The sequence below is a fragment of the Rhinatrema bivittatum genome, chromosome 7, assembly GCF_901001135.1.
Source record: "Rhinatrema bivittatum chromosome 7, aRhiBiv1.1, whole genome shotgun sequence".
Classification (NCBI taxonomy): Eukaryota; Metazoa; Chordata; class Amphibia; order Gymnophiona; family Rhinatrematidae; genus Rhinatrema; species Rhinatrema bivittatum.
This window is the reverse complement of record NC_042621.1, coordinates 169,682,751-170,836,183: the sequence shown is the minus strand read 5'-3', so window position 1 is coordinate 170,836,183 and position 1,153,433 is coordinate 169,682,751. Positions and strand designations below refer to the sequence as shown.

General features: G+C 44.0%; 3 protein-coding genes and 3 long non-coding RNA genes across 11 annotated transcripts; 4 read left to right on the top strand and 2 right to left on the bottom strand.

Annotated features, from left to right (window-relative positions):
- Nucleotides 1-222,351: 222,351 nt before the first annotated feature.
- On the bottom strand, nt 222,352-691,373 carry DLG5 (discs large MAGUK scaffold protein 5). Of its 2 annotated transcripts, XM_029609514.1 has the most exons (33): nt 691,291-691,373; nt 669,542-669,610; nt 651,353-651,521; nt 627,383-627,526; nt 565,379-565,562; nt 554,046-554,302; nt 542,367-542,679; nt 493,594-493,824; nt 478,852-479,036; nt 457,279-457,404; nt 455,579-455,711; nt 441,295-441,422; nt 399,840-400,015; nt 392,609-392,712; nt 375,516-375,608; nt 373,379-374,371; nt 355,456-355,585; nt 347,099-347,243; nt 340,210-340,331; nt 339,409-339,498; nt 333,624-333,792; nt 311,776-311,938; nt 310,806-310,939; nt 294,511-294,675; nt 276,018-276,201; nt 272,117-272,265; nt 267,136-267,306; nt 266,004-266,200; nt 258,319-258,462; nt 256,102-256,229; nt 247,587-247,696; nt 244,215-244,324; nt 222,352-225,430 (listed from the first exon to the last, which is right to left on the bottom strand). In XM_029609514.1, the coding sequence occupies exons 1-33, from the start codon at nt 691,313-691,315 to the stop codon at nt 225,327-225,329; spliced, it is 5,745 nt and encodes a 1,914-aa protein (XP_029465374.1). In that variant the 5' UTR covers nt 691,316-691,373; the 3' UTR covers nt 222,352-225,326. The 2 variants fall into 2 exon arrangements, with proteins under 2 accessions (XP_029465374.1, XP_029465375.1); XM_029609515.1 differs by lacking the exon at nt 493,594-493,824.
- On the top strand, nt 552,990-562,657 carry LOC115095585. Its single transcript, XR_003857823.1, has 3 exons — nt 552,990-553,129; nt 554,633-554,834; nt 561,168-562,657. It is a non-coding gene; the product is annotated as an uncharacterized LOC115095585 (long non-coding RNA).
- Nucleotides 628,700-632,230, top strand: LOC115095584. Its single transcript, XR_003857822.1, has 2 exons — nt 628,700-628,773; nt 631,982-632,230. It is a non-coding gene; the product is annotated as an uncharacterized LOC115095584 (long non-coding RNA).
- Nucleotides 691,374-739,883: 48,510 nt separating the features above from the next.
- POLR3A (RNA polymerase III subunit A) lies at nt 739,884-962,763 on the bottom strand. 3 transcript variants are annotated; one of them, XM_029609509.1, is made up of 32 exons: nt 962,225-962,761; nt 954,983-955,118; nt 939,937-940,074; nt 929,693-929,864; nt 929,143-929,297; nt 927,944-928,183; nt 916,229-916,391; nt 903,591-903,727; nt 885,047-885,150; nt 871,107-871,248; nt 870,569-870,709; nt 858,120-858,189; nt 856,624-856,751; nt 848,880-849,018; nt 848,004-848,168; nt 847,323-847,495; nt 838,139-838,250; nt 826,512-826,630; nt 819,072-819,209; nt 807,849-808,019; nt 796,128-796,241; nt 794,133-794,168; nt 781,087-781,173; nt 780,894-780,976; nt 772,846-773,016; nt 768,398-768,491; nt 765,161-765,253; nt 764,593-764,757; nt 762,800-762,964; nt 761,772-761,903; nt 754,358-754,490; nt 739,884-742,443 (listed from the first exon to the last, which is right to left on the bottom strand). In XM_029609509.1, the coding sequence occupies exons 1-32, from the start codon at nt 962,266-962,268 to the stop codon at nt 742,295-742,297; spliced, it is 4,209 nt and encodes a 1,402-aa protein (XP_029465369.1). In that variant the 5' UTR covers nt 962,269-962,761; the 3' UTR covers nt 739,884-742,294. The 3 variants fall into 3 exon arrangements, with proteins under 3 accessions (XP_029465369.1, XP_029465370.1, XP_029465371.1); XM_029609510.1 differs by lacking the exon at nt 794,133-794,168 and having other exon boundaries at nt 962,225-962,760; XM_029609511.1 differs by lacking the exons at nt 739,884-742,443; nt 754,358-754,490 and adding an exon at nt 754,840-754,997 and having other exon boundaries at nt 962,225-962,763.
- Nucleotides 962,764-962,962: 199 nt separating this feature from the next.
- RPS24 (ribosomal protein S24) lies at nt 962,963-1,000,040 on the top strand. Of its 2 annotated transcripts, XM_029609513.1 has the most exons (6): nt 962,963-963,100; nt 978,975-979,040; nt 979,258-979,467; nt 986,272-986,382; nt 995,994-996,011; nt 999,744-1,000,040. In XM_029609513.1, exons 1-5 carry the CDS (start codon nt 963,098-963,100, stop codon nt 995,997-995,999), a joined length of 396 nt encoding a protein of 131 aa, XP_029465373.1. In that variant the 5' UTR covers nt 962,963-963,097; the 3' UTR covers nt 996,000-996,011; nt 999,744-1,000,040. The 2 variants fall into 2 exon arrangements, with proteins under 2 accessions (XP_029465373.1, XP_029465372.1); XM_029609512.1 differs by lacking the exon at nt 995,994-996,011 and having other exon boundaries at nt 962,964-963,100; nt 999,744-999,829.
- A 48,794-nt stretch (nt 1,000,041-1,048,834) lies between these two features.
- LOC115096143 lies at nt 1,048,835-1,149,931 on the top strand. Of its 2 annotated transcripts, none has more exons than XR_003857996.1 (4): nt 1,048,835-1,048,916; nt 1,140,210-1,140,300; nt 1,142,323-1,142,709; nt 1,148,302-1,149,931. It is a non-coding gene; the product is annotated as an uncharacterized LOC115096143 (long non-coding RNA). The 2 variants fall into 2 exon arrangements; XR_003857995.1 differs by lacking the exon at nt 1,048,835-1,048,916 and adding an exon at nt 1,139,241-1,139,395.
- Nucleotides 1,149,932-1,153,433: the final 3,502 nt, after the last annotated feature.

Sequence of the window (1,153,433 nt, the reverse complement as noted above, 5' to 3'; positions counted from 1 at the left end):
AGATCTTGGAGCTGATTTAAATAAGATCATATATAGGGCCTCTTATACTAAGAAGCAAGGGAAGGGGAAAGATATAGATTGCTAACCCAGCTACAACGCTGGGTTAGTCTGTTCCACAGACCTTCTCAGCAACCATCTCTCTAATGAATTATCTCAACTTGATCTCTCCAACGCTTCTACAGCCATATCTTCATGGTGCAACATCACCAATAAAATCGCTGATCTAACCTGTCCTTCAATCACCAAAGTAGTACAACCTTTGCCTGACAACAGGAAACCCTGGTTCACCACTGAACTGAAGCTGCTTAAACAAGAACTAAGAAATAAAGAACACACATGGAGAAAAAACCCATCCCCCACAACATTAGCTGTATACAAAACCACTCTCAATGCCTACAGGATCAACATTCTTAAAACAAAGAGAGATTTTTTCTCTAAAAAAATACATCATTTCATCTTTGATTCGAAAGCACTCTTCTCCTACGTTTCTGCCCTCACTAAACCATCCCCTCCTACCATCCCAGATGATCAAGCTCTCAACAAAGCCTCCGAACTAGCTGATTACTTCAAGGAAAAAATTGATAAATTGACTGTCTCTTTCTCTTCATCTAGTTCTTCTCCTCCATCTCCACCCAATACTCCACCTAAACTAAATACGACTCTAGAAACTTTCGAAACCACATCAGCTCTTGAGATTGAAAATATTCTCAAGAAAATGAAACCATCCTCTCATCCCTTAGACACAATTCCAAACAACCTCCTCATCGCTATAAGGAATACCATTTCAAAGCCAATTGCCGATATCATTAATTGCTCTCTTTCCCAAGGTCTAGTTCCTGACCAACTTAAACTAGCAATTCTTAAACCTCTTCTTAAAAAACCGAATCTTCCGGCCACAGATCCAGCTAACTTCCGCCCAATAGCCAATTTGCCAATGATCGCCAAAATTATGGAAAAGATAGTCAATAGACAACTATCAGAGTACCTTGAAGAAAACTACATTCTTGCACCTTCCCAGTACGGTTTTCGTAAATCGTTAAGCACTGAATCCCTACTTATCTCTCTCACCGACAATATTCTAACTAATATGGATAAAAAACAACCTCACCTCCTTATTCTTTTAGATCTCTCTGCGGCCTTTGACACTGTCAACCATTCATCTTTATTACAAGGTCTGATAGACATAGGCATTAAGGGAACAGTACTCAGCTGGTTCAAGTCCTTCCTGGTTAATAGACAATTCAAGGTAAAGATAAACAACAAAGAATCACACCCGGTCCCAGCAAATCAAGGAGTCCCTCAAGGTTCCTCCCTCTCTCCAACCCTTTTCAACATTTACCTTCTCCCTCTCTGTCGACTTCTTAAAAATCTAAACCTAACACACTACATTTACGCGGATGACATCCAAATTCTCATCCCAATCTCAGAATCCCTACACAAAACCTTGATTCACTGGAATAATTGCTTGCAACTAATCAATCCTCTTCTATCCAGTCTCAGCCTCATTCTCAACAACAACAAAACAGAGATCTTAATTATCAATCATGACGTTAATAACAATCTAATATACCCAGCTGTCCCACTCAATTCTACCACTCCTACAATTAATCACTCACCATATGTACGTGATTTAGGCGTCATGATAGATAATCAGCTTAACTTCAAAAAATTTATAAGCACCACCACTAAAGACTGTTTCTATAAACTTCTTGTCCTGAGAAAATTGAAACCACTTCTCCACTTCAATGATTTTCGGATGGTTCTACAAGCCATTATACTAACAAAAATTGACTATTGCAACTCGCTCCTGTTTGGCCTACCAACCTCATCCATCAAACCCCTCCAGATGATTCAAAACTCTGCAGCTAGAATCCTTACCAATACGAATAAAAGAGACCACATAACCCCCATACTAAAACTCCTCCACTGGCTGCCTATTAAGCAAAGGATTCTCTATAAAGTATACACAGCAATTCATAAATCTATTTACAACATATCCCCACTCCACTTAAGCACCCAACTACGTTTTCACTCTTCAACTAGACCTATCAGAGGAGCTTATAAAGGCACACTCTATGTTCCTTCAACAATATCCTTACATCAGAAACGTACCATTTCTTTAGCAGGACCCGTCCAATGGAACATGCTCCCACCAGACATCCGCCTTGAGATCTGCTTCGCGTCCTTCAAAAAGAAAATTAAAACCTGGCTGTTTAGCCAAGCTTTTCCAGAACTTTGATTATTTTTTACCTCCAGCTATCAAGATTTTCTCACCATCGCAATCCCTTTTGCAGATCACATTTATCTTAGACAATTACGCCTTATTTTATGATTTGATTTCTCAGAGACTTTACAACTTTATCAGTGTTATTATTCGAATCTGTTTTCAATGTTTTCCAAGTTCTATAACCTTGTTATATGTACCGCCTCTTGGCATAATTTTTATGTTTCAATGTAAACCGATGTGATCTGTATTTTAATACAGGAACACCGGTATATAAAAATCTAAAAATAAATAAATAAATAAATATAGATTGCTAACCCAGCTACAACGCTTAGAATGTTTACATATGAGTGACAATAGCCAACTACAGTCGAGGCAGAAAATACAGTAGTTATGGGACAGGATAGCTGCGCTCGATTTGGCCCTAATTGCACACCAACTTGAACAAGCGCAACAGTGGTTTTTCAAAGGAAGGAATAAGGCAGGGAAATACTTAGCATAAACCATTAAATGCAGACAAGCGCAAGCCACTATTCCAAAGATAAAAGGCGCAGAAGGTGAATTATTAACAGATAACACGCCATCCGACACAGGTTCCATCAACTCTATGCCCAGTTGTATAGCATGGACCCAACCATCAAGGAGGGGAAAATAGATGACTACTTGGCAGATATTTCTCTACCAGAACTGATAACTCCCCAATGTCAATTTCTAGATAAGGATATCACTATAGGAGAAATATAGGAAGCCATTAAGTCCTTAAAACCAGATAAATCGCCTTGATTCTACAAACAATATGCTACATTGTTAGCACCAGTGCTTTTGGAATTTTTTAACTCTCTCAGAATGGGGAGAAATCTGTTGACTCAGGCTAATACAGCAGGGATTACCATACTAGCGAAACCAGGGAGGGACCCCCACTGAATGCGGTTCCTTTAGGCCAATTTCTCTCCTGAATATAGATGTCAAGTTACTAGCAAAAATTCCAAGCAGGGTTCTTTCCTGGAAGAACGGCGGCAGATAATGTCCACAAAATTTTGGACAACATCTGGTATATGAAAAAATATAATATGCCTATCCTAGTGCTATCTATCGATGCCAAAAAGGTGTTTGATATAGTGCATTGGCCCTATCACTTTAGAACCTTGGAGCGGATGGGATTTGGGGACCCTTTTCTTAAATGGATCCGCCAGCTGTATACAGCCCCTAAGGCATGTCTCAAGATCAATGGAGGCTATTTGCCTACTTTTACAGTAAGGAGGGAGACTAGGCAGGGATGACCACTGTCTCCATTGCTATTCGCTCTATTCCTAGAACCCTTGTGATTAAGTTTAGGCGTGAAATTGACATTACAGGGATCTCCTTGGGACAGATTATATTAAAAACTTCACTATTCACTGATGTCATCTTAATCATGCTTACTAACCCTGAATTCTCACTTACGAACTTAACTCAAGAAATAGAGATATTTAGTGGGAGTCTCGGGATTCGTGTCAACTGGGAGAATTCCAAGATTCTTAACCTTAATATTCCAACCAGGGAGGCCAAACGCATTCAGAGACTTTTCCAATATAAATGGGCGAAAACACAAATCAAATGTTTAGGGGTGCAGATTAGCGCTACCCAAGATCTGTTTCTCATAAACTATGTTCCCCTATGGAATAAATTGACTAAAGATATGGAGGACTGGAGCCACTACCATATCTCATGAATGGGCCGAATGGTGGTGTTAAAAATGATATTACTCCCCAAACTCCTGTATCTTTTTCAGACACTACCTACCAAAATCCCACATTCACAATTAAACATATGGCAGAGAAAATGCATGACCTTTATCTGAGTGGGACGGAGACCACGAGTTGCTCGGCAGGTCTTATTCCAATCTAAGGCTCAAAGGGGGGCTCAATGTCCCAGAGATTACTAGGTATTACTGGGCGGCCCAGTTTAAAATGTTAGTAGATTGGCATAAAACTACAAATTTGGATTCCTTACATTTGAACCTCAATAGAAGAGAGGCTCCTCCATTTTGGGGGGCGTATAGCTATATGAAGCACAATTGTCTTTTTGAAATGTTGTTAGTTTCTCATGACTGGAACAATTTCTCATTGTATATGGTTCAATATATATTCTGTTATGCTTAGTAAAAACTTTAAATTAAAAAAAATAAAATCATATATATTTTAATAGGTGTATACTGTGTAATTTTGTTATGCTGAGTTTTACATTATATAATTATTTATTTACAATCATTTGTAAATCACTTATAAAGAGAACCTCCTACTAAGCAGGATATAATTTAAACATAAAACATAAAATCGCAATAAAATGTATAACATAATATATAGACAAATTTATATTAAAATAAATGTGCCTTTAATCATTTATAAAAGTTTTATAATCTACCCTAGCTCACAGTTCAAAGGTCAACTCATTCCAAAGAGTTGCAAAAGTTACTGATAATGCTTTCTTCCTGGTCACTTGCAGACAATAATCTAAATAAGATGGCACACTAAGCAGATATTTACCTGAGGATCTCAAACTATGACCTGGTTCTTAAAAAAACTAACATTATTTATTTATAAAATTCGCTGATTTGCCATTCTCAGCAAGGAACAAAAGTACATCCATAAAACTCTCAGACATAAAACAATATACAAGCAGGCCTGGCGTCACCAGGTGTGCAAACTGTGCAATTGCACAGGGCGGCACACCCAGTGGAGTGGTGTCAGGAGCAGGGAGAAGCCCATGCTACTGCCGGTGGACCCAATTCCACCAACAGCAGAAGAGGAGGAGGCTCATGGTGTCGCCGGTGGACCCGATCCCACTGGTGTTGGAAGAAGAGGAGGCCCCATGATGCTACCGGTGGACCCGATCCCACTGGTGGCAGAAGCAGGAAGCCATAGCAGAATTTTGGGGAGTCGCGAAATGAGAATACAGGAAGTGCTAGCACCGTGAGTGTTGAATTACCTCGGGTCCAGCACAGAAAGAGAAGCTGCAGAACAGATGCTCTCCACACAGAAGGAACAGGCTGATGGCAGCAGCAGTGATGAGTGTGTGTGTCTGTATGTGTCAATGGGAAGCTGCCTAGAATGAGTGGGTGTGTGAATGGGAGGCTGCCTGGGATGTGTGTGTGTGTGTGTGTGTGTGTGTGTATGTGTGTGTGTGTGTGAATAGTAGCCTGCTTGGGTTGGGTGTGAATGGGAGCCTGCCTGGGTTGCATATGTGTATATGTGTGTGTGAATGGGACCCTGCCTGGGATGGGTGTATGTGTGTGAATGGGAGCCTGCCTGGGGTGTGTGTGTGTGTGTGTGTGTGTGTGTGTGCACATGCATGCATGGGAGCCTTCCTGGGATGAACAGGGGTGTGTGTGTGAGAATGGGAGCCTGCCTGGGATTTGGGTGGATGTGAATGGGATCCTGCCTGGGGTGTGTGGGTGTAAATGGGAGCTTGTCGGGGGGGTATGGGTGAAAGAGAGACAAAAAGAGAGAGAATGGGAGGTGCTTGGGTTCTGTGTGTGTGTGTGTCAGAGAGAGAGAATGGGCTATAAATGAAGATGAGGGCCTGTGGCTGCTTGTAGATCCCAACCAAAGAAGAGCTGGAGATTGTGTGTGTGTGTGTGTGTGTGTGTATGTGTGTGTGTGTGTGTGTAAGTGTAAGTGTATAAGAAAGAGAAGAGAAAGTTCAGGATGACTGGAAATCAAGAGTTCCCAGGTATGGAGAGCGTGAATTTTTAAAATCCTTTTTAGTTTTATTTTTCCAATGTTATTTGTTGTGTCTGCTGTTTTGAAATATTTTACTGGTGTTTGGGACATTTAAAAAAACTTATATATGAGTTTTTAATTATTTGATCTTTTATTCATCAGCTTTTTAAAAAATAATTTTAGTATGATTTTAGTATTATGATTCTGTATTGATTTTATTTCTTGATTTTATTGTTTGATGTTTGAGGAATGGTGATCTGTTTTTCATTGTTGCACTGCATAGAGTATCTGACTTCTTGTGGTTTCCAGTTCAGTTTTTGTCTGGTCGTTTGTATTTTTTCTTATGGTTGCTCTATTCTGTATTTGGTGAGGGTCTGTTTATGTTCTGCATGTGTGACTCAGGTAAGGTATTTCCTCTGCATGTGTGACTCAGGTTAGGTATTTCCTTATAGGAAGTGTATTAGTGTATTCGGGCCTTCAGAGATCAAGCCCACACTCAACACACATCACAATAGGCCTAATACCATATGGGTTCCAAATGTCTTTTTTGCAGGGATTTCTGGTTGGCATCACAGCAGTGTATGTAAATATAATGTAAGTGATATTTTTACCTCAGAATACTGTATGATATGTTTCATGTAAATATAAATGCATAGCTCTTAACTATGTGTGCAGAATGGGGCAGGGGGGCACATTGTGCAAGGCTATAAGGTTTGTCCTTGCACCAGCCATTGGTTTGGGGGAGGGGGGTATCAGTTTTTAAAGTTTGTATCACTGAAGGGAGCTGGGGTTTTTTTGGTGGACCCGGGATAGAGAATGAATGAACCGGGGGGGGGGGGGGGGGCAGCACAGTACTTGTTTGACAGGGCAGCAAAAAATCTAGCAATGACTCTGTATACAAGTACATGTCTTGACAGCTAATCTCAGCCCACTCCTTGCCCCAACCCCAATGAGCCAACCTGAAACAAACCCCAAAGACTCAGAAGAGAAACAGAGAAAAAAAAATCATATTATCCAATACCGCAAACCAGGGGAAACAAATGGGTCTTCACAAGCTTCCTAAATTTTAGAAAATCATTTCCCTTTCTTAACTTCACTGGGAGATCATTTCAGAGACTTGGTCCTGCTACTGCAAAGGTTTGTTCACATGAGATGAATAGAGTAGAAGAGATAACTAGGGAACAATTATTTACTCTTTCAGATAGCACTAGGACCCGGGGATACTCCTTTAAGTTAAGAAGGCAGATTTAAAACCAACTGTGGAAAGTATTTTTTTCATTCAACAATAAATGAAGCTGTGGAATTCATTGCCGGAGGATGTGGTCAAGTTAACTAGCATAGCTGGGATTAAAATGTGTTTCGACTAGTTCATGGATGAAAAATCCATAAATACTTATTAACTTGGTGACTCAGGGAGACCCTCCACTTGACATAGGGAGTGAACAGAAAAAAACTTCAATCTACTTTTAGAGACTGGTCACTATCAGAGACAGAATGCTGTGCTCATTGGACCTTTGGTCTGACTCAGCATGGCATTTCTTATCATTTTGTATCTTGATTAACAAAACTATAAACTGTTTAGTATTGAACGCTATAATTTAATAGCCAGAAAATTAATCAGAAAGGATAATAAAATAACATCCTATCTTGCACATAAAATATGAGCTTGGCTCCACTGTACTTCTCCTTAAAATCCCTCTGGTTCTAAATCCAGTCTGTCCTCTGTTTTTCAAAACCAGAAGGAAGTTACTCTCTAACTTTTCTCCAGACTTTCCAGCAGCTTTCCATGTAAGGCCAGGGAGAAACCCATGAGAGGTGGATGCAAAGACAAATCAGTCAGTGTACATGTTATATTTGAAGAAAAGATTTGCATTTTGAATACTTTAAATCTGTGAACATTTGCATAATTCTGAACTCATCCAAGAAAATCAGATACAATCCAAGTCAAAGAGGATTATCTGAATAAGTTAGAATCAAATATTTACAAATCCATACTTTGAGGTTCAGTCATCTTTATGAAATCTTGATATCAGAAATCTAAGCCTGAAGACTGCAAAGGGTTAAGAACTGTATACAGGAGCACCTCATTGCACCAGCAGGGAATCAGTGCTACAGAGGGGGTTAAATACCTCGGCCAAAGAGGGCAGGTTCCTGCTGGACCAATGAGCCTTTAGCTAGGTGAAGTCAGCTGCAGAAAAATCAGATAATTCTACCAGAACCATATCAAACACCAGGTAGCTCTACCTGTGGCTCTTTTGGAAGGATGCCTGTTACCTCATCAAAAGGCTCTTGGTTCAAGGTCAGCTATACCTGGTACAGAGTCAGGCCTGCCTACTATATAAAGTTTTTCTCTATGGGGGCTGCATGGCCCAAAACAAGGGCTAAATCAGGACTTTCATAAATGTAGATCTAAATCAGCAATAGTTAGTCTAGTTACATGGAGAAATACATACAATGTTTCTGCCATTTTATTTCTGAAGACCTACCAATTCAAATACAGTACTCATTTTCTCATTCCCATCCAACAAGGTCATATTTCTTTCCACTGATGAGCACATTTCAATGCTCATGAGTTAGCTGCAGCAAGATTATGCACTGTGCAGGGACCATCCTCAAGCAATAAGCAGGTGAAAAGGTAGTCTACGACTCATCATAATCAGAGATATGGCAGAGTAATGGCAACTATTCACCTGCCAACTTGAGTACAAAGACAATTCAGAGCCTTCTAGGTGGTCCATTCTTCCTTCTGCCCCTGTAGACAACTGTCCAGTCACTCTGATACCTACTGCTAATCCCAGCTGCAAGATCGCCAATTCACACGTGCCACTTAAATGATTGACCAACCAATTCATCCAAACACCTGCTGACTTATTTACGTGGATGATCTAGAAATAGTGGGTACTTGCCAGGTTCTTATGGCCTGGATTGGCCACTGTTGGAAACAGGATGCTGGGCTTGATGGACCCTTGGTCTGACCCAGTATGGCATGTTCTTAAGTTCTTAAACAGGAGACTTTGCCAACATTGAGCACATGTAGTTGTACAAGTCAGGCCGACTGACAACTATATCGATAACCAACTTCAACCAAATCCAAATAAGACACAGATCAGCACCTTCCACCAGTGTAATTGCAGTGCAAATAATGAACTAAATATTTACTGGAATGGCATACATCTGATTCAATGTGTGAATCCAGTATACTTTGGAATGACCTTGGATCGCACACTTTCCTTGAAGATTCACCTAGAAAAAAAAACATGTAAGGTCTGCACCTGAAATAAAATTATCTGTAAGCTTACAAGCTCCCACAGCTACAGTTAGAACCTCTGTGCTTGTCCTAGGTTACTCCAGTGCTGAGTACGATTATCCCGTAAGGGAGCAATCTGCCCATGCAACCCTGGTGCTGAATGACAAATGACAAATTATCACAGGCTGCCTTAAACAAACTAACCTCAATAGTTTCTACATACTTGTTGTAATAGTGCCACCAGACATCCAAAGAGTCCTTGAGAGCCCAACAATGAGGAAGCAGCAAACAGAAGACACACTGTGGCAAAAACACATCTAAAGTCAAACTGGAAGTTCCTCACCACAACAGAGATAACTGATTCCATCTCTTTCACTGCCTGCAAGGATATATACAAAAAAGAGTAGTGCCAATACACATCCTGAAGGTCAACCACTCCATTGTAGGCATAATTTCCTACCTTTTCTTACAAGTTCAACACAGAAGTGATGGTTTTTGATAAGTAATTGAAGCCTGTAAGCTTACAGAATACAGACTAGTTGGTAGTCTTTTGTCTTGTCATAGAACTTCCAATTCAGCATTCAGTGTTTCATAGTATCCTTTGTGGTACTTGAGAAAAAACTTTTCTCGGCACTTTGCAATATAATGTTGGCATAGCATGCCAACCAGATGGCCTTAGAAATTCTCATGTAGAGCCAGACTTAAGATTTGGCACCCATATAAAGAGTGCTACCGTAGCACCTCTATCACATTGCACCAGCACATGGCTCTAAAGCAAGCAAGAACAGGCTCTTCTTTAGCCCAGCTAGTCTGTTGCCTAGTCTTAAATTTAGGTCTGGTCTCTTGGGGTGGGAATATATAATTCTTTTCTGAAACATCTATGTCTAAAAATGCTTATGCCTATTAGTTGGGGGGGGGGGGGTGTATCTATGTGTGGGAAGGATGGGGAAAGGAGTTGTATGTGAGTTTCTTCAGGACAGAACTCATTCAAAGCAAATTATCACATTCATCGCAAGCAGCGGATCAGTTAGCATGGTAACTATAATTTTGTTATAACAGAAAAATCTGTCTGTAAAATCATTTTTCATTTTCGCCACATAGTGAGGTTATCGCTGCCCTAGGGTTTCGGTGACAGCACTCTCTTTTTTACCGCTTTTCCACTTTCTTGTAATTAATTCAGTCTGCATATTTTCCACATGAAAATGATGAATCATTTTGGATGCGCTGGCCCTATTTTCACCAGCCATTCTGATGCTGCTAAATTACAAGAACCAACAGTGTGACAACTGGAGCATTCTGAGACTCCTTCCATGCCTGGAGCCAAGATACATATGATGTTAAGCAAGAAAGATGTCATAAATGTTATATTATCCAGCAAGTACAGATACCAACAACCAAAAAGGGAAACAAAATGCTAATTTTCTTAATACAGAGTAGAAAAATTAAGTTAAATGGGTTGAACTGTATCACAAATGCAAAATCATCACACATTGTTTATCTAATTGTATATATTATAAGATATCCTGGCATAAATCATGACATTAAATCAACACGAGGTAGAATAAACAAACCAGCATAAATATAACAATAACCAAAAAGGTAGACAGAAATACCTATGTAATAAAAATCTCAGAAATCAAAAACATGCATTATGAATATGAAAACAGTTCAATGCCATTTTAAAGCCTGCAAACCTTGGAGAAGTAATGTACAAAAATGTTGAAGAATAAATATTATAGTATCATACAATCTGTAGAGTGAAATATCACTAAATTAATTTTTACATTCTAATCATCTACCATAACACATTAATATAGCTTTAAATATTAATAGAAATTTATCATTATTCAAGAAAATAAATTTAAAATGATTGGACTAAGTCATGGGTCACTTAGGGAAGACAAGGCCATAGTGGAGAGACTAAATTAATTCTTTGATTCGGTCTTTACTGAGGAAGATGTAAAGAAGACACCCATGCCAGAAATGATATTTAAAGGTGATGATGGAGAGGAAATGAAACAAATCTCAGTAAATCTGGAAGATGTAATAGGACAAATTAATAAACTAAAGAGTAGCAAATTACCTGGACCAGATAATATTCATCCCAGATTGTTGAAAACTAAAAAATGAAATTGAGGACCTTCTATGAGTAATTTGTAAATTATCTTTAAAATTATTATGGTATCTGAAGATTGGAGGGTTGCCAACATAAAACTAATTTTTAAAAATGGTTCCGGGGTAGTCCAGGAAACTACAGACCAGTGATCCTGTCATCAGTGCCAGGCAAAATGATAACTATCACAAAGAACAACATTTCTGAACATATAGATAATCATAGTTTAATGGGATAAAGACAACATGAATTGAGCCAAAGGAAGTCTTGTCTCAAACAATCTGCTACATTTTTTTTGAAGATGCAAATAAACATGTGGATAAAGATGTGCCAATTGTTATAGTGAATCTGGATTTTCAAAATCATTTGAATCAGAATCTCATGAGAGATTTCTGAGGAAACTAAAAAGTCATGGGATATTCTGGATTAGGAACTGATTAAAAGATAGAAAACAGAAAGTAGGGCTAAATAGTACATTTTCTCAAAGGAGAAAGATAAATAGTGGTGCGCCCCAGGGATCTGTTCTGGGACCACTTCTTTTTAACATATTTATAAATGACCTAGATATGGGAACAAGTGAGTTGATCAGATGAAACAAAATTATTCAAAGTTGTTTTGGACCCTACTTGCGCACTTTCCACACTTCTCTGAGAGTCCAGGAACCCCTGTGGGGGAAGCTCAGCTCCAAGGCCCTTTCACATTGTCTACACCCCAATCTCTCTCTCGCCTTAGTTTGTAAACAGCACTATCTCTTCTCTTGGAAAGCCATAATAACTACACTGAAAACTGTATGGGTTCCAAATCAATTTTACTGATAGGTTGTAAAAGTGAATGGATGACTTTTTATAACTCCTTAGTAATTTAGTCCTCAACTTATCTCATGGGAATGGGGGACAATTTTTCTTAATGGATTGCTAACAACACAAGTCCCAGTGTTTATTCTTTCCCAGTAGTCTTCAACATTCTTTACTCCTATTTGGCACCTGATTACACCTCTTTTCTCTGATGATTCTCCCTGAGTCCATACAGAATTCTTACACAATACCTGATACTTAATATATTCACTCCAATGAATTCTAAAAGGTGATTGGTCCTTTCATTGACATGTGACAATGGAGGGACCAACCAGCTGCTAGAAAGGGAACAACCCAGCCAGAAGAGGTAAGGTCTTCTCTGGCTGGTGTTCCTGGGTGAGAGCGGGGAGAAGGGGAGTTCCAGAAGTGGGGAGTAATATCTCTTACAGTGAGAGTGAGGGGGAGAAGGAGATAAGAGAGAGGGTGAACTGACTCTGGATCATGGATCCCGCTTGATGTTTTTTAAGGTAAGAGGGAGGAGCTTCTGCATTGTTGAGGAGGGGAGGGAGGGAGAGAATGTTGCGTCCGTTGGTGCTAGACGGCTTCGCCCAGTTTGCCTCACCTTATTCACAGCTCCTCCCGCTTACATAGGAAAGATGGCTACCACCCGTCTATAAGCCGACCTCTCCGGCATCCCCGGAATGGCTATGATGCAGCCTCCCTCCATGCTCCTCCCAGGTACCTACTAGGGTGCGCGCGCACCACCCACGTTTTTATTCCAACCTTGGAGCAAACCTCGGGGGCATTCCCCTTTGCTGATGTCACGCCATCCGGGTATATAACCTATTCTAATTTCCTAGCTCGTTCAGTTAGCAAGGACTTGAATCCGTTCCTGTCTACGCTACTCTGCCACTTCCATGCTGCCGCTGGAAGCTTACTCTCTACCCTTCAGGGTAACTGCTAACCTGGGTACCCGCTCCTCGGGGGCCCTCTGCTTTATTTCAGGTGCCTTACAGGGAACAGGTACTCGCTCCTCGAGGGCCTGCTCTCCCTGCCTCACTGCCTGCACTTCCTTCTACAATCTGGTGGAATCGCATATCTACAGCAAACACCTAGTCTACCTCTTCCATAGTACTTCCTTGCTGGGAAACCTACTTTGGAACCTCCTAAGACCAACAGGGTGAGAAGGGCTTCCTCTGCCGAGGTCCCTGAGACTGCAACTACCAGACTGCCTCACTACTGCCACCTCTGGTGGTACTCTTCAAGCTGTATAATAAAGAACTAACTGTGTTGTGCGCTCTGAGTCTAGCCTAGTACTGTGGCTCCTCACGGGGCTCCTCCCTGTGGGCGTGGTCATCTGCCACAGTACCCAAGGATCCACCCAAACACCGCTCAACCATAACAGAGAAAAAGGGATGACTTGCCAGCCAGGCCACACTATATCCACTCAGAGGGGTTAGTGGCTATCAGGCCAATCAGAAGGTGTCAAACTTGTTTTGATTTGTTTTGGTGTAAATTAGCATGTAAATTTGGTGTAAATTAGGAGTAAAGAAAAAGCACATTTTTTCAGTTTAGTGTGCTTTTTTAATCCTGGTCTATTTCCATGTTATTACCTTCCTGCATCCTACGGGGACAGCAAATTTTAATGCATGGTCGTGCTAAAATCTAACTCCAATTTTAGTATGCATTGGACCCCTGTCTCCTTTCTTCCTACTATTTATTTATATTATATAACGTATTACCCTGTCCCCAGGAGGTAGTGCATGCAAATAAATCTCATACATATTCATTAGGGATATTCTGAAAACCCGACAGCACTCTGACTTAGAAAATCTAACTAAAAACTATGTTTCAAGATGGTGGCAGGGTTTTACAAAGGCTTTGAACACATCATCTGTGTCTCCTACATGGGGAAGCAAAACCCAAACTTTTAGCTATCTAATTTCTCTGTACCTCCCCAGAAATTTGATTCATGCCTTCTGATAAGGAATCCAACAGTTCTTTACAGTTGTTAAGCTGTGGGAAATTCCAAGAGGGCCATGCAAGACTAGGAGACTAGGCATGAAAATAGCAGATGCACTTTAATGTAGACAAATGCAAAATAATGCACTAAAGAAAGATCAAACTAAATTATAGTTGTACAATGCAAGGTTCCACATGTAACTCCTAGGTGGGATGGCTCTCTTGAACTGCACCTAGGGGCACATAGGAAAAGAGATGGACCCTATCTGCTTTCAGTTTCTCCATGGATAGCATTACACATGTGGCGCACCAACTGGGTCTGGCCACTAGATTCCACTATCCCTGTCTTTAGAAAACACTTAGAAAAGGAGCCACTAGGGGTGCTCTCGCACGGTGCACAAGATGGCAGCCTGAGTCTAAAGCTCTGCAAGCCCTCGCTCCTATTTCTTGGAAAACTCAGCGGTTTGGATGTTTCTCTTTTTCAAACTGAATCTCCCGATCTTCTCAACTTATGGCCGCCTCAAAACTGGGGAAAATCGAAGCTGCTTTTGCAGCGGCTGCTGGCACGAAGCAATCTAAGCAAGATCCTCCATCACCAGATAAGGCCCCGCAATCGAAAAACATGGCATCGGCTGAGCTGGTGTTAACGGAGTTAAATCAACTTAGATTTAATTCAATTCAATATTGAAACTACCACCACTGTTCGCAGTGATTTACAGTCTCTCACTGCTCGCATGGATGGTTTTCAAACGCTCTCGATGATGCTGAAATGCGGGTCTCCTCCCTCCTTATTTCCACTGCACCATTACCTCAATTAACAAAAGAGGTGGAACAGTTGAAGTAGGATATAGAAGATCTCTCTAACAGGAATCGCCGTAATAATATCAGAATCTTAAGGATACCAGAGGGAGCTGAAGGTAATGACCTCTTACAGTTTCTCCCGCAAATGGTCCCTTCTAGTTTACAGCTCAGATTTGACCACCCCTTTGAAATAGAAAGGGCCCATAGGATACCATCGCGACCTCTTAAAAACTCCAGGTATCCTAAGCCTATTATTTTTAAGGTGCTGAGATATCCTCAAGCTTCTTTTATTTTTGCAGTGGCCAGAAGCAAGGCGCCTCTTGCCTTTCAAGGACATTCTATCCTTTTTGTCCCTGATTTAGCAAAGACTACAGCGGCAAACCGTAAGGCCCTCCTGGCATTAAGACCCCGCTTTAGGGGCCTGCTATACTCAGCGCAAATGCGGGTCACCTACAACAACCAAACTAAATTGTTCCAAAATCTGAAGGAACTAGAGGAGTTCTTGCTTTCTTCTGAACCAACTGCATCCATGATCACTTGATTACTAGGAGGAGTTTACTAACATTTTTCCTGGACATAACTGGACCTTAGATGGGTTTTTTTCTCTCTGCATCCCTCATTTTGTTCTCCAATTCGGAGTTTGAGAGACCCTGTCACTATGCGGTCTTACATTCTGTGATGTCTTTTTTACACTAGGGAGATTTTCATCTCCACATTCTGCCATTGGGAAAGCCCCAATTGTGTACTTTTCTCCTTAACCAAAATCAGGTATTTTATATTTTGTTTTCCTTTCTCATACTGGTCAGTTAAAATTTCTTCAAGGAGTGAGGGGCCTGGGACGCCTTTTTGGGCCACCCTAGCAATGCTCCTTAATCTCGTTTTTTTTCATATGAGATGTTTCTTGGTTTTCTCTTTTACCTCTTTCTCCACTCTCCGGAACTCAGACTTTTTTTTCCCTTTTTTTCACAATACAGATCCTTCTCCTGCTTTTTCTCAGTAGCCAATTTCTCATGGAGGGCAAGCTCAGCCAAAATGAGGACTTGTGTTTTTCCTTTTCCTCATGACATCCAACATCGCTTCATTCAAGATTGTATCCTTAAATATCAATGGTTTCTCGCACTCTATTAAACGCAAAAAGGTTCTCAATTATTTACACACTCTACATGCGGACATTGCCCTCATACAGGAGATGCATCTTTCTCCTTCTGAAACCCTCAAGCTTCAGCAGCATTGAGTTGAACACATTTTTTTCAGTCCAGCAGTGCACAAAAAAAAGAGGCACAGCCATTCTGATTCATAAAACTTAAATGCTACGGTATCGCATCACTCAGCTGATATGGACGGCAGATGGAACATCATACAACTTTCCATCCACAATGAACCTTTCACCATTCTCAACCTTTATGCACCAAACGTGGACAATCCGGACTTTTTCCAAGATGTATTTACATGACTACTGGAATTGGATTCTTCTCAAAGCATTTTTGGAGGAGACTTTAATCAACCTTTAGACCCAGTCTTAGATTAAAAAAAAATGGAAGCTCGTCTGATTATCTCCAAATCTACTCATGCCTTACAGCATTTTATTACTACGATTGGGCTCTCAGACCCTTGGTGCTTATTAAATCCCAAAGGGAAAGACTATACCTTTTATTCACCGCCACATTCTTCACACATTGACTTCTTTTTAACGTCCAATTCTATAATTCCTAAAATTGCTTCAGCAACAATTTTCCCTATCCTCATATCGGATCATGCAGCTATCACCTTTATCTGCCACCTCACCCACTCAATTAGCATTAATAGACACTGGCGATTTAACCCAACGCTTCTGGTAGATTCCAAATTTACCACCATGATCGAACAAAAGGTTGCGGAGTACTTTCAATTTAACTCCACCACTGATATATCGGCTAATTCCCTATGGGACGCTTTCAAAGCCACAATACGGGGAAAATAATCAGTTATTCAATTCGGCAACATAAACCTCACAAAGAAGAATTGCATACTTTCCAACAAACCGTCGCTTCTCTCGAGCAGGAGCACATTAAATCTCCCTCATCCTCTTCTCTGTCTGCATTGGTCAAAGCTCGCTATCAATATAACCAACTTTTTAGTACTCAAGTTCATCTCCATACTTTTTACTCTAAAGCGCAATATTATGCTGGCAACAACAAATGCGGTCATCTACTATCCTCTTATCTTAAAAAGAAGTCTGAGAAAAAACGCATTGTTAAGACCTTGTCTCCTTCAAATGAGATACTGACTAAAGAGGCCGACATTCTGCAAGCATTTTGAGACTTTTATGCTACTTTATACAAGTCAGAGGTTTCTCTCTCACACACATCGTTGCAAGTTTTTTTCTCAACCATAGATCATCCTACCTTGACACTTGAACAGATGACTGCGTTGGACGCACCGATTTCCTCGGGGGAAATTGCAACTGCTATTGCTTCTCTTGCCCCTAAAAAAGCACCTGGACCTGACGGCTTCACCTCAGACTTTTATCAGGCATTCAAGAAGATCCTGGTTTCTCATTTACATTCCTACTTTTCTTCATTTCTTTCTCAAAATGTTTATCCTTCTTCCTTCACACAAGCTTGCATAGTTGTACTTCCAAAGCCAGATAGAGATGAGACACACTCTGCTAATTATAGACCAATTTCTTTACTAAATACTGACTATAAAATATTCACTAAAATATTAGCTAATAGACTCTCCCGAGTCTTAGGATTGTTGATTAATACGGATCAATCTGGATTCATCAAACACTGCCTTATAGCCAATAACACCCATCTCTTTTTGCATGTTCAACAGGCTGTTTTTTCCACCCCGACTCCAGCAGTTGCAGTTTCTTTGGATGCGGAAAAAGCTTTTGACTGAGTTGAATGGCCTTTTCTATTTGCTACCCTCCAATGGTATGGCCTCGGTCTGAATTTTCAAGCTTGGATACAATTTTTATACACTTCTCCCACTGCTTTTCTCTATATTAATCAACAGGCATCCCAGTCTTTCCAATTATATAGGGGCACCCGTCAAGGTTGCCTCCTTTCCCCGCTCCTCTTTAACCTGGCTTTGGAACCTTTGCTCTCAGCTATTCGACAAAATACTACAATTCAAGGAATTAAAATTGGCCTCGAAACCTTTAAATTGTCTGCCTTTGCTGATGATGTCCTTCTGTTCCTAGGTGATCCTTCCCAGTCACTTCCGCATTTATTTGACCTTATCTCAGCTTATTCTTCCTTCTCTGGATATAAGATTAACTGGCATAAAACTGAGCTCCTTCCCTTGAATTATTCTGCATCTATAATTGATCTCACACAATATCCTATTCAGAAAGTGGCACATGGATTGAAATACCTAGGGATCAAATTTTTCACAGATCCTGAGGTAACGATAGCCCAAGGGGAATCCAATATTTTACAGAACTTGAAAGACCTAATTTTAAAATGGTCACCCCTGTATCTCACCTGGTGGGGCAGATTGGACACTATAAAAATGGTTCTTGCACCCAAAATTACATATACTCTTTCTATGCTACCCATTTTGTTCTCTTCAGAATTCTATAAGAAAGTAGATAGACTGCTAGTTAAATTTCTTTGGCACAATAAAGTGCCTCGAATTGCTTTCTCTAAATTAAAAGCTGCCAGGAATGATGGAGGAGTTAATTTTCCTTATTTTTATGCTTACCATCAGGCCTTTATTCTGTAGCAAGGATATCATTATTTTAGTATGGATCAGTTTCACACAGAACAGCCCCGCTGGATATCCATAGAACAAAATTGCATAGCCCCTTTTCCACAGTATTGTTTTCCAGGTATGACTCTTTCATCTAGGATTTCTGCTAATCCCATACTAAGATCCTTACACAGAGCCTTTACAGAACTGGATTCGCTTAAACCTGCTCACACTCCCTCTTGGTGCATGTCTAATCTTGCTCCTTTCTGGCGCAACCCCTTAATTATGATTGGAGGTCATCCTCTTCATTGGCCATTATGGCAGAAAAGGAATATTTGGCTATTATCCTCTGTTTTCCTATCTGGCAACTATATGTCCTTTAATCAAATGAAAGCTTGCTTCGATTTACCTGTTTCTCAGTTTTATGCCTGGTTACAACTGTGGACTGCTTTGCAAGGTCCTGTCCTCCTTCACTCTTTTCTGGATAAGTCCCCATAACTTTTGATGTTTTATCAAGAATATGGGAACAAAGGTCATCTTGCCTCTTGCCTTTACAAACTTATTAAAAGTTTTTCCATTCGGCTCCCCTCGCAGTCTCTGCAGCCGGTATGGTCTTTAGACCTTGGTTTGGACCCTACTGCTTCTATCTGGAAATATATATGGATGACATCTGTTCGCATCTCGTTCTCTTCCAGTTTGTCACAAACTTCCTTTTTCATTATGCATAGAGTATCTGAACCCCTTGGAATCTCCACAGGGCAGGTCTTATATCCACCAATGCTTGCTGGTCCTGTTCAGCCACTAAGGCTATGTTGAACCATATGCTTTTTTCTTGCCCGTTTGTGAATATCTTCTGGTGACAGATATGGGTTATAATTTCCTTGATTTTAGGGTTAAATCAGCCCCTTACTTATTCCATAATAATATTAAAAGGAATTGACCCATCCCTCCAGCTTCCACTATCTCATCACAAATTACTGGATTTTTTTCTTAACCATTGGCCAACATAATATAATGTCCAACTGGAAGTGTAGCAAGTTGCTATCTGAACATTTATGGTGGAATACGGTATGTTTATATACTAAATATAAGAGAGCAATGGTGATTAAATTTGGTAGGCTTAATAAATGGATACAAGTGTGGAAACCATTAGACACCCATATAGATTCATCATAATAAATCTGCTATCAATGGCGGCACTTGCTCCCTCCACTACTGCAATGCTCATCTATGCATATAACTTCCCTTTTATTTCTTTTCTCTCTTTCTTTTCTCTCATCTCTTTCATTTTCTCCTCCGGTTTTCTCTCCACTCTTTTTTCTTAGCTCTTCCCTTCTATCTCGCTTTTTTCCTCCATCTCTAGTTACATGCAATGTAATAACAGATTGTAATCATGTACCTATGTACTTGTTGCTTGTCCTATTATTTCTTTCTGTAAGTTGTAAAACCTTAATAAAAATATTTCAACTAAAAAAAAAAGAAAGGGAGCCTGGGATAACATTAAGTACTACTGGACTCCTTTTGTTTCTTGCATTCTTCCAAAAACTTTTCCAAATGCTCTGGATCATAGTAAATTGGTTAATATAAGAGAGTATATACTCCGTATTCTGTAAGTTATGTTTTATTTTATTATGTTATTTCTTTTGCTCAATTAGGCTCCCCATTTTGTTTGGTAACAGGAAACGGGGGGGATATAAGGATTTATTTATGTTTTGAATTATTGAAGATTATATGAGGTAACCCTGATCCTCAAAGAATATTCAATTGGAATGTTGAATATATGTAATAAATGAATCTTGTTTGTAGATTTGCAAAAAGTTCATAAATAAAGAATTAATAAAAAAAAAAGAAAGAAAGAAAGAAAGGGAGCCATCCATACCCTTCAGACCCTCCCACCTGTAGATTCTGATTGGATGACTCAGTGTTATTTAGTCCAGCCATTTTAAGACTCATGGGATTCAGTTAGAGAGAGCAGCTGCAGAGACAACATGTATTTTGTCCACACTCTGGTGGGGCCTCCCAGCCTTGCCTAAAGGAGGAGGTTTGTTTTAGAAGAGATACCTCACCATGCACTCCCTGCAAAAGGGTCCTTCTTATAATTTACAGTGAGATGGACTTTTAAGGCCTGTTACCCCTTCAGGGGACCAAAGACTTGTGAGCCTACTCAAATCCCTAGATAGGCAAGCACTAGTGATGTATCCTGCTGCGAGAGACGGTGAAGGCAGAAAAGATTTCCAGATTAAGACAAAGTATTTTTTGGGGATTTTAAGATTAGTGGGGATGTTTTTGGATCCCCCTTCCCCACTGGGATTTCAGTGCAGGATTAATAGCCTGGTCCCCAGATTTTTCCACAAGAGAAATCACCAGAGATAACAGCTGAGGAATAAAATAACAGCACAACCAAAGAAAGAAAGTATAAGAAAAGGAGATCCCATCCAGATTTCCACCTAAGGAATCAGGGCAGGCTGGGTGTCCATAGGAAAGAAGATCTCTAAAGGTAGGATTTCTGCAGTTAAAAGAGAATTCTCTCACTAGGATTCCACGGGACAGCCGCTGGGAGAGTAAGTGCTTTTAAAATCACCCTGGGCTCTTCCCAGAGATCTGTAATAAGGACACCTCCCTACACTAAAAGGAAACCTTGTAATTACAGTCAGATATACACTCATTATTTTGAACAATGGACTTTAATTTTAATTTATTAATCAATAAACTTTATTTTAACACCCAGTCCTGGTCCTGTCTAATTATTTCTACAGCCTCTCAACTCATGATTAGCACTTAAATTACAGCAACACATTGGCGACCTTTCATTATCTGGGCCATAAGCAAGAGCTTCCCCCATAAAAAGAGTCCCCCTCCCCCCCCCCCCCCCGAAAGGGATTAAGAGGGGGACGTGGGAGTGAATGGTTAGTGGGAGCAGCTCCAGAAGGTATAAATAAGATTGTGTGCCCTTGGGACTTAAAACATCCCACTAAAGGTTACACACATATGTGTTCCAGGGCTCCCTGTGGGGAGAGGCTTAGCTTCAAGGCCCTTTTGCATTAAACACAGTACAAGCCCTTTTTCCTTCTCTGTAAACAATACCGATAACAATTAACAATCACAGTCTTTTGAATCCCACAATCACACTAAGAAGCAATGTGGTTTCCATCTTCTTTACTGATAGTGCTTAGATGAATGAAGAATATTTACAGCACTCACATCAAATTTCAATTAAAGTCAATGAACAAATAAGGATAAAGAAAGATTAATACATTTGTGACCTCACTCTTCTAGTAAAATCACCGATTTTCTCTCTGGAAGCCAATTCCTTAACACTTGTGATCCTTCTCTTTCCAGTTACTCATATTAAAAAGTCAAAGAGCAAAATAGTCCACTATAAGCTCCTCGACCGTCCATACCCCCTCTAGGCCCAATCACGCCTGATCTGGACAGCCCACTTGTTTTGAAAATACTCTTTTGTTGATGCATTAGTTCTTTGAACTCATGCATTACTCATGTTTTTGCCCATCAACACAGTTTTCTGTTAACTGTATATCCCAAGTTACACTACCCCTTTTTTAGCCATTCCCTATATTTATTCACATTATTTTGACGAGTTATTGTTGTCTATGTAATATTTATTTATGTTCTTATGTTCAGAAACTCTGTTTATTGTAACGCCTTAACCGCGACAGTTTTGTTCTATGGAAACCAACCTGATTTGATACTTGTATTGAGAAGGTCGGTATATAAAAATCCTAAATAAATAAATAAATAAATAAATAAATAAATAAATAAATAAATTAAAGATAGTTCAATCCTCCTTCTACTCCCAAATTTATCACACATTTCCCCATTGTAGAATGTTTAGAATAAAGTCCCAGTAAATTATCAGAACGTAATTTACCAATTATCTTACCTTTCCTGAAGTCTTCTTAAATATTTTAGATCTCCTTATGACAGTACCAGTGGGCACTAGCCTCTCCAGTGCAGCTCACTTGAGTCAGCAGTGAACATAGCTCTCAAAAACCTTTGGCTCCTTCCCTGTAGCAAGGTACAGGACTCCACTTCTCAGATGTAACTTTCACTCGTCAAGGCTCTTCCTAGGGGAAAAATGCCTCTTCCCAAAAGAATGGAAACTGATTCCCTGGTACCAAAAGCACTCAGGTCTAAGTGGAAAAATAATAGTATTTTACATAAAGGGGATAAACAAACCAGAGATAGGAAAGGTGGAAAAACTTCCTTGCCTCACAACTGAGAAGAAGATAGCACAAAAGATAGGTCATTTAAAGTGCATCGGGTCACTAACAGGTCTATCTTCTGGAGGAGTGATATAACTCTGACAGAATCTTCCTACCCCTGATTTAATCACACCAGGGTTGCCTCAATCATTTGTGAACAGTTCACACAAGAGTCTCACAAGGGAAATCTCCAAGAATGGATAAAAAAAAAAAAAAACAATTAGGAGGAGGTCAGATTTACAGGCTGATCCACAAAGGGAAAAACAGACAAGCCTTCTGTAATAAGTTAATAAAACAAAGGACAGGAGACAGAAAGCTCCTGCATTCAGGAAACCCAACTAAAAATCCCACAACCTAAAATGGTGCCTAGTGGTGAAAAAGGTTAAGTCACCCATGGGTGACTCTCTCTAAGCCTCCCCAACAAGTTAGTATGTTCATTCTGGTACAGATTCCTTACACACAATTGGAGTAATCTCTCAGGAAAAGGATCTATGTGTCATCATGGATAATAAGTTGAAAACCTGTGCTCAGTGTGCGGCGGCAGCCAAGAAAGCAAATAAAATGCTAGAAATTATTAGGAAAGGAATGTAGATTTAAAAAGAGAATATCATAATGGCTCTAAATCACTCTAGGGTGTAACCACATCTTGACTATATTGTGTAATTCTGATCACCACATCTCGAAAGAGATATAGCGGAATTAAAAAGAAAGGTACAGAGAAGGGCAACCAAAATGATAAAGGAGATGGATCAATTTCCCTAAGAGAAAAAGCTAAAGAGGTTAAGGGTTTTCATTTGGAGAACAGATGACTGAGGGGGAGATATGATAAAGGTCTATAAAATAATGAGTGGAATGAAACGGGTAAATGCAAATCGGTTGTTTACTCTTTCAAAAAGACTAGGGGACAAGCAATGAAGTTACTAAGCAAAAGTAAAAAGTAAAAAGTCATGGGATAGGTGGCAATGTCCTTTCGTGGATGACAAACTGGCTAAAAGACAGGAAACAGAGAGTAGAATTAAATGGACAATTTTCTCAGTGGAAGGGAGTGGGCAGTGGAGTGCCTCAGGGATCTGTACGGGGACCCTTACTTTTCAATATATTTATAAATGATCTGGAAAGAAATACGACGAGTGAGGTAATCAAATTTGCAGATGATACAAAATTGTTCAGAGTAGTTAAATCACAATCAGAGTGTGATAAAGAGGCTAGAAAATTGGGCATCTAAATGGCAGATGAAATTTAATGTGGACAAGTGCAAGGTGATGCATATAGGGAAAAATAACCCATGCTATAGTTACACAATGTTAGGTTCCATATTAGGTGCTACTACCCAAGAAAGAGATCTAGGCGTCATAGTGGATAACACATTGAAATCGTTGGTTCAGTGTGCTACGGCAGTCAAAAAAGCAAACAGAATGTTGGGAATTATTAGAAAGGGAATGGTGAATAAAGTGGAAAATGTCATAATGCCACTGTATTGCTCCATGGTGAGACCACACCTTGAATATTGTGTACAATTCTGGTCGCTGCATCTCAAAAAAGATATAATTGTGATGGTGAAGGTACAGAGAAGGGCTACCAAAATGATAAGGGGAATGGAACAGCTCCCCTATGAGGAAAGACTAAAGAGGTTAGGACTTTTCAGCTTGGAGAAGAGACGGCTGAGGGGGGATATGATAGAGGTGTTTAAAATCATGAGAGGTCTAGAATGGGTAGATGTGAATCAGATTTTTACTCTTTTGGATAATAGAAAGACTAGGGGGCACTCCATGAAGTTAGCATGTGGCACATTTAAAACTAATCGGAGAAAGTTCTTTTTCACTCAACGCACAATTAAACTCTGGAATTTGATGCCAGAGGATGTGGTTAGTGCAGTTAGTATAGCTGTGTTTAAAAAAGGATTGGATAAGTTCTTGGAGGAGAAGTCCATTACCTGCTATTAAGTTCACTTAGAGAATAGCCACTGCCATTAGCAATGGTTACATGGAATAGACTTAGTTTTTGGGTACTTGCCAGGTTCTTGTGGCCTGGATTGGCCACTGTTGGAAACAGGTTGCTGGGCTTGATGGACCCTTTGTCTGTCCCAGTATGGCATGTTCTTAAGTTCTTATGTTCTTAAGCAGTACATTTATAACAAATAGTAGAAAATATGTTTTTACTGAACACATAATTAAGCTCTGGAATTCATTGCCAGACAATGTGGTGAAAGTGTTTGTGTAGCTGGGTTTAAAAAAGGTTTGGACAAGTTCCTGGAGGAAAAGTCCATAAACCACTTTTAAGGTTGACTTGGGATTAGCAGTATGGAATCCATTTACCTTTTGGGATTGTGCCAGATACTCGTGACCTGGATCAGCTACTGTTGAAAACAGGATACTAGGCTTCATGGACCTTTGGTTTGACCCTGTATGGCAAATGTGTTCTTTAGTTTCCAAAGCATTCTGACTGCATGAGTTACATCAGTACAAACAGAAGTCAGTGTTCGCATATTACTATAGAACTTTTGCATATAAATCTTCAGAATGCCATCAGGGTCAGCTCACTAATCTTAGCTGCCTCCCCAACTCACTGATTTGATTTATTCATTTCTACCCCACCTTCCAAATAGCAGTTTATCCAAGGTGGCATGCAACAACTAAAATACATAATAATAAATAGATTTAAAATAAAAAACAAATCAGTGTTCCTGAAACTGGTGTTTTGGCATCTTAATGCTTCTTCCAGGGACTTCAAATTCTTAGGCAAGATTCTACAGCATTGCAAGACTTGGCATAATTTGGGCTATAGCTGAGTAGCAAAGCAACATAGGAGCAAACACATAGGATTGCAGAAAAGGGAGTTTAAGGTGATACTGCAGATACCTTTAGCTATATCTCTAAAAGGTTAAGTATGTCTTTAAAACAGACTTTCAATAGTCAAAGTGATAACTACTGATTGTAATCAGAAAGGAAAGAAATCTCAACAAAAGTACCCATGATGACTGGAAGATGCCATACACCAAGCCCATCATTGCTGTTGCTTTTTCTCTACTTGCATCTCTGGGACATAAGTGCCATACTGGGTTAGACCAAGGGTCCATCTAGCCCAATATTCTATCTCAGACCATGGCTAATCCAGATCTCTAGGAAGTACCTAGCAGATCCTAAGGAGTAGATCCATTTCATGTTACCCACTGCCAGAGATAAGCAGTGGCTTCCTTTAAGTCTATCTGGCTAATAATTGTATGTGGACTTTTCTTCCAGGAACTTGTCCAAGCCTCTTTTAAATTCAGCTATGTTAGATGTTTTAATCCCATCCTTTGGTAGCAATTCCACTGTTAACTGTTAGTTGCTTTAAATCTGATACCAGTTAGTTTCATGCAATATCCCCAAGTCTTTGTATTCTTTGAAAGAGTAAATAACTAGTCACTCTTTCAAATAACTTTGTCAGAGTAAATAACTAGTCACTTCCACCCCAGTCTTGATTTCACAAACCTTTATCATATCCCCTCTGTCACCTCCAAGCTGAATAGCCCAAACCTGTTTTGCTTTTCTTCATAAGGGAATGGTTCCATTCCATCTATCATTTGTTGCCCATCTCTGTACTTTTCTGGTTCCTCTGTATCTATTTTGATATGAGGCACCTAGAATTGCATGTAATACTTGAGGTGCAGTTGCACCATAGATCACTGCAGAGGCATTATAATATTGTTTTGTTCTCCAGTTTTTTGCAAATAGTTCCTAACCTTTTTTATTTGCTTTTTTGGCAGCTGTCAACACTGAGATGAGGATTTCAACATATTGTTCACAGTAGCTTCAAGATCCTTTCTTTGCTGAAGCTGGTTATCCTCCTGTACAGCATGCTTCCACACAGGTTCTGATCTCAGTTTGCTGGAAATTAACGGGTACGTTCCAGTCAATGAGTGTCAGCCTACAGACAATATCCAATGTGGTGAAATCCCTCACGAAGCAGGCAATGGAGTTGCAGAAGGAGATGGACAAACTGAGGCGCATCTGGGAAGATGAAGGCTTTATTGACAGATTATACAGGGACACCTCAATGCCCATGAAGAAGAGAAAGCTGGTGAGGACGACAGAGGAAGCAGAGGAGAAGGAATACTGTGCATCCCATTTATTTATGTATTTCTTGGATCATGTTCAGTATAGAAGGTCTTCTTAAAAAAGAGGGGATACACCTCTCAAGAAATGGAAAGAATATCTTTGCTCGTAGTCTTATCACCCTAGTGAGGATGATGTAACAGAGTGGTCTCCCTGAATCAGATCTACAGGAAAGCAAATCACTCTCTTTTCCCCAGAGATGAGTCAGGACACACATGTACCCTTCTATTCTATTTACAGTTAAAAGTTCATTTATCACTGTTTCCTTTTACATGGAGTCTATACTTCCAGATTCTGCTTTATAACAAGCTATCATTTAGAGTTACTAGTATCTTCTTTACAATTTATCTTCTCTAAAGAGAATGCACTTCACAACTTATGACCCTACTAGTCGGCAAAGCATGTCAAACAGGCAGCTAAGGCTAATAACATAGGCTAACTGGGCCCCTATCACAGTAAACAAGTCTTAGCACCTTCAATCCGCCAAACATCCAGCATCACAGCATCTGGCTGCCTCTCAGTTTTTCACGTTCATGACTCAGCCTTAAGAATGTTCCTAGGCCATTTTTGCTTTCCTGTAGCCATTTAGCTTTTTACTGGAGCTGAAGCTTTCTCAATAGACTTCAGGTGGTCAATTGCCTATAATTGGGTTAATTGTTCAATCTTCCTAAGAACTACATCTCCCAGAAGGCTCCTGTACACCTATTTTCTCACAACAGTTTTAAACTAAGCTCATTAGGGGGATATTGACAAAAGTCCACAGGTAAGAAAGACATATAAAAAACATAATGAAATTGTAGGAATGGAAAACATACAGAATGTTCTATATTAGCAGGTGACTACACTGAAGCAGTAGTAAATTGGAAGGTACTTAAATTATCAGATGAAAACTGCAAATTTGTGACTTAGAGCATTGGTACTGGTCAGGTGATAGTGGGGAGGATTACTGCTTTATAGCAAGAAGCAGATAGGAAATAAAAGAGAGGGAGGTAATATGGAAAGTCATACATACAAATACTTGCAGTCTATCCAACAAACTCTCAGATTAAAATTTTGATAGAAAACCGAGCAAGAGAGTATTAACTTTTGAGAGCGGAAAGGTTGGAGTTGGAGGAGTGAGAATAATGAAGTTGGAGAGGAACAATTCTAGACCTCTCCTGGCCTAGGCAACAGGAAAAAAAGAAGAGAGAGATTTTTGAAGAGAGTTTGTTTTTGGAACTGTTTCCATTCAAAAAAGAAGGCCCGGCCCAGCCCAGCCCGCCCCCCAAGACTGAGGGGATTAGGATAGATGGCAATCCCCACCAGTTGAAGCAGAGATTGCACCAGTCCTAGAGAAGAGAAGAGATTTGAAAAGAAGCACTTTGTTTTGGGACTTTAGCACTTGAAAACCAGGATTATTGATATCCATCAGAGAGACTGAGATCTGACCCACTCTTTGGTCACCCACTAGTGTGGGCATTCCAAGTGTTCCTAACCCATCGGGATACTGGCTCAGAAAAAGATTAAGGCGAGCCCAGAGACTTGTGGACTCTGGCTGCTGTAAGAAGATTCATGGAATTTGATTTTTGAATTGGACTTTAAAGTGTGTTTTTGTTACAGTAAACTTATATTTTGAACACCAATCCAAGAGTTCTAAGAATCTAAGATTTGCCATACTGGGTCAAACCAAAGGTCCATCAAGCCCAGTACCCTGTTTCCAACAGTACCTGGCAGGATCCCAAGGGGTAGATAGATTCCATGCTGCTTATCCCAGGGATAAGAAGTGGATAACTGCAACTCCACCTTAATAAAGGTTTATGGACTTTTCCTACAGAAACTTATCCAAAACCTTTTTTTAAAATGCAGCTACACTAATAGCTTTCACTACATCTTCTGGCAATGAATTCCAGAGTTTAATTATGTGTTGAAACAATTTTTTTTCCTTTATTAGTTTTAAGTGTATCCCCTAGTAGCTTCATTGTGTGTTACCTGGTCTTTATAGTTTTTGAAAGTGTAAACAACTGATTCAAGTTTATTTATTCCACTCCAGCCATGATTTTATAGACCTCTATATCTCCCCTCAGCTGTCTCTTCTCCAAGCTGAAAATTCCTAACCTCTTTAGCCTTTCCTCTTAGAGGAATCAATCCGTTCACGTTATCATTTTGGTTGCCCTTCTCTGTACCGTTTCTAATTCTGCTATATCTTTTTTTAGATGTGGTCATTCTGTAGCCCCACTAGCAGGGCATAAGCCTTTGAGCAGATAGACCCTAAGTTCTACACCTGTCAAATGTTTTTATGGCAGTGCTTCTCAACCTACTCCGCAGGGCATACCTAACTACTCAGATTTTCAGGATATCTGCTGTGAATGTGCATGAGATAGATTTGCATACAATGGAATCAATGTATACAAATCTATCTCATACATATTCATTGCGGATATCTTGAAAAACGGACTGGCTAGGAATGCTCCAAGGTCTGGGTTGAGAAGCACTGCTTTCTGGGCAGACTAGATACAGCCCATATGGCAGGTTTTCCAAATGTGTCCTGGGGACCCCACAGCCAGTTGGGTTTACATGCATGGAATTGCAGGAGATAAATTTGCATACCATGGAAACTCAGTTTATGCAAATGTATCTCATGTATATTCATTTTTCATTTTTTTTAATCTAGATTTTTATATTCTGCTTTTCACACTTTTTTCAGCATTTCAAAGCAGATTGCATTCAGGTACTGTAGATATTTCTGGAAATCCTGAAAACTAGACTTGCTGTGGGGTCCCCAGGACAGGTTTAGGAAGCTCTGCCATATAGTCTCTCTCTGCCTTCATGTTTCTTTGTATGGTGAAATTCAGAAAGCTTCTGCAGCAAAATGCATGCTAATCACCTAGGCCTCCATTCTATAGAATGCTTGAGTGGCATAAATGGCCAAGTATCTAGCAGTATCCATCCCACAGTTTCTTTTTTCTTTCTGAAAATAAAAGATATTCACACTGGCAAGGTGATAGTCTGTCCAGTGACGTGTACTCTGTACAGAATGGGGCGGATTTTAAGAGCCCTGCTCGCGTAAATCCGCCCGGATTTACGCGAGCAGGGCCCTGCGCGCCGGTAAGCCTATTTTACATAGGCCTACCGGCGCGCGCAGACCCCGGGACTCGCGTACGTCCCGGGGTTTTCGGGGGGGGGGGGTGCCGGGGGCGTGTCGGGGGCGGGCCCGGTCGTCGCGGCGTTTCGGGGGCGTGTCGGGAGCGTTTTGGGGGCGGGTACGGAGGCGTGGCTACGGCCCGGGGCGGTCCGGGGGCGTGGCCGCGCCCTCCGTACCCGCCCCCAGGTCGCGGCCCGGCGCGCAGGAGGCCCGCTGGCGCGCGGGGATTTACGTCTCCCTCCGGGAGGCGTAAATCCCCCGACAAAGGTAAGGGGGGGGTTTAGACAGGGCCGGGCGGGTGGGTTAGGTAGGGGAAGGGAGGGGAAGGTGAGGGGAGGGCAAAGGAAAGTTCCCTCCGAGGCCGCTCCGATTTCGGAGCGGCCTTGGAGGGAACGGGTTAGGCAGCGCGGCTCGGCGCGCGCCGGCTATACAAAGGGGTAGATTTTCAGAGCCCTGCTCGCCTAAATCCGCCCAAAACCGGGCGGATTTAGGCGAGCAGGGCCCTGCGCGCCGGGAAGCCTATTTTACATAGGCCTCCCGGCGCGCGCAGAGCCCCGGGACTCGCGTAAGTCCCGGGGTTCTCGGAGGGGGGCGTGTCGGGGCGTGTCGGGGGGCGGGCCCGGTCGTCGCGGCGTTCCGGGGGCGTGTCGGCAGCGTTTTGGGGGCGGGTACGGGGCGTGGCTACGGCCCGGGGGCGTGGCCGCGCCCTCCGTACCCGCCCCCAGGTTGCGGCCCGGCGCGCAGCAGGCCCGCTGGCGCGCGGAGATTTACGTCTCCCTCCGGGAGGCGTAAATCCCCCGACAAAGGTAAGGGGGGGGTGTAGACAGGGCCGGGCGGGTGGGTTAGGTAGGGGAAGGGAGGGGAAGGTGAGGGGAGGGCAAAGGAAAGTTCCCTCCAAGGCCGCTCCGATTTCGGAGCGGCCTTGGAGGGAACGGGGGGAGGCAGCGCGGCTCGGCGCGCGCAGGCTATACGAAATCGATAGCCTTGCGCGCGCCGATCCAGGATTTTAGTGGATACGCGCGGCTCCGCGCGTATCTACTAAAATCCAGCGTACTTTTGCTTGAGTCTGATGCGCAAGCAAAAGTAGGCTGATCGCGCTTCTTTTAAAATCTACCCCAAAATCAATAGCCTTGCGCGCGCCGATCCAGGGATTTTAGTGGATACGCGCGGCTCCGCGCGTATCTACTAAAATCCAGCGTACTTTTGCTTGAGTCTGATGCGCAAGCAAAAGTAGGCTGATCGCGCTTCTTTTAAAATCTACCCCAATATGTCTGCCCACCTCTGAATTTTAAGGCACAGCAGCATAATTCTGCCTTTTAATGTTTTCAATATAAGCAAGACGAATGTAAACATCATGACTATATCTATATTTTAGTGGTGTTTTCTGCACTTTTAAATGAAATGGGGAATGGAACAGCTCCCCTATGAGGAAAGACTAAAGAGGTTAGGACTTTTCATCTTGGAGAAGAGACGGCTGAGGGGGGATATGATAGAGGTGTTTAAAATTATGAGAGGTCTAGAACAGGTAGATGTGAATCGGTTATTTACTCTTTCGGATAGTAGAAAGACTAGGGGGCATTCCATGAAGTTAGCATGTGGCACATTTAAAACTAATCGGAGAAAGTTCTTTTTTACTCAACGCACAATTAAACTCTGGAATTTGTTGCCAGAGGATATGGTTAGTGCAGTTAGTATAGCTGTGTTTAAAAAAGGATTGGATAAGTTCTTGGAGGAGAAATCCATTACCTGCTATTAGGTTCACTTAGGAAATAGCCACTGTCATTAGCAATGGTTACATGGAATAGACTTAGCTTTTGGGTACTTGCCAGGTTCTTATGGCCTGGATTGGCCACTGTTGGAAACAGGATGCTGGGCTTGATGAACCCTTGGGTCTGACCCAGTATGGCATTTTCTTATGTTCTTAAATTAACCCCTCATCTCATTTTGTCATAGTGGGGTATTTGTGAAATACAAGGTTTGCTCACCTTCTAGATATTTTTCTTTCTTTTTTTTTTTTTTTTGAGATGAGAAAAAAATATGTAAAGTGTGAGGACCAAAGAGATTATTTAAGAGACTCTCTTGCAAGCTCAATACATGCAAATGGCATTGCAATCAGAGAAACACAAAAATGTGATATAAAGAAAGTAACAAAAGAGACAACAGGGTCTTTTATGCACTGAAAGATTGTCCAGTCTACTGTTATTAGAAAAATATTTGAAAGGAAATCTAATGACATCAAACAAATATGTCAATGAACCCTTGCAAGGGGTCTTCGTAAGAAATCAACTAAAAACAAGAGTGGAAGCCTAAAGCTGTAGCACAAGAGTCGGCAACACCAGTCTGGTTTTCAGGACTTCCACAATGAGCTGTTTTCAGGACTTCCACCAGAGCTGTTTGTGACAATCCAGGACCATAGTTGCCTGCCCCTGATATATAGGGCAAATTTCACAGGGGTCTTGCTGGCTAAGAGATTACATCACCAAAAGACAAAAGAAAGAACAAATGGCAAACAAATTATCAAATAAGTTCTATCACAAAGTCACCTCAAATCAAACTATGAAAAGGGGCTAAATCTCTATATAAATTATACGGATTAACTAAGTCTTAACTAATGTTACCAAAATTAATGTGCGGAAAATAATTTGCTCTAGTAGTATGGTTTGGATACACATCTTGAATGTCTAAGTCACTGGAGTGTTTTCTGACCCAATATGATTGTTTTCAAAAAGGCTGTCATGGCAGGAACTTATTTTTGGATTGTTTGGGTCTTTTTCACTCTAATTCAATTTCAATTTATTTTTCAAAACTCTTTTTCCTAATATGTTTATTTTGCTTTTTGTAAACATTAGTTAAGATGTGGTTAATCAGTATCATTTATATGGAATCTTCTGCCTTTGCAGTATATTTAAATGTTTGCATGTATATTTTCTTATTATACTGCCACCTGGTGTCATTTGTGATGTTATTCAGCTCAGATTCTCTGCATGTTGTAGAGCTAAACCTCCTTATTGCTTATTGTTTAAATGTTGCTGAGCTTCTGCTCCTGTTGGTTCCCCCTCTATGTTTTCTTGCTTCTTCCTATTGGTCTTTTGCCCTTTTGAATCCTTGGGAGTCCCTTACTTCCTGCTGAAAGTTCAGTTTGGAAATGGCCCTTGACAATCTTGCAGCTCTTCAGAATTCTCTGCAGGCTCCGAGAAGCATCACTCTTTTCACCTTGCTCACCACTGCTGGTTTCTGCTATCTACTGGCAATCTCAACCTCCTCTGTGGCTGCAGGCATCTACCTTTGGACTGAGCTCTCAGCATTCCTCATCATAACTGTATCAGTTCTGCTGGCTGTGCAATTATCTTTCATACCATGCCATTTGCAGTGAGTGTCAAATTGTTTATCATTCAATAAATGTTTTTGGTATTAAGATCTGAGTTCTTTCTGACTATGTAAGCTAAAAAAAGAAAGAGATCTTCAAGAACGAGATTTAACTCTCTGTATTAGGCTCCCAAGCTAGGACATCGGAAGCTGATGAAAAAATATAGAGGTTTATTCCTTTTTTCATATGCCTTGTGTTATGGCCTTATTGCAGGTGTTAGGGCCCTAACGCCCACAATAACGCCATAATGCATGCGATATTTATTGAAACACGTGGCGCAAATACAAAATTTTTTAAATGTATTCAAAGGGGCAGGATTGGGGAGGAGTTTGGGAGGGATCAATGAAAATGAGGGGCATTATCGCACCGTGCGATAGCATAACGCACGCTATCGCATGTTTTTAACACCAGAAATAATGACACCTTTTTTCCTGGCGTTAAGCTGTGCGATATGCCCAAAGCAGAATTTGCGATAAAAATTAGAAATTCCATTTTGGGCATTTCCAGGTAGGGAGAAGGGTGGTCTAAGGTTTTGGGGCCAGTTTTACATGTCCAGTGAGACAAACAGCACAGTACACATTAGTAAAGATTTAACATGATTTGGCATAAGGAAAGTTGCACAAAGATGAGATTTCTACAATGTTCTTTCGCCCTAGCGTGATGGACTCTCTTCCAGGGTACTATCAAGATAGGGTGAGAGAACACTGTAGAAATCTCATCTTTGTGCAACTTTCCTTATGCCAAATCATGTTAAATCTTTACTGATGTGTACTGTGCTGTTTATAAGTCCCAATGGACATGTAAAACTGGCCCCAAAGCCCTAGACCACCACCAAAACCTCACCTCAAGTTACTAGCTGGTTCTCCTATAGTGATATAAAGAGTTGACTACTATAAGAGCCTTATAAAGAGTCTCTCTATCTCTCCCCAGCCCAAAAGTGAGAAATGCCTATCATAAAAATTATCACATTTTGATGAATCTAGGCTTAGTTTGTGGCTCAGAATTCGGCCTGCTAGATGGAAAGGTTTAAAAACTGCCCCAAACAGAGTGATTAATGTAGCCAGTGACTGTTTTGGGATGAAGAGGGACTGTGTCAGGGGAGTAAACTGTGCATAAAAAATACTCATTAAAACACCCTGTGTTCCCACACCTATTCTAACCCCAGCTACAGATATAGCAGATACAAAGTACTTTTGTAACCTGAGTAAGCTGTTGCAAATTTTCAAAGAAAATCTACCCAGCTAGTTTCTTTTTGACCAGGTACTAAAGTACCTGTGTAGGTAGTTTAGCCAAAATTGCTCCCAAAAATGTTAAAAGAGATTTCACCACCCGTAAAAGAAGGGATTTTTTTTTTCAAAAAGTGGTAAAATTATGGAACATTTTGCCAGCAAAATTAGTCAGGACAGCAAACCTAAATCAGTTCAAAAGTAAATTGGTCAAGATTTTAGATGGAAAAGATATTAGTGAGTAGGCCATGCTAGGGTATCATAATATCCTTAAAATTGCTGGATTATCTTCAAATGTGGGGGTCAGGAAGGGACAGTTTTCCAGTGCTATAAAACTGGCTCCAGATGCACAGCACTTTTCTGCCTTCCCTTGGGTTGCCATGCAGAAAGCTGTTTGGAAATCAAAAGGTGGTGGGAATTGATGGTTCTCTGGTCTTCTTTCATCCTATCAGGCCCGCTCTCCCGGCACGCACAGGTCACTCTCCTGTGCGCACAATTCAGAAAAAAAAATTATTCAAATTAGGGCCCGCGGTAAAAAGAGGCGCTAGCCAACGCTCAATTTTTCTAGCACCGGTTCTCAAACCCACTGACAGCCACGGGTTCGGAAAACGGACACCAGCAAAATTGAACATCCGGTTTTCAACTCAATAGCCATGGGCCAATTTAAAAAAAAATTTTTTTTTAATTATTTCTAACTTTTGGGACCTCCGACTTAATAACGCCATGATATTAAGTCGGAATGTGCACAGAAAAGCAGTTTTTACTGCTTTTCTGTGCACTTTCCCAGTGCCAGCAGAAATTAACGCCTACCTTTGGGTAGGCGCTAATTTCTGAAAGTAAAATGTGCGGCTTGGCTGCACATTTTAGTTAGTGAATCGTGTGGGAATAACTAATAGGGCCATCAACATGCATTTGCATGTTGCGGGTGCTATTAGTTTCGGGGGGTTGGACGCGCGTTTTTGACACACTGTTACCCCTTACTGAATAAGCGGTAAAGCTAGCGCATCGAAAACACGTGTCCAAACGCGGGATAACAGTGCGCTCCACCAGAGCGCACTGTACTGTATCGGCCTGTAACAAACAAATAGAAGAGACTACCTGTGCTACAGATGGGGTTAAAAAAAAAAAAAAAGAAATGACCAGGAAAACCAGCTTCACAACATCAAATGCACCTAAGCCGTGCCAGGTAAGCTTTCTTGATTACTATTAAAGAGGTACTTTGGGGGTTGATTCACCCAATTTAAGGCCAATAAAGAGTGTGAGATAGCAAAGAACTTCAGTGCTGGGAAACATTGTGGAAACTGTTATAAAGAATAAAATCACAAAACATTTAGATAGACATGGTTTGATGGGGCACAGCCAGCATGGATTTACCCAAGGGAAATCTTGCCTCACAAATCTCCTACATTTTTTTGAAGGGGTTAATAAACATGTGGATAAAGATGAACCAGTAGATGTGGTGTATTTGGATTTTCAGAAGGCATTCGACAAAGTCCTGCATGAGAGGCTTCTAAAAAAAACTAAAAAGTCATGGGATAGGAAGTAATGTCCTTTTGTGGGTTGCAAGTTGGTTAAAAGACAGGAAACAGAGAGAGGATGTGATTACAGCAGTTGGTATAACTGGGTTTAAAAAACGTTTGGATAAGTTACTAGAAGATAAATCCATAAACTGCTATGATGGTTATTAATAAGCAATAGTAGCTTGTGATCTGTCTAATGTTTGGGTACTTACCAGGTACTTGTGACTTGGATTGGCCACTGTTGGAAACAGGATGCTGGGCTTGATGGACTTTTGGTCTGACCCAGTATGGCAATTTCTTATGTTCTTATGTTATGTTCTTATGAAAAGACTGGCAAACAATTTAAAGAATACTATTACAGATGAAGAAGAGGTTACATCACAGATCAAATAGAAAACTGGGCAATAATGGCTGTATAATGAAGCATTTTGGGCTCCAAGCCATGGAATGCATTAGCCTTCTCATTTTCTCTGCATGAACCTGATTATCCCTTTTCAGATATAGAAACTCATCCTAGGGACGTCACGTCAGTCTCCTACAGAAACAGGCAGGGAAACCGCACTGATCATACACAGTCTGCAATTTCAATATGCCAAAAATGCCAGCTTACATGTCCATCTCCATACCTTCCCTTTCGCATACTCTGTAAAATATGTATTTACCTTGGCTCCACAGAAATCAAATGGAGTAAACCCCAGCACTCACATACATAGGGAAACAACGTTTATTACAGTCAGAAAACAACCCGCCATTGCCTAAGCAATTGGCAGTGCATGAGAAACTAATTCTTATCATTGCTAGAACTTGACCACATGGTATGCAGTGCTGACTTACATGCAAGGCCACCAGGTGTCCAAATGTAACAAAAACCTGTGTTCACATCTGTACAATCTGTGATCTCCATTCTTCATTCACAGCTGTCCTCTCTAAGAAGGGACAATATTCATAGGACACTAATGCGTACATTTTTCCCTTACACACAGCTTGCAATCATCAAGCCCTGCAAAAGGAGCAGGAGGAAACTACAGAATCAAAATTAAAAAAAAAAAATGTAAAACATAGTTCGGTCTCCAGTAAAAACTCAGTGGATTTTCAGAGGATCACCTCTTGTCTAGGAAGATCACTAGCTTAAATCCAACTCCAGTCAGTAGTGGCCAAAAATCTTTGCTATCTAAAAGCCATTCCATGGCGTAGTGAAAGGCTGGTGATCTTAGTCCAGTACCCAGACAATATTACACCATCACAATCTGCGACTACTATTGTCAGTCTCAGCAGAGATGGCAAAGATTGCTCAAGCATGGACATTAAAGCCCCCTTTCAACCTCTGATTTGATCCCACCAGAGTAGGGTTGAGGCACTTTGGCAGGGCAGTGTATGGAAGTCTGCGCTGCCACTGCTATAAGTATGAAAAGAACTGCCCAGTACTATTACTTGCATTTCTAAAGTGCTACTGGATATATACAGTGCTGTCTGTATAAAGGATACACGTAAGGGAAGTACCTGTTTCATGGAGCTGACAGTCAAGACAAACATGCATGACTAGCAAGAGTGTGTGGGAAGTGTATTTAGTGTCAAGAAGTACTCAGGATATAAATGCAGCTTCAAACAAGGTGAATTGTTAAGAACTTTGGTTTACACTGGACAAAATATCACCAAATGAAACAATAAAAACATTTTTTTATAAAAAGTTTGTACATGCAATTTTAATGGGTACCAAAGCACAATTCCCCTAAAGAGAAAGTAACCCCAAAATATGTGCACAAAATGCACATGGACAAAGGCTTTTAGAAAAGCATCATATAAAGATGTTATAGCACTACCAAGAATGGCTACCAAGATATATAAATCATATCACTCAGTTCCCAAGTTTATCATTTTTATTAGCAAAACAACTTTCAAAGAACAAAATACTTCACTAAATGATGTCCCACTATCGGCCATGTTTTGATACTCCCATGCTTGCCTCTAGGGAATCTGAAACAGGAGCTTACATACATACCAGATGAAGTAGAGGGAGTAGTGGAGCAGAGCATGATAATTAGCTAAAAAACACTTTTAAAAAATCATGGGTGATTCTTTTCCTTTTGGTAATTTCATGTAAAGTATGAACTTTTGTTAGGAACATCTGTGTGCCCAATGCAATAAACCTTTGAGCATCAGAAATGCACATTTCTCCTTAGTGCACCCTTTTTGTATGCCGCTCCACTTTCTTTCTCATTTAAATATTGCTTTCGGCACACAGGGGATGTAGATAGATGCACGTGCATTAGGAAAACAGGTGCTCAATATGAGCACCAGGTTTTTTTTGCTCGCGTCTTATTGTATTGACCTGGAAGAAGGGAGAAACTACAACACCCATCATACCTAGCAGCAGGGAATCAGATAGGAGCTCTGAGATTAGGACCTCAGGGAAATGGGATACCCTAGATCCCATCCTCACAAGCAAAGGTAGGATGATAAAGGGAGGAAGGAAATGTGGTTTCCTAGTTTGGAATTACTATATAGGAGAAGCTGGAGGAGAACATATAACTAGTTTCAACCTGAGAGACTTCCAAAAGCAGAAGCTGTACTAAGATAAGCCCATAGGACATTTGTCTTATGGAAGTAATGCTGTCAAAGTGAGACAGCTGAGCACAAATTGCTTCACACTAAGTTATAAACTAGCAGAGGTAGCCAAGTGGGCCTGTAATGTGGGGGAGGGGACACTGTGAATTGCTGGAGAGGTTTTGCTGTTTGAACTAATTGCTCAGGAGATGAATTGATGCTGCCACATCAGAGGAAGGGCAGCACTGCTTAGGTTGGTGCTGAATGAACTATTTTAAAGGACTGAGCTAAGCTACACAAATAAGCAGGGTGACGAGAAAAATAAGGTCTAGAGCTGTATTGCTGGGATATTGGTGTCACACCTGGAAGTGAGATGGAACTGACAGAGATTTTTCATCCACAGCATAACCAAAGGTTTCACATGTTCTACTTCCAAAAAAATGCATAAAAAGTCTTCCAAAAAACAAAAAGGTGAATGTAACTGACCTCTAAAAAGAGCTCTTTTTTTTTTTAAGTGACTCTTTAGATTTTGATATCTAAACACAAGATATTTTTAACTCAGATGCATGGAATTATTTTACTTCCAAACCTTAGAAACAAACTGAACTCCTGCCACGATCTGGCCAACTTGCTGAGTTGCCTCACCTATCCCTGCTTTTTCTGACGCTGACACTGAGCACCGGAGGGAATCAGGAAGGGGGTGCACTGATGCTAGGACAGGTGGCATCCATAACCTTCCATGCAGTAGCTTCTTAAAAATGATCTCTTCCAGTTTTGTTTTACAACTTGAAGGACAATAGTGAGTTATTACTTACATGAACACAGCATTGTTTAGACAAATAAAAAAGATAAGATTATAATTTTTAATATTAGTATAGGAAAACAAGAGGCAGGAAGACATATAACAAAATTTAATAAAATGTTAATATTTTCTTGTATTCTTCAATACAATAAATGATAAAATAAAAGCAAGGCTATTAATCTGCATCTCTCAAACATTTTTATGCTATGCCTAAAAAAGGTCTAAAGTTGTTAAAACTGTTTTCAACCATAAACCTCACAATATTGCAAATTAAGATGTTCAGTACTGGGTACCTCTTATGAGTGTTGCCATCCCCAGATATGACACAAGGAGAATATGATATGAAAGTAAGACTAGGTGGTCCTGAATGTCAAACCTGCAGTGGTAACACACTTATACAATAAGAGAAAACTGGCACAAAACACATTCTTATTAAAAAGTGGCTACAAATTTCATATTTCTAAGTATTATATAACAAGATAGTTTTTCCCTGTGCCATGTTGAAAACAAATCTCCCCCTCTGTTCCCACAAGCTCAAAGCAGAATGGTCCAACTGTGAATCCACTGCTGTCAGTGACACTGGATGACATTGCACCACGGAAAGACGGAAGGGATTGTATCAAACACTGCAGAACTTTGATTGGCTGAACATTTACTAGTGCTTGACAATACTTTGAACTGACCTCCAATGTGACATGTATGCTCGGGTGCTTCTAAAACCACATGCAGACCTCAAAAAGGGATGCCAATATGATGGGCTTGTTTGTAATAATATTTCAAACAGCTCAATCAATGCCACCAGTGTTAAGGGGATAGCATGCATGAGTAGCTTATTTTAATACACATTCTTGGATATGTCTAAAATTACTAGCATAGGTATACTTTTTTGAAGGCTCTATATAGGATATTTCTCCATAAGCAGGTGCCCACTGGAGGATGTCTAATCAGACACGTTGCAAATTATTGCTGCCATTCACTTCCTCCTGCGCTACCCACTGCTTTGGTGCCTCCTGTTGCTTCCCATTAGTACCAGAAAAACAGCACAAATATAACTAAGAAACCTCACAAACATGCAAATGTCCATCTCCAAAGAAGCATGCTTCAGCTTCCAAAACTCTGTTATGGTCATGCATGCAAAAAGGGAATCACAATATATTAAGAAATCCTGCCTATTCTGTCACAGATGTTATTTCTTGCCATTAATTATTCGTTTGTCATGCTGCTAAGGTAATAATGATTTAATATGATGCTGTAACACTGACTGGTGCTTTCCTCCAAATGCTCAATAAAAGTATTATATCATAAAAATAGTGATTATTATGCTAGTTGTGCTAATGTATTCAGATGTTCCTAAGTAATGCAGGTATATTAATCCTTCACTGTGTTACCTGTTCAACACAAGAGAAAGCACTTCTACTAAATCTATTAACCATATACTGTTTCCTCTGCAAAACCACTCACGAATTAGCTCTATTTAGATGACCACACATTGGGCTGTTAAGGCAAGTGAGAGAAGAAAGAATAGCTCCATGTCAGAGCAACCTAGCAACTAATGTCTAAAAAGGTGTCAGTGGGGTGGGGGAGGAGTTATCTTTGTGCCAGGAATAACTGATCCAGATGTTAATTTACAATCCAAAGAATTTGAAAAGGGAAGGGGAGAAACCCCTGCTATACAGCTGCCAAGCTATTTGTCAAAACCCTAATTACTAGCCTCTCTCTGCAAGACTTTCTGTTCCATGTCTATTTTCCCTTGCAGGGCTTTGGTTAAAATCCTATCTAGAATTGTTTTAGATCGTTGTTTGATAACATACATTTTTAATTCATTCCTGATGAGATAGTAAGTTTCTAGTTTAATTCGTACCACTTCCTGGTACGAATTAAACTGATTTGGGGACTCTGGACTGATCCTTAGGCAGCAGCTGACATTCTGACACATGCAAAGCACGACATTCTGATGCATGTAGACTATGACAAGGTGATATGTGTACAGCATGACATGCTGATACCTGGGGAGCATGAATACAGCAGAGCTACAGAGAGAGCAGGGGTTCCCCTTTACGAATGGGGTGTGGCTGTAATAAACGGCACACACCTAATAATCCAAAGTGTAAAACTTTAATACAAATAAACACAATAAAAATAAATGGTGTAAAAATCCCAAGGAATTCAGGTATAAAGCCAAAAGAACTCAGAAACAAGCAAGTTAATATTTTGAAGAATTCGATTAGTCCTGTTACCAATACCATATGCCCGAGCAGGCTAGTGCAGAGGCTGCAGAAAGTGCCATGAGTAAGAGCCTGCCCTCTGCAAAGCAAGGCTTTCCAGGGGGCTCCATTAAGGGCTATAACACCTCGCATATACAGTGGCCAACCAGCTCATGTAAAAATGAGAGCCATGTCATTCATAAAGTATGTTTACATCGAAAAAGCATTTTTCAGATCTAAAATTAAACGAGCAGTTCAGAAAAGGTCAACCGAGAGAGTGTCAGAATTGTATTATTATTATTATTATTCATTTATAGTCCGCTTTTAAGCCACTTCAAAGCAGATTACATTCAGGAACTGAGCTGTAAAATAAACGGAAGTAGAAATGCGATTTTGCTTAATTGTTTTTAACATCAAAACTTCCCTGACCTCCCAAAATACAAGGATTAAGTAACCTTGGTTCTGCATTTATTTCAAATACCATGGCAAATGGGCATGTACATTAATTTTAGGCACAAATTCTGGTTAACTTTTCCCTTAAGTTTCTACAGTGCTTGCAGTGTTTGGAAACCACAAATGTTTAAATGGATTACTTTGTGATAGAATAATCCAAACTGCTAACAAACTAGCTAGCTAATGGCACTGAATATCTGCCATGTATCTTACATGCAGGAATTAGTAAACTGGCACCTGAGCTGTACAGTGTAAGAATGGGCAGTGGAGAGCAAGGGTTACCTTGTTTTTGACCCCGCAGTGACAGCAGACGGTCCACATGTATTTGAGGGTCCTCCAAAGAAGGATAATGAAGAGGCCCCCGAAGAACGTGACCATAGAAGAGGCAAGGAAAGCCCACCACATGCGCTGCCCCTGGCTGTCACAAGGCACCTCCATAGTCACTGGGATGATGAGGGCATCCACCTTGGGCAGGTGCACATTGGAGGGCTCTGAGTTCGGATTGTTATTATTGATAGTACTCATGATAATAATGTTGCCGATGCCTTCTGATCTGTTGCCTTTTGCCATTGCTAACAGCAGCACCCATGAGCTGTGCCGAGCTCCTGCCAGTGCCCACCAACCCTCTCACCAGCCATATTGCTGGAAAGCCTGGCCCTTCTCCGGGAGTTATTCCACGTCTTCCTCGTTATTTGCAATATGTTCTTGCCTTTCTTTCCCCTCCCCCACTGGATTGTTCTCTGTCCCCACAATCCCCTTATTTTTGCATTCAGATGCCCCTCTCCTCCTCCAGCAACCTCCAAAATAAAAACAGGTTCAGATCTCCAGGAGCAAATCCCTCTGTCAAGTCCGGATATCTCCTCCTAGGCACCAGCTCCAGCCATCTGTGGGAGGAAGGATTCAAACAGGCATTTGATAATTACATTAAAATTCGCAGTTGCTGGGGAAACAGACACCAGATCTTTTGCCCGCTCTATTTTTATTTTTTTTGAGGAGAGTGTAATATTTCTTTGGTATCTTTTTTTGTTAACTACCCAAATTTGCAGCGCCTCTGGCTTCATTGATTCCTCAGCACCCCTGAGCACTGCCAGATCCCATTCTCATCCTCCAGTCTCCGGCTCCGATGTGCCCAGGCAGCTGCCTGCCCACCACCCCTATCACAGCGTTTTCTTCACGCCTCTCCCCCACCACTCCTCTCTCCCGGAGCCTCCTGCAGCTCTGGCTTATTCCCGGCCGTGATCACGCTGGGCTCTGGTCATTACTTCCTTCTTCACCTGCATGCATTAAATCAGTAGACAATCTATATGTCTTCTTTTTTTTTTTTTTTTTAAATTGGCATAGGTTTCATTTCCAGCATGCCTCGCGACGATCGTGGAGCTGTCGCTCGGGTGTGCGCGTGTTTTGGACTGGGATGTGTCTCTCTTTTCGTCTCCCTTTTCTGGTGCGAGTCGTCCTCTTCCTCTCGCGAAGCCTTTGCCTGTGCTGCCGTCTGTCTGATCCAGGGCCAGCTAATCCCTGCTGTTCCTGCCGTCTCTTCCTCCGCCTCCTCCTCCTTCTCAGACACCGTCAGATCGCCTTCCAAGGGGGGATGAGGAGGGCCGAGGGAGGACGAGGGAGGGCAAAGATCCTAGCCCTCCCCTGAGCACTAGCCTGTCTAGTGGGTGGGATGGCAGATCAGCACGCACACACCTGAAGGAATCAGGGAGTTCGGCTGTGTTGATGCCGAGTTCCCCTCCCCTCCCGCCCTGTGGCTACGTTTTACATCGGTGGTCTCTTTGGTTGCTGATTGCGTTCCGAGCGGGGCAACAAACTCTGTCTGAGCAGACCGGGAAAGCCAGCCGCAGAGCTGTGCAGGAGAATGGCACAGAGCTGGTTTAAGCCTAGCTAGAGCGTGCACACCATCCCCTCGAGTGCCGTCCTTGCCTTAGTGGGGAATAAGAGGCTTAGTAGGCAGCAGGAGGCGAGCTAAGCTCAAGCCAGCAAGCTCACTCACAATGATCAGAACAGGGGGATCTGCTGCTCAAAAACCAGCAAGTCCCGCCTTGAGCACGGCCACTGCCAGGAAGGGAGCCACCTGATGCGTGCTGCTGCCGGCCCGGAGATGCCGGCAGATAAGTGGCTTTCCTGGCCCTTTGAGCCCAGAGGGGAAGGAAGCTGCTGTAGCTGAGGGCAGTGGGATGTGGTGAATAGTGCTGGGCAGTGAAAGGGAGGCCCAGGGGCTGGACTACAGTGGAGACACACGGGGTGGGGGGTTAGGGGCCAGGACAAACTGCTGCTGATCCTGTTTATCTCTGGGCATTCGGGTTCTGGTCAGGTGGCAGGATACCACATATTTGGCTGCTATAGTTTCTCTTTCTCCTGTTTTCCCCAGGATTATATAAGGCTTTTTTTCCTCATTCTTTTTTTTAGGAAGTATTTGATTTTTTTTTTCTGTTTGTTTTTGAGAAATGAGCATCTGATATCTTTGCATTTTTTACACAACAGGAGAACATATATTTCTGTTGCTGTTTCTCCTGAATTGCATCGCATGCAGGGTCTGGCTTCTTGGAGTTTCTTTTCTCCCGTGTGGGAGCAGGTGGGGAGGGGCTGGAGCAAACGCATCTGCACGTCTTTATGATCCTAGGACTCACCTGCGGGTTCAGTAGGGGAAGAGGAAGCAGACACACTGTGCTCAGGGAGAGGAGGTAAATGCTGAAAGAAGGGTGAGAGGGAGTTAATGTTGCAGTCTCCAACCGCAGCTGGCATTTCCCTAAAGTAGATGTATTTCTCATTACTCCTAGAGATAGCAATGGTTTTCCCTAGTCTTCCGGGTTAATAATGATTTATAATTTATATATTTGTATACCTGTTTTGTTTTGGGGGCTTTTTTTTGGGGGGGTGGGGGGATGTGGCTACCCTTTCGGCAGAGTTACAAAGCAGCAACTACAAGCAACATTTCAGCTGTTGCCGAGGATAAAGAAACAAAAAAAGAATCAGTACTACAAGGCTGTGAGCACCACATCAGCAGTGCCCTGCAGTTTTGGGGGGGCTAGAGTTTCATCATCATTGCCCTGAGATAAAGGCAACAACGTATCAGTAGAGTACTGCAGAAATGTTGCAATAAAATACTCACAATGAGAGCCAGAAAGCAGCACTGGATCCTTATGAGAGAGGCTGCTAATAGGGCAGGAGACATACTACAAAGCTTTTTAGGGATGTGAATCGTTTTAGGACGATTAAAATTATCGTCCGATAATTTTAATATCGTCTTAAACCGTTATGGAACACAATACAATACAGATTCTAACGATTTATCGTTATAAATCGTTAGAATCGTGAGCCGGCACACTAAAACCCCTAAAACCCACCCCGACCCTTTAAATTAAATCCCCCCCCCCCCCGAACCCCCCCCCCCCAATAACTTAAATAACCTGCGGGTCCAGCGGCGGTCCGGAACGGCAGCGGTCCGGAACGGGCTCCTGCTCCTGAATCTTGTCGTCTTCAGCCGGCGCCATTTTCCAAAATGGCGCCGAAAAATGGCGGCGGCCATAGACGAAAAAGATTGGACGGCAGGAGGTCCTTCCGGACCCCCGCTGGACTTTTGGCAAGTCTCGTGGGGGTCAGGAGGCCCCCCACAAGCTGGCCAAAAGTTCCTGGAGGTCCAGCGGGGGTCAGGGAGCGATTTCCCGCCGCGAATCGTTTTCGTACGGAAAATGGCGCCGGCAGGAGATCGACTGCAGGAGGTCGTTCAGCGAGGGTTCCGGCGCCTCGCTGAACGACCTCCTGCAGTCGATCTCCTGCCGGCGCCATTTTCCGTACGAAAACGATTCGCGGCGGGAAATCGCTCCCTGACCCCCGCTGGACCTCCAGGAACTTTTGGCCAGCTTGTGGGGGGCCTCCTGACCCCCACGAGACTTGCCAAAAGTCCAGCCGGGGTCCGGAAGGACCTCCTGCCGTCCAATCTTTTTCGTCTATGGCCGCCGCCATTTTTCGGCGCCATTTTGGAAAATGGCGCCGGCTGAAGACGACAAGATTCAGGAGCAGGAGCCCGTTCCGGACCGCTGCCGTTCCGGACCGCCGCTGGACCCGCAGGTTATTTAAGTTATTTGGGGGGGGTTCGGGAGGGTGGGGGATTTAATTTAAAGGGTCGGGGGTGGGTTTTAGGGGGTTTTAATGTGCCGGTTTTTTGATTTTTCGATTTTTAACGACCCGCAGGTTATTTAAGTTATTTGGGGGGGGTTCGGGAGGGTGGGGGATTTAATTTAAAGGGTCGGGGGTGGGTTTTAGGGGGTTTTAATGTGCCGGTTTTTCGATTTTTTCGATTTTTTAACGACCCGCAGGTTATTTAAGTTATTTGGGGGGGTTCGGGAGGGTGGGGGATTTAATTTAAAGGGTCGGGGGTGGGTTTTAGGGGGTTTTTAATGTGCCGATTTTTCGATTTTTAACGATTTTTAACGATTTTTCACGATATTTTACCCCCCCAAACGGCAACAATACGATTCCCTCCCCCTCCCAGCCGAAATCGATCGTTAAGACGATCGAGGACACGATTCACATCCCTAAAGCTTTTGCCCTGGGAGTTATGGCTGTTTAACACATTGGTGGTGGGGGGGGGGGGAGGGGGGGTCTGTCGATGCTAGTTTGAGGTGGTCATCTGGAGGTTTTGTACTATGCTAAAAAAGAACAAAAACCAGAAAATGATTTCATTGGTTGTGGCTAGTGCAGGCCCTGGTATAATTCTTATTAGATTAATAATATGCAGCATGAAAATGAACATTCTTTGTTTTTTGGAAAAAAAAAATTCACTCCTTCTGTTTTCAGTGGCAGAGATCTGTACTGGAAAAATATAAAATGCATCTTGTCTGAGCACTGTTACCTGATTTCTTAGTACAAAGTTTTTGTGAAGTATCTTGTGAGCAGTGTAATAGTGGTCCTTGTCTGCATGCTCGGAGAGGCTGAACTTGCTGGGTTTCTTTTCTCTCTTATTTTACAAGATCCCTGCCCATTACCTTTTCTCCCCAATCTTTTCATATTCAGTCCTCCCTCTCAAACTCTGGGGCACCAGTAGCTGAGTGGTATTTTCCATGTTTTGCTAACCAACTGGAGGGTGGGACATTTTTTATGTGAACCCCTACAGGGTGACCCGCCGAGGACTTCTAGGCTGACGTCGGCTTTCATCCTCGTAGCTCAAAGGATTCCTGTCACAGTGAGCGCGGGGAAGTCTGTTCACACGACAGCCTGTCAGTTCATTTCTTTCCTGGGGTTTGTAGTCGTGTGGATTTCGCTGACTTTAAGCATTTCTGCTAGAAGAAGGAGGGGGTGGGAAGGCAGCGCAAATGCATTGGCCCCCGGGTACCGGAAACCCTCGCTACACCTCTGATCCCGGACAGAGGAAGACGCACCTGAGAGGGGCAACGGAAATGCAAGACTCGCGGGAAGCAAGCGAAGCAGAGCCAGGCGCCAGCCGAGCAACAACTGCACGAGCCTCACTGCTCCAACAAGTCCGAAGTCCGACCTTCGCTTTAGCTTTGGGGGAGGGGTCTACACGGTATATATTTAATTTGCCTGATCTGCATATATGAGGCAGCAGGAAGGGAGTGGAGGAGAGAGAGAGAGGCAAGACCCCAGAGCTGGGTGGGGAGAAGCGCCCTTGCGGGATCCGGCAGTGGATTTAATGAATGCCATGACGTGCTGGCTGTCTCACGTCTGTCATCTCTTCCCGCTCTTTCTAGCCCCTTTGGCTAATGCGATTTATTTTTTATACTGATGGGGGGAGAGTGTGGGTTTTTGTTTTTTTCCATCATCTCCCCTCTTTACGGCAGCCCTTAGTGACAGGAATACAGATGTGCTAGAGAGAATGAGATTGATGCGCCCAACCCTATCTATGCTGCTTCCAGCCAAAGCCATTGCATGGGGGGGGGGGAGGGGGGGGCAGGACAAGCTTTATCCTTTGAATGTATTATTTGCTGCCCCACACACAGCTCCCCCCGCACACAGTCGTCCACAGCTGAGCACCTTGCAGAGGAATCAGTTGATCAGTAGGTGCAGATCGCTGCCATTGTAATACTAATAGAATGGGGAGACAGGCAGAGGAAGAACATTGTTTTCAACCTGGCGACTAAAGGTAAAGTTGCTGCTGGTTGGAAGCGAGACACACACAAGCCTGACCTTCAGGTGCAGGAGACCATGACTGAAGCAGAAGATGAGAGCTAGAGGAGGAATAGGGAATTGTGTATTTTTTTTCCTTGATTACAAGTGCACGCTGTGTCCCCCCACAACAGAGGGTCCACACTCCACCCGCAACCAGAGGAAATTTGGTTTTTCCTTTAAGCCGAGTGCATCCATTCCCAAATGTACCCGAGATTAGTCATGAGAATAATTTATTACAGAAGCAAAAGTAAAAAAAAAAAAAAAAAAGTGCAAAAAGGCCCACAAGTCAGTCTGGTTGCCTAATTGAAATAGCTTGTTGCCTAAGACTATAATCTCCTGTACCTTGGGAAGGAAACAAATATTGTGCAAGCAAATAACTGTGAATGTTTTGTTTTTTTTAATCATGGACCTTTTGCTAATCCATAAATTTAGTACTTGGCTGGGGGATAAATCATCCAGCACTTTTTGTTTTTAAAAAGTTTATGCTATATTTTGTCCCTTCTCCTAGAGACTGACAATGACAGACTTGAACAAAAGTTTGTCATATTCCACAGCTGTGCAAGCAAGTAGACTTGCAAAGTTTATGCACATTTTTGCCCAGAACTTAAAATTGGCCTTTTTGAATCAAGTCTCCAGGTATAATGTGCGATTGTAGATCTAAGTTAGGCAAAGTTGCCTGTGACTCAGCGCTTAAAATTTAAAATGGTGATACTTTTGTTAAAAGCACTATAAGAAGATGCACCAGAATATCTTTGCAAGTTATTTACAAAATATGTTCCCTCGCGAGCTGTGTGCTCTGCATCACAACAGTTACGTGAAATACCTCGTATCCCACATGTACATCTTCAAGAGACTCGGAATCGTGCATCAACTGTTATTGGACGCTCCTCGTGGAACAAATTACCAGAGGATTTTAGGTTGAATGCAGATTTGAACATTTTTTGAAAAAGTTGAAGGCAACATTATTTAAAACTTCTGACAGTCGAGAAATGTATCAAAATCTGCTCTGGCTCGTTATAACTGGCATTAGTGCCAAGGTGCTATTACCATATAATTAAGCAGATTGATACTCTGTATTTCCAGGGAGGACAGTATGTTCTTTGCCATGCAGAGAAACCCCTTTCAAGGAAAAATTAAAAAAAAAAAACCAAAACAAAATGGAGGCAATTTGTATAGAAGATGAAACGGATGCAGATGTTAAAATAACTACAGCTGGTCAGGAAAAGACTTATATGAGGGCTCCGAAGAATACAGATTGGCAGTGGGTACGGCGGGGGGATTCAGCTGCTACCTCTGCCGTCTGCTGCAGATCTGTTTTTCAAAGCGACGCTGGCAAAACCTTCCAGTGCATATCCCATGGCGTCAGACTGCAAGCTCTCATGGATAACACTAGGCTGGCCAGCTTGTTTCCTTCCCTTTCTTGGTCACATAGTTGAAAAGTCTTTGAGCACTGGGGTCTGTTTTCTCACAAGAGCATAAGCAGGATTATTAAGTGTAAAGAAAGCCTAGAAAAACATCACAAATAACAAACAGGAGAGCACACATCTCAACTATATGCTCTTTTGTAACAGATGCTGGGGGAAGAGCTTCAGATGCAGGCACCTGATGTTGCTACCCTGCTAAATGGGAAGATTTTTTTTCCAGATCTTTACATCTCTAGGAGGAAGAGGAGTCCATATATATTACGGTCAGAACTGGGGGATAAAAATTACTCTTCATGTTTCAAAACAGCACATTGGACTCTATTGACTTTGCTTAGGGCTGAAGCTCTTCTTCCAGCTGACACAGGTAACACATCCAGTGTTAAAAATAAAAAGGAGGATTTGCTTTGATCATTCTTTGTCTTTCACTCCCCCCCCCCCCCCCCCATTTTACAATGCAGACCCATCACTAGCAGAATGTGGGGAAAATAAGCAAAGCCTCCAAACAAGGGATATAGGGCAAGTTTCTGTAGTTTGTTCTAGAAATGTTTTCTATAATGCCTTATTTTACTTTTTTTTAGGCATGAATGTGAGGAAAGATTCTTTTTCTGGGATTCCATATGGTCCTAGAATTCTCCATCGATGATACTTGTTTGCATGATTAGTGTTACGCCGGTTGGCCATAGGCCCGCAGCCAACCTTGCTCACCTCCCTGCCAGGGGCAGCTCTCACCTTCACAGTGGGACGGCTGAACTGTTTGCAGCGCGTCCCTCCTCTTCGCGGCTTTTCCCGCAGATGCCGAGCCTGGACCCGCAGCAAGAATGCCGCCACTGTGCTTTACTCTGCCTCTGGACCTCCCTAGGCACGCATGCTCGCCGCCAGGAAATGTTTTAAAGGGCCCAGGGTGGGAACCCTGGGCCGGCCTTGGTTGATGATGTCACTCTTGGGGGACTATAAAGTTCCTCCCCCACTCTACATGGACGACTTGGCAATGAATCTTCTCTTTGCTGAATCCTCCCACCTTCTTCGGACTTCTAATCCAGACTTCCTGCTTCCTTGGCGTGAGACTTCCTTGGGTATCCACTCCTCGAGGGCCCTTTCCTTGTCTCTGGCTATCCACTCCTCGGTGGGCCCAACACCTCGGACATCCTGCCGTACCATCTACTGGGGACCCCTCTTTGGTGTACTCCGCTCTGCAGACCATTGCCATGCCATCTACTGAGGACCTCTCTTTGGTGTACCCCACTCTGTGGACCACTGCTGTGCCATCTACTAAGGACCCCTCATTGCTGTATCACACTCTGCGGACCATTACCATACCACCAACTGAGGAACCTCTAGGTCTTTGCGACCTTTTACCTCACTCCCTTTGCCCCAGGGAGTGCTGTACTACTTCTGAGCTGAGACTCGAGGACTCCTGAGCTGTACCTACATCAGCCCCCTATGCTGACGCCCTCTGGCTCCAATCCCTGGGGCCATCTTCACCATCTCTCTCTGTCCTCTCCATCTACACTCTCTTTCTCTGGCCAACCTCTGTTGTGCTTCACATTTCAGAGCTGAGACCTCACCTCCCGACGGTGAGGCTCACAGGGCTCCTCCCTGTGGGCGTGCTATCTCTCACCTCGGCCCAGGGACCCACACACGTATAATTCCTAACAGATTGCCAAGTCCATGGACCTGGCACCCGTCTCTGTGATCCAGGCCATCCCTGGCCTGGCCCAGCGCATTGCAGAACAGCAGAAGATTTTGGAGACTTTGGCTACCTCCATTGACCGCGTGAATTCTCGCCTGGACTCTCACCCGGCGGATTTGACGGTGCTCAAGTCCGTCCCTGGTCTTATCCAGAAACTCCAGGACCTCCAGTCAACCTTGGAACTGGTAGTGGCAGACGTTAACCATCTTGCCATCCATCAAGACCTCCTGTCCCAACTTAAACCTCTGCGTCCGGCAACTCCCACGCTAGCTTCAGACCCAGATCAACTGGTTATTCCACTACCGGCACCACCGCGCTATTTGGGTGTCCCCAAGCGGTGTCGAGGATATTTAAACCAATGCCACATGCATTTCGCCCTTCAACCAGCGTTTTTTCCAAATGACTCGATTAAACGACCTTTATTCTCTCCCTTCTGGATGGCAATGTTATGATTCTGCACTTACCTCCGCAGTGCAGAAACCGTGGACTTTAATCTTCAGTGCGGCTTGGAGCCACGCCTATCGGGACCCTCTTGCAGCAGGGAGTGCCTCCAACGCTCTCTTCAGCTTCACGGCCTGGAGGCCACAGTCCCCAGGCTTTCCTGGTGGCTGGAGCCACCCTCAATGCCTCCAGCAGCGGCAGAAGCCGCTGCTGACATCGGGGCCTGTGTAGAGGCCCGGCTTCTCCCTGCACTGCTCCTGCAGCTTGGCTGCTGGCCATGGTTCTGCATAACTTCCTGCTTCCTGTCTCCTAGGGCATGGGCCACGCCTCCTTCACTGATTTAAAGGGCCAGCCTCCTGGCCCCACCTGGACTCCTCCCAGGGCGTCTCCTGATCTTCAGTCCTGATCTTCAGCTTCCAGTCTTTAGTGCTTTCGCAAGGAGTTAGTTCATCTCAAGGACTTCTTGTCTTTACTCCTGCTAGTATTTCCTGTTCTTCATATTCCTGGTCTCTTCCTGATGTTTCGTGGTTTTCCTAATGTCTCGTGGTCTTCCTGTGATGTTCCAGCTCCTCGAGTCCTCCAGATGTCCATCGCGAGGGTAAATCTGTTTCGTCCGGTTCCTGTTCTTGGACATTGGAGCCTTGGTCAGTTGGGTTCCTTCCTGATGCCTCGTCTCTGGTTCTGCTTCCTGGACCCTTGGTTCCTCATGGCTACCTTCTCTGGCATGTCATGTCGTGTCTAGTCACCTCGTGGCATGGGCCAGCCTTCTCATCTCACAGCACTAGCCTCCAGAGGGTCATCTTCACTTCGAAGCCAAGTTTCGTCTTGGTCCCATGTTTCATGCCTTAAGCCAAGAATCACCTTGGCCCCCTTCCCTTTGCTCGAAGCCAAGTTTCATCTTGGCCCCTTACCCTGGAATTTGTCTCAGCCCTTGAATGTTCTGGTGGCTGCACCATCCATGCCTAAGACTCTGATTGAACCTGTGCCATTCCAGCATGGTCCGTGACCAGCCATGGGCGGCTGTGTAGGGAGAGCCTTGGTACAGGCTTCTACTGAATCTTCGCCATGTTCCGGCTTCAACTACCATGTATTCCTCTGGAGTCTCTTCGCACTCAAGCGTGGTCCGCGACCAGTCCATGGGTTGTGTAGGGCATGCTGCATTGCAGCCTCAAACCAGTACTTGTTCCTAAAACCTTGATCCTGAGTCTTCATGCTCAAGCTTTTCATCTGAGTCTTCACGCCCCAAGTCTCCTATCTCAGCCTTCATGTTTCAGAGCCTTTGTCTGCCCTCGTCTCCTGTCTGGCCTGCTGCCATTGCCGTTCCCAGTGGCAGGTCTGAAAGGGCTTAGAGTAGTCGGAGGACCATTCAGAGACCAACCAAGGGTGGTTGGTCTCACTGAGGTATGCAGGTCGGCAGGGGCCTGGGCTTGGTCTCGACCCAGACACGGAATTGTCTCACCAGCTTCGGTGTTTCCCTGGAGCTCCTCTCTGGGTTCACCGAGGTCCAAGGGCACACATCTCCTATTCTCGTGCAGCAGCTGCTCATGGCATCTCTTGCTCTGTCTAGCCAAAGCCTGCATGTGCATAACAGAGGGCTAAGGTCTCTCAAGGCCCCCTTTTCTGTAACAGATTCTGTAACAGGCAAGGCCTTGGCTTGGGCCTCTCCCTTGTGGGAGCACTCCAATCCCTTGTTCTCCAATCTACCACACTTTGTCTCAACTTTCAAACAAGTCTTCGAGGAACCCGGCAGACTGCCCACCATGGGTTATGATCTCCTTCGTTTGCGACAAGGCTCTCGCTCCCTTAATGATTACGCCATCGAATTCCGAACCTTGGCCATGGAGTTAAACTGGCAGGAGAACAGCCTTCACGCCATGTTTCTAGAGGACTTAGCCCCCCAAATCAAGGACGAACTCACAGCAAAAGAACTTCCTGCTTCCCTCGATGGGCTTATCGATCTGACGGGGAAGATTGACCGAAGACTTCAAGAGCAGGCCCAGGAGAACCGTGCTACCCAGCGGGTATACACCAAGGTTCCTCTCTCCCTAGCTAATGACCATCTGTTGTCACTTGAAGAACCGATGCAACTGGGCCGTGCTCACCTCTTGGCAGCTGAGAGCACCAGTTGGGGCTTTGCGCTTATTGTGGTTATTCTTCACACTCTTGGTCTCAATGCCCTGAAAGGAAGAAGGTGAATCCTCATTGAGAGACCGCAGAAACCATAACCCTTGGTTTTACTTCCCTTTTGCCCCTGTTCCTATTGCCCACCTGCCTGTAACTACCCTCCACTTGCGTTTATACTGAAGCCCTTGAGGACTCTGGTGCCGGGGGAAACTTTATTCAACAGGACCTCGTGGACCAATATCAATTTCCCATATGTCCAGTGACTCCTCCTGTGGTCCTCTCTTCGGTACACGGGAACTTCCTCCCTGGGAAGGTCACATGGGCCACATGACCCTTTCTTTGAGAATAAGACCGGACCACTCCGAGCCCATTTCATTCTACATCCTTCCTACAGCCATAAGTCCAGTAATTCTGGGCCTGCCATGGCTACAGAAGCATCAGCCACAATTCAACTGGTCTTCGCTTGATCTGATCCAGTGGGGGCCACAGTGTTCAGAGACCTGTATAGAACCCAAAAGACCTTCTCAGTCTTTAATGGTGGCTACCATCCTTCCTAAACCCCTTCTTCCCGGCAAGAGATCCCAAGAGACTCAGACCAGGTCTGGTTCTCTCTGGGAGAACATCTTGAAGGCTATTTTCGCCCAGCTAAAGGAGCAGTTGGCGCACGAAATGTCCGAACATGAAGCCCTCGTAAGGAGGCACAATCAAGCCACAAAAGGCTTTATATCCTTGCTGTCCTACAAGGAGCAGGAGATCCAGAAGTTACACATCCTCTTGCGATGTGAGAACGGAGGTGAGCACCCCTCTGCGCCTCTTTCGACGCCCTCGGGATCCCCAGTTTCCCATCGGGATCATCATGATGCGTTCATACCTCTGTGCGTCACAGAACTTTTGACCTTGAACTCGCAAGATCTGGAAAACAATTGGCGTCCTGGCTACTCTACCCTCTTGGGGAGGGCCTTGAGGAGGGGGTACTTTACGCCGGTCAGCTCGCAGCCAACCTTGCTCACCTCCCTGCTGGGGGCAACTCTCAGCTTCACAGCAGGACGGCGGAACTGTTTGCAGTGCGTCCCTCCTCTTCGCAGCTTTTCCCGCGAACGCCAAGCCTCGACCCGTGCTTTACTCTGCCTCTGGACTTCCCTAGGCATTCGTACACTGCCAGGAAATATTTTAAAGGGCCCAGGGTGGAACTCTGGGCTGGCCTTGGTTGATGATGTCACTCCTGGGAGACTATAAAGTTCCTCCCCCGCTCTACATGGACGACTTGGCAATGAGTCTTCTCTTTGCTGAATCTTCCCACTTTCTTCAGACTTCTATTCCAGACTTCCTGCTTCCTTGGCGTGAGACTCCCTTGGGTACCCGCTCCTCGGGGGCCCTTTCCTTGTCTCTGGCTATCTGCTCCTCAGAGGGCCCAATGCCTCGGACTATTGCTTCCCTGCTCCTCGGGACTTCCTGCTGTACCATCTACTGGGGACCCCTCTTCGGTGTACCCCGCTCTGCGGACCATTGCCGTGCCATCTACTGAGAACCCCTCTTCGGTGTACTCTGCGGACCATTACCATACCACCTACTGAGGACCCCTCTTCGGTGTACTCTGCGGACCATTACCATACCACCTACTGAAGAACCTCTAGGTCTTTGCGACCTTTTACCTCACTCCCTATGGCCCAGGGAGTGTTGTACCACTTCTGAGCTGAGACTTGAGGACTCCTGAGCTGTACCTACATCAGCCCCTTATGCTGACGCCCTCTGGCTCCAATCCCTGGGGCCATCTTCCCCAGCTTTCTCTGTCCTCTCCGTCTACACTCTCTTTCTCTCTCAAACCTCTGTTGTGCTTCACATTTCAGAGCTGAGATCTTACCTCCCGATGGTGAGGCTCGCGGGGCTCCTCCCCGTGGGCGGTGCCATCTCTCACCTAGGCCCAGGGGCCCACACACGTATAAATCCTAACAATTAGAGGGCCATGCAGTATTTTCTATGTTTTTGCATATTGCTGAAAACAAGATAAATTAATTTGCAATACGGCAAACAAAATGATAGTGAATATTCATTAAGGATATCATAAAAACCAGAGCTGTTGTAGTCATCAGGAACCAGAATTGGGAAACCCTGCACCAGATTAGAGATTGGAAGCTAATTCTGCCCAGAGAGGTAGTTTTTCTCCTGGAATAGTTAATCAGTAATTAGCATCAGATTAAATATGTGGGAATGTCATTTTGGAATCAATTTTAGGGTTATGTTTGATAGCAAATGGAAACTTTCAGATTTAATTTGGGGGTTCCATATTGTGAACAGAACAGGGAACATAGCCAGATTAACAAATCCAAAACTTAGAAAAATTTTATGGTGATCCTGTTTGGATATACCCTGACCTGTCTCGTCAGACACAGGTCAGGAGAAAACAATTCTTAGCAATGAAAAACGAAGTTGAAACTAAAGGAGGGAAAATGTTAATTAGATTCCCATGTAAATGTGAAATAACTCACCAAAACCAGAAATATATTTTCTTTGATATTTCCCAACTGAGAGTTTATTTGGACTCGCAGACCTAAGAAGCTTTAGTCTTGGATTAGAGGCAAGATAGATAGAAAGCGCTACCTTATTTTTTCAATTGTATATTGAGTTAAATTACTCATTTCCTGGTCCACTAAGTTTTCTTATTAACCCCTAGTGGATTACTTATTGTCTTAAGATGATACATTTAAAAATTCTCCACATGTAATTGCTTTATATGTGATATGTTTATTACTGTATCTAAGCTGAAATTTCTATGTAATATTGAAATGCATAAATTAAAAATAAAAAAAAAAACAAATCCAAAACTGAATGCTGGAGTAAGAACTCCAGAAGTGGAAGAGTTTGCATGTGAAAACAGTCTCAAATAGATCAGAGAACCATTGTAGTAACCTTTCAATCAAACTCTGTGCAAGACATAACACAGATACATGAATATGGATAAAGAATCCAGGAGGGAACACATAGAAGGATAGTTAAAAACAGGAGAATGTTGGCCAGAATGTAAATAGGGAAAAAATATAGCAGAGTGAAAAATAATATTTAAGGATAAGACCAAAAGAGAAGCAATAGAGTTAATGCAGATGAAACTAACAAGTACTGATGAATTAAGCATTTTCAGTTATTTCTATAATTTTGGCAGAATTTAAAGCAATTAGTAACTATCATTAAATCAGATCCATCACAAGAAAACAAGAAGACTTACCAACATGCCTGCTGACCATTTCCCTGCCTCCGAACATCGGCCTTCCTGGTTGGGGAACTAGATGGATGCCATGGCTGATGTCATTTAAAGGTGCTTGGTCCCCTCTTCAAAAGGCTGTGCCCGGTGAATGGAATTGGGGAACGAGGAGAATGTTTACTGTAGGGATTATATAAGCATCAAGCTGCTTTCTTGATTCTGCCCTCTTCTCCCCTCCCTGAGAAAACTAGCTGTGCACAGAAATGTACACTTATTTTACCTTATATATGTGAGTCAATCAATCCAGGAACATACACTCATTTGTCTCAAAATAGAGATTTGTTGTAAGGTTACCAGAACAAACACTAATAACTTAGCAATCTTAGGGCCAGATTCATTAAGGCTTTTCTTCCATTTTGTGTCTATGGGAAAAACCCTTAGTGAATCAGGTATTTAGAAATGTATAATGAATAGGGATGTGAATCGTGTGATCGATCGTCTTAACGATCGATTTTGGCTGGGTGGGGGGGAGGGAAATCTGATCGTCATGTTTTTGGTTTTTTTTAAATCGTAAAAAATCGTAAATTGGGGGAGGCGGGAAAACCGGCACACCAAAACAACCCTAAAACCCACCCCGACCCTTTAAAACAAATCCCCCACCCTCCCGAACCCCCCCAAAATGTTTTAAATTACCTGGGGTCCAGTGGGGGGGTCCCAGCGTGATCTCCCGCAATCTCCCGTGATCTCCCGCTCTCGGGCCACGGCTGCGTTAATAGAAATGGCGCTGGTGGCCCTTTGCCCTTACCATATGACAGGGCAAAGGTAGCGCCGGCGCCATTTTGAATATTGGCAATACGGCGCGAGTGCAGGAGGTCGCTCCCGGACCCCTGCTGGACTTTTGGCAAGTCTTGGGGGGGTCAGGAGGCCCCCCCAAGCTGGACAAACATCCCTGGGGGTCCAGTGGGGGTCCGGGAGCGATCTCCTGCACGCGTGACGTCGGGTGTCAGGAACCAAAATGGCGCCGGCGCTACCTTTGCCCTGTCATATGGTAAGGGCAAAGGGCCACCGGCGCCATTTCTATTAATGCAGCCGTGGCCCAAGAGCGGGAGACCACGGGAGATCATGCTGGGACCCCCCCCCCCCAACACACACACACACACTGGACCCCAGGTAATTTAAAACATTTTGGGGGGGTTCGGGAGGGTGGGGGATTTGTTTTAAAGGGTCGGGGTGGGTTTTAGGGTGCCGGTTTTCCCGCCCTCCCCCCTCCCCCGATTTACGATTTTTTGACGATAAATCGGGGGAATTGTTATTGTATCGCGGCTCTAACGATTTTTGACGATTTAAAATATATCTGACGATTGTTTTAAATCTTCAAAAAACGATTCACATCCCTAATAATGAATCATTAAGCAAAGAATGTACTTATGGTGAATAGCTCAATAGGTATGAATAAGTTCCTCTTATCTGGAACTTGCTTATAATTTATAAACACTTTTGAACTGACCAGACCCCAGGCATGAACAGGAACTAAACCACAGTCTCACCACTTTTTAAAATGAATGGTCTCTGAGCTGTGAGTGAAGCTGGAAGTCCAGAATGTTGTCTGTCATTGTGAAGCAGGATGGAGTCTCCACACCTGGTAGAAGGGCAGAGAGGACTCCTCTAGCAACTTCAGCAGAACCAGGCAAGTTCAACTCTGGCTAACGCAGCAGGGCTTGAGACGCTCCTCCAAGCAATGCTCTAGCACAGTGGTTCTCAAACTTTTCCCCATCGTGACACACCTGACAGACCACGCTCACATGTGGGACACACTGCTCATTACAATTTATGGCAGAAATAAAAAATAAGGTCCAGTATTATTTTTATTGTTATTTTTATTGTTTTATTGTTAAGAATGACACAAGGAAAAGATACATATTGTATCTGAACAGAAATTGCATAAACAATAAACATCCCACACCTAAACAGCACCAATTTCCAGCACTTAACAGTAACCACCTTACCTAAGAAAAGGCAACACTGAAAATATTACACCAGGCCCTAAGACAACAATACGTCTCCTATTAGGAAAACGGACCAAGTCAGGCTGCTATAGAGCCTGACTACATGTCTGCAGAAAACCTCACCTGAATCACATGTGCTGACCCTCACCTAACAAAGAATAAAGAGACCAAAACGCATAACTAGAAGCATGCAGACAAAAACTGAATTGGAAACCGCAACAAGCCAGAGTCTCTGTATGCAGTGCAACAAAGGAAAAAAAGAAACATTACCCATCCTTATAAAACAAATCAAGAAATATAAAATCAGTAGCAGTAAAACCATACTAACAAAAAGAACAGATTATTTCAAAACAGCGGATGAATGGAATATCCAATAATTAAAAACTCATATCAAAAATTTCTAGATACCAAGAAAATATTTTAAAATAGCAGACACAAAGACCCAGTAATGAAAAATAATAAGGATACAAAAAATGTTTTGCTCTGAATACCTGGAAACGTTTGATATCCAGGTGCCCTGAGATTGTTTTGAATTAGCAGGAGGAGGGATGGTTTGCATGCAACTTTCTCCTCTCTCTCTCTCTCTCTCACACTGTTAGGGCAGTGGACCCTTGGGCCGGCTGAGACAGATGGTGTTGCAAGGACAGGAGCCAGAAGTCAGAAGCCAAAGACAAAACCAGAGACAGAAGCTGAAGCCGGAGTCGATGGACGAAGCAGGGTCAGGAGTCAGAAGCCGAAGACAATCAGGAACCAGGAAATGCAACTAGAGACTCTAATAAGAGTGAACCTCATTGCAAGGCGAGGTTTAGGCCAGGCTGCAGGGTTTAAATACCCTACAGCGTCTGACGTCATCCAAGGGCGTCTTTTCCCTTTTCCCGTGCTGGCCCCTTTAAAGTTCAAGTGCGCGCGCCTAGGGCATTGGGTTGGTGGCATCTCCCTCGGGAAGGGAGAGCCGCGGCAAGAGCCTGGTCGGGCCTAGATGGCCGAAGAGGAGTTTGTGCAGGGGGGGGGGGGGGCCGGCCCCAAGGTAGGTGGAGGGACTGGGGCACAGCCCGGGCCCAAAACAGTACCCCCTCTCCTATGCCCCCTTCCCGGGGGTCTGGGCTTAGCAGAATGATCCACATGGAACTGATGGAGGAGATCCTTGTCCAGTATGTTGGAGGCTGGCTCCCAGGAATTCTCCTCAGGTCCGTAACCTTCCCAAGAGAGGAGGTACTCCCAGCGTCTGAGGTGGAACCACACATCCAGTACCTCTTTAACTTGATAGACCATATCCTCGTGTGTTTCGGGTGTGACCGGTGCAGGGTTTTTCCTATGGAAGTAGGACAGAACCAGTGGCTTCAGCAGGGAGACGTGGAAGACGTTGTGTATCCTGAGCGTAGGTGGACGGCGGAGGCGGTAGGAAACTGCTCCTACTTGTTCCATGATGGGGAACGGGCCATTGTACCTTGGAGCCAGGCGCATTGAAGGAAGTCACAAGCGAAGGTGTTTGGTGCTCAGCCACACCTTATCCCCGGGAAGAAATGACGGAGCAGGACGTTGTAGGCGGTTGGCATACTTCTTCGCGATGACCGCAGTGCGTCGAAGCTTCTCCCAAATGGACCTCCATAGGTGATGCAACTGTTGGGCCATGAGTTGGGCACTACCAATGGCAATGGCAAGGGAGGTTGAAGCCATTTTCCATACACTGTATAGAAGGGAGAACTGCCGGTGGCAGAGCGTTTGTGGTGTTTATACGAAAACTCCGCCCATGGGAGTAGGGCCACCCAATCATTCTGTAAATCTCCCACGAAGGACCGGAGGAAAGTCTTCAACGTCTGGTTCATGCGTTCCACTTGGCCATTAGCTTGGGGGTGGAAGGCAGTCGTGAGGTCTAGCTGGACCCCAAACTTTTTACAGAGCACCCTCCAATATTTCGCCATGAATTGAGAGCCCCTATCTGAGGTGATGTGTCAAGGAAGTCCATGAAGGTGAAAGATGTGGCGGGTAAACAGGTTCACAAGCTCAGGTGCTGAGGGCAACTTAGCGAGAGGAACAAAGTGAGCCATCTTGAAGAACCTGTCAATCGTAACCCAGACCACCATCTTCCCCTCTGAAGCGGGCAGATCAACAATGAAGTCCATGGATAAGTGGGTCCACGGCTCAGTGGGGATAGGCAGTGGCTGAAGTAGACCCCAGGGGCAGCCGGTAGGAGTCTTCAGTTGGGCACAGGTCGGACAGCAGCTGACATAGAGCCGGATGTCCTTCTTAAACTGGGGCCACCAGTAGAACTCGGAGAGTAATTCCTGGGTTCTGGCTACCCCTGGGTGACCTGCGGTCAGGGAGTCATGAGCCCAAGAGAGTACCTTCTTCCGGAGGAGGACTGGTACTACCGTCTTTCCCATAGGAACCACGTTGGATGCCGCGAGGAGCACCTTGGCCGGGTCGAGTATGTGGCGGATTAGGAGTGCCCTCCGACTCTGCTGTACGGGAAAGGGCATCCGCCCGGATGTTCTTGGCTGCTGGCTGTAGCGGAGGAGGAAGTCGAAGTGGCTAAAAAAGAGGGAGCACCGAGCCTGTCGGGGGTTGAGATGCTGGGTGCGACATAAACATTCTAGGTTCTTGTGGTCTGTATACACGATCACTGGATGCTGGGCCCCCTCCAACCACTGGCGCCATTCTTCGAAGGCCATTTTGATAGCCAGAGATTCCTTGTCTCCTATGCCATCATTTTTTTCTGCAGGTGAGAATTTCTGGGAAAAGTAGGAACATGGCAAGGATTTGCCGTTGCTGGATATTTGACTCAGGACGGCTCCGACAGCCATGTCGGAGGTGTCAACTTCTACAATGAACTAACGTTGGGGGTCCGGGTGATGGAGACAAGTGTCCTGAAGGAAGGCTGTCTTCAGCTCTTGGAACGCTCGTAGCGCCGCTGCATCGGCCCCCTTCTTGGTGAGAGCGGTAAGTGGTGCCACCATCGAGGAGTAGTGTGGTATAAATTGTCGGTAGAAATTGGCAAAACCGAGGAAGTGTTGAAGCGCTTTGATCCCCATAGGTTGAGGCCAATCCTTGATGGCCGTCACCTTCTCAGGGTCCATATGGAAACCTGTGGAGGACACGATATACCCCAAGAAGGGTAAGGACTCTTGCTCAAATTGACACTTTTCCATCTTAACGAAGAGTTGATTATCCCGAATTTTCTGCATTACCCTGCGGACATCTCGGCGGTGTGTGTCCAAGTCCTTTAAATATATCAGCACGTCATCCAGGTAGACAATGACCGACATATGTAACATGTCCCGTAGTACCTCATTCATGAGGTTCTGAAAAACCGCAGGAGCGTTGCAGATGCCAAAGGGCATGACCAGGTATTCGTAGGGGCCATCCCTTGTGTTGAATGCGGTGTTCCACTCGTTGCCCGGCCGAATCCTCACCAGGTTATACGCGCCATGAAGATCCAAATTCGTGAACACCTTGGCTCCTTGTAGTCGGTCCAGAAGTTCCGGAATCAAGGGCAATGGGTATCGGTTAGAGATGTGAATCGTGTCCTCGATCGTCTTAACGATCGATTTCGGCTGGGAGGGGGAGGGAATCGTATTGTTGCCGTTTGGGTGTGTAAACTATCGTGAAAATCGTTACAATCGTGAGCCGGCACACTAAAACCCCCTAAAACCCACATCCGACCCTTTAAATTAAATCCCCCACCCTCCCGAACCCCCCCCCCCCATGCTTTAAATTACCCGGGGATCCAGCGGTGGTCCAGAACGGCGGCGGTCCGAAACGGCCCCCTCAATTGAATCCTGTTGTCTTCAGCCGGCGCCATTTTGCAAAATGGCCGCCGCAAAATGGCGGCGGCCATAGACAAAAACGATTCGACGCAGGAGGTCGTTCCGGACCCCCGCTGGACTTTTGGCAAGTCTTGTGGGGGTCAGGAGGCCCCCCCAAGCTGGCCAAAAGTTTCTGGGAGTCCAGCGGGGTTCAGGAAGCGATTTCTTGCCGCGAATCGTTTTCCGGACCGCCGCCGTTCTGGACCACCGCTGGATCCCCAGGTAATTTAAAGCATTTGGGGGGGGTTCGGGAGGGTGGGGGATTTAATTTAAAGGGTCGGGGGTGGGTTTTAGGGGGTTTTAGTGTGCCGGTTTTCCTGCCCTCCCCCTTCCCCCGATTTACGATTTTTTAACGATAAATCCGGGGAATTGGTATTGTATCGTGGCCCTAACGATTTTTGACGATTTAAAATATATCGGACAATATTTTAAATCGTCAAAAAACGATTCACATCCCTAGTATCGGTCACGTCGGGTAATACTGTTCAGGCCGGGATAATCTATACAGGGTCGGAGGGACCCGTCCTTCTTAGAAGAAGAACCCGGCTCCAGCCAGGGAATTGGATGGTCGAATGAACCCTCAGTCCAGATTCTCCTAGATATACGCGGACATGGCTCGCGTCTCTGGAAGTAACAACAGGTAGACCCGTCCTCGTGGCAGCATGGTGTCCGGGATCAAGTTGATAGCACAGTCAAAAGGTCGGTGCTCGGGAGGAGCTCAGCTTTCTCCTTCGAGAAGACATCTTGGTAGTCTTGATAGTGAGATGGCAGTGCTAAAGGAGCGGTCAGGAGAGGTATCGAAGGTCGCAGAACAGCGGTCAGACAGGAGTCGAAGCACGATGAACCCCAGGACGCCACCTGGAGAGAATCCCAGCAGATTAACGGAGAGTGCTTCCGCAACCAGGGTAGTCCCAAGATGACCGGATGCATGGATTTTTCCAAGATGAGGAACGAGATCTCTTCCACGTGCAGGAGGCCCGTACGTAGCGTGAGGGGCTTGGTACAAGTGGAGATAGTCCCTGGAAGAGGGGTCCCATGAATGGAAGACACCTGGACAGGAGATCTTTGGGGTTGGACCCCAATCTGGAGGAGTTGGACTAAATCCTTGAGGATAAAATTGCCCCCAGCTCCGGAGTCGATCAAGGCTAGGGTATCAAAGACTCCCTTGGGAAGACGTATGATCACTGGAACAGTACATGGGGAGGCTGAAGTGGTGTTACCTAGGGTTAGCTCCCCGACAATCCCTAGGTCCAGGCGTTTCCCGGCCGCTCACCACACTGAGCAAGGAAGTGGCCCTTGCCGCCACAATACAGGCATAGACCTTGGGACCGGCATCTTCTCTCTTCCTGAGAGATCGGACCTCAGCCCAACTGCATGGGTTCCAAGTCTTGACTTCCTGGAGAGGCCGAAGAAGAGGGTACTGGTCAGGAAAATGGGGTTCCCGAACCTCTGAGCAGACCTCCCCTCCTGGAAGCGGCATTGGATGCGTCGGTCTACGCGACCCGCCAGGTCGATAAGGCTATTCAGGTCATCCGGGATGTCCCTGCCCGCTAGCTCATCTTGGAGTCTTGGGGAAAGACCCTCCAGGAATATGCCGTGAAGGCTGTCATTCCCCCAGTTCAGCTCAGCTGCTAGTGTCTGGAATTCTGTGGCATACTCGAACAGAGGCCAGTTGCCCTGATGCAGCTGAAGTAACTCTGAGATGGCGGTGGGCCTGCGAGAGGGCTCATCAAAAACCTGCTGGAAGGCTGCGACAAATTGCTCTAGGTTAGCTAGGCAGGAGTCTTGACGCTCCCATAGGGATGAGGCCCACGCTAGAGGTTTCCCGTCCAATAACGTGATAATGTAATTGGTTTTAATCCGATCCATGGGAAATTGCACAGGTAGTAGATCGAACCTTATGAAACACTGATTAAGAAATCCTCGGCATAACTTGGTGTCCCCAGAGTACCGTGTGGGTGCCGGTAGTTGTGTGGGTGTGGACGGTCCGACGTCTGCCACAGCTACGGGGACCGGGGGGCTGAGTTCAGCGGCTCTGTCAATCCGATTTGCTAATCTCTAGAGATGTGAATCAGAACCGGAATCGGTTCGGATTCCGGTTCCGATTCACATCGTGGGTTTTTTTTCGTCCGGCCCGATCGCGGTTTTGTTTATCAGCTGTGCCCGAGCCGATAAACAAAAAAACCCACCCCGACCCTTTAAAACTAATCCCTTAGCTTCCCCCACCCTCCTGACCCCCCAAAAAACATTTTACAGGTAACTGGTGGTCCAGTGGGGGTCCCGGGAGTGATCCGTGCTATTGGCCGGCCCCTGTCACATGGAGGGAGCACTGGATGGCTGGCACCATCTTTAAAAATGGCACCGGCCCTCAGGCTCTGGAACAGCGATCCCACAATGGCTGTGCTGTAGTGAAGAGAAACTGAGATAGTGAGTACAATGAAGTATATGCAGCGTTCTGGAATAGAGCCTCGTTGGTTGAGTACTTACACAGCAGTTTCTCTCGGTAGGAATCACAGGAGCTGGAATAGAGGCAGGCCCTCGAGGAGCGAGTACCTGGTTCCAGGGAATAGCTCTGAGAGAAGTAGATGGTAACTCACTGATGGTGTAGGCAGCGGTATCTTCCAGGCAGAAGTGAAGTCCAGGCAGCGAGTCCGGGAACATGGGCCCTCGAGGAGCGAGTACCAGTTCCAGACAGCGACCTGAAAGAGAAGAGAGAGGCCCCCGAGGAGCGGGTACCCCAAATAGAGTAACTCCAATAATGGAGAGGCAGAGTAGCTAGGTACGGAGAGCGAATCCCATCTGTAAGGAATCCCTGACCTTACTAACTCGATTAGCTAGCAGTAGTGTAAGCTTTTGTATCCGGGATGCGTGATGTCATCACAGGGGGACGCCCCTGAGGTTTGTGCCAAAGAAAGTATTTGAAGCAGGGCCACGTGGCGCGCACGCCCTAAGGCAGCTGGACAGCATGGTGGGAGGCAGCGCCCAAGCCGTACCGGGGACGCCAGTGAGGATGGCAGTCAGACGCCGCAGCAGCCAAACATCCGTCAACCGTGGGAGGAGTCGCCAGAGAGGTAAGGAGGGCAGAGTGGAGATGTCGGTCAGAGACAGTCGTAACAGTACCTCCCTTCAAAGGGCAGTCTCCTCTGCGGGTACCAGGTTTAGGTTTTGAAGGATGCTCGAGATGAAATTGATGGAGCATCTCTTTATCAAGGATGTTAGCCTGAGGCTCCCAAGAGTTTTCTTCGGGGCTGAAACCCTCCCAAGAAAGGAGGTATTCAAGTGTTTTGCCTCATCTTCGGACATCAAGAATCTCTTTGACTTTGAATTCTAGGTCATCTTCTGTGTTGATGGCAGGTGGTTCCTGAGTCTTGGAAGAGAATTCACTGAGTATGAGAGGTTTCAAGAGTGAAACGTGAAAAGCGTTGTGGATGTTTAGTCCGGGTGATAACTTCAGACTGTAGGTGATGTTGCCAAGACGTCGGAGGATTGGAAATGGTCCAACGTAGCGAGGAGAGAAGCAAGTGGAGGGTAACTTCAGTCTGAGATGTTTGGTAGATAACCAGACTTTGTCTCCGGGATTAAAGACCGGTGCTTGAGAATGGTGAGCATCATAGAACTTCTTAGCGCAGTCACTCGCTTTAACTAGCATATCTTTCGTCTTAGTCCACAGGTTATGGATTTCATCAGCAGTAGATTGAGCTGCTGGGGACGTCACTGAGAGCTTCAGTGGAAGTGGCGGTGTTGGAGACCGTCCATATACCACTTCAAAAGGTGTTGATCCAGTTGATGTTGCTGGATGAGAGTTGATTGCGAATTCAGCCCAAGGTAACAGTTTGGCCCAGTTATTCTGAAGGCAACTCACGTAGGCTCAAATGAACTGTTTTAAGGTTCTATTCATCCGTTCTGTTTTGCCATTTGATTGCGGATGATAGACTGAAGTGTAGTCTAGAGAGATGTCGAATAACTTGCACAAGGCCCTCCAGAATCTTGCCGTGAATTGAGATCCTCAGTTTGAGACAATGTGTTTTGGTAGGCCGTGAAGGCGAAAAATGTGTGATATGAAGAGCTTCGCAAGCTCCAAGGCTGAAGGTAAGCCAGGCAGCGCCACAAAATGGGCCATCTTGCTGAAGCGATCGACTGTTACCCAGATGAAATTCATTCCTCCAGAAGGGGGTAAATCAACTATAAAATCAGTAATGATGTGTGACCAGGGCTGTTCCAGAACTGGCAGTGGTTGCAGCAAACCCCACGGTTGGCCAGAAGCAGGTTTGTGTTTGGCACAGTTGGTACAGGATGCCACATAGGATAGGGAATCCTTCTTGATAGTAGACCACCAATAAAACTTCTGGATCTTGAGCAGGGTACGGCGTTGACCAGGATGGCCAGCCAGTTTGGAATCGTGCACCCAAAAGAGCACTTTCTTCCTGAGGTGTTTAGGCATGATGGTCTTACCAGTGGGCACAGCATGACTTTCTTCGGGTCAATTATGTGCTGAAGTTCTTCAGGCACATCCTCTGAGAGAAAGGAGTGTGACAGTGCATCAGCTCTGGTATTTCTGTCTCCGGGGTGATATTTAAGCACAAAGTCAAAACGATTGAAGAATAAGGACCATCTAGCTTGTCTGTGGTTAAGATGTTGCGCATGGCGGAGATACTCTAGATTTTTGTGGTCCATGAATATGGTTATTTGATGTTGAGCGCCTTCGAGCCAAGGCTGCCATTCCTTGAATGCAAGCTTTATTGCCAAGAGCTCTTTATCGCCGATCCCATAGTTCTTCTCTGCCGGGAAGAAACGTTGTGAGAAGAAAGAGCAGGGACGTAAAGCTTTAGAGTCTCCCATCTGGCTCAATAAAGCCCCCACGCCAACATCTGAAGCGTCATCTTCTACGATAAAGGGCTTGTTGGGGTCAGGATGCCGCAAGCATGGTTCCATGGAAAAGGCAGTCATTAGTTTCTCAAACGTTGAAATGGCCTCCGCAGACCATTTTGAAGCATTGGCACCCTTGCGGGTCATTGCGGTCAAGGGTACTGTCAAAGAAGAGTAATTCTTTATAAAGCTTCTATAATAGTTGGTAAACCCCAGGAATCGTCTCAGGGCCTTCAGGCTGGTAGGTTGGGACCAATTTTTGATACTCTCGAGGTTTTGAGGGTCCATCTGGAAGCCAGCTTTAGATACGATATAGCCAAGAAAAGGCACTGAGTCTTTATGAAATTCGCACTTGGAGAGTTTGGCGTAGAGCCGGTGTTCATGGAGTCGGCATAGTACTTGTTTGACATCCTCTAGATGAGTGGGCAAATCCTGGGAAAATATCAGGATATCATCCAGGTATACCACGACACTCTTGTACAGCATGTCCCGCAGGATGTCGTTCATCATGTTCTGAAATATAACGGGTGCGTTGCACAGGCCGAAGGGCATATCTAAGTACTCAAAATGGCCGTCTTGAGTGTTGAAGGTTGTTTTCCATTCGTCACCACTACGAATGCAAACTAAGTTGTAGGCCCCCTTCAGGTCAAGTTTTGAGAATATTTTGGCCCCCTGAAGCCAGTCAAACAGCTCTGAGATTAAAGGCAGGGGGTAGCGGTCTTTAATCGTGTCCTCGTTCAGACCTTGGTAATCGATACAAGGACGTAGGGTACCATCTTTCTTCCCCACAAAGAAGAAGCCTGCACCGGCTGGAGACTTCGATGGTCTAATAAACCCCTACTGTAAATTCTCCTCGATGTATTCGGACATCGCCTTGTTCTCAATCGTTGAGAGTGGATAGACACATTCTTTAGGAGGTTCAGTATTGGGTTTCAGTCTTATGGCACAGTCATAAGACCTATGCGGAGGAAGGATGTCAGCAGCTTCTTTGGAAAACACATCACTAAAGGATGCGTATTGGGGCGGCAGTCCCGGCATCACTGGAGTAGTAGGCATGCAGATGACAGGAGCAATCTCCTTAAGGCACTTCCCATGACAACCTGGGCCCCAGCGAGAGAGTTCCAAGGATGCCCAGTCAAATTGGGGTTGGTGCGACTGCAACCAGGGTAACCCCAGGATGATAGGGTGCATGGCCTTCTCTAACACAAAGAAGGGGATTGATTCAATATGGAGAGCTCCGGTGCGGAGAGTTACCGGTACAGTTTGGCAAGTCACGTCACCTGGTAAGGGCTCTCCATGGATGGAGGATAGGAGTAGTGGAACCTTCAAAGTGACAAGGGGAATCCTCAGATGTTCTCTATGCCTACTCATTCTAGACCTCTCATGATTTTAAAGATCTCTATCATATCCCCCCTCGGCTGTCTCTTCTCCAAGCTGAATAGCCCTAACCTCTTTACTCTTTCCTCATAGGGGAACAGTTCCATCCCCTTTATCATTTTGGTTGCCCTTCTCTGTATCTTCTCCATCGCAACTCTATCTTTCTTGAGATGTGGCGACCAGAATTCTACACAGTATTCAAGGTGCGGTCTCACTATGGAGCGATACAAAGGCATTATGACATCCACCGTTTTATTCACCATTCTTTCCTAATAATTTCTAATATTCTGTTTGCTTTTTTTGACTGCCACAGCACACTGAGCCGACGATTTCAAAGTATTATCCACTATGATGCCTAGATCTCTTTCCTGGGTGGTAGCTCCTAATATGGAACCTAACATTGTGTAACTATAGCATGGGTTATTTTTCCCTATATGCATCACTTTTCACTTATTCACATTAAATTTCATCTGCCATTTGGATGCCCAATTTTCCAGTCTCACAAGGTCCTCCTGTAATTTATCACAATCTGCTTGTGATTTAACTACTCTGAATAATTTTGTATCATCTGCAAATTTGATTACTTCACTCGTCGTATTCCTTTCCAAATCATTTATAAATATATTGAAAAGCACGAGTCCTAGTACAGATCCTTGAGGCACTCCACTGTATACCCTTTTCCACTGACAACATTGTCCATTTAATCCTACTCCCTGTTTTTAACCAGTTTGTAATCAATGAAAGGATATCGCTACCTATCCCATGACTTTTTATGACTTTTTACTTTTCTTAGAAATCCCTTGACTTTTTACTTTTCTTCTATCATGATATACTGCCTTTCATCTGTGCTCAGTCTCAATCAGCAGAGAGCAGTCCTCTGTTTCCTGATCTAGCCCCTCACCTCCCAGACAGCTAGCAACAAATGGATGTGGAGGAGGCAGGGCCAGTTCTATGATAAGGCAGGTTGAAGCGGTGGCCTCAGGCAGCAGAATTTTGAAGCAGCAAAAATTGTCCCTCCAAAACACTACTACTGCAGCTGCCTCCTCACCCTGCCTCATGATAGAACCACCCCTGCATTTTCTACCTAGTCATCCTCTACATGCTGCTTCTGATCCAGCTTTTTATTGCCTAATTGTATTCTCCTGCACCTTTGTTTTGGCTCAAAATGGGTGATCAAACCCACATAAGAGCATTCATTACTTCTTCGAGCCTGAACGGTTTTATTGCTCAGGAAGCCAGCAGCGTTAGTCAGACCCGATGATCCCATGGCCCAGTACCCTTCTCTGGCTCCTGTTCGGTCTGAACCTTCATCCTTTGTTGCTTCTATTTAAATTGTCTTTTGTAAATAAAGTTTGTAAAATAATAAAAAATGGTTGATGCGTAAGTGGAGGAAAGGTCATCTGCTGCTGAGGGGTGGGAAAAAGTTGAGGGGAAGCTGGAGGGTCGGTGAGCCAGAGCACAGAAGTTTTATTCCTGTGAGCCAGGTGCAGCTGGCTGTTTCCCCCCTTTTGCTTTTGGTTTATTTTATTTCATTATTTTTTTAATTATTCCCCATTTGCCAGAATCTTCCATTCTCCCCGAAGTCGGAAAAATGTCGAAGCAGCCACAACCTCAATCTGGTGAAGAAAATCTTCTCAGGAGGCTTCGGTGGCGTCTGCCTGGTCTTCATCGGCCACTCCTGGACACCATCAAGGTGAGAAGCCGGAACCCATGCCCTCTTCCTCTGTCCCCCTACCCTTTCACCCACTCCAGTAGCTGCAGTAGCTCCCCAGTCCTCCACAGGTAAGGAGAATGGGAGAATTTGTTTTTATCCTTGTTAGTTTTAATTATTGGATGTGATGTATCTGCAGTTGTTAAATATTTTATTAGTGTTTGGTAATATTTTAAACATTTTTATATGTGTTTTTAATTGGCTGAATTTATCTGCAGATTTGACTTTCTTTTTATTGGTATGTTTAATGTTTATATTTCTTGATTGTGTTTGCTTTGCTTACAGAGTTGGGCTTCTTGTGATTTCCAGTTCAGTTTTTATCTGCACATTTCAATTTATATTTTATGATCTCTTTATTCTATATTTGGAGAGAGTCTGTCTGTGTTCTGCTTGTGTGACTGAGGCTTTAGGTATTCTGTTAGCATGTAGTTTCTGTGTAGGGATTTTCAACAACCTGGCTTTAATCTGTTTTCCTAATAGGAGGTGTATTGGTGTTAAGGGCCTAATGCTATATTTGAAGTATGGCTTTTTCATAGGTTGAGTGCTGGCAGTTATGATATAGAAGGCTTACTGTATTGGAATTGTAGTTCAGTTTATTCTTGGCTTTCTGTGGGCCAAGTCCACACTCAGTGCACTTTACCATAGGCCTAATACCATATGGGATCCAGTAAACTGCCTTGATTACTATGAGAAAGGTAGTTTATTAAGCCTATTAAACTATTAATATTGAAAATGTGCTTTTTTGTGCAGTGTATGCCTATATAATATGTTTTTGTAAGTGATATTTTTACTTCAGAAGATTGTACTTTGAATGTCTATTTTCCTTATGTGATCTGTCCTTTTAGGTTGGGGAAATTAATAAATTTTAAAATGGAAAAGAATGCATAAGTTTTAATTATGTGGGGAGAGGAGAGAAGGTGGAATGAAAGGCTGTAAAGTTTATTTAGTAGGGATGTGAATCGTGTGCCTGATCGTCTTAACGATCGGGTTCGGCTGGAGGGAGAAAAAAATCTGATCGGTGGAGATGTGAATCGGAATCGGTTCCGATTCACATCGTTAATTTTTTTTTAGTGGGGCCCGACCCTTTAAAATTGACCCCTTACCTTCCCCCACCCTCCCGAACTCCCCCAAAACGTTTTACGAGTACCTGGTGGTCCAGTGGGGGCGCGAGGACCGATCTCCCGCTCTCGGGCCATCTGCGCCATTTTGGCTGCCACTCAAAAATGGCGCCGATGGCCCGATAAAAAAAAAAACCCACCGACCTTTTAAAAATGACCCTTTAGCTTCCCCCACCCTCCTGATCCCCCCAAAACATTTTAAAATTACCTGGTGGTCCAGTGGTGGTCCCGGGAGCGATCTCCCGTTCTCGGGCCTTCGGCTGCCACTCATAAAGATGGCGCCGATGGCCCTTTGCCCTTACCATGTGACAGAGTATCCGTGCCATTGGCCGGCCCCTGTCACATGGTAGGAGCACTGGATGGCCGGCGCCATCTTTAAAGATGGCGGCGGCCCAGACAGCCGACGACTTGGCAACGAGTTCATCTTGATGAATCTGCCTACTCTCGCTTCAGCGTTTGTACTTTGTTCTGGTTCCTGCTTCCGTGGTGTAAGACTATTGGGTACCCGCTCCTCGGGGGCCCTTTCCCATCTCTTGGCTATCCGCTCCTTGGAGGGCCTTTCACCTGGACTTCTGCCGGCCTCGCTTCCCGAGGCTTTCTACGGAACTATTCCTTGTCTTCAATCGCTGTGAGTGACCACGCTGTGGACCTCTGCTGTGATATCTACTTTAGAATCCTCTCCGGTGTACCCCACTCTGCGGACCATTGCCGTGATATCATTAGAGGAGCCCTCTCCAGGTCTACCCCGCTCTGCGGACCAGTGCCGTGATATCGCTAGAGGAGCCCTCGCTGGTGTACCCCGCTCTGCAGACCACTACCGTGATTTCCCACCGGAAATGGTACACAAGAGGAAGCCTCTTGTGTACCATCTCTAAGGACCCCGTGTAACTTCAGTGACTGTAACTATTACCCGGCACTCCCGCTCCTCGGGTAGTGCCGCATCTATTGCCTGACTCCAGTCATCCGAGCTGAGTCTGACATCCTTATCTGCGCTGTCGCTCCATGGCCCACCTCCGGGGGTCACCTTCTCCTTCTCTACCTCTGCTGTATACCATCCCACAGCCGAAACTCCGCCTCCCAACAGTGAGGTTCAGCGGGGCTCCTCCCGTGGATGGTACCATCTCTCACCTCAGCCAAAGGGCCCACATACTTACAAATCCTAACAGATTGCCAAGTCCATGGACCCGGCACAGATCCCGGCCTTCCAGGCCATCCCTGGCCTGGCCTGGCCCAGTGAATTTCAGAGCAGCAGAAAGTTTTGGAGAGCTTGGCTAATGCCATAAATATTTTAAATAACCGGCTGGACACTGCCTCGACGTCTGCCAAGCTGAGCACAGCTCCACAGATGCCTCCATTTCGGCCACCTGTGCCCCTGCCGGCACCTCCTCATTTTTCAGGTGACCCCTTGTCCTGTAGAGGCTTCTTGAATCAGTGCAACATGCACTTTTCCTTACAACCTGCATACTTCCCTGACGTAGCTACCAAGACAACATACATACTATCCCTTCTGGAAGGACGGGCATTGGCCTGGGCGTCACCCCTGTGGGAGCAAGCGGACCCAATCCTTCTCTATCTGCCGGGCTTCCTTGCCCTCTTCCGGACCATCTTTGATGATCCTGCTCGTAAGGCTATCACCGGTTCATAAGAGCATAAGAACATGCCATACTGGGTCAGACCAAGGGTCCATCAAGCCCAGCATCCTGTTTCCAACAGTGGCCAATTCAGGCCATAAGAACCTGGCAAGTACCCAAAAACTAAGTCTATTCCATGTTACCGTTGCTAGTAATAGCAGTGGTTATTTTCTAAATCAACTTAATTAATAGCAGGTAATGGACTTCTCCTCCAAGAACTTATCCAATCCTTTTTTAAACACAGCTATACTAACTGCACTAACCACATCTTCTGGCAACAAATTCCAGAGTTTAATTGTGCGTTGAGTGAAAAAGAACTTTCTTCAATTAGTTTTAAATGTGCCACATGCTAACTTCATGGAGTGCCCCCTAGTCTTTCTATTATCCGAAAGAGTAAAAAACCGATTCACATCCACCCGTTCTAGACCTCTCATGATCTTAAACACTTCTATCATATCCCCCCTCAGCCGTCTCTTCTCCAAGCTGAAAAGTCCTAACCTCTTTAGTCTTTCCTCATAGGGGAGCTGTTCCATTCCCCTTATCATTTTGGTAGCCCTTTTCTGTACCTTCTCCATCGCAATTATATCTTTTTTGAGATACGGCGACCAGAATTGTACACAGTATTCAAGATGCAGTCTCACCATGGAGCGATACAGAGGCATTATGACATTTTCTGTTTTATTCACCATTCCCTTTCTAATAATTCCCAGCATTTTGTTTGCTTTTTTGACTGCTGCAGCACACTGAACCGACAATTTCAATGCGTTATCCACTATGGCGCCTAGATCTCTTTCTTGGGTAGTAGCACCTAATATGGAACCTAACATTGTGTAACTATAGCATGGGTTATTTTTCCCTATATGCATCACCTTGCACTTGTCCACATTAAATTTCATCTGCCATTTTGATGCCCAATTTTCCAGCCTCACAAGGTCTTCCTGCAATTTATCACAATCTGTTTGTGATTTAACTATTCTGAACAATTTTGTATCATCTGCAAATTTGATTATTTATTTATTTATTTATTTATTTATTTATTTAAGGGTTTTTTATATACCGGGGCATGTTAAAAACATCACCTCGGTTCACAGTGTAACATAACATAGCAACAGGCTTTACAATAATTTATAGTAGGAGGAAACATTGAGGCAACTAATTCAACTTGAAAGGTGGTTACATGTTCACATATTTAAATATATTCACATAACTATATTCACAATAACTATATTTACATTTTAATTATTCACATGGTGCCAGGGAATATATGCGGTTAGATCAGGTGGTAGGAGGGTGAGGGTGGAGGGTTGGAGGGTGAGAGGGGAGGAGGATGAGGGAGGGTTGGAGGAATGGGAATGGGAATGGATGAGGATAATGGATGTTGAGTTCAAGAGGGCGTGTCAGTCAGGGAGGGGCGTGAGGGTAGGGTGTGTATCTATGGGAGTAGACGGTTAGTCAGGGTATGCTAGTTTGAAGAGCCAGGTTTTAAGATTCTGTTTAAATTTTTTATGGCAGGGTTCTTGGCGTAGGTGGGGTGGCATATTGTTCCAATGGGAAGTGCCTGCTATAATGAATGATCTATCTCTGATTGTGGCATGTTTGATGACTTTGGGGGAAGGAGTCAGGAGTTTGGCTTGGTGCTGTTTTCTAGTTGGTCTGGTTGTGTTGTGGAGATGGAGATGTTCAGGGAACCAGTGCATGTCTTGGTTGTGAATGGCTTTGTGTATGAGGGTGAGGGATTTATAGATTATCCTGGAGGTTACTGGGAGCCAGTGCAGGGATTGAAGAACTGGGGTGATGTGGTCATGACGGTGAGTGTTTGTGAGAATGCGGGCGGCAGCATTCTGTAGGAGCTGCAACGGTTGAAGGGTATTTTTTGGGAGGCCTAGGAGGATAGCGTTGCAGTAGTCCAGTTTGGATAGGATCATGGCCTGCAGTACTGTTCGGAAGTCAGAAGTGTGTAGTAGTGGTTTAATTCTCTTCAAGGTGTGGAGCTTGAAGAATCCGCTCTTAATAGTGTTAGATATGAATTTTTTAAGGTTAAAATGGTTGTCTATCCATATGCCAAGGCTGCGGACAAATTGGGTGGGTGGGCAGCCTGGTGGTGAGAGGGAAGAAAGGCTTAGTGTGGGAATGTTGGGGGGAGAGAGGATGAGTAGTTCGGTTTTGTTGGTGTTGAGTGCCAGAAAGTTGTCAGTGAGTAATTTGTTTATTTCAGATAGAGCAGATTTCCAAGTCTTCATTGCGTTAGTGAAAGAGTCAGTTATGGGTATGAGTATCTGTACGTCGTCTGCATAAATGAAGTGCTGGAAGCCCAGCTTGGAGAGCAGTAGGCAGAGGGGTATGAGGTAGATGTTAAAAAGGGTTGAGGAGTAGGGATGTGAATCGTTTTAGGACGATTAAAATTATCGTCCGATAATTTTAATATCGTCTTAAACCGTTATGGAACACAATACAATAGAGATTCTAACGATTTATCGTTATAAATCGTTAGAATCGTGAGCCGGCACACTAAAACCCCCTAAAACCCACCCCCGACCCTTTAAATTAAATCCCCCACCCTCCCGAACCCCCCCCAAATGAGTTAAATAACCTGCGGGTCCAGCGGCGGTCCGGAACGGCAGCGGTCCGGAACGGGCTCCTGCTCCTGAATCTTGTTGTCTTCAGCCGGCGCCATTTTCCAAAATGGCGCCGAAAAATGGCGGCGGCCATAGACGAACACGATTGGACGGCAGGAGGTCCTTCCGGACCCCCACTGGACTTTTGGCAAGTCTCGTGGGGGTCAGGAGGCCCCCCACAAGCTGGCCAAAAGTTCCTGGAGGTCCAGCGGGGGTCAGGGAGCGATTTCCCGCCGCGAATCGTTTTCGTACGGAAAATGGCGCCGGCAGGAGATCGACTGCAGGAGGTTGTTCAGCGAGGCGCCGGAACCCTCGCTGAATGACCTCCTGCAGTCGATCTCCTGCTGGCGCCATTTTCCGTACGAAAACGATTCGCGGCGGGAAATCGCTCCCTGACCCCCGCTGGACCTCCAGGAACTTTTGGCCAGCTTGTGGGGGGCCTCCTGACCCCCACAAGACTTGCCAAAAGTCCAGCGGGGGTCCGGAAGGACCTCCTGCCGTCCAATCGTGTTCGTCTATGGCCGCCGCCATTTTTCGGCGCCATTTTGGAAAATGGCGCCGGCTGAAGACAACAAGATTCAGGAGCAGGAGCCCGTTCCGGACCGCTGCCGTTCCGGACCGCCGCTGGACCCGCAGGTTATTTAACTCATTTGGGGGGGGTTCGGGAGGGTGGGGGATTTAATTTAAAGGGTCGGGGGTGGGTTTTAGGGGGTTTTAATGTGCCGGTTTTGCGATTTTAGATTTTTAGATTTTTCACGATTTTTCACGATTTTTCACGATATTTTACCCCCCCAAACGGCAACAATACGATTCCCTCCCCCTCCCAGCCAAAATCGATCGTTAAGACGATCGAGGACACGATTCACATCCCTATTGAGGAGAGGGATGAGCCTTGTGGTACTCCTTGTGATAGCTTGACAGGTTTGGATTCATTGCAACCGATTTTTACACTATAGCTCCTGTCGTGTAGGTAAGACTGGAACCAGAGAAGGGCATTGTCCGTGACGCCAATTTCCTTGAGACGTTGAATGAGTATGTTGTGATTAACTGTGTCGAATGCCGCCGATATATCTAGTAGTGCGAGTATGTGGGACTGTCCTTTGTCCAGAGCTTTGAGTATGGATTCTGAGAGGGAGATAAGTAGGGTTTCTGTGCTATGGTGTTTACGGAAACCAAACTGGGATGATGAGAGAATATTGTGGTCTTCTATGTATTCTGTTAGTTGTCTATTAATTATTTTTTCGAGTATTTTGGAGAGTAACGGGAGGTTTGACACTGGGCGATAGTTTGCTGGATCATTGTTGTCTAAGTCTGGTTTTTTGAGGATGGGTTTTATAATGGCTTGCTTTAGTTCAATTGGGACCTGGCCCAGTGTGATAGATTTGTTCAGGACATTTACGATGTGTTTGGCAATTGGGGTCGGGTTTGTGAGTAATGTTTTGGTGGGCAGGTTGTCTGAGGGATGATAGGCGGGTCTGAGTTTTTTGATGGTGGTTTCAATTTCTAGTGCAGATGTGTTTTCGAAATTTGAGAGGGTGGTGTTTGAGGTTTGTGAGGGTGGATGTAGTTGTGTGATAGGATCGTAGTGGTTAGTGGGGGTGTTGTTGGGAGTTGTTATGTTTGGGAGGCTGGGGTGAGGTGAGAAACGAGCCATAATGGTCTGTACCTTGGTGTGGAAGTATGATGCTAATTTTTCACATTTTGTATCATCGTCCTGGTCATTGTTATGTCTGTCCGGTGCTGTGATAAGGCTGTTTACATATTGGAAGAGGGCTTGTGGGTTGAATTGGAACTGGTGGATTCTTGTGGCATAGAAGTCTTTCTTTGCTTTTTCGGTGGCTTTTCGGTAGGTGTTTAGAAGGGCGCGAAACTGTGCTAGGATGGTGGGTATTTGATTCCTCCGCCAGGATTTTTCAATTTTACGGAGGTCGAGTTTCATGGCTTTAAGTTCATTTGTATACCAGGGTTTCTTATTATTTTTGTTTGCTTTGATTTCTTTGGTGTGGGATGGGCAGAGTCTATCAGCTATGTTTGTGGTGATTTGAAACCATGAGGATATGGCTGTGTTTGCGTCAGTGAGGTCTATGTTGGGGAGTTCTTTTGAAAGGGCCTCAAAGATGTCTTCAGTCTTGCCTTGTTTGCGATATGTTATTGTTTTTTTGGGTTGCGAAGGGGGGGGGGGTGTCTCTGATTGTGCATCGTGTATCTATTCGGAAGTGGTCTGACCAGGGGATGGGTGTGCATCTGGGTTGGTCAGTGTGGATTGAGGAGTTGGTAAAGATGAGGTCGAGAGTATGTCCGGCCTTGTGCGTGGGATCTGAGACATTTTGTTTGAAACCGAGTGCAGTCATGGCTGTCAAGATAGCTTCACAAGAAGGGGAAAGGGGGTCACGGTCTACATGAATATTTAGGTCTCCCATAATTATGGCAGGCTTGGTATTGTTTATGTTTACCTCACTCATCGTATTTCTTTCCAGATCATTTATAAATATATTGAAATGGGTCCCAATACAGATCCCTGAGGTAGAAAGGACAAATCAGACCTTGAAGCAGTTTCTCCAGGCATATATAAACTCACGACAAAATGACTGGTCCGAGTTACTACCTTGGGCTGAGTTTGCCCTCAATTCTCATCTCTCTGCATCCACAGGGTCTTCACCTTTCCAAGCGGTATATGGACGTCAGCCTCTGTCACCACTTCCACTACCTCTGACAGTGGCTCGCCTGCAGCACAAGCCACCGCCCAAGAGTTGCATCAACTCTGGGATGACACTAAATGACTTCTACAACAAGCTGCCCAGAAGTCCAAGAAATGCTATGATACCCATCATCGAGCAGCTCCTCAATTCAGTCCTGGTAATAAAGTACTCTATTTATTCGTCTGAAACTACCTTCAGTCCGATTCACTCCCAGATATATCAGGCCATTTCCCGTACTTCGTTGTCTGGGCCCAGTTACGTACAGCCTTCGCCTGCCCACATCACTCAAGATTCATAACGCCTTCCACGTCTCATTACTTAAGCCTCTCATTTTATCCGAATTTTCCAAAAAGCCGCCTGAACCTCAACCTAAATGTTCTAATCCTACAGTCTTGAACAGGCAATAAAATATTTAAAGTATAATACGGTCCCTATTTTTTATTTACTCTTTAACACAGTCCAAATTTCTTTTGTCCACACTTGCTCCATGGTCCTTACTCTCTTGCTGCCTATCCCTAGTTAAAACATACCAGTGTTTGTACATGAATAATATTATATATATCCAAGTGTTTCCATGACTGTCTATGTTATCTACAGTAAAATGTTTATGATTCACAACAATGTTAATATCATATGGGAGACAGAGTTATAAAAGGCTTCTATGAGATAGCTTCCTCACAAATTTGACCAGGCTATCAATTCGATTCACGTGGATTTAGTGCCTTCTAGGTCTCAGTATGTTATCAAGAGTAACAGTAAACATTACTACACTCTAATCATGCAGGGGTTGTGACCACAGAATATTAGAGATAAATGTGGTGACCAGGTGCCTCATGAGGCCCATACATCAAAACAGAACCATCTATATATTTGCATAAGTGGATGTACTCAGAAAGAAGGAGTTCTCCCAGGTAGTTTTGAAAGTCACTGGCTTTTGGGAAAGCATGGTTTTGAGTGAGAATTGTTCTTTGTAAAAGCAATGCTTTTCCTAATGGAGATATTCTCTGGATTTTGTGTTTTATGGGCAGTAGTAGATTATGCACATGATTCTTCCAATCCTAGACACACTTCTCCAGCTCTTTTCCCATTTTCCTTAATCCCCTTCATGATAATTTGTTCTGTATTTGCCTATAGATGTCAGTGATTCCTGTCTTATGAGAGATGGCATGAGGAATGTTGCCTCTGTATTGCTAATGAATATATGCAGTCTATATGATGACAATATTATGTTAGTTATGCTTTTCCCTTCAGAAGGGAATGTAGGCAATGTAAAAATCCTATGAGAATAAAGTCATAATTACTTTTTTATCTCATTCATAAAATTAACATGGCAAGATGAACCGAAAATGGTTTCTTTAATTGGCATTTGTAAAACAATAATTTATAGTTTTTAAAATCTTCACTTTCCCATTGATTAATATGGCTTTACATGGGTCATTCCATATTTTAAAAATGTTAACATGGGGACATGTAACGGAGGTGCTGGGTGATAGGTACAGTCACTGAAGAATACACGGGGTCCATAGAGATGGTACACAAGAGAGTTCCTTGGTGGGAGATCACGATAGTGGTCCGCAGAGTGGGGTACACCAGAGAGGATTCCAACGTAGATATCACAGTGGAGGTCCACAGCGTGGTCACTAACAGCGACTGAAGACAAGGAGTAGTTCCGTAGAAAGCCTCGGGAAGCAAGGCCAGCAAGAGTCCGGGTGAAAGGCCCTCCGAGGAACGGATAGCCAAGAGACGGGGAAGGGCCCCCAAGGAGTGGATACCCGATAGTCTCACACCACGGAAGCAGGAACGGGAACAAACGCTGAAGTGAGAGTAGGCAGATTCAGCAAGATGAACTTGTTGCCAAGTCATTGGCTGTCTGGGCTGGTGAGCTTAAATATCGAAGATGAGTGATGTCATCTGATGGGGTCGCCCCCGAGGTTCCCGCCATGACGTGGTTAAAGCAGGTTGGGGAGCGCGCACACACGCGTCTAAGGAACCCCGAGGGTAAGATTGCGGTCGGCAGCGTCCATGCTGCTCAGGTGGGCCTGGGAATGGAGGCCGGAAGGCTGGCGGTAGCTGGCAGAGGCCGCGAGTTCGCCCAACAGAGCCAAAGCAGTAAAAAAAAAGAGGTGAGCAGCAGAGGTCACAGCCATCTGTGGCAGCGGAGCATAACAGTACCCCCCTTCTTAGGGCCCCCCCCCCGGGGGGGTTTGGGTTTTCTTGGGTAAGAAGTATGAAACTGCTAGATCAGTTCTTTATCAAGAATACTGGCTGCAGGCTCCCAGCTATTCTCTTCAGGCCCAAAGCCCTCCCATGAGATCAGATATTCCTATCGTTTTTCTCGTTTCCATATATCCAGGACGTATTGTACTTGATATGTGATGTCCTAATCCGATGCCAGAGGTTGAGGTTCAGGCGGCTTTTTGGAAAATTCGGATAAAATGAGAGGCTTAAGTAATGAGACGTGGAAGGCGTTATGAATCTTGAGTGATGTGGAATAGCCACTGCTATTAATTGCATCAGTAGCATGGGTTCTTCTTAGTGTTTGGGTAATTGCCAGGTTCTTGTGGCCTGGTTTTTGGCCTCTGTTGGAAACAGGATGCTGGGCTTGATGGACCCTTGGTCTGTCCCAGCATGGCAATTTCTTATGTTCTTATGTTCATTTCCTACACACTAAATCACTGTATTAGTCTTTGCATAAGGAGAGAGTGGCGTGAGAAGGAGTGGGAAGGAAGACCATGAAAATGCAGCCATGAGGATAATGAATTAACTTATTAACTTTATAATTCATTTTGTCAATTTTCATTTATATTTCAAACAAAAAGAGTTATCATGAAATCAATATGATTATCAACCAGGTCAAGACCATGTTTTATTATAACACAGCAGTTTCCAACTTATAAAATTTGATTCTATGTACTGCTCCCTTTATGTTCAAAATAAGCTGGATATCAATTTCTTGTAAATGCCAATTATATAAAGTGTAATGTGTTTGTCTTTCAATAAAGGAATCTGAAACCTTTCAGTACACTACCAAACAAGGGCAAACATGGGAACTCTTTGAATTTGGTTATTCATTAATCTGCTTATAGTTTCAGTCCTGTACCAGTGAGTAAATGCCCATGACCCCAAAATGGCAATCATAGCTAGCATTGCCCTGGGAGATCCTATACTTGTCTGATCTCAGAAACTAATTAGTTGCATTAAAAAATAAGATACACCATGCTGAATCAGATCAAAGGTTCATTAAGCCCGGCATCCTGTCTTCAACAGGTGCCAAATCTGGGCCATAAATATATTGCTAGCAGGAGCAAGCAGCCTAATGTCTGGAGAGGCAAATGCAGGCTGATGACAATGAAAGTAGGAACACTGAATGTCTTCCGCCTATGCTAACCCCCTTCTCCTCAGGTTGAGTCCTCAAGCGTTGCTGGCCAGCAAGGCATGAGGAATGGGGGTAGTCCTGATACCAGCAAGGAGCTTGAAGCTTGGAACAGAGAGGTCATCTACAGCACACTAGGAAACCAAGAGCAGGAAGAAGATCAGGCAGGAACACTGAAAATAGAAACCATAGACAAAGAAGTCTTCTGGATTCAGATAACAAGGACATAGCCAGAGTACAAGAACCAGGAGGTAGGACCAAGCTCTGTCAACTGACTGAGGGATGGCCTGAGTATAAACATATGTCTAGCCAGGAAATAAGATGGTCACTGGGGATAAATGAGGGACATAAAGCTGGGAGGAGTGGATAGATAGTCCAAGCAGCTCATAGTGCCACCTACTGGCTGGAGGTGAAGTTGGCAATGTGTCCTCAAACTGAGCAGATCCTAAAGAACAGATCCATTCCTTTTTGCTCACTCTCAGGCTGGCTTTCTCAAATCTACCTACTAATAATGGTTTATGGACTTTTTACTCCAGGAACTTCTCCAAACCTCTTTTAAACCCATCTATGCTAGATGCATTGAACATGTTCTATAGAAACAAATTTCATAGGGGATCCAAGATGGCTGCGCTAGTGAGACGCACCTGAAAGTGTTCCTTGGGTCCTTGCGAGAAATCAGCATGCTGCATACCGGTAGGAAGCGGAGAGCCAAAGAAAGAGATTTACAGCAACCTACCTTAATTACGGGCCCAATGGACTCTCATGTGCGGTGAGGAATGAAGACTCTTGGAGCTGGCTCTCTGGTGAACTTACGGGAGGAAGCTGAACCCGGTGTTCCCCTTGAGCTGCAAACATCTCTTTCCCTGGAAGAACGGTGTGCCCTAGCCAATCCAGCCAAGGCTAGATCCTTGGGCTTACCCAGGGAGTTAGTGTCGCTGGAAAGAAGTGGCGAGGTTGGAACCCGGGGATTGGGGGTGAATGCCCCATTAGAGCCCTCTACCATCGTGGGACTTGTTGAAGAGATTTCCTCATCTGAAGTTCAGCAACAAAATGAAGGTAACCAGTGGGATTGATTTTCATTTAGTAGAGCTTGAGAGACCTACACAGATCACTCTTGAAGCAATTTGGGACGCAATACATTCTTTAAAACAAATATTGCCACACAATTGTAACCAGTCCAGTAGTTAAATCCTTGAATGGCTTGGAGGGCTGGGTGAAGAACACAGAATTGGAGATCAAAAATAATCGGGAAGAATGTGAGAATTTGAAAAAAGAAGTTTTTGCCATTAATGATATGCATTATTCCATTTTGAAGGAGAATCTGAGTATAAAATATAAAATGGAGTCAATGGAAAATCAGGCTCGGGCTAAAAATATATGATTTATTAATTTTCCAAAGGACTCTCTAATTTCACTGAAGGATATGTGGAAGAGATATTTGTTAGAAATTCTTAAAATTCCGGAACAGACTTTTCCACTCATATCAAGAATTTATTACATTTCATCTTTTAAAAAGGGTACAGAGGAACAATGCGGTGGCCAGATTTTTACATCATTGGAATCACAACTGGATGTCACAAATATTATTGAACAATGCAGAAGAATATGGTCTCTCCAGCCACACTTAGGGGCAGATTTTAAAACCTGCGCATGGGCGCAGATTTGTTTGCGCAACCCGGCGCGAACAAATCTACGCCTGATTTTATAACATGCGTGTGAAGCCGCGTGCATGTTATAAAATCCAGGGTCAGTGCGCACAGGGGGGTGCTCAATTGTGCAACCTGCATGCGCTGAGCTGTGCAGTCTGCCTCCATTCCCTCCGAGGCCGCTCCAAAATTGGAGCATCCTCGGAGGGAACTTTCCTTCCGCTCCACAGCACCAGCCATCCAGTGCTCCTACCATGTGACAGGGTCCAGCCAATGGCACGGATACCCTGTCACATGGTAAGGGCAAAGGGCCATTGGCGCCATTTTGATTAGTGGCAGCCGACGGCCCGGGAGCGGGAGATCACTCCAGGGACCCCCACTGGACCACCAGGTACCTGTAAAATGTTTTTGGGGCGGTCGGGAGGGTGGGGGAAGCTAAGGGATTAGTTTTAAAGGGTCGGGGTGGGTTTAGGGGTTATTTTTGTGTGCTGTTTTTCCCGCCCTCCTCCAAAACGATAAGAGAACTCCCACGATCAATATCGTGGGGTTTTCCTATCGTTTTGGGGGAGCCCCAGATTTCTGACGATTTTGAAAATATCGTCTAATATTTTCAATCGTCCGAAGCCCGATTCACATCCCTACTTAGCAGTGCTTGGAAAGTGACCTCTTTGAAAAGGAAGAAAACCTTTAAAAAAAAAAAGCTAATAGATGGGTTAGATAAGAGTTTCCTTTGCCATATCCATGCTGGCTCTTTCCCACTGGGCCATATATGTTCAAATGTTCAATAATTTTTTAACATTAGCTTCTACCATTTTTCCAGGCATCAATGTCAGGATCACAGGTCTATAGTTTCTTGTACCACCCCTGGAACCATTTTGAATATTAGTGTCACATTGGTACCCTTCAATCTTCAGGTACAGTGGCTGTTTTTAATGATTGCAAATTACTAGTGACAAGTCTATAATTTTATGTTTGAGTTCTTTCAGAACTCTGGGATGAATACTACCTAATCCTGATGATTTGTACTCTTTAGTTTATCAGTTTGCTCTATTACATCTTTCAGTTTCACAGTAACTTGTTTCAGTTCCTCTAAATTATCACCATCAAAGGTGATGGGTATCTTCTCAGTATCCTCTTCAGTAAAGACTAAAGCAGGGTGAGAGAGAGCAGGAGGGTGTGAGAGAGAGAGCATGGGAGGTAAGAGAGCAGGGAGATGTTTGATTGTGGGTTTAAGAGAGAGGGAACGTATATGAGGGGAGAGGTGTGGGGAGGGGAGGATAAGAGAGAGCAGGAGGGTGGGAGAGAGAGCATGGGAGGTAAGAGAGCAAGGGGATGCTTGAGTGTGGGTTTCAGAGAGAGGGAACGTATGTGAGGGGAGGGGTGTGGGGGAGAGGAGGGTGAGAGAGAGCAGGAGGGTGTGAGAGAGAGCATGGGAGGTAAGAGGGGGGATGCTTGAGTGTGGGTTTCAGAAAGAGCCTATATGAGGGGAGGGGGGTGTGAGGAGGGGAGGGTGAGAGAGAGCAGGAAGGTGGGAGAGAGAGCATGGGAGGTAAGGGGGGATGCTTGAGTGTTGGTTTCAGAGAGAGGGAGTGTATATGAGGGGAGAGGTGTGGGGGAGGGGAGGATGAGCGAGAGCAGGAGGGTGGGAGAGAGAGCATGGGAGGTAAGAGAGCAGGGGGATTCTTGAGTGTGAGTTTCAGAAAGAGGGAAGAAGGTGTGGGGGAGGGGAGGGTGAGAGAGAGCAGGAGGGTGTGAGAGAGAGCTTGGGAGAGAGCAGGAGGGTGTGAGAGAGAGCATGGGAGGTAAGAGGGGGATGCTTGAGTGTGGGTTTCAGAGAGAGGAAGCCTATATGAGGAGATTGTGAAGGGGGTGTGTATGTGTGTGAGAGATTGGGAGCTTGTGTGTATGAAAAAGGGATCATGTGTATGTGAGGGTGCTAACTTCTGTGAAGGGATTGTATGAGACAGAGCCTGTGTGAAGGGATGCATAAGAGAGAGACATAGATAGCCTGTGTGAGTGTTGCGGCCGTCGCTGCCCTCGTCTCCACTACGCCCACTTTACCTCTTTGGCGACTCCCTCTTTGCCTGTTGGAAGTTTGGCTGCTGCAGCGTCATTGTGCCATTCTCCTCCGGCGTCCCCAGACCGGCTAGACGCCGCACTCCGCCATGTTTCCCAGCAGCTTAAGGGCGCGCATGTGGTGCGGCCCCGACTCAAGTACCAGCAGTGGCGCGAACCTCAGGGGCGTCCCCCTGAGGTGATGTCATCTCCACCGGATATTTAAGGTCTCTGAAATTGCTAACTAATCGAGTTAGCAAGGGTTACTCTACCTAAACTACTCTGCCTCTACGGACTTACCAGGGGTGCCTGCTCCTCGGGGGCCTCGCTTTCTCTTTGCTTTTCAGATCGCAGTCTGGAACCGGTGCTCGCTCCTCAAGGGCCCTCATACTCGGACTTGCTATTGAATACTACTTCTGCCTGGAAGTCATCGCTGCCTACTACACCAGTGAGTTACCATCTCTCTCTCAGAACGTTCCCTGGAACCAGGTACTCACTCCTCAAGGGCCTATCCTTTCCAACTCCTGGGTTGCCTCCATGAAACCATTGTGTGAGTGTTACCATCAAGGACCTGCTCCTGAACTCTGCATACTCACCATATTCAGTTTCTCTACAGCTCAGTTATCCAGGGATCGCTGTTCCGGTATCTGAGGGACTACATTCCAGCTCACTACTGCCACCTCTGGTGGTTCCATATACTGTCTAATAAAAGAACTAATGTGTGTCTGTCTCCATATTCTGAGTCTGACCGGTGGGGTCCCTCTCGGGATCTTCCCTCAGGGGCGTGGTCATCTTCTACCGGCCCAAGGATCCACCCCCAACTACCTCGTACACTAACAGTGAGGATGTATGTGTGAGAGAGAAAGGGAGCTTGTGTGGGTGTGTATGCAAGAAAGAGGGCCCTGTATGAGGGGATATGTGTGTGCAAGAGAGTGAGGGAGCCTGTATGAGGGTGTGTGTATGTATATTAGAGAGAGGGAGCATGTGTGTGAGAGAGAGGGAGGGACAGAGGGAGCTTGTGTGAGGGGCAGTACTGAGAACAGGGTCAAACTCTGGGACTGGCAGAGTGGAAGGGGTTGAGCCTAAGGTGGAGGGGAGAGAAATTGGCAGGTGGAGGAGTTGGGGCCTGAGAGGGCAACGTGGCCAGTGGAGTAGGGAGAGCGAGTGGAAGGGACACTCTTACAGTGAATTTCTAGGGAAATTCTGCTCAAAATATTTAAAATTCTGCATCTTTAAGCAATCACTTTTTTTCTGTATTAATTTAAAATGTAATTACTTAAAGACTGTCATGTAAATTGTGTTATTTTTGACCAATATAAAGGGTGCAGAAGTTTGCAGAATATCAAGTTTTTGTGCGCAGAATTCCCCCAGGAGTAGAAAATGTAAACAGCCCTACAAAGTTGTTTGTAATTATCCTAAATAATAAGCATGCATGCAAAACTGTACTATATATTAACCTGTGATGAAAAAATACCCTAATAAAGTTAACAAATTGTCTTATCATGTAAAATGGGTCTAGGGCATGGATCCCCTTCCCGCAATGGTAACAGAAGAAGATGGCAGATGATATGAGTATAAGAGACCCCGATGTTGGTATTCACCTGCTGCCATTCCTTCTGTTTACCTTTGGTGATAACACCTACCTGTCCAAGGCTTCTCCCACAGTTTGGGATGAAGAGTAGGGATAAGTATGAATAATTTTAAATGAAAATGAATAATTCAGACAAGTTACCAGATTTAAAATAAGTTTATTTTACAGTTTCTTTTAAGCTGGCAACAAGGACATTCTCAGTATCAAACAATTTACTCTATCTACTATGTTATATTAATCCCTTAACTATGCTTTTCTGATTAACATTTTTCGCTCTAAAGCTAAAACAATGTACTTTATTTTTTTCCTAGGTCAAAACAGCAAAGTTTCACAGTATAGCCAGATAAGTTACTTTCAGGCGATACAGTAAATAAAATTAGGGCCCAGGGTAAAAATATTTAAATTAGGGCCCGCGGTAAAAAGAGACGCTAGGGACAATAGCGCGTCCATAGCGCCTCTTTTTGGACAGGAGCGGCGGCTCTCAGCGGGTTTGACAGCCGACGCTCAATTTTGCCGGCATTGGTTCTCTAGCCCGCTGACAGCCACGGGTTGGGAAACCGGACGCCGGCAAAATTGAGCATCTGGTTTTCAACCTGCGAGCCATGGGCTGATTTTAAATTGTTTTTTTTTTAACTTTTGGGACCTCCGACTTAATATCACCATGATATTAAGTCGGAGGGTGTACAGAAAAGCAGTTTTTACTGCTTTTCTGTGCACTTCCCCAGCGCTGGCAGAAATTAACGCCTACCTATGGGTAGGAGCTAATTTCTGAAAGTAAAATGTGCGGCTTGGCTGCACATTTTACTTTCTGTATAACGCGGGAATGACTAATAGGGCCATCAACATGCACTCCGTACTATATCGGCCTGTTTGTTATCATATATATCATATATGATATATGATATATATGATATATATATGATATATATATATGATATATATATGTTTGTTATCTAGTAAATATTATTCTCTGTCTCAGTGCATGCTTATTTGAATATGATTCTTGTCTCAATGTTCTCTGTCATTTTTTTCTTTCAGGTTTTCTGCTAGTTCAAGAGTCTTGTTCAGGTAAGTAGAAGGTTTTATTGTCTGCCCTTCTAGGTTGCATTGAAATCAATTTGTATATTTTCTATAATGTTTGGCAGGTTGCAGGAGGAACCCATGACCGACATTTACCCCAATGCCAACAGAACCCCTGCTCACCTGGAATGTTGCCATCTGTCTCAGCACACGCACGCATGCCAGGACACATTATGAAGACCCTATGATGGAAAACAGCTCCGGGCACTCTCCGATTACGGCAGGCCACTCGGGTCATTTAAACTCCATGGGATCCCTCACTCAGTGCCTCAGTAACAGGTCTTCCTGCCTAGCACTGCGTGTTGCTTCTCCTGTGTCTCTCTTGCTCCTTATTCTTGTGCCTTGTTGTCTTGCCTTGCTCTTAACCTCGTTGACTTCCTTGCTGTCTTGCCTCTGTTGCCCTGCCTTGTCTGTCTGCCTTGCTATAGTCCTCCATGTCCAGTCCTATCTGTCTCGACCTGCTTCCCAGAACTGACATCTGCCTTGGACTTGGACCACTCTCTTGCCTGCTACCTGCCTCTGAGCATTGCTTTGGACATGGACCACTCTCTTACCTGCTGCCTGCTACTGACCCTTGCTCTGGACCTGTATTATGCTATGCTCACTACCTGCCCCAAACCTTGGCCTGTACCCAGTGACTCCCCACCTGCTGCCTGCCCTGACCTCAGCTTGGTCCCAGACGCTCTCCTTGTCTTTACGCTGTAGGACCCTCACCTAAGTCATGCCAGCCCCTGGAACTCAAAGGAAAGGGGTTGGTACAGGTGGAGTCCTAGCTCTGACCCAGCCCAGGGTGTGTCTGCCAGCTGTCGACATGGGCCTGGTAGATTTGCCTACTAGGCTGTGCCTACCATGCCACAGCCCAAGAATCCACTTCCCTTATACTCTCTAAGTGTACTTTTTCATGTTGCTGGCAGTGTAGTGAATGTAAATGGTAGCTTATGGTAACTCGAAGCTTGAGAATGCAGGGCGCCAACTTCGGAGTCCTTTTGGATACTGTCCTCGAATTTATCCTCTTTTTTTTTTTTTACCTATTATGATACCTTTAACCAACTCAATAAAAGAAACTGGCTACTCGGACCTGAAACTCTTCCAAAATTCAATAAGTATGCTGCTGTGTTTCTGCACTCCTAAGTGAATTTGTGTAGCTAACTACAAGAAAACAAAATAAAAAGTGGGAGCTAACTTTCAAACAAATGAGTGTAGTATATGGCCTCTGGCAGATCTACGCAAATATTTTATAACACCGCAATTAATATGCACATGTTTTATAAAATACACGTATCTCTGCCCTGAAACATATGCGCATATCTAGGCTTACACATGAATATATGCAATGCATTGAAACCATGTATATCAATGCATTGAACATGTGTACTTTTCCTATTTTTAAAATATACGCACATATATTTTATGCACAAAAGTAAAGTAGGACTTATTTTCCTAAATCAGCCAATTTTAAAGCATGCGCTCATAAATTAAATCAATTTCCTAATTAGTCCACCTTTTTGCCCATTCCATCTCCAGGGCATTAAAGCCTTCCTGGATCTTCATCCTAAATTTGCCCCAGTTCACACAGATTTCCCACCCAGTCAGTACTACACAACACGTTTAATATTACTTATGCCAGATAATTAGCAGGTATAAAAATACATGAGTAAGTTGGCAAATGCAGACCCGTGTGTGTCTATTAATATTGCAATTTACATGCATAAGTGCTAGCCCTTCCTGGGAACATTCTTAGACCACTCCTTTTTTACTGACAGAAAATACCATAGGCTAATACATCGGCCTCTATGTAGCTTATACCATTTGTTAACAAAGCAGTATTGTTTAATTTTCTTTTGAGTTCTATTTACTGACTTGTCCCCACACCAGTAGTTTTGGATTGGGAATGTAGTTAAATTGCAACCTAATAGATTATTTACAGTATTTATAAAGAGAGCTTTGCCTCTTTACTAAATATTTTCCCCTCTGGCCAGCTTTGGGAGAGGTTTGGCATTTTTGATACCTCGCTGGTGATATGCCCATCCCCTTTTTGCGATGAGTCTTGCTCCCTTTATATTCTTAGGTGAGCATGCTCAGAGATTCAGAAGGAATGAAAGCTTGAAGAGATTAGGAGGTCATGGAGACCCTTCTAGGTTGGAGAAGAAAGACAGGAAGTTTTTGGTGGCTCTCTGCTCACCCGTGAAATGCTGTTGAGAGTTCTTTTTGGAGATTTTGTTTATAGTTTTGACCAGTTCCTGACACAAAGAGCCAGTTTTCTCCCTTTATTGGAAGGGCTGGAGGTTGATAGTGGTTGCATTCCCATGACCAGTCAACAGTGGGTGGAAAATGCTGGAAGCTGCTGTTTCTGAAAAAGAACTTGTAACATGATGAAAGATGGATTTTTATTTTTATTTTTTTCTATTCTAGCACATGCTAGAGGAAGAAGAAAATTTTCCCAGCCTTTTTGGAGAAGGTTTTTGCCTGGATGCTAGTTCAAACGAAGGTAGAGGAGCTATTATTTTATTCTATTTATTTATTTAGATTTTTATATTATGCTTTTTGGCACTTCAAAGCAGATTACATTCAGGTACTGTAGATATTTCCCTATCCCAAGGGCTTACAATCTAACTTTGTACCTGAGGCAATGGAGGGTAAAGTGACTTGCCCTATTAGACTATGCACCATGGGTAAAGAAACTGTCACTTTTGTGATTAAGTACATCTTTTAAGTTAAACACTACAGCTAATTCCTTGTCATACTTCTGGAGTGATTGCTTCATCCAGAGGACTCTTCTACCAGCGAGTACAAACTTAACTGTGAGTTTGACTTGGGTGAGCGATTCACTGTGATACAGATCCCAGCTACTGCACCTAGGATCCCAGAGGTGTATACCTCCTCCCCACTGGTGAACTCCGGCACCCAGAACCAAAGTTCTGTTGAAAATTGCCCTTCACAAGACCTGTGTTTGATTCCTGGGCTAGGTCTTCTGCTCCCTGAGCTAGCCAAGGATGCTTCAGAGGAAGCATCTTAAATTCATTCATAGCCATTTGGAGGAGGGAGTCTTAAATATTGTACAACAGCAATACCTAGTGGCCATACTTAAGACACATAATTGCAGGGTTCCAGGAGCCACCCTGCAATGTACCTCATGGCCAAGGACTGTCACTGTAATGACTTGGCTAAGTAACAAGGAAGATAAGAAATAGAGGAAAAATCTTCAAGCTGTTCTTACTGTACTGTTAATTCTGCAATGACAGAATTAACAATACAGTAATAACTAGACAACCACACAGTTGGGTCCATCTGGCAGGCTATGTACTCCTCAAGATGTCCGGGATGGTGAGGGTGGGATGCTATCTGGAAAGGAGAGGAGGATCTAGGAGACTGGGTGTTCAGGCAACAGCAATGCTAGTATTGGTAGCTATTTAGATTACCACAAAACTTTGTAGTCAGGCATTGCGAGGGAAGTGTTCTGGGGTGAACTAAATAGGAAATCTTGCAGTCATGCTCTGTGGCTGGCAACTGAGATATATCCTTGGCAATGTGAATAGGACTAACCGGTCAGACTGGATGGGCCAGTTGCTTCTTTTCTGCTGCATTGTTTTGTGAATAAAGGCTCATGGCACTGTAGCCCATCAGAGGAAAGTTTCAATTGAGCTGGAAGCCCATGAGAGCGAAGGAAATTGCTGTCCTCCCTCTGTCCCCCCTCCCCCAAAAAAGAAGAAATATATCTAAGAGTAACAGTGGTCCTATCAGCACACTTTATTCTGTTGTTGCCCTGTCTTTGTTACAGGCTCAACTAGACAGTTTGTGATTATTACTTTTTTTTAAAGTAAGGAGGTTACGTACATAAGAACATAGGAACTGCCATACTGGGTCAGACCAAGGATCCATCAAGCATAATATCCTGTTTACAACAAGTACCTGGCAGGATCCCAAATAGTACATAGATTCCATGCTGCTTAAACCCAGGAATAAGCAGTGGCTTCACTCGTCTACCTGGTTAAAAACGATTTATGGGCTTTTCCTCCAGGAACTTGCCCAAACCTTTTTTAAACCCAGCAATGTTAACTGCCATTACCACATCATCCAGCAATGAATTCCAGAGCTTAATTGTGTTTTGAGTAAAAAAGTGTTTTCTCAGATTTGTTTTATATGTGCTACTTAATAACTCGTAGTGTGTCCCCCAATTCAAGAGTGCTCAAACCATGACCGGGAGCCTCCCCAGTCAGTCATGTTTTCAAGATATCTCTAATGAATATGAATGAGATTTATTTGAATGCACTACCTCCTATGTATGCAAATATTTCTCATGCATATTTATTAGGGATATCTTGAAAACCCGACTGGTTCAAGTGGCCCGAAGACCAGTCTGAGCACCCTGCCCTAGTCTTTTTATTATTTAAGAGAGTAAACAACTGATTCACATTTACCCATTCCACTCCAGTCATAATTTTAAACTCTATCATGCCTCTCTTCAACCATCTTTTCTCCAAGCTGAAGAGACTTAACCTCTTTAGCATTTCCTCATTGGGGAACCATTCTATATTCCCTTTATCATTTTGTCGCTCTTCTCTGAACCTTTCCAGTTCCACTATATTATGTTTGTGATGTGACAACCAGAATTGCACACAGTACTTTAGATGCAGTCACACCATGGAGCAATGCAGAGGTATTATGATATTCTCCATTTTATTTTCTAGTCCTTTTCTAATAATTACTAACATTTAGTTTGCTTTTTTAACATCACTACACATTGAACTGAAGATTTCAATTTATTGTCCACTATGATGCCTAGATCTTCTATCTATTATTATCTATTACTGCCCCCGAGTATCCCCTTTTCTTCATTCGAGCCCTCTCAATGGCCAAACCGTAAGAGAGAATTGAGCTGGATTCTCGTGGAGGATGGGACCTTGACGCAGCAGGTCCCTGTGAGGGGGCAGGGGTAGGGGATCCCCCGCCAGTAGTCTTCTTATGTCTGCGTACCAGGGTCTTCTTGGCCAGTCCAGGGCCACCAGAAGAACTAGGCCTCTGTGCCGCTGTGCCGCTGAATCCTGTGTATAATGGCGCCCAACAGGGGCCATGGGGGAAAAGCATATCGCAGGATCCCCTGAGGCCATGGTTGAACCAGGGCGTCTATCCCGTGAGATAGAGGATCTCGTCTGCGACTGAAGTATCTGGGACTGGAGCATTGGACCTGTCCACTAGTAGGTCCATGCCCGGAGTCCCCCACTGATCCATGATCATCTGGAAGGCCGTGGCTGATAGCTGCCATTCCCCCGGGTTTAGGCTTTCTCTGCTGAGGAAGTCTGCCGTGGTGTTGTCCTTCCCGGCGATGTGGACGGCGGAAATGTCCTGGAGATTTGCTTCTGCCCAAACCATCAGTAGGGCTATTTCTAGGGATACCTGTCGGCTTCTGGTTCCGCCCTGTCGGTTGATATATGCCACTGTGGTGGCATTGTCCGACATCACTCTAACTGCCTTGTTTCGAAGTCTGTAGGCAAATCTCAGGCAGGCTAACCTGACTGCCCGTGCCTCTAGTCGGTTGATGTTCCACCCCGACTCTTCTTTGCTCCACCGCCCTTGGGCGGTTAGCTCTTCGCAGTGTGCTCCCCAGCCGCTCAGGCTGGCATCTGTAGTGAGCAGGGTCCAGGTTGGGGGGGACATCTTTGACCCCCGGCTCATGTGGCCGGGCTGCAGCCACCACCGTAATTGATTCCGTACTCTGGACGGTAGAGGTAGATGCACGGTGTAGTTCTGTAATCGTGGGCTCCACCGAGAGAGGAGGGCGCATTGTAACGGTCTCATATGAGCCCGTGCCCATGGCACTACTTCCAGAGTGGATGCCATTAGGCCGAGGACCTGTAGATAATCCCAAGCTGTGGGTCGAGTAGAGCGCAGCAGAGCCTGCAAATGACTCCGGAGTTTTGATCTCCTCTTGGAGGTCAGACTGACTTTGTCTCTCTGGGTGTCGAGTCAGACTCCTAGATATTCCAGCGACTTCGAAGGCTGTAGGGAACTCTTGTTCACGTTGACTACCCATCCTAGGCTTTCCAGAAGAGATAACTCTGTTGGTTGCCCGGTGGCTCTCCTCCGGAGTCTTTGCCCGGATCAGCTAATCGTCTAGGTAGGGATGGACAAGAATTCCTTCTCTCCTGAGCAACGCCGCTACCATTACTATTACCTTGGTAAAGGTTCACGGTGCGGTGGCTAACCTGAAGGGTAACGCCCGGAACTGAAAGTGTTGTTGCAGGACTTTGAAGCGTAAGTAGCGCTGGTGATCCCGATGAATTGGGATATGCAGGTAGGCCTCTGATAGATCCAGGGATGTGAGATACTCCCCTGGCTGTATTGCGCTTCGGACTGACTGCAGGGTTTCCATGCGAAATCTTGGGACCCGTAAGTGCCGGTTGACTGACTTGAGGTCCAGGACAGGCCTGAAGATGCCCCCCTTTTTGGGTATGATAAAATAAATGGAGTAATGACCAGATTTTATTTCCCATGCAGGCACTGGGATTATGGCTGGTAGGGACAGGAGCCTCCGCAGAGTAGCTTCCAGTGCCGCCCTCTTGAGGGGTGGACAAGAAGATTCCACAAACTTGTCCGGAGGGGGATGAAGGAAGTCCAGGTAGTACCCTTCAGGGATGATATCGAGGACCCACTGGTCCGAAGTAATCTCGACCCATCTGCGGTAGAATAGGGTTAGCCTGCCTCCTATGGCTTCTTCCCCCAGATGGGTCGGCTGATTCTCATTGTGGGGTGCGGCCGGGACCCGAACCCGAGCCGGTTCCCCTCTTGTTGTGCCTGGTCCGAAAGGACTGGTTCCTGGTCTGAGAACGAGGTGCCTGGTAGCGAGTCCTGTAGGGGTTGAAGCGCTGAGAGCCTCTACCTCTGGATGGCCTGGGAGGAGGGCGCTGATTCCTCCTTGACCTGTCTTCTGGTAGACAGGGTAATGGAGAGGCACCCCACTTGTTAGCCAGGTTATCGAGGTCGCTGCCAAACAGGAGAGATCCCTTGAAGGGCATTCTTGTAAGACGTGCCTTGGAGGAGGAGTCGGCCGACCAATTTCGTAGCCAAAGCTGACTCCTGGCTGCCACTGAGGATGACACTCCCTTGGCCGCCGTACGAACTAAGTCGGAGGCAGCGTCAGTAAGGAACGAGAGAGCTGATTCCATTTCTTCTCCCGGGGTGTTGTTCCTGGCTTGTGATAAACAGGAACGCGTCACCACAGAGCAGCAGGTCGCAATTCGCAGGACATGGCTGCCACCTCAAAGGCTTGTTTCAGAATGGCGTCCAAGTGCCGGTCATGTACATCCTTGAGGGCCGTCCTTCCTTCCACTGGAATGGTGGTGCGCTTCACAATTGCGCAGACTATGGCGTCTACCTTGGGGCAATGGGAATATGCCCTTATCACTATGCGCCTGTCAGCGTGCATTTATCAATGCTATCAACGTGCGCCTATCAACGTGCGCCTATGGACGCTATCAACGGGCGCCTCTATCTCCTTGATGTTCCTTCCCCAAAGGTCACTAGTTTTCACACAACTCGCGAATGCTCTTTCTCTTGAGCAGGCCACAATTTCTGGAATTCTTTACTTCTAGAAATTCAGCAGTGTGAAACTGTTATAAAACATTTAGGTCTCTCCTCAAAACTTTTGAGTTTAAATCAAGCTATTTTTAATGATTTTACTTGATTGTTTTTGTTTATAATGAGTATATTTTAGTTAATATATTCTTTGTTCTTTTATCGTGTATGTCATTATTATCGCCTAGACCTTTTTGCGATTAGGCGATTCATAAATTTAAATACATCTAAATCTAAATCTAGATTCTTAACCTTTGCAGCTGCACCTTTATAGTTTTTTCTAATTATTTTATCAGCCTTCCTTTTGAAAGTTAAGTGAAAAAGCAGTAGTTTTCTTAATATACCCCCCTCTAGCTATTAAGTCAAATTTGATCACATTATGATCACTGTTGCCAAGTGGCCCCACTACCATTACCTCTTGTACCAAATCCTGCATTCCACTAAGAATTGGATCTAAAATAACTTCCTTCTCATTAGTTTGTGGACCAGCTGCTCCATGAAACAGTCTTTTATTTCATCTAGAAACTTTATCTCTTTAGCATGTCCTGATGTGACATTTACTCAGTCAATAATGGAGTAATTGAAATCTTCCAATATTAACTTTGCTGCCAAATCTGTTAGCTCCCCTTATTTCTGTTAGCATTCATCATCCGTCTGTTTATTCTGGCCAGGTGTATAGTAATATACACCCACCACTTTACTCTTCCCCACCACACATGGAATTTTATCTATACAGATTGCACAGTACCTTTAGTCTCCTGCAGGATCTTTATCCTATTTGACTCTATGCCATCCCTAACATAAAGCACCACCTCCCTATCAATTTGATCCACCCTATCATTGCAATATGATTTGTACCTTGGCATTGCACTGTCCATTAGTCATCCTTCTTTCATCAGGACTCTGAGATACCAATGTAAGGAAGGCTTTGCTTCTTTACTAGATTTTTTTAGCCCTTTTCCCATCTGCTGGAAGAGTTTTGAATTTTTAGATCCTCCCCAGTTGGTGGCCATTCCCCCTTGTTTTGGGATTGCATGAGCTCCCCTTTATAAGCTGGGTAGAGCACAAGGAAGGTGTGGTTGGAGATGGTTTTTGTTGGAAGTGGGAGCTATTATTCTGTGTGCATCCCAGCAGACCCCCTGGTCTGCATCAGTGAGATGCACCAGAAGATTTCTGAGCATTTTGACTTTTGAGAGAGCTGGGTTTTTGTTTTGTTTTTTATGACCTGCTCCCAGTTCAGAAAGGAACCCTCCCAGCCTGAGTGGTCAGGATTTGGTGCTGTTGGCCTTGCTGCCAGTCAAGGTGGAGTCTGCAGTTGTCCAGGGTGCTACTTTGTCCTGCGTCCAGCAAATGTGGGGACTGTAGTGACCTATAAAGAAAAGAAGACCTTAGTTTTGCAGAAGTTTCTTTTTTCATCTTTTGAAGGAGGGAGTTCGTTTTCTACCACCAGCTCCCTGCCTACATTTGGAGAGAAGAGTTTTTTCTTTCCCAACACTGGGGGAAAATGACTTGAACACTGCAACCCTGATTAAGAGGCTGACCTGAATAGAGACTGTACTACTGTAGTGCTTGGAGTTGCCATCCTGTTTCTTCTTTTTGATGATTTTTCTATTCTTGTTGGGACTATATTCTTAAGTTACAGTAAACTATTTTTTGTTGACCACCACTCCAAGCTTCTGCCTGCTCTTTTACACCTCAAGAACCTGCCTACTGAACTGAGAGATCTGCCTTTGTGGGTACAAATGGGAGAGAGACTGTTTGGTTGTGAAAGACCATACAAGGTACCTACCCCAGGAGTTTAAGGCCCTGGAGGCTTGTCCTCCTCCTCGCCGGTTGAAACCCGGCCCTCTTGCTGGCTTATTGAAGTGTGTGGACAGTATGCGAGAAAGATAGGAGTAATCCAGGAGACTGTGGCCCCAGGAACCTCTGCTGTGACCCCTCCATTAAGCACCTCAAAACCAAGAGGGGGTTACACCAATTATGTCTACCTATTGAACAGATGGCTCTGCTTATCTCTCTTGGATATTTACCTGAATTGTTTAGATACACTTACAGCCTGAATGGGGTGCTGGTGACAATATCAGGGACATAGTAGACTGTAGGTGAAATGTTCAAGCTGTGAGACATATTACATAATCTCCCACCTGGACTATTGCAACTCCCTGTACATTAGTCTTCCAAAAAAGCTGAACCACCATCTACAGAATGTGCAATATGCTGCAGCACGGTGCCTGCTCAATACTAATATATTTGCACAGATTACCACTCTGCTCAAGACTCTACACTGGCTCCCAATCTCTTATCACATCATTTTCAAGGTCATAGTCCTGGCTTTCAAAGCACTTAAGGGATAGTCTCCCTCCTACCTGAAAGGTCATTTCTCGCTATACAACCTCTCCAATCCTCTATGCACTGTCTCACACTCAATTGGTAGTTCTGCCCCACCCCCCCCCCCCAGGGAAATGCAGCTTGCCAACAACACAAGGGAGAGAACTTTTACAGGAACAGCCCCACCCCTCTAGAATTCATTACCCCTGAACATCTGACTTGCATCTGACCTCCTCACCTTCAGAAAGAGGCTAAAATCATGGCTGCTCATTGAAGCATTCAGACCTTAACTCCATTGTCCACCAGTTACAACCCCTTTTGAGACACTCGGTTCCTCACACCACCTCACTCCCAACTTCCCACCTCTGGTCACTTTCCGGGTTACTTAAGCAATAACTTTCCTCTCCAATTCTCTCCACCTTATTCTGCCCACCTGCCACATCACCCAGTCTCAAACTACTTCACAGTAGTCTGACAATCCAGTTCTTTGCTTACGTCACATATAAACCCATTGTTTTGTCTAAAATATGATTAGGATGTTCATATTTTAAAATTGCTGCTCAGTACACTATTTGTAACTCATGTCTGTACAGTTCTCCGGTATAGTTTTCCTGTATTGTGTCTGTAACACGCTTTGAAAACTTTTCCTGCTGGAAGATCATGTAACAAATAAACAATGATGATGATGATGATTTTATTGTAAGGACATGGATCAAGGAATCAATCTTCATAAAAATAAGATTTTTCCAGTCTCTGGATACAGGCTGGAAAGCTTTGACAGTCCATCAAGTAGGGGCCGCTTTTAAGTTTGGGTTCAAATGTCAATCCATTTTCCAGGGCTGTCATGGGTCCTATCAGTTAGTCATACCACCCTTGGTTAGTTTAGGCAGTAAGCCCCACTTTCAACCATAACGGGTCATGTTTAATCATCGGTCCTGAATAGTCTTTAAATTTTCTTTCTTCTTTATTAAATTCACTTTTTTTATCGTTTTTTGTTCATTTATAGTAAAATATTTTTAACGGAGTAAAGAGCGGACTTGCCTTATTTGTGAGTGAAGGCACTATCCTGGAAGCGTGGAGGCGCTCCGCACAAATAAGGCAAGTCCGCTCTTTACTCCGTTAAAAATATTTTACTATAAATGAACAAAAAACGATAAAAAAAGTGAATTTAATAAAGAAGAAAGAAAATTTAAAGACTATTCAGGACCGATGATTAAACATGACCCGTTATGGTTGAAAGTGGGGCTTACTGCCTAAACTAACCAAGGGTGGTATGATGGTCCACATCGTGAGATAAATTCTTAAGCACACGAAATTTCAAATTTGTTTGCAACGTGTTTTGTGAGATAAGTGTGGTTCGTTGCACATTTTCTATTAACTGTTTCTGTATAGTGGTCCTATCAGTTAGTCCAATTTTGTCTTTGGGCTCCACTTTCTGACAGTGTTCTCCAATAATTCAGCAAATCAGTAAAAGGCACTCAGCCTTTCCTTCCTCAGAGTTCAGCTCTTCAGGATACAAAAGCAGTTTGTACAGGCTCTTACAGTTGGCATTCAGCAGCATTACAAAAAGAAAATGTGACCACCCCTTCAGTTTGTCAGTAGATGGCCCTAGGTCTCTTACTACCTGGACTGGTAATAGCATGGGATTTTCCATTCTCTTTTAGTCCCTCCACTGAGCTGACTTTGATTGGATCTCCCAGGGGCATAGGACGGAGTCAGAGAAGTATAGAGTGTAGTTTTCTGTTTTGAGTTAGGTTTGGAGGAGTAAGGAGTGTATTTTTTTTCTCCCTGCTGAGTTGAGCCCACTAACCTAGCTTGATATTTTTATTGCATTTAGAGGAAGATCCCTTCTTAGTACACTCCCTGTCTGAGAGGGTCTGCTTCCCTCTTTGTAGAGAGTGAATGTTTTGTAGCTTTTGATAAGTTTTTTTTATTCGGGGAACACCCTTGCCTTGGGAAAGGAGCAGCCCCTTCTAATCCTGACAGCAGGGGCTGGAGACCAGTGAGCACCCCCCTCTACTCCCTAGATGAAGGAAGGACCAGTGACAGCACTACCCAGCATGAGATATTTTGGATAGATGCTTTTGGATTTTTCCCCTTTTTCATGTGGTTTTTTTCCCACCCTTCAGCACAACTTGGTGAAGGAGATAGAGAGCTGTGAGCTGAACTGGAACATCTGGCCTCTCTCCCTGAGAGGTCCTTCAAGGTTGTACCATCAAGCCTTGGGAGACTCCCAATCGGATCTCTACCCCAAAGCAATCAGGGCACAGGCTATAGGCTTCAGACTGAACTTTGGACTCAGGTAGGATCTTTTTGTGGCATGGGGTTCCCCCCTAGGATTCCCCCTCTACTGGGCTATGGCACAGATGAGTGGGCAATGGCACGTTCCCTCCCAGGAGCTGGCAAGATGGACACCAGCATCCCAGCAGACACTCTGTGTAAAGAGTTCAACTGTACAGTTTCATTGGCTGAACGTTTGTGGGACAGTGATTGACCTTTTGGAAATGATCAGTAAATATGATTTGAACATCCAGTCTGAGCCCAGCCTGTCTGTCCTTGAAGAGAACACCACCCCAGAAAAGGGACTCCCCATCACCTGGGGCCACAGAGGTTTTCCTCTTCCCCCACAGAAAGAGCTCACTCCCTGGGAAGTTCAGGAAGGAGGGGAAGCATGGCAAGAGCAGCCCCGACTTATAAATGCTTTTATGACCAGAGGGGACCCAGCAAAGGGTTACAAAAATAAAACAATAAAGCAAAGTAACAGCACACAAACTTACAAAGGCTGTTCTAGTGATGAAACCCCAGGAGCATGTCTCTAATCCACTCTGATAATTCCCCCTGACTGTTAGAGCTCGCCCACTTTCTTTTCCTCTAAAGACAACTGGTTCTCCCTGCAGCAAGCTCAGATTTGTAGTTTTTGGTTGTCACTTTTAAACATTTTCCCCTGACAAACTCTGACGATATACTAAAGTGATATACTAAAGTATATCTGACGATATACTAAAGTGATTTTCCTATTTTGTGTCTATGGGAAAAATACTTAGTACATCTGGCCCCTAAATGTTGAGTCCATTCAGTCCACTACAATAATATTATACTTTCTTAATACTACATTTCTTCATTTTCTATATTCCTGTTTATGTTCCCATTATACTTAGTAGCTTCCCTATGATTCGGCCATATTTTTAAGGTTACCTGATTTGGAGTGTGATAAGGATAAGTCAAGAAGGATTTGTTTTGTGCTTGACAAAGGAGTTGTGGGTGTTATTACCAATATATGTCAGCACTTCTGGAGATTGTCACATACCTTTTTAAATATGACCTAAGGAATTTCATATTTTCTAATTAGAGACAAAAATGTCAGAACCTGTGAGTCACTCAATCTCATTCATAAAATATATTTCTTAAAATGTGCCACTAGATGCTTAGACTAAAAGATGCATTTACAGGAATATGTTTGATGTGGTTTCATATTATTTTATTTATGATAGTGTCCCCTTGATCCTATGGTCTCCACAATATATATAAATGTATGTGCCATTTGCAATGTTATAAATAGGCAGGCATTGCAATTAATAGGCGAGACAATGTTTATTTTAAGACTAGGGTCTTCAGAGAAGTGTTCTGCCAAGTTAGTTAAAACAGCAGTGTGGTAACTTGAGAGATCGTGTACTCTATCCTTTTTGTTGATCCAATAAAAGGTATGACAGCTTACCAACATTCCAGTCGAACTACAAAACAACATCCAGCACAGAAGTGATTTCTACTGACTAAGAAGTGCGTAATGCCCCCTTTTTGTCAAGGGGCACCTTCGGCAGCTGCAGGGGTGGAAACACCCCTTTGCAGCCCTGGAACAGTTTAGAAAAAACCAGACTTTAACTAGTTAGGCATCAGCAAATGCTGGGAGGCCCAAGAGGAGACTTTTAGTTCACTAAGAAACAAAAAACAGGTCCACAGTCCAAATATTGTTCCAAAGCAAATGTTTGTAGGGAAAAGAAAACAAACAAAACCCCAAAGTCTAGCAAAAGCAGGCAGATTGCAGTCTAGAAAACTACTTGAAAAGAATCCTTCTAAAAAAAAAAAGCTTCACCACAGTTTCAAAAGCTTCCCAGTTACTCACAGCAATAGTCCTTCGTTCTGTTCCAGACACGTTGAAGGAAAAACGCTCCTGTGTTTCCTCCTCTCTCTCTCTTTTTCTAACTATGGCTTCCCTAGGAAGAACTGGTGTCCCCTTGGACCTTGGGGGTCCTTATTCTCCCAGCTGGCCCACAGTCAGTACTGGTAGGAACTTCTAAATTTCTCCAGCACTCTCAACACACACCCTGGCATCTTGGCTCATGAGAGCCACAGCTCATCTTCAATCTGCGCCTCGGTAAATCCATCCAACATAGCAACTCCTCCCACCTTTTATAACTTCCTTCCAACCCATCCCCTTTTGGGAGGACTCTCTGTCACTCTCCACTTCAATCACACCTCCAAAAATCTCCCACCTCTGGAAAGTTCTTAATATTATTAATAATAATAATAATAATAATAATAACATATACACCACTACACCCTATATTTTTTCTTTCTAGTGGCCAAAAGGGGGCCACAAGTGCAATACTAATCATAGTTATAGAGCCCTGGAATGTCTTATTGCACATCTGGAATGACTCGTGTGGCAACCCTTTGGGATCACCACTAGATGCTCCCAGTCCCCAACCTTTGAACTAGGAGAAGGACTTAGGCAGTAGAAGGAAGATTGCCCCATTTTCACAACACCTCTTCCACGGAGGCTGCTGGAGTGATCAGCCTCCCTGCTTGTATAAATGTATAGTCTGGAGTTATGTGGAAGTAGGAGCTTTTTATTGTTTGAAATTTTTCTGCTCCAGGGACCAGGCTTATGAAGAATTGCTGCAGTAAAGTTTTCTTTGGACACCCAGCTTGAGTGTTTGGAGTATTTTGTTGGCACTCGCATCCCTCCACACATACAATGAACGCCCCAGAAGAGAGATAGTCATCCCCTCAGCTTGAACGAGTATTCCTCCCCTAATGGAAAAATCCTAACCCCAGGGCTCAGGGACTGGTAGTGGAGTTAGTCCTGGGACCCTATGTGACCCCGACCTTTCAGGATAGCCACTGGAAGAGGGGCTATATTAAATTAGAAAGAAAAAGCTGTAAAATACTGGATTTTATTGGAACAGCCATGTGATCACCATTTACCACACTTTCAATACTCCATTTCAATTCAGAGTACAGACTATAAGTAAATTAAAGTGTAACCCTTTTCTTGAACGTGGTATGTTTTTCCAGGTCACACAAAAAAAGAATTTTTAAATTGGGGCTGTCTTTCTTGCTACATCCCCAGCAAGATGATAGCATACCCACATAGCTGGACGAGGCAGTGTCCCAGTCAAGAGTAGATGGTATCTCCAGGCAGGAAGGCCCTACAAGGAGCGGATAGCCAGAACGCAACAAGGCCCCCAAGGAGCGGGTACCTAACACGTTCAAGTCCCAGAGACAGGAACAAGTTCAGAGTAGGGATGTGAATCGTTTTTTGACGATTTAAAAAAAATCGTCAGATATTTTTTTAAATCGTCAAAAATCGTTAGAGTCGCGATACAATAGAAATTCCCCCGATTTATCGTGAAAAATCATAAATCGGGGGAGGGCAGGAAAACCGGCACACCAAAACAACCCCTAAACCCACCCCGACCCTTTAAAACAAATCCCCCACCCTCCCGAACCCCCCCAAAATGTTTTAAATAACCTGGTGGTCCAGTGGGGGGGTGGGGTCCCGGCGTGATCTCCCGCTCTCGGGCCATCGGCGCCATTTTGGCTGCCACTAATATAAATGGCGCCGATGGCCCGATAAAAAAAAACCCACCCGACCCTTTAAAATGACCCCCTTAGCCTCCCCCCCCCCCCCCCCCACACTTTTTAAAATTACCTGGTGGTCCAGCAGAGGCGCAGGGAGCGATCTCCCGCTCTCGGGCCATCGGCTGCCACTAATAAAAATGGCGCCAATGGCCCTTTGCCCTTACCATGTGACAGGGTATCCATGCAATTGGCCAGCCCCTGTCACATGGTAGGAGCACTGGATGGCCGGCGCTGGACCCCCAGGGACTTTTGGCTAGCTTGGGGGGGCCTCCTGACCCCCACAAGACTTGCCAAAAGTCCAGTGGGGGTCTGGGAGCGACCTCCTGCACTCGGGCCTTATTGCCAGTATTCAAAATGGTGCCCACGCTACCTTTGCCCTCACTATGTCACAGGGGCCTATGGCCGGCCCCTGTGACATAGTGAGGGCAAAGGCTAGCGGCTGCCAGTACTGAAAATGGCACCAGCGCTAGCCTTTGCCCTCACTATGTCACAGGGGCCGACCGTCGGCCCCTATGACATAGTGAGGGCAAAGGTAGCGCCGGCGCCATTTTGAATACTGGCAATACGACCCGAGTGCAGGAGGTCGCTCCCGGACCCCCGCTGGACTTTTGGCAAGCCTTATGGGGGTCAGGAGCCCCCCCCAAGCTGGACAAAAGTCCCTGGGGGTCCAGCGGGGGTCCGGGAGCGATCTCCTGCACTCAGGCCGTATTGCCAGTATTCAAAATGGCGCCAGCGCTACCTTTGCCCTGTGTCATGGTAAGGGCAAAGGGCCATCGGCGCCATTTTTATTAACGCAGCCGATGACCTGAGAGCTGCGTTAATATGCTCCCCGCGCTCCCGCTGGAGAACCAGGTAATTTTAAAACCTTTTTTGGGGGTTCGGGAGGGTGGGGGAGGGTTTTTTGATTATCAGATCGGGCGCAGCCGATAATCAAAACTCAAATCAGGCTGGGTGATAAAAATTTTAAGATTTGGATCGGAACCGGAACCGATCAGATTCCGGTTCCGATTCACATCTCTAGTTCAGAGTAGCGATAGCGAAGCATCTCCAAGTGGAGTGGAATTCAGCAGGAATGAAGACCTTGCTAACTCGTAGGAAGCATAGCCGGATAGCTTAAATACACTGGCGGGTGACGTCATGCGGAGGGGATGCCCCCGAGGTTCCCGCCATGACATGTTTAAGAAGGGGCCTGGTGCGCGTGCGCATGCCCTAGGTAATCCCCGATTCAAGATGGCGGACGGGATCGCCCACACTGTCCCGGGAACGCCGAGGAAGGTGGTATTTGCAAGCGGAGGTCGCCATTCTTCCAAGAATCCCTGGTGCAGGGGGAAAAGGAGGTGAGCATCAGAGGTCGCAGCCATCTGCGAACAATGGGTGCAGCACTACCAAATTAACCTTGGGAGTCAGTATGGTGTAAAATTCATGTGCTTGTCGAAGGCTCACTACTAGACACCATTACCTTTTACCCTGCAATTGCTATTGTTGTTGGCCTTGGGCCCTCCCAGATGAGAAAGATCTGGTGGACTTATCTTCAGCTGGTAAATCCAGGCCTCCCCCCCCCCCCCCCAAATTGTAGATGTAGGGTTGCTCATAAAGCCCCTATAGCCTTGCCGCTTCCAAAGCCCTAGGAGACAGTTTGCTCATGGCCGATGTTTTTTACAGGTTTGGAAAACTCCTCCCTTGGATTTAACTGGGTCTGCGCTTTCAACTGATTGGCCAAGATAGAGGGATGACATCGCCGCTAGATTCACAGCTTCTACCACCACTTCGGGGTCTTCCCTATGTTGAAACTGAGGGTCGCTCCAGCATCACCAATTGCTCCTATGACAGCCATTGGGCTTGTCTGTTCTCCAGAAGAGAGTCTCCTGCTGTTTGTTCACTCTTTCTTCTAGCCAGCATTACCACTGCTGCCTTCCTAGTATTCTACCAGCAGATTTGTTCTGCTCATCATTACACAGCCAGCAGCTGAAATGCACTCCCAGTTGAGGGGCCTTCCTTCCACTCCACGGTCACTCTGGGCCCCGTTCCAACTTTCATGAACAACGGCTAGTTACACCAGTAGCAGTTGACATTCACTGCCTGTGATTGCTGGCACGCTCTGCAGTCCACGTACTCCACAGCCAAAATGGAGCCACACCCTGACAGGGACATCTGCAGGCCTCCCCAATTCTGGACTGGACGGGCTAATCCCATTAGACCAAATGCAAAGCCCAGTCTGCTGATGGGTAGCAGGGTGACACTTACCCACCGATCTGTAGTCACTCGGACAGTTGCACTATCATCTGCCGGATGAGGCGGACTAATCCCACTGGAGCTCGCCTGCTGCATTACAGTCTTTTCACCCATGGCACAATTTTGCTGTAGTACCGCTGCTGGTAGTTTGCCTTGTTTTAGGTGCTTCACAGTTAATGATGGTTCATTTGCTGTTAATTTGTCCACATGCTTGACTTTTACTGGGTTCGATGCTTTGGGGTTGCCCATTGCGAATCTTGGGTCGACATGCACTGCTCTATCCGATCACCATAACCTGCACATGCATTTCTCATGCTGAAGGTGACATAGCAAACATGCTGCCGGTTTTATACTGTCTCATTGGTGATATATCATGCATGTTGAACATCATACGCATGGCAATCATTTCCTTCTTGTCTTCATGCCCTTTCCTTCCCGCCAAACCTAGAACGTGGGAATGAGCAGCATTTTTGTAAGTTTTGTGAATTTTCTCTGAACTTCACATTAGTACTGTACAATTGCCAAACATCACATTTAACATTGCAAACAGTTGGTTGTACATCTCCACCATCTTCAAGCCCCATGTTGAGTGCCATTTTATATAACCCTTTTTTTTGAAAGTGGTATGTTCTTCCAGGGCACACAAAAAAATAATTTTTAAATTGGGGTTGTCTTTCTTGCCATGACCCCTCCTGCTGGTGGTACCCAGAGGTGAGTAATTTCTGTGGGGAGAAGTTACTGCTTGTGGCCCAGGTTATGAGATATCTCCTTTGCAAGTATGTACCTGTTTTTTTGAAATGGTACTGACTTGAGGCTTCTCTGGGACAAAAGGAACAGGATGTAGCTCTGGGTGTAATAATAATAGAAGTTTACTGATTTTGTCAAAGGTAGTCACACAGTCCATGTAAAATGAATGAATTTACAGATGAGCTGCCTTTTCTCTCTGTGCATGTGCTGGTGACTCGGGTTCCTGAGTAATTCCTAACTCTCCTGAACTGAGAGTGTGACAGGCCCAGTCTCTGAGGTAATCCTATTCTGCACCTGGTCCCCTTTAAAAATATACAATCGACTTGAGTCCACCAGTTGATCTGAAAAGGTTCCTAGTCTGCGCCTGTGACCCAGGGGGGAGATCCTGTGGAGGGTCTTCAAATCTGCTCTTCTTTCTCCTTTCTTGCTATATTGGACCTCTCAAAAGGAAAGGTCTCAACTGACAAAGATCAGGCACACTGCCCACTCTCCAGCTGAGAGGAGGGGTGACAAAAATACCTCCATGCAACAAAAAGAGAACGCTTTTACTGAATGTCTAAAACTTGCTGGGATAACACTGTCACTGCAACGCTTCTCTGTTCCAAAAGGGCACTGGCAAATCTTCAATGACCTGGATTCAGGAAATAGCCCTCACCAGGAGTCCAGTCCACCAGTCTCGCAAGGTCCTTTTGCAATTTCTCACAATCTACTAGTGATCTGAAACTTTGAACAATTTTGTATCATCATCTCCTACATCACTCCCTTTTCCAGTTCATAAATATATTGAAAAGCACCGGTCCTAGTACAAATCCCAGCACACTCCACTTTTTACCTTTCTCCATTGAGAGAAATGACCATTCCGTCCTACTCTCTTTTCTTTAGAACCAGTTACCAATCTACAATAGCACAATGCTTCCTATCCCATGACATTTTTAATTTCCTGCTGAGATTCTCATGAGGGACTGTCAAATGCCTTCTGAAAATCCCGTTTTCACTACATCAGCTCACTCACCCTTGTCCACATGTTTGTTAACCCCTTCAAAAAAGTCTGACAGGTTTGTAAGACAAGACTTTCCTTTGCTAAATCCATGATGGCTCTGCCCCATTAGTCTATGTCTATCCAGATGGCCAGTAATTATGTTTTTCAGAATAACTTCTACCATTTCATTGTACAACAGTGACAGCTACGTGAGGTACTAAAGCAGCCATGGTCTGTGGCTCCTTACCAAGGCTTGTCAATATGATGGTTGAGTTATAATAAGAAAGGAAAGGGAAGAGTGAATAAAGATGGTAGAGTCCTAGGTAGCTGAGAATTAAGGCTTACAGCGCCTGTAGGGGCCAGGTCCAATTGGGCTGAAAACCCAGTGGAACAGAAGTAAGCTGCTGGACCCAAAATAGAAAAAAAAAAAAGAAATTTTGCATTCAATGGACACATTTGTTTTATAAAGACATGAAGTCATTGGGCAAACTGTAGAGGATTAAGATAGCCATAAATATGGAGAGTAAAACAAGCTCCAGCACTTTGCCTGATGAGTCTCAGTAAGAAATTCTGCCAGCAGCCTTCCTCTGTATTCTGAATTAACCTGAGCACCAGGTTTTGCCCGAATCAGTTTGGCATTGAACCACTGTGGCCATGTAGACAAGACAGTGCTGGTTGTCCTGTATGCACAATGCACCGATTTTTGTATTGTAACAGCTTCATTGTTTCAGTTTCATTTCTTTCCCAGAGTTTTGAAAGAAACATGACAGAATTTGAGTCTGAATTAGCATTTATGATCAGCATATCTATATTTTACCTGGGCTACTTACATATGTAATAGATTCTTGCTCTGTGGCATCTGAGTCAGGAGAAATGAGTGTCTGTGTAAATATGCGAGGTGCTTCCTCTACCATATATGTGTGTGTAAAGAGTTTTGCATTGGTGTGTGAACAGAAGGCACTGAAACTTGATGTTACACAGAGAGTAATTTTTAGAAGTGGGCAAGTCAGGTTGGACTCATGCCCAGCTCAGCCCTGGAGCCAGACTCTGGCTCTGCTCTGAATCAATTTTATTATAGCTGGAGAATGAAAAGACAAAGACACAGAGGAGGACAGCATGATGAGAACGGCCCTGGGAGAAGGAGGGATAAACAAGGAAAGTGAGGCAAGAGAGGGAAGGGTGAGACGAAAAGAGAGAGAAAGGAAAGGGTAGGTGGAAAAGATGAGGAGAGGGCAAGAGATGAGAGCATACCCAGCAAGATGAACCAAAAATCTACAGCAGCTTTTCAAATACTGTTCCAGCGCTTTGCCAACTGCACTTGAGTCAGGGAAATCAGATGAATTCTCAGGCAGCGAAAATGCCAGAGGCTCTGGTAAACTGAAAGAGACTGAGAGGATATGGGAGGAAAAGGAAAAAAGGAACGAGGGGAGAGAGAGAGAGAGACAAAGAACTGAAAAGACAGTAAAATAGTGAAAGAGAACAGTGGAGAGAGAACTGAAATGCAGAAAGAAAAGAAATGAAGTTTGGAAAGCTGTTTATTTTATGTCCACACAAATACATTTAAGTTACTAATTAATGCAGTGTGATACTTCTTTATAAGATAATTATTATACAAATAAGAATAATAGGGCTGGCGAGAATAGAGGAGTTAGGTGAAGGAGCCTGCAGAAACTGCGCCTCTTTGCTGCACTCTTTGGGAATCCTCCAGCTGGTCCATACCCACAGCTGGAGTCGGAGAAACGCGGATATATCATGATGGCATAGAAGGGAAAATATTATGAGGCAGAGAGTCAACAGCACAAGGCAGGAGATAAAGTTGTTCAGTTTCTATCTGGTCTCTCTCATTTTTTTTCTTCAACTCAGCATTGCTGTTTCTATGCCTTTCTTCCTCTTCTTGTTCTGCCAAACCCTGTCCTTTCTATTTTCTCACCAGCCAATCCAATCAATATCATTTAGGAATAAACATGAATTACATTGGAGGTAATCATGTCTTCGCGAAAACAGATATTACTAAACCTGTCTAGTAAACATACTGAATGTTCTATTGCACTAAACAGAATACACCTGTTAGGGAGTTTACAGAAAACTCCCTCAGACTACCTTAAAGACTGGGCACAGCTGTCTCGTCCGGTCCTCCTTAAAATCCAAACCCACAGGGAATCCTGGGTGAATGGAGGAGCCCCTCACCTGAGTTTAAGAACTTAGGGCCTGGAAGGTTTAGAGAGGCCCCAGGGAGCAGGCAGAGACCCACCGTAGTCTAAGACCTGGGACCTTATTACCTGAAGCTAAGGTGAGCTGTATTGTTTTGATTTTACTTTTTCAAAGTAAATAAAGTGCACCCAAGGAACAGCCAGAAGCTGCCTCCTTATTTCTCTGGCTGTTCCGTGGGTCCACCATTCACCCAGTTGTAGATAACTGGGTGGCTGGTGGACGTGAGGACCACCTGGTAACTTGCCTGCCTGGTGCAAAGGTGGCGGACCTCACCTAGATAGGATTATAGACAGTGCTAGGGAGGAGCCAGCTGTCATGGTACATGTGGGCACCAACGACGTAGAAAAATGTGGGAACGAGGTTCTTGGAGCCAAATTTAGGATTTTAGGTTGAAATGCTCCATGTTCCAAGTGCAGGTTCCCAGAGGCAGGCAGGGCTCCAGAGACTCAATACGTGGATCAGACAATAGTGCAGGGAAGAAGGATTCAGTTTTGTAAGGAACTGGGCAACCTCTTGATGAAGGGGGAGACTTTTCTGAAAGGATGGCTCTACCTTAACCAGAGTGGAACCAGGATGCTGGGACTAACTTTTAAAAAGAAGATAGAGTAGCTTTTAAACTAGAAGAAGGGGGAAAGCCGACAGTTACTCAACAGTGCATGGTTGGAGGAATGTATCTTTGAAGGATACTAATGAAACAGGAGAGTTAGGGCATCCCAACAGAGAGATTTCAATAAAAGCAAATGTCATCTAATTGCCTAAAAGAAAAGAATCACCTAAGCTAAAGAATTCCAAATCATCCCTATCAACTGAAAAGCAGGTTGTTAATACAAACAAACAATGGACTTTGAAATATCTGTATGCCAATGCCAGAAGTCTAAGAAGTAAGATGGGAGAGTTAGAGTGTATAGCAGTGAATGGTGAGATAGACATAATTGGCATCTCAAAGACTTGGTGGGAGGAGGATACCAATGGGACAGTGCTATAATCAGGGTACAAATTATATTGCAATGATAGGGAGGATCAACTTGGTGGGGGTGTGGCACTTTATGTCCAGGAGGGTACAGAGTCCAACAGGATAAAGATCATACAAAAGACTAAATGCTCAGTAGAATCTATATGGGTAGAAATCCCATGTGTGTTGGGAAAGAGTATAGTGATAGGTGTATACTTCCGTCCACCTGGCCAAAATGGTCACACAGATGATGAAATGCTAAGAGAAATCAGGGAAGCTAACCAGTTTGGCAGTGGAGTAATAATGGGAGATTTCAATTACCTCAATATTGACTGGGTAAATGTAACATCAGGACATGCTAGAGACATAAAGTTCCTGGATAGAATAAATGACTGCTTCATGGAGCAACTGGTTCAGGAACCAACGAGAGAGGGAGCTATTTTAGATTTAATTCTTAGTGGAATGCAGGATTTAGTGAGAGATGTAACAGTGGTGGGGCCACTTGGCAATAGTGATCATAACATGATCAAATTTGAACTAATGACTGGAAAGGGGACAATTTGTAAATCTACAGCTACATTTTCAAAAGGGAAACTTTGATAAAATGAGGAAAATACAAAAAACTGAAAGGTGTAGTTGCAAAGGTTAAAAGCGTACAACAGGTATGGGCATTGTTTAAAAATACAATTTTAGAAGTGCAGTCCAGATGTATTCCATGCATTAAGAAAGGTGGAAAGAAAGGTGGAAAGATTACTGGCATGGTTAAAAGGTGAGGTGAAAGAGATTATTTTAGCCAAAAAAAAAATCCTTCAAAAATTTGAAGAAGGATGCATCTGAAGAAAATAGGAAAAAGCATAAGCAATGTAAAAAGTGTAAAACATTGATAAGGCAGGCTAAGAGAGAATTTGAAATGAAGTTGGACGTAGAGGCAAAAACATATATCCAAAGCAAGAAAACTGTGAGGGAGTTGGTTGGACCATTGGTTGACCGAGGGGTTAAAGGGGCTCTTATGGAAGTTAAGGCCATTGCAGAAAGACTGAATGAATTCTTTGCTTCCATGTTTACTAATGAGGAGATGGTTTTCAAGGGTGATGAGTCAGATGAACTGAACCAAATCACTGTGAACCTGGAAAACGTAGTAGGCCAGATTGACAAACTAAAGAGCAGCAAATCACCTGGACCAGATGATATGCATCCCATGGTTCTGAAGGAACTAAAAAATGAAATTTGAGATCTATTAGTTAACATTTGTAACCTACCATTAAAATCATCCATTGTACCTGAAGACTGGAGGGTGGCCAATGTAACCCCAATATTTAAAAACAGGGGTGATCCAGGAAACTATAGACCAGTGAGCCTGACTTCAGTGCCAGGAAAAATACTGGAAACTATTCTGAAGATCAAAATCACAGAGCATATAGAAAAACATGGTTTAATGGAACACAGTCAGCATGGATTTACCCAAGGGAAGTCTTACCTCACAAATCTGCTTCATTTTTTTGAAGAGGTTAATAAACATGTGGATAAACGTGAACCAGTAGATGAGGTGTATTTGGATTTTCAGAAGGTGTTTGACAAAGTCCCTCATGAAAGGCTTCTATGAAAACTAAAAAGTCATGGGATAGGAGGCGATGTCGTTTTATGGATTACAAACTGGTGAACGGTCAGGAAACAGAGAGTAGGATTAAATGGTCAATTTTCTCAGTGGAAAAGGGTAAACAGTGGAGTAGCTCAGGTATCTGTACTTGGCCCAGTGATTTTCAATATATTTATAAATGATCTGGAAAGGAATACGATGAGTGAGATCATCACATTTGCAGATGATACAAAATTATTCAGAGTAGTTAAATCACAAGCGGATTGTGATAAATTGCAGGAGGACCTTATGAGACTGGAAGATTGGGCATCCAAATGGCAGATGAAATTTAATGTGGCAACTGCAAGGTGTTGCATATAGGGAAAAATAACTCATGCTTAAGTTACATGATGTTAGGTTTCATATTAGGAGTTACCACCCAGGAAAAAGATCTAGACATTATAGTGGATAATACATTGAAATTGTCAGCGTGGTGTACTGTGGCAGTCAAAAAAGGAAACAGAATGCTAGGCATTATTAGAAAGGGAATGGTAGATAAAATGGAAAATGTCATAATGCCTCTGTATCACACAATGGTGAGACCGCACCTTGAGTATTTTGTACAATTCTAGTCATCGCATCTCAAAAAAGATATAGTTGCATTGGAGAAGATACAAAGAAGGGTGACCAATATGATAAAGGGGATGGAATAGCTCCCCTATGAGAAAAGGCTAAAGAGATTAGGGCTGTTCAGCTTGGAGAAGTCATGGCTGAGGGGGGATATGATAGAGGTCTTTAAAATCATGAGAGGTCTAGAACTGATAAATGTGAATCGGTTATTTACTCTTTCGGATTATAGTAGGACTAGGGGGCACTCCATGAAGTTAGCAAGTAGCACATTTAAAACTAATCGGAGAAAATTATTTTTTACTCACAATTAAGCTCTGGAATTTGTTGCCAGGGGATTTGGTAAGTGCAGACAATGTAGCTGAGTTTAAAAAAGGTTTGGATAAGTTATTGGAGGAAAAGTCCATTAACTGCTATTAGTCAGGGAATAGCCACTGCTATTACTGGCATCAGTAGCATGGGATCTACTTAGTGTTTGGGTACTTGCCAGGTATTTAAAGCTTGGATTGGCCACTGTTGGAAAAAGGATGCTGGTCTTGATGGACCCTTGGTCTGACCCAATTTGTTATGTTCTTAAGTCTCCTTCAGACTGTATGTTACCTTTTAAATATACTGACATTTGAAGCAGGGGATTCAGTAACGGGCGGATTTTCAAAGCCCTGCTCGCGTAAATCCGCCTGGATTTACGCGAGCAGGGCCTTGCGCGCCGGCACGCCTATTTTCCATAGGCCGCCGGCGTGCGCAGAACCCCGGGACGCGCGTAGGTCCCGGGGTTTTCGGAAGGGGGTGTGTCGGGGGCGTGCCAGGGGCGTGTCAGGGCGGGGCCGAATGACGCGGCGTTTTGGGGGTGGGGTGTGGCATTTCGGGGGCGGGCCCGGTGGCGTGGTTTCGGGCCGGGGCGTTCCGGGGGCGTGGCCGCGCCCTCCGGAACCGCCCCCGGGTCCGGTCTCGGTGCGCCAGCAGCCCGCTGGCGCGTGTGGATTTACATCTCCCTCCGGGAGGCGTAAATCCATGGATAAAGGTAGGGGGGGGGTTTAGATAGGGCCGGGGGGGTGGGTTAGGTAGAGGAAGGGAGGGGAAGGTGAGGGGAGGGCGAAAGAGCGTTCTCTCCGAGGCCGCTCCGATTTCGGAGCGGCCTCGGAGGGAATGGAGGCAGGCTGCGCGGCTCGGCGCGCGCCGGCTGCCCAAAATCGGCAGCCTTGCGCGCGCCGATCCAGGATTTTAGAAGATACGCGCGGCTACGCACGTATCTTATAAAATCCAGCGTGCTTATGTTTGCGCCTGCTGCACAAACAAAAGTACGCGATCGTGCAGTTTTTCAAAATCTACCCCTAAATGCACAACATTCCTTCCCCCCCCCCCCAGCATAATCACATTATTTTCCCTCACTCCCTCTACCCACACTCCCTGGCATATTAAGTATTGTATTCTTTTGCAAATGAAAGAATCACAACAAAATATATTTAGCTTTCTTTAATTTAATTCTTTAATCACATAAAACAAACTCCAGGTCCTTTTCTCCCGTCTTCCCATCATCATCTTAGGTCCTCCCCTTTCCTCAGCTCCATCCTAGGCCTTTTCCTAATAACAGATTTTACATGAAAAACGATATTCATACTACTACCTTCTAAGGTAAAAATATCACGGATATTACATTATATTGTATATTATATTATTATATCACATATTATATTTATATGCACTGCTGTGGTGTCAACCAGAAAACCTTGCAAAAAAGTAAAAAAGACACTAGGAACCCATATAGTATTAGGCCTATTGTAATACAGGTTGGGTGTGGGCTTGGTCCTCAGAAAGCCACGACTAAACTGAGCTACAATTACAGTATATTAAATCTCCCATACTGAAACAGCACTAACTGCCGCCCTCAGTCCTACCTATGAAAAAGCAACACTACAAAAATTATATCAGGCCCTAAGTCACCAAAACACCATCTATTAGGAAAACAGAACAAGCCAGGCCGATATAGATCCCTACATAAAAACTACACACGTTCAAAATGCCTCACCTTGACCACGCATGCAAAATGCAGACCCTCACCAAATACAGAATAGAGATACTATAAAAGAGTTAATAAGCACACTCTCTCTAACGTGTTCATTCTCTCTTGGATGAATTCTTTCAGGCTCACAGACATGCTCTCTCACACACACTCACACACATGCTCACAACTCCAGAACATAATACATCCTTGTACTAGGAGGGGAAGAATGGAAAACAGAACAAGTGAGATAAAAACTGAACTGGAAAACCTAAAAAGCCAGACTCTGCCAGCAGTGTAATACCAAAGAAATAAAAAGAAATGCATTTCTCCTGTATTGTACACAATAGAAATATTCAGATTCACATTTCCCAAAAATGACAGAAAACAAATTCTTCCCACTCAGAGAAACAGAAGCAAGAGCAACTACAGCTCATCCCTTCCTAACCCTCCCCCTCCTAGTCCCCAGCAATTGAGTCCCTCTCCCCCTCCTAGTCCCCAGCAGTCTCTGTGAACCAGGAATCACTCCCCTCCTCAAGTCTCAAACCTAGCAGACAACATGACTATCACTGACTGACAGTTCAGACTCAAATACCAGGGATACTAACAGAAAGACATTCACTTGCAGACACAGTAGCCTCTTCCCCTTCTTTGCACAGGTGCAGGCCGTGTAGCTCTTTGATGGTCCTGCACTTCCAGATTCTGACACTTCTGTTTCAGCTTTTTACATGGGGTAAGAAGCAGGACCTTTCTCAAGCTGAAGCAAAGTCCCGCTTTCTGCTTCTTCCTGCAGTGCTCTGAATGACAGCCTACCCTTCAATAATAGGCCTGGGCCACCACCTACCTCCACAATTGGCCCCACCACGATGAGGCAGCCACTTGCTCCACAGCTCTGCTCCTTCTTATTGGCTCCCTCTATGGCTGCTGCAATCAGGGTCCAATGTTGCTGCTGCAGGCTGTCTTTTCCAATGGCCACCAGTAAATAAGAGCACACCAGATGAATAAAAAGGCAAAAAAAAAAAAAAAGGGTAGTTTAGGGCAGGGGTTTCACTGAATTCCCTCAAAGCCCTGACTGCACACCATTGCCTACCTGTATCCCCTTTTCTGCCCCTGAGTGCTGTTCCCATTATGGCTGTTTCCATCCTGCCTTCCTTCTCTCTGACCCCCACTATGGCCATACTGCTCCCTCAAGGTACCTTTTTCCTTCACTGCCAGGCCAGCAGGATAGCCAGAGCACATATAGCAGTGGCCAGAAATGCTCCTTGGGGTTATCACCCTGCTTGCTCCTTTCTTTGGTCACTGGTGAGATGGGCTTTGCTGGGGGCCTTCCAGGCCTCTCTTTTCTTCGGTTGACAGCTGACTGAGCCTCTCCCTCCCCTCTGCTGCCTCCCACAGGTATGCCAAGGTGTGCAACTGCATGGTTTCCATAACTGGTAGCACTGGGCCTGCTGCTGGGAGTGAGAGGGCTAGTATTAGGTTTGTACTGATAGTTTTACTCATGTTATTTAAATGTATTTACCTCACTTATGTTGACATAAGTCAGGGGATTTTCTGATATGCACGTGGTAATGAAATAAGTAGTTATGCCAATTAGTCCACCAGTTCACCCAGTCCATCTTCAGCTCGTAAAGACCCTCCTGGCTCTTCAACCTGAAGTCCCCCATTTCATCCAGACCCCTACCCAGTCATTTTTTCATTTTTAAGATGTTTGCAATCACTTACACCAGATAATGACCAGGTATAAATATACACAGGTAAAAGAATTGCACGTGTACTTTTGCAGGTTGTAAAATAGCAACTTACATAAATGTTGGCCCCTGCCCGGAATGCCCTTGGCCCGCCCCTTTTTGCACATGCAAATTTGCTCACAGAACCTGATTAACATGTGCATGTTGCAATGTTTAAAATAGCTCATAGCTGTGTATATGCTATTGTAACAAAAAGGACAAATGAACCCCCAAAATTTAAAATGAATAAATTACCTGATGAGGACCCATATTCTGTCTCATCAGCTGGCTCTGAGGTCAAAAGTCTGAGAAACAAGCTGGCAGAAATACTGGCCAATACAGGGCAGGTGAGGCAGCCCCAGAATTTGTTGTGTGGTGGGAGGTGACAGAGAGAATTTGGAAAATTTAAAGATTATTGATACAAGTGATTTCAGTTTGAACACATTTTTATGGTTCAGTCCAGTTTTTCTATAAGGGGCCTTAAGTAGACCAGCACTGCACAGAATTCCAAACAGCATAGAACACTCAGGAGGGGAGCTGTAGAACCCCCCTAATGGAGTAAGGAGAACATGTGCCTTGATTGAAGAAAAGATTTTTAAACCAATAGAAACATCTTACATTTTTATTTATGTGCCAGTTAGGTGCCTAAAGGGTTAAGCTTAACAAAACTGACAGACACAAACTCCAACTCAGCAGGAAGAAGGATGCTAAGTGAGAAATTCAGATCTTACATTAACAGATGTTTAAACTAAAGAATGGAGGTGGCAGAAGATGGCCTTTAAAATTGTCTTGTCACCCCCAAGCAATACAAACACTACAGGACATGGAAGGTGAAAATAACAAAATCATTCAACTAAAAAAAAAAAACAGAAAAGGTTCCTAGGAAGTGCAACATAGCAAGGGAGAAAAATTGGAAAGCTACAAATGCTCGTAGTTTGGGCAATAAAATCCCAGACCTGCAGGCCTTAATTGTGGAGGCGGACTTGGACGCTGTTGTTGTCACGGAGACATGGTTCATGGATTCTCATGACTGGGATATGGCCATACCAGGCTATAACTTGTTAACGAAGGACAGAAAGGACAAAAAAGGGGGAGGAGTAGTGCTTTAAGTAAAAAATAATATCCAAGCAACTGAACTACAAGGAAAGTGGGGTAGAGAAGAAACATCATGGGCCATCCTCAAAAAAGATGATGGTGCATCCATTTTTATTGGAGTGGTGTACAGGCCTCTGACTCAAATGGAAGAACTAGACAGAGATCTGATCAAAGACATTAAAAAGGTGGGAAAGAAGGGGGAAGTGTTGATTGTTGGTGACTTTAATCTGCCGGACGTGGACTGGAGAATCCCTTCTGCAAAACCTAACAGAGATAGCGGATGCCCTGCAAGGGGCTCTGTTCAAACAAATGGTAATGGAACCCATGAGGGAGGGAGTTATACTTGACTTAGTGGTCACTAATGGAGATAATGGGGCGGATTTTCAGAGCCCTGCTCGCCTAAATCCGCCCAAATCCGGGCGGATTTAGGCGAGCAGGGCCCTGCGCGCCGGTGAGCCTATTTTACATAGGCCTACCGGCGTGCGCAGAGCCCCGGGACTCGCGTAAGTCCCGGGGTTTTCGGAGGGGGGCGTGTCGGGGGCGTGTCAGGGGCGGGACCGAGCGCAGCGGCATTTTCGGGGCGTGTCGGCAGCGTTTGGGGGGCGGGTATGGGGCGTGGCTACGGCCCGGGGCGGTCCGGGGGCGTGGCCGCGCCCTCCGTACCCGCCCCCAGGTCGCGTCCCGGCGTGCAAGAGGCCCGCTGGCGCGCGGGGATTTACGCCTCCCAGAGGGAGGCGTAAATCCCCCGACAAAGGTAAGGGGGGGGCTTAGACAGGGCCGGGTGGGTGGGTTAGGTAGGGGAAGGGAGGGGAAGGTGACGGCAAAAGGAAGTTCCCTCCGAGGCCGCTCCGATTTCGGAGCGGCCTCGGAGGGAACGGGGGTAGGCTGCGCAGCTCGGCGCGCGCCGGCTATACAAAATCAATAGCCTTGCGCGCGCCGATCCAGGTTTTTAGCAGATACGCGCGGCTCCGCGCGTAACTACTAAAATCCAGCTTACTTTTGCTTGCGCCTGATGCGCCAGCAAAAGTAGGCCAATTCGCGCTATTTGAAAATCTACCCCACTGTCTCTAATGTCTGGCTGGGTTCCCACCACAGCACCAGTGATCATCAAACGGTATGGTTTGATATCAGAAATAGGATATGGAGAAGTCACAGGAAGACCCAAGTTTTGCAGTTCAAAAATACAGACTTTGCCGAAGTGGGGAAATTCTTGGATGTGGAACTTGAAGACTGGAAGAAAATGGGAGAGGAGGAACAACAGTGGGCCAAACTAAAAGGAGCAATTACAAAAGCAAAAATCTATATGTTAGAAAAGTAAACAAAGGTAAAAGAAATAAGAAATCAATCTGGTTCACAAAGGAGGTGGCTGAAGTAATAAAAGCAAAAGAAGCAGTGTTCAAGAAATATAAAGGATCCCAAAATGTGGAACACAGAGAGGATTATCTGGCGAAACTGAGGGAGACGAAAAAAGTAATTCAGAAAGCAAAAAGTCAGGTGGAGGAAAGGATTGCCAAGGAGGTAAAGCGAGGTGACAAAACATTTTCAGATACATCAGAAAAAGGAGAAAGGTCCAAAGTGGTATAGTGAAATTGAAAGGTGATAAGGATCAATGTGTGGAGAGAGATGAAGAAATGGCGGAAATATTAAACAAATACTTCAGTTCAGTGTTCACTAAGGAAGACCCTGGAGAAGGACCTTTGCTAGTTAACAAATCTGTGGAAGGGGTCGGAGTAGGCGAAATTCCATTTACGAAAGAGAATGTATGGGAAGAGGTAGGAAAACTGTAAGTGGACCAAGCCATGGGGCCTGCTGAGGTTCATCCCAGAATACTGAGGGAGCTCAGAGATGTGGTAGTTCAATAGATCCCTAGAAAATGGTGTGGTGCCTAATGACTGGAGAAGAGTGGTGGTGGTCCTGCTTCCCAAGAGTGGGAGCAGAGAAGAGGCTGGAAACTACATGCCAGTTAGCATCACCTCAGTGGTGGGAAAATTATTGGAGTCTCTGGTTAGGCCCAGGCACCAATGTTGCACTCTAACCTAGGTTCAGGCCCTTGCTTTAGGTCTTGGCCTATTCCATAGGCCTGGGCCTAGGTGTGATGGATTAATTTTGTTTTCAAAATGAAACATGATTTTCAATCATTAAACTTTGATAATGAAATGAAACGAAATTTCATCTAATTTCCTATTTCATTTCTCCCAAATGCCTATCCCTATTGGTGAGCACCAGATCGGGTATCACATCCTCCCTTCATGGGCTCCATTACAGTTTATTTGAGCAGAGCCCCTTGATGAGCATCCACTATCTCTCTACTTCTTGTAGGTTCCACAGAAAGGATAATCCAATCCACATCTGGCAGACTAAAATCGCCAATGATCAACAGTTCACCCTTTTTTCCCACTTTTTGGATGTCTTCGATCAGATCACTGACCAATTCTTTTGTTTAAGTCGGAGGCCTGTAGACCACAACAGTGTAAATGGAAGCACCAGCTTCTTTTTTTTTTTAGGACAGCCCATAATGCTTCTTCCCTACTCATGTCCCTTGAATTTCAGCCATTTGGATATGTTTTGACATAAAGGGCTACTACTACCCCTTTTCTGTTCTCTCTGTCCTTCCTTAACAAGTTATAGCCCGGGATGGCTGTATCCCAATCACGAGTCTCAGTGAACTATGTCTTCATAACAGCAACAATGTTGAAGTCCACCTTCAGTTCTGAGATTTTTTTGCCAAGTCTATGAGCATTTGTGATCATAGCTTTCCAACTTTTCTCCCTTGGTTTGCTGCTCTTTTTAGTTACCTTTTTTGCTTTTTTGAGTTGAATGATTTTATTTTCACCTCCCATTTCCTGTATTGCCTCCCATCCTTTTCTTTAGATGCCTAATGTATAATTTGAATTTCTTGTTTAGCATTCTCTTTCCTGCCACAGACAAATGTATGCCATCCTTACCATATAACTTTTCATTGCTCCATATACGACTCCAGATTCCAATGTGTCCCAAACGAATTTCTTTACACCATGTTTTGCCATGAATTGAAATTATATATATGGCATAGCCTCTTCTTTTTTCGGCTCTTCAATACAAATGACAGCGTCTGCTGGGGTTGCACCAGACTTAATTAACTTCTGCTCATGCACCCCTCTGTATGGTGCCATTTTTATTTACAGCATTGCCATACATCAAAATGGCGCCATCTGCTGGGGTGAATGCACTGGAATTAATTAACTCCGGCATGACCCTAGCAGACACGTCATTTGGCATTGAAGAGCCAAAGAAATAAGAAGACCTGAAGTGGAGCTCCCAAGCCTAAGCTCTGAGAGGCAAGTGCCTGATCTTGGGCTGAAGCTCAGGCATCAGGGCCCGGCCTGGGTCCGGGCCTAGACCTCTGTGTCGGGAACCCGGCCTCTGGGTCAACCTATAAGACAAAAAACCTCAAAACCATCTTTCCCATGCATTTTCTCATTCTGCAGGGACTTAATAGCTAGTACAACATCTCCTACTGAAATTGGCACATCTAAACATAGAGTATCTTCTGAAGCAAGCCAAGGGTGCTAGACCGATGACAAAAATTCCCTGATGTTTCTATCCATTTACCTTCTTGGGCAGTGAATAAATGTTAATAGACATTTTTAAAAATACCTGCTATACCCTGTGATGACACAAACACCTCTTCCCCACATTTAATAGCTTTAACATCCATATTAACCCTTTTCCCTCTGAGCTGGAAGGCTAAAAGTCTGCCTGGCTTATTGCTATGCTCAAAGTATGAAGCTTTTGTAACCTTCATCAAATAACTTATACATTCATTTAATAGACTATTATACTGAGCTCAGAGCATATTTAAGTCTCTAAGAAGTACCTCATCTTTCCTACACTTATTATCCAACTCCTTCCTTGTGGAAGTTCCTGCAATTTTATGTCTCTCATTTTCTTCTTATAAGAAACCAGAGAAATGAATTTACCCCATAAAGTGGACTTACTATCCTCCCTAAAAGTTTTAACATTGTTTAGGCAGATTATTAAACTTTATATATTCCTCCCATTCTTTGACAATAGTTTGACTCATTCAATAAAGGATTATAATTCAATTTCCATTTCACAGAGGGTTGTTTAACAGAAAAATCACACAATATTGTTAACTTCACTGGTACATGATCTGATAGCACCATCGACTCAATTGTACAATCTTGTATCCTCCACTCATCCTCTTTACCCATCCACCATGTCTATTCTAGTTATATGAGTTATGAAGAACTGAGTTAAAGGTAATATCATGCCTCCCAGGATGATGCTTCCTCCATAAATCACTAAACCCCAGCTCTTGCAAGCTCCAGGATAGAAATGTAGATATTCCCTGCCCCCTAGACCCTACAGGCACTTTACCACTTCAATTGGATACCACATTCAGAATGGAGTCACTAGGGTTTGTCATCAACCTCCCAAAGTCCCATCTCGGCCCGTCACCTCAACTGGATTTCATAGGTGCTCTGATAGGCACGGCTCAGACCAAGTTCCTGCCTTGTCAAAGGGCTGTCACTTTGACAACCATCACAGCAGAAGTTCAGCAGAGCTATCAGGTGTCAGTCTGGCACAGATTGAGGCTGTTGGGTCATATGGCCATGTCACTCCTTTGGCACGATTACACATGCACAGAGCCCAATTTACCCTGAGGTCGCAGTAGTCCCAGGCCACTCAGAACCTCCAGGATAGTATCTAAGTCACCCTGTTTCTCCGGGACTCATCGGCCTGATGGCAGGTATTTTCAAATCTGGAATGGGGAATCTCTTTTCCAAATTCTCCTACCCAAATTGTCCTAACCATGGATGGGTCCATCCTGGGCTGGGGAGCTTATATAGATGGGCTCAGCACCTAGGGTCTCTGGTCTGCTCAGAAAAGTTGTTGTCAAATCAACTTCCTGGAGATTCAGGTGATCTGGTATGTGCTATGGGCTTTCAGAGATCAGCTGTCCAACAGTTGTCCTGATCCAAATCGACAACCAGGTAGCTGAATGGTATGTCAACAAGCAGGGACGTACATAATCATATATCCTGTGTCAAGAAGAGGTCAAGATCCGGTCATGGGTCTTGTCCCACGGGATGTGTTCAGGGCCATATACCTGGCCGGGACAGAGAACATGGTAGCGGACAGTCTGAGTCATGCCTTCAGACCCCACAAATGAACCCTGGTCCAAGGGGGTAGTGAATTGGATATTCTGCTTCTGGGGGAGCCTGGAAGTATATCTATTCATGTCTCCTTGCAACAGAAAGGTGCCTCAGTTTTGCTCCCTGTTCAGGTCAGACAGCAAACCAACCTCAAACACCCTTGCCCATCATTGGGGCAAGGGTCTTCTGTACATGTATCTTATGATTCCCTTAGTGGTGAAAACTCTCTTGAAAATTTTGTAAGGACAAGGGAACTATGATCCTCATAACCCCTTATTGACTGAGACAGATCTGGTTTTCATTCCTTTGGGAGTTGTCCATCCAGAGACTGATCAGTCTGCGGACTTACCAAGATTTCATCACACAAGATCAAGGCAAGTTGTGGCATCCCAACATCCAGATCCTGTCATTCAAGGCTGGATATTGAGAAGTTAATTCTGCAACCACTCGATCTTTCAGAGGATGTGTCTCAGGTCCTAGTGGCTTCTAGAAAGCCCTATGGAGTGAAGTGCAGGAGGTTTTCCATGGGGTGTGAGAAGGTCCTAGATCCATTCTCCTGTTGCACACAAAAACTGCTTGATTACTTTCTACACCTATCAGAAGCTATCTTAAAAACCAACGCGGTACAGTCCATCTCAGTTTAATTGGCGCATACCACCAGGGTGTAGATGGTACGCCCATTTCTGTACAGCCTATAGTTGTAAGAGTCAAGCAGGACCTGCTTCAATTGAAGTCTTCCCTAAGGTCTCCAGCTGTGTCTTGGGACCTCAACGTGGTGTTAGCGCAGATGATGAAAGCTTCTTTTGAGCCACTGCACATTTGTGACTGTACCTGACATGGAAGGTCATATTTTTGGTGGTAGTCACCTCAGTGTGCAGAGTCAGAGATCTCCAGGCTTTAGAGACTTATCCATCTTTCACTAAGTTTTATCATGACAGGGTGGTCTTACATATGCACCCTAAGTCCCTGCCTAAGGTGCTGAAGGACTTACATCTTAATCAGTCCATCATCCTGCCAACATTCTTTCCCAGGACCCATTTGCACCAAGGCGAACGAGCACTGCACAGTTTGGACTGCAAGTGAGCCTAAGCCTTCTATCTTGAGTGGACAGAAGCCCATAGTCAGTCCACCCAACTTTTTATTTCTTTTGATAGGAATAGGTTGGGTGTTGCTGTTGCCAGACACTATCCAATTGGCTAGCAGATTGCTTCTCCTTCTGTTATGCCCAGGTGGGACTGCATTTTGGGAGTCATGCCAAGGCTCATTCTGTTAGAGCCATGGCAGCATCAGTGGCCCACTTGTGAACAGTTCACATGGAGGAGATCTGCAAGGCTGCAATGTGGAGTTCTTTCTACACATTCACATCTCATTAATTACTGTCTGGATAGGGATGGCCAACGTGACAGTAGGTTTAGACAGTCTGTCCTTTGGAATCTGAGGTGTAGAACTGAATTCTCCCTGTCTAGGGCCCATTGTTTGGGTTCAGGCTGTCTCCACCCTCTGTCATCAGCAGCTGTTGTTTTTGTGACCATTGGCACAGGTTGAGTGTCTGTTGGTCCCCTTTTTGTGTTGGGGAGCAACCTGTAACTTGGGATTCACCCATGTGTGAGGACTATCATTCTACTTGTCCTCAGAGAAAGCAGAGATGCTTATCTGAAACAGGTATTTTCCAAGGACAGCAGGATGTTAGTCCTCACAAAACCCATCTGCCACCCCTTGGAGGTAGGTTTCTCCTAATTTTTTTATTTATATATAATTCTATAAGACTGGAAAGGGACCCTGCATGGATGCGTGGTATAGGGCATGCTAGGCATGCTCAGTGTGCCAAGTCAAAGTACTAGAAACTTTGACATACATTTTCCGTGTCAGGGCTCCATCTGCTGATGTCACCTGTGTGTGAGGACTAACATCCTGCTGTCCTTGGAGAAAATCTGTTACAGATAAGCAACTCTGCTTTAGCTGGGTAAGCGAGTTGAAAGTGCAATCCTTTTTCATTTTACCTCCATAAAGGCTGCACGTTTTTACATAGTTTCACCACTGTAGTCCGTAAAAATATAAATTCTGATACCCCAGGCATTCCAACTCTCTTGATTGATGCAGGATACATTTCTTTGTTTGAAAAGAGTGAAGCTTGACCAACAATGTGCCCGTTCTGCTACCATCGCCACATATGCTTCCTGCAACTCTGGGCACATGATCCACCAGAAAATCAGGCGCATTATCAGCAGGCCTTAATACCACCTCCAGGAACATTTTAATAAAGGCAAATTTCAGCACCTTGCTCTCTCTCTGCAACACCCAGCACACATATATTAAGATCCACCACTTTAACTTTTAAATCAGAAATCTGTTCCCGTAATACAGCGAGCAAATTAGCAGCTCCAGATTCCCAGTCCTCCATTGTCAATACACGCTGTTCAAGCTCTTCAACCCTAGGAGAGAGCTTATCGATTTTGTCATTTACTTCTGACATCATCTCCTTAATCGTTTGTAAGTCTACGGAGAGCTCACTGCAAAGGGCTCTAATCTCTTTTAAAATCTGAGAGGTTCAGCTTCTGCCCCTCTGGTGGCTGACACCTTACCACTCGTCATGGTCTCCACACAAGCAGCAGCTGATTCACATGAGCTGTCCAACTCTTTGTAATAGTTATTTGGCCAGATTTTTCGCCAAAATTTCACATTTTCCGAGTGCTCATAGTAAATTGCTATTGAAGTAAATCACTTTGTGAGAACACAGGAGAAAGAGAGGTCTAAATTATGAGAAGTGAGTTGGGGAACCAATGGAGCTTCAAAGAAAGCAGCTGCCACCATTTGCACCCACGAGCACCTTCCCATACCTTTGGACTCTGATTTGTTTTTCCTGCCATCAGTTTTAGTAAAAACTTTATTCTGAACAACAGTTTTTGGAAAAAAGAATGACGTTTAGTGTGACTGACTGACAGAAGAGACTCCAAGAGAGAGCCAAGATAATAAGGGCTTTGAAAAGACTCCTCCCCAGTTACAGGAACCCCGGGAGGTCATGGGCCCTCCATGGTCCACAACCCTCCCCTTTGCCCAAGAGCTGACAGGGGCTATACACAATATTCAGTCACTATTCACCTCCCAGGGGCCAAGATCACGTTACTGAATTGACCCCTAACATTTGCCTTTTAGTTTCCATTATATATTGTGCCCTTCTCACACTGATATCTGCAAAATATGACAATAGACTAAGCAGATACATGGGAAGATGATTTTTATAAGCGGGTATTACAGCCATAATACTAATAGGTTCACCTTTAGAGAAAAACTAAGAAAAAAATGCATTAAGGCGAAAGAAGAAAGGAAAGCAACCAGTAATCAGCCCTCAGCATGAGGCCAGAAAATTAAACAGGCAAGTTGTTAATTTTAGGAATCTAGCTACCATACCTGCTGCTTTAAATTCCCTGAGCAGTTGACAATGCCTGAGACAAAGACGAAAATTAACCTCTAAAAAGAACTAGAGCCAGGAAAAGGTGACAGATGGGGAGGATGTCTATTAACATACATGCACGAAAAAAGAATTCTAATCTTTGCAAATTGTGTTATTAGACAAAAGAACTCCTGCATGCCCAAAGAACAAGTTACAAAGCTAAAATATTACCTGCAAATAATTACAAATAAACATATTTTACTGCTTCATGCAAAATGTCAAGAACTTTAGATGCATTTTAAAGGCAAGCTTCTGGGTTTTAGATGGCTAAGCTGCAGAAAATATTTAATAAAAAATAAATATGCCTAGGGAGAATTTTCGAACATGGGAAGCATTCATTGAACTGCTACACCCTATGCCATTTCACCTGGAAAACAGAAATTTATTGATCACAAGGGAAATGATACATTGCACCCTATGCACAAGATGGGAATGGTATTTCATTTTACAATAAAAACAATATCTGCCACTACAGAATGTTATCTGACGAAACAACATCGAATTGTTTTGAAAAGTGAAACTCAACAGCTTCTAAAATACAAAGTTTTCACAACAGTAGCGGTAGATTTACACAACTACTTTTAGCTTTTTGCCCTTCCTCAGAAAGGGACCTATGTGCTCCGTAAAGCTCACGTAATATACCAGTTTTGGTTTTTGTGGGGTTCTTTTCATTGGGTTAATTACTATCTCAGCCTATAAGGAATATGGTTTTCCAGCGGTAGATGTAGGATTTCCTGGGCCCTACAGCCAGATTTTAGAACTGGGTTTCCCTATGTCCCTAATCATGTTCTCTACCCACATTGGGCTGATTCGCTAAAGCTTTTCTCTCATTCTATATTGATGAGAAAAATATATGACGATAACTTTTAAACAGCCGAACGGGTTTACATTTACGTGCGTATGGTGGCTCACACAAATGGCCTGGCCATTTTATAACATACATGCGTACATACACACGTTATAAAATAGACTGTATGCACGTACATGTGCGTGCAATTTTATATGGACATGCATGCACATGCTGCCTCTACCGCGTAAGCGGGGGGATTTTGCTAGCCATGCGTTTCCCCACTTCTTTCCCAGTTTGCCCCAGTAAATGATAGGACCTCCCTTTTATCATATTAACCTCGGCCCTTCAAACCCCTGTGACTAGTCCTGATTTTTTTATTTTAAAATTCACAAGTCATCTATAGTAGAAGTAAAGTTTTACAGTGAGGGACCCTGGTGCGCAGTTGTGTGTGTAAATACTTACGTGCATACTTCAGGTTACAGACCTGGAATGCCCATGTCCCACCCCCGCCCCGTGACTTTCCGATTTGTGTGCGCACTGGGAGATGCACATGTACTCGGGCACCTCTTAAAAACCGTGCGGAACGCGCTAGTGTGAGATACTCACGTGTCTCCTGGCTTTGGCTCACGTAGGGCTTTCAAAATCCACCTTTAAGTGCATATATCGGACACATGGTTGCAGATACCAAAAAAGGGATTACATTAGTGAGCAACAGCACCAGTCCTAGCTACTATCCATTTGCACATTTTTCATATACGTTCATAATTAGATTCTTAAAGATATCAAATATGCACATTTTTCAGTGTAATTCCTATTAAGCATATTTTTCATATAGATCAAGAATACTCTTTTCAGATCCAAGGAAATGGATCTCTTGAGTGGCTGAAAGCCTCATTTGGCTGTCAGAATGCCAGCAAATGTATTGTACATTAAATTGAAAAGGCCTAAAATCCTAAACATGCTTTGAAATATACATAAGAAAAGGATTCTGATTGTGCCAGGCTCTGTGGCAGGTATGATTCTTGCTATATTTTTGTGATTTTTAGCCTCAATCTCCTGGTCCTTGCCCCTGCTTTGAAAATAAAATGTGCTTCTTTCGCAGCCTCCCTCCGCTCCCCTTAGAAACCTTTTTCACCCTTGACAATTTCATTTTGTCAAGGAACTTCAAGATTTTGCAGCCAGAAAGGCCCAAATAAAAGGTGAGTAAATGTAAAATGTATTCACTCTTTAGAGAGATTTATAAATTGTTAAAAATAATTTATGAATATGAAAGATGCATGAACAGAAGATGGGGTTTGAATCCTTGACAACTGCCACTCCTTGTAACCTTGGGCAAGTCACTTCACCCTCCATTGCCTCAGATAGATTGTAAGCCCTCTGGGAACAGGGAAGCACCTACTGCTCCTGTACTCATCATGAGCTACCAATGAAAAGGTGTAAGCTAAATCTAAATAAAATAAAGCAGGCACTACTGCTCACAAGTTTCCAGCTTGTCCTAACTTCAACCCCTTTTTGTGTCTGTATGTATGGGGAAAGACCTTGATGAATTAGGCTCTGACTTCAGTTTGAACCCTTGAGGTACGGTAATACTAGTGGTCAATTATTAAACATAACGTATAGCTCTGGCCGCTCTAAGGGGGTCCTAAGATGAGATCCATAAGGGTTCTTTCCATGGGTGGAGGAGCTGCAGGCAGACACATTACGCTTCAAAGCACTTCATGCAAATCAATTCACTATCAAAGCTGTATGCTCCTAAGGATAACTTTCCTCAGGAATAAATTCATGAACAAGTATGATGCAGTAAATATACATACAGATATGGAGCATTCATTCTTTATCATTAAATGCATAATATTCAAACAAAATCATCTTTTCGGATGTAAAAAATTAAACAGTTTTGGCCAGTGTAGCTAGTTCAGAAATGGAATGGCAGGGTCACCACTTCCGGTAGCAGCCCTGAAGGGTAATTCTTCCTTATCATGTGTAAGGAGGTCACAGTTTCAGTAATACGAGAGTAGTTCCAAATCTCAAAGTCTCTTAGGCTGATGCAATATCGGGTGCTAAGGTCAGCACACCACTGAACGCGAGGTTGGAAGCACGTCTTGGATGCGCTAGACTTACGCCCAATGCAATACTGGGATTAGTGTATCCAAAATACACGTCCAACCCAGCGCGTAGCTAATAGCGCTCATCACATGTAAATGCCATGTTGATGAGGCTATTAGCTAGCACACCCGATGTAAAAGTTACTGCACACTGGATGCACATGTTTTTATGCTCAAAAATTAACGCCAGCCCTGGAGCTGGCGTTACGTTTTGAGGCACCCTAAGCCATCCACAGAACAGCAGAAAATACTTCTTTTTCTGTGTTGCCTCCAACTTAATATTGTTGCAATACTAAGCAAGAGGAACCACAAAAGCAGCAAAAAAAAAAAAAGGTCAGGTTAGGAAAAGAGACTCTCAATTTATGAGTGCCCATTTTCCTAATCTGTGGCTGTGCACGGGTTAGAAAAACAGACGCTCGTAAAATCAAGCGTCCATTTTTTTAACCTGTGCACAGCCACATCTCCTGGGTGCTCAAAGCCATAGACGTGCTAGGGACACACAATTTATCCCTAGTGTGTCCTTTTTAGCACGGCGGCTCATTTGCCTATTACATTGAGTGCCCAGGAGAGGTGATTGAGTGCTTGTTAAAAAAAAAAAAAAAAAAGTGCATCCAGTTTGGACGCATGTTATTAGCGTGTCTGTATTGCATCTGCCTGTCTGTCAGCAAATTGGAGCATTAGGATACTGAGGAGGAATAGTAACATCAAAATAAGGGTCCTTTTCCTGCCACCAGCCCCTGGGAGTGCTAGGGCTCTAAGGCTGGGTGCACCTGGGCTGCAAAGTGGTACAACCCCAAAGGGAGTGGAGTGTGTTTGTGTTATTATTGAGAGTCTACTTTCATTACAAATTCAATGAAACAATGAAATCGAAGTGTATGAGAAGAAGCTGGTTAAGGAGCTGGTGCTTAATCAGAAAAGCAGCAATCCTCTCTGAGGAAAAAAAGGAGACTGTCTGCTTATGGTCTCTGAAGAAGCCTCTATCTATAGAAAAAGAAAGTCGGAGGGGTCCCAGAAGGCCTGGAGGATCTTGCAAAAATAATTGAACTGTAACCTGCTACTATTTTTTTGTATCTTTTATTTTTTGTAGACTAATACTGCATCAATTTTCAGTAAATGTATTTATTTTTTTGACAACCAACTTTTGGTCTAGACGTCTGATTATTTGAGGATTGGTTGAGCTTGCTGACAGAGTGCTGGGAGAGTAGATGAGGGATCCAAGAGATCCATAGATGTAGGGCTATGAAGCTAGTCTTCTCCCTGCCCAACACATGCCCAGAAGGATGGGATCTCGAATGCCAGCCCCTACTCACTGAGATTCCCTGATTTCTTTCTTCAACTCCACTTCTCGATTTCCCCTGTTAATGCTCTTGGAATTCCCTTCTTAATCGCCTATGGTCTCAGTGCCCTGAATATGCCCAATCTCGTCTGATCTCAGAAGCCAAGCAGGGTTAGTCCTGTTAGTACTTGGATAGGGCAATTAAGGGAATTCCAAGAGCATTAAGAGGGGAAATTGAGATATACTAGGATTATTAAGATGTATTATTAAGCATATATATCCTATTGTGAAAAGAGGGTTGTTGTACTTGTTTTATGTGATTAAAGGTTTTACATGCAATGTGTGCGATGGATGAATGGTGTGAGTGGTTGGAATGAGATTTTATTGAGGGTTGTATATGGTGTATTATGTAGATTATAAACTGTAAAAGTTTTTGTAAAAATCTTGTATGAAATTAATATTATAATTAAAATTGGAATTGGAATGTGTAAAAGCTTTCTCTTTGTGCTTATATATAGTTGATTGTGAGATTGCACAATTTTATCCTTCATAGATTTTGTACTTTTTAGATTACCTTAGACATTCCTGCACCGATTGAGGAGGATTTTGTAACAAACCAATAACTTTTAATACTGTGGATCAAGAGTTGTGCCATTTTCACATATTGTTCATCAGTAGAGAATTGTTTTGGATACTATCACAGTGACTCCAGTCGTTTATTTGGCGCACTCCCAGTACACATTGGGACAGACTTACACTGGTTACCCCAGAAACAATGGAATAGACACAAGGAGCCACCCCTAGCACTTGGGGCCTTGGGAATACTCTCTCCCCACAGGATCCAGGCCCTGAAATCAAGAAACCTTGCAAAGTTAGACTTGGAAGGTTCCTGCCCAAAAAAGAGTACAACAAATTCTTTTATGGCCTCATCGGGTAGTAATCAGCATCCAGGGATGGGGTTATAATCGCAACAGCAGAGGAGAAGGTATGTGGCTTCTGTCCCAGCCCAGAGGAGGCTTCAAGGATGGGGATAGGTGAGGGGCATCAAGTGGATGCTTTCTGTGCTGGAAAGGCTTGAATGAGTGGTGAACTCCTCCTCCTCCTCCTCAGACTCTCCTGTGAAAAGCGAGCAATGTGTGGGCAAAGTGTTAAGATGTAATGAAATGCTTAGAAAGCAGGAGGTGGTAATATGCTGTACATGAGGAGTCTACATGGGTGGCTATTGGGGGGGGGGGTGTGGTAAGGGGATATGAATGTGCTGTGAGTATGATTTGGACAGGAGAAACTAACTAGTAGGCTAAAATGCAGCAGTTATGAGGCTAGCAATAACATCACAGTGTTGTGCCTAGTGGGTGGTGCCTGTGTATGAACAATATCAGGATGGGTGTCAGAGATAACTTTGTATGTGTGGTAATGATTAGGCTGGTCTGGAATGTGAGCTAGTAGAAGTGAGGAACCAGTGTCACCAGGCAGATAGTGATATAAGTCCCAGTAGAATAGAAGATAAATCTGTGAATTGGACAGTGGCTGTGTCACAGCTGTAAGCCCTTGGGCTATGGCATGGTTGACACAGCCTAACAGGCAAACCTGCTAGACCCATGCCGACAGCTGGCAGACATGCCCTTGCTGGGGACTAGAGCTGGAGCTTCACCTGTATTAGCCTCGTTTCCCATAGGTTGAGTCTTTGGATTTCAGGGGCTGGCAGGGCTTAGGCAAGTGCCCCTTAAGGAGTGGTCAGAGAGACTCCAGGTCCAGGCCAAAGGGCAGGCAGTGAGCAGATGATATATGGGTCTAGGCCAAGAGACAGGGCAGGTGGCAAGGAGATGAAGTCAGAATCCAAGGCAGAGGTCAGAACCAGAAAATCAGACCAAGACAGACAAGACACTGAGGGACAGCACAGGGCAAAGCAAAACAAGACTTCAAGGACCAGGACAAGGTGGGCAGACAGGGCAAGGCCACAGACAAGGCAAGAAAAGATAGCAGGATAATGAGGCAGGCACAGGGACAGCAAGACAAGGCAAAAGAACAGAGAGACAAAGCACAGGGAGAAGCAACATATACTGCAAGGCAGGAGGACCTATTGCTGAGGCATCTGTAGTAGCACAGCTGGGGCTTAAGTACCCAGCCATGTGATGTCATCACTTGGCACTGGCAAGGAGATTCCTTCAAGAGAGTGGTGCACCTAGGAAGAGCTAGGAGGGGAAGCAGTATCTATGGTGTGCTGGCTGGGTTGTGGTGTCCTGCACCACAGCAGTAAGTGTGGCCAGTTGTGGGCTAATCCCATGGCCGGCCAAAATATTACAGTACCCCCCTCATAAGCCCCCTTTCCCAGACTTCAAGTCTTGGGCTTCTGGGGAAAGCACAGATGAAATTATTTCATGAGTCGGGGGGTTTGAACATTAGACTCCCATATGTTCTCTTCAGGGCCAAACCCCTTCCAAAAGATGAAGTATTGAAGTTGGCTCTGAATTCTCCTGGAGTCAAGGATTTCCTGGACTTCATATTCAATGTCCTCCTGTGATGTTACCTCATTTGGTTTAGGAGGTAGTCATGAAGGCCATGACAACAGTAGGGGCTTGAGTAGTGAAACATGGAACATATTGTGAACCTTGAGGGTCGGTGAAAGCTACAACTGAAAAGCTACTGGTCCTATCTGGCAAATGATGGGAAAAAGTCCAAAGAAGCATGGAGAGAATTTAGTAGGAGTTCTGAGCCATAGGTTGTGGGTACTTAACCATAGCAAGACCCCTGGTATGGGGGGGGGGGGGGGGTGCTGCCTGGTGCCTCTTGTCAGCTTGTTTTTTGTATTTACCTGTGGCCACTGTAAGGAGTTGGTGGGTCTTTTGCCATAGCTCCTTGAGATATTGGCACATGATATCGACTATGGGTCATAGGCCCATCACTAGAATGGGAATCTGCATCTGAGGTTGTCTGCCAAACACAATTTGAAATGGAGAGGATCCCAGAGGAGCTTCCCACATGGTTGTTGTGACAGAATTCTGTCCATGGGAGGAGGGAGGTCCTGTCATTTGTTGACATATGTTCTCAGGAAACCCTTAAGGATTTGATTGGTTCTCTCCATATGTCCAATACTCTGTAGGTGTAAGCGAGCCATGAATTGTACTCCATGGTCAGAGAGGATGTGCTCCAGTAACCTATGGAATCTAAAGATATGTTAAAAAAAAAAAAAAGACAAGCCAATTATGGTGCAGATGGAAGTCCAGGAAGTGGCATGAAGTAAGTCATCTTGGAGAACTGGTCCACCACTACCCAAATAGAAATACAGCCATTAACGAGAGATAAGTCTGTGACAAAATCCATTGCCACATGGGGCCAGAGTTTCTCAGGGGCCGGCAATGGCTATAACAGCTCCCAAGGGAAGCATGGGAACTCTTCTGAATAACACAATTGAGACAGGATTCCACATAGTGCTGTACATCTTGCTTTACTTGAAGCTACCAATAGTGGCAAAGAAGCAGTTCCAAGTTCCTGGCAACTCCCAGGTGGCTTTCTAGGCAGAAATCATGGGCCCATTTCAGAACTTTTTTTCACAGGCATTTTGGAACCACTGTCTTCCCTGGTGGAACAGGCACTGCCACTGCAACCACGATCGATGATGTGCGAGGAGATTTCTGGGAGTCCTCGGTTTTCACAGGATCGGGAAAAAGCATCATACCTTGGTTTTTCTCTGCCAGCCGGTACCTGAGCTCAAAATCAAAGTGGATTTAGGCACTGGTCCTGTGGAAGATATTCCAGAATCTTATGGTCCATGAAGATTGTGATTGGATGTCTAGCCCCCTCCAGGAAATGGCCCCATGGGTGTGAACTTCTTGAAAAAGAAAAATTATGGCATACAGGCCCCTTGATTATTGTGTTCAGTGAGGACAGCTTCTATCCCAATGGCAGAGGCATCTACCTCCACAATGAAGGGTCTTGAGGGATCCGGATGTTGGAGACAGGAATCTTGAAGAAATGCCTGCCTGAGGAGATGGCAGGCTTGTGCTGCTTCTTTGGACTAATGTCTGGTGTCAGTGCCTTTTTAGGTAAGATTGGTAAGCGGGGCCACCAGGGAGAAGTATTGGTGCACAAACTATCTATAGAATTGGCAAAGCTGAAAAATGTTTGCAGTGCTTTGAATCTAATGGGCTGGGGCCAGTCTTGAATAGCCTTTTCTTTCTCCGGGTTCATATGTAAACCATGCCGAGAGATGATGTAACCCAGGAAGGGTAGGTCATCCTGCTCGAAAGTGCATTTTTCAAGTTTGGCATGTAAGCGGTTCTTCTGGAGCCTCCAGGATGGAAGAGAAGATGAGAATGTCATCCAGATAGATTATGAAGTGGGAATATAGAAAGTCCCTGAATATCTTATTGATTGTTTTTTGGAAGATAGCAGAAGCATTGTACAGGCCAAATGGCATGACCAGATACTCATACTAGCTGTCAGGGGTATTAAAGGACATCTTCCATTTGTCTCTTTCCTGTATTCAAATAAGATTATAGACTCCTCTAAGGTCCAGTTTAGTTAAGATTTGTGCTGCATGCAAGTGGTTGAATAGTTCCATGATGAAGAGTATAGAAACATATTTTCAGGTTACGGTGTGGGGGCCTCTATAATTTATGTACGTCCGAGGAGAGCCATCTTTCTTGCCCACATAAAATAATCTGGCCCTTGCTGGAAATGAGGAAGGGTGGATGAAGTCACGCTCCAGGTTTTCCTGAATGTAGGTGGACATGGCCTTGGTTTAGGGCCTGAGAGTGGATAAAGCCTGCCCCTAGGGGGCATCTTACTAGAGAGCAGGTAAATTTGACAGTCATAAGATCTATGAGGTGGCAGAATCTCTGCTTGCTGCTTACTGAAAACATCCGCAAACTCTGCGTATGTGGCAGGAAGGTCCAGGAAATCTGGAATTTGTGTCCAAGCTAGGGTGACCAGTGGGAGGATCCAGGAGAAACAAACAGTGTTCTTGGCAGGAAGGTCCCCATTGGGCAATCTGGAACCCCTCCCCCCAATCTATTGAGGGATTTTGAAGCATGAGCCAGGGCAATCCAAGAATGATGGAATTGATGGCCTGTGGAAGAACGTAGAAGGAGATACTCTTCTGGTGCAAAAGTCCCATCTGGAATGTAATAGGACTGGTAGCCACAGATAAGCAGCAAGGAAGAGGTCAACCATATTCCAAAGAGATGGTCACTGCTTTGTCCAAAGATACTCTTGGGAGATTGTGTTGGCGGACCAAAGCTGCATCTATAAAGTTGCCATCAGCTACGGAGTACAAAAAGGCCTCAGTTAGCACTTCAGTATCTTGGAAGAAAAGGTGAACTGGCACCAGTAGCTGTGGACAGGATGAAGGCCAGCCTAGGTTTGCCTTTCCAACCAACCCTAGGCTATGATATTTCCCATCTTTTCTGGGTAACTGGTGGCCAAGTGCCCCTGGGTTGCACAATAGAGGAAAACTTTGAGTCACACACACCTCTATTTCTCTTTTTCAGAGATGTGGGCTCTCACAAGTTGCATGGGCTCTTCCAAGTTGAAACCAGTGTGTCTATTGTGGTGACCTAAGGCTGCTGGAACTTGGGTGCCAGTTGGAATTGCCAATGGGACACCTCCCTCTCTCAGGCTTGCTCCTGGAACCGGAGGTCCACCTGTATGTCAGGACAATGAGGTCCTCTAATGTGGGCAGCAAATCACAGCCTGCCAGCTCATCTTTTGTACACTCTGCCAGGCCTTGCCAAAAGATGACAGGCTGTCTTTACCCCAACAGAGTTAAGAAGCCAGATTGTGGAATTGAATAGCATAGTCTCTCACAGTGCAACTACCATGCCAGATGCAGAGCAGCTTCAGAGTTGTAAACGAGATCCAACCAGGCTCGTTGAAAAGCTTCCAGAACTGGCAGAGGAAGTTTCTCATCAAGGGATCATCCTGCTTGACCTAGATAGCCCCAAGGAGCCACCTAAGTCCTGCCGACCACCAGAATCCAAGGGCTCAACTTGCAGTGGAAGCAGCTGGTATAGGTGAAGCTCTGGTTGGTTCCACCTGCGGGCTTCTCTGCCAGCTGCTGGTGTGTGCCTAGCAGGTTTACTTGTTAGGCTGCATCAATTACACTGCAGTTGCAAGGGCCTGCTGTCTCCATTGGTATTACAGACAAGGCCCACAGAGCTGTAATGAAAAACCCCATGAAAACTGGGAAGAGTAGTAGGTAGAATTCCTTTGTACGCCTTGTGAGCAGTACAGGGAAATTAGATTTATTGAAAGAGTCTGGCATGACTTCTATGAAGGATCTAATAAACCTAAAATGCGAGAGCGATTGAGAGAGGGGACACAAACACAAAGGACAAAAATGAAAGTGAAGGGCATAAATAGAGAAAGGAGGGCAGAATAGTAAGCAACATATGAGGAGTGGGGGCATCTCATTTAGATGAAGGTGCTCGAAATGGCAGGAAATGGGGCTGGTCCTGGGGCTCGGCTGTAGCCCACTACTTCGTGATCCATAAAATTCAAGTTAAGAGTCCAAGGTCTCCTAATCTCCTGTGATTCTGCGGCCACAGGAAGGACTGCAAAATCTGCCCCCTACCCACGGAAAGGGCAGGTCCCTGCAGAATTGCCATGGGAGAGCAGGGTTCCAGGACCTGTCTGCTAAGGATACCGCTGCTGCCGCCGCAGTGCCTCTCCTTGGTCTGATGCTGCTTCCCTGGTGCGACCCCTGCATGGGTTTTGATCATGCAGCAGGAGGAGGAGGAGGAGAAGGAGAGTGGCAGCACATTGAGCTGTCTGCTCCTCTCTCTCTGCTGGCCAGGCTTGACTGCTGCTTTCAGTCCTGGGGGTGTACGATGTCCCATGGTTGAAAGCAGCAATCGGGCCCAGCTGACAAAGGAGGAGGAGCGCGTGGCCCGATGTGCTTCCACCCTCCTCCTCCTCGCAGTGACCAGCCTTGGGGTGGGGGTGGGGGAAGAGAAGGACCAAGGGAGAGTTACAGAGGCTGGAGTTGGGGGGGAAAGGGAGAAATAAGATAAAGAGGTATGGGGGCGATTTTTGTGAAATGGAGAGAGGCTGGGGGATAAGGGGGATGGGTGTGTGAGAAAAGGGAAGCGGCTGGGGGGAGGATAAAGGAAAGAGGAGATGGGGGAAGTGGGATCAGGGCTGGAGGAGAGGTGTGTGATTAGGGGAGATGGAGATTGTATGACAAAGGACTGGGGGGGATGGAGGGTGTGTGATAAGAGTGTGAGTGTGAGTGTGTGTGTATGTGAGAGTGTGTGAGTGTGTGAGAGTGTGTGAGTGTGAGTGTGAGTGTGTGAGTGTGTGTGTGTGAGTGTGAGTGTGTGAGTGTGTGTGAGTGTGTGTGTGTGTGTGTGTGTGTGTGTGTGTGATAAAAGAATTGGAGGAAGAGAGAGAATGAAAATTTCCCCAAAAGCTATGTGGGAGATAGAGGGAAATAAATGAAATAAAATGAAGTTAGGCAATAGAAGAGGAGCAAGGGGGAAAATGGAGAGAAATATAAATGGCATAACAAAGTGGAGTGGCCATGTCGCTGGATGAGAACATTTGGAAAAAGTAGGGGGGGGGGGGGGATTATAAATAGTGACATGTTATAAAGAAGGTGGAGGAGGGACCTGAGAGGGAGGGGAGGTAGACGAGGTGGAGCAGTAAAAGCAGCACCCATACACATCTGGGAACTTCTGTGACTTGTGGTCACCCTGAGATTGAGTTGATTAGCCAGAGGTGGGGAGATGGGTGGGTGTTGGGTGGGGGGAGTACATATCCACTTGCTCTCCTCTTACTTCCCCAACACACATTCTCTCTCTACCATCTCTTACTCTCTCTTTCAGGGATGACCCCCCTAACACTCTCCTCCTCTTTCCTGAAACCTGATCCAGTATGTTCTCCTTCTCCCTCTCTGACCTCAGTTTCCTCTCCCTGGCTAGGCAAGGTATACAGAGCTCCTAAAAGGAATCTCACTCAGCAGAGAACAGTTCCTTGCTTCCTGCTGCAGCCTCTCCCCTCCCAGGCAGGGAACCGGAGAAGAAGGGGTGAGGCTGAGGCTGGAGCAGACAAACCAGAGAACAATCACTTTGCTCCTCATTACAGTCCCTCCCCTCCTGTTATTTTTTGCCCCACCCTGTCAGCCTGCAAGGACCAGCAGGGGAGAGGCCAGCGCCCCACCCAGAGATTGTCAAGGTGTCTTTGGAGACCCTGATATTTAATTTAAATCCTTGAGTCTGGGTAAGTCCTGGAGAGCTCCTAAATTAACACTTAAATAGAGCTGCAGGACTGCCACCCACCGCTGAGAGGATTTACTCCAGCTTCAAGCACACAAGCTGCTTAAAGGAAATTCCTGGGAATTTAGCAAAATAATTTTTGAATTCCTAATCAGGGGAAGAATTTGGTGGCATATGTGGCAGGTCACTGGAGGCCACTCTCACAATGTGACACAAATATTGTTGTATATTAAGTAACAAATATCATGGAAAGCAAGCAAAATATAATTTTCTCAATAACCCAAGCTCGCATTATTTCCAGATGCACAACAACTTAACGTGCTTTCTGGATCTGTCAGAATCAAGTGCAGAGGGTATGCATTTTTGTCTCATAAGGACATGCTTTTTTTCTATGTGCATTTAAAGTTTAAAAACAAATGACCCTTTCTGAATTATTGCACTGTACTATTACAGTTGCCTAGACAACTCTGCTAAAATGTCCGCTCTTTGAATTACTCATTACAAGCATAAAAGAGTTTCCGAGAGACATTGTTAAAGTTGAATGGAGTGCAAAATAAAGTAGGAAGTAAATTCTCCAGCATTTTCTTAATGTCATTTCACTCAGGAGAAATTATTTCTCTTTCTTCTGTGCTTCAGTTCTGCAATAATCTCTCTCTAGCTCAGTGCTTATTGTGATCCAGTTAATGGATAAGGAAAAGACATTTTCTGCTTTATCAATGATGCTTTAAGGCTTTCTGTTTGAAGGAACAGGTTTTATTTTCATGTAAATTCCTCATGATGGACATGTTCCTAGGCTACTCTGAGACCCATTATCTCATTAATGGATTCCCTTGGGAGGGGAGGGCATGGTGGTCACACTTTCTCTTTAAAAGAACTTAGGATAGCATATGTCATATATATGAGATCTGATTTGCTTTATAACAGCCATTCAAAGATCTATTAGGGTCATAACAAATGAAGAGTTGAGTGGATTTCCTAAGATCCTTGGGTCTGTCTATGTAAAAGGAGAGCCTTTTTACTATCCAAGGTGTGTAGGGTTATATCAGCCTTCTGTGCATGTTGCCTAGGAAGGAAAATTGGAACTAGAACAGACTGATTTAAATGAAAATTGGACTATTTTTTAATACATTTAGAACGCATACATCAAATTACCCTATTGAAGAATATGGAGGGTAATTTACAATAGTGTGTACGTCAGCACATACACACAGAAGTGGATGCAGTGAAAGTTACACCTGTGTTTCATAAACTGTGAGGCAGGAGTCACACAGATAATAAAATACCATGTATCTCTACCCCAAAAGTAAATATGTATGTTTCAGTATATGTACTTTAAGTTCAGGGATCCACATGGTTTGTCCGCCTATTTTATAAAAATAGGTGCACGTATTTACACAGGAAATAATTGTAAGCTATACAATTACAGCTGAATTTTCAAAGGCGTTACAGATGAAAAAGTAACATACTAATGTAGCAATTTTCAAAAACCATTTACCGTTGTAAGTGCACCTAACATGGATAAATCCTATGGACAATTCAATGGCATACATTGTAGCAGTTTTTGAAAGCCCACTTATAGGGGTTAAATTGCATTTACATGTGTAAAATCCAATTTTAAGCATGGAAATGCTTTTGAAAATCAGGCCCCAAAGTCCTTATCCTCAGTTTATGCACGGAGGCAAGTATTTTATAAAGTATGCACATACTTCACTTATGAAATAGTATTTTGTGCATATAGTTGTAAGCACTAAGTCACCAAGACCTTGATCACTGAACCCAGACCTCCTCCTAAAACTGCAAGCAACAGAAAAATGCAATTTGCATTCTGTGACTTGAATAGCAGGCGTAAAAGCATGTGTGTAAGCATAAACTGTTTGCAAAATTCTTGTGTGTACATCTGAACATCTTTGAAAATTCCTCTTTTGTACTCGCAAGCACATACGTGCAACATTGTAAGTATGCAAATACATCTGACCTCTGAAAATTCAGACCCCGCTCATAAAGGCTATGTATGCACATACTGGTGGATTTTAAAAGCACTGCATGTGCCAAAGCCAGTCTCAGCCTGGCACGCGGATTTTAAAAACCGCGTGATAACGCGTGTAACTCCTGCTACACGCTCAAAATAAAACGTTGAAAAAGGGGCGTGGTGAGGTTGGGGCATGGGCGGGCCGAGTCTGTACCGTGAAGTCTGCGTGTAAGTATTTACATGCACAAGTGCTCGCTGGGGGTCCCCTGACGCGTAACGTTACTTCTGCTACGGATGGCGTGCAAGTAATGAAATATCAAAAACTAGGCTAGTCAGCAGGATTTTAAGGATCGGGCTAAAAGGGAGGCAAGTTAGCTAGGAAGTTTAGGAAGTACTCTCCTTTACTGGGGTGAACTGGGAACAAACTGGGGAAACAGGTAATTGCGCGGCCGCTCGCATCTACTAAAATTCCCCAACTTATGTGCTTGAGTCAGCATTTGCGCGCACATCAATATAAAGTTGTGCGTACATGAACGCACGTAGACCCAATTTTATCTCGCGCGCAAGTATACACTCATATGTTATAAAATTGCCGCGTCCATGTGCGTAATCCGGCAAACACTCACACGTGTCCCCTCATGTGGGGCTTAAATTTGACCTCTTACAGTATATGCACAAATCTCGTTGTCACTACTTGGGGTTCAAATCATACTTCCACCTCTGCTTTAGCTTCTGAGAATGAATTAGCTCAGCAGGAGTAACATAAGCTTTGCATCACTTCTTTGAGTTTCAACAGCTTTCCCTCAATCACCCGATCAAACTCTGTGTTACCCTGTTCCCTGGTTCCCAAACACAGTCTTTCTTTCCCAAAGTTCTGGATAACCCTCTCTGGCCGTTTCAGATAATCGCCACAGGCCTGTTACAGCGTCTCTCTTTCTCTGGGTATGGTAATAATCCAGAACTGTAAGCATGGCTGTGCACAGCTGCGCAACGCCTCTTGCAGCTGCTCCCTTCCTTCCACTGCAGAAATTATAACAAGTTCACAGCACAGCTCTTAGTAGCTGCACTTTGTTCCCCGCTGCTGCAGTCATAGAAAGTTCAAAGCACAGTTCCGGGTATCTGCACTTTACTCCCAGCCACCATTTCTAGCAAGGCACTTTCTGGCACCCAGGCATTTGTAAACACTGGCCACGTTCCAGCTCTCCCAAACTGTTCATTCAAACTCGGTGCACTACACATACCCAGACAGATTTTCTCATAGCTGCTGGAAGAGATCCGCCTTCCTCTCGCTTTCTGGCTTTTGAAAAAAAACATGGCCCTGAATCTTCCACCCATCCTACTGTTAGAAACCCCGTCCTTAGAGCCCCGTGATTCCTCTGACTCCTTTGTCTTCTGGGATTCATAGTTTCTCTGTTTATAACTTTCCCTGGGAGCCTCTTGCCTTTGACTTCTACCACCTCCTCTCCATATTCTACTCTTCTCCTCCCTCAGAGAACATGATGGGAAGTATATACCATCATACCCATTTAATTCTTTGAAAATTCACCTGTTTGTTTGTATATGGTGGGTAAAACATTTACTGAAAATAACAACATAGATTCTATGAGTCAGTTTAAGTAAAATTAGTTACATCTTTTATAAAAATCAGTAGAACATTTTGTGGCAAGCTCTGCACATATCCCTTGTAGGAGTGAAAGAGTTAAAACTGAAATCATAAGTGAAAAATAACTGAAGAGCAGAGATGGAGCCAACCAGGATAAAATCATGCTGAAAGGCCAAAAAGAACCTTCAGTGAAAGCCAACAGAGTGTAAATCAATTATCTCAGCACTGAAACATCTTTGGTCAATGTGACATGTGCATTTTAGTCTCTGAGAACATTCTAAGATGTTCTAATAATATGGTTGCTATAGCTGCCAGTTTTCACAATAACAGTTGCCATTTTGTAGCAAAAGTATATAAAACTTGATCAGCGTGAGAGAGAAAAAGGCTGTTATGTTATTGTGCTTTATGGGAAGCTTGACTCAATGGCCTTTAAGTTAAACAGTTAATTATGATATGTAGTCACCATCTTAAAAGACTGCAGAATATTAGAAGATGCCCGCAGATGTTAACCATTTTTATTATGTACACCAGCATCTACTTAGGTGGAACAGCATAGCAAGACAAGATAAAAGACAGAATAAGAACCAAGGCAGTATCTAGTACAGAACCTGAACCTTCCATGCAACTACTGTGCTCCTGCTGCATACATAATACCCCTCTTCCTAGGTGATGTAATCATACAGTTGCAAGGATCACCCAAATTGCACCAAGGTCTGGGCAGGTCTCTGTGCTCAACTGGTAGTTCTGAAGGCTGTACATTAGTTTCAATCCCTAATGAGCCAAGATCATGATCCTCACATGGAGGTGGCTCAGCTGGTGTGAGCATGTCTGAAAATAAAAGAGGGATGGTGCCTCTGGTTACGGCAATACACTCAGCATTAGGAACTTCCATAGCTTCATGAGGCACTCCGGTGCTGGAGGATGAGCAGCCTCTCAGTTGATCAATGTAGTAACATCAGATCTGTCCATCAGTGTTCTGGACTTCACATGACAGAGATCCAGTGGACTTGATAATGGAAGCAGGGACAAACTTTGATCTATCTACATAACCTGTAGCAAACACAAAATCTTATTGTGTAATTGAACACAAGATAGATGAGCCCAGAGAGGAGTCTAGGTCCTGTTTCTTCTTGAGTTGTAATTCCATAGTGAGGTCAGGATTGAGACAGTCTAAGCAAGTCTTCAGGTGGTGTCCTATAAGCAGCTCTGCTGGACTAACCCCCATAGATATACAAGGTATCATATGTTTTGAGATGAAGAATTAGGCAAGCCTAGTAGAGTCATTTCCTTTGATGATTCTCTTTAGTGCATTTTTGTTGACTGTATCATCCACTCTGCTAGGTCATTTGCCTGGGATCAGCAAGGAGCAATGGAGACAGCCTTAATATAAAGACCTTCAGGTTATCATATAAGAAAGTAGACTCCTTGTCTTACACAATTGAATTGGGTAGCCCATGATTTTCAAATGATTGTAAGTCTTGTAATTGTTGCAATAAATATTTGTGAGGATACTGAGATCATCTCAAGCTACTTCCAATAAAAATCTATCACATTAAGGATGTTCTTCCCTTTATAGTTAGTATGAATCCTGAACCATGATTACTAAGTCACTTCCTAAAGGAAAGTGGGACTTTTGGCAGATTGTGTCTAGACATGTGGCATGTGTTGTACTCTTGACATCTTTTTCTGTCAACATAAGAACTTAAGAACATAAGAAATTGCCATGCTGGGTCAGACCAAGGATCCATCAAGCCCAGCATCCTGTTTCCAACAGAGGCCAAAACCAGGCCACAAGAACCTGGCAATTACCCAAACACTAAGAAGAACCCATGCTACTGATGCAATTAATAGCAGTGGCTATTCCCTAAGTATAATTGATTAATAGCCATTAATGGACTTCTCCTCCAAGAACTTATCCAAACCTTTTTTGAATCCAGCTACACTAACTGCACTAACCACATTCTCTGGCAACAAATTCCAGAGCTTTATTTTGCGTTGAGTGAAAAAGAATTTTCTCAGATTAGTCTTAAATGTGCTACTTGCTAACTTCATGGCATGCCCCCTAGTCCTTCTATTATTCGAAAGTGTAAATAACAGAGTCACATCTACTCTTAAAGACCTCTATCATATCCCCCCTCAGCCGTCTCTTCTCCAAGCTGAAAAGTCCTAACCTCTTTAGTCTTTCCTCATAGGGGAGCTCTTCCATTCCCCCTTATCATTTGGTAGCCCTTCTCTGCACCTTCTCCATCGCAATAATAGAGCTATAATAGAGCAATAATAAAGCTATTGCTCAAGACTATGGTTCTGGTACCATTCCTGTTAGTCCACTTGAACTTAGTGTAATCTCAGTCTGTTTGTTATAACAACTAATTTCTGCCACCCTTGAGCACTTGGCCTTGGAGGGCAATCGAGTTATTGTTCAAGTTGCTAGTACCATCTTTGCACAGTTTGCTACAAACAACTAAGTTCTGGTTCTGTTTGTTAAATAACCTAATTTTGTATCTCATGGGCACTGGCCTTGGAGGGCATTTTGAGTTATTCAAGATTCTGGTTCTGATAGTGATCTGTTTTCCATTCTGATCTATTGTAATCTGCTTTGAGACCAATCTTAGAAAATAGAGACATTCCTTATGGGCTGATAATTATCAAGTAGGCAGCATGAACTATCTGAACTCCTCAGTCTGTTTACCACTTGACCATCCTCCCATCCCCAGTTCAGGACAGCCTAGAGGGGAGCATCAGGCAATCATTTTCTCAGGCTTTTATACTAATGTATAGTCATAGACACTCAGCATGATACTCCAGTGCTTGTTTGAGTATCATGCTGTTTTGCTTGTTTTATGTTTTATAACTCTCTTTTTTTTTCAATATGGGGGTAATTTTCAAAGGAGTTACGCGCATAAATGTAACTACTATTGTAGCAATTTTCAAAAGCCATTTACTCATGTAAATTGCACTTATGCGAATAAATCCTATGGACGATTCAATGGCATATATTGTAGCAATTTTCAAAAGCCCACTTACTCGAGTAAAGTGCATTTACATGCGTAAAACCCAGATTTACGCATGTAAATGCTTTTGAAAATCCGCCCCTATATCTTTATTGAGGAATAAACGAATACAAACTGTCATCAATTTTTTCCAAGCACAATGGTAGTCCCACAAATTTTTCCATTTATTCCCCTCCCCCCATAGTCCAGGTTCCCAGGGATATCCACCTCTCCATTTCAATTTTGAAGATATAAAATATAAGAGTATGTAATAAATTTTAATAAAGCGAATTTGTAATGCATCCATGGTGACAAGACAAGGAGTGTAAGCTTGTCTATGAAGAATATTCCCACTAGAGACCTGTGGTCAGTACAGATTTCAAAGTTTGTGGATCTATTAACCCTAGCTACCAAAGCAAACACCATGCTATTAATCTAAGCTTAATTCAGATGATAAGATATGAGAGCAGTAGGTAATAAGTGTCTCTGTGACATCTGGCAAAGCATGGTTCAGCATAGCTCCAACACCATTTGATGAGGCATTACAGGTGACTATGAGAGGCTTATTTATTTATTTAAAATGTTTATATTCTGCTTTTAACCAGTTAACAGTGCTAAACATATGAATAAACATACGATAGAAGTTTGAGCATTCTCAGTTCTTTAGAAATTGGTTCAGGGGCAAAATGGATTGCCTTTACCTTGTCTTTTCCACTGGATGAATTTCTAAAGTCTCAAAGTGATAGCGTAAAAATGTGACACTGTGGTAGTTCCCATTTCACATTTATTTTTCTTCACTTGAATGCCTAACTTTTCAAATTGGCGTAGGATTTCCCTAAGCCATCAAAAGAGTTCATTGGCCGATGTTCCCATGATGAAGACATGCTCAAAATAAGGTGCAACACCTGGAATTTCAGCCAATAATGTTTCTGTGAAGCATGGAAAGATGCCTAGTGCAAGAGAGATTCCGAATTGGAGATGTTTGACTTGGAAAGCTCATCAGTGAGCAAGGATTGTCAGGGTATTCACAACTTCTTCATCTGCAATCAGTTGCTTGTAGGCTTGTGTAAGGTCAAGTTTTGCAAAGCTTTTCCCCGTGTTATTCCAGTGAGGGGAATTTACTCTTTATTCATTATCAATAATTGCCTTTATTGAATAAAGATACATTTCTAAATTTATTAAAATCTTTGAAAAGTAATACTGTATATTTAGAAATGTGGCGAGGTTACAAGCATAATATTTAGAAACCTTTTTTTAAAGGAATGTGCCTATCATGCATGGGTGGGGCCATAAAAGAATGTGTTTCTCTTCGGGGCTGGAGCCGTTCATCGGCTAACTCCCTCACAAGCTCTCTTACTCCCAGGGCTGGATCTTGTGTAGGGAGGGGGAAAGATTTACTTTCAGCGCTCAGTGTGACAGGGATGTCCTTTTTACACATTTCCTTTTCATTCTCCCTTCTCCCCCCCCCCCCCCCCCTTGTCCTCATGGTGGATGCAGTGAGTGCAAAAGAAATACTCTGGAGTCACTGAGTTAGTGTCCAGAATTAAAGACTTTACTGTTCAAACACTGATGATGGATAGCACAATAACTTAAACTACAGCACCACAGAATTCTCTTGTTTTCTTTTCTTACAGTCTCTTTACCTCTATCTGTGCAGGATTCATATTCCAGGGCCAAGGAAACATCCACTCTCCAGGGCTTGGTTAAGTGGAGTTCCCAGGTGGGCAGGGCCTCTTTAGCTTGGTTAAAAAAAAAATAAAATAAAAGAACCTTCCACTCTGATAAAAATGGTAAAGAATTTACGACACAGATGGTAAACCTTCTCCCTTTATCCCCAGGGAGATGAAAATACCAGATGGGTGTCCCCAGTGATTTGTGATTCCCCTTACTCACGGTTGGCAGATCTTTTGGATTACTTTGGTTCTTACACAGTCTCTTTATTTCTTCTTTCCGGATCCCTGATGGGAGGAATCCCCTTGAAGCAAGCAGCTCTCTTTGCTTCAGATAGGAAGGAAGGGCAGCCAAAACTTCCTCCTGGATCTCGAAATCAAAGTCTTTTCCCTTAACTGGATTTAAAACCGGAGTTCCTCCCTGCTGCAGGTAACTGACACCTCCTTTCTTGTGAAGGGTATGTAGGGCACTAACCTGCAAGGCCCCAGACACAGGGCTCCCCGTGCCTTGAGCCTAGATGGGTGTACATGCGCTCACAAGGCTCCTACCACTTAAAATCTTAAACCCGCAAAATATACATAGATGGAAAATCCTAATCAGTCAGAGAGTGGACTGTATAAGGAAACCCCTCCTGACCCTGGTCAGTATCCCCAGGCAAGGCTTGCCTGGCTCCTCTGACTGGGCCTGAAAACAATTTAATCAAAACTCCTAACTCTGAGCAAACCGTAAGGGACTGCTATACAGAGACTCTGTCCAGAGCTGCTATATAGACTCTCAAGGGGGATGGCCATTCCAGACCCCTCAAAGGGAGGAGCTTATACTAACTGAACTAAAGGTTCACTCGGGCCTTAATAGTAACAGGAATATACTTTAGAAATTTGACAGCATTTTTATAAGAGAAATACACTTTTAGAAATTTGGCCGGGTCTAAGGAGGAATAAATTGGAGGAATTTAGCAGGATCTTTTGAGGAGTACACTGAATTCCAGCTATTCCTATATATATAGCTATACCTGTCTTTCATGTATCAGCATATCTTGCATCTGATAACTTAAAATACAATTCAGCAAAAGATCCAAAAGTGGCCATGCTGTTAAATATAGCTGGCAGTGGGAAGATCTTCAAATGTACATCTGTCATCTTTTGTTGTAAGATTTTCTTTTTCAAAGCCTGCCCTGTTTCGTTCCTTCTTTATGTAAGCCCCACATCCTTTTGGTTGAGGAGGGCCACACAGTTCCCAGGATGCTATCAACGCCCCAGACCTCTGATTCCCTCTGCTATCACAGTGCTCCAGTAGTTCCTGGGATGCCGGGGCAAAGCAGCGGGGAGGAGGTCTAAGCCTCCGGGGCTCTTGGTGCGGTGGTGATTGTTTCACATCAGGAACTCAGTTTCATCCATTTCTCAGTCACTGACCAAAATACTCACTGTAACAGGGTTCACTTGGAAGAGCAGGCACCTAAAACCCAGAGGGAGGCAACAGTGATGTTCAACAAAAGGAATTAACTTTACTATAAAAAATAAAATCCAGATCAATATTGCAAAAGTCATAATTGGTAAAAAAAAAAAATTACAAAAGCCATAGCCTCTTTATCCATTGTGAAAACTTCTCTAGCTCTGTTTCCTCTTACTGAATCAGTGTTCAATACTCCTTCCTGTAGAGGGTAGGAAAATCTTCTTTTACCAGCATGTAACAGAGGGAGAACTCCCCCCCCCCCCCCCCAAAAAAAAAAAAAATCTCTGTCTCCAAACTGTTATACAATTGATTTTCAAGATTCAGATATATCTATCTGCACTATATACTGGTTGCAGGATAGATTCGCTGGAACTCCAGCCCTTCAGACAAGGGGGAGAAACAGCCCTTCTGTAGGAAGTGGTCAAAAATTCAATACTTTCAAAACTTCTCAAAGACTGCCACTGGTCATCCATGAGGCCTACAAAAATACCTCAAAAACTCCTTCCTCTCAACTTTCAACCCAAGAGGATCTTCCCTGAGCATGCACAGCCAACACTTCATGTACCCAAAGAAAAGGGATGGCCCAGAAAAGGAGGAGGCCATTTCAATGCAAACCCTCCAAAAGGAGGGCAGGGAAACAATATTTAATGATGGTTGTGAAGCCATGCACTTTCTTCTCTTCACCACTATTAATTGTGTATTAAGAGGTGGTGCTGTATTTTTTCTCATATTCTTAACAATTCGTACTATGCTCACCTGGGAGCTTTTGATTTCTTGTCACCCAGGGCCGGTGGAAGCAATAGGCGAACTAGGCAATCGCCTAGGGTGCCTAGCATTAGGGGGCGCCGAGCCGTTGGTGCCCGATAAGAAGGCTCAAACGGCCGCCGAAGATCAGCAGGGCCGTGGTGGACCTCAAGTCACCACGGCCTGAAAAAAAAAAGGTCGCTCTAAGCCTGCAAATACTCCTCCTCCTTCCTGCCCCCGCGGCCCCGGAAGAGAAATGTTGCCGGAGCCGCGCGCGCAGGAAGAAGGAGGAGCATCAGCCGCGTGCCGGAAGGAGGAGGAGCATCAGCCACATGCAGAAGAGGAGCAGCGCTTACGGGCCGCCGTGAATCTCACATTGCGGGTGGCCCGAGAAGACCAGGGCCGCTGCAGAGCCCATCTTGCGGCAACCCATGAAGAGGAGGCCCAGAGGTGAGAGAGAGGCTGAGGGTCTGTAGAGGGTGTGTGTGTGCGTGTATGAGATGAGTTGAGAGATTGTGTGTGAGAGTGAGTTGAGAGACTGTGTGTGGGAGTGAGGACCTGAATGTTTGCAGAGACAGCATGTGAGAGCCTCTGTGTGTGTGAGTCAGACAGCATTTGCCAGTGAGAGACTGTGTGTATGAATGATTGTATGAGAGAGAGCATGTGACAGTGAGAGCCTGTGCTTGAGCAAGACAGCATGTGGGAGTGAGAGAGAGCCTGGGTGTGTGAGAGTCAGACAGCATGTGCCGGTGGCGCCAACAAAAGTACACCAGATTTTATAAGATACGCACGTAGCCGCACGTATCTTATAAAATCCGGGGTCGGCACGCGCAAGGCTGCGCAAAATTGGCAGCCTGCGCACGCTGAGCCGTGCAGCCTGCCTCCGTTCCCTCTGTGGCCGCTCCGAAATCGGAGCAGCCTCAGAGGGAACTTTCCTTCTGCATCCCCCCACCTTCCCCTCCCTTTCCCTATCTACCCCACCCCCCAGCCCTACCTAAATCCCCCCCCCCCCCCTACCTTTGTTAAGAACATAAGAAATTGCCATGCTGGGTCAGACCAAGGGTCCATCAAGCCCAGCATCCTGTTTCCAACAGAGGCCAAAACCAGGCCACATGAACCTGGCAATAACCCAAACACTAAGAAGATCCCATGCTACTGATTAAATTAATAGCAGTGGCTATTCCCTAAGTAAAATTGATTAATAGCCATTAATGGACTTCTCCTCCAAGAACTTATCCAAACCTTTTTTGAACCCAGCTACACTAACTGCACTAACCACATCCTCTGGCAACAAATTCCAGAGCTTTATTGTGCGTTGAGTGAAAAATAATTTTCTCCAATTAGTCTTAAATGTGCTACTTGCTAACTTCATGGAATGCCCCCTAGTCCTTCTATTATTCGAAAGTGAAAATAACCGAGTCACAACTACTCGTTCAAGACCTCTCATGATCTTAAAGACCTCTATCATATCCCCCCTCAGCCGTCTCTTCTCCAAGCTGAACAGCCCTAATCTCTTCAGCCTTTCCTCCTAGGGAAGCTGTTCCATCTCCTTTATCATTTTGGTTGCCCTTCTCTGTACCTTCTCCATCGCAATTATATCTTTTTTGAGATGCGGCGACCAGAATTGTACACAGTATTCAAGGTGTGGTCTCACCATGGAGCGATATAGAGGCATTATGACATTTTCCGTTCTATTAACCATTCCCTTCCTAATAATTCCTAACATTCCATTTGCTTTTTTGACTGCTGCAGCACACTGAGCTGACGATTTTAAAGTATTATCCACTATGATGCCTAGATCTTTTTCCTGGGTGGTAGCTCCTAATATGGAACCTAACATCGTGTAACTACAGCAACGGTTATTTTTCCCTATATGCAACACCTTGCACTTGTCCACATTAAATTTCATCTGCCATTTGGATGCCCAATCTTCCAGTCTTGCAAGGTCCTCCTGCAATGATTCACAGTCTGCTTGTGATTTAACTACTCTGAATAATTTTGTATCATCTGCAAATTTGATAACCTCACTCGTCGTATTCCTTTCCAGATCATTTATATATGTATTGAAAAGCACCGGTCCAAGTACAGATCCCCGAGGCACTCCACTGTTTACCCTTTTCCACTGAGAAAATTGACCATTTAATCCTACTCTCTGTTTCCTGTCTTTTAACCAGCTTGTAATCCACGAAAGGACCTCGCCTCCTATCCCATGACTTTTTAGTTTTCGTAGAAGCCTCTCATGAGGGACTTTGTCAAACGCCTTCTGAAAATCCAAATACACTACATCTACCGGTTCACCTTTATCCACATGTTTATTAACCCCTTCAAAAAAATGAAGCAGATTTGTTAGGCAAGACTTCCCTTGGGTAAATCCATGTTGACTATGTTCCATTAAATCATGTCTTTCTATATGCTTTACAATTTTGTTCTTGAGAATAGTTTCCACTATTTTTCCCAGCACTGAAGTCAGGCTCACTGGTCTATAGTTACCTGGATCACCCCTGGAGCCTTTTTTAAATATTGGGGTTACATTGGCCACCCTCCAGTCTTCAGGTACAATGGATGATTTTAATGATAGGTTACAAATTTTAACTAATGGATCAGAAATTTCATTTTTGAGTTCCTTCAGGACCCTAGGATGCATACCATCCGGTCCAGGTGATTTGCTACTCTTTAGTTTGTCAATCTGGCCTACTACATCTTCCAGATTCACAGTGATTTCGTTCAGTTCGTCTAACTCATCACCCCTGAAAACCATCTCCAGAACTGGTATCTCCTCAACATCCTCATTTGTAAACACGGAGGCAAAGAATTCATTTAGTCTTTCTGCAATGGCCTTATCTTCCCTAAGAGCCCCTTTAACCCCTCTGTCATCTAATGGTCCAACAGACTCCCTCACAGGTTTCTTGCTTTGGATATATTTTAAAAAGTTTTTATTATGAGTTTTTGCCTCTATGGCCAATTTCATTTCAAATTCTCTCTTCGCCTGTCATATCAATGTTTTACACTTAGCTTGACAATGCTAAAATAGCCTCTTTCACCTCACCTTTTAACCATGATGGTAATCGTTTTTCCTTCCTTCCATCTTTCTTAATGTGCGGAATACATATGGACTGCGCCTCTAGGATTGTATTTTTAAACAAGTCCATGCCTGTTGAACACTTTTAACCTTTGTTGGGCAAGTTACGCCTGCTTGAAGCAGGCGTAACTTGCCTGCTCCGCCTCGGCATCCCCTGGCACAGGCTGCAGTGCCAGGGTACTTGGGACCGCCCTCCCGGCTCGCCCCCGAACCGCCGCCATGCCCCCGGACCCGCCCCGGTCCCCCCCTGATCCCGGACACGCCCCCTGGACACGCCCCCTCCCACCCCTTTTACGAAGCCCCGGGACTTACGCACGTCCCGCAGCTTTGCACACGCCGGCGGCCTATGCAAAATAGGCGCGCGCAGGGCTTTTAAGATCTAGCCCTGTGTGTATGAATGATTGTATAAGAGAGAGCATGTGAGAATGAGAGCCTGTGTGTGTGTGAGAGAGAGAGAGAAAGCATGTGAGAATAAGAACCTGACTGTGATTTTGAGGGAAGCAGATGGAGAGAAAAGAAATAGAAAAAAAAGACAATATAAAAGGCTTTCATGTGGGTGGCTAGCCTGTGCGCACAGCCTTAATGACTATACTTATTGCGCTTTGAGGATCATTGCTGGAGCAGAGGTCCTGGGGAACCACACATAATTTGGAGATTTGCCGGGTGGAGGAAGCGCGTGGAGCAGCATGGCATCAGCTCTGAATCAGTACCTAGGAGTAGCGGCTCACCAAATCTGCCTCTCTGTTTGACCTGATCAAAAAAGAACTCCATAAATTTATAAAGAAAGTTCCCTATGAAGCAACTACATCTAGCTTTATGTAGACTGGCTCTCCATTTGGTATAAATCTGAATACGGATTCTGGAATCTAAGCATTATAGACAAAAAAAGCCAGAATATTTGTCTTCCTTCAACACTCAAATTACTGATTAGTTGAAATTCTTAAAATTAAGGCACTTTGATTCCAAATAACTTATACAAACTGATGAAATACCAAAAATTAGCATAACATGCATCGATGGCCAGAGCTCCCTGTCTTTACAAAATTGCTGAAAAATACATATAGTAAAGCAAGTAGTCTTCTTGAAAATTGGACTCGGGGGAGAAAGGGAGGAGACTCAGTGCCGGAGAGAGAAATACCTTTCGCTTCTATTTCCTGCACCTTAAACGAGCTTTGATATCGGAGCTTAAACGAGCTTTGATATCGGAGATGAGGACCCGGTTCGAGGGCGGAACCCGGAAGTGATGTCAGCAGGAGGCGTCCCACGGGACTGATAAAAGCAAGCGCCCTGCGGCGCTCAGATGGGAGAAAGGGAGGAGACTGAGTGCCGGAGAGAGAAATACCTTTCGCTTCTATTTCCTGCAGCTTAAAAGAGCTTTGATATCGGAGGTGAGGACCCGGTTCGAGGGCGGAACCCGGAAGTGACATCAGCGGGAGGCGTCCCATGGGACTGATAAAAGCAAGTACCCTGCGGCGCGCAGCCAAAGCCACACGCCAAAGGGGCACGCCCCTTCTAAAGAAAATATTATGGGCAGAAAATGTAAGTCAAAAAATTATACTTAATCTCCTATCTCTCCACAGTCAAAAAGGATTGGACCAATGGACTCCCACATAACAAGAGTGAGGAAGTCCATTCAGGGGGGGATGGCAGAGGGGAACTCCTCTTTAGGAGCACCTCTGACCCCCCATGTCCAAACAACATTCTTCCCTAAATCCTACTATGGAAGATGCAGTGGTTGAAGGTAGTAATATTGTTCCCCAAGTTGATGGAAACCACACTGTGATAAGAGTGGTTGACACCACTGGGGGCAATATACAAGTAGGTGTAGATAATATGGGAAGTGAGACTACCACAAGAAATAATATTGTTCCATGTCCATCAGTCCTTGATTTGGGAAGCATGGTAGAAGAAAATTTGTCTGAACCTGAAAACGTATCAATGTTAGACTTGTGGAGGTTGGTAATGAATATAGAAAAGAAATTGCCAGGCATTGTTTCTAAAGTTCATACGTATTCAGTAGAGACAAGGCAGAAACTAGTGGACCTAGATGATAGAACTGATAAAGTGGAGCAGGCATTGGCAAGCTTGAATCCTATGGTAAAAAACTTGCAAGCAACCAATGTATCCTTCATAAAAGATAATTTGGTATTACATACTAGAATGGAATTAATAGAAAATGAAATGAGATCTCATAATTTACGAATATTAAATTTTCCAATATCTAGATTGATGTCAGATTACGAACTTTTCAAGAAATATGTAGTTAAAATTCTTTCCTATGAAAATCAGAATATTCCAGTGATTTCTAAAATGTATTATTTACCCCAAAGGAAAACGTCTCAAGTTGTTGAAGGAGGTGTTGACACACTAGGGAGTCCTGGAATGTCAACTTTCCTGGAGGATTCATTGGACAATATAGCATCCCGAGCTACCTTGCTGGTTACCTTTTTGTTAAAAAAAGATAAGGATCTATTTTTCAGTAGATACTTTCAAAATAAAACCTTTGATTTTTGTGGTCAAAAAATTCAGGTTTTTCCTGATGTTTCTCGGGCCACACAAGCAAGGCGGAAACAATTCCTGTCTTTAAAGCAAGCAGTCTTGGATATAGGTGCTACATACTTTTTAAAGTTTCCGTGTAAGTGTCAAATTACTTACGAAACAAATTCATTTTCTTTGATCCTTGACAACTTCAGCGTTTCATAAGGGATAAGACTCATAATTCTTAGATAGGCTATAGGAGTAGGATGTGATAATAAAATGGCAAGCACTTATGTTCTTTTTTCTTTTTCTCCCCTAGACGTGGGCTAGATCAGATATTTTTAGTTATTGTAATAGTTACGTATTGAAATATCTGTATACATGATTATATCATTTTGTTATAAATGTTATAATTGATAAACATAAAAGAAAAAAAAAAGAAAATTGGACTCTAAGGGAACCAAAAGTATCATTCCTTGCCCACAGTATTATTGTGCCTTAGGGTCCACAAATGTAGTACATAAAGTTCCAGGCTTCACGATCCAGGCGAGCAGTTAGAGAACTGAATTGTAAATTAGTTTAATTCTAAATTGTGTGCCTGCTCTTAAGTGTCATTATAATAGCATAGTGCTGTGTACCTGCCTAACTTGGGGCTGATCTAGAGCTAATGTATAATGAGCAGAGCCTTTGATTTGTTTCCCCTTTGCCCTCATGGTATGGAGAAGAGGCAAGCACTGTATTAGACCCACAGTTTTCTCCCAACTTGCCATGTATAATCCTGCAGTGTGATCACATTATGTCTCTGTTTTTAAGAAGCATGTATTATGTTTTTATTTAGCATGTCCTTTCTTTTACCATTATATGTTACTTAAAGCTTTCATTTGTGTTGTTTTATGAATATAAACTGCTTAGTAATGTTCATAAGCGGTCTAGAAATTGTTTAAATAAATAAATGTGAGATGGCAGGACTGGAAGTCTCAGGGAGTGAGAAAACGAGAAAGATACGGGAGCCAGTCTCACAAAAAGATTTCCAGTGGACAAGAAAGCAGTATATAATGGATGTGAGTTATCAACATACACCAGTCAAGAGAGAGAAACTTTGGGATGTTACATTATATTTGTATACCACCTTCCTTAGACATAGTCCTACCCAAAGCAGTTCACAAAACATCACAATAATACAATAAATATCAATACATTATAAATAATACATAAAAAATATAAACACAACAAAGTACAGTAAGGCAGGATAGGGTTACTTTCCCATTCAATCCAACCAATAAGAGTTTGCATACTGGAAATTTTCATTATGTTTCACTGGGGGTGGGGTGCTTTTTGTGTCATACATTTTATTTAGTTACATGTCCCATTTTTAGTGCATGCTATTTGGCAATAGCACACTCTAAAATGTTTTAGTGCACACTATTAGCAGCATGCACTAAAAACTGGCCACCAGCCCTGCTCTCTCCCTCCAATCCCTCCACTGACCACATGTGCTTCAAAACTTTGTAAAAATGTCCCATCGAGCTTGCCCCATCCCTCTGCATCTTAACACATCTGTAAGGTCCATAGGGGTCCCCAGTTGCTCCTCCCCTGCTAATACCGCACTTCAACATGATGCCAGTCAAGCTGAAATCGACGTTATTTTGAAGCATGGCCATACTTCAAAATGATACCTTCTGGGGTTTGCTCCTGCCCCCTTTGGATGGGGTAATATGTTGAGGGGATTATGAAGAAGGATAAGACCAAGCCTGGCAAGGGGGCTTTTAAAAAAAAAATATATTTTTTTTTTTTTTCATACTTAATTGGAGGGTAGAGAGGTTTTGTAAACTAAGCAAATATAAAAACAAATTAAATGTCGTTCATTTAATTAACTAAAATAAAATGAACAGGAAATATTTTTTTTTAAATGAAAGCACATCCCTAATAATCACATCTGATAAATTTAAGATGGCAACACAGTGTAACAAGGCAGTGGCCAAAGCCAGAGGAATGCTAAAGTGCCCAGGAAGAGGTAGACCAAGGAGAAAAAGAGATGAAAATGCCTTTGTACAACCACAAGATGCTGTTGAGACCTCATCTGAAGTAGTGTGTGAAATTCTGATGTTCCTACCTTCAACAGTAGAAGCAGTCCAAAGAATTCCTACCAAAATGGTGCCGCATCTACCGACATCTCGAAGAAATGAAGCTAAACTTCCCAAAGGTGGCACGCAAGAAATATCTGATTGAAATTCTGCATTTTTCAGAAAACAATATTCCCATATTTAGTAGAGTTTACTTTCTTTCTTCTAATTCACAAAGATCTCAGAATTCTCCTATTTTCATAAGCATGTCTAATTTCCTTGAAGACTCTAATGTTGAAGTTTCCGAGTCAGATTTAAGTAATGTTGTGAGGATGTATTTATGTAATTTGAATGTTAACGTTTTGGGACAGTTAGAATTTTTCCTGATTTAGCTGGAACCACCTAAGAAAGAAGAAAAAGGTTTCTGGCTACCAGATCTGATGTTTTGGATTGGGTACCTCTTTTTTTTTTTTTTTTTTTTAAAGGTACCCCTGTAAATGTCATATTAAATATAATCGAGATTACTATGTTGTTTTTGCCCGTGAGCAGTTACATTTGGCTTTAAATTCCAAAAGTCATAAGAACATAAGAAGTTGTTATACTGGGTCAGACCAAGGGTCCATCAAGCCCAGCATCCTGTTTCCAACAGTAGACAATCCAGGTTACAAGTACCTGGCAAGTAATCCAAACACTAAGTAGATCCAATGCTAATGATGCCAGTAATTAGGAATGTGAATCGTTTTTCTGACGATTGAAAATATCGAATGATATTTTCAAACTCATCAAGTATCAGGGGGATCCTCGAAAGCGATAGGAAAACCCCACAAAATTTTCATGGGGTTCTCTTATCGTTTTGGGGGGGGGGGGGGCGGGAAGAAAGGGCACACAAAAACAACCCCCAAATCCACCCCGACCCTGTAAATCTCATTATTTAGAATCCCCCCCCCCCCCCCATAGCTTTTCTAAAGTACCTGGTGGTCCAGTGGGGGTCCCAGGAGCGATCTCCCGCTCTCGGGCCGTCGGCTGCCACTAATCAAAATGGCGCCAATGGCCCTTTGCCCTTACCATGTGACAGGGGCTATCGGTGCCATTGGCCGGGCTGTCACATGGTAGGAGCAATGGCCCAGCGTGCGTAACCCCCCGGCACACGTAGGGCTTTAAAAATCTGCCCCTCAGTCAACTTGATTAATAGCAGTTAATGGACTTCTCCAAGAACTTATCCAAATCTTTTTTTAAACCCAGCTACACTAACTGCCCTAACCACATCCTCTGGCAACAAATTCCTGAGCTTCATTGTATATTCAGTGAAAAAGAATTTTCTCCAATTAGTTTTAAACGTGCTATTTGCTAACTTTATGGAATACACCCTAGTCCTTCTACTATCCGAGTAAATAATTGATTCACATTTAACCATTTTAGACCTCTCATGACTTTATAGACCTCAATCATATAACCCCCTCAGTGGTCTCTTCTCCAAGCTGAACAGCCCTAACCTCTTTAGCCTTTCCTCATGGGGTTGCCATTCCATCCCCTTTATCATTTTTATCGCCCTTCTCTGTACTTTCTCCAGAGCAACTATATCTTTCAGATGCAGCGACCAGAACTGTACACAGTACTCAAGGTGAGGTCTCACCATGGAGCGAGACAGAGGCATTAAGACATTTTCTGTTTTATTCACCAATCCCTTCCCAATAATTCCTAACATTGTGTTGGCTCTTTTGACTGCTGCAGCACACTGAGCTGACAATTTTAAAGTATTATCCACTATGATTCCTAGATCTTTTTCCTGGGTGGTAGCTCCTAATATGGAACCTAACATCATGTAGCTCAACATGGGTTATTTTTCCCTATATGCATCACCTTGCACGTGTCCACATTAAATTTCATCTGCCATTTGGATGCCCAATTTTCCAATCTTGCAAGGTCCTCCTGCAATTTAGCACAATCCACTTTTGATTTAACTACTCTGAATAATTTGGTATCATCTGCAAATTTTATTACCTCACTCATCGTATTCCTTTCCAGATCATTTATAAATATATTGAAAAGCACCGGTCCAAGTACAAGTCCTTGAGGCACTCCACTGTTTATATTTTTCCACTGTGAAAACTGACCATTTAATCCTACTCTCTGTTTCCTGTCTTTAACTTGTTTGTAATCCACAAAATGACATCACCTCCTATCCCATGACTTTTTAGTTTTCTTAGAAGACTTTCATGAGGGACTTTGTCAAATGCCTTCTGTAAATCCAAATACACTACATCTACTGGTTCACGTTTATCCACATGTTTATTAACTCCTTCAAGAAAAATGAAGCAGAGTCATGATACAAGAGTTCCCTTGGGTTAAATCCATGCTGTCTGAGTTCCATTAAACCATGTCTTTCTATATGCTCTATGATTTTGATCTTTAGAATAGTTTCCACTGTTGTAACCCAGATGGAGCCTTCAGGAGATAAATAGAAATTTAATACAAGTATAAATTATGTAATTGCAATTTCTATATTTGTTTTTACGTCTTATATCTCCCTATTTTCTGGCGTTCTCTCTTTTTGTTCCTTACTTTTGATGTGATAAGGGGAATAAATATTTTCTCATTTATATTGATTTACCAGTCTGTGTTTTTCTTTTCTTTTTCCTTCCTCTCAGAATGTTTTCTACAGAGTTTGTTCATTGATCAACTTTGTAAAATGTTTTTATGATTATTTATTAATAATTTTACAAAGAAATGAGACTAAGGAACATAAATACAGTGAGTTTCATTAAACTTGGATAGCAAACTCGAATGGCAGAGCCCAAAATAGAATTCATTGCTTCCCCCATTGAGATTTAAATGGAAAACAAATGAACAAATCAAATAAATGCATGAAATTTTGGGACCTAAGCCAAATGAACCAATATAACTAACTGAACAAAAAATGTTCTCCTTATACATTCCTACCTCCCGGTGGAGATGGTTCAGGGAAAAACCATGGGCTAAATGCAGAGGATCATTAGCTACAGAAAGATGAGGAAAAACCAGAGATCTACTGGGGTTTACAGCTTTGTATCAGAAAATAAATTGGGCTGACTGGATGAGCCCTACAATCCTTATCTGCTGTCATAATCTATTTTTCTGTTTCCATGTCTTCCAAATGTCTGTTTAAGACATATACAAAGAGAGGGGGGAAACAAACATTACCTCAGCTGAATGATCTTGCTAGAATTTTCCTGGTTTTATTTTGGTTGGATTTCCTTTGGGTGCTGCGCAGGACTAACTTGCTATCTGGTTTGTTCTTTTACTGTGGAAACTGTACTGGACTTGACAGAATGCAGCTATTGGTCGAGACCGAATAGTTCTATGTCATGATGGGGATGCGTATGACTATAGTACAATGTTATTTTGTTCTTTTCCAGTCAATTTTCAGTTATGAGCTTTTGTATTTGAGAACACCTTTTGCTCTCCCTGTCCTTGTTACCTGAGCAGAAGAAACATTAAACTTAGTTAGCCTCTTTCTGATTAAGGTAGTGAGATTCAAATAATCTCCCTGGTTCTCTGACTATAAAAAATTCTGGATATTGAGGTTTTCTCTATGTTTTTTTTTAGATAAAGAGAGAACCAATGATCTCAATTTGCAGCAAACTATGGTAAAACATGGCTGCAAGTCTGTGGCCTTCCAATGAAAATGTGAGAAATCTCTCATCCAGTTCTAATGCAACGCTGGGTTCTCAGTGTAAGATTGAGTCAGTACAAAATCTTCCTCATGCTCTGCTCTAAAAGGATGCAAATGTTACATTGCAATCAGTAGAGCTCCTCTGCTTCTTGCAACCAGAGTAAAGTACAGGCTCCGCTTTGTAAGTTTGTACACAGTTTTGCAGTTTGCTGGAGCCAGGGTATTCCTCGTCCTTCTAATTTGAGATAAGAGTAGGCAATGTACAGTTCTTGTGGACACCAATCTGCTCAGGTTTTCAGAATATCCCTAATGAATATTCATGAGCATACCTGGCAACTTTCAATTTACAGTCCCCCTGAGATTTTCATTTATTAGTAAGGGGGGATGTGAGGGAACTGGTCGGATGGTATGCGCACAAGCATTCTCCTCTTTCATGCACATCTACTCTAACACACTCACCTGTTCACTCTTGCTTTCTCACACACATTCATGCTCATTTTCACACACATACTCACATTTTTCTCATTCTCCCCCATCAAACACATGCCTCCTCAATACGATTCCTCTTATACATGCATGCCCCTTCAAATACACTCCCTTCAACCATACACACCCTCACATACAGTCCCTCCCCTCATACACATGCCTACTCACAAATTCCTTCCACACACACTTGTCCACTCACATACACTCCCCTCCCTCCTACACACATACACCGCTCAAATACACTTCCTCTCCCCACACTCACTATCTCTCCCCACCCCAAAACCACCAGTGACAGCAACCTCTTCCTAAGGGCCTCTGCGGACAATGGGACTACTTCTTTCAGCCATGTTATATCCTGCTTCCACTTCTGCCGTGGGCCAATGGGACTGCCTCCTTCTTCCTGCCACCTTGGGCCAATTGGAGGCCACGTCCCTTCTTCCTTTCCACGCAGGCAGGAAGAAGGGAGGATGCATGCGATTGACCTGTGCAGGTCAATCAGATGCCTTCCCATCTGTGTGGTGGACCGCACAGGCTGCTTCACTAGCAGCAGCAGGGCACACAGAGTTTTCAGGTATTGACCTGGAGACCTGGCAATTTCAGGTCAAATTCAAGAGTTCAAAGGTATGTTTCTTGCGATACATTTTTTTACAACGCTGCTTCATCTCATGCATTTTCATTAGGGATATCCCGAACATAATTTGGAACTTACAGAATACAAGACATGCCAAATAAATAAATAAATAATTGGGTGAATTGGCATACATGAGGACTGGAAGTTGCATATCCCTTATATGGCAGGTATGGCCACGTCCAGCCCTCAAGAGCCAAAAGCAGGTCTTGTATTCAGGAGATCCAGAATGAATAAGCATGGGATATATCTGCATACAATGCAGACAGTGCATGCAAATGTATCTCATGCATATTCGTTATGGATATCCTGAAACCAGGTCTGCTTGTGGCTCTTAAGGGCTGGATTTGACTATTCCTATCATATGTTAAAGATAAAAGCAGAGAAAGCATGCAGAGGCATGATGTTGGTAATGTTTTCCAAAATACATTTGTAGAAATGATGGCTTATTTGTGGGTGTGGGGTGTGGTAGTGGGAGGCTTTGTATATCATGGGGAAATAGGTGGGGTAAGGTGCATGTGGGGTTGGGTGAAATTGTATGTATGGATAGTGGATGTGCAAGTTGATATGAGATGTGCATGCTGGGGGTAAAAAGCTTTGGGATCAATTTTCGGAAACACGTGCGCGCGTTCCCAGCACGTTGCCGCACGCATGTAATAAAATACGATTCCCATGCACACATGCGCGCCAGATTTTAATGTCCACATGTGCAGGCAAATGGCCCTTCCCTCATGCAGCGGGGGGAATTTTTGAAAAATACACACGGCGATGCGATCGGCCAGTTCCCAGTTCCCTACACCCTCCCTACTCTGCCTCCCTTTTCCTCTCTCCTCCCCAACCCCTAAAACCCCTTTCCTTACCTTTTTTTCTTTATTTCAGAAATTATTTCATCCGGCCTCTACCCCACCCCACCCCTTTTTGATGCGCGTACTGGGGATACCCACGTGACTGGGCCATTTCTAAAATGCACTCGGCACACGCAGGGCCCAGCCACATGGGTATCCCCCAGTTTTTACACGTGCCAGACTTTTAAAATTTGGGCGTTTGTGTAGCATAGGGGTGTGTGGAGATTTCTGAGGAATGGATGTGTGGGGTGTGTGTTTTGGGGTGGATAGGAGGTTGAGTGGGTAGAAAAGCTTATGGAAGGGGTATGGGGTTATGGCAGTGGGTTTGTAGATAGTGGATGTGGTTGGCTTATTTGGTGCGGAGGTTACTTAACCAATATGCCTTGATACAACTCCATCACTGCTCTCTGCTTCAACGGCAGGGAGAAAAGGTGAACTGGATTTAGACAGAACCAATGAGGCCCTGACCTGTACAGCTTTGGGAAACAAATAAGCATGGGGGTAACTTGCTGATGCAGTTGTTACTACCCTTAATCAATAAGCCTGATAATTTTGATGCAACTCCAATATTTCTCTCTGCTTCCACAGCAAGGGGTAAAGGGGAACTGGATTTAGACAGCAACCAATGAGAGCCCTGACTTTTACGGTCTGAGAAACTGATAAGCATGGGGGTAACCTGCACGGCAGATAGTACTTATAGGCTTGCTGGGCAGCCTGAATGGCCCATTTGGTCCTTTTCTACCATCATTTCTATGTTTCTATATTTAAAATATTTGTATGCTATGCTATCCTGTATCCTCGGTGGCTTACATGGGAAAACAATCATAAAAGAGAACATAAGCTAAAATGGTCCATATACAAAAAAGACAATCATATATTAAGTTATTGTCTAGATTTCCAGTGAAGAGTAGTTACTATACTTTTTAACCATACTAAGGGCCCCATTTAATAACCATAACAGATTGGGAGAAAAGCCTTAGTAATTTCAGGTCTAATACAAAGCAAGCACTGGTTATTATAAAATTTCATTTCTTCTTAATAAATGGCTTGTCCGAATGGATGGGCCACTGTTTCCTGAATGTTGTGCCACTTTCCTGCTTCCTTAAACCTAGTGGTATTGGTTCCATAGTTGTGGGCCTGCTACTGAAAGTAATTTGTCATGAATTTCTGAATCTCTAATCAATTTGTGGCTTGGAATGTCCAATAGACATTGGCTCTCAGATCTTAGGCTCCGAGGTGGTCGATAAATGTTCAAGAGAGTACTGATACAGAATGGAGCAGCATCATTCATAGCATTAAATAACATGCATAAGATTTTATACTTAATGCTCAATGGGGAGCCAATGTGAGTACAGAGAATACGTTCGAATCGATAGGTGCCAGTTAATATTTTCACAGCTAAATTTTGGGTTATTTGTAATGATTTTAAAATATAATGTGGTATATCACTAAGTACAAGGAGCTACAAAAGTTGATGCTTGTTACCACAAAAGCCTGAAGAATGATATGGAAATCTATAAGATCTAGATAGGGTGGTTGTGAGACAGTATGTGTATTTGTGGGTGGAAGTTGTACATGTGTGGGTGTTGTGTGTAAATTAGATGTGTGTGGAGGTTTTGAGTGCATGAGAGTATCTGGAGGGTATAGGTTTGTAGGTGTATGTATTCAATCTTAAAGCTAACATTTTGCTAAAATCTTACAATCCATTGACCAGATTTTAAATGCCCTGCTCACGTAAACCGAGGTGATGTGCATTACGTTCCGCGGAATATAAAAAACTATAAATAAATAAAATAAATAAATAAATCCGGCCGGATTTCCGCGCGCAGGGCGCCAGCGCCCCTATTTTGCATAGGCCGCCGGCGCGCGCAGAGCCCTGGGATGCGCGTAAGTCCCGGGGCTTCGTAAAAGGGGCGTGACGGGGGCGTTCCGAAAATGACGCGGTGTTTCGGGGGCGTGACACGGTGTTTCGGGGGCGGGCCTGGGGGCGTGGCACTGGCCCGGGTGCGTGGTCGAGGCCTCCGGACCAGCCCCCGGGTCAGGTGATGGCACGCCAGCAGCCGTAAATTTGCCAACAAAGGTAAGGAGGGGGTTTAGATAGGGCCGGGGGGGGTGGGTTAGGTAGGGGAAGGGAGGGAAAAGGTGGGGGGAGGGTGAAGGAAAGTTCCCTCTGAGGCCGCTCCGAAATCGTATCTGGAGGGTAACCCGAAATCGGAGCGGCCTCGGAGGGAACAGGCAGCGCGCGCAGGTTGCACAAATGTGCACCCCCTTGCGCGCGCCGACCCCAGATTTTATAAGATATGCGCGGCTACGCGCATATCTTATAAAATCCAGCATACTTTTGTTCGCGCCTGGTATGCGTTCGCGCTAAATTATAAAATCTACCCCCATATGTATAAGTGAATGGGTCTGTAATAAGTTACAAGGTCAGAATTTTTTCAGGATTTTGCAGTAAAGTAATTATAGTCTTCACAAAGGAGTCTACGGATCTACCAGAATCAATAAACATTCTGAACCATCAACCCTGAAAATACCTGATAAAAATTCTAGCGAAAACATGTCTTCTCATGGGGCTTTACTAGGATATATAGACGTTATCACCACTTGAAACTCCTCTAATCTGATGTCTTCCTTCAATTTACATGAGCTAGTAGGATGAGTCAGATTACTTGAAAATTTAATGAAGAGGAGAGAATATCAGAAGTATAAAGCTCTTCATAGTAATTACTAAATTGTTGCAATATGTCTTGATTCTTATATATATGTGTACCATCCTTAGTCCACATAAATTATTTTCCTTTATTTCCTACTCTTGACCACATTTATTATCACCAGCATAATATTTAGTATTGTACAAGAAAATTAGGGATCCTACCTGTAAGCTAAGAACAGAATTATATTTATAATTTAATTACTGTAACTGTAATAATAAAGCATTATCCTTTGCATATGTTGCAATTCCAAATGTTTCATTTCCTGATGCAGTATTACCAGATCCTTATGTCTTTGTTTAGATTTACTTGCTGAATAATTAATAAAAACTCCTCTAAACTGTAGTCCTAAATGCATCCCACCAGGAAGCTACAGAAACCTTCTCAAGGTTATTAAATGTAAAGTACTCCCTGAATAGTCTACTTAAATTCTTTCTCCTTTTAATAAATGTGAATTAAACTGCCAGTTCAGCTTTTTGACTAGGTTATCTGGAACTAAAACACTAAGAGTAACAGCAGCATGATCTGATATAACCATATTATTCATTTTCAAATGTAACAGGGATGGCAATAAAATGCTGGAAATCCAAAAACAATCAGTGCTTGGGAATGACTGATATGGGGTGAGCAGAACGTATCATCTTTTCCCATCAGATGCTGTAACCTCCAAAGAACCACAGCACTAAATCTTTCAAAAGTCGAGTGCAACAATACTCCAGGCTTTGTTTGCCTTGCTTTAAATTTCAATTTATTGTCCAAGAGGAGATCTAAAGGTAAATTAAAATCTCCACCCGTAACAATGGGAATATTACCTAGATCTGTTAAGATCACTAATTAAAAAAAAAATCTCATAGGTCTATCATTGGAGCATAGATATTACAAAAGGTCATTCTGAGGTCCATATTCAGTTGCTGTGTAGCTGTGCTACTTACCCGGTTATGTATAACCAGGCTAACTAGCAGGGTATATTCAGAGGCATGGTTGTACCGCTGAATATACCTGGCTATGTTAAAGTTAGCCGGTTATGTATGTATGATTATTGGAGTTAGCTGGTTAACTTAGGCAGCTAACTCCGTTCCTCCCCAAAATGCCTACTGCTACTCCTGTCTTATCTGGCTAAGGGCTGAATATACCTAGGTAAGCCATTTAGATGGATAACTATTACATTATCTGTCGAAATGGCTTTAGACATCTTGATCTATTGGACCTCTGCATTCTTTGTCAGATTCTTGAGACACAAGATTTAGAACCAAAAATCTGTTAAATAAAATTGCCACCCCATTTTTGTTTCCCAAAGTAGGGGAACCATCACAAAACCACATTCTGACAACTTTAAAAACTCTTTATAATTTTTGAAAGTTTACACCCCATGCCGTACTTTAAGACCTCAGGAAAAAGAAATCTATTAGATGTTCCATCTGTTAAACTTTTTTGTCTATGTGAAACTCGTGAACATACCTTCTCCATGGCCGGCCCTGAATTGTGGAACAGAGTGCCTGATGGTATTAGGTCTAAGTCATGTATAAAATCTTTTAGAAAAAGGTAAAGGCTTATCTATTTAAACATGCCTTTAATGAGGAATAGCTGATCAGGCACCTAACAGAGTCTAGTATCTATGTAATTCTTGTGCCAAAATTCCATTTGTATATAGTCGTAGGTATTTATGTGTAGTAGGTCTGAGTTGTGCATAAAATCTTGAATAAAAGGTAAAGTCTTAATTATTTAAACAGGTTTTATAAGAAATAGCCGACTGTTTCAGTTTTTTTTTATTATTCTTCTAGCAGATTTTTTTTTATATTGCGCAGGTTTTCTGTATATTTAGTAGAATAATATTCTATTACTTAGGCACAGGTATTTCCCTAAGCAATTGACTGATTTACTGACTTAATTGTATTGATCCAACTAGTTCATATTAACATGCCCTGTTTATGCATTTTTTTTACATTGACTTTTAACCAATCGCTTTATTATGTTTTAATTTTAAATTTTTATCATACATTGTTGTTTCTATATGTGCTGTTTTCATGGCTGTTTTATGTGCTTGTTTTAATGGTTGTTTTATATGCATATATTTCTATCTTATTATCAGGCCGATACAGAAAAACCCACGGGAGAGACAGCGAACGCCCGCTCTCCTGAGGCGCGCCCAGGCCACTCTCCTGGGTGCGCGATTCAGTAAAAAAAAAAAAATGTAAATGAGGGCCTGCGGTAAAAGGAAGCGGCAGCTGTCAGCGGGTTTGAAAGCCGACGCTTAATTTTTCCGTTGTCGAACCCGCTGACAGCCACGGGTTCGGAAAATGGATCCCGGCAAAATTAAGCGTCCATCTTCCAACCCGCGGGCAGATTTTAAATTTTTTTTTACTTTTGGGGCCTCCGACTTAATATCGCTATGACATTAAGTCGGAGGGTGTACAGAAAAGCAGTTTTTTCTGCTTTTCTGTACACCCTCCCAGTGCCGGCCGAAATTAACGCCAGCCTTTGGCAGGCGTTAATTTCTGAAATTTAAATGTGCGGCTTGGCTGCACATTTTACTTTCTGGATTTCAGGTATTGTTGATAAATAAATCAGTTCTGTTTTATTAGTATTTAGTTTTAGTCTGTTATGAGATAGCCAAGTTTTTATTGTTGATAGGTATAGTTGTAACAGGGAAAATGTTTTTGACCAGGATTCAGTGAATGGAATTATGAATTGAATATCGTCTGCGTAAATTTTGAAGTATAAATTCAGTCCTGTTAAGAGGGGACATAGTGGTAGAAGGTAGATGTTAAATAATAAAGCGGAGAGCGATGAGCCTTGGGGTACACCTGTTTTAGTTGTGTACCAGTCTGATTTATATTTACCCATGGAGATTCTTTGTGGACGGTTTGAGATGAATGATGAGAACCAATGTAGAACTGAACCAGTAATGCCAATTTGAGATAGGTTATCTAGCAGAATATTGTGATTGAGAGTATCAAATGCTGCCGATATATCGAGTAGCACTAATATGTAGTTTGTATTTGCATCGAAGCCTCTCAGGATCGTGTCAAAAGATGAAATTAATAGTGACTCTGTGCTATGACCTTTTCTGAAGCCGTGTTGATTATTGTGGAGAATGTTGTTTTCTTCAATGTATTCAGAGACTTGATGCAGTACGACTGATTCCAGTATTTTTGCGATAGAGGTTAAGGTGGCAACAGGTCGGTAATTGGTAAGGTCCAAAGGATCATGATTTTTCTTCTTTGGGATTGGTAGTACTGATGTTTTTTTGAGATCTTTTGGAACGAATCCCTGAACCAGGGAGGCGTTAACTATATTTGCTATAGAAGGGGCAATCTGGTCCTTTATGTTCCTAAGTACGTAACCAGGGCAGGCGTTAAATGGGCCATTCGAAGGTTTTGATTTGGTTAATATTTTGGTAATTGTATTATGATTGATTGGTTGAAATTCTGATAATGTGCAGTCTAATTGTAGTGATTTTGAAGATGGTAATGGTAAAGAATCAAATTCAGATGAAATATCTTCTGTCTTTTTCGTAAAGAATTTAGCAATTTGATTGCATAGATCTTCTGAGGTGACTGATGAAGTCATATCTGGCAGAGTAGTTAGATCTTTTACAATTGAGAACAATATTCTGGGGTTTCCATGTGCTTCCTTTATTTTTGATGTGTAAAATACTTTTTTTGTTTTGATCATTTCTTTTTTATATTTTTGCAAGTGAGTATAGTATTCCTGCTTTCGGCACGGCAATGGGTTTTTTCTCCATCTACGTTCTAAGTTACGTAATTTACGTTTGTAGCTTTTTAATGTTGAGGTGTACCAGTCTACTGATTTTTTCTTACGTTGTTTCTGAATTTTTAATGGTGCTATTATATTTAATTGATCGGTTATGTTTTCATTCCAATATGACAGCATACTAGTAACTTCGGTGTGTGGATTTTGGTTTAGTATTGGTATGGTGATGTTTGTCTGATAGGAGTTCAGAATTAATTTTGTTGCAACGTATTATGGTATTCTCTTCTGTTGTATTGACTGAGATGTTACTGTTTTTTATTGTATGAGACCCTGTGGTTTTTATCAAGAAGTGATCTGACCATGGTACGGGAGTAATGTCTGTTTGAAATGAGAAAAATGATGGATTAAAATATATTTGATCTAATGTATTGCCTAGTTTGTGTGTAGGATCAGTTATTAATGTTTCTAAGTTTAGGCCAGCCATGGCATCTGATAAGTTTATTAGTGTCGAATTTTGTTGTGGCTTGTTATAATGTAAATTGAAATCACCGGCTATTACAAAGATTTACACCTCCTTCATAGCAGAATTAACTTTGTGTTGAAATATACCTGGGTGTGTGGTGCAGAAAGTAAGATGACTGTTGGTATTTGCTGCACTGTAAATAAAGCACTTGGAGAGAAGCCTTGATTGCTGATGTTTGTGCCACATCACCATTAAACTGGCTCTTGAGGACTGAAATGTCGATCCCCATTTCTGACGCTTTAGCTGAGTTGCCTTTTAATATCTCTTTAACCTACAGCAGTTAAGACATAACCGCCTGAAGGGAGATAGTCTTTCACAATCACCATTTATGTTGGAGTCAGCAGCTCTTGTTTTACATGTTTTGCTCCTTGCTGGATACCCAACGACAAATCTCCTTTGGCTGATTTATTTGAAACTTCTTACCTTATCAGCCCTGACATGTACCTCTTGGATATAAATAATATCAATAACTGTCCTGCATGGGTCGGGTGGCCTGAATCACAACCTCTCACAATCAAAGTGATTCAAACAAGCACTGCTGAGACAAGCCCCCAACCTCCCAACCCAGCCATGTACTCCATAACACAAAATAAACCTTGAGTCACTTGTCAGTCAACAGTTAGGCAAATGTGGCCTAATGGCCCCTGCCCTCCTCTCCTCTCCCTTCCTCCACCTCACCTCACCCCACCCCAACCTTACATACCCACACACCAGCTTTGGGATCACTGTATGTTTATATGGAAATCCCGGCAGCTTTCAGCTAAAGGTATCCAGCGAACTTAGCCAGATACAGCTGAAAATTGGCTAAGTTAGCCGGATAACTGTATTCCACCCTGGAATATCCCTAGAATTCCTTTTTATAAAAATTCATCTAAAATTTAGCTGGATATATGCTCCCAATATTCAAAAGTTGGCATTTACACCTGGATAACATGTGAGTTATCTGGTTAAAATCCTTTGAATATTGACACCATTAGTTTATTTATTTAAAATCATTTATTAATTGCTTTCCAGAAGAATCTTCCAAAGTGATTTACAACATAGATTTAAAATAATCAAAATAATAATCACAATAAACAAAATTAAAACATCATAAAATATTTAAACATAAATCTTAAAAACTATAATAATCCAGAAGAGCTTAACTATTCTGAACTATATAACATCAAAAAATTCAAAGACAGGGCCAGTTACCAGTCTACATCTTATCATTGCCATCATAATTAAACCTCTAATCATTAAAGGCCACTGTCATAAGCCATGTTTTCAGGTCTTAATGAAATTTTAAACCATCCTTCTCTTCCTTTAAACTCAAAGGAAGTGAGTGCCATAAAGGTGAGATTCCTGCCACAATTGAGCAATTTTGCAATCACTTCTTTCAAAAAGCTTTAATACTCGGCAATTCAAGAGAGTAACCTTTTTTTGATCACAAATTCCTGTTAGTCTCATACTATTTTAATTTCCCTTTCAGATGTGGAGCACAAGGCCCATTCAAGGATTTAATGGCCAGCAATAGTACATTTGCAGAGCATGTTCATAGGGATTCAATGTAGGCCAAACAGCGGCTTAGCAGGGGTTCTTCTAGTGCTTCCAGTTATTATACGAGTCATGGTAATTTAATTACCTGTAACATGCATAACAAATGTACCAGTAATCCCATGAGCAGCGCTCTACAGCAATCTAAATGAGATAAAATAAGTGCATAAACCACAGTTTTCAAAGAATTCCAGTCCAAAAATGGCCTGAGCTGTCTTATCATTTTTACTTTTAAATACATATTCAGGCCTATGCAACATCATGCACTGAGCCTAGAGCACAGGTTAATGAGCACTTGGATGCGCGTTTTGGATGCTCTAGGCTAACACCCAATGCAATAAGGGGATTAGCATGTCCAAAACGTGCTCCTAATCAGCACGTAGCAAATAGTGCTCATCACATGTAAATGCATGTAGATGAGGCTAATAGCTATTACCCCAATGTATAAAATAGTTTTAACACAGAAAATTTAATGCCAGCCCCATGGCTGGCATTAAGCTTTTACACACTCCAAGCTGTCTGAAAAATGCCCCATAAAGCCACAAAAAAGTCCTAAATACTGCTTTTCTGTGGTTCCTCTTACTTAATATCAGGAAGCAGCATAAAAAAAAAATCTTGCCGGCAGTCAGGTTAGGAAAACGGATGCCCATTAATTGAGCGTCAGTTTTCCTAACCCATGGCTGTGAGCGGGTTAGAAAAGCATCTTTTTTCCTAACCGTTGCACAGCCACATCTCCTGGGCGCCTGATGCCATGGACATGCTAGGGACGTGCAATTTATCCCTAGCGTGTCCATTTTAGAGTGGCGGCTCATTTGCCTATTGCATTGAGTGCCCAGGAGAGGTGATTGTGCACACATTTTAAAATCCGGCCCAGAGTGATTTACCACATCAAAAGCACTAGAGAGATCCAAAAGGATCAAAATCCGGCCCAGAGTGATTTACCACATCAAAAGCACTAGAGAGATCCAAAAGGATCAAAATAGCATTTTCTCCTTTATTTAGCCTAGGAAGAATTTCATCCACTAATGCGATCATCAAAGTTTCAGTGCTACATCCTCTTCTGAAGCCTGCCTGAGCTGGATCTAGAATTTCCTCCTTTTCCATAAAGGTTGAAATTTGTCTCATCACTACCTTCTCTTTGAAGTAGGATGATAGTTGTTACATAACCTAGGGTCCAAACCCATCTTCTTCAGAAGAGGAGTTACCACAGCTGTTTTACAATTTCCTGGTATCTTTCCATTCTCTAAGGAACAATTAATAACCTGTTGCAAAAAAATTTTTTAATTGTCAGGGCAGCCTTTAGTCAGCCATGAAGGACAGGGGTCCAAAGGATAATTAGAAGGCTTGATCTGAGACAGACATTGTTTCAGTTCTATCAGAGAGATAGATTCAAATTCTTTCATGAAGACATGAGGCTTAATCTCCTAATGCATAGCTGAGCCATCACTCTTTTCCCACAAAATCTGATTGACATTAATTATATTACCCTTTAAATCAATATCATCCTTATTCTCTATCCCTTCCTCAGGTCCCACCAAATTAAATTCTAAACTCTTAATTACTGGAGCCTTTGATCTTTTCAACCCCCCTATTCAATTACTTCTTTGAACACTGGAGAATCAACACTGGATCTATCTTCCTGCTTTAGAATAAGAAAAATATTCATTCCTTTTGTAATATTGTAGCCTTACTGTTTGACTACAAATTCAGTTTTACTAGTGATTTATCTGTTTGTAGCTTTCCTTAATTGCTAAAGTAATTAATGCTGACCTTGAAAACCTAATCTATCCTAATTAGTTTCTCTATCTGTCCCACGCCAAACCTATTTTTCTCATTACAGATGTTTAGAAAGCAAAGAGAGTTTGCTTAAAATGGCCCACTCAAATCCCACCTAAAATCCCACATTTTTTAGGTAAACTTAAAATCTTAAAACTAGTTCTCTCTAATCATTGCCTTGTTGTTTTTAAGCAAGTTCTATAATATTGAAATGTAGAAATGGGATGGAGGAAAAAAGACCATACAGGCCTGTCTAGTCTACCTATCCACACCAAGTGCTCAGCTCTACAATCCTTAGCACTTCCTCAGAAACACCCTGGTGCACATCACATGCTTTCTTGAATTCAGATACAGTCCTTGACTTTATCACTTCCTGAAACCTCTTGTTTGTCTTACCTGTGTGTCTTGACCAAACTGCAAGCTCCACAGAGCAGAGACTCTCCCCTCTATGTGTTTGTACAGTACTGTTTACATCTAGTGGCACTATATAAATGTTTAAATGTACTAGTAACAGTAATGGTTGTTAGGCATCTTATTGAAATGTTATCTAATTTACTCTCTTATATGGAAGAGTAGCAGGCTGCAAACTGGAGAAGACAGGGTTCAAATTCCACTTCTACTTAATGCTCCTTGTGATCTTGGGCAAGTCAATTCACCCTTCATTGCTTTAGGTACAAACTTAAGGTAGGCAAATACCTACTGTATCTGAATGCAACTCAAGTTGAGCTTGTGTTTGAAAAGGCAAATGATTAAATCTAAAATCGAAATGTACCCTGAGAGGTAGCACAGATGTCACAATCCCCAAATCCTGGTCCTGATCCTCATGGCTCAGTCAATGCGAGGTTCCTTTACAGTTAGCACAGTCATTACCCTTAGGGAATAGGGGTGAGACAACTGTATTAAAGCTGACACATTGTCATCCCTGGAGTACAAGGTAACATGTTAACTATGTGAGATATAAAGAGAGTTGGACATTCTGCACTACACAACCAAACTTGGTATCGACACAATTGAAATGTGTGCATCATTTCCAAAGCACATCACCCTTATTTCTAGGCTAAAAGGTTTCTCTCTTTCTTGCAGTTAAATGCTTAATAACTTTTTCTTCTAATACTGAATCATCAGAGGGCAGAGAGCTCTCAAATGTGGCTTCTTCAGAAGCAGGAAGCTTTTTTTCCTTCTTTTGAGAACAATCTCACTGATTATAGTCAGCAGGGGCAAGGGAATTTTAAGCATGGTTCTCAAAGAGCCCACAATACAATTTGAGCCAGCAGGATTGCTAGGAGCTTTCTAAAGACATTTTAATGACAATACAATCAGGGTAGAAGGTGAACTGAGGAATGACTCACAGTCGCAAACACTTCTGCTTTCTGTGGTGGTATGACTGAATGTTGCACACAGCTAATCACTCTATGGCCTATAAAAAGCTTGATGTGTATTCATGGCAACCAAACTTCAGTTAAGGAGGATAATAAAACCATCTTGGGAACAGTGACTCCTAGGATGCTGTAAGAATACAGTCTGCTGATCTCTGTAGAGTTCCAGAATCCTATTAATTTGTTGATATAATGTTACTTATAATAACAAACAGATTAATTCAGGGTTTCCCAAATTATGAGTCAGGACCCTAAATGGGGTCAAAAACCCTTCAGCTAGGGTCACAAGTGACTCAAGCACCTGCGCTCTTCAGGTGCCAGCAGCAGCTGCATTAATAGCGGAAGTCAGTATGGGGCCTATGAGCCAGCTTGCACTCACAGGCCCTGGAGTGGCACTGCTCTTGCATGAGTTTCTGTGGTAATGTAAACTCCCGGCATGAGGAGGGATCAGGGCTGCTGCAGGATATGTGAGCTTGTATTGGCTCACAGGCCCAGACTGACTTTCATTACTAATGCTGTTGCCGCTTACAGATCACCATTGGGCTTGGGACCAGCCATGAGGGGAGTGGGCTGAGTGTGCATAGATTGGTGGAAATTGCCACTGCTCTTCTCTCCTCACCCACTACTGAACCTACCCAGAAAAAAAAATGTTGCCTCTGTCATCAGCCTGTTATTTCTTCCTACAGTTGTAATCAATCTTAGCCCATGGATCATAGGAAAATGTTGCTGTTGACGCTGGCCACAGGGATGTTTGGAGAAGGGGCTGTTTGAAGGGAAGGATCAGATGGAAGGGATTGGTTGTGGAAGGTGTGAGAAAGGAAATGACATGAGGTCAACTGAGGAACCAAGGGGTGAGAGAAGATGAGCTGGGGAGGTGTGACAAAAGGTTTGGAAGAGAGGAGGTGAGAGGGAAAGATTGAAAAAAGATCAGTTTGGGGATTAGAAAAAGGCTTGGGATGAGGGATGATCAACTCAGGAGATGAAAAAAGGGCTGGAGGGACTGAGAAAGAGGAGATGTGCTGAGGAGGAGAGAGGAGCCTGGGAGATGTAAGAAAGGGGGTAGAGGTTGAGAGAGGGGCTCCACTGGAGAGGAGGAGGTTAAGATAGGAGAGAGTGGAGGTTGTGAGGATTGACTGGAGAGGATGAAGGTTAAAGAAGGGATCAACTAAAGTATGGGGAGGGTGAGCGTGAAGAAATTGTTAGAGGAGGAACACACCTCTGCTGATTTGTTTTGGTTGTCCTCTGGGGTCATGCAAATTTTCAAATGCTAAAATTGGGTCACATTGTCTAAATGTTTAGGAAGCCCTAGTTTAATTTTTTCCTAAGAAAAGTTACAATAATCAATAACTGTGTTTGAAAAATATCAATTTAAAGCAAATTTAGAACATTATCAAAAATAAGAAGTATATCTAAAAATATAAACAAACCATTAAAATTAAGACCATCAACAAAGATAAGAACATAAATAAAGGAGCATTGAATAGTAAAAAATCTAGAACTAATCTTAATTTGATTTCCAGCGCTATAATGGCCGGATTTGTTTTTAAAAAACCCGTTCGTAAAAAACAGGGGTTACGCACGTGACTGGGTCTTGCGTGCGCTGACCTGAAACATCACGCACCAGCTGGCTGCCGGCGCGTGCAAGTTACTTCAGGTTGGGCCAGACGTAACTTGCGAAATAAAAGGTAAAAAAAAAAAGGAGCTTAGAGGATGGGGAGGAGAGGGGAAGGGGAAGGGAGGTTAGGGTAGGGGGTAGGAAAGTTTCCTCCCATTCCGCTCCTTAATTGAAGCAGACTGGGAAGGAACTGGGGAAGGCCCCGATGTGTTGCTGCGTGAAAATTGCCAAATTCGACCCCCCTTTATGTGTGCTGCCCTCGATTTTATAACATGCACGCACCAGCGCGCAAATGTTATAAAATTGCGCGTCCATGTTTGCACGTGCGTATTTTTTTAAAATCTACTCCAAGCCTACTAAAGTAAATCTTATGTTTTTATCTGGAGTCTAAAAATAGCTCATGGTCTTTTGTAAGACATGCTTCCCTGGGCCAAAATGGCAGAGAAATGGGGTGAAACAGGAAAAAGCCTGTTTCCAAGTCTTCACAAGTTCTACTTCTTTCAGCAAGGGAGATGACAGAAAGTTCTTGTGAATCGATCTTAGGGAGCAAAATAGTGCATAAGTAGCCAGCTGGTTGTTAAGCTAACATGGCTCTTACCCATTCAGTGCTTTCAAAATGGGGTTAGCATTTTAAACTTCAACTGATAAAAGGGTAAGCTCTTCAGTACCGTGGATATCTGATCCCTAATCCTAGAACCAAATGCTTTAGCTACAACAGTTTGGATAAGCTGCAATCTTCATATGGCATTTAGCAGAAGACCCATATATAGGATATTGCAATAATCAATTCATGAGGAGGTCCATATTCAGTCACTGTCTGGACAACAGTACCACCACTGAATATAGCCGGTTATCTTAAAGTTAGCTGGCTAATTTTATCTGGCTAACTTTACGACAGGTCTAAGAGCTGACCAGACTTAGCCAGATAATTTCTTCGTCTAACTCTGAATATCAGAATTAGCTGAGTAACTTATCTGTCTAACTCAACTCCTCCCTCTTACACCTCCAGAATGCTCATAACTTATCCGGCTAAATTCTAGCCAGCTAGCTAATTAGCTGTCTACAATTTATCTGGATACGTCCCTAAATCTTCATTTAGCTGGGTAACTTCTGAGATATCTGGCTAAATGATTTGGAATATGACCTCCAGATGACCAAAGCACGTATTAGTCTTGCTGAGTCTAATATTAGTCTTGAAATTAGTCTCCAATTGGCAAATACGATGTAGCTGAAAGAAGGCATTATCAGAAACAGCAGTGTGAGCCTCCATACTCAGTCTGGAATCTCATACAATTCCCAAATTCTAGACTTGGGGGTTAGATTTTAAAAGGTGCGCGTGGGAGTAGATTTGTTCGTGCATCCCGGTGCGAACAAATCTCCCTATTTTATAATATGTGTGCGCTGCCACGCGCATGTTATAAAATACAGAGTCGGTGCGCGCAAGGCTGCGCAAAATCGGCAGCCTGTGCACGCCGAGCCGCACAGCCATCCTCCATTCCCTCCGAGGCCGCTCAGAAATCAGAGCGGCCTTGGAGGGAACTTTCCTTCCAGCCCCCCCACCTTCCCTCTCCCTTCCCCTATCTAACCCACCCCCCAGCCCTAACTAATTCCCCCCCCCCACCTTTATTTTACAAGTTATGCCTGCCTGAGGCTGCGACCACGCCCCCAGAACACCCCTGGGCCGGAACCACACCTGTGGCCCCGCCCCTGGAATGCCCCCCAATGGCGCGCCGGCCATAACACGCCCCCGACACGCATCCCGGGGCTTGTGCTCGGCGCACACAGGGGGTATAAGGGGCAGCTTTTCAGGGGTTACGAGCGTATCTTACGCTCATAACCCTTTGAAAATCTGCCCCTTGATCTTTAACAGATTACCATCAAAACATTTATTTATTTAATTTCTTTAGTAAAACTTCTTACTTGCCTGCACATTATTACACTTCAGTGAGCGATTTACAAATTAAAAATGAGAACAATTAAAAACACAAAAAATAAAAATACACACAACACTAAAAGGATGAAATACCCATCAGAAGACCACATTAAACCATCTACTAATGCCACTAAAACTCTTTCCGTACTATGGCCCAGCCCAAAACCAGATTGGTGTTGATCTAATAACAAGAGTCATCCATGAAGTTACAAATTTGTGAGACCACCACTCACTCGGTTAATTTTGCAAAAAAAAAAAAAAAAAAGGTATATTTGAAACCAGTCTATAATGACCAAGGTTATTTGGGTCTAACGAAGGCTTCTTAAACAAGGATAGACCACTTTCCCGCTTTCTTATGAGACTCTGGGAACCTACCCTTACTTAAGGACACAATTTATGAATGATTCAGTTCTGCAAGCCATCTTTTGTGGCTTTAACGAGTCGAGATGGACAAGTATCAACTGAACAGTATGATGAATTTATATCTGCAAGAATTTTAATAGCTTCATTGGCATTAACAAATTGGAAACTGCTCTGCAAGGGCTATGGAAGAACAGTGGAGCATAGAATCAATAGCATTGAACTACAATGATTAATTTTGTCCTTGATCCTTGCAAAATGTTTAGCAAAACCTTCACAACCTTGCATAGAGGATTGTATGTTGGGATGCAGAGTATTTTGTTTTAGATAGGCTTTCTACTATCTGAAATAATTCCTATGTAGAACTGTTTGTTAAGGAAATCTTAGTAGAGAAATAATTCACCTGTGTTCATCACAGCTTTATCGGAAACAAAGCAGGATTTCTTGCACTGACATTGTCATCTTTCCCTTTTCACCTCATGAATTGCATCAAAGAACCAGCCTCAGATATAATTTCATAGAAGCAAGTAAATCAGTAATTCTATACAAATCAGAATTCCATGTATCAGGAAGAGCTTCAACTGAGAGACCCTCCAGTTCCAATGAATAAGCTGTTAAAGCACTTAGAAAACTTCTTCAGTTTTATTCCAGGGATTAACATTGGATATCTCTAGCATTGAGGTCAACCACATGGATATTAAAATCTCCAAGCACCAATATACTGTTTTCTATTCATATTTCAGAGAAAAAGCTTCAAAGCAATAGTATTTATTTATTTTAAATTTCTTATATTCCACCATCTATTCTAAGCATCTATTATGCATCTATTCTAAGCATCTAAGATACTATGCATCTATTCTAAGCAAATATTATGCTACCAGTTTTAATTGATACGTTATTATTTACCTGTTTCTTGCACTTCTCTCACTTTTCTATCATGTAATCCGTTACACTAGTTATTGTTCTCTGTACTCCCATTCCCTGCCCCTGTTCATTGTATTTTCTACCTATTGTTTGATGTAAACAGACATGATGTACCCTCTAATGTCAGTATAGAAAAGCCGCTAAATAAATAAATAAATAAAGCAGATTACAAAGCAACATATACATCATTAAACACTGAAACATAACAAATAGCAAAACAAAAAACTTCAACAACCAAATTAAACAATGAATATAAAATAAAATGTCACTAGCTGCATCAAACAGCATGAGTAAAATCCAACAAATCGTAAGAAAAAGCCTGTTTAAAAAAAATAAATGAATTTAAATGATTTTCACTGTAAAACATCTAAGCTTTTACTAAGCAGCATGTGGATGAATAGTTGGTTGCAGTAAATTAACAAAAAAGTTAGTGTTATGCTAGGTAACAAAATTATAGCAGAAAAATAGATCAGACCAGATGTTTAAAGAATGGAGCTAAAGAAGATAAATACGAACATGACTGCTGTCTTTAGGATCCCTTGTATGACCTGACCACACAATATGCTTTGGAGCTGGTGATCTCCCACCCCCAGTTCTGTGTTGCTGCTGCTGTTATAATAGGGAAGCCTGTGGCTTCTGAAAGGCATTACTAGGCTCTGATAGAGAGCACAAATGCACATGGAAAGAACTTGCAGATGCCTGATCTCTTACCATGTTGGGAACTCTCTGTAGATTGCAGCTGTTTGAGAATAAGAGAGATATGCATGCTAAGCTTCAGTGTTTTCTGCGGAGGCATATCACCTGTGAATTTAAGAATGTCATGAAATTTGTACTCCTTTCTGAGGACATGCTACAGTAAAGTGTTTTAACAGTTCAACAAGCAACACACAAATCAAACTTTGATCTGACCTGATCCATACTTGAGCTCTAAGGAGAAGCAGCAGCAAATTCATAATAGGATGCTGAAAGCTTTTAGCATGATGCCTGATGAAAAGATAGAAGTTTTCTAAATTCAAAATAATGTCTTTTCCTCTCCTTTTTTTTTTTTAATTCCAGAGGGAAAATCCTCTAGTGTTGTTTCATATGTTTGAGTCCATTACAGCAAAGATTTAATTTAATTACAAACGTGAAATATTTTGAGTTTCTTATTACAATGTTCACCCATTGCTAGTGGGATAATGATGACCAAATTACTGGAAATACAGCATCAGTTATTTAATTATACACAGGGAAGACATAACAGCTGGGTGCCCATTTGTACAATTCTAGTTTCTTGCTTGGCAGCATTGCTCAAAAAAAATGCAGTTAGATTATTTTCTTTTCTTTTTTTTTTTTAAGTTAATTTAGCATTTGTGAAGGATGCCAGACTGACAGCACTGGAAACTGAAGTTTTCCATTTATCCGCTGAACAGGTACAGCACTAGCAAAAGCAGCGCAAAGTTCCCCACAATGCCTGGCCAATCTGCCTCAGCCATTTCTAGGAGCACCATTGATCATTGATGCCTCTCCTGGGACTGACACCATGTTCCCAATTAGGGCCAAAACATGCTTATTTTTAAGTGATTAGATATCTGTCTACTGTGATCTTGACTGACTACCACCCACTTTGCATGGGCCACCAAATAACTTCCAGATGGTAATGATTTTGGCAGCTATAGACCTACGGTTGAACTACTGAGCTAGATGTGAAAATGCTTGGTAAACTCATGCAGTTCCTCTGAGTCATCCAGTCAGGATGAAAGTAGAACAAAAAAAAAATGATGATATCCTCTCTCTCCTCCTAATCTCTTGCCCTCTTCTACAGCCCTTTCAGTCCTCCATCCTTCTCCATCCATCTTCCACTCTTTCCATCTCTTCTATACCTTTCTTTCTTCCATTATCTATTCAGTTCTCTCCTTTTTTCCACACTATTTCATCCCTTGACCTTTTTTTTCTTCCCTCTCATTTTTCTCATTTCCTCTCTACCTTCCTACCTATCTTCTGGGTTATTCTTCTCTTCCCCTCTCCCATGATCCTCCTCTTACCTATAGTCACCCTGATCCCCTTGTAGTGGCTGAAATGGGGCAGCAAGAAATGCCTGAACCAGGGTAATGGCCCATACCGCCCCACTTCCAGCTATTCATTCAGTCTTCCTGAAGTAAGGCAATAGTTTCAATTCCAATTCCAATGTAATCGGTATTTTCTGTCACTCTGTTGTTACATACTCTGATTATTGGTAACATATTTCAGAGTGAGCTCCATTTTTTCTTGTGTGGTGAGATTTGAGCAGGGGAAATAGCAGTCAGAAGGGATCATAGAGGGGATTCTCTTAAGCTTGTGATCACTTTCCAGCTCAGGCCTTCTATCCACACAACTCCCTCTTGGATGGGGCATATAAAATGTGAGAGAGTCTGGCACCTGAGCAAGCCAAGTGCTGGTCTCTTGAGAGGATTCGAAAAGCAATGTGGGTCAAGCAGATGGTATAATGGATCCACGCCCAGAGGCGAGTAGGGTGGATAGAAGGCCTGAGCTGGAAAGTGATCACAAGCTTAAGAGAATCCCCTCTATGATCCCTTCTGACTGCTATTTCCCCTGCTCAAATCTCACTGCACAAGAAAAAATGGAGCTCACTCTGAAATATGTTACCAATAATCAGCGTATGTAACAACAGCGTGACAGAAAATACCGATTACATCGGGGTACATGGTTGCACGGCTAGGCTGTGGGGGTTACAAATCAGATAGAAAGGCCAACATATTGAATCCTTAGTTTTAATTATATATACCTTCCTCTGGATTAGAAGAACTTCTTGCAAATACTTTTCCCTACTCTTCTCGCCAGTATTTCAAAGTACACTCAGTGGAAACAATTCTCACACTCTCCAACCACTCATTCCCCTCTCTCTCTCAAAAGACTATGCTTCTCACAAACTTAATACAAATTTCTCCCACCCTAAGTGCTTCATTACTAAATCACTGTACACTTAGTGGTTCTCTTCATGCTCCATAGAAACTCTGTAACCCTTCAGAAGTTTCTTGTGCCCCATTTCAGCAAAAGCATAGGACATCCTCAGTGTCCCGTCTCTCACCCTTCCGTTTCTTCCTCACTTTACCTTCTTCCCATGGACTGTGGGATCTCCAGACTTCACGCCACTTCCAGGCCTCAGGTCATGTCCCCAACTTCTTCCCCTTGAGAAGAAGGCCCTTGCAGGGCCCTTTCTGAAGAGAAGCCACCCTAGGCGAAACCAGTCCCCTGTTGTTTTCTCTCCAACTCCTCCTGCCAAATCATCAGCCTAGCACTTTATTCTGCATGACCAATCCATCTACAGAACTTCTCTCTCATCCTTCTTAGAGGAGAAACATATTCCACACACAAGCACTTAGCCACTCTTCCCACACTGAATACAGTGTGCATACATTGTGTAATTTAACCAGAAGGGATGCCATCTAGTGGTCATACAGAATACCACACCTTCCACAGAAAGGTAGCAGTACTAGACAGTTGCTGCTATTATAGCTGGGATTCAATGCCAAGAAGTGCAAAAGCATGCATCTGGGATGTGGTAATCCAAAAGAGTTGTATGTGATTGGAGGGGGGGGGGGGGGTGAAAGACTGATGTGCATGGACCAAGAGAGAGATCCTGGGTTAATAATGTCTGGGGATCTGAAGATGGCAAAGTAATGTGACAAGGTAATAGCTCAAGCCAGAAGAATGCTGGGCTGCATAGAGAGAGGAATAACCAGCAAGAAAAAGGAGGTGATAATGCCCTTGTACAGGTCCTTGGTGAGGCCTCAACTGGGGTATTGGGTTCAGTTCTGAAGCCCGCATCTCAAAAAGGATAGAAACAAGATGGAGGCAGACCAGAGAAGGGCGACAAAAATGGCATGGGGTCTGGTATCGGAAAACCTTTGAGGAGAGGCTGAAGGATCTAAATAGGTATACCATGAAAGAGGTGGTGCAGGGGAGATTATGATACAGACCTTCAGATATCTAAAAGGTTTCAATAATGTATGAACTTCGAACCTTTTTTGTTGTGGAAAAAAACAATAAAACGAGGGGTCACTAAATGAAACTCCAGAAACTCAGAACCAGCCTCAGGAAATATTTCTTCACAGAGAGGGTGGTGGATGCCTTGAATGCCCTTTCGGAGGAGATCGTGAATAAGAAAACAGGCAAAGAATTCAAAAGGGCATGGGATAAACACTGTGGATCTCTAAAAGCTAGAGGACAGAAATGAGATAAGCATGCATGGGGCTAACTTTCTGGTACAGTGGTTAATATCCTTAGCAGAAGGAGATTACTACCCTTCGCCAATATGCTTTGATGCTTTTAATGCAACTCCAACATTGCTCCCTGCTTAGATGGCAGGAGGAAAATAGGAATTGGATTCAGGCGACAACCAAGGACTCCGACTTCCATGGTCTGGGATACTGATTCGCAGACAAAAAGGAAAAAGCACAGGACTGCTTTTATGGCCAAATCCTAAAGGAAACAAAGAAAGCATGCATGGGGGTAACTTGTGGTGGTTACTACCCTTAATCAATGTGGTGGTTACTACCCTTAATCAATAAGCCTTGATACTATGATGCAGCTCCAACATTGCTCTCTGCTTCAATGACAGGGCAAAAGGAGAATTGGATTCGGACAGCAACCAACGAGGGTCCTGTCTTTTATGGTCTGGGGAACTGACAAGCATGGGGTAACCTGCACAGAGCAGGAGTTACTATCCTTAACAGAAGGCATGGGATTATGAACCTTAACCAATAACTTTTGATGCTTTTGACGCAACTGCAACTTTGCTTTCTGCTTCAGAGATGGGGGTTGGAAGGAAAGAGGAATTTAGATTCAGAGACAATCAACATGAGCCATGACTTTTTTTTTTTTTTACAGTCTGGGGTACTGATGCACAGACATTAAGGAAAAAACATAGGACTGTTTCTACAGCCAAGTACATAAGAAAAGCACATCAAGCAGCACTGACTGATACATGGAGGTAAACTGCATGCGCAGCACATACTGCTATGGGAAGCTTGCTGGGCAGACTGGGTGGATCATTGGTCCTTTTCTGCCATCATTTCTATGTTTTCTGCATGTTTAACTGAAGTGGGGTATTCTTCTTTAAAAAAAAAAAAAAAGAATGAGAAGGGGAGCAGCAGAGTAATTGTTTGCATAGGGCAGCAAAAATGCTAGCACCAGCCCTGCAGAGAGTAGTACACTACACTAACACACCTACAATACATTGATCTCACACACAGGGGAAGATCTGGATGGAGACCTCTGACTCACTCTGCTGGTAGGGTCACCTGTTGAGGCCACAATTACCATTTTACTAAAGAACAAGGGGCAGATTTTTGGGGTCGTGTTCTTGTGTTTTCCCAATATTTACTATTGCAAAGAGGATATTTGGCCATTATTTGGTGTGATATCAAAATCTCAAAAAAATATTCAGAAGGGACTCACCCCAAAAACATTGTTCTAGTGCATATGTGAAAGAGTCTATATATGAGGCTTGTTTACTAACATGCATTAAAGAACACTTTAAACACAGTATTTACTAAAAAAATTTAAAACTTTCAGTAAATCCCACATCAACATGGTTTACCATTGCCAGTAATGCATTTATGTTTCCAGCATTATCAATGTGACTAAAGGACCAGCTGTACCCCAAGTGACCCATCCCCAGTCTGCTTAAAGGGGCTTCCCACCCCCAAGGACTGACTCCTACCTCAGGATAAAGAAAAGTTCCTGTCCCAAAGATCATCTCCCAACTCCAAGTGGTGAAAGGGGCTCCCTTCCCTCCACCATCAGATTCCCCTACCCCTTGCCTTACCCTATCTAGGGCAGGAAAAGCTAGTTTGGGGCAGGAGAGGTCTCCATGCCCCCTTGCTCTGTTTAGTCAGCAGATGAAAATGGTACCAGCTGGTCTGACTGTTCTTTTTCTCTACCTTCTTGTTCATCCCACAAGGATAGTGTGACGACAGCAATGCCGGTCTCCCTGCTTTGGCAAATCCTGCAGTTGCAAATTGGAACCTCTTGCTAATAACCTTCTTAACCTTGTTCATGCTGGAATGTATAAGGCTAGTAAATATTTTATACTGATATTATCCTTTTTACCCAAGCACAGAACAAGTATAAAATGAGCCCTCTTCGTATCCTCTGCCCCTAAGCATGAAAACTAAAGCTAGGCTACATTTTGCAGATCCGCACAGTTTCTCTGACTGGCTGTTCCTTCCTTTTGAAAATACACAATGGACATGCACAATTTTCCTTTGTCAAGAAAAAGTGCAATGAAAGCCCCAGTAGACTCTATTTTAAGTGAGAGGTCATCTCCCTGATTCACTCATTTAACAAACGACAAATTCGTATACTATGATTGTCTGTTCTCCTCTGGCATATGCAATAGGATTGCCAACTGGCTCCAGATATTCAGGACAGGTTAATCTGGTTCTGGTTTTATCCCACTGTGTGCAAAGACTTGTAAAGTTGATTTCCCTATGGAAGTCTTTAAGAAAAGCAAAACTACAAAAGCCTGTGATGGCAGAAGAGCAAAACAGGACCAAATCAAGCTACCTTAAAAATCTGAAGTCAGTTGGCAAACCTAACATGCAGTACCATCGCCCTGCAACAGAGTGTCTTAATGCTAAGGCATATACACCAGAAAATTCATTCTTATTTAAATTTTCTTGGATTTGTTGAAATAAAATAAAGACTGTTATGACCGACGGTCGCAGACGGCTGCGACCGATGCAGCTCACTTCATGCACTGCTCAGCTCTCATCTCCGGGCCTACTTGCGGCTGAGGCTAGCCGCTACCGCTGCATTCCTCCGCGTTCTCAGGACTTCTCATGGCGTCCTGGACGCCGCCGCCAACCACGATGGCTCCGGGACTTCCTAGGCATGCGCACGCGCCACCAACCTCTCCTTTGAAGACCCAAGGGCGGGAACCTCAGGGCATCCCCGGCTGATGACATCACCAGGCTGGGATTCTTAAGCATCGCCTTCACCCCTTGCTAGCTGACTTGGCAACGAGTTCCTTCTCTATGGATACCTGCTCCTGGCTTCTCGGACCCGTGGTTCCCGTATCGGCTCTACCGGCCTCTGCTTGGGTACCCGCTCCTTGGGGGCTCTACGGCGCTCTTGTGTGAGACCTGTTTCCTGGCTTTCCCCGCTCCTCGGGTTAGCCCTGCGCCTCCCAGAACTCCTGTCTACTGGCCTCCCTGCTCTCCAGGGTCGCCCCTTGGAACCACCTGCCGCTTGGAGTTTGGACCCGCGCTTCCCCGCTCCTCAGGGCAGTGCCTTCGTTTTACACCAGAGACCGTGCCTGTGCTTCAGTTCCATTTCAGTGACTCTACTCGGCACCCCTGCTCCTCGGGGCAGTGCCTTCGTTTTACACCAGAGACTGTGCCTGTGCTTCAGTTCCATTTCAGTGACTCTACTCGGCACCCCTGCTCCTCGGGGTAATGCTCTCGTTTCTCTGCCTGAGATTCCATCATGCGCAGCCCTGCTCCCTGGGGTTGCTTTCGTCACTACTGCAGAGATTCACCCGGGCTTCCCCACTCCGCGGGTTGGCCTACGTCATCGCACCAGAGCCTCTCTTGTTGCGCAGCCCTGCCCCCTCCGGGCATTATCCGCTGCGGACCTCCAGATGTTCCTGTCTCGCGCTCCCCACTCCTTGGGGCCTGCCCAGCGCTTCTCTCTCGGAGGTTTCTGCTCTGGTACATGCCTCTCCAATCCGGTGAGTATTCTGTAGGTTCTCCCAGAACTCTGTCTCTTACCCTGCTCCTCAGGATCCCCCACAATACTCCCTTTACTGCACCTACGACCACATTGTTGACCTCACCTCCCGAGGGTGGGGATCTGTGGGGGCTCCTCCCCACAGGTGGTACCAACCCTCACCTCGGGCCAAGGGCCCATGAACCCACGAATCCTAACAAAAGACGTTTTTGAAATCTTTTATTGGCTCTTGTCTGCAACAGCAAAAGGTACTGAGAAATACAGTAGTTGGACAAGGATAATAGGACATTTCTGATATAGTAACAGATATACAAACAATATAGAATTCAATGGATTGCTTATACTGACATGGTAGTCAGAGGTGCTTTTGCTAAGCATTGTGCAACAGTGAACTAGTATCCCCAAAACACTATTGTCCTCAAACACTGTCACTATCTGCACAATATATTACTTCCAGGACTGTTTTAAGCCAGTAGCAATTAAAAGGTTTATTATAGGCTTTATTAATGGACTGTTTCACAGCCAAGATCCATTAGCTCAATTATTCTTTCCAGAAGTCATCTGTGCTTAGTGCAGCCTGCAACCATTGCGTCAGCAATAACGCATATTGGTACTTTTATTATTTATAGCCCTAGCTAAGTGACTGTGGAGGTTTATATTGGCTGCTCCTTCCCAAAAGACATAGTATGTCTCAATATATCTTCAGAACAGTGAAGAGAACAATAAGCCTTTCAAGTCCACAGATGTTCTGTAAAGTGTGATAAAATGGTAAGATTTGTCCAAAGAGGTACAATAAGAAAAAGAGACATAGGCGTGTGTGCGTTGGCTTCCATATCATTCTGGGTTTACTCCATATTTTAAATTCTGCACCTCGATGTTTGGGGCTCCTTGTAGGAGCCCCTATTGGCAAGCAGGGTTGGGGCAAATCAGACTGTATGGGGCCTCTTAAAACCTCCTACTTGGCTCGATCACCCCCTCCTGCTGGCAAGAGGGGCAGTGCTTCATACCTGCATTTGCCTCCTCTTCTGCCAGCTTTACTATGAATGGGTGGGGCTGGTGGGTCCTGCAAGACTAAAGGGCTCTGTTCTGTTCAAACTTCATAGTGAAGCTGGCAGAGAAGAACATAAGAATTCGCCATGCTGGGTCAGACCAGGGGTCCATCAAGCCCAGCATCCTGTTTCCAACAGAGGCCAAACCAGGCCACAAGAACCTGGCAAGCACCCAAACACTAAGAAAGCAGGTGCAGGTAAGAAAGATTGCTCTCCTCCTCTCCAGTAAAAGGGAAGAAGAGGTGCAGGCTTGCAGCATAGCAAGCATGGACTTTGCCATAGGCAGCACAGAGGTAGGGTCTGGCAGAAACCGGTGAGGCACAGAGCCCCATGTGGTTGCCTCAATTCACCCTCCCTGCCCCTCAAGCCAGCTGTATTAGCATGGTTGATGCAAGGGTTGCTACTGTCCTAGTACAAACGAAAATTTGCCACCCTTCACCCTAGCCAACTTTCCCAATGAGCTCTTATTCTTGCCTCCCACCCCAGAAACGTTTGTGAAATAGCAGGGAAATATGGAAATGACAGAGCAGACAGAAGTATTGATGACATTGTACTACATGTTAAGGATTCCGGAGAGTCCAGCATGGATACAGATTCTTCAGGAAACTAACTGCACTCTGGAATCTCTATGGCTAGAAATGCTATGCACAAAGGGGAGGAGCACAGGAGTGAGTGTTTACTACTTTCCACCTGATCAAGATAGTGAAATGCCAACAAGAGATCAGACAGGCTACTAAACACAGAAACCATAGTAGAAAATTTCAAGTATCTCAATATTGCTTGTGTGAATGTCTCAATAGGGCATGTCAGAGAGGTTAAGTTTCTAGACACCATACATGACTGCTTCATGGAGCAATTGGTCCTAGAACTAATGAGAAGGGAGACTAACTTTAGATCTAATTTTCATTGGAATGCAGATTTGGTGCAAGGGGTTATAGTGGAGTCACTTGGCAGTAGTGATGCAATCAAATCTCAGATAATCACTGGAGGAAAAATAATAGAACTACTGCACTAGCAACTTTAAAAAGGGAGACAATGATATAATAAAGAAACTAGTTAAAAGAACAGTAAAATGAGCTGTTACAAGAGTTAAAAGTCTGCATGAGGCTTGCAGACTGTTTAAACATAACTTTTTAGAATGGATTTAAAAAATCCAATAATATATGTCATTATTCTACCCAGCCATATTCATCACAAGTTGTAACAGTAATATTATTCATTTGAATAAAAATTATGCATGCTGCACTTCAGATATCCTTTTACCCCATTAACCTCTTCCCCCTCAATCACACATCATCCATTCTAGTGCACTTCACACCCATCCTTAACTTTGAAAACTAGATATTTCATTTGCAACATCACAAATACCAAATTACATTTTAATAATCTGCTATGCTTTTATTCCTCTTGGTAACATAGTCCTTTTAAAACATCTTGATCCCCCCCTTATAACAGTATATAAATAAAGGGACGCCAGGCATTTGGTACCTTGATGCCCCTGTGGCAGTCTAGAAATAAAGGGATGCCAATACTTTAGATCCTAATCCAATATTCACTTTTTCCATATATAATAAATTCAGTATTAGTTGTTGCCATATTTCTTTCATGGGCACTTTTTCATTCACCCATAAATACACACTTTCTAGCTATAAATATAGAAAAGTTAAGCAATCTTATCACCTATGGCCATACCTTTTCCTCCAAAGGCCTTCTGTGCAGAGGAGGCTCTAGAATGATGGGGTCATGGGATGAAGGTGAAAGGGAGTAGACTCAGGAGTAATCTAAGGAAATATTTCATTACATAGAAAGTGGTAGATGCATAAAAAAGCCTCCGCATTGAAGTGGTGGCGACAAGGACAGTATCAAGTTTTGAAAGTATGGGATAAGCACAGAGAATCTCTGAAGGAGTTCTCGGGATTGTAAAACTGAGTACCTTGTGTAGATGGGCAGCCCAAGTAGGCCATATGGTCTTTTACTGCTGTTACCTTTCTGTATTTCTATTAGGGATGTGCATTCGTCTGCGATGAAATAGGAAATAGAGACGATATTTCTCGATTTCCTCTCTTCTCCAATCCCTAGATGGTTTTTATGAATGTTTTTATTGGAAGCCGCTTAGGACATGAGATAATGGAAGGGTTGGGGCGGGTTTCGGATATCGTTTCGGGGGCAGCCAAATTAAAATCGGCCCGAACTGCAGGAAAACGAAAATTCCCATGATGGGCCAATAACGAAGGCCGAACAAAAAGGTTCGGCCGAATCACATCTCTAATTTCTATGTATAAGGTTTTAACTTATAGCTGTTTATTTACTTATTTACAAATGTATAGGAGCATTATTTCAAAACGGCAGATGAGTGGAATATCCAATAATTAAAAACTCATATCAAAAATTTCTAGATACCAATAAAATATTTCAAAATAGCAGACACACAGACCCAGTAATGAAAAATAATAAGGATACAAAAAATGTTTTGCTCTGCATACCTGGGAATGTTTGATACCCAGGTGCCCTGAGATTGTTTTGAATTAGCAGGAGGAGGGATGGTTTGCTTGCAACTTTCTCTTCTCTCTCTCTCTCTCTCACACTGGTTCTCAATCGCTCACATATACACATGCTTTTTCTTTCTCACTTATATAGGCTCTTAATTACACATTTACACACATGCTGTCTATCTTTTCAGGCTTACACACACAGGCTTTCAATCACACACATACATGCTGTCCTTTTCTTTCACACACACACTCTCTTTCACATATACAGGCTTTCAATAATTCACATACATGCTCTCTCACACACACACACACACACACACACTCATTCACTCACTCTCCCCACTTCCCTCAAACTAGCGGCAGCAGCAGCAGCAGCCTCCTCCACTTCTAACCCTAAAGGCAGCAGTAACCTACTTCATTTTCAGCCCTCACGGAGCAAGGAGTCCCATTGGCCGTGGAGGTTGATGTTGTTCTTTGTTTTTCTCCAAGCTGCGCTGCTCATTCCTCAGGCGGCACCTCTCTTCTCTTCTTCCCGTGCATGCTCCTGCTGTTCACCACTTCCGGGCTGGGGGGGGGGGGGCGGGAAGAAGAAAGCATGCCGGTGCCGCTGACTCCAGCTGTCCTGCTGTGTTCCGCCTGGGCTTTCAGCGTTTTAAGCCCGGGTGGAGGACCTATCTTGCTCGGGTAGGGGGAGCAGCTGGGTCAGCAGGGGACCGGGAAGTGAAACAAGACACCTGCATGTGCTTGGCGACACACCGGTTGAGAACCACTGCCCTAGATCATAAGTCAGCCCAGCGTTGACTGTTGTCTGAATCCAATTCCTCTTTTTCCCCCGCTATTGAATTGCATGGTTAAGGATTGGAACTGCCACTACTCCTTCAGGTGTGTCCACTCTTTTGCAGATCTTAGTATCATCCACAAATAGACAAACGTTATCATCTATCCCTTATGCAATGTTGTTTACAAAGATATGGAACAAAACCGATCCCTGTGGCACTCTATTTAACCCGTTCTCTCTTCAGAGTAGGTTCCATTTACCATTACTCATTGTCTCCTGTCAGTCAACCAGTTTGTGATGCACTTTGCCACCTTGACGCTGACCCCCAAGATTCCTATTTTATTCAGAAGCCTCTTATACAGGACCATATCTAAAGCTTTGTTGAAATCCAAGTAAATCAAATTGAGCGCTCTTCCTCAATCCAATTCTCTAGTCTCTCAATCAAACAAATCTATCAGATTTGTCTGACACTACCTTCCTCTGGTGATTCCATGCTGTCTCGGGTCCAGCAACCCCTGGATTGTAGATAGCTCCCTATCTTATCTTTCAGCAGAGTCTCCATTAATTTTCCCACCACCGAGGTGAGGCTAACCAGCCTGTAGTTTCTAGTCTCCTCTCTATCATTCTTGTAAGGCAGGAGCACCACCTCTCTTCTCCAATCCCTAGATGTCTTTTATGTTTTTATTGGAAGCCAATTAGGACATGGGATAATCTGTTCTTTTTGTTAGTATGGTTTTACTGCTACTGATTTTATATTTCTTGATTTGTTTTGAGGACTGGTGAAGTTTCTTTTTTCCTTTGTTGCACTGCATACAGAGACTCTGGCTTGTTGCAGTTTCCAATTCAGTTTTTGTCTGCATCCTTCTAGTTATGCATTTTGGTCTCTTTATTCTTTGTTAGGTGAGGGTCAGCACATGTGATTCACGTGAGGTTTTCTGCTGGCGTGTAGTTTCTGTGTAGAGCTCTATAGCAGCCTGACTTGGTCTGTTTTCCTAATAGGAGATGTATTGGTGTCTTAAAGCCTGGTGTAATATTTTCAGTGTTGCCTTTTCTTAGGTAAGGTGGTTACTGTTAAGTGCTGGAAATTGGTGCTGTTTTGGTGTGGGATGTTTACTGTTTATGCAATTTCTGTTCAGACAGAATATGTATCTTTTCCTTGTGTCATTCTTAACAATAAAAATAATACTGGACCTTTATTTTTTATTTCCGCCGTAAATTGTAGTGAGCAGTGTGTCACACATGTGAGCATGGTCTGTCAGGTGTGTCACGATGGGAAAAAGGTTGAGAACCACTGATCTAGAGTACTGATATGCAGACATTTGGGGGGAAAGCACAGGACTACTTCTAGGGCCAAGTCCAAAGGAAAGCACATTCAAGCAGCATTGTCTGAATTATCAAGGCTGCTCACCCCATGAATATGCTGTTAATGGTAATTTTATTATTGGTTTGGCAGTTGCTTAGTTTTGACTGTAAATATTAATACCCTTAGCACATAAGGCTTGGGGGTAAACCTGCATGAAGCAGCAGTTACTACCATAAGAAAATTGCTCAGCAGAATGGATGGATCATTTGGTCTTTTTCTGCTGTTATTTCTAGGGATGTGCAATCGTTTTAAATGAAATAGACAATTGCAACAAAATTATCTATTTCATCTGGTTTCCGAGCACTGCAAAATTAAATAAAAATGCAGAATTTTCGTAAAATTTGGTATTTCATTTTAGTGCGCACTAACAGAACTTAGTGTGCGCTAACTGAAAATCTGATGTGTTAGGAGTTAGCAGTCTGCTAGGGAATTAGCAATCTGTAGTTATTTAGGAGAGTTGTGGGTGGATCCTTGGACCTGTGGCAGATGACCACGCCCCCGGGGGAAGATCCCGAGAGGGACCACAGGTCAGGCTCAGAATTAGGAGACAGACACACACTAGTTCTTTTATTAGACAGTATACTGAACCACCAGAGGTGGCAGTAGTGAGCTGGAATGCCCGGCTGGACTGTAGTCCCTCAGATACTGGAACAGTGATCCCTGGAGGCTAAGCTGTATAGAAACTGAAATATAGTAAGTAGGCAGGGTATGCAGAGTTCATTTACCGAACCTGATGGTAACACAATGTCTCATAGAAGCCCAGGAGCTGGAATGTATAGGCCCTCAAGGAACAAGTACCTGGTTCCAGGGAAAGCTCTGAAAGAGCAATGGTAACTCACTGATGTAGTTGGCAGTGATGACTTCCAGGCAGAAGAGAATACGGAGCAAGTCTGGGAACGAGGGCCCTCGAGGAGCGAGTACCAGTTCCAGACTGTCACCTGAAAAACAAAGGAGAGAGCAAGGCCCCTGAAGAGCGGGTACCCCTGGTAAGTCCAAGGAGGCAGAGTAGCTTAGGTAGGGTAACCCGAACCCTTGCTAACTCAATCTGTTAGCAAATTCTAAGACCTTATATATCCATCGCGGGGGATGTCATCACAGGGGGACGCCCCTGAGGTTCGCGATAATGCCGGTAACTTCAGTCGGGGCCGTGCCACGCGTGCGCCCCTAGGCCTCCAGGAAACATGGCGGGTTGCAGCGTCTAGCCGGTCCGGGGACGCCGGAGGACTTCGGCAGAAGGACGCCACAGCAGCCAATCTTCTCGCGGGTGAAGAGGGAGGCGCAAAGAGGTAAGGAGGGCGGAGAGAGGATGTTGAGAACCGACGGACACAACAAAATCTTAATAATAAATTAAAAAGTGTCAATTGGGAGAGCAATTCATTAGCTAGAGGTATGGTGCTGTATTCCCACTGGCTGTCTCCTTAGTTACTTGTTTGTGTTGCCAAGGTTGCAAAGTGGTGTTTGTGGGGGGGGGATGGCCAGTGTCTGGTAACAAGTGTAAACAAACAAGTAATGTACTAATAGCATCAAGTTCTAGTCAGCAAAAGCATGTAATGCAAATGCATATTTTGAATTTGCAAATCCCTTCATATTTTAGGAAAGGAGCCCTGGCATTTTGGGATATGCATACTTTGAGAAGGTGAGTATCTGGGGTGACTGTATGGGGTGACAGGTGGGAGAGAGAGACTGGTTGGGGTAGTGATTGGTGAGAGAAAGGCAAACCAATCTGTGTGTAGGGGTGACTGGTGAGAGGGGGAAGTGACTGGGGTGACTGAATGGATTGACAAGTGAAGAGAGACTGATTGAGGTGGTGACTTGTGAGAGGCAGCCTGGTATGTATGGGGGTGACTGGTGAGAGCGGGAGTGACTGGGTTGACTGTATGGGGCAACAGACTGGTTGGGGTGGTAACTGGTGAGAGAGGCACCCTGATGTCTTTGTGTGGAGGGAGGGTGAGTGGTGCATGACTGGGATGACAGGTCGCATCCCACACATACCAGGCTGCCTTTCACTCAGTCATCAGCCCAACCAGTCTCTCTCCTACCTGTCAACCCATGCAGTGACTCCAGTCACTTCCCCTCTCACCAGTCTCTCTCACACACACACAAACCACCAGGCTGCTTCTTTCTCACCAGTCACCACTCCAACCAGTCTCTCTCCCAACTGTCAGCTCATAGTCACCTCAGTCACTTCCTCTCCCACCCCCACTAGGCTGCTTCTTACCAGTCACTACCCCAACCAGTTGCTCTCCCATCTATCAGTACATACAGTCACCCCAGTCACTTGCCCCCTCATCAGTCTCTCACACACAAACACATACACACACATACCAGTTTGCCTTTTTCTCACTAGCCACCACTCCAACCAGTCTCTCTCTTACTTGTCACCCCATGCATTCACTAGAATAACTCACCCTCTCATCTGTTACACCCCCCCCCCTCCCATAAACTAGGGGAATTCAAAGTATGCATATCCCAAAATGCTAGGGCCTTTTTCCTAAATACAAAGGGATTGGTGAAATCAAAATATGCATTTGCAATAAATGCTTTTGCTGACTAGAACTTGATAGTATTATTAAATCATTTGTTTGTTCACACTCATTACCAAGCACTGGCTATCCCCCCCCCCCCCCCCCAAACACCACCTTGCGACCTTGGCGAGACAAAAAATTAAGGAGACAGCTAATGGAAATGCAAAACCATACCTCTAGCTAACAAACTGATCCCCAATTGACACTTATTAATTTATCGCTAAGATTAGGGAAACCTGAAATAAACACTCTTCAAATCATTTTAAAAATCAAATCAGACAATATGAAAATTACATGAAAAAAAAATCCCACACTCCTAGTCATTACCAAGCTATGTTATATAAACAACCATGAACAAAGAAAATTTACTTACAATAAACCACAATAACTTTAACAATCAGTCTGACCTAAATGAACTTATAAACATAAGCATTGATTGCCAAAATGATATTTCAGACCAAATAAAATGGCTGTTTTAATAGATGGCAGATGAAATTTAATGTGGATAAGTGCAAGGTGATGCATATAGAGAAAAATAACCCATGCTATAGTTACACAATGTTAGGTTCCATATTAGGTGCTACAACCCAAGAAAGGGATCTAGGCGTCATAGTGGATAACACATTGAAATCGTCGGTTCAGTGTGCTGCGGCAGTCAAAAAAGCAAACAGAATGTTGGGAATTATTAGAAAGGGAATGGTGAATACAATGGAAAAAGTCATAATGCCTCTGTATCGCTCCATGGTGAGACCGCACCTTGAATACTGTGTACAATTCTGGTCGCCGCATCTCAAAAAAGATATAATTGCGATGGAGAAGGTACAGAGAAGGGCTACCAAAATGATAAGGAGAAATGGAACAACTCCCCTATGAGGAAAGACTAAAGAGGTTAGGACTTTTCAGCTTGGAGAAGAGACGCTGAGAGGGGATATGATAGAGGTGTTTAAAATCATGAGAGTTCTAGAACGGGTAGATGTGAATCGGTTATTTACTTTTTCAGATAATAGAAAGACTAGGGGGCACTCCATGAAGTTAGCATGGGGCACATTTAAAACTAATCAGAGAAAGTTCTTTTTCACTCAATGCACAATTAAACTCTGGAATTTGTTGCCAGAGGATGTGGTTAGTGCAGTTAGTATAGCTGTGTTTAAAAAAGGATTGGATAAGTTCTTGGAGGAGAAGTCCATTACCTGCTATTAAGTTCACTTAGAGAATAGCCACTGCCATTAGCAATGGTAACATGGAATTGACTTAGTTTTTGGGTACTTGCCAGGTTCTTATGGCCTGGATTGGCCACTGTTGGAAACAGGATGCTGGGCTTGATGGACCCTTGGTCTGACCCAGTATGACATTTTCTTATGTTCTTATGTTGTTTTTTGAAGGTTTTCCTGCAGGCCTGTTTACGTAGGGTTAAAGACATTTGATTTCACAATATCACTCCTGCCACCAAAAGACAATCTCCCTCTTGATTCTGAAAATCTAACATCTATGGTTGAGAACATCAATTAAACATTGTCCCACTGACCTCAAACCCCTCCCTGAATGATGGATTTTAAGTGCATTTTGAATCATGGTGCATCACTCATCACTTAGTGCATTTTGAATCATGGTGAGAATTTTATAGTGTATCCAAAACTCAACCAGTAAGCAGTGTAAGAAGTTCAAATCAGGAATAATGCGATTGTATTTCATGGTCCCTGTCAAGATCCTAGCAGCAGAATTTTGAATCATCTGCAAAGCCTTTACAATATATTGAGTTAGGCCCAAATATAAAGAGTCACAGTATATTTTAAACAATTCATCAGCATTTGTTACAATATTTAATATTATTACATTAATTGAACGATACATACAGAGACAGTAGAAGTTATTTTTCTTTTGATAGTCTATTGTGCCAAATTTAAGGTTTTTATGCTTTTCAAGGCTCTATATGCATTTTCTTGTGGGTTTGAGAGCATAAAAAAGAGATCCCCTTCTTGGAAAGAGGTTAGAAAGAGCGTTCTCCTACTTTATATATATCTCTTTTGTGGAACACTCTTCCCAGAAAAACTTTCTCCCTGACAAATGATTTTCAGAGGTTTAAGTATTTGGTTAAAAGTGTGTGAATTGGTTTCAAGCCTCAATTCCTGTGGCATGGTGTTCCAAATAGATGGAAAGTGAAAGTGTTTGTTCATGAATGGAGATGAGGTGTGCTAGTTTTGGTGATGGAATTGGTAGAGATCCTTTGCTGGATGACCTAGTGATTCTTTGTGGGATCTGGAAGTGAAGGGAAGCATTAAGCCACCCTACTTTTTGTTTATAGAGTGTTTTATGAATTAAAGTTAGGGACTTAAATAATATTCTATATGATATCGAGAGCCAATGAAGATCTTTTAAAATGGGTGTAATGTGTTCATGTTTTCATGTGTTTGTAAGTACCTCTGGCAGTGGCGTTTTGTAGGAATTGAAGAGGTCTGAGTGTGGATGCTGGAAGTCCTAACAATAAAGTATTGCAGTAGTCAATTTTGGGAAAAATTTGTGCCTATAGCACTGTTCTGAAATCTGCTTGATGGAAAAGGGGTCTTGCTTTTTTTAAAACTTGTAATTTATAATAACAGTCTTTGATGGTCGTACTTATAAATTTAAAATAGTAGACTTTTCAATAAACATTTAGAGGACCACATTCAGACACCGTCTGGATAGCAAGGTTTATCTGGTTAATTATGGAGGTATATTAGCCGGCTATCTTAAAGTTAACCGGTTAATCATAGCTGGCTACATTTAGGTTACATTATGTGTCATAGTTCTATGGTGTTTTTGAGATATGTTTTACCAATGTCATTTATTAAGTTATTTATTATATTGCTGATGTTTATAGTGATTGTATTATACAAAATTGTTTAAATATTATCTTGTTCCCTTTGTTCACTTCGGTGGCTAAGTTATACCTTTTGTAAATAAATATGGTATCAGAGTAGTACACATTATTAGTAGCCATTCAATTATGCAAAAGATTTCACAGGTACAGAGTCTTAGATATATATATTAAGGTTTTTACTACATTAGTTATAGAAACCAAAGAGAAAAATGTTAAACCTAAGAAAATAAGTAATAGATAAAGTGTTTAGAAGATAGGGATGTGAATCGTTTTTAGCGCTCTGCAGAAAATTTTGGGCGCTCTGCAGAAAATTTTGTTTTCTTACGGCTCGGTTTTTTTTTCAGCATTTTTCGACGAAGTGCATTAGTGTGCACTAATGGGCCTTACTGCGCACTAACAACCAGTTAGTGGGCACTATCACAGCATTAGTGCCCACAATACACCGACTGAGATAGTGCACACTAGCTAGATGTTAATGCGCATAAAGGCTCATTAGTGCATACTAACATGTCAGTTAGTGTGAACTAATAAGAACATAAGAACATAAGAAATTGCCATGCTGGGTCAGACCAAGGGTCCATCAAGCCCAGCATCCTGTTTCCAACAGATGCCAAAACCAGGCCACAAGAACCTGGCAATTACCCAAACACTAAGAAGATCCCATGCTACTGATGCAATCAATAGCAGTGGCTATTCCCTAAGTAAAATTGATTAATAGCCATTAATGGACTTCTCCTCCAAGAACTTATCCAAACCTTTTTTGAACCCAGCTACACTAACTGCACTAATCACATCCTCTGGCAACAAATTCCAGAGCTTTATTGTGTGTTGAGTGAAAAAGACTTTTCTCCGATTAGTCTTAAATGTGCTACTTGCTAACTTCATGGAATGTCCCCTAGTCCTTCTATTATTCGAAAGTGAAAATAACCAAGTCACATCTACTCGTTCAAGACCTCTCATGATCTTAAAGACTTCTATCATATCCCCCCTCAGCCGTCTCTTCTCCAAGCTGAACAGCCCTAAACTCTTCAGCCTTTCCTCATAGGGAAGCTGTTCCATCCCCTTTATCATTTTGGTTGCCCTTCTCTGTACCTTCTCCATCGCAACTATATCTTTTTTGAGATGTGGCGACCAGAACTGTACACAGTATTCAAGGTGTGGTCTTACCATGGAGCGATATAGAGGCATTATGACATTTTCCGTTCTATTAACCATTCCCTTCCTAATAATTCCTAACATTCTATTTGCTTTTTTGACTGCTGCAGCACACTGAGCCGACGATTTTAAAGTATTATCCACTATGATGCCTAGATCTTTTTCCTGGGTGGTAGCTCCTAATATGGAACCCGACATCGTGCAACTACAGCAATGGTTATTTTTCCCTATATGCAACACCTTGCACTTGTCCACATTAAATTTCATCTGCCATTTGGATGCCCAATCTTCAAGTCTTGCAAGGTCCTCCTGTAATGTATCACAGTCTGCTTGTGATTTAACTACTCTGAATAATTTTGTATCATCCACAAATTTGATAACCTCACTAGTCGTATTCCTTTCCAGATCATTTATATATATATTGAAAAGCACCGGTCCAAGTACAGATCCCTGAGGCACTCCACTGTTTACCCTTTTCCACTGAGAAAATTGACCATTTAATCCTACTCTCTGTTTCCTGTCTTTTAACCAGCTTGTAATCCACGAAAGGACATCGACTCCTATCCCATGACTTTTTAGTTTTCATAGAAGCCTCTCATGAGGGACTTTGTCAAACACCTTCTGAAAATCCAAATACACTACATCTACTGGTTCACCTTTATCCACATGTTTATTAACCCCTTCAAAAAAATGAAGCAGATTTGTTAGGCAAGACTTCCCTTGGGTAAATCCATGTTGACTATGTTCCATTAAATCATGTCTTTCTATATGCTCTACAATTTTGATCTTGAGAATAGTTTCCACTATTTTTCCCGGCACTGAAGTCAGGCTCACTGGTCTATAGTTACCCGGATCATCCCTGGAGCCTTTTTTAAATATTGGGGTTACATTGGCCACCCTCCAGTCTTCAGGTACAATGGATGATTTTAATGATAGGTTACAAATTTTAACTAATAGATCAAAAATTTCATTTTTTAGTTCCTTCAGAACCCTAGGATGCATACCATCCAGTCCAGGTGATTTGCTACTCTTTAGTTTGTCAATCTGGCCTACTACATCTTCCAGGTTCACAGTGATTTCGTTTAGTTCGTCTGACGCATCACCCCTGAAAACCATCTCCGGAACTGGTATCTCCCCAACATCCTCATTAGTAAACACGGAGGCAAAGAATTCATTTAGTCTTTCTGCAATGGCCTTATATTCCCTAAGAGCCCCTTTAACCCCTCTGTCATCTAATGGTCCAACCGACTCCCTCACAGGTTTCTTGCTTTGGATATATTTAAAAAAGTTTTTATTATGAGTTTTTGCCTCTATGGCCAATTTCATTTCAAATTCTCTCTTCGCCTGTCTTATCAATGTTATACACTTAGCTTGACAATGCTTATGTTAATAGAACTTACAGCGCACTAAGGGGCGGATTTTCAGAGCCCTGCTCGCCTAAATCCGCCCAAATCCGGGCGAATTTAGGCGAGCAGGGCCCTGCGCGCCGGTAAGCCTATTTTACATAGGCCTACCGGCGCGCGCTGAGCCCGGGACTCGCGTAAGTCCCGGGGTTTTCGGAGGGGGCGTGTCGGGGGGGGTGTCGGGGGCGGGCCCGAACCGCGCGGCGTTTTCGGGGCGTGTCGGGAGCGTTCCGGGGCGTGGCCACGCCCTCCGGACCCGCCCCCAGATCGCGTCCCGGCGCGCTAGCGGCCCGCGCCCCCAGATCGCGTCCCGGCGCGCTAGCGGCCCGCTGGCGCGCGGGGATTTACTTCTCCCTCCGGGAGGCATAAATCCCCCAACAAAGGTAAGGGGGGGGGTTTAGACAGGGCCGGGCGGGTGGGTTAGGTAGGGGAAGGGAGGGGAAGGTGAGGGGAGGGCAAAAGAAAGTTCCCTCCGAGGCCGCTCCGATTTCGGAGCTGCCTCGGAGGGAACGGGGGCAGGCTGCGCGGCTTGGCGCGCGCCGGCTATACGAAATCAATAGCCTTGCGCGCGCCGATCCCGGATTTCAGCGGCTACGCGCGTATCTACTGAAATCCAGCGTACTTTTTTTGCGCCTGGAGCGCCAACAAAAGTACGCCTATTCGCGGTTTTTGAAAATCTACCCCTAAGTATGTAGTAGTGCGCTGTAACTGTTAGTGCGCACTAAAAAACTGCAACTTAAAAATTAAAAAGTATCAATTCAGAGGAGTTCGTTAGCTAGAAAGACAGGGTGCACTAACGGAGTTACTGCGCTGTAACGGATATGCAGTGCGCAGTAACTCTATTAGTGCGCACTAACAAGAAATACCAATGTTTACTGAATTTTCGGCAAAATACACTTCGGTTTTCAGGGCTAATGACCAATCACGAATTAGACAATACTGTTGATATTTTCTAATTCATGAAAAATGAATGCATATCCCTAATAGAAGACTACCATAAAACCAAGAGCACCTGGGATATGCTGTTTTAAGAGAACTAATGAAGAGCTGCAATAAGACACTAACCTGCTCTTCAAATCTTCATTGATTCTCCTGCATCTTTAGTTTTCCAGCTATTACCTCAGGAGATGTGGGATTTTAATTGTCTAATTTTTAGAGATAGGTTGGTCTATCTCAAAGTTTGAACAAGTTTCTGGGATCTTAGAGACATGTATGAACTATGTATAAGGAAGGGCATGATTAAACTTATTTGCATTTAGAAGTTGCTACCATCAATTCTAGTGCAGTGCATATGGTCCATGATTGCACAAGCTTTCACAAAGTCTTTGAAGAATCGCACATGACAAGTATGCAGGAAAATAATCTGTTGTCTTGAGCCAGAGAGTCAGTAGAATTTTAAGAATAAATTTAATTGAGGGTGAGAGGAGATTGAAAATGGTCAGGAATGCAAGAAGAACAGGGCCGACACGCCATGTGTGGGGAGGACCCCCGTTAACATGGCGGTCGCCCGGGGTCCTTACCTTCCCTGTCTCTTCCTCCCGCACTGCTCATATCATCTGCTCATATCATCTGGGAAGGACATTTTAATGTGGTTAGAATTTCTAAAAAAGTTTAACGGGATCTCAATCTGGCAGGACGACGCGTCGTCAAACCATGATCTCGATATGTACACTGATGCTTCAGGGGGTTGGGGATTCGGTGCATATTGTCAGGGAGCATGGTGCACAGCCCCATGGCCAGATGAGAATAGTCATTAAAAACATAACGTTCTTGGAGTTGTTCCCAATACTGGTAGCATTCGCAATATGGGAGGATAAATTGCGGGACAAACAAATAGTCTTTTGGTCCGATAATCAGGCGGTGGTGGCAGTTATTAATAAACAAGCTGCAAGATGTCCACAGGTATCGGAGTTACTAAGAGAAGTTATACTGCAAAGTTTGAGAGCAAATATGAGCATCAGAGCTAAGCTCGTACCTGGGGTGCGTAACCGAATTGCAGTCTCACTGTCCAGGGCTAAGTGGGATCTCTTTCACCAACAGGTACTGGAGGTGGAAGAGGAGGGAACACCAATCCCAGACCACTTATGGCAGATTGGAGCAGTACCGAATGGGTTTTACTGAAGGCTTCGGTTCCTCCAGCAACATGGAAAGTGTATTGCAGGGGCTTCGACAGAGTGAGGGATTTCCTACAGGAGCAAGGATGGGAAGGGGGACCAGTGGAGAGCAAAATGATAGTGAAATTTGTCGCATAGGCAAAAGAGACGGGGATTTCTAGAAGGGCAATCATGAATCAGTTGGCAGGATTTTCATTCTTTGCAAAGGCACAGGGACTGGGAGATCCAATGAACAATTTTATGGTCAAGAAGATGCTGGCTGGTTGGGCAAGGAGTAGCAAGCAAGAAGGAGATAGAAGGCGACCTGTAACACATGGGATATTGGTTCGATTATGGCATGCAGTCCCACAGAGCTGCAAGGATGAGTTCGAAATAGCGTTATTTAGAACAGCCTTTAGCATAGCATTTTTTGCGGCCCTGAGAGTGAGCGAGTTGGTCGCTGCATCCAAAAAGGATAAAGGACAAAATGGGATATTGCTAAAAAACGTTCTAACACATAATCACAGCGTTAGTTTAACAGTACATAGGTCAAAGACCGACCAAGAGGAAAAAGGAGCAGAGATCAGATTAGCTGGGGTGGAATCTCAACTCACCTGCCCAATAAAGAATATTCTCCATTTCCTTAGGATAAGACCAAAAGGGGGCACTCATTTCTTGGTGCACGCAGACAGGGTCCCATTGACAAAATTCCAGTTCACAGCTGTCCTTCGCATGACGCTCAATAGTATTGGTTTAGATGCCAAGGAATACGGCACGCATTCCTTTGGGACAGGAGCGGCCACAAGTGCAGCGCAAGCGGGCCTGCCTATGGATGCCATACGCCGGACTGGCAGATGGAAATCCTCAGCGGCCAAATTGTATGTAAGGCCAGAGTTGGGTACTCTGAGTGAAAATTGCTATCAATTATTCAATAATTAATTTACCCACAGGTCCGGGAGGTGGACGGAAAACTGTATGGGTCATAGGACATTCATTTGTACACTGGGCAGCCAAGAGGGCGCATGAGAGACCATACGGGACACATCTGGGATTAGCACCGCGGGATATAAAACTGATATGGATGGGAAAACAAAGTATGCGCTGGGAACAATTAATATCAGAGATGAGGAATAAGTTGAGCAAACTGCAGAAGCCGCATGCCATGGTGATACACCTGGGTGGGAACGATTTAGGGGAATATTTGAGTAAGCAATTGACTGGAACAATAAAAAAGGATTTAGTGACACTTATGGAAATGGTACTGGGAACAGAGATGATATGGTCGGACATCATCCCGCGCATCAAATGGCAGGGCTCCAAGCTGTGGGAAAGGGGACGAAAGAAATTAAATAGGCAGGTAGGATTATGGATGCAAGGGATGGGGGGGAAGAGCCACAAAACATGAGTGGGCAGACGAACCATGCCCTGGACTTTACAGAGCGGATAGGATACATCTATTAGAAATTGGGTATGACTTATTCAATAACGCCATACAGGAGGCAATAGAATCCCTATGGGGTGGCGGTACAGTTGGGTACAGTGGGGGCCGCAGCAGTGGTGTTTTTTGGGGGGCCTGGGACAAGTGAAACACTATCCCAGGCTGGTGGCGGGGTACCCGAGTCGAGGGCCTACATGGCCATAGAGGATATGGTGAGTAAAAATGGAGGTCCTCGAAGGACGGAATAGTAAGGGAGGTGGGCGGCCCTGGGAGGAGGGCACCCCAGCTTTGAGACACGGTGGGGGGCCGGATGACGTTGGCGGACTGGCTTACCAGAGTGGACGCTGGAACGAAGCCCAGGAATGATGACGTTTGAATACACACCAGAGGACGACTCCGGTTTCGGTTGATGTTATTTTAAAGATTAATAAAAGCTGCAGCCTGTTTTTACTAAGAAACAAGTGTGTGGTTGTCAATTTGTGGTTGAACGGGTGATCATGTGACGGGGAAGCAGGAGGGACTCATGGTGCAAGGTGCCTATGTTAATGTTATTTTTGCTGCAGCTGCTGAGTCCAATATAAAAAAAAAAAAAAAAAGACCCTGCTCTTACCCCATGGTTACTGTCCTATCTTTACTAATATATAATTACACAAAGGGTATATTAAATACAACTCTCTATAATCTTGTCATAAAATTACACAAATTCAGAGAGCCAAATTAAATATATTAAACATGCAAAATATATTAAACATGCAAAATTTATTTAAATCCACCAGCAACCTATATAAATTTATTTAAATCCACCAGCAACCTATATAGACAATAAAAGCTAAGCTAACACACTCACACATTCATACCAACACATTAAAAAATATGTTCGTTTGTAATCTAACTGAAGGATTTTCGTTTGTAATCTAACTGAAGGATTTTCGATATCTGTCTGACCACTTTGTGGCTAAGTATTATTTTTTGATGAACATCTGTGGGTCACCAGCCGGTTGAAAGATTCAAATTTAGTTGCTTTAATATTATGCACTTTAATGGTTTATAAATTTATTAATAATAAAAAATGCTTTTTGGAGTGTGGGGGGGTAGACATGAGACAATAGATGATTAAAAACCTTTTTAAGCTCACAGGCTGATTACTGCCTGCGGCCCATTGCGGGCGAGAGACAGCGGATTAAGATATTCTCCGTGAGCAAAAGCCTATGATATTGTCTCTAGTCTAGTTTTTGATATATGGTATTGGTAAATAGTCTAAACACTATTTCCCTCTCTAGAGTGTTACACTTTGTTGTGTGAGTAACTAATTGAGAGGTGTTTGCTTCTGTTTAGTGATTAAATCTTTAAGTAATTACATTTTAAATTAATACAGAAAAAAGTTATTACTTAGATATGCAGAATTTTAAATATTTTGAGCAGAATTTCCCGATAAATTCACTGTAAGAGTGTCCTTCCACTCGCTCTTCCTAGTCCCCTGGCCACTTTGCCCTATCAGACCCCAACTCCTCCACCTGCCAGTATCTCCCCCTCCACCTCTATGTTCAACCAGGGCCGGTGCAAGGGTATTAGGCACCCTAAGCAAACCTTACAGTCTGGCGCCCCCTCCCCATACACAATTTTAAATTATGCATTTATAACATATTTTACATGAAAAATGACATTCTGAGGTAAAATTAATATTCAAGTTATTGTGATAATTTCATACACTGTTGTGATGTCAACAAGAAAACTTTGCATCTTGGAATTTATATGGCATCAAACCTATTGTTATATATTTCGGCATGGTCCTCCCGTATCAACATTATACTATTTGCCAACACTCAAAGAATAACAACCCCACCTATGAAAAAGAATACCACAAATATTACATTAGAATCTAAAATATCAATACACCTCCTATCAGGAAATCAGAACAGGCCAAGCTACTACAGATCCCTACAGAGAAACCACATGCTAAAAGAATGCTTCATCTCAGTCTTTGCATGCAGAACACAAACCCTCACCAAATACAGAATAAAGTCACAAAAAGTATAAAAAGAAATGTGCAGACAAAAACTGAACTGTAAAACGCATCACGCCAGACTCTATATAGTGTATCAATGGAAAAACAAAAATTTCACCATTCCTCATGAAACAAATCAATAAAATCAAGATATATAAATCATTAATCATAATTATAAAATCATACAAATAAAATAATTTCAAAACATCTGATGAACAGAATATCCAATAATTAAAGACTCATGCAAATTTTGAAAGCTTTACCAAACACCAATAAAATATTTCAAACAGCAGACACATCACATACTACCCAATAATTAAAATGGAAGTCAATCAAGAAAAATTAATTTAAAAAGCCACCTTTACTTACCCTCTCCAACAGTTCTCCTACTCCTTTCCCTTGCAGGCCATACCAGAAGCAGCAGTAGCTGATGAAGCTGTCCTCATAGTCCTCGTCCTTAGGGACCACAACCAGTCTCTTCTCTCTCACATACACACACAAAAGTCACTCCCTCAGGACCAGTTTCTGTCTCTCACACACCAATCATCTCCCCAACCAGTCTCTCTCTCACACACAAGCACACACATACCAGTCATCTCCCTGATCAGTCTCTCTCACACATACACATGTCACCTCTCTGGCCAGTCTCTCTCAATTACACAATGCTCTTGCTCTCTCTTACTTACACACAAACTCTCAATCACACACATGCCCTCTCTCACAACCACAAGCCAGCCAAAAACATGCTCCATCCCTCTCGCACACACACATTGACACACACAAGCACCCTCCCTGACTCATATACACCACACATACAGACGCACCCTCCCTGTCTCACATACATATTACACTCTCACAGAAGCACCTTGCTTTCAGACTTGCATGATTTTTCACTTTTAATAAAAGTGAAAGTGATGCTCCCAACCCTTAAATAAGAAAACCACATTCCTATTAGAAAGCAAAATGACACCCTTCCTTCAGGTTCTGTCCTCCCAAGAGACAGCCACCCACACCATATAGCTTCTCTTGTTTTATGCTTTCAGGCAATAAAGCAAGTATCTTTCTTCAAACTATCAGTCGTATGATTATTCATGTGGGAGATATGGAACAGAAAGACATCCTTAGTCAGCTTCCCTTTTAAACGGGAAGATTCCAGTCTTAGTCATTTAAAAATATACATTTTCTAAAGGTTTAAAAAAAAAAAAAAAAAAAGCAAAACCGTTTCGGATTGTAACTATTCTAGTCTTCATGCTTAAATTATGCTTAAAAAAAACAAACAAACCCAAACACCACCTGGCATCAGTATCTTAAATTTGTGATTTTGCTGAGATGAACATTTTAAATACTTTATTTTTTTTTTGCTTTAGTATTTGTCTCTACCCACTTTAAGTTAAATTTTATTTTCCAGAAGAGGGATGCTTAAAATTCAGTAAATTTCATCTTTCATCCAACTTTTCATAAGTTGCGCTACCAGCACAAAAGTTGAGGTATATGTATTATCACATTTCATTTTTTTAAACTGGGAGATTCCTTTCTCACATACACACTACATACACCCACACACAAGCTCCATTCCTTTCTCACATACACACTACATAGACACACACACACACCCACACACAAGCACCATTCCTTTCTCATATACACATCACATACACCCACACAGAAACACACACACACAAAGAAGATTGGCACAGCCGGAGTCTTCGGCCACGTGATCAGCTAGACCAGCCTACCGGGGGAAGCCCGATCCCCCGATAGGCCAACTGCCCCTGGCGCCGGTGGCCTTCAGCTTCTACCATGTGACAGGGGCTACCAGTGCCATTGGTTGGCCTCTGTCACATGGTAGGGGCTAAAGTCACCGGCGCCATTTTGGTTAGTGGCAGCCGAGGCCCCGGGAGCTGTAGATCGCTCCCGGGCCCTCTGCTGGACCACCAGGGGGGCGTCGGGAGGGTGGCACTGGAGGGGGAGGCAGGTCGAGTCGGGGGCTGGCATAATTTTGAAAGGGCACTTTTTGCCCTTTCAAAATTCTGCCACCTGCTGTGGCGCCCCCTAAGTCTCGGCACCCTAGACACAGGCCTAGCTTGCCTATTGGTTCCTCCGGCCCTCGGTTCAACCCCTTCCATTATCGCCAGTCCCAGAATTTGACCCCATTCTCAGTACTGCCCCTCACACAGGCTCCCTCTTGTCCCTCCCTCTCTCTAGTACACACACACACACACATCCTCATAAGGCTCCCTCTCTTGCATACATACCCACACAAGCTCCCTCTCTCACACATATATCCTCACAGGCTACCCATGTCTCTCTCTCTCTCTCATGCACCCCTTCACATAGGTTCTCTCACACACATTCATAATCCCTTCACATAGGCTAGCACCCTCACATACACATGATCTCTTTTTCATACACACGAGCTCCCAATCTCTCATACACATACACACTCCTTCGCAGATGGGTAACATTCATGTACAGTTGTAGCACTAGCCAAATTATTATTGTTTTACTGCATCTATTTCTATCTTACCTTTCACCTTGCAGAAGAGGGATTTGCACATGAAGGACTCCTCGCTACTGAGCATCAGGGGTACCTGTATGTTTTGTGTTTCTGTTAGCTGGACACACACTGAAATGGTATGTATTTGTTTACAGATAGACATCTCCTGAGACTGCTTGGCTGTGGTCAGTTGAAGGTGGGTTTTGGTTGAAGCAAATCTCCCTTCGATCAGTATCTAGGACACTGTTGAGCATAATCTCCTTTTTCAAGAGGATAACGTCATTATCTCCCCCTTTTTCGGGCTTTCTGTACCAAAGTACTAATAGGGAGGGATCTGCTGATCTGTGGAAATTTATTCTGAAAGTAGTCTATTTCCACTCTATGGGGCAGGAACTACGGGCCTCCTTCTCTCTTTGAGCCACTCTTCCATATGGGAGAGGGTATGTGACCTGAGTCCACATGACCTCATTTACATAATCAAGGATGGGAGAGTCTCATGAGGGGTTCATTCCCAATTAGGAATTCCTCACCAGGGTTCTTGGTGATCATAACTGGGTGCTTTACTTTCATCTTCCCTATCTGAAGGGTGAGCCATGCCTTACCTCTGACCTCCACAGACATTCTTTCATTTGCCCCTAAGTCCACTTCGCACAGAACTACTCTTGGAGTGGACCTACTCTCTAAGGAAGCAGAGGGTTTGTCAAGCTCTGCATGATTAGGGTAACCTCAGAACCCATATCTAGGAGACCCTCACAATTAAACACCTTTATATTCTGATAGGGATCGTGTAGCAGAGTCCCTGAGGCTTCAGTTTCCCTTAAAAATACTTATGCTTCCTGACAGAGTCCACATCTAGAAGTAGCACAGGATTCTCTTGTGGCTGGATGTCACCTGGTACTGTAGAGGTATGGGCATCTCTGGGTTCAAACAGGGAAGGCTCCTGGGCACTTATAGCAGAGACCTGGGGAGAAGAAATAGGATTGGTTACTCATTATATGCTAGTGGAGGACCCAGAGGTACTGGGGTCCTCTTTTGGAGTGCTAGGCCTGGTGCCACCCTTAGATTCCTCAGGCTTTTTCTCTTTTTTCTGGGGAACTTTTTCTGCTGGAGCAGGCACACTGTGGCTTTGGCCAATGAGCTTCTGGATGATGACTGTCATCTCTGGTTATATATTTGTAACCGCCTCCAGTTGCGATTTCTTTTGGTAGCTGCAAATCTCCTGCACCCTTTGCAGGGTTAGCTGTTATGTCATCGGATTACTCTTGAGGAGGCAGCGCCCAGGGCCTTTCAGACTTAGGATAAGAAGATAAGGGATTAGTTTCAAAGTGTATCTCTGGACTCTTAACTCATGGTGGAAACTTGGTTCCTCTCCTTATCATATGTCTTTTGCTCCATATGGCCAGACTTTCCTTTATGACAAATGGCATATAGCTTTTCTGCTACCTCTATGAGGAAACTTAAGGGTACCTCCCTGTGGAGATATAATGGAGTTCACAGAGTAGGGGGAAGAGCCTCAAAAAAGAGGTTTCGGAGAGCAATCCTGTCTGCTTCGGTGGCACAGGGTTCCCCATAAAAGAGTCTGCTTTAAGCAGTAGCTAAAAGCTTGGGGACTTTCTTCAAGGCCACATCTTAGATTTTAGGAAGCCTGCCATGCCAAAATGCTGTTAGCATAAGTCCCAAAGTGCTCTTTGAACGCAAACTCAAATGTGTATAAGGACTCTTTTACCTTAGCAGGGATGCTGGCTATATATTGTCTAGCTTCTTTACTGAAACTCCATAGGAGTAGGGCCACCTGGTCTTTTTCATAATGGGCACCTACTACCTGAAAAATTTCATGCAGTCTTTAAGTGCTGCAAAACATCTGAGCCAGAATTTTCTCTAAACGGGGTGATAAATGTATGAAGGAGCTTAATTTGTTTAGTGAGGTTTGAAGCTCCCTCTAGTGTCGGCTGGTGGTAAGCCTGTCAGGCTGTTGGCTTCTGATTCTAGCGCCTCTTCTGAGAGGATAGGAGGGGCAGATCCCTCTCCTTGTCCAAGGCTGTATAGAAGGGAACAAGTGTGTTTGTCTCTTGTGTTTGTACTGGCGAGAAACTACGGCTGTATTTAGAAGCTAACACCTCTGCTTTGCCCCATGGTTCTGCTAATTTCTCCCAGTCTTGGGAAAAAGTCTGTCCATGGCTTTGCTTCTGAGAGAAAGAGCTGTGCATAACATTATCTGTTTTCTCTTTCAATACCTGAACAGTCTTTTGGGGCAGTTGGAGTCGATACCTAGATTTTGTTTTAATTCAAACAATTCTTGGTTTTCTTTTTCTAACTTTAAGTTGGCTTCCTGGAGCTGGAAAAGTGAAGCTGTACTTTCTTGCTTATCTCATTTTTCCTGTTGGGTTAGTGTTTTACTGCAAGCCTTTAACAACTTAATCTCAGTTAGGTGTGTCTCCTGAAGAGACATGCTTTGTAATTCAAGCTGCCAGATTCTTTGATCTTTTTTACTATTTTGGCTATCAGTCAGAGTAATTTCAGTTGCAGGTCTGTTAATTGGCTTCTCAAAGATTTAAACTCTATTTCTGAATCTTCTTGCTGAGTTTTAATAGCTAATTCTAATTCCTGAACTCGATCTACATTTTCATCTGAATATGTCTCCCTCTTGCTCTCTGACCTTTTCCTGCAGTTCCTGGATTTTTCCTAGGTATGCAGGTAGCTTATCTAAATGAAGGTCTGTGGATTGAGCTTCAGCGATCTGCTTTTCTAAAGCTTATATTTTTATTGTTAATTCCAGGTTCTCTTTTGCCATTAATTTATGATCTGCTTCTTGCAGTGCACAGTTTTCAATGATATTGTCTATCTCTGTTCTTAGCTGGCTAACTACATTTTTTAATATCTGATTTGTTGCCTGTAGATCTGAGTTATCACTTTGCAGTAATTCTCTTAAGTGCAAAGTGGCAGCATATTCAGATAATGTCTTAAGGGTTAATTTAGATTCACTAATCAAAAATTGCAACATGGTCAGAAAATTAGTAGTGCGCACTAAGACGATTAACGATTTTTTATGATAAATCAGGGGAATTTCTATTGTTTCGCACTCTTTAACGATTAATGACGATTTTAAAAATATCAGACGATAATTTAAATTGTCAAAAAACGATTCACATCCCTAGTTGGTAACCAAGAGCAGATAAAGTATCAGTTAAAATGGAACATGTATTATCTAGAGGTTGATCATCCATATGTAAATTAAAATCACCTAAAATCAGTGAAGGTTTGTTAGGATTTAGAAACACAGTAAAAAAAATTCAATGAGTGGAGAGATATTGTGGTCTAAGAGGCCAGGAGGACAATACAATAAACAAATTTGATTTGATCAGATTCAAAAAGAGCTATCTCATATGATTGTAGGAGTTCTATAGGTATGGTTTTCATTTTAAATTGTTTCTGTATTATTAACATTAATCCCCCTCCCCTACTGTGCAGTCTTGGAATAGCAAATACATCATAATTTAAATTAATGAATTGATTGGTTATTACATTGTCAATGGATTTTAGCCAATTTTCAGTCACAGCCAGAAAATCCGGTTTTTTATCATACAGTAAATCTGTTATCAAAGCAGTTTTCTTACTTATGGCTTGTATATTGATTAAGAAGAACATTAAAAACAAACAATTTGAAAATGATATATTAACTAACGAACGGTTTAAATATTTTTTTTTTTTTTAAGTTTTTGGCTCTACTTTGAACAACATTGCATGGATGGAATCTTCTGTTTTTACCTTGATTGATGCAAACAGGGATCTTCTGGGGATACATGTTGTATCCATAAGCCATTTTGGATCAGTTGATTACCTTCAGAAAAAGTACGATAATGAAGATGACTGAAAGTGTTGTAAACGGGGCTCACAAAAGGGCTTGCCCCTTTGTCTTGCTCCTTCATCACGCGACGCCTAGTCCCGGGGCCTGCACTTTATGCCCCCCCCCCCCCAGGTTCTGGGTGACGACACCCATGGGCGGAGCTAAAGTCGGGGGGGGGGGGGGGGGAACAAGCGCGGCACGCTGACCGGGACCTAGTGAAGCAGATGACCCGGCAAGTCCCTGTAAGATGGTTTTTTTTGTTCCTCGGATGGCACTTGAGGCAGGAGCAGAGCAGCGAAAACGGCAGGGCTTGATAAAAGAGGCTTCAACGCCTAGTCCCGGGGCCTGCACTTTATGGCCCCCCGGGCTCTGGGTGATGATGCCCGTGGGCGGAGCTAAAGTCGGGGGGGGGGGGGGGAACAAGCGCGGCACGCTGACCGGGACCTAGTGAAGCAGATGACCCGGCAAGTCCCTGTAAGATGGTTTTTTTTGTTCCTCGGATGGCACTTGAGGCAGGAGCAGAGCAGCGAAAACGGCAGGGCTTGGTAAAAGAGGCTTCAACGCCTAGTCCCGGGGCCTGCACTTTATGGCCCCCCGGGCTCTGGGTGATGATGCCCGTGGGCGGAGCTAAAGTCGGGTGGGGGGGGGGGGGGAACAAGCAAAGCACGCTGACCGGGACCTAGCGGAGCAGATGACCTGGCAAGTCCCTGTAAGATTTTTTTTTTTTGTTCCTCGGATGGCACTTGAGGCAGGAGCAGAGCAGCAAAAACGGCAGGGCTTGGTAAAAGAGGCTTCAACGCCTAGTCCCGGGCCTGCACTTTATGCCCCGCCCCCCCCGGCTCTGGGTGATGACGCCCAGTTTTGCCTTCAGGGTTGCTCTCAAGGTTCGCTCCTTCAGGGTCTCGCTCCCAGGGTCCTTTTTCCTCGTTTGCGCCCTGTCATATACTTTCCAGCTGATAAATATGCATAAGTTCATGCATAATCACATGGTGGGTGGGTCTTTTCCCCCTCCCCATTTCTTCTTGGGGGGGCAGTCCTGCCAACTTGCAGGTCTTTTCCCCCCTCCCCATTTCATTGGGGGGAGAACTGCCACATCTGTATGCCAAGCTGTTATGCCAAAGTATTTTTTTCTGTCTCAGCCTGCCTCTTCTCTCTTCCAAGGGTGGGGGGCCTTTCTGACCTCTGGTCTTGCTTGGCTGATTCCTGACTCCTGTTTATGAGCTTAAGTTGTTGCCTTGTCCTTCTGTCTTCTTTTTTATTTAAACAGGCACTTACAAACTGGCAGATCTAGATAAACTATCTTTCAGTGTATCAGGGCAAGGTCTCTTGTTTTCCACTGAGACAGTGCTTTTGGGGCCTGCAATATTTGACTGAATATTTCTTGGTTATTATGATTCATGTTTGGTGCTTTCAGTGGTAAAACATTGGAGAAATGACTTTCCTGATAATTTCGTTTTCTTTGGTGTAGACAGATGGACTCAGGACCCATGCGTATTGTGCTCTCCTGATAGCAGATGGGAGACGGAGTCAGATTTCAAGCTGACATCACCCTACAAATACCCATACAGTAAGCTTAGCTCTTCAGTATTGTCTTCGAAAGGCCAGTGTAGATATATGTTGCTTAATACTTGATTAAACTTGATAAACCTTGAACTGGTTCAACTGATTAAAAAAAAAAAATAAATTATATAAACTGGAAACCGCCAGTGCACTCAAACGATAAACGCAGACAAACTGTGGGTGTCTTGAACTAGGGGTAGGCCGTGGCTTACCCATATTTGCTTAGTCTCTAGATTTGTTATCCGAGGCTCTCAATTTCTGGAGCAGCCTTGGGCGGGATGCTGAGTCCATCTGTCTACACTAAGGAAAACAAAATTATCAGGTAAGTAATTTCTTCATTTCCTAGCGTGCAGCCAGATGGACTCAGGACCAATGGGATGTACAAAAGCTACTCCTGCACAGGGTGGGAGGCTGCCCATGGCCCACTTAGTACTGCCCTTGCGAAGGCTGTATCCTCCCTGGCCTGAACATCCAGGCGGTAAAACCTGGAGGTGTGTAGGGAGGACCACATCGCCGCCCGACAGATCTCGGCTGGTGACAGCAGCTTGGTTTCTGCCCAGGAGACTGCCTGGACCCTTGTAGAATGAGCCTTGACGTATAGAGGTAATGGCTTTCCTGCCTCTATGTAGGCTGCCTTGATTACTTCTTTGATCCAGCGGGCTATGGTCGCCCGCGATGCCGCTTTCCCTTGTTTCTTCCCGCTGTGAAGAATGAACAGGTGATCTGTTTTGTGCAAGGGTTCCAATCTTTTCAAGTATAGGACTAGGATTCTGCCAACATTCAGGTGGCAAAGGAGGCATGAATCTTCCGAGTCCATGTGCTCATCTGGAGATGGTAAAGATATGGTTTGGTTCATGTGGAACTGGGAAACCACTTTCGGTCTGAAGGATGGTACAGTACATAGCTGTATGGTGCCCGGGGTGAACCTGAGGAATGGTTCCTGGCAGGATAGTGCTTGCAGTTCGGAGATGCGCCAAGCTGAACATATTGCAACCAAGAATGCAGTCTTTAAGGTCAGGAGACGTAGTACAGACCATGTGTTGGTCTGAAGGAATTCCCTGCTAGGAAGTCTAGTACTAGGTTGAAGTTCCATAGAGGAACTTGGCCACTTTAGGGGTGGTCGGAGTTGCTTGACCCCTTTCAGGAAGTGAGACACATCTGGATGAGTTGATAGTCTGGTACCATCCACTTCGGATCTGAAGCAAGTCAGTGCTGCAACTTGGACCTTGAGGGAGTTGAGAGATAACCCCTTTTTCATGCCGTCCTGCAGGAATTCCAGGATCTGGGGAATCTTGGCTGTCCGCAGGAAGAGACTACGGTCTTCACACCAGGCTTCAAATACTCTCCAGTTTCGTATGTAAGACAGAGATGTGGAAAACTTGCGTACCCGGAGCAGGGTGTCAATCACGGCCTTCGAGTAGCTGCGCTTCTTCAGGCTCGTCCTCTCAAGGGCCATATCGTAAGAGAGAATCGAGCCGGATCTTCGTGGAAGATCAGTCCCTGCTAAAGAAGGTCCCTGTGTGGAGCTAGATGCAGAGGGTCCCCCATAAGTAGTCTTCGCATGTCCGCGTACCATGGTCGTCTTGGCCAGTCCGGGGCGACTAATAGAACAAGCCCCCTGTGGTGCTCTATCTTGTGGATGACCCTGCCCAGTAGTGGCCAGGGTGGGAAGGCGTACAAGAGGTCTTCCTCTGGTCAGTTCTGGATAAGAGTGTTGATAAGTGTGATAAGTGTGATAAGTGTTGATAAGTGTGGATAAGAGTTCTGGATAAGAGAGTAATGTAGTTACATTCTTCCTTGTTACAATGTAAAATAGGGCAGTCCCCGCCCTATTCTCTCAGTTTCCTGTAAACCGATGTGATATTTCGATCGAATGTCGGTATATAAAAGAAATAAATAAAAATAAAATAAATTCCCTGAGATTGTGGTTCTTGTCTGTGACTGAAGAACTTGGGAACTTGGGCACTGAGACAGGTTGCCAGTAGATCCATGACTGGGAGACCCTAGTGATTTACTATCAGCTGGAAGGCCGTATCCGCCAGCAACCATTCCCCCAGGTCTAGGCTCTCCCTGCTGAGCTGGTCCACTAAGACGTTGTCTTTTCCCTGCGATGTGGGAGGCTGAAATCCCTTGCAGGTTTATTTCCGCCCACGCCATGAGGGGATCTATCTCCAGAGACACCTGCTGGCTCTTGGTTCCTCCCTGGCAGTTGATGTAGGCAATGGTTGTCGCATTGTCCGACATGACTGACCGACTCGCCCTGGAGTCTGTAGCTGAATCGTAGGCAGGCTAGGCTGACAGCTCGAGCTTCCAGGCGGTTTATGTTCCATGCTGCCTCTTCCTCGTTCCCGTTGTCCCTGGGCCGTCAGTTCCTGACAGTGGGCTCCCCATCCTCGCAGGCTCGCATCCATGGTGAACAAGATCCAGTTCGGTGGGGATAGGTTTACTCCTATGCTTAGGTGGTCTTCCTGTAGCCACCATTGGAGCTGGTCCCAAACCTTTGCTGGTAGTTGGAGGTGAATTGAGTAGTTCTGGGACATTGGGTTCCATCGTGACAGAAGGAAATGCTGTAGCGGTTGCATATGGGCCCTTGCCCACGGAACGACTTCCAGAGTTGATGTCATGAGGCCGAGGACTTGAAGGTAGTCCCATACCTTGGGTCGAGGATAGGTCAACAATTTTCACAATTGATCCATCAGTTTCCTTCTCCTTGGAGGGGGAAGGAAAACCTTGTTCTGCTTGGTGTAGAACTGGACTCCTAGGTACTCTAGTGACTGGGAGGGCTGTAGGCAGCTCTTGGCTGTGTTCACGATCCACCTGAGCTCCTGCAGTAGCTTCATGACTCTGGTGGTCGCTTGTCGACTTTCCTCCGGAGACTTTGCCCTAGGGGCGGTAGCTAGACCGAAGGGTAGTGCCCGGAACTGGTAATGATGACCCAATATCGAAAACATAGGAAGCCCTGGTGGTCCCGATGGACCGGGATGTGAAGGTAGGCTTCGGATAGGTCCAGAGAGGTTAAAGGTTTTCCCGATTGTACTGCCATTATAACGGAGCATAGGGTTTCCATGCAGAAGTGTGGTACCCTCAGGTAATGGTTGAAGGTTTTGAGGTCCAGGATGGGCCGGAATGCCCCCTTCTTTCTTGGGGACGATAAAATAGATGGAATAGTGGCCAGTATTTTGTTGGGTCGCAGGCACCAGGGTTGCCTTCAGGCTGAGTAGTCTTGCTAGTGTGGTTTCCACTGCCAGCCTCTTGGAGTGGGAGTGGCAGGGTGATCTCATAAATTTGTCTCAAGGGATGCTGTGGAATTCCAGAGAATACTTCTCAAATGATAGTTAGGACCCACTTGTCAAATGTTATCTCGACCCTATGTCTTCTTCCTGTGGATGGGTCTGCATCTTCTCATTGTGGAAGCCTGCTCCCCTCTTGGTGTGTCTGTTGCGAGGGGCGAGGTGCATGGGGTTGTGTGTTCTTGTAAGGTCTAAAGCACTGCGATCCTCTGCCCTTGGTTCTTCTGGGGGAGGAGTGCCAAATCCTTTTGTTCCTATCTTCCGGTAATCGAAGTACTGGAGATTCGCCCCATTTGTTGGCTAACTTCTCCAATTCGCTTCCGAATAAGAGAGATCCTTTAAAAGGCATTCTCATGAGGTTCACTTTGGATGTCGCATCAGCCGACCAATTCCAGAGTCATAGTTGTCTTCTGGCTGTCACTGCTGAGGCGACGTTCCTGGCTGAGGTACGAACAAGATCTGAGGTAGCATCAGTGAGGAAAGATACCACAGGCTCCATTAGCAATGGTTACATGGAATAGACTTAGTTTTTGGGTACTTGCCAGGTTCTTGTGGCCTGGATTGGCCACTGTTGGAAACAGGATGCTGGGCTTGATGGACCCTTGGTCTGACCCAGTATGGCATTTTCTTATGTTCTTATGTTTCTCTGGACGTAGTTGCGTCTCTGGAGAGGAGCAAACAGGAACGTGCCACCAATGCGTAGCAGGAAGCAATCTGCAGTGTCATTGCTAATAAGTCAAAGGACTGCTTAAGGTTGGATTCCAGTCATCTGTCCTGGGTATCCTTCAGCGCCACTCCTCCCTCAACGGGAATCGTGCGCTTTGAGACTGCACAGACCATAGCGTCCACTTTTGGGAAACGTAGGCGTTCCTTGGCTGTGGGTTCCAGAGGATATAGGGCTTCTAGGTCCCGCGCCCCCCCCCCCTTTTGAAGCTGGCCTCTGGGGCATTCCATTCCAGATCAATCAGTTCCTGGATGGCCTCTAACATAGGAAAGTAGCATGAGGCCTTACGGAGGGACACCAAGATGGGGTTCTTCTTTGGTTCCGCTATAGGGTCAGTGCCTGGAATGCCCAGTGTCTTCAGAGTCTGGGACACAAGGGCTGGTAATTCGTCCTTGTGGAAGAATCAAAGCATGGTTCGGTATGGTTCCATCCCTGGGGGGATTTCTCCTTCTTCCAGGGAGTCAGTCTCATCATCTGAGGTGTCTGGATCCCTATTAGGGAGGCTCTTGGTTAGGAGAGGCATGTCTCGAGGAATCCGGGAGGTGCCGGGAAGGTCCTGTGCCTCTGGCAGGGGTTGAGTCTAGTGCGCAGCCGGGACTGGATGTGCCTGGACAAAGGTTTGCAGCCCTTTAAAAAATTCCCACCCAGGAGAAGGTCCCTGGGTCCATGTTGATCCCAGGAGGGGTTGTCATAGAAGCCCCAGAGGTGCCTTCCACTGGGGGTGCAGAGTTGGAGGTCCGGGTACAATTAGTGTTCCGGATCCCTCTCCTGGCTGAAGGGGGACTTGCTTTGGTTCCCCCTGGGCCTCTTCGCACTGCTGGCATAGGAAGGATTCCAATTTAGGTTGCTCAGCTCTTAACTGGCAGGCTGGGCAGAGGGAGTGTCCCTTGGCCTTCTTGGATGGTGGTGCCATTGTTTGTGCATGTGGAGAGCTTCAAACTCGGCTGGGCGTGTAGGTATGCGCACAGATGCGTTTAGTCGTGCATGCCAAAATTATGCACACGGGATACGGGACTTTGTGCACCCGACTCAGATGTGTGCGCCGCTGTGCACGACTCAGTAGTGAGCACCGCTATGTGCGTGCCTCTATGGACAGGCTCAAGTTAGGCCTGCACCGCCATACTGCCCGTCAGGGGGTGGAAATGACGCCGACGACCCCGATGGCAAGATGGCCTTCCCCTGAAGGGTCTGGTGTGTGGACCCTTGCGCTGAATTGGGGCCTGGCCCTACCCGAGCTGCTCAACCCGATCGGTGCCCTTTAAACCTCGCCAGGAGGATGATCGGTATGCCTATTTGAGCCTTGGAGACCGGAGACTTAAATGTAAAGGTTTCTACCTTACCTGGTCTTGGCGCTTACTGGTCGCATGCTGGGCGGTCTCCAGCTGTGGGAGGAGAGGGAAATACCTTCACCGCTGCGCTCGAATGTGCACCCGCTGCCTTTTAGCCACCCTGGGGGCTAAGTCCACATCGGGAACCGGCTGCCAGACCAAGGCTAACCTCTAAGGGATATCAAAAATCACCTCAGGAAGTCTCAACTGTGGGAGGGACCCTTAGGTTTCACCGCAGGAGAAGCGGGGCTCTCTTCTTAAAGGTAAATTTTCTTTCTTCTTTCTTGCTGTAAGTGTTACACTATTCCCGTGTGGATAGTGTCCGCATTTGCTATGGAGATGGAGAAATACTGAAGAGCTAAGCTTACTGCATGGGTATATGTAGGGTGACATCATTATTGAAATCTGACTCCGTTTCCCATCTGCTATCAGGAGAGCACAATATCCAATGGTCCTGAGTAAAATCTGGCTAGGAAAGGGATATCTCCCTACATGCCTAGGCAATAATTTAAGCGAGTCCCCAGGCCCAGAGGCCTAAATGGACGGCATACTGCCAGTCCCACCAGCACCTGAGAAAGGCACAGACATATTAAGGAGAGGACACAAAAAATAAGCAGAAAATGCATTTATTAAGAAAACAAAGCAGATTTTTCCAGGCCACACAGCATAAGGCCTACCATGTGGTCGGCAGAGAGCTTAAATAAGAGAAAAAGAGAAAGAAAAAGAACAAAAAAATACCACAAGGAAAGGGTATGAAAAAGGCTCTGTTAGGAAAATACAGCTGAAGGGCTCTGCCTAGGGGGAAGAGAAATAACTGCAGCTGCACATGCTCAGTAGAGCATGCTGAAAGCTCTAGATTCTTTGAGATCAGAGTTCTGTGCCAGGTTCCTTCGGATAATGCAACCCATGTGTGAGGACATCTTGCTTGTCCTCTGAGAACTGAATGAGAACAGACTGATAAACCAGGCAATGCTGCAACAGTTCCCCCTCCCTCCCCAGTGTGACAAATTCCCTCTTGCCTGCTTATTATGGATATATTGTGTGGGTTTGTGGTCCCTGGAATGCTTTTTAGAGCGGTCTCTACAGTGTTTACTTCTCTCTCTTTTTTTCCATGCTATGGACTCCAAGTATGTAGTCATCTTTCCTCAGGAAAGAACTCTCTCCAGTTCTACAGTCTTGGTTCTTAGGAAGTAACACTTTCTTCTTAGAACTTCATAGACTAAGCCATGCAGTCTTGTGTTTCAACTATTACTCTAACTTTCCAGCATAAAGGAATAAGAGAAGGGTGATCAAAATGATAATGGGCATGAAACAGCTCCCCTATGAGGAAAGGCTAAAGAGGTTAAGGCTATTCAGTCTGGAGACGAGACACTTCTCCAAACTTGAGGGGGGCTCTGATAGAGGTCTACAAAATCATGAAAGGACTTCAACAGATAAATGTGAAATAGTTATTTAACCTTTCGGACTAGGGGGTACTCCATGAAGTTCCAACAAATCAGAGAAAATTATTTCAGTCAATGCACAATTAAGCTCTAGGATTCTTTGTAAGAGGATGTGGTTAAGGCAGCTAGTGTAGCTGGGTTTAAAAAATAGTTGGATAAATTCATGGAGGAGAAGTCCATAAACTGCTGTTAACTATAGGGAATAGCAACCGATTGTTGCCAGCATTAGTAGCATGAAATTTATTTAAATGTTTCGGTTCTTGCCAGGTAGTTGTGACTTTATTGACCACTGTTGGAGACAGGATTCTGGGCTTGATGGACTCTTGGTCTGACCCAGTATGTCATATCTTATGTTCTTAAGCTACAAAAATAAATCTTAAACTGAACATGTACTCAATTACTTTTTTTGTTTTTACTAAGGATAACGTATTAATGGAACGACAATTAACCAAGTGAATCAGTCAATCTATGCTGGTTCAGGTGGACAAGAAGCTCAAACACAGGTCTGCACCTTGGCCCAGGAGTACTCTTCTAATGGAAAGGTGTAAACCACAAAGGTTATTTCAGAACCAGAGAGGTTGTGTATAATAAGAGACTTCAACATATTTAGTATTACAGAAACTGACCTTTATTTTATCATAGTTATCAATTTCTTTACTTTTTGATATAAAATGACATCTTTATTTCTAGTACAGAAAATCCCAGTCAGAACACAGTACCTTCGTTTCATACTGTATCCTAATAATCCAACTTTGACCTCTCCACCACAGATTTCTGCTTTACAAGAAAACTGCTAGCAACATCAAAAGTACTTAGACTGATATTTCATCAATTAGCTGATACCCACAAAACATTTGCAGGACAATAAAAATACCCTCCAGTCCTGCTTGACCCCAGCACCCTCATTTCTCTCCCCAGTCCAACCAGAGCACTCATTCCCTTTGGCTCCTGTTATCCAATCATATCTGGGAATTCCTCTGCCTCTCCCATTCCCATGGCCACAGAAGTTGCTGTGCATGCCTCCGGTCTCTCTCCCTTCCTCTGGTCCTGAGTATCCTTCTACCTGCCTCTGGTCCCACTGTCCTGTGGCTTTGCAAAGAAAACGTGCCAAAAGTATCTGTACCCAAGTTTATTTTTACATGTGTAGTTCAACAGCCTGCCGGCCGCTAAGGTAGCACCTAAGTACTGATGTCTGTGCATAGCTGCATGTATGCGCATAAGTTCTGAGGTACACACAAAGTATGTGTCTACACTCCTCAGCAGACGATGGGAGGCACATATGCGCCCCACCATTTGCTGATAGACACCATGAGGGCTAAGTGTATTATATATATAGACAGAAGATATTCTACATTTTAATTTTAGTATTTTGAACAAAAAAAAATTAAAAAGATTAGAAAAATCTGTAACACAAGGAAGACAGGAAGACCAATTTATATCTAATTCTGTGCAAGAAAAATCCCTTTTCAACCAGAAAAAAACAAAGCACATAAAAGCTCGCAAAGTTGTTTTTACATTACTTCTTGCTAGGAAATGAAATGTTAGGAACAGTCATATTAGACAGTAAAACTTCATCAACAACATCCCTGGCTTACAAAATTGCGACAGATATAAAATTGTGTTTTCCAGTGCTGGCCAAGGGTCTGTATAAACTAAAAACAACTTGGTATGGCTGATATTTGGAACCAGCAAATATCTAAAACCACAAATTGTTGCCACTGATTTTTGTATTTTTTCAACTCTTACTTTTATTTAACTTTGCTAAGCTTCCCTGTTATACAACAAAGATCTGAGGGGAGCTTAGTAAAAAAAAAGGAAAAGAGGGGGACCTGGAAGAGAATATAAGCTGACCATTTAGAAGGTCACAGATTCCATGCATGTAATCAGACCACACATATGAAACTACCTGAATAAAAAAGAATGCTTTTCATGACATTATAACAAGGACTTAATGTGGCTGTATTTAAGTGATGTTCAAAAGAAATATGAAGTAGTGTAAAGATGTAAAGTTCAAGGACCAATCACCACTTTTACTAACATGCTAATTCAAAGCAGATACCTTAGCAAATATCCTGATGAATTTAAAAAAAAAAAGAAAAGAAAAGAAAAAGGCAAAACAGGACTTGACCTGTTTACACCCAAGTCTGCTCTACACTACTGATATCACACGTACATCTGAGGGTCAAATTAACAATTTGTTCCATTTTTACACACAAGCTAACCTGTAAGTTTATGCAAATGAAGTTTGTAGAAAAACCTCCTTGCTAATAAATCATGTCATGCATATTTATTGTACAAACTCCCGTCCTTGTATGCGGCTTTCTTTATTTGCATCATAACCTCTCTTTTTTTTTTTTTCTATTTCTTGCTATGATCTAAGCAAACAAGGCCTAGTTATGAGAGACTGGGATTGAATTAATTTTAAAGTAACAAGCAGGCAGTTAAAAAAACAGTCTTCCCTAGACAACTGCATAGTTTAATTTTGGCATATTCAGAATAAACTAGTTGCTCAAATTTTGTTCAGAATCAATGCTTAGTTGATTTGTCATGAAAAGGTACCGTTGTAGAAGAGGCGAATGTTCCTTTAACTAAACACCAAAAGCTCTCTGTACTGGGAGCATACAGTGCAAAAAGAAAAAAAAATCACAGCAAGGAATTGATAGAATAGAGATTGGTACGATGTGTGAAGTAGTATTGTACCTCCCACAAAATAAATCACACTTCAAGGCTTTTCAATAAAGCCCAATCCTGTGAATGTTCTTATATTAAATAAAACAATCTATGTGACTGCTACACATAAAAATACATACAAAGCTTAAGAATTACCCTGCAAAATTGCACCAATGTAAGATTTAAAAAATATATTTACAGTATCTAAAAAATAACACAGAATGTCAGGCTTAGCTCTAACCATTGATCCTTAGTATATTTCTACCAGGCCCAACATACTATTTATGATTACTCAACACACATTTATTTCAGATAGATCAGATATGACATTTAAACCTAAGATCCATGCAGAAAAATGTGTTTTTGAGACAGGAAAGATGTTATAGAATCAGTGGTCTGCCCAGTGCACGCCCTGTATATCTGGTCCACTCCCACATGTACCATTCATAAACTTCATAGATTGGCTGAGTGATAAGGCTGGCGAAGCATGAGCCTTGGACCCTCTAGAGGGAGAGGGGGGAGTAATACTAGAAATTTAATCATTCAGAGTAGCAAAGCAATTTTGCTACTCATTTTGAAACCAACGTTAATTGATTTTTGCTTAAAAAATAATGAAATGACATAATAAATTGGTGCAGTCAAAAAAAAAAATCTTTTTTTTTTTTTTTACTCCACAGATGATGGCAGGTGTTTGTTTATTTTATTTATTTATTTTTAACAGGGGAAAGTGCAAAATAGCACATGGAAATTCACATTTGTTCTTCTAGCCAAAGTTAAAAGTGCATTCATATGCTCTCTGGCTTAGCTTGTTCATGGCCTGCATCAGATCCCAGGGCTTTGGCTCAGGTCTTCCCCAGAATTTTGCGGCTTGTTCAACCCTTAGTGACTATATCCCAGAGTCCTATTAAAAAGGCGCTTCCCCAGGGTCTGTGGGATGGACAAGGCAGCAACACACTCCAGAATATCAATCTCTCACAGGCAGTAATTTCAACCTCTTTTTTTCCCCTGCAGCATTGTCTCTTTTGTAATAAATGAAATAAAGAAGAAAATACATAACAATACAAAACAAATTAAGAGACATTCAAGTAAACATGGACAACCAAATACTTGGAAAACGTTTTTTTGTAAACTTATGATTCTAGACATATGACTGCAGCATTGCTACTTTCATTTGTTTTTACAAAAAGCACATTTACTGTACATGGTACCGCATCCTATCTTAAGTAAACAAGTATAAAAGTAGAAATTAAGATTAACAACTTCTGCAGTTAAAGTGATCAATCCCTTCCCATATGGTTATGGACAGAAGTGGATACATGTGTTCAGTGTATCATACCCCTTCATGATAACTTTCTTATATATGTACATATGCTTTTACGGATGGCTGTATGACAGGTCTGGCTACTTCACAGCAAAGGTCTATAAAGGGCCAGCTGGAATCCACAGGACTTTGTTCTGTTCTTGGTCGACAGTTGTAATAATTTGAGTGCAAATGCTTAAAAGGGCTCCTCCCTGGACGATGCCTACAATTACAAAGGCCAAACAAGAGGTTAGTGTAAAGGAAACAAGGAAGGTGATTTAAAGCACACAATGCACCTGTATAGACCCACTTAGCTATTGCCATATACTGTACATAAAGCACATTCCTGTCTTACAATAAGACTACAAAATATAATTTTTGAAATACTGCACTAATCTTTTGTATTCTGTTAGTTCTTGAAACCAACTTAGCAAGTAGTGCCATTCATTTAGTAAACTATGGCAAACAAACAAACAAACATTTCATTTGACAACAAAAGCAACAGTAATAGAAAGCAACTAAAAGTATGCTTAGCCTCCTCGGTTCCCTTAGAAAATGTCCCAGTTCCTCACTGACAAAGGCAATGTGACATCAGAAGTGGAATGAGGGAGGTGGAGAAAGTCAAGATATTGTCTTACAAATGAAAAAAAAAATAGAACCGCCCCATACAAAATCTTTAATTTCAACAAATATAGTAAAGGAAAACATCAGGGAAATACAGGGTGGTTAAACAAGGTGCAGGTAAATTATTATATTGTTTAAAATCTGTTTGGCACGAATCATTTTAAAGGCAAAAAATGTTTGTAAATATTTAAATAGAATGTGAAAGAGTATGTAAATATTCAAGGAAAGATAAACCCTGTATTGCTCACAGCTGATCTAATAGTGGTAGTGTCTCTTTAAAGAGAAGATGGTAAGGCAGGTTTTTATTGTAAATTTTAATTTATAATTTAATTTATATCCTCCTGGCTATTTGTCAGAAACCTGCAGTAAATATAAACAATAATGGCTACGATTAACAGAACACAGAGGGTTAAATGAGCTCTCTTATTATGGTTTAACACAAGTGACTGGTTAATAAACCCTATGGGCTTGATTTTCAAAAGCATTTACACGTGTAAATGTAACTACTATCATAGCAATTTTCAAAAGCCATTTACAAGCGTGAAGTTCACTTATGTGGATAAATTCTATGGACAATTCAATGGCATATATTGTAGCAATTTTCAAAAGTCCACTTACACAGGCAAAGTGCATTTATTTGTGAAAAACCCAATTTTAAGCAAGTAAATGCTTTTAAAATCATCATCAGAAGGCATGGTTAAAATCACGCAAGACAACCCCTGAGATTGCTTTTAAATCCTAAAACCCTGCCTCTTCCTGATCCTAGCACACTTGTGTTAAAGATTTTGCTGTAATAGTTAAGTAATTACTAGAAAAGTATGTCTTGTCTGTCTCTCAACTAGACTGTAAGGGCCTCAGGAAAGGCCTGTCTCTTATGTGTATCTATGCAGTGCTGCGACATTACAGATGTGGTGGTGATAGAAGTAGGGGTCCATTGTCAGAGGTATTATACAGACAAAAGAACACTACATTGCACGCAAGCCCTTTTATTATACAAATAGCCAGAAACGTAAGGATGCTGTTTTATAAGAAAGTGTAGTGTTAAATGCTCAATCCAGGAAAAGCTAACAGTAGCTACAGTGTAAGAGCAAGGCAGAATTTTCTAAATATTGTGGCAACTATTCAGACAGGTAACAATTGCTGCCTGATGGTTCCTCGACCCTATTTTCTATTCTGCACATGGTTGTGAATATACATGTAGAATGAATCCAGCATCAACCAATCCACTCACTTGTCATTTTATATACAATAAACACCAAACACTAAATGTTATTAGTAATCAATTTCAATAACTATTGTAGATATACCAGAGAGAGAAGACCAAATACAGCCTTTCATTGATCAGCTAAGCTGCTAAGCACACTATTTTAGCATCAAAGGGCACTACTAAGGTTGTAGTTTACAGTTTAAATGGATATCCTTCCCTTCATGATACATTTGCTAATGTGTTTAGTGTTTCACTGTACATGGACAATATGGCACTTGCTATGTGCTTGCTGCGCGGGTCGGACACCCTGCTCGACGTCTGATCCCGCTTACCTTTGCTTCGGGGTTGCGTCATGCTTCGAGATCGTGCCTGGGGGCTTCTGGGTCGCGCCCGGGGCCTGGTCGCAGCACGGCCGTTGCTGTGTGCATGGTCAGGGCCCTGATGTTTTCGCTGGGGTTTCTCAACGCTACTGTCTTCCCGGCTCTCTAGGCGCATGCGCTATTTATATTTAAATTAAAGGGCCAGCAACACTTATCCTTGCGACCCTACTCAATGACATCACAGTGCAGGGACTATATAAGGATAGTCCCTGCACCCTGCTAGTGCCTTGGCAACGACTTTTCCATAACTCCTGGCCTTTCCTGAGTTCCTGATCCATCCTGAACTGACACGTGTCTTGACTTTTGCTTAGACACCGACCATGAGTATTGCCGCCTGCCTTGACCTGTGCCTGGACATCAACCACAGAGACCCCACGTAAGCATAGCCAGCCCCGGAACCCGAGGGCTCAACCTAATGAGAACATGGACTGGTAGTGGTGGAGCTCCAGCGGGGTCTCTGCTTCTCTCCAGCCTGCCTCGTCTGCCGAAGATAGGGACTTGTGAGGTTCCTCCTCACGGGTAGAAACAACTATCCTTCAGTCTGCAGTGCTAGGGATATGATAACCATGCCAAGTGTGTGACTGATGCCAACTAGAATTGCAGTTGGCTTGACAAAAGGAGAAGCAGTTTTCTTTTAATTTATAAAAAAAAAAAAGTTTGATGAACATAACATGCACTCATGTTTAGAACCTTTTTTCTTCTCCTACAAAAAGCAAGACAGCATTTCCAGGCAGGTATACCTACTGGCACTGGATAACCAGAGACAGAATGAGAAAGCCCATTTACCAAAGTTATTCTATCTTCAAACACTTATGAGAACCTGCCTTTAAGTAATCAAGATAAAAAATGCATATCAAAATAAATTTAGTACTTGGGGTAGGCCATTACCGTCAGCCCTCTTTGAAGGCTTGGACTCTGGATAACCCTGGTTTTCTGCAGTGAGATGCCCCACCCCCACTCCCAATGCATTCCAGGTGAATTGAGCTTCTATAAAAGATCTCCCCTACTGCGGCATCGAAGGGGATAGCATGGAGGAGCCTCTCCCACTGGCCCTACCTGAAGGCTTGGAATATCATCTGCTAGTTTTCATTTGTGGAATATCAAGGATCAGTCCAGACTCTGGAGACAGAGAAAGTTTCAGTGACACTGGCATACAACCTGATGTGCCACCTGCAGTCCCTTGGTATTGATCTCTACCCAAGCCAAGATTAATCACATAACAATCCTAATGAAACAGAAAACAATCTCCCACAATGAGCAGGAGAAAAGCGGAACCCCGCCCTAGAAAAATTTTTCTTTGCAGCTCCAACCCTGGAGAACAAACTTGAAATCCTGAACAGCTCTGCAGCCTATATACAACATAAATTCGACAGAAATACAAGCGGACTCTCCTCCTCAATCAGGGTGGGACTCTGGACTGATCCATGGTATTCCACGAAAATTTAGCAGTTAAAAACCAATTTTATTTTCCTGTTCATACCCGGATCAGTCCAGACGCCTGGAATGTACCCAAGCTTCCCTAAATAGGGAAGGACTGTGAAAGTCCCACTCAAAGAACACTCTCACCGAAGCCCATGGCCTCTGGGGCCTGGTCATCAAAACGATATCTGGCAAAAGTATGCAACAACTTCCAAGTAGCCACCCAACAAATTTCTTACAGCAACACCTCCTGGCACTCAGCCCAAGAAGCCACCTGAGACCGAACCAAGTGGTCCCTCAATTGCACCGGGATAGGATGCACCTTACAGAAATAAGCCAAGCTTATTGCCTCTTCAACCAGCTTGCTATCATGCACTTTGAGGCTTTCTGCCCCTTCTTAGGCCCACTCCATAGCACAAAGAGATGGTCAGACACCCTGAAGCGATTGGTGACCTTGAGGTAATGCAACAAAGACCGCTTCACATCCAGACATTGCAGGTCCCTAATGTGCGGAATTGACGCATCCAAATCTGGGAAAGTTGGGAGCCCTACTGTCTGACTTAGATGGAACACTGACACAATCTTCGGGAGAAAGGAGGGCACCATTTGCAAGTCTCAGAATCAGATCTTCAGAAAGGGCTCCCTACACAACAACACTTGTAGTTCTGAAAGTCTTCCGGCTGAACAGATTGCTACCTGAAAAACCACCTTCAAAGTGAGATCCCTCACAGTTCCCCTCCTTAGAGGCTCAAAAGGAGCTACACACATCCCTTTTAGAACTAAGAAGATTCCATGAGAGACATATTTTCCGCACTGGAAGATGCAGATGTTTTGCCCCCCCCAGAGAAGAAAGCAGACCACATCCAGGTGAGCAGCTCATTCCATGTACCTTGCCACAAAGACAGCCCAAAGCCACAACCTGTACCTTGAGAGAGTTAAAGGCCAAGCCCTTCACCAATTTTTTCTACAAAAAATTAAGATGTGAGCTATCGAGGCCTAAGTAGGTCTTATTCCCTGACCTGTACACCAGGACTCAAAGATTCTCCAGATCCTCACATAGGACAAGGGAGTGGAAGTCTTTCTAGCCTGCAACAAAGTGTAAATGACATCCTCCAGATATCCTCTCTCAAACGCCTCCTCTCAAAGGCCAAGCTGCAAAACAAAAGCGATCCACCCAATCCGATCACTTCTCCGGGATGACTTTCTATCCGACTTGCTACTTTTCCCACTACTGCCACGGTGGGAACACATAAAGAAGAATACCTTTGGGCCAAGGTAGGACTAGGGCATCAACCCCTTCTGCCCCGTGATCTCTTCTGCAACTGAAGAAATGGGGCACCTTAGCGTTCCTTTGAGACACCATCAAGTCCAAGCAGGGGGTACCCTACCTGCAACATACAGGAGTCATCACCTCCGACAACTCCCACTCCTCGGGATCCAGCTTCTGGTGACTAAGAAAATCCCCTTGAACATTGTCCACTCCAGCTCTGTGAGATGCTGCTAGCATCGCTAGAAGCTGTTCTGCCTAGAGAAACAACACCTGGGCCTCTGCCTGACTCCTGGTTCCCTCTTGTTGGTTGATATCAGCCACAGTGGTTGCACTGTCCAACAAGATGCGCACCGGGCGGCCGCTTAACAGAGACAGAAAGGCAAGTAATGCAAAATGCACTACCCTCACTCTAAACGATTAATAGACCAGGATGCCTCTTCCTTGGACCACTGCCCCTGGGCTGACTGACTCTGGCACATCACCCCAAGCCAGAAAGACTGGCATCGGTGGTAATTACCAACCAGTCCAGAACCTCCAAATCCACTCTGTGACTTAGATGACCCTGACCAAGCCACCATGAAAGACTGGATCTGGCAGACTCCTCGAGCGACAGCGGAAGATGAAACTGTTCCGACAAAGGATCCCAACGGGAAAGAAGAGAGCATTGTAGAGGCCTCAAGTGTGCAAAGGCCCAAGGAACAAGCTCCAATGTCGAGGCCAAAGAGCCTAACACTTGAAGATAGTCCCAGACCCTGGGCACCGCCGCATCCAACAGCCTGCGTACCTGCTTCTGCAGCTTGAGAATACGACCCTTGGTAAGAAAAACCTTTCCTAACCTGTTCGAAGCACGCTCCCAAGAACTCCAGAACCTGAGAAGGCATGAGATGACTTTTCACCAGATTCATCACCCAGCCTAGAGAACTCAACTGCTGTAAGACTTGAGACACTGAGTGCAGAGGGCTTCCGATTTTGCCCGAGTGAGCCAATCATCCAGATATGGATGAACCAAGATGTCTTTCTTCCTGAGCACTGCTGCCACAACCCCCATCACATTGCCAGACTGAAAGGCAGGTCACAAAATTGAAAATGCCGCCCAAGGATCATGAACTGCAGGAACCGATGGTGATCTGGGTGGATTGCTATGTGAGGTATGTCTTGGTCAAGTCTAGAGAAGCCAGAAACTCTCCTCTGCACATTGCTGCAATGACCGAGTGCAGAGTTTCCATGTGAAAATGAGGAACCCTGAAAGCCACATTCACCTTTTTTAAATCCAAAATTAGAGGGAAGGACCCTTCCTTTTTTTGGCACCATGAAATGTATGGAATACCTTCCCATTCTTTGTTCCCCCATAGGCATGGGAACTATGGCCCCCAGCTTTTGTAATCGATCCATGGTGTCTTAGACCACTTTCCTCTTGCTGAACAAAGTGCAAAGGGGAAACCATGAACAAGTCCCACAGCAGACGAGAGAATTCTAACGTGTAACTATCTCTTATAATGCTTAGGACTCACTGGTCTGTGGTGACTTTGGCCCGCTCCTCATAAAACAGAGTCCGATGCCATCCAATTGGAGGAGAAAAGGATGGACTGGACTCACTTCATTATTAGCTCCACCAGAACCCTGGCCGAGACCCTCTCTGCCTGGTTTTCTGTCCCCTTGAAAGGACTGGTTCCAGGATTGTTGCCTCCCAGGCTCCTTTGTCTCTGGGCTCCTGCTGAGGGCCAATTCTGATGAAACCTTCTATTCGGCTGGAAAAGAGAATGCTCCGCAAAAGAACTCTTGCTTTCTTTTGGCTTATCTTCTGGCAGCCTATGCTCTTTGGTCTCACTGAGATGCTTTACGAGCTCCTCCAAGTCCTCTCCAAACAGAAGCTTTCCCTTCAAAGGCAATTCTCCTAACCGAGACTTAGACTAAACATCCGCTGACCAGTTCCTTAACCAAAGGAGACATATAGCTGAGACCGCAGACATCATAATTCTCGAACAAGTTCTGATCAGGTCATACAAGGCATCCACGACATAAGTCACTACTGCCTCTAGGCAGTCCGCCTGCTTAGCCACAGGCGCAGCTAGTGTTCTCGTGGCCAGTATTTGCTGAACCAAGTGTAGGTTGGCCCTTTGCACGAAGCTACTGCAAACAACAGAATGTATGCCTAGCACTAAAACCTTAAAAATCTTCTTGAGTTGAATTTCCAATTTACTGTACTGCATATCCCTTCAGTACCGCTGAACAAGCAACAGGAATGGTGGTCTTTTTTTTTTTTTTACCAGGACATGGATCAAGGGGAGCCTGGACTGACTGCTTCCCAGCTGCTTTTCTCGCTAAGTATGCCTCATACATAAGCAGGGCCCTCCGATTCATCCCTGAAAAGGTCCCCCTCTTCCTCTGAATCATGTTCCCTCCTGTTAGAGGAGCCCTGCACTGCTAAAGACAATGGGAGAGGGGAATCCTCTGATCCCCTGAACAGCCCTGAAGTGCCTTCAGCTGTAGAAAACATGGCTGCCTTTCCTGTGCCCGGCAGGGTGGGGGAGGGGGTGTATTTGCAGTCTTCATAGGCGCTAACACATCTGCCATCTGCTTGGTTTGTCACTCTGGTGCAGCTACTGCCTGCCCTGACCCACCCCTCCACCACAGAGGCAGTGGGAGCAAAGCCCGGAATGAGAAAGCCACGTGCACACATAGCTGTATGAGCGGCAGGCACTGCTGCGTGCCATCTGACTGCAGAGAAAAACTGCTGCACCAGCAAAAGGAGGCCCGACTGCACGGCTGACGAGCCCTACAACCCAGGAATTCCCATCCCAGCAGCAATCAAGAACTCCATCCCACCCGCAGCCACAACACTGCCGCTTCCCTTCAGACTCTTTCTTTTTTTTAAATTTTAATAAAAATTGCCCAAGAAGGAAAGAGCAGAAGAGCTGCAGGACGCCAAACATTCTCCTGGGGGAGAGGGAACTGGCCCTACCAGATATACACCCCCGGTGGCGAAAAGACCGAGATAGGCAAGGGTCCCCAAACTCCTGCTCGGCCACCTCAGAACCAGGAGGAATAGCCTCACCAGGGCCTAGCAACCTCCTGGAAGGAATTCCTCAAAGTATTTTCTTTACCCCTCTTTTTTCTTTTGGACTGCACCTCTTCCATCTGCTGGAGACAGAGAAATACTGAGGGACTGTAGGTGGCCCACCAGGTATATACCAGTGTCAGGGAAACTATCTTTGTCTGCATCTGCTGGAAGAGAAGCAAAACCCAGGAGTCTGGACTGATCCACATATGAACAGAACTCCATGTTTTACTTAAACCCACAGATTAAGTATGGATAAGAAGAGGAAAGGTAGCATTCATTCTAACCCATCTGTGCAGGCTGTATCCTCATCTTCCCCAACTGACTCTGAGGTTTTTAAGTTCCAGTGGCAAGATAACTTAGGACCTGTTGAACTTGGGAGATTTGTCCTCTGTCCTAAATGAGACTGCCATCTCACAGACGCAGGTGGAAATTTTGTTTGAAATAAGAAGTGGAATAGTTGGGGTATATGTTTCTAGTCCTCTTACCTCAGTGATAGGGGAGTTCCTGGCATTTGGAAGTGGGGAGGGGGGGGTTGATGACAATATCCCCTATAAGGTTGGATGCAACTAATTATTTTTTGTCTGAAAAATCTATAGTTATTACACTAGAAGTATTATGGTTAGCTATTGTTAATTTAGAGAAATCCATAACATCTAGGATTGATCCAATGTTAAATTCTTTAGGAAATTTGTCTGTTCAGGTGAATGCGCATCCATAATTGAAGACCACAAAGGACAATGGAGGAACCACAGTAAGCATTATTTGGGGCGTTTTTGTGGCTTTATAGGGTATTTTTCAAATGGCTTAGAGCATGTAAAGACTTAACTCCAGCCTTGGGGTGGGCGCAGCTGACTTTTTTCATCAGGGGTAATAGCTAATAGCCTCATCTACATGCATTTACATGTGATGAGCGCAATTAGCTATATGTTGTTTTGGACATGCGTTTTGGATGCGCTAATCCCATTATATCGGGTGTTTGCCTAGTGCGTCCAAAACACCTGTCCAAGCACTGGGCACTAGGCTCACAGCACAATATTGTGTCGGCCTGATAAGCGAGAAAATAACAGATTGTGAGAAATATTCAGGCTTGTATGAGTCTAACCTGTATAAACTGTTATATCAGAAATTAAACATAGGAAATTATGCTAGAAGATTAAATTTGAGATTCTTGAAGTTTCCCTGATAGATTTCTTAAAAATTTGTAAAGAATCCAGTCCTTCAGTTTCCAAAGTATTTTATTTACCTGGTAGAGAGAAAATTGTTTTGACTGAAGATAATGGGGCCAATGTATTAAAACCTGTGGGATGATAATCTAACAGGATTACAAAAAGTGTGCTAAATGAAAAAAATGAGTTAACCTGAAAAATCTGCACTAATGCAGAAAAGTGCTTTAAAAAAAAGGAGTAAAGAGGTAAGAGCTTGAAGTTGAAAGGAGTTTGACCAAAATGACCTGACATGCAAGATTGGCACTGGGAATCCCAACTTGAGCACAATCTTGCATGCAACATGACAAGTGAAATCAAAGGGTAATCTCTCTTGGAAAGGCACCTAGCTAGTGTCGAACAGTATGCACTTTGGTGCTGTGTAAGTTGTCCATTCCAGAGCTTACTCTTTGATTTCACTTGGCATGCCTTGTATGTAAGATTGTGCCAAAGATGCGAGGACCAGAGCCAATCTTGCATGCAATACCATTTTAGTCACACTCCTTCCAACTTCAAGCACTTATTTTATTAATCCTGGGCCCGATATTCAAAGCAAGTTCAGCGCTATTTAACTGGATATGCAGGATTTATACAGCTAAGGAGTGGCTGCTGAATATGCACCTACGAATAGAAGTCACCGCTTAGCCATATAAGTCTCTTATACAGCTAAAAGTCACACACAAAAGTAGACATGTACTGGGTGGATCGGGGCAAAGCGGAGTTAGTCATATAAGTTTACATCTAAGTTTAGACGTCCCATAGAGCTGGTCTAATCTTAGCTGGGAAGTCTTATCCAGCTAAGTATGCACATGTATGTGTATATTATGACGCCTAGATCTCTTTCTTGGGTTGTAGCACCTAATATGGTGCTACAACCATACAACCACCTAACACGCACCATCAATAATCTCTCTGCTTAGAAGCTGTATATAGTGGACTCCATATTTATAATGTACACTTGTATATAATTAATCTCCTCTATCTCACTTTATTTTCTTACAACCCCAGTTCATTTACCCTTGTTATTTGTAACTGCATTTCTTCATCACGTTTATTTATGTTTTTTGGTTCTATTTTTTGCACCCCTGTTTTCTGTAAACCGACATGATGAGAACAAGTTCTTGAATGCCGGTATAAAAAAACCTTAAATAAATAAAATAAATAAATAAATATTCAGCGGCTTTGCTGTGCCGCTGAATATATATTGTAACTTAACTGGAATAGTTATATCCGACTAAGTTACTTAACTGGCCAGGGCTGAATATTGGGCTCCCTCTGATTTGCTAACTCCTGGGCCTGAGGTAGAATAAAAGTTAACTCACATTTCTGGTGGCCATGATATTCTATAGCTGTACCCATGTGGTAGTGTCTAGCTGTTCTACTACACTGGACACAGCAATAGAATGATTTTAGCCACCAGAAATGTGAGCTTACTCTACCTCAGATCAAAGGAGGAGTTACATTTCCAGTGTAAGCTCTCTAGGGCTTGCACCTACAGATGAAAAAAATGTAAGCTCTTTGGGGGAAGGTATGCTCAGCTGAATCATATGCAGTTTGTTGTTCTGTATCCTAACTTTGGCATACTGTTGAGCTGCAGGTGCCCATCCAAGAGAATTTACACATTGTTCAACTGTAGGTTCCAGCTTGAGAACTTATGTTGCAAATGTAAATCCTTCCTGAGGTCTAGAGGTGGAGTACCATACTGAGCACAATAATAGACATTGGCCACCACAAATGTGTCACAGGTTTTCTTTGTTTTCTTGCACAGCTGGACAGTACGCACACAGTGCTAAAGTGTATATTATCCAGCTGTTGGTGCCCACCCAGACATCCTATGCTTTATTCATCTGGGTGTAGCTGCCTTCCCAGAGAGTTTATTTTACTTGTCATTCCTTGTCAAAATGGCCCAGAAGTTGGGATGCACAGCATCAGTCTCATATGCAGTACCATTTTGGTAAGGCATGGCAAAAAAATTCAAAGCATAAGCTCTCTGGGGAAGGCACCTTTGGCTGTACGGTATGCACTTTGGTGCTGTGTATCTGACTTTGGTATCCTGGTTCAGCTGCTGGTGCCCCCCTGGAGAGTTTATGTTTTCTTAAACTAGCTGTAGGTGCCTGCCCCATTTTACTTGCCATTCATTGCCAAAATGGCTCTGGATGTAAGAATTTGCTCTTTGCATTGGGTACTTACAGCTATCTGAACAAAGTGTAAGCTCCCTGGGATAGGCACCTATAGTTAAAAATTATGCCAACATTGGGATGCACAGCACCGGTGTACTGTTCAGCTGTAGGTGCCCGCCTTAAGAACTTACGCTGGAAATTAAATTCCTGGTTCCAATGTACAATAAACTCACATTTCTGGAGGCCAAAGTTATTCTATTGTTGTGCCCAGTCTGGTAGAAGCAGCTAGACACTACCAGATTGGGCACGGCAACAGTATAATATGGCAACCAGAAATGTGAGTTGTGTTTTACTCCTGTTCTGACCCAGGAGTTACATTTCTAACATTAAGAAAATGTACTTTAAGCTATCTGCCCTTTTATCATACCTTCCTGCATTACTGGGAAATAGCTAATGCCTTCTTTTACATGGGATTTTCATGAACCTGCATTAATTTTAATGCTGGCTTTTACTGGCTTTTACTCCTGGTTTAATGTACATTTTTTAGGAGTTAAAAAGCCTGCTAAAAAAAGGAGTAAAAGCCTGAGCTAACATTAGCATGTCTTACATCAGCCCCAATGTTAGCAAGGCTGAGTTATCATCTAACAGGTCGATGCAATATAGTACACTCAGCCGAGCGCACAGCTTTACATGTGATTGGACGTGCATTTCGGGCATGCATCCATCACCCCTGATGCAATACAAGGATTAGAATCCAAAATGCGAATTCAAACCACTGCAAAGCTAATAGCGTTCATTACATGTAAAATACATGTAAATGAGGCTCTTAGCTAATCCCTGAGATTCCAAAAATTTCCCATGCAGCCAAAAGAAAATTAGTTCTTACCTGATAATTTTCGTTCCTGTAGAACCGCGGATCAGTCCAGACTGCTGGTTTTTGTCTCCCTTCCAGCAGATGGAGACAGAGAAAAACTTGTAAAGCACCCCCTCTCATCCTGCTGTGCTACCTGCATATCCTCAATATAGAGTGGTTGGGCAGAGAAGCAGAATTAACTTGGAGGATAACAATGCTGCAAAAATATAGAACTTTGCAGATCAAGCAAAAAGCAAACTAGAAAAGACATGAACTGATTAATAAAATTGAATAAACATGTAGCCTTCTTTTGGTTTCTTCAGTAGAAATAAATCTCTGAGTGGACTCTCATGATAAAGCCGCTTTAAAGGGAGGGCGTCTGGACTGATCCGTGGTACTACAGGAACGAAAATTATGAGGTAAGAACTAATTTTCCTTTCCTTGTACATACCCGGATCAGTCCAGACTGCTGGGATGTACCAAAGTTTCCCTACACAGGGTGGGACATTGAGAGTCCCGCTTGAAGAAGAACACCTCTGCCAAAACTGCCATCATCTGGAGCTTGGACATCCAGACGATAGTGATGCGCAAAAGTGTGAAGCGTCTTCCAAGTCGCCGCCCAGCAAATCTCCTACGGCGACACAGACTGACATTCAAACCAAGAAGAGGCTTGAGTGCGTAGCGAGTGCGCTTTCAAGCCTTCCGTAACCGGCCAGCCCCAACAAACGTAAACCGACAAGATAACCTCTTTCAGCCATCGAGCTATAGTCACCTTGGACGCTTGCTTTCCTTTCTTAACGCCATTCCACAAGATGAACAAACGGACCGAAACATGGAAAGAATTTGTGACCTCCAAATAGCGCAGAAGAACCCTCCGTACGTCTAGACGCTTCAATTCCCTAAAATGCGGGGCAGTCGAATCCATGTGCGAAAAAGCCGGAAGCTCCACAGATTGATTCAGATGGAAAGAAGAAATCACCTTCGGCAAAAAGGACGGAACGGTCCTAAGAGAGACTCCCGAATCCGTAAAGCGTAAGAATGGCTCCCGACAAGAAAGAGCTTGCAGTTCTGACACTCTACGAGCTGAGCAAATAGCTACCCAAAACACCGTCTTAAGGGTGAGGTCCTTTAATGTAGCTCTTTTAAGGGGCTCAAATGGAGCATCACACAAGACTAACTATGAGATTCAGGCTCCAAGACGGACAGAGCAAACGGACCGGAGGATTCAAGTGTTTCACCAACCCCCCCCCCCCCCCCCCCCCCCCCCCCGAAGAAAATGGACCACATCAGGATGGGACGCAAGGGAACTGCCATTAAGCTTGCCTAGGAGACATCCCAACGCTGCCACCTGAACCCGAAGGGAACTGAACGACAATCCTTTAGCTAGGCCTCTCTGTAAGAACGTCAGGGAAGGACCCCCTGCTCCTTGCACCATAACTCTACCACCTTCCATACTCTAACATACGTCAACGAAGTAGATGTTTTCCGTGCCTGTAGGAGGGTAGAGATAACGTCCTCCTGGTAACCTTTCCTCCTCAATCGCCTCCGCTCAAAAGCCAGGCCGCTAGACAAAAGCGATCCGCCTGATCGAAAAATATAGGGCCTTGATGTAGCAAGTGGGTAAGATGCCTCAGCTGGAAAGGACCATCGACTGCCAGATTGACTAGGTCCACGAACCACGAGTGCAGAGGCCATTCCGGAGCCACTAGTATCACCTTCCCTGGGTGAACCGCTATGTGACGTAAAATCTTGCCGACCAGACGCCACGGAGGGAAGACAGAGTAGAATCCTGGACGGCCACGGAAGAACCAAGACATTGACCCCCTCGGCTCCATGTTCCCGTCTGCAACTGAAGAAGTGGGCGGCCTTGGTGCTCCTCTGAGTTGCCATCAAGTCCAGATGGGGTATCCCCCACCTGCGAATGATGAGGGCCATCGCTTCCTCGGATAGCTCCCACTCCCTGGGATCGATCTGTTGTCGACTCAAATAATCCGCCTGCACATTGTCCGTGCCTGCTATATGTGACGCTGCCAGAATGGTGAGATGCTTCTCTGCCCAGACCATGAGCTATGCAGCCTCTGTGGCTACTGGACAATTTCTGGTGCTGCCCTGACAGTTGATGTAGGCCACCGTCGTTGCATTGTCGGACAGCACCTATACCACTCGATTGTGCACAAGTGGCAGAAACAGTTGAAGCGCCAGCCGGACCACCTTCATCTCCAGGCGATTGATGGACCATTGCGACTCCTCCGTCGATCAGATTCCTTGGACCGCCTGTGATTGCCAGACCGCTCCCCAACCTGACATCCACGGTGACCACTATCCACTGAGGAAACTCGAAATCCATTCCGCAAGCCAGGTGTTCTGGGATCAGCCACCAGCCAAGACTGGATCTTGCAGATTCGGTGAGCGGCAATGGGATCTGAAACTGTTCTGACTTCGGATCCCATCGAGAAAGTAATGCTCTCTGTAATGGTCTCATATGAGCAAACACACAAGGGACTAAATCCAGAGTGAATGCCATGGAAGCGAAGACCTGCAAGTAGTTCCAAACTGTGGGGACTGGAAGCGACAACAGGCGTCTGACTTGCTGCGTCAACTTGGCGATCCTATCCGCTTGGAGAAAAACCTTCACCAACCGGGTATCAAATCGGGCTCCCAAGAAATACAGCACCTGAGACAGGAAAAGGTTGCTCTTTGCCTGATTGACTACCATCCCAGTGATTCCAGGAGCCCCACAACTCTCCTGACCACCACCTTGCACAGCTCATTCGACTTCACTCGGTTGAACCAGTTGTCCAGATATGGGTGAACTAGCACACCCTCCCTTCAAAGGGCTGCTGCCACTACCACCATCACCTTGGTGAAAGTACGAGGCGCCGTCACGAGACCGAACGGCAGCGCACAAAACTGGATATGGTCGCCGAGAATCTTGAAGCGAAGAAACCTCTGGTGATCCTTGTGGATGGCTATGTGCAAGCACGCCTTGGTCAAGTCCAGGGAAGCCAAGAACTCGCCGCTGCGGACCGCAGCTATGACTGATCGCAAGGTATCCATCCTGAAACGCGGAACTTTGAGGACTCTATTTGCCTTTTTCAGGTCGAGGATCGGTCGGAATGATCCCTCCTTCTTGGGGTCAATGAAGTAGATGGAATAACGCCCTTTCATACATTCCGCTCAGGGAACGGTGTTATTAATTCCTGGCCTTTAACCATTTGTCTACGGGTACGATGGCCCCCAGACTGAGCAGCCAGTTGAGGGGTCTGACGCACGAATCGGCCTTTCCGGAGACCGCAAGGGGACACAAGAAACAGGTCTCAGATGGGCCGAGCAAATTCCAATGCGCAACCGTGCTTTATGACATTGAGAACCCAATGGTCTGTTGTTATCTTGACCCATTCCTTGTAAAATCTGGACAGCCATCCTCCCACTCTGGGAACTGAGGAATGGGCCGACCGCATCTCATTGCGCTGACTTGGCCCCAAGGGAAGTGGATACGGCACCGGTCCCTTCTGGGCCATCAGCCTCGAAAGGAATGAGACCAAGGCTGGGCCCTACTGGTGGGTTGCTGCTGAGTCGCTCCCAGGGTTCTGTTCTGCTGGAATCTTCATTGGCCTTGAAACCGAACACAGGCCGTAGGAAATCTTCTGGAGGGCCTCGGTCTATCCTCCGGCAGCCAGTGAACCTCATTCTCGCCCAGCGACTTAATCAACTGCTCCAAATCATCTCCAAAAAGGAACTTTCCCTTGAAGGGTAAAGAGCTCAACTGGGCCTTAGAAGAGACATCAGCGGACCAGTTGCGCAGCCAAAGAAGCCTTCTGGCAGAGACTGCCAACGCCATGGTCCTGGACGAAGTCCGTAGGAGGTCATATAAGGCATCCGTCCCATATGCAACCGTCGCCTCCAGGCGCTCTGCCTGAGCAGATTCCTGAGGCGGGAGCTCCTGGGAAGTTAACAACTGTTGGCCCCAACGTAAACTGGCCCAGGGCATAAAGCTACTGCAGACCACCGCCCAAAATGCCCAGGGCAGAGACCTCAAAAATCCTCTTTAGGAGAACCTCCAACTTTCTGTCCTGGAGATCCTTCAAGGACCGCAGCTCCAGCCACTGGGATTGTACTCATCTTTGTGACTGCCGACAGCGAAGCGTCCTCCTTGGGAGACCTGAGGAGCTCCAAGACCTCCTCAGGCAACAGATATAGCTTTTCCATTGCCCGCCCCACTCTGAGGCCAGCATCCAGAACATCCCACTTCCGAATCATCAATTGTTGGAGCATGGGATGAAGGGGAAAGGTCCAGGAGGGACCCCGCAACCCAGCTAAGACCGGGGCCACCGAACCTGGAGGAAGCACCTCTTGAGGAAGGTCCACTCCAAGCTCTGCCAAGACCCACGGAATAAGCGGGTCTAATTACTCCTTGTGAAAGAGGACCACCACCTTAGGATCGTCGCCTTCCAGAGGAGTCGTCTTCCCAAGGTCCTCATCCAGGTCCCTTCCAGGAGGGGGTGGAGGAGCCAGGAACACATCCGCCTGGTCCTCTCCCGTAGGGTCAGATAAGAAGGCTCCCACCCCAGGCAGGGAGGAGCCCCTAAGCTTCTTTACTCGCAGGGACCCCTGGGGGTCCTGAGATCTTGGCACTTTACTTGGGGGACCCTCAGGCCGCCCCTGCACAGCTGCCCCCCTCTGATGAGCTTGCGTGGCCAGAAACGCCTTGTGCATAAGGAGGACAAAGTCCAGCGAAAAGGCCTCAGCACCGCCTCCCCCCTGGCGGCAAAATATCGTGTTCACCATCTGAACCCTCTTCGGACTGCTCCTGTGGGTCCTCTGAGCTGCCGGAGACAGGAGAAAGATCAGGAGGGAGCTCTCCTCCCCCTAATGTCTGGCTTCTGCCGCGGCAAATGTTTCCAAGATGGCCGCCATTCCCGCGCTCAGCAGGAATGGATCGGCCTGACTGCCCCGACCAGCCTGCCTCTTCCGAGAGGCAGGCAGCAAGACTGAAGGGCCTTCCCTGCCAGGAAGGCACCTAATACAGAGGCCTGTGTGGGAGAGCTGAGAATCGAACTCCTCGCAGGCAGTACAATGCGCCGGGCACGGCATAAAGAAGGGGGGGTCATAAAGAAGCAGAAAATGGCGTGAGTCTCGCGGCTGCTGCCAATAGCATATGCCTAGCCCCAGTGAAAACTGAAGCCCCAGCTGAAGGCTTTTTCTTATTTTTTTTTTTTTCTTCTTCTTTTAAGCCGACCGGGACTGAGAGGGATTGACCGGACTACCAGTATCACCCATGAAGCCTTACCGTGTGGGAGCCACGTGGGATCGCCAACCCCAGCTCCTGAATTGCCTGCTACCAGGGGGGATAGTCTCCCTGAGACCTGTCAACCCCCTGGGAGGCTGGATCCTGCTGCCACTGCTTGATCTGCAAAGAAACCCTGCTGGTATCTATCTTTCTCTTTTTTTTTTTTTTTTTTGGTAAAACAACTTTACTCTCACTACTGCACTGTTTTAACTATCCTCTTTCTTTTTTAAGGTTAGCCTACACCTCAAACAAAAGTGCAGACTGCAAGTTTTGCAACACCTCCATCTGCTGGAGACAGAGAAATGCTGAGAAGATGCAGGTAGCACACCAGGTTAAGAGGGGGTGCTTTACAAGTTTTTCTCTGTCTTCATCTGCTGGAAGGGAGGCAAAACCCAGCAGTCTGGATTGATCCGGGTACGTACAGGGAATGTGTCCATTGCAACATGGCAAATTTTATGCCGGCCCAGGGCTGGTGAAAAGATCTGCTGCGCTCAAGGGCTCATTGGAAAAAAACAAAAAATCCTGCTTCCCGTCAGGATACTAAGAAGGATGAACCACAGAAAGCAGATCCAAGTTAAAAAAAAAAAAAAAAAAAGTCTTGAAACAAATTCTGGGCACCCAATATACAAAGTCTAGGCCATGTATCTTGTGCATGTATATTATGCCGGGAGCGGGAGAAAACGGACGTTTGTATTGAGCGTCCATTTTCCTAACCCAAACGGACAGCCACCTCTCCTGGGCACCCGATGCTGAGGAGGTGCTAGGGACACACAATTTTCCCTAATGCCTCCTTTTTAGCACAATCCCTCATTTAAATATTGGATCGCACGCCCAGGAAAGGTGGCTGGGCGCACATTAGGAAAGCTGGCGCTCAACAGTGAGAGCATGTTTTCTACGCACCCATATTGCATCGACCTGTAAGAGCTTTAACTTTGCAGCTTTTTTAAAGCAGTCACAATCAGATAAAATGAAAAGGTGCTACTTTATGATAAAGTTTTACTTATTAATCCGATAAACAAAATGACATTAATGTTGTCTTTAATATACTTGTTTCCTGGGACAGAAATTAGCTGTGCTCCCTGCCATAGTCAGGGAAACTTAACACAGAAGGAAAATATTTCTTTTAACAAAACAAAGGGTGATTGCTCTTGGTGCATGTTTCCTATTAAAAATCTCCTTGCAAGTGTGCAGTGAAACTGAATCAAATACATCTTTTTTGATGCACTGCAATTGGAAAAATTCTTATAAAACAGGATTATTCTGAGTGTTTCATAATACTGCTTGGATTTAGATCCATTATAGTAGATAGTCAATTATATATAAATGATTGTTTCTTGCTTATTTTTCTCCTTCAAATGTGGACTAAATAATGACAAGTGAATTGATTCTTTGATTTTGTTGTTTCTCTTGTATATTTGTGTTTTGCTATGCTTTCATAAATGAAGCTTCTCTTCATTTGATTTTTGAAAATTAATAAAGAGAATTAAACATGTTTAATCTCATCTAGCTCAAAAATAAAATGTATCTTCAGTAACAAAGTTTGAAATATAAAACCTGTGAATGAATTTAACAACTACCAACCTGTGAAATACTTGCTGTATTCTTGCTCTATCTTTTGAGCAGTCTCATATTGTTCTTTGGAATGTTTTTGGGTAACCTTATCTTTCAGAAAGATTGGGTCTTTTTGCTCTCTGTTAACACAGAAAAAAGGCAGAATAAATTAATCAGTTTTCAGAAAGACTGAACATATTTTGTCAAACAAATCTCAATCATCTGATGAAACCCAAAGAAAAAGAAAATCTTGGGCTGGTGGTGCCATCTAGTGAGCATATCTATAAAGACCATGCCCCATAAAATAGGGATATGACTTATCTTATGAAAGGCCAAATGGAAGAATGCTTAGTACATTAGGATCAGGTAGATAAATTGAGGAACAGGGCTCAGCAAACCCGATATTCAAAGTGCATTCAGTGCTTGATAGCTGGACAAGTCACTTGTCTTTTAACTGGAAAAAAAGTTGGTGTGCGGTGGACGAATCAGGGCAGTGCTACTCAGCCGGATAAGTTATCCGGCTAAGTAGCGATCTATACCAGGATATTCAGCAGCATTGCCATGCTGCTGAATATCCCATCTGAGTTAGCCAGATACGTCTACCTGTCTAACTTTTCAATATCTACCCTACATGTTTACAAGGTTGTTAAACAGATGGGTGACATCATCCGACAGAGCATGGTCAGTGAAGATTACTTCAAAGCTTCTACTCCCATGTTACAGGCAGTACTCAGGGCCCTTTCAGCTTTAAAATAGCTAAAAATATATATAAAAGAAGAAATACACTAAAAAGAGTGGAGCAAAATCATTTAACAATATTTTAGTTGACACATACATATAAATAAAGAATTATTGCAATAAATATTTTTTATTTTAGGATATATATTTTTTTCTGTTAGTGCTTTTGCCCCACTCTTTTTAAAGTGTATTTCTTCTTTTACATATTAAGCACTGGTTAGTGATACATACTGCCTGATTTTTTTGTTTCTTTGAAAAAAAAAAAAAAAAATAAATATATATATATATAGTAACCCAATTATTAGGCAATATTGTACCTCTTATTGTGCCTATTAAATACTAACACCAACAAATACTCCCTTCGGAGTGGAGTAAAGGCACAATTATTATTTTTCAAATACCTCTTTTATTCAATCTTTAAGAAAAATCACAATCAACAAGTATCATAAATTTGAAGCTCTCATAAAATTACTAAGAATCTGCATATCACATCAATATATCTTTAAAATCAACACTCATTCATACTAATCCATACCACACTACTCCATACATATTCATAATTTGTGCAAATTTTGCTCTTAAACCCTCCAAGCAGAAATTACATAATATTAACTTCAAATCCTTCTAGTTGTTCACATTTATATGAAATTTACAAATTAATATAGATTTTCCTTGTATTCACAAACTCAGCGAAAATTACATGGTACCAGCATTTCTATTTGTAGTTCTAATCCATCCCTTGTAGTTCTAATCCTTCCCAATCCATATAGTAAAAAAGACAGTGGCATTCCACTAAATCGTGGATTGGGACAAAAATAAATTAAATATTAAAGTATGCAAAGAAGCCCCGATACCCTTGCTGCACAAATGTTGTATACACAAATACAAAACACCAAATTCAAAAAATTCTTATATCTTCAAAGACTTTAATTAAACAGCAAATTTATTTTTATTAAAATGTTATTGAGATCGCAACTACCTACTAAAACCACCCCCCATAAGCACTCACACACAGACACACATACACCCACCAAAACCTATTTAAAAACTGAGCCCTGCAATTAAGGAAGAAAATGTCCTTCATAATGATGAAACAAAATATCTCGCCCTTATTAGCCCAAAGTCTAGCCCTAAAAATAAAACAATGTAACACTCTTTGGATATGTCCCGCCTACAAAAATTATAGATATGCAAAAATCTTTTGTCCACAGAGAACAAAAGATTCAAACAAGTCCTTCCTTCAAATCATATGTCAAATGACTTTCTTCCTAACAAGTTCTTGTGTGATAAACATATCAAATATGGAAAAAAGCCCCTACAAAGGCCTTTGTTTCACCCACGAATGGACTTCCTCAGGGGGAACTTTCAACAAAACATTTCTGCCTCACAGTGGTGTCATTCAAATCAACCCAGGGCGACTCAAAAACATCTCTTTGACAGTTCAATAAAGTTCAAACCAGACTTGAATCAAAAAGAGTTCAAAAGAGAGCAGCCCCTTCACGGTAGCACTCAACTGGCAGGCAGTCTCCAAAGCCGCTTCTCTTCAGCTTCCAGCGGCACAGGTATCAGGCTTAGTGTTCAGCACTGTTTCATAGTCAGAGCCGCACTACATTCAATGCATCATGTTCAGTGGTGCTATTAATCAATGTGACAATCTGTGGGCTTCAAACCCACTGAGTGTTTGTTTGTTTTTTTAAGTTAAGCCGCCACTGTATAGTTTCAAACCATAGGCACAGAAGCTCAGTGGGCACCAATGGCACCAGTAGCCCCTGTCATATGGTAAAGGCAAAGGGCTGCCAGTGCCATTTTGATCACTGGCAGCCGACAGTCTGGGAGTGGGAGATCGCTCCTGGGCCCCCTGCTGGACCACCAGGGACTTTGGGTGAGTCGGGGGGTGGGGGGGGGAGCTTTATACTTTAAATTTGAAGAGTTGGGGTGAGTTTTTGAAGGGTTTTTTTTTTTTTTTTTAAGCGAAATTAACAAGAAAAAAAATTTGGATCAGGGGAAATGGCACACCCCCAACCCTAAAACAAAACGGGCATAAAGAAAAAAAACTATGCATGCTAGTCCTCCCCCAACCCAAGTCAGTAGTTGGGTCGGGTGAGGACGGACGGATCGCTCGTCAGCAAGAGAGATGAGACAGCTGCTTCCTTCTCTCTTGCTGCTGCCCCTGGAAGCCTGGCGCCCTAGGCTCCTGTCTAGTTCGCCCAGTGCTTCTGCCGGCCCTGGCTATTAATCAAGTTGACTTAGGGAATAGCCACTGCTATTAATGGCATTATTAGCATGGGATCTTCTTAGTGTTTGGGTACTTGCCAGAGACTTGTAACCTGGATTGGCCCCTGTTGGAAACAGGATGCTGGGCTTGATAGCAACTTCTTATGTGTTCTTAAAATATGTCAATAATCCGATACGATCCATTTACCTCTTATGAACAAATAGGATCAGATTTAAAATTTTTAGAAGGCAAAAATCCTTTTGATTGGAATTAGTTATATCAAGTGGCCCAAAGCTGAAACTTAAAGATAGTCCTGCAAGTACGTTATTGATACATTTGTTATCTAACTTCAAACAAATTCCTAAATAGTTTGCTGGAGAGACAGAAACTACAACAATTTAATTAAGAACCCAGGCTCTATGCACAAATCATGTGACATTTTCACTTACTTGATTTGTTTAGCGTTTTTGTAGCGAATGAAAATGACAATGGGGTAGATATGAATACTGTGAAGTCGTTCAATGGCATGAGGCGCAATGTCAAGGAGACAGTGACAATCCTAAAAGGAAGAACAGTTTGAAAACAATAAACACGCTAGAACTTAATGTGGAAAGGAAGGAAACAAAACCAATCCAGTAACCAAAACATGCAAACCCCTTTCAAAATCAATGAGAAAACTGCTCCAGATACAAAAAAACACAATATGATCACATTTGGTTACAACATGATGGAATTTCATTAACTGAAATAAAAAACATGACCCTCGCAGATGGAACATGCTGAGCGAACACAGGCAATACAATGACCATGGAAGAAAAAAGGAAAATTTGTTCTTACCTGCTAATTTTCGTTCCTGAAATACCACGGATCAGTCCAGACAAGTGGGTTTATGCATCCCTACCAGCAGATGGAGGCAGAGAATAAAATCTTTGAGGCAGTGCTAACAAACCCCAATAAACCTGGGTCAAACAGATACTTAAAAGTTGGAGCACCCTGAAAAAACTAGGCCCTCTTAACCTGACAGAACGCACATCTCAAACTATGTACACTTCTCATTACTCTGAATATATCACATATCATCTCAGCAACTTGCAGAAGCAAGGAAGTCTTTCCAAAGATGGGGATGGGTCTCTGGACTGATTCGTGGTACTTCAGGAACGAAAATTAGCAGGTAAGAACCAATTTTCCTTTCCTGTTCATACCTAGGATCAGTCCAGACAAGTGGGATGTACCCAAGCCCCTTTATTCTGGGAGGGAACTTGAAAGACCCGCACATAACACACTTACCCCAAAAATGCCTCCTCCGGTGCCCGCAAATCCAAGCAGTAATGTTTGGTAAAAAAGTGAAGCGAAGACCACGTCGTTGCATGACAAATCTACTGCAGAGAAAACAGTTGACACTCCACTCACGGAGTTTCTTGCACCCTAGTGGAATTCGCTCTCAACTCCTCCGGCACCAACCGGCCCTTACAGATGTAAGCCAAAGCTATCATCTCTTTCAGCCATCATGCAATAGTGTCCTTGGACGCCTTATTTCCCTTCTTAGTGCCACTGCACAGGACAAAAAGATGATCAGATCTCAGAAAGGCATCTGTCGCCTTAAGATATCGCAAAAGAATTCTGTGCCCATCCAGCAAGTAAAGCTCCCTCGTCACAGGAACATCCGCAGACAAATATGGCAAGGCCAGTAACTCGATCACCTGGTTAAAGCGAAAGGAGGAAACTATCGTAGGCAAAAAAAAGGAATTGTATGTAAAGAACATAAGAAATTGCCATGCTGGGTCAGACCAAGGATCCATCAAGCCCAGCATCCTGTTTCCAACAGAGGCCAAACCAGGCCACAAAAACCTGGCAATTACCCAAATACTAAGAAGATACCATGCTACTGATGCAATTAACAGCAGTGGCTATTCCCTAAGTAAACTTGATTAATAGCCGTTAATGGACTTCTCCTCCAAGTACTTATCCAAACCTTTTTTGAACTCAGCTACACTAACTGCACTAACCACATCTTCTGGCAACAAATTCCGGAGCTTTATTGTGCGTTGAGTGAAAAAGAATTTTCTCATATTAGTCTTAAATGTGCTACTTGCTAACTTCATGGAATGCCCCCTAGTCCTTCTATTATTCAAAAGTGTAAATATCCGATTCACATCTACTCGTTCAAGACCTCTCATGATCTTAAAGATCTTTATCATATCCCCCCTCAGCTGTCTCTTCTCCAAGCTGAACAGCCCTAACCTCTTCAGCCTTTCCTCATAGGAAAGCTGTTCCATCCCCTTTATCATTTTGGTTGCCCTTCTCTGTACCTTCTCCATCGCAACTATATCTTTTTTGAAATGTGGCGACCAGAATTGTACACAGTATTCCAGGTGCGGTCTCACAGGAAAGGGTCTCTTTACGACAAAGCCTGCAGTTTGAAAATCCTTCTAGCTGAACAGATAGGCAACAGGAGAACAGCTTTCAGGGTTAAGTCCTTTAGAGAAGCCCTGAACCCAAAGAAGTATAGACCAAACTGTTAGTCAAACCGCTTTGCAAAAAGGCTAGAATCTGCGGATCATCCACCTTCAAAGGCTGCATCTTGATCTACAAACACCAGGATTCAAAGACTCTTCACACTCAGACATAAACCAAAGAAGTGGAAGGCCGCCTTGCCTGAGGCCAAGACGCAATAGCCTTTCAAGCAGAGCCATCGCCTCTCAAATGCCAAGCCGCTAGACCCGGTCTGAAAATACGGGTCCCTGCTGCAACAGCCCTGACAGATGGGCCAAGCTAACCGGACCGACCACAGCCAGAAGGTGGCCCGCAAACCATGGCTGGCACGGCCACTCGGGAGCCTTTACAATCACCCTGCCTGAATGAAGCTTGATGCACCGCAGCACACAACATACAAGAGGCCGCGGTGGAAACATTCAGCAACAGGTGTTTTGGTCACAGGAGAATGAGTGTCAACGCTCTCCGAGCCAACCTCCCTTCTGCGACTGAAAAACCAATCCATTTCCTGAAGTTGCCATGAGGGTCATCGCTGGTCTGCCCAGCCTGGCCTGAGTTAAGGAGAAGGCCTCCGCCGACAACTCCCACTCCCCCAGATCCAGACACTACCTGCTGATGAAGTCTGCCGGCAAGTTGTCCACTCTGGCCACATGTGAAGCTGCTATATTGGCCACATGTTTCTTCGCCCAAATAAAATGTTCTTGCACCTCCAGCGCTACTAGCCTCTTCATTCCGCCCTGATGGTTGATATATGCCACTGTCATCGCATTGTCCGAGAACACCTGCTGTTTCTTGTACATTGGTTTTATGTTATAGTAGTTGTATTTTATTCAATAAGTATTAATTTTGTTATGCCTCTTCAGTATTACCCACCCTCCCTGTTATTTGTATTTTTCGGTTAATTGTAAGGGCACTGCCCAAAAGTTCTTGTTTTTTGTGAACCGATACGATGTGCGAATGGCTATCGGTATAGAAGAGACTTTAAATAAATAAATAAATAAACACTCGCACCACCTTGTCTTGAATGAGGGGGAGAAACTCCAGTAAGGCTCTGCACACTGCCCTGGTTTCCAGCCAATTGTTGGACCAGGTCGCCTCCTCTGAAGACCTCTTCCCCTAAGTCGATTTTTCTTGACTTATCGACCCCCACCCCCAACCAGAGTGGCTGGCATCCGTGGTCACCACCACCCAGTCGGACACTTCCCAATCCATCTCCTTCTCATGATTGTGTTGAGACAGCCACCACTAGAGACTGGACCTGGCATCCTCCGGTAATGTCAAAGGAAGCTGAAATTCCTCCGAAAGCGGATTCCAATGGGATAACAGCGCCCTCTGCAGAAGACGCATATGAGCAAAGGCCCATTGAACTAACTCCAGCGTAGAAGCCATGGAACCCAGGACCTGCAAATCCCGGACCCTGGGAACTGAAAGACGCATCAGCCAAAGGACCTGACTCTGCAACTTGACCACCTGCTCCGTAGTCGAACACCTTCCCCATCCAGGTAGCGAATTGTGCCCTCAGATATTCCAACGACTGGTTCGACTTTAAATGGCTCTTTGCCAGATTCGTCACCCAGCCCAATAAATCCAGGAGCTGCCGGACCCGCTGGACTGAGTGACAATATTCCATTTCCAACTTCACACGTGCTAACCAATCGACCAGGTACGGGAGCATTAGGATACGTTCTTTCCTGGGTGCTGTGCCACTACTACCATCTTTTTTGTGAACATGTGAGGCACAGAGGTAGAGCTCAAAATCTGATATGCTCCTCCCAGAAGCCTGAACCTCAGGAGCCGCTGGTATTCGGCCGGAATGGGGATATGGAGATAAGTTTCCAACAATTCCAATGATGCCAGAAACTCCCCTTTGCGCACCGCCGCTAACACCATGTGCAACGTCTCCATCCAAAACCGCAGCACCCAGAGGTAAGCACTGACCTTCTGCAGATCTAGAATGGGCCGAAAGGTCCCTTTCCTTTTGAGCACCATGAAAAACATGGAGTATCGACCCTGCCCCCTCTCCAGAGGGGGCAATGGAACAATGGTGCACAGGAGCTGTAGCTGTTGCAATGTCTCCTGCACCACCTCTCGCATGGCCCGGGAGATGCAGCGGGAGATTACAAAGGCGTCCCTGAGTAGATGAGAAAATTCCAAAGTATAGCCGTCTTTCATCACTTTCAGGACTCACTGGTCTGATGTGATCTTGGTCCACTTCTCTTAAGAGGGACAGCCTCCCTCCGATGGCCTCTGGAAAGGAGTGGACCAGCCTGCCTTCAATGACCAATCTTACTTCCGCCCCCCACCTTGGTGCCTACCATCCCTCAGAGGCCTGCATTGAGCTTGAAAAGACTGCTGCCTGTCCAAACTCTGCTTTTGCACTGCCGGACCCAGGCTCCTGCTAGCACGAAACCACCTCAATTCTCGGAATCAAGCTCGTGGAGTAAAAAAACTTCTTGGGGGCTCTCTTGTCCTCAGGCAACATATTACCCTTCGACTACCCCACTTGCTTCATGAACTGCTGTAAGTCCTCTCCAAATAGCAGTTTTCCCTTGAAGGGGAGGATTGACAGTTGCACATCCATCGACCAATTTTGTAGCCATAGGAGTCTCCTTGCAGCTACCACCATTCTTCTGGTGGAAGTCTGGATCAGATCATACAGAGCATCAGCCACAGAGGCTACTCCCGCCTCAAAGTGGGTTGCCTGCGCTGCCTCAGTCCCTTGCCACTTGTAAATTGGTTGACGGACTTACCACTTGCAAATTGGTTGACGGACAGAAGACAATGTGTGATGGTAAATGGAACCTTCTCTGAAGAGAGAGCGGTTTTAAGTGGTGTACCGCAAGGATCGGTGTTGGGACCGGTCCTGTTCAATATCTTTGTGAGCGACATTGCGGACGGGATAGAAGGTAAGGTTTGTCTTTTTGCGGATGACACTAAGATCTGCAACAGAGTGGACACGCCGGAAGGAGTGGAGAGAATGAGACGGGATCTAAGGAAACTGGAAGAGTGGTCGAAGATATGGCAGCTGAGATTCAATGCCAAGAAGTGCAAAGTCATGCATATGGGGAGTGGAAATCCGAATGAACTGTATTCGATGGGGGGGAAAGGCTGATGTGCACGGAGCAGGAGAGGGACCTTGGGGTGATAGTGTCTAATGATATGAAGTCTGCGAAACAATGCGACAAGGCGATAGCAAAAGCCAGAAGAATGCTGGGCTGCATAGAGAGAGGAATATCAAGTAAGAAAAGGGAAGTGATTATTCCCTTGTACAGGTCCTTGGTGAGGCCTCACCTGGAGTACTGTGTTCAGTTCTGGAGACCGTATCTACAAAAAGACAAAGACAAGATGGAAGCGGTACAGAGAAGGGCGACCAGGAAGGTGGAGGATCTTCATCGGATGACGTACGAGGAGAGATTGAAGAATCTAAATATGTACACCCTGGAGGAAAGGAGGAGCAGAGGAGATATGATACAGACTTTCAGATACTTGAAAGGTTTTAATGATCCAAAGGCAACGACAAACCTTTACCATAAGAAAAAAATCAGCAGAACCAGGGGTCACGATTTGAAGCTCCAGGGAGGAAGATTCAGAACCAATGTCAGGAAGTATTTCTTCACGGAGAGGGTGGTGGATGCCTGGAATGCCCTTCCGGAGGAAGTGGTGAAGACCAGAACTGTGAAGGACTTCAAAGGGGCGTGGGATAAACACTGTGGATCCATAAAGTCAAGAGGCCGCCAATGAAGAGTGGGTGACTCGCCAGAATGATGGCTACTGCCTGGACACAATACCCTTATTCAATAAACATACACTGGTTACTGTGACTCCAACATCACTCTAAGCTTCAACAGCAAGAGGAAATGTGGAAAAAAGGATTTGCACTCACAAAGCCGGGAGTAGCTGGCTTGTTACGGCGGTTACTACCCCAAACCAAATGTGCCTGATACTTCACTTTCGATGCACATCCAGCATAGCTCTCTGCTCCAACGGCAGGGGAGAAGAAAAACTGATACTTTCCGCATACCCAGCATAGCTTCAACGGCAGGGGAGAAGAAAAAAGGATTCACACTCACAAAGCGGGGAGTAGCTGGCTTGTTACGGCGGTTACTACCCCAAACCAAATGTGCCTGATACTTCACTTTAGATGCATATCCAGCATAGCTCTCTGCTTCAACGGCAGGGGAGAAGAAAAACAACCAATAAGGGCTGTATAACATAGTCTGGGTTAAAGCAAATGGGCATGGGTGTAGCTTGCTTATTGCGGCGATTACTACCCCTACTACCCCCTAACTAATCAAGCTAGATATTTCACTTGGATGCAGCTCCATCACTGCTCTCTACATTAATGGTGGGGGAGGAAGGGAAATAGAACCAAGAGCTAAAAGAAACAGATAAGTATGAGAGAAAAAGTGTGTGAGGCTTGCTGGGCAGACTGGATGGGCCATTTGGTCTTCTTCTGCCGTCATTTCTATGTTTCTATGTATGCCTTCTGCACCCAGGACACACACTGCATCAAACCGGCACACCACAGCACGAAAACTCCAACCCGAAACCTCAAATGGTCTTTGAGCAGGATCTCCAGATTCTGAGCCTGGACATCTTTAACAGTGCCACTCTGGCTACTGGAATGGATGTTTTCTCCAGGACTCAAAGATCTGCTCCTGCCAGGGATATAATTTCACCAAAGCTCTCGCTACTTCCAGGCTCGTCTCAGGAGATTCCCCCTCCCAATCTACCAGCATCTTCACTGTCATCGGCAACAGAAAAGCCTTAGGAGATCTTCTTAGTCCCTCCAGGACCAGGTCACCCCTTCATTATCCAAGTCCTCCCAGGTTTGTTCTGGCAAGGGATATAGCTTAGCCATAGTACTGGCTACCTTCAGGCCCGCTTCAGGAGACTCCCACTCCCGATCCACTAACTTCTTCACCTTCTTGGGTAAAGGAAAACTGCCTTAGGAGGACTCTGCAGTCCCTCTAGGACCAGGTTCACCCCTTAATCCCCAAATTTTCCAACAAATGGGGAACCAACAGACCCAACTCCTCCCTGCAGAACAGCCAAACTAACCGAGGGCAGTCAGCTTCCGCAGTCAGGACTTCACCCAAAAGGATCCACTAAATTGCTGACTGGGTCCTTGTTCAGCCTCACCGCAGTATCCTGCTGCTCATCTAACATGTCCCCATCCTCAGGCGTGGACCATCCTAGCCCAAGGAGACGCAGGATCTCTCCAGAGCCAACCTGCTCCCCCCCCCCCCAGGCTTTTTAGTCACAAGGGGTTTCCTGGTAAGTGGTCACCTGGATCCTGCCTCCTTCTCAGTCAAATAGGCCTTGTGAAAAAGCAGGACAAAATCCGCTGAAAACTGCTCCGAATCCAAAGAGGAGCTACCTGCCCATCGTCCCGCTGGTCACCCGTCCCTTCCCTGCCAGCAGCAGGGCTTAAATTGATGGGTAAAAGCAGGGGATGGAAGTTCCGAGGCTCTGAAGCAGCCTCTTGGCTCCTGCCAGGTGCTTTCAAAATGGACACCAGTGCTTCCAAACCCCCCCCCCCCCCACACCCCCGGACCTGAGGCACTGGCCCAGCCAACCTCGTGGTCTGACCACCCTTCAATGGGCCCACTGAGATCCCAGCCCCTCCCGAGGCACTCCCCACACAACTTGCAGTTATACAGAGTCAAACTCCTCTCACATAGCAGCCACAGCAACTTTTCCAGCACTACGCGGGCATCGGCCTGAATCGGGATCAGACCTAAAAATAGCCCTTACCACTGAACAAACACCGCCAGCAGTACAATGAAAGCACAAAGAAAAGAGCTAATTCCTTGCTTCTGGATGCGGAGGAAGAAGACTCTGGAGGTGAGGACTCAGAAGGGGTGAGGGAACCAGGATCCCTGGGCTTTCACCTCCCCTGACCAATAAAGGCTAAGCCCTGCTCAACCCAAGGACTGGCCCATGAAGGAACCTAACACCTCGGGAAGCCTTCCAGGAATCTTCAGTCTTTTTTTTTTTTTAAATCAAACTCCAGACTGTAGGTTTGCATCTATACCATCTGCTGGAGACAGAGAAATACTGAGGGACTGCAGGTGGCACTCTTGGTTGTGTAAGCACTGCCTCAAAGTTTTTGTTCTCTGCCTCCATCTGGAGGCATTTGCCTGAAACACTTTTTATTTTTATTCTTTTTTTTATGCAATCCAGTTGTTCTAAATATACAAGTTGCCTTTGAAAGGTATGTGACCATAAACTTAACATCCCCAAACTGCAAGGTAGATTGGAAATACTTTTAAAATTAGCTAAATACAGTCTTTTATGTACAATTAGATATTTATTGGGTTTTTTGAAAATTGTACCACTTCAGCTGAACCAATCAGCTCATCATCTAGGATACACACATTAAGTGCATATGGGCCTTTGTGAACATTTTATATTACACTGTAGTCTCACAATAATTTAAAAAAAACCAAACAAACAAAAATAAGGTACCTTATCTGTTATTTCTTTTATTGAAGCTACAGTTGTCACGTCAAAATGTCCACTTCTGCGTTTATAGTCTATAAACAGGCAGTCTTTCACTCCTCGTTCTATGGCTTGCTGAGAAGCTTTCATCACCTCTGTATTAGAGAATACAATAGTGCATTGCAGAGCTGTTTTTTCTTTTGTTGTTGTTTTTTTTTTTTTTTTAAACAAGCAAGAACTAAAAGCTTCAAATAATCTCTTAAATAAGTGGTTCATTTAGATTGGTTTTACAAAATTTATCTGACCAAGCACCCCTTCTCCTTGCCTTTAAATAGCAAAGTGGGCAGTCAGAATTACATGTTTTAAAGTTTTCCTGTTTCTGCTTCTGGAAAAGCTTTCATTCGTACAGCAAACAGCCCAGAAGCACTAAAGGCAAAGGGAAGCTACTTTATATATATAAAAAAAAAATAGCTTAACATAAGTTAAAGCAAGTATATGCATAATATCATTAATCACTTGGCTGCTTATATCTATCATCTGTATCCAAACAAAAATGATTCATCTCCCAACTCGGATTGCCTGACCTCTGCAGGGTCAAGCTCACACATTTCTTGATCACCTTTATCGTCTTCATACCCAATAAATTAATACTTAACTGGTGTGACCCAGAAATTTCCCTCCAAATGTCTCCCACAATGTATCGATAGGCCTATTTTTCATCTCAAAGATCAGCTTCTCCATCATAGAATTCTTACAGAGGCTGATACTTAGTGCCACTTAGCCGGATAAGTACTTATCCGGCTAAGTGGTGGGCAGAAAATGGGTATGTCAGGAAGGAGCTATTTATCTGGTTAACTTAGCCAGATATGTGATATTTAAACTTTTCCGGTAGATATCTAAAGTTAGCTGGCTAAGGTTATCCAGCTAATTAGCAATTTTTATATGGATATTCAGTAGCATAGCCGTGCTGCTGAATATCCTTTATAAGTTAGCCAGATAAGTTTTATCTGGCTAACTTACTTAACTGGATATCGTTCAATATCTACCCCACAAATTCTGTTTAGCCAGTTGTAAGTGGGTAGATTCCAGTCTTTGAGGCAACTGCCATACAATTCCTCCTTGCTACTAGCAACTGGAAAATGATATATTGACTTCTATGCCTTTTTCTTTAGATTAACTGCTAGATGCCTTCTTAATTTATGTATTTTAATGATTTTATATTTTTATTTCTCTATTATTTTATTGTAGTTTGTGTATGTTTTATTGTTAGCCTTGTGCATTGGCAGCAGATAAATAAACAAACCATAAACCAACTTTTTTCTATCACTGTTTCCCAGGATTGATAACCCTATAGGGAGGTTTTTTTTAAGCACTCCCTCTACCTGTCTTAAGAATTACATCAACTTCAGGCATCTCTGCCAGACATGCACCATGGAGCCTAAGGGGACAGCTACTAGCAGTGTGAAACAAATATTTGTATTTAAATGGATTCTTGCTATGTTTTTCTGAAGAGAGGGAGGCAGGGCGGGACTGTCTAGTGATACATATGTGGACTTTTCTGTGCCTGTGATCCTCAGAGTAGTGTGAAACCTGTCACTGGACCTGCAAGGTGAGTCATTCTTTTTTCCAAGCTTTTGTATCTTCTCTTTTTTTCCATCTCTCTCACCTTCTCCACATTCTCTCTCCTTTCATCAGTTCAATTCTACCTGACTACTTCTCGATTCCCTTTACAACTCTTTTCCCTTAACCAGTTAAAAAGACATTTGTGTATTTATAAAATTTAATAAAACTTTATTTAATAACAAATAGAAAGTATTGCCTTTACTTGCTATATTACATAAATTATAAAAACAAACTGTCAAATTACAACAGCAGCACGTATAAATGTTCCTATGTTCTTAAGTTCAAAATTAGAAGCCATTCAGCAATGGCCAGCTCATGTTATTCTTGTTGGTTCTTTTCTGTAGTTTAGTTGTGTATGACATAGCATTAGCTAATATTTTTGGTAATACTCTGATATCGGTGATTCATCTCATGAAAAGTTATGAGGCTTCCACACAACACAAATTATCTGAATTAGACCAGCCTTCAATACCTGCTAAATTGTTACTCTTATGGTTGTGTTATTTTTTCCAATGATACTCTAAAATCTGAATACAGCATAAAAAATATGAAAGCTCTAACAATTTCTTAGCTGCATTTTACAATTTCTAAGTAGATTAATGGAATGTTGGGCACACGTACCAAGAGGACATCTGCAGAACTTTCCAGAAGATTCCTTGATTAGCATATCTTTCACAGCATCAAGTAATGGTCCCAGAATAAGCACAGGTCTCGGGGAGGTACAATTGACTTTCTGAACTCTCTGATAAGCCAAACTCACAGAGTCTAATAACAAAAATGGAAAAGATACAAAGGCATATGTTACAAATGATTAGTAGAGTTGGCCCAATAGTGAGGAGGCAGCACTACATGTTACCATGCACAAGATTTGGATTTGAATCCCAGAGCAGGTCTCTGTTCTCTAGGCTGGCTGAAGGTAGTAATGGAGGCAGTGTACACAATCCCAAGGGGAGAGAAGCCTCATCCAGTGCTCAGTGATACTTAGCAGCCAGATGCAGAACCCACCACTGAATGCTCTGAAGCAAGTGTAGTTGTGAAATCACTGGCCAAGGATCATTGCTGTGATAGTCAAATACTCTTGGTAATTACATGTGAGGACTCATGGTGTCAAATCCCAGTCCTGGTTCCAACTGAGTTGCAAGTGTAAAGAAACAGAATAAAACTACTTCCCCTCCCCCCTAAAAAAAATCTGTGTAGTTGAGATGAAGTCATATTAGATTCAAGACCATAAACTGTCTAATGAGTTAAGAGTTCCAAATGCCGTTTACAGTCTTTGATTTGTGCTGTTTTGGGGTGGGGAGAAAGAAAAATTGGTTCTTACCTGCTAATTTTCAATCCTGTAGTACCAAGGATCAGTCCAGACCGCTGGGTTATGCCTCCCTTCCAGCAGATGGAGTCAGAGAAAAAGCTGAAAGGCACTCCCTGATAACCCGGTGTGCCACCTGCGATCCTTCAGTATAATCAATATGAAAGCAGAATGAAGTAAATTTAACAACCAATGACTAGATCAAGAGAACTTATCTGAACAATAATCTGTGAAAACTACGTACATGAAAAGAGCACGGATTGAGATGCTTCTATATATAAGTTTGTCTTAAATTCTTCAGAGTCGTCTAAACACTGCAGAGAGAAAAAAATCAATTGAGCAGACTCTCTGGAACACTATACCCCTGGATGGGCGTCTGGACTGATCCTTGGCACTACAGGAACGAAAATTAGCAGGTAAGAACCAATTTTTCTTTCCCTGTACGTACCAGGATCAGTCCAGACGGCTGGGATGTACCCAAGCTGCCCTAAATGGGGTGGGACATGGAGAGTCCTGCTCAAAGCACACTGCTGCCAAAAGAATCGACATCCGGAGCCCAGACGTCTAACCGGTAATGCTTAGCAAAAGTGTGCAAAGATTTCCAAGTAATTGCCCTGCAAATCTCCTGCAGTGAAGCACACTGGCTCTCTGCCCAAGATGCCGCTTGAGATCTGAGCGAATGAGTCTTAAGACCATCTGGCACTTGCCGCCCGTGACATATGTATGCCGAAGCAATAGTGTCCTTCAACCATGGGCAATAGTAGTCTTGGAAGCCTTACATCCTCTCTTAGGACTGCTCCATAAGACAAAAAGATGGTCTGACAATCGAAAAGCATTAGTCACTTCCAAGTACCGCAAAAGTATCCGGCGGACGTCCAATCTCCTCAAATTATGAGCCCGAGGAGAATTCCTATCCAAATCTGGGAAAGCCGGTAACTCAACTGACTGAATTACATGAAACGCTGATACCATCTTCGGCAGAAAAGAAGGCACCGTCCGAAGCGAAACCCCAGTGTCCGAGATCTGCAAGAACGGTTCTCTGCAGGACAACGCTTGAATCTCAGATATTTGTCTGGCCGAACAGATAGCCATGAGGAACACCACCTTGAGTGTTAAATCTTTCAACGTAGCCCGCTTGATACGCTCAAAGGGAGGACCACAGAGCCCACGGAGAACCAAATTCAAACTCCATGAAGGACACACTGCACGCATCGGCGGGTGTAAATGTTTGGCCCCTTTCAAAAAATGAGCCACATCAGGATGTCCTGCAAGGGACGTACCATCAACTTTACCTCTTAAACAGCCTAACGCCGCTACCTGAACACGGAGCAAGCTGTTCGCCAGTCCTTTCTTTAAGCCCTCCTGCAAGAATGCGTGAATGTGCACAATAGTGGCCTGGCACGGGGACACCTTCAACCCGCTGCACAAAGAATTGAAAACCTTCCATACCCGAACGTAGGTAAGTGAAGTAGAGGTCTTTCGCGTGCGTAGTAGAGTGGTAATAACCGCATCCAGATAACCCTTCTTTCTCAACTACCTCCTCTCATAAGCCAAGCCACTAGACAAAAGCGAGCCGCCTGATCAAAAAATACTGGACCCTGTCGAAGCAAATTCGGTAGCTGACAGAGACGCAAGGGACCGTCTACCACCAAGTTGATCACGTCTGCAAACCACTGCCTCCGCAGCCACTCCGGAGCTAAGAGAATAACCGGCCCCAGATGGGACTCTGTTCGCCTTAAGACTTTCTCCACCAACGGCCAAGGAGGAAACACATAGAGGAGCGCGTCATGGGGCCACAGAAGGACCAGGGCATCCACCCCTTCTGCCCCGTGCTCTCTTCTGTGACTGAAGAAACGAGTCACCTTCACGTTCAGCCGAGTTGCCATCAAATCCAAATGGGGGACTCCCCACCGGCGAGTCAAGAGCCGCATCACCTCCTCAGACAACTCCCACTCTCCGGGATCTAGCCGCTGTCGACTGAGAAAATCTGCCTGGACATTGTCCACTCCGGCTATGTGGGACGCTGCCTACCGGGTCAGATTGCGCTCCGCCCAGACCATCAACTTGTCCACCTCGGCAGCCACCGGCCGATTCTTTGTTCCCCTTGATGACTGATGTATACCACGGTTGTCGCATTGTCGGATAGAATCCTCACTGAATGATGCTGGACTAGCGGGAGAAAACGGCACAGCGCTAGACGAACCGCCCTGAGCTGTCTATTGACCTTGCGCCGATCGTGACTGACAGACTGCCCCCTAACCGGAAAGGCTGGCATCCATTGTCACGATCATCCACTGGGGATTCTCTAGGTCCATCCCCTGTTGCAAGTGATCGGGAACCAACCACCATTCTAAACTGGTCCTGGCTGGATCCAGCAAGGGCAAGTGGGGTCCCAACGGGAAAGCAACGCCCTCTGCAAAGGTCTCATGAGCAAATGCCCAGGGAACCAACTCCAGAGTAGACGCCATAGAACCAAGAACTTGCAAATAGTCCCGTACCTTGAGCAAAGGGAGGGCCAAAAGACGTTGAACCTGAGACATCAGTTTGCCCATCCTCTTCCGAGGTAGGAAAATCTTGCCCTCAGCTGTGTTGAAACGCGGTCCCAGAAATTCCAATTGGTACCAATTGGCTCTTGGAGTAATGGTACCAATTGGCTCTTGGAGTAATGGACTATCCATCCAAGTGAATGAAGGCGATGCAGTACTGACTGAGCCACCACCTTGCAAAGATCCTCCGATTTCACCCGAATGAGCCAGTCGTCCAAATAGGGATGAGCTAAGATCCCCTCCCGCCGTAGACACACTGCCACTACCACCATCACCTTGGTGAAAATGCGGGGAGGCATCATCAAACCGAACGGCAGAGCATGAAACTGGTAATGCTCGCCCAAGACCATGAACCACAGAAACCGTCTGACATTCTCAGATTCCTATATGAAGGTAAGCCTCCATCAGATCGAAGGAGGCCAAAAATTCGCCTTTGTGGACAGCCGCAATGACGGACCTCAACGTCTCCATGCAAAAATGAGGTACCCGTAAGCGCACTGTTGACCTTTTTCAAGTCCAATATCGGCCAGGAGACCTCCTTCTTGGGGACCACGAAATAAATGGAGTACCTGCCGGTCCGACATTCGTCTGGTGGCACCGGGACAACCACTCCCAGAGCCTTTAACTGTCACAGGGTTTGGAGCACCAACTGTTGCTTTGCCCGAGACCCGCAAGGAGACACCAGGAACAGATCCCGTAGCGGGCAAGCAAAATCCAAAGCGTAACCATGTTTTATGATATCTAGAACCCACCAGTCTGAAGTTATCTTGACCCATTCCTCGCGAAACAGGGAGAGATGACCCCCAATCTCCGGAACGGAGTAATGGGCCAGCGCACCTTCATTGGGGAGCCTTGTTGGCGGAGAATCCTTGGGAGTATCCATCGCAAGGAGGCCGACTACCATGAAAGGAATGAGCCCAAGCTTGAGACCTTGCCGAAGACTGCCGAGGAGCAAAGGATGGGCCCCTACCTATACGAAAACGGCGCTGACCCCTAAAATGACCCAGAGATGCACTGAAAGGGCAAGAAGAACTGGGCCTGTCTTCAGGGAGCTTGTAAACCTTGTTGTCCCCTAAGGACTTAATAAGTTGCTCCAGATCATCCCCGAACAACAGTTTTCCTTTAAAAGGAAAGGAACCCAGCTGAGACTTAGAAGAGACATCAGCCGATCAATTACGGAGTCAAAGAAGACATCATGCGCGCCGAGGTACGTAGAAGATCGTACAAAGCATCCGCTGTATAAGCCACCACCAACTCCATGCGGTCCGCCTGTTCCGCCTCCGCTGGAGGCAGCTCCTGAGTTGTGAGCAACTGCTGAACCCATCTAAGGGTAGCTCTCTGCATGAGACTACTACAGACGGCAGCCCGCACTCAGAGCGCCTATATCTCAAAAATCCGTTTGAGGAGAACCTCCAGCTGCCTATCCTGGAGATCCTTGAGAGCTGCCCCTTCCGTTACCGGAATTGTTGTGCGCTTGGCAATGGCCGAAACAGCCGTGTCCACCTTAGGGATCTTAAGAAGATCTAAGGACTCGTCCGGCAGCGGGTAAAGCTTTTCCATGGCCCTACTAACCCATAGGGTGGCTTCCCGGGTCATAAGCTGTAAGAGCATCGGGTGAAAAGGAAAGGTTCTAGGAGGAGCCTGAAGACCCAACAAAACAGGGTCCCCTGAAAAAAATCCGCCACCTGCTGTGGAGCCTGAATATCCAGTTCCGCTAGCACATGCGGAATCAAAGGGTCCAGCTCCTCCCGGCGAAATAACTGGAGCACCCGCGGGTTATCACCTTCGACCTGAGCGGAATTGTCCACGTCGTCACTCGTGTTCACCAGGGAGGGGTCCGGGAGTGCAGGCTCAGGAGGAGTGGAAGGTACCAGTACCTCCGTGTCAGGGGTTGGACGGGGTAGTAGGATCCTAGGAGCCCCCTGATCCTCTGCAGGCCTAGGGATCTTTGCAGGAGGAGCATACTGCAAATCTAAGTCTGTCTCTGCTTCCATATAAGCCTTGTGCAGTAATACAATAAACTGTGAAGAAAACGGATGCTGCCTCTTTAAGGGCCCCTCCCCCGGAGGCAAGGCAGGGGGGAAAGGATCATGCCCCGAATCGCGAGGTCTTTCAGGGCTCAACGTAGGTGGAGAAAGCAGCGGGAAATCCCCTCCCCCTGAGCAGCATCAGGGCCCGAGTCGGGCAAAATGGCCACCGTTCCCGTGTTTAGCAGAGATGGGGCAGGCCTCTGCTTTTGAGCCGGTTGACTCCTACCTAAGCCACTCGATCGCGGCACAGCTAATCTTGTTCCTGCAATCGGCACCTGTGAAGGACCTTCGTCCCCAGGGATACAACAGGAGCAGAGGCTTTCGCATGAGAGCCGTGCTGCCAGCTCTCCACAAGCTGCACACCGCGATCCCCGCGGCATGGTAAGCTAAGCAATAAACAAAAATCAGCTGAGTGAAGTAATTCACCCTCTCTGGAAACCTGGGAGATCTCACCTGGCTCGCTCAGCTGGCTTTTTTTTTTCAGAGCTGCTCAACCAAGGGAATGCACGTCCCTGGGCTTAATCAATAATTAGTAGCTCCCACCAAAGGAATTAAACATCTCTAGAATTGAATGGGGGGAGGGACCAGCCCACCGGTAAATCCCCCCAACTCACCGGGCTGCATCAAGACTCTCCGGGCATTAAGGTCATAGGGCAGAAGCCCAGCCTTGCCTGCTATTAGAAAGTGATCTTTACTCTCGCCTGTCTAGTTTTTTGTTTTTTTTTACTACAAGTTGATCTAGTCAAAGGCACTAAGGATAAAGAATCCCTTCACGTAATAAATAATCAAGAATTTTGTAAAGGATCAGGACCGCAGGTTATGCCACCCTTCATCTGCTGGAGTCAGAGAAATACTGAAGGATCGCAGGTGGCACACTGGGTTATCAGGGGGTGCCTTTCAGCTTTTTCTCTGACTCCATCTGCTGGAAGGGAGGCATAACCCAGTGGTCTGGACTGATCCTGGTACGTACAGGGAATGCAAGTTGAGAATGTTTACTTTAAATTCAGCTCAAAATTCTTTTCTACCAATTAGACAACCATTAAGCAACCCTGGATTGCTACAGCTATATACCCATCTGCTTTCCAACAATGCACTTATCAGACTCCTGACTTGGCCATAGTGCTTGGGAAGGGCAAAGAGGTAGCAGCATTATAAACCAGTGCCTTAATTCTCTCTAGCAGGCTTTGGCCACAACATAAAGGTGATGTGTTTGAATACTAGTGGGTAAGGAAGATGACCTCCACCCTCAAGAGATCAGCACTTAGGGTTTCAGTCTCAGAGATGACTTTCCAGCTAGCCTCATGGTTCTCAGTGGGTAGGGTAAAAGGAAAACAAGAAGTATTTTCTTTTCTAATTACAAACATCTATGCAAATGACTAATTTCTCTTTCAGCACACTTATAGATATGTTTTACAACCATGACACGGTAGGCAGGGACACTCCTTTGTCTCTTGCTAAAAGACCATCTTGTGTAGGGCCACTATAAAGTTCATCAGGGCTGGGTTTTGTTTAGTTTTCTAAAAATGTTCTTTTAATTGAAATGCATTAAACTGCCTTGTAAGGCTTTCCCATCAGAGCAAGAACTAACTCCCTTCTGTTTTTTTAGTTGTTGTGTTTACTACACTTTCCAGCACAGCAGAATTTTTCAACTCTGATCCTTAGGGATCACAAGCAGCTCAGGTTTTCAGGGTAACCAAGCTATACAAATTAGCCTTCTTCTTAGACCAAATGTATGCAGATAAATGATAAATATTCCCACGTGGCTATCCTGAAAACTGGACCTTCTGTTGCCTTCACTGACAACCCTTGCACTAGATCACATCAAAGAAATGTTTTATATAGGATCAACATCTGCAACAGGCTTCTATAAAAGCTGAGGTTATCTGCGCAGGGTGACCATGATTATAAACTTATCATCAAGCAGCACAGGGTGTTCAAACATTTTGAAGGGCTGCCTAATAAGCTTTTAGTAACTGGATTATTACAAAGCTTGATGGTAAGACATAGGAGGGCCCTATATGCTGAATTATGTATGGGATTTGTAAGAACTGAAGATGACAAGGCCTAAAGTGGCCTATTAATGGAGGCCAGCACTGTAACAAAATGTAAACATGTTAGGGACAAATAAAGAGGGCAGTGGTAGGAACAGGGATAAGCATTTTGGTAAAAGACTGGAGGGTGAGAGAAGCTGGTATTCATTTCAGTATGGGAAATTGTATGTTCCTCTACCCAAACCGGAAGAGAACCAGAGGGGAAAACTGGGCACACTGGATGAATTAAGTGACCTTTAACTGCCAACATTTGCTGTGCTCCTACACATGCACAGTAAATAAAATCTGTGCAAGCCACAAACAATTAGCATTCTTACATTGTTTCTAATGTTTACATACATAAAGTACTGAAAATAAGTAGGCATAAGCTCACCATCCATGAAAGGAATGGAGTCTGTACTGATGGTGTCAAGAGACAATAAATCTTTGCCATCTTTGGAGCCACCACGCTTGTGTTTGTGTTTCCTTCGAAAGAAGGATCTCCGAGCTGCTGCGGACAGTGTCTTACTGGAGCTGTTTTCATCTTTCACCTCAGACATACTGTGCCTGCGGTAGAATTCCTGGTCCATCCTATGTAAAAATTCAGACAAATTAAAAAAGAATATTTCTAATTTCAAATGTGTCTTATTTTATACCACCATACTACCACTGCAGAGTGACAAGCTCTTATCTTAAGCAGTGATTTCACAACCAGTAATAAAGAAGTTACATTTTAAGGAAAAGTGGTATATCAAAATGAATTTGAACTCTGAACTCTATAAGCATAAGGTGCACTTCCCTTCCTCAGCTGAAGAAAATGTCACTTACCTCTCCTGCCACAAACCCCCTTCAAAAATACCACGGGGTATCCGCTGATCACCTGGATCCTGTGCTGCCTTAAATGCAGTGTGTGTGCTTGAGTAAGGGAGTGTGGCTGCATGTGTCCCAGAAACTAAGAACGATATTATGGACTGATAGAGAGATGCATGCACTCTCAAATCTAGTGAAACATGCCTAAAAATAAATAAATATATATATATATATTTTTTTTTTTTAATTATTATTATTTTACTTTACCAGCAGTTGTCTCCTGCTTATTTTGGGCCTCCAGTTTATTGGATTAGCCTTCATTCCCAACAAGCTTTTCTCCCCCATCCCCATCCGAACTCAGGGCAGTCATCGCAGCAAAAGTCCTAGGCCAAGGATCACAAACTGTGGCTCCCTCTGGAGCTCAGCAAAATGTTGGCCCTATCCCTGGCAAAAATATTACATTTTTAAAGGCTCTAAATCTTTTAAAATAAGACACAAAATAAAGTAAAAGGATTCACACATATTTTAAAGATCTGAATCCTGTTCAGAAACAGAAGGTTCCTCTAGGTATTTTGTGAAGGGTGTCAAAGCCATAAAGATAGTTAATGATGTTAATGATAATAAACTAGCTTTATGGGATTCATATACCCAAACTTATTGGCTCAGATGGTCTGCAGCTATGAAGTAAAAAAAAATGCAGAAAGGTATTAACTAACATGTATTTGCTGGGTATCTGTCCCCGTTCAAGCTTTTGTGCGCCTTCATCTAGCTGCCAGGCCATCCAGCCACCAAAGTTCCCTTGTGGTAAAGTGTCATCAACATACAAAATGTCATCCTTCTTAAAGCTCAAATCCTGCTCCACCTCTGCCTGTCGATCATAAAGTGCTCTGAAACAAAACAGAGAAGTTTTTTATAAGCCACAGCACTGCACACAGAGTGTATCCAGCAGAGTTCTTGTTCCACAAATGTCACGGTCAACACAAATACACTGAATGCTACTTTACAGATTAGTAGAGAGAAGTACTGCTATGGTATGATGATACGCAGTACAAGCCCTCTAAAAGAGTAAACAATAGGAAAATTAGGTCTTACCTTCGATAATTTTCGTTCCTGTAGTACCAAGGATCAGTCCAGACTGCTGGGTTATGCCTCCCTTCCAGCAGATGGAGTCAGAAAGAAAACTGAAAAGCACCACCCATATAACCCGGGGTGCCACCTGCAATCCCTCAGTATTATTGATAACAAAGCAGAATGAAAAAACCATTGTCACCAAAAAGCCGTGTGTAACATAAAACTGAAATACACTTTGCAACCCATGACTAGATCAAGTTAAAACTAAACTTATTCAATAAATGAAGCAACATGAACTCGCAATTATAATCATTTAATCTTCTCAAGATCAGCAACGGACCTGTAATACGACCTATCAAGAAATTATGAACAGCTGATTGGACTCTCCTGAGTACGGGTGGGCATCTGGACTGATCCTTGGTACTACAGGAACGAAAGCTATCGAAGGTAAGACCTAATTTTCCTTTTCCTGTACGTACCAGGATCAGTCCAGACTGCTGGGATGTATCCAAGCTGCCCTAAATGGGGTGGGACCTGGAGAGTCCCGCGCGAAGCACACTACCGCTAAAGGAATCCGCCTTTGGATCCCTCACATCCAACCGGTAATGCTTAGCAAACGTGTGTAAGGTCTTCCACGTGGCCGCCCGACAAATCTCTTGTGGTGAGACACACTGGCTTTCCGCCCATGAAGCCGCCTGAGACCGAAGAGAATGCGCCTTAAGACCCTCCAGAACTGGGCGCCCGCAACATATGTAAGCAGAAGCAATAGCATCCTTCAACCATCTGGCGATAGTAGTCTTAGAAGCCTGAAACCCTTTCTTAGGACCGCTCCACAGAACAAAGAGGTGGTCAGACAATCGAAACAGATTAGTAAACTCCAAATATCGCAATAGGACCCTACGGACATCCAACTTCCGTACATCCTTATCTTCCTCAGAGAAGGCTGGCAATTTGACGGATTGATTAACATGGAAGGCGGAAACCACCTTAGGCAAAAAATGAAGGTACTGTGCGAAGAGAGATACCCGAATCCGAAATATGCAGAAAAGGTTCTCGACAGGAGAGGGCTTGAAGCTCGGAGATGCGCCTAGCCGAACAAATGGCCACGAGGAATACTACTTTAAGTGTCAAGTCCTGAAGAGTCGCTCGCTTCAATGGTTCAAAAGGTGATCCGCAAAGAGACCGTATAACCAAGTTTAAACTCCAAGACGGACAAACGGCACGTACCGGCGGTTTCAAGTGCTTAGCCCCCTTCAAGAAGCGCATCACATCCGGATGAGCCGCTATGGAACGACCATCAACCTTACCACGGAGACTGCCCAGGGCCGACACCTGAACTCAAAGTGAACTGAAGGATAGGCCTTTTTGCAACCCAGCTTGTAAAAATGCCAGAATGTCAACGATAGTGGCCCGACGAGGGGACAAACTGAACTCACGGCACCAGGAATCGAAGACTTTCCAGACTCGGATATAGGTCAGCGACGTTGAAGTCTTTCGAGCTCGAAGAAGCGTAAAAATAACTGTCTCCGAGTACCTTTTTTTTCTTAACTGCCTCCTTTCATAAGCCAAGCCGCTAGACAGAAGCGATGTGCCTCCTCTAAAAATACTGGGCCCTGCCGCAGCAGGTTGGGTAGATGGCTGAATCATAGCGAACCGTCCACCGCTAGGTTGATCAGATCGGCAAACCATGGCCTCCTTGCCCACTCGGGAGCGACCAGGATTACCAGCCCCTGGTGAGACTCTATGCGACGCAACACCTTTCCTATGAGAGGCCACGGAGGAAACACATAAAGAAGCACGTGCGGCGGCCAGGGGAACACCAGAGCATCCACCCCTTCGGATCCGTGGTCTTGTCTGCGACTGAAGAAACGAGCCGCCTTTGCGTTCAGACGAGTCACCATCAAGTCCAGGTGCAGGATCCCCCTCGCCGCATTATCATGCTCATCGCTTCCTGCGACAGTTCCCATTCTCCGGGGTCCAACTGTTTCAGGCTGAGGAAGTCCGCTTGAACGTTGTCGACCCCGGCGATGTGAGATGCCGCAATCCGGGCGAGGTGCCGCTCCGCCCAGCTCATCAACATGTCGGCCTCATCGGACACGGGACGACTTCTGGTGCCCCCTTGCCTGTTTATGTAGGCCACCACGATCGCATTGTCAGAAAGGATCCGTACCGCCTTGTTGCGTAGTAGTGGCAAAAAATGCTGTAGGGCCAGCCGTACTGCTCTGGTCTCCAACCTGTTGATGGACCATCGTGCCTGCGAGGGGATCCAACGGCCCTGAGCCGACCTCGACTGGCACACTGCTCCCCAACCGGAGAGGCTGGCATCCATCGTTACCACTATCCACTGGGGGTTCTCGAGACAGACCCCCTTCAATAGATGATCCGGATTGAGCCACCAAGACAGACTGGACCGGGCCGGTTCGAGCAGAGGCAGGGGTAGCTGGAACTCCTCCGACTTGGGATCCCAACGCGAGAGCAGAGCCCTCTGCAATGGTCTTAAATGTGCAAAGGCCCAAGGGACAAACTCCAGGGTAGACGCCACATATCCAAGAACCTGCAAATAATCCCATACCACTGGGGAGGAGAGGGAGAGAAGACGCCGAACCTGGAACATTAACCGGTCCATGCGCTCAATGGGTAGGGAAACTTTGTCCGTCAGCGTATCGAATTGAGCCCCCAGGAACTCTATCACCTGGGTGGGCATCAGTTGGCTTTTGGCATAGTTGACAACCCAGCCCAGAGACTGCAACCGAACGAACCGCCGTGCGACAGAGATGCTCCGACTTCGCCCGAATGAGCCAATCGTCCAGGTACGGATGTACTAAAATTCCTTCCCGACCAAGCTCGCCGCCACCACTACCAACACTTTGGTAAACATGCGAGGGGAGCTTGCCAGGCCAAAGGGCAGGGCATGAAACTGGTAGTGCTGCCCCAGAACCATGAACCTGAGAAACTGCTGGTGGTGCTCCTGTATCCCTATGTGAAGATATGCCTCCGTCAGATCCAAAGAAGCCTGCGGATCACCCGTAGATACCTCCGAGGCATCCTGGGACAGGGGAAGCTCCAGCTCCTGTAGCACATGTAAGATTAAGTTATCCAGCTCCTCCTTACGGAACAGCCGCAGGACCTGCGGATCATCCCCCTCCACCGGCGCAACTACATCCCCCCTTGTCATCCAAATGGAATGGATCCTGCAGAACCGGATCCACCAGATCGGGTAACCTACCCGGAAATTTATCCACCAAGCCCCTCGAGGCCTTGCCTAGGAGGGAAGACTGAGTATCCCACTCAGACTCTGCTTCCAGAAAAGCTCTGTGCATCAATAAAATAAATCTAAAGAAAAAGGCTGCCGCCGATTTAAGGCAGCCCCCGATGCCTTGCCTGAAGGAGGAGCTGGCTCTGACGGCAAGCCGCGCAGTCTGTGAGGTGGGGAGAGTGGGGGAGGGAGGTCCCCTCCCTCCTCCGAGTCATCAGCATCGGCAACGGAGGCAGACAAGATGGCTGCCGCTCCCGCGTTAATCGGGAGCAAGCTCGGCCCCTACCTCCCTGCCTCGTGGCTTCCTTGCGGTCTGCTGCGCCGCAAAACCGGCGCCCCCCCCCCCGCGGCAAATCGACACACTGTGAAGGCCCCTCGCCCCCGGGAAGGCACCAGGAGCAGAGGCCTTCGCGGGAGAGCTGGAGCCCCGGCTCTCCACAGGAGCTGCATGCCATCCCCCGAGGCATGGTGTGCAGCCGGGTGGCGATCTCCACCCCCTCCGGAGGCCCGGGAGTGATGGCAGGTGCAGCTGAGCACAGAAGGACAGCTCCAGGCAAGTTAAGCCCTTTATCTAAATGTCTTGTCCTTTTCCTTTTTTTTTTTTTTTTTTTTTTAAAGTCAGCTCGTAGGGGACGGCGGGGGGCGGGGGGGGCAGAGAGATGCAACGTCTCTGAGGGAGGAGGAGAGTGACCGGCCCACCGGTAAATACTCCCCCTTCACTCACCGGGCCAGAAGCAAAAATCTCTGGGAAAAAACAAGCAGGACCAAGCCCTGCTGAGCCTGCCTACAGAGGGCTGCTTCAATATCTCACACCCTGTTCTATCTAGTTATTATTATAAAATTGTTTTTCTTTCTTTTTTTTTTTTTTTTAAATGACCCAGTCACAGGTGCCAAAACTGCATTAAAGCTTTTTTTTTTTTTTTTTTTTTTAAACTTTCAAACCTGGTGGGGCAAGGCCCCAAGGTAACCAAGACCAGGACCGCAGGGTATGTCTCATCTGCTGGAGTCAGAGAAAATACTGAGGGATCGCAGGTGGCACCCCGGGTTATATGGGTGGTGCTTTTCAGATTTCTCTCTGACTCCATCTGCTGGAAGGGAGGCATAACCCAGCAGTCTGGACTGATCCTGGTACGTACAGGGAACTGTTATGCTATGGATACTTGAATTTTGTGACTGAAATATCCAAGCGTGAGTAGATGGTCTCAAGAGCTGGCACTATCCAGTTAGCTGGAGAAAAGCAAAAAGTAAGATGGAGGTTCCTATCTCAGCAAAGAGTTGTAGCAAGATCATGAAAATAGATATAAACCACTAATACTACTCCCCCTGCAGATTCATGCTCAATATTGTATAGACCATGCATTTTTTGGTACCTGATATAGAATCCATCTCCAGGCAAATCTTTAATCTTATTGAATTCCTCTATTTTGTACTGAGCCCTTATTCTAATATTTTCACCAGGTTTTAGCATTTCAAGATAGGCTTCCTCTGCTGTTTTATGCCGCATGTCAATAGAAGCATACTGTAAATAAATGAAAAATGGAGAGCTGATGTAGTCTGAAAAAAGCAGCAGTGCCACCATTCGGCATTTTGTTTTAACTACTTCACTTAGCAGGTTAAACAAAACTATAGATACAAGCTTTTACATTTCTGGTTCTTACTTGGCTCCTTAAGCAAAATACCAAAAATGTCTGAATGTCTTACAAGCTGTAAAATCTGCCATGCAGGATTAGCAGTGAATCGGTGGGGGCTGCTTTGTTGCTCACCATCAGAAAGTTGTGCAATAATACTCACTGATATCCAGAAAAAGTGTTTATACTTTACGAGATTTTAAAAATCATCATTGGAAGTCTTCAAAAATAGATGGGCATATGGCCACAGTGAAAAAAAGTAAGTCTTTCATGTGAAACAAAAATATAAAAAATCTGACAGAAAAAAAAGGACAAAGAAGAAACAAGAATATGAAAGAATATAGTCAAGAAACAGGAAAAATGATATTTTATGGCATAATAAACAAGTACAGCTGCTTTAAGAGACTGCAGGAGATTAGCGCCAGAAGAACTACAGAAGAGAGCACAGCAGGATTTTCCCCTGTGGTGGATCTTGTAAGAAATGGACTTACAGCATAACAGCAGTTATTGTACCAAATTCACTGCAGTAGATAACGTCTACCCAGAAAGGAATAGGACTAAAAAGCAGTTTTTCCAGCAGTGAAGGAAAACAAACTGCAAAATGTAAAAGATAACCATACAATTTGAGTATAAGCTATTCTGAAACAAGCCCATGTTTTAAAGACTTACTGGTGAGGTTTCAAAACTTTATCAGGCCGATGCAATATCGGCGCATAAAAAATGTGCACCCAAACTGGGAGAACATTTTTTTGAATGCGCACACACCCACCTGTTTTGGGCGCTTGTTGCAATAGGAAAATGAGCTGCCATGCAAAAAGAGACATGCAATGGGTAATCTGTGCATCCCTAGCGCTCTGCATCAGGTGCCCAGGAGAAGGGGCTGTGCCTCTAGAACAGCCTAGCCAGAGCTCCCTCCCAACCACCACAGGACTGTTCCTGATTGGTCCTTTTCACTGACACTTGTTAGTGAAAGGATCAATCTCCTTTCGGGACAGCCTTCTGAAAAGGGATTAGTCTTTTCATTGACATGTGACAGTCAATGGCCCAATCAGCAGGAAGTGAAGGAGTGAATAAATTAATATCAAGTGCCCAACAGTTAATATTAATGTATTCACTCCTTCACTCACTACCAGGCAGGGTTTCCAATTTGGCCAGACCTTGGAGATGCTGCTTTCCTGAGCGGGACATAATTCTGCTTTCTGTGGTTCCTCCTATTTAGTATACTAATAGGATGAATCACAGAAAGCAGGATTTTATTTTTTTTTTTAATCAGCCCTTGAGCGCCGCATGCTTTAATGCCTACTCCCAGGCAAGCATTAAATCTGCAGCATTAAAATGGATGTCGTGGCCACGCAGCAATTCTTTTTTGCATCGAGGTGGGGGGTAATAGCTAATAACCTCATCAACATGAATTTACATGGGATGAGCGCTATCAGCTACGCATTGGTTTGGACTCACGTTTTGGACACGCTAATCCCCTTATTGCATGAGAGGTTTTAGACGTGCATCCAAAACGCGTGTCCAGATGCATGTAAAGCCATGCGCTTGGCCGAGCACACTATATTGCATTGTCCTATATATATGGAAAAATTAGTCTATACACGCGCAAGTAGTCCTTACTTGCATATTCTGTATTTTATAAAGCTAGAAAATCTGTGTGTATATTCACTTTCGCACTCATATACACATGCATAGAAAACAGTAGGACTAAGGGCATTCTGGGATGGGGTCAACACTTAATGGAAATATAGAAAAGTTGCTATTTTAAAAGACATTTATGTATGAACATTTCACACCTTATTCGTGCATTTTTACAACTGCTAATTATCCGACACAATATTAAATGAGTTTATTGTGTACTATTAACCAGGTGTGAGGTCTATGCGAACTGTGGGAGGAGGGGGTTCAGGCTGATGATCAAGAGAGTCTCAATGACCTGGAGAAAGATTGGGTGAATTGGAAGACTAAATTGGTAAAACTGGTTAATTTCCGTGATGTGCACATTTTAAATTTGGCCAATTTATGCGCCTAAATCCCAAAATATGCAAGTAAGTCCCACTTTACTTTTGAGTGTAAAATATACATGCAAATATTTTTAAAATAGGTAGGAAAAGAATGCAAATTCAATCCATTGATATATGTTGTTTCAATTCAATGTATTTATTTGCATGCAAGCCTACAAATGAGCGTATGCTGAAGGATAAAGATACGCATCTTATAAAACACGCAGGTTATAAAATACTCTGGTAAAACTACACGTGGCTATATACACACATATATGCCGTTGTGCACATTTGTTTTGAGTTATCCTCCCTGTGTGCACCCAACAAATAACAATCTCAGGACTTAAGATTGACTTCATAATGCCTAAGATGGAACCAATTCAAAAGGTTCCATTCACCCATGCAACAATACAACACTACTAAATTTCACAGAGAAAGCCTGTTTAAAAACAGTATTTTTTGCTTTGTCACTATTTTTGCAGAAGTAGGCAATTCCCCTCTACCTGAAACACCATATTAGCAAACATCACAAATGTAATTTCATACAGTAATTTGTAAGTACATTTGTCCAAAAATGAAAGATCAATAAAAATGGGAAGCTGAGAATTCACTTTCACAGCAGATGCAGACTTGGCATCACAGGGTTAGAGAAGCTTACTTATACTACACCACACTGTGTTCAGGGGGATGAAGCCTACAACCACCTGGTTACGCTTATGTAATAACATAGTAGTATGGAAGGGGTTTAAAAAAGGTTTGGACAAGCTCCTGAAGGAAATGTTGATAAAACATTAGCATCCAGGTAGACTGGAGAAAGTTACTGCTATCCCGGACTTGTGGCCAGTCTGGGTCACAAGTACCCAGCAGATCCCAAAAATTGGATCTGTATTTAATTTCTTACTATCCGGGATGCTAATGTTTTATCAACATTTCCTTCAGGAGCTTGTCCAAACCAGATATTGCATGTCTCTTTTGCATGCTGATCAGACCAAGGGCTCGACAGCCCTTGGTCTGATCAGCATGGCATTTCTTATGCTCTTAGAAGAAATAGGACTAAAAATAGAGGGAGAAGAACCATCACACATCCAAAATCCACTGCACAGATGGGCATTTACTATTTGTCTTCAACTGGCAATTTTTACGTATGATGGTGGATAGGGAAGAGAGAGTTCTTTTCTGAAAGTGTAGCTTTCATACTGCATGCTCTGCATACTGCAGAGTATGTGGACTGTGCCCACATACTCTGCAGTTCATAAAAATGGGCACTGAAAGGATTATGTAATCTTTACAGTACTTTTATTTGCTTCTAATATTAAAGTTTTGAGACAACTGGTACAAACTATTTTCAGGAATGAGCAAGTGTTAAGAAGTGAACATTTACGGGAGGGGTACAAGTGAGCTCTGCAATCCAGACTACTGCCGAGTTTATAAACTTTAGGTTGGAGGTAATGGCTGAAATTGGGCAGTCAGACGAGCATTTCTGTTGTATGAAAGAGTGTTGCTGACCTGCAAATTAACTCTCTTCCTCTACCACTGTTCTTTCATAGCTGAACTGTCCCGAATATGAACTCCAAAATAAAAGGAGATTGGGGGATTCTGATGGATTGAACCATCTTAATTTTGTCTATGAAATGTCTTACCTCAAGAATCATATCTCCAACTACAAGTCCATCAGATCCTTTAGCGGGGCTATCATCATCTACATCTGCCACGTATATGCCTTGCAGATTTCCACCACATATTTGGATTCCAAGTTCCACTTGGGATTTTTTGATGACAACAACCCTAGGCTCAGATGTCTTCTTATTTGGATCAACAGGCACCCTTGAATGGTAAGAAACATTTGTATTATATCTATCTTATCTATCTATATAGAGAAATTACTGCTTACCTGATAACTTCCTTTCTTTTAGTGATGGGTAAGTCAAGCCCAACCAGTGGATTATGCACCTCTGCCAGCAGATAGAGATGGAGCAAAAGCTGACGTCACAGCCATATAGTCCTGCCTAGACATCAACCTGCCAGTATCCTCTGGAAAAGCCAAACTGTGGACAAAAATGATTATTCTTGAGCATTATTAGCAACAGGCACCATTCATATTTCTCAATCAATAGGAACACTGAGCTCAGCCAAAAGAAGGACATATCCAGCAAACTAAGGACTAGAGAAGTAACTTACCAGTAGTGAATAAAGAGGAGGACTCATTCTCTGCTTTGCTCGCCCTAAAAGAGGCTAACCACAAACTCAAACATCGGCAGCTGAGTGCAGGTCTGGGATTAACCTACCCATCACGAAAGGAAATTATCAAGTAAGTAGTACTTTCTCCTTCCTTAGCATTCGGGTAGATCAGTCCCAACGACTGGGATATACCAAAGCTAATCTCGAAAAGGGCAGGAGGCTGCCAGCAGTCCAGTAAATACAGCCCGCACAAACATGGTGTCCTCCCTAACCCTAACATCCAAAGTGGTAATGCCTGGAAAAGGTATGCAAAGATGACCATGCCGCCGCTCGGCAAATTTCATCAGGCAACATCAAATGAAGTTCTGCCCACAATACCACCTGAGCCCTAGTAGCATGTGGTCTGATCTGTTTTGGTAAGGCAACCTCAGTGCACACAAAGGCTGCCATAATGGCTTCCTTAACCCAGTGAGCAACTGTTGTCTGTCGCCAGTGCTCTCTACTTACCTCCACCATGGAGCACGAACAGGTGATCAGAATTCCAAAAAGACTTAATCATGTCCAATTACTGCAGCAGATGACACTTGACACCCAAAGAATGCAAAAGGTGGTACTCAGCTTAATCCAAGTCAGGCAGAGAAATGGTATTCAGATTCATCCAAGACAGGCAGAGAAATGAACTGATTCAAATGAAAGTCCAAAATCACTTTCGGTAAAAAGGAGGGCACAGTCCGAAGTTGAACTGCAACCAGAGTCATACGGAGAAAAGGATCACGACAGGAAAGAGCCTGTAGCTCAGAGACCCAATAAGCTGAACAGATTGATACTAGAAAAACTATTTTCAAGATAAGAAGCCACAAGGAAAGAGTATGCAGCGGTCGAAAGGTCTGACATGCCAAAAGCTCGAGGACCAAGTAAAGGAACCACAGAGGCAACGGGGGGCATAGATGCTTAACTCCCTGTAGAAAACGGGACACATTGGATGGGAAGATAAAGGCCCTCCATTGACTCTTCCTCTATAACAAACCAGGGCTACAACTTGGACCTTCAAGGTGTTAAGGGCCAAACCCTTAAGCAAGCTGTCTCATAAAAATTACAAAATCAACAGAATATCCACCTTGAGCAGTTGAGTACCTCGCTCAGAACACCAAGCCTCAAAGACCCTCCAAACTCTAACACAGGCTACAGAAGTAGATGATTTCTGGGTAGAAGAAGAGTGGCAATTAACTTAGGTGAAAAATCCTGTTTCAACAACAGAGTCCTTTCAATGGCCAAACCATAAGACAGAATGGATCCGGATCCTTGTGCAGAATAGGCCCCTGATGTAAGAGATCCATCCGAAGCAGTAGCCTGAGGGATTTGTCACCAGAAGTCTCTGGACATCGGCATACCACGGCCTTTGAGCTCAATCTGTAGCCACTAAAAGGACAGTGTTGGCTTGACTTGCAATTTTCTCAACCAGCCTGCCTATCAGATGCTAGAGTGGAAAAGCATAGAGAAGGGTGCTGAGTGGCCACTCCTGAACAAGAATGTCAATGACCATCGCTTTCGGATCCTGTCTGCGACTGAAGAAGCGTGGAACCTTTGTGTTGCTGAAGGTTGCCAACAGGTCTAGGTCCGGTAGGCCCCAGCAGTTCACAAAGAGCTGAAAGGCCTCATCTGCCAGCTCTCATTCTCCTGGGTCCAAGTTTCTCCTGCTGAGGAAATCAGCTCTGATATTGTCCTTTCAGACAATGTGAGAAGCGGAAATGCTTAGGAGATGCTGTTCCGCCCACACCATGAGCGCATCTATCTTCTCTGACACCTGTTGACACTTTTGTCACATTGTTGGACATTACCCGGTCTGCCCGAGCCTCTAGCCACTCATCAAACCGCAGGCACACCAACCGAACTGCTCATGCCTCCAGCCTCCATGCTCTGCTGCATCCAGCACCCTTGCACCACCAACTCCTGACAGTAAGCGCCCCCCACTCCAGCTTCAGAGGCTCGTATCTGTCATGAGTACCAACCAATCCGGCGCGGTCAGGGAAATTCCGCTCCTGAGATGGTCCACATGTAACCACCAGTCCAACTGGGAGCTCACTTATACCAGGAGCAGCAGCCTCACCTCATAATTCTGCAACTGCAGACGCCATCAGGAGAGCAAGGCATGCTGAACAGGACGCATATGTGCCCTTGCTCAGCGAACCATTTCTAATGTGGCAGCCATCAACCCCAGAACCTGTAGATAAGACTTCAGTTGGACAAACAGAGTTCCTCAGAGATCGCACTCGCATCATCAACATGTGAATCCAAGACTCCAGCAGAAACACTCTGCCCTGCCTTGTATCGAATTACTTCCTGAGATATTTTAGAGTCTGAGACGGCTGCAAATTGCTCTTGGCCAGATTCACCACCCAGTCTAGTTCCTGTAGCAAGGAAACCATCTGCAGGAAGTGCAAGGACTCCCCTCCAAGGTCTTGGCTCAAATCTTCCAGTCGTACAGATAAGTGTGAATTCCACTGCTCCACCACCATTGACCTTGGAAAAGGTCTGGGTGCCGTGGCTAGCCCGAAAGGCAAGGCCTGAAACTGGTAATGACTATCCAGAATAGTAAACCCGAGGAACTGCTGATGTTCTCAATAGATGGGAATATGTAGCTACACCTCAGTCAGATCCAGAGATATGGGGTATTCCCCTGCTTGGACAGCCATTATGACAGATTGCACTGTTTTCATCCTGAAATGCGTGATTTGCAGATGACGGTTGATGCCCTTGAGATCCAGCATGGGCCGAAACGACCAGTCCTTCTTGGGCATGACAAAATAAATGGAATATCGGGCAGTATTTTGCTGCGATTCGAACAGGAATCACCTTATTCATATTCAATGGCTGCTTTAACATCACTTCCACTTCTACCCTCTTCTGAAGGGAGTTGCATGGAGAGATCATGAAAGCCTCTAGAGGAATGTGAAGAAATTCTAGAGCATACCCGTTCCAAATCACTTCAACAACCCATTGATCTGAAGTAATCTGCATCTACCTGTGATAAAACTGGGATAGGTGATCACCTATCTCCTGCACCACCAGGTGAGCCTGTAAAACTTCATTAGGAAGACCGGGAAGCTCCACTTCTGGAGCCCACATCCTTTAAAGGACCACAGGGGCGAAAGGACTGAGACCTATGGAAGGGACAAGATCTCTGGGAAGAACCTCCCCTATAAGGCCGAAAACACTGGTAGTCTCAAGAGCAGCCAGTTGCCCGAAAAGACCAGGCCACTGGCTTCTTGTTCTGCAGCAAATGGCAGATGAAATTTAATGTGGATAAGTGCAAGGTGATGCATATAGGAAAAAATAACCCATGCTATAATTACACAATGTTGGGTTCCATATTAGGTGCTACAACCCTAGAAAAAGAGATCTAGGTGTTATAGTGGATAACACATTGAAATTGTCGGTTCAGTGTGCTGCGGCAGTCAAAAAAGCAAACAGAATGTTGGGAATTATTAGAAAGGGAATGGTGAATAAAACTGAAAATATCATAATGCCTCTGTATCGCTCCATGGTGAGACCGCACCTTGAATTCTGTGTACAATTCTAGTCGCCGCATCTCAAAAAAGATATAATTGCGATGGAGAAGGTACAGAGAAGGGCTACCAAAATGATAAGGGGAATGGAACAGCTCCCCTATGAGGAAAGACTAAAGAGGTTAGGACTTTTCAGCTTGGAGAAGAGACGGCTGAGGGGGGATATGATAGAGGTGTTTAAAATCATGAGAGGTCTAGAACGGGTAGATGGGAATCGGTTATTTACTCTTTCGGATAATAAAAAGACTAGGGGGCACTCCATGAAGTTAGCATGGGGCACATTTAAAACTAATCGGAGAAAGTTCTTTTTTACTCAACGCACAATTAAACTCTGGAATTTGTTGCCAGAGGATGTGGTTAGTGCAGTTAGTATAGCTGTGTTTAAAAAAGGATTGGATATGTTCTTGGAGGAAAAGTCCATTACCTGCTATTAAGTTCACTTAGAGAATAGCCACTGCCATTAGTAACGGTAACATGGAATAGACTTAGTTTTTGGGCACTTGCCAGGTTCTTATGGCCTGTATTGGCCACTGTTGGAAACAGGATGCTGGGCTTTTTGGACCCTTGGTCTGACCCAGTATAGCATGTTCTTATGTTCTTATGGACCTGAGTCTCTCCCTATTTACTCACCAGTTTTTCTAACTCACTGCCAAACAAAAGTGAGCCTTTGAAGGGCAACTTGGTAAGATTAGCTTCTGAGATACTATCCGCCAACCAGTTGCACAGCCACAGTTGCCGCCTGGCCACAATAACTGAAGCAGCTCCCCTGGTGGCCATGCGAACCAAGTCACAGCCCGCATCAGCTAAAAAGGCAGTCCCCAATTCTATCATAGGTCCATGATTGGACACAGAGGTGGTAGAATCTTGACAAAGACGCAATGTAGCCCAGGCCACCAAAGCACAACAAGAAGCAATTTGTAAGTTCATCAGCACTGCCTCAAATGCTTGCTTCAGGATGGCCTCAATCCTTCTATCCTGAGTATCCTTCAATGCCACACCTCCCTCTAACGGGAAGGTGGTACATTTCATGACTGAAGACACCAAGGCATCCACCTTAGGGAAATGGAACTGTTCTCTGGCTTGCAGATCCAAGGGATATAAACCCGCCAAAAGAAGACTTCCTTTAAAAGAAGCCACTGGCGCACTTCCATTCCAAATCAATCAACTCCTGGATTGCCTCCAGGAAGGGAAAGAAGCAAGAAGCCTTGTGCAGGGTGACCAAAAGGAGATCCTTGTTCTGCATCCACAAGGAGTCAGGAAGAGCCACTCCGAGGGTCTCCAAAGTCTGAGAGATCAAGCTAAGCAACTCATCTCTATGAAAGAATCGGAAAAGAATTCTATAAGGTTCCAAATCTGTGGGAATCTCCCCTTTCTCAGCAGAAGAGGCACCGCCATCATTATCAGTCTCATCGTGATCCCCCTGCATTTGAGCCAGGGTGCTAGACCATGGGAACAGGTGGAGAAGCATTCTGCCTTAGCAGGTAGTGCTGACTCAGAAGACCGTCCCTGAAGAAAGGTCTGAAATCCCTTGAAAAATTCTACACAGCAAAAGGAGGACAGTCCATTCCCAGTCCCATAGGCCCGAAGTTGCACATTCTAAGAGCGAATGTCTCGCAACGACTTGCTCTGCAGATCGACCAAAATAGAGGACGTGCCACTCTGTTCCACTATCTGTCGACCGAAGAGATGGACCATAGTTGGTAAAATCAGGTGGTGGTAAATCTCCCCGAGCATTCAGGCAGCGCTGACACAGGCTTAAGGAGAGCTCCAGCTGAATGGCTCTGATTTGGCATGCAGCACAAACGGGTAAGCGCTTAGGCTTCTTTGGCGGTTACAACCATGACGTCAGGGGCAAGATTATGCGCGTATAAAAACCACACACAAAATGGACGCACACAAAAAAGTGTGCATGCAAGTACACATGCCTAGATGCCAGCCCAACTCGGCACCCAGCACTGCTTGATCACACAACTGAATGTGCAGGAGTGTGCAGACGGCCCGCCGCAAGAAAAGGCGCAAAATCCCCTTGTAGCCTACTACACATCAAAAAGGAAGAAGCTTGGAGTGGGGCCTAGTCAAATGGCTGCTCAACCTGCCAAGCTTTCCTGTGTCTTTTTTTTTTTTTAAAGAAAGGTAAAAAAAACTTTTACTTGAGCTCAGCCCTCCCTAGCTGAGAACAGGAACGGGTCCCGGCTACAGGAGAAGAGGGGTAAAAGCCTTCACCACCGAGCCTCTCTCTGCTTGCAACCGCTATTTAATTTTTATTTTTTTTATTTTTTTTAGGTCCATGCCAGTCAAAGCTACAGGACCGAGGGCACTGAAGGTCCATGCCAGTCAAAGCTACAGGACCAAGGGCACTGAACTGAGGGAGAGAATGCATGGCATCACCACAGGAGACAAGTGGTGCTATATAGACGTCTTTGTCTGTCTGTTAACTTCTTTCAATTCCTTCTTTTTATTCATAGGCAATCCCCCGAAGGGAAATGCATGTCCATCATGTGCTGGAGACGGAGAATAATGGCGGGCTGATGTTGAGGCGGGACTATATGGCTGTGATGTCAGCTTTTGCTCTGTCTCCATCTGCTGGCAGAGGTGCACAACCCACTGATTGGGAATGACCTACCCGAACGTTAAGGAAACATATCTATCTACCTTTCTATATATACGGTACACAGTGGCAAGCAGAAGTATTCGAGCCCCTAAAAAGTCAGCAGATGTGTGGCTTACAAATGACACACAGATTGCACCAGACAGTATGAATCCATATATTAAAAGCCATTTAAACGGATAATGCAAAAGTTATCTGTCTGTTGGAGTCATGCTTACAAACAGGCCAAGAGTTTATTTTAGTTATTCCAGTAGGTGTATGATGAGAAAGCAAGCAAATAACTTATACTAAAGCCTGAGAGAGTGAAGGCCACACAGCTGTGCCTGAGATCGATAAGAATTCAGAGGGAGGGAACATAGCTACTTTTCCCAAGCATTTAGTGTATAAGGAGAAATAACAGCTAGAAAGAGAGGGAGAGCGCTTCTGGACGTGATAGCAGAGGCTGATCCTTTGGAAACAAGTAAGATTTTTATATATATGTAGCAATATTTATTATCTACTATTACTTCTTCTGTATGATCTGATTTTATTTGTTCTAACCTCCTATTACTCAAATAAACTTACTTTCCTAAGTAATCAAAGTGTGCGTGTGGCTATTTGTGTAGGGAATAAACTCCTGGGTTCAAGCCCCCAGGTATAATCCCAGTAAGTGTGTGTGTTTATATTGGGTAAGCCCCCAAGGTAGTCCTGTGTCCACGCAGGTCCTAAGTCAGAGCTCCTGGGCAGAATGCCAGTGTGCACGGTCTGAACCCAGAACACCATCTAAATGGCACAACTGGCATATTCGGTCGCTTATCCATCTATAATTAACCAGATTGTTGTTTTTTTTAAAAAAAGAGGCATTTTAAGGGCATTCTGGGGAGGGGTAGCTTGCATATACCCAGCTAAGTTAGCTGGATAATTTTAGACATGCTGCAGAGCAGATTTAAATTAGCTGCATTTGCGGATGATCTCTTGTTGCATTTGATAAACCCCACCAAATCTCTTCCAGTTGCTCTTCATGTGATTGAAGAATATGGTCTTTATGCAGGTTTTAGTTTAAATCTCGATAAATCTGAGGCCATGGTAATAGGTCCTGATGCATCTATACCTTGGTATGGGAAATTCCCCTTAAAATGGACAAATGATAAATTAAAATATTTAGGTATTTGGATTCCAAAAAGCCTTTCCAAGCTATATGACTTAAATATATCTCCAATGCAACAGAAAACTAACAGCTTTTTAAATGCTTGGCACTGTTTCCCACTCTCTCTTATTGGAAGAATACACTTATTGAAAATGACATTATTACCACGTTGGCTGTATGTGCTCAGTGTTCTACCTCTTCTATTAACTCATGTGACTATTAGCAAATATCAGAGAGTAGTGACAAAATTTTTATGGCAGGGGAAAAAACCAAGAATTAAACTATCTATCCTAATGAAACCACTATCCATGGGAGGTATGGGTCTTCCGGATTTGAAACTCTATAATCATGCGATTAATTTACGATACATAGGGGACTGGTTGATGGGCACACAATACTTTTCAGACACCTATATTGAAGCACAATTGCTTCTTCCAATATCGCTTCGTTATGCTTTACATGCTCCTAACGCTTCTTTATCTCGCACAATCAAATCAGATCTGCTTTTACAACCTTTAAGAAGAACATGGATATGGCTAATGAGGAAGAATTCGTTATCTGACAACATATCACCATTTCTTCCATTTTGTGGTAATCCAAAGTTCTTTTTAGGATCGGATGCATCACGATTTCGACTTTGGGACCGTGCGGGACTCAGATGCATTGGACAATTAATACATATGGATGGATCTTTTCTTACTTTTAAAGAACTTCGTTCTTTTTATAAACTCTCAGCTATTGACTATTATCAGTACCTTAAAGCTCGACATTATATACAATCGCTTGGTTCACCAACCTTCATGGACACTAATTGGCAATTTTTAAGTAACTGGTTTGATCCAGAAAACCCCCAGAAACGTTCTATATCATATTTGTACAAACAATTAGAGTCTTCATATAAGATTTGGTCTTTGGAGAAGGTGCAACTTAAATGGCAATTAGAACTTGAGCAACCGATATCAATTGCAGTATTGAAATCTGCATTTGTTAGTACGCGTAAAATTACAATTAATACGCTCTTGCGGGAAACTAGATATAAAATTATCTATAGAATGTACATTTCCCAGCATCAAGCATTCAAAACAGGTTTCACTAACTCTGATATATGTATCAGGTGCAAAGGAGGACCAACACACTTGGGTCATTCCTTTTGGAGTTGTCCAACAATTCAAATATTTTGGAAGAAAGTTTATCATACTGCAAATAAAGTTGTGGGTTATAAAATTCCATTTTCTTCATTGGTGGCACTTTTTGGAATCTTTCCTAACTCATTCAAAAGAAATAAGATCTCGATTCTCTGGATTACAAAAGTTTTTTTATTAGCTTGCAAAGCCATACTAACAGCTTGGAGAACTTCAGAAGGACCATCTATATTATTATGGCGTTCTTCTATAATAAATCTACTAACCATGGAAACCTTGGCTATTAATCACCTGTCTATCAAGACTAGAAGAGCAATAAATGCAGTCTGGCTTCCCTTTATTCTAACCTTACCACATGAATCTAAAAGTCTTTTTTTAAATCGTATAGATATTTGATCCTTGTGCTTCTTCGATGCAGGGAGGGAAAGAGGGATGGGGGGAGGTAGGGTTATGGGAGGAGGGGTAAAAATATGGATAGAGTTAAGAAAATATGTACCAAATGTTATGCTTTGGTAATGTTCATTATTTATAATAAAAACAGATTTAACATAAAGTTGTCCAGCCTTCTGTGGCCAGATAAATTTACATTACTGAAGAAAAACCACATCAAAGCACGCCTGAAATTTGCCAAAAAGCATCAGAGTGACCCAGCTAAAATGTGGGATAAAGTTTTGTGGTTAGTTGAGACAAAAATGGAGCTTTTTGGTGAAATTTCAAAACGCTATGTGTGCTGCAAACCTAACACTACCCATTCCTCAGCAAACATCATCCCAACAGTAAAGTATGGGGGTAGCAGCATCATGCTATGGGGATGATTTCCTCAGTGAGGACTGGGCATCTTGTTAAAATAGGACAGATAGATGGTACAACATACAGGGAGATACTGCAAGACAACCTGCTTCAGTCTGCTAAAAAAACTAAAACTTGGGAGAAAGTTCACCTTTCAGCAGGACAATGATCACAAGCACAAGGCCAAAACAACATAGGAGTGGTTGAACAACAAAAAGGTGAATGTTCTACAATGGCCAAGTTAAAGTCCGGATCTAAATCCAATCAAAACTGTGGCACTATTTCAAAATTACAGTCCATAAAGCATCATCCAACCAACCTGAACAACCTGGAGCAAACATGCCAGGAAGAATGGGCAAAATCATTCCCAAACATTGGTAGAAACTTTTCCCAAAAGAAAAAGCTGTTATTGCAGCAAAAGGTAGTTCTACCAAGTCTGATAGGGTTGAACACTTATGTAAGCATTTTTCAGTTTTTAATTTTATTTTACAAAAATTGCAGAGAAATAATGAATTGTGACTTTGAAAATTTACTTTAAGAACATACTGGTACTTTAAGAACAATCTGTGTATTGCAAACATACTGGTTTGCAATACACAGATTGTTCCAGACAGTATGTTTAAGTGCCATTTATAATCCACACATATCTGCTGACTTTTTAAGGGGTCAAATACTTTGCAAGTGTGTGTGTGTGTGTACATATACACACATGTATACACACACACACACACACATATACCCCCTTTTGTGAAAAATGTATTTTGCACTATTTCACAGTGAACACAGATTAGATTTCCATCCCGTGAGTTCAAGTAGCAGGGTGTAAAAATGGAATCCAATGCTGTAAGAGCATACAATGCACTCATGGGGACAGTTAAATACAAAAAAATATTTACATTTTAGAAGAAAAGTTAATATATACTATATTACACACACTTTACTGTAATGGCTGCAGAAACTTGGCTTTCTTTTCCAGTGCTCCAGGCTCCCAAGATTCTGCAGCCACACGAAAAACCACATAATTAGCCTGTTGCCAAATTATTTACAATCTGTCACACAATCAACAAACCTGAAACTCCTCTACCATGTAATTCAATCATTTGAAAGTAGCTACATTGTGCCTGCAGGGTTGATTCAAAAGCTTCCCCTTCCTCTCAGGTCTCTCAGCCCCTGTCCTCCAAGGCAGCATGAGTGGAACAGGAAGAGAAGGGATGAGGCTGTGGTTGGAGCAGAAAAAAGCCACAGTGCTCTCAAATCTAAACCTCTTCCCTTCTGTTGTTCCCTCTACCCACCTACCAGAATGCAGAGGGATGACAGAGTCAGCAGTCACAATGTTTGATCCTGCACAGATCTTTTAAGTCAAAGCAAAGATGATTTTGATATCATTCCTAGATGGAGCTGCATTATTTTAGAAGAATTTCATCTTTATACTAATGTTCTTGCACCTGCAAATGTGGCCAGTTAGATAGAAAGATCTGGATGTGGTTTCAAAGTAACATGTCTCAGTTGGCAGAGAAGGCATTAATTTCAATTAACAGTGTGCCAATCACTGCTGATGCTGTGCACAGCTTCAGCATACATAAACTCACCTACCTGGAAAGCCATCAAGAAAACATAAAAATGGTTGCATTGTATTTCATTTCAAAACAAAAAGTGACATTTCACAGTTAAGTTTTTAATGTATGTCTATTTGATAAATAGTTGATTTTTGAACATTGCAAAAAGAAAATTATACCTTACCTGCTAATTTTCATTCCTGTAGTAACAGACAGTGGGTTATGTCCCCCTTCCAGCAGATGGAGTCAGAGAAAACTTCGAAGGGTGCTTCCTTATAAGGCAGTGCGCCCTCTGTTAATCCTCAGTATGTAGAATATCAAAGCAAAGAGGAAACCAGGATGGATCTAGCAACAGATAGATGGTACAACATACAGGGAGATACTGCAAGACAACCTGCTTAGAACAGCGTGTACTGGGCACAAACTGTGCCAAACAACAAACTTACAAAGTGAACCATTAACCAGCCAAGAGAATGGCGCTGAATAAAGAACAATTTGAGCAGAGAGGCAATCCCAACCCCAAAAAACTCTCCGGGATTCGTGGTAGTACAGGAACAAAAATTAGCAGGTAAGGAATAATTTTCTTTTCCCTGTACATACCAGGATCAATCCAGACAGTGGGAAGTACCAAAGCTTCCCTCCATAGGGTGGGCCCTAGATAGCCCTGCTCGAAAGACCCGAGTGCCAAAAGAGCCAAAAGACGACTACGGTATGTTCAAACGATAGTGCCAAGCAAAGGTATGTAACGATTTCCAGGTCGCTGCTCGACATATCTCCTGGGACGAGACCGATTGCCGCTCCGCCCATGAAGCTGCTTGAGCTCGAAGAGAATGGGTCTTGACACCCATTGGAGGCTGCCGCCCCGCCCTAATGTACGCCACCGAGATAGCTTCTTTCAGCCAGTGAGCAATTGTGGTTTTCGTGGCCTTGGACCCCTTCTTTGGACCACTCCAGAGAATGAAAAGATGGTCCGACAAGCAAAATTCATTAGTGACCTCCAGATATCGAATGAGGATGCGCTTGACATCGAGTTTGCGGAGATCCCCTGAATCATTAGCTGAGAAGGACGGAATCTCTGCCGTCTGATTCATGTGGAAAGTGGAGACCACCTTGGGCAGGAACGAAGGCACTGTACGCAAGGAAACTCCCAAGTCCGTGAAACGGAGGTAGGGCTCTCTGCAAGATAGTGCTTGAAGCTCCGAAATCCTGCGGGCAGAACAGATAGCTACAAGGAAAATCGTCTTGAGAGTGAGATCCTTGAGGGTCGCGGAGCGCATTGGTTCAAAAGGTGGCCCGCCTAAGATCTGGAGGACTAGGTTGAGACTCCAGGAGAGACACAGGGCGTGTACCGGAGGTTTCACGTGCTTCACTCCCCTGAGGAATTGGATGATATCCGGGTGAGAGGAAAGAGGAGTTCCCTCTTGTTGATGAAGTAGCGAACCGAGGGCAGACACCTGAACCCTCAGCGAATTGTAGGCCAAACCCTTGTCTAGTCCCTGCTGAAGAAAAGACAAAATCTGAGCCACCGAGGCGGTCTGCGGTGCCACAGGTATGGAGGCACACCAGCTCTCAAAAACCTTCCATACCCGGACGTAGGAGATGCAGGTAGACGTCTTCCTAGCCTTGAGGAGGGTCGAGATAACGGCCTCCGGGTATCCATGCTGTCTCAGCCGGCGCCTCTCAAAAGCCAGGCTACAAGACAGAAGCGATCTGCCTGGGCGAAATATACTGGACCCTGGCGCAGTAAGCGTGGCAGATGACCCAGACGAAGAGGCCCATCCACTGCGAGATTGATCAAATTGGTGAACCACGGCCAATGTGGCCATTCTGGCGCCACACCAGTATTACCGGACCCTGGTGGGCCTCTATTCTCCAGAGCACTTTGCCCACCAAAGGCCAGAGCAGGAACACGTAGAGGAAAATGTGATGGGGCCAGGGGAGGACCAAGGCATCTACTATTCCCTCCGCGCCGTGCTCTCTTCTGCGACTGAAGAATCGGGGTGCTTTTGTGTTCCGTGAGGTGGCCATCAGGTCCAGGTGGGGAGTCCCCCATCGGAGGAACAGTAGTCTCACCGCTTCCTCGGAGAGTTCCCACTCCCCGGATCTATATGTTGACGACTCCCTGTCTGTATGTCAGTATCTATTTTAACTAGACAACCATGCGATTCATTGTTTCAAGATGTTTCACAAAAATTATTCGCTGTTTGTTTTGAAGGTAATTGTCTGAGCATTACTTAAGAGGCTGAACTGCTGTATGGAGACAAACCACCGGCATTACACATAATAGGTATTTCAAAGTTGCTTAATAATAGATGGATTCACATATGGGCACGTATAGAGTTATGCATTTATTTATTTATTCAAACAAAGTGATTTTCATATAAGGAGTGATTATTTAGCGTTACTAATCAGACCATGTTAGAACATTGTTGTCATTCAGTGGTGTCTAGTAATAATTATGTTTGTGTTTTTGATTTTATATAATTGATATTTCATTATCTATGTTTGGTGTATTTATTTATTTATTTATATAAATCTTTTTCTATACTGTCGTTAAGTTGGGTACCATCACAACGGTTTACAGTAAGGCACAAGAAGTAATGCTATTAAAATCTATCAGTTTACACAGGTGCCATAAGGTTCGGTAACATAGTTTTTAATCAATGTTAGTTGTTAAATGAGTGTGAACACTATCATGTCCAGGTCAATTCTATAGCAGTTTTGAGTCTAGGACTCATTCTATAAATGTAACTTATCCTTTAGTGATGAATTCTATTAAAACATACACCCTTAGTGATTCCTGTTTGTGTGGGTGTTTTGTACCTTGCACTTCCCTGGTTTGAACCTTGCATTTCCCTGGATTCTATTCTCCCTTCTCTTTTTGAAAGGCTTGTTTAAATAGCCAAGTTTTTAGATTTTTTCTAAATGTTTTGTTTTTTCTTTGTAGTCTTAATTCCAAGGGCATGGAGTTCCATAGTATGGGTCCCGCTAAGGATAACACCCTTTCTCTTACCTGGGTTAGTCTTGCTGTTTTGACTGATGGAATAGTTAGAAGTGCTTTGTTGGCTGATCTTAGATTTCTGTTGGGGATGTGTACGCGAAGGGCTGGTTTAAGCCAGTCTGCGTTTTCGTTGTGTATTAATTTGTGTATGGTGCATAGTGTTTTGTACTGTATTCTTTGTTCAATGGGAAGCCAGTGCAACTCAGCCAGTGTTTCCGTAATGTGGTCTCTTTTCCTTTTTCCAGTTTAATACTCTTGCAGCCGTGTTCTGCAATATTTGTAGTGGTCTTATGGAGGTGTATGGTAAATCTAGTAGAAGGGTATTGCAATAATCAGTGCTTGCAAATATTACCGCTTGTAGTACTGATCGAAAGTTGGCGGTTGTTAGAAGTGGTTTAAGTTTTCTGAGGACCATGAGTTTGGCGTATCCTTCCTTTACTTTTATGGATATATGTTGTTTTAAGCTTAGTTCTGTGTCGATTATTACTCCTAGATTCCGTACTTTCTCCCCAAGTATTATTTGTTTGTTGTTATTGAGTGTGATTGGGTTTGTTTTTATTCATGTTTTTATCCACATTTATGTTTTTATATGCGATTATATTTGTTTTGTTCTGTCAGCCCCTGAAGCAGCTCAAAGAGCAAAACTTGGCCTGAGTTGGGCTTTTTATGATGTTTTGTGCGAAATAAAGAACTCCTGGTGTTCACTGATCCTCTTGTTTTGGTCGCTACTGCAATTTTGGATCGGTTTCTGGTTTGCTTTTTTGGATCATACGCTATGACGGCCTCCAGGTGGTCTGCCTGTCGCGCTTCCTCAGGAGGCAGCTCTTGGGAGCTGAGCAGCTGTTGGACCCAGCAGAGGCCTGCCCGCTGGGTGAGGGAGCTACAAATGGCTGCCCTGACCCCCAGAGCGGACACCTCGAAGATCCTCTTGAAATACACTTCCAGCTTTCTATCCTGAAGGTGTCACAGGGCTGTGCCTCCCGTCACTGGAATGGTAGTTCTCTTCATCACCGCAGAGACCGCCGAGTCTACTTTAGGAACCTTAAGAAGCTCCAGAAAATCATCTGGGAGAGGGTATAGCTTTTCCATAGCTCTGCCGACCTTGAGGGAGGCCTCCGGGGAATCCCATTCCCTGAATAACAGTTGGAGGACAGTAGGATGGGAAGGGAAAGACCTACACGGAGGACGTAGACCAGCCAGGAGGGGGGTCCCCTTTCTTCACAGGTGGAGTAGGCTCAGGAGGGTCCTGTGGGGCCTCAATGTCCAATTCCTGCAGCATATGTGGGTTGAGGGGGTCCAACTCATCCCTCTGGAAGATCCGCAGAACTCTAGGATCGTCCTCTTCCATTTGAGACGTAGACGAGGACTCATCCGGGTCTGGGTCCTGAGGATGCTCTGACCCCCCGCAGAAGGGTGAACCAATCGGACCCTAGAAGAATCTGGGGTGACCAGTGGGTCCCCTGTTCCCGGGGCCCCTGACCCTTGGGCACTCCCCAGGGCACCTGAGGGTTCGGCCATCCTGGGTACTTTGGGAGGGGGAGGCCCTGCCAGTAAATCCTGGAGCTGACCCATCCTTGCCAGGTAAACGTTGTGAAGCAGGAGAACAAAGTCCGTGGAAAATGGAGGTGGCCCCGAGGGAGGCAACATGGGGGGATCCCCTGTCGGAGGAAAAGGTTCCATAGGATGAACGGGCGTCAGAATTGGCGTCAGAGATGAAAAAAATCGCATCCTGATCCTCTCCTGGCAGCGCAGGGGCAGCAGAGTCTGAACTCTCTGGTTAAAGTACCCTCTGGTTAAAGTAAATCCATTTTGAACTTATTTATGTGCCTATTTGTAAACCGTTGTGATGGTATATCACTAAACGACGGTATAGAAAAGTTTTTAAATATATGAAATAAATAAATAAACTCAAAATGGCCACCATTCCCGCACTCAGTGGGATCGAGGCCAGCCCCTGTTCCTCGAGGCACGCTTGAAAACGCGAACCAGAGCGCCCTGCCGGCTGCGATGGACCCTCCCGACCAGGAAGGCAACCTGTGCAAATCCCCTCGCTGGAGAGCCGAAAACCAGGCTCCCCGCATGCACAGCACCTGGACGATCGCGGCATGGGAATCCCCAAAGGAGCTGCGAGGGAATCAGCTGATTTCTCCGCGTGAGAAACAGGCAGGGCTTATGGCTGCGGGAAGAGCCTCCGCTTCAGGCCTGCTCTCCCTCACTCTCACCAGGCTCATGGCTGCGAGACGCGGGTAGGGGCCTCTGCTTCAGTCCTGCTCTCCCTCACTCTCACCAGGCTCATGGCTGCGAGATGCGGGTAGGGGCCTCTGCTTCAGTCCTGCTCTCTCTAACCCTCAGCGATCCATTGATGCAAAGGCACAGAGGAATAACGCCTCTCTCTGCAGGCTGCCCCGAGGTAAATGGCGTCTCAGGGCAGCGGGTGAAATAGCAGCTAAAGGGGGAGAGGTTGGACCACCAACTTGCACCCTGTAGAGAGGGAGAGAGGAAATAGCCTGTAAAGAAGGATATAAACACAAATAGTTCTGTCTGCAAACTATAGAATGCTCCCACTAAACCAGGAGTTGAGGTTACAGTATAGCTCTCTACAAACAATGAAATGTAAGTCCTTTTTTTTTTTTTTTTTTGTAAATAATCAAACTTGATCCATCCAAACAGAAGAGCGCCAACGAAAAATAGAGAAAGATCCCTAAATTAGCTTTCCAGAAATCTCAGTGGGGAACAAAGTTCAGCCACTGTCATCTGCTGGAGTCAGAAGGATACTGAGGATTAACAGAGGGTGCACTGCCTTATATGGAAGCACCCTTCGAAGTTTTCTCTGACTCCATCTGCTGGAAAGGGGACATAACCCACTGTCTGGACTGATCCTGGTACGTACAGGGAATTTTGTATTTGTATATAGCTCAAATTTATTTATTTTTATTTATTTATTTAGAGAGTTTTATATACCGTTATTCGGAACGTCAGAATAACACCATCATAACGGTTTACAAAATAAGGTTACAGGGATAAAGGGTTAAAACAAGGGTTGCAAAGTACAACTGTTATTAAACATGAGAGATAACATGAGTAATGATAGGATCAGTTTATGTATAAAAGCAATGTGAAAAAAGATTTTAATAAAAAATGTACATTTTTGTATAGTGAGAAATGTGAAACGATGCACAATTATGCAAATCGGCCACATAAGCAGAATCTTGAAAAATCTGCTGCAGGAAAACCAGGGGCTGTGACCATCTCCACTGAACTTCATTATAAATCCTCTCACCAATTTCATTTTGAGGAGCTTTAACACAAAAGGATACAAATTTACCTTTGCAGCCATCAAGAACCAATACAGAGTGCATGAAAACTGCTTTCAAGCAGTGATGGGCTAAAAATGTCCCAAGTAGTACAGTATTCATTCAATGTGTCAACCACCAATTATTCTTCAACATCTCAAAATGTTCTAAACCTTACTTTGCCCAAACGTACACAGTATGAGGGTAAAAACGATTTCTGTAAGTAAAACAGTGCTTTACGCACATAAATGGCCTGTTTGAAAACTGGCTGCCGAAAATGCATGTAAATTTACTCGTATGGTGAATTATTCCGGGAGAGGTAGTGTTGGGGCAGGCTTTGAATTTACATACATACATTTTGATTTTGAAAAGTACACATGCAAAATTTCTCAGAAAAACTCACCACACCAATTAGCAAATGTAACTTGTGCGGGGAGTTCTACTGGGATCATTTTCAAAGCAAAATCTGTTTAATTGGTGTGTGTTAACCTGCAAATTTATGCAAGCTGTTACAAAACTACCCTCTATGTGATCAGTTACAGGTAGCTGCATTCCTACAATGGTGCTCAGCATTTTCAGTGTGGGTTCTAAGATAACTCAAGATCATGCGGAAAGGAAGTCTTCTCATAGGTCCCAAGGGTAACTTAACATGCTACACTTCTGCATCACATCTATGGAATACAGAAGCAAATCAAGAGCAAAGTGTATTTGGGCTTTAATCAAATATGAGGTGTTACTGAGACATGCATCCATAGCAAAAACATGACCACATTACTATCAATGTATGAATGGAATGATGTACTTCTGTCCCAAGAAAGCTAGATTGTTTACAATATTATGTTTTAACTCTATACAAGCTATTGTTAATCGTTACCTCACTGAGTTTCGAGGACTGGTTGTTGGTGTAGTCTGTTTTGATGGTGGAGTCATTGTCCCTTCATCTTGTTCACTCAATGTATCAATTATGGAATGAGTGTCTGGCGTTGCTGCCCCACTGCCCTGGGGGGTTGGTGGACTGCTCACTGGTTCAAGATGAGAACTAATAAGAACAGGTAGGGCAATATCATTCATGTGTTAAGAGCCCAAACTAAATTTGCATTCAGGATTCAAAACAGATTAACATTTGAGTTGCTAACATGTATGGAATGGACTGAGAAAAATCTTGACAAGGAACGTATGAAGCCTATTTTTTTGTTCTGTCCTGTGCTTTATTCTGTTAACGCTATAACACATTTTGATGAATGACCCTGATAGTAAACTAATGCATTACGAGTTTTAAAAAAGCATACTAACCTGAATAAGTACACAAAAAATGCTTAGCGTGCATAAAAAATGTTTTCTGTGCACAAATCATGTTTTCTGTGCATAAAAGATAAGTGCACACAATATTCTCTGCGCAGAAAACACCGTATGTGCATAAATCCCAAGTACAAGACCCCGCAGTATGGTTCAGTCCCAAAATAACACTGCTTGTAGGAAATTTACACCACCTCTGAGTAGGTGTTAAATTTCAAACATTAAGAATACATGGGTCGAGACTGTGCATCTCTCTGCATTGGGAGGTAATAGCTAATGCTTTTCTTAGCATTAGATCTATATGTGAAGGCGCCAACTAGTATGCACATTTTTAGTGCATTAAACTCCTTGCTGCATCCGGAGTAAATTTTGCACACAAAAAAAGTACTCCTGAAAGCACCTTATTATACCGGGCCCCTGGCAGCATGCAGGGAACAGGGGAGGAGGTGAGGCTGGAGCAGACAGAGCAAAGGGAGATCATTTTGAGAGGTTAGGAGGGGAAGAGATGGGGATTATTGGGTGATGAGGAAAGGGGCTGGAGGATGAAAGGAAAATTGGTTCTTACCTGCTAATTTTCGTTCCTGTAGTACCACGGATCAGTCCAGACCGTGGATTGAGCCTCCTGTCCAGCAGATGGAGACAGACCAAAATTGAAAGGGTATCCCATATCAGGACAGAGCCTACCCTGCATCCCTTCAGTATAAAGTACTTTCAAAGCAGATATAACTCCCCAAAGATCAGACAAGTAACAATAAACTGATAAATTGAAAAGATTGAACAATTGAAAGAATTCTGTATGAACAAAGCTCTTGCATAAAGATTTATTCTCATCGTCATCTGTTAGTTGCTTCTGGTGCCTTTAATAACAATAAGAGATAATCCAGGTATCCATAAACCTGTAAAGGAAGAAACACTTCGAGCGGATGGAACGGATCGAGCACGGGAGGGTGTCTGGACTGATCCGTGGTACTACAGGAACGAAAATTAGCAGGTAAAAACCAATTTTCCTTTCCCTGTATGTACCCGGATCAGTCCAGACCATGGGATGTACCAAAGCTTCCCTAAACAGGGTGGGACCGAGACAGTGCCGCTCAAAGGAGCCAAAAACTGGAGCCTGTACATCCAGACGGTAATGACGAGCAAAAGTATGCAGAGATTTCCAAGTGGCTGCCCTACATATTTCCTGTGGAGAGACTGATTGATTCTCCACCCAAGAAGTGGCTTGAGAACGTAAGGAGTGGGCCTTTAGGCCTTCCGGAACCGGTAAGCCCTTACAGATGTAGGCCGCCGCAATAGCCTCCTTTAGCCACCGCGCAATAGTGGTCTTTGAAGCCTTATTTCCCTTATTTGGGCCACTCCACAGGACAAACAGTGATCCAAGACCCGGAACTCATTCATAACCTGGAGGTAACTGAGCAAAATCTGTTTCACATCCAAGCAGCGAGGATCACCCTCTGATGTGCTTGCAATGTCTTTAGAAGAAAAATCCGGAAGTTCTACTGTCTGACTGATGTGAAACGAAGACACGGCTTTTGGCAAGAAAGAGGGTACCATCTTGAGAGATACCCCTGAAACAGAAAAACGTAGAAAAGATTCCCTGCACGACAAAGCTTGGAGCTCAGAAACTCTTCTGGCAGAACAAATAGAGACCAGGAAGACCGTTTTGAGGGTCAAATCCTTAAGTGTAGCCTTCTGTAGAGGTTAAAGGGAGCTTCACAGAGAACCCGAAGAACCAAGATACGACTCCACAAAGGACAAGTAGCCCGTACCTGCAGTTTCAAATGTTTGGCCCCTTTGAGGAAGCGAACGACATCTGGATGAGCCGCCACTGAGTAACCGTCAATGTTGCCTAAGAGGGAGCTGAGGGTGGAGCTGAACTGAAAGACAAACCCTTGGAGAGACCGTTCTGGAGGAAGGAAAGAACCTGGGAAACCGGAGCCCGACAGGCCGACACTCCCGATGCGGCACACGCATTTTCGAACACCTTCCATACCCTGACATAAGCGAGAGAGATAGCCGGCTTCTGGGCTCTTAACAGAGTGGATATAAATTCTTCCTTATATCCCTTCTTTCTCAGCCTCCGCCATTCAAAAGCCAGGCTGCTAGACAAAAGCAATCCGCCTGATTGAAAAATACGGGACCCTGCCGAAGAAGGTGGGGGAGATGATCGAGGCGGAGAGGGCCGTCCGTCACGAGGTTTACCAGATCCGCGAACCATGGTGTGGGAAGCCACTCTGGAGCCACTAGAATGACAGGACCCTGATGGAGCTAGATTCTTCTGAGCACTTTGCCCACCAGTGGCCAAGGAGGGAACACGTATAGGAGAACGTCTTGAGGCCAGGGAAGGACCAGCGCGTCCACTCCTTCCGCGCAAGGTTCCCTTCTGCAGCTGAAGAACCGAGGCACTTTCGCATTATTCATTGTGGCCATCAGATCCAAGTGTGGAGGACCCCACCTGCGGACAATCAGATCCATCGCCTTGTCTGACAACTCCCACTCACCAGGATCTAACCGCTGGTGACTGAGGAAATTGGCTAGAACAATCTCTTTCCCCGAAATGTGGGAAGCTGCTAGGTGCTCTAAGAGATGCTCCGCCCAAGTGAAGAGCTTGCTTGCTTCCAGAGCCACCAGGCGACTCCTGATGCCTCCCTGTCGATTGATGTAGGTCACCGTGGTGAAGTTGTCCGAGAGAACCCGCACCACCGTGCGATGGAGTAAGGGGAGGAAGACCTTGAAAGCCAGACATACTGCACGAGCTTCCAAGCGAATGATCTGCCAGCGAGATTGGTTTGGGGACCAGTAGCCCTGTGTAGACTGGGACTTGCATACCGCTCCCGAGCCGGAGAAACTGGCGTCCGTTGTGACCACGATCCACTGTGGCATCTGAAGGGACACCCCCTTCAGGAGGCGGGCAGGCGAGAGCCACCATTGCAGCTCGGTGACGGTAGACTCGGATAGTGGTAGAGGCATCCGAAACTGCTCCGACACCGGCTTCCAGCGGGGTCAGCAAAGCTTTCTGTAATGGACGCATATGCGCAAAAGCCCAAGGGACCAGATTGATAGTGGAGGCCATGGACCCCAAAATCTGGAGATAGTCCCAGGCCGTGAGCAGAGCAAGTGAGAGAAAGGTGCGCACTTGGCCCTTGAGTTTGAGCGCCCATGCGTCTGGGAGGAAGACCTTGCCGACTCAAGTGTTGAATTGCACCCCCAAGAATTCCAGGATCTGAGAAGGCTGAAGCTTGCTCTTGGGAAAGTTGATTATCCATCCCAGGGAGGTCAGAACAGTCAGGACCCTGCTGACTGCTAGCTTGCAGAGAGACTGCGATTTGGCCCGGATGAGCCAATCGTCCAGGGAAGGGTGGACCAGCACTCCGTCTCGACTAAGAGTGGCCGCCACTACGACCATGACTTTGGTGAAAGTGCGCGGCGCCGTGGTGAAATTGAATGGAAGCGCTCGAAACTGGAAATGTTGGCACAGGATCTCGAACCAGAGGTACTGCTGATTGTCGCAGCAAATCGGAATGTGTAAGTAGGCCTCCGTCAGGTCGAGCGACGCCAGGTATTCTCCTGAGCGAACCGCCGCTATTACCGCCCTCAAGGTTTCCATTTGAAAATAGGGAACCTTGAGAGCTCGGTTGACACGCTTGAGATCCAAAATTGGACAAAAGGAGCCTTCCTTCTTGGGGAAGATGAAGTAGATGGAATATTGGCCGGATCCTTGTTCCTCCACCAGGACTGGGACTATGGCACCCAGTTCCAGCAGTCTGCTCAGGGTCTGATCGACCGCAGGCCTCTTCCGACTTCCGCAGAGGGAGTTTAAGTGAAGGTCCGGCAGATCTCGAGTAAATTCTAATGCGTAGCCTTTTTCTATTACCTCTAGAACCTACTGATCCGTTGTTATCTTGGCCCATTTCTCGAGAAACAGGAACAGCCGTCCACCTAAGTTTAGAGCGGAGGAATGGGCCGGCCGTATTTCATTGGGGGGAGGTTACTGGCTGCTGGTTACTATCCTGGAAGGGTTGACATCCTCGAAAGGAATGAGACCAGGATTGGGTCTGGAAGCATTGCCTCTCGGAAAGTAACCCTGTGCTCTGGTGTTATATCTACGTTGGCCTCAGAAGCGAGTGCGGGAGGGAAAGAAAACCCTAGACTGTTTCAGGCGGTCGTCCAGTAGCTTATGAACCTTATTTTCACCCAGAGATTTAATAAGCTGCTCTAGGTCCTCACCAAAAAGCAACTTACCCTTGAAGGGAAGAGTGCCCAACTGGCCGAAACCGCGGAGACCATGGCTCTGGCTTCTACTCTTAGAAGATCATAAAGGGCATCAGCCCCATTAGCGATTGCGCCTTCTAGCCGATCCGCCTGCTCTGCCTCTGCAGACGGGAGGTCTTATTTGCTGAGCAATTGCTGAAACCCCCTGAGGCTTGCCCGCTGCATGAGACTGCTGCAGATTGTCGCCCGAACACCGAGGGACAAAACTTCAAAGATGCGCTTTAAATAAAATTCCAATTTACGGTCCTGAACGTCCTTAAAAGCCGTAGCCCCCACCACCGGGATGGTGGTGTGCTTGGTAACTGCAGAGACGGAGGAATCTACCTTAGGCATCTTAAACATATTCAAGCAGTCCTCAGGAAGAGGGTAGAGCTTGTCCATAGCCCTACCCACTCGGAGTCCTGCCTCTGGGGACTCCCATTCTTGGAGAAGCATCAGCTTGTGCATGGGGTGGAATGGAAATGTACGCGGAGGAGCCCTAAGTCCTACAAGGACTGGGTCCGCATTAGGAGGCATTGTGGCCGTGACAGTATCCTCAGGGGGCACCTCGATTCCCAGTTCCTACAATATGAAGGGAATGAGCGGTTCCAGCTCCTCCCTTTGAAATATGCGGAGCATCCGTGGATCGTCCCCCTCAAGCGGGGAGGGTTGGGAAGTAGAGGATCAGCATCTGGATCCGGATCAGGAACAGACAGCGGCTGCGGGGGATCTGGAGGTGGCGGGACCCCCCTAACTCTAATGGAGCCCTGCCCTTCCAGCTCCTTAGGAGGCTGCGGAGGGGAAAACCGCAGGTTCTCAGGCAGGGGGGGGGCCCAAGGAGGGGGATCCTCCTCCTCCTGCAGACTAGCAAGATAAGATTTGTGCATAAGGAGCACAAACTGTGGAAAAATGAGACTTTGGCTTCCTGGGGGGGAGAGGGGAGGAGGGGGGTCAGGCCCCCCCTCTGGGAAATGAGGGGGCTCAAATCCGGTGGCAAAATCAAAGAATTGGGCTCACCATCTTCCTGCAACCCCATTTCAGTATCTGAGATTGCTTCCAAAATGTCCGCCGTTCCCGCGGTTTTTCAGGTCGGAAACGGCCTGGCCACACGGCGTGCAGCTCGTCCCTGGGTCACAGTAGTCGGGGATGCAGAGGAGGGGCACTCCACACCCAGCAGACACCCGGAGCAGAGGCCTGCGCGGGAGAGCCTCGTGGCAGGCTCTCTGCAGGCACAACAGACGCTGGAACACTGTATCAACCTCTCACAAAAAATTGCTGTGAGGAGAAAAAACAGCTGAGCTGTGAGGAGCTGAGCAGAGTCTGAACACTGCCGGAGCTGTCCATGGTTCTTAAACTAGCAAAATAGGGCTTCATTTAAAAATCTTTCCTTTTTTTTTTTTTTTTAACACAGCAGTGCAGGGGAAATTTTATCTGTCACCGGCCCTATGTGGACAGCTGGCCAAGGGGGATTGACTGGACCACCAGTATCACCCCAGAATGTCACCGGGAAAGGAAGCCTAGGCTGAAGATTTCAAGGGGCAAAGCCCCCCTAGGCCCCTAGCAGAGCGAGGAGACAGGACTGTCTCACAGAAAAATACAGAAAATCTTTCAGATGTAACTTTTTTTTTTTTTTAAATATAGACAAGAGATAATACTTGCTTGATCCAATAAAGAAAAGGAATAAGATCCCCTCAGGGATAAAAGATAAGGAGATAAGAAGGGGAACCACAGGTTCAGCTGCCTGCATCTGCTGGAGACAGACAAATACTGAAGGGATGCAGGGTAGGCTCTGTCCTGATAGATCTGTCTCCATCTGCAGGACAGGAGGCTCAACCCACGGTCTGGACTGATCCAGGTATGTACAGGGAATAATAATTTATATAGTGCATACCAGATGTATGCAGTACTGTACAGAGATATACAATGGACAGAATCTGCTCAACAAGAAGAGAAGTGTGTGTGTGTGTGTGTGGCAGGAGGAGGGACTGGCGCCAGGGGTGTGTATATGCCAGAACGGGTGGGAGGTTAAAGAGGGGATGGGGGATGCAAGGTGGAGGACAGCAGCATGATAGGGTCACTTCCTTCCTTGCCCTACCCCAATCCAGATCCTCCCTCTCTTGATCATGGATTCTATTCCCCAGATCATGGAGCTTCCTTTTCTTCCTACCTCCTTCTCAACACATCCTGGAATTCTTCCCTCTTCCACTTCCTCAATTCTCTGATCCTCTTCCTTCTCAATCTCACTCTGTTCCCCAGCCCCAATCCTCTTCTCACCCCATTCCAGGTCCTTCTCCCTTATTTTCCTTCCATTCCCATTCATCCCTTTCGTCCTCCTCTCCCTATCCTTGAGATTTCCTCACATACAAGCATGGTCAGAAAACTTCCTTTTTATAATGTAATATGAAAAATGGAAACATTTTGTCCATGTGCTTCAGAATTTTCCATTTCTTGTTGCAGAACCTATTCCTGAGCTGCTGCTGCAGAAAACTGTGGGGCTGTGCGTTCCATCTGTTTCCAGTTGTCTCACTTTATGAGAAGGTGGAGGTGGCTGAGCTAGAGGTGGTGGGAGAGGGAGTGGAGGGTACAACAGACTCGACTGTGCCTAGGAGTGGCAAAAATCTAAACCCATCACCGGTTAAGTCTACATCACTGGATAAGTCTACGTACAGAAACATAATAACTGATGGAAGATAAATGCCAATGGTGTATATCCAGTCTGCTCATATTATGGATTAGTAATTATAACACATTTCTTAGTATTATGGACAAAGAATTCCATTTTAAGCAAATGGAAAATGCCAAATGCAGACCCAAAGGCCATAAATTGCATCAAGGATAGTTAAAAATCAACCATGGACAACACCAAAGCTTGCATAAAGACTTCAAGAATCCGCAGTTTCCTTTTTTTAAATTTAGCAATCTGGAGGTCAATATAAAGCTATTTAGACAGATAACTCAAAAGTTATTGGTTTAAATGGCACAATTGGCTACAACAATTCAGAAACATCAACAGACTTATTGCCTTCAATCTTCCTTGCAATACCTATTGGAGATTCCATCTTTAAGCCAGGTATGCCTTACAGAATCTAGGAAATGGATTTTCTATACAGCAGACCCTTCTTTATGGAACAATCTTCCTGAGGAGTTAAGATCTGAAACAGATTTGCTTTGTTTTAGAAAGCTTCTCAAATCATATTTTTGCACCTTAGCTTTTGCTGAAGGTCCAGCATAATTTCTCCTGGGTTTCTTCTTTCTTTCTTTCTCTCCCTTGGGTTGATGTGAATATGTAAAATGTGTAGCTTTGATATGTTTTAGTGGATTTTAACATCGTTGAATATGTTTGTTTGATGAAATGCACGGAGATCAGAGGATCAGCATACGTTTTTGAAATAAATAAATATTCAGCCACTTATCTGCCTAAATTATAGCTGGGGATATGTAGTTATCCGGTTATAATTTAGCAAGATAAAAAAAAGAGGTGCTCTGGGGAGGGACTGAGATATCTGGCTAATTTAACTAAGTTAGCAGGAGAACTTAAGGCCTGCTTTAGAGCACATCTAAAGTTAACTGGCCTTGTGTGGCTGGATAACTCCCTACTTACCCAGACATCTTTAAAAGATATCAGGGTAAGTAGCGCTGGCAGCAAAACAAACAAAAAATAAACAAACGGGCCCAGCGGCTTGACACTTACCCTCTGTCCCCCACATTTTATGTATGGGACTCTTGGGCCTTGCACCCTCTACTCCTAAACCTCTCCTTAAACAGGTCACTGGGCACCCTCCCCCCATATTCCCGATAACATAGATCTGTTTGCAGTTATTTTCCCACACACAGTATTAGTATTCCTGCTCGCACCCCTCCCATCCCTCCCGAGTCCCCCTCAACTCACCCCCATAAAAATAACACCTCTGCCGGGAGCGAGGACTCACCTCACCCATTCCTGGCGATCCAGCGCTGGAAGCCAAACTACCGTAGCAGCTTATGTTTTCAGCGTTAAGAAAAAGATTACTCTTATAGCACTGGAAGTGCAAACTACTCGTAATTTATGCTTCCAGCGCTAGAAGACAAGCAGTGCTAGATCTCCAGGAGTGGGCAAGTTGAGACTTCGGTCCGGCAGGGCTTTTTGTTTTTTGGTATGGGGATGAGGTGTGGGGGGGTCTGGAGGGATGGTGGGGGCTGTGCAAGCAGGACTGCTAATACTGCGGGAGGGTGGAAGGGATTGGGAGAGGGAAGGCAACCGTAATCAGATTTAAGTTACTGGAAATGGAGAGGGAGGGGCCAGCGACCTGTTTAAGGAGATGTTTGGGAGTAAGGGGTGCACAGCCCAAGAGGCTCAAATATAAAATTTGGGGATCGGGAGGGAAAGAGTTGAGCTGCTGGCCCTGTTTATTTTTTGTTTCTTTGTTGACAGCGCTACTTACCTTGATATCTTTTAAAGGTGTCCTTAACAACATTTCACAGCTATTCCTAACAAACCAGACCTCTATATTTTATAATGATAGGAGAGGGATATGATTTAGTAGTTAAAGCTTTAGAGGTTGATATTCAGTGGAATTTAGCTGGATGACCCACAAGTTTGCTAGCTAAATGCAGACTTTTCAATATTTTCCCCACTTATATGGCTAAAATTTAGCAGGATTACATATATCAGAGCATTCAGGGAGCATTTCGGGGTGGAGTTAAGTTAGCTGGCTAATTCCAATATTAAGTTAGCCAAATAACTTACCCGGCTAACTTTGGTCATGGTGTAGAGCAGTCCTAAAGATACCCGGATAAACTTATCCTGTTATCCTTAAGCCAGCCGGCTATATTAAGGGCCCAATGGTCTCCTGCAATTATGCAGTTGTGGCAAGAGCCGCAAAATTGGGTCCTCAACACAGAATTGGCCAATTCTGGCCAAACTGCCTCAGGAGAAGAGACCTTTCAAAACAGGGTGACAATGCTGGGGAATGTAGCACAATGGATAGGCATGAAGGTGTTAACATTATGGCCACTGAGCTATCATTCTTGTGGGGGTTTTGGAATATTATATTGGGGCTGCCAAGAGAGAGACTTGTAGAGAGGTTGAGCGATTTCGGGGGGGGGGTAAAAGATGAGATTGAGAGAGATGAACTGAGAGAGACATAAGAACATAAGAAATTGCCATGCTGGGTCAGACCAAGGGTCCATCAAGCCCAGCATCCTGTTTCCAACAGAGGCCAAAGACCACAAGAACCTGGTAATTACCCAAACACTATTAATAGCAGTGGCTATTCCCCAAGTAAACTTGAATAATAGCAGTTAATGGACTTCTCCTCCAAGAACTTATCCAAACCTTTTTTTAACCCATAGGGGTACCGGCCACTTTAGGGGTGGTTGGATCTGCTTGACCCCTCTCTCAGGAAGCGGGAGACATCTGGATGAGAGGCTAGGCTGTTGCCGTCCAGTTTGGTTCTGAAGCAGGCCAACGCGGCCTCCTGAACCTTGATGGAGTTAAGAGACAACCCCTTCTGTAAGCCGTCCTGCAGAAATTCCAGAATTGTGGGGATTCTGACTGTCCGTGGAAGGATGTCGCGGTCTTCACACCAGGCTTTGAATATTCTCCATATTCGTATGTAGGTTAGAGATGTGGAAAACGTGCATGCTCGGAGCAAGGTGTCAATCACCGCCCTCAAGTATCCGCTCTTCCTCAGGCGTGTCCTCTCAATGGCCAGACCGTAAGAGAGAATCGAGTTGGGTCTTCGTGGAGGATCGGGTCTTGCTGGAGCAGATCCCTGTATGGAGGTAGAGGGCTCCCTGTCAGCAGTCTTCGTATGTCTGTGTACCATGTCCTTCTTAACCAGTCTGGGGCCACTAGAAGTACTAGCCCCCTGTGGTGTTCTATCTTGCGGATGATCCTGCCCAGTAGTGGTCATGAGGGGAAGGCGTATAGCAGGACTTCCTGTAGCCAGATCTGGACGAGGGCATCGATCCCTTGGGATTGTGGTTCCTGTCCGCAACTGAAGAAGTTGGGAACTTGAGCGTTGGACCGGGTTGCCAGGAGATCCATGGCTGGTGTTCACCAGTGGTTTACTATCAACTGGAAGGCTATGGTTGACAGCCTCAATTTCCCTGGGTCTAGACTTTCGCTGCTGAAGTAATCCGCAGTGATGTTGTCTTTTCCCGCGATGTGGGCGGCTGAGATCTCTTGTAGGTTTGCTTTCGCCCACGCCATTAAGGGATCTATTTCCAGGGCCACCTGTTGGCTTCTGGTTCCTCCCTGGCGGTTGATGTAGGCAACTGTTGTGGGGTTGTCCATGACTCTGACCGATTCGCCCCGGAGTCTGTGACTGAACTGTAGGCAGGCTAGTCTGATTGCCCGGTCTTCCAGTCGGTTGATGTTCCATCCCGACTCTTCCTTGTCCCATTGCCCCTGGGCCGTCAGTTCCTGGCAGTGGGCTCCCCACCCTCGTAGGCTCGCATCTGTGGTGAGCAGGATCCAGGTTGGTGGGGATAGCCTTACTCCCTTGCTCAGATGGTCTTCTTGTAGCCACCATTGGAGCTGGGTCCGTACTTCCTCCGGGAGCTGGAGGCGAACGGAGTAGTCCTGGGACATCGGATTCCATCATGACAGTAGGGAGCGCTGTAGCGGTCGCATGTGAGCTCTTGCCCATGGGACCACTTCCAGGGTAGATGCCATGAGAGCGAGGACTTGGAGGTAGTCCCATACTTTGGGGCGAAAACTGCTTAACAGGTTTCGCGATTGGTTCATCAGTTTTCTTCTCCTTGTAGGAGTCAGAATGACCTTGTCTGGTGTCAAACCGGACTCCCAGGATGTCTAGAGATTGGGAGGGCTGTAGACAGCTCTTGTGTTGACCACCCATCCGAGGTTCTCCAATAGAGTCTTGACTCTGGTAGTCGCCTGATGACTTTCCTCTGGAGATTTTGCCCTGATCAGCCAATCGTCCATATATGGATGTATGAGGATTCCCTCTTTCCTCAGTGTCGCCGCCACTACAACCATAATTTTGGTGAACATCCGAGGAGCTGTGGCAAGCTCGAAGGGTAGTGCCCGGAACTGGTAGTGGTGGTCCAGGATCACGAAGCGCAGTAAGTGCTGATGCTCGTGATTGACCGGGATGTGCAGGTGTGCAGGTAGGCTTCTGACCAGTCCAGGGATGTAAGGAATTCTCCCAGCTGTATATCCCTTATGACCGACCGCAGGGTTTCCATGTGGAAGTGTGGTACCCTCAGGTAGCGCTTGACCGACTTGAGGTCCAGAATGGGCCGGAACGTTCCCTCTTTCTTGGTGACTATAAAATAGATGGAATAGTGCCCAATATTTTGTTGTTGCGTGGACACCGGCGTTATGGCCTTCAAGGCGATCAATTTGGCCAGTGTGGTTTCCACTGCCATCCTCTTGGAGGGGGCGTGGCAAGATTTCACACATTTGTCCAGAGGTATGTTGTAGAAGTCCAGATAGTATCCTTCTCAAATGATGGTTAGGACCTACTTGTACGATGTTATCGCGACCCATCTTTGGTAGAATAGAGCAAGCCTGCCTCCTATGGCTTCTTCCTGTGGATGGGTCGGCTGATTCTCATTGTAGGGTGCGGCTGGGGCCCCTGCCTGTGGGGCGAGGTGCTTGATATGTACTTTTGTAGGGTCTAAAACGCTGTGCCCTTAGATACACGGGGAGAGGGGCATTGGCCTCTTCTGTTCTTGTCCTCCAATAGCCCAGGTACTGGAGATTCACCCCATTTGTCGGCCAATTTCTCCAGTTCGCTTCCAAACAGGAGAGCTCCTTTAAAAGGCATTCGCGTGAGTTTCGTCTTGGAAGTCGCGTCGGCTGACCAACTTTGGAGCCAGAGTTGCCTTCTGGCTGCCACTATGGATGAGACGCCCCTGGCTGAGGTGCGTACCAGGTCAGAGGTCGCATCCGTGAGGAAGGATACCGCTGGTTCTAGTGCTTCAATGGGCGTGGTGGCGTTCCTGGTCATGAATAAGCAGGCACATGTCACCACGGCACAGCAGGCAGCAATCTGTAGTGACACAGCTCATACGTCGAATGACTGTTTAAGGATGGATTCCAGACGACTGTCCTGGACATCCTTGAGTGCCGCTCCTCCCTCGACTGGAATGGTAGTACGCTTTGTGACTGCGCAGACCATGGCGTCCACTTTGGGGAACACCAGGAGATTCTTGGCTGAGGGTTCCAGTGGGTATAGGGCTTCTAGGGCCCGTCCTCCTTTGAAACTGACCTCCGGAGCATCCCATTCCAGGTCGATCAGCTGTTGTATGGCTTGCAGCAATGGGAAATGGCGGGAGGCCTGACGGAGCCCTACTTGGAGAGGGTTCGTCTTGTGTTCTGCTGTGGCACTTGTGCCTGGGATGGCGAGCTCCTTCAAGCTGAGAGACACAAGGTCTGGTAGCTCGTCTTTGGAGAAGAAGCGCATCATGGTTCGGTAAGGTTTGGTTCCTGGAGGGATTTCCCCTTCCTCCAGGGAGTCTTGATCTTCCTCCGAGGTGTCCGTGTCCCCTATGGTGAGGCTTTTGGCCGGGGGAGGTACATCTCTGGGAGGCCTAGAGGGCCCTGGGAGGTTAGGGTCCTCTGGAGGAGGCTGTGGCATCGGTGGCGCTGGTTGCATATGGACAAAGGTGTGTAGACTTTTAAAGAATTCTACCCAGGAAAAGGATCCTGGGTCTAAATTGAAAACCGCTGCGTCCCCAGGGGGCCCCAACTGAGGGAGACTCATGCTGGGAGTAGAGAGGTCCGGTGTACTATCGGTGGATCTGGATTCCTGTACTGGCTGGGGAGGGCCTTGACCTGGTTCTCCCAGAGCCTCCTCGCACTGTAGGCACAGGGCCGTGGCCTCTTCATGCTGCGCACCTCTTATGTGGCAGGCTGGGCAGAGGGCTTGTGCCTTGCCCTTCTTGGCCGCTGGTGCCATGGTTTGTGCGCATAGGATCACAGAAACCCCCGATCTGTGCATTTAATGCACGCACCGGGAGGCTTAGTTATATGTGTGTAGGTCGGGATGTGCGCTCACTAAGATGCGCGCGCCACTATGCGCACAGGGTTACCTTATGCGCCAGGCACCCTAGTGCGCGCGGCCGTGCACCCGGCACCCTCATGCGCGCCGCTGTGCGCACAAGTAAGTTGTACGCCCGGCTCGCCTCTGTGCGCACAAGTACTATCGGGGCTGATCAATCCGATAGTAGATGCCGGCTGGCGATCTGTGCGGCTATCCGAGCCTCGGAGACCGGAGACTTTTAGAAAGTTTTCTACCTTACCTCTTCTCGGTGTTTCCCAGTCTCGTTCCAGGAGGTCTCTGGCTGCGGGGGGAGAGGGAAATGTACCTTCACCGCCGCGCTCTGTGTTGCACCCGCTGCCTCTCAGCCGCTCCCGTTGCCGGGGGCTAAGTCCATGCCGGGAACCGGCTACCGGACTGAGGCCTACCTCTGAGGGATCTCGGAAATCACCTCAGGAATTCTCAACTGGGGGAGGGACCCATTGGTATCACCGCAGGAGAGCAGGGCTCATCTGTAGAGGTAAGATTTCTTCTTTGCTTGAATTTTCTTTGGTTTGAATACTCTAACGCTGTGCAAGCGTGTATAGAGTCCCGAACTGCTAAGGAGACTGAGAAATACTGAAGAGCAGAGCTTCCTGCAGGGGTATATGTACTAGTGCTGATGTCAGATTGAAATCTGACTCCGTCTCCAACTGCTATCAGGAGCACACTATACCCACTGGTCCTGAGTCCATCTGCTACACGCTAGGAAACGTAACATTCCTAAACCCCCACAAGAACGAGAGAGGCTCGGTGGCCCCCAACATTAACACCTTTGTTCCTACCCCTTGGGCTATTTTGCGCAGCATCAGTATCTCCCTTGCCTTCACTCCCTCCCCTCTCTCTCTTCTGGCCCCAATCTCTCTTTTTTCTCTCTCTGGCTCTCATATATATCTCCCCCATCATTAACCCTTCTGGCTCTCACATACCCACTCTCTTCCTTAAATTCACACCTTTTCAAGTCACTCCACCCAGAAAATTTCATCTCCTCTTGCATTTCCCCTCCCAGTAAATCTCTCTCACACTCTTCCTCCTCGCCATCATCATCACTAGCACTCTCCCCTCTCCAACCCCACCACACTCCTAGTTTCCATTCACTTCCTGCCCTTTCACCCCCCCCCCCCCCCTCCCCTATCACCATCTCTGGCTCTCTCTCACCCTCCTTTTCACCTTCACTGCCTATGGCTCTATGTTACCCATCCTCACAGTTTACCCTTTCTGGCTCTCAAATAGTCCCTCATCATCATCTCTGCCCCACCCTGACACTATTTCTGATTTTTTTTCACTCCCCCAATCAATTTCTTGCACATATATCCTCCCCTCCCCCTCAGCTTTATCACAACTTTCTATTGCCTTTTCTTATTCTTTTGAACCCCTTCTATCCCCCCATCCCTGGCTCTGTCATTCCTCCTCCACTCCCCCCAATGTGGCTCTCATACAGCACCCTATCCTGGCCCTATCTCCCTCCCTCTAATTTTTTCATCCAAACCCTGGTCCCCTTACACCTGTTGTAGAACAGATAGCAGCATAGATCTGAGAAGGAATAAGGCAGTGGTTTTCATTCCCAGCCTTTCGTGGCAACCAACAGTTTAGGTTTTCAGGATATCCCTAGTGAATATGCATGAGACAGATTTGCATACAATCGAGGTAGTTTGCATGCAACTCTCTCATATGCATTTTCATTAGGAGTATCCTGAAAACCAGACCTATTGGCAGCCCTCAAGAGTTGAGAGTGAATACCATCAGATTAAAGTCTGAGAGAGTCCAATTTATAGTGCTGACATAAGGGAGATGAAGAGGTAAATATTCACCCCCTCCTCATCTCCCCCATAGCATAAGCTCTTCCTTGTGCTTTTTCTCAACTCTCACAATTTATCCCTTTTTATGTCATTGCACAAAGAAGCATTCACCCCTTCTTGCACCACTTCTTCTTCACACGTTCACATTCCTCACCTCTCCCAACATTCACTTCGTGCACTGTGCCCCCCCCCCCCCCCCCCACTTCTTTCAGCATTCAGCCATTTTCCCTTACCACAAATCATTCTGGCCTGACTGGAGCTCTGGTGACTTCCTCCTCCCCTTTGCTGTCAGCTAAGACACAAGTCTTAGGGCACAGTGAGCTGCTTGGCTAGCTCCTCCCCTCCAGACAACAAACCAGAGAAGAGCTCTGATGGTCATATAAAGTCAAATAATTTAGTGTTTCTTTGACTCTGCAGTGAAAATGCTATTTTTTTGTGAATTCCATTGGTTCAAACAGAATTTATGATGTTATATGTGACACCATAGTCATCGTGGACAATTTTGATCCAGTGAGTATGAGGTAATTTGTGACTTCCTTCTAAACACGGCTGCTCTCAGGGTTTTTAAACAGAATTGCATGGGAGCTGCATTAAAAACAAAAACAAAAGAAAAAAAAACAGCAGCATTTTTGTTTGCTAACCAGATAAATACTACTACCAATTTGCTCTACTTTTGAAATAATGCAAAGAGCACACTTAAAACCAGTTACAGTACCACAGCATGGCCATAACATAATAAAAACAAATGCCCTTCACCACCTTTGGCTGTACTCCGAGGTTTAGTCCAGATTTACCTTGATCGTGAGTGGTTGCTTGGTTGACACATATGGGGGTTATACTGAGCAAGAATAGTAATTGTGTCACACTGCTGCCCAATGATTAAGCGAGCCTGCTGCTCTGTGGCATTCCTCAGATTTATTCCATTGAACTACAAAAACAAACAAAAATCTTCACACACTTCCAATTCAAGTCCTATTTGCTTTTTCATTTTTACTGTACTTTGACATATTGCTAGATCAGAACTGCAAAATCCAAAATATGAAAAGTGAAGTCATTTATTTCAATTAACTGTTTGTATATTTGAATCTAATTAGGAATTCCATTTCATTACCAGTACCTTATCACATTTCTAAGCTACAGAAAACATGCATGGTTTTCTCAGATAAAAAAAAATCAGCTCATAAATGGCTCCATGACATCATTTTAGAAAGGAAAACCTCTCCTTTACCCAAAATATATCAGGTAAAATAGTGAAGGTAGTGAAAAATGTGCAAGTGAATTCTTCCACTTAAGCAGTCGCTGTAAATTTCCTTATCAAATGGCCTATATGCACACTTGCTAAAAAAATACAGTGCAACAAGTTAACCTCATAGGTGTAACTTACAAAAATATCAAGCGTGATCCAACTGGCCTAATAAGCTCAGGTCATACACAAGTGGAGGCAGATTCATTAATCACATCTTTCATTGCAACTTACCCAGAACTTTCAAACCTTTGGAAAGCCACATTTCTTTCAGAAAATAGGACAATAATGGAATCTTTATTTTGCCTTTGCACATCAGCAAGGAAAAGTCAAAACAACAAAGCATCAAGTCATAGGCACAGTCTGGGTCTAGGTTGCTTACCTTGAAACTGAAGGTTTTTCATAATAATGGGCAACTTTAGATGGAAAACTGATCTAGCATCAATCATTTTCTGTTTGGGTATATTTAAGAAATTGAAGACATCCCGAAAAAACAATAAGGAAACTGTTAAAAGGCTTACCTCCAGTAACTGATCACCATACTCAAGGCCAGCTTGATGTGCAATGCTTCCTCCAGTTACTTTGGACACAAATATGCCACCGTTTTCTCCACTCACTATGGAAATGCCCAGTGGCTCAGCACCCTTCTGCACTTTCACTTGACGAGGTTCTTCTATGTATGGCCTGTAGACCAAGATATTTGGAAAATATTTTATTCCATAGTTTTATTAAGCAAAATAAAACAAAGGAGTCAAAAAACTAACAGCTTCATGCATTCACTCAAGCAAAATATATTTCTTAAAAATGTGTTACAATATCAAGCTGACATATTGTAAGAAAAGAAGCGCTTGCACCAGGACAGCAAATAAAAATATCCTAACACATGGATTCCTTAAAAACCATGCAGAACAAATAAAAAACAGCTCCCTCGCCCCTCAACAACAATTCTCCTATAGGAAAATATGTACATCCGAGGACCTCCACAACCACCTAATTTTAGAACTACCCCACATGGACCTTTCCTCTCCAAATTCAGCACTTCATTCTTGGAATAATATCACAGAAACTGCAGCTAATAAACTCTGTCCTCTAACAACTAAAAAACTAAAACACAACCTTCCAAAAAAACAACCTTGGTTTAATGAAGAACTACAAAATCTAAAACTTTCCCTCAGACGGAAAGAAAGCAAATGGCGCAAATCTCCTTCAGCGTCCACCCTCTCTGCCTACAAATTTGCTCTCCACCACTACAAAAATTCCTTGCTAAAAATCAAGAGAGACCTCTATGATCATAAGATCCATCATATGATCTTTGATGCTAAAGCCCTATTCGCCTACGTCTCCAACTTAACTCAAATCCAAATACCTGACATTCCATTTAACAAAGCCCCAGAAAAAGCAGAGGAACTTGCCCTCTTCTTCAACAACAAAATAGCCAACCTTCTTTCTAAGAATTTGCTCAATACCTCTTCCCCTCACAGTACCTTTATACACCATAACAAAAACATCTCACTCAACTCATTGGAACCCACTACAACTTCGGAAATCCATAGAATACTGAAAAATATGAAACCATCGACACACCCATTAGACCAAATCCCTTCCAAATTACTCCTTATTCCGGACACCATATCCAAAGCTCTGGCAGACATAATCAACTGCTCTTTATCTAAAGGACTCTACCCTGACGACCTCAAAATGGCATCAATCAAACCGCTCTTGAAAAAACCAACGTTAGACCCAGACGACCCCTCCAATTTTCGCCCTATCTCAAACCTCCCATTCATTGCTAAAGTCATGGAAAAACTGGTTAACTCTCAATTATCAGACTACCTGGAAGACCACAAAATTCTTTACCCTTCACAATATGGCTTCAGGAAATCGTTAAGTACAGAATCTCTCCTAATTTCCTTAACAGACTACCTCATCCTAGGCCTAGACAAAGGCCAGTCCTATCTTTTGATTCTCTTGGACCTCTCAGCCGCCTTTGATACTGTTAACCACTCCATGCTCTTAAACCAACTATTGAACATCGGCATAACAGGCTCTGCACTGTCCTGGTTCCACTCATTCTTAAAAAATAGAGGCTTCAAGGTAAAAATACACAGCAAAGAATCTAAACGCTACCCTTCATCTCAAGGAGTTCCCCAAGGTTCATCCCTCTCACCTACCCTCTTTAACATCTACCTCCTCCCTCTCTGCCAGCTTTTAACCAATTTGAACCTTAAACACTACCTGTATGCCGACGATATCCAAATTGTAATACCAATCAAAGAATCCATTAAAAAAACCCTCGAGCTTTGGGATTATTGTCTACAATAAATCAACTCCCTCCTTTCCAGTATGAATTTAATCCTAAATTCCTCAAAAACGGAACTCCTTCTCATATCCTCTGAGATCTGCCACACACCCACAATTCCTCAAACTAATTTACAAACAACAAAAGTAAGAGATTTGGGCGCAATCATCGATAATAGGCTTAATTTAAAAGCTTTCATAAACCAAACTACTAAAGACTGCTTTCATAAACTGCATGTTCTAAAAAGAATAAGACCACTGTTCCACAACCATGACTACAGGACTATCCTACAAGCAATAATCTTCTCCAAGTTAGACTATTGCAATTCTTTATTATTAGGTACCCCATCAGCACACACCAAACCGCTACAAATGGTTCAAAATACTGCAGCCAGAATCCTAACTAATACAAAGAGAAGAGAGCACATTTCCCCAATCCTTAAAGAATTACACTGGCTACCAATTCATTTCAGAATTCTTTATAAGTCAATCACCATAAATCTACAAATCCATCCAACAAATCACTCCTCTCAACCTACAAATCCCTTTCATAAAGCATACTTCCTCCAGACCCATAAGAGAGTACTACAAAGAGTCTCTGCAAGTACCGCCTTCCAAAACTTCCCTCCACATAACTTACAGAGATAGGGCTTTCTCCACAGCAGGACCACGCTTTGGAACTCCATACCAACGGAACTTAGACAGGAACCCTGCTTACTGACATTCAGAAAAAGACTTAAAACATGGCTTTTCAAACAAGCCTTCCCAGACGCAGATTAAAAACTATTCTATCCAATATTCAACCTCCAATCAACATCTTTTATTATTATAACCATCCTGGTATCCTACCCCTAAGCATTATAATCATCCAGAATCTTCATTACTTATGATTTCGTCTTTATTGTTAAACTACATACTTGTACTGAACAATTCATTGTAAATCTCAAACATCCATTTTTGGAAATTCCTCCATTCTACAGGTTTATACACTTTGTTAAAGTTTCTATCTTGTCTTCTTCTTGCTCCTAGTTGTACGTCTCCTTGTTTATTGTAACTGCATCTATATTATTTATAGTTCATATTATTTCGTTCTCTGTTCCGGTTATCACCCATTGTTTATTGTAAACCGGCTTGATGTGATATTATCACGAATGCCGGTATAGAAAAAATTAAAATAAATAAATAAATTAATTAATGGTATAGCAAATGTTGCTTACCTGTAACAGGTGTTCTCACAGAACAGCAGTATGTTAGTCCTCACATATGGGTGACATCACAGGATGGAGCCCAATCACGGAACACTTTTGTCAAAGTTTCTAGAACTTTGACTGACCCCTACTGGGCATGCCCAGCATGGCAACAACCCTGCAGCCAGCAGGGGTCCCTCTTCAGTCTGGTTACAAAGCTACAGGTAGTGCCGAAAAATAAAATAATAAAATGGGGGGGGGGGGGTTTCGTGAGGACTAACATTCTGCTGTCCTGTGAGAACACCTGTTACAGGTAAGCAACATTTGCTTTCTCACAGGACAAGCAGGATGGTAGTCCTCACATATGGGTGAGTACCGAGCTGAGGATGTCCGGACATGCACCAAATGTACCCAAGATGTGCAACAGGCACAACAATTGGGGTAGAATTTGGGGGAGGGCATCCTGAACCCTACCAGGCAGGCGGAAGGGTGTTGGTACGTCATGTCGTAAATACGTTACGCAAGACAGACTGGCCAAAGATGGAATCTTGTCTTCCGGCTTTGTCTAAGCAATAGTGGACTGTAAAAGTATGGAGAGAACTCTAAGTTGCAGCCCTGCAAATGTCAGGAAGCGGCACCGATCATAGGTGTGCTACTGAAGTCGCCATGGCCCTCACAGAGTGTGCTTTAACACGGTCTTGGAGTGGAATTCCCGCTTGCCGATAGCAAAAGGATATGCAGTCCGCTAGCCAGGAGGAGAGAGTCTGCTTACCCTCAGGCTGCCCCAATTTGTTAGGATGGAAAGAGACAAATAATTGAGTGCTCTTCCTGTGGGCAGCTGTACAGTCTAGGTAGAACGCTAGAGCCTGTTTGCAGTCAAGGGTATGCAGAGCCTGCTCTCCTGGATTGGAATGGGGCCTGGGAAAGAAGGTAGGTAGTATAATGGTTTGATTGAGATGAAACTCTGAAACTACCTTAGGTAAGAATTTAGGGTGAGTGCGAAGTTCTGCCCGGTCCTGCAGAAGTTTAGTGTAAGGCAGATATGTAACTAGGGCCTGTAACTCACTAACTCTGCGAGCTGAAGTGATTGCCAAAAGGAAAATCACTTTCCATGTGAGATATTGAAGTTCACAAGATTGGAGAGGCTCAAATGGTGGTCTCATGAGCCGACCCAAAACCAGGTTGAGGTCCCAAGAAGGGGCCGGAGGACATAGTGGAAGCTTGAGGTGAAGCAAGCCTTTCAGAAATCGTGTGACAAGGGGTTGGACTGAGATAGGGACATCCCCGATACCTTTATGGAAGACGGCTACCGCACTGACATGCATTCTAATGGAGGAAGTTTTAAGACCCGACTCTGACAAGTGCCAGAGGTAGTCTAGAAACTTCGGGACTGGACAGGTAAAAGGATCAAGGGCATGAGAAGAGCACCATGACGTGAACCTGTTCCATTTGTAGGAATACAATTTTCTTGTGGAAGGCTTCCGTGAAGCAATCAAGACACGGGAGACTGGATCAGAAAGGTTAAGCGGCTGAAGGATTAACCTTTCAACATCCATGCTGTCAGGGACAGGGCCTGAAGATTGGGGTGGTGAAGGCACCCGTCATTTTGAGTGATTAGAAGCAGGTCTGTTCCCAGATTAATGTGCCTGCGAATGGAAAGATCCTGAAGAATTGGAAACCACACTTGACGCGGCCAGTGGGGTGCTATCAGGATCATGGTTCCCTTGTCCTGACGTAACTTCACGAGAGTCCTTGAGAGAAGTGGAAGTGGAGGGAATGCGTATAGGAGAGCAGTTGACCATGATAGGGAGAACGTGTCTCTTGGTGGATAATGTTGGTTGCGAGTGAGAGAGCAGAAATTGCCTACTTTGCGATTCTGGGGTGACGCAAAGAGGTCTATTTGAGGATATCCCCATTCTTGGAAGATGGGAGTTCGCTACTGAGGGGTTTAGAGACCACTCGTGCGGTTGGAAGGTGCGACTCAACTTGTCTGCCAACAGGAGCAATGAAGTAGGTAGCCCTGGAGTACATTGAGTGGGAGAGGGCCTCCGCCCATATCTGTGCAGCTTCCTGACACAGAAGGTAGGATCCTGTCCTTCCCTGTTTGCTGATGTACCACATGGCCACCTGGTTGTCCATCTGGATCAGGATGACATGACTGGACAGGCGATCCTGAAATACTCTGAGAGCGTATCAAATTGCCCGTAACTCCAGGAAATTTATTTGGTGTTTGGCTTCCTCTGAAGACCAGGAACTTTGTGTCTGGAGATCGGCCATGTGGGCTCCCCACCTGAAGTTGGAAGCATCGCTGTTTAGAGTTATTTGAGAGTTTGGCGCTTGAAAGGGCAAGCCCTGTAGAAGATTGGTGTGATTCGTCCACCAGGCGAGAGACAGAGTGAGTTGGTGACGTGGACACTGGTCGACAGGGGCTGAAGGGACTGTGTCCATTGTGACCTTAGAGTCCACTGCATGACTCTCATGGCCAGGCGGGCCATTGGTGTGACCTGAATTGAGGATGCCATGTGTCCTAGAAGGATGAGAAAACGATGAGCAGTCGTTGAGCGCTGAGACTGCAGCTGATGCGCCAGAGACACGAGAGTGAGGGCTCGTTGTCGAGGCAGGAAAGCCTTTGCCTGTAAGGTGTCCAAGTCTGCCCCAATGAACGATAAGGTTTGAGATGGGACTAAGGAGGATCTGTCATAGTTGACGAGAAATCCGAGTGAAAGTAGAGTGTTTAAGGTGAGATGTAGGGATGACAAAGCTAATTGCTGAGTCAGAGCCCTGATTAACCAGTCATCCAGATAGGGGTAGACATGAACACCTTGAGTCCTCAGGAAGGTGGCAACCACAACGAGGCATTTTGTAAAGACTCATGGTGCAGATGCTAGGCCGAATGGAAGCACTCGGTATTGATAGTGCTTGGGGCCTACGAGAAACCTCAGGAATTTGCGATGAGATGGAGTTATCGCAATATGAGTGTATGCGTCCTGGAGGTCGAGAGAGCAGAGCCAGTCTCCTCTTTGAAGAAGAGGAAGAAGCGAGCCTAAGGTTACCATCTTGAACTTTTCTCTCTGGAGGTACTTGTTGAGGGCTCGTAGATCCAAAATTGGACGAACGCCTCCCGATCTTTTGGGGATTAGAAAGTACCGGGAATAGAACCCGAGGCCTTGCTGAGGCAATGGTACTGGTTCTATTGCTCTGGACTGGAGTAGGAGGGAGGCCTCCTGCTCCAGGAGCAATGAATGGTTGGATGTTTTCCACATCATTAGAGGTGGGGAATCCGGAGGGATGGAGAGAAAGTTGAGATGATAGCCTTGAGCAATTATTGCTAGGACCCAGTGGCCCGAGGTGATTGATTGCCATATGTTGTTGAAATGGCACAAGCGGCCTCCCACTGAGACATTTGGTAATGGAATCTGGCTGCTGCTCTCTATGCAAGAGTCAAAAACCAGAAGCAGGGTTCAGTTGGGGGGCTGTCTGTGGCTTTTGCTTTCGGGTTTCACGAGACTGTGATTTGAGGAATGGTCTCGCAGAACGGCATCTGGCTGCTGGCGGGTAGGACTTCTTTGGTCTATAAAAAGACTTTTTAGAGTCCTTCCGGAAAGGCTGTTTAGAAGGATAATCCGAAGGTATCAGAGAGAGCTGTCTGAGAGTCTCATGATGGTCCTTCAGTTCAGCCACTGTCTTTTGAATCTGCTCACCAAAGAGATTGTCTCCTATGCAGGGGAGGTCGGACAACCGCTCCTGCACTTCCGGATGAAGGTCTGAATACTTGAGCCAAGCCCATCGTCTTGCTGAAATAGTGGCTGCAGAAACTCTGGTTGCAGTGTCAAAGATATCGTAACATGATCTAATCTCATGTTTGCCTGCCTCCAAACCCTTATTAAGTAGGGTGTGGAACTTTTCTGGAAGTGACTGAGGCATGTTGGTTGTCAAGTCTTGTAGTTGCTTAAAAATGACCCTATTATATTGGGTCATATATAGTTGGTAAGCAGCAATTCGGAGGATCAGCATTGATCCTTGAAAGACTCGGCGACCAATGGTATCCAAAAACTTCTGTTCCTTGCCAGGGGGAAAGGAAGTATGAGTTTTCGACCTTTTTGCTCTCTTTTGCGCAGATTCAACCACCACAGATTGGTGATCCAACTGAGGCTTCTGAAAGCCTGGAGCTGACTGCACCAAATAAGTAGAGTCAGTTTTTCTGTGGACTGGTGCAATGGAGCCAGGATGTTCCCAGTTCTTTTTGAGAAGGTCAAGAAGAACTTGATGGATGGGGATGGAGGTGATTTCCTTGGGCGCGTCCAGGAATTGAAGCAACTCCATCATTTGATGTCTGTCGTCCTGTTCCGTCAGTAACTGGAAGGGGACCAATTCAGACATGTCCTTCACAAAATTTATGAAAGAAAGGTCCTCTGGAGGAGAATGCTTTCTACTTTCAGTGGGTGAAGGTGGTGAAGGCAAATCATCGGTGTCTGGTGAAGAATCAACAGTCCAGGTATCATAAGGATCAGCACCTGTCGCTCTAGGAACTGTAGAGGGACAGGGTAGTTGGATATCTGAAGGTCTTGGTTTAGGCTCAGAGGGCATCGGAGGAATAACCGGAGGCACCGATGAAAGCAATGAAGGCCCTGGCGCAGGCATCGATGGCATCAGTGGATGGCTCGATGGAGGTATCGGTATCGATCTCGATGGCTGAGGCAGAACTCCCGATGGAGGGATGCGGAACGGTGCTTCTCCTCCCGATGATAGAGTCAGCGGGGAGGGCACCGGAGCCATCGGTGACCCGGGTCCACCGGTGGAAAAGTAGCAATAAGCGCTTCCATCCTCGAAAGCAGCGGTGCCAATGCTGCTGGAATCTGGTAGGTGCTCGGTTCCAGTTTCGGTACCGATATCGGTGCCGGGGGAACCTGGAGTCAGTGCATCACCTTGTCGATGGCCTCCTGAACCATCCGGTCCAGTTCTTCTCAGAGACCTGGAGCAAGCAGCCCCGGCTCCAGAACAGAAGAAGGAAGCAGAGGCATAGCCACCGTTAGAGGCGGAGTTGCGGCTCCCGATGCCCTGTCGGGTTAGGATCGCTGAAAAGGTTGGTGCCTTTTCTGGACGGGGTTTCTTCAGGCCAACCTCAAGCTCCTTAGTGAGGAGAACCTAGGCCTAGGAACCACAGGGATTCTCAGAAAAGACTTATTATAGAAGAGATATCTAAAAGATGCAGAACATATTAAGTAAGGACTTGGGGGGGGGGGGGACAATTCCAAGTACCTCTGCTCTATTTTATGATTTACTTCATTTCTCATTTTTGTTTAATCCCATTTCTGTCCCAGGCATTAAGAAAACGCTTTATAATTCAGTTTATACTGCAAAGGTCTTTCATTAAACATTTTTTTTAATATTTTTTTTTTTGTTCTGTAGTTTCCTTCTGCTCCTTTGGGCTTCCAGCTCAAACTGAACCAGCCTGTTAGACTATAATACCATGAGCCTTCATTTATGCATGCACAGGATTCTTCCCCTATTTAATAACCTCCTACCTAGCCCAGTCAATGCAGTGACAGTCCTTAGCTAGGGGCCACCCATCATGGCTCCCCCTCAGGAACATGGTACAATTGCACCCATGGATCCAGCCAGCAGATGGCTCTATTCAGCAATATCAAGACTCCCTCTAACCCATTCCCAGCTGGCCCGGGAAACAACCCAAGTCCGCTGCCTGGCAGCATGCTACTGATCCACCAAGCTAGCCTACATCATGCTTACAGATGCTTCAAAACGCCTCAGCCAGGATTTTGAGTAAGACCAACAAAAGAGATCATATTACTCCCATCCTAATGAACCTGCAATGGCTCCCAATTAAATTTAGAATCATGCACAAAGTACTAACGATCATTCACAAAACCATTCACAATCTCATTCCTTTGGAACTCAGTATCCCGTTTCGGCCACATTTATCCTCCAGACCGGTGAGATCCGCTTATAGAAATACCCTCTTTGCCCCACCCATTAAAACTTCGTTATTAAACGAGCTCTGTCCATTTCAGGCCCTGCGCAATGGAACTCTCTTCCACCAGAACTCCGGCTAGAACAATGCCCTATTACCTTCAAAAAGAGACTCAAAACTTGGCTGTTTGACCAAGCTTTTCATTTATGCAGGTGATCTTTCTAGTACATCACCCTACATACCAACAGACTAGCTCTTAGGTTAGCACCCCAACTCTGCAGATGATCTATCTAATTATGCTCCTTTTTACCCTTACCCTAAGTTAATTCAATATGCACTCAGATCTTTAGCCAGTTAATACCTGGCCCCACGAAAGAGCCTATTATTTAATTGTTGCCTTGATCCCTGTTCCATTGCTCCAAGTTATTTTATCCCTGTTAAATGTAAAAGCATTCTTACATGCTAGTTATTGTTATACTGTAAACTGAAGTGATATGTAATTTTCTACATGAATATCGGTATATAAAAGTGTTAAATAAATAAATACATCAAACATCTATAATGTTTTTGCAGCATGGGTGACCTCCTGTTGGCTTCAACACCCATATAAGAAAGAAAGAAAGAATGCTTATAAAACTATATTACACAAATCTTTATATAATTCTAGTCCAAGCATATATGGCAGTGGAGTAAATGAGACATCTGCATCCCTCAATTAGCTGCAATTGGAAGAATGATTTCCAACTTTATGATATAGCTCAAAAGACAAAGCTTAGACTTAATGCAGTCATACATCTGTGGGTGGTGCTAAACAAACTATGCCAATGACAACATAACAGTTTTTTAATTTTTTTTTTTTTTATGTTTAATGTACTTCACCCTTTCACAGATTCCTCCATTGTATAAGCCAACTTTTTCACTCATTCCAAATTTCTTCCTCTCCTGAAACAGATTTTCTTGCTTCTTTTTCACATTTCCCTCCTAACCTTTTACATCTCTTACCTCAATCTTTCACAAATCTTCTAGCAACTCCCTATAGATCCTAAATATAAAAGCATTTCAGAAACTCGCATTATGGGCTTTTTTGTTCTTGGGACACCTATTTTGTTTTTAGGACAAGAAGAGCAGAAGAGTAGCGAGATGGCTTAGAGATGAGATTTTCCAAAGATCATGTTCAGAATATGCAAAGCTACCTAAAGCTGAACCAATAAATACAAGTAAAAAAGCAAGTCTACTTACTATTCATCCATAGATAGGACAAATTAGCCATGATCTGCCCTCTGGTGGCACTGGACAGAACTGTCTCTCCAATCTATTAGAACTTTTAGCTCTATCAGGCCTGTGTGGGAGTTTCCGTATAGGTAATATCATTGCAGCTCTTCAGTCTGTTCCAAAAGCAGAAGAATAGATTCTGAGTCTGCTATCCAGGGAGGATGGGCATCTCATGGCTAATTCGTCCTATCTACGGAAAACACAGTTTACAGAAAGCAAACTTGCTTTTTTCTGTCGATAAGCAAGGCTGAATTAGCCATGATCTGTGGGGAGTCCCAAGCTAAAGGTTGCAGCACGGCCTTTTCATATAGCAACTCAGACTCCACCATGGAGAACAGACTAGCTGGATTCTGTAGGACATAACAGCGTGCCACAGTGCTGTTTATAGAAACCAGAGCATCTGAACAGTAGTGGGAAGTGAAAGCGTGTACAAATGACCAGGTGGCAGTTTTATAGATATCCTTATTGGCAACTTTCATCGGCAATGGAAGAAGTGGTAGCTCAAACCTGATGAGCCCTGACTGGGCCCGTAAGTTCAATGTCAACTGTCATATAATAGTGTTGAATGCAGCAAGTAACCCAATTGGAAAGCGTCAATTTGGAAATAGCTGTGCCCAGTTTATTTGGTTCGTAGAGACGAATAGCTGAGGAGTTTTCTTTTGTGATTGCATTCGACATTTGTAATAGTCTAGGGCTTGTTTACAATAGAGCGTATGCAGTAACATCTTGCCCTCATGTGCGTCATCGACTGGATTCAAGTGGAAGGCAAATACCAACTTCGGTAGAAATTTTGGATGCATCCGCAGGATCACTTTGTTGTGGAAGAATTGCAGGTGTGGGGGGGGGGGGAGTGAGCCAATGTTTGAAGTTTACTCACTCTGCGCATTGAAGTGTCAGCAACTAATTGAGAGAAGCAGACTAACGACTTGAAGGGGGCCTTCATCAGTGAGGTGAGTATCACAATGATATCCCAAGGTACAGGATATTTTTTGATCGGTGGGCGAAGGTACAGGAGGCCTTTCAAGAACTTGGAAACCAGAGGATGGAGGGAAATAAGAGCGCCACTCCTGCACATGATATACTGTGATAGCGTTCAATTGCACCTTGACAGAGGAAGTTGCTAACCCTAATTATGACAAGTGATGTAGATAAGCTAGAAGGTGGTGAGGGCTGAAAGTGAATGGGTCCATTTAAGAGAATAGTTGTGTCGCGTTGATGGTCTCCTAGCAGAGAGCAGAACTTCTTGAGTCGAATTGGGTAAAGTCAATTGTGCTAGGACTGAGTGCTCAACAACCAAGTTGTCAGGTGAAGTGACTGCAGCAAGGGATGCAATAGATTGCCTCCCTGCCAAGTCATTAGGATTTGTCAGGAGAACTGCTAGAGAATAGAACCAGATAAGCAAACCACGGGTGTTTGGGCCACACTGGGGCTACGTGTATCATCCTGGCCTAGTCCCGGATGAACTTCTGGGCAGTATGCACTATGAGTGGTATTGGTGGAAAAGTGTATATGACTTCCTCTCCCCAGGGCAGAAAGAACACATCTGGAGCCTCTCGCTGCTGGTTGGAATGTATGGAGCAGAAGTGGTCAAGCTTTTTGCTCTTTTGTCACAAACAGTGGCGGTTGGCCACCTTGAAGCAGAGGAAGTACCAGCAAAATGGGTGTATGGGGATATGAGCATAAGCATTCTTCATGTCCAATGAGCATATCCATTCATCAAACTGGAGCAAGGGAAGAAAGGTGCCCGTGACAAAGGGTTCCTGAATCGTTTCCTGGTGTAAGAGTTTATAGACCTTGTGGTTCAGTAGGGCTATTTGGTATGGGTCAGCTGGTGGGATCGCAATATATGGAGTTAATGGCCATGCAAGAAAGTGGAGGTGGTAGTCATGCTCCACTAAGCTAAACACCCATTGATTGTTTGTTATTAATCTCCAGGTTGAGAAGTGGATCTCTTCCCCCCCCCCCAAATAGAGAAGTCGTTTCTGGGCAGGGGCAGGTCAAAAACTGGATGCAGCTTTCGCAAGGTTGTGCTGCTGTGGTTGCTTTTGTTAGCAACATTCCTTGGAGTGAGCTCGTGAAGCCAGCCCTTGGAACTGATGCCTCGCCAGAAGAGGCGGTGGTAACCGGTACAGCTGATACGATCTGTACATCTTCCTGGGGTAGTAGTCCTCTGGCAAGTTAAGTATGGTTGCCTAGTGTTAGGTTGCGCGTCCGCTGAGGTCAACAAGGACTGCATGGCCATGTTTTGTTCCTTAATCTGGGACACTGTATCTCTGAGTTTCTCCTCCAGGCATGGAAAGTCCGTCAACTTCTCATGCACATCTTTTCAAATGCTGCTGGCCTGCAGCCATGTGGGGTGCACTTATGGAGACTGCCGATATCCGTGCAATAGTATCAAAGACCTTATAAACCACCTGTAGCAAGTGGCGCATGGCCTTCTCCAGATCATGCAGTGGGATGAGCGATATTTGTTCCCCAGTTTCTCCCCGATGAATAGTTTGGATGCATTCATATATATATACTGCACCATATAAAACTGGTGTTGCGTTTTCTGGGCTGTGAGCATGGACCCCTGGAATACCCTCTTTCTGAACTCATCCAGCAGCCAGTTTTATTTTCCCTGGGGAGAATTCGAATGATAGGTCTTTTTTGCCCTCTTCATTGCTGACTTTACCACTTCCAAGTTCTGGGGTAGTTGGACGACCCAATATCCTTGAGCTCTTCTAATGTGAAACTAAGTCCAGTTTCCATGCCACAGTGGATCCCAAGAAAGGTGTCTCCCACATCTTCATAAGCACTAAGTCCAACACCTTATGCGTGGGTAATGCAGATGGTTCTGATGGAATGTCCAGGATTTTTAGGATATCAAGGATTCCAATCTAGGATCAGGGTCCTTCCACTTTCAGTGCTGTCCCCATCTTCTCCACAAAACTGGAGTACATGTGGTCTTCTGGTGGAGAAATGTGGTCAGGCAGCCCCAGGAGAGGATCAGAAGGGATGTACGTTGAGCTGCCTGAGGACTCCCCAGGAAAGAGAGGTGCTGACCATATAGGCAAAGGAGACCTGGTTGGACTTTGCGAGGTGGAGACAGAGGTGGGTTAGGTTGACACTCCCAGATGCCAATGTGTGTGGTCAGAAGAGGAGGTTGGCAAAGGCGGTGCACCTGGCATAATCCATTCCAGTGAGGTGGAAATAATTAGGTAGCTGGAGGAAAAGCCGGAGGCGTCGGCGGTGAAAACAAGGAAGAAAAGAACGTATGGACTATGTCCGTAATCTATTCCATTGCCTGTTGGAAGCATTGTCCAGGAGTTAAAGGTGAGCCTTCCTTCTCCAAAACAAGAATGTGTTCTCCCTCCAGCGGCTGGTATGAAGGCAATGGGAGGATAGAACAAATGGGTTCTGGAGACTGAGGCACTGTGACATGAGCTGCGGTATCGGAAGGGCTCTGATCAGAGGAGGCGCTAGATGGAGTGCATATCACTGAGTGGGCAAAACTGCAGCCCCTTCCTCTGTGTGCCCTGGAAGAACTGGGTAGTAATACTCACCCCATCTGGATCCCTTGGATGTTGTTGATCAAGGTGAAGAAGGAAAAAAGTCAGGCTCATTATCAGCTTGCTGACAATCAACTGTGGTTCCAGGGGCAGAGGTAGATGACTGCCACCTTGAGGAACAAGCTCGCTTTCAGTAGTTGTTAACTGAGCTGTGCTCTTCGATGCATGGTGCAGCGCTGACTTTAAAGCATCGGGAGTAGAGTGTGCTGGGTGTACCGGGCACTTTGTCACCTGTTGCTTTAGATGGCTCATCTTGTGTGATGTTATCAATGCATGCTTCGATTGAATCAACTTAGACGGGGTGTGTGTTCCTGAGTCTGAGCGCATTTTTGCCTCATGCCTTGGGCAATCCAATGTTGTTGCGTCAAGTCCTTACAGTCTGAATTAGGCTGTAACAGTTGGCCTGGTCATGTTCAGGGCCCAAGCAAAGGTAGCACCTATCATGGTTGTCAGTCAGGGAGAAAATCTGGCTACAAGAACAGGCCTTGAAGCCAGTGGCAGATCTCTTGGCCATCATCTGCCTCCGCAAGACTTTTTTTTTTAAACAAAGAATCCCTAAACAGGAGAGTAGCACTGAGCGTGCTGTTGTAGGTTTTGCCGAAGCGAGTGAAAGGAAACAATGTGCAAAAAATTTCTGAAGAGACAAAATTACCTTCCTAAACAGCTGCAATGCCTTCTCCTGCGCATACCTGGTTCAATTAAAAGCTCAAATAGCTTGGAGAATTAGTTCTGTTCAGTGCTGCCAGAGGGCACCACCCACAGATCATGGCTAATTTAGCCCTGCTCATCAATGGAAAAAAAAAATCAGTTCTACTTAATCTTGCTTTAATATAGGCACTTGTTAAGACCAAAAAAAAGTCTATCTAAAATGTTTGTTTACATTGAGAAACATTTGACTAATTTATCTAGCACAGGGGTAGGCAACCTTTTTGACGTGGAGTGCCAAGATTTAAATCAAGAATAGGTAACTCTGGTTCTTGGGTGACACAAGCCAGTCGGCATCTTGATTAGTCAGATTCCTTTCATACAACTCTTGAATATTTTCACAGACATTAATTTTCAGTTAAAATATTAGAGTTGTGTAAAAATGATTCAAAATATGGTTTTTCTCACCTAAAAACAAAATTATACAAAGGAGAAAAGAAAAGTGTGTCTCATTCCCTCTTTCCTAAAATCCCCCCTAGAAGGAAAACAGAACAGGCCAGGTTGTTCTTAAACCCTACACAGAAACTGCACATTAGTTAGCAGAATACCTCACCTCAGTCACACATGCAGAACCTCAAATACAGAATAAAGTGATATTAAAAAAGTGTAACTAGAAACATGTAGATAAAAACTGAACTGGAACAGGCCAAATTCTGTATGCAGTGCAACAATGGAAAAACAGAAACATCACCTTTACTCAGAATACACTAAACAAAAAAATTAAGACAAAATAATCATAATAAAACCAAACCAATAAAAAGAATAAATACTTCAAAACAGCTGACGAATATAATGACATTCAATAATTAGAAACTCATACACAAATGTTTTAAATTTTACAAACACCAATAAAATATTTCAAAACAGCAGACACAAACACCCAATTCTAATTAAAACTTGTAAGGATAAAAAAAACCCCTACTTTCAATGCCTTGAAACTTTTGATTTCCAGTCACCCCAAGATTGTCCTAAATTATTTGGGTTGAAAGCGAGTGCACACAAACTTTCAATTCTCTCTCACATTCACAAACTCTCCAATACACACACACACACACAAACACTTTCTTTTTTTTAAACCATTTATATTCTGCTAATCTTAATAACCATTATACTCAATGTATTACAAGATCAAAAACAAAATATAACATTCAAGCATTAAATAATGGAACAAAATAAAACCACACATATGATAAACATCATCAAAATCATCACATATTAAAATACCACCACCAATGGTTTTCACAACTGGAAAATATCCTCAGGCACGCCTAAGTGCCGACATCTGGCAATGAACCTCCTCTCACACTCCCAGAAGCTGGGTCCGAAGTGATTCTCCTTTCTTCCACATGCTCTCTCTCCCACATACAATCTCACACACACAAACACACACACACTTGCTTTCTCTCTCTCCATATGCAATCACATACACACACACTGGCTCTCTCTCTCGCCCCGCACACAATTATACATGCTGGCTCTCTCTCCCCCCCCCCCCCCCCCCCCCCCCCCAAATGCAATGACATACACACTCTCTCTCTCTCCCCACATTCAGACACAAACACATGCTTTTCTCTCCCCCCATATATACATGCTTACTCTCTCTCTCCACATGCAATCTCTCACACATACACGCTTGCTTCTCCCCTACATACAATTACTCACATGCTCTCTCTCTTCCACATGCAGTCATACATATGCCCTCTTTCTCATGCATACACACAGACACACACAAACAGCCATTGGGTCCTCCCTCACAATTCTGCCATTGCAGGATGGGCTTTGTGGTAGCCTGCTGGGCCTGTCATACTCTTCAGGTGCCACTAGATGCTCTCCCTCTTCAGCTGCTCTGGAAGCAAATGGTCAGCCGAATCATGGGGTGGGCGGCAGCAGGAATTGCTTTTAATCAAACATCATCTCCTGCTGCCTCAGGGCCGATCTCGCATTTAGAACAGTGAAATTGGTCCCACGCAGGAGACCACGTTTGATTAAATGTGACTCCTGCTGCTGGCATTGGGGAGGGGATGTATCGCCAGCTTGGGGCTTCCTATTTGTATCAGAGCGGCTGGAATGTCAGCTAAGCTTCTGTTTAGCCGTGCCGTCGCTGCCGTGTCAACGAGAATGGCCTCATGTGGCATAGATTGTGATACTAGATGTGGTTGGCAATCTACTACTAAAACTTGGTTAACTTATGACTACTTAGAAACACAGAAACATAGAACATGACATCAGATAAAGACCATATAGCTCATTCAGTCTGCCCATCTACTGTGCTCAGCTTTACAGTCCAGCTTCCTCAGAGATCCTTTGTTCTTGTCTCATCTTTTGCTGAATTCTGATACTGTCCCTCTACAGGGAGGCTTTTCCATGTGCTACCACCCTTTCTGCAAAGAAATATTTCTTTAGATTATTCCTGAGTCCACCCAGCCTTTCACCCTCATCCCAGAGCCTCCTTTCCATTGAAAGAAACCCACCTCTCCCGAGAATTAATTCCTTGTTGATATTTAAATGTCTCTATCTCCTTTTTCCCTTTTTTCCTCCAGGGTATACATATTTAGATCTTTAAGTTTGTCCCCATATACTTTATAGAGAAGACCACTAACCATTTTAGTAGCTGCCCTCTGGAACAGCTATTTGGTTTATATCCTTCTGAAAGTGCGGTCTCCAAAATCGTACACAGTACTCCAAATGAGATCTTACAAGAGACTTACACAGATATTATCACCTCCTTTTTCCTGGTGGCTAATACTTTTCTCTAAGCATTCAAGCATTCTTCTGGCTTTTGCCGCCTCCTCTAGGTTCTGCACTCGCTTCCATGTTATTTAATTTATATGTTCTACCTTTCTGTTCAATCATTTCATCTTTTGCTGGGGACATACAGATTTGATTTTTTCCTGTAACCTCTTGTTTAGTTTCTCTATTAGGATCCCTGCGAGCAACCAGCTGCTGGGTAGGGCAAAACAATAGGAAAATTGTTTCTTACCTGCTAATTTTTGTTCCTGTAATAACTCAGATTAGTCCAGACCGTGGGTTGAGCTTCCTGTCCACCAGGTGGAGACAGACCAAAACTGTGAGGGTATCCTATATCAGGACAGAGCCTACCCTACACCCCTTCAGTATAAAGTACTTTCAAAGCAGATATAACTTCCCAAAGATCAAGCAAGCAATAAAAAAAACTAACAAATTGAACAAGTGAACAACTGAAAGGATTCTGTATGAATAAAAACGCTCTTGCATACAATTTTAGTTTCATCTGTTAGATGCTTCCGGTGCCTTTAGTAATAGTATACAACAAATCAGATAATTGAAAAAAACCTGTAGAAAAAGACAGAACATTCAAGCGGACGTATCAGATCTAGTACAGGCGGGTGTCTGGACTGATCCGTGGTACTACAGGAACGAAAATTAGCAGGTAAGAACCAATTTTCCTTTCCCTGTTATGTACCCGGATCAGTCCAGACTGTGGGATGTACCAAAGCTTCCCTAAACAGGGTGGGTTCGAGATAGTCCCGCTTGAAGAACCTGCCGCTCGAAGGAGCCAAAAACTGGAGCCTGCACATCCAGATGGTAATGACGAGCAAAAGTATGCAGGGATTTCCAAGTAGCTGCCCTATATATTTCCTGCGGAGAGACCAATTGACTCTCTGCCCAAGAAGTAGCCTGAGACCGTAAGGAATGAGCTTTTAAGCCTTCCGGCATGGGCCAACCCTTACAGATGTAAGCCGACGCAATGGCCTCCTTTAACCAACGCGCAATAGTGGCCTTGGAAGCCTTATTACCTTTATTTGGCCCACTCCACAGAACAAACAAGCGGTCAGAGACCCGGAACTCATTTGTAACCTGAAGGTAACGCAGCAAGACCCGTTTCACATCGAGGCACCGCAGATCACCCCCAGCTGTATTTGCTACTTCTGACGAAGAAAAGGTCAGAAGTTCCACGGATTGATTGACATGAAAAGAAGACACAACCTTTGGCAAGAAAGAGGATACCATCTTAAAGGATACCCCCGAATCCGAGAAACGTAGAAAAGGCTCTCTGCACGACAACGCTTGGAGCTCTGAGATTCTTCTGGCTGAACAAATGGACACCAAAAAGACGGTTTTGAGAGTCAAATCCTTAAGCGTAGCTCTCCGTAAAGGTTCAAAAGGAGCTTCGCAGAGAACCCGGAGAACCAAGTTAACACTTCACGAGGGACACCTATTCTGTACCGTTTACATTGGCTTCCAATATCGTACCGTATTTCATATAAAATTCTGTCCATGATTCACAATCTACTATATAATCCTAACTCAATCTGGTTATGCTCTTTACTCAGAATATACAAACCTACTAGACAGCTCCGATCCATGGATAAATGCATTTTGGAAATTCCATCAATAAAATCTGCAAGCTTAGCATTGACAAGAAAACGAGCCTTTTCAGTTACAGGCTCTAAATTATGGAACTCAATTCCAGAATATATTTGCTTAATAGTAAACAGTAATGAGTTCAAAAAAGCTCTGAAAACATATTTATTTACATGCGCATACAACCTACTGCAATGAATTCCTTAAATATGATTTCAATAATATTAGTATTTGTTATTACTGCATTGTATCCATATTGTAACTATATTGTATTTTAAATGATGTAAGTTAAGATATTGTGTGTGTTTTATTATGTAAACCGCCTAGATGGATAGACTACTACCCCATGGTGCCGTATATAAAAACTTTTAAATAAAATAAATAAATAAATAAGTGACCTGGACAGGAGGATTCAACTGCTCAGCTCCCTTGAGAAAAACGGGCGACATCTAGATGAGCCGCCATTGAGTAACTGAGTACCTAAGAGAGAACCAAGAGCAGAGACTTGCACTCGCAAGGAAGTGAACGACAACCCCTTGGCGAGACTGTTCTGGAGAAAAGAAAGGACCTGGGAAACCGGAGCCTTACGAGTCGAGATACCAGAGGCAATACACGCATTTTCAAAAACCTTCCATACTCTGACATAAGCAAGCGAGGTAGTCTGCTTCCTGGCCCGCAATAGAGTGGATATAACTTCTTCCTTATATCCCTTCTTTCTCAATCTCCGCTGTTCAAAAGCCGGGCCGCTAGACAGAAGCGATCCGCCTGATTGAAAAATACGGGACCCTACCGAAGATGGGAAAGATGACAGAGGCATAGGGGACAGTCTGTGGCCAGATTCACGAGGTCCGCAAACCACAGTCTGCGAAGCCATTCCAGAGCCACTAGGATGACCGGCCCGCGATGAAGCTCGATTCTTCGGAGTACTTTGCCCACTAACGGCCAGGGAGGGAACACGTACAGTAGAATGTCGCGGGGCCAGGGAAAGACCAGGGCGCCCACCCCTTCCGAGCAATGTTTCCGTCTGCGGCTGAAGAACCAAGGAGCTTTTGCATTGCTCATGGTGGCCATCAGGTCCAAGTGAGGGTGACCCCACCTGCGGATGATCAGGATCATTGCTGCATCTGACAATTCCCACTCGCCTGGATCTAACCTCTGGTGACTGAGGAAATCCGCTTGAACGTTCTCCTTCCCCACAATACGGGACGCCGCTAAGCGCTCTAGGTGACGTTCCGCCCATGCGAAGAGCCTGCTGGCTTCCAGAGCTACTAGGCGACTCTGGTGCCCCCCTTGTCGATTGATGTAGGCTACAGTGGTGGAATTGTCCGACAGGACCCGAACCGCCTTGTGGAGGAGTAGGGGAAGGAAGGCCTTGAGAGCCAGTCGGACCGCTCGAGCTTCCAGTCGATTGATATGCCAGCGAGATTGGGTCGGAGACCAATACCCCTGAGCAAACTGGGTCTGGTATACAGTTCCCCAGTCGGAGAAGCTGGCGTCCGTTGTTACCACGATCCACTGCGGTGTCAGAAGGGACATCCCCTTCTGAAGATGGGCAGGCAATAGCTACCACTGCAGTTCTGCAATGGTAGACTCGTAGAGCGGCAGGGACATCTGAAACTGTTCCAATACCGGTTTCCAGCAGGATAGCAAGGCTTTCTGTAATGGACGCATATGCGCAAAAGCCCAGGGGACCAGATCGATAGTGGAGGCCATAGACCCCAGAACCTGGAAATAATCCCAGGCCGTTGGCAGGGCAAGAGAGAGAAAATTGCGCCCTTGGCCCCTGAGTTTGAGCGATCGGTCCTCCGGAAGAAACACCCTGCCTACTTGAGTGTCGAATCGTACCCCCAGGAATTCCAATGTCTGGGAGGGTTGAAGCTTGCTCTTGGGAAAGTTGATGACCCACCCCAGAGAGGTCAGACACGACAGAACCGTGCTGACCGCCAGCTGGCAAAGGGACACTTTTGGCCCGGATGAGCCAATCGTCCAGGTAAGGATGGACTAGGACTCAGTGGGTGACAGTGTATGAATACACATTTGAAAAGCATGAGTCCCCGAGGAAGCCCCTAATGGTAGGGGTGAAATCTCAGCAGGTGACGGTGTGTGACGTCACTTCCGACGATACAGAAATGTTTTTTCGAGCATGCAAGTTGACGCTTTCATACTGAAGTGTAGCGTCTTGAAAGTACATGTTTATGATAATCATTCAGCGGAATGCCGCATAATTTGGATTTTGTACTTCAATTTCATGGAGGAATGTGAATACACATTTGAAAAGCATAAGTCCCTGAGGAAGCCCCTGAAGCACATGAACGCACAATGCTGCCATGGAGCCACTGGGCTGACCCCGAAAAAAAAAAAAAAAGAATTCTTCAAAGAAACTCTCAAACCAGAGTTGATACAATGCATGACTAATAACTGGACACAATGAGAATTTTTAGCTCTTAGTGAAGTCATAGGGAATTATATGATCAGTGTCTGAGCTATCATGTTTAAAATGTTTGATTAAAATAAAATGTTTTCCACCTTCTCAAACATATCCACAGTTGGGATATTTTAAAATATTTAAAGGTTATTTTTGTCCAATTTGATCTGTAACAAGTGATTAATATCTCTGTTTGATATTAACTGTACTGAGCAGTGACAAAACACAGGTTGCATTAACTTCATTCTTCTAGAAAAGCAAGCTAGTGCATTCCTGTTACTTTAATCACAGCTCTGTATCTCAGCAAAGCACAGATGTCTGACCCAATATGTGTTTCCATGTCACTGAGAGTGCTGTACTTTTAGTTGCTATTGTTGTGCAAAATATGTAACTGAATGTTTCAGTTTTATAAAACAGCTTTGTTAAAGAACAAACTTTAAAAACTATACATTGTGTGTCCACTTTCATGAATTTCAAGTGCTTTAAACCACCATAAATACAATCAAGGACTAAACAAATATTAAATATGTTTTCCTAATTCAAACATTATATCACACTATACCTAATGATGTGCAGCAGCTTAGAGACACACATTTATCAGAAGAAAATCCATTTCACATGGGGTGTCTTCAAGTGAAACATTATTTCAACAGCTCACCTATCTTTCCTACGCTCTCCAGTTGGTACAGGGCTAACAGAAATCCTAGGCAATGTAGAAATTGAGTTCTGTGATTGGCTGCTGGCAAAGGATGATGTTTCCAGGTTAAGTGGTGACTGTGGTGGTGTTGTCAGGCTAGGACTGCTACATTCAGAGTGAGACAATGAACCTGTAAAGAGTACATCAAACATGGATTATGGCTTTATTGCACAGCAATTATCCCAACAATATACACAGCATATTATGTCTGGGAAGCAGACATAATATGCTGAGCACTCCCTGAACACTCAAAACATCTTGTGTACCATACATAGAGTACCAACTATGGAATAAGACTAATTTGCCTACATAGCTTTATTTTATCCCAGAAATACCATACAAACAGCAATATGGTTAGACTATAAAGCCTAGAAGCCTGTTTTCCAAATTAATAAGTTTATTCCTTTAAGAGTAAGCTCTATCACTTTCTTTACCGTTTTAAATTTTGGGAATTCTTATGCACATAGTAAATATACATTTATTTTAGCAATGATAAAGATATTTATATCCAAAGAAAAACCACTATAAAATAGCAAATGTCAAAATATTTTGATAATGCTCTAAACAAAAAAAATACCACAATAATTCACCAATTAATAATTAACACAAACACACCGTGAATCTATGGCAAGCGATAAAAATGATTTATTCAGACATGCTTCAACTATCATGTAAACACACACACACATATATATATATATATATGGAAAAATGGGTACTCATATGTGGCAGATATCAATAACTTTAATCATCACCCATCACACAAAAATGTGGCAGTAAAAACTAGTGAAAAAAATGTCCATGCATGCACAAAATTATACATTAATACAGATATAAAATCACACATCTTGGTGGATGCAGCCCAGCGGTTCAAAACCCGCAAAATGTGCATGGCAATTTTCAATGCAGGCACAGTCCTCAAAAAGCACACAGAGTTCAGAAAGTGTGCAATATTCAAAGGGCAATATTCAGTATACAGAAAACCATGTTCAGTCTTTAATGAGTGCAGCCTTCAGGACCCATGTAACTAAACATTGTGCACTGTTGGAGGGCTGTGTCTGCATGGAAACATACAACAGACATTTTGTGGATTCTGCATTCACCAAGATAAGTGATGATTTTATATCTGCATTAATATATAATTTTGTACATTTTATTTTTTATTTTATCGAGTTTTATATACCGTCGTTCGGTTTTGCCATCACAACGGTTTACAAAGTTTCGATGTTTAACAGAGTTTCCAAAGATTCATGTGATTGTCGACAAATATTGTAGGCTTTGTAAACATAGATCGTATTTCAAATTATGCGGTTTCAGTTATTTTTGTATTACCTGTTTGCATTGGATCCACATGTTTGTACAGGGCCAGTAGGAGTGAAGTAATATCCGAGAGTCATTGGGTGTTTTGGTAGGCTTTAGTAAACATCCAGGTTTTTAGTTCTTTTTTGAAGGTTTTTAAATTTTGCTGTGTTCTAAGTTCGGTTGGGAGGGTGTTCCAGAGTTTGGGACTTCCAAGGGATATGACTCTCTTGCAAGTTGAGGTAAGTTGTTTGGAACGAGTAGGTGGAATCTTTAATAGACCTTTGTTAGCCGAGCGTAGGTTTCTGTTTGGGGAGTGTAGTTTTATAGATGTACTTAACCAGTTTGTTTTTCATATATTATTTTGTGTAATATGGATAGTATTTTGTATTCTCTCCTGAATTTTATTGGGAGCCAGTGTAGTGAAATAAGCGTAGGAGTAATGCAATTGTGTTTTTTAGTTCCAGTGAATATTCTGGTGGCTGTATTTTGGAGGATTTGGAGTGGTCAGATTGGTAAATTGAGTAGCAGGGAGTTGCAGTAGTCCAGGTTGGAGAAGATGAGTAGTTGAAGGACTGTTCTGAAGTCGTTGGGGAATAGGAAAGGTTTTAGACGGCCTAGGATTAGGAGTTTGTGATATCCGTCTTTGATTGTAGAAATGAGTGTTTCTTGAAGGATAGTTCATTGTCAATTATTACTCCTAGGTTGAGGCATGAGTGACAGGTGAGATGCATATAAATAGTGTTTGGAGGGGATGAGATTTCTGGTGCAATATTAAATGCGATTCCTTTCCAAAGCTTTTACCACAGGAGTCACATAGAGTTGTGTTCATAAGTTTACATATCCCTGGCCGAATTTGTAAGATGCAAAGCATTTTAAGAAAACATGAATGATCAGACAAAACATGTCTGATATTTTTAATGTGTTTCAAATTAAACTATTTTATGCATCACAGAATCATTAGACAAACCACAGCAATAAAGGAAATAAAATGGTCCTGTTCAAAATTTTACATACCCTTGAATATTTGAGCTGATAACATACCCTCAAGTTGAGATGCCTTGTTTGATTGTAATTAATGTGTGTGTATAAATAGTGAATTTCTTAGTTCTTGAGAAACCCTTGTGCACTTCATCCAGGGCTGCACCTACTTTGGTGATTACTGAAGCATGGGGAAAGCAAAAGAACTGTCAAAGGATCTGCGAGCAAAAGTAGATCAACTTTATAAATCAGGAAAAGGATACAAAAGATATCCAAAGATTTGAAAATGCCAATCAGTACTCTTCAACTCTGATTAAGAAATGGAAAATTATGGGTTCGGTTAATATCAAGCCAGACCAAGAAAAATTTCAGACAACTGCCAGAAAAATTTGTCAGGGTGCAAAGAAAAACCCAAAAGAAACCTGTTAAAATATAGGCTTCTCTGAAACAAAGTGATATGGGTGTTTCGGCAGGCACAATAGGGAGATACTTTAGCAAAAATGGGCTGCATGGTAGAGCTGCCAGAAAAAAAGCCATTGCTGTACCAACACCACAAAATAGCCCGCTTAGTATGCCAAACAGCACCTACAGAAGCCTCAAAACTTCTGGAACAAAATAATTTGAAGTGATGAGACCAAAACTGAGCTATATGATCACAACCATAAACACTATGAAGAGAAGCACACCATCCCCACCGTGAAGCATGGAGATGGATCTCTGCTGTTTTGGAGGTGTGTAAGCAACAGAGGCACAGGGAATTTAGTAAAACTGATGGCAGAATGAATGCAACATCTTAACAGAAAATACTGGAGCAGAATTTGCATTCATCAGCCAGGAAGCTGCGCATGGGGCGCTCTTGGACTTTCCAACATGACAATGATCTGAAACACAAGTCGACCCTTCAGCGGCTGCAACAGAAGAAAGTGAAGGTTCTGGCTTAGCCATCACAGTCTCCTAACCTCAACATCACTGTGCCACTTTGGGGAGAACTCAAACATGCAGTTCATGCTAGACAACCAAAGAATTTACAGGATCTGGAGGCTTTTTACCAAGAGGAATGGGGGCAGCTTTACCACATGAGAAAATAAAGGGACTCATTCACAACTATCACAAAAGGGGGCAATATGCGATATTAAGAACTAAGGGTATATAACATTTTGAACAGGGCCATTTTATTATTTCATTTATTGCTATGGTTTGTTAATGATTGTGCTATTCTGTGATGCATAAAATAGTTTAATTTGAAACATTAAAAATAACAGGCATGTTTTGTCTGATCATTCATGTTTTCTTAAAATGCTATACATCTTACAAATTCTGCCAGGGGTAAGAAAACTTATGAGCACAACTGTATATAGACATAATTTTCACTAATGTTTTACTGCCACATTTTTGTGTTTTGGGTGGTGATTAAAGTTTGATCATTCCTTTTGAATGGATATTATATCCTACAGTGATTGACATCTGCCCCATACGAGTGCCCATTTTCCCACAAATGTGTGCGTTTACAAAACTGAAGAATTTCAGAATGAATAATTTGTATGCTTTTCCATTTATTTACAGTGTGTGTGAATAGCATTTTCTACATAAAATATTACAAACCTAATTCTGCTACCAAGTCATTAATATTTTAGTGGCAATTCAACACTCCCTGCATAAGAATACATCTTTAAGGTTGATATTCAAAGGGTTTATCCAACTGACAGGGTCATTCTCTATTGTGCGATGTGCCGGCATCGTGTGCGGTATTATTAAAATTAGAGGAAGGGGAGGAGTGTGGGTGGGGTTTGGGTGGGGTTTGGGTGGAGTTATCTCCTGGCAGCGCTGCGGGTGATAACGTTTTTCACATTATCGCCAGCAGCACCGCAGGAAATAACTACACCTTTTCCCGTGGCGCTATGGGGGTGACAGTGTGCAGTGTGCCCACACTGCCATGATGTGGCTGGCTGCCTACATTCCCCCCCCGCCCCCTTTTTTTTTTCCACGACACATCATTCTGTTATAAATACAGCAGAATGATGAATCTTGGGGTAAGTTAGCCAGAGATTTGAATTTCCCACCCTCTACCCAGTAAAATTTTACCTCACTAAATCATTACCTGGTTCAAATTTAATTGGATAAAAAAAAAGTAGGTCGGGGACATTCTGGTGTGCATGGGCTGACTTTAGGAGGGTGCACGACCCAGGGTGAATCTACAGCAGTGGAGCTCTGGAATACAAATTATAGCATTGGGATGGAACCACCATGATGGAGTGGGGCCCTCCCAAAGTGCAAGGTCCAGGGTGTTTGCCTCAACCCTCCCCCCCCCAACAAGAATGGCCCTGTAGGGTTATCTGGCTAGTGCTAATATTCTGCACTAACTGGATAAGTTTAGCTGGGTAGGTCTGGTAAAAAAAAAAAAAAAAAAAAATTGTTCCCCTAAACTTATTTGGGTAAAATTTCCACTTATCCAGCTAAGTGCCTCTGAATATCTGGACGAAGTTATCCAGGAATCTTCCTGTTTGTCAGTCTACTGATTATTTGCCTCTGTTTTCTGCAACTTTATGAATGCAGAAATTACTGCCACAGAATCTCTCCTTAACATTTTTAAATAAAAGATTGTATATAAATATTGGAATGAAAAGGGGAAAAAAAATAACTGGCAAGCTTTAAATAATATGCCAAAAGAGAAGCTGCATTCTTACAGGCTGCCTTGGGCAGACTGAACAATCCCCTTACCAAGATACAAAAATGAAAACATCTTTTATGAAAGAACTAGGAAGTGAGATCAGCAGCACACCCTTAAATGCCTGAAAAGTAGCAGCTGAAGTTAAGAGTTGTAACCCTTGCCTTTCCAAGAACTTTGGGCAAACTACTGAACCTGCTTGTACCTCTAAACTTCACAGGGCCACAGTGACAAGCCACCTGGTTTCAGCTGGGATCCCTGTAAAACTACCATTTTTGCAGAAAACGGGAAAAGCTGAGGTACAGATCAAAAACAATCATGAAAATATAAATTAGATAAAGGATTGCTTTTTTATCTTTAACTGACATCTTGTTTTCTGAGGCAGATTTCATTTCCTTCCTGTTCTGATGCAGGTTATTAATGTTAGTTATGATTGATGGTCATACATGTTTTGTTTTAATTATTGCGTTTGCTTTTATTGTTGGGCCACTTAGAGCTCTGGCACTGGCAGCATATAAATGCTAATAAATAAATATCTTATTTCCCTCAGGATATTTTAGCTAGCCTACCTTTATAAAGAATTTTTTCTCTCTTGGAAAAAGGACACATTTGAGAAGATGCAAAATTTTGCAATGCAATTAAGATTTAATACAAAAATTAAATTATTCACACATTTAAATTAACTAGCTAAATGCAACTCACCACCATCAATTGAACATACTCTAACTGTATGGTATAAGATATTCTGTTGTCTAGAATATGAAAACAGAAGAGCCACATGTAAGAAAACAAGGATTTTACCCCTGTCGGAGCCCATGATGGACCTTGGATACCTAGGTGTTAAAGGAATTTTAATCCGCTCAGTTCTATACTGCAAGTTGCTTGAAGAACCTATTTGTCAATAAGAGATATTCAGAAATCTTTACAAAAAAATGCAAAGCAGCAAGGTATGACTTAAGACATTTTTTGTATAATGCAAATTGGGAAATCAAGCTGTTACTAAAGCACAAAGCATAGGTTTTGCTTTAGTGTTGTCCTTCCCTCACCACATCAACTGATCTCTACTTTCAAAATTGGAGCAATTCTAGAATCAGAAATTATATGATCAAATGCTTGAGAAGGTACTAAAACAGATAACAGTTTTTGAAAGTTTCTAAGTAGTTTTGCTATATTTATGCTTGCAAATACTTAGATGGGGAATATCAGACTGCCAAACATCTTTGGAATACACACTTGTGCAAAGCAAAGGGAATATTTTCTTATATAATGCAAATCAGGTAACTTAAAGGGAACGTGACATTTGCTGCTATATAAGAGAAAGGCAATTACATATCCCAGGGCTTGACTTAAATAGCAAAAAAAAACAAGATGTTCCAGCCAGAACTAAAGGAGACTACTTTGCTAGATGTGTACATGCATACATTCGCTCTGCACAAAAGCGTAGATAAGAAAAATCTCACCCTGTCAGAGTCCTCATGTCCACACTGACATGTCCTGAAAATCCAGTGTGGATAGGTCACTAAACAGTGATCTCATAGGCTTTCTTTTCCTTTGGAAAATAGGCTAAAATCTTATAAAAGCAAAGATGAAAAAGTAAATTACCGAGACGAGCACTAGATGGTAGTGAGTTTGAGCCATGCGATGTTCTTGCCCGCGAGTTTTCAGAATAATCATTGGTGTGCTTTTGGCTTAGATCCAAGCTTAGTCGAACCTGATGCTGTGTACTGAATTAAACAAATACTTGTTATGGCAGAAAAAAGAAAATTATTCCTTACCTGCTAATTTTTGTTCCTGTAGTACCATGGATCAGTCCAGACGGTGGGTTAAGTCCCCCGTCCAGCAGATAGAGTCAGACAAGAACTTCTGAGGAAGGTGCTACATAAGCCCGCATCCCCACTCTCATTCCTCAGTAAACAGACTAACAAAGCCATAGAAAGAGAGAAGAGACAGAGGGATCAAGTAAACGGAACTAACATAATACTAGATCTTAACCCTGAACAAAACTGGTACCCAAACGGCAAACTTGCAACCAGAACTATGAGAAAACAGTGCCACAGAAAAATAGAAAAATCTTAGAGAGCCCAGGAGGGCAGGCCAGTGAGAAATTCGAGCAGTAGATTCCCTGATAAACCCCAATAATACAGAGGGAGGGCGTCTGGACTGATGCAAGGTACTACAGGAATGAAAATTAGCAGGTAAGGAATAATTTTCTTTTCCCTGTACGTACCAGGATCAGTCCAGACGGTGGGATGTACCAAAGCTTCCCTACTGAGGGCGGGCCCTAGATAGCCCTGCTCGAATGACCCTGTCGCCAAAAGAACCAAAGGTCGGTGACCGGACATCCAGACGATAGTGTCGAGCAAATGTATGGAGCAACTTCCAAGTGGCCGCTCTGCAGATTTCCTGTGAAGAGACCGAAAGGCTCTCCGCCCAGGATGTCGCTTGAGAGCGAAGCGAGTGACCTCTGACCCCCATCGATGGTTTCTTCCCTGCGCCAATATATGCTGCCGCAATAGCTTCCTTCAGCCAGAGGGCGATCGTCGTCTTAGAAGCCATACATCCCTTCTTAGGTCCCGGCCAAAGGACGAACAGGTGGTCCGAGAGCGGAACTCATTGGTGACCTCCAGGTATCGCATCAGGCAGCACTTAACATCAAGCTTGCGGAGGTCTCGAGAGTCAACAGATGAAAAGGAAGGCAGTTCCACCGTCTGATTAAGATGAAAGGTCAAAACTACTTTGGGTAGAAACGAGGGTACTGTGCGCAAAGTGACCCCCAAGTCGGTGAATCTTGGATACGGTTCCCTGCAGGATAATGCCTGCAACTCGATATTGCTTACTTTTGTTATTTTCTCACAATTTAAGTATTAAATTATAAAGACAGTTAATAGTAAATGGTAACCACACCCATTCCCATTTAGAGTATATTATCGAACTATGTAACCGTATAATAATGGCACCCTTTGGATAACTTAGAAACCACATATTTGTGCCTAACTGTAAACCGTTGTGATGGTGCTCTACTATACGACGGTATAGAAAAGTTTTAAATAAATAAATACACGGCGGGATGAACAAATGGCTACCAGAAAGATCTTCTTGAGCATGAGATCCTTGAGAGTAGCGGCACGTACAGTCTCGAAAGGAGGACCGCCGAGTATTTGGAACACCAAGTTGAGGCTCCAAGAGGGGCAAGGAGCTTGTAGCGGTGGCTTCAAATGCTTCACCCCCTTAAGGAACCGGACGACATCTGGATGAGAAAAGAGCGGAATTTCCTCCCCGCGGCGAAGCAAGGCTCCCAAGGCAGCAACCTGGACTCACAGAGAGTTGTAAGCTAAACCCTTTTCCAAGCCTGCTTGGAGGAACGAAAGGATCTGAGCGACCGAGGCGTGACTCGGCTGCATGGTAAGTGTCGTGCACCATGCTTCGAAAACACCCGGACATAGGCGACGGAGGTGGACATCTTTCGTGCTCGAAGCAGGATCGAGATCACGGCCTCCGGATAACCACGGCGCCTCAATTTGCGCCTCTCAAAAGCCAAGCCACAAGACAGAAGAGAGCTGCCTCGTCGAAAAATATTGGTCCTTGCCACTGGAGGTGTGGAAGATGATCGAGGCATATGGGTCCGTCCTCCTCCAGGTTGAGTAGGTCTGCGAACCATGGCCGGCGAGGCCACTCCGGCGCCACCAGAATTACTGTGCCCTGGTGATCCTCGATTCTTCGCAGTACCTTGCCCACAAGGGGCCATGGAGGGAACACATAGAGGAGAAGTTGACGGGGCCACGGCAGTACCAGTGCATCGATACCCTCCGCGCTGCATTCTCTTCTGCGGCTGAAGAAGCGAGGGGCCTTCGCATTGAGGGCTGTTGCCATGAGGTCCATGTGAGGAGTCCCCCAATGGTGTACAATCAGGCGCATCGCCTCCTCCGAGAGCTCCCACTCTCCGGGGTTGAGATGTTGACGGCTTAGGAAATCCGCCTGAACGTTGTTCACCCCTGCAATGTGTGAGGCTGCTAATCGGGCTAGACGGAGTTCCGCACATTGCATCAGTTTGTCAGCTTCCAGTGAGACGTAACGGCTTCTCGTGCCTCCCTGGCGATTTATGTACGCCACCGTGGTCGCGTTGTCAGAGAGTATCCTGACCGCCCAATGGCGAACCAGGGGAAGGAAGTCCTTCAATGCTAGTCGGACCACTCTGGTCTCCAAACGGTTGATTGGCCACCGCGCTTGAGCTTTCGTCCACTGTCCCTGCAGGGACCTTGACTGACATACCGCTCCCCAGCCCGAGAGGCTGGGGTCCGTGGTGACTACTATCCAGTCTGGTATGTCCAGGGATACCTCCCTGGGCCAAATGGCAGGGGTCCAGCCAACAGAGAAAGCTTTCTTCGGCAGTCCGTGGGATCGGGAGGATTGCCTGAAAGTCCCGTGACACCGGCTTCCAGCGGGGAAAGTAGGGCCCTCTGCAGCGGACGCATATGCGCAGAGGCCCAGGGTACCAGATCGGTAGTGGATGCCATGGATCCCAGAACATGTAGATAATCCCAAGCTGTGGGCCCAAGAGAGACCAGAGAAACGTATCTGGGCTCGCAATGCCTGGGCCCGATCCGGCCTTAGAAACACCTTGCTCTCCTTCGTGTTGAACCTCGCTCCCAGGAAGTCCAATGACTGAGACAGAATGAGGTTGCTCTTGGCATAGATGATGATCCATCCAAGGGATTGGAAGAGCTGCACCACTCTGTCGACCGCTCGATGACCCTGGCTCAAGGATTTCGCTCGGATGAACCAATCGTCTAGGTAGGGGTGAACTAGAATTCCCTCCTGACATAGGGCGGCCACTACCACCACCATGACTTTTATAAAAATGTGTGGGGCCATTGCCAGACCGAAGGGAAGAGCCTGGAATTGAAAATGTTGCCCTAATATCTTGAAATGGAGGAATCGTTGATGTGCCTTGAAGATTGGAATGTGTAGGTACGCCTCCGTGAGGTCCAGAGAGGCCAGGAACTCTCCGCAGTGGACTGCCGCCAGCACAGAGCAGAGGGTCTCCATCCTGAAATGCGGTACCTTGAGGGATTTGTTTACCGACTTGAGATCCAGAAGGTGCCCTCCTTTTTGGGCACCACGAAATAGATGGAATAGTGGCCCCGGCCCACTTTTGAGGCGGATACTGGAACGATTGCCTCCAGCGCGAGGAGCCAGTCCAAAGTTTGTCGAACAATGATCTACTTTTGGAGTGATCTGCAGGGAGAGAAGAGAAACCTGTCTCTTGGGGGCCGAACAAAATCCAATGCGTAGCCGCGCTTTAGAATATCTAGGACCCACTGATCTGACGTGATCCGGACCCACTTCTCGTAGAAGAGAGAAATCCGGCCCCCTATCCTGGGGGTCACCGAGTGGGTCGCCCTGGCATCATTGAGGGGGCTTTGAGGATGCGCCATGGACCAGTCCTTCCTTACCAGGTCTGCGCCCTCGAAAGGACCGGTTCCAAGAATGCGAACGGGAGGATGGAGTCCGGGGGGTCTGTTGCCTCGTATTGCGGAAACGGCGTTGCTGGCAAAACCGATTTCTGGAGGAACTGAAGGATCTAGTGTAACACGGCCGATCTTCCAGGAGTCTATGCACTGCATTCTCTCCAAGCGATTTGATGATCTGATCCAGATCTTCACCAAAGAGGAACTTGCCCTTGAAAGGGAGCGATCCCAGACGAGTCTTTGAGGAGGAATCTGCCGACCAGTTCCGGAGCCAAAGCAGACGACGGGCCGAGACCGCCGCCACCATTGACCTGGTGAGGACCCGTAGAAGATCATACAAGGCATCCGCCCCGTAGGCAATCACGGCCTCCAATCTGTCCGCCTGGCGAGCCTCCTCTGGAGGCAGCTCCTGAGAAGTGAGAAGCTGTTGTACCCAGTGAAGACCTGCTCTTTGCGCCAGCGAGCTGCAGATGGCCGCCTGCACTCCCAGCGCTGACACTTCAAATACTCTCTTGAGGTATACCTCTAGCTTCCTGTCTTGGAGGTCCCTCAGCGCCGTGCCCCCCGTGACCGGGATAGTGGTACGTTTGGTGACCGCCGATACCGCGGAATCGACCGTCGGAACCTTGAGCAGATCAAGAAATTCCTCCGGGAGAGGATATAGCTTTTCCATGGCTCTATTAACCTTGAGGGTGGCTTCGGGCGAATCCCATTCCCTAGAAAGCAACTGAAGGAACGTGGGATGGGTAGGAAAAGCCCTCGCTGGCGGCCGGAGCCCCGCCAGTACTGGATCCCCCTTTTTCGCCTTGGGATGGGGACCGGGTGGCTCCGGGGGAGCGTCAATATCCAGCTCCTGCAGGGTATGTGGGATCAGGTCTTCCAGTTCATCCCGTTGAAAAATGCGGAGAACCCAAGGGTCGTCCCCTTCCATCTGGGCCACCAATAAAGGGTCGTCCACGGCCGGATCTAGGACTGGGTGTCCCCCCCCCCCTGTACAGAAGGGTACTCACTGGGCTGTCCAGGGGGATCCCGGGATGGACCCGCCGTCCCACCTTCCAGATGGATGATGCCCTGAGGTGGAGCCCCCCCCCCCCCCCCCCGGGAGAGGATCCGCTCATGCCAGCTTGGGTGGTGGAGGTCCCGGGATGATATCCAGGGGCTGTGACATCCTCTGCAGGAATGCATTATGCATCAGGATAATAAATTCCGGAGAGAAGGCTGGGGGGCCCGGGGGGGGGGAGGGCAAGACTGGGGCATCCCCAACTAAGACAACATCTCCGATGCATGTACTGGGGCCAGAACAGGTGGCAGTGCTGAAAACGGGACCTCTGCGTCTTTGTCTGAGATTCCGGTATCAGTCGGGTCCTGAAGCAAAATGGCCGCCATTCCCACCCCCAGCGGGATCAGGACCTGCTGCTGTCGACCATCGTGGTCCTGACCGCGCACTCCGGACACGTCCCCCTGATGCGAGCTGCCCTCCCCGCTGGGGAGGCAACTCGTACAAAATCCCTCCCGGGAGAACCGGCCCCCGAGCCGGCCACATGCGGCGCAGGCCGACGCTCTCAGCATGCCGCGTGGGGGGGGGGGGGGAGAATGAGAGAACGCGGGAACTGGAGCTCGTCGGCGCCGCAGAGGTATGGCCCGAGCCAAGAACCGCCCAAAATATCCCACCGACCCGGGAATCTCCAAGAGCCGCCGAGGAATGGGACCTCCCGGCGGGGGGCCGCGGGTCAGTAAGCGGCTGAGGGGGGAAGGGGGAGAGGTTGGAACCTCCAACTTACATCCCAGCGGTTTGGCGCAATCCGGAGACAAATCTGCAAATAAAAGGTAACATGCACTTACCCACCAACTGCGGTAGGAAACTAGACAGCAGCCCAGCCAGGAGGTAGAGAAAACAGAAAAGACCAGGCCTGTCAGCAAGTGCCCCGGGGAGAGCCAGCAGCAGGGACTCTCCCTAAGCTAAAGAACATCTTTTTTTTTTTTTTTTTTTTGAAACTTGATCACTCAACAAATTTATTTATTTATTTTATTTAACATTTTTTATATACCGAAGTTCTAGCAACAATGTTGCTAATCATTTCGGTTTACATATAACATTGGGGTGACTTAACATGTGTCTTACATGGAACAGGAACATGAACTTGGAGAAAATTGAATAAATACTAATAACAAATAACATTAAAAACAACAGTAGTAATAGAAATGTTATATACAGGCGATTAAAATCAATTATGAATAAGGTATCTGCAAAATAGATAGGAGGGATTGGAAAATTAATTGTTTAGATGTCGAGCAAGAGGTATTATACGGCATAGACCTGGAGGAGCGATTTGAGAATAGAACTCAATCGTAGGCTTGAGAGAACAGCCAAGTTTTAAGTCTTTTTTTAAAAGTGAGGAACATATGAAAGAGAACAAAGGCATAGCTGAGAAAAATGAACACACTAAGCCCATGTACTGGGGAACTCTTGTTCCCCTGCTCCTATCTGCTGTAGTCAGAAAGATACTGAGGAATGAGACCGGGGATACGGGCTTATGTAGCACCTCCCTCAGAGGTTCTTGTCTGACTCCATCTGCTGGACGGGGGACATAACCCACCGTCTGGACTGATCCTGGTACGTACAGGGAACTTACATTTGGCCTCAAATACATGCAAATGCTAACCATAACAGGAAAGACTACAAAACTGCAATGGTAACCCAACAATCTAAACTTTTTTTTTTTTTTTTTTTTTAATAAAAATAATTTCTATTTTCACTTTTTCTAATTTACTATAAACTTACCATAATCCCTGAGGGTAACAGTGTAGAGAGGAGAGATGATCTATTCTTTCATATGATACAAAATGAGAGCACAAATATTTTACAGTTGAGGAACAATAAGAAATTAAACCAGACTCTAGTTTGTTAACATTATTAAGCCAAGTTTAAAGCAAACAAGAAACGCTTTAATGACTTTAAAGGGACACTATTCCCTCTGAGTGATAAACAGAATAGTAGAGCAGCTGTAAAGGTTTCAGTATACCTGGGGTGCAAATGCTGATGGCAAATTTGGTTGGCAACAGATGGACAGTTGTTTGCATGAACTCTGTGACTCCAGGCAGTGTACACTGGATTTCTCAGGACTGCAGTAACTGCAGAGCATGGTGCTAAATTTCTTGGAACAGTACCTAATGAATAGGAAATGGGTCAGCAAATTACAAGCTCTGTTTTTGTCTGATAAAAAAACAAAATAAAATCATCTGTTCTTCAAATAAAGACACAAAACATTTTGCCATTTAGGAACTACTCATGACAAGTTCAGATAAAATCTCTAATCTCTTCTCCTCTGTTCTCCAGGTAGACTGTTAATATCTGAAGCTGAAGCTTCTAAGCTCCCTGAGCTGACAACTTGCTTTAATGTTATCATTAAACCACAGTGGGCTAAGGGCCCTGCTGCCCATGTCTCCTTCCCTGAAATACTTTTATTTACTCTCCTCAAACTATCCAGATAGAGCTATCTAGAAGTAATGAGACATGGTAAGAGGTCCTAGCTTCTATTCATTTTGTATTCTTTTCCATCTACATTTTCCTACATTTCTAAACATAAATGTCTTGTTCTTTAAAATATTTTTCAACACTCATTTCTTCTTTTGACTCTTTAGTAAGGATACAACTTATTTCCTACAATTACAAAACCGAGCCTGGCTTTACTTTTAAAGTTGTTTAAATCTTCTTCCCTCATACACATTTTCAGTTCTTCCATCTTTTGCTTTGCATATATACAAGCGGTCACTCAATTATTTTAGTTCCACTCACATATCCTTTTTTATGAACAAAACATTCATTTAAAACAGCAACTTCATCAATATATATATATATATCCATATTTAGCTGTAAAAATGAGAAACTAGTAGCCCTGGCTACAACATGTTTCAGGACTCATAAGTTCTTGTTAAATCCTTGGTCTCTCATGACCCACTAGTAAGTTCCTTCCCTCATGTTCAGGCATTAACTTTACTGTGTGTTGTAAAGACATGGGATTTTTTTATTTTTTTTTTTAGGTTTTGCATTAATGTGCACAATGAAGTGCAAGTGTTTACTGCTGTATTCAAACCCCGTTTCATCACAGAGTTTAATATTGCAAACAACAGCTTCATGGAAGGTTCCAAGTTTATTACATTTGCCAATAATATATATTTGAATTACTAGAGTTTTGTCAAAACAGCACAAACATTTGTGATGTTGTATTCTGTTTTCCATCTCCTTGGGTGTTTAGTTGTACTTTTTAAGGCCAGCAAGGAGAGAACTTCTAACTCCTGTCCTGTACTAAGCTCTAGAATGCAGAATTTGGAGACAGAATGGGAAAAAAACCTTAGTAAATTAGGTTTAATGTTCGCACTGAGACATAAATCACTACCTCAGAGGAGCAAGTTCAAGTGATGCTTTAAAATCATTGTTAAAACAATACTAGCCAGACTCTTCAAAAAATTAACTGGTCTACTTCATGGTTCTATTGATTTTTATTTGGGTTCTAGATCTAGGCCTACTTTTTTATTCTCCCTATTAATTATTTTTTTTCTTAAAGTTTTACATTTTTTGCAATAAAGAGATTGTGCCTTTATTATGGTTAGATCCACTGTTTAAAAACAAAACTCAAACCCCAAAGTCCACTTTTCAGCTATTCATGTTATCTTTACCCTTTAATTGGATATCAGAGGCCTGAAAGAGTCCTGATAAAGATTAGCAAAGCTACACCCTGAATATTTTACATTTATGATGGTGGGACTACCTAAGACAGAAAGAGCTCCCCCAAACACCAAATATTAATATCTCAAGAATTAAAATCAGAATATAAAAATAGGATTTTAATAATTTTGGCCCCAAAATGTACACTGAACTTCAGCACAACTTTTTTTTTTAAACATGTGATAAAGAAAATGTATCTCCTGATGCAGTAAGCTAAAGGTATGATAATGCATTAAGAGTTTAATAAAAAAAACCAAAAAACCGATAACCCAAAATTGTGCAGAAAGACATGCTTAGCATGCATAAAGGAAAATTAGTTCTTACCTGATAATTTTTGTTCCTGAAGTACCATGGATCAGTCCAGACCGAGGGTTGAGCCTCCTGCCCAGCAGATGGAGACAGACCAAAACTGTAAGAGTATCCTATAACAGGACAGAGCCTACCCTGCAGCCCTTCAGTATAACCATTGTCAAAGCAGATTAAAAATAACCAGTAAAAGATCAAGCAAGTAACAAGAGAACTCAAACAGGTAACGAGAGAACTTGACAAAAACGAAACAATTGCAAACACTGAATGGACTGTATATAAGACTGCTCTTGCATATCCCTTGTTATCATAATAGATGCTTCCGGTGCCTTTAAGGATACTCATAGATAAATTCCAGTGCTATGGAAGGATCCAGAGTACCTGTAAGGACAAGGAGAACAAAACTTCGAGCGGACGCGGACAGACGGGAGGGCGTCTGGACTGATCCGTGGTACTACAGGAACGAAAATTATCAGGTAAGAACCGGATCAGTCCAGACCATGGGATGTACCAAAGCTTCCCTAGACAGGGTGGGACCGAGATAGTCCCGCTTGAGGCACCTGCCTGCCAAAGGAACCAAATACTGGAGCCTATACATTAAGGCGGTAATGCCGAGCAAAAGTATGCAGGGACTTCCACGTAGCGACCCTGCATATTTCCTGCAGAGAGACTGAATGACTCTCCGCCCAGGAGGTAGCTTGAGGAATGAGCCTTTAAGCCCTCTGGAACCGCTCGTCCTTGAGAAATATAGGCCGACGAGATCACCTCCTTCAACCATCGGGCGATCGTAGCCTTTGAAGCTTGCTTGCCCCTGTTTGGGCCACTCCAAAGAACAAAAAGATGATCCGAGACTCGGAAATCATTGGTGACCTGAAGATAATGCATCAAGACGCATTTGACATCAAGGCGACGAAGGTCACCCCCAACCGAACTCGCAATATCCTCAGAAGAAAACGCAGGGAGCTCCACCGTCTGATTGACATGAAAGGAAGAGACAACTTTCGGCAGGAAAGATGGTACAGTCTTAAGGGAGATCCCTGAATCAGAAAAACGCAGGAAGGGCTCCCTACAGGACAATGCTTGGATCTCCGACACCCTTCTGGCGGGGCAGATAGAGACTAGAAAAACCGTCTTAAGCGTGAGATCCTTAAGGGTAGACTGGCGGAGAGGTTCGAAGGGAGCCTGACAGAGGGCCCGAAGAACCAAATTAAGACTCCACGAAGGACAAGTGGAACAGACAGGCGGATTCAAATGCTTGGCACCCTTGCGTAAATGGACAACATCTGGATGCGACGCAACCGCATAACCATCAATATTGCCCAAGAGGGAGCCGAGAGCGGACACCTGCACCCGAAGCGAGCCGAAGGATAGGCCCTTGGAGAGGCCTCTCTGAAGAAAGGAAAGAACCAGGGATAACGAGGCCGTATGTGCCGACACACCCAACTCCGCACAGACAGTTTCGAAAACCTTCCATACCCGTACATAGACGAGCGAAGTAGAGGTCTTGCGGGCACGCAGTAGAGTGGAAATAACTTCCTCCTTATATCCTTTCTGCCTTAAGTCTCCGTCGTTCAAAAGCCAGGCCACTAGACAGAAGCGATCCGCCTGGTCGAAAAATACGGGACCTTGACGGAGCAGGTGTGGAAGATGGCCGAGGCGAAGAGGACCGTCTATCGTCAGACTTACCAGATCCGCAAACCACGGTCTTCGGGGCCACTCGGGAGCTACGAGAATGACCGGATCCGTGTGGAGTTCTATTCTTCGGAGAACCTTTCCCACTAGGGGCCAAGGCAGGAACACATACAGAAGGACATCGCAGAGCCAAGGAAGAGCTAGTGCATCTACCCCTTCCGAGCAGTGCTCCCTCCAGCGGCTGAAGAACCTGGGAGCTTTGGCATTGCCCAGGGTTGCCATCAGGTCCAGGTGAGGAGAGCCCCACCTGCTGACGATCAGCTCCATTGCTCCGGACAACTCCCACTCGCCCGGATCGAGATGCTGGCGACTCAAGAAATCAGCCTGGACATTCTCCTTGCCCGCTATGTGAGAAGCTGCTAGGCGCTCCAGGTGGCGCTCCATCCAGGCAAAGAGCTTGCTGGCTTCCAGGGCTACCAGATGACTCTTGGTGCCCCCCTGTCGATTGAAGTAAGCCACCATGGTGGAGTTGTCCGACAGCACGTGCACTGCCTTGCGGCGAATCAGCGGGAGGAAGACTTGGAGAGCCAGACGGACCACCCGGGCCTTCAGGCGATTGATAGGCCAGCGGGACTGGACCTTGCATAGCTTGAGACTGACAGACCACTCCCCACCCGGAGAGGCTGGCATCCGTCGTGACAACGATCCACTGTGGAGTTTGTAGGGAGATTCCTTTCAAAAGATGCGTTAGCGATAGCCACTATTGTATGTTGACAATGTTAGAGTCGGAGAGCCGGAGGGACGTCCGAAACTGCTCCAACAACTGCATCCAGAGGGATAGCAATGCTTTCTGCAATGGACGCATATGCGCAAATGCCCAGGGGACCAGGTCGATAGTGGAAGCCATGGTCCCCAGTAGGAAGTGGCATTGAAAGAAGATTTCAGACTTGGTCCATCAACTTGAAAGCCTGAGCGTCCGGCAGGAACACCTTGCCAACCCGGGTATCGAAGCGAGCCCCCAGAAATTCCAGGACCTGGGAGGGCTGTAGATTTCTCTTGGGAAAGCTGACTATCCACCCCAGGGAGGTGAGAAGAGCAAGGACTCTGTCGACTGCCAGCTTGCAAAGGTCCTCCGACTTGGCCCGCAGGAGCCAATCGTCCAGGTAGGGATGGACTAGGACTCCTTCTCCTCGGAGGGCGGCCACCATCACCACCATGACCCTTGGTAAAAGTGCACGGTGCTGTGGCTAGCCCAAAAAGGAGAACCCTGAACTGAGAATGCTGGCCCAAGATGTGGAATCGAAGAAACTTCTGATGCTCGCGTCAAATCGGGATGTGAAAGTAAGCCTCCATCAGGTCGAGAGAGGCCAGAAATTCTCCAGAGTGAACAGCCGCGATTACTGCCCTCAGGGTCTCCATCCAAAAATGGGGCACCTTGAGAGCCCAGTTGATTCTCTTGAGGTCCAAGATGGGGCAGAAGGACCCGTCCTTTTTCGGCACCATGAAGTAGATGGAATACTGGCTGGCGCCTTGTTCTTCCACCGGGACTGGGACTATAGCCCCCAGCCCCTGGAGCCGGGCGAGAGTCTGGCACACGGTAGCCCACTTCTGAAGACCGCAAGGAGAGACAATGTGCAGATCTGGTAGGTCTCGAGCAAACTCTAAAGCGTAACCTTTGCTTATAATCTCGAGGACCCACTGGTCTGACGTGATTTGGGCCCATTCCTCGGAGAACAGGGATAAACAACCACCTAAGTCTGGAACGGAGGAATGGGCCCGCCGGATCTCATTGAGGAGCGGGTTTGGCTGCGGGACGTTGGGAGGCCCCATCTCAGAAGGCCCGACGGCCCCGAAAGGACTGAGGCCTGGAGGAAAAGCCCCTAGAGGAAGCACCTTGAGCCAGAGCAGAATACCTCCGCTGGCCCCGGAAGCAGGAACGAGTAGGGAAAAAGGCTCTCGACTGCTTAGGGCGGTCCTCAGGCAACTTATGAGCCTTGTTCTCACCTAAGGAGTTAATAAGCTGCTCGAGGTCTTCGCCGAAAAGCAACTTACCCTTAAAAGGAAGTGTGCCCAACCGTGCCTTGGAAGACGAGTCCCCCGACCAATTGCGCAGCCAGAGGAGGCGTCTGGCCGACACTACAGAAACCATCGCCTTCGCCTCGATGCGGAGTAGGTTGTAAAGAGCATCCGCCCCATATGCTATAGCACCTTCCAATCTTTCAGCCTGCTCCGCCTCTGCAGACGGGAGGTTCTGGGCGCTGAGCAATTGTTGAACCTACCTAAGGCTTGCCCGCTGCATGAGACTGCTGCAGATCGTCACTCGAACTCCCAAGCCCAGAAACTTGAAGATCTGCTTGAGATAGAATTCGAGCTTTCGGTCCTGACACAGAAGAATCCACCATTGGAATTTTCAGCATTTCCAGGCAATCCTCAGGGAGACGATAAAGCTTGTCCATAGCTCCCCCCACTCACAGCCCCGCCTCTGGAGCCTCCCATTCCCAGAGGAGCAGTAACTTATACATGGGATGGAACGGGAAGGAGCGAGAAGGAGCCCTGAGTCCCGCCACGACCGGGTCCATGTTAGCCGGCATCGCAGCCATGAGAGGGTCCACTGAAGGCATCTCAATACCCAGTTCCTGAAGAATAAAGGGAATCAGAGGCTACAGTTCCTCCTTCTGAAAAAGGCGGAGCACCTGGCGGTCATCCCCCTCCAGAGGGGGAGGTGTCCCTGTCAAGTCAGCGCCCGGGTCCTGGTCCGGAGCCGCAGGGTGGGCCAGAGGATCTGGAGGGGGAGGGATCCCCGGTACCACCCACACCCTGACGGACTCCTGCGCATCCAGCACCACGGGAGCGGACAGAGAAAGCAACCGTGGAATTTTGGTGGAAGGAGGACCTGGAGGGGGATCCTCCTCCTCTTGCAAACTGGCCAGATAAGACTTGTGCATTAAGAGCACAAATTCTGAGGTAAAACATGGCCTGGATTTGCTGGAGGGGGAAGGAGGGTCAGGGATCTCATCTGAGGCAGCACAGGACTCAAAATGGGAGGAGGAACAAAAAAATCAGACTCCTCTCCCTCAGGCAGCTCCGAATCGGGAGCTGCCGAGACAACCATGATGGCTGTCATTCTTGCAGTTTGCCGACCCGGGAACGGCCTGGCCATGCGGTGGGGGGGGGGGGGGAAATCGACCCCGGGCTGCTGGCTTGGTTGCTGCCAGGGAGAGTCCTTCCCCACCCGGCAGACACTTCGAACACAGCCCCTCGCGGGAGAAACGCAACGAGGGCTCCCCACAGGCAAGGCAGCAATGCGAATGCGGCATGATCAAGCAGAGAGCCGTGAGCAGGAACAGAAACAGCTGAGCTGAGCTGCCGGCAGGAGCGGAGGCAGTAGAATGAACCCTACGCGGCTCCTCAGCTAAAAACTAACTTGCTGCCGGGGAAACCAAAACACCAGGAGGTTGTAGTGCCCCTTAAGTCTGTACCTTTTTATTTAGTTAGGTTTGTCTTTTTTTTTTTTTTTTTTTAACCGAGAGAGCAGGGGAATGGAGCTTCCCTGCAGGCACTGCTGGGGAAAGAAGCGTCCCGGGAGAAAAGCAGCCAGATAGGGGGAGTGATTGGACCACCAGTATCGCCCCACACAAGGATCACCTGGAAAGAGGGCCTAGGCTGCGAAATACAAGGGGCAAGCCCCCTAGGCCCCCAAGCGCGAAGGAGACAGCGCTGTCTCCTGACAGAAAAAAAACCAGAGTTAGTTCAAAGTAACTTTTGAGACTTACTTTGTTTTTTTTTTGGTTTTTTTTTTAACTAGAAGAAATACTTGATCTTGGAGAAAGAGAAGATTGACAAAAGAACCCCGCAGGGCAAAGGCTAAAGAGCAAAGCCAGGGAACCGCAGGGTGAGCTGCCTGCATCTGCTGGAGACAGACAAATACTGAAGGCCTGCAGGGTAGGCTCTGTCCTGTTAGAGGATACCCTTACAGTTTTGGTCTGTCTCCATCTGCTGCGCAGGAGGCTCAACCCACGATCTGGACTGATCCGAGTACGTACAGGGAAAGCAGGATTTAGGTTCACAAATCATGTTATCTATACATTAAACTCTATTTGTGAGCAAAGCATATTCTCTGCACACAAAACATGATTTGTGCAAGAATCGTGCTTTATGAACAAACATTTCAGTACAGAACTCCCGCATCACAAACGCAAGGTTCAACCTTACAGACTAACAATGGCCGTAGACACTAACTCCATCTCTGACCAGGAGTTAACGTTCCAGCATTAAGAAAACATGAGGGAAGTCTACATCCCTCTATATACTGGAAATTAATAATTATTGCCTTGATCAACATGGAGGTGCACTAAGTTGTACACACAGTGTTACTCAGGTTTATACACATATTGTGTGCAATTTCTTGTTAAATTGGGAGCAACACTATACACACCAAAATGTGTACACAACCATGTATTAGCATGTGCACACATCTGACTGCATCGTAATACATCGACCAATTTGTGTACTTTAATTGCAATTACCTAAAACTGACTTTTTTGTACAAAATTACTGCTACATTGACCCTTCTATTACAATACTATTACAATAACCTGCTGACACTCCCCCCCCCCCCCACCCCCCACCACACACACACACCTTCCCACCATGTAAGAAAGGCATAAAGCTGACTACCCCACAAACATGGAAGGAATAAAAAAAGCCCTCACTAACCTGCTGAAACTCCTCTGCCATATAAGGAAGGTGTAAAGCCATCACTATGTCTGGGTGAACGTTTGGGTGAGTACCGGACCCAATCCTGGAGTTCTGGAGAGAGGGGCTCTTCACTGGATGGAGTGTATTTCTGTATGTAAAGATGTAACACAACAGGAGATCACAAATCTTCTTTCAAACAAGTGTATCCAAACATTACAGACACTGTGGAACATTAAACAAAATACAATTACATGTCTAGAAATAGTACAAAGAATGAGAAAAGGCTGAAACCAGAGTAATGGAGAAAAAGCAAAGGAAATGGAGGAGAGTGACCAGATATACCCACAGGGAATTAGATTTCTTTTAAATGTAATTCCAACTTTTTCTTGTTTCAAGAAAAAAGTCATATCAGTAATTTAACAGTGCTGAGTACATCTTATTCTAGTCTAAAAAATTGTGTTTGTATATATTCATAGCTTACTGACATTACATTTCTAAAATAAATCTATATTCTCAGGGGCACAAATTTAAAGAGTGGTAATTGTAGCACTTGCTGTGCTTGTTATATTTATGTGGGAATGTTTTTATGCTTTTTTTATGCTATGTTTGTAATTTTGTGAACCACCTTGGTGGCTCTGCAGAGTTGTGCAATGTATATACACATTTTGCACAACAGAAAAATACGATATTGGTTCAATATTTAATTCAGATCACCATCGTGTTAAATTAGTATTTCATAAGAACATAAGAAAATGCCATACTGGGTCAGACCAAGGGTCCATCAAGCCCAGCATCCTGTTTCCAACAGTGGCCAATCCAGGCCATAAGAACCTGGCAAGTACCCAAAAAGTACCCAGTTAACAAACATCATGCTAGATCAGGCCAATGTCAATCAAGCCCAGCATCCTTTCACCAACTCCTCCTCCTACAAATTACGCTTCCTCCACCACCTCAAACCCCTTCTTGAACATTCGGATTTCAGGTCAGTCCTTCAATCTCTACTATTCTCTGGGATAGATTACTGCACAAAACTCAGCAGCAAGACTCCTTACCAGCACCCCCAGCGAGATCACATCTCTCCTGTACTCAAATCTTTTCACTTGCTCCCTATCTCCTACTGAACACAATACAAGCTTGCTAGGATCATTCATTCCTTGATCCACAACTTAAACTCCCCGTGGTTCTCCTCAACAATAAAAATCCACAATCCCTCCCGACCACTCAGATCATCTAACCAGATGCTACTAGATGCTCCACCTCCAAAGCTCACCCTCCTTGAGGAAACAAGAGAATGCACATTCTTCTCTGCAGGACCTCTCCTATGGAACATCCTACCTAAAGGAGTAAGATGTCGCAGAGAAAGAACTTTCTTTTAAAAAAGCCCTAAAAACTTTCCTCTTCAAGAAAGCGATCCCCAACCTAAATGACAATGGACTACCCCCAACGTGTCCCCACCTCGGAGAGTGCTACTCAGTCTTCTATGCCCCCTTCTCTGGCCCCAACTGCAAATGAACTTACTCCCTAGGTGCTTATTTGTAAAATCGCCCTTCTCCTTTTCCCTCCTTTCATTTGTCTGTGTATGTTTATATTGTACCCAGTTCTGAACACAGGAAGGGTGGGTAATAAATGTTTTTAAATAAATCCTGTCTCAGACAATGGCCAATCTGGGTTGTAAGTATGTGGCAGATCATATAAAGTAGAACTATTTCCTATTTCTCACTCCCTGGGATAGCAATAGCTTTCTTTAGTCTACCTAGCTAATAATTTTTTAATGTACTTTTCCTGCAGGAACTTGTCCAGATTGAATACTAGCAGAAACAGAAGAGTAACACAATTGTCTAACTCTGCAGTCTTAACCTTTTTCTTACATTCACTCCAGCTACCTCTATATCATGCCATGGATTTGGTGCAGGAGGAGCACTTAAAAGTTGTTAGCCCACCAAAGATCCTTTTTTAAATTATTATTTTTTTTTTTGGCCAGTTGTTTCTTCCTGTTCAATAAGAACTGGCCTCTACTGAACTATAGCACCATAAACTTCAACTAACAGTCATGCAGTCTCGTTCCCCCCACCCCCACCTCCATTCCCATTTTCATATCCCTTCCCAATACAGCCCAACCACTGCCCACTGCAACAAGATTCCTCGGCTACAAACTGCAGCTCTTTCTAGCACTGAACTAACATGTATCATCGGGACACGCTAGAGAGATAATGTTCCTGGATGGAATAAATGATAGCTTTATGGAGCAATTGGTTCAGGAACCAATGAGAGAGGGAGCAATTTTAGATCTAATTCTCAGTGGAGCACAGGACTTGGTGAAAGAGGTAACTGTGGTGGGGCCGCTTGGCAATAGTGATCATAATATGATCAAATTTGATTTAATGACTGGAAGAAGAACAGTATGCAAATCCAAGGCTCTCGTGCTAAACTTTCAAAAGGAAAACTTTGATAAAATGAGAAAAATTGTTAGAAAAAAAAACAGAAAGGAGCAGCTACAAAAGTAAAAAATGTCCAAGAGGTGTGGTCATTGCTAAAAAATACCATTCTAGAAGCACAGTCTAGATGTATTCCACACATTAAGAAAGGTGGAAAGAAGGCAAAACGATTACCGGCATGGTTAAAAGGGGAGGTGAAAGAAGCTATTTTAGCCAAAATATCTTCATTCAAAAATTGGAAGAAGGAACCAACAGAAGAAAATAGGATAAAGCATAAACGTTGGCAAGTTAAATGTAAGACATTGATAAGACAGGCTAAGAGAGAATTTGAAAAGAAGTTGGCTGTAGAGGCAAAAACTCACAGTAAAAGCTTTTTTAAATATATCCGAAGCAGAAAGCCTGTGAGGGAGTCAGTTGGACCGTTAGATGATCGAGGGGTTAAAGGGGCACTTAGAGAAGATAAGGCCATCGCGGAAAGATTAAATGATTTCTTTGCTTCGGTGTTTACTGACGAGAATGTTGGGGAGGTACCCGTAATGGAGAAGGTTTTCATGGGTAATGATTCAGATGGACTGAATCAAATCACGGTGAACCTAGAAGATGTGGTAGGCCTGATTGACAAACTGAAGAGTAGTAAATCACCTGGACCAGATGGTATACACCCCAGAGTTCTGAAGGAACTAAAAAATGAAATTTCAGACCTATTAGTAAAAATTTGTAACCTATCATTAAAATCATCCATTGTACCTGAAGACTGGAGGATAGCAAATGTAACCCCAATATTTAAAAAGGGCTCCAGGGGCGATCTGGGAAACTACAGACCGATTAGCCTGACTTCAATCCCAGGAAAAATAGTGGAACGTGTTCTAAACATCAAAATCACAGAACATATAGAAAGACATGGCTTAATGGAACAAAGTCAGCATGGCTTTACCCAAGGCAAGTCTTGCCTCACAAATCTGCTTCACTTTTTTAAAGGAGTTAATAAACATCTGGATAAAGGTGAACCGGTAGATGTAGTATACTTGGATTTTCAGAAGGCGTTTGACAAAGTTCCTCATGAGAGGCTTCTAGGAAAAGTAAAAAGTCATGGGATAGGTGGCGATGTCCTTTTGTGGATTGCTAACTGGCTAAAAGACAGGAAACAGAGAGTAGGATTAAATGGACAATTTTCTCATTGGAAGGGAGTGGACAGTGGCCTCAGGGATCTGTATTGGGACCTTTACTTTTCAATATATTTATAAATGATCTGGAAAGAAATACGACGAGTGAGATAATCAAATTTGCAGACAACACAAAATTGTTCAGAGTAGTTAAATCACAAGCAGATTGTGATAAATTGCAGGAAGACCTTGTGAGACTGGAAAATTGGGCATCCAAATGGCAGATGAAATTTAATGTGGATAAATGCAAGGTGATGCATATAGGGAAAAATAACCCATGCTATAATTACACAATGTTGGGTTCCGTATTAGGTGCTACAACCCAAGAAAGAGATCTAGGCGTCATAGTGGATAACACATTGAAATCGTCGGTTCAGTGTGCTGCGGCAGTCAAAAAAGCAAACAGAATGTTGGGAATTATTAGAAAGGGAATGGTGAATAAAACGGAAAATGTCATAATGCCTCTGTATCGCTCCATGGTGAGACCATACCTTGAATACTGTGTACAATTCTGATCGCCGCATCTCAAAAAAGATATAATTGCGATGGAGACTGTACAGAGAAGGGCTACCAAAATGATAAGGGGAATGGAACAGCTCCCCTATGAGGAAAGACTAAAGAGGTTAGGACTTTTCAGCTTGGAGAAGAGACGGCTGAGGGGGGATATGATAGAAGGGTTTAAAATCATGAGAGGTCTAGAACGGGTAGATGTGAATCGGTTATTTACTCTTTCGGATAATAGAAAGACTAGGGGGCACTCCATGAAGTTAGCATGTGGCACATTTAAAACTAATCGAAGAAAGTTCTTTTTTTACTCAACGCACAATTAAACTCTGGAATTAGGAGAAGTCCATTACCTGCTATTAATTAAGGTGACTTAGAAAATAGCCACTGCTATTACTAGCAAAAGTAACATGGAATAGACTTAGTTTTTGGGTACTTGCCAGGTTCTTATGGCCTGGATTGGTCACTGTTGGAAACAGGATGCTGGGCTTGATGGACTCTTGGTCTGACCCAGTATGGCATGTTCTTATGTTCTTAGACGATATGCTTGTAATTACCACCATAGTTGAAAGCAGACCTTCATCTGCAAATGAAGCCGAATCGAATGAGCCTGAGACTATGGATTCCAATGAGACAACAGGGAGCGCTGAAGAGGACACATATGCACCCTCGCATAAGGCATCACTTCCAGGATTGCAGTTATCAAACTGAGCACCTGTAGATAGGACCACACTGTCGGATGTATTGTGTTCATCAAAAGATGCACCTGCGCCATCAATTTCTGAATTCGAGCTTCCAGCAGGAAAATCATGCCCTGCTTCGTGTCCAACTGAACACCGAGATACTTTAATAACTGAGACGGCTGAACACTGCTCTTTGCCAGATTCACCACCCAACTGAGCTCCTGCAATAGGGAGATCACCTTTCAGTTCACCAGGCAGCTCTCTTCCAGAGACTTGGCCTGAATCAGTCATCCAAATACGGGTGTACCAGGATCCCATCCTCTCTCAATTCTGCCACCACCACCACCACCACAACCTTAGAAAAATTTCTGGGTGCGGTGGCCAGACCAAAAGGCAGCATCCGAAACTGATAATGTCATTCCAACATTGCGAATCGCAGAAAACGGTGCTCTAATCAGATGGGAATATGAAGGTACACTCGGACAGATCCAAGGAGGTTAGAAATTCCCCCGACTGCATGGAATTATCACAGAGCACAAAGTTTCCATGCGAAAATGAGTCACCCACAAATGACAGTTGACCCCTTTGAGATCCAGGATGGGACGAAAGGAGCCCTCCTTATTGGGCACAATGAAATAAATGGAATATCAGCCCGTATTTTCTTGAGATGTGGGCACTGGGACCATAGCCCTCAGACTGAGGAGCTTTGACATTTACACTCCACTGCTTGCTTCTTCTGCGGGGAGTGACAGGGAGTCACCAGTGGGACCTAGCCCACCTGGGCTGCTCAACTCACCAGGCTGCCCAAGTCCCTTAACCCCCCTTAGGAGTGGGAATGAACATCTGAACAGCATACTGAGCACAGAGACCAGAGGAAGGGGGAAGCCTTACAAATAACCCTTCTACTCTTTTTTTTTTTTTTAAACCTTACCTGAGCCCAGCCTTTCCCAGCTGAGTACAAATACTGTCTCTGGCTGCAGGGGAAGAGGCATAAATCGTCACCGCCATGCTCGGCTTCCTGCACCCTGCAGCGAAATCCATGCCAGCTGAGAAAAATAGCTACCGAACCAATTCACTCATCTGAGGGACCACAGAAATTACTTCAGGAATTCTCAACTGGGGGAGGGACCATTTGGTATTACCACAGGAGAGTGGAGCAAATTAAATCTTTTATTTCTCATTATAAAACTGGAAGCAATCCCAGTAGGGAGTTGCATGTCCACCATTTGCCCGAGATGGAGAATACTGGCAGGCTGTCATGGTAGAAGTATATATATATATATATACTGTGATATCAGCTTTGCTCTGTCTCCATCTGCTGGTTCTGAATTCATCTGTCTGGGCGCTAGGAAAGAATATTTTTAGGATGATTTTTTATAACTATATTGGTATTTTTAACAATGAAGAAAAAAAAATTTTTTTTTTTAAATAAATACCACAAATATGGATGCTTTCAAAAGACATTATGCCCTCTATTCCCATTTTATTTTAAAATGATGAGAATTGCACACCATACTATTTTTATTGCAGAGCTGGAAAATTGCCTAAGATTCGGTAAGTGGCATCTGCTCAGGTAGACCAAGCAATGCTGTGGCTGGGCCGAGACAGAGGAGTCACTGCAGGAAGAGCAGCTGGGAGAAGTGTGGAAGAAGGGAGAGGAAGGGAAGTAGCTGAGAAGCTGAAGGGAGGGAATAAGAGGAAAAATAGCTGGAGGAATTCAAAAGTAGGGTGGGGGTGGGAAATCAAGATAATTAACAACAAAAAATTTACCAAAATAAACACAAAAGCAATAGACACAACCCGCCCCCCCCTGCAAACAAAACAAAACTTAAGGTGGAAAAATTGTCCCTGGTTCTTAAAATTTGTTGGCTGGTTGGCAATTAAGTACAAAACTCTTTTTCTCCCTATTTTACTATATGTATTTTAGAATATAGTTTAGTTGTATGGTCATTAAGCCTTCTGCAGGTCTCCCTCCTATTGCTGTATTTGATTTTTACAGCTGCTTTGGTGATGTCTGAGGTCACATGATCTCTCCAGCTAAAAAGCAGAATTACTTTTCAATGTATTCTATAACTTTTCACAACACTGCAGTCAGAGTTCAGCAACCATTAAGGAGGCAGTCCTATTTGTGGGACTTGTGCCTATAGATTGAAAAGTTCTTTCCTGCAGACTCCATCAGAAACACAAATTGAGAAATTAAAGAAAGTTCTAAAAATCTATAAATACTATTTTTGTTATGAAAGTCTTTTTTGTCTTATTCAGACACTGTTAGTTCCTAAATATTACTACATTTTCCCTTGAGATTTGCATACCAATGTACAGTCCTACTAATATAATGTCCAAGCTGTCCGCACGATAATTTTGCTTAATGGCCTTGAGAGCTGATGTAATGAGCCACGGTGACCCTACCACAGGTTTTAACTCCTGTTTTAGTGCAGGTTTTTTGGCGCAAACCTAACCCTGGTATGTAAAGGAAAATTGGTTCTTACCTGCTAATTTTCGTTCCTGTAGTACCTTGGATCAGTCCAGACCCTGGGTTATGTCACCAATCCAGCAGAGGGAGGCAGAGAAACATTCTACTGACTCTGACGTATACGCTAGAGCACCACCTGCAGTCCATCAGTATTGACCAGTATCAAAGCAGAAATTTAACTACTAACATACTAACTAGCTTTCTAAACAGGATAACGAATTTCCAACTCACAAATCTTAAATGGAAGCAGGATCCCAAAAACAAATCTTGGAAATAAATAAGAAAATCTACATTTTATAATATTATCTACATTTTATAATATTATATATATTTTTAATATATATATATATATATATATAATATTTATAATATTATCTACATTATCTACATCTACATTTTATAATATTATACATATTTATTAATTGATACAGCTGGTTAAAATGCTTATAGTCGTTCTACAATTCTTCCCCTTTCATATCCAAGTTATTTTTCCATGTTTTTTGTAACTTTCTCACATCCAAAATATTGTTATAATATTTGTTAAGTTTCATACTATATTTGTTCTTGTATTGGGAAATGTTCTTTACTTTGTTACTCTCTGCCTTTACTCACATTGTTAATTGTAAACCGGGTTGATGTGATTCCTATCATGAAACTCGGTATAATAAAAATAACAAATAAATAAATAAATAAAATGTCAAGAAAAAAATTGACAGCATGAAAAGCGGTTTAAACACCCAAACAGTGAACGAGCGGACTCTCCAAAAAGATAAATATAATACACAGACATAAAGGGTGGGTGTCTGGACTGATCCAAGGTACTACAGGAACGAAAATTAACAGTTAAGAACCAATTTTCCTTTCCCTGTACGTACCTGGATCAGTCCAGACCCTGGGATGTACCAGAGCTGATTCAATTAGGGTGGGACCCAGAGAGTCCCGCTTGGAGAACACGCTCTCCGAAGGCTGCCGAACTTGGAGCGTGAACGTCCAAGTGGTAATGACGAGCAAAAGTATGCAATGACTTACAAGTCGCTGCCTTACAAATCTCCTGAGGAGAAACTAACTGACATTCCGCCCAAGAAGTAGCCTGTGACCTAGTGGAATGAGCTCTCAAACCTTCAGGAAGATCACGACGAGCAAGAAGATAAGCTGAACAAATTGTCTTTTTTAACCAACGAGCAATCGTAGCTTTAGAAACATTATGACCTTTGCGAGGGCCACTCCACAAAACAAACAAATGATCAGACAATCGAAAATTGTTAGTAACTTCAAGATAACGCAACAGTGCTCGAACATCCAATTTCTTAAGATCCTTAGAGGAAGGATCCAAACGATCTAAACACGGAAAAGTCGGGAACTCTATGGACTGATTTAAATGGAAAGACGATACCACCTTAGGTAAAAAAGATGGTACAGTCCATAATGAAATGCAGGGATATATTGCATTCTTTGGGATGGTTGCAAGTAATTTATTCATCCACACACCGTTTAGGAAATAAACTTGATTTGGTATTTATCAATGAAGGTACTAATTTGCAGTTAGCTGGTTCTCCAGCTGTGAAACCTGTTCCTTGGTCCAATCATTTTCTGATTAGTATTTTTCTGCATGGTTCAGTCGGGTATTCTAGTAAATGTGATTTGGGTAGAAGTTATGAGAAAAGATCCTCAGTTCATATTAGTAAGTTGAAGGAAGTTCTTACTAGCATTCCAGATTGGGTAGTGAATAAAGATTTTAATAGCTTTTTCAATGAGTGGGTATCTTATTTAAGTTCGTCTACTGACAAGATAGCTCCCTTGAAGTGTTTTTCGTTTTCTGAATCTAATAAGAAAGTTTCTCATCCATGGAATACCTCTTCGTTGATTTTGTCATGGCAGCAGTTGTGTAAATACGAATGAAAATGGTCTAAGTATCCTTCTTGTGAGAATGCTTGTCTGTATCGCTTGTCTTTAAAACAATATCAATCTGATACATTAGTTGCAAAAAAGGAGTTTTACTCCAGAAAGATTAATGAAATTGGTTACAATCCTAAAGCTCTATTTACTCTGGTACATAGATTAACTGAAAAGCAAAAATCAGAAAAGCGTGAGGACCTTTCTATTCCTTCAGCAGATATATTTGCTAATCACTTTTCAGTAAAATTGGACAATTTGCTTTTGACCTTTAAAGATGTGGGTCCTTGGTACTTACAAATGACGTTAAGTAGTCCGCATTTGTGGTCTGAATTTGAACAGGTAGCCTCTGTTGAAATTGCAAATATTATTGCACATCTTAATAACACCATGTGTCCTATCTTGAATGTATCAACTGTTTCTTTCAAAGATATTTTTGAAATTATGAAAACATCGATCACTGATATTGTAAATCTCTCGCTTAGTTCTGGGGCAATGCCCACTGCTCTAAAATCTGCCTTGGTTAAGCCTTTGCTTAAAAAATCCTCATTAGACGCCAGTAAGCCAGTAAATTATAGACCTATTTCATTGCTTCCTCTTGTGGCTAAGGTAATCGAAGGGATTGTCTTAAAGCAACTGACAGATTTCTTAGAGAAGAATGAAATTTTGAGTCCCCATCAATTTGGTTTTCGTCGTGGTCTTAACACTGAATTACTTTTGATTTCATTGGTCGACTCCATTAAACGGACAACAGTTTATTTTAGTTTCACTTGACATTACTTCTGCCTTTGATTCTATTGACCACCAAATTCTGCTTTTTTGTCTTCGGGAATGTGGTATTTCAGGAATTGTGCTTAAGTGGTTTGAGAGTTATCTTTCCGAGCGTTCTCAATTCATTAGATTTAATAATTCTTGTTCTTCGTCCCAGCAGGTGAAGGCTGGGGTGTCACAGGGCTCTGCCCTTTTGGCAATGTTGTTTAATATCTATCTTGCTCCCATTACCAAGCTACTGGCTATCATCACCGACAGGTTTAAGATCTACGCTGATGATATTCAGTTTTATATAAAAGTTCAGAATTCATGGCAGGAAACAGTTGATTATCACTTTGTATGGATACCATTAATCGATAGTTGAAACATAGTACGCTCTTGCTAAATACCAGTAAGACCACAATGTTGTTAATTCATCGACCCCATTCTATACCTATACAGGATATTCTTTCAATAGACAATTTCTCATTTTCTCTTTCTAAACCTATCAAGAGTTTGGGTATTTTGATTGATTCCACTTTATCCTTCAAACCTCAAATTAGATAGCTCATTAAATCAGGTTTTTTTAAACTTTGGTTGTTGGCAGGTCTACATCATTTGCTGTATGATAAAGATTTCTTGATGGTTGTTCGGGCAATTATTTTCCCACATATTGATTACTGCAATGGTTTATATATTGGTTTACCTAAGGGCTTAATTCAATCGTTACAACTTCTATTGAATTCAGCAGCAAGGTTGATTTCTCATATAAAGTGTTTTGACAGGATTTCACCGATTTTACGTAGACTTAACTGGTTACCAGTGAATGAACGTATAGTATTCAAGATAGGCTTGATAGTCTATAAGCTTCGTGTGTCTAACTCTGCTTTCTGGTTTAATGCGTTGTTACGAATTTATAGACCTGTAAGATGTCTGAGATCGTCTCTACTAAATCTGCTAGAGATCCCTTCAGTACGTTATGCACAATTATTTAGTACCAGGGAGACTTCTTTCTCTGTAGCAACACCTATTCAATGGAATCTTATTCCTTTTGACCTCAGGTCTTTGGATGACGTTAAAAAGTTTAAAACGTCATTCAAGGAATTTCTGCTTCGTCGTGCGTATAATGATTGATAATGCGGTATGAATGAGTTTCAATCCGTTTGATAAAGTGAATATGATGGGCCATAAAGTGGATATTCTCCTGTTGGAAAACATGATATGATGTCTAAAATATCAATTGTTGTTTGATAATACTCGTATTATCATGATATGTATTTACCATTAATATGTGGTACTCTATCATTTGGTTTTTGTGAAACCAAAAATTTGTCTGTATTTTGTCAATTTTGTTTTTATTATGTATGTATATTATGTACATCACCTAGGCCTTTCTAGTATTAGGCGATTAATACATTTTAATAAATGAAAATGAAATGAAATGAAATTCCTGAATCAGAAATTCTAAGAAAAGGCTCTCTGCAAGACAAAGCCTGCAACTCTGAAATTCTATGAGCTGAAGAAATGGCCACAAGAAATACCACTTTCAACGTGAGATCCTTCAAAGTCACATGATTAAGGGGTTCAAAGGGAGCCGAACATAGAGCCCTAAGGACCAAATTCAAACTCCAAGCAGGACAAGGATTCCGAAATGGGGGACGTAGATGTTGCACATCTTTGAGAAAACGCGCTACATCTGGATGCGCGGCCAAGGATAATCCCTGAACCTTATCACGAAAACATCCAAGCGCTGCCACTTGTACCCATAAGGAACTACAGGACAAATCCTTGGCTAATCCGTCTTGTAAAAAAGATAAAATATTTGAAACAGAAGAGTGAACTGGATCTACTTGATGCTCATTACACCAAGATTCAAAAACCTTCCACACCCTTGCATAAGCCAAAGACGTAGAAGGCTTTCTAGAACGCAATAAGGTAGTTACTACGGAATTTGAATATTCTTTATTCTTTAACCGACGCCTCTCAAAAGCCATGCCGCTAGAAAGAAGCGTTCGACCTCTTCCAAACAAACCGGACCCTGAGACAGAAGGCACGGTAGATCCCGAATTTGAAGGGGACCATTAAGTGCTAGACTGACCAGGTCCGCGAACCACGGACGGTGTGGCCACTCCGGAGCCACTAAGACAACTTCAACTTGTTGAACTTCTATCCGACATAGAACCTTGCCAATCAGAGGCCAAGGTGGAAACACATAGAGAAGAACATCCCTTGGCCAAGGAAGAACCAGAGCGTCTACTCCTTCCGCTCCTCTTTCCCTTCTGCAACTGAAGAATCGAGGGGCTTTGGTATTCTGAAATGTGGCCATGAGATCCATTGCCGGAGTGGACCATCTGTTGCATATCATTTGATAGGCTTCCTCGCACAGTTCCCACTCGCCTGGGTCAAGATGATGTCGACTGAGAAAGTCGGCTTGAATGTCGTCTACCCCGGCAATGTGTGAGGCTGCGATGCTGAGCAGATGTTCCGCCCAGGCAATCAGCTGTTGTGCTTCCTGAGCTATCAGTAAGCTTCGGGTTCCTCCCTGGCGGTTGATGTAAGCTACCATGGTTGCATTGTCGGAAAGAATCCGTACAACTTCCTGCAAAGGAGAGGTTGAAGAGCGATTAAGGCTAAATGAACCGCTCTGGTCTCTAACAGACTGATTGACCACTGCGCTTCCTCTTCGGACCACTGACCTTGAACAGATGTTTTCTGACATACCGCTCCCCAGCCTGAAAGACTAGCGTCGGTAGTGACGAAAGTCCATTCTGGAATCTCTAGAGGTACACCCCGTTGTAGATTCGCTGGCTGTAACCACCAATCTAGGCTGGAACGAGCCGTCTCTGTAAGAGGAAGGGGAAGGTGGTATAGTTCCGAAACCGGATTCCAGCATGAAAGCAATGCAGACTGAAGTGGTCTCATATGCGCAAAGGCCCAAGGAACCAACTCCAGAGTAGAGGTCATTGAACTTAAAACTATCAAGTAATCCCACACACAAGGAATAGGAATAGACTAAGTCCCAAATTTGGGATTGAAGCTTGAGAAGGCGATGCTCCGGAAGGAACACTATCCCTTGACGAGTGTTGAACCGTGCACCCAAAAACTCAAGAGATTGGGAAGGCAATAGGTGACTCTTGTCTTTATTGATCACCTAACCTAGAGACTGCAAAAGGCTGATTACCCTGTAGATTGTATAATGACAAAGAGATTCCCACTTTGCTCGAATTAACCAGTCGTCCAGGTATGGATGTACCAACAGGCCCTCCTTCCTGAGTTGTGCGGCCACCACAACCATTATCTTGGTAAATGTTCTGGGAGCTGTGGCTAATCCGAACAGGAGAGCCCTGAATTGATAATGTTGTTCCAGAATGCAAAATTTGAGAAACTTCTGGTGATCTGATCGAATGCCGATATGGAGATAATCTTCGGTGAGGTCGAGAGTCGCTAGAAATTCTCCTCTGTGTACTGAAGCTATGATAGACCGGAGAGTTTCCATCCAAAACTTTGGAATCCTTAGACAACGGTTGACTCTTTTGAGATCGAGAATGGGACGAAAGGCTCCTTCCTTTTTGGGAACAACGAAGAAAATTGAATAAAGATCTCTCCGATGCTCTGATGTTGGAACTGGAACTAGGTCGCTTAAACGCTGCGAGTCTTGTATTACGAGACTCTTTTGTAGAGAAGAACACGGGGAAATTAGAAACCGGTGAAGCCGCCGAACAAAATCCTCAGCGTAACCTTGATTTATCACTGATAGAACCCATTCATCTGGCCCATTCTCCGTAAAAGACAGCCTGCCCCCTATGATGGGAATCTGAGAAAGGACCGGCCTTATCTCACTGGACAGACTTTGTGCCTCCTGAGACTTGGGAAGATCCAGGTCTGCCAAAGTGGTGGCCACGAAAGGACTGAGACCAATTCTGATGTCTACCTGAAGACTGTTTAGCTGGAGGAGCTGACGGACGAGAAGAACAAAATCTTCTGTTAGAACGAAAACGAGACCGAGAAGAAAAAGAGCTTCTAGGTCTAGGACGGTCCTCTGGTAATTTGTGAATCTTATTTTCCCTAAGGGACAAAATTAAATCTTCCAATTCCTTACCAAATAGCAATTTTCCCTTAAAGGGTAAAGTCCCTAATTGAGCTTTGGAGGATGCGTCTGCAGACCAATTCCTCAACCAGAGAAGTCTGCGAGCCGATACTGAGGCAACGATAGAACGAGCCGAGGTCCTAAGGAGATCATATAAGGCATCTGCACTGTAAGCAACTGTAGCTTCCAGTCTACCAGCCTGTGCAACTTCCTCTTCAGAGAGGGAAGAATTGTTCTGTAAAGCCTGGACCCATCTTAGTCCAGCTCACAAAGCTAAGCTACTACACATGGCCGCCCGCATACCAAGAGCAGAAACCTCAAAAATGTGCTTAAGCTGAACCTCCAGCTTACAATCTTGGAGATCTTTAAGAGCAGTTACTCCAGTTACTGGAATAGTTGTTTTCTTAGTGACGGCTGATACAGCGGCATCCACCTTATTAAATTTTAAAATTTCCAAAGCTTCCTCAGGTAATGGATACAATTTTTCCATGGCTCGTGCTACCTTAAGCCCCAACTCAAGAGTATCCCACTCCCTGAAGAGAAGGTCAGTGAGAGAAAGATGAAAAGGAAATGATGTCGTGGGACCTCTAAGGCCAAGCAACACTGGGTCAATGTTACCCATCCGAGAATCCTTCACTGGAGCCTCTAGACCAAACTCCAGTAAGATTGCTGGAATTAATGGACCAAGTTCCTCTCTTCTAAACAGTCGAACTACCTTGGCATCATCTCCATCCGCAACATGAGGGTCTGAACTAGCACCCAAAGCAGGATCTTCATTTAAATCCCCCTCCGGCAGGGACTTGTCCGGGATAGGTAAAGAGCCATGCTCAGAATCTTCTGAAGAAGAAAAAATTGTCTGATCCGGACCCGGACGAAGGGGACGCTTCGGAGCTGACCCCACTCCTAAATCCTTAGATCTGGCCCTTTTAGAGGAACGTGGCTTTAACTTCTGATCAGAAGAGAGACCCTTATGTTTCTTATGAAATTTCTTAGATTTGTAAGCTTTGCGAAGAAAACGAATAAAATCCCCTGAAAAAGCAGAAGAAGAAGAGTCTGAAATCTCCTCCAGGCTATCAGCAGATAAATATGACCCTGCCTCACGTGGCTTGTCCCCCCCAGGGACCGTTGGCTGCGGCGACAGCGGAGGCGGGTCTGAAGCATCCTGAATAGCTTGTTGAGTCGCCACCCTCAGAGTAGATAAGAGTGCCTCAGTCCCAGCACTGCAGGAGAGCAGCTGGGCCGAGGTTTTGGGGTCGCGCCAAGTGGCCGAGTCCCTTTTGTTACCGGCAAACTTGACGAGCCTTCCCCCCCCGGGAGGCAGGATGAACAGAGACTCTCCCTGGAGAGACGCACATGCGCGTCTCCACAAGTGCGGCAGGCCGCGCCTAGCGGCATTACAAAGCAAAAACCAGCGCAAAAAGAAAGAAACTATAAAAATTAATAGAAGCTCTGGCGAAAAAACAAAGGCACAGCCCCGCTGAACACCAAAGGTAAATAACCCACGATTCAGCCATCAAGAATAATTTATTTATTTTTTTTTTTATCTGACGAACCGGACCCCAGGAGCTGCTCCAAGTAGGGTGAGTGAGCCGGGCCCCCCGGTATCACCCCTGCCAGGAGTGGTTGCTGGGTTCTAAACCTCCCCAACTCCGGCAGCCTCAAAACCAGGAGGGATAGTCCTCCCAGGACTTGGCAACCTCCCGGGAGGCAGTGAGAACGGCTGTGAAGAAAACAAACACCTTTTTTTTTTTTTTTTTTTAAATAACTTAAATGAAAAGAACAGCCTCTCTTCAAGAGAAAAAGAAAGTCTACAAAAAAAATTAACTCCTAAACTACCTGTCTAAAAAAATAACAAACTACCACAGACTGCAGGGGTTAGGGACATCCACCTCTGCTGGGAGACAGAGAAATACTGATGGACTGCAGGTGGTGCTCTAGGGTATACGTCAGAGTCAGTAGAATGTTTCTCTGCCTCCCTCTGCTGGATTGGTTACATAACCCAGGGTCTGGACTGATCCAGGTATGTACAGGGATTAGGGGTTTAAATGCCAGAAATATCCATGCTAAAAAAAGGAGTTAAAATCCACAGCAAGATTAGTGTGTCTCATGCTAACTGCAGGGTAATAAGCCTTATTAGCTATTATCCTGCAATGCAAGGAGGCACACTAATGAAGAAACTTCCTAGCATGCCTCCTTTTACTGCGGGAAATGTAACTCCTGGTCAAAGGCAGGAGTTAAACTTCCTGCAGTAGTGAGGAGGGCATCAAACCTCAATTGGGCAGGCTAGGTTGGGTCAGGTTGGCTGGACAAGTCCTCCCTCCCCTCCCAAGCATTTCAAACCTCTCACCTGAAAAAGAAATGTCAAGTCTGACCAGTCTAGTGTGCCCTTTCACCTTAAAAAAAATAAATTGAGCCAGAGCTGAACTCCCATCCTTCAAAATTCCCTTCAACCCTCCAAATCCTGCCCCCCCCCCCAAACCCGGGAACCCCAGACAAAGTACTTACCTCCTCAGCAGGGCTGTTCTCTTACTGGCAGCCAATTGGTCCTCCCCTGTCAACTGACAGTGAAAAGGACCAATCCCCTTTCAGAATTCTGAAAGGGCAGCATTTGGAAAGGGGACTGGTTCTTTTGCTAATAGCTGACAGCGGAGGGACCAATCAACAAGACAATAAAGGAGTGAATAAATATTAAATGGGCACAAGCATACTGACTTGCAGTTGAAACAGTCATGTTCTGAATATTCAACCTCCATATTTTTCATAAGACTGGAAAGATGCAGGTAGCACATTAATTTGAATGCTAAAGGAGTGTGATATTCTTGAGATGACTGAGGACAGCTCTTCAAACACTTACCATGAATCAGCCTAGTATCACCTTGGGAGGAAAATACTCCAAACCTGCCAATAGTGTTATTAAATTGTGATGCATATCCACTGTAAAAATGTGTACATGCCTCAGCTTTTGGCCTTGTAACAGGTTCATGAATAACTAATACTAAAACTTGAAAGCAACTACTATCCAACTTAGCTGGCTTCATATAAACTGAGCAAATTTATAATAGGATGCCATCCACAAATTCACTTACTACATCAAATAATTCCTATGTTGGCAGCACTTTTTCTCCTGATAATCACCAGTATCTTCTTCAGATTATATTGCATTTATTATGTTAAGTACTTTTCTCCTGTCTCAGGAATTCAAGAAGCCCAACCTGAACTTAAAGGCCACAACAAAATACTAAACCCATTAACCTGACTCCTCCTGATTATAGAACACAGATAGAGTGAGTGAGTGTGAAAGTGAGTGAGTGTGTGTGTTTTCAAGACCAGAAGAGGACATTTCCAACAATTGACATTTTGTGTTTACTTGAACATTGCAAAGTACATTGTCCAGGAGGATGTGAGATATATTACCACTAAAAACCAGGTGTATCCTTGTTCTATATTTAGCATCACTAATGCTTAGCTATTATGTTACAGTTCAGGGAAACTGAATTAAATGCAGCAGTTTGAGCATGAGGGCTGTGACCTGGAAAATATGAAGTTAGAGCTAAAGTACAGAACCACACAGCAAAGAAGCCAGAGCCCCTTTCAAAATACACTCAATTTTTGGATTGTTAACTATTCATTTAGAATATTTTGATAATAAAATGGTTTGCATAATGAAATTTAAATCACTATATATAAAAAAGGTATTTTGAGCACCTCAGTGACAGTCTAGTAAATGTTTACTCTCTGGCTCTCAGCTGCATTATAGACTCCAGTTGTTAAGATTCAGCTAACAAAATTATTTACAGCAAAAGTTGCTGTTACATTCCAGGCAATTTCATAAGCCAACTAAATTTCCTTGGAACTTTACTTTTCCCCCCCCTAAACTACTGTATCTTCAAAAATTAAGATGTTAGTGAATAATTCAGGGCCAAGCTCTGTGACAGTATATACTGACATTCTACCTGAAGTGATGGATTAGGAATAATCACAGGGGTCAGTTTGTGTCTCATAGCAGGAGCAGATTTTGGTCTTGGTCTTTTCACTTCTGGCTCATCTACTCTTTGAAAGTCCATGTCCTCTTCACAAGATTTCCTGGAGGAAAGGAGATTACAGTCCATTCCTTCCTCCTGATAATAATGTACAGCATTTCTGCTGCGAACCTTGTGAGTGGAGTCCTGCTTGAATGGCCTGGAAACTGGTGGCTGAGCCGAAGCTGGGCTTGTAGGGGGTGACCCCGTTGTTACAGTTGAGTCTGATGCAGAGCTAGCTTGCTGTTTGTGCTTAAATTTAAAAGAGTCACTTCTTTTTGGAGGAGTTGGAGGGGTAGAAGGCCTCTCAGCTTTGGGGGACTGAGGTGAATGACCTGCCATCTGATTAGGAGAGAGATATTCCATTTTGGGAGGTGTTTGGGGCCTTTTGAAAGTGTTTGGGTCAAAGATTGAACTCCTTTGTTTTGGTTTTTTATAGACACTGAATTTTTCAGTTTCTGGCATTGACACACTAGTCATTACTTTAGGCCATGTACCACCACTGTGCTTAGGTACATGCTCCTTGTCCATCGTTGCTGCCATCATTATACAATCAGCTGTAGATGTTTCAAAAGGCATTTTCCCACTTTCCAAGTCTACCATTCCATACCCACGTTCCCCGTAAATAACTGGACTGAAGGAGCTCAGGCTGTGTTCAGAATTACTGTGGCACCTGTGCTGTAAAGTGCTGCTGGAAAAGGGCCTGTGGTCATAGAAAGAACTGCTTTCCTGCTCTGTCCGTTTTTTCTTCAGATCGAGAATATCTGGGCAAAAGATGTCAGTCTGTGTTGAGCTGTTGTGCTTCAAGTTCTTCTTATTCTGAGCTTGTACCTCCGATGAATGGACCCTGCAGTTTGATATCTTGTCTGAGTCTTTGAGGTTTTCAAATATGTTCTGGCCACTCCAAGAGGAACTTGGAAGAAATACCTAGAAGAGCAAGGGATAACACATTTAGTGGAGTAGCAGCCTAGTAGTTACAGCAGCAGGCTAAGAACCAAGGGAACCAGGGTTCAAATCCTGCTGCCACTCCTAATGATCTTGGGCAAGTTACTTCATCTTCCACTGCCTCAGGTACAAACTTATGGCCTGATTCACTAAGGCTTTTCTCCCATTCTGTGTCTATGAGAAAATAGCTTAGTGAATCAAACCCTTAGATTGTAAGTCTTATGGGGACAGAGAAATACCTACTGTGCTTGAATACAACTCACCTTGAGCTACCAATGAAAAGGTGGGAGCTAAATTTAAAATAAATTAAAAACAAATTTACAATTTTAAAGATAACAACAGCACCGATTTCTCATTCGGCAAAGCCTCAGCCTTAGGTAAACACCTTAAAACAGGACAAATGAATTAGAAAAATAAAGTGCACTACCAGTCATAATTATGCTAACTGAAGCAAGTTAATCTATTTACCAGTAAATTCTTTTAAAACTATTTTTAAAAATCCTAAAAAAAAATTAATCCTCTTCTATTACTCACATAAAAATACCACGTTATAGGGAACAATAAATATTAGTCTGGTAGGGCCTGATCCCAAAGTTCGGCAACTATTTGTGCTTTGGATATTGGAACAACTGTTCCATTCAAAGCAGAAATGCTTCCACTGGAATACAGAGGAGTGATTTTTTTTGTTTGCTTTCTCATTATAACCTCAGTATAATACTTGAAGATGATGGTTTCAGAGCCATGCCAATGTCCAAGCTGCAGGGCTGCACAGCATATGAAACCTATGTTCAAGTCTATCAGAATAAATGAGGTCTCAGACTGTTCTGGACGTGATGCATTCAACGGACAAGGGAAATTGGTCTTGCTGAGGCATGTCCAGTTGGTACAGAGAAGTGCTGAATGCTATGTTTTTAGAGACTCTCCCCTCTTCTAGCCCTTGACCCAGAAGAGGATTAGGATCATTTTAGTCAATTGCTGAAAGAATGTGTGTGTGCTTGTTGGAAGGGGGGAATAAGTGTGGGAGACTAAAAAAGACCCAAAAAATTAGACTGATTTCAGATGGCTGCTTGCAGATGGCTAACAACAAAATAATGAAAGAAGTCAGTATGCAGCTTTTCTCACTTACCTTCATCAATGAGATACTAAGTGAATCCCTGCAATTTTTTAACAAAGCTTCACATTCTGTCAGCGATTTGTTATCTAGTGCAATGCCATTAATCTGAAGGGAGAAAAATGCAATTCTGTGAAATTTACTATCAGCAATATAAAAATACGTAGATAATTAATTGGGGGGGGGGGTTGTAACAGTAAATTATTGTTTTATTTAATTAAAGGAATATTGCTTCGATGAAATAAGCTTGAGTTTAATCTAGTCATTGCAGCAATGATCCTGGGCCAGGAGCCATGCACCAATGCTCCCTCTGGAACCCTTCAATAATGGAACCTGAATACTGACACCTTGCCGTCGTTGAGCTAGGAGCCGTCACAACAGTTAACAATGAGGCACATAAATTAATGTTGCTAAATGCGTTTATTATAACAACTAGACAGGTGCCTATAATTTACGGTACAAAGTTTCATAATAACTATAGGATAATGAGTGAGATAGATATGCTTAGATTTATTAGAACAGTTTCTAACAATATATATAATCTACATGTTATCTGTTACTGCTTAAAAGTAAAACAAGTTGTGTTGCTTAGGTGTAATTTGTTAGTGTACAAACTCATTGCTCTCTATAATTCCCTGGATTCTATTCTCCATTCTCTTTGTGGTATGCTTGTTTAAATAGCCATGTTTTTAGGCTATGACCATGACTCCCATTCCTCCGCAGCACCCTCAGTCTCAGCCAACACAGAAAATGGAAGACCCGACCCAGGAACCTCGTGCATAGCAGTGTACAGAAGGTGCATAACCCACTGGTCTCAGAACCAGTGGGTTATGCACCCCTGCCAGCAGATGGAGATGGAGCAAGCTGACGTCACAGTATATATACTCCTGCAGTGACATCTGCCAGTATTCTCTTCAAAAGCAACTGTGGACAGATTAGCAAAAAACTTGATCAGAAACAATTAACCATTACTGTTCTCAACCAACATGAAACCCTCAACTCAAGCAAAGAGTGTATGTACCCTAATCTAGAGACTGGAGTAACACTTACCAGTAATCCCCTGGAACGCATAGCCCCACAGGAAGACCATTGACACACTCATTTGGCAGCAGAGGGCAGGAAGCGGAGTCCATCTGTCTACACTAAGAAAAACGAAATCATGCAAGTAGTAATTTCTCCTTTCCAAGCATGTAGACAGATGGATTCAAGACCAGTGGTATGTACCAAAGCTATTCTCGAACAGGGTGGGAGGCCACCCACGGTCCAGTCAACACTGCACATACAAAGGCTGCGTCCTCCCGGGCCCGCACATCCAGACGATAAAACCTGGAAAAAGTGTATGAGGACAACCACGTTGCAGCTCGGCAAATGTTGACAGGGGACATCTAACCTCCGTCCATGACAATGCCTGAGCAATAGTGGAATGAGCCTTCACCTGAGTAGGCAACGGTTTTACAGCGACCACATAGATGGCCATGACCACCTCCTTAATCCAGTGAGCTATTGTGGCTAACGAAGCTGGTTTGCCCTGCTTCCTTCCACCATGAAGGACAAACAGGCGATCCGTCTTTTGGAAAGGTTCAGAAACCTTCAGATACCACATGACATGTCTCTTGATATCCAAGGGATGCAAGAGGCGATATTCCTCCGCATCCTTGACCTTATCCAAGGACGGCAAGAAAATGGACTGATTCAAATTAAATTTCGAGACCACTTTAGGCAAGAAGGATGGAACAGTATACAGCTGTAACGCGCTCCTGGAGTCACCTGAAGGAATGGCTACTGGCAAGATAAGGCCTGCAGCTTGGAAATTTGACATACAGAACACATAGTCACCAGGTACAGTTTTCAAGGTCAATAACCGCAAGGAAAGGTTACACAGCAGTCAGAATATAGAGCCCGCTAAGAATTCCAACACCAAATTAAGACTCAACGATGGAACCGGTAATCTTAAGGGAGGCCGAAGCTGCTTCACTCCCTTCAAAAAATGAACATCAGAATGAGATAAGGAACCACTATTAACTAGACCCCTAAAACAGGCAAGAGCAGCAACCTGTACCTTCAAGGAATTAAGGGCCAATCCTTTATTTAACCCATCCTGCAAAAATTCCAAAATGAGCGGGATCTTAACCGAGCGAGGGAGAACACCTCGATCCTCACACCAGGCCTCAAATACTCTCCAAATGCGCACATATAGCAAGGAAGTGGAGAACTTCCGAGCACAGAGGAAGGTAATAATCACCACAGAAGAATATCTATGCTTCAACAAGCGAGCCCTCTCAAGGGCAAAACAATAAGAAAAAACAGAGTCTGATCTTCATGAAGGACAGGTCCCTGCTGCAACAGATTCTTGTGCAGCAGAAGACAAATGGGGGTCTCCACAGATCTGCATACATTGGTTGTCTGGGCCAATCCGGTGCCACCAGGTGTACTATTCCCCCTGTGGCCTTTGATCCTGCGACCTATCCTGCCCACCAAGGGCCAAGGAAGAAAGGGATAAAGTGACTCATCTTCCGACCAGATCTGTATGAGAGCATCTATGCCCAGGGCCACGGATCTCTCCTGTCACTGAAGAATCGAGGAATCTTTTCATTGAGAGAAGTCGCCAGCAGGTCTAAGAATGGAAGGCCCTAGCGATCCACTATCAGCTGAAATGCCTTGTCCGACAACACTCATTCCCCTAGGTCCAGACTCTCCCTGATGAGAAAGTCTGCTCTTACGTTGTCTTTTCCTGCAATGTGACAGGCCGATATCATCTGTAGATGTCCTTTCGCACATTCCATAAGTTAGTCTATTTCCTGCGACACTTGCTGGCTCTTGGTTCCTCCCTGTCGATTGATTTAAGCCATCATCGATGCGTTATCCAACATCACTTGGACTGCTTGACCAGCTGAACAGCCAGCTTACCAACCGAACTGCCTGGGCCTCCAGGTGATTGATGTTCCAGAGGGACTCTTCAGCATTCCAGTCTCCTTGGGCTGTCAGCTCCTGACAGTAGGCTCTTCAACCCTGGAGACTCGCATCTGTCATGAGTATCAACCAGTGCAGGGATGTCAAGGAAACACCCTATCTCAGATGATCCTATTGCAGCCACCACTGAAAGTGAGAGCAGATTTCCAACAGCAAGTGGAGCCAAACCGAATAGTTCTGAGACTGCGGGTTCCAATGAGACAGCAGGGAACAATGAAGAGAATGCATATGCGCTCTAACCCATGGCACCACTTCCAGGGTCACCGCCATTAAACCGAGCACTTGCAAGAAGGACTACATTGTTGGGCGTATAGTACTCACCAACTGACGCACCTGTGACATCAATTTCTGAATCCAAATTTCCAGCAGGAAAACTTTGGCCTGCCTCATGTCAAACTGAACACCCAGATGCTCCAAGGACTGAGATGGCTGAAAACTGCTCTTGGCCAGGTTCACCACCCAACCGATCTCCTGCAACAAGGAGATCACCTTGCAGGTCACCAGGCGATTCTCTTCCAGAGACTTGGCTTGCATCAGCCAGTCGACCAAATACAGGTGTACCAGAATTCCATCACTTCTCAATGCCACCACTACCACCACCATAACTTGAAAAACATTCTGGGAGCGGTGACGACACCAAAAGGCCATGCTCAAAACTGATGACTATGCCGCAGCACCGCAAAATGCAGAAGATGTTGAAGCTTGAAACAGATGGGAATATGAAGGCAGGCCTCAGATAGATCCAGGGAGGTCAGAAATTTCCCCGACTAAATAACCCTTATCACGGAGCTTAAGGTTTCCATACGAAAATGCGTCACATGCAAATGACTGTTGACTTCCTTGAGATCTAGGATAGGACAAAAGGAGCCCTCCACTTCTTGGGCACAACAAAATAAATGGAATATCACACTATACCTTCTTGAGATGTAGGCACTGGAACCACAGCCCTCAGCCAAAGGAGCCTTAGAAGTATAGATTCCACTGCCTGCTTCTTCTGCGGGGAGTGGCAAGGAGACACCATGAACACATCCCGAAGAATACTGTGAAATTCCAGCCAACATAAGAACATGCCATACTGGGTCAGACCAAGGGTCCATCAAGCCCAGCATCCTGTTTCCAACAGTGGCCAATCCAGGCCATAAGAACCTGGCAAGTACCCAAAAACTAAGGCTAATTCATGTTACCGTTGCTAGTAATAGCAGTGGCTATTTTCTAAGTCAACTTAATTAATAGCAGGTAATGGACTTCTCCTCCAAGAACTTATCCAATCCTTTTTTAAACACAGCTATACTAACTGCACTAACCACATTCTCTGGCAACAAATTCCAGAGTTTAATTGTGCGTTGAGTAAAAAAGAACTTTCTCCGATTAGTTTTAAATGTGCCCCATGCTAACTTCATGGAGTGCCCCCTAGTCTTTCTACTATCCGAAAGAGTAAATAACCGATTCACATCTACCCGTTCTAGACCTCTCATGATTTTAAACACCTCTATCATATCCCCCCTCAGCCGTCTCTTCTCCAAGCTGAAAAGTCCTAACCTCTTTAGTCTTTCCTCATAGGGGAGTTGTTCCATTCCCCTTATCATTTTGGTAGCCCTTCTCTGTTCCTTCTCCATCGCAATTATATCTTTTTTGAGATGTGGCGACTAGAATTGTATACAGTATTCAAGGTGCAGTCTCACCATGGAGCGATACAGAGGCATTATGACATTTTCTGTTTTATTCACCATTCCTTTTCTAATAATTCCCAACATTCTGTTTGCTTTTTTGACTACCACAGCACACTGAACCGACGAATTCAATGCCTAGATCTCTTTCTTGGGTGATAGCTCCTAATATGGAACCTAACAATGTGTTAACTATAGCATGGGTTATTTTTCCCTATATGCATCACCTTGCATTTATCCACCTTAAATTTCACCTGCCATTTGGATGCCCAATTTTCCAGTCTCACAAGGTCTTCCTGCAATTTATCACAATCCGCTTGTGATTTAACTAGTCTGAATAATTTTGTATCATCTGCAAATTTGATTACCTCACTTGTCGTATTCCTTTCCAGATCATTTATAAATATATTGAAAGCACGGGTCCCAGTACAGATCCCTGAGGCACTCCACTGCCTACTTCCCTCCACTGAGAAAATTGTCCATTTAATCCTACTCTGTTTCCTGTCTTTTAGCTAGTTTGTAATCCACGAAAGGACATCGCCACCTATCCCATGACTTTTTACTTTTCTTAGAAACCTCTCATGAAGAACTTTGTCAAATGCCTTCTGAAAATCCAAATACACTACATCTACCCGTTCACCTTTATCTACGTTTTATTAACCCCTTCAAAAAAGTGAAGCAGATTTGTGAGAGAAGGCTCGCCTTGGGTAAAGCCATGCTGACTTTGTTCCAATAAATCATGTCTTTCTATATGTTCTGTGATTTTGATCTTTAGAACACTTTCAACTATTTTTCCTGGCACTGAAGTCAGGCTAACTGGTCTGTAGTTTCCCGAATCGCCCCTGGAGCCCTTTTTAAATATTGGGGTCACAATAGCCACCCTCCCGTCTTCAGGTACAATGGATGATTTTAATGAAAAGTTACAAATTTTTACTAATAGATCTGAAATTTCATTTTTTAGTTCCTTTATAACTCTGGGGTGTATACCATCCGGTCCAGGTGATTTACTACTGTTCATTTTGTCAATCAGGCCTACCACATCTTCTAGGTTCACCATGATTTGGTTCAGTCCATCTGAATCATTACCCATGAAAACCTTCTCCGGAATGGGTATCTCCCCAACATCCTCAATAAACACTGAAGCAAAGAAATCGTTTAATCGTTCCGCGATGGCCTTATCTTCTCTAAGTGCCCCTTTAATCCCTTGATCATCTAACGGTCCAACTGCCTCCCTCGCAGGCTTTCTGCTTCGGATATATTTTAAAAAGTTTTTACTGTGAGTTTTTTCCTCTACGGCCAACTTCTTTTCAAATTCCCTCTTAGCCTCTCTTATCAATGTCTTACATTTAACTTGCCAACGCTTATGCTTTATCCTATTTTCTTCTGTTGGATCCTTCTTCCAATTTTTGAATGAAGATCTTTTGGCTAAATAGCCTCTTTCACCTCACCTTTTAACCATGCCATTAATCGTTTTCCCTTCCTTCCACCTTTCTTAATGTGTGGAATATATCTGGACTGTGCTTCTAAGATGGGTTGGGTTTTTTGGGGGTTTTTTTTTTAATAATGTCCATGCCTTTTGCACACTTTTTACCTTTGTAGCTGCTCCTTTCAGTTTTTTCTATTTTTCTATTTTTCTCATTTTATCAAAGTTTCCCTTTTGAAAGTTTAGCACTAGAGCCATGGAGTTGCTTACTGTCCCCCTTCCAGTCATTAATTCAAATTTGATCATATTATGATCACTATTGCCAAGCGGCCCCACCACCAAATCCTGTGCTCTCTCACCAAATCCTGTGCTCCACTGAGAATTAGATCTAAAATTGCTCCCTCTCTCATTGGTTCCTGAACCAATTGCTCCATAAAACTGTCATTTATCTCTCTAGCACGTCCCAATGATACATTTACCCAGTCAATATTGGGGTAATTGAAATCTCCCATTATTACTGCACTACACCAATTTGGCTAGCTTCCCTAATTTCTCTTAGCATTTCACTGTCCTTCTCACCATCTTGGCCAGGTGGACGGTAGTATACTCCTATCACTATACTCTTCCCCGACACACAAGGGATTTCTACCCTTAAAGATTTGATTGTGCATTTAGTCTCATGCAGGATGTTCATCCTGCCATCCTGGACATAAAGCACCACACCACCTCCCGGATGCTCCTTCTGTCATTACGATATAATTTGTACCCCGGTATAGCATTGTCCCATTGTTTATCCTCCTTCCACCATGTCTCCGAGATGCCAATTAAGTCTATGTCATCATTTACTGCTATACATTCTAATTCTCCCATCTTACTTCTTAGACTTCTGGCATTAGCACATAAACATTTCAAAGTTTGTTTTTTGTTTGTATTTTTATTCTGCTTTTTAATTCATAGGGATAAATTAGAATGTTTTAGCTGAGGTGAGTTTTTAGTTACAGGCACTTGGACTACTTTTCTTATTATTGGAACCTCACTGATGGGATGCCCTAATTCTAATGTATCTATGTGCTTCTGAGCGACTGTCGGCTGAGATGCCCAAATATAATAGGCATCACAGAGAGAAAGGCGCTTACGTTTCTTGCTCACCGGCGCAATCAGTGCACAGCCAGAGAATGTGCATCCAGCCGGCTCACGCTGAAAAATTGCAAGTGTACAAAATTTATGCACACAAAAATTCAGTGCCCCAAGAGTAACTGCCGCAAAGGAAACACACTGTGCAGCAAAACCTGGGCATATCACCAATGCTTAAAAATTATGTGCACACAAAAGGTGCATCCAAAACTGAGCGTACAACGCTTGTGCAGAGCTGACACACTGGGGGTAATTTTCAAAAGGAGTTACACATGTAAATGTAACTACTATTGTAGCAATTTTCAAAAGCCATTTACTGGAGTAAAGTGCACTTACACAAGTAAATCCTATGGACAATTCAATGGCATATATTATAGCAATTTTCAAAAGCCCACTTACTCAAGTAAAGTGCATTTACTCGAGTAAAACCCTGTTTTACTCGAGTAAATGCTTTTTAAAATCAGGCCCACTGTGCGCACAGTAAAGCAAGTACAGAAGTGTGCGAAAACGCGGCTGCGGCCTACTACATGGTGGGCAGGTAAAAAGCCTAACTGTGGGGCCTAGCCCACCGGGGCCACTGAACCCGCCAGGCTGCCCAGTTCTAACCCGCAAAGGAGCAGGAACCAATGTCGAAATGGACACCGAGCACGGTCTTAATTTTTTTTTTTTAAACTTACCTGAATTCAGCCCTTACCGGCTGATTACAGAGACAGTCTCCAGTTGCGAGAGGAGAGGGCATCTGCTGTCACTGCAGAGCTCAGCCTCCTGCACCTGCTGCCTTTAAGCTGCACAATCAGCAAAGTCTATGCTGGCGTAACCAGCTACCGGACCAAGGCACACATCTGAGGGACTAGAAATCATCTTAGGAATTCTCAACTGGAGGAGGGACCATTTGGTATCACCACAGAAGAGCAGAGCTTTTACTTTTCCATATAAAATTCGCCTTCTAAAGTCTGAAGCAATTCCCAGGAGGGAGATGCACGTCTACCATTTGCTGGAGGCAAAGAATATGGCAGGCTGGTGTCACTGGAGCAGTATATATACTGTGACGTCAGCTTGCTCCATCCCATTTGCTAGCAGGGGAACATAACCCACTGTTTCTGTCTACACGCTAGGAAACTTACCATCAGATCTACTGGACTAGCCTTCATGCAGTAATTATAGGCAGTTTAGACAGTATCAGTAATATAACATGCAACCAACTACAATATATTTTCTGTTTTTAAAAGCTGTGTCAAATAAAGAAAGTCATGTTGCTCTGCTATGACATCACATCAAGCTGCTGAAACTTAACTTTTCACTATTTTCTGATAAAACATAAAAGAAGCAACATAAGTATAAAATAGTAAAATTAGCTGGAAACAATAAGACTGTATTAAATGAAACAATGTATGCCATTGACAGCACTATTATTCAAATCCCTACAGATAGACAGATTAGATACAGCTTTGAAAATCGAATACTTCCAGTAGTAAATGATGGATGAAACCAAGTGGACAGTTATCTAACATTAGAGGGGCAATTCTCAAAAGTATCTACTCTGTTGCAAAGTCCGTAAGCACTGTTCTCTGCTGATTTTGCAGCCATTATCAAGGGGAAGGCACAAGTGTACTTTCCCTTTGAAAACTGCCTAGGGAAAATATCTGCAAATTTGCACCTTCTGTTTCTGCAGATTCTTTCCCTGAAATAGACACACAATTTTGAAATTGCTAAATTATACACATTGCCACCTCCCCTGACCTAACCCCATCTAGTTTTCCCACAGGTAAAAGCAGGCCTAATTCCGGCACTTCTGCCAGCTGTTTTCGTACCCTGCAACCCCCAAAACTAAAAGTGCTGGTGCCCAGCACCCCTGCAGCAGTGGTGTACTGTTTATTGGGAGGAGAAGATGACGAGCATGGCTCCTAGAAGCCTGCCTGGGGCACCGGCCTTAGGACAGACCCTGCAGGTGAGAGTTGTCAGAGCAGAGCCGGCTTTAGTGTCAAGCCACTGACAGGCAGCAGCAGCTTTAAGATCAGCAGTACAGGCAACAGGGATTCAGTGCATGAGCAATGCTGCCGATAGCTAAGGCTCCCTCCTTTTACTTGCAAGCTTCTTGTTTCACACTTGAGTAGAAGGTGACCATTGGGATTGGCAGTACTGCACATGCTTTGAGTCCCTATGGTCTGTACTGCTGACTCAACACAAACATGAGGAAGAGGAATAGCAGACTGATAGCAAGGTGGAGGGGGAAGGAAGATATATGGGAAGGAAAGGAGAAAAAAAGAGGGCAGGAGAGCAATGATGAAAGGGGTTAAATGGAAGAGGAAGTGCATTATGAGAAAGTTAGAGGGAGGAACATGAGAAAGGAGGGTATGAGGAGGAGGGAGGAAAGAATGGAGAAAGGGAAAGTGAGGAAAGAAACAGGGAAGGAAGCAGAGAAGAAAGATGAGATGAGAGGGAAGAGGGAGAAGATCAGAGAAAGGAGAGCGGTATGGAAGAGAGATGGGGTGAAGGAGAGATGTGGGGAAACGATGAGGAATATGTTATAGGAACAAAAAGTTATGTGAGGATAAAAGATAACAGAGGAAAACAATGGAAAGAGTATAGAATGGATAACAGAAGGAAACTTAACAGGTTGATGCCATAAGGTACACTTGGCAGAACACACAGTTTAACTACTAATGGTGTACCAATTTTTTGAGCGTACATTTCACTGCCAAATCAAAGAGTTTCCCTGCTCCAAAAACGTGCGCAAAACACTGTGCATTTAAGTTAGCAACCGTGATGGAAATTCTATGCAAATGAGGATATTAGCTACTGCTTCCCAATGCAGAGAGGTGTGCTGGTGTAATTAACATTTTCTTAGCACTGGAATCCTTACTCTTAGTCAGAGGTGGCGTAAAGTTTCCAACGCTTGTGGCAGAAGTGGCTAGGCATAGAGGTAAATATAGAGCAAAGATCAAGGAAATGTGAATTCCTAACAATCCAAAACCACATCTACAAGCATAAAAGTGAGCCACATTCATCCAAATATCCTCCTTCTGATCAGTGGTTGGGTACTTTTAATATAAAAAAAAGACAGCAGTGAGGACTGCAGCAGTAGCTAGGAAACACTATCCCGGATCCTAGCTCCTGCTCCTCCCCAGAGTGGTCTTGGCTCTGTGCTTAAGGGCCAGCTTGTTGGGGTCCAGTCCACTGTCCATGTCAGTCTAGTATATCAGGAAGTAGATAGCAAAGTGGCAGGTAGCTGAGCCGGGGGTGGCTGCAGAGCCATGGGGTTCAAGAGCCACTCTCATCCTCATCCTATGGTGGTGGCAACAGCTTTGGAATAGGAACTCACTCTCACTGACAACAGTGCAGGTTATGCTCTCCCCTTATCCCCCCCACTCTGAGCTTCAAATGTGCATTCAGCCTGTGCTCCACACACATTTTGATTCAATATGCGCATTTATGTTTTAAAACTCACAATGCATTAACATAACATTAGCTTACTGCACCAGGAATTTTAAAATTTGCTTATAAAACTGTGCAGCTTGTAGTTTTAACATTCATCTTTCTGCATTGTTAGAAAAGAAAGGTGGAGAGGGAATGTGGAAAAAGGAATGAAGAAAAGTCAAAAGAAATTAAAATAAGAAATCTAAATAAAAGGATATAGAAAAAAGGAATTGAAGGATGCCTCTTCTGAGCTGTAGCAAATCCAGGCTTGCTCTCAGAATGCAGAAGACAGTGTTGGGCATGTCTGCTGCTGCTCATCAGAGCCAGTCAGAGGACTACTCAAATTTGCTCTTGCTGGACAAGAGCACGTGCCATAGTCACTGCAAAAAGGATTCTGGGATGGGGGGGGGAGACAAAGGGCCCAGTGGATCCTGTCTAGGCAGGAAAAGGGAGTGAGAAAAAGGGGATGCAGAACAAGAGGGACCAAGGTAGAAGGAATGTAAAACACTGTGAGTAGAGACCCAGAGGGAGAAAGCGGGATCAGAGAAAACTGCTGCTGGGCAAAGAGTGGCAGGAGAGGGAGCAAAGTCGTATTTGCATGAGGGGGGAGGCATTATTTTGGGGCCACCAAACCTCTATCATTCTTACAGTATTTATTATGTTAAGGCCCAAAATGTCCATATAAGGAGGTAGTAGAAAAAGAACATTTTATTCTCAGCTTAGTGAATGGAATATGTCAGCTTTGGAAATGTGCATTTTTCATCTTTGTATTGTTGAAACTGCCACAATCTGGGGACTCAGTGGAGCCTTATCTGATCCCCTCAGGCTAGATTGATTAGACAGTAAACATCTTTTAACTCCAGAAATATTTCTCTTTATTTATTTACATGTAAGGTGAGAAATTATGCTAATCTGAAGAAATTAAAAAAAAAACCATACCAATATATTGTTTCTATTGCTCAATCCATCCTTCCTGCATAAAGAAGTGTTGTGTTCCCTGGCGCTGGTCTGCCCTGCTTCACATTCTGCAGAGCTGGTTTCCCAGGTCCAGCAGCCGGAAGAGCTTTGCCCCGCCCTCCTTTGATGTCATCTGTTGGGGACATTAAGAAGCCTGCGGCAATGCCGAAGGATTGGATCCATTTGCCTGCATACAGAAGCACTGTGTTTCGTGGCGCTGGTCTGCCCTGCTCTGCTTCACATCCTGCCCAGCAGGTTTCCTGGGTCCAGCAGCCAGGAGAGCTTTGCCCCGCCCTCCTCTGATGTCATCTGTCGGGGATGTTAAGAAGCCAATGGCAACACCGAAGGACTAGATCCACCTGCCTGCATACAGAAGCCCTGCGTTTCGTGGCGCTGGTGTGCCTTGCTCTGCCTCACATCCTGCCTAGCTGGTTTCCTGGGTTCTGCGGCTGGAAGAGCTTCACCCCGCCCTCCTATGACGTCATGTGTCGGGGACGTTAAGAAACCTGTAGTGACGCCAAAGGCTCTGCGTGCCCTTGGTGCGTGCTCAAAGGGGCAGCCCCTTTGTGTGCCCCTTCGTGCAATCTGAGGGTAAGAGGGCACTATACTCTGATTTCAATTTGACTTCTGTCTTCTGCTTCGTATGGTTTTTGATTTTTATATTTGGGTTTAGTTCTCCATTTTCTTTTCATTTGACCGTGAATGACACTCAAGAGAATCTGTTGCACTGGTCAGGGATGGTATGGCAACTTATCGCAAAGACGACAAATATAAGTCTATTGATAGATCAGCACTTATCCTTTGTAACCAGATCAGTTAGCTTTGTCATACTCCCAAGGGACAGACATTTCATATTTGTTTGATCAACTCAAGATCTATTCTGTGTCTTTAAGATCATGAGAGGTCTTGAACGAGTAGATGTGACTCGGTTATTTACACTTTCGAATAATAGAAGGACTAGGGGGCATTCCATGAAGTTAGCAAGTAACACATTTAAGACTAATCGGAGAAAATTCTTTTTCACTCAACGCACAATAAAGCTCTGGAATTTGTTGCCAGAGAAGGTAGTTAGTGCAGTTAGTGTAGCTGGGTTCAAAAAAGGTTTGGATAAGTTCTTGGAGGAGAAGTCCATTAATGGCTATTAATCAATTATACTTAGGGAATAGCCACTGCTATTAATTGCATCAGTAGCATGGGTTCTTCTTAGTGTTTGGGTAATTGCCAGGTTCTTGTGGCCTGGTTTTGGCCTCTGTTGGAAACAGGATGCTGGGCTTGATGGACCCTTGGTCTGTCCGGGCATGGCAATTTCTTATGTTCTTATTAGAAATAAGACAAATTTTTCATGATTTTTTTTTCCCAGAGGACAAAGAACCTGATGTCCTCTGCATCACTGAATCTTGGCTTCTAGATTCCTATATCATTTTACTTCCACAGTTATGTCCTAGCAATTATGTATTTTTTTTCTAATCCCAGGAAGTTGCAGAAGAGTAGTGGATTATTATTCATCTCTAGAAAAGATCTGTTTATGTCAGAGCAGTCTCTTGATATTGACCCCCCACATGAAGTCTTTTATATTAGTAATAAAGACTGGGGCCTTTATTTTACTATCCCCAGGTGCATTAGAGTCAAGTTATACTCCTATTATTGATACATTGTTAGAAATCAGACAAGAGCTAAACAATATTATTGTGCTAGGTGATTTTAATATTCACGTAGATGCCATGCTGCGTTCCATAACTTGTGAAGGGTTCCTCTCAGCTATGAGTTCTTTGGGCTGGGAACAGAAAGTTGTTGGCCCCACCCATACTAAAGGTCATACTTTAGATTTATTTTTCTTGAGTGAAAAAATGTTACATAAATTTTTTGGGGTCACTTGTCAAGAATTTCCCAGTAGTGATTACTTCATACTTAGATTTTCTTTTCCTTTCACCTCGATTAAATCGCCTAACACCACTAAGTGCACTGACTTAAGAAGAGGTCACTATGATATTGAGAAATTAAGGGAACAATGGATTCCCAAAATAATGATGTAGCAGAAACAGTTTTACATTGGCAAGATTCTCTATCATCATGTCTACATAATATTACTCCCCTTAAAAAGATAACTCTCTCTCTCGACTCAAAAGAACTCCTTGGTTTACACCTCTCCTCAGACATTTTAAATCAGAGCTACGCAGAACACAGCATCGGTGGAGTAAATCAAAACAGACACAATTTTACAGTATTTAGTCTAACATTGGAGAAATATCTCAGCGCTGTGATATGCTCCAAAAATTTTCGTTTCTAAATCGCTACAAGAGGCCGGAAATAACTCTAAGGAGCTTTATCATCTAGTCTCTAAATGTACTAATAGGAACACTAAAAAGATGTATTATCAGAATAATTCCCCTGATAATATACCCCTAGAGGCTTTTGCCGATCATTTTTACTCTAACATCTCAATCTTAAATGCCAAGTTTTCATCTCTGCCCTATCCAAATGATCTACAATCTACGGATTCATGCTTCCCAGACTGGTCTAACTTTGAAAAAGACAGTTCAATAGATGTGGTTCAGATTGTAAAAAAGATGAAGCCTTCCACTAGTCCTTTATTTCCAAGTAACAATAATGTCATAGGACTTTTGATTGATGATATTAGTACCCCATTATCAGCCTTAACCAATCAGTCCTTCACGACAGGGACTATGCCTACTATTCTTAAAAGAGCTTCAGTTCAGCCATCGATTAAGAAATCACATATTGACAATATGGATTAAATAACTACAGGCCTATTTCTTCTAGTTCATTTCTAACTAACAGGGTCATTTATCAAATCGTGTTAGGGCCCTAACTCCTACTATAACACCATAACGCATGTGATTATGCAACAAAGATGCGTATGCAAATTTAACAAATTTTGTCAAAGGGGATGAGTTAGGGTGGCATTTATGAAAATGAGGGGTGTTTAACATTGCGTGAGATAGTGTAACCCATGTTATCGCATGATTTAACGTTGGAAATAGCTACACCTTTTTTCCTGGCGTTTTTATCACAAATCCCGTTTCAGGCAGGGGAGAGAGAGATAGAGAAAGAGAGAGATAGAGAGAGACTCTGGGGAGGCACATATATTAGTCAACCTTTTATACCACTATAAGAGGTGCAACTAGTAACTCAGGGTGAGGTTTTGGTGGTGGCCTTGGTTTTGGGAGGCAGTTTTATATGCACAGTCAGAGGTACAAACAGCACAGTACATATCAGTGAAGATTTGATGTGATTTGGAGTGATGAAAGCTACACAAAAATGAGACTGATACAATGTACTCTTGACCTAGTTTGATGCACTCTCTACCTAGCTGCTATCAAGCTAGGTCGAGAGTACAAGAGAACAAGAGAGAAAGAGAATGAGAGATTTCTACTATGTTCTCTTGCCCTAGCTTGATGGTACCCTGTTATAGAGTCCATCAAGCTAGGGCGAGAGAACATTGTAGAAATCTCAACTTTGTGAGACTTTCCTCATTCCAAATTATGTCAAATCTTCACCAAGGTCTAATATGATGTTCGTACGTCTCACTCTGCATGTAAAACTGGCCCCTAAACATTAAACCAACACCAACACCTCACCTCGATCTATTAGCTGGCCCCTCCTATGGAGATATAAATAGTTGAATACTATGAAGACCTCCCCAGAGGCTCTCTCTCTCTTTCCAAGCCCAGAAATGGCCAAAATGCAATTTGCAAAATTTATCACAAATTGCGTTACGGCTGTTTTGGGTATACTGCACAGCATACCGCCAGAAAAAAAGGTGTAGTTATTTCCGGCATTAAAAGCCCTCATTTTAATTAATCCTGCCCAAACCCCCCCACCCCTTCTAAAAATTTGCATTCGCGCCATGTGGCAACATTTATCGCATGCGTTATGGCGTTAACGCATGCAATATCGTGTGCGTTAACACCATAACGCATTTTGATGAATGACCCTGTATATTCTTACGTGGAATATGTTAAAAACTCAATGCTGTGCACTCTTGATACAATCCTGTCATGTTTCTAATGAAATCATTCATATTTCAATTATAAAATAGCCATGAGTCCAATGAAACAGCTCTGATTAAACACTTGATCCCTTTTGTGTTAAACCAAAATATGTACTGAGCTAAAGTATGAATGTTACTTTTGTAAAGAATTGTGATCTTCACTTGGAACGATGGTATATAAAATAAATAAATAAATATCTTTTTGCATACTTTTGGTTCCCGCACCTGAAGGTAGTGACAAGAAGGCTCAGATTTGGCGAGCATTTTTGACTCACTTTGAAAATGACACATCAGATGCACTTGGTTTGTGCGATTAATACGTCCTGTACAAAAAATTCTGTATGGATCCTTGCTGGTTATGCAGTCTCCCCCTGAGGAAGCCTAGTTCTGTGAAACACAAGGCTTTTGTCGGGGTTAGAATATTTAATGATTGACTTTTTGATCAACTGACATCTAGTACCTCCCAAGTCAAATAAAAAGCAGCAGCGATGAAAGGATTCATGCACTGTGTCATATGATTCTGATACTCTTTTGATGAAGTATGCAAGAAGATATATATGTTTAAATGAGAACTGTTTCATTGGAATCATGACAGGATTGTATTGAGAGTAGCAAGAGTTTTTAACATATTCCGGGTTTTGTTAAGTTTGTATTGTCTACATAAAATAAATATATAAAACAAAAATATCTTTTCAAAATGTTTTTCATTAGCGTTCTCTTTTTTTTGGGAGAGAGAGAGAGGGAGAGGGAGAAAGAGTGAGAATGAGTGATAGTTAGAAAGTGAGCTGAGCACCAGAGATGCAGGAGATAAGAACCAGTTGGGCAGAAACAGCCCGGTAGTGGGCAAATCTTGTGGAACTTGTGGTTGCAAGGGTTCAGACAGGCAGGTGATAAAGGGATATGTATCTCTGTTGTAGAACCTAAGGGAAGGCCTGTCTAAAGAGCCAAGCTTAATTTTTCCCTGAAGGAGAGGTATTTCTTCCCTGGCTAAGAAATCCCCCCAACCTCATCTGATCCCTCTCGCTCTCTTCCTCTGCTCCTCACCCTTACCCTTATCCTGCTGCAGTCCTCACTCCCTTCCCCTCTTCACCCGTATTTCTCTATTCTCTTTCTCTCCCCTCCCTTGCCCTGATTATGACCAAAGTCATCTTCTCTCCTCAACCACTCCCAATTAGGGCCAAAGAAGCTGCCTCCTCTTAAGACCCTGTTCCAAACCAAAGACACTGCTGCCTCCCAGGCTGAAGATTCTGTGCCTCCTGCTCTTAAGGATCATCTTGCCAGCTGTGAAACTCCACTTACCCCAAAGCAAGTGGATGAATGGTTTTTCAAAACTGTGCACAAGGCCTGGATGTTATACAATGGTAACATCTGTCTCCCAAGAATCTGAGATAGACAATGTAATAGATGGAAGTTCTTTGTAGATGCAAATTGTGAAGGATGGAATTTGTTTTGTGCAAAACAACTTATTTTAGGCTATAATGCAAATGAGAAGATGAACAGAGCTTTATAAGATTCTGAATATACTTACAGCAATAATTCTGTCACCCACAGTAAGGGATCCTTCTCTAGAAGCTGGACTACCAGGCACTATGGTAGCAACCAACACTCCACTCTCTAGACTAATTCCACTATCTGAAAACATAGATAAAAGAAAAGACACTGAGTATTTCCAATGAACCAATGCACATGCTCAACCTGACTGAAATCCTTCCCCAACCCAAAATAAATGTTAAATCAGATCATATAAAAAATAAATTTAATTATTAAAGTTATGAAAACTAACAAAATTACAAATGTAAATCTCAACTGTCCAGCATAATCACATGGCATACCCCAAGCTCCCGAACCCACACTTCCCTCCTACATCCACAATCCACCCCCATTCTCTGAAAATCCAACCTTACTCAGGGTATACAAATTTCATACTTTCAAAGAAATAATACTATGGAATCAAACAGTAAGTAAGTTCAGAAAAGGATACCAGATCTTCAAAAACTGGTGCCAATGTTTATCAGTACTTTTATGCAGTCATTTTTTCAATCATCAATAATTGTGCATTTGAATTCATCACAGATTGTTAAATGAGTTTTTAATTATTTTAATTTTTGCAATTCATATTTAAATGCATATCCAAAGGTATTTTTACTTTTGTATTAGTTAATTCAATATCCAAGTTTATACCTTTCTTAATTGTTACTACCAAATGATTTTTAAACATAAAAGTAAAGATAGTCCTTTTGTCACATTTTTTGCAGGGACAACAATCATCATCATACCCTGTTTCTTTTCCTGTTCATACCTGGATCAGTCCAGACTCCTGGGATGTACCTAAGCTTCCCTAACCAGGGTCGGACTGGGAGAGTCCCGCTCAAAGAACATTCTCACCAAAGCTTGTAGTCTCTGGGGCTTGGACATCCAAACAATAAAGTCTAGCGAAAGTGTGCAACGACTTCCAGGTAGTCGCCCAACAAATTTCTTGCGGAGACACCAACTATCGTAACTCTCTAGCATGCAGAGTTGCCGCGTCCAAATTTAGAAAGGCTGGAAGCTCCATGGTCTGATTCAAATGGAAAGCGGATACCATCTTTGGGAGAAGAGAGGGCACTGTCCTCAAAGATATCCTGGAATTCGAAATCTTCAGAAACTCCCTGCACGTTAACACTTGCAGTTCAGAGATCCTTCGGGTGGAAAAAATGGCTACCAGAAACACCACCTTCAAAGTGAGATCCTTTATTGTTGCCCTTCTCAAAGGCTCAAAAGGAGCTTCAAACAACCCTCGCAGGACAAGATTAAGGTTTCATGAGGGACCAATTCCAACATCAAGGCCAATGAGCCCAACACCTGAATGTAATCCCAGACCCTAGGAAATGCAGCTTCCAACAACCTGCACACCTGCTTCTGCAGTTTGAGAATATGCTCCTCCGTGAGGAAAACCTTTCCTACCCTGGTGTCGAAGCGTGCACCCAAGAACTCCAGAACCTGAGGCGGGGAGAGATGACTCTTCGGCAGGTTCACCACCCATCCCAGGGACCTCAATTGCTGGAGGACCTGAGCCACCGCCTGAGTACCAAGGACCTCCGATTTGTGAGTGCTGCCGCCATAACCACTATCACTCTGGTGAACATTCAAGGCGCTGTCACCAATCCAAATGGAAGGGCACAAAACTGAAAATGTTTCCAGAGGATCATGAAGCAGAGAAACTGCTGGTGATCTGGGCAGACTGGAATAAGCAGGTATGCTTCAGACAAGTCCAGGAAAGTCAGGAACTCTCCCTTGTGCATGCTTCAATCATCGAACTTAAGAGTGTCCATTTGAAAATGGGGAACTTTGAGAGCCACATTCACTTTCTTTAGATCCAAAATTGGATGGAAGGACCCCCTCCTTTTTCGGAGCCACGAAAATATATGGAGTATTTTCCTGTCCCTCATTCCCCCAACAGAACAAGAACTACAGCTCCCAGAGCTTGCAACTGGTAACACGGTCTCCTGAACCACCTTTCTCTTGTCAAACAGAGCTCAAGGGGAAATCATAAACAAGTCCTGCAGCGGACAATAGAATTCTAATGTGCAACAGTCTATCATCGCGCTGAGAACCCACCAGTTCGATGTGACCTTGGTCTAATCCTTGTAAAATAGAGCCAGACAGCTTCCAATAAGAGGAAGAGTGGAGTGGACCGGCCTTGCTTCATTGTGAGGACTTGGCTTCACCAGAGCCCTGACCGAGGTAGTCTCTGCCTGACCTTCTGCTGCCTCAAAAGGACTGGTTCCAGACCTGCTGCCTCCCAGGACCTTGCCTCTGAGCTCCCGCTGAAGGCCTCTATACCCTTTAGTCTCCCTGAGAAGCTTCACAAGCTCCTCTAAGTCTTTCCCAAACAGAAGATTCCCTTGAAAGGCAATGCTCCCAAATGAGACTTAGACCAAACAACCGCTGACCAGTTTCTCAACCAAAGAAGACTTCTGGCCGATACCATAGATGACATAACTCTGGAGGACGTTCTAACGAGGTCATATAGAGCATCTGCTACATAAGCTGCTGCTGCTTCCAGGCAGTCTGCCTGCTTAGCCTCAGACGGAGATAGCAGCCTCAGTCTGCAATTGATGAACCCAGCACAAACTAGCCCTCTGCATGAAGCTACTGCACATAGCAGCCCAAATGCCAAGCACCAACACCTCAAATACCTTCTTGAGATGAATCTCCAACTTTCTATCCTGCATATCCTTCAGCACCACTGAACCAGCTACAGGAATAGAGATCTTCTTAATGACTGCAGACACCGATGTGTCCACCTTAGGAATCGCCAACAACTCAAGCATGTCTTCAGGCAACGGATACAACTTCGCCATCACCCAGCCTACCTTGAAGCCCAGCTCGGGGGTGTCCCACTCCCTGATGACATGTTTCTTCACAGACTTGTGAAAAGGGAAGTCTTTTGTTGGACCCCCTCAGGCCACCCATGATCGGGTCTATACTCTCTTGCTTCCTCGAGGGACTTTGATTCCAAGCTCCTTCAGAACATATTAAGGGCCACAACGCTTCTTTCCAGAATAACCGTACCACCTTAGGATTGTCCCCTTCAGCCACCGACACCTGATCCAACCCTCCCCATCTGGATCCAGAGCATCTGGGTTAATACTACAGCCAGATCGTTGATGAGCCCAGGAGGTTATGGAAGGCCAGGGACTCATGGAGCCTCTTCCAACTCATCAGAATCAATATCTGGACTGCCCACCTCTGTTCTCATCCCAAAGACCCTTAGCACCTTTCGAGGAACCAAACCCCCAGACCTAGCAGGTCACTTATGAGGCCAAATATGCCTCATGCAATAGGACGACAAACTCTGAGGAGAGGACGAACTCTGAGGAGAAAAGAGCAGGATCCCCCAACCCGACCCCAGAGGGATCCCCATTCCTTGGTGGGTAACACTATGGCCCACCAGAAATATCTAAGGAGGGAGATCATCACCCTCCCCCGAAACAGACCTGATGAGCCTTCAGCTCTAGACAAGATGGCCGCCTTTCCCGCATCTGGTGGTGAAGGGGTGCCAACTTGCCAGGCGCTCCTGTGCCTGATTTTGTTCTGGGCTGCTGCTCCGCCGTGGCCTCAGGCAGTCCCGACCCGCCCCCTCCTCTGATGGGGCAGCAGGAGCACACACCCACAAATGACAATCTCACACGCACACTGCCGAAAGAGCGGCATGCACTGCCGCATGCCATGCCGATCACGAGGCATTCAGACTGCCATGAGGCCCGACCACGCAGCCAAATAACACCGCTGCACAGCAAACCCCTCACAGCTCTGCCAAGATCCAGTGCAGCCTTCCTGGATGTTAAAACCTGGCCACTCTTCTGCTCAAAGCTTTTTTTTTTTTAACTTTACTGAGCAAGAAGGAAAATGAAAGGAAATAACTACTTCTCTGCAGAAGAAGAGAAGAGCCGCTGCTGGGCTTCAAGTTGTTCTCCTGGGGGGAGGGGGGGAACCGGTCCCACCAGCTATACACCCTCCTGCGAGGCGAAAGAATGAGTTAAACCAGGGTCCCTGACTCCCTGGCTCGTAATCCTCAACACCAGAAGGGATAGCCCCACCAGGGCCTAGCAACCTACTGGGAGAAAATTCTCTATCCCCCTTTTTTTTCCTCTCCAGACTGCAGGGACTGCACCTCTACCATCTGCTGGAGACAGAGAAATACTAAGGGACTGCGGGTGGCATTTCGGGTTATATGCCAGTGCAACTTTCTCTGTCTCCATCTGCTGGAAGGGAGGCATAATCCCAGGAATCTGGAATGATCCGGGTATGAACAGAACATGAGGTTAATCCTAGTCCACAACAGACTGTGGTCTTGCCCATACAATAAGCCCATGTGTTTTAATTTATTCAATGTAATTGGATAATATTTTCCCCCTCCCTTTATCATGGAGAAGATGGATAAGCAAGTATACATAAAAAAAAAAAAAAAAAAAAGGACACTAATGCTTGTGATTTCAAATCAATTTACACATCACTACAACAAGCATGCTAGCTTCCAGTCTTAAGAGATTAAAGACTCAAGATCTACTGAAACTGCCTTTAACAGTCTCACCTGGGACATAATTGAGGAATCTTGCATTACTACCAAACCTATATTGAAAATAATTGAGATGATTCCAGGTTCTCTTTTCTTATCCTCGCAATGCTCATGAACATACAATTCTCAAACAGAACTAGCACAATAAAATTAAAATAGTATATTAGTGAGCTCTATACAATACTTGACAAAGTGAAGCTGCTTTCACATAGGTGTTCTGTGAAGACAACAGTTCACCAATTACACAACAGAGTAATGTGACTATAAGAGGCAATAAGTGCACTGTATTTCCAAAACATTTTAGTAAACAATGTCTTTACTAAGCATGTGCAGGACCTTCCTGTGTTGTGATGACTCAGATATTTTCAGTTCCCAATTACCCAAAGAACTAGGACAGAACTCCTAAAGAGGAGATGGGTGAGTGTTTGGTGAACTGCTTTCTTCAAAGAACATTTATTACAGGTATGCAATGTTGCTCTCTCTGAAGACAAGCAATTGGACTATCCCAGAAATGGGACTATCTAGTTAAGGGCTACCATTAACAAAAAAGGAAACAATAAGAACAAACATGTTTTTGTTGGGGAGATACCCGCCCCCCCAAGGACAAAATATAACCTGGAATCATAAAAATGAGTCCTAGGGAGGGAGATGGGTTCTACCACTCAAAAAGGCCATGGAGGATAAACAGTCCTATCCAAATGAGAAACCGTGTCCAAACATGCAACATTAATGTGTGAATTGAAATTCCATGTCACAGCTTCACAAATCTGCACAAGAGAGATAGGCAGATTATCAGTCAATGCTAACATTGTAGGCTTTCATACGTCCCTCTAAGATCCTGCTTGGGTATAACAGGAGGTGTGGTCTGCTATCCAGTTAGAAATGGTGTCACTGCATTAAAGGGTATATTTAGACCAAACGAAGCAAAATCCTAGGGTTTTATTTCACACTAGGCAGAATGCCATCCAAAGAATCTCAGAATATCTTTTGTCTTATTTTTAACGACACTGCTTTGGATTACATAGTATTTTTGGGAAATGCAAGTATGCCCATCTTTTTGATTTTTAGGTTTTTGTTTACTGAATTTTTTTTAATGGCATCCTCCATATTTTCTTTGGAGACAGAGTATAATCACTGCCATATTTCTATTTTTTTTGTCTTTAATTCTGTTTTTCCTTTAAACTTTGTGAATGTAGTCGCACCTCCAATTTCTAGTGGTCAGTTTCTATCTTTCAAATGATATAAATGTATGTTTTTAAAATGGCGGATCCAGCCTTAGGATGCCGTGGATGCCATTTACGTTGATCTGCAACCCTTGGGAGACTTTGGACATAATGGCATAGACACGTATGTTTTATTTAAGATAAACCATAATTTGTTATAACAGAGTTATTACACCTCATGTTTTTGTATTTTTGTAGGCATATTGCCACATTTTTTGCCATCTTTTCAGCCCCTGAAGAAGGAAGATTCTTTCAAAACACGAATCATGTCTGGCTTCTGGCTCTAAGCACTATGCACCGGAAAGGCTTCTAATATTGGCATACCATAAAGAATTCTAAGATAAGTGTCTATGACAATTTATCTCCTCAGAGTACTTTAAATGCATTAATTAAAAAATGGACATAAAAAATACAAAAGAAACCAATGATTATAAACAAACTGGGTATTAATCAACTTAATGGTTAAGTGACTAAAATCTCCCTAATCAAATATGTGATTTTCAAATTAACCTGATTACGTGTATGAAGGTCCTTTTTGGTACTCTAAGTAGTCCTGATGTATGTGGTTTTTGATTCATACATAGTTCTTACCACAGATTTATCAGTTTATTGGGTAATTTGGAACTAAAGGAGTCATCCATGAGCACCAAGAGTGCTAGGCATCAGCAAAATTCTCTGCTTTAACTCTAGTTTGCATATTACAGATGACAGAGCAGAGGTAGTTCTTGTAAAAGACTATATTCCAGATGGTCCTTTCAAGGTTTATCTCAGTCATCAGCCTGATGTTGAAGAGACCAGTACAGAGCTTCCAGCCACTTCAGGACATGTGGAACCTTCATGTCCAGAAGCTGTGCCATGTTGTAGCCTCAGCTTGAGACTGGGTGCTTGCTGCCTTCGGCTCGACATGGTCTTTGGAGCCCTTGCTCAGACTCAAGTGAGGACAGTAGAACTTGGCAATAAATCTTAGTAAATGCCAAAGAATCTGGACAGAGAACTTAAATAAGGAAAACAAGAAAAATGCTAACCAAACTGGCTAAACAAAGTATTATCACCGAGGCAACTACAGAACCTGTAGCAAACATGCTACTATGCCAATGGATAAAACAAAACTGAAAGCAGATGTCTGGCTGCTAACAGCATAAAAGTCCCATGCATGCTCAGTAAACACTTTTGGTATTTACTAGAAAACTCTGAAAATATTATCTGCTAGGTGACATGTGCAGTCATGTGACCCAACTATAAGATGGGTGAACTGAATGTCTTCAGAGAAACATAAGAACCTTAATAAAGACTTGCCATTTACATTTACCCAAAAGTTAAAAAAAAATTAATACACCCACTAAATTAAAATGATCATAAAAGCTTCATAAAAGATACCTACATTTAAAATAAAACCAGAAAATCTTAACTACAGCAACACATGTATGAGTTTAATGATTGTAGTCATTTACTATAGACATTAAAGCATGCATTACCTTTGTGCCCAGTAAGACTTATGTGGAGAGGTGTTATCACCTTCCCTCCTAGAGATTTCCTCCTTCGGACTACCATGTTAATAATGCCACCTCCATTCAGTACTGCTTTAATAACTTGCTTTTTGTCCTTATTAGTGAGATCCACATCATTTATCTTCAGTAACCAATCATTCACTCTAAGGAAGTTTAGAAAGAGTAGGTGAAATCCATGCTATTGGCATACTCAACTCATGCTAAGACTTGATTTTACTCTTAGTAATAGAGGAAAGCAGAGTTGCTTACCTGTAACAGGTGTTCTCACAGCATGATGTTAGTCCTCACATATGGGTGACATCACAGGATGGAGCCCAATCACGGAACACTTTTGTCAAAGTTTCTAGAACTTTGACTGGCACCTACTTGGCATGCCCAGCAATGCACTGACCCTGCATCCAGCAGGAGTCCCCCTTCAGTCTAGTCTTATAGTAAGAAGTACGTGCGAAAAATAAAATAAGAAAACGTAAACAAACCCAACTTTGCGGGGTGGCGGGCGGATTTCGTGAGGACTAACATCCTGCTGTCCTGTGAGAACACCTGTTACAGGTAAGCAACTCTGCTTTCTCACAGGACAAGCAGGATGTTAGTCCTCACATATGGGTAAGTACCAAGCTGAGGATGCCCGAGCAATGCACCAAATGCACCCAAAGACGTGCAACAGGCACCACAACGGGGGTGGAAATTTGGTTAGGAGGGCATCCTGAACGGGTCGGTGGAAGGATGTTGGGAAGTTAAACTGAAAACAAGTTGTGTAGAATAGTCTGGCCAAAGATGGAATCCTGTCTGCCAGCCTTATCTAAGCAATAATGGGCTGTGAAAGTATGGAGAGAATCCAGGTAGCAGCCTTACAAATATCAGCAAGCGGCACTGAACAGAGGTGCGCTATTGATGTCGTCATGGCCCTGAAAGAGTGTGCTTTTACATGGTCTTGCAGAGGAATGTCTGCTTGCTGGTAGCAAAATGAAATGCAGTCTGCTAACCAGGAGGAGAGGGTCTGCTTTCCCACTGCGTTTCCCAATTTGATGGTATCGAAAGAAACAAACAATTGAGTGGATTTCCTGTGGGCCGACGTGCGGTCTAGATAGAAGGCTAGGGCACGTTTGCAGTCCAAGGAATGCAGAGCCTGTTCTCCTGGGTTTGAATGGGACCTGGGGAAAAAGGTAGGTAGGATAATAGATTGATTAATATGAAATTCAGACATTACCTTTGGTAAAAATTTAGGGTGAGTGCGGAGCACTACCCTGTCATGCAGAATTTTAGTGTAAGGCGGGTAGGTAACTAATGCCTGTAATTCACTAACTCTGCGAGCGGACGTGATAGCGAGAAGGAAAACTACTTTCCATGTGAGATAATGAAGATCACAGGAGTGGAGAGGCTCAAACGGAGGTTTCATGAGCTGCCCCAAAACCACGTTAAGTCCCAAGCAGGGGCCAGAGGGTGCAGTGGAGGTTTAAGTGGAGCAAACCTCTTATAAAGCGTGTTACTAAGGGTTGTGCAGAAAAAGGAACATCCCCCATGCCTTTATGAAATGCGGCTACTGCGCTGAAATGCATCTTGATGGAGGAAGTTTTCAGGCCTGACTGACAGGTGCCAGAGATAGTCCAGAAACTTCGCCGTGGAACAAGTGAAGGGGTCTAAGGACATAGAAGTGCACCAGACTCTAAATCTCTTCCATTTAGAACGATAAGACCTTCTCTTGGAAGGCTTTCGTGAAGCTACGAGGACTCTGGACACAGACTCTGAAAGGTTAAGAGGTTGGAGTATTAACCTTTCAACATCCAGGCAGTCAGAGATAGGGCCTGGAGGTTGGGGTGGTGCAGGCATCCGTTGTTCTGAGTTATCAGAAGCAGATCCTTCGCCAGAGGAATGTGGCGGCGTACTGATAAGTCCTGGAGGATTGGAAACCACACCTGGCGTGGCCAGTGAGGGGCTACCAGAATCATTACGCCCTTGTCCTTCTGAAATGAGTAGAAGTGGAGGGTATGCATAGAGGAGACCACTGGCCCACGAGAGGGCGAAAGCGTCTCTCGGTTGCGAGTGGTGGCTGCGAGTTAGAGAGAAGACATTTTCTACTTTGCGACTGTGGACTGACGCAAATAGGTCTATGTGAGGGTAACCCCAACATTGGAATATTGAGTCTGCTACCATGGGGTTGAGAGACTACTCGTGCGGAAGAAACATGCAGCTCAACTTGTCCGCCCATACATTGTCCACCCCCTGCAAGTAGGTGGCTGTGAGGTACATCGAGTGGGAAAGGGCCCATGCCCACATCTGTGCAGCTTCCTGACACAAAAGGTAGGATCCCGTTCCCCCTTGCTTGTTGATGTACCACATCGCCACCTGATTGTCTGTTTGAACCAGGATGGCCTTGTTTGAAAGGAAATCCTGAAAAACCCTGAGGGGCATATCTGATCGCCCGAGCTCCAGGAAATTTATCTGGTGTTTGGCTTCCTCTGGAGACCAGGTTCCCTGAGTCTGCAGGTCGCCAACATGAGCACCCCACCCTAGGTTGGAGGCGTCTGTAATTTGAGGTTCTATGGCCTGAAATGGAAGGCCTTGAATTAGATTGGAGTGTTGCATCCACCAGGCCAGCGATAGTCTGAGCTGTGTGGTAACGTGAACAATGTTGGACATTGGGTGACAAGCTTGAACCCACTGGGATTTTAGGGTCCACTGCATGACTCTCATGGCTAGGCGGTCCATCGGAGTGACATGCACCGCAGACGCCATGTGACCCAGCAGTACGAGGAAGTGACTAGCAGCTGAGGATACTCGAGTCTGTAAATGATGCGCCAGAGAGGCCAGGGTGAAAGCCCGATCCTGAGGGAGGAAGGCTTTCGCCTTTATAGTGTTTAGGTCGGCCCCTATAAAAGATAGGGTTTGGGATGGAACTATCTTGGATTTGGGATAGCTGATTAGAAACACTAGGGAGATCAGGGTATGGAGAGTGAGACGCAAAGACGCCAATGTGGCTTGCTGAGTCGGAGCCCTTATCAACTAATCGTCGAGATAAGGGTAGACGTGGATACTCTGACTCCTGAGGAAGGCTGCGACTACCACGAGGCATTTGGTGAATACTCGTGGAGCATATGCTAGGCCGAATGGCAGTACACGGTACTGGAAGTGACAAGGGCTGACCAGGAATCGCAGGAATTTGCAATGAGATGGAATAATTGAGATGTGTGTGTATGTGTCCTGGAGATCTAAAGAGCATAGCCAATCTCCATTTTGTAGAAGAGGAAGTAGAGAACCCAAGGTTACCATCTTGAACTTTTCTTTTTGTAGATACTTGTTTAGGGTGCGAAGGTCCAGAATTGGACAAACGCCTCCTGACTTTTTAGGATGAGGAAATACCTGGAATAGAACCTCTGCCCCTGTTGGGAGAGGGGCACTGGTTCTATTGCCCGGGACTGGAGGAGGGTCGAAACCTTCTGTTCCAGAAGGAGAACAGTGGTCGGACGCTCCCCACGTCAGCCAAGGTGAGGAGTCCGCCGGTACAGTCAGGAAGTTGAGGTGGTAACCCTGAGTGACTACCGCAAGTACCCATTGATCGGTGGTGACTGTGTGCCAAATGTTGGTGAAGTGGCACAATTGACCGCCGACCGGTACAGATGGAAGAGGAGGTTGGCATATGCTCTCCAGGGAGGAGTCAAAACCATGACGATGGTCCTGGCTGAGGAGCAGGTTGGGTCTTCTGAGGTCGAGACTGGCTGGACTGACCTTTTTGATAAGGCTTGGAAGGGCGACCTCGGGAAGCCGGAAAATACCTTCTTGGTCGTTTAGTCTTGCCTGAATGTCCTCTTGGAGGTGGACGAGAAATCAGCAGGCACTGAAGAAAGTTGACGCAGCGTTTCAAGGTGGTCCTTTAGCTGCGCCACAGTCTCCTGGATTTTATCTCCGAAGAGATTATCCCCAGCACAGGGCAGGTCCGCCAACCTGTCCTGTACTTCTGGTCTGAGGTCGGAGGATTTTAACCAGGCCCACCTTCTTGCACTAATCCCCGCCGTGGACACTCTAGAGGCAGTGTCAAATATGTCATACGCAGTGCAGACCTCATGCTTGCCCACATCCAGGTCTTTCTGAGCTAGAGCATTAAGCTCATCCTGGAATTGGTCAGGTAAAGTTTCAGAGAAATTCTGTATCTTCTTAAAAAGGTTCCTGTTATACTGGGTCATGTATAACTGGAGGGAAGCAATGCGAGATATAAGCATTGAGCCATGAAAGACCCGTCTGCCAAAAGCATCTAGGGATTTCTGTTCCTTTCCTGGAGGTATGGAAGAATGAGGTTTGGAATGCCGTGCCCTTTTCTGGGCTGATTCCACAACCACAGAGTGAAGATCCAGTTGTGATCTTTGAAACCCAGGAGCTGACTGCACAAAATAGGTGGCATCTGTCTTACGACTGACAGGTGGTACTGAACCTGGGTGCTCCCAGTGTCTCTTTAGCAGATCAATGAGGATTTCATGAATAGGAATTGACATGATTTCCTTAGGAGAATCAAGAAACTGGAATACTTCCAGCATCTTGTGCCTTGAATCTTCTTCTGTCTGAAACTGAAATGGAATAGTCTCAGACATTTCTTTAATGAAGTTAATAAAGGACAGATCCTCTGGAAGAGAACGCCTCTTCTCTTCAGGAGGAGAGGGCTCTGAAGGCAGATCATCTGTATCCTGGGAAGAATCATCAGTCCAAGGATCATAAGGTTGATCATCAGCTCCCTGAGGATTTTCAGAGGGGAGAAATGGCGTTAATCCCGAAGGGCCAGGCCTAGGCATCGATGGCATCGGAGGTGGCACCGATGGCATCGGCGACATCGAAGGATGAGTCGGTGGCAGAATCTCAGACGGCGGAATGGGTATCGGTGTTTCTTAGTCTTCTGATGATACAGGTATCAGCATCGAAGGAAGAGGACATACCGGTGTCCTCGGTTCCAGCAGTGGAAGGGCACCGAGCAACGAATCCAGTCTACCCAGTAGCGGTGCGAGTGCCATGGGAATCAGATCGGTGACCGGCTTGGGCACCGGTATCAGCGTCGATGGAGGCTGGAAGCCCTGCAGTGCTTTACCGATGGCCTATTGGATCATTTGATCCAATTCCTCATGGAAGCCTGGGGCGTGGAACCTCGGCACTGGAGCAGGAGGCAGCACTGGCATAGCTGGAGGGTCCACCGGTGAAAGAGGAGTCGCGGCTCCCTGCACCGATGAAGGTGGGGAACACCTCGGTGACCCGGTCGCAGAGGAGGATGGGACCTTTTCCGGACAGGATTTCTTTATCGGTGGCTCTGTCGACGCCAATGCCGACGGCTTTCCTGGTTCGGCGGACTGAGCCTTCCGATGCCGGTGTCAACACTTTTCATGATGTTCTCTTTGGTCCTTCTCTTGAGGCGATGAGGAAGAAGTAGACACCTTTGGAGTAGTCGAAGCCGGTCGGGCAGCACCGGTGTCTCGTTGCTGGTGAGAGGTCGATGGCACAGGCTCAGACGAAGTTGAAGCGGTCGATGGAGTCAGGAGTTTTGAATGGAAAAGAAACTCCATCTTCTCTAACCGGGCTTTACAGCCCTTCAGCGTCATTTGGGCACATTTGGTGCAAGTTAGGGTATCATGGTCAGACCCCAAACACAATAAACAAACTCTATGCGGGTCTGTGATGGACATTGTCCGAGCACAATCTGGGCACTGACGAAAACCAGACACCATGGCATTGACAAAAATGTAGCCGCGGTGCGATCGATGACCGGTAGGCCCCGAAGGGAAAACTCGATGGGAATCGACCGCAAACAAGGGTAAAGCCTTACCTTTTTAACCATGGAGTACAGATATCGATAGGGGACCTCTATGGGGTAGAATGTTTTGAAAGTTTTTAAAGAAGAACCGCGAGGAAAATTCCTGTCAGGAATCTCAAGAGAGCTCCTTAACCCACGTGGCTACTGCTGCGTGGAAAAAAAAAAGACTGAAGGGGGACTGCTGGATGCAGGGTCAGTGATTTGCTGGGCATGCCCAGAAGGTGCCAGTCAAAGTTCTAGAAACTTTGGCAAAAGTGTTCCCGTGATTGTGCTCCATCCTGTGATGTCACCCATATGTGAGGACTACCATCCTACTTGTCCTGTAAGATATAATATAATCTGAATGCCTATGGGCTCCAAGTTTTCCAATACTGAGCATAAAGCCAATTTCAGCACTAAATATTCTATGATAATCAAGACCTTTCATTTTTTGGCTTTTTGCTCATACGACTTCCTATGAATTTATCAGTATTCATTTTTAAGCATTCTTCTTTCCTATAAACAAAAGAAAAGGAAAAAGGCTTATGGACTATGCAAATCCACGGCTCTCGTACTAAACTTTCAAAAGGGAAACTTTGAGAAAATGAGAAAAATTGTCAGAAAAAAAACTTAAAGGAGCAGTTACAAAAGTAAAAAGTGTGCAAGAGGCGTGGTCATTGTTAAAAAAATACCATTCTAGAAGCACAATCCAGATGTATTTCACACATTAAGAAAGGTGGAAAGAAGGCAAAACGATTACCGGCATAGTTAAAAGGGGAAGTGAAAGAAGCTATTTTAGCCAAAAGTTCTTCATTCAAAAATTGGAAGAAGGATCCAACAGAAGAAAATAGGATAATGCATAAACGTTGGCAAGTTAAATGTAAGACATTGATAAGACAGGATAAGAGAGAATTTGAAAAGAAGTTGGCCGTAGAGGCAAAAACTCACAGTAAAAGTTTTTTAAATATATCCGAAGCAGAAAGCCTGTGAGGGAGTCAGTTGGACCATTAGATGATCGAGGGGATAAAGGGGCAGTTAGAGACGATTAGGCCATTGCGGAAAGATTAAATTATTTCTTTGCTTTGGTGTTTACTGAAGAGGATGTTGAGGAGGTACCCGTACTGGAGAAGGTTTTCATGGATAATGATTCAGATGAACTAAATCAAATCGCGGTGAACCTAGAAGATGTGGTAGACCTGATTGACAAACTGAAGAGTAGTAAATCACCTGGACCGGATGGTATACACCCCAGAGTTCTGAAGGAACTAAAAAATGAAATTTCAGACTTATTAGTAAAAATTTGTAACCTACCATTAAAATCATCCATTGTACCTGAAGACTAGAGGATAGCTAATGTAGCCCCAATATTTAAAAATGGCTCCAGGGGCGATCTGGGAAACTACAGACCGGTTAGCCTGACTTCAGTGCCAGGAAAAATAGTGGAAAGTGTTCTAAGCATCAAAATCACAGAACATATAGAAAGACGTGGTTTAATGGAACAAAGTCAGCATGGCTTTACCCAAGGCAAGTCTTGCCTCACAAATCTGCTTCACTTTTTTTAAGGCGTTAATAAACATCTGGATAAAGGTGAACCGGTAGATGTAGTATACTTGGATTTTCAGAAGGCGTTTGACAAAGTTCCTCATGAGAGGCTTCTAGGAAAAGTAAAAAGTCATGGGATATGTGGCGATGTCCTTTCGTGGATTGCAAACTGGCTAAAAGACAGGAAACAGAGAGTAGGATTAAATGGACAATTTTCTCAGTGGAAGGGAGTGGGCAGTTGAGTGCCTCAGGGATCTGTATTGGGACCCTTACTTTTCAATATATTTATAAATGATCTGGAAAGAAATAAGACGAGTGAGATAATTATATTTGCAGATGATACAAAATTGTTCAGAGTAGTTAAATCACAAGCAGATTGTGATAAATTGCAGGAAGACCTTGTGAGACTGGAAAATTGGGCATGAAAATGGCAGATGAAATTTAATGTGGATAAGTGCAAGGTGATACATATAGGGAAAAATAACCCATGCTATAGTTGCACAATGTTAGGTTCCATATTAGGTGCTACAATCCAAGAAAGAGATCTAGGCGTCATAGTGGATAACATATTGAAATTGTCGGTTCAGTGTGCTGCAGCAGTCAAAAAAGCAAACAGAATGTTGGGAATTATTAGAAAGGGAATGGTGAATAAAACGGAAAATGTCATAATACTGTGTACAATTCTGGTCGCCGCATCTCAAAAAAAGATATAATTGTGATGGAGAAGGTACAGAGAAGGGCTACCAAAATGATAAGGGGAATGGAACAGCTCCCCTATGAGGAAAGACTAAAGAGGTTAGGACTTTTCAGCTTGGAGAAGAGACGGCTGAGGGGAGATATGATAGAGGTGTTTAAAATCATGAGAGGTCTAGAACGGTAGATGTGAATCAGTTATTTACTCTTTCGTATAATAGAAAGACTAGGGGGCACTCCATGAAATTAGCATGTGACACATTTAAAACTAATCGGAGAAAGTTCTTTTTTACTCAACGCACAATTAAACTCTGGAATTTGTTGCCAGAGGATGTGGTTAGTGCAGTTAAATTAGCTGTGTTTAAAAAAGGATTGGATAAGTTCTTGGAGGAGAAGTCCATTACCTGCTATTAATTAAGTTGACTTAGAAAATAGCCACTGCTATTACTAGCAACGGTAACATGGAATAGACTTAGTTTTTGGGTACTTGCCAGGTTCTTATGGCCTGGATTGGCCACTGTTGGAAACAGGATGCTGGGCTTGATGGACCCTTGGTCTGACCCAGTATGGCATGTTCTTATGTTCTTAACTGATGCTTTGCTTTGTAGAACACATTCCCAGTTTAATATCAAATAATATAATTAGAAAAAAAACTGCTCTATATACAAGCTCTATACTTGGATTACAACAAAACTGTTTACTTCTTATTTAATTAAACAGCAAATGGAATAATAGGTGAGCTGATGTGAAATACAACAAGTAATAGACATGGGAAGAGTGGTCTTAAATGCCACATTGAGAATGTTGCATTGTAACTGGCCTATGCCAAAACATTATTATTACTGCAGCAGTCAATTATGTCACTTACAGTTATGTGCAAAAGTTTAGCACCCCTGATTAAATTATGTGTTTCCATGAGTCTAAGTGAACAGAAAACTAACATAGCCTCTATGGTACAAAGTAAAACAATCTAAAATGCAGAGTTAAAATATTCTGACCATGCAATATAACATTCACTAGCAAAACATTTTTTTTCTCAACCTACTATATTCAAACTTTTTCACAGGAGAATCATGCATCATAGACTCTTTAATCATAGTCCCTTTTGCTAAAATTGTTTGCTTTTTGACATTTTTAAAATTAAATATATAAAATGCATGTCAATGTTTCCTTAGGTCTTTCAGCAATACAGGGCTGTGTTTCGTCTTCTGCTTCAGGGGTGCCAAATGTTATGCAGCAATCTCATTCCCATTCCAAAAACGTAAATTTAAATTTTGCTGAAAAAAAAAGGAGAACATGCAATGAGTATTTCAAACATCCCTTTCTGGCAGCTCTGCTATCTGGAAGGTCTTCTGGTTGGATAGCATTACCCTGGTGTAGCAGGAAGTAATCCCTGTAACAAGGACCTCTCAAGATGATGCATTGTCCTCTCGCACCAAGGACACGTCTCCCAGGGCTACTGCCCAGGAAGGAAGATTTAGGTTGGCTGTCATAGTTGGTGATCTGATTATTAGAAATGTAAATTCCTATGTCGAGTTAAAGGATTGCTCCGTATTATCAGCAGAAGCGGAGTGTGGGACATTAAAACAGTTACGGGACTTACAACAACTTGGAATTGAGGATGTGCCTATAATTGTTCCAACAAAGTTCTCTATAGAGGATCTGGGATTGATGATGGTGAATGTGCAAAAGTCAATAAATAACCTCACTAAGACTGTCCAAGAAGCCCTCAAGAATAATATCTTAATAGAGGAAAGAATTGGTAAATTGGAATTGAAATCAAAAACAGCTGATTTCAATATAGAGGAAATACAGAAAGTTCAATCAAATTTGGTAAAGTTGGTAGTAGAAACTGAAGGAAAAATTGAATTTTTGGAAAATCAGAACAGGAAATGTTATTTGAGAGTACTAAATTTTCCAAAAATTCACTTAATTTCACCTAGAGATCTATTTAATAGCTATTTAAAGAACATTTTGAAATATTCTGACATCTTTATTTCCATACTATCTAAAATTTATTACCTTCAACAATCTCAAGAAGGAAAAGAACAGCAAAATAATGGAAATTTGAACTTAACAGACTTCCTGGTAAAGTCTTATGAGGCGCAGGTCGATAATAGGGCAACATTACTGGTTCCGTTTACATCACTTATAGAGAGGGATGCAGTGTTAAAACAACATTTTAAATGTCAATCACAAAATTTTTATGGTTCCCCTATAAGAATATTTCCAGATGTTACCCGAGCAACCCAAATACGACGCAAAAATTTCATTGGCTTGAGAAAAGAGGTGATAGATAGAGGGCACAGTTCACCTTAAAGTATCTGTGTAGGTGTTTCATAAAGTATAGGGATAATAGATATATCTTCAACACCCCGGAACAGCTTCAGAATTTTTTAGATACTCACCCGTAGATACTGTTTTAAATGGGAATATCATAATGTTATTGTGGGGAATATAATTTAGAAGAATTGTGTTTTAAAGATTTATTTCCTAGTTATTGCTCTAATCACTTTAATGGAAAGTTCTCCAGTTTTCCTTTTATTTCTAAGGATTGGACACTATGTGTTAAATACTTTATGTATGTTATTTTTCCTATATAAATGTAAAAGTATAGCATCCAAAATTGTATTGTACTTATAAAATTTTTAAAATGCAATAAAAATAAAATAAAAAAAAAAAAAAAGAAATGTAAATACCTGGGAAGCTAGTGGACGTGAGGACCGCCTGGTAACTTACCTGGTGTGAAGGTTGTGGACCTCGTGCGTCACCTAGATAGGATTTTAGACAGTGCTGGGGGGGGGTGGGGGGAGCCGGCATCCATGGTACATGTGAGCAGAAACAAAGAAAATGTGGGAGGGAGGTTCTGCAAGACAATTTTAGGCTTTTATCTAGTAAGCTGAAATCCAAAATATCCAAGGCAGCATTCTCTGAAACATTTCAAAAAGTGTGTTATGTTTGTATTAACCTGATTTTCAGTTGATAGGGATAATTTGGAATCTTTTAGCTCAGGTGATTCTTTACTTATAGGTAAATGGACTACTTTTGGTTTTATTGGAACCTCCCTGTTGTGATGCTCTAACTCTTCTGTTTTATTAGTATCCGTCAAAGATAATTCCCTTTGTGACCTGCACATGGAACAGAGTTCCATGTGCAGGTCCCCAGAGGCAAGCAGAGCTCCAAAATTTCCATGCATGGATGAGACAAAGGTGCAGGGAAGAGGGATTCAGTTTTGTAAGGAACTGGAAAACCTTTTAGGGAAAGGGGGGGAATCTTTTCCAAAGGTCGGGCTCCACCTTAACCAGAGTGGAATCAGGCTGCTGGTGCTTTTAAAAAGAACATATAATGACTTTCAAATTAGAACAAGGGGGAAAAGCAGACAGTCGCGCAGCAGTGCATGGTTCGGAGGGCACTCTAAGGCTCTTTTGCAGTTCAAACTGTGCAGAGCTCATTCGCCGCAGTCACATTCTTCTTTCCGGCCAGATACATGGCCCTGAGCACCATCCCTTGGGAGAAGGCCCATGACTATATCTGAACTTCTTCCCACACAGAAGATATGAGCCTGTACCCCCCTCTGCTTGTTGACATACCACATTCCTACCTGGTTGTCAGTTTCTATCAACATAATTTTGTTGGACAGCCGATCTCTGAAAGCCCACAGAGTGTACCGGATTGGCCAGAGCTCCAGGAAGTTGATTTTGCACATCTGTTCCTGGGCAGACCAAAGACCTTGAGTGCTGAGCTCATTCATGTGACCACCCCAGCCCAGGGTGAACACATCCACGGTGAGGACAATTTGTACCTCAGGACTTTGGAATCTACCCACCGCCAGGACAAGTGTCCCAGAGAGATAGGGAGACTTGGATACAGTCCCAAAGCCCCCGAATAGTCTGGTGCCACTGGAACCATATTGTCCAATGGCTCTTTGCATATGCAACCTTGCCCAGGGAATGACGTGTACTGTTGCGGCCATTTGGCCCATCAGCCTCAACATGTGCCACGCTGAGACCTGCTAGATTTCTTGAATCTCTGCTACAATGATCATCAAGTTGATGGCGCTTTGTTGCGGCAGAAAGGCCTTGGCTTGAGCCAAGGGCTCCTATGAAGTCCAATTGTAGTGACGGGCTGAGATGGCACTTGGGGTAGTTGATGATGAATCCTAGCAACTCCAACACTGAGATGGTCAAACATGTGGACTCTTTGGTCCCTGCCCAAGAGGTGCTCTTGACAAGCCAAGAAAACATGGTCTCCCAGTCAGCAAAGGCGTGCTGCCACCATGGCTATACAATTTGTAAAGACACATGGAGCTGATGCTAATCCAAATGGCTGAACTTGAATCTGAGATTCTTCCTGTGACCCTGGAGGATATCAATATGGGTGTACATATCCTTTATAGCCAGTCCCCTTTTTCAACAAGATCATGGTGCCGAAGGAAACCATCCTGAATTTTTCCCATTTGAGAAACTTGTTCAGGGCTCTTAGGTCTAGGATGGGATGGAGGAGTCCTGTTTTCTTTGGAATCAAGAAGTATAGGGAGTAAAGGTGAATCCCCACTCTTCTTTGTCCTGGTGGAATGGGCTCAACTGCTCTGGCCATTAAGAGGGAGGAGAGCCTCTGAGGAGTACTTCCTGATGTGCTACCAGCCCTCAATAGGGACGAGGGCTTGGAGGGTGGGGGCAATTTAGCAAGGTACTCAAAAGATTTAATTTGTATACTCCACAGATGATAGACAGAACCCAGTGGTCAGATTATAGTGAACTGCAGAACCTTATTACACTGAAACATAGAACCGCAGCCTCCCCCCAACCCGAGGGGGTTGGGGAGAGGGTCCATCATGCCTGGTATGGTGGATTCTGCTATGCTTCCTGTGATCCAGTCAAAACTCCATCCTGGGAGTTGGCTGGGGCTTTGGGGCCCTCTGCTGCCTGGGATGGCTGCGAGGGGCCTGCTGCTGTTGATGGCGTCAAAAGGCAGAGAACAGTATCTTCTCAGGTGGAAGAAAGGCCTCCTCTGGCCAGACCTCGAAGACCTCCTAGCAGAGGAAGACAGGTCCTGGGTGCAAGTGGACAGTTGCTGAAGTGTCACATAGTGCTCCCGCATTCTTCACTTTATTTCCAAAGAGATTCTCTTCAGTATATGGCATATCAGTGAGTTGCTCCTGCACTTTCAGATGGAGATCGAATGCCCTCAGCCAGGTGAGTCTGTGGGCACCATTCCCAGCAGCAGAGATACTCTATGCCATCTCGAAAACATTGTAGGTCGACCTTTCACCGTGTTTTCTGCACTCCAGGCTCTTATCACCAGTGACTGAAAGTCACAGCTGCTGTTGAGGCAACTGTTCAGTCACCTCCTGCAGCTGCTTTCAGATGTGCCACTTGTACTGGTTCATGTAAAGCTAGTGGGCCGCTATATGGGCAATAAGCATGGCGCCCTGAAAACATTTCTCCCAAGAACATCCATGGCCATTTGATCCTTCCCTGGGTGCACTGAGGAATGGGTCAGACTGACTGGTAGCTAACATGTTGAATCAGAGAGCCTTCTGGGCAAGATACAACATGTCCGCCTTCCAATTTATGGGAGGAACTGAGAAGGGAGTGCTCCCACAGCCTCATCAGCAATTCCACAAGGATCTCATGTACTGGGACTGCCACAATTTCCTTGGAAGGCTCCACAAATTGGACGATATCCAACATTCTGTGCTGGGTATCCTCAGTCTGAAATGGGATGTCCTCTGCCATCACCCTGGCAAATTCTGTGAAGGAGAGGTCTTTGGGAGAAGACTTCCTTCTGTCGGCAGGAGACTGGTCGGAGAGGAGACCATCCGACATGTTAAGAGTCAGCAGAGTCATCATTCCCCCTTGTCCTCACTGCCTAAAGATGGGGACAGGGCCCTAGATGCTCAGCCACCCTTATGGTAGCGACTTAACTGGCCATGGGGCACAGGCCCAGTGCATTATGGTCCCATGAACAGACACCGGATTAGTTGATGGCATCGCCAGTGCTCTGCTAGGCATCAATGCCGCTCTGGGAACCAACACAGGCTGCAACAGTAGCACTCTGATAAAGGAATGCAAAGATGCAACAGCATCTCGAGGATGGATGGTGCCAGTCCCGGTGCCCCAACACCAAGGCTCTGCACCACCCTCTCTATGGCCGATTGTATGCACCTCTCCAGTTCCTCCTCAAAGAGTGCTGATGCCAAGACAGACTGGGATCCATGAGGTGTAGCCACATCCTCTTCGGAACAGAGAGGAGGATCGGTGTCAGGAACTGGAGCTGGTGGAGACAGTCGTGCACCCTGGGTATCGATGGAGGCTTGAAACTGCTCACTCCTGGTCGCTTCAGGGGCATCACAGCCGAAGCTGGTACATGCCCATGCCTGGCATCTCACATTGACAGAGACCAATGCCGAGTGCTTGGATCAGTCCATCCCCGGTGCAGAAGCCAAAGACGATGAACACGATGTCTTTGACCTTGGGGAAGCAAAGGATGGCCTGTTCCTGACAATCCATTTGATGGCTCAGTGTCCACTGGTGTGGCTTCATGGCTCCTTGATGCCGATGCCTCCCATAATAATCTGTAGATGAAATCACCAATGAATGTTTAACAGTTTTTAAATCTTGTTCACATAGATAAGGAGGTAGCCTGCACAGCATCTGAAGTTTAAAAAAGAATTTTTGACCACTTGTTAAGTGTGGTCAAAGTGTGAGCTTTGTGTCCATCAACACCTCCAGGTTCCAAGGTTGGTCTCTGATGGTTATATGAACACCTACCAAAATCTTATCAAAACAGGAATTCTCGCCAAATACAAGATATAAGTTTTGCTCATTTATTGTCAATTTGTTATCGAATACCCATGCCTTTACACTAGGAAAGACAAAGTACAACCCTGTTCAGTGCCTTGGTAAGTGACCCTTTGATTGGAATAAAAAACTGGATATCAACAGCAAATATTCGATACTCAACATCCAAGCAGGCTAAAATGTTACAAAAGGGGGCAATGTACACATGAAGAAGATTCAGACCATTCTGAACCATGGGGCACCCCTATTAATCTGTATTCTGCAGACTTATTTTGTTCTATTAATAATAGATCTCTATTGGAATACAGCGCATACCAATACTCACTGGATACCCTCATTCTAACAACCTTCCTATTAAAAACTTAGCCTGCAACTTTAATTCTTGAACATATATCCCAAGATATATGTATAGAGCATTGGTATTAATGACTGTATCCAGTTATTGTTGTATAAAATATTTTTCAAACCAATCTTTTTAAGCAAACATTTCTTTAACTTTTTTTTTTTTTATTTTATTTTGCAAATTTCCATTGATACATTTATCTAGTACAATGTTTTAAAGGAAAACAGGATATACATAATTATTATATTTTACATTCAGTTAGTTATCCTGAAGAATATAAGAACTAAAAAAGAAAATGTAGTCAGAATGTAACTTCTTTTTACAAATTTAAAGTTACCAAGGTATTCCTGTGTACAAAACAATTCTGGGGGATCCAAGAGTTCAAAGGAGCACTTATTACCATAATTAATATACACCCTACATAGTGAGATATAGCAGAAACAAAACATTAAACCAACTATTGGGAAGTTATAGTTGCTTACACAGTTCCTTGACTACGTCGGGTTTCCAAGAATTTCTCTAGTTGCTCTGGATCAAAATAAGAATATTTTACACCATCTACGCGCATAGCGCACTTACAGGGAAATCTAATCATGATTTGTATCCCTAATGTTCTGGCTTGATTTGCCAAAACCAAAAATTTTTTCCGTCTTATCTGGGTTTCCTTAGAGACGTCCGGATAAATCCATAATTTTTGGCCCAGATAAAGGGAGGTACGATTTTGCAAATACAATTTTAACAGGCCATCCCTCTCAGAGGATGACTTAAATTTTACTAATAAAGTACCTCTTCTTTCAATCTGGGAGGTGTAGGAAGACTCAATTAAATCAGTTACATTCAATGATTCTCCTTCTAATGGCTGATTTTCTGTTTCTCCAATATTTTTCCAAGAAACAAAATAAGCAGATATTATTGTAGGTAATGCTTCTGTAGATAGTTGTAACACTTCTTGGAAGTAGTTCTTCAATTGTTCTCTTGGAGAAACAAGCCTGCACTTGGGAAAATTTATAACTCTAAGGTTGTTATATCTCTGTAAATTTTCCAGATTTTCCACCTTCTTACTTAGAAGTATTTCTCCTTTTATAACGCAGCTCCGAAAGACTCAGGATCTCCAGGAAATATCTCCAGTACAGACGGTAACCACATTACCTTATACTAAGTTTGAGAAACCAAAGATTGTTACAATGGAGGTACTTTGGCAAGCAATATCTGCTCTACAAAATAATGTGTTAAATCTAACTACATCTATAAAAGAATTACAAACAGCGTTTTATAACGTAAATCCCGTGATATCCCAACATACTGAGACCATAGAGAAACTGGATAAGGAGATTAACCAAATTAAACAAGTACAAGTTGCAATTTCTTTAACTTTTATGTTGATTTGCCAATTCAGTGTCTTTAGACTTCAACTGTTAACAGCTTGCTAAATATAGCATAATTACCTGTGAATTTTCAATGTCTGAAAACAATAGTGTATATCTATTTGTTAATTCTGAAACCCCTGCTTGATTGAACTCTAATGAGAACCGTTAAATGTTTAAAGTACAAGACCATAAACTATGCCTTTCAATTCTTATTGGTAGCCACAGTTTTGCATTAACTCCTCAGTAGTTAGACCGTTCTTCATCTGTTTACCAAAGCTATACCCAGCTTGGATGCATGGCTACAGTTCTTGCCTGCAGACAAGAGAAGATTCTTAGAACATAGGAAAATCAAATCAGCATAATTACAAATGTACAATGGAAGACAGAACTCTTAAGAATTTCTGTAATTGTAGCCCTCTACAGGAGTCTAGAAAGCTTTATAAAAATTGATCTTGAGGAGCCCTGTGTCTGACGCTCTCCACAGAGGTAAATAAAGTTCTATACAAATGACCCCTAGATAGAAACAGTTAAGAGTCAATGTGACATTAACATCACTGGGTCTGTACTGCAAAGAGGTATTGAAGTCTGCTCCGTTAAGAAGGTAACAACTCTACATAAGGAGTGAGGGACACAGCTTTATAACCCCTTGTTTAAACTGTAGCCATGCATCCAAGTTAGGTACAGCTTTGGTAAACAGATGAAGAACAGTTCTAATTAGAGTTCAATCAAGCAGGGGTTTCAGAATTAATAGATATACATTTTTGTTTTCAGACAATGGAAATTCACAGATAATTATGCTGTATTTAGCAAGCTGTTAATTAAAAAAAGTTGAAGTCTTAAGACACTGAAATGGCAAATCGACATACAAATATTTGCTTAAAAAGATTGGTTTGAAAAACCTTTTATACAACAATAACTGGATGCAGACATTAATACCAATACTCACACCTGCCCACTTCAGAACAGTATTGCAAACACTTATCTTTTCTAGCACTGACTACTGCAACACACTCTTACTAGGACTCCCAAAGCACATCGATAAGACCACTCCAGATACTTCAAAATACTGCAGCCAGAATACTAACGGGAAAAAAGAGGAGGGACCATATAACCAAAACTCTAGCAGACTTACATTGGTTACCCATTGAATACAGGATAAAATACAAGGCCTTATGTACCATACACAAACTAATATATGATAAAGAAGCAGACTGGCTAAACACAGCCTTACGAGTACACGTTCCACAAAGAAACCTCCGCTCAGCAAACAAAGCACTACTAACAATCCCTTCAGTAAAGTCAGCAAAATTAACCCAAGTGAGAGAAAGGGCTTTATCATTGGCTGGGCCCATACTATGGAACACGATGCCACCCGAACTCAGATTACAGAATAACCTCAAAACTTTTAAGAAAAATCTAAAAACATGGCTCTTTAAAAAAAGCCTTCACTAAAGAGTGTGGAGGGTAGAGAATGAAAGTACAAGGTAATGCAGATAAGAATGAATTTAATCAATCCTACTTTTAAGAAGTAATATTTCAAAGCGATAGTAACTCAATAATATACCTGGACTTGACCAACATTACTCAAATAATGATTTTATTTATGAAATTGTAACCGAACTTTATTGGCACCTGTTAGAATGTAAGATATCCTACATTTACTTACCTTAGTCTATGTGCCTATTTGTAAACCGTTGCCATGGTATATAACTTAGCGACGGTATAGAAAAGTTTTTAAATAAAAAAATAAAAATAAATAAATATATTGTACAACATTTAATTTCTCTAGTAGAATCAACAATAAGAAATAGAGTCCTCTTCATTAAATACAGTCCATGGTATAATGCAAGAATAGTTATGAATATTTTCCCTTGGGGAAACTTGGACAGCAAAACAGAGGCCTTTGTAGGGACAGAGAGAACCACAGGATATAGCGGAAATAGAACAGACTACAGATACATCATTGGAACAACAGTCCAGTGAAACAATTACAAAGTGTCCTTTCTTGTAGACTGTGAATCAACTGTATCCTCTTTTAAATGAAAGTATCTACCATGTGACTCATTTACAATTCACAAAGTATCTTTCTTGAAGTCCAGCTCTATTGTAAGTATGTCATTGTTTCATTACAAGCACTTTGTATATATTTTGACAATATTTTATGTCAATATCTATACATGTTATAAATGCATAAAAATACAGAGAATTTAGAAGCAGTGTGAATGAAGAATGATTGACTAGGACAATTGATAAATATATGTGTGTTATTGTGCCAATTCTAATTTTTGAATTATTTTTTTAATAGTTTTGATATTCTTTGCCATTGTGTAATAAAGCTAGCAACATTATGCATCTTTCAAATATTTTAAAACATTAGTGGTGTTACTTACCCTATTTTAGGATTCTCTGAAGGATACACCATTTTAGGAATATATAGATTTATATATATATATATATATATATATATATATATATATATATATATATATATAGATAGATAGATAGATAGATAGATAGATAGATAGATAGATAGATAGATAGATAGATAGATAGATAGATAGATAGATATAGATATTTAGAAATATATAAAAATATATAATAAAAGTTTGGGGGATTAGGTTAGGGGGCGGGAAGGCTAGGGGGAAGGGGTAGGAAGATCAGGCTAGGGGGGAGGGAACGGGGGAAGGCCACGGGCGTCGATGCACGCAAGTTGCACAATTGTGCACCCCATTGCGTGCGCCGACCCCTGTTTTTATAACATGCGCGCACAGGTTATAAAATTGCGTGCACACAACTTTATAAAATCTACCCTTAAGCATTTTCTCCATTATTTTCAACAAAAATAAAGTTACATGCTTGCAAAGTGAATTGGGACAGAACTGCTGCACGTCATTTGGCACCCCTGAAGCAGAAGATGAAACATTACCATGTCAGGTACGGTTACTGAAAGACCTAACAGGAAAGTAATTGTTGTGCATTTTGCATATTTAATTTTAAAAATTTCTAAAGGCAAAAAGGTTTTTAAAAAAGGGACTATGATCAAATAGTCTATGGATTATTCATAAAGTTGAGTAGTCCTGGGGTACTATGTTCCATGAAAAAAAGTATGAATATAGTAGACTGAGAAAGAAAATGTTTTGCTGGTGAATGCTATATTTCAAAGTTAAACATCTTTCTGCAAATTTTCATACATAATTACTATTTGCTTGCAATTGTTTTTACAGATGCAAAATAAGAAAACAGCAAATAAGGCACATGCCAAGTATGTCTACCCTTTCAGTCAGTACTTTGTAACACTCCTTTAGCAGAAATAACAGCTTCCAAATGTTTCCTGTTGTCAGCTAAGAGTCTCTCTGTTCCTGCTTTTCGAATTTTTTTCCCCTCTTCTAGCTCAGAAATATTCTTAGGTATCCTTGCATGCACTGTATGTTTGAGATCTACCCACACTTTTTCAATAATATTCAAGTCTGAGGTCAAGGAAGGCGATTCTAAAACCTTCATCTTTCTTTCCTTTAAGTACTGAAAGGTTGATTTTGAGGTGTGTTTCAGACTGTGGTCTTGTTGAAATATCCAACCTCTTTTCAGCTTCAATTTCTTCACCAAGTGTGAGACATTAACTTCTAGGAAATGATGAAATTACTTCTTACCTGATCGTTTCCTTCCCAGACCAGTCCAGACAAGTGGGTTGTGCAGGACAACCAGCAGATGGAGACAGAGATCAACAGATTTGCTGATGTCATTCCTTATCTACCTCTGTGCTGACATCTGCCTGCCAGCATTTCTGTAACTAGCTAACTGTGCAAAACTAAAATAATCAACCATACATCTAAATTTACCCAATATCTTTTGTTTTTAAACCAGCGGACTTTCAGAAGGATGAGGAAGTAGGGGAAAAAAGAGCTTCCCAACAGTAGAAACAGAAAATGCACTCACCTGCAGCAAAGCATAGGAATCCATTTTACTTCCCATCCCCGCACACACATTCACAAGAGAAAATCTTTTCAGGAATCTTAATGATATCAGCAGCATAAGGAGGTAATGGACTGGTCTGACTGTATTAAAGAAAAGGAAATGATCAGGGAAGAAGTAATTTCATCCTTCTCTTCATCCAGTCCAGCAGGGTGAGATGTTGTCCGAGCCCCTCACAAAACCACCGATGTGAAGGAGGCTTCCTCTCTAAGCCTAACATCCACATGGTAATGCTTAGCAAATGTATGCAATGAAATCCAAGTTATTATTTTACAGATCTCCAAGGGAGATACCAAATGCAACTCCACCCACAAAGAAGCCTGTGCCCTTTTGGAATGAGCCCGAACCTGCTTTAGCAATGGGAAACTGGAGTCCACCTAAACTCCAGTAATACCTTCTTTAATCCGGTGCCACTAAAGACCTAAAGGTTGCATCACCTTTCTGCACTCCATTAAACAGGATAAAAAATGTTCAGTTCACTCAAATGTTTCCTCACATCCAAGGGTAGAGGCAGAGCACAGTCTTCAGAATCTATCTGCTAAATGTGGGCAAGGAAATTGACTGGTTCAAATGAAACATCAAAACTACCCTTGGAAGAAAAGAAGGAACCAAATGAAATTGGAATCTAGCCTTAGGAATCAATATGAAAGCTTCTTTATAAGAAAGTGTCTGCAGTTCTAAAATGCATCGAGCTGAACAAATAACTAGGAAGCTGAACAAATAACCAGGAAGACCATCTTAAAGATAAGCAGTTTCAAAGAAACTGTCTTAAGATGAGCAAAGTGTGACTGCACTACAAAAGAACAAACCAAATTTAAATCCAACGACAGAACCGGAAATCAGAGCAGAAGCCTAATATGCTTAACGCCCCTCAAAAATAAAAACACATCTGGGTGAGAAGACACTGATCTGCCCCGAAAATGTCCTCTATAACAAGAAAAAGCTACCATCTGCATCTTTAGCGTATTAAAAGTCAAGCCCTTAGAAAGGCTTTCTTGCAAAAAAATCCAGAATCAATGGAACAGATGTTTCCTGGAATGGGACGCCCAGAACACCAATCCTCAAAAACTGTCCAAACACGCACATATGCCAAAAAAGTGGAGAATTTTCTAGCCTTCAGGAGTGTATCCACTAACTGTACCCTTTCAAGGGCCAAATCGTAAGACAAAATTGATCCAGATCTTCGTGAAACACTGGGATCTGACATCTCCTTATGAGGTAGAAGCCTCAGAGAACTATCTCACAGCAAACAAGTGGGATCTGCAAACCATGATTAGCGAGGCCAGTCCGGAGTCACTAGGAGACTAAACCTGAGTAACTGGCAATCTGCCTATCAAGGTCCAAGTAGGAAACAAGTATAGGATCTTCCTTGTCGGACAATCCTGAAACAGAGCATCTCAATTCTGGAAGAACAGGTGTCTTCCCTCCAGCTGAAAAACCTGTATACCTTTGCATTTTGGCCAGTCACCATCAGATTCACTTCCAGCCAACCCCATCTAATAATAATGCAATCAAAAACCCTTTAAGAGAGAAACCACTCCCCTGGGTCCACGAAATTGTTACTAAGATAATCTCTCTGAACATTGTCCATGCCTGCTATGAGAGATGCTGATAAGGCCTGCAAATTCATTTTGACCCAAGGAAGAAGTAGCTCCATCTCAACAATTTCGGGGCCCTCCTTGCTGATTTATGTATGTTACTGCTGTGGTGTTGCCAGACATTACTCTGACTGCCTGTCCTGCTATACGAGGGGCAAACTGGGGGAGAACTAATTGAATGGCCCTGGCCTCCAACCAGCCTAGACCAGCATGCCTCCTCAGGAGACCATCGCCCCTGAGCAAACAGCTCCTTATAGTGCATCCTTTAGTCCAACAGATTGACATTTGACATCACTATGATCTAAGTAGGAGCCACAAAATCTGCATCCTTCTTTCTGGATGCTTGCAATGTAACCATCATCATCATAATCTGTCTTGCAGACTGCCGCAAGGGTATCATCACAAATATCCTGAGAGTAGGGATTCCATCTGGAAATCAAGGCTCTCTGAAGAGGACAGCCATGTGTGCCCTTGCCCACAGCACCAGATCCAAGATTACTGCCATGGATCCGAGTGTTTGAAGGTAACACCAGACCATCGGGTTCCTGGTCACCTCTAAAATTGAATCTGGCCACACAACTTCTGAACTCTTTGTTCTGTTAGACACATTCATCCTATCTTTGTATCAAACCAAGCTACCAAGTAATGCAGAATCTGAGATGGCAGAAGACTGCTTTTGGGCAAACTGACGATCCACTAATTCCTGCAGTAGCTGGATCATTTGCTGGGAGGCATCACACTTCTAAAAAGACTTTGCTCTTATCAGTCAACTGTCCAGATAAGGATGAACCAAAATATCTTCTTAGTCCAGCGACACTGTCGTCCCTACCACCATCACCTTTGAAAAAGTTTTTAGAGCCATTACTGGCCTGAAATTGCAAATGGTGGCCCAGCATCACAAACAGCAAGGAAGGCTGTCTAACAAAGCCATGAGGGCAGCAAAACAGGATTAGCAGCCAGATGTCCAAACTGGATTTCTTTATTGAGCAGTAACACGAATATGTGAACAAGCCCGACTCTGGCCGAGTTTCGCCCTCTTTCAATGGGGCTACATCAGGGGCTCAACTTGTGTCGTGTTTTGATTAATAAATATCCAGGTCTTAAATAAGACTCTATAACAGCTGATCATTAAACAGACTTTGAGAATTATGCGAGGGCAATGAAGCCCTTGTGTCTCATTCACTCACAGATAGTCAATGTGCCGATATTATTAGATGTGCTTACATATCTAGCGTAAGCGGCAGCATCTCTGTCTCGTATTCTATTTTTACGAGAGACACAAGTTGAGCCCCTGATGTAGCCCCATTGAAAGAGGGCGAAACCCGGCCACAGTCGGGCTTGTTCACATATTCGTGTTACTGCTCAATAAAGAAATCCAGTTTGGACATCTGGCTGCTAATCCTGTTTTGCTGCCAGCATCACAAACTGCAGAAAGCGCTGATGATCCTTTCTGACTGGAATGTGATAAGCCTCCGTCAAGTCCAGAGAGGTCAGACATTCTCTCTGTACCAACATAATCACTCATCTTAAGGTTTCCATCTTAAAATGGGTCACTTTCAAGAAATCATTGACCCGCTTCAGGTCCAGGATAGGCCAGAATGAACAGTCTTTCTTCAGGACCATGAAGTAAATGGCGTAGTGTCCGGCCTTCATGACCCTTTGGCACCAGAATTGCTACCCACAGATCTAGAAGCCTTTACAGAGTCTTCCGTACAGCCTCCCTTTTTGAGGTTGCATGACAAGGAGAAACCATACAAGCATCAGAAATGGGATGGGTGAATTCCAGAGCATAACCATGTTTTATGATCTTCACTAGTCCGTCGTAATTTGGACCCACCTCTGATAAAACCAAGACAGGTTGCCGCCTATCTCTAGTACCAGGGCCCCCAAGCACTCATGCTGTTCTGGAGGAGCTGAAGCCTGCCGATCCGTCCTTTCCTCCCTTCTTAGAACAAAAGGACTGGAACCTGGAATAAGGCCTAGATCTATGTCCTGAAAACCTCCAACCTTGTCTAATTTTTCGAGTCTCAATACCTCACACAAGATGAGTAACTCCGAGATGAGGCTTTATGGCTGTCCTCTGGGAGCCTTGGCACCTTTGAGTTGCCCCATGCTTTCGCCATTCTTTCCAGCTCATCTGCAAACTAGAGCTGACCCTTACATGGCAGTTTTGTCAAGTTAGTTCTAAGAGATAAAGTCTGCTGAACAGCTCTACATTCAGAGAAGCCTCCGAGCTACTACTATGGATGCCACACCCCTCTGGTTGAGGTTCACACCAAATAATAGCCAGCATCTGCTAAATATGCTGTTTCTGGTTCTAAAAGCAGGGAAACTTCCCGTAACTCCTCCTGGCATCCTGTGCCAGACACAGCCCAAATCTTGCTACGATACAACACAGAGATCTGCAGAGCCATGCTCACAGCCTCAAAGGCCTGTTTAAGCACAGATTCTTTTTGCCCTGCATGTCCTTAAGTGCTAAAGAAACAAACCAGAAACTGATCCAATGTTGCAAGTAGCAACCAAACGAAGAAGATTGGTAAACACCAAGATTGGTAAACACCAAGATTGGTAAACATCAAGATTGGTAAACACCAAGTAAATTTTATTGAAATAAAATGCATTGGGAGGATCATGTTGCAAATAGCGACCAAACGAAGATCGGTAAACACCAAGTAAACTTTATTGAAATAAAATGCATTTGAAATAAAATGGACCTTTCACTTTGCACCATGTCTCTATCCCTATTCCTCACTTTCAGGGACCTTTGATACAATCTTTGCTCTAATTTTATCCTAGCCTCATTTTGAAAATTAGCTCCCATCGATCAAGATGCTCCCTTATAGCTAGACTCCTTATCCTCATCTAAGTCCGCCGTAAGACACTTACCTCGTTAATTAAAAACTTTTACACAGATTTATTAAGTATTTATCTTACTTAGAATCCTGTTAACTTTAGATTATTAAGTATTGATCAATTTCTGTTCGGATGTAACTATTTATTTGTTTTAACTATGTAGAGTACTGTTTTCAGTTGCAATGGGCAAGTTCTTAGCCCCGGTTTCCTATTTAGTTATTTGTCGTTCGCACTGTTCCATGTAACGCTCTTATGCAAAGTTTTTGTTCATTGTAAACCGGTATGATTTGTAATTTTTTACAGGAATGTTGGTATATAAAAACCAAAAATAAATAAACATAAGAGCTGTATCCGTACAAGTAAGGAACATGCTCCTTTGGTGGAGCACCCATGATTGCAACAACTAGTTTGTAGAATCTTGTATTCACATATCTTTAACCAGTGCTGAGGTCTTTTCCTCTTTAAAACATTTTTTCTAAAGAAAATAAAAAAAATTTAGTATAAGATTAAATATCAGTTCAATATTATTTCTTATACATTGAAAATATATAAGGCACTAGTCATGTTTTGTATATAAAATTAGACTGCAACAATCTGGCATCATGGTCTTGGACTTAGCCCAGCCAGTCATTATGCGCTTCAATATGAAGACCAAGATGGGGTTAAACCACCTCTGAGCTTTGTCAAACAAGGTGAGGCCAGCCAAGTTGGCACTAACTACACCACTGGATATCCCATCTGTCTGGCTTGAATTATATACTGAAATATCAGATGGGTGAGAATCAGACAATATGACCAATATGAGCTAGCCACCATATGGCCAGTGCTATGGATCTGCGCAGACATAAGAATATAAGAAATTGCCATGCTGGGTCAGACCAAGGGTCCGTCAAGCCCAGCATTCTGTTTCCAACAGAGGCCAAACCATGCCACAAGAACCTGGCAATTACCCAAACACTAAGAAGATCCCATGCTACTGATGCAATTAATAGCAGTGGCTATTCCCTAAGTAAACTTGATTAATAGCCGTTAATGGACTTCTCCTCCAAGAACTTATCCAAACCTTTTTTGAACCCAGCTACACTAACTGCACTAACCACATCCTCTGGCAACAAATTCCAGAGCTTTATTGTGCGTTGAGTGAAAAAGAATCATCTCCAATTAGTCTTAAATGTGCTACTTGCTAACTTCATGGAATGCCCCCGAGTCCTTCTATTATTCGAAAGTGTAAATAACCGAGTCATATATACTCGTTCAAGACCTCTCATGATCTTAAAGACCTCTATCATATCCCCCCTCAGCCATCTCTTCTCCAAGCTGAACAGCCCTAACCTCTTCAGCCTTTCCTCATAGGGGAGCTGTTCCATCCCCTTTATCATTTTGGTTGCCCTTCTCTGTACCTTCACCATTGCAACAATATCTTTTTTGAAGATGCGGCGACCAGAATTGTACACAGTATTCAAGGTGCGGTCTCACCATGGAGCAATGTAGAGGCATTATGACATTTTCCGTTTTATTAACCATTCCCTTCCTAATAATTCCTAACATTCTGTTTGCTTTGTGTACATCTTTACTCCAATGGCCCAGAGGTGTGTCAGTACTGGGGTCCCAGTCTCATTGGCATCTAAGGCCAACCTCCTGAATTCTTTCCACTTGCAACAAGAAAGACAATTAGCAATCTCATTGTACATCCTGGGAATGTGTTTTATTTATTTATTTATTTATCGAGTTTTATATACTGTCATTCGGTTTCACCATTATAACGGTTTACAAAAAATACAAAGGTTATAAAGTTAAGGAGGATAACAAGGGTTTCAAAAAGGTTCAAAAGATTGTTAACAAAGGGATAAAATGAATAGGTTAGTTGCTGTTCAGTTTTTTTACATTTTTTTTTCTTTGTTATAATCCATATTTGTGTTGAGTTTCATTTTTCTTCATGTTAGACTGGAGGGTGTTGGCGTTGTGTTGTTCATTGGGTGAGTTGGTATGCTTTGGTGAACCACCATGTTTTTAGATTTTTTTGAAGGTTTTTAACTTTTCTTGAGTTCTGAGTTCGGTTGGGAGTGAGTTCCAGAGTTTTGGGCTACCTAGAGAGATTGCTCTCTTTTGGGTTGAGGTGAGTTGATTGGAATGAGTAGGTGGTATCTTTAGAAGTCCTTTATTTGCAGATCTGAGGTTTCTGTTTGGGGCATGTAGTTTTATGGAGGAACTTAGCCAGTTTTCTTGTTTTTCGTATATAATTGTATGTAGAATGGATAGTATTTTGTATTCAATTCTGAATTTTATTGGTAGCCAATGTAGTGAGATAAGTGTTGGGGCGATGTGGTCATGTTTTTTACATCCAGTGAGAATTCTTGCAGCTGCGTTTTGTAGGATTTGGAATGGGCGGATAGTGTTTAGAGGTAAGTTGAAAAGGAGCGAGTTACAATAATCTAGGTTAGAAAAAATGAGTAATTGAAGGACTGATCTGAAATCGTTGGTGGAAAGGAAAGGTTTTAAATGACGGTGTTAGTAGTTTATGATATCAGTCTTTGATTTTTGTTGTAATATGGTTTTTGAAAGAAAGTTCTTTGTCAATTATTACTCCAAGATTGCGAGCATGATTGACCGGAGATATAACCGTATTTTGGTTCATTAGCTTGAGTGGTGGTAGTTGAGGAGAGTTGTTCTGTCTAATATGATTATTTCAGTCTTGTCAAAGTTAAGGATGAGTTTTAAATTGGTTAGTATTTCCTTTATTCTGCTTAGGTAAGTGGCTGTTAATTTGTAAGTTTCTTCTAGTGATTTTTGTATTGGGATTAATATTTGAATGTCATCAGCATAGATGAAGTGTGTTAGATTAAGATTTTATAGGAAGTGGCATACTGGAAGCAGATAGATGTTGAAAAGCATCGCTGATAGAGCGGAACCTTGGGGAACTCCAGTGTTTAGTGGGTTTAGCGCTTATGACCAGATTCAACTGTAAAATCTTTAAAATCATGACCCTCTAATTCAGACACCAGTACACATTTAGCTGACTGCTGATTAATGATCCACTATGGTGATGTCACACCAAGGTATCACGTTCTTATTAGCTAAATGTGCCTTCCATATGTGACAATTGGAAAAAATTCTAAGGTGGTAATGTTTGAAGTAACACCAGACTGTGTCCAGTTAGGTGGCCAAGTCACCACACACCAGGAACCTAGGTAAAGTAAACCAAAGCCAAAACCCCAGAGGCATTCAAGTAAAGGTCCAAATTTGCGCTAGGCACCTGTGATGAAAGCCAAACTACCACTCCATTAAAGTTGAACAAAGTGATCCCATATGGCAAGGTCCATCCACAAAGTCTCTTTCACCCTTATCCAAATGATTATTTCTGGGCACAACTACCATTGCCAAGGTGAGCCTATGTAAGAATATATGCCCCACAGGGGTGACTCTACATGTAAATACCAAGCTACCAATTACAGACTGCATGTGCACCAATATGATTTTGTGTGCTTCAGAGGTGTAACATAGTAGCATAGTGAATGATGCCAGATAAAGACCACAATGGTCCATCCAGTCTGACCAGCAAGATTTGTTTTGTTTTTTTAGGGTAGTAGCAACTGCCATTCCGTGAAAGCTACCCCCAAGCAGTAGAGTGGAGTAGCAGCCTAGTGGTTAGAGCAGCAAACTAGAAACCAGGGTTCAAATCCCACTGCGCTCCTTGTGACCTTAAGTAAGTCACTTTACCTCTGTTGTCTCAAGTAAAAACTTACTGCCCGATTCACTAAGGCTTTTCTCCCATTCTGTGTCTATGGGAAAATATCCTGATGAATCAGATTGTAAGCCCTCTGGGGATAAGAAAATACCTACTGTATCTAAAATGTAATCTGCTTTGAAGTGCTAAAGCAGAATATAAATAAGCAAAAATGAAACTTTAGATGCAGTAGCAAATTTACCCCATTTTTTCATTTCTATTCTCTAGCTAGACAGAGATCCTCTGTGTTTGTCCCACACCCTTTTGAATTTCGCCACTGTTCTTGTCTACGCCACCTCTTCCAGGAAGGCATTCCATGCATCCATCATCCTTGCCATGAAAATTTATTTCCTGACATTGTTCCTGAGTCTACTCCCTTGCAGTTTCATATTGTGATCTCTAGATTTATACCTTCCTTTCCATCTGAAAAAGTTTGATTTTGGTGCATCAATTTCTTTCAGGTATTTGAAGGACTGTATCATATCTTCCTGTCTTTTCTCTCCTCCAGGGAATACATATTAAGGTCCTTCAGTCTCCTCTCATATAGCTTTCCGTACAAACACTACACCATTTTGGTTGCCTCTCTCTGGACTTCTTCCATTCTGCCCTTATCCTTTTTGAGATGAGATCTCCAGAACTGAATACAGAATGCCAGGTGGAGCCTCACCAAGGATCAACGGTGACATTATCACCTACTTTTTCCTGCTGGTTAGGCCTTTTTCAATGCAATCCAGCATCCCTCTGGCCTATGTCACCACTTTGTCACATTGTTTTGCCACCTTCAGATCATCAGACACTACCACCAGAGATCTATCTCCCAGTTCGTTTACATCAGTTTTTCGCTGCCCAACACAAAACACCTTCAGATTGCCATGCCCCAAATGCATGATTCTGCACTTAGTGTTGAATCCCAAATGCCAAACTTCAATTACTTCTCATTCTCTTTACTCTTCAGGGGAGTCCACTCTGTTGCAGATCTTTGTCTCATCCGCAAAAAGACAAACTTTTCTTTCTAACCCTTCTGAAATATTCACAAAGATATTGAACAGTACCAGTCCCAGAACAGATCCTTGAAGTACTCCACTTATCACTCTCCTTTCTTCAATATAGGTTCCATATACCAGTTCTTGCTGACGTCTGTCAGTCAACCAATTTGTAATCTATTCTACCATCTAGTGAGATTTCAGAAATGAAATTGCAGACCTGCTATTGTAAATTTTCTAAACTATCAGTATCATCATCTATGGTGGAGGATTGCGAATGTACTGTCAATTTTTAAAAAGAGATCAAGAGGTGAACCAGGAAACTACAGATCAGCGAGTCTGACATCTGTGGCAGGCAAAATGGTAGAAATTATCACAAAGAACAAAACTGTCTCACTGAACATGACATTCTTCACCCCAGTCAACATGGTTTCCGTAAAGGTCATTCAACTGAAATGTTACTTCTCTCCTCTTTTGATTCACTATTACGAGGCTTCGACTCTAATACTGATTTTATTCTAGTTCTCTTTGACATTTCTTCTGCTTTCAACACTCTTGATCATCATATCCTTTTATCAGGTTTACATTCCATAGGCATTTCTGCTACAGTCCTAAATTGGTTTTCATCCTATTTATCAGACCACAATTAATATTGGTAATCACTCTTCCAATCGATATAAGATTTCTTCTGGTGTCCCACTTCTCTTTCTCCAATTCTTTTCAACATTTACCTGCATCCTCTCTGTCATATTCTCTCCTCTTCAAACATCCAATTTAAAATATATGCCGATGACATTCAGTTTTTGGTTCCTTATAACACTTCATGGTCTTCCACTCTTTCAATGGTTACTCTATATATAAACACGATCAATACCTGGTTATCACACAACCGCCTTAAATTAAACTCTTCTAAAACAGAAAATGTCTAACATCTATTACAAACCCCACAACTGGTCCTCCCTCTCATCTCTTAATAAATGGCATTTCCATCCCTGTTCTAAGTCAAGCACGTAACCTAGGAGTATTGATAAACTCTGATTTCTCGTTGACACAACACATTTCTGCTATAACAAAAAAATAATTTTTCAAACTACATCTGTTGAAGTGCCTTCGTCCCCTGCTTTTTTATCAAGACTTTCGCACAGTTCTTCAATCCCTTGTTTTTTCAGGACTTAACTACTACAATGCACTCTATCTAGGTTTACCCGATTCAACTATCCATCCCCTCCAACTAGTTCAAAATGCTGCTGCTCGTATTCTATCTGGTACTTCGTTGAAAAATCATATATCTCCAATACTCTATTCTCTTCACTGGCTTCCCATTAAATTCAGGATCCAATATAAAACGCTGTCCATTATTCATTCACTCATACACAACTCAACTTCAACTTTGTTGTGCTCCATTCTGCGAATTTATAAACCATCACGACACTTAAGATCTCTAAATAAAAACCTACTGGTCCATCTTGCAAGGCTGGACATCACTTGAAAAAGAGCTTTCTTGGTTGCAGGTCCATCTATTTGGAATTCCTTACCATATTCACTTCCTCAAATTTCAAACTTGCAACAATTCAAGAAATCGTTAAAAACTTACCTATTTCAATTAGCTTTTGAGACTTTTGCATCAGAATACACTTAATCACCCTTGACTATTATCCTCCGCCCATTCTCCAGCTACTTCTTTTAACAATATTTGTGGTTTGGTATTCTGAATACTAAGACTGGATATCAATTTTAGTTTTTATGAGTTTTGTCCTTCCCTTGTTGTTTTTGTTATCTAGTTTTTATACTATACTGCTCTGTTTTTTTTTTATTTTATTATGTATGTACTGTATGTAAACTGTTTTGATTAATTGTTATATTGTAAAAGCGGTATATAAACATTTTTAAATAAATAGTGTAGCTGCATTTCAAAAAGGTTTGGACAAGTTCCTGGAAGAAAAGTCCATTAACTATCATCCACAAAGCGACAAACAAACTAGCTCCCATCACATTAAGCACTCAACTCCAAACACACACTTCTTCCAGACCAATCAGAAGCGCATACAGAGGAACACTACATGCTCCGCAAATAAAATCATCATTGAGCAAACGAGCGCTATCTTCAGCAGGCCCACACCAGTGGAACACACTTCCCCCAGATCTTAGACTAGAACCCAGTCACCAAGAATTCAAAAAAAGACTGAAGACTTTTCTCTTCCAACAAGCTTTCCCAGACGCTTAATTTACAGAGACGGATAGACTTCCTAATTACTAGGTATCCTTTAATTATGGACACTGTACTAAGTACTACTTTTATGAATCTGCAACTGGACAACTATCTTTGAGTTCAAAAATTCACTTTATTTCATATATATATTTAGCATTGTTAATATTTATTTCTACTTTAAACAGTTATACTGCTTATAGTAAATAATATAATTCTTTATTTATTACAAGTTAAACTATTATTTTTATTTATCACTATGTTAAATTGTCATCCATTTATACTGTTCCATATGTTCTACGGTTCCATGTAAAGCTCCACTCTCTGTTGAGCAGTTCTTTGTTTTATGTAAACCGGAGTGATTTGTAGTCCCTACAAGAACTTCGGTATATAAAAATTAAAAATAAATAAATAAATAAATAAATTAACCATTATTAAGGCAGGGTTGCAGAAATCCATTGTGTGTGGAACTTCGAGCTTATCCTGGGGAAGCCTAGACGCCATCTCGATGGAATCTAATTCTATATCCAAGAATGTTAGCACTCTTGTAGGTGCCTCCAGTTTGTCAGCAGCTAATGGAATGCTAAAGCGGCATGCTAAGGCCTAACACACAAAATAACTCTTTACAGGTAACATTAGAGCCAACAAGCGTGAAATCATCCAAGTAATGGATCAAACTTTTCAAACCCGTATACTGTGCTAGTTCTCAATGCAAGAAGGTGCCGAACAGTTTGAAATAAGCACAAGCGACAGGGCATCCCATTAGAATGCACTTATCGAAGTAATATGCACCATCAAAATAAAATATGGGAAAATGTCAGGGTGCGCAGGGAGAAGCCAAATAGCAGATCTGATGTCATCTTTTGCAACAACGTCTGCTCACCACACTCTAAGGATGTCCAGTGCACTAAGGACACGAACTGCACAGAACAGGCCTCAGTGAAAATTAAGTCATTTGCCAATTTGCCAGCTGGGTAAGAAAGGTTATGTATTAACCTGAACTTACCCAGCTCTTTCTTGGGGACTATGGCTAGAGGTGAAAAGACCATTTGGGGGAAAGGGGTCTGAGAAATGGGCCTGCTACCCATCCTAGCCTCAGCTTGGTGGTTAGCTTTTCTTTTATGATCCCTGAAGCCCTCTAATAAGGTAAGAGCTGCTTTTTCATTGGGAAAGCATGCAAGACTGTTCTACATTTCTTTCCACAAAAAGGGGGGGGTCAGCGCTTGGGCAAATACGTTATTGAAAGATCTGCACTGGCTTCCCATAGGCTTTATAAAAATTTGAAGGCTTCATTATATTTTAAAGTCATTCAAGGGCTTGTCCCTCCTTATCTTAAGAGTCTATAGACTCCCTACTCCACTTCATGGCCTTTAAGGTCATCAGGGAAATCCCTGTTAACAGTGCCTTCCTTTAACGAACGTTGTTTAGTCAAGACCAGAAATCAAACTCTTTCAATTGCTGGGCCATCCAACGTGGAATACATTATCTTTAAAATTGTAAAAAGAGAGAAAATTACTTGTCCTTTAGGAAAAAAATCATAAAGCTTTTTTGCACATGACTGATATGAAGAAGATTTTTAGATTTTTTTTTTAATTTTAGTTTATTGAATGTTAATATGTGGATTTTGTAAATTTGTCTGTGTATAGATGGTGTTTTATTTTTATTGTACTATTGTTTGATTATAATCCACTGAGAATATTGTTTGTATCAGCAGGCTATAAATCATTTGAAATAAAATAAAATTTTGCCAAAATTCCTAATGAAGAGATACTAAGAAAGAAAAAGAAAGCCTGACTAAAACAGGCAAGAAATGCTTGGAAAGTTAGGAAGACAAAAAAATGTGGCAACTGAAGCAATCCAGTAAAAGTCCCTTTCTGAAAGAGACAAATGAGGAAACAACTGAGAAACAACTGATCAGACAGCACTCAGAAAAGTGCCTGTATGAAAGATTATTTTCAAAAACTTGAAGTGTCTCACAACATGCAATAATGGTCACATTCCCGCAAATTTACTTAAGAATGGCAAAGAGTAAACTTATAATAGTACTATGAAAGTTTATCAATTGTGTGAAAGTAAAAGACTTATCAGTTAATCCAATAATCTGTTTATGTAGCTGCTCTGTTTTGGTTTTCTATTTTGAAAACCAGCTGTTCTTTAACCATCAGAAAAATATTTCTAGAACACATTATGAACATTGCCTTATATTAGCACACAAAATCATTAATTCAAAAAATGTATTCTATATGGGAGTAATTTTGTAAAACTGTACATTTATAAGCTATTACTCATACAAAACAGTTCATTAACTGCTGGTCAAATAGACTTCCAAATTCATATATAGCAAATGTTGCTTACCTGTAACAGGTGTTCTCACAGGACAGCAGGATGTTAGTCCTCACATATGGGTGACATCACAGGATGGAGCCCAATCACGGAACACTTTTGTCAAAGTTTCTAGAACTTTGACTGGCATCTACTGGGCATGCCCAGCATGGCACTAACCCTGCAGCCAGCAGGGGTCCCCCTTCAGTCTTGTTTAAAAGCTACAAGAAGTGCCGAAAAATAAAATAAGAAACGTAACGAACCCAACACCGCAGGGTGGCAGGCGAGTTTCGTGAGGACTAACATCCTGCTGTCCTGTGAGAATACCTGTTACAGGTAAGCAACATTTGCTTTCTCACAGGACAAGCAGGATGGTAGTCCTCACATATGGGTGAATAACGAGTTGAGGATGTCCGAGTATGCCCCAAATGTACCCAGATTTGCAAGGCACTAGGACTGGGGTGAAGTTTGGCCAAGGGCATCCTGAACCCTACCGGGCAGGCAGAAGGGTGTTGGTATGTCAAGTTGTGAATAGGTTACACAGGACAGATTGGCCGAAGATGGAATCTTGTCTTCCGGTCTTGTCCAAGCAATAGTGGGCTGTAAAGGTATGGAGAGAACTCCAGTTGGCAGCCCTGCAAATGTCAGGAAGCGGCACCGAGTGTAGGTGTACTACTGAAGTCGCCATGGCCCTCACAAAGTGTGCTTTAACACAGTCCTGAAGTGGAATGCCTGCTTGCTGATAGCAAAAGGATATGCAGTCCGCTAACCAGGAGGAGAGAGTCTGCTTACCCACAGGCTGCCCCAATTTAATGGAATGGAAAGAAACAAACAATTGAGTGCTTTTCCTGTGGGCAGCTGTACAGTCTAGGTAGCCCGTTTATAGTCAAGGGTATGCAGAGCCTGTTCTGGATTGGAATGGGGCCTGGGAAGAAAGGTAGGTAGTATAACGGATTGATTGAGATGAAACTCTGATACTACCTTAGGCACAAACTTGGGGTGAGTGTGGAATACTGCCCAGTCCTGCAGAGGTTTAGTGCAAGGCAGATAGGTAACTAGGGCCTGTAACTCACTAACTCTGCGAGCCGAAGTGATTGCCAAAAGGAAGATCACTTTCCATGTGAGATAGCGAAGTTCACAGGATTGGAGAGGCTCAAATGGTGGTTTCATGAGCCAACCCAAAACCAGGTTGAGGTCCCAAGAATGAGCCGGAGGACGTAATGGAAGCTTGAGGTGAAGCAAGCCCTTCAGAAAACGTGTTACAAGGGGTTGTACTGATATGGGAACATCCCCGACACCTTTATGGAAGGCAGCCACCGCACTAACGCATTCTGATGGAGGAAGTTTTTAGACCTGACTCCGACAAGTGCCAGAGATCATCCAGAAACTTCGTGATTGGACAGGTAAAGGGGTCAAGGGATTAAGAAGAGCACCATGACTGAAACCTTTCCATTTGTAAAGGTAGGATTTTCTTGTGGAAGGCTTCTGTGAAGCAATCAGGACACGGGATACTGATTCAGAAAGGTTAAGTGGCTGAAGGATTAACCTTTCAACATCCAGGCCATCAGGGACAAGGCTTGAAGATTGGGGTGGCGAAGGCACCCGTCGTTTTGAGTGATCAGAAGTGGATCCTTCCCCAAAGGAATGTGCCTGCGAATGGCGAGATCCTGAAGTATTGGAAACCACACTTGGCGTGGCCAGTGAGGTGCTATCAGGATCATGGTTCCCTTTTCCTGAGGTAACTTCACGAGAGTCTTTGAGAGAAGTGGAAGTGGAGGGAATGCATATAGGAGACCGGTTGCCAATGAGAGGGAGAATGCATCTCTTGGCTGATTAGTGTTGGCTGCAAGTGAGAGAGCAGAAGTTCTCTACTTTGCGGTTTCGAGGTGACGTAAAGAGGTCTAATTTGAGGGTAACCCCATTGTTGGAAGATCGAGTCTGCTATTGAGGGATCGAGAGACCACTCGTGCGGTTGAAAGGTGCGACTTAGCTTGTCTGCCAACACATTGTCCACTCCCGGCAAGTTGTGGCCCTGAGATACATTGAGTGGGAGAGGGACTCCTCCCATATTTGTGCAGCTTCCTGACACAGGAGGTAGGAGCCCGTGCCTCCCTGTTTGTTGATGTACCAGATGGCCACCAAGTTGTCCGTCTGAATCAGGATGACTTGGTTGGAGAGGCGATCCTGAAATACTCTGAGAGCGTATCTGATTGCTCGAAGCTCCAGGAAATTGATTTGGTGTTTGGCTTCCTCTGGAGACCAAGTCCCCTTGTGTCTGCAGATTGGCCACATGGGCTCCCCAGCTGAGGTTGGAAGCATCGGTGGTGAGAGTTTTTTTGAGGGTCTTGAGCCTGGAAGGGCAAGCCTTGGAGGAGATTGATCTGATTTTTCCACCAGGTGAGAGACTGACGGAGTGAGTCGGTGACGTGGACAATGGTCGGCAGGGGCTGAATGCATTTATTTATTTATTTATAGGATTTATATACCGGATGTTCCTGTATAATATACATATCACCCCAGTTTACAAGGAACAAGAACTATCGTCTCATTAGCGGTTTACATTGAACAGATTAAACAATTAACAATTAGTAGATATTTGCTGAACAGTTAACAAGAAACATGCAAGGCGCAAGGAGGAACTTAGTGGAGCTTACAGTGAACCGAAAAACATGATTATATGATTATATACATTTCAATATTGATCTCTTCGGGAACTTGTATGCCTGGGGCTGGGGGAAGAACGACTAATCTGAAATTGTCATTCTTCCTGCTCTTAGCTCTCAGGGAATGCTTGTGTGAACAACCAAGTCTTAAGTTTCTTTCTGAATGTAGTATGGTTCAAGGCGAAGGTCTGGAGGTAGCGAGTTCCAGAGTGAAGGGCCCGCTGTGGATAGTGCGCGTTTCCTCAGGGAGGATTTCGCCGGTTGGGTGATTAGCCTGTTCTGGTACGCACTTCTAGTCGGTTTCTTGGAGGTGTGTAGCTGAAGTTGAAAAGTTAAGTTGAGAGGAGAGATGTTATGTAAGGCCTTGTGTATCATCATTATGGATTTGAACTGAATCCTGTATTTTATCGGTAGCCAGTGGAGATGCTGGAGGATTGGGGTGATATGATCCCTTTTTTTGGCGTTTGAGAGAATTCTTGCCGTGGCATTCAGGACCATCTGAAGAGATTTGGTGGTGCAAGCTGGAAGGCCTAGAAGGAGAGAGTTACAGTAGTCCAGTTTCGGGAGTATGATGGCTTGTAGCACCATGCGGAAGTCTCTGTAGAGAAGAAGTGGCTTTAGTTTCTTTAAAGTTTGTAGTTTAAAGAAACATTCTTTTGTTGTGTTATTTACGAATTTGTTGAGGCTGAATCCGCTGTCTAGGATGACCCCCAGGTCTCTTACTTGATGTGAGGTGGAATGCACGGAGGTATCCGGAAGTTGGCTAGCGATAGGAGGTGTGGGTGGGATATAATTTTCAGGAGCTATAAGGAGGATTTCGGTTTTGTTTGTGTTTAAAACCAGGTTGAGGCTGGCAAGTAGGTTGTTGATAGCTGAAAGGCATTTATTCCAGTATGACATAGCTTTGTGTAGAGAGTCTGCTATAGGGATGAGAATTTGTATGTCATCCGCGTATAGGAAGTGTATTAGCTTGAGGTTGGTAAGTAAGTGACAGAGCGGGAGAAGATATATATTGAAAAGAGTCGGAGAGAGGGATGATCCTTGCGGTACCCCCATCTTGGATTCAATGGAGTGAGACTCTTTGTTATTTATCTTTACCTTATAAGATCTGTTCTCCAAAAACGATTTGAACCAGTTGAAGGCTGCTCCTGTGATGCCAATGTCAGTTAGGCGCTGCAGGAGGCACGGGTGGTTTACGGTGTCAAACGCTGAGGAGAGATCCAGAAATGCGAGGAGGCAAGGTTGGCCTTTTTCCAGATTAATGATAATAGTGTCTGATAGTGAGGCTAAAAGCGATTCGGTGTTCCTGGTCTTACGGAAACCAAATTGGTTTGTGGTGAGGATGTTGTTTTCGTCAAGGAATTCTGTAAGTTGTTTGTTAACAACTTTCTCCATAATTTTGGCTATCATAGGAAGGTTTGCTATGGGTCTGAAGTTAGCTGGGTCTGAGGTGGGAAGGTTGGGTTTTTTGAGGAGCGGTTTGAGCATGGCCAACTTGAGTTGGTTAGGGACTTGGCCTTGGGTGAGAGAGCAGTTAATGATGTCTGCAACAGGTTTGGCGATGATGTTAGTGATCAAACTCAGCATATTTGAAGGAATGTGATCTGACGGAAGAGAGGATGGTTTTATCTTCTTAAGGATGTTCTCTATTTCTACGGTGGATGTGGGCTCAAAGGTGTCGAGCACTGCTGGGGTTGTGTTGGGTTGTTGAACGGTTGAGTGCGATGGTTGTTGAACGGTTGAGTGCGATGATGAGTGAGAAGATGAGTGCGATGATTGAGTCCATGAGTGCGATGATTGAGAAGGAGGGAGACCTCCTGTTCCAGAAGGATGGAGTGATCAGATGTTTTCCACATCGGTAGAGGTGGGGAGTCCGGTGAGATGGCGAGAAAGTTGAGATGATAACCTTGAGCGATTATCGCTAGGACCCACTGGTCTGAGGTGATTGAGTGCCACCTGTTGTTGAAATGGCACAATCGACCTCCCACTGGTATGTGAGGCAGTGGAAGCTGGCTGCTGCTCTCTATGCAGGAGTCAAAAACCGGAAGCAGGGCCCGGTTGAGGAGCTGCTTGCATCTTTTGTTTTCGTATCTGACGAGACTGGGTTTTTTGAAATGAAAAGTCCTACCCACCACCCGGTGGTGAGTAGGACTTCTTCGGACAGAAGAAGGACTTCTTAGTGTCTTTTCAGAAAGGCTGTTTTGAGGAGTACTCAGAAGGAATCAGAGAGCTGTCTCAGGGTCTCATGATGGTCCTTGAGTTCCGCCACCGTTCGTTGAATCTGCTCGCCGAACAGATTGTCTCCTACACAGGGCAGGTCAGATAAGCTGTCCTGCACTTCAGGGCGAAGGTCCGAAGACTTGTGCCAGGCCCATCTTCTTGCCGAGATAGCAGCTGCAGATACCCTGGTAGCAGTGTCAAAGATATCGTAAGATGATCTTATCTCATGCTTGCCCGCTTCAAAACCCTTGTTTACTAAGGTTTGGAGCTGATCTTGAAATTGCTGAGGCAGGGAATCTGTCAAGTCTTGTATCTGCTTAAATAAGACCCTATTGTATTGGGTCATATAGAGCTGATAAGAAGCGATTCGGGAGATGAGCATTGAGCCCTGGAAGACCCAGCGACCAATGGCATCTAGAAATTTTTGCTCCTTGCCTGGGGGAAAGGAAGTGTGGGGTTTTCTTTTGGGCAGATTCTACCACCACAGATTGGTGATCCAATTGAGGTTTTTGAAAATCTGGGGCTGACTGTACCAAATAAGTGGTGTCAGGATTCCTGTTGACTGGAGCAACAGAGCCAGGGTGTTCCCAGTTCTTTTTGAGGAGATCTAGAAGAACTTGGTGAATAGGGATGGAGGTTATTTCCTTGGGAGCATCCAGGAATTGCAATAGCTCCATCATTTGATGCCTATCATCTTGTTCGGTCTGTAATTGGAAGGGAACCAATTCAGACATCTCCTTCACAAAATTTATAAAGGAAAGGTCCTCTGGAGGAGAATGCTTTCTGCTTTCAGTAGGAGGTGGTGGTGAAGGCAGGTCATCGGTGTCTGGTGAAGAATCATCAGTCCAGGTGTCGTAGGGATCAGCACCTGCCCCTCTAGAAGCCTGAGGGGGACGGGACGGTGGAATCCCTGAAGGTCTTGGTCTAGGCTCCGAAGGAATCGAAGGAATAACTGGAGGCACCAATGAAGGCATCAAAGGCACCGGTGCAGGCATTGAGGACGTCGATGATTGGATCGGTGGCGCCGAAGGACGCATAGGCATCGATGGCTGAGGCATCGGTAGAACTCCCGATGGAGGGATGCGGAATGGTGTTTCTCCTCCCGATGACAACGTAAGCGGAGAGGGCACTGGAGCCACCGGTGACCCGGGATACATCGGTGGAAAAGCGGCAATGAGCGCTTCCATCCTCGAGAGCAGTGATGCCAACACTGCCGGCATCGGGTCAGTGGTTGGTTCCACGATCGGTACCGGTGTCGGTGCCAGAGGAACTTGGAGTCGATGCATCGCTTTGTCAGTGGCCTCCTGAACCAGCCAGTTCAGTTCTTCTCGGAGTCCTGGAGCAAGCAGCCCCGGCTCAAGAACAGAAGGAGGCAGAGGCATAGCCGGAGGGACCACCGTTAAAGGCGGAGTCGCGGCTCCCAATCCTCTTTCGGGTGAGGGTTGCCTCGGTGATTCGGTCACCAAAAAGGTCGGTGCCTTTTCTGGATGGGGTTTCTTCGACGGCGGCTCAGACGATGGCGAGGTCGATGATTTCGCTCCCTCAATGGTCTGAGACTTCCGATGTCAGTGGAAATGTTTCTCTCTACGATCCCCTCGATCCTGAGGGGGAGTAGAGATGATTGAAGTCTGAGAAGTCGTCGATGCCGGACGGTCACCGGTCGATACTGGTGCGAAGTTGATGGTGCCGGTTCTGACGACGTCGATGCAATAGACGGTGTCGGGGTTTGAGCATGGAAGAGAAATTCCATCTTCTCCATTCTGGCCTTGCGACCTTTTGGTGTCATTAGGGCACATTTGGTGCAGGTCAGGACATCGTGCTCACATCCAAGACACATTACACAGACCTTATGAGGGTCTGTTATGGACATGGTGCAATTACAGTCCGGGCACCGACGGAACCCCGACGCCATGGCAAAATTTGAGCCGCGGTACGGTCGACGGCCAGTAGGCTGCGAGGGCCAAACTCGACGGGAATTGACCGAAATGGGTAGAAAAACTTATCGGAGTACCGCGGTTTGAAAAAATTGAAGGAGGGACCCCTGTGGGGTAAGAAACGTTGTAGTAATTCCGTGAGGAAAATTCCTGTCAGGAATCTCTTTGGAGCTCCTTAACCGTGTGACTACTGCTGCATGGAAAAAAGAAGACTGAAGGGGGACCCCTGCTGGTTGCAGGGTTAGTGCCATGCTGGGCATGCCCAGTAGGTGCCAGTCAAAGTTCTAGAAACTTTGACAAAAGTGTTCTGTGATTGGGCTCCATCCTGTGATGTCACCCATATGTGAGAGCTACCATCCTGCTTGTCCTGTGAGAAAATAATTTTTTGAATAGATTCAGATATACAAAATACATTTAGTCTATTAGTTGCCACAGTACCTTAATCGACCGTCTGCAATACTTCCTTTGTCCACTTTTGTAACAAATATTCCAGAGTCTCCTGGAAGATATGGTTCATTCACACCTTCTCCCACATCAAACCCAAGTGCTTTCAAATCCATATCATCCTGATAAAAATAAAAAGAAACAGTTCATTACGCATGTCTGAAATGAAGAGGTTTGTCATATTTACCATCTTTCATAGAAACCAAATCTGGCAAACCCAACGGCTTTACTGAAATCAAGCCCAAATATTCGTCATAATGATTAAGCCTACAGTACAAAGAGAAAGATTGAATGGAAAGAAGATAAATAAGGAATACCATTTTATGTACATTCTTTAATCACCAGACCACTTTATTAATACATTTCAAGAGTTCAAAAAGTCCAGAAATGGGGAGATCCAAGATGGTGTCTCAGGGGAAAGATGTGTGGTGTTGAGCTCCATACGCTGAACATTTTGCCTGATACTTACATACCAAGCAGAAGGGTAGGATAAGGAAAGGTTCCTCAGTCCCTTCCTTACCTGGTCCTGTACAACAGTATCGATGGTTTCTTCACTCCAGAAGTCATTATATCTCCGGGAAATGCGTCCACTGTAGTAGCAGGAGGAAACCATTCCCCTGCACTCATGGACATTCAAACATCTTTGAGCCCTAGAGCACCAATAAAGCCTTCCCCTCCTTCTTATGCCTTGATTTCTGGTAGGGCCATCCACTGCGATGGTCGCGATCAGCATCGGAGGTGGTGGCAGCTGGGGCAGATCTCATTTCTCAAGAAGTAAATGCTGAAGGAGGACGTTTTCTGTTACAGTCATCAAGTCAAAAAACTTCGACATATGAAGCTGGTCAACCGGGCTTGTTACCCCTTGCTTCTATTCCTGCAGGAAGGGAGGAACCGACTGGGTTCTGTGAAGGCATGCCAGTTAACCACCGGGTTAATTTGGTAAGCACCATCTACAGAGCTAAATTGGTAAAGCCACCAGAAATTACTCTTGACTCTGCGGAATGCCACTGATTCTCTAGAAAAATTGATTGCTACATTAGTCACAGTAACGACAGATATATATCATCGTACTCAGGCTTTGGATCCCTCGGTCTCTTCCCATAATTTAAAAATAGAGGATCTAGATCAAAAGACGCATCAGATACAACAGTTCCAGAAAGATCTGGTTAAAACTAAAAAGTTGGAGAATTTGGAAAATGCTTTTAGTCAAATCTGGGAGTCTTGAATTTTCCTAAAATTAATCTTATATCACCATGTGTCCAGTTTAAGAAGTATCTTACTGATGTTTTGAAAATTGCCTCAGAAATCCTGCCACCTATTTCAAAGATTTACTTTACTTCTTTTGAGAAAAAAAAAAAAAAAAGAAGACACTGGCAGGGAAATCAAGCTTTGATTGCAGCCTCTACTGGTATTTCAGCTTTTTTGAAGACTTCCGGAGAGGGCCAGGTCATTGACTGTAGAACTTTCTTAGTTTTGTGTTTCCTTCTGATCATGATATGGTTTTAAGATTATTTCTTCAAAATACTATGGCCAAAAGATTTGGATCTACCCAGACATTACCAGATCTATTCAACAACAGAGGAAGAAATTCTTAGTTATGAGTCAAGAAGTTAGGCAAATGGGGCACAGAAGATCTGGTTAAAACTAAAAAATTGGAGAATTTGCAAAATGCTTTTAGATATTCAAATCTTTAACCTTGTAAATTTATTACGAAAATTATGAAATATATATTTTCTTTGGACCATCACAATTGAGGGTATACCTAGACTCTCATAATACTATTGGAGATGCTGCTTGCTGATATTGTTACTGTATATGAAGAAATAGCCCTTTGATTTTCTTTTCTTTCCTCAAATTTCTTTTTACTATTTGCCTGTTATAATTATGCTCATAGACCCTTTGATCTCCACTATTACCACGCACTTGGGTTGCAGGTAATTGTTATTTGTTTTTCTTTATATTTGTTGTGTAATGTAACTTAGTTATGTTTACTTTTGACCCTTATTTCAGTGTCAAGTTGGATTGCTGTCTAATTATTAGACATTTAATAAAAATAAAACAAAAAAAAAGGTCTATTTTATTTATTTATTTATTTATTTATTGTTTTTGTTATACCGAGTTTCATGATAGGCATCACATCAACCCGGTCTAGAAATGAACACTGGCAAGATCTGCTCTAGTCTAAAAGCAGATACTGGTGCCACAGCCTCCCACCCAGGGAATAAATACTGCTTTCACACACATCAAACATAATTTCAGGGATTTCTTCTATCCCCTCTCCCTGATCCATACCCGATCTGTCTCCTAACCCTCTCCCCTCTCCTCCCAGTGACACATTTAGGATTTTGCTACTTCTAAGCAATGCTGGTGCCATCATACTGTCTGTCCCCTCCCTCCCCCCATCTCCATCCTGATTAGATGAGACAACACTAATGAAATCTGAGGTCTATACAGGATGGCACATTACTCCAATATAAACCCTGTACAGAATCTCCTCCAACAATGGGTGAAGAGCAGAACTAGGAGGTTTCTCCCCTTCAAGTCATCAAACAAATCAAAATATTCAAATTTTGGTGTCACCTCAGTACCAGCAACACAAACTGCCTCCACTACCAGGCATTCTATGATGCAGTATAAAAACCTGCAAAAAAGTAATTCAGAACCTATACAAGCAAACCTGTCATACCAAAACACCATTAACCCCCAGGACTAAAACAGCAATAATCCTACCTAGGAACAGGCAATAGGCAACAGTCTCTAGAACACAATATAACTTTCTACTCAAAAAAGTAAACAAGCAGGATTGCTACAGAGCCTTTTTCAGGAAATATATGCTAGTATAATATCTGACCTGTGTCATATACACAAAATACAGACAGACGTTCAACAAATACAGAATAAGATCACAAATTAGAAAGATTCTATGCTGTGGACAATACAATCAGAGAAACAAAAAAGCAAACACCATAAATGCAAACAAAAACTGAACTGGAAACCTCTGCATGAGTGCAACAAGGAAAGAGAAACAAAAATGCATTTCCTCCTATATTATACAAAATACAGAGATGCACATTCCCACAGTTGACATTCCATTCATTACAGCGAAAATAAAGCAAAATTGTTTACCTTGTAATAGGTGTTATCCCAGGACAGCAGGATGTAGTCCTCACATATGGGTGACGTCACTGACGGAGCCCTATTGCGGGAAAACTGTCAAAGTTTCTAGAAAATTTTGACTGGCACTGTGAGGCCACTGAGCATGCCCAGCATGCCATGATATTCTCTGCCACAGGGGTGTCACTCTAGTCTCGTATTGTAGCAATAAGCTTTAGCAAAAATAAAATAATAAAAGGTATGAGACCCAACTCCACGCGGTGGCGGGTGGGTTTCGTGAGGACTACATCCTGCTGTCCTGGGATAACACCTATTACAAGGTAAGCAATTTTGCTTTATCCCAGGGCAAGCAGGATGCTAGCCCTCACATATGGGTGATTAGCAAGCTAGAGGCTGAGTCATTGTGTATTGAAGCAACAGTGAAGTATTGTTGTTGGAAATGAGTCAGCCAAAAATCACAGCAGGTTGGTTGTAGAAGGAGTTGGGATTAAACTGGAAACAAGTTCTTTAAGATAGATTGGCCATAGGCTGAATCTTGTCGTCCTTCTTTGTTCAAACAGTAATGAGCTGCAAAGGTATGAAGAGAGCTCCATGTTGCTGCTTTACATATGTCAAGGATTGGCACTGAACGATAGTGTGCTACTGAAGTTGACATTGTTTTTAGTGAATGTGCCTTTACTCGCCCTTGGAGAGGAAGGCCAGTTTTTTCATAGCAAAACTGTATGCAATCTGCTAGCCAATTGGATAGAGTATGTTTACCCACTGCTTTACCCGGTTTGTTTGGATCATAGGAAACAAAGAGCTGATTGGATTTCCTGTGGAGTGCAGTGCGGTTTAAGTAGAAAGATAGTGCATGCTTACAGTCCAAGGTATGTAAGGCTCTTTCTCCTTGGTGAGAATGAGGCCTTGGGAAGAATGTGGGTAAAACTATGGATTGGTTCAAGTGGAATTCCGTAACTACCTTGGGGAGGAATTTTGGATGTGTACAGAGAACCACTCTGTCATGTAGGAATTTCGTATAGGGTGAGTACGTGACAAGTGCTTGTAACTCACTAACCCTTCTAGCTGATGTAATGGCTATGAGGAAGAGTCTTCCATGTGAGAAATTTAAGATCACAGGTATCTATGGGTTCGAAAGGAGAACGCATTAGTCTTGTTAAAACCAGATTCAGGTCCCATTCTGTGACTGGAGGCCAAATTGGTGGTCTAATTTGAGTTAAACCTCTCATAAACCTACTGACAAGAGGTTGTGAGGATATAGGTGCATCTTCCATCTTGTTATGGTAAGCTGAGATTGCACTTAAATGTACTCTGACAGATGAAGTCTGGAGACCAGAGTCTGAAAGATGGTATAAGTAGTCTAGTAGAGAAGTAGTGGGGCAAGTAAAAGGATCAATATTCTTTTGTCTGCACCACAAAGTGAATCTCTTCCATTTGGAAGAATAATTCTTTTGTGTGGAAGGTTTTCGTGAAGCTATAAGCATTTGAGATACATTGGTTGAAAGGTTGAGTGGTTGTAAAATCAAGCTTTCAACATCTATGCTGTCAGGGATAGGGATTGGAGGTTGGGATGGCGCAACCGACCCTGATCCTGAGTTATGAGAGTGGGAGCTACACCCAGGCGAATGGGATCCCTGACTGAGAAGTCTAGAAGTGTGGGAAACCATACTTGTCGAGGCCAATACGGGGCTATGAGTATCATGGACCCCTTGTCCTGTTGTAGCTTTACTAGAGTTTTGGTTATGAGCGGTATTGGAGGATACGCATATAGAAGGCCTGAGTTCCAAGGATGAGCAAAGGCGTCCTTGGCTGGCTGGTTCTTCTGTTTGTGTAGAGAACAGAATTTGTCCACTTTGTGATTCAGATGTGATGCAAAGAGGTCTATTGTTGGTTGTCCCAAACGCTGAAATATCCTGGTCACCACTGAGGGATCCAGGGACCATTCGTGTGGTTGGAACTGACGACTGAGTCGATCCGCCACTACATTGTGAATGCCTGCCAGATAAGTGGCCCGGAGAAACATTGAGTGGTTCAGGGCCCAGCCCCAAATCTGTGCAGCTTCTTGACAAAGGGGATACGAGCCCGTACCTCCTTGCTTGTTGATGTACCACATGGCAACTGTGTTGTCCATTTGGATGAGAACAGTCTTGTGTGAAAGGCAGTACTTGAACGCATGCAGCGCATAACGTATAGCATGAAGCTCCAGGAAATTGATTTGAAATGTTGCTTCGAGTTTTGTCCAAGTACCCTGGGTTTGGAGAGTGTCTATGTGTGCTCCCCAACCCAAGGTTGATGCATCTGTAGTTAACGTTATTTGTAGGACCAGTTGCTGGAAGGGTAGGCCCTTGCGCAAATTGTCCTTGTTTACCCACCAAAGTAGAGAGGAACGTAGTTGGTAGGTTACTTGAATTGGAGAATGTAATGGTTGAATGGCTTGGATCCATTGAGATCTTAATGTCCATTGGGTTACTCTCATGGCGAGCCTTGCCATAGGAGTTACATGAACTGTGGAGGCCATGTGGCCTAGTAAGGTTAGAAACTGATGAGCTGTTTGTTTCTTTGAGTGAATCGAGTTTGCCAACAGGGGACAGTGTTTCTGCTCGATCCTTGGGTAGAAAGGCCTTTGCAAGGATGGTGTTCAGTTCTGCTCCTATGAAGTGAAGCAGACGAGATGGAGTAAGATAGGACTTTTGATAATTGATGAGAAAGCCCATGGAATGGAGTACAGTAATTGTGCGACTCAGAGAAGCTAGAGCTCCTTGTTGAGATTGACTTCTGATGAGCCAGTCGTCTAGATATGGAAACACATGGACACCTTGCTTATGCAAGTGTGCTGCTATTACTGCCAGACATTTGGTGAAAACTCTGGGAGCAGAGGCAAGTCCGAATGGCAGAACTCTGTATTGGAAATGCTGTTGACCCACCATGAAGCGTAGATACTTGCGATGAGGGGGAAAAATTGGAATGTGAGCGTAAGTGTCTTGAAGATCCAGAGAACAAAGCCAATCTCCTGTTTGAAGAAGTGGAAGCATGGTGCCTAGAGAAACCATCCTGAACTTTTCCTTGTTCAGAAATTTGTTGAGATTTCTGAGGTCTAGGATGGGACGAAGGCCTCCGGTTTTCTTTGGAATGAGGAAATAACGGGAATAGAATCCTCTGCATCTTTGAGACCAGGGCACTGGTTCTACAGCCCTGGCTATCAGAAGGGTGGATAATTCTATCTGTAGTTGAAGTATGTGATTTTTGTTGAGATGAGAATGACTCGGAGGAAAATCTGTGGGAATTGAAAGGAAATGTAGTTGGTATCCTTGAGATATTATCGACAGAACCCATTGGTCTGATGTTATTGGAATCCAATTGTTGTAAAATTTGGATATACGGCCTCCCACTGGTAGTTCTAAGAACATAAGAACATAAGAAAATGCCATACTGGGTCAGACCAAGGGTCCATCAAGCCCAGCATCCTGTTTCCAACAGTGGCCAATCCAGGCCATAAGAACCTGGCAAGTACCCAAAAACTAAGTCTATTCCATGTAACCATTGCTAATGGCAGTGGCTATTCTCTAAGTGAACTTAATAGCAGGTAATGGACTTCTCCTCCAAGAACTTATCCAATCCTTTTTTAAACACAGCTATACTAACTGCACGAACCACATTCTCTGGCAACAAATTCCAGAGTTTAATTGTGCGTTGAGTAAAAAAGAACTTTCTCCGATTAGTTTTAAATGTGCCCCATGCTAACTTCATGGAGTGTCCCCTAGCCTTTCTACTATCCGAAAGAGTAAATAACCGATTCACATCTACCCGTTCTAGACCTCTCATGATTTTAAACACCTCTATCATATCCCCCCTCAGTCGTCTCTTCTCCAAGCTGAAAAGTCCTAACCTCTTTAGTCTTTCCTCATAGGGGAGTTGTTCCATTCCCCTTATCATTTTGGTAGCCCTTCTCTGTACCTTCTCCATCGCAATTATATCTTTTTTGAGATGCGGCAACCAGAATTGTACACAGTATTCAAGGTGCGGTCTCACCATGGAGCGATACAGAGGCATTATGACATTTTCCGTTTTATTCATCATTCCTTTTCTAATAATTCCCAACATTCTGTTTGCTTTTTTGACTGCCGCAGCACACTGAACCGACGATTTCAATGTGTTATCCACTATGACACCTAGATCTCTTTCTTGGGTTGTAGCACCTAATATGGAACCCAACATCGTGTAATTATAGCATGGGTTATTTTTCCCTATATGCATCACCTTGCACTTATCCACATTAAATTTCATCTGCCATTTGGATGCCCAATTTTCCAGTCTCACAAGGTCTTCCTGCAATTTATCACAATCTGCTTGTGATTTAACTACTCTGCACAATTTTGTGTCATCTGCAAATTTGATTATCTCACTCGTCGTATTTCTTTCCAGATCATTTATAAATATATTGAACAGTAAGGGTCCCAATACAGATCCCTGAGGCACTCCACTGTCCACTCCCTTCCACTGAGAAAATTGCCCATTTAATCCTACTCTCTGTTTCCTGTCTTTTAGCCAGTTTGCAATCCATGAAAGGACATCGCCACCTATCCCATGACTTTTTACTTTTCCTAGAAGCCTCTCATGAGGAACTTTGTCAAACGCCTTCTGAAAATCCAAGTATACTATATCTACCGGTTCACCTTTATCCACATGTTTATTAACTCCTTCAAAAAAGTGAAGCAGATTTGTGAGGCAAGACTTGCCCTGGGTAAAGCCATGCTGACTTTGTTCCATTAAACCATGTCTTTCTATATGTTCTGTGATTTTGATGTTTAGAACACTTTCCACTATTTTTCCTGGCACTGAAGTCAGGCTAACCGGTCTGTAGTTTCCCGGATCGCCCCTGGAGCCCTTTTTAAATATTGGGGTTACATTTGCTATCCTCCAGTCTTCAGGTACAATGGATGATTTTAATGATAAGTTACAAATTTTTACTAATAGGTCTGAAATTTCATTTTTTAGTTCCTTCAGAACTCTGGGGTGTATACCATCCGGTCCAGGTGATTTTCTACTCTTCAGTTTGTCAATCAGGCCTACCACATCTTCTAGGTTCACCGTGATTTGATTCAGTCCATCTGAATCATTACCCATGAAAACCTTCTCCATTACGGGTACCTCCCCAACATCCTCTTCAGTAAACACCGAAGCAAAGAAATCATTTAATCTTTCCGCGATGGCCTTATCTTCTCTAAGTGCCCCTTTAACCCCTCGATCATCCTGGATAAGGATTATCTTCTCTAAGTGCCCCTTTAACCCCTCGATCATCCTGGATAAGGATTGCAGAAAAGGCCGAGTTCTCTGGAGATGTTTTCAAAATCCAGTAGCAGGTCCTGTCTGCGGAGCAGGTTGAGGCTTAGCTGTTCTCTGTTGTCTTGGCTGGGGCTGTTGCTGAGGCCTAGAAGCCGGAGGGTAATACCGTCGCTGACGGTAAAAAGGTCTCCTAGTTTCCTTACGTGGAGGTCGTCGTCCAGAGTGTGCAAGAGGATCCTGTGGAAGGGAGGATAGTTGCCTTAGTGTCTCAGTGTGCTCTTTAAGCTGAGTCACTGCATCTTGGACCTTAGACCCAAACAGGTTGTCTCCCAGGCAGGGAAGATCTACCAGTTTTTCTTGAACTTCCTGTCGAAAATCTGAGGCCTTAAGCCATGCCCATCTCCTAGTGCTGATACCTGAGGCAGCTATCCTGGAGGCTGTTTCAAATCCGTCATATGCTGCATGGACTTTGTGTTTCCCCGCCTCCAGACCTTTGTTGATAATGGTCTGGGCAGCCTCCTGATATTGGTCAGGGAGAGCAGGGACAAATTCTTGAATTTGCTTCCATAAATTCCGCTGGTATTGGGTCATATATAGCTGATAGGACGAAATCCTAGAGCTTAACATGGACCCTTGAAATACCTTACGACCCAAGGAATCCAGGAATCTGTGGTCTTTTCCTGGGGGGCTTTGAAGAATGAATTCTTGTTCTTTTAGATCTTTTCTGTGCTGATTCCACCACTACTGAGTGGTGGGGAAGTTGTGATTTCTGGTATCCAGGAGTGGGTTGTACCAGATAAGTACTATCCATTCTTTTATTTACTGCTGGGACAGTACGGGGATGTTCCCATAGGCGATGCTGTAATTGCAAGAGAGCATCATGTATGGGAATGGCAACAATTTGTTTTGGAGGATCCACAAACTGTAATACCTCCAAGGTTTGGTGCCTGGTGTCTTGCTCTGTCTCCACGTTGAAAGGAATTGAGTCTGCCATCTCCTGTACAAAAGAGTTGAAAGTGAAATCCTCTGGAGGAGATTGTTTTCTGGGATGCAGTGGTGATGGGTCAGACATAAAAGCTTCTGATGAAGTGTCTGAGGCAGTATCACTCCAATTATCATAGCCTTGCGGTTTTGATGTTGCTCTTGGAGGGAGAGAAATGCCAGAAGGTCCTGGTAAAGGACGAATCCTCTGGATTATTCTCTGTTGGATTTGATGGAAAAGAATCCAATAATTCTTGATATTTTTTCATTATTATCGAGTGAAGAGCTGACTCTGCCAATTCTTTAGGTTCAGGATGGGGTGGCACTGCTGGTGAAGGTTTTTGCATCGAAGAGAATGGTGTCTTGATGATTTCTTTGTAGGTATCGGTGTTTTACCTTTCTTTGTCTGTGTCGGTGCCATGGTGAAAATGGGCATCGGTATGGGAACCAAGATAACCATCGATGTTGGTCTAGTGTCTGAGAAGATAGAAGGCATCGACGCTGGGCTCGATAATGGAATCGAGGACATCAGTGGAATCAACATCACTGGCATCGGGGTTTCCCCCGGCATCGGTGTTGTCACCGGTACTGATACTGCCTTTGTCATCGGTAAATTTACTTGCATCTGTGACGTCACCGGTATAGTGGACGTCTCCGGCATCGGCTTGGTCACCGGAAGTTGATCTTTTAGGGCTTGTATGACCGCCTCTTTAATCAGTGTAGACAAGTCCTGTGGAATGGATGGAACGGCTGGCGTCAGTGGAGGAAGAGATGATAGTTCCCCCGGTGATTGTACTGGTGTTACTGGTGTAGGCCCAGGCGGCAGCGGTGTATCTTTATTTTTATGCCGTTTCACACTCTGTTCTCCCTGGGAAGGGGCTAACGACTGTGACTGGGTATGACGATGCCAATGCTTATGCTTAGGCCGCACTTCTGTTACTGACCTTATCGATGTTGTTGATGGTGTCGGCGATGCCTGATCCCCCGATCCTTCCATTCGACGTTTTTTGAGAAGTACTTTTTTTGTAACACCTGCTGGAGATGATTTTGTCGATGTGGAAGGTGAAGGAATGAGTTGTAAGTGAAAAAGATGAGTCATTTTCTCTTGCCTCAGTTTCCTTCCCTTCGGAGTCATTTCCTGACATTGCTGACAGGAAGAAATGCCATGTTTTTCTCCTAAGCAGACTACACACACTCTAGGTGTGGGTCTGTGACTGACATGGTTCGATTACAAATCGGCATTTTTTAAAACCCGATGCCATGACAGTATCGACAGCCGTCGATGAAAACGGAGAATTTTGAGAGAAAAATTATCTGTTTTTACAGCAGTAAAAACAGTATGATTTGCTCACCGGCCGGTGAGAACAAAGAGTGAGATCCCGATGGGAAAAATGTACTTGAGAATAATTGACTTTTCAGTCAGAAGTGAGTAAAAACTCACAGGGCTCCTGTCTCCGCGATTCCTACAGCAGCGCGGAAAAACAAAGACTAGAGTGAGACCCCTGTGGCAGAGAATATCATGGCATGCTGGGCATGCTCAGTGGCCTCACAGTGCCAGTCAAAAATTTCTAGAAACTTTGAAAGAAGTTTTCCCGCAATAGGGCTCCGTCAGTGACGTCACCTATATGTGAGGACTAGCATCCTGCTTGTCCTGGGATAAACTATTTTTTATTTTGCCTTTGTTGTCAGGACATTGCATTTTTCTAATCACTTTTGTTCTCATCTCATTTTCTTCTTTCCTGTTTGTCTACTAATTCCTTTTTCAGAGTCTCTTGTCCTTTTCCCATTTCTTCTCTCTCTCCTATCATTTCCTTCCCTACACTGTTGACTAATCTTTCTGTCATCTCATTTTTCTCTGTCTGCCTCACTATAAAATCATCTTCCTTCTCCCCCTCCAGTTTTACCTATATCAACCCTACAATGCCTTAATTTTCTCCTCTATTACCCTCTCCCCCCTTGTTAGGTTGCTCCCTTCACCATCTCTATCTGGCTCCCTTGTCCTTCCCCATCCCTTTCTTGTTCTCTGAAACACCCTTCCCCCAACTTACAACACCCCTAACCTTCCATCCTTCCCTTCACCTGCCATACCCCCCAATTCCTCCTCTCCTTCACCTTCCAACCCACTTCTATTTTCATCCCCTCCCTTCTACCTTACATACTCCTCTCATCTTTCATCTTCCCTTTCCAACCCCCTCCCCTCCATACTTCTCTCATTTCCATTCTCTCCTTCACCTTCCAACCCATGAGCTTCTATCCTTCTCCCTCTTTTCCCTCAACTTCTCTTCCTCTCAATCCCCCTCCCCCATGACCTAACAGGCAAGAGAGCAGAGGTAGTGGATGGAATTTTAACTTCTCTCGCTTGCTGCTTACTTCTCTCCCTCCTGCTCAGATCTGCTGTTTGAACCAAATTATGCAGGAAGAAGGGGGTGCAAGTGGAAGGAGATTAAAGTTAGAGGCAACGATCATGGGTACCACTCTTCTGTGTGTTAGACTGTGTAGTATCTGGTAGGGAGGGGGGGAGGAGGGGGATGCAACAGCACAGGCTCTCCCAGGAATTATCATTAGAAGCATCAAATTGTTCTTCAGTCCTGTGGGCAGGCCTGATTTTGTCAACAGGCATACTAGGCCTGTGCCTAAGGCACCAAAAATTGGGTTAGAGGGGAGGGCATGGCAACAATGATTTGCTGCTTTCTTACCCTATTATTCCTGGTCCTCTTCCCTTCCTTTCCCCATCCCTGGTCCTTTCACCCTCCCCCCACCTCAGAGCTCCTCCCTGTATTACTTCATATTCCTTTTCTTCAACCAATAAAAAGGAAAATAAATTATATAGACACATGCAAGGTTTATAATGAAATATAAAAGATGGAAGTGTTTCTCAATGTACTTCAGAATTTTCAAATTGGCGTCACAGAACCTACCTCTGAGCTGCCAGAATAAACTGTAGAGTTGTACCTTAGACCTACTCCTTTCTGACTGACTTTATGGGGGGAGTACAGGAGGTGCAACAGTACCAGTCAGTATCAGGGGCAACAAAATCCTAAATCCATCACTCCCTAAGAGCCATGGCAAAGTAAGCAGTACCTGTCTTGGGCCCTGAAGGCCAGCAACCACTCTTCAGCCCTGGGGCTGCAGCAACAAGTCTGACCTGGCAGACAGTAGCAGAAAACAGGCAGCTGTTTTGCAACTGCACTAGGAAGGGATACTGGTGCCCTGTGTGACCAAAACAGGTCATACTCATCAAAAGCCAACCTTGCGTTCAGTACATATTTATATAAGGATGGATGATTTATTTCTTACCATTATACAGTTTACCTTAGTTTCCCTGTGTTCTCTTTCAAACCAAAATTATAACATACTGAGGATGCATTAAACAGGTTGGATAAGTATGCCATTCATGGCCTCTTTTTAACTAAAGGGCTGACCTTTTAGGTGGAGAGTGGGGCAAATCAGACAACTACCCCAGGCCCCACACCCCCACGGTAGCATTCCTCCCATCACTTTGGGAAAGACAGTGTGGGATAGCTATGGCAGTTGTCCACCATGCTCCTATTGCTATCCTCTCCTTTGCTGGACATCTTTGTGGCCCAATATCACAGCCTCTTTTTCCCTTCCTCCCGCAGGGATGATTTCACAGCACCATGACCTGGCTGTCTCTTCTGGGTTCATACCCGCTCGCAACCCCATGGTTTCCCCAGAACTCCTGCTTCAGCTGCCAATTAGAAATAAACTTCAGGGCTGGCAGAGCCTTGCTTTCTCAGGCTGTCTCTTAAAAAAGCATTACCCCTATAAAAACAGGTATAAAAAAAAAGAAATGGGCAAGCTAGTGTGGAAGCCATGTGGGCTGCCAAAGCATCCAGGCACCTTAATGGGGTATCTAAAGCACTGGTCACCAATATGAGCATTGCCATGCCCCCTCCTCCCTAGTCTCTCTGGGGGCATAAGGGGCTCTGCTCCCCCCCCCCCCAAAAAAAAAAAAAAAATCTTCAACCTCTAAGTAGGGTTAGACTCATTGGGGAAGATTTGCCCCAGGGCCCCTCATCCTCTAAGGGTCAGTCCTGTTTAGCTAAGATAAGAGCAGCACATTTTTAAAGCATTTTACTCATGGAAATTGACTATCAAAAAAATTGCTCACCCTGAAAATAAATAAAACTTCACATGTTGTTCCATAACCCATGTACTTTAAGCTGCACTGACAGGAAGTGCTCCTGGGGGTGTGTTTGTGTAGGGGAAGAAAAGTACACAGACTGCATTTTCCAATCCATGTGTGTTCTTTTCAAGCAAACTTTTACCCATACAAAAAGCAGATTTAAGTGACTACACTTACTTTGTACTTATGGCAATTTTCAAAGGGAAAGACCTTATATACTTTCCCTTTGAAACTTTGTGCATAGATCATGGGTAAAAGGCACAGACAGACATGAGCTGAGGTGTTTTCCTCGATGTCTTTTGGCTGAGATCGAGAACCTGTACAATATGAGGTGAGGGGTTAGCACCCTATCCTACTTTACTGGTGAAATGATTACATTATGATCATAACATATTCCGTCACTCTTGAAATTACAAAAGCAGGAGTCCGGCACATTATGAGCTGCATCTCTTTTAAGAAGTCCGAGTGATTTTTGGATTGCGAATCAAAGTGGAGGGGCACATTCCAGGTGTTTCACTGGGCTTGCTACCCTCTTGTGATCATAGGCCATGACCAAATGTTAATTATCTCAGAAATTGAGTTAAAGTAGTAGCCTTCCTCTGGCTCACCACACATAGCTTCTCAACGAATCTGATTAGAGGTAGACACAAGAGACTGATGTTTTCCTTTAACTTAAGCAACTAAATAGGTATGTAAGACAAAAAAACTACAATCAACAGTACCATGAATTTAAAAATGTCACCATGACCTTACTCTGTCTTTTTCAAACTCTACCACTTCAGTTTCCCATTCAAGAGAATCTGTATCTATTGCTGAGTCATGAGAACTATGGGCCATCAACTGTCGAAATCTGGCTTCCTTTTCCAACTGGTTCTCCATCTTCTCTCTAAAAGAGAAGAGAAATAAGTGTTTCAGTAGCTCAGTATGTTTGAATTTCTAAGTTGTAGACAAAATTGAAAATCAACATAGTGTTTGTAGAATTACTCCCATTTGGATGATGCTTGAAGTCTGTTTATTCACAAAACAGACCCCTTAATTATTCTATCAGAAGAACAAGTTTTCTCTGTTGGCATTACATTGCAAACAGTGTAGACAGCATAGAAAAATAGATGATGTTAGCAGAAAAGGACCACTTGGTCTACCCAGTCCACGCATTTATCAAAGAGCATGTTAACCAGAAATCATTACTCTATCACCAACCATAGTGCTTTAAGATTAATATCTAGATGCATAGTCTAAAATATTTATAGTGAGCCAGTATCATGTAGCTATCAATCACTTCCTTGATTTTGTTGTGAATTAAAATTTTGAAAGCTCTTTTTAATCCAGTTGTATGTAACAAAAGCCTCTATTTTCTCTGCCCTTCTGCAGGACAGGACAAAAATGAGGGGAAGCCTAGGTAGAGTCTGAGACCACTGCCTTTGGTGGAGTATAGGAATAATGGGAAACATCACTTATGAGTACACAACCTAGCAATACTGGTTTTGTTTTTTGTATGCACCACTGAATTCAGATATAATACGATAATCTTTATGAGGCCAGAATATTGTAACTATGAGCTTAGCACATTCAGGGCCTGTTTATTAAAGCTTTTCTCCCATTCTGTACCTAGGAACAAAAAAAGCTCAGCAAATCAAGCCTTTAATGTACTCTTAGGCCGATGCAATATCTGCGCGGGGAGAATGGGACTCATGATTGAGTGCCTGCTCTAACACGCGCCAACAATCTCTCTGGGGCTCCTGATTTAATATTTAAATCAGCTGCCATGGTAAAATGGAGGCACTAGGGGAAATTGTGTGCCCCTAGTAGGCTCCTGGGCGAAGTGGCTGTCAGCAGGTTAGGAAAATGGATGCTTATTAATTAAGCGTCCCTCTTCCTAACTTGACCGTGGGCACACTTTTTTTTTAATAAAGGTTCTCCTCCCTTTTGTTCCTCCAACTTAATATTGTCACAATATTAAGCCAGAGGAAGTACAGAAAAGCAGTATTTTCTGATTTTCTGTATAATTTTTGAGCAGCCCAAAAAGCAACGCCTGCTCCGGGTAGGTATTAGTTTCTGAGGGTAAAAATGTGCGCGTTGGACGCACTTTTTTTTTTTGCATTGGAGAAAATAGCTAATAGTCTCGTCAACATGCATTTGCATGTGATGAGCACTATTAGTTTCAGGGGTGGGGGGATGGGGTGGTGAACGCGCATTCTGGATGCGCTAATCCCCTTATAGCATAAGGGGTTGTGGACGTGCATCCAAAACGCTCGTCCAACCACGGGTTATAACCAGTGTGCGCAATGTATTGCATCAGCCTGAAAGTATATTGTTTTAAAGGAGCTACTTTAGATTGACTGACAGTCATATGTAGAGCTTTCCACTACTGTAGTTACTAGTTAAAAATGGGTAGCATGTTGTGAAACAAGTGCCAAAATGCCAAGGTAAACCTAGGCCAAGCTTTTACATACTTTAGTTCCTTCAGCTCACGCACTGCATCATTTTTTTGCTTTCTCATGTCATCCAGATTGCGAAGCGCCTCGGCCAAATCGCTCACTGCTCTATCTCTCTCTCTTCTCAGGTTGTCGCACAGGGTCCTGGAAAAGTAAGAGGTTACCAGATACAGTGCAAGATTATACGACAGTACCTCATCATGAATGCATACTAACATGGCCAGGCAATCAAATAGGGCTACTCTGCAAAATGAAACAGCTCTGTAATAGAGTCACTTCAAATGAATTATACTGTTTCCAAAAAAAACACAACCCCACAAACTGTACTTCAAAAACATTCATAAAGTTTCATCAAAAGGTTCTATGAAATGAGCAATATTTGTTTATGTTTTGGGACTAAGGAAAGGTATTGTTTAAACTTTTGCTGCAGTACTCCTGGGATTCCTCTATCTCCAACATACACACACACAGCAGATGGTCTTATATCTATACTGTTTAATATGAAATGTCTTTCCAAATGAAACTGAACACTGTACACAATTGTAATATGATGATGAGTACTGAATTTACTAATTGTCTTTAGTTAATTCAAAAAACATACAAATATTTTCTTATGGTTTTTTCTTCTTTTCTAATGGAAACTGCACGTTAATGAATTTTAATTAATGGAAGCAATCAAAAAAGGTAAAAAGAAAGTGTTGCTACAGACTTGAACACATGTTCAATTTATTGATCAAATCTGTAGTTCCTAATTATAATCATTCATCAACACAGAGGTAAAGAACTTCCAAATTTCCACCAATGTTTCAATCACATACAGTCATTTATTTAGCTTCTCTAAGATGTGTCACAAAACAATCCAGTTTCTGTCATCCTCCTCATTTGTAAGCTGTCGGATAGTTAACTATAAAGCAGCAATTCAGCTTTTCTCACCAAACTATTTAGAAGTCTTGATGTAAGGTCCTTCCCGACGCAGTTTTTCATGAAACATCCGTGTTGGGGGTCCATTTACCCACACACAGATCGATACTCTAAGGCCGCGGTAGAAACAGTGCGGCAGTGTCAGGCGCACCCTCGTTCCCCGCACGCACAGTTCTCTTCACTTACCACTCGATACTCTCTTCAAATTGCATGCAAATGCATGCCGCGGCTGTGAAGCGTTAGGCAAGCGTTAGGCCCGCGCAACCCATTTTACTGTATAGAGCGCCTATACAGTATCCTGGGTTCGCGGGCCTAACGCTTCACGGCCACGCTGGTATCTGTCATTTCAAATGACATTTGAAATGACAGGTACTAGGAAGTGGACAGTTATGTTCTCCGATGCTCGGCAAACTTTCCCCCAGCCCCCGCTCACCTGCCCTGGCCGCGTCCGGTCTCCGGTGCAGCCCCAGTCCTGTCCCCTCCTCCCGAAGCAAAAAAAAAAAACCCGAAAAAGTAGCAAGAGAGCGAGGGGAGAGACGGGCAATCCTAGGCTCGGGCCTGCTACGGTAGTCCCTTCTCCTCTCCTCCCAATTTCGGCGCTCAAGGCGGCCGGGTGGGCGTGCATTCATCCAGGTAGAGGGAGCCGGAGGCCGCTTTCGCCGCCGGCTCCCTCTGCCTGGATGAATGCACGGCCCCCGCCGGCAGTGAATGAAATGCACGGGGAATGAGGGAGGGAAGAGAGGAGGCACTGGGGTTATGTTGAAAAGGCTTATATTCCCAAAAATCTAAGTACCTCAAAATTACATTAAAATAATTTCCAAAATCATTTTTCTTAAATCACTTATCTTAAAAATAAGCGGACTTAAGGTAATGGCAGATGTCTGAGCACACGTATGGTGGTGAGTTTCGGGGGACCCCCCCTATTTAAACTGATACACGGACATGATAATGGTGAACTGGATGTAGATTTATTATTGCCAAAGCACATTGGTCTCGAATGGACTCTCGTGATCAGAAAGAGAGTTAGGAGTGTGTTAGAACAACACGAGAAAAGGGACATCTGCCTGATTCTAAGATGGTGGAATCGCCACAACCTGCAATGGATGCATGAAGTAATACTCACTATTTCAAAGAGTCTTGGTGGCTCTAGAAGACCAGCTATCCAAATTACAATCCACAACTGATGAAATCAAGGAGGTGGGCGCGTGTTCGATCCAGGCCGCGGCCGGGTGGGCGTGCATTCATCCAGGCAGAGGGAGCCGGAGGCCGCTTTCGCCGCCGGCTCCCTCTGCCTGGATGAATGCACGGCCCCCGCCGGCAGTGAATGAATGCCCGTGTGATTTCGGCGCTCAAGGCAGTCACATGCCGTGACGTCAAGCGTCGTGACGTCACGCCTTGAGCGCCGAAATCGCACGGGCATTCATTCACTGGGGCCGGGCATTCATCCAGGCAGAGGGAGCCGGCGGCGAAAGTGGCCTCCGGAGGCCGCTTTCGCCGCCGGCAATCTCTGCCTGGATGAATGCACGCCCACCTGGACGCGGCCTGGTTCGAACACGCGCCCACCCGTCCGCCGGCTCCCACCACCGCCGCTGCCTGGATGAACAGGCACCCATCCGCCCGCCGGCTCCCGCCGCCGCCTCAATGACCGCACGCCTGGGGGATTCAGAAAGTGACAGGAAAGTGACAGGTATTTATACATATATATAAACAACTTACGCTGCAATGTTAATATGGAGGTCGTCCTTGGTTTTTTACACTTTACTCCCTTTGGTTTTAGCCCCATTTTTTAAACTTTATTCCCGTTTTAATTTTCGAACACCACACTAACACCACACTAACACCAAGTAGAGGGTAGGTGGTAAACTAACAGGTTAAGGACGCGGCAAAATATCGGGTTACAAAGGAGATAATCTGAGCGTGCGTCACAGTATCGGAGGGAATAGCTAATTCCTTCATTATACAGCTAATTCGTTCATTTACATATCATATGCATGCTGCGTGCGGAAAGGGTTATGCGTCTGTTTTAAGAAGCGCTAAGGACGCGTGAAACTGGAGACTGTATCGCTGGATCGCCTTACGCGTCCGAATTGTGCGCTCCCAGCACGTTACAGACGGGAAATCTTCAACCGCACGTTACAGTATCGACCTGACAGAAAGGAAAATTGGTTACCACTTGCTAATTTTCGTTCCTATAATACCACAGATCAGTCCAGACAAGTAGGTTTTGCATCCCTACCAGCAGATGGAGGCAGAGAACAAAACTTTGGGGATTTGTACATAACCAAGAGTGCCACCTGCAGTCCCTCAGTATTGACCTGTACCCAAGCCAAAGATTAGAACCTAAAGCCCTCTCCAGGGCAAACAGGTAAAGCAGGGTTGGAACCCTCTGCACTGGAGCCTCTCACCTCCAGAAACCACAAAAACATATGTACAAACTGCAAAAAACACTTTGGGATACGTTACATCGACTATCAGGAAATGCAGTTTTTCGGCAGCAATGGGGAGGGTCTCTGGACTGATCTGAGGTATTACAGGAATGAAAATTATCAGGTAAGAACCAATTTTCCTTTCCTGTTCATACCTAGATCAGTCCATATAAGTGGGATGTACCCAAACACCCCTGAACTGGGCGGGAAGCCGAAAGCCCAGCATGCAATACACTCTCACCAACGGAAGCATGCTCCTGAGCCTGCACATCTAATCGGTAATGCCTGATGAAAGTATGAAGCAAGGACCACACCGCCGCTCTACAAATCTCCTGAGGAGATAGCAATTGACACTCTGCCCAAAAGGCCACCTGTGCTCTTGTAGAATGTGCTTTCAGCCCCACTGGGATCCTGCGACCCTTACAAATATAAGCAGAGCAAATGGCCTCCTTCAGCCAACGAGAAATTGTGGCTTTTGAGGCCTTATCACCTTTTTTCACATCCCCAAACACAAAAAGGTGATCTGACCGTTGAAAAGAATTAGTGACCTCCAAATACTGCAACAGAGTCTGTCACACATCTAAAAGGTGCAGCTCCCTCTCTTAAGGAGAATCCTTAGACCACTCCAGGAAGGCCGGATTATCCACTGTCTGATTAACATCGCAACGTAACCCTGTCATTAGAAAAACGCAGAAAGGGATATCTCTATGACAAAGAACGCAATTCCGAAATCCACCTGCCTTCAACATCAGGTCCTTCAATGTTGCCCTTCTCAAAGGCTCAAAAGGCGCACCAAAAAGCACTCACAGAACAAGATTGGGGCTCCAATCCGGACACACCTTCTGAACCGGAGGCCGCAAATGCTTGACCTCCTTCAGGAATCGAACCACATTATGATGAGAGGCCACAGGCCTCCCCTGAACTTATCCCTAAGAGAACCCAAAGCGGATACCTAAATGCAGAGGGAGTTATAGGCCAAACCTTTATACACTTCCCTCCTGCAAAAAGCCTAAAATCTGAGCAATGACCACAGACAGGGGATCCAATCGCCGCTGTAGATACTGTGACTCAAAAACCCTTCAGACTGACAAACGCAAGAGACGTAGCGGGACTCTGAGCCTGGAGAAGGCATTTGACAAAAGTTCCTCATGAGAGGCTTCTAGAAAAAGTAAAAAGTCATGGGATAGGTGGGCAATGTCCTTTCGTGGATTACAAACGGGCTACAAGACAGGAAACAGAGAATAGGATTAAATGGACAATTTTCTCAGTGGAGGGGAGTGGGCAGTGGAGTTCCTCAGGGATCTGTATTAGGACCCGTGCTTTTCAATATATTTATAAATGAGCTGGAAATGAATCGAGTGAGGTAATCAAATTTGCAGATGATACAAAATTATTCAGAATAGTTAAATCACAAGGGGATTGTGATAAACTGCAGGAAGACCTTGTGAGACTGGAAAAATGGGCATCCAGGCTGCTGACATTACCTGCTGGGGTAAGCTGAGGGAAGCTTGCAGTTTTTCTTCTTGAAAAAAGAGACTTGCGATACTTTTCTTCACTGCTAAAGCTACACAGCTGCTCCCCCATGCTGTGCTGACTTCCGGGCTCTGACGTCGGTGGGAGGAGCCCCTAGACGCATATAAGATCGGCGTCCTACGGCGCTCTCGCCGTTGGCGCGTCGCCAAAGCCGCGAGCCTAAGGGGCGAGTGCGGCTTTGCCGGCTTAGCCGGACGCAGACGGACCACGACGGAATTCCCAGAGGAAAGTTATATATATTTTACCAGCAGCCATCGGGAATTGGTTGGAATCTATATTGTGTCCCAAAGATCTGGATTTGAGGTACTGTTCTTTGAATTTTTCCTTTAAATATACCTGGTTGAGCTCCTTTGGTAATGCCACATACCAAAAGGAAAGGGAAACTAATTACTTCTACCCCAGTAATTAGTTTAAACCAACCAAGTATTCAAGATCTTTTTGGGAGATCCAATATATTGTCACCAGAAGGCGGGGTCATTGGAGTTGAAGTCCAGGAGCAGGGACTAGACACCCTGACCCATGAGATATCTTTGAGCCCTGGTGCCCCATCGACACCAGATCCACCTACGAGAAGAGAAGGAGGAGAATTAAAATTTGATGATTCCCAGATCCTGAGCTTGAACATCTTACCACCTGATGAACAAGGAGTGTTAAGTAATTTGAATCACTCACCCATAGCCTCTGGGTCTCAGTTCTTAAAAAATCAGAAAGAGGACTTGAATACCGTGGTGATATCTAAGGAGAAGGGAACGGAGGGAGTTCGGGGGGAAGAAATGGCTGGGATACCTGTTGTTACATTTAAAAAATTTTCATTAGAAGAGATAGGGAACATGATTATCTCTATGCAGAAATCAATTAGTGACAGCTACAATGGTACAAGAGGGATTGAGTGTTAATAAAACTGCAAACAAAAGTAGAGAAGGTAGAAAATTCAGTGAATAGTCTGAGTATAAAAACTGAAGAGATGGAGAAAATACAATTAAATTTGATTAAATCAGAGAAGATTCATATAGAAAAATTGGAACAAATTGAAAATCAGATTAGAAGAAGTAATTTAAGAGTTCTAAACTTTCCTATAACACATTTACTCTCGCCCGGAGAATTGTTTAAAAGTTATTTAATTAATATATTGAAATACACTGAAATAACTTTGCCAGTGATATCCAGAATATACTATGTCACTCAAGCTAAAAGTAATTATGGTTTAGGAAAACAGAACCAGGATGAGGTGAAAGAGGATATAAATTTATCAGAACTCTTGGAGAAGTCTTCAGATACTGAAATAAAATCAAGAGCTACATTAGTTGTCCAATTTGCAGACATTTCACAAAGAGATATAATTCTTAGATTATATTTTAAACATCAGAGTTTAAATTTTCATGGTTATCCTATTAGGATTTTTCCTGATGTGTCCTTAAATACTCAATTAAGAAGAAAAGAATTTCTAGTATTGAGGGAACAAGTTACACAGCGGGGAGCTAAGTTTATCTTACGTTTCCCTTGTAGATGTATTGTTCTCTATCAAAACAATAGATATATTTTTAATCAGGTTGACCAGCTATGAGTTTTCCTGGACTCCTAGTCCTATAGTATCTCCTAGTATAATATGGGGGATTAAGAAAGATATGGATCAGACACATTATCTTTGAGATTTTTCTTTGGTATAGCCTGCTCAAATTTCTGTCCACCAATTTCTGCAATTACTAGTGAATTATTTTTTCTAGAATGCACAGAATGTAAACTATGTTTTTGTTTAAATTTAAATGTAAGTTTCTATACACAAGTTAAGTATACAAAACTGTGTATTTCTCTTGTAAAATGGAAAGATTAATAAAAATTATATATTAAAAAAAAAAAAAATGGGCATCCAAATGGCAGATGAAATTTAATGTGGATAGGTGCAAGGTGATGCATTTAGGGAAAAATAACCCATGCTATAGTTACACAATGTTAGGTTCCATATTAGGAGCTACCACCCAAGAAAGAGATCTAGGCATCATAGTGGATAACACATTGAAATCGTAGGTTCAATGTGCCGCGGCAGTCAAGAAAGCAAACAATGTTGGGAATTATTAGAAAGGGAATAGTGAATAAAACGGAAAACGTCATAATGCCTCTGTATCGCTCCATGGTGAGACCGCACCTTGAATACTGTGTACAATTCTGGTCGCCGCATCTCAAACAATATATAGTTGCGATGGAGAAGTACAGAGAAGGGCGACCAAAATGATAAAGGGGATGGAACAACTCCCCTATGAGAAAAGACTAAAGAGGTTAGGACTGTTCAGCTTGGAAAAGAGACAGCTGAGGGTGGATAAGATAGAGGTGTTTAAAATCATGAGAGGTCTAGAACGGGTAAATGTGAATTTATTTACTCTTTCGGATAATAGAAGAACTAGGGGCACTCCATGAAGTTAGCATGTGGCACATTTAAAACTAATCGGAGAAGTTCTTTTTCACTCAATGCACAATTAAACTCTGGAATTTGTTGCTAGGGGATGTGGTTAGTGCAGTTAGTGTGGCTGGGTTTAAAAAAGGATTGGATAAATTCTCGTCGGAGAAGTCCATTACTTGCTATTAATTAAGTTGACTTAGAAAACAGCCACTGCTATTACTAGCAGCAGTAACATGGGATAGACTTAGTTTTTGGGTACTTGCCACAGGTTCTTATGGCCTGGATTGGCCACTGTTGGAGACAGGATGCTGGGCTTGATGGACCCTTGGTCTGACCCAGTATGGCATGTTCTTATGTTCCGAATAGCCTTTCAGATGCAACCGCCGCCTCTCAAAAGCCAAGCCGCAAGCCAAAAGTGATCCAATCGGAAAATATGGGCCCCTGTCAAAGCAAGCATGGCAGATGGGCCAACCTGAAGGGTATCTCTTCCGCGAGATACATGAGATCCATGAACCACGGGCACTGCGGCCTTTCTGGTGCCACCAGCACCACTGACCCCGGATGAGACTATGTTTCGCAGAAAGTGCCCAACTAGTGGCCACAGGGGAAACACATACAGAAGTGCCCTTGGCCGCAGGGGATACAACGGAGCATCCAGCCCCACAGCGCCAATCTTTCTTCTGCGACTGAAAAACCTTGCTGTCTTTGCGTTGGCCCATGTCGCCATAAGATCCAACTGGAGGATACCCCACCTGGTACAGATGCGATGCCAAGCTTCTAGAGACAACTCTCACTCCCCCAGATCCAACTGCTGCCTGTTGAAGAAATCCACCTGCACATTGTCTGCACCCGTGACACAAGAAGTCACTATTCCCTCGAGATAGAGCTCCGCCCAAATAAACAACCACCGAGCTTCCAGAGCCACTGCATGACTCTTTGTGCCCTCCTTGCTAGTTGACGTATGCCACTTTCGAACCATCCTGCCTTTGATCCAGGGAAGGAAAGCTTCCAGCGCCCGGACCGCCCTTGATTCCAGGTGATTGATGGACTAGGCCTTCTCCTCTGCTGACAAAAGCCCTTGGGCAGTCCACCCCAGGCACACTGCTCCCCAACCCTTGAAGCTGGCGTCCGTGGTCACCACCACCCAGTCCGGTGTTTCTAGATCTATTCCCTTTTCCAGGTTGTGATGCGACAGCCACCACAATAGACTGGATCTGGATTCTCGTAGAAGAGGCAAAAGCACATGATACTCCACAGACAATGGATTCCACCTGGACAAGAGCACATTCTGCAACGGTCTCATGTGTGTGAAGGCCTCTGGAACCAAATCCAATGTGGAAGCCATGGACCCCAGGACCTGCAAATAAATTCCAGGCCTTTGGCACCAACAGCCACATCACCTGCGCCTGTAACTTTGCCAACCTGTCCAGGATCAGAAACACCTTCCCTTCTGGGTGTTGAAAAGCACCCTTAGATCAATGACTGGGCTGGAACTAAGCGACTCTTCGCTACATTTATCGCCCAAGCCAGCGACTGCACGGTGTCCATGACTCACTGGAGCGACTGCACATAATCCTCTTCCATATTTGCACGAATGAGCCAATCTGCCAGATACAGATATATCAAAATCCCTTCTTGTCAAAGGGCTGCTGCCACTACCACCATCACCTTCGTGAAGGTTCGTGGCACAGAGGCCAAGCCGAAGGGAAGAGCTCAAAACTGGAAGTGCTGCCCCAACACCACGAATCGAAGAAACTTCTGATGGTCCTTTCGAATGGGATTATGGAGATACCTCTCCATCAGGTCCAATGACACCAAGAACTCTCCTTTGCGGACTGCTGCAATCACAGTTTGTAACGTCTCCATTTGAAAACACGGAACCCTCAGGGCCCTCTTCACTTTCCATAAGTCGAGAATGTGCTGAAAGATTCCTTCCTTCTTGGGCACCACAAAATAAATGGAGTACCTTCCCTGCCCCTGCTCCTGCTGTGGGACGGGAACTATCACGTTTAAATTTAACAGCCTCTGCAGAGTCTCCCACACCGCCTCTTGCTTACTTCAAGAAACAACGTGGGAGTCCAGAAAAGATTCCCGACAGGGCGTGAAAATTCTAGAGCGTTGTCATCTCTCACTTCCTCTAGAACCCAACAGTCCAAGGTAATCTTGGCCCACTCCTCATAAAAGCAGGACAATCTGCCTCCTACCACTTCTACAGAGGAATGGGCGATGCTGACTTCACTGCGATGACTTTCCACCACTGGTCCCTTGGCCAGCAGCGTTCCTGGAAGATTTGCGGGCGCCTCGAAAGGACTGCTGCCATCTCACTGACTGCTTCGCTCCCGCACCAGTAGAGGAGCTTGCCTGACTGGAACCTAAGTGCCTTTCCGAAAATGGGACCAAGATGGAAAATCATTCTTGCTGGTTTTCTTATCCTCAGGCAACTGGATCCCTTTGGACTCCCCCAAAGTCTTCCTCAGCTGATGCAAATCTTCCCCAAAAAGAAGTTTCCCCTTAAAGGGAAGATTACACAGCTGTGCCTTGGACCACGTCAGCCAACCAATTTCGTAACCACAAAAGCCTGCAAGCCGCTACTGGTGAGACCATGATCCTAGCCGAAGTGCGCGCAAAGTCACAAAGTACATCCACGAAATAAGCCACTCCAGCCTCCAAGCGCGACGACTGCAGAGTATGGACATCCCCTGATGAGGCTTGCTCTTGTGCTTTCTGCACCCAGCACAAACAAGCCCTCTGCATCATGCTGCCACAAATTGTGGCACGGAGACTCAAAGCAGAAACCTTGAACATCTGCTTCAACTGAATCTCCAACTTGCTGTCCTGAACATCCTTCAGAGCGGCAGCCCCCACCACCAGGATGGTCTTCTTGATCACCGCGGAAACCACATCTACCTTTGGCACCCGCAGGAGTTCCAAGGTCTTCTCTCCATCAGGGGGTAAAGCTTAGCTATGGCCATGCCGACCTTTAGTCCCGCTTCCGGAAAGTCCCACTCCCTGTTCAACTTGTGAATCTTCTTAGGCAAGGGAAAAGCACTAGGTGAGCCCCACAGCCCATCCAGGACTGGATTCACGCCCTCATTATCCGACTCCTCCCGAGTCACCTTAACCTCCAATTCCTGCAACACCTGAGGAATAAGGGGATGCAATTCTCTTACTGGCTAAATGCCCTTCTACGCATTTATAAACCAGTAAGATGCTTACGTTCTTCTCAATTGAATCTGCTAGAAGTTCCTTCTGTTCAACAAGCTCACTTATATAGTACTCGTGAGACCTCTTTTTCCATTGCTGCGCCAACACAATGGAATCTCATTCCATTTGAGCTCAGGTCTTTGGATGATGTAAAAAAGTTCAAACAGTCATTGAAAGAGCACCATCTCCAGCGTGCATACAACATACTCTAGAGTGCTGCCAGCAGAAGAAATACCTTTACAGATTTGAGGATTCTGTTACATATTTTGGGTGATTGATCATTCATTTTATTTACATGAGATTGTCTATTTCTGTTTCTGTGAAACATATGCAATTCGTGTGTTATTGTATTTGCTATTTTTATGTTTTTATTATGTTTGTTAATGTTGTAAATCGCCTAGGCCTCCTTGTGGTAGGCGATCAATAAATTTTAATAAATGAAAAATGAATGAAATTCGTCCTTCTTAAACAAGTGGACCACTTTAGGGTCATCTCCTTCTGACACTGGAAACTTGACAAGGTTAAGATCATCCTTATTCGCAACTGGGTCCGCATTCGGAGCCACGTCCTCATCCACATCCAGATTGGACCCCTGCAAATCCAAAGGGTCCTCTGGCAAATTATGATCCCATATCCCTGGGATCAGCCTCCGAACCTGTGCAACAAGACCTACGCTTCACAGCAGATTCCTGGACCCTCCAGAAGGGACCACCTTTGGAATTTTGGAAGCACGATGGGAAGGCCTCCTCTTCGGACACCTAACCCCATCCTCTTCCATGCCAGGAAGACCTTATAGAGAAGTAGAACAAAGTCCGGTGAGAAATCTTTGGGATCCTCAGCCCTCTGGCTCAAGAAAGCTGACATCCAAATCCCCTCCCCCATCCTGTCCTTCCTGCACCACAGCAACAGAGGAGGGGGGGAATCCCTGGTGTCTCTGGCAGCTGCAGGCTCCTGCCTGTGATCCCCTGTGGGCACAACTGTCCCTCAAGGCCCCTCCGGGATGGCAGCCACAGCCCCCAATGGAGGGCACTCTTTTCCAAGGCCCCAGCCCTGTCGAGGTTCCTTCATCTCCCACCGTGCAGCCACAGCACAGGGACCTACTGCAGAGTTGCACTGACCAGACACCACAGGACCTGCAGGCCGCAACACATGGCTTTGGCACCATTACTCACTTGGCACACTCAAAAAGCCCAGCAGGCCGCACATGTGGCTGAAATGCCGCACTTTGCTGAAACAAATCAGCCTGGCGGAATGGAGCTCAGCAATGTCACTGGCCTAAATGGCGCACAAGGCAAAACTTAAGCCGCACCCACGGCTCCCCACCAGGCACCCCTGCATGACCCATAGCTCGGCCGTGACCTCCCTCAAACCCCAGAGACCCCTGGGAAAAAGGGACAAGGAAAATCCCCCTCAAACCTCCCTTCCTGAAAAGCACCAACAGCCACCACTGTCCCAGGTGCACTCACCGCCTCAGACTGCATCTTCAGCCACTGCAACAAAAAAAAAGAGGGGTTTTTTTGTTTTGTTTTTTTTAACAGCAGCTTAATAGTCGAACAGCAGGGTACCTCCCTGACAGGCCAGCAAATGCTCAAGAGCAGACTTCAGAAGTCCTGAGGGAACCAGTCCCCTCGCTATCAGGACCTCTGGCCAATTGAGGACGAACACCTGTCATGGGTTTCCAACTCCCCAGTCGCCTTGCTCCACCTGAGGGATGGTCCACCTCAGGAAGTCGCCAGAACTTCTGAAAATTTCTCTCTAACTTTATTTATTTATTTTTGTCAGACTGCAGGTTTGTATCTCTACCATCTGCTGGAGACAGAGAAATACTGAGGGACTGCAGGTGGCACTCTCGGTTATGTAGTAGTGCCTCAAAGTTTTGTTCTCTGTCTCCATCTGCTAGTAGGGTTGCAAAATCCCCTTATCTGGACTGATCTGGGTATGAACAGGAAACTCGACTGTCTTTTGATACATCATAGAGAAGCTAAATAAATGAATGACTATGTGTGATTGAAACATTGGTGCACATTTGGAAGTTCTTTACCCTATCTCTATATGTTTATGGATATTCATTGATGGTTGGGTTTATCACCTTTTTGCTTTAGCTTGTTCCTAATTATAAACTATAAACAAAAGCTGACCAAGTGTGTACCTGGTGTACAGATTTGATTTACATTCCACTTTCGGCACTTCAAAGCAGATTACATTCAGATACTGTAAATATGTGTGATATGAAGATTTACTACAAGATGTACTCAAGCTTAAGTGAATAAAAACAGTAAATCAATCCAAATTTAGAAGAGCGACAAACAAGATATTTTCTTCAGTGTTTCCACCTCCATGAGCCATTAAGCTGGGTTTTGTTATGTTAGTCCACTAGATATACTAACTTTCAGAGTTTACCAAAAGAATAGTTCTTATAACTATATTAATGAAGCTATACTGGTAAATTTCAAATGAACTACCATTTGAGCATCACCTCTTAGTGATAATTTTGAAAATCGCACTTTGACCTCCTGCATTTCGTATATCCATGGCAACTTTTATTCCTGGCCAAAAGGCCTCATCTTAGAAGCAGAAAAATAGCCTTAGCAATTATCAGCATGGTTTTGCCATTGAAAGCTTCATACTACATAAAGCCAGCTCCTTCTCTCTTTTGAAGCCTCAATTCCTTGTATGCAAACTATTTTATATCATCTACATGCAGTGTCACAACTATGCACAACAAGAATGATTATCAAACCTAGGTAGTTAAAAAAATTATTCTAGTCTATTTTGTGCTTATGAAAAATTAACAGCACTGAAAGCCAAAGTCCTTTATTTATTTAATATTCTGCTTTTTCAGGCATTACAAAGTGGATTACAGAGAGCAGGTACAGCAAAGGCAGGGCAATGCAAGCTTTTCCACATTGCCCTACCAATGTGCCTCAAACCTGTTCTAGGCGAGATAGCACATCTATGAGCAAGATATGCTATCTATGCTGAAACTACCAAGAAAGGCAGCAATTACTATCCAACTGCATTGGAGCCTGCCCACTGGGAACTGGACTGAGAGCATCAACTCATTCACATAGGACATAGAACAGCTTTAAGACTACTATGACTTTTGGTCCTTTCCAACCAGAGTCCGATTTGAACCAGTGACCCGGACATGGAAAGCTGTATAAGCACGTGCTAATGACTAGTTTCATTCACACAGGATTATTAACTTTTGGGTCATTTTTTTTTCATGCATCATTCTGTTACACAGGGTTTCACAATTGGGATCACAAATGCCTCAAAACAGCAGTATTCTTCAGGTGTCAGCAGCATTCACCGTGGAAGTCAGCATCAGGCCTATGAGCCAGCATTCACTCACTGCACTTGCGTGTTTCTGTAGTGACTGGAAGAGCTGAGTGAGCACATCAGCTAGCAAACAGGGTGAGTGAAAGTGGAGCAATTGTTGGAGGGAGACTGCATACCTGTTTAGTTTTAGTCGACCTCTGGGATCACGTGAATTTTCAAATGATAAGCAAATGTTGCTTACCTGTAACAGGTGTTCTCACAGGACAGCAGGATGTTAGTCTTCACATATGGGTGACATCACAGGATGGAGCCCAACCACGGAACACTTTTGTCAAAGTTTCTAGAACTTGGACTGGCACCTACTGGGCATGCCCAGCATGGCACTAAACCTGCAGGGGTCCCTCTTCAGTCTTGTTCAAAGCTACAGGAAGTGCCGAAAAATAAAATAAGAAAATGTAATGAGCCAAACACCGCGTGGCGGCGGGCAGATTTCGTGAGGACTACCATCCTGCTGTCCTGTGAGCACACCTGTTACAGGTAAGCAACATTTGCTTTTTCACGGGACAAGCAGGATGGTAGTCCTCACATATGGGTGAGTACCGAGCTGAGGATGTCCAAGAAATGCACCAAATGTACACAAGATGTGCAATAGGCACAAGGAGTGGGGTGGAATTTGGTAGCGGGCATCCTGAACCCTAACGGGCACGCGGAAAGGTGTTGGTACATCAAGTTGTGAATAAGTTACGCAGGACAGATTGGCCGAAGATGGAATCTTGTCTTCAGGCTTTGTCCAAACAATAGTGGGCTGTAAAGGTATGGAGAGAACTCCAGGTGGCAGCCCTGCAAATGTCAGGAAGCAGCACCGAGCATAGGTGTGCTACTGAAGTTGCCATGGTCCTCACAGAGTGTGCTTTAACACGGTCTTGAAGTGGAATGCCTGCGTGCTGATAGCAAAAGGATATGCAGTCCGCTAACCAGGAAAGAGTGTCTGCTTACCCACAGGCTGCCCCAATTTAAGGGAATGGAAAGAGACAAACAATTGAGTGCTTTTCCTGTGGGCAGCTATAAGGTCTAGGTAGAACGCTAGAGCCCGTTTACAGTCAAGGGTAGGCAGAGCTTGCTCTCCTGGGTTTCAGTGGGGCCTGGGAAAGAAGGTAGGTAGTATAATGGATTGATTGAGATGAAACTCTGATACTACCTTAGGCAAGAACTTAGGGTGAGTGCGGAGTTCTGCCTGGTCCTGCAGAATTTTACTGCAAGGCAGATAGGTAACCAGGGCCTGTAACTCACTAACTCTGCAAGCCGAAGTGATTGCCAAAAGGAAAATCACTTTCCATGTGAGATAGCGTAGTTCACAGGATTGGAGAGGCTCGAATGGTGGTTTCATGAGGCGACCCAAAACCAGGTTGAGGTCCCAAGAAGGGGCCGGAGGACACAGTGGAGGCTTGAGGTGAAGCAAGCCCTTCAGAAAACGTGTTACAAGGGGTTGTACTGTTATGGGAACATCCCCTACACCTTTATGGAAGGCAGCCACCGCACTAAAATGCATTCTAATGGAGGAAGTTTTTAGACCGGACTCTGACAAGTGCCAGAGATAGTCCAAAAACTTCATGATTGGACAGGTAAAGGGGGTCAAGGGATTGAGAAAAGCACCATGACTGAAACCTGTTCCATTTGTAAAGGTAGGATTTTCTCGTGGAAGGCTTCCGTGAAACAATCAGGACACAGGAAACTGATTCAGAAAGGTTAAGTGGCTGAAGGACTGGTTCTATTGCCTTGGACTGGAGCAGGAGGGAGACCACCTGTTCCAGAAGGATGGAGTGATCTGATGTTTTCCACTTCGGTAGAGGTGGGGAGTCCGGTGGAATGGAGAGAAAGTTGAGATGATAACCTTGAACGATTATTGCTAGGACCCACTGGTCTGAGGTGATTGAGTGCCACCTGTTGTTGAAATGGCATAATCGCCACTGGTATGTGAGGCAGTGGAAGCTGGCTGCTGCTCTCTATGCAGGAGTCAAAAACCAGAAACAGGGCCCGGCTGAGGAGCTGCTTGCAGCTTTTGTTTTCATATCTGACGAGTGGGTTTTTTTAAATGGTCTCGTAGAGCGAGTTCTATCCGGTGGCGGGTAGGATTTCTTCGGATGGAAGAAGGACTTTTAGTGTCTTTCCGGAAATGCTGTTTTGAGGAGTACTCAGAAGGCATCACAGAGAGCTGTCTCAGGGTCTCATGATGGTCCTTGAGTTCCGCCACCGTTCGTTGAATCTGTTCGCCGAACAGATTGTCTTCTACACAGGGCAGGTCGGATAATCTGTCTTGCACTTCAGGGCGAAGGTCCGAAGACTTGAGCCAGGCCCATCTTCTTGCCGAGATAGCAGCTGCAGATATCCTTGGCACTGCTCCCAGGGTATCGTAAGATGATCTTATCTCATGCTTGCCCACCTCAAAACCCTTGTTTACTAGGGTTTGGAGCTGATCTTGAAATTGCTGAGGCAGGGAGTCTGTGAAGTGTTGTATCTGCTTAAATAAGACCCTGTTGTATTGGGTCATATAGAGCTGATAAGAGGCGATTCGGGAGATGAGCATTGAGCCCTGGAAGACCCGGGACCAATGGCATCTAGAAATTTTTGCTCCTTGCCTGGGGGAAAGGAAGTGTGGGGTTTTGATCTCTTTGCCCTCTTTTGGGCAGATTCTACCACCACAGATTGGTGATCCAATTGAGGTTTTTGAAAACCTGGGGCTGACTGTACCAAATAAGTGGTGTCAGCCTTCCTGTTGACTGGAGCAACAGAGCTAGGGTGTTCCCAGTTCTTTTTGAGGAGATCCAGTAGAACTTGGTGAATAGGGATGGAGTTTACTTCCTTGGGAGCATCCAGGAATTGCAACAGATCCATCATTTGATGCCTGTCATCTTGTTCGGTCTGTAATTGGAAGGGAACCAATTCAGACATCTCCTTCACAAAATTTATGAAGGAAAGGTCCTCTGGAGGAGAACGCTTTCTACTTTCAGTAGGAGAAGCTGGTGAAGGCAGGTCATCGGTGACTGGTGAAGAATCATCAGTCTAGGTATCATAGGGATCAGCACCTGCCCCTCTAGGAGCCCGAGGGGGACAGGATGGTGGAATCCCTGAAGGTCCTGGTTTAGGCTCCGAAGGAATCGAAGGAATAACTGGAGGCACCGATGAAGGCATCGAGGGCATCAATGGATGGATCGGTGGCGCCGATGGACACATCGGCATCGATGGCTGAGGCATCAGTAAGAATCCCGATGGAGGGATGCGGAACGGTGTTTTTCCTCCCGATGATAAAGTAAGCGGTGAGGGCATCGGAGCCATCGGTGACCCGGGATCCATCGGTGGAAAAGCGGCAATAAGTGCTTCCATCTTCAAGAGCAGTAGTGCCAGCGCTGCCGGAATCGGGTCGGTGGTCGGTTCCACGATCGGCACCAGTGTCGGTGTCGGAGGAACATGGAGTCCATGCATCGCCTTGTTGATGGCCTCCTGAACCAGCAGGTCCAGTTCTTCTCGGAGACCTGGAGCAAGCAGTCCCGGCTCCGGAACAGAAGAAGGAGGCAATGGCATAGCCGGAGGGACCATCGTTAAAGGCGGAGTCACGGCTCCCAATCCCCTTTCGGGTGCAGGTTGCCTCAGTAACCCGGTCGCCGAAAAGGTCGGTGCCTTTTCTGGACGGGGTTTTTTCGACGATGGCGAGGTTGATGATTTCGCTCCCTCGATGGTCCAAGACTTTAGATGTCGGTGGCGATGTTTCTCTCTATGATCCCTTCGGTCCTGAGGGGGAGTAGAGGTGGTTGAAGGCCGAGAAGTCGTCGATGCTGGACGGTCACTGGTCGGTGGTCGATACTGGCGAGAAGATGACGGTGCCGGTTCTGACGACGTCGATGCAATAGATGGCGTCGGGGCTTGAGCATGGAAGAGAAGTTCCATCTTCTCCATTCTGGCCTTGAGACCTTTTGGTGTCATTAGGGCACATTTGGTGCAGGTCAGGACATTGTGTTCACATCCAAGACACATTACACAGACCTTATGAGGGTCTGTTACGGACATAGTGCAATTGCAGTCCAGGCACTGACGGAATCCCGACACCATGGCCATGAAAAATTTGAGCCGTGGTACGGTCGACGGCCTGTAGGTCGCGAAGGCCAAACTAGACGGGAATCGACTGAAAACGAGTATAAAACTTACCGGAGTATGACGGCTTGAAAAAATTGAAGAAGGGACCCCTGTGGAGTAAGAAACGCTGTAGTAATTCCATGAAGAAAATTCCTGTCAGGAATCTCTGTGGCGCTCCTTAACTGCGTGGCTATTGCTGCGTGGACAAAAGAAGACTGAAGAGGGACCCCTGCTGGCTGCAGGTTTAGTGCCATGCTGGGCATGCCCAGTAGGTGCCAGTCAAATTTCTAGAAACTTTGACAAAAGTGTTCTGTGATTGGGATCCATCCTGTGATGTCACCCATATGTGAGGACTACCATCCTGTTGGTCCTGTGAGAAAAATAGGCTTACACTGGCTAAATGCTTGGGAAGCCCTATTATAAAACATATAGTGCCCAATAATAGCATTCAAAGAAACATCTTATTTGCTTTTAAAGATATACTTCTCAGCAACTTTATTTAAACCACTGTTGGAAACAGGATGCTGGGCTTGATGGACCCTTGGTCTGACCCAGTATGGCATGTTCTTAACCTATGAATACTGGTAAAGACAGTCATACCCTTCCAGGACCGGAACAGCCCTGCCATACCCGGACATGAGTGGGAGGAGCCGCGAGCATTTACATCGCCGCGGCGGCGTTCGTGGAGAGCGGAGACCAGGCTGCTGGGCCCCCCTTCCAGGACCGGAACAGCCCTGCCATACCCGGACGTGAGTGGGAGGAGCCGCGAGCATTTACATCGCCGCCGCGGCATTCGTGGAGAGCGGAGACCAGGCTGCTGGGCCCCCCTTCCAGGACCGGAACAGCCCTGCCATACCCGGGCGTGAGTGGGAGGAGCTGCGAGCATTTACATCGCCGCTGCGGCGTTCGTGGAGAGCGGAGACCAGGCTGCTGGGCCCCCCTTCCAGGACCGGAACAGCCCTGCCATACCCGGACGTGAGTGGGAGGAGCCGCGAGCATTTACATCGCCGCGACGGCGTTCGTGGAGAGCGGAGACCAGGCTGCTGGGCCCCCCTTCCAGGACCGGAACAGCCCTGCCATACCCGGACGTGAGTGGGAGGAGTCACGAGCATTTACATCGCTGCGGCAGCGGCGCACCACCGCCGCCGGCGCGCCATCAAAGCCGTGCGCACCTAAGGGGTGCGCACGGCTTTGTCCGGCTTAGTCCGGACTTAGATGGACTAGAGGAAGGAACCACTATGTCTTGGACTCCTCGACTGAGAACATAGGAAAACAGGTACCAATTTAAAACTTTCTGCTTACTAGTTCTTGAAGAATTTCTTAAAAGTTTTGAGTATGCCAGCGAAAAGAAAAGGGAGGGTAAGGCTTTTTCCCTCAGAACCCTTACCTCCCCTTCTACAACTAGAAATAGATCGTTTTATGACACAGCTACAAAAGGAGGAACCCAATGAATCCTTTAGAGGCCTCTCGGAGGGAGAACGAGAGGCCCCTCAGGAAGAGGCATCCCTCAGTCCTGACTACCGACCGTCTCCATTCCAACGTGGAACAAACGGAGGAGCTGTAACTTTATCCACCGAAGAGGTGGAATTAAAGGAGGCAACTGAGGGAGCAAGCCCCGTTTTGAATCCAGGAATGAGAGGAGTTGAGGAAATATCTCCCATAGTAGGAGAGGCCTCAACAAGTGTCGAAAGTGCACAACTAAGATCCCTCCAACCTGGTACTCCCGTGGAAATACGCCCAATTACACCTAGGCCGGAAACGGTCACCTTGGGGGCTATCTGGGACTTGGTAAGTGGCTTGAATGCCACCGTGAACAGGCTCGAAGGAAAAATTGATAATGTCTCCTCTAATCTACAACAACAGGTTTCTAATACACAAACTCAAGTAATCGGACTTACTGCTAGAGTTGATGAAATAGAGAGGAATGTTAATACCGTACAATCTGTTAGTAATAAGATGATTAGAGATTACCTAATTTGTTCCAAACGCCTAGAAATGCTTGAAAATAATGCTAGACATTTAAATGTAAGGATTATAAATTTCCCAAAAATTATAGGTGAAACTGTATATGTCTCCTTAAAGAGATTTTTGATTGAGATACTTGGTTTCTTGGAAAGTGATATTCCCTCTGTTAACTCATGTTTCTTTGTAAAGAAAAGATCTTCAGACCCGGTAGTAACTATTCCAGAGAACCTTACAGGTTTTCTGGAAGATTCTACTTTACAAGTTCTCGATAGAAACACCTTAATAGTATCATTTATAACTACTAGTGATATTGCTAAATTAATGAAAAGTTACTTCCAGAAATTTCCGGTTTCATATATGGGACAAAACGTAAAAATTTTTCCGGACCTTGCACCAATTACTCGCAGTAAACGCCGAGAATTCTTGGCTTTAAAGCCCAGAGTTATAGCCCTGGGTTTTTCTTTTCTTTTAAAATATCCATGTCGTTGTATAATTAAGAGGGGGAATGAGCTTTTTAGTTTTACTTTGGTCGAACAATTGAGCCAGTTCATTGTGACTAGAGAACCAATTACCTCTTCCCCAGTAATACCCTAAGAAGCCAGGCAAATATAATAAAAACTGTGAAGTGGTACCTATTTCTAGAAAAAATTTCACCTTTCTATTTTCTCCATTTATCCTCCCCAATGATTCTCAGGTGTAGTATTTAATACTCCTACGGAAAAATTTCAACTAATTAATAATGATGGAAATTTCAACAAAAGGTTTATTTATATGAACGATTTGTATATTTTCTTTTCTCTTTGTCTTTTAGTTTTTTTGTTGAAATGAAGAATTTACATTACATATCAAATGATTTATTTGAGTGTATATTACTATGTTAATATATGAAAATTATAAATAAAGAAGTAAAAAAAAAAAAAAAAAAAAAAACAGTCATACCATACCACCTGTGTATTTATAAGATTGTGTCCTCACAATATACACAAAGGGCCTGATTTTCAAAAGCATTTATACACTTAAAACTCGGTGTAAATGCACTTTACCCGTGTAAGTGGGGTTTTGAAAATTGCTATAATATATGCCATTGAATTGTTAATAGGTTTTACCCATGTTAAGTACACTTAACATGGGTAAGAACATAAGAACATAAGAAAATGCCATACTGGGTCAGACCAAGGGTCCATCAAGCCCAGCATCCTGTTTCCAACAGTGGCCAATCCAGGCCATAAGAACCTGGCTTTTAAAAATTTCTAAGATAGTATGTTACATTTACATTCAGAACTCCTTTGAAAATTCAACTAAAAGATTGTTCTTTAAATTTAATAAAATGACTGAGGCAAAAAGGAAAATTAGAAATAAAACCTAATGCTACAGGTTTTCAAGTACAAACTGTAACAAAGACTGACCAAGGGTATGTAAGTTTCGCGCTTATGGAGTCACAAAAAGTACTCCCAGCTGGTCATGTGACAGTATGTATCTGAACATGGGAAGAAAATAGATCTTAGCTTCAGCACATTATTTCTAGCCTAGTGAGTACACAACTTTTTGATTGATATATTTCTTAAATCTGCCATGTTTATCAGTCTTAAAATTGCTCTACTTAACAGAACTTTATGTAGCCCCCTGACCTCATTAAATGCCCTTACCATTAAAAAATAAAACAATGAGCATATCAAATGAGCTACAAGTGACTGGGTGATTTCTAGGAGATCAAGGCTGTAAGTCAAACTAATTTACCGTATGCTCTCTCTCTCTGAAACTATCTTGTCTCGTTCTTGGAAGGCCCAGTCTCTCCTGCATTTGGCTACCTCAGCCTCCTGAACAGCTTCTTTCAGTTCCTGGGACATTGCCTCATACTGCTTTCGAAGCATCTCAATTTCTTTGTTGGCTCTTTCCATGTCCAGAGTTGCAGAATCTTGTATCTATGAGAACAAGTAAAACAGGTGAACATTTCTATACTATTTTAGGTATCTGCATAATCTTATTCAAAATGTTTGCTATAGATTTAATTAAATATTTGATTATCAAACTAAGGGCCACATTTACTAAGCATTTTTACCATAAAAGAAAATCAGGCCCTCAGAGAACAAGGTCAGTTTGGTCAAGAAAACACTTGTTCAAGCAAGCAACATAATGCATCAATAAGCAAGCAAACTACATGAAGAATGTGGATTTCCAATATGAAGCAAAAAATCTTGAAGGATGCAATATCAGATATTTTATTAAGTATAGTAAATTTTTACGGAGCATTTCAAAAGTGCCTGCTATTTTACTGAAGGGCAGGAGAAAAAAAATAACTAATTTAAAATGTATTAATTATATAATTATGTACCCTCCCTAGCCTATCAAGATGCCTTTTTTCTGTTATGCACGCCCTAATAGGGAAGAGCAAGGGATCAGTGGACGATTGCAAGTACTACACCTAGATGTGCTCACAAATTTACACAACTATCAAAACATCTGCTATCCCTGCAGAACAGTACTGTCTCCAAAAAAGTTCATATCTCACCCATTTCGTCATTCATTTCATGTCTGCATGCACAGAAATGTACCCAAATAACAATATGGAACAGCAAAATTCAATTGTCTTTTTCCATCTTTGATTATTTTTAAAAACAGGTAAATTTAAATGTAGATGATGCTAATTGCACATTGCATAGTAATGTGCTCCAAACCTTATGAAACCAATGGGAACCAATGTCTTCATTATGATTATACTTATAGTATATGTCTTTAATCTGCTAGAAAAATATATAGGACCACAGACAAACCATGTAACAGAAATAAAGCAAAATTGCTTACCTTGTAATAGGTGTTATCCCAGGACAGCAGGATGTAGTCCTCACATATGGGTGACATCAGTAATGGAGCCCTATACGGAAAAACTTCTGTCAAAGTTTCTAGAAATTTTTGACTGGCACAGTGTGCCCACTGAGCATGCTCGGCATGCCATTATATTCTCAGCCACAGGGGTCTCCCTTCAGTCTGGTTTGTAGCAATGAGCGTTAGCCAAAAAATAAAATAATAAAACATATCGGACCCAACTCCGCGGGGTGGCAGGTGGGTTTCGTGAGGACTACATCCTGCTGTCCTGGGATAGCACCTATTACAAGGTAAGCAATTTTGCTTTATCCCAGGACAAGCAGGATGCTAGTCCTCACATACAGGTAATTAGCAAGCTACAGGCTGAGTCATCTTTGTATTGGACCAACAGAGCTTACAATTTGTGCAACAGGCACAACAACTGGTGTACTGTTGGGGAAAAATGAGGCAGCCTGAAATCACGAAAGGTTGGATGTGGAAGGAGTTGGGATCATACTGGAAACAAGTTCTTTAAGACAGATTGTCCATAGGCTGAATCTTGTCCTTCCTTGTCGAGACAGTAGTGAGCCGCAAAGGTGTGAAGGGAACTCCATGTTGCGGCTTTACATATGTCAGCTTCTGGCACTGAACGATAGTGTGCTACTGAGGTTGACATTGTTCTTACTGAGTGAGCCTTTACTCACCCCTGGAGAGGAAGGCCTGCTTTTTCATAACAAAATTGTATACAATCTGCAAGCCAATTAGATAGAGTTTGCTTGCCCACCCCTTTACCCGGTTTGTTTGGATCAAAAGAAACAAAGAGCTGGGTGGATTTCCTATGGGCCGTAGTGTGATCTAAATAGTACGCAAGCGCACGTTTACAGTCCAAGGTGTGTAAAGCCCTCTCTCCTTGATGAGAGTGTGGTTTTGGGAAGAAAGAAGGCAAGATGATGGATTGATTCAAGTGGAATTCCATAACTACCTTGGGAAGAAATTTTGGGTGTGTACGGAGTACCACTCGATCATGTAGGAATTTTGTGTAGGGTGAGTATGTGACAAGTGCTTGTAACTCGCTAACCCTTCTCGCAGATGTGATGGCTATTAAGAAAATAGTTTCCAAGTGATAAATTTAACATCACAGGAGTCCATGGTTTCAAAAGGAGAACGCATGAGCCTCATTAAGACTACATTTAAGTCCCATTCTGTGACCGGTGGTCGGTGTGGGGGTTTAAGTTGAATTAAACCTCTCATAAACCTACTAACGAGGGGCTGCACTTATATTGGTGCATCTCCAACGGTATTGTGATAAGCTGAGATTGCACTTAAATGTACTCTTACAGATGAGGTCTGGAGACCAGAGTCTGAGAGGTTCCACAGATAGTCTAATAAAGATGATGTAGTGCAGGAAAAAGGGTCAAGACTGTTTTGTGTGCACCACGTGGTAAACCGTTTCCATTCAGCATGATAGTTCTTTCATGTGGAGGGTTTACGTGAAGCTACAAGCACTTGAGAGACATTAGTTGAAAGATTGAGAGGTTGTAGAATCAAGCTTTCAACATCCATGCTGTGAGAGATAGGGATTGAAGATTGGGATGGCGCAACCTGCCCTGATCTTGAGTTATGAGAGTGGGTGCTGTGCCCAGGCGAATTGGGTCTCTGATCGAGAGGTCTAGAAGTATGGGAAAACATACTTGTCGAGGCCAATACGGGGCTATGAGTATCATGGACCCCTTGTCCTGTTGTAGCTTCACTAGAGTTTTGGTTATTAGGGTTATCGGAGGATACGCATACAGCAGGCCTGAGTTCCAGTGGCGAGCAAAGGCGTCCCTGGGTAAGTGGTTTCTCTGCTTGAACAGGGAGCAATAATTGTCCACTTTGTAATTTATTTGTGATGCAAAGAGGTCTACTGTTGGATGGCCCCAACTGTGGAAGATCTTGGTCGCCACTTCTGGATCCAGAAACCATTCGTGAGGTTGGAATTGACGACTCAGGCGATCCGCCACTACATTGTGAATTCCTGCTAGATAAGTGGCCCGTAAAAGCATTGAGTGAGATAGGGCCCAGTCCCAAATCTGTGCTGCTTCTTGACAAAGTAGATACGAGCCCATATCTCCCTGTTTGTTGATGTACCACATAGCTACTGTGTTGTTTGTTTGTATCAGAACAGTCTTGTGAGAAAGGCAGTCCTTGAACGCATGCAGCACATAACGTATAGCTCGAAGCTCTAGGAAGTTTATCTGAAATGTAGCTTTCGAGTTTTGTCCAAGTACCTTGGGTCTGCAGATGACCAATACGTGCTCCCCAGCCTAAGGTGGATGCATCTGTAGTTAACGTCACTTGCATAATTGGTTGTTGGAAAGGTAGGCCTTTGAGCAAGTTGTTCATGGTTGTCCACCATAGAAGCGAGGATCATAGTTGCTGAGTTACTTGAATTGGATAAGAAAGCGGTTGAATGGCCTGTATCCATTGTCTTTTGAGTGTCCATTGCGTGAGCCTCATGGCTAATCTGGCCATAGGAGTGACGTGAACTGTGGAGGCCATGTGACCCAGGAGAGTGAGGCATTGATGAGCTGTCACCTGTGTCCGTGCGCATAGAGAGCCTGCTAACAAGGCAAGTGTCTGTGCCCGATCTTTTGGAAGGAAAGCTTTTGCTGTTATGGTGTTTAATTCTGCTCTGATGAATTGTAACAGGTGAGATGGTGTGAAGTGGGATTTCTGGTAGTTGATGAGGAATCTCAAAGAATGGAGTAGAGTTATTGTGAGTTTGAGAGAGTTGAGAGCTCCTTGCCTTGTTTGGCTTTTGATGAGTCAGTCATCTAGGTAAGGAAACTCGTGCACGCCCTGCTTGTGCAGGTGGGCAGCTGCCACTGCCAGGCACTTTGTGAACACTCGAGGTGCTGAGGCAAGACCGAATGGTAGCACCTTATACTGGAAATGTCTTCCTACTAGGAATCGTAGATATTTGCGATGAGGAGGGAATATTGGAATGTGAGCATAAACATCTTGAAGATCCAGAGAACAGAGCCAATCTCCCTTTTGAAGAAGAGGTAACATGGTGCCCAAAGAAACCATCCTGAATTTTTCTTTTCTTAGAAATTTGTTGAGATTTCTGAGGTCAAGAATGGGACGTAGGCCTCCTGTTTTCTTTGGAATGAGGAAATAATGGGAATAGAATCCTCTGCCCTGCTGAGGCCGGGGAACTGGTTCCACGGCCCTGGCTCTCAGAAGGGTGGATAATTCTGTTTGTAGAAGTGTGGCTTGGTTGTTTACTGTCCAAAAAGAGGTGGGTGGAGTATCGTTTGGTACAGTGATAAAGTCCAAGTGGTACCCCTGAGATGTGATAGAGAGTACCCATTGGTCTGTGGTAATGTGTGACGAATTGTGTTGGAAGAAAGCAATCCGACCTCCTACCGGCAAATTTGGGGTTGGATTGGTGGACAGGCTGCTGCTCTCTGGTAGAATTTCAAAACCCTGATGTTGCGCCTGTTTGCGGAGGGGGTTGAGCTCTAGGCGCTCTTGGTTGTCTAGATTGTGCTCTTTGAGTTGGTCTGGATGAGCGTCCCCGGGCAGGAGGTGGATAATAACGTCTTGGCCTGTAGTATGGGCATTTGGACTCTTTCCTTGGGAGTCTTCTTGATTGTGTTTCAGACTCCTGAGATGCAGAAGATAGTTGTTTTAGGGTTTCTGAGTGCTCCTTTAGGAGGGAAACTGCTTCCTTAACCTTATCTCCGAAGAGATTGTCCCCACACAGGAGATCAGCCAGTTTCTCCTGTATTTCTGGTCTCAGGTCTGAGGCCTTGAGCCAGGCCCATCTTCGAGCACTTATACCTGAGGCCGACATTCGTGATGCAGTTTCAAAACTGTCGTATGCTGCACGAACTTTGTGTTTGCCCAACTCCAGGCCTTTATGAATTACAGAAGAAAAATAATCCTGAACTTGCTGGGGGAGAGTTTCAGAGAGTTCGCATCTGTTTCCATAGGTTACGCTGGTATTGCGTCATATATAATTGGTAGGACGCAATCCTGGAAAGTAACATGGATCCCTGAAACAATTTCCTACCAATGTTGTCTAGGAATCTATTATCTTTACCTGGTGGAGTTGAAGAATGAGTCTTTATTCTCTTTGATTTTTTTCTGTGCTGACTCAACTACTACTGACTGGTGAGGTAGTCGAGTCTTCTGGAAGCCTGGGATGTGTTGGACCAGGTATGTTGCGTCGGTCCTCTTGTTCACTGGACGTATGGAGCAAGGATGCTCCCATAACCTGTGTAATAATTCCACAAGGACTTCGTGAATCAGTATTGCTAACACCTCCTTAGGTGGGTCCATGAACTGCAACACTTCCAGGGTCTTTTGCCTGGTGTCCTCCTCAGATTGTAGCTGAAAAGGAATGGTGTCAGCCATATCTTTAATAAAGTTGGAGAAGGACAGGTCCTCAGGAGGGAATTTTCGTCTTTCCTCTGGAGGAGATGGTTCCGAGAGGACTTCCTCTGAGGAGGTATCAGTGGCAGTATCATCCCATGTATCAGGTATATGCGGTCGTAGAGGTGTAGAAGGCATAGCACGTTTTGCATCGATGGTTGTTCCCTGGGTTTCACTGGGAACAATGGGGATAGTAGTAGGAATGGGTGTGGGACTCCCGATGGACCTGGGATTGGCTCTGGCATTGGAGATTCTCCAGTAATATCTTCTTCCCTCGGTGGTATTTCCTGAGGTTTCACCGGAATAGCACCGATAAGTATATCTAAGTTTGCTAAAATCGGCGCAAAAAAAAATCTGCCTCGATGGAATTGACAAAGGAGTCGGCACTGGCATCTGTAATGGCATTGATGGAACCGGCGATGGACCCAGTAATGGCATCGATGGGACCGGCGATGGAACTGGTAAAGGCATCGGTACTGGCGTCGATGGAACCAGCGATGGAGACGGTATTGGCGATGGTGCTGGCCTCGATGGCACCAGCGATGGAGACGGTATTGGCGATGGTGCTGGCCTCGATGGCGGAGTTGGTGCTGGCATCGGAGGCATGTCGAGGAGCGTATCCCGAACTGCCTGGCGGATATAGCCGTCCAGTTCCGCCCGCATAGCTGGTGAGATCAGAGAAGCTATGGGGGGAGGCAGTGAAGGTGATACTGGTACCTCCGCAGGGCCCTGTGGAGGTACGGTTCCCGGCACCGATGTCGGTGGGGATCGCCTCGGGGTGGAAGGTGTTGGCATCGCATCGTCCCTCCGAGGTTTCTTTGATGCTGATCAGGATCAGTCGATGGACCAGCAGATATTGGATCGGTCTCGGGATCATGAGGCCTCCGATGCCGATGCTTCTGCTTGTGCTCGGTGCTCTTTTCTATGAACGACGTCGATTTTATTGAGGACTTAGACAGGGCTGGCGACGGACGATCCCCCGCTTCATCCGGTCTTCATTTCTTGAGGGCGAACTTACGGATCGCTCCAGCCGGAGAAGACTGCGTGGACGTCGATGTTGATGGCATTAACTGTAAATGGAACAAGTGCTCCATCTTCTCCATCAGGAGTCTTCTGCCCTTCGGCGTCATCTCGGCGCATTTCGGGCATGTTAGGAAATCGTGTCCTCCACAGAGACAGAGAACACACTCTAAGTATGGGTCCGTAATGGACATGGTACGGCAACAAATCGGGCATTTTTTAAAGCCCATAGCCATTGTGAAGTCAGACAGCCGTCGACGACTTTCAGGCTAAAAGGAACGGTACGGAACCATCGGAAAAAGGAGAACAACGTATCACGATGGTAAAAAAACGGGAGACCCCTTTTTTCACATTTTTAATAACTTTTTTATATGGTGAAAAATCACCACGCAGGACTCCTAAAACCATGAGGCTAACAGCTTCGCGGAAAAAAGAAGACTGAAGGGAGACCCCTGTGGCTGAGAATATCATGGCATGCCGAGCATGCTCAGTGGGCACACTGTGCCAGTCAAAAGTTTCTAGAAACTTTGACAGAAGTTTTTCCGTATAGGGCTCCATTACTGATGTCACCCATATGTCAGGACTAGCATCCTGCTTGTCCTGGGATAAAATTACTTTTGTTATAACACCATAATATTTACAGATAAAAACAAGAAATATCAGTCCTACAAGTCACTGCAACAACGGGGTTAAAGTCCTCAGTTTTATCATAAACACATCTCTCCTACTTTGTCATTAAATGACAGAGAATGCCCTTCCTGACCATTTAAACCTGCCTGATCATTCTCAAAATCACAACTGAAACACATACATCTGATAATGGTACATAAAAATCCAACTATTTAGTAAATTATGACAAAGATCCAAAAGTTCATTCAACCTTTTTAAAAAATTAAATTTAAACAAAAACAAACAAGTCTTATTTCTTTCTGTTTCAGTTCCATTTCTGAGTCAGGATAAGAATTCTTGTAACTCTAATGGCTCTGGGCAAAAACTCATTCTTTGTAGGCTGTGTACAAGCGCTCAGATCAGTGTAAGAATGCATCGAAGATTGTACACAAGCTTTCAAAATGGATTGATGTCTCAAGATGGGACACTAAGGGGGTCCCAAAAGGTATATGTGCAACATACCTGGATATTGGTCTAATAAAGATCATCACAAACTGCAAAATCCCCAGTGAGGTAGGATAAATTTAATCTTTTGACAGCTCTTCCTCCTGAGTCACAATGCGGTAGTACATCAAAGTATAATGGCAACACGTCTCAGATAGAGGCTTTGTTAAAATGAGGAGAGCACGTCAAGGAGTCAACTGGACAGGAAAATCAAGGGCAAGGATCTCGCGAGCTACATACGGCTCTTTGAAGGTCTGTGTGGCTCTTGCAGCTGGCCTGAAACTGCCTTTTAAATCCCTCCCCACTGACAGCAGCAGGCATAGGATTCTTACAGAACTGGCATGTCTGCACAGAGATCCTCCCCCTTCTCAGCAGCCTGCCTGCAGCAGAAGTTAGGACTTCCAACCCACAAGCTGACTGCTGTGAAGGGAGAGGGTCACCACGTGCAGAAGTGCAAACTTCCTTGCTGGCTTGACTATTTCCTCCACTGCTGCCACCAATTTTTTTTTGTTTTTGCCGAACCAGTCTCTTATGTTGGGGCTGTCTTAGCCATGCCTTTTCTGCAGTCTCGCGACTGCTTTGTCCTTGTTTCCTGCACTCCTGTGCAAGTGAAGGAGAAACTACCCACACTGGGATTCATTTGCTGCTTCACTGCATCTGTCTGACTCTGGATTTCCTTAGGTAGGCACAAGCAAATTAAGCCAATTGAGGAGGAGGGAAGGGGCTGAAAAGAGGGAGATAGGGAGAAAGAGAAAGAAAGCAGCACTGGGAGACACACTGGGAGGAGGAAAGAGAGAGTCCTGCCTGGTTTAAAGGGACACCAGGGCAATTGATCCTGACTGAAGGATTGCCCTTAACTCTCAAGCCCCGAGCAGTGAAGTGAGCTGGATCTGGGAGGCCATCTTGCCTCCCCCACCTACTGTGCAGACAAAAGAGGGGGATGCAAAGAAACCATCAGACTTGGGAGACACTAAAGGCACTACCATTGTGCAACTACCAGCTGAATGCCTCTTGCTGCTTTCCCCTGCCCCCAGTCCCACCCCACCCATGCTCAGCCACAGCAAAATATTATTTAAGAAAGACAGCATTGGAGCCTTTCAGGCCACTTTTTCCTACACCTAAGTACAGCTCCTCCTGCCTTCTTGCAGCCTCAAAAGCCCATACAGACTTTGCTCTCATGGGATCTTGACTGGAATCTCATGGGGGATCCTCTCATGGGGTCTTGACCACCAACATAAATAAAGTTTTTTACATATTCACTACAGGCTGCTGCCACTTGTGTATTTTAGAAGGAGAGAAGAGTTGAGGGTGCGAGTGAGTCAATGGGCACCTGTGGAAGAGTATCTGAGTCCATGAGTATGTGTATGAGTGTGAGAGAGTGTGGGGGTGAGTAAGAGCATGTATGTGACCATGAGAATTATGGTAAGTTCCTGAAGAAAATTAAGATAGGCCTAAGACAGTGGAAAGACAGGTGATCTCTTAAGATAGGATTAGGGAAATTAAAATGCTGATTCTATCTCTCTGCTTTTGTTTTTCTTCTCTTAGCTCCCTATCCTGCTCCTTCATTTATTTTTTCATATTCAGAAATTTCTTTGCGAGGAGAGTACATGTGTGTTATAATACATTAGTCTCCTGAGTCAACAAGTGGAATTGAGAGTATACGTGATTACGTGAGAATGAGTCAGTGTGATTTATGTGTGTCAATGTGTGAGAGCGTGTGTGAGAATAAACATATGTATGTTAATGATTATATATGAGAGAGAGGAAAAAATCTGTATGCCCCTCCCTCCACTAATCCAGACAATCTCAGGGTGACTGGAAATCAAACGTTCCCAGGGTATGGACAGTGAGGTATTTTTTAAATCCTTATTAGTTTTAATTATTTGGTGGTGTTTGATGTGTCCAGTGTTTTGAAATATTGGTGTTTGGGAAATATTTTTAAAAATATATGTGAGTTTTTAATTATTATATGTTTATATTGGTCAGCTTTTCTGAAATATTTCTTTTTATTAAAATGATTTAACTATTATGAATGCTTTATATTTCTTGATTTTATTTTATAAGGAACAGTGATATTTCTGTATTTACATTTTGCACTGATTAATAGTATGGCTACTTGTGGATTTCCACTTCAGATATTGTATGCACTTTATTTATATTTTGTGGTCTTTTTATTCGGTTTTATTTGGTGAGGGTCTGTGTGGTATTCTGCTAGCACCTGAGAGAAAAAATGTGTGCGTCTTTGGGACTGAAAGAGAGAGAGAGTGTGCGTGTGTGTCTCTGTGCCTGAGAGAGACTAATAGGGGATATAGAGAGAAAGAGTTGGCTTTTTCTCTCGGGCAGGGGGCTATCCTATCTCCTCTCCTCCCCAACACACACCCACACTCGTGAAAAGCACGGCCACTCTCTGCCTCTGAACTCTCACATTGAGAGTTTGTGGCTCTCAATGTGAGAAAGGTTGGCCATCCCTGATCTAGGGGAAGCAGAAAAGCAGTGGGCCAAAACTAAAAGGACAATTAATATTTGTCAGGAAATTAAGTAACAGTAAGAGGGGGGAAAAAAGGTCACTATATTTTTCCAAAGTAGCTGAAATGGTAAGGTTAGCATTCATAAACTACAAGAGAATGCAAAAATGAGGAAGACTGCAACAATATCTGGAAAAATTACGAGAAAATGGGAAATCAGTCAAGAATGAAAAAATTCAAATAGAACAACAAATATGCTAAAACAGTGGAACAAGACGTTTTAAAAAATATGTTAGTGATAGGAGGAAGTGCAACAGTGGCATTGTGAGACTTGGAGGCAAAAGGGAATAAGGAAACAAAACTGCTTCATATTTCTGTTCAGTGATCACTGAGGAAAGGCCAAGAGTAGGACCACAGAAAATTGACACAAATAGGATTGGAAGTGAGGTAAACCTCAATTTTTAGAAGATTGTGTGGAGCTAGCTAAATTAAAAGCAGATACAGTGATGGGGACTGACAGGCCGAGTCCAAGTATTTTAAGGGAATTGAAAGAAGTTCTGGCAGCTCTACTGGCTGACTTTTTCAATGTTTCTTTAGAGTCGGGAGTAGGTCTGGAGGACTTTAGACAGACATATCTGATTCTTCTTCACAAAATGGAAGTAAGGAGGAAGCTGCTAACTACAGGCTGGTTAGTGTGATCTCTATAGTGAGTACATTAAATATAATAACCTCTGTTTAAGAACATAAGAAAATGCCATACTGGGTCAGACCAGGGGTTCATCAAGCCCAGCATCCTGTTTCCAACAGTGGCCAATCCAGGCCACAAGAACCTGGCAAGTACCCAAAAACTAAGTCTATTCCATGTAACCATTGCTAATGGCAGTGGCTATTCTCTAAGTGAACTTAATAGCAGGTAATGGACTTCTCCTCCAAGAACTTATCCAATCCTTTTTTAAACACAGCTATACTAACTGCACGAACCACATTCTCTGGCAACAAATTCCAGAGTTTATTTGTGCGTTGAGTAAAAAAGAACTTTCTCCGATTAGTTTTAAATGTGCCCCATGCTAACTTCATGGAGTGCCCCCTAGTCTTTCTACTATCCGAAAGAGTAAATAACCGATTCACATCTACCTGTTCTAGACCTCTCATGATTTTAAACACCTCTATCATATCCCCCCTCAGTCATCTCTTCTCCAAGCTGAAAAGTCCTAACCTCTTTAGTCTTTCCTCATAGGGGAGCTGTTCCATTCCCTTTATCATTTTGGTCTCCCTTCTCTGTACCTTCTCCATCGCAATTATATCTTTTTTGAGATGTGGCGACCAGAATTGTACACAGTATTCAAGGTGCGGTCTCACCATGGAGCGATACAGAGGTTGGGGATATTTGATTGTTGTTTGATGGTTATTTAATTTGATATTGTATTTTTATTGTATTGTGTTTTATTTTTGTAAGTTGTCTTTTATTTTTGTATTTATTTAAAAATATAATAAAAATTATTTTGGGAAAAAAAAGTCCCTGATGAGACCTCATTTGGAATACGCTGTATAGTTCTGGAGATTGCACCTCAAAAACAGGATGGAGTTAGTCCAGAGGGTGGCTATTAAAATGGTCAGTGGTCTTTGTTATAAAGCATACAGGGACAGATTTAAAGATCTAAACATGTATACTCTAGAGGAAAGGTGGCCATAGGGAAGGAGACATTTAAATACTTCAGATGAATCAATGCAAAAGAGGTGGGTCTTTCCAGAGTCTCCTTTTCCTTCAGAATGAGGTGTCATGGGATGAGGTAGACCAAAGAATAATCTAAGGAAGTATTTCTTTACAGAAAGTTTTGGATGCATGGAACAGCCTCCCAATGGAAGTGGTGGAAACAAGGATAGCATCTGAATTCCAGAAAGCAAGGGACAAGCAGAGGGGATTTCTGGGGGAGAAATGGAGATTGTGAAAGTGAGCAGTTTTATGACTGAGAAGACAAGATGGGACATATAGTCTGTTTCTATGTTACCAAAGTAAACTAGGGTTTTCCATCACACTGCACAGCATTAGAAACCTGAGCTACAACTATCCCTCTCCCAATAAAACTTAGCTAAAAATGCAAGAATAACGTCAGTGGAAGTTATTTATAAAAATAAAGGTTAGTGAAAAAACAAACTGCATTCAGTGCATCCCATTAAATAATGTAACAACAAAGCAGTTTATGACCAAAGCAGAAGAAACCCAGAATAGGCAGAAGAAAAGATGCAGGTAACAAATGCGCTATTTTGAGGAATATAAATAGTACTTCTGTTTCATTTGTGTTAAACCTGAACAAGCAGCCTGAGGTTTAGATTAAATGAACAAACTGCATATTTAATCTTCTTCGTCAACAAAATATTTTGAAATAATTTCTTGATAATTATATACATGTAAACACCCAGCACTCCCCTGCCCCTGACACAAACATGACTGAGAAGAAATATTTCTATAGTCACATCAAGGAATATTTTAATTCTCCTGCTATGTAACACTCAGAGTCACTTAAAATTTTGTTATACACTTACCCCACCCTTTATAGGTAAGAAGTTAACTGGAATACCTTCATTTTAAGTAAAAAAACAAAACAAAACAAAAAATAACCCTCTCAATTAAGTTGAAACTAAAATCTGGAATGGTTCTCACAGTCCTGTATTGAGTGTCTTCAAATATACCCTATGAATAGCAGTGATCAAGCATGCAAGCTGTTTGTGTTAGTGCTGAGCATATACTCAAGGCATCAATAGAAGCATTCAGAACAATAACTATGCTAGATGTAGACTCCCTGCTCTTGCCAGTAAGCAATGGATATCTGCAGCAGTGCTGTTTGGCTATCTACTCTTTTCCCTTACATTAAATTTTAAACAACAGCTCTGCATGCTTTGTGAAAAAAAAGGATGCAGCTGAAAGTTTTAATAAAATCAACACTCTCTCAAACCGAATTGACAAGTGCAAATGTTTAAATATATATTTCAGCAGATTTACAGGAAAGGGATCTGCCTGTGTGTCTTTCCTAAGCAGGTTCCTATGTATGTTAAAGTTGTTTCCACCATTATGGATGCTGGAAAAATTTCTAAGTATAATAGACTGTTCAAAAATTAGATATCTCAGAATCTGCAGGCAAACTGGGATGATTCAATTCCAAAATAACTGTAGCTGCCCAAGGACATTTACAGCTTTTTAGCAAATTACACTGTATTTTTATCTTCCCACTGGTACTCTCTGTTCACACCTTTTTGGAATAAACAAAACCAGAACAGTTTATTGCACCACTTGGTACTATCGCAACATGACAATGTGGAAAATATATTTATTTTAAAAACATTTGGTTGCACTGACATTGTTCAGCCAGATGCACATCGACACAGTCAATTCAAAAGGATAGCTAAGTGGCAATGCTCTTCTGAAAGTCTTTTGTATTATGCACCCTTCATTTTTAAAAGGAACAAAAAAACTTTAAAATTTTAATTACAAGATCTGGAGACTAATGAATCGAGAACTTTCTGTTCCCTTCCCAGTGGTGCTATGATAATCCTCTTCCCAACCAAGAGCTTGTGTGGAAGCCACTCTACTGGAACATCTCCCTTTCAGGATTCTGGATAAGGTGTTACCTAAAGCAAGCCAAAAGCACAATATACACTTGCTTAAAAACAAGGGGGCTTTTTTTCCCCCCAATAATGGTGCATAATGGTTTATGAGCTCAGTTCAGTCAATTAAATAAAGCTCTTCCTCGCTGTCTCTTATATATGATGTCAGAACAACCTAGCTCTCTGGGATTCCTTCTTCCACTCATTCCCTGAGAATTCTTCCCTAATATGGTAACAAGATAGAGTACATAAGTTACTGTAACTTCCCCAAATCCTACTAAAATCACAATCCTAGCAATAATGCAGGCATTTATATGGTATCACTATATAAAATATTTATAGTGATGTCTAAGAATGTTAATATTTTTTTGACTATTTCACTTCCAAACGAAAAGAACTTCAAACTTTACTAGTTAATAATAGTCAAACTATAAGTTGCAGAAATAAGAAAGTTTATCTGCAGTGTACAGGGTACTCAAGCTATGAAAGCAGAAGGTTGTGGAAACCCAGAGCTCATAACCTTGTATTGTCCTGATCTACATGTATTAATTTGGTTGGCCTGAGAGGGCTGGAGAAGAAAAAACATTACAGGAGATATGGAAATATCTAATAATAAATGGATACGTATAAATTGATGAAGCACTGTGAGGCCTTTACTGAGTCACAAGATAGCTATGTCTGGACTCAATTTCCCAGATTTAAAAAAAATATATGCTTTACATCATTATATAGCCAAAAAATTATTACCTAAACATGCTGTTTGTTTGCCAGTTACCAATCACTGTGCTGGTATTTAAAAGTTAAACTGCATAAATAAATTGTATTGATTTAGGATGCTGATTATTAAGTGTTAGGCAGTAATTTAATCTACAGGTTAGAGCAATAAAAGCTGTATAATTTTGTTTAAGACACTGATACACAGTATGAACACTGCATACAACTCTCATTCAAACTATTATTGTTTAGATAATCCAGAGTGTTCTTAATCTGTGATTTGATGTCAGCTAATGTTGGTTAATCCGATGCAGCCACATCTGAAAGAGGTGAGAAGTACCTGGCGAGCTTGGTAATATTCCCTTAATAGATGGTCTCTTTGGATGATTGCTTCTGTTCTTTCTTTTCTGGCAACATCTCTTTCTTCCTTCACTGTCTCTATATCTTTGCAAGCTTGATCAAGCTCCTTCTGGGCTTCAGCCTTGTCCTTTATTTCATGGCAGTACTTTTCCAGTAATTCATTCCTCTCACAGATTGCTCGATCTCGTTCCACTAGAGCTGAGTTTAGCTCCTAAAACAAGACCCATTGTTTGTAACACATTAAGTACAGAAAAAAAATCTTTCTTGCAGTCTAATATGCAAGAGGCTTACAAATCACAGTACAAACAAGCTGTGAAAGTATCTGTATAGCAGTATGGACACACTGAAAACAAAGCACACATACAAAAACATTAGATAGGCCAAGCATAGTTGACGAGACAAGGAAAGGGGGGTCAAACTAAAAACAGTAGATACACAATGAAATTCCAAATATTTGTATAGGCCCATAGTCAATGGGGAATCACTACCATGGATTAATTGAATCCCCAGTTACTCCAACAATTCTTTTATAATGAGTTTCTTTCATTTAAATAAAACCATACAAACAACTGAGTGCTAATACATATAGGTAAGGTAATGGACAAGCCTTTAAACAATATAAAAATGTATTAGAATGATTTACAAATATAGTAAGCACTTCCCAGGCCAATACCCTGGCTTTTTTAATTTATCAGTGAAAAACCCAAAAAATCAAACTACAGCAAAAGATCCAGCCATCAGAACTCTAGTAGAAGGGGAAAAAACATAACCCATACCACTGTTTGAACGAGTTAGAAGTCCTGGGAAAACATCTTTGAATGCAGTGGCACAGTAAATTTAACCAATAGTTGGAGCAAATTATAGAAACATAGAAATGATGGCAGAAGAAGACCAAACGGTCCATCCAGTCTGCCCAGCAAGCAGACTGGATGGACCAATGTTAAATTAAAATTTAACATTGGTCTTTGTTTTTATGCTGACCCCATTATTCATACATAGGAAAGCCTAACACTTTTCTTTAAATCACAGATTCTGGCTTGACTCGTGCACAATGCCAGATCAGTCATAAGTGACAACCTATTGTCAACATTTCCTTGCAATGACTGCATTAACAGTGCACATACATTTCTAATACATATAAAACCTTTTCATAGCAATTCAATGATTGTTATTATACCTTTTATTCTGTGTACAAGGAGCTCCTTTGTAAATTAAGAAAAACATACATTAAAATATTTGTAATGCACGCAGAAAAAAAGGTCAACAAACAAGTTGCAAGCAATAAACGCTTTCTGGAATTCATTTGTGACTAATTTCTGAGTGCAATAGTCATTTATTAGGCCAGCTAAGCAAGAATCACTCAAATGACAAGGACAAACATACTATGCTACAGTGACAAAAAGGAAGTACCTACAACTAGTTTGTTGACCGTTATGTCTAGATATTTAAGTCTACCAACAGTTACCACATTACTTTATGATACATTTATGAAAATGGAATTTAACAAGTTTTGGTTTTTTTTTTTAACTTATAGCAGTTGCTAGAGCTGGTCTATGAACTTTACATTTACATTTATTTGGATTTCTGAATCGCCTAACACAATAGGCTTAGGCAATGAACATCTTTACATACACAATCATAAAATAAAATAGAACTGGGGCAGATGGAATCAGAACCAATGAGCTTCGTGATCCCCTCTCCTAATACCGCTCAACATTCCCATGACAAGAGAGGGATTTTCCCTCCCACTTATCTCCTGTAAAATAATAACTGCCTTTCCTTACTGTCAGTTTTTATTGCCTTATATGCAGGGGCGGTTGTATAATGAGGCAGGGTGAGGCGGCAGAATTTTGAGGTAGCAAAAAAAACTGCCCCTCTTAGAACACTGCTGTGGCATTCGCCTCACACTGCCTGCTCCTACTGCGGCTGCCAACCCAGGCCGGCGGCAGCTGAAGAGAGGAGTGAATGCTGCAGGCTGCTGCGGAAGAGAGGAGTGACGCTGCGATCCGCGGCGTGCCGCAGGGGCTGAAGGGAGGAGGCCGCTGCCGGTGGCTGAAGGGAGGAGGGATGCTGCTGCGGGCTGCCGCCAGAGGCCAGGCTGGGGGCAGCTGAGGGGAGGAGGGACGCTGCCACAGGCCACCGCCAGAGACCAGGCCGGCAGTGGCTGAAGGGAGGATGGAGACCACCATGGGCCACTACCGGAGGCGGCTGAAGGGAGGAGGGACGCTGCCACAGGCCGCCGGTGGTGGCTGAAGGGAGGATGGAGACCACCACGGGCCGCTACCGGAGGCGGCTGAAGCGAGAAGAGATGCTGCTACGGGCTGTCGCTGGAGGCAGCCAACAGCGGCTGAAGAGAAGAGAGGGGGCAGGGCACCATCTCATCCCGTCTCAGGCGGCAGATTTCCTTGAGCCGTTCCTGCTCATAATGCCATTTCACGATGGAATCAAACCAAGACTCATGCAAACCTATATGCACAGACAAAAATGTTCGTGTTTTACTGCAGTACCGTGCAGTGCCATCACCATATGCTGAAAAAGAACATCAAGTTGCTTGTTGAGTCATGCAAGAAAGAGCATGGAAATACTGCTTTCAATTCCTCCACCAGAAGGAAAGTGACACACATCAGATTTGGTACAGTAAGAGTCAGGTTGGGAGGGAAAAAGCATGTATTACAAGGGCTAAAGAGATGTGTGCGCTTATGGTGTTTCTTTGTATATGAATTGGGAGGGGGGAGAGAGAGGCAAGTGGCTAAAAGCAAAGAGGGTAGAGAGGGGGACATGGACCACACTACTTGCATTCCGTGATACGCATATACGCTAGAGAGGTTGCTCTCACTACTTCCGTCATATGGTAATGGCTTAAAAAGAAGGTGTGGGCCAGGAAGAAATTTATTAAAAAATGGCTTTTAGATCTCATGTACCTTTAAAAACTACTGAACTAATTTTATGAATTTCAATCATGCTGTACAAAGCAGCAGATACCTATGAACCTCCAGGGTAGCATTTCCTGAAATACTCCCTGTTCCACACGCAGGTCCCTAGAGGCAGGAAGAGCTCCGGAGTCTCAATGCATGGATGAGACGATGGTGCAAGGAAGAGGGATTCAGTTTTGTAAGGAACTGGGGAAGCTTTTGGGGAAGGGGGGAGACTTTTCCGAAGGGATGGACTCCACCTTAACCAGGGTGGAACCAGGCTGCTGGCGCTAACCTTCAAAAAGGAGATAGAGCAGCTTTTAAACTAAACCAAAGGGGAACGCAGACAGTTGCTCAGCAGCACATGGTTTGGAGGGAGGTATCTTCAAAGGAGACTAATAAAGCATTAGAGTTAGGGCATCCTTACAGAGCGGTTCCAATAATAAGAAAAGTAGCCCAAGTGCCTATAATTACTCACCTGAGCTAAAAGATTTCAGTAAAATGTTAATAAAAACTAAAAACACACTTTGAAATGTTTGTACGCTAAGATGTAAGATGGGAGAATCAGAGTGTATAGCAGTGAATGATGACAGACTTAACTGACATCTCAGAGACATGGTGGAAAGAGGATAACCAATGAGATAGTGGGTACAAATTATATCGCACTGACAGAGAGGATCATCTTGATGGAAGGGAGGTGCTTTATGTCCAGGATGGCATAGAGTCCAACAGGATAAAGATCCTGCATGAGACTAAATGCACAATTAAAACTTTATGGGTCAAAATCCCTTGTGTGCCATCCGCCTGGCCAAAATGGCAAGACAGTGAAATACTAAGAGAAATTAGGGAAGCTAACCAAATTGGTAGTGCAGTAATAGGAGATTTCAATTACCCCAATATTGACTGGGTAAGAGAAACACCAGGACATGCTAGAGAGATAAAGTTCCTGGATGAAATAAATGACAGTTTTATGGAGCAATCGGTTCAGGAACAGACAGACAAGAGAGGTAATGATGGTAAGACCACTTGACACATTTAAATTAATGACTGGAAGAGGGTCAGTAAAAGCAAGTTTGCTTACCGTAAACGGTGTTTCCGTAGATAGCAGGATGAATTAGCCATGCTGTCATGGGAACTGTCAATCAGGCCCGGGAGGCGGAGCTTCAAAGTGATGTCAGAGCTTTGCTCTGAGGCTGCGCGTGAGTTCCCGTGCTGGAATAGACTCTCCTCAGTCTGTGATTAAGCAAGCATGGTCGTAAAGGCAGAGTCGACTGTGCAGGGAGGTGGGTGGGTCAGCATGGCTAATTCATCCTGCTATCTACAGAAACACAGTTTACGGTAAGCAAACTTGCTTTTTCCCATCGATAGCAGGGCTGAATTAGGGAGACCTAAGCTCCCCATCACACTGAGTCAAACATGTTAGCCTCTTATCAAGGAAATGTGATGAATATAAGTGAGAGTCGACCATGTTACTCTGTGGATAATGATTGTAGGAGTATTCTTCCCAATTTGGCGTCTTCCGTGGTTTGCTGATCCAGACAGTAATGGGAAGTGAAAGTATGAAGAGATGCCCATGTGGCAGCCTTGCAGATGTCCAGTGGAGCCACATGTCGAAGATAAGCCAGTGAAGTCGCCACCGCATGTGTTTGATGAGCCGTGGGTGGCGAAGAGAGCTTGCACTGGCACCTTTCATAGCAGAATTGTATACACTGGGTGATCCAGCTAGAAATGGTACACTTGGCTACTGGGAGACCTGGAGCATTGGGGTTAAATGACACAAATAGCTGAGACGGTCTGGTCTGCGATTGGGTTCTCTGCTTATAGTAAGCCAATGCTCTTTTGCAGTCTAAGGTATGCAGTAGTTTTTCCCGTTCGTTGCGATGTGGTTTTGGGCAAAACCACATCGCATCGGGAGTTCAATGGACTGGTTGAGATGGAATTGGGAGATTACTTTCGGTAGGAAAGTCGGGTGAGTGCATAGGAGAACTTTATGGTGATAAAATTGGAGGTAAGGGCTATAGTGAACTAATGCCTGCAATTCACTCACCCATCGAGCCGAAGTAATCGCAGTTAGGAACACCACTTTCCAGGTGAGAAGCTTGACATGTGCCGAGTCCATTGGTTCGAACGGTGGTAACATTAGTTGTTCCAGAACCAGGTTGAGATTCCACGGTACTGAAGGTCGAAGATGGACTAGTCCCCGAATAATTCGAGAAACTGAGGGGTGCAGTGAAATCGGTTGGCCTTCATAAAGTCTGTGGAAGGCCGCAATGGCACAGAGGTGTACTCTGACCGAGGCCATGGCAAACCCTGCGATATACAAAGTGTGTAGGTAGTCCAACAACTTGTCAGGTGCACAGGTGAGTGGGTCTATACCCGTGGTTCCGCACCAGGTTGCATATCTTTTCCATTTAAATTGATAACTGCGTCTCGTGGATGGTTTCCGGGATTCTAACATGACGTCTTGGACTGTGATGGAAAATCCTTGTTCAGATAAAGAGATCCATTCAACCTCCAAGCTGTTAGATGAAGTGACGAGTGGAGCGGATGGAGGAGTGTTCCTTGCTCCTGAGACAGGAGGTCTTCGCTCTGCAGTAGCCGTAGCGGTGCATCTACGGATAACTGCAGAAGGTATGTGTAACATGGTTGTCGAGGCCAGGCAGGTGCCACGAGAATCATTTGAGCCCCGTCCTGCATGCACTTTTGTAGAGTGCGTGTGATGAGCGGAATCGGTGGAAACGCATACATCAGTGGTTCTGTCCAGGGTATGAGAAAGGCATCCTGGGTGTCTCTGAGTGGACAGGACCACATGGAGCAAATGCAGGTCACCTTCCGGTTGTATTCTGTGGCGAAGAGGTCTATCAATGGCGTTCCCCGTTTGTGGAAAATGATCTCCGCTACCTTGTGATGGAGAGACCATTCGTGTGGGTGGAACACCCGACTCAGTCTGTCTGTTTGAGTGTTTGCTATGCCTGATAAGTAAGTGGCCTGCAACAAAACTGAATGACTTTTGGCCCATAGTAGGATGGCGAGTGCTTCTTTGCACAGGAGCCATGAGCCCGATCCCCCTTGTTTGTTGATGTAGAACATGGCCACCTGATTGTCTGTGTATACCATGACACGGTGGCCCTGGAGGTGAGAAGTGAAGGTTCGTAGGGCGTAGAGTATCGCACGTAATTCCAGTAAACTAATTTGATATGATTGCTCCTGTCTGGTCCAGAGACCTTGAGTCTGGAGTTGGTTACGGTGTACTCCCCATCCCCTGCGGGAGGCATCGGTAGTGAGGACTATATTGTGAGGGAGCTGGACGAACGGTGCTCCTTTGGTGAGAGTTGAATGTTGTAACCACCAATCCAGTTCTTGGATCATGGTGTCTGTTAAAAGTATTCTGCGTGTCAACGGCTGTGAATGTTGCTTCCATTGCCTTTTGAGATCCTACTGGATATGCATCATATGGAGACGTGTGTTGGATACTGCGTGGATCGATGCCGCCATGTGCCCCAGGACTATTAAAACTTGGCGGGAAGATGGGAGATGGGTTGATCTTGAGAAGGCAGAACAGTTGACGCATGGAGGATCTCCTGTCTTGTGGCAGAAAAACTCTGATAGTGTCGAGGCAGGCTCCTATGAATTGGAGCCATTGGGTAGGCTGTAGGTATGATTTCTGGTAATTGATTACTAGTCCCAATTGATTGAGGCAAGTTATTGTGTCATGAAGATGTTGGCGGAGCGTGGATGGAGTTGAAGCCACAAGCAGCCAGTTGTCGAGATAAGGAAATATGATTAGTCCCTGTTGTCTGAGGAATGCCATCACCACTGCCATGCACTTGGTGAATACTCGAGGTGCTGTCGAGAGACCAAAGGGAAGTACCTTGTATTGGAAGTGTTGGTTGTTGATTTGGAAAGACAGGTATTGCCAGGAGGAGGGATGCATGGGGATATGAGTATATGCATCCTTGAGGTCTATGGAGCACATCCAAGCGTGGGGTTGGATCAGGGGTAAGATGGATTTTAGCGATATCATCTTGAACTTTTCCTTGAGTATGAATTTGTTGAGGTTTTTGGAGGTCCAAGATAGGACGGAGGACCCCGATTTCTTGGGTATGAGGAAGTAAGGGGAGTAGAAACCTTTGTTCTGTTGGGAGGGAGGGAGGCGTTGAATTGCCCTTTGTTTGAGCAAGGCAGTCACTTCCTTCTCCAATAGCCTAGGATTGGATCTGGTCCCTTGGGATGTTAGGTGCAGGAGAGGTGATAAGGAGGGAAAGGGAATCCGGTAACCCATATGAACAATCTCCAGCATCCACTGATCAGTTGTGATGTTCTCCCATTGCTGGATGTGAGCCCGTATACCCCCTGCTGATACTTTCTGTGATGGTGGCATGGCTGTTATTAAAAAGCCTGAGCAGGCTTATTAGAAGTGGCCGGTTGTTGAGCTTGGGGGCATTGTGGACAGGGACGTCCCCGTCTATTCTGAGTAGACTGGTTCTGTGGGTGAGTCGGGGATTGGTATGGCGTAGGGCGGTACGTTGTGAACGGCCTATACACTCGTTTTTTAAATGTTTGTTTCCTGGGAGGGGCATAATACCTGCGTGACGAGGAATAGGGTTGCGGCGTGGTCAGAGATTAAACGGCAACCGACTGTTGCTTGAGTTGCGCTACAGTCTCCTGAAACCTGGTACCGAACAAATTGTCTCCCTTACAGGGTAAGTTAGCCAATTTATCGTGTACGTTCTCCCTGATGGAACTTGCAAGAAGCTAGGCTACCCGAAGTGCTGCAATTGCCGCGGCTGAAGTATGGGAGGAGGTCTCGAAGCCTTCATAAACCATTCTTAACAGGTGACGGATGGCTTCATCCATGTCCCTGATGAGGTCAGTGTCAGTGGAAGTGCGTTCTAAGGGTTGTGAGACATCCTTAAGTCGTTGAATTAAATCATATATATACTGAACAATGTAAAACTGATGGTGGTTGATCCTAGCTACCAGCATCGAAGATTGGAAGGCTCGCCTCGCAAATTCATCTAAGGTGCGAAGGTATCTGCCTGGGGGCGCTGCTGAGTGAAGTTTGGATTTTTTGGCTTTAGCCATAGCGGACTCCATGACTATGGAAGCGTGAGGTAATTGAGGTGGAGTATAATATGGCGACGGTTGCATTTTATATTTGAGGTCTATTTTCTGGGAGACCACCGGGAGAATGAAGGGGGTCTCCCAGGATTTGTCTAGAACAGTGATAAGCACTGCATGTGCCGGTAGGGCAGTTGGCTCCGCTGGCAGATCAAAGATTTTTAGTAGGCCACGGGTATCAGCTCTCGGGTCTGGCACCTTCTGGATTTGGATGTTGAGTGCCTTGCCCATCTTATCCAAGAATTTGGGATAAGTCAAGTCTTCCGGTGGGGAATAAGGTTCTGCTGGTTCTTCATTCGGGTCAGAAGGGTATCCTGTGGAGGAGTCCGGAGACGTAGTGTGGGCCATTGGAGAGCTTGGCCATGGAATGGGATCCGGTGATGTCGGTACCGTTGGAGGCGGTGGGGATGGGACTGGTGGAGATGGTGATCTAGACTGTGTGGGCGATCGGTGGGGTGATGGTTGTGGAGACTGCCCAGCACTGCCCAGTGGGGATGTTGGCATGTGGAAAGAAGTATGGAGGACTTCAAAGAAACCCGATAAAACCATGGAGAGATTAAAGAAAGCTTCCATTGTTTGAGGAGGCATCATAGGTTGAGACGGCGCGTCGGCACAGCTGCTCAGAGGATGTCGGAGTCTGGCGGCGGTGTGCGGTGACGAGGCGCATGGTCCACCGTGGACAACTTTCGTTTCTTCAAGAGCAGTTCCTGAAGAACATCCCCTGTTGAACGGTGGTGAGAAGCAGAGGAGAGATCCGAGAACACCTGCAGAGATGGCGAGGAAGACCCGGACAATAGCAAAGTAATATGTGCATGCTCGTCGCCTGAAGAATGTGAAGAAGAGCTTGAGGAGCACTGATGCCTAAGTGATGGCTCTGGACGTCAGGATAGATGTTCCGGAGGCTCTTTTGTCTCTTTGGATGGTCTGGCCACAGATTGCATTGCCCATTTGGGAGCAGCCACCTGAGGCGTTAGTGTGCGCGCCGACTGCGCCGGGGTTGGGTGCCGGGAAGATGGCTCATGCTGTCGTGCGCAGTCCTGCGTCAGTTCTATGGGTCGATGACCGCTTCTCTTGCGTCGTCGACGCACTTCCATGATGTAGACCCGACTCCCCGGTTGATGCGCCGGCTGCGCACTTTCCGTTCGACTCTTTTGACCTGCGCTTTTTCATCGGGGTCGGCGCCATGCCTGGAGGGGATGCGCCAGTCAACGCATGCATGAGTGCGCCGTGCGTCTGCGCCGATGGTGTTGCTCCGATCCTGAGTCCCAAGGCTTTGGTTTCAGGCGCCAGCTTCCGCACTGTATGGCTCTCTGACACCGAAGCGGCTCGGCCATGGTGTTCGGCGCGCTTCGAGTCGCGGCCTCAAGAAGTCAGGAGAGAATTCCAACTCCCTTAGTAGACCCAAGTTCGACAGTTTCGAATATATTTCCACCAAAGAGATCGAATCCCTCCTAAAAAAACAGAAACCTTCTAGCCATCCGGCTGATAATATCCCATCGAAACTCCTGCTTCTCATCCCGAATACGATCTCAGGACCTCTGACAAGCATCATCAACGGCCTTCTAACTCAAGGAAGTTACCCAGACAGTCTAAAAAACGCTTCTCTCAAGCCCCTCCTCAAGAAACATAATTTAGACCCCAATGTTCTGGCGAATTTCAGACCCATTTCTAATCTCCCATTCGTTGCCAAACTTACGGAGAAACTGGTAAACACCCAGCTTTCTGAATATCTAGAGGACCATAATATCCTATTCCCTTCGCAATATGGTTTCCGCAAAGCACGCAACACGGAAACCCTCCTCATCTCACTTACAGATCATATCCTAATGGGGTTAGACAAAGGACATTCCTTTCTATTAGTCCTGTTGGACATCTCGGCGGCATTTGATACAGTCAACCACTCCATCCTTCTAGATCGCCTAGCAGATATCGGCATCTCTGGATCAGCCCAAAAATGGTTCAAGTCCTTCCTCAGCAATAGAACTTTTTTTTTTTGAAATTTACATTTTTATTAGTTTTCAACGGTAACAAACAGACAACCGGCATATGGAGACACACAGAGTAGAAAAAATCCATTGATAGCACAGTTGTCAAACTTGCTTACAAGTAAACCATACTAGCGGAAGAAACACCCCCCCCAACCCCTCCCCCCACCCCCCCTGGGCAGAGTACCATACCATAAGTATACAGCAAATCCTATGGGACGTGAAACATTGTATCCGAAAGTAAAAGCAAAAGAGGCATAATCCTACAGGAAGTAAGGTCCACCACTGAAGAATGTGCTAGGCGTAGGCATAGAAAGTCCTGGAACAGGGAGCATCGGCCTTCAAGACCCAGACAAGGCCCAGCTGCCGCCCTGAGGATCCAGCGAACCACAGGCCAGCCAGTCAAGGAGGTCCAGGACGGGTCATATAGTCCAAAAAGGGTTTCCAGGTTTTAAGATAAGAAGGCATGGTATTGTGTTTATAAGCAGTTAAGGAGGCCAGTCTCTGGTAGCGAAGTAATAAAGAAATGATGGTTTGAAGACGCGGCACTGTCGCCGTCCTCCAGTTCCTGGCAATCAATGTACGAGTAGCAATAAACACCTGCATACAAAACCGCTGCGCGTGCTTAGGGACTGTATCAGGAAAGATTTGCAACAAAGCAGATTCAGCAGCAAGCGCCATCGGTGCATTCAGAACCTTAGTCAGCCAGGTGAACACTGCCTCCCACAATGGAACCAAAACAGCGCAGCTCCACCATATATGCAAAAAGTACCCCGCTGGCCGCAGTCACGCCAACAGGAGTCTGACACAGCAGAGGCAAAATGATGTATCCTGTCAGGGGTATAGTACCATCGATAAATTATTTTATAACAGTTTTCTTGCATGCGAGCTGAGAGAGAACATTTCCGGGCATGAAGGTAGATCTCATCCCAAACCCGCCTCCCCAATGGTCTACCCAGGTCCTTCTCCCATTGAGTGACGTAGCAACCAGGTGCCCCTTGTGGATAGAAAAGCAACTGATAAACCTTAGAAGTTATCCCTTTAAGCCAGTCACTATGTTTGCAATAGATTTCCATGAGAGATCTGCCCGGGCATAATGACCCGTCCCTTAGTAAACCCCGTATAAAATGAGTCACTTGGGCATAAGCTAAGTAATCACGATGATCAAGCTGGTGTAACTCAAAAAAGCGTTCCCGTGAGGGAACAGCACCCCCAACGAGAATATGCCCAATGGAGGTAATCCCCAAGGCACGCCAGTGGCTAAGCCTTCTGGATTGATACCCACAAGGGAAGCCAACGTTATTCATTAGGGAAGTGTGGTAGAAATACTGATGGGCGCCAAGGAGGCGGCGTTTATTATTAGCCCATACCTTGAGAGTAACCCCCAGGGACCACGGCACATCCAATACCTTTCGCCACGTACTACGGGGCTGCCACGGCATGGCAGAGAGTTCCATGGGACCAACAATCGACTGCTCTATGGAGACCCATTGTTTGGCAGTATACTTGCGATGGAAATCTATAACCGCCCGTAATTGAGAGGCTATATAATAGTGCCGGAGGTTGGGCACCCCCAGCCCACCTTGCAATTTAGGTAAGCATAATACCGACCTGGCCACCCTTGGCGGCCTCCGCCGCCATATAAAATCGAAAATTCTCTTCTGCCAGCTACGCAATATCGGAGACGGGATATAGACTGGCAAAGAGGCGAATAGGTATAATAGCTTGGGCAGAATAGTCATTTTAGTTATGGCAATTCTACCAAGCCAGGAGAAACCTCCCTTATTCCAGCGACTCATATCAAGGGTAAGATTAGAGAGGAGTGGGAGATAGTTTAAAGCATATAACTCGGCTAAATTGGGAGACAGTTGTACCCCTAAGTACTTGACATGCGATTTAGCCCATTTAAAAGGAAACTGGATTTTAAGGTCCTGCACCGCCCGAGGCTCCAAATTAACATTCAGGAGCTCGGACTTCTCTATGTTCACCTTTAGGCCGGCCACCCTACTGAAAGCATCCAGTTCATGCATCACCCCTGTAAGGGACCGTTTCGGGTCAGTCAACATCATCAGGACATCATCCGCGAACAGGGAGAGAATGTAATGATTGTCACCGAGCCGAACCCCCTGGATTTCCGAGGAAGCTCTGATCCGGGCAGTGAGAGGTTCCATATACAATGCGAACAATAAGGGGGAGAGGGGGCACCCCTGACGCGTGCCCCTACCAATAGAAAATGCTGGCCCATAACCATTATTGACTTTAACCCTGGCCCGAGGTTGATCATAAAGCTGCTGAATCCAATTTACAAAATAAGGACCAAAGGCCAATTTATGCAATGTGGAAAATAGGAACGGCCAGTGCACCAAGTCGAACGCTTTTTCAGCATCCAGAGACAGTAACACTGCCGGTATTTGTTGTTGGCGTACCCACCAGATCAGATCAATAACTTTGCGTATATTGTCAGCCGCCAGGCGCTGAGGGACAAAGCCAACCTGGTCGGTATGTACCAGACCTGGCAGAAATCTGTTAAGGCGCATGGCTAAGATACGGGCCAAGAGTTTTAAATCTACATTAATGAGCGAGATTGGCCTGTAAGAGCTGCACAACGTAGGGTCACGGCCCGGCTTAGCGAGAACCGTGACCCCCGCCGTGTTAGCATGTTTATCTATAATCCCACCATCCCGTAAGCTGTTGAAATAGGCCGTGAGGGGTTCAACTAATACGCCCGAGCATTTCTTATAATAGGCACCAGAAAACCCATCAAGACCAGGGGCTTTACCTAACTTAATAGACTTAATGGCAGAAGCCACTTCCTCCATGGTAATAGGGGCATCTAACGACTGCTGTTGTTCCAAAGTCAAGGAGGGAAGTGTCACCCCATCCAGATAATCCTCAATTTCAGGGGCTGGAATATTCGCTTGGGCTTGATACAGAGAACGGTAAAAGACCGAGAAAGTCTTTCTAATTTCTGATGCAGTGGTCTGTGTAAGACCATCGGCACTCTTAATTTGGGAAATATTATTTTGCGTAAGTTTGGTGCGCAGCTGGCGGGCCAGGAAGCGACCAGCTTTATCTCCCCCTTCATAATAAATCTGCTTAGTGATATCCAATGCATGTAACACCTGGTGGTTATCTAAGGAAGCAAGTTCATCCTTTAAGGCCAGCAATTTCTGATAACTATGTGGGGACTGGGACTCCATATGCTCGCGGGTTACCGCCAGTAATTGCAATTGGAGAGCAGCTCTGGCCCTAGCCCTGGAGCGCTTACAAAACACAGCGCGGGATATCAGGATGCCCCGGGCCACAGCCTTAGAGCCCTCCCATAGCGTTGCCTGTGCAATCGAGGGGTCTTGATTGAGACTAAAGTATTCCTGAAGCTGGGAATTCAACTCCTGGAGGAAACGGTCATCCCTGAGCAGAGATTCGTTTAGTTTCCAAAACCGGTCCCCCAAGTCCTTGTCTCCCATATGGACATCCAGAGTTATCGGGGCGTGGTCTGACCACGTGATGGCTTCGATATCAACTGAGCGGACATTATTACCCAGCACCCCGTCTACCAGAAAAAAATCTATACGGGAATAACTAGCGTGGGCCGCCGAGAAATATGAATAAACTCTACTTTTTGGAAAACGATCACGCCAAATATCCAGTAAATTCCAATCGGACATAAGGCCCCGTAGAGATTGTCTGTTTGCCTGGTGGCCGGTTAAAGGCCCTCCTGAGTTATCCAGTTCACGGCACTGCGTAACATTAAAGTCCCCGCCGAGAATAATTGAGCCTTCCGCATGGCTCAGCAGCAAAGCCTGGATGCCCGCCCAAAAAGTAATTTGATCCCCATTAGGGGCATAGAGGGAGAACAATGTATAGATTTGGGCTCCCACACGAATCTTCAAAAGCACATACCTCCCCTTAGGGTCTACAACATGTGAAATATATTCAAACACCAATTGAGCAGAAATGAGGATCCCCGTCCCGGCATACCTGGCCTGTAGGCTACTGGCAGCCAGATAACGATGGGGATATTCCCTAAAGGCCAAAAGGTGATCATACCTCCTTTTCAAGTACGTTTCCTGTATGAACGCTATCTCTGGTCTAAGGGTTTGAAGTTCTTTTCGAAGGAGATGCCGCTTCCTATAGGTGTTTAACCCTTTTACATTCAGGGACACTATACGCACCATGAGGAGTGAGAGTTAGAAAGGGATTCCCCACCTAGAAACCCTCCAGAGAACCCCCCTGCCAGACACATCCAGAAAATGATATGAACCCGGCTTCCCGTGTACTTCAAGGACAATAGTAGGTAGGAGAATAGCCATCCACGCCCATTAGACTCTGGCCCCTGGTACTCAAACCCCACAACCCAGTAGTAACGATTCGCTAGCACTGCGCGAATCATAATGGGGGGTACTCAAAGAACAACGCTGGCAGCCCACCCAGACCGCCGCCCCCTAAATTAACCATGGTAGCATTTTGAGGCATATGTAACAATAGATATATGCTATTGAACTAGAGAGAACAAATGCAACAGAATACTTCAAAGTCACACACGACTGCAGAGTAAAAATAAGAATAAGAGTTGAGGAACAATCATCCGGTCAGCGGGAAGAGTGTCTCACTACGAAGCAGAATGACATCTGGGTAGTCCATCAACCCTTCTCCGTCGGAGGGTCTCCCTTCCATGATTGTTGGCGGCGTAAGCGCCCGTGTCCAGGGCCCGGTCTCTTCCATCTCAGCGTAGGGTCCCCTAAGGGGCCCCGTCGTGGCGGAACGGCCGGGGCAAACGGGATCTCCAGGCCTGCCTTAGCGAAACTCTCAGAAGCCTCCTCCAGAGTGCGCACTCGATAAGTAATGCCCTTGCGTTGGAAAATAAGAGCAAAAGGGAATCCCCAACGATAGCGAATGTCCTCATTACGAAGGGCAGTGGCAACTTCCCGCATCGAATACCTCTTCTGCAAGGTTGAAGGAGCAAGATCATTATATATAGCAATAGTGTGGGTCTCCCAAACCCAGTGTTGCTGCATTCTGGCACTTTTGAGGACGTCCTCCTTTAGCCGGAAATTATGAAATTTAATTATTATGTCCCGCGGTTGGTTGTCCCTGCGGGGACCCAGCGCTCGATGGACTCTCTCCAGCTCAATTTCTCTGGTTTCACCATCAGGAGCCTGAGGGCCTTTAGCAAGGAGGAATTTGCAAATGGCCGCCGCCGTTTGCATGCAGTCAGAGTAGGGCTCAGTTTCAGGTATCCCGCGCAGACGAAGGTTCGCTCGCCTAGAGCGGTTCTCTAAGTCCTCAAGTTTTTCGTTTACCCGCTCCAGTTCCGCTTGTACATCCTTATGTTGACCGGTGAGATGTTCAATGGCCTCACTATGCGTGTCAGCTCGGAGATCTAAGTCGTCCACGCGATTTCCCATCGCATGGAGATCCTCGCGCATGTCCGCAATAGAGGCAAGCAGTTCAGTTTTGTGAGCCTTAAGATCAGTCCGGAACTCTACAAACCAGGCTCGCAGTTCCGCTCGGGTCTGGAAATCGGGGTGAGTAGCTGCAAGCGCCGGGTCCCCAGGCTCCGTACAGCTCTCTGGAGCTGTTGCGCCGTTCCCCTCCTCGTGGCTGCTCGCGGCCTGTTCTTCCTCGTCGGGCATAAGTTCCGCCGCGGCTTTTGTAAACGAGAACTGCTTCAAATCAACCAGCCGCTTGCGAGCTGCCATCCCACTGCCTTCCCCCGCAGAAATTTTTTATAAACGTGCTCCGTTGCAACGAAATTACCGCTAAATAAATGCCTCTAGAAAATATGGGGAGCGGAGCTAACGTCTCAGGCAGCCATCAGCAGCGCTGCTCACCAGCGCCCCCCTCAGCAATAGAACTTTTAAGGTCAAAATCAACAACAAAGAGTCTCCCCTAACAAATTCAACCGTAGGTGTACCACAAGGATCCTCCTTATCTCCAACCCTCTTCAACATTTATCTTCTCCCCCTCTGCCAACTGTTATCGGATCTCAACTTAATTCATTAACTGTATGCAGACGACGTGCAGATTCTAATCCCTATAACAGAATCTATCTCAAAAGCTTTTACCCATTGGAATAACTGCCTTCTTTCCATCACCAATCTACTTAACAGCTTAAACCTGGTCCTCAATGCCTCAAAGACAGAGCTACTCCTCATCTCCTCAAATGAAAACAATTTTCCGCCACCATCACCTCACAATTCTCACATTACCTGTAAGCATGTTAGAGACCTTGGGGCAATACTAGACAATCGACTAAACTTAAAGAAAATGGTCAACACAACCTCCAAGGATTGCTTCTACAGACTACAGGTTCTAAAACGTCTTAAACCATTACTATTTTTCCAGGACTTCAGGACAGTCCTACAAGCGCTACTATTCGCCAAAATAGACTACTGCAGTGCACTCTTCCTAGGCCTCCCCAAATCTACCACCAAACCACTGCAGATGTTACAAAATGCGGCAGCGAGACTGCTGACCAGCACCAGCCGCGGTGAACACATCTCACCCATCCTCAGTAACCTACATTGGTTACCAGTAAATTTTAGAATCCTATACAAATCAATCACCCTAATTCACAAAACCATCCATCATCAACTTCAACTCGACTTGGAAATCCCATTCAAACTCCACTCCTCTAACAGACCAACTAGAGAGGTTCTCAAAGGCTCTCTACAATTTCCTCCGACTAAGGCCACACGTCTCTCCACGACCAAAGACAGAGCTTTTTCGATAGCAGGCCCATCTATTTGGAATAACATCCCTGCAAACCTCAGATTGGAACCCTGCCTCTTAACTTTCAGAAAAAGACTCAAGACGTGGCTCTTCCACCAAGCCTTCTCCGATCCTCCAGACAATCACTAATGGCTTCCACTCTCATCCGGCCTTGGCATTTATTTTCATGAACTATGGACTCTGGTACCTCCAGGTTAAAGCACTTTCAAGCTTTAACCCGTTCTATCGTATCTTTCATAATTAATACTTGCCTTTATCGTCCTTCCAGCTTGTTTTTAAGCTTCCAAGTTCTTGACTCCCGTTGATTGTAACTTTGACTTATTCCTATCTATGGTTATTTATTGTTTACCTGAATTGTTCCTTCAGTTATACCCTCTGTTAAATGTAAACCGATACGATATGGTTATTTACTATGAAGGTCGGTATAAAAAACTGTTAAATAAATAAATAAATAAGAAGTGGACTGCTTGGCCTTTTTCCAGCACTCATCTCCTGGTCTGGAAGCGCTCGGCTCCAACGATGAAGCTTTGGAGGGGGCGTCGGGGTAGCGGCCCCGGTGAATATCGGGCCTCCGACGGTGGGGCATAGGAGCCCTGCCTCATCCCTTTGAGCGCGAGCATTTTTTCGTTGAACTATCAACGCGCTCTGGGGGACATCTTACCACACTGCAGGCAGGTCTGCATTGGGTGGTCTGGGCCCAGACACCGATAGCAGCGTTCATGTCTGTCCGTAATGGACATGACCTTCCCACAGGGGCACGGCTTGAAACCCGAAGGCCGTCCCCCTTCCTTTTTACCGTGATCTTTCATTTTTTGAAGGTTGTTTTCTCTCAGGGAGAAGGTGATGCTGAGGAGATCGGAAGCTCCGCGTGCGATCCCACACGCGGAAAAACAGACTGAGGAGAGTCGATTCCAGCGTGGGAACTCACGCGCAGCCTCAGAGCAAAGCTCTGACATCACTTTGAAGCTCCGCCTCACGGGCCTGATTGACAGTTCCCATGACAGAATGGCTAATTCAGCCCTGCTATCGACAGGAAATTAAATCCACACCTCTAGCACTAAACTTTCAAAAGGTAAACTTTGATAAAATGAGAATAATAGATTTAAAAAAAACCTGAAAGGTGCAGATACAAAGGTAAGGTGTGTAACAGACATGGACATTGTTAAAAAATACCATCTTAGAAGTACAGTCCAGATGTAATCCACACATTAAGAAAGGTGAACGGAAGGTCAAACGATTACTGACATGGCTAAAAAGGGAGGTGAAAGAGGTTATTTTATCCAAAAGATATTAATTCAAAAACTGGAAGAAGGATCCATCAGAAGAAAATAGAATAAAGCATAAGCACTGGCAAGTTAAATGTAAGATTTTGATAAGACAGGCTAAGACAGAATTAAAAAAAAAGTTGGCTGTAGAGACAAAACCTCATAAAACTTTTTTTTTTAACATATCCAAAGCAGAAAGCGTGTGAGTGAGTCAGTTGGACTGTTAGATGATCGAAGGATTAGAGGGGCACACAGGGAAGATAAGGCTATCACGAAAAGATTAAAAAAGTCTTTGCTTCGGTCTTTATTGAAGAGGATGTTGGGAAAATACCCAATGCAGAAATGGTTTTCAAAGGTGATGATTCAGATGAACTAAGCCAAATCACAGTGAATCTGAAATATATGGTAGGCCAGATTGACAAACTGAAGAGTAGTAAATCACCTGGACTGGATGGTATAAACCCCAGGGGTCTGAGAAAACTAAAAAATGAAATTTCAGTCTTTTTTCAATTAATTTGTAACCTATCAAAATCATCTGTGGTACCTGAAGATTGGAAGATGGCCAATATAACCCCAATATTTAAAAAGGGCTCCAGGGGTGATCTGGAAAACTAAAGACTGGTGAGCCTGACTTCAGTGCTGGGAAAAATCATGGAAACTTATAAAGAATAAAATCACAAAACATTTAGACATGGTTTAATGGGACACTGCCAGCCATTTGAAACTAAGGTTAAGTGCAAGAATAATCACCTCCATTTTTGTGCCTTTGATACAGGTATGCAAAATACGGGCGGCAGTTTTCTTGAAGATGTGCATATTCACTATGAAAGCCAAGTGATTTATTTGCATTAAAAAAAAAAAAAGAAGAAAGTTTCCATTAAAAAGTTCTCTACAAATAAGACCAATGATTACAATAAAGATGCAGTCTTTTTAAAGACGCAGTCTTTTAAAGATACTCATTAACGCTGTTAATGAGTATCTTTGGTCATAGTAGATTATTAGAGGAATGAATATGTTTTGAAAGCTTATTTCAACCATTTAAAAAGATGGATCGTTTGATTTTTCTATGATAAGATTTAAAGCAGATTTATGCACTAATTTTCAAAGTCCGCTTTGAAAATTAGTGCAACCTATGCAAACATTTGCAGTCTATCTTATGCACAAAGTTATAAAATTTCTGCCAGAAAGGATAGACAGGCAAGAAGGGTGGGCAGGTGAGTGGAATAAAGGGAACAAAGAAGAGAGTGTAAACTACATAAAACAGCACCATTCTTTCCAGTTACTACAGTATTAACTCATCAGGAGGAAAAAGTTTGGGTTTTGACAGCTACAGACTTTGTAGGCAGGGATGATGAAGATTTTTGGCCAGTGGAGTCAGCCAAGTAAGTTATGATGACTCCCCATCAATTCAGACAGTGCCCTCAAGTAATAATCCAAGAGAAAACTAGCAGGTTGCTAGTATTAGGTAAAGTTGTTTTTGGAAATAAAGATAATATTCAAGTTGTTTGCATCTGTCAAGACATACGGATACACTGTGCCCCCACATTTCAAAAATTATAAAACTGGCTGGTGTGAAAACACATTAAACTTAGTAAAGACAATCATATGCATAAACAATGCAAAAGTGTATTTTAAGTTTTTGTTTGCATGTTATTTATAATTCACATTTTTGATGAAAACGTACCAGTTTGCAAAGTTTCAAATACATAGAAACATAGAAATGTCGGCAGAAGACCAAACGGCCCATCCAATCTGCCCAACAAGCTTCCACACTTATTTTTTTTCTTATACTTATCCATTACTCTAGGCCCTTTTTAGTAACTTTTTGGTTCTAGTTACCTTCCACCCCCACCATTGATGTAGAGAGCAGTAATGGAGCTGCATCTAAGTGAAGTATCAAGCTCAGTCGTTTAGGGGTAGAAACCGCCGCAATAAGCAAGCTACTCCCATGCTTATTTGTTTACCCAGCCTGTGCAATTCAGCGCTTGTTGGTTGTTGTCTGAATATAAATCCTCTTTTCTTCATCCCCCTGCCGTTGAAGAGTGAACTGTGCTGGATATGCATTGAAAGTGAAGTATTGGGCTTATTTGGTTTGGGGTAGAAACCGCCGCAACAAGTAAGCTACTCCCCCGCTTTTTTGTGAATTCAAATCCATTTTTCCACATTTCCTTTTGCCGTTGAAGCATAAAGCAATGTTGGAGTCGTATTAACTGTGTGTATGTTTACTAAATAAGGGTATTAATCACCAGGTAGTAGCTATCATTCCTGCAAGCTCTCCTATGACTCTTCTCTTCATTCATATCCTCTAGATTTTATGGATCCACAGTGTTTATCCCACGTCCCTTTGAAATCCTTCACAGTTTTGGTTTTCACCACTTCTTCTGGAAGGGCGTTCCAGGCATCCACCACCCTCTCCGTGAAGAAATACTTCTTAACATTGGTTCTGAGTCTTCCTCCCTAGAGTTTTAAATTGTGATCCCTGGTTCTGCTGATTTTTTTTCCAACCGAAAAGGTTTGTCATTGACTTTGGATCATTAAAGCCTTTCAAATATCTGAAAGTCTGTATCATATCACCCCTGCTCCTCCTTTCCTCCAAGGTGTACATATTTAGATTCTTCAATCTCTCCTCATAAGTCATTCGATGAAGACCCTCCACCTTTTTGGGCGCCCTTCTCTGGACCGCCTCCATCCTGTCTCTGTCCCTTCGGAGATACGGTCTCCAGAACTGAGCACAGTACGCCGGGTGAGGCCTCACCAAGGACCTATACAAGGGGATAATCACTTCCCTTTCCTTACTCGATATTCCTCTCTCTATGCAGCCCAGCATTCTTTTGGCTTTAGCTATCGCCTTGTCACACAGTGTCTAACGATCTGAAGTCGGCGAAACAATCACCCCAAGGTCTCTCTCCTGCTCTGTGCACATCAGCCCTTCACCCCCCATCGAATACAGTTCTTTCGGATTTCCACACCCCATATGCATGACTCTGCACTTCTTGGCACTGAATCTCAGATGCCATATCTTCGACCACTCTTCCAGCTTCCTTAAATCCCATCTCATTCTCTCCACTCCTTCCGGCATGTCCACTCTGTTGCAGATTTAGTGTCATCCGCAAAAAGACAAACCTTACATTCTATCCTGACTGCAATGTCGCTCACAAAGATATTGAACAGGACCAGTCCCAACACCGATCCTTGCGGCACTCCGATTAACACCGCTCTCTCTTCAGAGTAAGTTCCATTTACCATCACAAATTGTCTTCTGTCCGTCAACCAGTTTGCAATCCAGGCCACCACCTCAGCACTCACTCCTAAGCTTCTCATTTTATTCACAAGCCTCCTGTGCGGTACTGTATCAAAAGCTTTGCTGAAATCCAAGTAGATGACATCGAGCGCTCTTCCTCGATCTAATTCCCTAGTTACCCAGTCAAAAAAGTCAGATTTGTCTGACAGGACCTTCCCCTGGTGAATCCATGCTGCTTCTGGTCCAGCAATTCTTCCAACTGTAGATCGTTCACTATTCTTTCTTTCAGCACTGACTCCATTACTTTTCCCACCACCGAGGTGAGGCTAACCGTTCTGTTTCCAGCCTCCTCTCTGCTCCCACTCTTGTGAAGCGGGACCACCACCGCTCTTCTCCAATCACTCGGCACCACTCCCATTTCTTGGGATCTATTGAAAAGGTCACACAGCGAACACGCCAGCACATCTCTGAGCTCCTTCAGTATCATTGGATGAACCTCATCAGACCCCATGGCTTTGTCCACTTTCAGTTTCCCCAGCTCTTCCCATACATTCTGTACTGTAAACAGAGATACATCTACTCCACTCCCCTCCAGTTTCTTGTTAACTAGCGACGGTCCTTCTCCAGGGTCCTCTATAGTGAACACCGAACTGAAGTATTCGTTTAATATTTCTGCCATTTCTTCGTCTCTTTCCACACATTGATCTTTTTCACCTTTCAATTTCACTATACCACTTTGAACTTTTCTCCTTTCTCTGATGTATCTGAAAAATGTTTTGTCACCTCGCTTTACCTCTTTGGCTATCCTTTCTTCCGCTTGACTTTTTGCCGTCTTGATTACTTTCTTCACCTCCCTCAGTTCCTCCATATATTCTTCTTTGTGCTCCTCCCTTTGGGATCCTTTATATTTCTTGAACGCTGTTCTTTTAGCTTTTATTTTGTCAGCCACCTCCTTTGAGAAACAGATAGGTTTCATTTTTCTTTTGTTTTTCTTTACTTTTCTAACATATAGATTAGTTGCCTTGGTAATTGCTCCTTTTATTTTGGTCCAATGTTGTTCCACATCTCTCTTGTTCTCCCAGCCTTCTAGTTCTTCCTTCAGGTACTTTACCATTTCATCAAAGTCCGTGTTTTTGAACTGCAAAACTCGGGTCTTCGTGCTTCTTCTCCATATCCTATTTTTTATATGAAACCATACAGTTTGATGATCACTGGTGCTGAGGTGGGCACCCACCTGGGCATTAGAGACATTATCTCCATTAGTGAGCACTAAATCAAATATAGCTCCCTCCCTCGTGGGTTCCATTACCATTTGTTTGAACAGAGCCCCTTGCAGGGCATCCACTATCTCTCTACTATTGTTAGATTCTGCAAAAGGGTTTCTCCAGTCTACATCTAGCAGATTAAAGTCTCCAATCACTTCTCCCTTCTTTCCCATCTTTTGGATGTCTTCAACCAGATCTCTGTCAAGCTCTTCCTTTTGATTTGGAGGCCTGTAAACCACTCCAATAAAAACGGATGCCCCATCATCCTTTTTTAGGTTGGCCCATAGTACTTCTTTGCCCCATCTTCCTTGCAGCTCAGATGCTTGGATATTGTTTCTGACATAAAGAGCCACTCCTCCCCCTTTCCTGTCCTCTCTGTCCTTCCTTAACAAGTTATAGCCCGGTATTGCCATATCCCATATTTCTCAAAACACAAATTCCCCACATGTTCCAGTATTAAATGCAAAATCTAGCAACATGTAACAGCAAATATTTGCTGCTCCCACTTATCAAAAAGTTTACTTTACTTCAACAGCCAACTAAATTCAGAACTTTTTTTTTTTTAATTCAGAACTCTTAAGTATAACAGGTCAAGACTGTGCCCAGAAAACCACCAGAGTATGTGGCCAGAAATATTGGCTATACCTGTGCAAAAAATATTCAGATCTGGTCTAAAAAGAGATACCTTCAGGATACTTATATAGAATCCAAACAGCACTTGTCAACTCATAAAAGGACAAAAGAAGACAGACCTGTAAATCAGGCGTGGGTAATTCCGGTCCTTGTGGGCCACAAATATTTGGGTTTTCAGGATATCTCTAATGAATATGCATGAAATAGATTTGCATACAACTGAGGCAGAATGCATGCAAATCTCTCATGTATGTTCATTAGGGATATCCTGAAAATCCGACTGGTTTGTGGCCCGCAAGAACCAGAATTGCCATAAATGACTAGTTTGACCGACAGAAAAAACAACTTGATTAATGGACTAAGCTCTATAAAGATCTCCACCTAAAAGGATGCCATTATTTGTGGCTGCCATTCCTCAGTAATCAATAATGCAAAAGCTAGACCAATCACCAACTCTTGAAAATACAGATAAATTAGAGAAGTTTCATTTGGGAAAACGGAAGGCAATAATCAAGATATCTCCGGCACTCCTACAGGCAGTAAGAAGGAGGGGAGAAGGCTTAAGTGAAACCTCTATGCATTTTTTGCACCTGAGAAGAAAATCATACACTACAGTATTTGAAAGATGCATTAATTATGCTCCAATTACATAAATTATAATTTCTGATTTCATGTATTTTATGTAGTTATTCTTTTATCTCAGTCTTTTATATTGCACTAATTATACTCCAATCATGTAAATTGTAATTTCTGATTTTATGTACATTTTTAATCTTTTATAATATGCAAACCGCTGTGATGGTATTTCCAAACAAAAGTATATAAAACTGATAAATAATAATAATAAAGATAATTAACTATACAAAAAATAGTGTAAGGCAGACCTGAACTACCAAGGGATAGCTCTGTTCAGTGTGGTCAGCAAAGTGCCTGCAAGGGCACTGCTAAAAAAAAACCTCAAGGCCTTGTTGAGAGAGTTTACCCTCTCAACCAGTATGAGCTCAGTTGGATTTTCTACAATTGATATGGCTTTCAAACTACAGTTGCTTCAAAACAAACAAAAGGCATGAATAATAATAAGTAACACTTTGTAGCACTTGTTGACCGGCCTTCAACAAATATAGCAGAAACAGCATTTACAAGATTCTCTTGAACACTGGTTGCCAAAAAAGATGCTCTCTCTATTTAAGGAATTCCTTGAGGAAACACAAATATTTGATAGGGAAATGAAATATCTGAGTTTAGCATCGACCCTAGTATGAAGCAAGATACCATTTTAGCACCTACTGATTCTGGCATGTTGTTCTCTATTCTTCTTAGGTATGCTTTTAGAAATAATCAATTTGGCATACTAAATCACACAAAAATATACAGCAAATCATTTAATATCAGATAATTCCAGAGCAGACGGCATTACATAGTTTACTATTCAGTATCTTCTTTACACAGAAGAGGTGGGGGTTCTCCTTTTCACCTAATGAACTACAGGTCATGATGAATAAGCTCTCTGACACATGCACTAAGTTTGGCATTTTTTACCAGTTTACTTTTTTATTTTTATTTAAATTACAAGTTTAATTTTTACCAGTTTACTTATTCTTGAAAAAGAAGTTGTTAGATACAGAAAAGACTTCATTATTTTTTCCAAATGTGATTTACATCTGAAGTAACACGACAAAGGTCTGTCAGGCATGCCTCCTTAATATTCTCCTTCATGGCTGTGAAAGTTGGGTCAGGTAGTCTAAGCAGAAACAATGATTTAACAGCTATCATCTCAGAAGAATTTTTGCAGTTACTTGGGCAAATGCATCACAAAGAATACCATCCCTGAGAGAACCAGTCTATAGACTGGGCAGACTATGCTGGAAGTTCACAGGCTTTGCTGACTGGACATGTGCATTACATGTCTCAAGATAATTATTTTACGGCCAATTTAAGAACTTATCACAATCCAGAAGAAAGTCAGCGTTTCAATATATTAACAAGCACGCTCAAGAAATTCAGCATTACCATTAATACTTGGGGAAACCTTGCCCGTACCTGTTCAGCCTGGAGCATTATTTATTTATTTTTTAAACCTTATATTCTGCACTTTCCAAATGAGCTTACTCAATGCGGATTACAGCTTTATTATTTATTTATTTATTAAGGCTTTTATATACCGACTTTCTTGATACAAATCAAATCAATTCGGTTTACAATGAACTAAGCAGAATATACAATTAACCAATCAACAAGCGATACGGAGCATACAGTTACATTATAACAAGGAAGCCTTAACTTGGAGTAGGAAAATAAAGAAGGGGTGAACGGAGCAATAAATATATAAATAAAGTGAAATAAAATACATACATAGGTTATAAACATTGATGAAACTGGGCCAAGGCTGCTGTAGCCATTACAGAAAGTCAGAATCTAGGCTGAGGTATGCAGGAGACCAAGGAAATAGAGTATGCTTATAATTTCACTTGGCTAGAGGATCTATAGCTACTGGGGGAAGGTCTGCCACTTGTGCATTAGACTTCTCCCACACTAATGCCAAGCACCCTTGATTGGTTGCCACTTTTCCTTCCATCTGTCAAAATGTTCAATGGCTCTGTTACTCTAGGTTGACAGCTCATCAAAATGCAACAGTACACAGACTAAAAATTCTCCCTAGCTGCCATCTTCACTTCAGAGTGCCCTCTACTGACCAACCCTGAATTATCTTTTTATTTGATTCAATGTTCAGTAATTTTGCTCATGGTATGTTTAATTTCGGGGTTTTTTCCTCCTAGTATATTTGGCAACACTGAAAAATACTGGAATGGAAACTGAAGTAAAGCAAAGTTGCTCCCCTTTAACAGGTGTTGTTCATAGACAGCAGGAGAACTCAGCTACACAAGCTGGTGACATCCAAAGGCACCAAGATGGACAGCTCTCAGCTCAGAAACGAAATGGTCTTTCTAGCTTGTGTGCATGTACCTGCAAAGCTGCTGCTGTGCAAATCTCCTCAGTCTTTGTAGTGAGCTGACCATCGGCTCCAAGGGTGGGACTGTGTGGCTGATTTGTCCTGCTGTCTATGGAGAACCCCTGTTATAAATCGGCAACTCTGCTTTCTCTGGGAACAAGCAGACACGTATTATTATTTGCTTGATTAATCATCATTTCTTAGCCACACAAGTGGGGCTTCCCAAACTGAGGAATGCATGAAAATAATTATTACTGTTAAACTTCACAGCAGAATATGCAAACTATATTACACCAGAGGGAAGAATTGAAGGAATTAAATAAACTCTTTAGAACTGCCTGCCCAAAACTGCTGTCTTGAAGCAAAGCATGTTCTACGCAGTAATAAGCAGTAAAGGTATGGATGGAAGACCAAATAACAGCTTTACATATATCCTTTATGGAGGCAGAATGAAGATGTGCTACGGAAGCTGTTGTAGCCCTGTCTTGCTGGGCTTTTACTTTACCTTGAAGATGGAGAACATAAGAACATAAGATTTGCCATACTGGGTCAGATCAAAGTCTATCAAGCCCAATATCCTGTATCCAACAGTGGCCAATCTAGGTCACAAGAATCTGGCAGGATTCCAAAAGGCAGAGTCCATGCTGCTTATCCCAAGAAAAAGCAGTAGATTTCTGCAGTTCCACCTTAATAATGTTTTATTGGACTTTAACTCCAAGAACGTGCCCAAACTTTTTTTTTTATAAATGCAGCTACACCAACAGCTTTCGCCACATCATCTAGCAATGAATTCCAGAGGATAATTATGCCTTAAATAAAAACATATTCTCTAAGTTTCAAATGTACAACTTGGTAAATCCATTATGTGTCCCCTAGGTTTTGTACTTTTTGAAAGAGTAATCAGTCAAGTCACATTTACTCATTCTACTCCACTCATTTTATACACCTCCATCGTATCTCCCCTCAGCTATCTCTTCTCCAAGCTGAAGAGTCCTAACCTCTTTAGCCTTTATTCATAGGGGACTCATTCCAACCCCTTTATCATTTTGGTCGCGCTTCTTTGTACTTTTTCTAACTCTTCGATATCTTTTTGGAGATGTGGTGACTAAAACTGCACTCAATACTCAAGATGAGGTCACACCATGGAGTAATAGTGAGTATCATAATGCTTCTGTATTTTATTCTATATTCCTTTCCTAACAATTCCTAGCATTCTATTTGCTTTCTTGGCTGCTGCACACTGAGTAGAAGATCTCAGCGTATTATCAATGATGCCTAGATCCTTTTCCAGAATGGCGACTCCTAATGTGGAACCCTTGGATTGTGTAGCTATAATTTGGATTACTATTCCCTAAGTGCATCACTTTCACTTGCCCACATTAATTTTCATTTTCTATTTGCATGCCCGGTCTCCCAGTTTTGCAAGGTCCTCTTGCAATTTCTCATAATCCTCTTGTGATTAAACAACTTTGAATAATTTTGTGTCATCGGCAAATTGATCATGTCACTCGTGATTTCCATTTCTAGGTCATTTATAAAAATGTTAAAAAGTCATGGTCCCAAAACAGATCCCTGGGACATGCCACTATTCACGTTTCTCCACTGAGAAAATGTATCATTTAACCAGTTCCCAATCCACAAAGGGATACATTTCCAACTATCGCATAACTTTTTTAATTTCCTTACATGAGGGAATGTTTTAAATGCTTTCTGAAAATCCGGATACACTATATCAACTGGCTCACCTTTATCCACATGCTTATTTACACCCTCAAAAACATGTAGCAGATTGGTGAGGCAAGATTTCCCTTCGCTAAATCCATGTTGATTTTATCCCATTAAACTATGCTTATCTACAATAATGCTGTTCTTTATTATAATTTCTACCATTTTACCTGGCACAGATGTCAGACTCACTGGTATGTAGTTTCCTGGATCACTTCTGGATCCCTTTTTAAAAACTGGCATTACACTGACAACCTTCTAGTCTTCAGGTACCATAGACGATTTTAATGATAATTTACAAGTAACCAATAGAAGTTCCGCACTTTCATTTTTCAGTTCTTTCAGCACTCTGGAATGTATACTATCTGGTCCAGGTGATTTGTTACTCTTTAGTTTGTCAATTTTCTCTATTACATCTTACAGGTACACAGATTTGTTTCAGTTCCTCTGAATTATCACCTTTGAATATCATTTCTGGCATGAGTATCTCTCTTACAACTTCCTCAGTTAAGATTGAAGCAAATAATTAATTTAGTTTCTCTGCTATGGCCTTGTCCTAATTAATTATACCAGTAGGAGATGTAATCAGATATCCAAGTTGAAAGAATTCTCTTTGTAACCAAAAAATCCTATCTGACTCAGTTGAAGGAACAAAAAAAAGTTATAAAGACTTTCCATAGGAGTTTGTTCTTTGTAAATAACAACAGCAAAGCTCTTCTACAGTTCAATGTATGAAATGCCTGTTCACCTTTACTGATGTGTTGTCTTAAAAAAAAATGCTGGCAAGACAACTGATGATTTAAAAGAAAGACAACATTTGATAGAAAATTAGGATGCATTTTCAAAATTGTTCTTATGAAAGGGACAATATGAAATGTTGCTGACATGTGACCCAACATCTGCATAAAATGGTTAGCTATCACAATTCTTTGGATAGTGTCAGTATTTTGTTACATAAGACTGTGGCTCACTTGTAACAAGTGTTCTCCAAGAACAGCAGTAAGTTAGTCCTCACACATGGGTGACATCATCAGATGGAGCCCGGCATGGAAAACTTTGACTGTCACACTGAGCATGCCCAGTATGCCGCTAACCACATAGGGTCCCTCTTCAGTCTTATAACAGAAAAATAAAACAACAAATCCTGAGAAGCCCAACTGCGGGGTGGCGGGTAGGTTTCGCGAGGACTAGCATTCTGCTGTCTTGGAGAACCCTGTTAAAGGTAAACAACTCTGCTTTCTCCAAGGACAAGTAGGATGGTAGTCCTCACGCTTGGGCGATTATGTAGCTCCAGGCTGCTCCCAACATATGCAGCATAGAACAGGTGCCAAAGTGTACAAGAACTAGAGCTGTGAAAAAGCTAGGGAAGCAGGCCTGCACCCAAGGATAGGGCCACGGTATGAAGAGTTGGGGTTTCAGGGCTGAAACAGATTATGGAGGACTGACTGTCCAAAACGACTGTCCCAGCGGCCATCCTTATCTAGGTAATAATGTGAGGCGAATGTGTGGAGGGGACTCCAGGTCACCGCTCTGCAAATCTTGTGAATGGGGACAGCACCAAAACTGGCATGGTCTTTGACCTTCAAGTTCCAAGCCCGCTTGAGCATAGCAGGAGGAGATACAGTTCATTCACAAGCCAATGTGATAAGGTATGTTTAGACACTGCGACCCCCAATCTGTTTCTGTCGAAAGAGACAAAAAGTTGAGTGGACAGGCAGTGAGGCGCCATCCGCTCCAAGTAAAAGGCAACAGCCCTCTTACAATCCAGAGGGTGCAGTGCCCGTTCACCCTGGTGAGCATGCAACCTTGGAAAAAATGAAGGCAACACAATGGACCGATTGAGATGGAATTCCATGATCACCTTATGAAGGAACTTTGGATGCATACGCAGAACCAGACTTAGTGAGGCCAAAGAGTCACAACCAGGATTGTGGTACCCCGGTCCTGCTGGAGCTTTTGGAGTTTTTAAGATTAGCAGCAGGGAGGGTAAGCGTACAGCAGCCCGATGCCCCAGTGAAGTGAGAAGGCATCTGACACCGATCCTCTGCCTGTCTGGCCCAGGGAGCAGAATCAATCCACTTTGTTTTCTAGGGAAGCAAACAGGTCCATGTCTGGGGTCCCCCACAAGCAAAAGATGGGGTTCTCTACCTCTTGATTGAGGGACCACTTGTGAGGCCGGAAGGCTCGGCTCAAGGAGTCTACTATGACATTGTCCGCCCCAAGGAGATACACCACCCAGAGAATGCCATTCTAGATGACCCACGACCAGATCTGGACTGCTTTCTGACAGAGGGCGTACAACCCTGTTCCTCCTTGCTTGTTCAGATACCACATTGTCACCTGATTGTCGGTCTGAACCAAGACCACTTTGTTGAGCAGCTGCTCCTTGAATACCTACAGGATGTACCGGATTGCCCATAATTCCGGAAGGTTTATCTGGGAATGTGTCGCCTGCAAAGATCAAAGTCCCTAAGTGTGGAGGCCTGCAACATAGGCTCCCCAACCCGAATGGGAGGAGTCTGTAATGAGGACAATCTGGGGCTGTGGGCTCCAGAAAGGCATCCCCTTTTCCAGATTTGATGGGGTTGTCCACCACACAAGGGATTGCCGAAGGGGAGTGGTGATCAGGACAAGAGCCTGTAGATCCTAAGTGTCTTGACACCATTGGGAGCCGTAATGTCCACTGAGCGCTGCACATGTGAAGCCAAGCAAAGGGTATAATGTGCACCATTACCACCATAAGACCCAGAAGTTCGGAGAAACTGGTGTGCTGAGACATGGGAGCAGCTGAAGACTACCCGGGCAAGAGCAGCAAGAGTCTCCACCCGGACTTGAAGTATAAAAGCCTTCTTCTGGACGGTGTCCAATCTGGCACAGATGAAGTCCAGTTGTAACGATGGCTGGAGATGGGATTTCGGATAGTTGATAAGAAACCCCAGATTTTTCAAGACTCTGATTTGACCTGTAAGGTACGCTGCGCCTCAGGCTTGGAGTTGCTCTTGATAAGCCAATCATCGAGGTAAAGGAAAACATTAATCCCTCTCTTTCGAAGATAGGCCCTGAATACCGGCCAGGCATTTGGTGAAGACATGGAGCATGGACGCGAGGCCGAAAGGCAGCATGTGGTACTGGTAGTGTTTCTCTTCTACCAGGAACCATAGGTATCTCCAATCTGCCGGAGAAATGGGGATATGGGCGAATGCGTCTGAGATTGAGGAAGCAGTCAGTCTCCCGCCTTGAGGAAGGAAATCAAGGTCCAATGAAACCATTTTGAACTTTTCTGTGACTAGAAACTTTTTTAACCCCCTCAAATCCAAAATGGGCTGAAGGCCGCCGGTTTTCTTGGGAATCGAGAAATACCTGGAGTAGAACCCATCACCCTGCTGACTTGGTAGAAATGGTTATTTATTTTATTTAAAGGTTTTTATATACAGTCTATACAATAACAGTGTTTGATCTAGGCAGTTTACAATATCACATGAATGAAAATAACATTAAAAATACAATGGTTAAAAACATAAAAATAAAAGTAGAAGATAATTAAAATAAAACAAAAATAAAAGTAAAACTGAAATTGAAGGAATATCGATAAAATATAGACCTTAAAGGAAGTAAAATAAAAATAAACATGAATTTAAAGGTTTAGTAGTTTGAGGTGGTTTGATTTGGTGTGTGACGCTCCAGTACACGGCATCACCAGCATCACGGTCAGCCTCAAGAACAGACGCCTCAAGGTGATGTCAGAGGCTGGGCGGGGTTTGATCCACGCAGTTCTGAGGGGCTGCAGGTAGAGAATAGCAGTTCAGGCTTCTTCACTAAAAGCTGGGAGGGCAGATTAGTACTGTACCAAACAGCAGTGGAGACGAAAGTAAAATCAGTTCCAGCGCAGTCAGCCTCAAGAACCAATGCCTCAAGGTGACGTCAGAGGCTGGGTGGGGTTTGACTCACGCTATTCTGATGAACTGCAGATGGAGAACAGCAGCAGTTCAGGCTGAATGATAAGAACTCCCCCCGCACTAAAAGCTGGGAGGGCACAGTAGTACTGTAGCAAACAGCAGTGGCTAGACTACTCGAGCCATTAAGAGTGCGAAGAGCTCTACTCAAAGCATCTGTAGGATCCTTACTTTTTTCCACCGTGGACACGGAGGAGAGCGGAGTGGAACTCATTGGAAATGTAGCCTGTACCCCTGTCATATGATGGCTAGGACCCAGAGGTCCGATGTAATCAAAGACCATCAGTCTGCGAATAACTGCAGTCGACCCCCCCACTGGGGAGTCGACACCATGGGGCAGGGGAGGCAGGCTCACGCTCTCTGGCCGCCAGTCAAAATTCCACAACAGGGTTTTGCAGTGGGGCTAGAGTCGGACGGGGGATACGTGGTTACTGTGTCCTTGGTCTTGCCGGAGGCTGCTGAGGCCTTGATCTAGAAGCCAGCAGGTAGTACTTGTATGGCCGGTAGATGGGCCACCTGGGATACTGCCTAGGGGACTTCTTGCTGGGAGGCTGGGTGTCAGAAGTACTGGCTGACAACTGTTGAGTTTCATGATAGTCTTTCAGTTATGCTACCGCCTCTTTAATCTTGTCCCCGAACAGGTTTTCACCCATACAGGGCAAATCTAATAGATGGTCTTGGACCTCAGAGTGCAGATCAGAGGCACGCAGCCAAGCCATATGGTGAGCCCCAATGCCTGCTGTGGCAATCCTCATGGCCGTCTCGAACACGTCATATGCACAGCAGACTTCGTGCTTATCACATTCAAGGCCCTTGCTACACTATCTACTGAAAGTCCTCCTGAAATTGTTGAGGGAGGCGTTCCCCCAACTCCTAGGCTTGTTTCCAGAGGCTCCTGGAGTACTGACCCATATAGCTTTGGTAGCAAGCGATCCTGGCTGTTAACATAGCATCTTGAAACACCTGGTGTCCGAGCATGTCCAGAGCTCTTTGCTCGTAGCCCGGGGGGGGGGGGGGGGGGCTGAGGCATGAGTGCGAAGCCTCTTCACTTTCTTCAAGGCTGATTCCACCACCACCGATTGGTGAGGGAGCTGTGGTTCTAAAACCCGGTTGAAGGCTGGGTCAAATAAACTACATCTGTTTTGCGATTAGAAACATAGAAACATAGAAATGACGGCAGAAGAAGACCAAACGGCCCATCCAGTCTGCCCAGCAAGCCTCACACATTTTTTCTCTCATACTTATCTGTTTCTCTTAGCTCTTGGTTCTATTTCCCTTCCACCCCCACCATTAATGTAGAGATCAGTGATGGAGCTGCATCCAAGTGAAATGTCTAGCTTGATTAGTTAGGGGTAGTAGGGGTAGTAACCGCCGCAATAAGCAAGCTACACCCATGCTTATTTGTTTTACCCAGACTATGTTATACAGCCCTTATTGGTTGTTTTTCTTTTCCCCTGCCGTTGAAGCAGAGAGCTATGCTGGAAATGCGTGATGTATCAGTCTTTCTCCCATGCCGTTGAAGCAGAGAGCCATGCTGGATATGCATCGAAAGTGAAGTATCAGGCACATTTGGTTTGGGGTAGTAACCGCCGTAACAAGCCAGCTACTCCCCGCTTTGTGCGTGCGAACCCTTTTTTCTTCTCCCCTGCCGTTGAAGCAGAGAGCTCTGCTGGATGTGTGAAGTATCAGTTTTTCTTCAGCCCTGCCGTTGAAGCAGAGAACTATGCTGGATATGCATTGAAAGTGAAGTATCAGGCTTATTTGGTTTGGGGTAGTAACCGCCGTAACAAGCCAGCTACTCCCCTCTTTGTGAGTGCAAATCCTTTTTTCCATATTTCCTCTTGCTGTTGAAGCTTAGAGCGATGTTGGAGTCACAGTAACCATGTATATGTTTATTGAATAAGGGTATTGTTTCCAGGCAGTAGCCATCATTCTGGCGAGTCCCCCACTCTTCATTGGCGGCCTCTTCATTGGCGGCGTTCACAGGAAGAACGGAGATGGCGTGTGTTCCCAGAGTCGGGCTACCAGCTCAAAGTTGTCATGGACTGGGACAGCCACCACCTCCTTGGGGGCATCTGGGAATTGCAATCTTCAACATCTTGTGCAGAGAATCCCGCTCCATTAATAGCTGGAAAAGCACAGACTCTGCCATGGCCTTAACAAACCCAGAGAAGGAGAGATTCTCCAGTGGAGATTTCCGCCATTCCTCAGGAGGAGAGGGTTATGAGGGCAAATCTTCCGATTCCTCCATGGAAGAAAAAGATGCCTCCCCTTCCCAGGCATCATAAGGGGCCTCCCCTTCACTGTGACCCTGCGGGGACTCAGGAGGCCAAGCACCCAACTGTGCCTTAAGCATCCAGTCATAGGGCTATGCAGGCCCCATTGGAATCAAAGAGTGAATCGAGGGCACTGGAAGGATTCGGGGCTGATTAAGCGCCGATGGATCCACCAGTTTCAGAACTGCCGAGGGCACCGAAAATATTGGTCCTGAGGGCTCCGGGAGGGCTGGGGGGGGGTGAGGTGCTGTGCGCAAGCGAGGCACTGGCGACCCTGATTGCGCTCTCTCATTGAAGAATCGCTCACCAGAATGGGAACCGGTGACAGCAACAGCGATTCTCCCCTCAACTGCAAAGGGGCTTGGGGAATCAGAGCCGACTGTGTTGGCAGCACACCGAGCAGCATATCCAGCCACTCCAGGAGAGGCGCAAGCACCACTGGAGTCGGCTCTTGTGGTGGTGGTGGCCTCAGAGGAACCAGAGGCTCGATGCTCCGCAGGGCCTAGCCACCTGCCAACCGCTTGCTCCTCTCTAACTCCTCCCTCAAAAGCTGCAATGGATAGAACGGCCTGAGGAGGCAGCAGTGGAATCGGAGCATCCCCCAAGTTATGGGGAGACACTGAGCCCTCCACCGGCACCGGTGGAGGCCACCGAGGGTCCTCGGAAGGACGGGAGGCAGTCACTTCCTCCACACAAGACTGATTTGGGGGAGGCATTGCCCACGATCTGACTTGGAGGAAGATGAGCGGTGTTTGTGCTTCCTCAACCTCTCCTGATGCTCACCTCAGACTTTACCTGCAACCAACAGTGATGGAGAAGAGCCCAACATAGAATGGGAAGACACCGAACTTGCTCGGTCCCCTGCCCCTACCTCGGGACCAAGGAACAACCCCTGAGGGGGTTGAAGCCAGGACTTCCTTCCCCCGTGGGATAGAAGTCCCAGTTGCTGACAGATCTGATATCTTGTCTAAGCGTGCTCGACAACCCTCGGGGGTCACTTGGGCATAGAGATCGCAAACACGGATATTGTGTGATGCCTCCAGGCAAAGGACACAGACCTCGTGTGGATCTGTGATGGACATAGTCCAGGGACACCGCCGAAAATCAGACAATGCCATGACAAAAAGAACGCAGTGCGTAGTTGATGGCCGGTGGCCACCGGGAGGCAATACTGTCGGTGATTGATGGTGAAAACTCGAGAAAACTTACTGAGACTGTAGGGGAGAAAACCCGCAGAAAAACTCAGAGGGACCAGGCGCAATGCTGGAGGTGAACTTACTCGAAAAAGCAAGAAAAAAGCGCAAGCTACACGACCACGAGGCAAAAGCTTCGCGGAAAGAAGAGACTGAAGAAGGACCCCGCATGGATGCGTGGTTAGCGACATGCTGGGCATGCTCAGTGTGCCAGTCAAAGTTTCTATAAACTTTGACAAAAGTTTTCCATGTCAGACTCCTTCTGATGTCACCCATGTGCGAGGACTATCATCCTACTTGTCCTTGGAGAAAGCTTTCTCCTGTGTTGCACTAAGATGGATGCCTATAAAAAGTTTATCAAATGAGAGGGGTTTATGTTGGCAAACTGATGATGAATCCTAGAGATTTAAGGATTCTCATCATGCAAAGAGTGGAAAAATAGGCTTGAAGAAGGGTTTGGCCCAACATGCTCAGTTGATTAGATAGTGAAAAACAAATACATTGCATAGCTTTAGATGAGCAGAGACTAAGGCATTTTGTGAATACTCAGAACTGCTGAGGGATCTAAAGGAGAAATCAATAATGATAATGATCATTCTGTATGGTAAAATTCAGAAATGTCCTGTAATTTTTGTGAATTGGAATGCCTGTATCCATCTTTGAGATTTAGGGTAGATAGCCAATCATTGAGAGAGGAAGATACTTAAGAAGTTCACCTAAAACGTTTCCTTTTTCAGATGCTTGACAGTCCAAAATAGGATAAAGATCTTCTGTCTTTTTGGAATTAGAAAATAGTTGGAATAGCAACCCATTTTCTTTTCTTGGAACTACAGTACCTCTACTGCATTGACAGAGAGTAGGGCCAATAGTTCTTGTTGTAGAAGCTTGATTTGATCTGCAACTAGAATATGGGTCTTTGGAGGATTGCCTAGGGTCTTTAACAACAATCTGTTGTAACTTAAGACCAAAAAAAAACACAAACGTGTAACATGTTTGTGTTTTTTTGGGCTGCTTTACTCACTGGAAAGCATTTCTGATTAGTGAGTTATCGAAGACCATACAGAAATGAATTTTTGAAGTCTTCCCCCATTAGAAAACTAAGGCTAACCAGGAATTCTGTTCTATGTTGTAGTCAAAAATTTTGATTTGATTTGAGAAAACTGCAAAGATTTGATTTGTGCTCTCTCTGACATGCTGCCTAGGCTGCCATTACTGAGAACACAATCATTGAAAAGAATAAGGTTGATATCTTCTTTTTGAATAGAAATACTGTGTTTTGTAGTACTGAAGCTGAGGCTTCCTGATGCAAAAGGTTGTTCTATTGCCACTGAAAACATCAAGAGAATGGCAGAATGATACTTAAGATCTGTTTCTTTCACTTTCTCCAAAGAGATTATCACCAGTACATGGAACATCAGCATGTTTTTCATGTACATCTTCATCGAGAGCTGAAGCTTGAAGTCAAGCTAATTTTTGGCTCCAATGGTTATTCTAACATTCTAGAAGAAGTGTCATAACCTTCATAAACTGATGTAATGAGATGGTTACTACATTCTTCAGTAGCATGGAGAACAGATATGAAATATTGCTTTAAATCTGTTGGAAGTTTGAGTCATATCCTGCAATTTCTTTAAGCAAGAATATATATACTGCACCATATAGAATGATGCATAGCTGATTGGAAATCTTTTTTGATGTGTTATCCAATAAGATGGCATCTTTCCTAGATGTTTTCTCCTTTTTAAAGTGGATTCTACTACTATTGATTGATGGGGTAGTTAGACCTTGATGGCCTGGACAAGGCTCAATCTTATACTTGACAGCTAATTCTTTTGAGACTGTAAGTGTTGACTAAGCATTGCGTTCGTCAGTCTCAGACAGCTTCAACCTTTGTGCCTCACCTTTTTCTCTGCTCTCCCTGCTAGCCTTGGGAAGATGGCTACCGCCGCATCTGCATGCCGCTCTCTCCAGCGTCCACGGAACGGCTATGGCAGAGTCTCACGCCATGTTTCTCCTAAGGGCCCCCTAGGGTGCGCGTGCACACGCCACCCACGTCTTTATTGTCATAGTGGGAACCTCGGGGGCGTCCCCCTCGAGTGACGTCACACCATCGGGTATTTAGCCTGCCCGTGTTTGCTAGCTCATTGAGTTAGCATGGATCAGTCTGCCTCTGGTCTGAGCTACTCTGCCGCTTCCTGTCTGCGCTAAAAGCTCTCTCTGCCTTTCGGGGTAATTCACTAACCTTGGATAACCGCTCCTCGGGGACCCTTTGCTCTCTTTCAGGTGCCTATTTGGGATCAGGGACTCGCTCTTTGAGGGCCTGCTCTCCCTGGTATAGTACCTGTATTCAACTACTTCTGCCTGCTGGAATCTTCACCCATACAGCCACCAACTTGTGAGTAATCTAACTTCTCAGTCTGTCTCATCTACAGCTTTGCTGCGCTGGGAACCTACTCTTGGATTTCCCTATACCATTCTTGGTGAGATGGGTTCCCTCTGCCGAGGGTCCCTGGACTGTTACCTCTGGATCACCTCACTACTACCAACTCTGGTGGTATACATCAGCTGTACAATAAAAGACATAACTCTGTGTTTGTGCGTCTCGAGTCTAGCCTAGTACTCCCCGTGGGCGTGGTCATCCCTACAGTACCCAAGAATCCACTCAAACACCTCAAAACCATAACTCTAAGGTGTATGACACTTCCTTGTCTGAAGTTCCTGTTGTAGTCTAAGTACTGGCAACACTAAATCTTGCTTTGGATGTTCAATAAACTTCAAAAAATACAAAATAATGCTTCTCTAGGTTCTTCCTCTTGAAATAAGGGGAAATGGGTCTCTTTGATCATCTTTTGGACAAAAGCAGGATATGCCATGTCCTCAGGAAACAATATACTCCCTACAACATTGTGGAAGACAGATGGAAAATCAGTAGTCTTCAGCACTGAACTGAATTGGAGTATTCCAGGATATTCCTCTGATGCTGACCTCTCCCTAGATGAGAGTAAGTCATAAGACTTGGCTGATATGTTCTTTAACCTGAAAAGGCAGAATAGTAGACTGGCTTTCTATCTTTGGCAATCATTGAAATGAGAAAATTCTGCTCCAAGGGAGCTTATCAGTAAAATAGTTTATGAATTCAGTCCATACTTTATCCATGGAATGTTGGTCAGTTGTAGGAAGGGGCGTGGGATAAACACTGTGGATCCATAAAGTCTACAGGACGTGAATGAAGAGTGGGTGGCTCGCGGGAATGACGGCTACTACCTAGAGATAATACCCTTATTCAATAAACATACACACGTTTAATGCAACTCCAACATTGCTCTAAGCTTCAACGGCAAGAGGAAATGTGGAAAAAAGGATTTGCATTCACAAAAAGCGGGGAGTAGCTTGCTTGTTAAGGCGGTTACTACCCTAAACCAAATAAGCCTGATACTACACTTTCAATGCATATCCAGCATAACTCTCTGCTTCAATGGCAGGGGGAATGAAGAAAAGTGGATCTATATACAGACAACAATCAACAAGGACTGAATTACATAGTCTGGGTAAACAAATAAGCATGGGTGTAGCTTACTTATTGCGGCGGTTACTACCCCTAACTAGATTAGATGCAGCTCTAACACTGCTCTCTACGTTAATGGTGGGGGTGGAAGGGAAATAGAACCAAAAGGTTGCCAAGAGTAACAGATAAGTATGAGAAAAAATAAGTGCGAAGCTTGCTGGGCAGACTGGATGGGCTGTTTGGTCTTCTTCTGCCGTCATTTCTATGTTTCTATGTTTCAATATTCGATTCAGGAACCAAATTGGATTTGGAGAGCTTTAGTCCTATTTTGATTTTTCTACACCAAAATTTCTTTGTCCTGGGAACTTCTCAATGAAGAAGATGGTGCTAAGAAAGTGTAGGAAAGGGGAATGACTCTGCACCAACAGATTGAAGGCATGGCACACATGCACAGACTTTACATCACTGCCTTTTCTGCACAGATTCTTTTGAGACTCAGGACATTGATTGTAAAAGGATGGTGCTTTTTTTGCTTTAGGAGACAGCCTCTAAATGCTTCACCCTAACTGCTGAGGTAGAAGCCCCCAGGAGATTTTAATATACTCCTTCAAGGTATAGCCTCTTGACCTTATGGCCTTTGGTGACATGCATGCACAAGTTGAACAATTAGGTACATTGTGGGAAGGACCAAGATTCTAGATACCAATCTTGCTATTCCGAGATGGTGATTTTAGAGGAACAGGAATACCTCTGGAACCCTGGCTTCTTGATCATCATCATCTTGCTAAATTAAAAAATCAATCTTGAAGAAAAAAAATTTTACTCTATTTTTTTTTTCCTTTTGAGGAGACTTAAATGAAAGATAAAAGAATAGTCAGAAAAAGAAAAAACCCAAGGGGGGAGGGGGGGGGAACTGACTAGCTGTGGTTTTAGAGAGCAAACACACATTCTTGTGTCCTAGCAGAGGAAATTAGATTAAGGTATTTCTGAAATCACCTTAGTCTTTGAGCTCAGAGAGAGTTATTCGTTTCAATACCATCGGATGATGTCAGCCACTTGTGTGGCTGATACTTGTCCAGCTTGTCCATGGAGATTCATGTATAGAACAAGTACTGAAGTTGTTGCAGCAGCAATGATAGCTCCCTTGCCTAGCCTAACCTAACCTATGTTCCCTAAACTTATCTCTAAAAATCAGACCATCACTACCAATGGGAAAGAAAAAATATTTTAATGACTTGCACACATTTAGGCTCTAGAAGACACTATAAGTTTTTATTTATAATTGTTAATTTACTTGATGTTGGTGCTTTTTGTTTTTGGCTTATTTTCTGTTTCTGTGTGTGTTTCTTTTTGGCCCATTTCAGAGTTTGCTTTTGTTTTGCTTTGGTTTGTTGTTTGTTTGTTTGTTTTTTTTTGGGGGGGGGGGTCCATCTTTTTTGCTGTGTTTCCCTTGTACAGTGGATGTGGTTGAAATAGCTGCCAGGCAAAGACCCTAACTAGAAACAAGCTGTGAAGTAGGCACCTCTGACTGAAAATACTCATCCTTTGATATACTGGTACCTATTTAGAAATATTTAAATTCTGCCTATAGCATGAAACATGCCGGGCAGATTTCAAAATTAAAACAGGTCATTAATAAAACATCATTAAAACAAGTTATAAACATAACAGGACACAATAAAATTGACAATACAATATAATAAAACCTATCTCATAAATCTGAAAAAGACTGCAAAAGATCTTTATGTCATCGAGGGCTCGAAAATAATCTGGCAATGCATACCAGAGAGTTGAACCACAAACAAAAAACGCTCGATGACATGTCTCCTGAGACACACTTAGCTGATGGAATATCCAGTAAAAATGTTCTTTGCGATCGTAGAGAACGAACTGGTTGATACAATTTCAGGGCTTTACAAAGGTGATCTGGGCCTTTTGTTTCATAGTTTTACAAATCAGAGATAGCAAATGTTGCTTACCTGATGTAACAGGTGTTCTCACAGGACAGCAGGATGTTAGTCCTCACAAATGGGTGACATCGAGGATGGAGCCCACCACGGAAAACTTCTGTCAAAGTTTAAACAGAACTTTGACTGGCCCCTACTGGGCATGCCCAGCAAGGCACTGACCCTGCAGCCAGCAGGGGTCTCCCTTCAGTCTGATTTTCAAAGCTACAGGCAGTGCCTAGAAAGTAAAAACAAAACGAACCCAACACCGCGGGGTGGCGGGCGGGTTTCGTGAGGACTAACATCCTGCTGTCCTGTGAGAACACCTGTTACATCAGGTAAGCAACATTTGCTTTCTCACAGGACAAGCAGGATGGTTGTCCTCACAAATGGGTGAGTACCGAGCTGAGGATGTCCTGACTTGCACCAAATGCTCCCAACGACGTGCAACAGGCAGTACAAGTGGGGTGGAATTTGGGAAAGGGCATCCGCACCCTACCGGGAAGGTGGAAGGGTGTTGGTACATCAGGTTGGAAAAAGGTTACGCAAGACAGATTGGCCGAAGATGGAGTCCTGTCTTCCAGCTTTGTCCAAACAATAGTGGGCTGCAAAGGTATGGAGAGAACTCCAGGTTGCAGCCCTGCAGATGTCAGGAAGCGGCACCGATCGAAGGTGTGCCACTGACGTCGCCATGGCCCTCACAGAGTGTGCTTTGACACGGTCTTGGAAAGGAATGCCAGCCTGCTCATAGCAGAAAGAAATGCAGTCCGCCAACCAGGAGGAAAGAGCCTGCTTACCCACAGGTTGTCCTAACTTGTTAGGATGGAAAGAGACGAATAATTGAGTGCTCTTCCTGTGAGAAACTGTACGGTCTAGGTAAAAGGCTAGAGCTCGTTTACAGTCTAGGGTATGCAGGGTCTGTTCTCCAGAGTTGGAGTGGGGCCTGGGAAAAAAGATAGGTAGTATGATGGATTGATTGATATGAAACTCAGAAACTACCTTAGGTAAAAATTTAGGGTGAGTGCGGAGTACCGCCCGGTCCTGCAGGAGTTTAGTGTAAGGCGGATAGGTAACTAGGGCCTGTAATTCACTAACCCTGCGAGCTGAAGTGATAGCCAAAAGGAATAACACTTTCCATGTGAGATACTTTAACTCACAGGAGTGCAGAGGTTCGAAAGGAGGTTTCATTAGACGACCAAGAACCAGATTAAGGTCCCAGGATGGGGCCGGAGGCCGTAAGGGTGGCTTCAGATGGAGCAAGCCTTTAAGAAAACGTGTTACTAGGGGTTGTACTGAAATAGGGACACCCTGTACACCTTTATGGAAGGCGGCTACCGCACTGACATGCATCCTAATGGAAGAGGTTTTAAGACCTGATTCAGAGAGATGCCATAAATAGTCCAAGAATTTGGAAATTGGACAGGAAAGGGGATCAAGGGACTGAGAAGTGCACCATGATGTGTACCTTTTCCATTTGTATGAGTAAGACTTTCTTGTGGAAGGCTTTCGTGAAGCTATCAGGACTCGAGAAACGGAATCTGAAAGGTTGAAAGGCTGAAGGACTAACCTTTCAACATCCATGCCGTCAGGGACAAGGCTTGGAGGTTGGGATGGAGGAGGCATCCGTCGTTTTGAGTGAGCAGATGCGGGTCCTTTCCCAGAGGAATGTGCCTGCGGATGGAGAGATCCTGGAGTATTGGAAACCATACTTGGCGTGGCCAGTAAGGTGCTATCAGGATCATGGTTCCTCCGTCCTGGCGTAGCTTCACGAGAGTCTTTGACACAAGAGGAAGTGGGGGGAATGCGTAGAGCAGACCGGTTGTCCACTTGAGGGAGAATGCATCCCTCGGCCGAGAGTTCTGGCTCCGAATGAGAGAGCAGTAATCGTCCACTTTGTGGTTCTGAGGGGACGCAAAGAGGTCTATGCGGGGAGAACCCCACTTGTGAAACAGAGAGGTCGCTACCAGAGGATCGAGTGACCACTCGTGCGGTCGGAAGACACGGCTCAGCCGGTCTGCCAATACATTGTCTACTCCCGGCAGGTAAGTGGCCCTGAGGTACATAGAGTGGGAGAGGGCTTCCGCCCAGATCTGCGCAGCTTCCTGACACAGAAGGAAGGAGCCTGTGCCTCCCTGCTTGTTTATGTACCACATGGCCACTTGGTTTGTCCGTCTGGATTAAGATTATCTGATGAAAGAGATGATCTTTGAAAGTGCGGAGCGCATAGCGGATTGCTCGAAGTTCCAGGAAATTGATCTGGTGTTCGGCTTCCTCGTTGGACCATAACCCTTGGGTTTGAAAATTGTCCACATGGGCCCCCCAACCGATGTGGGAAGCGTCGGTGGTTAGGATAACTTGCGGATCCGGTGGAAGAAAGGGTAAGCCCTGAAGGAGGTTGACCTGAGTCGTCCACCAGGTTAAGGATAGGCGCAGCGCTTGTGTGACTGTGATTATGGAGGACAGAGGCTGAAAAGCTTGAATCCATTGTTGTCGTAGAGTCCATTGTGTTACCCTCATGGCTAGTCTGGTCATGGGAGTGACTTGAACCGAGGATGCCATGTGTCCTAGGAGAACTAGGAATTGGCGAGCTGTGGCAGTGTCTTGAGACTGGAGCTGGTGAGCTAGGGACATGAGAGTTTGGACCCGTTGTAGCGGAAGGTAGGCCTTTGCCTGTAAGGTGTCCAAGTCTGCCCCAATGAAAGATAAGGTTTGAGATGGGACGAAGCAAGATTTCTCGTAATTGACAAGAAACCCTAAGGAAAGGAGTGTGTTGATTGTCAATTGTAGGGAGGACCGGGCAATCTGAGGGGTGGAGGCCCTGATCAGCCAGTCGTCCAGATAGGGGTATACGTGGACACCTTCCTTCCTGAGGAATGCTGCTACAACTACGAGGCATTTGGTGAAGACCCGTGGAGCAGATGCCAGACCGAAAGGCAGTACTCGGTATTGATAATGGTCGCGGCCTACGAGAAACCGCAGATATTTGCGATGGGATTGTGTTATCGCAATATGGGTATAAGCTTCCTTGAGGTCGAGGGAGCATAGCCAATCCCCTTTCTGCAGCAGAGGGAGTAACGTGCCCAGGGTTACCATCTTGAACTTTTCTTTTTGCAGATACTTGTTGAGGGCTCGAAGGTCTAAAATTGGACGTAGCCCTCCTGATTTCTTTGGAATTAGGAAGTATCTGGAATAGAATCCCTTGCCTCGTTGAGAGGGAGGAACGAGTTCTATAGCATTTGATTGCAGAAGAAGAGATACTTCCTGTTGTAATTGAGCCAAATGGCTGGATAGACTCCACGCTTGAAGCGGCGGGGAGTCTGCCGGAAGAGTTATGAAATTGAGGTGGTAACCCTGTGCGATAATCGCCAGCACCCACTGGTCTGAGGTAATCCGTATCCAATGCTGTAGAAAGTGGCACAGACGACCCCCTACAGGGATGTGGGGGAGTGGGATATGGCATGTGCTCCGAGTCGGGAAGTCAAAGGCCTGCCGCAGGCCCGGGGGGTGGGGCTACAGCAGGTCTTTGTTTCCGAGGTTGGCGTGGCTGAGGTCTGGTGGAGGATCGAGCCGGACGAGGCCTAGTCGACGGAGGGTAATAACGACGTGGCCGAAAGAATGACTTTTTGGAGTCCTTCTTAGGTGGTGGTTTGGAGGATACCTCAGATGGAACAGACGAAAGTTGTTTCAACGTCTCGTGGTGATCCTTCAATTCCGCCACAATTTGTTGAATCTGTTCTCCGAACAGATTATCCCCTAAGCAGGGTAAATCGGCTAGACGATCCTGAACCTCTGGGCGAAGGTTGGATGATTTTAACCAAGCCCAACGTCTGGCTGAGATGGCAGTAGCTGAGACTTTCGTGGAAGCATCGAAGATATCGTAGGCCGTTCGGATCTCGTGCTTCCCAGCTTCAAATCCTTTGTGAAGGAGGGCTTGAAGCTGTGGCTGGTATTGGTCCGGTAAGGTGTCAGCGTAGTCCTGCATTTGTTTAAGGATAGCTCTGTTGTACTGAGTCATATAAAGTTGGTATGAAGCTATACGAGATATCAACATAGCCCCATGATACACTTTCCTTCCCACACTATCAAGAAATTGGTTGTCCTTGATAGGGGGAGTGGAAGAGTGTGGCTTTAAACGCTTGGCTTTCTTTTGCGCAGACTCAACTACAACAGAGCGATGATCCAGTTGAGACTTCTGAAATCCTGGTGCTGACTGAACGAGGTAGGTTGAGTCAGCTTTTTTATTGACTGGTGACACAGATGAAGGTGATTCCCAGTTTTTCTTTAAAAGATCCAGAAATACTTGGTGAATGGGGATGGAAGCGATGATCTTGGGGGCATCCAGAAATTGGAGCAGCTCCATCATTTGGTGCCTGTCATCGGTCTCAGATTGCAGCTGAAAAGGCACAACTTCTGACATCTCCTTTACAAAATTTATAAAGGAGAGATCTTCAGGAGGAGATCGTTTTCTACTCTCTGTAGGAGATGGTGGGGATGGTAAATCTGTATCTGAAGATGAATCATCACCCCAGGTATCATAAGGATCATGTAAGGTTTGCTGTCCTGAAGGACCTGGTAGAGGATCCAAAGGCATCGATGGAACCGGTGCTGCAAGCGGAACAGTGAACGGCATCGAGGGCTTCGGGGCCACCGATGGAATCGGTGCCGATCTTGGAATCGATGGAGCCGAAGGATAAATCGGTGGAAAGGTATGTGAAGGCACCGATGGAACGACACCGGACGGAGGAATCCGGAACGGTGTTTCTCCTGTCGATGAATGTCCTTCCGGAGATGATGGTGTAGTCGGTGCTAATGAAATCACCGATGGAAGGGCGCGCATAAGTGCCTCCATACGATTTAGTATCGGTGCCAACGCTTCCACTATAGGCTCGGTGGTCGGTTCCATCCTCGGTGGCAGAGTCGGTGCTGAGGTCGGTGCCTGAGGCGGTGCCGGAATCGGTGCCGGAGGCGGTGCCGGTGGAGGCTGGAATCTTCGCATCGCATTCTCGATGGCCTCCTGGACCAGCCGGTCCAGTTCTGCCCGGAGACCAGGGGTAAGCATACCCGGCTCGACGGGAGAGGGAGGCTGAGGCAGGGCCGGAGGGACCACCGTAACCGGTGGGATCACGGCCCCCGCACCCCGGGAGGGTGAGGGTTTCCTCGGTGCCTGCGAACGAGACGTGGACGGTGCCAGGTCCGACCGAGGCTTTTTCTTCGGTGGCTCGGCCTGTTCAGAGGTCGATGGTTGCGGATCCTCGACGGGCCGAGACTTGTGCCGTCGATGGCGATGCTTATCCTTCCGATCTCCTCGGTCATCCGGGGAGGGGACAGGAGTCGACGGCCGAGAAGTCATCGATGGTGGACGGTCACCGGCGGGTTGGCGATGGTGGTGCAACTTCGACGGTGCCGGTTCCGATGACGTCGATGCTATCGATGGCGTTGGGGTGGGTGCATGGAAGAGGAGCCCCATCTTCTCCATCCTGGCCTTGCGACCCTTAGGTGTCATTAAGGCACATTTGGTGCAAGTCAGGACATCATGCTCACTACCCAAACATAAAACACAAACCCTATGGGGGTCAGTGATGGACATAGTCCGGGTACAATCCGGACATCGACGGAACCCCCGTCGCCATGGCTTAAGGCCAAATTTAGGCGCGGGCTCAGTAAGTTCCCACAGGCCTCAAGGGCCAAAATCGACGGCCGCCGATTAAAAAAGGGAAAAAAACTTACCGGTTTCCGCGAAAGTGACAAAAATTTGTCGAAGGGAGACCCCTGAGGGGCAAATTTTCTTCGGATAGAAAAATACCGAATTCCTGTCAGGAACGTGGTAAGAGAGCTCCTTTCACCGCGTGGCAACTGCTGCGCGGAAAAAAGAAGACTGAAGGGAGACCCCTGCTGGCTGCAGGGTCAGTGCCTTGCTGGGCATGCCCAGTAGGGGCCAGTCAAAGTTCTGTTTAAACTTTGACAGAAGTTTTCCGTGGTGGGCTCCATCCTCGATGTCACCCATTTGTGAGGACAACCATCCTGCTTGTCCTGTGAGAAAATTTAAAGTCCATGCACTGCCTCACTGGGAGCCAATAAAGTTCTTTCAAAATGGGTGTTATATGAGCCCAAGGGTGCACCCCGACAATTAGGCCGGCTGCGGAATTTTGTAGGGTCTGAAGGGCATGTAAAGAAGATTGAGGAAGCCCAACATAAAGAATTACAGTAATCTATTACAGTGAGCACAAAGGCCTATACCATTGCAGGAAAATCTTCTGTGGTAATTGCTTGTGTGTCCTGATGAAGTGTCATTAAGATTTTACTCAGATAAACAATTTGGTGAATTTTGTAAGTAAACAGACAAGAGAAGCTGGTGAAACAAGGAGGTTCACATAAAAGGGAGGTGGGAGGTAGATAATCCTAATTCCTCTCCCTACAGACTCAGCAAGCACGGAATGAGCTGGGCTACAGTGGTAATAATTTTTTTCTCCACAGGCCTGGTGGAAGAGGGCTGCACCAGGCCTGTGGTGCAGCCCTGGTGCAGCCCACAGTTTTAGTCGCTACTGAGACAATTTTCAGCTAAGAGTAAAGCAACTAAGATAGTTGGCTAAGTTTTAACTGGCTACCTTAGGCTATTTTTCAGCTGCAATCTAACCGAATCCTTTGGGTGGAGTGGGGGGAAGACACCTTACACCTGATCGGTGTGAATAGATTACCCCCAAGCCAACAATGTGCAAAAACAAGTGTTCAATTCTCCCTCCTACCGAATTTCAAACAAAATGCACACCTGGATTCTAACAGCCCCCGATCCCTCTATCTCAAACACCAAGCTCTTCTACAATTCTGGCAACCCCTTCCCCTCCTGACAAATTTTAAAAGTTCATCAAACTCCATCCTCTCCAGTATGGCAGTCTCCTGATTTCTCCTCTCGCCTGATCAAACAATAATATAACCTCCTCCAACAGTTCCTAAGGCCAATTTGGCAGGAGGACAAACCTTAAGCATCTACTGGCCTGGTGTGAGCAATGCTCTGGTACTAGAACATTTTTGAAAAGTATTTTGGGGACTGTCTAGAAGGGGGGAGGGTACAATGTTTTTTTGAAATTGGGAAGGAGGAAGGCTGGATCAGGGGGATATCAAGAAGAGGAGAGAGAGAAATCAGAGAGGCTGGTGGCTCTTAAGAAGATCATGCCACAGAGGGTTGGGGAGGGCATGGATCATCAGCTCTGGGCATAGACATAACTGATTAGATTTAAGCCACTTATCTCTGCACCTAGGTTTGGCCAGTTAAATTAGCCATCTAGCACTGGGAATTAGCACTGGCAAGTTAACTTTCTTCACCAGGACTGCACAGAATCTGAGTGGCTAAATTTAACCACTTGGCGCCAGTAAATTTTCCAAAAACTTTGATCCAGCTTCCTAACTGTACATTAGATCTTTAAATGGTTTTGAAAATGTATCCCATACCTAATCAAAATGTGCACTTTTTTGTTGTTGAGACTGCTAACTTAGGGTGAAAATTACTGCCAACTGTGATGGTAATTTAGTAATATAGACAGCTATTCACTGAAACAGAACTAAGAACTAAAAATCTAGAGGTGAAAGGCATTCAAAGCAGACATTTCTCCTGATCTCGTTTCATCCACTGTAGTATCCTGACCCGAAACACTTATGAATTACTCAATCCTCCTCAAGTTTTGAACTTTTTTTTTTTTTTGTTTTTGTATATTCTAATATTGTCTCTTAGAGATAGGTATTCAAAGAGAAGAATATAAAATCATCATCATTTGAACCTTATTTGGGAGATTCAATAGAAGAAGAAAGACTAAATGGACTGATTGAACTTAATTATTCCTATACTCCTAACGATGGTGTCTCCAGAGCAAGGTTAAGGCATAGGAATGCTTATACTGCCACTGTATTTGCTGAATTTGTTCCAGCACAAATGGAGAACTTCATTCCCTACTGCTGCTAATCAGTTACCTTTCAATGGCACTAAACTCAATTAAAAAAAAAAAAAAAGAATTACATTAAAATTCTGAATGAAACCAAAATGAAACCTTTCATACCTGTCTTAAAGCTTCCATCTCTTCACTGGCCACTCGTTTCTCAGAAGATGTATTCTTCAGTTTCCCCTGTGCCAGCTCCAGCTCAGTTTGAAGTTTATCCACCTCTTTAATGACCTGATCCCTCTCACTCATTATGAGCCGGTACTCATTGAACACAGAGTCCCTCTCCTCCTTGTACTTCTCAGAGTCCTTAGCTGCCTTCAGCTGCAGTGTTTTGAACCGGGTCACTTCTGCCTGTAAACTTTCCATGTCCTTTTGAAGCTCCTTGTTCTGGGAACTTGCTTTGTTTAGCTCCTGCTGTATTGATTCATACCTAAAAGAAACACAGAAATGCATCATTTTGGATTTTCTTTTTTTTTAATCCATGTACAAATCAGTGCTCCCTGATTATTAAGAATACACACTGTAAGCACAAATTCATTTTATTTTTATGAAATTCTAATTTTCAATAAGGAGCCCCTGTACTAAAGTGCATTAGTACCACGGCAAGTGTTAACACATCTGTTAGCTAATGCATTTTAATGCATGGGTTCATGTTACCTCCACAGCATTCAGAGCAATGGTTCCCAAAACTATACCGGGGAACCCCTAGCCAATCGGGTTTTCAGGATATTGAATGAATATGCATGAGAAATTTGCATGTAATGGAGGCTGGGGTCCCCCAGAACAAGTTTGAGAACACTGATCTAAATCACTAGCCATGTGATCGGAAGCCAGTGCAAAAATTTTAGCACTGGAGTAAAATGATCCTGAAGGCAAGTTCTAATAAAGATATAGGCAGTTGAATGCTGCACAATCTGCAGTAGGTTGTGATAATAGATTCTGGAATCCCAATGTAAACAGAGTTACAATAATACAGCACAGCTAACAAGAGGGACTGTAACAGTATGGAAATCTGTAGGTGACAAATAGGGCTTCAGCCTGCTGACTTATTGTAACTTATAAAAAGTTACAATTTTTTTACATGGGAACAAAAAACAAATTGGTTTCATACATAATGCCTAGATTTTTCAATTGATGGACAATATGAATTGTATATCCATTATCCTATTTCAAGAAATATGTTTAGATATGTTCATTTAAAATCATGCTAAAAACAATTTAAAGCCCTTTAAACCGGCACTCACCGACCAGCGCAGACCTCCGACCGGACAGCCGACCCACCGGACCAAAAAGACGCACAGACCCGAACCCCACAGGCCTCAACACTGCCCTACCTCCATAAAAGGAACAGGGCAGCAGGGCATCCTGACCCGACCTGCAGACGAACAGCTGACTACAGCCCAGCCCTACCTCCACGGCAGGACACAGACCTCAGCGGAACACAGACCCTTGGCCCTGCCTCCACGGCAGATCGCGGACCTCCACCTCCAGGAGCCACCTCCACAGTGAGCCCTAGCGATCCCGGAAGCCATAGCGCAACGCGGCAAACTCGAGCCCTCCTACCCCGACCGCACCTAGACCCCGTCCACTGACACTCCCCAGGCGGCGAAGTGGGACCTAATTGGACGATTTAAAAGAATCATAAGTGCACCTCTGGCGCTGCGTGCCGAAGGAGCGCGACAAGGGGCTTGCCCCTTGTCATGCCCCCTCTACCATCAACCAAACTGAAGATCACAAACCTGAAACCTCATCGGCCCAAGAGTATCAACCCGCAAACACCTAACCAAACTTCCTCCAATGACCTTCACCACCACATCCAAGACCAACGAATGACACAACATTAATTAAAACACTAAGAATCAAGCTCCTAACGACGTTTACAGTAAAAGATCTTGCATTCACCCTAGCGCAGAACCACACACATTCCAAGATCAACGGAAATAGAGAACACCAAACCGGGCTCAGAACTCCACACAAACAGCCCAAGATGCACAACACGCCTTCCAACAAACCAACTGTAAAGCATCGAAACCTAGTAAAGATTATCCTTAAGTCCATAAAAAACCTCATCTACCTAACCTTCATCCACATAAACACAGAAGCCCTCACGAAGAAATTAATACTAATATCAGACATCCTCCAAGACCAAAACCCAGACTTCATCGCATTAACTGAAACTTGGTTCAAAACCACAGACCACGTAATAACAAACCAAATAACCAATAGCTCGTATGATTTATTCTCAATACCACGAAAAACCCGAAGAGGAGGTGGTTTATTACTAATCATCAAAAAAATTTCAACATGAAACTCATCCCACACTCACTCCCTCAGCAATTTGAATTAGCCCTCTTCGACTGAGACAACCTCCAGATCTGCCTAGTCTACTGCCTCCCCAAACTTCTTGACAAAGACATATCCCCCCTCATCGAATTTTTCATAACAAACATTAACTACAAAAAACCTACAATCATCCTCAGAGATTTTAACCTCCACACTAATATCACCCCACTTTCTCAACCCTGCCAAACCTTGATGGATGTCCTGTCCACCCTCAAATTTACTCAACACGTGATCAACCCAACACACAAAGCAGGTCACACCCTAGACCTCATCTTCACAAATGACAATTTCTTCTCAAACACAACTGTATCCCACGCGCAAGTCCCATGGTCAGACCACTTTCTATTACAATGTAAGACCCACACCAACGCCAATAACAAAAATGAAAACAACAAAACATTCTCATTCAAGTACAGACCTCCATTTACACCCGATCTACTCCAACTAACGCTAGAAAGATATAGCACCAACCTTGCCTTCTACAAAAACATGATAAACAAGACAAAAAGAGAATACTACAGCAAAAAAAATCAAACTCTTCAAACAACCCAAGATCTCTTTTCAACATAGTAAACAACCTAATCTCAGAGAATAACAATAACACCCTTCCAAATAAAAACCTAAGCCAAGAACTCGCAATCTTCTTTAAAAACAAAATCAGCAAAATAACGGAAAAAGTAAACAACACCCCATACAACAATACACAACTAAATCTCAAAGAAATCACGCCTTGGACCAAATTATATGGACTTCAAAATTATATCATCTACCGAAACGGAGAAATAAATCAAATCATTAAACCCTGACCATCATGATACCATACCAACACGATCACTAAAAGAAATATCCCAAACCATCACGATTATCATAAATAAATCACTAGAAGAAGGGGGAACTAACAGACAAACTAAAAATTGCCATAATAAAACCCATAATAAAAAAAAGAACCTTGATCCAAACGAACTAAATAACTACCGCCCAATATCAAACCTACCATTTCTTGCGAAATTAACAGAAAAAGCCGCCCTTACACAACTCAATGATCATCTTGATGCAAACAACATCCTATACCCCACCCAACAAGGATTCAGAAAAAAAATCACAGCACCAAAACCTTACTCCTCAATCTATCAAACATTATCCTAAGGGGCTTTGACAAAGGTCAACGATACATCCTCATCCTACTTGATTTATCTGCCGCCTTTGACACAGTCAAACACAAAAGCCTAATCGCGAGATTATCCGAAATCACCCTATCCGGGAAAACTCTAGATTGGTTCATGTCCTTCCTACAAAATAGAGCATACAAAGTTCATATCAACAACCAAACCTCCGAATCCATCCCACTAGAAACCAGAGTCCCCCAAGGATCCGCACTATCGGCAAACCTATTCAACATATACCTCTACGCCAACTTCTTTCAAATCTCAACATCACTTACTTCCTGTACGCAGATGACATACAGCTGATCATTACAGTAACAAACACCATAGAGAACGCTCTGATAATCGCAACCAAGCTCATTAATGAAATTAAAAACCTTCTAAATCAAATGAAATTCTGCCTTAATACAGACAAAACTGAATGTATGCTAATTGAGAAAAACAACTCTGGAGACCAACAGAATCATTCTATAATCATAGACAACAACCTCATCAAACTAAAAGAAATTGTGAAAGATCTTGGAATTTGGATAGACCCAGAACGCAACCCGAAAAAACATATTGCAAGGAAAATAAAAGAAGGTTTCTACAAGCCATCAATTCTCAAACACCTCAAACTACTACTAAAACAACCCGATTTCAGAACAATTCTGCAATCCTTGATATTTTCAAGCATCTACTATTGCAACTCGCTCATGATAGGTCTTCCCAAAACAACCTTACGTCCCTTACAAATACTACAAAACGCCACCGCCAGAATCCTCACCGGTCATAAAAAAAAAAAACAACATACCACATCTCCCCTGTCTTAAAAGAACTACACTGGCTACCTGTAGAAAAAAGAATTGAATTCAAAATACTATCAATCATTCACAACGCAATTCACAACAATGACTATAACTGCCTTAACACACTAATACAAAAACTCCACACCCACATAACACCAGATCTTCAAACAAAGCACGTCTTGAAATCCCACCAGTAACAACTGCCAAACTTACCACAGTAAGAAAAAGAGCATTCTCAATAGCTGGACCACATCTCTGGAACTCCCTACCAGTGCTGGGGAGAAGCCGGCTGTCGTGGTACATGTGGGCACCAACGACATAGGAAAATGTGGGAGGGAGGTTCTGGAAGCCAAATTTAGGCTCTTAGGTAGAAAGATTAAATCCAGAACCTCCAGGGTAGCATTCTCTGAAATGCTCCCTGTTCCACGCGCAGTAACCAGAGGCAGGCAGAGCTCCGGAGTCTCAATGCGTGGATGAGACGATGGTGCAAGGAAGAGGGATTCAGTTTTGTTAGGAACTGGGGAACCTTTTGGGAAAGGGGGAGTCTCTTCTGAAGGGATGGGCTCCACCTTAACCAGGGTGGAACCAGACTGCTGGCGCTAACCTTTAAAAAGGAGATAGAGCAGCTTTTAAACTAGAACAAAGGGGAAAGCCGACAGTCGCTCAGCAGCGCATGGTTCGGAGAGAGGTATCTTCAAAGGATACTAATGATGCATGAAATTAGGGCATCCCGACAGTGAGGTTCCAATAATTAGAAAAGTAGTCCAAGTGCCTGTAACTAAAAACTCACCTGAGCTAAAAAATTCTAACTTATCCCTATCAATTAAAAGCAGAATAAAAATATAAACAAAAAACAAACTTTGAAATGTTTGTATGCTAATGCCAGAAGTCTAAGAAGTAAGATGGGAGAATTAGAATGTATAGCAGTAAATGATGACATAGACTTAATTGGCATCTCAGAGACATGGTGGAAAGAGGATAACCAATGGGACAGTGCTATACCGGGGTACAAATTATATCGCAATGACAGAGAGGAGCACTCGGGAGGAGGTGTGGCGCTTTATGTCCAGGATGGCATAGAGCAACAGGATAAACATCCTGCATGAGACTAAATGCAAAATTGAATCTTTATGGGTAGAAATCCCTTGTGTGTCAGGGAAGACTACAGTGATAGGGGTATACTACCGTCCACCTAGTCAAGATGGCCTTGACTAGGTGTACGATTTTTGGATTTTCATAAGTAGCCTGTTTCTACCACAATTAAATGTGACTTATATTTATCTTATACCATAGATTCACTGTACCCATTGTCCCTCCCGATGCAGCCTAGCGAAACACGGGACCGTGTCGGGGGACCGTATTAATGTACTGTATCTGAGTTACGGAGTTGCCTTTATAACATTGATATCTCTCATTGCTTTTGGAATTATAATTAAAGAGCACTTTGAATTCTTTGGTGGTTATAAAATTTATCCTGCACCAGTGTTTTCCGATACTTGCATATGTGCAAGGCTTTGCTTCTTCTTTATTTTAGACTTCAATTACCCCAATATAGACTGGGTAAATGTATCATCGGGTCACCCTAAGAGATAACGTTCCTGGATGGAATAAATGATAGCTTTATGGAGCAATTGGTTCAGGAACCGACGAGAGAGGGAGCAATTTTAGATCTAATTCTCAGTGGAGCACAGGACTTGGTGAGAGAAGTAATGGTGGTGGGGCCGCTTGGCAATAGTGATCATAATATGATTAAATTTGATTTAACGACTGGAAAAGGAACAGTGTGCAAATCAAAGGCTCTCATGCTAAACTTTCAAAAGTGAAACTTTGATAAAATGAGAAAAATTGTTAGAAAAAAACTGAAGGGAGCAGCTACAAAAGTAAAAAATGTCCAAGAGGCGTGGTCATTGTTAAAAAATACCATTCTAGAAGCACAGTCCAGATGTATTCACACATTAAGAAAAGGTGGAAGAAGGCAAAACGATTACTGGCATGGTTAAAGGGGAGGTGAAAGAAGCTATTTTAGCCAAAAGATCTTCATTCAAAAATTGGAAGAAGGATCCAACAGAAGAAAATAGGATAAAGCATAAAACATTGGCAAGTTAAATGTAAGACATTGATAAGACAGGCTAAGAGAGAATTTGAAAAGAAGTTGGCTGTAGAGGCAAAAAACTCACAGTAAAAAACTTTTTTAAATATATCCGAGCAGAAAGCCTGTGAGGGAGTCATTGGACCGTTAGAGAAGATAAGGCCATCGCGAAAAGATTAAATGATTTCTTTGCTTCGGTGTTTTACTGAAGAGGATGTTGGGGAGGTACCCGTAATGGAGAAGGTTTTCATGGTAATGATTCAGATGGACTGAATCAAATTACGGTGAACCTAGAAGATGTGGTAGGCCTGATTGAGAAACTGAAGAGTAGTAAATCACCTGGACCGGATGGTATACACCCCAGAGTTCTGAAGGAACTAAAAAATGAAATTTCAGACCTATTAGTAAAAATTTGTAACTTATCATTAAAATCATCCATTGTACCTGAAGACTGGAGGATAGCAAATGTAACCCCAATATTTAAAAAGGGCTCCAGGGGCGATCCGGGAAACTACAGACCGGTTAGCCTGCCTTCAGTGCCAGGAAAAATAGTGGAAAGTGTTCAAGAACATATAGAAAGACATGGTTTAATGGAACAAAGTCAGCATGGCTTTACCCACGGCAAGTCTTGCCTCACAAATCTGCTTCACTTTTTTGAAGGAGTTAATAAACATGTGGATAAAGGTGAACCGGTAGATATAGTATACTTGGATTTTCAGAAGGCGTTTGACAAAGTTCCTCATGAGAGGCTTCTAGGAAAAGTAAAAAGTCATGGGATAGGTGGTGATGTCCTTTCGTGGATTGCAAACTGGCTAAAAGACGGGAAACAGAGAGTAGGATTAAATGGGCAATTTTCTCAGTGGAAGGGAGTGGACAGTGGAGTGCCTCAGGGATCTGTATTGGGACCCTTACTGTTCAATATATTTATAAATGATCTGGAAAGAAATACGACGAGTGAGATAATCAAATTTGCAGATGACACAAAATTGTTCAGAGTAGTTAAATCACAAGCAGATTGTGATAAATTGCAGGAAGACCTTGTGAGACTGGAAAATTGGGCATCCAAATGGCAGATGAAATTTAATGTGGATAAGTGCAAGGTGATGCATATAGGGAAAAATAACCCATGCTATAATTACACAATGTTGGGTTCCATATTAGGTGCTACAACCCAAGAAAGATCTAGGTGTCATAGTGGATAACACATTGAAATCGTCGGTGCAGTGTGCTGCGGCAGTCAAAAAAGCAAACAGAATGTTGGGAATTATTAGAAAAGGAATGGTGAATAAAACGGAAAATGTCATAATGCCTCTGTATCGCTCCATGGTGAGACCACACCTTGAATACTGTGTACAATTCTGGTCGCCGCATCTCCAAAAAGATATAATTGCGATGGAGAAGGTACAGAGAAGGGCTACCAAAATGATAAGGGGAATGGAACAACTCCCCTATGAGGAAAGACTAAAGAGGTTAGGACTTTTCAGCTTGGAGAAGAGACGGCTGAGGGGGGATATGATAGAGTTGTTTAAAATCATGAGATGTCTAGAACTGGTAGATGTGAATCGGTTATTTACTCTTTCGGATAGTAGAAAGACTAGGGGGCACTCCATGAAGTTAGCATGGGGCACATTTAAAACTAATCGGAGAAAGTTCTTTTTTACTCAACGCACAATTAAACTCTGGAATTTGTTGCCAGAGAATGTGGTTAGTGCAGAGTATAGCTGTGTTTAAAAAAGGATTGGATAAGTTCTTGGAGGAGAAGTCCATTACCTGCTATTAAGTTCACTTAGAGAATAGCCACTGCCATTAGCAATGGTTACATGGAATAGACTTAGTTTTTGGGTACTTGCCAGGTTCTTGTGGCCTGGATTGGCCACTGTTGGAGGCAGGATGCTGGGTTTGATGGACCCTTGGTCTGACCCAGTATGGCATTTTCTTATGTTCTTATGTTCTTATTCAAAAAGCTACTCAAAACATGGCTTTTCAAACAAGCCTACAAGGATGGGATTGGATAAACCAATCAAGATGTCAATACACCCGTATGTCAATACACCCGTAAAAGACAATCCCCACTACATAACCAACCACCTAATATCTCTCACTACACTTCAACCATACCTCTTTAACATGTCATAACGTACTACCAGACTTATCACTCAACCCTCATGCTACTCAATGTTAATGATTATTATATATTACTATTTATATATTATTATATATTATATATTTACTATTTATAAATCATTATTTATTATTTTTTACTTATATTTATTCATCAATCAACCCTCCCTGCTCACTCCCTTGATCCGTTAAGTTCTTTGAAAATGTTCTCCGCAATATTCTGTTATTCAACGACTAAGAAAATATGTTGATTGTTCACAAAACCCTACTGTTCCCAACTACTATGTTAACTCCATTTGATTGTAAGATAATTGCATATGTTGGATGATAATTGCAGATTTGTAAACCGTTATGATGGCTCTACCGAATAATGGTATATAAAACCCTGCAAATAAATAAATAAATAAATAAATGGTTACGCAATGCTACCCATTGTTACTCAATGTCACTCAATGTTTCTAATGTTTCCATTATTACCTAATGTTAATTAGTTCCCTGATGTTTTAATGTAAATCGTTGTTACAATTGTAAACCGGAGTGAAGGATGACACCAAACTTTGGTATATAAAAACATTCAAATAAATAAAAATAAAACACATTTTTCATTTATAAGTCATTTTGATTTACTTTATAAGCATTTTAGATTTCATTTTATTCTCCATGGCTCAGTTCAGTTATAAGATAGCATTTCAGATGAAAATAGTCAATCTAAGGGTGTGATTTACTAAGCATTTTTCCCATAGATACAGAATGGGAGAAAACCTTTAGTAAATAAGGCCCTATGTTTGCTTGACAATCTGAAGATCGGATGAGGCATCAAAAGCTTCTCAGTCAAATATTAGTTCTGAGTGAGGCTAAACAAAGGAAGACAATTAGATCTCAGTTACTTTCTCGAGCATTACCCTAAATCAGGGGGGGCCAACCGGCATCTTACGAGACACATCTTTGGAGATGTCTGTGCAGCTCTTGGAACTGGCCCTGTATGCTGTCATTATGCTTGCCGCCGTTGTATGGCCAGCAAGCATAGTGACAGCAGCAAAGACTGTGGCGGCACAGCGTGGCTCAGACACCAGCAGGGGAACAACATGGCTCAAAGACTAGCAGCGAAATTAAATCGGCTCTACATCACCAGTTCATTCAAGTTCCTGCACATGGCAGTCCTCTCCATTGTCAGTGGTCTGCTTGCAGCAAAAGTTGTAATATCTAACTTCCGCTGTGGGCAGGCTGCTGAGAATGGGGAGAAGATCGTTACTTGCAGCAGCACGAGTGGCTTGCTGGTGTAATGCTGATTTCATGTCGCTGCTAGACTGAGTCACACTGTTCCTCTGCTGGTATTTGAGTCATGCCATGCCTCAACTGCCGCTGTTCACTGCCGAGGCTGTCTTTGCCGTGCTGTTCTTCTGCTGCAGCTCTCTTCGCAGCACCATTTTGTTGAGCTCCCACTCCCAAACAGACTGCCTGGGCCAGGAATATGTTGCTCTACCGCTTCTGCTAGACCCCCAGTAGGACACTAATTCAGCATCTTGGGTGGGGATGGGGGGGTGGGAGCTGGGCCAGAAGTAAGAAAAGAGTGAGATGGTGGAGAGAGAAGAAAGGAAAAGGGGGGAAAGGAAGATGGAGCGAGGAGGAGAAATTTGGGGAAAGCTGAAGAGGGAGATGGGGAGGAGAAAATTGGGAAAGCTTAAAAGAGGAAGATGGGGAAAGGAGGAGAAAATTTGGGAAGAAAGGAAGGTTAAAAAGAGGTAGCTGGAGAGACAGCATGGGAAAGAAAAAAAAAAGCAATACTTGGCAAAGCATGGGGGAAGAGAGAGGGCTGGTGTTCGGGGCAACAAGCCTCCATGCCACCCGGGGACCCTGTACCTGCCCAAAGCAAGCAGAGTTTAGTCTTGGGCCTAGTGGTGGCAGTGAGGGAGACTCAGGTGCAGCTATAGCACAAAAGATCAGCAATGGGCCTGTGTCAGGCATGCACTCACGGACCCTGCAGTGGTCTCTTCTTCTTTTATTGCCTGGGCATGTTTTTATCAAGGAAACACAGAAAAAGGGGCATGGCCACTGCAAGGTCTGTGAGTGCTGTGTGGGCTCTGTGCTATAGCTGCACTTGAAGATCTCTATTACTGACAGCAGGAGCATGTGATTGAATGAGAAGACTGAAGAGTACCTTGAAAGGGGGAGGGGGGGGCATGGGATGGGGAGGAAGCATAGAAGTAAGGAGGGTGGCTAAGAGGGAGGACTCAGGAAGCAGCAGAGAGAACGAGAGCCAGAGTGTGGCAGACTCCTGGCACCCACAAGCAGCACAGCGGAAAAGAGAAAGGGAGAGTACTCCAGACTCCTGACACCTATAAGCGCTGACAGAGAGAGAGGCAGAGAAGATAAAAGGTAACCTTTTAAATGTTAAAAAGTAGTTACAAAAATGTGTGGCTCTCCAGCTCTCTTTCTTTTAATTTTTTGGCTCTTGGTCTGTGAAAGGTTGGCCACCCCTGCTCTAAATAAAGAATATCACTCAGCAGAGAATGTCTGCTTCCTGTTTCAGATACTCCCGTTCCTGCCAGGATGCAGGGAATAGGAGTTTGTAGAGGCAGATGGGGGATCGGTAGAAGTATCTTCTTGTGGGCAGGATAAGAGCAACCTCGACTTGAATCTGAGTTTGGTGATTATTTGCGCACAGAATTGAGTTTTCAGTTCTAACTTCAATTAGGAGAAACTTAAAAATCAGCATGATGTCTGAACCAAGACCATCTCAATTCTACAAAGATAAGCCTGTGTCCTTGTTCAATGATTTCAGAAGCTTCTGACTTGTGGGTTGAAACTATAAAAATGAAAAATTGGGGAAAAATTTAATTTATCTGTTCCCTTATCTTTAGCATGAAATGCTTTCAACAAATTGTACCCTTAGAACAAACAGTTTTAGAAAATGGAGTATTAGTGTGGCTCCAGGATGTAACGAGTTAAATACCAGAACAGCAATTAAGTCTGGACAGGAAACAAAGTGCTGCTGCTTTTACAATGTTGTGCACACTGTTCTTTTCTTAAAACTGTGGTGGAATATTTTTTCTTATATATATATATATATATATATATATATATATTCTTGCCTTTCTCCTGATTATTTGAAACCTCTGATGACGGCAGTCACTCAAGACCTTGCAACAGATTAACAGGAAAGAGAATAATAAAGGAAGGAGGTATAATGTTGATAAGCCTTTCTTGCTCAAAACATAGGTAGAAACAAGCTGTTTCACACATTAGGATTCAGGAAGTTTTATGCACTGTTATATTGACAAGTAACCTGCACCTTCTCAGAGTGGATGAGTATTGCTGTTGAAAATGTATTGCTGTATCCCTTTGCTTCCTCAATGTGTCAATCTGCTTTTGAAGACATCTGTTCTCCTCTTCAAACTGCTCCAGCCGGCTGAAGTCACTGTTATGAATGGCAATCTTCTCGTTGTACCGTTTACTTAATGCATCATAATCCTTCTTGATGCCCTCTAGCTTGTCCATTGCTGTGTCATAGAGTTTAAGGACTTCAGATGAGCCATTCTGTTTCAAGACCTGAAAAAAAAAAGTAAATTAACAATAGAAGTTTGTATCATTATAGTGGCATATATTGCACTCGCTTCTATTTCCACACTACTGCTTCACTTTTCAAAAGGTAGTCAGATAATTATAAATGTGCAACCCTAAAAGAGAGCAGGTGCAAAGGAACAGGTCAGAATAGTAGCATCTTATAAACAAAAACACAAAAAACAGTTGGGAAAAAAAAGCAGCATTTACAGAGTTGAAACCTGAATGCCGGCCAAGGTCATGTGTATCCACTCGTGCGTGCAGTTGCTTCTAATTGGGCATTTTTTCCTGTCAATCACATTTTTTTGGGCTTGGTAGGTGGGACTTCTACTCTGCTGTTGCAGTGATTGGCTGCTGCTGAGGCCTGTCCATCTCAGAAGCACCCAGAGCTGCAAATGTTGACAGGAGCACAAAGGCAGACCCGGCACGGCATTGCAGCAAGCAACAGCATCACTGGTGACCAAGGAAGCTTCTGTGAAGCAGCAGAAAAGGAGTGTAGCACTCAGCTGGCTACAGCAAGGTATCAGGAGGGGAGGAATGAGTATGCTGGGCGGGGAAAATGAGTGTTTGGGGGTGAGAAATGTGCTCTGAGGGGGTAGGGAGGAGGGGAGGAGGGAATCCTCCCCCTCCTCCCTTCCTGCAAGCCAAAGATGTTAACTTGAATGGTGAGAACAGTATGAAATTGTTTCTGGTAGGCTAGGCACATTTTATAACTTTTGACGAGTACACTAGGAAAATTATAGATGTTTCTGGTAATTACGCACATTATTCAACCCTTTATTATTATGAAAATGTTTGGTAGGGGGTGCTTTGGGAGGTTCGGAATGCATTATGGGTATTTCCATTATTTCTTATGGAAAAAATAGTCTTGACTAACAACCAACTTGAGATACAACCAGCCCTCTGGAACGAATTGAGTTCGTAAGTCAAGGGTCCAATGTACTGAATACAATATACATATACTGTATTTTCAATTTGTTCAAGGTTGTTGTACAGCTTTAACGTACCAAACAATTCAAGAGACTGTCATCAGAATGTAGACGAAAAAAAATTTCACAAAAACCTTCAACAACAAAAAACAAACAAAAAGAATTTTATTTTGTCAACAGTAAAAAGAGTTTCTAAATATATATATCCTTGCCATTCACAAAATAAAAATATTACAAAATGTAAAGGGGGATTGCTTTACTATATCTAATCATGCTTTGAATTCACTGACAGAGGAATGACTTCATCTCCAGCTTCAATTGGGAAGGGTTGGAGTTGAAAACTGACATCCACTGGGTCAGAGGAGGGCAAGAGAAGTACAAGCAGGAACCATATGCCACAATTTTAAGACCGACCAGTCCCTGATGAACAGGAGCCATTTCCGGAGGACAGACTATACAGTTTCTCCCCACCAGAGAAGGCGGATCACAGAGTTGTCAAAGATTAGTGTCTAGCTTGGGCTGCATCTGCTGCTGAGCCGTGGGCTGACCTCTTTCTCTCTACTGAGCTTGAGCAAGAGTGGAAGGATCTTGATAATGCTGTAGAGATTGGAAGAAATGTCTTTAACAGAATGGTTGCTTGTATAAGAAAATCTGGCAGGTTGGAGCCAACTGGTCCTCAATGGAGTTGATATTTACTGTAATGTGGATTCATGCTCCTTAAATTAGAGCCATTGACTCCTGAACTGTCACCAATCATGCTGACCCCTGTACAGAGTGCACTGTAAAACAATCATGCAGATCCTCTTGGACGCCACTCGCTCATAACCACACAAGCTTAAGAACATAAGAACATGCCATACTGGGTCAGACCAAGGGTCCATCAAGCCCAGCATCCTGTTTCCAACAGTGGCCAAGCCAGGCCATAAGAACTGGCAAGTACCCAAAAAACTAAGTCTATTCCATGTTACCACTACTAATGGCAGTGGCTATTCTCTAAGTGAACTTAATAGCAGGTAATGGACTTCTCCTCCAAGAACTTATCCAATCCTTTTTTAAACACAGCTATACTAACTGCACTAACCACATCTTCTGGCAACAAATTCCAGAGTTGAATTGTGCGTTGAGTGAAAAAGAACTTTCTCCGATTAGTTTTAAATGTGCCACATGCTAACTTCATGGAGTGTCTCCTAGTCTTTCTATTATCCGAAAGAGTAAAAAACCGATTCACATCTACCCGTTCTAGACCTCTCATGATTTTAAACACCTCTATCATATCCCCCCTCAGCCATCTCTTCTCCAAGCTGAAAAGTCCTAACCTCTTTAGTCTTTCCTCATAGGGGAGCTGTTCCATTCCCTTTATCATTTTGGTCCCCCTTCTCTGTACCTTCTCCATCGCAATTATATCTTTTTTGAGATGCGGCAACCAGAATTGTACACAGTATTCAAGGTGCGGTCTCACCATGGAGCGATTCAGAGGCATTATGACATTTTCCGTTTTATTCACCATTCCCTTTCTAATAATTCCCAACATTCTGTTTGCTTTTTTGACTGTCGCAGCACACTGAACCGACAATTTCAATGTGTTATCCACTATGACGCCTAGATCTCTTTCTTGGGTAGTAGCACCTAATATTTATTTATTTATTTATTTAGCATTTTTTTATATACCGAGGTATAGCAGAGTTGCCTTCACTCCGGTTTACATACAGAAACAACATGTTACATAGAACGATGTATGAAGATTACAAATTAAAATTAACGATGATAAATACAACAGGAGAATGTATAACAAGATAACATAGGATAGAGCCCTGAATAGATGTACATATATCTCATGAAGCATTGAAGGGCATCTGTGTCATTGTAACAGGGAGAATGAAAAAATGGCAGAATATATAAAAGAATTTTAGAGTCATTGAGTGCTATCTTTAAAGGATTGGCTGAGAAGCCAGGGTTTTAAGTCTTTTTTGAAGGATTTTAAGTTATCTTGATTGGTGAGGCAATGAGGAAGCGAGTTCCAGAGCTTAGGGCCGATGATGGAAAAGGCTCTGTTTCTGGTGGAGGATAATTTAGCCTGTGGAAGAGAGGGAATCACTAGATTAATATGGAACCTAACACTGTGTAAATATAGCATGGGTTATTTTTCCCTATATGCATCACCTTGCACTTGTCCACTATAAATTTCATCTGCCATTTTGATGCCCAATTTTCCAGCCTCACAAAATCTTCCTGCAATTTATCACAATCTGCATGTGATTTAACTACTCTGAACAATTTTGTATCATCTGCAAATATGATTACCTCACTTGTCGTATTTCTTTCCAGATCATTTATAAATATATTGAAAAGTAAGCGTCCCAAAACAGATCCCTGAGGCACTCCACTGCCCACTCCCTTCCACTGAGAAAATTGTCCATTTAATCCTACTCTCTGTTTCCTGTCTTTTAGCCAGTTTGTAATCCACGAAAGGACATCGCCACCTATCCCATGACTTTTTATTTTTCCTAGAAGCCTCTCATGAGGAACTTTGTCAAATGCCTTCTGAAAATCCAAGTACACTACATCTACAGGTTCACCTTTATCCACATGTTTATTAACTCCTTCAAAAAAGTGAAGCAGATTTGTGAGGCAAGACTTGCCTTGGGTAAAGCCATGCTGACTTTGTTCCATTAAACCATGTCTTTCTATATGTTCTGTGATTTTGATGTTTAGAATACTTTCCACTATTTTTCCTGGCACTGAAGTCAGGCTAACCGGTCTGTAGTTTCCTGGATCGCCCCTGGAGCCCTTTTTAAATATGGGGGATACATTAGCTATCCTCCAGTCTTCAGGTACAATGGATAATTTTAATGACAGGTTACAAATTTTTATTAAAAGGTCTGAAATTTCATTTTTTAGTTCCTTCAGAACTCTGGGGTGTATACCATCCGGTCCAGGTGATTTACTACTCTTCAGTTTGTCAATCAGGTCTACCATATTTCTAGGTTCACTGTGATCTGGTTCAGTCCATCTGAATCATTACCCATGAAAACCTTCTCCAGTACGGGTACCTCCCCAACATCCTCTTCAGTAAACACTGAAGAAAAGAAATCATTTAATATTTCCGCGATGGCCTTATCTTCTCTAAGTGCCCCTTTAATCCCTTGATCATCTAACGGTCCAACTGACTCCCTCACAGGCTTTCTGCTTCGGATATATTTTTAAAAGTTTTTACTGTGAGTTTTTGCCTCTACGGCAAACTTCTTTTCAAATTCTCTCTTAGCCTGTCTTATCAATGTCTTACATTTAACTTGCCAACAATTATGCATTATCCTATTTTCTTCTGTTGGATCCTTCTTCCAATCTTTTGGCTAAAATAGCTTCTTTCACCTCCCCTTTTAACCATGCCAGTAATCTTTTTGCCTTCTTTCCACCTTTCTTAATGTGTGGAATACATCTGGACTGTGCTTCTAGGATGGTGGGTTTTTTTTAACAATGACCACGCCTCTTGCACACTTTTTACTTTTGTAGCTGCTTTTAGTTTTTTTCTAACTATTTTTCTCATTTTATCAAAGTTTCCCTTTTGAAAGTTTAGCACGAGAGCCATAGATTTGCTTACTGTCCCCCTTCCAGTAATTAAATCAAATTTGATCATATTATGATCACTATTGCCAAGCGGCCCCACCACTGTTACCTCTCTCACCAAATCCTGTTTTCCACTGAGAATTCGATCTAAAATTGCTCCCTCTCTCGTTGGTGCCACTACAACAGCAGCTGCTGAGGTCCTGGCCACAGTATCAAGAACACAGTATACAGACTTGACAAAGATGCTTCTTACATTCCTTCATGTCTTCCACTGCTCAACAGAAGTCTCCCTTCTATGGGGTTGATTCCATTAAGGATTTAGTTTTTGGATACATTTCTGCAAATACTGCAACATGTAGAGCCGGTTAGCCCCAGTCTGATCACTCAGCATTGAATCCCAGAAGATTTTGTTCCAAATGCATCCAAAGCATTGGGGTCCTTTCCAGGACCCCAATGCTTTGGATGCATTTGGACGTGGGTGAAAGTGATCATAAGTGTGCTTAGCTTTGTTCAACGGAGACTCAACCACCATGAATTGGGGTGATAAATAGTGAAATCTAAACCTCAAGAAAAGTTTCCAGGATACTGGAAGGCACACTGTAGGCATCTGTCGCATCTTTATCTATGGGTTCTAGAGGAGTTTACAAACTCCTCTAGAACCCATAGATAAACTAGAAACTAGAATAGCCATAGATAAACTAGAAACTAGAATAGCCATGAAATCTGATGGGGTTTTAAGGAATTGCAGGAGCCCAAAAACATCCATTCTTGGGTCCTTTTGTTTCTTAACACTGATGGGTAGCATAGATCCTCCTGGGAAGGGGGTGGGGAGGAAGGTATATAGAATTAAGTCTGATAGGGGATTAGATGGAATCCCTTGTCCCCTAATCATGGAGAAACAGTAAGCCACAACCCTCACAATGAATGCAGTGACAGGTGGAGCCTTCACTGCCTCTGATGAGGAAAGGTCCAGAAGGAACTCAAAGTGGACTAAACTTCCTTCTCAAATCAGAAGGAAATGGACTCCCCTGGAGGCAAATCCATCTCATGGTGAGGACCGACCACAAATGCTGGAAGCTCTTGTGGAAATGTATGCACTGGCATGGAACTTGGAGGGGGGTTTGGCAGGGTGTGTGTGAGTGTGAGGATGGGATGGTTGCAGTTATCTTAGCGCATTTTTGTTTGTATGCTGTGGGGTGGGGGGATGCGGGACCCAGTGGGGCATCTTTGGTGGAGTGGGGGAGAGAGAGGGGTCAGGCCATGGGTCCATTTATTTCTTTTTTGTGTGTGTGTGTGTGTGTGTGTGTGTTTGGCAGGGGCGCTACTTGCTCAGATATCTTTTGAGGATGTTCAGATGGGTGGTGGATTGTCCAGCTATACCAGGCTGGATAACTTTAGACCTGCTCGAAAGTGGATCTAAAGTTGTACAACTAACTTGGCCGGATATATGCAATGCTCATCTGAGTTAGCCGGATAACAATCCCTCCCAGGAATGCCCCAATAAACACCCCCTTTTTTATCTGGCTAAATTATAGCAGGATAACTATTTGCAGGCTATAATTTAGTCGGATCAGTGATTGAATATGCCTCTTTTTGTATTTAGTATGCCTCTTTTTGTATTTAGATGGATAACTTAAGTTATTTATTTTATTTATTTAAAGACTTTTATATACCGAAGATCATGTACTAGTACATATCGCTTTGATTTACAGATAACCAGAATTGGAACTACCATGGACATGGTGTACATAGAACAATAGACAATAAAACAATAAACCCTGAACAATCAATAATAATAAATAGTAAACAGTAGACAATAAACAGTGAACATGCAAAAAGCTGGTTAAACTGGTTATACATTGAACGTGGATATATTGGAAGTATTATGCATGAACAAACATTAAATATGTGTGGTGCAGATTGGGTATAGTCCTTTATTATTGGCATGGGTCTTTAAGTGAAGGCTTCCGTAAAGAGCCAGGTTTTCAATTTTTTCTTGAATGTCCGCAGGCATGGTTCTAAGCGAAGGTCTGATGGTAGATTGTTCCAGTGGGTAGGACCGGCTATCGAGAAGGCACGTTTCTTCATTGAAGACTTGGCCGTCCATCTAAATTATCCATCTAAATTATCCATCTAAATGGCTTTTAAATATGGACCTCTAAGTATTTTAAGCATATATTAGTTCAATTTCTTATCATTGTTTTAGATAATGTTTATTTTATGTTTATGAATGTCCAAATGTAATCCACACTGAATGGACATGTATCATGGAAACTGTGGAATACAATTTTGACTAAATATATATGCTGGGAATTCTTTACCATCTTGGAGAGAAGTTCTAATCTGTATTTGGTTTTCAGGGCTTAAGGAGGCAAAGAAAATCTGTACTACCTCCTATAATTGGGCTCCTGATGAGCTGGAGAAAGAAACCTCTTTAGAAAACCAGATTGGCTCTTCCTCACTCAGACCTGCCATTAAAGCTGAAAAGGAACCTGGTGGCTGGCTAAGAGGCACTCTACGCCAGTTGTATCCACAACTCCCAGTGAATAACATTCCGCTCCACAGACAGAACCTGTAGCTCCTTCCACACCACGACAATCCCTTGAGCATATGCACCAAAGCACTCTGCTCCAACACCACTGGCTGCCATACTGAGTGTGTTGACTGCACTTTAGAATGTGAGCTCTGCACAGAGGACATAGCCAGTTCCAGATAAAACAAACAAATGAATTTCATGTATGTTTAGCTGTACACCACCAAGATTTGACAAGCAGTCTATAAATTTGTTAAATAAATAAGTGGCTCAGCGCCAAGGAGCTAATCTGCACCATGAACAAGGATGGCACCTATGCCAAAGAGGCTAAAATCACACCTCAGTATCAAGAAGGGTGCCCATACTGACAGAGCCTTGCACTAATCTCTTTGGCTGTAAGGAAGACTGCCCCAAAGGGAGTGCTTCATGCTGCTTGTGTGCTCTTCTCAGCACCAAAGGCTGCTGTGCCACATTCAACACCTGACCTGAGGTAAATCCAGTGCTAGTGCCACAGGGGGTAGGCGGGATGGTATATAATGTTACCTCATCACTAGTGGGCTCTTTAACTAGATGCTTAAGAAGTACCTCTTGCAAGGATTCCAGTATTCCTTGCTTCTTGTTAATCATGCATTTGGCATTCTCTAGTCTATACATAGTAGATTTAAATCCCACATTCAGTGGCATAAATTCCCCGGAGCAGAGGTGGTCCTCCTCAGAAGATCCAGGAGTGGTTACAAGTGGGCTTCATTCTTCATTAGGGCCCTGTGAACTTATGCCACTGCCCCATTAACATGTCTCCTTTGCGTACTATCCTTTGGATAGCTTCTATCATGTCCATATATGCTGCTTCCCTTTGTGTTGGTGGCCTATGTGTTACACATACAGAATGAGTCATGTCAAAAAATCTGTACCATACTAAAAAAAAAACTCCTTTGAAGTTTTAAAATCAGTGTATCAAAATTTATTAATTTTTTTCTTTTTTTAAACACACTACCCTGACATGGCCATGTTTTTAACAAGATGCTCTGTTAGTTTTGCTTTTAAAAGTTGGGTTTTTTTTTAGGTTTCCCATAACAATTTTCTTTTGGCAAGAAATGCAGCCATATGTAGAGCAGCAACTTATAATGAATTGATGTTTAAAGACAGTTTAATATTTGCTATTCTTTGATATGTAATTTGTTTTTTATTGGTTTTACTTTATTTTATTTTATATTCTATGGTTTTTAATACTTGCCAGTTGAAAGTGATTTTAACTGGTTGCTGTAAACCACTGTGATTGAAATCAGAACGACAGTATATAAATGAAATGAAAATAACAAATAATAAAATTGTAAGACAGACTTTCTATTGCTCCTAGTAATTGCAATGAAGCACTATTTTTAAGAACTGTATTACTTGCCATCAACAGCATCTCAACTTCAACATTTTTAGCTCAGCAACACCTAAATGCATGTAGAGTGCCATAACGCATAGTTATTGTATATTTTTGCCTTTAAAAATTCAGTGACAAAAATTATATGCATTTCATTCCTCCTGTTCTTTGCCCAATGTTATACCCAGGGGGGAGAGAAATTTATGAAGGGGTAGACCTCCTGGACCCCCCATCCACTGTGCATAAACAGTGGGAAAGGTACAAATTAACAAACAGCAAAATATTACAAGAGCTTTTTTTTTTTTTCAGGATTTTTTGACTTAAAATTAACCTTTCCATTTAACCAAATATATAACATACTGGTTGAAAGCTTTACTAAACATTTGCTACAAGAGACCAGCCTAATCATTTTTTCATTTAACTTTTCAGACAAGCACAGTAGATGCTTTAAAAATGGAAATATGATTAAATAAAATGTTGCTCTAACAGAAACTACTGTTGGATTCTTGGGATCATAAGCAAATGGGTTGACAGTTAAAAGGTTAAGTAAATTTATAGTGACATTAACTTAAACAGCAGTAAAAAGCTAGGTTATACTACTGCCTATAAAATCTTTATTTTCTTTGAAGAAGTCCTAGCATAAAAGAACCAGAACATAGGGCATGTGGTTTTAGTTTTCTGTACTAGCTGAAATACAACAAAAGATCTATGTGGGGTTATGAACCTCATAGGCCGGGAGAATTATCTTCATAGCCAAATAAATTTAGATCATTTTCAATCAATAAGCAAAGATACTCATTTTATGCCACTTGCTTTGTAATGAATTTTCCTTCAACATGATGAACAAAGCAGCATGCACTTAACCTAATAATTGTCTATAGAAATGTGTCAAACACACAACGGACCCCCTAAAGCATATTATAACACTGTCCCTTGAATGCATTAACACAATGAAGGACAAAGTCACAAAACATACCTCTTGGGATGGCAAAATGATTTGATCAGGCTTCTTTTCCAGATTAATTTTAAAATATTCACAAAATAATGAACAAATCTTTTGTACAAATAAGCAACATAAATGCACTGTGGTTTACACAGCAATAACCTTTTCAAGTTAACAAGGTATCAGAGGAGCACCTCAACAAAAACTTTGTTTCTTCAGCCATCCCTGACCTTTGACCTTCAGGCCAGTCAAATAGCTTGTGTTTACTCAAAGCGCTGCCTTTGACTGCAGCATTTAACTTTAAAGTTTAGCTTCTGAATTGCCTCAGCTGTTAAACAAAGTGCTTTCAAAGCATATTGCTGCAACTGCTTTTTCCAGCTAATCACTTCTTTGTAAGCTGTAACAGTGGCTGGAACCCACACATTTAAGACAGGTTTTGTAACATTTTTATGCCCTCTCCCCAACCTTTCCCCTCCTCCAAGTCCATGAACTTTCATCAATTAACAAAACAAAACACAAAACCTCCCAGACATATACTTCTGGTGCTGGGACAACTTAATTGTTCTATGCAATTTAGAACTGTCCACTCTTTTACCCCTGCTAAGCTCCCTTCTTTTTACAGTTTGACACTTAAAAGCATTTATCAACATGCAGTAAGGCACTATGTGAATAGATTCTGCAAACCTAAAGAACCAAAGTTTGCTCTATCATTCTCTAACCTTTAAATGACAGTGCAACTAAAGAAAGACCTCATTTTTAATTATGGTTTCCAAATATAAACTCAGACTGAACTTCTGCATGTTCAAAGCTGCTGCTGCGTTGGGAGAATACACAAATGTCCAACATTAGCAACACCACAGCCCTCCTTCAACGTATTAGTCTGGAATCACTAATTTTCCTTTTTTAACACTAGTTTTAATTCAGTTTTTCCCCTCCCAGAGAAAACTTCAGCTTCTTATATGTTAGAAGGATCAAGTTGGGCTTCTCTGAGGTCTGCTGACAAATTTAAGGCACAGTCATGATCTTATTTGAACTTGACTACCTGCCTTTGTTAAAAAATAAAAGGCAGGTTACAATTCAAATAAAACAGATAATGCAAAGCTATAATTTGAAAAATGATTTACCTGATACTCTTTATTCCCAAGCAAAGTGGAAAAGTGTCTTGAATTATTATACAAGTTTAATAATTTGACTCCACAGAAAACTGTACCATATACTATGAAATATTTTAATAAAAAGCATGGCAACTGGTAAAAGGTATTATGTATGAGTCAAAAATGCTACAGTGAATTATTAAAAATTCTTTACAGCTGTTTCCTTGAAATTCCACTCAATCAATGGGAGCAGAAATGTTTGAAACCATTAAAAATTCTCTCTTAGAAACGGGATGTTGTTGGATCAAACTGGCTCTAATTTCATGAACAAATCCCATTTGCATAAAACAAATAAGACACCACTGGTCAGAAGATGGATAGCGGCCTAAAAGTTATCAATTAGAATATTTGAGACAGTTAAGTATTACTATTGACCACATATACTTTAGAAACTCAGCAGAGTGGATGCTGGGAATTTCACCTATATGAGAATCTCAGTCTTTAATCCAAAATGTTACATGCAAAAAATAAGTTGGAAACAGTTGAAGCTGCCCAACCGCATGGATGTATCTCACTGAAGTACTTTCTGCCTCTTTGAGAGCTGTGACGTAAAATAACAATCATGCTACCTGCTGCTGATGGCTCCGCATGTCTGCAACCTCCTTCTGATCCTCCTCGTGTAGCCTCTTCAGCTCCTCGCAGGACTGCTGCAAGTGATTGTGCTCACGTACTAACTGGGTGTTCTTTCTTTTCAGGGTGTCCATGTCCTCCTTCAGCTGTGACTGGTCACCCAGCAAGCGACTGTGTAATGTACTGCAAAGAAAACAGAAGAAGCTGTGTGTGGGTACAAACATTCCCATTATCCTCGTGATACTACAGTAAATACAAAAACCAAAAAAAATCTGTAATGTATAAAAAGTAACAGCAATATTTACACTGCATAAAATCTCTGAATGGACACCTGGCACCATTCTGCTATTCCAACATCACTTGTGTGAAAGCATGTATCTCTAGACTCAATACATATTCTGTATGCTTCTCTGGGAGTAAAAAAAAACCAAAAAACAACCAACCCACAAATAAGCCAAACTACATTTTACCTTAAAAAAGCTCAAAAAAATATGTGGAACATTGCCTTTCAGATATCTTGAATGCATACTTTACATGTGACCCAGCCTCCTCTTGTAGTTTCAACTAGGTGAAAGTTTTAGTCATTTCTTCAATAGAACAAGTTGATTTTAGTTATCAGGGGTATATGACACAGCTAAATTTAAATGTGTAGTAATACAAGAGGAACAAATTACATTGCTTGATTTATTCTTAACAGATTCAAAATGTGCTGAAAGGCCCTCAAAAAGTCCTTGACAACTGTTTTTAAAAAGAACTGAGTAAGTGGAGATTGTCCTGAACAACTGAATTCTTTGGCAGCAATAAATTTGATTTACAAAGAGAAAGCAAACTTCATATATTTTGTTTTCTTTAATTACAATTAAAAATTAGAAGTACAAGCAGGGACAAAAGATCTCACAAACACACAAAGATCCTAAATCTTCAGATTCTTAGTTTGTACACCAGCAAAATGTTTTCTTTTTCAATCTGGAAGTTTCCTCCCGCTCCCTTTAGGTTCCTAGCTCTAAATCAAGAGGGTTTCAAAAATCTACTGCAAGTGAATTTTCATGGCTGGCAGGCAAAGTTGAAGAGGGCCAGGAGAAGGCAACATCTTTTGGAGAAGGCAATATCTTTGACTGTGTTTTTGGCGCCTGGAGGTGGCAGATGCAATGTGAAGTTGCAGGATTGTAGAGGGATGGAGGTGAAAGTTGAAGTGGAGTTTGGGAAAAAGAAGAGGAGCAAGTTCTAGGTCCATTAATACAAACCACAAAAGACCTACCGTATTTTTCGTTCCATAAGACGCGCCTGACCATAAGACGCACCTAGGATTCAGAGCAGGAAAATTAAAAAAAAAAAAAAGGTGTGCTAAACCGGCTCTGTTCCCGGGTGTCTGTGCGTCTTAAGGAACAAATTAGGGGAGGGCATAACATTTTTTTTTTGTCCCCATTTCGTTTTCAGGTCTGGGGAGGGCCATTTCTGTCCACTCCCCAGATCAGAAAACTTTTATCGTTCTCTTTGTTGGGAAAAAAAACCAAAACATACCAACCCTTTAAATTTAATTAACTATAACCCCTCACCCTCCTGACCCCCCCCCCCCCCCCCAAGACTCTGGTAGTCCAGCGGGAGTCTGGAGTGATCTCCTGCACTTCGGCTGTCGGCTGCCAGTATTCAAAATGGCGCCAATAGCCTTTGCCCTTACTATGTCACAGGGGCTACCGGTGCCATTGGTCGGCCCCTGTCACATGGTAGGAGCAATGGACAGCCAGCTAGCCCCTGTGACATAGTAAGGGCAAAGGCTATCGGCGCCATTTTGAATACTGGCAGCCGACGGCCGAAGTGCAGGAGATCGCTCCTGGACTCCCGCTGGACCACCAGGGACTTTTGGCAGGTCTTGGGGGGGGTCAGGAGGGTGGGGGGTTGTAGTTAGTTTTGGGGGGGTTTTTTATATTCGCTCCATAAGACGCACAGACATTTTCCCCCCACTTTTGGGGAAAAAACGTGCGTCTTATGGAGCAAAAAATATGGTATATTGACATTAATCATGAAGCTGAATTGCCAAAAAGAAATATTTCCTGCTCCATTAGTACTAGTCTTCCAGCATCTGCTAAACCTGAAACAAATTGGTGAAAAATCAAACAGAAAATGGTACAAACCCCTACAAGCCACCATAATGCAAACTATGCCAGCATATTTCAAAAGGACTCCACTACATGGAGGAAAAAAACATTCAACATAAGGGGATCCTATTCCTGTTCCTTCTCTAAATGTTGTATATATGTAACCCCTGGGCTGGTTGTACCCAAATAGTGGTACCAGAAAACATCTCTCAAATCACAGTTTCAGGTGGTAAATTTCTCGTAATGTTAAAATATCTCAAACCACAGGGTTCTCTAAGCAGGGAAATGATTGCTTTCAAGTCCCTTGCATTGCATTACCTTAAGGTTCAATTCAACATCTTATATACAGCAGTGATAACAACAGCACTGACGAATGTTAAAGTCACTATGTAATAAAAATACAATTAAAGCTGATGTAATAAGACCCGCACTGAAATCAGAGCTGATTCTTCTGCGCAGATTTTTTTGAGCGCTTGTGGCAAAAACCAGCAGAAGCGCAGTATGTAATAACAGCTGCATATGCTAATTAGATACATGCATAAAACCAAGCACACCAAACATATGCTCCATAATGTGCGCAGTAACACGCGCTCATAGCCCTATGTAGTAAAACATCTGTGCAGAAACCTGCACCAGCACCCATCGGCGTGTGAACACCTGTATTTGATTCTCGAGGCGAAAGTCTTTCTTTTACAATAAATAAATAAATACATACATTTGGATCCAGAATTTGATGTGAAGGTGGGTAGAGCAATATCTAACCCCTTCATGATCGGACTCAGACCGCCAGCAAGTGTGTGAAATGCAGATCGTCGATTCTGCCTCACTGAGAAGCTGCCTTCTCTCTACCTGTTCTATCCTCCGCTTGGCTGACCCACAAAAGCATAAAAAAAAAAAAAACTGGTCTTACCTCCTGCCCTGACCCAGGTGCTAAAAACCCGCATTAAAAAACCAGCACTAACCTGATCGATCTGCTAGCACAGCTCCCTGCATTGCCCGTAAATAGATAATTGCCTCCTTTGAATGCCATTAGCATGCACTCGCAGAAAAAACGCGGGTCTGTAAGCGCACTTGTACACGCTTTTTTTTTTTTTTTTACTACGCACAAAACCCTCATTACATACCCATATAGGGCTTTGCATGGGAAAACGCATATATAAACGGATGTGTAGGCACACACAACCCCACGGAAGCTTCAGCACACCTTATTAAGTCGGCTCCATAGTGTGAAATTATGAAAATGTTCTTATTTATTTGTCTGTCTTTTTTATACCGACATTCGATTTGGCATATCACATCGGTTTACAGAAAACTCATAATAATGACACCGTTGTCACATTAAACTATAAGTACATTGCAACAGAGGTTCTGCTCACGTTTCTATGGTAAAAGTGATTTAAACAAATTTGTGACTTCTTATAGTCTTGCTTAAGTTTAAAATATTAAAGTCAGTTGATTCAGTCTTTAATCTGATGTTGCTCCTATTCCATTAGCATAGAGCAAGTTAGTGCTCCCCTCCCGATGTTGGTGAAGTATTAAAGGTGAAAGCAGAGTTGCTTACCTATAACAGGTGTTCTAGGACAGCAGGTTGTAAGTCCTCACAATTGGGTGACATCATTGGATGGAGCCCGACATGGAAAACTTATGTCAAAGTTTCTGGAACTTTGACTGAGCATACTGAGCAAGCCTGTGTCCACGCAGGGTACCTCTTCAGTCTTGTAACATACAATTAAGATAAAATATTAAACAAAAAAATAGGAGAAAACCCAACTCCATGGGGTGATGGGCGGGTTTCGTGAGGACTAGCATCCTGCTGTCCTAGGAAAACACCTATTAAGTTAAGCAAATCTGCTTTCTCCTAGGACAAGCAGGATGATAGTCCTCACACATGGGTGAATCCCTAGTTAAAGGTTGCTCCCCAACACAAAAATGGGACCAACGAGCACCAACCAGGTGCCAACAGGCACAACAACCACAGTGCTGTTGGTAATAAAGGGGGAGACAGCCTGAAATCAAATAATGGGTTCTAGGCCTCAAAGAGATTCTGAAGCTCAGACTGGCTGAACCTGTCATGTCAGCCATCCCTATCTAGACAGTAGTGAGATGCGAATATGTGGAGAGAAATCCACGTCACAGCCCTGCAGATCTCCTCCACAGGAACTGCTCGCAAGTGGGCCACCAACACTGCCATGGCTCTGACAAAATAAGCCTTGACATGACCCCCCCAAGATGGCAGTCCCACCTAAAAATAATAGAAGGAGATGCAGTCTGCTAGCCAACTGGATAGATCTGTTTGGCAAGGGCAACTCCCAGTCTATTCCTATCAAAGGAAATGAAAAGCTGAGTGGACTGTCTGTGGGCTTCTGTCCACTCCAGATAGAAGGCTAAGGTTCTCTTGCAATCCAAACTGTGCAGGGTTCGCTCGCCTTGGTGTGAATGAGGCCTGGGAAAGAATGTAGGCAGGACGACTGACTGTTTAAGAAGGAAATCCGTCACCACCTTAGGCAGGAACGTAGAGTGCTTATGCAAGACCACCCTATCACGATAAAAAATATAAGGTGGATAAGTCTTAAGACCTGGAACTCGCTGACCCTGTGCGCTGAAGTGACTGCCACAAAAATATGACCTTCCAGGTCAGATACTTCATGTCACAGGAACGCAGCAGCTCAAAAGGAGCTTTCATCAGCTGAGCTAACACCATGTTGATATCCCAAGACACAGCAGGAGGCCTAGGGGAGGCTTCATTTGAAGCAGGTCCTGCATAAAGCATACAACTATCGGCTGTACAGAGATGGGCGTACCATCTACATCTTGGGGGTATGTGCACTGAGGTGAACTCTAATGGAATTGGTTTTCAAGCCAGCCTCCAATAGGTGTAGAAGGTAGTCAAGCAGTTTTTACAAAGGGCAGGAGAACGGATCTAGGCCCTTCTGCTCACACCACACAGAAAACCTCCTCCACTTCAGTCTGTAGGACTTTCTAGTGGAAAGCTTTCTGGAAGCCACCAGGACCTGAGACACATCTTCAGAAAGATTGAGCAGCTGCAGGATTAACTTCTCAACATAACTTCTCAGCAATTCCTCACTAGTTCAGACACTGTTTCCTTACTAAACACTCCTACAAGCGTAGTCAATACACTTATGCCTCTCCTCTTCATATTATTGTATTATCTAATTTTATTCAGTTATGCCTTACTATCGCTCCGGCTATCCTAGCCCTCCAGGTTAATACCCCTTGTTATATGTAACTTTCATCTCTTGTTATATGGTTTTGACTTTGTTATTCCCCCATGTTATTTGTAAACCGATCTGATATGAATTTCTTTCATGAAGGTCGGTATATAAAAATGTTAAATAAATAAATAAATAAATAAATAAATAAATAAATAAATAAATAACTAACATCCAGGCTGTGAGCGACTGTGACCTGGGAAGATCTCAATGAGAGTGTATGCTTCCTTTAAATCGAGTGAGTATAGTCAGTCCCCTTTTTGCAGGAGGGGAATCAGTGTGCCCAGGGAAACCATCTTGAACTTCTCTTTTTTGAGAAATCTGTTCAACGCACTTAGGTCTAGGATGGGACGGAATTCTCCTGTTTTCAGTGGAATCAGGAAGTATCGGGAGTAGAATCCCTTCCTTCTTTACCCTGGTGGGACAAGCTTTACCACTCTGACCATTAAGAGGGCGGAGAGCTCCCGAAGCAGTACCTCTTGATGCACTATTGTCCCCCAAAATGGGCACAGGAGGGTCAATTTGGTGGGACACCCAAAAGGTTTGATTGATATCCTTGATGGACAATAGACAAGAACCAATAGTCAGAGGTTATACTGGGCCACTGATCCATAAAGAACTGTAGCATGCCCCTGACTGGGGGTCCAGCATCTCGGGTACAGGTTGCTGGCTTATACTCCCTACGATCCAGTCAAAACCCTGTCCCAGGATTTGGCTGGAAAGCCGGAGGATAGTTCTTCCTCTGGCGGTAGAAAGACTTCCTCTGATTCTGCCTCACGGACCTCCTAGCTGAGGAGGGCGGTATGAAGTGCTGGCAGAGAGCTGTTGGAGGATCGCATGGTGATCCTGCAATTGGGCCACCAAGTCCTTCACCTTATCTCCAAAGAGATTCTCTCCTGTGCACAGAAGGTCAGTGAGTATTTCCTGCATCTCCGGTCGGAGATCTGAAGCCTGCAGCCATGCCAATCTGTGGGCACCAATTCCCACTGCAGAGACTTTCTCTGTCATCTTGAAAACATTGTAGGTTGAATGAACCTCGTGCTTTACACACTCTAAGCCCTGACACACCAGCGATAAGGGGGTTTTGCTGCTGTTGAGGCAGTTGCTCGGCCACCTCTTGCACTTGCTTCTAGAGGTTGCGAGAGTATTGGCTCATGTAGAGCTGGTAAGAGGCAATGCGGGCAATAAACCTGGCCCCTTGGAACACTTTCTTCCCAAGAGCATCCACTACTCTATGATCCTTGCCCGGGAGCGCAGAGGCATGGGTCCAAGAGCGCTTGGCCTTCTTGAGAGTGGACTCAACCATTACCGATTGGTGTGGTAACTGACACTTCTCAAATCTGGTAGCCTGTTGGACGAGCTAAACCTCCATCTGCCTTCCTGTTGATGGGAGGGTCCTGTGAGGGGGTGCTCCCAGATCCTCAGCAGTAACTCCCTAAAGATCCGGTGCACCAGGACTGCCATAATCTCTTTAGGGGCCTCCATGAACTGGAAGATTTCCAGCATCTTACGACTGGCCTCCTCCTCTGTCATTAACCGAAAAGGGATGACTCTGGAGGAGATCTCCTTCGTTCAATCTGAAGGAGATGGTTTTGAAGGGAGACTGAGTCCTCTGAGGAGGATTCCGCAGTGTTGTCTCCTCCAGGGGTCATACGGGGCCGAGGTCGATGACAACAAACCTGATGCAGTCTTCGATTTGGAAGAGACAGACGCCGATGGATAGGGGCACCGGGGATCGGCCCCTGTCAGTCTCTTCCAAGTTGAGGGCATCTGGTTTGTCATCATCGAACTCTGCACTGGGGAAAGGCCAGGCCGAGCACAGAGGGGATCCAAAGAGCTTCTCCATCTTGTTGAGCTGAGTGCGATGTCCCTTGGGGGTCATATGGGCACACATGTGGCAACCCCGGATGTCATGCAATGCCCCAGGCAGAAGACACTCACCTCACGGTGGTCCGTGATGGACATGGCTTCGACGGAAACCGCACAAGATCATGATGAACGAAAAAAAGGGAAAAATCCAGAGACGGTGATGGCGGGCGGGCGGTCAATGCCAGCAGGCACAGAAGCACCACTGCCATGGGGGAAGGGGGGGAGGGTGGAACAGAAGCAAAATAGGACTTAACGAACTGCCAAAAAACCTGACAGGGGAAACTAAAGGGATGAATTTGATGAATTCATGCGAAAACCTGAAAAGGATGGTGAAAAAAAAGTTTTCAAGGGCAATTTCTGAAGAAAAGCCACAAGCTCACTGTATCGCGAGGTGAAAGCTCAGCGGAAAAAAAAGAGACAAGAGGGATCCCAGGTAGATGCATGGAATGGGGCATGCTGATTATGTTCCAGAAACATTTGCATAAGTTTTCTGTGCTGGGCTCTATCTGAAGATGTCACCCATGTGTGAGGACTACCAACCTGCTTGTCCTAGAAGAAATCTATTTTACACAGCCATTTAACTTCTGCCTCTCCACACAGTTTTCTCCTCTAAACTGTTTAGCTTCCACACAGTGCCTGAATTGCATCAAGTATACTCTTCTCCATTCCAGTATCAGAATGATACCCCTGTTACTCCTTTTCTCCAAATCTCCAGTAGATATTCATGAGTCCCATTGGGGGTTCATCCCAACTTTTCTCCCTTCTCTTCCTCTTCTCCTCTGGTTGGCTGCAAGTCATCCCCTCCTCTGGATGCTGAAGATCTTATCTGCAGGTTCCTCATCAGGGAAGCAACTCTCCCTTTGATGTTAAAGCAGCAAAGGAAATAATTTGGAGTGGAGGAGTAGCCTAGTGATTAGAACAGCGAGCTATGAACTGAGGATAGGGAAATACCTACAATAACTGAATGTAATCCGCTTTGAAGTGCAGAAACGTGGAATATTAAAATCTAAAATAAACAAATAACTGAGTCCCTAGCTAATGGGTACTCAGAACTCAAATCATAAAAATATAAAAAGGGATAGGGAGGGTGGACAAAAACTCCCATATCCAATATTAAACTCTCCATGAAGAAGTTAAGAATCAAACAGAAAACAGAAGAGAACAGCCAAGATATGTTGCCTCTGGAAAAAAAAAAACTAAAATCCACACTCTAAGATGGTGGTCTGGCTTTATATACCAGAAGAACTCACCAAATACTCTTTTCCAATGGGGAAGCTTTACACCCACACTATAGTAGTTATGCTTTCTTCCAAAATTAAAAATGGTTTGCTCCTATACCTGATCGTAGTAGGGATCAAAGGGATCTCTACATATATTATACATTGCAGAAAATGTGGCGAGAGATGCTACACTGACAAAACAAGTCAGAAGTTAAAGACAAGAATAAACCTGTGCAGACACAAAATTATATGTCACAAAGAAGAACAAGGCAACCCCTCCATAACAGAATTTTTTTCAGGACCAGACCACTGCATCAGTGACCTTATGATCAGGATTGTAAAAGGGAAATTAAAAATAATCCAAGAATGTAAGACATTTAAAGTTAAAAGGAATTAAATATATTAATTTATACTTGAGGTTGTAGCCTAGATTCAACAGAACAGAGGCTTATCAGATGGTAAAATTTCTGTGCATATTACACTTTATGTTTTTGTGTGTATGTTCTCCCCCTTAGAACTTTGGAATGTCTAGACCTAGCTGCTTGAAAAACTGTGTGGACGTATATTCTTGGGGTGGGTGAGTGGGGACATTTGGCTTTTCTACTTCTCAAAGCTGGCGAATAAGCGATCTGGCATGGGAGTGCAGAGCTGGCAGTTTTCTCAAACAACTGCATGCATTTCTTATATGTGACACCCCCAACCCCTTTGAATTTTGAAATGAATGAACTTAGCTCTATTAAACTTTGTGTGGAGGTAAGTCCTTGGGGGAGATATCAAACTTTCAACTTTTCAAGGCTGAGTGAATAAGGGGGCAAAGTTGGCACCTTTTGAAAAGAAATGCATGGAGGATCAAACCAAAGCTTTCTACTTGTTCAGCTTCCTACCAAAAATAATTTGGTGTGTCTATCACTTTCTTGTCACTCTAACACATTAAACCCCTTCCAACCATTGTAATGTATTCTAGGATTCATTTAGATATCTGATGTCATCTTTTGCTTTGGCCTATTCATTCTGCTTTGAGTTGAAAAAGGCAGATTCAGCTTCTGAAAACTAGTCAAGAAATACATTAAAATTAGTGCAATAAAAAGTTATCATCTTATATATTTATATATATACTTTATTAGCCTTTATGTGCAAGTCTTTCAGAAAAAAAAAATCAGGAGTCCTTCTGTGTACTTACAACACAGCAGTTTGGAATCATCTCCAAAAAGACAGGATTCATTCTTTCATCCAAATCAATACAAAATTTCAATAGTGGTCTCTGCACAAACCCCTGTGAAACCCCACTTGTCACCTTATTCCAATTATACTAGATTCCATTAATTGTGAACCTGTAACTATCCTGTTAACCAGTTTCTAATCCACTTGCAAAAAATGTTACACTTCTCTTTCTTAATTTGAACAGCTTTCTTCCATGCAACATCAAAAATCTTTTGTGAAATGCAAAAACACTTGTTATAATTTGATTGCCTTCCTTGAACCCAAATTCAATCCAAAGTCATTTACAACAAACAAGACAGTACAATAATCAAATACATCAAAAAATATATCAATAACCTAAAATACATAAGTTGAATATAGACATCAATAAAACACACCACCACATCAAAAGTCTAGAGGCATAACTCAGACCATAAGAACATAAGAAAATGCCATACTGGGTCAGACCAAGGGTCCATCAAGCCCAGCATCCTGTTTCCAACAGTGGCCAATCCAGGCCATAAGAACCTGGCAAGTACCCAAAAACTAAGTCTATTCCATGTAACCATTGCTAATGTTAGTGGCTATTCTCTAAGTGAACTTAATAGCAGGTAATGGACTTCTCCTCCAAGAACTTATCCAATCCTTTTTTAAACACAGCTATACTAACTGCACGAACCACATTCTCTGGCAACAAATTCCAGAGTTTAATTGTGCGTTGAGTAAAAAAGAACTTTCTCCGATTAGTTTTAAATGTGCCCCATGCTAACTTCATGGAGTGTCCCCTAGTCCTTCTACTATCCGAAAGAGTAAATAACCGATTCACATCTACCCGTTCTACACCTCTCATGATTTTAAACACCTCTATCATATCCCCCCTCAGTCGTCTCTTCTCCAAGCTGAAAAGTCCTAACCTCTTTAGTCTTTCCTCATAGGGGAATTGTTCCATTCCCCTTATCATTTTGGTAGCCCTTCTCTGTACCTTCTCCATCGCAATTATATCTTTTTTGAGATGCGGCGACCAGAATTGTACACAGTATTCAAGGTGCGGTCTCACCATGGAGCGATACAGAGGCATTATGACATTTTCCGTTTTATTCATCATTCCTTTTCTAATAATTCCCAACATTCTGTTTGCTTTTTTGACTGCCGCCGCACACTGAACCGACGATTTCAATGTGTTATCCACTATGACACCTAGATCTCTTTCTTGGGTTGTAGCACCTAATATGGAACCCAACATCATGTAATTATAGCATGGGTTATTTTTCCCTATATGCATCACCTTGCACTTATCCACATTAAATTTCATCTGCCATTTGGATGCCCAATTTTCCAGTCTCACAAGGTCTTCCTGCAATTTATCACAATCTGCTTGTGATTTAACTACTCTGCACAATTTTGTGTCATCTGCAAATTTGATTATCTCACTCGTCGTATTTCTTTCCAGATCATTTATAAATATATTGAACAGTAAGGGTCCCAATACAGATCCCTGAGGCACTCCACTGTCCACTCCCTTCCACTGAGAAAATTGCCCATTTAATCCTACTCTCTGTTTCCTGTCTTTTAGCCAGTTTGCAATCCACGAAAGGACATCGCCACCTATCCCATGACTTTTTACTTTTCCTAGAAGCCTCTCATGAGGAACTTTGTCAAACGCCTTCTGAAAATCCAAGTATACTATATCTACCGGTTCACCTTTATCCACATGTTTATTAACTCCTTCAAAAAAGTGAAGCAGATTTGTGAGGCAAGACTTGCCCTGGGTAAAGCCATGCTGACTTTGTTCCATTAAACCATGTCTTTCTATATGTTCTGTGATTTTGATGTTTAGAACACTTTCCACTATTTTTCCTGGCACTGAAGTCAGGCTAACCGGTCTGTAGTTTCCCGGATCGCCCCTGGAGCCCTTTTTAAATATTGGGGTTACATTTGCTATCCTCCAGTCTTCAGGTACAATGGATGATTTTAATGATAAGTTACAAATTTTTACTAATAGGTCTGAAATTTCATTTTTTAGTTCCTTCAGAACTCTGGGGTGTATACCATCCGGTCCAGGTGATTTACTACTCTTCAGTTTGTCAATCAGGCCTACCACATCTTCTAGGTTCACCGTGATTTGATTCAGTCCATCTGAATCATTACCCATGAAAACCTTCTCCATTACGGGTACCTCCCCAACATCCTCTTCAGTAAACACCGAAGCAAAGAAATCATTTAATCTTTCCACGATGGCCTTATCTTCTCTAAGTGCCCCTTTAACCCCTCGATCATCTAACGGTCCAACTGACTCCCTCACAGGCTTTCTGCTTCGGATATATTTAAAAAAGTTTTTACTGTGAGTTTTTGCCTCTACAGCCAACTTCTTTTCAAATTCTCTCTTAGCCTGTCTTATCAATGCCTTACATTTAACTTGCCAATGTTTATGCTTTATCCTATTTTCTTCTGTTGGATCCTTCTTCCAATTTTTGAATGAAGATCTTTTGGCTAAAATAGCTTCTTTCACCTCCCCTTTTAACCATGCCGGTAATCGTTTTGCCTTCTTTCCACCTTTCTTAATGTGTGGAATACATCTGGACTGTGCTTCTAGAATGGTATTTTTTAACAATGACCACGCCTCTTGGACATTTTTTACTTTTGTAGCTGCTCCTTTCAGTTTTTTTCTAACAATTTTTCTCATTTTATCAAAGTTTCCCTTTTGAAAGTTTAGCACGAGAGCCTTGGATTTGCACACTGTTCCTTTTCCAGTCATTAAATCAAATTTGATCATATTATGATCACTATTGCCAAGCGGCCCCACCACCGTTACCTCTCTCACCAAGTCCTGTGCTCCACTGAGAATTAGATCTAAAATTGCTCCCTCTCTCGTCGGTTCCTGAACCAATTGCTCCATAAAGCTATCATTTATTCCATCCAGGAACGTTATCTCTCTAGCGTGACCCGATGATACATTTACCCAGTCTATATTGGGGTAATTGAAGTCTCCCATTATTACCGCACTACCAAATTGGTTAGCTTCCCTAATTTCTCTTAGCATTTCACTATAATTTTTCAGATCCATTCAATGAATATTTCCCTGTGTGTAATCCATCATAACAGAATGGGGGCCAGCAGTGCCTTTTAACCTAGTATCTTCACTGGCAAGCTGGTATAACATGTAATATATTCATCTATCTTATTTGTGTGTTTCATTTATTTCCCACTTATTCAGAATAACTTATGTCAGTACCAAGCAAAATGGAAGAAGCTATTTTAAAAAATAGACAGTCTGAGTTGGCATGGTAGAAGGTGGAATTGGTTCTTTACTCCCTAATTAATTAGCAGAAGAAAGGAAGTACAGCTGGCTTGTAAGCCAGTCTAGATGACACTGAAGAGCTGGAATTTTTTTTTTTTTTGTTAAGAAGAAAAGTAAAAACAGCATGTGTGTCTTTTATAGATAGCCTCTTTTCTGCCAGAAACACTGGGAACAGGAAAACTACTGATCTGCCATGGTTGGTGTCAGCTGCAAACTGCTTATAAGCAAGATGGGAATGAGACCAAAGTGTTGGCTAATGATGTTGTGCAGTACACAAATTCCAGATAATTAAGTTTTATGGATCGGGACCAAACCCAAACTTTTTCGAATAATTCAAGTTTCCAGTTAATGGATCTTAGGATGAACTGTGCACGACTATATTTCTTTCATTGTTAATTTTACAATGCCATGTTATTCTTAACCAAACTACAGAGCCTATAACAAAAGGCCTGAGATCAAGGAGAAAATCAACTCAACTTTCGGGACCTGCATCACTACATCAAGTCTTGGAGTCGCTGGTTTCAATAACAGCACAGTGAGCAGAATCCACAGAAATGCATCAGCTTGCAGATGGGTCAATGCAGCCATCTAAGTTCAGTTAATTGATAGTCAAACCTCAGTTCAATAAATGTTGACGATGTTATATTTCTCTCTTTCTACATTGAACTTTGCAGTCTGACATTGAAACAGGCCTTGTAGAAACTGTACAACCCTGATGGCCCTTCAAGAGATGATTCAAAGATCTGGGATGCCCTGAGGAGAATTGAAGAGATGTGCCAGTCTGTAGTATATAAAGCCTCAAGACTCATATCTACTGCCTTCAGTTATCAATGCAAGTGTTTGGAGACGTCTCACTGACTAAATAGGAGAGACAAATGCAAATGGAATCTCAGGTCTGTTCTTGAAGCAAGCCACCTAAGAGGCCAAGGACCTCTTCAGTGAGACATGGATATCTGTGCAACCATAGATTTTTTCTTGGGCTGTATATGTTGAGCTTTCAAGATCAACGTCTTGAAACTGGGCTTAAATTCACTGGCCAGAATGGCATGAACTGCTTTGGGTGACATTCTAACATACACTTCACAGTCATCAGTGTCATGGAGTCCTTCCCAAGGAAGGATGCAAGCACACTTTGTGTTGACCACTGATAAGACGTCTTTCATGAGCACTTGGGATAGATTCCAAAGCAGCTGGCCTGCTTTTTTTTTTTTTTTAAATCCTTGACTAGGCAAACAAAAGGGTAAAATAAAAAACTCTTAAGGCCAAAAAGAAAATTAGTACAAACACTGAAGAAAAGCTGCAGAGACTCCTCAAACACGTCCAACTAGGCCAGCATAAAAAAGATACAAAACAGAGCACCTGCAAGGTAATTATAATCACAGTAAGTTTCACACTTGTGCAGAAAAGACTTTCATTTCACTTGGGTGTAATGATTTGGTACCATGTGTGGTAGGTAATGTGACCCATTTGTTCTGAACCTGCTTGTCTTCAGAGAAAAGTTGATTTCATAGTAAACAATGTGATCTAGATCTCATCTATTCAGAAACATTTTTCTAAAATTAAAGAAAAACACAAGCACTTATTTAAAAAATGTATAGCCTGCCAATCCTCAATTCTTAGCAGGTAACAAAATTACATCCATAATCACATAAAACAGCTCAAATAAAAACTAATAAAACAGAATAAAATACATAAAAACTAAAAACAATATAAAACCGAACAAGCAGAAAGATAGGCAAAACAAAACAAGACAAAAGAACTGATCTAAGTGTCTATAAAGTTAGATGAAAAACAAGAGCAATAGGCAACGTTCCCATACCTTTTAATATAAGTTCATGACTACCTTGTTGCAAACAAGAAAAAACAAAAAAGGTTGGTCTGCAGAATAATAGAAAAGGATATAAAGACCAGGTCAATAATCCTATACATCCCCTAGCTACCAACTGAACTCGTAAGGTTAAAAAACCAGCTATTGTTGCTAAAGATATCTGATAAGAGCCCTACTGATAGAAAAAACTGTTATAAATATAGTGGACAAATGTTGCATTTCAAGGTTTTATAAACAGAACAATTGGATATTATGGAGGCAATTATATCAAGAAAATTTAAAACTAATACATATTATTCCCATACTTATCCTACAATACCAAGAATAATAAAAGGGAAGATATTAGACAACGTAAACGTCAAGTAACACATGGAGCAAAACAATAAGTATATACCTCAAAATTCTTTTATCTTGTCTACCCCCTAATCATATTTACTTATCCCTACATAACAGCTCTTAGGAGTGTGTATCTAGATATGCTCTTAATTGGTCTGGGTAATTAAAGATATATGTATTATCCAGATGTTTTATATAACATTTACAGGGATATCTTAGTGAGAATTGTGCACCCCCTTTCTTGCACTTCCTTACGAAGTGCAATAAAATTTTTACGTCTTATCTGAGTTGTTCGCACAACATCTGGGAAGATTCTTATGGGTGCACCGTAAAAATTCTGTTTTTGTTGTCTAAAATTAAGTTTTAACACTTCATCTCTCTCTGAATAAGATAAAAACTGAACTAATAAGGTGGCTCTATTATCAATTTTGGATTCAAATGACTTTTCCAAAAACTGTCAAATTAAAATTTTCTATATCTTTTTGATTATTATCCTCCCTCCCTTGTTGTAAATAGTAAATCTTAGATAATTTAGGAATTGAAATATCTGAATATTTTAAGATATTTTTCAAGTAGTTATTGAATAAGTCTACTGGGGTAGCCAGATGAACTTTGAATTTAAGAATATTAAATTTTCCTAATTTCCTATTTTGATTCTCTAGCATTTCTATTTTCCCCTCATATTCTTGTACAGATTTTATCAAATTCACCTGAATTTTCTGAATTCCTCCCATTTTCTCATCAAGAATATTGACATTTTTCTCTAAATTATCAATTTTCCCCTGCGTATGCACATTCTTATTTAAGACTTCTTGAACATTAAGAGTTAAATTATTTATCAGTGGACAAATGTTAATGAAAAAATGTGGTTTAATAAATTTACTTCAATTTAGGAAGTTATTTCAGACTTGATAGAAACAGGAAGGTCATTCCAAAGTAAAAGACCTGAACTCCAAACAGCTGCTCATGAGACTCACCCAAACAAATCTGCTTAAAATAAGCAGCCAAGAAAGCAAATAGAATGCTAAGGATTATTAGGAAAGGAATGGAAAATAAAACAGAGATTACCATAATGCCTCTCTGTATTGCTCCATTGTGTAACCTCATCTTGAGTATTGGGTGCAGTTCTGGTCACCACATCTCAAAAGAGATATAGCTGAATTAGAAAATGTACAGAGAAGGGTGACCAAAATGATAAAGGGGATGAAAATTCCCCTATGAAGAAAGGCTAAAGAGGTTAGGAATCTTCAGCTTGGAGAAGAGACAGCTGAGGGGAGATATGATAGAGGTCTATAAAATAACGAGTGGAGTGGAATGAGTAAACAATCAGTTTACTCTTTAGAAAATTACTAAAACCAGGGGACACACAATAAAGTTACTAAGAAATACATTTAAAACTAAGTGAAAATATTTTTGTACTCAATGCATAATTAAGCTCTGGAATTTGTTGCCAGAGGATGTGGTGAAAGCTATTAGTGTAGCTGCATTTAAAAAAGGTTTGGACAAGTTCCTGGAGGAAAAGTCCATTAACCGTTATTAAGATAGAACTGCTGAAATCCACTGCTTATTCTTGGGATAAGCAGCTTGGAATCTATCTACTCCTTGGGATCCTGCAAGATACTTGTGACCTGGATTGGCCACTGTTGGAAACAGGGTACTGGGACTGATGGACCTTTGGTCTGACCTAGTATGGTAAGTCTTATGTTGCTGTGACATATGCAGAGGAGTAGAGAGATGGACCAGAAGATACCTTTTTAAAACAGAGTTAAAACAGCATAGAGCTAGACTATCAATTGCCTTAAAATCCAAAGTTCCTTTCTTGGTTTCTTGTGCCCTCTACTCAAAAGGCCAGACAGCCATGTCTGGCCATCAGAGGAAATTGAGTGATGGGACAAATGAGTAGAGAGACAAAGAGATGCCTTTGAAGTTGTAAAATAAAATCCTTATGTGGTACCCCCACGGGTTGGCCACTAGATGTCACTAGGTCCCTGTATAAAACTAATATCATAAGCCTTCCTTCCCCCATTAGTCCCTCCCACCTGGAGGGTCTGGATTGGCATCCTCAACCCTATTTAGCACAGCCATTTTAGAACTATTTGGGATCAGTTTGAGGAAGCTTTGGAACAGTGAGGATGTTTAAGTTTTACACTCTGGTGAAGTATCCCATCTTCACCTAGAAAGAGTTTCAGTTAGAAGTGATGCCTCACTGTGCACTTCCTGACAGAGGTTCCTTCTTTTACTAATTTAGAGGAAGATATTTTTATGCCAGATACCCTCTTGGGGTGAGAGGGCTCATGTCCAGGCGACTGAAGACCTGTGAATCCATGCTAAACCCTAGTTGGACAAGCACCAGTGACAGATCTACTGGGAGAAACAGTGATAGCTAAAAGGTATATCCAGTTTTCCATTAGAAGTATATTTGAACCTGACCAATGTGGGGAGTTTTTGGTCGTCCCCCCCCCACCTCCCCACAAGGACTGCAGTGATGAGGTGGCCTGATCCCACTCTGACTTTTCCCCAAGAGAAGTCACCAGTAACAAGAATGCAGATATAAGATCGGGATACCCCAACCAGATCTACACCCATGGTACCAGGATGGGTAGGGTGTCCACAAAGGTTATGGATTAAGGTAGGACTGTAATTGCTGTGAAGTGGTTAGCCGCTGAGTGAGCATGTGCAAGTAAAATCACCACAGGAGCTCTACCCAGAAGCCTGAAATAAAAGGACACCTACCTACATAGAGATACACTTGTACCAGCAGTCAGATATTAACTTCAACATTGACAAATGGACTTTAACTTATAATTACTGATCAGTAAACTTTATTTAACACCCAGACCCTGGGTCCGGTCTGATTTATCACAGCCTCTCACCTCATGGGAAGCATCTACATTATTTAAACACACCGTGTAGCAAGACACCATGGTCTAGGCCCTAAGCGAGAGCTTACTCCTATAAAAAGAATGCCCCCCAGGGATTAGGAGTTAAACATGGAGTCAATTGCTAGCTGGAGAAGCCCCTGAAGAGAAATAAATGTTTGTGTGCCCTTGGGATTAAAAGCCCCGCTAACAGAATTACACAAATATAGTTTATGCATTTAGTCCAGAAAGTCAAACGCTTTACGACCATATCTGAAAGCATTTTATTTAAAAATAATTTTAAAAGGTGTATAGACCAATGTACACTTAAAAAAAAATTCAAGCTCTGGAAATAGAACTTCATGGAGCAGCAGTATAATTTTAAGACTGACTGCTGTTTACACTTAATAAAAAGGTATAAAATTGCAGATTAGAAAATAGAATGACAATCTGATATGGCTGTTTTATTGTTCAAGAAAGAATGAATCATGCTTGGCTCTCACACCTGTCATGGGATGGTTAAAGTCCCCTATTTATATACCAAGACTACAAAAGGTTTGTGGTTTCAGTTTTAGGTGTGGACTCAGTCTCCATTTTCTTTCCTCCTTTTTGTTTTCTTTTCAACCCATTTGGCTGTACTCTGTGTACCAAGTGTATTAAAATGAATATTTCATATTTAACCACCCTACAAGATAAGAAAAGAAACTGAATACAATAAATGAACACTTTGAAAGGATACTTCCTAGATACTCAGTGAAATACATTGCTGTCCATCAGCTTTACAAAACTTACCAGAATATCTCCAGGACACATTGTCACTCCCAATATTAAAAAACAGGCAGCTATAACTATAAGTACCACATGACACCTTTATATCGCTCCATGGTGAGACCGCACCTTGAATACTGTGTACAATCCTGGTCACCGAATCTCAAAAAAGATATAGTTGCAATGGAGAAGGTACAGAGAAGGGCAACCAAAATGATAAAGGGGATGGAACAGCTCCCCTATGAGGAAAGGCTGAAGAGGTTAGGGCTGTTCAGCTTGGAGAAGAGACGGCTGAGGAGGGATATAATAGAGGTCTTTAAGATCATGAGAGGTCTTGAACGAGTAGATGTGACTCGGTTATTTACACTTTCGAATAATAGAAGGACTAGGGGGCATTCCATGAAGTTAGCAAGTAGCACATTTAAGACTAATCGGAGAAAATTCTTTTTCACTCAATGCACAATAAACCTCTGGAATTTGTTGCCAGAGGATGTGGTTAGTGCAGTTAGTGTAGCTGGGTTCAAAAAAGGTTTGGATACGTTCTTGGAGGAGAAGTCCATTAACGGCTCTTAATCACGTTTACTTAGGGAAAAGCCACTGCTATTAATTGCATTAGTAGCATGGGATCTTCTTAGTGATTGGGTAATTGTCAGGTTCTTGTGGCATGGTTTGGCCTCTATTGGAAACAGGATGCTGGGCTTGATGGACCCTTGGTCTGACCCAGCATAGCAATTTCTTATGTTCTTATGACACATAATTAATGCTGGCAGAAAAGGACCCAAGTGGTCCGTCCAGTAGACCCAGCAAAAATGTGTCACACATCAATAATAATGGATGCATACAAAATGGAAAAATATGTGGAAGCTTGCAAAAATTTTTAGCCTGTACTGTTTTTAAAAATACTCTCTAAATCTCATTTATAGAAACAGAAGTTAAGTGAAAAACTTGGAAATCACATAAAAGGAATTTCTCCACTCTGCTAGTCTCCAGCTAGTTTGCACCATATAGCAAACTGTGCCTACTGTTAGCTCAAAACACCAGGGTTAACTTCTAGGAAAAAAGTTCTCATCATGCTATTTTCCTTACAAAATTAACTGTGGTGCTCCTCCTGCTTCAATTCCAGAACTTCCACAGCAATACTGGAAACATAGCACATATACAATGGAGAAATGACTTACCTTATAATTTCATTTTCCTTAGTGTAGACAGATGGACTCAGGAACAATGGGGTATAGTGTACTCCTGATAGCAGTTGGAGATGGATCAGATTTCAATCTGACGTCAGCCCTAGTACATATACCCCTGCAGGAAGTGCAAGTCCTCAGTATTCTCCTCGAAAAGCAATTGTGGATATATGTATGACTGAATGATTTGGATAACTTGCTTAACTTTATAACTTGGTTGACTTGATTAATTTGAATTGGTTGAATTGGTTATAGCTGGAGACCTCCAGTGCCCTCAACCGAGAAACGTAGACACCCGGTAGGATGGGTGCCCTAGTTTGAGGAAAGCATTGCTTACCCGTGAATCACTCGCTCTCGGGGATGTCACTCAAGAATTCCATGAATAGCGGCAGCCGTGGGTGGGATGCTGAGTCCATCTGTCTACACTAAGGAAAATGAAATTATCAGGTAAGTAATTTATCCATTTCCTAGCGTATAGCAGATGGACTCAGGACCAATGGGATGTATAAATGTATAAGAGCTACTCCCGAACCGGGTGGGAGGCTGCCCATGGCCCACTTCGTATTGCCCTTGCAAATGCTGTGTCCTCTCAAGCCTGAACATCCAGGCGGTAAAACCTGGAGAAGGTGTGGATGGAGGACCATGTCGCCGCCCGACAGATCTCGGCGGGTGACAGCATCTTGATTTCCGCCCAGGACACTGCGTGGGCTCTAGTGGGAATGGGCCTTGACGTGTAAAGGCGGTGGCTTGCCTGCTTCTACGTAGGCCGCCTTGATGACTTCTTTGATCCAGCAGGCTATGGTTGCTCGCAAGACAGCTTCCCCTTGCTTCTGCCCACTGTGAAGGACAAATAGATGGTCCGTATTTCGTATGGATTCCGACCTTTCCAGGTATCGGACTAGGAGTCTGCCGACGTTGAGGTGCCGTAGATTGCGAGACTCTTCCGAATTCTTATGCTCATCTGGCAATGGTAGCGAGATGGTAGTGAGAAACCACTTTGGGGAGTAAGGACGGGACCGTGAGTAACCGGATGGTTCCCGGAGTGAGTCTGAGGAACAGCTCCCGGCAGGACAGTGCTTGTAGCTCGGAGATACGACGGGTCGAACAGACTGCCACCAGGAAGGCTGTCTTCAATTTAGAAGTCGGAGAGACAGGCCGCGAAGAGGTCTGAAGGAGGCTCCTGCTAAGAAATCTAGGATCAGGTTGAGGTTCCAAAGAGGCACCAGCCACTTAAGGAGTGGTCGGATCTGCTTGACTCCTTTCAGAAAGTGGGAGACATCCGGGTGAGAGGCTAGGCTGCTGCTCTCGCTCTTGGTTCCGTAGCATGACGACAATACGGCCACCTGTACCTTGACGAAGTTGAGAAACAATCCCTTCTGTAGTCCTTTCTGCAGGAATTCTAAAATCGCAGGAATTTTGACTGAGCGTGGAACGATGTCGCGGTCCTCACACCAGCTTCAAATACTCTCCAAATCCTTATGTATGTTAGGGATGTGGAGAACTTGTGTGCTCGGAGCAGGGTGTCAATTACTGCCCCCGAGTATCCGCTCTTCCTCAGGCGAGTCCTCTCAATGGCCAGGCCATAAGAGAGAACTGAGCTGGATCTTCGTGGAGGATCAGTCCTTGTTGGAGCAGGTCTGTGTGTGGAGGTAGCGGGAGGGGGCTTCCTGACAGGAGCCTTCCCATGTCTGTGTACCACGGTCTTCTTGGCCAGGCCGGGGCCACTAGAAGTACTGGTCCCCTGTGGTGTTCTATTTTGTAGATGATTGAGCCCAATAGGGGCCACGGTAGGAAGGCGAATAATAGAGTTTTCTGTGGCCAGGTCTGTACCAGGGCATCGATTCCCTGGGACTGAGGTTCCCGCCTGCGGCTGAAGAAGCTGGGCACTTGGGCATTGGACCAGTTTGCCAGGAGGTCCATGGTTGGTGTTCCCCAACGGTTTACTATCAATTGGAATGCTGTGGTCGATAGCCTCCATTCTCCTGGGTCTAGACTTTCTCTGCTGAGGTAATCTGCTGCAACACTGTCTTTCCCCGCGATGTGGATGGCCAAGATCTCTTGAAGGTTCACTTCCGCCCATGACATTAGGGGGTCTATTTCCAGAGAAACATGTTGGCTTCCGGTTCCTCCCTCATGGTAGATGTAGGCCACTGTTGTGGCGTTGTCCGACATTACTCTGAATGATTTGTCTCAGACTCTGTGACCAAACCGTAGGCAGGCTAGTCTGACTGCCCGGGCTTCTAGGCGATTGATGTTCCATCCCGACTTTTCTTTGTTCCATTGCCCCTGGGCGGTTAGCTCCTGGCAGTGTGCTCCCCATCCTCGTAGGCTGGCGTCCGTGGTGAGCAGGATCCAGGTTGGTGAGGATAGTCTTACTCCCTGGCTCAGATGGCCTTCTTGTAGCCACCATCGTACTTGGGTCCGAACTTTGTCCGGGAGCTGAAGACGTACGGTGTAGTTCTGGGACAGCAGATTCCATCGTGATAGTAGTGAGTGCTGTAGGGGTCTCATGTGAGCTCTTGCCCATGGCACTACTTCCAGTGTGGATGCCATGAGGCCGAGGACTTGGAGGTAGTCCCATGCCATGGGGCGAAGCTCGCTCAACAGGGTTCGTAACTGGGTCATCAGTTTTGATCTCCCTGTCGGTGTCAGGATGACCTTGTCTTGTTTGGTGTCGAACCAGACTCCCAAGTATTTTAGAGACTGGGAGGGCTGCAGGCAGCTCTTGTTTGAGTTGACCACCCACCCGAGGCTCTCCAGTAGAGTTTTGACTCTGTTGGTCGCCTGGTAGCTTTCCTCTGGGGATTTTGCCCTGATCAACCAATCGTCTAGATACGGGTGTACGAGGATTCCTTCCTTCCTCAGTGTTGCTGCAACTACCACCAGGATCTTGGTGAATGTCCAGGGTGCAGTGGCTAATCCAAATGGTAGTGCCCGGAACTGGTAGTGACGGTCCAGAATCGTGAAGCGTAGAAAACGCTGATGCTCTCGATGGATCGGAATGTGTAGGTAGGCTTCCAACAGATCCAGGGATGTAAGGAACTCTCCCGGTTGTATCGCCCTTATTACCGAGCGTAGTGTTCCCATGCAGAAGCGAGGAATCTTCAGGTGGCGGTTGACCGACTTGAGGTCCAGGATGGGCTGGAACGTTCCTTCTTTCTTGGGAACGATAAAATAGATGGAATAATGTCCAGTATTTATTTGTTGTGTGGGCACCGGTGTTATAGCCTCTAAGGCTAGCAATCTGGTCAGAGTAGCTTCCAATGCCATCCTGTTGTAAACTGTGAAGTTTGGGTGGACCCTTGGACACTGTGGCAGCTGACCATGCCCATGGGGGGAAGTCCCGTGAGGGGCCAGAGGTCAGGCTTAGCTCAGGACACACAAACACAGAGTTTGATCTTTTATTAGACTGTGTAAAGAAGCCACCAGAGGTGGCAGTAGTGAGCAGCTGGAATAGCCCGGCAGGGCTGGTATCCCTCAGGCGCTGGAACAGCGACGCCTCCGGTAGCAGTGCTGTAGTGGAAAGAACTGAGAGAATGAGTACAGTGGAGAATATACACGACCCCAGTATGGAGATCCCCAGGGTAGGGAGAGCAGACCCTCGAGGAGTGAGTATCTGAACCCTGAGAGCTGGGAGGCTTGCAGAAGATGTACTCACGCAGTGGTTCCATGGATATGGCACTGGGGCTGGAACGGAGGCAGGCCCTCGAGGAGCGAGGGCCTGGTTCCAGGGAACAGCTCTGAGGTGAAGATGGTAGTACTCACTGATGTTGAAGATTAGCGAATCCTTCCAGGCAGAAGAGAAGGTAGGAGTAGGCAGCGAGTCAGGGAACATGGGCCCTCGAGGAGCGAGTACCAGTTTCCTGATAACGGACCTGGAAAGCAAGTGAAGCCCCCGAGAAGCGGGTACCCCATTAGCTTTAGAGAGTCCAATAGAGGTTGGAGAGGCAGAGTAGCTGGGTACGGAGAGCGAATCCCATCCGTAGGATTCCCATAGAATTACCCTTGCTAACTCAAAGGCTTTAAATATCCAGGCAGTATTACGTCATCACGGGGGGATGCCCCAGAGGTTCGCGCCAAGTAGGAAATAAGAAGGGCTGTGCGGCGCACGCACCCTATGGTACAAGAGGAGCATGGCGGGAGGCAGCGCCCAAGCCGGTCCGGGGAAGCCGGAGAGGACTGCAGGCAGACGCTGCAGTAGCCAGGCGTCCATCTGCAGCATGAGGAGGAGCAAACAAAGAGAGGTAGGCGGAGTGAAGCCGTCGGAAAGGGACTGTTGCAACACATCCTCTTGGAAGGGTCATGGCAGGGGGATTCCACAAACTTGTCCGGAGGGAGGTGGTGGAAATCCAGGTAATATCCCTCTCGAATGATGGCTAGGACCCACTTGTCCGAAGTTCTCTCGACCCATCTTTGGTAGAATAGGGCAAGTCTGCCCCCTATGGCTTCTTCCTTTAGATGGGTCAGCCAATTTTTATTGTGGGGTGCGGCTGAGGCCTGGGCCCGAGCCTGCTCCCCTTTTGTTGTGCTTGTTCCGAAAGGACTGGCTCCTGCCTGCGGGGCGAGCCGCTTGATATGTGCTTCTGTATAGGTTGAAGCGCTAAGATCCTCTGCCCCTGGAAGTTCAGGGGAAGGGTCGCTGGTTTCTCCTATTCCTGTCCTTCGGTAGCCGCGGTAGTGGGGATTCGCCCCATTTGTTGGCTAGTTTCTCTAGTTCACTTCCAAACAGGAGGGTTCCCTTGAAGGGCATCCTTGTGAGTCTCGTTTTGGAAGATGCGTCAGCTGACCAGTTTCGGAGCCAGAGTTGCCTTCTGGCTGCCACTGCTGATGACACTCCTCTAGCTGCGGTGCGCACCAGATCAGAAGCGGCATCCGCAAGGAATGATACTGCTGGTTCCAGGGCTTCCCCAGGAGTGTTGTTCCTGGTCTGTGATAAGCAGGCGCGTGTCACCACGGCGCAGCAGGCCGCAATCTGTAGAGACATAGCGGAGACGTCAAAAGACTGAGAATGGATTCCAGATGTCTGTCTTGAGCATCCTTGAGTGCTGCTCCTCCCTCAACTGGGATAGTAGTGCGCTTCGAGACCGCACAGACCATGGCATCCACTTTCGGACATGCCAGGAGATCTTTGGCAGCTGGGTCCAGAGGGTACATGGCTGCCAAGGCACGCCCCCCTTTGAACGTAGTCTCCGGGGCATGCCATTCCAGGTCAATTAGCTGCTGGACGGCTTGTAACAGTGGGAAATGACAGGAGGTCTGATGGAGTCCCTCTAGTAGGGGGTTCGTCTTAGGTTCCCCCGCGGCACTTGTGCCCGGGATTGCGAGCTCTTTCAAGCTGAGTGTGACCAGGTCTGGAAGCTCGTCCTTGGTGAAGAAGTGCCTCATGGTTCGGTGGGGCTCTGTCCCCAGAGGGAGCTCCCCTTCCTCCAGTGGTTCTGATTCCTCATCTGAATTGTCTGTGTCCCCGAAGGTGGGGCTTCTGGATGTTGGAATTTCTTCCCTGGGCATAGAGGGTCCCGGGATGTTAAGGTCCTCTGGCAGAGGTTGTGGCCAAATTATTGGAGGCCCCGGTTGCATGTGGACGAAGGTATGCAGGCCTTTGAAGAATTCCACCCAGGAGACAGATGCTGGATCTAAATTAAGGGGCGCTGTGTCCCTGGGGAGCCCCGTCTGAGGGAGGGTCCCACTGGGAGATGCCAGGTCCAGCGTACTGTTCGAGAAACTGGAACCCGGTACTGGCTGGGGATGGCCATGGGCTGGATCCCCCAGGGCCTCCTTGCACTGTATACACAGGGCCGTGGCCTATTCATGCTGTGCAGCTCTAATGTGGCATGCTGAGCAAAGGCCCTGAGCTTCTTTTCCGGTGGTGCCATGGCTTATGCGCGTAAAATACAGGGCCCGGGTGGCTTAGTTATGCACTCCGGTGTGTCAAAGTCATGTGCGTAGGCTTGGTACGCGCTCAGGGAGAAGTGCGCGCTGTTGTGCGCACAAATCAAAGTTATGCGCCGGCACAGTAAGCGCGTGGCTATGTGCGTCGCTTGCGTGCACGGTACTTGGGCGCGCAACATTGTGCACAGAAGATATTTGTGCGCACGGGTCAGGGCAGCAGACAGGGCGGCGAACAGATCAAAATGGTGACGGCGACCACGCAGACAATATAGCGACCACCTCGGAGGGTCTCCACGTGGGAGGACCCTACCCCTCAGATCTGACCAGGGTCTAGCCTAGCTAGGGCAGATCAACCCGGTGGCACTGGTCCCGGCTGGCGACCTGTGCGAATCCTCGAGCTTCGGAGACCGGAGACTTTTAAATAGATTTCTACCTTACCTTGTCTCGGCGTTTCCCGGTCTCGTTCCGGGCGGTCTCCGGCTGCGGGGGAGAGGGAAAATACCTTCACTGCCGCACTCGAAGTTGCACCCGCTGCCTCTCAGCCTCACCCGATGTCGGGGGCTAGGTCCCCGCTGAGGGTCGGCCGCAGGACCGAGGCTTACCTCCGAGGGATCGCGGAAATCACCTCGGGAAGGGACCCAATGGGTGTCACCGCAGAGAGCGGGGCTCGTCTGTATAAGTAAGACTTCTTCTTGTTTTGGTTTTCTTTGCAAAATTACTCTAACGCTGTGCTAGCGTGCATAGAGTCCCGAACTGCTATGGAGACGGAAAATACTGAGGAGCTGCACTTCCTGCAGGGGTATATGTACTAGGGCTGACTGATCAGATTTCAATCTGACCCGTCTCCAACTGCTATCAGGAGTACACTATACCCCATTGGTCCTGAGACCATCTGCTACATGCTAGGAAAGTTAGAAATTTAATATAAAAACCCAGATCTCACATACCAACTTCAGACCTTTTCACACACTTACCTTTCCAGAGTGGTTTGGTTCAGACTAATTAAAGACTAACAGAAATAAATTAACAAGCAAGAGACTTTTCTCATCTGTTATATCTCCACCAGTTTACATTATAAACAGGTTTACCACAGTGGTATTCTACTTATTCCAAATGTCAGGATACTGGGTTTTTTAAAATTAAGTTTTAACGTCCATGTGATGACTGTACACCCTTTCTGCCTGCAACGTCACTATTTTAATCTCATTGGACTAATGAAAATTGTATCCTTTCCATCATCTGTGCCATCATAAACAGAAGAAAAATGAACAGCAGAAAGCACATCCTGCTCAATTGAATCTGCTGTAAAAACCTAGGATTTTCACACTTAAACTAGAGGCTATGTAGTCTATCCCCAATATTTATAACTGGACTGAAAAGTTTCTTGCTTGTTTTCCAAGTCTATTGGTTGCAGGTAGTGTCTCCTCAGCCAACCCACTTGGGACTTCTCCTGCAACATGGACTGAAAAGTTGAGGAGATTCTCCTTGTAACAGAGTGGGTATCCAAGAGCACCAGAACACTTTAAGGACCAGCTCCAGTATCTGACTCTGTCAATCTTAAAGCTGAGTGTGCAAGGAATTATTAATCCCAGGGAAGATCCCAAGGCTAAGGATAAGAACCAGGGGCGTAGAAAGCTTAGTAAGGTTCCTGGGACTCCAGAAGGTAGCAGCACCTGCAAAATGGCTGACCAGAGTGAAGCATTTGTGACATGAATTGAAACTACGCGAATAGAGAGGTATTGGGTAGCAACTGAGAATAGCTGGCCTGATAATATGTTTGGGAAGAATGAAGATAAAGTTTTAATGTGGAAATAATGTTTGAAACACTGTAAATAAAAGCATGTAAAGGAAAAGCCTTGACCATTCGTGCTTGTACCACATATAGTGTCAAAAAAGGGATTTTCCGCACTAAAAGTACAGACAAAATACCCAAGGGATATACAAATATATGTATACAAAACTTAATTTCAGTTTTATGTTTATAATACATACCATTACACTTAATATTTAATCAATTGAGAAATTACTACATACCTAATAATTTCCTTTTCGTTAGGACAGTCAGATGAATCCAGAACAAGTGGGTTATGCCCCTCTACCAGCAGATGGAGACGGAGCAAAGTGACGTCACAGTGTATATACCCCTGCAGTTCATCAGTATTTTCTTTGAACGAGTAGATGTGACTCGGTTATTTACACTTTCGAATAATAGAAGGACTAGGGGGCATTCCATGAAGTTAGCAAGTAGAACATTTAAGACTAATCGGAGAAAATTCTTTTTCACTCAATGCACAATAAAGCTCTGGAATTTGTTGCCAGAGGATGTGGTTAGTGCAGTTAGTGTAGCTGGGTTCAAAAAAGGTTTGGATAAGTTCCTGGAGAAGAAGTCCATTAACGGCTATTAATCAAGTTTACTTATGGAATAGCCACTGCTATTAACTGCATCAGTAGCATGGGATCTTCTTAGTGTTTGGATAATTGCCAGGTTCTTGTGGCCTGGTTTGGCCTCTGTTGGAAACAGGATGCTGGGCTTGATGGACCCTTGGTCTGACCCAGCATGGCAATTTCTTATGTTCTTATGACATACTAGCAAAAAACTTGATTAAAAACAGATAACCATTACAATACTCAGCAAACAGGCAACATTGAGCTCAGACAAGAATAAGAACATAAGAACATAAGAAAATGCCATACTGGGTAAGATCAAGGGTCCATCAAGCCCAGATTCCTGTTTCCAACAGTGGCCAATCCAGGCCATAAGAACCTGGCAAGTACCCAAAAACTAAGTCTATTCCATGTAACCATTGCTAATGGCAGTGGCTATTCTCTAAGTGAACTTAATAGCAGGTAATGGACTTCTCCTCCAAGAACTTATCCAATCATTTTTTAAACACAGCTATACTAACTGCTCTAACCACATTCTCTGGCAACAAATTCCAGAGTTTAATTGTGCGTTGAGTAAAAAAGAACTTTCTCCGATTAGTGTTAAATGTGCCCCATGCTAACTTCATGGAGTGCCCCCTAGTCTTTCTATTATCCGAAAGAGTAAATAACCGATTCACATCTACCCGTTCTAGACCTCTCATGATTTTAAACACCTCTATCATATCCCCCCCTCAGTCGTCTCTTCTCCAAGCTGCAAAGTCCTAACCTCTTTAGTCTTTCCTCATAGGGGAGTTGTTCCATTCCCTTCATCATTTTGGTAGCCCTTCTCTGTACCTTCTCCATCGCAATTATATCTTTTTTGAGATGCGGCGACCAGAATTGTACACAGTATTCAAGGTGCGGTCTCACCATGGAGCGATACAGAGGCATTATGACATTTTCCGTTTTATTCACCATTCCCTTTCTAATAATTCCCAACATTCTGTTTGCTTTTTTGACTGCCGCAGCACACTGCACCGACGATTTCAATGTGTTATCCACTATGACACCTAGATCTCTTTCTTGGGTTGTAGCACCTAATATGGAACCCCAACATTGTGTAATTATAGCATGGGTTATTTTTCCCTATATGCATCACCTTGCACTTATCCACATTAAATTTCATCTGCCATTTGGATGCCCAATTTTCCAGTCTCACAAGGTCTTCCTGCAATTTATCACAATCTGCTTGTGATTTAACTACTCTGAACAATTTTGTGTCATCTGCAAATTTGATTATCTCACTTGTCGTATTTCTTTCCAGATCATTTATAAATATATTGAACAGTAAGGGTCCCAATACAGATCCCTGAGGCACGCCACTGTCCACTCCCTTCCACTGAGAAAATTGCCCATTTAATCCTACTCTCTGTTTCCTGTCTTTTAGCCAGTTTGCAATCCACGAAAGGACATCGCCACCTATCCCATGACTTTTTACTTTTCCTAGAAGCCTCTCATGAGGAACTTTGTCAAACGCCTTCTGAAAATCCAAGTATACTATATCTACCGGTTCACCTTTATCCACATGTTTATTAACTCCTTCAAAAAAGTGAAGCAGATTTGTGAGGCAAGACTTGCCCTGGGTAAACCATGCTGACTTTGTTCCATTAAACCATGTCTTTCTATATGTTCTGTGATTTTGATGTTTAGAACACTTTCCACTATTTTTCCTGGCACTGAAGTCAGGCTAACCGGTCTGTAGTTTCCCGGATCGCCCCTGGAGCCCTTTTTAAATATTGGGGTTACATTTGCTATCCTCCAGTCTTCAGGTACAATGGATGATTTTAATGATAAGTTACAAATTTTTACTAATAGGTCTGAAATTTCATTTTTTTAGTTCCTTCAGAACTCTGGGGTGTATACCATCCGGTCCAGGTGATTTACTACTCTTCAGTTTGTCAATCAGGCCTACCACATCTTCTAGGTTCACCGTGATTTGATTCAGTCCATCTGAATCATTACCCATGAAAACCTGCTCCATTACGGGTACCTCCCCAACATCCTCTTCAGTAAACACCGAAGCAAAGAAATCATTTAATCTTTCCGCGATGGCCTTATCTTCTCTAAGTGCCCCTTTAACCCCTCGATCATCTAACGGTCCAACTGACTCCCTCACAGGCTTTCTGCTTCGGATATATTTAAAAAAGTTTTTACTGTGAGTTTTTGCCTCTACAGCCAACTTCTTTTCAAATTCTCTCTTAGCCTGTCTTATCAATGTCTTACATTTAACTTGCCAATGTTTATGCTTTATCCTATTTTCTTCTGTTGGATCCTTCTTCCAATTTTTGAATGAAGATCTTTTGGCTAAAATAGCTTCTTTCACCTCCCCTTTTAACCATGCCGGTAATCATTTTGCCTTCTTTCCACCTTTCTTAATGTGTGGAATACATCTGGACTGTGCTTCTAGAATGGTATTTTTTAACAATGACCATGCCTCTTGGACATTTTTTACTTTTGTAGCTGCTCCTTTCAGTTTTTTTCTAACAATTTTTCTCATTTTATCAAAGTTTCCCTTTTGAAAGTTTAGCACGAGGGCCTTGGATTTGCACACTGTTCCTTTTCCAGTCATTAAATCAAATTTGATCAAATTATGATCACTATTGCCAAGCGGCCCCACCACCGTTACCTCTCTCACCAAGTCCTGTGCTCCACTGAGAATTAGATCTAATATTGCTCCCTCTCTCGTCGGTTCCTGAACCAATTGCTCCATAAAGCTATCATTTATTCCATCCAGGAAAGTTATCTCTCTAGCGTGACCCGATGATACATTTACCCAGTCTATATTGGGGTAATTGAAGTCTCCCATTATTACTGCACTACCAATTTGGTTAGCTTCCCTAATTTCTCTTAGCATTTCACTGTCCATCTCACCATCTTGACCAGGTGGACGGTAGTATACCCCTATCACTGTAGTCTTCCCTGACACACAAGGGATTTCTACCCATAAAGATTCAATTTTGTATTTAGTCTCATGCAGGATGTTTATCCTGTTGGACTCTATGCCAATCCGGACATAAAGCGCCACACCTCCTCCCGACTGCTCCTCTCTGTCATTGCGATATAATTTGTACCCCGGTATAGCACTGTCCCATTGGTTATCCTCTTTCCACCATGTCTCTGAGATGCCAATTAAGTCTATGTCATCATTTACTGCTATACATTCTTATTCTCCCATCTTACTTCTTAGACTTCTGGCATTAGCATACAAACATTTCAAAGTTTGTTTTTTGTTTGTATTTTTATTCTGCTTTTTAATTGATAGGGATAAGTCAGAATTTTTTAGGTCAGGTGAGTTTTTAGTTACAGGCACTTGGACTACTTTTCTAATTATTGGAACCTCACTGTCGGGATGCCCTAATTCTAATGCATCATTAGTATCCTTTAAAGATACCTCTCTCCGAACCATGCGCTGCTGAGCGACTGTCGGCTTTCCCCTTTGTTCTAGTTTAAAAGCTGCTCTATCTCCTTTTTAAAGGTTAGCGCCAGCAGTCTGGTTCCACCCTGTTTAAGGTGGAGCCCATCCCTTCGGAAGAGACTCCCCCTTCCCCAAAAGGTTCCCCAGTTCCTAACAAAACTGAATCCCTCTTCCTTGCACCATCGTCTCATCCACGCATTGAGACTCCGGAGCTCTGCCTGCCTCTGGTGACCTGCGCGTGGAACAGGGAGCATTTCAGAGAATGCTACCCTGGAGGTTCTGGATTTAATCTTTCTACCTAAGAGCCTAAATTTGGCTTCCAGAACCTCCCTCCCACATTTTCCTATGTCGTTGGTGCCCACGTGTACCACGACAGCCGGCTCCTCCCCAGCACTGTCTAAAATCCTATCTAGGTGACGCGTGAGGTCCGCCACCTTCGCACCAGGTAGGCATGTTACCAGGCGATCCTCACGCCCACCAGCCACCCAGCTATCTACATTTCTAATAATCGAATCACCAACTATGACGGCCGACCTAACCCTTCCCTCCTGGGCAGTAGGCCTTGGGGAGATATCCTCAGTGCGAAAGGACAATGCATCACCTAGAGAGCAGGTCCTTGCTACAGGATCCTTTCCTGCTACACCTGGTTGGTGCTCTCCCATTATGAGACCTTCTTCCTCCAAGGCAGCACCAGGGCTGCCAGTCTGAAGTTGGGACTTGACTACTATGTCCCTGAATGTCTCATCTATATACCTCTCTGTCTGCCTCAGCTCCTCCAGGTCTGCCACTCTAGCCTCCAGAGATCGGACTCGTTCTCTGAGAGCCAGGAGCTCTTTGCATCGCATGCACATGTACAACTTCTCACCGGTGGGTAAAAAATCATACATGTGACACTCGATGCAAAAGACTGGGAAGCCCCCCTCTTGCTGCTGGACTGCTGCCTTCATCTCAATTTTGATTAGTTCCTAGTTAAGTTTTAGGTTGCTATGGGAGTAGGAATGTGTCTAACTTTCTTTAAATATATTAGTGAATTCACTATGTGTCTGGTAGTGGCCTACCGGGGTCTGATCGAATTCTAAATAAAGTTTTTGTTGAAGGTTTTTTTTTTTTTTTGAAAGTGGCACCTGCCTATAAATTAAGGGATGAGCTAGGGGTGGGTGGGTTGGGAAATACAAACAGTCTAACTTCAGTTAGTCAGCCTGAGTGACTCACTGCTCCCTTGATTAACAAATGTTGGTCCCTATTTAAACCCAATCACACTACCTCAACACCTTTCCAAGGTGAGTAACTGAGCTGAACTATTCAACTTTTTTACTTTGGTATATACTGCTCCTAGCTTATTTCTAGCTTCTGGCTACTTTTTTGTGGGGGGTTTTTTTTTGTGGGTTTTTTTTTTTTCAATACAATGCACTCAGTTAGTATTAAAAACAGTCAGCTCTTTAAAAGTCTGGAGAACACTCAGTTCTGCAGAATGTAATATCACTAGTCTAGGAATTGGAGTAACACTTACCAGTAATCCCTGTAACACATAGGCACACAGGAGGATCATTATGCAATCATTCGGTAGCCAAGGGACGAAAGATGGATTCATCTGACTGTCCTAAAGAAAAGGAAATTATCAGGTAAGTAGTAATTTCTCATTTCTTAGCATCCAGTCAGATGAATCCAGAACAAGTGGAATATACCCAAGCTACTCCCGAATAGGGCAGGAGAGGCTGCCTGCAGTCCATTCAAAACCGTACGTACAAAGGACGCGTCCTCCCGGGCCTGAACACCCAGACGATAATACCTGGAAAAGGTGTGCAAGGAGGACCACATCATAGCTCGGCAAATGTCGACGGAAGACAACAATCTAACTTCTGCCCATGACACTGCCTGAACCCTAGTGGAATGAGCCCTAACCCGACTAGGTAATGGCTTCCCAGCATCTACGTATGCAGCCGTGACTACCTCCTTAATCCAGCGAGCTATTGTAGCTTGCGAGGCTGGCACTCCCTGTCTAGTACCACCGTGAAGGACAAACAGGCAATCCGACTTCCGCAAAGGCTCAGTAACTTCCAAACAAACAAACAAAATGTCTCTTGACATCCAAGTGTCATAACAGATGATACTCTACATCTCTCTCTGTCCAGAAACGGCAGAGAGATAGGCTGATTCAAGTGAAACTCAGTGACCACCTTCAGTAAAAAGGAACAGTACGTAGCTGTACTGCCCCTGGAGTCACCTGGAAAAATGGCTCCCGGCAAGACAAGGCCTGCAGTTCAGAAACCCTACGCAGAGAACAAATTACCACAAGGAATACTGTTTTCAAGTTCAGCAAACACATGGACAGAATATGAAGCGGTCTAAATGTAGGGACTGCCAAAAACCCCCAAAAATTAAAACTCCATAGCGACCGGAAACCACAAAAGAGGACAAAGATGTTTCACTCCTTTCAGAAAACGGGCCACATCAGGATGAGCTGACAAGGATCCACCATTTACCTGACTTCTGAAACAGGCGAGAGCTGCTACTTGTACCTTTAAGGAACTGAGAGCCAAGCCTTTATTCAAGCCATCCTACAAAAACTGCAAAATGAGCAGAATCTTGACCAAAGAAGGAAGAGTACCTTGATCCTCACACAGGGCCTCAAACACTCTCCAAATCCACACATAGGCCAAGGAAGTGGAGAACTTTCTAGCTCTTAGCAAGCTGGAAATCACTGCCCCAGAGTATCCACGTTTCAGCAAGCAAACCCTTTCAAGGGCCATACTGTAAGACAAAATTGAGTCGGATCTTCATGAAGAACAGATCCCTGCTACACCAGATTCCTGTGCGCTGGAAGTAGAAGAGGCAAATCTACCACGAGCCACTGCAGATCTGCATCCTACCGTCTCCTGGGCCAATCTGGAGCGACCAAGAGCACAATCCCTCTGTAGCATTCAATCCTTCGAATCAGTCTGCCCAACATGGGCCATGGAGAAAAGGCATACAACAACTTGTCTTCCCAGCCACTCCTGCTCTAGGGCATCAATCCCCAATGACTTCCTCCTGCGACTGAAGAAAAACAGAACTTTTGCATTGTGCAAAGTTGCCAACAGGTCTAGGAATGGGAGACCCCAGTGATCCTGAATCAGCTGAAGCGCCTCGTCTAACAATGCCCACTCTCAGTGGTCCAGACTCTCCATGCTGAGAAAGTCTGCTCTTATGTTGTCTTAGCCTGCAATGTGCGATGCTGAGTTCATCTGGATAGTCTGCCCATTCCATAAAATGATCTATTTCCTGTGACACTGGTTGGCTCTTGTCTTTACATTGTCAAACATTATTTGGACCGATCGACCATGCAGCCTATCACCAAACTGTAAACATGCCAACCAGACCACCCCAGCTTCCAGCTGATTGATGTTCCAGAGAGACTCATCTGCACTCCAGCACCCTTGTGCTGTCAGCTCTTAACAGTGAGCTAGCCAACCAAGGATACTCATATCCTTTGTCAGTATTAGCCAGTCTGGTGGGGTTAGGTAAACTCCCTCCCGTAGATGATCTGCCTGCAGCTACCACTGCAGTTGGGAGGAGACCTCTATTGGCAGGTGGAGCCAATTCGAATAGTCCTGATACTGTTGGTTCCACCGAAACAGCAGAGAGTGCTGAAGAGTATGCATATGTGCCCTCACTCATGGTACCACTTCCAGGGTTGCCACCATGAAGCCAAGTCCTGCAGGTAAGACCATACAGTTGGGTAAAGAGTATTTAACAGACGGAGTTGAGCTAGCAACTTCTGAATTCGAGCTTAAGAACATAAGAAATTGCCATGCTGGGTCAGACCAAGGGTCCATCAAGCCCAGCATCCTGTTTCCAACAGAGGCCAAACCAGGCCACAAGAACCTGCTTTGTGTTGAACCGAACCCTGAGGTATTCCAGTGACTGAGTAGGCTGAAGACTGCTCTTGGCTAGGTTCACCACCCAGTCGAGCTCCTGCAATAGGGAAATCACTTTGTGAATCACCAGGCGGCTCTCTTCCAGCGATTTGGCTCGAATCAGCCATCCTTTTTCAACTCTACTGCAACTACTATCACTACCTTGGAAAGGGATTCTGGGAGCGGTGGCCAGACCAAAGGGCAGTGCCCGAAACTGAAAGTGGTGCCCCAGAACTGCGAACAGCAGAAGGCATTAATGTTCTAGTCGGATGGGAATGTGAAGATATGCTTTGGACAGATGCAGGGAGGTCAGAAATTCCCCCAAATACACGACCATTATAACAGAGTGCAAGGTTTCCATGCGAAAATGTTTCCCCTGCAGATAACAGTCAACACCTTTATGATCCAGGATGGGACAAAAGGAGCCCTCCTCCTTTGGCATGACAAAATAAATGGCACATTGCCCTTTGTTTTCTTGAGACGTGGGCACTGGAACTACAGCCCTCAGACTAAGGAGCTTTACCAATGTACTCTCCCACTGCCTGCTTCTTCTGCAAGGAGTGGCAAGGAGACTCCACAAACACGTCCTGAGTAACACTGCGAAACTTCATTGTATATCCTTCTCGTATCACTTCCAGGACCCACTGATCCAATGTGATTTCGACCCACCTCTGAAAAAAAAGATAGAGACATCCCCCTAATTCTTGTTCCCAGGGGTGGGTCCACAAACCTTCATTGGGAAGTTCAGCGAGGTGCCCTTTCTGGGTTGTCTGGGATGAAAGGACTGAGACCTACCAAAAGGTTGAGTCCTCTGAGAGGTCGCTCCTCTGTAAGATCAAAAACATCTGGATCCTCAAGCATGACCTCTCATGTTAAACGAGCGCTGCACCTGCTTTTTATCCTCCAGCAAAAGAGGAGCCGGAGATTCTCCCCACTCACTGGCCAGTTCCTCCAACTGGCTCCCAAACAACAGCGAGAAATTAAAGGGCAATTTGGTGAAGATAGCCTTTGAGGTTGCATCAGCTGACCAATATCTCAGCCATAACCAATACCTGGCCACCATGATATAAGCCAATCCTCTGGCTGAAATGCGGACCAAATCACAGCCCGCATCTGCCAAGAAGGCAGCAGCTGGTTCCATAATTGTCCTAAAGCTTACCCCAGAGCCATCAACCTCCTGGGAGAGAAGCAAACAAGAGTGAGCCACCAAGGAACAACAAGAAGCAATCTGCAAGATCATTGTCACTGCTTCAAAAGCTTGATTAAGGATAGACAATCTTTTTATCATTAGCATCCTTTAAGGTCACTCCTTCTTCCACAGAAATAGTGATCCGCTTAGAGACTACACACACAAGTGCACCTACCTTCAGAAAACATAAGTGCTCTCTTACCACTGGATCCAGAGGGTACAGGCCTTCCAAAACCCGACCCCCTTTGAAATTAGCCTCTGGGGCGACCCACTCAAGATCAATCAATTCTTGAATGGCCTCCATCATGGGGGGGGAGGGGGGGAAGAGAGGCTTTACGCAAGGAAACCAAAATGGGATTTCTCTTCAGCTCAGACACGGAATCTGCCCCAGGAATCCCAAGCATTTCCAAGGTCTGGTAGATCACAGCTGGCAATTCATCTCTATAAAAGAACTGCAGCATAATTCTATATGGTTCTAATCTTAGAGGAATTTCACCATCCTCAAGAGAGTTAGGATTGGCACCTTTATCTGTGCCATCCGGATCTCTATCAGGAAATCCCGCTGCCACTCTAGGAGTACTCCAGCGGTTAACAGAAGGTCCAGGCAAGGTTCCTACCTGTGCCTCTGCTCTGGGAGCATTGGACAGGGTCAAAGACTGCACCTGAAGAAAAGATTGCAACCTCTGGAAAGAAGTATCCAAACCAGGAGGCATCTGAGGCATACTCACTGAGCTACCGTCCCATGCTGAGGAACCACGGTTAGGGAAGGTCCGAATTCAGGCACCCCATTTGAGTTGTCTTTACCCAGACCTACATCCAGCTGGGAAGACCCAGGTTTAGTGAAATAAGAGGAAGATAATTCTCCCTGATCCTCCAAACAGCGCTGGCACAAGTTAGTGGGCTCTCCTGGTTGAGATGTGTTAATATGACAGGTAGTGCAAAGAAAAAGGCACTTAGGCTTCTTAGGTATAGGCACCATTATGGCCGAATGTGTGCTGAGCGGCGGCTGGAGACGCACATCTAGCTGTTTTTATATATATATATGTGTGTGTGTATACCTGCCTGAAGAGGAGTTGATAAGGATAGAGAAGAACAAAGAAGAAATAGAGCAAGAGTGCTCTGGGAGTCCTGAATGACAGCTGAGGCCAGAGGAAGAAGGTGAGAAAAGTACTGAAGCTAAGGTAGCCTCCCTGAGCCAATGTGCAGTGAGTGGGACTAGTGATGCGTCTGGAACCCCAGGCCTGGGTCTAGAGTGAACAGCAAGGCCAAGGTGACAAAGACTGTCCATACCAGGAGAGCTAGTTGGTGCTAGCAGTCAAGGAGCAGGACCGACATGGCTGTGTGGAGCTAACAGTGACAGGATGGAGTGTCACGAGGGGATACAGCCCCTGAGTTGGCTTACATAGGCAGGCTACCATTGTGGAGAAGGAGAATAACCTGCACAAGCCTTGGTGGATCCAGAGAGTCTGGTCAAGAGCAACATAATCAAGCAAATATAAAGTATAAGAAACTGTATCTCAAGCTAACTAAGGTGGTCAAGTCACAAAGAAATCAACGATCGAAAAAACCCAAGACAGTCCAAGAGATAGAGACTGTTGTGGGTAAAGCTCCAGTAAGTGGGGTCATGGGTGAAAAGAATTACCAGGTCAGGGAAGCCCTGGCAGAAGTAGATGTCCACCCTAGTAAAGCTGAGCTGAGGGGGAGGGTATGTGACAGAGTAGATATCCAAGAGCCCCAGCTCAAGGTATCTGGCCCGGTACGCCTTAAAGATGAGTGTAGCACGGGATTATGGTCCCAGGGAAGATCCCACAGCTGAGGATAAGAATGAAAGGCCTAGAAGGATTAGACATGCCTCCTGGACTCCAGGAGAAGGCAGCGCCTGCAAAATGGATGACCTAAGTGAAGTGTTTGTGAAGTGAATTGAAATTATATGAGAACAGAGGAATTAGGTAGACCCTGAAAATATCTGGTCTCACATTATGTTTGGGAAGTAAAGTTTAAATGTGAAAATGTTTTAAACATTGTAAATAAAAGCTCTTAAAGGAAAAGCCTTGACCCCTTGTAGTTGTGTGCCACACTCCTCTACCCGTAAAAACCCTTCAACATCTTCTATCTCCATATTAGGGATTCTTTTCTTTCCTTGCTTCTTGTAGTACATTACAGTTACAAAATTTTCTTATTTGAAGTGAAGTTAATAAACGTTTCATCCACATGTTTCTGGAATATTTGTAATATTTTTACTTCCTGAGACCAAATTCCTTAAGCTAAGTCCCAACATAGTGGCTCCCCCATCCAAGGACACTTGCATCTTCTGTGACAAACACCCAAATTTTTTAATTTTATTTATTTATTTATTTTAAACAATGTTCGTTGTTGTCTTGGTCCACCACGTCAGACTGAATGGCCGGTTGAGACAAATGAATACTCTAAATGAAGTCCACTCCATTTCTTTAGTAATAGATGTTACCAGGCTCTCATATGGAATCTGGTCCATGGCATATCTCTATCACTGTAATACTTTATCAACCACCATAAACTTCTTGTAATGCATGGTTTAGAAATTCTTTTAAATAAATAAATAAAATAAATAAGCCTAGCAGGCATAAGCACTGCTCTGCTATCAGTACTTTCTATGTGCTTACCTGTTTCCAGAACCAAAGAAAACCCTGGAATTTCAACAATTTTACTATGCTCTCCTAGTCTTCCATAGATAACAGGACAAATCAGCCACACAAAGGAGGTTCATCATCTAAGTACCGAAATAGACAGCTCAGAGTTCAGAAAGACCGAGGTAGTCTTTATAAGCATGCGTGGACCTTCCTGCACAGCTGCCACCAGGCAAGTCTCCTCAGTCACTGTAGCAAGTTGACCGTCAACTGCAAGGGGAGGAGAGTAGAATTGTATGGCTAGTTTGGCCTGCTGTCTAGAGAGAACACCCATTAAAGATAAGCAACTTTGCTTTTTCTGTGGATAAACAGGATAAATATCAGCGATACAAGTGGGGGCTCACAAGCTTATAGTTGCATGAAAATGAGATTTTTATTTTATGTATTATGCCAGAGGGACAAGGGAAGAGTTGAAATAATCAATTAAATAAGCTCTTTAGAATTGCCTGTCCAAAACTGCTGTCATGAGGCAAAGCATTTTCCAGGCAATAATGAGCAGTAAAGATATGGATGGAAGATTAAGTGGCAACCTTACATTTATCTTCTACTGAGACAGAATGCAGATGTCCCAAGTAATCTGCTGAAGCATTGATTTGATGGACCTTTATTTTACCTTGGAGCGTGAGTCCTCTGATTATAGTGGTAGGAGGTGCAAACAGATTTTGAAATTGAAAGAGATCTTTGTAACTGAAGAACTCTGACTTTCTGTAGGAGTTTGTTCTTTGTAAAAAGAACAAAGCAACTTTACTGCAGTTCAATGTAAGAAGAGCCTGTTCACCTTATTGGCACGTGATCTTGGAAAAAAAAGTTGGCAAGACAATGAATTGATTAAAATGAAATCGAGACAACATTTGGTAGAAATTTTGAATAGTGCATTACTTTACAACAAAGGAAAATTCAGACAGTGAACCTTTCCCATTTGAAGTTACATGATCTTCTTGTTGAGCATTTTCTAGATGCCAGAACACTGCCTACTTCAGAAGGCAATTTTAGAGAAGATACTTTCAGCATCCATGCAGTCAGAGCCAATGACTGAAGGCTGAGATGTAGAAGATTCCCACAGCTCTGTGTTATCAGGGATGGGAATATATATAATCTCACTGGATGCTGAACTAGGCACTATATGCCAGAGAATCCTTACTGAGAGCTTTGCAGATTATCAGAGAGTTTGGTAGCTTTCCAGGGCTAAAATTAAATTTGGACAAATCAGAGGTGCCTCAATATTAGTGGAATATTACAACCAGATTGGGAGGTTTTTCCATTGAAGTGGGCCCACCCATCCCTTCGCTACTTGGGTATTATTATTCACTCAGACCCTGCGCAATGGTATGCCCATAACGTGCCATCTATAATTAATGAGATTACATGCAAATTGGACTCTTGGCTGCAATTCCCCTTATCTCTCATGGGCTGAGTGGCCTTAATTAAAATGGTGTTAATTCCCAAATTGCTATATTTACTACAAATGGCCCCTCTCATTCTTAGCCGGAAAGATCTTGGCCTGTTGCTACGTATATTTACTAGATTTTTGTGGCAAAACCGGAAACCCAGATTGGCTATGTCTAAATTAATGGCCCCAAAGGTTGAAGGGGGTCTGGGTTTTTCGAATTTGAGATACTATAATATGGCCTGCAATTTGCTGTCAGTGGGGGAATGGCTTGGTGGCAAACCAAGATCCGTCTCCACTATGAGAGTAGCTTTGTCAGTCCACTAGATATGGCTTTTATCCTACATGTGAAGGGGGGGGGGGGCAAATGCCTAATTATATTACACATTCACTGACAGTGCATGCTAATAGATCTGCCTGGAAATTTGTGAGAAATCTTTTAAAGCTTTCCTGGGAAGTCTCACCTTTTCTCCCACTGGTGGGCAATATTAACTTTGCCACAGGTAATATGTACCAGAGATTTGTGGAACTTAGAGACAGGGCAGCAAGGGACATCTCCTCCTTTATTTATAATGTTGCAGTATGTATCTTTACTTTCCATATTTAATATGAATTTCAATATTTCATAGAAGTTATTTCTTATGAAACCACTCCTACACTTTCATGACTTCCAAACAGTCCTACAATCCGTAATATTCTCCAAGATGGATTATTGCAACTCTATCTTACTAGGTCTCCCGTCCTCATCCATCAAACCACTTCAGATGCTCCAGAATGCGGCAGCCAGAATTCTGACAAATTCCAGAAGAAGAGACTACATCTCTCCCATTCTAATAAATCTACACTGGCTGCCAATACACTACAGAATCCTACACAAGTCCATCACCATCATCCATAAATCCATCCACTCCCAAGCCCCTCTCAACCTACAAATCCCCCTCAAACTACACACATCATCCAGACCCATCAGAGAAGCCTACAAAGGATCCCTGACTGTTCCCCCAACTAAATCAACACACCATATAGCATTCAGAGACCGGGCCTTTTCTACAGAGGGCCCCTCTCTTTGGAATACCTTACCACCTGATCTTAGACTTGAACCTTGCTTATTAACATTCAGAAAAAGGCTTAAGACTTGGCTATTTAAACAAGCCTTTCCCGAGTCTAATATCCATTGAGAGACTTTACTGCATTATGTAAATAATATACATAAAGAGACATTACCGCACAATGTAAATTAATTTACTTCTGTAAAGATTCTATTATTCATGTCTATTCTTCTCTTCTTCCTTCCCCAGTTTCAACAACCCTGTTATATTGTAACTTTTGCTTCCTCTGCACTTGTTAAAAGAACAAAGTTATTGCACCCCCCTGTTCTTTGTAAACCGGCATGATATGATTGTATCATGAATGCCGGTATAGAAAAGCTTTAAATAAATAAATATATATATATATATATTACTTACAATTGAAAAGTTATATAGAACAGTGCTTGAGAAGTGCTGAGGGATGCTACACTTCTGTTCCTTTCAAAAATGATGTGTATCGTTATCAATGCTGTACAAATATCTATTGTCAATATCAAACTTTGTGTTTGAGATCCCTGGTCAGGGTCTGAAACATGGATCTGGCAACTGATTTGACAGATACAGATATTGTGAACACTTCAATAACACTGACTAAGGGAGATGCAGTATTATTTTTATTTATTTATTTTATCTAGATTTATATTCCACTTTTCACACTTTTTTCAGCGCTTCAAATTGGATTACATTCAGGTACTGTATTTACTGTATGTACCATCGTATTTATTATTGGCCGCTGAAAGCTTTTAAAGTGGGTATTGCACATGCACCAAATGTGACAAAGAGGCATCTACTTTGGTGCACTGCTTGTGGGGTTGCCCTAATATTCAAACGTTTTGGGTATCTATTAAGACATTCCTATCCAAGTTGGAAGCTCCTACGTCTGTATGATCCGCCTCTTTCTGTATACTTAGTCATGTCAAGGCCAAGGATGAAGTTCGAAAGTATCTCAAGATATTACTTACTAAATGTTGTTTGGTAGCCAACAAGGGAATTTTAAAGGTCTGGCTTGACAATGCAGTTCCATAACTGGAAGCATGGAAAGTGGCGATGATCGAACTATTCCTGCTGGAATTGTGTTCAGTAGATTGCTCAGGAATTAATATAGTTAATAGTTTTCGGGCAATTTGGAAGCCTCTATTTCCCATGCTACCAGGAAATGTGAGAACTAAAATCTTATAAGAAGTGGTATTACTGAGTGTCCTGCTACAAATGTGATGTGGATAGCCCATCCTGAATACCAATGAAATGAGCACTACCCAGTTTGAAGGGGGGTGGGAACATACATGAATATAGTGTAATGTGAAAAGAAGTTCCAAAAGTATGTAGGTTTAATGGTCACTGTTCTGGATCTATGATTAATTGGTTATCAGTACCAACTGAATTACAGAGTTACTATCTTTTGGATGTTTACTGCCTAAAGGTGGTGTTGTATTGTGATAATCAATAAAAAATGATGGAAAATAACAAAAAATGTACATTTCACTTTTTTTTTTTTTTTTAAGAGATTATTTCCTATACATGGAACGTTATCAAGTTTTTCATGTGCATCCTCATTGAGTGCTGTAGTTCATAGCTAAGCTAATCTTCTGGCTTTGTTGACCATCGCTGACATTACCAAAAGCCTCACTGGCTGATCTGATGAGGTCATTACTACATTCTTTAGCTGCATGGGCAGTTGATATGAAACACTGTTTGAAATCTGTTGGATGCTCTTATATCATTCTGCAGTTTCTATAACCAAGAATACACATATACCACAACATGTATAAAAGATGCATAGTAATCCTAGAATTTAATATAGCTGATTGGAAAACAGCAGAACCATGATTCAAAAACAGCAGAGCCACGATTCAAGAACTAAAATTGGGATTGGATAGTTTTGATCTAGTTTTGATTTTTCTTCACCAAAAACCGATTCTCTGTGTAAAGGTGTCTGCACGAAAGATGACAGAGACTGCACCAAAAGGGATAACTCTCTGTACCGATAGAGACCATTGATGCAGCACAAATGCTTTTGGTGCCAACACTCTAGACTTTATTATCCCCACCTTTTTTGCAGTGAGACTTTTCAGACTCATGAAACCAATCATGAGAGACTATGTCTTTTATGAATTAGGTGTCAGCATCTGCACTGAAGAATATTTCACCCTAATTTTTGAGATGGAAGCCTGAGAAAATTTTAAACACACCTTCAAGATGCAACCCTTACGGCCCTTAGACACATGTGCGCACATGCTGCACAGTTAGATCATCATGGAAAGGCCTGAGACAGTAGACACACTGTTCATGCTGCTTCAAGAGAGTCAATATAGAAGAGCAACAGGAATATATTTTGAACCTGGGCTTATCTGCCATTTTGAAAAGGTGCAATACTAAATTAAACTCAATCTTGATGAAAGCAACTTTTTGGTTTTTGGTTTGTTTTTTTTTAGGAAGGTCAAATGGAAATAGAAAGAAAAAAAAAGACCATGGAGAAAAATGACTGAGTGACAAGTATAAAGGGGGGGAGGGAAGACATCCTTACACATTAGTGGAAGACGACACATTGAAGAGACTCATACAGGAAAATCAGCACATGCCCAGAAAAGACCGAGAGTACTATCTATCGCTGCGCTGTCTAATGACATCACTCACAGGTGTGAATGATATTTGATTTGCTTCCCCATGATCAAACCTTCTCTGTACCACCAATGATGACTATCCACCAAATTTAAAGGTATGTCTGGAGGCACTGATTATAGTGTCACCCTGTAGAGCTGAAGCACATAAAAAGTTATTTGATCCTAGCACATGCCCCAGACTGTGATGGAGCATCAAAAGTTCTGTTTAAATTACTTTTGTCCGACTCCGGTTTGCTTCTGTATTTGAAAAGACAGGAAGACTTGAGTTGAGGGTTCCTAAAGTTAAGTTCTATAAGGCCTCTAAAAGGATCTTTAAGGCAAGTTCCTCTAAAGCTGTCTCATCTGATATCAAGAAAATGTATTTATACTCCATCAGATTCTTTACAATCTATTCTAGATGGATTGCAAATAGACATTTACCTATGAATGTAATCCCATCATGTGTCACAGTGGAAAAGATTATTAATCACTTCTTCAGTTAGTCTTCTTCTTCCTAAATGATACATGCCATGGACTTTTATATTTTATTGGAGGAACAGTGAACCAAGAGGTTTAAATCGTGAAATTAAGTGGGATATTTATGAATAAATTAGTGGATAAAACTGCTCTTTGGCAAACATGATTATCTGATAGGTTGGGAGCAGGTTGGTGGGCAGGTTTTAGTTATATAAATAGTCTGGAAGTTCCAGTATATCAGGCTGCCAGAAGATTGAGAAATTTGTGAGCTGTGTACTCAGGTATGTGACCGAAAAATTTTTCTATTACTTTTTCCTATTTTGCATTTTTTGAGGCAGTATATATTACGTAATGTTATATATTTTTTACTTTGTGGTTAAAATATCAAGTTTTTTGACATTACAACAAGTGGAAAAAACATTTTGTGGCTACACAGGAATATTCAAGAATTAACAGATGCTCAGACAAGCTCTTAGATGGAGTTTTTAATAGGGATATGCATTTGTTTTAAATGAAATAGACAATGGCAACAAAATTGTCTATTTCAATTTGTTTCAGGAGGGCCACAAAAAAAAAAAAAAAAAGACAAATTTTTATAAAAATTAGTATTTTGTGTGAGCATGCACTAATGGAACTTAGTGCATGCTAACTGGATGCTAGCGCGAACTATAGTTAGTGCACACTAACTGAAAATGTTACGAATAAGTTAAAGTGTGTCAACTGGGGGAGCAGTTTGTTAGCTAAAGGTATGATTCTGCATTCCCACTGGTTGCCAAGGTTGCAAGGTGGTGTTTGAGGGGGGGTGGCCAGTACCTGGTTTAATCCTACTGCTTTGGCCATGGATGTAATGTAAGTTTCCCAATGGAGTTGATAGGTTGCTATCCCATCCCTGCCCACTCACAATATTGTACATGTTCTTACTCTCAACTTAAAGTGCAAGAGACTATCCTCGGCTCACAGATCCGATCTTATGCTTAAGCTTAATCAAAAAGGCCAGGTAGCAATACTGCATGGTTCACCTTTGGCATGAACTTCAGAGACAATCCCTTCTTTAGCCAGATTGATAAGTTTAAATAGAACCTTATAAGGACTCCTTTATGATAAGGATAAGCTGATTCTTAAAGGATAACATACATAAAAGGATTATTCAGGCTACAGCTCTCTGGTGTTCTGACTCAGTCACATGATTTCAGGTCAAACCAGGAATCAAAATAAAATCATAGCATCTTTTAAATTTCAATGGTTTTTGCTCATCTTGCCCCAAATCACTATCAATGCTCTAATCAGGCCTCAGCTCTAAATTGAGTTTCTCGCCCACCTTGTGCATCACAAAGGCCTACTATACATACGATCATATATGTCTGCACACCAGCAAACTGTTAAATGATGAAAGAGGCTGGGATGGTTAACAACTATTCGGTATATATTTGAGCAACAGAACTATGCATATAGAACTTATTCAGAGACTGTAACTTGACTTGACCCCAATAAAACTGCTATAAGAAGTTTGGTTCTGCTTTTGATTCCTATGCAGTATCACATTTCACAATACAGATCAATGTAAAGATAGAGATGAGCATCATGGAGGAGGCACGATGGAAGCATTGTCCCAGAAGCTGGTGTTAGTTTGTTAATCCAGCAGGTGCCATAGTATCCTATATTAATAACCATAAACAATCCCACTGGATGTTATATATATATATATAAAGCAAGGAAACTAAGTGGATATCAATTCAAAATATGTAAGGACATATTTAAAGACCTTCATATAATGGTGGGAATAAAAGATGGCTCAGCTATGTTTTGCAAAGAAATGGGAACACCAAGGCATTTAGCTGTCACTCAATACATTTAATCATAGCATAGGCCTCAATACCAACCATGTTTGAATTTTTAAAAAAAAGTTTTTTAGATTGCAAATTAAAATAGCAAAAACATGTGTAGCGCTCCCAAACACTTTTTTTTTGTTTAAAGTAACTTTACTTATCTTAATTTTAAGAGTCCTTTTTATATTCGATTCCCCTGCCTGACACACTGTGTGATTCGCATCTTCTTCAGGGGCAGGTACAATTTCTTAATTCATGCTGTTCAAGATTTTTAGAAGAACCCAAACAACAATTTGGGACAGACTCCAACAAAGGATTTAGGAATGATGCACTTTTTTTTTTTTTTTAAACTTTTTGAAAAATATTGAAATATGGCTGGTATTGAGATCTATGATTACCATATTTGCCGGCATTTAGGACACGGCAGCGTATAATATGCACCCCCTTTTGTCTACACATTTTTAAGGAAAAAATAATTTTCTAACTTAGCCATGCTGGGCAAAAGGGGCTTGCCAAGTTAGAAAATTATGTTTTCCTTAAAAATGTGTAGACAATCAAAATTCCCTGTCTTGTGCATCATTCTCCGGTGCTGGGCAAAAGGCGCAAGCCCCTTTTGCCCAGCACCGGCCTAGATTACCTGCCATGTGCATCATCATACTAACAGCGTCCAGTGGGGGGGGGGGGGGAGTGACGCCGTGGCGTCGGGGAGCGAGGGTGCGCCGCCCGATTGGTCAGTGCAAAGGGGGCTTGCTTGGCCCGAAGGTGCAAAGGTGTTAATTTTGAATACCGGCGCATAGGACGCACTCTATATTTTTCCCCTATTTTGAGGGGGAAAAAAGTGTGTCCTATACGCCGGCAAATACGGCATTGAATGAAAGCTGAACACCTTGGTGTTCCCATTTTTTGGCAAAACGTAGCACAGTGTAATTTTATTCACGCCACTATATAAAGATCTCTAAATATATCCTTCCATATTTTGAAGTGATATCCACTTGGTTTCCTTGCTTTATATAGTATCCTACATGGCACAGCTCAATGGAGACAAAAAGAAAACTAGCTACGCAAAACATTCAACTATGTACTACAAACTAGCATACACGTCACTTTCACAGGGGAAAAACCACTTTATATTTTATATTCAGGTAGTTTTAGAAAAAGAAGTTTTTTTAGGTGTAAACTGCCAAAACACTAGATCTGACAGATTTTAATGCTAATAGTTTCTCTCAATGGCAACCATATATTTCATTATTTAATACATTTTATTATACTATACCAAACCTTCCCTTTCCATTGAAGGATTTCTCACATCAGAAAAATAATTCTTCACCGAAGAAAAACTGATACTTCACGCAAGAAAACTGATACTTCACGCAAGAAAACTGATACTTCACGCAAGAAAAACTGATACTTCACGCAAGAAAAACTGATACTTCACGCATATCCAGCATAGCTCCCTGCTTCAACGGCAGGGGAGAAGAAAAACTGATACTTCACGCATATCCAGCATAGCTCTCTGCTTCAACGGCAGGGGAGAAGAAAAACGGATACTTCACGCATATCCAGCATAGCTCCCTGCTTCAACGGCAGGGGAGAAGAAAAACAACCAATAAGGGCGGAATAACATAGTCTGGGTAAAACAAATAAGCATGGGTGTAGCTTGCTTATTGCGGCGGTTACTACCCCTACTACCCCTAACTTATCAAGCTTGATATTGCACTTGGATGCAGCTCCATCACTGCTCTCTACATTAATGGTGGGGGTGGAAGGGAAATAGCTCTTTGGTTCTAAGAGAAACAGATAAGTATGAGAAAAAAATGTGTGAAGCTTGCTGGGCAGACTGGATGGGCCGTTTGGGCTTCTTCTGCCGTCATTTCTATGTTTCTATAATAATGCAATTAAAGGTTAATTTTAAAACATGCGTGCAGGCGTCCATGTGCACGCGGTTCCCACACATACACATGGATACGCCGATTTTCTAAACATATGCTCGCGGAAACGCACGTTATAAAACCCGCTACCCACTCTCATGTGTGCGCGAGTGCCAATCCATGCACGTAAGGGGGGATAAATTTTCTAAGAAGCCTGTGGCGATGCCAAAAGTTCCCTCCCAGTCCGTTCCAATAAATAAGTGGACTGGGAGGGAACTTCCTCAATCCCCTAACTAACCTGCCTCCCTTTTCTCCTATCTCCCTAACCCCTAAAACCCCACTAACTTTGGGGTTGGTTTGTTTTTTTTCGTGGTAATACCCGCTTCCCAGAGCAGTAGTGGGCTGCGTGCGCTGGCCAGCTGCTGGAACGCACTGTCCTGGCCCGCCCAAACACCACCCCAGTCTACCCCTTTTTAATCAAAACACAGAAACATAGAAATGACGGCAGAAAAAGACAAAATGGCCCATCCAGTCTCCCAGCAAGCTCCCATAATTATCAGTGTCACAGACCGCCAAAGTGAGGGCCCTTGTTGGTTACTGTTTTAGTCCAATTTCCTGCCATCCCCTGCCACTGAAGCAGAGTAATGTTGGAGTTACATCAGAAGTGTAGTATCAGGCTTAATGGCTAAGGGTAGTAACCGCTACATTAAGCAAATTACCCCCATGCTTGTTTATCCAGACTGTTCAGTTCAGTGCCATGTTGGATGTTATCTCAATCTAATTCTTTTTTCAACATTCAGGGAATTAACCGCCACATCAAGCAAGTTACCCCCATGCTTATTTTCCCAGACTGTACAGTTCAATGTCCTTGTTGGTTGATGACTGAATGTAAATCCTCTTTTCCACATTTCCCCTTGCCGTTGAAACAGAGAGTAATTTTGGAGTTGCATTAACTGTATGAAAGCTTCTTGGATAAGGGCAGAAACCACCATTCCAGCAAGCTACCCCCATGTCTCTTTTCATTCCTTCCCATCCTCTAGCATTTATCCAATGCCCCTTTGAAATCCGTCACAGTTTTAGTCTTCACCACTTTCTCCAGAAGGGCATATTCCAGGCATCCACCACCCTCTCCGTGAAGAAATATTTCCTGACATTGGTTCTAAGTCTTCCTCCCTGGAGTTTCAAATCGTGACCCCCTAGTTCTACTGATTTCTTTCCACTGTAAAAGGTTTGTTGTTGACCATAGATCATTAAAACCTTTCAAGCATGTGGAGGTCTGTATCGTATCACCCCTGTTCTTCCTCTCCTCCAGGAATACATTTTTAGGTTTTTCAATCTCTCCTCATAAGTCATTTGATAGAGACCACCCACCATTTTGGTTGCCAGTCTTCAGTGCATACTGGAAGATACGCGCATAGCTGCTGCCCTTTGAAAATGTGCGCAGCCCGGCCAGGCACATATCTCCCAGTTTTAATGCGCACCAGCCATTAGTGCACTCCTTCCAAATAGCATCAATTACTATTTAGGGAAGCTTCTATTTTGTGCAGAATGGGAACTTGTTCTCTAACAATTAAAATGCTTTCTCCTCCAGTTATTTTGGTTTACATCCAAAATCCATCATACACAAACAAAATAAAAAGACTAGAATTAGGGCGGACTACTGCTGAACAAGGGCAAGTTCCATACAAGCTACACTTAGCTGCACACAAAGCACTTCATACAACCCCTATCTTTTTGGAAGGCACTAGCTATGTCAAAATTAATTTTAATTTTGCAATTAAGCATTTTTAATTCTCTTGGTATTTTAATGTTTTCCAGAGATGGAGCAATTGTCTAAATTTTTACTAAAGCATCAAAGAGGATGGCATGCAGCAGCTAAGTACTACAAGGCTCAGGACCACAAAAATATCCTGGCTTGCATCATCTCTCTTTATTACCTCCAACTAAGACTAAGCACTGGAAGAAAATGAAGATACATGGTGATACAAAAAGTGGCCAGAGCCTCACAGTGCCCTTTAGCAGACATATCAGCTTTGCTAAAAAAAAATAAAGTTCTGTCATCAAGTTCTCTCTGGAGAGACCATTTCTAAAAGGAAAGAGTTACAGAGATAAGCCAATCACCCTAAAAAGGACTGTACAGCTGAACCTAACATTGCAGGCCTGAGCAACATAAACTGAATCAAAAGCCTGTAGGCCTAAGGAGCAAGACAAAATAGAAGTCCATCCACGTGACTGCCACTGCTGTTTCAATGAGTGAACTACAGACAAGCAGAGGAAACTGCCATTGTTCTTCCTATCAGGGATCTGTCTGCACCTTACAATTTAGTAGGCACAGCAGATACTAAGCCTATGGTCTTGACCAAATTTTGTATCCAGAATTATTCAAGAAATGTCTCCTGACTCATACCATATAATTTCCAAATACATACATATGTACCGGCTAAGATGAAGTCATGCCAGGAGTCCATCAATCCCTTGATGGTAACCATCCAGTGAAGATAAATGTTTGGACCCTATAGATATGATATGCATGAAGCTCCGAGCAGAGAAAAAGAACTGACTGTACAGAGGAGGAAAATAACTAAATAAATAAATAAAACACTAACTGCAGGAACTTATTCTCTATCCATTGCTGCCAGTCATGTGAACTTTATATCTGTGAACTTGGCACAGAGACTAGGTTCAAAACCTAGCCCAGCTCTGCTCCTTAACTGCACCATACTTGCCAGTCTTGTGCAAGTCCAAAGCCCAGCAAGTTAAGCACTTCACTTTCCTCCTGCCTGCACAGCTTACAGAATACCTGTGTGCGTACAGGGTCCTGTCTGAGACTATGGCGTTAATCTGTCATTTGCCTGTCAGAGGTATAGCTGGATTCCCTCTGTGCCATGAGGCAATATCCCGGATCTACCAGGAACGTGACCCTACTACTGCAGCGGACCTAGGGTTACATCACTGGCTTAATTATAGCTAGGGTAATTAATTGACAATGTGTGTTGACAAGTGGAAGTTATCTTGAGGTAATGTACGCTGTTGCATAACTTTGCTATAAAAAGTACTTTGCTCTATAAAACCTAAAACTTTTATAAATAAACAAACTTGAAATTATATCTACCATACCAATTCTTGTACGCTTATGCTGATACCATAAAAACAATCCTTTACCTCAAAAACTTTAAGTTCTGCTCCCTTAAAGTAATGAACTTGTGTCACAAGTTGTCCGCTTATGTCAGATAATCTATCATTGTACCCATTTCCCTTATAGGGTTCAGTTAGAACAAAAAGTATATACTTATTCAATAAATCTGTAAAAATATTAAAGTACAATTTATGAACCCTTCTCACCAGAAACAAAACTAAGGCATATTTTGAGATGCATATATACTAATGGTGCTAGCATATTATATAAAATTAGATTAAAAGTATATGATAGACGATGCTGTAAAGGAAAAATACAAATTGGTGTTTCCACAGTGCTGTAGCATACATGATCTGTAAAATATTCAATTTTTATTCACAAAGAAAAAAAAACATCAGGATATCTTGCAACCAAGTTACTTCATTGATTTATACTATTGCAGCACTATTTTCCTGGTTAACCACTTAAGACAAAGCCATGCCTTATGTAAGCAGTATTCCACCTTCTTCACATATGACTAGTAAAAACTTAAGTTTTGTGATGCAGTAAAGAATGAGGCCACAAACAATGAACAGGTGATAAAAGAGGTGCATGCCAGGAGCAACATTACCAGTTACTTCAGGGGTGGCCAATGCAATACTGAAGAGCCACAAATAAGCCTGGTTTTCATGATTTCCACAATGAATATGTATATTTTCAAGGACTGTCTCCAATGTATGCAAATATACCTTATGCATATTCACTGTGGACATCCTGAAAACCAGGCCTGTTTGTTGAGGACAAGAGTTGGCCATCCTTGAGTTAGTTCATTGGGATTTTAAAATATATATTGTGTTAATGATGCTGAGGTATATAATGAAAGAATTGACAGTTATGAAGAGTTAGACACTAGGCAAGTTTTTATTTTGGCTAAGCAGTTTCTTCCTGTCCCTTTGAGCTTTCAGTTCAATTGCAAGCAGCCTCTGTTGGGCTAAGGCACCCTTCATTCATAACACCCAGAATTTTTTCCTTCAATTTGTATTCCACCCGCCTTAGCCTAGGCCTTGCAGCGAGTCCTCAGCTAGGGGCCACAAACCACGGCTCCTTCCAGAACCCAGTTATGATATATATGCTTCTGATATTGTTATCCTCACTGAGCAAGCATTTTTCCGAATAAGCTCTGCATCCTGGAGAGTGGGAAGGCCTGACAAACTCAGGTCTTCTGCCATGACTGGGAAAGCATTGTTGCTTACCTGTAACAGGTGTTCTCACAGGACAGCAGGATGTTAGTCCTCACATATGGGTGACATCATCAGGATGGAGCCCAATCACGGAACACTTTTGTCAAAGTTTCTAGAACTTTGAGTGGCACCTACTGGGCATGCCCAGCACAGCACCAACCCTGCATCCAGCAGGGGTCCCCCTTCAGTCTCGTATTATAGCAAACAGTACGTGCGAAAAATAAAATAAGAAAACGTAAACGAACCCAACACTGCAGGGTGGCGGGTGGGTTTCGTGAGGACTAACATCCTGCTGTCCTGTGAGAACATGTGTTACAGGTAAGCAACTCTGCTTTCTCACAGGACAAGCAGGATGGTAGTCATCACATATGGGTGAGTACCGAGCTGAGGATGCCCGAGCAATGCACCAAATGCACCCAAAGACATGCAACAGGCATGGCATTCTGGTAAGGAGGGCATCCTGAACAGGTCGGTGGAAGCTGTTTGGTAATTAAACGGAAAACAAATTGCGTAGAACAGACTGGCCAAAGATGGAATCCTGTCTGCCAGCCTTATCTAAGCAATAATGGGCTGCAAAGATATGGAGGGAACTCCAGGTCGCAGCCTTACAAATGTCAGCAAGCGGCACTGAATGGAGGTGTGCTACTGATGTCGCCATGGCCCTGATACAGTGTGCTTTCACACGGTCTTGTAACGGAATGCCTGCTTGCTCATAGCAAAAAGAAATGCAGTCCGCTAACCAGGAGGAGAGGGTCTGCTTTCCCACAGGATTTCCAAGTTTGATGGCATCAAAAGACACGAACAACTGAGTGGACTTCCTGTGGGCTGACGTGCGCTCTAGATAAAAAGCTAGGGCACGCTTACAATCTAAGGAATGCAAAGCCTGTTCTCCTGGGTTTGTATGGGGCCTGGGAAAAAAGGTAGGTAGGATAACAGATTGGTTAATATGGAATTCCAACACTACCTTCGGTAAGAATTTGGGGTGAGTGCGGAGCACTACCCTGTCATGCAGAATTTTAGTGTAAGGCAGGTAGGTAACTAGCGCCTGCAACTCACTAAATCTGCGAGCAGACGTGATCACAAGAAGAAAAACCACCTTCCAGGTAAGATAACATAGATCACAGGAGTGGAGAGGCTCAAACGGAGGTTTCATGAGCCGTCCCAAAACCACATTAAGGTCCAAAGCAGGGGCAGGAGGGCGCAGTGGAGGTTTTAAATGGAGCAAGCCTCTCATGAAACGTGACACTAAGGGTTGTGTCGAGATGAAGACATCTCCTATACCCTTATGGTACGCAGACGCTGCACTAACATGCGCCCTTGATAGAGGAGGTTTTTAGGCCTAATTCTGACAGGTGCCAGAGATAGTCTAGGAACCTCGCAGAGGAACAAGTGAAGGGGTCTATGGACATGGAAGTGCACCAGACCGTAAACCTCTTCCATTTAGAGCGATAAGACCTTCTCGTTGAAGGCTTTTGTGAAGCTACCAGGACTCGTGATACCGATTCTGAAAGGTTAAGAGGCTGGAGTATTAACAGAGGAACCCTTTGTTCTGAGTTATTAGAAGGGGATCCGTCCCCAGAGCAATGTGCCGGCATACTGATAGGTCCTGGAGGATTGGAAACCACACCTGGCGTGGCCAGTGGGGAGCTATCAGGATCATTAATCCCTGCCGGTGCTTCACAAGAGTCTTTGAAATGAGAGGAAGTGGAGGGTACACATAAAGGAGACCGCTGTCCCAGGAGAGGGCAAAGGCATATCTTGGTCATGAGTGGTGACTGCGCACGAGGGAGCAGAAGTTGTCCACTTTGTGGTTGTGGACCGACGCAAAGAGGTCTATGCAAGGGTAACCCCAGCATTGGAATATCATGTCCGCTATCATGGGGTTGAGAGACCACTCGTGCGGATGGAAAGTGGGACTCAGCTTGTCCGCCAGAATATTGTCCACTCCCGGCAAGTAGGTTGCTTTGAGGCACATCGAGTGGGAAAGGGCCCATTCCCATATCTGTGCAGCTTCCTGACACAGGAGGTAGGAGCCTCTTCCCCCTTGTTTGTTGATGTACCACATCGCAACCTGATTGTTGGTTTGAATCAGGATGGCTTTGTTTGATAGGCAATCCTGAAAAGCCTTGAGGGCAAATCTGATTGCCCGTAGCTCCAGGAAATTTATCTGGTGTGTTTGGCTTCCTCTGGAGACCAGGTTGCCTACATGTGCACCCCTCCCGAGGCTGGATGCATCTGTTACAGTAATTTGAGGATCTGGAGCCTGAAACGGAAGGCCTTGAATGAGATTGGAGTGGTGCATCCACCAGGCTAGTGACAGATGGAGCTGTTTGGTAACCTGGATGATGCTGGACATTGGCTGACAAGCTTGAATCCACTGGCCTTTTAAGATCCACTGCATCACTCTCATAGCTAGGCGAGCCATCGAAGTGACATGCACCAAGGATGCCATATAACCCAGCAGTATGAGGAACTGACGAGCAGTTGAAGATACTCGAGTCTGTAGGTGATGCGCCAGAGATGTTATGGCGAAAGCGCGATCCTGGGGTAGGAAGGCTTTCGCCTGAATAGTGTTTAGGTCTGCCCCTATAAAGGTTAGGGTTTGAGATGGAACTATCTGGGATTTGGGATAGTTGATTAGAAACCCTAGGGAGATCAGGGTGTGGATAGTAAGACGCAGGGAGGTTAATACGCCCTGCTGAGTCGGAGCCCTTATCAACCAATCATCGAGATAAGGGTAAACGTGCACACCCTGATTCCTGAGGAAGGCTGCGACCACCACCAGGACTTGGTGAACACTTGTGGAGCGGACGCTAGCCGAATAGTAGTACACGGTTGTGGAAATGGCGAGGGCCGACCAGGAATCGCAGGTACTTGCGATGAGATGGAGTAATTGATATGTGTGTGTGTAAGCATTTTGGAGATCTAGAGAGCATAGCCAATCTCCTCTTTGTAGGAGAGGAAGTAGAGAGCCCAAGGTTACCATTTTGAATTTTTCTCTCTGCAAGAATTTGTTTAGGGCGCAGAGGTCCAGTATCAGGCGTACGCCACCTGACTTTTTTGGTAGTAGAAAATACAGGGAATAAATCCCCTGTCCCTGCTGAGAGAGGGGCACTGGCTCTATTGCTCGTGATTTGAGGAGGGATGAGACCTCCTGTTCGAGCAAGGGAGAGTGGTCGGACGTCTTCTACGTCAGCCAAGATGGAGAGTCCGCTGGAACAGTCAGGAAATTTAGGTGGTAACTTTGAGTGACTACTGCGTGTACCCACTGGTCTGTGGTGACTGACTGCCAAGCGCTGTTGAAGTGGCAGAGTCGACCACCGACCGGTATGGAGGGAAGAGGAGGATGGCTTACACTCTCTAGGAAGGAGTCAAAATCCTGATTCTGGTCCAGGCTGAGAAGCTGGTTGAGACTTTTGAGGCCGAGACTGCCTGGATTGATCTTTTTGGTAAGGTCTGGAAGGGCGACCCCTAGAAAACGGAGGATAAAATTTTCTTAGCTTGTAGGTAGGCCGCTTAGAGTCACGTCTGAAAGTTCTCTTAGGGGTGGAAGGGAACTCAGATGGCACAGAAGAAAGCTGGCGCAGTGTCTCATGGTGATCCTTCAACTGCGCCACGGTCTCTCGGATCTTATGCTTATCCTTTCCCCCCCTTCTTAGTTATCCCACCCTCCCCGCGTAGAGCCTCTACCCTGATAGCCCCCTCTCCCCGAAAAAACTCCTTTTTCTCTAGGTTTTGTCTCTAGGTTTACTTAAATTTTTTTCCGTTTTTGTTCTCTCCACCAGTTATCTATAACTTATTTTGATTATCTTGATTATTCAACTGGTTATTTGTAACTTTCCCAGGTTTCAGTTTCAATGTAAACCGGTGTGATAAGACTGCTGTCCTGAACGTCGGTATATTAAAAGCATGTAAATAAATAAATCTTTTCCCTGAAGAGATTATCTCCCACCCAGGGTAGATCTGCTAGCCTGTCTTGGACTTCTGGTCTTAAGTCTGAGGATTTTAGCCAGGCCAATCTTCTTGCACTGATTCCAGCTGCAGATACTCTGGAGGCCGAGTCGAAGATATCATACGCAGCTCGGACTTCGTGCTTTCCAGCATCCAGACCTTTTTGAGCGAGAGCATAAAAGTTGTCTGGAGTTGCTCTGGTAAAGAATCAGAGAAATCCTGGATCCTCTTAAAAAGGTCTGTGTTATACTGGGTCATGTATAACTGATAAGAGGCAATGCAGGATATGAGTATTGAGCCATGGAAGACTCGTCTGCCAAAAGCATCCAGGGATTTCTGTTCCGTCCCTGGAGGTATGGAGGAATGGGGTTTTGAACGTCGAGCCTTCTTCTGGGCTGATTCAACAACCACAGAGTGATGATCCAACTGAGGCTTCTGGAACCCAGGAGCTGACTGCACAAGATAGGTGGCATCAGTCCTGTGGTTGACAGGTAGAATGGAACCTGGGTGTTCCCAGTTTCTCTTCAGGGGATCAAGCAGGATTTCATGAATTGGAATAGACATGATTTCCTTTGGAGCATCAAAAAACTGGAGTACTTACAGCATCTTGTGCGTAGAGTCCTCTTCTGTCTGAAGTTGAAAGGGAATAGTTTCAGACACTTCCTTAATGATATCTCAAAAATTCTTGAAAAGACTGTAAACCATCAACTCTCCGAACACTTGGAAACCCAAAAAATACTATACCCATCCCAACACGGATTCAGAAAAATACTCAGCACGGAAACACTCCTACTCACCCTTACCAATTCAGCACTCAGAGGTCTAGACACCGGACAATCATACCTTCTCATACTACTGGACATATCTGCCACATTCGATACAGTCAACCACAACACCCTCCTAACCAGACTAAGTGAAATCGGATTAGATGGTACCACAATCAAATGGTTCAGATCCTACCTCTCGAACAGAACCTACAAAGTAACCTTCAACAACAAGGAATCAAAACAATGCCCCCTTTCACACGGTGTCCCTCAAGGTTCTTCTCTCTCTTCCCCCTTTTCAACATCTACACGCTCTAACTTTGCAAACTTCTCACTGACCTGGGCTTCCAATACTTCATTTACGCCGATGATGTCCAGATCCTTATCCCCATGAAAGGAAACATACAGAACACCCTGCTACAATGGAACTCCATACTAACCCAAATACAAAAACTCCTATCCCAAATAGCACTCACCCTTAATCACACAAAAACTGAAATCATACACATCTCTAACAAACCACCAGAATGGAACATTCAAGACTACACATCCACGCAAAGTACAAACCATCTTGTCACAAGTGCAAGAAAACTAGGCGTCACTCTAGACTCCGAACTCAACCTGAAAACCTACATCAACACTATAATAAAAGAAGGCTATTTCAAATTACAAATCCTCATAAAAATTAAACCCCTACTACTCAGTCAAGATTATTGTTTATAAGTTTATAGTCCTTGTTTAATGTAACTTTTTTGCTCTCTTTCTGATTATAATTTACTGTTCCGTTTTTTGTTACAAGTTTCTCTATCCCCCGTTTGATGTAAACCGATCTGATATGGTATTCAACCATGAAGCTCGGTATAGAAAAATGTGAAATAAATAAATAAATAAATAAATAAATAAATTGATCTGTACTCCAAGCCCTCATCTTCTCCAAACTTGACTACTGCAACTCCATCCTCATTGGACTCCCAACCTCCACCCTCAAACCCCTACAACTACTCCAAAATGCAGCAGCCAGATCCCTCACAAACAGCAGGGCTCCACACACATCACCCCCATACTAAAAGACCTCCACTGGCTCCCCATAACCCACAGAATCCAATACAAAACCCTTACCCTAATACACAAATCCATTAACAATGAAAAAACAGAATGGCTAAAGGACACTCTTCTCCCATACACCTCCCAAAGAAACCTACAATCCAACAACTCCGGACTTCTCTCCATTCCCTCCAACAACAGGCACAACGCACCTCAACACGTAAACGAGCAATCTCAATAGCAGGACCCGCACTTTGGAACAAACTACCTGCAAATCTCAGAACAGAACCCTCATCACAGCTATTTAGGAAATCACTAAAAACATGGCTATTCCAAAAAGCCTACCCTGACAACAGTTAACTCCATGATATCTCCAACAACCACTACCAAACAGATCCCTAACCCACACATATCCTACAATGAAGACACTTAATAATCAAATTAATCGGTAGCTATTATACTGCCACGAAAATAAGATGTTTTGCTTCTAAAATGTTACATTTCTTTTCTCTACAATACTATAATTCGCTGCAGTTTTTAAAATGTTATAATTCTATTCACTACAATACTATAATTCTCTGTAGTTTTTATCATCTCAATGTAAAGATAGTGTGACCTGCATTCACACATCTCACTAGTAATTATGAAAACCGATGTGATACCCCTGGGTGAATATCGGTATATAAACATAAATAAATAAATAAATAAATAAATAAATAAATAATGAAAGACAGATCCTCTGGTGGAGAGCATCGTTTTTCATGCGAGGGAGAGGGCTCTGATGGTAGATCATCTGTATCCTGGGAAGTATCATCTGTCCAGGGATCATAAGGTTGATCTCCATCACTTAGTGGGTCTCCAGTAGGGAGAAAAGGTGCTAATCCTGAAGGACCAGGGCCTGGGCACTGACGGCATCGATGGAGGCACGAAGGGACCAGTGATATCGATGGACGAGTCGGTGGTAAGATCCCAGACGGTGGAATGGGTATCGGTGATTCCTCATCATCCGACGATAATGGAATCGGAGTAGAAGGCACAGGTGCTCACGGTTCCATCGATGGCAGGGCATTGATCAACGCATCCGGTTTTCCCAGTAGTGGTGCGAGGGCTATGGGAATCGGATCGGGGACCGGTACGGGTGTTGACGGAGGCTGGAAGCCCTGAAGTGCTTTACCGATGGCCTCTTGGATCATCCAATCCAATTCCTCGCAAAAGCCTGGGATGTGGAACCCTGGCTCCGGAGTAGGAGGCAGCACTGGCATAGCCGGAGGGTCCACCGGTGAAGGTGGAATCACGGATCCCTGCAACACTGAAGGTGGGGGGGGAATGCCTTGGTGACCCGGTCACAGAAGAGAATGGAGCCTTTTCTGTACGGGGCTTCTTTATCGGTGGCTCTATCGACGCCGATACCAAGGACTTGCCTGGATCGGCGGACTGAGCCTTCCGATGGCGGTGTCAATGCTTTTCACAGTGATCCCCTCGGTCCTTTTCTTGAGGAGGCAAGGAGGGAATCGACACCTTTGGAATCGTCGATGCTGGTCGTGCAGCAGCGGTGTCCCAGTGCTGGCGAGAGGTCGATGGTACCGGCTCAGACGAAGTCGAAGCTATCGATGGAGTCGGGGTTTTTAATTGAAAGAGAAACTCCATTTTCCCTAAACGAGTCTTACGACCCTTCGGTGTCATTTGGGCACATTTGGTGTAAGTTAGGATATCATGGTCGGACCCCAGGCACAGAACACAGACCCCGTGTGGGTCAGTGATGGACATTGTTCGAGTACAGTCGGGGCACCGACGAAAACCCGCCATGACTCAGACAAAAATTTAGCCGTGGTGCGGTCAATGGCCAGTAGGCCTCGAAGGAAAAATTCAACAGGAATTGACCACAAGGGTAAAATCTTACCTTTCGACCACGGAGTATGGATATCGATGGGCGGACCCCTATGGGGTAACATTTTTTTTTAATTTTTGAAGAAGTTCCGTGAGGAAAATTCCTGTCAGGAATCTCAAGAGAGCTCCTAAACCCGCGTGGCTATTGCTGCGCGGAAAAAAGAAGACTGAAGGGGTCCCCCCTGCTGGATACAGGGTTGGTGCTGTGCTGGGAATGCCCAGAAGGTGCCAAAGTTCTAGAAACTTTGACAAAAGTGTTCCGTGATTGGGCTCCATCCTGATGATGTCACCCATACATGAGGACTACCATCCTGCTTGTCCTGTGAGAACAACACTGCTACTGAGCCACCGGCCTGGCTCAAACAATAGGTTAGTCCTAACAGAATTTGACTGCTACCTTATTTTACATTTTGTGACTTGTAACCCCTGATTTCACATGGTCATGACAAGAAACAGGTTGTGTTTAACATCTACAATGGACAGCTAGAGCTCATCAGCTGGTGGTGGTTTCTAAACAGAAAAGGATCTTCAATTACACTGTATGTTCACCGAAATATCCATGGATTTGGAAAACAACCAAGGTTTCAAAATCTACATACAACTGTTATGCATGATAATTTACTAACATGGGTAACACCTTTTTTTCATTTTTCCATCGCAAATACTTGAAAATACTCAACCTTCAAGAAAAGACTCAAGACCTGGCTGTTCAGGCAGGCTTTTCCTAACTCCAATATCATTTAACTCCTAACAATCATCACATCACCATCAACATCACTATTAGCTACCTCTTACAATGTAATTATATGTAATTAGCTGGTTTTCATTTTTCCTTTTCCTTCTCATTCCAAGTTCAATTTCCTTGTTACATGTAACTGCTATTTCCGCACTATTGTTCAAGTTTAAGTTTATTTTGCACTCCTGTTTCATGTGAACCAGCATGATGGGACTATTGTCTTGAATGTTGGTATATAAAAAACTTAAATAAATAAATAAATAAATAAATAAATAAATAAATAAATAAATAAATGAAGAAAGAAAAGAAAAAGATAGGCGTGGGCTTGATGCAGGGAAGGGGGCTCTCATTTTATATCTATTACATGGAAAGGAATAAAAAGATACATAACCAATTATTCTTTTCTCACCTCATTCTTACAGTAGTTGCATATAATTTCCTAGATTTTTTTCTTTTCCACCAAAATTATGATCACATTCACTAGCATAATCAGACCAAGTGTTAAAATTGTTTAAAAAGTTCTGGACATTAAAAATCAATACAAAACTTATATAAGAAAAACAATGTTTATCAAATGATATAGTCAAACAGCTAAGTTTGTTGCAATCTAACATCTTCCACCATAAACAGGGGCTTGAAGGTTGCTTACTTACTGATAAAAATCTGCTTCTTTGGCTGCTTCTTCACATCTTTTCAGTGTCTTAGTGTGCTGGTTCTGTAGAGACTGGAGATCAGACATTGCCTTTATGCACTGGATTTTCAATCTTTCATAATCATGGTTTGGTTTTGGACTGGGCCTGTTGAGGAAAAGGACAAAAATATTAAACCAGACATGAAAGCATATGTATTCATCTAATTCTCACTAAACAATGTTCATATGAAAAAGAAAAAACATGTGCAAACTGACTTGCATTACTTTTGTGATTATATTTGTCTGTACCACAGATGAAAATCATGGCATAACAATTTTAAAAGGATGCTTAGTTTCTGATAATATGAACCAGATAGAAGTCATAGCAAACAATCATTAAGGTTTAACAATTACAGGAAAAATTCATGGAACCAGATTCAAATTTGGCAAACACCCCAAAATAATTTAAATTAAATATTGACTACAGTAGTACATATAGTTTACAGTGAGCATCTTTTAACCAGCAGAGTGCCTTCACACCTCATACTTTTTCATATTCAGCTATCTAAAAGATACAAATCAAAATGCATTAAAGTAGGAATTTGTTACACTGGTCTATACAATATACTCTACACTTTCATCATCAAAGAACAATTATGTATTTTTCGCTCCATAAGACGCACTTTTTTTCCCCCAAAAGTGGGGGGGAAATGTCTGTGTGTCTTATGGAGCGAATATAAAAAAAAACTAAAAAACTAACGACAACCCCCCATCCTCATGACCCCCCCGCAAGACCTGCCAAATTAATTACCTACAACCCCCCACCCTCCTGACCCCCCCAAGACCTGCCAAAAGTCCCTGGTGGTCCAGCGGGGGTCCAGGAGCGGTCCGGGAGCGATCTCCTGCACTTGGGCCGTCGGCTGCCAGTAATCAAAATGGCGCCGACGGCCCATTGCCCTTACTATGTCACCGAGGCTACCGGTGCCATTGGTCGGGTCCCTGTGACATGTAAGGGCAAAGGGCCGTCGGCTGCCAGTAATCAAAATGGCGCCGACGGCCCTTTGCCCTTACTACGTCACGGAGGCTACCGGTGCCATTGGTCGGGTCCCTGTGACATGTAAGGGCAAAGGGCCGTCGGCTGCCAGTAATCAAAATGGCGCCGACGGCCCTTTGCCCTTACTACGTCACGGGGGCTCCCGGTGCCATTGGTCGGGTCCCTGTGACATGTAAGGGCAAAGGGCCGTCGGCGCCATTTTGATTACTGGCAGCCGACGGCCCTTTGCCCTTACATGTCACAGGGACCCGACCAATGGCACCGGGAGTCTCCGTGACGTATTAAGGGCAAAGGACCGTCGGCTGCCAGTAATCGGATCGCTCCAGGACCCCAGCTGAACCACCACGGACTTTTGGCAGGTCAGGAGGGTGGGGGGTTGTAGTTAATTAATTTAAAGGGTTGGGATTTTTTTGGGGGGGGGGTACCCACAGAAAGAGAACGATAACAGTTTTCTGATCTGGGGAGTGCACAGAAATGGCCCTCCCCAGACCCGAAAACGAAATGGGGACAAAAAAAAATGTTATGCACTCTCCTAATTTGCACATATAAAGATTTCTCACGGATTATGGGACATATGAAGACAGATTTACTGTGATAATAGTCCAGCAACCGTCACATTGCACTAGTGTATACCTGGTAACCTATAAGAGCTAAATGCTTCTTTGTGCAAAAGAAGCATTAGTGTATACCTGGTAACCTATAAGAGCTAAATGCATCTTTGTGCAAAAGATATAAGCTTGCACAAAGAAGCATTTAGCTCATATAGGTTACCAGGTATACACTAGTGCAATATGACGGTTGCTGGACTATTATCACAGTAAATCTGTCTTCATATGTCCCATAATCAGTGAGAAATCTTTATATGTGTATATTATCTTTTCTTTTCTCACATTAAGAAGTTTTCTTTGATTTTGTATTCTCCCCTACTTTGCTCCATAAGACACACAGACCCCCAGGGACAGAGCAGGTTTAGCACACCACTTTTTCCCCCTCTCTGAATCCTAGGTGCGTCTTATGGAGCGAAAAATACGGTGTATATAAATATTTAAAACATTTAAAAATATAAAAAACCAAAGTCTTTATTGCATAAGCCTTCACATCCTTTGACTCAATTCTTGGCGTAAGCCCCTTTTAGCAGCAGCAGCAGCCATGAGCCATTTAGGATAAGTATCTTCCAAATGTATACAGGCGGATGATGATGCCGTTTTTGCCCATTTTTCTTGGCAGAAGAGCTCAAGCTCTTTCAAGTTGGCAGAAGATTGTCTGTAGTCTACAGTCTAAGTCTTGTCACAGATTTTCTACTGGATTCAAGCCTAGACTTTGACTGGGCCACTCTAGGCCATTCCCTTTCTTCCTGCTCAGCCACTCCATTGTTGCTTTTGCTGTGTGCTTAGAATTATAGTCCCACTGAAAAAAAAGTGATTCATCACCCAGTCCCATGTCTGTGACACAGTGGAAGAAGTTTTCCTCCAAGATATGTCTATACTTTGCAACATCCATCTTTCCCTCTATCTTCACAAACCTTCCTGTCAGAGCTGCTGCAAAGCATCCCCACAAAGCTTTACAGTAGGGATGGTGTTAGTAAGGTGATGTACTGCATTTGTTGTATGCTACACAAATCACGTAGAATTGAGACCAAAATGTTCCACCTTGGTCTAAGACCAGAAAATCCTTCTCCCACATGTGTACAGTGTCCCTAAGTGTTTCTTTTCAAATGCTATGCAGCATGTCAGTGGTGGCTTCCTTGCCATCCTCCCGTATAGGCCATGTTTGTGGAACAATGGTGAAATAGTTGAAGTGTCAGCATTTTCCCCATCTTGGCCAGAGACATTTTTTTTAAACTAATCTGAGGCCTCACAGTAATCTGCAGCAGTTTCCTTAACCCACAGCTACTGACTTTGGAGGGATGGTGGTGCCACACTGTTTCCATTTTATAATGATGGACTTGACAGTGCCCCAAGGGATATCCAAACACACTGGACATAAGAACATAAGAAATTGCCATGCCGGGTCAGACCAAGGGTCCAACACGCCCAGCATCCTGTTTCCAACAGAGGCCAAACCAGGCCACAAGAACCTGGCAAGTACCCAAACACTAAGCAGATCCCATGCTACTGATGCCAGTAATAATATTTAAAAAAAAAGCCTTAATAGGCAATACGATTTGACAATTAAACACAAAAAGACTTATCCACCACAGTTTATATTAATGATTTAAGGGACCTTCATATCATCCCCTCACTTTGATATCTTTTAGAGTCTTACGTAATGCTCCATCGATAAATTAAAGGGGTATTCTTTTAATCATTGGTCCAAATTTTTAACAATTGTTTTGAAAATTTTTTTAATATTAAGAAAGTGCACTACTTCCCCATTTTTTGAAGTTAATTCGTGCCCAACACGGTACCATGTTTCACAAAATGCTGCTTCAGGGGCTAGAGTCAGCATATATTCAATCCAGGGTATTTTTTCATTCAGTCCTGTTTTCCTCTTACTGACTGAAGGGACTACTCATCTCTTTTTCTTTCACATCGCGTTTTCACTCACCAGAGATTCGGCGTCTGGCAGGTAAAAACGCGATGTGAAAGAAAAAGAGATGAGTAGTCCCTTCAGTCAGTAAGAGGAAAACGGGACTGAATGAAGAAATACCCTGGATTGAATATATGCTGACTCTAGCCCCTGAAACAGCATTTTGCGAAACATGGTACCGTGTTGGGCATGAATTAACTTCAAAAAACGGGGAAGTAGTGCACTTTTTTAATATTCAAAAAATTGTTAAAAATTTGGACCAATGATTCAAAGAATACCCCTTTGATTTATTGATGGAGCATTAGGTAAGACTCTAAAAGATATCAAAGTTAGGGGATGATATGAAGGTCCCTTAAATCATTAATATAAATTGTGGTGGATACGTCTGTACTGATGCCAGTAATAGCAGTGGCTATTCCCTAAGTCAATTTGATTAATAGCAGTTGATGGACTTCTCCTCCAAGAACTTATCCAAACCTTTTTTAACCCAGCTACACTAACTGCACTAACCATATCCTCTGGCAACAAATTCCAGAGCTTAATTGTGCGTTGAGTGAAAAAATTTTATCCGATTAGTCTTAAATGTGCTACTTGCTAACTTCAAGGAGTGCCCCCTAGTCCTTCTATTATCTGAAAGAAATTCTCTTACAGCCCTTCCTCCAATCTACACCTTTGAATAATGTTATTGCAGAGTGCTTTTGATAGTTCCTTGTTCAGCATGTTTTGACCTTTGCTTGATTCATACAACAGAAACAGCTTGATTCTTCATCCAAGTGTATTTGAATGTGCTTGTCTACTGTGATTGGAGACAGGTTTTATTTAACTTATTATGGGCCTTGCTAAGGCAATATTTAACTGTAGCTAATATGAATTTACTATGACAAAGGATGTGAAGACTTATACAATCAAGACTTTTTTAAAATTCTTAATTACTTTTGGAATATTTCTATAATCTTTCACGATTATTTAAAGCATGTAGAATGTGTGCATCAGTGAAATAAACTCCTACTTCAATGCATTTTTTTTTGTATTTCTTAGACAGCAGAACATGAACTATTGCAAGGGTATGAAAACTTTTAGAAGGCACAGTAAAATGAAAAACAAGCCAACAGAAATACAGCCACAGCAGATTGAATTTTTTCAATAACTGTACACACTGCTGGATAAAGAAAACCTGCATATACAAGGAATGCAAAGCCAACATAAACTACATACAGATTTCAAATAAGGCATTAAAAAAAAAAGGTACAACTTACTTAACTATGAATAGACAGCGACTACCCCACACAGGCTCTTGCTCTTGGGAGCTCTTGGGAGCTCTTGCTATGCCAGCAAGATTGTCTTGATAGCGTACAATTTCTTTTTTTTTTTTTGTTAAGAATTTACAAATTTTCACCACATTATACAAGCATAACAAAGTCTTAGCCAAGGAGCAACATAATAAAAACTATTCAAAACAGTCACATAAATATGATATTGTGAATATCTTTTGAAATACAGAAGAAACGAATGTGATAGGAAGACTATCAGACCAGCAGCTTCGTGCAATCCTCATTCCTACATTTGGAGGGGTGTCCTGCCCAGCTTTGCCCCCCCTACAGCTCCAGCCCTGAGGACTGCATCTCTGAGGTCCTCCATCTTCCACGTACTTCATATCAGGCCTGAAACTGAAGAAGAGAACTGGCACAGAGGGTGGGTTTACCATCTAAGGGATGAGCCAAAGGGGGCTTTCCCCTTCAACAGCCATGAGTTTCTGTCCAGGTTTTGTTTAATAAGATATATAGAAGTAGCAAGACTGTGGTTGATGTTTAAGGGGCTCTTCCTACTAGTGCTGGTTTCAGTCAGGGCAGATATATTGGAATGGATATTGGTCTAAACATGCCAAAATGAAAAGGGATGGGTCAATTTTACCTTCATTGATTCATAAGATCAGAGATTTAGGCTTACATTATCCTTCTTTGAACACAGGATTAAATACAAGATCTGTGAATGGAAAATCTCCATGATTAATGATCTAATGCTAGATACGTGTTTAGATTTACTAGCTAGTTATTACTGAAACTTGGTTAAATCTATTCGGGGGGGGGGGGGGGGGGTTACTTTATAAGAACATAAGACTTGCCATACTGGGTCAGACCAAAGGTCCATCAAGCCCAGTATCCAGTTTCCAGCAGTGGCCAAGACAGATCCCAGGTACCTGGCAGGATCCCAATTGGTAAATATATTCCAAGCTGCTTATCCCAAGAATAAGTAGTGGATTTGTGCAACTGTATGTTAATAATGGTCAATGGACTTTTCCTATAGGAACTTATCCAAACTTTTTTTAAACTTATATTTTATTAATTTCAGTGACTACATCAAATATGAATCTCATATTTGTCAAGGAAAAAAGTGCAAAACAATAAGAAATAAGTGCAAGCAAAATAAAACAAACAAAACAAGCAATTATATGTACTAATACAAACCATTATAATGGGAGGGAGAACAATAAAGGCACGAGACAGGGCCCAAGATATACAATATCAATAATACATAAGGAAATAATACATAAGGAAATAGAAGCCTGAATAAGACCCCCTTCATATATACATAACATGCCCCCAAAGGGATATTTAGGGGACCTAAGAGGTAACATTACTCCTGGCATCCAAACCCCCCCACAAATGGATAGGATAAAAAAAAAGATAGTTACGATGTTTAACCCAAAGGGGACAACTGTCCCCTTTGGGTTTCTCTATCCAAATGAAAGGAAAACAATTTAGGAATTTTTTCTAGTATATTGAGCACTCAGACACTGATTTATTGCTAGGTGGACTGTCTTCTTATTTCTGATGTAAAATGTCCTCTAGATTTTTAGTCCGCAGGGACTATTATTCATGCTGATTCACTATTAACTGATATAGCTTATGATTTTAGGGCGACTATGGAAACAATGGGTTGCTCCCAGGTGATCTGCTTCATTTTTTTGAAGGGGTTAATAAACATGAGGATAAAGGTGAACCGGTAGATGTAGTGTATTTGGATTTTCAGAAGGCGTTTGACAAAGTCCCTCATGAGAGGCTTCTAAGAAAACTAAAAAGTCATGGGATAGGAGGTGATGTCCTTTTGTGGATTTCAAACTGGTTAAAAGACAGGAAACAGAGTAGGATTAAATGGTCAATTTTCTCAGTGGAAAAGGGTAAACAGTGGAGTGCCTCAGGGATCTGTACTTGGACCGGTGCTTTTCAATATATACATATAAATGATCTGGAAAGGAATACGACGCGTGAGGTTATCAAATTTGCGGACGATACAAAATTATTCAGAATAGTTAAATCGCAAGCGGATTGTGACACATTACAGGAGAACCTTGTAAGACTGGAAGATTGGGCATCCAAATGGCAGATGAAATTTAATGTGGACAAGTGCAAGGTGTTGCATAGGGAAAAATAACCCTTGCTGTAGTTACACAATATTAGGTTCCATATTAGGAACTACCACCCAGGAAAAAGATCTAGGCATCATAGTGGATAAAACTTTAAAATCATTGGCTCAGTGTGCTGCAGCAGTCAAAAAAGCAAACAGAATGTTGGGAATTATTAGGAAGGGAATGGTTAATAAAATGGAAAATGTCATAATGCCTCTTTATCGCTCCATGGCGAGACCCCACCTTGAATACTGTGTACAATTCTGGTCGCTGCATCTCAAAAAAGATATAATTGCGATGGAGAAGGTACAGAGAAGGGCAACCAAAATTATAAAGGGGATGGAACAACTCCCCTATGAGGAAAGGCTGAAGAGGCTAGGACTGTTCAGCTTGGAGAAGAGACGGCTGAGGTAGAATGATGACAAGCTCCAGTTTAGAGTGCTGCAAAGAAGTCTTGTTTTATAGCCAAAGTATGCAAATATATCAGGGCTTAATTTGTGGGGCAACGGCCTGGTAAGCAGTTCTGGCACTTCTTTTCAGGAGGAAGAGCAGCAGGAGTGTTCTGCTCCAGACCCCACCCCCACCTCTTCAGGCAACTTGCAGTGAAGAGGAGAACTTGAGCTGGAGCAAACAGAAAGGCCACTCTGCTCCTTAATTCAGCCCCTTCCCACCTGTTCCGACAGGGCAGAGGACGGAAAGGGGTGCTACTGAAGAAAAAACAGCAGACACAAAAAGAGTGTGAATTAGCATACATCTGAAACTTATGATCAATAGTGCCAGTGTCAAGAATTCAACCCCGACTTTAATGATTGATGCTACAGTTTACAAGTTTCAGACATGTGCTAAATCAACTCCTTTTTTTGTCAATTACCCAAGGTTTAATTTTTGATGGAAGAACCCAGAATGATATTCTATCAACCTTTTTCAGAATCCAAGGAAGTGGAGTAGAGCCGGCGGTGTAAATCACTTCTAACTCCCCTATAAAAACATGGAGGCACATATTTCTAGCACCCCCAGACCACAGAGGAGGCAAAGTAGAATGCGTTGGGAGCTGCTACCCTGAGATGGGGCAGACACATGGTCTTGATTTTTGTTCAATTTCTTGGCACAATTGAGTCCCTCAAGGAGGGAATGCGTGTCAGTCCCACTTTTTCTGCCGCTACTGGGTGTGTTGTCTTCCTGTCCAGGTTGCTGCTTAACATTTTGGCTTCCCAGGCCCTGCTGCCTCTGCCACAGGTGACCACACTAAGGGAGGGGTAAGGGGCGAGTGAGGGAATTGTTAGTAGGGGAAGGAGAGTGAATGACGGGATTGGAGGAAAGCAGAAAGAGTGAAAGAGGGGCAAGAGAGTGAGTAATGAGATGTGGGAGGTAAGAGTGAGGGGACAGCAAGTGGGAGAATTGGTGGGGCTGTGGGTTGGGTGGGGAGGAGAGAGCAAGTGAGGGGAACAAAGTTGTGGGGTGTGAGTGAGGAGATCAGAGGGACTGAGGTACAAGTGAGATAAGAATGGGGAGTAGTCTGTGAGGCAGAGAAAGAATGAATGAGAGAAGGGAAGAGATAGAAGAGTGTGTGTTGGGGAGAAGGAGAGAGTAAGGGAAGAGAGAACATGGTACTGCTCCCTTTCGTCTCCTACAAGGAGGCAAAAAGCAGGAGGCATTTTTTAATTCCAGACTCTCCCCTCTCTGTCCAAGGAGAATGAGGAGAGCCCGTGGTGCATGCCGGTCTGCCCCCAACCCCAAGGCAAAGTATAGCCAGCTGAGTCCGGTTCAAAGAGGAGGCCTGTGCTCTACTAGCCAAGAAGGAAGAGGAGGAGAATTGTTGAAGGAAATAATTTTTCAGAAAGGGAGAATTAGTGACCATCAGGAGAGGGGCATTCAAGAACCACCAGGGTTTGGGGCTGAGACTTGGGGGCCCTAGACCCACTTGAGGAATCATGGGAGGTGGGTAGGAGGGCTTGGGATGGAGAACCAGGATCACCAGAGCAGAAGGGGGGCAAGAAAGGGCCTCATTCTCTCCACCTTCCTCCACCTCCTTCTTACCTCAGTGATTCTTCATCTCGGCCCCCAAGGGTGTTCAACCCCAGTTGTCCTTCAACCTCCAGGGCTTACTGAACACTGGTAGGTGAAGAATGGTTGATGGTTAAGCACCGGTGTGTGCTGGGGATGAAGGATCACTGGGATGTTTTAATTTTGTTTTATTATTTGTGATTATTTGGTTGGTTTAAATTATGTTGTACATCGCTTTTTAAGCGATTAAAAATATTTTTAAATCAATTCAATGATGACAAAGAGTGTGGTTCATATCTATGTCTGTGAAGAGTGTGTTCATATAAGTGAGAAATTGTGTTTAAGTAGAGAGCTCATATCCAGCTCTGTCACAGTTCAAAGCTCAATGCTTGGACCCCAGGAGGGAAGGAAGTACTGGAGGAGCAGCAAGGTCCTCCTCCTCCTATTTTATGATAGGAGCGGGTGAGATTTTGGGGGGCCAGAGAGGGGGAGAGAGTGAATGAACCGGGGACTGCCATTGGGAGGGATGAAGGAAGGGAGTGAATAAACCAAGATTTGATGAGGCAGGGAGGGAAGGAGTAAAAGAACTGAGGATCACCATGGATCAGGGGATGGGAGGAAGGAATGAATAAGGGATTGGTGGGGAAAGGGAGTGAATGAATCAGGGTTCATGGGGTGGGCAAGGAAGTGAACTATGGCGAGTGGGAAGGGAACCAGAGTGAGTGAGAAGTGAGGTGGGATTCAAGAACCAAGGTGAATGAGAGGTGTGAGAGGGAGGAGGAGGAAGTGAATGAGAAGAGAGAGAGGATAGTGGGGAAAGGAAGTAACGGAGAGTAAGGGGATCAAAGGAGCTTTGGAAGGAGGATGAAGGTGTGATTATTTTCTTTTGGAGGGAGGGCTATGGTTCTTTCCTTCACCCCATCCCAATATTGCCTCTTTCTATTCTTACACCCCCCATCTCTGTTCCTCCCTTTTTCCTCCTCTTCCACCCCGTCCGCAATAACATTTTTCCCCACCTTCCCACTCCTGATCCCTTTCCTTATCCTCCCTAAACGGCCCATCCTCTTTCTTCCCTACAGCCTAACATTCCTTTATTTCCCTCCTCTGCAATCTCCTCTCTTCCCATTCTTAGATTCCTTCCACTCCTTCCTCCTCAACCCCAATCACTAAGATTCCTTTTTTTCTAATAAAGAACCAAATAAACTATCTGGATACAGGAATGTCAGAAAAGGACTTTATTTTTATAAAGTTAAAAAAAAATCAATTACTGTAAGTTGCAAATATATGCAAAATTATGTGAAATTGTGAATTATCCAGAATTTTGAAACATCTGTCATAGGAAACTGGGGGCTCTCCCTTAGAGTAATGTATTGCCCTTAGCTCCAGAAGGTTAATATATAATTTTCTGCCTGCAGGAACCAAGGTCCTTGGATGTATAGCGTAAGTAATTGAGCTCTCCAGCCCAGGCTAGATGCATCTGTGGTCAGAATTGTAGAATCTTAGAAGGCTGAGCCTGGCCTATGTTTGTGCTTTTATACTGTTAAGCTAAATTGCATTGCATAGGCGTCTTAGAAATAGTAAGAAAGTGCTTTAAGGCTGTAAACCATAACCACCTTCTGATAAGCAGAAATTACAGCTACTGAAGCACTGAACATAACTAGTTAGAGCCAGTTTAATTTAGAAGTTGTTTTTCTTGTAAAAAAGTGTTAAAGATAAGAACAGTTAGTTATGTAGAGTTGCTTAAATCACACCCAAAGACAGTATTAGTGATTGATGGAGCATGTACTAAATAATGAATTGCTGTTTACTAATATATGACCAAAATGATATATTGCCTTGCACTTCCAGCCTTAAGAATTGCTAAGTATTTCTCCTTGAACACAAGTTTGCTCCCCAAATAAAAGAAACTATCAAAGCTATCTGGGTGTGATTCTTGTTTCATAGCCCAGTCAGGGGATTGGCAAGAGACCACAGTGGGCCACAATTTTTGGAGCCATGAAAGAACAACTGAGTTAGATTCAATTTGGAAGATTCTAATGGGAAAATCCATCAAGGCAGTCTGAGCTTCTTGGTTACACAGATGCAGTCCTGTAGGTCCCAAGTGGTTTGATTCCACAAGGATTTTAGTGACCACTGGGCATGTCTCATATGGAAACATGCCTGGAGAACAACATGGACCTTTCATGCCATTAGACCTAACATCCTTAACATAGTCCAAACTGAGGAATGCTCACGCTTCACAGTTTGTTCCACTGAGGACACCAAGTGTTCAATGCTGCTTCCCCAAGGGGAGAAGCTAGCAATTTGTAATACTCCGTAGGCAGAGGAAAGACTAAAGAGGTTAGGACTTTTCAGCTTGGAGAAGAGACGGCTGAGGGGGGATATGATAGAGGTGTTTAAAATCATGAGAGGTCTAGAACGGGTAGATGTGAATCGGTTATTTACTCTTTCGGATAATAGAAAGACTAGGGGGCACTCCATGAAGTTAGCATGGGGCACATTTAAAACTAATCGGAGAAAGTTCTTTTTTACTCAACGCACAATTAAACTCTGGAATTTGTTGCCAGAGGATGTGGTTAGTGCAGTTAGTATAGCTGTGTTTAAAAAAGGACTGGATAAGTTCTTGGAGGAGAAGTCCATTACCTGCTATTAATTAAGCTGACTTAGAAAATAGCCACTGCTATTACTAGCAACGGTAACATGGAATAGACTTAGTTTTCGGTACTTGCCAGGTTCTTATTGGCCACTGTTGGAAACGGATGCTGGGCTTGATGGAGTCTTGGTCTGACCCAGTTATGGCATGTTCTTATGTTCTTATCTGTTGTGGGTTGGCTCCCACAGAGTGGCAGTCTGTATGATACTGCTCTAGTAGTGTAAGGAATAAACACTTAATGGAAATTGGTGAATCCCTGGGCCAATGGCAGATGACAGCGCCCCCAGGAGGATATCTTGAGAAGGACCACCGGCTAGGCTGGAGTATGGAGACAAACACATATAGTTCTTTATTAGACAGGAAGTAGAACCACCAGAGGTGGCAGTAGTGAGCTGATGTGCCCGGCAGGGCTGAAGTCCCTCAGGTACTGGAATTGCGGTCTCTGGGTTGCTGAGCTGTAGAGAGAGACTATAGGTAGTGAGTAGACAGGGTATGCAGGATACATAACCAGTAGCAGATGATACACTCACAATTGTAGATATCAGTAATGGCTTCTATGCACAGAGAGTCTTCAGTAAATTCAGGAACAGGAGCCGTAGGCGAGTACTGGTTCCTAAATGCAATCTGGAATAAGAACTCACAATATCTGTGTATGAGATGGCTTCTGGAATAGAAGAGAGTCTTTGGAGGGTTTTAGGAACATAGGCCCTCGTGGAGAGAGTACTGGTTCCTATCTGCAATCTGTAATACTAATTCACAAGGTATAGGTATGTGATAGCTTCTGAAATAGAAGAGAGTCTGTGAAGGGTTTAGGAACATGGGCCCTCGTGGAGCGAGTACCGGTTCCTATCTGCAATATGAAATAGTAATGTTCCAGATATAGATATGCGATAGCTTCTGAGATAGAAGAGAGGTTTTGAAGGATTTTAGGAACATGGGCCCTCGTGGAGCGAGTACCGGTTCCTATCTGCAATCTGCAATAATAACTCACGATCTCCGTACCTGCGATAACGTCTTAGACAGAAGGGAGTCTTCAGAGGTTAGGAACATAGGCCCTCGTGGAGCGAGTACCGGTTCCTATCTGTAATAGAACTTACAGTGTTCACGTCTGCGATCGCTTCCAGGCAGTAAGGAGTCTTCTGAGCATTCAGGGACGTAGGCCCTCGAGGAGCAAGTATCGGAGCCCGTATTAGCAATCTGAAATCAAGAAGAGAGAGCGGGGCCCCCGCGGAGCGGGTACCCCTTGGTAAGTTGAGGAGGCAGAGCAGCGGAGGATGAAGCGGGTCAGAATGATCCTCGCAATCAAACCCCTTGCTAACTCGATTCGTAGTTGCAAGCAAAGACCTTTTAAGTTGGAAGCGGATGACATCACTACGGGGGGCGCCCCCGAGGTTCGCGCCCTTGCCGGTACAAACTCGCGTGAGCCTATACGTCATCAGGAACATGGCGGATCCGCAGCGTCAGGCCAGCCCGAGGATTCCAGGGAGAAGCGGCGAGGAGAAGCCGCGGCAGCATCTGTCCGTCAGACCCGAAGGGAGTCGCCACAAATGTAGAGAGGGTGGAGCGAGGGCGAGAACAGGCACGAACGCAACCAGGAAGTACCTGAGGCATACTCACTGTGCTGCCTTCCCCTGCTGAAAAACCAGTTAGGGGAGTTCCAAAAGCAGGCGCCCCACCTGACAAGCCTTTACTCAGACCTACATCTGGCTGAGAAGAACCAGGCTTAGTGAACTCAGAGGAAGATAATTCTCCCTGAGCCTCCAAACACTGGCTCAAGTTAGCAGGCACTCCTGATTGAGATGCCCGAATATGATAGGCAGTGCAAAGAGAAAGGCGCTTATGTTTCTTAGATATAGGCACCATTAGGCCGGCAGCGTGCTGAATGGCAGCTGGAAGCGTGCGTCTAGCAATTTTTTTTTTTTTTAGGCATCCAAAAAATTCTAGGCATCCAACACTTAGGCGTCTCAATGCCTAAGTGTCTAAGGCTTAGGCATTCCTAGGATAGGCATCGTAAAAAATTAAGGGCCAGATTTTCAAAGGGGTATGCGCGTACCCTCTGAAAACCTGGCCCAAACACCCCCTGCGCGCGCCGAGCCTATTTTGTATAGGCTTCCGGCGCACGCAAAGCCCCGGGACGCGCGTAAGTCCCGGGGCTTTTCTGGGGGGGGCGTGTGTTGCGATCCACGCGTCATCGGGGGGCGTGACTCGGCCAGCGCGTCATCCGGGGGCGGCGCCGCGGGCGTGGTTTCGGCCCGGGGCGTTCCGCGACAGAGGTAGGGGGGGTTTAGATAGGGCCGGGGGGGTGGGTTAGGTAGGGGAAGGGAGGGGAAGGTGGAGGGAGGCGGAAGGAAAGTTCCCTCTGAGGCCGCTCCGATTTCGGAGCGGCCTCAGAGGGAACGGAGGCAGACTACGCGGCTCAGCGCGTGAAGGCTGCCAATTTTGGGCAGCCTTGCGCGCGCTGACCCCAGATTTTAATGGATACGCGCGGCTATGCGCGTATCTATTGAAATCGCGCAAACAAAAGTACGCGTTTGCACAAGTTTATGAAATCTACCCCTAAGTGCACAGCAATGCTCAACTTGTGCACACAGGTAAGCAGACAACCACTTAAGGTGCAGTTTAACTTGGACACAGACTACTAGGCCTGCTTAACCGTACAAAAACTGGACACACAACTTGGATGCACACACTGAACCAACAATCCTGTAGAGGGCAGCCAAAAGAAAATGTGTGAAATGCCATTGAGGCCTACTACATGGCATTCAGTAAAAAAGCCTCAGAGCGGGGCCTAGCCTACAGAGGCTGCTCAACCCGCCAGGCTGCCCATATCCCTCGACCTCCTGAGGAGCGGGATGAATGTCGGACTGGAGCGCAGGTCACAGAGATCAGAGAAAATATGAAGCCCTACCGCAAAAAACTCTCCTCCTGTCTCTGTTTTTTTGTTTTTTTTAACCTTACCTGAGGCTCAGCCTTACCTGGCTGAGTAGAGACGATCTCCAGCTGCGGAGGGAAGGGGGCATTTGCCGTCACTGCCATGCTCTGCTTCCTATACCCTCTGCCTTTAAGCTGCTTAACAGCTAAGTACACGCCAGCTGAAAAAAACAGGTACCAGTCCAAGGCACTCATATGAGGGACCACGGAAATCACCTCAGGAATTCTCAACTCGGGGAGGGACCTTTTGGTATCAATGTAGGAAAATGGGGTGAATTTATTTTCCTTAATTCCCCTTTTTTTTAATTTTTTTTAATCAAAGCAATCCTCAGTATGGAGATGCACGTACATCACCTGCTAGAGACAGAGAATACTGGCAGGCTAATGTCACTGCAGGGGTATATATACTGTTACATCAGTTTGCTCCGTCTCCACCTGCTGGTAGAGGTGCATAATCCACTTGTTCTGGATTCATCTGACTAGATGCTAAGAAAATGTAATTTCTAGACTCATTTTATTATCCAAAGGACCAAACTATTTGAAGTTACTGTGTGCCAATAGTATGCATAAAATCTCAGCCTCCCTCTGACAGGGAGATATTCCAGAACAAATATTAGAGAGCTATGAGCTATCACTAGTTTTGATTGTGTAGCAGTATGAGACGTAAGAGTTTCTACCTTCATGGTGGTGCGATCTGAAACCCTTTTGATCTCTGGGTCAAGACAAATCCTGGAAATGCCTCCTTCAGTGAAAGAAGTGCAGCCAAGGCTCATGGCTCCAGTATTTCCTATCGGAAAAGGGTAGCTCAGAGGCAGTACCGAAAAAACGTTTGAAGCGACCAATGATGGTCTTTTGAGGCTTCCTTAGCTTTATCTCTAAAGAAATTCCCTCCACTAAAAGGCATGTCAATGGGCCTTTATTACGTGTCCTCATGAAGGCTAAATGCATGCGGCTATGAGAGTCCACGTTCATCAATAACTATCACAGAGACTCTCAATACCATCTCTAAAGCACAATATGCTAAACTGATAAGATGCTTTTCACATTATTTGGCTTGCGCCATGAGTAAACAATTTATCTTGATCCTCTGGATAGAGGTGGTTGATAAACCCCTTACCCCTTTTTCAAGATGGAGCACAAATACTAGAGTGTATAAGTCTGGTGGTACTTTAAGACAGCATTTTAATAACATAAGCAGAACCCTGGACTGTTTTGGGACATTATGCCCCAGAGGCATGCTTACTACATTTTTAATATGTTTTAGGGCAAATTTAACCACAATAGATTGGTGTGTTTACTAGGATGGCTCAAATCCTTCAGCCACTTGACATGGTATTTGGTGTTCACCTTCTTTCCTATTAAGAAGATAATGTTCTTATGCACCTCCTTAGGGGCATGGAAATATTTAAGACCAAAATATCTGCCCTGGGCTCTCCCTCAACTTCCAAAGTAAATGGAACATAACTGGTCATTTCGCTGACAAAAATGATAAAACTGTCTTTTGGAGAGACCTAGTCCTAGCCTGTTAAAGAGAAAAGTACAAATGAAGGACAGGCGAGTATTCCTCTTTGGAAAGTAGTACTTCTGATCAGTAAAAGGAACGCCACAAATGCTCAGTCACTCTGAAAATAAAATGAATAAATAAAAACTGGAGATGTCTCGAGTCTGTGCCATTCCAAATTAGACTGCCCTTGTGAGCCAGACAGCCTCTTGGGACCTTGAAACTTCCCTCTCAAAGATCATCCAACTGACTTGGCGCTCTTGGGGCCAATACTAAACTTCGGTATGCAACACTGTTGGCACCAAGATGCATGGCACAACAGAAAGGACAGCAGTTGGCAAGTTGCTCAACACCTTAAGGCGGCTGAGGTGTTCCACACTGCATTCTCAGTGATCTTTATGCGCTAAACATTTCTGCAGCTCTTTTGCAATAATTGCAAAGGTGAAGATATGATGGACACAATGGGAGGCTCTTGAAGTTAAACCTCAGGCACATGTACTTTGGGAGGCTGAGCTATCCTTAATGCACTACAAGTTCAGGGATCAGACAGCACATATCAGGATCCTCTAGCTCTTGGAGCCATGTGAAGGAAACCGGCATCGATGGACCTTCTTCATTAAGTCCTTCAATAAGTTCTCCCTCAGATGCATGATGGAGCACTCAGTCCACTGCTCAGTTTGAGCTGGGTTAGTAAGATCTACTTCACTGGGTTTGTCCTTAAAAACTTTGATGGCTAAGGAGTCTATCATTTCTTCATCTCTGGGGCTCTAGCAGTCACATGGTCCTTGGGTATCTGACAGTCAGCAAAGAATCGAATTGGACTTCATCTTTTTCAAAGTTTCCAGGTGAGACAGTAGTTTCATTCTGTGGATGTTATTCTGTGACATCCTAGAGCAGATGACAAGGCAGGCAACATAATCCTCTGAGACATTTATAGCAGGTCTTGTGATGATCAGTGACTGGTATCATCTGCTTGCAGCCTGGGTAAAATTTAAAGCCACTGACTTTGTCAACTGTTAGAAATGACACAAAATCTAAAGGAGAAGCAATAATGAAGTCAGATGGTCAGAAAAAAAAAGCATGACCAGAAAACCAATCTAACACTTCGCAACTAATCAGGAGCCTACTTACAGATCACTGAAAATACCCAAAAACTTAAAATAAACCAAAAATCCTAACCAGGCTCTAGAAGGAAAGGAAAAAAGGCACAAGAGCACACTTGCTAAGAAACACAGCACCTAATGTATCACTCAAGGAAAAAAACAGTAAGGAAACACTGCATTAAAGAGTGATTTCATTGTAATGGAAATTAAAAAAAAAAAAAAAGAGAGAGATCTGGAACACACTGTGTTGCCATGAGGATGTGGGAATTGACTTCTGGCTCTTAAAAGAAAGTCATGGAAAAGTTCCATGACCACATTTGCTGGTAACATCAGTCATCTGAGATAACGATTCACCTTATCTTCCAAGAACACTGGAACAATAGGACCATGCAGGTAAACATCAAGGATTCAGACCTACAAAAATATCATTCCCTGTACGTACCCGGCTCAGTCCAGACCATGGATTGAGCCTCCTGTCCAGCAGATGGAGACAGACCAAAACTGAAAGGGTATCCTATATCAGGACAGAGTCTACCCTGCAGCCCTTCAGTATTTGTCTGTCTCCAGCAGATGCAACAGCTCACCCTGCGGTTCCCTGGTCTTTGTTAGTTAGTCCTTGCCCTGCAGGGTACCTTTCTTCTATTTATCTCAGGATCAAGCAAGTATTCATAATTTGTCTCAGTTTAAAAAAAAAAAAATGGAAAATTTCTTCCCCTTTGAATTGGCTCCGAGTTTTTTCTTGTCAGGAGACAGCGCTGTCTCCTCGCTCTTGGGGGGCATAGGTGGGCTTGCCCCTTCTGTTACACAGCCTAGGCCCCTTTTCCCGGTGATCCTAGTGTAGGGTGAAACTGGTGGTCCAGTCACTCCCCCCTACCTAGCTGCCTTTGCCCCGGGACGCTTCATTCCCCAGCAGTGCCTTCAGGGTTGTGCCATTCCCCTGTGTAAAAAAAAAAAAAAGAAAGATTTCTTTCAATATCAGGGCACTTCATTTTTCTCATTTAAATCGGCAGCTGAGTATTTTTCAGTTGAAAGTGAGCGGGGTTCGTTCCTCTGCACCCGCTCCTCATGGCAGCACAGCTCAGCTGATTTCCTCCCTGCCCACGGCTCCTCTTCAGTGAGCATGCCGCATTCTCCTTGCTGCCTTGCCTGTGGGGAGCCCTCGTCGTGCCTTTCCCGCAAGGGACTCTGCTTGGGGTGTCTGCCGGGTGGGGAAGGTCCCTCCCTGGCAGCGATTAAGTCACAAGCTCGGGGTCAATCCTCCCACCGCATGGCCAGGCCATTCCCGGGCCGGCAAACCACGGGAATAGCCATCTTGGGAGTCTCGGCAGCTCCCAATTTGGGGCTGCTGGAGGGAGAGGAGTCTGTTTTGTTGGGTTCTCCCCCCGATTTGAGCCCCGTGCGGCCTCAGGACATGATCCCTGACCTTTCCTCCCCCCCGGCAAGTCCAGGCCACGTTTTTCCTCTGAATTCGTGCTCTTAATGCACAAATCTTATTTGGCCAGCTTGCAGGAGGAGGAAGAGGACCCTCCCTCAGGTCCTCTTCTTGCCAAGATTCCGCGGATGCCTTCTCCGCTCACTCCCGCGGCACCGGATTCACAGGGGTCCATTAGGGTGCGGGTGGTACCAGGGGCCCCCCGGCTCCTCCGGTAGCTCCGGACCAGGATCCGGATGCGGATTTGGCGGGGAAGCCCCCCTTCCTAGAAGGGGAAGACCCCCGGGTGCTCCGCTTATTTCAGAAGGAAGAGCTGGAGCCTCTCATTCCCTTTGTTCTTCAGGAGCTAGGGATTGAGGGACCTCCAGCAGATGCTCTCACTGCTGCGCTGCCGGCACACATGGATCTGGTCCTGGCGGGACTTAGGGCTCCATCCTGCGCTTTTCCGTTCCACCCTATGCACAAGTTGCTGCTCCTCCGGGAATGGGAAGCTCCCGAGGCGGGGCTTCGCGTATGGAGAGCTATGGACAAGCTCTCTCCGCTCCCTGAGGACTGCCTAGAAATGCTGAAAATTCCCACGGTGGAGTCTTCAGTCTCCGCTGTCACCAAGCACACCACTATCCCAGTGGTGGGAGCCACGGCCTTGAAGGATGTTCAGGATCGCAAGCTCAAATTCTATCTCAAGCGTATCTTCGAGGTTCTGGCCTTGGGAGTTCGGGCGACTATCTGCAGCAGTCTCATGCAGCGGGCAAGCCTTAGGTGGGTCCAACAATTGCTCGGCACCCAGGACCTCCCGCTGCAGAGGCGGAACAGGCTGAAAGGTTGGAAGACGCTATAGCATATGGGGCGGATGCTCTGTACGACCTCCTCCGCATCCAGGCAAAGGCGATGGTTTCGGTGGTCTTGGCCAGACGGCTCCTTTGGCTGCGCAATTGGTCAGCGGATCCGTCTTCCAAGTCTCTGTTGGGCACTCTGCCTTTTAAGGGTAAGTTGCTCTTCGGCGAGGACCTTGAGCAGCTTATTAACTCCTTTGGTGAGAACAAGGCTCATAAGCTGCCTGAGAACCGTCCGAAGCAGTCAAGAGCTTTTGTCCCTTCCCGTTCCCACTTCAGGGACCAGCATAGATATAATGCTCAGGCGTGAGGTGCCTCCTCTAGAGGTTATCCCTCCAGATCGCAATCTTGGTCTCAGTCCTTTCAAGGCCTCCAGTCCTTCCGAGATGGTGCCTCTCAGCGTCCCCCGCCCAAGCCAGCCTCCCAATGAGATTCGGCCGGCCCATTCCTCTGTTCCCAACCTCGGTGGTCGTCTCTCCCTGTTTTACGAGGAATGGGCCAAAATTACATCAGACCAGTGGGTCCTCGAGATAATAAAAAACGGTTATGCTTTAGAATTTGCTCGAGATCTGCTGGATCTGCACGTAGTCTCTCCTTGCGGATGTCTGAATCGGGCTGCCGTGGGTCAAACTGTCACCAGGCTACAGGGGTTGGGGGCCATTGTTCCAGTTCCGGCAGAAGAACTTGGCGCCGGCCAGTATTCCATCTACTTCGTAGTACCGAAAAAGGACAGTTCCTTCCGTCCAATCTTGGACCTCAAGAGAGTCAACCAGGCCCTCAGGGTACCACATTTTCGGATGGAGACCCTGACGGCGGTCATAGTGGCTGTTCACTCCGGCGAATATCTGGCCTCTCTCAACTTGACAGAGGCTTACTTACACATCCCGATTCGTCACGAGCATCAGAAGTACCTTCGATTCCACATCCTGGACCAGCATTTTCAGTTCCGGGCGCTGCCCTTCAGCCTAGCCACCGCTCCGCGCACTTTCACCAAGGTTATGGTGGTGGTGGAGGCCGCCCTCCGACGAGAAGGAGTCCTGGTCCATCCTTACCTGGACGACTGGCTCGTGCGAACCAAGTTGGAGATTCTCTGCCGGCAGGCAGGTGACTGGGTCCTTGCCCTTCTTACCTCTCTCAGGTGGATAGTCAATTTCCCCAAAAGCAACCTACAGCCTTCCCAGGTGTTGGAATTTCTGGGGGTGCGCTTCGATACCCGGGTCGGCAGGGTGTTCCTGCCACACGCTCGGACACTCAAGCTTATGGATCAAGTGCGCAACCTTCTCTCGCTCCCGCTTCCTACGGCGAGGGACTACCTCCAGGTCCTGGGGACTATGGCCTCCACCATCGACCTGGTTCCCTGGGCTTTTGCACATATGCGACCATTACAGAAAGCTTTGCTATCCTGCTGGCAGCTGGTGAAAGAACAGTTTCAAATGATTCTCTTACTTTCGGCCTCTACCATCGCCGACATACAGTGGGGGCTCTCGCTGCCACACCTTCTGAGGGGGACGCCCCTTCAGACTCCGCAATGGATTGTAGTCACGACGGATGCCAGTCTCTCCGGCTGGGGAGCAGTCTGCCAGTCACAGACCACGCAGGGATACTGATCCCCAGTCCAATCCCACTGGCACATCAATCGCCTGAATGCCCAGGCGGTCCGTCTGGCTCTCCAAGTTTTTCTCCCTCTGCTCCGTGACAAGGCGGTGCGCGTCCTCTCCGACAACTCCACCATGGTAGCTTATATCAATCGACAGGGTGGCACCCGGAGTTGCCTGGTGGCCCTGAAAGCCAGCCGGCTCCTTGCCTGGGTGGAGTGTCACCTGGAGTGCCTCGCAGCCTCCAATATAGCGGGCAAGGAGAATGTGCAAGCCAATTTCCTGAGTCGTCAGCGTCTCAATTCGGGCAAGTGGGAGCTCTCAGACAGAGCGATGGATCTGATCATCAGCAGGTGGGGTCCCCTCACCTGGACCTCATGGCAACCTTGAGCTATGCCAAAGCCAACAGATTCTTCAGCCGTTGGAGGGAGCACTGTTCGGAGGGAGTGGATGCTCTGGCTCTCCCCTGGCCCCACAACGTCCTCCTGTACGTGTTTCTTCCTTGGCCTCTCTTAGGCAAGGTTCTCCGAAGAACAGAACTTCACAAGGGGCCGGTCATCCTTGTGGCACCCGAATGGCCCTGCAGACCGTGGTTCATAGATCTGGCAAACCTGGCGACGGATGGGCCTCTTCGTCTCGGCCATCTCCCGCGCCTGCTACGGCAGGGTCCCATATTTTTCAACCAGGCAGATTGCTTTTGTCTAGCGGCCTGGCTTTTGAATGGAGAAGACTGAGACAGAAAGGATATAAAAAGGAAGTTATATCCAACCTCCTTTGGGCTCGTAAGCCATCTACTTCTTTGACTTATGTACGTGTTTGGAAAGTTTTTGAGAATGTATGTGCTGAATTGGGTGTTTCGGCGCGCTCAGATCCAGTTTTGGTGATTCTTTCCTTCCTTCAGAAGGGCCTCTCCAAGGGTCTTTCCTTCAGCTCGTTGCACGTCCAAGTGTCCGCTCTCGGCTCTCTTTTAGGTCGAATGGAGGGTCACGCAGTGGCATCTCACCCGGACGTTGTTCGGTTCCTGAAGGGCACCAAGCATTTGAAGTCACCTGTCCGTCCTGGAGTCTCAATTTAGTCTTTCAGGCTCTCTGTGTGGCTCAGTTTGAACCCCTCCGTCGGGCTACTCTCAAGGATCTTACGCTTAAGACAGTTTTTCTGGTGTCTCTCTGTTCCGCTAGACGGGTGTCAGAGATCCAAGCATTGTCCTGTCAGGAGCCTTTCCTGCGGTTTTCTGATTCGGGGGTTTCTCTCAAAACTGTTCCTTCCTTCTTGCCGAAGGTCGTCTCTTCCTTTCATGTCAACCAGTCAGTGGGGCTTCCCGCGTTCTCTCCGGAGGATATCACGAGTCCTGTTGGGGGCGATCTTCGCCGGCTTGATGTGAAACGCGTGTTACTGCACTATCTCCATGTCACCAATGAATTTCGGGTCTCTGATCATCTTTTTGTCCTGTGGAGTGGTCCAAAGAGGGGCAAACAGGCTTCTAAGACTACTATTGCTCGGTGGTTGAAAGGTGATTTCGTCGGCCTATATCTGCCAAGGCCGGGTGGTTCCTGAGGGCTTAAAAGTTCATTCTTTGTGTTCTCAAGCTACTTCGTAGGCAGAGAGTCAATTGGTCTCTCCGCAGGAAATATGCAGGTCCGCTACATGGAAATCCCTGCATACCTTTGCTCGACATTACGGTCTTGATGTGCAAGCACCAGTTTTTGGTTCTTTCGGTCAGCAGGTGCTTCGAGCGGGACTGTCTCGGTCCCACCCGGTTTAGGGAAGGTTTGGTACATCCCACGGTCTGGACTGATCCGGGTATGTACAGGGAAAGGAAAATTAGTTCTTACCTGTTAATTTTTGTTCTTATAGTACCACGGATCAGTCCAGACACCCTTCCCTGTCTTTTTCTGCCGTCCACTTGAAGCTCTTTTTACAGGTCTCTGGATGAAAGTCACCTATCATTATCTTAAGGACACCGGAAGCATCTGTTTGATGACAAAGGATATGCAAGAGCGATCTTCTACAGAGTCCATTCAATGTTTGTAATTGTTTAGTTTTTGGGAGTTCTTTCGTTACTCGCTTGAGTTCTCTGGTTACTTGCTTGATCTTTTTTACTGGTTATCTTTGTTCTTATCTGCTTTGACAATGGTTATACTGAACAGGGTAGGCTCTGTCCTGATATAGGATACCCTTTCAGTTTTGGTCTGTCTCCATCTGCTGGACAGGGGGCTCAACCCACGGTCTGGACTGATCTGTGGTACTACAGGAACGAAAATTAACAGGTAAGAACTAATTTTCCTGTAACAACCCACTGCATGACTGACAAATTACAACACACAATTGCCTCTGACTTCCAGTAAAATGTAAAGGTTTTAAGAAGCAGATGCCCCCTTTATTTATTTTTTAAGTTAGGAAAAATAATTTATTTTCAGTCAATTTTTCCTTGTAGGCTGAAGAGATGATTTCCATTATAGCTGAATAAGGGCAGTATAAATGTCAAGGACAGGTTTTGAAATAAATTCTAAGTTTATTCTATTTAATCCACAGTTCCCATCACATCAGTGCTAAAACATCAGTAATATCTGCCTCGTATTGGAAACCGCACGTAAAAAAAAATATATTGCTCTTAACTGATCCCCGCCTCCCTAGAATAATTTATCGATATGCTCAGTGACAAGAGGTATACCAACTTGTACGTAACATGTGAAAAGCAGAAGCTGGGTCACTGAACATTTGCTTGACTGTGCCTGAGGCACACATAAGAGTTTTTCAACTACCAATACTCAAACTTAAAACTCAACAGTTGCCAGCTTTAAAATACCTGACAATCTTTGCTGCCACTGACCTACATTCATACACTTTTGAACAAAAATAACCTTCCTCTAACACATTTCACACTGGTATCACTCAACTATCATAAGGGCTTGCCTTCCCTCAGTAGCAGTGTCCAGTTGTTATCGCTTTACCTGCAGTCGTCAAACGTTGATCCCGGAGAAGAAAGTGCAAGGCGTTTGCGCAGTTCATCCCTCTCTCGAGTCACTTGTCGGAGTTGAAATAAAATGGTTTCCAGCTTCTCACTCATTTGCCTTGTGTCTATGAACACTGGGGGAGGCGAAGAAGCTTTACCAGTTGTACCTAGATAAGACATAATACTAAAATTACAATTAACCTGCCAAATATAATAATGTATTATAAAAGCATATTATATGGTCAATCAAGTTGATGGGCCTTAAAGGTCCCTTAACTATTTTTTCATCATAATTTAAATATTCTAATCAGACTTAATTTTCAATGCTTTGCTTTCTAGAAAATACCATAGGATAGGGACTAGTGCTCAGTGCCACACAAACACAGAGCTTGTGTTTAACCTAGCAAATTAAGGATGGTGGGAAAAATTGTTATAAAACTTAGAAGCCAGCTCCAATGTTGAGGAGCCAGGGGAAAAGGTATCTGCAATTGTTTGGTTTTGTATTTATTTTTTTCTCTCTCTTCTCTTCTCCATTTCTCTCCCCAGCCTCTTCACTTCTGAGGTCTAACAGCAGCTCACTGGCCCAAGCTCAACCTGATCAGGTTGCAACAAAGGCTCATCTCTAGTTGAGGCTGGTGGTAGTACCAAACTTTAGATATCCAGATAACTTTGCACCCAGAATTTTTCCAGCTCTGTGCAATACTAGCAAATGATTACTCACACATTTGGAATAGCCCTGGGTCAGTAAAATGACAATTGATATGATAAAGAGCTGCAAGGCAGTTTAGTGATCAGGAAGTCAGTGCAGTGTTTGGGAGGGAGGGGAAGCGTAAGGTTTGGCAGTCACTGTAGAGTAATCGTGCCATAAAAACTCTTCAGGATCCTCATATTTTCTTGTTCAATGTAATTTAAAGTATTTCATGCTGAATGCCTCTTTAAAGAGATGTACAGATGAATTTGAGACAGAGCAGTACTTCACTTTGTCCCCTAATGAATTTATGCATCTAATTATAACAGTACCTCATATCATTTGCTTTTGGGTTTGTTTGTTTGTTTGTTTTTTAGCAAAAAGAAGCTTTATATAAATGATATTTATACTCTCTTGATATACTCTAGTTCTTCCAAATAATAGAAGGACTAGGGGGCATTCCATGAAGTTAGCAAGTAGCACATTTAAGACTAATTGGAGAAAATTCTTTTTCACTCAACGCACAATTAAGCTCTGGAATTTGTTGCCAGAGGATGTGGTTAGTGCAGTTAGTGTAGCTGGGTTTAAAAAAGGTTTGGATAAGTTCTTGGAGAGGTCCATTGGCTGCTATTGGTCGGGTTTACCTGGGGAGTGGCCACTGCTGTTGATTGCATCAGTGGCATGGGATCTTCTTGGTGTTTGGATGGTTGCCAGGTTCTTGTGGCCTGGATTGGCCACTGTTGGAGGCGGGATGCTGGGCTTGGTGGACCCTTGGTCTGACTCAGCGTGGCAATTTCTTATGTCTGTCTGACTTAGAAGCAGGGGGGATTAGGAAGGGAGCCTTCAGTGTGTTCGCTCATTCATCAAAGTACAAAATGCAGTATTAAATGAGCTAGTATTGCAGTATTCCTAGAAGAGTAGGCAAGCTGTGTGTTGGCCAAAGCCATTCTTAATGGGTGATTTCGATGTATGGCTATAATCTAGGTGGAGAGGACTAAGCAAGATTAGATCATTTTGACTTTTTCCAACAGAAAATCCTCTCTATAAAAGATATGCATATGGGCTGAAACAGTATGAATGTATGTGGGTTGAGGGGTAGGTGGAGGAGGCTCTTATTTCCTGCAATGCTTCCCAGTAAAATCTATTAAAGCATCAAGTGAGTCTTCAGGCTACAGTCCAGGTGGTCCACTTATTACCCCCAAATAATGCATTTTCTCCTAGGTCAAGCAAGATGGTAGTCCTCAAGCATGGGTGACATCATGGAGCCTTGCCTTTTAACTTTTAGAAAAAGACTTAAAACCTGGCTCTTTCACCAAGCCTTCCCTGAACCACCAGTCAATTACTAGTTGGCATTCATTCCTACCTGGTCTGGCACTCTGTCTTCTCGTATAAAATGGACTCTGAGACGTTCAGGTTATAGCACTGTTTAAGTTTTTTTAATTTGTTCATTCTATGGTAACAACACTTTACCGGCCTTTCTTCTTTCCAGCTTGTTGTAAGCTTCCAAGTTCTCTCCCCCTGTTGATTGTAACTTTGACTTATTCCTACCTATTGTTATCTTTCGTTTACTTGAATTATTACTCTAGTTTTCCCTTTGTTAAACTGTAAACCGATCCGATATGGTTATTTACTATGAAGGTCGGTATAAAAAACTGTTAAATAAATAAATAAATAAATAACAGTACCTCATATCATTTGCTTTTGGGTTTGTTTGTTTGTTTGTTTGTTTTTTAGCAAAAAGAAGCTTTAGAAAGAATGTGCAGTATAATACAGGAAATCCTCAGACTTAAATCACAATTGGTTGTTAAAAACTCTCTCAAGTCGAAACAACTTAAGTCGAAAACAATTTTCCCATAGGAAACAATGGAACCAATCACTTGAAAAACAGAAATTAACATTTGTTAAAAGTATGAAATTTTACAGCAAAACTCGTTTGTCTAGTCTTGTGATGGTGGCTCCAGGTTTGCCTATCTGCTTTCTTAAATGCTGTTCTTATTTTCCTTGCAAAGTTCCCCTTAGCACCCGTAAACACCAGAGATGCCCCTATTCACAACTGCACTATATACAATATCGGAATCATTTTCCTCAAACAGAACACAGAAGATACCAAATGATAAGATTACAAATGATGAAAAGCCACAACCAGCATTTGAGTTGTCAAAACTTTAGGAATCAAATCTGCCACTTTTTACTTTTCCCAATTCAATGAGGTCCTCATCATTTAATTGCTCTGAATGTTATGCTAGCAGGACATCCTCTACATCCTTGCTCACCATCTAAGTTGAGTTCTTTACCCAGCTCTACAACATTTTGGGTTACTTCTTTAACAGTCTCTTCATGGTACATGAAATTAGACACAAATTCAGGACACAATTTTCTTCAAATACTAGCTAGATTTGATTGTTAAACTTCATTCCATGCTTCACCAATGTTCTTATCTGCATAACAGGTGAAGACCTGCCAGAATTCTTACAGACTCAGTCCATCTTTTCTCTACATTGCCTCGATTTCCTGTGAAAATGTACATCTAAAATTGTAGGCCTTGAAGGATGCTATAACCCCTTGGTCCACGGGCTGCAACAATAGGGTGATGTCAAGTAGCAGAAACACCACTCTGATGTGGGTGCATGCCATCAAGGATGACAGGATGATCTATAGCATTGTCAATGACTAACACTACTTTAAAAACAAGATTGTTTTTGATGCAATAACCTGACACTATGCACAAAATGATTAAACTAGTCCTCAAATTGTTTTTAATAACCCAAGCCTTTGGATTAGCTTTTCATATCACTGGGAGACATGCCTTTGAATATTCATTTAAAGCACTGGAATTTTCAGAAGAGTAGACAAAGTGGCATTGGAACCAAGCAAAACGTTTGTCTTTAGCAGCTTTATAATCTGGCATAGATTTATCTTCTTTGGCAATCTAGTTTCTAGATGGTATTCTTTTCCAAAAAAAAAAAAAGGCCCAGCCTCATCAACATTATTTGTTGTGCACAAAAGCCACCCTTTTTAATGACTTTTCCAAAGGTTATAGGAAAAATACTAGCCATCTCCTCATCTGCACTGACAGCTTCAATAGCAACCCTGAGGTTAAGCAAGTTTGTTCTTGTCTTAACGTGCATAAACCAGCCCCTGCTTGCACTAAAAGCCCCAGTGGTAAGAATCTCCTCCTGGATTTTCTTTAGATCATTGTAGACTTCTTGCCTTTTCCAGGATTACGCCTAGACTTACTGGAGCAGAGCACTGTTTTTGATCTTCCAAATAATCAGTTTCTCAGCCTGTGCAATAGGGCCAAGACTTTATCATCACTATTGACTGCATTGGAGCAGAGCCCTTAACATGTTCTTCAATTTGCAGCGTATCCTTTAGGGTGGTCACAACAGTTGTTCTGGGGATTTCCAATCTTCCAGCAATTTCAGTTGTCATCTTATCTGATTCAGAGCCATTGATTTCCAATTTAGCTTCCACTGTTAATGTCTTATGTTTACACAGAAAAGTTACCCTCATTCTCCATGGTTTGCTGCTTTTCAGGAAACATTTCAAGAGACACTGGTTTGAGGAAATTTCACAGGAAAGTTTTCATAGGAGTCAGGCTTTCATAGGTGCTGGCATTTCAGAGAGACAGAGGAAATGTCACGGGAAAATTTTCATAGACAGACAAATGCTGGAAATTAAAAAGGCGAGAGAGAAAAAGGCTTATACAGGTGCTGGCATCTCTTGTTTAACATTCAATTTCAAGGGAGCAGGAAGCATTTAAGAGGAACCATTGAGATGTGAATGCAGACCCTACTGGCTTACACCGTTCTTAATTGGCAATTTAAATAGCCCAGGCTTGAAGGGCTGATGACAGTCCAGTGCCTCCTGTACACTGAGCGGCAGGGGCCAGCATTGGATGTGCTAACATCAGCATTGAGTGCTAGCACTGTGCTCCATGACGGAAGGCGAATCAGATATTGCAGGTCCACAGCAGGGTGCTAATTTGCTGAAGATGCAAATCCAGAACATTTTAAGTCGGGTGACGTAAATGTAAGGACTTGCTGTATCTGTATATTTGAGAGACATATCTATCACATATTACCCACAAGTAAAGACTCCAAACTATTTAAACATGAACTGAATGCACCCACTGCATTTTTGTCATCTCGGGTACCTACTTAGCAAGCCCTTTTGGTTTAAAAATCATGCTATCTGAAAAAAATGTCATTTAAGGCACAATTTATCCAAAATAGTCAGGACCAAGATCATTCCAGGTCTCTGAAATTCTGCTCCTCTTCCCACTCTCTCTCATCAGTCCAACTCATAACCCCTGGTCCTTCGTACCTACGCCCCCTGCTACCAGCCTCTTTCCTTCCCATGTTATTTTCAGTTCAGATCAGTTGTTTGAATTATGGTGTGCTCCTTAGATTAACCTATGGTGAACCCTGAGGTTCATACAACCGATGTGAACTGTGAATTGTGTGGGAGGGGGAGCAGCAGTGGGAACAAATAAGAGAAGAGCCCATTTGAAGATCCACTTTCCAAGTATGAGTTTCCAGATCAAGTTTCATGCCATCATCCAAGTAAGCTTTGTTCTGTTCTTAGAAGAAATAACCTTGTTATAGCAATAATTTATATGATCTTTAAACAAAAGCAGTTTTGTTATGATATCATAATCACAGATTTAAGCATAAAGATTTTAAACAAAATCTCATCTTGATCACCATAACGATAAACATTTCTTATTCTTGGTTTTTTGCACAAGCTTTCCCGGAAATTTAAGAGCCGGAAGAAAACAATATCAGCCTGGACTCTGACCCACCATCACCTAATGTACATAGTTTACTGTATATTTAGTTATCACTATTTAGCTATTCACGCTTAATCTCTGTAACCTCCGCCAAGTTCCTCCGCCCCCCCATATTATGTTATCTTGTTTCAATGTAAACTGCCCACTGAGGCGTCAGTTTGATTTCTTTGTAAACCGGTGTGATATGTATATTATACAGGAACATCGGTATATAAAAACTAAAAAATAAATAAATAAATAAATGCTGCTTTATTATTTTTATGCATCTATTCTAAACAGCCAAAATAGAGACTTGCTTGCCAGAAGTATGCCAAGAAGCCATAAGAGAGCATAGTTTATGCCTCTACCTTCTATGGACAGATAAAATTATTGTGGCTACTCAGTTCTCTGAACTTCTGTTGAAGGTATGAATGGATGATGGAGGGAGTGGGAATTTAACTCAGTTGGGAGTCATGGGATGACAAAGCTGATCTGTGCTAAAAACAATTATATAGGCAGACTCAGGGAAGCATGGAAGATGACTATTGTTACCTTGGCAGCTCCTAAGAACATATAAACATACAAAGAGCGCACCAGATTCTATGTTGGTCAGAGATTTTTTCAAAATTCAATTCTTTATTACGGCAACTCCACTGATTTCCTAGCGTGTAGCAGATGGACTCATTACAAATGGGTATAGTGTGCTCGTGCTAGCAGTTGGAGACGGATCTGACGTCAGCACGTGGTACATATACCCCTGCAGGAAGTGCAGCAACTCAGTAATTTCCGTCTCCAAAGCAGTTTGGAGCTACCTTACACTCGCTGAGCATTTTTCCAAATTATAACGACTAAATTCTTAGAAGACATCCTACCTGAAGACGAGCCCCGCACTCCTGCGGTGATACCCTCGGGTCCCTCCCCCAGTTGAGTTTCCCAAGGTGATTTCCATGGTCCCTTGGAGGTAAGTGCCTCGCTTCGGTGGCCGGATCGCGGCAGGGACCTAGCTCCCGAGTGAGAAGGGCTCGGGCGCGGCATAGAGGCAGCCTCGGTCCCGGTGTGGACTTAGCCCCTGAGCGAGACGAGTTCAGGCGCGGCTTAGAGGCAGCGGGTGCACTTCCTCGAGCGTGGCAGTGACGGTACTTACCCTCTCCCCCCGCAGCCGGAGACCGCCCGGGTCGCAGCCGGGAAGTGCCGAAGATCAGGTAAGGCGTACATCTTTACTTTACTGGTCTCCGAAGAGCGAGGATTAGCAGGGTCTGCCTACGTGGCAGCCTGCCAAGGAGGTCGCCATCTTGCCTGCCTGCTCGCCGTCGCCATCTGCCCTGGTTCGCCGCCTCGATCTAAGCGGGGCGACGGGTGTGTATGTTAGGCGCCCATTGTTAAGCGCACGTTGATAGGCGCACATTGCTAAGCGCATTGTTAAGCATTACTAAGCTCACGCTGATAGGCGCACGTTGATAGGCGCACATTCATAGGCGCTCCTTCATAGGAGATCACAGACGCGATGGAGCGTATGAGAGCCCATGCGTCCGCAGAGCCGGCACCTCCAGATTCAGGCATAAGAGCTCTAGGCCTCTGCTCAGCATGCCACCTCAGAGCCACACAGAGCGAAGAAGCAGACTCCCTATGTGCCCAATGTGAGGAGGCCCTGGGAGTTCCAGGCCAGGGCCGGTCTCAGCCCAGTTTGACTGCCAGTTCCTCAGGGAACACCCTGAACCTAGCAGGCCGCGGTGAGCAGCCAGGGAACCCCACAGACCTGGTGCCCCTATGACTAGACCCTGCTTCACTCTCCTGGGTGGAATTATTCAAGGGGATTCATGCCTTCGTCAAGATGCAGTCTGATCCCCGACCGGACCCATACGTACCGGATGGCCCTGCCCCGGGACCTTCCAGACCTACGCATGGCCACCTGCCACCCGGAAGCCCCACTTATGGGGACTCGGATTACTCTGAGGAAGAGGGTGAGCCCCCCGAGGAGGCAGAACTCCCCTCGTGGATAGAGCCGTATCGAACCATGAGACACTTCTTTCCTAAGGAGGATCTTCCAGACCTGGTCTCTCAATGCCTGTCGGAGCTGGCTATCCTGGGCCAGGGCACCCCAGGGGAACCCAGTATGAACCCCCTGCTAGAGGGCCTGCGTCGAACAGCTCACCATTTTCCCCTGCTACAAGCAGCACAGCAGTTAATCGATCTGGAATGGAATGCGCCGCAGGCTTCATTCAAAGGGGGTCGGGCTTTGTCTAGCATGTACCCCCTAGACCCGGCAACCAAGGAGCTGCTGGCGTGCTCGATGGTAGACGCCAAAGTTAGCGCAATTGTGAAGCGCACCACCATTCCGGTGGAGGGAGGGGCGCCCCTCAAGGATGCACATGACCGGCGCATGGACGCCATTCTGAAACAAGCCTTTGAGGTGGCAGCCATGTCCCTATGAATTGCGACCTGCTGCACCGTGGTGACGCACTCCTGCTTATCACAAGCCAGGAACAACACCCCGGGTGAAGAAATGGAATCAGCCCTCTCGTTCTCACTGACGCTACCTCCGACCTCGTCCGTACAGCAGCCAAGGGAGTGTCATCCTCCGTGGCAGCCAGAAGACACCTCTGGTTACGAAATTGGTCGGCCGACTCCTCCTCCAAGACTCGCCTTACAAGAATGCCCTTTAAGGGATCCCTCCTGTTCGGCAGCAACCTTGAGAAACTGGCTAATAAATGGGGCGCATCTCCATTACCCCATCTACCGGAAGACAGGTCAAGGAGGAACCAGCGCCCTTTTCCTAGACCATCCAGAGGTAGAAGCTCTCAACGCTTCAATCCTTACAGGGCTCGCTACCAAGCACCTCGTTCTCAGACCAGGAACCAGTCCTTTCGGACCAGGCCCAACAAGAGGGGAACCGGCTCGGGGTCAGGTCCCGGCTGCACCCCACAATGAGAATCAGCCGACCCATCTGGGGAAAGAAGCCATAGGGGGCAGGCTAACCCTATTTTACCACAGGTGGGTCGAGATTACTTCGGACCAGTGGGTCCTCGCCATTGTCCGGGAAGGGTAGTACCTGGACTTCCTTCATCTCCCTCCGGACAAGTTTGTGGAATTGCCTTAACCGCCCCTCAAGAGGGCGGCGCTGGCAGCTATCTTGGAGAGACTCCTGTCCCTAAAAGCCATAATCCCAGTGCCTGCATGGGACATAAATTCTGGGCATTACTCCATTTATTTCATTGTCCCCAAGAAGGGGGGCACCTTCAGACCCGTCCTGGACCTCAAGTCAGTCAACCGGCTCTTACGGGTCCCAGGATTTCGCATGGAAACTCTGCGGTCAGTCCGAAGTGCAATACAGCCAGGGGAGTATCTCACATCCCTGGATCTCTCAGAGGTCTATTTGCATATCCCAATTCATCGGGATCATCAGCGTTACTTACGCTTCAAAGTCCTGGATCAGCACTTTCAGTTCCGGGCTCTACCCTTCGGGTTAGCCACTGCGCCACGGACCTTTACCAAGGTAATAGTAGTGGTGGCGGCGTCACTCAGGAAGGAAGGCATTCTCGTCCATCCCTACCTAGACGATTGGCTGATCAGGGCAAAGTCACCGGAGGAGAGCCACCGGGCAACCAACAGAGTTATATCTCTTCTGGAAAGCCTAGGATGGGTAGTCAACATAAACAAGAGTTCCCTACAGCCTTCGCAGTCGCTGGAATACCTAGGAGTCCGATTCGACACCCAGGAAGACAAGATCAGCCTGACCCCCAAGAGGAAATCAAAACTCCGGGATCGCTTGCAGAATCTGCTGAGCACCACTTGGCCCACAGCTTGGGATTACCTACAGGTCCTCGGCCTAATGGCCTCCACTCTGGAAGTGATACCATGGGCACGGGCTCATATGAGACCGTTACAGCACGCCCTCCTATCTCGGTGGCGCCCATGATTACAGAACTACACCATGCATCTACCTCTACCGGCCAGAGTACGGAATCAGTTACGGTGGTGGCTGCAGCCCGGCCACATGAGCCGGGGGTCAAGGATGTCCTCCCCAACCTGGACCCTGCTCACTACAGCTGCCAGCCTGAACGGATGGGGAGCACACTGCTAAGAACTCACCGCCCAAGAGCGGTGGAACAGAGAAGAGTCGGGGTGGAACATCAACCGACTAGAGGCACGGGCAGTCAGGTTAGCCTGCCTGCGATTTGCCCACAGACTTCGAAAAAGAGCAGTCAGAGTGATGTCGGACAACGCCACCATGGTGGCATACATCAACCGACAGGGCGGCACCAGAAGCCGACAGGTAGCCTTAGAAATAGCCCCCCTGATGGCTTGGGCGGAAGCAAATCTCCAGGACATCTCCGCCGTCCACATTGCCAGGAAGGACAACGCCACGGCAGACTTCCTCAGCAGAGAAAGCCTAAACCCGGGGGAATGGCAGCTGTCACCCACGGCCTTCCAGATGATTGTGGATCAGTGGGGGACCCCGGGCATGGACCTACTAGCGGACAGGTCCAACGCTCAAGACCCAGATACTTCAGTCGCAGGCGAGATCCCCTATCCCACGGGATCGACGCCCTGGTGCAGCCATGGCCTCCGAGGATCCTGCTATATGCCTTTCCCCCATGGCCCCTGCTGGGTGCCATTATACGCAAGATTCAGCGGCACAGAGGCCTAGTTCTTCTGGTGGCCCCGGACTGGCCAAGAAGATCCTGGTACGCAGGCATGAGAAGACTACTGGCAGGGGATCCTCTACCCCTGCCCCCTCACAGGGACCTGCTGCGACAGGGTCCCATCCTCCACGAGAATCCAGCTCAATTCTCTCTTACGGTCTGGCCATTGAGAGGGCTAGACTGAAGAAAAGGGGATACTCGGGGCCGGTAATAGATACACTCCTCCGAGCACACAAGTTCTCCACATCACTAACTTATATAAGGATCTGGAGAGTATTTGAAGCCTGGTGCGAAACTCACAGCACCAATCCGCATGTCGCTAGAATCCCCATAATTCTGGATTTCCTGCAAGATGGACTTCAGAAGGGTGTGTCCCTCAGTTCAATCAAGGTTCAGGTGGCAGCGCTATCCTGCTACGGCCCCAGGAGGGCCGGCAACAGCATTGCCACACACCCAGACGTTTCATGTTTCCTGAAAGGAGTCAAACACATCCGCCCGCCACTGAAGTGGCCAGTGCCCCTGTGGAACCTCAACCTAGTCTTGGAATTCCTAGCGGGACCTGCCTTCAGACCCTCAGAGGCCTGTCCCTCCGTTTGTTAACCTTGAAGATGGTGTTCTTGCTGGCCGTATGCTCAGCACGCCGCATCTCAGAGCTGCAAGCGCTGTCCTGCCGCAATCCGTTTCTCAGAATCACTCCAGGGGCTATCCATCTTCGCACAGTTCCTTCCTTCTTACCCAAAGTAGTCTCACATTTCCACCTCAACCAAACCATATCCTTGCCAACCACGGAAGGTTTGAAGAAGTCGGAAGAAGGTCGAATACTGCGCCATCTCCACATCGGCAGGCTGCTGTCCAGATACCTGGAAATGTCGGAAGCAGTACGGAAGACGGACCACCTGTTCGTCCTTCATAGTGGGAAGAAGCAAGGAGAAGCGGCCTCACGGCCGACTATTGCCCGCTGGATCAAGAAAGTTATCAAGGCGGCCTACGTAGAAGCGGGGAAACCACCGCCTCTACGGGTCAAGGCTCACTCTACCAGAGCCCAAGCGGCCTCCTGGGCAGAAACTAGGATGCTGTCGCCTGCAGAGATATGTAAAGCGGCAACGTGGTCCTCCCTTCATACCTTCTCCAGATTCTACCGTCTGGACGTCCAGGCCAGGGAGGATACAGCATTTGTGAGGGCAATCCTAAACGGACCTTGGGCAGCCTCCCACCCAGTCCGGGAGTAGCTTTTGTACATCCCATTTGTAATGAGTCCATCTGATACACGCTAGGAAATGGAGAGATTACTTACCTGATAATCTCGTTTTCCTTAGTGTAGACAGATGGACTCAGCATCCCGCCCGGCTGCCAATAGACATGGGGTTTCACCAATTCGAGGTAAGCCATGTTTTTCTTACATAGGGCATCCACCCTACCGGGTGTCGACGCCTTCCGGTTGAGAACACTGGCGGTCTCCAGCTACTATCGATCGGTCAGGTTAATCATGTTTGGTTAATCAATTGGTCAGTCACACATATATCCAGGAAGCTTTTGCAAGGAAGATTACTGAGTTGCTGCACTTCCTGCAGGGGTATATGTACCACGTGCTGACGTCAGATCCGTCTCCAACTGCTAGCACAAGCACACTATACCCATTTGTAATGAGTCCATCTGTCTACACTAAGGAAAACGAGATTATCAGGTAAGTAATCTCTCCAATATTTCAATAACAATATACAGGTCCCCCGACACGGACCCCGTGTTTCGCCGAGCTGGCTGCATCGGGAAGGACAACTCAAATTATGAGAAAATTCTGTAAAAAATGTAAACAGTTACCATTTTAGCAAAACCGGCCAACATAACAACAAAAGCCAACAGCATTTTTAAAAGAACATTTTTAAGTTAATGAAAATTGTATAATTATAAAGCAAAAACACCGCACATACCTTTCACAATATAAAATGACAGGTCGCACGGAGTGCGCCGAACTTACAGTATCCTGGGACTTTAAACTTTCAGATTTTGACACGAAAAATACACTATCCAATCAGAATCCAGAAATGGCTAGCCAATCAGAGCATGGGAAAAATGTACTCATGTAAACCAACTCCATTCGAGCTCACAGTTCAAACCATTAGGTACCATACTATCCAATAGATAAATCTATTTTTGTTCCCTTCTAATCAACATTTCAGGGAAATTCCCTCCTCTTGCAGAGGGTCGGACCACATCAATAACAGAGAATTGTAGATCAGATATCGAATGTAAATGCTGTACCCAGTGTTCCACTAGGGGGGCATTTTCCTTATGATTCTTAATGTTAGAACGGTGCTCGATGATGCGGGTTTTAATCATCCTTAACGTATTGCCTACATACAATTTCAAGCAGGGGCAATTAATGACGTACACCACCCCGGAGGCTCTTCTGACTGCACATCCTCCAGGGTGGTGTTGAGAAAAAATGTCTAAGTTTTTGCATTATATTAGATGGAAAGTATATTTAAGAAGAAGAAGAAAATAATAATGGAATAGAAGTATAAGTTATTATATTTATTTTATTTATTTATTTTTAATTTTTATATACCGGCATTCTCACATCCGATGTAAATCATACTGGTTTACATTAAACAGAATAGCAGGAAATAAATTTCCATAGTCTAATACAATGAACATTTCTAATTAAAATTGTTAACAAGCAAAAAGAAAAGGTAAAGAATTGGAATAAAGGTTAAATTATTGAAAAATATAAAAGATTTTTTTTTTTTAAGCACAAGGGTTGCACGAAGGGGTGCACAAAGGGGAGAGCCCCTTTGTCGCGCGGCGCCTGATGGTGAGGCGCTCTTCAACCGTCGCCAGGGCTCCCAGTGACGTCAGGGGGGGCGTGGTCACACATTGCATCGCAGTCATTCATTTCCCTCACCTCCTGCTGTTGGTTCCGTATCTTATTAAGTTGGTTGCTGTGATTATATATACTGGCGCTAGAGCCCACCAGGGTAAGGCCATTTTGAACTCGCTCTTACCCCCGGGAGGGCCCTCTCGCCGACCACAAGGCTAAACGCTGTCTCTCTCCCCTCCAGCCAGTAACACACGCCCCCTCTGGACAACAACCAGTTGGATACGGGCGCGCCGGTGACTCCTACATACCGCGACTTCCGGGGGGATTTAGGCCCTGCTCCTCCTCCAGGTGCCGCGCACCGGGCGTGAAAAAGGGGCCTGCCCCTTTGTGCGCCCCTTCGTGCAGCCCCATAGGGCAGCCCTACGCTAATTTTGGTTTTACTTTCTCAGTCCTCTTTCAGCCCCGACCGTTGGCTACTCTCTGCATTACAGCAGATTTCCTACCTCTTCTCAGTCTCCACACCTCCCAAAGATGCGCACCTTCACCATTCCCATCATCAGCAACCACCTTAGAATCCGAGCTAAACACTCTCCACATCATATCCATCAGAACAGGCTAATCCCGATTATGATCTCTCCTGTCACACAACTACTTGGCCTTTCACTTTTCTCCTTAACTCTGTTTAATGCCCAATCTCTTACAAAAACCCCCCCCACATTCTTAATGACTACCTTTTGGAAGCCAAACCAGACATCTGTGCAATCACAGAAACATGGTTGAAATCCACGGACACAGTACTAACCAATCAACTTCCCACTCAAATCTATGACATCTTCTCAATCCCTAGACTCAAACAAAGAGGAGGCGGTCTTCTTCTAGCTGCAAAAAAAGGCTTAAGTCTAACCCTTCAACATTCTAATCCAGTTTCCAACCTTGAATGTGCCTTCTTCAAATCCAATCATCTTCAAATTTGCCTTATCTACACTCCGCAGGAACACTAGAAGCAGACCCTTCTCCCCTCATTGAATGCATCGCGAAACATCTCAACTCTGACACACCAGCAATAATAATGGGAGACTTCAACTTACACGTTGACATATCTCCGCATTCCCCCAATTGTGATATTCTTCTATCCACTCTCAGCTACATGGGATTCAAACAGATTGTTAACAGCCCCACTCATAAAGCGGGCCACACATTGGACTTAATCTTCGTTAATGAAGGCATCTCTCTCTCCTCTAAGCACACTTGCTCATCTGTCCCTTGGTGGGACCACCGGATCATCACTACGGTCCTCGAGACCTCAGACCTTCCTCCCCTATCCTTCCCCAAAACCACAATCCAATTCAGAAAACCCTGCTCTTCGAACCACCTTTGTAACCAACTCTCCAAAGAGTTAACACAACTTGACCTCGCAGGCGCAATTGCTGCCACTATTTCCTGGTTTAAAATCATCAACAAAGTAGCAGATCAAACTTGCCCCCTAACCACAAAAGTGCTACACCCTTCCCCGGACAACAGAAAACTGTGGTCCACACCTGAACTGAAGTCCCTCAAACAAGATCTTAGAAGCAAAGAACATAGATGGCGTAAAAACCCCTCCTCTACGACTCTGGCGCTTTATAAATCCACCCTCAATGCCTATAGGAATTCCATTCTCAGAACAAAAAGATTTTTTCGCTAAAAAAAATCATCATTTCATCTTTGACTCTAAAGCTCTGTTCTCAAACATCTTGGCTCTCACCAAACCTACTCCACCGACTATTCCAGACAACCAAGCACTTAGCAAAGGCACAGAACTTGCTAACTACTTCGAGAATAGAAGAGAAGAATAGAAGAAAAAAATATCACCTATACCTGAAAAAGGAAAAAAAAACAGAACTGCAATGTGAGGGAGAGACCCGATCGGAAGCCCTGCCCCTCCCCCCCGACGTCACCAGGGGCAGCTCCGACCGTTGAAAGGCACCCTGCCACCAGGCACCGCTCATCGCGCGCCAAAGGGACCCTCCCCTTAGTGCAACCTGTAGTGCAAATGCCAGTTAATATCTTTGCAATTGAATATCTCTCCTTTGTTTAATATACTTCCTGTTATCCCTTTTTGCTCAATTGTTAAAAATCCTGCATTTTGAGCTTTTGTAAACCGTTGTGATGGCTTTACCGAATGACGGTATATAAAACTCATTAAATAAATAAATAAAATCAAACTAATTAACCCCCTCTCCTCATTCAACCCCTCACCCCCCCTCACAACTTCATCTCAATGAAACGCAACTTTCGAAGCCTTTGAGCCCACGTCATCACTCAAGATAGAAAACATCCTCAAGAAACTCAAACCATCTTTCCACCCTTCGGACACCATTCCCCCGAACCTACTCATCTCCATCCGGAACACCATTGCTAAGCCTATTGCTGAGATCATTAACTGCTCCCTAATACAAGGACTAGTTCCAGACACTCTAAAGCTTGCCATCCTAAAACCTCTATTAAAAAAAACCAACTTGTTGACAGCGGAGCCAGCGAATTTCCGCCCCATAGCCAACTTGCCTCATTGCTAAACTTATGGAAAAAATAGTCAATAAACAACTCTCGGAATACTTGGAGGAACACAAGATTCTAGCCCCATCTCAGTTTGGATTCCGCAAATCACTAAACACAGAATTCCTCCTAATCTCTCTCACAGACACTCTCATCCTGAACATGGATAAAAGACAACCCCATCTACTTGCTCTCCTAGATTTATCTGCGGCCTTCGACACAGTCAACCATGCAATCCTCTTAGACCATCTTGCAGACATAGGCATCACTGGAACGGCACTCATCTGGTTTAAATCCTTCCTTTGTAACAGGTCTTTCAAGGTCAAAATCAACAAAGAATCTCATCCAGTCAGCTCCAACCTGGGAGTCCCCCAAGGTTCTTCCCTCTCGCCAACCCTTTTCAACATTTACCTTCTCCCTCTCTGCCACCTACTCACTAAGCTAAAGATTACACATTACCTCTATGCGGACAATGTACAAATTCTCATCCCGATCACTGAATCTCTACATAAAACCCTAAGCTTCTGGAACATCTGACTCCAGTCAATCAACATTCTACTCTCCAGCCTTAATCTTGTCCTCAACACCAACAAGACCGAGATCCTCATTATCTCCCAAGAAGACAACAACCTTCTTCTTAACGCACCAATCTCTTCTCATTTCGCCAACCTTAATCACTCGACTCATGTGAGAGATCTGGGCGTCCTCTTGGACAACCAACTAAACATTAAAAAATTTGTAAACACCACCACTAAGGAATGCTTTTTCAAACTCCAAGTCCTAAAAAAGCTGAAACCCCTCCTACACTTTCATGACTTCCGCATGGTACTCCAATCCATCATCCTCTCAAAAATAGACTACTGTAACTCTCTTCTTCTTGGCCTTCCCGCCAACACCATCAAACCCCTACAGATGCTGCAGAACTCTGCGGCTAGGATTCTAACTAATACAAAAAAAAGAGATCACATCACTCCCATCCTCCATAACCTCCATTGGCTTCCTATCAAATTCAGAATCCTCTATAAAGTCCTTACTATAATTCACAAAGCCTTGCACAATCTTTCCCCTCTTGATCTTACCATCCAACTGCATCCTCATACTTCCGCCAGACCGATCAGAAGAGCGAATCAAGGCACTTTGTACGCCCCTCCAGCAAAATCAACCTTAAGGAAACAAGCCTTATCTACAGCAGGTCCCCCACAATGGAACGCACTCCCCCCGGACCTCCGACAAGAACCATGTCCTCTGTCATTCAAAAAAAACCAAACTCAAAACCTGGCTTTTCAGACTAGCATTTCCCGAATGAGGACATATGCTCACGTTCACGTCTCCCTGATTTACTCATTTTATCATGCCTTTTTTGCTTCCCTCTATTCGGGTTTCACTGTTTCTACCTAGGTCTAAATTTAATCGAGCTCTCCCTTATAAGAGTAATTCCCACGAGATTTCTATGTTCAGAGCTGGACTTCTGATCTTGACTTCTGTCTAAGATCACTTTCAGATTCGCACTTCTTTTTAGATCCACTGTTAACTGGAAGTTTTACTCCACCCTTTTTCCTCTTGAACTGACTTTCGTCCTCTGGTTCAGAAGTTTGTCAATTTTGTTTATTAAGTATTTATTGAGTTATGTTTTGTCTCCCAGGTTAGTATCTCAATGGGCAATTTTGAAGTCCCTGTATCCCAGTTATTTGTATTCCCTCTTGTTCCATGTAATGCTCCCATGTGATGTTAATTTCATTGTAAACCGGTGTGATTTGTATGCTATACAGGAATGTCGGAATATAAAAGTTAAAAATAAATAAATAAATAACCTATCTAATGGTTAGCAATTTGCTATCTATGTAATGTTAAAAATGAATAAATAAAAAATAAAAAAACTCTTTGCCTCCTTCCAAGCTCTCTCTCCTCCCACCCTCACCTCCCTCCCAGTAGCAACCACTGTGAGTTTTCCGGCCCGCTGCTTGCAACTACTGCAACACACACTCTCCCCAAGGCCCAGACCCTGCCAGATGAAACTATGCCCTAGTTTTGGGCTCTGTCAGAGGTAGCCACTGCAACTCCTGCTCACTGTCTTGTGCCTCATCAGTGGCAACCACTATAATTACCTCTCGCCAGCATGGACCCCTGCTGGTATCTCTTCTGTGGAGCACCAGACTCCAAATTTTAGGCATCCAGATGACCTGGTATCCAGAATTTTTCCAGCCCTGCTCTTGTGTTAAAGTTAGAACAAGGATGTTGTGGATTTCATTAGTTAACAAAATGACTCCTTATAGTGATTCAATTACACAAGTAGAAAATGTGGCATTCTGGATAGTTCCAATTCAAACACCCCCCCCCCCCCCCCCAATGCATTTCTTTTAGAAAAAAGGCCACATTTGTTCCCTTCTATGCTCACACTCCCAAATCACTCACCAACCCTGTAAAGTGGAAAAGTCTGATGTCCCTCTCAAAGTTTGGTGGAGCTAGGTCTAGCTGTTTCAGAATTAAGGAGGGGATACATATACAAACACACAAACCACAATACACAGGCATATTACCACCTGATAAGCTTCTCTGTTCTGTTGAACAGAAGCTAAAAACTGAAAAAACATATTTCACAGTCATGCTGCTCAAGTCTTATACTATATACCACCCGGAGGTTGAAGAAATGACATTTCTCTTGTTTTAAGGACATGAGTTTTCAAGACTTAACTGTGCACAGTGATGTATTGACCTTTAACTGCCATACTCACCAATGCTACTGAGAGAACTACTGCTTTCCGAGTCAGAGGGCATTGTGGATAGCACACTGTAGGTAGAGCCTAGAAGGAGAAAGGAACATGTTTTCTCAGTCATTTTCTAAACCATTTTTGAATTGTGTTATTTTTTTCTCAACAAAATATAATTATAAGCTATAGAATGGTTTCCATTGCAGATTTTCTGCCAAGTCACTGACCTGAAACCTTATGAATTGCGAATTACTACTTTTCCCTCCTCAACTCCAACTGGAGAGGAAGATGGAAACCACTGCTGACCTAATCTGGTATTTTATGTTTTCTTAAAGGAAACACCACTCATGGCTTCTGTTTAGGAATTATCCTCATCAAAATAGGTCCACCAAAGAATAATAATCATTCCTCAAAGGGCATGCAAAAGACTTACAGAGCAACCCGGCTATGTTTAAACAATGGACATAAAACAGAACCAAAGAAATGGTTATAGTCATATGTTTTTCATGAAGCCAAGGACAGAAGCAACAGACCTCTCCTAAGTAAAAGATGCAACTACAGTATTCCCAACTATTTGTGAACACTTCAGTTACTACCACAACTATAATGATATAAGCAAAGACAGGTCTAGCCGTATTCTTCCTCAAGTCCAGTGGTGTAGAACAGTGCCGGTATTTAGCCAGCTATGGTTTTCATATATTAAGATGGAACGCAAATGCATCCGAGAAGGAACAACATTCTATCTAGACTTGGTTAAAAGACCAATGTGTTTCTTATACCAAACTTACAAAATATCTTCCCTACGCCAAGTTTGGTTGAGCTAGTCCGGCTGTTCAAAATTTATAGGGACATGCAGAGACATTAATATGATCTGATAAGCCTGACTCTTCATATCAACCTAAGACACAAAAAACAATATAGCAAGTAAGGTGGTGTTCTTAAAGGAGGGCTATATGGCCTCAAAAACTATTCTTATTCAATTTATAGGTATAATTTTAAACAAAATATATAAACAAGCCACAGGAATCCTTTGTGGTTTGCCAGTTTCAATTCTGTGGATTCCACTGCTCTCTTTTGTCTCATTTCCTTTCTCCCACCACTCTGCCCCACCCAATCAATCAGATGGTCACCATAGCCTGGGAGAATTCATGCATGCACTGGTTTATAGCACTTGTCTTTTACTGAAACAATATTTTCAGCATCTTGTGACCCTGTCCATCAAAATGTAGTTTATTTAAAAGTATTTTTTTTATGCTCATACTGGAGCAGTAGCCAATCTGCAATCTTTTATGGCTGCTAAGACAGTCTAAGCCTACACTATAAATGTGAATTGTTGGAGAATAGACTGCGATAAAAAAAAACTTTGTTTACTGTATTTTCCATAGACTCACTTTCTATCAGCAATAGAATTGATTAAAAAGTACACAATTGATGGCATTTCTCCTCTGACAGATCCTTTTTTTTGTTGTCAAATTGTTTTTATTTGCCAGATAAGAGTAAGATTCCTAGCTCTGAGGATGGAGCCTTTGAAGATTTGGCTCCTTCCCCCTTAGTTTGGATCTTTCTCTTTTTCTTCAGTCTTATGAGAACATAATTACTAGATCTACTTTAGTGATATTCTTCATATCAGATAATGACATTCATTTTTTCATCAGTATTTCAAGTATAAGGACAGTTTGTTTTGTGCACATTGAGTCAGTTTTGCCTTGATGTAAGAGAAACATGGGCCAAGAGAAAATTATTTCTTCAGCTAAAACCCAGGGTCTTGTCGTTTTAGGGGCTTCTATTTAAAATTTCCTTGTAAATGTGTAACACAGAAACAAAGAAATGACAGCAGAAAAGGACCAATGATCATCCAGTCAGCCCAGCAAGCTTCTCATAGAAGTATAAGAACATAAGAACTTGCCATGCTGGGTCAGACCAAGGGTCCATCAAGCCCAGCATCCTGTTTCCAACAGTGGTCAAACCAGGCCACAAGAACCTGGCAATTAACCAAACACTAAGAAGATCCCATGCTACTGATGCAATTAATAGCAGTGGCTATTCCCTAAGTAAAATTGATTAATAGCCATTAATGGACTTCTCCTCCAAGAACTTATCCAAACCTTTTTTGAACCCAGCTACACTAACTGCACTAACCACATCCTCTGGCAACAGATTCCAGAGCTTTATTGTGCGTTGAGTGAAAAAGAATTTTCTCCGATTAGTCTTAAATGTTCTACTTGCTAACTTCATGGAATGCCCCCATGTATCAGTCAGTTTTGCTTGACGTACTTTGCTTATGGACTTCGCCGTAGAAGCAGTCCTGCGTTTTTTTCTTAATGTCTATGCATTAGTACCCCCAGACTGTAAAAAAGTAGTATAAATATCAAGGTAGGTTTATATTTTTGGATCTGACACACTTGAAAACCTTCATGGTGGATAAGTCTTCTTGACTGAGGGATTGGTGAAGTGGGATTGATAGCCCTGTGTAGTTTTTTCATTTTTGCTATATATGCTGCTTTACCCATTATGAGGTCTTGTTCATGTGTAGTATTAAACATTTCTCTTTGTAAATCTGATTTTCTGAATTTCATTTTCTATCATGTAATATGATTTAAAACAAGATTAAGTTAGAAAAAAAGCATTATTAAGCCGCACATTCCAATATCCATGGAGAGGAATATAAAATAAACATACTAATGTACCAAAAGAAAGGAAACAAATACATAACAGAACCAGTACCTTCATCATCTTAATATCCAGTGTTCATCTATTTGGATTAAAAATAGAAACCATAGTCCAAGGGTGGCCAACCTTTAACTCATCAAGAGCCACAAAAACAGAATTCACAGTAGCAGAGAACTGCCATACCTTTCACAAGCTGGGGGGAGACAGTCTAAGCCTACACTATCAATTTACTCTTCACTCCATTATGCCTTTCATATTGCATGTCCTTGTCTCTCTTGGTTACACTGTATGTCTAGTTGATAAGTATCTGAATTTCCAGAAAGTATTTGACAAAGTCCCTCATGAGAGGCTTCTTAGGGTGTCCTATTGTGGATTGAGAACTGGTTGAATGATAGAAAACAGAGAGTAGGGCTAAATGGTAAATTTTCTTAAAGGAGAAAGGTGAATAGTAGAGTGCCCCAGGGATCTGTTCCGGGACCACTGCTTTTTAATATATTTATAAATGGCCTGGAAATGAAAATGAGTGAGGTGATCAAATTTGCGGATGACAAAATTATTCAAATTTGCTAAACAACAACAAGATTATGAAAAATTGAAAGAGGACCGTGAAAAACTGGGAGACTGGGCATTCAAATGGCAAAAGAAATTAAATGTGGACAAGTACAAAGTGATGCACTTAGGGAAGAGTAACCCAATTATAGCTACACACTACAAAGCTCCACATTAGGAGTCATCATTCAGGAAAAGGATCTAGGCATCACATTGATAATAAGTTGAAATGTTCTACTCAGTGTGCAGCAGCAGCCAAGAAAGCAAATAGAATGCTAGGAATTGTTAGGAAAGGAATGGAGAATAAAACAGAGAATATCATAATGCCTCTGTATCACTCCATGGTGCAACCTCATCTTGAGTACTGTGTGCAGTTCTGGTCACATCTCAAAAAAGGTATAGCAGAATTAGAAAAGATACACAGAAGGGCAACCAAATTGATAAAGGGGATGGAACGATTCACCTACAAGAAAAGGCTAAAAAGGTTAGGACTTCAGCTTGGAGAACAGACAGCTGAGGGGAGATATGATAGATGCCTATAAAATAATGAATAAGTAGAATCAGTAAACATTAATCAGTTGTTTTACTCTTTCAAAGAGTACAAAGGCTAGGGGACACAAAGTTATTAGGCGATACTTTTAAAACCAATAAGAGAAAATACTTTTTTTTTTTTACCTTGTTGCATAATAAAGTTCTGGAATACACTGCCAGAGGAAATGGAGAAAAGGTATTACTGGAGCTGCATTTAAGAAAGGTTTGTACAAGTTCCTGGAGAAAAGGTCATAAACCATTCCTAAGGTGGCTTGCAGAAATTCACTGCTTATCCCTAGGATAAGCAGCATGGAATCTATCTATCCTTTGGATCCTGCCAGGTACTTGTGACCTGGACTGGCTACTGCTGGAAACAGGATACTGGGCTTGATGGAACTTTGGTCTGACCCAGTATGGCAAATCTTATCTATCTTTCTACTGTGGATTGTTTCTTCATGCTTCTAAGTGTAACTGTATCCTCTTTGTAACTGAGTTTCTCTCTCAATCTTTTCTGTTCTGACTACACAGAGCACGCAGCAGCCTCTTGAGAAGACTGGTGTCTTGCAAGCTGGGTATGTCATAAGTAGATGCATGCATGAATTCCTTGGGTTTGCTCTGAAGTAATACAACTACACCTCCAAATAGAAGATAGATGCTTCCCACTTCTTCTTTGCACCTTTAGCTTGCTGATTTGTTTTGCAACAAGTCTGTTTTTTTCTTTCCTTCAGCTTCATCCAAATGTGCTTCTGCTTAGTATCTGAGAACAGCATGAGAACCAGTACCCCACTCGCATGAGATGGAGGCAATAATTTTTGATCAATATGAAGACCAATTCATCCCAGGGTCCCAGCCTGCCCCTGGGAAAAGGGAATTAAAAAAAAAAAGTTTCTTATATAATTTTAAAACATTTTGTTTGTACCATGGTTTTTAGTAGGCTTAGTTGTGTGTGTGTGTTTGGGGCAATGCTTATATTGAAGGTAAGAAATGTGACGGACACTTTTGAAGAGACAAATGTTATGGTATACGACAATAAGAATGTCTTTAAAAGAAGCAAGAAGTGGCACTTAACGAGGACTTTTTAAAACCTTTTTCTGCAGCATTCTTGTGGTATCTTCATAAAGAGGGGGAAAAATACATTGGAAGCTGTTTAAGTATAAGCTAGGACAGATAAGGTTCAATTACAGTTTACCTGCTAATTTGTTTTCCTCAAGTCCTGTCAGACCAGTCATCACCAGCGGGATTTGCCCCTCATACCAGCAGATGGAAGCAGAGTGTCAGATTCCCTTTCTGATGATATGGTCTTATATAGGCCAGCCCAAAACAACAGGGAAGACAGTCTACCAAAGTCAGTAGGCAAACAGAAGAAGTAATAGACCTGTCACTTTAGAAGTAGGGATACTTTTATTTATTGTACAATTTCACACGATTAAACATATGCCCAACTCAGACTTCCCCAATAAAGGCTGCATCAGGGGCTAAAAGACACTTAAAAACAAATAAATTAAAAACATATATAATAAAACAAACATCCTTATGACATACTGAAAATGATAAAATACTGAACATACAGAATGAAAAACAAAATCATATGCACATACACACACACACACACACACATATATATATATATATATATATATATACACACATACACCACAAAAAATCCTTAAAAAAGGGGGAGGAAAAAAGCACCTAAATTAGCTTATAATATTTGATACCATCAATTATTTAAGATAAAAATTCATATTTATTGAAAAAATCCTTATAAAAGTACCGTATTTTGTTTACATACAATTCAAGATACTCATACATAAATTTAATGTATAGAATACACAATTCCTAAATCTAAAAACCACTATTCATCCCTCAACTCTGACTGATCTCTTACTATAACTTAACTTAGGGCCTGATTTACTAAGGCTTTTCTCCCATTCCGTGTCTATGGGGAAAATGCTTGGTAAATGAGGCCCTTAGTCACCCTTTATACTTAAGCACAATACATCACAAAATAGCTATACTTATTCATGTATAACTCATTTCCATCAATGAATGCATAAAAATAAAATTTACACTTCATATAATATTCATCCACTTATCTATTGTTTAGTAATAAAGTACATTACTGAAAAAAGAGCTGTTATGCCCAAAAATGATTTTCCATTTCTTAGTATCACACTGTGTAGTTTTGATGGCATAACCTTATTGCTCGCTTGTCCCCGTCCGTTTCCCACTGTGTCAAATGATGGCGTGTTCACTTATTTTACATATCCCAACAAGGCCTCGTTTCGCCTATATGGCTTCTTCAGGGGAACTTTAATTTTCAAACAAAACCATCAGCTATACACGAAACAATTCAATCTCAGTATAAACTGTATCTGAGTTTCATTATCCAATCAGCTTCTAAGTATCCATCAAACTATCATTCATTCGATCTCAAATGCTTATCTCATTGTTGTTAAGAAGGGCTCCAATGTTTAGAGGGGCGCGAATGTCAAAGTTGTTTGAAATGTTATTATTTCACTTTCTTTATATCGGCTCTCTTAAGTTATTCATCTGTGCCGACCAAATGGCTTTGGACTATCAATTCCATAACCAAAGCTCATGGAGCTGGAATGCCCCTCAGTTTCCTTTTCTGCTGCTGTAACTTGTCTTTCCTCTCATCCGTCAGGTAAATTCTCCCTGCCTTGGTATCGAACTTTGCCCCATGGTGTACTTAACGTTTGAAAAGGCTGCATCTGGCTCTTGGTTCTTTTTACTATCCAGCCTAGCCTTTCTAGTGTAACCTGGTAACTCCTGTAGTAAACTGGCCCTTATTAGCCAATCGTTCAGACAGGGATACACTTTGATCCCTTCCTTTCGGAGGTATGCTGCCACTACCTCCATGACTTTCATAAATGTCCTTGGGGCTGTCGCCAGACTGAATGGCAAAGCCTTGACCTGTTAGTGTTGCCTTATCTCAAAACGCAGGAAGCCTTGAAAGTTCTTCCTGATGGGAATGTGTAAACAGGCCTCAGAGATAAAGGGAGGACATAAATTCACCTCTTCTTACCACCATCTTCACTGCTGCTAATGTTTCCATATGAAAATGTGGTACAACTAGAGCCTTCTACATCCCTTTTGGGTTTAAGACTGAGTGAAAAGTGCCCTCCTTTTTGAAACTATGAAATAGGTTGAGTAAGCACCTCTTTCCCTTTGGGGGACCGGAACAAATGCTTTTAACTGTACTAATCCGTCCAAGGTGCTCTGTGCTGCCTTCTTGCAGAGCAATGCCCCAAAACAAAAAAAAAACCCTTTCTATGGGAAATTTCACATCCAGGACATAGCCTCCCTGAATAATATTGAGAACCCACCTGTCCCCTATAATGCTGGCTCACTCCTTCTAATAATCTTGTAACCTGTCCCTTACTGGCAGTACTGAGGAAAGGCCCTGGTACAGTCACTGTGCACCTCTACTGGTTGAGGGTGGCCTATTCCCTTCTCTAGCGATGGACTAGCCACCATGAAATGTCTGCCCTCTTCCTGGTAATCTGAAAAACGTCTGATTCTGGTTCCTTTCTTTTAGAGTTTTCTATCCCTAGGCCACTCTCTCATCGGCCCCCAGCAGGGTGGGTGGGTGGGGAAAAGCAGAGTTGCTTACCTGTAACAGGTGTTCTCACAGGACAGCAGGATGTTAGTCCTCACATATGGGTGACATCATCAGGATGGAGCCCAATCACAGAACACTTTTGTCAAAGTTTCTAGAACTTTGACTGGCACCTACTGGATATGCCCAGCACAGCACCAACCCTGCAACCAGCAGGGGCCCTCCTTCAGTCTTGAAGGGGGGCCTTCAACGTAAACAAACCCAACTCCGCGGGGTGGCGGGCCGGTTTCGTGAGGACTAATATCCTGCTGTCCTGTGAGAACACCTGTTACAGGTAAGCAACTCTGCTTTCTCACAGGACAAGCAGGATGGTAGTCCTCACATATGGGTGAGCACCGAGCTGAGGATGCCCGAGCAATGCACCAAATGAACCCAAAGACATGCAACAGGCATAAGAACTGGGGTGGAATTTCTTAGAGGGCATCCTGAACCCTAACTGGTTGGCGGAAGGATGTTGGTATCTCAGTTCGCAAATAAGTTGCATAGCACAGACTAGCCGAAGATGGAATCTTGTCTGCCAGCCTTGTCTAAACAATAATGGGCTGTGAAGGTGTGGAGAGAGCTCCAGGTAGCAGTCTTACAGATGTCAGCAAGCGGCACAGAGCGTAGGTGCGCTACTGATATTGCCATGGCCCTGATAGAGTGTGCTTTAACACGGTCTTGAAGCGGAATGCCTGCCTGCTGATTGCAAAAGGAAATACAGTCCGCTAACCAGGAAGAGAGAGTCTGCTTACCCACAGGTTTACCCAATTTGATGAGATTGAAGGAAACAAACAATTGAGTGGATTTCCTGTGGGCAGCTGTACGGTCTAAAAAGAATGCTAGAGCACGTTTATAGTCAAGGGTATGCAGAGCCCGTTCTCCTGGATTTGAATGGGGCCTGGGAAAGAAGGTGGGTAGTATAATGGATTGATTGAGATGAAACTCCGATACTACCTTAGGCAAAAACTTAGGGTGAGTGCGGAGTACTACCCTATCATGCAGAAGTTTAGTGTAAGGCGGGTAGGTGACTAAGGCCTGTAACTCACTAACTCTGCGAACGGATGTGATCACCAAAAGAAAAATCACTTTCCAGTGAGATAGCGGAGATCATAGGTTTGGAGAGGCTCAAACAGCGGTTTCATGAGCTGCCCCAAAACCATGTTGAGGTCCCAGGAAGGGGCCGGAGGGCGCAGTGGAGATTTAAGGTGGAGCAAGCCACACCCAGACCACCTCCAATACGAACAGCAATGCAACCACTATCATCTGCCACGCTGGATCACTATGAACTATCTCTGAACCCCATGCACTGAGTTCTTAGGGGTGCATGGTGGGAGAAGCGTAGTATCTGTACCAAGGATGCTGAGCCTATGATATTCGTGAAATAAGAGGCCTGGCATCCTTGGTCCAGAGATTTAAAAGACTGATCTTGCAAATATCTGGACCAAAAAATGCAGGCATGGAACACCCATTGACAGACCCTAAAGAAAAAGAACACAAAACCTATGTAAAAGTTTGTTTACTTGACTTCAAAAGCGATTGCACAAGTAAACATTTAAAACTGACTTCAAAGTGATTGCATAAAATGCATAGTTGAATATGCAGCAAAAGTCCACAAATTCCATAGACAGGTTCATAAACTGAGAGAGACCCTAGCTGATAGCCTGGCAAGGTGGATGAAGTATTCCCATTAAGAAGTTGTAGTGAATCCATCTCTTCAAAACAGCAGCAATGACTGAGTTGGGAGGGGGAGAGAGAGAGAGAGAGGCTATAATGTCATCTCCCTAGACAGAGATTTGTATCCCTATGGGAGGCCCACCTAGTAACTCGAGGTGAGGTTTAGGTATTAGTGTAGGGGTTAGGGGCCACTTTGACATTCAAAGTGAGATGTGTGAACAGAACAGTGGTCTCTTGTAATGATTTGATGTCCTTCGGAGTGAGGAAACTCACCCAAAAATGAGATTTGTACAATGTTCTCTCCACCTAGCTTGATGTTACCCAGGTAGAGAGTCCGAAGGACATCAAATCATTACAAATCATCTCTCTCTCTCTCACATCCCCCTACCCAGTGATTGTCTGCGGGAAATACAACAGGTCTGGCACCTATCGCAAAGTCTGAAAAGGTTATTGCAATTTGCGCTAACTTAGCTCTTCACATAGGTAATTAGCGCAAATTGCAATAAACTGAATATTTGCATAAGCCACGCCCCTTTTGCTATCACATGCGATGCGATACCGCATTTTGATAAATCTAGGCCTAAGTTTGCTTAGCCCATTCTTCAGCTGGGGATTAACCACAGGAACCCTGCAACTGTGGGTCCTACATCCAGACACTGCTGGGTAATGCTTAGGATGCCCTCCTAGGGGCTGTGAATATTGTTTCTCTGGTCCAAAGAACACTAGAATTGAACCCAGGTTCTCTGCATGGCAGCACACAGTACAGGTTACTGAACCACTCTGTGCTTCTTTTTAATAATTAAATGCTTAGTGGTCAACAAACAAAGATGCAATGTATGTCTCCGTAATACAGAGCAGCTGATCTATGGAGCAAGGTCAATAAAGTACAATAACAGTGTCAATCCAGAAAACTCATGTTGACTGTTTTTATTTTGAACTCAAACCCTAACCCTCCCACTAAACTTCCCTATAGACCTTATCTACTTCCTTGACCTCCCCCCCTCTACCCCTCCCTCAAGCTCAGGCAATATCATCGGAGTACCATAGACTAATCACTCCATGCTTCTTTAAGCACATAAAAAGATGACAGCATTGCTTGACAAACAGACTTTTCTTTTGCCCTGAATTCCAGTAATTTGTGAGCCCTCATTTTCAGATCTCCTGTTTATGTATTTGGTTCCAAAACCACACAAAGGCAGTGTGATCCTTCTTCCAACAAGCACGCAACAGCAGCTCCTGAAAGGATCAGCTATCAAAAGAAGTCCTGATAAGGTGATAAAAAGCAGGTTTTCCATTCTAAAACAAGGGTAACCAATATAATTACATTTAGAAATAGTGGCCAACAGCCAGCACAGGTATGCCTTAGATTAGGGACACTTGCAAATTTATATCTAATCATCTTTTAATTTAAGTAGTACTTTTATTGGACAGTTTAAAACCCTAAACAGAGGAGGAATAGCCTAGTTGTTAGAGCATTGGGCTATGAAATAGGAGACCAGTGTTCAAGTCCCACTGATGTAAATCAAGGTATATAAAAATAATAAAATAAACTAGCTTTGAAACTTATATAAGAAAAGGATGAGAATGCTGGCAGGCCTTTGGTAACATATGATTCTTACTATATTTACAATTTTAGTCTCAATCCCCAAATCAGTGGTCCCAGCTTTGTGTGTATGTTGTTTTTTCTTTGTTTGATTGTTTTGTTTGTTTTTTTTTGTTACTGAACCCAGTCCTCTCTAGCCAATGACAACCTCACAATCCCCTGCAAACCTTTTTTCCCACTGAGATTTGCATTTCTTAAGGAAACAACTCTTTGTCTGCAGCCAGAATGCCCAGTACTTTCTGGACTGAAGCATAAAGCAAGTAAATGTAAGATATAGTCTCACTTTATATATTTTATCTATTTAAGAAAGCAAATTAGCTCACCTCTAAACAGAGGAAGAGGAATAGTCTAGTGGTTAGAGCATTGGGCTATGAACTAGGAGACCAGGGTTCAAGTCCAGCTGATGTAAATCAAGGTGTAATAAAATAAACTAGCTTTGAAACTTATATAAGGAAATGCTGGCAGGCCTTTGCTAACATATGACTTTTACAATTTTAGTCTCAATCCCCAAATCAGTGGTCCCAGCTTTGTGTGTATGTTTTTTTTTTTGTTTCATTGGTTGTTTTTTTTTGGTTTGTTTTTTTACTGAACCCAGTCCTCTCTAGCCAATGACAAGCTCACAATCCCCTGCAAACCTTTTTTCCCACTGAGATTTGCATTTCTTAAGGAAACAACTCTTTGAGTCTGCAGCCAGAATGCCCAGTACTTTCTGGACTGAAGCATAAGGCAAGTAAATGTAAGATGTATTCTCACTTTAGACATTTTATCTATAAGAGAGCAAATTAGGTTACCTGTACACAGAAGAAGAATAGCCTAGTGGTTAGATCATTGGGCTATGAACCAGGAGACCAGGGTTCAAGTCCTGCTGATATAAACTGAGGTATATAAAAATAATAAAATAAACTGGCAGGCCTTTGGCAATATGTGGTTCAGCACAGGAAGCAGCACCTTTGTTTATGCCAGGTTCTTATGGCCTGGATTGGCCAGGATGCTGGGCTTAATGGACCCTTGGTCTGACCCAAACAGCAGGATGAATTAACCAAAAGTTTACCCACAGTTGGCTAATTTATGCCTGCCTGTTGGTAAAAGAGAAAAAGTAATTATACTTTTTATAAATGAATATGAAAGATGTGCAAATAGTAGCTAGGGTTGAAGCCTTGATAAATGATGCTATTGTTCTGCATTTCAAACTGTGCTAATTTAACCCTTTTTTATGTCTGTTAGTTTAATCTTAAATTAAGGGCCTGATTGGGAGAAAAGCCTTAATGAATCAGGATCTAAATTAGTAAAAAAAAAAATCAAATGCTAGGTGAATCTGTATTTAAGTATATCAAATAAAGTCCTTTTCAGAAAAAGCAAGACATTTTAAATGTTTGCTAATGATACTGTTTCAAATATATGCAAGCAAATTGAAATATAGTCTTTATGATCTTTTTTTGCTTATATAACAAGTCAACACAGACTGATAGGAAAATAATGGCCCCTCCTGGAACAATCATTAACAGAAGAGAGCATATTTAAATAGATGCTTTTTTTGAAGAGGACCTTGCTTTGCAGGATGGCAATGTTACTGCCCTAACATTAAATTTGTAGAGAATTTCAGGTTGAGAGAGGAGGAAGTTGGAAAGTGGCAATTTTCACAGAAACAAAAATGTGTAGGCAAAAACAAATTTTGCTAAAATCACTGGGACTTTTGATCAAATGTGCTGAAGGTAAGATAAGACAAATCTGCAGTGCTTCTGAATAATTTTTTGCTAGAATGGCTTTTTGTTGCATTCTTCCCCTTTCAAAATTAGAAGGCAGAAGCCTTGATAACTGATACTACTACTCAGAAGCTTCAAACTTTTGGTAAAAGATGTGGTATTCTAAAATGCTGCAAAGCAAACTCAAGGTTTTTGCACTTTTGTGTCCTGCTTTTGCTCAGTCATTGAATTTGGGCCTTACAATTTTTAAAGTTAATAATTTTCAAAAAGAACTTGCTTTGATTTTAAGGAGCACTTAAATCTGTCTAAATTTAGCTAGAATGAAACACTTCCTTCACAGGTACCTAATGCTGTTTTCTCTTTCAAGGCAAAAACAACTTTTTGAATGTTCTTTATGAAGTATTGGGGCCAATTTTGTACTCTTGGCTGTCTCAAATTCCACTGGGCACCATTACTCTAATCTGTCATGCAGAATTCCTTACGTTAAACCTGAATACATATTCAACCTCTGTAAAACTGTATAACATGCCACCGACCGCTGATCCATCACAGCCTGAGTTCTCTACCTTATGGTTCTGGGTCCAGTGCCACGTCCTGCGATCTGCTGGGACCTCCAGTCATGGCTCCTGGCATCCTGGGCTCCTCTGAGCAAGAGCCCACAGCAACTCACCAGCTTTACAGGGCCAGCGCCCAGGATTTCCTATGGTGGGTACTGGTTACTCACTAATTTGGGCAGGTGCCTGAGCAAGAGGTCCCGCAGAGTCTGGCTGTTCCTGATTCTGACTAGCATTTAAGATCCAGCCTGGGTCCTGGCCTTGCTTCTGTCTGCTACCTGCCCATGAATGGACTCCGCCTGCCTTGTGACCTTAGCTGCCTGACCACATCTCTGCCTCACAATTCTGTACCATGTCTTGGCCCTGCGAGTCAATAGTCCCAGGATCCACTCTTCCAAGCCAGAGACAGATAGAAACAAAATTCTCAACTAGCATTACCTTTTCTTTATTACATCTGAGTGGTTAGAGTAGCAGGTCAAGAACCAGGGAAGTCAAGATTCAAATCCTGCTGACACTCCTTGTGACTTTGAGCACATTGCCTCAGGTACAACTTAGATTGGAAGCCCTCTGAGGACAGGAAAATACATACAAGTACCTGCATGAAACTCACCTTGAGTTACCATTAAAAATGGTGCAAGCTAAATCTAAATGTATTTTAAATAAGTGAACAGAAAGGTCCCCCAACTGGATTGCCACAGCAGAAGTGCAGGGTGAACTGTCAGATTTTTCAACCAGAAAGTCAGATGCTGGCAGGCAGATGAGTAGAGCTGGGCCAGGACGGCCATGATATGTGGAAGTCTTGCTTTCCATCCTCCCCAAGCCCCTGGGCGTTCTCTTCTAGCCAGAAGGTGTCAGCGAGCAGGGCCTCTTACATGCGGCTGCTGCTGCCACCTACTGACATGCCAGCTTCCTTCTACAGTCAGAATAGTACGGGGCCCTGGAGTTTCCTGAGACCCATCAACCCGCATGTTTCCAGCAGCAGAGTGAAACCATAATAGAAGGCAAGACGCGCTGCTCGCCCAACCCTTAATCATGCGGGATGGGGAGGAAAGGTGATGGGGTACCATGATGAAGTGATCCCAGTGCTGGATACCTCCTGACAAAGGTTAGGAGCCACCAAGTTAGTTTAACAACCATTTATGTCCTCTCTTGCTGGGAATTCTATTGGTAATTAAATGACTTTCTTTGGCTTCTCTCTCCCTGCTTCCCTTCTTTTAAAAGGTGACAGCTGATTCAACTTCTAGTTAGCAAACACTTTTTCTGACTGAGGCCCAAGAGTCAGAGTGAGATGGCAGCATGACAAACATTTCTGTTTATCCACATCACTCTGCACCAAATCAAACTGACTTTGGCAGGACTCCCACATTCTGTGGGGGAGCAAGAATTTGATTAAAACTGGAAATGGCCCAGTCTACTTTCCCATTGCCTGTCACATCATAAGAAAAACTGCCAGAGAATCACACAGATCCGCCACACTGTCTCCAAAGTCATTCTGTTCTTAGAATTATTTGTGGTCAGCTCTGTCATGACCCGTAAAAGCACATAGCCACTGAAGCGTTAGGTTCTTCTTGGAAATCACATGACACACCAAGAAAGCTTAAACCTTTCACAGGGCACATTAAAGGAGTTTCACTTAATGCAATCCTTATTCAGCTCAGGTGTTCCACAATCACTTTAGACTGAAGGCCAATCTAAACTGTGCGAGTTTAGATTGGTTTCTTTCAGTTTTATAAGTTTCACAACTTTAAAATGACCCTACCCCTAAATAAACAACTCCAGTAGTTAGTATAAATGATTGCAAATTAGAATGGAGTAAAACCATTTGTCTGCTAAAGGGTTGCAAACCATAACTAACAGAGATGGAGCTGTCACAGAAGAGGCAAAGGGATGGGGGTTGTCTCAAAACATGCAGGTCTGAAAGGGAAGAGACCCTTCCCTTTCAAAAGCAACCCTTGCCCAAGACACTATTTTGTCTAACAACTGCCCTGAATATGGACTGTCTCTATATACAATTCAAGGATCAGAACTGCTCGTATTGACATAAAACAGATCTTAAGATGCAAATTAATTGCATCCATCCAATCAATAAAATGGGCACAAAATATCAGGCAGTACACTTAGGAAAACAATATCCTGAAAAAATGTTTAGCATTTTTGAAAACTCTTGTAAAGACTGCCACTATGACAATAGAGTTTATATGACACGCTTGCACAGCTTAAGATATCTATGTCTGACATGGTAAAATTCTTAGCTGATAATTGTATTTCCTTTCCTTCTAGACCAGTTCTTACACTGTATTATACTGCTTATTGTTTTTGGAGGTATTGCTTTTCACATTTTACATGTACACCACTTTTCCCCAAATATGTAATGCAGAATTTGAGTTGCCATATTGGTCCTGGCAAAAGCTGGATTCTCTGTCAGTCAACCTGTAAAATATTCAGTTTTTCCAAAGATGAAACAATGACATCCATTTTCAGTTGTGTGTGAGAATAATTGCCAAGTCATTCATTCAATGCTTTGACATATGAATGACTATTTTAGTGCATTGAATTGACAGTTTAAATAATCCATTTAATTCTTCCACTATTACAAAGTGGGAGGGAGTGAAATTATCTTTTGAATGTACTCGAATAGATGATGCTGGTAATTTGTGGAATCAGACAGACATGTATGATGAAATTTCTCCGCACCTTGGTTTACTCAGGAATTGGTGATATTGTGGTGTATTTTTTACAGAGCAGAAAGGCACTGGAGGAAACATGAATCTGTTGAACTGAGAGAGTTATTTTAGACTCTTGTCTTCATATCAAACAGAAGTTTTTAATACTAGAAATGCATTCTGTTTGTCAAAAATTACTACTGCTATTAATAAACCTTTAGTTTTGTTTGATGTTGTAAAGGATTGAGAAACCATCATATGATGTGTTATTACAACCTTCTGCTAATGATTTAGCAAACTTTTTTCAGTCTAAAATGTACTTGGTAGGGAAGTCCCTGCCTGTGTGTGGGGTTATAGACATGGAATCTTTTGACCTGAATGATTTATCTTCAAAGTGGTCAACTTTCTGTATGTTATCTAAGGCTATGTTAGTAGATGTAGTAGCTTCAGTAAAATTAGCACAGAGTTTTCTGGATCCTTGTACATTTCTCTTATTAGAGAATTATCTATCTGCTTTCTCAGATCAAATGGTTTGTATTTTTAATATATGTCTTTAATGAAGGGTGTGTTTCCACTTTTATGGAAGCAAGCTATTGTTCAACCAATTCAAAAGGATCATTCTCAATCTGTTAGTATTGTATCAAATTACAGACCCACTGCACTATGAGTAAAATATTAGAGAAATGGCTATTAATACAGTTAAATGAGTTTTTAGAAGAATATCATGTTCTAGATGGACAGTTTGGTTTCAGAAAATATCATGGAACTGAAACATTGTTTGTTTCGTTAGTTGATGACATTTGGTGTAACCTAGACAGGTACAGATCTGGAGAACTTGTCCAGTTGGATGTTGCTGCTGCATTTGATTCTTTCACCCTTTATTTCTTGCGAAATTAAAGACTTGCTATTGGAGGAACTGTTTTTGAATAATGCCTCTTTGTCAAAAAGGAGTCAGAAGGTTATATGTAAGAATAGTGAATCAGCATGGATTACTATTGACTCAGGAGTCCCTCAGAGTTCGGCTCCATCAGCTTACCTTTTAATATATTTTTACAGCCATTGTGTTGTTTATTAAATTCGCTGGGGGTGGTGATATATGCTTTGCAGATGACTTGCCATTTTTTATTCCTAGCCAGGAACCTGGGATATTTAAACAATGTTATGGGGCAGTTAAAAATTGGTTTATTAGTAACTGGTTCTGAACGAAAATAAAACCACACTTCTTTGGCTGGGACACAGGGTATATCCTAATGCTTTGATTGAGATTGAAGGAGGACATAATTTGGGATTAATTGGTGAAACATGAAATTTGGGAGTGTGGATAGATAGTAAATTATCTTTTTGAACACAGATTTAAAATGTATCCAAACAAGCATTTTTTAAAGTTGCATTTTAAAAGGCCTTTATGGAATTATTTGTTGCCTATGGGTTTCCATTTAGTGGTATAGGCCTTGGTTCCAAGTATAGCAGACTATTGTAATGTGTTATATATATATATATATAGGCCTGCCAAAATATTTGATGAAAGTTTTGCAATGTCTAAAATGCAGCTGTAAGAATATTTGATTTAAAAATGGGGGAAATATGTTAAATCTCATATAAAGACTCTGCATTGGTTGCCTATTTTACAGTGATCTCAGTTTAAGTTGCTTTCATTAGTGCATAAGGCAGTTTAAGATTTTGCTGTATGTCCCAAATAGTGTCTTACGCTCTGATTCACATCATTCATTGAACATCCCTTCCGGTCAGGATTTTAGATTGCAGCATACCAAGTCCAGAGCATTTTCTATTGTACACTCTTGTGAATGGAAGAAGTTGCCACTGAAGTTATGTTTAGAAGTAGATTATAAAACCTTCATAAAATATTAAAGACTTATTTGTTTGCACAGACATATTCAGATTAATTATAATGGATTTAAATGCAGTTCCAGCTGTTTTGAAATCGTGCTTTTTAGTGCTTTTTTAGTGATTTTAATTTATTGATATTAAAAACACACAACAAAGAACTACATTATATGAATGTGATGACTGTAATCCACACTGGACATTTTGGATTTGTAGAATATAAGAAATTCAATTCTGATTTTTCAGAGGACAAACAGGATGGCAGTCCTCATACATGAGTGAATCCCAAGCTAGAGGCTGCTAAAAACAGGAAAAATGGGGCAACCCTTTACTGCAGAGGCACCATTTCCTCCCTCCCTTTTTTGATGAGGCAGCAGACCTATAAAAGACCCTAGGAGGGAAATGAATTGGGGTTTTCACCTCAGAGACTGGTACGACAGACAGAAACCCCATTACGCAGCAAGGTGTCCTAAGGCAGGGACATTATGCGAGTACAGGGAGAGAGGCCTACTAGGACCCAGACAGTACAGGCAAACGACAACTGCAAATCAGCTGGAGTTACAGAGTCCAGAAGAAAGAAAAACTGCAGTTTATCAACTGAGTATCAAGTAGAGTTGGCAACTATCCAGATTTTCTCTGGAGAGTACAGATAGTCTCTAGCACCCCCTCCTGGTTTCTGGATAAAATGTTCAGATTTTAGCCCTCCAGGTCCAGCCTCAGTCCTCTCCGGTATAACCTCTACCACGCTCTCCAGCCTAGCACCGTGGTATCTCAACTAAATGCTTCCCTAGATGTACAATCTCTATTGCAGAGTACAGTTCAAACGACAGCTGTCTGAACTATCCATAGCTAGCACCATCTGACAATGTAAACTAGAAAGAGAATCTACTTCCGGAGCCATCTGCTTTGGGCAGCAATGTTTTCATCTCTGGGATTATCTTTATGGAGTGTAATAAAGGCTGAGACAGTTATGGCCCCACTGGAGAGCTCTCATGTTGAGGCATGTTGGAGTCCACATGCACAGCTGCTGCCATATGCCAGAGGACTACTAGAACTGCTGAGACTGGGACCTGATCCATCTGTAGAAGGCTCTGGACCAATACTTGCAGGAAGACAGCCCTTTCTGATTGTAGGAATGCTTTTTCCTGTAGGAAGTCTATCCTTGCCTTAATGAACTTCATTCTCTTTGATTAGGGATGAAGCTTGATGGTAAAACTGACTATAAACCCCAGTGACTGAAGTAGAAGGATCACCTTGCATAGGGCACCAGCCAGTCTTCCAGATAAGGAAAGACCCAACTCCCTTTACAACACAGATGTGCCACCGCTACCACTAGCATTTTGTGAAAATGCTTGGGGTTGCCAAGATGCTGAAATGGAGCACTTTGTGCTGGTAGTGAGCATTTTCCGCCACAAATTTGAGTTACTTCCAGTGAAACGGATGAATAGGGATGTGAGCATATGCATCCTTCAGATCTAGGGTATGCATCCAGTCTGCCACCTGGATGATGGATAGGATTGTGTTGAGGGAGTTCATTTTGAACTTCTCCTATAACAACCCCGTTCAGGCTTCATAAATCCAGGATGGGTCTCAATCCGCTTGATTTCTTGGGGATAAGTAAATAGCAGGAATAGAACACCTTACTATGATTTTCAGGAAAGACACTATTGTCTGCTGGTTGAGAAGCAACTCCAAATTGGGAAGAAGTTGGGTCGACTGAGCTAGATCTGGATTGAAGGCTAAACAGGGGAAATTGCTGGAGTCCGAGAGAAATACAAACAGTAGTGAGGCTCCACAATTTTGAAGACCCAAAGGTCCTTGGTGATTTTCTTCCATCTCATTGATGAAGAGCTAAATCTTTCCTCTGACTGGAGGGGTTGAAGACTAGGGGTCAGAGCTCGGAGCTTGTGAATAACTCAGCCTCAGTTTGGGCTGAGGTTGTTATGGTGTCTTAAGCAGACATTTCTCACGTCGGTGTCTGAGGGCCGGAAGCTGCCAGTGCAGCACCACAGGTGTGGCGCAATATCACTGAAATTAGCGGAAGGTGCATCTTTGGAAAAATGAATGCTTAAAAATGAAGTAAGGATGCCTACAGGAAAAAGGCTGGTTAGTTTCAGCTGACAGGCTTAATGGCTGCATGCTGTTCCTTAACCTGAGCAATAATTTCTCTGACTTTGACCCTGAAGAGATTGTCCACAGAGAATGGGACATCAGGCAGTTTGTCATAAACATTTTCCCACAGACTACTGGCTCTCAACAAGGATATCTGGTGAGCCGCAACGGCTAAGCAGAAGATTTTGCTATAGTTCAAAGGACTCATACACGGTCCAGATTAGATGGCATTTGCACTCTTCCCTATGCAGAAGAGCCTGCCAATAGCTGTCCTGCTCCCTGTCCAGGGACTCCACCAGAGGTTTCAACTTGTTGATGTAGTCGTGTAAGTATTGCACCACAGAGCTGATGAGCTGCAATATGGATTTAATGCATCAAATTCTGGAAAAAAATCTTTCTTCCTGAAACTGTCCAATAACTTGGGGTCCTTATTTGGGGTGAGTGTTAGAAAAGATCCTGGCCTTTTTATCCTGCTTCAATGCACACTACTACTGCAGATTGGTGCAGTAGTTGGACCATGCCAAACCAAAGCATCTGCTGCACTCTGGATTTAAGATCCAAGTTCCTGGCTACTGGGGGGCAGGAAGCAAGAGTATACCACATTCTCGTTTTCAGATCCCGCAGGTGAACCAAATCGCTGTTGGTTTGATAGGGGTGGAATCCAAAGTAGGCGAAAAACTGGTGTGGGGATCCTTTCTTTCCAGACATTTTCCCCAATGGCCTTGTCCAGCTTGTCCAAAAATCTGGAGTATGAGAGATCTTCTGGTGGGAAAAGAAGTGCCAGAAGGTCAGGTAAAGAAGTCTGGTGGCATTCCTGTACATCCTCTCTCTGTACTGAGAGATGGAGGATGCTAATCCATGACACCAACAAAGATGACTATGACTGAGGTGGAGACTTTGGTCATCTTGGAGGGGGCAACTCCTGAGGCAGTTTCTGGTTGGTGGTGCCCCACACTTCATTCTCAGAATGTTAGCTAGACTCCTCCGCAGAGAGGAATGGTCTGACCGACTAAGACAAGTTACTTTGCACCACTGGGATTTCTGATAGAAGTACCCATGATGTGGAAGTAGGAGGGACTTCCATTTCAGGGGAAAAACTGTGACATTCCAGACAGGAGAGGTTGTCACTGGTCACCAAAGAGGTAAGGAAAGTCTTCACCAGTTGAGCTATGTAGTCCAAGGCTGTTGTGTTCTGTAGTCCAGACTCATTTCTCTGAAACCAAAATATGATCATCCTCTTGAGAAGCATTGGAGACTCTCTCTTCGGCTCCCTCTGTTAAGGGTCACATGGCAACCAAAGGCACAATGGAGCAGATAATATCCAGTTTCCAAATGTAGTGGTAAAGTTCTAGGTTGAGTGGTTTGGACAGACTATGAGGGGATTCTGGAAGGCCTGGGATCAAGAAAGAGGAGGGGAGATGGAGACAAGGGCACCAAAACAGAAAAGCGCAATAGCAAAATGTCTCTGCCGGGGGTTCCCTGGGTGCCTGGGTTACAACCGGCATATGTGGTGTCTACTCTCTGCTCTTTCACCAGTGGGTCGACTGCTTCAGCTATGCCAATGGTTCTTGCACTGCTGGCTCCAAATGAGCCGAATGGCACTTCTCTGGCATTGACAAACCCTGTTTACAGGGAAAGAAAACTTGGGAGAGCACTGTGGAATGTGCCGGCTCTTGTGCTCAACGCTTCCCATCTTGCTAGATGCCTGGACTGCTGCAGGTCCACAGTCCAGCACCGCAGCTGAAGGAACCCTGCCCAAGGTGCTTTCACTTGACTTGGCATAGAGGGAGCCTTAGGCAACTCCCCTCCAGAAAGAGTTTCTCAGTCTCTTTACAGACTTGTGGAACTCCACCTGCTAAGCTCGATTCTGCTGAAATCTAAGCAACATCTGACCAGTCATAGCAATTAGCTGAGTCCTAATCAGGTCCCAAGCAATTGTAGCAGATATTGTGGCTGTCTGTGATAGACATCTTGTGGACACAAACACATCTCTGCTTTCTTTTTTTTTTAATAGTACTGAAGAGTGCTATTGAGGGGTTGCCAAACCAATGAGGCTACACAAAAAGTAAGGTAGAAGTAAAAAGACTGCAGTAGCAGATAATATGAAAGAAAAGATAAGTGAGTAAGAGGGGGCACACATCCATGCAAAAGCTCAGAGAAAAAAAAAAAAAGACTAAAGTGCTCAAGAGTCAGCACGCACACACAGGAACTCCCACACATGCTCAGCAGTAAAGCTTTACTGACCTATATGGGTCCATTTCGCGTCCATCAGATGACGTCATCCATGTGACATGGCTGATTCAGCCCTGCTTGTTGACAGACTACAACAACCCAAATTAAAAAAAAAACAAAAACTGATAAATTAAATAGTTCACAAATAATGGGGAAATCAAAATACTAAAAAAAACCAGGAAGTCTCAGGAGAAAAAAAGAAAGGAAAAGCAAGACTTAAATGACAGCGCATAGCTACAACACTATATACATATCTTGCTATCCTCTACTAACTATTGAGAGGCCTTTGGTAGAATTATTGTAGGAGAAGAAAGCCTTGGCCTAATAGCCAAGAAATTAATAAGATAAGAAGAATCATAAAAAAACATAACATTTAAAATATTTGATCACACATTTTCATGGATAATTTATCAAAAAACTGGCTCCAAATTATAATAGTTGGGGTCCAAATAAAAATGATTTCCTTTTATTCTGTGTGACATCCAGAAAAGCCACACGCTTTATAAAACATTTATAAGATTTTTCAACATAAAATAATAAGATACATCATGTATAAACGTAAACACCACAGAATAAAATGAGGAGAAAAAATGGTACAGAAACAAAGATATTAAATAAATGAGAAGCAAGAAACTTCTCAGGCAGTCAACACATCAACTATAAGCAAATACATTCAAATACATTTTACAAGCATCCATAAAATGTATGGTAAATATCCCATCCCTTATATCAGTGGTTCCCAACCCTGTCCTGGGGACTCCAGGATATCCACAATATTCATGAGAGAAAATGTGCATGTTATGGAGGCAGCGCTTGCAAATTCTCTCTTATGCATATTCATTATGGATATCCTGAAAACCTGACTGGCTTGGGGGTCCCCAAGAGAGGGTTGAGAACCACTGCCTTATGTTTTAAGTCCTCACCATTTAGGTCATAACGCAATGTTTTAATATGTGCAATATCATGCACTTGTGTTTGTCAGTAATCTATACTAGGTCTGAACTTCCAAAAGGTAGCAACAGTGAACCTAGGCAGTAGAAGGAACTGGCTAAGGGTCTGTATTTTGCTGGAATCAAGGATCCTTCCCGATGTTCCAGGAATCCCAACAAAGGCATTATATGTACACCGATACCAAGAAACATGTAGATTGATACCCTGCAATTTCCTGTGTAACCTGAGATCAGAACTGGTGAACACCTAGGCAACACCATCACATAGACATGTATGTACCTATCTCACCACAACCTAGACAACATAGAATTAAAGATGGTATTTTAAAAAATTCAAGGCAACAGCCCAAGAAAGCAGCGGAAAGGTAAAACACGACCAGTCTTAAAGACATGAATAGCAGAGTTACTTACCTGTAACAGGTGTTCTCCGAGGACAGCAGGATGTTAGTCCTCACATATGGGTGACATCAGATGGAGGCCAGATGAGGAAAACATGTGTCAGTTTCTACAACTTTGAGTAGGCACACTGAGCGTGCTCTATACCATGTGCCCATGCAGGGTCCCTCTCCAGTCTTATAACAAAGAATTATAATTAAAATAAAATAGGAGAAATCCAACTCTGCGGGATAGTGGGTGGGTTTCATGAGGACTAACATCCTGCTATCCTCTGAGAACACTTGTTACAGATAAGCAACTCTTGCTTTCTCTGAGGCTAAGCAGGATGGTAGTCCTCTAGCTACAGACTGCTCCTCAACACAAAAAGGGACCGACAGAAACCCAATCAGGTGCCAACAGGCACAACAACAACAGTAGTGCCACTGGTAAGAGGGGGAGACAGCCTGAACCCAAAGAACAAGCCCTAGGCTGGGAATGTGGTTCTACACCTCAACAGGTTCCGAGGGATAGACTGGCTGAACCTGTCACATTGGCCATCCCTATTCAGACTACAGTGAGATATGAATGTGTGCAGAGAACTCCACCTCGCAGTTTTACAGATCTCCTCCATGGGAACTGGTCACAAGTGGGCCACCAACACTGCCATGACTCTGACAGAATGAGCCTTAACATGACCCCCAAGATGCAGTCCTGCCTGGGCATAACAGGAGATGCCATCTTTTAGCCAATTGGATAGTGTCTGTTTTGGCAATAGAAACACCCAACCTATTCCTATCAAAAGAAATAAGAAGTTGGGTGGACTGTCTATGGGCTTCTGTCTGCTCCAGGCAGAAGGCTAAAGCTCACAAACAGTCCAAACTGTGCAATGCTTGTTCACCATGGGGGCGAATGGGGTCTGGGAAAGTATGTTGGCAGGACAATGGACTGATTCAGATGGAAATCAGTTCACCACCTTAGGCAGGAACTTGGGGTGCATATGCAAGAGAACGCTGTCAAGATAAAACAGTGTAAGCTGGATAAGTCACTAAGGCTTAGAGCTCGCTGACCCTGCACATTGAGGACACCACCACTAAAAATGAGACCTTCCAGGTCAGGTACTTCAGATCAAGGTGCACATTGGCTCAAAAGGAGCTTTCATCAGCTGAGCTAACACCACATTGAGGTTCCAATACACAGCAAGGGGCCTTAGGGGAGGCTTCAATTGAAGGAGGCCTCACATGAATAGTACAACTATAGGCTATACAGAGATGGAAGTACCATCTACACCTTGGTGGTATGCGCCAATTGCACTGAGATGAACTCTAATGGAGTTGGTTTTTAATCCAGCCACTGATAGGTATAGAAGGTAATCAAACAGTTTTTGTGAGGAGCAGGAGAACGGATCTAGGGCCTTCTACTCACACCACATGGAAAACCTCCTCCACTTCAGTCCATAGGACTTTCTAGGGGAAGGCTTTCTAGAAACAACCAGGACCTGAGACACATCCTCTGAAAGATCAAGCAGCTGCAGGATCAACCTCTCAACATTCAAGCTGTGAGCGACAAGACCTGGAGGGTGAATGCTGCAACCTGCCTTGATCTTGCATGATGAGATCTGGGGAAGTTCCCAGACCGATTGGTCTTTGGATGGACAACTGCCGTAGGAGTGGAAACCAGACTTGTCTCAGCCAATGAGGGGCTATGAGGATCATAGTTCCCCTGTCCTTGCGAAGCTTCAAGAACATCTTCATACTAAGGGAATTAGAGGATATGCATACAGAAGATCCTTTCCCCAATAATGGACAAAGGCGTCTGAGGCTGGTTTGCTATCTTACCTGTATAGGGAGCAGAACCGAGGCACCTTCCTGCAGCAAGGGGACGTGAACAGATCCATATCCAGGCTCCCCCAGAGGTGGAATATCCGATTCACTATCCCCTGGTCCAGGGACCATTCATGGGGTCTGAAGGCTCAACTCAGCCTGTCCGCTACCATGTTCTACATCCCAGCCAGGTACATACCCCTGAGCACCATCCGTTGGGACAGGGCCCACAAACAGATCTGAACTGCTTCCTGACACAGGAGGTACAATCCTGTGAAGGTTTTCATGGATAATGATTCAAATGGACTGAACCAAATCACGGTGAACCTAGAAGATGTGGTAGGCCTGATTGACAAACTGAAAAGTAGCAAGTTACCCAGACCGGTTGGTATACACCCCAGGGTTCTGAAGAAACTAAAAAATGAAATTTCAGACCTATTAGTAAAAATTTGTAACCTATTATTAAAATCATCCATTGTACCCGAAGACTGAAGGGTGGCTAATGTAACCCCAATATTTAAAAAGGGCTCCAGGGGCGATCCTGAAAACTACAGACCAGTTAGCCTGACTTCAGTGCCAGGAAAAATAGTTGAATATGTTCTAAATATCAAAATCACAGAACATATAGAAAGACATGGTTTAATGGAACAAAGTCAGCAAGTCTTGCCTCACAAATCTGCTTCACTTTTTTGAAGGAGTTAATAAACATGTAGGTAAAGGCGAACTGGAAGATGTAGTGTATTTGGATTTTCAGAAGGCGTTTGACAAAGTTCCTCATGAAAGGCTTCTAGGAAAAGTAAAAAGTCATGGGATAGGTGGCAATGTTCTTTCATGGATTACAAACTGGCTAAAAGACAGGAAACAGAGAGTAGGATTAAATGGACAATTTTCTCAGTGGAGGGGGGGTGGGCAATGGAGTGCCTCAGGGATCTATACTGGGACCTACAGTACCTGAATGTAATCCACTTTGAAGCGCTGAAAAAAAAAAAGGTGCAAAAAGCGGAATATAAATCTAAATAAATAAAATAAAAAAATAAAAAATAAAAGGAGTGGGCGGTGGAGTGCCTCAGGGATCTGTATTGGGACTCTTACTTTTCAATATATTTATAAATGATCTGGAAAGAAATACAATGAGTGAGGTAATCAAATTTGCAGATGATACAAAATTATTCAGAGTAGTTAAATCACAAGTAGATTGTGATAAATTGCAAGAAGACCTTGTGAGACTGGAAAATTGGGCATCCAAATGGCAGATGAAATTTAATGTGGATAAGTGCAAGATGATGCATATAGGGAAAAATAACCCATGCTATAGTTACACAATGTTAGGTTCCATATTAGGAGCTACCACCCAAGAAAGAGATCTAGGCATCATAGTGGATAACACATTGAAATAGTTCAGTGTGCTGCGGCAGTCAAAAAAGCAAACAGTATGTTGGGAATTATTAGAAAGGGAATGGTAGGATGGAGGAAGTGACGTCACTTCCCATGCCGGTCGGCTGAATCGGGGCTCCTCGCCTCCCGGGGCTATTTTCGGCGAAAAAGCAGGGAAAAAGAGAGTGGTTTTCGGCGCCCCAACTCGCAAATGGCTGCGGAACATACGGGGAGCATGTCCAACAAAAAAAAGCCAATGGATTTTTAAAAATTCTCTTACTCCAGAGGGGGAGAAGAAACGGGCGCGGAGGCAGACAAATTGGTGGAGCAGGACGGCGCAGCAGAATCCGGGGCAGAAGAAAGTGACTCGCGGAGTACAGATGCAGAGCCTCCCTCCCGCTCCAAAATGCGCTCCTGGTTTATGGAGCTCCGACAGGACATTAAGAATTTCAAAACTGAAATTGCAGCCACGCTACAGGAAACGTGTAACGACCATGCGGAACTGTGGTCGTTACACGACGAATCAGATATCCGGTTGGAGGACCACGAGGAAAAATGGAAGCAGCAGCAAAAATCTCTCACATGCCTACACTCTGAACAAGCAGAGCTTGCAGATAAGATTGAAGACCTAGAAAATAGATCTAGGCGCTGCAACCTAAGATTTAAAGGTATACCCGAAAAAGATGAGTATACTAATTGTACACTGGTGGTTCAAAAGATCTGTGCCATGATATTGAACGGATCATCTTCAGACGGTGTGGACCTCCAAAACACTCCGCAAATTGAAAGGGCACACAGATCTCTGGGTCCCAAATAAGGGAACAAGCTCCGAGACATTATTGCCTGCTTCCACTCTTATGCTTACAAAGAGCGGATTGCGACGGCAGCACGACAAAAGCGGCTATGGAGCTGGGAAGAGAACGACGTTGCCATGTATGCAGATCTTGCCGCCATCACTTGTGCAAACGTCTAGCTTTTAGACCCATCACTGCGGCATTAGCAGCTGCGAAAATCCGCTACAGATGGCTATTTCCATTTGGACTGTGGTTTCAGATCGAAGGGAAATCGCACAATGTCCGCACGCTTGAGGAAGCAGCGCACGCCATGAAAGAGGTGGGCCTTCCAGTGGAGATTCCTGTCCCCAGCACTACTATCTCAGTGGGAACCAGATCTGGGATGCCACGGTGGCAGCGAGTAAACAAAGGCGACCGCAGACTGCGACGGAACACCAGTGACAGTACATAAAACTACCGTTCATACCTAAACTGCCTTTATGAGGGGGCTCCTCTGTGGAGCTTTTGACCAATTTCCTATCTTGGGGAGTACGTTTTTGCGTTGATTGGTTTGGTCCTATGAGTATTTATAGGTAAACGTTTTTGTATTTAACATTGATGATTTGCTACAGAAAGCCCTGGGAGTGGCCGGCTATGCATACCGGTATGGGCTCTTCCTCCAGTAGAAACTGGGAACAATGGAATCTTTCCCAGGGGTTGCAGAGGGGTCGGGGGGGGGGGGGGATGGGTATTCTGCCTCATTGTATATTTGCAAGGTCTCATGCTAGGGAGCTTTCGGTGCTTTGTTACCTGCCAGTACTGCCTTACTCCAAGGGGGTCAGGGGATAATTATGTTTTTCGGTTCAGGGATGGGACGCTATTAAATCCTGGTAAATCTCCAGACATCGACGGTTACACCCCAAAGTTTTACAAACATTTTGTCACAGCATTAGTGCCTGTACTCCAAAAGTTTTTTAATTCTTTACAGATGGGGACTACCCTTTCATCCCAGGCTAATTCGGCAGGGATTACCATTTTGGCAAAACCCGGTAAGGATCCAACACTTTGTGGATCATACCGCCCCATTTCTCTTCTGAATATTGACGTTAAGCTGTTGGCAAAGATCCTTGCTAATCGCTTGAACTATTTTATAGCACAACTGGTTCACTCAGATCAAGCGGAGTTTATTCCAGGGAGAACCACAGCAGATAATGTCCATAAGATTCTTGATATTCTCTGGTACGCGAAGCAACACAAGATCCCTGCTATAGTCCTCTCTATAGATGCTGAAAAAGCATTTGATATGGTGCATTGGCCATATCTATTTCATACTATGGAGAAAATGGGATTTGGGGCCCCTTATCTTGAGTGGCTTCGACATCTCTATAGCACCCCCAAGGCGTGTCTCAAAATTAAAGGCGGTTACTCACCTATGTTCACAGTTGGTAGAAGGACAAGGCAGGGATGTCCTCTATCCCCACTGCTCTTTGCCCTTTTTCTTGAGCCCTTTGCGGTTAACATCCATCGGAATGCTGAGGTAACAGGAGCGAGTACCTGGTTCCAGGGAAAGCTCTGAGAGAGAGATGGTAACTCACTGATAATTGTAGGCAGCGGTGACTTCCTGGCAGTAGTAGTATTCGGTAGCAGGTCCGGGAACGTGGGCCCTCGAGGAGCGAGTACCGGTTCCAGACTGTGACCTGAAAAGCAAGAGAGAGAGCAAGGCCCCCGAGGAGCGGGTACCCCTGGTAAAGTCCGAGGAGGCAGAGTAGCAAGGTATGCAGAGAGCGAATCCTATCCGCAGCGATACATGGAGGAAGCCCTTGCTAACTCGAATAGCTAGCAAAAACGAAAGACCTTAAGTATCCGGTGAGGATGACGTCATCTCAGGGGGAATCGTTAAGAGGCTTTTGCTAGTGGATCTAAGGCACATATAGCCATATGGCGGCATTTAACCAGTCAATCTGTTCACCATAAATGATTTTATATAGGATGCATATTTTGAAATCAATACGATATTTAATTGGAAGCCAGTGAAGAGATATTAGAACAGGAGTGATATGATCAAATTTCTTTTTTCGGGTCAAGATTCTAGCTGCTGCATTCTGTTAGATTTGCAATGGGCGTAGAGCGGAAGAAGGAAGTCCTAATAAAAGTAAATTACACTAATCAATGTTAGAAAAAATCAAAAATTGTAAATAGTTCTAAAATCAGGTTAAGAGTGGTTTTAAACATCTGCGATGGGTATGGAAACTGTATGAGCAAATCAGTTTCAGAGTGGAGATTGGTATGCTGTCCAAAGGATACACTGCAGGGTTCATTTGCTTAATGAGGGATTTGATCTCAATGGAGGATGTCGCCTCAAAAGATGGACCATTTAGTTAATTCCCTCAAAGTAAGACTGATTAGATTGATACTTGCGTTATTAATACTATTGGTTAAATTCACAATTTTTTGTTTGAAAAAAAACAAAAACAAACAGGCAATCTCATTGCATCTGGTTTCAGGAATCGGACAGTTTATGTCAAAAGAATTTTTGGTGAGGTTTTAAACTATGGAAATAAAGGGGTAGATTTTATAAATCTACGCGCGCGCGTACTTTTGTTCGCGCACCAGGCGCAAACAAAAGTACGCTGGATTTTATAAGATACGCGTGTAGCCGCGCATATCTTATAAAATCCAGGGTCGGCGCGCGCAAGGGGGTGCACATTTGTACACCTTGCGCACGCCAAGCCCTGCGCGCGCTGCCCGTTCCCTCCGAGGCCGCTCCGAAATCGGAGCGGCCTCGGAGGGAACTTTCCTTCCACCCCCACCCCCCCTGCGCCTTCCCCTCCCTTCCCCTACCTAACTCACCCCCCCGGCCCTATCTAAACCCCCCCTACCTTTCGGGCCGATACAGTACAGTGTGCTGCATCGGAGCGCACTGTTAACCCGCCATTGAATGCGCATTTTCCCTTACCCCTTATTCAGTAAGGGGCCGAAAACGCGCATCCAACCTGCCGAACCTAATAGTGCCCTCAACATGCAAATGCATGTTGAGGGCCCTATTAGGTATTCCTGCGCGATTCAGAAAACAAAATGTGCAGCCAAGCCGCATATTTTGCTTTCAGAAATTAACGCCTACCTTTGGGTAGGCGCTAATTTCTTCGGGCACCGGGAAAGTGCACAGAAAAGCAGTAAAAACTGCTTTTCTGTGCACCCTCCGACTTAATATTATGGCGATATTAAGTTGGAGGTCCCGAAGGGTAAAAAAAGAAAAAAAAATTTTTAAGTCAGCCCGCGGCTGTCGGGTCAAAAACTGGACGCTCAATTTTGCCGGCGTCCGGTTTCCGAGCCCGTGGCTGTCAGCGAGCTCGAGAACCGACGCCGGCAAAATTGAGTGTCGGCTGTCAAACCCGCTGACAGCCGCCGCTCCTGTCCTTAAAGAGGCGCTAGGGATGCGCTAGTGTCCCTAGCGCCTCCTTTTGCCTGTTTCTACCGCCGGGCCTCATTTAAATACAGAATCGTGCGCACAGGCGAGTGGGCGTTCGCCTGCTCTCCCGCGGACGTTACTGAATCGGCCCGCTAATTCGAAAAGTTACACCTGCCTCCGGCAGTAGTAACTTATGCGCGCCGGTTGTCTGCTGGCGCGGCAGGCCCCGACACAGGCCACTGTGTTGGGGCACTCGGCCACACCCCCGGACCGCCCACACACCCCCGAGCCGACACCACGTCCCCTGGCCACGCCCCCTACCGCCCCTTTTTGCAAGCCCTGGGACTTACGAGAGTCCCGGGGCTTGCGCGCGCCGCCGAGCCTATGCAAAATAGGCTCGGCACGCGCAGGGGCGTTTTAAAAGGGTTACGCGCATACCTTATGCGCGTAACCCTTTTAAAATCCAGCCCAAAGTGTTTTAATGTTGTGGATAAAGGATTGTATTTTTTTGGTGAAGAAATCTTTTTTTTGTGTGGTTTACTAATGTTTTATAATGGGCAAGGTAAGCTCTGTAGGCAGCTAAAGAGGTGGGGGGAGGGATTTTTCCACCAGTATTTTTCCTTTTTTCTTAAGGTTCACTTGGCAGTTCAGATATTAGTATTGTACCAGGGGTTATGTTTTTTTTATTGTTTGACAGTCTATCACGAGGGGATTTAATTCATTGGTGACAGAGTTTGTAATATCAAGCCATGCATTAATGGCACGATCACTGTTAGATAGTTCTAAGTTTTTGATTTTGAGTTGTAGTTCAATTTGTAGGTCGTCAATACAGAATGGTGGACGATATGAAAAAGTTGTAGGTTGGGGGGTTCATCAAAGCTGAATTCAGAGTAAAGGAAATTGATGCATGGATCATGAAATGATCCGACCATGGTATCGGATTATGTTTTACAGCTACACAACTACCTATGTGTATGTATTGAGATTTATAGGCTACTTCCAGGCAACCTGAACTGGCCACTGAGTCAGGATGCTGGAACATTAATCTGACCCAGATGATACGTTAATGTAAGGGAATAAGAAGGTTTTTGTTTGCATTCTTAAAAAGATACAGAGTACTGTATGGATCCTAGAGGAAATTTTGTACCTTTTTTTTTTTTTTTAAAACATTATAATCTGCTACTACGTAGCTGTACCCGGCCACGAGTTGCAGTGGCAGAGCCAGGTTAAGTGGAAAAGAAAGAAAAGAGAATGGGGATAACCGCCCCCTGCCCCCCCTGAACATGGACGCAAGAACATCCCCACGCCCCCCCCCCTTGCAGGCCTGCCGATAACTGTCAAAAATGGTAGTCGGTGGAGCGGGCGTTCGTTCCGGCATGGAAGTATTAGCGCCGGGCCCTTGGCAGCCAGCACTGTAACTGTCTCCAACAGCTGTTAGAACTTACTCTGTCAGTGGGGTGGTGCAATGGGAGCGGTCGTCTCGTTCAGATAGTAAGGGCAAAGGTGTGCCGGTTGCCAGTCCAGAAAATGGCGTCGACGGGCCCTCACCCTTACTATGTCACATGGGCTACTGCCGCCATTGGCGTTCCCGAGTGTCCTAGTAAGGGACAAAGCCGTCGGCGTCATTTTGATTGCTGGCAGCCGACGGCCGTAGTGTTTGCGATGTGTCCTGGAGCGGTGTTGCCCCCCCCCCCCCCAGCTGGAGCAGCCCGAACTATTCTGCCGTTTTGCGTGCGTTCTGAGGGTGTGGGCAGTAAGTAGAAAAGTCATGTGCGTGGGGGGTGTGAGGAGGGTGTTTTTGTGTGAGTTCGTAGGGTGTGGGAATTGCAAACATGCGGCATGTTAGTGACCTCCCGGTGTAGCCTGCTGGAATTTTGTGGGTGTTTGTGTGTTTTGGGAGGGTGTGTGAAGTAAGTACAATTGGCATGTGTGCAGGGGGGGGGTGTGTGAGGAGGGTGGATTTGTGTCTGGTCGGAGGGTGTGTGAATCCCAAACATTGGTCACGTGTGTGGGGTGTGAGCGTTTGTGCAAGGTGTAAGACCTTGCGCTTACGCCCAGCAGATGTCGCTGTTTTGTGGAACCAAATTTTAAAACTTTTTTTTACCAGCCCCTGGTGTGACATACATGTAACGTAAGTGTAGAATAACCTTGCCGTATGTGAGGTGAAGCTTGTGTCCAAATTTGAAAGCAATCGGTTCACGCGTTGCTGTGGCTGAGCCTGGTTAAGTTGAAAAAACAGAACAGAGCAGTAAAGGTTACAGTTTGTGTGTTTTGTTTTTTTTTTGTACCCCAAATGAACAGCACCAGCAAAGAATAGTTTAAATATGCAAGCACACTTTCCTGGCCCCCCCTCCCCCCACACACACACACCCAGCGAAAGAGCAACCCACTGTACAGCCCCCCTCTCAGGAGATGGGAGAATGAGTGCCCCCCCCCCCGTGAAAAACGCGCGGCGGAAAATAAGAACGGTCCCCCACCGTGCTCCTCCCCGGCTACCTATGTAAACTGCCAGCCGGTGGCGAGGGTGCGTGCTAGGGTTTGTTCCGCCGGCTGCCATGTCGCAAAACTTCACCGGTGAAAGATGTGCGTCAGGATTCCTGACCTAGTAAGGGCAAATGTCCGCTGAGGATATGGCGCCGACGGGCTCTTTCCCTTACTATGTCACATGGTGTACCGACGTCATTGTTGTCTCCGTATAGCATAGTAAGGGCAAGGTCCGCCGGCGCCATTTTGATTGCTGGCATCCGACGGCCCTACTGAATGCGATGTGTCCCGGACCGTTCCTGTGGTGCCGGCGGAGAAGCACAGACTTGGTTCAGGTGTAGTGTGTGATCGGAGTGCAGTGCGTGGGTGGGTGGAAGAGGATACTTTAATTTAAATTCGGAGGGTGTGTGAAATGCGTGGCTTCCCAATGTAGCAGCCAGGAATCCGTGTTTTGGTGTGTTTTGGGAGGGTGGGTGAAGTAAGTGACATTGGCAGGCGTGTGGGTGGGGGTGTGTGGTGTGATGAGTGTGGATTTCTGTGTGTAATGAGGGAGTGTGAATGAAAGACAATAGCCCTGTGTGGGGGTGTGGTGTGGTGTGTGAGTGTGTGAAAGGTGTAAGAGGTTGCACTTGCATTGACGGCCACCAGATGTCGCTGTTTTGTGTAAGCAATTTTTTAACTTGTATTACCTGTCACAGGTGTGACCTATATGTAATATAAGTGTATAAGATCCTTCCCGTATGGGAAGTGAATGTTGTGTGCAAATTTGAACGCATTCGGTTAAGCGGTTGGCGAGATTAGCAACGACGTACAAACTATTTAACATTTTTATTTATATAGATTTAACCATTATAAGAATTATCCAAAGTCTATGAAGTACAGGAGCTCTGAAGACCACATAGATACTCAGAAGTCCCAATACAGACCAAATCCGGGTAACTGTTTTGTTCCAGCAAACGCTTTCACGACTTGCAAATAATCCTTTTTCAGAAAGCAAAAAAAAGTGTCAGTAGCCACAAATTCCTATATTGGTTGTCTTCCAAATATCCAGTTTCTATCAGCACTCAAAATAATTGTATTATGAGATATTTTAACAAGTCTAGATTCTGAGATGGTAAGCTTTAATCATTTCAATAGACTAGTACTCATGTCAATCATATCATTTCTGTATAATCAGTATTGAGGTTTGCTCAGGTAATCAAAACAGGATATTCCAAAATGTTCATCACGATTAACAAAAAACAATATTCTGGCTCCCTATCAATTATATACTGCATCAGATTATGGATAAAGCATATACGACAATCTGCCTGGTGACAGCTGAGATGCAGGAATAAAGCTATAGACTGAGTGAAAAGTTTCTGGATTTATAGTTATGTTTTCTTAATGTGTTTGCTTGTGTAATATTAAAAAAAAATAAAATACACCCCCCTCATAAACATGAAAAAGACAGACATTAAAAATAGCATAATCATCTCCAGGCTACCAACTAGGGAGCTAGATAGCATAAATTGTATATCATATACAAAAATCTATCCCTACAATAAAAATAAGCTTAATTTCTATGTATAGGTGAATTTCCTATAAGCATTCTGAAATATTAAAATAAATTTAAACATACCTACAAACGTATGTCTAACAGCTAGATTCATATTCCTCCACAATGTTAAACTTCTCCATCAGAAAAAGCAGAATTAAAGAGATAAGCTTGAAATGATATCTAAAAGAATAAATTTATTACAAATCCAGATGCAGATCCCTAGGAAGGCCATACCACAAACACAAACTCATCCATGTCATAGTAGGTGTTCTAGTTTTCACAAGCTGAATTTCTAAAGAGGCGGAGAGGAGAGAGAGAAAGTCCTAGTAATGCATCAAGAGCAGACCTCAGGGCCTGAACAGGATCATGCCAATTAGAGGCGTGCAGACATTTTTTTCATTTTGCTTTCTCTCTCTTTTTAATTTCACATTTGGGTTTCTTTACAAAGAAAAAAAAATACAAAATGAAATAAAAATGAAATAAACAAGACAAAAAAAAATTGTCCAGTCTACAGCCAAAATATCACCCCCTCCTGACACCTTTCCTTAATCCTCCTCAGCTCCACCAGCCCTTCTTAACCTCTCTTGTTGAAAACGTCTTCATGGGACAGACAAGCCACCAGCACCATTGGGCAATAGCAGCAATGATCGGGATCACTCCTGCCTTGTGAAGAAATTGTCAAGAGGGTTTGTGGGGTGGAGAAGGTGGAGTTTTTTGGCAGTGATTTGATTTTTATTGTTACGGTCCCGGGCCGAGCCCAGGTCCTCCCACTCACCTCTAGGCTGGCCCGGGCCGCTGAGCCTCCTCCCCGGGCCAGCCTAGAGGTGAGTGGGAGCCCTGCCGCGGCGCTCCCTCCTCGAGGGAGACGCCGTCGGTCCGATGCGTCTAGCCCTGCCCCCTAGGCGCGCACGCACACTGGGCTCCAGATTTAAAGGGGTCGGCGCGGGAGAAGTCAAGAAAGCCCTCTGATGACGTCAGACGCTGCAAGGATATTTAAACCCTGCAGCTAGGCCTGTCCAGCGCCTTGCACCGAGATTCACTCTGGTTAGAGTTGCTAGTTGCTGCTTCGGATCCCTGATCTTGTCTTCGGCTTCTGACTTCTGGTTTGTGACTCCGGCTTCCACCCCTGGACTTCCGATTCTGCTTCCGTCCTTGGCTTTGACTTCGGCTTCCGACCTTGGCTCGTCCACTGACTCCTGGCTTCAGCTTCCGTCCCTGGCTGGACTCCGGCTTCTGGCTTCTCTCCATCCACAGGTATCCGGCTCTTCGCCCACCAGGGGGCCTCGCCTAAGTCCCAGCGGCTCGGGTCTTCACGGGCTCCTCCCAGGGGGACCACAGGCTTCCAAGGGTGAAGTCTTCATCGACCTCCTGCTGCCGGCTGCTTCCCTGGCCTATCTTCTCTGGTCCTCGGTCGCAGAGGATCTCGCCTAAGTCCCAGTGGCTCGGGTCCTCACGGGCTCCTCCAGGGGGGACCGCAGGCTTCCAAGAGTGAAGCCTTCCAGGGCCATCTCCCCAGCACCGCCTCCCAGCTGCGACGTCCACTGTGGGTTCCCACAGTGCATCACCATCCGTCTCAGCCGATTCAAGGGTCCACGTTCCTAACAGTTTGCAAGGCCATGGACCCGGCGGATGCCACGGGCTTGAAAGCCATTCCCGGCATTGCACAGCTGTTGCAACAACAGCAAATCTGCATTGACTCCCTGATGATGACCGTGCAGAGATTAGCTGATCGGATAGATGGAGCCGCCGCTTTCAGCCCCCCGGTACTCGTAGCTGATATCGGACCAGCCACACAACTGCCAGCATCCTCACGGTACTCTGGGGATGCAAAGCTATGCCGAGGATTTCTTAATCAATGTTTCATCCGGTTCAACCTACTGCCAGACCAGTTTCCCAAGGATTGGATAAAGACTAGCTACATTATTTCATTGTTGGATGGGAAACCCCTCGCGTGGGCCTCCTCACTATGGGAGCGTCAGGACTCCCTCCTGGCTAACCTGGAGCAATTTGTTGCAGCCTTCTGACAGATCTTCGATGAGCCCTCCCGTAGGCCTACAGCCGCCTCAGAATTACTTCAGCTATGCCAGGGCAACCGGCCCCTGTCCGAGTATGCAGTGGAATTCCAGATACTAGCAGCTGAGCTGAACTGGGGGAATGACAGCCTTCATGGCGTATTCCTGGAGGGTCTCTTCCCAAGACTCCAAGATGAGCTGGCGGCCAGGTATCTCCCAGACGACCTGAACAGTCTCATCAATTTGGCGGGTCGTGTGGACCGCCATATCCAACGCCAGTTCCGGGAGGGGAGGTCCGCTCGGAGACTCGGGAGCTCTGGAACCACATTTTCCCGATCAGTGCCCCCCTCTTCTGCCTCTCCGTGGAATCAAGAGGCAGAACCCATGCAGTTGGGCTGGGCCCAATTTCTCAGGAGGAGAGAAGACGTTGTGTCCAGGGTCTGTGCCTATATTGTGGTGGCAAGGACCACTTCCTTGCTCGGTGTGGTGAGCGGCCAGGAAGTGCCCGGACCTAGAGATAGTCGGGGAGCTAACCCTAGGTAACACCACTTCTGCCTCCCCGTGTACTGTTCCAGTGACTATACTCCTCCCCGGAGGGAACTTAGATATGCTAGCCCTGATTGACTCCGGAGCCGGGGGAACTTTATCCTCTGGGATTTAGTCCAGCAACTTCAGATTGGGGTCAAACCTCAAAAGCCTTCCATCCGAGTGACTTCCATTCATGGGAACCCCCTTCCAGGGACCGTTTCTACCTGTACCAAGCCCCTCACACTACGCACGGGTCTCCTGCATGTAGAGGAAATCTTGTTCCTCATATTGGAAAAGTCCATGCACCCGGTCATCTTGGGCCTACCCTGGCTTCAGAAGCACTCCCCAGTTACCATTGGGATACTCTCCAAGTTGCATCCTGGGGCCCATCTTGCTTTGACACCTGTCTGACCGCTGTCCCTCGACCTTCAGTACCTCTCCTGACCACCCCCCTTGGTGCTGCCACTACAATATCAAGATTACATGGATATCTTCTCAAAAGAAAAGGCCGAGCTCTTTCCAGAGCACCGACCCTTTGACTGTGCTATCAATCTGATCCCGGGTACCACCCTGCCACGAGGATGGGTATATCCTTTGTCGCTCCCAGAGACTCAAGCCATGTCCGCGTATATCCAGGAGAACCTGGACAGAGGGTTCATTCGGCCATATAATTCCCCGGCCGGAGCCGGGTTCTTCTTTGTGGCAAAGAAGGATGGGTGTCTCCGGCCCTGTATAGATTATCGTGGTCTGAATAATATTACACGACGTGACCGATACCCGCTACCATTGATTCCGGAGCTACTGGATCGACTACAAGGAGCCAAGGTGTTCACGAAGTTGGATCTCCGTGAGGCGTACAACCTGGTGAGGATACGACCAGGCGACGAGTGGAAGACCACGTTCAATATGAGGGACAGCAACTACGAATACCTGGTCATGCCCTTTGGCCTCTGCAACGCTCCCACGGTTTTCCAGAATCTCATGAACGAGGTATTGAGGGATATGTTACATACTTCGGTCATCGTCTACCTGGACGACGTGCTGATATACTTGAAGGACCTGGACACGCACTGCAGAGATGTCCACAGGGTGCTGCAGAAGCTTCGGGATAACCGGCTCTTTGCCAAAATGGAGAAGTGTCAATTTGAGCAAGAGTCCCTACCCTTTCTCAGGGATACTGTGTCCTCCACGGGTTTCCATATGGACCCTGAGAAAGTAACGGCCATCAAGGATTGGCCTCAATCTGTGGGGGTCAAGGTGCTTCAACGCTTCCTTGGCTTCACCAATTTCTACCGACAATTTATACCCCACTACTCCAGGATGGTGGCTCCGCTTATGGCCCTCACCAAGAAGGGGGCCGACGCTAGAAACTGGCCTGCAGCTGCGCTATGAGCATTCCAAGAACTGAAGACAGCCTTCCTTCAGGACACGTCTCCATCACCCGGACCCCCCAACGTCAGTTCATTGTGGAAGTTGACGCCTCCGACATGGCGGTTGGAGCCGTCCTGAGTCAAATATCCGGCAATGGTAGATCCCTGCCATGTTCTTACTTTTCCCGGAAATTCTCAACTGCAGAAAAGAATTATGGCATAGGAGACAAGGAACTTCTGGCCATCAAAATGGCCTTCAAGGAATGGCTCCTTGAAGGGAGCCCAACACCCAGTGATCGTTTATACGGATCACATGAATCTGGAATGCTTATGTCGCACCCAGCGCCTCATCCCTCGACAAGTTCGGTGGTCCCTCTTTTTTAGCTGCTTCAACTTTTTCCTCTGCTACAGGCCAGCGTCCAAGAACATCCGGGCGGACGCCCTCTCCCACACAGCGGAGACGGAGGATACCCCTAGTCTGCCTCAATACATACTCGACCCAGCCAAGGTGCTTCTCGCGGCATCCGACGTGGTCCCTATGGGGAAGACGGTTGTACCGGTTTGCCTTCGGAAGAAAGTACTGTCTTGGGCCCATGACTCCCTGACCGCGGGTCACCCAGGGGTAGCACGAATCCAGGAATTACTCTCCGAGTACTACTGGTGGCCCAAGTTTAAGAAGGACGTCCGGCTCTATGTCAGCTCCTGCCCGACCTATGCTCAACAGAAAACTCCTACCAGCCACCCCTGGGGTCTTCTTCAGCCACTGTCTATCCCCATCGAGCCATGGACCCACTTGTCCATGGACTTCATTGTGGATCTACCCTCTTCAGAAGGAAAGACGGTGATCTAGGTTACGACTGAAAGGTTCTCCTAAATGGCCCACTTCGTTCTTCTCGCTAAGTTGTCTTCAGCACCTGAACTCGCAAACCTATTTACTCACCACATCTTTCGCCTTCATGGACTCCCCTCACAGATCGCCTCGGATCGGGGCTCATAATTCACAGAGAAATATTGGAGGGCGCTTTGTAAAAAGTTTGGGGTCCAGCTAGATTTCACGACTGCCTTCCACCCTCAAGCTAACGGCCAAGTGGAGCGCACGAACCGGACATGGAAAACTTTCCTCCGGTCCTTCGTGGGAGATTTAAAGAATGATTGGGTGGCCCTGCTCCCGTGGGCGGAGTTCTCGTACAACCACCACAAACACTCTGCCACCGGCAGTTCTCCCTTGATTATGGTGTATGGGAAATGTCTTCGACCTCCCTTGCCCTTGCCGTTGGTAGTGCCATCTCCAGCCATACAACTCACAGCCCAACAGTTACGTTGTCTCTGGAACTCTACCCGACAGAAGCTGCAACGCACTGCAGTTATCACTAAGAAGTACGCAGACCATCTACGACGTCCAGCTCTATCCTTTCTCCCCGAGGATAAAGTATGGATAAGTACGAAACATCTTCGCTTGCGGCTTCCCTCCATGCGCCTAGCATCAAAGTACGTCGGCCCGTTCTCCATCATGGAACGGGTGGGGGCAGTCTCTTACCGCCTCCGCCTCCTGCCTACGCTCAGGGTCCACAATGTCTTCCATGTTTCCCTGCTAAAGCTGTTGGTTCTGTCCATCTTCCATAGGAAGACCCCCGCACCGGCCACACCTGAGGCGCACGAGGATACGGTCTACAAGTCAAAGAGGTACTAGATGTGCGATTCCACCTCAGACGTTGGAAATACCTTCTCTCTTGGCAGGGTTACGGTCCTGAGGAGAATTCCTGGGAGCCAGCCTCCAACATCCTGGACAAGGACCTCCTCCATCAGTTCCATGTGGATCATCCAGCTAAACCAAGACCCCCCGAGAAGGGGGCATAGGAGAGGGGTACTGTTATGGTCCCAGGCTGAGCCCATGTCCTCCCACTCACCTCTAGACCGGCCAGGGCCGCCGAGCCTCCTCCCAGAGCGGCAAGGCCCGATCCTGGCCCTGCCACGGCGCTCCCTCCTCGAGGGAGACACTGTCGGTCTGATGCGTCTGGCCCCGCCCCCTAGGCGCGTGCACGGGCTCCAGATTTAAAGGGGCCAGCGTGGAAGAAGTTAAGACAGCCCTCCGATGTTGTCAGATGCTGCAGGGGTATTTAAACCCTGCAGCTAGGCCTGCCACCTTGCACCGAGGTTCACTCTGGTTAGAGTTGCTAGTTGCTGCTTTGAATCCCTGATCTTGTCTTCGGCTTCTGACGTCTGGTTTTTTGACTCCGGCTTCTGTCCCTGGACTTCCAATTCTGCTTCCGTCCTTGGCTTTGACTTCGGCTTCTGATTCTTGGCTTCCGACCTTGGCTCGTCCAGACTTCTGGCTTCAGCTTCCGTCCCTGGCTGGACTCCGGCTTCTGGCTTTTCTCCATCCACAGGTATCCGGTTCTTTGCCCACCAGGGGGCCTCGCCTAAATCCCAGTGGCTCGGGTCCTCACGGGCTCCTCCCGGGGGGACCGCTGGCTTCCAAGGTGAAGTCTTCATTGACTTCCTGGTGCCAGCTGCTTCCCTGGCCTATCTTCTCTGGTCCTCTGTCGCAGAGTATCTCGCCTAAGTCCCAGCGGCTCAGGTCCTCATGGGCTCCTCCCGGGGAGACCGCAGGCTTTCAAGGGTGAAGCCTTCCAGGGCCATCTCCTCAGCGCTGCCTTCCGGCTGCGACGTCCACTGTGGGTTCCCACAGTGCATCACCATCCATCTCAGCCGACTCAAGGGTCCACGTTCCTAACATTATTTAACTAAATTAACACATTTTGTTTTCCTTATGTTTCATTTTAAAAACAAAAACTGGGAAATTTCATTAAAATTTCCCATTTTGTTTCCAGTAAATACCAACCTATCCATCCCCAAAGATACCAAAGGCCTAAACTTCTGAGCACCTGAAACAGTAGCTATAAAATCTTAAATTGTCTGTATGATTTAATTGAGAATTAGTGCAGTTCTTGAAAAACTGGAAAAATACTCTTAAACCTACTAGAAAATAAGATACCTCATCCTGGATCAGAATTAGGTCCCTAAAACCCAGCATACGGTCTCTGACAGTGGTTAGTTTGGGTCACAGCTATCCAGTAAAAAGCAGATCTATTTCATGTTGTTCACACCCAGGGATAAGAGATGACTTACTCCAAGTCTACCTGGCTAATTGTTGTGGACTTTTCTTAACCTCTATTAAAAACTTCTTGTCACTTTAGCTATGTCTAAATTCCATAGTTTGGTTGTGAACAGAGAGAAAAAATATACACACTTTTTATGATTTTACATGTTCTTGTTATTTTCATGGCATGTCCCCTTGTTCTAGTGTTATTTGAAAGAGTAAATTAGCATCCTCATGATTTCATAAACCTCCATCTAATCCTCTCAGTTGTCTCTGTTCTAAGTCAAAGAGTCCTAATCTGCTAAACCTTTGTTCATAAGAGCACCATTCCATCCCCTTTATCAATTTTATTGCCTTTTCTTGTACTTTTTCTAGTTCTGCTATACAGTGGGCCCTTGGGTTACGAACGGCTCGGGTTACGATCAACATTCAAGTTTTGGGTTGTGAACAAATTTTGAGTTACAAACTCAATTTTCGGTTTCGAGTTTCGACCAGATTTCGGGTTACGACCCATGTGCCACGTGCGTGCAGTTTTTTTTTTTCCGGATTGGTTGTAATTGGCCCGTTGTTGCTGCCTATTGCATTTTTTTGGTCTTGGAAGGCGGGATTTAAACAGAGATTGGATAGCTAGTGTTGCACTTGGGCAGACCTGGCACGGAAATGCAAACAACAGCATCGGGGACAGCATCGGTGAACAGCAGCGGGGGACAGCACTCAGCTGACAAGGTACAAAACAGTTTCTGGAGGCCATAGATGTTCTTATAAACATTGGTAGGAAGGGGAAAAAGAATGTCTGGGGTTGGTGTTGTTTTTGGTTATACTGTACACCTTTCTAGATTTCTTTTTTCTTTTATTTCTTCTCCCTGCAGAACACCAAAGAAGTGTTAATATGGCCCCAAAGATAAAGAAATCAATAACTATTGAAAAGAAGAAGGAAATAAAAAAAAAAACCGGACAGAGCTACAAACATTTGTAGAGAAGACCCACCCAGACAGAGGAAAAGCCAATCATTGCATTCACTTGCTTAATGATAATGTCATGTCATACTACAGGACAGTGTTGAAAAAAAGAAGAAACAGACAACCTTAGACCAGTTTTTAATTGAGAAAAGGTTGAGACCAAGTGAGCCAGAAGCAGGTTTTAGTGAGCTACAGACTCCCCCAAGGAAAGAAAGGACACCAGAGAGCCAGATTTCAGACGTTCATATGGAATGGGTCTCTCCTTCTGAACAATAACCACCTTCCATTTCGTCCCCCAATGCTGTTTGCTTCCCCTTCCTGCAAACCAAAGATGTCAACTTTTAAATAAATAAATAAATAAATAAATAAATAGAAAAATAAACTTGAATTGTTTCTGGTAGGCTAAGCACATTTTATAACCTTTTGGTGAGTGCACTAGGGAAGTATTGGTGTTTCTGGTAATTAACGACCTTATACAACCATTTTTTATTATAGAAATGTTTAGGCAAAGGGTGCTTTTCGAAGGTTCAGAACACATTATTGGTTTTCCCATTGTTTCCTATGGAAAAAATAGTCTTGACTTACAACCAACTTGGGTTACAACCAGCCCTCTGGAACCAATTAAGTTCGTAACCCAAGGGCCCACTGTATCTGTTTTTGAAGTAGGTCAACCAGAACGGCAAACATTACTCAATGTGTGGTTCCACTATGGATAGATACAGGAGCATTATGATGTTCTCCATTCCTCGCCAAATTTTTATTTTATTTATTTATTTATTTATTTATTTATTATTAATTCATAACATTCTATTTGCATTCTTGACTGCTCTCATACTCTGATCTGAGGATTTCAATATACTGTCCACAAGGTCCTTTTCCTAGGTAGCAATTTCTAATATGGAACTCAGCATCATTCACTTGTAGTTGGGATTATGTGCATCACATGGCACTTGTCCACATTAGATTTCATCTGCTATTTAGACGCTTAGTCTTCTAGTCTTGTAAGGTCCTTCTGTAATGCATCACAACCCACTGTTTAACCAATTTAATCATAAGAACATAAGAAGGTGCCACACTGGGTCAACCAAGGGGCCATCAAGACCAGCATCCTGTTTCCAACAGTGGCCGATCCAAGTTACAAGTACCTGGCAAGTATGCAAAACATTAAGTAGATCCCATGCTATTAATAGCCAGTAATAGCAGTGGCTATTCCCTAAGTCAACTTGATTCATAGCAGTTCTGCGGTCTGAAATCAAGATTGAACTCTTTGGCCCGAATGCCAAGTGTTAGGTATGGAGGAAACCAGGCAACACTCATCACTTAGCAAGTACTATCCCTACAGTGACGCATGGTGGTGGAAGCTTGCTGTGGGGATTTTTTCAGCTGCAGAAACTAGACTAGTCAGGATCGAGGGAAAGATGAATGAAGCAAAGTACAGAGAGATCCTTGATAAAAACCTGTTCTAGAATACTATGGACCTCAGACTGGGGAGACGATTCAGCTAACAGGACAATGACCCTAAGCACACAGACAAGACAACGCAGGAGTGGCTTTAGGACAAGACTGTAAATGTCCTTGAGTGGCCCAGCCAAAGCCCGGACTTGAACCATGATCAAACATCTCTGAAGAGTCCTGAAGATAGCTGTGCAAAGACGCTCCCCATCCAATCTGACAGAGCTTGAGGGGAACTGCAGAAAATGGGAGAAAATCCCCAAATCCAGGTGTGCCAAGATTGTAGAATCATACCCAACATGATTTGAGGCCGTAATCACTGTAAAATGTGCCTCAAAGTAGTGAGTAAAGGAATGTGAGATTTCAGGTTTTTTTTTTTGTTTGTTTTCTTTAATTAACCTGCACAAATTTCTACAAACCTGATTTTGCTTTGTCATTATGGGGTATTGTGTGGAGACTGAGGAGGGGAAAAATGCATATTATTCATTTTAGAATAAGGCTGTAAATAACAATGTGGAAAAAGTGAAGGGGTCTGAATACTTTCTGTACATTCCCCACATTTGTGAATCATTCCAAATCTAGTTTCATGACCTGTTGGTGAGGTTGTGGAGATATGGGCTGGTATACCAATAAAATTGACTACTTTTCGACCCTCTCAGCAGTTCTCAAACAAAAGGGCTTTATCACGTCCCTTTAGAATAACTAAACTCAGAACTAAGCTCAGAAGTGAATATGAAAAATTGTTTAATTATTCTGATATCCTGATTTGGTGGCTTTAAATATTTTAATAAGAATAAATACAAGTATTTTCCATTGAACACAGAAATGCTTAAAGATCTTACTACTTGTATGAGCATGCTGTGCAAACATGAAAGACGGGCCACTAAACCTCATAACTGAGAAACATGAAATGGCTTTTGCATACAAATCCAGATTCCACTGTAACTTAAATCCAATAAAATACATCCTTGATCTGACTTCCTTTTACTTCCTCTCTTATAACAGAAAATGAAAATACACTAAAATAATTTAAATACTGGTATTTCGAATAATAATTTGAAAAGAATTAAAGACAATAAATAATTCATTATGTATGTAAAAAAACAGCTCCCCCCTTTATTTTTGTGTAAAAAAAATAATTAGATTTAAATCAGAGTTGAATTGTATCTTGAGTAATCTTCATTTATTTATTTCCATTAAGTAGCTTTTTTATTTAAAAACAAAACTCAAAAAAGCTTATCTAATCAATGCTTCTGAACAGGAACCTTGTACAACACTGCAAGGCACCAAAACATTTACAGTTTAAAACATTTCAACCAAATCTGGTGGAAAACAAATATTTAATTAATGACAAAAAAAATTTCCCACTTTTACATCTGCTTTGTGCTGAGACTTCTGTTTAGTTGGTTTTGTGTCACAGTAAAGGCTCTTCAATTTTCACCTATTCTTAGAAATTAAAATACTACATTTTACAAGAAAGAAAACAAATGGAAAGATATTATCAAGTAACCAGTAATATCTTTCCCTTAGACTATTTGATTTTGCTTCCCTCCTCCCCCCCCCCCCCCAAAAAAAAAATCTAAAGAAAAGAATGAAACATATCAAGTACAAATATATTTTCTGAAGGACTGGGGATCCTGCAGAGACGGAGAGTCCTAGATCATCCTGCAATGGCAACACCAAGTAGCCTGATTTAGGGCCCATGATAGCAGGATTCCAGAATGAGCCTTAGTGCATGGCCCCACTCTCATAACTGGACTATAAAAGCAAGGTGGATGGGGATTTCAGAATAGGAGAAAAAATCCCCAGGGAGCTGCAACTGAAGGCTCATGGAGCCAGATCCCAGTCCTAGTAGCAATTAAGGTAGAAATCAGAGGAATAGGAGGAAGCTGCTAGCCCCCCCCCCCGGGGACACACACACACACACACAATGTATTTATTTATTTATTTCCAACTCTGAAATGCTTGAAATTTGGAGCGCACAAGATTGCGCACACAGGTCTGAAAGGCATGTGCGCACAAATAAAATGGCAATGCGCACCAAAGAATTATATGAAATCCCAGGATAGACTCAATATATAACAGTGATCAGTTCAGCTTTTACTGGTGATCATCAGAATGTGCAGATCGGCAGTGTCACAAGAAAAGTGTTTTTTTTCCTACTCTTGTCATATATGCATTGTACAGAAGGATAACATTCAGCTGTATGGCATCCAATTTAATCTAAAATATGCTCAGAAAAAGGCATATTTAATGAAGTAACATTAATGCTCTGTCGTATTAACTAATTTAACAATATTTTTGAATGGTTTATAAACAAATTCAGTTTATGCAGCTTATTTTGTGATGCTCTTTCCTTTTTCCATTTTGGTTCTTTGCTCCTTTGTTTTCTTATTTTTCAAATCCTGTATCAGATTTCTCTATACCCCATCCTAACCCCTTTAATTTTTTTTTGCCTTCAAAAGTGCTACCTTTTCTTCATCCCCCAACTTCTCCCCTTATTTCTCCTTACTGGTGACATGACTTTTTTTTTTTTTCATTGTCTCTCTCTTGCAGTCTACCCTCCGCGGCTTTTTCTCTCCCTCCACTCAGGTAAGCGTGGCTCTTTCCCCTTTTCCTGTTTGGCCTTCTTTCACTTACTGTAGACCTATCTATCCCCTTCTCCCTCTGACCCCCCCCCCTCCCCCCACCTAATGGTCCGTTTCCCCCGCCTGGTGGCACTCAGGCATTTATTTTCTTCCTTTAGAACCATGTGGGGATGGCCTGGCAGTACCTGTAGTTGAGGACGAAGTGGGCCAATGCCACTAGAACAGCATGGATGCTATTGGAGCTATATAGCTGCAGTAATGCGGTGTGGGGGGCACCCACCTGAGTGGCTTATAGGACACCAAGGTTGCTATTATAAATCCTGTAATTAAATATTCTGAATAAAGTAGCAAGGCTTTGATGGAGCTCTCTTTTGAAAGCTGTTTCTGCTGTGTCTGCATTTCTGGGTTAAAACAAAAAACAAAACACAGTAGCCCAGCCTTTTGTGGAGCTACAAAGCATGACTTGTATGCCATAAATCAAGTTAAGCTGCAATATCCTGGGGTAATGATGATTTAAAATCTGACCGGCTGAAGCAGAAAGCAATGTCTCAGAAAGTTAAAATCATGTTGGTAATCGCCTCCTAGGCATTGCCCTAGTTTCCATGTTTTTTTTAGTTCATAAACTAAAGGCCTGCAGACTTTCTATTCAGAAACTTCATGGCTCAAAAAAGTCATGCTGTAATGGCTAGAGATGTGAATCCATTGTAAACGAAATAGACAATGGCAATTGTCTATTTCATCGTGTTTCGAGAGCACCCCGAAACGAAAACAAATTGTCAAAATTTCGTGGAATTTCATATTTTGTGTTAGTGTGGATTTTAAAAAGGCCTGGCGACGCGCGTAAAGCCCTGGGATGCGTGTAAGTCTGGGGCTTGTGTGCTTGCAGTCGGCCGGCAGGCGCAAAAGGTAAAACAACATTTTTGAGGGGGGTTAGAGAAGGGCTAGGGGGGGAAAGGTTAGGGGAAGGGATGGGAAGGTCAGGTTAGGGGGAAGGGAACAGGGGAAGGCAGCGTGGCTCGGCGCACGCAAGGTGCACAATGGTGCACCCCCTTGCGAGCGCCGACCCCTGATTTTATAACTTGCGCGTGCCTGCGCGCACAGGTTATAAAATCGGGTGTACATGTGCGAGCACCGGGTAGCGCGCCCACATGTACGCCCGCGCTCAACCTTTTAAAATCTACCCCTAACTATAGTTTTCTTATTTACAGGCTTAGTACACACTAAGTCCCGTTAATGCGCCCTACCAAGTTTTCTAACAAGTTAGTGCACTCTAAGACCTATTAGGGCACACTAACTCCGACATTAGAAAACTAGGTAGTGCGCACTAACGGGACTTAGTGCACACAAACAGGGACTTAGTGCGCACTAACTCCGAAACGAGGGAAACATGAAATAACTACCTCCCGAACCATTATAAAACGAAATCTGACAGTAAACGCCCCGAAACTAAAATGACATGAAATAAAAATAAATCAGTGCACATCCCTAGTAATGGCATATTTAGGCAGCCTTAGATCTTGAGGAGACTCATTTAAACCCAGTGTAACTACGCTATTTATTCACCGACCTGATGAAGAGAAGATAACTAATCAAAAGCCAACTATTTAGTCATGTATATTACTAGTTCGTCTGCAACTTGTTTGACCCTGAAAAATTCTAGAGCTTAAAAAAAGCCTGCTCATGTAATATCGCATGTTTGCAATGATTTGTTTCTTTACTGCAAATATCCCAAGCCTGGATCCTTATAGAGCAGCGCTTCTCAATCGGTGTGACCAGTGTGTCGCATGTTACTGATCTCCCGCTACTCTTCCCCCAGCGAGAGGCAGGCTATCTTCCACTGCTGCCGTTGCTGCCCGGGCTATCAGCACGTTCAAACCTGGATGGGAGCGGCAGCAGTGTTAATGGAGGCTGGCAACCGCTGCTGGGCCTTTTCTTCTTCCCGCACCTGCCCCCACCCTGGCCCAGAACAGGAAGTGGTGTGCAGTGGGGTGCGTGGGAAGAAGAAAGAGCCATGCTGCATGAAAAAGTAGCGACGGCAGCAGCGGCCCTAAGCAGTAGCGTGGGCCAGAAGCAAAATCAGAAGCAGCCAGAAATCAGCCCAGGAGACAGCAGAATTATCCTCCCGTGGCCGATGGGATTCTTCTTTCTTGGCCTGTGGAGGCTAAAGGAGGAGGCTGCTGCAACTACCATTTGTGCTCATTTCCTGTCCCCCCCCCCAATTTATGCTTGGCGGGGGGGGGGGGGCAGGAAATGAGAGAAAGACAGCCAGCCTGTCTGTGAGAGTATGAGAATGTGCATGTGTAACTGTGACTGAGAGCCTGTGTGTAAATGAGAGCATTTGATTGAGATCAGCTATGTAAAGTGTCTGAGAGAGAGCATGTGTGTGATTCAGAGAAACTGGTCAGAAAAGTGATGTGTGTGTATATAGGAGAGACAATGGAAGTAACTGGTCAGGGAGATGACTGGAGTGTGTGTGTGAGAGAGAAAGATTAGTCAGGAGATGATTGGTGTGTGAGAGACAGAAACTAAATAAATAAATAAATGAGTATGACTGGTATGTGTGAGAGAGAGAAAGAAAGTGATTATGGGAATGAGAAGCCTGTGCATGTGGAGAGAGCTAGCATAGGAATGAGAAACGGGTGTGTGTGAGACGCAGCATGGAGTGAGAAGCCTGTATATGCAAGACAACATGGAAGTGGGAAGCATGTGTGTGTGTGTATGAGAGAGAGAGAGACTGATCGGGAAGGTGACTGGTGTGTATGTAAGAGAAAGACTGATCGGGAGATGATTGGTGTTTGAAAGACAGAAACTGGTCATGGGGCTGTAACTGGTATGTGTGTGTGAGAGACAGAGACTGGTCATGGGCACTAAGGAAGAGGACCATGAGTACAGAGCTTCAGCCACTACTGCTTCTGGTATGTGCTACTGGCCTGCATGGAAGAGAATAAGGAGAGATGCTGGAGGGGGGTTAGTATTCCATAATACAAGTATAACTGTGTGTAGATTAGTTTATGTGCATTACTGCACATCCTGGGAGTATGTTAGGTCGGTTCTGTGTATGTGACCGAGGTGAGGTATTTTACTGTATAAGTCTTATTTGTTGTATTTTCTCAAGAGGACATGCATTAGTGATAAACTGCTGTCTTTTCATAAGTAGGGCTATTGAGCCTGGTAGCTGGAGTTTGTGTTGCTGTTACTGAGATGACACTAGAACCAGAATATATTTTTTGTAAGGTGAGTTGTACGGGGAATGTCATAATTCTGCTTTACATCCATAATTGTAGGTCAGGGGGGTTCCTGTGGATGCAAACTGTACGTTAACATTTAGCCCTATGATAGTCATGTGTTCAGTGAGTCACACATGTGAGAAACATCTGTCAGGTTTGTCCAGACAGAAAAAAGTTTGAGAACCACTGTTCTAGAGTACCAAATATGGTCTAGCTTTAAAAACAAAAATAACTCTTTCATGTACATGAGTGAGTGTACATTTCATCCCTGCTACTAGATCTATAGATATTCATTCAACAGAATATCTTGTATAGGTTTCCATCATAAAGTGCTGGCCTCTGTGTACAGTGCAGGAACATCAATGCTCGCAGCTTATGTATTAACTAGAGAAAACCGAATAGGAAAAATTGCAAGCTTTTTTTTATTCATTCATGACAGCAAGAAAGATATCAGAAGGATGCGAATACAGAAGAAAAATAGTTTCCTGTAGTCAGTATTTTTATATATAAACATAGCTGTAACTTTTCATCTGGTTTTTCTACAGTTTCTCAGTGGAATCTGTCATGTAGCTTTTTACTTAAATGAACAGAATTTACTAACAGGAAGATGCAGGCAGTTCATGGATGTGCTCATTTGAGTCAATAATTGTCAAATTCAGGGTTTAACTTTTGCCCTTTTCTATACAGACTGTTCATGGTTACATTTCCATACTGACAGATTCTGGGAAAGTACCATATTTTTCGCTCCATAAGATGCACTTTGTTTTCCCAAAAATGGGGGGAAAATGTCTGTGCGTCTTATGGAGCGAATATTAAAAAAAAAAACAAAAACTAACTACAACCCCCCACCCTCCTGACCCCCCCAAGACTTGCCAAAAATCCCTGGTGGTCCAGCGGGGTCCAGGAGCGATCTCCTGCACTTCGGCCGTCAGCTGCCAGCATTTAAAATGGCTCCGATAGCTTCTGCCCTTACTATGTCACAGGGCTACCGGTGCCATTGGTCGGCCCCTGTCACATGGTAGGAGCAAGGGACGGCCGGCGCCATCTTGCATGGGCCGTCCCTTGCTCCTACCATGTGACAGGGGCCGACCAATGCACCGGTAGCCCTGTGACATAGTAAGGGCAGAAGCTATCGGTGCCATTTTAAATGCTGGCAGCTGACGGCCGAAGTGCAGGAGATCGGTGTTGGACCACCAGGGATTTTTGGCAAGTTTGGGGGGTTTATAGTTAATTAAATTTAAAGGGTTGGTATGGGGGGTTCAACAAAGAGAACGATAAAGTTTTCTGATTTGGGGGGTGGACAGAAATGGCCCTTCCCAGACCTGAAAATGAAATGGGGCTAAAAAAAAAAATGTTATGCCCTCATCTAATTTGCTCCATAAGACACACAGAAGCCCGGGAATAGCCGGTTTAGCACACTTTTTTTTTCCTGCTCTGAATCCTGGTGCGTCGTATGGTCAGGTGTGTCTTATGGAGCGAAAAATACGGTAACAAGCTAAACAAAATTGACCCAAAGAGCAACATCCACTCCAGTTCAGCTCTTGGCGATCTGTGCACCTGCGATCTTTCACCTCTAGTTTTAAAAGCCTTTAAAAATAATTGACTTATTAGCTCACTGGCTGCAGTTCATTTAATTCAATTCAAATATTCCAAAATATTGTGAATTGTTATGGCAAGCAAAAAATATGCTTATTAATACCATCCTGCAATTATATTCATATCTTTGGGCTTGCATTCTTGTCTTGAGAATATGGAGGATAGAAGACACCAGTGCTAAAAGCCAGAGATCAATCCAGCAACAAATACAAGGCAGTTAAAGTGATTATCTACAGTTTAAAGTGCAAAATTAAGGAAAGGAAGATGCATAAAATGAAGAGATAGGAGGAAAAGCACAGTGCTGCACAAAAGAAGAGCTTTCCTTTCTCGGCTATGTAACCAGTCAAAAGCTGTGGGTTGCATGATCAATTCCTCTACCCTCATGAAGCACAGTCATAACAGAAAAATAAACATCTCACAGTAAGAAATCAGAAAACATGTTAATCCAAGAGTAATTCACCTAAGAAAATAACTCACTTTGGAATTACAATAAACTATATAAAAGAGTCTGAAAGGCTGAACATGCCTTTTCCTTCTAAGTGAATCTCTTTGACCCAGCTGAATTCAAAGCAGATGTTGGGGCCTGTTTATTACTGAAGAAAGTTAAACCACAAAGGGGCCGATGCAAAACGATGTTCTCAGCTGAGTGCACTATTTAACCCGTGGTTGGACGTTTTGGAGGTGCGTCCACAACCCCTTATGGGGATTAGCATGTCCACAAAGCGCCATGAAACTAATAGTGCTCATCACATGCAAATACATGTGATGAGCTTTTCTGTACATCCTCCGACTTAATATTGTGGTGATAATAAGTCAGAGGAAGTAAAAGTTTAAAAAGGTAAAAAACAACAACAAAAAAAGTGCTGTGGTCAAGTTAGGAGAAACAGATGCTCATAAAATTGAGCATCTGCTTTCCTAACCCGCAGACAGCAGAGCTCTCCTGGGCGCCCGCTGCTAAGGAGGTGCTAGGAGCACACAATCAACCCTAGCTTCTCCTTGGCAGCGCGACCCCTAATTTAAATACTGCATGGCACCTCCAGGAGAGGTGCCTGGGCGTGCGTAAGGAAAGCGGGCACTCAACACTGAGCGCCGGCTTTTGGTGCACTTTTGTTGTATCGGCCCTATACTGCTTTATGCACAAAAATTAACAAGCTGTCATATGCAAATACATGCAAAGCAGCTCAATATTAGAACAGGTTACTGTAAATTACGTTAACGCATATGAACTACATTGACACTGCTGGTAAATAAAACACATCTCAGGAGGTGTAATTACATGCCATGTAAGCCCCTCCCTTGGAATCAAGAACAGGCCCTTTCTGGAACAATCCCCCTAAGCAAAGTCAAAAAGAGGCCCCTGTAGGATTCAGTCCTCCACCCCCACCCAAGGAAAGTATTCTTGCAGAACACTGGGGCATGAGGAAACACAAAGGAAGAAAAGGCATGCATAAGCTCATCAGGTAATGCTGATACCTTCCTAGTGGCAGTAACACTTTCACATTACAATCAGTATTAATGCAGTATTCATTAATGAATCAGGTGCTACAATTGTGGATAACATGTTAATTGTGATTTTAACAGTATAGCAAATATGCCCCTTTATTGCAGTGTTCCCCATGGGTGTGTAATGTTTGTCCCTAGCAACATTTTTTTTTTAAGGTTACCTACCACTGTACTTGGAATGTAGTGCATCAGCATTCAGAGCTCCTCTCTCACAGCTTGAAAGTCCCCAGTATGGCTAAATCCAAAATAACTCTAGTGGCATGTGCTTGGTCAAGAGGCCCAACATCTGGTGCACATCATTGGGGAGGAAATAATTTTTCACCAGAGAACATTATGAAGACTTCTACTATATAGGAGTTTAAGCTATTTCAGCTTCCTTGTGTAAGCCATACTTGAACAGGCAAAAAGCTCATGTCATACCTTTACAGGTATATATTAAAAAAATAAATGAACGCTACACCCATGCAAAAACAATGGTATGTTCAAACTGCTACAAAATAGGCGCCTTAAAATATTTTCTGGTGCTCAGTACCCCCGAAATATTGTTAAGCTGATTATTTAAAAATAAAGACTCCTACATCTTGAAGCAGTTGGCCACTGAAAGAAGCGCACACACAAAATTAACCCTTTTCACACCCACAGGAAAACAATTTCAACACAGTTAAGAAATAACTTTAGGAAACTTTTTTTTTTTTTTTTTTTTTAATAAGATAAAAAAAGGTAAATGTGTTTGCTTTTGTGGATTTCTGCTGGGTTCCAGTATAGGAATTGGATGCTAAAAACCATTTTCCACACTAGTTCAAATATTTAAAACTAATTTGAATTACAGTACCTGCCTGCGAGAAACCAGCAGTTCCACTCTCTCTAGTGCCAATTCTTATGTCTGTCTCTTAAGTGTGGTGTCAATTTATGGCAAATGTTTAACTATAATAATTTGAATAATGGAGCAATTATCTATAATTCATTTAGTATGAAAATGTATTATAATTTATATTAAAATGAAAAACTTAAGGAAAATAAGATTCACTGTATTTTATAATAGCTTACTCTTCCTTATAGTTAGTCCTAATTTTCCAGTTATAGTCTCACAAATTTCCAAGTAATTTTTCATGCTTTTTAGTATGCATTCATGAGTGTTGTACATTTGAATGAACCTAAACCAGTGATGGCCAACCTTTTGAGCTCAGTGTGTCAAAATTCATTAAAAAGCCGAGCATAACTCGGGTGGTGTGTCACTTCTAGAAAAATCCATGATTTTGTGATATTTGTAGCTCTAATTAATAACAAAAAGTTATAATTTTAATATGTACTGTATTAATAAAGCAAAAACAAATAATTCTTTACCTTACCCGCTTAGTGACTTTTTTGTTGCTGAATTTCATTGGCTAAATCTTCAATTGAAGGTTGGTATTTCGTACACTTCAAGCCCAAGCAAGCGTTACAAACTTAATCTGTCAGTCGGTTTCTTTTATTGGCTCCCATTCATTTTCACACCACTCCCTCCCCATCCTCCATGCAGACACACATTCATTCTCACACACACAGACCCCCAGGCAGGCACCCATGCATTCACACACATACACCCCCAGGCAGACTCCCATTCATACACATGCACACTCTAAAGGCAGACCCCCCTCTCTTTTGCCAGCAACCTCGGAGCCTCTCTCATTCCTCTGCTGCCACTGTCACTGCTGCCACATGGCTATTGGGGAGGTGCCGATTACTGCTACTGACACTGAAGCCCATTCTGCTGCCTCCTCTGTGCAGGCCCTGTGGGCTTCCACTTTCTCCATACTGATCTCGTACATTGTGAGATCCGTAGAGAAAGTGCTATTCTTGCACATTCCCAAAGATTACATGTGCCAATCACTAAAAAGTAATTTTTATTTTTTTTTGCCTTTGCTGTCTGATCTTAGTTTTCGAATTGGTTGGTCACAGGCTTTTTTTTTTTCCACCTTCCCTTTCTTATTTTTTTTGCCAATTCCTTTTATATTGTCTTTTTTTCTGTTTCTTTTCTCTCCATCTTCTTCCCTCAAACACACAGTCAGGTTCTCATTCTCACATGCATCTCTCTCTCACACACACACACACACAGGCTCTCTCTCATACAATCATTTATACACACAGTCTCTCACTGGCACATGCTGTCTGACTCTCACACACACAGGCTCTCTCTCACTCCCACATGCTGCCTTGCTCAAGCACATGCTGTCTCTGCAAACATTCAGGTCCTCACTCTCAAACACAATCTCTCAACTCATCTCATACACACACACACCCTCTACAAACCCTCAGCCTCTCTCTCACCTCTGGGCCTCCTCTTCGCGGGTCTTCGCCGCAGGATGGGCTCTGCAGCGGCCCTGATCTTCTCTGGCCGCGGCGGCCCTGCTACCGGGCCTCTTCCTCTTCTCGGGCCGCTGCGACTTGGAATTCGTGGTGGCCCGTAAGCGCAAGTGCTGCTCCTCTTCTGCATGCGCTGATGCTCCTCCTCCTTCCTGCCCACGCGGCTCCGGCAACGTTTACTTCCGGGGCCGCACAGGCAGGAAGGAGGAGGAGCATCAGCGGTTTAAATGTGATCTTTTTCTTTGGGCCGTGGTGACGTGAGCCTCACCACGGCCCTGCCTATCGCTGCGCCGCATGAGCCTCCCTGCGCCCGGGGGCATGGGGGGGGGGGGGGGGGGGGTCCGGAGGGGGGGGGGGGATACTAAAAAACAAATTTTAAAGGGTCGGCGCAGCCGAAAAAAAAAAGGCTCGGCGCAGCAGATTAAAAAAAAAAAATTCCCGATAGTCCAAGACACGCTGCGCGTGTCAGCAAAAACGTCTCAGCGTGTCACCTCTGACACGCGTGTCATAGGTTAGCCATCACTGACCTAAGCAGAAGCTGGCATTGCAGTTTGCTCCAGGTCACTCACTCAATTGAACTACAGTCTAGAGTGCTGACCTTTGGCCTAGAACTCTGAACTCTACTCCTTGCCAAAAGTGATAGCAATGGACATGATTTGTGTTTGTTAAAAATATTTCAGCTATTTTATATATAGAGACCTTCATTTTTAGTTTTTTCACACTGGAATTTAATCAGTGTTTATTATAATGAACAGAACAGGACAAAAAATCAGCAGGGGAAAAAAAGGACTAATTTTTTCCACCATTCTCCCATTTTTTTCTCAATTGCTGGCCTAGAGAATCATTGCAACAAAACTTGAGGTCTTAATAAAGAGACGTAGCTTTTTATCTACTGGTTATTCTTCTCCTTATGCACCTAAGCATCTTACTGACTTTTGCTCTTGCCTTAATTAGCCATTCGATCACCTTAATTTCAGATATAACAACCCCCAGATTCTGCTCTTCTATGCACAGAACTTTGCCTCCTATATTGTACCAATTTGTGTTTTTACAACCCAAAATGCATGACTGCATGTTATCAGTGTTATGATAACGTGTGTTTTGTGGATCCTTGGGTGCTGTGGAGATAACCACGCCCACGGGGAGGAGCCCCGTGAGGAGCCACAGCACTGGGCTAGACTTGTACACACAAAACACAGGATAGCTCTTTATTGTACAGCTTGAAGATCTCCACTAGAGGTGGCAGTAGTGAGGCAGTCTGTGGTTGTATTCTCAGGGACCTCGGCAGAGGGAGCCCTTCTCTCCTTGAGGATGTCAGGAGGTTCCGCAGCAGGCTTCCCAGCGAGGAGATACTGTGGATGAGATAGACTGAGAGTTAGAGTACTCACTAGATCAGGGGTCGGGAACCCATGGCTCACGAGCCAGATATGGCTCTTTTGGTGGCTGCATCTGGCTCGCAGACAAATCTAAATCAGTGTGTCGCCACACTTTCCAGTCCCCCGCTGACCCAGCTGCTCCCCGGTCCTCCTCCGCCCGGGCTTAAAATGCTGTCAGCCCGGGCGGAACGCGGCAGAATAGCTGGAGTCGGCGGCACCGGCGTGCTCTCTTCTTCCCGTCCGTCCCCCCCCCCCCGCGGCCTGGAAGAGGAAGTGGCAGAATAGCTGGAGTCGGCGGCAACAGCATGCTCTCTTCTCCCCCCCCCCCCCCCCGCGGCCCGGAGGAGGAAGCGGCAGAATAGCTGGAGTCGGCAGCACCGGCATGCTCTCTTCTTCCCGCCCCCCCCCCCCCACGCGGCCCGGAAGAGGAGGCGGCAGAATAGCTGGAGTTGGCGGCACCGGCATGCTCTCTTTTTCCCGCCCCCCGCAGCCCGGAAGAGGAAGTGGTGAGCATCGGGTGCGTGCGCGGGAAGAAGAGACCATGCTAGTGTGGTCAGCGTCGGTCCGACGAAAAGAAGACTGTGCAGCGCGGCTCGGAGGAAAATAAAGAAGAGCTTCAACCGCGGCCGATGGGACTCCTCCTCCACGAGGGCTGAAAATGAAGGATGTTAGCGTTGGGAGGAGGCTGCTGCTGCCGCGAGTTCCCGGGGTGGGGGAGAGAGAGAGTGAATGAGCGAGCAAGCATGTGTGTTTGAGATCCTGTGTGTGTGAGTGAGAGATTGCATGTATGTGAATGACTGAGAGCCTGTATATGTGAAAGAGAGTATGTCTGTGATTGAGAGCCTGCCTGTGAGAGAGAGAGCATGAATGTAAGTTTACCATTGGGAACCTGTATGTGTAAGTTTGTGATTGAAAACCTGTTTGTGTGAAAGAGTGTGTGTGTATGATTGAGATCCTTTGTGTGTGAGAGAAATCATGTGTATGTATGATTAAGAGCCTGTGTGTATAAGTAAGAGAGAGACCATGCGTGTCTGTGTGTGATTGAGAGCTGATTTAGGTGAGGGAGCATGTGAGCATGTGATTGAGAGCCTGTGTGTAAATGAGAGAAAGAGAGGACATGTTTATAAGCATGTGAATGAGAGTCTGTGTGTGAGAGAAAAAGACAGCATGTATTTATGTGATTGAAAGCCTGTGTGTGTGTGTGTGTGTGTAAGCGTGAAAAGATAGCATGTGTGTAAATGTGTAATTAAGAGCCTATATAAGTGAAAGAGAAAAAGCATGTGTATATGTGAGTGACTGAGAGCATGTGTGTATAGGTGTGTGAGAGAGAGCTCTGGTATGTGACTGAGAGAGGAGAAAGTTCCAAGCAAACCACCCCTCCTCCTGCTAATTCAGAACAATCTCAGGACACCTGGATATCAAACGTTCCCAGATATGCAGAGCAAAAAAAATTTTGTATCCTTATTATTTTTCATTACTGGGTCTTTGTGTCTGCTATTTTGAAATATTTTGTTGGTATCTGGAAATTTTTTATATGAATTTTTAATTATTGGATATTCCACTCTTCAGCTGTTTCAAAATATGTTCTTTTTGTTAGTACAGTTTTACTGCTGATGATTTTATATTTCTTGATTTGTTTTATAAGGATGGGTGATGTTTCTTTTTTCCTTTGTTACACTGCATACAGAGACTCTGGCTTGTTGCAGTTTCCAATTCAGTTTTTTCTGCATGCTTCTAGTTATGCGTTTTGGTCTCTTTATTCTATTTTAGGTGAGGGTCAGCACATGATTCAGGTGAGGTTTTCTGCTGGCGTGTAGTTTCTGTGTAGGACTCTATAGCAGCCTGACTTGGTCCGTTTTCCTAATAGGAGATGTATTGGTGTCTTAAGGCCTGGTGTAATATTTTCAGAGACTTATTGTACTTTAAAAGTGTGATCTTACATAAAATGCACACATTTACTTGTATTTAGTTTTAAACATATTGTATGGCTCTCATGGAATTACATTTTAAAATATGTGGCTTTTATGGCTCTCTCAGCCAAAAAGGTTCCTGACCCCTGCACTAGATGTAGCTGTTGGTATGCGATTCCACCAGGTATGTTGCAGAATGTACAGGCACGGAGGCAGGGAGAGCAGGCCCTCGTGGAGCGAGTACCTGTTCCCTGTAAGGCACCTGAAATAAAGCAGAGGGCCCCCGAGGAGCAGGTACCCAGGTTAGCGATTACCCCGAAGGGCAGAGAGAGAGCTTCCTGTGGCAGCACAGAAGCGGCAGAGTAGCATAGACAGGAACGGATTTGAGTCCTTGCTAACTCAGGGAGCTAGCAAATGAATGAATGTAATATACTCAAATGGCATGACGTCAGCATGAGGGAACGCCCTCGAGGTTCATGCCAAGGGTGGTACAAAGACATGGGTTGCGCGCACGCACCCTAGTAGTTACGTGGGAGGAGCAATGGTGGGAGGCTGCACCATAGCCGTTCTGGGGACGCCAGAGAGGTCGGCTTGACAACGCTGCGGTAGCCATCTTTCCCAGGTAAACGGGAGGAGCCGTGAATAAGGTGAGGCAAACGGGACGAAGCCGACGAGGACCGACGGACGCAACAGTACCCCCCTTCAAAGGGCGTCCTTGCTGTTTCCTACCAGGTCTTGGTTTTTGAGGATGCAAGTGATGAAAGTCCTGTAGCATCTCTTTATCCAGGATATTAGACTTTGGTGTCCAAGAGTTTTCTTCAGGGCCATACAATTCCCATGACAGGAGGTATTCCCATACTCTGCCTCGTCTACTCAAATCGAGAACTGCGTCTACTTTGTATTCGATGTCTTCTCCTGCATCAATAGGTGTAACATCTGGTACCTATTGGAGAACTCACTAAGGATCAATGGCTTCAACAGTGAGCCGTGGAATGTACTGAGGATCTTTAAAGTAGATGGTGGGTGCCCAATTCCCGGTAATGATCTACACTGACCACAAGAATATTTGTCTCAAACCCAGTGGTTGAATGCTCACCAGGCCCGCTGGACTCTATTTTTTAACCGATTGATTTGAGTTATGGATTCGCCCAGCGGGAAACAATCTATGTGCTGATGCCCTATCCTGCTCTTTCTAAGACGAGTCTTCCAGAACCCTCGAGATCTATTATTAATCCCACAAAGATCCGCCTGGCCACCGCCTTGACCATATCCCAGGGAAAACGGTGGTACCACGACACCTCAGGGAATGGGTACTGAAATGGGCCCATGATTCTTGGCTAGCCTGACATCCCAGCCTTGCCAGTATTTTTGAACTACTCTCCTGCTATTGTTGGTGGCCTCGATTGCGACAAGATCTTAAGCCTAGAGCCTGACCCTGGGGTCTACTACAACCGTTGCCTATTTCCAAGGGACCGTGGCACCACCTTGCCATGGATTTCATCACAGATTTCCTGCCTTCAGACTGCAACTCTACCATCTGGCTGATTGTGGACTGGTTTTCGAAAATGACTCACTTCATTCCCCTTCCAGCACTACCATCTGCTCCTGAACTAGCTTGGTCTGTTTATTCAGCATGTCTTTAAGTTACATGGCCTACCTATCCATATTTTGTCTGATCGTGGGGTGCTTTGATGTCCCTTCCTACATAGGGCCCACCAGTAGTGCCATTGTAATAAATTTAGGGTACGGGCTCTCCCTGGGTGACTGGCGGTGACGGGGCAGGCACAGGGAACTCTCCCACTACTGGCCCTTTTAAATCACAGGCAGAATCGCATGCATGCACTTAGGGGAACTCCGGAGAGCGGCGGTGACGATGTCAGGAGGCACAGCGCGGCTAGAGGCGGGCCGAGGTGGCAGGAATTGGCAACGGGGCCTGGCAAAGGACAGGGCAGGTGCATGTCCTTGGCCCCGTAGGGTGAGGGGACCCGACTGTGCGGGCCCACGGCCAGGGTACCTAACAATTCTTAATTTTTACAGAAATGTAGAAACATTTTCTCCATGCTTGCAAATCGTTTTTTCCTAAGACCTACATCCACAGAAACATTTATTTTTACAGACATATGTCAGATATTCCAGGGACTGCAAAGGAGCAAGCTTGCTCTTTGTATAATTGATAACCTACCAAAAGCTTTCTAAAACTTGGACTATTCTGTTGGAAGACTGAATCCACTCTTGGTAAGATTTGTCCCTGATGAAAACAAATGCCTTCTTGCCGCAAAAAAGCTGCTATGACCATCATGACCTTCAAGAATGTTTGCAGAGCCAGTGCTAAACCAAAGGGGAGCGCTTGGAACTGAAAGTGATTCTGCAAGACACAAAAATGGAGCTATTGTTGATCTTCCCTCCTGATAGGATATGAAAATAAGCCTCAGATAGATCCAGAAAGAAAAGGTAATCTCCCTTCTGTAGCGCCATACCAAGCTAAGTGCTTCTATCCAGAAGTGGAAGATCCAAAGATTATTGTTCAGTCCCTTGAGATCGAAAATGGGCCTGTAAGATCCACCCTTCTTGGAGACTACAAAATAGATGAAAGAGCAGCTGAGGCCTGCTTGGACAGGGAAACAGACAATATATCCCCTCAATAATTGATGTCTGAGCAGGGTTTCAAACTGCCTTTTCTTGGTGACCGAAGCACAGGGAAAGACCATAAAGGCATGAGAAAGACAAGCAATGAACTGCAAGGTGTAAAAGAAGTGAATTATTTCCAACACCCACTGATCTGAGCTATCAGAGTCCACTCCTGGTAAAAAATAAATAAATAAATAAAATCTGCAGGTGACCACTTACTGGAAGAATCAAGGAGTGGACTCATTGTCCTTTATTGAGAAGACCAGCTGGATTCAGAAGGGGAATCTGTGTCCAGTTTAAGCCTATGGAAGCCTCAATAGGAATAACTCCTAACTCTTGCACCCTACAAGCCTCAGAAGGAGTAAGATCCTAAAAACTTTCCCTGTTTATACCACCTAGAGTCCTGAGGCTATCCATGACCTTGACCAGGCCTATAAAAGGAGCAGCTCTTGTCTTCAGGAAGCCTCTGTGGCTTGTGGTCTTCCAAATTCTTCACCAAGTGTTCCAAATCTTCTCCAAAAAGGAGCTTTCCTTTAAAGGGGAGCTTGCCTAACCAGACATGACTTAGACCAAGAATCAGCTACTCAGTTATGAAGCCAAAGAAGTCTTCTGGCCACAACAGCTGAAGCCACCAATCTAAAGGAAATTCGCAAGAGCATACAAGGTTGTTACTGATTCCATCCTTGCTGCTTCCTCGCTCTTTGGCAGTTACTAAATCCAGCACAAGAGCACCAGAACTATGAGACCTCCATTAATAGAATCCTAAACTGCTAACGTATTGGAAGTGAAAATATGCTTGAAAGGAAAGCTCAAACTTTCTATCTTGTGGCTCCTTAAGCAAAATACTTCTCTCCACAAGGATAGTACTTTGAACCAAAGCGTCCACCTGAGGAACTTGAAACAAACGTTTACCTTCAATCAAGAGAAAAGTGGTACAGCTTCATAAAATTCTTAACCTCTTTGAGACCTCTCTCTGGAGACTTCCACTTCACCAGGATCACCTCCTTCAGCTCCAAATGCAAAGGAAAACACTTGGAGGACTTATGGATCCCCTTTGATGATGGGATCCCAAACTTAAGCCTCATCCTTCTTTGAATCCTCTATCCAAAGGCAGGTAATCACTTGATCAATCAAGACAGCAAGCTCGTCCCTCCTGAAGAGTCGAATTACAGAGTCTTTCTCCTCCTTCTCTGGAGGCAGCTTGCCCTTGTCCAGGGATATAAATCTTACAAAATCTGGCTCCTCCAGATCTTCATGGGGCTCCTCTCAGTTCATGGAGGAGGGCTCTGCTGTCCCTCATGGATGCTTTATAGCCATTAAAATTCCAGAAGGAAACATTACCACTCCGTAGGAGACCCGCACTTTAATCCCAGGCTTCTGACTTGCACAGAAGGACAGATGGAGAAACTGGAAAAATTCGGGGCTAAAATCTACACAATCCTTGATCTGATCCCTACAAGAGGAATCCTCAACAAAGATAGCTCAAATTCAAAATGTAAGCCAGCAGGCAGCTGTGGAGATTCCAGGATCCCCATGGGAGATGGAGGCAAGATGGCATCACTCCTGCCAAAACAGGCCGACTCAAAATCTCATCAATATCAGGCCCCAGCCATGACTCAGCCGCAGATGACTTGGCCACCACCGAAGGAGCTGCTTCTGATGCCCCAACCAACTTTGAGTACTCCCCCAGGACCTCCCCAACTTGAACACATGCAGAGCACAGAGATCCCAAGGCAGAGCATTACCATCCACATGTGCCGCAGTGGCGACTGTACTAACCCCCCTGAGTGAGCATTTACTTTGTGTGGCTGCTCAAGAACACCTTACCACTACTGAGGCAAGTTCTGCTAAGGTCCAGGCCTAAGCCACTGCATTGATTGGCCTAACTCAGTGCATTTCATTGTTTTCATCATTCTTTTTTTTTTTCTTAAAGCAGTCAGTTTCTGGGCAGGACACAGGTGGGGGGAGGGAGGAATGTCGCAGCAAGTTGGAAGTTTAAGGCAAGGCTGCTCTTACCTCCCCCTGAAGCTTCCTTGCTATATTTTAAGAAGGCTCCTGCCCCCACCCCCCTCCAAAAGGCTCAATTAAGTCTCCTCTGGGACTGGGAACACCTCAGGTAGGTCACTCAGCTGGGTGAACCAGTGGCTTGGCCCTCAGATTACTTCAGTGCCTTGCAAAAAATTCTACTGCACTTCCAGGAGTCCTGTCATATGATAGAGGCAGATAATACTGGATTTCTTGCTGCTGCATCACCTCTAAGTGGTGGCGATGCCACAGAAAAATTCAGTGTTCTGCCTCAGTCTGCTCGTAGGACAAAGCTCACTTTTATGGACTGACTTGGACTGGCGGAGCAGGATGAAATGGAAACTTTTTTTATGTTTACAGACACATGTAAGGCTCATGCAAGCCATTTAAGAAGCTTTGGTAGATACCACATTTCCTTAATATCTCATACATGTTAAAATAGGAACACCAGGTAAGCAAATGTATTTGACTGTCTAATACTGTTCAGTACTTCTGGTCTGATAGAGGTCAGCAACATGTTATCTGTTGTTTTAGAACAATCATTTCTGGCTTTTTATCATTAGCAATCACAACTACTGTATATCCATGCTCTAATTACTGAAATGTACTAGATTCAGTTATTTTATTAGCTGTGTGAAAAGCAATGAGTTTTACTTATTATTCATAGAAACAAAGAACATGAATTACCCCTTAATCTACTTTTTCACCCTTATCCAATAGCCTCCTTTCTGTTGAAAGAGGCCCTCCTTCTGTGCATTTATTTCTTGGAGGTATTTAAATGTCTCTCTCATATCTCCCCTTTCCTTCCAAGGTATGCATGTTTAGGTCTCTCCAAAATGCTTTGAGTTTTTTAGTAACTGCCCCTTTGGACTGCTCTATTCAGTTTATATCTTTTCGGATGCAGTCTCCAGAATTGTACACAATCAGGCCAATACAGTAAAGTGCGCTCACCTAAGTGCACTGTTTAACCCGGGTTGGACGTGCGTCCACAGCCCCTTATACAATAAAGGGGTTAGCACATCCAACCCCCCCCCCCCCCCCCAAACAATTGTGCTCATCACATGCAAATGGATATCGATGAGGCTATTAGTCATTAGCCCCAGATACTGTAAAAAAAAAAAAAGTGCACCTGATCCGCACATTTTATGCTCAGAGAAAGTGTACAGAAAAGCAGAAAATACTGCTTTTCTGTACATTCTCCAACTTAATATCGTGGTGATATTAAGTCAGAGGAACCAAAGGTAAAAAAAAAAAAAAGTGTGCCAGCGGATCAGCTAAGGGAAACAGATGCTCAATTTTACGAGCATCCATTTTCCTAACCCGTGACTGTGCACAGATTAGGAAAATGGGCCCTCATAAAACTGAGCATCCGTTTTCCTAACCCGCTGCCAGCCAAGGAAGTGCTAGGGGCGCACTGTTGTCCCTTGTGCCTCCTTTTAGCGCGACCCCTCATTTGAATGCTGCATTGCGTGCCTGGGAGAGGGGGCTGTGCGCACATTGAAAGAGTGGGTGTCGAATGCCTGATCCTGCATTTGTAGCATTAAATTTTAGCTGCCAGACTTTAGACCATTCCTCAAGCTTTACTAGATCCTTACAGGCGTCTACTCTGTTGCAGATTTTGATAGCAATAGAGAAAAGGCAAACCTTTCCCAATAGTCCTTCAATATCTCTAACAAAAATGTGGAAAAGAAGTGGACAGAGGGCCAATCAGTAACCTCCATTTTCCGGAAATGAACTCCATTTACCAGCATGCTTTGGTGCCTCCCACTCAACCAGTTTCTAACCCAGCCACCTTAGGGCCTATATGTGGGGAGCTCAATTCTTTTTCTGCCACCTGTGTGGAACCATGGCAAAAGCCTTGCTACACTTAGTGCGCTTCCCTGATCTAACTTTTCTGATTACCTAGTCAAAGAAATTGTTTAATCTGACAAGACCTACCTCTGGTACAAAACCATGCTGCCTCATTAGTTTACAGAAACTGCACTATTCTTTGTTTTAACTGAAAGTCCATTCATTTACTTACTGCTGAGGTCAAACTAATTGATTTGTAGTCCTCAGATAAACCACACCCGCCTGTCTCCAGTCCTTTGGAAGTACTTCTAATTCTAAAAAAAAGCATTTAAAAGGTCAGAGTGGGAAGCTGCCAAAACTTCCGTAAGTTCCTTAATATCCTCAGATGTATCCCATCCAGCCCCATTGCATTATATTTTGTTTTGTTAGCTCCTCACAGTTTTTTGAAAATTGATATGAAGTCTACTTCTCTTCCATTCCTGTTTGTGGCAGTTTTCTGTGGTCCTATTCAAAGGACTTCCCCAGTTAATCATGAACAGAAATATTTGTTAAGCAAGTCTGCTTTCTCCTTATCACTCTTTACCTAGTTCCCTCCTTCATCTTTTGACTCTTACAATCCTACTTTTCCATTTCCATCTTTTACTAATATAGCTAAAATGTCATGTTCTGCCTCTTAGTGTATTAGCTATTTTTTCTTTATTTGCACCTTCACTCTCCTACTTTCTTAGCTTTTCCAGTCATTGCTACCTGTCTTCCTTTTCTGTAATCTCTATACATTTCAGAATCATAGTATATTCAGTTCTACCAATTACAAGATTTTAAGAAATCACGTACTATTAATACCAATTGGTATTCACTTAATAGAAAATAATAATGGTGTGGTAAATTGGGCAATAGTGGCTTGAAACAGCCAGGAAACAAAGGAGGCAGACTCTGGCTGTGCACTTCTATTTACAGTGAAAGCAAACACCGCTCACTTTGTGGTTCTGATAAAACATGTTTGAGTGCTATCATAGAATGGCTCTCTCTCTGCTCCCCAGGGCTGTCTAACCCTTCTGGGCCCTGATTCCTTATAGTATGGTAAGGGGAGCCTCCCTTCATCTAGAATCCCTTGCGGGACTAAACCTTAAGGAGGACCAGGCTAGATAGCTGTTGCCAGTCTCTTCAGGCTATTTGAGGGAGTTTCCTGTATATTCCCTCACGTGCTTTCCCTCTCAGCTTATCCTTACTAAGGTGAGCGATTGCCTGTACTCAGGCTACCACCCTGAACCAGGGTCCCATTTCCCTCCCCATGAACAGGGAAAATGCTGACTTGTCATTGCCTATGTCAGCTCTGTAAGTACCCTCTTTGTCCCTTTCTACCACTGTATTATGTCCCATAGACCCTAATGTTTGCAGCTGATTGAGATGCTTTCCTTGCTGCTTCTTTCAGGGCTTCATCCTCTTAGGCTGCTTGTGGTATAAAAGTGCACCTTTGTATGGAGGGGTCTGCTGACAAAACAGTTCATTAGAATTTGGAGGGTTCAAACTAGACACGAGATGGCTCCAGAGCATCTCAAACTGGGTCCCGTCCACGTATTATGGGGTCTGGGAGGTGAGGCAGTATTTCTACTTCTAGGCTGGCTTGACCCACTGGGGTTGTCAATACATGGCCTGTCGGGTATTGTTTCTGGATCCCATGTACACAGGTGAAGGTTACTGTTTTCATATCCTTGATTGACATTCTCGGCTAGGTTGCACTGGAGCAGAATCCAGCAGGTCGTGTACGGGGATGTCCACTTCCAATGGGATCACAAAGTCACTCAGTCTAGGTTGTAAGCTGTCCACCAGGTTATAGCTGGGCACCTCTGTTAATCTACACTTGCATTCCTAGTCTTCCTGCCAGGGATAGTCTTCGACCATTGCATTTTCTCCCCACAGTGTAAACATATCGGTGGCTTTAAAGCTGGGGCTGGGCCTTGGCCTTTCTAAGGATTGGTTATTTTGTTCCTATGAATTCACACCCCCTGTGTGAGCCAAGCCACTAGGTTAACATCCAACATCTTATGGTCTTTGAAAAAACAGTCTGTGGTGATGTGGCCTCGTTGTCCACTCTGAAAACACTCCTGTGGGTCCAGACTTGATGCTCATCCCCTCTCTGGAGGCATAGCTTCTCCCATGCAACTCTTGAATCCACCACCAGTTGTTTTTCCTGCATAACAGCACTAGAAGCTGTGCTTGCCTGCTCTCTTCAATATGACAGCCTTGTCTGCACAGCAAGCCATTCCATCTTTATTTGCTGTCTAAAAGGCAGCCTGACCACCTGTGAGCAGGCTCCCCAAATAAGTGGTCCAAGAAGCTCCTGGCCACTCCACTAATCAGGAGTTCATTTGAAGTTCATTAAGAAAGGTCCAGGGGAAGATCCAGAGCCTATCTTTGGTAACAATGGTGATAAGGGCTGTGGCCTGGTTATGGAAGTCTGCACTACCTGTGCTACGTGAGTTAGCAGAATACTTTGCTGCATAACTTGCTCTTGCAGCACCTGCTGCTGGTCAGTTTGTGTTTGTAGGGCAATCTGCAGTTTCTGCTGCCCTGTAGCAAGAATCTGCATTATTTGCTCCATCTTCCTTGCTTTCTCAGCTGTCTCCAAATTGTATATCTCTCCAGAGGGAGATGAGGAGAACAAAAACAACCTGCTAGTCTGTTTGGCCCTTACTGCACAGGTGGGGCTAGCCTACTTGACCTATTGTAACTTCAGATAGGGGAGTGGAACTGGGATGCTCCAGGAAAAAAAAGCAATTCAGTTTGGGTTTTTTCTGCTGCAGCTGTGGGCTTCTGCCTGTGCTTCCTGCTTAGGCAAGAGATCCTACTTATCTTGCAGTTCTGACAGCACTCAAACATAACATGTCTTCTCATAGGATATCTTCATCTCTGCTCCCCAAAGCCTGTCTAACCCTTCTGGGCCGTGACTCCTTATAGTATGGTGAGGAGAACCTCCCTTCACCCAGAATCGCTTGTTGTGTTGAATCTTCTGGAGGATTGGGCTAGATAGCTGAGGCTGGTCCCTTAAGTTGGTTTGAGGGAGTTGCCTGTACACTCACAAATGGTTAAAATATAAAAATCTCTGAAAAATGATACAACAGTTTGTGCAGGAACACTCATCTGTACACAATCCCTGAAGTTACATCAAAGTTTGAGCGCTAGAACATGCACCACTAAACACTAGATAGACATCAGATGGGGAAACCAGCACTGCATCTACTGTCCTATATGCCCAGTGAATTTGGCAGAGGGTTCAACAAAATCCCATATTTAATAATTTCTTTCTATAAGCTCATGGGAATATAAAGCTACTGAGACAATGGGAATGTAGCCAAAGAATGAAAGACAAGTTTTGGTATGTAGACAGAATATAAGGCAAATTATTTTGACAAAGCAATAGAACTGGCACAGTGAGGCAATGCAGGTGGGTGTGGAAAAAAAAAAAAGAAATGATCAAACATCCAGTTTTAAAATTCTGATTTAATTTCAATTCCAAACAGAAATGAAAGTTAAAAAAATTAAACCACTCAATCCAGTCACTCCTCCCTACATAGTACTGAGCTTCTGAATAATAGTACCCTACCTAGGTATTGCAGAGATATTTTTTCCTTTTTCTCTCTCTCTCTATATATACATTCGCACACATAACTACACTATCACCAGCTGGGAAGCAGATTTTTAAAAATAGGGACATAACCCTAATAAAAAAATGCACATTGTTTATGACAATGTATAAAGATGTAAAAAAATATTAGGGCAAAAAATGTGAAATCTAAAAAAAAGGCTAAGAGGAAGCAATAAGTTAAATAGTAAAGTAAGCTGAACAATTTTTTTTCTTGTAAACCAATATTGACATTGCAAGCAGACTTCAAGTTTCTCTTTATTGTATAGCTCTGAATGTATATTTACCATATTTCATTAAGACCAGCATCTTTATTTGAACTTAAGCATAGAAAATAAAAACTTCAGTTGCATATATGATTTACAATTTCTATTCCATTCTCATCATAGTTTTCCAGAAGTAATGAAGCTATTTACAATTTACAAGCAGAATTTCTCACATTTTCTAGTTACACGATTGACATCCATTCTTATAAGGCTCTCCAAGTCTGTGACTGTGGCAGCAATCCTTAAAACTTAATTCTTATCCGGGTACATTGTTGCCAATACCAAATATGTCAATTACATTAGGGTTCCAGAGTATCTCTGGATTTACAAGAAACCTGTTACTATACAACCCACCCACACCTACAGGGCTTTGGAAAAGTCTTCACACTTATACCCTTTTCACATTCTGCTGGATAAAAAATATAAAACAACGCTTATTAATGTAGGAGTTTGTTTCAATGATCTATACAAAATATTCTACGCTTTCATTCTGAAAGAACAATTACAGAAATATTCCAAAAGTAATTAAGAATAAAATAAAAAAGCAAAAAGTCTTGTTTGCATGAGCTTTCACACTTTCTCTCACAGCAAACCCCCAAATTCGCTCCAGTTCTCAAAATTGCCTTGTTAAGAATTGCCTGGATGAAGAATCGAACCAGTTCTGTTCTATGAAGTGAATCAGAAGCAAAAGTCAAAACATCCCAAACAAGGAGCTGCCAAAAAAACTCAGTTAATGTTATTGAAAGATATGTTTCAGTATCCCTTGGAGCACTGTAAAGTGGAAACAGTTTGGCACCACCAGGACACTGCTGCAATCAGGCCATCCCTCCAAAGTCAGTAACCAGGGACTTAGAAAACTTCTGGGGAAGACGCCTAAGATTATTTTAAAAGAATTACAGAAGTCTCTGGCTGAGACTGAGGAAAATGCTGATGTTCAACAATTTTAAAATTATTTTGCAAACATGGTTTGTACATGAGTGGCAAGAAGGAAACCACCACGGAAGAAAAGTCATAGCATTTGCAAAGAAACACGTAGGGGACACTGCACACCTGTAGGAGATTTTTTGGTTTGATGAGACCAAAGTGAGACTTTTGGGTCACAATGCGAAGCGATATGTGTGGTATAAAACCATCACAGCACATCAACCTGCTAACACCATCCCTACAGCAGTGGTGCCCAAACTTTTTATGTTGTGACACCCCCAGCAGAGTTCACGTCATTATAGCACATCACAGTCACCATCATTCTCTTCCTCCCCTCCCCCAGACATCACCTTCTCTACTCTTCCCTAACCCACCCTCCAGCATTATCATCTTCCCTCTCCACCCAACCCACTCCCTCAACCCCCTGGCATCATGTTCTCCTTCCTTCTCATCACTTTCCTTTCTCTCTCCCCTGACAGCATTATTTTTTTTGCCTTCCCTCCCCCAGGCCTCACAACCTTCCCTTTCCTACATTCTCCCTCTAGTACCTGCCATTATCATAACTTTTTCTTCCCTCTCCTCTGGCATCACCACCTTTTTTCTTCCCCCCCCCCCCCCCCCCTGTTGTCATTTCCCCTTTCCCTTTCTCCCTGGCATCACCACCTTCCCTCTCCAGATTCATCACCTTCCCTTAACTGTCCCTCCACCCTGCTGGCATCACTTTCCTGCCCCTCTCTCCCCACAAGCTGTACCTTCTCTTTCCTATGTCCTGGAACCAGCAGATTCTGAGTAGTGCTTCCCTCTGCAATCGGGACTACACAGGGCCATGCAGCAGAGAAAGCAGCAACAGATCAGGGCTGCTCTCTGTTTCCCCTTCCCCTGCTTGCCGGACATTCTGTAGGCCAGGAAAGAAAAAGGAAATAAAGACTGCCACAGATGCACTGCAGTCACGGCACACCAGTTGGGAAACACTACCATACAGTAAAGCATGGTAGTGATGATGACATGTTGGGGGGATGCTTTGCAGCAGTAGTGACAGGGAGGCTTATGAAGATCAAGGGAAAGATGGATGGTGCAAAATACAGGCAGATCTTTCAGGAAAACCTGTTCCAGTCTGCTATAGACCTGGGACTGAGGAGAAGATTCACTTTCAGCAGGAAAATGAGCCCAAGTACAAAGCACCAGCAACAATGGAGTAGCTCAGCAGGAAGATAGCGAATGTCCTGGAGTGGCTCATTCAAAGCCCAGACCTGAATCCAATAGAAAATCTGTAACAAGAGGGCAGACCACAGCCAGGTCCCAGGCAACATGGAAGTGCTTGAACAAAAACTGCACCATCCCATTGTGCAAAGTTGGTAGACAGTTATCCTAAATGACTCATGGCTCTTATTGCTACAAAAGAGGCTTCCATTAAGTATTGATTCAAGGGGCTCTAAATACTTAGGCAATCAAGACAATTCTTTTTTTTTACTCAATTACTTTTGAAATATTTCTGTATTCTTTCATGATGAAAGTGTAGAGTATGCCATGTAAATCAGTGAAACAAACTTCTACTTTAATGCATTTATAATTGTATTTTTTTTTTAAACAGAATGTGAAACATATACAAACTTTTACAAGGTATTTATGTACATAGCAACAAATGCCACATTATGCAATGATACTTTTAGTCTGCTGGAGGCATAGTTCCCAGCAGTAGCTATCTGCCTATCGTCTAATTTTTCTTTTTTAAATAAGGAATTTAAACTAACACAATGTACACAACAATGTACAACTTTTACAATTTCAATTTTATGAAAGTCACAAAAAGAAAAAAATCTACATGCACACTTTTCTCCTTACAGAAAATAAAGTTACTGTTTAATTTAAAAAACATACCTTGTCTTTAACTTACATTAAATCAAATCCATTCTAATGATAGTAATTCATGCCTAGGTATGTGGTAAAACAGATATGATCTCAGCTTCTTTCTGGTTTAAGGCACTCTACGGCCCAGTTGCGGCTTATTTCCTGCATGTCAGCTGGATGCTCCCAGTTTACCAAATAAGAGGGGATGCATGAGATTATTTGGATATCACCATATTCTTTCCTTTGGCCTTCTCAAGAAATCATACTGATACTTCTGATGCTTTTGCGAGTCCGTTTCAGCCTGGGAACAGTGTTATATATAACTCAGAAAACAAAATTTAAGAACTAGGAGTCCCTGTTTAAGTGCCAGCTGCTGCTGTTAGTCATGTTTTCAGGTATAGTAAAACCTGTAGTCAAAACCAAACAACTACATTTGCTCGTTTCTAGCAGATTATTATACCTGCTGGCTAACACCACCTGTAAATTAATTTAAGGCCGACCACCCACCATGGAACACACAAACTATTTGTATTTTAGGAACACTGAATATAATCAACAAGACATGGTTATTCAGGGTATTTTCAGAGATGAAAATAAGCAGCTTTAAAGAAAAGGCTACTTGTAGGGCACAAGTCAGGGATGGCCAACTACGGTCCTCGAGAGCTACAAGCAGGCCAGGTTTTCAGGATATCCACAATCAATATGCATGACAGATTTGCATGCACCGCCTCCACTGTATGCAATTCTATCTCATGCATATTCATTATGGATATCTTGAAAACCAGACCTGTTTGTGGCTCTCAAAGACCAGAGTTGGCCACCCCTGGCGTAAGTGAATCTAAGATTACCACCACTGCTTCATTATATTACTTTCCAGCACATATAGAACCTGTGTGTGAAATATGCATGCAACCAGTTTTGGTTTATTCATATGGGCTATATACCATATGACCTAACCTACAGTCTATTGCAATTTGTTATTCTAATTCAATTTGTTGACAGATTAACTCAATTTCATTATAATAAGACTAGAAGAGTATAGCTAAATGGTGGTTTTGAGGGGTTTCATTGCAAGTGCTTCAATAATCAAATACAATTCATGGTGAATAAGAATTCAGTATGTGGACAATTTCTTTTCCCAAGCCTTGGCAGCTCCCACTAAAAGGCACACAATCCATAAATAGCAGCATTGGTTCCAGACGCTATGTGATCATGGGAATATGGAATTCGCTGTTGTCGAAGATCAGTGGCCTTCTAGGAGGATTGGGTTCTTTGTCTGCTTTATGCAGCAGCTTGAACAGCCCTGTTCCGATATTCATTGGAATTCCCATAATGATGCATTCGGAGACACCTAAGGCAGACAAATATAGGCTGAATTCTTCAGTATAAATGAACAAGGAAACTTGTAGACAGAACCAAGAAGCTAGAACAAGTTTTGGAGAGTAGGAGAAAGACAGGAATAAAGAAAAGAGCAAAATATAAAGACATTAAGTCCTGTATAAAAAAACCAAACTCCTTATTCAGTAAATAAACTGAAAATGCTTGTGTGCATATGCAGAAAGCTGTTCTAAATAGCTAATTGATCAAACTTTTGAAATTTGAGATTTATTAAAAACATTTAATTTTATCCCCTAAGTTCTGATGGAAAAAACAGGGCAGAAAAACATTTTAAAAAACCCTCTGAATCAGTTTGCTCACAAACTTTTAAAATAGTGCATCTTCTGTCCAAGGGTTTAATTTGCTTACAATTTAAAGGTTGTGTGTGTGTGTGTGTGTGTGTGTGTGTGTGTACACAAACATTTGTACAAAGAAAACTTTCTGCAAAAAGCACTATGGGATTTTTGCTCTCAAGTACTAAATTTAATAAGGCAGCAAAAGTCCCACTATGTTTTTGACACCAGCTTTTAATTTATTTTCAAGATTTTAAATTCCATTTTTACAGAACTGACGGAACAAAGTGGATTACAGAACAAAATACTGCATAGTCTGTTCGGGGGTAAGCTTTTCCTTCCAGAAGCTGCAGAAAATGTATTGCTTTGGGCAAAAAGGGTGTTGTTTTCAAATATGAGTGGTGGAGGAGCAGCTAGCTAGAGCAGCAGGTTGTAAACCAGGAAAGCCACGGCTCAAATCCTACTGACACTCCTGTGACATTGGGCGAGTCACTTCATCCTCCATTGTCTCAGGTACAAATTTAGGGCCTGATTTACTAGAGCTTTTCTCTCATTCTGTCTCTGGGAACAGGGAAATACCTAAAGCATCTGAATGTAATCTGCTTTCAAATCTCACAAAAGGTGGAATATAAAAGAATACCGTATTTTTCGCTCCATAAGACGCACTTTTTTTCCCCCAAAGGTGGGGGGAAAATGTATGTGCGTCTTATGGAGCGAATATAAAAAAAAAACCAAACAAAAATCTAACAAACACCCCCCCCCCCGACTCCCCCAAGACCTGCCGACTTAATTTCCTACAACCCCCCCCCCCCCCCCAAGACCTGACAAATTAATTTCCTGCAACCCCCCACCCTCCTGACCCCCCCAAGACCTGCCAAACGTCCCTGGTGGTCCAGCGGGGGTCCGGGAATGATCTCCTGGGCGTGGGCCGTCGGCTGCCAGTAAACAAAATGGCGCCGACGGCCCTATGCCCTCACTATGTCACTGAGACCGACCAATAGCAGCGATCGGTCTCAGTGACATATGAGGGCATAGGGCCGTCGGCGCCATTTTGTTTACTGGCAGCCGACGGCCCTATGCCCTCACTATGTCACTGAGACCGATCGCTGCTATTGGTCGGTCTCAGTGACATAGTGAGGGCATAGGGCCGTCGGCTGCCAGTAAACAAAATGGCGCCGACGGCCCTATGCCCTCACTATGTCACTGAGACCGACCAATAGCAGCGGTCGGTCTCAGTGACATAGTGAGGGCATAGGGCCGTCGGCGCCATTTTGTTTACTGGCAGCCGACGGCTCACGCCCAGGAGATCGTTCCCGGACCGCTCCTGGACCCCCGCTGGACCACCAGGGACGTTTGGCAGGTCTTGGGGGGGTCAGGAGGGTGGGGGGTTGCAGGAAATTAATTCGGCAGGTCTTGGGGGGGGTCAGGAGGGTGGGGGGTTGCAGGAAATTAATTTGGCAGGTCTTGGGGGGGTCAGGGGGGTGGAGGTTGTTAATTTAAAGGGTTGGGATGGGGGGGGGGGGTTTTGGGGGTTCCCACAGAAAGAAAAATTTTCTGATCTGGGGAGTGGACCGAAATGGCCCTCCCCAGACCCGAAAACAAAATGGGGAGAAAAAAAAAAACTATGCACTCCCCTAATTTGCTCCATAAGACGCCCAGACGCAGAGCCGGTTTAGCACAATTTTTTTTTTTTTAAATTTTCCCCCTCTGAATCCTAGGTGCGTCTTATGGTCAGGTGCGTCTTATGGAGCGAAAAATACGGTAATTATATCACATGTAAGCTTTTTGCATAGATCTTAAATACAGCTCTAACATAAGAACATGCCAAACTGGGTCAGACTGAGGGTCCATCAAGCCCAGCATCCTGTTTCCAACAGTGGCCAATCCAGGCTACATTAAACAGATCTCATGCTACTAATGCCAGTAATAGCAGCGGCTATTCCCTAAAAGGTAGATGCGTGCGCTTCCCGGCACACGCACATGGATGTGGATATTTTATAACATGTGCGTGTCGGCGTGCGCATGTTATAAAATACTGGTCCCGTGCACGCATGCGCGCTGGATTTTCCAATTAAGGAGCAGACTGGGAGGGAACTTTCCTATCCCTAACCCTACCCCCTTCCTACCCTCTTTCCCCTCTCCTCCCCGACCCCTAACCAACCCATTTCTTTAAATTTTTGAACTTACCTGCTCCTTTGAGCAGTAGTAAGTTCCGTGCGCCGGCCAGCTGCCGGCACACACTTCCCCAGGACAGCTGCTAACATGCCCCCTTGCCCTCTTCCTTTTGCAAGGCCAGCACTTCTGCGCGTAATGGGGTTTACGCACATGGCCGGGCCCAATCTAAAATGCGCACGTGTCCCTTTTAAAATTGGGCTGAAAGTCAACTTGATTAATAGCAATTTATGGACTTCTCTTCCTGGAACTTGTACAAACCTTTTTTAATCCCAGCTATGCTGTCTTTATAACATCCTCTTGTAATGAATTCCAGAGCTTAACTGTGTCTTGAATGAAAAAGAAGTTTCTACAATTTGTTTTAAATGTGCTATTTGTTAACTTCATGGAATGCCCCCTACTCCTTGTATCATCTGAAAGAGTAAATAACAGATTCATATTTACCCATTTTCTCATGATTTTATAGAACAGTGGTTCTCAACCGGTGTGTCGCCACACTTCCTGGTCCCCCGCTGACCCAGCTGCTCCCCTGTCCTCCTCCGCCCGGGCTTAAAATGCTGTCAGCCCGGGCGGAACGCGGCAAAACAGTTGGAGTCAGCGGCATCGGCATGCTCTCTTCTTCCCGCCCCCCCCCTCCCCCCGGAAGAGGAAGTGGTGAGCAGCGGGTGCGTGCACGGGAAAAAAAAAGAGACCATGCTAGTGTGGTCAGCGTTGGCCCGAAGAACAAAAGAGAGGCGCGGCCTGAGGAATGAGCAGCGCGGCTCGGAGAAAAATGAAGAAAAATGTCAACCCCTGCAGCCGATGGGACTCTTTTCTCTGCAAGGGCTGAAAATGAAGGAGGTTAGGGTTGGGAGGAGGCTGCTGCTGCCGCTAGTTCCAGGGTGGGAGGGAGGGAGGGAGGGAGAGTGAGTGAATGAGCAAGCATGCGTGTTTGAGATCCTGTGTGTGTGTATGTGTGTGAGTGAGATAGCATGTATGTGAATGATTGAGAGCCTGTATATGTGAAAGAGAGTATGTCTGTGATTGAGAGCCTGCCTGTGAGAGAGAGAGCATGAATGGAAGTTTACGATTGGGAACCTGTATGTGTAAGTTTGTGATTGAAAACCTGTTTGTGTGAAAGAGTATGTGTGTATGATTGAGATCCTTTGTGTGTGAGAGAGATCATGCGTATGTATGATTAAGAGCCTGTGTGTAAATGAGAGAGCATGTGTGTCTGTGTGTGACTGAGAGCTGGTTTAGGTGAGGGAGCATGTGAGTATGTGATTGAGAGCCTGTGTGAAAATGAGAGAAAGAGAGAGCATGTTTGTAAGCATGTGAAAGAGTCTGTGTGAGAGAAAAAGACATCATGTATGTGTGTGATTGAAAGCCTATGTGTGTAAGCGTGAAAAGATAGCATGTGTGTAAATGTGTAATTAAGAGCCTATATAAGTGAGAGAAAAAGCATGTGTATATGTGAGTGACTGAGAGCATGTGTGTATAGGTGTGTAATTAAGAGCCAGTGTGAGAGAGAGCGCTGGTAATTCAAAACAATCTCAGGCGACCTGGATTTCAAACGTTCCCAGGTATGCAGAGCAAAAAAAAAAAAATTGTATCCTTATTTTTCATTACTGGGTCTTTGTGCCTGCTATTTTGAAATACTTTATTGGTATCCAGAAATTTTTTATATGAGTTTTTAATTATTGGATATTCCACTCATCAGCTGTTTCTAAATCTGTTCTTTTTGTTAGTATGGTTTTACTGCTACTCATTTTATATTTCTTGATTTGTTTTATAAGGATGGGTGATATTTCTTTTTTTCCTTTGTTGTACTGCATACAGATACTCTGGCTTGTTGCAGTTTCCAATTCAGTTTTTTCTGCATGCTTCTAGTTATGCGTTTTGGTCTCTTTATTCTTCAACAGAAGCTCCTTAAGGATCTCGTGTACCAGGACCACCATGATCTCCATGTACTGGAGGATCTCAAGCATTTTGTGCCTGGCATCCTCCTCATTCAGCAACTGAAATGGGATGGCATCCGCCATCACCCTCACAAACCCTGCGAAGGATAGGTCTTCAGGTTCCTTCACTTCTCTGGAGGGGAAGGGTCTGAAGGGAGACTCTTAGAACCCTCGGAGGACAACTCTGAGGTATCATCCCACCAGGGATACCTCATGAGCCACAGGGGATGGGGCCCTAGGCACTCAGCCTTCATCCAGAGGTGCAGGCAAAGCTGGATGGAGGACTATAGGCCTCTGCATCTCTGCCGGCCTAGGTGGAGCTTCCTCAGAGGCGGAACCGGCAACAACCAACGTATCAGTTGGGGGAGGCCTTTGTGCCCCGCTGGGCACTGATACTTTCCTGGGAACTGGCGCCAGCTGGGTCGGTAATGCATTGATGTACAAACTTAGATTGTAAGCCTCTGGGGATAGGGAAATACCTACAGTACCTGAATGTAATCCACTTTGAAGCACTGAAAAAAGTATGAAAAGTGGAATATAAATCTAAATAAATAAAATAAAATAAAAAATGAGCACATTGAGCTTCTCCCACAATGGTTTCGGGATGGATGGTACCATCTCTGGTGCCACAGGACTGATGCCCTGCAGTGCCCATTCCACTGCAGCTGGACTCTGCGCTCCAGCTCCTCCTTGAACGCTGCTGAAGTCAACACTGACTGGGAGTAAGAAGTGGTGGCCAGATCCTCTTTGGACATGCAAGGCGGATCGGTAACAGGCATCAGGACCGGTGGAAACCGTCACGGACCCCCAGATTCAATGGAGGACTGGTACTTCTCGCAATGGGGTTGCTTCGGGGGCATCGCAGCACCATGCATCAACAGGGACCAGTGCTGCTGCTTCTTTGGCTTCCCTTTTTGCTTGGCCCAGTACGGTTCTGAGGCTGTTGACAAGGAACCAGATGTTCTCAGCCTGAAGGAGATTGACCGTGGTTGGTCTCTGGCGCCCCTATTCACTGGCAGCACAGACAGAACCAACTGATCCACCAATGTCGATGGTGCGGTTTCATTGGTGTGGCTCCGATGTCCATCGATGCCAATGACTTAAGTCTTCTTCGGCCCGAAGTGCTGCACCATCTTGTTGAGCCGAACATGACGTCCCTTTGGGGTCATTTGTGTGCATAAGCAGTAACCCCGGACATCATGCAACGCGCCCAGGCAGAGGACAGATATCTCACATGGGGGTCTGTAATGGACATGGGACATTGGCGAAAACCGAATGTGGCCGTGACAGGACAAAATAAAAGGGCTGCGGGTGTTGACGGCCGGCAGGCTCTGAAGCATCACCACTGTGGGGGAAATCGGTCGCAAACCAAAACTTACCAGAAACGTCAAAAACTCTGACTAGGAACACTATAGGGAAGCACAGAGAGGGATCCTGTGTCGAATATGCAAAGAAAAAGCCTGCGTAAAGCGAGAAATATGAGAAAAAAGTTTTCCAAAAGGCCAAAAAGCCAAAGTGAGCTCACATCGCAATGCTTACAGCTCCAAGGAAAAAGGAAGACCGGAGAGGAACCCCTCATGGATGTGAGGTATAAAGCATACTGGGCTTGCTCAGTGTGCCAAGTCAAAGTTCTAGAAACTTTGATATAAGTTTTCCATATCGGAGCTCCATCTGATGATGTCACCCATGTGTGAGGACTACCATCCTGTTTGTCCTCAGAGAATCACATCGTCTGCACCATTTTCCAAATATTGTAAATATGATTATTGATTGGGTTGCTATCACATATTACGACAGTCAGCTACACAAATATTTTATTATAATTTTATTTTTTAATCTTTTTCAGACCATAGGGTAAATGAAATGCTCTCAACTGGGCAGGAATTCCAATTAGCTTGACTTCACTGGCTAGCTGAGCTCAAATCATCAGAAAAAAAATGTCAAACTCTTATGGGGAGGCGGCCTTCATCTCACATTATTGTGATCTACATAGGTTTTGGTGTAGAGTAGATTGTAAGTGAAAGAAATGAAATTGCTGTTTCACCTTCCAGCAGAGACCAGTCACCTCTAGATACAAGGTACATAGAGGCTAGCTAGCTCCTTCCTTGATTGCATAACCAGCAGAACAGCAAGGCCATACCAATGCTTCTCCCTTTATCTCTACAAATGAGTTTTGGCTCCACAAGCATTTTCTTTGGCTAGCAGAGGACTGGTGTGCCCTGTTGGCCACAGCTAATCTTTGTGGTAACTTCTGAATTTTGTTCACCATTAAATACTTGCTTGCAAATTTCGAGAAGTAGATAGGGGGGATTACCACCACACAAAAAAGATTTTGTATACTTTGCAACCTGTCATTTTTATACTTATAATTCTTCCTTTATCTCTGTTTTGTCCCAATTTCTCTTACCTCACCTCTTACATTCTCACTTGCCTTCTCAGCAGCCATTTAGAAAAGTCTCCCATTTCTCTTTCAAGTGTGACTATTTAACTACCATTAAAGAACAGTTTTATAGCTATGATTTTCCCCAACTCCACCTTTCACAAAACATTATTTTAATGTGCAGAGCACGTACAATTATGAGATATTCATCTGTGTGAGATCTTTATCTGCCTCTGAAAAGTAATGCATTCCCCTGGGTCTAGACTTTCTCTTCTGAGGTAGTCCGCAGTGATGTTGTCTTTTCCCGTGATGTGGGCGGCTGAGATCTCTTGAAGGTTTGATTCCGCCCACTCCATTAGGGGCTCTATTTCCAGGAATACCTGTTGGCTTCTGGTTCCTCCCTGTCGGTTGATGTAGGCCACTGTTGTGGTGTTGTCCGACATGACTCTGACCGATTTGCAGGCAGGCTAGCCTGACTGCCCGTGCTTCCAGTCAGTTTATGTTCCATCCCGATTCTTCCTTGTCCCATTGCCCCTGGGCGGTCAGTTCTTGGCAGTGGGCTCCCCACCCTCGTAGACTCGCATCCGTGGTGAGAAGGATCCAGGTTGGTGGGGATAGCCTTATTCCCTTGCTCAGGTGGTCTTCTTGTAGCCACTATTGTAGCTGGGTTTGAACTTCCTCCTGGAGCTGTAGTCGAACGGAATAGTTCTAGGACATCGGATTCCATCGTGACAGCAGGGAACGCTGTAGGGGCCGCATGTGCGCTCTTGCCCATGGGACCACTTTCCAGTCTGGATGACAAGAGGCTGAGGACTTGGAGGTAGTCCCACACCTTGGGGCGAAGACTGATTAACAGGTTTCGCAACTGGTTCATCAGCTTTTTTCTCCTTGTAGGAGTCAGAATAACCTTGTCTTGTCTGGTGTCGAACCTGACTCCCAGGTGTTCCAGAGATTGGGAGGGCTGCAGACAGTTCTTGTTTGTGTTGACCAACCACCCAAGATTCTCCAGTAGAGTTTTGACTCTGTTGGTTGCCTGATGGCTTTCCTCTGGGGATTTTGCTCTGATCAGCCAATCGTCCAGATATGGGTGTATGAGGATTTCTTCTTTCCTCAGTGTCGCTGCCACTACAACCATGATTTTGGTGAACGCTCGGGGAGCTGTGGCTATCCCGAAGGGTGGTGCCTGGAACTGAGTGGTGGTCCAAGATCGCGAAGCGTAGAAAATGCTGATGCTCGTGGTGGACCAGGATGTGCAGATAGGCTTCTGACAGATCCAGGGATATGAGGAATTCTCCCGGCTGTATCGCTCTTATGACCAAGTGTAGGGTTTCCATGCTTAGGGACCTTCAGGTGACTGTTGACAGACTTGAGATCCAGGATGGGTCGGAACGTACCCTCTTTTTTGGGAACGATAAAATAAATGGAATAGTACCCAGTATTTTGTTGTTGTATGGGCACCGGTGTTATGGCCTTTAAGGCGAGCAATTTGATCAGTGTGGTTTCCACTGCCCTCCTTTTGGAGAGGTCGTGGCAGGGAGATTTCACAAATTTGTTCAGAGGAATGTTGTGGAAGTCCAGATAATATCCCTCTCGAATGATGGTTAGGACCCACTTGTCCAAAGTTATCTCAACCCATCTTTGTAGAATAGGGCAAGCCTGCCACCTATGGCTTCTTCCTGTGGATGGGCCGGCTGATTTTCATTGTGGGGTGCAGCTAGGGCCTGGGTCAGAGCCGGCTCCCCTTCTACTGTGTTTGTTCTGAAAGGACTGGCCCCTGCCTGCAGGGCGAGATGCTTGATATGTATTTTTGTATGGTTTGAAGCGCTGCGATCCCCTGCCCTTAGATGTTCAGGGGGAGGGGCGCTGGCTTCTCTTGTTCTTGTCCTCCGGTAGCTGCGATACTGGGGATTTGCCCCATTTGTCGCTTCCAAACAGGAGGGTTCCCTTAAAGGGCATTCTTGTGAGTCTAGTCTTGGACTCGCGTCGGCTGACCAGCTTCAGAGCCAGAGTTGCCTTCTGGCTGCCACCACGGACGAGACGCCTCTGGCTGCAGTGCGCACTAGGTTGGAGGTCGCTTCCGTGAGGAATGATACTCCTGGTTCTAGTGCTTCGACGGGTGTGGTGGCATTCCTGATCTTTGATAAACAGGTGTGTGTCACCACGGCGCAGCAGGCCGCGATCTGATGCAACATGGCTGATACGTCGAATGACTGTTTGAGGATGGATTCCAGACGTCTGTCCTGGGAATCCTTGAGTGCCACTCCTCCCTCGACTGGGATGGTGGTGTGCTTAGTGACCGCGCAGACCATGGCATCCACTTTGAGGAATGTCAGGAGATCTTTTGCCATGGGGTCCAGGGGGTACCTGGCTGCCAGGGTCCGCCCCCCTTTGAACGTGGCCTCTGGAGAGTTCCATTCCAGGTCAATCAGCTGTTGGACAGCTTGCAGCAAAGGGAAATGGCGGGAGGCCTGACTGAGTCCCTCGAGGAGGGGGTTCGTCTTCGGTTCCCCTGTAGCACTTATGCCTGGGATAACGAGCTCTTTCAAGCTGTCTGCCACGAGGTCTGAAAGCTCGTCTTTGGCAAAGAACCGCCTCATGGTTCAGTAGGGTTCCGTTCCTGGAGGGATTTCTCCTTCCTCCAGGGAGTCTTGACCATCATCCGAGGTGTCCGTGTCCCCAAAGCTGGGGCTTTTGGGCGGACGAGGCACTTCTCTGGGTTTAGAGGGTCCCAGGATGTTAGGGTCCTCTGGGGGAGGCTGTGGCTGTGTCATCGTAGACACTGGTTGCATGTGGACGAAGGTATGTAGGCCCTTGAAGAATTCCACCCAGGAGAAAAATGCTGGGAATAAATTGAGAGCCACTGCATCCCCGGGAAGCCCCATTTGAAGGAGGCTCCCACTGGGAGTAGCGAGGTCCAGTGTACTGTCGGTGGAACTGGATCCCCGTATTGGCTGGGGAGGACCTTGGGCTGGATCACCCAGGGCCTCCTTGCACTGTATACACAAGGCCATGGCCTCTTTGTGCTGCGCCACTCTAATGTGGCATGCTGGGTAGAGGCCCTGGGCCTTAAGCTTCTTGTCCGGTGGCGCCATGGTTTGTGTGCGGTGAAAGAAACTCGTTTGTGCGTTCAAGCGTACGCCGGGAGGCTGAGATACGTGCTCTGGGTGCGCCGAAGTTGAGCGTGTAGGTCGGATGCGCACGCAAAGAGAGGCACGCACCGCTCTGCGCACGGGGTTTTACTTATGCGCCCGGCACAGTTGAGCATGTGGCTGTGTGCCCGGCACTGAACTTATATGCGTGCCGGTGTGCGCACAAGTGATTTTGTGCGCACGGCTCGTCTCTGTGCGCACAGAAAGAATTGGCGGACAGGGCGGCGATCAAATGGAAATGGCGATGGCGACCACGTGGGAAATATGGCGACCACCTCGGAGGGTCTCCACGTGGGAGGGCCCTCGTATCAAACCGGGGTCTAGCCCTGGTAGGGCTGATCAACCCGGTAGCACTTACGCTGGCTAGCTATCTGTGCGGCTATTCGAGCCTCGGAGACCAGAGACTTTTAAGACGTTTTCTAACTTCCCTTGTCTCAGAGTTTCCCAGTCTTGTTCCAGGCAGTCTCCGGCTGCGGGGGGAGAGGGAAAAATACCTTCACCGCCACGATCGAATTTGCACCCGCTGCCTCTTAGCCACACCCGTTGCTAGGGGTTAAATTCACGCTGGGAACTGGTTGCCGGACCGAGGCCTACCTTTGAGGGATCGCAGAAATCACCTCAGGAATCTCGACTGGGGGAGAGATCCATAGGTATCACCGCAGGAGAGCGGGGCTAGTCTGTAGAGGTAAGTTTTCTTCTTTGTTTTGGATTTCTTTGTTTAGAATACTCTTAATGCTGTGCAAGCGTGTATAGAGTCCCGAACTGTTATGGAGACGGAGAAATACTGAAGAGCATGGCGTCTTGCAAGTGTATATGTACTAGGGCTGACGTCAGATTGAAATCTGATCCGTCTCCAACTGCTATCAGGAGCACACTAAACCCATTGGTCCTAAGTCCATCTGCTACATGCTAGGAAAACCCTGTTTGCCTTCTTATTGATCGGAGGCACTGTGAGGGGGTGTTCCCATATCCTCAGCAACAACTCCTTAAGGATCTCGTGTACCGGGACAGTCACAATCTCCTTCAGAAGTTCCATGAACTAGAGGATCTCAAGCATTTTTGTACCTGGCATCCTTCTCCATCTACAACTGAAAAGGGATGGATTCCACCATCACCCTCACAAACCCTGCGAAGGTCAAGTCCTCAGGCGGAGACTTCCTTCACTCCTCTGGAGGAGAAGGGTCTTAAAGGGAGGCCCTATGGACCCTCGAAGTAGGACTCTGAAATGTCATCCCACCAGGGGATGCACCTCTGCCATAAGGGAATCGAATGCAAAAGGAAACTTACCCGAATTGCCAAAAACCCTGACTAGGAGACACTAAGGGAAGGCACTGAGAGGGACCCAGCGATGGAACGACGAGAAAAAAATCTGCGAAAAACACGAGAAAAATAACGTTTTTCACAAGGCCAAAAAATAACTGCCAAAGTGAGCTCACTCACACCACAATGTTTACAACTCCGCAGAAAAAGTGACTGGAGAGGGACCCCACGTAGTATAGGGCATGCTCAGTGTGCCTAGTCAAAGTTCTAGAAACGTTTACATAGCTTTTCCTGCATCGGGGCTTCATTTGATGTCACTCATGTGTGAGGACTACCATCCTTGCTTATCCTTGGAGAAAATTTTTTTTGGGCTAGTTTACAACCATGCGATCCTCCCTTTGAGCAAGATGATGGACCAGATGACTTCTTGAATCTTCTTCCAGTGCTATTTAGCCTCACAGCTCTTTGCCCCTTGGTTAGGGAAATGTTCAAAGTGTTACACTGATTTTGGATCTAAGCTTCATAGGAAACAGCTAAGAAGGATACATTTACTATAATGAAACAGGCCTTCTAACAACATTCCCAAGCTGCTTCAGAAAGTGCATGTTTTTAAATGTGATCTCATCAGTTTGAGTTTTCAACCAATAACCAATCACTTAATTGTGACTTATGGCAATGTAATGAATACTTCACATACCACAGACGGAATCCTTCTGTCCGAAGTACGCTGCATCAAACAAATGGTCAGCAGTTTTTTCAAAAGAAGCCAGCATCAACACACTCTCTTTCATCTTTGCCAGTCCAAACCTAGTAATACCCAGGACTTCACCCTGGATCAAGAAAGACAAGAGGTTATTTAATTTAGGGCTCCATGGTTTGAAGGTAAAAGATGAACATTTATAACTCTTAGTACTTTATCCAGTTACATCTCATGGTTAAGTGATAAAGATTTTCTTCTACATTATGGCAGCATGAAAAAAAAAAAAGGAAATTGATCCTGAATAAAAATACAATTTGAAAAATCTTTCTGCACAGAGGGGATAATTTTGTAACTGCCCACACTGGTATAAAGTCAGATCACTTTATGCCTGTAGATTTTACACCAGTTTTGAAAGGGATAGTAGACATGTACTTTTCCTGGGGAAAAATAATCACACACTTTTGAAAATAGCAAGCCCATCCCCCAAAATGAATGCATCTGCTCACCGTGGATAAATGTACATGCACATAGGTCCTATGCATGTAGTTTTACATCACATATTTGGCAGGCAATTTTGTAAAAGTCCATTACATCTGGCCTTTACTGGGGCTGTAGTGCCATGAGCATCTATTCACAACTAACAAAACATGACAACATATCATGCATTGTCAGTCAACAAGTTCCATTAATCTCAATGCATTAGCATATTTTAGTAAACAGGACCCATATTTATTTAAGCCTTTTTAAATCTCCTTCCTTTCATCTAGCCCAGACACAGTGAGAGTATTCTTCCAGTGCCACAGACCATGGTTGCCTCCAGAATCCTGTATGGTCTGCACCCCAAGTCTGGGCACTAGATGTCACCACCCATCCTTGCTTCTCGGGGGTGGGGGAGTGGCTGTGGATGCCACTTCCACAGTATCTTCAGTCTGGAGAGCAACCCAGGGCTACTACATGGTGGAGCAAATCTGGCTCACCCTGTCCTGTTTTTCTCAATTAAAAAAGTAAAACAAAACCAACTTTTATAAAGAAAATCTTTGCTGCCTGCTTTCACTCATGAGTTCCCACATTGCTCACAAATTACAACAAATTTCCAGTGCAGAAATGGTGTACCTTTGAAATCTCCTTCATAATGGCAATATAAAATTTTGTAATTCCTGGGTACATCACCATCATTTTGAAAGAGTTTTTAGGCAGTTCAAATGTTCACTCAGCTGAAATACAGTGATGTTGCTTTTTCTTGCGCATAGCTGATGTATCAACCGAGCAGTGACTATAATTTTATATTGAGATGTTGAAGCCAGCTAATTGTTCCAGGGGTAGCAGAATGTAACTCTGTCTCCTTTGTACTTATGAATTTGGCATCGGGTTATTAAATGCTTCATAGTCTGTTTCCAATAGCTATGATTGCATTTGTACATGAGGCTCATGGCCTGTATGGATACGGTTTAGTGATGTAGTACTACATTCCCTCCACAATTTCAGGATCATCAGTAATAAATGTCTATGTGTTGAGAGGGTAAAATTAGGTTTCTTACCTGAAGTTCTAACAGACCAGTCCACATGCCCGGGTTATTCTCCCCTATCAGCAGATGAAGACAGAGAAGAAGAACTTCATTGGAAGCAGCCTTATAAGGCAGTGTGCCACCTACAGTAGATGAGCATAATCTTCCCAAAGCAACAGCTCCCTGTGAGCAGGGGCAAAATTAACTTAATACAAGCTACAGAAAAAAAACACATTGCTGAATTCTCACTTAAATCTATGCCCCACAATGAAGTAGTACCAAAAACCAGAAAGGCACTTGGAGTTACACTTCTGAAAGACAGGAGACTCACTGACCAGGACATCAGGTGGGATTCTGAACTGGTGTGGTAGGACTTCAGGAAAGAAAATTAGCAGATAATAAACCTAATTTTACCTTCCTTATGTCTGGGATGTACCCAAGCTGCCCTTATTCTGGGAGGAAGTTCTGCTCTCAAGTTGCCACTTACAAAGGCAGTTGCATCTCAAGCCTGCATGTACCAGTAATAATGCCTGAAAAGGTAATGGAATGAGGATTGAGGACCAAGCAGCAGTCCTGCAAATCCTCTCTGGCGATACAAAGTGATACGCCACCTAAGAAATCACCTGAGTTTTTGTGGGATGATCCCGAATGCCTTCCAGCACTGCCCGACCTTTACTAATGTACATTGACACAAGAGCTTTCTTAAACCATTGGACTATAGTAGCTTTAGAGGCCTTCTGACCCTTGTTGTGCATGTTGAACAAAACGTATAATCGATTGTTAAATAGAACAGACTGGTCACTTTCAGATATCACAAACCTGTCCTATAGACATCCAAAGCATGAAGTTCTGCCCACTCCCTATGTAAACCTCATTGTCAAAAAACTGGTAACTAATGGCTGTTCCAGGTAAAGAGAGGAAACCACCATAGGCAAAAATGAATAGAAACGCCCTCTGAGATAATCCTCAAAAAAGGATCCTGACAAGACAAGGCATGTAGCTTCGAAATTCTCCCTACTGAGCCAATAACTATTAAAAAAAAATAAACCGTTTTCAGCATTTGGTCCATGAGAGACACCTTTCAAAAAGGTTCAGAGGGTATTGATTGGTTTTGTTTCCAGGGTTCATTTGTACAATTTTTGCTTTGCCTGTATTGTTCCTTCCTCCAACCATCTAAGCCCCATCCACTCAGCTGTTGTCACTAGTTAAGCACCATGCCGATGCCGGAGATGCCATGCACTGAAAGGGTGTGCACCTCTATTGTGCTCATGAATGAGCACGGCAACTCCTTCATGAGTTCTTTGGGTGTTCCTTGGGTATGTTCTTTTCTGATATTTCAATTTACTTTGTTATATTATATTGTATTGCCTTTATTCTGTCAACCTATAGTCTTATTCCTATTAATAACTCCATACTCACATGTTTAGCGAATGGAAAGCATGGTATTACTCAGTTTTGCCCTGGTAGGAGTTATACCAGGAAGACCAGATTTCTTCAGTATGTTCCTGTGTCGTATACCATCTCTGATTATTTGCTTTCATATCAAACTTCTCTTCAGCTTTTTAGTTGTGCTTTGCTTAATGTTGTCTGTTGTAAGTATCCCCTTATTCATGAACTTATTTCTTATGAATTACATATGCTGTTTATTACAGAAACTTAGCTCAAACCAGGTGATGATTCTTGTTTGGTTCAAGCTTGTCTGCCCAATTACAATTTTATTCCTAAGACCAGACTTGGTAGGAAAAAGGGAGGAGGTACTGCCATCATATTTCATAGCTCCTTGATCATCAAGGAGTTATTATCCTTTTACTCCTCAATCTCACCTTCCTTTGAAGGTTTGTTTTTACAATTTAACATTCAAAATTTAATTTGCTTCTTGTCTATCAGCCTCCACCTGTCACCAAATATTCAGTACTCTACCTTTAAAGGGATTATCAACAAATGTTCTGTTAGAAGCTCTCATTTGCTTCTATTGGATGATTTTAACCTACATGCTGATGAACTCTCTTTTCTTCTACGAAAAACTTACATTTAATACAATGGTTTCAACAGGTCACCCACAGAAAGGGACATATTTTAGACCTGATTTGTTCTTCAGCCAATATACCACTATGAACATATTGCATAAGAATTCTTTTACTTGAACTGAAAAATTTAATGGTTTTAACTGGAATATCAATTGCTCATTTCCCCCTAAGATTAAGATTCCAGTAAGAACAAAAAAATCTTGATTTTGGACACATTCACTAAAAATATTGCAATAGCAGCAAATTTTGAAAATCTGTCCTTTAAAGAAAAAACTTCTTCCTGGAATTCAGAATTAGAAAGCGCTTTTAGCAAAGCTGCCCCTCTTTCTTTTCATACTTTAAAATTTCAAGGTAGCTCCTGGTTTCATGCTGACCTCTGAACCCTCAAATAGCAATCAAGTCAGAGTCAATGGCATAAGTCTGCCAAAAGTGAATCAGCACTTAAAAATAACAAATACTATTTGGAGATAAAAAACAAATAAATAAATAAATACATTTCTAACACTCTCTGAAAACTGCCCAAAATGTTTTTTGTTTTTTTTTCCCATTTAATGGCATAATTTTCTGGTCCTTAGACATCAACATATTAAATTTCATAGCTGAAGTTCTTGCCATTACTTTTAAAGATATCAATAAAATCCAAACAGATTTTGTTAAAGGTTACTCCCTTACCATTTACTGTATCCTCTGAAGCATCTGATCCAAATTCTTTCGATTCAGATTGCTCGGTAGTTTCTGTAAGTAAACTAGCAGCTTTTAACAAAATTATCTTAATTACTTTAACCACCTTAAGAATGGTTAAAGTCATGGAGGTAATGATAAGAAGATATGCTGTTTTATTTGTATTTTATGTTTTATTGTAAACCATTTTGGTCTGACATGGAAAGATGGTATATAAACATGTAAATAAAAATAAATAAAAACTACCTCTTCTTTCCTAGATCTGCTATCATTCTATCTTCTTAAGGATCCGAAGTTAAATCTCCATCCATTTCTTGGTTCTATTGTTATTACAGTCTTGTATAGGGCTGCTTGCCATCTGAGCTAAAGACTACTAAAATTCATCCAATATTAAAAATGGACTGCTTAGACCCAGAAAATTATCAGCCTCTCTCAAACTTACCATCCCTTACTAAATCATTAGAAAGCCGTTTTCCTTCAGCTCTCTTTTCTTGAAAACAAAAAACACATCAGACTTTCCAAGCCAATCCCTAGATTCATCATTCTGCTATATAAATGATGATGAGTTGTGAAAAAAGAGGGGCGGGGGCAATAGTGGGCAGCCGGCTGTATCACAGTGGTGCGATTTCACCTACCATGGTGCGGCCGCGCCGCACACTATCATCTCCATAGCGCCACAGGAAAAGGCATAGTTATTTCCCGTGGTGCTGCTGGCGATAATGTGGAAAACATTATCACCCTCAGTGCTGCCGGGAGATAACTCTGCCCAAACCCCGCCCACACTCCTCCCCTTCACCTAATTTGAATAATACCGCCGCAACACCGGCACATCGCAAAATAATGAATGACCCTGTGAGTTAGGCTCCAACCGGGGACCCCCCTTCTCACTGGAGATCGCAAATGCTTGACCCCATAAGAACACACATCACATCCTGATGAGTTGCTAAGGAGAATCCCCAAATTTCCCCTGCGACGCATGAGAACACTGACACATACACAACTTAAGGGAATTCAAGGCCAGACCCCTTTGTAGTCCCCTCTGCAAAAAGGATAATGCTGAAGATCCAATAATGCAGCAGAACAAGGTTATGCTCTCTGCCTCAAATTTAAAAAAAAACAACATTCCAGACTTGAGCATAGACCAGGGAGGTCAACAGTTTGCAAGCGTGATGTAATGTGTAAACCACCTCCTCTGAATAATTCTGGTCTCTCAATCTTCTCCTTTCATAAGCCAAGCTGTGAGAGTAAAGCAAACCTGTGGTCACAAACCTTTGCCCTTGCAGTAACAATACCTGTCTCGGATTGCCCCTCAGAGGGCCTTGCACCTTCAACCAAACCAGATCTGCAAAACATGGTCTCCTAGACCACTCTGGAGCCATTAGCACCATCAGACCTTGATCACTCTGAACCTTCTGCACTGAGTGTCCTATGAGTGGCCAAGGAGGGAAGACATGCAGGATTTGTCCCTGGGGCCAATTCCACACCAAATCATCTATGCCTACTGCTCCTGGCTCTCTCCAGTGGCTGAAGAAACACTGACATTGTCTAGTGACCACCAACACCATTAAATTGAATTGAGGGACACCCCACGCAATTTGAATTTGAGCAAAAGCTGCATCTGACAATGCCCATTCCCTAGGATTCTTTGTGTCTGCTCAGGAAATCTGCCTGAAACATTATCTGTCCCAGCAATATGCACCAAGCTCGCTAATAGGTGAGACTCTGCCCAGCAGGATTCAAGCTTCGCTGCCATCACCAATGCTGAAATCCTGGTTTCCCCTTGTTGATTTATGTAAGCTACTGCTGTTAAGATTTCCAGAAACACTCTCACTGCCTTCCTTGTATTAAAGGAAGAATTTCCTTTAAGGCTTTTCTGACTGCAGTTGTTTCCAAATGATTTATGGACCATGCTCTCTCAGTCACACTCTAGATGCCTTGCGCCATATATACCTGACAATATGCTCCCTAACCAGAGACTTGCATCCTTCTTGATTACTGTCCAATCTGGAATTTCTAGCTCCATCCGTCTAAACAGATTGGTTGCTGAGAGTTACTACGTCAGACAGCATCAGGCTTCCAGAAGAATAGGTAACCACATCTTGTATTCTTGAGATTGAGAGGTACATTGAGAAAACAGTGCTCTCTTCAAGGGAAGCATGGGAGATACTGCCGAAGGGACCAAGTCCAGGGTAGAAGTCATCAAACCGAGCACGTGAAGATAGTTTCACAAATTGGAAATTTCCAGGCTGAAAGACTATTTCATCATCCTCTGAAATTTATTTATCCTTTCTGACCTGAGGAAAATCTTGCTCTGTCAATTGTGGAAAATGGCACCTAGATATTCTAGAACATGAGACCTTGATTTTCTGAAAGTGGATCACTAAACCTAAGCTCAGTAGCAAACCAATCACTCTGTAGGTGCACTGATTTTCATCCTCCGACTTGGCCTGAATCAACCAGTTGTCCAGCTACAATCCCTTCTCATCAGAGCACTGCCGCAACCATCACCATTACTATGGAACAGGTTCAATGAGTGTTCATGAGTCTGAAAAGCATGGTCTACAAGTGGAAATAGCTTCCCAGCACTGTAAACCTCAGAAACCTCTGGTGATTTTTCAGGATGAGAATGTGACAGTATGCCTTGGAGAGATTCAAGGACCTAAGAAATTCTCCATTTCAAACCACTACAATGACTGATTGTAGAGTTTCCTTTGGAAAATTAGGAACGTTCAAACATGCATTAACCATGAATAGATCTGAAGGAGCCTTCCTTTTTTGGAACTACAAAATAGATGGAGTAGTGATTTTTGCTCCACTCTCCTCTGGATACTGGCACGACTGCCGCCAATTGAAGAAGCCAGTCCAGGGCTGCCTGCATCACTTCCCAGCTTTGACCTGGAAGCATGGAGGAAAATGATGAACACGTTCATTCTTAGCTTTCATATCCAAAAGAACTTTGTAGTTATTTTCAACATCTGTCAGACAACATGGCTTTCTTCAGCTGCTGAATCAATGTTAATTTTAAAGTAGTGAATCTTAACAGTCAATTTAACAAACATTTTACCAAAGTCAAATACAAGTTGTTTTTTTTTTTTTTTTTTTTAAATACAAAATTTCCTTTATGGTATCTGAAGACTTGTCTAAATGACAAAAGCACTCTCCTATGCAAACAAACTTCTGAAGTATCATGGTACTAACCTTGTAAGTCATCAGATCTGCCAGTAGCATAACATGTCTGCGGTCAATACTCATCCCATGGTTTACCATCGTGTACTGAATCTCATTGATAATGGTCGATCGAGCAGCTTCAATGCCCAGCGTTTTCTCTACCTAATGAGAAATCAATGAGGGACTGAAGTTGGAGAAATGTTCAAAATGTTTCAAATAAGAAAGGAATTTGGTAAGATCTCCCACATAAGCATTGTGCAGGCTATGCATTAAATAAAAGGTCCAGGGCACAACCAGAGGAAAGAGCAGTTGACTTAGGGAATGGCCTCTGCTATTACTGGCATCAGTAGCATGGGATCTTCTTGGTGTATGGGTACTTGCCAGGTTCTTGTGGCCTGGTTTGGCCTCTGTTGGAGACAAGTTGCTGGGCTTGATGGACCCTTGGCCTGACCCAGCATGGCAATGTCTTAAGTTCTTATGTTCTGATTATGTGACTTGCTCCAATAGGGTAACCTGTAACACTAATGCTTCTACACAACTGCTACAGCCTTTCGTGAATGATGAGATGAGGCATAAACCTCTACATCCCAAGTTGCATAAGAAGCCTCCTACAGCAAGCCATGCTGAGTGAGGGGTGATAGGAACAAAACTCCAGCCCAGACCTCCAGGTTTCACAGCTCTGTGCTCCAACCATGAAAAAGGAAAAAACAGAAGCAAACCATTTCCATACAAAGCATGTAAACAGCAAGGGGGAGGCGAATGTATCCGATCAGTAATAGTTAGCAGGTCTAGTAATGCAGCACTGTACTATACTACTTGTTAAACAAAACAAAGAAATCTTCAGAAATGTGCAAGAACATTGAAATTGTCACAATGAATTATAACCTAGATTACAACTATCGGGTAAAAATCTGTGCTTATGTGGAAGTCATTTTCCTTTGCTGCCATCTGTGAATAGATTTCTTTCTTTAGCAGTTTTCTGTACCTGCATATTTCCATTAACTTGCAGATACAACACAAGTGAACATGCAGCAGTTGCTGACAGAGAAAAGCAGTACCTCATAGGTATTATTAGAAGTTGTTCCTGACCCTTTGACTCCATGGGTTGCCATAACAGCTCGCAAGTTATCACCCTCCACCAGCAATTTGTACTTCTCCTTTCCGCTTTGCTCATCAATGTGGATAACAGCCCGTGACACCTCTGGGATACCCTGTACCACTATCTTTGTTGGCAACAAAAATAACAAGTGGTCAGAACCTGATAGCATATTATTCTAACAGTCATATGCACACTATTAAAATCTCTCAACTTTATCCACACACCTTTCTTGTCTTTCCACATTAGAAAATAAAATGCAGCTTTAATGATAAGGATTCAATTCTGTGTCTGACATAGCAATGGATAAAATGCATTAGTCTGTTGTGACTGTACACTGATCTGCTTTTACTATTCTTACCATCCGAACCATACTTAGTCCCAGACTCTACAAAACTCTGTATTTCCATATAATTTTTAATGAATACTTTTAATGGAAATTATGAATGTACATATCAATGAGCAATTCTTTCTTTCATAATAAACAAACCCATCCTATACCCTTTGTTTTTATACACTCAAAACTTTGGTTTTCAATTGAAAACCAAATTTTGAAAGCCCCATATATTCCAAAATCTTAAAGGTATCCTTTTATTTTTGGCCAGTGTTCACTAGCCTCAAAGGTGCTCCGATCTTCATCAAGTTGGCCAACTAAGATTATTTCTCGTTCCCTTTTCTCTAGTATTTAAACCAGTAGTTTTCAAAGGGATCACAGAACTGTGACTGGGTAGCAGCCCTGCTCCCAATGCTCCTGCTCCCGCATGGTTCAAACATTTTGAGCCAGGTTGTGCCTTACTCTCGGTCTTCTCAGCTGTCATCGCAAGAACAGCACTGAGAGTACAGGTACCATATAGCTTACATTTCCTGAGAGCTGTGTGGTGTCTATACTCTGTCCTGTTCTCACGATGAAGGCTGAGAAGCACAGAGAACAGGCCCTGGCAGCATTGTTCTTGCAAAGACAGTTGAGAAGCCTGTGAGCAAGGCATTGCATAGCACAAAGTGACTGAGCCACAGAGCATCAGAGACAGCGAGCAAAGGGAGCTGGAGGAGGGAGCATAGAGAAAGAGCAGTGGGGGCTGGGGGGGGGGGAGAAAGATAAGGGGTCACTGAGAATCAACAGTGGCGGGAGGGTGGTGCATTGGCACAGAGAACATGCAGTGAAAGCAATGAGGATGTGCAATTGGGGCTGGGGAAGAGGGAAGTGAGAATGAGCAGTGGGAACTGGGGAGGAAAGAGGAGGTGAAGATGGGGGTGAAATGAGCAATGAGAGCTGGGAAACAAATGCAGTAGTGGGCCTTGATTTTGTTCCACTAGGTTCTGTGGGGGAAAAAAAAAATTAAAATCACAGATTTCAAAACTATAGCACTGTTCCTTCACAAAAGGCCTCATTCAGGGTTGAACATATCAATAGCACTGATGGGCCAATAGAAGTAGTTATAATATTCAGTCCCTTCTATTGACCCCCCAGAGCAGATGGTTGGAAGGTGCTTCTAAGCCAGGAGCTCTCAGCTCCAACTCCTGAGCGTTGCAGACAGGGCTGGTTTACACAAAAACCAAAACATGTGAATTAATTTGTTTCTTGGACTAAGCGTGTGCAAATATATCTGATGCATTTTCATTCTGAGCACCCAGAAAACCAGGCCAGCAGTTGAGAGCCCCTGTTCTAATGCTAGGCAAGCAGGGTATTCCTTTTCTGTCCCCTTTTATTTTCCCTGAGAACAAACCTCCCGAAAGCACAGCTTTTTCTTTCCTTACCTTAGGCAGCTCTTCTTTCAGAAACTGTAAAACATAATACATGGAACTTTTACTGTTCTCACGGGGCGTCACACAGATAACAGCCTCTCCATGAACAGCAATGTCTCCAGGCTTCACCCGCAGCTTAGACATGCAAATGGAATACCTCACTGTTTCTGCATTTACCTGTCGAGAACAGTTAGCAGAATGTCAGAGTCAATTAAAGCTACAAAAAGTAATCAGGTGAAAAATGAGCTACATCTGCCTTACCCAGGTACATATTAGCCAAAAGGAGATAGGTTGCCAACTCATATTTGTGGCAAAACTCTGAAAATTTGCCAAGAATGAATTTCTGCAATAGTAAATATTCTGCTAGAAATCAGTAGCTGCTGAATTTATCTGACATTAATGGTAGTAAATCCACAAAAGAATGCATACATAATATGGAAAAAGGGGAAGCTTTCCAACACAAAGTCCAGATAATTAGACGATTCAAGACTACATGCAGTATGCTTGATAGATAAAAGATAGGCCATGTCCAATGGGCCATATTTTCTAGCATTCACAAATTTATGGAAACAAAATTCACCTCAAGTCTCAACAGCCTAATACGTTCCAGAGAAAGTTTAACCAGGATAAAGCAATCATCAGGAAGGAACACTTCTTCAATGTACTCTGAAATCTGGAAGAGGTCAAAAGAGTTCAAACACAGGATCTGCAGTTTAATTTGTATAAAAGTACAGAGCTGCAAATTGGTTTTGGAAACAATTACATACATGCTCAGTTATTTCTTAATACTACATATTCCTTCCTTCCAGTGGACTATAAATATAGCCCTCAACTTCCTGTGGCAACTCAGGGGTAGATTTTACAGCAAAATTTAGAAAATGCTAGCAATTCTAACGATTGCATATTAAATAGAAATTGTATTTTGCTTTATTGAAATAATCATTTTTCAGTCTCTCATATGTCAAGGTAACATTTCTTTAGATATTTTTGAATGGGAAAACAGGGATCTTAGAGATCAGTTCAGGGAAGGTAGAAACAGGGATTGGTACAGGGATGGGGAGGAGAGGGAGAAGGAAATAAGTTCTCAAGGACTGAGGGGGGAGAACAAAAAGGGAAGGATCTAATGGGGAGAAGGGGGATCCAGGACCAGGAAAGGTAGGGCCAGATTTCCCATTAGGTAGGATGGCAGGAAGGCACTGAAGATTGTGCATTAGGTTTACGTGAGATGTAAATCTAGTCCTGGGTCGGTAGGAGGTGAAAGGAAAAAAGGATTCTCTCACACATGCCAGCATGGATTCTCTCTTTCGCCAACTGCCTATCTCTTGACATACACCTCCCTTCATCCATTTCCTATTCCCCTCTCTTGCCCTCCCCTCATGTAGATTCTAAACCTCTTCTTCCCCCCCCCTTCCACCCTAATGATTTTTGTTCATCTTCCTCTTTCCTCCTGCTGATTTTCCCTCTCTTTCTCTACCCTGATCACCAGCAGAAGCAATCTCAATGGTGGGATGGGCTATATCCTCCTCCTGTTGAGATTTGCCTTAGTTTGTCTTCACTCCCTGATTAAATCAGACTGAGGAACTTTTATAGGATTAAATCCAGTCACCAATCTAGGAGTTACATTATCTCCATGAGTGGAATTAGTTACTCCAGGATTGATATGGAATTTGAAGGCCGACCCAGTGGCTTAGGTAGTAAGTGCTGTGCACTACCATGAAACGTCCCCAGTTCAATCCCTGAGTTGGGTCTTCAGCTTTCTAGGTCATATGAGGATGCCATGAAGGCAGGATAGGAAAATTGGTTCTTACCTGCTAATTTTCGTTCCTGTAATACCACACATTGGTCCAGATGCCTGGGTTTTGCAACCTTGCCAGTAGATTGAGACAGAGAAAGTTTTACTGACACTGCTATATAATCTTGAGTGCCACTTGCAATCCCTCGTATTGACCAGTATCCAAGCAAAAAAATAGTATACCAAACATAAGACCACTTGATTGTTAACAAATTCTTAACTTCCCCCAAAAACCTGAGGATGGTGACCTCTTTAGAAGTCCAACATAAAACAATAGCATGAACCCATCAAGCAAGTCTGTATTCCATGCCAAGAAAAATGAATGAATGACTCTCCTCCTTCACAGATTGGGAGGGTTCTAGACTGATCTGTGGTACTACAGGAAGGAAAATTAGCAAGTAAGAACCAATTTTCCTTTCCCTGTACATACCCAAATCAGTAAAGACTCCTGGGATGTACCTAAGCTCCCTAACTAGGGTGGGACCTGGAGAGTCCAGCTCACAGAACACTCTCTCCAAAGGTTTTGGAAGCCGGATTCCCAACATTCAACCGATAGTGCCTTGCGAAAATGTGCAGAAATTTCCATGTCGCTGCCCTGCAAATCTCCTCTGGAGAAACCTGCTGAGCATCTGCTCACGAGGCTGCCTGAGACTGTGTCGAATGGGCTCTCAAACCTTCAGGAACTGTTGTCCCTTAGCTATATACATCTAACTGATGGCCTCCTTAAGCCAATGCGCAATAGTGTCCTTAGAGGCTTGACAATCTTTTTTCATTCCATGCCACAAAAACAGGTGATCCGACCTTCTAAAGACATTAGTCATCTTTGAAGGCCAGGTCTGGGTCTCATAACACAGCTCTGCAGCAAGCTGCTTTGACAAAAAGGTGTCATGCAATAATAGAACAAAGTCCATGGAGAAAGGCCTTGAGGATCCAGATACGGGCTGAGAGGACTCAGGAGAGAAGAATAGGAAAATCCTCTCCTTCCAAGCTCCCATGCTCCTCTCCCAGAGTCCCAACACACTGCAAGTGAGAACAGGCTGCCTCATGAAGGGGATAGATCTGGACCACCAGATTTATACCCCACTGATCTAAGGACCTAGCATACTAAAGGTCGCCAACCCCCCAGCTTGTCTGCCTCAAACCAAGGGGGATAGTCCCACAAGGACCTAGCAACCCCCTGAGAGAAGGCTCTCTCTCTGCTTCTATTTATTATTATTATTTTTTTTAAACTGGAGAACTACATGTTTTGCACCACCTACTGGACACAGAGAAATACTGATGGACTTCAGATGGCACTCAGGATTATGTAGCAGTGTCAGTACAACTTTCTCTGTCTCCATCTGAAGGCAGGGATGCAAAATCCAGGAGGTCTAGACTGATCTGGGTACATACAGGGAATCAGAGTCTCTGGAAGGGGAGGGGATGAGGGGCAGTGTCATGATCATGGTTATTGTTTAAGGGTTATACCTGGTGACTAGATTCAAGGCCTATGATTGCAGAGTTTCGGAAGGAGCCCTAGAGCATGGTTCCCATCCCAAGACTGTCATTGCAATGATCAGACTAGGTATGTTGTGGGTGAGGAAATATAAAATAAGGGAAAAATTCCCAAGTAGTTGTGAATGAAGGATCATGGTACCACATTCCAATCGAGTTGGAAGTACAAAGCAGCAGCAGGAAATTGCCAGGCCAAAAAAAAAAAAAGTACAAGCTTTCCAATCTCCATCTGGTGTGGACCTAAGTAGCAGTAAGTCTAGCACGAATTCATTAGTATATTACAGCACATGTGAAAACAAGATGCATGCCCGCTTCCATCATAATCAATTTTTGTAGCTGATTTCAATGCTTAAACATTCACATCTTCCAAAGGGGACAGAGAAGAAAAGTGTGTTATTTAATTACATTTGGATAAATCGAAGCAAGAAGACTGAGCAACCTCACACTGACAGCCAATGGCTGAGGGGGATCATAATTTAAAGTCTTGTGTTTTCAATATTTACCACCACCTAAATCTAGCATTTCTCTTACCTCTCCCAATAAGGTTTTCTCAATTCTCCCTTTAACGAGGCGGGCATAGTCCGAATCATCGTCCTTATCCAGATGAGCTGTGATAATAGGCGTGCTATCCCAAACAGGTGACAAATAGAATACAAACATTAACTGTTAACTGAGAAACAGTCAGTCTGAGAAAACATGGAAGCCAACTACATGAAATCTGGATACAACCACTATGAGATGACATTCAAAACATCTAAATGTCTAACTTTAGGAGATAGACACCTAGATCTGCCAAAATAAAAATTCTCACCTGCTGAGTGCCCTAATTTAGGTTCCTAATTTTACAAGGATCCTAAATTTAGGTACCTTAAAAGCAGGCGAGGCCAGGGGCAGAACTAGGTCAGAGAAATGAAGTTAGGCGCTCGATGCTGATTTCCAGTGCTGGACACCTAACCTAGGTGAAGAAATAGTTGGCTATAAAATAGTTTGAAAGATATAGCTGTTCTAAAAATGTAGGTGCTTTAATTTAAAATTAGGCACCTATTTTCAGCCCAAAACTTAGGAGCCCAGCAATCTTTGAATATCAGCCTCTACAGTGCTGAGAAAAAGTTATGAACGCCCTAGGATGGTCTATATTTTAGCACAATTTATATTCAAAACATAATTGGGTCTTAATCTAAACCCCAATAAAGGAGAAAGATAAACCAATTGTATAAACAGACAAAAAAATATATATTTTAACAAAAAGATTCAACAATAACTATCCTTATGTGAAAAAGTATGTGAATCCTTCATTAATACCTGGTGTCACCTTCATGAGCAGCAATGTCTACCTAAATGTTTCCTGTAACATTTGATTTGTTTCTCCAATGCCTTTAAGGAATTTCGCCCATTCTTCCATACAGAATGGTTTCAACTCTGACATTTGAGGACTTCCCTGCATGAACAGCTCACTTCAGTTCTTGCTACAACATTTCAATAGGGATTAAGTTGGAACTTTGACTTGGCCAATCCAAAACACAAAATTTCTTCTTCTGCAGCCATTCTGTAGTAGATCTACTTGAATGTTGAGGGCTGCTGTACTGCTACAAGACTTACTTTTGGCTAAGCTTCAGCTTACAGATGGATGATCTGACATTCTCCTCTATAATTTTCTAACATAAAGCAGAATTCATGGTTCTGTCAATGATGGCAAACCATCCGGATCCTAAGGCAGCAAAGCAGCCCTATACGGTGATACCTAAACCACCATATTTGACAGCAATGTTTAGTTTTCGCCAAACAAAACATTTGTTATTGTAATTGAAAAGTTCAATTTTTGATTCATCTGTCCAAAGAACATTATTCTAGAAATTTGAGGGTGATCCAGATCCTCTTTGGCAAACCTGAGATGGGCCAACAGATGAAAAATCAGGGATTAACTAGTTTCTAATTAATATCCAAAATAATAACTAGTTATCAAAAAATCTCTTGTTATTACCATAACTGTTAAAAAATTATTTTATTGAATTCAAACCAATTTCACTTTAAATTTTAACATGTATTATTTATTTAAGGAGGAAGGACCTCAGACTGGCAGAGAATCTGATTACCTCAGAAGCTTTTTTGGCCAGTTATTTCAATCACCTGTCTTTTTACCTCCTATTTTTTTTATATTTTCTTTAAAATTCCTTACTGGATTATTATATCTTCAATTCTTTACTGGATTGATTTATCTTCTTTTTGTGATTCCTATTAAAGATGATACTCTTTTAGAATTGGATAGCTGTGATTTCAAAAGGTATTAAGTTTAACGTGGTATTTCAAGCATCATAACAGCAAACAATCTTCAGCCAATTAGCTCTATAGCCCCATTTCTATTAATGCTCAGAACGGAGAAATTTCAAACATTCAGAGCCCAGTTGTAAGAACGAAGATTGCTTTATATGTTCTGTTATATGAAACGTCTCCCAACACCATTAAACAACAAAGGCACTTATCTCCCAACTTGTTCCATGTTATTCATTTTCTTTTGGCAAGTGTGTGCCTTCCAAGATCACCGAATGTTATTTGGCCGCTGCCGTTTCACTTTAATGCTGCATCAGGGCAGACTAATTTTTTTCTCAACCCTGTCTTGTTGGTCGGGCTTAATCTGACTGAGGGTTGAGAAAAAATTAGTCCGCCCTGATGCAGTGTTAAAGCAAAACGTTGGCGGCTGCCAAATAACATTCGGTGATCTTGGAAGGCACACGCTTGCCAGTAATGGTAATAACAAGATATTTTTTGATAACTCCTGTGGCATTGGGATGATGGCTTCCAATTGCTGCAGTCATAGAAGGGTGTCCTGCATCACTACCTGCTTGCCAGGCGAAACGCAACAGGACACCACAAAGTCCACTGAGGGGGCATGAAAATTCTAAGGTGTAGGCGCCCCTTATTACTTCCAGAACCCAATGGTCGGAAGTGACTCCGGTCCACTCCTCATAAAAACGGGACAACCTTCCTCTGACAACTTCCAGGGAAGACTGGACCAGCTTGCCTTCATTGGACAGGTTTCACACCTCCAGAATCCTATCCGGAACTCTCTGGCCAGCCTACGGGTCCCTCGAAAAGACTGCTGTCTTCCTCAACCCTGCTTCTGCATGGATCCAGAAGAACTTCTGTTGGAGCAAAATCTCATATCCCGTGAGCAAGAACATGGCAGAAAGGTCTTCTTACTTCCTTTCTTATCTTCTGGCAATCTATTCCCTTTAGAATCCGCCAAATGCTTCCTCAGCTTCTCCAGGTCCTCCCCAAACAACAATTTTCCTTTGAAGGGGAGATTACAAAGCTGTGCCGATTCTGCATTTGAGCTTGCTTTCAAGATGACTACCATTCCCGCGGTTTTCCGGGCCAGGAACAGCCTGGTCATGCGGCCCCGGGTCGCTGTGGGCAAGGAGACCGATGAGGGACCCTCCTCACCTGGTAGGCACCCTGAACAGAGGCCTCCGCGGGAAAAACGTGTGGCAGACTCTCCACATGCTTTACAGGCACTGGAATGGGGCATCAGCGCTGAAGGAAAAAAAAAAAGTAAAAACAGCTGAGCTGTGCAGGGCTGAAGTCGGTCAGCGAAGGCAGCGACTGAACTCTGCAGGCTGCCGGAGCTGTCCACAGTTCTTAAAAAGTAAAAGTAAGAAATACAGCCCTGCTTGTACCCTTTTTTTTTTTTTTTTAAACTGCTCAGCTAAGCTAGGGGAAAAACACTCCCTGAGAGGGTACTGTTTTACAGTGGACAGCTAGATAATGGGGGAGGGACTGGACTACCAGTATCACCCCAGATTGTCACCGGGAAAAAGGGGCCTAGGATGGGCAAGCCTCCCCCCATGGCTCCCAGCAGAGTGAAGAGACCGAACTGTCTCTATGAGGAAAAAAATGGAGAAAACTTTCAAAGTCCTCTTTTTTTTTTTTAAACAAGAATTTAATACTTGCTTGATCCAGACCAAAAGTAAAGAAAATCCCCTCAGGGAAACTAAGGGAAGAAGAAGGGGAACAATAGGTTCAGCTGCCTGCACCTGCTGGAGACAGGCAAATACTGAAGGGGTGTAGGGTAGGCTCTGTCCTGATATAGGATACCCTCACAGTTTTGGTCTGTCTCCACCTGCTGGACTGGAGGCTCAACCCACGGTCTGGACTGATCTGGGTACATACAGGGAAATACATTTTAATAAATCTATAATTTGAGAGTGGGTGGGTTCCTAAGGGTATGGTTCCCACAGATATTTCTAGATGTAGCTTTTGAGTGTGTGTGGGCTAGGGTCAGGTACTGTTCCCACAATTTCTGCATATATTTCTTGAATGTGGGCGAAGTTCCCAAAACATGGCTCCCTCAATACTTTTGGATAGTGAGAGCAGGGGAAATGTATTCTCTGAGCAGGGGTGGGCTCAGATCAGGTATGGTACATGCAATATTCTTTGAATGTGGGTGGGTTCCCCAAGGGCATGGCTACCACTAATGTTTCTGGATGGTGAGAGGCAGGAGTACCTATGTTTGTTCAATGTTCCTCAGATATTATTGCTGATATTTTATTATGGTCTCTGATGTACTTCTGTAAATCTGCATACAAATGACAGAGAAAGCACTAGAGATAGTCAAATACAAATGATAAAACTTTTCTTTTTTTAAATCCAGCCTTCATGCTGCCTCCTGCTTCCAACTCATATGAGTTGAATGCATAATGGAAAACTCCATCTCAATGAACTAGGGCTAAGCATATTCTGGAGTGAAGAATAAAAAAACTACTGTGCACCTGCAGGAACCAGCGTTATCAAAAACATTTATATTTGATCATAACTGCAGTGTTTCCAGTTCTTCTTTAATTTTCTATTTAATGGAAAAACAAGGACAAGAATACTTTCAATGCTCAGAAGCCATGTAGCATCATATGTTTTAATCTATCGAAAACATGTCTAACTGCATCCCGCTACTAAGAACTGTATTGTACTAAATGCATGCAAGGTACCTGATTGCTTTTGATGCATTAATTATTTCTTTGATTCGAGGCACACCCAGAGTGATGTTCATGGAGGCAACACCTGCAAAATGGAATGTCTTCAGAGTCATCTGTGTGCCAGGCTCGCCAATGCTCTGAGCGCACAGAGCTCCTACTGCAGACCCAGGCTCCATTTGTGCCCTGAGAACAAAACATCAACCAAACATCAACTCTATCCAACTAAAGAATACATACTTTTCTTGAATTCTAATGCACTTGCTGGTAAATATGCTATTTCAAAAATAACTGAAAAATCTGACTCAAGTCTACATGGATGTGATCTTTAACCTTCTCCAGAATTGCCTCTTAATTTCTATCCAACTGATTACTAAACTCTACCTTGTTAAGCAATAGGAGATGAAAAGGGAGTGTGTGCCCTTAAGCCATGCTCATGTCATACATTTTTGCTTCTGCTGATTCATATGATTTTGTTTATATTAAGATCTAGATCTCATTAACAAACTCCCTATTCTCACAGGACAAGAAGGATGGTAGTCCTCACATATGGGTGACATCATCAGGATGGAGCCCAATCACAGAACACTTTTGTCAATTTCTAGAACTTTGACTGGCACCTACTGGGCATGCCCAGCAATGTACTGACCCTGCATCCAGCAGGGGTCCCCCTTCAGTCTCTTATTTTCCCGCGCAGCAGTAGCCACGCGGGTTAAGGAGCTCTCTTGAGATTCCTGACAGGAAATTTCCTCACGGAACTTCTTTAAAAATTTTCAAAAAATTCTACCCTATAGGGGTCCCCCTATCAATCTCCATCGATGCAGATACCGGTGCCCAAGCCGGTCACCGATCAGATTCCCATGGCGCTCGCACCGCTACTGGGTAGATTGGATGCGTTGCTCGGTGCCCTGGAACTGAAAACACTGGTATGTCCTCTTCCTTCGATGCCAATACCTGTGTCATCAGAAGACGAAGAAACACAGATACCCATACCGCTGTCTGGAATTCTTCTACCAACTCATCCATCGATGTCGCCGGTTCCTTCGGTGCCTCCATCGATGCCATAGATGCCTAGGCCTGTTCCTTCAGGATTAACGCTTTTTCTCCCTTCTGAAGATCCTCAGGGAGCTGGTGATCACCCTTATGATCCTTGGACTGATGATTCTTCCCAGGATATAGATGATCTGCCTTCAGAGCCCTCTCCCCCTGAAGAGAGAAGGCTTTCTCCTCCAATCTGTCCTTTATTAACTTCATTAAAGAAATGTCTGAAATAATTCCATTTCAGCTTCAGACAGAAGACGATTCAAGGCACAAGATGCTGGAAATACTCCAGTTTCTTGATTCTCCTAAGGAAATCATGTCAATTCCTATTCATGAAATCCTCATTGATCTGCTAAAGAGAAATTGGGAGCACCCAGGTTCAGTACCACCTGTCAACCGTAAGACAGATGCCACCTATCTTGTGCAGTCAGCTCCTGGATTTCAAAGATCACAAATAGATCATCACTCTGTGGTTGTGGAATCAGCCCAGAAAAAGGCACGGCGTTCCAAACCTCATTCCTCCATACCTCCAGGAAAGGAACAGAAATCCCTAGATGCTTTTGGCAGACGGGTCTTTCATGGCTCAATGCTTATATCTCGCATTGCTTCCCTCCAGTTATACATGACCCAGTATAACAGGAACCTTTTTAAGAAGATACAGAATTTCTCTGAAACTTTACCTGACCAATTCCAGGATGAGCTTAATGCTCTAGCTCAGAAAGGCCTGGAGGTGGGCAAGCATGAGGTCCGCGCTGCGTATGACATATTTGACACTGTCTCTAGAGTGTCCACAGCGGGGATTAGTGCAAGAAGGTGGGCCTGGTTAAAATCCTCCGACCTCAGACCAGAAGTACAGGACAGGTTGGTGGACCTGCCCTGTGCTGGGGATAATCTCTTCGGAGATAAAATCCAGGAGACTGTGGCGCAGCTAAAGGACCACCATGAAACGCTGCGTCAACTTTCTTCAGTGCCTGCTGAGTTCTCGTCCACCTCCAAGAGGACATTTAGACGAGATGCTAAGCGTCCGGCCTACAAACCAAGAAGGTCGCCCTTCCAAGCCTTATCAAAAAGGTCAGTCCAGGCAGTCCCGACCTCAGAAGACCCAACCTGCTCCTCAGCCAGGACCAGCATCAGGGTTTCGACTCCTTCCTGGAGAGCATAGGCCAACCTCCTCTTCCATCAGTACCAGTCGACGGTCGGTTGTGCCATTTCACCAACACTTGGCACACAATCACCACAGATCAGTAGTCACTCAGGGTTACCACCTCAACTTCCTGACTGTACAGGCGGACTCCCCACCTCGGCTGATGAGGGGATCATCCGACCACTCTCTCCTTCTGGAACAGGAGGTATCAACCCTCCTCCAGTCCTGGGCAATAGAACCAGTGCCCCTCTCCCAATGGGGGCAGGGGTTCTATTCCCGGTATTTCCTCATCCCAAAAAAATCAGGTGGCATTTGTCCAATTCTGGACCTTCACGCACTAAACAAGTATCTGCAAAGAGAGAAGTTCAAGATGGTAACCTTGGGGTCTCTACTTCCTCTTCTTCAAAAAGGAGATTGGCTATGCTCTCTAGATCTCCAGGACGCATACATACACATCTCAATTATTCTGTCTCATCGCAAATTCCTGCGATTCCTGGTCAGCTCTAGTCACTTCCAGTACTGTGTACTGCCATTCGGCCTAGCATCTGCTCCACGAGTATTCACCAAGTGCCTCGTGGTAGTCGCAGCCTCTCTCAGGAGTCAGGATGTCCATGTCCACCCTTATCTGGACGATTGGTTGATAAGGGCCCCGACTCAGCAAGACGCATTGGTGTCCTTGCGACTCACTATCCATACCCTGATCTCCCTAGGGTTTCTAATCAACTATCCCAAATCTAAGATAGTTCCATCCCAAACCCTATCTTTTATAGGGGCCGACCTAGACACCATACAGGCTAAAGCCTTCCTCCCTCAGGATCGGGCTTTCACCCTGGCCTCTCTGGCACATCTTTTACAGACGCGAGTATCCTCAACTGCTCGTCACTTCCTCATAATGCTAGGTCACATGGTATCCTCGGTGCATGTCACTCCGATGGCCCGCCTAGCTATGAGTTATGCAGTGGACTTTAAAATCCCAGTAGATTCAAGCTTGTCAGCCAATGTCCAATATTGTTCATGTTACCACACAGCTCCGACTATCGCTGGCCTGGTGGATGCAACACTCCAATCTAACTCAAGGCCTTCCATTTCAGGCTATAGAACCTCAAATTTCCTTGACAACAGACGCCTCCAACCTAGGGTGGGGTGCTCATGTAGGCAACCTACAGACTCAGGGAACCTGGTCTCCAGAGAAAGCCAAGGGGGAACAGGCTCCTACCTCCTGTGTCAGGAAGCTGCATAGTTATGGGCGTGGGCCCTTTCCCACTCAATGTACCTCACAGTCACCTATTTGCCGGGCGTGGATAATGTATGGGCGGACAAGTTGAGCCGCACATTTCTTCCGCACGAATGGTCTCTCAACCCCACAGTAGCGGACACAATATTCCAACGTTGGGGTTACCTTCACATAGACCTCTTTGCGTCACTTCACAACCGCAAAGTAGAAAACGTCTGCTCCCTCACTCGCAGCCACCAATCACAACAGTGAGACGCTTTCACCCTCTCGTGGGCCAGCAGTCTCCTCTATGCATACCCTCCACTTCCACTGCGCCAGCCCAACCTCCAGGCCCTATCGCTGACTGCCTGGATGTTGAAAGGTTAATACTCCAACCTCTTAACCTTTCAGAGTCGGTGTCCCGAGTCATGGTAGCTTCACGAAAGCTTTCCACGAGAAGGTCTTACCGTTCCAAATGGAAGAGGTTTACCGTATGGTGCACCTCTATGTCCTTAGACCCCTTCACTTGTTCCACGGTGAAGTTTCTGGACTATCTCTGGCACTTGTCGGAGGCAGGCATGAAAACTTCCTCCATCAGGGTGCATATCAGCGCGGTAGCCGCATTTCATAAAGGTGTGGGGATGTTCCTATTTCGACACAACCCTTAGTAACGTGCTTTATGAGAGGCTTGCTCCACTTAAAACCTTCTCTGCACCCTCCGGCCCCTGCTTGGGACCTTAATGTGGTTTTGGGACAGCTCATGAAACCTCCGTTTGAGCCTCTCCACTCCTGTGATCTCACGTGGAAAGTAGTGTTCCTTCTCGCTATCATGTCCATATGCAGAGTTAGTGAATTGCAGGCATTAGTTACCTACCCGCCCTTACACTAAAATTCTGCATGACAGGGTAGTGCTCCACACTCACCCTAAATTTTTCCGAAGGTAGTGTCGGAATTTCATATTAACCAATCTATTATCCTACCTACCTTTTTTCCCAGGCCCCATGCAAACCCAGGAGATAGGCTCTGCATTCTTTGGACTGCAAACGTGCTCTAGCCTTCTATATGGACCGCACGTCGGCCCACAGGAAATCCACTCAATTGGGTTTCTTTCGATTCCATCAAATTGGGAAATCCTGTGGGAAAGCAGACCCTCTCCTCCTGGTTAACGGACTGCATTTATTTTTGCTACCAGCAAGCAGGCATTCCGCTGCAAGACTGTGTAAAAGCACACTCTGTCAGGGCCATGATGACATCAGTAGCGCATCTCCGTTTGGTGCTGCTTGCTGATATTTGTAAAGCTGCTACCTGGAGTTCTCTCCATTCCTTCACAGCCCATTATTGCTTAGATAAGACTGGCAGGCAAGATTCCATCTTTGGCCAGTCTGTTCTATGCAACTTGTTTTCAGTTTAACTCCCCAACACCCTTCCACCGACCTGTTCAGGGTTCATGATGCCCTCCTAACCAAATTTCCACCCCTGTTGTTGTGCCTGTTGCATTTCGTGCATACCTCGGGCATCCTCAGCTCGGTACTCACCTATGTGAGGACTACCATCCTGCTTGTCCTGTGAGAAAGCAGAGTTGCTTACCTCACCCCACCACCCTGCGGAGTTGGGTTTTGTTTACATTTTATTTTATTTTTCGCACATACTTTTTACTATAAGACTAGACTGAAGGGGGACCCCTGCTGGATGCAGGGTCAGTGCATTGCTGGTCATGCCCAATAGGTGCCAGTCAAAGTTCTAGAAACTTTGACAAAAGTGTTCTGTGATTGGGCTCCATCCTGATGATGTCACCCATATGTGAGGACTAACATCCTGCTGTCCTGTGAGAAAACCTGTTACAGGTAAGCAACTCTGCTTTCTACCAGGCACATTGTAATGCACTGCAAAACCCTGCCAAAACACACCTAGCATCTTTGCATACCATAACAGCACTAAACCTTGACTCTCACAGCAACAACCTTACTGCAAGGTCTGTAGCTCCTGTTAGCTAAAGCCCTGACCCCATTCTTCAGACATCTGGCTAACCCACTAGCTTGCTTTCTAAATATTTTTCACTGCTGGTCTCTCACTAGATTTCTCTGTTTGCCACAAGTCCAATATTCTTGTCAACTGTATTTTCTCCTTTATAGCTGGTTAGTTTTCCAACTCAATCTATTTTTCTTCAAAACTTACCCTAGTTTGGAGGATAGGTCCAAACCTGGTTACTTTTCCAATGCATGATGTTTGTATGTAGCCAGAAACAGCAAACCCTCCTTTTAACCCCTTTCCTCGCTCAGTCACCTCTCTGCAAATGCCAAACCTGGGACCTTAAGTTGTGGTCACCCTGAGATTTGGTGTGGATCAGGGGAGGGGATGCATACATCAACATTCTCCCTTCCACTTCACACCCTCCCACACACATTCTCTATCTTCTCCCACTTCCAGGAAGACCACAGAATTCTCTCCTCAATCTCCAAACTCTACCTCAGCATTCTTCCCCTTCCCCAACCCTAGGACCTACCCCAGCACTCTCCCTTTTTCTAGCTATAGGCACACAGAGCTTGCACAAGGAATCTTATTCAGCAGAGACTAGCCCTCTACTTCCTGCTCCAGTCCCTCCCCTAAAAGGCATCCTGCAAGGGACAAGAGGGGTTGGATTGGGTGAGGCAGAGGCTGAAGCCCATAGAGCAGAGAAGAAAAAAAAAAAAAAAGACACTCTATTCAGCCCCTCCACTATCTTGCAGGGAGCAAGAGCGGAAGATAATTTGGAATGGTCAAAGCTCCTTAACCCAGCCCAGGCTCTGCATTCTTTGGACTGTTGGGCCTTGCATAAGTCTTTGCACCTCTGCTGCCCCCATAAAGATGGAAGTCTTACAGAATGTGTTAAGGTCCATCAAAAACCCTCTTTGCTTTGTTGAATGTCATACTTTATATTTGCAATTCTAATGGAAATCCTGGTAATAGGAAAACTGACTTTAACACAGAACTCCCGCCCACCTCATTTGATGAATCCACAAACTTAACTTGCTCTTGAAAGTAAAGGACCAGCATGATTGCCCTGGGGCAGCTTCCCTCTATAGAAGCTGGGGCTAAAATCCTATGGGCCTGATTCAACTTAATCACATTCATTTTCATTCACATCATCAGGAAAATATGTATCCTGGCAGAGAAAAAACGAAGTGGGATCTCTCAGTATTGCCAGAGTCACCCACAACCCTCAGATTATTCCACCTGTTTCAGTTTTCCAGATCTTCGTGGTGATCAGTCAGAAAGGCAGCTTCCCATTTGAGGGTCTCCATCTTCCTTAAATGGCTGTCATCAAGTTTTCCCATTCCCCTATATAAGTTTCAACATCATTATGTCTGGATGGTAAGGTCCAGGACCATCTCCACCAGTAGACTAACATTACTTAACATGGATTCCAGTTTTCAATCCAAGCTGAATACAATTTTCAATGCCATCTGACTAAGCATGCTGTGGATAAACTCTGTGGCATTGGTTAATACCAGGATTTCAACCCACTCCTCTGTATTGGTGGCTAGTTCCTCCAACAACCTGGCTTCTTGAAATCCTGATTTCTAGTACAGTGTTTGGTTCGGGTCAGAGATAGGTCTTTTCCCTAAATCTATTCATTTGGGGGGGGGGGGGGAGGGAAAAATTAAAGAACAGAATTTCTACAAGATCTATAATGAAAACACCACAAGGTTCATAACCTTGCTGCTGCAGCACCGGATGTCAAAGAGAAATTGAGCATGTTGCCTTCATGATGCACCTGCTCTCTGACAGTCCTGTCAGACAAGAAACTCGAATTCATGTCTCCAAAGTATTGCAGGTCGGCCCATTTAAACAGTGCTTAAGATAAAGCATTAACAGTAAGCAGCAAAGGTTAACTTTTTTCATATGTTATTTGATGTTAGCAACAGCACTGGCTCTCTTGGCTGTGCTGACAACTCAACTCAGATCAGCCTGATGAATTAAGAGTTCAGGAATAAGGAAAGCCACCAGTTCTCTGCAGCTATAACTGAATGCAAAGTCTTCCTGGCCAACCCTCTTCCAATCTGTGGTTCTGATACAATGGTCAGAGGAGAGTGCACGTATGAGAAATTGGTGGGAGGGGAGTAATAGAAAATAGGGACTAAAGCCAAACTATAAAAAGTGAGTAGTACTTCTCTCAGATTGTATTGAAACTGCTTTACAAATGGACAAAAAATGCAGGGCTTCTTTTTGTTGTAGAAACAGAGAGGGAATGCCGAGCAAAGATTACCACAGCTCCACTTACTACAAGCGAAGGAAGTGCTGACTCAGCCTCTTACACAGTTCTTCAGGTTCAGAGTGCCCTCATTCCAACACTTGATACCATTTTTCTCTTTTTACTTCCTTTGAAGGGCAAGAAATAACTCAGAGTAGAAGGCACAAAAGCCCCCAGAGCAGAGCTAGCCGATGAATTATCACTTATCTCTGTCACAACCAGAGTAACATATACAGTAACATAATAAATGACATCAAATAAAAACTAAAATGGCCCATCCAGATGTTTAGGGTTGCAACTTCCGCTCCATGCAGGTTACCCCATTACCTTTTTTTTTTTTTTAAGGGTATAACTGCCGCTACAGAAGAAATTTAAATGAAAGAATAGCATACACATATTGCTTACATCTTCAAACTAAAAAATAGCATACGTACCTCATGTATTTGTCCCTACAAGTCTCCAGAAATTTCTCTAATTGGCTTGGCGTGATTCTATCCAATTGATATAATACACGAGGCTAGAAAAGCAAGGAAGATTTAAAAAGCAGAAAAATGACAAGCAATGAAAGTCACATTTTCAAAATATTTTCTTCTACAAGATGTTTATGAAAGCCTTGTAATGTATTACCTCAGTTGTGCCATTGTCATTAATGCCATACTTGTCTCGGGTTTTCTTGATCTTTTCAGAAACATCTTTAACAAACTTTTTTATTTCCTGAAATCATCAAAAAAATAAAAATGAAGTCATTTAGGTCATTACTGTACATTAGTCCTTTGACAGCATATAACCTCTTAATCAGAAATCTCAAAGTACAGGTACCACAATTAAAACATGGTTTCAATTGTTTTAGGATAACCGCTTGTTCCAGGTGAGCAATGTGTAACGTAAACTAGAAGAATGACAATCAATTCTTGGGACATACAACTATTGTAACATGGCTTAAGAAGAGTCTCACAGTATTGATTACTGTCCAAATGGTATGAAATCAAGCACAAGTGACCAGATTCATTAAAGATCTGTGACAACACAGAACTTGCTTCTCCAGTGGATTTGGTACCATACTTTGTGCAAATAAAGCTCACAAGAGCTAATCCACTGGCAGAAATATCAGAAGGCATTTCCCAAGTACTATACTGTCATTAGGAAGCTGGCTCAATAATGCCATATGCCTGCAAGCACCAGCAGGACTTTATATAGCACATCCAGAGTTTTCCACATCTTGGATCCGTGTGATGATCTACCCATTTTGCAGAGAACATACAAGCAAGGATCCAATTTTCCTATTAAAAATTTGTTTTTTTTAATTTTCTGCAATCCAAAATAATTTTTTTTTTTTACTTTAAATTTGCCCTTTTTTTTTTTTGCTTACTTTTATTCTTTGCCATTTTCTTCATTCCCCAGCCTCTTACTACCCTCACTCTCCTTCCTCCCCAAACTTCTTGTGCAATCCTCTCACCTCACTCTCTTTCTCCAATTGTAATGACTGGTCATTCAATGCTGTCCATTTGATATTAAAAGCAATTTTTAAAAATAAGGGTAAAGTGAATCTGTTTTGTATATCAGATACAAGTGGTGCATTATCTTTGATAAACTAGAACCACAGAAATGGAGAACTACCACTAACAGTCTTAAAAATGTCAAGAAAAGCCCCATAAAGTAGTTAAGGAAATAATTCATGCATCTTTGCTTTCAGAAAATTGGTAATTCCTCTTCACATATTTTCTGTTTGCGTTCCAAGATGCTCCTCCTGTAATGGCTGATCTTTAGCCAGGTGGTGAGGCATAAAAACTGTGTGCCTCTCCTTTTCTAAAACTGCAGTTCTACTGTTTGGCCAGGTGTGTAAGTGGTACTCAGAGAATGCAGCACCTGCTACTTGCCCTCTGCATCTGGCAGACAAACAGTGATGCCCCTCAACACCATTAATCTCTTTATGACTCATGGCCTGAAGCATTAATGCTCAGAGACCTGCTAGCCACTAACCTCTGTATCATCTGTTTATCTTATCTAAGTCTCAATTACAGAATCCCATGCTCATAGTGGAATATAACCAGTGAAATGTGTCACACTTTTTACATACACTTGTCCAACTTATTTGACAAATGTTTTTTGTATCTAAGTACAATTAAAAAAAACCCAAACACTAAATCACTGTTAAAAAAAACCAAACAAAAACAAAACAAAACCCAAAACACATGTATAACTTGAGTAACTTTTATAAAAATGACACTTTTGGGTTCTGTTAGCATGACCTATGAATTCCAACCTTTGTTAGATAAAAATCACTGTTTCTCTTTTGCAGCATGATAAAAATTAATTAACTCAGGCTGCGCTTTATATGACAGACAAACTTTTGTACAGTATCTAAGGAAAAAGATTTTACACTTTGCAACTGAGAGCAGGTGACCTGAAAGTCATGCAGACATGCAAATGCATCACAAAAGGATTGTTAAGATAGTTAAAGATTGCAGATGCTTAACCACATTTGGTTCGATTAAAACACAAGTGCTTTAACTCAGCCAAAAAGACACCTCACTCCAAACTAATCAGTGAATTCAGTTACTGGTCATCCAGAGTCATATGTTTAGGTTAATTTTTATGTGAGTAAAGCAGATCACCATGAAATGTTATTAATTACACTCAATTCCAAAGATAGCCAGATGCCAAAGCATTAGTCATGGCACAAGAGAATTAATCATAAAGATGACCATCAACAGAGATCAAATGAACTTGTTCCCAATTTTTTTTTATATCTCAGATGACGTGATGGCTTAGAAGATGTTTGTTTTTTTTTATAAAGACTGTTTCAAATTACAGAATTTGACTTCACTAACAATTGTATAAGTATTACCAGGGAGAAGGCATGACTTTTGGTCTAATAAACAAGGTCTTTAGCAGATAGACACCAACAGTAATCTCATTACTACTCTCTATAGTGCTCTAACACTGATGCACCCAATGTCTTAGGCTGTATGTGCTGAGCAGCAAAGGTCACCTTCCTGTTTTATATCTAATATTTTTGCATCAGCTGAATTACTATTCTTCTCAAATAAACCCTCTCTCAATAACAATCATAATAGACATTAGTAACCTATATAGAGATTTTGAAAAACTGTCTAGACAGACACAAAAAGCCTCATAGATTACATCCGGGGTTACATTTAATTTAAATGTTTTAAAAAGTGTTTTATTAGTGTTTTCAACTCACAGTGATCTCTTCTACACATCTGGAAAATGCTGCAACAAGTCTTTGGGTTGTGGTCTAATCTTGTGTTCCCTGTATGTACCCAGATCAGTCCAAACTCCTGGGTTTTGCCTCCCCTCTAGCAGACGGGAGACAGAGAAAGCTTTACTGACCCGGACACTTAACACGAGGGCCACCTGCAGATGATGGGGGTCCAAATCCTGCAGCCTGAGATAAAAAAAAAAAAAAAGAGAAACCTCAAATGCCAGTTTGGCTTGCCTCCCAGGGGGATGGTAGGTCCCAGTGGGGCCATCCCTCCTGGTTTGTGAGGTGGACAACAAGGGAGTTGGGGACCCTTGATTGCTTGGTCCCTTCTTGCAGGACAGGGTTGAAAGCTGGAGGTTTCAGTTCCTTCATCCTGAAGGAAGAACAGAGCCTGCTGCCGGTCTTCTGTCAAGGGAAGTGCTACCTGTCTTTGATTCCTTGCTTTAAAGGTTTTGTTAAAAAAAAAAAAAAAAAAAAAAAAAAAAAAGGGAAGAGTCTAAAGTGAAAGAAGGGGTTGCCGTGGATTGGCTCGCTTGCCTGGAATCTTTCATTGCAGGTCGGGAAGCTCTTCTTTTAGTTCCAGTTCCTCCAGAGGTCTTTGTTTTTTTTTTGCTGCGGCTTGGCGCCACGTTTGCAATGCCATGTGGGCCGTGCTGTACTGTGTGGAGACGAGAGCATGCATCTCTCCCACGAGGGCCGATACTCCCGGTGTTTCTCTCCGAAGGAAAGCACACCTTTGGGAAGGTGAAAACTACTTCGGCCAGGTGTCATGAGCCTGGAAGGCTCTCTGCAGCAAGGCAGCCAGTGGGCAACCCCTTCCCACTGAGCGCGGGAACGGTGGCCATTTTGTCCAATTCTTGATTTGAAAAAGGTGAACGTGGTTCTAAAGGTTCTTTGTTTTTGAATGGAGACTCTACGCTCAGTGATTGCCTGGGTGTACAAGGGAGAATTCCTGGCATCTCTGGATTTAACCGAAGCGTACTTACATATAGGCATCCGGCCGGACCAAAGATACCTGAGATTCGTGGTTCTGGGGGAACATTTTCAGTTTTGTGCTCTGCCCTTCGGGCTGGCAACGGCACCCAGGACCTTCACCAAGGTGATAGTCATGGTGGCTGTAGTCCTCCATAAGGACGTGGTCTTAGTTCTCCCCTATCTGGATGACTGCTTGATTCAAGTAAAGTTAGAATCTCTTTGTCGGGAGGCAGTGGATTTGGTCCTCCGATGACTATCCATCCCAAAGACCATAGGCAATTTGTCCAAGAGTCACCTTTTCCCTTCCCAGACATTGGAATTCCTGGGGATGCGTTTCTATACAAAGGCGGGGAATGTTTTCCTCACCGAAGAGCAGATTTCCAAGTTTCAAGCTGATGTCCGCGGATTGTTGGAGAAGCAAGTGCCCAAGGTTTGGGATTACTTACAAGTTCTCGGGTCTATGGCTTCCATTTTGGAGTAGGTTCCATGAGCTTTTGCTCATATGAAGCCATTACAGTCTGCCTTACTATCCTGCTGGGCCCCGTTGTCAGAGCAGTTTCAACTGCCTTTCCTGCTTACGGAGGTTGCCAGGTCTAGTCTCTCGTGATAGCTCCTTCCGGAGTAGTTGAGATGAGGGGTGAACCTCGATATCCCAGTCTGGACGATCATCACCACCGATGCCAGTCTTTCCGGTGAGGGAGCAGTGTGTCAGAACCAGTCCTTTCAGGGCTAGTGGTCAATAAAAGAGGCTCTATGGTCCATCAATCGCCTAGAGACGAGAGCTGTATGTTTGGCCCTATAGACGTTTCTGCCCCTGGCGAGGGGGAAGCCGGTGAGCGTGTTGTCTGACAACGCGATGACAGTGGCTTACATAAATTGACAGAGTGGCACCAAGAGTCGAGCAATGGCTCAGGAAACCCGGGATGTCATCAGCTGGGTAGAACAGTATCTGGCACTGCTAGTGGCCTCTCACATAGTGGGCATGGACAACGTGTAAGTGGATTTTCTCAGCCAACAGCAACTCAACCCCCAGAGAGTGGGAGCTGTAAGAAGAGGTGATGTCCTTCATCAGACGCAAGTGGGGCACGCCATGCATGGATCTAATGGCGACTTACCGAAATTCCAAGACCCCACAGTTCTTCATTCGAAGGAGAGAATGAGGAGTGGAGGGAGTAGATGCCTTAGTTCTACCTTGGCCGAAAGATGCCCTACTGTGTGCGTTTCTGCCTTGGCCACTGGTGGGCAAGATCTTGCAGTGCATAGAGGTTCATCCAGGAGATGTGATTCTCATGGCACCAGAATGTCAGAGATGTCCTTGGTTTGCAGACAATCAACCTAGCATTGGGTGCTCCAGTATGGCTAGCTCATCTGCCGAATCTTCTGCATCAAGGCCTCATATTTTCAGATCAGGCGGCTTGCTTTTGTCTAGCAGCTTGACTTTTGAGAAGTAGCATTTGAGAGATAAAGGTTACTAAGGTGGGGTTATCACTACTCTCTTACAGTCCAGGAAGACTTCCACCCTCCTTAGCTTATGTGAGGGTATGGAGAGTGTTTGAGGCCTGGTGCATGGAGCAAGGAGTAAATCCTTTGCGAGCCTTGATGGTTCACATTCTTGCTTTTATGCAAAATTGTTTGGTCACAGGTTTATCCTTCAATTCCCTCCGAGTTCAGGTGGCAGCCCTAGGCTGTCTGCGAGGCAAGGTGCGGGGCTCTACCTTAGCTGCTCATCCAGATGTGGTGTGTTTTCTCCAGGGAGCACAACATTTACATCCTCCGCTTAGGAATCCATGTCCCTCTTGGAACCTTAATGTAGTCCTTAAGAGCACATATGCGGCTCCCATCCTTTCCAACGGTGGATCCTTCGGCACTGCAAGTAAGAGTTGCTGCAATACCTGAAGATCACGAACAGTTTCCGCTTGTCAGATCATTTTTTTGTGCTTTGGAGCACAAAAAGGGGCATAAAGCATCAAGGGCCAAGATTGCGAGGTGGCTCAAAGAGGCTATTAGCTCTGCGCATATCTGTCAGGGTCGCTCTGTCCTTGAGGGGCTAAGGGCGCATTCTACCCGTTCCCAGGTAGCCTCCTGGGCAGAGTGTCAGCAAGTTTCAATGCAAGAGATCTGCAGGGCGGCTACTTGGAAATCTTTACACACTTTCGCCAGGCACTTTGTCCAGGCTCCAGAAGCCATGGGCTTTAGTGAAAGTGTACTACGAGTGGGACTCTCACAGTCCCACCCCGGTTAGGGAAGCTTTGGTACATCCCAGGACTCTGGACCGATTTGGGTACATACAGGGAAAGGAAAATTGGTTCTTACCTGCTAATTTTTGTTCTTGTAGTACCACGGATCAGTCCAGAGTTCTGCCCACTGGAGGGAAGATCTGCTCGATCTGTTTTTTGTAATCATTCTGAAGAATGGCACAGGTGTTTTTAGTCCTACACAGGGTTGTGTGTAGGTGCAGTTATCTGTTCCAGTTTTTCCACTTCCCCTGCTCGTTCAGGGGATGTTAGAAACAAATACCAAACTATTTTTGAGCTTGGATACAGATCAATACTGAGGGACTGCAGGTGGCACCTCGTGTTAAGTGTCAGTGTCAGTACAACTTTCTATGTCTCCATTTGCTTGAGGGGAGGCAAAACCTAGAAGTCTGGACTGATCTGTGGTACTACAGGAACAAAAATTAGCAGGTAAGGACCAATTTTCCTATAACACTCTCACTGGATGAAAGCAGTTCAGCAAAATAAATTAAACTGTCAATTTTCCCCCAAGGCAGGAGAAGGGTCATTACTTTATGTTGGTGTCTGGTGAGGTTCCACGCTTTCATTTAAACACAGAATAGAAAATCTTGATGAGAGAAATGAATTAAATTAAAACCTAGGGTAAACACAGCAAAGAGCACAGCTGCCTATGAGCTTCCAGAAGAATGTAACAAGTCCACTTAAAGGAAAATTAGTTTTTACCTGTTAATTTTTGTTCCTGTAGTGCCAAGGATCAGTCCAGACTGCTGGGGTTATGCCTCCCTTCCAGCAGATGGAGTCAGAGAGAAAACTGAAAAGCACCACCCACATAACCCGGGGTGCCACCTGCGATCCCTCAGTATTATGGATATCAAAGCAGAATGAATGACCATTACTATAGAAAAACTTTTGTGTAAGATAAAAAACATCATGCGTAAATACGCTTTGCAACCAGTGACTAGATCAAGTTAAAACTAAACCTGCTCAATGAATGAAGAAAACATGAACTGGTAAGAAGAACAAGGTAGGCCGCTCAAGATAAAGAATGGACCTGCGGTACAACCTTTCGAGAAAATATGAACAGCTGATTGGACTCTCCTGTGTACGGGCGGGCGTCTGGACTGATCCTTGGTACTACAGGAATGAAAATTAACAGGTAAGAACTAATTTTCCTTTCCCTGTACATACCAGATCAGTCCAGACTGCTGGGATGTACCCAAGTTACCCTAAATGGGGTGGGATCTGGAGAGTCCCGTGCGAAGCACACTGTCACCAAAGGAATCCACGGTTGGATCCTTCACATCCAACCGGTAATGCTTTAGCAAACGTGTGCAAGGATTTCCACGTGGCCGCCCGACAGATCTCTTGTGGCGAGACACACTGGCTTTCTGCCCATGAAGCCGCCTGAGACCGAAGAGAATGCGCTTTTAGACCGTCCGGCACCGGGCGCCCGCAACATACATAGGCGGAAGCAATAGCGTCCTTCAACCATCGGGCGACAGTTTTAGAAGCCTTTTTCTTAGGACCGCTCCACAAGACGAAGAGGTGATCCAACAATCGAAACAGATTACTAACCTCCAAGTAGCGCAATAGGACCCTATGGACATCCAACCTCTGCAGATCCCCATCCTCAGCAGAAAATGCCGGTAACTCGATGGATTGATTGACATGAAAAGCCGAAACTACCTTGGGCATAAAGGAAGGTACCGTACGAAGAGAGATACCAGAACCAGAAATACGCAGAAAAGGCTCTTGACAGGACAGGGCTTGAAGCTCGGAGACCCATCTAGCCGAACAAATAGCCACGAGAAACACCGCTTTAAGCGTCAAGTCCTTAAGCGTCGCTCGCTTCAATGGCTCAAAAGGTGATCTGCAAAGAGACCGAAGGACCAAGTTAAAACTCCAAGACGGACAAACCGCTCGCACCGGCGGTTTCAAGTGCTTGGCCCCTTTCAAAAACCGTATCACATCTGGATGAGCCGCTATGGAACTATCATCAATTTTACCACGGAGGCTGCGCAAGGCCGAAACCTGAACCCGGAGCGAACTGTAAGACAGACCCTTTCGTAACCCGTCCTGTAAAAATGACAGGATTTGAACGATAGTGGCCTGTCGAGGGGACAAACTGAACCCCTGGCACCAGGAATCAAAGACTTTCCAAACCTGGACATAGGTAAGCGACATAGAAGTTTTTCGAGCTCGGAGAAGAGTAGAAATAACTGCCGCCGAGTAACCCTTCCTTCTTAACAGCCTCCTTTCATAAGCCAGGCTGCTAAACAGAATCAATGTGCCTGCTCTAAAAATACTGGATCCTGCCGCAGCAGGTTGGGTAGGTGACAAACACAGCGGACCGTCCGCTGCTAGGTTGATCAGATCGGCAAACCACGGCCTTCAGGCCCACTCAGGTGCCACTAGAATTACTGGGCTCTGGTGAGACTCTATGCGACACAATACCTTTCCGATCAGCGGCCATGGAGGAAACACAGAGAAGGACGTGTGGCGGCCAAGGAAGAACCAGAGCATCCACCCCTTCGGACCCGTGGTCTCGCCTGCGACTGAAGAAGCGAGCCACTTTTGCGTTCCGACGAGTCGCCATCAGGTCTAGGTGAGGGGTCCCCCATCGTCATAATATCATGCTCAATCGCTTCCTCCGACAATTCCCATTACCCGGGATCCAATTGTTGTCGGCTGAGGAAGTCCGCCTGGGCGTTGTCGATGCGGGCGATGTGAGACGCCGCAATCTGGTCGAGGTGGCGCTCTGCCCATTTCATCGGCCTCGGACACGGGACGACTTCTGGTGCCCCCTTGTCTGTTTATGTAGGCCACCGTAGTCGCACTGTCGGAAAGAATCCGTACCGCCTTGTTGCGTAACAGAGGTAAGAAGTGTTGTAGAGCTAGTCGGACCGCTCTGGTCTCCAACCTGTTGATGGACCACTGTGCCTGACACGGAGTCCAAAGGCCCTGAGCCGACCTCGACCGGCACACTGCTCTCCAACCGGAGAGGCTGGCATCGGTCGTTACTACTATCCATTGGGGACTCTCGAGGTAGACCCCCTTCAGGAGGTGATCCGGATTGAGCCACCAGGACAGACTGGACCTAGCCAGTTCGGTCAGAGGCAAGGGGATCTAGTACTCCACAGACTTGGGGTCCCAAAGCAAGAGCAGCGCCCTCTGCAACGGTCTTAAGTGTGCGAAGGCCCAAGGGACTAGCTCCAGGGTAGACGCCATATATCCAAGAACCTGCAAATAATCCCACACCACTGGGGAGGGGGGAGAGAGAGCAGACGCCGCACCTGGGACATCAACCTGTCCATGCGATCGAGGGGTAAGGAGACTCTGCCCGCCAACGTATCGAATCGAGCCCCCAAGAACTCTATTACCTGAGTGGGGATCGGCTGGCTCTTGGCATAGTTGACAACCCAGCCCAGAGACTGTAGACACACAACCAAACGGACCGCCGCGTGGCAGAGCTGCTCCGATTTCGCCCGAATAAGCCAATTGTCCAGATAGGGATGCACCAGAATTCCTTCCCGACCTAAACTCGCCGCTACGACCACCAACACCTTGGTAAATACGCGAGGAGTGGTCGCCAGGCCAAAGGGTAGGGCACAAAACTGATAGTGTTGTTCCAGAATCATGAACTTGAGAAACCGCTGGTGGTGTTCCTGGATCCCTATGTGAAGATATGCCTCAGTCAGATCCAAAGAAGCCAAAAACTCTCCTTTGTAGACCGCCGCAACGTTTCCATACGAAAGTGAGGCACCCGCAATGCTTTGTTGACCTGCTTTAGATCCAAAGTCGGGCGAAAGGTCCCATCCTTCTTTGGTACCACAAAATAGATAGAGTATCGACCGGTCCGGTGCTCCGACGGAGGAACCGGCGTGATGGCTCCCAGCACCTTCAAGTGCTCTAGAGTCTGAAGGACCACCTGTTGCTTGCACGGTGGCCCGCAAGGTGACATCAGGAAAACATCCCGGAGGGGACGAGCAAAATCCAAAGCATAACCATGACTTATAATATCTAGTACCCACTGATCGGAAGTAATTTGGACCCATTCCTCGTAAAAGTGGGACAGCCGACCCCCGATGTTCGGGATAGAGGAATGGGTCGGCGTCCCTTCATTGTGCAGGCTTGCTGTTGTTGGCGAAGGCATGGGATCCGGCTCGCTGAGGCCACCTGCCGCAATGACCAAGACTGCGCCCTCGAAGCTGATTGTCGAGGGGTATAGCTCGAAGCCCCCCTATTTGGCCAAAAACGACGCTGTCCCCTGAAATGGCCTTGGTAGTTACCAGGAGAGCGGGCCGCCCTGGGCTTGTCCTCTGGCAGCTAGGGCCTTGATAAGTTATTCCAGCTCATCACCAAACAACAACTTACCCCAAAAAGGGAAGGAGCTGAGTTGGGATTTAGAGGAGGCATCCGCAGACCAGTTCCGGAGCCATAGCAGGCGACGCGCAGATACCGCCGAAGACATAGTGTGTGCCGAGGTCCGAAGGAGATCATAGAGGGCATCAGCCGTATAGGCGACAGCGGATTCCATGCGAGCCTCCTGCTCAGTCTCCCCAGGGGGAAGGTCTTGGGCTGTCAACATTTGCTGAACCCATCGAAGCAAAGCCCGCTGCATAAGGCTACTGCATACAGCCGCTCGTACTCCCAGGGCGGATACTTAAAAAATGCGCTTGAGCAACACCTCCAACTTCCTATCCTGAAGGTCCTTCAGCGCTGTGCCTCCAGTCACCGGAATAGTAGTGTGCTTGGCTATGGCTGTGACTGCGGAGTCCACCTTGGGAACCTTAAGGAGATCAAGTGTCTCAACAGAGAGCAGGTATAACTTTTCCATGGCTCTGGTGACCCTCAAGGAAGCCTCCGGGGTCTCCCACTCCCGAGACACAATCTGTGAAAGTTTCGGGTGAAAGGGGAACGTCTGTGGCATGTCGCGAAGTCCCGCTAATGCTGCATCCCCCGTAGACAAATCCGACGATTTCTGAGATAGTGGGAGTTCCAGCTCCTGCAGCACATGTAAGATTAAATGTTCCAGTTCTTCCCTATGGAACAGCCGTAGGGCCTGTGGGTCATCACCCTCCACCAGAGTGACGTTATCGTCCTTATCGTCCAGGGAGAAAGGATCCTGAGAACCCGGATCCACCTGGTCCACTAGATCAGGCAACCCAACTGGCAAGTTACCACCCCCCCCTCCCCCCCCCCCCCCGAATCCCTCGGGATCTTGGCTGGGAGGGGAGACTGAACATCCCACTCAGACTCTGCCTCTAAATAAGCTTTATGCAGTAGTAAGATACATTTTGACGAAAAAGGTTGCCGTCGCTTTAAGGACCCCCCCCCTGAGGCCTTACCCGGAGGAGCTGGTTCGGCCGGCAAACCGCGCGGTGGGGTCAGTGGAGGAGGGAGATCCCCTCCCTCCTCCGAGTCATCAGCATCCCCGGAGGCGGACAAAATGGTCGCCGCTCCTGCGTTAATCGGAAGCGAGCTAGGCCCCTGCCCCCCTGCCTCATGGTCTCCTCGCGACCGCCTGCGCCACGAAATGGCTGCCCCCCATGGCGAACTGCCGTGCTGCAAAGGCCCCTTGCCCCCGGGGAGACACCGGGAGCAGAGGCCTTCGCGGGAGAGCCGGAGCCCCGGCTCTCCACAGGAGCTGCATGCCGTCCCCCTAGGCATGGTCTGTGTTGGCAGGCGTGGCAGTGCTGGCAGGCGCGGCTAAGCAGGAGAGTGCAAGATAAAGACAAGCTAAGTTAATTAAATCTCTGAGGGAGGGGGAGAGTGACCGGCCCACCGATAAATCCTCCCCCTCTGCTCACCGGGTCAAACTTAAAAAACCTTCCGGGAAAGAAAGGCAGGGCCAAGCCCTGCCATGCCTGCCTGTCACTGGCTGCTTGAGTAAACATGAAAAGAGAATAAATTACTGTTGACAGTCTTTTTTTTTTTTTTTTTAATGATCCAGTCACAGGCTCTGAAGCTGTACTGCAAAAACTTTTTTTTTTTTTTTTTTTTTTTTTGAGGTAGTCAAACCTGGTGGGGCAGAGCCCCAAAACAAAACCGAGATCAGGACCGCAGGGTATGCCTCTCAATCTGCTGGAGTCAGAGAAAATACTGAGGGATCGCAGGTGGCACCCTGGGTTATGTGGGTGGTGCTTTTCAGTTTTCTCTCTGACTCCATCTGCTGGAAGGGAGGCATAACCCCAGCAGTCTGGACTGATCCTGGTACGTACAGGGAACTTCAGTTTGCTATCAGAGATAACTATTTTTACATGAAGTCTGCATATTAGATGGTACAATGCAATTTTATTTTATATAGCATCTTTAATGACAAAACAAAATTATAAAACATCTTACAGACACTGTGAGAAGTACTGGCAAGAGGAGGGTGAAAAGAAAGAGGTTGACTAAGAATTTGAATACCAGACTGTGCAAAAACAGGAGAATGGAAAACATCTAAAAGCAAAGGAGGAAATCTGATTTTTAAATTAAGATTTGACAGTGGAGAGAGAAATCAGTTAGCTGAAAGGAGAACATGTACTTTTACATGTATTTGAAAGAGGCATTCTCAGGGGCAGAGTTAGGGCAGGAAAACCATTTACGCATGTACTTTCTAAAATCAAAAGTACATGGTGAAATGTGTACGTGAACATTTTCATTTATTCCCATGTTGGCATAAATGTGCGTGTATGCTGCGCAATGGTTTGCGCTAATTTTTAAAGTAGACTTATGCATGCAAGTTGATTTTGAAAATTATGGCCGAAGTCCATCTGTCAGTCCAAAGTGCTATGCTATAAAATTGGGCTCTTTAAGGGCAGCGCCCTTCCACCAGGAGTGCCTACTAGGGGGTGGGGGGAGGGGGAGGTAGGTGGGGGGGAAGAGAGGAAGATAAATGAGGAGACAGGAGTAGCAAGTGATTACATCAGAAGAACACAGCACCCCCAGCCCTGGCTGACCCGGAAGCAGAGTCCTGGCATGGAAATCAAACCCAGATTATCTGCATGGCGAAGTGAAATGCTGCCACTGAACCACCAGACCAGTTAAGGTATATTTTGAACCTTCTACATATATACTGTATACAAAAAAAGTACTCAGTTTAATATTCAAATTCAGCAGCAGTGAATGCAGATGTTTCCAGATGTAGCAAGGGAAATTCCTAGCAACTCAGCTCATGCATTCTGGTTTAGTTGAAGTGACTACATAGAAATGCAATAATGCTCACACACAGTTCACAGACATGCTGCAGTTACCTCATAATACTTTTCATAACCTGTCCCTGTTAGCGCCTTCAATGACAAAACACAAAATGGAAAATGGACATCAATTAAATGGAAGTCTGCCCCTACATAAAAATAGATGGACCAACGAAATAGGAGGGTAGGCTGTCTAAGAAAGCCGTTAGGATAACAGAATAGATTAGATGCCCAAAGGTAGTCCAAAAATGAGCTTTATTTGAATGGAGACAAGATCTTTAATTGTGCCTGACTCAGGCCGAGTTTCGCCCCTCTTAGGGGCTGCCTCAGGGGCTAAAACAAATATAACTAAACGTCACAGGACATATAACAAAATAATTTTTTAAATCAAAATTACTTATCAAAAGGTAACAAATAGAATCTGAAACATACCATTATAAGTGGTTTTGATATGTCTCCATTCAAATAAAGCTCATTTTTGGACTACTCTTTGGGCATCTAATCTATTCTGTTATCCTACATAAAAATAGTAAACAAACCAAAATTATAAAAAGCATAGTATTCAGATAAAAAGGAAATTTTGTATCTATAAACAAAATGATTAATAAAATTGGGCCTTTCCTTCTGAACTTGAATTACAATCTTCTGTTCAATGTGATAACATGCACAAGGATAAGTAAACATACCAATAATGCTTCTACCACATGATATAACATTACACCACAGATAGAGTGCAGAGAGATATAAAACTGGCCAATATCATATGTCTAACCATCCAGTGCCATTTAATTACCCCAATCATTTGGGATAAATATTTAACCAATTTAATTTATTAGACTTACAAGCCACTAAACCCAGGCTAGTATTTTGGTTTGTAAGCCAGGTTCTTAGGAAGAGCGAACATATTTTTTTTTTCTGCTCTGAAGCAGAATGAGCCATTACAAATTCAAAAGAGTTGCCAGGCTGCTATATAAATATTTCATTTCCTCATTACTAAGGATCAAGAGGACATTTCAGGTTTAAAGCCTCCACAATACCCACCCATCTAAGCCTGCATGAGAATGCTGAACCCATAATAAAACAGAAGAATGCTGAACAAAGCAGTCCAGGCAGCAGTCTGAACAAAAGTAACATTTGCATGCCCTTTGACTTTCACATTTATATTTAATATCTGATATTCCCAACACTGATTCTAAGTAGACTGTTGTCATCACACCCAAAGCATGAATTCAATATGTAAAAAGCAGGGCTAAAAATCCTAAGTGCCTGGTCATATAAACATCTCAAATCTTGAATCAAGCACACACAGCCCAGAGTGGGGCAGGCAGTCCTCTACGGCACCAGTGACAGAAGGTGACGGAGCAGGACCACTTGCCTCTACTTCCTCCACATATCCCCTTTTCCAAGGGCATGGCAAGCTCAGTGTCAGCAGGCCAGTAGCAGTATGGGGATATGATGGTTGCTTGCATCTAGGCCTTAAAGCATCTCCTTCCCCAATTGATGCAGGCTTCCTACCTAAACAGGAAACACATGGGAGATGGAGAGGAAAAGCTGTGTGGCACAGAACTGAGTGATTACCATACCTCCATGCTGCTGCCAGCTACCCAATTTTGCTCCTGCTGTGGCCAGTGGAGGTATCACTGGAAGGATGGAAATGTGGGAGAGAAAGAAGATGGACGCACATGGTGAGAAAGGCGAAGAGAGAGGGATCATAGGGTAGTGAGAGTGGAGGAAAAGACAGCATATGATGGGAGTGGAGGTACATGAGGTTTCAGTTTTTCTCCATGACCCCTAAAAATTGCTGCTGGCCCCAATGAATGTTTTCTAGGCTTGAATAAAGATGAAAAATGAATTCAGAGAAAGGCAAGATAACCCTATACTGACATCCTTATTGGTATAACACTAATTACAAAACTACCACAACCACATCTTTTGCTGAGAGTAAAATGGTTTAAAAATACCCTAGGGGGGGCTGGGCCAGCTGAGGATGTTTTGGAGGCAGTGTTCAAAGCCCCTGGAGGAAGGGAGCCTAAGAAAGCAAATACAATGTACCTGCAGGTAGCTGTCCTGACAGCAGAGGAATTCACTTTTTTTCATGATAACTTCGCCAGTTAGTACCAATTCATTTTTACTCAGGGCTGGCTCACCACGGCATGGATACACAGCCTACTCAAGACAAGGGGAGAAAACAAAGTTAGGAACAATCTCAAAGGTCTTCTCTCTCACAAAATAAATAAAAGTTACTACCAATTGCCAGTCGACATACACAGCATTCAATAGATACATAAGAGCTTGTCCCTATTTTGTGGGGCTTGCAACCTAGTCAAGACACACACATATGTTTCAAGAAATGTATTTATTACACTAAGCATGATTAAAAGCAATGAGGCTACGATCAGTGCTTAAGATTTTAATGCAACCTGAAAAAGGAAGGTTCTTAAAAGAATATGGCCGGGAGGAGGCTGAATGCCCTGAATCGGGAAGTTTGTTCAAGGCATATGTGCAGCCAGATGGAAAATGCAAAGAGACGCTGGTGGTGGAAAAGGGCAAAAGAAGAGCAGCTTGCCCAATGATTGCAGACTGTGAGGAGGGAATGTAGGGAGAGGTAAGAGGTAAAGAAGAGCTGCATAGGGAATGCACATGCAGGCGAACAGGAGAAACCTGAACCGTATGCCAAAATGGATGAGGAGCAATGTAGTGACTTGAGGGGGTAACATGACTAATGACAGAGCAGAGTTTCCCAAACCTGTCCTCGGACCCCACAGCCAGTCAGGTTTTCAGGATATCCAGAATGAATATGCATGAGATGAATTTGCATATATTGGCTGTCCAATGTATGCACATTTATTTCATGCTTAGTCATTCTATATATCCTGAAAACTTGACTGGTTGTGGGCTCCCTGGAATGGGTTTAGGAAGCCCTGTATTAGAGGAAAATAAGTCGTTCAGCTGAATTTTGAATTGACTGTAGGGGAGACACTGGGAGACCTAGGAGGAGTGGGTTGCAGTAATCTTCATGGGAGTGGATAAGCATTTTGGTAATGTGTTCAGAAAAGAAAGTTGGGGGGAAGGGGCACTAGTTTGATTAGTTGAAACTCATGACAGGATGTGAGAGGTTGTGGATCCCTTTCTTCTGGAATCTTTTACCTGATGATTTGAGGGCAGAATTATGTGTTAGAGCTTTTATTTATTTATATTCTGTTTTACGGAACTTCAAAGCGGATTACATTCAGGTATTGTAAGTATTTCCGTATCCCCAGACATCTTATAATTTAAGGGCCTGCTTCATCAAGGCATTTTCCTATAGACACAGAATGGGAGGAAAGCCTTAGTGAACCAGGCAGTAACTTTGTACCTGAGCCAACAGTGGGTAAAGTGACTTGCCCAAGGTCACAAGAAGCAGCAGTGGGATTTGAAATCTGGTTTCCCAGGTTCACAGCCCACTGCTCTAACCACTGGGCTACTCTTTTAGTAAAGAAGTAAAGGCTATTATATATGCACTCTAATGTTATTCTCCTAATGTAAACAGTTATGATGGCAAAACCGAATATGCGGTATACAAAACATGTTAAAATAAATAAATAAAATGCAAGAATTTGTTATAAATGATGGATAGGTTGATGATGTAGTTATTTATTTAACCATTTTTATAGACCGACATTCGTTGGGAATATCATATCACTTTATACGGTTTTGTATCTGCATCTTCATATTAAAGCCATGGGTTATTGTCAAAACTCACTGCTTCACATTTAAAATTAAGTGATGTGTTTGCACATAAATCTGGATGCTACGTGCATTCTCCACATACTCCTTACATTTCACAGGAAATCCCTGGAAGATTTTTCATACTGCATAGAGGCACTATGGGTCTTCATTTTGTTGTTACAGTAGGTTCTTACATGAAATCAGGTGTCATAGTCCTCAATAATAAATCTGCAGACCAAAATCTCTCAAACTAATTCTTCAGTTGCATCAAAATTCTCTCTCATTAGTACCTTAAGGAATTTCAGCTCACTTTTTATTACAATAAGGGTGATTTAGACTTTGTTCAGGCCATGGTTTTCTTAAGATAACATCTGAGAGCTATTGGCTGGATCAGCTATGGGTAATTTGCTGCATATGTTTAGTGGTCACACAGTAACTTGCAAATTTTTATGTTTATTAATGTATGTTTAGTTTTATTATGAATGTGATCATGATACCCACCTAGAATTGAGGATAACTGACAAACAAATCCGGTTAAATAAGAAAAGCAGTAAATGCACCAAGTAAAATTGATGCATCCTACATATAATTATCCCAAGAGATAACTGTCATGGTCAGTGGTAAATCAAGTAATAAAAAAAGTGGCTTTTGCAATATCACATGATGTCCCTGGGTCAAAACAGGACCCTTCATCACCATAGAAAATGGCTGCTGGCAAAGACCTAAAATCACCCTTATTGTAATTGTGTATAGCTGGAGACCGCCAGTGTCCTCAACCGAGAAACGTCAACTCCCAGTAGGATGGGTATCCTAGCTGAAGGAAAGCATGGCTTACCCGTGAATCACCCGATAATTCCCTGAATAATGGCAGCCGTGGGTGGGATGCTGAGTCCATCTGTCTACACTAAGGAAAATGAAATTATCAGGTAAGTAATTTCTCCATTTCTTAGCGTAGAGCAGATGAACTCAGGACCAATGGGATGTATTAAAGGCTACTTCTGAACCGGGTGGCAGGCTGCCCGTGACCCACTTAGTACTGCCCTTGCAAATGCTATGTCCTCCCTGAACATCCACGCGGTAAAACCTGGAGAAGGTTTGGATGGAGGACCATGTTGCCGCCATGCAGATCTCGGCGGGCGACAGCATCTTGGTTTCCGCCCAGGACATTGCCTGGGCTCTAGTAGAATGGGCCTTGACTTGTAAAGGCGGTGGCTTGCCTGCTTCTACGAAGGCCGCCTTGATGACTTCTTTGATCCAGTGGGCTATGGTTGCTCACAAGGCCGCTTCCCCTTGCTTCTTCCCACTGTAAACCGTTGGGGAACACCAACCATGGACCTCCTGGCAATGCCCAAGTGCCCAGTTTCTTCAGCTGCAGGCGGGAACCCCAGTCCCAGGGAATCGATATCCTGGTACAGACCTGGCCACAGGAGACTCTGTTATATGCCTTCCTGCCGTGGTCCCTATTGGGCGCAATCATCCACAAGATAGAACGCCACAGGGGACCAGTACTTTCGTACGGATTCCAAACTTTCCAGGTATCGGACTAGGAGTCTGCCGACGTTAAGATGGCGTAGACTTCAAGCCTCTTCCGAATTCTTATGTTCATCTGGCAATGGTAGCGAGATGGTTTGGTTGAGATGGAAGTGAGACACCACTTTGGGGAGGAACGACAGAACTGTGCGAAACTGGATAGTTCCCGGGCTGAGTCTGAGGAATGGCTCCCGGCAGGACAGTGCTTGTAGCTCGGATATACGACAGGCCGAACAGACTGCCCACAGGAAGGCTGTCTTCAATGTTAATAGTTGAAGAGACAGACTGCGGAGAGGTCTGCAGGAGGTTCCTGCTAGGAAATCTAGGACCAGGTTAAGGTTCCAAAGAGGCACTGGCCACTTTAGGGGTGGTCGGATCTGCTTGACTCATTTCAGGAAGCAGGAGACATCCGGGTGAGAGGCTATGCTGCCGCTCTCGCTCTTGGTTCCGTAGCATGACAATGAGGCCACTTGTACCTTGATGGAGTTGAAAGACAATCCTTTCTGTAGGCTGTTCTGCAGGAATTCCAAAATCGCAGGAATTTTGACTGAGTGTGGTATGATGTCGCGGTCCTCGCACCAGGCTTCGAATACTCTCCAAATCCTTATGTATGTTAGGGATGTGGAGAACTTGTGTGCTCAGAGTAGGGTGTCAATTACTGCCCCCTAGTATCCGCTCTTCCTCAAGCGAGTCCTCTCAATGGCCAGACCGTAAGAGAGAATCGAGCTGGATCCTCATGGAGGATCGGTCCCTGTTGGAGCAGGTCTCTATGTTAAGGTAGCGGGAGGGGGCTCCCTGTCAGCAGGCCGCATGTCTGCGTACCAAGGTCTTCTTGGCCAGTCCGGGGCCACTAGAAGTACTGGTCAGCTGGCGACTAAAAGTACTGGTAACCTGTGCAGCTCCTCAGCTTCGGAGACTGGAGACTTTTAAATAGATTTCTACCTTACCTTGTCTCGGCGCTTCCTGGTCTCGTTCCGGGCAGTCTCTGGCTGCGGGGGGAGAGGGAAAATACGTTCACCGCCGCGCTCAAAGTTGCACCCGCTGCCTCTCAACCTCACCCGATGTTGGGGGCTAGCCCTGAGGGTCGGCTGTCGGACCGTGGCTTACCTCCGAGGGATCGCGGAAATCATCTCGGGAATTCTCAACTGGGGGAGAGACCCAATGGGTGTCACCGCAGGAGAGTGGGGCTCATCTGTAGAGGTAAGATTTCTTCTCATTTTGGTTTTCTTTGCTAAATTACTCTAACGCTGTGCTAGCGTGCATAGAGTCCCGAACTGCTATGGAAACGGAAAATACTGAAGAGCTGCACTTCCTGCAGGGGTTTATGTACTAGGGCTGACGTCAGATTGAAATCTGATCCGTTTCCAACTGCTATCAGGAGTACACTATACCCATTGGTCCTGAGTCCAACTGCTACACGCTAGGAAATGGAAATTCTGCGCGCCGAAAGTCGCCCGAACTTCCTGTTTTCCACATTCCAGGACCTTCTGCACCAGTAATAGGAGGCAGTCCTGCTGCTGCTGAGGCAGCTGCTTGGCTATCTCCTGCACCTGATTTCAAGAGGTCCCATGAATCCTGGCTCATGAAGAGCTGGTAGAAGACGATGCAGGCAATGAGCATGGCTGCCTGGAACACTTTCCTCCCAAGAGCATCTAATGCCCTGTGGTCCTTCCCTGGGGGCACCGAGGAATGGGTATGAGAGCCTTGGCCCTCTTGAGGGCAGATTAGATGACCACCGATTGATGGGGGAACTGATGCTTATCGAATCCAGTAGTCTTCTAGATGAGGTAAACCCTGTCTACCTTCCTGTTAACGGAAGGCACTGTGAGGGGATGCTCCCATATCCTCAACAGCAGCTCCTTAAGGATATTATGCACTGGGACTGTTACGATTTCCTTAGGAGGCTCCACAAACTGGAAGATCTCCAGCATATTGTGCCTGGCGTCTTTCTCCGTCAACAGCTGAAATGGAATGGCTTCCGTCATTACTTGCACAAACCCTGGGAAGGGTAAGTCCTTCACCGGGGATCTCCTTCACTATTCTGGAGGAGATGGTTCTGAGGGGAGACCCTTCAAGCCCTCAGTGGATGACTCTGCAGAATCATTCCCCCAGGGGTAATAGGGATCCTCATCCTCACCGTAATCATCAGGGGATAGGGCCCTAGGTACTCTGCCTTCATCCAGAGGTGCAGTTGCCAGCAAAGCTGGATTGGGGGGGGGGGGGTTAGCAGGCTGCATTATCTCTGCCGGCCTAGGCGGAGCTTCCTCCTCCTTGGAACCGGAAACAACCACCGCATCGGTCGGGAGAAGCATCTGTGCCCCACCGGGCATCTTTGGCCTCCTGGGAACTGGCGCCAGCTGGGATGGTAACACATCGATGAGCACAGTGAACCTCTCCAGTAGCAGTTCTAAAGTGAACAGGAGCTTCGTCAGTGCAGGCGATGCCACAGGACCAATGCCCTGCAGTGTCCACTCCACTGCCAGCTGATTGCGCCGTTCCAGCTCCTCCTCGAAAGTTGCCAAAGCTAACACAGACTGGGAGGAAGGAGGGGTGACCATATCTTCCTTGGATCCCGAGGTGGATTGGTGACTGGCACCAGGACCAGTGGAGACCGTGGCGGACCCCCAGCATTGATGGAGACTGGGTGCTCCTCACAGTGGGTTGCTTCAGGGGCATCACAGCAGGAGCCGGTGCATCCCTGTGCCCGGCACCATGCAAAGACAACCGGTGCCGATGCTTCTTTGGCTTCCCTTGATGCTCAGCCCGGTCTTTCCCCAGTGATGAGGTCGAAGATGAGGAACCCAACTTCCTTGACCTTGAGGAGAGCGAGCATGACCAGTCTCGGGCACCCCTATCCACCGGCAGCATCAGTGGAACAGATGGTCCCATAGATGTTGATGGCATGGTGTCCATCGGTGCAGCTCCAAGACCTATTAGCATCTATACTGCCAATGCTGAAGTCAATTGCTCGGACTTGCCCGACCTGAACAATCTCTCCATCTTGTCGAGTCAGGCGCGACATCCCTTCGACATCATTTGGACGCACTTGCAACAACCCCAGATGCCAATCGATGCCTCCAAGCAGAGGATACATATCTTGAGGATCTGTGATAAACATGGCCCTCGGGCACCGGGGGCATTGCTGAAAACCCAAAGTGGCCATGACTCGAATTGAAAAAAGAGGAACGCAAATAAACGATGGCGGCAGGCAATGACGACCAGCGGGCACCGAGGCACTGCCACCACGGGGAAGTTCCAAACGAAAGAAAACTATTTATTTATTTAAAGGCTTTTATAAACTGATAACCGTTTGCACATCGTATCGGTTTACATGGAACAGGGTGATTAAATAATTACAGGGTAACAGTTACATAAAACATTTGGTAACAAATAAAATTAAGAAACAGTACAACCTGTAAACATATTAACGGTTTTCATGATCAATTGCGGCTGAATCTTTGATGACACACTCCGGAGTTACATATTTCCTATTTGTGCACTGAATGAAGTGATCTTCACAATTGGCGCTACATGGCATTACCATATGGTTCAAAGTAGAGATTCATGACTAAACAGTGGATGCACAAATACTGTGGCTATGGCCCTGCAGGTGCACATTAAGTCCTGCTACCATTGATTGCCCCTGAGGCAGCTCTCGACCAAAGAGCGAAACTCAGCCAGAGTCGGGCTAATTCAATAAAGGGCTTTTTCCATTATCCAATTCTCGTTATCTTTACTGCTATACAGCCAACTGGATCGGCTTCCGATTTGTTTCCTGGGTCCAACATATAAATAAAGGTGAATGATATCAGGATTTCAAAAGGAGAAACATAACAATTAACATGTTTAATTAACATTAAAACTTACCCCAAAACCCTGAGAAACCTAAGGAGGCTACAGGAGGGACCAAGAGAGACCCGGTGTGACAATGGAACATGAAAAAAAAAACCCAAATAAATTTGGGGAAAAATTTTTTCCACAGTTTTAAAGAAAAAACTGAAGAGCTCACTCACACCACAATGTGAAAGCTCCGCGGAAAAAAAACCAGATTGAAGCAGGACCCTGTGTGGATGCCAAAATACGTAGCCAATAAAATCTGCCCACTACAAATTAGAGAAATAAAATCCTCTCAAAACACAAATAAAAAAACCTTGGTACACACAGGAATTAAAAAACATGAAACACAATCTTAGAAAAACTGAAAAGAACTTGCGTAAAGATCCAGCACCCACACTCCTCGCTAAATACAAAGCAGCACTACATAACTACGGTGAAATGTTAAACAATGCAAAAAGAGACTTCCTCGCCCATAAGATCCACCAATTTCAATTCAATCCCCGTGCCCTCTTTGAATATGTAGCTACTCTAACTAAACCCTCACCAAACTGTGAAGCCAGTGCCAAATGTGAAGACCTTGCTCTATACTTTCATGACAAAATCAACAATCTGCTGACTCGCTTTCCCTTCACCTCCCTGCTCATCAGCATTCATCCAACCCCCCCCCAAAAAAACAAAACCCCCACCCCCTTAAACCCCCCCCCCACAGACCTAAACTCTTTTGCAGCCACCACTGCCTTAGAAATCGAATCAATACTAAAGAAAACCAGACCATCCTCTCACCCCTCAGACACAATCCCCACAAAATATCCCCTTTCCATCCCTAACATAATAGCCCAACCCATAGCCAACATCATAAACACTTCCACTTGGCTCAGTTCCCAGCCCCCTCAAACAAGCCATAGTCAAGCCTATATTAAAAAAAACCCCAAGCTTGACCCCACCAACCTGGTCAACTACCGCCTTCTCTCTAATCTACCATTCATTTAAAAAATCCTGGAAAAAAAATCAATCGCCAACTTACTGATTGTCTTGATGATCAACTACTCCTCTCTCCCTCGCAATATGGCTTTCGTAAATACCACAGCACGGAAACCATCTTCCTGTCCATAACAGACTATCTCATTAAAGGCCTAGACAAAGGCCAATCATATATATTGGCCATATTAGACATCTCTTCGGCCTTCGACACTATCAGACATACTATCCTCCTTAAGCGGTTAAGTGAAATTGGAATAACTGGAGATGCCCACAGTTGGTTTAAATCCTATCTCAGCAATAGGCTTTATAAAGTCAAACTTGGAAACAGTGAATCCAAAGCATTTCCCCTTGACCAAGGTGTCCCACAAGGCTCCTCACTGTCATCTACTCTTTTCAACATCTACCTGCTACCCCTCTGTCATCTCCTATCTGATCTTGATCTACCCCACTATATATATGCAGATGATGTGCAAATACTCATACCAGTGACAGACACCCTACTCAAAGCCATTGACATCTGAGAATCCACCCTCCTCTCTATCAACTAGCTCCTAACCAACTTACATCTTGCTCTCAACACCGCAAAAACTGAACTTATGCTCATTTCACCGCATTATCATCCTAACATCCTCCTCATACACTACTCGCTCCCACCTTCAATCCGTTTTCTCAATAGGTACGAGATCTAGGTGTCACACCCTAGACAATCAAATCAACCTTAAAAAATTCATTAGCTCAACATTGAAAGAGGGTTTCTTCAAAATTCACACCCTAAAAAAAAACAAACCCCTGCTTCACCTCTCTGACTTTCGCACAGTACCACAAGCCATTATTTTTTCAAAAACTGACTACTGCAACTCCCTTCTCCTAGCCCTACCCAAAAATACCATAAGAAAATTAGGTCTTACCTTCGATAATTTTTGTTCCTGTAGTACCAAAGATCAGTCCAGACTCCTGGGTTATGCCTCCGCACCAGCAGATGGAGACAGAGCAAACCTTGACAGGATCTGCCATAAATACCAGGGTGCCACCCACAACCTGCCAGTATTATGCAATGTCAAAGCAGAATAATCCCCCGCTGCAAACTAACTATATACATGAAGTTCAACTGGAAAACCTTCGGGTCACTACCCCCAACAAGGAACCTGACCCGAAAACAGAGAAACAGACAGGAATAAGAATCTTCCTAGCCCAATAAAAAAAATTTGGGCAAATTGTAGGAACAGCGGACTCTCCGACTCAATGCAGAAGTGGGCGGGACTCTGGACTGATCCTTGGTACTACAGGAACGAAAATTATCGAAGACCTAATTTTCTTTTCCCTGTACGTACCAGATCAGTCCAGACTCCTGGGATGTACCAGAGCTCCTACTACTTGGGATGGGACCCGGAGAGGCCCGCTCGCAGCACACCTACTCCGAAATTTCCCTCCCTGGAGGCCTGAACATCCAGTCGATAATGACGTACAAATGTATGCAACGATTTCCAAGTCGCTGCTCTGCAGATCTCTTGTGGAGAGATCTGGTGACACTCTGCCCAGGAGGCCGCCTGTGAACGCGTAGAATGCGCCTTCAGACCCAAAGGCAAGGGCCGATCACCTAAAAAGGTATGCGGAATTAATGGCCTCCTTCAACCAACGCGAGATGGAGGCCTTGGACGCCATATTACCCTTTTTGGGACCCTTCCACAGGACAAAGATGATCCGAATCCCGGAAACCATTAGTGACCTCTAGATAGCGCAGAAGAGCCCGACGCACATCCAGTTTCCTCAAGTCCTTGGAAGAAGGATCCGACCTGTCGAGCTGCACAAACGCTGGAAGCTCCACAGACTAGTTCAAATGAAAAGAAGAAACTACTTTCGGTAGAAAGGAGGGAATCGTCCGGAGACTAATTCCGGACTCAGAGATTCACAAGAAAGGTTCCTTACAGGACAATGCTTGAAGTTCCGAAACATGCCGAGCCGAAGTGATCGCCACCAAAAAGACCACCTTCAATGTGAGGTCCTTCAGGGTTGCCCTCTTCAGTGGTTCGAACGGTGGGCCACACAAAGCCCTTAACACCATTCTGAAAGGTCGCCATCAGATCCATGGCCGGTTGTCCCCATCTGTCGCAGATTAGTTGGAACGCCCTGTCCGCAAGCTCCCATTCTCCGGGGTCGAGCTGATGCAGACTCAAAAAGTCTGCGTGAACGTTGTCTACCCCTGCTATGTGAGACGCGGCGATGCTGAGAAGGTGCGGCTCTGCCCACTGGATCAACAGTCGAGCTTCTAACACCACCGGGCGACTCAGAGTCCCCCCTGACAATTGATATAGGCTACCATCATCGCATTGTCGGACAACATCCTGACTGACTTTCCCTGAATCAGGGGCAGGAAGTCCCGGAGTGCCAGACGCACCTCCCTGGTCTTCAAGTGATTGATTGACCAGCGAGATTCGAGCGTGGACCAGAGGCCCTGTATGGACTTCCGTAGACAGACCGCTCCCCAACTGGAGAGGCTCGCATCCGTGGTGACCACCGTCCATTCCGGTGCCACAAGCGAGACCTCCCGGAGGAGATTGTCCGAACGCAACCACCATCCCAGGCTGGACCGAGCCAACTCCGTTAGATGGAACTGCTCGGATACTGGACTCCAGCGGGAAAGCAACGCCGATTGTAACGGTCGCATGTGCGCGAAGGCCCACGGTACCAATTCCAGTGTCGATGCCATGGAACCTATCAACTGCAAATAGTCCCAAACCGTGGGAGACTGGTTCTGCAGCAAGGCCCTGACCTGGTGTTGTAATTTGTGACTGCGCTCGACGGATAGAAAAACCTTGCCTTGCCGTGTGTTGAATAAAGCTCCCAAAAATTCCAGCAACTGAGACGGAGTGAGGTGACTTTTGGCTGGCCTGGCCTGACATCAGACCAAAGTAGGAAGAAAACTTGCTTTTCTTTTTTTTTTGTCGCAGGTTTTAAATTTATGATGTAAAATGGTTGCAGAGTAAAAAAAAAAAAAAAAAAAAAAGCTGTTTAGTGTACTTTTTTAATGCATAATTTACATCAGTCCCATGAGACTAGAATGTGACTGAGTAGAAGAGAAATAGGTGGTAGATTTCTGAAGAACTGCTTCCTACATATGATATTAATGCTGTTTTTAGACCTAGTGGGAGGAATTAAGGTCATTCATGGGAAATGCAGAGTGTGGGAAGAAAAAACTGAGTAGATGCCTCTTACAGATCTTAAGACAAAATATTTGTTCAAGAGTAATTTTTCCATTCATAGTTTGCTCTGAAAGGATTCAACTGTAGAAACTGCAAAATGTTTGATGTGCGTTGATTGCTGAATACTAAAATTATGGTTGTGAACAATAACCATGTTATACAAATGGTGACGGTTTCCTTCCCCAAGCTAATATTTTATTGAAATTGTGTTCAAAAAAATGAAGAGGAGTTGATGATGATCTCAAGGTTGTGGGCTGAGGGGATTGGTAGGACTGCAGCATTATCCACAGACATAGTTTAGCTGGAGGACACGGTTCTATCTTTGACATGTAAAGTTTGGTGGGATATCCAAGCAGTAATGTTGGACAAGCAGGCTGCAATCTGAGACTGAATTCTTGGTGAACGTTCTGGTGCCCAGTAGATTTGGGAATCATGGCATAAAGATGGAACTGAAAGCCATCAGAAGAGATAAGATCATCTTTTACAGATACTATGTGTAATACTTTTTAACTCTTACTCTGATGTTATCCAGAACTCTCTTGAATTCCAAAGGTTCATCCTTCCCCTCCATGGCTGCTGGATCCAAGCCATCCCCCCCATAAATGAACTGGATGATGTCACCAGTTGAACTTCGCACTGTCAGATCATACTGTGAGCAAAGATCCTCAAGGGACTTCACCAGCCTTCTCTGAAAAAAGGAAGCAAAAGAAAGAACCATTATAACAATTTGAAATTCAGTGCAGAGAAGTAGATCAAGCACATAAGACACAATGAAACCTGTCAATTATTAAGACACACATTTCCAACCTTTAAAGCAGCACTATTAGATTTCACAAAATATGAATTTGTCTATTCCATGTTTCCACCGATTCCTCCTGGACACTTAATATCAAGTCTTAATGTCTATTATATTTTTCTTATGTTTATATCTTCATGACAATTAAAAATGTTGAGTGCTTATCATCATGATCACCCCCTCTTTTGCTAAAGATCTCCTGCTGCTCATTCCATAATCCTATTCTAACCATTTCAATATGACACAACATAAGATTCTACTAAAGGTCAGTACAGCAACACCCCAATTAACCCACACTGTTAATGGTAAATGATTTTAATTAGGAAGACAAATGCAATGATTGCCTATTGAACTATCACAAAACAAGTACCGTATATACTCGCATATAAGTCGATCTCATGTATGTCAAGGGTATTTTTTGGGCCCCAAAATGAAGAATTTTCTGTAACCCATGGATAAATTGAGGGCAAAACCTAGGGGGCTTATGAAATGGTGAAATCATACTAACAAACAAACTGGTAACTTAAGAAAATCACTTTGATTTATTTTTTAAAAGCAGAAAGTGTCTTATAAGAAACATTATTTAACAACTTTAAAAAATCTTCTCTTTAGTTATTATTCGAAGAATAAAGTGCCTCATTCAAATCCTTCCAAGTCTGATTCTTCATTGTCAGAATGTCCGAAAAAATCATGAACTGTTCTTTGTTGATGTCATCAGCGTTAACGTTATCTTTGCTGTCTCCATCTGTTGAATCATCACCTGATGCTGATTCGTCTTTGTCTTCATAGATGGCGTATCTTCTGATCCATCCATAGCATTGCTAATGCCGCATTTCAGGAATGACTTCTTGACCAATTCTGGTGAAACTGACTCCCAGGCATCCATTACCCATTTTGCTACCAAATCAATGTCTGGTTTCATCAGGTTCCCGCCTTTTGTTAATTTTGCTCAAGTAGAACATATCCATTGTTGCCACATATGCTGCAATTGGTCCATAAAAGGCTTGTTGAAACAGACAGACATCTAATGGCTGGAGGATTGTTGCCATTTTCTTTGCATCATCCTTCACATCCTCTGTTATATATGCATGGAACATATCCCACCTTAATAGTGACTCATTTTCTTAGCCCCGCGACTGGTTGCCTACCCCATACATCGCACAGCCACCATTTTGTTCCCTCCTCATCCATTCAGCCTTTAGGATGAACCCAAACAGTTATACCTGCTAGAATTTTTAGGTTCTTGGACAGTTTTCCTCTTGAATATTACCACTGGATGCAATTTTGTGCCATCTGCCAGACAAGGCAGGACCACCATGAAATAGGTCTTTTCATGACCAGTTGTTTTTACAAGTACAGTCTTCTCACCAATGCCAGCTACAGTATGATAGCCAGGCAAATGTCGTCGGCATTTCATCTATATTACCAATGTTATTCATGTCAAAATGATTCTTTATTCTCTGCTGAATAATGAATTTGTGGAACAAAACAGATCTTTTCATCAAGCTCTTTAGGCAGTTTCTGTGAAACCATGAACACCAACCAGACGATGCTGTGAATTCGTTCAGACTTTAGGTCGCTGAATATTTTTCCTCTTATCATTTGAAGGGCACGAATCCTAATGCTTGAGCGAGTCACAATGTAACCATTCTGTCTGTATTCCATTATCCAGTCATTCAAATCCTTTTCCATTCCTTCAAAAGGAACAATTTTGAAACATAAGGCTCACTTTGATTTTGGCATTTCTAGCAGCTTTTCCTCATGTTTTTCTCCAATCTCTGATGAGTTTTTCATTAATGTGAAAATTCTCTTGCAGCTACACAATTATTGGCCTCCTTTGCATGTACAATAACCTACAGTTTCAGTGATGCGGTGTAAGATGCTCTCTTTTTCTTCTCAGAGCTCATTTTCCTGAGAGTAAGAAGTCATTGTCTAAATAACTATTCCTGCTATCTGAATCCTTCCCTCCCTCCTCCATGGCTGTCCCTCCTGTCTGAATCCTTCCCTCCCTCCCTCCCCCATGGCTGCCCCTCCTGTCTGAATCCTTCCCTCCCTCCCCCCCCCCCCATGGCTGCCCCTCCTGTCTGAATCCTTCCCTCCCTCCCTCCCCCCCCCATGGCTGCCCCTCCTGTCTGAATCCTTCCCTCCCTCCCTCCCCCCCCATGGCTGCCCCTCCTGTCTGAATCCTTCCCTCCCTCCCTCCCCCATGGCTGCCCCTCCTGTCTGAATCCTTTTTTCCCTCCCTCCCCCATGGCTGCCCCTCCTGTCTGAATCCTTTTTTCCCTCCCTCCCCCATGGCTGCCCCTCCTGTCTGAATCCTTCCCTCCCCTCCCTCCCCTCCCTCCCCCATGGCTGCCCCTCCTGTCTGAATCCTTCCTTCCCTCCCTCCCCCATGGCTGCCCCTCCTGTCTGAATCCTTCCCTCCCTCCCTCCCCCATGGCTGCCCCTCCTGTCTGAATCTTTCCCTCCCTCCCTCCCCCATGGCTGCCCCTCCTGTCTGAATCCTTCCTTCCCTCCCTCCCCCCATGGCTGCCCCTCCTGTCTCAATCCTCCCCTCCCCCCCCCATGGCTGCCCCTCCTGTCTGAATCCTTCCCTCCCTCCCTCCCCCATGGCTGCCCCTCCTGTCTGAATCCTTCCCTCCCTCCCTCCCCCATGGCTGCCCCTCCTGCCTGAATCTTTTCTTCCCTCCCTCCACCATGGCTGCCCCTCCTGTCTGAATCCTTCCCTCCCTCCCTCCCCCATGGCTGCCCCTCCTGTCTGAATCCTTCCTTCCCTCACTCCCCCATGGCTGCCCCTCTCCTGCCTGAATCCTTCCCTCCCTCCCCTCCCCCCCCCCCAATGGCTGCCCCTCCTGTCTGAATCCTTCCCTCCCTCCCTCCCCCATGGCTGCCCCTCCTGTCTGAATCCTTCCCTCCCTCCCCCCCCAATGGCTGCCCCTCCTGTCTGAATCCTTCCCTCCCTCCCTCCCCCATGGCTGCCCCTCCTGTCTGAATCCTTCCCTCCCTCCCTCCCCCATGGCTGCCCCTCCTGTCTGAATCCTTCCCTCCCTCATGGCTGCCCCTCCTGTCTGAATCCTTCCCTCCCTCCCTCCCCCATGGCTGCCCCTCCTGTCTGAATCTTTTCTTCCCTCCTTCCCTCCCCCATGCCTATCCCTGCTGTCTGAATCGTTCACTCACTTCCCCTCCTGATCCCTTAACTCACCCGCTGCTATCTGGATGACGATAGCACTTGGGTCCCAGTGATGCACTTTGAACCACGTTATTCTAAGTGCGCCCATCAGACCCTGGCTTGGGAGGAAGGAGTACATGCCTGCACAACCTCAAGTCCAGTTGCTAATCTGATAGCAGCGAGCCAGTGAGTTAAGGGATAGGAAGGAAGTGCAGAGGAGAAGCTGTCTGAATGCCTCAATGGGATACCACAGGGGAGGAGGGAGGATGTGCCTTATCAACTGCAAGTGCCATGGTCATCCTCATAGCAGTGGATGAGATAACAGATTGGGAGGAGGAGCATGTAAACGATTCAATCATGCATCTTGAATTACCAGCATTAATGTGAATTGCCCCGTGGATAAGCCAACCACAATTTTAATGATCGATTTTTGGGGGTAACATTTTTCAACTTATACACGAGTATGTACGGTACCCCTATGCACAGCATAGGGGTACCGTACATACCAGTTAATTCTGGTTGTTGCTGTGGAAAATCCCTTAAAAGGGACTTATCCGGAAGGCCCTTTGGCCTGGCTTTGTATACTTCTGTTTATACCAATTTAAAAGCTTTAAAGAAAAAATTTTTAATCTAAAGAAACAAAATGCAATTAGTTTACTTCCTTATTTTATCTGATTGTGCATGTACAGACAATACAGGGGAACAGTTGTGACCCAGAAATATGAGCTCTAAGTGATGCAGTAATATTTTACACTTTATATATGATTTTAGGACAGTGATAACAAGCATTGGACAAATCAATAGTCAGTTTATCATACTCAGGTAAAGTAAGTGGAAACCCAAAATCACTCATGTAATTATATACCAACAGTAGTGATCTGGAAAAAGTTCAACTCCACAAATTTCAAATAGCTGTTAAAAAGGAATGCTTTACAGTGAACCACCGGGAACATGCACTGTAAAAATTTTTTACCCAAGATTTCACTATCTCTAAGCTTTCTGAGGACAAGCACGGCTTTCCTCCATCATTGCTTTTTAAGCCACTATTGTTAAGATCTTGTTTTTCTAATCGACTGATGATGATGTGTAAGCCTTGACAACATTACACTGAGATTTGGGCCCTCCTGACACAGTTAAAATGAAACACAAACTGTGCTGGTAGACCATGAACATTATTCATTGAGATGTTGTCTTCTCTAAGTGAATAAAGCATTCCTTTTGAACAGCTATTTGAAATCTGTGGACTTGAACTTTCTCCATATCACTACTATAGGCAAACAGTTTCATACTCCACATGGCACTAACCCTGCAGCCAGCAGAGGTCCCCCTTCAGTCTTATGTGAAAGCTACAGGCAGTGCCGAAAAATAAAACAACAAAACGTTACGAACCCAACACTGCAAGGCGGCGGGCGGGTTTCGTGAGGACTAACATCCTGCTGTCCTGTGAGAACACCTGTTACAGGTAAGCAACATTTGCTTTCTCACAGGACAAGCAGGATGGTAGTCCTCACATATGGGTAAGTACCGAGCTGAGGATGTCCGAACATGCACCAAATGTAACCAACGTCGTGCAACAGGCACAACAACTGGGGTGGAATTTGGTAGAGGGCATCCTGAACCCCACCGGGCAGGCGGAAGGGTGTTGTTGCCCGGTGTTGTAGCCACAATAGCCTTCATGCTACAAATGACAAGGCTACAGAACTAGAAGAGATTCCAATAAGGTCAAATAAGGCATCCTCCAGGAAAGGAGCCCCAGACTTCCAGCCAAGTTACCTCCTAACCCTTCAAGGAGCTGCTGTATCCAGTACAAGTGCCCAAACTACATATACATCACAGATAGTGATCTGAACTGGTAAAAATGTGGATGAAAAGGCATGTTTCAATAAAATCTTAATCTTTCTATCCTGATGATCTTTGAGGGCTGTGCCCCCTAGTATCAGAATAAGTGTTTTGCAGGCATCTACCAAAACCAGGTCATCCCCCACAGCATCTGAAGAAAAAAAAAAAAAGACATTGTGTGCCATTTGATGGGCAAGAGTACAGTTTGGTGAAAATTCAACACCTTTGAACTTTCTCAGGTGATTCCCACACCATTAAGAGCAAACCCTGCACTTCTGATTAAAGAGGAAAGGCTTTAGTTAGCCTATAGATTCCTTGCAGAATAGTGTCCCATACTGGAACCTCCACACCCTAAAAAACGGACATACTAAATATCTACCTAAGATATGAAGAAAAAAAAAAGGTAACAAGCAAGCAGAAGTCAGTCATTCTCACACTTTGATGCCACCTGACCTTCCTCTAAGTAAGTTAACCTTCAGGACAAAAAAATGGGGATACTCTCCCACAGAGTCCCCTGCTCCAAATTCCACTGTGGATTATTAGGCTCTTATTGCCACCCCACATCCAGTGGCTGAAACGACCACAGCAGAGCCCTGACTTGTGGCGGCTATGGGCCCTTCCTTCACCAGGCCTCTGTAAACACAGAAGGCCTGCTGTAAAATGCCCCCCCCCCCCCAAAAAAAAATAAAAAAAAAATTCTGGGGAGAAATCCCCTAGAGAGAAAGGACAGGGGCCTGTCATTGTTTTTGCACAGGTTTGTCCCACATGGGAATACACCATGGGTCCCTCCCCTTGAGAGAGGATGCAAGGTCTCAGCTCGGCAGGAGAAACAAATGAGAATGCACACAGGATACATACAAAATGGTGGTTGTTCTCACCAAAAAGGCCGCCTCTAAGGAGAAAAAAATGGACCCCAGTACCAGATTTAACTGCTGCCGCACTTGGATCCGAGAGCCTGACCAGAAGCACTGCCGAACTTGTGCTGTCGAACTTGGGGGGGGGGTCTTCCCAGGCGCCTCCAAAGAATCATTGCTGCCGATGCAAATAGGACAGTAGGAATCGGCACTGCAGCAGTAGCACCAGCTCAAACAACTCCAGTACTGACCAGGCTCCATTACAATGTGGTCAGAAGCTGTGCAGAAATACTACAGGCCTAAAGTCAAGGAGGCGGCTCATGGCTGGCAGACCTGTTCCTATACAGACTCAAATATATCCCCCAACTCCCCCCTTCACGTTCCCCCATCTGCTGGATAGTTCCTCCAGTCACTTGCTTCAGCAGAAGTGGCTAGTCTCCTCATCTTTCTCCATTTTCTTTTTTTTTGTTTCAAAGCTTTAATAAACCAGATGGAGAAAAGGGGGGAGAAGGAGAAGAAAACCGAAGTCAAAAACAAGCTTCCACCCTCTAAGGTCTACCCAAATATCCTTTGGGGCTGGAAATCTTAAGCAGGGCTCACTTAACAAGGAAGCATCAGAAGCCTGGCTTGTCCCTGTTAATAAAACAGAAAAGGCTGACAAACACAAAACTGCTCAAACATTTTCCATCAGGCTGGGCTGAAGCCTGGGGGGTCAAGTTCCTGCTGCACCAGACAAGTATGTCCTGCCATTTGCTGGAGACAGAAAATACTGGCTTTTGCTGGAGTTGCACCATGCTAACTACCAGTGATGATGTCACAGAAGAAGGTGTGCCCTCCGTCTCCAACTGCTAATAGGGGGAGATAAATCACACATCTGAACTGGTGTAGCAGGATGAAAAAGAATAACTCTTTATGGACCTTTCCTTCATGCAGCCAGAATTTTAACCAACACCAACCGACGTGCACATATCACCCCCATACTCCGTAACCTTCACTGGTTGCCAATAAAATACAGAATCCTGCACAAAGCACTCACCATAATCCACAAAACCATCCACAATCAACTCCCACTAGACCTTCATATCCCTCTCAAACTCTACTCATCCGCAAGACCCATCAGAGAAGCATATAAAGGTACCCTACAAGTCCCACCAACTAAATCCACCCGCCTAACTTCAACCAAAGAACGTGCATTCTCCACCGCAGGCCCCGTCATTTGGAACAATCTGCCGATAGACCTTAGACTGGAACCCTGCCTTCTTACCTTCCGAAGAAAACTTAAGACCTGGCTTTTCCTACAAGCCCCATTCCCCCGGACCTAAGATAGGAACCTTGCCTAAGGCCTTTCAAAAAAAAAACTCAAGACCTGGTTGTTCAAACAGGCTTTCCCTTAATCACCACAACAGCCCTATTTCAGTTCAAACAGACGTTCCCCGTACTCTTGCAACAGCCCAGTAACAATTTTAAAGCCTCCCCTAGCTCCCCATCTCTATAGTTGTATTTTAATTCTAAGTTAACTTGCTCCCTCTGTCTTTCGACCTCCCAAGTTCCACTCCCCTGTTTGTAACTTTTTGCTCCTTCTGGTTGTTATTGTCAATTGTTACGACACTATGTTTTACTGTAAACTGATATGATATGACAGATGCCATGAATAAAAGCATTAAATAAATAAATAAATAAATAAGCCTTCCCCTAATATCTACAAATGTCAATCCGGACTCAGCCCAACTGATGAGATGCTCTCACCAGGCCCAGTATTCTTCATATGTATTTAACTTATAGTTTTTTTCGCTGTCTTTCTACTTCCTGGTTACTCTAGCCCCCCAAGTTCAATCTCCTTGTTATATGTAACTTTGCTTTGACCTACTTGTTATTTGATTACCTAATTATTTAATTATTATTCAGCAGAAAAATGCTAAATAAATAAATAAATAATGTTGAGATTACTTACCTGAATCTCGTTTTCCTTAGTGTAGACAGATGGACTCAGAACAAGTGGGTATAGTGTGCTCGTGCTAGCACTTGGAGACGGATCTGACGTCAGCACGAGTACATATACCCCCACAGGAAGTGAAGCAACTCCGTAATCTTCCTTGCAAAATCTGTTATGGATATATGTGTACTGACGATCAATGAAATAGTGAAACAGGATTCCCCTGACCGATTGATAGGAGCTGGAGACCGCCAGCATTCCCAACCGGAAGGTGTCAACACCTGGCAAAGGGGACGCTCTTATGTAAGAAAATGACATGGCTTACCTTGAATCGGTGAACCCCATGTATACCGGCAGCCGGGCGGGATGCTAAGTCCATCTGTCTACACTAAGGAAAACGAGATTATCAGGTAAGTAATCTCAACATTTCCTAGCGTGTAGCCAGATGGACTCAGAACAAGTGGGATGTACAAAAGCTTTACTCCCGGACTGGGCAGGAGGCTGCCTGAGGACCGCATAGGACTGCCCTCGCAAATGCTGTGTCCTCCCTGGCCTGGACATCCAGATGGTAGAACCTGGAGAAGGTATGGAGGGAGGACCACGTTGCCGCTTTACAGATTTCTGCAGGCGACAGCATCCTAGATTCTGCCCAAGATGCTGCTTGGGCTCTGGTAGAATGAGCCTTGACTTGTAGAGGCGGTGACTTCCCGGCCTCTACGTAGGCCGCTCTGATAACTTCTTTAATCCAGCGGGTGATGGTGGGCCGAGAGGCCGCTTCTCCTTGTTTCTTCCCGCTGTGCAGGACGAACAGATGGTCCGTCTTTCGTACGGCTTCTGTCATTTCCAGATATCTGGGCAGCAATCTGCCGATGTCGAGATGGCGTAGCAAACGCCCTTCTTCTGATTTCTTCAGACCCACCGTGGTTGGCAAGGATATGGTCTGGTTGAGGTGAAATTGTGAGACTACCTTAGGCAAGAAGGATGGAACCGTGCGAAGATGGATAGCCTCTGGAGTGATTCTAAGAAAGGGATCACGGCAGGACAACGCTTGTAGTTCCGAAATGCGGCGTGCGGAACACACAGCCAGCAAGAACACATCTTCAAAGTTAGAGAACGGAGAGACAGGCCCCGAAGGGGTCTGAAGGTGGATCCCGCGAGGAAATCCAAAACTATGTTGAGTTTCCACAGAGGCACTGGCCACTTCAGTGGCGGACGAATGTGCTTGACTCCTTTCAGGAAGCGGGAAACATCTGGGTGCGTGGCAATGGTCTTGCCGTCCCTCCTGGGACCGTAGCAAGACAGCGCAGCCACCTGAACCTTGATGGAGCTAAGGGAGAGACCCTTCTGAATCCCATCCTGCAGGAAATCAAGAACAATAGGGATTGTGGTCACATGTGGGTTGGTGCCTTGAGTGTTGCACCAAGCTTCAAATACCCTCCAGATTCTTACGTAGGTAAGGGATGTGGAAAACTTGCGAGCTCGGAGGAGTGTATCTATCACCGGCTCCGAGTAACCTCTTTTCTTCAGTCTAGCCCTCTCAATGGCCAGACCGTAAGAGAGAATTGAGCCGGAATCAGGAGGCGCCCAATAATATGCGGCAGCAATATACGCTCAATACAATATGCGCTCAATAATATGCGGCAGCAATATACACTCAATACAATATGTGCTCAATAATATGCGGCAGCAATATACGCTCAATACAATATGCGCTCAATAATATGCGGCGGCAATATACGTTCGATACAATATGCGCTCAATAATATGCGGTCAGCAATATACGCTCAATCATATACAGGCGCCTATCATGGGCGCTCAATACCTGAACAGGGCCGACAAAATGGTGACCTCCACGGCGTGCCGCATACAGGCAACGCCGCCAATCCTCGTACCTTGGAGACCAAAAGTAAGAGATGTACGCCTTACCTGATCCTCGGCGCTTCCCGGCTGGAACCCGGGCGGTCTCCGGCTGCGGGGGTAGAGGGGAATACCTTCACCGCTGCGCTTGAGGAAATGCACCCGCTGCCTCTAGGTCCACGCCGGGACAGAGGCGCCTCTCAGCCCGGCCCAAGCCCTTCTCACTCGGGGGCTAGATCCCTGCCGCGATTTGGCCACCGGACTGAGGCCTAGACCTCCGAGGGATCGCGGAAATCACCCCAGGAAACTCAACTGGGGGAGGGACCCAAGGGTATCACCGCAGGAGTGCGGGGCTCGATGTTCCTGTAGAAAATTTAGTAAGTAAGTAGTATTGGAAAACACGCTCAGCGAGCGTGCAGGCTCTCCAAACTGCTTTGGAGACGGAAATTACTGAGTTGCTTCACTTCCTGTGGGGGTATATGTACCTGTGCTGACGTCAGATCCGTCTCCAACTGCTAGCACGAGCACACTATACCCACCTGTTCTGAGTCCATCTGGCTACACGCTAGGAAAATGAACTTGTCCAGCCCTTTTTGGAACCCCACTATGTTAGTGAATATGGTCAAGTAGATGACAAATGGTAAGTCACAATATAATTAGAAGACAATGGCCACTGGTAACACACATGCCAGCCGCCTCACATTTACTGGCCATTAGTTGGTTCGGCATGGAAATCCAACTTTTAAAAAGCCATGATTTCACAATTCACATTAAAAAAATCACTATCATCTAGCTAAATAACAATAAGGCACTATAGTGCATCTGCTGTAGATAGTCATGCTAAGCAAATCAATATATTTTACAAGTCTTAAAGAGATCTTTCTTTTTTCACTTAGGAACAGACATCTTGGAAACTGCTGCAAATGACTAACTCAGCAACTAATCCACGTTACTAAATATGACATAATATGACTAAATATGACACTGCATAGACTAACAAGACACCGAAGCATTTGATATCATTTGCCATCTTGGTAGCTCTGAAGTGAGCAAAGAAGCTGCTTCAAAAACTAATACCTCTGGAAAAATTGCCTATTTGAATGTGTGGGAAACAATTCAGCATACCTGAACTTGTCCTGCCTCATGAAATAGTTTTTGGTAATTCATGAGGAAGGACAAATGCAACTATGCTGAATTGTTATTCTTTGTAACATGTTATCAAGAGCCATAATCCACTGTCATCACAGGCAGAGGGTAGCTAAATAATCTCTAGGGAAAAAGCAATTCAGTACCTGCATATAGCCAGTCTCTGCTGTCTTTACAGCAGTGTCGACTAGACCTTCACGACCAGCCATTGTGTGGAAGAAGAATTCCGTAGGCGTCAAACCAGAATAAAAGCTATTTGCAACAAAACCTTTTGCAGCTGGAAGCTAGGAAGGAAAACAGACAAGAATATTATGCTATACATTTACTTAAGGATGTGTAAAACAGAATATAAACCTAACCACCAATCCCAACTTCACCCATGCTGGCAAAGAACAACTTCAATTCCCCTGTAGGATAGTAAGACTTCCACTAGCTCCTCCACATTATCACCTGCACACAAGGTTTTTGACAATTTCAAAGCACAGTTACTAGTTGACTCCAGGTAAAAGACAGAGGACCCTGTGTTTGCACCCTATTACAATAAATTCTGGGAAGTTTAGTCCTGCTTTTCTTGGCTAGCAATAACTGATATGTTTCAGATGATTACAAAAAAAAAAATTCTGAAAACTTTTCAACAGCTAAACATATACACACAAGGGTCTGTTTGTTTAATTAAACTGCCACTTAGTGTTAGACAAGAGCTGTCTTTTTATAACACCTCTCAAAATATTGAAAGATAATCCTCAATTTATCACAGTTTTCCCTGCTTCTAATCTATTACCCCTACAGCCATGTTATCCCTTAAGAAGTTTCAATGTGGCTTCCCTCACCAATAAGTGATCCAGCACACACCAGCCTTTTCCAGACTGACATCCTTATGGAAAAGCCAGAGTGTAAGAAGGCCAGGCAAGATTAGAACAAACACTGTATATTTTCACAGTGTTATCCATCTAATCAGAATTACAAAATGCATCAATTTCCCTTGAAACACACATGCTGCCAGATTCAAATAACTTTATTGGCATGAAAAACTGTCATGGAAATAAATTTATTTGAATGTCTTGACAGTGCATTTCTGCTAACTGGTCTACATGAAAGCTTTAAGCGTAGAAAGGAAAGACCAAACTGTTTATTGTTTATTTTATGTATACTTTGTGGTTGTGTACTATATTGGATGATTTAGTTTGATCAAGAAGGCAGTACAGAGGATTTTAAATAAGCTATTCCATTATTTTTGCATATGGACAGATGGGTAAGCAGAGGCACAGAAATATGAAGCCACGAGCAGCATACTTCATGCTTGTAATGGAGTTCAAAGTCAATGCACCTCTGTGAAACCTATACAGGAAAAAAAGCCCCAATATCAACCTTTTCTTCACAGACATAAAATAGGAAAAATTCCCAAGTATATCTGACCCTAAGACTTCCAAAGTATATAGATCAGCATGAATCAGTGTCTGTATCTTCACATATAAAAGATATAGGAAAATTGGTTCTTACCTGCTAATTTTTGTTTCTGTAGTACCACAGATCAGTCCAGACAGTGGGTTGAGCCTCCTGTCCAGCAGATGGAGCCAGAGAAAAACTGAAAGAGCATCCCATATAAAGAGATTGTGCTCACCCTGCGCCTCTCAGTATAAACATTAACAAAGCAGATAACCAAACTGGGAAATGAACCCGATGAAGATCAAGCAAGTAACAAATTCAAAAAGGATAACACAATGCAAAAACCAGAAACTGTGCAAAAAACCAGCTCTTGTCTAAAAGGTATAAACGTCCGGTGCCTTTAGGTCCTTCATATATAATAGTTCTGTAAGGAAAAGGCATTCTCCACAGCTGAAAAGAAAGACGACAAAGAAGACAACGAGCTGACAAGAACAGATTACCGGGAGGGAGTCTGGACTGATCCGTGGTACTACAGGAATGAAAATTAGCAAGTAAGAACCAATTTTCCTTTCCCTGTACGTACTCGGATCAGTCCAGACAGTGAAATGTACCAAAGCTTCCCTAACTAGGGTAGGACCACGAAAGTCCCGCTTGGAGTACCTGTCTGCCACAAGAACCAAGCACTGGCGCCGCTACATCAAGATGGTAATGCCGAGCAAAAGTATGCAACGACTTCCAAACGGCTGCTCTACAAATTTCCTGCAGGGAAACCAGCTGGCTCTCCGCCCACAAGGTAGCCTGCGAACGCAGAGAATGGGCTTTTAGACCCTCCGGGACCTGCCGACCCCGGCAAATATTCGCCGACGAGATGGCTTCCTTTAGCCAATGAGCTATGGTGGCTTTAGAGGCCTTCTGCCCCTTATGAGGCCCACTCCATAAGACAAAAAGATGATCTGAGATCCTGAAGTCATTAGTAACCTGTAAATACTGCAGAAGAGCTCTCTTAACATCCAAACGGCAGAGGTCACGCCCTGTCGTACTAGCAATATCCTCCGGAGAAGAGGCAGGGAGCTCGATGGACTGATTTACATGGAAGGAGGAAACCACCTTTGGTAGGAAGGAGGGAACAGTCTTTAGAGAGATCCCCGAATCCGAGAAATGCAAGAAAGGCTCCCTACAGGAGAAAGCTTGAAGCTCGGACACCCTCCTAGCTCAACAAATAGCCACGAGAAAGATTGTCTTAAGTGTCAGATCTTTGAGCGTGGCTCGGTGGAAGGGCTCAAAAGGCGCCTCACAGAGGACACGAAGAACCAGATAAAGACTCCAGGATGGACAAGCCACCTGGACCGGCGGATTCAAATGCTTGGAGCCCTTAAGAAAATGTACGACATCTGTATGGGCTGCCACCAAGTAATCATCGAGCCTCCCTAAAAGGGAACCGAGGGCGGAAATCTGAACATGCAAGGAATTAAAAAAGAAGCCTTCAGAGAGACCGTTCTGAAGAAAGGAGAGAACCAAGGAGACCGAGGCCCTATGCGTCGATACCTTCGCTTTTCCGCACACATATTCTCAAACACCCTCCAGACTCGCACATAAGCCAGAGATGTAGAGGTTTTACGTGCTCGCATCAAAGTGGAGATCACTTCCTCCTTATAGGCCCTCCTTAGGCGCCACCGCTCAAAAGCCAGGCCACTAGACAAAAGCAATCCGCCCGCTCGAAAAATACGGGACCTTGTCAGAGGAGATTGTGGAGGTGACCAAGATGAAGAGGGCCGTCCGACGTGAGATTCAGGAGGTCCGCGAACCACGGTCTGCGGGGCCACGCTGGTGCGATGAGAATTACTGGCCCGTTGTGAACCTCTATACGTCTGAGGACCTTTCCCACCAGAGGCCAAGGTGGGAACACGTAAAGGAGGACATCGCTGGGCCAGGGTAGGGCCAGCACGTCACTCCCACTGAGCAGTGTTCCTGTCTTCGGCTGAAGAACCTGGGAGCCTTTGCTTTCTTTAAGGTGGCCATCAAGTCCAAGTGAGGAGCCCCCCACTTGCATACGACCAGATCCATCGCTTCTTCCGACAACTCCCACTCTCCGGAGTCAAGATGTTGACTGAGAAAGTCTGCCTGAATATTCTCCTTTCCTGCAATGTGGGAAGCCGCCAGGCGGTCCAGGTAGCGAACTGCCCATGCGAACAGTTTGCTGGCCTCCAGAGCCACCAGGCGACTCCTGGTGACCCCCCTGGCAGTTGATGTAAGCTACTGTGGTAGCATTGTCGGAGAGGGCTCTCACTGCTTTGTGCCTGACCAAGGGGAGGAAGAACTTGAGTGCCATTCGGACCGCCCGGGCCTCCAAGCGGTTGATGTGCCACTTGGATTGGGCCGTTGACCAACGACTCTGAGTCGACTGAGCCTGCACACTGCTCCCAAGCCGGAGAGGCTGGCATCCATCGTGAGGACAATCCACTGAGGAGTCTCCAGAGGCATACCCCTTGACAGGTGATCAAGGAAAGCCACCACTGTAGGCTGGTGATAGTAGATTCAGGAAGCGGCAGAAGCACCTGAAAATTCTTCGAAACTGGCTTCCAGCGGGCTAGTAAAGCTTTCTGCAATGGACGCATATGCGCAAATGCCCAGGGACCTAGATCTATAGTGGAAGCCATAGAGCCCAGTACTTGAAGGTAGTCCCAGGCCGTGGGCGACGAGAGAGAGATGAGATGCTGGATCTGTTTCATGAGCTTGAGCGCCCGAACCTCGGGTAAGAAAACTTTGGACACCCAAGTGTCGAAACGAGCTCCTAGGAATTCCAGGATCTGGGAGGGCACAAGGTTGCTCTTGGAGTAATTGAGAATCCATCCGAGGGAGGTGAGGACCGACACTACACGACTGACTGCTGCCACACACAGCTGCTCTGACTTCACCCGGATGAGCCAGTCGTCCAGGTAGGGATGGACTAATATTCCCTCCCGCCAAAGGAAGGCTGCGACCACCACCATTACCTTGGTGAATATACGAGGAGCGGTGGCGAGACCGAACGGGAGAGCCTGAAACTGGAAGTGCCTGCCCAGAATGTGGAAGCGAAGTGTTCCTTGCAAATTGGGATGTGTAGGTAAGCCTCCATGAGGTCGAGGGAGGCCAGAAACTCCCCGGAGCAAACCGCCGCTATGACCACCCTCAGGATCTATATTAAAAAATGAGGAACCCTGAGGGCCCGGTTGACTCTCTTGAGGTCCAGGATTGGATAGAAGGCGCAGTCCTTTTTGGGAACAATGAAGTAGTTGGAATACTGGCCGGATCCCTGTTCTTTGCTTGGAACAGGGACTATGGCTTTGAGGTCCAGGAGCTTGTCGAGAGTCTGACACACCGCTGGTCGCTTTCAACTGCCGCATGGCGAGATCAGGTGTCGGTCGGGAAGCTCCTGAGCAAATTCTAATGCGTAACCTCTTTTGATCATAGAGGACCCACTGATCCATAGTGATTTTGGCCCATTCCTTGAAAAAAAAAGGGACAGACGTCCACCTAAGGCGCGAACGAAGGAAGGGGCCGGCCGCATCTCATTGTGAGGACTTTGTGGCTGATCCGGGAGGGTTGCCATCTCTGAAAGGCCGATGCCCCCGAAAGGAATGAGACCATGCCTGCAACCTGGTGGAGGAATTCCGCTGAAAAGACCCTCAGGGTTTATTGTACCTGTGCTGACCCCTGAAACGGAAGTGCGAAGGAAAAAAGGATTTTGACTGTTTAGGATGGTCCTCAGGCAGCTTATGCACTTTGCTGTCTCCCAAGGACTTAAATAAGCTGTTCCAGGCCCTCCCCAAAAAGCAACTTGCCCTTAAAAGGAAGAGTGTTCAATTGTGACTTAGAGGAGACGTCCGCTACCCAGTTATGCAGCCAAAGGAGACGCCTGGCGGAAACTGCGGAGACCATAGCCCTGGCCTGCACTCGGAGGAGATCATAAAGGGCATCAGCTCCATATGCAATCGCGACTTCGAGTCGCTCTGCTTGTTCGGCCTCAGCAGCCAGGAGGTCCTGGGTGCTGAGGCTTGCCCGCTGCATGAGGCTGCTACAGACCGTCGCCCAGACTCCTAAGGCCAACACCTCAAAGATCCTTTTGAGATGAAGTTCCAACTTGTGATCTTGAAGATCCTTTAAGGCCAGCGCCCCCACCACAGGGATAGTGGTGCACTTGGTGACAGCGGACATCGAAGCATAAACCTTGGGGACCTTTAACATGTCTAGGGTCTGATCCGGCAGGGGATATAGTTTATCCATTGCCCTGACCACATGGAGGCCAGACGGGGGATTCCCATTCCCGAAACAGGAGCTGCATGAGCATTGGGTGAAAAGGAAAAGTACGAGGAGGAGCTCGAAGGCCAGCTAAGACCGGGTCCACGGTCCGAGAAGTAGAGGTACTGGCAGGGTTCTCTGATGGAACCTCAATCCCAAGTTCATCCAGAACAAAAGGCATAAGTGGATAAAGTTCTTACCGGTTAAATAATCTTAGGACCCACAGGTCATCTCCCTCCACAGGCGGATTACCTAGCGACAGATCCGGGTCGTCATCCTGATCTGGCAGCGGAGCGGGCTGAGGAGGATCAAGTGGGTCCGGACCACCGGGCAGTCCTAACCCTGGTCGCACCCTGTGAGTCTGGAGCGCCAGAGCCCTGGCTGCCAATCAAATGAGGGATTTTCACTGCAGGGGGGGGGGGGGGCCCCCCCGAGGAGGGATCCTCCTGTTCCTCCAAGCTGGCCAAAAAAGATCTGTGCAACAGGAGCACAAACTCCAGGGAAAACCTGGGGAGAGCTCTGCCAGGCAAGGGGGGGGGGGGGGGGGAGGTGCCCCTTGGAGGGGTTCATAAACAGGAGCAGGAGGGTCCATAGGACTTAAATTAGGCGGAGAATGGGTAAAATCCAGCTCCCCTCCCCCCTGATGCTCCGAGTCTGCAGCGAAGTCCGGGCACAAAATGGCCGCCGTTCCCACGGATTTTTTTTTTTTTTTTTTTGAAGAGGACGGCCCGGATACTCGCTTGCCGACCCGACCCCAGGTCGTCTATTTAAAAGGTGCCACGGAGGGTCCCTCCACTCCGGGCATGCAGACTGAGCAAAGGCCATCACAGGAGAGCCATGAAGCAGGCTCCCCACAGGCCAGGCAAAGCGCTGATCTCGGCATCGGGAGCGTGAGAAAACAAACAGCTGATTTGACTGCACAGAAGTGCGAGAGCCAGCGAAGGCTGTGAGCTGCTTCTTTCCCTGCCGGTTGGCAAAGTGCCGTAAAGAATAGCCTTTTCCACTTCAAAATTAAACTTGAACTGAATCAGTCGTTTCGCTTTTTTTTTTTTTTTTTTAAAGAATTACTTAGCAGGCTTTATTGAGCCCTGACACAGCAGAGGAATGTCAAACTTCTCTGCAATGGACCCGAGGCATGCACATCTCAGGGGTCACAGGAAAAGGAGGGGGAGAAACTGGACCACCAGTATTGACCCCTAGGCAGGGAAGGCCACCGGGAAAAAGGAGCCCTAGGCTAAAGTAATCAAGGGGGAAAATCCCCCCTAGGGCTCCACAAGAGCTAGGTGACAAAAACTGTCTCCTGTGAGAAAAGATACACTGTTTAACTTTTTTTTTTTTTTTTTTTTAATAGAAAATACTTGCTTGGCCCAGGAAATGTTGAAGAAAAGAACTCTTTGAAGAGAAGAAATAGAAGATTCACTAAGAAGAGGGAACCACAGGTTCATCTGACCACATCTGCTGGAACCAGAGAAATACTGAGGGGCGCAGGGATCCCTTATATGGGATGCCCTTTCAGGTTTTTCTCTGGCTCCATCTGCTGGACAGGAGGCTCAACCCACTGTCTGGACTGATCCGGGTACGTACAGGGAACATCATATGACATTTAGAAGGAATTATGGTCTTATCTCAGTCTTACAAACCACCAGCTCCAGTGAGTTGCTCTCAGCAATGAACAGCATTATCAAGAAAGAAAATGATTTGTTGTGAACGAGCACTCTTTACTTTGGAGATGTGCTAGCTCTGCCTGCAAATGTTTCCTGGAATTGGATATGGTCTGGTTTAAGATCTTGTTCACTTTGCATGCCCAATTTCTGCTTGCACATTGTTATCCTACAGTATCCAGTAAAGGAATGGAGGAATGGTCTAGCTGCAAACCCTTTATCAATTCATTTACACTTGATTTGCCTGATGCTTTTACTCACCTTTGAATGCTTCTCAAAGTGAGGCAAAGACCTATTCTCAAAGCCATCGGGAACTCGAGAGCCACTGATAGCCTGCTGTCCTACACAGGCAATCATTTGGGAGATGTTAATGAAGGAACCTAAAAAGAAAAAAGTAACTCTCTTTAGGAACCAGCTAGGAGAAAAATACATGCGATAACTTGATTGCTTTCAAGTTATTATGTAATCATATGCCACTTGAAATAAGAACATAAGAATATATTAGAGCAGTGGTTCTCAACCTTTTTTCTGTCAGGACACACCTGACAGATGGTTTTCACATGTGTGACACACTGAACACATGACCATCATAGGGCTAAATGTTAAAGAACAGTTTGCATCCAAAGGAACCCCCCGACTCACAATTATGGATGTAAAGCAGAATTATGATATTCCCTGTACAACTCACCTTATAAAAAATATATTCTGGTTCTAGTGTCATCTCAGTAACAGCAACACAAACTCCAACTACCAGGCTCAATAGCCCTACTTATGAAAAGACAGCAGTTTATCACTAATGCATGTCCTCTTGAGAAAATACAACAAATAAGACTGATACAGTAAAATACCTCACCTCGGTCACGAACACAGAACCGACCTAACATACTCCCAGGATCTGCAGCATTGCACATAAACTAATCTGCACACAGTTACACTTGTATTATGGAATGCACTCAAACAGTAACAACCCTACCTATGAAAAGGCAATGCTACAAATATTAAATCAGGCCCTAAACACCAATACACCTCCTACTAGGAAAACAGAACTAGCCAAGCAGCTATAGATCCCAACACAGAAATAATTGAATAACTATACTAATAAGCAGAATAAATGTTTCACAAAAACTATGAACAGAATAATATCCAACAATTAAAAACTCATAAAAATTATTTAAAATTCTCCAAACACCAATAAAATATTTCAAAACAGCAGACACATCACATAATATTCAGTAATTAAAATGGCAGTCAATCAAGAAAAATAAACTTAAAAAGCCACCTTTACTAACCCCCTCCAGCAGCTCTCCTTCTCCTCTTCCATGCAGGCCAGTAGCACACACCAGAAGCAGTAGTGGCTGAAACTCTGTACTCATGGTCCTCTTCCTTAGTGCCCACGACCAGTCTCTCTGTCTCTCACACACACATATACATACTTGTTACACCCCCATGACCAGTTTCTATCTTTCACACACTAATCATCTCTCGAACAGTCTCACTCTTACATACACACTAGTCACCTTCCCAATAAGTCTGTCTCTCTCATACACACACACACACACACACAGGCTTCCCACTTCCATGTTCTATCTTACATATACAGGCTTTTTGCTCCCATGCTGTGTCTCAGACACACCCAGGTTTCTTACTCCTATGCTACTCTCGCCACATGTACAGGCTTCTCATTCCCATAATCACTTTCTTTCTCTCACACACACATACCAGTCACACTCACATACCAGTTTCTGTCTCACACACACCAATCATCTCTTGACCAGTCTCTCTCTTACACACAGACACACACACACACACCAGTCACCTTCCCGAACAGTCTCTCTCTCTCATACACAAACACACACACACATAGGCTTCCCACTCCCATGCTGTCTTACACACACCTATGTTTCTCACTCCTATGCCAGCTCTCTCCATATGCACAGGCTTCTCATTCCCACAATCATTTTCTCTCTCACACACACACTCCAATCATCTCCCTGACAGTCACTTCCACTGTCTCTCCTATATACACACACATCACCTCTCTGACCAGTTTCTCTCAATCACACACATGCTCTTTCTCACACACTTTACATAGATGATCTCAATCAAATGCTTTCACTTACACACAGGCTCTCAGTCACAGTTACACATGCACACTCTCAATCACACATACATTCTCTCACTTACAGACAGGCTGGCTGTCTCTCTCATTTCCTGTCCCCCCCCCCCAAGCACAAATAGTAGCTTCAGCAGCCTCCTCCTCTAAACCCTGCAGGCCAAGAAAGAAGAATCCCATCGGCGACGGGAGGGTAATTCTGCTATCTCCTGTGCAGATTTCTGGCTGCTTCTGATTTTGCTTCGGGCCCACGCTACTGCTCGGGGCCGCCACTACTTTTTCCTGCAGCATGGCTCTATCTTCTTCCTGCGCACCCCACTGCACACCACTTCCTGTTCCGGGCCAGGGTGGGAAGAAAAGGCCCAGCCGCAGTTGCCAGCCTCCACTAACACTGCTGCCGTTCCCATCTAGGCTTGAACGTGCTGATAGCCTGGGCGGCAATGGCAGCAGTGGAACATAGCCTGCCTCTCGCTCGGTGAAGGAAAGGGGGGGGGGGGGGAGAGCAGCGGGAGACCGGTAGCACGCGACACACCTGCTGCTGCTTGGCGACACACTGGTTGAGAAGCGCTGTATTAGAGTGTGTTAGAGTGCTAAACAAGGAAAGGTAACAATTTTTTATGACGGCAATCAAAATAATTTTTTTAAATCCACTTGATTACAAAGTAAACAAGCTTCTATTTTACAAGAAAGTTCAGTTTTTAAATGTTTATCTTATTTCTTCATGCCCCTATGTGGCCCAACTGCATAAGGATTGCTGCAACAAGCCAAGCTGTGAAACAATTCAATTTAAAGGAAGCCATAGAAGCCATGGTCAGTTTATAAACATGTAACCATGTGCTATTTATTTATTTGGCAGTGCTTATAACAGGCCTCCTCCATACAGTGGGGCCGATGCAATACAGTGCGCTCAGCCGAGAGCACTGTGTAACCCGCAGTCGGACGCGGGTTAAATAGGTACTAATCCACTCCCTAATAGAATAGGGGGATTGGCGCCTATTTAACGCGTGTCCAACGCGGAATGAATGGGATAGCGCTCATCACATGCAAATGCATGTGAATGAGTCTATTACTGAGCGCATTGAAAAGAAGTACAGAAAAGCAGAAAAACTGCTTTTCTGTACTTCTTTTAAAAGTTTAAAAAAAAAAAAATCAGCCGGCCACATTGAAGACTGACGCCGATTTTCATAACCGGCAGACCGCTGGTAACCTTGCTAACGTGACCCCCTAATTATAATATAGCATGGTGCCCCCCTCCCCCTTGCGGGCACCATGCGCACATTAAGAAAGCGGGCGCTTTCCGAGCTTTTTTTTTGCATTGGCCCCAGTGTTCGATGTGGGTAAAAAATTTTACATTCATAATACATACAATACAATCACTACTTAAAATATTCTAAAACAGTGCCTAAATTATTCCCTGAAACCAAGAGTATAATAGAATGCCTTGACCTGTTTCCTGTACAACTTAATATCAAATAGTACTCAAAGGTCAAGGGACAAATTATTCCAAATAGCTGGAGCTTGCAAATTACATGAACACACTGCTTTGTGAGGCCATTTAGTTTTAATTACCTTTCCAAACCTATGCTCGAGGTTAGACTATATGACCAGAGGGTTTATAGTCTAAGTTGGTACCTAGATACAATGGATGGCAAAGTGACTTGCTCAGTACCTGAAACGTATTAATAATGCACAGGAATCAAACCTTTTTTGATGGAAAGAAAACTGTACCACACAGGGATATAATATAAAGTTCTAAGGGGTCAAAGTCAGGACCGACATTAGGAAGTATTTCTTCATGGAAAGGGCAATGGATGCATATCATGCCCTCCCAGAAGAGTTATGGAGGGCAAGGACAGTAATGAAATTCAAAAGGGTATGGGATTAATGATGGAGACTAAGAAAAAAGATAACTTGTATTGATAAGAACATGCCATACTGGGTCAGACCAGGGTCCATCAAACCCAGCATCTTATTGCCAACAGAGGCCAAACCAGGCCACAAGAACCTGGCAAGTACCTAAAAACTAAGACTATTCCATGTTACTGTTGCTAGTAATAGCAGTGGCTATTTTCTAAGTCAACTTATTTAATAGCAGGTAATGGACTTCACCTCCAAGAACTTATCCAAACCTTTTTTTAAACACAGCTACACTAACTGCACTAACCACATCCTCTGGCAACAAATTCCAGAGTTAATTGTGTGTTGAGTGAAAAAGAACTTTCTCCGATTAGTTTTAAATGTGCCACATGCTAACTTCATGGAGTGCCCCCCAGTCTGTTATCTTGAAGAGTAAATAACCAATTCACATCTACCCGTTCTAGACCTCTCAGATTTTAAACACCTCTATCATATCCCCCCCTCAGCCGTCTCTTCTCCAAGCTGAAAAGTCCTAACCTCTTTAGTCTTTCCTCATAGGGGAGCTGTTCCATTCCCCTTATCATTTTGCTAGCCCTTCTCTGTACCACCCCCCATGCAATTATATCTTTTTTTGAGATGCGGCGACCAGAATTGTACACAGTATTCAAGGTGCAGTCTCACCATGGAGCGATAGAGACATTATGATATTTTCCGTTTTATTCACCATTCCCTTTCTAATATTCCCAACATTCTGTTTGCTTTTTTGACTGCCGCAGCACACTGAACAGACGATTTCAATGTGTTATCCACTATGACGCCTATGGGGATAACTTGTATAGTGCAACAATTACCTTAAGAATAAAATAAAATAAAAAAATTAAATTAAAATTGCTGAGCAGACTGGATGGACCACATGGACCTTTTTGCCAACATTTACTATATTATTAAGGTCACAGGAAGAATCAAAGAAAGAAGTGGGATTTGAGTTCTAGTTTACCTGGTACTCAGCCCATTGCTCTAACCACTAGGCACTTTGTATTTGCTTCTGGTCTTTTCTAGTACATATCAGATACATAGTAATACACAAGGAGTAGGATAATTTGTTTAGATTCTGACATCAGATCATACTGTTCTGCTGTCTTGTGAAATAATCATCCTGTATGTTTCATTCTGTCATAGTTACTTTATTCACGAAACAGCCACTAATGATTATTTTATTTGCTTTTATATACCGACATTCATTGGGGTATATCACATCGGTTTACATGTTAACTCAGAGAATAATAAGACTAAACATAGAAACATAGAAATGATGGCAGAATACCACCAAATGGCCCATCTAGTCTGCCCAGCAAGCTTTTGTACTTATTTTTCTCACACTTATCTGTTACTCTGACTGCTGAGGTCAGGGCCCTTATTGGTAACTTTTTGGTTCTAATTTCCTTCCACCCCGTCACTGATGTAGAGAGCAGTGCTGGAGCTGCATCAATGTGAAGTATCAAGCCTAAATGGTTAGGGTAGTAACCGCCGCAACAAGCAAACTACTCCCACGTTGATTTGTTTTTCCAGCCTGTGCGATTTAGTCCTTGTTGGTTGTTTGAATATAAATCCTCTTATCTTCGTTCTTCCCTGCATTGAAGCAGAGAGCTGCTTGGATATGCAATGAAAGTGAAGCATCAGGCTAATTTGATTTAGGGTAGTAACCGCAGCAACAAGCAAGCTACTCCCACGCTTATTTGTGAATGCAGATCTTTTTTCCCCATATTTCCTCTTGCTGTTGAAGCATAGAGTAATGTTGGAGTCGCATTAACCTTGTGTATGTTTATTGAATAAGGGTAGTAGCCATCATTCCCGCAAGCCACCCCCATGCCTCTTCTCTTCATTTCATTCCATTCACATCCTCAAACTTTGGCAAATAAACAGCTCTGTTACTTCTTATCTTCTCCACCTTCGACTATTGCAACTCCTTACTAACTGGAATACCTTTTTCATCCCTCAAACCACTCCAAATACTGCAGAACTCAGCCGCCAGAGTCCTAACTGGAACAAAAAGAAATGAACACATAACACCAATATTGACCTCACTTCACTGGCTCCCTATTACTGCACGTATTGCTTACAAATCAATGACCATAATCCACAAAATTCTAAACAATGATCATCAAGGTCTTAACACCCTAAACATAATCCCTCAAAATCCTCCAAGAAACCTACACTGTAATAACTCAGGCTACCTAAACATTCTCCCTATCAAAGATCCACATCTGGCAACCACAAGAGAAAGAACCTTTTCAATTGCTTCACCTAAACTTTAGAACACCCTACCTAAATTCCTGAGAACCCAACACGACCTAAAAATATTCAAAAAGGACCTAAAAACACTAATGTTACGCAAATTCTACACTGACCCTCAGATGTCTGATCATTCCAACTCTCAACTGAACTCTCAGTTATAAACCTCTTAATACATTCTCTTCATCCTGAACTGCATACCCTCCCTCTTCCAACCTAATAATGCTCTCTGGACTTGATATGCTTATTTCTGATATTGTTCATTGTTTTTTATTGTTGCACAACTGCTAAGAAAATGTATAACGTTCACATGGGGCATGGGGCACATTTAAAACTAATCGGAGAAAGTTCTTTTACTCAACGCACAATTAAACTCTGGAATTTGTTGCCAGAGGATGTGGTTAGTGCAGTTAGTATAGCTGGGTTTAAAAAAAGGATTGGATAAGTTCTTGGAGAAGTCCATTACCTGCTATTAAGTTCACTTAGAGAATAGCCACTGCCATTAGCAATGGTAACATGGAATAGACTTAGTTTTGGGCTACTTGCCAGGTTCTTATGGCCTGGATTGGCCACTGTTGGAAACAGGATGCTGGGCTTGATGGACCCTTGGTCTGACCCAGTATGGCATTTTCTTATGTTCTTATGTTCTCTTTCCATTGCAGGCCCCACCCGTTGGAACTCACTCCCTTCGGATCTCCGCCTCGAGCCTTGCTCCATCAAATTCATGAAAAAGCTAAAGACCTGGCTCTTCAAAAACAGGCATACCCAGATTAGGTCCCCTGCGCACTAATCCCACTGCTTCATTACTGCCTCTAAGTCATTAATGTTGAGATTACTTACCTGATAATCTCGTTTTCCTTAGTGTAGACAGATGGACTCAGAACGAATGGGTATAGTATGCTCGTGCTAGCAGTTGGAGACTGATCTGACGTCAGCACGGGTGTATATATACCCCCACAGGAAGCGTAGCAACTTAGTAATCTTCCTTGCAAAAGCTGTTATGGATGTGTGTACTGACGCTCAGTGAAAAGTGAAACAGGATTCCCCTGACCGATTGATAGTAGCTGGAGACCACCAGCATTCCCAACCGGAAGGCGTTGACACCTGGTAGAGTGTACGCTCTTATGGAAACAGATGACATGGCTTACCTTGAATCTGTGAATCCCATGTACACAGGCAGCTGGGCGGGATGCTGAGTCCATCTGTCTACACTAAGGAAAACGAGATTATCAGGTAAGTAATCTCAACATTTCCTGTCGTGTAGCCAGATGGACTCAGAACGAATGGGATGTACAAAAGCTTTACTCCCAGCCTGGGCGGGAGGCTGCCTGAGGACCATGTAGGACCACCCTTGCAAATGCTGTGTCCTCCCTGGCCTGGACATCCAGACGGTAGAACCTGGAGAAGGTATGGAGGGAGGACCACGTCGCCGCTTTACAGATTTCTGCAGGTGACAGCATCCTGGATTCTGCCCAAGATGCCGCTTGTGCTCTGGTAGAATGAGCCTTGACCTGTAGAGGCGGAGACTTCCCAGCCTCCACGTAAGCTGCTCTGATAACTTCTTTAATCCAGCGGGCGATGGTGGGCCGCGAGGCCGCTTCCCCTTGCTTCTTTCCGCTGTGAAGGACGAACAGATGGTCCGTCTTTCTTACTGCTTCTGTCTGTTCCAGGTATCTGGGTAGCAATCTGCCGATGTCGAGATGGCGTAGCAAACGCCCTTCTTCTGATTTCTTCAAGCCCGCCGTGGTTGGCAAAGATATGGTTTGGTTGAGGTGAAATTGTGAGACCACTTTAGGTAAAAAGGAGGGAACCGTGCGAAGATGGATAGCCTCAGGAGTGATTCTGAGAAAGGGATCACGGCAGGACAGCGCTTGTAGCTCAGAGATGCGGCGTGCGGAACACACTGCCAGCCAGTATGCGGTGAATAATATCCAATATGCGCTCAAATATAACATATGCGCTCCAGAATATGCGTTCAGCACTATGCGTGCAAGAACGTACAATATGCGCTCAATATACAATATGCTCTCAAGCCTATACGTTCAGCATTATGCGGTGAATAATATCCAATATGCGCTCAAATATACAATATGCGCTCAAGAATATGCGTTCAGCACTACACGCTCAATAATATACAGCATGTGCTTAAGAATATGCGTTCAGCTATATGCGCTCAAGAACATACAGTATGCGCTCAAATTATGCATACAGCACTATGCGCTCAATAATATACAATATGCGCACAAAAACATACGCTTAGTAATGTATGTGCTGCGTTGTGCGTCTCTCCACAGGCGCCTATCCTGGGCGCTTAATACCTTAACAAGGCTAGCAAAATGGCGACCTCCATGGCGTGTCGTCCACCGGCAATGCCGCCGATCCTCGTACCTCGGAGACCAAAAGTAAGAGATGTACGCCTTACCTGATCTTCGGCGCTTCCCGGCTGTAACCCGGGCGGTCTCCGGCTGCGGGGGGAGAGGGGAAATACCTTCACTGCCGCGCTCGAGGAAATGCACCCGCTGCCTCTAAGCCGCCGAACTCGTCACGCTCGGGGCGAAGTCCACTCCGGGACCGAGGCGCCTCTCAGCCAGTCCCGAGCCCTTCTCGCTCGGAGGCTAGATCCCTGCCGCGATTCGGCCACCGGACCGAGGCCTAAACCTCCGAGTGATCGCGGAAATCACCTCGGGAAACTCAACTGGGGGAGGGACCCGAGGGTATCACCGCAGGAGTGCGGGGCTAGTTGTCTGTATCTTCGTAGTAATTTAGTAGGTCAAAGTAGATTTGGAAAACACGCTCAGCGAGCGTGCAGGAGCTCCAAACTGCTTTGGAGACGGAAATTACTGAGTTGCTTCACTTCCTGTGGGGGTATATGTACCCGTGCTGACGTCAGATCCGTCTCCAACTGCTAGCACGAGCACACCATACCCACTTGTTCTGAGTCCATCTGGCTACACGCTAGGAAAGTACAGATGGAAAAACCTCCACTGCACTGTATATATGCAAAGTAATGTTTATGTAACTTTCTTCTAACATTTATTTTTATGAAGAAAACATGTAGGATCCTAAGATTCACCAGTTAACAAGAGAAAGACTTGGTAAACCCTATCCAAATGGTTTTGGAATCTTTTCCCTTCTCTACTTAGATTTACTAGAACACTCAAAATCTGTACATTAATCATTAAATGTTAACAAATCATCATGTTCCTAGTTTCAGGCTGGCTTAAAGGCAGTGTAACATATTTGTGTGAAATGGGTAGCAATCACCGCCCTCCTATGGTTCAAATCCTACCTGGCTAACAGATGCTTCTCCGTGAAACTAGGCAGCTCAGAGTCTTCTAAGCTCTCTCATATACAAGGAGTACCTCAAGGCTCCTCCCTTTCCTCCACCCTCTTTAACATCTATCTCCTACCTCTCTGTCATCTCCTCTCCAACCTTGGGCTTAAATTCTACATCTATGCTGATGATGTCCAGATCATCATCCCCCTCCATGAAACTATCTCCGCCACCCTTAGCTTTTGGGAGGAATGCCTATCATCCATCAACTCTCTACTCACTTCCCTCCAACTCGCACTCAATGCTTCAAAAACTGAGCTTCTCCTCATCCACAACCATCAAACCTTCAAGCTCCTCCCCCCCTCAACGACCCTAAGACGCTCTCCTTAACTTCACAGCCCGCCGTCCGAAACCTCGGTGTCCTCATCGACCCACACCTGAACCTAAAAAATCACATCAGCTCTGTCCTTAAAGGCGGTTTCTACAAACTTAACACCATCAGAAAACTCAAGCCACTACTTCACACACACGATCTCAAAACAGTCATCCAAGCCACCCTCTCATCGAAGCTGGATTACTGCAACTCCCTCTATCTTGGACTCCCCTACTCCACTATCAAACCCCTCCAGATACTTCAAAACGCCACGGCAAGACTCCTTAGCAACACACTTAAAACAGACCACATAACCCCAGTCCTTAAGGAACTGCATTGGCTACCTATCTCTTTCCGTATCCTCTTCAAATCCCTTACCATTACACACAAATCTATTTACAAGAACAATTCCTCATGGCTCAGCGAACCTCTCCAACTCTCACAATCCGCCCGCCCTACCACAGCAAACCTTGCTTGCACCCTTCAGGGCCCGCCTCTCGGCAACCAGGGAACATGCCCTATCTATTGCCGGTCCAACACAATGGAACGCCATGCCATCCCACCTCCGACTGGAGCCCTGCCCCCTTAAATTCAGAAAGATGCTTAAAACATGGCTCTTCCACCAGGCCTTCCCAGACTAGCCGACCCCCCCACCCATCCCTTGCCCCCCCCCATTGTAATTATGTTCTCTCTCATGACTACGAGCAATGTTGTAAATTTGTAAATATGTTCATCTCCCTTTTCCCTTTCCTTGACTTTTCTGGCTCCTTGAGCCCCTACTCTCTTACGCATATCCTCTCCCAGTTCTCCCCCCCCCCTTGTTCCATGTAATTTCAACCTTTCGTTACAATGTAAACTGATATGATGTGTATTTTAATGTCGGTACAAAAAAGATGTTAAATAAATAAATAAATAAATAAATAAATAAATGAATGAATGAAATAGAAAACCATTACTTATAGTGTTGATATATATCTATATTGATATATAGATAAATATATAAGGTTACACTGCCTTTAAGCCAGCCTGAACCATGACATATCATCAGTACCCCACATAATAGGTAGATCATTAGCAGCAAGCTAATGATCTACCTACAGATATGGACAAGCTTAACAGCTGACCCTCTTTCTCAGGCCATTGCAATATTGGCACATGTAAAACAGGCGCTTGATTGGTCACATATTTTGGACGCGCTAATGGACGTGTCCAAAACGCGTGTCCAATCGCATGTTAAGCCGTATGCTGGCCTCAACACACGGTATTGCATCAGCCTGTCTCTGTTCTGTCTACCATCAATTAAAACAAAACAAAACAAAAAAGTCTGCTAATTTTCTAACAAAACCTCTCTGCTCAGCAATGACAGCTGTGAAAATCAGATAGTATATGCCAGGTAAGCAGCAAAAGGGCTTCGATCTGTCTCTAAACATTATGCCTTATAATAAAACTGGAGGCTATAAGGAAAGCTTCCTGACATAGCTCAATGGAAGATTCTGTGGTGATTATGCAAATAGGCCTCCAATTTACATAAATATGTACATCTGGCATACACAAAAGACAAAGCTCAGTGCAAAGCAATCCCATTTTTAAATGTTATGTTAAAAATGAAATTATTTTACAACTTTTGCTGCATAGGTTACAATCATTTCTCTCCTCTCTCATTTTTTTCTTCTTCCTGCTTTCTTCTTACTTTCCTTTTCTCATTACAGCATCTCTTTTTCCCTCTCACATGCCTCTGTTCCCTTAGTTTCTCCTCCAGTAATTTATCCTTATTCTTTCCCCACCCATCTTCCTTCCCTAGTGTAACAAAAATATATAATTTAGGTTTTAGTCCTGCCTGTACAGGGGTGTAATATCCTCATCCAGCTTCCCCTTTCATTTGGTCTTTAATATTTATAAAGATTGGCATTTGTTATCGAGCAATTAGGTTGTTTCATTTACTATCATTAAAGTGACAAGACACTTGATTGAAAACATACCTTTGGAACCACACAGTGCCATAATAAGAGGACTGTTACTCTTGTCTAGTTCTCTGAGACAGGCACTGCCTGCATGGTCTCTGATCACAGACAGCTCCTTTAGGATTAAGGCCTACATGCAACACAAACAGTAAATGTGTTTTTATAATAAAAGATACCATACAAAAAAAAAAAATACAAACTAAGGGTTCATTTACTAATCTGCATTAATACACGCCTAACAAGTGTTAGAAATGCATTACTGATATCATGCATTAATACCCATGTAAACATTACCTATATAGCAAAAAAATATGTCCCAAATATGCGGTTAATGAAATGCATTGCATGCAAATGCATACAAAGCAGCTCATTAATATTAAAATGGCTTAACATGGATTGTAATAAACCCCATGATCGAAATGTTAATGCCTCAAGGGGGCTGGTCTGATGGAGAAGGATTTTATACTTGGGGCAGAGTCTGAATCTGTAGGCAGGAGGGAATGTGGGTATATTATGGGGCAACATACTCCTTTTTTGGGATGGCAGGTCAAGGAGGAGGGAAGGGCGAGAAATGCACATATATTTACTGCTGCTAACATGCACGCACTTTTGGCCAAGGGAAAGTATGTCAACATTACAAAGATGGGATTTACTAACAGCTTAACACTGTTTAGTAAATCCCACATTTGTCATGGAATATCAATGTGTTAAACACGGTAAATGGCTTTTAATGCACTTTAGTGAATAAGCCACTTCGACAGAATTATTCCTGAACCATGACCTGATGTTGCAAAGGACTAGAATAAAAAAAAGATTTGATTGTTTCTCTGCACAACTAAGAATTGACTGAACTTAGCAGAGATGAACTGCTGTACTAAGCACACAGGAAAAGCAGAAGATTGAAAAAAATGGCAACTTTCACCAGCTGACCACCAAAATCATTATTAGAACAGATAATGTTTAAAAAATTGTTGCAACCCCAGAAAAGAGATTATCAGTATATTCTTACAGGTCAATACAGTAAAGTGCGGCCGTGGTTACCCTGCTCCTAACCCGCTTTCTACCCACTTTCCGGCCGCGTTAGTCCAACCCGCGATACACTATCCCCTTTAACCTACTCTTACCGCGTCCTTAAATCACCGGGTAACCCCTTCCGCCTGTAAACGATCGAATTAGCTATTCCCTCCCATACAGTTACGCGCGCCCCGACTATCGCTTTTTTACCCTGCCGTTTTGCCGCGCGTTTAACCTGCTAACTTACCGCCTACCCTTACCCCTGCGTTAGAGGCAGGGGTAAGGGTAGGCGGCAAACTTTCCCCCAGCCCCCGCTCACCTGCCCTGGCCGCGTCCATGGGTGCTGGTCTCTGGGGCAGCCCCAGTCCTCTCCCCTCCTCCTGAAGCAACGAAAGCGGAAAAAAGCGAAAAAAAAAAAAGTTGCAAGAGAGAGAGGGGAGAGAGGACAGGCAATCCTACGCTCGGGATTGCCAGCCCTCTCTCCCCTCCTCCCGAAGCAAGGCGCGAAAAGCAGCCTTGCTTCGGGAGGAGGGGAGAGAGGACTGGCAGTGTAAAGCAACGAAGCAACTTACTTTTTTTGCAGCTCCCCCTCCGGAGACGGACATCGGCGAAGACGACCGTGGCTCCCCTGCCTCCAGCTGCCCGCGAAGATGGACGCATCGCACGGGCGAAAGCGGCCCCTATGCATGCAATTGGGCCGCTCATTTTGCAGGCTGCAAAAAAAGTAAGTCGCTTCGTTGCTTTACACTGCCAGTCCTCTCTCCCCTCCTCCCGAAGCAAGGCTGCTTTTCGCGCCTTGCTTCGGGAGGAGGGGAGAGAGGACTGGCAATCCCGAGCGTAGGATTGCCCGTCCTCGCTCCCTTGCTACTTTTTTTTTTTCGTTTTCGCTTTTTTTTTTTTTTCGCTTTTTAGATTTTTTTCCGTTTTCGTTGCTTGCTTCGGGAGGAGGGGAGAGAGAATTGACAATCCCGAGCGGAGAACCGTCCACTTCCTGGTACCTGTCATTTCAAATGTAATTTGAAATGACAGATACCAGCGTGTCCGTGAAGCGTTAGGCCAGCGCACCCAGGATACTGTATAGCGCTCTATACAGTAAAATGGGTTGCGCGGGCCTCACGCTTCACGGACGCTTCTTAGACGCAGCTTGCATTTGCAAGCTATTTACATACAGTATCGAGCGGTAGGTGAGCTGGACTGTGCGTGCGGCAACCACGGGTGCGCCCGGCACTAATGCAGCTCTTCCTACCGCTCCTTACTGTATTGGCCTGTTAATTTGTTATAGTTCAAAACCATTCTATTTTACTAGAGCACACTGAATTACATGGGTAAAGAAAAACTACTACTTATCTGATAATTTTGTTTTTCTTTGTGTAGACAGATGGACTTAGGACTAGTGGGTTATGCATCTCTGCCAGCAGATGGAGACGGAGCAAACTGACGTCACAGTATATATACTCCTGCACTGACATCAGCTTTCCAGTATTCTCTTTAAAAGCAAATGTGGACAGACTAGCAAAAAACTCAATTAAAAACAGTCAACCGTTACTGTACTCAAGCAACAGAAAAACCCTGAACTCAAGCAAGGAACGTATGTACCCCAATCTAGGGACTGAATGAACACTTACCAGTAATCCCCTGGAACATGTAGCCCCACAGGAAGACCATTAACACAGTCATTCAGCAGCCAAGGGCGGGAAGCTGAGTCCATCTGTCTACACTAAGGAAAACAAACTTATCAGATAGGTAGTAATTTCTCCTTTCCTAGCATGTAGATAGATGGACTCAGGACCAGTGGGATGTACCTAAGTACTCCAGAATAGGGTGGGAGGCTGCCCGCGGTCCAGTCAACACCACACGTGCAAAGGCTGCATCCTCCTGGGCTTGCACATCCAGACGATAATACCGGGAAAAAATGTGTAAGGAGGATCACGTCACAGTTCGGCAAATGTCAACGGGAGACCGCAATCTAACCTCTGCCCATGACACTGCCTGAGCCCTAGTGGAATGAACCCTAACCTGAGTAGGCAACAGCTTTCAGCATCCACATACATGGCTGTGACTACCTCCTTAATCCAGCGAGCTATTGTAGCATGCAAATCTGGTTCACCATGCTTTCCTCCACCATGAAGGACTAAGACAATCCATCTTTTGGAAAGGTTTAGAAACCTCCAGATACCACATGACATCTCTTGATATCCAAGGGACACAAGAGGCAATACTCTTCCGCATTTCTGTCCTTACCCAAGGATGGCAAGGAAATAGACTGATTTACGTGAAAATCTGAGACCACTTTAGGGAAGAAAGAGGGAACAGTATGCAGCTGTAATAGCTCCTGGAGTCATCCAAAGGAACGGCTCCCAGCAAGACAAGGCCTACAGCTTGGAATTCAGCATGCAGAACATATCGCCACCAGAAACACTGTTTTCAAGGTCAATACCCTCAAGGAAAGGCTACACAGTGGCTCAAATGTAAGGCCCGCCAAGAAATCCAACACCAGGTTGACTCCACAAGGAACAGATAACCGCAAGGGAGGATGAAGATGTTTCACTCCCTTCAAGAAATGGGCCACATCAAGATGAGACAATAAGGATTCACCATTCACCTAGCCCCTGAAACAGGAAAGAGCTGCAACATGAACCATCAAGGAATTAAGGGCCAACCCTTTATTGAACCAATCCTGCAAAAATTCCAAAATGAGTGGGATCTTAACTGAACGAGGAAGAACACCTTGATCCTTATACCAAGCCTCAAACACTTGCCAAAACTGCATATACGCTAAGGAATTGGAGAACTTTCGAGCTTGTAGCAAAGTTGCAATCACCGCAGAAGAATATCCACGCTTCAACAAGCAAGCCCTCTCAAGGGTCAAACAGTAAGACAAAACAGAGTTGGATCTTCATGAAGGACGGGCCCCTGCTTCAACAGATTCTTGAGCGGTGGAAAATGAAGGGGGGGGGGGGTTTCTCTACCAGGAGTCTTTGCAGATCTGCATACCCATGGTCTTCTGGGCCAAACTGGTGCCACCAGGAGCACCATCCCCCTATGGCCTTCGATCCTGCAAATTATTCTGCCCACCATGGGCCATGGGGCAAAGCATACAGCAGCTTGTCTTCTGGCCAGACCTGCATGAGAGCATCAATATCCAAGGACCTCATATCTCTCCTGTGACTGAAGAATCAAGGAACTTTTGCACTGTGAGAAGTCACCAGCAGGTCTAGAATCAGAAGGCCCCAGCAATCCACTATCAGCTGAAATGCCTCGTTCGACAATACACATTCTCCTGGGTCCAGACTCTCCGCTGAGAAAGTCTGCTCTTACATTGTCTTTTCCTGCAATGTGAGAGGCCAATATCACTTGGCGTTGCCCTTTCGCCCATTCCATAAGTTGGTCTATTTCCTGCAACACTTGCTGGCTCTTGGTTCCTTCCTGCCAATTGATGTAAGCCACTGTTGTTGCGCTGTCCTACATTACTTGGAACGCTTGACCCTGCAGTCTGTCACTGAACTACAAAGCATGCCAACTGGACCGCCCGGGCTTCCAGGCGATTGATGCTCCATAGGGACTCTTCTGTATTCCAGTGTCCTTGCGCCATTAGTTCCTGACAGTGAGCTCCCCAATCCTGGAGACTCGCAATTGTTGTGAGCATCAACTAGTCCAGCGATGTCAGGGAAACTCCCTTTCTCAGATGATCCTCCTGCAACCATCACTGGAGGTGAGAGCAGATTTCCATCGGCATCTAAAGCCGAACCGAATAGTTGCGAGACTGTGGGTTGCAACGAGACAGCAGGGAGCGCTGATTAGGATGCATATGTACTCTCACCCATGGATTCACTTCCAGGGTTGTCGCCATCAAACCGCGTATCTTTAGATAGGACCATGCTATTGGGTGTATAGTGTTCACCAAAAGATACTCCTGCGACATCAACTTCTAAATCCAAACTTCTGGCAGGAAATCTTTGTCCTACTTTGTGCTGAAGTGAACACCCAGATACTCCAACAATTGAGATGTCTGAAGACTGTTCTTGGCTAGGTTAAGAACGTAAGAACATAAGAAATTGCCATGCTGGGTCAGACCAAGGGTCCATCAAGCCCAGCATCTTGTTTCCAACAGAGGCCAAACCAGGCCACAAGAACCTGGCAATTATCCAAACACTAAGAAGATCCCATGCTACTGATGCAATTAATAGCAGTGGCTATTCCCTAAGTAAACTTGATTAATAGCCGTTAATGGACTTCTCCTCCAAGAACTTATCCAAACCTTTTTTGAACACAGCTACACTAACTGCACTAACCACATCCTCTGGCAATAAATTCCAGAGCTTTATTGTGCGTTGAGTGAAAAATAATTTTCTCCGATTAGTCTTAAATGTGCTACTTGCTAACTTCATGGAATGCCCCCTAGTCCTTCTATTATTCGAAAGTGTAAATAACCGAGTCACATCTACTCGTTCAAGACCTCTCATGATCTTAAAGACCTCTTTCATATCACCTCTCAGCCGTCTCTTCTCCAAGCTGAACAGCCCTAACCTCTTCAGCATTTCCTCATAGGGGAGCTGTTCCATCCCCTTTATCATTTTGGTTGCCCTTCTCTGTACCTTCTCCATCGCAACTATATCTTTTTTGAGATGCGGCAACCAGAACTGTACACAGTATTCAAGGTGTGGTCTCACCATGGAGCGATATAGAGACATTATGACATTTTCCGTTCTATTAACCATTCCCAACCGAGCTCCTGCAACAAGGAGATCACCTTGTAGGTTACCAGGCAGCTCTCTTCCAGAGACTTGGCTCGAATCAGCCAATCACCCAAATACAGGTGTACTAGGATTACATCTTTTCTCAACTCTGCTGCCACCACCACCATAACCTCGGAAAAAGTTCTAGGAGTGGTGGCTAGACCAAAAGGCAGTGCACGAAACTGATAATGATGCCCCAACACCTCAAAACACAGAAAACTTTGGTGGTACAATCGGATGGGAATATGGAGGTACGCCTAGAACAGATACAGTGAAGTCAGAAATTTCCCCAACTACATGGCAATTATCACTGAGCACAAGGTTTCCATGTGAAAATGAGTCACCCGCAAATGACAGTTGACTCCTTCTTAGGCACAACAAAATAAATGGAATATCACTTCATACTTTCTAGAGACATGGGCACCGGAACCACAGCCCTCAGACTGAGGAGCCTTACAGCGAATATTCCACTGCCTGCTTCTTCTGCAGGGACTGGCAAGGAGACACCATGAACATGTCCCAAGAAACACTGCGAAATTCCAGCATATATCCTTCTTGTATCACCTCCAGGACCCACTGATCCAATGTGATCTCGACCCACCTCAGAAAAAAAGAGAGAGAGGTGTCCCCCTATCTCTTGTTCCAGGGGTGGGTCAGCAAACCTTTATTTTGAGGCTTTGGAGGATCTGCTACCTGACCCCACGCCTCACCTAGGCTGTCTGGGACAAAAGGACTGAGATCTACCAAAAGGCCAAGTCCTCTGAAAGGTCGACCCTCTGTAGGGACAAAACTTCTTGGAACCCGAGACGAACCATCATAATCAAAGGGGCGCCGCAACGGCTTCTTATTCTTCAGCAACCAAGGAACCAGGGATTTGCCCCACTTACTGGCCAGTTTCTCTAACTTACTCCCAAACAAGAGTGAGCCTTTAAAAGGCAATTGCGTAAGATTAGCTTTGGAGGTTGCGTCGGCCGACCAATTTCGCAGCTATAATTGGCGCCTGGCTGTTATTACTGAAGCCACTTCTCTGGCTGAGGTATGGACCAAATCACAGCACGCTTTTGCTAAAAAAGTGGCAGCAGGTTCCATAACTGCTCTGGAATTCACTCCAGAATCATCAACCTCCTGAGAGAGAAGCAGACAAGAGCAACCCACCAGGGCACAACCGGAAGCTATATGCAATGTCATTGCCACTGCTTCAAATGCTCGCTTAAGGATGGCCTCAATCCTCCTATCATGTACATCCTTCAAGTTCACTCCTCCCTCCACAGGGATAGTCATCTGCTTAGAGATGGCACAGACAAGTGCATCCACTTTCGGAAAACGCAGATGCTCTCTCACCACTGGATACAGGGGGTATAAGCCTTCCAAAGTCCAACCCCCTTTGAAATTTGCCTCCGGAGCGTCCCATTCAAGATCAATCAATTCTTGAATGGCTTCCATAACAGAGAAAAAACAAAAGGCTTTATGCAAGGAAACCAAAATGGGATTTTTCTTTGGCTCAGACACTGAATCTGCCCCAGGCACTCCCAGTATCTTCAAAATCTGGGAAATCAGGGACAGCAGTTCACATCTATGAAAGAACCACAACATAGTCCTGTTCCAGTCCCAGAGGAATTTCCCCATCTTCTAAAGAGTCAGGATCTGCCTCATTACCAGTGCCACCCGGATTCCTGTCAGGAATCCGCACAGCTAACAGAGGTGTGCTTCGGCACTTAAACATAGTACCGGAAGAGGGAGGGGCCACCACCTGAGGATCTGACCTGACAGATTGGATGGGGGCTGAAGACTGTGCCTGAAGAAAGGATTGCAATCCTTGAAAAAATTCTACCCAAGAAAAGACAGAAGGATCCATACCAAAATCAGAAGGCACTAGTGCGGGGCCCACTGAGCTGCCATCCCCGGCGAAGGAACCAGTCAAGGGAATTCCAAGGTCAGGCATCCCTCCGGATAAGTCCTTAACCAGGCCATCATCAGGCTGGGAAGAACCAGGCTTAGTAAAAATCAGAGGAAGAATTCTCCCTAAGCCTCTAAGCAGCACTGACATGTTGGCACTCCAGGCTGAGATGCCTGAATATGATAGGCAACACAGAGAGAGAGGCACTTAGTTTTCTTGGTCACAGGCGCCATTAGTTCATCAGTATGCTTAATAGGCAAATAATTCATGCTGAAAAAATTTAAGTGCACAAAATTTATGCACACAAAAGTTAGGCGTCCCAAGTCTATGCGCACTTATCCCACGCCAAACCTGGGTGCACAACAGATACGTTTTAGAATGTGCATGCCCAAAAGAAACTGGGCGCACAATTTGGATGCACAGCCAGATGCACAGCGGACACCAACGGTCCTGTAAAGGACAGCCGGACACGTAGAAAAGCACGTGAAAATGCCACCACAGCCTACATTGCGGCACACAGGAAAAAGTCTAACAGTGGGGCCTAGGCCACCCGGTCTGCTCAACCCGCCAGGCTGCCCAGTTCCCTTAACTCCAAATGGGCGTGGGAACGAATGTTGGAACAGCTCGCCGAGCACGGAGACTGGAGGAAGTCCTACACAAGCCCTCTACTCAGTCTTTTTCTTTAAAAACTTACTTCAGCTCAGCCCTTCCCTGCTGAGTACAGAGAAAGTCTCTGGCTGTTGGGGGGGGGGGGGGGGAAAAGAGGGCATCTGCTGTCATCACCACGCTCGGCTTCCTGCACCCACTGCCTTTAAGCTGTACAATCAGCTAAGTCCACGCCGGCTGAAAAACCAGCTACCGGACCAAGGCACACATCTGAGGGACCATGGAAATCACCTCGGGAATTCTCAATGGGGGGAGGGACCATTTGGTATCACTGCAGAAGAGTGGAGCTTTTTCTTTTCTTTATAAAATTCTCCTTATAAAATCTGAAGCAATCCCCAGTAGGGAGATGCATTTCCACCATCTGCTGGAGGCGGAGAATACTAGCAGGCTGATGTCACTGCAGGAGTATATATACTGTGATGTCAGTTTGCTCCATCGCTATCTGCTGGCAGAGGTGCATAATCCACTGGTCCTAAATCCATCTGTCTACATGCTAGGAAAGGTCAAGCTATTACAAAGCCTCAAGTATGGTCTTTCAAACACCAGTCTACCTTAATGATACTTTTAAAAGTGAACAGCAACAATATCAGTTAGAAGCTACATCACCTTTTCCTTATATTCAGAATGAAAATGCATGAACTAGCAGATGGAAGCAACAGATTTAAGAGTAGCACCCAATGGTCAAACATTCCTTCCCTGGATTGTTCACAGTTTTCTCCATCACTCGGCACTCAAGTAAGCTGATATAATTTAATTCATCAATCCTGAAAAAGCCCTTTAATGACTTTTAGAATTTAATTAAAAAAAAAAAAAAGCAGGATAGATCGGAGTCAATGTTAAAAAGAAAAAAATGATAAAGCATCACATACAAGTAAAAGGCCGTTCTTACCTCCAACGTCTCCTCAGCGGTGCAGCCAGGCTGTTGCTGCAACTTGCCAGTGTTTAAAGCTTCAATATACTCATCACATTTCTTGTAACCAGCTTCCAGAAGGTCATGCTTGGCCTTCAGTAGCCCCTGGCCCGGGGTTACATCTCCAATCCCAATTGAAAATCCACGATTAGCTAGAATTCATGATTAAAAAAGAACACACTCAAATAATTAGATCGGCTTCATATATTCAGTAAACACAACATTGCATGATACAGAAAAGGCTATTATTCTTCCAGCATGAGGATCCAGGAAATATAAGGTATGCCACACAAGGCAAAAAGTAATAACATGAATACATCTGAAATACAATTTTGAATTCACAAAACTGGTTCTTTAGCTCTATAGGTAAGTTGCCATGGGAAATGCTTCATCCCATGGTTTGCAATTCTGCCTCAGTAGAGAAGTCCCTCATGCTATGCTGTCTTTGCTAAGGAGACTCACCTGTAGTATATCTATATCTATCTATCTATCTATCGAGAAAGAGAGAGAGAACACATGGAAAAGGTAAAGAAAGCTGCAGAAGAGAGAAAAGTGAAACGCCTCATTTCCTTGCACTACAGTCATCTCTCTTTTTAAGTACATGAAAAGTGCACAAATGGTTTTCTTGTGAATGAGGAACTCTATCTTGTAGATCCTTACAGAGATAAACCGGAGCAAGCCTGGCCAGTCTGGACATAGCATCAGCAGCCTCCACTTGTCCCCAGTCTCTCAGCAGAATGTAGAAGATATTATTTTTGGATCCTGACCCCAGAGTTCCTTTGTCCATGCTGCCACAAACCAGCTCACTGTTCTGAATTGTAACATCTGCAACCACAAAATAGTAAAAGATCAGAAGGGCCCAAACTGGATAACACATACAACTACTATGTCTTGGTTGCCAATATCTCTGGCAGAACTAATCCTAAATAAGAATATGGTCTACTATGCAAATATGAACTGCTAACTTCAAGCTTTTTATTAAGCTTTTTGAATCTACAAAGAAAATATAAAAAAAAAAAAAAAGACTCCTAAAGCACAAAGCAAAAGTTTGAACACATTATCCTTGGACATATTAACTGTCCAGCACAATAAACAAAACTCATTTATCCAACTCCCCATGAAAAACTCATTAATAGTAGTAAAATGTAACAGACAGGAGCATGCTAATTGCTTGCTCAGTAATAGTCAATCACAACACTAGCTTTTAAGGTTCTAGTCTCAAGTTTTATCTATAAAGCCACTGAGCACATCAAAGATGAAAGGAAAATGTAACGGTGCCACAAAGACACCCCTATTGCATAGCAGATATGTTAGGCAGCGTTTCCTCTGAGTGGAAATTTAAATTATCCCCCTTTTCAATTATAAAATAAACAGTGTTTCTTTCCCGTCCTAAACAGCCCTGTAAGGAGAGGTCTCAGTACAAGTAGCTACAGCTGTCATTATGACAAGGCTCTTTCCCTTTTGCTGGAGTACTGGTTTAATGCAACTGCAGAGGACAATATGAGTGGCCTCTGCTGAGAGCTCAGGGTTACTCACAGGAATCATTGTGACACAAATCCTCTCCTTTGCCACAGTATTGTTTGCCCTTCGTGCGGAGATTGGCTGACACAGGACTGTCATCGCTGGGTTTCAGAATGAGACCAAAGACTTGTTTTCCTGTCCACAAGGTCACAGGCTGGGGGAAAAAAAAAAAAAAAAAAAAAAGGATGAAATTATGATCAGTATGTGCAGTTCTGTGAATAAGAACCAAGAGGAGGATCGGTATCTGGAAGCAAGACCTATGGAGTCCATAGTTCACCCCCTCCCCCCGACATCGGTGGAGGACTAGCTATCCTCGCCGCAAACTTGCTTCAGTGACATCACAGCATAAGTTGGTGCATCCCCGTGCATGCCACTCTATATCAACAGGGACCGGTGCCAATGCTTCCTCGGCTTCCCTCGGTGCTCCTCACAGTCCTTCCCTGGCGCTAAAGCTGACGACGAAGAACCCAATGTCCTCAGCCTGGAGAAGTATGATGATAGTCAGTCTCCGGTGCTCCTATAAATAGACGGCACCAATGGGCCCCGCCGAGATAAATGGTTCAGTGTACATCGGTGCAGCTTTGTGGTCCCTCGATGTTGATGGCTTGGATTTCTCCGAATCGAAGAGACGCTCCATCTTAATTCCCACCTTATATTTAATTCTTTCATGTACTGGCAAAGTCGATATCCCTTAGGGATCATCTGGGCACACCTGCGGCAACCCTGCAATGCCCCCAGGCAGAGGACACATTCATCATGGGGTCCCGTAATGGACATGGTCTTCAGGTACTGCGGGCATCGTTTAAACACAGATGAGAACATGGCGGGATGAAATAAAAGGGATGCTAAATAAAACTCAATGGTGATGGCAGTCAATGACCGGCGGACACCGACCACACTGCCGTCCCAGGAAATCAATACGAACGGAAATTTACCAGCAAACATAAAAAATCCTAAGACACTAAAGGGATTATGGCAAGGGACCCAGCACTGATCACTGGTGGCAGCAACACAAAGAAATGTCAAAAACTATAAGAGAAAGTTTTCCAAAATAGGCCAAAAAGTAGGCCAAAAACACGAGGCTGAATCTGAAAAACTTGCTATTAAAACACTGAGCAGTGACAAAGATATAATCATTAAATCTGCGGATAAAGGAGGGGCAGTAGTGGTTCTGGTAGAACTGAGGGAGATGAAGAAATTAATCAAGACGGCAAAAAGTCAAGCGGAAGAGAGGATTGCCAAGGAGGTAAAGAGAGGTGACAAAACATTTTTCAGATATATCAGTGAAAAGCGAAAAGTTCATAGTGGTATAATGAAATTGAAAGGTGGAAAGGATCAATGTGTGGAGAGAGATGAAGAAATGGCAGAAATATTAAACGAATACTTCAGTTCTGTGCTCACTAAAGAGGACCCTGGAGAAGGACCGTCGCTAGTTAACAAGAAACTGGAGAGCAGTGGAGTAGATGTAACTCCATTTACAGTAGAAAATGTATGGGAAGAGCTGGAGAAATTGAAAGTGGACAAAGCCATGGGGCCTGATGAAGTTCATCCCAGGATACTGAGAGAGCTCAGAGATGTGCTGGCGGGTCCACTGTGTGACCTGTTCAATAGATCCCTAGAAAGAGGGAGTGGTGCCGAGTGACTGGAGAAAAGCGGTGGTGGTCCCGCTTCACAAGAGTGGGAACAGAGAAGAGGTTGGTAACTACAGACCGGTTAGCCTCACTTCAGTGGTGGGAAAAGTAATGGTGTCACTGTTGAAAGAGAGAATAGTGAACTATCTACAGTCAGGAGAATTGCTGGACCAGAGGCAGCATGGATTCACCAGGGGAAGATCCTGTCAGACAAATCTGATTGACTTTTTTGACTGGGTAACCAAGGAATTGGATCAAGGAAGGGCACTCGATGTCATCTACTTGGATTTCAGCAAAGCTTTTGATACGGTCCCGCACAGGAGACTGGTGAATAAAATGAGAAGCTTAGGAGTGAGTGTCGAGGTGGTGGCCTGGATTGCAAACTGGTTGAAGGACAGAAAACAATGTGTGTTGGTAAATGGAACTCTCTCCGAAGAGAGAGCGGTGTTAAGCGGGGTACCACAAGGATCGGTATTGGGACCGGTCCTGTTCAATATCTTTGTGAGCGACATTGCGGACGGGATAGAAGGTAAGGTTTGTCTTTTTGCGGACGACACTAAGATCTGCAACACAGTGGACACGCCGGAAGGAGTGGAGAGAATGAGACGGGATTTAAGGAAGCTGGAAGAGTGGTCGAAGATATGGCAGCTGAGATTCAATGCCAAGAAGTGCAGTCATGCATATGGGGAGTGGAAATCCGAATGAACTGTATTCAATGGGGGGAGAAAGGCTGATGTGCACAGAGCAGGAGAGAGACCTTGGGGTGATAATGTCTAACGATCTGAAGTCAGCAAAACAATGTGACAAGGCGATAGCTAAAGCCAGAAGAATGCTGGGCTGCATAGAGAGAGGAATATAGAGTAGGAAAAGGGAAGTGATTATCCCCTTGTACAGGTCCTTGGTGAGGCCTCACCTGGAGTACTGTGTTCAGTTCTGGAGACCGTATCTCCGAAAAGACAGAGACAAGATGGAGGCGGTCCAGAGAAGGGCGACCAAAAAGGTAGAAGGTCTTCATCGAATGACTTATGAGGAGAGATTGAAGAATCTAAATATGTACACCCTGGAGGAAAGGAGGAGCAGAGGTGATAGGACACAGACTTTCAGATACTTGAAAGGTTTTAATGATCCAAAGACAACGACAAACCTTTTCCGTCAGAAAAAAATCAGCAGAACCAGGGGTCACGATTTGAAGCTCCAGGGAGGAAGACTCAGAACCAATGTCAGGAAGTATTTCTTCACAGAGAGGGTAGTGGATGCTTGAAATGCCCTTCCGGAGGAAGTGGTGAAGACCAGAACTGTGAAGGACTTCAAAGGGGCGTGGGATAAACACTGTGGCTCCATAAAGTCTAGAGGACGTGAATGAACGTGGGAAAAAAGGATTTGCATTCACAAAAAAGCAGGGAGTAGCTTGCTTGTTACGGCGGTTACTACCCCAAACCAAATAAGCCTGATACTTCACTTTCAATACATATCCAGCATAGCTCTCTGCTTTAACGGCAGGGGAGAAAGACTGATGCTTCACTTTCAGTGCATGTCCAGCATAACTCTCTGCTTCAACGGCAGGGGGAATGAAGAAAAGAGGATCTATATACAGCCAGCACCAAAAAGGGCTGAATTACATAGTCTGGGAAAACAAATAAGCAAGGGTGTAGCTTGCTTATTGCGGTGGTTACTACCCCTAACTAATTAAGCTAAATATTTCACATAGATGCAGTTCCAACACTGCTCTCTGCATTAATGGTGGGGGTGGAAGGGAAATAAAACCAAAAGGTTACTAAGAGTCAAGAGTAACAGACAAGTATGAGAAAAAAATGTGCAAAGCTTGCTGGGCAGACTGGATGGGCCGTTTGGTCTTCTTCTGCCGTCATTTCTGTGTTTCTATGTTGACAAACAGAAGTACATTAAGGAGATTGAGAGACAACTTTGACGACAAATTTTACAGTAAGGCAGTCATGGACCCGACAGCAAAGGTTAAGAAATCAATTGATAACCTACTTTCAATAGCTAGTGCCTCAGGTTATTTGACAAAAAAGGAGATTAGTTTTCTCATCCAGTAATACCAACTATTTATGTTCTACCTAAGATACACAAATCTTTAACAGATCCTCCAGGGAGACCAATAATATCGGGGAATAGCTCCCTTTTAGAACCCCTCTCTAAGTTTATTAATCTTTTCCTTAAAACTGCTGTCCCACTTATCCCATCATATATGTATGGGACTCCTCACACATGATTACGATGTTTCATGAATTGCCTAAGCTCAGTGATATCATCATTCTTGTGACGCTAGACATTGAGGCATTATACACCATTATTCCACAAGAAGGAGCATTAAAAATCATAGAAGAACTACTCAATAGGAAGTTGCACAAAAGGATACCCACACAATTCATTACTGATCTTGCCACAATTGCTTTATGTAATAATTTTTTTGCCTTCAATAAGCAATATTACATTCAGAAGAAAGGTGTTGCCATGGGTTCCTCTATGGCACCCTCAATAGCTAACTTGTACATGGCCAAATTTGAAGAAGTATATCTGAATAGCCATAAGTTTGAACAACATGTGATTTGGAAAAGATACATAGATGATGTATTTATGATATGGGCAGGTGAAGAAGAACAATTGCTTTTATTTAGAGTTTGGCTTAATGATCTAGATAATCATCTTAAATTCAATATGAACTATGATCCAAGCAAAATTCCATTTTAGATATACTGATTACACGCACTGAAGAGGATTTTATAACAGACATACATAGGAAACTCACGTACACAAATAAATTATTAACGTATGACAGTTGCCATAGTAGACCATTGCTTCAGAATTTACCCTATACACAATTTTTGAAACTCAAGAAACTCTGCACAGAAGACAACACTTTCCATGAAAGATCTGTAGAAATGAAAGAGGTTTATTGCACGTGGGTATCCTGAAACCTGTATTGACAGTGGCTATACTCGGGCAGCCAATTGTAATCGGTCTACACTTTTGACTCCAAGAGTAAAACCTAAGAATACAAAAGTAGTTTGTCCTATTACATTTACAGGTCTCACTAATGACATTAGTAAAATTTTGAAAAAGCACTGGTATATTTTACAGATTTTACCAGTATTTAAAGACAAGGAGGTGATTGCAAATAAGCGGGACAAAAATCTGAAGGATATTTTATCACCATCCTCATTACCAGTACAAAGACCCAGAGATATAAGAACAGTAGGCCATAGATCTTGTGGATGATGTAGTATATGTAATGTAAACTTAAAGACCACAAGTATAAAAATTGGTACTACAAATAAGGAATATGTCTTGGATTGTTTCACAGACTGTAGAAGCAATGGGGTGTTATATGTGGCCATCTGTCCATGCAAAACAAAATGTATGTGGGCAAGACCATAAGACCATTGCACAAATGAATAATTGAGCATAAAAGTGCAGTGAAATAGAAAGGTGGACGGTAAACCATTAGTAGCGCACAGTATTGAGGCTGGGCATAATTTTGATGATTATAGGTTCTGTGCTATTAAGAAATTGAATAAAAATTGGAGAGGTGGGAATTTTGACAATCTTTTGAAATTAGAACAAAAATGTATTTTTGATTTTAACACAATGTCACCCAATGGTCTTAATAATGAGATAGACTTTTCTGTATTTCTATAATTTTAAGTTATGTAGCTGATGACATTGCTTTCCGGATATTGTCTAATTTCATAAGGAATTTTATTTTATCATCCCACTTTAAGCAATTTGATTTTAATTATATTAATGGAACTCTTTTTTGAATTTTATAGAGTAATGTTTATTCATCCACCTTTAAACAATACACATACAAGCATGTGCAATGATTTTAGTTATTGAAATGATGATATTATTTTCTGGATAATGTTTAATTTTTAACATTCCATTTTTAAGTAACATTATTTTAGTAATGCAACTGACGGTATTTTTTTCTGATATTTATATAGTAATGCTAGTATTTCTTGTTTAAACGTATGTGTGGGTAATCTTATATATTTATATATTAAGTCAATCAACTGGTGCCATATTTATGTTTCATTTTTTAGATTTTTTACATAATTTTTGATCAATGTCATTCTATATAGGATGAATGGTGGTTGCTTGTTGAATTTAAACGGTGATTTTAGTCTCTTTATCCTTAAATGTTCATCCATATTGCCTTAAATTGGCGCAAAAAGAAAGCAGAGCGATCGCGCTGACGCATCGAATTGTGGTGGTGACACTTATCTTCAAGAATTTTGAATTCTAATGCTTTGTACGAAGTGCAGGGAGATAGGCTGTCCCTAGCGGGAAACAGCAGCTCTTGTTTTCGTCAATATTTTATTCTGTAAGTGATTAGTATTGTCATTATCGAGCAATGGTTTAAAAGTTCGTATAGCATTACAAATCTATATATTTAAAAAAAAAAAAAAAAAATTTTCAAGTTGACTCGTTTCGTTTTGGTGCAGTAGCCATGCTGTTCTTTATTTATTTTTTGGTTGAAAGTTCCTATGAGGAGTTTTATTTGGCACGAAATATGGCATTTAAATGGCCGTCAGTGTACGGGCCGACAGTACTAACCTAGTTGTCAAGCGGCACTTCGGCAAGGTTATTTTTGGTTAGGGTAATTTTAATGTTAACTAGACAACGTTGTGTGGATACTTTTTTTTTTCATAATTAATATTGTTTTAGAGAGACAGCGTGATTGGTATGACAGACGCAGTCAAATTATTTTTCCTTAGTTTATCCGTTACTATAACTTTAGCGCTGTCAGGTTGGGTAATCATTAACTCAATTCTATACATTTTTTAGTATACTCAGGAAAGCTGAACTGCTGCATGCAGGCAACCACCGGCATCAACTTTGAATAGGTATATCTTTTTAAATTCTTTGAATTCTTTAGAGTGCACCTTGGTTATAACATATGTGGATATGCATGAATATACACACACACACATAGGTTTTGTCCAATTAATTATGTCACATTAGGTTATTAATTGTTATCATTATGAGTCATTCAATAACTTATATAAGGTACAGACTACTTATATACAGATCAATTCTTCAAAGTCTTGGTTATTACATTGTGTCATAGTCCTTGTCACTTTTTTCATGTATGTATAATGGCTTGAAATAATTTTATTTATTTGTTTTTATTTTATATGATTTTATTATGTATGTTGGTGTATATGTTTTTTTTATATGTGATTTTATCTGTTTTGCTATATTAGCCCCTGAAGCAGCTCAAATGAGCGAAAATCGGCCCAAGTCGGGCTTTTTACTTCAGGTACTGAGGGCATCATTTAAACACAAATGAGAACATGACGGTACGAAATAAAATGGATGCTAAATAAAACTCGATGGTGATGGCCGTCAATGACGGGCGAGCACCGATCACACTGCCGTCCCAGGAAATCGACACGAACGGAAACTTACCAGCAAAACATCAAAAATCCTAAAGACACTAACGGGATTATGGCAAGGGACCCAGCACTGATCACTGGTTGGCAGCAACCCAAAGAAATGTCAAAAACTACAAGAGAAAGTTTTCCAAAATAGGCCTAAAAGTAGGCCAAAAACACGAGGCTCACTGACCGAAAAAAGCAAAGCTAACTCCAAACTCACCCCACCAAGAACTGGAATCCTCCTGGATCTGGTATTGTTCAACTGAAAGAGGGAGAACTCATCTTTCATTTCAGGAGCTGCCTTGATTTGAATCAGCTAGACCCAGGACTAAGCTTAAATAAGGAAGGGAATACCAGACTTTCACCTCAGGAGCAGCCCCTTAACAGATTCTTCTATGTCTACCCAGGCCTTAGTTCACAACACTGTATGCTTCCCTATCATCTGCTGGCAAAATCCGGGTCAACACGGATGCCTATAGAGGTGACATCAACAAACCTGTTTATCTCCATCTACTGGTTGGTGAGCATTAACCCACATCTGGATTGGTCTGCATGAATGAAGAGGAATGCCACTGATGTTCTAGCAGGAGCTCTGAGCTTGCTTATGCCAAAACGTTAAACCTACTGGTTTTTGGAATAGACTGGAATCCTACCCTACAAAATAACAAAATAAAATACCTACCCCCAATATCTCTGAAATCATGGTACTAACGGCAAATGACATACCTTCAGTATCGCAGGGGGTGGAAGGCGGACTTTAATCTTCTCATCTTTGCCAACCAGGACTGAGGCAATAATCTGACAGGCCTTGGCTCTGTCAAAAAAGGTGTCTTTAAGTGTGAGAAGATAGGCACCTGCAAATAATATCAGCAAAACATTATCAAAATACTAAATAGAAATGTTGACATTTATTATAAAGCATTAATCCCATGAGAAATTAACTAAAGCTAAGAAGTAAAAGGGGGCTTCTATGAATCATGCAGACATAGAAGGCTGTATAATTTAAGGATGATCCTTAATGGCAGATACATCAAACGTCTGCTCCAGTTTTGTCCCAGCATCTTTAAATATTTATTTTATTGATTTATATTCTACCTATTGGCACTTTAAAACAGATTATATTCAGTTAGTAAAGGTATTTCCATATCAGCAGGGAGCTTATAATCTTAGAGCTAGATCTATTAAGACGTGATAAGGCAATAGTGCGCATTATAGAGTGTGAAATGCACTGTTTATCGTGCAATAATTTCAATGTATTCCTCCCCCTATGGAAATAAACTTTGTGTGCATAAAATTGCCTAATCCATGCAAAGCAATTTAGGCATGTGCAATTCAATATAAATAAAATAATGTGGCTGATTTAGAAAAAAGTCAGTCCTGTTATTTTATCGCACTTTAGGGAGGTATAGATAAACCATCGTCGGAACATTGGGATGCTAACAAGCCTCCCGATGCTCCCACAATGTTAGATAAAGGACCAAATGGCCCAAATCTACCCCCCCTCCCCTGAAAAGCTAACAAAAGCCCCTGGGAATCTTTTGTGACCAAACACCCAGCCCCTGCCGCCTGTAGATGTGACGGCGACTCCAAGTAAAATTAAAAATAGAAGTTTTATAACACACAAAACCTGCCCCCTTCCCTAATCCCTCCTCCTATCTATGCAACATAACCCTCCACCCAAACAAATGCTCCTTCAAAGCCTAGCCAGCATGATTCATCATTGGCCCCTTTTCCCCCAAGTCCAAATACATTCATATCCCTGGGGTCTAGTGGTTCCCTCCCCAAGCCCCTCACCCATCTCCAACCTGAAAAAAGAAACTGGTGGTCAGGGGGGGCAGCCAGACCCCCACCCCCCTCCACCTCTAAAATTCAACATTGGGGTTCAGAAGGGGCCTGGAGCACCACTTAATTCTGGGCCCGGTTGGTGCCATATTTCAAAATGGTGCCAATTGGCCGTTTCCCCTATCACGTGATGGGGAAATGATCTACTGAAAACCACAAGATAGGGGAAATGGCTAATTGGAGCCATTTTGAAATATAGTGCCAACTCGGCCTGGAGTTAGGAGACACTCCAGGCTCCCACTGAACTCCAATGCTGAAATTTGGAGGTTTGGGGGAAGTTCCTCATTCAGCTAGCTGTCTATGGTGTGAATTAAAATTATATCACATAGCTGTTACTTAAGAGTTAGGATATCATCTTCATGGTCATCATTTGTGCACACCTGTAAGGAAATCCTGGATAGCAGCAATCAAAGGCTCCCCATTTCTTGGTGTTACCAAGTTCGCTTTCGTCTGCAAAGTTAAACGTGAAAAGTTATTATAAATATATATATATATATGTATATATATATATATATATTTTTTTTTTTTACGAGGGATTGTAAACAGATTGATACTTGATTAATGTAATATAAATGTGAACTTATTGCTTAAACCCTGTAGATCAAACTAAGAATAATGCTAGAAAAGCTAACATAAGCATCATTGTTTTCAGTACAGTGTGGAAAAGCACAATACGTTTGTGCTTTTTGTGTCAGTCCTGGCAAAAATGTGCAATACTAACTTTAATGGAAAATCTAAAGAGCTAGGAGGTCAGTTTTCAAAGGGTTTAGGCACCTAGTTTTGCCCCTTTGAAAGGAGACTAGGGCTGAGCAACTAAATTTAGGAATCTATTTTCACTAGGTACTTAAATTTATGTCCTTAAAAAGCGAGCTGGGTCAGGGTGGAAAAAGAAAAATAGCCATGCAGCATGCATATCCAGTACTAGGTTCCGATCCTAGCCAAATTTAACCATATGAATAGCAGGATTAAAATCGGGTGCCTTCATTTTAGGTATTTTCAGCCTTAAAAAAAATAAAAATAAGCCCCCTAATTTCTGCTGACATTTTGCCAAATTTTAAGTGTTCAGTGTCCTTGGAATATCAACTTGTTTAACTCTAAAGAAGAATTCATTCAAAAATTTAAAAAAAGCAAAGGAGAGTCCATGCTTTTGTTTCTGCATATGACATTCTAGTGCCAGCACCCTGCTTGTTAGCATTTTTGAGTAACAAAAATTTCAGAAAAATAACGGTCCCAGGATGCTCTGGAAAATGCACATTGTTCAGGTCCCCCTACCTGCCTCACACTCTAGGCATATACTTCTCTCACTGTAGTCCACGTATGGAGCCTCTCTTTGCAATGGGATAGCGCATTCAGTAAGTGGAGATATATTTAATCCACTTACCAATACCCTCCCTTTGGAAATAAGAAGTTGTAATGATCCCAAATTGTTTTAAAAAATACCTGAAAAACCACCTTTTTAAGATAGCTTTCAGTGACTAATCTGTCTTGTTTTGACCTTTTGTTTTAGAGATTAGTTGATTTTATATTTTGTGTTCGTATTTATGTTAGCTATAATCGGACATTTATTATTTTTTTTATTGTGAAATATTATAAATGTACTTTTGTAATCTTCCGTGAATATAAGAAGGGCGGAATAGAAATATTTTAAAATAAATAAATACAGTTGCTCAACTGTAACCGGTGATCTGTAAAGACAGCTATTCACCAGTCACACAAGCAGATCCTGCGTGGTACTAAGCAGAAGAAAATTCAAGCTTTCTGGGCAGCGGTCCAAGCTTCTCTCAGTTCCTGTTTAGCCAAGAAATATAAGGGCGAAAACACCTCCCAAGGGAAGGAGGGAGGGTTTTTGTGTGACAGGTTTACTGCTGTCTTCAGAGGACACTTATTTCAAGTAAGCACATTTGCATCCCCTGAAGATAAGAAGGCTCATCATGTCACACAAGTGAGACTCCCTAGTTCAGGGTTACCTTCAACTAAAAATAAGGGAAAAAGAAAAATCAACAGGTGGAAATATTTTGTTGGGGAAACACCCTTCTACATATATATTTTTTTAATTTAACAGGGAAGACAACACAAAAGAATAAAATGGAGCCATGGACAAAGAAAGCTGGGTTCTGTTCTTTAGGAAGGGTAATTTTCAAACAGCCTCTTTGTACCTGCAGATTTTAGCCCAAAATTTCAAAGTGGACTTATGTGCATGTAGATTTATGCACATACTTTAAAAAATGAGAAGCATGCACGTAAATCCTTTCTCCACCAATTCCACACCCCAGATGGCTTCTTGTGAGTGTATGTAATTGAGTTCCACACATACACTTTTAAATGCACAAGTTCCAGCTGATTTCAAAAGGTGATTTATGAGCAAAAACTGGGAGGTGGGTGGGTATGGGTGTCTGTGAGTGTAAATCCTGTTGAAAATCAATCCTGAAAAGGCCAGGGAGGACAGACAGTCCAAAGCTATCATCCCACCCCATATTCAGACAAAAATGGGATATGGATCGAACTTCAGATAATAGCCATGAACATTTCAAAGGAGATAGGTCTTAGATTGGCAATCAATATCACCATTGCCCTAACAGTGGGCCTTAATATGCACATTTGAGTTCAATCCTACACAGGTATAGTTTAAAAAAAATATCCAATTACATCTCCCTCAACATCCAAGACATGAGATCTGGTGACTAGATGTGGGAGTGGAGCAATGATCCCTGGTTATGCATAATTAACATTGAGGTAAACCTCAACCAGATCAGTTTCCTAAGGGATATTTCTAGCAGAATTGTAAACCAAATCTGTCTCAACAAAAAAGAAGGTAGAAGTATGGTAGTTCCCTAGTCCTTTCTGAGTTTTATCAAGGTTTTTGCTAGAGGGAATGAAGAAAACAAAGAAGACCTGCAACCAAAGAATAAAGTAGTAGTCTGCAGCTAATATGCATTTTGATTTCCTCCTGGAGAAGACAACTGGAACCTTCCTGCTCGAGATCGTTGCAAATAGATCAACTATTAGAGGATGATTTTCCTTGCTATGTCCTGGTTCAAGTGTTGAAACAGCCATTATTTCCAGAACATTTTCCTTCTTCACTAAGTATGTGGCCTTCAGGTCCACTCTGTTTCTTGACACAGGAAGTGAGTGCCTGTTTGTCCCTACTTGTTCAGGAATAACATAACTACCCGATTGTCTGGACTAGGACATTTTGTAGGTCACCAGATTTCTGAAAGCTTATAAAGTGTTTGGGACTGCCCTTAACTCCAAGAGATTTGTGTATAGCATTCTTTCCTGAAGGGACATGGAGCCCTGAATGGAAATATTGCCTATTTCCTACGGATCTAATCAACTGCCACTGCCTCACCTCCAATAAGGAGAAATTACTAATTACCTGATACTTTTCTTTAATGAAGTCAGGTTAATCCACACCAGTTGGTTTTGCACTTCTACCAGCAGATGGAGACAGTAAAACTGATATCACAGTATATATACCCCTGCAGTAACATCAGCCTGCCAGTATTCTCTGCAAAAGCCAACTATGGACAACTAAACATACATGATAACTTTAACAGACAGACAACCATTCAAACAGTTAACAGAAAAACATTGACTTCCGACAAGGAGTGTAATATCACATATCTAAGGATTGGCTCGACACTTACCAGTAATCCCCGGTGATGCAGCCACTCAGGACAATAGCACCACCATTCAGCAGCCAAGGGAGGGAAAGTGGATTAACCTATCTTCATTAAATAAAGAAAATGAAATTATCAGGTAAGAAGGAGAGAGATGTGGATGAATATCGCCTGTTAGGCACCTTGGGTGTCAAGTGGCATATCATGAGGTATTGGAGGTCTCTAAACCTCTCAGGAAGACGGACTGGCTGTTTATGCTCAACGGTGTGAGCAAACAGGGTGAGTCGGCATCGTGAGCTATGATAGACCACTGGATTAAGTAGGTTATTACGGTCGTGTATGTGGATATTGAGCAGCCATTGCCTAATCAGGTTAGGGCTCATTCCACTAGGGCTCAGGCATTGTCATAGGCAGAGATTAGATTGTTGTCTCCTGTCGAATTTTGCCGAGCTGCTACGTGGTCCCTCCTTACAAACCTTTTCCAGGCATTACTACCTGGATGTGCAAGTTCGGGAGGGCGCAGCCTCCACACATGCGATGTTGATCAGATTGTGGGCAGCCTCCCATCCTGTTCAGGAGTAGCTTTGGTACATCCCACTGTTGTGGATTAACCTGTCTGAATGCTAAGAAAGGAGAAATTACTCTTACGTGATAACTTCCTTTTCTTTAATGAAGACAGGTTAATCCACCTTCCCGCCCTTGGCTGCCGGTGTTATTGTCCTGAGTAGCTGGAGGCTCGCATCTGTCATGAGTAATAGTCAGTCCAGTGATCAAGAGGAACAATCTTCGTTAGACAATCCATTTGCAACTACCACTACAGTTGGATGCTGATCTTCACTGGTAACTGAAGCCATATAGAATAGTCCTGAGAATGTGGACTCTAACATGCAAGCAATGTGCGTTGAAGAGGACGCATATGAAGAGGATGTTGGGGAGGTACCCGTAATGGAGAAGGTTTTCATGGGTAATGATTCAGATGGATTGAATCAAATCACGGTGAACCTAGAAGATGTGGTAGGCCTGATTGACAAACTGAAGAGTAGTAAATCACCTGGACCGGATGGTATACACCCCAGAGTTCTGAAGGAACTAAAAAATGAAATTTCAGACCTATTAGTAAAAATTTGTAACTTATCATTAAAATCATCCATTGTACCTGAAGACTGGAGGATAGCAAATGTAACCCCAATATTTAAAAAGGGCTCCAGGGGCGATCCGGGAAACTACAGACCGGTTAGCCTGACTTCAGTGCCAGGAAAAATAGTGGAAAGTGTTCTAAACATCAAAATCACAGAACATATAGAAAGACATGGTTTAATGGAACAAAGTCAGCATGGCTTTACCCAGGGCAAGTCTTGCCTCACAAATCTGCTTCACTTTTTTGAAGGAGTTAATAAACATGTGGATAAAGGTGAACCGGTAGATATAGTATACTTGGATTTTCAGAAGGCGTTTGACAAAGTTCCTCATGAGAGGCTTCTAGGAAAAGTAAAAAGTCATGGGATAGGTGGCGATGTCCTTTCGTGGATTGCAAACTGGCTAAAAGACAGGAAACAGAGAGTAGGATTAAATGGGCAATTTTCTCAGTGGAAGGGAGTGGACAGTGGAGTGCCTCAGGGATCTGTATTGGGACCCTTACTGTTCAATATATTTATAAATGATCTGGAAAGAAATACGACGAGTGAGATAATCAAATTTGCAGATGACACAAAATTGTGCAGAGTAGTTAAATCACAAGCAGATTGTGATAAATTGCAGGAAGACCTTGTGAGACTGGAAAATTGGGCATCCAAATGGCAGATGAAATTTAATGTGGAAAAGTGCAAGGTGATGCATATAGGGAAAAATAACCCATGCTATAATTACACGATGTTGGGTTCCATATTAGGTGCTACAACCCAAGAAAGAGATCTAGGTGTCATAGTGGATAACACATTGAAATCGTCGGTTCAGTGTGCTGCGGCAGTCAAAAAAGCAAACAGAATGTTGGGAATTATTAGAAAAGGAATGATGAATAAAACGGAAAATGTCATAATGCCTCTGTATCGCTCCATGGTGAGACCGCACCTTGAATACTGTGTACAATTCTGGTCGCCGCATCTCAAAAAAGATATAATTGTGATGGAGAAGGTACAGAGAAGGGCTACCAAAATGATAAGGGGAATGGAACAACTCCCCTATGAGGAAAGACTAAAGAGATTAGGACTTTTCAGCTTGGAGAAGAGACGACTGAGGGGGGATATGATAGAGGTGTTTAAAATCATGAGAGGTCTAGAACGGGTAGATGTGAATCGGTTATTTACTCTTTCAGATAGTAGAAGGACTAGGGGACACTCCATGAAGTTAGCATGGGGCACATTTAAAACTAATCGGAGAAAGTTCTTTTTTACTCAACGCACAATTAAACTCTGGAATTTGTTGCCAGAGAATGTGGTTCGTGCAGGTAGTATAGCTGTGTTTAAAAAGGATTGGATAAGTTCTTGGAGGAGAAGTCCATTACCTGCTATTAGGTTCACTTAGAGAATAGCCACTGCCATTAGCAATGGTTACATGGAATAGACTTAGTTTTTGGGTACTTGCCAGGTTCTTATGGCCTGGATTGGCCACTGTTGGAAACAGGATGCTGGGCTTGATGGACCCTTGGTCTGACCCAGTATGGCATTTTCTTATGTTCTTATGTTCATATGTGCCCTTGCCCACAGAACAACCTCTAAGGTGCTGCCATCTACCCACTCACTGTGGATAAGGCCATACCGATGTTTCTGTCCGCATTCAGAAACTTGTGCCATCAGTGTCTGAATGTGACCTCCAGCAGGAAATCCCTTGTCTTGCTTCATGTTGAAAACGAATACTGAGATACTCCAGAGTCTAGGATGGCTACAGATTGCTCTTGGCTAAGTTCATCATCCAATCTAGTTCCTGTAGCAAGGAAATCAGCCTCAGCTGATTCTCTCCTGGCAGCTAAGTCCATGCCAGAAAACTGGCTACCGGACCGAGGCACTCGACTGAGGGAGGGATCTGCAGATATCACTTCAGGAAAACTCAACTGAGGGAGGGACCATACGAGTAGGGCAAATTAATTTCCTTCTTTTCTCCTTTTATTATTTTCTTTTTTAAAAACAATTTTTTTAAAGCAATCTCCAGCAGGGAGATGCATGTCCATCATCTGCTGGAGTCGGAGAATACTAGTGGGATGATGTCAGCGCAGGGATATATATACCGTGAATCAGATTTGCTCTGTTTCCATCTGCTGGTAGAGGAGCATAACCCACTGGTGTGGATTTATCTGTCTGAATGCTAAGAAAGTTGAATCCTCATCCCAGGCTGGATGCATCTGTGGTGAGAACAATTTTAAAAGGGTAATTCCTTTGTCAAACTGGAATGTGAGAGCCACCAAGAGCTCTTCATTAACAGATATAAACCTGAAGATGCTGCATGTCTGTGATCCAGTGAGACTCCATTGAGCTTGCCTTGTATGGAGGCATGCCATTGGAATTACGAGCACTGTGGAGGCCAAAAAGCCCAGTTTTCTCAACATGGATAAAGATTATGTCTGCTGACTCTGTATTCTCTCTTCCAGTACAACCACAATTTTGTTGGCTCTGTTTGTGGGAAGACAAACCATGGTCTGAGTCTCATCTAGCAAAACCCCAAACAAACTCCAATTAAGGGAATGGTTTCAAATGAAACTTGGGATAAGTGATGAACTCTAGTGACTGCAATACCCTGATGGCTATTTGTATTGATTTGCTTGCCTCAGACCAATGTGTTTTCGATCAGCCTGGTAGGGAAAGAAAATGAAACCCAAGCTTGTGTAAAAAAGGTGCAATAACTGCTAGGCATCTAGCTCAAGTTCATGAAGCTGAGGCAGGGCCAAAAGGCATTACATGGTAATAGAGATGTAGTGTCATACCAGAAATCTGAGATACTTTCTGTCTCTTGGGTATATTTGTATGGATGTAGGAGTCCTTCCAATTTAGCGAGCATAGCCTTTGCTTAGCAGTGGAAGAAGAGTGCCCACGAAGATAATCTGTAACTTTTCCCTTTTCAGGAATTTGTTTAAGGTCTTTAGGATTAATCAATCTGCTGTCTTCTTTGGGAACAAGATATATTTGGAGTAAAAGCACTGCCTTCTTTCCTGTGGTGGAATATGTTCGATAGCTTTGGCCTTTAAGATAGAAAAATTTTCTAGATTAGAGATCTTGGCTTTGGCTGAGCTGAACAACTTTGGGAGCAGGCAATTTGGAGAGATTGTGAATAGCCAGCTGTAACCATGTCTTTCAATGTGGAGAATCCAGCTGTCCAAGATTACAAAAGAACAGCCATTTGCAAAAGAAATCTTAGCCTTCCCCTCCACAGAGAGGTGATCCAGAAGACAGCTGGAAGTTTGCTTATCTCCTATGGATCTAATCAAAACCACGATTCCAATCTTGACTGGGTGGTAGCATAAGGTTTTGATCTTTTTGGTCTCACTGGCGAGGTTTTGAGCCCTGCTGTCTTGGCAATAGGGTCCCTGATACAATCTCTTCTGAGAAAGAGACTAGTTCTTTAGAAAGTCACTGGTGTCTTTGGGTGCTGAAGTTGGCTCAAATGGCAGTACAGAGGAACTGGTGTTGAAGGATAGTCCTTTATTACATCAACTGTGAGAAGCTACTTATGAATGAAGAATAGAAACCGATGCATGTGTGTGCACTCATAAATGTGTATATTGGGCATGCGAGCAACAATATGCTTAATTTTATATTGTGCGTGCAAGTACACACATTTAAAATATCGCTACCTTGCATGTGTGTGTGCAGCCTTTATGTGTGTACTCATACAAGTGACCATATGGATTTGAGAGGGAGAGAGAGAGACAATTCAAGACTTTATACATCTCCAACTTTAAGAGGGGCACTTTCAAATCAGGGTGGGGGGGGGGGTGGTGTTACAAGGGTCTACAGACCCTTGCACCTAGGCAGACCAATGTAACACTGCCTCCCCAAAAGCACACCTCAGATTGGCAACAGAAATAGGACACTTTGGTCTGACCCAGTATGTTAATCTTATGTTCTTATGTACTGGCAGTTTATATAAATATAAATAAATATAAATATAAGGGAGAAATTAGCTCAGCTTTCTGGATATGCATCACTGTCTCAAACCTCATAGCAGCAAGCTTGTTTGAACACTCAGGGAGCTGAGTCATTGTCAGTGCCAATGGAGACATCAACTGCTGGGTTGCTCTGTACTTCCGTCAAGAGACTCAATGCTCGAACTTTGACACCAATAGCATGTTGAGCAAATATCAGCAAAATTATCTTTTCCAACTCCCTGCTGAATAATGTAGATGATCACAATAGGGTAGGACTTGGACACTGTACATTCAGAAGAGCACTATGGAGGGACAACTCCAAGGCATCAGGATGGCTTGCAGTGACTGGTGTGGAGCAGTTTCAGCAAGGAAGGCCAAGCAACCTACAAACACACATGCCTACTTCAGATCATATTGAACGTCTGACACATCCAGGTCTAACCTCTGCTTGAAACTCAGAGCTTGCTACCTTTGGCTCTTGGTGCAAATCTTTGGAGGCCTTGCTTGGATATGGGCAGGAAGATCGAGATATGGTTCCACTCTCAGCCTCATCTTCAGAGCAAGGTGGCAAAGAGGCTAAGGATTTCTTTGGCGAGGCTGACCACTAGCACAAATGTGATCAGCTTTCTGGGCCATGTGTTGAGCCTTCAAGGCCAGCTTCTTGGGGCTGTGCTCAAGTTCACGGGCAAGGAAATGTTGGGATTACTACCTGATAATCCCCTTTTCCTTAGTGTAGACAGATGGACTCAGAACAAATGGGATAGTATCCGCGTGCTAGCAGTTGGAGACGGATCTGACGTCAGCACGGGGGGCGTATATATCCCCACAGGAAGCGTAGCTATTCAGTAATCTTCCTTGCAAAAGCTGTTATAGATGTGTGTACTGACGCTTAGCTAAAAAATGAAACAGGATTCCCCTGACCGATTGATAGTAGCTGGAGACCGCCAGCATTCCCAACCGGAAGGCGTGGGCACCTGGTAGAGTGTACGCTCTTATGGAAACAGATGACATGGCTTACCTTGAACCGGTGACACCCATGTACGCAGGCAGCTGGGCAGGATGCTGAGTCCATCTGTCTACACTAAGGAAAAGGGGATTATCAGGTAGTAATCCCAACATTTCCTGGCGTGTAGCCAGATGGACTCAGAACAAATGGGATGTACAAAAGCTTTACTCCCAGCCTGGGCGGGCGGCTGCCTGAGGCCCATGTAGTACTGCCCTCGCAAATGCCGAGTCCTCCCTGGCCTGGACATCCAGACGATAGAACCTGGAGAAGGTATGGAGGGAGGACCATGTCGCCGCTTTACAGATTTCCGCAGGCGATAGCATCCTGGATTCTGCCCAAGATGCCGCTTGTGCTCTGGTAGAATGAGCCTTGACTTGTAGAGGCGGAGACTTCCCAGCCTCTACGTACGCTGCTCTGACTTCTTTAATCCAGCGGGCGATGGTGGGCCGCGAGGCCGCTTCACCTAGCTTCTTCCCGCTGTACAGGACGAACAGATGGTCCGTCTTTCGTAGGTCTTGGGTAAGTTCCAAATATCTGGGCAGCAATCTGCCAATGTCGAGATGGCACAATAAACGCCCTTCCTCAGATTTCTTCAGACCCGCCGTGGTAGGCAAGGATATGGTTTGATTAAGATGAAACTGTGAAACCACTTTAGGTAGAAAGGAGGGAACCGTACGAAGATGGATAGCTTCTGGAGTGATTCTGAGAAAGGGATCACGGCAGGACAATGCTTGTAGCTCTGAGATGCGGCGGGCTGAACATACAGCCAGCAAGAATACCATCTTCAAGGTGAGAGAACGAAGAGACAGGCCCCGAAGGGGTCTGAAGGTGGACCCCGCGAGGAAATCCAAAACAAGGTTGAGGTTCCACAAAGGTACAGGCCACTTCAGTGGCGGACGAATATGCTTGACTCCCTGCAGGAAGCGAGAAACATCCTGGTGCTTGGCGATGGTCTTGCCATCCCTCCTGGGACCATAGCAAGACAGCGCAGCCACCTGAACCTTGATGGAGCTGAGGGAGAGACCCTTCTGAAGTCCATCCTGCAGGAAATCCAACACAATACACTGAAACCAAGCCAAGGAGGAGAGAAGCCGCGCCTATTACGGGCGCGGAGTACCTGAGCAAGGCCCCACAATGGCGTCCTCCACGGCGTGCCACGCCGCCGATCCTCTGTGCTTCGCAGACCCGTAGGAAGAGATGTACACCTTACCAGCGTCGGCGCTTCTCGGCTGGAACACAAGCGGTCTCCGGCTGCGGGGGAAGGGATCACCTCACCACCGCAATTGAGGATATGCACCCGCTACCTCGTCCACGCCGGGACCGAGGGCCTCGTAGGCTACACCCGAACGTCGTCCGGGGGCTATGTCACTGCCGCGGTTCGGCAGGACCGAGGACTTTCACCGCCGGGGGAGCACGGTAATCACCCCGGGAGCTCACTGCGGGAGGAACCCTTGGGTATCCACCGCAGGAGCGCGGGGCTCTAAGTCGAATAGACAGGAAAAACAAAGTAGAATCTAGAATGATAAGAAAAGAGAAAAATTAAAGTAGTCTTGGAAAGCACGCTCAACTAGCGTGCAGGCACTCCAAACTGCTTTGGAGACGGAAATTACTGAATAGCTATGCTTCCTGTGGGGATATATACGCCCCCGTGCTGACGTCAGATCCGTCTCCAACTGCTAGCACGCGGATACTATCCCATTTGTTCTGAGTCCATCTGGCTACACGCCAGGAAAATATGTTTTTATTTACAGGACTGAATCAAGAATGATGTTAAAGAAACCTCGAAACTCAATGCGGAAGGAACAAGTTTGGGACATTCATATGGGAGTATTTGGAGTTGATTAGTTTCCTGAAGCAGGAAGCATTAACTTCCGAAACACGGACTGTTGGATCAATGGTCTGTTTATTTTGTACCAATGGCTTTTCTTTACAAATGGGATATTTTTCGATTGGAGTAGCTGTTCCTCATGAGAGTTTAAGATAAATATTTTTTTAAAGAAACATTCACATGAAAATTTCACAAAAGTTTGGATGGCATTTAAAAAAACCAAAAAACCCCCAAAAAAACAGGATGGTAATGGTGGACAGACCAATGATTATATACTTCAGGCAGCAACATGAGTTGCATTTAATGTGCAGTAATGCATTTTGCCTTTAATATAATGGTCTTGCCTTTATAAAATATAACAGTGGATTGTTATTTTCCATTGGAGATTAGTGTTATATTTGAGAAAGGATTATTTTTATCATTGTTATATTTTTACTTTTCTGGAATTTATTCTTTTTCATTCCACTGTGCCATGCAATGTCATGTGACATGGTAAACCTACATTAGAGAAAATCAAATCATTCCATTTAAGATATATATATATTTTTTTTATTATTATTTTTGGACACTTGTCAAGTTTTTGATAAAATAAGCATACAGCTCCTTAGCATGTTCACACATTTACTCCATTTTATGGCTGTATAACTACGAGGCAACGAAACAGCATTGCTCCAACTTCTTTCTTCCCAAAACACACATTGTGTCCATATTTGGAAAATACAATACAAAGTGGTCTAAGTTTAAGACCAAGCCAGAAAGTGAGTGCTAGAATAAAAGGTATACAGTCCCGGAATTCCACATTAATTTTTAATGTCACATATTTTTATTATTTCATATTGGCAACTCCACTGTGTAAATCAGCAATTGTTTCAACAAGAAGGGTCCCCCGACACGGACCCGTGTTTCGCCAGGGGCTGCATCGGGAGGGACGCACAAAAGAGTTTAAATAAGTACAAGGTGTAGTCTTTAGGAATTATGACAGGGAGCGCTCCCTGTCATAATTCCTAAAGACTACACCTTGTACTTATTTAAACTCTTTTGTGCGTCCCTCCCGATGCAGCCCCTGGCGAAACACGGGTCCGTGTCAGGGGACCCTTCTTGTTGAAACAATTGCTGATTTACACAGTGGAGTTGCCAATATGAAATAATAAAAATATGTGACATTAAAAATTAATGTGGAATTCCGGGACTGTATACCTTTTATTCTAGCACTCACTTTCTGGCTTGGATATATTTTTGAGTGCTAGTTGTGCTCGGTTTGCTGTGGACCTAAGTTTAAGACCATCAGATATACAACTTACCCCCATTAGTACAAGTGCTTCTGCCTTGGCCTCCTCTGTCTGAGGAAGATGAAGGTTCATTTCATCTCCATCAAAGTCTGCATTGTATGGTGTGCAAACACATTCATTAAACCTGAAGGTTCGGTGAGGTTTTACTCTGGCCTACAAGAGAAAGAAACAGACTGCAGGACCAGGAGAAAGATTTATAGGATGTAACCAACATTTTTGTTATGGTATTGCCTTATCCATAGGAGGAAAAAGCTGAGACAGGGCCCAGGAAGCATCTTTTCAGTTCCCCTTTTCATTTTATAAACAGATTTAAATTTCTTTACACTTCCATACCTCTGGCTTTTCAGGGCAATAATCCAGACATGGCATGCTGCTCCATAATGTCATAACTCAAACATTCTCTGCTCTCCTATAATGGCAGGAGATGACAAGTGGTATGGGAAGAGCAGAACATATTCTCTTCAGGTAATAGAGTAGGACCACTGTAGTGACTAATTTGGGAGAATACAGAGCCCTTTTTTGGGCAGATTAATGCATTAACACAACTTACTATATGAGCCATGATGCTGAGTTTATGCAGTGATGGCTGTCGATTAAATAGCACTATATCCCCATCTATAAGATGCCTTTCCACTACATCTCCGTACTTAAGTTCCTGAGCTATCTTCTCACGGTTTCCATATTTCAAAAACCTGTAAGAGAGCAAAAGATTCCAGTCAGCACAAAGACAATCAGCTATAAGCCACCAGCTATCAGTCAACTTCAGCTGGTGGTGTTTTATATCCAAAAATAGGTGTATGGAAATAACTTTCAAAGCTTGCTCTTTCTGGTGTTAAAAGGTGAAATTTAGGTTTACCTGTTAAATTTCCTATCCTTCAGTCCTGCTACACCAGTCCAGACTAGTGGGTTCTCTCTGCCTACTAGCAGATGGCGAGAGGGAACATATCCTTTTTCAGTGACATCATCACTTAGTGTATTAAAGGTGGTGGTGCACCGGATATGGCCAGTAATCTTAAGTCAAAGCAATGGAAAATATCAATTGTCCCTAAAACACAATTAACTTTAGGAACAATAGAGATTTCATAAACAGGGGGGACAGAAGAAACTCCCCTGTCTGCTTAGAATGCAATCTAGCTCAGCAGGGACCAAATCAGTGCCACAGAGAGAAATAGCACAGAAGCAGCAGCCTCAGCTGCACCTCAAAGGCAAAAATAAAATTTTTCTGCCAAACGCAAGGTCTGTTGCCAAGGATAACAGTGAAAGCCCCAACTTCCCAGTGGGTCCTGGACTGATGTAGCAATACTCAAGGAAATGAAATTAACAGGGAAGATTAGATTTCACCTTCCTTATCATCCTCCTACTCCAATCCAGACTAAAGGGACATACCAAGCCCATTCCAACATGGGTGGGAAGACGACACTGCTGCTCCAAGAATACCTGCCCCAAGGCAGTATCTCCCTTGTCTTGCACAACTAATTTACAGTGTCTATGAGAGAAGATAAAGACCAACTGGCTGCCTTACAGATGTCCTCCAGAACCAGCACTGTAGATTCTGCTTAAGAGGAAGATTAAACCCTCATAGAATGAGCATGAAGCACGCTCGGAACCTGTTGACCCTTCAACAAAGGCTGAGGGGATAATCTGCATCTTGAAATCAGTATACTCCTTTCCTTATCATCCTGCTAAACCAGTTCAGACTAGTGAGTTATCGCTGCCTACTAGCAGATGGAAACCAAGGATATACCTTTTTCCAGTGAAGTCAACACTTAGTATATAGACTGGTGCTGTACCCGTGAAAGGCAGCTTCCGAATCCTTATTGCCCATATAAATCAAGAACGCTTCTACATTTGGCATGTAGATAACATTTTTGGTTTCCAAAAAAATACAAATTCACTGACCTCTTGATTAGCAGCAACAGAAAATTATGTCAGTGAATGAGAAACAGCAAATGTTGCTTACCTGTAACAGGTGTTCTCACAGGACAGTAGGATGTTAGTCCTCACATATGGGTGACATCACAGGATGGAGCCCAATCACGGAACACTTTTGTCAAAGTTTCCAGAACTTTGACTGGCCCCTACTGGGCATGCCCAGCATGGCAACAACCCTGCAGCCAGCAGGGGTTCCCCTTCAGTCTTATTTGAAAGCTACAGGCAGTGCTGAAAAATAAAATAACAAAATGTTACGAACCCAACACTGCGGGGCGGCGGGCAGGTTTCGTGAGGACTAACATCTTGCTGTCCTGTGAGAACACCTGTTACAGGTAAGCAACATTTGCTTTCTCACAGGACAAGCAGGATGGTAGTCCTCACATATGGGTGAGTACCGAGCTGAGGATGTCCGAACATGCACCAAATGTACCCAAAGGTGTGCAGGCGGCACAACAACTGGGGCGGAATTTGGTAGAGGGCATCCTGAACCCCACCGGGCAAGCGGAAGGGTGTTGGTACGTCACGTTGTAAACAGGTTATGAAGGCCAGACTGGCCGAAGATGGAATCCTGTCTTCCGGCTTTGTCCAAGCAATAGTGGGCTGCAAAGGTGTGGAGAGAATTCCAGGTAGCAGCCCTGCAAATGTCAGGAAGCAGCACCAATCGTAGGTGTGCTACCGAAGTCGCCATGGCCCTCACAGTGTGTGCTTTAACACGATCTTGGAATGGAATGCCCGCTTGCTGATAGCAGAAGGATATGCAGTCCGCCAACCAGGAGGAGAGAGTCTGCAAGGAAGGCCAAGCAACCTCCAAACATACATGCCTACGACCGACACATCCAGGTCTAACCTCTGCTTGAAACTCAGCTTGCTACCTTTGGCTCTTGGTGCAAATCTTTGGAGGCCTTGCTTGGATATGGGCAGGAAGTTTGAGATATGGTTCCACTCTCAGCCTCATCTTCAGAACAAGGTGGCAAAAAGGCTAAGGATTTCTTTGGCGAGGCTGACCACTAGCACAAATGTGATCAGCTTTCTGGGCCATGTGTTGAGCCTTCAAGGCCAGCTTCTTGGGGCTGTGCTCAAGTTCATGTGCAAGGAAAATATACGTTCTTTATTTACAGGACAGAATCAAGAATGATGGTAAAGAAACCTCGAGACTCAGTGCTAGTAGCTGCCTCTCCTATAGGCATATAAATAGTTGCATATTGTGAAGGCCTCCCCAGAGGCACTCTCACTCCCTCCCTCTCCCTTTCCTCCCAAGCCAAGAAAAGCCTGAAATGTAATTCGAAAAAATTATTGCGAATTGTGTTACGGCCGTTTTGGGCATATCGCACAGCTTAACGCCAGGAAAAAGGTGTACTTATTTCCGGCATTAAAACTGTGCGATATTGCCCCTCATTTTCATAAATCCCAGCCAAACTCCTCTCTAATTCCGCCCCTTCCCAAAATCTGCATTCGCGCCGTGCACTAGTGCTATTATCGCATGCGTTGTGACGATAACATGTGCATTAATGCCATAATGCATTTTGATGAATGACCCTGTGAGATTGGAAATCCTCTGAGGACAGGGCACCTACAGTACCTGAATGTAATCTACTTTGAAGAGAAGGCAGAATATAAATCAAAAATTAAAATTAAATTACACATGCTCAGAGGGATCTCTAAGAATTTCCTGAAAATGTGTCCATTTTGGTACCTTCAAGATGTCATTCATATGTGTGCCTGAACTTCAGAGAATACCTGTCTATTTTATTTTTAAAATATTTATTATACTGCTGTATCCACAATTCTAGGCAGTTGACAAATGGGCATCCATGAAATCTTTTACACTTTATAAGACAATATGACTAAAATGTAAAAATATACAAAGCAAACAAGAAAAAATTAGAGGTAAGCAAGCTACAGTTTTTGAGTTGTAGTGTTTGTTTATACTATTTGGAGACCACCTTGGTGCTTCTAGAGTGAGATAAGGGTGCTGACTAGTTGCTTGTTATTCACTATATGTTTGTGATTTATCATATCCCCCCTCAGCCTTCTCTTCTCCAAGCTGAACAGCCCTAACCTCTTCAGCCTTTCCTCATAGGGGATCTGTTCCATCCCCTTTATCATTTTGGTTGCCCTTCTCTGTACCTTCTCCATCGCATCTATATCTTTTTTGAGATGTGGCGACAAGAACTGTACACAGTATTCAAGGTGCGGTCTCACCATGGAGCGGATACAGAGGCATTATGACATTTTCCGTTTTATTAACCATTCCCTTCCTAATAATTCCTAACTGTTTGCTTTTTTGACTGCTGCAGAACAATTTCAAAGTATTATCCACTATGATGCCTAGATCTTTTTCCTGGGTGGTAGCTCCTAATATGGAACCTAACATTGTGTAACTACAGCAAGGGTTATTTTTCCCTATATTCAACACCTTGCACTTGTCCACATTAAATTTCATCTGCCATTTGGATGCCCAATCTTCCAGTCTCACAAGGTCCTCCTGTAATGTATCATAATCCTCTTGTAATTTAACTACTCTGAATAATTTTGTATCATCCGCAAATTTGATAACCTCACTTATCGTATTCCTTTCCAGATCATTTATACATATATTGAAAAGCACCGGTCCAAGTATAGATCCCTGAGGCATTCCACTGTTTACTCTTTTCCACTGAGAAAATTGAACATTTAATCCTACTCTGTTTCCTGTCTTTTAATCAGTTTGTAATCCACGAAAGGACATCACCTCCTATCCCACTGATCAGTTTTGCCTCCCTTCCAGCAGATGGAGACAGAGAAAGTTTCACTGACACTGGCATATAATCTGGAGTGCTACCCGCAGTCCCTCAAAATTGATCTGTAGCCAAGCCAAGATTCTTCCCATAACAATTCAAATTAAAGACAATAACCTCCCACAATGAGCAGGAGAAAAAAGTGGAATCCACCCTAGAAAAATCTTTTCTTTGCAACTCCATACCAGGAGAACAAATCTGAAATCCTGAACAGCTCTGCAGTCTATATACAATAGAAAAATACGATAGAAATTTGAGCGGACTCTCCTCCTCAAGCAGGGTGGGACTCTGGACTGATCAGTGGTATTCCAGGAACAAAAAAGCAGGTAAGAACCAATTTTCCTTTCCTGTTCATACTAGGATCAGTCCAGACTCCTGGGATGTACCCAAGCTTCCCTAACTAGGGTGGGACAGAGTGTCCTGCTCAAAGAACACTCTCAAAGTTGATGACCTCTGGGGCCTGGACATCTGAACCATGTCTGGCAAAAGTGCACAACAACTTTCAAGAAGCTGCCCAGCAAATTCCTTATGGTGACACTTGCTGGCACTCAGCCCAGGAAGCTGCTTATGACCGAACAGAGTGAACCCTCAATCCCAATTGAAAGGACGCCCCTTACGGATTTAAGACAAGCTTATTGCCTCATTCAACCACTTCGCTATTATGTACTTTGAGTTTTTCTGCCACTCCTTAGGCCCACGCCATAGCACAAATATATGGTCAGACACCATGAAGCTATTGGTGACCTTAAGGTAACGCAGCAAAGCCTGCTTCACATCCAGTCATCGCAGGTCCCTAGTGTGTGGAGTTGACGCGTCCAAATCTGGGAAAGCCGGGAGCTCTGTCTGACTCAGATGGAATGCCGACTCAACCTTCGAAAGAAAGGAAGCCACCGTCCGCAAGGAGATCCCTGAATCCGAGATCTTCAGAAAGGGTTCCCTACACGACAATGCTTGTAGTTCCGAAATTCTTCTGGCCAAACAGATTGCTATCAGAAAAACCACCTTCAAAGTGAGATCCTTCACAGTTGCCCTCCTTAGAGGCTCAAAAGAAGTTACACACATTCTTTTTAGAACTAAGTTAAGATTCCATAAAGGGTATATTTCCTGCACTGGAGGATGCAGATGTTTTGCCCCCCCCCCCCCCCCAAATGAAGCAGACCACATCCAGCTAAGCAGCCAAAGACTTTCCATGCACCTTGCCATGAAGACAGCCCAAGGCCGCAACTTGTACTTTGAGAGAGTTAAAGGCTAAGCCCTTCGCCAATACTTTTTGCAAAAAGGTTAAGATGTGAGTTATCGAGGTCTGAGTAGGTCTTACTCCCTGACCCATACGACAGGACTTGAAGACTCTCCAGATCCTCACATAGGACAAGGAAGTGAAAGTCTTTCTAACCTGCAACAAAGTGGAAATGACATCCTCTGAATATATTTTCTCTCTCAAATACCTCCTCTCAAAAGCCAAGTCACAAGACAAAAGCAATCCATGACAAAAATATTGGACCCTGACAAAGATCCTTTATTGCATACTATGTAAATATTCACTGTAAATGTGTTTTACTATGTAAATATTCCTGTCCCTTTTCTCTTTTTTCCTCCTATCCCAGTTGGTAATTTCCTTGTTCATTGTAACTATTATTTTCTGCACCAGTTCAATTACCCTAGTTCTATGTTTATTACACGACTTGTTAAATGTAAACCGACTTGATGCAACCTTTGGTCGTGAAAGCCGGTATAGAAATTAATAAATAAATAAATAAAATAAATAAGCTTCGGCAAATGAGCAAGCCACAGACAGTCTACTGCCAGGTGGATTAAGTCCGCAAGCCACAGCCGCCATGGCCACCCTAATGCTACCAGGATCACTTCACCAGGATGAATTTTTATCTGCCTTATTACTTTTCCAGCCAGCGGCCACCGGGGGGAGGGGGGGGAAGACACGTAAAGAAGAATCCCTTGCGGCCAAGGTAGTACTAGGGCATCGACCTCTTCTGCCCCGTGATCTATTCTGCAACTGAAGCGAGGTGCCATCTTCAGAGGTGCTCCCTTGTCTATTTTCTCCTTGGTTTGCTGCTCCGGCAAGGCTTCTTCCTGCTCTGTCTGCTCTCTCCACTAGAGAGGCAGCGGAAGCAAAGCCCGGAGCAGGAAAGCCATGCTCGTGCATTGCCGCACAAGCAGCAGGCGGTCCCGCATGCCATTCAACTGCATAGAAGAACTGCTGCACCAGAAAAAGGAGGCCCGACTGTGTGGCTGACAAGCACCGCCACACCACACCAGCAAAGAAGGCCAGACTACGTGGTCGACAAGCCCTGCTGCCCAAGAACTCCCGTCGCAGCAGTAATCAAGCACTCCGGCTCCACCCGCAGCCTCCCCAGCTGCTGTAACATTGCAGCTTCCTTCAATCTCTTTTCTGTTTTTTTAATTTTTTTTTAAACTTTAATAAAATCACCCAAGAAGGAAAACAATCAAAGAGTACTTTCCTGTGTGGCAGAAGAGCTGTGCGACTCCAAACTGAAGGGAACTGGCACCACCAGATATGCACCCCCAGCAGCGAAACGACAAAGCCAGGCAAGGGTCCCTGACTCCCTGCTCTTCCACCTCAGAACCAGGAGGGATAGCCCCACCAGGGCCTAGAAACCTCCTGGGAGGAATTCCTCAAATTATCTTCTTTTTTTTTTTTTTACCTGCATGGATTGCACCTCTACCATCTGCTGGAGACAGAGAAATACTGAGGGACTGCAGGTAGCACACCAGGTTATATGCTAGTGTCAGTGAAACTCTGTCTATTTGTGGATGATACTAAGATCTGCAACTGAGTGAACACGCCAGAAAGAGTAGAGAATGAGACATGATTTAAGGAAGCTTTAAGAGTGGCTGAAGATATGGCAGCTGGGATTCAATGCCAAGAAGTGCAGAGTCATGCATCTGGGATGTGGTAATCCAAAAAAGCTGTATGTGATGGGGGGGGGGGGGGGGGGGATGTGAAAGGCTGCTGTGCATGGAGCAGGAGAGGGACCTTGGGGGTGATAGTGTCTAGCAATCTGAAGATGGCAAAACAATGTGACAAGGCGATAGCTAGAGCCAGAAAAATGCTGGGATGCATAGAGGAATAAATAGTTAAAAAAAAAAAAAAAGATAATCCCCTTGTACAGGTCCTTGGTGATGCTTTACCTGGAGTATTTGTGTTCAGTTCTGGAGACCGTATCTCAAAAGGGACAGAGACAGGATGGAGGCAGTCCAGAGAAGGGCGACCAAAATGGTTGAAGGACCTAAATACATATAACCCTGGAGGAGAGGAGATGCAGGGGAGATATGATACAGACCTTCAGATACCTGAAAGGTTTTAATGATGCATAATTGACAAACCTTTTCCATTGGAAAGAAATCAGTAGAACTAGGAGTCATGAAATGAAACTCCAGGGAGGACGACTCAGAACCAATGTCAAGAAATATTTCTTCACGGAGAGGAGGTGGTGAAGACAAAAACGGTGAAAGATTTCAAAGGGGCATGGGATAAACACTGTGGATCCCTAAAGGCTAAAGGATAGAAACGAAGAAATGAGTGCATGGCGGTAACTTACTGATGTGGCAGTTTCTACCCTTAACCAATAAGCCACAACTCCATCATTGTTCTCTGCTTCAATGGCAGAGGGAAAGAAGAAAAAAGGGGAATTAAATATAGACAGCAAACAAATAGGATATTGAATTTTGCGGTCTGGGAAAAATAAACATAGGGGTAACTTGCTGATGTGACTGTTACTACCTTTAATCAATAAGTCTGAAACTTTTGATGCAACTCCAACTTTACTCTCAACTCCAACATTACTCTCTGCTTCTATGGCAGAAGGTAACGAAACTGGACTCTAATAGCAACCAACAAGGGCCATGACTGACAGTCTGGGAAACTGATAAGAATGGGGGGGACTTGTATGGCTCAATAGAAACAACTATAAACTTGCCGGGCAAACTGGATGGTCCGTTGGTCCTTTTCTGCCAGCATTTCTATGTATGTTTCCATCTGTTGGAAGGGAGGCAAAACCTAGGAGTCTGGACTGAACCGGGTATGAACAGGAAAGAGAAATTTTCTTACCTGCTAATTTCCTTTCCATTAGTCCTGCTATACCAATACAGCTCTTGACAAGTGGGTTGTTTCTCCCTACCAGCAGATGGAGGCAGACCATACTGTTTTCTCACTGTGACATCACAGCCACTACTTAGGGTAACGCTGGATAAAGCACCACCATTTGCTGGAGATGGGAAAGACTGCATTCCTGCTGCTTGGCACCTCGCCTAAAGTAGTGGCTGTGATGTTACAGTGAGAAAACAGTATAGTCTGCCTCCATCTGCTGGCAGGGGAAAACTACCCACTTGTACTGGTGTAGCAGAATGAGTTGGAATAAGGGATTGAAGCACAGCATTCTGAAAATGCCTTCTCCCAGAGCGGTGGTTAGAAGCAACAAAAAAAAAAAAAAATAGCCAATGAGATGAACCCCATTAAAACAATACATATCAAAGAAACAAAACAAAATAACCACTGGCATAACATAAAAATAAAAGTTGCAAAAAGAAAACTCAGAAAACTTGAAAAAACCTGGAGAAAACATAAAACAATTGAAAATCTAACTAAATTCAGGAAACACCTGGCTCACTACAAACAACTAAAACTAAATACCAAAAAAGAATACTATAGTAACAAAATTGAAAAGTTTGCCAATAACCCAAGAACCCTATTCTCTATAGTAACAAATCTCACAACCGACAAGCAAGAATCACCTCAAAGCTTACCTGAAACAAAATGTAATGAAATAGCCAAATTTTTTAGAGACAAAATATTAAACTTAAGAAACAAACTCCCAAAAAACACCAAACAAGCCATCGTAATGCAAAAAAGGGATGTTAACCCATGGTCTGCATTTACAGAAATATCAGAACTAGTAGAGTCAATGATAAAAAATACAAACCCTGCCCCCCACCTAATCGATACTATACCTACATCAGAGATAAAAAAAGACCACCAAAATAGTAGCCCCAACATTAACTAACATCATAAATCTATCCTTAACAGAAGGATTAATGCCAGATATTCTAAAAGGGGCAATCATAAAACCAATAATCAAAAAGAAAAACAGTGACCCTCTAATTCTCAATAACTACCGCCCAGTCTCAAACCTCCCTTTAATAGCCAAACTAATAGAAAAAACAGTACAGAAACAGCTAGCCGAACACCTAGACAATAACAACATACTATACCCTTCACAACACGGCTTCCGTAAACACTACAGCACTGAGACATTACTTCTCTCACTGACAACATCTTAAGAGGTTTTGATAACAGCAAACACTACATCCTTGTAATGCTAGACTTATCCGCAGCCTTTTGATACGGTAAACCACCAAACATTACTAGAAAGACTGAAAGAAATTGGATTATGTGACAAAACGATAAATTGGTTCAGATCTTACCTCAGCAATAGATTCTTCCAAGTCCAGATAAAAAACACTCTATCAGAAAAACTTAAACTTGAAACCGGAGTACCTCAGGGCTCAGCATTGTCTGCCACCCTCTTTAACATATATATGCTGCCCCTATGCCATCTGCTGGCAGGCCTAGGGATAATTCACTACATCTACGCAGACAACATCCAGTTAATTCTACCAATAGACGACACAATTGAAAAAACACTAGGATTAGCAAACATGTACCTAGACATAATAAAACAACTACTCACCCAAATGGAACTGGTCATTAACATTGACAAAACTGAATTCCTACACCTTGAAAAAAAACATACTGAAATCATTAAAACCCCAATAGCTCTAAAAAAAACAACCAGAAAATAGAACTTGCCGAAAAAGTAAGAAATCTGGGGGTAATAATGGATTCAGAAATTAATCTAAAGCAACACATATCATTAAAAGTAAGGGAAGGATACGCAAAACTTATGGTCCTAAAAAGATTGAAGCCATTACTCACACCTGCCCACTTCAGAACAGTTTTACAAACACTTGTTTTCTCCAGCACTGATTATTGTAATGCACTCTTACTAGGACTCCCCAGCACATCAATAAGACCACTCCAAATACTTCAAAATACTGCAGCCAGAATACTGACGGGAAAAAAAAAGGAGGGACCATATAACTGAAACATTAGCAGACTTACACTGGTTGCCAATCGAATACAGGATAAAATACAAGGCCTTATGCACCATACACAAACTAATATATGATGTAGATGCCTCTCCTCTCTCTACCAATGTTGAATCCTTACTCTCAACTCTCAGAGCCATGGGTTTTGAACAAATCATAAATAAACCAACCCACAAAGCAGGTCACACACTTGATCTCATATTCATCAATTCTAACCTGTCTTACTATAATTCTCCAGACTGCACACCCCTGTACCTTGGTCGGACCACTCCCTGATATCAACTACTCTCTCCACCAAAGTAAAGCCTATTGAATCTCAACATCAATCTACCATCCACTTCCGGAAAGCATGCCCCTCCGACACTCTTAGCGAACATCTAACTAAAGATCTACCTAATATGGATATCTCCAACCCCAACGCGGCCCTTCTCTCTTGGAGCAACATCATGGAATCAATAGCCAACAAACTCTGTCCTAAAATGTCAAAAACCATCAATTGGTCACAAAAAAAGAAACAACCTTGGTTCTCCCCAGAACTGAAACTGATGAAGCTAGACCTCAGACACAAAGAAGGCTTATGGCGTAATAACCACAACACCACAACTCTATCTGATTACAAACGTACCCTGCATTTCTACAAGATCTCTATTCTACAGACAAAAAAAAAATTCTATGCTAGCAGAATCCACGACATACAATACGATGCCAGGGCCCTGTTTTCCTTCGTATCCCAACTCACAAAACCTTCTGCCCCTACTATCCCAGATGAACAGGCTCAATCAAAAGCCAATGAACTAGCACGCTTCTTCCAAGATAAAATCACAAACACACTGGCACTCCTTCCTACCAACCCAATGACCCCAGCTCTAGACTCCAATCCCACCCATCATCCCAGAGCCACCCTCGACTCCTTCGATCCTACAACCACTTTGGAGATAGAATCAACCCTTAAAAAAATGAAACCATCCAGCCATCCGACGGACCACATCCCTACTAAACTTCTGCTCCTCATCCCCAGCACCATCTCTAGAGCACTGACTAACTTCATAAACTGTTCCCTAACTCAAGGAAACTACCCAGATGAGCTAAAATCTGCATCTCTCAAACCCCTCTTAAAGAAACATAACTTGGATACAAAAGAACTCTCCAATTACAGACCTATATCCAACCTTCCGTTTCTAGCAAAGCTCACAGAGAAAATTGTGAACACACAACTCTCTGACTACCTCGAGGAACATAAAATACTTTACCCCTCACAGTACGGTTTCCGGAAATCCTCCAGCACAGAAACCCTCCTCATCTCCCTATCAGACCACATCCTCCTGGGTCTTGACAAAGGGCTTTCATACCTACTGGTCCTCCTAGATATCTCAGCGGCTTTCGATACGGTAAACCATGCCATTCTTCTAAACCGCTTATCTGACAGTGGAATCGCTGGAATCGCCCTCAGATGGTTCAACTCTTTCCTCAAAAATAGAAGCTACAAGGTTAGAGTCAACAGAGAATCACCAACTTATAAAGCAACACTAGGTGTCCCACAAGGCTCTTCTCTATCCCCTACCCTCTTCAATATCTACTTACTGCCCCTCTGCCATCTGCTCACAAACCTAAAACTAACACATTACCTCTATGCAGATGATGTGCAGATATTGATCCCCATAAAAGATTCTCTGCCAAAAACGCTCGACTACTGGGAAAATTGCCTGAAGTCCATAAAAAGCCTCCTCTCTAGCCTGAACCTGGTTTTAAACGCATCCAAGATGGAAATCCTTATCTCATCTCCCCTGAACACTCGACCAATACCAACACTACAGCTCTGGACCCACAGATCTCTCAAACTAGAGATTTAGGAATTATACTAGACAATCATCTAAATCTAAAGAAATCAATTAATAATATCACCAAGGACTGTTTCTATAAGCTTCAAGTTTTAAAAAGAATCAAACCCCTTTTCCACTTTCAGGACTTTAGAACCATCCTTCAATCCACGTTATTTTCGAAAACAGACTACTGCAATGCCTTACTACTGGGGCTCCCCATTTCAGCCACAAAACCTATACAAATGCTCCAGAACGCAGCAGCTAGAATCCTAACCAATACCAACCGCCGTGCTCACATTACCCCCATCCTTCGAAACCTGCATTGGCTGCCAATAAAATATAGAATTCTATATAAAGCTCTCATGATAATCCACAAATCTATTCACCAACAGCTCACACTAGACCTTCAGAACCCTCTCAAACACCACTCGTCCGAAAGACCCATCAGAGAAGCTTATAAAGGGACCCTTCAAGTCCCACCTTCAAAATACACCCGTCTTAAAACCACCAAAGAACGTTCCTTCTCCACAGCAGGCCCGGTACTCTGGAACAGACTTCCGACTGACCTAAGACTGGAACCTTGCCTTCATACCTTTCGAAGACAACTGAAGACGTGGCTTTTCCTCCAAGCCTTCCCCTAGTCAAAATGTCACTTCGAACTCAGCCTAAGGAATGAGATAATTACCAATCTCATAACCAGTTATATATTATTTATTTGTTGCTTTTCCACTCTACCTTTCTTCCTGGCTACTCTAGCCCCCAAGTTCAATGCCCTTGTTTTATGTAACTTTGCTTGATTCAGCCTTCTCGTTTTTGGTTACACTTGTTCATCCCCTAAGTTCCATGTAAACCAGCCTGATGTGAATTCTATTCGTGAAGTCCGGTATAGAAATATATATTAAATAAATAAATAAATGATAAAGAAGCAGACTGGCTAAACACAGCCCTTCGAGTCCATGTCCCACAAAGAAACCTTCGTTCAGCTAATAAAGCACTACTAACAATCCCTTCAGTAAAATCAGCAATACTAACCCAAGTAAGAGAAAGGGCCCTATCCTTGGCAGGGCCCATCCTATGGAACACAGTGCCCACCGAAATCAGATTGCAGAGTGATATCAAATTTTTTAAGAAAACCTTAAAAACATGGCTCTTCAAACAAGCCTTTCCTAAAGAAACGGGAGGTTAGAGAGGAGGAGGAGAGAAAAGTCAGAGAAGTGCAATTGAAAATGAAGTTTTAACAGTCCTTAAAAATGCATATTAACATAACTATGAAGAGTATCTCAATAACACACCCAGAATTGACCATCACTACTCAAACATTGATTTTATTAATGAGTTTGTAACCGTACTTATTTGGCACCTGTTAGAATGTACAACATACATATACATACATTATTTGTGCCTGTTTGTAAACTGTTGCGATGGTACCTAACTTAGCGACGGTATAGAAAAGTTTTTAAATAAATAAATAAATAAATAAATGTTCTAAGATCTGATACTTGAAATTGAGAGATATCAGAAAGCTCTGGAGAGTTAGTCACAGCAAAAATGCAGCTGCTGAAGAAAGAAAAAGTCCAATGCTCATTCACCATGGGAAATGCTATCTTACATGCTCAGAGATCTGTAAGCATTTCCTGAAAAGTGCTGCAAAAGAAGTGTGTCAGTATCATCAGGATGACTACATGTGAGACAACAGTGAACTGATTGTTTTTAAGAAAATAAAACCTATAAAACAGAGAGAAAGCACAAGCATGGCTGGTGAAAAGTGCAAGCAATACACTGAACACTGTGCATTACCAAAAGCAGTAGGAATATACCTTTTCATTTGGGTATATCTTTGCTGAATGAAATTGGCTCCAGGATGAAGTTCAGGCCCATTGCAAACAAGTTTCCTCATAAACGTTATGTTTGCCTTGTTCACCTAGAATATAAAAGGCCAGAAAAGAACATGGATACAAAAATCTTGAAATTCTTTTATTGTTTACTAGCTGGGCAATTTTCTAGACCCAGCTGCTGATTTCTACAAAGATTTGTTACAGCCTGGACAATTTGTCAATCATTATCATTAAGCTTGAAAATGCAAATCTGTGCATCGGATAAAACACCAAAAAGATATCTTATTACATTACATTATTCTGTTTTAACACACAAATATATATTTCTCTTAAAAAAAAAAAAATCAGCAAACTGTATTTGACTTTCACTGTGCTCTGTATTATAAATTGATGTCCTAGTATTGTGGCACAAGAACATACATAGGAGTGCAAAGATTTACTTCTTTATACAAATGTCTGTCATAACTAGAAATCACCATGCGTAGGCATGAAAATGTACCTCAGCTCTCCTCTTCCCATATTTTATCTGTTAGCTACACAACACTGAGATAAGGTATATATTTAAGACCCATGTCTGTTCTGCTGAAAACATTTATTCTGAGCTCACTGAACAGCACAAACCATTTACTAAGTTTTGGGGTTTTTTTTGTTTGTTTGTTTTAAACTAGTAGGCCTTGCTTAGCTGGATCATAAAAGAGAAACAGTTGAGGAGATTTTCTAAATGGTTTGGATCTTTCCAAGTAATATAAAAGAGCTCTTCTGCAGTCCAAGTTATGAAGAGTTTGATTCAGCTTTTCTGGAATGAGGTTTCAGAAAAAAATGTTGGAAGCACAATGGACTGATTTAAATTAAATTGAGAAACAGCCTTTGCTTAAAACTTTGAGTGAGTTCTCAACATTATTCTTAAAGATTTTATGTGCAGGGAGCATGGAATACCAGACTTGCAGCTCACTTACTTTGCATGCTGAGATTACTGCTATTATAAATTAGCTCTTTCCCAGAGAGAAATTTAAAGACCAAATCATTGGAGATCCTGTACCTCCTTGTTTGTTTATGCAATACATCACTACTTGATTGATCGTCTGGATCTAAACTATTGCTCTTTTTAACCATGTCTTAAAGACAAGGAGAGCTTTAAATATAGCTCTCAATTCCAGAAGGTTTATATAAAGTCCCTTGGAAGCAAACCACACTAAGATGCGCTCCACAGCACTGTGCAGAGGCATCCTTGTAACCCTATTTAATACTTGCTGAGCCTGCAGAAGATGAAACAGTCAACCACAAAGAAGATTTGAGGGTTGAGTGCATGAGTCCAGAGAGACGTATCTTATGAGACACTGGCTGTACATGTTTGTTCCAATTAAATCTTAAATGCCACAGAGACTGCCATTAGGCAGTCTCTGCCTAATGGCAGTCTCTGTGGCAGGGTGCGACATGAACAATGGCTGGGTGCGACATGAACAATGGCTGCCATATGGTTCAACGTCTCTATAAAGGTCCTGGCTGATACTGATGACTGGTTGAATCAAGGAAAATTAGTTCTTACCTGATAATTTTCGTTCCTGTAGTACCAAGGATCAATCTAGACTGTGGGTAAAGCCCCCGTTCCAGCAGGTGGAGACAGACCTGAGGCTTGCCCATATAAGGACGGAACCCACCCAGGAACCCTCAGTATAACCATTGTCAAAGCAGAAAGGTATAAGATCAAGCAAGTAATAGGATAACTATAAATGTAATTTAAACCAACAAATAATAGTACAATTGAATGAACTGTGTAAACTAAACGCTCTTGTATAACTACCCCTGATCATCGTAACAATGCTTCCTGTGCCTATAAGCAAAATCCAGGAAGACAATGCAGGAATCAAAGAAATCCTATAAGAAGGAAAAAGACAAAAAATACCTGGAAAAAGATTTGAGCGGACAGAAAAGATCGGGCGGGTGTCTGGACTGATCCTTGGTACTACAGGAACGAAAATTATCAGGTAAGAACTAATTTTCCTTTCCCTGTACTTACCAGGATCAGTCCAGACCGTGGGATGTCCCAAAGCTTCCCTAGAAAGGGTGGGACCCAGATAGTCCCACTCGAAGAACCTGCCGACCAAAAGAACCAAAGACTGGAGCCTGAACATCGAGGCGGTTGTGATGAGCAAAAGTATGAAGGGATTTCCATGTAGCCGCCCTACAAATTTCCTGCGGCAACACAGATTGAGACTCCGCCCAAGAGGTTGCTTGAGAATGCAAAGAATGAGCTTTTAGGCCTTCAGGAACTGCTCGGCCCTTGCAAACGTAAGCAGATGAAATCGCATCCTTCAACCAGCGAGTGATTGTAGCTTTAGAAGCTTGCTTCCCCCTGTTGGGTCCACTCCACAGGACAAAAAGATAATCAGAGACACGAAAATCATTGGTGACCTCAAGATAACGCAATAAGACTCGCTTAAGTTCTAGATGACGAAGATCACCACCACCAGAGGCTGCGATGTCCTCTGGAGAAAAAGCGGGAAGTTCAACAGACTGGTTAATATGAAGAGACTAAACAACCTTAGGTAAGAAAGAAGGTACGGTCTTGAGAGAGATGCCCGAGTCCGAAAAACACAAGAAAGAGTCTCTAAAAGATAGAGCTTGAAGTTCGGACACTCTCCTGGCTGAACAGATAGCAATCAAGAAAACAGTCTTGAGAGTCAAGTCTTTGAGAGTGGCACGACAAAGAGGTTCGAACGGAGCCATACAAAGAGCTCAAAGAACCAAATTTAAACGCCACGAAGGACAAATGGACCGGATAGGCGGCTTTAGATGCTTAGCGCCTCTGAGAAAACAAACAACATCCGGATGAGAGGCTACCGGCCGACCTTCAATGGAACCCAAGAGGGAACCAAGCGCCGAGACCTGAACATGCAGGGAGCTGACCGAAAGACCCTTGGAGAAACCTCGCTGAAGAAAAGACTATCACCGCAACAGAAGGGGAATGAGCGGAAACGCCCAAATCCTCGCAGACGTTTTCAAAAACCTTCCAGACCCGGACATAGGTAAGCGAAGTTGTCTGCTTACGAGCCCTAAGGAGGGTAGCAATGACCTCTTCCTTATATCCTCTGCGTCTCAACGTCTCTGTTCAAAAGCCATGCCGCTAGACAAAAGCGATCCACCTGGTTGAAAAATACGGGGACCCTGACGCAGGAGATGAGGCAGATGACCGAGACGAAGAGGACCGTCCGCAGTGAGATTCACTAGGTCCGCAATCCACGGCTGTCGGGGCCATTCGGGGGCCACGAGAAGGACTAGTCTGCGATGGAGCTCTATTCTCCGAAGAACCTTCCCCACTAACGGCCATGGTGGGAACACGTAAAGAAGAACATCGGAGGGCCAGGGAAGAACCAGCGCACCCACTCCCTCTGAGCAATGCTCCCTCCACCGGCTGAAGAACCGGGAGCCTTGGCGTTGGCTAGCATCGCCATGAGGTCTAGGTGAGGGGGACCCCACCTGCGCATGATTAGATCCATCGCTACGTCTGACAACTCCCACTTGCCGGGATCGAGATGTTGTCGACTGAGGAAGTTGGCTTGAACATTCTCCTTGCCTGCTATGTGGGAAGCCGCCAGGCGATCCAAGTGCCTCTCTGCCCAGAGAAAAAGCTTGCTGGCCTCTAGCGCCATTAGACGACTTCGAGTCCCCCCTTGTCGATTTATGTAAGCCACTGTGGTGGAATTGTCTGATAGCACTCGGACCGCTTTGTGACGAATCAGAGGAAGAAAAAACTTGAGCCAGGCGAACCGCTCGGGCTTCTAGACAATTGATGTGCCACCGAGACTGGGACAGGGACCAGAAACCTTGAGTCACATGGGATTGGCAGACAGCCCCCCATCCGGAGAGGCTGGCATCCGTCGTTACTATGACCCAGGAGGGAGTCAAAAGAGGCATCCCCTTGAGAAGGTGAGCCGGGAAGAACCACCATTGTATATTGGCGATGGTAGAGTTGGAGAGAAGGAGAATCTCCTGATACTGTTCCGACTTCGGCTTTCAACGGGACAACAATGCTCTCTGTAAGGGACGCATATGAGCAAACGCCCAGGGGACGAGATTGATCGTGGAAGCCATGGTCCCTAGAACCTGCAGGTAATCCCACGCCGTGGGAAGCGGAAGAGTGACGAAAGTGTTCAACTGATTGATCAAGTTGAGTGTTTGCGAGTCCGAAAGAAAAACTTTTGGAGTAGTTGACTATCCAGTCGAGAGATGTAAGAAGGGCTAAAAACTCCATCTACCGCAAGCATGCAGAGAGCGGCGGACTTGGCCCTTTATCAACCAATCGTCCAGGTAAGGATGGACTAAGATCCCTTCCCGACGGAGAGCTGCCGCAACGACTACCATGGTCTTGGTGAAAGTGCGGGGGGCGGTGGCAAGCCGAATGGGAGAGCCCGAAACTGGAAGTGCTGGCCTAGGATCTGAAAACGAAGAAACTTTTGATGCTCCTGACGAACGAAAATGTGAAAATAAGCCTCCCTGAGATCTAGGGAAGTGAGGAACTCGCCGGGACGGACCGCCGCAATTACTGCCCGTAGAGTTTCCATCTTGAAACAGGGAACCTTGAGGGCCTGATTGACCCTTTTGAGATCCAGAATGGGGCGAAAGGAATCGTCCTTTTTGGGAACAATGAAGTAAATTGAATACTGGCCGGCGCCTTGTTCTTGCACCGGAACCGGAAGGATCGCTCCCAAATCCTGAAGTCTCAAAAGGGTGTGACAGACTGCAGGCCATTTGGAAAGGCCGCAAGGGGACATGATATATAGATCCGGCAGGTCCCTGGCAAACTCTAATGCGTAGCCGTGTTCTATCACATCGAGGACCCAGAGATCGGAAGTGATTTTAGCCCACTCCTCGAGAAACAGAGAAAGATGCCCACCTAAGTTTCGTGCGGAGGAATGGACCGGCTGAATTTCATTGGGGAGCTGATTTAGTGGTAGTGAGTTGCTGATGGCCATCTCGGAAACCCCGACGGCCACGAAAGGAATGGGACCAAGACTGGGACCTGGACGCGCCTCCCCTGGGAAAGGAGCCGCGGGCTCTGCTAGCGTAACGGCAGTTCCCCCTGAAGCGAGAGCGAGTGGGGAAAAAAGACTTCGACTGTTTGGACGGTCCTCTGGCAGCTTATGGACTTTGTTTTCACCCAAGGACTTAATAAGCTGTTCCAGGTCCTCACCAAAAAGCAACTTGCCCTTAAAAGGAAGAGTGCCCAACTGAGCCTTGGAAGAAGCATCAGCGGACCAATTGTGTAACCAGAGAAGACGCCTGGCCTAAAACACAGAAACCATAGCCTTAGCTTGGACCCGAAGCAAGTCATAAAGGGCATCGGCACCATAGGCTATAGCACTCTCTAAACGCTCAGCCTGCTCAGCCTCCACAGACGGGAGGTCCTGGGTGCTGAGTAACTGTTGCAGTCACCTAAGGCTTGCCCGCTGCATGAGACTGCTGCAAATAGTCACCCGGACTCCGAGCTCTAAGACCTAAAAAATGCCTTTCAAATAAAATTCAAGCTTATAGTCTTGCACATCTTGCAATGCAGTAGCGCCCCCCATGGGAATGGTAGTACGTTTTGTAACAGCAGTGACAGAAGAATCTACTTTAGGAATTTTTAACATGTCCAGGCAGTCCTCAGGGAGTGGGTATAGCTTATCCATAGCCCTACCAACTCTGGGGACTCCCATTCCCTGAGAAGAAGCAGGCGGTGCATAGGGTGAAATGGGAAAGCACACGGTAATGCCCTGAGTCCCGCCAGGACCGGGTCCGCATTTGGTGTCCTTGCAGCTGCCACAGAGTCATCTGGTGGGGCATCAATTCCCAACTCGGAGAACAAAGGGAATAAGGGGCTCCAATTCTTCCCGCTGAAATAAGCGCAGGACACGAGGGTCGTCGCCCTCCAGTGGGGGGGGCTTGGGTCGTATTATCAATATCCCCTAAATCAAGCGGGTCAAGATGGAGGCGGGGGGGGGGGTCTGCTGGGGAAGGGGGAACACCCGGAACCACCCGAACCCTAACCGGACCCTGTGGGTCCGGAACCATATCAGGAGACCACACAGGGCGGAGGGAAACCACTGAGGGGGGTCTACCTCCCTTTGTAAACTTGCTAAATAAGACTCATGTAATAAAAGCACAAAATAAAAAAACGGGTCCGTGCTGATTTTTTTTTTGTAGAAGGGGGGGGGAGGGGGCGGGAGAGGTGAGGGGGGGGTCCGAGCCACCCCCCCGAGAGCGAACCAGGCTCAAATCGGGGGGGAAATTGGATCCCCAGCCCCCGGAGAAGCAGGAAGTGTTTCATCTGAAACACCCAAAATGGCCGCCGCTGACGCGGGTTTCCCGGGACAGGAACGGCTTTGAAATTCGTCGGGGAGCCCTTCCCCGAGATCTAAAAGGTGGCGGTTCAATAGAGGAGCCCTCACCCCCTGAAATGCACCTTGATCATACCCCTTCACGGGAGAGTCTGGAGGCCGATTCTCCACAGGCTAAACAGCAAGATGGCTGCGGCACAGCGCAGGGAAGCAGCCGCTAAGGTAATTAAAAACAGCTGAGCAGGGAGCCCCTGAGGAGCTGGGCAGGAGATTGAACCCCGCTCCCTCCTCACAAAATAAACTGCTGCCTTTTATTTATTTGATTAAATAAAGTATATAAAATATATATTCTGGAAAGTGAGTTCTCTTTTTTTTTTTTTGTAAATAAATAATTCACAGAAGCAGGGGCATGAAAGTCATCCCTGAAGGCTCAACCGAGGCTTGTGCATCTCGGGGCACGGCAGCAGTAAACATGGGGAGAGGGACTGGCACCACCAGTATCACCCACACTAGGTCACCGGGAAGGGAACCTAGGCTGACAGAAATCAAAGGGCAAAGCCCCCCTAGGAACCCCAAGAGTGAGGGAGACAAATCTGTCTGCCCTAACACAGTTAGTCAGAGAAAACTGACAAAAAGAATTTTTTTTTTTTTAATAATAATTAAGAAGTAAACTAAAAATGTACTTGCGTGAGCTTGCCCCAGAGAAAGAAGAAAGACAGACTACAGAGGGCAAGCTAAACAAGGAACCAAAGGGTGAGCTGATCCACCTGCTGGAGACAGACAAATACTGAGGGTTCCTGGGTGGGTTCCATCCTTATATGGGCAAGCCTCAGAACTCTGGTCTGTCTCCACCTGCTGGAACGGGGGCTTTACCCACGGTCTGGACTGATCCTGGTACGTACGGGGAAATTGCGAACTATGTGGGTTAGAGTGTTTGTCCTTTGAAGGGGAAGAAAATTCTTTCCTTTTAAGGTATTCATGTAGTATGCTCCTATGAAGTCCAGTTGACATGTTGGAATCAGGTGGGACTACTAAAAGTTCACTATAAATCAGGGGTGGGCAGTTCCGGTCCTAGAGGGCCACAAACCAGTCTGGTTTTCAGGATATCCCTAATGAATATGCATGAGAGAGATTTGCATGCACTCTGCCTCAGTTGTATGCAAAGCTATGTCATGCAAATTCATTAGGATATCCTAAAACCTCGACAGGTTTGAGGCCCTCGAGGACTGGAATTGCCCACCCCTGCCATAAATCCTAACAAGGGTAGGGTTTTGAGTCTACAGGATGTGATTTGATTTAGTTCTTTCGATGATCTGCTCTATATTAGCCAGTCGCCTAAATATGGAAAGATCAAGATTGCTCTTCCTGACACAAGCAGTTACAAGGCACTTGGTGAATAATCTCAGATCAGCTGTTAGGCCAAACAGTAGTATGTGGTATTGATAGTGATTTTCTTTTACAGAGAACCGCAGGTACATAAGAACATAAGAAAATGCCATATTGGGTCAGACCAAGGGTCCATCAAGCCCAGCATCCTGTTTCCAACAGTGGCCAATCCAGGCCATAAGAACCTGGCAAGTACCCAAAAACTAAGTCTATTCCATGTTACCATTGCTAATGGCAGTGGCTATTCTCTAAGTGAACTTAATAGCAGGTAATGGACTTCTCCTCCAAGAACTTATCCAATCCTTTTTTAAACACAGCTATACTAACTGCACTAACCACATCCTCTGGCAACAAATTCCAGAGTTTAATTGTGCGCTGAGTAAAAAAGAACTTTCTCCGATTAGTTTTAAATGTGCCCCATGCTAACTTCATGGAGTGCCCCCTAGTCTTTCTACTATCCGAAAGAGTAACTAACCGATTCACATCTACCCGTTCTAGACCTCTCATGATTTTAAACAACTCTATCATATCCCCCCCTCAGCCATATCTTCTCCAAGCTGAAAAGTCCTAACCTCTTTAGTCTTTCCTCATAGGGGAGCTGTTCCATTCCCCTTATCATTTTGGTAGCCCTTCTCTGTACCTTCTCCATCACAATTATATCTTTTTTGAGATGCGGCGACCAGAATTGTACACAGTATTCAAGGTGCGGTCTCACCATGGAGCGACAGAGGCATTATGACATTTTCCGTTTTATTCACCATTCCCTTTCTAATAATTCCCAACATTCTGTTTGCTTTTTTGACTGCCGCAGCACACTGAACCGACGATTTCAATGTGTTATCCACTATGACACCTAGATCTCTTTCTTGGGTTGTAGCACCTAATATGGAACCCAACATTGTGTAACTATAGCATGGGTTATTTTTCCCTATATGCATCACCTTGCACTTATCCACATTAAATTTCATCTGCCATTTGGATACCCAATTTTCCAGTCTCACAAGGTCTTCCTGCAATTTATCACAATCTACTTGTGATTTAACTACTCTGAACAATTTTGTGTCATCTGCAAATTTGATTATCTCACTTGTCATATTTCTTTCCAGATCATTTATAGACATTTTGAAAAATAAGGGTCCCAACACAGATCCCTGAGGCACTCCACTGCCCACTCCCTTCCACTGAGAAAATTGTCCATTTAATCCTACTCTGTTTCCTGACTTTTAGCCAGTTTGCAATCCACGAAAGGACATCGCCACCTATCCCATGACTTTTTACTTTTCCTAGAAGCCTCTCATGAGGAACTTTGTCAAACGCCTTCTGAAAATCCAAGTATACTATATCTACTGGTTCACCTTTATCCACATGTTTATTAACTCCTTCAAAAAAGTGAGGCAGATTTGTGAGGCAAGACTTGCCCTGGGTAAAGCCATGCTGACTTTGTTCCATTAAACCATGTCTTTTTATATGTTCTGTGATTTTGATGTTTAGAACACTTTCCACTATTTTTCCTGGCAGTGAAGTCAGGCTAACCGGTCTGTAGTTTCCCAGATCGCCCCTGGAGCCCTTTTTAAATATTGGGGTTACATTTGCTATTCTCCAGTCTTCAGGTACAATGGATGATTTTAATGATAGGTTACAAATTTTTTACCAATAGATCTGAAATTTCATTTTTTAGTTACTTCAGAACTCTGGGGTGTATACCATCCGGTCCAGGTGATTTACCGCTCTTCAGTTTATCAATCAGGCCTACCACATCTTCTAGGTTCACCTTGATTTGATTCAGTCCATCTGAATCATTACCCATGAAAACCTTCTCCATTACGGGTACCTCCCCAACATCCTCTTCAGTAAACACCGAAGCAAAGAAATCATTTAATCTTTCCCCGATGGCCTTATCTTCTCTAAGTGCCCCTTTAACCCCTCGATCATCTAACGGTCCAACTGACTCCCTCACAGGCTTTCTGCTTCAGATATATTTAAAAAAGTTTTTACTGTGAGTTTTTGCCTCTACAGCCAACTTCTTTTCAAATTCTCTCTTAGCCTGTCTTATCAATGTCTTACATTTAACTTGCCAACGTTTATGCTTTATCCTATTTTCTTCTGTTGGATCCTTCTTCCAATTTTTGAATGAAGATCTTTTGGCTAAAATAGCTTCTTTCACCTCCCCTTTTAACCATGCCGGTAATCGTTTTGCCTTCTTTCCACCTTTCTTAATTGTGGAATACATCTGGACTGTGCTTCTAGAATGGTATTTTTTTTTTTTTTTTTTTTTTTTTAACAATGACCACGCCTCTTGGACTTTTTTTTTTTTTTTTTTTTTACTTTTGTAGCTGCTCTTTTCAGTTTTTTTCTAACAATTTTTCTCATTTTATCAAAGTTTCCCTTTTGAAAGTTTAGCACGAGAGCCTTGGATTTGCACACTGTTCCTCTTCCAGTCATTAAATCAAATTTGATCATATTATGATCACTATTGCCAAGCGGCCCCACCACAGTTACCTCTCTCACCAAGTCCTGTGCTCCACTGAGAATTAGATCTAAAATTGCTCCCTCTCTCGTCGGTTCCTGAACCAATTGCTCCATAAAGCTATCATTTATTCCATCCAGGAACATTCTCTCTCTAGCGTGTCCCGATGATACATTTACCCAGTCAATATTGGGGTAATTGAAGTCTCCCATTATTACTGCACTACCAATTTGGTTAGCTTCCCTAATTTCTCTTAGCATTTCACTGTCCGTCTCACCATCTTGACCAGGTGGACGGTAGTATACTCCTATCACTATAGTCTTCCCCGACACACAAGGGATTTCTACCCATAAAGATTCAATTTTGTATTTAGTCTCATCCTGTAATCCTTGTAATGGATATATGCATGTAAGCATCTTTCAGATCTAAATTATCAGCTAATCTCAGATTTCCAGATAAGAGAAAAATGCATCCTTCCTTATTTGTTTAGGTTTCTTAAATCCAGAATAGGTTGAAGACCACTCAACTACTTTGGGATTAGGAAATATTGAGAAGAAGTCTTCCACTCTTTATATGACTGGTACTGGTTCTATCGCATGTGCTGCTACTAGGTAGGTCAGTTCTCTTCGACTATGATGCTGATTTTGGAAACTAGATAAGGCTGTGGAGGTGTCAGATGAAGTTCAACTTGAAAGTTTAGGCAATATCCCCTGAAAATTATCTTGAGAACCCAACAGTCTGAGGTGATAAGTGACCATTGGGGTGAAAAAAAAAATCAAAGCCTTCTCCTCATCAAAGAGCTTCTAAAGAAGAGGAATTGCAATAATTCAGAATGCCAAAAATTTGGTTCAAGTACTGTTGGGCAGATCTCTGTTGTGTTCTCTCTATGGGGCAAGTTGCTATCTGTTGTTGTGGCTGCTGAAGTTGCTGCTGGGGACATTGTCTATAATAAGGATATGGTCAGTATCTCTTGTGGGAGTAGTAGTATTGTTTTCTGAAAGGCTGCTTTTGGTATTTTCTGTGTGAGGACTGTTTTGCAGTAGCTGCTGTTTGCAAAGTGAAGCAAAGATGTTTTATGAGGTTGGCAGTCTCAAACTTTGTCACCGAACAGGTTATCCCCAGAATGCAGAACATCAGTCAACTTGTCATGCACATCCTCTCTAAAAATGACATTTTAAGGCATGGGAGCCTTCTGGACACTATAGATAAGAACATAAGTTGTATACTGGGTCAGATTGAGGGTCCATCAAGCCCAGCATCCTGTTTCCAGTTTCCAACAGTGGCCAATCCAGGATACAACTACCTGGCAAGTACCCAAAATTTAAAAAGATATTGGTGATGATCTTGATTGTGTGTCAAAGGCATCATTAACTGATCTAATTAAATGTTTTGGACATTCATCTGCTTCACTGATATAGGGTGTAAACTTGTCCTATCACAGGAAAGACTTCCTGATGAGTCCCTCATCTTTTGCAGGATGTTAGATACTAGACCATTTGGAACTGATGCACGAAATTCTGGACTAACACTGCTTATTGAAAATATTTTCTCCCAACAGCATCCAATAATTTTGCATCCTTCCCAGGAGGAGTACTAGAATGTAATTTTGATCTTTTGGCTTTTTTAGGGCAGACTCCACCACTGAAAGGTGCAGTGACATTTAGAGTTTTGCCACTCCTGGTCACTTTTGATGCTGTGGTGCTCCCCATCTCCCTGCACATGACAGGAGGGAAGGGGAGGAGAGGGGCTTGGCTGGATTAGGGGGCAAAGCAGCTTTCTTTGCTTTGCTGTCTGCTCCACTCTCACCCTCCTCTTCTCTGCATGCTGCCTAGAAGGAGAGAGCTATTCCTTTGCTGAGTGAGATTCAGAGCAGCTGGGAGGCAATAAATCTTTAGTCAGCCTGATTTCTGCCATTCTAGGCACAGGCCTACTGTGCCTATTCTCAAATCCAGATCTGGTAAGGTAGCTGGACTTTTCTGTGTTCTGGGCAGAGTTGAATTTTGTACTTTAAATCTATTTCCTGGCCATTGGAGGTATGAAGCTAGTTTGCCAAATCTTAGAATGAAGATCTTAAAAGTTCTTTATGTATAGAGTAAATCATAGCTTGCTTAGGCTCCTGTATGAATTTTCTGAGTAACAGGAAGTTTTATCGTGTCTGAATTTATTTCTCTAATTTAAAATGTTGATCCCGGTGAACTGGCAGAAGGCAACCCCGTGGATTCTTCAAAGGACTGGAAAGAGTGAAATCCAAAGGATAAAAAGAGAATCATCGTCAGAATCAGAAATTAGCTCTAGAACCTCTTGATAATGCTCTATCTTTTGAAAGTATGGAACCAAGAAAGACTTTTCATGAGCCTATGGAACAAGGAACAGTGATTGTAGCTCAGCAGAAACCTTTTCTAAGACTGGTTCCATGAACAATAGAGACGTAGATGGGATATAATTATGAATAAATGCCAACCATAAGTTTTGCATGAAGGGGGTGACACTCAGACACAGCAGAATGAAATGTCACTGAAGAAGCATCCAACTCTGTTACCAAGACCAATTGAGTATGTTTTTCAATTGTGGGTCTAGTAAACGATGCTCCACTGAATAAGGAAAATTGGTTCTTGCCTGCTAATTTTTGTTTCTGGAATAACACAGATCAATCCAGATGCATGCATTTTGCCTCTGTCTCCAGTAGATGGAGACAGAGAAGAAAAGCTTTACTGATACTGCTGCTTAACATAGTGTAGTACCTGCAGTCCCTCAGTTTTGACCTGTACCCAAGCCAAGATGAGATCAAAGTCAAGAAACTAACTTCACACCCTACCAGCCAAAGCAGGGGAAAGATGGAGCCCCTGAATTGGAGCCCTTTCACCAGTAACGGGGACTGAAACACCTGAACCACAACAGATAAAATAATTTCTCCACTATTTATACTTATAAGAGATCAGTCTTTCCAGATAGGGTGAGACTCTGAACTGATCTGTGGTATTCCAGGAATGAAAATTGGCAGGTAAGAACCAATTTTCCTTTCCTGTTCATACCCCAGATCAGTCCAGATGCAAGGATATATCCAAGCTCCCCTAAACCAGGCAAGAAAACTAAAGATAGTCTCGCAGCACACTCTGCCCAAAACATACCTCTTCCGGCACCTAAACATCAAGTCAGTAAAAGCTTGGTTAAAGTGTGTAGAGAAGACTAAGTCACTGCCTAACAGATCTCCTGTGGAGAAACCAACTGGCACGCCACACAGAAGGCCACCTGTACCCTGGTAAGTGTGCCTGCAATCCCTCGGGAGTCAGTTGTCCTTTACAAATATACAAAAATTGCCTCCTGCAGCCACCACACAACTGTAGCCTTGGAAACATTATAGCCTTTCTTCGCTCCACTAAATAGAATGAAGAAGTGATCGAATCTCTGGAACCAGTTGGTCACTTTCAGATAATACAACAAGGCTCGACAAACATCCAAATGGAGCTCCCTTAAATGCAGATCTGCCAAATCCAATTTCTGAAAAGCCATGAGCTCTACTGTCTGACCAAGGTGAAATGCAGAAACCAACTTCAGCAAAAAGGAAGGAACAGTGCTCAATGACACCCTGACCTATGTAAACTTAAGAAACAAATCTCAACATGACAAAGCTTGAAGTTCCGAAATCCTCCTGGCCAAACAAATCGCTACCAAACTACTTTCATGGTAAGATCTTTCAGTGTTGTCTGTCTCAATGGCTCAAATGCGGGACCACAGAGTACCCATAGCACCAGGTTAAGATTTTATATAGAACACATTTTCTGTCCTGGAGGATGCAAATGCTTTACCAATCTAAGGAAACTGAACTACGTGAGGATGCAAAGTTAAAGATACTCCATGTACTTTACCACGAAAACAGCCTAAGGCTGTCACCTGAACTCTAAGGGAATTATAAGCAAGGTCTTTCCTTAGACTTTCATTAAAAAAGCCAAGATATGAGACACTGAAGCATGAGTAGGCTCCACTCCCTCCTTGAGACACCACGCTTCGAACACTCTCCATACCCTGCCATAAGCCTAGGAGGTGAAGTGCCCTAGCCTGAAGCAAAGTGGTAATGACTACTTCTGACCATCCCTTCATCCATAAGCAATTCATCTCAAAAGTCAAGCCGCGAGATAAAGCAATCTGCCTGTTCCAAGACAAATAGTGCCTGATGAAGCAACCTTTGCAGATGCTCCAGCCTTAAGGGACCATCCACTGCAGGATTTACCAGATCTGTGAACCACAGATGACATGGCCACTCTGGAGCTACATGAATCACCTTTTCCAGGATGCTTCTTGACATGCTATATCACCCTATCAGGGGCCAAGGAGGAAAACGTAAAACTGTATTCCTGCCAGCCATAGGAGAATCAGGGCATTTAGCCCCTCTAATCCAACCTCTTGTATGAGACTGAAGAAGTGGCACACCTTGGCATTCTGCCATACCATCAAATCCAGTTGTGGACTGCACCACCTGGCCCAAATGAGAGCCCATGCTTCTGTTGATATCTGCCATTCCCCAGGATTGAACACCTGTTGGCTGAGGAAGTCTACCTGACCACTGTCTACCCCAGCCACATGGGGCACCACAACAGCCACCAGGTGTTGGTCTGCCCAATTGAAAGGTTTGAGCCTTTTGAAACACCATAAGGCTCTTGGATTCCCCTTGGCGACTGATTTATGCACTGTTGTCACATTGTTCGATAAGACCTGACCCACCTGAGGAGAACAAAGCCATGTAAACCGTCTTGGTCTCTAAATAACTGATAGATCACGACACGCTTTCGACCACAGACCCTGAGCCATTTGCCCTTGGCACCCTTCAAGCCTGCATCAGTGGGCACCATCATTCAATCCAGGACTTCCACGTCCACCCCTCACTCCAAATTGGCCCAAGAAAATCACTATGAGAGACCAGACCTGGATTGCCCCTGAAGCGGTAGCAGGAGCTGGAAGTCCTCTGAATGTGGGATCCAGCAGAACAAAAGCGCCTTCTAAAGTGGTGTTATGTGTGTGAACACCCAAGGTACTAGCTTTAACTTAGAAGCCATAGAACCCAGGACTTTTAAATAATCTCATACCTTGGGAACCAAAAGTTGCAATCTGCGATGGACCCATATCTAACACTTCATCACCCTGTTTACTGTAAGAAATATTTTGCCCATTTTAGTGTTGAACTATGTGCCCAGATACTCCAAGGACAGAGTTGAAACCACAGTACTCTTTGCCATGGTCATCATCCAGCCCAGAGATTGTAACTTCTGCATGACCTGCTTCACCGACTGTTGTCATTGAGTTTCCAACTTCGCTCAAATAAACCTGTTGTCCAGAACAGGTGGACTAAGACACCTTCCTTTCTCAAGCCTGTGGCTACCACCTCCATCACCTTGGTGAACATCCACGGTGCTGTCGTTAGCCCAAACGGGAGTGCTCAAAACTGACAATGTTCCCCACAGGACCAACATTACGGGAATTTTTGATGTTCCTCCCTGATCGGGATGTGCAGATAAGCTTCTGTCAAATCCAACGAAGCCAGGAGCTCCCCCTTGCGCCCCCACCGCTATCACTGATCGCAGGGTTTCCATGAGAAATCACCGCACCCTCAGATCCACATTCATCTCTTTCAGATCTAGAATGGGCCGATTCTTCCTTGGGAACTCCCTTCTCTCTCCTATGGCTCTCCTGAGCCATGCATACTTGTTTCCCTTTTTTTTTTTTTTTTTTTAAAAGAGAGATAGGCCACTTAAGAGAACCCAGCCAGCAAGCAGAGAAATAAATGAATAAGGATACTTCCCTTATGCTGCCACAAATGAGCCCCAAACAAGAAGAAGGTCCATGGGAAAGCAGGGAGCCAGACCACTGGCTTTCAATTCCCCACTAACACCAGGCCGAGCCACTTCGGATTACCAACCCCCTGCTCGCCCTGCTCTACTAGGGGAATGATCTTGCCAGGATTTGCTCCTAGGAGCAAATTTGTCTTCAATACTCTTTTTTTTTTTTTTTTTTTTAAATCCCAAGGTTAAAGATTTTGCACTGCTACCATCTGCTGCAGACAGAGAAATTGTGAGAGACTGCTACTATGTTAAGTATCAGTAAAGCTTTTCTTCTCTGTCTCCATCTGCTGAGGTAGGGAGGCAAAACCCATGCGCCAGGACTGATCTGGGGTATGTCAGTCCTGTAATTTCCGGTACCAAAGCAGCCAATGTAACACCAGCATTACCAAAATCTGCAGCACCAAGATGCTGGTGCTGGAGGTGGATGGTGTCATCTTTTTCTGCACCAATGAAGTTTCAGCATAGTATTTTTTTTTGGAGGTTGGCAGTGCTAAGGGGACTTCTTTCTTTCCCCTTTATATTTGGCATGAGAGCTGGGCGAATCCTATCTTCGGCACTTAGGAAACTGACTTTCTTTTTTTTTCGGTGCTGATTTATCTGAACCTTTCCTTTCTTTATCCGAAAGGGAGGACAAATGATACTTCAATTTAAGCTCCCTGTATGAGAGCACTCTAGGGAACATTCTCCAACATGCTGTGCAATTACTCATGTCATTCGAGGAGCTCAAGCAGTAAACACAGGTTTCAGGGAGATCCAGGCTGGACATCTTATGCCTGCATTTGTACATAATTTCAAGGGTCATTTACTTGACTTGAATAGTTCCTCAGACATAGAACTAGAAGAATGAAGAGACTAACCTAATTCTAAATTTTATTTTAAGAGGCGATTGAAAGAAAACACTGGGAATAAGAAAATACTGAAAAAAAAAAAAAAATGGAGAAAACTTGAAAAAATATGAAAAATATCGTGAATAGCTAATGAGACAGCAGAAATGTTCTTTTGCTTCAGTGGAAGAAAAACGACTGAGAAAACTGGCACAGACCACCCACACATGCTCAAAAGACTTCTAGGTATTTTTGTGCTCTGAGTGAGCACGTTCAGTATCGGCAGTGTACAATGACATCACTCATTTGTGTGGCCAAAATTGCCCTGCTTGTCCACAAAGAACATATTTTACTGAGCAGGATTCTATAAGAGTCACTTGCCTGGTAGCACGAAGAACTAGCCCTAGCTTACAGATCTTGTAGCATAGGAATTCTCAAACCTGCCCTGGTGACCCCATAGCCAATCAAAGTTTTCAGGATAGTCACAAAGAATACACGAGATAAATTTGCATATGCTTGGTTTCCAGTGTATGCAGTTTTATTTCATGTACAGTCATTGCGAAAATCCTGAAAACTCAACTGGCTGTGGAGTCATCAAGACTGGGAAGCCTCATTGTAGTGAGTATTGTATTCCCAGAGAAACAGAATTATGCTTTTGGAAACACTACATGCAAAATTCCCTTCATTTTACAAGCATATTTAGTTTTCAATTCATCATCAGGTCTTACTTGTCAGTTTCATGAAAAAAAAGTTGTAGGGAATACTCTTTTGAGAATTATGCTCTCTTCATAAGGTCAATACAAAATGAGCTAAGGATGATAAATTTTGCATATACAAGTCAACTCTAGACTAGGTTACAACATTGTTTTCAAAGCTGTTAAAACAAATTCTAAAGAAACAGGAATGAGGAGAGAGGGAGGTGATGTCTAAACAAACAGACTTTAATTTATGCAATGACATGTGAAACATTTAGAGGCAGTGTTATTCTCGTTTTGTGTTTGTGGGTAAAATGCTCAATACTTCTGGTCCTGAAAGAAGCATCACTAGTAAAGGCTGCCTCCCTTCTGCCAATGACACTGCTGAAGACCAGGCCCCCCCTTTCCCTCCCCACATTGCGAAAGGTCAGGTTTCTTTGGCCCTCTCTTCAGCTGCTGCTGCAGGCTTGGCCAACTGCCTTACTCCCCACTGCTGTCTCAGGCTGGACTGCATCCCCTCTTCCTGTACCTGCCAGTCCCGGCTACCTCCATCCTGCTGCTATGAACAACTGCCCCCCACTTTCCTCCAGCACTCTGGACTGCTGTGGTCACACTTTAGTTGCTAAGTACCAGAAAAGAGGCAGCAGTAGCAATGGAGGTCAGAAATGGCAAATGAGTGGGGAGGAGAGAGAGGAGGCGGTAAGAAAGAAGACTGGGTGAGAAATGAGAGACAGGAAAAGAAGGGAAGAAAGACTATGGGAGGGAACAACAGAAGGAATGGAAGGGAATGGAAAAAGGAAGGGAAGGGAACTACAGAAGGAATGGAGAAAAAACTGAAGACTGAAGAGGAGAGTGGTGACTGAGGGAAGGAGAAAGAGAGAGTGTGTGAAAGAATAAGGGTAAGAGGAGAGAAGGAAGGAAAAATAAGTAAGGAACCACAAACTGACATCAAAAACAAAGTATGTCAAAAACAAGAGAGAAAAGTAAATTCTACTATACATACCTTTTCAGGAAAAGTTAATATTTTGGCAACATGGACGGGAACAGCTACTTCATCTATACGCAAGTTAGGATCAGGTGAGATGACTGTTCTTCCAGAGAAGTCCACTCTCTTTCCAGAGAGGTTTCCCCGAAATCGACCTTTAAACATCAATAACACAGTTATTGCAATACCTGGGTTTGGAAAATACATACTAGATTCTGTGTTCTATACAAGGTTGAACTCTGTTGATCAAGTATTTGCTTGCTACTGAGAGAACATAACATTATATATTTGTTTACTTACAATGGTAACTTTTATGCAAATATAGTGCAACCACCTTTAAGAAGCACAAGGTACAAATTGGTTTTAGCACATGAGCCCTGATTTTATTGATGTATATCTATGCCCTTGGAACAGAGAGTACTCTACATTATTTATATACTCTGGATATGCAGGGCACAGAGAACATTTAAAGGGTCCCGTTAAGTAGCAATTTGAAACATTTCAGTGTTTATGAGTTTCACTGTCATCTTAGCTATACTTTAATAGATAAATGTGGGTGCTGCAGCTCGCAGAAAAAGATGGGATGACCCAAAAAATACTAAACGTAGTTTTCAAATATCTGGATAAAGCTTTAACACCCCACATCAATGCACTGCAGGGTTTGTAGCTTTGTTTATCTCTTTATAGGTACAATACCAGAAAGCTCCTCATTGTAATTCTGAAAGATAGAACTTACCCGTCTCCTATGATTGAAGTCCTCAAAGGGCTAACTATGCATGTTACCATTACAGTAAACGAAGAAATCAGTTCTTACCCAATAATTTTCGTTCCTTGAGTCCCAGTCAGACCAGTACATAATACCAGCAGATTGAGTCAGATCAAAAGGTTCACTGACACTGCCCCTTATATACACCCGTGCTGACCTCAGCTTGCCAATATTCTCCGTCTCTAGCATTCCATGCTGTGGAAAAAGGCCTGGTTAGGCTACAAGAAGAGGAATGATTTCTGGGGCAGCTCCTATGGTGAAAGGCCAGTCCTCCCTCCCCCAGTTAAGCATGACACTAGGAAAGAGTTATAGGCGGCTCCTGAGCTGAAAGTTTTTCTCCCTCCCACTTCAGGGGGCTGCCTATAGGGGCTAATAAATCTTCCCCTGCATTCTCACTTTTTTTCTTAGTAATGTTAGACACTGCATCTCTTTACTTCAATATTCCTCAGGATGAAGCTATTAATATAGTTGAATCTATACTAGATCAATGAGTCCTTCAACCGAGAATTCAGACTTCCTTTTTAGTGGCACTTACCCGTCTAGCACTTACTCAGAATTATTTTCTATTCCTTAATCAATTTTATCAGCAAATTAAAGGTACAGCCATGGAGGCCACAATGGCCCCCTCAATTGCCTGTTTATGCGTAGCCCATTTTGAGGCAGTTTACATTGATTCTTCACCCTTTAAACAGTTTTTTCCTTTACGGCTCCACTACATCGATGATGTTTTTCTTCTTTGGACTGGTTCTTTAATCCAATTCTACATGTTCATGGATTGGCTCAACACTCGTGATTCAAATCTTCAATTTGAATTCCATCTACATTCATCTCATATCTCTTTTCTTGACACTGGTTACAGTGGGTCCTGGCTCTTTTGAGACATCTCTTTTCCAGAAACCGACAGATTGCAATACATTATTACACTATTCCAGTTTTCATCTTCTTTCATTGCGGGATAATATACTGTTAGGACAGTTTTTTTTAGACTTCGGTGCCTTTGTCTTCCCGCTCAGACTTCATTTCCAAGTCATAATCATTGCTGAAAGGCTTCCGTCAAAGAGGTTACCCTTTCACATGTTCTAAAAAGAGCTTTTAGATGGCCCTATATATCAGAGATTTACTGTTTCTCTCACATCCACATGAATCTTCTGAACATATAACCTGTATTCTTCCATTCTCAGAAAGGGCAAAACAAATTTGTCAGATTATTCGACAACATTGGTCTATTCTCAGTCTGCATCCGGCATTCTGTTATACACCTAGATTCGCTTTCTGTAGGGGCCACAATCTCCATGATCGATTAGTTCACTCTGAATTACAGTGTTCCTCTCAATATTCTCCTCCAGTTCTTGGTCATCACCCCTGTTCACAGTGTTCTGTTTGCCCGTTTTCACTATCACTTGTGGAATTTGTACATCTAATTATGGGCAAATCGCATCTATTGAACCATACACTTCTGACTGTACCACAAAAGGTGTTATATATGTGATTCTTTGCCCTTGCCCCCAGTCTATGTTGGAAAAATGTTTCGTTCACTAAAAACAAGGATAATTGAACATAACTCTAGTCTCCGGTCAAGCTGCGTGGAAGCCCCACTTGTTGCCCACTGCTTGTCCTCCTCGCATTCAATTGAAGATTTGAGGTTTTTGGCTCTTGAATCTTGCCCTCTCCCTAATCGAGGCAGCAATTTTCCAATTTATTAATTTGCCACGAACAACATTGGATTTTCGAGCTTAACTCCCTTACACTGATGAGTCTCAATAAAGAAAAAGAATGGCCTGTTTTATTGTAGAATCTTTCAATTTTCTGACATGGTTCTTCTTTTGTGTGACTTCTATTCATTAGTTTTCTTTTTCGGCAGTTTCAGCCTTCTATTCGGCTTATATGCCCTTAGCGGGGTTAGTTTCACTTTCAGTTCCCTTTCCAGTCCTTTTCCCTATGTTGTAGTTAGTTTAGTTATCTATCAGTCTTTACATTCACTCTTTTATAGTGGCTCTCTTTCAGGTCCTCCCCCCTTTGGTCTTTTTCCTTTGATGCACATTATCATGAGGTTTCCCCACCTTATTTATGATTGGCTCTTGATTTTTTGGCAAGCTTTTTCTTTACATTAGGTGTCCCATTTTCACATTTGGCAGGCAATTCTCGTTACTGGTAAAGGACAGGTAATCAGGTTCTTCGTGTTGATTAATGGAGAAATTACTTACCTGATAATTTCATTTTCCTTAGTGTAGACAGATGGACTCAGGACCAATGGGTATAGTGTGCTTCTGATAGCAGTTGGAGATGGAGTCAGATTTCAATCTGATGTCAGCACTACATATACCCGTGCAAGATGCTCTGATCCTCAGTTTTCTCCTCGAAAAGCAATTATGGATATATGTGTGTTTGGATAATTTTGATTCAGTTGGTTAATGATTAACTTGATAACTCGGATTGGTTGACGTGGTTTCTAGCTGGAGACCGCCAGGGCACTCAACCGAGAAACGCCGACACCTGGTAATATGGGTGTCTGAACTAGAGATAAGGGTTGGCTTACCTGTGCTTGTGTTGTACTCGGGGGAAGATCCCCCAAGGATTCTTGATTGTGAGGCAGCCATGGGCAGGGTGCTGAGTCCATCTGTCTACATTAAGGAAAATGAAATTATCAGGTAAGTAATTTCTCCATTTCCTAGCATATAGCAGATGGACTCAGGACCAATGGGATGTACAAAAGCTACTCCCGAACCGGGTGGGAGGCTGCCTGTGGCCCATTTAGTACTGCTTTGTGAATGCTGTGTCCTCCTTGGCCTGAACATCCAGGCGATAGAATCTCGAGAAGGCGTGGATGGAGGACTACGTTGCTGCACGACAGATCTCTGCGGGTGACAGCATCCTGGTTTCTGCCCAGGACACTGCCTGGGCCCTTGTGGAATGGGCCTTGACTTGTAGATGTGGAGGCTTGCCTGCCTCTATGTAGGCCGCCTTGATTACTTCTTTGATCAGCGGGCAATGGTTGCCTGCGAGGCCGCTTCCCCTTGCTTTTTCTCGCTGTGAAGAATGAACAGATGGTCTGTCTATCGTACAGGTTCCAATCTTTCCAGGTATCGGACTAGGAGTCTGCAGACATTCAAGTGGGGAAGAAGGCATGAGTCTTCCGAGTCCTTATGCTCGTCTGGAGATGGCAGTGAGATGGTTTGGTTTAGATGGAAGTGAGAAACCACCTTTGGCAGGAAGGAGGGTACAGTGTGCAGCTGTATGGATCCCGGCGTGAATCTGAGGAACGGCTCCCAGCATAATAGTGTTAGAAGTTTGGAGATTCGACGGGCTGAGCAGATTGCCACAAGGAACGCCGTCTTCGAGGTCAGGAGCCGTAGGGACAGGCTGCGAGTTGGTCTGAACGAAGCTCCCGCTAGGAAGTCTAACACTAGATTGAGACTCCATACGGGTATCCGCCACTTTAGTGGCCAAATGTGCTTGACCCCTTTTAAGAAGCGGGAGACGTCTGGGTGGGCCACTAGGCTAGTGCCGTCCACTCTGGATCTGAAGCTGGCCAGGGCAGCCAGTTGCACCTTGATGGAGTTGAGGGACAACCCTTTGTTTACGCCATCCTGCAGAAATTCCAGGATCATGGGGATTTTGACTGTCCGTGGAAGGATGTCGCAGTCCTCACACCAGGCTTCGAATAGTCTCCATATGCGTATATATGTTAAGGAGGTGGAGAACTTGCACGCTTGGAGCAGTGTGTCAATTACTGGGCCTGAGTATCCACTCTTTTTCAGGCGAGACCTCTCAATGGCCCTACCGTAAGCGAGAATCTCGTTGGGTCTTCGTGGAGGATCGGTACTTGCTGAAGTAGATCCCTGTGTGGAGGTAGGCATAGAGGGTTTCCCGCCAGAAGTTTTTGCATGTCCACGTACCACGGTCTTCTTGGCCAGTCCGGGTCCACTAGAAGTACCAGCCCTTTGTGGTGTTCCATCTTGCGGATGATTCCACCCAGTAGTGGCCATGGAGGGAAGGCGTACAGTAGGTCCTCCTGAGGCCAGGTCTGGACGAGGGCGTCGATTCCCTGGGACAGCGGTTCCCTTCTTCGGCTGAAGAACTTGGGAACCTGGGTGTTGTACCCGGTTGCCAGAAGATCCGTGGCTGGGGTTCCCCAGTGGTTTACTATCTGCTGGAAGGCTGCTGTAGACAGAGTCAATTCTCCTGGATCCAGACTCTCTCTGCTGAGGTAATCTGCAGTAACGTTGTCTTTTCCCGCGATGTGGGCGGCTGATATACCTTGTAGGTTTGATTCTGCCCACATCATTAGGGGCTCTATTTCCAGAGACACCTGCTGGCTTCTGGTTCCCCCCTGGCAGTTGATGTAGGCCACTGTTGTGGTGTTGTCCGACATGACTGACTGATTTGCCCTGGAATCTGTGACTGAACTGTAGGCAGGCTAGTCTGACTGCTCGGGCTTCCAGTCTGTTTATGTTCTATGCTGACTCTTCTTTGTCCCATTGCCCTTGAGCTGTTAGCTCCTGGCAGTGGGCTCCCCATCCCCGCAGGCTCACATCCGTGGTGAGCAAGGTCCATTCCGGTGTGGATAGGCTTGTTCCCTTGCTCAGATGGTCTTCTTGGAGCCACCACTGTAGTTGGTTTCAAACCTTCGCCGGTAGCTGGAGGGGGGCGGAGTAGTTTTGAAACATCGGTTTCCACCGTGAGAGTAGGGAGTGTTGTAGGGGCTGCATGTGGGCCCTTGCCCACGGGATGACTTCTATGGTTGATGCCATGAATCCGAGGACTTGGAGATAGTCCCATGCCGTGGGGAGAGTTGAATTCAACAATGCTCAAAGTTGTTCCATCAATCTCCTCCTCCTTGTAGGGGGAAGGGTGACTTTGTTCCATTTGGTGTCAAACCGGACTCCCAGGTACTCTAGGGATTGGGAGGGCTGCAGGTGGCTCTTGGGTGTATTGACCCACCCGAGGTTCTGCAGTAGTTCCTCGACTCTGGTGGTTGCTTGATGGCTTTCCTCTGGCGATTTCGCTCCGATCAGTCAATCGTCCAGATATGGATGCACGAGGATTCCTTCTTTCTTCAGTGTCGCCGCTACTACTACCATGATCTTGGTGAATGTTCGGGGAGCCATAGCTAGTCTGAATGGTAGGGCCTGGAACTGGTAGTGATGGCCCAATATCGCGAAGCATAGGAAATGCTGATGGATGCAATGCATTGGTATGTGGAGATAGGCTTCTAACAGATCCAGGGAGGTCAGGAATTCTCCCGGTTGTACCGCCTTTACGTCCAAACGTAGGGTTTCCATGCGGAAGCGGGGTACCTTCAGATAGCGATTGACGGTCTTGAGGTCCAGAATGGGCAGGAATGTTCCCTCTTTCTTGGGTACGATGAAGTAGATGGAATAGTGCCCAGAATTTTGTTGGTGCGGGGGCACTGGTGTTATTGCCTTTAGGGCGAGTAGTTTTGATAGTGTGGTTTCCACTGCCTTCCTTTTGGAGGGGTCGTGGCACGGAGAAATCACAAACTTGTCCGGGGGGATGATGTGGAAGTCCAGGTAGTATCCCTCTCGGATGATGGATAGGACCCAATTGTCCGACGTTATTGTGACCCATCTTTGGTAGAATAGGGCAAGCCTGCCCCCTATGATCTCTTCCTGTAGATGGGTCTGCTGAGTCTCATTGCGTGTTGCGGCTGAGGCCTGGTCCCGAGCCGGCTCTTTTGTTGTGTCTGTTCCGAAAGGACTGCCCTTTGCCGACGAGGCGGGGGGCTTGGTAAGTGTTTTTGTATGGTCTATACCACTGGGATCCTCTGCCCTTGGGTGCCCGGGGAGAGGGGCGTTGGTTCCTCTTGTTCCTGTCCTCCGGTATACAGGGTACTGGAGACTCACCCCATTTGTCGGCTAATTTGTCCAGGTCGCTTCCAAACAGGAGTGTTCCTCTAAAGGGCATTCTCGTGAGCCTCATCTTAGAGGTCATGCTGGCTGACCAGCTTCGGAGCCAGAGCTGTCTTTTGGCTGCCACTGTGGACGAGAGACTCCTGGCTGAGATGCGTACCAGGACTGAGGTCACATCTGTGAGGAATGATATTGCCTGGTCTAATGCCTCGATTGGCCATAGCCAGGCAGGCGCGAGATACCACGGTGCAGCACGCAGCGATCTGTAAGGTCATAGCTGATACATCGTAAGACTGCTTGAGGATGGATTCCTGCCGTCTGTCATTGGCATCCTTTAGTGAGGCTCTTCCCTCAACTGGTATGGTAGTGCGCTTTGTAGTGGTGCAGACCAGGGCGTCGATCTTGGGAAACCTCAGGAGTTCCTTCATCACAGGGTCCAAGGGGTAGAGAGCTTCTAGGGCTCGACCTCCCTTAAAGGTGGCCTCTGGCGCGTCCCATTCCAGGTCGATCAGTTGTTGTACGGCCTCTAGCGTAGGGAAATGGCGTGAGGTCTGACGGAGCCCGGCCAGGAAGGGGCTCGCCTTAGACTCTGCTGTGTTGCATGTGTCCGGGATGGTCAATGCCTTCAGACTCGTGGCTACGAGATCTGATAATTCGTCTTTTGGGAAGAAGCGCATCATGGTGCGATGTGGTTCCGTTCCTGGAGGGAGTTCCCCCTCTTCCAGGGGTTCTGATTCCTCCTCTGAATCATTTGTGTCCCCTAGGGGGAGGTATTTGTCCAGGGGAGGCTCATCTGGTGAAGGCCGGGAGGGGCCTGGGAGGTTCTGGACCACTGGCGGGGGTTGCGGTTGTGCCGATGGTGGCCCTGGTCTGTGCATGGATGTAGGATTGCAGCTCAGCGAAGAATCCCGCTCAGGTGAAGTTGCCTGGGACTGCATTGGGTCCGACGGCGCTCCCCAAGGGCCCCATTGTGGAGTGGCCGAGTTGGGAATAAAAAGGTCCAGGGTAGTCTCGCTGGTGGATCCGGAGTCCTCTACAGGCTGAGGGGGACCTTGTCTCTGCTCCCCCCGAGCTTCTTCGCAGAGCAGAGGTCACCTCTGGCTGTGCCGCTCTCAGGTGGCATGCCGAGCAGAGGACTGGATCTTTAGATGTCTTGGACGGCGGTGCCATGATTTGCGCGTGTATCCTGTACAGGTGCGCGTGCCGGGAGGCCTGGTTGTGCGTTCCGGATGCGTATACATAGTGCGCATAGGAACGGAGATGCATGCATGGCTGTGCGCGCGGGCCTAGTTCTGCGCTTGGCACCCTTGAGCGTGCCGCTGTGCGCCCGGCCCCCATGTGTGCACGGCGTAGATGCGCGCACCGCTATGTGCACAAGTACTTTGTGCGCCCGGCTGGCCTCTGTGCACATGGCTCGGTTGTGCGGGCGATGAGGCGACCAGGAGGGGGAAAGGCGCCGGCGACCACACGTAAGATGGCGCCCCCCCCCCAGGGGGTCTCCACGTGGGAGGACCCTCTTGCTGGATCGGGGTCTAGCCCGGACGGGGCTGCTCAACCCGAATGTAGACGCTGGAGGGATGATCTGTAACTAAATGGAATTCAATTATTGTATCTTCTCTTGACACAATCGCTCCCTACAAACAATTTCAGTCAAATAGCAATAAAAGAAAACCAAGTGCTCCCTGGTACACAAAAACCCTACATTCATCTAAAACCTTACTTAGGAAACTAGAACGAAATTGGCGACGTCACAAGACCAATGAATCAAAAAATGCATATCGCTGTGCCCTACGACACTATAATAAGGAATTAAATCAAGCAAAAAAACTCTACTATGCAAACAAAATCTCTAAAGCTAACGGAAATCCAAATACTCTATTCAATATTGTAAAGTCATTAACTACACCACACAATGAAACTTTTATTGATTATGATACCACCTTCTGTAATAAAATCACCAACCACTTCAAAACAAAAGTTACCAAGATCTCTACAGAATTTATCACTCTCCTACCCCACACGTATACAAACAATAAATCTTGCTGTCAATGGTCAGAGTTTACCCCGATACTGGAAAACACCATCTCAACCATAATCAAGAGACAAAAACCCTCAAACTTCCCTAACAATTCCCTGTTCCGGAGCCTTTTTCAAAGCCATCAGTCAACATGCTTGTTCCTTCCTTTGCTTGTTAGTCAACCAGTCCTTAGAAACAGGTCGATTCCCGTACAGTTTGAAAAAAACAACCCTCCATTTTACCTATCATGAAAACAAAAACAAGAGACATAACTGACCTTAACAATTTTAGACCTATTGCCACACTAACCTCACTAGCTAAACTAATAGAGTCTGCAGTACTTCGTCAACTTTCTGATTTTCTAACTGAAAACAATATTCTTCACACAAATCAACATGGATTCAGAAAAGGACATTCCACTGAAACTCTACTACTAGCTTCCTTCGATACTTTATTCCGCGCTTTTGATTCTTACACAGATTACATCATAGTCTTCTTAGACATTTCAGCAGCTTTTGATACGGTTGATCATCAAATACTCATCTCAAACTTGAAATCTATAGGCATTACAGGAACAGTTCTAAATTGGTTCTCATCTTTGCTCACTGACCGTCCTCAACAAGTCAATATCAATCAACACTCCTCTGCTCCCTATACAATCCCATCCAGTGTTCCTCAAGGCTCGTCGTTATCTCCCATACTGTTCAATATTTATCTCCTTCCCCAATGTCATATTCTTTCTTCCCTTGATTTACAATTGAAAATCTATGTAGATGACATACAATTTCTAGTCCCCTACAAAACATCTTGGTCAGCTACTCTATCCATGGTTTCACTTTATCTATCCACCATCAATTCCTGACTCTCCCATAATCGATTAAAGCTAAATCCGTCAAAAACCGAAACTGTTCACCTAACATCCATCTCAGATTCATCTATTGGCCCTCCTTCTCATTTAATAACAAATGGCATATCAATCCCAATAACACACTACGCAACAAGTTTAGGAGTCATTATAAACACAGAACTCTCAATGAAACAACACATATCCTCTCTTACAAAAAAATCATTCTACAAACTCCAACTTCTAAACCGTCTTCGTCCTCTCCTCTTCCATTCAGAACTGTTCTTCAGTCTCTAATTTTTTCCGGTCTAGACTACTGTAATGCTCTCTATTTAGGTGTATCTGATTCTTCATTATACCCTCTGCAACTGGTTCAAAACAGTGCAGCCCGTATCTTATCTGGTATTTCACTCCTAGATCACATTACTCCTATCTTACAATCCTTCCACTGGCTACCCATAAAATTTAGGATAAAATACAAAGTACTTACCATAATCCACAGTTTAATACACAATCCCTCATCCACTTGGCTTTGTTCTCTACTCCGCATCTATAAACCCACACGACATTTAAGATCACTAACACAAAATCTACTTGACATACCATCACCTCGACAAGCAAGACTAGAAATCACCAGGAAAAGAGCATTTTCTGTAGCAGGACCTTCACTTTGGAACTCTCTTCCAATCCCCCTCCGCCTAATATCAAATCCACTTCATTTAAAAAAAATCTCTCAAAACATATCTATTTCAACTAGCTTTCAACATACCACCAACTCATCCAACCCTCACCACTCAACCTCCGCTTATTTCTTTCACGTCTTCATGATATTTTTTAGTCCGATTCATCCCAACTTGTTCTCTTAAGAGATAACTCTTTTCCCTTATATTTTCTACCCTTGACCCGTCTTTTCCTTCCCCTCTGCTTTCTTCAAGGCATAAACTTCTTTTCTGTTATAAGATAAAATCATTTTTGTTTAAACTAGCTACCTAGGCAGCTATATACCATTTTTTATGTATTTTTTTTCTATAATCTATTTTAATTTTACTGATTTTTACCTCTCTTGTAAACCGTTTTGATAAAATTCAATTTTAAAAGCGGTATATAAATACTTTTAAATAAATAAATAAAATAAATCTGTGCGGCTGTCCGAGCCTCGGAGACTTAGAAAAGTTTTCTACCTTTCCTTGTCTCGGCGCTTCCCGGTCCTCTGCTGGACGGTCTCTGGCTGCGGGGGGAGAGGGAATTACCTTCACCGCTGCGCTCGGTTCTGCACCCGCTGCCTCTTAGCCCCCTGAAAAGGGAGTGGCTAAGTCCAAACTGGGTCGGCTACTGGACCGAGGCTGCCTCTCAGCCGCTCCCTTTCCTGGGGGCTAAGTGCAAGCCGGGACTGAGGCTTACTTCTGAGGGATCTCGGAAATCACCTCAGGAAATCTTGACTGGGGGAGGGACCTAGGGTTTTGGAGGTAAGTTTTTCTTTGATTCTTCTTTAAATTTGGAGTTTGGTTTTCTAACGCTGGGCAAGCGTGTGTGAAGTCCCGAACTGCTATGGAGACGGAAAAAAACTGAGGATCAGAGCCTCGTGCACGGGTATATGTAGTGCTGACGTCAGATTGAAATCGGACTCCGTCTACAACTGCTATCAGGAGCACACTATACCCATTGGTCCTGAGTCCATCTGCTACACGCTAGGAAATCTCAGTTTTACTTTTATTTTTTCTTTCACATTTTCTTCTATTGATGTTTTCTTTCTTGCTGGTTTCTTCTACCAGTGTGACTTTTTTCTTTAAACATCGCATTTTATGCTCGACACTATAACTACATACCTTGTTTATGGTATGCTCCTTATTCCTATAATATTTTGTTTCCATTTCTTAAATATGCTTTTTTCTCTTGTTTTGCAGCACATTATCGAACATGTCAACTTGGGAATTTATAACCTACATGTGCTATGTCTGTGCTTTATTTTATTATTACAATACCTTTGTTTTCAATACAGTTTTTCTATGGGGTTTTTTTTACTATCTTCTTAATGTTTTACAGGATGCCTCATCTAAAATTTAAGTATTTAGATATTCAGACCTTATTCTTTTGGGTATGTGCTTTGTACTTTGCATCTTTTGTTATTGTTAGCTGTTTTATATGCCGCTGTTCTCATTCAGATTTTTCAGTTTGTTTTGAAAATTGTTCCTCGTGAGTCCCTCCCAACGCAGCCCCTACGACTAAACATGGCCATGTTGGGGGACTGTACCTTTATACTTCTTTGAAGCTGTCTACATAAAGTTATTTTGAGAAATCCCTTGAAGTATTGTCACCTTATTTCACATGGAACAGCATCACTGTCTGGCTTCACACCCTCTTTTTTGTGTGATCTGCATTTACTCCACACTAACTATTTACATATAAAGGGTGACATCAGCAAACCTGTTGATCGTGGTCTCCATTTGCTGGGCATAATCCATTTTCTAGACTGGTCTGACTGGATGAAGAGGAAAGCATATTTGTGTGATGCCATACACACTTCATATAATAGTTTAATATAGTAATTCAACTTAGTAGACTCAAAAGCTTCATGTTAAAATACTTCCCTGTAAGAGCAAACAAGTAAAACATGGAATGACACAGCCTTTGAAAGAGGAAACAACCTGTAGTAAGTTTATTATTGTGACTTTGGAGCTTTCTTCTTGATGTTGTACACCTGTTTGCCCACTCACAGATGGGATCAGCAGGGTAGGGAGCAAGAGTTATTTGGGCACACACTAAATTCCAAATTACAGAGAAAATAACTTTTATATCAACTGTTATTTTCTTCTTCAAAGGGTTTGTGATACTATATTTTAGTGATATACAGCTATAGGAAAGCATTCCAGCCTAGTCATCTTTCAGGAATCTATGTTGAAGTGCTTGCTTACCAGCAATTTACCAAAATCCAACATTTTGCCACTATTTAAGCAGAACTTTTACCAAAGAATTGCTGCTCCATGTATTTGTTTCTAGAATGTAACCACGTTAATTACCAATCTCGCTGTGACTATCTTCTCTCTAAGTGTGATAAGCTCACAGGTCTGGAGATACAGTCTAGTGCTATCAATCACATCAGTTCTTCAGCAAATTAGAGGAAATGCTTTTCTGAATTAATTTTTATCATCAGTCACATACCCTGTTTTCCTTTCAGCCTTTGGACAAAGCCTCTGGTCCATTTCTTGGGGGCCATGTTGAGAGGAATTCCAGAGAGTTCACTGTTTATGTAGAGTGCACACTGCAGCTGCAGGAAGTCCCAGTCTTCCATGATCATCTGCGTCTTGGCACCTGTTATTCTATGCTAAAGCACAAAATATGCCAGGTGACCCCCAAAAAGATCAGAAATGTGTCCAGCCCTCCAATACCTGCAAAAGCACTGTGCAGCAACTCTAACACGTTTTGTTATTGGTAGGTAGTGTTTGGTTTTCATTTTTTTTAATGGGAATAAAAAGTTTAAAAAAAAACACAAGAGGTAGTGAATGTCATCTGATTTTAGGATGACTCCAACACAAAAAAACTTGCAGAATATTACAGAATTCCTGAACATTAGACACACCAAATCTAAGTCCTTTACCTTAAGCTTTGAACACCTTTATCACTTCCAAAGAAAAAGAAATGCAACACAGAAAACATTTATTTTCCTGAATACTTGTGTTTTTTCCAAATGTTTAAAAAAAAATAAATAATAAAAATAAAGGACATTTCTTTCATGTGGCTTAAATTTTCAAAATATGTTATAGATAACTAGTAAATAATTGTTTTTAAACATAAATTGGGCCCATCATATTTTTGGAGAGGCTTAATTCTTCAGCATGCATTGACTGAGACCTGCATCAGAAAATTTGAGAATTCCATCTCTATTGGATGTAAAGCGGCAACACATGCACAGAAAAGCTCTCTCAGTGGAAACACCCATTACATAGAATCAGTTGCCGAGACGGCCACAATTATGCACAGATTTAGCATAGCTCAGTCATGTCCATTCAGCATTTGCAGCAGCATGACTGAGCCCTGGCAGACGATACAAATATGCATTTTAGGTTGCATTTTGATTTAGGATAAGTTATTTTAATCTCCTACTCTTTATCCGATTTAAATAGTTTGATGAATTGTTTTTATCAATTCTATTATTTGACTGTTATATTTAGTAATGTTTAATTTATTATTTTATGCTTTATTTATGATACTTGTTTATGGTTGTACTTTGCCTTGAATTTAGTAGAGAAAGACAGAATATAATTGGTAAAATAAAGGAGAAATTACTTCTTACCTGATAATTTCCTTTCCTCTAAGAAGGCAGGCCAATCCACAGCAGTGGGTTATGTACTCCTACCAGCAGATGGAGACGGAGACAACTGATTTGCTGACGTCACAGACATATAGCACTGCCCCGACATCAGCCTGCCAGTATCTCTAGAGAAGCAAACTGTGGACAACTGATTATACCTTACACACGATTTTTAACAGTGAAGGACTCATTACCTCCACCTAACTCAGAAGTATAAAGCCCAGGTAAAATATTAATTGCCCGATTATATATTTATTTATTTATTTATATTATTTTATATATAGGCTGGCTCTCACTTACCAGTCCTTTAACCGACCCATAACAAGGAGCAATCTGCAAGGTCCCTGAAGGGAAGGACGAGCTAAAAACAAAACCACAAGTAGGTAGCCCAGGGTGGCCTTCCTTAGAGGAAAGGAAATTATCAGATAAGAAGTAATTTCTCCTTCTTCTACACTCAGGCAGGGGAATCCACAGCAGTCAGATGTACCAAAGCTACTTCTGAAATGGGTGGAAGGCTGCCTGCACTCATATCAATACCACCCTCATGAAGGTCGCATCCTCTTGCGCTTCAACATCCAAGCAGAATTGCTTGTAGAAAGTATGTAAGAAGGAGCACGTTGCTGTCCAACAATTATTGGAGTGAGACCACAGTCGAGTCTCCACCATCAAGACTACCTGACTTGCCTAGGCCATGGTACCTCTGCACTTACATAGGTTGCAGTGATAACCTTTTTAACCCAACGGGCCACTGCAGCCCACGTCGCCAGTTCTCCATGTCTATCTCCACCATGGAGACCAAGCAGTCCAGCAGTCTTTTGCTCGTAGCAGGCGACTCTCAGGTATCACAACAATATTGCTTCATATCTAAGGCACATAATTGCCTACTAATTCAAATGAAACTCCAATTCCCCTTCTGGCAAATATTTCTAATCTGCACCACTCCGGCAACATTTGCAGAAAAGGATCACTTCAAGATAAAGCCTAAAGCCCAGGAAACATATCTCACTGAATAGACAGCGACCGGGAAAATCACCATCAATGTAAAACCATTCGGCTGCCAAAAGATGGAGCCTGCCTAAAAAAACTCAACTCAAGGTTGGAAGCCCAAGGTGGCATTTGGTAGTGCCAAGATGGACACGAATGTTGAGCGCTCCTTAAAGCAGAGAAACATCTAGAGGGGAAAACAAAGTCTATCAATACAACCTCCATAACATGCCAATACTGCAAACAGGAGCTGCCAGGAGTTTTAGGGCCAAACCCTTACTAATCATTCCTACAGAAAACCCAGGATTAATGGTATTTCCACTCAGAGTGTGAAACCTCTCAGCCTGTATCAATTTTCCAATACTCTCCAAGCCCTGATATAAAGTAGAGATGTGGAAAACTGCTCATCTTAGAGCAGCACAGTACTACTGCAGGAAAAAAACAACAAAGCTTCAGCAGTCGAACCCTCTAAAGGGCCAAACCATAAGATCAGGGTGCCTTGGACTTTCAAATAAAATCAGTCCATGTTGTCAAAGATCCTTTGGGAATGACCACCCCATAGGACTGTCTACCAATAACCAAAAGACGATCGCCGTGGCCAACCAACTCACCAGGCTAACAGTTCCGGGATGACTTTAGATCCTGTTGAATATCGCCCAGGGAGGGAGCCCATATTGTATGTCGCTCCGCAGCTCACTATTGAACGAGGGCATTGATTCCCAATGCCCCTGGATCTTGTCTGTGACTACAGAACTATCGCATCATTGCATGGTAGTAACACACCATCAGAGTCACATACCTCTGGTTCTATCAAGACTATAAGCAGAAAAAATATCCTCTGCCAGCTCCAACTCTCTTGATCCAAGTCATGTGTGATGAGAAAATCGGCCCTCACATTGTCTGTCTTGGCAATGTGGGAGACTGATATTGCTTGGATATGCAGATCAGCCCATTTCATGAGAGCATCTATATTCACTGACACCAAGTGACAACTTGGTGTCACTTGGAGGCTGCCTGAGAATGCAAGGAATGGGTCTTGAGGCCCTCCAGGACCGGGCGTCTCTGACAGATATAAGCAGACGATATCGCTTCCTTCAGCCAGCAAGATATCGTAGTCTTAGAGGCCTGGTTGCCCCGGTTGGGGCCACTCCATAAGACAAAGACGATCTGACACTCGGAAGTCATTAGTTACCTCCAGGTAACGCATGAGAATGCGTTTCACATCCAGATGGCGTAGGTCATCCCCGCCAGGGCTTGCAATGTCCACAGAAGAGAACACTGGGAGCTCGACCGACTGATTGACATGAAAAGAAGACACGACCTTCGGTAAGAATGACGGGACCGTCTTGAGAGAGACCCCGGAATCCGAAAAACTTAAGAAAGGCTCATGGCAAGACAACGCTTGGGTCTGGTGGAGCAAATAGAAACCAGAAATACCGTCTTGAGCGTCAAATCCTTGAGAGTGGAATGGCGAAGGGGCTCAAAGGGAGCTCGACAGAGCATCCAAAGGACCAAGTTCAAACTCCACGAGGGACAAGCAGGACGCAACGGTGGCTTCAAGTGTTAGACTTCTTTGAGGAAATGGACAATATCCGGGTGAGACGCAACCACTTGGCCGTCGAGGCTTCCCAAAAGAGAACCGAGGGCAGCACCTGAACACGGAGTGAGCCAAAGGAGAGACCTCGCTGGAGGAACGAGAGGACGAGCGAGACTGGGGCCATGCGTCGTAACGCCCGCTTCCACTTGGGCAAGCTCGAAAACCTTCCAGAACCGGACATAGGCAAGGGAAGTAGTTTTATTTATTTATTTATTTATACCGACCTTCATGAAAAATATCATATCAAATCGGTTTACAAAGACAGTGTGACAAGAACCTTAACAAACCTTAACGAAACAAGTTGCAGGAAAGTTACAATAAAACAGGGGTACTGGGGTAGGGAGAAGACGACGCTAGTAGCGGAAAGAGGAACTCAGTAACAATAATTGTGCTGTAATAGTGACTTTGCTGAAGATTGTCTAGTTACCAGTCTAATATCCACGACCTATTCTATAACCTAGCTGGTGTTGGTTTAGTTACAGGAAGGCTTGACGAAATAGCCAGGTCTTGAGCTTTTTCTTGAATATCCGCAAACAAGGTTCCTGTCTGAGATCTGGGGGGATGGCATTCTCTATGCTAGGTCCCGCTATCGAGAAGGCCTGTTCTCTAGTGGTTGTTAGCTGGGTGGATTTAGTGGGGGCGGCGTGTAGAGATCCTTTGTATACTTCCCTGATAGGTCTGGAGGATGTGTGGAGGCTGAGTGGGAGTTGCAAGTCTATGGGTCCCTGGTGGTGAATACAGACAGAGCTTTGTGCATGATTCTAAAGCTTATAGGCAGCCAATGCAGATCTCTGAGGATGGGTGTGATATGCTCTCTTCTGTTAGTGTTTGTAAGGATTCTTGCGGCCGCGTTCTGCAGCATTTGTAGTGGTTTGGTGGAGGAGGAGGGGAGACCAAGCAGAATGGAATTGCAGTAGTCAAACTTAGAAAACAGAATGGCTTGGAGAACCGATCTGAAGTCTCGAAAGTGTAGGAGTGGTTTGAGTCGTTTGAGTATCTGTAATTTGTAAAAGCAGTCTTTGGTGGTTTGGTTGATGAATTTCTTGAGGTTCAGATGGTTGTCTATTACAACTCCAAGGTCTCTTGCTTGCGTGATTAGAGTATTGGGTTGGGCTGGTTGAGGTGAGTCACTGTGTTCCGGCGTTATAAGGAAGAGTTCTGTTTTGGCCGCGTTGAGTACCAGGTTTAGGCTGGAGAGGAGGAGATTGATAGCTTGAAGGCAGTTGTTCCAGAACTTAAGTGTTTTTGTAAGTGATTCAGTTATAGGGATTAGAATTTGAACATCATGGGCATAGAGATAATGTTTCAGCCCTAGATCTGTTAGCAGTTGGCAGAGAGGGAGGAGGTATATAATTGAAGAGGGTGGGGGACAGGGAGGAGCCCTGGGGAACTCCTAGTGAGAGATTGATTAGTGGAGATTCTTTATTGTTGACTTTGACCTTATAACCTCTACTGGTGAGGAAGGAGTCAAACCATCTGAGGGCCGTTCCTTTTATCCCTATATCGGATAGACTATTCAGGAGGATGGAGTGGTTCACCGTGTCGAAGGCCGCCGAGATGTCGAGTAGTACTAACAGGAAGGAGGTCCCCTTATCTAGACCCATAATGAGGTGGTCTGTGAGGGAGATGAGCAGGGTTTCTGTGCTTAGCGATTTCCGGAATCCGTATTGAGAGTTGTGAAGTATATTGTGGTCTTCGAGATAGTTTGAAAGTTGAACATTTACTACTTTTTCCATTACCTTAGCGACAAAAGTTAGATTTGAGATAGACACAAAAGATCCTAACAACTTCCGTCCTAAGTTTGGTTTCTTAAAAAGTGGTTTGAGGGTGGCGAGTTTAAGCACCTATGGGAAAATTCCCTGTGACAAAGAGCAGTTAATTATATCAGCCAAACATTTGGTTATAGTGTCTGGTATTAATAAGAGCAGTTTGGTCGGAAGGATGGGCAGAGGGTTTCATTTTTTTTAGAATGGTTTCTATTTCTATGGCGGAAGTGGGTTCAAAAGATTCAAATGATGCTCCCATATATGAGAGGGAGGAAAAGGGAATGGGAGGAGTGGTAGAGCTGGAGAGGAGGCGTGTTAGGAGGTTGGAAATTTTGCTCTGGAAGAAAGTTGCCAGTTCGTTGGCTTTAGTTTGTGCTTGGTCGTCCGGGATGGTTGGTGTGGAAGTTTTAGTGAGTTTGGTTATATATGAGAATAAAGCCTTAGCATCAAATACGAGGTCGTGTATTCTAAGAGCGTAGAAGTCTTTTTTTTTTTTGTTCGTAGAGTTGAGTTCCTGTAGGAGTGGAGGGCGGATTTGTAGACCGCAAGTGTACTGGGGCAAGGGGTCTTGCCCCATTTGCCTTCTTTTTTTCTAAGGTCTTGCTTCATTTTCTGGAGTTCTTTGGAGAACCAGGGTTGTTTGTTTTTTAACACCGGGTTGATTGTTTTGGTTGATAGAGGGCATAGTTTGTTTGCTACCAGTTCAGTAATGCTATGCCATGAGAGTAAGGCTGAATTTGGGTTTGAGACATCCAGTTTGGTGAGTTCTTTGGCTAGTTGCTCGCTTAATTCCTCTGAAGAGCATGATCTTCTGTACTGAAAAGTGGATTGAGGTTGGTGCGGTGAGGGATTTTCTTCCATCTTGAAGGTAGTAGAGATCAGGGAATGGTCAGACTAGGGGACGGGAACACATTTGGGAGGTATGGTGTGAGTGAATCCGGAGTTGATGAAGATAAGATCCAGTATATGCCCAGCTTTATGTGTGGGCTTGTTGACAATTTGCTTGAAGCTCATTGCCGTGAGAGAGGTGAGAAAGAGGTGGATACGCTGAGGACGTCATCTCCACTATTTTGCGGGCCCGCAAAATAGTAGAGATGACGTCCTCAGCGTATCCCCGCCGCCTTAGCCTTCGCTGTTCAAAAGCCAAGCCGCAAGACAGAAGCGATCCACCTGCTCGAAAAATACAGGACCTTGACTGAGAAGGTGCTGAAGATGGCCTAGGCGAAGAGGACCATCCGACACCAGGTTGACTAGATCCGCGAACCAGGGTCTGCGGGGCCACTTGGGAGCTACGAGAATGACTGGGCCTCTGTGACGCTCTATGCGCCCGAGCACTTTCCCTATGAGGTGCCACGGAGGGAACACCTACAGCAGGATGTCGCTCGACCATGGAAGGGCCAGGGCATCTACCCCTTCCGAGCAGTGTTCCCGCCAGTGGCTGAAGAACCGGGGAGCCCTGGCGATGTTCAGAGTTGCCATCAAGTACAGGTGCCTGTTGATAATGAGGGACATGGCGGACAGCTCCCACTTGCCTGAGTCCAGGCGCTGACGACTTAAGAAGTCGGCTTGAACATTCTCGTTACCCTCTATGTGGGAGGCCGCGAGGCAGTCCAGGTGTCGTTCTGCCCACACGAGAAGGCAACTTGCTTTGAGGGCCACCAGTCGACTTCTGGTGCCCCCTTGGCAATTGATGTACGCCACGGTGGTAGAATTGTCCGAGAGCACCCAGAGCACCCGTCACCGAAGTAGAGGGAGAAAGTCCTTGAGTGCTAGACGAACTGCCCGGGTCTCCAGGTGGTTGAGATGCCAGAGAGACTGGGCTGGGGGCCAGTGCCCCTGCGTGGTCCGAGACTGGCAAGCCGCTCAACGGAGGAGGTGCTTGAGAGAAAGCCACCATTGTAATTCGCTGATGGTAGAGTCTGAAAGCGGGAGCTGCATCTGAAACTGCTCCGATACCGGCTGCCAACGAGCCAGCAAGGCTCTCTGTAATGGTCGCATGTGTGCAAACGCCCAGGGAACCAGGTCGATCGTGGAAACCATAGTCCCCAGGATCTGCAGATAATCCCACGCCGTGGGGAGAGGCATGGAGAGGAAGCCCTGGAGCTGATCCATCAACTTGAAAGCTCTCGAGTTCGGGAGAGAGACCTTGCCGACGCGGATATCGAAGCGAGCCCACAGGAGCTCCAAGACCTGAGACGGATGGAGATTGCTCTTGGAGAACTTGACTATCCAACCTAGGGACAAGAGGAGAAAGAGTACGTGGTCCACTGCCTAGCGGCATAGGGTCTCTGACTTGGCCCGGATTAACCAATCGTCCAAGTACGGGTGGACCGGGAGACCGTCCTTCCGGAGGGCTGCCGCCACCACCACGGTAAATGTGTGTGGTGCCGTGGCAAGACCGAAGGGCAGGGCCCTGAACTGGAAGTGCTGACCCAAAATATGGAATCGGAGGAACCTCTGATGTTCGGGACAGATCGCTATATGCAGGTAGGCTTCCGTCAGATCGAGTGAGGCTAAGAACTCTCCGGGATGTACCACTGCTATCACCGCCCGAAGGGTTTCCATCCGGAAATGGGGCACTTTGAGAGCCGGTTCACCCTCTTGAGATCCTGTACTCTGAGGAGATCATAGAGAGCATCAGCCCCATAAGCAATCGTGCCTTCCAGCCTTTCTGCCTGTTCCGCCTCTGCAGACGAGAGGTCCTAGGTGCAGAGTAATTGTTGAACCCACCTGAGGCTTGCCCGCTGCATGAGACTGCTACAGACTGTGGAGACTGAACCCTGAGTTCCGCCAGGACTGCAGGAATGAGGGGTTCCAACTCCTCCCTCTGGAACAGATGTACCACCTGAGGGTCATCACCCTCCAAAGAAGCCTGTTTCCCTTGCTCCTCATCCATGATCCCCTCCCCCTCCCCGCGGGAGGGGGAGGAGAGGCTCCTGCACCTGCAGCCGCACTGCCCGGCACGTCCGGAGCAGCAGACCCTTCTGAAACCACCGTGTCTTTTAACTTCGTGACCCTTAGAGACGCGGGAATATCGGCACGCTTGGCTACCTTGGGGGGCAGTCCCTGCTTAGGTCTGACTGGCAAGGCACCACCTTGCAGAGTCCTGGGAGCCAAGAAGGCTTTATGCATAAGGAGGACAAAGTCTAAAGAAAACTAAACAGAATCAACATCCTGATCTGGAGAAGCAGGGTCCTCCTGTAAAAAAACCTGATCTTGAGCTGTATTCTCATCAGGAGTTGCAGGGACTGGATACAATGTTGGAGGAAGCTCCCCCTTCCCCACAGCCCTTGCCTGAGCTGCTTGACATGTGCTTGCTTAAGATGGGGGGGGGGGGGGGGGGAAACGTTTTGGCGGCTTGGTCCGGGTCCCGGAGGGCATCGGGACCTCAGAGGAACCTCTCCCCCCCACCCCCGGTAGGCAGCGTGAATAGAGCCCCTCCCGCAAAAGTCTGACCGAGGAATCCCCGCAGGCTAAACATATCTGAGATCGTTGCATGGCTGCTGGGTGGGGGAGGGGCAGCACTAAGATAAGTTGAGCTGCTGGTGCTGAAGGAGCGGAGGCACAGAATGAACTGTGCACGCTCTCAATTCACTCTCTCAAGCTGCAAAAAGTAAGTAAGGCAGGAGCCTTCTTGTTAATGTTATCAGGGACTCCCTCTAGGTAAAATCACCTTTTATTTAGTCTTTTTTTTTTTCACAAATGTCCCTGTCAGCATCTACAAAACCATGGATCTCACTGAAGGGAGAGCAGTACAGAAGAGAAGGAGAGAGGGAGCTGAACAGGGGAGGGACTGGCACCACCAATTTTCACCCCTGCAGCCGAGGATCACTGGGAAAAGGGAGCCTAGGCTATATAAAACAAGGGGCCAAGCCCCCCTAGGCCCCCTCAAGAGTGGGGAGACAGGGACTGTCTCCTGTGAAAGATCCACAGAGTTCACACTTTTTTTTTTTTAAACAATAACTCAAATACTTTCTTGATCCAAACACGATAGACACAGAAGGAAAAAACACACAGAAGGGACAAGCAGAAGTTAACAGGGAACCACAGGGTGAGCTGTTCCACCCTGTGGAACAGCTCACCCTGTGGTTCCCTGTGGAGACAGACAGTATTTGTCTGTCTCCACAGGGAGACAGACAAATACTGGAGGGCTACAGGGTAGGCTCTGTCCTCATATAGGATACCCTTTCAGTTTTGGTCTGTCTCCATCTGCTGGACAGGAGGCTCAACCCATGGTCTGGACTGATCCGGGTACGTACAGGGAAAGACTCTCTGTGTTATGTACCTAAAAATAATATACACCCAGGAAAAGGATGTCAAATCCATTTCTGGGTCCATGGGACTGACTACAGTGCTCTCCAAGGACCCTCTTCCACCAGGGACAACACTCCTCTAGGGAATCAGGGGGGGTGGGGGGGAGAAAGGCAGGAGGAACAGTAACTGATCAGTGCATCTTCCTGATCTCCCCTTCACTAATCTGCCTTGCAGAGGGGATGCCTGCATAGCACCTAAATCTTTGTTGGACAAACCACCTACAGCTGCCAACCAACACTGGACTGGAGGAAGAGAGAGCGACGGCTGTATTTCCCTTATTTGGCCAGCTGAAGTATGAGAGACTCTCTTAGTCACTCTAACCGCTGGAGTCATTATCCTTCTCAAAAGGGCTGGATCCTAACAAGCGGCCTCCTGTGTGTTGCGAAAACACTGCCAACGAAGCACTAAGGCGCACATGTGGCCGTATCAGTCCGCGGTATTGTGCACATATCTATGCACGTATATGTAAGCGCGGATCCAGGCTATGGCCTTATGGAGCATACTTGCACATGGAAAACAATCCCCAGACGAGGCCTTACTTCATGTCGCAGTGGGCTATCCTATTTACATTAGGCTGACATACATAAATAGCAGCACGGGAACCCAGAAGCACGTCTATCGGCTGAACTAATGGAATCGTCAGTTTGCCACACCGCTCTATCCCCCGGAGATTGATCAGAGCTCCAAAGGGGAGGGAATTGGCACTGGCAGGAGGAAGGGGGAAACAGCCCACTAGGGAAGAAAAGAAAATTATTCCTTACCTGCTAATTTTTGTTCCTGTAGTATCACAGATCAGTCCAGACAGTGGGTTATGACCCCCTTCCAGCAGATGGAGCCAGAGAAAAACTTGAAGGGCGCCCCCTTATAAGCTGGCACACCCTCTACTTCCCTTCAGTATTTTTCTGACTCCAGCAGATGAGAATCGTTGAACCTCTGGTTCCCCAGTAAATTTCTGGAAAGCTAGATTTATTGATTTTCCCTCTATTTCTTCGCTTAATTCTTTTTTAGATAACCCACTGTCTGGACTGATCCGGGTACATACAGGGAAAGAACGCCTTTTTTTTTAAATTTTATATATACAGACACACCCACCCACCCACACACTTTTTTTTTTTTTTTACCTGATCTCAGACCTTAGCTGAAATCACAACCGGGCGGTGGCTACAGGGGGAGAGGGAGCAAGCCATCACTGCCAAGCTCCCCCATTCCTCTTCTTATTTTGAGCCTAAACCAGGCAACAGCACAGAAGCTCAAACGCTCAACTTGAGGGAGAGACCCTCAAATCTGTTTCTGCTTTATCTCCTTTTTATTTAATCAGCAATCCCCATTAGGAAGATGCAACTCCATCATCTGCTAAAGACAGAGAATACTGGCAGGCTGATGTCAGGGCAGGGCTATGTGTTGGTGACGTCAGCGAATCAGTCTCCATCTGCTCGTAGAAGTGGATAGGCCTGCCTGAGTATAGAGGAAATATTTTTGTTAAACTATTAGCTAGAATATAATGGTGCTGCTTTACATAGATCTCAAGTGAAATTGTTTCAAGTGGGTCTGAACCTAGTTTTTCCATACCACAAAATCTCTATAAAACTAACAGGATCACATATTTTATTTGTGAAAACTATGAAAAAGAAATAAATATCCCTGGAAATCCTACAAAAAAGTAATCTTCTAGGTTCCCAGGCTACTAATAAAACCAATCCATTTCATTAGGACATGCATCTACATAGCCATCAAAACTCATAATTGTATAAAAATTTTAAACAAAATTGTGTTTCCTTACGAGCCGTGCAGACTAAGACCTTGTGTCTTCCATTCAGACGAGGTAGCACATACCAAACAAAGGTGTGAGTGACTGCAAAAAGTTACTCGAGTGCTTGAGTTTTTCAGGAATGAGAATGGCAAACCTTTTTGATGACATCATTGAGAAAGATTATCTCAGTCAGCTTCATAGTAAGATCATCCTCATTTGTGCCAGACTTGAGGTCGCTGATGACAGATGGACGGATGCAGAGTGGAGGCACCAGTAACCGGGTCAGGATCAGGTCCGAAGGCTTCCCTGCTTCTGGGTTCATCAAAAGTAGAGGAATGTCTTCTGCAGGAATTCTTCGAAACAGGTTTAACACTACCAAAGGATTCAAGTTTTCCTGCCAATAAAAGAGTTAAGAGCTGTATTTATTTTTTCCTTCTTAGTACTGGCACCTTTCCCCTCCCCTGCATTGGTCCCATGGAAATAAGAGGGAAGTGGCTGTATTAGGGAGCAGATTAGCTCTTCGCTGCTCTGATCTGTCCCTTCCAGTCTCACTCCATCCTCTCCTGTTCCATGCACGTTGCCTGAGAGGGGAGGGAATGAACCAGACGCAGAGGGCACGGGCCAGTAGAGCTGTGGAACCAATCCCATGCCACAACTCTGTTGGGCATGCAGTCTCACTCAGAGAATAAGCTTCTGCTTCTTAATCTTGCCCTTCCTCTTGTCATTTCTACCATCTCCATGCACGGGATGCCATTTGCTTTGGGACAGAAAAAGAGGGGCTGAAGTGACACAGTAGTACACCCACAGTTCTTTGTGCTCCTTGGACTCAGTGGTACCTGGCCACTACCAACCTGGTTGGTTTTTGGGGAGTTGTAGCCTGCTGGTTCCAACCTAGCCAACCCACAGCCAGCAGTTTTGCTGGCTCATGCTTCCTTTATCGCTTCTTCCCTTGCCTCTGCTCTCGATGGAGTGAAAACTGGGTAGTTTGTAATATTTCAGCCCAATTTTATTCTTACCACTATACTTCATATCTGCCTCAATTTACAACATCCTGGAAGATACTGTAATGCAATAAAAATCTTCTCTGGATACAAGATCAATGTTATAAATGTTTTGCACCATTTTCTGATATACTACCACCCAGCTTTGGTATATTTTCAATCTTCTCAAGTACAAAAACAGCAGTGTGGTCACACAAATTGTAGGATTCAGCTGCTATAAGAACCAAACTTCCACAAAATAATTAATGCGTTTCTGTCTTAAATGGCTAGACCTACAAGGCCAATTATTGTCTATTATGGCAGTTCCCTGGGAACTGGATACCTGATATGGACAAAACACTTTCAGACTCACCTGTGCTCTCCCCAGCAAGGATTCCACTTCCTTGTTATGTTCGATGGCTGTTTCAAAAGACTGAAGGAAATAGGATACTACAGGATCCACCACTTTCTTGTTTGTTTTATACTTCTCATGGATTATCTTTAATAACCCACACTTCTTTACAGAACCTGGAATGAAAGAGACTGCTTAGAAACAGCACACTTCTCCCCATTTTCTAATTTACCTGTTAATGAAAAGCATAGCCAAAGCAGCAAACAAAGAGATTCATTTTTGTGGAGGACAAAGAAGAGGCCCTGTTAACCAAAATGAGCACTTGGCTCTCCAAATGCTGGATATTTGGCCAATCTGTAACTATATAAGGCAGGTTCTAAGCAGACCTTGTCTGACATATCCGACATTCCCGCCACACATCCCAAAATGTCCCTGACAACCGTTTCTAAAAATTGGCCACTTCATGTCAACATACAGGAAAAAACAGGTTTACATTCTGCCAATGGCAAGGTTAGAAGGAAGCCTTCCAGACTTTAGGCCTAATGGCTCCTGGTTGAGCACATTCTCTCACCATTGAAAGCACCGCAGTGATGGCAGCTGCTTTTTTTCTTGCATTTCTCAGAGATTTTTTTTTTCAGTCCTCTTTTCTGTAGGTAGGTCAGCCCAGGTCGCTTCAAGTAATCCAGAAACTGCTTCCTCTCCTCAGAAGACAGCATAACATGCGAACACATCTTACAGATCATCTTTAAATACAAAAAGTAACCATCTCTTCATATATAGAGAAAAGACTTTCATTTTTACTTTATTTTCATTATGCACATGAAGAATGTGCCTATTAACTTCTGGAGTATAAAGACAGTCACAAAAAAAATAAAAAAATAAAATGCTTTCCTAAGCACCTATGGAGTTATAATAAAGAAACATAAAATGTGATCGCAGATAAGGACCATAAGGCCAATCTAGTCTGCCTGGTTCCTTCTTTTTCCAATATCATATACCTCTGTTGATCTTTGGCTTTACTTCACACTTCTTTGCCAATTAAGAGAGTCTTCTTTGTCTACCCTAGGCTTTCCTGAATTCTGTTATTGCTTTTGCCTCCACCACAAACTCTGGAAGGTCATTCCATTAAGAAATATTTTCTAATGTTACTCTCACAACCTCATGACCCCTTGTTCCATTCCACTGAAAAATGCTTGCATCTTATGCATTATATACACCTTTGATACTTTTTAAATACCTTTGAAGTATTTAAAAATTCCTATCATATCCTCTCTCCTCTAGGGTACACATTTAAAGTGTACTGTGATACATTATAATCAACTGGACTGAAGTGTTCCTTGTTTAATATAACCAGCAGAGAGTGCAAAGTTGTTTGGGTGTGGGATAGTACAGGAAGATAGAACCCACCAGTTGGATACAATGGAGGCTGGGGCCATGTATGGAGCAGTAAAAGATTATATGGCAATGGCAGCCTACATTTGACTGTGGCAGGAAAGAGGACGCTCAGCAAGAAATTCAGAATATACATTACTAGTCATTTAAACTAGAGGTTGGGGGTGGCAGGAGGAAGTCAATGAAACTGGCTTGTCACCCCCAAGTAATACAAGAAATGGAAGGTGAAAATGACAAAATCACTCAGCTCAAAAAAGTAGAAAAGGTGACTAGGAAGAACATCAAACCAAGGGAGAAAAGTTGGAAAGCTATGACCACAAATTCTCAAAGCCTGGGCAATAAAATCCCAGAGCTGCATTTCTTAATGTTGGAGGCAGACTTGGATATTGTTGCCGTTATGAAAACATAGTTCACTTAGCCTCTTGATTGGGATACAGCCATTCTAGTCTATAACTTGTTAAGAAAGGACAGAGAGGACAGAAAAGGGTGAGTAGCAGCTTTTTATGTCAAACACAATATCCAAGCAACTGAAATGGAAGGGACATGGGTAGGGAAGAAGCATTATGGGCTGTCCTAAAAAAAAAAAAAAAAAATGATGGTGCTTCCATTTACATTGGTGCAGTTTACATAACTGGACAGAGATCTGATGGAAGACATTCAAATGTTGGGAAAGAAGGGCAAAGTGTTACTTATTGGCTATTTTAATCTGCCAGATATGGTTTGGAGTATCCCTTTTGCAAAATCTACAAAAAATAGAGAGATAGATTCTCTTCTGTTACAGGGAATATAATAATAAAAGAAGCCACTTGTAACTTTGTATAGAAAAATTTGGATTTATTCCGATTATGAAAATTTAGAAAAATCATCATGGTTTTAGACAACAGATAATATATTGTTAAACAAATCTGATGACAAGAAGTAAATAAACATTATCTTATTATTAGTTACTGTTTACATAATCTATACTGTAGAAGTAGCTTTGATCATAATATTGCCTAGGGATCTTTAAGGTTAAAATAATAGTAATGTGGTGCAATTCTAAATACCTGTTTTTCATCTCTGCATTGATACTTACTCCAAATCATCCTAATGGACTAAGTCAGGGTAAATGGGGGAACAGAACGCAGAGATGTCTTCTTCCTTTCATCTTCTCTTTGTCTCCATCCAGGCAATATTAATAGCATCCTTTTATAATTTCTCAGCATATTGAAAATGATGTGAGAACAAGAGTCTCTTTTTCTGACTGGATATATACAGTTCTTTTTCTTATAAAAGGACTTCATGTACAAGTCCTATATGAATAGTCACACTACATGATGCTGACAGCCAGATACAGCCATGGCTTTGGGCATAGCTAATTTGTAACACATAGCAACAGATGTTCATCTACAATATTTTTAAACTAATCAATGATTGCATCTTTGTATGATGGACAACAGCATATTGCATGCCATTTTAGATCCTCAGCAGTTCTGGTCAATCTTCCAATATATCATTGTCCACTGTAATTATTTAAAGAAATGCAAAACTTCAATAAAGGTCTTCAGCCCTTTTTGTTATTAAATATTTATTTTCAATATTTGCATATCAATGCAAACAAACAAGAATCAATGACTCCATTGCACTACAATTCGACCTAGTGCTCACTAATGGTTATGTCATTGATAATGTCTGGGTAGGTGCTCACCTGAGCACCAGTGGTAATCAGATGGTATGGTTTGATATAGCAAACAGGATACAGAGAAGAGACACAAAGATCTAAGCTTTGAATTTAAAAAATACAGATTTGGTCAAAAAGGGGGATGTACTTGGAGGAAGAAATGGAAGACTGGGAGAAAATGGGTGACAGAACAGTGGCCCAAATTAAAAGGAGCTATTACAAAGGCAACAAATCTATATGTTAAAAAAAAGTAAATAAACGCAAGAGGAAAAAGAAACCAATCTGGTTCTCAAAGAAAATGGCTGAAAAAAAAAAAAGGCAAAAAGAACAGCATTCAAGAAGTTATAAAGGATCCCAAAAAGAGAACAAATGGAAGAATATCTGTTAAAACTGAGGGAGATGAAAGAAATAAAGAAAGCAAAAAAGGTCAAGCAGAAGAAAGTATGGCCAAAGAGGTAAAGCAAAATGACAAAACATTTTTCAGATATATCAAAGAAAGGAGAAAGACCCAAGATGGTACAGTAAAATTAAAAGGTGATCAGGAGCAAAGTGTGGAGAAAGATGAAGAAATAGCAGAAATATTAAACAAATACTTCAGTTTGGTATTCACTAAAAAAGGCCCTGGAGATGGACTATTGGTGGTTGACAAGACCATAGATGGAAGTGGGGTAGAAGCAACTCTATTTACAGAAGAGAATGTATAAGAGGAGCTAGGAAAACTGAAAGTGGACAAAGCCATGGGGCCAGATGAGGTACCTCCCAGGATACTAAAGAAGCAGAGATGTCCTGGCAGGTCTGCTGAAAGACCTGTTCAATAGATCCCTGGAAACGAAAATAAAGCCTCAAGACTTGAGAAGAGCAATAGTGGTCCCACTTCATAAGGGTGGTCGCAGAGAGGAAGCTGAAAACTACATGCCAGTTAGCCTCACCTTAGCAGTGGGAAAATTAAATGGAGACTCTGCTGAAGGAAAGGATAATGAAATATCTACAATCTGGTGGGTTGCTGGACCCGAGGCAGCAAGGATTCACCAGGGAAATGACCTATCAGACAAATCAGATTGTTGATTGGGTGACTAGAGAACTGGATGAAGGAAAAGAGCTTGATTTGATCTACTTTGATATCAGCAAAGCTTTTGATGCAGTCCGGCATAGGAGGCTCGTGAATAAAATGAGAAGCTGGAGAGTAGGCACCAAAGTGGTGGAGTGGATTACAAACTGATATTTCAAACCCCTCCAATTCCAGTTCCTGAAAAGGTGATGAGAAGGTGGCAGAAGAAAATGTTTTGATTCATTTGGAGGAGAAGGCCACCACATGTGGCAAGTGGGGTTCTGTTACAGCCTAAGAATCAGGATGAATGGGGATACCAAATCTTGTATTCTATTATGATGTGGCCCAGCTGAGAGCAGTGATAGTGGCACAGAAGAGCTGAACACAAAATATGGGTACGCTTAGGCAAAGAGATGGTAGGAGTCTTACCACCAGATATGTTAATATGGACGATCAGAGGGCAAAGGAGCAGGCTAAGAGAGGTCTCACCCTTCACTCAACTAACACCAGAGATGTGGCAAAAATGGAAGATCAGTTTGGTGGGGGATAAGATGTGTTGGCACAGAACCTCTTTATTATTCAATAGTGAATTCCCAACTGGGAAACTCAGAAGTGGCAGCATCATGATGGACAGCAATAAGGATTACGAAAATAGAGCAAATATGGGTTGGAAGATGAGTTTGCTCGTTTGAAGATATATGGAAGAAATACCCCTGAAAGAAGAAGGATAGGTGTTCCTATTTGCAACTAGTGTCATATGCTCGTAATAGAGAAATTATAGAACTCTCCAACGGAGCAAAAACAATGTCTGAAGGGTACTGTTAGAAAGCAGAAAAAATGTGTAAGATCATAACTAAGATCTATGCATTACTAAATGGTGAACTGCAACATAAGCCAAAGTATATTTTAGCCTGGGAACGAGATTTGGATGAAACAGAGGAGACAGCATGGGACCTATGATTTCAAACATGGAGAAGTTCTATCTAATCACAAATCTAAGAAAACTGATATAAGTTTCTGTACAAATGGTACTTAACCCTGGTCAGGTTGCAGAGAATGTTCCCAGGTTTTATTGGATCTCTGCTGGCGAGAATGTGGAGGAAAGGTAAGTTTCCATCATATTTGGTGGGAGTGCCCAAAGTTGAATGTTATTGGGATATGGCTGTAAACTTAATCCATAAGAGAACTGTATGTGAGGTTTCTAAAGATTATATTGACTAATATTTACATAGTGGATATTGATAAGAGAGAATTTGGCACTTGATATTGCAGATTATTATTACAGCACGGTGTGAGCTGGCAGCATGGTGGCACAAGGGGGAGATGCCATGCTGGAGCATGTACAATTGAGAAGAGACAGGGTATACCTTATGTGCAATATCAAAGTACATAAACATGATGCCATCACAAGATCTGAAAAATCCTGGGCCTCATATTGCTTGGAGGGAGAAACAGGCAATAATATGGGAACTCAGGAAAACTCTTGTTAAGGTTTCTATTATTATTCTATGCTTGATAAAAGTATACATTTTCTATTAAAAGGAATGAAGGAAGATGAAGAGAGGCAAGGCGAAGGATGAACTATGTCATGACTTGGTGCAGTAGTTTAGAACACATACAAAGGCAGATATGGGAATTGGAAAAGGGGTGGAAGAGGGGGGAGGGCAGAATGGGGCGAAGGGGAAGATAATAGATATAACGAGGATCTGTTGGGCAAAATATACTCTTCAAATTTAAAAGCAAATTCCTGCTTACAATTTGTATCACATACTATATCTCTTCTTTTTCACTTTTTTAAAAAATGATTATTGAAGTATTATATCAAAGGCATATTATGATATAGTTATGTGTAATGTGGATGCAATTCTGACCCTGTTCAATGAACATTAAATTACAAAAAAAAAGTGGTTGGAAATTTGGCAGCTGGAATTCAAGGCCAAGACGTGTGGACTCATGCATCTGGGGAGCGATAATCCAAAAGAGCAGAATGTGATGGAAGGTAAAAGTCTAATGTACATGGACTGGGAAAGGGACCTAGGGGGATATGGCGATCTGAAGGCGGCAAAGTAATGTGACAAGACAATAACCAGAAGGAAAAAAAAAAAAAGAAGGAGGCAATATTGCCATTGTGCAGGTCCTTGGTGAAACATCACCTGGAATACTGTGTTCAGTTCTGGAGCCTGTTTCAAAAAAAAAAAAAAAAAAAAAAGATAAAGGTCAGGACAGAGGCAGCCCAGAGAAGGGCAACCAAAATGGTATGGGGCATGTATCAGAAGACTGATGAAGAGAGGCTGAAAGATCTAAATATGTAAGAACATAAGAAATTGCCATGCTGGGTCAGACCAAGGGTCCATCAAGCCCAGCATCCTGTTTCCAACAGAGGTCAAACCAGGCCACAAGAACCTGGCAATTACCCAAATACTAAGAAGATCCCATGCTACTGATGCAATTAATAGAAGTGGCTATTCGCTAAGTAAACTTGATTAATAGCCGTTAATGGACTTCTCCTCCAAGAACTTATCCAAACCTTTTTTGAACCCAGCTACACTAACCACATCCTCTGGCAACAAATTCCAGAGCTTTATTGTGCATTGAGTGAAAAAGAATTTTCTCTGATTAGTCTTAAATGTGTTACTTGCTAACTTCAAGGAATGCCTCCTAGTCCTTCTATTATTTGAAAGTGTAAATAACCGATTCACATCTACTCGTTCAAGACCTCTCATGATCTTAAAGACCTCTATCATATCCCCCCTCAGCCGTCTCTTCTCCAAGCTGAACAGCCCTAACCTCTTCAGCCTTTCCTCATAGGGGAGCTGTTCCATCCCCTTTATCATTTTGGTTGCCCTTCTCTGTTCCTTCTCCATCGCAACTATATCTTTTTTGAGATGCGGCGACCAGAATTGTACACAGTATTCAAGGTGAGGTCTTACCATGGAGCGATATAGAGGCATTATGACACTTTCTGTTTTATTAACCATTCCCTTCCTAATAATTCCTAACATTCTGTTTGCTTTTTTGACTGCTGCAGCACACTGAGCTGACGATTTTAAAGTATTATCCATTATGATGCCTAGATCTTTTTCCTGGGTGGTAGCTCCTAATATGGAACCTAACATTGTGTAACTACAGCAAGGGCTATTTTTCCCTATATGCAACAACTTGCACTTGTCCACATTAAATTTCATCTGCCATTTGGATGCCCAATCCAAATGGTAAGGTCCTCCCGTAATGTACCACAATCCGCTTGTGATTTAACTACTCTGAATAATTTTGTATCATCCGCAAATTTGATAACCTCACTCGTCGTGAATAAAGAGGAGGCATTCAAACACTGCACGGAGCGGCAGTAGCCACAAAGGCATTCAAACACTGCACGGAGCGGCAGTAGCCACAGAGGCATGCACGGAGCGGGATGCCAGTGGCCAGTAGTTGGTGTTCCACCTTCACAGAGCAGAAGGATGGAGGGCTGCTATCTCCAAAAAAAAAAAAATACACAAACAAAAAAAATAAAAACGGGTGGGTAAGAGTATGGGGTAAGGGTGTGGCCTGCTTGTTACAGCGGTTGCTACCCCTAATTGAGCTGGACGTTCACTTGGATGCAGATACGGCGCTGCTCTCTAAATTGGTGGTGGGGTGGACGGGAATTAAAGCTGGAGGGTACTGGAAGCCAATAGTAACAGGTGGGAGAGAAAAAAAAATGGATAAAGTGCGTAGCTTGCTGGGCAGACTGGATGGGCCGTTTGGTCTTCTTCTGCCGTCATTTATATATATATATATATATATATATATATAGATATATATATTAGGGATGTGAATCGTGTCCTCGATCGTCTTAACGATCGATTTCGGCTGGGAGGGGGAGGGAATCGTATTGTTGCCGTTTGGGGGGGTAAAATATCGTGAAAAATCGTTAAAAATCGAAAAACCGGCACATTAAAACCCCCTAAAACCCACCCCCGACCCTTTAAATTAAATCCCCCACCCTCCCGAACCCCCCCCCAAATAACTTAAATAACCTGCGGGTCCAGCGGCGGTCCGGAACAGGCTCCTGCTCCTGAATCTTGTCGTCTTCAGCCGGCGCCATTTTCCAAAATGGCGCCGAAAAATGGCGGCGGCCATAGACGAAAAAGATTGGACGGCAGGAGGTCCTTCCAGACCCCCGCTGGACTTTTGGCAAGTCTCGTGGGGGTCAGGAGGCCCCCCACAAGCTGGCCAAAAGTTCCTGGAGGTCCAGCGGGGGTCAGGGAGCGATTTCCCGCCGCGAATCGTTTTCGTACGGAAAATGGCGCCGGCAGGAGATCGACTGCAGGAGGTCGTTCAGCGAGGCGCCGGAACCCTCGCTGAACGACCTCCTGCAGTCGATCTCCTGCCGGCGCCATTTTCCGTACGGAAAATGGCGCCGGCCATACGCATATGGCCTGCGCCATTTTCCGTACGAAAACGATTCGAGGCGGGAAATCGCTCCCTGACCCCCGCTGGACCTCCAGGAACTTTTGGCCAGCTTGTGGGGGGCCTCCTGACCCCCACGAGACTTGCCAAAAGTCCAGCGGGGGTCCGGAAGGACCTCCTGCCGTCCAATCTTTTTCGTCTATGGCCGCCGCCATTTTTCGGCGCCATTTTGGAAAATGGCGCCGGCTGAAGACGACAAGATTCAGGAGCAGGAGCCCGTTCCGGACCGCTGCCGTTCCGGACCGCCGCTGGACCCGCAGGTTATTTAAGTTATTGGGGGGGGGGGGGTTCGGGAGGGTGGGGGATTTAATTTAAAGGGTCGGGGGTGGGTTTTAGGGGGTTTTAGTGTGCCGGCTCACGATTCTAACGATTTATAACGATAAATCGTTAGAATCTGTATTGTATTGTGTTCCATAACGGTTTAAGACGATATTAAAATTATCGGACGATAATTTTAATCGTCCTAAAACGATTCACATCCCTAATATATATAGATATAGATATAGATCTCTTGAAAAGCACTGGCCCAAGTACAGATCCCTGAGGCTCTCCACTGTTTACCCTTTTCCACTGAGAAAATTGACCATTTAGTCCTACTCTCTGTTTCCTGTCTTTTTTTTTTTTTTTTTTTTTTAAATTTAAGGTTTATTAGAGAAATATAACACCAAAAATACAAGACCATGCAGATACTGCGAAGCATGTACAATAACAAAATTAGCAGTAAAGTAAATGCAATAAAAACTTACAACAGAATCTCTGTGTTTCTCAGTTATTACCCAAATGTAAATGTAACCCCCCCTTTACTCCCCGCACCCCCACCCCTCTCCCCTAAATGTAACCCCCCCTTTACTCCCCGCACCCCCACCCCTCTCCCCTGTTTCCTGTCTTTTAACCACTTTGTAATCCACAAAAGGACATCGCCTCCTATCCCATGACTTTTTAGTTTTCGTAGAAGCCTCTCATGAGGGATTTTGTCAAATGCCTTCTGAAAATCCAAATACACTACATCTACCGGTTCATCTTTATCCACATGTTTATTAACCCCTTGAAAAAAATGAAGCAGATTTGTTAGGTAAGATTTCCCTTGGGTAAATCCATGTTGACTGTTTTCCATTAAGCCTTGTCTTTCTATCTGCTCTACGATTTTGATCTTGAGAATAGTTTCCACTATTTTTCCCGGCACTGAAGTCAGACTCACTGGTCTATAGTTACCCAGATCGCCCCTGGTGCCTTTTTTAAATATTGGAGTTACATTGGCCCCCCTCCAGTCTTCAGGTACAATGGATGATTTTAATGATTGGTTACAAATTTTAACTAACAGATCAGAAATTTCATTTTTTAGTTCCTTCAGTACCCTAGGATGCATACCATCCGGTCCAGGTGATTTGCCACTCATTAGGTTTGTCAATCTGGCCTACTACATCTTCCAGGTTCACAGTGATTTCGTTCAATTCATCTGACTCATCACCCCTGAAAACATCTAAGGAACTGGTATCTCCCCAACATCCTCATTAGTAAACACGGAAGCAAAGAATTCATTTAGTCTTTCTGCAATGGCCTTAATCTTCCCTAAGAGCCCCTTTAACCCCTCGGTCATCTAATGGTCCAACCGACTCCCTCACAGGTTTCTTGCTTCAGATATATATTTTAAAAAGTTTTTATTATGAGTTTTTGCCTCTATGGCCAACTTCATTTCAAATTCTCTCTTTGCCTGTCTTATCAATGTTTTACACTTAACTTGGCAAAGCTTATGTTTTATCCTATTTTCAGCTGGAAGAGAGGAGGTGCAGGGGTGAAAAGTTTTTAAGGACATGCAAACTTTAAAACTTTTCCATTGGAAAGGAAACTGTAGAACTAGGAGTCATGAAATGGAACTCCAGGAGGGATGACTCAGAACCAACATCAGAAAATATTTCTTCATGAAGAGGGTAGTGGATGCTTGGAGTGCCCTTCCAGAAGAGGTGTTTTTTACGAAAACAGCAAACCAATATAGAAGGGCATGGAATAAACATTGCGGATCCCTAAAAGCTAGAGGTTAGAAACGAAGAAAAGGGTGCATGGGCGTTAAGGCTAGTATCTGCCTCTCCGTGCAGGTTAACAGACATCTTTCTAAGCCCCTAAACCCACAGGTCGGTATTTCAGTATAGAACACACACAAAGGTAGAGAATCAGGCACAGGCAAAAGCACAGTGGCACAATTCTTAGCTCCTATATGAACTGCACCATAGTAACTTGGGCTACCTGCATTAATCCTGCATTACTTTACCTGTAAGATTCCTATCACAGCTTTAAAATATCCAACATGGAAACAAGGCAACTCCAAGTCAATGTATCCATAGTGTCCTAAGCAGTCAGCAAGATTCTTCCCACAAGTTTCACATGGATGATCCTTTTCACTTGTTCCCTTATGGAATAAAAAATAAAATAAAAAAAATAGATTTCAGGCAACACAAAATCCTTCTATCTGAATATATGCATACATATACTATAAACTGACTTTTAATGTAATAATTTAACATCTTTAAAATTAAAATGACATTTATACATAATAAACAAAATATACAAATGTTTTCTAACACAGATGCAGATTAATTTCACTTTATTGAAGTGGTTTCCACAACTGACTGGCTCTACCATCCATGAGTCACATGATCACCTCTCCACACTCCTGTGCCAAGAGAATACAATCTTTTGAATGTATATTGAAAATGGACCACAAAACTCCAGATATAGACTCCACATCACCAGACAGCATGGGGGGCAGTGGTCAGATATTACCACCTGACAATCGTGTCATCATAATGTGCACATACCACAACTTTGAAAGAAAATATTCTTACATCCAAAACTGAACACAGGCCAATCAAAACACAAAGGTCCCGACATAAAAAACATCCCCCAATAACAAATTCCAAGCATGACCAGATGGATGCCATTGGTGCTTCATGAGCTGTCTCCGTGGTTCAGCCACAGCCTTCAGAAGTTTCTCTAGTGACATCACTTGCATCAAAAAGCCGATTACAGACCTTGTTTGTTTTTCCACATGGTGTTTTATTTATTTTTTAATAGAAAAATCATTTACACATCTTTATTTAAAACATTAAGTTAATTCAACACACTTAATTTTTACAAAATATTTATGGGATGCTTCAAGTAATCCAGTTTCCTGGTTAAAATATCATGAACACATTCAGTTCTTGCACAGCAGTAATGCACAGGGGACTTTGACAGTTCTTTAAGGAAATGAGCTTCCCTGCCATGAAGAGGTCAGCTCTTGAGAGAATGATTTCTGTGTTTTCATTCTACACTGGAGAATGACTGAAGTCAGCTTTTATTTACCAGCTATCATGTATATGGTAAATCTGGGTTTACAAGCAAGAAATTAAACAGTTTGTTTGTGAATCAATATCACATTAGGCTAGATGAAGATAATTAAACACCTGCTGTGTGGCATTAATTAGATGTTAAAAATTGCTGTTTATGAGATTATGGGGGCAACATACAACAGTGCAAGCAATTTGAAGCATCCACACATGCTTTTTACCTAAGGTCTTTGCACCAATTCTCAAAGTCAACTACAGTTAAATTGATCTTACCAGATAATTTTCTATGAGTTCTGCTAGACCAGTTCATTATACTTGGGATTTCCTTATTCCTCAGCTACCGGAGACAGAAGACACACCCCCTTCATGACTTCACATGCCTATCAGATCTCTAGGAAAGAAAATTATCAGGTAAGAACAATTTTACCTTTCATTTCCTCCAACTAGACCAATGCATTACACCTAGGAAACAGAAAAGCTTCCTCCTAGGCAGGGCAGGAGGAAGACTGGGCTGCCTTGACCAACCTAGCTCCAAAAGTCTATTCTTCCACTTGTACGTCCAGCCTGGAAAACAAGTGCAGGGATGACCAGGTGGTGACCCTGCTGATTTATCCTGGGGAGACTGATGATGGTTCTGCCAGAATGAAACCTGTGCTCTTACAGAGTGCACATGGAGTGGCCCTGGTACTTGCCTACCATTGAGGATGTACGCTGAGATCTCTTTGAGCTATTGTAGCCTTGAAGGCTGCTTCTCCCCTTTGTGAGTCATCGAACAGCATGAATAATTATATTTCCTGAAAAAGGGTCATCTCCTTTAAGTATATTAATATCAAGTTGCACACGTCCAGCAGGTGAAAGCTTTCATCCTTCTCCCTATATTCCTCCCACCTGAATGCTGGTAGTGACACTTGATTCAGATGGAGTGGAGGAGTAGCGTAGTGGTTAGAGCAATGGGCCCTGAATCAGGGAAACCAGTGTTCAAATCCCACTGTTGTCTCTTGTGACCTTGGCAAGTCACTTTACCCTCTGTTGCCTCAGGTACAAAATTAGATTGTAAGCCCTGTAAGTACTTGAACGTAATCCGCTTTGATGTACACTCTGAAATGCCGAAAAGCCAAATATAAAAATCTAAATGGAATGGAGATACCACCTTGTGAAGAAATGAGGGTACAGGTTTGAAGGTGACTGAGTAGGCTCCCTACATGAGAGGGTCTGAAAATCTGAAACACGTATGGAAGAACAGATTGCTACCAGAAAGGTAGACTTTAATGTCAGATCCTTAATGGATGCCTATTTCAATCCTTTAAGAACCAGGTTAAGGTCTCATTGAGGACAGAATGAGCTGAAGGGTAGTCAAACATGCTTCACCCCTTTTAAAAAGAGCACCAGTTGCGGATGTGTAGCTACCTGGATGCCCTTCGTGCAGTTGCAGTAGCAGGATATGGCTGCCACCTGCACCCTTATTTAATTAAGCACTATGTCTCACTCCAAGCTCGTCTGCAAGAAATCTAGGATTCGGGAGATGTCCACTTTCCATGAAGAAACTCTATCCTCCTGGCAGAAAGCTTCAAATAGCCTCCAGACTAATGTAGGCTAAGGAAGTTGAGTTTTTATAGGCTTTCATCATTTTTGTCACTACTGCCTGGGAGTACTCACTGCTTTGCAGCCAAAATCTTTCAAAAGCGAGGTCGTTAAGACAAACTGGAGATCAGTCTTCCATCTGTACTGGAACCTACCAGAGCCCCCCCTTGATATCCGGGTAGCTGTAGGGGAGCCATGGTATGCATGGTCTGCATACCATGGCCTCCTTGGCCAATTTGGGGCTACCAATATCACCTCTGAGGATTGAACTTCTTCTACCTTAATCACCTTGCTTATCATAGGCCAAGGCGGGAATGCATGTGAATAAATAAATATAGAAGCCTGACTTTCAGCCAAGGCTGGATCAAGGCATCTGTCCCACTGGATCCTGCCTCTTTTTGCCAAGTGAAGAACTTGTCCATCTAGGCAATGACTTGGGTCACCATTAAGTCCATAGTGCAACAATGGGGACCACTAGCTATCATTTGGAAAGTCTCTTCACTAAGCTCCCACTCTCTTGGGTCCAGCCTGTTCTTGCTGTGAAAGTCTGCTTGCACATTCTTCTTTCCTGCGATGAGATGCTGACAACTGGGGCAGGTTTTTCTCTACTCCATTGAGTATCTCCCTCTGAGGCTACATGTGCTCCCTTGCTTGTTCACAAATGATACCGCCGTGGTACTGTCTAAGAAGAATCTGTTTACTTTCCCCTCTATTCTTGGCAAGAAGACCTGAAGTGTTAACTTGATGGTCCTCAACTTCAATCTGTTTATTGGCCATAAAGCTTCTTTTTCTGACCAACTCCCTTGGGGGCCAGATGGCTCTGGCAAAGTGCTCCTCACCAACGATGTTGGCATCTGTGGTTAGCACAATCTAGTCAGGCGGTTGTAGATTTACCTCTTTTATGAGGTTGCAGGGATTCATATACTAGTCAAGGATCTCCTCCACCACCCAGGATACCCATAGGTGACAACTGTAATTCTGGAAGGCTGGCAACCAACAGGCTACCAGTGGACAATGGGTGCATATGTGCTCTGGCCCAGGAGACTACATCTAGCACAGCTCTCATTAAACTCAGAAACTGGAGGTAGTCCATTTCCTTGAGTGACCATAGGGTGCGAAACACCCTTGCTTGTTCTATTATTCTGGTGACTCTCTTGAATGGTAGGGATATGTATCATTCCCTTGTGCACCTAAAGGTTCTAGCAGTTGGGACAGTTGCAAGCTGCTCTTCATGTAGTTCAGCACCCTGCCCAGCCTTGCTAGGAGCCAGACCATAGTAGCTAAAGCCCACCAGCTCTCCTGAGCTGTTTTTGCTCTGATAAGTCAATCATTTAAATAAGGATGCACCATTACATCCTGTTTGTGTAGCTACTACTTACCATGAACTTGGTGAAGGTCCTGAGGGCTGCTGCAATTTTAAAGGGCAAGATATGAAACAATGTAATGGTCTAAAACAAAGAAACAAAGGAGACTTTGAAATGTCTCATTAGAATATAAAGACAGGCTTCTGCCAAATCCAATATCACCAGAAATTCTCTTTTCCTTACTGCTGCCATAACTGAGCAGAGGGTCACCCTCAAACCCATTGACTCCTTTTAGGTCTAGTATAGGGAATATCCCAATTCTTGCTAACAGGACAAGCAGCCAAAAATGGACTCTCTGATGTCAGTAAAAATGGACATTGCCTGTTTTGCTATGAGCAGTCAAATGCAGAGACTTTGCAGTTCTGTATACATGATTAACCTGGACAAATTTATGGACCCTTTGCTAGCCAAGCTGGCACCAAAAGAGGCCTAAAGAAACACAGCACAAATGGGTCTGTGTGTGAATCTGTACCACAAAAATATTAAAGGGGGCTTTAAAATTTGAGAGCAGAGTTTATCAGTACCCTGTCAGAGATGAACTGGCAATCATCAGAACTGACTGCTTGATGAACCTGGAGAAGAGACAAAGGAACTGGTAAAAGAGCAGGAATATCAGCTAATTAAAGCCTTAATTAAGAATTCACCTGACTATGCATGAAGCTGCTGAATTATGCATAGATAATCCCTTAAAAGCAACAGAGGTGCAAGCGCTCAGGGTTGTCATCATTATCGTTTCTTCGTAGCCCATCTAAAGAGGAAGGCGAAAAGTCTGAGTGCTGCTGCACCCCCACCTGTTTTGCCTCCAAGCATCCTGGGCAGAAGTGACTTGTGGAGACCAAGGGCACAGCAGCCAGGAATAAGGGATTAGAGAGCTGAACGTCCCCTTGCTTTGGTGATGGTGACTGTCCCCTCTGTCTGTGCTGAATACCTGTGAAGGGAGCCACTGCCCAACTAGTCAGAGAGCAGGTGTTATTGCAAGTCCCATATGGTGAGAAACTGGGCTTTATTCCCTACTCCATGGGTTAGGAAGTTACAGCTTGTTAATATTTCACATGCAAGTTTATGTTAGAGAGAGAGGAGTGATGCTGGAATTAGTTAATTGTAATCTGATAAGCTCAGTCAAGCATGCCTTCGTAACTATTGTTCTTATTTTCTGTTTCCCTAACTGCTTGTATGCTTTTTGATGAAGTATTAAGCTTAGCCCTGTGTAACTTAACAATAAATAAAGATTTTTTTCAAACAATTCTCTAAACAAATAGGACAGGAGAGTCAGTGGTGAAATAAGGAAATTTACATATAAAGGGAGGTAAGGTTGGAACTCATCTTTTCCCTACACTAGCATGGGCTAAAAGATGCTGTCCTTCTTTGGTTCTACAAAATAAATTAAATATGCTCCTTGCCTCACCTCCTGAAGCAGGACTGGGACTATGATGTCCAAGTCCCTTAGCCTCTGCAGTATCTTTACTGCATCTCTTTTGATTTTGTGGCGTACAGGAGGAAATCATAAATACTTTTGGCACTGGTTGAGATACACTCAGGTGTGTCCTCCTTGAAATTATATCCAGGACCCATTGGTCCACCATAATCTGAACCCATTCCATATAATCCCACACCAGGTACACTCCAACTGGCATCACTGATGGAGGACAATTGCTACCTGTGGCTGCAGGCAGATCTGTCCTTGGCCTCTTAGCCCCACAAAAGGACTAGAATTTGCCTGATACTTTTTACCCTTGCGTTATTTGAAATTCTGTCTTCTAAAGCTATGCATGCTTGACCATTTTCTAACTTCTGGGAGTTTTCAGGGCTTGGTTTCACACAAGTTCTTTACTTATTTCTCCAAGTCTTCTCTGAAGAGGAGTCCTCTCCCTGAATGGGAGCTTACATAGGCACAATTTGGATGCTGAGTTTGCCACCCAATTACAGAGCCAAAGCAATCTCCAAGCTGACACCTCGAAGGCAACTGACTGATCTAGAAGCCAGTGTGACCAGGTCATACACTGTATCTGCTGAAAAGATCACGGACAATTCCAAGCGCGCAGTTTCTTGACTCTTGGGCAGCTGCTGAATCCAGCTCAAGTCTACCCGGGCCACACAGCCCCTGCAAATCAAGGCCATGGACCCTGTGGAGGTGGTCTGTTTTAGGACTGCTTCTATCTTCCTGTCCTGATGGTCTTTTAATGCTATACCTCCCCTCTACAGGGATGGTAATCCTACAGGCCAATGCTGACACCAATGCATTCACCTTTAGAATCCCCAAAAACTTGATCTTTTTTCCCGTAGGGAGAGGATACAAATTCCCTACCACCCTGCCTCCTCTCTCCTGAGGAGACTCCTACTCTGCCAATACCATGCATCTTAGGAAAGGTCTTGGACAGCTTCCTTATTCCTTGAAGGATGGGTTCACCCTCCATGGTACTTGAAACTTCCAAAACAACATGGATACTGGTAATGAGGGCGACAAGCTCATCATTTTAGAATATCCTGACTATTGAGGATATCTCCACTTTAGATTAGCACTGCCACTCCTCCTGGGAGCTCAGGGGTGCACTCTACCCAGACTCATCTTCCAACCACTTCTCCTCTCTGGAGTCAGGTATAGCTATTATAGCAGGTGAGGCTCTCAGCTTCAGCATATTCCACAGACCCCACTTTTACCTTCCAAGAATCCCCAGCCCAGGGACCATGAATCCACCAGAGAGCCAGGTTTCTGCATCATGCAGAAAGCCTGGAGCATTACCAATAGAAAATCTGTGGGAAACCCCATAGGGTGGGCCCCTAGTAGGGTCTGGTCTGAGACCCTGTTCCAGGCCTGCCATTTTCATACCTGGCCTTTTCTCAGAGCCCACTATCGCTAGGGGGACTGCCGGGCCCAGAGGTGCTGGAAGCAGCTCTTCCTCCACCCCTAGAGATGGGGAGCAACATCGGCCACTGGCCCATCCCCCTCACACAGCTCTTCCCCCATATCGAGGGAGGTTCAAGCTGGGCCCTTCCAGTGATGCTAGGCTAGGGCTGCCATCATAGTTTGGACAGTATTCAACCATGCTGGGCACCTTTTCAGCCCACAAGAGCAGCACCTGCAACCATGGAGCATCCTTCAGCTTGGGTTCTTGAAAGAGTGCGGCCACTGGTACAAAACCAGGTGACTGATTTGGGAGCTGGTGTGCTGAGTGCAAATTCACAGATTGTTCCCTCTCTCATTTTCTTCAATGCACTGCAGTATCCCTTGGCTTGTCTTTCTCTTTGTGGTGCAGCTTGCTGTGACCCACAGTTTCCTCCCTCTCCCAGGTTTCCCAGTTAATCACCACCTCCGAGGAACTCAGCCTACCACAGAAATGCTGTCTACCTCCGCCTGTGCTTCCAGGTCTCCCTCTCTCAGCCGCTTTGCTTACTTATTTATTTTTAAAAACTTTTATCCTAGACAGCATCTGCAGCACTCGAGGGAGCTGAAGCCCACGAGGGGAGGGGGCCCACAAAGGAGATCGAGACCTCAAGCCACTAAATCCAATTTTTTTTTTATCCAATTGGACCCAGTCCTCTAAGCCCCCCTACTCCCTAGGGAGTGGGGATCTTCCTAGGAGGATATGCAGTCCCTCAGGACCAGGTATCCAATGCCTGTAATCGGAGGGGGCGGGGGGAACCCACCTGGAAGGCAGCTACACTATGGTGAAGCAACCCAGAGAGGTTCTTTTCCCCAGGAGCTCAATAGGCTCAACCAGGCTTGGGTTGTAACTCGACCCTGGGAGCTTCTGAAGAGTCCATCTACACTTGTTCACAGCTGCAGGAGACAGAGACTACTGGCAAGGGCTTTCGACTACTCCCCTTTTATGACGAAGAGCGAAGTCATGAAAGCGGTATGTCCTCTGTCTCTGAGGTCAGGAAAATCTCCAGTGTAGTGGACTGGTCTAGTAGGAGGTAAAGGAAGCAAGGACTTTCACTTTCAAAATTGCCATGGGTAGGAAATATTAATATTCACTTGGGTTTGTTTTTCTGCAGGTAGAAATTTACTGGAAAGGGAAATATGTAAGTTTGAAAATGCCATTTACACACATACAAACTCCTGGAAAGCCTCCTCTCAAAGTAGTTAGAAGTCCCTGTGCTGTGGAACACACAGGCTTTTAGCCACATTGAGGGTAGGAAATTTTCAGACAGACAATTTACAAAGATAAAACGTTTTATGGAAAGTGTTTTGAAAGTCGCTTTGTGTATATATAACTTAGCGCCATTGTCAGAATTTTTTATTTAAGGTTTTTTTATACCGGCATTCAAGAACTCGTTCTCATCATGTCGGTTTACAGCAAACAGGGGTGCAAAATATAACCAAAAACATAAATAAACGTGAAGAAGAGAAGCAGTTACAATTAACAAGGGCTAATGAACTGGGATTGTAAGAAATAAAAGAGATAGAGGAGGATAATTATATACAAATGTACAGTATAAATATGGAGTCCACTATATATACACAGCTTCAAAGCAGAGAATTTATTGATGGTGCATGTTAGGTGGAGTTCGGGAAGGCTTGCCTGAAAAGCCATGTTGAACAAAAACCTTATTAGGTACTGTAAGAAAAGTGTGATTCTAAAAAATGTGGAGAGCAAAAATTGCGCATTCAACAGTAACACACGCAAAAGAAATTGCCTGCCTGCCTCTGTGATTATTAGACAAAGCAAAAATAAATGCCTTCTAGGCAGGGGATACACCCAGTAAAAATGTCTGAAACAAATGTGTGCTTTGACACTAGTCACATTTTCAAGAAAAGACAAGAAAGAACTTACCGTAATCCTGCTCAAAAAGGAAAACTGGTTCTTACCTGCTAATTTTCGTTCCTGTAGTACCACGGATCAGCCCAGACTGATGGGTTATGCCTCCCTTCCAGCAGATGGAGACAGAGAAAAACTTGAAGCTCACCCCTGTAAGTACAGTGTGCCACCTGCAGCCCCCCTTCAGTATAAACAGTATCAAAGCAGAAAATAGAACTGGTAAAAGGAATCCAAAATTTAAATGGTTAAACCAAATGCAAGAAAATCAACTATGCACAATAATCGGAGTTGAGGCAAGGTGGTGAGGCAAGGAGCATATTTAATTTAATTTATCTTCATCCTGCTATATGGTGTGACAATAAAAGAAGAAAACTCTCGAGCTGATCCAAAACTGGGCAGGCGTCTGGGCTGATCCGTGGTACTACAGGAATGAAAATTAGAAAAACCAATTTTCCTTTCCCTGTACGTACCCGGATCAGCCCAGACTGCTGGGAAGTACCCAAGCCGCCTTACATGGGGCGAGACCTAGAAAGCCCCACTCGAAGCACACCGCTACCAAAACTCTCAGAATCTGGAGCCCCAACATCCAAGCGGTAGTGCCGAGCAAAGGTATGCAAAGATTTCCAAGTCGCTGCCCTACAGATTTCCTGGGGGGAAAATCAACTGACTTTCTGCCCATGACGCAGCCTGAGAACGAAGCGAATGAGCCTTTAGACCGTCTGGAACCGCTCGCCCGTGACAGAGGTACGCTAAAGCAATAGCCCCCTTCAACCACTGGGCAATAGTAGCTTTGGAAGCTTTATGCCCTTTCTTGGGACCGCTCCACAAGACAAAAAGATGATCAGACAGGCAAATATAAGAACATAAGAAATTGCCATGCTGGGTCAGACCAAGGGTCCATCAAGCCCAGCATCACCCAAACACTAAGAAAATCCCATGCTACTGATGCAGTTAATAGCAGTGGCTATTCCCTAACTAAACTTGATTAATAGCCATTAATGGACTCCTCCTCCAAGAACTTATCAAAACCTTTTTTGAACCCAGGTACACTAACTGCACTAACCACATCATCTGGCAACAAATTCCAGATCTTTATTGTGTGTTGAGTGATAAAGAATTTTCTCCAATTAGTCTTAAATGTGCTACTTGCTAACTTCATGGAATGCCCCCTATTATCACATCTAGTCGTTCAAGACCTTTCATGATCTTAAAGACCACTATCATATCCCCCCTCAGCTGTCTCTTCTCCAAGCTGAGCAGCCCTAACCTCCTTCAGCCTTTCCTCATAGGGGAGCTGTTCCGTCCCCTTTATCATTTTGGTTGCCCTTCTCTGTACCTTCTCATCGCAATTTTCAACCACTTGTTACATGATTGATTCATTCTAATCGCTAGTCTATAAGATTGCTGTTATTTAAATTGATGTTTTATAATGTGTTATTTAATTCAATTTTCTCCAAGTTCCTCATTTTCCTTGTTCTCTGTAAGACACATGTGTTAAGTCATTTCAATGTTATATGTAAACCGAAGTGATTAGTAACACTGTTACCAGAACCTCGGTAAATAAAAAATGTTAAATAAAATAAATAAACAAACTATATCTTTGAGATGCGGCGAACAGAATTGTACACAGTATTCAAGGTGCGGTCTCATTAGTGACTCCAAGTAACGCAGCAGTGTCCGCCTGACATCCAAATGCTTCAGTTCACATGCACGTGGAGAATTCTGATCCAAATCAGGAAAAGCAGGCAACTCAACGGATCAGTTCACGTGAAAAGCCGATACAACCTTAGGCAGAAAGGATGGCACTGTTCTAAGAGAAATGCCAGAATCGGAAAATCTAAGAACAGTTTCACGACAAGATAGAGCCTGAATCTCAGAAACGCTCCGAACCGAGCAATTAGCCACCAAAAACACCGCTTTGAGCGTAAGGTCCTTCAGAGTAACGCACTTGAGTAGTTCAAAAGGAGGTTCACACAACGTCCAAAGGTCCAAATTCAAACTCCAGGATGGACAAACAGCCCGACGTGGCAGATTCAAGTGCTTAGCACCTCACAGGAAACGTACCACATCTGGATGAGCCGCTATGGAAGCTCCGTCCACCATCCCTCGCAAACAGCCTAACGCCGCTACTTGAAACCTTAGACAGCTGAAAGCTAACCCCTTCGCCAAACTCTCTTGCAAGAAGGCTAGAAAGTGGGCTATCGAGGCCCACCTAGGGGAAACATTCGACCTACTACACCAAGAGTCAAAAACTTTCCAGACTCGAACATACGTAGGAGAGGTGGACATTTTGCGCGCCCGCAAAAGAGTGGAAATCATCAAATCCGGATACCCCTTCTCTCTCAACTTCCGCCTCTCATAAGCCAAGCCGCTAGACAAAAGCAATCCACCTCGTCGAAAAATACTGTAGCCTGCCGCAGGAGATTCGAAAGAGGACCCAGATGGAGCGGGCCGTCCACTGCAAGGTTGAGTAGATGGTGGTGTGCTTAGTAACTGCAGTCACAGAAGAATCCACCTTGGGAATTTTCAGCATGTCTAAGCACTCCTCAGGAAGAGGATAGAGCTTCTCCACAGCCCTCCCGACGTGAAGCCCCGAATCGGGAGCCTCCCGCTCCCGGAGGAGCATCAGCCGATGCACTGGATGGAAGGGGAAGGTGCACGGAAGAGCCCAGAGTCCTCGCTAGCCGGCATTATGGCCGAAAACTCGTCCACTGAGGGGCACTCTATCCCCAGCTCCTGAGAGATAAAGGGGAAAAGTGGCTCCAGTTCCTCCCTTCTGAATAGGCGTAGAACCCGGAGGTCATCCCCCTCCAGGGGGGGGGGGGGGGGTGGAGGCTCAACAAAATCCTGATCTGGATCCTAGTCCAGGACACCCGGGACCACCCGCACAGACCCCGGCACATCAGGAACCGCTGGAGCGGGTGGTGCAGCAATCCGAGGAATTTTAGGGAGAGGAGGACCGGGGGGGGGGCCCCGCCTCTTCTTGTAAGCTAGCTAAATAGGATTTGTGCATTAAAAGCACAAGTTCTGAGGAAAAACAAGGCCTGGAACCTCCGGGGGGAATGGAGGGGGGGGGGGTGTCAGGAACTGCATCTGGGGACTGCACGGGGCTCAAATCGGGGGGGAGAATCCAAAAAATCCGGGTCCTGCTGCCCCAAAGTAGCAGCAGTCGAGAAACCCAAAATGTCTGCCGTTCCCACGGTTTGCCAACCCGGAAACGGCGCGGCCATGCGCTTAGGAGGCCTGGCCAGGGATCCTGACGTGATTGCTGCCGTGGAGGGACCCTTACCTCCTGGCAGGCACTTAGAGCAGAGCCCCTCGTGGGAGAGTCGGATCAATGACTCCCCACAGGCTAAACAGAGGGGATCGCGGCATGGCCCCGATGCAGGGAGGAGGAGCAAAGGAAATCAGCTGGGCAGCCGGGGCTGAAGGTGCGGAGGCAGGAGAATGAACTCTGCACGCTCCCTTCTCTCCAGACAAGCTGCCAACACTTGAATTCACCCGGTTGTAGTATTATTTAGATTTATTATTATTATTTTTTTTTAAATCAGGTAGGCAGGGGAAGAAAGCGTCCCTGCAGGCAGCACCGGGGAAGAAACGTCCCGGGGAGAGGGAGAGAGAGAAGGCTGCACAGGGAGAGTGACTGGCACCACCAATATCACCCCACAGCTGAGGAACACCGGGGATAGGGAACCTAGGCTATATTACACAAGGGGCAAAGCCCCCCTAGGCCCCCCCAAGAGCGAGGAGACAAACTGTCTCCTATACAGAAATCAACAGAGTCCCAGAGAAACTTTATACTTTTTTTTTTTAAATTAAAACCTGGAAAGATAATAAATACTTGTTTGATCCGATACAATTAGAGAAGAAAAGGAGCCCCAAACAGGGACTAAGCAAAAGGAACAGGGAACCGCAGGGTGAGCTGTCGCATCTGCTGGAGACAGACAAATACTGAAGGGCTGCAGGGTAGGCTCTATCCTGATATAGGATACCCTTTCAGTTTTGGTCTGTCTCCATCTGCTGAACAGAAGGCTTAAGTTATGGTCTGGACTGATCCGGGTATGTACAGGGAAACCTTATTCTCCCCCAATGCCTTAATGAGCTGCTCCAAATCATCCCCAAAAAGGAATTTCCCCCTAAATGGAAACAACCCTAGCTGCGATTTGGAGGAAACATCGGCCGACCAATTACGGAGCCATAAAAGCCTGCGAGCCGACACCGCCAAAGCCATAGTACGCAAAGATGTACGCAGAAGATCGTACAAGCCATCCGCCCCATACACCACCGCAGCTTCCAGATGATCAGCCTGTTCCGCCTCCTCTGGGGAAAGATCCCTGGCACTCAGTAGCTCCTGTACCCACTGGAGACTTGTACGCTGCATCAAACTACTGCAAACAGCCGCTCGAACCCCAAGAGCCGACACTTTGAGAATCTCAAGCTTACAATCCTGGGGGTCCTTAAGGGCAGCCGCCCCAACCACCGGAATAGTCATACACTTCGAGACTGCAGATCCGGCTGCGTCAACCTTAGGAACCTTAAGGAGATCAAGAGTGTCCTCCGGCAGTGGGTACAATTTGTCCATAGTGAGGCCCACGCAAAGGCTAGCTTCTGGTTATCCCACTCCCAAAACATCAGCTGAAGTAGTATAGGATGAAACGGAAAAGTCCTAGTCGGGGGGCGAAGACCAGGGAGCACTGGATCCACCATGCCCTGATTCTGAGGTGCTTGATCAGCTGGTATACCCAACTCCGCGAGGACATGCGGAATCATGGGCTCCAATTCATCCCTTCTAAAAAGCCTAAGGACCTGAGGATCATCCCCTTCCATCTGCGCCACACGCTTGGACTCTTCATCCATGTCCGCCTGAAGCGGATCCCCCAGCGCAACAGTCCCCTGGTTCCCGAAACCGGATCCTTCCCAGCCCACCCAAATTCGGGAAACCTCCGGAGATCCGGCCTAGGAACCTTCGTGAGAGGAAAGGACCCAGCCCTAGGCCGACCCGGAGAAGGCTCCCGATCCCCCATGGGCATAAGGCTAGCTAAATATGCCTTATGCATCAGCAACACAAAATCAGCAGAAAATGGTGGCTGGCGCTTTACATTTTCCTGCAGGGGGGTTCCAAATTAGCTGGGGGTGGGGGGTGGGAAAGGAGTCATGGGGAGATCCGGGGCATTAATCATGTGGAAAAAGCTGTGGAGGGAGATCCCCCTCCCCTCTGCCGAGATATCTGCATCGGCAACCACAGCCCCCAAAAATGGCCGTCAATCCCACGATCTGCAGGAGCATGGCAGGCCGAGCGCCATGAGGCATGATCTGGTTGCCTGCACCACGGGACCGATCTGCCTGCTTCCTCCTTCCTCCTGCTGCAGAAACCGACAGACCCTCGCCTCCAGTAAGACACAGAGAGCAGAGGTTGTCCCTAGAGAGCTGTGTTGCCGGCTCCCTGCAGGCACAGCATGCTGAAGCGCACGGCATCATCGCGCTCTGAGGGAGAGGAAAGCACTTAAATAATAAAAATCAGAGCCCGGGAGGCCAAGGGAAAGCAGCGCTGCCAAAACCACCTTTTTTTTTTTAAACCCGAGACGCTGGCCTCACCAGGGCACAACCAGTGGTTGTCTCTGGGCCCGGGGGGGGGGGGGGGGGGGGGGTGGGGGGACCGGCCCACCGGTGAATCCCCTCAAGTCACTCACCGGCAGCCTCTGCTCCTGGGTCGTGGGAGCGAGGGGAGCTCTCCGGCCGGCCTGCCACAGAGGAGAAAATGAAACGTCTCCTCAGGAGGCCCGACTGTTGCCTTTTTTTTTTTTTTTAAACTTCCTTTTTTTTTTTAATAACAAAACTTTGTTTTAGCCAACAAATAAGGATTCCTGAACCAAGTATGTGTTTTGTTGTTTTTTTTTCAATCAACCAGGACCGCAGGTTCTGCCACCTTCATCTGCTGGAGGCAGAGAAATATTGAAGGGGGCTGCAAGTGGCACACTGTACTTACAGGGGTGCCCTTCAAGGTTTTCTCTGTCTCCATCTGCCGGAAGGGAGGCATAACCCAGTAGTCTGGGCTGATCCGGGTACATACAGGGAATGGTATTTACTCCAAGAGATACTGGGATAAAACAAAAATAATTTTACAAAATTGTTAAAAAAAAAAATATACAAATTAGGATGCACACAAAATTGCTTTAAGTTTAAATCCTCTTTTGATGTCAACTCTTAACTTGTTGACAACTGCACGTGTGCTGAAAGCCCCCACCTTTCCAGGAGAAATGGGAGAAGCCACCTGGATTCCTTACCATGCGATGGTCCAGCACTCCATACAGCAGCGGAGAGTGGCTGTTGTCCTGGCTGTACAAGTTCTTACTAACCACCTGGATGTGAGCCTGCTGTCGCATCTGTTCCGCTGACTTTATCCCAAAACAGATGTGGCTTCTACAATAAGAAAGGTAAAAATTGTCTATCTGCAGTCAAAATTTTAAATTGCAATCATAGCTAACATAGTAACATAACATAGTAATGACAGCAGATAAAGACCAGATGATCCATCCAGTCTGTCCAGCAATTTGCTTATGGTAATAACTGCAGCTCCGTGCAAGTTACCCCATGTGTTCTGTGTTAAGGGTAGTCACTAGATCTCCATTAATCTTTATAGCTTTCACAGCTCTGGCATTGAAAAAATGCTCAATGCAGTCAGAAAATAAAATAGCTTATGCCCTAGCAAGTGGCAAGATATGTGGAACTACTGGCATGCAAGGCCAGCCCAAGTCCCGCGTTTCCACCTACACAATCTTTATTCTGCATCCATGAAGGACGACAGCATTCGCAGGACACAATGCACACATCTTTACCTTTCACACAAAATGCAAACCTTAACCCTTGCATTGGTATCCTGATCTCACAAGCTCATAAATCATTTTCCACCAGGCTGGCAAGACCAAGGATACTGGGCACCAGAGCCTGATATGTCCAATAAAAGGGTTCCACCATTACATCACCTACTCTGCATCCAGAATGGCCAAAGGAAAATTGGTTCTTACCTGCTAATTTTTATTCCTGTAATACGCAGATCCGTCCAGACCAGTGGGTTTTATATCCCTACCAGCAGATGGAGTCAGAGAACAAAAACTTTGGGCACTGCTACATAACAGAGTGCCACCTGCAGTCCCTCAGTATTGGCCTGTACCCAAGCCCAGACAACTAAACTCACTAAAGGGTGAAGGGGTTGGACCCCGGAACATAAATGTAAGCCAAACTCGCCCATAACTAGACAATAAAACAATTTGAACACCACAGATCCTGCTCCTCCAAGAGCATCTGAAATGGAAATTTTCTTCAGTAAACTAGTTCTTCTCAAGGGAATCTTTTGGAGTCTGAAAAGGGGATGGGCTTCTGGACTGATCTGTGGTATTACAGGAGCGAAAATTAGCAGGTAAGAACCAATGTTTCTTTCCTGAACATACCCAGATCAGTCCAGACCAGTGGGATGTACCCAGCAGCCTGAGCCTTAGTGGAATGAGCTCTCAAACCCATCGGCACCGGATGCCCCCTGGAAATATAGGTAGAACAGAGCGTCTCTCTGATCCACCTACAAACAGTAGCCTTAGAAGCCTTGTCCCCCTTCTGAGGACCTCCATACAAGTAAAAATGATGAACTGAGCGACGAAAGTCATTGGTGACCTCCAAATAGCGTAAGAGCGCCCTTCTGACAAGTAAAAGATGAAGGTCTCTCTCCTGAGGGAAATCCCATGACCATTGCGGGAACCCTGATAATTCCACAGACCGATTGACATGAAAGAGACACCACACCTTGGGAATAAAGGAGGGCACCGTTCGCAAGGAAACTATCATTGTAGAGCCGCAGCCAGCCAGGCCTGCCGACCCATACTCGCACCGCAGCAATAGTGATCCCCCCTCCGATCAAGGGCCGCACCTCCCGTCTGACCGTCCCGGAGCCCCGGGCTGAAGACAAGCACAGCAGTGGCTCCTGCTCCTCTCTCTCCTGCTGGCCTGCAGCAAAGCTGTCGAGGCCCATCCCCGGCACAGACTCCTGCTATTTACTTCGAGAGTTCTTGTTTGTGGTTTTTTTTTTAAATTTAAACTTTATTTAGATAACAGCTATCCTTGGAGTCTGACAGGATCAGGGGAGTTTGAGGGAGTGACACCGGTGGTCAAGGGAACTAGGAACTCCTGGCTATCAAAACGCACCAGACCGTTGCAGGAGAGGCTCAGTCAGGGGCATCCAACCCCCAGGTTGCCCGGCTCCCACTGAAGAATGGCCCCATGAAGGTGCTAACACCTCAGGGAGCTTCCACTGCTGATAACTAACTACTGTACCTAAATGTTTTATTTTTTTAACTATCAGACTGCAGGAATACACCTCTACCATCTGCTGGAGTCAGAGAAATACTGAGGGACTGCAGGTAGCACTCTCTTATGTAGCAGGCCCAAAGTTTTTGTTCTCTGACTTAATCTGCAAGTAGGGATGCAAAACCTGGACTGATCTGGGTATGTTCAGGAACAGAAAATTCACTAATGGGAAGGAAGATTATGGGGGGGGGGGGGGGGGGGGGGGGGGGGGGAAGGGGGGGGGAAGACATCCACAGAAATATTTTCACGCCAGTAAAAAACGGAGAAATAACTTATAGAAACATAGAAATGACGGCAGAAGACTAAATGGCCCATCCAGTCTGCCCAGCAAGCTTCGCACTTTTTTTTGTTCTCTCATAGTTATCTGTTTCTCTTGGCTCTTAGTAACCTTTTGGTTCTATTTCCCTTCCACCCCCACCATTAATGTAGAGAGCAGTGTTGGAACTGCATCCAAGTGAAATATATAGCTTAATTAGTTAGGGGTAGTAACCCCCGCAATAAGCAAGCTACACCCATGCTTGTCTACCCAGACTATGTAATTCAGTCCTTGTTGGTTGTTGTCTGTATATAGATCCACCTTTCTTCATTCCTCTTGCTGTTGAAGCAGAGAGCTATGCTGGATATGCGTGAAGTATCGGTCTTTCTCCCCTGCCGTTGAAGCAGAGAGCTATGCTGGATATGCGTGAAGTATCGGTCTTTCTCCCCTGCCGTTGAAGCAGAGAGCTATGCTGGATATGCATTGAAAGTGAGGTATCAGGCTTATTTGGTTTGGGGTAATAACCGCCGTAACAAGCAAGCTACTCCCCGCTTTTTTGTGAATGCAAATCCTTTTTTCCACATTTCCTCTTGCAGTTGAAGCTTAGAGCAATGTTGGAGTCGCATTAACCGTGTACATGTTTATTGAATAAGGGTATTATCTCCAGGTAGTAGCAGTCATTCCTGCGAGCCACCCACTCTTCATTCACGTCCTCTAAACTTTATGGATCCACAGTGTTTATCCCATGCACCTTTGAATTCCTTTATAGTTCTGGTCTTCACCACTTCCTCCGGAAGGGCATTCCAGGCATCCACCACCCTCTCCGTGAAGAAATACTTCCTGACATTGGTTCTAAGTCTTCCTCCCTGAAGCTTCAAATCATGACCGCTGGTTCTGTTCATTTTTTTCCGACAGAAAAGGTTTGTCGTTGTCTTTGGATCATTAAAACCTTTCAAGTATCTGAAAGTCTGTATCATATCACCTCTGCTCCTCCTTTTCTCCAGGGTGTACAAATTTAGATTCTTCAATCTCTCCTCATAAGTCATTTAAGAACATAAGAACATGCCATACTGGGTCAGACCAAGGGTCCATCAAGCCCAGCATCCTGTTGCCAGCAGTGGCCAATCCAGGCCATAGGAATCTGGCAAGTACCCCAAAAACTAAGTCTATTCCATGTTACCGTTGCTAGAAATAGCAGTGGCTATTTTCTAAGTCAACTTAATTAACAGCAGGTAATGGACTTCTTGTCCAAGAACTTATCCAATCCTTTTTTAAACACAGCTATACTAACTGCACTAACCACATCCTCTGGCAACAAATTCCAGAGTTTAATTGTGCGTTGAGTGAAAAAGAACTTTCTACGATTAGTTTTAAATGTGCCACATGCTAACTTCATGGAGTGCCCCCTAGTCTTTCTATTATCTGAAAGAGAAAAAAAAAACGATTCACATCTACCCGTTCTAGACCTCTCATGATTTTAAACACCTCTATCATATCCCCCCTCAGCCATCTCTTCTCCAAGCTGAAAAGTCCTAGCCTCTTTAGTCTTTCCTCATAGGGGAGCTGTTCCATCCCCTTTATCATTTTGGTTGCCCTTCTCTGTACCTTCTCCATTGCAATTATATCTTTTTTGAGATGCGGAGACCAAAATTGTACATAATATTCAAGGTGCGGTTTCACCATGGAGCGATACAGAGGCATTATGACATTTTCCGTTTTATTCACCATTCCCTTTCTAATTCCCAACATTCTGTTTGCTTTTTTGACTGCTGCAGCACACTGAGCCGACTATTTTAAAGTATTATCCACTATGATGCCTAGGTCTTTTTCCTGGGTGGTAGCTCCTAATATGGAACCTAATATCAAGGGTTATTTTTCCCTATATGCAACACCTTGTACTTGTCCACATTAAATTTCATCTGCCATTTGGTTGCTTAATTTTCCAGTCTTGCAATGTCATCCGGTAATGTATCACAATCCGCTTGTGATTTAACTACTCTGAATAATTTTGTATCATCCGCAAATTTAATAACCTCACTCGTCATATTCCTTTCCAGATCATTTATATATATATTGAAAAGCACCGGTCAAGTACAGATCCCTGAGGCACTCCACTGTTTACCCTTTTCCACTGAGAAAATTGAACATTTAATAATCCTACTCTCTGTTTCCTGTCTTTCAACCAGTTTGTAATCCATGAAAGGACACCGCCTCCTATCCCATGACTTTTTAGTTTCCTTAGAAGCCTCTCTAGAGGGACTTTGTCAAAAGCCTTCTGACTGATCAGTGCTATGTTTACACTGCTGCCTGTGCTCTCAGCCTACGTGCTTGTTTTACATGCAGTTTGCCATGTGCTTTAGACATGACAAGGGCCTTGCTGAGCCATGATTCCAAAACATCCAGCAGCCTTCTATCATCAATAGTCTCCGAGGGGTTGATTAACCTCATGTTGCAGCACCAGGATCTATTCTCTAGATCATCAAATTTCTGTTCAGATTTTGCTACTGCTGACTTCTTGTTTGCCAATTCTATCTCCAGGGCCTGGATCTGTTAATCAATGCTGGCAAGATGCATTTCTACCTCCTAAGATTGCTTAGCATTTACCGCAAAGGGCGAGCAAATCTCAGCAAATTTCTCATATTTTTCTCAAATATGCCATCTAAGCCTGCGATTACTTGTGCAACGAGATCGCTTACCCCTTCAGTTGGAGTACTCAGATGGAGGATTGCTAGCTCCATCCACCATTTTACTGCAGGTTTTCCTTTTTTCCCCACCAAGTCAGTTTGGTTGTCATAAATGCTCTTATTATATCCGAATTTGCTAAAAAAGGAAAATAGGGTATTGTAATGCAAGAGTGAAAGCTCCTGTCGACTATTTTCAAATCAGTGAGCAAGAGGATAAGGATGGGCTCAAATAGAGGAGTGGGGCCCTGGAGCTGCAAAGAGACACGTCTTCACTCTCCCATCACAATATCCCCCACTAATACACATTTATAAAAAATAAATGAGAAAGCTATGACCACAAAAAGTGCGAGCTTTGAAAAATATCATACAGAAAAACAAATAGCTTAAGAGCTCAGGACAATATATTTATTTATTTAATGCTTTTTTATACCGGTATTAGTAGATACATCATATCGGTTTACATCAGAGCTGAAGTTGGAAATTACATTAAACAGTTACCGGGGATGGGATTACATAGGAACAAAGAGAAATAGCAAGGAACTGGTAAAGAAGAGCGACGGATTGTTTAAAACTAACAAGTCAACAATGTAACATAACTTTATACAAGGGTTCAGGTTAAGTGCTGAACCCATGTATGAGAGTGCAGGGGATCTACTTGAGGTAAGCCTGTTTGAAGAGCCAGGTCTTTAATTTAGTTCTGAATTTGATGGTAGAAGGCTCAAGCCGGAGGTTAGTGGGTAGCGAGTTCCAGCGGGTAGGCCCAGCAATGGAGAGGGCATGATCCCTCGTGGAGGTAAGGTTTGCCTTCTTGAGGGATGGCACGTGGAGGGTTCCTTTATTGAAGGAATAGTTAATTCACTCCACATGCCTCCTGAAAGAGATGGGTTTTTAACATTTTCTAAAACTGTGTTAAATCAGTTCATAATTGCAGCAATTACATCAATAGACCCCACCACTAAGAAGGCCTGATCTCTCACTTTTCAATAAGATGTGCAAGCTTTGAAGATGGAACCTCTTATAAATCTTTATTGGTGGATCTTAAGGCTCTTGAAGGTTTACATGAAGAATTGAGTTCAACCAAACAGGAGTCATCGAATAGAGTAATTTATGGATTAACACCACTGTATATTTTATTCACCAAAAAAAAAAAAAAAATTGGGAGCCTGATGATCTGCCAATAAAGGAGAGATATGCTTGTGAAAAGAAGTTCCAGTTTCAGCCGAGCTGCACTATTCTGAACAATTTCTAATGGTCTCAGTCTTATAGCTGGGGTTCCTAAAAGGAGGGAATTACAATAATCTATCAAAGGAAATAACAATGTATACCTTTGAAGAAAGGCAGGACAGGGGAGATATTATACAGACATTTAATTTAAATACCTCTGAGATTTCAATGCACAGGAAGCAAACTTCTTTCAACACAAAGGAGACTCTGGAACAAGTGGCCATGGGATGAGGGTAAAAGGAAGAAGACGGATGAGTAATCTAAGGAAGTATTTCTTTACAGAGAGGGTAGTGAAAGCATAGAACAATCTCCCAGTGGGGGTGGTGGAGACAAAGATAGTATCCGAATGTAAGATAGCATGGGGCAAGCATTCTGGGTGGTAGGGATTGTAGAACGCAGCAATTTTATGGATGGGAAGTCAAGATGGGCCATATATATTATGGTCTTTTACTTAACTGTCATATTTCTCTATCCTTCTGAAGGTACAATGTCCAGAACTGTACACTGTATTCTAAATAAGGTTTCATCGGGCAATATCACCTCATTTTTTCCTTCTACCTATTCCTCTCCCTATAAATCCAAGCATTTTCTGAGTTTTTCTGTCAAATTGCCTACCTGTTTGCCCACCTTAAGATCATCAGACGTTCCCCAGATCCTGCTATTTATTTTGCACAGGAAACTTCCCCAACAACTATAGACAAGGTTCCATCCTATGCAGCTTCTTTAGGGAACTTATAGAAGGAGTCCACGTTTATACAACGTTATTTATCGGTTCAAAGCCGGGCAGTGAACTGTATCCACTGTAAGTAATCATGAACGTACATAACAGCAAATAAAAGATCTCAAGAAAAAAAAAGCTATTCTTTTCTACCTTCCACCCCCACCTCCTGCGCTGGAATAAAAGCAAGTCTATATTCTTGCTTAAGAGTGCATCATGCACTGGCAAAACAGCCTGTACTCCTCCTCCCATCCTGCGGGCTTTCAGCTCTGCACCTCCTCCAACTTACATCTTGCGGGCCACATCCGTCTCCCGGAACTGCTCCTTCACCATGGCGGCAGCGGGAAGGTTTCCACTCCGACATAAGACAGTCTGAAAACTTTCCCCGACCAAACCAGTGCCGGCTACACGCTGCTCCCGACACCACCTCTGCCCTCTTCTCGCTCCGCCCCCCGACAGCGAGGAGAAGAGCCCGGCAGCTCTAACAAGACTTCCCCCGATGCAGCTGCAAGGAAAGCAGCGTTTCTGGCAGCGACATCTGCTGGGCGCCTGCGATATTACACAACCTATTTTTCTGAAGGGGACTTTTACCTGATTATATTTTGCGATACTTCGATGGGTATTTTTGATAAATTATTAAAATGCATTTTAAACTCTGATTTGAATTAATTTCTTAATGTGATGTTGGTGTTTGCATCTATCCAGGGTTTCAAATTGTCTACATGTCATCTGGACAGAATTAGCAAGTGTCAGTTTTATCCCATTACACAGGGCCTCTGCCATTCATTTTTAGGTCCTGTTCAGTGTTGCCAGATTGGGCTATTTCATGGGCTACTTTTCTCCTCGTTTTGCGGGAATTTTTTTTTTTCTGCGGATTAGGCTAGTTTTGGGCTGGGCGACTGGCTGGCTACGTGCTATGTTGCGGCCACATTTTTTTCTTTGCCTCGGGCGGCCCAGCCAGCAGTCCCAGAATAATGACACTTCGGCGGCAGCCAATCAGAGGTAACAAGAAAAAGCAGGGCGGATGCAGAAGGTGACTGTTGCTGCAGGGTACTTCCGTCCCGGCCCGCCCCTTTCCCTCTGAACCCGAGCACTGCAATATCATTGGCTGCTTCACACTTCCTCTTCCTTTTCTTCCTCCCGCAGAACAACTGTGGTCAAGATGGTGAGTGTTGAGAGTGTGAACATTTGTGAAAATCCGCCTGCATCCGGAGCTGTATTATAGTGAGCAGCGATTTCCTGTACGGAGCTGGGCTTATCAGTTCTGCGGGTTGTAGTATGGGGAGATATTTTCGCGTGGGGTCGGAAGGCGCGGCGAGAGATGCCCGCGTCACTGAACTTGGTATTCTACGGTCTATGCCTGAGTGCTGATCCGCAGCTTCGCAGTGTGTCTCACGCCCGAGAACTGGCTATGGTGTCAGATGCCGCTGAGCAGCTGCTCGGCTCCGTGGTGGCTCGTGTTGGAGCTAAGGGCAGTGTTGCCAGTTTTAAACGGGATTTGTATCCCCCAAAAATACATTATAATCCTAGTAACTCAAGGAAAGGGAGGTCCCAGGCCCAAAAAGCAGCTCAGTCTTCAAAAGACGATACAAAGGATAAATCGTATTTACAGTAATCATTTTATTCTGATGAATTAAAACATACAGACTTGTAGTACATTTACAGTATGGCAGCAATGGATGTACAACACTGCATCAAGCAAAATGCAAAACTTTGTAATACATTATCCTTAAAGTTTGCACAACTTTGGCACATACCAAATGTGCTGAACATTGTTTTTGCCCCTTGTCCTATCCAATAGTGCTATTTTTGTCTCCTCCCACAAGTAACTGATATTATGTTCAAAATTTATTCAACACCTCCATAATTCAAAAGCATTCCTCCAAAAGTCAAGATTAAATTGGAAAAGAACTCTGCAGCTTATGTTAGTTTTTAACAGATTAGGTATTTCTTTAACTAAACAGCATATATAGGGTTACATTATCAAATGTTCACTTGGAATTTACATACGTAAAATAAAGACTTATACTGATAGACTATCTAACTGCATATGTGGATTTTTAGCTGCATATTTTCATAACGTGCACGTTTGGCTGTGTTAAAAAGACATCTTTTGGGGGGGCATTTCAGAGGAGTATTGCAAGCTCTTCCGGTATATTTAAGTTAAAAAGTAGATGCATGTAATAGCACCACTGTGTGTATTTTATGCTATTGGTTAATACTGAAGTAGACCGATGCAATACTGGGTGTTCAGGTCAGCGTGCTGCTAAATGCAATGGTTGGACGTGCTAGACTTTAATCCTGATGCAATACTGGGATCATCACATCTAAAATTCATGTCTAAACAAGTGCACAGCTACTAGTGCTCATCACATGTAAATTTCATGTAGTTGAGGCTATTAGCCACGATGCCAAAAATTGCTGCCCTGCAAATTTAATGCCTGCCCCGGAGCTGGTGTTAAAGCATGCTACGCTCAAGGGCTTACTGAAAAAAAACCTGCTTTCTGTGATTCCTCCTATTAATATCATCATGATTCTAAGTAGGAGGAACCACAGAAAGCAGAATCATGCCGGGCTCAAAAAAAATCCTGCTTTCTATGGTTCTTAATAGAGGGAACCACAGAAAGCAGCATCCCCAAAGCTCTGGCCCAATTGGAACCCCCTGCCTGCTTTAAGTGAAGGAGAGAATAAATTAAGTGTTGGTCACTTAATATTAATTCACTCCTTCACTTACTGCCAGTTGGCCCATTCACTGTCACATGTCAATGAAAGGACCAATCTCATTTCAGAAGGCTGCCCTGAAAGGGGATTGGTCCTCTCACTGACAAGTGTCACTGAAAAGGACCAATTGGAAACAGCCTTGCTGGGGGGAAGGGGAGAGTTCTGGCCAGGCTGCTTAGGGTGCACAGCCACATCTCCTGGGCGCCTGATGCAGAGTGCTAGAAATGCACAAATTACCCATTACACATCCCTTTTAGCGCGGCAGTTCATTTTCCTATTGTATAGAGCGCCCAGAAGAGGTGGATGTACGCAGGTTCAAAAAAAAAGTGAGCCCAGTTTGGATGCATGTTTTTTTTTTAATGCTTTTGAGATGCTGGGTTCATGTAGGCTACAAAGCCTATGCCCTATTGAAAATTTGTCATATTATTAACAGCCTTTGACACTTGTGCTTCATTCTCATAATCACCAGCTTTGATTCTTGTCAGAATTTCTCATATAGCCAGGTATCTTACGCAGAAGATTTCTGGTTTTAGGTGTTTAGAAAATGGAAATTTCATGTTTATTTTTCAGCTAGTGGTTTTGTTTTTTTTTGTTGTTGAGGACAGTAAAGAGTAATGTTTCACTAGGCAATTTGTTAGGTTAAATCAACTTTAAGGTCAGTGTTGTTTATCTCTTGAGTTCTGCCCCAAAAAGCACACACTAGCTTTGATTCCTACAATTTTCACAGCCCTTAGCACTCATCATATGAGCATTCTCATGCCCCTCACTGTATCTTTCCATTCTGCCTAGTTCTCCAGGATGGCAATCTGCCCCATCCCTTCACACCATCCTTTCTGCTCCTCCCCACCACTCTGTCTACCTCTCATTCTTTTGGCCCTCCCAACACATTTCTTCTGTGGTTCCCCCCCCCCTGCCTCTTCCACCCTTTACACAAAACCAGTATTCCCCCACCTGAACCCCTCTTTGCCTCTTCCCATGATGCTCAACATCCTCTTTCTTCCCCCAAGCTCCTCTCTTACCCCATCCTCTGAACACTCCCCAATGCAGCTCGGTCTCTTCCCTCTTCTCCAGACTAATCAAGAGTCACCACCATAAAAAATAGTCTCTTCCCCTAGTCTTGCCTCTTACCTACTGTGGTAATCTTGGGCAGTAACTGCATTATAAAACTTCAGCAGGGTGAAGTAGGGAAGTCCGAAATAACTTGTATTTCTGGGCTTTTTATTTTAATCATTATGTATATTACTTTGTGATACCTTTTTTATTGGACTAAATAGATTTCTTGACTACCTTTTGTGAGCTAAAACTCAGGTCAGAATTCAAATAGGAACATTTATCCCATACTTTCTTGAATTCAGATACAATTTTTGTCTCCACCATGTCCACTGGGAGGGCATTCCATGCATCCACCATCCTTTCTGTAGAGAAATATTTCTTAAGGTTACTCCTCATTCTAGAGCCTCTTTTACATTGAAAGAGACTTGCTTCCTGTACATGGAAACCAATGAGATATTTAAATGTCTCTATCATATGTCACCTTTCCTCTAGGACAGTGATGGCGAACCCCGGTCCTCGAATGCCGCAAACAGGCTAGGTTTTCAGGATATCCACAATGAATATGCACGAGATGTGTGTGCACTGCCTCCATTGTATGCAAATCTCTCTCATCCATATTCATTGTGGATATCCTGAAAACCTGGCCTGTTTGTGGCACTGGAGGACTGGATTCCGCCATCACTGCTGTAGGATATACATGTTTAGATCTTTTAAGCCTATCCTCATATGCTTTAGGTCAAAGACCACTAACCATTTTAGGAGCCATCTTCTGGACCAAATCCAACCGGTTTATATGCTTTTGAAGTTGTAGTCTTCAGAACTGTACACAGTATTCCCAATGAAGTCTCACCAGAGCCCTATACAGGGGCAATATTGCCTCCTTTTTTTCTGGCTTTTGCCATTGCTTTATCCACCTGTTTGACCACCTCCAGATCATCAGGTAAGATGACACCCAGATCCTGCTCTTCTTTCGTGTTTAGAAGAATTTCACCTCCAATTTTGTAATTCTCTCTTGGGTTTTTGCAACCCAAATGCACGACTGCATTATTTAGGATTAAATCTTAGTTGCCAGACCCTAGACCATTCCTTGAGCTTAACTAGAGCCCTCCTTATGTTTTCCACACCTTCCTGGCTGTTGCAGATTTTGGTGGTATCTGCAAAAAGACAAACCTTTCCTGGCGGTCCTTCCACTATGTTGCTCACAAAAATGTTGAGAGAAATAGGTCCAAGGACTGATCCCTGAGGCACACTGCTAGTAATGCCCTCCTCAAAGTAAACTCCATTTACCACTACCCTTTGTTGTCTCCCATGCAGCCAGTTTCTTACCTAGTCAGTCACTCTAGGTTCCATATCAAGGGCCCTCAGTATATTTGTAAGTCGCCTATGCAGAATAATGTCGGTGGCTTTACTGAAATCAAAGTATGCTTACATCTAGCGCTCTCCCTTGAACCATCTCTTTGGTTATCCAATCAAAGAAATTGATCAAACTTGCCTGACAAGATCTACGTCTGGTAAAAAAAACCATGCTGCCTTGGATCTTGCAATCTGTTGAATTCCAGAAACTGCACTGTCCTCTGTTTAGCAGTAATTCTGTTAATTTACCACAGAGCTCAGACTAATTGGCCTGTAGTTCCCATCCTCCTCCTTACTTCCACTTTTATGAACCACATGTACAAAACATACAGGCCGATACAGTAAAGCGCGGCCGCGGTTACTCTGTTTCTAACCCTCTTTGGACGCACAATTTGGACGCGTGAGGCGAACCCGCGATTCAGTATCTGGTTTTACGCGTCCTTACCGCTTGCCGAAATGGACGCGTATCCATCTCCGCCCGCCGCATGTATATGATATGTTAATGATCGATTTAGCTATTCCCTCTGATACAGTAACGTGCGCCCAGATTATCGCCTTTTTAACCAGCTTATTTGCCGCGTCTTTAACCTGCATATTTACCGCCTACCCTGGCGTTAGTGTGGTGTTCAGTCAGCTTCCCGCTGCCTTGAGCGCCCGGCTGAAGCCCAGCAGCAGTTCTCTGAATCTGAATCCGTTCTGTCGCGCTGCAGTTTATGCCACCGCTCATTGGCTCCGGCCGAAGAGTCATGACTACTGGTTCAGTTGCCTGCAGCAAAAAAAAAAAAAAAAAAGCACCACATGCCAGCAACAAAGAGGACTGCTAGAACTTAGCTGCCCAGTCCCAAACCAATCCAATCCACAGAAAAAAATGCTTCTCGCACAAGGGGGAAAAAAGTAATCCAACCTGGCACCACCGTGCTTAACTTCAGAGTATTTCGGTTCTGTAGGGTTTAGTTTCTGTACGGAAGGAATGGACACCGTTTCCGGGGGCTCCTCTGGCCTTCTCGTGGGTCTGGGCTCCTTGTCGCTGCTGACTTGCAGTGGGCACGAGCTCCTAACACTGATAAGATGCTGCTGCGCTGGACCCGGCTGGCGCGCCACTTCCCGAGTGCGGCCTGCGTTGCAGGTTCGAGGTTAATAACTATCATTCGTGCGGTGGGCCTTCCCGCTGCCTTGAGCGCCCGGCTGGACGTCCAAGCCGCAACTTCTGATGGCCGGCTTGGACGTCCAGCCGGGCGCTCAAGGCAGCGGGAAGGTCCATGAATGGACGCCGCGACCTGACCGCTACGACAGCGGCGGCAAGCCCAGCAGCAACCGGACCAGTGGCATCAGCATGGGCTACGACCAGCGGCACGTCAGCCCCTGCTCCAGCTACTCGGACTCGCGCTACGGGGCCCTGGGCAACCCTGAGGCTGACGGCGCCGGTCCGCTGCGGGCCAATCCACGCTCTAGCCTGTGCAGCTAGTGAGCCACCTTGGGCAACTGCGGCAACCCCTGCGTGCTGGAGGAGCCCGTCCTGCCCGACTTCGGGGGACATGTGCCGGCACAAGTTGCTGCCCCGGCCGGAGCAGCCCCCGCTGCCCCCATCCCGACTGAGGATCTGCCACGCTGCACAAGTTCCAGCTCCCCTACCAGGTGACTCCGTGCAGGGAGAGCGGACCCAGCCAGGCGGAGAGGGGGTTGGAAGCCTTGACCCTGGAACTGGAGAAGGAGCTGGAGCTGCACATGAAGAAAGATTATTTCGGTGAGTAACTAGTGTGTGGTACTTGCTTCAGTGTGGACAGACATTCATGGGCCTTCCCCCTGCCTTGAATGCCCGGCTGGGTGTCCAACCCGCGACCTCGGACATCCAACTTGGATGTCCAGCCGGGCTCTCAAGGCAGCGGGGTCTGTAGGAAAGAACCATCCACTTACCTGGTGGAATGACATTTTGAAAAGACATTTGAAATGACAGGTACCAGCACACCCTGGATACTGTATAGGCGCTGTATACAGTAAGATGGATTGCACACGCCTACCGCTTGATTGACGAGCTTTGGGCGCCACTTGGATTTGCGTCTGATTTTAATACTGAATCGAGAGGTATGTGAATAAAAATATGCGTGTGGCAAAGGAGGGTGCGCCTGGCACTGCCACACTCTTTCTTACGCGTCCTTACTGTATCGGCCCGATAGTGAATACGGCAGATAAAGACCAAATGTTCCATCCAGTGTACCCAACAGTTGCTCATAGTAGTAATTTCTATTCCGTGCAAGTTATCCTGTGCCTTCTATTAAGGGTAGTAACTGCCACTCTGAGCAAGTTACCCCCATGTCTTCTGTTAAGGGTAGTAACTACCATTCCGTGCAGGTTACCCCAAGCTTTCTATTAAGGGTGGTGACTACCGCTCCGTGCAGGCTACCCCCATGTCTTCTGTTAAGGGTAGTAGCTACCGCTCCACCCATGCCCCCTTTTTTCATATCCAAGATCTAGCATTTAGGGATCCACCTTTTGAAGCCATTTACTGTTTGTTTTTTTTTTGGCCTTGCCTTGCCTTTTGGGGGGGCATTCCAGGCATCTACTACCTGCTCTGTAAAGAAATGTTTCCTGATGTTGGTTCTCAGTCAACCCTCCTGGAGTTTCATTCCGAGACCCCTAGTTCTACAGTTTGCAATGGAAAAGGTTTGTGTATTATTAGGATACAGACTTTGCCCTGCGCCTCCTCTCCTCCAGGGTATACATATTTAGATCCTTCAGCCTCTCCTCGTAAGTTTTCTGATACAGACCCCACCCCATTTTTGTTGCCTTTTTCTGGCCCACTTCCATCTTGTCGTCTTTTTCTGAGATGTGGTCTCCAGAACCGAACACAGTTCTCCAGGTGAGGCCACACCAAAGACTTGTACAGGTGCATTATCATCCACTTTTTCTTATTCGTTATCCCTCTCTCTATGCGGCCCATCATCCTTCTGGCTTTAGCAATTGCTTTGTCACATTGCTTTTCTACCTTCAGATCTCCAGATGCTATTACCCCAAGGTCCCTCTCCTGGTCTGTGCACATCAGTCTTTCGTGTGTCGTGTAGTGTCGTCCCCCCCCCCCCATATTTTATACAGTTCTTCTAGATTACCACACCCCAGATGCATGTTCTCTGCTCTTCTTGGCGTTGAATCCCAGCTGCCAAGTCTTCGACCACTCTTCAAGCTATCTTAAATCACTTCTCATTCTCTACTTCCTCAGGCATGTCCACTCTGTTGCAGATCTTAGTATCATCTGCAAAAGACAAACTTTACTTTCTATCCCTTCTGCAATGTTGCTGTCAAAGATATTGAACAGAATCTGTTACAACACTGATTTTTGAAGCTCGCCAGTTAACAACATTCTCTTTTCAGAACAGGTCCCATTTACCATTACACACTGTCTCCTATCCAGCAACCAGTTTGTAATACACTTCACTATCTTAGCACCCACTCCCAAGCTTCTAATTTTATTCATGTCCCTCCTATGTGGGACTGTCACTAGCTTTGCTGAAATCCAAGAAAATCACATCAAGTGCTCTTCTTTGATCCAGCTCTCGTACACCAATCAGTCAATCAGATTTGTCTTGGCAGGACCTTCCCCTGGTGAATCCATGTTGTCTTGGGGGTCCAGTAACCCACCAGACTGGAGGTAGTTCACTATCCTTTCCTTCAGCAGAGTCTCCATTAATTTTCCCACCACCGAGGTGAGGCTGACTGGCTTATAGTTTCCAGCTTCCCCTCTGCTACCGCTTTTATGAAGCAGGGCCACAACTGCTCTTCTCCAGTCCAGTGGCACCACTCTGTTTCCAGGAATGTATTGAACACGTCTTTCAGCAGACCCACCAGCATGCCTTTGAGTTCATCATTTGGCCCATGCCCCTTTCCCCTTTGTATTCCTTGTTCTTTCTTTTCATATATTCTCCTCTATTAATGGGGTTGCATCTTCACCACTCCCACCCATTGTGAACGAGCAACGGTCCTTCTCTGAAGTCTTCTTTAGTGAACACTGAACTGAAGTATTTGTTTAATATTTTTGCTATTTCTTCGTCTTTCTCCACACATTGCTTCTTGTCACTTTTGAATTTCACTATACCATATCGGGCCTTCCTCCTTTCTCTGATATCTGAAAAATGTTTTGCCACCTTGCTTAACTTCTTTGGCAGTCCTTTCTTCTACCTGAGCTTTTGCTTTCCTGGTTTCTTTCCTTATCGCCTTCAGCTTCACCAGGTATTCTTCCCTGTGTTCCTTTGTGCTTCTTGAATGCTATTCTTTTTGCCTTTATTTCAGCCACCTCTTTTGAGAACCAAATCTTTTTTTTTTTTATCCTCTTACTTTTGCTTATTTTTCAAACATATAGATTTGTTGCCTTTATAATAGCACCTTTTAATTTGGCCCATTGTTGTTCTATCTCCCCTGTTTCCTCTTAATCCTCTAGTTCTTCCTGCAGGTATTTCTCTATTTTGATAGTCTGAAATTTTCAAGTTAAAGCTTGGATCTTCGTGTGACTTCTCTCTCTCCCCCTAGCTATGATATCAAACCGTACTATCAGATTATCGCTGGTGCTCAGGTGAGCATTTACCTGGATATTAGAGACATTTTTCTCATTAGAGAGCACTAGGTCGAGTATCACACCCTCCTTCTTGGATTTCATTACCATTTATTTGATCAGTCATTTGAAGGGCATTCGCCATCTCTCTACTTTTCCTAACGTGTAGCAGATGGACTCAGGACCAATGGGTATAGTGTACTCCTGCTAGCAGTTGGAGACGGATCAGATTTCAATCTGATGTCAGCCCCTAGTACATATATGCCTGCAGGAAGTGCAGCTCTTCAGTATTTTCCGTCTCCATAGCAGTTAGGGACTATCTGCACGCTCTCACAGCGTTAGAACCAAATTCAAAGAAGAAATTCCAAAATTTAAAGAAGAAACCTACCTGAAGACGAGCCCCACTCTCCTGCGGTGATACCCTCGGGTCCCTCCCCCAGTTGAGATTCCTGAGGTGATTTCCGTGGTCCCTCTGAGGTAAGCCTCGGTCCGGCAGACGCAGCTGAGAGGCAGTAAGTGCACCCTCGAGTGCGGCGGTGAAGGTATTTGCCCTCTCCTCCCGCAGCTGGAGACCGCCCAGGACGAAACCGGGAAGCGCCGAAGACAAGGTAAGGTAGAAATCTTCTGCTTGAATCCGGTCTCCGAGGATCGAGGAGGTGCACAGGTCACCGGCCAGGACCAGTGCCCGGCCTGGCCCCGGCTATTTCCAAGGGTTGCTATATTGCCCGCGTGCTCGCCGTCGCCATTTTGGCCCTATTGGCTGCGCCGTTCACTGTTCGGCCAGAGCGCACAACTCCAACCTAGGCGCACAAAGCACTTGTGCACATAGTCTTACACGCACATCAAGCCTTGCACGCATAAGTTGCACGCACAGAGCCGGGCGCATATCTACGGCTGGGTGCACAGCTGTGCGCACAACATACACGCTCATCTTAAGCGCACCGGTGCGCATAAGAGTTTACGCGCCGACAGCCATGGCACCTCCAGAAACAGGGATAAAAGCTCAAAGCCTCTGCCCAGCATGCCACATCAGAGCCGCACAAAGCGAGCAGGCAGACGCCCTGTGCACGCAGTGCGAGGAGGTCCTGGGAGATCCAGTCCCACCCAGGGCCGAGTTCTAGCTCCTCAGGGCGTACTCTGGACCTAGCCAGGGGGACCTCCCCACAAACAGGGACCCCCAAGGAACCAGCGTCAATCTCATGGGTGGAGTTCAAGGGGATTCACGCCTTTGTTCAAATGCAAACTGAACCTCAGGCTGACCAGCCACATGCTCCACCGGAGGACCCTCATGCCCCAGGCCCTTCAAGACCTAAGCACAGGCTTCCACTACCCAGAAGCCCCACCTACGATGACTCTGACATCTCTGAGGAGGAAGCCGAACCCCTAGAAGAGGGGGAGCTCCCCCCCCCCCCCCCGGGGACAGAGCCTCACCGAACCATGAAACGCTTCTTCACAAAGGACGAGCTCCCGGACCTGGTCAACCAATGCCTGATGGAGCTCGCTGTCCCGGCCCAGGTACTTCAGGGGAACCTAAACCAAACCCCCCCCTGCTGGAGGGTCTTCAACAGACTTCTTGCCATTTCCCTCTGTTACAAGCAGCACAACAGCTGATTGACCTGGAATGGAATGCTCCAGAGTCCACATTCAAAGGGGGATGAGCTTTGGCAGCCCTGTACCCCCTGTACCCGGCAACCAAAGACCTTCTTGCATGCCCAAGAGTTGATGCCATGGTCTGTGCGGTCTCTAAGCGCACTACTATCCCAGTGGAGGGAGGAGCTGCGCTCAAGGATGCACATGACCGGCATCTGGAGTCCATCCTCAAACAGTCATTTGACGTAGCCGCTATGTCTCTACAAATTGCAGCCTGCTGCACCGTGGTGACACGTGCCTGCTTATCACAAACCGGGAACAACACCCCGGGAGAAGACATGGAACCAGCAGTATCATTCCTCGCGGACGCTTCCTCCGACCTAGTGCGCACAGCGACCAGAGGAGTGTCATCTGCGGTGGCAGCCAGGAGGCAACTCTGGCTCCGAAGCTGGTCGGCCGACGCATCTTCCAAAACGCGCCTCACAAGGATGCTGTTACCTCTGCCGTGCGCTTGACGCCGGGGCTCTGCGCGGGAGGTGGTCTTCGGTGTCGTGGGAGCGGCAGGGCTGGCTTGGCGGCGGCGGCGCAGTTCCAGGCCCAGCGGGGCGTTCCCTTCGGCGTGGACGCCAGCAATTCTGCCACGACGTAGGCAGCTAGTCCCGCGAGAATTGGAGCCTTGACACGCCCCCATGACGTCAGACGTCGACGGAGGCTGACTTTGCGCGGGAACCAGGCTATTTAAGAGAGCCCTTCTCTTCTATTCGCTGCTTCGGCCACTAGTGTTTTTTGTGAGCTCTCGCTTTGGGATTGCTGGTTCTTTTGCTGCTTTGACCCAGTCTGCTTTGGTTCCTGTTTGCCTGCCCCGACTCGGACTGCCTACTGGATTACCCTGCTGCCACCTGCCTATTGGATTATCTGCTTTGGTTCCTGTTTGCCTGCTGCCTGCCCCGACTCGGACTGCCTACTGGATTACCCTGCTGCCACCTGCCTATTGGATTATCTGCTTTGGTTCCTGTTTGCCTGCTGCCTGCCCCGACTCGGACTGCCTACTGGATTACCCTGCTGCCGCCAGCCTTTTGGATTATCTACTTTGGTTCCTGATTGTCTGCTGCCTGCCCTGACCTGGACTGCCTACTGGATTACCCTGCTTGCCGCCAGCCTTTTGGATTATCTACTTTGGTTCCTGATTGTCTGCTGCCTGCCCTGACCTGGACTGTCTATCGGATTACGCTGTACTACTCCGGCCCCCGGGTTCCTCCTACAAGAGGTAAGCGATCATCAACTGGGGTTCCACTAATATGTGAGCACTAGTCGTAACAGATGCCCTTCAAAGGATCCCTCTTGTTTGACAGCAAACTAGAGAAACTGGCCGACAAATGGGGCGAGTCCCCATTGCCGTGCCTACCGGAGGATAAGATGAAGAGAAACCAGCGACCCTTCCCCAGGTCCTCCAGGGGCAGAAGTTCACAGTGCTTCAATCCTTACAGGAGCAACTATCAAGCCCCCCGCCCTACGGGCAGGAACCAGTCCTTTCGGACCAAGCACAATAAGAGGGGAACCAGCTCGGGTACAGGCCCCAGCTGCACCCCACAATGAGATTCAGCCGTCCCATCCAAGGAAAGAAGCCATAGGGGCAGACTGGCCCTATTCTACCACAGATGGGTCGAGAGAACTTCGGACAAGTGGGTCCTAGCCATCATTCGGGAGGGGTACTACCTGGATTTTCTACGAACCCCTCTGGAAAAGTTCGTGGAGTCCCCCTGCCACGACCTCTTCAAGAAGGTGGCAGTGGAAGCTACACTGTCCAGACTACTGGCCCTCGAGGCCATAGCCCCAGTGCCTCCAAGAGAAATAAATACTGTACATTATTCCATTTATTTTATCGTCCCCATCCTGGACCTCAAGTCTGTCAACCGCCACCTCAGGATTCCCCGCTTCTGCATGGAAACCCTACGATCCGTAAAAAGGGCGATACAACCGGGAGAGTTTCTCACATCCCTGGATCTTTCGGAGGCCTACCTACACATCCCAGTTCATCGGGAACACCAGCGCTACCTATGCTTCAAAGTCCTGAACCGTCACTACCAGTTCCGGGCACTACCCTTCGGGTTAGCCACATCACCCCCAACGTTCACCAAGGTAATGGTGGTGGCGGGAACACTGAGGAAGGAAGGAATCCTCGTTCACCCTTACCTGGACAATTGGCTGATCAGGGCAAAGTCACCGGAGGAAAGCCGCCAAGCAACCAACAGAGTCATAAATCTACTGGAGAGCCTAGGATGGGTGGTCAACACAAACAAAAGCTCCCTACAGCCCTCGCAGTCGTTGGAATACCTAGGAGTCCGATTCAACTCCAAAGAGGACAAGGTCAGCCTGACCCCCACAAGGAGATCAAAATTGTGGAACCGGCTGCAAACCTTGCTGAACGATCCTCTCCTCACAGCATGGGATTACCTGCAAGTCCTCGGGCTGATGGCATCCACACTGGAAGTTGTGCATAGGCGCGAGCCCACAGGAGGCCCCTACAGCGCTCACGTCTATCATGGTGGAGCCCACGGTCCCAGAACTACACTGTTCGTCTATCACTCCTGGGTAGAGTTCGGACCCAGCTACGGTGGTGGCTGCAGGCCAGCCACATGAGCCGGGGATCAAGACTATCCTCCCCAACCTGGACCCTACTTACCACAGATGCCAGTCTACGAGGATGGGGAGCACACTGCGAGGAGCTAACCGCCCAAGGGCAGTGGAACACAGAAGAGGTGGGATGAACATCAACCGCCTAGAAGCGTGGGCAGTCAGATTGACCTGTCTGCGGTTTGCTCACAGACTTCGAAACAAAACGGTCAGAGTAATGTCGGACAGCGCCACGACAGTGGCCTACATCAACCGGCAGGGGGGAACCAGGAGCCAACAGGTGTCCCTAGAAATAGACCCCCTGATGGCGTGGGCGGAAGCAAACCTCCAGGAGATCTCCGCCGTCCACATCGCCGGGAAAGACAACATCACCAATTGAGATGAATGTCGGTATATAAAAATAATAAATAAATAAATAAATAAATCACGGCAGACTTCCTCAGCAGGGAAAGTCTAGACCCAGGAGAATGGAGGCTGTCGCCCGCAGCCTTCAAAATGATAGTGAATCGGTGGGGGACACCAGACATGGACCTTCTGGCAAACAGATCCAATGCCCAAGTGTCCAGATACTTCAGCCACAGGCGGGAACCGCAGTCCCAAGGGATCGATGCTCTGGTACAGACCTGGCCACCGGGGACTCTACTATATGCCTTCCCGCCGTGGCCCCTATTGGGCGCAATCATTCACAAGGTACAACTACACAAGGGACTAGTTCTTCTGGTGGCTCCGGATTGGCCAAGAAGACCCTGGTACGCAGACATGAGAAGACTGCTGACAGGGAACCCTCTACCCCTGCCCCCACACAGGGACCTGCTACAACAATGTTAGAGCAGTATGCTATGAACCAGGAGACCAGGGTTAGAGTCCTCCTGTCGCTCCTTGTGACCTTGGGCAAGTCACTTTACCCTCCATTGCCTCAGGTACAAACTTAAACTGTAAGCCCTCTGGGGATAGGGAAATATCTACAGTACTTGAATGTAATCCACTTTGAAGTGGTGAAAAAAAGTGCAAAAAGCAGAATATAAATCTAAATAAATGTTGTTAAGTTATTCAAGTTAACCAAATTATTAAGTTAATCAATCAGTCAGTCACACACATATCCACAATGCTTTTGGAGGAGAATACTGAATAGCTGCACTTCCTGCAGGGGTATATGTACTAGGGGCTGATGTCAAATTGAAATCTGATCCGTCTCCAACTGCTAGCAGTACACTATACCCATTGGTCCTGAGTCCATCTGTCTACACTAAGGAAAACAAAATTATCAGGTAAGTAATTTCTCCATTCTTGTAGATTCTGCAGAAGGGATACTCCAATCCACATCTTGCAGATTAAAATCTCCAATGAGCAACACTTCTCCCTTCTTTCCTATCTTTTGGATGTCTTCAACCAGATCTCTGTCCAGCTCTTCCTTTTGGTTTGGAGGCCTGTAAACCACTTCAATAAAAATGGATGTCCCATTTTTTTTTTTTAGGTCAGCCCATAGTGCTTCTTCATTGCCCCATCTTCCTTGCAGCTCAGATGCTTGGATATTGTTTCTGAGAGAGCCACTCCTCCCCCTTTCTTATCCTATCTGTCATTCCTTAAGTAATAGCCTGGTATTGCCGTATCCCAGTCATGAGATTCTGTAAACCACGTTTCTGTGACTGCAACAACATCCAAGCCTCCACCATTAGGGCTTGCAGATCTGGGATTTTATTGCCCAAACTACGAGCATTTGTGCTCATAGCTTTCCAGCTTTCTTCATTCAGTTTACTGCTGTTCCTGGACTCCTTTTGTGACCTCTTTAGTTGAGTTTTGTTATCCACTTTTCCCTTTGCATTTGTGCAAGGGAAAAGATAGTGCCTCTGACGGTCATCCATCACAGTGAGCTTTTTTCTTTGGTTTCTGATCTGGAATTTCTGTATGCATTGGGTTTCTTCTCTCTTTTCAGATAACACTTCAATCTTTTTCTCAAGAACTTCTTCAGTATTTAATACAGAGAAGGCATTTTGTACTTATTGCACTTGATACAGTGGGTATCTCTGGATCACAGGTCTAATTCTACCAGCGCCCACTGTAATACTGTTTTTTTTGAGTTCCTTAGTGCCCTGTGTGAGTGGGGTGGGGGGAGGGGGGGTTGAGTTGTGGGCTGCACAGCTGTCAATAACGGGTATCTGTGGGTCACAGTTCTTAACCTTCCTGAGCCCAAGGTAAATCTCTCTTTCCTTCACTTTTGGTTATTCTGTGGTAATAGGATATTAATTCCTGAATAATGTAGAGTGGCTGAGACTTTCTTTATTGAAGCTAATTTAGCTTTAACTTCAGCCAGTTCCTTTTCCATGGTAGAGAAGTTCTGAACAAATGGGGCAAGCCTTAATTTTCCATATGATTACCCTCAATATAAAGGCTCCACAGCAGTTGCATTGGATAGTCCCTCATTTTTGTAAATTTGATGAATAACACTTAAGGAATTACCAAATTACCAGCCTATATAGTTGACAAATTATGTATGCAGGCAGATATCAGAAACCCAACCACAGGGGTGGGTGGGTAGTGGGGCAGGATGAGAGGGAGTTAAACAGTTACCCTTGGTCAAGGTTGTTCTCAGGACCCTGTATCTGCTATTGCGTTTGACAATAGCCTCCCCCAGTTTGGCTTACTATGTTACACTTTTTTACTTAGCTGGACACAAGAAGCTTTAGTATTCCTTGTATTCTGGCTGAGCACAGCCCTCAAATGATCTAATTGCCCCCTGCTGGTTCTGTGAGTCTGTTGCCCAAGCTGGTTAGAGCAAGGCTGTTCCAGTAATGCTTTCAGTCTTGCTTTAAAATTAACTCCACATCAATTTTTGGCCCCAATGTTTATATCTAGACAAACATAGATTTTTAATAACAGCTATATGTAGTTAAAGATAGAGATTACAGTGTAGAGTGATTATAGAGACAGGAGTATCTCAAGAGGAATTTTTTTGTTTTGTTTTTTTGTCTTGAAACAATTAACCCACAGCAAATTAATATACAATCTCAATATCTAAAAGCAGAGAGAGAGTTAGCTTCTCGGCTAACTCTTAAAAATCTGCTGGGTGCAATAGGGAGATCTAAAATTAAATGAAACATTGACAATGAGAACTTATTTTTAAATGATTTTCTGGCACTTATTTTAATAGAATGACACTGTGACGATCAGAACCAGGAAGTTCATGACGAACAGACTTCTGCAGCGCAAGCAGATGGTAAGAATTCAACATTAAGAATAGATCCCCTATACATAAGGCTAAAATCAATTTTCAGTTTGATATTTCTTTAAGATTTCAATGAGTATATGTGAGATCTGTGTGTATCCTTTTTATTATTATGATTGTGTTGTTAGGTAGTGATGTAATGCTTTCTTTCATAAGATAAATTGAACTGGTTGTCTTTGTTTTTGAATAAGAATGCTTGCATTTGTAGGTCATTGATGTTCTTCATCCTGGAAAGGCCACAGTTCCGAAGACAGAAATCAGGGACAAGCTAGCAAAAATGTACAAGACAACTCCAGATGTCATTTTTGTGTTCGGCTTCAGAACCCATTTTGGTGGTGGCAAGACAACAGGCTTCGGCATGATTTATGATTCTCTGGACTTTGCAAAGAAAAATGAACCAAAACACCGACTGGCCAGGGTGGGTATAGTCTATTGTACTTTGAGGGAAAGATCTCAGCAAAAGGCTTTGAGGAAATAAGTTTCTAAAATGTATTCTGAATTGAGGAAAAATCCCAAAGTGTACTTCATTTGAGTCTGATTTAATGGTTATCTGAATGACAAACTTTGCTATGGAAGATACTTAAGAAAAATCTTTGTATTTATCTTTTCAATAAATTTGATCGTTTGGCTAAATCACTGCAAACTATAGATGGGGGGAAAAATAGATGATGTAACATTGAGTGTTTTAAAGCGCCCTTTTCTCGGATGCATTTGCATTGGTTGTCATATTATAGAGGTGTGTAACTTATTTTTGTTTTTTTATGTGTGTATGGTATTTTGTCAAAATATGTTCTCTATGTTCACTATAGTTAGAGGGCCCTATCCAAAAAGGACTTTTTCCTGTTCTCTGCCAGTGGGGAAAACACTGCCATTGTCTTTGATGGATAATCTTCAGAATAACTGCTACCTGCCATGTCTTGTAGCATAATTTTTTTCTACATGCAGCCTGAGTCTGTTTTTAAGTTGGTAAGTTTGGCTCTCAGAGTCCAAACAGGATGGTAGCCATCACACATGGGTAACATTAGATGGATCCCCGATGCAGAAAACTTTTGTCAAAAGTTTCTAGAACTTTGACTAGGCACACAGAGCATGCCCTATACCATGCATCCACACAGGGTCCCCCTCCAATATTTTTCCACAGAGCTGTAAGCCTTTCGTTGTGAGTGAACTCACTTTAGCTGTTTTTTTGGCCATGTGGAAAACCTTTTTGCTTTTTCTCGCATTTTTTGTGGGGTTCTTCCATTACCGGGAACCTCTCTGTAGTCTTCCTGTAGTGTCTCCTGGTCGGGATTTTCAGCGATTTTGGGTAAGTTTCTTTTCGTGGTCGATTCCCCATGGCAGTGGTATATCTGTGCCCAATGGCCATTGATGCCCCGCTGCCTTCGTTCTCAGTTCGTACCCCTTTTTGTTTCATCCGACATGGCTGCATCCGGTTTTCAGTGATGCCAGAGGACCATGTCCATCATGGATCCGCATGAGATATGTGTCATCTACCTGGGGGCATCGCATAATGTCCGGGGTTGCCACTTATGTGCCCAGACGACACCGAAGGAATGTCTGCTTCGACTCGACAAGATGGAGCAGCTCCTCGGGTTGAAGAAGTCCAAGTCATCTGCATCGAAGGACCAAGGAGCTGCACCAATGGACACCAAACCATTGACATCTGCGGGACTGTCTGTTCAGTTGATGGCGGATGGGGGCGCCAGAAATGGACCATCGTCTTTTTCTTCCAGGCTGAGGACGTCTGGTTCTTCGTCATCGGCCTCTGCACTGGGGAAGGAGCGGCCCCCATCGATGCACAGTGCCAGGCAAGGTGATGCACCAGCTTCCACTGCGATACTTCCGAAGCAACCCTGTGGCTAGGAGTGCCAATTTTCATTCAGTGCTGGGGGTCCACGATGATATCCACCGGTCCTGCCAATCACCAATCCACCTTGAGGGTCCAAAAAGGATCTGGCTACCCCTCCTTCCTCCCATTTGGTGTTGACATCAGCAACGCTTGAGGGTTGAGTCCAGCTAGTGGTGGACCGGGCGCTGCAGGGCTTCAGTCCTGTGACACCAATGGCACCAGACCCGGGGTTGCCCGTCCTTGAACTGCTTCTGGAGAAGCTTAATGTGCTCATCGGTGCAATACCGACCCAGCTGGCATCTGTTCCCAGTGCCTGATGGGACACAGAGGCCTCCCCCTACCAATATGGTAGTCATTGCCAGTTCCTCAGAGGAGGAGGCGCCACCGAGGCTGGCAGAGATGCCAAGGCCTGCCGCCCCCTCTGTCCAGTTTTACCGGTGCTTGCATCTCTGGAAGAAGGCCGAGCACCTAGGGACCCATCCCTTGTCACTTAGAGTGAGGATGAGGAACCTGATGAGCCCTGTGGGGATGATGTTTTGGAGTTCTTCAAAAGCTCCCAGGGTCTTCCTTCAGGCCCTTCAGGTGGTTGAGCAGCTGCCTCAACAGCACCAGGACACTCATGTTTCTGGTGCATAAGGGCCTGGAGTGTGGAAAACATGAGGTTGACGCAACTGACAATGTTTTCGAGATGGCATGGAGAGCCTCTGCAACGGGAATCGGTGCCCACAGAATGATATGTCTATGGGCCTCGGATCTCTGAAAAGAGGTACAGAAACGACTCGCTGATGTGCTGTGTACTGGGGAGAATTTCTTCAGAGATAAAGTGAGGGATACTGTGGCTCAATTTTGAGACCACCAAGAAACTCTTTAACAACTCTCCACCAACACTCTGAACCTGTCCTCCTCTTCTAGGAGGCCAGTGGGACAGGGGCTAAGGAAGTCTCTTTCGCCAAAGTACTATACCCCTCGCTCCTGTTCACACCATCAGGGCTCCCGTGGCCGTCCTTGGCAGCAGAAAGCCCCCAAGCCCCAGTTAACTCCGGGGAGGGGGTTTTGACTGGGTCATAGAGAACATAGACCAGTTGCCCGTATCTGGGATGATAGACCCTGAAGTTGGGGGCAGGCTGCAGTTTTTTACGAAACAGTGACCCAGTATAACCTCAGACCAGTGGGTTCCGTCCATCATCCGTCAAGGATACCAATTGAATCTGTTGGGTGTCCCGCCAAATTGCCCTCCATGCCCATATTAGGTGCTGGTAGCACATCAGGAGATTCTACTAGCTGAACTCTCCTCCTCCTTAATGGCCAGAGTGGTCGAGCCTGTATCACCAGGGCAAAGAGAGCAGGGATTCTACTCCAGTACTTCGTGATTCTAAAGAGAACAGGAGGACTCTATCCCATCCTAGACCTAAGGGCCTTGAACAAGTTTCTAAGAAAAGAAAGGTTCAAGATGGTTTCCCTGGGCACCTTGATACTTCTTGTGGAAAAAGGGAACTGGCTATGCTCCTTCGCCCCAAAGGACGCATACACTAATATTGAGATCTTCCCCCAATCACAGGAAGTATCTCCAATTTGTGGTGGGAAAACAGCAATTCCAGTACTGGGTGTTGCCGTTCAAGCTCATGTCAGCCCCAGGGGTCTTCATAAAATGCCTGGCTGTGGTGGTGGTGCACCTCTGCAGCTTGGCTTGCATGTTTATTTCCCGTATCTGCATGATTGGCTAGTCAAGAGCATGTCTCGGGCAGGGGCTGCCAGGTCCTTGCACTTGACCATCCGGATGCTGGAATCACTAGAGTTCGTTCTCAATTACCCAAAGTCCCACCTCAGTCCGTCACTTCAATTGGACTTCATAGGAACCCTGCTAGACACGGCTCAGGCCAAGGCCTTCCTGCCTTGCCAGAGGGCCATCTCCTTAACTACCATCGCAGCAGAGATCTCTCAGAGCCAGCAGACAGCACATGTTGAGACTGTTGGGCCATATGGCCGCAACTGTCCATGTTGCTCCTTTGGCACATTTATACATCCGCAAAGTCCAATGGACCCTGAGGTCGCAGTGGCGCCAGGCTACTCGGAGCCTCCAGGATTGTATTCGAGTCATCCGGTCTCTCAGTGACTCATTATCCTAGTGGCGGGTACTTTCAAATTGGGAGCGGGGGATCTCTTTTTGAAGTCTCATGCAGATGGACTCAGCACCCAGGGCTTCTTGTCCATTCAGGAAAGTTTTTGTCAAATCAACTTCCTGGAGCTTTGGGCAGTCAGATACATGTTTTGGGTTTCAGAGAACGGCTGTCCAATAGAGTTGTCCTGATCCAAACAGACAACCAGGTAGCTATATGGTATGTCATCAACCTGGGAGGCACGGGTTCGTATTTCCTGTGTCAGGAAGCAGTCCAGATCTGGTCGTGGGCCCTGTCCTGCTCAGGGCCACGTACCTGACCGGGATGGAGAACATGGTATCAGACAGTCTGAGTTGAGCCTTCAGACCCCACGAGTTGTCCCTGGACCAGGGGGTAGTGTATCTGATATTCCGTCTCTGGGGGAGCCCGGACCTACATCTGTTTGCATCCCCCTGCAACAGGAAGGTGCCTCAGTTCTGCTCCCTGTACAGGTCAGATGGCAAACCAGTCTCTGATGTCCTTGCCCGTTATTGAGACAAGAGTCTCTTCTATCTGAATATCCTCATATTCCCTTAGTGGGGAAGACTCTCTTGAAGCTTTGCGAGGATGGGTCGACTATGATCCTCATAGCCCCTCATTGGCCGAGACAGGTCTGGTTTCCACTTCTAGTGGAGTTGTCCATCCAGAGACCGACCGGTTTGGGGACTTCCCCAGATCTCGTTACACAAGATCAAGGCAGGCTGCAGCATCCCAACTTCCAGGCTCTGTTGCTCACAGCCTGGATGTTGAGGGGTTAATTCTACAGCTGCTTCATCTTTCAGAGGATGGTAGCTTCTAAAAAGCCTTCCACTAGAAAGTTCTATGGACTGACATGGAGGAGTTTTTCCGTGTGGTATGAGCAGAAGGTCCTAGATCCGTTCTCCTGCCCCACGCAAAAACTGCTTGATTACATTCTACCCCTATCGGAAGCTGGCTTAAAGACCAACTCCGTTTAGAGTTCTTCTTGGTGCAATTGGTACATACTACCAAGGTGTAGATGGTGCACCCATCTCTGTACAACCCATAGTTGTACGTTTCATATGGGGGCCTGCTTCAATTGAAGCCTCCCCTAAGGCCTCCTGTTGTGTCTTGAAACCTCAACATGGTGTTAACTCGGGTGATGAAAGCTCTTTTTGAGCCACTGCGCACTTGTGATCTGAAGTACCTGAACTGGAAGGTCATTTTTGGTGGCAGTCACCTCAGTGGGCAGGGTCAGCGAGCTTCAGGCCTTAGTGAATTATCTGCCTTACACTAAGTTTTATCATGACAGTGAGGTCTTGTGTACGCACCCTAAGTTCCTACCTAAGGTAGTGATGGACTTCCATCTTAACCAGTCAATCGATCTGCCAATATTCTTTCCCAGGCCCCATTCACCAAGGAAAACGAGCACTGCACAGTTTGGACTGTAAGCGAGCCTTAACTTTTCTTTTTGGAGCAAACAGAAGCCCATAGACAGTCCACACAATTTTTCTTCTTTTTTGATAGGAGTAGGTTGGGCGTTGCCATTGCCAAACAGTCACTATTCGGTTGGCTTACAGATTGCATCTTCTGTTATGCTTCTGTCAGAGCCATGGCAGCGTCGGTGGCCCACTTGTGAGCATTTCCTGTGGAGGAGATCTGCAAGGCTGCAATGTGGAGTTCTCTACACATTCACATCTCATTACTTACTGTCTGGATAGGGATGGCCGATGTGACAATAGGTTCAACCAGTCTGTCCTTCAGAACCTGTTTGAGGTGTAGAACCCAACCCTCCCGTTTAGGGCCCATTATTTGGGTTCAGGGTGTCTCCCTCTCTGTTACCAACAGACACGTGTGATGTCTGTTGGTTCCCTTTTTGTGTTAGGGAGCAGCCTGTAGCTAGGGATTCACCCATGTGTGAGGACTACCATCCTGCTTGTCCTCTGAGAAAGCAGAGTTGCTTACCTGTAATAGGTGTTCTCCAAGCACAGCAGGGTGTTAACCTCACAAAACCTGCCTGCCACCCTGTGGAGTTGGGTTTCTCCTATTTTTTATTTTTAATGATAATTCTGTATTACAAGATTGGAGAAGGACCCTGTAAGGATGCTAGGGCATGCTCAGTGTGCTTTGTCAAAGTTCTAGAACTTTGACATAAGTTTTCCACATTGGGGCTCCATCTGATGTCACCCATGTGAGGACTAACATCTTGCTGTCCTCAGAATACCTGGTACAAGTTAGCAGCTCTGCTTTATGAAGGCTGTATGTGTTGCCTGAAGAAACAGAGATATATGATGTTGATCCATAAATAGATGATGCGCTCACAGACTGATATGGTGTATCCTTGTGTTTCCAATAGCTTTTTATAGTTCTGCAGTACGATCCATGTTCGTTTCTGAACTGTGGTGTTCTGGATCAGTTTTATGTAGTTTAGAAGTCACACAGCAATTTTACAGTATTTCAGTATTCTCTTTATTTTGGGTACTGTGGCTTCAAACCTGATAAACCTCTGATGAAAGTTGTTTCAGATTTGAAACATTGGCACCTGAGGCATGTAAGAATACATTTTTACATTTGGAGTGCCTGGAATTTTCATTCCAGGATAATTTATATTAAGGGAAGCCTGCCTCATAAAACTATAAATACTAATTCTGCCATTTTGACCAGAGTTTTGGCAAATTGTAAAGCCATTTAATGAGGCCATGGAAAATTCAAGTGGTAGTTTTCTGTTGTTCCTATGCTTTCCTCATTTTTTTTTTTTTGAAAGGGAGAAGCAAGGATTTAATATAACTACTTCCAGGGAAAGAACATATAGTGTGAAAGCTAATTACTTTTCTATTACATATTTCTTTGTTTTGCTTATAAAGTATTCATTGAGGTGTTAGTGACTAAATTGTATGATCTTTTTATGTTGCGTGAAGAAATGCAATAGTAGGGTGTTCAGAATTTTGTATTGTGACAGTGGATGCTTTGGTGGTTACTATATTGGACCTCAGTTAAAGCTTAAAGCCAGGAATTCAGATGCCTTCTAAGTGTTAACTTCACTCTATTTGAACCTTTTTTTTTTTTTTTTTTTTTTTTAATGCTGTGAATATGGTGACATTTGACATTTCAATTTTCGGTGAAAGATTTGTAATTTCATACCCATTTATTACCTACCTCTTATATTATATTATGCCATAGAGAAGCCAGTTGCATTTCAGCTTTGATTCACCTGTGTCAGCTCACATAATTTGTGTGTATATTCCCAATTTGATTTTAGCATGGTCTGTATGAAAAAAAGAAGACTTCCAGAAAACAGCGTAAAGAGCGCAAGAACAGAATGAAGAAAGTCAGGGGGATGGCGAAGGCTAATGTTGGTGCTGGCAAGAAGGTAATAGGCACTGATTAAGCTTAATCATGAAATTCAGCATTGCTGATGCTTCAGTGCTGTTAACTGAAATTCTTTTAAACCTTTAGCTCTTCAGTATTTTCTGGGTGATACTGTGAGACACTGGCTGTCCTTTTTTTCTTCCTTCTTCCTAAGTTTAAGACTTCTTTTTATTTTATTTATTTTAATTACAAGCTATTTTTATACCCTGGAAATTGTTATAGAAATGTCAGAAAATCTTAGTATTTATAGTGAAGAATAGTACCAGCTTGTAATCCTGCTTGAAGGGACATAGTGACAGCTTTCCAAGAATCTCACTATTCATTTCCTTGTTCTTGACACTTTCAACCTTAACTAATCTGTGATTTCACAGTGTAGTAGATGAATACAAGAACAATCTGCAGTGTAGAGAATTGTCATCTTTTACAAAGTAACGCTTTTTTGGTGTTCTGTTTTCCCCCTCGCCTCTGGACCATAGAAGGTAATATTTTGGACTACTGTAGTCTGTAGCAATAACAATAGTGTAATGTTGACCTTATAGTTAGCTGTACGATAGTCACAAAGCATGTGTTACAGATTCATTTTAGCATGTGTATTTGTGCAGCATTGTATTTCTAGTAGTGTGTTAGAAATGATTAGTAGTTGTAGTATGTGACTTTTAAGTAGTGTTCTAGTTGGGAGCTCTTTTTTTTTTTTTAATACAGTTTTCTAAGAGTGCAAATGGAGATTCAAAGAGCAAAACTTCAGTTAAAAAAAAAAAAGGAATGATTTAAAAATGGTCAGAAAATTGGAGAATATCTTTATTTTTCTTTAACTGTGTGCTCTCTGCCCCTGGTTATGGCCTTGGAATGTTTTCAAGTCAAATAATGCTGACATGAAACCTTATGTACTACCTGCCTTTTCTTCCAATGGCCATTTTCTCTCATTTTGACAACCTGATTGATATTGCAAGCTTATTTTATTTACAAAATCTACAAAATTGTAATAATCCACGCTCTTACCAAAACAATTGTTGTTGTTCAGACTCCTGAATTTTGCCTCCCAGCCAGCAGATGGAGACGAGAAGAAAAGCTTTGCTGATACTGCTACTTAACCTAGAGTGCCACCTGTAGTCTCTCAGTATTTCTCCATCCCCTGCAGATGGTAGAGGTGTAAAACCTACAGTTTGGAGTTTAAAAAAAAAAAAAGGAATGAAGATCTAAATGAGTTTCTTGGGTCAAATGAAAGAGGTCTTCACGGCAGAAAAACCACACATGGAAGCTTGTAAGGCTTGCGGGCTTTGGTCTTCACCTTTGAATTCCCTCTCCCTCTGCCCAGGTTGAGCTTCGGGGGTGGGGGGGGGCAGGGATTCTCTGGTAAGGCTTCAAAGGCCTGAAGGGTTTCTTGATCTGTGGTGCCCACAGCAGGAACCAAAGCGGGGGGGGGGGGGGGGGGGGGGGGGGTGTTGTCTCTGCTTCTTCTGCTCCCGAGGGGGATCACAGCCAGGGAACTCTGGCAGGCCTGGAATCCGGTGACTCCTCTCCTCCTGTCTTCACTGCAGGGCAGGATCCTGCAGATGGTCGAGAGAAGGGAGTGGAGTCTGAGTCCAGTCTCCCTGAACATGTGTTTGAAGGCCCATGGGGTTTTCCTCCTGAATTTGTCCTGCTCATGCACAAGGCTTTCCTGGCTAGAAAGACTGCAGGTGAGAGGAAATCCAGAGAGAAATCCAGAACCATCCAAAAGATCTAGGTTGGCTTCAGCAGGCGGTTCTGGGCACCTGTTCAAGCCCCTGGGGTTACATGGCGCTGGTGCAGAGGGTGACCCCATGGATCTGGATGACTCATACGAGATGCAGGAGAATGCTACGTCTCCCCAGAGAGCAGACCCAGATGGGGGTCAGATTCCTGATCTGGATGTGAGCTAGGACGATCCAAACCTCGTTGAGGGGCCCAGCGCAGAGGGAGGCGACCCTCGTGTGGTCTGCCTGTTTAAGAAGGAGGAGCTTCGCCTGCTCATCCGTCAGGTGTTGGAAGAATTGGGGGTGAAGCTAACTCAGGCGGAGTTGGATAACTGAGTCAAACTGATTCTGGATTGCCTGTGGGGTCCGCCTAGTGCCTTTCCTATACCTAAAAAAATTTGGAAGCTGATTAGCCGGGATTTCCCAGAAGCGGGCTTGAAGGTTGGTAGGGCGATTGTGAAGCTTTATCCCTAACTGGAAGAGCATTTGGACCGCCTCAAGACTCTTAAGGTGGATACAGTGATCTATGTGGTAACTAAGAAGACTATGATTCCGGTGGCAGGGTCCGCTGCATTGAAGGACCTCCAGGACCTCAAATTGGAAATTAAGGCCAATACTTCAAACAAGTGCTTCAATTTTAAAGTCTTTGAGCCACAGTGTGTTCTAGCATGATACAGCGGGCTTGCTTATGTTGAATTCCGAAGCCTCAGGAATAAGTCTCATCGGGCATGCTCTCCCCCATTCAGGCGCCTCGTCTGGAAGCGGGGGTGGCTTGTTTGGCAGATGCTTTGTATGATTTAGTGCGCACATTGGACAGGAGCATGGTCTCTGTGGTGGCTGCTCGTTGGCTTCTGTGGCTGCAGTAGTCAGGTTGTCAGCAGATGTTTCGGGGGGCTGGCAGGTCCTCCAGGAGTGGGTCCAGTCAGGGGGCCATAGGGAGTAAGCCCTCCCAATGAAGCCAAGTTATCCCACTCCTTGCTGGAAGCAGTAGGGGGCAAGTTGTCCTGTTTTTACAAGGAGTGGGTCAAGATTACCTCAGACAGGTGGGTCCTGGAGATTATAAAAGGCAGTTATGCCTTAGAATTTTCACATCTGCTCAGGGAAGCCTTTCTGGAGTCCCACTGCTCTTCTCGAAGCAAACAGGGAGTAGTAGAGGGGACTCTGCAAAGGCTGATACACTTGGAGGCCATAGTTCATGTTCCTGGGATCTATGGCATTGATACTAGAACTGGTTCCCTGAGCGTTTGTGCATATGTGGCCCCCTTCAGAAAGTACTCCTCTCCTACTGGAATCCGTTATCAGAGGAGTTTCAATTTCCTTTCCCCTCAGGGGGGAGTCCAGGTGGTGGCTTGGTTGGGTCAGTCTGGAACAGAGGATGGAGTTGGAAATCCCAGATTGAGTGATAGTGACCACCAACACCAGCCTATCCAGTTGCGGAGCAGTGAGTCTGGCATAGACAGCACAAGGCCAGTGGTCAATGGAGGAGACATCATTGTCTGTCAGTCGGTTAGAAATGAGCGTGATGTGCTTATCCTTGTTTTCCTTTCTGCCATGGTTACAAGTTTGGCCGGTGTGATTTGTATCAAACAATTCAACGACTCAGTGGTCGGGACTGTTAAGGTTCTATCACCTTCCGAGTTTTACATCTGGGTCCAATATTTTTGGAGCAGACAGATTGCTTCTGTCAAGCGTTTTGACTTTTGAGAGGAGATGCTTGAGATGGAGTAGTTATTCCAAAGATGTCATTGCCACCTTGCTGCAAGCCAAGCGGCCTTCTGCATCTTTGACCTATGTTAAGGTGTGGAGGATTTTTTAGGCTTAGTCTATTGAGCAAGATGTTCAGCCTACTCACGCTTTAGTTTCCCATTGCTTGACCTTTTTGCAAAAAGGTCTAGCCTATAATTCCTTTCGGGCATAGGTTGTGGCTTTAGGCTGGTGTTTTGAGGTAGGGTGTAAGGAGTGTCCCTGGCCTCCCATCTGTCAATTTCTTCGAGGGGCGAAACACTTGTGGCCACCAGTGCAGAAGTTGTGTCCCTCATGGAATCTTAATTTGGTTCTGAGGATGTTGTGTGAGGCTCCGTTCAAGCCATTGCAGAGGATGGCGCTAAAGGATTTAACCTTGAAGGTGGTTGTGTTTTGGTGGCGATTAGTTCATCCAGAAGAATTTCAAAGCTTCAGGCATTGTCTTGTACAGGTTCATTTTTTTCACTTTACGGAGAATGGGGTGTCATTGTGATCGGTGCCCTCATTTCTGCCGAAGGTGGCTTTTGGTTTTTCATCATAGTCAGTGGAACTTCTCGTCTTTTCCTAATTTGGATGTGAGGCAAGCATTGTTGAGGTATCTCAAGGTGACTAATAGCTGTCGAAGATCGGATCATCTTTGTGCTTTGGAATGGACCAAGGAATGAGTGCAAAGTATCCAAGGCTATATTGCGTGCTGGCTGTAGAATGTGATTGGCTCTGCATACATTTGCAGAGGTCGTCCGGTGTCGGAGGGTCTAAGAGCTCACTTGACTTGGACGCAGGTGACTCCATGGGCAGAGTATCAGCCTGTGGTTTCGCTGCAGGAAATCTGTTGGGCAGTTAATTGGAAATCTTTACACATTTTCACCAGACATTGCAGATTGGATATCCAAGATCCAGACTCCACCAGTCTTTTGAGTGTGTATTGTGAGCAGGGCTATGGCATTCCCACCCAAAATAGGGGAGCTTGAGTACATCCCAGGAGTCTGGACTGATCTGGGATATAAACAGGAAAGGAAAATTGGGTCTTACTTGCTAATTTTTGTTCCTGGAATACCACAGATCAGGAACAAAACAAGACTGTTCACCTTGGAAAGTCAGGTATTTATTAATATCGATTAATCCAAACTAAAAAACTACCCGACTCTGGCCGAGTTTCGCCTAATCGGCTGCATCAGGGGCTCAGTCATCCAGATAGTATGTATGGATTTTAAAACCTCACATTTGTATAAAGAAGGCAGTAATAACTTTTCTTGTTCGTCAATATACACGAAGGTGTACTGTTCAGGATGCAGGCCTAGATCTTCTCTATGCCATTTATTTACATTTTTTGCTGTATGTGGATTGACACTTTTTTCCCCTCTTTTTCCAAAGAAAATGTTTAATATGTATTTTTCATGGCATTTAAAATGTATGCAAGATGGGCATTTTGCAACACAGAAGAAATTACTGTTTAGTAGCAGCATTTTTTGCAGAAAAGTCCATTTCTGTATGGCATATGAGTTCACCATATGCCTCATAACCCAGGATGAAGCAGGAGAAAAGTGTGTGCTATATTTCTATATTACAAAACTGTGCACCCACTTAATATCCAGGTTTACAAAAGAGCACACATTACTCCAGTACTGTAGGAACTACATTGGCTCCCAGTTAGTACCAGAGTTCAGTATAACTGCTTGCCTGGTTCATAAGATGACTATCCCAGAGGCCCTCTCATGGATGAACTCCAAGCTGCACATTCATAAGCCATCAAGGGCTCTGAGGTCATATCAGAGAGGACTCCTGGAGGTTCCATCATTACGATGCGCATGTTTATGTGAGATTTGGCAAAGGTCTTTTTTAATGGCCACTCCTAAACTGTGGAACTCTTTCCTGAAGGCTTTGCTTTTAACAACGCACAGTTTTGGTTTTTTCTTTTTCTTTTTTTTAGGAAGATGCTTAAGTCTTGCCTTTTCCAACAGAGGCTGTTTGAGTGACTGGGAGTTTATGGAGCTTAATTTGGAGTCTGTTTGTTTCTTTGCTTGGTATTTTTATTTTACAATTGTCTGTCTGATTTTACTATGAATGTGTTTTTTTGTAAGCCGCTCAGAGCCATAGTAATTGGGTAGAAAAGAAATACTTTAAAGAAATGTTTAGCTCAGTCCTAGATTTCCCATCCTTTTATCTTGTGTGGTTATGCTGTTAAAGAGAAACCTGTAATTTAAGACTGCCTGTGAACTTCTTTCTTGACAGAAGGTTTCTGTATTTGTAGTTGGGTATGCTAAAGCCTAGAGTAGTAATATGTCCTGAGCTAACACAGCTAGAATTAGAGCTCATGAGTTCTACGGACTTAAGAATCTGCCTTCTAACTGCTACCCTATTTGGTCCTTTTAAGACAATTGCATGAATCTGCAAAGTTAAATTTCTGCAAATGGCTGACAATACTTATTTGGCTCATAGTTAAAAATGATAGCCTGTATACTTTTTTCCTGCTGTCTGTAGCATAGTAACTTGCTATTTCACACACTGATGACTGGCAGCAAGTGAAAGAACTTCCTTCTTGTGATAGTTCCTTCCTTCAGGATCCCAGCATCCTAGCTTAAATGTTAACTGTATTTGTTGATCATGACTGCTCCTCTTTATCACCTTGATGGTGTTGAGTGGTTTGGGCATTGGCGCCCAGAAACTATAAATAAATAAATAAATACCTGGGGGAAGACCTGATGTTGCTGCTGTGATCCCATGAGTGAGCGGCGGTAAGGTAAAAAAGGAGGCCAGGTCTGCTGCGTGAGAGGGGAACAGCGGGGGGCAGGCGGAGCATTTGAGTGGAGCGGTGTCTGAGAGCTGCTGAGGCCAGGCCCTCCTATTTACTGCTGACACCACTTGTTCCCTCCTTCACACACACTGTATCAAAGACATGGGACCTTGGGGTAGCCCCAATATGCTGACAGCCCTGACCATCGCTGTGGTTGCTGTTGGCCAGGACCACGATTGGGTGAATCCCCAATCCTTGCTGTCACCACAGTTCATTTTTAAAATGAAGGCAAATGGCATCAGGGCTTTGTCAAAGCCCTGACTCAACGATAAGGATGGACAGGCCTGGCCCGCTGATTTCGCTGACAGCAGGATGCCTGCAACGCGAGGGGAGGGTCCACAATTTAAATTAAAAATAAAGGAAATTAAGGCAAATTTAAAAAAAAAATAAAGGTGGTGGCCATATATGGAGACCCTGGCCACCTGACGAAACCCACCTTTTTGCCTCCAAAGTCGCATGTAAAGTCAGTGTCAGCTCCAATGGGAACCTTATCTATTTTGGAGCCCTTATCTATTTTAAGACCCCTTAAAACAATGAAAAAAGGGAATTTTGTTGGGCAGCACCAGAGGGGACCCTGAGGACTGCTGCCCAGAGGTCACTGAGGAGCTGAAAATGAGGAATTTTTTAAAGGATACCTGCAGATGTTGACAGTGGGCTAAGGAATTATTTTTAGAACTAGTGTTGACTTGTATGTATTTAGTGGAAAATGGGAAATATGTATAATATTAAAAAGAGAAGTCTGAGCCCTTTTGAATTTAAAAAGACTGGGAAAAAAAAGGCAATTGATAGCATCTATCCACTCCCAAAATTAGTGGGCCGGCCGAAACAACCCAGAAAAGCAAGGTCTACCATAACCTTGGAGATTCTGAAGCCATATCTGGGGGTTACATGGAAACTGCTTCACTAGCAACCAGTGAGCAGGTCAGCGCAGACGCATTACAATGAGTTAAAGCACAGGTACAATTTAAGATATCAAGCATTGCTTTAATAAAAATAAAATAGAACAATTTCTGAACTTCTATATAGGTGACCCAAGGACTTAGGCTGACCATTGCTGATTTAGCAATCACCTAGCCATCATTAGAAAAAATAGAAACTGATGGATATCACTGTGTAGTGATCTAGTGAAGCCAGAAAAGCGAAAAACCAGTTTAGAATTTAGAGAGCAGAGGCTGAACTTGACCAGAGAGGAAACTGTCTCAGTGCTCCACGCATAAGCCTCAAAAAGTGACAAAATTCTTTTTACAAAGGAGAAATAACAGTGACACACAGTAGTAGGAGTGAGTCAGTGATAAGAATGATTTAAAGTATTGTTTCCTGAAAAAGTAATGTTAAGGATAGTTGAGTTAATGATAATTCTGAAATAAAATATGGTGACTTACAGCAGCTTAAGTTGTATGTTTGAAAGTGGAAATAACTTGTTCGGATAATATGTTTTCCGTGAGAACCAGACCTAAACATTTCATAAACTGTTTCAGAGCTTAGTGTTTAATATGAGATGTCCCCTCCTACAAGGAGTAAATGTTAAGATTTCTGACGCAACAAAGTGACAACCCTGACCAAGCCAACTTCATATACTACAAGCATAGCAAAAATAAGAGAAACAGTACTAGGCTATGGGAGTGAGTGGAAATGCTAGTAAAGTTATTTCTCCCCACATAGGACCAAAGAAATTATTCTTCTCTTTTAAAATAGATATATAGTAAACATGCATATTAGTCTGCAGAAGATTGTGTGGTGCAGTAAGGTAGACTCTCCTGGTGATTTTGTCAAATCACATTTGTCATCTGAAAGATACAAGTACATAGACTCAATTCTTAAAATAACATTTTGATAGTTACAGAATATACATTCTTAATGGTTTTAAAATAGATATGTATAGAAAAAGATATATCTAAAGAGAATTCTTGAAAGTAATAAAGCCGGCTGTATAATCTGTTAATATCCTGAAAAGAATTAAGATTATCAGTTCTTAGTACATTGTTCACTGAAAGAGTTATTTAATTTGTTAATACATTTAATTTAGAAAATTAAAAACAAAAAAATGATTTCATCGCATTTTTCATCTAACTCCTCCTCCTTCCCTCTCTACCTCCGAGGGATTGTTCGGATGGGTGATATTCCCTTTAGTCCTAGTAAGGTTCCCCAACAGGAAGGAAGGTATTCCTCTAGTGACTCCCAACTGGAACCATCTTCATAACAGTTCATTAACACTTAGCCACCGAAAGCGGGGAAAATAGTCACACGGCAAGGGGGTGGGGTTAAATGTGATTGAAGCAAAACCTATGACATGAGTTCAAGACCATGCTGTGACCATGGGAAAGTTATTTTAACTCCTTGGCCTCTAGGACCCAGTCTAAAATGCGGGATTTGTTTTAATTGGACTCGCGCAGTCAGCAATTTTATATTTTCCTCAGCTTCAGTACATCTGTAGAGTGCCCCAGAGTTAAGACCAATGAACCTTGTTTTAACTTTTTTTGGTCTGTGGACCCAGTGCTAAATTCAATCCTTGAGTAATCATAATTGTAATGATGGATTTCATTGCCCAAATGTCTGACTCTCTTGAAAATCTAGGGGTGGATTTTCAAAAGGTATAAATGGCTAACTTCAGGAATTAGCCAGTTCAACCTCTGCTTTCCTGACCAAATTTTAAATTCACAGGGAGGAAAAACATAGCCAGTCCAAAAGGAGCAGCTCCAGGAGTATAATGGGAGGGCTTATGATTTGGCCAGTTGATGCTGATTTTCAAGGTTACAAGGCTAAATTTAGGCAGGCAACCCCAACTGCATTAATAACTGGCTTAAATCTAATAGGTCATATTTTAATGAGCTAGATATAGGAAGCTTTCAGCTGAAAAACTAACCAGTTAGGTTAAATTAAAATCACCTAAAGATAACTGATTAAAATTATCTGGTTATCTCATCTGCTCACTGGCTTTTTGAAAAATAACCCCATAGTAAGAGATACTCTTTAAAAATTTAGGATTGATATAATTTAGTCTAGAGCATATGATAACTGTTGCCTTGAATTTGACAGATTTGACAACTGTTGTTCCCTATGCCTTATTCCATGAAGTATAAAATGCTTGTGGGGGGGGGGTGCTTCAAACATACAGTCTGTCCTTATCCAACCCTTTGGTTTTTTGTTGGTTTTTTTTGTCTTGTTTTCTGGCCACAACAGTCACATTATCTGCATTATTAATTTAGCACTCTCCATTATGCTAGTTAAGCATTTTTCATAAGTGAGATGCAGCGGGTTGGCTAAGCTCTTGAGCCCAGCACATGGATAACTGAATAGCTCGACTAGTAATAATGTTTGTCTTTGCCTTTCTTTTTCTACTTTCTTGGATCTCTTCATCAGAAATAAGGTGTCCAGCAGGTACTGAGATTAAGCATGGATATGCTGCCTTTTTAATGTATATATAAATTTAATAATCCCTGCATGTTTAGAAAAAAAAATTCTTCCCCTTTTGCATGTTTGTGAACCTGTTTATTCACTGCTTGTTGTAAATAGTATTAATTTGTAAAGGTTTGGTGTCCTGATTTGAAAGAGGCAGCTTGAACTTTTCATCTAGTTTTCTTTACCCTTCACTTCACTTGTAAATCCAGCCAGTAGATTATATTTACTTTATAAAGACTGTTCCTATTTATCTGTGACCTGACCACAGACATTAGTGAGGAAATGAAATCCATGCTCAGAACTAGGAGTAGTTCTATGCATCAGTCCAAAGGAAGCTAGCGTTCCAGCGTTACACAATCAGATAATCAGCTGTAGAAATCTGAATCATGTCCTGGAATAGATCTAAAGTCACTTTCTTGATTCTTTACTTGAATAAAAACTTCACCAGTTTAGCTGCTTTTATACTGGACAATAGAGGTGTGTGTAGACATTTTTGTCATTTTGCTTTCATTTTATTTAAAATGAAATAAAAATACCCGCAATTGTTGGGACCCATAGAATTAAACCATTTGTTTTTCTTCATGGGGTAGGAGCAATCCCCTGGTCACTCGTATCCCAGGGTGTTACACCTAAAAACTGCACTGGCAATTTGAGGCCAGTGCCATTTGTTCATTTCTTCTGTACAAAATGGCACTGGCCTGGTCTGCCTGCGTTCTTTCTAAGCACAGAGGGAGAACATGCACAGAGGGAGAACATGCACAGAACGGTAGTTATTAACCTAAACAGCTTGCGGGGCAGACTGGAGGACCTCTGGGTCTTTATCTGCCTTCTTTATATATACTTTGTTACAGTGACATCAGACTGCTACTCTGTGCAGGTTATCATTCCCATTCAGCAAGTGTTTTCCTAAAATTAACACAGGTTACTGCAATGTGAACCTCAGTCTTGATGTTTTTGATCTGGCATAAATGTCATGTTTTATCAGCTTAATGTGGTGATCTTTTGTAAGTGTTTTGATGTCCCTGGACAATATGTGAAAATATGCTTCAGAGAGGTGTGTTGGGGGAAAAAAATTGTTCATTTTCTTTGATCTTGTAATTTTAAACAGCCAAGATTAATGCAAGTAATAGACTTCTTGCTGGTCCTTGTACAGGAAAAGTTAAACTTTTTTTGAAGTGACATAATTGCTTTTTTTTTTTTTTTTTAATTGCTGCTGAAAGTTTAATGCTATGATTTGTGATTATCTCCAGGCATTCAGATCCTTCAATTAGGGATGATAGCCTTGTTGTGAATATTGTTAAAATAAATTAATAGTAACTTTTTAAGTTAGTGAGTTTATTCAACCTGCATAATTTTGACTTTATGCAATTTATAAATGAGGAGGTGTTTATGTCAAATTTAAAGCCAGCAGATTTAAGGGGAAATGAAGTGAACACTTGAACAAATTGATTGAGGAGCCAATGCTGTCATGGATGCAGAATAGAGTTCAAGTATATGGGTGTATAACAATACTATTTAATATTTTTAAAATATTGGTAGGCCTTGTGTTTATCCTACCCACAGTGGTGATGGGGAAATACAATCTTAAAAGAAAAATTGAGTTCGGTGTTAGGTAACACTAAGCTAAGTGTACTAAGCCTTTTCCCCTAGACACGAATAGGAGAAAAGCCTTAGCATATGAGGCCCTTAGTTTGAAATGTGTTTGCATTTTACATTTTATATGCACATCTAGGTGTTTATGCTGAAATCTTATATGTGTGAGCATGTGCCACTGTTTTAATGGATATGGATTATTAACCTGAAAGACTAACATGAAATAGCTGCATTGAGCAGCATTTGCTGTCTCAAGATGTATCACATATACGTTCTTTGCAGTCTTAACTGCATGATGTGTTTCTGTTTCTGAAAATATCTCAAATCATGTTCTAAATATATGGTTAATTTCTACTTTCACAAGTAGGTTATGTCTAGGTTTGCTGTCTTACAAATTGCCATTTGGTGTGTGTGTTTGTTTTGGGGGGTTTTTTTTAACCACAACGTCCAAAATATTCACCTCATCAAATCATAGACGTGAAAAACACACATTTTGAATTGTATAATGACCATCATATAAGGACATGTATTCTTGTTCACATCCACATCTTGAGTGGACTGAATTCTCTAATCTTAGACCTCCATCCATTTAAAAATCTTCAGTCATCAAAAAATTGTTTAAGAATTATTTCAATGCATATAAAAATGTAACTTGTTTTGAGTTCCAGTAGCCACTCAACTAAGTTAAAGTGAAGTTTTTTATTTTTTTGGCTTGGCCTTTTTTTACCCTTATCGTATACTGTGTTTGTGAATAACCAAGATTTTGTAGCATCCTGACAGAACAGTCTCCCTCCTCTCCCCCCACACACCCCACAACTTCGAACAAGGTCATTCCTCATGCAAGCATGTCTCACAATATCAACAAGCAACAAATAACATTGAAATTGGCAAAATGGGTGGAAAGGAATTTCTTCTATTGATGAGGCAAATCAAATCAAAAGAAATGATTTAGCCAACCAAGTCAGCTGTAGTGAAACTATTGCTTGCTTATTTATTTAAAAGCTTTTTTTTTTATACCGATATTAGTGGGTACATCATATGGGTTTACATATAACTGAAGGAAAGTACAAAAAACAGGGCAAGGGGGAGAGGGAGCAGCGAAGAAATAATATGAATAGGTGAAGAAGGACAGGAAAAAAATTTAATATAGGAACAGTATCTAGGAGTAAAACAATGTAAAAAGTTACATGAACTAGCCAATAAGCACAATTTATAATCTTGCAAAATATACAATAAAGACATGGCATGGGGGCTTGTAAGAACAAGGGGGGGGGGGTAAGGGAAGGGGTTACAGGGACAGAGCAAAGACGAGTAAAAAAAATAAAAATAAAAAATGGCGGGGAGGAAATAAATGGAAGGAAATACAAGAAGAGAGGGACAGGCGGGGGGAGAATAGCGAGGAACTACTTTGAAACCGGAGGAGCGGAAGAAAAGATGACAGGGGAGAAACTGAAGAAGAAGTACCTTGTGGATAAACAATATGACATGGTAGAGGAACTTGCGAATAAACAATATCATGACAATATACAATCTTGAAAACAGTGAGGTATAGGATGGCAGATTTTCTTGAAAAAGTGCAATGGAGGGATTGGAGGGGGAGAGTAAAAGGTCTGTCAGTCATTTGTAGTATTGCTTTTACATGAGGATAGTAATTATATAAAGTTATTCAGGTTGAATCTACTGTAAAAATTTCCTTTTCTTGGATAAAAAGGACATTTTGTTTCATCCTTTCTGGTTTTATATGCTGTGTTCTAGTGAGCTGGAGGATGAAATACAGGTGTATGTCTTATCTCTTCCTCTTAAATAGAAATAATAGTTCTTTAGGTACAAGAGCATATAGTATACCAAAGTGGGATGTACAGAGTCTATATAATTTAACATAATAAAATAGATATCTTGTTTAACTTGCATGAATAACCATTATGAATCTTGCTTTGTTGACCTTGGATTTAATTGAGAATACTTGTATTTGGTATATTTTTAGGTAGTATAACTTCTTGTTATAATGCATGTTTTCAATGCAGATATTTTACTCTGGAATAATATTTACATTAGCCTTTTGACAAAGTATAAAATGAGTTATTAACTAGAGGCTTAATTTTCTTCTCTCTTTTACAGAAGGATTAAATTATCCTGGGATGAATTCGTCCATCAAAATTGTTTTATCTTTACAAAAGCTTCTAATAAAATACATAAAAATTGAAGTGTGCTTTGTGTGTTCTTGCAGTCAGGAATTCCAGAATATTTATACTGATAGACAAGACATCAGAAATCCTTGTGAAGCTTGTTGTACTTCAGAATTTTGAATATATTACAATATAATTACATTTGTATGAAATGGAAGCAAAAATGACATAAGCCAGAGGGCTCATTCCAACCTTAAAATGTGAATAACCATTAAAGTGTCATACAATACTTGTAAAATAGTATGTTGTGTTTAGTTCTACAAGCTACTAAAAATGGCCTTTATGAATGTTGTATGGTGAGGGGAAGCTGCATGGGACACTAGTGGGTCTACAAGGCAGGGGCTTAGTTTATGAAGATCAAAGTGAATTACCTTGGGTAGATAAGGGCTGCAGGTAACAAGAGGTGGCCTTCAGTAATTCACAAGCAGTACTACTGGTTAAAAAAAAAAGGCTAAGATCATGAACAACCTGTTTTAGGATTTAAAAACAGCCTCAAAATCCTAACTATGCTATATTAGATTTCCAAAAGAACTGCAACTATTCTACCATTTGAGGTGGGCTACAGATTTAAAAAAAAAAAAAAAATCTGTAGAACATATAGGGGCGGATTTTAAAAGGGTTACGCACGTAACCCTTTTAAACCCCTCCTGCGTGAGCCAAGCCTATTTTGCATAGGCCAGGCGAAGCGCGCAAGCCCCAGGAAATATGAAAGTATTGGAAATCTCATAATTTCTTAGAGTCCAGTCAGATGAATCCAGAACAAGTGGGGTTATGCAGCTCTACCAGCAGATGGTGACGGAGCAAACTGACATGTCAGTGTATATACCCCTGCAGTGACATCAGCCTGCCAGTATTCTCTGTCTCCAGCAGATGGTGGACGTGCATCTCCCTACTGGGGATTGCTCCATTTTGAGAAAGAATTAAGGAAATAAATTTGCTCCGCTCTCCTGTGGTGATACTAAATGGACCCTCCCCCAGTTGAGAATTCCTGAGGTAATTTCCATGGAACCTCAGGTGAGTGCCTTGGTCTGGTAGCTGGTTTTCAGCCAGCGTGGACTTAGTTGCTAAGGCAGCGGGTGCAGGAAGCTGAACGTGGCGGTGACAGCACATGCCTTCTCCCCCTGTAGCCAGGGATAGTCTCTGTACTCATCCAGGTAAAGCTGAGCTTCAGTAAGTTTAAAAAAAAAAAGGTCATGTGATGCGGTGAGCGAGGCAAGATGTGCTCAGGAGGGCTCTGGGCGCCGCATTCCGTCTTTTCAAATATAGACTTTGATTCTGCCTACTTACAAAGAGGAGCGGAATCGAAAGGGTACATGTCCATCACACATGCAATGCTCTCCCTCCGGCATATCTATAAAATCCGGTAAAAAGGAAAAATCGAAAACTGCTGAGGCCAAGATGGCGGCGGCTAGTAGCAACACGACACAGCTCTCTCCTGCCACCACGGAACATCTCAAGGCGATCTTGATGGAGGCTCTGGATGTGAAGCTAGCAACAATTTCCTCCCAAATAGCAAGAGGTGTGTTTTGCGTTATCCAAGCTGAACCAGCATATGTTTACTTGGGCTTCCCAAATCGTTATTGGAAAAATCTGGGGACTTTTTTGGAAAGCTGGCTTCCAGATGAGTTACATCTCCCGGAGCTGCTCACCACTTTCTGGATCAAAAGAGCACACCGGCTCGGACAAAGAAAAGACGGTGAGAGACCAAGGCTGGTTATCGTGAAAGTTTTGAATTACACGCATAAATAAGCACTTCTACAAGCCTACAGAAATGTACCGGACTTAGCTTATGAGTCCCACCGAGTCCGACTGTGCCAGGACTACTCCACTAAGGTTTCTGGGCTGCGGAGGGGATACTCCCCTATCTGCTCTGCTCTTTTTGACAAACAAGTGCATTTTACCCTGCAATACCCAGCCCGTCTCAGTTTGGCATGGAAATAATACCCACTTCTTTGATACACCGGAGGCAGCGCAGCAGTTCATGGCTCAGACACTGCGCTGAGGCAGGGCATACCTAGCAACCATTTTGACCACATGCTACCTCTTTCTTTACAGATGACCCGAACAGAACAGTGGTCTCTTGTGAAGATTTGATGACCTTCGGAGTGAGGAAACTCACTCCAAGATGAGATTTGGGCAATGTTCTCTCAACCTAGCTTGATGGACTCTCTACCTGGGTAACATCAAGCTAGGTTGAGAGAGCATTGCCCAAATCTCATCTTGGAGTGAGTTTCCTCACTCCGAAGGTCATCAAATCTTCACAAGAGACCACTGTTCTGTTCGTATGTCTCACTTTGAATGTCAAAGTGGCCCCTAACCCCCTACACTCATACCTACACCCCACCTTGAGTTACTAGGTGGGCCTACCATAGGGATACAAATACCTACCTATGGGGATGACATGGGCTCTCTCTCCCCCCGGCTCTGGGCCCTTCACGCTCGCTCTCTCTCCCCCCGGCTCTGGGCCCTTCAATTCACCTCAAATAGGCCTTACGGGAGACATTGCAAAAGACGATGAAACCTTATCTCACGGTCACGGCAGCTATCGCACAGCCTAACGCAATTCAAAGAGGTGTTGTTAAAATCGGCATTACAGCTGTGCGATAGCTCTTCGCAGACAGGCTAACCCAGCCCACTCTCCGCCCCTAACTCTTATTTACTCCAGCCATAATCCATACTCCTTGGAGATTTTAATCTTCACATCGATGCCAATCCTCGATCTTCTAACTGTGAAGCCTTCCTATCAGCCCTTTCAGACATGGGCTTCAAACAACACATCAACCAACCCACACATAAAGCAGGTCATACCCTTGACCTTATCTTCACAAATTCCAACCTCATTCCACTTTCACCCCCTCTATGCTTACCGGTTCCATGGTCAGACCATTTCATGATCACCTCCACCATCAGGTCATTGACAGGATCTTCGGCTCCCCTTCAGGCGACCGCTTTGTACTACAGGAAACCATGTCCTTCAGAAGACCTCGGCAACTCTCTAATCAAAGAACTTCCTAATCTGGATCTCTCTAACCCCAATTCTGCTATCACCTCCTGGCAAAGTATTACTGAAATGATAGCCAATAACTTATGCCCACTGTCTAAGAAAACCATGGATCCTACTCGAAAAAATAAGCAGCCATGGTTCTCTAAGGAGCTCCGTACCCTGAAGCAAAACCTACGACGGAAAGAAAAAGAATGGAGGAAGAACCCCAATCCCCATTCTCTAACCATATACAAAGCCGCCCTCCACCATTACAGAACGACAACGCTTCAAACAAAAAGAGATTTCTATGCTCACCGTATCCACGATATGATATTCGACGCGAAGGCTCTATTCTCGTACATATCGGAACTCACCAAAACTGCTCCCCCCTACTATCCCAGACGATACAGCCCAATTGAAAGCCAATGATCTGGCCTTATTCTTTCAGAACAAAATCTCAAACACCCTGGCTAGATTACCTACCAGCCCAAACTCACTGTCTCTGGATACCCTCCACGCACCAAACACAGACATAAGCTTGGAATCCTTTGATCCTACTCCTACTATAGAGGTGGAAAATCTGATAAAAAGAATGAAACCTTCCACCCACCCTCTGGACCAAATTCCCTCCAAATTTCTGATTCTCATACCAGAATACATCTCCAAATATCTAGCCGATATTATCAATTGTTCCCTTTCACAAGGAATATTCCCAGATGCTCTCAAATCGGCTACCCTCAAACCTATACTCAAAAAAACCAAAGACCCGAACGACCTCAACAATTACCGCCCCATTTCAAATCTGTCATTTGTAGCAAAGATCATGGAGAAAATCGTAAATAAGCAACTTTCCTCGCCCGCCCTTAGCGTGGCTGAAGAGGCGTTGGGGGGATGGGGGGTTAGGGGTCCCAGACTTGCAGCTCTACAATCTGGCATGTAACGCCCGTATTCTCCGGGACTGGCTGCTAGATGAGACGGTTTTTACGTCATTGGAGGCAGACAGGGCTAGTACTTACCCTATTGCCCTCCCTTGTGCATTGCAGTTGGAGCGGCGTAGTTTACCATATGTGTTCACCAACTCCGTTTTGGTTGCGCCCCTTCGACAAACGTGGGAGACACTTACTAAAAAATTACATCTACCCCGAATGTGTGCTTATTTAATATCTGTTGTGGGGAATCCCGACTTTTCTCCGGGCACTCAATCAAGAGCTTTCAGGAGATGGTATCAGATGGGGGTCACCTACTTGGGGCACCTTTATCATTCTGAAGGGCGTCGATTTACCTGGCCGGAATTCCGGGAATTATATGGTATGGCGAGTAATGATGTTTTTTCCTATATGCAATTAGACCATTACATTAAATCTATGCCGCCAGCTTTTCTACAATTACGGGTCTTTCAGCGGGTGGAGGAGTTTCTGCACCTGTCCCAGCTTAAAGCCCCATCCCTTTCTATGTATTATAAATGTTTAACTAAGCTTGATAGTTTGGATTTTTTTGAGATCATGGCCGCCCGTTGGACTGCAGATGGGGAGTTCCAGATGTCAGCCACTGTATTACGAACCTGTTATCGGGGGATTTCCCAGATCACGAACAACAGTGCATATCGTGAACTGCTGTTTAAATTTTTGGGCCGGGCGTATATTTCACCCCAGCGGGCATTTCAACAGCATATTGCGATTTCAGCGTGCTGTCTTCGATGCCCGGGCTGCACAGGAACGCTGACCCATGCTTTTTGGTCTTGTCCTGCGGTTTTGCGGTTTTGGTCACGTATTGCCAAATATATAGCAGGCATTTTGGGGGTTTCTATCTCAATAGAGCCCCGGTGGTTGCTGTTTGGAGTTATCCCGGAGCTGCGCCTCCGTGATTTGGGTACTCGCCTTTTTATACAAAAGGCGAGCATGGTGGGGAAGAAGGTCGTTCTGGGGCAATGGCGAGAGGTGGATCCACCCTCCTTTTGGGTGTGGCGAAATCTCTTGTTCAATATGATGTATATGGAATCTCTCTCGTCTAGGGGACCTCCACAACTGCGTAAGCGGTTCTTGGCCGTTTGGGAACCATATATACAATCGCTCCCGCACCGGGCTCGAAGCCGAGTTCTTAACGACTGATGTAAGCTAACTCGACCTGCTGAAATTTCCTGTTGCTTCACTTTTCATGCTGCACCTGGACTGGATATGCGCTGGTCAGGACTCCTGTGATGGACTTTCTTGGACTGGATCGACGGTGGTTAGCGGGTGGGGGGAGGTGGGATTCAGGGTGCGTAGGTTGATATTGTTCTGATTGTTGTCTGTATTGCTGGGGGCGGTGGCAGAACAAACCGCGCCCAGTCAACAATGTATTGTTGTTCTGTTTTCAGAAAAATTTAATAAAATCGTTTAAACATAAATAAGCAACTTTCAAATTACCTAGAAGACCATAACATTCTACACCCGTCATAATACGGTTTCCGTAAAGAACACAATACCGAAACCCTCCTCATCTCACTCCTTGATCAAATATACATTGGCTTTGATAAAGGACAATCGTTCCTCCTAGCCCTTCTCGACATCTCTGCAGCTTTCGATACTGTAAATCATAATACCCTTCTAAACCGGCTATCATAGGCTTTGATAAAGGACAATCGTTCCTGCTAGCCCTTCTCAACATCTCTGCAGCTTTCGATACTGTAAATCATAATACCCTTCTAAACTGGAATTACAGGATCAGCTCTTAGATGGTTTGACTCCTTCCTTAGCAATAGAGGCTATAAGGTTAAAATCAATAACAAGGAATCCTCTCACACTAAAGCCCCATTCGGAGTCCCGCAGGGCTCCTCCTTATCGCCCACCCTGTTTAACATCTACATACTCCCTCTCTGCCACGTACTCTCAAATCTAAAACTTAAGTTCTATATATATGCAGATGTTCAAATTTTAATCCCCATATCCAAGTCACTGGACTCAACACTCAAATTATGGAACTCTCACCTGCAAACGATCAACCACCAGCTTTCAAGCCTCAACCTGGTGCTTCAACACTTCCAAGACAGAACTATTGCTAATTACCCCAGAAGGCAGTCCCTTCCATCACCAACTGCAATCTAACATACAAATATCCCACGCTAGAGATCTTGGAGTCATAATTGATAGTCACATGAACCTAAAGCAATTTATAAAACACACCACAAAGGAGTGCTGCTACAAGCTACAAGTACTTAAAAAAACTCAAACCGCTCCTTTTCCAATACGATTACAGATCTGTCCTCCAAGCCATTCTGTTCTCCAAGATCGACTACTGCAATTCCATCTTGCAAGGTCTCCCGGCTTCTACTATAAAACCCCTCCAGCTGCTCCAAAATACAGCGGTGAGAATTCTGATGAATACTAATCGGAGAGCACATATCTCTCCCATTCTAAAAGATCTTCACTGGCTCCCAGTAAACTTCAGGATTCTCCATAAATCACTGACAATTATTCACAAAAATATTCACCATCAGACCCCACTCGAACTTCTACACCCTCTCAAATTGCACTCGACGGCCAGACCCTTAAGGGATGCCTACAAGGGATCCTTACATGTTCCTCCAATCAAAATTGTACAACACTCAAATATCAGAGACCGGACATTCTCTATCACAGGTCCCTCCATCTGGAACGCCATGCCTCCGGACCTCAGGCAGGAAACCTGTCTTCTAACTTTCAAAAAGAAACTAAAGACATGGCTGTTCTGCCGTGCCTTCCCCGCCTCTAGCCCAACAGCCTGACCTAGAACTGTTCCATCACTTATGTAAATAAACAAACGCTAATTACGCTCACAAGTCATCATGAGGTCGGCTCCTTGCCTGCCTCCCCATACTCCATTGTATATAGTACTTTATCTTGTTCTCCCTCTCTTTTTTTTCCCACTCCCAGTTAAGGCTTCCTTGTTATAATGTAACTTTATGCCCCTTTTAATATATCTCTTGTTGATTGGTTGGTTATAGTTACTGCTTAGTTCGATGTAAACAGAGTTGATTTGATTTGTATCAAGAAAGTTGGTATATAAAAGCCTTTAATAAATAAATAAATAAATATTTTCTGAATTTGCATCGCACCATACGATATGGTGCTATCCCATGCGTTAACGGGGCTTTTCGCATGTGATAAGGCGTTTTCACATGTGTTAAGGGCTTATCGCATTTTGATAAATGACCCCCTCAAGTTGGTCGTAAGTCAAGACTATTTTTCCCATAAGAAATAATGGAAATGCCCATAATGCATTCCGAACCTCCCAAAGCACCCCTTGTCTAACCTTTTCATAATAAAAAAGGGTTGTATAATGTGTGTAATTTACCAGAAACACCAATAATTTTCCTAGTGTACTCATTTAAAAGTTTTATAAAATGTGCCTAGTCTACCAGAAACAACAACTTCATACTGTACTCACCATTCAAGTTGACATCTTTGGCTTGCAGGAAGGGAGGAGGGGGAGGATGAAATGGAAGGTGGTTATTGTTAGGAAGGAGAGTCCCCTTCCATAAGAACATTAGGAATCTGGTGTCCTTCCTCTCCTTAGGAGAGGCTGTAGCCCACTAGGACCTGCTTCTGGCTCACGAGGTCTCAACCTTTTCTGAACTAAAAACTGGTCTAAGGTTGTCCGTTTCTGTCTTTACTTCAACACTGTTCTGTAGTATGACATGACATTATCATTAAGCAAGTGAATGCAATGATTGGCTTTTTCTCTGTCTGGGTGGGTCTTCTCTACAAATTTTTGTAGCTCTGTCCATTTTTTCAGGATTTCCTTTATTTCAGAAGAGGAAATTTGCTGCGCTGATTGTTGATCCTCCCCTTCCTCTTCAGAAAGCTTCTCAGCTGCCATTCGCTTTTGCTCAGCCAGAAGTTCCGCTGTAGACAATTCCTCTGAGTGTTCCTCCACCAGTTCCTCAACATTACCACTGTCTACCTGCAAGCCTATGGCCTCTGCTTTAGTGACAATGTCATCAACCACAGGGTCAATTGCAGGATCAGGCTCCTCTACAAAGCCTTCAAAGTCTCTCTATAATTTTAGGCCACACTTTCTTCCAGGCAGATCTCAGTATCCTTAGAGAGACATTGGCCCAGGATTTCTCTATTAACCCCACACAGGAAATGATGTTGTAATGTTCCTTCCAGAGTTCTGTAAGGGTGAAATCTGTATCTGAGACCATCTGGAAGCACTCCTGGAACAGTTCTTTGGTGTATAGCTTCTTAATAGACTTAGCTTTTGGGTACTTGCCAGGTTCTTATGGCCTGGATTGGTCACTGTTGGAAACAGGATGGTGGGCTTGATGGACCCTTGGTCTGACCCAGTATGGCATGTTCTTAAAGTTAGCTATAACCTGCTGGTCCATAGGCTGCAGTAGGTGGGAGGAAATCTACTGTGAGCCATGGAAATTTTTCAGCTAACTCTTCTTTCAAGTCTCGTGGGTGAGCAGGAGCATTGTCCATGATGAGGAGAGCCTTGAGTGGTAACCCTTTGTCCTCTAGATATTTCTTAACAGCAGAACAGAAAACCTCCCTGATCCACTCAAGGAAAAGTACTCTTGTTACCCAGGCTTTTGGGTTAGAGCTCTACATGACCCCTAGCCTATTCTTCATGACATTATGTTTTCTGAACACTCTAGCGGTCTCAGAGTGATAAACCAAGAGAGACTTTATCTTGAGGTCAGCACTCGCATTAGCACATAGCAATAAGGTTAGCCTATCCTTCATAGGCTTGTGGCCTGGCATTTTCTTCTCTTCCTGGGTAATGTATGTTCTGGGCATTTTCTTCCAGAAAAGCCCAGTTTCATCACAGTTAAAAACTTGATGAGAACAAAAACCATTTCTCTGTGTCATCGTTTCGAAGTGGTGTAATTTTCGGCAGCCCTTTTATCAGCACTGGCTGCTTCACCATGCCTAGCTATGCTTTGAGCCCCAGTTCTCACTTTAAAATTGTGAAACCACCCCTTACTGGCACGAAAAGTTTCACCATGATCACTCATTGATGGCTTATCCTTTACGAGATCTGCATTTATAGCCCTAGCTTTTTCACAAATTATAGACTCAGGCAATTACCTGCCATCTGCCTTTTGTTTATCCGCACTAATAATAGCCTTTCTACCACTGATGATCGTGACTTACTAATTTGAGTAATACCTTTAGCAACACTAGCTTCCTTATACAAATCTTTTCTTTGTAAAATTGTCAAGATGGTTGATTTCGACATGCTGTACATATTTGCGAGATCGGTCACATGAAACAGGATGCCACTCATATTTCTGCACAATTTCCTTCTTTTCGATTGTGATTGCTTTCTTTACCTTCTCTTCCTTCCTTAGCTTCTTTTCTAGCTTTTTGGGGGCCATTTTGATAGCGATTAGCACTGTACTGACCAAAAGTATGTCCACAAACGCGTATCTGGGTGTGGACTGATGCTTACGAATGCTCTGGCGTCTCGAGTCTTTGTTTACAACCGGAAACACGTGTTGGCCTCGGCCAGCATTCGGGTCGTAACTCAAGACTTTGGTCATAACTCAAGACTAAAATTGTGGTGGTAACCCAAGTTGTTCGTATGTCAGGCTGGTCGTAACTTGAGGGTCCACTGTAGTCCAATAATTTTGAATAAAGTTCATATAGAGCAACTGGAATCCATAGTCCATGAGATGAATCTCTTTTAATAGCTACAAGCAACACTACAACAGGTAATTGCCTGGAAGCATCCAGTCCTTACTGTAGCAAGCAGATGTTTGGGAACTCATAGCATCTGCAATACAACATAAAGGAACAAGGGAGCCATTTTATCTTTAGATCTTCTTTAAAATATATGAAGAAAAACAAACAGGAACAAATGTTCCAACCTAGAGATAGTCCAGTAACAAGTTTCTTTTCATTGTACAGTATGGGGTGAGATTTAGCAGTAGAAGTTATTTGTAGGATTAGATTTAAAATACTATATTTAATACTTAAAGTGCTATAAAGAGGTCATCCTAAATACTTAGCTGATCTTCTAATACCATACAAATCAACTTAACAGTTGCAGTCGTCCAGGACCCACTGAAATAAGGCTGTAATATACAGGATGGGTAGCTTTTAATTATCAAGGATCCCTGTTAGAGAATTCTTTGATTCCAGAATTGCATACGAAGTTTTACTATAGTGTTTAGGAAAGCAATAAAGACCTGATTATTTAAACAGGCATTGACCATTGAATAGAACTGGGTTTTAATAGATTCCTAAAAAATGGGATGTTGGTTTATTTTTTATATTTATTGTATTTACTGAAGTTATTAACTATATTTTATTATGTATTGTTGATGTTATAATTGTATTTATATGGATTTTAATTATAAACTGATTTAGATGGCATAACAAATGTTAAACTAAACTACTTTAGAAGTTCAGTAGGCATATTCTCAAGCTCTGTATCTCACAGATGAATCCCTTCCTCAGCTCCCTCACAAAAACAAAATGCACCTCACATCTGGAACTTTGCTTACCAGCTGATTTTTCACAAAGCATAGTCCTCCATATTTCCTTCCCCCAGGGCAATCTAATGAATCATGGTTTCTTTGAAATGCAGTGACCACTAGATGTGTTTGTAAGATTGATTTTGTGCTGAATTATTAATTATACTGATGTAGGAATATTATATAATCTGGACATGAGATGATGTACATACATTGAACTCCACACACAGAGACACCTGAGAAGCTACCAAAACAGAAGGACCAGAGACCTGCTAATTCCCACAGCGAGACCACAAAACAGAAGAATTCCTGCACTCAATGTTAGACTAAAAAGTAATTTATTATAAAAGAAACATTGCTCTTTCTGCATATCTTCCCTAAAAGACTCTGAAAGGGTCCTTAAATTCCATCTCATTCTCTCCACTCCTTCCGGCGTGTCCACTCTGTTGCAGATCTTAGTATCATCCGCAAAAAGACAAACCTTACCTTCTATCCCGTCCGCACTGTCACTCACAAAAATATTGAACAGGTCCGGTCCCAACACCGATCCTTGCAGCACGCCACTTAACACAGCTCTCTCTTCAGAGTAAGTTCCATTTCCCATCACACATTGTCTTCTGTCTGTCAACCAGTTTGCAATCCAGGCCACCACCTTGGCACTCGCTCCTAAGCTTCTCATTTTATTTACAAGCCTCCTGTGTGGGACCGTATCAAAAGCTTTGCTGAAATCCAAGTAGATGACATAGAGTGCTCTTCCCCGAACCAATTCCCTAGTCACCCAATCAAAAAAAGTCAGATTTGTCTGACAGGAACTTCCCCTGGGGAATCCATGCTGCTTCTGGTCCATCAATTCTCCCGACTGTAGATAGTTCACTATTCTTTCTTTCAGCAACGACTCCATTATTTTTCCCACCACCGAGGTGAGACTAACCGGCCTGTAGTTTCCAGCCTCCTCTCTGCTCCCACTCTTGTGAAGCGGGACCACCACCGCTCTTCTCCAATCACTCGGCACCACTCCCATTTCTAGGGACCTATTGAACAGGTCACGCAGCGGACCTGCAAGCACATTTCTGAGCTTCCTCAGTATCCTGGGATGAGCCTCATCAGGCCCCATGGCTTTGTCCACTTTCAGTTTTCCTAGCTCTTCCCATACATTCTGTTCTGTAAACGGAGTGTGCACTCTTTCCACATAGTGCATATTATTTCCATTTAGTGGATGCACTGTGGGTGCAAATGCATAAACACCTCTGTCGTAAACCAAACTATCTTTTATATAGACAGATGCTTATTTTATCTACTCCAAGCCTCTCCCAAATTTATCTGATTTCCTTTCATTAGTGTAAGGGAATGGAGACAAGGATATTTATTTTTATCACTCACTAAAAATTAGAATAATTATCTACCTATTTATGATACAATCAGACTTAAGGCTGCACTTGTGCAGCTCTTGCAATGCACCTCTCCTTTCATGTATTATCAAATCATGGCTCTGTCAACATAGCTTAATTTTAACCTGGAGCACTCCCAAAAATTTAATTAGTCTACCTTAAATTCTTTCCTATTGTATTCTCAATTACTTTAGTTAGTTCCATACAAATAATTGAAAATATACTTCAATCCTCACCTGTTTAATTATGAAATGCCTTTGCAATAAACACATTGCTTTAATGCATCTCAACTCTGACCTGCAACAATACTGTTAATCCAATCCTATACATGTGAGAATCCCTTCTAAGGGGATACTATCTAGTTCTAAGCCAAAAGCAAGAGATGAGTCTGTTCTGTGCTTTTAACTCCTTTCCAAAGTTTCCTGTTCAAAACTTCCTAGAATGTTTTAAACCAGCTAAAAAGTACTATTAGTATTTAACTCTTCCTTTTGACCTTTAGCCTTATGGTCATCCTAATCATGACCTGCTGAATCCTTGCTATTCTAAATCAGGATCATCACAGAGCTCTGGTGACTCCTCTCAGTTATGATGTCCTTGTAACATTTGTTATTACCTACTTTAACATTCGTTCTAGTCCCAACAGTTGTTGAATTGTTAGAGTAGGGCACTTTAAACATGTTGTGCTACTGCTGTTTTTTGACTTCTTTTTTTTGTTTGTCACTTAGGATCTTCTGTTCTTATTCCATGCCTTCGTGAAAAATTATACCAATAACAATGTTTTGAAGTTTGGAATGATTTTTCTTTTCAGCAATTCTAAAATGATTTTTCTTTTCAGCAATTCTAATGCAAATGCTTTCCATCTAAACAGTTTGATGTCACTTTTAGACAATGCCCATGACTCCCCCCCCCCCCCCCCCCCCCCCCCCCCCACCCCCCCCCTCCTTGTGGCTGTGAAAATTGCATCCACAATCTCCTCAGCCCCAGTCAACCTGGAGCACAGAAGGCTATGACCCTTCTGCAAAGCAGTGCACAGAAGTTACTAACTGGTCCACTGGGCTAGCCAAGCATTTATGGGTTTTGATATAGCAAAAGTGATATGTTTTATCATTTGCCGACGGTATTGATGACTCTGTTGTTGTCCTTTGTATTTTGTACTATGTAACTCGTATATTGCCCTGTATATCGGCCTGCCCGTTCTATTTCCTCTTGTTTCTTCATCCTACACCATCAATATGCCTCCTAAACAGAAGGGGAGAGTTAGGGTGTTTCCCTCAGCACCCTCCCTCCACGGCAGTGTACCGTCCCTGAACTTGCTGCTACCTACCCGGTATGAGGGGTGGTGGTCACCACTGATGGGCCCGGAAGAGGAACCTCCGTCTCATCTGGGGAGATTTCCCTTAGGCGCCCCCCCCCCCCCCCCCCATCCTAAGAACACTGTCGGCGCTTTCTTCCTTCCACCCTCTGCGTTCGGCGCTTACAGACCCAGGACTGGCTAGCTCTTGATCTGTTACAGAGGGAGTTGCCACGGAAGTTGAGAGTGGTTCAGCAACATCGATAGCGGGGAGTGTGGGTTTGATGGCCTCAGCAGTTGCTTTTCAGGCAGATTTTTCTGGTGGAGGTGAGTCTGCTATGAATCTAACATTGAGTGCTCAGGCCATTATGGAGCCAGCAGTTGTCCCTGAGCAGAGAGCTATATTATCCCCACTCCCCAAGCCGCCCGTGGTGGTGATAGACTCTTTGGGAATTAGTGGCCCAGTTGGGCCCTGCTTTTCAAGGTTGTTCCTTGCAAAGCTCTGAAATTCCATCAAAGTCGGATGCCCTGACACAGGATGATAGCTCCCAGCTTATTGAACATTCCAATAGAATTCAAAATCTAGAAGATCAAGTGAAAACTGTTCAGAACTTTCAGTCATCTATAATCCAGGAACGATTGGCTCTGAATAGGAAAGTTGAATTCATTGAAAACCGTTTAAGATGCTTGAATTTAAGGTTTTTGAACGTTCCAAGAATAATTGGTGAACAGCCACGTGTTACTCTTCGGAAGTGTATGACTGAGATACTGCATATTCCCTCAGAAAATATTCCTTCATTTAATAAAATATATTTTCTTCCATTTACACATTCAAGAGAGAATGCAGCACAACACCAATTGGATTTAGAGAAAACTGAATTCCTGGAATCTTCTACTATTAAGATTTATGAAAGAGCAACCTTGCCAGTCTCTTTCATATATGAGCAAGATTTAGGACTGGTTATGCGTAACTACTTTCAGTACATGGGGGTCAATTTCATGGGTCAGTTTGTCCACATTTTTCCTGACCTGGCTAAGGCCACCCAAGAGAGGAGAAAGGACTTTCTGACCTTGTGTCAGGCGTCTCAATCTCTTGGTGCAATATTCCAGTTAAGATACCCCTGTAAATGCATCATAAAGTTAAATAATGATACATACATCTTCTTTATTCCTGAACAACTTAAATTGTTTCTGGATACTCAGAAAATGTTATTGCCTACCTCTTCTCCCTTAGAGAGTCCTATAACTTAGGCTAATAGGGTAGTACACACAAGTTAAACTGTTTTATCTTTTTTTAATTTCTTTTTGTTGTGCTCCTTAATCAGTCCTCCATACTAATTTGATTTGTAGTCTGAAACAATATATATGTTTCCTATAAGGGCACAACATTTATATTTAGTTTCTTTTCTTTCTCTGTACAAAGATGTTATGCTTTGTAACTATGTTAAAATTAATAAAAATAAAATTAAAAAAAAATGTACAAAAAGATTATAAATGTAAAGTCTGTTATGACCCTATTTATATGAACAGCATTGCTCAAATCCAGTATTTTTTTGGGAATAGATTGTAATTGCAATGACACCTTTGGATCAGGTCATTTACTGTTAGTAAAGTCCTCATGCATTGGCAGTTAATGCTTGGCAGCACTCACATTTTACCAAGCAAATGGATTAGCACTATATCATGGACACCTAAGAAACAGAATAACACAGAAGAAAGCATGAGAGAAGTAGCAGAGAAAAAATGTGCACATTTAATTTTTAACCAGCAGGGGGCTGTAAAACCTTATGACATGGACTTAGAGGTACATATTTATTCAGTGAAAAAAAACAAAACAAAACACAACAAAAACCCTAAAGAAGACTACCATGCACAGATGGGTTGAACATTCAATAGTCAGATGCTTGTCCCTTGCTCACACTTTAATGAAAATTATATACATATACAGATATAGATATAGATAGGTTTACAAAGTAATAGCATTCTGGAACCATTTTTAAGAGGATTGTCAAAAGCACTTCACAAATGAAGTATGCTGTCCCTGTGGGGATCACAGCACTGATGATACTGAAATGGCAGTGGAATCCCTGTAGTAAAACATACTTCATTTGTAATGAACATCATGTCTGAACAAACTAATGGTACAACCACTATTCACTTTATAGAAAATAAAGCAGGCCATATGTTGCTGTTTTCAGGGTTTTGTGTTTAAATTAAATGTTGTTATATGAATATGCAAACCCATTTCCTCAAATATTGTTAATGTAGAGGGGTTTTTTTTTTCATACATATGGCCTGATTTATGAGGGATTTTCTCCTATTCTGTGCTAATGGAAAAAAAAAAAAACACTTTCCCTGTACGTACCCGGATCAGTCCAGACTCCTGGGTTTTGCAACCCCTCTAGCAGGTGGAGACAGAGATGTTTACAAAACAAACTCCGCCTTACATAGGATGGTGCCACCTACAGTCCGGCAGTATTCATCTGTCTCCAGCAGATGGAAGGGGTGCAAAACCTACAGTCTAGTCTGTGAGAATAGTTTTTGTAGGAAAGTTAGAATTAGGAAATTTTTTCTTTCTGTCTCTTTGTTAGTGATTGCCTTAACTTGGCTAATTGAAAAAAAAAGGGTGAAGCTTAGGTTTTCTTTCTAAGAAAGGTGTGGTCAGCCTCCCAGAGGGTCGGTGGGCCCTGAGAGGGCCATCACCTGCTGGTCTGAGGCAGCTGCAAGCCAGGGTTGAGAACCCTCACATTCTTCTGAGGCAGCTTGGGTGTGCTACCGGGGAGCCCGGCTCACTCCACCCTGAGGATCAGCATCGTGGACCACTGCTGGGGCAAGGTTTGAAAAAAAAAAATTTCTAGCTTTTATTTTTACTGTCATTTTCCTCAGCGGGTCGGCTCTCTCTCTCCTCTCTGTATTTTTGCTGCATTTCAAGGAAGGGGGGGGGGGGTGTCGGTTTTTGGGCATTTTTTTTTTTTGTGTCGCTGATTCTTTCCTCTCCCGATATCGCGTGCGGCTCAGCCCGCGCACGCCTCTCGCGTGAGGGAATTTGTTCGGCTGTTTGCCGGGAGGAGAGTGTTCCTCCGGGAGACCAAAAGTTAAAAAAATATAACAAATGCTAGGGCTGCCCGTGCTCCGGTAGCTACAGCTGATCCTGGGCAGGCTGGAATTGATCCGTTCCCGCTCAGCGCAGGAACGGAGGCCATCTTGCAGTCATTCACGTCTGCAACTCAGGCAGCCACTGGGGAGGGGTTGCTACCACCTCTTTCTCCTCAGCAGAGGTTTCCTGCTGATAGGGAGTCCTTGCAGCCTGATTCCCCTGCTACGGAGGATGACCCTGAGGGGGTCTCAGACTCCTCCTCCTCTTCTTCCTTTTTGTCCGAGTTTGCCTTATTACTTCATAAGGCATTCAGACAAGCTTTCCCAGATACGTAAAGCTACTAGGATGACATAATTCCGATACATCAATATAAATGCCTTTCGTCAAGATACACTATGCACTTTCTCCTGATTAACAATACCTGTTCTCCCCTGCAGTTCTATTCTCCCCCTTCCCCCCCCCCCCCGCCGCCATGATCCTTCCTCCAGTTTACAACACTGTTCTCCTTATCTCCCAAGCTTGTTCTCTTCTAGAATCCAACCGGATCTCCCCCTTCGTTTGACACCTCTCATTTATCCGTTCCCCACAAAGTTGAACTTCCTTGTGTGTAATCGTTCCCTTATTGCATCGCATTTATTCTCTCCTTTTGCTCCCTGTCCACAACCTTGTTCAATTGTTCTCAATTTAAATCAGTGGCGAGTTATTATTTAAAGGGTGTAAAGCCTCAGACCTGCACTTATGGTCCTGAGCAATTTCCTGTTCAATTGTTAAAGTTTTATACTAATACCAACTGTTTTAATCGTTATATGTAAAGTTTTTGTAGACTCTCTTTCTGTTTCATTCCTGTTTCTTGTAAAGCCGTGGGCATTTTGTAAACCCCGGCTGATTATCCGTTCTATGTAAACCGGATTGATTTGTATCTCATACAGGAATTTCGGTATATAAAAATTAAAAATAAATAAAATAAATTTAAAGCACAGAAGTCAGGCAAGAGGTGCATGGCAGAAAATGTCGCCGCTGGAGGAACCAAGTCTCATGCCAGGAAGCTCGCTAAACCTCGAGGTGAGAAGGGACCATGTCTGCCTAAGCACTCGCTCCATAAGGGGATTCCTCAGACGGATATGGATAACTCGGGGCAGGATACCGATCCGGAGGAACCGGATCCACAGCTTCTCTTCCGCAGGGGGTGGATACGGATCCTGATCTGCAGCCACAGGGTACGGTAAGAGGCTCGCAGGTGGCGGAGGGGGATGACCCCAAGGTAGTTCGCCTATTTCATAAAGACGAGCTGGCTCCTCTTATCCCTGCTATCCTGGCAGAGCTGGGCATTGAGAATCCTCCCAAAGAGGCTAAGTTAGGTAAGATGGATCCTGTTTTGTTGGGCCTGAGAGGTCCAGCTACTGCCTTCCTTTTTCATTTTTCAGCTACTGACTTGCTATTCCGGGAGTGGGATACCCTGGAGCTGGGGTTGAAAGTGGGAAAGGCCATGGATAAGCTATATCCTCTGCCTGAGGATGCTTTGGAGATGCTACAGGTGCCCAAGGTTGACGCAGCAGTATCCGCGGTCACCAAGAAGACCACGATCCCTGTTACAGGAGTAATGGCACTTGAGGACCTGCAAGACCAGAAGTTGGAGGTCCAGCTTAAGAGAATTTTTGAAGTCTCCACCCTGGGAGTCAGGGCAGCTATATGCAGCAACTTCGCAATGAGAGCGGGTCTCTGCTGGGTACAATAGTTGCAAGCCAATGCTGGCCTCTCGCAGGAGGAAGCCGCTCAGTCGAGTCGATTGGAATTCTCCATGGCCTACTGTGCTGATGTGTTTCATGACCTGTTAAGGACATTGGCGAGATCCATGGTATCGGCCATCTCGGCTTGTAGACTGTTGTGGTTGCGGCATTGTTCAGCGGTCGTGTCCTCTAAAGCACAGCTGGGTTCTATGCCATTTAAAGGAAAATTGCTGTTTGGCAAGGTCTTGGAGGATATGATTCATTCTTTGGGTGAAAATAAAGTTCATCGGTTGCCGGAGGACAGGCCTCGGTCTCAGGGTTCTTTCTCTTCTAGAGCCAGATTCAGGGGGAATCAGCGATATCGACTGGCTAAAATGCCTAACTCTTCCTTTTGGTCAGCACAACCGAAGCAGCAGGCCTGGTCCCCACCTTTTCGTGGCCGAAGATTAGGAAGAGCGGGAACGGCTCAATCCGCTCCGGGGTCCAAATCCTCACAATGAAGGGGCATTGGTCCATTCCTCGGTGCTAAACGGTAGGGGGCAGACTGTCCCTATATTTCAAGGAATGGGCCAAGATCACAACGGACCAATGGGTACTCACTGTGATAAAACAAGGCTACACTTTAGATTTTGCACGGCGCCCTCAGGACCGGTTTCTAGTCTCTCCCTGCAGATACGCGACCAAACATCAGGCAGTTCAGGACACTTTGCAGTGTCTTCTGCAGCTAAAGTCCATTGTCCCCGTACCCGTAGGGGCAAGAAGGAAAGCTCGGTACTCCATTTACTTCATAGTTTCAAAAAAGGAGGGTGCGTTCTGGCCCATTCTGGATCTAAAGAGTGTAAACAGATGCCTCCGAGTACCATGGTTTCGCATGGAAACTCTTCGCTCCATCATTGCCTCGGTCAGAAAAGGGGAGTTCCTGGTGTCCCTAGATCTCACAGAGGCGTATCTACATATCAGCATAAGACCGGCTCACCAGCGGTTTCTTCACTTCGCAAGCCTGGGCCAGCAGTTTCAGTTCCAAGCTCTTCCCTTTGGTCTGGCCACAGCTCCTCGGACGTTCACCAAAGTAATGGTGGTGGTAGCAGCTCAGCTTCGGAGGGAAGGACTGTTGGTGCATCCCTATCTGGAGACTGGTTGATTCGTGCAAAGTCGGCCTACCTCGCGCAGTGGGCAGTTCACAGGGTTCTCCAGCTCCTACAGTCGTTGGGCTGGGTGATCAATCTATCCAAGAGCAGACTCGTGCCCTCGCAGTCCCTGGAATATTTGGGGGTGTTATTCGACACGCAGCAAGGCAGAGTATTTCTATCTGCAGACTGCATTGTCAAGCTACAAGCCCAAGTCCGGGGATTCTTGCTCAAGGCTCCTCCCAGCATTCGGGATTACTTGCAGGTGCTCGGCTCAATGACTTCGACCTTGGAACTGGTGCCTTGGGCGTTTGCTCATATGCGGCCCTTACAATCTGCATTGCTCTCCCATTGGAATCCGGTCACGGAGCTATTTCACTTTGCTCTTCCACTTCCGGATGCAGCGCGGGCCAGTCTCGATTGGGGGCTTGTCATGGACAATCTTTCTCGTGGAGTTCCCCTGGAAGTTCCGGACTGGACAGTGGTTACAACGGATGCTAGCCTCTCTGGTTGGGGGGCAGTTTGCAGGGGAAAGTCAGTTCAGGGATACTGGTCGCCCGAGGACTCCCAATGGTCGATCAACCGGCTGGAGACTCGGGCAGTACGGTTAGCGCTACAGGCGTTTCGTCCTCTCATTCAAGAGAGGGCAGTCAGAATTCTGTCGGACAATGCGACCACGGTAGCATATATCAACTGCCAGGGGGGAACCAAGAGTCGACCGGTGGCGGTGGAGGCTAGTCAGCTGGGCGGAGCAGCATGTGGTCAACATCGCAGCGTCCCACATAGCCGGCGTGGACAATGTGCAGGCAGTCTTTCTCAGCCAACACCGCCTCGATCCCGGGGAGTGGGAGTTGGCGGACATGGCCTTTCAGTTCATCTGCAAGGAATGGGGCACGCCCAGTATGGACCTCATGGTGACATTTCAGAATGCCAAAGCCCCGTGGTTCTACGGACAGTGCAGAGAGATGGGGGCAGAAGGGGTGGATGCACTAGTGCTTCCCTGTCCCACAGGGATCCTGCTGTACATCTTTCCGCCTTTGCCACTGATCGGCAAGGTTCTTCGGCACATAGAGCTCCATCCAACGGAGGTAATTCGGTAGCTCCGGAGTGGCCAAGACATCCTTGGTTTGCAGAACTACTACACCAGGGTCCCGTCTGTTTGGAGGCAGTAGAGCGCTTTTGTCTTGCGGCATGGCTTTTGAAAGGTGCAGCTTGAGTCGTAAAGGTTATTCTCCGGCTGTAGTGGCAACTCTGCTGAACTCGCATAAGACGTCTACCAACCTAGTGTATGTTAGAGTATGGAGGATTTTTGAGTCGTGGTGTCTAGAGTGGGAGGTAGCACCCATTAGAGTGTCTGTGTCAGATATTCTCAGTTTTCTTCAAAATGGGCTGGCCAAGGGTTTGTCGTGTAGCTCCCTCTGGGTTCAAGTCGCGGCGCTTGGCTATTTACGTGGCACCATTCACGGTGTGGATTTGGCGGCGCATCTGGATGTGGTTCGTTTTCTCTGAGGCACCGAACATTTGCGGCCTCTAGTAAGACATCCTTGTCCATCTTAGAATTTGAATTTGGTGCTCAAAGCTCTGGTCTCAGCCCCCTTTGAACCTTTGAAGAGGACAACCCTGAAGGACCTTACTTTGAAAGTTATCTTTCTGGTTGCTATTACGGTGGCCCGGAGAATATCGGAGCTCCAAGCTCTTTCTTGTAGGGAACCGTTCTTACGGATTTTGGATTCGGGTGTTTCTTTACGAACAATGCCTTCCTTTCTACCGAAAGTGGTTTCTGCTTTTCATGTCAACCAGTCAGTGGAGCTTCCGACTTTCTCAGGCGTAGATCTGTCGGATCAGTTGTCTGGAGACTTGCGGAGGCTGGACGTTCTCAGAGCGTTATTACTTTATTTGGAGGTCAACAATGATTTTCGGCTGACGGACCATCTGTTTGTACTGTGGAGTGGTCCCAAGTGTGGTAGGATGGCATCTAAGACTACCATAGCTCGCTGGTTGAAGGAGACCATTAACTCGGCCTATTTATTTTGTGGTAAGCCTCTTCCTCTGGAGCTTCGTGCTCACTCTACTCGTTCTCAGGCGGCATCTTGGGCAGAATGTCACTTGGTGTCTCCACAGGAGATTTGTCGGGCAGCTACTTGGAAATCCATTCATATGTTTGCGAGGCATTACCAATTAGATGTACAGGCGCAGGGGTCTGCAGAGTTTGGTGTGCAGCGAGCGGGCCTCTCCAGATCCCACCCCAAATAGGTCAGCTCTGGTACATCCCAGGAGTCTGGACTGATCCAGGTACGTACAGGGAAAGGAAAATTAATTTCTTACCTGATAATTTTCATTCCTGTAGTACCACGGATCAGTCCAGAGTCCCGCCCGTAAGATCTATGGAAGTTAGGGAGAGTCTGCTCATTCCCTATTTCTTCGGTTGTCAAATCTGCATAAAACGCTATCCTGTTTTGGATTGTCCTTGTTTCAGTGGTTCCACAGGTTCTATTCCTTGAGGGGTTTGGTGACCCGAATATTTTTTCTTATATGTCGTTGAGAGGTTCTTGTACATAGTTCTAGTAGTTCTAAAGTCATACTGCTTTGACATTGAGTAATACTGCTGGACTGTAGGTGACACCATCCTATGTAAGGCGGAATTTGTTTTGTAAACATCTCCTTCTCCATCTGCTAGAAAGGGGCAAAACCCAGGAGTCTGGACTGATCCGTGGTACTAGAGGAACGAAAATTATCAGGTAAAGGTAAGAAACTAATTTTCCTTTGATAAATCTGATTCCTAAGTTTACAAAAATAAATAGAGAAGAAAAAAAAAGCAGTTGTATTTCATTTAAGATGAATATTCAAATACTGAACCATATAAAGAAAAATGGAGACAAATAGAATTTTAATTGTAATTTATTTGTACTCAAGGCTTAAAATACTCACTCAGCAGGGACTTTTCATAGTTCAGATTTGGGAAAGAACTGGCAAAAGGGATTTCATTTTACCAAGGATGTTTGCTAAAATTGTTAAATGAAGGTAGAGGAGGGTTGGAAGGGTTTATCAACTGCAACAAGTTCTATTAGCTCTAGAAATAAGCCCAAAACAGGACTTCTTAAAAAGTCAATATTAAGCAATGTGGTTCTATTACAAGGCAATATATTGGTAATCTTATTTCCATGCTGTATGTAGAGCCTTTTATGTGACTCTACATACAGCATACTAAGTTCCAACCCTGAACAGAGAATACTCCATTTCAATGCCAACTATAACATAGTATGAAATTATTAGATCTTGTTCATACCATAGAGCTATCTATATAAAAATAGACTGTATTAATGCTTTTTATGTCTCTGAAAGTGGACTCTATAAAGATACTTTTTTCATCTCAAAGTGACCATCATATACCTCGGGAGGTTCATCAAACATGAGTTATGCATACCCGGTATTTGTCTTTAAGGTTTATAATCATCGGTGACTTATTTGAGATGTGTTACTATTTTTTTCTATTTTTGTTTGTTTTTATGCTGATCGTCAGTCACTTAATTTCAAAAAATTAATCAACAGTCACTTAACTTCCAAGTTGCTGTGTTCTCTGCAGACTTCCTCGTAATGCTGATTTCTTTTCTGTTCCGTGCCCGACACAAAGTTGTAGTGTTCCGTATCGACACTTCAGTGTTTCGGAGAAAATTACTCCTTCATCAGGGATTGACACCTTAAGCATGCAGGCTCTTATTGCAAGACTGTCTTTGTTTTAGGCTGTGTATCGACTTTTTCTGAGATGCTTCCACTGTTTGAAGCCTTCTCTTGACTTCACTATTCAAGAGAAGGCTTCAAACAGTGGAAGCATCTCAGAAAAAGTCGATAGCCTAAAACAAAGATAGTCTTGCAATAAGAGCCTACACGCTTAAGGTGTCAATTCCTGATGAAGGAGTAATTTTCTCTGAAACGCTGCAGTGTCGGTACGGAACACTATAACTTTGTGTCGGGCACGGAGCAGAAAAGAAATCAGCATTACAAGGAAGCCTGCAGAGAACATAGCACCTCGGAAATTAAGTGACTGTTGATGTGCTTTGCTTTTGTACTTGACCGAGGAAGTAGTCCTGTTCTTTTCCCCTTATAACTGCATATCAGTACCCCAGACCGTCAAAGATGAGACCCAAATTGGTCATCTGAATCCAATTCCCCTTTTTCCCCCCACCATCGAAGTAGAAAGCAATGTTGCAGTTGCGTCAAAAGCATTACGGCTTTTTGGTTAAGGATAGTAATCCCCATGCCTTCTGTTAAGGGTAGTAATTACCTCTCTGTGCAGGTTATTTCCATGCATACCAGTACCCCAGACCATAAAAGTCAAGGCCCACATTGGTTATTGTCTGAATCCATTTCCCCTTTTTCCTCACTGCTATCAAAATGGAGAGCAATGATGCAGTTACATCACAAGCATTAAGGTTTATTGGTTAAGGGTAGTAATCTGTTAAGGGAAGTAACTGTGGCACCGTGCAGGTTACCTCCACATATCCTTTTCTTTATTTCTGTCCTCTAGCCTTTAGGGATCCACAGTATTTATCCCATGCCTCTTTGAATTCTTTGACTGTTTTTGTCTTCCCCACCTCCTTTGGAAAGTTATTCCAGGCATCCACCACCCTCTCTGTGAAGAAATATTTCCTGATGTTGGTTCTGAGTCATCCCCTCTTGAGTTTCATTTCATGACTCCCTAATTCTACTGTTTCCTTTTCAATGGAAAAGGTTTGAAGTTTGTACAACATTAAACCTTTCAGATATCTGAATTTCTATATCATATCCCTGCACCTCCTCTCTACCAGTGTATGCATATTTAGATCTTTCAGCCTCTCCTCATAAGTCTTCTGATAAAGACCCTACACTATTTTGGTCACTCTTTTCTGAACCGCCTCCATCCTGTCTGAATCTTTCTTGGGATACATCTCCAGCACTGAATATAGTTCTCCAGGTGAGGCCTCACCAAGGACCTGTACAAAGGCATTATCACCTCCTTTTTCTTACTGGTTATTCCTTTGGGAAAAATCCCAACTACATGCACATAATGCTGGGTTCTGTACTGCAAGGTATCACCCAAGAAAATCAGCTTGGAGTCCTTCTAGACAATACTTTAAATCCTTGGTTCAGTGTACAGCGGAGGTCAAGAAAGCACATAGAATATAAGGAATGATTTGAAAAAGAATTATGAATAAAACTGAAAATATCATTTTGGCTCTGTATCAAGCCATGGTGCAATCACACCTTGAGTACTGGGTGCAGTTCTGGATGCTCTGTCTCCAAAAATACATAGCAGAACTAGAAAAGGTGCAGAGAAGATCAATAAAGGGAATGGAATGGCTCTCCTAAGATGAGAGGCTACACAGGATAATGCTCTTCAGCTTGGAAAAGGGACAGCTGAAAGGGAACATGATAGAAGTTTTTAAAATCATGAGTGATGTGGAACAATTAAATAAAGGATTTATTTTTTGCCTTTTCAAAAAATACTAAAACAAGGAGACACTCCATTGAACTAGCAGCCATCAGATTTAAAATAAATAATAGAAAGCAGTTTTTCACTCCGCACACAATCAAGCTATGGCATCTGTTGCCACAGAGAATGTGGTCAAGGTGACTGACATAATGAGGATTAAAAGAGATTTGGAGAAGTTCCAAGAGAAAAAGTCCATAACATATTATTAGCCAAGTAGACTAAAGAAAGCTATTGCTTTCCCTTGGAGTGAGTAACAGGAAATATACTGTATGTACTTCATGGAGTCTACCAGGTACTTACATCCTGAATCAGGCACTATTGAGGAAAAGGATGCTAGGCTCGATGGACCTTGGTTTGACCCAGCATGGCATTTCTTATGTTCTTATGCTCTCCTGCTGCCCCCTTCTGCTCCATCTCTCAGCTCTGAACTTGGTTCTTCCACAGCTGCCCCTTTTCTTCAGGCCAGATTCAGTAATTTTGTCTGCTATCACACCACACCCAGCAGTCATTACATTGCACAACTACAACTCTTTCATGTGTTCTCATGCATATGCTCCCACATCTGTATTATCTAAAGCTGGTTTAATTAACTCAAGAGTTAAACTACCATCACTTCTGTCCTTGAGTTCCACAAGTGTCATACAATATCTCATCAAAAGCAAAATTTAGTTCTCAAATTTATAAATGTTGAGAATGAAAATGAAAAATTATTTTGTTTTCTATATCGTACTTCCAATATTTTTTAAGTGACTAGGCAGATTTGTGTATGCATTGCAAGTAGTACAGCAGAAAATGACCTCCCATTGTTCCCATGTCACTCATCTCCATTACCATTCTTTCCCTTAATTTCTAACCTCTGCACATCTGCCCAGCTCTCGTGTCAAATCTAACTTTCCTCCAACATCTTTTTCCTCTCTGTTTGCTTGAGGATCATGTGTTTTACCTATGATATCGATTGTTTCTGTTTTAGAGATGCCTTGGATGTGGAGACATGATATATGGAAAACCATGTTTGGAATATAGTTCTACTGGTCTGCAATCTTTTAAAGGACTAAGGCCAGCCGGTGGTGCGCCGGCTGCTGGCTTCCGCACCAAATAGCGCCACCTTGAAAGGTGGCGCTATTCGGTGTTCTACTGCCAACAATAATGTTAGTAACATTATCGCCGGCGGCAAAGACACCGCCAACTTTGCTCCTCCCTGGCCTCCCCTCCCCCTAATTTGCATGATATTGCATGCGAAAAGGCCCTTTTCGCATGCGATAGAGTGTTATCGCACACAATACAGCCGTATCGCGTGTGATAAGCCTTTGATAAATTACCCCCTTAGTGAGAAGACAGGGACGAGTAGTGGCACTACATATAAATAATATTAGAGCAACAGGACTGCTGGACATGAGATAAGGAGGAGGCACTGTGGGTTAATCTGGAAAGGGGGAATGAAACATCTATTTATATTGGGGTAATATACAGTCTCCATTGCAGACAGAAGAAATGTATATTTAATGGAGGATATTCACCAAATTTCTGTGAAAGGGAAGGTGCTGATGGATATTGATTGGGGCATCCCAGCTATATTGTCTTCTAGAATCAGGGAAATCCTTGGTTTTCTGCATGGAAATCAGTTCCGTCAGCTGGTAACAGAACCCATATGGGAAAAGGCGGTATCGGATCTGGTGGTTAGCAATGGGGACATTGATTCTTATGTTGTAGTGAATGATCATTTGAGTTCCAGTGATCACCAGATGGTATGGATCAATATTAGATCATAGGCAGTGATCATTCATTCTAAGGAGAGGGTCCTAGACTTAAGAAAATTAACTTTGTTAAAATGGGGAAATACCTCAATATGTTGTCAGTTGGATAGGAAAATCTAGGAGAAGTACAATAGCAGTGGGCAAAATTAACAGCAGTTATTGTTAAAGCAATTAACCTTTTTATTAGAAAAGTAAAAGGTAAGAGGAAAATGAAGCTACTATGGTTTTCTAAAGAAGTAGCTGAAAAGGTAAGAAAAAAAAGTTAGAATTTTATAAACTACTAGCTGTACCTAGCCACGCGTTGCTGTGGCTCAGTCTGGTTAAATGGAAAAGAAAGAAAAGAGAAAGCGCACGTTTCGAATATGTTTAATTTCACAATGCTTGTGGGTATACAATATTTTTTGTTGTTCCATTGTCTGTGCAGATATAGAGATTGTCTGGTTTGCCAACTCTAGAACACGCAACATATAATTGTCCATGTGAGAAGCAATCCGTGTCTAGATGTAAACTGCATAATTCTAGAAATGAAAAAGAATGGAAAAAAAATAAACTATACTCAGTAAATGAACAGTATGGTAAATGACACAGCTCAATTCCAACGCAATGTCACACGAAATAATTAAATCAAAATGAAAATAAATCGAAATCTATGAAAATTCAATTTAACAATGCAATTGGAAACATTGAAATGGAATCGTAAAATATGTAGTCCAAGCCATTAAGCCCATTAAAATGGGTGAGATTTTTGTCCTCTCTGCTCCTACGTCTTTGCTCTACTCCGCTCCTCCTCCCCCCCCCCAGCACCACGAAGAGCCAGAGACAGCGGCGGTGGTAGGAGCTGCAGCGGTGGCCAAGGGGGATCTTGCGAGGCGTAATGGTCCTGCCACCCCAACTCCCTCCCCCCTTCCCCAGTGGCGGAGGGACAGGCTCAGACCCCTTTCACTCTAATCTTACAGGCCCCGACTCCTTTGCTCTTCCATTCCCCTCTACACTGAACCCTTTCCACTGTAACCTATAAGTGGAGAGCTGGGGGGGGGGGGGTAGAGAATCTCTCTCTCATACAGCTCCCTACATAGGCTTCCTCTCTCTCTCTCTCTTGCACATACACTCTCCCTCTGTCCCTCACACACGCACGCCCAGTCCCTCTCACACACATACACAATCTCTCACGTAGTTCTTTCTCTCTGGCATTCACGCTCGCCTTCAGCGCACATTACCACACTTCTCTCTCACACAGTTAAAACGGGTGGGATTTTTGTCCCCTCCCCACCTAAGTCTTTGCTCTGCACTCGCAAGAGCTTGCAAAGTTCCCACGCCAGTTGTGTCTGGGAGAGTGAGGAAAACACTCCGTCCCCCCCCCCCTCACAAAGGGCAGGTGGCAGGCACTGCAACAGATTTGGGACATGTTGCCTAGCTTACTTTGCTCTTTCTGGGAGACCTGTGCCTTTAAGAAATCTGATCGGGGGCTTGAGAGGGAGGAGGGAGCAGGGCTCTGGCTTTCACTTTCGTCACGGTGCTTTGCTGGGAGTGGGGGGTGAAGCAATGCCCATGTAAACTCTTCCCGTAGCAGCTGAGACCGACGGGTGGTTTGACAGCGCTGCCTTCCCCCTCCCCCCCCCCCCGCAGTTGCGGGATATTTACTTGGCTTCTCCTTATCTGTGGGACTCAGGGGGCGGGGGAGGAGGACGAGCTGTTCTCTGTTCAGCTCGTTGCGCTTTGGCTGCTGCAGGCTGCAGCTGCTTGTGATCTCTTCACAGCCACTTTCTACTGCATTTGCTCTGCTCTGGCCGTCCCAACTCCCTCCTCCCCTTCCCCGGCGGTGGACGGACTGGCTCGGCGACTCTTCTACCCTTTCCTCCTCCTGTGTGTAACTGTCCGGCAGTCCCTACTCCCTCCCCCTTCCCCAGCGGGGGAGGAACGGGCTGAGCCATTTCTCAGAGCTGCGACTCGTCTGCCCTTTCCTCCTCCCCTCTGTGACACCCAGCACGTAGCGCAGGGCTCAATGGTCCGCACATGCACGGTAGAGCTGCTCTCTACTGCGCATTTTCGGGCTGTCAGTCAGAGCCCATTTATATTGTAGATAGCGTGTGTTGCTTGTACGTCCAACAGATGGCGCTGTTTTTCCAGAAAAGCATGTTTTTACCTGTCACAGGTGTGACATCTATATAATATAGGTATATAAAAACACGCACGTATTCGAATGCAATGTTGTGTCAAAATTTCAAAGCAATCGGTGAAGAACTTTTGGAGATTTAAGATTTTGAACAAACGAACATTTACATTTTTATTTATATAGATAGATTGCAGAAAAAGGAAGACAGACAACTGTAACTTCATTTTAAAGGATTGTACTATATCATAATGTACTATATCATACCATAAAATAATTTCTTTCTGGAGCTACTTCTTCTGACATTTCCCTAGCTCTCAGGGTCCCAGGAAGTGGGTTTTTTTCTATTGGGGGGGGGGGGGGGGGAGGATAACCTAGGTCCGGGCAGTTGTGGAATTTTCTTTTCCTCTGTGTGGTGGTACTATCTCTCTCTCTTTTATCTGTGAAGGTGCTGCAGAGAGACCAGACAGGACACAGCTTGGATGCCTAAATTAACTTTACTGCGATTCTTCATAAATAAATAAATAAATGTCCAATCAAGTAGATACCTGTTCATTTACATCTGTGCTCTCACTGGTGTATTTACAGTGTTGACTTTTCTTCCTTTTCTCTATGTATGTGTCCTCACTGCAGGGCCCAGGGCCAGAGCTTATCCTTCAGGGAGTGAGCTAATAAGATATCCCAGTTGAGCCTGGAATTTCCTAATTGTGAGGAGGATCCACTTAGTCTTAAAAAATCATACTTGAGGTCCAAATGAGTCCAGTTTGTCCCCAGTCTATGTCCTCTGTCTCAAGGGGTGGAAATCCAGTTGTGGATATCCAAAACTTTTGCCTTTGCTCTTCAGTCTCCTTCTGATGTGACCTCTCATTGGGATAGGTCTGCTGCTGGACAAACAGGCTAATATAGCTCAGCTTTTAGCGTGAGGATTGTTGGCACTAAAAACCTCACAAACAAAAAAGGGAGAAACACTTTCCAAGAAGAGCACATAAATCTTCTTACACTTGGCCTCCAGATATGGGGTATGTACCTCACCAGACAAGCCCAGGGTCTCACAACAGAAAAAATCTCCAAAAAATATTCAAACTGTCACAAAAGTATTTTGCTACAAAACAGGAGGCAGATCATGACAGGCAAAATAACCGGTTAACTAACAGCTCCTTATTCTCCAGAAGTCAAATTAAAATGACCAAATATCTAGACCAATATCACCCCCCCCCCCCCTTCTGCACTAAGGAGCTACCATTAACAGCAAGCCTCTAAGGGAGGTGCTCTTAGGGAATGTTTTCTCCCACTAACAAACTGGTGTAATATGTACGCGCTAAAAACGTGTGTCCATACAGGGCGTACTTTTTTTTTTTTTTTTTATATCTATTTATTGAATTTTTCACAGGTTTTTACAGATAAATATCAGCATTTCACAATAGTAAGGGAGAGGCAATTATTATTAGGAAACAATATATTATAAAACAGAAAGCATCCCTTCCATTTAGCCCAAAAATTATAAGAAATAGTGGAGAGACAATTTGAAATAAAAAGCAGTAAATTAAAGGTAATCTTTAAACATTTTACATAAACTTCTGAGTTAACCTGTGCCCATTTTCTATAAGCCTAATTTCCCTCAGGCAGACTGGAATGAGAATCGAGATATATACGTAATTGTTCCGGCTCTTTAAACTTATATCTGGAATCTTTATATATGATTAAACATTGACATGGGAATCGCAAAAGAAATTTCCCCCCTCTAGACACAACCTCTCCCCGCATCTCCAGGAATCGTCTTCTTCTTAACTGGGTTATTTTGGTGAGGTCAGGGAAAACTTTCACGGTGAAACCATAAAATTTTTGATTTTGGTTTCTAAAGAACAACTTCAGAATCAAATCTCTTTCGACGGATGAGTCTAATTGGACAAAAAGAGTAGCTCTCTCCTTCACTTCCAATTCAAAGGATTTTTCCAGGATGTTAGTTAAATCATAAGAATCCTCCATCTTCTCCCTTTGATTTATTTGAAATTTTCCTTCATTTTGCTGGGGTATGTAATATATTCTTTTTATTTGCTGAACAGGATATCCCTAAAATAAAAAGAATATATTACATACCCCAGCAAAATGAAGGCGTACTTTTTTTAATGTGTGCGCAAACACCTCTCCTGGGTGCGCAATGCAATAAGCAAGTGAGTTGCCATGCTAAAAAGGATGTGCTAGGGAAATATTGTGTGTGCCTAGCCCGTCCATTGCACCTGATGCCCAGGAGATGTGGCTGTGTGTGAGACAATTTCCGAGTGTCCGTTTTATCCTGTGGCAGCTAATTTAATGGCACAATATGCAAACACAATATACACGGCCCGAAGTGTGTATATTGTTTTTAAGTTTAGCCCTTGATGAGCGGGAGATTTTATGCTTGCTCCCGGACAGGCATAACATTTTATGCTTAAAAAGTGTGCCTCGAGCGCACAGGGTTTTTTTGCATTGTGGGATAATAGCTAATAGCCTCATCTACATGGCATTTACATGTGATGAGTGCTATTAGCTACTCTTTTGTTTGTACGTGCATTTTGGACATGCTGATCCCCTTATTGCATTGGGGTTATGGACACGTGTCCAAAACGTGCATCTAAACACTCGGTAAGCTGTGCGTTAGGCTGGGTGCACTTTATTGCATCGATCCCTAAGCTGGAAAACCCAGGGCAGGGATCTAGTGCCACCTAGTGAAGACCAAGGGGTCTCTCCACAACAATATCTGGAAAAGGCAAGAGAAGCTGGGAAAGTAGTTGGGAAAGCAAAGATGCAAAAGGAAGAAAACATCGCAAATATGGTAAAATGGGGGCACAAGATCTTTTTTAGATATGTTAGTGATAAGAGAAAGTGTAAAAGTGGCATGAGATTTAGGGGAGAAGGAGAGAAAATGTAGAGACTGATGAGGAAATAGTGAAATTACTTAACAAATTTGTCTGGTGTTTGTTGAGGAAGGGTTTCAAACAGGACCACAGATAATGGACACAAATAAGATTGAAAGTGAGATAGACTTCAAGCAAATTTCAGAAATGTGTGTTTGTGAGGAACTAGCTAAAGTTAAAGTATATAAAGTGATGGGGCTGGAGGGATACATCTGAGGGCTTTACAGGAATTTAGAGATGTTCTGGCAGCTCCACTGGTTGACCTTTAAAATGCTTCTTTAGAATTGGGAGCAGTTCTGGAGGACTGGAGACAGGTGGATATAGTTCCTCTTCAAAAAGTAGAAGGAGGAAGCTTGGGACTACAGACCAGTCTGACCTCTGTGGTGAAAAAATTAATAGAATTGCTGCTAAAGCAGAGGTTAGTGCAGTCTGGAATCAAATGGATTGCAAGATCTGGGGTAGCATAGTTTTATTATAGGTAGGTCTTGTCAGACAAATTTGATCAATTTCTTTGACTGGGTGACTAGAAAGTTGGATCAGGGAAGAGTGTTAAATGTAGTACACTTGGATTTCAATAAGCCCTTTGACATGATTCCATATAGATGACTTATAAATAGAGCTTCTGATTTTCAAATAAACAAAAATCCCCATTAAAACACCCCCCACCAAAAAAAGATGTTTCTTAAGTGCTCTGATAACATCATCTGGCCAGATGACATCATTGGAATGGGCCGATGGGAAGCCCAAGCCTTGCTGGTGCTACGAGAGCAACTCATAGGTAAAAGTAGCTCAGTGTGCAAATTTTGAAGGTGCCTAGTACCTGGATCTTCAGCACACACTAACACCATTAGCCTCGTCCCAGCTCACATGGAAAAGTCTTTTCTGCAATGCATCCATTTCTGCAAAGTGCACATATGTTATAAAATGACCACATACCTGGGTGTGAGCTGACGAACGCATGAGCATGTGCACCCTTGTGTTAAGAATCAGGAGGTGGAACCCTGTTCCGAAGTAGAGTTAGTGCTACCCAAGAGAGAGTCAACCCTCTTAGGTCCCTACCGTTGGATGGCAAGGCCTTATGATTCAGCAGTTGAACGAAGACTTCACCCTGGAAGCTTGTGATCCCCCCAGGAGGAGCCCATAGGGATCCGGCCGCTGGGACTTAGGAGACTCACTGGAGACTGAAGATAGGTCTGGATGCAGGCGCCTCCTGCAGGTTGTGGATTCCAGACAGCTGGCGCCTCCAGCAGGTCATAGTCAATCCAGGAGCGGAAGTTGAATAATGGTCAAGAGCCGGTCCAAGGGTCGAATCCAGGAGAAGGGTCGTAAGCTGGTCCAGGAGCAAGTCAGGAGAGTGGTCCGAAGCCAGTTCGGGAGCAAACCAGGAGAAGGGTCAGAAGCCGGTCCAGGGTCAAGCCAAGAGAAGCACGAAAGCTGGTCTGAAGGTCCAACGCCAAGAATCAATCCAACGAGGGAGTAGAGAAGAAGCAGGACGAAGAGCAGAAACAAATCCAGGAACACGGAGCTCAGGAAAAACCCAACAAGGTGCCTCAATACCAAGGCAAGGTCTGAGGAGCAGACCTTGCCTTAAATACCCAAGTTGAAGGAGGAGTCTACAGGAAGGAGCCACGACAACTTCCTGTCAAGGCCCCTTTAAATTAAATCTTCAGCCGGGCGCACAGCTCTAACAGCCTGAAGGGGGAGGAGTCAGCCCAGCCAAGCAGGATCCATGTGGCCGGGCTCAGCAGCGGCAGCGGCCGCGCAAGGAGCGTCTGAGAGGGCTGCCTGCACCAGCAGGAGCACCGGAGGAGGACTGAAGCTGCCTGCCAGTACCTGGCCCCGGTCGCAGACTACCGCAGCCGGTGGCCAGGACCGTAGTTGTGTCTGAGGCATTCTGCCTCCTCGGGTGAGGAGCCGGCCCCGGTCGCGGACCGCCACTACCAGCAGCCATAACACGTGTGCCTGTTTAAAAGTTATCGTCATGCCATATAACATAGCATTCAAAAAGTTTAAGATGAATCGATTTATGCTTTATTAAATTGAATCCACCTAAAAATATACCAAAATGTAAATTCATACTGCAAAAACATCAATAAACACCTATTTTTGGTACCCACCAAAACCCCCTAAATGCCTGAGAAATTAACCCCATAATTTGCATTTATTGAACCCCTAGAATCAGAAGCCCTAGTTAGAAATTGGTTGACTGGAAGGCGACAAAGGATAGTGATAAATGGAGTTCACTCTGAGGAAAAGGCCATTACTAGTGGCATGCTAGAAGCATCGGTCCTTGAATTGGATCTTTTCAGCATTTTCTTAAATAATATTGTGGAAGGACTATCAGGAAAAGTTTGTCTGTTTTGTGGATACTACAAAATCTGCAAAAGGGAAGAGAGAAAGGAAGGTGAGGAAAATATGAGGAGGGATCTAGCAAAGCTTAGGAAATAGTCTAGTCTGGCAGCTAGGATCTAATGCTGAAAAATGCAGAGTTATGTATTTGGGCTACAAAAACCCAAGGCAGCGGTACAGGCAGGGGTTGAAATTCTTCACACGAAACAAGAGTGAGATCTAGAGTTATCATATTTGATGATCTTAAGGTGGCCAAACTGGTGGAAAACATGCCGGCAAAAGCCAGAAAAATGCTTTAGTGCATAGAGAGAAAAATAGTCAGCAGAACATAGGCAGCGATATTGGCCTTGCATAAATCCCTAATGAGACCTCATTTGGACAATGCTGGACAACTTACCTTCAAAAGGATATAAACAAGATGGAAACAATCCAGAGGATGGCTACTAAAATGGTCAGTAATCTATTTTGTGAAGCATATGGGGACAATCTTAAAGATCTTAACATGAATACCCTACAGGAAAAGGCAAGAGACATGAGAAATAACTCAAGTAATCAAAGCACAGTCTGTTTCAAAGGGAAGGAGACTCTGGAATGAGGGGTTAAGAGATGAGGGTGAAAAGGATTAGAATGAGGAGTAATCTAAAGAAGTGTTTCTTTACAAAAGAAAGGGTGGTGAATAATGGAACAGCCTCCCAGTGGAGGTGGTAGAGACAATGACAGAATCAGAATTCAAGAAAGCTAGGTAAGCTGAAAGATATTTGTGAATCAGAAATTAAGGAGTCCTTAGCCATTAGGAATTTGGCTCTGATACTGGGTAACATAAGATTGAACCTTAGGGAAGCAAAACTGAAGCTGATGCAATTTAAGATCCTAAACAGATGGTATTGGGCATTAGCTAAATTAGTGAAGGATGGACTTTGTGCTAATATAAATTGTTAGAAATTCCTAGAGGGGGAAAATGTTTGTTGTATATTCTTTGCAAATTAATTAATTTATTTATTTAATTAAAGCTTTTTTATACCGACATTCGAAGGACATCACATCGGTTTACAAGTAACATTTGGGGAAACATTAGAAAGAACTCAGTAACTTTACAGTACATAATAAATGAAAAAAGGAGGAGTAATGTCCAAAAATATATAGCTATTGGCACAATGTGTGGTCTATCAAAAACAGAACATTGCCTATTACTGTACAACAGTTGGCACATATAAGCATTCTACTTGATTTCATAGATTTAACAGGTATTGACAAACATCATAAAAAGTGTTAGCTATAGCTTGCTTGAGTGCCAAACAAGCTATATTACAATTGTGAAGCTTGACTGCTGGCCAAGTATGTGTGATTGGTATCAAGATATGGCAGCAATCAGTTCACATATGCAAATATAACTGATGCAGCACAGGAACAAAGATGAGAATACTTGCATTTGGACTTTCTTTTGAATATGTAGGAGCTTGCTTGTTTTTTTTCATAATTTTTTTTCTATCCCACATTTTTATACTATGCATTGGGATAAATAAATGTCAGTCAGTGACTAAGAAGTATTTATTTAATTATACTTCCTCTGCTAGATAAAGTGAACACATACTAAGGGGCAGATTTTAAAAGCCCTGCGTGCCGGCGCGCCTATGTTGCATAGGCTGCTGGCGCGCGCAAAGCCCCAGGACGCACATAAGTCCCAGGGCGTATCGGGGACGTGTTGGGGTATGTCGGGGTGGCACAACATCCGGGGGCGGGGCCGTGGGCGTGGTGCCATCTCGGGGGCATTTCTGGGGCGTGGCCAAGGCTTCCGAACCAGCCCCCGGGCCGGGGAATGGCGCACTGGCAGCATGCCTCAGGCAGGCGTAACTTTCTTAACAAAAGTAGGGGGGGATTTGGACAGGGCTGGGGGGTGGGTTAGGTAGGGGAAGGGAGGGGAGGGGAAGGTGGGGGGGGGGGGGGGGGACTGGAAAAAATGTTCCCTCCGAGGCCGCTCTGATTTCGGCGCGACCTCGGAGGTAACGGAGGCAGGCTGCTCGGCTCGGCATGCGCAGGTTGCCTGCGCGCACCGACCCTGGATTTTATAACATGCACATGGCAGTGCGCGCATGTTATAAAATCGGGTGTAGATTTGTTCGCACCGGGTTGCGCGAACAAATCTACGCCTGCACATAACTTTAAAAATCTACTCATAAAGGTTTAATGTTAGGTACAGGGAAGACACACAAGAACCCCTGCAATCATTTTTTTCTTAATTGGAAAAAGAATGTTTCACTAAAAGGGAGACCAAATGTTCTTAATGTACACTTTTCTCCTGGAGATATGAAATTGCAGGGGGAGGGGAAGAGAGAGAAAGGGAGATGAGCTTTGGAATTTTCAAATAATTCTAAAAAGCAAGTAACTCTATCGGCTGGAAGCCAGTGTTGTGCCATTGGCTGATAATCAGTTACCACTGCTGATGTGCATTGTTTCGATCAAACTGGTAAAATGCAATGAATAAGACCATTTTTGTTTAGTTTGTGGATGCTTGAAACAAATGGAGGATACATACAAATTTAAATGAACATTTTAATTTCATCTGTTTATGTTTCCTATTCAAGTCTATGGCTCATTGAAAATTGCTGCAGTGAGACTGGTAACTATAGCAATCAACCAATGCGTGAGGTAGCAACCTTGCTGGTGATGAGGCGGGCTAGAAGTAGGCAATTAGACAGGATGGAGGACCAATCAAGTTGAAGCATTTTTAAAAACTTGCCTATAGCTGGCATTTGAATTGAGTGATGCTGATATTCTCCCACTGAAAGGTCTGAGCATGTGCAAAGGCAGTCCATTTTTTCTTTTGGATTTCACAGAGAAAGACTGTCTTTTCAGAAGCTTTCTTTCAGTGAAAGAAAAGGTTTAAAAATGAAGGAAAGAGAAGAATTTTGGCATTTGTAAAAGGCTTTTTTCTTATTTTCACTTCTGCAGTTACAGTGTTTTTATTGTGAGAGAGAGAGACAGAAGTGTGATGCATTCTGTCTGTTTACTGGAGCAGGGAAAAGGATAGTGGAGACAGAAAAGCAATGCCAGTGAACAAACAGCCAGCAGTGATTTTTTTTGTCTCTGGCTGCACAGTGTACTGCGTGACTGGCAGAAAAAGAACAGAAAAGCAGTCTTAGCAGCCTTTTCTCTGTCAGACAGTTTTTTAAATAAAAATAATTAATCAGAAATGTACACACATACACAGTATATGTGTGTGTGTATAAGAGAGACATTTTGTTCACACACTGTGAAGGATAGTTCTAAAAAGACAGAAACTGAGTTTGTACTACTAGGAAGCTGCTAATACTGCTGGAGAAGTTGGCATTTTGCTTGCTAAAAACTGAAATTAACTCAGTCTGTCAACTTAATTTAGTGTGTGTGAGACAGTCAATATTAGAATGATTTTGGTGAGTGGTACAGTATCAATAAAGTATATTTTGACATCAAAACTCCCAGTAGCCATTTCAAATTTCATCATGCCATTGCAAGCAAAGGGGAGATGAGGAAATGGCAGTGGGCAAAAAAATGGAAGGGTCAGAGAATTTGGTGTTGCTGCAGAGTCGGCCCAACCTGTTAGAAGTACAAGCAGTACTAGTAGCAATGAGAAAAAAGGGAGTCCTGCCCTAAACATTAAGAGACTTTTTTAGCTGCAGAAAGCTAGGAGTGGAAGCTGGCTCAAGCCATAAGAAATTAAAATTTAGAAAGCATGTGCTACAACTGCCTGTTCTTCTCCCTCTTGCTTTTCAGCAGGGGCAAAAGGTGTGAGAGCTATCCAAAACTGGCATGACCAGGGTAGGGCAAGTACAGGGGCAGCATTAGTGCAACACTCAAAACCAGCAGTATGCTCCTTCACGTTTACTGCTTCTGAGGTAATGGAGGCAGTATTTAAAAAAAAACCTGATTCCGAGAAAGAATCATGCCTCAGATTCCCTGAATCAGAAGATATTGAATAGCTAATAGCAGAACAGATTTTGTGAGTTCTAGTCAGTAGCATCTTAGACTTTAATGAAGAGGTGGGAGAGGTAGATGATACTGATAGTGTTGAGAATAACCCCTAGGAAGTGCAGGCAGTGCAATTAGAAATCATGAGTAAATGCTGCTGGTATTTTACATTACAGTCCACTCTCAATCTCAACTCCAGTGCCAGTGGCAGCAGCAGCAGTCTCCAAGAATGCAGAAAGGAGATCAAAGAACATTGGTAGTATGGAAGCACTTTAAAGTATGTGTGTGTGTGGGGGACCATTGTTTTCCCTCAGTGTATTCACTGTAGTTAGGCCATCAGTTGAGGGAAGGTATTGGGGCATCTGACAATTTCTGGCATATAGAAACACCAACAAAAACACCACCTACTTGCTTTTGCATCAGAGGAGGGTAGCAGTACTAGCCTGGAGACCCAACCTGCCTCTCAAAACAGAAGCTGTAACAAAAGGGTTGAAAAGGGAAAAACTTTCCCCCAAGCTATCCTCACAGCCCCTTTTATGATGCCTTGGGGGTTTGATGCCACTGTGTTGTTTTCAACACCACTCTATACCTTGGAGATTTTTATGCCTCCATGCTGTTTGTGATATACCTTCCTCTATGCCTTGGAGGTTTTGATGCCTCCATGCTGTTTGAAATACCCTGTATTCTATACCTTGGGAATTGTGATGCCTTGGTGCTGTTTGCAATACCCCATGCACCACATTTTGGGGGGGGGGGGAGTTATGATTCTGTGCTGTTTTTCATAAAACACACTTTTCCTGTTGATGTTTTGATACCTCCATATTATTTGTGATACCTCACATTCTAGGCCATGTGTTTTTTTTTATCCCTCTGTGCTGTATGTGGTATCCTATAGTCTACACTTAATCACCAGTACTGCTGCTGCTGCTACACCAAGCCATTTTTTCATCTTTGTGTGGTTCTCCCTCTGCTTTGACTGTCTTCAAAGTTCTTTCCAAATTTTCATATAGTACTTGCTGACTCTGAGTCTTGCTCTGCCAAAGCAATGCTTTGCACAATTGCTACAACACTGATAGACTATTGGGCACTTTATGCCACCCCTGGTACTGCTTTGCCCCCTTGGTACTTTGGGCTTCTGATGCTGTTCTTCTTGCCTCAACCTTTGCTGTATATCTTGGGGCCTTGATGCCACTCTTCTTGTTGTGTTGCTCTGCACCTAACATTTATGATTTCAATTGCCAGCTCTACTGCTACTATAAGCCATTCTTCTACCTTTGGGTGGTTCTTCCTCTGCTCCGGCTGTCTTTGACATTCTTTCCAAATTCATCTCCCTTACGGTTCTTGCCGACATTTGGTCTCATCATGGCAATATGATGCTTTATACAGACCTTACCTGTTACCTTTAATGGTTTCATGCCCTCTTGAACATTTCTTCAAACTTCCTTCCCTTATCATTCTTACTGACTATTGGACTGCAGCTCAAAATGCATGCGGTATAAATTAATGAATCTGCGAAATTCCTTAGATCCCTCATGTATCGAGGAGGAGTTGGATGTTGAGACACTGGTCTAGAGGAGATGGAGGTAATGGAAGGCAAAGCCACTGGAGGTGGAGCTGGTGCAGGGATCAAGGTATCCATGTGGCACATGAGTTTCTCTACAACCTCAGTTACCTGGTTCAACAGCCCTTGCTGCTCTTAGATCCATTGAACCAGTCCATTATTGCCTGGAGTGAGGACAAGATAGCTAGGTTGATGTCTTAGCAATCTGTAAGCTTTGCAACCCATGAGCTGTGGTAAGGTTGGCCCTATAGATCCTCACCAACAGCTGGCAGATCAAAACTGGGAATAGCCTGATCAGCAGCTTCACCTATATCAACCCATTTCCCCTCAGGTTGAGCCCTTGGGTTCTGGGGGCCAGCGGGTCTTGAGGCAAAGGCATAATTCTAGTATCAGGCTAGGATGAGAAGCAGACAGCAGACTAGAAGGATCAGTGTCCAGGCAAGGGTCAGTGATGGATGGCAGGCAAGTGAGGTCAAAGTCCAGCAAGGGTCAGATTCAAAAGTGAGTCCGAGAGCAGGATTAAGAGACAAGGAGAAAGAGCGACATGGATGGGCAGCAAGAAAGGCAAGGGCTAGATAAGACAAGACAGGTTGGACTGGAGAAATGAGGCAGACTGGGCTGGAGAGATGAAGCAGACACAGCAACAGAAAACAGAAGAAACAGCAACTCACTCTGTACAGGCAATGTAGATGACCCATTGCTGAGGCATATTTTCATTGCATGACATCATTTCTGGGTGCCAGTAGCAGAAGTTTCCGCCATGGAGCCTTTAAGAGTAGGCACATGCCATATGCATATGCCATGGGGAACTCCTGGAGGTAGCACGGCAGTGGCGTTCTTGTCGCTGCGAAGAGGTGTGTGGTGTTGGTGGGCCCCGGGGTGAGTGCACTGACTTTCGTGGATGTTCAATCCGGCAAATGTAACAACTACTTCCTGGGCCAAGAAATCCTTCCCCCACAAGAAGAATCCCCCGCTGGGAGAAAGAAGAGTTGGGGAAAGGACAGAGGATCTACCCTCTATAAAGAAATATTTTTGTGGCCTTTTGGAATCGGACAAATTCCCAAAACAGGGTTACAGATGGATATTCAAAACTATCCAAGAGGCTGCTGCACCAACACATGCTTTGAGGTTCAGTCTGTTGGGACTTGCAAACTATTATGGTATGTTCATCACCATCCTTATGATAATAAATCAACCTGTTTGAGAGCTCATTTGTTATGGCCCTGGGCTGTGCCCCAGGTCCTCCACTTACTACGAGGCTGGCCTGGGCCGCTGAACTGCCGACTAGGCCTGGCCAGACCTCGGCTGCGGCGCTCCCTCCTCGAGGGAGATGCCCCTGTTCCTTCATGTTTGGCCCCGCCCCCTAGGTGTGCGCATGCACAGAGGCTCCAAATTTAAAGGGGCCAGTGCGGAAACTCTAGGACAGCCCCTATGATGACGTCAGACGCTGCCGGAACATTTAAACCCTTCAGTCACCTCTAGACCTCGCCTTGCAACGAGGTTCACTTCTGAGTTGCTAGTTGCTGCTTCGGACTCCTGTTTGTCTTCGGCTTCTGACTTCTGACCCTGCTTCGTCCATTGATTCCGGCTTCAGCTTCCGTTCCTGGTTTTGGCTTCCGAATTCTGTCTTCTGGCTCCTGACCCTGCTTTGTCCATTGACTCTGGCTTCAGCTTTCGTCCCTGTCTTTGGCTTCTGACTTCTGACTTCTGGCTTCTGACCCTGCTTCATTCATTGACTTTGGCTTCAGCTTCCGTTTCTGGCTTGTCTTCGGCATCTGACTTCGGACTTCTGACCTTGGCTTGTCCCTGGACTCCAGCTTCAGTCCTCATCTCTTCTACAGGTACCTGGTTCTTCGATTGCCTGGCGGATTCTCCTAAATCCCAGCGGCTCGGGTCCTCAAGGGCTCCTCCCGGGAGGGCTGCGGGCTTCCAAGGGTGAAGTCTCTTCTTGCCTCCTGGACTCTACCGCTTCTGTTGACTACCTCTTCGGCTGCTTCTCTGGTCCTTGGTCGCATAGGATCACTCCTAATTCCAAGAGGCCTGGGTCCCTACAGGATCCTCCTGGGGGGACCTCGGATTTCCAGTGGTGAAGCCTTCTTCGGAACAACTCTCCAGCGTCGCCTCCCGGCTGCAACGCCCTCTGTGTGTCCCCACAGTGCAACCCCATCAGTCTCAGCTGGCCCAAGGGTCCACTCCCCGTAACATCATTTGTAAAGGCCATAACTAGGAATGGTCAAAGAGACATTGAGATGCTTTTACTATGCTAAAACAGTCTTTGACCTTCGATGTTGTCATCTATTATTTTGATTCCAAGAAGACTATAAAGATTCTTTTAGATGCTAGTGCATTTGGCCTAAGAGAAAACTGATCACAGAATCACAACTGACACTGCAGAGGCCCATGCACAATTCTCCCAGGAACAACTGCTTCCTTTAGTTCTTCTGCTTTCCAGTTGCCAATTTTCTAAGAAATGTGCACATGAAGAAGGCCCACCAGAGCCTGTTGAATGGAATGAATTATTTAAAATGGACATCACTCCTAAATTGCCCACCTGTGCAAGATGCCAGTACTGCTTGTGTAACTGTAGAGTTTGCCATAAGAACTCCTCGAATTGCTAGCAACCTTGCCTTGCCTTGAAAATACTATGCAACAGGAGCAACAGGATTCAATAAGAACATAAGAAATTGCCTTACTGGGTCAGACCAAGGGTCCATCAAGCCCAACATTCTGTTTCCAACAGTGGCCAATCCAGACGACAAGTACCTGGCAAGTACCTAAACACTAATTAGATCTAATGCTTCTGATGCCAATAATAGCAGTGGCTTTTCCCTTTGGGGCAGATTTTAAAAGCCCTGCACGCCAGCGTGCCTATGTTGCATAGGCCACCGGCGCGCGCAAAGCCCCGGGAGGTGCGTAAGGGGCTGGGGGGTGGGTTAGGTAGGGGAAGAAGGTGGGGGGGGGGGGGCCAGAAAAAAGTTCCCTCCAAGGCCGCTCCGATTTCAGAGCGGCCTCGGAGGGGACAGAGGCAGGCTGCTTGGCTCGGCGCACGCAGGTTGCACAATTGTGCACTCCCCTGCGTGCGCCGACCCTGGATTTTATAACATGCGCGCGGTAGCGCGCACATGTTATAAAATCGGGCATAGATTTGTTTGCGCTGGCTTCGCGCATAACTTTAAAAATCTACCCCTAAGTCAACTTGATTAATAGCAGTTAATGGACCTCTCTTCCATGAACTTATCCAAACCTTATTTAAACCCAGCTACACTAACTGTAGTAACAAAATCCTCTGGCAACAAATTCCAGATCGTAATTGTGTGTTGAGTGAAAGAGAATTTTCTCCAATTAGTTTTAAATGTGCTATTTGCTAACTTCATGGAGTGCCTCCTAGACCTTATATTATTCGAAAGAGTAAATAACTGAGTCACATTTACCTGTTCTAGACCTCTCATGATTTAAAGACCTTTATCATATCCCCCCTCAGCTATCTCTTCTCCAAGCTGAACAGCCCTAACCTCTTTAGCCTTTCCTCACAGGGAAGCTGTTCCATTCCCTTTATCATTTTGGTTGCCCTTCTTTGTACTTTCTCCAGTGCAACTATATCTTTTTTGAGATGCGGCGACCAGAATTGTTCACAGTACTCAAGGTACAGTCTCACCATGGAGCAATACAGAGGCATTATGACATAGGGATGTTGGTCTGTAAAAGAGAGCTGGAATGCATGAGGCAGATGTTTTGGGAGCACATACAAGCAGTTCAAGTAGTGAGAGGATGTATGAAGGCTACAGCTGATGACCTTACCAGCTATTTAGGAGCAGTGAATTGCACCTTCAACAAAGGCATACTTTTAATGTACCCACAGGAAGCAACCATGGCATCTTCAGCATTGACCTGTTCCACGTGCAGGTCCCCAGAGGCAGGCAGAGCTCCAGAGTTTCAATGCGTGGATGAGACAATGGTGCAGGGAAGAGGGATTCAGCTTTGTAAGGAACTGGGGAAACATTTGGGGAAAGGGCAGACTTTTCTGAAAGGATGGGCTCCACCTTAACCAGAGTGGAATCAAGCTGCTGGCACTAACTTTCAAAAAGGAGATAGAGCAGCTTTTAAACTAGAAAAAGGGGGAAGCCGACAGTCACTCAGCAGTGCATGGTTCGGAGAAATGTATCCTTGAAGGATACTAATGAAACCGGAGAGGTAGGGTATCCCAACAGAGAGTTTCCATTAAAAGCAAACATAGTTCATATGCCTATTTGTAAAAAATCACCAAAGCTAATGATTTCCGAATTATCCCAAACAACTGAAAAGCAGGTTGTTAAAACAAGCAAAAACCACACTTTGAAATGTCTGTATGCCAATGCCAGAAGTCTAAGAAGTAAGATGGGAGAGTTAGAGTGTATAGCAGCAAATGATGAGATTGACATAATTGGCATCACAGAGACTTGGTGGAAGGAGGATAACCAATGGGACAGTGCTATATCAGGGTACAAATTATATCTCAATGATAGGGAGGATCAACCTGGTGGGGGTGTGGCACTTTATGTCCGGGAGGGTATAGAGTCCAACAGGATAAAGATCATACAAGAGAGTAAATGCTCAGTAGAATCTATATGGGTAGAAATCCCATGTGTGTTAGGAAAGAGTATAGTGGTAGGAGTATACTTCCATCCACCTGGCCAAAATGGTCACACAGATGATGAAATGCTAAGAGAAATCAGGGAAGCTAACCAATTTGCAGTGGAGTAATAATGGGAGATTTCAATTACCTCAATATTGACTGGATAAATGTAACATCAGGACCTGCTAGAGACATAAAGTTCCTGGATGTAATAAATGATTGCTTCATGGAGCAATTGGTTCAAGAATCAACAAGAGAGGGAGGTATTTTAGATTTAATTCTTGGTGGAACGCAAGATTTGGTGAGAGAAGTAATGATGGTGGGGCCACTTGGCAACAGTGATCATAACATGATCAAATTTAAACTAATAAATGGAAGGGGGACAATAAGTACATCTGCAGCTCTAACACTAAATTTTAAAAAGGGAAACTTTGATAAAATGAGGAAAATAGAAAAAAACTGAAAGGTGCAGCTGCAAAGGTTAAAAGTGTTCAACAGGCTTGGACATTGTTTAAAAATACAATCCTAGAGGTGCAGTCCATATGTATTAAGAAAGGTGGAAGGAAGGCAAAACGATTACCATCATGGTTAAAAGGTGAGGTGAAAGAGGCTATTTTAGCCAAAAAAAATCCTTCAAAAATTGGAAGAAGGATCCATCTGAAGAAAATAGGATAAAACATAAGCATTGTCAAGATAAGTGTAAAACATTGATAAGACAGGCGAAGAGAGAATTTGAAATGAAGTTGGCCATAGAGGCAAAAACTCATAATAAAAACCTTTTTAAATATATCCAAAGCAAGAAACCTGTGAGGGAGTCGGTTGGACTATTAGATGACAGAGGGGTTAAAGAGGCTCTTAGGGAAGATAAGGCCATTGCAGAAAGACTAAATGAATTCTTTGTCTCCGTGTTTACTAATGAGGATGTTGGGGAGATACCAATTCCGGAGATGGTTTTCAGGGGTGATGAGTCAGATGAACTGAATGAAATCACTGTGAACCTGGAAGATGTAGTAGGCCAGATTGACAAACTTAAGAGTAGCAAATCACTTGGACCAGATGGTATGCATCCTATGGTTCTGAAGGAACTCAAAAATGAAATTTGAGATCTATTAGTTAACATTTGTAACCTATCATTAAAATCATCCATTGTACCTGAAGACTGGAGGGTGGCCAATGTAACCCCAATATTTAAAAAAGGATCCAGGGGCGATCCGGGTAACTATAGACCAGTGAGCCTGACTTCAGTGTCGGGAAAAATAGTAGAAACTATTCTCAATATCAAAATCGTAGAGCATATAGAAAGACATGATTTAATTGGACACAGTCAACATGGATTTACCCAAGGTAAGTCTTGCCTAACAAACCTGCTTCATTTTTTTGAAGGGGTTAATAAATATGTGGATAAAGGTGAACCAGTAGATGTAGTGTGTTTGGATTTTCAGAAGGCATTTGACAAAGTCCTTCATGAGAGGCTTCTATGAAAATGAAAAAGTCATGGGATAGGAGACGATGTCCTTTCGTGGATTACAAATTGGTTAAAAGACAGGAAACAGAGAGTAGGATTAAATGGTCAATTTTCTCAGTGGAAAAGGCTAAACAGTGGAGTGCCTCAGGGATCTGTACTTGGACCGGTGCTTTTCAATATATATATATAAATGATCTGGACAGGAATACGACGAGTGAGGTTATCAAATTTGTGGATGATACAAAATTATTCAGAGTAGTTAAATCACAAGCAGACTGTGATACATTACAGGAGGACCTTGCAAAACTGGAGGATTGGGCATCCAAATGGCAGATTAAATTTAATGTGGACAAGTGCATGGTGTTGCATATAGGGAAAAATAACCCTTGCTGTAGTTACATGATGTTAGGTTCCATATTAGGAGCTACCACCCAGGAAAAAGATCTAGGCATCATAGTGGATAATACTTTCAAATCGTCGGCTCAGTGTGCTGCAGCAGTCAAATAAGCAAATAGAATGTTAAGAATTATTAGGAAGGAAATGGTTAATAGAACGGAAAATGTCATAATGCCTCTGTATCACTCCATGGTGAGACCGCACCTTGAATACTGTGTACAATTCTGGTCGCCGAATTTCAAAAAAGATATAGTTGCGATGGAGAAGGTACAGAGAAGGGCAACCAAAATGATAAAGGGGATAGAACAGCTCCCCTATGAGGAAAGGCTGAAAAGGTTAGGGCTGTTCAGCTTGGAGAAGAGACGGCTGAGAGGGAATATGATAGAGGTCTTTAAGATCATGAGAGGTCTTGAACGAGTAGATGTGACTCGGTTATTTACACTTTCGAATAATAGAACGACTAGGGGGCATTCCATGAAGTTAGCAAGTAACACATTTAAGACTAATCTGAGAAAATTCTTTTTCACTCAATGTACAATAAAGCTTTGGAATTTGTTGCCAGAGGATGTGGTTAGTGCAGTTAGTGTAGCTGGGTTCAAAAAAGGTTTGGATAAGTTCTTGGAGGAGAAGTCCATTAATGGCTATTAATCAAGTTTACTTAGGGAATAGTCACTGCTATTAATTGCATCAGTAGCATGGGATCTTCTTAGTGTCTGGGTAATTGCCAGGTTATTGTGGCCTGGTTTTGGCCTCTGTTGGAAACAGGATGCTGGGCTTGATGGACCCTTGGTCTGACCCAGCATGGCAATTTCTTATGTTCTTATGTTCTTATGACATCCACTGATCCAGACCTACTAGCCCACATTGTGGTGATGTAATGACCTGGAGGTGGAACGGGGCATGGCAGAACTAAGAGCAAACAATTCTCTCCAGGCTACAGAATATAATGGTGAACTACCAATGTCTAGAGTTGTGTACTGAAATAAATTTCTGTTCGGTTTGGATTTTTGGTTTAATTTTCTGTTTTGTTCACATCCAAAACTCATTCATTTCAATTGGAGCAATTGTTTCATTCTTTTTCATTAAAATTGGTGAGGGAAGCAATGCATCCTAGATTTGACTCTAACTTTAGGGTTTTCTATCCAAATTTGATGAAACTTGCTGGCAGGTATCAGCAGCAGAGACAACAGCACTCTAAAACACCAACAGTGGCATAAACAACCCACAGCACCAAAAGAGGAGTAAACAGCACCAAGAGTGGCATCAAAAGCTCATGATACCAAAAGAGAGGCAAAGGGTACCAATAGTGGCATGAAAAGCCTATGCCACCATGTTTTAATCTACATTGTGATTACTTCAGACTGTGTTTGTTTATATTTACATTTTGTCATGCATTTTGACGATTTAATATCTGATGTCGAACTTCTGCTTTTGATGTGCCATTCATGGTTGAAGCCGCTATCATTTTCGGGTGAGTGCTCAGTATCGGGTTCTCATTTTGAGCTATTTTGTTTGCCTTACTCAGCTAATTTGCCTACCGGGTTCACTCAGTAATTGTATTTCTCATTAGTTTAAAGGTCCCTCCGACACAGCTTGCCAAAACATGGTTCTGTGTCAAGGGACCATGTAAGATTCTTTCTGAACTTGCAGTACCAACCTTAAGTTGTGAATAAACCTCTGCTTTTGCAATTTGAAAACCTTTGTGGTCCTTCAACGTTTTTGACCACCCTTCTACCTTATTGTATATTCCTGAGCTGGGTTTTGGTCTTTCACCATTTTTTTTATGCTTTAATAATACTGAACCAAATAGGCTGACAGTGATTCAGATTTTTTTGGGGGACTGCACCTCTTCGGTATGGATAAACTGAAAATAAACTCATTTGGATCAATACCATATTCAGATCATCCGAATGCACATCCCTACCAATGTTACCCTTCTGTAAAATAAGTATCTTCTTGTGCCCATTCCTGGGTGAAGAGTTTGCCTGAAGCTGTCTTCTTGTGCCCGCTCCCAGCTAAAGATCCTGTAGGAAGTGCTTGTTTTTCAACTTGTTTGACAAGGAGACTGAAAAAGCTGAAATGTTGCCACTGGAGAAGACAACGGTGAACAGACATTCCCATTGCTTCTAAGGCCTCCTTCATCACAGAACAATTGGAAGTGATAGGTGTGCAAAGAAAGCTTTGTGCTATGGCAAAAGACTGAAAGTTGGCGGTATCTAAGGAGGGTGGAGCTGTTTGATGTCGACCTGCATGCTCTCTGTCACATGTTAAGGGCTCACCAAGTGAATATTCTTCTGAAAATTTGTGTCTAGAGAACAAATCTGATCATGATTTATTTATTTGGCTCCATTTGTATACCGCCTTTCTGTGAAAAAAACCCACTAAAGCGACTAACAAAAAGGAAAATATAAAGAGAATACATAGTGAAATAATCATAAGCAGAATAAATACAAATAGTAAAACTGATATATCAGTAGATATTTTAGCACACAAAAAGTGAGCCAAAATGGTAGTAATACCATGCACTAAGCTTAGTGCACTTTATTACTTTGTCCCCTTAATAGCTACTATTATTACTGAGACTCATAGGTCTCTTTCATTCCTTACCTTTGTCTCCCATCCCCATCTACTACCTCTTCTTATGTCTTCATCCCTCATCCCTCTAATGCTTCCTTTTACATCCCTCCTCATTTCTTACTCTTGCCTCCACCAACCTTTCATTTTTCTTCCTTTTTTTCCTCACCCTTCACAGCATTTGCCTTTTTTCCTCTTTCTCTTTTTCCCATCCCCTGCCTCCCCCCCCCTTTCCCAGCATCTGCCCCCTACTTTTTCCATCCTCCATCCTCTATCCCTGCCTCTTTCCGGCCAGCCTCAGCACTTACCCACACCCTTACATTTTCTTCCCCCTTCCCTGGGCATATGTCCCTCCTTTCCTCATCACCCCCTTCTCCAGAATCTGCCCCCCCCCACCTCTTCCCCCCCTCCAGCCCCAGCATGAACCCCCACCTCTTCTTCCCCAGCAACTTTCCTCTCAGTTTCTCTTACTCAGCTGACCTAACTGAGAAGGGATAGAGGTTCTGCTGCTGCCAGCCACGGTGCTTTGCTCCATCTGTTCCAGCACTGCCCAGCATGTTCAAAACTCATGAGCCGGCATTGCCTGCCTTTGATTTTGTGCATTTGAACTTTTTTTTTTTTTCTGTTGCTGGCACGGATGGAGCATAGCGGTTGGCAGTGGCAGGAACTCATCACACTGCTTCTGTTTGGTAGTGACAGCAAGAACATTGACCCGGACTGGACCATCCCACTGGGGCATGTCCAAATGCCCAATAGGCCAATATGCCACTGTGCTGGATGCATCCACGTTGTGTCAGTTGCAGTAGAATAGTCAGTGATCTCAGTAATAGTTCACAATACAGGACATGCTGTAATTGCTGCTTTCTGCTCTGGCATGGAATGAATGCTCCCGGTTGCAGAGATTTTTTTTTCATCAGGGTAAGCTTGCTCACAGTTGCTTGAGTCTATATCTTATTATGAAGCTAGGGAAGTGCTCTCATTTGCTTGGAGAATAAACTGCCTTGAATTTTGAGTTCTCGCTTTAGTATGTATAAGTAAATTAGTTTCGGTATAATCTCAAGATGTGGTTCTGCACCTTCAGGTGGAGCCTTTCCTGAACTCTCACAAAAAGCATTTCATCAGTATGCTTTCACACAAATTCATGTGACAATTTACAGCCAATTAAAATGTATAAGCCACAAGTAGTGAGTGAAATTCGGGGGATTAATATACTCACTGGAGTATTAATCTGTGTAAAGTAGTAGCATATCCTTCAGTACACTTGGCGGTATGGAGATAGCGAGATACATTTTCTTCCATGTTTAACTGTAAATGCAGTAATTAGTCCCACTGGGCCATCAAGCATGAGTGACTGCAGCCAGTGCTACCAGCACAGCCTTCACATGAACTCCAGGAAAGAACAAAATCAGCAACTTCAAATCCATTTGTTTCCACATCTGGCAGAATTCATTTTCTCTTCTGCTCCTGCTGTGAGTCAGGCAGCAGGACTGGAAAATGAAGGTTAAAACTGCAAGGGTATTTTATTTTATTTTTTTTAATGAAAGGTGGCACCCTTCCTCTTTTGTGCACTCGTGCACCTCCTCTTTTTTTTTTTTTTATTCAGTTGAAAATAAAAGCATTTATCAATAAAAACATTTTTAAGTTGAATATCTCAAACGCAAAAACACCCTACCTGAAGAAAGGGATGTACAAGGTATTACAGCCTGTGGAAAAGATTAGGATTTCAAGAGCAGGGAAAACTGAAGGTTCTCCCTTATGGTGATAACATGGTAAAGATTATTTTCCATATACATCAAATGAAGACTAATTTAGAGAGTGGAATTTTCGCACCTCACTAATCAACCATTCTGTACGTTGTATATTAAACTGTTTAAAATTTGAATTTTGCTTTATTCATTGTACTGAAAACCACTTTCATTCAGGTGGTGAGTGATCCTTTGCATTTTGAAGAGAATGATTCCTATTCCTTCTGTATTGTCCTTGACCTAATGTTGATTGCTAACACTATTGACAACACTATCTTATGTCATTTTCAGTGCTACAAGACAGGAAGTGTGCTTGGAGTCAATAGGCAAATTCTGAGAAAACACAATTTATCATTATTATATTTACATTAACATTTTACATTTATTAAAATTTTTAAACCTCCTAACACTTAACAAGGCAGGGTATTTTCATTATTATTATTATGAAAATACCCTGCTTTACTAGATATTGTTGTGTAGCCTGCTCCAGACAATATGTTTATCTGTAATTAGCTACCCAATAAAATTTAAAGTTATCTCACCCAGTCAGTGACGTTTTGCCATATTCAGGATTGCCCCGCCCCTCAAGTTGATGCTGAGTAGCTGACCCTGTCTACCTGAAGCCACATCATTTCTAAGAGTTTAAATCACTGCAGTTCCTGAATCAGTTTGGGGGCATGGAGGTTGGAGGCAGGTTCCCAAGAATTTTCCTCCAATCCATATCCTTTCCAAGAAATAAGATACTAATGTTTGTTTTGGACCTTTCTGGCATCCAGGATTTCTTCTATCTCTATCCAGATATCTCTATCTAGATGGAGATTATATCTATCCAAAGCTGCATGATCATATTTGGAATGGTGTTTCGCTCTTTACTTATCAGACATGGAGGTGGCAGGTGTCCGTTGTGATAGCTAGTATCCTTGTTCTTGACAATAACTGAGACAAAACTGAAGTAGGAAGTGCTTATCTTCCTCTCAATTGTCAAAGACTGGGCATGAAAGTTCATGTCAACTTGTGGTTAGGCTCTTTCACCTGCAACATGTCCCATTTTTCTTTTACAAATTTCCTCTATTTTGCAAGTAATTTCTCTGTTTGTGGTCATACATGCCATCTAACTTGTTCATTTCAGATAGCTATACTTCTGCTTTCTGCAAAACTGATAAACTAGGGACTTTCATCTTGACTGGTGTAAAAGGCCAGAGCTGGTTATAGAAGCAAAGTGAGTCAAGGTCCAGTTCTGTTATGCTTTCTGTGTAGCTTAAGCAAATTCTGTGTTGATAAACAAGGCATCCTAGGCTGGCCAGATTGATCTATGGCCTAGGGAAAGAAAGGCTGACTTGGCCTTAAACTTACCTGCACTGGTAATACACAAATTTCAACTATAATTTACCTAAGTTTATACTAACATCAGAACCACAAAGGAAAAGTCAGCTTGCTCTGATCCTCATTTCTCTTCTACTCATCAATTGCTTTTTCACTGTCTTGGCTCAGAGATTAAGTGTGATACAAAAGCTTCTGCTAGATGGTACCTCCAAGAGCTCCATTGCTGGTCCTTTGCTTTATTATTCTAATGATATCCTTCTACTTTGTCTAATTTCCAATTTCAGTCTTCTTCATTGTTATTTCTTGGTTGATGGTAAATAGTAGTGGAAGTAGTGGTGGTAGTAGTAGTAGTAGTAGTAGTAATGGCTTTCAACAATATATCTTTGTCAACATTCAATAATCTTGCCATTTTATGATGTCATTCTGCCTGTACTATGTCAATTTGTGGCTTTCTGAATGTCTTTCAGGTAAAAAGCTAAAAATATTTTCTATTTTGCTTTTTGAATTTGATCTCACATTTGACATTTAACCTCTTGGTATTTGATCTTGAATAACTTTTTCAACTTATACCTCACATACTTTCAGTACCCATTCATATTAACTCTGCAACATTGCCCATGTCTACCACATCCTTCCTTTTCTGATATACTTATCCATATTTTTTATGTTCTCTTGATCTGATTACTTCCTACAGTGTTTAAGACAATAGAATAATAAAACTGAAACTATCTAGACTTCTGTAGAAGGGGGTTAGGATTTCCCCAAAGTCTATTAGGATTTTTCCCAGCAATGGGAAGTTTCAAGGGAGTAATTGTCACTTAAGAGTTGCAGGCCGGTCCATCCCCAAAGGGCAGTATAAATGGTGACTCAGTGAGTCAGTAGGGAGTGGTGTGAAAGTTTGTGGATGAGGAAACTGGAGAAAGGCAGCAAGGGACTGCTTGCTATTTGGGCTTCAGGATAGGGGAAGGTGTGTGGCCTTGTCTTCTGTCCATTTGGAAAATGTGTTGCACATTATTATCAAGTTGGAAGGGAATTCCAGGAGGAGTTCCAGCCAAATATTTGTTTTCTTAAATTCCACTGGAAAAGGAGACTTGCATGACGAACCAAATGTACAACCAGATATTGGCAATTTGTTCAGTTGGGAGGAACATTTCACGAATTCTGAGGTTTCTGAGGAAGAGATCTGGGGAAATTAAGGAAGATCAGCTTATTGCCAGAGTATTATTCAAAGTAAAAGAGGAATTTGAATTTGGACTTTGAGCTGGAAAAGGACTGTTTGCTATTTCTTATATTTCTGCTTTTTTGGACTAAAATATACATTGATCAGTAAACATTAAAATTTGTTTTGGAACACAGCTCTGTGTATTGAAGGTTTTTTTTTTTTGTGTGTCAGAAGACTTAGTGTGATCCTCTAGGCCTTACAAGTGAATTCATTGTCCCTCAGAATGAATACATGCATTTTCCAGATGCTCGAATGCAGGTGCATTTTCCAGATGCATGCAGTAGACTCTAAAGAAGAATCTCTTGCCAAAGAGCAGATTAACTTGTCCTAAAATATTTATATTCGACTGATGGCCTATTGGGTAGTAAAAAGTCAGACACAGTCACTTGATGTGAGTTCCACTGCTGTGCAGACCCTGGTCATGACTCTGCCCATGGATTTGCAGTGATGCTATTCTGAATTCATAGCATTATAGGGATATCCAGGTAAAACATTATAAGGTGATAATATATGATTGGCACACTTTCTAACCACAATAGAAATACTGTATCCTCCCTGCTCCCAAGCTGAGGGTTTATCAAGCAGAGCATGGAGAGAATGACTTTCCATTGCATTCTGACAAAAAGCTCAGATGAACACTCCCATTCTGCCTTTAATCATTTAAGTTTAGAATTAGAAGTTGCAATAACATCTTTTCAAGAGAAATTAACACATATATTTTTGGTAACATTTCTTTCAATAGGATGGATAAAAGTATAGTATATGCTGGAAACTCATCTTGGGTATTATTATTTCACATTATTGCATTTATCTATCATCCTCTCCTTGATAGGAAGTGATGCTGTAATGGCAAAGCTTGCTGTGTAGCCCTTCTTTTATCAGAAAAAAATAACTATTTGCAGTGCTTTGACTGCAAGAGGTCCTTCATTTTGGCTTTCTATAGTCCATTTTTCAACAGTGGTGATGGTCAAGTGTTTGTAGTCACAGAGTGCAAGGCTGTAAGAACATAGCTTTATACATTGAGTAGAAGGACTATTCCTTGCTGGAAATTATGGTCTCTTTAATGCTTTCTGTGAATTATGGAATATTTAGGATGAATGGAAACTGAGACGTTCTACATTAAAAAATCCTAAGGAGTTAAGGGGTTTCAAATAAGGCCCTGTCAGACTGTGCACCCCTCACCCCCCAAACCTCCTCCATTACAAGCCTCAAGTCAATTGAACCTATTATACAAATTTAATCACCAAGATCGTCAATCTATCACTTACTGAAGGAAATTATCCTAATTGTCTCAAATCTGCAATTATCAAACCCATATTAAAAAAGAATAACCTCAATTTGAGGGGGGATATGATAGAGGTCTTTAAGATCATGAGAGGTCTTGAACGAGTAGATGTGACTCGGTTATTTTCACTTTCGAAGAATAGAAGGACTAGGGGGCATTCCATGAAGTTAGCAAGTAGCACATTTAAGACTAATCTGAGAAAATTCTTTTTCTCTCAACGCACAATAAAGCTCTGGAATTTGTTGCCAGAGGATGTGGTTATTGCAGTTAGTGTAGCTGGGTTCAAAAAAGGTTTGGATAAGTTCTTGGAGGAGAAGTCCATTAATGGCTCTTAATCAATTTTACTTAGGGAATAGCCACTGCTATTAATTGCATCAGTAGCATGGGATCTTCTTAGTGTTTGGGTAATTGCCAGGTTCTTGTGGCCTGGTTTGGCCTCTGTTGGAAACAGGATGCTGGGCTTGATGGACCCTTGGTCTGACCCAGCATGGCAATTTCTTATGTTCTTATGTGTATGCTATCCAGAGGGTGGTTGGCAGGATTCATTTTCTTGATGATAGACTGAATCTGGATGTTGGAGGAGGTGTCATAGAGATGATCTAATGCCAAGTTTATGATTGACACATTCAAATAAGAGAGCTACATATATATTTTGAACAATTGGAACTGAATATATATTTACAGGCTTCTTATCTTTTGATATAAGTTTGATAGTGTAGAAGCATCTGCTTGCTGTGTTTGCAGTTCATTGTTTAAAAATACTATCCGGCAAGCAATACAAATTGTTAGGGTTATTGGATGCCCCCAGGTGAGCAGAGACATTGAACCAGTCTGGGTTGTACTCGCTCATTGCATTATTTACATGGACTTGCTATTTTTTTGTGTCTTAGGGAAATCAGAATTACAAGCCTACAATCAGAACTATAAAATTACAATCAGAAACTATAAAAACTACAATCTATAAAACTACAAACTATAAAACTACAATCAGAACTATAAAATTGGATAAAACCAGAATTGCCTCAGATTGATTTTGATGGTGTTATGCTCAGGTTTGTGGACCCTTGGGCCAATGGGAGGATGGTGTACCTTAGGAAGAAGATCTGTAAGTTCTCCCGTCGGGTGGCGAGGCAGAACAGAAGATGCGACCAGCTGACCCTAGGCACTGGAGACTGAGGCAACTTGAGGAAGCAGACGGAGAGTCGTGACGTCAAGGAGAATGGAGTCTTCGCCACTGGAAGTCCGCGGTCCCCCCAGGAGGAGCCCATAGGGACCTGGACCGCTGGGACTTAGGTGGACCTTTGAGAGGTCAAGGAGTCGAGAGTTCGGTGCAAGGGCTAACTGGAGCTTCACCTCTGGAAGCCCGCGGTTCCCCCGGGAGGAGCACATAGGGACCTGGGCCACTGGGACTTAGGTGGGCCCTTGGAGACGATGGTCCGGAAGAAGTCCGAGGTCAAGTGCCAGAGGGTCGCCGCTTACCAGTCTGAGGTCGTAAACCAAGGGATCGCCACTTGCCAGTCCAAAGTCACACACCAGGAATCACAGCTTGCCAGTCCAAAGTCAAACACCAAGAATCACCACTTACCAGTCTGAAGTCAAACACCAGGAACCACCTCTAGCTGATCCGAAGTCACACACCAGGAACACCAAGACAAGACAGGAACAAGGATTCGAAGTACAAGAACTCACCAAAGCAAGCAGACCTGACTACATGGGACGTTGCCAAGTCGAAGAATGGGCAGAGGAAGCTTCCCTTTATACTTCCTCTACTCTTGCCCATTAGAGACAGCTGTGAGTAGTTAAGAGGCCTGGCCCCTTTAAATCTGTGGAGGAGGCATGGCCTCGCGCCTAAAGATGGTGGCGGCCATCTTGGATTTCCTCCTCCTCGGAAAGCCTGCAGAACGCCACGAGGGAGGAGCGGGGACAGCTCCCCACCCGGCATGCCAGACCGGGGACCTGCACTGGGGCGACAGGCACCGGCCCAGGGGCATAACTAGGAGCTCCCGCGGTGGGTCGCCGCCATGGGTGAGGTAGGGGGCCGCACCCGTGGCCTTCCACGGGCGCGGAACACAACAGATGGCTTGGACATATTTGCTAATTGAAATCTTAAGACTAATAAAGTTATACTATATATTCTTACAAACTACAATGCATAACAGTAATAAACTTGAAGAATGTCTAACTACCAGATTGCATCCTATAAGGTTAGAGCTTAAGCCTAGCTGGTTTACTTCCAGGCTCTTTCTGCAAAGATAACTGCTAACCATGGCCACTGGTTCCATTAAGGACAGGATTCCTTACTTGTAGATTGTTTTGACCAAAATCATAACTACAAAAGCCATCATTCACTGGTTTGTCAAATGTAAGAAGTACTGTATTTGTCTTTCTTATCACCCAGGATAAGTTTAATGGATCCAACTACTTCATAAGTGTTGTGTTCACATACTTTGTACCTGCTATTTATGTGGGAGACCAAGCAGGGCCAAATGGCAGAGGAGGAGCTTAGTGGTTAAAGCAGAGGGTAAGTTGACTTCTCAAGGAGCAACAGGGAAACTGATGTACAAACCCCACTGCTGTGCCTTGGGCAAGTCACTTTGCTCTCCATTGTCTCAGGTACAAACATAAACCTAAATTCATCAAATCGTTATAAATAGCATTCACGATAAAAAAAAAAAAGGGTGTGTTTAGGTAATTTACAGCCTGCCACATCGCATAGGTAAATACCGCATGCAGCGTTGCGTAACCGCACGTTGAATTGCCACATGGTGTGTTGCGTCACAACATGCCATGTCATTTTATGCGGCTCGTGTTGATTAGTGCGTGGTGCATTATTTTTTCCAGGTTATATATACAGGCTTCCTGCAGCTGCCTCTTTGAGGGTGTGCCAAGGTGTGGGTTAGAGGAAAGGAGGTAAGTAGTGAGTGGTCAGTGGATTAGGAGTTACTTGGTATTGCGATTTCTGAGTGTGTTGCCCTGTCTTTTACTGGTTTTCCTTCTGTTTACCTTAACTTTTGTCTTTTGTCTATCTGTGTGTGGGAAAGTTTGTGTTTGTTTGTCATGTTTGTCAGTTTGTCATTTTCTGTGGAGGAGTAGAGGAGGGGAGAGGAAATGTGCATGTGGAAGAGGGGAGAGGAGAAGGGATAGGGACTGGAGCAGAGAGAGGCAGGAGGGAAGGGATAAAGGAGACAGGAGGGGGAGGGGGAGGGGGAAGGGGATAGGCAGGTGAGGACAGAGGGAGGAGGACAGCAGGCTAGGGATAGAGAGAGCGGGCAGATGGGAGGAGAGTTGGCAGGGCAGGGGAAAAGGGGGGGGGGGGGGAGGGATTGGAGAGGGGAGTGGGAGGGAGAGTGAGGAAAGGAAGGACACCTCTCCAGAAGCAGAAGTGGCACCCCTTCTGGCAGCCAGGCAGTAGGGTGCCCTTCTCTCAGGGCTATCAAGTTTAGCCTGCAAGATAATGAGATGGTCATTGCAGGGGTCCTGCACCATTATGCCATGCTCTTCAGCAGCTGGGCAGCCAAGACATCTAAGGCATCCAAGGCCCAGAAATGGCGCAACATAGCCCAGGGCATCAGCACCACAGTGGAGACCAACAAAGTGGGAAGCAGGTGGTGCACAGCTACTGGGACATCAAGGCGCAGCTGAAAGCCAAGGTGGTGGCGAGAAATAAATATCAAAGGTGGACCGGAGGAGGAGCACCATGTCTCATTGTCCTCAACACCATGGAGGAGCACTGCGTGGAAAGGCTGGGATTGGACATCTTTGAGGGCATGGATGAGCGGCTGGACACCACATGAGCCGCAGCCAGTAAGTTCATCTCACCTGTAAACGGGAAGGTGCACAGGGCCTGTAAATGGGAAGGAGCACAGGGCTTAGAGGGCTGCTGCTGCTTGGGACCAGGAAGACTTCCACATACTGGCTGGTACCCCTATACTGGGATGGCTTTGGGATCTGTATAATATGTATAAGGTAAGGATGACCTCATAGGTAGCATCCAGATCCCAAAGGCAGCCCATGACAGGGATGGCAGTCCATCTGTAGAAATCTGCCTAGTTCCAAGCAGCAGCAGTAGCAGCAGCAGCAGCCCTCTAGGCCCTGTGCACATTGTTGACAACACACTACTCCCTCACTCCTCTCCCCCTAGTTATCACACAGCAGCTTACAGTCGATTACAATAGTCAGTAAGTACACAGTGTTGTTGAAGGGAAAGGTTGGTTAGTGTACAAGTGAAGCACCTAGAAGTGCTAAGCAAACCCTGTCCCCTACATTCAACAGCAGATATGGGTGCACCACCTCTATATATGGACAGGAAAGCTATTGACCTATATGTGGATAGCTCTACCCTACTAGAGTATACAGAGGATATAGTGAGGTAAAATGATATGTCTGGGGTGGCAGCCTCTGTCAACTGTGCATAATATGATCAATGGAGAAGAGCCAAAGCAGACCAGAGACAGCTTTAAGGAACTGTCAAATAGGACTTCCATCAGGCCACAGCACCTGCCAAGCAAACCATCCCCCCCCCCCACATACACACACCTGCACCAGCTATCTGACTACATGCTGTCAGTAAACCATCATCATGCAAATCATTCATCTGAATCATCCCTACATCGATTCCATCAGGTGGTCCTTGACACTCCACGTTCTAGCCATCACAGCATCCCCACATTCAGTGGACAGCTTCTAACAACCACTTCCTCCCTCCCTAAAGTAGCAAGCCTCTGTGAGTGCTTATGCTCTGGGTAGCTTGCATATCCCAAATAAGTGGACTATTAGGAACACTCCAAGTACTAGGTGGAAAAGCATCCGTGTGGGGGGTGGGGAGATGGTGTCCATGACAGAGAAATGTCAACTAACATGTACACATAAGACTACATATTTGATCTGTCACCATGGCAACTTTCACCCTCCAACCCTCTCTCAATGCTAGGTATAAACTGTGAGCGTAGTAGGGGAAATTTCAGAATACAAGGAGTGAAGGCATTCATACTTCAGGCCATATGCTAAACTATCAGAGGCACCTCTTTTCAAGCGTGCAATCACTCCATCACTGCTGTCCAAAAGGGATGTGTGCAAATTTCATGCACACACACTGCCTGCTCTGGGATATGGATTGCTGTGGCAAGGGAGGGATCTCTGAGTGCAACAGCACCCCCAGACACAGAGATTGGCAGAGACTAATACAGCATATGACTCAAGAGACCCATAGTGACACACTTATCTTTTGAATATGGACTACCTGGAGCACTTCCTGCACCTACACAAGGGCAATGCATACGTTCCTGGAATGTTTGTCATCAAACAACATTGATGTCTGTGGCTGCTTGTCCCTAACAGCTAATGAAGGAGTCAGAGTCCTTCCTCGGCATTGATTATCTATACCTGCCCACATAAAACACATCTGTCAGAGGCATATATGACACCTACTTTGTCTGAAGCTGAGACATGAGCCCTTCAAGGGCTTAGGTGCCTGTAAAAGTGGGTGTAGCAAGAGTCCAATACATAAGGGCCATCAGCCTACATGGATATCACATGAGACCTCTGGGAGCAGTAGGCCTATATAGTCGGCACTGTGTCCCTTGTACAATGGACCCAGCTTGTACGCTCATCAAGTCATCAGCTGACAACAGTTTCTCTAGCCTTAATGCTATACACAGAGCAGATCATTCACAGTGTGGGAGCACACCTGCCCTGCTCACCACTAACTGTAAAAGTGACTTGCACCACATGAGGCACAGCCTGGAGGATAGCATCTCTTACACATTCCACAAGCATGAAAGCACGGAAACATGTGGAGTGATGGTGGAACGGAACTATCTGCAAGCTGTTTGGTGCAGGAGTGCTCAGCTATGTGCTTTGAGGGTGGTCACAGATTGCAACAGGACTGTAAGAGATAATATAGGTAAAAGCAAAAGACTCTACATATTTTCTGGGTACATACTAACGCTAAAACAGCTGCATCACATGACTATCAGTGACCCATAATGCCCAAGGGCCTTGCAGCACCCTGATATCTTCATAACTGAGTAAGGCTACCTGTGATGGCTGAGTTGAATCCCGGAAGATGAAACACACATTACCATTGGCTTCTATGACGTCAACCTTTGCTCAGGAGAGATGTTGGTGCTGTAAGAGTGGTTAGAAACTATACTGTGACAGTGGCATTTCAGAGATCATTGGAAAAGACAAGTGAAGGCAGGACACCATCTGATTCCCTATCCTGCCTTCACCGAGTCGGATGTGCATCCTGGTGTAGGCTCCTTGAGAAGGTAACGGAAGCTACATGACATCCCAATGGCCAATGCTCTTCACTTCTGCACATTATCAGTTCTAAATTGCATGGCTAGGTGTAGTACGGTGCATCCAACACCAGGAGGAATGCTAGCTTGGAAGGAGCTGTGTGCATTGTGGAAATGGCACCGGGTAGCACAGGCACTTTACTCAAGGCTGTAAGGGAAGGCATGCTACTAGAGCACTCTCATGTCTGCAGTACTGTTGCCAATTGGCTCCAGTTTTCAGGAAAGGTCAATCATGTCCTGGTTTGGAACCCAATACATGCTGGGATTTCATCTGATTTCCCTATAGCTTTTCTGAGCAAAACCAAGACTATCAATACCTTCATGCATGGGAGTAAGACCAAGACTGGATCAACATATCCTGTAAATCTGGATCCAGTTGGAAAACCTAGGAAGCAGTGGCTCTGAAACTGGTGAGGCAGTGGTATCAGCTGTGGCTTGGCATGCCCATGTGAGAGTAATCCTACCCAGTTCAGGTGTATCACTTGACATGCACACATTTGTGAGTTACACAATGAGGCAGTAAAATGGGAAATCTGTTAGTGAAACCTTAAAATGTCTACCTGTACTTTTAGCCAATACGTTTAAGCTTCAGAGCTATTTGAGATTTACAGCATTTCTAGAGCTGTAGCTCTCCATGCTTGAGGAGCAGCTGGGTTGGCATCACACTTGTGGCACTATCTCATCCATATGTGAGTGCTAGGATGGGGTCCGCTGGGGAGGGCCTGCAAGCCACATGGTGCTAGCTAGGCCACAAACTCTCATGCCACATATGCATCTTCTAGTGTCACTATCAGGCAGAACACATTATGGCAGCCACATGTATTTGATGTAATCTTTACTTTCACAACATTTTTTTCAAGTACAGTCTACTGCTCCATTGCCAAGGCAAATCCAGAGTAGGCATACCTGTTTTTGGTTACACACTGACCTACACAGAGAAGCAGTGAGAGAAAGAAAGATGATAGTGAAGAGAGCAGCAGCTAACAGTCTACTGGTCTCCCTTCCCTGGAAGAGGATGTGGTAGGTGAGGGCTATCAGGCAAAGTAGTGTTGTACAAGGTTTTGGTGAAGCTGGCTGCCGCTCAGAGTGGTGTCGTGGGCTCGTGCGAGGACACATAGGGGATCTGGGAGGAGATCCAGATGTATCTCCATTTGTAATCCATGGCGTAGAGCGAGATTATGGAAGACACAGCAAAGCAGCACTATATCTGCAACTTTGGGTGGGGTTTACATTAAAGCTCCACCCTTCTTGACCAAACAGCGATAGTGACTTTTAGAACTCTGAAGGTGTGTTTGATGACACAGCAGGTAGCACATAAGGCCTCATTGTACCTTGCTCTGCTGGCATGTTGGGAATGGCTCACTTGCAGATCTGGCTAGCCAAACCACACCATCCTTTAAGATAGCCTGTATCTTTCCCTGAACCTTAAAAGCCGATTTGCCTAGCCTAAATGCATGTCACGTTGTTCCAGGTGTGTGTGTGTGTGAGAGAGAGAGAGAGAGAGAGAGAGAGAGAGAGAGAGAGAGAGAGAGAGAGAGAGAGAGAGAGAGAGAGAGAGAGAGAGAGAGAGACAGACTTACTGTAGTGTCTCTTCCCTAGACAGGTATTTGTATCCCTATGAGAGGCCCACCTAGTAACTCGAGGTGGGGATTAGGTATGAGTGTAGGGGGTTGGGGGCCACTTTCACATTCAACATGAGACGTACGATCAGAACAGTGGTCTCTTGTGAAGATTTGATGGCCTTCGGAGTGAGGAAACTCACTCCAAGATGAGATTTGGACAATGTTCTCTCCACCTAGCTTGATGGACACTCTACCTGGGCAACAAATAGCTAGTTTGAGAGAACATTGCCCAAATCTCATCTTGGAGTGAGTTTCCTCACTCCGAAGGCCATCAAATCTTCACAAGAGACCACTGTTCTGATCGTACGTCTCATGTTGAATGTGAAAGTGGCCCCCAACCCCCTACACTCATACCTAATCCCCACCTCGAGTTACTAGGTGGGCCTCTCATAGGGATACAAATACCTGTCTAGGGAAGAGACACTATAGCAAGGTTCTCTCTCTCTCTCTCTCTCTCTCTCTCTCTCTCTTTCTCTCTCTCTCTCTCTCTCTCTCTCTTTCTTTCTTTCTTTCTTTCTCTCCTGAAACAGGCTGTCTGGACACTTTTGTGCATGGCGATGATTCATTGGTTGTTTTATCGTGCACCACGAAGATGGATTCACGAATACATTCGCGAAAACATCGCGGCATGCAAAGTTTCCCCGCTGCACGAAAAAAGCCTCATTTGCATGGGAAACGCCCCTTAATGCGTTACCAATGCGATATTGGAAAATGAGGCCCTAAGTCTATTCCATGTTACCATTGCTAATGTCAGTGGCTATTCTCTAAGTGAAATAATAGCAGGTAATGGACTTCTCCTCCAAGAACTTATCCAATCCTTTTTTAAACACAGCTATACTAACTGCACTGACCACGTCCTCTGGTAACAAATTCCAGAGTTTAATGTGCGTTGAGTAAAAAAGAACTTTCTCCGATTAGTTTTAAATGTGCCCCATGCTAACTTCATGGAGTACCCCCTAGTCTTTCTATTATCCGAAAGAGTAAATAACCGATTCATATCTACCCGTTCTAGACCTCTCATAATTTTAAACACCTCTATCATATCCCCCCTCAGTCGTCTCTTCTCCAAGCTGAAAAGTCCTAACCTCTTTAGTCTTTCCTCGTAGGGAAGTTGTTCCATTCCCCTTATCATTTTGGTAGCCCTTCTCTGTACCTTCTCCATCGCAATTATATCTTTTTTGAGATGCGGCGACCAGAATTGTACACAGTATTCAAGGTGCGGTCTCACCATGGAGCAATACAGAGGCATTATGACATTTTCTGTTTTATTCACCATTCCCTTTCTAATAATTCCCAACATTCTGTTTGCTTTTTTGACTGCCGCAGCACACTGAACCGACGATTTCAATGTGTTATCCACTATGACACCTAGATCTCTTTCTTGGGTTGTAGCACCTAATATGGAACCCAACATTGTGTAATTATAGCATGGGTTATTTTTCCCTATATGCATCACCTTGCACTTATCCACATTAAATTTCATCTGCCATTTGGATGCCCAATTTTCCAGTCTCACAAGGTCTTCCTGCAATTTATCACAATCTGCTAGTGATTTAACTACTCTGAACAATTTTGTGTCAAGCAATATATAAGAGCTGTCACACCTGTGTTAGCTGCAAAAACTGTACTTCATGGTGTAATTCAGAATGTCCTTGCAGGCTCAGCGGTATGTCCTCCATAGAAACCAATTTGTGAGCCCTGACAGAGGGAATATGTCAGGCCACCAACATGCAGATGACACTGCTTCTGGTCGAGGTGTGTGAGACTCAAGACAAACTGTGACTGACAATCTGGATGATGCATCACTAACCGGCCACACCTGATCTGGCAGTACCAGCAGTGTGGACAGTTCAAACTTGTGATTAACCAGTGAGATGTAAATAGCTCCCAATGGGAGGACACGAACAGGGTCATTTTGACAGTGAATACATTGAAAGTGTATAGTGCCTGGTCACACCCCAAGCTTTAGGGCCAGTATATTGTATGTTTGCCCTCACTAACAGGCCGATACATTACAGTGCGCTCCGACGGAGCGCACTGTTAGCCTTCTATTGGACGTGCGTTTTCCCTTACCCCTTATTCAGTAAGGGGAGGAAAACGCGCGTCCAACCTGCAGCACCTAATAGAGCCCTCAACATGCAAATGCATGTTGATGGCCCTATTAGGTATGCGCACGGGATACAGAAAGTAAAATGTGCAGCAAAGCCGCACATTTTACTTTTAGAAATTAGCTCCGACCCAAAGGTCGGTGCTAATTTCTTCCGGCGCCGGGAAAGTGCACAGAAAAGCAGTAAAAACTGCTTTTCTGTGCACCCTCCAACTTAATATCATAGCGATATTAAGTCAGAGGTCCCAAAGAGTAAAAAAAGTAAAAAAAAAAAAAAAAATTGAATTCGGCCCGCGGCTGTTGGACCGAAAACCGGACGCTCAATTTTGCCGGCGTCCGGTTTCCGAGCCCGTTGCTGTCAGCAGGCTCGAGAACCGACGCCGGCAAAATTGAGCATCGGCTGTCAAACCCGCTGACAGCCGCCGCTCCTTTTCCCTGTTTTTACCGTGTCACCTAATTTAAATACAGAATCGCGCGCGCCGGGAGAGCGGGCATTTGTCCGCTCTCTCGTGGACTTTACTGAATCGACCTGAAGATTAGCAGGCCTCTGCAGCATGGGGCAAAAAAGGCAGAACCTGGGACAACGGGCTGCAGATGTAACTATACAAACCACTTGTGATGGCAGCGATGCTTTCCCACCCCCCGAACCACCCACCAAATTCCATGCCATTTGCCACAAACACATAGCCAAAATTGGAATATAGAAAGAAGCATCTGTCTTACCTATGAGCCAGCTGTCACCATACAGGCCGTTCTCTAAATTTTCAAAGAGGCCCAATTGGCTAAGTATAAAGGAATCATGTGCGGCTCCCGGGAACCTGGCCACCATGTCGAGGATGCACATTCGAGTATCACAGACCACTTGCATGTTGATGGAGTGGAAGAGATTTCTGATGCGGTACTTCTCCTCCCTGTCACGGGGTGGAATGATGGCCACATGAGTGCAGTCGATAGCTCCCAGAACACTGGGAAAGTTTGCGAAGTCATAAAAGCCTCTCTTCAAGTTCATCAAGTCCTGCCTGTCATGAGGAAATGCTATGTAGCGATTTAATGTGGTCAGAGACTGCTGTAATGACCTGGTCCAGACAGCATGAAAACGTGGTTTGGGATATTCTAGGGGTGTGCATTCGTTTTGAACTTAAATGTAAAACGCAACTTATTTTTTTTTTTTTACTTAAAAAAGTGATGAGGCGAAAACGATCGGATTTCCAACTTATTCAACATAGCTATGTTGAATAAGTTGGAAATCACGATTGTTGATCCTAAATAAAAATTTAAACCCCTCACCCTCCTTAATTCCACCCCCCCCCAAGACTTACCAAAACTCCCTGGTGGTACAGCAGGGAGTCAGGACGCCATTTCTGAACTCCTTTACGAGGAGCACGTGATGTCGGCGTCACGTCGGAGTGACGCGGCGTCACGTGATTCCCCGTGCGATCGCTCCGGGACCCTCGTTGCACCCAAAAGGAACTTTTGGCCAGCTTGGGGGGGAGGGGGGTCAGGAGGCCTTTTGGTCAGCTTGGGGGGGCCTCCTGACCCCCCCCCCCCAAGCTGGCCAAAAGTTCCTTTTGGGTGCAACGAGGGTCCCGGAGCGATCGCGCGGGGAATCACGTGACGCCGCGTCACTCCGACGTGACGCCGACGTCACGTGCTCCTCGCAAAGGAGTTCAGAAATGGCGTCCTGACTCCCTGCTGTATCACCAGGGAGTTTTGGTAAGTCTTGGGGGGGATTAAGGAGGGTGAGGGGTTTAAATTTTTATTTGCACATATGGACATAGACTCAACTTATGGAATTCTCCATATGTCCATATTGACCGCAAATGGGACCCCCTTTCGACTTATGGACTTATGAACATAAACTTTTGCTCTGCACATCCCTAGGATATTCCCCCCATGACCCCTACTGTTGTTTGGAAGGAGCCGCTTGCTATGAAATGCAGGGTGGCCAACAGCATGGGACCTTTCAGTGGCTGTGTCCAAATCCCCTCAGATTTCTTCATATAATTCCAGGATAGTCTGAGCTGAGGCGATACCTGCAAACCACATAATCTTCTGGCATGCCCAACAAGGATGTTCATGGAGCAAAGATACGCTCCCTGCATCTCCTGCGCCGTGGCTCCCTTTGTGCCAGGCACTGCCCTGGGCCGTGACCCTGCGGGGCCCGTGGCTCTGCCTGTGGTGCAGGCACTTCCTTAGGAGGGATTGGAACTGGCCTTTCCTGTTCTTAAGGTGGTGGTTGTTGTTCTGCTTGTTCACGTATGTGGCAAGACTGCTGACGCCTCCAGTATATCCCACCACAATTATACTTGCCACAAACATTGTGGCTTTAGGAAGGTAGACCAGGTAAGAAGTTGTTTTTAATAGGCCTGTAAGGCCTGGTAAGTGTGTCCATTATTCTTCCTCTTTTTATCACGCACGATAATTGCTGTGATAATAACGTGTTCCGCGATACCGGCTGCGATAAATATTTTTTTTCACCATACCGCAAAAAGCAAAGGGCCTCATTTTCTAAAGTATCGCAGGCCCCAAAGCGGGGGGCGGTCCGGCAGCGATCGCACCTCTGCGGTGTGATCGCTGCTGGCATCGCGCCCAATAACTACACCATAGAAGGTGTAGTTATTGGGCGCGAAACAGCCAGCGAAAAGGGCCTGACCTTTCCGCTGTGCGCGCCGTCCTCGCGGAGTCGGCCCCGGTGAGGCCCCCGACTCCTCCTCTTCCGGGGCCGACTCCGCCCCGATTTCAATAGCGCAGGCCTGCGCTACTTTCGCTAGTTATCTCAGGCTTGCGCTAACAGAGCAAGCCTGCGATAGCTTTGGAAAATGAGGCCCAAAGTGTAGTTATTTCCAGCATGAAATCCCTTGATTGTGTGCGTTACTCTATGACACGCCGGACTACCAGACCTCCATTTCCATTTATTTCACCCAAACTCCTCCCACTCGAATACTAATTTTATATTTATATACACATTTAGCGATGCGGTATTTATCGTGCGCGTTAGGCCCTAACGCAAAATGATAAATGACCCTGATAGACTGTAAACCCTTGGGGTGACAGAGAAATACTTCCCATCCCTCAATGTAATTTGCCTTGAGCTACCAGTGACAAGACATGAAGTAAATCAATTGAATGCATGCTGTTTATTTCTCCCAATTTAAACATGCCCCAGGAATACCTTTTTTTAATCCAGCTAAAATGTGCAAGCTATGGAAGCCTGTCTGTATTTTCAGCCAACCAAAAGAAGGTAATTTACTCATGTAAAGGGCTTTGAAAATTGATCTCTAGAGGTCAGATGAAATGATTCTGTATTCTACTCCTGACCCAGATTAATGGAATCTGTTACTTAAAGTCATTGGACATTTGAATCATTTATTTCTGGTTGCCATGCACAATTAGTTTTGTTACACAATGAACATGTGCTGTAAATGTACTTGGTACGTATAACAGGTTGTATTACTTGACAAGTGACCTCCATTAATAAGTATTCAGAAGTGCGGATTTCATTGTCTCTATAGTTTTTTATTTTTTTTTAATTTTTGTAATCTTTGGATTTATGGTATTTTCATTCTCACAATACATTGGTGAAGAGGCAGGCAATAATTCATTTAATGGAACAATCATAGAGACTCCAGTTTAAATGTTAATCGTTTTCTTAACTTCGCGTTATGTGATCAGTTAATATTAATATTTAATTTAATGCAGTCAAAAGATTAATGCCTATGTTTATTTCTTTAAAAACAACCCAAGATGCTCCAGGGTAACATTCTGCTCTGTTGCACTTTAGAAAACAGAACAAAGAAAATGTATTCATGCTGCAAGAATACAAATACTCATTTTTCCAGCTCTCTGCTCTCCTTCTCTTCCTGTCATATACAAATCCTCTCTCTCTCTCTCTTAACTCTTTATTCCTAAAATATAAGCCATAGTGTTCTAATGGGAAGGTTGATTAAATGTTTTTGATATAATATATGCAAAAGCAAATACCAGTGGGAATCGGGGCCCCTGAAAATCTGTTGTGAAATAATTATCCTGAATGACATTGTGAAGCTGTTGTCAATAACAAATGACACAGAATACTTTTGCCACAGACCTTGGAAATTACATGATATTCAGGTGAACTATAAAAGAATTATCAGTAAATAAATGTAATCTCCTTGATGTTATGCCTAGCAGTCAAGCTCTTATTATCTTATCATGGAAGCCTGGGACTGTGGTGAATTTAATGACAGAGAAGTAATGATGTAATGGTGCATTGGATCTTTGAGGTGTAAGGAATAGCTGGATCTCCTTCTTTAACAAGTCCTCATTTTTTTTCATTCTCTTCCTATTTTTGTTCTAGTTTATTTATGGCTAGCATGGTGATGGCGCCCTGGCCTGTTTTTATGGTTGTATTTTGAATCCTTCTTTAAGGCACAGCTTGTGAAAGCATGCATTCTAAGTCCCTTTGAGGCAATGAAAATTGCTAAAATGTGAGCAGCCAGCAGATAAGTAACAGGAGGCCCCATTACATCCTGCAAATGACTAATGTTTTGAATGTAAGTATAGGAAGTCATTTTTGTGCCAGCCCGATTCTGAAATCTACTCGGTGTTTGTGAGTGTGTGTGTGTGTGTGTGTGTGTGTCTGGGCGGGGGGGAGGTCATGGTTTCTGGTCTCGACTTGGTTTTTCTTTGAATATAGCCACATAGGCTTAAAGTTATCTGGCTAGCTTTAAAGTTATTCTGCTAAAGGTAGCTAGATATCTTTATTTAGGGATATTCAGTGGAACATTTATTCCTCTGAATATCCCTGATTACTTATCCAGCTAACATTAGCTGGATAAGTAATCCGTTCTACCCATTTTTGAAAACTGACCTCAATAGGATTTAGCTTATTATTGTTGATATGCGATTAAGTGTGACTATTGCCACAGAGAGCAACCCTCTGATACCCTGTAACAGACCCTTACAGGAGGTGGGAGGGTGAAAGCACCAAAAATGCCTAGGGGCGGCCAAAATCCTAAACCCATCCCTGACAATGACTGGATAAATCCCATTATTTACCATTTAACCAGCCATCCCCGTATTCAATTATCTGCTTAATATCATGTAGCTGGCTATACGCAGATAGACTTAGCTAAGTGTTTTTTGAAAGTTCCCATTTTTTTTCCATTCATATTTATCCAGCTATATCAGTGTTAGCTGGCTTACTGAATATGGATCTCAATTTAAAAAATGTACTAACATAGCTAAGGTGTGTTCTTTACATCTTCATTCGTTATGACTTAAAGTACAAGTGTTCATTTTATCAGCATTAACAATCCAATCTTCAAATACAAACTGTGAGTACTTTGTGTTTGAATATCAGGTTGCTTTGTGCAGGCTGAAAAGAACATGCGTATGTTGCTAGATGGGTTCCTTATTGTAAAATTATCCTATCATGTGGAGTCGAATAATATCTAAAAAATGAGCAAAACTTCACAACACCAAACTTGACCAAAACTTCTTGTGTACTACTACCCAGATGTTAAAAATGGAGGAAAAAGACCTCGAGATAGAACATTCAACATGTAAGAGGTAATTTATAATCACTTGTCTTTAAAAAACCTCCAACCACCCAAACTTTAATTTTAATCTTAATTTTTTTTGTTTTTGTATTTCCTTAAAACAAGAACATTATATTTCAATTGTACTCCAGAAAATTCAATGTCCAGAATTCATCAAAACTGTTGTTCAAAAATTGTAGAAAGTAGACTCTTTGAACTAACGATTTCAAATATCTTTACAGATATTGATATGATAATAATTGAACTTATCTGTATAGAGCATTCAATGATGCTAAGAAAGACCATTCATAATTTTTTGTAAGCCGACATCAGCCGATGTTTCGCCGTAAGGCTGCTTCAAGGCAGTTACTATATGAATAAAAAAATGTTTAATTGAACAACACTCTTAAACTGTGATTGGGCAGATATCTAGATAAATACAGGGCGCATGTGCTGGCGTTTTATGCATTAAATCGCCATTAGCGGTTTCAGACCACAGCAGCGAAAATGATCGGATGTTGGACGTCATAGTTCAGAAGGTATATAGTGCCCTTAGTAAGGCAATATGTCTGAATTGTTGTTTAAGAGTGTTGTTCAATTATAAACTTTTTTATTCATATAGTAACTGCCTTGAAGCCAGTGATTATAAATTACCTCTTACATGTTGAATGTTCTATCTAGAGGTCTTTTTCCTCCATTTTTTAACATCTGGGTAGTAGTACACAAGACGTTTTGGTCAAGTTTGGTGTTGTGAAGTTTTGCTCGTTTTTTTGGATATTTTCATTACTTCACTTACATACCTTGTGTTTTGGATTTTGTCGAATAATATCTTCCATATCCTTCCAGTTCCTCATATTAATGCAATTCACCGACACATTATTATATAAAAAGATAATGTAGAAACTGAAATACTACTATGATGTGCTAAAGTACTTGACTGTTGAACAGGTTTGTACAGTTTAAAGTTTTGTACTGCAGAAAGGTCAGACTACCATTTTCTCTTGCAATAAAGCACCTACCTGGAATTCTTTCTGCTGTCTGTGGTATGGTATGCCCTACTACTTATAAGCCTAGCTGTACTGCCTGAGAGAATAGGAAAAAAAAGACTAATTCTGCTATCTAGTAATTGCATTCTTCCTCTTCTCTTGGAAAAACACAGATTTCTTTGATGCAAGCCTTTGCTATGTGATCAGGACATATAAGCATATTCAGATCCACTAACACATTTTGAGTCTGGAAAGGAGGATGAGGTGAATAGCATTTTGGGAAGGTTGGTGAATAAATATTTGCTATTCAAAAATGGAGCCGAATCCATGTGAGGGGCCATATAATTGTGAAAATCGGTATTTAATGAGGCAGTTTGAGCTGAAATGTCAGTGTAATCAAAGGGCAAGGAGCCCAAAACATCTTTCCACACTCTTATTTGTACACTCTTTGAAACACCTCTTCACCCTGTCACACAGATCCTTGAGGCATCACACATCTTTACATGCTTCTTTTTGGAAACAAAATACACCAACCCACTTTTTGGGGGATTGCCTAAACAAATTCACACCACAAAAATGTCTTCTGCAACAAAAGGGTAATACATCACAACTGGTATTGAAGTGTTATTTGACAGCTCATAATGCAGAAGGAAAAATGTTTGCAAAATATGTAGAGTGTAGTGCAGTTAAGTCAGTCCTTACAATTTCTTTAAATTGTATAATCTTTCTTCGAAAAGACTCCTCAATTTCAAACTGATACGGTAATAAAATACACTTAATAGTCCCCCTATACGGATTCCGTGTTTCACCCCACAGGCTGCATCGGGAACTCTGCTTTCCTGTCCTTCCCTACGCAGCCTGTGATGATTATGATGACCATTGCTATATTTGCTGTGATTTGTCCAGCCATAGACCATTGCAGACATTTTGAGGCTTGAACCATAACAGTGATATCCTAGGGGCTCAAACCCCCATCTCCCATCAGTCACAGATGCAGAGATCCCCTCTTTGGCCAATAATTTATGCAAGGGTCTCAACTGGAAAGAACTTCAGCCAGTCTGCTTCCCCATCCTCCTAATATCGAGGCCTCCAGGAATATGGGCAGCTATGTACCAAACATTACAGGGTTCTCTTTGAAAGGGGCCAGATAATAGAATGCATAAGGACTTAGAGATGGAGGTAATATTGCTGCTGCAACAAGAAGTGATATGAAAGATGTGGAGTCCAAGCCAGGGGAAAGGTGGTGGGGGAAGACAGAATGACAGAGAGAGAGAGAGAGAGAGAGCAAGAGGAAGAAGAGGAGTCAACTGAGAAGACACATCAATTCACTGTTAGGAATGTGGACCCTTGGGCCAGCTTAGACAGATGGTGTTGCACTGTGGGAAGCCCACAGTGGACGTCGCAGCCGGGAGGCGGCACTGAAGAGGTTGTCCTGAAAAGGCTTCACCACTGGAAGCCCGAGGTCTCCCCAGGAGGAGCCCGTAGGGATCCGGGCCTCTTGGACTTAGGTGCGATCCTCTGCTACCGAGGACCAGAAGAGAAGCCCGAAGAGGTAGTCCAGCGAAGTGGCCGAGCCCAGGAGGTCTGAAGAGACTTCACCCTTGGAAGCCCGCGGCCCCCCCAGGAGGAGCCCCTGAGGACCCGAGCTGCTGGGACTTAGGCGAAACCTCCAGGCGAGTGAAGAACAGGCTACCTGAGGAAGAGGAGAGAGCTTAAGCTGGAGTCCAGGGACGAGCCAAAATTGGAAGCCGGGAGTCAGATGCCGAAGACAAAGCCAGGGACGGAAGCTGAAGCCGGAGTCAGTGGACGAAGCAGGGTCGGAAGCCAGAAGTCAGAAGCTGAAGACGATCAGGGATCCAGATGCAGCAACTAGAAACTCTAACAGAGTGAACCTTGTTGCAAGGCAAGGCATTGAGGCAGCCGCAGGGTTTAAATAACCCTGCAGCGTCTGACGTCATCACTAGGGCTGTCCTTCAGTTCTTGCGCTGACCCCTTTAAATCTGGAGCCCCCTGCGGCGCGCGCCTAGGGGGCAGGGCAGCGACGGAGGATTGGCGGCGTCTCCCTCGCGAGGTAAGAGGAGGTCCCAGGGCACGGCCTGGGACAGTAACATGCACACTTTAGCACATCTAAAATAAATCTGCATTTACTTACACAACCCAGCTATATTTATAAGCAAAAGATTAACAAAAGAGAATGTTTTTTCTACTATTGTTGTATACTTCAAATGTGTAAGCCACAAGAGTTCAAAAATGGAGATAAAGGGCAATACCACAAACCCTTAGTCATTGCAATGATTATTCACAAATGTTGCTTAGTGTTCAATGTGCTTCATGATCTCAGATCCTTCCCACTGTCTGTAAGTCAGTTGGCACAGGTTAGATAAGGATATAAAAAGTGAGGGGTAAGTCCTTCACACAAGGCATCATGGAGAAACTATGAGGGATGGTCAGGAGGCATCCTCTTCCCACCAAAGCTTGAATATCCCTCTCCTACCTTCTGATATGACCATGCCTCTATAGCATTGATGTGGTGGAAGGGAATGCGAGTAGTTTTAGTATATGGGCCACTCAGTGCTGCTGCATTCGTATGAAAGATGTTTGCTGGCTTAGTGATGGTCAGTCCTGTGATTGCTGTGACCAGTCTGTTCATTGACCACAATAGGATTTCAGAGACTTCAGCAAGAACACTTGCCTGGCTATCTATGGCTTCTCTCAGTTTACCACTTCTGGCTATTCTGTGGATTTGAATGTGCAGGTCTTTCTTTAGAGCTTTGAAACCCTCACAAATATTTGCTGCCCTAACATGACTAGATGTTCATAGAGGGAAGATGCTCAAATGACATTACTTTCCAGCTGCAGATTCTTACAGGCATTACAAAGCTGAAAACTATGAGCCTGGGATATTATCTATCTGTGGCCACTCCTCAACTTTCAAAGATGGATGTCATCTGAGGTTATGGGTCTTGCATCCCTAATGTACATGGAACACATTATGGAAAGACAGCAGTGCCTGACTGTTCCGATTCCTCTCCCACTGTGGTATCTGTGAGATTCTATGACTTGCATCTGGGAGTTTGTTAGACATTGCACCAGGAAAGATACAAAGAGTAAATTCATTTCTTAAAAATTGTATTTTGATACTTTTTCAAATAAACACAAAATTAGATCTTTGACATATAAAAACTATTACAGCATGGATCAAATAAGCAGACATAGTAAAAAAAAAAAAAAAAAAGATCCAGAAGAAATACCATAGTTGTGAAAATTCTGGTCCAAATACTACATGTTTCCCCGAAAATAAGACAGTGTCTTATATTAATTTTTGCTACCAAAGATGCACTAGGCCTTATTTTCAGGGGATGTCTTATTTTTCCATGAAGAAGAATTCATATATATTGTTGAACAAAAAAATGAACATTTATCATATTCTGAATAGTTGTCTGGTTATGCTGGTTTGTGATGACAACTAACTGTGAATCCTGCAGGGTAAAAAAATCACAGCTGCATGCTCTCTGGTATTCTGTGCGACGGGCATGCTCCCAAATAAAAACTTTGCTAGGTCTTACTTTCGGGGGAGGTCTTATTTTTGGGGAAACAGGGTATAAAGGTGATTCCAAAGAGGAAAATTAAAACAAAAGAAATCCACAAAATGATGAAGCACCTATAATAACGATACTTGGCTGCATAGGGAGAGGAATTGTCAGCAGAAAAAGGGAGATAATATTGCCCCTGTATAGATCCCTGTTGAGACCTCACTAGGAATACTGTATACAATTCTGGAGACTACACCTTCAAAAGGATATAAATAGGATGGAAGTCGGTCAGAGGGTGGCTACTAAAATGGTCAGTGGTCTTCATTCTAGAGCATATAGGGATAGACAAAGATCTAAACATGTATACCCTAGAGGAAAGGTGAGATGGAGATATGATATTCAAATATCTCAAAGGTTTCCATGCACAGGAGGTGATCTTTTTTTCAACGGAAAGGAGGCTCTAGAATGAGGGGTCATGAGATGAGTTTGAAAGGGGCCATCTCTAGGTGAATGAGATGGCCACTGATCTTTTCTTTTTCCTGACCCAGCTAATTATCCCAGCCCCAGAATGGAAAAGGTGCCTAGTAGTGGACTTAAAATCTGTTGTTTCACTGGCCCAAACAGCATCTGCATAGCTAATTAATTTTGGGTTTTTGATCACTGGGAATTTTAACTTTTTCTGGATAGTGGCTTTCAGATATCTCATTACTCTCTTTGTTGTATTCTACCACACTATGATGGTACTGTGGCTTTCCTGCATAGGATTCAGACTGCTGCTGCAATGTCTAGTCTTGTTACTGTGGTTATATACAATAGCTTGCCAATCATTTGCTGATACTTGGTGAATGATATTTGTATTTGGCAACACATTTTCTGCATTGCCATCTTTTAGGTAATCCAGTTACATGAGGGTCTATACTTTTTTACCTCTCCAATTCTGAAGTCAGTCAGCATCTCATTGATTTTGTTTCACTATGTCTAGATGCACATATAGTATGTCTAGATACTGTAAGTGCATCAGGACATAAAGACAGTAGCAGCCATCTATAGAAGTGTCCTTACTGTAATGTGCTTTATGAATTTTGCAAATGTTTAATCATGGTCTTGGCCATACTTCTGCAAGTATCCTTTGGTTACTAGCCTTGCCTTGTAATGTACTTTTTATGTATTGACTTTAAAGAGCTAATTTTCAATAGTGTGAATAACTCAGCCTATACATGGATAAGTAGGTTTATCTAAAGTTATGCCTGTATTTTATAAACTATGCAGCAGCAACCACACAGTTTATAAAACACATCATATCTTTACCTTGAAAATACATGTGTATTTGTCAGTTTGTGCACAAGTTTGTAATAGAGTGGTGCTCATAGTTTCTGAAAATATTTTATAAAAGTGCACACATATAATTTACACACACAATAATTATAACTTGTGTGTGTAATAATGCTCAGTGTATGCACAGAGGCAGGTATTTTACAAAGATGACTGACGTAGGAGTGTATCTTGTTTATGAAAATACTTGTGCACATACTTCTAAGCATCAGATCCTGGAGATCTCCAATAATTGACTCAGACTTTTACCAGTTCACCCATATACTCTGCCACTTGTTTCAGACCTCCACCTAAAAATTGCAGACAAAAGACAAGTCTGATTTCTATAACTTGATTAGCAGGTGTAAATGTCTGCATGCATGTTTGATGACCTATGCACATTCTCCATTTATAAAATACACAAATGCTCACATATTTCTAAGTTCCACCCTAAAAGCCCCTCTTTTTCTTTTTGTGTGTGCATATGTTTCCACATGGCAGCAACAGTACCTGTATACTATCACTTTGCCAAAATTGTTTTACTCTGCATGGAAACTACTTTTATGTATATATATAGCACCCCCTAGCTGCAACTGGTGGAAATGGTGACTCTCTTCCGCTGCGGTGGTTCGAGTTTCCAAGTAGCGGTGGGGTAGGTCAATGGTACTGGTGTCAAGTTGAAACTAAAGGGGTTCTACATGTTGCCTTCTTCCCAACTGGGTAATTTAGAAGAAATGGAAAATCCCACCCAGCCAATGGAGCTCCCAGAGATTGGGAGGAGAAGCAGGGAGTAAGAAAGATATTATGTAGGAAAAAAATCATTTAAAATTAAAAAAGCTTTATTGTGGTAACAATTATGAAATGTAAATAATAAAAAAAAATGTAACCAGCTGGCAATGATGTTAAAACCAGGTCCAACAGCTATTGTGTACCATCAGTAAATGCAATTCACTTTAAATCTTTTGTAATTGAGATATCAGAACAGTTATCAGAACAATCTTTACCAACTAAGTCACTATGGTAATTAGCATTTTCTTCTAAGTCTCTCTCAAAAGAAGCAAGATGCATTCAAAACAGTTATTCAGGCAAGTAATAATATTATCCATTCTTGTTCTTTTTACTGTATTTTACTTAACACCAAATGTATTGTATTTTACTTAACACCAATGCATTCTGTGAACTTGATGCTTTGGACGCTCTAGCTTGCAGTATCTTTGAATATTTTCTCTTATGTAAGTATAATTTTTTCCTGTAATTCTGTTACGTATTTCTTTTGTGTTTTAATGAATATCACTAGTGTCTGGCTAGACCTAGGCTGTTGTGAGAGTGCAAATGTATCTGTAGGATGCAGGGTGCGTTGTCTCTGATGCTCCAAATATGTGCTCGTGGTACAGATTGAGAGTGAAGCACTCCTGGTTTTGTGGCTCTGGTCTTCTTCTCTTTGGTCGCTTTCCAGGAACCGCAGGAACAACCTATTGCCCTGATTTTAAGAAAATCAAAAAGAGAAATTATCTGCCTCTCACCGTATATATTCCGGCAATCTAACAATGTGGCCCTATTATGGGGTAGATTTTAAAACGGTTACGTGCATAAGGTACGCCCCTGAGCGTGCCAAGCCTATTTTGCATAGGCTCGGCGGCATGCGCAAGCCCCGGGATGCGCGTAAGTCCCGGGACTTCGCTAAGGGGGGCATGTTGTGTGGGCGGCGCGAGTTCAGGGAATTCTGGGGGGCATGGTGCTAGCCCGGGGGCACGGCCGAGGCCTTCGGAACAGCCCCCGGGTCGGGAGATGGCGTAACCTTTACAACAACAGTAAGGGGGGGTTTAGATAGGGCCGGGGGGGGGGGGGGTTAGGGAGGGGAGGGGAGGGGAAGGTGTGGGGGGGTGGAAGGAAAGTTCCCTCTGAGGCCGCTCCGATTTCGGAGCGGCCTCGGAGGGAACGGGCAGCGCACGCAGGGCTCGGTGCACGCAAGTTGCACAAATGTGCACCCCCTTGGGTGCGGACCCCGGATTTTATAAGATACACGGGGCTACGTGCGTATCTTCTAAAATCCAGCGTGCGTGCTGTTTTTTAAAATGTACCCCTATGTGTGCAACAGGAACCTACCATGTACTGAAATTCTGACTAATAAAATAAAAGGATAAGCAATTGTCCTTAACTACTGGTCCTTTCTCTTCCTGTGGGAACAAAAAATATTTTAATTATTTTTCTAGTCACTCTTTCAAAATGTTGCACTCTTCATTGTGCAGAGAGGAGTTTGTCAGAATTTGGAATCTCCTTTAGAAGTCTGGCTTTTTGCCTGGATTGGTAAAAAAAAAAAGTTTAATTGTCCCACTTAATGTCTTTTGAAGGTTCACCAAAAAGTAACAATGGCTCAAAACATTAATTTTTCTTCAGTGGAATTTCATCTCAGTATATAATGTCAAAATGGGGTAAAGTGACTTCTCTCTGGTTCAGTCCCCTTTTTCCCCTTTGTCCCTTCTGTTTGTGGTTGGAATGTAAACCGTAGTGATAAGTACTGGGGAAAACTGTAAAGTCAAGAGTCCAAGCAGAAGGGGAAAATGAAGTGCATCATTGTGGCATAGCTCTGAATCCAGTTAGTCCCAGGAAGATGCTGTGTAGACTGTCCTCCCGCCATCCTAGCTCCGATGCCAAGGTACGGGTCTCAATCGCGTAGTCGGCCAGTGGCCGAGAGCCTTCGCGGAGATGCAAGAGTTCTGATGCGGCGGTAGACTGACGAGCTGGCTCATCAAATACTAATTTAAAATTGTGCAAAAATTGTTGTAGATTCCCCAGCAGTGGATCACCTCACTCCCACAGCAGGGAGGCCCATGCCAGGGCCTTTCCATCCAATAAAGACAGAATGTAGGTGGTCTTCACCTGATCAGATAGGAACTGCGTGGGTTAAAGTGAGAACCGCATGAGGCAGTGGTTGAAAAAACCCCGGCACTGCTTGGCTTCTCCCGCATAGCGAGCTGTCACTAGTAGATGCGTAGATGCGGCTGGACCAGTGACTGGAGGAGCTGGTGGCGGAGCTACCACAGGGGGTGTTGAATCCAGGCGGTTAGCTAGTCTTTCGATGGTAGCCGTCAGGACATCTAAGCAGTGTTGCTGCTGCTGCATCTGTTGGGCCAGGCCGGGGATGGCCTGGAGGCCAGAGAGATCCACTGGGTCCATGACCTTGGCAAACTGTTATGTTATGTTTGTGGACTCTAGTCTGACTTAAGATTTAAATAAGTCAAAAGGTGGATCTAATAGCATACAGTCTTTCAATGAAACTGACCTTCACGATGAGAAGTCGAACTGAACACGTAGGTAATTCTCTTAAAGGTATTTATTCAAAAAAACAACATAGATTCAAATATATTTCATAAAATGAACATTTGTAATAGAGTAAATACTTGGCAACAAACAAAATACATTAATACAAGGCAAAAGGCAGAGACAAAGCTGAAGAGATGCGTTCACCCTTGCTATCAGTTGCCAAGGCAACCTGAACGCTTCTCTTCAGTAAATATAAACAGCTGACATACTTTTAACATTCCAAATAGCATGAGCCCCCTGCTCCCTCTGAAGTTCCATTATAATTAGGGTGCACATACACGCGTCTGACGTCGCACATGCGCGCACGCGTGCACCCCGACGTCAGACGCATCGGAAAGAAGGAATCGCGGTGGAACCCAATGCGCCGATGAAGCCGAGCCGCAACCACTCCTCCAAAACCCACCAAAGCCCAATCTAACCAAAGGTAAAGTCGTAACAATTAGTGATGGCATGTAAACTTGGTCCCTGATATTTCTACCCCTTCTGTAGGAAAACAATAGTAGATCTGGAAAAATTCCTTGGTGTAGTTGTAAGATGTGCCAGTGACGTCTGATACTCGCTGTTATGAAATAAGATTTTTCTGAATGCTGTAGGTCACAGACGTCAGTGGGGGAGTGTGTTTTAGATTTATATTGCAAAAGTGCCGAGCGAGGAGAATATTTTGCTCATTTATATGCTCTCAAAACCACTGAAAAGGGATCACCTCTCTCAAAAAACCTTTGTGCTAATATTTGGGCTTGATGTTTAAATTCTTTCTCTGTAGAGCAAATTCTTCGTAACCTGAAGAACTGACTGACCGGAAGTCCCTTTTTAAAGGATGTAGGGTGAAAACTATGGTACATTAATAGGTTGTTCCATTCTATGGGTTTATGGTAAATAGTTGTTTCAAACGTTTTCCCACTTTTGTTAATCAAAATATCCAAAAAGGTTGCTGACTGTATGTGTGAGTAAATTTCAAATGATCGTCTATCACTGCACGGAGCGGCAGTAGCCACAGAGGCGTTCACGCAGCGGGATGCCAGTGGCCAGTAGGTGCTCCACCTTCAGGCAGCAAAACACTGCACGGAGCGGCAGTAGCCACAGAGGCATTCACGGAGCGGGATGCCAGTGGCCAGTAGTTGGGGTTCCACCTTCAGGCAGCAAAACACTGCACGGAGTGGCAGTAGCCACAGAGGCATTCACGGAGCGGGATGCCAGTGGCCAGTGGTTGGTGTTCCGCCTTCACGGAGGGCTGCCATCTCCAAAAAAAACTAAAACAAGAAACAAACAAACAAAGCAGGGGTGGGTAGGAGTATGGGGCAGGGGTGTGGCCTGCTTGTTGCGGCGGTTGCTACCCCTGTTTGAGCTGGATGTTCACTGGGATAAGGATACAGCGCTGCTCTCTGCATGGAGGAGGGGTGGAAGGGAGTTGGGGCCGGAGGGTGCTGGAAGCCAATAGGGATGGGTGGGAGGGAGAAAAAGGGTGGAGGGAGAAAAAGGGTGGGAAAAAAAATAAATAAAGAAAGAAATGGATGAACTGCGTGGCTTGCTGGGCAGACTGGATGGGCCGTTTGGTCTTCTTCTGCCGTCATTTCTATGTTTCTATATCGTATTGACCCAAAGCAAAAAAATCTTTCAATGATGATTCATCTGATTTCCAAAAGAACAAAAGACCATCTATGTATCTTATCCACAAAGTTATCTGTGAGAAATGTGATGAAATGTATATTGACTGTCTTTCTAAATGATCCATAACTAAATTAGCTATTGAAGGGGCTGCTGAAGAGTCTATGGCAATGCCATGAATCTGCAAATAATATTGACCTTCAAATAAAAAATAATTATGCTTGAGAATTAATTCAGCAATATGAGATAAAAATGAAACTGAAATTCTTGTTTTCTGTTGTCTTTCCAATGTACCAATAATAATCTGTAGTGCTACTTCTTGCGCTACGTTTGAATATAGGGAAACCACATCCATAGTGACCATAAAGGTTATATTAACAGATGATTCTATATTATTTAACTTATTAAGTACTTGTGTGGTATCTTTGACCTAAGATGGCATTTTTTCTACTTGAGATTGCAAGAATTTGCTCAAAAAAATGGCTAAAGGTTCTAACAAAGTGTTACGGTTCTGGCCGCGAGCGCCGTGACCAGACCCTTACCTCCATGCTCCTGGACCTGTTCCCGCTTCTGGAGGCCTGGTTTGCGGCCTGTTTGGTGGTGTCCCTGCGGGGACCGCGCTGCCGGGAAGCCTCCCATAGACGCCCTGCTTCTAGGCGCGCGCACGCGCCACTTGGGCGCTTTTCTAGGCTGTTTCCCGCCAGAGGTGACTCTGCCCAGTTCCTGACGTCAGACGCTGCGGCCTTGATAAGCCGGCCGCGGACACTCAGTCTTTGCCTTGCAACAGGTTTGCCTCCTGGTTCCCTGTTGCTTCGTGCCCCGGAGTGAGCTGCCTTGGTACTCGCTCCGTTCCTGCTTGCCTGCTACAGTTCCTGCCTGGTTCCAGTACCCGAGTCTTGCTACAGTTCCTGCCTGGTTCCAGTACTGAGTCTTGCTACAGTTCCTGCCTCATCAACCCGCCTAAGTCCCAGCGAACGGGCCCCTACGGGCTCCTCCCGGGGGGGCTTCGGCTTCCAAGGATGAAGCCACCTAAGTCCCAGCGGCTGGGCTCCTACGGGCTCCTCCCGGGGGAGCGCCAGCTTCCAGGGTGAAGAACACCTCTATGTCCTGCCTGAACATCTGCCTCCCGGCCTGCCACATACTGGAGACATTGAACACCTATTCCCGTCTCCTGCAGGTCGGTCCAAGGGTCCACTAAATTGAGACTCCATAACAGATTGCAAGGCCATGGACACGGCGGATGCGCCTGTCCCCTTGGACCTGCCAGGGTTGGCCCAGCAGCTGCAGTATCAACAACAGTACCTCGAGGTCCTTACTGGTTCGGTAGGGGAATTAACGGCCCAATTGGATGCCAGGGCTTCGTCCGCCTCAGAACCAGCACCCGAGGGTCAAGACTCTTCGGTGACTCAGCTGCCGGCACCCTCTCGCTACGCTGGTGATTTAAGGACCTACCGTGGCTTTCTGAACCAATGTTTTATATGGTTCTCCCTGTTGCCTCGGCAGTTTCCCTCGGATGCGGTGAAAGTGGCTTATATCCTGTCCCTGTTTGATGGGTAAGCCTTAATATGGGCTTCTCCCCTTTGGGAAAACAATGATCCCTCGCTAACGAACTTACAACAGTTCATCTCGAACTTCCGACAGGCCTTTGATGAGCCCGCCCGAGTAGCTACGGCTACATCGGACCTGCTGCAACTTCGTCAGGGGGCTCGCTCCTTGGCAGATTATGCTATGGAATTCTGGACTTTAGCCCAAGACGTAGGTTGGCAGGATGGTAGTCTTAAGGCCATCTTCTTGAAGGGCCTCTCCGGATGCATAAAGGATGAGATTGCTGTCCGAGATCTGCCAGATGACCTCAACGCCTTGATAGAGATGGCTGCCTGCATTGACCGCTGCCTACAACGAGCCAAGGAGCAGCACTCCTCTCGCCACAGTTCTGCTTCTGTGTCAGCGAGATCTGCATCATCTCCTAAGACTTATCGTCCAGACGCTCCCACCTGCGAACCTATGCAGCTGGGACGGGCCCCGCTCTCTGCTGAAGAGAGGCAACGTCGCCGTTCGTTGAAATTGTGCTTGTATTGTGGCCAGAAGGGCCACTTCCTGGCACGCTGCCAAGAGCATGCGGAAAACACCAAAGCCTAGGAGGTCGGGAGGAGCTACTCCTAGGCTGTGCTACAGCTCCTCAATGTACCGTGCCTGTTTCCTGGAATACCCTGGAGGGTCCATTGAGACCATTGCATTCCTGGATTCTGGAGCCGAAGGTAATTTCATCCTGCAGGACTTAGTCTACCGGTTGCGAATTCCTACGCATAGACGGGAGGTCCCGTTGTGAATTACCTCCATCCAGGGGACGCTCCTTCCAGGACCTGTCCTGATGTTCATGGCACCCATTACTGTCCGCACCGGGGTGATCCATTTGGAGGAGATAGCTTTCCTAGTGTTAGATAAGGCTGTCCACCCTGTGGTGCTAGGATTGCCGTGGTTACAGAAGCACTCGCCCACGATTCAGTGGGATACTCTATAGATTGTCAAGTGGAGCCCTTTCTGCCTAGCTAACTGTATGAAAGCACCTAGGGCTCCCGTACTCCCGTTGATGCACTTTGCCCTAGGTCCTCCTGCACCTTATGAGGACTTCATGGATGTTTTTTCCAAAACCAAGGCGGAGATCCTTCTGCAGCATCGTCCATATGACTGCGCTATAGACCTGTTACCTGGAACAATGCCCCCCTGAGGAAGGGTGTACCCCTTATCGTTACCTGAAACCTGGGCCATATCCGAGTATATTTCAGAGAATCTGGCCAAGGGGTTTATTCGCCCGTCCAAGTCGCCTGCAGGGGCAGGCTTCTTTGTCAGCAAGAAGGACGGCTCGCTGAGACCGTGTATAAACTATCAAGGCCTAAATTCCATTACCAAGCGGGATCGTTACCTGCTCCCGCTAATTCCGGAGCTCCTCGATAGGCTCCAGGGAGCGAAGATTTTCACAAAGTTGGACTTACGAGGTGCTTACAACTTAGTCAGAATCCGTCCCAGAGACGAGTGGAAAACCACTTTTAATACCAGAGACGGGCATTACGAATATCTCGTGATGCCTTTTGGCTTATGTAATGTTCCAGCGGTGTTCCAGAACCTTATGAATGAGGTGTTACGGGACCTTCTGAACACCTGCGTAATCGTCTACCTCGACGATGTGCTAGTCTACTCCCAGGACCTGCCTTCACACCATCATCATGTCCGTCAAGTGCTCCAAATACTGAAGGAGCATGGTCTGTATGTGAAACTTGAAAAATGTAGTTTCGAGAAGACGTCCCTGCCGTTCCTGGGCTACATAATCTCTGCAACAGGCTTTCAAATGGATCCTGAGAAAGTGGTGGCCATTAAGAATTGGCTCCGGCCGAAGGGCCTCAAAGCGTTGCAACGCTTCCTCGGCTTTTCCATTTTCTACCGTCACTTTATTCCGAACTATTCCCGTATTGTGGCCCCGTTGACTGCCCTCATCCGAAAGGGGGCCAACGCGGTGGATTGGCCTGTTCCCACCTGCCAAGCCTTAGAGGCCCTCAAGGAAGTGTTCTTGTTAGACACCTGCCTTCGTTATCCGGATCCCAGCCGACCCTTTGTGGTGGAAGTCGATGCCTCCAATGTGGCGTGGGGGCCGTGCTGAGCCAGTACTCTGATTCTGGACAATTGTTACCTTGTTCATATTTCTCGAAGAAATTCTCGCCGGCAGAGAGCAACTACTGTGTTGGTGATAAAGAGTTGCTAGCCGTGAAACTTGCCCTGGAGGAATGGAGACAGTGGTTGGAGGGAGCCAACCACCCGGTTACGATTTACACCGACCACAAAAACTTGGCATTCTTGAAGCAAGCCCAACGCCTGAACCCAAGGCAAGCCCGGTGGTCGCTGTTTTTTGATCGGTTTAACTTTACTCTACGCTACCAACCCAGCTCTAAGAATGTTCGAGCCGACGCGCTCTCGTGCTCCTCTGAAGTCGAAGAGACTCCTGACACTCCCCAGTACATATTGGATCCCGTGAAAGTGAGCCTCGCAGCAACCTTGGTGTCCTCCCAAGGAAAGACCATCGTTCCACGTCACTCCCAGAGAGCAGTCCTCAATTGGGCCCATGACTCCCTCACTGAGGGCCATGCTGGCTGTAAAGGGACCTTGGACTTGTTGAACCGATTCTACTGGTGGCCGACGGTGAGACAGGACGTCCAAGCCTTTGTGGGCTCTTGCCCTACCTGCGCCGTCCAGAAGCCGCTCATCGGGAGGCCCAGGGGCCTGTTACAACCATTACCCATCCTGGTAGAGCCTTGGACACACATCTCCACTGACTTTGTCGTGGACCTTCCCATCTCTGGAGGTAATTCGGTCATTTGGGTGACCGTAGACCGATTTTCCAAGATGGCACACTTTGTCCCCTTGCCAAAGTTGCCTTCTGCACCTGACCTAGCCAATCTCTTCGCTCAGCATATGTTTAGACGTCACGGTCTTCCGCAGGATACAGTCTCCGATCGAGGACCACAGTTTACTGCTCGATATTGGAAAGCACTTTGCAAACGCTTCAGTGTGCAACTTAATCTTTCGTCTGCGTTCCTCAAACTAATGAGCAAACGGAACGGACCAACTGAACTTTAAAGACTTTTCTTCATTCATTCGTGAATGAACGACAAGATAATTGGGCCAAGTTACTCCCGTGGGTGGAGTTCTTGTATAATAATCACACGCTTTCTGCTACTGGAAGTTCACCTTTCCTCGTTGTCTATGGGAAACAACTTCGACCACCCTTGCCTTCACCTGAACCTAGTGCACTCCCGGCAGTGCAACTTTCAGCCCGCTAGCTTCTTTCCTTATGGACTTCTATCCAGGGAAAGCTCCGTAAAGCCGCCCAATCCGCCAAGAAATGGTCAGATAGGCATCGTCAGCCAGCACCTACCTTCCTTCCTGGAGACCACGTCTGGCTTAGTACTAAAAATCTACAGCTACAAATCCCGTCTCGAAGACTTGCTCCGAGATTCTGTGGGCCTTTTCGAGTCGCCGAATGAATGGGAGAAGTCTCATACCGACTACGCCTACCCTCCTCCATGCGCATACATGACATGTTCCATTTGTCTTTGCTGAAGCCTCTTGTTTTATCCAGATACCACTCCCGGGCTCCTGAGCCATCGGATCCTTCAGTACCGGATGATGTTACGTATCAAGTACGTGAGATCTTGGATGTCCGGTTCCATCACCGACGCTGGGAGTACTTGCTGGCCTGGGAGGGTTGCGGACATGAGGATAACTCTTGGGAACCAGCCCATAACATCCTTGACAAGGACTTATTATGGCAGTTCCATCTGGACCACCCGAGTAAACCCGGACCGGCTAAGAGGGGGCGTAAGAAGTGAGGTACTGTTACGGTTCTGGCCGCGAGCGCCGCGACCAGACCCTTACCTCCATGCTCCTGGACCTGTTCCCGCTTCTGGAAGCCTGGTTTGCGGCCTGTTCGGTGGTGTCCCCACGGGAACCGTGCCACCGGGAAGCCTCCCATGGATGCCCTGCTTCTAGGCGCGCGTGAGCGCCACTTGGGCGCTTTTCTAGGCCGTTTCCCGCCAGAGGTGACTCCGCCCAGTTCCTGATGTCAGACTCCGTGGCCTTGATAAGCCGGCCGTGGACACTCAGGGTTTGCCTCTTGGTTCCCTGTTGCTTCGTGCCCCGGAGTGAGCTGCCTTGGCACTTGCTCCGTTCCTGCTTGCCTGCTACTGTTCCTGCCTGGTTCCAGTACCCGATTCTTGCTACAGTTCCTGCCTGGTTCCTGTATCCGAGTCTTGCTACAGTTCCTGCCTCATCAACCCGCCTAAGTCCCAGCGACCGGGCCCCTATGGGCTCCTCCCGGGGGGGCTTCGGCTTCCAAGGGTGAAGCCACCTAAGTCCCAGCGGTTGGGCTCCTACGGGCTCCTCCAGGGGCAGCGCCAGCTTCCAGGGTGAAGAACACCTCTACGTCCTGCCTGAACATCTGCCTCCCGGCCTGCCACATACTAGAGACATTGAACACCTATCCCCGTCTCCTGCAGGTCGGCCCAAGGGTCCACTAAATTGAGACTCCATAACACAAAGAACCATTAATGGAAATTATTGGTGTAATGGAGGATTGATGAGCCTTTTGTGAATCTTTGGTATCAATCCTGGGGTTCGTTACCAGTAAAAAAGTACACTCTTTTCGGGTAAGAAATGGTGTATTTTTTTTCTTCCAAAAGGTTTTTTATGGTCTGTTGTAAAGCAACCCCAGGATCCCCGTTTTATATGGGGTACCAAAGATTCAAAAGTACTTTTTTCAAAAGTATTGAAATTTCCTCAGAGGACAAAATTCAAAGCATTCATTTGGCTAAATAGAGATGTATGTACATAGATTGGTTGTCTGAAAAATTTCCCCCTTCAATGCAGCTCAGAAGTACTTGCATCATTCCACAATGCCTTAGATTTAGCTGCATTGAGAAGAAGTCATTCCCGAAGGCATGTTTAGGTCTGGAGAGGAAAATAGTATGTATAGATTTCATTTTCAAGTCAACAAGCATCATTTTCCATGGAAAATGTATCTGCTCAAAAAACAGGCACAAATGTCCACAGGTATTTTTGTTCTCATGCCAAGTTTCAGAGTGAAAGTATGTGCATACTATTTCTTCCAGCATTAGTGCAAAGTCTGCAAGCAAAAAATACCCACAGACTTTGTCCCAATGTAGATAGTTTGAAAATTGCTCCCATAAATAGAATTATTTTTTTCTATGTACATTACTTTGCACTTGTTCACATTAAAATCAAATTTGCCATTTCAATGTCCAATTTCACAGTCTCACAACGTTTTCCTGCAATTCCTTTCAAAAGCAAATTGTCTGGCAGGAAAAAGTAGTAAAATAGTAGTTGCCATTTTGTTGCAATCTTCTTTTATCTCATGCTCTGATGGTACCAGCAACCCTGTACAATGTACCATGGTCAGTTAAGACTCTTCAGGCTTCAGTCAACTGATCCCAGTCAGGATCTATTTCTGGTTAGGGAAGCAGGAATGGAGAAAGAGAATGACTGGAGGATGGAGGGGAGGAAAACAGTAGTCTATGAATAGAAGAGGTGAGAGCTGGAATTATATAGGATGGGGGCAAGAAGTTAACAGGTGTTGAAGGGAATGGTGAGTTAACTTGTGATAGAGGGAGAGATTAAACTTACTGTATAGTGGAGAAAGAGTTGGTGATGAAGAAAAAGGAGAAAATTGATAAAGAGCATATGCTGGGCAATGAGGCATGTGAGATGGGAAGAGAATAGCAAAATGTCTATGGAGAAAAGAGCAGGACCTAAATATGGATACACCTAGAGGAGAAAAGAGATGGGGAGACGTGACAGGAACATCCAAATATTTTAAATGTATAAATAATATAAACCCCTTGACTGGTGGAGGGACCCTGATACAAGAGCTACAGCAAAATCCCAGGGCTGTCTATACTCTCCCAGATCTCTAACACATTCTTTCACCAACTTCAGCCCTAGGAGTCCAGGATTCTCCAGCAGGGAGGAGGCCCGAGTCTCTGGGGCCCTAGGTGCTGAGGTAGGGTAACTATGCTGTACAGTCACTTTCACTCTCTGCTCAGCACTCACAGTGTTGGTTGGTTGATCCAAAAGAGTACACTTGATTGAAGATTCAGAGTCCCAGATTGATATTCAAATCATAAAAGGGTTTACTTTAACTTAAAACAGTAGTATCCAAGCTATGATTCCAAAAATCATAAGAAAGATGAGAAAATACATATAAAAATCCAAGTTTCTTTGTCCGTGGTGCCTCTTTTGATGACTCTGCTTTTCTCAATTGTGTCCTGGCCCAATAAGGGTAGGAAAGTTTTCCTCCATCACTAACAAGCACCAGGGGTGATGGAAAAACTTCAAAATAGATGGATTCTCCAAAATACTTCTCAAAACTCAAAAATCCAATCTGTCTTCCACCTTGCTGTTAACTGAGTACAGGATACAAAACCAAGGATCCAGCCCTTCCTTCCAGAATGTGCTCCCTCTGAGTCAGGACCTTTCCAGAAAACCAAAAATCACTTCTCCAATCTTCTCAAAGTCTCTTAATCCCCAAAACCTCCTCAAATGTCTAGGCCCTTTTCTCTTGTAAAACTTATCTGCACCACTAACCCATTCTTCTAACCCTCTGGCTGTCTACACATTCTCAGTGGCAATTTAGACCCATGAGACCCATCTCAAAAAGAGAGTGGCCCAGAAACAGAGGAGGGCTCAGAATATGCAAAAAGCCCAAATTGAACTCTGGGAAAAATATTTGTGTGGGTTCTAATCCCTGCTAGAATAATATAAAAGAAGAAAACGTTTTTCAATGGCAAGGAAGATCTAGAGCAAGAGATCACAATGTGAGACTCAAAGAAGGTAGACTCAAGAATAATATCAGAAGATACTTTTTCATGGAAAGGATGGTGGATGCATAGAAAGGGTAGTGGATGCATGGAGTGGCTTTCCATTGGAGGCGGTTGAAGCAAAATCTGTATTGAAAATCAATAAATCATTGGATAAGTACATAGGGATAGATTTTCAAAGGGTTACACGTGTAAGATACGCGCATAACCCCCAAAAAGCTGCCCCAAGCTGCCCCTGCATATGCCGAGCCTATCTTGCATAGGCTCGGTGGCACGCGCAAGCCCTGGGACGCGCGTATGTCCCAGGGCTTTCAGAAATGGGTGGTCTGGGGGCAGGGCTGGGGGCGTGGCGGTGGTCTGGGGCGGGGCATTTCTGAGTCCTCCGGCACTATGGCATTGCTGGAGGTTTGTCCGCTGGCAGCCTGCTGGCATGTACAAGTTACGCCTGCCTTGGGCAGGCGTAACTTTGAAACAAAGGTAGGCAGGGGGATTTAGTTAGGGCTGGAGGTGGGTTAGATAGGGGAAGGGAGGGGAAGGTGGGAGGGAGCGGTTGAAAAGTTCCCTCCGAGGCCGCTCCGAAATCGGAGCGGCCTCGGAGGGAACGGAGGCAGCCTGCGTGGCTCGGCACGCACAAGTTGCACAATTGTGCACCCCCTTGCGCACGCCGATCCTGGATTTTATAACATGAGTGCGGCATGTCAGATAACAGAAAGACTAGGGGGCACTCCATGAAGTTAGCAAGAAGCACATTTAAAACAAATCAGAAAAAATTCTTTTTCACTCAATTCTTAATTAAGTTCTGGAATTCATTGCCAAAGGATGTGGTTAAGGCAGTTAGTATAGCTGAGTTTAAAAAAAAGTTTGGATAGGTTCCTGGAGGAGAAGTCCATAAATTGTTATTAATCAATAAGGAATAGTACTGTTTGTTACTAGCATTAGTAGCTTGGGACCTATTTAATGTTTGGGTATTTGCTAGATACCTGTGACTTGGATTGGAAACAGAATACAGGGCTTGATGGACTCTTGATCTGACTAGCATGGCATATCTTATTTGTTATGTAAGGGGGATGTTGTGAGATTGAAATAAATGTATGTGATCTATGGTTGTGTGTTGTCTCGTTGTTGGTTACAGATGGTGCATTTTATTAATCATTTTGTATCCTTGGGTGCTTTTTTTTGCAAGGGGATGGGAAAAAAAATTAATAAATACTTTACCTTTTTAATACATAATTCACTCAAAGCAGGTTATAGCATAATAGAAACAATTTGCTTACAAACAAGTCATTTGTAGTGGAAGAAACCACAGAAAGAGATCTGGAAATGAACAATATGATCTGATGTTTCTTGAGTACCCAGTCTGCATAGTACAACAACAGTATACGTCATTTGCTCTCAAGCTTTTTTCTAATTTCATTTTTCCATGCCAGTAAGGTAAGAATTGGAAAAACATGCAAGTCCAAACCAAAGAAGCTCCTGACAGATGGTGTTTGGAAATGAGTACCTCTATGTCTTTACTATCATTCTCCCTGAGGGGTTCTTCTATGTCTCCCTCTCTATTTTTCCTCACTGTCTTGTCTGTTTTTCTATTTGTTCTCTGATGCTTCTCTTCATTTCACTGTAATTTAAATAAAGGTATAGGAAAAACAGCTCCATCTCATTTTAATATGTGTTGGGCCGCTCCTGAGTTTGCAGCAGCCACTTAGCATGCAGGATGAGTCAGAAGAGAAATGGAGCCTGGGCTGTTAGTTGACAGCTTCCAGTATAGCAGTTGCCATAGCTTGGCTGCTGTTGAAGAGTCTCCGGGGGAAGTCACTGCATCACAGACAAAAATAACAGATGGTCCATCATGTTTGCCTTACTCCAGGGGCTGTGCCTTAGTGTGCAAGGTCCATGAGAAATTTAAATACATCTTTTTTTTTTATTTTTGCATATTTGAAAGGCTTTTTTGTTATTCTGATTTTATACAGTTGATAATGGATTTGATGATGAAGTTCTCATTTTCTTCAGATTTACTTGAAACGAGTTTTAATTAGAATTTCCTCCACCCTTCTGCTGTTGAACATGGTTCAGATTACAAAATAAGCAGCAATACCCATAGGTGGAAGGGAACTAATGTGATTACAAAAGAGTTGTTTCATACTGTCAATCTAAACTTTGGAAAAATACTTAAAACTCATTTTCTGGAACAGATAAAATACTCCGTGAGCAAAAATTGTATGACCATTTTCCTGATACTGTAACATGTCATAAAATTGCAAGAGGTATTACAACACATTTAGCTATGTTTACAGGGGGAAAGGGCCTAATATTTTCCTCTCTGTATAATCAGGATCCTTCCTCTTAAGCACTCAGAAGTCATCTAGGCAGCTGAAGCAAAACAGAAACAAAAAGAAAAAAAAAACCCAGCCCATACTGCACACAGGCAAAATCTGTGTACACATAAACTTTAAACAAACCAATTTAAAATAAACCATTAAAAAAATGTTAACATAACTTCTGAATTTCAGCTTCCATACTCCATACGTTGTTACAGAATGATGCTATACAGTGCGCTGGTTGTAGCGCACGGCTCAACCCGTGATTGGACGTGCGTTTTGGATGCGCGTCCATAACCCCTGATACAAAATGGGGGTTAGTGCATCCAAAATGCATGTGGATGAAGCTATTATTTATTTCCCCCATGCAAAAAAAAAAAGTGTGCCCAAGATGCACATTTTTACTCACCAAAATTAACGCCTGCCTGAAGCAGGCGTTCATTTGAAAGAGCCCAAAAAGTGTAGAGAAAAGCAGAAAATACTGTGGCGATATTAAGTCCAAGGAACTAAAAAATTAGAAATGTCCCCCCTCCCCCCCAAAAAAAGTGTGCCAGCAGTCAGGATAGGAAAAGGGACACTCTAAAATTGAGCGTCCCTTTTCCTAACCAGCTGACAGCCACCTCTCCCAGGCGCCTGCTGCCGAGGAGGTATGCTAGGTGCATGCAATTTACCCTAGCACCTCCTTTTTACCCTGGCATCCCATTTGCATTTTGCATTGGGTGCCCCGGAGAAGTGGATTGGCGTGTGTTAAGAGAGTGGGCGCTCAATCATGAGTGCCCCTTTAGCACACGTCGATATTCATTAGAGATATGACGCACCTGTTTGCAAGAGGTGTGTTCTAACTAGTAGGGATGTGAATCGTGTCCTCGATCGTCTTAACGATCGATTTCGGCTGGGAGGGGAGGGAATCGTATTGTTGCCGTTTGGGGGGGATAAAATATCGTGAAAAATCGTGAAAAATCGTGAAAAATCTAAAAATCTAAAAATCGCAAAACCGGCACATTAAAACCCCCTAAAACCCACCCCCGACCCTTTAAATTAAATCCCCCACCCTCCCGAACCCCCCCCAAATGAGTTAAATAACCTGCGGGTCCAGCGGCGGTCCGGAACGGCAGCGGTCCGGAACGGGCTCCTTCTCCTGAATCTTGTTGTCTTCAGCCGGCGCCATTTTCCAAAATGGCGCCGAAAAATGGCGGCGGCCATAGACGAACACGATTGGACGGCAGGAGGTCCTTCCGGACCCCCGCTGGACTTTTGGCAAGTCTCGTGGGGGTCAGGAGGCCCCCCACAAGCTGGCCAAAAGTTCCTGGAGGTCCAGCGGGGGTCAGGGAGTGATTTCCCGCCGCGAATCGTTTTCGTACGGAAAATGGCGCCGGCAGGAGATCGACTGCAGGAGGTCGTTCAGCGAGGGTTCCGGCGCCTCGCTGAACAACCTCCTGCAGTCGATCTCCTGCCGGCGCCATTTTCCGTACGAAAACGATTCGCGGCGGGAAATCGCTCCCTGACCCCCGCTGGACCTCCAGGAACTTTTGGCCAGCTTGTGGGGGGCCTCCTGACCCCCACGAGACTTGCCAAAAGTCCAGCGGGGGTCCGGAAGGACCTCCTGCCGTCCAATCGTGTTCGTCTATGGCCGCCGCCATTTTTCGGCGCCATTTTGGAAAATGGCGCCGGCTGAAGACAACAAGATTGAGGAGCAGGAGCCCGTTCCGGACCGCTGCCGTTCCGGACCGCCGCTGGACCCGCAGGTTATTTAACTCATTTGGGGGGGGTTCGGGAGGGTGGGGGATTTAATTTAAAGGGTCGGGGGTGGGTTTTAGGGGGTTTTAGTGTGCCGGCTCACGATTCTAACGATTTATAATGATAAATCGTTAGAATCTCTATTGTATTGTGTTCCATAACGGTTTAAGACGATATTAAAATTATCGGACGATAATTTTAATCGTCCTAAAACGATTCACATCCCTACTAACTAGTTCACATCTTTGAACTCCATCCCAGGGACCAGGGCTGGCTCTAGGATAATCAGCTCATTATGCAAAAAATGAAATTGGTGTCCTCCGCAACCCTTGATGAAACATACCAGCTTCACTCATACTACTGCCTGCAGCTTCCACTCTTATCATTCATCCTCCGGTCAGGCTATCAGGGCTCAGCAATCAGCAATCGGAGGCTGCTGTGGATGGAAAATGCGTACCTGGAGAGACAAGGAAAAACTCAAGGCCAAGGCATGATGGTGCAGCCCAAGGGGTGCACAAGTGCTAGGAACTAGATAGAAGAGCAGAAACACTGTAAACAAGATTACTAGGCAGGAATATTAGATTGCACTTCCATGGGGCTGATGTCAAGAAGGTTAGTTGGATTAGCACTGTGTGCCTTTCAAAAGTTCCTTATATGCTGGCATCAGTTTGGAGCACACCCTATGCTGGTCCAATTGGGCTGCTGTGGAGGTGTATCTAGCTCTCCCTAGTAGAGCGGGTAAAAATGCTAGGACTCTTTGGATAGCCAACAGCCTCTGTAGCTCCATAGTAGGAACACAAAGTCGTGGGTTCAAATTGTGTTGATCTTGATACCTCCCCTCCTTGCTCTTAACATCCATCCCTACCTCCCCCTCACATTCTATCCCCTGCCTTTACCTTCCATCTTCCCCTCATTGCTCTTACCTTCCATTCCTGCTCTTCATGTTCCATTCTTCCTCCGCAATTTTACATTTGTCCCTGATCCCCCTCCTTCCACGCTTGCAACACCCTGCCCTCGCCTCTTCTCCTAGCCTCCCCTCCTCACCTTCCATTCCTGCCCCAACTCTGGACCTGCCAACAGGAGAGCAACATTGGGAGCCAGGCACTTCTAAACACTGCTTCCTGCCACCAGCATCTCTCTCCCACACAGTTCAAAGAGATCATCATGCAGGAGAGAGAGGTGGAAATGGCATTCAGAAGTACCAGGTCCCCAGCACTACTTTCTTTTTTAATTTTTATTTTTTTTTTGGGGGGGGAGGGGGTTAACAGCAGCACTTTGACCATGGGGGAAAGAATGGCACTCGGGAGCAACTCTTCTTTGCCCTAGTAGGCCATATGGAAAGAGGGATCATGGTTTTTCTTTGGCCCAGCAGCTGCATCAGGAGGGAGCACTGGCATCCCTAGTGCTTGCCTGGCACCATGTGTGACCGCACAGGTTACCCACCCCAAAAGCTAGCCTGCTAGGGACCCTTTTAGACTGCTTGACTGAAAGAATTTAGTATTCCTAAACACCATGGTGCCAATTTTGAGTAGCCAGTGTAGCCTCAAAGTCTTCAGATACTTTTATACCTGCAGGCCTTGTAGTTAATTTTCAGAAAATGACTGCAAAACAATGCATAAAGGTTTGAAAATCAAATTTACTCGTATTGGGTAGCCTGCTTCCTTCCCGGTACAACAATTATTTGGGGGGCACACTTGGTACCAGGGCTTGGTCCCAATTCAGTCCTGCAACCCTAGCATGGATTCCCAAAAGGGGAAGAGGAAGGGATGATTAATCTCTAGGATCCAAGGCATTTAGATGTTGTGACACCAAGGAGACACTTGACACAGGTATGCTGTTCAAAAATTTTAAAGTCTTTACTGAAATAGTTCAAAAATAACAAGTTGCGATATGTACAGTTTTTGGGCATGGAAATCCAGGATGTAGATACTGAAATTTCACAAGAGAGTTACTGATCTTTGCTGGTACACCCTTCTAGGATCCCCTCGTTCCTTTAAGGATTCTCTTGGACTCATTCTAGGCACCCTGACTCCAAGAACCCTGATGTACCTGAATCTCTGTTGCTTGAATCTCTCCTGCACACCTTTCTTATTCTCCCTTCCTGGACTCCTGGATCATTGAACAGAACACCAAGGGGTAGATTTTTAAAGAAGTACATGCATGTCCATGTGTGCTTGCTGGGAAGCGTGCACACATGGATGCGCGCGCCCTTCCCGGCATGCAGACATGGATGCGCCAATTTTATAACATACGCTCGCCAGGGCCATGCGCACATGTGCCGGATTTTATAATCCACATGCGTATGTGCATGCGGCACGCACAGGGGGGGTGAATTATGCAATTTCTGTGCGGCAATGCATACTGGCCTTCCCCAGTTCCCTACCCCCTACCCTAAACTCCCTTTCTCTCTCCTCCTAACCCCTAAATCCAATTTTTTTTTTTACCTTTGTTGAGCAACTTATTTCAGCTCCCGAGCTGAAGTAAGTTGCGTGTGCCGGCAGAGTGAACAATGGCGCTGTCCCGTCCCGCCCCCTGCCCCGCCCCCTAGCCCACCCCTTCCAAGATGCCCAGCACTTGAGCGTGTACCGGCCTTTACGCGCGTGGCTGGGCCTCTTGGAAAGGCTGGAATTTATGTGCACCGGGCATTTAAAATCTGCCTGCAAATGTGGAGCTCCCTCTTTCTCTCCTCTTTTCTTTCCACACTGATGGTTACCTCCGGACTCTCACTTCTTGCTGTTCCTGTGTAGATCTTCATTCACCATGAACTTATTTATTTGTAGACTTTTATATACCATTGTTTGGTCCTAGCCTTCACAACGGTTTACAAGTATAACAATAAAACATAAGACGATTACAATCTGTAAGACACAAAAAGGTAACTCACTGATATAAAATTATTAATACATCAAACTATAAATAAATAAACAGATTAAACATGTATATATAAAAGAACATAAGGTTAAACTAAATAAATAAACTAATCACATAGTTAATTATTAGTACAAAGATTCGAACCTTCATAAGTCTTAAAAAAACAACAACAATAAACCTTTATAGTAACTGGTATGGATATAAATGAATTTAATAGAATAGTCCTGGATAGTTATGTGAAATGGTGTGGTGAGTGTGGAAATGAAGTTTAGCCTATGCCGTCTCTATATGCTTGCTCGAACAGCCATGTTTTGAGGAGTTTTCTGAATAGTTTTAAATTGCTCTGTATCCTTAAATTTTCTGGTAAAGCGTTCCACAGGCCTGGTCCTGCCAGCGAGATCGATCAGGGTCTCCTTTCCCCCGAAGAAAGGCAGACTTAGGGTGAGAGGTTTACTTCCTCAGAGCAGGGATACCCTCCACCTTTCTACAGGAACAGTTACTTATAGTGCAGTATCAGAAGCACCACCATAGGGAAATTTGTGACCATCTATACCCACTAAAGACTATAGAGCCAACAGGGACAAAAGCAAGGTTATACCCGTCTCAAATTCTACACTGTCAGAGAGATGAGAGACTGGACTTCTCTCTTCCCTCAGCTCCTTCCTTCTGACTAGAATGATCTCGGACTGCTCTAATCCAACCCAGGACTGCACCACTGAGGCCACTCCTGGAGAGGCGTGACACAGCAAATGGTTTAGTCCAACACACTATGCTAGTCTCAATTTGCCCTCCACTGGGAGGAGCATAGACGTACTGAAGAGACCATGGGGCCCTTTGCAGTTGTTACCCTGCCTTGCTCTGTGTAAAGCATTAAGGCTAGAGAAACGATTGTCAGCTGATGAATTCATAAGCCTACAAGCTGCCTCCATAGTAAATGGGCCACAGTGCTGAATGTATAGGTCTACTGCTCCCAGAGGTCTCATGTGGTTGGCATGATGGTTGATAGCTTTTCTGTGTTGTTCTCTTGCCAGACATGCATTTGTGCCACCTAAGGCCTTGAGGGGCCCATGTCAGTATCTCAGACAAAGTAGGTGTCATATATGCCTCTGACCGATGTGTTTTATGTGGCCAGCATACATAATCAGTGCCGAGGAAGGACTCCAACTACCTCATTGACAGTTATGGACAAGCTGCCACAGATCAATGTTGTTTGATGACAAATATTCCAGTAACATACACATTGCCCATGTGTAGGTGCACAAAGTGTTGCAGGTAGTCCATACTCAAAAGATAAGTGTGTCAGTGTGCGACTCGGCTGTGTTACCCTCTGTCAATCTCTGTCTCTGGGGGTGTAGTTACACTAAGAGGTCCCTCCCTTACCACAGCAATTCATACTCCAGAGCAGGCAATGTGTGTACATTCATTTTGCACACACTGCCTTTGGACAACAGTGATCAAGTGCTTCCACTCTTGAGAAGGGGCGCCTCTGAGAGTTGACCGTATGGGCTACAGTATGCATGGTCTCAGGTCTTGTACTCTAAAATTTCCCCTAGCAAGAGGAGCAGAGGTGTGAAACTTGCCAGCGTCACACATCAAATACACAGTCTTACAAGTGTGCATTATTTGTTGACAATTGCCTGTAATGCACACTGTGCAACTCCCACTATGGAGGCTTTTCCACCTAGTACGTGGAGTGGGCCTAATAGTCCAGTTATTTGGTGGTGTGGAGACTACGCAGAGCTTAAGCTGTCACTGAGGAATACCACTTTAGGGAGGGAGTGGGTGTTAAGAAGCTGTGGAATGTCAAGGACCACCTGATGGAATCGATGTATGGATGATTCAGATGAATGGTTTCGATGAAGGTTTAGTGGCATATGTAGTGAGATACCCGATGCAGGGGGTTGTGTGTGTCTGTGTGTGGGGTTGGTATTCTTGGCAGGTGCAAGAGACCTGGCAGCAGTCTTTCTTGAGAGTCTTTTTCCGGTCAGTGGTCTCCTTAGCCTCCTTTCCATTGATCATATCATGCACAGTAGATATAGACGCTGTCACCCTAGGCCGCATCATTGTACACTCACTCTGTCCTCTGTATACGCTTGCAGGGTAGGGTTATTTTCTTTCTGCCATATGTAGGTCAATAGCTTTCCTGTGCATACATAGAGGTGGTGCAGCTGTATCTGCTGTAGAATCTAGGGGACAGGTTTTGCTTAACACTTTCAGCGTTTCACTTATACACTAACCAACTGTTCTCTTCGACACTGCTGTATACTAGGTGACTGTTAGAACAGACTGTCAGCTGCTGTGTGACAACTAGGGAGGAGGAGTGAGGAGTAGTGTCTTGTTGAGAATAAAATCTGAATTCAAGAAAGCATGGGTTAAATACAGGAGAATGTCCATAGGCCAATAGCAAAGGCCTAGAGGGCTGCTGCTGCTCCTTGGGACCAGGCAGACTTCCACAGACTGACTGCCATCCCTGTAGTGGGCTGCCTTCGGGATCTGGATATTACCTGTAAGATCATCTTTACCTTACCTGTATTATCCATATCCCCAAGCCATGCCAGTACAGGGGTGCCAGCTATTCTGTGGAAGTCTGCCTGGTCCCAAGGAGCAGCAGCAGCCCTCTAGGCCTTTGCTATTGGCCTGTGGCATTCTCCTGTATTTAACCCATGCTTTCTTGAATTCAGATACTATTTTTGTTTTTACCACCTAGTATTACTCCTGAGTCTACTTCCTTTCAACCTCATCTCATAACCCCTCATTCTAGAGCAGTGGTTCTCAACCCTGTCCTGGGGACCCCCCCAGCCAGTCGGGTTTTCAAGATATCCACAATGAATATGCATGAGAGAAAATTTGCATGCACCGCCTCCATAACATGCAAATTTTCTCTCATGCATATTCATTGTGGATATCCTGAAAACCCAACTGGCTGGGGGGGTCCCCAGGACAGGGTTGAGAACCACTGTTCTAGAGCCTCCTTTCTGTTGAAAGAAGCTTGTATCCTGTGTATGGAAACCTTTGAGATATTTAAATGTCTCTATCATATCTTTCTTATCTTGCATTTCTTCTGGGTGTACATATTTAGATCATCAAGTGTAACTCCATATGCTTTAGAATGAAGACCACTGACTACCCTCTGGACAGTCTATATCCTATTATATCCATTTGAAGGTGCAATCTCCAGAGTTGAACACAATATTCCAAATGAGATCTCACTAGGGACCTATACAGGGGAAATATCACCTCCATTTTTCTATGTTCTTATTTTCTTATGTTCTATTGATCATTCCACTACCTATGCAGCCAAGTATCTTTCTGGCTTTTGTCATCACTTTACCCACCTGTTTGACCACTTTAAGATAATTAGATAGAAACACCTTCAGATCCCACTCTCTTTGATTGTGCTTAGGTTTTTGCATCATTAATGCATTACTCTGCATTATTTTGTATTAAATCTTAGCAACCAGATCCTAGACTATTCCTCAAGCTTTGCTAGATCCAGCCTGATTTTTTCTACCCTGTCACAGATATTGGAATCATTGGTAAAAAGACAAACTTTTCCTGATAATCCTTTCATTATGTTGCTCACAAAAATGTTGAAAAGAGCCAGTCCAAGGACCAATCCCTGAGCTACACCATTAGTAACACCCCCTCATCAGAGAAAACTATTAAGCGTGCCGTCTGCAGCAGACCCGCGGCATGGCCCCCTCATCTCTCTGCAGTAACTCCAGCTCCTGGTTCCTCCTCTCTAGTGGCAGTGGGCCGCCAGCTCTGCCCTCAGGCCCCCCTGGTGCCTCCAACTCAGCTGCAGTGGCATTCCCGGTCCATCCACTACATCCATTGCTTCATGTTGGGCCTCTTTGCGTGGCCCGCGGAGAGACGCTGCTACTCGGACTCGGCGCCACGCCCCTCCCTAGGCGCGCATGCGCACATCACCATTGTTTATGTAGGGCCCACGGTGGGAACATAGCTGCGGCCCCGGATGATGACGTCAGCGAAGCTTCTGTATTTAAGCGCAGGCTCTGCTCCCTAGCTTTGCCTTTGCAACAGGACTCCTCGCTGGTCGAGTACTCGTTGCCTCCTAGAGATTCGTCTCACTCCAGTATTCCTGTTCCTTGTTTGTTCCTGGTTCCTGTCTCCTTGTTCCTACATTCCTGCCTTGCACCTTACCTCGGATTGCCTACACGGGCTTTGACTCTGCTTCGCCTGACCACGCCATTGATTCTCTCCAAGCCTGGACCTCTGCTTTGCCTGACAACGCCATTGACTCTCTCCAAGCCCGGACCTCTGCTTCACCTGACCACACCATTGACTCTCTCCAAGCCTGGACCTCTGCTTCGCCTGGCCATGCAATTGACTCTCTCCAAGCCCAGACCTCTGCTTCACCTGACCACGCCAGACCCAGACCTCTGCATTGCCTGACTATGCTGTTGCCTCTCTCCAGACCAAGACCTCAGCATCATTCAACTATGCTTGACTATCTCCGTGATCAGACCTCAGCCTTGCTTGCCACTGCTTCCAGATTGCCATCAGCCCTGACTCAAGCCTGTCCTTTGACGCCTCTTCAGATTACTTCCTGGACTTGGTCTAATCAGGCTTCGGCCTGCTCTTGCTCGGGCACCCCCTGTCTGCCTTTATTCCTTTGGCGCCTGAGTCTCCAGGACACTACCTTGTCCAGTGTAAGACTGTACCATCTCTCCTCTGCTGTCTCTGGGCTGAACTCGATCTCCTCATCATCTAAATACAGAGGCCCACCTAAGTCCAGCCAGCCCCAGCACCCAAAGGCTCAACCCGTGGGGAACGAGGGCTGGTATTGGTGAAGCTCCAGCTGGCCTCTATTCATCAGCCCACTCTGCCTGCCGATGGTGGGGACCCGTAGGTTCCTACCTACGGGTTCCGTCAACCCCACCTCGGCCCAAGGATCCACCCTCCGGTGCAACAAAAACTCTATTTATCACTACCCTTTGTCATCTCCCACTCAGCCAGTTTCTAACCCAGTCAGTAGCTTTAGGTCCCTTACCAAGGGTCTCCTAACCAGAACCATGTCAAAGATCTTATTGAAATCCAAATACATCACTTCTACCGCTCTCCCTTGAGCCAGCTGTTGGGTCACTCAATAAAAAGAAATTGATCAGATTTGTCTGACAAGATTTACCTCTAATAAAATCATGCTGCCTTCCATCTTGCAATCCATTAGATTTCAAAAACTGCGCTATCCTCTGTTTTAGTGCAGATTCTGTTAATTTGCTCATCACACTAACTGGCCTGTAGTTTCCAGCCTCCTCCTTGCTTCCACTTTTATGAGTAGGAACCACATCTGCCTGTATCTAGTCTTCCAGAACTACACCTGACTGTAAAGAAACATTGAAAAGATTAGCCAGTGGAGCTGCCAAGACATCTCTAAGTTCCCTTGGTACCCTTGGACGTATCCCATCTGGCCCCATCGCCTTGTCTATTTTAAGTTTAGTTAGCTCCTCACAAACACACTGTTCTGAATAGCAGTTGAGGTTTACCTAACTTTTAATCTTATTTGGGTTCATTTTATGTGTTCTAGTTCCAGTCCCTTCCACAGTGAACACCGAACAGAAATATTTGTTAAGCAATTTTGCTCTTTCCTTATTAACCTCTACATATTCCTCCCCTTCATCTCTAAGTCTCACAATGCCACTATTGAACTTCCTTCTATCACTAACATGTCTAAACAAAGTCTTGTCCCTTTTCTTTACCATATTTCCTATTTTTCTTCTATTTGAAATTTTGCATTCCTGACTACTTTCCCAGCTTCTCTTAATTTTCCAGATATTGTCGCCTGTCTTCCTCTTTCTGCAATCTCTTGGAATGATAACTTTTTTCCTTTATTTTTTCAGCTACTTCTTTAGAAACCATTGCGACCTCTTTTTCCTGTTTCCTTTATTTACTTTCTTAACAAAAAGATTAAGTACCCTTCTGATATCTCCTTTTAGTTTTGCCCACTGCCCTTCTATTTCCCCAAAATCTAGATTAGTGTTTTCAGACCTCCCTTCACCATGAGCTGCAAATACACAAAGGCAAGGACTAGTTTGGGAGTTAAACCCAGGACCTCTCACACCCTAAGTGAGAATCATACCCCTTAACCAATGAACCACTCTTTTTCAACTGGGGGAGATAATACCTGATTTCCTAAACTGATAATGAATACAGCTGCTTAGTAAATCCCATAGTATTTTCTTCCTCCACAGGAGGATAGCACAGCTTAGTAAATAGTAGGGATGTGAATCGTTTTTTGACGATTTAAAATATCGTCCGATATATTTTAAATCATCAAAAATCGTTAGGGCCACGATACAATACCAATTCCCCCGATTTATCGTTAAAAAATCGTAAATCGGGGGAAGGGGGAGGGCAGGAAAACCGGCACACTAAAACCCCCTAAAACCCACCCCCGACCCTTTAAATTAAATCCCCCACCCTCCCGAACCCCCCCCAATGCTTTAAATAACCTGGGGATCCAGCGGTGGTCCAGAACGGCGGCGGTCCGGAACGGCCCCCTCAATTGAATCCTGTTGTCTTCAGCCGGCGCCATTTTGCAAAATGGCCGCCGCAAAATGGCGGCGGCCATAGACAAAAATGATTCGACGCAGGAGGTCGTTCCGGACCCCCGCTGGACTTTTGGCAAGTCTTGTGGGGGCAGGAGGCCCCCCCCCCAAGCTGGCCAAAAGTTCCTGGGAGTCCAGCGGGGTTCAGGAAACGATTTCTTGCCGCGAATCGTTTTCCGTACGGAAAATGGCGCCGGCAGGAGATCGACTGCAGGAGGTCGTTCAGCGGGGGTTCCGGACCGCCGCTGAATGACCTCCTGCAGTCGATCTCCTGCCGGCGCCATTTTCCGTACGGAAAACGATTCGCGGCAAGAAATCGCTTCCTGAACCCCGCTGGACTCCCAGGAACTTTTGGCCAGCTTGGGGGGGCCTCCTGACCCCCACAAGACTTGCCAAAAGTCCAGCGGGGGTCTGGAACGACCTCCTGCGTCGAATCGTTTTTGTCTATGGCCGCCGCCATTTTGCGGCGGCCATTTTGCAAAATGGCGCCGGCTGAAGACAACAGGATTCAATTGAGGGGGCCGTTCCGGACCGCCGCCGTTCTGGACCACCGCTGGATCCCCAGGTTATTTAAAGCATTTGGGGGGGTTCGGGAGGGTGGGGGATTTAATTTAAAGGGTCGGGGGTGGGTTTTAGGGGGTTTTAGTGTGTCGGCTCACGATTTTAACGATTTTCACGATAGTTTACACACCCAAACGGCAACAATACGATTCCCTCCCCCTCCCAGCCGAAATCGATCGTTAAGACGATCGAGGACACGATTCACATCTCTAGTAAATAGACCCCTAGGTTTGTACCTAAGGTAATGGAAGGCTAAGTTACTTGCCCAAGGTATATCAGTGAGAGATGTGGGATTTAAACCCTGGTTTCCTTCATTTTTAGCCAGCTGCTCTAACCACTTCCGCATTCTTCCACTATGACCTGATTTGGAATTTGATGCTGAAGCACAGAGAAGGTAAGCATACTGCCTGTCAGCTAGAGTGGGGATGTTCCAACTTCCAAGTGGGCTAGATGGTGAGACTTCCCCCTACAATCCCCAGCACCCATTTCTCATTCTCATGCCCCCAAGCCCCTACTGCTTACTTACAACCTCCTCCTGATGAAAATCCAATCTATTATTATTATTATTACTACATTTATTTATTGTTTTACAGTAGTTCTCAAAATGATTTACAACAAACAAAATAATAAAATACAATCATACATAATGTAAAAATAACATAAATCCAACAGTAAAACCTCTCATTGTAAAAATAAACATTTTTTCAACCTAACTTACAAAGGCCTAGGAAAACAACCAGGGGGTTCATATTCAGCTGAAGTGCGGCTTGGCTAGTTTGCCAGATAAAATTATCTAACTAACTTAGCCTATATATTATATTTACTTAGTATGTATATACCTCGCTATTCTAAAGTTAGCTGAAAATGTCTATCTGGCTAACTTTGGGTCTATGGAATGATCAGATTTAGTCAGATAAGTTATCCAGCTAACTCTGCTCCTTTCAGTAATGTCCCCAAAATGCCTCTATCATATCCGGCTAGAATTTAGCTGGATAATTGCCCAAATATTAATTTAGCCGGATAAGTTCTGAGTTATCCAGTTAAATGCTTCTGAATATGGACCTTCAGGTGTTCAATGATTTTTGAAAGCCTACTTTCAATACTGCACAAAACATACCCCCAGAAGCCATCCCCTCAACTGGCTAAAGGTATTCAAACTACGGAATACCACAAGTACTTTTAGGTGGATTGATTGAGGGCAAGTTTCAGTCAGCCAATTTACATATACATATATTTCTATTTACCCACATAAATAGCTTTGAAAATTGCCTTCAATAAGTCTTAGTTGTTTTTATTCTAGTACTGGTTGTGTCTTTTGTATTTTTGTTGTGAGGGCATGTGCTAAGTATAGACTGTGACAGTGATCAGGTGAGTGGGAGTGAATGAAAAAATGAAGTATTAATGTGGAAGAAGAGAGGAGAGAATAGTGGGAAGAAAGCAGAGAAGACAGGCATGGAAGGACCCTCAACAGTCTGATCAATCTGACATTATGGTAGCCTCAGTTGGATACAGCAGTGCTCAAACCAAGAATCCAGAACTTGTTTTTCAGTTTTGAACAGAGTGAATGCAAAGGATCATCAACATGATTGGTAATCATTTTGAATCAGAGGTAATGTATGACAATCTTTTTGAAGAGATCCACTGCTTTTAAAGACAAACGGTAGATAGATATCCTGACAAGAGTAACCAGTTTAGGGGTGTAAGAAGTAGTGCCATTTTGGCAAAAGGATGCTCAATGACAAGATCTCCACAATCAAGTATCATGCAGTGAGGAAAAGAAGAGGTTCCTATCATCTAAAAAGCTAATGGTGACAGAGGCACATCTAAAGGCCATCCTGTAACAAGTCAAGAGTCTTTTTAGGGACTCAGAGAAAGCTAGTGAGAATAATTTCTTTAACAGCATGGGATAAAGTGGTTTATAGGTTACATTAACGGAGTGGTCAGGTATTCGTAAAGGGATTGTAAAAACCTTTTCAAACTAACAGTGCTGCATACTTTACACTAGTGGTTCTCATCAGGCGTGTCGGGACACAGTGGTGTGTCGCGAGGTCCTGGGAGGTGTGTCGCAGGGTTAGCTGTCTCCTTATCAGCCCGGGTGGGAGTTGGTTGACTTCTCTTACATTGGGCCTGATAAGAGGCTTATCTCACTTCCTTCTCCTCTTTCTGGCCCAGTGGGAGGCTGTTTTCTCTTTCACTCAGATCAGAGCGAGACATTGCCAACTCCTGCTGTTCTGGGCCCTGATGGGACACAAACTTTATCTTCCCCTGCTGAGTCTGGGAGTGATGCTGCTGCTGATCTCTTCATCCTGTGGAGGGTGGGGGAAAGGAGGTTGGAAATTCTGGGCAGATAGAGGTGGAAGGGAGAGGGAGTGTGCGGACTGCTGAGCAGGAAGGGATGAGAAAGGAGGTCGGGGTAGCTGGGCAGGGATGGGGTAGGGAGAGTCAAGCAGGGGAGAGAGGGAGCACAGGAAAGAGGATGTGTGTGTGTGTGTGGGGGGGGGGGAGAGGAAAACTGGGAAGGGATGTGAGCAGATGATTGAAAGGGAGTAATTGGGAGAAGTGAAGGATGGAGACATGGAGGGAGAGTGACAAGGGGTGCAAGAGGAATGTGCATTTCTTCTGTCTTTGTACTTTGCTTAGTGTAGGAAGAAATGTAGTTCTGTTTCTAGTTCTCTAGTTTTGCACTGCATGCAGAATGGCTTTTTGAGATTTCCAGTCCAGTTTTTGTCTCCACATTTGTAATTTGTGATCTTTTATTCTGTATTTGGTGAAGTTTGGAACTGTATGTGTGAGTGAGGTGTTTTACTAGTAGGTAGGGTTTTGTATCAGTCTTGTTTGTTGCGTTTTCTCATTCTCAATAGGACATGCACTGGTGGTGTACTCTTGCCATATCAAAGGCAGGGATACTGCTATCAGAGTTAGTATTGCTATGGCATGGCAGGTATGCTACACATGCTGGGGTTTTTTTTTTCCAGATTTTGTATTTTACAATGCGCCTGGTAGTAAGGGAGTTTGTGTTTCTGTTACTGAGATAGTACCAGTACCAGAATCCAAATATATTTTTTATATGATGAGATGTATGGGGAAATCTCCTCTGCATCCATTGTTTGGGGACCCTGGGGGGTTCCTATGGATGCAGAGTATATGTTTACATTTAGCCCCGTGACGATCATGTGTTCAGTGTGTCACACATGTGAGAACCATCTGTCAGGTGTGTCCCGACCGGAAAAAGGTTGAGAACTACTGCTTTACAGCAAAACATATCTTAAGAAATACCAGGCTGGGTCACACCATGGTCCATCGAACCTAGCATCCTGTCTCCAACAATAACCAGTTCAGCTCACAAGTACCTGGTAGATCCCAGAATGTTGATCTATTTCTTGTTGATTGTTTCCAGTGATAAATGATTGCGTTCCAAAGTCTACCTGACTAATAACAGTATATGGTCTTTTCTTCCTGGTAGTTATCCAATCCTCTTTTAAACCCCGCTATGTTATTCTCCTTGATTATGTCTTCTGGCAACAGATTCCATAGTTAATTGTGTACCAAATGAAAAAATACTTTCTACAATTTGTTTTAAATCTGCTTGTTGTTAGTTTCATGGAGTGTCCCCTTCTTTTATTATTATCTGAAAGCACAAATATCTATCTCCTATTTATCTGTGCCACCCCACTTACAATTTCATAAACTTCTATCATATTTCCTCTCATTTGTGTCTTTTCCAGGCTGAAGAACCATAATCTATTTAGTATGTCTTCAAAAGGAATTTGTTGTACTTCTCAATAGTTTTTAAAATTCTACTATGTCTTTTATGAGATGGGGCAACCAGAATTACACACAGTATTCAAGTTGCAGTTGCACAATGGATTGATACAGAGGCATTATAGCATTCTGCATTTTGCAGTCCATTCTTTTCCAAATAATTCTTAATATTCTATTTGCTCTTTGACCTCCACTGCACACTGAACTCAGAGGTCCTTTACTTGGATGATGATTTCTAATACGGAACTCAGCATTGAGTACCTGTAGTTGAGATTAGTTTTCCCTATGTGGATCACTTTTCGCTTGTGCACATTAAATTTCATCTGCCATTTAGATGCCAAGTATCCTAATCTTGCAAATTCTTCTGCAATTCTCCACATTCTACTGCTGTTTTAACACCTTTGAATAATTTTGTGTCATCAACAAATTTGATCACCTCACGAATATTGCTCCCTTTGCCAGATCATTAATGAATACATTAAGTAGCACAGATCTCAGTACAGATCCTTGGGGCACTGTGCTATTGACCCTTCTCCTTATGGAAGACTGACCATTTAGTCCTACTCTCTGTTTCCTGCCTTTTAACCAGTTACCAGTCCACAATAGGACACCACTTCGTATCCTATGACTTTTTAATTTTCTAAGTAATCTCTCAGGAGAGACTTTGTCAAATGACTTCTGAAAATCCAAATATACTGAATCAATTGGCTCATATTTTTCACATATTTACTTATACCTTAAAAAAATCTAATAGATTGGAAAGGCAAGACTTCCTTTTACTAAAACCATGTTGACTCTTTCACATTAACCTATATCGAACTATATGTCCTGTATTTTCATATTTAAGAATATTTTCTACTATTTTCCCCAGCACCAATGTCAGGCTCACTGGTCTGTAGTTTTCCGCTCACTCCTGGAGCCCTTTTTAAAAATTGGTGTTACATTGCACCCACCAATCTTTGGGTATTGCGGTTTTAAATGATAGGTTACAGATTACTAGTAACAAGTTTACAATTGTATGCTTGAGTTCAATCCTAGTGATTTGTTACTCCACTTTGTCAATTTGATCTTTTACATCCTGCAGTTTCACAGTGATTTGCTTTAGTCGCTCAGAACCATCATGGTCAATGAACGATTCTGGTTTGAGTATGTCCCTAACATCTTCCTCAATAAGGAATGAAGCAAAGAATTAATTCAGTTTTTCTGCTATCTCCTTGTCCTCTCTGAGCACCTCTTTAATCCCTTGGTCATCTAGAAGTCTAACTGCCTTTCTTACAGGCTTTGTGCTTCAAAGGTTCTTTTCAAATTCTTTCTTGTCCTGCCTTATTACTGTTTTACAGTTCACTTGCCAGTGTTTATGTTCTTTCTTATTTTCCTCATTTTTGTCTGCTATCCTTTTTTTTGGAAGATGCTCTTATGGCTTGAATTTTCTCTTTCACCTCACCATTACAGCATACTGGTAGTCATTTGGTGTTCCTTTGATCTTTTTTAAATTCATGGAATACATTTTGTCTGTGCTCCGAATATGGTATTTTGAAACCATGTCCATTCCTCTTGCAAATTTTTACCCTTGGATACTGCTTCTTTTATTTTTTTAACTACTGTAGTTTCCCTATTTTATCATGATTTCCTTTTAAAAGTTAAATGCTACTGCCATATTTTTACTTATTATCAATTTTAATTGCATTATGATCACTACTGTCAAGTGGATACACCTTTACCCCTTGCACCAGGTTCTATGATCCACTGAGAACTAAAATAATTTCCACCCAGGTGATTCCATGATCAGTTGCTGCATGAAGCATTACCTTGCTAGCATGTCCAATCATTATTGTGCTTCTTGAAATCTTCCATTATTATTATGTTGCCTATTTTATTAGCCTGTCTAATTTCTGTTAGTATCTTTCAGAGTTGGTTGGGTAACTATACAGGAACTTATATTATGGAGACAATCAATACTCAGTGTTTTTCCAGTGTAAACCTCTTGGTCTAGAGATTTGCATCTCCTTTTTCCATACAAAATAGCACATTTGAAAATACAATTTATGCACATTATTTCCCTCTCCTGACCTAAATATGTTCCTGGGCCCACCTACATTTTATCTGGCTAAAACTTAAGAATGTTGTTAATTACTGCATTCATTTTTAGGGAGGTAAGGGCTGGGCAGTTTTCAGATAGCTACCGGTAATTTATCAGGGTAAATTGGTTATTTATCCAGGGAAATGGCTTCTGAAAATTGCTCTCCCCAAGAATTGCCTGTCAAAGTTTAGCATGATCTCTTCATATAAATGCATGATGGCATTAAAGCACAACTTGTAACTGCATATTCAGGAAGTCCAAGCAGACAATCAAGAGCCAGAAAATACATTTCCTGTGTTCCTCTACTATGTAAAAGTGATGCTTCTGAACCCTCCTATTATGGCTTTCAGTTCCTGTCATTTCTCTTCTTTTCTCTTTCTTTTGCCTCCTGTTCCTTTCTTTCTATCTTTCCCTCCTATATTGTAGCCAGAGCACAATTACAGGCTCCATCTTGGCCAAAAGAGTGTGCCTGTTAGATGTTCCCTTTTATAATTGTAGTTTGCTGTTTCACTTGCTTCTAGCTTGTGAGAATTTTTTAAACTAAAATAGTACATGATATTTTATTGCATAATTGATCTTGCTTTAATACCTACAATGCAAATTCTTAGTTCTGCAATAAGTAGTCATTTGCATAAAAATTAACATAATGTCTTCTACTGCATAGTAAACTTTATCACACACCTTATAGTCTGCTTTAGTATGCTCAAATCGGAGAAATAAATCATTAGCTCACAGAGCAATCAGGTTTTTGTGCTAACAAATCTTTTTACTGTGGCACAACAATGCTAACGCTGTTTTGGGCATAGACTCCATATGTCATGGTTTATATAACCACGAGGAAAAGTATAGTGGCAATCAAACCTTTTTCTATTGTGACTTAATGGAAAATCATATGCCTAACCGAATTTTCACTTAAAATATTGCTTTTTCAATTGCTATGAAGTCATTGCCTGCATGTGTCCTTTGTTACAGAAGTTTTAGTTTTTTAAAGGAATAAACAGCTTTAATTTTAGGTTTATTTTATATTTCATAAAAGCATAATTCCTTAGGTATTTGCTTAGGATAGTACTCTTGTGGAGTTAAGGGCTCGAGATGAATTTTAACTCCTCCCCATGGATTATTATCTCCTATTAAATGACTTCTTCATGGCCATTGATTAAATGCTCCAGTTCAGGTTTATAACATGTCAGGAGGGAATGAATGGAACAAACTAATTACCCACAAATTGTACATCAAACTTGCGTGCTTGTGTATTGTTCATGGGGGGAATGAGAAATAGATGTTGAATTGTGACATTATTCATGAGTCACTTGAGGAGAAAATGCTACTGCATATATATATAAAAAAAAGAGCCCAAACACCAGAATGCTGAAAGTTTGCTTAGCAAAAAAAAGCAGCCTACACCCAATCATGTCCAGTGTGTTCTCGCCTTATTTCTCTAGCTGTATAATTGCCTACTCCACCCCCCCAACCCTTTCTTCCCACTTATTTTGCCAGAGCTGTAAAAGAAGCTCTATCTTACACCGTTATTCAAAAGAAAGATCTTTATTGGATGGATATGGCCACAGCATACGTCAATTACAATAAGCAAATCAGGCACTAAACATACTCCCAAATCCCCATAGGGTCACCATGCCCTCATCTGCTGTGCTGATATTCATAAAGGCTCAATAAATTTCATGCTACAGCAACATTCCACTGTTGGGAAGCAGGGCTGTCGAAGCCTCATCTTCCAATGATCCTGCAATTCAATCCTTACTTACCAGGTTGAAGATCTCTGTGACGTGACATCATCCTGGTTCGTAAAAGAGCAGGACTCTTATTAAGTATGCAGCACTATTTTGGGAGATGAGCTGGCCAATTCCCAGACATCAAAGTCAGACTTTGATGTCTGGGAATTGGCCATCTCAGCCACCCATGCAGCACTGCAGCAAGAATACCAGCTGGTATTCTCTGCCTGACCAACTTTTCAACATAGCACCTACTGTGCACACCTAAGGCATGATTGACTCCCACCACCAGCCCACAGTAGTGACACCATGCTTGCCATGGGCTCCCCACCATATAGCTGCAGTCATATCACACAAGCACCAATGCTGTACATAGCAATAAAGAGCTTCACAGTCCCATGTTCAAACTTGGTAGAATCAAAATAATACTGTAAACATATTGCATATTGCTGCAAGGGTAACCAAGCCTATCTGGAAATGGATAAGCATAGTGCTGAATGGCACCCACAAATATGCCTGCCTACATTCAGTAGCAGTAATGCAAGATGTATAATAACATGGGCTTGTGATGTACAGCCATCGACTACATGTGCTTTCCTGGCATGTTTGGCCAGGAAAAGTATCACCCATCCCACATAATGATGCTGCCCAGGGAGGAGGAGAAGCTCAGTTTAGGAGTTGGGGTTGGGCATAGTGCTGGGTGTCACAACCCACCTTTGATTGCTAAAAAGGATGCCCTTAACTTGGACCACCTGTCTTATGGTTCATGTCTAGCTGTTGCTAGTCCCCCAGGATGAAGGTAGGCATGTATCAACTGTGCAAGTTCTGAGATAAACAAGCATAAAATATGTGAGATGCAAACATAGAACTCTTGTACAGAGAAGTGATGGGTCCAGAGACCCAGAGACCATGTGGAAGAACAACCACACTGTTAAGTGCAATGTTATTAGTGTTGTATCCAAGACTTATATCCTGAGTTACTTGATAAAACCAAGGCAGCAATGTTCAGCAGTACAGGATAGGGCATGAACATAAACTGTGCTTCAGGGTACTTGGAATTGTGCCTACTGAAATGATACTGCTGTGGAAAGAAAGAAGTCCAATCAGCCTCATGTAGCGATGTGTAAGATCACAGTCTGACATGGGGGGGGGGGGGGGGGAGAAGTAGATGCACTGTATTGGGATGCAGTTATCTCAGACTGCATGGCCTAATGGTTGAAGGGAAACATTTATCAGATGTGCCAGCCTCATATGGTTACAAATAAATTACTGAAGAGCAGTAAGGTCCTGAGACAGCAGTAATAAATAAAATCACATTAAGTGCCAGAGTGCAAGAGCCACAGGAAATGTGGGAAGATGTCAATGCCATATAACCAACTCAGTGATTGGAATGCATGGTGGGAGGCCTGAGAGATAGTGACACATCTGTGATGTTACGGATATGCTTTACCAGGATCCCGTAAAACTTGCCTATCTGCACTAAATACTAGACCAGGAATGCATTCAATGCCTATCTGAATTCAACTGCAGGAATGAGTAATGGAAAGAAAAAAGGGGGAAGCCATAAATAAGAACATAAGAATATGCCATACTGGGTCAGACCAAGGGTCCATCAAGCCCAGCATCCTGTTTCCAACAGTGGCCAGTCCAGGCTATAAGTACCTGGCAAGTACCCAAAAACTAAGCCTATCTCATGCTACTGATGCTAGTAATAGCAGGAAATGGACTTCTCCTCCAAGAACTTATCCAAACCTTTTTTAAACCCAGCTACACTAACTGCACTAACCACATCCCCTGACAACAAATTCCAGAGTTTAATTGTGCGCTGAGTGAAAAAGAAATTTCTCTGATTAGTTTTAAATTTGGTACATGCTAACTTCATGGAGTGCCCCCTATTTCTTCTATTATCTGAAAGAGTAAATAACCGATTCACATTTACCCATTCTAGACCTCTCATGATTTTAAACACCTCTATCATATCCCCCCTCAGCCGTCTCTTCTCCAAGCTGAACAATCCTAACCTCTTTCCTCATAGGGGAGCTCTTCCATTCCCTTCATCATTTTGGTCGCCCTTCTTTGTACCTTCTCCATCGCAACTATATCTGATAAATCAGAAAGAAACTGATATCCTTCAGAAAGAAACTGAAAACCTGGCTGTTCGCCCAAGCATACAGTTGAAGAAGCCTCTTGCAACATATATTATCTCCCTCATACCTACCCTTTCCCTATTTCCCCCCCCCCCCCCCCCCCCAGTTACCACCCCTGCTCTTCCTTCCTCTGGAAATTTTATGCTAACATCTGCCTAAGATAAATCTCTAGCCGAATTCAGCAACCTTATGTTAATTTTCCTATGTCTCGCTACCATTTTTTAGTACTCTCCAGTTGTATTAGTTTGAAATCTTTCTTTTATTCCAAAGCCCATGTTTATGCTCCCTGTTCAATATAACTTTACCTTCTATATAGTTGTTAATTGGTTTCCCCTAGTTCCATTGTAAACCGGTACAATAAGACCTCGTCTTGAGCATCGGTATATTAAAAGAATTTAAATAAACAAATAAATAAATAAATGATGAAAATCATCACTAAGTAGCAATGCTGCCACCCAGGATCTGATGTCAATGCAGTGAGTTGGGGTACTTGAAGAAGTATTGTTATGCCTGGACTGTTGTAGAATACCCAATGAGGTGTGCTATATGCCCAGCTCTAGATAAGTATTGCACATGAGATGCCAGAGCTTCGCTGTCTTCATATGCCAGAATACTAACAGAACTCTGAAGCAGCAAGCTCAGAGGCAAAAGGAGATGCAGGAGTATCTCCCAAAGAAGAGAAAGCTTGAGAATAGATGGTCATCTCACTCCTGAACTGCAACCTAAAGAGGAATGCAATAAGCCAGTTACTGACTGCAAGGTGAGAGTAGAGTTCATAACATTGCCAAGAAAAAGAATATTGGGTGCGCTAATTGCAAGCCAAAGGGGACACACCCAACTGCCATGAGGCAATTTGCAGAAGATAAGGAAGTCTGATTGCTATAATTGACCTATTAAAGCAAAAGAAAAAAGATGTCATCTAATGTAACCCCAATATTTAAAAAAGGCTCCAGGGGCGATCTGGGTAACTATAGACCAGTGAGTCTGACTTCAGTGCCGGGAAAAATAGTGGAAACTATTCTCAAGAACAAAATTGTAAAGCATATAGAAAGACATGATTTAATGGAACATAGTCAACATGGATTTACCCAAGGGAAGTCTTGCCTAACAAATCTGCTTCATTTTTTTGAAGGGGTTAATAAACATGTGGATAAAGGGGAACCGGTAGATGTAGTGTATTTGGATTTTCAGAAGGTGTTTGACAAAGTCCCTCATGAGAGGCTTCTACGAAAACTAAAAAGTCATGGGATAGGAGGCGATGTCCTTTCGTGGATTACAAGCTGGTTAAAAGACAGGAAACAGAGAGTAGGATTAAATGGTCAATTTTCTCAGTGGAAAAGGGTAAACAGTGGAGTACCTCAGGGATCTGTCCTTGGACCGGTGCTTTTCAAAATATATATAAATGATCTGGAAAGGAATACGAAGAGTGAGGTTATCAAATTTGCAGATGATACAAAATTATTCAGAGTAGTTAAATCACAAGCAGACTGTGATACATTGCAGGAGGACCTTGCAAGACTTGAAGATTGGGCATCCAAATGGCAGATGAAATTTAATGTGGACAAGTGCAAGGTGTTGCATATAGGGAAAAATAACCGTAGCTGTAGTTATACGATGTTAGGTTCCATATTAGGAGCTACCACCCAGGAAAAAGATCTAGGCATCATAGTGGATAATACTTTAAAATCGTCAGCTCAGTGTGCTGCAGCAGTCAAAAAAGCAAATAGAATGTTAGGAATTATTAGGAAGGGAATGGTTAATAGAACGGAAAATGTCATAATGCCTCTATATCGCTCCATGGTGAGACCGCACCTTGAATACTGTGTACAATTCTGGTCGCCGCATCTCAAAAAAGATATAGTTGCGATGGAGAAGGTACAGAGAAGGGCAACCAAAATGATAAAGGGGATGGAACAGCTTCCCTATGAGGAAAGGCTGAAGAGGTTAGGGCTGTTCAGCTTGGAGAAGAGACGGCTGAGGGGGGATATGATAGAGGTCTTTAAGATCATGAGAGGTCTTGAACGAGTAGATGTGACTCGGTTATTTTCACTTTCGAATAATAGAAGGACTAGGGGGCATTCCATGAGGTTAGCAAGTAGCACATTTAAGACTAATCGGAGAAAATTCTTTTTCACTCAACGCACAATAAAGCTCTGGAATTTGTTGCCAGAGGATGTGGTTAGTGCAGTTAGTGTAGCTGGGTTAAAAAAAGGTTTGGATAAGTTCTTGGAGGAGAAGTCCATTAATGGCTATTAATCAATTTTACTCAGGGAATAGCCACTGCTATTAATTGCATCAGTAACATGGGATCTTCTTAGTGTTTGGGTAATTGCCAGGTTCTTGTGGCCTGGTTTTGGCCTCTGTTGGAAACAGGATGCTGGGCTTGATGGACCCTTGGTCTGACCCAGCATGGCAATTTCTTATGTTCTTATGTTCTTAAGAAGAACCAACATATGAGTGCTGAAAGATATAATTACGTAATATTGCATGACATGGACATCTAACAGCAATGAGTCATTAGCTGAGAGAACAGCTGCAACAGTATCTGGAAAACGTTGTGGGAACTGTAGATATTTACTCAAGAACAGTTTGGATCCAAAATGCTGCCTTAAGAGGAAATGCTGGAAGGAGCTTCTATCTACCTGTTTCTTTTTTTTCCTTTTGCCATATTTCCTTATGGTCAAGGGAAAGGGAAGAGAGGGGGGTTCCCCACACTCACCCACAAATAGTACCAATGCGGCAATTGGCAATTTTGGAGCACTTTCAGGCTTCCTTGTTGATTTCTGGTGCAAGCTCCATTGCAGCTGTTACTGAGGCTGCTTGGAGAAGATGAGGATCTTTCATTGAGGTTTGATGATAGAGTCCCTCCTTCCTAAATAGTCTTGGGTGTGATGTAGCTGGTTGGTGCCAGGGAGTTCTTGGAGGGTAACATGGTTGGAGCTTCAGGCAGAACAGCAAAGACAGGAAGAACTGCTCTCAAGAATGCTTTTAGGAGTGCTACTGGGAGACAGCTGCAATTCAGTGGTAGTATTCATGGCTTTGTAGATTTGGGAGCTGGGCTGTTGTCTGATTTCACTTTAGTGTGCCTTGTTTGACTGTTAATTCTGTTCAATACTCTGCTATACCTGGGATTTTAGACAGTGCTGGGGAGGAGCCGGCTGTCGTGGTACATGTGGGCACCAACGACATAGGAAAATGTGGGAGGGAGGTTCTGGAAGCCAAATTTAAGCTCTTAGAAGGTTTAAATCCAGAACCTCCAGGGTAGCATTCTCTGAAATGCTCCCTGTTCCACGCGCAGGTCACCAGAGGCAGGCAGAGCTCCAGAGTCTCAATGTGTGGATGAGACGATGGTGCAAAGAAGAGGATTCAGTTTTGTTAGGAACTGGGGAACCTTTTGGGGAAGGGGGAGTCTCTTCCGAAGGGATGGGCTCCACCTTAACCAGGGTGGAACCAGACTGCTGGCGCTAACCTTTAAAAAGGAGATAGAGCAGCTTTTAAACTAGAACAAAGGGGAAAGCAGACAGTTGCTCAGCAGCGCATGGTTCGGAGAGAGGTATCTTCAAAGGATACTAATGATGCATTAGAATTATGGCATCCCGACAGTGAGGTTCCAATAATAAGAAAAGTAGTCCAAGTGCCTGTAACTAAAAACTCACCTGAGCTAAAAAATTCTAACTTATCCCTATCAATTAAAAAGCAGAATGAAAATACAAACAAAAAACATTGAAATATTTGTATGCTAATGCCAGGAGTCTAAGAAGTAAGATGGGAGAATTAGAATGTATAGCAGTGAATGATTCACTGAGGGCTACGGAGTCTCTGGTGGCTGCTATAGCCCAGCTGTTTAACCAACAAAAACATTTTTGGAAAGATAGAGGAAGGGTTTCATATATATGAGTATTAAACCCCAATGAGTGAACTCTTTTTCGTGTATAATCATCAACCAAACCTCCTCCATCTAATATTTTTGTCAGTTCTGTACACCCTAGGTGAAAACTGCATATATTTTTTTATTTTTAAATTATGTGTCAAAAATCTTTAAAAAGCATGCTTAAATGTCCGGACTTATCTGGTATCGTTGAAAAACCCAACACAGCCACGTTTCTGGTCCATTAAAGGACCTTTCTTCAGGGGATATTCTCCTGTTGTAATCAGTCAGTGTACCAAAATAGCTGGAAAAGAATGCAATGATGTTATATTTCCTCAAGGCGCCATTCGCGCTCCTCCACCATTGAACGCTACTCACTAACAGACTCTGCTTTTAACCTAAGCATACAGATGGCTCAAAGACCAATCACAACGCTCATTGCTGTGACGTAATGACGTATGATTCAAATTAATGAAACCCAATCCAGCGCTTCATTTAATCCCTGGGGAACTTGCGTTTTCAAAGTAAAAATCCAAAATGCCTCTCGTTTATTCAATAAACCTTCCCGATCTCCTCCTCTTATGGTAAAAGATATATAGTCAATCACAGTCCATTTTAATTCACTGTAAGAGTGACCTTGCTGCACACAATGTGTAACTATTGGTGCTGTCAATGTGGATGTATTCAACTTGGATTTATGTTCATTTAGTCTCACTCTAATTTTGCGGGCAGTCCTACCAACATACACATGAGGGCAAGGGCAGATGATCGCATAAATTACATGATCTGAATTACATGTTGTATTATGCTTGCGATAAACTTGGCATCCTGTAACTGGTTCTTGCCAACTATTTCCATCTATACAATTAACATTAACTATTAACCTAGATCCCCTCCCCCCCACCATCTCCTTCTCATCTTTTTTCTTTTTTTACATATGTATTCTAGTGTGTGGGGTTTATATTTCAATTCTTCCATTGGATTATACCCTGAGAGGTAAGTATACCAATTAGTATAGGGATTTATTTAATGTTGAGTGTAAAGTGATCATAGATATACCATATATCAGTCAAATGTTACAGCAAAGTTCCTTGGATTTTAGCAATTCAACAAGCCCCACTAGAACAACTTATTGTTGTATATAGAAGCACAAATCCGTATTAAAAAATAACGCATATCAGCATCAAAAAGAACATAAGGAGCACTAAGTCGCATGGTAAACATATAGCATCTTGAGAGACCCAAAGCAATATGAGAGACACAAAACAATATGCACCCTTTCAAGGGTTGTAGTAGCCCCACACCATATCCCCTCACTTGTCAAGTTGTAGTTGGGGATATATACCTGGAAAACGCAGCCCAAGTATCCCAGTGAAGCTCACTTTTTTTGTGTGAGGCATTTTGTGCTACTACGTATTCTAGGGAATAAAGGTTGAACATTTTTTGGAACCAGTGCTCATATTCTGGTCTATGATCCATCAACCATTTAGATAAGATAACTTTTCTACCCAACATTCCTGTTTTATTAAGGAATATCTTGTTTGCAGGTGAAAGAGTTAAATCAGAGTCAAAGTCAGTGAGGATCCCAAAATGCCATATATTGGGGTAATTGGGCAATTTGATGTATAAAAGTTGTTCACATTGTTTCTGAATTTTCCCCCAAAATGATCTTATAATAGAGCATTCCAGAACTGAGATAAAAGGTTCTGTCATCTGTTTTGCATTTTGGACATAGTTTAGTAGTTGTTATTCTCATCTGGAATGCACGGCGCGGTGATATGTACATTTGCCATAGAAATTTATAATATGACTCTCTCAGTAAAATATTGTCAGATAGTGTGGGGAGAGCACTGAATAGGTTTTTGAAGTCAGTGAGTGAGAGGTTAAAGAGCGGCCATTCTCTCCATTTGAAATAGAGGGTTTCAAGGCATTGCTGTTTTGAAATCGGTAGGAGAGCTTTTACTAAGGTAGAGATAGATGGGCAGTGGAGCTTTCCCTCCTGTAGGAGTTCCCTAATCTGTTTGACACACTTGTTGTTGTGTAACTGAGTTGATCTGCTCTGTATACAATGTTGAACTTGCAGGAAGGCATAATATTCTGAGTCTGGGAGGTGATATTGTTGTTGTAAGTCGGAAAATTTTAGTGGTTTACTCAATTGCGAGTCATAGAGCTGGTATATGTAAATTAATCCCTGCTGTTGCCATTTGTGAAATACACTCTAAGCCCGGAGAGGATAATGGCTGCCGTGCTATCGTAATTAGGGAAGAAAGATGATGTTTGTGGTTATAGATTGTCATTAGGTTTAGCCATGCTTGTCTACATGATCTAAGCAGCAGATGCGGTTTTAAATGAGTTGGGAGCATTGACGTGTCAATTTGAAGTAGATAGTTGAGTGATGGTACTCCCCACCACTTGAGCAGACTTTGGTATGGTGAAAAATGTGATTGAGCTACCACCTAGTCCCTGATGTAGCATATAAGAACATAAGAAAATGCCATACTGGGTCAGACCAAGGGTCCATCAAGCCCAGCATCCTGTTTCCAACAGTGGCCAATCCAGGCCATAAGAACCTGGCAAGTACCCAAAAACTAAGTCTATTCCATGTTACCATTGCTAATGGCAGTGACTATTCTCTAAGTGAACTTAATAGCAGGTAATGGACTTCTCCTCCAAGAACTTATCCAATCCTTTTTTAAACACAGCTATACTAACTGCACTAACCACATCCTCTGGCAACAAATTCCAGAGTTTAATTGTGCGTTGAGTAAAAAAGAACTTTCTCTGATTAGTTTTAAATGTGCCCCATGCTAACTTCATGGAGTGCCCCCTAGTCTTTCTACCATCCGAAAGAGTAAATAACCGATTCACATCTACCCGTTCTAGACCTCTCATGATTTTAAACATCTCTATCATATCCCCCCTCATCCATCTCTTCTCCAAGCTGAAAAGTCATAACCTCTTTAGTCTTTCCTCATAGAGGAGTTGTTCCATCCCTATTATCATGCTAAATTATATTATCATGCTAAATTATATAATGGCAGGTTGGGAAGGCCCAGGTCTCCTTTATCCACTGGCTGCATCAGGGTTGTGAGTAGGAGTCTTGCTCGCTTGCCCTGCCACAAAAATTGCCTCATAGCGTGGAATAATATTTTATAATCTCTCTGGGACACCCAAATGGGGATCATCTGTAATATGTACAGCCATTTAGGTAGCAGGACCATTTTGAAAAGTTGTATTTGACCTGTTAAGGACAGAGGCAGAGAGCTCCAACGAGTTAATACTGTTTTTGTCTGGTGGAGCAAGGGTTGGATATTGACCCGGTATATGTCCTTTTTTTTGCGTTGGTATTTTGATCCCTAGATATTTGAGCTCCCCCATTACCCAGCACAAGGGAAATTGCCCTTTCCAAGCTGGCCCAACTTTGCCTGTCACATCTACTACTTCAGATTTGTCCTGGTTGATCTTAAGACCTGCGAACAGTCCAAACTGGTGTTGTAGTTTAAGTACTGCTGGTAGGGATCTATGTGGATCAGTGAGGAAAACCAACACATCATCAGTGAATGCTGTCACAGTGAAAGTGTGGTTTGGTCCCCCAAATCCTTTTATATCTGGAGATACTTCTATCCAACAAAGTAACGGGTCTATGGAGAGAATATATAGTAAAGGGGATAAAGGGCAACCCTGTCTGACTCCGTGTTGGATATGGATGTCCCCAGAAAGGGATCCATTGGTTAAAATATGTGAGACCGGATGGTCATAAAGAAGTAATATATACTGTAGAAAATCATTACTAAATCCAAATCTGCGAAGAATTGAGAAGAGATATGTCCACAAGACTCTGTCAAAGGCTTTTTCAGAGTCAAAGCCAATGACTAGCGTCGGGATGTTTTGGGATTGACATATTGTAAAGGCCGTGAGTAGTTTAGCTATATTGGCATTTGCTTTTCATCCCTTAACAAAGCCTACCTGGCTAGGGGAGATTAGTGTGTATAACACCATATTTAATCTTTCAGCTAAGATCTTCGCCAGTAATTTTAAGTCACAATTTAATAGTGAAATTGGTCTATAAGAGGCTGGTAATAAAGGGTCTTTATCCAGTTTGGGTAGTACTATGATGTGGGCCAGGTTAAAGTTATCTGGAAATGTCTGTTGTTTAAGACCATCTATGTAAAATTTAGTTAGTGTTGAGACAATGTGAGTGCTAAGGATATTAAAAAAATCATATGAAAAGCCATCCGGGCCAGGTGATTTCCCAGAGTGTACTGAGTTGATTACTTGAAGCTGCTCATGTTTTTTTGCAGCTTGTCTAGGAAGATGCGGGCTTTCTCTGGTGAATCAAAGGTATAGAAAGCCTCATTATGCCAGACCTGCAGTCTGGCCGGATATTGCAGAGAGAACTTCATTTGTAGGTTGTGTAGCGCTGAGCATGTCGGTGAAAAACTTCTGCGCAGCTCTGAAACTGCCAGAGAAAAATCCTGGAAGATTCTGATGCGACTGGTGTTATACATCAGGTCAGATTTCTTCAGCGACGCTAGCCATATTTAGTTTTTGTGGGCATAATTCAGTATTTTTGCTATTACCAGTCTCGGTTTCCCCGTCGTGTCTTTTTTCAGGCCAAGCCTATGTGTGCTCTCTACGAGTTTCCCCTTCATCTCTGGCAGATCAAGAGCTGAGGGTAACCAATTTTCTAACACTTCACTCAGCGTGCGCTCTTCTAATGTTTCAGGGAATCCTAGTAATCACAAGTTAGATTGGCGCTCTATTTTCGAGATCTTCTAATTTGCTTTGCAGGTCGGCATTTCTCTTATCCTGCGCCACCATTTTCCCTGCATAGGCTGTTGCATCGTCTTCTAGCAAAGATATCCTACCTTCAACCTGGTTTATGCGAGGGTTTATTTCATATAGAGTTTCACGAACCTCTCCAAGTTCAGTGACAATGTTTGCCAGTTTCTCATCGAGTGTGTCTCGTATTACTTCCTTGATCTCTGCAATAGTAATCACTGCCGTTGCATTCTGGCCTGCTGCGTCGCTTCCCGCTGCCATTTTGGCCTCTGTGCCGCGAGGTTTTTCTTTTTTTCCACCTTTGGATGTCATCACTGGCGATGATTTTTGTATATAAGTGGCTATAGACATAGGCACGTATCTCTGCCTGCTCCAGAGGTTGATATAATTAAGTTTTGGCAGAGATTAATCCGGATGTTCGGAGCGGGTCCTGGAAGCCCTGCTCACCACATCACATGACCTCTGAAGAAATGTATTTTTATATAATTTCCTATGTTATGTTTTCTATGTTTTCTGGGCTCTCTCATTATATGTTTGCGATGTATGCAGCAGACAATTTTTGTTTTCCTTTTCAGTTTTATTGCTTTTTTATGTTTGTTGTTTAGCATGTTCTCTTGAAAGTTTATGCTTGTATTTATCTTTAAAGTATAAATAAAGAGTTAAAAAAATGTTTGTGTAGTGTGCAAATAATTAGACAAGGGTCTTCAGTGCCTCTCTATTGCAATAATACATGCAAAATCAGGCAAAGAACAAGTGTATTCGTGCAAGCGATTATGATATCGCCCTATAAGGAGCGATCTCTAAAGATGATGGAGCTAGAGCAGTTACCCTTGCCCTGCAAGCCTTTAAACACATAAGGCACATGTATATATGGGGACAGATGCTGGACTGCAAAATGATTTACAGAAAATGAATGACAGTGAATCTAGGGATGCTGCCATTCATGGAGAGCCGGACATGCATGAGCTGTCTTAACGGCAAAGCGACATGAGCATCACTGCAACTCAGCAAGCCCCCTTAGAGAACAGGTACCTGGATGCAATGGTGAATTAGTGAATAAAATAGGTGTCTGCAGCTAACAGTGGGGCTTAGTGCCCATATGCTGGTGATTATGTGCTGTCATGCTGGCATAGACATATGCGCCATGGCCAGGTAATCTATGTCAGAGCTAATCAACAACTGGTTCAAATCCAGTGTGATTTGTATGGGTCAATGAAATCAAACCCAACCTTTGTAATTAGATATTTCCTGACCCTAATTATGATTATTTGAAGTATATACAGACTTACCTCTTGAGACAGAAGATTGCAAACCAAGAGGGGTTCATGTAATATGTGGCAAGGACAAGCAAAAGAGAGTTTCTGGTGTAAGTTTTGATATGTGCACACAGCCCAGAGAAAGAAAAAACATAATAACCTAGTAAATGATCCAAAGGATCCATACAGTTTTTCCAGCAAGTTACTTAAGATAGTAACTGCCGCTCCATACAGGTTAACTCCTATGTGTATGACTAGAGCAGTTCTCCATATTTCGGGCTAAAGGACCTCTAGCACAGAACCATCATGAGTTATACTCACTGTCACCCACATTTTTAGAGGTCCGCGCGTGTAAAATCCAATGGTTACACATGTGGCTAAGCTGTGTGTGCGCTGAGCGCATTTCAGAAATGGCCCAGCCACGCGCGTAACTCCCGATACGTGCAGAAGTGCTGGGCCATGGAAAAGGGGTGGGGTGGGGTCTGGGTGGGAAGGGGAACCAGCTGGGACAGCGGCCATTAGGCCTTGTCACAGGGAAGTGCACGCTGGCAGCCGGCAGGCAGGCGGAACTTCATCTATTCAGATGACGTAAGTCCCGAAATAAAAAAAAATAAAGGTAGGGAAAGGGTTTTAGGGTCAGGGAGGAAAGGGGAAAAGGGAGGCAGAGTAGGAAGTGGTATAGGAAAGTTCCCTTCCAGTCCACTCCTTAATTGGACTGGGAGGGAACTGGGAAGGCCTACTTGTGTCACAGCGTGTTGTTTTTTAAAATTCTCCCCCTTGCACGCATGAATCCTAACCTGCCCGCACATGCTCGCACAGATATGTGCGCGGGAACCATATTTTCTAACATGCGCATGTCGACTCGCGTATGTATAAAATAGCCACATCCACATGCGCGCACCAGGAACCGCACACACATGGACGCACACACAGACTTTACTAATTGACCCCTAAATGAACAGCCTCCCCCCTGTAATATTTGGTCCCTCCCACAATAAACTATTACAGTTTAGTAAGTTTGTACCTGAGGCAATGAATGGTAAAATAACTTGTCCAAAGTCACAAGGAGCAGCAGTGGGATTTGAACCTTGACTTCCCTGGTTTGTAATCTACTGTTCTAAGCTCTAGGTTACTCCTCCACTCAAAATGGCATAGAATGGTGCAGAGCCTTGAGGTGAGGAGTATGAAGGGGGCTATGACAAAGATATGGAAATACCTCAAAAGTATAAATAATAGCTACAAGCATTTCAGTGGAAAGGAAATTATAAAAGAAGGGGGTCTCAATTTAAAGGTGAAAGGGAGTAAAATCAGAGTAAGATAAAGAAATATAAAGAAATATTTCTTGATAGACAGGGTGGTGGATACCATGGGTGGTTCAGGCCCCCACCCCTAGCAGTAGGGTCATGTCTCATCTGAGTCATTCCATAAAGGTGTAGGAGTTAAGAGGGTCTGGAAGCATTGGAATCACTGCCAGTGAATGATCCCCTATACCTTTAAGGAAGCTAACTTGAATGGGGAAAACCACTGCTCTTGGGCTAGAATTACCATCGATTCAATCAGAAGAGGTCTTGATGGAAGAATGAAGTATGTTCTTGTTATGTTTGACATTTCATCAGTATTTGATATATTGATCATCAGATTCTCCATTAATGATTAAGAAAGTGGGGGACCTCGGAACAGTTCTAAACTGGTTCAGATCTTATTTATGTGGTCAGATGCAACAAGTAAGGATTGGTGAGCGTTGTTTTGCATAGCATTCAGTAGGCACAAGTGTCCCACAGGGCTCACCCTTGTCACCATTGTTATTTAATATCTCTATGGTGACAATTTGTAAACTACTGTCTAGTCTCCATACAGAATATAGATTGGATGATATATCTTCCTGGGCTGAAACATCTACCTTGGTCTCTTGGTTGTCGGCAGTCAGACAATGGGTCACGCACAATAAGCTAGCTTAGCATCTTTTAAAACAAACTAACAACATAAAATTAATGAGCTGAAATAGGAACTTACATAACATTAAACAATAATATAAACTACCCAGAGATTCAAAGAGAAGGCAGGTCCTGTTTACTTCTTTACGATCTCCTGGAGTCTGAGTTCCTTGTGAAGAAAGCTTCCATACTGACGATCAGAGAGAGGAAGGGTAACCATTGAGAACTAATTTTGTATTTCATTCAAACTTTTAAAGACACCCCTTCTTATTTTTCTCTCGGTGGAAGCTTCCTCTTTCCACCCTCTGGGGCACACAAACCAGAACCAAACCTCTGCTGTCCTGCGCAACATCCAACTGTACAATCAGTAGAGATTGGTGGACTTCAAATTTGTATTTCACACTTTATTGTATATGCACAAATGAAAAATTATGTAATTGAATACAAAGGTACACAAGGCAATCCAACACTACTTTACTTAAGTAGAATATGCAGTATCTTTCTGGTCACCTTTGACAATTAACCTCTCAGCAATCTGATCAGACAGCTCTGGTATATTAGTTGGATTGGTTTGCTTTATATGTGCATTGGCTTTCTGCCAGTGGTGAAATGTTTATCGGCAACTGCATACTGAGGAGATGCAATAATAAAGTCAAAAATAAAGGAAAAGGCTGCTTGTTAATAGTCTGTGCATGTCACTATAAGCCTTGAGTTCCTAGATAAGGCAGGCCTGTTTCCCTATATATATTCTGGAGGCAGCTGGCAAGGAGACTGGGGAAATATATTAAGAAAACATAGCAGCTTCCTGATAATGTTGTCCATATACAGTTTACTTTGATGTCTAGAGGCTCCTGCTAGCAAAAATACATGTTGAATAACCACCCGTTATTTTTAATATAGTGTGGTGCCAAAGGAGAGAGGAAAGGGTCATGGTCTTCTTACTAATTGGCCACTGAGGGCACCAAACATCCCTGTATTTTGGGTTAAAAAAATAAAATATTGAATAATTCAATATATGAATAATTCATGAATACACCAGGATCAGGTAAGAGTTTGAGAAATAATAATAAAAAAAGAAACAAGAATGGGAAATCAACAATATAAAACAGAAGCAGAGAATTCTTGTTATCTGTTTTTCTGGATGTGATGATCTTTACAAGGATAAATAAGCCAGTATGGATTCAATCTGATCAATATTTTTTAGGTTAAGGATGTGGTGGTGGTGGTGTACCCAATATTGCTCAGATTATCTGAAGTGCAAATATCACTGTCCTACTTTAGTTCATTTTAGATTTTAATTTCCTGGATTTGACTTGGGATAACCAGAGTCAACCTTAAGTTGGCCTCTTTTTGCTTATTTCATTTCTAATTTTTATTACATTTTAAATCACAGTCCATCAAATAAAAACATGAAAGATAAAAACAGAGAATACATATAGCTAAACATTTAAATTTAAGCTTAATATCTCCCTCTAAACCCACAAGTTCAGAGGATTCCCCTTAAGAAACTGAAGCTGGTATATAATCCCAATAGGAAATTAAGACATAAAAATAAAAGAGCGGCAACTCATTGACCATTATTCATTATTCTACCACTATCAAGCACCTTAGCCTAGGTTATTAACTGAAGGCACCATTCTGGTCCCCACAGTCACATATATAGATGGTCGACTCTGTCATTCAGGAAATTCCTTAGCTGTTAAGGAGTCATAAAAATTATGGCGATGGTTTTCATATTTAATAAAATACTTACATGGGAAGTGCAAGAAAAATTCTCTGCCCAGGGCCAAGAACTGGGGCACATTGCCAAGAATTGTTTTATTTTGTGTACTATGACAAACATCCATTCTCTATAAATTTATTTGGATTTAGCTCATGTCTTATCATTTGTAGCTCAAGGTACATTACATTCAGATAGAGTAGGTAAGTCCCTGTCCCCAGAGGGCTTAAAATCTAAGTGGCTCATTCATTAAGCCATGGGTTTTTTTCCTGGAGGGAAAAATATCTTGGAGTCACTAAGGGCCTCATTTTCCAATATCGCAGTGGTAATGCATGAGGGGGCATGTCCCATGCAAATAAGGCATTTTTCGTGCAGCGGGGAAACATCGCATGACGCGATGTTTTCGCCATTTGCGGAAATGGATTCGCAAACAGCGAAAACATCGTGCACCGCGATAAAACAACCAATGAATCTTTGCAGTACACAAAAGTGTCCAAACACAGCCTATTTCCACTCTGAGAGAGAGAGAGAGAGAGAGAGAGAGTATGCCCTAGACAAGTATTTGTATCCCTATGGGAGGGCCACCTCGTAACTCGAAGTGGGGATTAGGTATGAGCGTAGGGGGTTGGGGGCCACTTTCACATTCAACATGAGACGTATGGAAAGAACAGTGGTCTCTAGTGAAGTTTTGCTGGCCGTCGGAGTGAGGAAACTCACTCCAAGAAGAGATTTGGACAACATTCTTTCAACCTAGCTTGTTGTTGCCCAGGTAGAGTGTCCATCAAGCTAGGTTGAGAGAATGTTGCCCAAATCTCTTCTTGGAGTGAGTTTCCTCACTCCGACGGCCAGCCAATCTTCACTAGAGACCACTGTTCTTTCCGTACGTCTCATGTTGAATGTGAAAGTGGCCCCCAACCCCCTACGCTCATACCTAATCCCCACCTCGAGTTATGAGGTGGCCCTCCCATAGGGATACAAATACTTGTCTAGGGCATAGGCACTATAGCAAGGTTCTCTCTCTCTCTCTCTCTCTCTCTCTCTCTCTCTCTCTCTCTCACACTCTCACTCAGCTGTTCGGAATTGTCATGGACCATGATAAACCTTTACTGCGAATTTATCTCCCACAGTAACTCCTTGGAAAATGACCCCCTAAGTGGCAGTGATTGGTCCTGCTGTTTTCAGACTCCTGAGGTATTTTCCCTGGCAATAAAATATAATCAGGAAAAATAATGTGGCAGTAAGGTACCCCCAAAATATGTGGTCCTGTGACTGTGGGCTACCATTGCATAAAGAGGCTGCTCTACCCTGAATAATCCCCCAGAAAGTTAAGCAAAAACCCTGGGAGTCTTCATGCTACATTAGCTTAGTTGAATATATGTGTTGCTGGCTGAAGAGAAACAAGAGGTATTTGAAATACCTTGAGTTTTGCCTGTATTATATGCCATTCACCATGCAGTAAATGGCCTAATGCAGCTTTGTAAGTCCTTTAGTTTGAATATGAGACAATAGAAGGTGAAGTGACTTGTCCAAGGTCATTAGGAATATCAGTGGGATTTGAAACCTGCTTCCCTGGTTTTTTAGCCTGCTGCTCTAACCATTAGGCTAGGCTTTCATGTTCCAAAACCAGTTTATCCTTAGTTTGAAAGAATAGCCTAGGACAGGGCTTCCCAAACCTGTCCTGGGGACCCCACAGCCAGTCGGGTTTTCAGGATATCCACAATGAATATGCATGAGGTAAATGTGCATATACTGAGTTTCCATGGTATGCAAATGTATCTCATGCATATTCATTGTGGATATCCTGAAAACCCGACTGGCTGTGGGGTCTCCAGGACAGGTTTGGGAAGCCCTGGCCTAGGACATACTTAAATATGAAGTCACTTTGCAAAAGTGAGCCCACAAATGCCCAAAACCTCCAAAATGTTGGTGTTCTGAGCATTTTTGCTTAGGAAACCCATTTTTGTGAAGTGACTTCACAAAAGTCCTTTGCACAATAGTACACTTTTGCACGTAGTCTGCTATAAGTAAAAATTTATTTAAATTAAACTTTAACTGAGCTGTTGTGATGCAAAATCATGCAAAGCAGCTCCTTAATGTTGAATTCTGTGTTAATAGGCACATAAGCCCAATTTTGCTGGAAAGACAACTACACCTCATTGAGGTATAATTATCTTTTTTGGATAACCTAGAACTGAGGATGGCATGCAAGCTCTTTACCTAAGGGTCTGATTCACTAAGGCATTTATAGCATTAAATGCCTTGTTGAATCAGGCCCTAAGTTTTTTTATCATATGTAGAAAACTTGCAGTTGCTCTGGTTTAAATGGGTTGCATAGCCCAACAAAGCACTCCTCCACTACAGTGTGGGAAATCACTGAGGTAAGTGGCAAACTCCTTTCCCACCCTTGTGTGGCCTCTAAATGCAAGAAAGATTAACCCCTTGTCAAGACCCTTCCCACTTCTAAACCCTGATCCTTTAAAAAAAAAAGAAAAGGCCCTGAGGTGGCCCTCCACCAGCCCCTGACCCCCACAAGTTTACCCTATAGTTGTAGGGTTTGCCATGGGGCAGGAGTGATCCCCATTAGCTGCTCTGCCAGCAGCATCTTGGAAAATGATGCCAACTGCCCCGCTTGAACATGTAGGGCAAAAGAGCACATTTGGTCACCAGGATGGTGCTAGTAGAGCAGGAGCAAGTGTGAAGTGCTCCTCCCCAAGAAAAACCCACAACTGTGTGGTCAGCTTAGGGAGAGCCAGGAATTGGTGGGGGAACTCAATCAGGGCCTTTTTTTTTTTTTTTTTACTGGATAGGGAGCCTTACCAAGGGGCAAATTTGCCCTGCATTTAGAAGCCATGTGGGGATGTGTTTAGCCTCAGCCTTACTGTTTCTTATTACAAAGGGTTTCAGTTCCCTAATTAGTTATTTTTATTTTTAGATTAGACTGCTTACTGTGGCTAAACTTTGGGAGGGGGAGCTTCTCTCCTGGATCCCTTTTCCCTGGATCAGAAAACACACAGGAAGACTTTTTTTTGGAATTTTACAGATAATTCATCCTTTATTAGTATTGAATCATAACAGCAAGCATGTTTCATTATATGTAAATAGGTCATAAGTATTTTAATAATGTCTTCCTGGGGAGAAGGCTATAATGCAATGTATACTCTGATAGAGTCCTAGCCTTCAAGTTCTCGGGTCTTCTGCACCCTTTTACATACATGGTTTTCACTGTGCTTTGAGTATAAATGACCCTTACCTCATGGTGCCAGGATATATTTATTTATTTATTTATTTTTATTTTTTCTATACCGATATTCTTGTAGAGATACAAATCATACCGGTTTACATATAACTTCAATTTCGCCATAAAGCGATACAGTGAAACAAGTTTCAACAATTTTAACAGTAAAAAGAGATGAAACATTCTGGTCTGAACTTTGCCTTATATGATCATTGGAAATTATTTATACATAACAAACAAGCACATCAAAGAATCAGAGGAATTGAGATATTCATCTTAGAGGGATGAGAGTAAGGTTAAATAAATGAAGAAAATGTTGAGGAAAGTGTAGGGGGTAGAGGCAAAGAAAGGGATGGGTGAGAGGGATAGTCTGAAGAAAAGCAAGTAGAGAGAATATTGAAAGGAAGATAAGTTAATTGTCCTGAAAGGCTTGGCTAAATAGCCATGTTTTTAGTCTCTTTTTGAAGACAGTCGGGCAGGATTCTCGCCTTAGCTCATGTGGTATATATATATTTATTTATTTGTTGATTTTTATATACCGACATTCGTCGGAACATCATGCTGGTTTACATTGTAACAAAATAACAAGAGAGAGAAATACAATAAACAGGGAAGGGAAGGGGGGAGCTTAACTTATGCCATTTTTCACAGAATTGAACAATCTCTTCACCTAAAAGAGGATTCTTATCACATCCTATCTGTTCAGGGGTTATCATTTTCCTTATTCTCCTTTATAATATGTTCACATATATACAATATAATCCTAGGAACTTTTTCCTCTAACACAAATAAGATGTTTCAAACAATCAAACACACACACACAAATGTCACTTACCCCTGTGGGTCTTTGGCCGGTGTCCCTTCATCTAAAGCATGATGAGCTTACCTCCATCAGGCTTCCTTTTCTTTCAACGTTGTTTTTCTTTTTTCCTACTCAGAACAAACAGTTGTGACCAGCGCAATCTATATACACTTTATATTGGTGCTTTACTTAGTTAAACAGGTCACGTGGTTCCCCGTATGGGCCACCAGTTGTTTAACCTCAGCCTTACTGTTCCTTATTACCAAGGATTTCAGTTCCCTAATTATCTTTTTTGGAATTCTACAGATAATTCATCTTTTATTAGTATTGAATCATAACAGCAAGCATATTTTTCATTATATGTAAATAGGTCATAAGTATTTTAAAATTGTCTTCCTAGGGAGAAGGCTATAATGCAATGTATACTCTGATAGAGTCCTAGCCTTCTCCAAGTTCTCGGGTCTTCTGCACCCTTTTATATACATATTTTTCACTGGGCCTTGCGTGTGATCGGCCCTTACCTCATGGTGCCAGGATACATATTTTCCTTTGTCCTGTTAATTACACATTTCTCCCACCCTTGCTGGTTTCTCCTCTCCTCTTCACCTCAGTGTACTATGTTGTCACTGCCTTTGCTGTCTATGCTGATTGTGCCCCAGATAGGTAGCTTGGACTTCCTCTCTTCCGAAGTCATACCAAATGGGCACTCACTCTTCCAAAATGATTTCTGCATGTTGGCAGTGAATCCCTCAGGTTAAGTGACAGAGGGGTGAATTGCAGGTTTCCCAAAACCACAGGACAATCTCAGACACAATAAACAAAACTCCTTACTTCCAAAAATACTATCAGATTTCTTTCTGCAAGGGACTAGAACCTAGAGGAAGTGAGTCTTTCGTCCAAGTCTGGGACAACTTCTTTCCTCTCTCCCTAGGAAGAAAAGGGGGAAACAAGATTTCTTCCAACTCTCTTAATGTGGGCTAGCAGGTATTCTCTGGAAGGACATCAAGGATCCCACACCAATTCTAGAATTACCAGCCCCCTACCAATGATATCTCATTTACTGTTTGTAGATGATTTGAAACTCTACAATTTCTGTGATGCTCATTTAGCAGAACAACTTCAAATAGTGAAGAGTTTCTCAGATGACATCAGGATGATATTTGGTCTGAACAAATGTTCTATGGCAACTTCCCTTACAGAAAAATTAAGCAAAACTGAAAACATCTCCCTGACTGAAGACTGTAATTTAAAGGAACTGGAGCAGGAATATGTATATAAATATCTAAGACTAGAGGAAGGTGGAAAGATTTGGAACAAAGTACTGAGATGGTCCAAGAAAACAAACTGGTAGCTGATCCAAGATGGCTGTTAGCAATGAAAACAAGTAGATGGATCGGAGTAAACAGGATTTTATTCAAGCTTGCCCTTTCTTTCTTTCTTTCTTTCTTTCTTTCTTTCTTTCTTTATTTTCCGCCCTTTCACATAAGACTCTAGGCAGATTTACAAAGCAGATTTACAAAGCACATTAAAATTACATAACAAAAAATCCATGATAGCATAGCATAAACAAAAAAAACAAACATGACAAAAAACATTATAAAACATTTGGATGCCCAAACTTCCAGTCTTGCAAGGTCCTCCACTAATGGATCACAATCTGCTTATGATTTAACTAATCTGAATAATGTTGTATCGTCCGCAAATTTGATAACCTCACTCATTGTATTCCCATCATTGTTTGAGTTTCCTCACTCTGAAGGACATCAAATCTTCACAAGAGTGTACTGTTCTGTTCGTATGTCTCACTCTGCATGTTAAAGTGGCCTCTAACCCCTACACTACTACCTAAACCTCATCTCGAGTTACTAGATGGGCCTCCTATAGTAGCATTAATAGCTGCTTACTAGGGTACCACTCCTAGAGGTGCTCTCTCTCCCTCTCCTCTCCTCTCACATCTCAGGCCCTTCCCCATTCCTTCCCCCCTCCCCCCCCCAATCTCAGACCCTTCCCCAATCTTCCCCAGCCTAAAAATGCCCAAAACACAGTTTGCAAAAAAAAATATCGCAATTTGTGTTATGGGCATATCACACAGCTTAACGCCAATGAAAAAGATGTAGTTATTTTTGGCATTAAAACAGAGTGATATGGCTTCGCACTTTGCAAAGCCAGCCCACTTTTACAAAAATCCCACCTCGACTCCTCCCCTTTTAAAAATTATCATTGTGCCATGCGCTATGGTGCTTTTCACATGTGTTAAGGCATTTTTCACATTCAAAAACGCCATAACACGAGTTGGAAAATAACCCCCTAAGTGAGGAGACACACAGTTTATTCTCTTGAAAAAACTGTATGTACTACAAGCCTATCTAATAAATACTTTGGGGCCAATCAATGCAATGCCTTAAAAACTAAACTAAGAATTTTAAAATCAGTCCTCTGAGAAATAGGTAACTAGTGTAAAGAACTCAATATTGGGGTGATATAATCACTTACCCCTAGACCGAAGAGAATATGAATGGCAATGTTCTGGATCAACTGTAGTCTACAGAGTTGAGCCTTAGTCACATTAGCATACACAGCATTGCAATAATCTAATTGAATGGTGATTATAGTATGAATTAGAGTAGCCAAATTGTCTAGAGAAAAAATGGTTGAATATTACAGATCTCTCTAAGGTATAAAAACAGGAATGCACCACCATTGAAATTTGAACTTGAAAATTCAGCTAATAATCCATCATCCCTAAAATTCTAAACATCATTGTGCATATGACAAACAGATTTGTAAAAGAAACATACCTAACATATTGAGGAATTTTGATTTGTAGTTTGAGACAGTAGGAGCTTTTTATCTCTTTCTTCCATTTACCTCGGAGCAATTTTTCTAAATGGGTTTGTTTTGTGCATACCTTGAAAGGAATGAACCTCATTTATAAACCAGGGTATGTTGGAAATTATCTCAATCTCTCAAATTTACTGCTAATGCCTTTCTTACTAGTACTTGCATTGTACTAAAGAGAGCCTCCTTCTAGAGTTCATAAGGTGTCATTTTTATAAGCAACATATCAAGGTGCATTTGTAGATTTTTCTTAATCAGGCCAGTGGTTCCCATTATAATTGGATCTATTTCTGTATCTTTCTGCCAGATTTTCGTGGTCTCTAGTTGCATTTCTTGGTATTTAAGGATTTTCGCTTTCTCCTTATGATCCACAAAATAGTCACTGGGCACTGACACCTATATCAGCAATGCTGTTCTTGTGCCTTTCTCCTTCACCACAATATTTGGTTTTCTAGCATCCATCTTCCTGTCAGTGGGAATAGGAATGTCTCACATTATCCAACTTCTTTGTTCTCTTTCATTCTATTGGGTTGTATTCCCAGTGTTTGTTTAGTACATCTATTTTATAATGTTTACATAGTTTCCAATAAATAAGCCATGCCATCTTGTTGTGCCTTTTTGTATTCAGGCCTTCAGCACATCACATCCAGCAATGAGATATGTATCCCCTTCCAGCTCTGTTCCACAGAATCTGCATTTATCTGTTTTACCCATCTCTTCTATTCTGGCTGTAAATTATCTTGCCCATAATCCACTATCCTGTACTGCATTTATCAACCTCTCAGCTACAGGTTTGAGTTCACTGCTCCAAAACCACTGCTGTGTCAATTCTTGATCCATGTGGGTTTTCTGGACTCTCTGTACTTCCCACTGCATTTGTGCTTCTGCCAATTATCCTTCCTTTTTTGCTGATCTGAGTAATTTTTCTGTTGTTTTGCTAGTTCTGTAACTTCTTTCCCTTCATATGCTGGTGGATTTTCAGTCATTCCCTCTATTCAATGGAAAGATTGCCCAAGTTTAAGAACTGAGACTGATGATGCCCTTAGTCAGACTTTGATCACCTCAATTAAATAATTAAATCAAGCTGTAAACCACAGCATTTTTATCCTTGGGGCAAATCTTACCTCAAATGCCAGTTCTGAAGTGTGATCGTCTGGGATATTATTTGACTATTGAAACTTATTCTGATTTGATTGTATCACTACCTAAAAATCTAATGGTTTGGTGACAGATTTTCACCATTAATTCAGCACCTAAAATATAAGTCATCGAATGACTTATGAGGAGAGATTGAAGAATCTAAATATGTACACCCTGGAAGAAAGGAGGAGCAGGGGTGATATGATTCAAACTTTCAGATACTTGAAAGGTTTTAACGATCCAAAGACAACGACAAACCTTTTCCATCGGAAAAAAATCAGCAGAACCAGGGGTCACGAGTTGAAGCTCCAAGGAGGAAGACTCAGAACCAATGTCAGGAAGTATTTCTTCACGGAGAGGGTGGTGGATGCTTGGAATGCCCTTCTGGAGGAAGTAGTGAAGACCAGAACTCTGAAGGACTTCAAAGGGGCGTGGGATAAACACTGTGGATCCATCAAGTTTAGAGGACGTGAATGAAGAGTGGGTGGCTCACGGGAATGACGGCTACTGCCTGGAGATTATACCCTTATTCAATAAACATACACACGGTTAATGCGACTCCAACATTGCTCTAAGCTTCAACGGCAAGAGGAAGTGTGGAAAAAAAGGATTTGCATTCACAAAAAGCGGGGAGTAGCTTGCTTGTTATGGCGGTTACTACCCCAAACTAAATAAGCCAGATACTTCACTTTCAACGCATATCCAACACAGCTCTCTGCTTCTATGGCAGGGGAGAAAGTCTTCCAACATAGCTCTCTGCTTCTACGGCAGGGGAGAAAGTCTGATACTTCACTTTCAACACACATCCAGCATAGCTCTCTGCTTCAATGGCAGGGGGAACATAGAAAGGTGGATCTATATACAGACAATAACCAACAAGGACTGAGTTACATAGTCTGGGTAAACAAAGGCATGGGTGTAGTTTGCTTATTGCGGCAGTTACTACCCCTAACTATGGTAGATATTCACTTGGATGCAGTTCCAACACTGCTATTAATTAATAGCCACTGCTATTAATTGCATCAGTAGCATGGGATTTTCTTAGTGTTTGGGTAATTGCCAGGTTCTTGTGGCCTGGTTTTGGCCTCTGTTGGAAACAGGATGCTGGGCTTGATGGACCCTTGGTCTGACCCAGCATGGCAATTTCTTATGTTCTTATGCTCTCTACATTAATGATGCGGGTGGAAGGGAAATAGAACCAAAAGGTTACTAAGAGCCAAGAGTAACAGAAGTATGAGAGAAATAAAAAAAAAAAAGTGCATAGCTTGCTGGTCAGACTGGATGGGCCGTTTGGTCTTCTTCTGCCGTCATTTCTATGTTTCTATATTTCTATTAGAGTATTCAAACTATTGATAGAAATGGAATTTTCTTTTCAACATCAATTAGACTTTTATGGGCATATGCCTGATTGAAAGAAGCAAGCCAGTCTCTTTTTATAAGTTAAGTGGTTTAGTTGCAAATTTATAAAAATACTTAAAAATTATTTTCTTCAAAAATCATTTGAACTGATATAAAACCAATGATTATATCTAAAAAGCAGTCTTTTAAAGACTTTGTTGACTCAGTTATGAGTTTAAAAGGCATCCTAATATGATGGTCATTTCAATAATAATGGTTTTTCACACTAAATATGCTCATCCTTCGTTTAGGTGAATCTACAGTGCATTGAATAACTCTCTTGTTATCATAATATTGTTCAAGAATGCAGCACTCCTGCATTCTTGGGTGAATCCCAATTGTAAAGAAAATTCTTTGTTGCCCTCCAGATAGGCAAAATAAAGGCTTTGCTCAAAATATCCTTCATCTCATTCATAGCTATTTGTTACTCAGTTCTAAACTGTCTTGGTTTATCCTTCCTGAGAAGTTTGATGAATGGATGTGAGATCTTTGCATATTTCAATGAACTAACAAGTAGTTATATATTTCTCATGTAAAGTCCATATCCCTGTTAAGTTAGTAGATATAGCTTTAGTTTTTGTAAAGCTTTGCTTATCTGTGGACGTAGTCCATCAGCTGATATATCCTAAGTAATTAAGGGATTTCCTATATCATTGACACTTTGAGAGAGATAATTTAGATACATCTTTTGTAGTTAAACAGAACAATGTTTAATCTCTGATATGGTTTTAGACAGTAGAACTTTTGATTAGGATATCATCCATACACTAGAGTACATCTGTCCTCTGCATTTAGTAAAGCTTTGTGTAAGTTATTAAATTCATCAGGAGAATGTCAAAATCGAAATGGAGTTCTCTCCCAATATAAAGTCCTTTCCAATTATAGAGGATCACTTTTAGTTATTGAATGTCATAGTTTGGCAGGCTGGAATCAGGGATCACCACCGCAAAAATGGCACAAGGCTGCAGGGTAGGAGTAGAGATAATCTTCTGCTTATACCAGCCACCTCCCCCACAGTTTGAGCCTTTGCTTTCTAGTAGCTGGAGGACTTAACTAGAAGCATGGTTGGTGCTGAAACACATCACAGGCTGGGAGCTGGAACTAGTCACAGGCTAGGAGCTGAAGCAGGGTACAGGCTGGGAGCTGGAATATAGTACAGGGTGGGAGCTATAACAAGATATATGCTGGGAGCTAGATACAGGCAGGCTGGAGACAAGGACTGGGATCAAGGGCATGCTTGGGCTAGAAGACAAAGGCAAAGCCTGAGACAAAGAACAAGGGCAAGGCCTGGGAAACAGACAAGGGACTGAATGGGACTGAGCAGGTCAGGACAAGAATTGGACTGGGCAGGACAGAACTGGACAGGACAAGTCTTGACAAGGACAGGACTAGAAGAGGCAACAATAAACAAGAAGGCATAAGGCTGGCTAGGCAAACCTAGAAGGCCAGAAGGCCATAAGGCAGGACAGAGAGGCCCAAGAGGCCATTGAATAAGGCAGGAAGGCCGCAGATCAAGACACAGAAGTCCAGAAGGCTGCAGATCATGGCAAAGAGGCCCAGTGCAAGGCAGAGAGCCTTGGAAAGCCACAGAGCAAGGCAGAGAGGTACGTAAAGCCACAAGGCAAGGCAGGAGAATGAGACAGATCACAGGACAAGACAGGAAAGTCTGAAAACCACAAGGCAGGTAGGAGGCTAAGGTAGGCCACAAGGCAAGGCAGGGAAACAAGACAAGGATGGTCAGGTCAAGGAGCTGAGGTGACTCAATGAAGAGAAAAGGAGGGAATGGACAGGATGGGTTAAGTAGGACTCAAATTGCTGCAACATGTGATCAGCGAAGAGGTGGCTAGAGCAGCTGTGAGTGAGGCTCGCTGATGACCTCTGCTGGTGGGGAGGCTGTGTAGCAGGTGGAACCATGACATTGAAAAGCTATAACGAGCCTCTAGATAAGATTCTTTTCCAAGATGGACCATATAGCACTGTTATAGGTATTGTTCTACTGCTTAATCAGTTAGACCATAGTAATAAGTGTCAATGATAAAGAGGTATTTAAACAGGTATAATAATTTTTTTATTTTTTTCTATATCATTTACAAAATGACTACTTCTATGTTTCAACTAATAACATTTTACCTTGCCTAGGCATCTTAATTAATGAGCTACTTACCTTCACTGAAAAGAAAGTTTCATTGATTAGTAAATTAACTGTGTTTATAAACTGTGATGTTTGGATTTTCTGTATATCTTATAACTGCATATGTACAGAGGCTCTCCCCCTTTCAAGATATATTAGCTTGGAGTATGTATGTAATGTGAATTCTTCAAGTGGACATACATTTACCCTTCTTTTGATCTTCTGAGTCTCTAAATCTCCTTCACTCTGGTTGCTGGGTAGGAAGTGAGAGAACTTTTAAAGCTGCTGGCATCAATAACAATGGGGCCGATGCAATAATCTTTCAGCACTCGCTTTCTTAATGCACACATGGCGCCTGCAAGAGGGGTGCCATGCAATATATAAATTAGGGGGTCACGCTTGCGCGACCCTAGCACCTCCTTGCTAGCACGACCTGCTGCGGCTGCAGGTTATGAAGATCGACACCGGTAAACTCGACCTTGGTTTTCATAACCTGCCTGTCTGCCAGTAATGAAAACCGATGCCGAGTTTACTGGTGTCGGTCTTTATAACTCGGCAGTTATTTTATTTTATTTTTTTTACTTTAAAAAAGAAGTACAGAAAAGCAGTTTTTTCTGCTTTTCTGTACTTCTTTTCAATGCGCTCAGCTATTAATGCCTGCTCCAGGCAGGTGTTAATATCTGAGTGATAAATGTGCGTCTGAGACGCGTCAGACGCGCATTAAATAGGTGCTTATCCCCCTATTGCATTAGGGGTGGATTAGCGCCTATTTAACCTGTGTCCGACAGCGGGTTAAATAGTGCACTTGTGTGAGTGCATTGTATTGCATCAGCCCCAATATGAGTAAATGAATGTTAGTAGTACAATGTTATTGTTCCTAGTTGCACTAGCTAATTTATTGGAGCACTAGGGGGACTGAAATCAGCTGACTTTTGAAATTAATTCTCATTAGGAGTGAATCTTTCAATAGAATAAGAACTCTCAATAACTTCTTCCCTTTCTAATCAAAGTAGTATATCATTTTTAGATGGTCTTAATTTCCCAAGAAATGTTTGTACTCCTTTCATTCAATAGTTACATTTGAATTTTGATAGAACCAATTTACTGTGTTTCACAATTGTGTTGCGGCTGTTTGGGAGAACATAAGAACTCTTTTGCACTCAAATCCTGATCGCAAGGTTTAATTACATTCTTATTTACTAGTTCACTATGCAAAAGGCTTTTATGCTCATCCCAATCATACAAAGATAAAAACCCTTTAGATGGAGAACTTAAAGGTTTCCAACTAAATGGCAAGGTTTGGGATATTCATTTCCTTATCCTTTAACTCCTGGAACCATCCTCCCTCCTCCCATCTCCCCAAACCCTAAAAATCCCTACCGGGAGCAGGGTCTGAACTTAGCTGCTCCCAGTGAGGTCCAGTGCATTATCTCTCATATGCTATGTTGAAAGTGTAAACATAGCCGGTTAGGTTTCTAAGTTATCTGGCTATATGTAGCTGGATAACTTTCAGCTAGTATATTCAGCAGGATGTTTTTTCCACTGAATATATGGGACAAAGTATCTGGCTATTGAATATGACTCCCGTAGAGGATAACTTTAAAAATATTGCATGCGAGCCCATATTTGCACTTAAATGGGTTTGCGTGCTCATGCACATTAATTTTATATTGTGCATATGCATTTGTTCTCATGATATAAAAAAAACGTAACTTTAACATAGTAGTAAATGATGGCAGATAAAGTTGCTTTTGTAGTAACTGCTTTGCTCCATGCATGTTATACCTATGCCTATTGTTAATGGTAGTAACTACCGCTCTGTGCATATTACTCCTATGCCTTCAGTTAAATGTAATTGAGACTGTCGCTTGAAGCAGGTTACCCGATGGAGAAGTGTTACAGATGGACCCTTGGTCTGACCCAGTATGGCATATCTTGTGTTCTTATGTTTTAAACTCCTTTCCCCCTCCCTCCACAGGGTTAAGAGATCATCAGCAGCATCACTCCCAGACTCAGCAGGGGAAGATAATGTTTGCACATACACCATACACATGCACTATTCTGTGACATACAACTTCTGTTTCTTCCAGGGCAGTTTTATTCAGTCCAACTTCACCTCCAGGGACATCATTTGCTTGGCATCCCTGGTGGTGGAAAATGAGAGGATGCTAGTCCCCATTTCGGTAGTTAGGAAGAACCTTCAGGAGAACAAGTTCTCTGTGCCAATTTAACTACCGGGCATCATACCCATATGGGGTAAGTAGATAGTGGGTAGTAAGGTGGCGGCAGGTTAGGTTGTACCTAGCAATCACTAGAGGGCTATAAAGTGTGGGGATGGGGGATGGGGTGGGTGCATATTAGGGTGTGCATGGGGGTCAGTAGGGGGCTATAGAGGGTATCTGGATGTGGTAGGAGTAGGTATGGGGGTCTATGGGCTGTGGAAAAAGATTAGGGTGAACATGGGGGTCACTGGGGGGAGATCTAAAATGGCCTACAGGTAAGGCAAGAGTGACTAGGCATGTCTGGATACAGTAACAGGTGTACATTCCATTAGCAGCATTATCAGTGTACATGTGTTGCCAATGTAATATAATGCAAGAGTGAAATTGTAGGTAAGGATAACAAGGAATGACTTATACTAATAGCCACAAATATAGTAAAGGGGCAATTATGAGCTAGAATGTCCTATGGGATGTGTAATCGCTTTAATGATGGCTCCAAAAGCAGAGTAAACCAATATCCTCCTTTCAGAAGTGAGAGATTAGCCTTGTCCTATGTTTCTTGTAACTCCCCAAAGTTGTGTGCTCTCTGGAAAGGGATTGTCTCACTGGCTGGACTGTCCAACCTGCTCCCTCTTGAAATGGCTACCAGGGCAGTTCATGGAGTGTCCTTGTTTTGGGGGAACTTTAGAGCCTGAAGGAAACATACTAAGTCTAGATGTATTAAGAGTATGCAAAGACCCATGCTACTCATTCCAGATGTCAGTTGAATATGTAGATACTACCAGTCTGGAGGTCACAGTAGTAGCTAAAGTGCACAATAAATTTTATATTCCCATTTCTTTGTATAGATTGAGGATCTTAAGAAGAAGGCTCGGGAGCTGCACTGAAAACAGCGGAGGTGGCTGGACCGGCTACATACCAGGCAGGATGAGGCCAGAGGTAAGTTCCTGATGGGTCCATCATGGAGATTTTCATATGGTTTGTCTACTCCTGTTTCCATCAAAAGCTACACTATTGGCTTACATTCAGCTACACCCTGACTCTGCTTTGAGCTTAAACAAAACCTCATGCTTACTTACTTTGACTGTGGAATTTTTTAGGGGTCACAGGCAGCATTGTCATGAAGCATTACTTTGAAGACACCCTCAGACTTAGCTGGAAACCCTTCACAGTCTTTTAATCCACTCCTAAATTTATGACAACTGAAAGTATATGCCACATATACTAGATAATATACCTATACATTCAGTATTATGCACAGGCTTGTGAACCCTTGGATCGACGGGAGGATGGTATACCTTAGGAAGACATTTGAGAGGTCAAGGAGTCGAGAGTTCGGAGCAAGGGCTAACTGGAGCTTCACCCCTGGAAGCCCGCGGTCCCCCCAGGAGGAGCGCGTAGGGACCCGGGCCGCTGAGACTTAGGTGGGCCCTTGGAGATGGTGGTCCAGAAGAAGTCCAAGGTCAAGTGCCAGAGGGTCGTCGCTTATCACTCCGAGGTCACACGCCAAGGGATCGCCGCTTGCCAGTCTGAAGTCACACACCAGGAATCATTGCTTGCCAGTCCAAAGTCACACACCAGGAATCACCACTTTCCAGTCCGAAGTCAGGAACCAGGAACACCAAGACGAGACAGGAACAAGGATCAAAGCACTAGAAGACTCACCGAAGCAAGCAGACTTGACTACGTGGGACGTTGCCAAGTCAAGGAATGAGCAGAGGAAGCCTCCTTTTATACTTCCTCTGCTCTGGCTCATAGGGAACAGCTGTGGGTAGTTAAAGGGATCAGGTCCCTTTAAATCTGTTGAGGAGGCACGGCCTCGCGCCTAAAGATGGTGGTGGCCATCTTGGATTTCCTCCGCGGAGGAAACTCTGCCAGACGCCGTGAGGGAGGAGCAGAGACGGCTCCTCACCCGGCGACCATCTCTGGGACCTGTGCCTGAGCGATGGGCACAGAGTCAGGGACTTTCCCCGGAGCTCCTGCAGCGGGTTGCCGTCATGGGCAAGGTAGGGGGCTGCGGTTGTGGCCGTCCACAGCCGTGGAACACAACACTCAGGAGCCAATTTTAAATTTTACATGCGGGGGGGGTACATTTGTGCCCGCTACCTGATTTTATAACATGCGTGTGCTGCCACGCGCGTGTTATAAAATCCGGGGTCGGCGCGCGCAAGGGGGTGCACACTTGTGTACCTTGCACGCGCCGAGCCCAAGGGGAGCCCAGATGGCTTTCCCCATTCCCTCCAAGGCCGCTCCAAAATTGGAGCGGCCTTGGAGGGAAATTTTTTTGGATCCCCCCACCTTTCCCTCCCTTCTCCTATCTAACCCACCCCCTAGCCCTACCTAAATCCCCCTCCTACCTTATTCGATGGCGTAACTTGCGTGCACCGGTGGGCTGTCAGCGCGCGAACTTCTGGCACGGCCGATGTGCTGGAGGACTTGGAAATGCCCCGGCCCCACCCCTGGCCCATCACCACACCCCCGCCCCCGATCTGCCCATTTTCGAAAGCCCCGGGACATACGCGCATCCCGGGGCTTGCGCGCGCCGCCAAGCCTATGTAAAATAGGCTCAGCATGCGCAGGGGTACGTTTTCGGGGATACGCGTGTATCTTACGCGCGTAACCCTTTGAAAATCTACCTCTAAGTGCTGTATCATGGCCCTTGATGCTTTGCTATGTAGACCACAACCAAATGCTAATTACCCTGACACTGAGTCTACCTATGAGCTCTCATCACAAGCAAGGTATCATCAAATACAATACTGCTGAACAGAATCTTCCGTATCTCATCTTACTATTATAGGGCCTTGCCACCATCTATATGACATGGATGTCCTTCAGCTAGGAGCCCTTCCTTCTGCCTATACCTCTCCCAGAAAAAGATTGTTCTCTAGCTGCCTGTATGATAGCACACATCACATCCTGAGCAAAAGACATGACAAACATTTTCTGTTCTCTTCACAGATGACATCTGCTTTTCATTGGAGGAGGAAGTGGATGAAGAGACAGAAGGTGGTGATGAGATCTTGATTCCTGTTGAAGTCACTGCAGATGCCACCACTGGGGAGAATCATGCTGCACAGCTGCAGTCCCTTCTACCACCACCATTGGGGAACCCAACAGTAGTAATCCAGCCCCTCCGTGTCCCCACTGGAGGTCCCAGGCATGCTGTTGAAGACATCCCTCTCCCCATCCTGATGGAGCATCCTTCTCTTTCTATCTTGGGAGCTAGGGGCACAGGGACTCAGGCTAGCTAGTCTTTGTTGGCAGAGGGAGGCCTGAACACCCTTCTATCCCTCCCACCATCATGTGCTCCTGAGCCTGGCTCAGTATCTGGAGCACCTGCTGCAGGTGATGAACCAGAATCTTAGCGTGCTTTTATTGAGTGCATGCAGATGATGGTGGAAACGATAAGAGAGGTCCTAGTTGAACTCGGGAGTCTGGAGCCATGGTGGGGCAAGTCATTGAGATTTAAGAGTGCCTCATGGCAGCTCTTGAGCTAATTGACATGAGGCATCACCACAGTGACCTGACGTAATCCTCCAGGATTTAACCTCCCTAGGTCTCTTGTATGTAATTTGATACCTAGCTTTTCCCACCACTGTCCCATTTTAATTTATTTATTTTGTAAATTGATTTTATGATATTTCTACATTTAAATCTTTTTATTAACTTTTCAAACAATATTAAGTAAAACATTACATCTCTATAAGCATCATAACAGGAGCACTGGTTGCTCTGCCCAATAGTTCCTCCTTTTCATGTCATAGTTTGTTCCCCTCCCTCATCAGTCCCAACTCCTCCCATTCCCTCCCTATTTCAAGGCTACATATTACAAAATCACCTTTTTCCTTTATCTTATACCTGGCATACAGAACCTAGAGACTCAGCTGATTCTGGTCTTTATTTATTTATGGTTTTTATATACCGGAGCTCCTGTATACAATACATATCGCTCCGGTTCACAGAGAACAGTAATAATTACTGCCGGGTGGCAGTTTACATGGAACAGTTTACAAGGAACAGTTTACAAGGAACAGTTAACATGGCCATTTACATGGAACAAATTTATAAATTGTTAAGAATCACACAGTGGGTCCTAGGTGGCAATGACTGCAAGAATAGGTCCCACATTTTCAGAAAAACTTTCTGTTTTCTTAACAAATCAGTCTTTTAAATGTACTTCTCCACCACATACATATCATAAAATTGGTTCCTTCATTGGGTTAATGTCAGAGAGTCTTCTCATAACCAACACTGCAATATAGATTAAAAAATGTTTAACCAATGGCAACACCTGCCATATTATCAAAAACAAGTACTTTAGTTTGAAAAGGGAGCCTCACTTTTGTAATCTTATAAACATGCACCATAACATTTTTTCAAAACCGACCAATATAAAGGCATTCCCAAAACTGATGTCCCAAAATACCTGGAGAAATCTTACATTTACACAACTTTGAGGATGAAAGTTTCATCTTAGATGCTAACTTTTGCAGAACTTAGTGGCCAATGCAATAAAGTCGCGTAGAAAGCAGGCACTGAACAGTCAGTGTCCGCTGTCTTATCGCACCCCAGGCGCCCCCAAGGTGGGCGCCATGCAATATTTAAATTAGGGGGTTGCGTTAGCAAGGAGGCACTAGGGTCACTTGCTCAACCCTAGTGCATCAATGTTAACGAGAACCCAATTGTTTTCATGACTGCCGTCCGCCGGTAACGAAAACCAATGCCGAGTTTATCAATAAACCCGGGGTCAATTTTTGTCACTGCTGTCTGGTGGTCATGAAAACTGATGCCGATAAACCCAGTGTCAATTTTCATGACAGACATTCGTCGGTAAGGAAAACCGACGCCGGTTGGCGTCGGTTTTCCTTACTGTCAGATGGCCGTCATGAAAACCAACGCCAATAGACCTGGCATTGGTTTTCCTTACTGGCAGGCGTTAATAGATGACAGTTAAATGTGCGTGCGAGAAGCACATTTTTTTTTTGCAATGGGAGTGAATGCCTAATAGCCTCATTCACATGCATTTGCTTGTGATAGTGCTATTAGATTCACTCTGTGTTGGATGCGCATTGAATATGCGCTAATCCCCTTATTGCATTAGGGGATTGATTAGCACCTATTCTACCCGCGTCCGACTGCAGGTTAACAGTGCGCTCGGCCAAGCACACTGTATTGCATTGGCCCCTTAGTATCTTATTAAAACTTTATACTACTTTTCTCATAATACTACATTACAAGTGATGGAGCATATTGTTTTGAAACACTGCGCATATTGTGCTTCTGTAAGTTGAAATTCTAGTTCTTGCCCCCAGCTCTTAATAATTTTTTCATAACCTGTCTGCTGTTTTTTTGCCCATTAATCTATGATATAAAAATATTGTATGCTGGGATGGGTCTTCCATATCAAATAAATCAGATAAAAACTCTCTATTCTCTGGATATAGTGTCGCATCTATAAATATGCCAAAAAAAGCTTTAGATCCAAATTGAATTCCGTGGATATGTCTTAGAATGACTTTATATGGTCCTCTTCATCTAGTAATTGTGAAATCACTCTCAACCATCAATAACCTCATAAAGCAAACATCCGATTTTGAGTTCTCGGCAAAAAATGCTTATTACTCATTTGTTGTAAGAATTGTGAAGCAGAGGATTTCAATTTCTGTGCGGCCCACAGATATCTCCATGTTTGGATCAATGCTGCCACCATGGGCCTCTCTTTAAGCAGATCCAGAAGTGCAGGCAGTGAAGAATGCAAAACATAAATGGGGGGTAAGTGGAAATACATAGCCCTTTTCCAAAGGCTGGCTGTCAGAACTTGCGGGCTCAACTCACAGGGTATATGGTTGGTCAAGTGGTAGACCAAGTTCATCTTTTACCTTTATCTTTATTTAGAATTTATAAATTACCTATATCCTAGGCAATGTACAAAAGGTCTATAAAAGGCCTATAACATGCATAATAAAACATAAAATCAAATACAAAATCAACAATAAAAAAACAAAACAACTGAATAAAACAGAAATCACTTAATATAACAACAGTAAAACCACATATACATGAATCAGATTAAAACAATAAAATACCATATGCAAAGACAACAAACAAAATCAAGGTTAAAACATTTTTGGAGAATAACCGAGCTATGAATCATGAAAGGATGCTAATAAAATGCCTGTCTAAAAAGCCATGTTTTTAAAAGAGTTTTACTTGACTTTAAGCCATCTGCCTGTCTTAGTTCGATAGGAAGTAAGTTCCAAAGAATAGGTGCAGCCACCAAAAAGGCAATCTCTGGTGGTGCAAAGTCTAGCTTCTTGAAGTGATTGAACATCTAACATTCCTCGTTGAGAGGATCTCAATTGTCTACTAGGACAGTAAAGGCGTAGGAGCGCATTAGCCCAAGGGGAAGTAGTCAAGGAAATTAACTTATAAGTAATCAATGTAACCTTATACTTAATGTGCTCAGAGATTGGAAGCCAGTGCAGTTCAAAAAAGTAGGGGAAATTTGCTCTCGCTTCTTTGTACCAGTAATCAATCACACCGAGGCATTAATCAGTGTCAAGTTGGTTGCCATCTGTTAAGGACTATTTGTGATTGCATAAGGTAGGCTGTATCAACTTAACAGCTGTCCAAGGGCTCACTATTGCTCAGCATGACAACCAACATCAGGAAATATTTATTTACGGAGTGAATAGTGGATGACTGAAATGCCCTTCTGAAAGAGGTGGTGAGGATGAAAACAGAAAACAAATTCAAAAGGGCATGCAATAAACACTGCAGATCCCTAAAAGCTAGAGGTTGGATATGAAGAAAAGGGTGCATGGGAGTAACCTGCACAGAGCAGCAATTATGAAGGCATGGGGATTACGACCTTTAACTAGTTAGCCTTGATGATTTTGAAGCAACTGCAACATTGCTTCAATGGTAGGAACGAAAAAGGGAATTGGATTCAATGACAGCCAATGCTGGGTCTTGACTTTTATGGTCTGGGGTACTGGAATACAGACAGTAGGGAAAAAGAGCAGGACTGCTTCTCTGGCCAAGTCCAAAAGCAAAGCACGTTCAAGCCACAATCTGAATTATCATGAACTATATTAATTTTGCTAGCAGTAATTTTTTTATGGGTTTGATAGTTGCTTGATTTTGATTGTAAATATTACTACCCTTAACATAATGCTTGGGCATAACCTGCATGGAGTGGCAATTATTACCATAAGAAACTTGCTGGGCAGACTGGATGAACCATTTGGTCTTTTTCTGCCATTATTACTATATTACTGTGTTAAATGAGGTGGCCCTTTCTGAACTGGTATACTTTACAACAGAGAAGAGGTGTCATTTAGATGTTTTGATAGGAGCTGTATTGCCAGAAGCAGGATGCTGCTGAAAGGTCAGCTAAGTTTTCTCCATGTCTCATAGTCTTCAGATATCACTGAAGAAATGTTATCTGTGCTTTACTACAGTGACTGAAGGCCTATCAGCCTTCTCACAGGTGTCTGAAAAATGTACAGCAACAAACCTTCCCCTCTCCATGCTCACACTGGCTAGTCTGACTTGCAATACCCTGCATCTTTCCAGAAAGATGCCTAGTTCCATCTGTCAAAAGTATATCTCTCTCAGACATACCTTGAAATACAGATCTTCCAGCAAAAAGACTGCACTGCCATACGTTCTAAAACACAAGGATCCTTTCCTATTATAGTATTTTAACACAAAAGTTATCAGATATGCTCCCTCCAAGGAATGACTAGGTGCTTGCAAATGTTTTTTTGTGTGTGAGTAACACTTTTTTTAAGGAAACAATTTTTGAGCATCAGTATTAGCATAGCATTTCTGTTCATAGCACAAAGAAAAATGTATGTGAGCGACCATGTAAAACCTGTGAGCGATGCTCCAAAATGTATGAGCAATCGATCACGCACTCAGCTTAGAGGGAACTATGGATGTGAGCTATCAGGGCTCCTTGGTGTTTCTCTGACCTCACGTCTTCACCCACCACCACCACCACTATTAATCCATAAGCACCCTTACACCAATCGTATTCCAGCCACTCATCAGAGATTGTCTACCACCTGAAACTGGTTTGGATCTGTTAATTTATTAGGCTGTTTCACAGGACAAAGGGTTGGATAGGTAGAATAAGCTGCAGAGAACCATTAGAAATTGTGGGCTTGATATATTATAAGACACAGCACATACTGAAATAATAAAGAGATAGAAAGTAGGAAAATAAGGATGATGTTGCATATGGAGAGAAAAAAACTTTATTACATGATCAAAGGACTAGCCTCATTATTAAATCATCCAGGATCCTGACAATTAGGTATTCATCCACACTTTCCTAATATCCAATATATCCCTTGTGTAGGTGGAATAGCAGCAGGCTCCATGGCAGGTCTAATTCAGATTTTTCCCATATTAAAAACTCTAGGAAGAAACATTGGGCAGGATCCTAAAGTCCCAGAGCTGATGTATCCAGCTGTTTTCCCAAAATACAGGTATCCCACTTGTTTAAATAGAATATACATGTGTAAAGTATCTGTATTTTCACTGGTAATAACATATGCATGTATATTTGCTATTTTTATTTATTTACATGTGTAATATTTACTTGCATATACCCCTCCCCTTTACACATGCAAATACATGCAATGTAAATGTATATGTGGGGACAAAGGGCTGGCTATTAGTATATGTCTTTCTACTTGCAACATGTTCAAGCCCAGCTTCCTACCAAGGGAGGTGGACCTTTGCCCTACTGAGGGCATTTAGACCAACAGTAGGCATATGGAAATGCTAGTCTATACCGTTTTTAGTGCAGCTGGAGGTGCTAGATATGGGCTCAGAGAGTTGTTCTGGTAGGCAGAAAGACAGCTCCAGTGACTGTGAAGAGAAAAAGTCACATATTGAAAGAATGTATGCTCTTCCTTTTTGCAGGGGATCAGCCACCTGAGTATTCAGATGGACCAGGACCCAGTGGCCACCAACAGGCAAGGCATCATTCTCAGATGCTGCCTCCTAGACCTGAAGAAGACAGTGAGAGGGATGAGGGACCTGCAAAGGAACATCTATTTTCTGAGCAGTGACAGCCCATGATGGAGGAGGAAGAAGCAGCTGAGTCCCAGATGACTTCTATACTATCATGCATGTCAGATCCCCTGTAGCAAGTAGGTGGCCAGGAGGATCCCGGCTCTGCAGAGGACACTTTATCATTCCTCAAGAAGAGGAGATGCTGGCCATGATGGCATAGAGGTGCTTAATACAATTGAATGATAGAATGGTGGAGGAGATGCCAATGACAGGATTCAGGACTGAGATCTGGGATTATAGTGAAGGCATCCCTCAGATATGTCAGTAAGCTGTGCTGTAGCAAACATTTGAAGTGGTCTGTGGGTTCACCAGTGGGATCATGAGCCATGTGTTGAGTGGATATCCTCTATCACCTATAGGGGAGAAGGTAGATAAGAGCAGTTAGATATGCCCTTGGATTGGGCAACAGGGTAGTTCACAGCGCAGGGTTAGAACAGTCCTCCTGGGCCAAAGCCAACAGTCCACCTAGATATGAGGGAGTCAATATGAAGAGATTAGTTTGATGTGTGATGGTAGTGAGAAGTGTATTTTGACCTAGAAGTCAGCCCCCAGTAATGTGGCCTTCCTGGAAGTGGTCATGAATTCCTGACTGCAAGAAGATATAGGCATCATGAGTGGATCCCAAATATCTGGGCAAGATGTCTAGGATGATGTCCTTACAGTATAAACAAAAACTCCCACCTTACATTCTATTATTGTTTTTGACTATATTATTTTTGTTATTATCAAAAATGCTAAAAAGCTTTATCGTTTCAAGTAAGTTCTTCTATAGAAATAACTTCTTTAAAAAAACTTCTAAATCCAAAGTAATTGTTGTCTCTCAAAAAACTTTTCCCACTAAATAAACCTTTGTACCTAAAATAGTTTTTTTCTAAAAACTTTTTATAGAAAGGGTTGTGGTTTCATATTTGATTTATTATTACCTAGCAATCCTTCAATAGCATATTATAATCATTAACCTGCAACCACCTTCCCAATAAACTGCTGATGAAAAAATTGAGAAAAAAATTATGAAAAAAAACTGAGAAAAAATTGAATTTGTGAAACAACACTAAAAAGTCTTCATGTGTTTCTTACTGTATAAAAAATCTTTATCTTAAGTTTTTATCTTAAATTTTCTTCTAATCACCAAGTTATTTACCCCATTCAGCAGAACAGTACATATTTTTTAAAAAAGTTGTCTATGCTCTTCAATGTCATAGTATCTATCAAGCACTAAATATTATACTTCTTACTGCCCTCCCAATGTGGCCGTGTTTCAGACATGATTCTTTCCTCAGGGGAAGTTGCTCCTCTCAAATGGTGCCAATACTCAATGCTGGTGCAACCTCAATCTCTCTGATGACAACGCCAAATAAGCTTTAAATGGCGCCTGTTCTTTATATTCTACTCAGGTGACCTGAATAGCCAATTAAATTCAAACTACTCATTAGGGATGTGCAGGCAAAACGTTTTCGTTGCGTACGTGATCCGTATTCGTGGGGGGTCAATTCCGTTTCATGCTGAACTATGGAGAATTCAATAAGTTGTCGATCTGTAAATACGTTACTACTAAATTATCTACAACCCCCCACCCTCCTGACCCCCCCAAGACTTACCAAAACTCCCTGGTGGTCCAGCGGTGGGGTCCGGGAACTCACTCAGACCCTCGGTGCTAGTTTCATCACGGCGCCGATAGCCTTTGTCACAGGGGCTACCGGTGCCATTGGTCAGCCCCTGTCACATGGCCATCGGTGCCATCTTGTGCTCCTACCATGTGACAGGGGCTGACCAATGGCACCGATAGCCCCTGTGACATAGTATGGGCAAAGGCTATCGGCGCCATTTTGAGTCCTGGCGTCGGACGGCAGGTCGCTCCGGGACCCCCGTTGGACCCACAGGGACTGTTGGCCAGCTTGGGGGGGCCTCCTGACCCCCACAAGACTTGCCAAAAGTCCAGCGGGGGTCCGGGAGCGACCTCCTTTCATGCCGGCCGTCCGATCCCAATACTCAAAATGGCGCTGATCGATGGCGATCGGCGCCATTTTGAGTATTGGCGGGACGGCGATTTTGAGTCTCAAAATGGCGGCGATCGGACGGCCGGCGTGAAAGGAGGTCGCTCCCTTTTTTTTTTTTGTATGAATTTGTGAATTTAAACTACCGAAGAAATACAATACAATGATGTAAAGAGGGAGTGGAACAACTGTATTATATAGATTTCTAAAAAGAAACTTTTTTTAATAGTATGCTTGAGTGTATGAATGTGCTTTTATGGTGAATACTTGTTATTTACTCTATGGGGGTAATTTTCAAAGGAGTTACGCATGTAAATGTGACATACTATCGTAGCAATTTTCAAAAGCTATTTACTCGAGTAAAGTGCACTTACTTGAGTAAATCCTATGGACAATTCAATGGCATATATTGTAGCAATTTTGAAAAGCCCACTTACTCGAGTAAAGTGTATTTATTCGAGCAAAAACCAGTTTTGCTCGAGTAAATGCTTTTGAAAATCTGGCCCTATGTATCCAACGATGAATAGTAATTAAATGTTTTTTGAAGATTTTTGATAAAATGTTTTGTATACAACAATAAAAAACTTTCTAATGAATTTATATGTCACTATATATGATAAGTATCTATAAGGCAATTAGAGTCATTTTGAAAAGTTAATCTGAACCACTGACTCCCACTCCTCAGTAGGGGTTAGTAACACATCTACCACCCCCCTGTAGAACCCTGTATGTCCAGTAACCCCCAGTATAAAACAGTGTGTCCCAGATACCTCCCGGGATGCTCCAGTCTATCACAGGTACATTCACTCCCACCCCCAAGCTCCTGTTTTCACTCACCCAAAGAAGACAACCCATCAAACGTCAAGTCAAAATTCAAAATGAAAGTTTGCACTTGTGTGTGTAATTGAACAGTAGTAAATGAATATACATAAGTTGGATGATGTTTGTATGTACGTCGCTTTTAAAATACCTTACGCGTGTATGTGGTAAGCCACCTTGACAAGCCTCTAACACACTTTTTTTTGTATTTATACTTTTGTCACATACTCGGTATACATGTATGTGTGGCCCCTTTTAAAAATATGCATTAAATACAATGCGGTCACGAGCCTTTGAAAATTTACCTGTAAGATTGGTAAAGCACAATATGACTTTCCTGTGAAGTATGATCTAGGTCTGACTTGGGTTCTCCTATGAAAGAAGTATATTGTAAGAGTTTCTTGTCAGATTGTCTTTGTTCTGTGAGCTATGCCTGTATTGCCATGCTAAGTTTACATAGCTGGTTTACAAATCAGCAAAGTTACTGCATTCTTTAGAAAAGCATTGTCTATCACTTGTGATTGCATTAAAGAGTATTATTTCTCAGATAACTGTTTTGGTAAGCCAAAATTTATCTGCTGTTTGTGTGCATGTAATGGTAGCTCTGGAGAAAATTGTATACTGTATGCATTCTCTCCTACAGGGTCTTCCAGCACAAGCTGAGATTATAAACTATCATTATCTGCTTCAAACTCAGACAAGATATGTGATTGTGTTTCATAGTTAGCTCTTTGTTCTGTCTTTGCATTTAGTAAACTTACTGCTTCTGCTTCACATAGAGCATGTTCTATTTTTATTTTCTTGTGTTTCAGTTCACACAGGGTTCGCTTGCCAGCTGTCAGTGTGGGTCTAGGGAATTTGCTCTCTAGGCTGTGAGAATCACATAACAGCACCAGGGTTCACCTTCCTTACATTAGGGAATTATAAAGCAGGCACGATGAAACTGTCTTTGAACTTCTGGACTTGAGTGATTTAGGTAGTTCCTTCTGTGCCTCTAGAGAGGACAGAAATAATCACTCAAGTCCAGAAGTTCAAAGACAATTTCATCGTGCCTGGTTTGTAATTCCCTGATGTAAGGAAGGTGGACCCTAGTGCTGTTATTTGGTTTGTACAGCCTAGAGAGCAAATTCCCTAGACCCACACTGACAGCTGGCAAACGAACCCTGAGACGGCTGGGTGTGGAGCTTCACCTTTACCAGCCCCTTTCCCTGCAGGTTGAGCCCTTGGGTTCTGGGGACCGACAAGCGATTGCCCTACAGGATAAGGAGAGGCAGAAGGTCTGGTCCAGACAAGGGTCAGTGGCAAGCAGCAGGCAAGAGTAATCAAGATTCAGGCAAGAGTCAGGTCAGAAGTCAGTCTGAGGAGAAGACAAGACAGGCTGAAGAGACAAGACAAGGCAGGCTGGATGAGACAAGGCAGGGCAGGCTGGAGAGACATGACAAGGCTGGCTGGACAAGATGAGGCAAGGCAGGGTAGGCTGGAGACACAGGAACATGCTGAGGCAACACATACTTCAGACTAGGCAGGAGACCCATTGCTGAGGCGCTGGCTGGGAGCCAATGCCGGATTTAAATACTCAGCCAGCATTGATGTCATCTCTGGGAGCTCGAGTCATTTTCCCGTCATATAGCCTTTAAGTGTGGCTCCAGTGTGCACATGCACCTAAGGACTATCGGTGGTAGCATGGTGGTGGTGGCATTTGCCGGAAAGAAGCAGGAGAGCTTGTTGGGGTGGCATGAGCATCACGTAGCTACTGCAGGTTAAGTGCTGCCAGTCGTAGATCGACCCCATGTCCGCCATGGCATATATAACACCTAATCTGCACTTTACTTAATATAACTTCTACTTGTAACTCTGTTTCTTTAGATAATACTATCAGATATGTTTCTCTAAAATTATCCTTAATTAACATTAATATGATAGGCTAGGATTTCTGGCATATTTTTAGGATGACAATAAAATATATTCAAAACTACACCCTACCTCATACTCTTATGGACAAAAACAGGGCTGTAAATACAAAATATAATATATAGTGTAAAGTGGTAGATTCATAAAAATGTCTGAGCTAACTACCATCCAGAGTACTGTGGACAACTGTTATAATCATCAACACCCACCAAACCACCTAAAATGTTTTTGTTATGACAGTCCAATAGAAAAATG

Excerpts from the sequence above, each read along its gene's own strand:
- DLG5 (XM_029609514.1), bottom strand. The coding sequence starts at position 691,315 with ATGGACGCGAAATGGACCCATATAG. Across the intron at positions 400,016-441,294 it reads ATTGCAGACGGTCGATTAAG|AGTGAATGATTGGTTACTGA; the intron begins GTACTGTGGCAA and ends AAACTTCCTTAG. Across the intron at positions 267,307-272,116 it reads GGAGATGGATTCTATATCAG|AGCACTTTATGATCGACAGG; the intron begins GTACCAAAAAAT and ends GTTTTGTTTCAG.
- POLR3A (XM_029609509.1), bottom strand. The coding sequence starts at position 962,268 with ATGGTGAAGGAGCAGTTCCGGGAGACGGATGTGGCCCGCAAGAT. Across the intron at positions 764,758-765,160 it reads TTAGGCTGTTGAGACTTGAG|GTAAATGCAGAAACAGTGAG; the intron begins GTGAATTTTGTT and ends TGTTCTCGACAG. Across the intron at positions 762,965-764,592 it reads TGAAAGAAGAGCTGCCTAAG|ATAGTGGTACAGGGTATCCC; the intron begins GTAAGGAAAGAA and ends TTGCCAACAAAG.
- RPS24 (XM_029609512.1), top strand. Across the intron at positions 979,041-979,257 it reads TTCTGCAGCGCAAGCAGATG|GTCATTGATGTTCTTCATCC; the intron begins GTAAGAATTCAA and ends TTGCATTTGTAG. Across the intron at positions 979,468-986,271 it reads CAAAACACCGACTGGCCAGG|CATGGTCTGTATGAAAAAAA; the intron begins GTGGGTATAGTC and ends ATTTGATTTTAG.